The 1,081,271-nt window shown below is 37.3% G+C and overlaps 5 protein-coding genes, 1 non-coding gene and 1 pseudogene across 24 annotated transcripts; 2 read left to right on the plus strand and 5 right to left on the minus strand.

Annotated features, from left to right (window-relative positions):
- Positions 1-22,353: 22,353 nt before the first annotated feature.
- On the minus strand, positions 22,354-31,445 carry DIO2 (iodothyronine deiodinase 2). Its single transcript, XM_026018446.2, is given in 3 exon segments — positions 22,354-22,522; positions 22,525-23,095; positions 31,096-31,445. Coding segments are annotated over 3 exon segments (816 nt in total). The 5' UTR covers positions 31,318-31,445; the 3' UTR covers positions 22,354-22,499.
- Positions 31,446-245,798: 214,353 nt separating this feature from the next.
- On the minus strand, positions 245,799-735,370 carry CEP128 (centrosomal protein 128). 11 transcript variants are annotated; one of them, XM_072762163.1, is made up of 26 exons: positions 735,322-735,370; positions 640,014-640,229; positions 636,976-637,136; positions 618,111-618,271; positions 616,086-616,172; positions 605,147-605,273; positions 603,809-603,927; positions 600,122-600,213; positions 596,045-596,117; positions 572,209-572,325; positions 543,082-543,168; positions 540,150-540,224; positions 538,354-538,486; positions 531,723-531,874; positions 503,220-503,570; positions 495,224-495,874; positions 490,344-490,508; positions 474,790-474,966; positions 470,320-470,379; positions 455,946-456,138; positions 318,583-318,632; positions 297,831-297,854; positions 269,307-269,384; positions 265,719-265,835; positions 253,741-253,849; positions 245,799-246,932 (listed from the first exon to the last, which is right to left on the minus strand). In XM_072762163.1, the coding sequence occupies exons 4-26, from the start codon at positions 618,255-618,257 to the stop codon at positions 246,805-246,807; spliced, it is 3,312 nt and encodes a 1,103-aa protein (XP_072618264.1). In that variant the 5' UTR covers positions 618,258-618,271; positions 636,976-637,136; positions 640,014-640,229; positions 735,322-735,370; the 3' UTR covers positions 245,799-246,804. The 11 variants fall into 11 exon arrangements, with proteins under 11 accessions (XP_072618264.1, XP_072618260.1, XP_072618261.1 ...); XM_072762159.1 differs by lacking the exons at positions 640,014-640,229; positions 735,322-735,370 and adding exons at positions 276,462-276,554; positions 639,301-639,526; XM_072762160.1 differs by lacking the exons at positions 640,014-640,229; positions 735,322-735,370 and adding exons at positions 276,462-276,554; positions 639,398-639,511.
- TSHR (thyroid stimulating hormone receptor) lies at positions 658,180-810,225 on the plus strand. 5 transcript variants are annotated; one of them, XM_072762170.1, is made up of 12 exons: positions 658,228-659,006; positions 659,206-659,313; positions 659,434-659,632; positions 738,687-738,758; positions 744,105-744,179; positions 761,730-761,804; positions 764,186-764,260; positions 765,754-765,831; positions 768,960-769,028; positions 779,918-779,995; positions 804,893-805,081; positions 806,725-810,225. In XM_072762170.1, the coding sequence occupies exons 5-12, from the start codon at positions 744,169-744,171 to the stop codon at positions 808,136-808,138; spliced, it is 1,989 nt and encodes a 662-aa protein (XP_072618271.1). In that variant the 5' UTR covers positions 658,228-659,006; positions 659,206-659,313; positions 659,434-659,632; positions 738,687-738,758; positions 744,105-744,168; the 3' UTR covers positions 808,139-810,225. The 5 variants fall into 5 exon arrangements, with proteins under 5 accessions (XP_025874228.1, XP_025874226.1, XP_025874229.1 ...); XM_026018444.2 differs by lacking the exon at positions 659,434-659,632 and having other exon boundaries at positions 658,221-659,006; XM_026018441.2 differs by lacking the exons at positions 659,206-659,313; positions 659,434-659,632 and having other exon boundaries at positions 658,189-659,006.
- Positions 810,226-847,614: 37,389 nt separating this feature from the next.
- GTF2A1 (general transcription factor IIA subunit 1) lies at positions 847,615-893,750 on the minus strand. Its single transcript, XM_072762171.1, has 9 exons — positions 893,192-893,750; positions 888,796-888,897; positions 879,035-879,239; positions 877,226-877,290; positions 872,030-872,105; positions 870,554-870,687; positions 867,485-867,805; positions 861,915-862,004; positions 847,615-852,469 (listed from the first exon to the last, which is right to left on the minus strand). The coding sequence occupies exons 1-9, from the start codon at positions 893,219-893,221 to the stop codon at positions 852,362-852,364; spliced, it is 1,131 nt and encodes a 376-aa protein (XP_072618272.1). The 5' UTR covers positions 893,222-893,750; the 3' UTR covers positions 847,615-852,361.
- Positions 877,870-878,014, minus strand: LOC112934911 (small nucleolar RNA SNORA79). Its single transcript, XR_003238076.1, has one exon. It is a non-coding gene; the product is annotated as a small nucleolar RNA SNORA79 (small nucleolar RNA).
- Positions 893,751-917,126: 23,376 nt separating the features above from the next.
- STON2 (stonin 2) lies at positions 917,127-1,061,551 on the minus strand. Of its 5 annotated transcripts, none has more exons than XM_072762175.1 (9): positions 1,061,401-1,061,551; positions 1,051,395-1,051,483; positions 1,047,769-1,047,846; positions 1,027,194-1,027,465; positions 1,024,925-1,025,200; positions 1,007,467-1,007,664; positions 931,199-933,037; positions 925,641-925,843; positions 917,127-924,016 (listed from the first exon to the last, which is right to left on the minus strand). In XM_072762175.1, exons 4-9 carry the CDS (start codon positions 1,027,279-1,027,281, stop codon positions 923,933-923,935), a joined length of 2,688 nt encoding a protein of 895 aa, XP_072618276.1. In that variant the 5' UTR covers positions 1,027,282-1,027,465; positions 1,047,769-1,047,846; positions 1,051,395-1,051,483; positions 1,061,401-1,061,551; the 3' UTR covers positions 917,127-923,932. The 5 variants fall into 5 exon arrangements, with proteins under 5 accessions (XP_072618276.1, XP_072618274.1, XP_072618273.1 ...); XM_072762173.1 differs by lacking the exon at positions 1,047,769-1,047,846 and adding an exon at positions 977,181-977,351 and having other exon boundaries at positions 1,061,401-1,061,522; XM_072762172.1 differs by lacking the exons at positions 1,047,769-1,047,846; positions 1,051,395-1,051,483 and adding an exon at positions 977,181-977,351 and having other exon boundaries at positions 1,061,401-1,061,531.
- On the plus strand, positions 959,040-963,391 carry LOC112934901 (gametocyte-specific factor 1 pseudogene; annotated as a pseudogene).
- Positions 1,061,552-1,081,271: the final 19,720 nt, after the last annotated feature.

Raw genomic sequence — 1,081,271 nt, forward strand, 5'->3', positions numbered from 1 at the left:
TATGTAAAGAATTCCTTCGGGATAATCCAAGGCAGCCCAGCCCAGGGGTCTTAGAAATCAAAGCAACAGTGGAGTAGGAATTGGATAAAGAAGATGGTTTTATCACCTGTGACTCTGTCCACAGTCAGTATTAGGTTTTAAGACCTGTGTTCAGTGGGGAGACCCAAATACTGTTCAAATGTCCAGTGTTTTAACAGTTTTGCCACATGGTTGAGTAGAGTACGAAGTTCAGTGTATCATCTTGCCTGCCTAGGCAGGAGTTTCTAACAAAGTCAGAAGAATGAAAGATGCATATGGAAACTTTGCTCACTAGCCTCTTAATTCAGCATAGCATTTAGAAGACGTTAAGAAAGAGGACGGACTGTTGAAGAAAAAGAGAGGAAAAATGAGTTAACCAGGAAAAACTGGTTTGCATATTGTACCAAGGAGCTTATGGATACTTTTTAGAAGTTGTTGACCATATTTCAATTATCAGTAGTTATAAAATAACTGAGTTGTAGAACAGAGCTTAGTAGGACAGCCAAAGAAACAAAACAAAGCCAAGATTCCTCACCCAAATCTACTTAGTTATGTGAGTGACCCTGGCAAGCTTTTTAATCTCTGGTGCCACAGCATCCATATACAGGAGATGAAAAGGTCAACTTAAACAAATCCAAGAGTCAACTATTGAATCTGAAGGATAAGGGATTAAGTTCTCCCAAGTTAATATAGTTGATTTAAGTGTCTTTGTGATTATCTGTTACAGGAATGGATACTTAGCTTAAACAAAAGATTTATAGTATAAAGAGGCACAAGATACTTAACAGGCAGCTGAGAAAAGAAAGAAAAGGAAGAGCAGAGCGACACAAGGATAAGAACTGGACTTGAGAAGGCCAGGAGTGGAGCAAGGGTTTTTTTGTTTCTCTTGGGCAGTAGGGGGAATCTGTACTTTGGCTGTTCTTTAATCTTCTTTATCTTGATTGTTCCCCTTTGGTTGCACCTGATCCAACATGGCATTTTAGTTAATCCACCATCATTACTTTCTAACACCCAAGAACATTGGCCTAGATGCCTCCTCTTTGATCCAATCAGTTATGGCCATTAAATACTTGGCCACATAATAAAAGAAGGCACTAGGGTTTCATGTAGAGGCAGAGTTTTTAAAAAGAGGTTGGAAGCAGAAGTACAAGTCCTGTAAGTTGCCTAATCTTTAAGAGCAGTTTTGGGCTTATGAATGGTGCTGAGAATGTGGAAGGAGGTGTGGACTAAGGAAGAACATGAGGAAAATGGTTTTCTTTATTTAGGAACCCAGTCCAGTAAAGCAGAAAACCTGGGTTGACCAAAGTGTGATGTATCGCCTCCCTTTTCTTGTTTCCCCTCGGTAGGAAATGGTGATTCAGTCTTCTGTGGATCATAAAAGGAAAGGAAACTCTTCAAGTAGGCCTGTAATTGTGGTTTAGGAAAAACACCTTATAAAAAATCTGTACCTGATTTTCACCTTACCTGCTGGTGTACTCAGCTGTACTCAGTACTTAGCACCAGTAACCAAAATATCCATCTACTTTTAGATTTTAAGTGCCCTTTAATTGTCCTATGTATTGCTTCTACCTGCCTTCTGCCAAGTTCAAATGGTCCTACCCCATACTGTACTCCACTCACCTTTTCTCACACCTACCTCCATCTTTCACCACAAAGAGCCTTAGCCACATGGAGTATACACCCACCTCAATCTATATTTCTTTCCAAAAAATTCACCCTTTGACTACCGTGTGGATCAAGAGAACAGAGCCACAGGGTAGCTCACTCTCTGGAGGATAGATTAGGAAAGAGGACTGAGCAAGCATTGAGAACTGGCTTTAGCATCTCAGGTTCCAGAGGACTATAGAAATGAGGGAGGTCTGGTGTGAGGGAGCTGCCACCCTGGGCTCCACAGACTTTTCATGGGACTCTAACCCAGGTGGGATCTTTGGCTTTGGGGTTAGTATTATGCTTCAATTGGCCATACAGGGCTGGGAGTCTCTGGATTTCTACCCATGTGCTATCAAGAAAGAAAAGGATCATTCTGCGAGACCATTATAGCTCCAAGACAGTATTTTCTAGATGGATTGCAGCCATTATCCCGTAATACCCCAAAAGATGTAAAGGCCCTTCAACACCAGAAATTTAACATATTTGAAATCAAATTCATCATCCTTTTTCTTAAACCTTTTCCTTTTCCTGTTTCCCTTCACTATCTTATCCCTGCTACGAGTATTATTGTTCTCCCAACAACTTTGACTCCATATCACTTAGGTTTCTCTCTTTCCCCAACTTTCTGACATTGAATGCTGTCACCAAGTCCTCTTGAGTGTTCCTCTCTGTTACATCAAATGCCTCTCCCTTTCCTATCCTTGCATCAGAGATGTAGTCCTGGCCTTTATTACTTCCTGTCTAGACCATTACAATAAATTCCAGTCAATTTTGCACTTGAATCCAACCTAAACAATAACAATAATTTTGTCTTAATCTCAGGATACAAATCTGTTCACATCACTTCCCTTCTTAAAAAGCTTCAGTGGCTTCCCATTGACCAAGAATGCATCTAAACCTCTTAACCTGTTATTCAAGTCCTCCACAACCCAGCCCCAGCCAAGCTCTAGATAACATTTGTTTTGGTTCTTTAGGTTTTTAAATTATTATTATAAAAGTAACTCTAGGTAATTGTAAACATTTGTGCAAAATATATGAAAATGATATAAATCTTAATATTACCATTCAAAAATATTTTGGTCTATTTACTTATGTCCTTTTTTTCTTTTACAACAGTGGAAACATCCCTCGTTTTTTTTCATTGCTAAATCTATCTTGGTAGCATTTTTTCATACTTGAAAATAATTTTTAATTGTTTTAATACCATTTGCTACACTGACTCAAATATAAGTGATCTGTTTTTATTATGTAATGAATCTGTGCTTATGCAAAAGTGTATAAAATTTAGATAAGCATAAATAATTAAACAAGTAAGTATATTCCATATTAGGTAACATAGAACTAATAATCATTGGCATTTCAGCATATATAGTTACTGCTTATTTTATTTACATAATGTATCATGACATTTACTGGGATTATCGTTTCTTTCTTTTTCTCTAGTGCTCTGGAAGGTTTACATCATGTTTTCTTTCTAGAAGTGATAAAAATATTAAATTCTATTTTAAAAATACATTAGACTCTAGTTTCCCTAGTTATTAGTATCATGAATGAAAAATATACATTTATTTTCCAAGTATAAGATATGATACTACTTTATCACTCTTTAATTTTTCTTATCAGTTTCCAGTTATTGATTTAATTTGAATTTTTAGACTGAACTATAATTAGGTTATTCTTTGCTTGTCTTGCATCTTTTGTTTTAAAGATTATTTTTGATGTTCAAAATATTTCATCACCCAAGAAATAATTATTGATATTCAAATGGTTTAATTGTTCAAAATTATTTTTTAACGATGACTTTCTTATCCTTGAGTTTATTATTTTGTCTTAACTGTCAATTTCAATTATCTTCCCAGGATGTGTGTTCAACTAATTTCTTCTTTTCAGGAAAGGTACGCTGATGACTCTCTTATTAGCCCCTAAAGATAGGAAATAACTCTCCTTTGCCCAAACACATTCCATTTGCCAAACATATTGTGAATATAGAATTCTGTGTAACAATATTTTAAAATCCAAAACCCTTTTGTCATTCTCCATTCTTATTGTCTTCAGTATTTGGTAAAAGTATGTATGATGCCAACCCCATATTAGCTCTTTTTTTTTTTTTTTGTAGCCAACTTGTTGCAATTAGCTTCTATGCTTTTATTTTTTTATTTGATTTTTAAGAATTTCAGCAACCTATTTCTAGGTGTTGGTATATTTCCATTAAATTTGCCTGATAATTGGTGAATTGACTCAGTCAAAAATGGGTTTTTCTTTAGTGCAGAACAATTTCTGCTTTTATTTCTTTACTTATTCTTTTTTCTGTTCCTTACTAACTTTCATTCTACTATATTCAGAATTTTTTTCCTAATCTGTGTTCAATTTTCTATTGTTCTCTCTATCAAAAATTACATTTTTTTATCCTGTAGGTTCTTGGAGAAAGTTTCAAAGTTTCAAACATCATTATTCAGTTCTCAAAGTATTCAATCAACTTTTTCATGCTTCCTTTTAGTTAAGCATTTTTAAAAATTCCCATGAACTCTTTCATGTGTTCAGAATATTTCCTTTACACAACTGCTTGCTCAATTTTTTTTTTTGCTCAATTTTTATATCTGTGACAACTTCTTGAATTATGTTAGTAACAGGAATGAGAACATTGCTAAAATTTTCTTCATACACTTACGGAAAGGTGGTCTTATCCTTTTGAATAAAATATCATTTTGATGTATTCGGTGATACTCCCTATTTATCTGCCTTCATAGATGAATTAAAAAATTCAATTGTGCCTGCCTTTGCTGGAAGAGAAGAAGCCCAAGGAGGTAGAACTTCCTTCATTTGTCCAGGATAAAACTTTTGGGTTTCTGGTTTTTGCTTCTTGTGACTTCTTACCCCATGCTTGCCATTCTTCTGAATTAGCAGCCCATCAATATGCTCTACCGGTGTCTGTGAATCTCTACTTTTCCAAACAGAGAGCACTTGCTCTTTATAGGAGGGGAAGCTTTAGGTCATTCTTCCATGCTTTATTTCATCTGTCATTGTTAGACTTTACGTAGCTGAAATTTTTGACATTTTTAAAAGGCAAATTTTACAGTTTCTAGTTTTCACAGATTTTTGCATGACCTTGGCCATTTCTATTAGAATCTGGTGATGAAGAATTGAATACCTCTACTAATGCTACCATCTTTCTGAAACCTTTCTTTCTAATGTTTTTTTTTTCATTTCTCTTCCCATTATATTTTCCATCAACATCTTAATGATATTGCCTATGATTTCTGGAAAACATGCATTTTCTTATCCTGTAAGCTTCTCCTGGAAGCTCTTTCTTGGTGTCTTTTCTCAATTCATCTCTTCCTACTAAAATAACCAAAACTCAAGAACTCTTCAATGAGGAGCATAATGAAAGTGTACATAAAGTAGATAATACAGAACTCTCTCTTCTCTGTGCTCTTGTGCTCTCTATTTGTCAATATACATTAGAGTGCACCATGAAAGATAGCTATCTTTGGTTATACCTTAATCTTAATTACAGCACTCACTCAATCTTTAAGAGTATGATTAATGCTGTGTTCATGTTATTTCCTCTGTAGGACACAAAGAGAAACTATCAGCTAGAAGAGCTTCCATAAAGAAGTATGTTAAATTCAGTTTAAGCTCAGCTATTATTTATTATACATTCCATATCAGTGCATGTGTTATTTCTGTTCCCTACAATGAGTATCAGAGGTAACTACCATTGTCCCTTTTTGTAGAAGAGGTATCTGAGGCACATGCAAGATTAACAACTTTCAGGTTATACAGTTAGTGACTGAAATTAGATTCACACCCAAGTCTGACTCCACTGGCCATGTGATTTTCTGCCACACCATTCTGATTCAATTAAATTTTAATTAAGTTTAGATTACCTCACCAGGCATAAGACTTGCAGGAGTATAATTGAGTTAGATATGTAACAACATTCTTCCCTTACTGTCCTCACTCTTTGATCAAAAATGAGAAATACACATCAAAGTTTCTACTGAATTGCTGCCTATTGAATATCTGAAACCCTTTGTAGATCTCTCTTTTCTTCTCCCAAATAATGTGGCAATTCTCAGATTAGGATCTATGTAAAGTAAGTAGCCATAGTATACCTTGGAAATCTGAAGTAAGATTTATAGAATATAGTTTTTCTTCATGTCATAATTACAATGTCATCTTGGAACACTAAACCTACACATATAATGATCTAACTCTACTCGGCTAGATCTATCCTCTGTGGAAGTAGTAGAAAAATAATATGTAGCAGCTGTTGTTCACTGACCAGAAAAGTAGTAATTGAAAATGGTAAGAGCAGAAAAAAAAAATTCCTTAAAGCATAAACTGGCAGCCCATAGGCCAAACTGAATCCACTGTTATATTTTGTTTGGATTAAACAGTGTTTCAAAGCTATTTGACTTGGTGACTAATATTTAAAAGTTTGAAATTTTACATAAAAATCCAGATTTCTGGTTTCTTTTTTAAAAATATGAAGATCTAATCACACCAGGCTTGCATTCCTGCATAAAAACCACACACTCAGTTGGGTAGCAGCAGAGACGGCTGGTGCAGTGCCTCCAACTGTGGATCAGTGAATTTGCAGTATATAACACATGTGGAATAAATATAAAATATGGGAAGTTAGAGCTGGAAGGAATCTTCACAAAATTAAGAGTTTTTCATTTTAAATAAGGAAACTGGACCAGGATGGTGATACCACCCAGGGTCACATAACTGGCTACCAATAAGCTACAATTAGAATTGCATATTCTGACCACTCAGGCCACCCATCTGTTAATTGACAAACTTCATAAGGAAATAAGGACCTCCCATTAAATTTCATTATTTGATACTCTAAAAGTGAGATGTATTTTAAAACACCTATCCGTTATTCCTCTGTTCCCTTGATGCCTCTTCCTTCTCCTTTTGCATTAGCTAGCACATTGACTTTTACTGAATGATAAATAAATCCTTTGAGATAGGGATGCCAAATTATTTGAGTGACCATCTATCAACATAGTTCTGAAAATAGGATACTGAACAAGATTAAGATTGTATAAATAAAAGTGTAAGGTCCATATAAATCTTATTATAAATATACAATATTTTGCTCATTTATTTAACAAATATTTATCTACCAGGTGCAAGGAACTATATTGGGCACTCACTAGGGACAAAAAGAGTGAATAATACAAATAAGATCTCTGCCTTTATAGTCATAAATTAGCAGTACCATCTGTAACAGAATCCCCAACAGTGAATTATCTAAATATGTGTTCCTGTAGATCCAAACGTCTTTATAGATCAGAGTATAGCAGATATAACAAACATAATTCATGATGAGTTTTTAAAAACTCATTATTATTAGTGGCAAATAGAATCAGAGTCTCAAAAAAGGCAGCAAATTAATGAATCAAGTGATAGGACAAATTCTCTGGAACTAGGTAAAAATACTAACATATAATAATCCACATTTTGAGCCAATAATTTGATTTTTAGAAGCTAAATTTTAAGGCATTCCTAAAATGCAAGAATATTTATATTGGAATAAAGGGTTCTTGGCCCCTCATCTAGTCACAGAATAATTATCTTCTAAATATGCATGTGGAATCAGAGACCTGACTATGGTTCCTGGCAGGTATAAAAGGAATAAACATTTTTTCTTTCATATCTCATGGAACAGTCCTCTCTCCACAAGATAAAGACTAATAAACATGTATTGAGCACTAACTGTGAATCAGTTATTTTGTTTATCACCAGAAAGATAAAAGATGACTAAAATATTTACCTTCTTATATTAAACATATGTTAGAGAAAGAGATTAAGGAAGATAGAAAATAGTCAATGCTAAAAAAAAATAAAAATAAATTTAAAAAAGAAAATAGTCAATGCTTAGTTACATGCTGTTTTATTTTGTTTTTTAAAAAAATTGAAAATAAATACAATAAATATCCCAAAATAGAAGAAAACAATGAGTTAGGGGATCCAGGGCATACTTCAAGGGGGTAATGAGTCTTGAAGAATGAGCAGTAACTATAATGAAGGAAAAGGAGGGAATCTTGGGGAACTAAAAGATCAAAACCTCACTTAGGATGGATAACCAGGATTAGATTTATTAGAGATTTATTAGCAATTTATTAGAGAAATTTAGCCCCAACTAGATCACTAAAGAGGAATGGAATATGGCAAAAAAAAAAGATTGGTTTTTAAAGAATGAAAAAAAGTTTAGTAAGAGGAAGCTAAAGAAAAATAAGGAAAAGAAGGATGGAGATTTATTGACTTATTTAGCTAATATTTGACTGGAGGCAAGTACTGAAATGATGTCATCAGTCATTGGTAAAGCATCTCTTTCAGCTTTTCTTTCCTTCACATTGTCTTCAGTGTCATTCCTTAACTCCAGTGAACATTGGAATCTCTTCTTTCTTGTCCCCACCCATACATGTGTTACCTGAAACAGACATTCAGGCAGTTGATACTTAGTCAATATTTAATTGAAAAATTATATATATGAATTTAGTAAATAAACTTTCTTTTTAGCCATTTGAAACCAAGAATCTTGAGGAAAGAGACAAATGCATGTCTTTTGTATCAACTGTAGCAGCTTGCATGTTATCTGTCACAAAGGTGATCAATATATACTAGATACATGGAAATTATATCAAATTATTCTTGAGGTGATTAGGATCTTGTATTCTGAGTAGGGATTAAGAATGACAATTTATAGGGGTGCCTGAGTGACATAGTCAGTTAAGCAGTTGACTAGTTTGGGGCTCAGGTGGTGATCTCAGGGTCTTGAGATGAGCCCCATATCCAGCTCTGTGCTCAGCATGGAGTCTGCTTAAGATTCTCTTCTCCTTCTGTCCCTCCCTTCTGTATGCACATGTTCTCTCTTTCTCTCTCTCTCTCTCTCTGTCAAAGAAATAAATAAATCTTTTAAAAAAGTGATAATGTGCAATACAGATGTTGGGGTAAAGAGAGGAGACAGTGACAGATTGCATAAAGAATATAAAGGCACTATAATCATTTCTAGTAGTTTCAAGGCTTACAGGCTAAAAACTAGCAATAATGTAGATTTGTTAAATAACAAAATAGCAACAATGGATGAGAATCAATTCCTGGAAGAAAATAAATTCCACTTTGGACACCTTGAGCTTTAACAGCTGATGAAATATTCAAGTTGCTAGTTCATATTAACAAGTGGCTATGGGAGGGGCACCTGGGTGGCTCAGTCAGTTAAGATCCATTTTGGTCCAGGTCATGATTTCAGGATTATGAGATAGAGCCCCAAGTCAGGATCTGCACTGGGTTGTGGAGCCTGCTTAAGATTCTCTCTCTCCCTCTTCTACTGCCCCTCCCACCCTCTCTAAAATAAATTTAAAAATAAATCTTTAAAAACAAAAACAACAAAACACTTATGGGAAATAGAAAGCAGATGACCATTTAGATCTGAAAATCTAGATTTGGGATTCACTGTCATTAGCATAGAATTGATGATAATAATGACTAGAATGGATAACATTCCATAAGACTGAATAGCAGCAAGTTTTGCTTTCAGTAATAGGATTGGCTATATATTCCAGAATAAAACATCTACCACAAACCCTGAGAAATTCTGGATAAAATAAAATAAATAAATAAAACAGATAGTCTTTAAAATATATAGATGAATAACAAAAAAGTAAGAAAATTTCACAGATTAAAATAAGAAGAGCCCAAAAGTACATGAAACTGAATGTAAGCAAGTGCTAAAGTCACACAAACTGCTCAGGGGCATCCCCTGACAGTAGGAATCTAGATGCTCTGGTTTTAACACTCAAGATCTGGAAGGGTGAGAAAGACCTCAGTCTGAATCACACTAATAAGTCAAATCTGAGACTCCTACAGAAAATTGGGTTACTTGAAGGGACATTCCCTCAATAAAAATGTGAGCCAGAAAAAAATTCATCCACTGGAAAAGAGAGCAACAGAGGAACCAGTTTGCCGTAGGTCATTGTGGAAAGGAAAAATGAATCTCCCCTGGAAATTCATAATGACAAGCCTGCCCTCTCAAAGGTTAGGGATTTGAACACTTGGTATCTTTGCATTCTAGTAAACTGCAAGCAAAATTAATTTTTAAGAGCTTCCAGGTTATTAGTGGCCCAGGACACCTGGCAGAAGGAAACACGGAATTTGTCTAGAAAAACATTTCCCTTAAACTAGATTCCTCAGAATCTCCATAAATTGATATCAGCCAAGAGGAAAAATAAAATATAAAATGATCAAAAACACAAGTAAACAATACACTAATAAGAGTCAGAGCAAAACAGCCCAAGGTCTTCAGATGTTAGAATAATCAGATACAGATTATCTTAAAATATGCTTTAAAAGTTTGGGGGGATAAGAAAGAATTAAAAATAAGAAATAGAACATGGTATTTTCAAGAAATAACAAAGAACATTTGAAAAAGAACTCAAAGGAATTTTCACAAATTAATAATATAAATTTTGAACTTCAAAAATCAGTGGATTGGTTAAACAACAGATTGGATACAGCTGAGGAGAAAAATCAGAGAACTCACAAGAGAGATATGAGAAAAACAAAAGCAATGCAGAACCTTTGAAATAAAAAAAGTAGGAGAAAAAAATAAAAAATAAAAAAGTAGGAGATCTGGAGAATGGAATATTGACATATATACATCTACTTGGAAATAACATAGGAAAAACATAAAGAAATCGAGGAGAATTGACATTCAAAGAATTAATGGCTTTGAATTTTTCAGATTCCCCAAAAGTCATATATCTTCAATTCCAGAAGCACAGCAATACCAATAAGAGTAAATAAAAGGATATCCTAATTTCATTACATGACAGTGAAGTTTTAAAACACCAATGACAAAAGGAAAATCTAAAAATGCAGCCAGAGATAAAAAACAAATGGATAATAGGCTGCCAGCAGATTCTCACGGCAATATGGGAAACACCAACAAAATAACATCCCCAAAAGGTGATCTATAATTATTTTCCTGCCTAAACTTTAATTCAAAAGTAAGAGTGAGAAAGGATATCCATAGGGAAAACAAATAAAACATTTACCACCAGCACACTTCACTAAAAGAAGATCTAAAAAACGTACTTTAGGAAAAAGAAACTCATCTCATGAGGTAGTCCATCAAGAAGGATTAATAAACAAATAAATTGATAAATATGTAAGTATAAATGAACAATGTATATGAAATTATAGTAAGTTTTAAAAAACTAAATTAAAAAATTTTAATTAAAAAAAACTAAATTATTACACCAAAATAACATGTCAGAATGTGTGAGAAATTCATTGAGAAAATTACAAATCTGAGCTGCAAAATATTAAAGAATATCTAAATAAATGGAAAGATATATCATGTTCATAGAAAGGTGTGATACTATGCAGATGCCAACTATCTCATAAAATAATCTATAAAGTAAAAAACTTCAGCTAAGGTGCTAAAAATGTTCTTTCTTGGAACTTGGAAAACTGATTCTAAAATGTATATGAAAGAGTAAAGTGCCAAAAATAATCAAGATATTCCTTAGAAAGAAAAGTATATGTGGGAAAAGTAGGGAGAGGACCTTGTAATAACAAAGCTTATTATGAAACTTCAGGGTTAGTTTTAATTCATAAGAAACTGACATTTCTATAGGTCAAAACCAAATATTGGTAACTTCTCAGCCTAGAAAGAACGATGTAGCTTACCGAAAGACAAATAGACAAGGCCAATCCAGAACACAAAGCATAGGGACAGACCCATGCATGCATAGAAACTTGTCAGAATTGGCATCATAGATCATTGGGAGAAAAAGAATAAAAGATGCTGCAATAATTAGTTACCTGATAGGAAGTTAAGGTCAAATTGTATTTCTTACCTAATGCCATAAACAAAATTAGCTTCAGCTGGATAAAACACATACTTGTGAAAGGCAAATATTAAAACTGCTAGAAGAAAATATAGTAGAATGTCTTTACAAATATGCTTTTCCCCTTCTACAATCTAGAATTTTCAGACGGGCACATAGCTATCCAGAATAAAGACTGTATTTTCCAGCCTTCCTTGCAGGTCAGACTGTCTGGCCGAAGGGATATAAGTGGAAATGCCCATAAAGCAGTTTCTTAAGAATCTCCTTTTAAAAAGCAGGTAGACACCTGCTTTGCCTTTGTTTCTCTTTTTTCTACTCTCCTGCCTGGGAGAGGGGTATATAATAAGGACTATAAGGCATCACAAGAGTGGAGCAGAAAGTGAGAAAGAGCCTAGATCCCTAAGGACTTCATGGAACAGAGCTTCCTTACCTGTTGCAGATTGCCTACCTCAGAACTTTCACATAAGAGAGAAAGATAAACTTTCTGTCATAAGTAATTATTATTTTAGGTCTTTGCTCCTCACAGGCAGACCTAAGGCTAACTAGTGCAATTAGTGATAACATTTCCTCCCTCCTTATTACAGAAAGACTACAAGAGGGAGAAACAGAATGTATAGGAATAATTACATGGGAACATCCACTTTTAATGGACTAAATAAGACTATGAGACAGTAAAAGAGAGAGAAGGTATAAAAGTTCCAAGTGCTAAATGCTGTGAAATACAGAAAGTGAGGACTGAAAAAAATTACCTCTGGACTTGTCTAGGTTAGAAGGAGGTCACTGGTGACTTTAGAAGACTATTTCCAAAGAGTAAGAAGCCAGTGAAGCAACACAGCACTCAAAGGATTATTGCCACTCGCACGTTATTTGGAGGCCTTCCAACTCCAAACAAAACCAGCATACAAACACGTTTAGTGTTTCTGGGTGACTGGTGTAACTAGATGTACCTGAATCATCAAGAAACAGAAATAGCCTTTACCCTGGATGATGTTTTGACGTCCCTTCCACAACCATGGCACATCGATTAGGAATATGGTTGGCCCACACCATCTGGTCACTAGGACTGACATTTCAACTGGGATTCAACCTTTCTCCTTCAGTATGTGAGAGAATTCATTTTTATCGAGGGTTTAAAAAATAACTGTTATTTTTTTTCTTTTTGGCATAGAGTAAAACACGTTACTATTAATGATATATTTATAGATGTGCACATGTGTTTACCTGTAATATAAAATGACAAATCTTCTAAAGATTAAATTAATATTGGCCCAATATCCTTCACCAATCTCTGTGTAGAAGCCCTGAGCACTAGAACAGGGGAAAAAGTGAATGTAGGCCAGAACTTCGAACTTTGCAAAATAGAAATGGGCATTCCTTGATGTACCCAAAGGAGGTACTTTTTGAAAGTCTGCGCAAATTAAGAGCACATACATCAAAAGAAAATTTTCCATAAGAAATAATGGTAAAGAATGAATTCAGGGGATTTCAGTCATTACAACATATGAAGAGGGGATGTTTATCTCCCCTGATGATGACTGTAGGAAATGAAGGACTAGATTTGTCTAGTACCAACAAACTATAAGAATTCCTAAAATTCCCCTTAGGGTGTTTTTTTTCCATTTGAAGAAACTTTTCTAGTCAAACATTTACCAGGCAGTCCTTCTCCCATTAGAACTGGTAAAGCACATAAACTTTAAACACTTAAGGTAACAAAGGTCACCAAGGTGTCAATGCATAGAAACACAAAAGGTGATAAAAATGTGGTGGCTGAAGTGGGGTCACCTGATGAGTAACTATCCTGCAACATTAAGTGCACCTGCCATGTCCCATGGGAGTGCCCTATGAGGATACAGGCCTGTGGACTGTGCACATGTCAATAAATTGCTTCAATTGCCTCATATGTACTACAATTTACAACTCAAGATTTTTGCCTGAATTATAAGGGACTACACCAGTTATACAATCTACTCCATCCTAGCCCATCTCCATACTCACTGTAGTCAGGCAAATGTCCTTATTGTTTTCTGAGGGAAAGGGAAAATATAAAAGAGGTAGCAAAGCCAGGGAGGAAACAGAAGTTAAACTCCCTTTTCTGAAGCAGGAGTGGGAATGGATGGGTTCCTGGATCCCTAGCATTCTCTCCCGTCCAATCTCCCTGGTTTGGACCAGTTAAAATGTCCTCGGTTTATCATTAGATACCTGAAATCTTTGCCACTGCTCTAGTAGATAGCTACAAGACCCAGAATTATCACCCCCTGGATACTTAATCTACAAGTATCAGTATCCTCATGTGTTCCATAAGGAGCAAAACTCCAACAGGGCTCTAGCCAATCTTGGCTCCTGTAGGTAGATCCCTTGAATGTGTGTGCAAACTCACCCAGGACATTGCATTAACTTAGCAACAATAAACCTTGCACTTCCCTAATTAAAAGTTGCCAAGTTTTTGCACTGGCATATGTTGGGAGTTTATCCTATGCATCTTTCTCCTATATACCTTTTGTCTCTTATGCAAATCTAATCCATAGCAGTTGACTAACATGACTAAGCCACAGTGAATCCTCACCCATGTGAAAATTGGAAAAGAATTGTGAATACCTTTGCAGAATGCCCCAGTAAAAGGCATTATACTAAGGAATTTTATTACAAATTTTCCTGGAATGTCTTTAAGAGCTCAATGCTGGGTAAAAGATTCCTTTATTTTTTAAGTGCCCTTTTTCTCCCTCCCTCCAATTACTTCTGAAGGTCCTTCTAGATGGAGTTAAATGGCAATACTTCAAAACTTTAAGGCTCGGTACATTTGGAGGTTGTATCTGGTACATTAGATTTCATGTTTAGATTTTTCATTTACTAACAAGACTGTAAACACTTAGTGTGGGAAACCATATTTCATACCATTTGTATATATACCCACCAAATGTAGTGTTTTGATGGATAGTGCTTTATTTATGACTTTTTAGGTGCTTAAAACATCCATTGGTGGTTGCATTTTAGATATTTAAATGTCTAATCACCAAAGAAAGGGAGAAATACAAATAAATAAATAACAGCTTCTATCCTCAGGTCTCTTAACTTTTTCACTGAAGTGGATTGAATTTTTTCTTCTGAGGATGATGGTCATTTTAATGTCTTATTTTTTTGACTATTTGGCTTTCTTAGTCAATTTAATGGGCACTTTGTAAATACAGATTGACTTACTATTTTTTTATTTTTTAAAGACTTTATTATTTGACAGAGAGATATTGAGCATGATCAGGAGGAGCAGCAAGCAGAGGGAGAGGGAGAAACAGGCTCTCCCTGAGCAGAGAGCCCAATGTGGGGCTCAATCCTGGGATCATGACCTGAGCTGAAAGCACTTAACCAACTGAGCTACCCAGGCAACCCCCAGACTGACTTACTAAATGAAAGATAATCTATCTTCCTCTTTCTAAATTTTACCCATTCTCTGAGGTCAACTCCTATTTAAGCTCCACAAAGCCTCTGAGAGCTCTACCCAGAGTCCCGTCCTTCCTTCCTCTGAACTTACTTATTCTTACTGATTGTATATATCCAATCATTTATGTAACCCTCATTATTAGGGAAATTAAAGAAATGGCCACTTCTGATACCTTCTGACAGAGTCAACTTCTGATACCTTTGGACATTCCCAGAACTTCTTGCTCTCCTTCTTTTGGTAGTGACCCTGCTACCATTGCAACACAGCTGGCATGTAACACAAGCTCATCTAATTCAAGTCCTTCTCTGGGGATAGAGTCAAACTCTATCTGAAGCATCTTATAGTTAGAACATAAGTAATGTACAGCACAGTAACAGTAATATTGTATTACATATTGGAAAGTTGCTAAGATAGTAAATCATAAAGTCCTCATAAAAGCTTTTTGTAACTATTTATCAACCTAAATAAAGTCAAAATTATCCAAAAGATGCCTTTATTCAGGAATAGCAGAGGAATTGTAATTTGGGACAAGCCAACTGCAGCAAGCTACAGGCAAGTCCTTTGAAGGTTTGGGGTAGCTGTGTTTATGGTAAGGAAGGGAGAGCTCAGTTCAGTCTGTTGAAATAAAAAACAAATGAAGACCAATTCTGAAAATTCCCTAAGCATACAAAACCAGTCCAGTCATACAAACAAAGCTCAATTCAGCTCATCTTTTGAGAATAACCTGATCTGGGTCATTTCTTGTTTATGCATCTAGAAACCATAATCAAAACTTCCCAACGTTGATTTGAGGCAACCTCTGACCAATTCCCTATCATTTAAGAAAATTCCAATATTATCAGTTTTCTGTAAATCACGCCTTTATGGGAAATTGTCTCTCATTCCTTGAGTTTTTGTTTTTCTGAGGGCACATGTCTGAATTTTCCCATTTTATATCTTCCAGTTCCATTTTAGGTTGAAGTTCTTTCATACTACACACAGTAACGAGTGTTAACTAGACTTATTATGATCATTACACAATATATACAAAACCAAATTGCTATGCTGTACACCTGAAACTAATATGATATTACAGGTCAATTATATCTCAATAAAAGAAAAAAGAAGAATATAAGTAAGGAATTCCCCCCAACCAGATCACCCAACATGAGAAGCTGATCTAAGAGAAAAAGGTAACACCAAAAAATGAGCAGAAACAAAAGACTTAGCCAGCACTGGAAGTTTCTAAAGCCCCTGGATCCATTCAACTATCCCTGAGGTAAATTTCATCCCAATCATTTCTAGGGTTTGTTATTTTGGCCAATAAATTCCATAAATTCTAAATTTTTGTAGATTAGTTTGAATTTGTCATTTGCAGAGCCTTGCCAAATCCATGATGGGACCCTGGAGGGAGTCATATCTTTGTGAATTTCATTTCATGACTTTTACACATCCCATTGCACCCAGTACAGGTCATGCCCTGTAAAGAATAGAATCTCAATCAATAGGTGTCAAAGTCGGGGCACCTGGATGGCTCAGTGGTTGAGTATTTGCCTTCAGCTCAGGTTGTGATCCTGGGATCAAGTCCCACATCAGGGTCCCCACTGGGAGCCTCCTTTCCCTCAGCCTATGTCTCTACCTCTCTCTGTGTCTCTCAAGAATAAATAAAATCTTTAAAAAAATAGTTGTCAAAGTCATGAGTCCTCAACTTTCCAATAAGATTCTGGCATATTACATAAGACACTACACATATTAATGAAATTATTGTATGCAGGAAATCATAAGCAATTTCAGAGTCTCAAGATATATTAATACATTGGTTGAGTCACCTGTTTTGGGGAACACAAAGCACATATTTAACCAGGTTGCAAATATATCTCGTCATTAACACACCACTGCCTACAGAAACCATTCATAACCTTTACACCTTCTCACAAGGCAAAGTACCTGATATAAATGTGTTCAAAATTTTTTCATTCCACATTAAGACTGTAAAGCATATTTTGTATAATATATATAACTGTAAGTATATATACACACAGATTTATAGATAGATAGATAGATAGATAGATAGATAGATAGATAGATAGATAGCTTTAACCAACTCCTGGAAAGTTTATTTATTGCACTTAAAAAACCTAGGGTGCAAATATAACAAAGTGAAACTATGCTCCACAGGCTCAATTAGGGCCCTTTCCATGAATTCTGTCTGTGACTTGTTCATGAATATGGAAAGTATCTGAAGATTTTCTTCTAACTTGTCTTGATTTCCTTGAAGACTCTGGCACACAGCATGAGATTAAAATAACCTGGCATTGCTGGCGTCTTTACCCACAAATACCAAGGAATAAATATTAGAATGATGGATTCTCTTTCCCTTGTCAACCATAAATGTGTTCCAGCCAGGGGCAAGGTCTAGAGAGTAATTTAAAAATAAACAAACAGAACCAAAGAGTAACTTTATTCTTTTATCCAAAGTTTATTAAAATACAAGAACAAATTTTAAAAGCACACGTACCACTCAGCACCAATATAATAACACTCTTTCTACTGATAATCTCCAAAGCATTTGTTTCTGCAACTGAGCAGCAGAGAAATACACACGTACATTCTCACCACATTTACCCAGTACCCATAGCATCGTGCCCCAAATATTCTCCTTGCCAGGGAGACAAAGATGGACACAGGAAAACTAATGTGACTGTATCCAACCACTAACTGAGTCAGTGACTCTTTCATCAGCAGTTATCATTCGCACACTGGTCACCTCTGCACATCCCAGTCTCCCTCTCTGGGTGCCCGATTACTTGGGTTAGTGATAGAGTCTGGTGATAATGTGATGCAAAACTAAGTAAAACTGGCCAACATTCCCTACCCAAAATCTTTTAATTGCTTTGGTTATAAAGTACCGGATACTTATGTCTTCATACTCTTTCATCCTAATACACATAAAAAGTACATGGGCCAGTGATGTAGTCTGGAGAAGTCTTGAGAGAATTTTTATTTATTCCCCACCCCCTTCCGTGGGCTTCTTTCATTTATGTGTTTACCTGTTTGCTTTTGGGGAAAACGGGGAGTTTTGAGCCCAAATAATGACTTCATTCAATATCTCTTGGGTCCTTGAGATCTCCTCAGTAAATATTAAATAAACTCCCTAGAGCTCTGGTGCTACTGCCCAAGATGGCCAGCAAGCCCTGACTTGCATGAGCAGTCTTATTTGGATATTTGTACATGTTTGCTTTCTATTGGTTCAGACTCACCTTAGAACACAGCTGGGTCTCTTAGGTCTGAGACGTTGCCTCTGCTGCTATCCAGAATATAAGGCATTAAGAAGTGGCCCAATATTGGTCTCATCCTAAAGTCATTTATTGACACCTAGGAGCCCTCTTCCACTGGTGAGAAGTTTCTTTTCAAATTCTCCCTAATCGGTAGACCAAATTCCCAGGGCCTAGTTCTTCCCAGTTAGCAACTTTCTGACTCTCCCAGGCCCTACTCCCTTCTTTCATGGAGGACCTCAAAATACTACTAAAAGAATGCGATCAACAAGCAGGGACTGATACTCATCATGCCCCATTCTGGATGTACATATGAAGACTAAATTTGGACTCTATTTTTAAGGTAAAGAAGAAAGTAAGGAGAAAGTTGCAATATAAAAACATTTTTGTTCTGATTTTTGGCAATATCATTTTAAGTTTTTGGAACTGGAATTCTTAATGTTAATCTCCACTGCTGAGAGACATGGCATTGGACATGTCCTGAAAAGCTCTAAGTGCTGGAGAGGTTTTCATTAACCCTTCAATGGGACGGAAATTTGTGTCTACATTTTCCCCTTTGCAATGGCCATTGTGATTCTAATTAAGCTTATTTTGCAAACCATCAGTCTGATTTACAGAATGGAAAGTCCTGTACATCAATGCGTTCCTTTTGCTGTGGACATAACCCACAGGGCATGCTAAGAGCACCTTGTATCTAGCTGGGAATTCTCCCAAAGGCATAGATACTGTCTTTAACATGCCCCTCTGGTATTTTATGCAGCAAGGCGTACCCACACATGACCTCACCATATTTCATATTTTTTATTCACGAGCCCAAATAGTGACATATACTTCAGGCAAAATAAAAGACAGCAGGCTTTTCTTCTTTCCTTGGTCATAGAATAGGCATTTTCTGCTTAAATCAATAGGCCATTTAGAATTTGATATTACCAAAAATCAAGGGTACATTATAAAACAAGGTGAAGACATAGTACCAGAGATCCAAAATATGAATATAAAAACTCATATAAGTTAAATGAATGTCAATTTAGTTATACAATGAAGAGTTACTAGTCTGCCTCTAAGGAGGTCAGTTACATTTTAATATTTCTATCATACATTTCTACATTATTGTTCAGGCATTTCATTCATGCCCATTCAAGAAAGTCATTGTTGATTCACTAATATTTCCTCTAAGCAATAAAATAACATAAGTTTGAATAGTTCCAAGACATAAGTCTTTCAAACACTAAATGTTTGAGTAAATCCAGATGCTATGATAAGATCTAAAATCGCTTGGAAACTATTTCAATAATAGACAAGCTAATTCAGTTTAAAAGGCTAAACTGATAGCTCCATGTAAACATAGCCTATGGAGGGGAGATATTTAGGTCTCAAAGTTATATATATATATATTTATATACACACACACACACACACACACACACTACAATTGTTCAAAGGAACATATTTTACAAAGACAAAATAGGTGGGGTTGGTATTGACAATCTAATAATTTCTCTGAGAATACTAGCTAAGCATTGATTCTCCTCTACTTCAAATAATGAGTTCTTGTGATGTTCATAAAAGATACATCATAAGAAATCATAAAAAAAAATCATGTTGAGATAAATAGGTTACATAATTACAGGTCTATCATAACTCTGGTAACACCAAGACATTCTACATACTGTAGGATTCCTGAGCTTCGTCAATTCACTTTCTTCATTGGCCCCTAACTGCCTTTCTTCCAGAAAGTCTTCTATGTTCTATTGAACATATCTTTTTCCCTGATAGTCAGCCTATGCCTTTGTATATTTACTTCCACTGCTTCATTTTTCCATTGGAGTATCCTCGTGGAGAGGAATTGCACACACACGACCTTCTCTTTTCCTTAAACATATATCACAACTGGGTGCTTTTTCCATCATTCTTTTTCCCAGACAACTAGCACTGCCTTAGCCAAATCTCATCCCCCCACCAGCTTCTCTAACATCCTGTTCCATTATTGTACATGTAGAACAAAGGGGAAGTTTAAGGTTAACAGGGGGAGTGAGCTGCAACAAAGTTTTCATTTGACTTTTCCAGGGTATCACATAATTTTGACACCACTTTAAAGGTAAAATTCAACAGGGACCACTGAACAATCTGTAGTATAGAGTTTAACAAATGAGAACTCTGAAATAATCTATTCTCCATGGGGTTTTCCATAATGTTAGATGATGCCATATTTTCAAAATTTGCTTGGTTTCTTTGTGGATGTGTATTATAGAATTTAAGACACTGGGAAGCTTAAATGTCGCTGTAAAGAAAATTACCACTTAAAATAGTGCATTAATGTCTAAACAATAAACTAGTAATATGACTGATATATTGCTCCAGTTTTGTTTTCTTTAATATACTTTTGGTTCTTACACAATCAGTTCCCACCTTTTTCTTATGTCAGGCAACTAGTTCCGGAAGATATTTTCAACTTGAGATATTTTTTTCTATGACTTTTATTTTATAATTCAATTCTTAATGGAATGGTCATAAGAACCTTTGATTGTACATATCAATACAACCATATACTGTGATTTGACAGCATCCTCAAATTTACAATAAAAAATTTATAATACAAAATTAACTGGTCTATTCCTTGGGAGTTTTGCTATTTAGATATTATATTACAGGTAACACTATAGTACCTTAATTTTAAAGAGAAATATGGCGTGCTATATATATGTATATATATACATATATATAGCATTATAATAATGTACTATAGAGGCCTTAGATGACTAGACCTCAGCTAATTGGAACAAAGGAAGACTTCAGTCCAAATTCAAATGTAAATGGGAATTCCATTTCACCAAATTCCATGCCACTGAGGGTTGTCTTATATTAAAGCCTCCAAAATTATTAATTAGAATTGTCTCTAACTTTTTCTTCCTCTGTTTTGTAACTCAAGAAAACTTGTTTATTTGTACCTATTATTCATTATAGTTCACCTACTTTGGGAGGAGAACAGTGCTATAGCTAAATGACCAGTTCACCTACCTCCCATAGCAGCTGAGAATATATTATATTATATTATATTAATTATATTATATATTATATTATATTATTATATATTATATTATATATATATATATGAGCTGAAGAATGTACTTCCCAGCTCAGCATTCAAAGAACATGTTACGGAGACTGAGACCAAGAATGTCTGGAGCCACAGCATAATTGTAGGAATGGAGGGACAGATAAGCACCACTGGAACTACTGGTTTTTACATTTAATCAGTATCACAGGGTATAATTCATCCATTGAAAATATACATACCACAAACCTGCCTCAAAAAGTAATTATTCCTACTAAAGAATCTTCATAATTTACAGATAATGAAGTTTTTTCTTCTTTCCATCCCCTCCCTCCCTCAATCTAGGAGTATATGATAAATATATTGATTTCATGTGTATATTCTCAATGCTAACTTTAGTTGAGCTGCTTCTTTTTCCAGCCCATGTATGTTTTTTGTTTCCATGTTTCTGTGGCTAACAAATTAATTCCACTCTCTATAGCTTCAAGGTGAAACTCTGTGAAGCCTCCTTGTCTTTCTGCCTCTTTTCCCTAGCTTGTCAGTTTGATTTTCTTCTAGGGCTTTCCCCACCTGCCTGGAAAGGATGCTTCAGATTTCAGATAATCATCCTAATCCTCTGGGTAGGGATCATTCTCAATATCTACAAACATACCTGTGAGTTCTGGGATATTTAGACTGGCATAAAGCACCACATGGCTAGAAACTAGAACAGCAGAAACTACTTGAACATTGTTAAACACAGAGTCCTAACCAAAGGACCAGGCTCAAGGATTCTTTATAAGTTAATATTTGGGAATTTTCCAGTTGGGCTCTATCCGTGCTGAACAAAGCCTAGGCAATACCCCTTATATTAATAAGGACGATAATTCCCTAACATAGTAGTTATTCAGGTAAGTCCTTTCTTCAAGTCCCAAAGCATGCATCAGCTGTATTACTTCTTTCCCAAGGCAGAATGAATATATGTTGGAATAGGGTTTCATCCTCTCCATCTTGGGATCTTTTCACTAGGAAGAGATGTGCTGGGGCTACTATTTAGCCAAATGCCATTTGAGTGGTAAAAGGGGTATAGAGATGTTAGAGATGTTTATGTTCTTCTGACATGTAAATTCCTGTCTTTCAGCAAGGCAATGGGACTCAGTTGAAATAGTGGATTCAGTTCTTAGTTTCCTTTCCTTTACATAATTTAAAAAAAAAAAAAAAACTCTTTTACAATCATACCTTTAACCAGCTAATCTAGATTTCATCTTTTGCTGAAATTCTTCTCCAGCCAACGCCGGACTTCTTGAAGGTTGTAGTAGAAGGGGCCCTTTCCTCCCAGATAAGCAATTTTCTGTCTCTGCACAATACACACACGTTCAAAGGCTACCCCATAAGCTACATTGGCATTATTGTCCATGCGGTCAGCCACAACTCGGCACTGGGGCGGCAAGGAGAAACGCTCCAGAAGCTGGTGGGCTGCTGCACATCGGTCTTCCTGGTTCCTGTGTTTCTTCACTTCAAAAGACAAAGAAGAATCACCAGGCACTGCCCAACCATCTGAAGGATGAGCCTCATCAATGTAAACCAACAGGAAGTCAGCCACTGATGAGAACTCTTCCACCAGTTTGCTGAAGGCTGGCAGCTGGCTAGTAAAAGGAGGTCAAGTGGCTGAGCCAAAGTTGACCACCAGTGGGCGCTCAGGGCTGGCAAAGTCAAGAAGGTGGCACTCGGCTCCATCAACTATCTTCACCTGGGTGCCATTTCTACTGTTGTCACCTCCTTCAGAATTGGAGATATGCACCACACTAGAATTGGGGGCATCTTCACCCAGTTTCACCTGGTGGTGAGAAAAAGAAAAAAGGGAGAGAATACCATATGAAATGCATTGTCGCTCCATTTCACTCTATACAAAAACAACTGGCTCTAATCAAATGTGGTATTTCCTTCATAGGATGTGCTAAACACATATTGATTTAAGAAAAGAGGCATCATGGAAGGTAATGTAAGAAATGGCCCTAAAAAGAGTAAAAATCTTTTTCATTCTATATATCACTGAGGATAATTGTTTTCATCACTAAAGCCATATTAGTTAGCTCTCTTCGTAATTATGTTGAGGCTGGTATTCTTTACTACCCTTACTATGCTGTCAATGGTTAGCACACATTATATAACAAATGATTAATTGACTTCATTTTAAAATGAATGTCCATCTCAACCAATGGACAATGATCCCAATGAGATATTTCTGGCCAGAGCTAGAAAACCTGGGGTCTCCCATTTCCCAGAAGGGCTACTCCCACTTCACCTCTTCATTGCCTCAGCTTTTCCATCTGTAAAATGGTGATAATAGTACCTACCTTCCTTGGGCAGTTATAGGGCAATAACATCAGAAAATAAGCTCTTGTATACTACTACAAATCATTGTGTGGGTATAGGTTCCATTATTAAATGCCACCCAAGCAGCATACCATTTCTCTAGGAAATTCTATGTTTTAAAAAAAAAAAGATTATCCTTAGAAGTGATCTGAGCTCTTATCAATGATATCCTTCCTGGAGGTTTCTCGAGCTGCTGCTTTCTTTCCAGTTCCTATAACTAGGACCTCACCAATTTCATAAAACAAATGAAATAACAAAAGCATACATTTATTCCAGAATTCTTTTAATTCCTCATTTTTCAGGTAACTTTTGGTTTTGTTTTGTTTTTATTTAGGAAATCACAAACCATTAACCTGTCTATCATATATTCTATTAACAAGCTCCTCTGAACTATAAAATATTCAGGTAGGTAGAGAAGAAGGTATGCAAGAAAATTGTTCCACGTGCCCCTTTGCAAATGGTTTAAATAGCTGAACACAGACTGTAGGAAAATTTGCTGGCCTTCGGATCTGTAAATTGATAATAAAAAGCTGGCAACATAAAAGAACCAATTACTTCAGTCTGAATTAACACAGTCGGATCTTCCCCTAGAATGGTTTAATCAAAGCCAATAACATCGGGGACAACTTACAACAGCCCAATTGATTTTTATACACTATACTTAATATTATAAAACACTTCCAACTGGATCGACTCATTCCCTTCATATAAATACAGCCACATATAACACTGCTAGTAATTGAAGTCACTTAGAAGTAAATTGTTAAAGACTCAACAATCCAAACTGATGTAAAATACTCAAGGGCTTTTATTCAGACGCTTCTACCTAATATGGATGCATAACTCATTTTAACCATAGAGAAAGAAGTAAAGAAGTTCTTTCTCTTCCTTCTGAAAAATCCTAGCAATGAAGATTTGTAACAATACTATTAGTTTTCTTCAAAAAAGAATCTTGGAATAACAACGTTCTTTCTTAGTAAAGGAAGCTATTAGTATGATTTAAATAAGTACATTTATTTTCAGTTACTATCAGAGAGAAAGTCACTATTTTTATTAATTTTCTTGGTTAATTTGCAAGTTACACTAGATAGAAAAATATAATCCACTTTCAGCTGGGTTATTTTGTAAGAGGTAAAATAATACCTCACTTGTCTCGGAGGTATTGAAATACACTTAAAATTTAAAGATACACATTTTGAAGGTATTATAAACCTTTTAATCTATAGGTACTTCTTGCATTTTTTTTTTTTAGATGGAGGTGGTGGGTAACATTACCATTATCTTCTCGTTAGATTTTTCCCACTTAAAATATTGTAACAATCCTAAGAGGGCTGCTTTTAAACGATATTGTGCTGTGTTGCTCAATTTACTGTGATATGAAGATCTGAATGCATTCAGACCAGTCTAAATCCATTAGCTGTTGTAGTGACTTCTTGTCAAGTGAGCAACCCGTATACAGAAGAAAAATCATCTCTGGACTATAGACTTGTAGGTCCTTAGTAGGTGAAAACAACCATCTGCTTTTTGGAGTCAATTTAAAGACCTCTGATGCCCCTGACTCTCACCCAAGCAGAACTGCTGATACTTGCATTATTCTTGATTATTCAACTGAATAATCTAATCTGATCCTTCATTCTCTTATTACCTGTAGTTAATTTTCTTGGAAAGTTAAAGCACCTTCTCCTTCTTCTCAGTGACATAGTTCAGCCACATAATCCTTTTCAAAATACAGACTAGCCTACCTCAGAAAATTTCAAACAAGTATAATACATTCACTCTAGAATTAAAAATTAGAAAGGTTACCAAATACAAAATGTGTGCGTGTGTGTGTGTGTGTGTGTGTGTGTGTGTATGTGTGTGGTGCTGGGGGCAGGGTTGGCACTTTGTTAAGCTGGGAATTTTATTGAATGAATTACTGAATGAATGATAGCTGTTTTAATACTGAGAGTAGGGGCTAATGAAGAATTTTATATTTAATAATAATCTTAACCTACAACGAACATAACTTTGTTTTGGCGATGGATATGCTCACTGAGTCAGATAATTTAGAAATGTGAATCCTGGAACCCTATTGTAGAGTTCTGCCGTAACCAACACCAAATATCTGTTGGTGATTATCTGTTTTTGATTATCTCAGCTGGTCAGTGTATGAAATGAAAGTAGCCAATCCTTGTTATTTTGCTGAACAGCCATGGGACCCTATTACAGATTGGAATGTCATAAACAGATATCCTGTTCATGAGGGTGACTATGTTAGAGAAGACGTGTAGGTTAAGACCAATGACATTAATAAACTTATGAAGGGAAAAAAAAATACAGCCATTATTGTTAAGTCCCAATGTGAGTAGACCAGTAGTCTGCTTTTGTAAACATCATCTACTAATTGTAAAATTTGTCCATTTTTGCTAAAACATGCTGATGATAATTTAGCAATGATAAAGCTTTAGAAATTTTTAAAAAATGAAAGTTCTCTTTTAAAAAAGAACCTTTTAAAAGGACATTATTGTCCTTTCTCAATTGATATTTGAGACCAGTGTCATTTCTCATCTTCACATTTGATCTCCATGACAATTAAATTCCTAGTATGACCAGAGTTTCAAATGGAGAATTTCTTGGTTTGCTCAGTTATATGCCCTGCTGAGACAGAATGGGAGAATCACCATTGTCTTCAATGATGGAAGAGTCTTTGCTTTCCCCAGGAGCAAAGCATTCCTTGACAAAGAGCCAAAATGATGAAGAAAATAAAGTTCGTCCCATAATAACATTTAGGCTGCAGGAAAGAAGCTCAACAAAAACAAGTTATCCCCTGGTACTCCCAAACTTTGTTTTAATTTCCCACAGTGGCACAGAAAGTCTCCTGGCCACAAGTTACCTATCATCTTAATTTCTCCTTCTTAGAGGGTTTGTGTTTGGTTTTTGTCCTTAATGAGACATATTTGCCAAAGAGGCATTCAAAAGGCATTTTTTACTCTTGCGGAAGAGTAATTAGGTCGGTACCTCTTTCCCTGCCAGCATTAGCTGCTCTAAAGAGAACCCTGCCCAGTATTTAATGCCCAAACACAAGAAGCATCATTTCCACTAATTGGTCTTGAAGTTCCGATGTTCCCAAAGGGTCCCTTTATTTTGCAAGGATCAGAAAGGACATACGTAAAATGTAATATCGTCATCACTGACTTTATCTCTCTCATCTGCGCTATTACAGTTGTCCTTTCTTATGTTTGTGTAATCAACATCAACACAACACCAACAAGGGAGGTAAATAAAGGGTTGCATTTTTACAACACAGGGCATTACTAGGCAGAGCAGAGCACAAATGTTGTGATAGCCATATTTATAAATATGAACAAGAGTGTAAATATATGGCATATAAATTTGATTCCCTCGATGATGGTATCCCTTTTTCTGACAGTGTTCAGTGCATGGGGAAAAGGGATAATACTGCTTTAGCATGTGGACTGTGAAATGCAGGGCAAGGGAAAAAAAGAACCATTCATCAAGCAGAAGCTGGAAATAGAGCATATACTACTAACCTTGTTTTTTTTTTTTTTTTTCTTTTCCACAGCCTGAGAAAGGCTTCTGGACAAAATATCACCTAATCTCATGATAAGAAGTAAGGCAAATGATAAAAATGGGTGGTGTGTATGTCACAGAACAATATTTACACATCCTTCCTGCTCCCCAAAGCCCTGCAATGGCTTTATTAACCATCAAGAAATTTCAAATTCTTTGACTTAACGACCAGGCTATATCAGTGTCCTTACAAACGTGTCCAAACAATTATTAAGCAGCGATTTACCCATTTACATTCATATTGGCCAAATCCACCAGAGTTGAAGAATCAGCTACCTACTCTTTCCTCTGAGTTCGATTTCCTTTTGGCCATTCTCTTTTTTATTTGTACGTTGAAAATGTAGCTCTAAGTTCTATCATTTTCTAGGGTTTTATCCAAGCGATGGACTAGCTCTTGCTATGGCCTCCTTTGTGTTCTTTTGGGACTATTTCTCTTTAAAAAAGGCTATTTTCTATTGTAGAAATTAGTGTCAAAAGGTTTGAGGTAAATGAAGAAGAGGAGGTGGATGTTAGAGACACTTTAAAAACCAAAATTATATGTTCAAATGAATATGTTTTCTGTGCTACTGCAACGTTAACCGTGCAGAAGCTAAACTGCTTGTCAGCATCTATACTGTGTGTTTACTTTTACACTTCATTTAGGTAGGAGCCAGGCTCCCAGACAGGGTAGTTTGCTTATTGGTTGCATTTTTGAGTCTTGGAGTGCCAGCACAAGGATGCAGTGTTAGATGCAATGACACAGATTAGGAAAACTTAAATAACAAACATCTGTTATTCACTTCTGTTACAAGTTTTCGTAGACTTCCTTTTTCATCAAAAACATGCATGGAACTCCATCTAACCAAGGGCAAGTTATCTTTAAAGGTTTCCCTCTGAAGTTAATTTTAAATCCCATTCAATGTTTTATTATAGAAGCGTTGTTTTATTTTGTTCTGTGAATTTCCTTGTCACCTCCTATAGGAGCCAAATAGGGATAGCACTTTTACTGCACTTTCTCTAAATATCTTCCCAAATATCTGACCTTCAACAAGGGGAATTAGAAAGGACGTGCCTAATGTATCACAGGTGCATAAACCCCTTATCCTGGAAAACTCTGCTTCTGTGAGTGGCAGCCTCAAAATAATGCAAGTCAGGATTGGGAAATACTGTGGTGCCGTCTCACACAGAACCTCCTCCAGTGTGGCTCTAGAACTGGCTACACCCAGAGACAGTGTCACAGATGACAACAGCCTTCAGGGAAGTGATTCAACCTGTTTCAGAGATTCTGAGTGACCCTTAAATGTCACCCGAGCCACTACCACCCTTGTCATACTTGGGAGACAGAAGGAAACCTAAAATCAAAGCAAGCTATGTTCACAATTTTTTATTCATTATACACTCAGTTCAGTCTTGTCTCTAGATATATGGGTTCTTGGTGGCTTCTTCTCATGGTATCTATTACATAAATCATAAAAAACAAACATAATAACATCAGTTGTGAACTTGGTCACTAATCAAATCAATAGAAACAGGAGAAGAATATGTAAGCCATATGCAAAAAAACAAAAACAAAAAAAAAAGAAAGAAAGAAAAGAAAAGAAAAATTACTTGTCCCTGTCAATTTTTTGGAATACGAGTCACAAAATATTGCAACAGAATGGAACACTATATATTAGTGAAAAAAAAAAAGTCACGAAGTTTATTGAAGAGGCATTTGTTTGCTTTCCCCTCTTCATTCCAATAAGATGCTTAAGAGGAGAAACACTCTCACTTAATACTTGTAGGTAACAGCACAGCCCCCATATTTTATGTGAAATATCTATGCAAGCATATATGCATATAAGTAAAATTCTCCCAAGTAGTGACTTTCTTTTTATAGCAAAAGTCAATTATCTTTCAAAAGAGTAAGAGTTCAATATGCTAAGTTCAAGCCACTGGCATTGCCATGTTATCTTCCTAACACCAACAAAATACAGATGTAGACAAGGGAACTTGCTAATTAACACTGTGCCTGACACACTTGTGCATTCTCCACCCTCTTCCAAATTCTTAAGTCCCAAATCAAAGCATAAAAATTTCACATTCAATGATAGATTTGTGGGAATGAAATGGTCATCTCAATATTTCCCTCCCTCAACTTCCCTTCACCCCACATATATAGTATAAAGGAAATTATATGGTTAGAACTTTAAGCATTGTTTCATATTATTATAAAGGAGCTTTCACTTTCTAACAAGAGCTCTGACTATTCTCTGGCCTTTAGGACAACACATGCAGACCTTCTGCAGGTTACTTTCGATAATAAAGACATGCGTTGTAATAAAACATCCCTAAGTCACAATGAATATTTCCTTCTTGGACACTTGTTTAATTTTCAGAGAAACAAGCCTTCTCTGGATTCTTTGTGACTAGAAGTTACTTTCCTAGTGCATAGATTTATTTTTCTAGAGTTTATGTATGGGGGACTCATTCCCTTTCCTCTCTTTGATTCTTAGTTTTCATCCTGTTTCTGAAGTACTGATTATCTATAACGTACCACTTCATTGGCTTCCATATTCCTCTCAAAGTCCTTTCCCTGGCATCTCAGACAAGGTCTCCCAATACAGTTAGGGAAAACCAAGACTGTCTACTTTGACCGCAACTTTTAGCCAAGTGAGTCCATTCTTCTCAAGCCCAGAGATCTTTAGGAGTCATGTGATTATGGGCAAAGGGGACAACCAACAAAGGACCAGTTCTCCTTTGCCCCTTGAGATCTGAGTTGGGAATGTCCTACCAACATCTCCAAGCAGCCAAAAGGCTGGAATGTCAGTAAGTCTTAGAGAAAAAAAAAAAGATCAACTCTGGTTTTGAGAAGCAGTCCTGAGTTCTACAGCTAAGCGAGGCCACTGCTCCAGTGCTCAAGACACGTGTTCTAACAATTCTGAGACTGTAAGGAACCATAGACTTCTCTGCTCTTTCTAGGACAACTCATTTTACTTTTGAGAAAGCAAATGTGGTTTCCTCTACAAAGTCTGGATTTCTGACAGCTAGTTCTCAGCTTTTTTGCTTTGTTTTGTTTTGTTTTGTTTTGTTTTACAAACTGATAACTAGTAACCCAGGACTCAGTGACTGATAACCACTTCAAAAGGGTTCAAATCAATTAAGTCATGGGGATGAAAAGTGTAGAATATAGTCAATAATTCTGTAATAACTGTATGGTGACAGATGGTAACCACACGTATCATGGTGAACATTTCTTAATGTATATAATTTTCAAATCCTCATGTTGTACACCTGTTCATTGTATGTCAACTATCCGTCAATTAAAAAAATATCCATGAGGACACTGCACACAGGGCTGCTTTCAATAACTCTTACCTCTACCAGAAATGAGGGGGCTATTATGCCAAAGCATACCGTATGTGATCATGTTGTTACATCTTGCCAGCTCTGAGGGCTCTGAGTAGCATTTTCTTTTTTTCCCTTGCTTCTCAGTGCCCACCATGGAACTACCTTTCCTAACGTACCTCTGCCTCTCATCAGGCAAATCATCAAAACCCCAGTTTGTGACAAGAGCAGGTTAAATGCAGCAGTCTCCCCTCCCCCAATATTTTCTGACTTTTCCTAAAGTTATTCAACCAGCACAAATAGCCTCTACTCCAAAACTGCAGCAAGATATTAATGACCCTTATTAGAAAGCCTCCTTACTCCGTCACCCAGAGTCATTAGGGCTTAATACCTGTCACCCCCAAATCCAACCTGTGTGACAGGTGTGGAAGGTGCAGGAAGGAGCTCCCTTGATCCTCACCACCAGGGCCCCCCAAATAGAGCTCCACGATCCCAGCCCAGGGCTCCCCACGGCCTGCTGTCCCTGCCTTGCCAGCCCCTGTCCCTGCTGACCACGGGAGAAAAACCCCTGCCAGGGCAGCTCACCTGCTTGTAGGCATCGAGGAGGAAGCTCTTCCAGATGCAGCGCATTCCCTCTGAGGTCAGCATGCGCCTCCACTCCCCGCGAGTGGACTTGGAGCGGCTCAGCAGCAGCACCACGTGCTTGAGGAGAATGACCGAGTCATAGAGTGCCAGGAAGAGGCAGTTGGAGAAAAAAACTGGCAGAATTTGCAGTGTGATCAGCAAGTCTACGCTGAGGATGCCCATCTTCTCTGCCTCCCAGTCAGTTCCCTTGTGCGCTCTGGTTCCCCTTCACCCTCTTATTTAAAAGGGGGGTGGTGATAGAGGGGGTGGGGGAGATAAAGGGGAAGGCCGGGGGGTGGGGGGAGAAGGAGAAAAACTAAATTAAAAGGAAGCCCAAGTTGTCTCCTCTTTCAAAGAAGCAGAAATGGCAAGACCAAGTCCAGTCTCTCCAGCCCAGCAGTTGGAGTGTGCCCATCAATTCATTCAATTCGGAGCTGCTGCTTTTTTTTTTTTTTTTTTTTCAGGATTTAAGATGTTTAAAAAAAAAAAGAAAGAAAGAAAAAAAACCCACAGACACAAACTGGCGTACCCGTCCCTAATCCAGTTACCCCTCTCAGAGTCGGTTCAAGACAGGCAGTTCTACTTTCATTTCTAAGCACCTATGAGACTGTGGCAGAGATTGCAAAATTTCCTTTAGCTTTTCATTGTCTCTATGTTCAGAAACGTAGCCTGTTTCTTTCTTGAATTGCCAGAGTTTTAAAAATGTGCTTAAAGGGTAGTTTTCCCCCTTCTTTACTCCGTTTTACACACACTTTCTGTTCTCCTCCCAGGCTGTCTCTCTCTCTCCCTTCCCCAGGAGCGACTGACTCCTCTCTTCTCACTGCCTCTGGCTTTCCCTTCGTGCTATCTGTCTGTGGTGCAAAGTGCCTCTCTCTCTGCAGCCCAGTGAGTCTCCCTGAAGCCTTTTATACATTCCCTGGCTAATTGCTGCAATAGAGAAATGAAAGCCTAATCTTGGTAAAGATCTTGACGTCATTGAGAAAGAGGGCTTTACTTTGGCCAGAACTGCAGTGAATAGAAAAGCAAAACTCGACAACTTTTTTTTTTTTTTAGAAGGGGGGGGGGCGGGTAGAAGGACAGTGGAATTTTGCTTTGTGATTTAAAAAGAGGAAGAGAGTGAGAAAAAATTAATACCTTTGACAGTTTTCAGGAAATGCTTCCAGACTTTGGGAAAAGTAATTTAATGTAACGTCTAAATTGATAGGGAAACACTCTCTCCTCTGATGATTATTATTGTTATCCTTCATTTATGAGGGGGTTTTGGAAAGAAAGGATTCTGGAAGGCAGGTAGAAAAGAGGAAGAGTACTCAGGGATGGCCTCTGTTTTATTTCTTGGAAGATGTGGATGCTTACATCTGGTCTTTATACCTTTATACTGTGACAGTTTCTCATCAGGTTTGTGACCTAGGTTCTTTAAATATTTTTGAGTCATGATCTTATTTAAGAAAATTCAAAATGAGTTGTGAGGTGGAAAACTTTTAAACTCCTTGAATACCATTCACAGCATTTCTCTAAAGCTTCTTGCAGAAAATTAATACAAGTTTTCTTTTCAGTGTTATTGAAATTTCCAATGCAAAAAAAGAAAAGAAAAAAAATCCTCCAGACAAATAGGAAAATAGCTAGGTGACCAGACCTTCTTTTAGTTCCATTTTGCTTATATATAGATTAAATTAAAACTTTCTATCAAATGGCATTAAGATGCCCTAAGACTGAGAAATAAATTCTTTATAAGTGAGCTCTCTAATTCTGCACTTTCACTGCTTCTGTTAACATAATCCTTAAGAGACTTGAAGCTTTAGGGAATCTTCCTTTTTCTTTGAAAAAAAAATTTAATTAAATTAGTAGGTGGTAAGGAGAAGACTTTGAATTGGTTCAAGAGCCACACTGAACTTTGCTCAATGGCTCCCCTCTGCCATTAGTCTCCAAGACCAATGGCTATTTAGGCAGACAATGCTCTGGCACAATGCCATAGCCCCCACCTCATTCTAGTTTTCCTTCCTCACTTACCTAACCGATCACTTCTAGGAATTATATTTTCTTGGAAGAAGGAGCAGTAAGTACAGACACTGAGGTAGGGACATAGAATTTAAATTGAAAATTAATTAACCAACTTTCCTATATACACAGTACTCTCATTAAGCATGAGCTAAGCAGGAGATAGAAACTTGCAGTCAGTACATTTCTGTGTTTTGTCCCTATGGCTATAACCTGCAAGGTTACAGAAATAATTTAAAAGCCTAGAGCAGGGGTCATTAATCGATGGACTAACGGGCCAGATTCTGCACATATATGCATTTTATTTGGTTGGCCTAGTGCTTTAAAAAATAATAATAATACAATGAGAATGCTTTTAGCTTTCATGAAATCAGGGATTCCTATCTGCTTTCTCTATTGCTATCTTCCACCAGTAAGAACCATCCCTGGCTTACAGTAAATCAAGGATACATTGAATGGATCAATGGGCAGGGTATGCATTGCTCCACACTAGGGGGCATCATTCACATACAATATGATATGGCTAGAGTGCCCCCAGAATTATACACCTGGCTGGTCTTGAATGAGGCCCTCCCCATTGACACAACCCTGACCATTCCCTATTGTCTTAAAAACCTGATTCCTTCATCTTTCTCATGAGTTTAGCCCATTATGAATCTTGGATTTATATTCCATGGACTAAATTTTGAGAGATTTCCGAGCTTAGAAAAATGAATTTAAACTACATAGAAAAATATTTTTCCTATGACTGTACATTGTTGGCTAAAGAACATTATTCATATACATGATATACATTTACTCCATTCATTCAATTTTCTTAATGTCCCTATTGAAGAAAAAAGACAAAGAGAGGGAAGTGACAACATGGCATTTTAACTAGTGTAGATGGAAAAGCTAAAGTGACAGATGAAGTCCCACTCCACAATGACAGAAGGTCTAGAGTCAGGAAATGATGTTTCCCCTCACTCTTCAAGCCTTAAAATCTTGTCCCTTCTCAGACATTCATTTTGACCTGTTTGAATGAAAGCAGTGCTCATTTAAGGCAGAGACTTTAGCAGCTATAACCAATTCTTCCTCACTTGTCATTTGCTTTCAAGGAGAAAGATATGATTAAAAATGGCAAGCTAAGGAGGGGAATTGGTAGAAAATCAGAAAAAAATGTTTTCTTCTTAAATGCAAAGTTCAAGGCACATCGAAACTACAAATGATTGTAAATCAGAATGGCTTTTTTTTTTTTGGTCTTTTTATTTTCCTTTCTTTGGAAGTCAGATGTCTTTGAGGGTTTTTTTTTTTTTAATAGAAAAACAAATAGACACATAGCCAAACTGTTTCTATCATTTCTCAGATTTCTTCCACCATTTTTTTAAATGAGTAAATAAATGAATCACAAAACTGAGAGCCATTCTTTTACCTGTTGGACAATCTGTCCCTTCTAGAAGTTACAGTTCTCCAAAGCTATTTCTTACACACAGTTAGCTTGCTCTAATTATTAACAGTATTCAGCACTTTAACTTTCGAGTAACTTTGTACCCATGAAGTAAAAAAAAAAAATGTATACAGTGACAGAGAATGACTTGTCCCATCATATAGGTGAAAGAAAGTGGATCATGAAGGCTATAGAGTCAGAGCTCATGCTGATATTTTCTCTAAAACCGAACCTCACTTTTTTTCTTATGTAACTGTTTTGTGGGTCCTGGTCATACTCTGAAAATTGATCCCCTTGCCAAAGTGGTTGTGCTAAATTATTTTACCTTCTAAATTGCAAAGGATATCTGGGATTTCACATCTGTTTAATATTGTCCTAATTCAAGCCCCTGGTTTAGATTTCATATGGTCATTTCAAAGGCTTGGATATCTTCTTGGCCGTATTAGTGTTCCTAGCAATCAGCATTGTAATCAGCTCATTGCAAACCAATGTGTGGCGTGTTGGTTGAATTTCTCCATATAACACTGTACACAGGTTTTAAATTCTAAACAAAGGCAGCTTAGGGCAAAATGCCTTGAGTTTTTCAGTAAGTGCAGAACTGCTGTAAAACTGTTTAATTTTTTTTTCTCTCTCTATAGTAAGAGAGCATCATGTCCCCCATTGTGTCCCTCTGGTTGGAAAAATAAGAATATGAGTGATAAGTCTTCCCTTAATTCGCTCTTTGACTCAAATTGAGACTGAGAACATGAAGCTGGATAACCTGAAAGCAGATTTGGAAATTCCAAGGATAGAAGCTATCGCTGTTAACTCGTTATTGTTCTATGAAGGAGCCAAAGAGCATGCAAAGAATTCTGTGGATTTTTAAGAAGTCTTATTTCACATAATTTTATTCCTCGTAATTCAAGCAATTTGTTAAATATAGTTTAAAATGGAGATTAATTCTTCCTTTATTAAAAACTTGTCAAGTAAATAGATTATAAATCAAAAAAAAGTCTGGTCAGGACAGGTGTGTTGATTTGGCGTTTGGGAATATGATTGCCCAACACACCACCCCCCAAATAGCGCAGCTCTTATCAGAGAAGGGAATAAAACACTGCATGACCTTCCGTCTCTGCAAACTCCTAGTTGTGCCCAGGAGGGAGTTATAATGAAGGGTTTGTACCACCACTACTGAGTCATTCAGAATTCCCTGTGGGCGCATCCATTTTACAAACACAGCCGTGTTCCCTGCCTTGTGATGAAAGAAGCTCAATGGATAAAATAGACAACCCCAGAGTAAACTCTGACACACCTTGAGCAAAGCAACTTTGGGCTGGGGCAGAGAAGGCAGACACTGTGGGAGGTAGGAGCATTCTATCCCAACAGCTGGTCTTAGGTTCCTTTGCAAGCCTTGGCAGAAAACACAGGCTGAGGTATTAATGCATTTTTCCCTCAGGAACTGCTCCTACTCTTTTGTTTCCAGGCCACCTACTGGTAAGACAGAGAAGGAAAGGAAAAGGGAAAAGACAGGGGGAAAAGGAATGCAGAAATGAAGAGAAGGAAGATGAGGGGGTAGAGAGAAGAGAAGAAAGGAGAAAAGAGAAGTTTCAATAGCTGCCTGCAGGAGGCTGTGAGCAAGAGAGCCTTAATGCCAATTGTGGCAATGCTTTCTGTGAGGAAGACAGCTGTCCAGAAACTGGATGGAAGCCACCACCTCATTTCACAGAGGCCACTGAACAGCTGTTTCGAGACAACAGCCTTCATTTGCTATTGACCTGGTCTAGATCTCAATTGATGGCCAATACCCGCCCCCAGGTGCCCAAACCTCTCCGGTGCTATGAGGCTTTCTGAGTGTTATTTACTTTTGAGAATAGTTTATTAACCTCTAGAGACATCCAAGGTTGGTGGTGGGGAAGACAAGAGAATAGAAAAGAACACAGTAATGTTATACAAGATGAATTCCTTCAGGACAAGAAGCCCTCAGAATGGATACACTGAACTCATCCTCTTTTCCTAAAATTTGACTCAGTGTCTTCATTCTCTCTAAATCTTTGACACAATGCAACAGACCGAAAGAAACAGAGGAAAACAGTAAAAAAAAAAAAAAAATCATCATCTTTGGAACACCTTTTCTTCTACTTTGTTCTACTCTATAGCTCATAGGAAACCACCAGCTGACATTAAGTTTTAAAATAAAATAGGCCATTCTTTATAAACAGTTTTATAGTTGCCTTTTAAAAAATCACTTATACATTGCCTCACTCATATACTGAGTACATGAACAGAGCTTAACAAAATATATTAAGATTCATGCTGGTTCATGCAATTCCAGAGGCAATAGTAGCTTGTTCCCACTGAGAGCAAAGGATGCCACACCTCCTCTCTCAAGAACTGGTAGCCACTAATGCACAGAGAAAATAAGCTAGGTATTCTATTCTAATCTCACCATCTCAGTGGAGATGATAAAACTAATAGAATTACTGTAGCATCAAAAAAATCCACACTTGACATGGGAATAAAATACCTGCAATGAGGATGACTATACAATGAGATATGTTACCAAGGGAGGTTATGAAAATGTTATCAGTGGACTTGTTTTCAAGATAGGGAGGGAGGCTAATAAGACAATCTCTCAAAACCTTTTTAAGCCCATGGTAATCTGAAAATAATAGTTTAGAATAGTTGAAAATGTAACAAATACATAAAACCATACAACTGGGCGAGTAGCAGAATACCATAATCATAGTGTTCTGTTTCCATGTAAATTTTGAAAATAATTTTTTTTCTAATTAAGTAAAACCTTTTGTTTTTCTAAGAGGTAGTAAACAGGAAAGCATTTGTTTATCATCTAAGGACAAAATATAGGGCTTAAATTCAAATCTATTTTTAAAATCCAACCTCATTTATTAGATGGAAGCTAGTAGTCTTTTATCAAGACACAACCACTTAGATAAATGATAATTTAAAAAAGAGATGTGTACTAATTCCTGAATACTCTTATTTTGTTTTCTCAGGAACATCTTCTATCACTCAAAATCTGCTTTCCCAAAATAAAACCAATACACTTTATGATTTTTGTATCAGGAATGAACTAAGTGATACACAAATCTAAGATGCTGAACTCCTCAGCCCAAGTATCTCTATTTCTTCTTGATAAATGTTAAATAATACCAGATCACTCAGCAAATTGGCATTCACCTCTTGTCAAGAAATGTCTCGTTCTAGCAGACTTTAATCATCAGACACAGAATCTATTTTGGGGGCCATACAGGCCCATAGGATCAGAAACAAACCTCTGAATTGATTTCCCACCTATAAAATAGAGCTAAAATGTCTTCCTGTACCGACCTCATGTTTGTGGCTAACGTATCCATGTTTTTAAGAAAGTCTCATTCTAAGAATATTCAAAATAAAAAGCAATCTTGGCTGGAAAGTTTATTTGGACCTATCTATATCAACAGATTTCTTCTAATAAAAACTCCTGGAAAAAACATTCCTAGCAGGCCAGATCTGATTTTAGTATGAATTACCAATCTGTTCTAAATGACTTTAAGGAAACTCTGGTTACTTAGTGGAAAACAGGAATGATTACCTGTATTGGTGGATATTACGGATGCACAAACTTTGCCTAAAAGATAATAATAATCAACCTGAATCTTTAACCAAAATCAACCCTGAACTGAATGGTTTGAGAGCCCTCTAGAGAGGCATGTTCCTTAACTCTAAATTATTCATCATGTAACCACTCCTGCCTCTTCCATAATTTTAGGGAGCCTAGAAAGGAAATCTACCCAAATGTCCCTGGTCCTAGAAAACAATTGTTCTCCTAAGCTTTCTTGGGCCAGAATGGACAAAGGAGGAAAACCACTGATATTTTAATAGATAATATTTATCAAACTGAAGCTTCAACAAAATCCATGCCTGCCACCATCTGTGGCATTACTTTGTATCTTTAAGAGACCATTTACTCATCCTACACAGAAATATTTCTCTTCTACCATGGGACCTCAGAACTATGGGTCTTAAAAGAGCTATCAAAGCTATTTGTTTTGTTTTGTTTTGTTTTTTAACAAAATTACTCTTCTATAAGGGGCTAGCAGGCAATGGGAGAAGGGAGACAAGAGATAAGGCAGAAAAATAGAAGACAAGGCTGGATTTAGAAGGATGAATATAATAAGGGTTAGGGGGTCGTGCACATTCAGTAACATTTGATTCCTTGATCACAGATTTTGGATCTACTAATATATTAAATATTGGAAAAATAGAGAAACATAAAAATGTAGAGGTTAGTTCAGTGAAACGATAGGAAATTGGAAGTCAGAGTGTAAGATATTTTCCTCTCCTGTGTGTAGCCCCAGTAAAAGGATATGGGAAATGTGAAAAAAGGGGATAGGAAAAAGTCAAAGGCATCTGCTTACATAGTAAAATAAGCTCAAATACACTCAAAAGATCATCCACCAGAAGACATTTATTCAATTTGCCAATTTACTTTCAACAAGCATTTATTAAAACCTACAAAGTGCTTGTCATTTTGCCGGTCATTGAAAAGGATAACTGGTCTCAAACAAATTTGGAGTCCAGTAGGGGGAGACAAACATGTAAACTAAAGAAGGCAACTCATGGTATAGGTGCTATAATAAATAAAGCTGCAACATACAGTATGGTATTAAAGAAGAATTAGCCAATTCTATGTGGGATAAGAGTCAAGAAAGTATTTTTTAATGAAGAAAATACACCAGCTCCACTAAATATAGTACTGCAAAATCAAATTCAGAGATGTGGTATTTGATAATAGAACAAGTTCAAAACAATGTTTATGTATTACTTTATCAATAATCAAAAGATTACTTTATCAATTATCTCAATTAGAGTTATAAATACATAGTATTTTTTGACCTTGGAACTAAATTATATAAGTATATATAACCTTCTCTTGATAAACAGTGTGTAGCTTGTTATAGCTACACAAAATGAAAAAAAAAATTATTAAAGCTTTGTTCTGACAGATTCTACCAGTAATAGCAAGTAACAGGGACCTAAATATGTTTTTTCTCTCATTTTATAATTGAAAGTTAGTATGTACAAGTTCAATCTGGATGTTATGGATGTATTATGGAAGATAAGAAGTACTTCTTGATAATGCTGTTCACATCCAGTTAAAGAATAATCAGTGATGGGGATAACAGTGACCAGGTCAATTCTAGTCTTCCACTACCACACTTGTATGATTTCAAGCCATTCATTTTTAGCTTCTTCAGGTATGTCATAAAGGCAAGCTCAAAAAGCACACTGAGATTCCAAAATAGTGAGTATCTAATATTGTAGCTTTTGGAATCTTATGCTGCTACAGGGGAAAAAATGGGTTGAGTAACTCAGAATCCAAATTTTCATTCTTCTAATTCTCTTCAGTCCATAGCGTAGGGTATCCCTCTTGCTTCTTTATTTGTAATTTTTATTACTTTTGTCTTCTCATGACAAATCCCCCAGATAATGAATAGGATGCAGGGTCAGAAACATTGACGATGTTTACTTGTTGGAATCATCTAAGCTAGTGCAAGAAAGATGTGGAAATCAAGATTTTATGGAAGTAGGATATATTTATGAAATATAGAGCCTGTAGTATATATGCACGAATGAACATTATTGTTTCCACATTTGCAGTATAAACTCCTGCTGGGAAATAGTTAAATCTTGGGATTTTAGAAAAACTTATTATGGAAAAATTCAAAGACATGCAAAAGTAGAGTGATGAGAATAAGGAATCCCAAGTATCCATCAACCAGCTTCAAAAGATATAAACTCATGACCAATCTTGTTTGATCTCTACCACTCTCACCTAGTTCCTGGCTTTCAATGTAATTTTTTTTTAATTTTTATTTATTTATGATAGTCACAGAGAGCGAGAGAGAGAGAGAGAGAGGCAGAGACATAGGCAGAGGGAGAAGCAGGCTCCATGCACCCGGAGCCTGATGTGGGATTCGATCCCGGGTCTCCAGGATCGCGCCCTGGGCCAAAGGCAAGCGCCAAACCACTGCGCCACCCAGGGATCCCTCAATGTAATTTTGAAGATAGTTCAGGTCAAGTTTTTTATTTTCCCAAAATATCTATGATGTTTCTTTGCCTACAGAAAGCATCATATAAATTAGCTAGCTAATTGATTTATTCTCTTATGTCTACCTTTTAACTCACTGTGACATTTATCTGTTGAGCTCCTAAGAAAGAAATGGAAAACAGATATTCCTCCCCATCATTTTTGAGCTTGAATCCAATTTTTCATCTGAGTGCCCTGGTGCTACAGTGATGGCTATTGTAAAAAAAAAATGTATAAACAATAAAACTAACATTTTTCATAAATTATTGAATAAGTCATTTCCTTTTTTCCCCCATTTTTAATGGTAGGCAGTACACATGTTGACTCAGAGTAAGATTGCTTTTTAAATTATGAGGTGGTCTCAGTTTACTCATTTACATTCATCCCAAAATGCAATGTACTATAAGGTACAACATGAAATTGCCAACCATGTCATAAGAATCAGATTGTGATAGAACAAAAGCTGATAAGAACTCATGGAAGTGATCAATGACAATCTCATGTGTTTCTTAATGTGAAATTTCTCATGGGGAAACTTCATTAATACAAGAAAATCATGATATTTACTATAAAAAAAAACAAAAATCATATGAGTGTAAAACTTAACTTCTTAGTGAAACCCATAATAATAAGTCTGTGTGCCTATTCCCTAAAGTCATTCTCCTTTCCTGAGTCATCAAACACTCCCCAGGGTAATGATCTTTTCCATTAGAGATTATTCCATCTTCCCAACTACTTACCATTCCAGAACAACTCTCAACCTAGAAAGTGATGAATAGATGTTTGGAGGGTTTTATGGAAAATATAATGCTTTTCCCCATATCACTGATCACTAAGGGAGAGTGTGGAAGATGGGAGGGCAGAAGCATGTGCATTTATTTGGGTGTTTGCATCTTCTCCAACAGAAAGTATAAATTTTTACCTGATACTATGCCAGAATAGTGTACTTGCATATGCATGTACATTAAATTTTGTAGGTGTGCTTTGCTATATTGGAAAACATATTCAAATAATAAATCTCAATAAATGAAAATGACTTTCTTTTCCTACAGTATATAAAAATGCCAGGGCAATCTGCTTTCCATGTTCAGACACCAAAGAGCTAAACATTGAGTGATATCCAACTTTATGAGACACATAAAAATGAAATAAAAATGGGTAAGAAGATAAACATTTAAAGAGATAAACATTGTCAAACAGAAATGATTACAAAGTTTGTAACAATCTGCAGTTTTCATTGTTTTCTGTTTACCTAGCTTTCCCTACTATGAATTTCTTTTGCTCATTTCCCTTCTTTTAATAATGTATGTTCCCATAATCATTGACATTAAAGTAAAGGATGTGAAACAGGACCCAGTTTATATTTATTGGGAGAAACATCAGTAACCTGAAAATGCAAAAATTTCCTTATATACTTGAATATTTCATCTAGCTACTTTCTTTTAATAGCTCTGGAAAATTGAGCTCCTTCTTCACAGGGGTACTGTCTGTTTACTTTGTACTATATGAAACCACCATATGCAACCTTTTTTGACCTACTAAAACAGCAACTTCATGTTATTTAACCTAAAAATATTTAAAATGTCAAAAAGTCTACAGATTCCTGTTACACGTGAGCTTACATACTGTTATTTCTTGGTGAAATGCACAGAGAAAAATGGAAGTATTTCCAGTGGTGCACCCTTGACATTATTTGAAATTTTATTTTTAAAAAATCATATAAACAATGGAAAATAAATTATTTTTTAGTCTGGCTTGTCATTGTCTCTCTCAGTGGCCTAATGTAGCCCCTGGAATAAATTACATCCCCTCCCCAGTAGTGCAATATGCCCAATGGTTCCTTCTTCAAAACGATGACATCTAATGTGTGTAAGAACACAGAATGTTTCTAGAAGATCCAGTAATACCTTTGGCTAGAAAACATGTTGTAGACAATATGTTGCTTTATTACTAACAAATTAGATGTTCTTATATTGCAATAATGATGTGGGGGCAGAGGAAGGACAATATAATGTGTTAGAAGTAGAAAGGCCACCTTGAATGTGAGACTGATATTCAATAAGCCAAGTTCTGTAAGGATGGGACTCATATTTATAAAGAAAGGATTTTTATTATAATATAAAAATTTGAGATTTTACTTATGTCCATAAAAAGTTGAAAGAATGACTCAGACATTTTAAGATTATAGAATAATTTTATCTCTGAAAGAATCCTACATCTCTGCTATTCCTAAAGCTATCATTCTTAATGGGAACCTCGGTAAGACTTGGTTTTTAAGTCACCTTCTCAATTTGGGGGTTAACTTAGTCTGTCCCTATTGTAGAAAAAGTTAAATGAACTCCATAAAGCAGTGTTCTGTAGACACTAAGTCACCACTTTACTTCTGTGACTCACCTTCATTAAATTTGTCAAAGCAAAATAAAGTAACATTAAAGAAATGTTGATTATATCATAGGCCACCAAGCAAGTACCCAATTATCTTCTCACATAGTCTTCTTTTTTCTAATATTAATATCAACACAAACAGCACCAACAAGTAATGATAGCTGACAGTGAGAACTTCTTAAATAACAGTAACTCTTCTAAGTATTTTAATTGCACTGAGTCATTTAATATTTGTAACAATCTTATTGGCCTAAATACCAGTATTAGGCTCATTTCATAAGTGAGAAAACCAAGGCTCAGGGAGGGATGAAATAAATTGCCAAAGGTCACAATCTTCGGGGCACAAAATCCGAATGCTGGAAGGTGTACATGAAGCAGGCAACCAGTTTATCCCTCAATTTTGTGTGGTTGGCTAAAAAAAAAAAGAAAAAGAAAAAATCCCCCCTTCTGAAAAAAGAATTTTAAATCCTAATCTCTAGAACCCATAATTGTTACCTTATTTGAAAAAACGGTCTTTGCAGATGTGATTATGTCAAGGCTCTTGAGATGGGGAAATTATCCTGAATTATTCAGGTGGGCCCTAAATACCATCTTATATTCTTCTAAAAGAAAGGCAGAGGGAGATTTCATACAGGAGCTTGTACACATGCACACACACAAAAGGCAATGAGAAGACCACAAAGGAGATTTGAAGATGTTGGCCTTAAAGACTGAAGTGATGAGGTCACAAACCAAGGAATGTTGGCTGAAAGAGGCAAAGTAAAAATTCTTCCTCACCACCTCTGATCTGACCAACACCTTGATTTGTGGCCCAAAGATACTGATTCCAGACTTCTGGACTCCACTTCTGGACTCTGGAACTGTGAGAAAATTATTTCTATCAGCTAGAGCCAACCAATTGTGTTTATCTGTTACAGCAGCCATTGGAAACTGACATAGGCCACAATAAAAAGAATATCTAAATGGTTGAACATAACTTAAATGTTCTGGTTTTTAAGAACTTTAAAAGAGCATTATTCATCTTATGGAATGTAACAGTGATACGAAGTTACTTACAGTATGGAAGGATGTCATAAAGGACAGAAATAAACTAATATCTGTTCCTTTAGAAGGCAGAGGAATAGTAAGTGAATGATTTACAAATTAGAAGGGATTATTTCCTGAGAGTGGGATGATCAACTGTGTAACATGCTAACTGAAGGAAGAACTGTAAGTCTCTTTTTTTATTTAGTCCCTTTATTACAGGACTAATTTCTGGTGTTACAATTATCTTTCTAGTTTTCCTCTGATATCCCACTGCAGTTGTGAAATTCAGAAATGGTTCCAGAATTCAAATAAACTAGATTTTCTTCAAGGACTAAGCATAATGCAGAGACATGGAATGGGATGAGTATGGTTGTAAGATTTTCCAAATCAATCATGGATCTTTAACTCAAAAACACTTAGAATAATTCAGTCAAAATCCCTCCAACATTAACAGTGATTATTTATTCTATAAACATTCCTATCAATCCACAAAGTTGTTTTTAGTCATCCATATAAATTGAAAAAAACTGTTGAATATCTGTTATTTCTATATTAGGAGTTTAATCTGCAAGGTAGTATTACCAACTGAAACAACCAATATTTACTTAATCGTGATAGATAAGAATTTTTGTATAATAACAAATTCAGGGGACATGAGACCTCTAGTTTACTTATGGAAATTATAAAAATTACAGATACACTTACTTGCCCCAAGCTCTAGCAGATTTTACATCTATTTGACTCCTCTAAAACAGCAACTAGATTATGCCATCATAGAATAGCAAGCAGAGGTCAAGATGTCCACCCCAACCCATTTCTCTTTCCCCGTGAAAATAAAAAATGGGTTCAGCAAACAGAACCTGTTTTACTTGAGCAAGCTGATGTAGCCATAATTAACAATGACACAAAAGTCTTAGGAGCTCATGGTGGAAGGGATGCATTTTCGGTTGCCTGTAAAACTTTTTCAACACATAGTCATCAAAAAGATTTCACTTGGGGCACCTGGGTGGCTCAATGGTTGAGCATCTGCCTTTGGCTCAGGTCGTGATCCCCGGGCCTGGGATGGAGTCCCACATCAGGCTCTCTGCAGAGTCTGCTTCTCTCCTCTGCCTATGTCTCTGCCTCTCTGTGTGTGTCTCTCATGAATAGATAAATAAAATCTTTTTTTTTTTAAAGATTTCACTTTTTTCTACTTTATGTGTACTGCTTTAGACCAGGATTTCTCAAACTGAGCACTATTGACAATTTGAGCCAGATAATTCTTTGTTTTGGTGGCAGTCCTGTGGATTGTAAGATACTCAGCAGCATCCCTGGTCTTTACACCTTACCTGATCCTCCCATCAAAAATGTCTCCAGATATTATCAAATACCCTCAAGGAACAAAATTACCTTCAACTGAAAACAACTGCTGTAGAGCAAGCATAAACACTAATGAATATAACTAATTGGCTGAAATGAAATAGGAAACAAAGAATGGAACTACTATGCCTCTTTTACATTGGTCTTGCTTTAAAAGAAACCATAAAGCGATAATGCAGGCAAACAAGGAACAGTAAAGATAAATTTCTTTAAGAGAACAATTGAGAGTTTATTTTTAATCAGACAATTTTGTACCTGATCTTGAGGCCAAAGCACAGCTTGTTCATGTTTGATATCTCTTCAATACTTCTTAATTCAGGTTTCTGGGAATGAGGATTTTAAAGCCAATCCTTGATTTACATGGATTATGCTGACATTCAGGGCAGGTGTGCATCTATTCATATATGTATCTAGAGCATATGGAGGTGATGTTCCTGCATCAGACATTAGCAGTTTCATTAATTTAAGTGGCCAGCAGGCATATTTTTAATTCTCTCAGATATTTTTAATTCTCTCAGTGATTTAGAAGTGGAAGTAAGGAGAAGGGCTTAGGAGAAGGTCAACTGAGATTCTTTTTCCTTGTTTCACCCAGAAATGGGATTTTTGCTCTTTCTACAGCAAATAAAAATAAAACTAAGGCACATGGGTGATAGGGCTTCCAATAGTGATAATCTATCATGAACTTTAAGAGAAATAGAAACTTGTGAAACAGATTTTCAACTCTTTGTTTTTTAAAGATTTATTTATTTATCTGAGAGAGAGAACAAGCAAGTGAGCACAGGGGAAAGGGCAGAGGGAGAAGGAGAGAAATTCTCAAGCAGACTCCCCTCTGAGTATGGAGCCCAATGCAGGGCTCAATCTCACAACCCAGAGATCATGACCTGAGCCAAAATCAAAAGTTGACACTTAAGCGACTAAGCCACCCAGGAATCCCCAGCTTTTTATTTTCAAAATAATAAAGTAAATGTATAAGCACCAAAATGTTTTAAATCCACCAACAGAGTGAATTTTTGTGAATGTTTATGGAAATAATACCATCTGAGCCACCAGTTTCAACTTCCACTGTGATTTCTGTTTAAATCATGTAAATATGTGATATTTTTAATAATACCAGAGGTTATATGATACTCTCTAGACTTTTATTTGATTAGGGTCAACAAATTAAAAATCTGACCTCAGATCTAAATAATCCTCACAACCCCAAAAGATAGTCCATTACAGTCATTACCAAGTGAGGGCAAAGCTTAAAGCTGGCTTTCATTTCTAATACCCTCAGCCAGCCATTCATTTCTGCTCATTCTGCAAAGATAATGCATGTATAAACAAATATGGGCAAGTGTTTATTGTTGTTATTTTTAATCAGACATCATTTGTGAGAGTATATGGGCAAAGTTGTTGTAACGCTCCCATTCCTGGCATCACAACCACTCCCTCCCAAGGCAGAGGACACAAGCCCTGCCCTAGCTCTTGTACCAGCAAGTCAAGGACTTCTGCTGAGGATCACTTTCACAGTCATGAAAAAATTAGTATAAGAAGCTCTGTAGACTGAAAGTGGATGGGGCCAGTTCTGTTGCCAGAGATATGTATTCCTGCCCCTCCTTCTGATTAAGTGTTTTGCTCTTTTGACTGAGGGAGTTTCAGCTGGTGAGGAAAGCTACCCTTGAACTGTCATCTCTTAAGAGGAAACTGACAGTGCTAATAGTTCAAGCACAGGTTGACTGATGAGACTGTCCCAGCCTGAGAGGCTAGCAATCTTTGTCAGTGTAAGGATCAGGTAAGCAGTTTCACCTGCCAAAATTCTGGTCTCTCTCTACCTTATCCTGCCTACCCTAAAATAGAGAGAAGCAGTTCTGTTACTGAAAATAGAAGTTTCATGTGATTTGAGCTTTGTTGACTTTACAAATCCAACGGCTTTGGCTTGCAGGTTAGAGAGTACTCTACTAGTTCTTTGTAGTGAACAAGATAGCATAAGAGAACACAGAATAAATGCAGATTTTATGAGGCCTGTAGTTTCTATAGTTTGGGAAGGCTCTCTTTAAGAAAAAGAACATGTAGTTATAAATATAAAAATTGGGTACAAAAGTGAATCACTATTCAGAATATTTTAAAAAATCACAAAAAAATTACAATTTTAAAAGACTGAGAAAAACCACAAACATCACAAAATCCAGAAACATAGCAGAGGGTTTTTTTTATTAATTAGCTATAGGATACATTTCTTAAATTTTATGACTGTATATCATCTCTGCATAATATAATAAATAGTATTATCAAATAATTTTATATAGAATAAAAAGATAATAGTCTTTTACATAAAATTGCAAACAGGAATAAAATTTCTTATTTATCATTTTCTTTCAACTTTAATTCATTAAAGTCAATATAAAATTTTAGGAGGGATGTCAAATGTTCTTTCATATGAGAGTTGTAAGGCTGGACATTCCAGCAATAAGCTTCTTTTTTGTATATTTCCAACCTTATTTTTTCTTCCTCAATCATATCTTTAGTCCTTTGGTCCTGTGCTTTGCTGTCACAATGCCGTTGATTTGTTATGGAGAGTAACATTCCTAGAAACAATTCCACACCAGGACAGCTAGCAATAGCTTAATTATGCACAAGTGACTGAAAATAACATAAATACATCCCATTAAACCTGAACTAAATCCCTTTCTACTAAACATATCTGCCTGCTCTCCAACACCACTGAACACAAAAGTATGAAAGAATAAAAGTCAGGTTGTAAAGAGACAGTTGATTTAACTAATTGTGATTAAAATACCTCACTTGTGTAAAACTTTGAAAAAAATACATGACTATCTGAACACATTGCAATTGAAGGGCCTGAGGCTTAGCTTCATTTAGCAAACCATAAAATTGCCTTGTGGGGAACTGTGAAGGTTGTACCCTCGGTCCACACATTCCTATCCCTCTCTTATTTTCCCCCAGATACTTCACAACTCTTCGTACTTCAAAGTGACTGGCGGAAAACTTAGGTATGTAGTTTTCATTAGGAAATTTTCTAATACTAGAATGACTATGTTAATTGAAAAAAAGAAGGTGCCATGAGGATTTAAAAACAAAGGATCTCAGGAACAGGGTAAAGACATAGAGATGGTGTAGTTGAAGAAATACATACATGAAGACAATTTCATTCTGTACACATTCATTAAACTACAAATATGATGTACCTGTTGGTTCAAGTACTGTACTTAGTGTAAGAGACAAAAATAGAACTACAATCTGGACCTTACCTTCTGAGGGGTCCTCATTTTAAAAATAACATGTGTAATCAAATTCACATTGTGAAATTTTTCTCTATAAAAAATGTATAAAATCACCATAAAAACTATGAGAAAAGATAGGTAATTATTTAATTCATCTCTTTTAGAGGATCAATAATTTAATCATATATGGAAGAAATCACAAAGGAAAACCTGTAGATATTATATTGAAACACTGCTCTACTTACAAACTATTATCTACCAAGTTAAAAGGTAAAGGATAAGTTGGAAAAAAAGTCCAACATTTATTGCAAATGGAGGGTAAATATAATTTCTCTATAAAGAGTTATTTAAATTAGTTGAAAAAAGATCAACCCAATAGAAAAATAAGAGCCATAATAGGCAATATAAGAAAAAAAATATAGCCAAAACAAATATTTGAATATATACTTAAACAAATAGTAATCAAAGAAATAGAAATTAAATCGATACTATTTTTTCACTTATAAAATTACAAATATCCTTTGTTTTAAAGACAAAATTAACCCTGATGAGGATATATTGAGGTGACAACTCTAATATATTATTAATAGGAGTGTCAATTAGTATAAATATTGTAGCAGAATGAATAATGGCCCCCAAAGATGATGAGGTAAAAAAATGAACAAATACTTCTACTAAAGGTAGAAATAAGTATCCTAAGAATTAATCAAAGATGTTTTTTTAAAAACTGGAGAAATGCTGTTCATAACAGCATTACTTCCAATGGTAGAGAAAATAGTAGAGAAAAACTACATGCCCAATAATAGGGAATAATACAGTAAATTATTATGTATGGATATAAACAAATATTTTACAATCATGGATTTTTTGAGGATTATTCAATATTAAAACTATGCCAAAGGTATAATATGAAAATATTTTAAAGTAGGTCATAAGAATATGTATGTATGAAAAATTTTACAGATCAGGTTCATCACAGCATGCCTATCATAAGGGAAAAGGTGGGAAAAATATGAATCTGCAACAATAAATAAATTATAGCCCACCACATAATAGGATATTATGGAGCTATACCAGGGACTGTAAGTTACTTGCCTAATTTTTATTTCTTAATATCATAACCCTATTCTATTTGAAACTACTTACTAGATAAAATTCTGCATTTACCATTTTATAGCCAGGTGATAATGACACGACATCCTAGCCACTGAGATAAAAGCAAAATTTGTTAGGTAGAACTTCTGAGAATATTCCCTTTAAGGTCAAATAACTGGTAGGTTTTCTTTTTCCCATTCTTCCATTTATGCTTCTAAAAAGGACATTGTGGCTAGAGTTCTGGCAGCCATCTCAGACTCTGTGACAAACTTGAGGATGGAAACTACATGCTAAGTCTAGTAGAACAGAAATATAAAAACATCCTGGGTCCCTAATGACCACAGAAATGCCAAACAAGCACTAGATGGATTTTTTCTGGTCTTCTTTAATATAATATATAATATAAACCTCTCTAGTGTTTAAGCCACTGGTGTTTGCTGTTACAAGCATCCAAACTTAACTAACACACTAATTATTTTTAAATTGTGTTTGGCAATTACTGCCAAAATGGGCAATTCAAACAAAAGCTCCCACTGAAAACAAATAGAAAATTTAGACAAAAAAATTTTTTTAAGATTTCTTGAAGCTATGAGACCTAAGAAGACAGTAAAAATTATAGGTCAAAGATTTAAGAGAAAAGGTCCCAGAGAGGTGTGTCTGACATTTGGGGCCACTTTAATTATAAGAGTGTTTTGTAGATTCTAGAGAGATAGCACATGCTGGGGAGAGGGACAGATAGAGAAGGAGAAGCAGACTCCCCACTGAACAGGGAGCCCAATGTGGGGCTCAATCTCAGAACTCTGAGATTATGTACTGAACCGAAGACAGACACTTAGCCAACTGAGTCACCCAGGTGCCCTCAGTGGATAAACTTAAGAAGAGCTTAAGTTGCAGGTGAAGAGAGGATTAGGAAATTCAAATACAGTTTAGTGGAAGGAAAGGGTTCAGAATAAAGCACATATTTTTAAAATCATGAAAAATACAAAAGACACTAAGATAATAAGCATCTAAGGAGATTAAGGTGGTCTAATGTACCTTCAGGACTTCTAAATGAAGAGAAAAAAAGAGCTGAGAGCATTCCAAAAATGATGAAAATGCCATAGTTTAAGTTCATAGTTTTTCTCATATTATCTTGACTGGAGTATGCTGAACTTCTTAAATCTCTGGAGTGCTATCTTTTATCTGTTTTGGAAAATTCTTGCCAATTGTATCTTCAAATATTGCTTAAATCTCATTCTTTTATTTTTTGAGACTCTCCTTATATGTTTGATTGTGTCCTCCATGTCTCCTCTTTTTATTCATTCAATTTCTATTGACTTGCTTTTGAATCCACTAATTGTATCTAGCATGTACAATCTAATACTAAACCATTCCTGTGAAATCTTAATTTCAGATATTTTTGTTTTCAGATCCATAGTATCTGCTTGGAAAAAATTTTTTAATTATATTTATCTCTCAAAATTCTCCATCTCTCTATCAAATTTGTCGATTTTTTTTTTGTATTTTTCATACAAATTGTAATAGTCATCTCAAAGTCCTTGTCTACTAATTCCAATATCTAGGTCATCTGGGGGTCTGAGGTATGTATTTCTCTTTGATTATGGACCACATTTTCCTCCTTCATGTGCTGCATAATTGTTTTGTGTATGCCAAAAAGGACAATAGAAACTGGAGTCAATATTATTTTCCCTCAGAGAGCGCATGCCTTTTATTTGTCAGGCAGACAAGGAGTGTGACTGGCTCTCTTGGACTAATTAGGAATTGAGCTGGATAAACATTATGTTGCCACTTTAATTAGACTAAGTCACAAAGGTGTGAGCTGTTCTGTGTTTATTATAAACTTTAACAGCTCACAGAACTTTGGCTTCTAAGTATTGAAACTAGAAATAGTTTTTATTGAGTATTTCAGCCCAGTGTCCCCCCCGCAGAACCCTAGACAAGAGTCTTGTGAAGAAATACAGTGGGGGAAAATAGCTATGCATTTAGGACTCATCTAGTTTCCAAGTGGCTATACCATCACTCCATTAAAAGTTCCTCTGATTTCTCTTTCCCTCAGCAATTTCTGCCTGTCTGTATAGGAACCTCAACCTATGACTGGACTTGGTAAAAGCTCCCAAAGGAACATGGATGCCAAACTTTGTCCACGTTGAAGGTCTCTTCAATCTCTGGAAATTAATTTCTCTAGATCTCTACACAATTTTCTGATGACTTTGTAGACATAGATACAGAAATAGGGATAGAAGTAATAGGTATAAATAGTTTTAAAATCCATCCAGGTTTTTCTAGGTGTTACAGAAAAAGTAATGTTCTGCCTCTATATCTTAAAAGAGTGTAGAAGTTCCTATAATTATAAAATAATCTAATTCAATTAAATTTTTTTTGATTCAGAAAACTCCATGCCTACATGACTTAGTAGATAAATTATACCAAATATTTAAGGAAGCACTAATACTGATCTTAAATAAATCTTCAAGAGAACAGAAAAGTAGAAATACTCTCCAACTAATTTTTTGAAGCTGCACCACCTTGATATCAAACTTATAAGAGAAACTATAGCCAAATATCTCTCATGATTATAACTGCAAAAACAAAAAAAACAAAAATTGTAAAATTTAACTCTAATCTCAATTTGTTTGCAAACACCAAAATAATACATCACAACTAGTTGAGTTTACTTCAGTAATGTGAAGCTTATTATTTGAAAATGCCACGTAACTTCCCACGTTAACAGAGAAAGAAGTAAAATCATATTGAATATCTCCATATATGCAGAGAAAATAGTCAATAAAACTCAACAATTCATAATAGATGTTCAACTCAAACCAGGAGTAGAAGAAAACTTCTTTAATCTGATGAAAGTTATTTCAACAAAATTACAGCAAATGCCCTACAAAATAGTGATTGATATCTTGAAAGCTCTCCCTCTACTATCAGTAACAAAACAAGAATTCTCATTATTACCAATTTAATAAACATATATGAGTAGCAGCAAAGAAGAAATAAAAGCTGATAATATCTTATACATAGAAAAGTGAAAAGATTTGGTACAAAGTATATAAAATCAATAGTATTTTTTAAACATCAATGAACAGAAAATCAAAATTTAAATTATATCATCTATAACAACATCCAAATATATTACATATTGAGAAACTAAAGAAATATGTAAGGAGTCCCACACAGAAAAATATAAAATATTATGAAAAGAAATAAGCAATATTCAAATAAGAGGAAAGCAAATATTTTCTGTAAAGGGTCAGATAATAAATATTTTCCCCTTTGCAGGCTAGATAGTTTCTGCCACAACCACCCAACTCTGCACTGTAATGCCAATGGAGAAATAGACAGTATATAAACAAATATACACTGTCCTCCAGCAAAACTTTATTTTCAAAAACAGGCAGAGGATCATAATTAGCCAATGGGCTGTCATTTGCCAGCCCCTGATTTAAATAATCAGAGGAATAAAATATATTAGATATAATGAAGACATAAATAAACATATCTGTTCTCCCCAAATTGACCTTTCCATTCAAATTTCTTGCAGTCAAAAATCAGGAAGTGGGTTTTGGTTGCTGTTTGGTAGACATTGACAAGCTAATTATAAAATGAAGTAAATGTACAAAGGGCAAAATTTGTCAAACTTGAAGAACAAGAATTAAAGGACTTTGGGATGCCTGAGTGGCTCAGTAGTTGAGCGTCTGCCTTCATGTTCAGGGTGTGACCCCGGAGTCCCCAGGATCAAGTCCCACATCAGGCTCCCTGTGTGGAGCCTGCTTCTCCCTCTGCCTGTGTGTCTGCCTCTCTCTCTCTCTCTCTCTCTGTGTATGTGTGTGTGTGTGTGTCTATCTCTCATGAATAAATATATAAAATCTTAAAAAAAAAAAAAGAATCAAAGGACTTTAACAGATGCTGAGGCTTATTTTAAAGCTTCAGTAATTAAGAGAGCATGTTATTGCCAACAGAACGGATGCTTCGATCAGCAGAACATAACAAACAGTCCATTAATACCCTTACATACCCAACAGGTTCATGACAAAGGTCGTACTCTAAAGCAGCAGAGAAAGAATGGTCATCCCAAAAAATTATTCTAGGTCATCTAGATAGGTGTATTATAAAATCAAATATTTCTTACATTATGCAGAGAGATCAACTAAAGGTATATGGTAGAGCTAAATGTGAAAAATAAAACAGTGAAGCCCCTCAGAAGAAACTATGGAAGAACATCCTCAGTACTTTGAGGTAAGCCAAAATGTCTTAATCAGAACACATAAAACACCAATGCTAAAGGAAAAGACATTAAAGTCAAAAACTTTTTGGGCAGCCCTGGTGGCTCAGTGGTTGAGCACCGCCTATAGCCCAGGGCCTGATCCTGGAGACCCGGAATCGAATCCCATGTCAGGCTCCCTGCATGGAGCCTGCTTCTCCCTCTGCCTGTGTCTCTGCCTCTCTCTCTCTCTCCTCTCTGTGTATTCTCATGAATAAATAAATAAAATCTTTAAAAAAGAAAAAGTTAAAAACTTTTCTATTTATCAAAAGATATTTTAAGAGAGCAAAAAGGTAAGGCACTGATTGGGAGATTATTTATAAAGACTTGGCACACAAAAGAAGGCATCAAATGAAAAGACATTCAACATTATGACACTTTAGGAAAATGTAAACCAAAACCACAAGAACATATCAATACACACCACGTTGGAATGGCTAAAATAAAACTGGTAATCCTAAGTGTTGGTGAGAATATGGGACATCCAAAATTCTCAGAGAGCTGGTGGGTTCTACTTAGTAGAACCCCTGTGGAAACATACATTCTATGCTAATGTAGAATATATATAAATATATATATATTCAATTAATGATTCCATGGCAGACGTATTTCAAAGAGAAATACATGTATGCACACATAAGAATATTCATTGCAGTACTACTCATGATAACCTCACACTGGAAACCACCCAGATGTTAATCAATAGTAGAGTGAATATTTTGTGGCACAGTTATTCAATGGAATATTACACAATAAAAAAGATGAATAAACTACTGTCCTACATACAAGGTGGATAGAGCTCTCCAACATAATATAGGAAATAATTTGCTAGACACAAAAAGAATGTATATTACTTCACTTAAATAAATGTTTAAAAGACAAGTAAAATGAACCATTATATTAGTCACAATAGAAATGTTTGGAGAAAGGGAGAAAGTAGTCATAGAGAAAGCATATGAGGATTATCTGGGTATTTGCCATACCTATTTTTTTGACAGGGGTGATAATTACATAGATACATTCTTTTTATTATTATTTCAGTTATATACATTCACATTATACTAAAATTTTTGCTTATTCAGGTGAGTGAATAATGATTGTGTTTCTCTAACGTATGAAAAAATGACCAGAAGGATAAGTAGCAATATAAAATTCTCATTTCTAGATGGAGGTTATGAGTATTTATTTTAATTTTTTTGTATCATTATACTACTCATTTTCTTCTTTTTAAAAATAATAGGATCCTACATTCTTCTACACTAAGAAAAAAAATCAATATGATTTTTTAAATTAAGAAACAACTACTTCAAGTTTGTCAGGACTGAGTGTCTGAGAGGATGTTAAAGTCATTAATCAGTATGGATAATAATAAAGGGAAAAGGGCAGGTTTTGAGAAAAAGCAAATCCTGCAAATAGCTTAGTTTTGTGGAGGGTGAAGTAGCAAAATGGAGGAGTCAATCACAGACAGAAATTCAGTCAAGACTGAAGATATAGATTTTAGGTCTTGCCAACAAAGATGAGACAATTCACTGTGAGAATGGGGAATTTTTTTTTAAGATTTTATTTATTCATAAGAGACACAGAGAGAAAAGCAGAGACATAGGCAGAGGGAGAAGAAGTCTCCCTGTGGGGAAGCCCAATATGGGACTTGATCCCAGGACCCCAGGATCACGACCTGACCCAAAGGCAGATGCGCAACTATTGAGCCACCCAGGGGCCCTGAGAATGGGGAAGTTTTTAAAGGGAAATGTACATTGTAAATCTGTGTGCCAATTTTTATCAAATATCAAAAGTTTTTTATTATGAGTGGATTATCTACTCAGAAGTCTTTACTCCGGAGTATCTCCACTTTAATGTTTTTATTTACTACTGGGGTAAATATTGCATTATCTATCTAGCACATTACCTTATACATGGTAGTTTTTAAATAAATACTTGATTAATGAAATAAGTGATAATGCTGATAATGCAATAAAAAGAGAAAGTTTAAAGAAAGTAAACACACAGATGTCAGAATCGGGACTGAGAAGATCTCAGTAGGCTAGAACAATGTAAGCAAATTTCCAAGATAAAACAATAGAAATAAATGTGAAGTCCCAAATACAGTTTTAAGAAAACTAACCTCACAGGTATAGGATGAGAAAGAAAATCTTATGACATAGACCTTTATGTGCAAAGACTTCAGGTTTGAAATGATGCAGAGTCCAAGATAAATTCATGAGGTGTACAAGGCTACAAAAACCTAGGTCAGTTTTAGGCTATATCAATAAATGTAGTGTCCCAAACAAGAAAGTTAATAGTCCCATCAGACACTTTGCTGGCCAGAACAAACTGGAATGTTGCACTCGGTTCTGGCTGCATGTCCAGAGGAAGGTAGCCAAAACGGTGAGGTATCTGGAAACCTGATTTAAGGACGGTTGATTTTTGGGAAAAAAAGAAGCGTAAAAGGGGACAAGGCAACTCTCTTTGAGTACTTAAAAATCTGTCATGCATAAGTGGGATTTGATTCTCTGTGAAACTTTATAGACCAAATAAAGAGTAAGTGCTGAATGCTCCAGCTTAATATAAGGAAAGAGATTATAAGGTAGATATGTCCAAAACCAGAATGGGTCATTCATGAGATTGATCTGTCACTGAAACTTTTTTTTTTATTATGTTGAGACATTTCATAAAGTGGTACATTAAATAAATATCGATAGTTTAAATAATAATATTTGAAAACCCATGTCTTTAGCACCAAGATTAGAGAAAAAATATCAGCAATATTTAGAAGCCCCTGTGGGATAGAAATATCTTAAATTCATATTTATCATATCTGTTTTTCTTAGTTTTACCACCTATGTAGGTTTCCTTAAATAATATATTATTAGTATTAAACTTTGTAGGAAATAATAATGCTGAGGAATTTACCTCAGGGTTTTTTTCCCCTTAACTTAAAGTTTTGAATCCATGCTGCTGATGATTCATAGTGATGGTTTGTTTTTGCTACTGAATAGTACTCCATTTGTAGGAATATCTCACAATGTATTAATCTACTGATAATGCATTTCAGTTGTTCCCAGCTGCTCTTAGACAAGACCCTACTAGAATGTGTTTATTTTGTATATGTTTCCTGGTGCACAATAAAGAGTTTCTTTGGATTACAGAGCAAGGAACAAACACACAAGTTCAAAGTTCAGCTTCACTTGGTAACCCCAGATAGTCTCAAAGCAGCTGTGCCAATTGACCATCCTGCAGTATCTGATGAGTTTCCATTGTTTCAAGTTATCACTGGTCCCTTGGTATTTTCAGACTTTTAAAGTGGCCCATCTGGTGTGTGAAATGTATAATTGTGATTTTAATCTGTTATTCCCTTAACACAAATGAGGTAGAGCAGCTCTCATATGTTTATGAAGCATTTGTGTTTCATAGTCGGTGTAAGCCTCTTTACACTTTTTGGTTTGCTTGTTGGTTGGTTTCCTATTTCTCTACTGAGTTCTTATCTTTCTTTCTGATACTTAGCTACTAATCCCTTTTTGGTTGTTTGTTTAATCTTCTCCTAGAATGCGTCTTGCTGTTTTGCATTTGTTATGGAATTTTTAAATATTAATTTAACATCTTTAAATGTTAATTAGTACCATTTTACAGTCTTTTCCTTTATGGTTTACCTTTATTTAATTTTTAAAGAATTCTCTCTCTGCCCTGATTTAATAATATATTTTTCATTATGGAAGCCTAAAGTATGGCTTTTTTGGCTTTGCCACTTAAAAGTCTTTATTCAATCTAGAATTGATAGTTGATTATGGTATATGGTAGGGATTCAAATAATTATTTTTATATGATAACCACTGATATAAAAGGTCACTATTTGATAATTGTGTTTATGCATGCATGAGTGTGAGGACTCCCTTTTCTGTTCCATTTGCCAATGAGTCTTTCCCTGCATATATATTACATATGTGGCAGGGGAAAATATACACATATATACACACATACACACACATGCTGGCTTTCCTCCTCAGGAGCATGGGGCCTTAGTTTCTTGGACATCTGCTCTACAATACCTATTTTAAAACTAGCTTATCCAATACCATAAAAATAGAACAATACAATACAAGAAATCTTACTGAGGTTTTGTAGAGAATTCCTTTTAACCTATAAATCAACATGGAGATATCTGATAGTTTATACCATTGAGTCTTCCTATTCAAGAACATTATTTAGGTTGGTTTATTTGCTTTATTGTTTCCCAATAACTTAAAAAAATTGTATCATAGAAATTTTAAACACCTTTTGTTAGGTTTATTCACTTTCACACGTTTTGTTGTTAAGTTTCATAGAACATTTATCAAACACCTCTTGTGCATCATTTCATGACCCCATGACAATGTAATCTCTAATCAAAGTTGGTAGCTTAATTACATGCAACCTTATACATAGTACAGTACCTTTGTTGATATTTCACATGGGCTAACATCTGCCCTGAGTCTTTCTGACATACAGTGGAAGATACTCATGGAAACTCATCGCACTCATCTGTAGGCAATCTGAAAGTGCAAGGGACTTAGCCCTCATTGGCTCATCCTTGAGCACTGGTTGACAGGAGCATATGGATAAATGCTTCCCCCTTTCACACCACAGGAGGCCATTTCTGAGATGTGTGGCATAAGATCTTCAGAAGTTCTTGTGGCCAGATCACTAACACAGACTTATCTTGGCTTTCTTTTCTTTCTTATTTATTCTCCCATCTCTCACAACTGCTACATGGCATCACATTTTCCACTTATCTAATTGCACAAAAACCTTTGTTTCAGACTCTACTTCTAAAGAAACCTAGGCTTAGACAGTAATTTCAAATTACATTATCTAGTTACCGATGTACAGGGAAGCAATTGACTTTCACAACAATAACAATTCTACCATTGGAGTTTCACGTGATAAGTGCTTCATGTACATTACCCACATTAATTCTCATGGACTCTATTATGCAGTTATGTTATCATACCCAACAATAAACTTTAGTATATGACTTTTGTATCTAACAATGTTGCTAAATTCATATTAACAATACAATTCCCATAGAATTCTTATAATTTTCCATCTAAACAATTTTTTACTTCATTCTGAAATAAAAAGGGATGCTTTCAACATTTCATGGTTAAAAATTATGCATACTATGGGATTTTTGCAGATCCTTAGATTAGATTAAGGAAAGTTTCTCTTATCAGTTTGCAAGGAGTTTTTATTTAAAATGGATAGTCAGCCCACCAAATGTTTTTCTTTTAACCTATTTAGTACCTTGACGTTTGGTTTTCACTACTCTGTTAATGTGATAATTTATTTAATTGATCTTAGACTATCATTGAGATAAGCCTATCTTAGTCATGATTATCTCTTTTACATACATCACTTGATTTTGTTATTATTATTGTGTCCATGCTTAATAATAAAATTGACCTAGTATTTTTTAATAGTCTTGCCTGATATTCCATATCAAGGTAATATTAGCCTTATTAGATACATTGGGGAGTAATCTTTTTTGTCTTCTTCAAGAGTTTGTGTGGGTTTAGAATTATCTTATCATTGACAAGTTAGTATAACTTGGCCATAAAGCCATCTGAGCATGGTGCTTTCTTCATGGAAATGTTTTTAAACTCTAATTCAACTTCCTTAATGATTATAAATTAGTCATATATTTCTTCTTGGGTCAGTTTCAAAAACTTTATTTTTCTACAATTTATTGACTTTACCTAGGTTTCCAGATATTTTGGCATAGGTTATTTATTATTTGCATAACATCTGTCCCTTTTTTCTTTTTTTTTTTAAGATTTATTTATTCATGAGAGAGAGAGAGAGAGAGAGAGGCAGAGACACAGGCCGAGAGAGAAGCAGGCTCCATGCAGGGAGCCCAACGTGGGACTCCATCCAGGGTCTCCAGGATCACGCCCTGGGCTGAAGATGGTGCTAAACTGATGAGCCACCCGAGCTGCCCCCCTTTTTCATTTCTGATATTGCTTATTTGTAATTTCCACCAAATTTTTCTTGATTAATCTCATCAGTGTTTGATTTATTAGTATTTTTCAAAGAACTAACTACTAGTTTTACAGATTTTCATTGTATTTCCTCATTTTCTATTTTATTACTTTCTGTTCTTATTTTCTTCCTTCTACTTTTTAAGGATTATTTTGCTATTCTAACTTTTTTAAGTTCAATGCTTAAGATACTTGACTTATTAACTTTGAGCCTTTCTTTAATAATTGCTTTCTAATACCACCTCAAATACATAACAGGGTTTGAGAGTAGGAGTTTCATTATTATTAAATTCTAATTATATTCCAAATTTATGATTTGTTCTTTGACCCATGAGTATATTTAATAATATGTATTTTAAATTTCAATACTTTTTTTGCTATTTTGGGGGAATTACTGACCTCTGACTTAATAACATTGCAGTTAGATGATGTGGTATTTATGTTATCAACCTTTGAAATTTACTGTGGTTAACTTAATGACAATAGCACATGACCAGTTTTCATAAATGTTTTATATGTGCTTAAAAAGAGTGATTGTTATCTAATTGTTGGATGCAATGCTCCATATAGGTGAATTGACCAATTTTGTTGATTTTGCCATTCAAATCTTCTATACACATAGATATAAAATTATTTTAGTTGGCCTGTGCTATCAAAGACTCAGAGATATAGTGCCAATGCTGATGGTTTTGTGTGCATTTCTCCCTGCAATTCTCAGTTTTCAAATCAAATTTTTGAAGTAACTGTGTACCAAAAATTTGAGAATGTTTTAACTTCTTTCTAAACTTATCCTTTCATCATTTTTTGTATTTCTCAAAATCACAAGTAATTATTTTGCTTCGTGTTTCCTTGGGATGACATTGATATTGATATTGATATTGATATTGATATTGATATTGATATTGATATTGATATGGCAACTTCTTTTGGTTAGTATTCAACTTGAAGTCTAGAGGAGTTGAATGACAGGTCCAAGTTGACACAAAGAATTCACAGAAGTAGAACTAAGACCCACATTTCCTGACTTTCAGTCTAGTACTCTTGCTAAGTGTCCCAACAAAATGAACATGATGTGGTACAGACAGCAGAAGAGAGTCAAAAGAGAATGAATGATATGTGCCAAGGAGCAATGGGAATAGCAGGCACAGCTATAGAAAAACAATGGGGAACAACTAAAGCTGGCACAAAGTTTGAATTTTATGACAGGTGTTATGACAAAATAGGATTTAAAGACGTCTGTAATTTTAGCAATATTCAGGAGAAAGAGAAGGAAATGAGATGGTTTAGGAAGGACCTTGCCCTCTAAATCCCATATAATGTAATAAGAGCTCTAATCAAGGCAGTAGGAATGAAGAGGAAAAGGTAGACTCAAGAGCCACCTGATGGAGAAAATGACACATCAAAATGACTTCGTGGATTTTAGAAACGTAGAAAATCGTAGAGTCAAAGATACTACCTCATTTATGTCTGTTGTACCTTGACAGCTTCATTATTTCTTAGGCTAGAAACCTGAGTTAGAAAACAGTAGTTGGCCTAGAGGAAGAGAGAAAATAATGAGTTTTCTCTCCATGCAATGAACCTGGTATTTTGACAAGTGAAAAATATAGGACTAAGAACAGATCCAGATCCAGATCTGTAAGGTTTTTTGTTTTCTTTTGTTGCTGATGATGAAGGGGGCTATTTGCATGGAAAAGATAGTTTGTTGTTTGGATTAGGCTCTATATTTCTTAAACATTCCTGTTTTTTAAACACCAAGTATCATTTTTTGCCAAAATTTTTCAATTAAAAGTATCTGTAATTTATTACTGCCATCTTTTAAAATGGCTGCATGAATAAACTTCTGGACAACCCAGAGAGCTTTCTTGGACAACCAATATACTCCAGGTTACTCTTGATCACCACTGTATTAAAAAGTAAGGTTTATTGCTACAGACCTTTAAAATTCCTTGTAGACCTCCCCTTAAAGTACTGACAAGGCTCAACCCTATTTAATTCACAACCATTAAGATCAAAGCTTTACATGGTACATCTGCTTGTGTAATTATCACTAATGCCAGAACACAGCTTTGTGAATTTGGTCACAATGAACTCTGAGGGAATAAGCAGCTGGAAAGGCTCTAAGAGCTTTCTCCCCAGAAGTTTAAAAAACTGTACTCAACCCAGTGAATTTTTTTTTCAGTGAGTTTGGTTTTGTTTTTTGTTTTTCCAACTGGATATAATAAAAATGTCTGAGATTTTGCTACATAATATGATCTTTTTGGAAGGGTCAACACTAATGTTTTAGGCCAGTTAAGCAGGCTTGAGTTCAACTCTGGAAGTGTATAAGTTTCAACAGGATTCTAACAAATCCACCCAAAAGAGCCGGCATTTGTCCATGGATTATTTATGTTGACCTCCTCCACTGGTAGAGTAGGCAAGTCCTGGGGGAATCATTTAGTTGTCTGAGTATCAACTGTAAAATACTTAGAAGCTCTGAAATCACAAATTCAAATCCCCACAAGGCCCACTCAGCCCTCACTACAAGGTATATTCATGGAGTATAATGCTCTCTGCTAAAGAAGGCTTCAGGACAAAACTTTTATGTTAATACAGAGCACATGGAACTCTGGTTTTAAAGATCCCAAGCCATTTTTGATATCAGGGGAGGCTTGTCTTAGTGCTCTCAGCCAAAATTTCTGGGACTCAGCCAAACTTTTGAAGCCATTGAAAACTTGGCGCTATATATATGTAATCTCAGATTAATAATAAAAGACATATTTCCTTATTTAAATATCAAAATGTATTGGATATCTAAAGTAAATAAAATGCTTTGAGAATGTCTCCCTACAACAGAATTCTAAGACTCTATATTGGCCAAGTTTTCACCTCTGAACTTTATATAGAACCATGAAGTATTTCCAAAAATTTCAGCAAATATAAAGTTCTTTAAAATTTTTCCTAAAAAGAGATTTTCTTCTGTTCACTGAAAAATCTGCTAGCTGTCCATGTTTATCTTAATGCACCGTCTCTGCTACTCTCATCCCTCTTCATGTAAGAATGAATGGGAGGGACATGAATGAGACTAACTGTAGTTCTCGTAAAGTCTGTCTGTCTGTCTGTCTGCCTCTCTCTCTCTGCATTTTCATATGTGATTCCTCCTGCTGCCTAGGTCGATCTATCCTACAGTCTCTTTTAGTTAAGTCCTAAGGATCCTTTAGCACCCAGCTGAGCTTTCCCTTCTTCTAGAAATCTCTAGAAACCCTAATTGTCTTTCCTCTCCCTTGACCAGGTTAGGAACCTTCCCCCATCTTCCTCAGTCACTTTTCCTTATTTTTATCATTCATAACACTGTGTATGTCACCCTCCAGGGAGAATTCCTCAAATATAAACTGCCTTATTTGTACCTGTAGTCCCAGCATCTAGTTTAATAGATATTTGTTAATAAGTGCATAATGAAGCTCTGATAAATTACTTTTCCACTTATTTAGCAGAAGTACAAAACAAATGTGGATCTTTTAAAGTGGTTGCCTTCATTCATTAATCCATTAGAGATATTTACTGAGAAACTGTTATGCGTATGACACTTTAGACACAGAAGGCAGAGTGATGAACAAACCAAAAATGTCCCTCTTCTCATAAGTTTGTATTCTACTGGGAGAGACATACATTCAAGCTAACCAAAGCAAAAAAAAAAAAAAAGAACAACAACAACAACAACAAAACAAGTAAATCCATAATATGGTATCAATCAGAGTTAAGTGCTATGAAGAAAAAGCATTCAGAGCCAGGGATAGAAAGTGAATGTGTGGGGTGGGGTAGGGTATCATGGGGATGGGGAGCTTGGGGAAGCCCTTTCTGACCTGAACAATGTAAGTGAATAAGAGCTAGCCATGGAAAGAAGAGCATTCCAGTTAGGGGAACAGCAAGTGCAAGGATCCTGAAATGTAAGCACATTTGATGTGCTCTTGTAGAGAACAAGGGGATAGTATGGCTAGAGCAGAGAATGGGGGCAGAGCGGTAGGAGATGGATATAAAGGTGATTATAAAGAGATAGATACAAAGAGCTCAGACCATTCCTCTTAGGCACTTTGCATGGGATGCCTATAATGCAAATGTGAAGGGACTCTTTGAAGGCTTTGATAGGGGACATGATATGGTCTGATATATACCTTAGAGGGAGCACACTGGCTGCTAGGTAGAATCAGAATGTAGGAGCACACAGAAAATTGTAAGAAAATTCTTAGAGTAATCTGAGCAAGTGTTGATGGTCACTTTAGCTAAGGTGACCATGGTGGAGGTGGTGGGAATTAGATTTCAGATCAATTTTGAAGACAAAGAGAATAGAATTTGGAACTTAGTATTGTGAAGTTATGTTTTAAGTTTATTACAAAGTAAACTAGGATCAGGCTAATCCTATGATTAGCTGTAATACTTACACACATACACAGACGCACATGCGTAAGTACACACACATCAAATAGATATAGCTAATGACACAGAATACAGGAAGCCCTTGGTTTGGTCTGATCCAAGGCTTTAGGTACCATTTTCAGATGCTATGAGTAACTTAGGACAACTGCTGAACAATTGCTCCAAATGAGCCACCTCTGGACGCTCTTCCCACCTGATTTTCTACAACCATAGTTTGCCAGGATTCACTCCACACATGCATTTCCCTATGTGAGCCTGTATGTTTGTGTGCCTATGGGAGTTACTTCTACCCCTCCACTCTCACAAAAACCTGGTTTTGTACCAACCAGGGAGGCTGGGCTACCCCGAGCTCCACTTCAGAGATATAATGGAAGGAGGAGAGGCTTGGAATTTAAATCTTGACTCTGAGACTTAAATGTCTGAGTAACCTTGGATTACTTACTTAACCTCTCTAAACCTTAGTGTATTCATTTATGAAAGGTAGATGTTTAACAAACTCGAGATGCAAAAATATTCTTCCCCATTCTGGCTCCTATGCTTCTGGTCCTCATTCAAAGTTTTTCCCAGAAAAGTATGGCATCAAGGTAACACTGGTAAAACCATGAATAGGGACCGCGGTGGCATATTCAACATTCACAGCCATGTTCAAGATCAGAATCTGTCTCTGCTTTGAAGACCTTAGTTTGGAACAATTCCCGTCTACAGTGACATCACTGGGACCGCTTGCTGTCTCTGTAACAGAATCCAAAGACAGCTTCCAGTCTCAAGTTTCCATTAAAACCTTTGGTGCTCTTAAGGGTAATAATACTGTCAGCATGGCAATCCACACACACAGATGAAAATGATGTCTCAGAAAGGAGCCATCAAACTGAGATATTTTCAAGATTTGGCAAGTCAGTCTCTTTATCCTGCCCTTTTGGTCACTGAAGGGCTAAGGCTACTTTAGTTTCATTAATTTTAAAGTAGCCTTTTAGGATAAAGGCTAAAATTGCTCCAGTGGGAGGGAGAGAGAGAGGGAGTAGACAAGAGCCAAGGGTTGAATGTTGAGCAATGTGTCAATACAAACAATGGAAATCATCAGCAGACACTGAGGGCAAATTGCTTTCATATATAGAAATTATACCACAATAAAAGACTGATAGATGGTTACACAGCTGTGGTTATTAGGGCGACATAATAGCGTTTGTTCAAAGCAAATAATGGAGTAGCAGCAGGCTCAATATGACAGGCTTTCAGACCTTACCAACAATAAAGAAGGGACAAGTACCAGATAAAGCAATAAAATAATCAGGGAAAAAGAATAAAGATTGAGCCCTTGGTTGATGTGATAGAGTGGGAGTGATTTGAGAAGGGTTTTTTAACAAGGCTACTTTTCTAGTGTATGAGGTTAATTCTAAATATCTAACAAGTTAACAATTTTCAGACAATTTTACAACCTGTGCAATTGAAGTGGTGTTTGTGAGTTGTTTTGTTTCTAATTGAAATTTGGGATTTGGACTGTGTAATGATTGGTGTCAGAAGAGAGATGGCACACATAAAGAGCTGACAACTTGTACTTTTTAGAAGGATATTCCTATAAGCCCAACAGATAATGTAACCTAAAAAAAATTAAAAACTCTCTCCTGGCAGTACCTTAGAATGTATAATTTGGATAAAATGTATTATTGGAAATGGTGGTAAAGAATGAACTAAAATAAGTTTGTGTCTCTTCTGTTGACATCATCTTTTAATACACCCCCTCAAGTAAAAGTAGGCTTTCTCTTCCCAAGAAATGATATGTGTTATTCCATTCCTTGGACAATTTTACCTGAGGAATAGCACTTGGTTTTTATAAATATACCCTCTGATGCCATAAGAAAGGCAATCACTACATTTACTACATGTCTCAACCTGATATGTGGCTCTGGAATGCTACTCACTCAAGGTGCCAAGAAGATGAACAACTTTACCTATTATATAAAGTTGAATATTGTCATATAGTCATTATCACATAGTCATTTTAACAAATCCGTAGCAAAAAGGAGAATCCATAGTTATTGTTAAAAGTTATTTGCATTATCAACCAACTAACATTAATTCAACTAACCCTCTGACTATAATCGTCTGAATATATTTTCTGCAAGCCCTATTTCAGGCCCTATGACACACCTAAAATGTCTTATTTCTTTGGAGCCTGAGGGTCCACTGGCAATGGAAGAGTTAATCATGAGTTTGTAAAGCTTAAAGGCTCACAGTTTCATTTCTTTTTGTTCAACAGAAAGAGGCCTTGAGAAAGTTTGACTGACATTTATGATAATTACATTTGAAGATTAAAATAATTTAGGGTTTCGAAAGGTTTAAAAATTATACACCATATTGGGCCTCACATGATTATGGCTTCCTCCATATCATTTTAGTCGGGTGTTGAAATCCATTTGATGTGAATGTAATAGTCATTTTAATGGATATTGTTAATTCCTTGTTTTCAGCATAATAGATAAAGGGGATTTTAATTAAATTCATTGTGTGAGCACTTATCGGGGGTAAAAAGGTTCACAGAATTATTATTTTTCTGGCATGACATGTAAAGAACATTGTAAAAGGGAAGAGAGAAATATCAAAGTGTGGCTGGCATGAGAAGTCAGGCTAGTTTCATCTCCTGTGCAGATGATGTGACGAGGCTTCAGACACTGAAAAGTAGAGCCTTGAGACTGTAGTTTCCATAAGGGACCAGCATGATGTAACAACATTGTTTTCTTTCTTCTTCAAACTTAATGGAAGTCTTTAGGTCAGAGTTCCAGTGTCCCCAAAAGTCTCAATAGAGGGCCAGATCCTAAATCCCATAGCAGTCAGCTAAAAAAATGGTAAGAAATGGCAAGAACTTTCGTCCCAGTGGTTCTACTTCCTGTGCTAGTTTAGAGAACCAGAAGACAGCCTTTCCCCCTTTCCCCTCAGGGTTTTTAGGACACTCCTGGCTAGAATCACTAGATGACTGAAGGCTTCTAAAAGTCATTGGCCTGGTTACAAAGGAGCTATGACATCATGGAGGGTAGCATTCAGGGAGTCAAAGGCCCAACAAGAACTGCTGAGATGGTGACTTTATTTTGGTAGAAGAGGAAAGCCTGAATTATTTATTCCATAGAATTTTTACAACATATTAATCGACTGACCATATCTCTTTGGGTCATTAAGCTCAGAAACACTGCCCTTAGTTTGCTACTCGCAAACCTCTGTCATAAATTCTTCAGTGTTGTTAGGCTATGTTCAAACAGTATAATTATTAAATGTAAAAATATACTAGGAGCTTCCACTGGAAAAAGATAATTATAAGGAACCCAACCAGCAAATAGCAAATGAACTCTACAGTAAACAAACCCACTACTCCCCTAACCTTTAAAATTTTGAGCTAGGATACTAAAATTAGGTCATGAATAGGTATACACAAACACACACACACACACATAATATGGATATGCTAATAGTTTTCTGTAGAAAGAGGAATTCCATGTGATTTTCTTTTCTTTTCATATGACTATATTAAATAATAATGAATATATATTACTTTTTAAATCTGTACAAATGCCTTGACAAGTTGAAAAAGTAACTAACTTATATACAAAGTCTCTCTCTCTCTCTCTCTCTCTCTCTCTCTCCAACACTTGGGTGTGTGTGTGTGTGTGTGTGTGTGTGTGTGTTTATAAAACACTTAGTAGCAAACTAAGGGCAGTGTTTCTGAGCTTTATGTGTATATAAAACACATAAGCCCTTATTTTTAGCCAATCAAAATATATAAAATCAATATATACTTGTATATATGTATATATACACATATGTATATGTATCGCTTTTCCCAAACCAAATCCAACTCCTTACACATTCAATTTATCCTAGCAATCTCTTCATGATTCAGAAGTAGCAGAGAAAGACCTAAAACATAACTCCATCACATTTTTGAACTTCATCAAATTAAGTGGAAGGGGTGGTTTTAATACATATTTTGAGGGGAGACTTTCTACTTCTAACATGAACTCCATGATATCACTCTTTCTTTCTTGATTAAAATTCTCAGGGGCACTTTTTGTCAGTCTCCCTGCCACCCATTTCTCAGTGTTTACCATAAGCCTTCTACCTCCCACCCACTAACCCCTTAAAACTCTTCTCCCAAACCTCACCAGTGACTTCCTAATTACCCAATTATTATATCTTTGCTCACTCTCTCTTTTCCTTGATCCTTCTGCTATATTTGGTACTTTTGTACTTCCCTCTCCTCTTTAGAAACAATAGGTAAACTTATTTTATTATTAAACACCTTGGTCATTCTTTTCTAATTCCAATGACTATTCTCTTCTCTTATTTTGGTGGCTATTCTTTCCTTCTTTGTTTCACCCATTCTCACTCTTTCCTGGCTCTGCTTTCTCATTCTACTCCCCATGTGAAAGCTGTTTCCAAGTCTGTTTCCTGTCTCTATGCCATTTTATTTCAGCAAACATCAATTTAAAGACTTGCTATATATTTACCACTGTGGCAGGCATTGGTTGTGGACTGAAAACAGAGTGATATGCATACAAAGGAGAAAGTGGCAGATTCTGCTTGCAGAGGTGTGTGGAATGACCTCTGCTAGGAAGGGACAAATCCCCTAGGTGATAATAAAGAGATTAAACTTCTTAGACTTCATCCCATGGATGAAGAGAAACTGAGGATTTTTAAGCCAGGAAGTAACACCAATTAGCATTTTAGAAAAATTGTTGAAAGGAGTGAAAGCAATGGAAGAAAATAGCTAGAGATGAGGAGACTTATTGGAACTGTTGGCTGGGTGAGAACTGATGCAGGCATTACCTGATATAGCATCACTGAGGACAGAAAAGGGGAGATGGACAGGCATGAAGGAAGTGGTGAAGAGTCAGGATCAAAGAGGTAAAATCCATAGGATTTGACCCTTATTCCATTTAAAAAGGAGGAAGAGAGAAAAAGGAAACAAAGATGACTCCCAGGATTCTGAATGGATGCCGCTGGTGCCTTATCTTACAGATAGGCAATATAGGAAGATGTCTGTGTTGATGGGAGAAATGGTGGGTTAAGTTTTAGAAACATGAGCTTGAGCTATTTCAGGGAAATCTGGGGAGTGTTGGCTAGAGGGTCTGGACTTTGTGCTTTGAATTAGAATATAATTTGTTACTCATAAGTATAAGAGAGTCCAATCATGTGATCATAATAGGAAAATATATGAGAGAGTCAGGGATGAAGAACAGAATAAGGAGAAAACAATACCAAACCAGAATCCAGGAAGTATCAGCATTTAATTGGTAAGCAGAAGAAAAATCAGCAAAGGGAAAAGAAATGATTGCCGATTCTATAAACCTATCTACACTGGCAGTCATATTTCCTGTTTTCCTTCTTGCTAGAAATATCCCACTAATATTTCCTACCCTCTCAAGCAACCTTTCAAATAACTCCAAAATCTATATCAACAAGTCAACCTCTCTTCTAAACTCCTTAATAAGACTCTCCAAATCTGAATCAAGTCTATTTTCTCCAGACTTTCCTATCAAAGGTCTCTCACATAAGCCCTTATTTTTAGCCAATCAAAATTACCCCTTTTCTTCACTATTCTGCCATTCTGCTTTTATTCAGGCTGTCCTCTCTTCTTAGGATTCCCGCATACCCCACACCCAGCATCTCCACCAGTCATCACTCATCATCCTTACCAATGGCTTAAAAGAAGCTAAAAAGAGCCCAACTGTCACCAACATCAAAAGATAAAGGAAGAAGAGCACTAATATTTATTCAGGATTTACTCATATACTAGAACTGTGCTAGGCTGTGGATGTTTGAGTGCTTGTGAATAAATATCATTGAATCTTCATAGAAACCCTAGAAAATTCCTTTTACATATGAAGATACTGAAGCTCCTTCATGACTTAATAAGCATTTATCAAACAAACACCTATGATATGTTAGGCACTGTGCTAGGTGCCAATAAGCAATCATGAACCAAAGAGAGCCTCCAGGTTGCCCCTACAAGGGCTAACAATTATGTAAGAGACAAATATTAAAAATATAATTTTGTAAATAATGTATAATAGAAACTTGGAGCAAGAGCCATCATATAGGATTGGGAAGATAACTTAGGAAAGCAGGTCTCTTTTCTAAAATAGGAACACTTTAGCTAAGATTTCAACAATGAGTATCCAGGTGAAAGGAAAAACAATGATGTGTCAGGCTAAGGGAAAGAATCTGTTGGAAATGTAAGGAACTAATGAAAGGACAATGAGGTTGGCAGGGTTGGTGCTCCTTGAGACTGGAAAAGTAGGCAAAGACAAGATTTTGCATGTCCTTGTAGGCTGTGTTCAGTAGTTTAGATTTTAGGGGCACCAGGGTGGCTCAGTCAGTTAAGCATCTGCCTTTGGCTAGGGTCATGATCACCAGGTCCTGGCATCCAGCCCCACATCAGGCTCCCTGCTCCTTGAGGAACCTGCTTCTCTCTCTCCCTCCACCTGCTACTCCCCCTGCTTGTGCTCTCTCTTTTGTTCAAAGAAATAAAGAAAATCTTTTTTAAAAAGAGTTTAGATCTTACCAGGCAATTAGAAGAGATTGGAGGATTTTAAGCAGCACAGTTATATAAGGCTAACATTTAAAACAACTCAGAAAAGCTAAATAAATAAAGTCATCCAGTTAACAAATGGTAGAGTCAAAGATTAAATGCTGGGTCTGGTGCCTACCGTTTGCAGGAAGCTTGTAATCTCAGTCCAAACCTAATCTAAAAGGCATAGCCACCCCCTGTTTGGCATGGGTGGTCTCAATTCAGATTCTGATGCTTCTTGCTCAAACACAAAATTTAGGTGACAATCTGAATTACAGAAACTTTTTCTTTGCCATAGGGGACTAGAACCCTAAGGCTATCTTCAAGTGATGGGTGCCTTAAAATGGCATTAGCCTTTAGTAAAGGCAAACCTGTGTGTCTTTCAACTCAGCATCATCCCCTAGAACGACATTTGTGGTTCAGCAAGACGTTTGGGATGGTGCTGCTGCTGTTACCATCAGGCTTGTCATTATCATAGCTTAGGAGAAATAGAGCTAGCTAACCAAAGGCAGCATAGGGTGATGGAGCCTGATTGCCTAGGCTCCAAATCTGGCTTCACACCTTATTAGCTGCGTAACCCTAGGCTAAGCACTAAAACTAAGAGAAAAAAGTGTAACCTTTTTTCTCATCTATAAAATGGGGATGGTGATAATTATTAATAATAATAATAATAATATTACTTAACTATTAGGATTGTGAGGATTAAATGAACACACATATATAAAGCACTTGCAGTAGTACCTAGCACAGAAAAAGTGCTGCCTAAGTGACATCAGCTAAATCCCAAGACCTGAGCTTTACTATCCACCTACTAGTACTCACCAACCTTTGCCCCACATTTTTCCTGAAGCTCTTTTTTTCCAGCTTATCTCTTAGCTCAGGCAAATGGAAACTGAAGCCACTCCTCAAGATATAGTTACTGCCCTTACAAGACCTCCAGCCAGCTCAGACTACCCAGACCAGTTAGAGTGTAGTCCCCTGCCTTGTGCATGCAGATGGACCACTGGAGTGATATCTAGAATGACTGACAACTATCTTTACCTCACTACAATAGAAAATCTCTACCCAGGGAGGAGTACAAGCCTCATTTACATAACATATAATGTATATAAAGGTATATTTCCTTAAGGCACATGCATGGCCTTATGCCCACCTCTACATAGATGACAAGGCTTTCCTATCTAAAAATTCATCCTAACCCTAAACAAAAGGAACCCATTCACTCTTGTTTGGGGAGTCATGGCTTTAAAACTTCTTCCCCATGATCTTATTTGCAGCAAATGATGTTTACCTTGTGAAACAACTCCATCTGGGTATATCTGTGACTCACCAAGGAATGAATGAACTCATCTTGGTTGGGTTATATTATTACCAATAGTTATGAAGGCATTCATAACTTAAGATGTTTCTTAGGAAAAATGCATATATTCATTTGTAACCATTGTTTACAAATAGACTGGACTTTAAAGGTGGGGAATCTAAAACAAAAAGACATGTTCTTTCATTTCCCTACTATAATATGTAAGGCTTGTGCTTGCCAGATGCTTCATGATCACTTTTGTGCTTCTGTCCCTACATGAGAAGTAAGAAAGCCCCAGTGAGTGAGCTCTGTTCCATCCAGAGTCTGGTGGAAGGTGTACCCTCACAGCACCACTTCTGATAACCCAGTGGCTAACAGGATCTGAAAGCTACCCAGAAACCTTCTGAGATGGTTTCTGGTGCTTATCAAATCAACAGCCACCAAAAAGGAACAGAAATAAATCCTAGAGGCCATATCAGGTTGAATAATTCACTAAGGTGACAACTCCATAAAAGATTCTAACTAGACCCTAGACAAATTACAGGAATAATATTACAAGTGACTTCCATATCTAATCCCTGCAAGAGAGAATGCACAACTGAGGGAGGAGGGCTTCCCTGACCCTACTACCACACAGAAGAAATGCAAAGGCTTTGAATCCATTGGTTATTTAAATGGCATGAGTTACTCTGGTTTATGTTTGTTGAATCTAACCCTAAATTGATGTAGGGAGAGAAAAGAAAGGGAGGCCTCCAGAATATTTCTAAAACTAAGAGAAAAAAGTAGAGCAGAAGGGGAAGGTAGATCAAATCAAGGTAATCTCAATTGGGAGGGGTGAGGGGCTGTGGTAAGGAAGGAAGAGAAACTAAGCACAAACACAATTTTCACACTTCACATTTGAAAACTGATTTAAAGAACAACAAGGAGGGAAGGATGCTGGAGAAAATGAGAGTGATAAAACCCTCTCCAGCCTGATACCATACACGAGGTGAGGGGGAGATCAGAGACTGGCTGACGTGAAGGCAAGATTGAGACTTAAATGCATACTTTGGAAGTCTGACGTCCAATTCTACAAATTCAACTTCCTATTTGTAATGTTGACATTGCAGTCAGAATGACACCTTTGTTGGGATTCTATGTGTATATTTCTAGTTGATGGTATATGAATAGAGTAGGTGGTAGGTACATATTTTTGCATATTTAAATTTTTTTCTAATAAGAGAAGTGTTTTAGAAAGACTGAAATACTATCACATGAAGTGTACCCATCAATTAGAAGATCCTTCACAATTCCGAGAATAAAAATACACGGATTGGGACCAGCAGGAAGGGGATGGACTGATGTACTGTCAAGAAGCAAGTGTTTGCAGACTGCCTCAAACAGCATCAACCATGAACAGACCAGTACCTACAATTTTTCTTTTTTAAAAGCTTTTTCAAAATCAGACTTGGAATTTTCTTTGAGACAGGTACCCTTGGCTCATTTCTCCTGCTGCCTTTATGTCAAGCAGCTTCCTTCAAACATGTCTAAAAAATGGATGAGTTCCTTTCATGGTTTACTTGGAAATCTGATACAAGTTATGGACAAAACAATTGAGGCAAAAAAAATCATGAGAATATATATATATTACAATATCTAGTCCAAACTAAAATTAGGTTGGAAAAGATAAGCTGAAAATGCCCAAGAATTCAATTCCTTGTGTGACTCATTTGTAGATTTTAAATTAGAAAACATTTCTTTAAAAGTCTGCAATGTTAACATTTTATGTTACTTATTTAGACCAAAAAGGAACATGAATTTCTAAACTTTGTAAACTTATATAAGTTTATAAGTTATAGCATAAACTTAGGGACTACAGACAAAATTAAGGAAAAAATTTAAGTCTTCTATAATATGGCTACCTGGATAATTGTTAGCCTTTTGACATGTATCCTTATATTTTTCATAGATATATTTATATAAACTTAAATAAAATTAGACTTATCTACATATTGTTTTATAAGCCTTCATTAATGCTTAAATTATTAAATTATCATTTTTAATAACTACAAAGAATCTCTTTATATGGCTATACTCTAAATTATATAATCAATAACCCCTTTTTGGTCATCTTAACTGTTTACAATTGTCGTAATATTGCAATAAGCATTCTTGACATAATTTTGGGAATATATCAGATTATTTCTTTATACTAAATACATGGAAGAATTATTAGGTTGAAGAATATAAACATTTTTAAAACATGATATGTATTGTAACTTGTGCCATTAAAGTGTACCAATTTGCCTTTCCACTAACAGTATAATCTATATTGAATAAAAAACAAACTACAAACCCTGAAGTTAAAGCTCCATAACAATTTCTGCTTCTAGCTAGAATCAAACAAGAAGATGGCAAAAACAAAAAGTTATAAGTAAAAGTAGTAAGCATAGCTTTTCTTAAATCAGTGAGTACAGAACATTGATACACTTATTTATGCACTCATCCTAATGCTCTCTACACTTTTTAAAAATCTCATTTAGTCTTTAAAAACATGGTAGAGAATGACTCGGAAAGGCTTTGGAGTGAGAAAGAAGTAGGTTCAAGTCCTAGTTCTCCATTTGAAAAGTGTAGGTTAAAGGAACTCTGTGAAGTTAAATTCTTTCCTATGTAAAATGAGTGAAAAACAAACTTCTCAGCGTTTTAGGGAGGACTGCAGGACGAGATGAATGGAAGTTGCCTAGCACGGTACTTGTCTTAGTAGGTCTTCACTCCTAGAGAATCTTCCAACTCTTTTTAAACATATTCCATTAATGGTATTTTTAAATACTATGGGAATATGATGGGAAGTTGTTGAAAGGGATCTAAGGACTTTCGTGCCCAATTCGTTTGTTAATTGGCTTTCTTTCAGCAGGCAATATTAAGAAAGAGGCCATAAATCCCGACATAAATATTTAAGAGAAAGTTTTATTCATTTGATATTTGAAAAATTAAAATTACCAATTCAAACTGGAAAAATGTGGGCTCTATCCAGCAAAAATCAACTGTGTTATCTAAACTCTTTCTCCATTACATCACTCTGGTTGTGAATGCCTTTTCCTTGGGGACTCTGCCTACCAAAACAGCCATTTTTGTCTCTTTGTCCTCATTGTTTTCATATATTTTTCACATCTTCTCTAATGATTAATCTTTCCCATAAAGCCTGTGCATTCTGATTTCTTCCTTTCTGCTCCATTTTGTGATTTAAATTCTATCAGGCAGGAGGGGTGGGGGGCCAAAAAGCTTATAATGAGAGACACTGAAGAATAAAGTGGTAGAGACTTGTCTAATACACTGATGAATAGCTAACATAATTGACTCAAACATATGAACAAAAGAAAGTCATGAGAACTAAAAATGTGTGGGCATTGAAATATGTCATAAACAGAAGATTAGCCCAATGAGTCACAGAACAATGCTGTCTGAATATGAGAATATGGATCAAGAGAGGAAAATAGATGAATTTCCACCTTTTGCTCCAGAAATTTTATTTTTTCATTGGGAATAAATTGAGCTTTAACATTTTTAAAATTCTAATACTGAGTGTGAGTGTATGTGTTGACTTATGCCTTCTTGACAGCATTTAATGTTCACTGCAAAGTTACCCATGGGAATCAGCATCTTACTCAAGAAAGCTACGACTGACCAAATGTCCAAATTGGCCTCTGTAATGGCATAAAAATGAGTGTATTTCAAAGGAGGATGCTTGTCCTTTGGGTTTATATGAAATAAGGGATTTTTAAAAAGAAATTATTAAATTGTTGCTATAAACTGAATGTTTTTGCTCCTTCCCTTAATTTATACCTTGAAGCCTAATCCCTGATGTGCTGGTATTGGGAATAGGGCCTTTAGGAAATAATTAGGTGTAGATAAGGTCATGAGGGTTCAGCCCTCATGATGGGATTGGTGTCCTATGAGTACATAAAGAGTGCAGAGTAAGAAAACAGCTGTCTATGCACCAGGAAATGGGTCCTCACCAGACATTGAATTGATTAGTGTCTTGATCTTAGACTTGCCAGCCTCCAGAACTGTGAGAAGCATCCATTGTTTAAGCCACCCAGTCTATGATATTTTTGTGGTAACAGACTCAACTAATCAAGGCATCTCTCAATATCGATGAAGTTTACCATTGTACATCAATAAAGAAAAGAAAAAAATAATAGGGTAAGGGATTTATTCTATGTGGTTATTAGAAAATGGAAACAGGTAACCTAACATTTTCTCAATGAAGTCTATTTTAGTCTATTATATAAGCCAGATCACACAATTGCCAAACCTCACAGAGGTTTTGAAGGTAAAAATGCAGGCCACACTATAGCCCTAGACCAAATACTGGATTTCTGTTACCAACATATCCAAATAGCCTACTAAAAAAAATCTATTGGCCCCATACTTGAATGTCCACGTTTTTCAATTCTCAACTATAAGTTAGTGCCAGAAGTTACCCGAACATGCAATTTATATAAATGATCAAAATCAAGATGATCTTCACTGAGATGGTCACCCATCCCACATGTTTAATCTTGAATAGAAAACACAAATCTTGCATCTGTACAGATAGACACTACTGGAGTTACCCTCTTTTTTGCTATGAGAACCCTGATTTTATTCTTGTCTAGGAAAAGAAATATGTTCAGAGAACCTTCTCAGACATTATTGTTCTAAATTAAGCATAGCAATTCTACTTCTTACCAGTAATTATTTAGAAGTAGATATCTGAACTAGTTCTAGCTCACAAGATAAAAGGAGTGACTTAAAAACAAAACCATCACACCAAGCATGGCAGGATGGAAAAGTAAAGCTCTAGGCCAGTATGCACATCCTTCTAATACCGAAGGAATCCTAAAATTCACCACTTTAAGACTTCTTGTGTAATGATATAATGCATGTTTTTATTTTCTTCTTTAAGCTTCTTTTAATTATTTTGTTAATTGCAGCTGAAGTTATCATAAATTATAACTAGTTAGACATTAGACATTACTTTCAGAAATGGTCATAAACTGCACCCTTACTTAGCCTCTAGTTTAATCCTTTTCTGTATCATTGTGTCTTTGTCTATTATGTTCTTTCCATCTAGAGTGCCCTTCCTCTCTTTCTTCCCTGAGCAAATGGCCCAAAGTCCCCCTTTGTAATGTTGTCTACATCCCCCTGCAAGAATAAAATTACTCCATTACCTCTGTTTCTACATAATTTAGCCATTGTCATTATTATTGCTATTATCATACAATTACCAAACAATATATTTGTACTCTGTGCCAACTTGTGCTAAATGCTTTATATGTTACATCTTGTAGCACAATATTCTATTTGTTCACAAATATTTATCTGCTTCACCTGTGCCATGCTCCTAGAAGGCAAAGTACTCTTCCTTATCTATTGACTTTGGGCTTGGCCATGTGCCTTGATTTGTAATTGGATCCAGGTGGAGAAGGAAGGATTAAGGGGAACACATACAGAATATATTAGGATTATCCAGAGAAACAAACAGGATGAATGGGATGGGTGAATGGATGATGGATTGAGAGATATTGTAGGGAATTAAGTCATGCGATTATGGAGACTAAGAACTCCTGAGTTTTGCAATTGGCAAGCTAGAGGTCCTGGAAAGCCAATACATGACTCTAGCCTGAGTCCAAAGGCCTGAGAATTAAGAGAGCCAATGGTGTAAGCCCCAGTCCAAATGTTGGCAGGCTGGAACCCCAAGAAGAGCTGATATTTCAGGTCAGAAAAGAACCATGTCCAGCTCAAGCAGCCAGGAGGAGTTCCCTCTTACTCAGCCTTTTTGCTCTAGTCAAGTCTTCAAATGATTGGATTAGGTCCTTCCACATTAGGGATAGCAGTCTGCTTTACTCAGTCTACCAATTCAAATGTTAATCTTATCCAGAAAGACCCTCACAGACACACTCAGAATAATATCTGGCCAAATAGGCACTCTTTGGTCCAGTACAATTGACACATTAAAACTACCCATCACACAGTATTCCCTCATGTAATGAGTATACACTCAATGTGTTAAATGACTATTCTATGTACTTGAAATAAATCTTCCCATCAACATCCTTGTAGTAACTGAACTTTCATCTTTCATCAAGGAATTTTAAAAGTAAAGTCATCTTAGAAACTATGTCGTCCAACTGAATCATTTATACAGGTAAGAAAAATAAGGTTCAGAGATACTAAGTGACTTGCTCCAAGCAACATAATTTTACTGGTAAAGACAGAGGTAAGACTAGAGCCAAGATCAAGAGCAAATGTTCTTTCCATTATACTGTACAGTTCCACTTCTCCTTCTCAGTATTTGATTGTGAATCCCAATCCCAGAACAAAAAAGAAATTAAGAGACATACACATAGAAGTCTTGTGAAGTGTTTATCTTGCTGCAGACTTATACACACAAGCATTTGTGAACACAGGGAGAGATAAAAGCTTTATTATATCTTCCAAGCAATAGTAAAACACATTTTAGGTATAAAAGACAAGATTCTCATAGATAAAAATGCATCTTTTGTAGTTTTTCATCCATTAGAAAAAGATATATTAAAACATCCAATTTCTATTCCTGAATGGAATATTTCAGAAGCTTAATTTTTCTCAGTAACATGCAAGTAACCCAATGATGTTCATCTAAAAATGAGGGCAAAAGGTTTTAAATTCATCAGCATATAAATAACTTTTCTAGAATGTAAAGATGGATCACAGTGAAAGACATCCATGATTACAAATATTATTACTTACCAAGGAAAAATAAAAGCAAGTTTTTCATGCTATCATATACAAATTATTTCACTAAACTGTTCTTATATTATCACTTTACGTTTTATTATTTTCCCTCAGAGAAATTAACTATAAAATAATATGTATGACTCAATATTCTTCAAATCTTAACACATTTCTTCTCCCATTGTTTCCCTAAATGATCCTGTTAGTAAAAAAATAATAGGTAATTGACCCACACCAACTGAATATAAGTGGCACCAGCTCAGAGTGAATTTCAAAATGGCTATTATCTTGTTTCCATGCCACAGAAAACATGATGTAACCATGAAGAAAAGATAAGAATAAATGCCAGTGAATGCTTAAATACTCTAGTGTAATTTTAGTACATAGATAAATAGTTGAAGACTATTATTTTATGATCTCTTCTGAACTGTTTTTTTTTTTCCTAGATTTTTATTTATGAGAGACACAGGGAGGGGGAGAGAGAGAGAGAGAGAGAGAGAGAGAGAGAGAGAGAGAGAGGCAGAGACACAGGCAGAGGGAGAAGCAGGCTCCACACAGCCTGACATGGGACTCGATCCGGGGTCTCCAGGATCACGCCCTGGGCTGAAGGCAGTGCTAAACCCCTGAGTCACCCGGGCTGCCCTTTTCTGAACTATTAATAAAAATATATGTCCAATAAAAAATCTCTCATAAACTGACTAAAGTTCAATTGTGTATTTATCCATTCATCCATTTACTCAACAAATATGTCTTGTTAGGCTAATAAAAGTCATATGCTAAGTCTGGTACTATCAAATATTTTAGAAGCTGAATTCATAAATATAATAACTAATTGGATAGGAGTAGAAAAAGAAGAATTAGGGGATCCCTGGGTGGCTCGGCGGTTCAGCGCCTACCTTTGGCCCAGCGCTTGAACCTGGAGTCCCGGGGTCAAGTCCCACGGCCGGCTCCCTGCATGGAGCCTGCTTCTCTCTTTGCCTGTGTCTCTGCCTCTCTCCCTCTCTCTCTCTATCATGAATAAGTAATAAAATAAAAATCTTTAAAAAAAGAAAAGAAAAGAAAAGAAAAGAAAAAGAAGAATTATATGAATACAATATGGTTCCTACCTTTAAGGAGGGCAGAGTGTTTGGGGAATGCTAAGTAAATAATGGAGTCCAGGTATATTACAATATTCTATGGATGCAGAGTAAGAGGACAACTACCTCCTGATAAAGATTCAGGTGGCTACTCAGAGATGATATCTGAGACCTATCTTTATCCAGCAATGAAAAAGGATGAGATTATTACTGAGAGTGCGAAGAACATCAAAAGTCCTAGATGTATAAAACAGTAATATATTTTTTGTTGAACACTAAATAGTTCAAAAAGAAAGCAGTATGTGCTGGTATGAAAGATGGAACTGGAAAAGCAGGTTGGGGCTAATCTACATGCTATGCTAATATATTTAAATATATCCCTTCATGATTGGGGTTAACACTGAAAGTTTTTACACTGAAATGTGACCAGATTAATGATGAGTTTTAAAAAACAGTGGGCAGAGGAAATAGAGACCTGAGTCAATGATAATAGTTGGGCAAATATAAACCAGGAAAGAAAAGGTAAGCACCTGAAGCAAACAATGAAGGAGGTGTATTCAAATGTTCAAGTTGATCCTAAGGACCTGCAAGGTCTGTATTTGCAAATATTCCTACTTGCTAAAATTTTTTTGTAACCCTAAATCCCCTTTCATAGTCATTTGCAGGCACACACAGGTCAGAGAAAATTTTGAATTGCCCAATGTGCATATTCTCAGCTGAGATCAAACAAGGTGATGCTTTGCTTTCCTTTTTCAGTTTTGATATTGAAAACACACGTCCTTTTCAGAGTCTATGTAGTGCCATGTTTTCACATCTTTGTACTTTTTGTTGGTTATTTCACTGCTTAGAATGGTTCCCTAGCACAATGCTGTCTAGAGTACTTAAGTGCAAGATGACTGTGATGTGCCTTAAAGAGAAAATACATGTGTTGGATAATTTCATTCAGGCATGATTATAATGCTATTTGCTGGCCATGAGCTCAACATCAACAAATCAACAATATATCATAGTAAAGTTGTCTTTAAATAAAAACTCATGAATAAGGTTATCCATTATTTAGTGGACAAAAATGTTGTTACCGGAGGCTCACAGAAAACTAACTTTGTGTTTCCTCTAGGAGCAATGGTTCAGTATTCACTAATTCATTGTTCAAAGTGACTTTACAGAACATAACTACTATGAATAATAAAAATACATTTTATTTTAGAATTTATAAGATTCAGCTGTTGGCTAGATATGGAGGAGAAAGGAGAAGTCAAAAATATTACTTATCTTGCTTGAGTATCTGAGAAGATGGTAATGCTGTAACCTGCAACAGGCAGACAGGAGATGGTACAAATTTTAAGAACTGGCATTGGCTTAAATTTTGAATAGGCTGGATTTGAATATGTTCAATATAAAAGACATATAGGCAGAGAAATTTAGAAAGCTTGGGGTGTAAAAGTGTGAGACTTAGGGGTAGTGATATAGACTCGAAAGTCAACAGCATGGAGTTAAGGGAATAAACGGGGTCATAGTAGGAAAGATGTATAATAAGAGAAATTAGGCTGAAGAAGACCAATTTTCTTTGCAACAGTAAACAGAAAGAAGTCCAAAAAGGAGCTAATAAATATGCAATAACTTAGAAAGAGAGGCAGGGCATAGGGAAAAAATAAAAACCAAGGAAAAGGAGACAGGCTAAGAAGACTAATCCTCCAAGAGTCAAGTGAGAGAGAGACTAGAAGAGATGATTCAAACTTAAAATTGGGAGACTTGGTGACATTAGTAAGAGGAACTTTAGGAAAATGGTAGAAGAGAAGCCAGATTGAAATGGGAGGAGGAGGTAAAGAGGCTGACCTATCAGCAAAGGAGCAGAAACACTTGCTCCTGCAAAGACTTTGGCAGTAAAGGAGACATGAAAGGTAGGCACTCAGCTTGACAATAAGGTAACTTATTGGGGGGGGGGGGGGTGCGGGGAAGAGCAGTTCATGAAGTTTGCCTTCTGGAAATCTTAAATAAGATAAATGTACTCCTTTACCAATGGTATCTGGAAAACTGGATTTAAATTACTCTTTCAAGTCCAATTTTTTAAATTGCAACAATTTACCTGAAGCCTAAATTGTCATTTATCATTCATTCACTCAACTAATGTTATGGGAACCTACCACGTGCCCAGCATTATTCTAGACTGAGAATACAGTAGTGAATAAAATAGACAAAAGTCTTTGTCCCTACGAAGATTATATTCCAACATACCATGTCTTCTAGGAAGAGAAATGGCATTCTCCAAGTATAACATAAGCCAATGGATCATATATGAAAATCAGAATATTACAGAGAATGAAATAAAAAATAAAGAGCATGTCTCCTAGAATCGTGTTAAGGATAGGAAGGAGTTTCCAAAAAATCATAGTAAAGAATGACAAGAGTGGCCTGACCAATAAATATAGCAACTGAAGATCACTTCTGGCAGTTTTGTGGTGAATGGGATGGCAGGGAACATTGGAACTCTACTTGCTTATTTAAAAACCATAAAGTATAATTTTTCAACTGGCACACAAGCTTTTTGAAGTACCAACTAAGTATTATATTCCTTTTGCAAACCCCCAATAACCCTAGCATAGGGATGAATCCAATTCAATACCTCAAGGGCATCCTTAGATGCCCCTCAAGGATAGCTAAATAAGAAGATTCGTGATAGTTCTTGTTTCAAAATCAGAGAGATTCAGCCATCCTAGAGTGGTATGGCCCTGGGGTTGAATTCTAGTGTGAACATGAAAATGCATCTTCAACCTTTAAACTGCATGTCCTGTAAGTGACAGCTGAAGATAAATAGATACAATAAAACTGACAGACCTGATGGATTTCATAACATGCTTGAGTATCTAGAAATATATTATTAATAGTATAATACTTTTTTGTAGTTATAGCAATGCATAATGATGGTTAACTGATTTTTAGAAACTTATATGCACATGTTATCAAACTATATAAATAATTTGATATATAAATAATTGTTTTATTTGAATATAATTTTAATCCCAGGAATCCCTGAAGATCAAAGTATTACAAAAACATCTTATTAATTAATTCTTAATTTACTCATTTTGAAGTTATGATAGATCAGAAAAAAGCTAAAAGAAAAATGGTGTATTATTGGAATAGCAAATATATATGGTACTGCAGAGTTTATGTTTAACTCACTAGAAAAAAATTTGAGTGCCTAATTTTTTATCAATTAAGTAATATGCAAAAAAATCAAGTAATATGTTATGAATTCTTTTTCTTCACTTTTTAGGAACTTAGAAAATTTCTCAATGGCCTCTGACAAACACTTCAGTTACCAATTGAGGGGATTAAGTAGTGCAAACTTCCAATTATAAAATAAGTAAGTCGGGGATCCCTGGGTAGCTCAACGGTTTAGCACCTGCCTTTGGCCCAGGGCGCGATCCTGGAGTCCCGGGATTGAGTCCCACGTCAGGCTCCCAGCATGGAGCCTGCTTCTCCCTCTGCCTGTGTCTCTGCATCTCTCTTTCTCTCTACGTCTATCATGAATAAATAAATATAATCTTTTAAAATAAATAAAATAAGTAAGTCATGGAGATTAAAAGTACAGCTTAGGAGATATCAATAATACTGTAATATCTTTGGATGGTAACAGATTATGACTACAATTATGATGGTGAGCATTTCATAATGCTCATAATTGTTGAATTATGTTGCACACCTGAAATTAATATTTTATATCAATATACTTCAATTAAATATATATAATTCAAATTTAATATCTCTATGACTAGGTCTCAATTAATCTGAGTTAGTAAGATCTAATGCCATTCCTATTCAGCTGCTAGGTAAAAGGCCCAATTTTTCTACATATCCTGGATACTCATAAATAATTAACTTTTATTAGTTAATACCAGTAATTGTATGCATTTGAGATCTCAAACTATTTTGATTTCTCTTCTCCATAAAAGCAGGCTGCCCAAATTACCTACATCAGTAAAACAGTTGTCAAAATATTTCAAAAGCATTAAGCCAGATTTTTAACCTGCAGAGACAGCTATTAATTTATTCATACCAGGACATTGGAATTTTGATGCTACCAGTTGCCTTTTGAAGTGTTTGCCAAGAAAACAAAAGTGGAACCCAGACAAAAAACCCACTGTTTCATTTATGAGTAGATGATGTGAAATAAGAATTTAGATGTAAGGTAAAAGAATAAAGGGAGTATGTTGTTGTTTTTTTTAACCAGAGCATCAACTTAACATAAAGCAGAGACATCTAGGTATGTATAATAGAGGCAATTCAGAAGTCATTTTAAAAGTAATATGAATTTATATGGCTACCCTTCAGAAGTACTAAAATAAAAAGATAGAAAAAAAAACAAAATTGGCGAGGCAAGTAAGGATGCAAGGCAAATCAGAACTCACATGTACTGCTCGCGTTGTGTAAATGGATACAACCACTTTGGAAAATTGCTTGGCAATATCTACATCCCCTATAGCTTAGCAATTCTACTCCCAGGTATATACACTCAGCAGAAATGTACCATATGTGCACCAAAAATACACTACAATATTCATAGAAGCACACTTCATAATTGCCCAAAACAAGATACTCTTCAAATATCCATCAACTGTGAAGTGAATCAATAAATTACAGAATATTTTCACAATGAAATACTATGTGACAATGAATATAAACAATCTACAATTACAGGCAACAATATGGATGGACTTTTACAAACAAAACAGGTTAGTGAAAGAAATCAGATACAAGAGCATATACCGTACTATTCCATCTGTATCCAGTACCAAAAAAGGTGGCGGGGATCTATATTGTTAGAAGTTGATCGTGGCTAGTCATGGCAGGTGGGGCAAGTGGGTAGTGTTTAGAGAGAGCTACGTGGGGGTTCCTACTATGCAAGTATTGTTCTATTTATTTATTTGATTGTTGGTTACAAAAAGTTAGGTTCACGTTTATTAAAATCCACCAAGCTATATAATTATGCTCTGTGCAATTTTTTAAAATAGATATTTTTTAGAGTTTTAGTTTCACAGCAAAATTGAGAGGGGAGGTACAGAGATGTACCATACAATTCATGACCCCTTATAACCCCTCTGCATAGCCTCCCCTATTAACTTCCCTCACCACAGAGTAAATTTGTTATAATTGATGAACCTCCAGTGACATATCATTATTACTCAAGTCCACAGTTTGCATCAGGGTTCATTTTGGCCACATTCTATGAGGTTTGACAAATATCTGATGACAGTATCCACCATTATAATATCAGACAGAGTAGTTTCACTGCCTTAAAAATCCTCTGCTCCACCTGTTCATCTCTTTCTGTCCCCAGCCCTCAGCAACCAAACCACTGATTATTTTACTATATCCATAGTTTTGCTTCTTCTAAAATGTCATATAGTTATGATTCTTCTGAAAAGAAGCCTTTTCAGATTGGCTTCTTTCACTTAGTAATTTTTAGTTAAAGTTTCTCTGACTTTTCATGGCTTGACAGTTCATTTCTTTTCAGCACTGAATAATACTCTATTGTCTAGGTGTAGTAGTTTATCCATTCACCTACTGAAGGACATCTCGGTTTCTTCTAAGTCTTGGCAATTATGAATACAGATACTCCATGCATCCATCAATTGGCCTTTACGTGAATATAGGTTTTCCACAGCTTTAAGTAAATGCCAAAAAGCATATTTGCTGGATCATATGGTAAGAGTATGAGTAGTTTTATAAGAAATGGTCAAATTGTCTTTCATAGTGGCTGTACCATTTTGCATAACCACCAGCAATGAATAAGAGCTCTTATTGCTCCATATCCTTGCTAACATCTAATGTCAGAGTTCTGGATTTTGACCATTCTAATAGGTGTATGTGATATCTCATTTTTGTTTTAATTTGCATGCCCCTAATGACATGATGTGGAGCATCTTTTCATATGCTATTTGTCATCTTTATATCTTCTTGGGTGAGATGTCTTTTAAAATCTCTGGCCCATTTTTTAATTGAGTTGTTCATTCCCTTATTGTTGACTTTTAAGAGTTCTTTGTAGGGGCACCTGGGTGGCTCAGTTGGTAAAGTGTCTGCCTTTGGCTCAGGTCATGATCTCAGGGTCCTGGGATTGAGCCCCTTGTTAGGCTCCCTGTTTAGGAGGGAGCCTGCTTCTTCCTCTCCTTCTGCTCCTCCCCCTGCTAATGCTCTTTCTCTCTCTCTAATAAATAAAATTTTTTTCTTTTAAAAAAAGTTATTTGAATATTGTGTTAACAGTCCTTTTTATGTCTTTTGCAAATATTTTTCCCAGTTTATAACTTGTTTTTGAATCTGTGTACTTTTCACCTTTACATTTTATCATTATTTTGTATTAAGCAGTTTACCTTTGTTATTGTATATGTACATAATACAAAATTAACTGAATTTAATCATTTTAAGTGTACAGTTCAGTGGCATTAAGTACATTTATGCTGTTAAGCAATCATCACCACCACCTATCTCCAGAACTTTTCCACTATCTCATACTTAAACTCTGTCCATTAAACAGTAACTCTCCATCACCCTTTTTCCCCAGACCCTTAAAACTACCATTCTTTCTCTCTGGATTTGACTGTTCTAGGTATCTCATATAATTGCAATCATACCAAATTTGTCCTTTTGTGTCTTATTCCACTTAGCATAGTGATTTCAAGGTTTATCCATTATGCAGCATGTGTTAGACTTTCATTCCTTTTTAAGTACTGAATAACATTTCACAGCATGTCATCATTTAAAATGTCATATAAATGGTCATTACATCAAAGTCATGAAGCCAAACGTCCTTAGCCAACTAGCTGATATTTGTATAATACCATGAGAAAGTTGGCCAGAATCATATGTAAATGATGTACATGATCACTTCCATAGTATTATTTAAGGAAACTCAGAGTGTCCTTGTGCCCTCAAGTGTTTCCCTTCCTCACCTCTGATACGTTATTTAAAATTCTACACAGGGTATTTCTAAACTCAAATATTCCTGAAAAAGAGTAACTTATTAAACAATAACATCTTAGGATGGTTTAAATATACTGCTTTCTTTTATGACAGGAGAGATCTTAAGAGGGAAAGAAAGAAAACATTTCTTCTGTTTCAAGTACTCTGTGAAGTGTCATGTAATGCTCATATCAGCTCCATAAAGCAGGACTGATAATCCTCCTCTTGGAAATGAGGAAATAGAGACTCAGGTTCAACAACTGGGACCAGATGAACAACTGGCATATGGGAGACTAGATTTAATTTTCAGGTCCAATAATTTTCTACAATACCAATGCTGCCTACCAGGAAGAGAGAGGATTTATGAAAGAAGAAGAAGTTAAAGAAAGAAAATACCAAGAATAACTTTATCAGCTTCTAATTTTGTCTAAAACTAGCATAAATTGTTAATTCAACTGATCTATTTCACTAGAAGTTGCTTCTTATCATGAAATGATAAGAACTTAAATAATAAACTAACTTAAAATTTAGTCCGTACCAAACTTTCTCAGTCCCCTCCCCAAAAAAATGAGCAAGAGATGAAGAGGGAGAGAGAGGGAGGGATTGATTGATTGATTGATTGATTGATTGATTTACTGAGGGGAAAATAGTGTCTGGTTCATTGGATTCCAGGGAAGCCCTCTGCCTCTAACCATTATGTCCACAGTGGCTCCCATTGATTGCTTTTTTTCCTATGGATAAGAGAAAAAAAATGCCAGGCTTATGTTTGGCAAGTCATGTCAGTATTTGAAATCATTATTCTTAGGAATCTCTTCCTTAGACATTAACAAAAATCTTCTTGCTTTAAAACTATTTCTCAGGGTAGATGGAAACTCACTGGTCACTATTTTTTAAGATTCTATCCTAGAAGATTCTCAATGAGCTTCCTTTCCCTAGGTGAAATAATTTTAATGTTTTTCATCCTATCTCCTAAAATAATCAGAATTTTCTTAGACTTTAACAAGGGTGAAGACCGAGAAAGCAACAGTTCATCCATGGGTATTCAGCATCAGCCATGGTCCATAAATGCCAAGTGCATCTGCTAACAGCAAGCATAAACATGAAAGTGGTTTTATTAGTTTAGGCACTTTAAACTGAAATAACCTAAACTGATATTTATTAAAACATGGGAAGATGTAGCTATATCACCCAGATTTTAAAATGTATCTTACTTTAGTGTTGTAATTTTATAGACTGAGTTATATCAAGAGAGATACAAATATAGAGATAAAACGAGGTAGGGGTACAAGTAGAGATAGAAACAGAGATGAAGATTATGAAATTAGATTGCTTTAGATAAGACCTGAAAAAAAGTCACAAAATCTTTTGTACTAAAAATCTTTATAAAGCCCTAAATTCAATGGTAGAGGAATCACAAACATTCTCAACTCTGCAGAATAAAATAAAGTATTTAATGTGTCTCTTTGAAATGTAAACAAATCACATGGTATCTTTGTTATGATCTGTTACCCTACAGTATAGAAGTCAAGCAATATTAGATCATATAATAATCCAAGAAAAACCACTTCTCCCTTTGACCTAGTTCCAAAGCACTTTCCTCTGGCTTTGAAGATGAGTAAATATGCTTGTTAAAGTACTAGATCAGGCCATCCACTTTTAGTAATAGATTCTATTAACTATCAACTAGCCCCTATTAACGTGACTTTAAAATTGATTTGGAAAAAAGTCTTTATTGTATAAGTCTTCTAATTTCTCTTTTATTTACTAAATGTCTGCATATTAGTTGCTCAAGAGATTTCTAGCTATGCTTAGCCTTTGATTATCCCTTTTAATAGAAACAAACTTGAATGATATTCCCAATGCTATATAAGTATCATGATTAAGAAACTTAAAAGTAACCTTTCCTCTTAACCCCCTTAGTTATTCCATAAATGTTTAAATACTGGATCTACCATTTTCTTTAATAAAGACATTTCTACAAAAAAAAAAAACTCATTACTATCCATCATATTTCTTAAGCACCACTATGCCTGTTATATAAGCAAGATTTATAGAAGGTAAATTTTTGCCCAGAACAGCTAAAAGAAAAACATTAGCCCTAGCTTTTAGTTCTATTAAGATAGAAAATATTGGCAAAGAGATTGTGATTATTTCCTTTTCAAATTGGTTGACATTTCCTAGTTCCAGATGCACTAGAAATTTGAAACTGACTTTGGAGAATAAGTAATTTCATACTTTTTGTCTAACAAATGGTTTAGTAGTTGTCCCCTTTAGTATACGATAAGTTCATGTGCTAATTGAATAATACAAATTTTAAGATAAGAATACATTTACAAATATTGCTATCCCCATTGGTATTTAGCAATATATATAATTGGTTTTGGAAATGTTTAATTTACCAGTATCTATAAGGTTTTGCCTAAAGAAATCATCAAGTTTTTTATCCTCTCAGTATTTTAATAATGATAATTTTTAAAAATTAAGTTTACACTTAAGCAGTCAATACTTATTATTACTATGAATCTGAATGTTTGGAAACTTATCAGATTATTTACAATTAAAATAAAAATTAGAATACCTGAAGATTTGGTTGACTATTATCATTGGTTTCTTATGAAAGAGTAAACATTTATCACAGTGCATCTTTCTTTTGGTATATCATAGAACTAATTGTATTCTACAAAATATGTAGCAAAGAGGAATATTAAAACCAAGAAAAAATTATCTTTCACTTTAATAAACAATGATGATTTCTACTAGACTCTTTCAACCTATTGCCATTCTCCTACTATTATGTGTCTTTGTGGGTCATAAATTTGCAACTCCATAAAGAAAGGGTTTATGGAATAGAACACCTAAATTTTAGAGAAGTTATAGAAGAAGTTGATTGAGGTCACATTGCAAACAATGACAGAAGCTTGATTCAAGTTCAGGTAGATCTAACTCAAAAATTACATGGACCTTTTTTCATCTATTACATTATGCTTTTCTCTACAGTCAGCAGCAACCAATGCTATTCTCACCACCATTGCCATGATCTTGCCTCCTAATCCTTTGAACTGTATACATCTAAACCATCACAACAAAGTAGTATGCATGTTGTATGGCAATTTAAGGTAGAATTGGGGGTTTGAGGGAACAGAGTCTATCTTGAGGGTGACTTCAAATTTGGATATTAAAAAATGCTGCAAACAAAGAAGCCTGTTCTGCATAATAGAAGCCTCCAAGAACAATAGATGTCAGGGTAAAAGGGACAGAGAAAAGTACTGTAGTCCAGATATTCTCAAATGCACCAGCTTTGTGCTATCTCTGTGTCAGGTGTAGTTCTGCTATCTCACAGTTCTTCTAAAGAAGCCATCTACACCAAAGAACTTAGGAGCAGTGTAGATTTTACCGAAGATTTTATAGGGAAGATGGAGGAGGAGATTGATTGATTGATTTTTATGGAGGAGGAGATTTAAATTGCACACCTCTCCAAAACCTTTAAAGTCTTCCATTAGATGTTACATTTCTTTTCCAAATCACTACCAAGACTTTTTTTTTTTTTTTTTTTTTTTTTTTTTTTTTTTTTTGCCTCTTCTCTTTCTCAACATACTGGCCAATTTGTTTATTCTTCTCTTTCCTTCCCCCAATTCTCAGGACCTTCAAACACATCTCCCCTTCAGGATGCTGAAAATTTCAGCTCTGCCAGAGGGACTACCTCCAAAGTACACTCAATTCCCTTGGTATACACAAAAATAAAGGACTTTGATTTACATCACTCATCCTCCATAAGAAGCAATAAGAAATTACAGCATTTCCTGAAGTAAACTTGGTTCTCTGAAATCAGTGTCCATAAAAATTTATCCAGAATAACCATCCATGAACATTATGTGGACTGATGCTATTCTCTACATAAACTCTGTCTCTGTGTTCATTCTAGATGTCCTCACCTGAGTTTCATTCATCCTCACTTACTTCACATCCTGATCCTCAAGTCTGACTTTTGCCAAAAATCAGAATGGACCCTGCTTCCTGCTTCCAAAGATGTTCATCAACAAAAATCATCAATACCCAAAAAAAAAAATCATCAATACCCCATTTATTTAGCATTTCCTGTGCACTTGGTAGTGTGGTGAACACTTTAAAAATAAGTGAGTTAAACCTCCCAAGAAGTCTATGAAGTAGATATCACTGTTCACATCTGCCCCTTGGCCTTTCCCTTGCATTGAAACAAGACTTTTATCTTGGTGCTCACAATTTAGTGATAGAGTTTGAGAAGTAAGCAGCCAAGAACAGCACAGATAGTACAAAGTATTGACCTTGATCTCACATCTTAATGATTTAATGGGACAAAAATTTATGCCATTATTTAAATTTAATTCACTGAAGTTATGTAGTGCTTAATAATTTCTCAGATGGTGTTGCCTATATAATCTTCCCCAATCTTCACAGTAACATTGAGAAGTAAATATTGTTATGACCCCATTTTCACAGACCAGGGAAGGAGACTCATAGATGTTAAGCAACCTACACAAAAACCTATTAGCAAATGGCAACTGTAAGAGGTGTCTTACAGGTGAAGGTGGTGTCCCTTCAGATCCATGCACTTTGAATAATATAGTGACTCTATATAACTATATATACTAACTGTATAGATAGTTACCTATGTAACTAGATTAACACACACACATGGTAGCATGTGTTGTAGTGGTCAAGGCCAAGACGAGCCACTTTGGCATGAACACTATTTTGAGCTGAAGGCAATCAGGATCCTGCAGGCTCAAGAAAAACTTTTGCCCCTCCCTTAACTACTTAGTAGAATCTAAATTGGGCATCTTTCTCAGAATAAGAGTTATTGGCAAAGATAATTTTTATGTAAGTGACCCATTTGTATGGCAAGGTAACATCCAATTACTGAACATATGCTTTTCTTATTGCCCTGTGAATTGCATTCATTTCCTCTAAATTGCCTGACCCCACCCTCTTTTCCTTAATTCAGGATGATGTATATACCTCATTTTGCCTAACTAGCTTTGGAATTTTCATGTCTTTGTGGATTCCCCATGCATATGCTATTAAATTTGATTTTCTCCTATTAATTGATCCCATGTCAAATTGATTCTTAGTCCTGCTAAGAAGGACCTTTGACAGGACAAGAATTCTTGCTCACTGACAGTGTGTGTACGTATGCAATTGTGTGTGCCAAAGAAATGGCAACTGGCTTAACAAGGCTGACTTTTTAAATAGAGACTAATAGCTCAACATTTGCCCCTCTGAAAAAGTAAAAAGTTCAAGTACAGTGAATTGATTCAGAAATTTATAACCATAACATGAAAAATCTCCTTTAATCTCATTATTTAAATCTCATACTTTTCATCTGTAGACTAGAGATATTATTATAGGATTTTGTGTTATTTCAAAAAATACAATTTTAATTTATGTATGGATGGGTACTGGGGATGGGTGTACCACAGTGTTCTTAGAGCTGAGGTCTTCTAATATTCTGAACCCAGAGATGAAAATATAGAACATCCCTTCACACTATTCTACTGAGAGAAGAAAAAGAGGGTGGTAGCTAGAAGGAAAAATGTAGGTAAGGAGCAATCTGAATGAATAGGAAAACTGAAATCAAGACAACTTAACATATATTACATATATAACCAAGTGAATATGAACTGCAAAGCATAAATCAAGTTTCAAATACAAAAGAACTTCTGAGATAGGAGATGATGACAATCATTAAAATAGTTAACATTTCTCTCACACATGACAATTTGCCAAGAATATTATATGCATCATTTGTTTAAACCTCACATTGTTTCCATGAAGTATTACTATTATCATCTGCAGTCTGTAAACAAGAGAATAAGGCCTGAAAGGGTTTTGTAAGAGCTCTAAGTCACCCAGCTTGTGAATGGTATTAGCCACCATTTCCAAAGTGTGGCCACCTGCAGTGGCATTCTCTCAGGCAAAAGGGAAGGTGGTGTGGGAAATGTAAAATGTGTAGCTGCCAATCCACAAAATTTACAAAACAAAGAAATTAGAGTAATTTCAAACTCAGAATTTGAAAAAAAAAAAGTGGAGTAATTCATGGCAGCTTAAACATTAGAAACTGAGGAAGTTCTGTAGCAGCAGGGACCTAATAGAAAGAAAAAAAAAATAGACTCTAATAGATAAAATGTATAAATTAACAAATGTATTCAAGCTGTCTCTTCCTGTGGAGCAGCTATTAGGGGCAGAGAGGGAAGGCAGGGAAGAAGAGGGGAGATGGGGGGAAATCATGACTGAAAAAATACCAAAACATCAGAGACCCATCCTAAGAGTAATTCAAGGAATTCTCACTGAGAACAATGAAAAGAAAATAGAAAAAAGTTTCAATATCATAAAACTCAAACATTTGGGCAAGTATTTGAGTTAATTGCTTGAAATAAGGTTTGGAAATGATTCTCTAGCTAATGTCTTCTTAGAAAGAACAGAAGAACATTAAGTAATTTGATTACAATCATTACAAGGGAGGTTTATATAAAATTCTCTGTTTCTCAGAGCCTCACCTTAACTCTTGCTATTCACATCACCATTTTGATTCCAGAATACTGGAAACCAAGACTGTATAATCATGAATAGAAAGTAAACATGCCCTGGTGGGTTTGTTTTCCCTTACTCGGGGGGTTTTCTGTGAGGTGTATATAGTAGGAGTTACATCATGCATAGCCAATTGTATTCAGTTCATCAGCTGATTATAGACATCCCTTCCAGGAAAGCTTCCATCCCTGATATGCTCAACTCTATTACCCAACTCTGAGGCACAATGAAAGATTCATGAGGACAATGACAGTACAGATGTGTGAAATGCAAGATACCCAGGAGAAGATGAAATTCATTGCTCAATCACAGTGTGTTTTATATAATACATTGTGGCAAGCCGCATACATGATCAAAAATGTATCTTTATAAACTATGGCACCTCATACTTTACTTATCATCTCTGCAGATATACAAGTAATATCTCACACCTAGGCAGAATGCTAATGATGAGCAGAAGATGGTCATACCTCGGAATAGCTAGTACACTTACTTCCAAAGCTCATACCTAAAACATCCATATTTCATTCAGTGAAAAGTTCATTGGACTCTCACTTAGAACCTTTTTACTTTTATTTTACACACAATTCTAAGAAATTTAGTATAGCATAGGATTAATCTAAATCAAAATCACAGGCTCTCCCATAAATTAGTTCCCATGTCTTAGTTGGTGAGGGACTTAATCTTTGCTAGCTCCCACTTACCTGGAAAATGAGTATTTCACAGAATAGGTATGAAATGTAATCATGCTGTGTACAAATCAGCACAAAAAGCAAGTGTCCTAGAATTTAAATGCAGATATTTTTTCATAGAACCTGGTTACCACATTGTGAACCAACTATTTTATCTGAGCTTCTATCAGGGTAAAAAACAAGCCTTTCCAATGCCAAAGAAAAATGGGTTGGTCTGGAATTCTTGAGAGATTGATTATACATCCATCTCCACAGAGAAACTCCCTAGGAGATTTTCAAAGGTAACTATAATTTATAGGGTTGTCTTTTATTCCTAATGTTTATATCCCCCTAGGAATTCAAAATGCATAGCAATCTTAACTGGCACACAGGTAAACAGCTTTTCCTAACTTCATTGCACTGCCTTATATAGCACAGTATAATAATCAATGCTCCTGATGATGAATAAAGTCATCAAGAAAGGGTTAAGTATATGTTTCTTAATGTTCTGACAAGGAAGACAAAGTGAAGAGAAATGTTAAGATCAACCATTTAAAAACTTCTAATTTAAACAACATTTTTTCCCTAGGAAACTTAGAAATTTCAGTTGAGAAAACTCATTCATTCAAAACAAAGCTGATCACGATGCCAAAATATATAATCACTATCTTCCCACTCATGTATAAAGATGGTTTAATACTCTGTCTTCAGGACTTGGACTCAAGACTACCAAGGTAACTTTTTTTAGGTGGAAGGAAGTAGTTACCTAAACATATGCCCTTTCATGATCTTTGCTTACTATACCACGTTGTTTATCTATTTTTATTGATTTGTAGGAGCTCTTTACAAAGGCCCTTCATGATATTAAGGATATGAGCCTCAGCTTCTAAATTGTAAATAAATTTCTACAGTTTATCCTTTGCTTTATGGTTACTTTTTTGATAGAGATCTTACATTTTAGTGTAATGAAATGTGACATACTCTTCTCTTAGATCCCTGAATTGCTCTCATGGAAAGGGAAACTTTTTCCAACCCAAGATGGTTAAAATATTCTCCTATACTTTCTCCTATTCTCTATGTGGCTTTAGTTTCACATTCAAGTCATTAGTCCAGTTGTAGCTTATGTTTGCATTAGGCAAGGCAAACAAATTCTCAATAAAACATCTTCTTTGAAAATATAATTCTTTGCTTCTTAATCCATGTAGATAAAAGCGTGGATTTTTACATTATGCCTAAGAAAAATAAGTGGAATAGATTTTTCATGTTATTCTAAGTCATCAAACATTCATCTCTCTTAAGTAAACGTTTTGGTGTTATGATGAGAAGGAAAAGGGAACTAACACTTAGATAATGCCAAAAATGTGCCAAGCACTATCCTGGGTACACTATATCCACCATTTCATCTAATCCTAATGAAGCTGAGAATCAAAGGGGATAATAACTTACCTGCAGGTCATGTAGCTGGAAAACTGGAGAAATTGTTCAAAACCAGTTTGTTCTAACTTCAAAATGTATGTTCTTTCTGCACAACGACATAAAAATGTTACATACAACATGTCTAAGGGATGCATGATTATAATATTTAATGGTTAATGCTACTTTTCCCCAAATGCTATGTAGCCCATGTAATGCTTTGAATAACAGTTACTACCATCATGTTGCATCATAGTATATAAAGAGAAAAAATGATAATATAAATGGAACTCTATTCCTGGTCAGATGAGAGCTGGAAAATGGATTCTTACCTCTTTTTCTAATTCTGTGTGCTGAATTTCTAGCCTGGAACTTAGTACAGAGGTGACATGATATTCCACAAGAGTTCTAGGCAGTTGGGGAATTTTGTACTTCTAGGTATAGTCCCCAGCCTCTAACCACTCATCCAGAATGATTAAGGACCTAGGTATAAACTGCTTTGTGAAGTGAAATCAAAATAAAGTAGATTCTGTTGTTGGTACACATAGCCCAAAAGAAATATTTATGTTAATGTTATGCACTCTAATTTTCCTATTACTATCATGTCAATACAAAAGTTTTATAGCACTTTATTACATGAAAAACATCACCATGTACTTTATCATAATTGATTTCCACCATTACCACATAAAAGGAAAGCAGAACAGGTGTTATTTCCTCTGCTTTTATAAGGTGGGGTCTGGGCTACTTGCCTAGATCCCAAGGCAGGGAAATGGATGAATGAAGGAGCAGGGGCTACACTCACTCCTGGGATGCCTAATTCAGTTCTTCCCACCTTCTCCTTTAAGAAGAAAAGAAAAGAAAAACCTAGCTTTAATTTTAAAAGTCCATGAAAGTCTAATAAAATAGTTTTTAAATGATTTATCTTATTAACACATGCTCGGTAGCCCTATCCTTTTATAAAAAGAGATACCGTAATCTCTGTCCCTAGAGCTATTTGAGAAGTTAATAGGACAAGCATCTGTCCTTGAGGATTAAAAAAAAAAAGATAGGTAGACAAGAAAGTCCACTGGGTTTCACGCTGTGCCAATAATTAATATTCATAAGGGATTTACGACCACTTTCACATCTTTTTGGAAAAGTTCAATTCCTGACACACTGATAGACCTACTATGTACAGAGTTTCTGACGGGTACTAAGAAAATACAGTGGTAAATGAGATGCTTAAAACCAATATTTACTGTGGCTATCTCTGAGAGTGTGGGATTTCAGGGAATTCTTTGGCATAACTCCGTTTCCAAATTTTTACCTAATTTGTATGCATTTGTTTTGGAATAAGAAATAAATAGAAAATGTATGGAAAAGGGTATAGTGTAGTGAGATCTTATTTCTAATAGAATAGGTCTCCCATATTAAGCTCCTTTGAAAATGCTATCCTGCTGAGCGGAAAGAGAGAAAAGCCACACTGATTGCGCAATGACTATGTCCAGGCATTTTCTTGGATAGTTAGAAACATTAATCTTCCTTATTTCTCACCACAACTTCTCAAGGAAAATATTATCCTCGTTTCATAGATATATAAAATGGCTCTTACTGAGATTATATGACTTGCTTTTGGTCATGCAACAAGGTTTCTATATCCCCAGTACAGTACTCTTTTCACATTCCCATGATACCTTTCAATTGTATAGACAATAGGTCTGTCTATTGTGGGGAATACAGGTCTGACTTATGACTAAAACAGAAAATCATGCGTGAAGTTCCTAGGAGCACCATATTCATTTTGGTTTGTAGTTCTTTAATACACCAAATATCAATTCTTAATGAATTATTCCTAGTTCCGATAAACTATTGCACTGAGTCTATTATATCCAACCAATGGGTCTGCTTGTTGATCAAATTTTCCTGTTAGATAAAATGGAAAAAAAGTCAACTACTTCTTTTAAACTAATATAGTTCAAACAATTACCTGAAGTGTTCCATAATTGATATTAACTACACACTTATTACCTCCTTGAAATTTTAATTTGTACATTCCAAGGTTAGAAACAAAACATGGAGCAAAGAGAAATGTTTCGACTTGAATGTAGGAATTGTCACTCCGTGAAAGAAAAATTCTAACACCATAAATTAGCAAAACAAGAGTTTTTTAAAAGTCAGCATGTAGTCAGGAATGTTCAGATTAGATTAGTAAGATGCTAAAGATTCCAATATGTACAGAAAGAGTAATATTTATTAAAAAAATAAATGATTAGATGTTTTTGAGAAGTAAAATTACTTCTAGCCATCAGGAAAATGCTCTTTCTTGGAAAGTTTTAGTGACTGAAATTAGGGACAAACAGGATTTCTGGGGTATCAGTGAAGTTCTGTTGCTTATCTCAATACTGGTTAAATGTTACCCTCGGTTTGTATATTTTCTGGTTATATATCACACAGTTCAATAAACATTTCTAAGAAATGACTTCTAGGAGTGAGGACTAAAACCTTGACTGGTTTTTAATGATGCTTTTTGCATCTTCACACTATAGATTTTAAAAAAAGTCATTAGAAGAGCTTAGGTAGAGGGGATATCTATTCATTTGCAAAAGAAAAAGACAAAAGAGGGGTGCTTGGATGGTTTAGTCAGTTGGGTGTCTGCCTTGGGGTCCGGTCATGATCCTGGGGTCCTGGGATGGAGGACCCATGAATCAGAGACTGAAGCAGTTCCCTGCTTGGCAGGGAGTCTGCTTCTCCCTCTGCCTCTGCCCCTCCCTCTACTTGTGTGCATGTTCACTCTCTCTCTCTCAAATAAATAAATGAAATCTTTAAAAAAAAGAAAAAGACAAAAGAAAATTTCTTAAAACCATTTCACAAAAGGAAAAAAGATTAGTTCTTTTTAGTATTCCATAAGTATTTGATCTGGGATAAGACAGGGTGATCTAAAGTCCTCAGACATGACAGGCCCTGGTCCTACATATGCACATGTGCACAAGTACACTCATACACATACACACATATGCATGCGTTCCAAACCATGTAAATCCATCCCTGAAAATAAGTCTTTGGTCTATAAAGAGTCACTATTGAGCAAGACTCAGACACTTATATTTCTAAGGATTAAATTTAGGACAATTTTTCCTTAGTGTCAAATCTGACAAACCAGATTATTTCTAATTATTTCTAATCCTGACAAGTTCTGTGTTGTAGGACTATTGCTGATCCATGAAACTCTTATTTTTAAAGTCAATTATTTGAACCCCCAATTCTACTGAAAGCCCATTAGAAGGTAATGGTAAAAGAGCACACTTAACTTCAACAGAAGCTTATAGTTCTCTAACTTTAGAATTCATAAGAATCATCTGGAACATGTGTTGACAACATAGACTTTTAATCTGTATGTCAGAGACCTTGATTCAGTAGACCTGTAGGGGCAGTCCCAGAAATCTATGGTCTCCGGAAGCATGCCAGGTAATTCTGAAACAGATAACCAGCACACCACACTTCAAGAAACACTGCCACTATTACATCCTCAAATATTTAGTTCCTACCAAACTCTGCATGGGATTTAGAGAGATCACAATACAAGCAGTGTGCATGGACCTGAATAACCAGATGGCTTTCATCCTGAAAATATAATAGTCCATGATTTAACACCATGCTAGAGTAAAACAAGGGAGAAGAGCACAACAGGACAGGTGACTTCACCATGTTCTCTTGGTGAGTTTGACAAGATGTACCCTGGCTGAAGTATTGTACATTTGTAAACTTTGTTCTAGCACTTTCACAAACCTTCATCCTATTAGTCACAATAGCTTATGTGAGGGAAAAGGGTACAACTCAGTAAACTTTTATGACACCCTGACCCATGGTTGGCTAAGACCTAACAAAGATTTTGGCTAGCTAGCAGGCAAACTTTCCATTTGGAAACAAGTCCCATTCATGGAAGCTGTAACTCAACCTGTCACAGCAAGTATAAAAGCATTACATCTGGACTGTCCCGGGCTGTCAATCACAGGATGGCTCACTAATTTTCTCAACCCAGAACCTCATCATACTAGAAGCAGCAGCTACCTTGTTTACCCTCATTCTTAGGCAATCTATCTCTGCATTATCATTTTGATCATTAATGTGCTTATGTTGACAAGAGCCAAAGAAAATTCAAATGCAACCCAGAAACAACAGAAATGTGTCATCCTGGAACGGACATGTGGTCTGTCCAACCTAGGCACCTGCTTCTCATGATGAGTAATGCCAGATGTTTCAGGGAAAGATATAAGTCTCTATTACACATGTGCTTTATGCAATTGTGCAATGATACATCACAAGGGAGTTTTCTTTTTCTGACCCTGGGTTAACCATCAGTTGCAGCCTAATATTTCAAGACATCAGCCCTTGAACTCATTACCCCTACATCCCTTACAGTACTCTCCTAAGAAAGAAAAAAAAAGAAAAAAGAATATTTGAATATTTGTTCAATATGTTTCCTCAAAAACTCTGGACCAAAGCAATTATACTTGTAGACAACATTTTCTGGTTTCCATTACAGAGATGGCTGGATATTTGATATAAGGATAATATTTATTCGATAGAGTAGGTAAATGAGAACTAGCTCACATTTGCAAATAACTTGGAGACAAAAATTACTACTGATAATCTTTAAAGTTGGTATTAGGAAAACCTCCCAGAATCTGTATAACTAATAGCATAATTTAGGTAAAATGACAAAAAAATAACTAGTAACAATTGCAAGAATTATAAACACTAACCATTTCTCTATGATTATATACTCTTGAAAAAATTCAGTAAGAAACATAACAATGGTATGATTTATTCATTTGTTGAACAGATATTTATAGAGCACCTTCACTACTCACTGTGTTAAGGACTAGGGAAGTAGTCATGGGTTTTACCCTTATATGGTCCAAAAGGGGAAATGGACAGTTGTTAGAGAAATAAATAGATAATATAATGACAAACTGAGATATATGTTCTGAAGGAAATCAGCATGGTTATAATAGAGGATGGAGGAACCACTATAGAGTGGTCATATACATTTTCTTCAAGAGGTGACGTTTAAGCTGAAATGAAAGGTTAAGAAAACAAAGATCATGCCAGAAGCAGAAGGGGAGCATTTAGAGTAAAGGAAGCAATGACGAAAGCCTTACAGGTAAAACCAAGCTTGGTGTGTTTTAAGAACTGAAAGGAAGGGGCAGTCAGTGTGCCTAGTAGTTGGTAAGAATCACATCTTTTGTAGGACGATGTAGGTTATTATAAAGAATTGGATCTTTACAATAAGTGAGATGGGAAGCCATTAAAGGACTTCAAGTAGTGAAATGGTGTGAATGTATTTACATTTTTTGAAGATCACATTGGGTACAGGGGGAGAATTAATGGAGGAGGTTAAAGAGTGTGGTTTGTTTGTTAGAAAGTATATGGAAATACCTGTCAATCTGATTAAAATGCAGATTCTGGTTCTCCAAATTCAGGGTGGGGCATGAGATTCTGCATTTCTAACAAGCTCCCAATTGATGCAGATGCTACTGGTCTACAGACCACACTCTGAATAGCAAAATATGAGAATACTTTTACCAAAGTCCAAACTTTTGTCTCTTTCAAGATGGTGGATTGACTTAGGTTGGAAAATGTGGTAATGGAGGAAATTTGACAGATTTGAACTACCAGATTTGCTATAGCATGCTTCTTTACATTGTAGCAGTATAGTATTAAGAAAACCTCTGAAACCAAAATGTATGAAAGTAAAAGTTGATCCGGGAGTTTTTATCTCAACACTGGGTGTGGATGTAGATTACAGCTGAAGAATTAAAGGCAGAGGTGGAAACTTTCAATGAATAGGCCATAGCTTAGCTTTGGTGGGTAGCTTAGAGGGGGTTGAAGGAGGTGGTGAGTGGGATAGAGCTGTTGCTTGGGGCTCAGCCTGACAGCCAGGGAGTTATCATCAGTGCGTCAGTGAGAGCAGAAGACTACAGACGGACGAGAAAGAACCTTAAATTCAGAAACTTTGTTCTGCCACATTTTAGCTCTGTGTCTCTGAAAAAAAAAATCACCTGTCTCATATCTATTTCTTCATTTAATAAAATATGATGCAATGAGATCATGCACATGGAAACATTTAGCATGGCACCTATCATAATAACAAGGTATTAATAAATATCAACCAAGTAAGCTTATGCATTTCCATGGGGGACCACTTTTGGTTCTTCTGAACATATAAAAAGAAAAGTGTTTACAAAGCTATAGGAGGGTGTGATTTCATATCATGGAGTGTGTCCCTATGCAACCTATGTTGTTTCTGCTCTGGTAAAGATACTTTCTGACAACGAAGTTGGAAAGCCTTTTCTTAGTTAGAAGCAATAAATAAATATCACCTTTAAATTAAAAAACAGTCCATACTTCTGCAAATGCTTCAAAGGTAATTTCCAATTAATTATAATATTGTTAATACAGAACGTAAAAACTTATCCAGTCCCTTCACCATACCTGAAAAGCATCCCTAAAAGGTAACAGACTCTTATGTTATCAATACTCTTAGGAAGATTGGCAAAATTGAGACTGGCTCTTTCAGGTCACCACCCTGCCGTGGCCATCAAGATTTTTTCTTGATTCGATCTCAGTCTTTTGTTTGTTATATTACCTGTACTAAGAACAAAGCTTGCTGACTTTATCTTTCCTAGTTCAATTTAAAGTCATTTGTCAAAAAAAATAAAAAAATAAAAAAATAAAGTCATTTGTCTTACCCACACTTGCAGAGGGAATAGAAAATAGCTGACCCCTTTTCTCTATTACTCAGGTCTGGTGTGAAGTTAGACTGACTTCAATTAAGCTTCTTTTGTAATTAACAGCAAATATTTGCCTACAAGCAAAGTGCCAGAAGTCACCCCAAAGCCGTTTGATCTCTAAGTGGGTAAAACATGACCCCTGTAGACATACTCTGCATCATTAATTCATAGTGATTCTGGTTTTCCCAGTGATACAAAGGCAAACTCATTCTTTTCAAATTATAAATACAAAGCAATTAGCTTCTTTATAATCTTAAAAGTTATGGGCTTTATGGCTCTCTCAGGATAGGAAAGAATTTATAGAGTACAACTTGTATAGCCCTATGAGTTGATTTACCTGTTGAATCCTAGGCCTGAACTAAATGACCAGGGATCTTCTCCCCAGAACCATTCTATCTATTCCAGGCAACGCAGATGCAGCCTTAGTGCCCACACTCCTTTTATTTCCCTAGAATATTCTCAGACTCTGAAAAAGGGTCTCTTAAATTTCCATTGACAATCTACTCTGATAGAAAAGAAGTAAAAATTTTGGTCATTATCATTGTGCATGCTCCCTCAGGCAACAACTCTAGGCCTCTATAAGAACTTCTCACAAAACATTTCTAAGTCAATTCCTCAATTGCACAGAACCTCTCCAACACGGGAAACAATCAGGCATTTCCCACACCTGTGAAACAATCACTGTCCATTTTCACTCACAGGCAAGGCAACATCAAGGAACTAAATATTCTAGCCACACAAACTACCTGAATCCTATAAACCAATTCTTCCCTTCACTTTGTCTCATAATAAATAATGCTAGGGTGCCTGGGTGGTTCAGTGGTTGAGTGTCTGCCTTTGGCTCAGGTCATGATCCTGGGGTCCTGGGATTGAGTCCCACATTGGGCTCCCCACAGGGGCCCGGCTTCTCCCTCTGCCTATGTTTTTTTGCCTCTCTCTGTGTCTCACATGAATAAATAAATTAAAATATTATTTAATAAATAAATAAAGCCAAGTTTTTGGGTTTCAGAGATGAAAAAATCTTTCAAGAACTTATCTCACACCTATACCTCTGAAATGACCTTGATCGGGCTCTACTTCCAGTTCACCTCATTTAAATCCATCCTACACACTGACCCCAAAGAGAGAAATCTAAGAACAGATATGATCATGGTGCTCAGGCAATGGAAGAGCTTGTATTTAACACATCAAAACCATCAATATTCTTGTGACTCACTAAACTGTAAAACCTTTAAAGCAAGGAACAAATCACCTTCATCTCATTAATCCTACAAGCTAACACCAGGCATGGCACTCAATAGATACTTCATAAATGCTTACTGAATGAGTAAATGTTAGTTTTTAAAAATCACAGATTCCCAAAAATGGAGATCTCCAAAAAAGAAAGTGGGGGAATAAACATAGTAAATGACAAAGATGCCAAACTATAGACTTCCTGTCAATCTTTCTTTTGTTCCCCCAGAGCAGTTAGAGTAATATCTGAAATAAATACTTTATATCACAACCTTCTGCTACATCCAAAGATTCTGAGATCACCATCACCTCCCAAGTGATATGCAGGGAAATCACATTTCACACCAACAAATTATTACTGAAACAAAGCAAAGCGGTCCTCTAGGTTTTAAGTAGAATGGAATGGAATGATGTTTTCTGAACCCAGTTTCACTAAAATGGATTTCAGTCCAAATCCTCCAATAATTGTAACTCAATATCATCTGCCTGTTTATGCCCACCACACACACATACAGGTTTTTGATACGGTGAATCTTACTTAGATATATGGGGGGTGAAGTTTACTCACCCTTAACTACCATTCCTCCTCGGCTTCCCTAACTGCATTATAATCATAGTCATTACTGCCTTAATGATAGTAATAATGTTTTGTGCTTCTACAGCACTTTTCAGATGATCTCAAAGCATGACTGCATCGTGACTGTAAAAATTAAAAATGTGTGCCTCCTCTGGAATGGTGTTTATAATAAGGGCGGGAGCTCACAGACTTGTCTGACACCCACAAGTCAAAATTATGAGGAGGCTTGTACAGATTTGTTTCTTTTATTTAGCTAGGAAAGGGTGATTTTATGGACACAGGTCAAGACAAGTCTCCAGAGGAGCCCATCAAAGAAGAAAGACCTATTTCTTATCCAACACTCACTGACCTTATCAAACACATTTTATACTGACAAGGAGGAAGAAAAAATTTAATGCTTCCATAGTTTAAATCTGCAAAATGCCTTTCAAGTCATGACAACAAATTGACCAGATGCCCTGTGTAGTCTTGGTCTCCAATCTCAAGCCAAACCTGTATGACTTAAACTTCTCATCCTCATTTCATGTGATGCTTTCATAGTACCCCCCCCATCTATCATTGCAAGTTCTATATGGCCATTATTATAATTATCTTCCTATAATCTGAGGAAATCACTTAGAAAACACTAGAAAATATAGTGAATCCAATTTGCCCTTCATGAGGACCAGCCCATCGGTTAGAAGGGTCCTAAGTCATGAGAGGCTAAGACATTTCTGCCCCAGTCTAAGAAATTTCCCTCACCCACACTTACAGAATATACTTAGTAGTTACCAAGTACCCATGTAGTGCCAGGATAAGGCAAAGCAGTGGGAAGAATATGTAGAGATACAGTCTCTGCCCTTGAGGAGCTCATATTCTTTGTAGGCTAGATCCCATGAGAGGGGATAATTGGTCCTGCTTCCCCATGACTTCCCCAAGAAGTTTAGTCTCTACATGGCAACAGAAAGATGAATTTAAGATACAAATGAGATCATATTGCTCACCTGCTCAAAACCCTTTGTGTTGCTTAGCACAGTTAAAACGATATATAAAGTCTAACCATGACCGACAACAGAGATCCCTGGTTCTCTTGCTGCCTGCCTGTTTCTCCAGTCTCATTCTCTTCCCTGTGAACTTTCCAACTTAAGGCACCCTCACTTGCTTTCTGCTTCTCTAAAAATCTAAGCTTAATCACAGGATTCCACAATTACTGCTCCATCCTCTTATAACACTAGTCTAGACCATCATATGACTTGTTCCCTCATTTCATTCAGCTCTCTCCTCCAGCCTCAACTTCCCAGAGAAGCCTTCCTTAACCACTCCAACATGGCTATCCCAACTGTAATAGGTCCACTCTCTCTTTTTAGCCGACTTTATATTTATAATCCATATCCCTCTGTGGAATTATAATATATATGTTCATGTGATGGTCACCATTGCTCCTTTCCACTAGAATGTAAGTTTCACAGAGGCAGAGATTTTGTTGTGTTCATTACTGTAACCAAACCATCTAGAATAACACTCTTCACATAGTGCCTGCTCAATAAATATTGATGATAAATAAATTTGTCTATACCCACATTTCACCTAACAATACCACTGGATCATCTATTTTCTCCTAGTACCCTAGGGATTCTTTAAGGTCTTCAAGATGGGAAAAGAAAAGGAATGGATCTTTACCTTTTAAACCCAGACACAATGATGTGGGCTACAAGTTATATCTATGTTCCCGCAGTCATCCTTTACTGCCTATAATCCCAGTTCTCTCTTTCCTTTACACATTAGGCACTATAATTATGGTTTTATTATTGGGGACTGGCTGTCCAGTCATCAGGAAGCATCCTTCATTGACATGTATTGCCCCATGGACATAGATAGGCCTGATAATTGTGGCTTTTTGTCTACATCTACTCCTATTTCTTTTGAGCAGGCTAAATTTTGATGCATTCACCTATCCCAAGGTTTCCCCATAAGAGCAATAACAGGAACTAGATTGTTTTCATAAAGCTTCATGTTTATCTTGTTAGCCCGAAGGGGTCAATTTTTTTTTTTAAATCTTGATTTCTTATAGGGTATTTCAAACTATCAAAACAAGTTTGTTCAAAGAAAAAGCTACTTAGTTGAATTCACCAAGAGCCTAGCTGCCTACCTACAAACACATACAATTCTTTGTGCAAAATGTTAATGGACAAAATGCAAGGACACAAAAGCTCAAGTCTACCAAAATGAACACACAAATCTTAAGATATACCACATTGGTGCTTTTGAAATTCTGATGAGTTCAAATAAGTCTTGGAGCTTAGTGTAAATGTCTCATTCATAATTGCCCCAATTCTGTATAAAGCTGCCTCTCCAACAAAGATTATTCCCTCCTTTCCACCCCAGCGCCCAGTAAGGATATTGGTTTCCATTGCCAGCAGGCAGCACTCTGTGGCATGTGAGAAAACAGGCTGATGGCATTGTCTTTATACCTCTTTTCTGCTTTAATAATCACTTAGCAGTTGGCTTGATCTCATTGGCTGACAATAATACTAATTCAGAAAATGTTTCCTATCACAAAGAATAAGCCTTTTTTTCTCAGCAGTATTTCATGCCATCACCTGTCTTTCCAGAAAATGAGGTAAAACACTGCAGTGTTACCAAAATATTTAGTAAAAGTCACGATGTTGATTTTCTTTTAAAACTGTATTGAGCTGAGCTTAAGAGAATATCAAAAACTGCTTTTCCATTTCTGAACCTAAAAGTGAACCAGAGCTATGTAGCCACCCACCCATCTGTTCATCCATTCACCCATCCCTTTTAACAAGCACTAAACATCTACCCCAGGGCAGACCCTGCTGGAACTGGAACTTTAAGTATTAACAAGATATAGTCCTTGCTCTAAATCAATTATCTACCCTCAACCAAAACTTTTGTCTTCAACAATAACAATAGCTTTTAGGTCCAAACATATGTAGTCTGTGTAGCTTTACACCTACTAATTTTCCTTTCATGACTCTCTACCAAAGCTTTAATTGAATCCACACTACATATCTGTGATGTTGGGATTCTCCTATCTCCTTGTTTGATTATTCAGAGTACTTACAAAGTACTTGTTTCTTGGTTTGCCTATTTTTTCCCTTTGCTTTTCTGTTTTGTTTCTTAAATTCCACATATGTGAAATCATATGGTATTTGCCTTTCTCTGATTTATTTCACTTAGCGTAATACTCTCTAGCTCCATTCATGTTGTTGCAAATGGTAAGATTTCATTTGATATGACTGAATAATTTTCCTTTATATAAATCATGAACCTCATTTAACAGAAGCAGCAGCAGAACCTCAGGAATGCTGTGTCAGTTGTCCAAGGTTACATATGGTCTTCAGGGTAGAAATGGACATTTCTGAATCCACATAATTGCACTATGGCTTTCAGTTACCAACTGTATTATCTCCTTTTAGTCTTCTTTGGTTGCATACTCTATTGGCAAATATTTGTTAAACATGATGAACTAACTACATGCAAAATATTTGTATTCAATCCTTGCCTGCTTGGTAAATTTCTTCAATTCTGAAGTTGACCAGGTTGTTTATCTCTGATCCCTGAATCTAGAACTAGTTTCCTCTACAGTTTCTAGACTAATACTATTAAATATCATGCAGAATCTGACTTAAATAAATGTCTATTTCACCTCCATTTCAGAAAGGGTCAAAGCTTCCATTAGTCATATCATTTTTTAAGTTATTTTCTTATTTTGCATAGTAGTTTTTGGCTATAGCACGTTTTCTCCTTGTCCCACCTAGAGAAAAACATAAGTGGATTAGAGGAGAAAGGGCTAAGTCACGTTGCAATTCCTCGGCCGTACTTGAGAAACACAGGTGGATGAGCAGCTAGATGCACCAGGGCCCATGGCAAGTATAAATGGGAGCCGTGAATATAGATGACTACTCCAAAGCTCAGGTTACATAGATAGTTTTGTAATTTCTGCTGCTTTTTAACCAGAACCACTTCCCTCATTACCTTCATCTCTCACTTGCTGCTTGTAGAGCTACTTTAAACCCTAGTTCAGAAAGATGGCCCTTGAGATAGAAAGATGTAAAATCAAAAGCAGATGCTTTAATGTACTGGGGTCATGTCTGGGTCTGGAAATAGAAACAGGGACAGCAGGTTTTTATATTCTCTTGAGCAAATCCCAAGACATTCTTTAAAATTAAGCAGTCAAAAAATATAATTATTTCCATTAGTCAAAGGATACCAGGGCAAGATTTGTCAAATAAGGGACTGCAAGAATTTCTCCAAGTGGAAAGTACCGAGGCAATCACTGTTACCAAGGCATGAGTACCGAGGCAATCCTTGTTACCAAGAACTTTTGTGGGATGTATGCACCCTTCTCCCTCATTTCCAGATGTTATTGGATGAGATGTTAAAGAAAACAAGAATTAGGAACACCTGGGTGGCTCAGCAGTTGAGCGTCTGCCTTCGGCTCTGGGCATGATCTTGGGATCTGGGATCGAGTCCCACATCGGGTTCCTTGCAGGGAGCCTGCTTCTCCCTCTGTGTCTCTGCCTCTCTGTGTGTCTCTTATGCATAAATAAATAAAAGCTTTAAAAAAAGAAAGAAAACAAGAATTAAAAGACATAGACAATGAAAGAAAAAGGGTGGGATAGGTGAAAAGAGGGAGGATAGATGGCATAAAAAAGAACAAGTTTTTTTTAATAAAGATTTTATTTGTTTATTTGTTTGTTTGTTTGTTTATTTATTTATTTATGAGAGAGAGAGAGAGAATGCACACACGTGGAAGTTGGGGGGGAGAAGCAAGGGAGAGGGAGAGGGAAGGGAAAGCATCCCAAACAGACTTCATACTGAGCATGGAGCCTGACAAGGGGCTTTATCTCAGGGCCCTGAGATCATGACCTGAGCTAAAAACAAGAGTCAGATGCTTAATTAACTGAGCCACCAGGTGCCCCCAAAAGAAAAGTCTTGAAATCAGATAGGCATTAATTTAAATTCTGGCTTTTGCTATGTGTCCTTGCCCAAACTGGCTCATCTCTATAGTGGACACAGTTATATACCATAGGCCAAATGTAAACATTAAATGAGATGTTGAATGAAAAGAGCCAGCATGGTGTTTGACAGAGCAGACCCTCAATAAAGAGAGGTGGCAGTGACTGGTTTTGTTGTTGTAGTTGTTTGTTTGTTTTTTAGAGGAAAAGATTGAAGAAAGTGAGAGAAGAAAAGATGTTCTCATTGAATAGCATATGATTCTCAAACCAGATTTTTAAGAAATTTCTATTTCTAAAAGTCTACCTGGATAGTCTAGGATCTTTTAAATAAACTGTGATCTGAACTATTCTGATAATTCTATAGTGTATGGATACAAAGGTAAAGCTACCCAAAATAAAAACTGAAAAAGTTTTTGAGTGTACTGTTCATTTCAATCAGAATCACTTGTGGAGCTTCTGAAAGAAATCACATCCCCGATTATGACCTCCATCTAATTTGTTTTCAGTAAGTCTTGGGCAGGGCCTAGACATTTGTACTTTTTTAAAAGTTCCACATGTATTCCACACCCAAAAAATGTTGTTTTTGCTGTCATAAACACTACATAAAGTTGGGCATTTGAGCAATGTGAGGCTCCTCCTACCACTATCCTAAATCAATACAAAACATCAGTAAAGAAATAGGCATTCAACATTGCAATTTTCCTTATCAGATTAAAACCTACAGTTACAAAATATTTTATTTTCTGCATCTATTGGCTCAAACTTCCTCTGTGTTTAAATCTATCTATAAAATCAAGATGTGACCTACAAGAAAGACTATGGAAACACAATAAACTCTTCCTCTACAATGTACTCCAAGTATTCTTTGCAAGTACTCCATGTATTCTTTGAGGTTGTTAGATGTGTGTCCAAGTGTCATTTGACAATATGCTCCTGCTGTTTGCTATATGGGTCTATATAATGGGTCTATATAATGACATTAGTAACTTAATGACATCTACTTCAAATGTGTAGAGAAGCTCACCCTTGAAAATGGGGCAATGACTGTATGTAGCATGTCATGTTCTGAGGAGTAATCAGGATAACATTAAGTAATTTGACATTTTGTTTCAATTTTTTTGGATGCCTCCATCTGCACAAGTTATCGATTGGTGTATGGAAAATGAATTACTTCACTTCCGAATGGGTCATGAAAGAATTAAGACTATCAAGACTAAATGGCTAATAATGTACCAAGTTTCAGTAGAAAACACTTCATTGTCCATTGATACTTGTGGAGTACACTTTTTAATTCAAGATTACAGCTTTGATTGCTTAAAAAACCATTATTTCCACCATTCCAAAAGGAAAATAATTACAAGAACACAAAGTGTTTATTCTTATAAAGTTAACCATTTTGCAAAGCTTTGTTTGCAAAACCCAAATGAGCTTATAATGCATTTGTTTTTAAATAAGCAACAGAAAAATTGTTCCAAATAAATTTTAAAATGAAATGCCAGAAACTTGGGAAAATGTACTCAGTGGGCCAAGAAAACAAAAGAATGGATGGTGATGAGAATTTCCCTTCTCTTTCATCAGGTTCCACTTAGCTAAGGTCAGTCATGCAATTGCAGATAAACAAACAAAAGAATTTACATTTAAACATGGTACATTCCTAACAGGACTTCTCAGCACAGGGGAGAGAGGCCATCTCGTTGCTTTCCTACCTCATGTATGCACCAGCTGCTCCTCATCACTTGGGGAGCAAGTAGTGAAGTAGTGAACACTAGTGACTTATAATTAAAGTGAAGAAATTCCATTCAGATGTAATCATAAAGGGAAATGACAGAGACACAAAAGAAATGCAGAAATTAAAAAAAAAATTTAAACCCACTAAAACCTTAAAGGCCTGAAGTGACCCCACATTATTAAAAAAGAAAAACAAAATAATATATTGGCCTAAAAGAATTTTCCTTTTGATAGGAAAGCCACATCAATTGAGATGAATTCTGAGAAAAGGCAGCCTTGTTGGTATGAACGGATATCATTTTAACAGCTTAACAATGCAGATCAGCTGGTGAAAAAGGAAGGGTGGCCACTCATCAATCCTCTAATTATTTACCTTTTTTAGCACGCTGGAAGCTTTTACTGAACACTGAGTTTACTAGATATGCTTAGTCTTACCAAATAAGTTTAAGGAAAAATCACTTTGAGATACCCTGAATACCTTCTGTCTCTCATAAATGTTTAGACACAATGGAAATCTTTATTCAATAAGTTCATTTTATTCCATGGCTCATTTGTGCATTCTCTCTTTCTCTCCCCCAACATCTTCTGTCTTCTCTCTCTCTCCCTCTCTTCTTTGAATAAGGAGAAAGGGTCCAATGTCTTTTTCACTATGTTTCCAAGACACCTACGCAGAAACATACCTCTGTGGTGATGAAACAGATTAATCTTTCATTGAAATAGTCCCTCATATAATTTTTAACCTGAACAGAAATTACAGAAATAATCTAGCCTCATGGGCATAGAAATGGAGGCAACGGCACCATTCAATATTTGTGTGGGCCATCAGTTGAATTAGGACAGGATGGATATATGGCAAAAGAGTTGCCTAATATGGAAGAGTAGAAGAAAACAAAATGATGCATCAACGATATTTGCACGAATTGTTTGCCAAGTTACCAAAGTACTGATCTACTATAGGTATCAGAGCCAAATGCGACCCTTCAGCTCAATTTTTATATTCCCAGACCTGAGTCCCTGACTCTAAATTGACTTGTATCACTGAGGGTAACTTTACATCATAAACAGCTAGTTCTACTATTTGAATAGTTGGGAACCTAAAACAATATATTCAATGCACAGAAGTTAATGAAAGTCTGTTAAGACTTGCTTACCAGATTCCATCAGCTCTCTTTGTAAAAGCACATTCAGAAGCTTTACTCTTCAGAAACAGTGTGAAATAGAGGAAATCACATGAACTGAAGAGCAATGGAGACCCCATTTTAGAAGCTCCACCACAGGCCATGTGATTTAGAAATAATAACATTTACTGAGAAATTAGTATTTGCCAAAAACTGTTTTTGACACTTGACATGTATTAAGTGTAGTCTATATAACAACTGTATGAATTAGATGATGTTATTTTACTGATGTTGAAACAAATACAGAGAGTTTCAAATAGCTGATTAGTGAGAAAGCCAATATTTGATCTCCTGGTGCTAGTTGGTTAAGAATCATGCTCTTATCTACTCTAATGTTATACCATTCTTTAGCATTATTTAATTTGTCTGACTCTAATTTATGAGAAGGCAAGGATTGTGATGATTACATAATACATAAAATGTCCTTAATGTTTTATAGTTCTACCCTTAAGGGGACTTCTAATTCCAGTCATGAGGAGGTAACATAGACCAGATTTATTCTCCTGCCTTAATAAGAAAACTATCAGGGGGTGAAGGGATATGAAACAATGATATTCAAATATAAAACTGGTAGCATGGGCCCAGTGGTCCCTGAGAAAAATGAAACAAATAAAATGGCCTCTATGATTGCCTTCAGAGTTTCCAGGCTGCAGTACAGAAAAGGAGATCCCAAATAGAACCAGAGGTCTTCCTGAATTGAGGGTACAAGATGTTGGAGTTCAAGGAGGCTAAAAGATCTAGAATTAGTGGGGCAGAGTATCAGAGAGAGTTATGCAGAGAGCAGCCCCCAGAAATCTGAAAAGGGGTGCTATTGAGTTTTTGGCTGAATACTAACATGCATGTGTATGAAAGGAAATTATACAAAGGTAAGGAAGGAAGAGGTGAACAATTCCTGAAATTCATACAGGGCTGAGAATAGTTCTATTCCAACCACACTGATTAGAAGGATCTCCTTGTACATGGGGAATTGAGTCCTCAGTATGGCATTGCCTTAGAAGTGGGGATGAATTAGTCTTAGACTACATTGTGTCTGTCCTAATGAAACTTAAAAGCAAGGTTTAAAAGAATCAGACTGATTCCAAGAACTTTAACTGCAAACGAGAACAAAGCCAAACAAAAATCATCATTCAACTACACATAGTTTACAATGTTGACATCCCATCAAAAATTACTAGGCATGCAAATAAGGGGAAAACTATGACCCATTTTTAGGAGAAAAATCAATCAATATAAATAGACTCAGAAATAAAAATATGACAAAATTAGTAGATAAGGGTATTAAAACAGCTATGATAAATAAGTTCAAGAAGGGAGAGGGAAAAAACATGAACATGATAAAGAAAAATGGAATATACAAAAAGAACCAAATCTGACATGAAAGAAATGCACTGAATGCAATTGAAAATAGATTAGACATTGCAGAAGAAAAGATTAGTAAACTTGGAAACAGAATAGAAAATGCCCAAAATAAAACAAAGACAGGGGAAAAGACTAAAATATGAACAGACCATAAAGGTGGAACAATATCAAATGATTTAACATGCAAATAGAGAGATAAAATATTTGAAAAATATGACAAAAATTTTCTGAATTTAATAAGAACTATAAACTCACAGATCCTATAATCTCACCACACACCAAACCAGATAAACATTAAGAAAACCAATCTAATGTACATGATATTTAAATCGCTGAAACCAATAATCAAGAGAAAATCTTAAAAACATTCAGTGAAAAATGCATTACATATAGAATACTGGAGGTAATAATGACAGCAGACTTCTTTTGAGAAATTATGCAAGCAAGAAGACAATGTACTGACAGCTTTAAAATATTGAAACCAAAACTCTCAACCAAGAATTCTACAACCAGGAAAAATATATATCAAAAATGAAGGTGAATTTCAAACTTTGTCAAATAAAAGCTTTAAGAATTTATCACTAGAAATTCTTCAGAGGGAAAATAATACCAGATAAAAACTTGAATCTCCACAAAAACATGAAGAGCATTAGGAATAGTAATATATGAGTAAATTAAAAAAACATTTTTTGCATGTTAAATTTCTTTTTTTGAAAGATAATCACTATTTAGAATAAAATTAATAATAATGTAGTATGGACTTCAATATATATATAAAAGTAAAATGTATGATACTAATGTAAACAATTTGGTTTGGCAGGAGTCACTTAATTTCAGTTTAATGATATGCAAATGAGAGTATTTGTATTAATTCAATCACTTCACTTAAAACACTTAGCATAGGACCTAGCATATAGTCATTAAGGTTAACTATTGACGTTACATTTATTCCTGTATAATTTGGATTTTTACATGGAAGATAGGTGTATATTATTCAGCGCCATGACAAGCCATATTGAGGTTGCAGGAAAAGGGAAAATCAGAAATGCTGATCCTTTTTTATTTAAAATTTTGATATTGTGTCCATCATGGTCTTTTAACGTTATTTTTTATTTTTTTAAATATTATATTAACATATTATTAATGGGAGAGGGGTTGATGCCTAAGTCTAGTGACTCAATCTTTCTCCTCCCAGCCTTGTACCACTATATAAATAAAAGAAGTGGCAGAGAGGCTTATTCCTTGACTACAGTGCTCACCAATCAAATAGAGTTATATAGGTATGGCCTCCTACTCTGAAAGAATGGGAGTTGTTAGTAACCTGAAGGTGAAGTGTTTTTTCACTATTAAGGCATTTCCTATGCCTTCTTTCAAACACCTAGTTCTCCTAAAAGTATTTTTACAAAGAATTCAGTTTACTGAAAAGTTGTTTGCACAACACTTCATAAAAATGTTTTGCTGGCAAAATGACCTCAAACAAGAAAAGTAATTTGGTAACACTCATGTTCGGTTTGTGTCAGGTATTGTCCTAAACATTTTACATATGTCAAATGATTTACTTCTCTCCATAGCCATATGAAATAGGGACCATTTTAATCTCTATAGATGAGGAAATTGAGATCCTTTAATGTTACATGACTTTCTCAATATCACACAACTGGTAGTGGCAGTTAGGATTTGAAACTAGGTTTCTTGATCTGGGGCCTCACTCTTAACCACCACGCTACATGGCCTTTCACTCCCAAACTTAGGAGGCCGAGATCCAGAAAACCATAGGATTTCAGTAGGCAGCAAACACATCTAGGACCCTTTAATTCCTGCTTTTTATGTTCCCAGTCACTGACAGGCAAGTATCATGGGTGGGTAATCATATCAACAGATGATTCCACTGCCTAAATGTTCAGGAATATAAAAGAACATTCTCTATGATTTATAGTTATATTGGCTGTTCATTGGCAGAAAGAAACACAGAACACACACACACACACGGGAATTCATTCCACTTGTCAAGTGTAGAAAGCAAGCACACTTGGATCACTTAGGCCTGTGCCCCCTTTTTCTCATTATGATATCTTTGCAGTCATGAATTCCTCTGACAGCATGTCAATTTGGAAAATGGTATCTCTGTTGAAAGCTTGATGAGTACATCTTATTTTTAATGCTAACTAATTCCTGCTTACAGATAATCCTCCTCGAGTGATGTTTACATAAGATACACAGAAATGACAGGATAAAAATAGTTACTATGAAATTCTCCACAGGCTATAAACAGTTTTAACTTTTGGCAAAAGGACTTTATTATTTACATACTCAGACAAATATAGGTCATACTCTTCTCAGATTATTAATGTTCTTCTGCAAATAACTCAGTGCGTAAATATACCAATAGAACCCCTTACTGTGTCTTAATTAAATTCTAGCAATCTTGTTCAGAGTTTTGTATATTTGGTTTATCTTAGGATCATCATTAATATATATCAACAATATTGCAGTCGAGATCTTTTCTTGCCTTCTTTTTTAAAAAAACAAATACAGTCAGAAGTAATTTATTTCCACTGATAGATAATGTCTAACTCCAAAATCTCAAGATTCCAATCCCCTACTGTCCAAATGTCCATAAACTTCAAATAACATCAACCCAAATGCCATGCTTCTAGTAGAGAATGAAGTGGCAGATTCTGTAACTGAAGTAAAGAGCACACTGGTTTACATTAAAACAGTTATTTCTCTGTCAAATCCTCACAGCAAGAACAGAATCTCAGTTCAACTTTTTTAGGCCAAATGAAGCATCATGTTTATAAATAAAGCCTTCAGTCCTTTTCCTCTCTAAGCAGTAAATTCTTTGCAACCTCTGGCATCTGCAGTATGAACATCTGTCTGATTTAGTTGCAGGACAAAGTTACTCTGTTATGGAAAAAGCAAGCATTTCTCCACTCACCACCATATCCCAAAACATTCCTAAAATGTAGGTGTCCTATGGGGTCTGTGGTAGGTGGAATAATGATTCCCAAAGTATGTCCATATTCTCATCCCTGGAACCTGTGAATACTTAAATTATATGGCAAAAAGGGCTTTGCAGATATGATTAAAGTTAAGGACCTTAAGATGGTGCAATTGTCCTAGATGATTCAGGTTGGCCCAATTGATTACATGGGCATTTAAGATAGAAAACCTGAGGTGCTTGGGTGGCTCAGCCAATTAAGTGTCTGACTCTTGATTTCAGCTCAAGTCATGATCTCAGGGTCATGAGGTCAAGCCCCATGTCAGGCTCTGTGTTCAGCATGGTGTCTGCTTCGTATTCTCTCCCTCCCTCTTCCTCTGCCCCTCCCCCTGCTCCTGCAGGCAATCAATCAATCAAATCTTAAAATAAATAGGAAAATCTTTCTCAACTGGGTTTAGACTCAGAAAGAGAGATAGGAGAACAAATGGCCAGAGATGCAGTGTTGCTAGCTTTGAGATAGACAAGGGACTGGACTTGGGTCCCCTCAATTCTGACCATTAAATCCAGTATTCCTTGACAGCTGAAACCCTATGACCACTGAGTGGCATAACTTGCAGGAATGCAGAAGCAGGATGCTTACCAAAGGAGGGACTCAATTAGAAAGACTGGTGAAGATCCGACCTACCTAGTCTGCACCAAGGTGGACCCCCATGCTGATGTCTCACCCACTTTTTCTTTCATTTTAATGCTAAAAAAATCATGCCCAGGTGTGGGATTTAATATGCTAATGAGATAGGTACATGTTTTATCCACTGTGCCTATGTATCCAACTTAACTGTATCTCTTCCTGCCTCTCCATGCTTAGATGTCACTCCTTTCTTGGTATAGCCTCTTTAAAAACGGCTTGAGGTCTTTGTTCTGAGAATTGGCATGAAGGACTCTTTCCTTTGTGCTGCCTCCCTTGTGATCGAGCCTAAGCCCCTATAAACATCTTGCCTGGAAGTTCTCATCAGGCCCTCATTTGATTCCATTACTTGAGAACCCAAGGACCTGAGTCAGTAATAGCTTTAAAGTTAGAGAAGGGACCACAAGCTAAGGAACATGGAACAGTCTCTAGAAGCTGAAATAGGCAAGAAAATAGACTGTCCCCTACAGCTTTCAGAAAGAAATACAGTCAACACCTTGATTTTAGCACAATCACAACTGTGTCACACTTCTAACCCGCAGAACTGTAATAAATGTGTGTGTTTTAAACCACTAAGTTTGTAGTAATTTGTTACAGCCGCAATAGGAGACTAATACAAAATATATTCAAGAGGCAACTCAATCAGCTCCACAAGGAATATCATTGCATCTTTTAAAAGGGTATTTTTAGAATCTACTCCTTAAAGGAAATACATTGCGAAAATTAATTTTATGTGTCAGATGGACTAGCCATGGGGTTCCCAGAATAAACATATTTCTGGGTGTGTCTGTGAGGGTGTTTCCTGATGAGATTAGCATTTGAATCATAGATTCAGTAAAGCAGATTACCCTCCCAAATGGGCATCATCCAAACCATTGAGAGCCTACAAGAACAAAAGGTATATGAAGAGGTAGTTTTCCCCTTTTGCTTCCTGTCTGCCTACATTGGGACATCTGGTCTCATCTTTTCTGGCTCTCAGACTGGAATTTATACCCTTAGCTTCCCCAGTTCTCAGGCCTCAGAATAAATTATACCAGAGGCTGTCTTGTGTCACCAGCTTGTAGATGGTATATTATGGGACTTCTTTGCCTCCATAATCTTGTGAGCCAAGCCAGTTCCTCAAAACAAAAATATATATTAATTTATCTATATACATATAGATATCCATGTATCTTACTGTTTCTCTAGAGACCCCAAATACATGAACTTTCTCTTTTTTAAAAGATTTTATTTATTATTTATTTATTTGAGAGAGAGAATGAGCAGGGGGAGGAACAGAGGGAAAACCAGACTCCCTGCTGAGCATGGGGCATAACTCAGGACTCAATCCAAGGACCTGAGGTCAGGACCTGAGCTTAACCAGGTGAGCCACTCAGCCACTCCTGAACTTTATTCTCATCATGCAGAACCATGTATGCTATTAGGACATGAAAAATTTATTAATCTTCTATTCTCCAGGAAAAAAAACTAATAGAATGTTCTTAGGTACTGAAACCAGAACTACAGAACTGTAAACCTCAAGCTTCAACAATTTCTCATCCTTCATTAAGATGCAACATCCCCAGAATTTCCTAACAGCAGCTCTTGATTATTCATATCTTGGGTTTGCCACCAGGTTGTAAGGATAAGAGGTGTGGTGGGGAAGGACAGATAAGTGACACAGCCCTGACTCCTAGGTGATTTCCTTAGAGAACCAGAGTTTCACACCCACCTGGGGTGTGATCAATTTATCATTTACTCATTCCTTAAGCAAATAGTGTTTATCTACAATTTCCAATCACTGTGGTGGGTGCTGGGGATATAGTGGTGAATGTGACAGACAGTGCTTCAACCCAGAAGCTGGAATTTACTGAGTTTACAGAACAATGAGAGCTAATAGAACAATAAGAACTTCTCCCCAGCTCATAAGCACCTGGTTGAGAATTTTGCTCTGCAAATAGGAATAGAAATGACTTAGTAACTGATGTAGTTTCACAACATAGGTGAGCTGATTATATACTTGGGAGTTGGGAGACCAAAGGAAAAAGTGAGGCTTTCAAAATAATTTTCATATGCTAAAGAGGACCTATAAGACACTGGAGACCTTGCCATTGTTAAGTTAAGGTTATTTTTCCTTCTAGTAAAGCATTATTAACATTAAGACAGTTGGGAATTTCCTTCTGAAAGTTAGGTTATTGATAAGGATTTTTTTTTTCTGAAATCACTAAGACATTTGTAAAATGTACAGTTTACACTTGTAAGCTGTAATCTCTGTAAATTAATCATTTGTTTTTCCTTCCTTTAGCTTTAGGGAAGCCAAAAGTGACTGAGGAATCTCACACACATATTCCACCAGGACAGGAAGGAAGGGGTGTTGCCCTGTGTCTGGTGTGCTTTGTCCTTAGCTGGTCTTCTGCTCCTTCATCAGTAAATACTGAGACTTCACCCTCCAGGTGATTTCCAGCTTTACATCTAAACCCATTCCTGACCAGAAAGAACAGGACTGCAGAGGTCCAACTTTATTCTATTCTCTGCTCTACGAATGACTTTTCCTGTGCACAAGCTGAGCAAGCCCTTTTAACCTGGTTGTTCTCAAATTCTAGTGTGCAAAGGAACCACCTGGAGTGCTTGTTTAAAATACGAGTTCCTGGGATCCCTGGGTGGCGCAGCGGTTTGGCGCCTGCCTTTGGCCCAGGGCGCGATCCTGGACACTCGGGATCGAATCCCACGTCAGGCTCCCGGTGCATGGAGCCTGCTTCTCCCTCTGCCTGTGTCTCTGCCTCTCTCTCTCTCTCTCTCTCTCTCTCTGACTATCATGAATAAATAAATAAAATCTTTAAAAAATAAAATAAAATACGAGTTCCTGGGTGCTCATCAAGCTAGCCTGATTAGGTGGGTGTAACATGAGAGCCAAGAGTCAGAATTTTAAACAAATATCCAGGTGAAATCTGTTCAGATACTACAGATTGCACTATGACAAACACAGATTTAACTCCTACATTTTTTATATCCATAAGGCTATGATGTTATTACATTTATTAAAAAATAATTTTTGATTTATTCTGAATTTTAAAAGTTTACTCATGTTGAAGAAAAAAAATTATACAAAACAAATCAGCCCACCTTCAATTATACAAAGATAATCACTTAACATTTGGTAGATTTTCTCCCATCTGTTTCCTAAGTGGATTAGAAAAATATTTGAAGTCAGGCTGTATATAAAGGTCTGGGTCTTGCCAATTTCAAGTAAATATTATAAACAATTACCTATATGATTAAATCCTTCAAAACTGAAATAGCTTTTGATTGGTCTTCTTTTAGGTTGCTTAGTAAAGCTTATAAACTTTCTTTCTGTCAATATTATATACTTTGTGATAACTTTATTTAAATATTTTCTAATTTTGTGACTATTAAATTGTTTCTATTATACTTTCACATTTTAAAATAGTGTCAGATTCAAGAGTAAAATTATATAATTTCTGATTCCTAGTCCAAGTTTTGTCTTGGAATTTCTTCTTTGAGATGTCATTGTGCCTTGGTGTAAGGATGGAGTGGCTAGTCTGTGAGAACACATTCAGGGAGCATTGTAACATGTAGGAAATCTACTAATTCTCATGTGTTTAAGTTTTAGAAGGAGACCATATTTCATTCTCTTGCTAGTTCTAATTAACACTAAAGTTGATAATAACTTTCTGTATGATTTGTGAATTAATAACTGTCTCCTTCCTAATATTTATATTCATTGATTTTTCTTATTCCATCCATTAAAAAGCAATGCTAAAAATTACTGATAACTTATATACTTACTTTATTCCTGGTTTTGACATTATTCTAGCCTTTCACCTTTAAATGTCATACTATCTATTTATTTCAGGCTGATCATTTTAGTATTTTAAGCAAGTTTTCCCCTGTCATAGGTTACTAAGACTCTTGATTTTAAGATCAAGAGATGTGGCATTTTGGGTGCTTGGATGTCTCTATTGGTTAAGCCTCTGCCTTCAGCTCAGGTCATGATCCCAGTGTCCTGGAATAGAGCCCCCACATCAGGCTGTCTGCTCAGTGGGAAGTCTGCTTCTTCCTCTATCCCTCCTCCCTGCTCATGCCCTCTCTCTTTCTTATGCTCTAATAAATAAATAAAGTCTTCTTTAAAAAAAAAAAAAAGAGCTGTGGCATTTTGCCAAATAATTTTTAACATCTACTAAGAAAACAATATACATACATTTATTTTCTTTTCAGCTTAGTCTAGCTTAGTAAAACAAATTGAGAAGATGTCCATCTTATACTAAGCTTTGTTTCAGAGCATAGATTCATCTTTTCTTCAAAGATTTAAAAGAATTTGCATTTAAAAAACAAAATTGAATTTCTGAGAATTTCTTTTTGATGCCATGCATGTGAAAAATAGGTTGAGTATAAAATGCTTAAGTCATAGTTTTCCCTCAAAATCTAAAGACTATTGCATAGCATTTAATATTTTGAAAGATATATAATTCATAAATAGCTTGTTTCTTCCCACCTGCATGTTTGCAGGAATTTTTCTCTTTTTCCACCTAAATTTAAAATATGTTAAGTGTAGATGCAGTTTCTTTTTTATTTTGCCTGAATTTGATAATTGCTTACAAGGTGAAAACTTAAATACTCGTGGCAAATTTTCTCCTCTTAATATTTATTTATTTATCTGTCCTTTTTTCCTCATATTCCTAGATTTAATAGCCTGGGACTACTCTTCATATTTCTTATATGTTATCTTATAATTATTGTTTAAATTTTTCCACGAGTTTTGTGACAATTTCTCAAAATTGGTTGAAGATAGTCATAATAGATTCATCAATGTGTTTTCAAATTTGTCTTCCAGGTTTACAGCAGCATGCCTATAAATTAACTAGGCATATGATATTGCTTCCTGAACTGAGTTACTGTCCTTATAAAGTACCAACTCCAGATAGGTCTCTACTTCATTCAATAAACCGTTTCAATCAAGCACAAGCTATGAGCAGCATCATGGCAGTAACTCAAGGTCCACGAATCTCAGAGATTTTACTGAGATTGAGATGTGTGTGGCACTCCCTATATCTGCTAACTGCCTAATGATTAAACTGTCCCAAGTCTATGTCACTCTGAAGGAAGGACCAATCAGGCTGTGAGTCTCTACAAACAAAGAAAAGCCTGCTTGGTAAAATCCCTTTAATATTTGCCACCTCAAACAAATAAAGTCTCTCCTTTATCAGATCCTAAAAAACAAAAATTCTTTAATAAGATTCTTGATGGTATTCAGACCTAGTTTTCAGTTATGATAAGGGGTTCCCTTCTTATTATGGCCCTTTGTCAAACGGGCATGTGGGACAAAGTCTAAGGTGACAAACAGACTCAGACCATGTCATCATACAAGAACATCATCATTCTGATAAATACCTCAACATAAATACAAAAAAAAAAAAAAAAAAGAAAGAGTGGAGAGTTAAAATAAATCATTCAAAAACTATGTTGGACAATAGTAATGATTTAACATGAATATTACTAAACTCCAAGAAGAGAAAGAAAATAGAACATCAAAACATTTAGAGATAATGGCTAACAATTTTCTCAAACTGATGAAATACAGCACATCACAGATCTGATAAGCTCAGAGAATCCCATGCTGTATAAACATGAAAAGACACACATAGACACATGACGGTCAAATTTATAAAAATCAAAGACAGAGAAAATCTTGAAGATAAATATAAGAAATATACATAAAGAGAAACAAAGATATGAAATACACTAGATATTTTGTCAGAGATTACACAAATCCAAAGATAATAGACTTACATATTTAAAGAATTGAAGGAATAAAACAGTAACAAAAGAAAAAACAAACAAAATCTGCTGGCTCAGAATTGTATATTTAGCAAAAATATCTTTCAATAATGAAAGTCTTTTCATAAACCTAAAGCTGAAATAATTGTTAGATGTGTACTCAAAAAAATGTAAAGGAAAATCTTCCAACAAAAGTATGGCACCATTTAAAAATATGGATCTTACACAGAAAAATTAAGAGCAAGAGAAATGACTTTTTAAAAGGATGCTCTATGAAAAAGATATTGCTCTTACTTTAACTCCTTTAACAATAATTGTCTATAGCAAAAACAATGTCTTTTTTTAAAGATTTTATTTATTTCCAAATAAATACACAGAGAGAGAGACAGAGAGAGAGAAAGGCAGAGACACAGGCAGAGGGAGAAGCAAGCTCCCTTCAGGGAGCCCCATGCAGGACTCGATCCTGGGACTGAGGATTCTGTCCTGAGCTGAAGACAGACTCTCAATAGCTGAACCACCCAGGTGCCCCTGCAAAAACAATGTCTTGCCAGATTTATAATATGTAAAAGTGAAAATATGAAATAATATAAACTATAAGAGAAAGAAAATGAAAGAATATTGTTGAAAGCTTCTTATGCTATGTGTGAAATAGTGTAATATAATTTCAATGCCAACTATTTTAAGTGATATTTATTTCAACCTTAGAGCAATCTTGAAAAAATGTAAAAGAGGTATAGCTAATAATAAGCCCATAATGGAGAGAAAACAATCCAAAAAAGGGGAGAAAGGAGGAGAAGGAGAAATCAGGATAGGGCAAATAGAAGAGAAGCAACAATATGTTAAATGTAAACGTGTCAGTTACATTAATATAAATAGTCTAATACACCAATTAAAAGGCAAAGATTGTTAGATTGAATTTTTCAAAAAGCAAGACACAACTATATTCTATCTTTAAGAATCCTCTTTACCTATAAAAGCATAGTAAATAGCACATAAATAGTAAAAGGTTGAGAAAAGCTATACCATGCAGACACAAATCAGAAGAAGGTTGGAGTGGCTGTTATATCAGAAAGACCTCAGCACAAAGAATATTACCAGGAATATATAGGGACATTTCATAGTGAAATAACAACTGTAAATGTGATTGCACTCAAAAGCAGAACCTCAAAATACATGAAACAAAACTAAGAGAACTAAAAGAAAAAGTCAAATCCACAATTTTTGTTAGATATTTCCAACTATTCTTTTAGTAATTTGTAAAACAACAGAAAAATCAGTGAGGATCTAGAAGACCTGAACAACACTATCAACTAACTTCACCAGATTGCTATTTATTGGCTCTTCCATTCAATGACAGAATGGCATATTTTATTTTCTAGTGGTATGGAACATTCACCATGATAGGCTATACTCTGGGCCTGAAAATGAATCTCAACAAATTTTTAAAAAATTAAATAATGCAAAATACAACTTCTGACCACAATGAAATTAAACTATGTCAGTAACAGAAAGATACCTAGAAAATATGCCAATGTTTAGTAATTATGAAATTGGTTTCTCCTAAGTCTCTCAAATTTATCCTTTTTCTCCTTAAACCTAAGTCTGTTTGGGGGGTTTTGTCTCAGAGGGCATCCCCAGCTTCCCATGCTCTAAGACATTAAACATTCCTGCTTTTTTCTTTTTTAACACCCCAACCTCTCTAACACACACAGACTCATCTGTTGACAGGGTTGTGGTGCTACCTCTGAGAAGTCTCTATTTCACAATCCCCAGTTCAGGTTCTTATTACCTCCCCTGTGGCTATTCTATCAGCTTTCCAAACAATCTTCTTTCATTTACTCCTTCAATCCAGTCTTACAACAAGTGTTATCTTCCTAAAACAGGATTTCCAATGAAGTGTGCACAATGATCTGTTAATCCTTTTAGATACACTATCACAAAAGTATTTCTGTGACCAAAAATATTAGGAAAACATAGCTTATTACATTTGTCTCTTTGAGCCTTACAACACCTCTTGGCACATTAATATTATTTGAAGTATTGCAGTAAAAAAAACCTGTTTAACTTTGCTTAACCTAGCATGTCCCAAATTTGTTTGGAAATTAAGTTGTTGTTGGGTTTTCTTCATATAATACCTACCAATAATCTAAGGATAAGTGTTTAAAAAGAACATCCTTCAGCAAATACTTTCCTAAATCACAACAAAACTTCACTTTTCCCTTCCTTTGAAAAGCTGATGTTTAGACCTGGTTATGAAATGACACCCAAGTTCTGTGGCCTAGCTGCAAGGTCTTTCATGGTCTGGCTTCAATGTTCCCTTTTGAGCCGGTCTTCCTTATGCTCTCCATGCTCAGTCCACCAAACCTGTTCATGACTCAGCTATTCTGGACCAGCATCCATGACTCAAAAATACCTTGTACTTTCCTACTGCTCATCTTGTTCTTTCCCCGTGTTCACTGTTTAAGTCTACCTGTACTTCCATACACAGCACAAATACAACATCACCTGTGATGAGGTGTCATTTATTTATTCAGAAAACATTAATTAATATCTACTAAGTCGTAGGTACTGGGGTCTGTTCCAAGAGGGCTCCAGTTGGAAATAATCTCTTACCACAATAAGACAGCGAGCTCTTATTGACAGCGAGCTCTTCCTATGTTCCATCTCTGCTTATATTTTGTGTATATTAAAGCACTTATCAAAAGCTGATCCTCAAACACACTAGGTTCTCTTCTGCCAAAGGTTTACAATTGCTATTCCATCTCCTGGACTACTCTCCCACGTATCTGTATGGCCACTTCCTTACTTCTTAAAGTCTTGATACAAATTGGATCTTCTCTATGAGACCTTCTCATTCTTTACAATTATAGTGTCCCTTCTCTCTTTTTTACCTTACTTTCCTCCGTAATATATACCATGTGCTATAATTAACTTTTATATAGCTGTGTGTTGTAATCTCCACAATCACAGGGATCTTATCTATTTCATTCACTGCTCTATGCTTGTTACCAAGAACAATGCTCACTACTTAGTAGATGTGATGGCTAATTTTACATCTCGACTTGGCTAAACCACATAACTAGATATTCAGTCAAATACTAGTCTAGATGTCACTGTAAAGGCATTTTTACATGAGATTGATATTTAAATCAATAGATTTTTGAGTAAAGTAGATGAGCCTTCATAATGTGGGTGAGCCTCATTCAATCAGCTGAAGGCCATAAGAGAAAAAAAACCTGAGCTCCCCCAAAAAAGAAGGAATTCTGCCCTTAGACTGCTTTCCAGTGGTAGTGTTCTGTTCACTCTTTTCTGGATCTCCAGCCTGCTATCCTATACTTCACTGATTTCAGGCTTGCCAGAACTCACAATCTTGTGAGCCAATTCCTTAAAATAAATCTATCTATATATGGATATGGAAATAGGTATGTATATCATCTGTGTCTCTATCATCTATCTATCCTATCTATATATGGGTATAGATATTTATATCCGTGTATCTATCTTTCTATCTCTCCATCTATCCATCTGTCTACTGAGAGAGAAAAATTCTGATTCTCTTTTTCTGAGGAATTCTAATACAGTAGGCACTCAGTAAATATTTGAAGAATGAATAAATGACTTATTTGTAGTTATTAACAGCTTAGACTCTAAGCTTCTTGAAGGGAGTATAACTTACATACCCTTCTATTTGTTTGGTGCCTAATACCATTTTTCATTAATTCATTCAATATGTATTTTTTGATTACTGACCTAATACCAGGCATTAAGCCCATGCCATGTACATTCCTATACTTCTCTACCTCTGGTTGTGTCCTCTCCCCGACCCCATTCATTTATTTAATTCAACCTATCTTTCAAAATCCAGTTCAAATACGTCTTCTATGAATAGGAAGCCATTCATCTATTCAGCAAACATTAATTAAATGTCGACTATGTACCAAGTACTGGGTCATGTTTGTTGAATAAACATATGAGCTTCTAAAAAGAAAGTGTTACATAAGGAGAAAGTGGGCATGATTAAGAAAAACAAAGGTGAACGTGTTAGAGAGTCTATACATTAATAAGATCACAAGCAGCAAAAATACATAGATCAATTGATTGGAATCACTTTAGTCGCCCATGAAATGTAGTCACTGAACGGCCAAAGGACCACAGCCCTGAGCATTTAGTATAGGAAAGAAGCATATTCATATGAAATCAGAAAGTCAAGCAAATGTGGGAAGTAAGAAGTAGACAAGACCAAATAGTATAGCAGGTAGGGAGTAATAAAGAAGGAAAACGGTAAAGGGTTTTCAAAGGAACATCATTTTTGCACCTTATCCATATTTTTACCATCCATCAAAGGTGATCAGTCCAGGTTTAGCATCAGCACTAGCAAGCAAAAGCTTTATGTATGAGGTAAAGAGCAGTCTTCTTGGCTCCTGCCTTACACTGAAATGATATATTAGGATAACAGAGATTGACAGCTGGGAAAGGTCACTTCTCCAGTCAGCCCAGCACACCTTCTTATCTTGCCTCCATGTCATAATAAACTTCACTTGCAGACCCTGTCTGAAAGCACATCCATATGCCTTGGATGCTCTAGGAATGGAAAGGTCATGTTGGACCTGAGTGCCTCTTGGTCATGTGTGGGTGCTCGTGGTCTACCCTGACTTGCATATATTTGTATTTAAAGCCATAAGCAGGTAAGTTTCCATCTCCTGTTCAGCCTTTCAGCCTGAGTCTGAATCATAAATTATATATTTTTTTCTTTTTACAGTCAGAAAAATCTCCTCTTCAATGATAATAAAATCAGTGGACCAGCTTCTGCCCTTCGTTACTTATGTACTAATCCTGCTGAAGTCAGCAAAATTTAAGGGCATGCAACTTTGGGCAGAATGTATTCCAACTTTTTTTTTTTCCTTGCTGGATTTTTATTACCTGACATCTTTCTGATTCCTCTGGATTGCACAATAAGGGAAGGGTGGCCCAGTTTGGGTAAAATAAAAAATGACCCAAACCACTGACCTAAATCCTGTCTTTGAAATTTAAAATTACATTTACTAGGAAGGAAAATAGTTTTTTGAGTGTGGGTGGTTTTCTTTTTCAAAACCCATTTTCAAATGTTGACCTCCTGAATGTTATCATACCAGTTTGGATTGGAAAACAGAGGGGTAGGTAAACATTTTTTTAAGCTTGGTGGGGGGAGGTCATCCTTTCTGAATTCATTATCTGCAAAGAAGCAGGAAATACCAAGAACTTTTTTTTATTCCAAAAGATTTCCTGGTTGCCAGATTTGACTCCAAAAGTAAATTGTCCAATTTCGTGAAATATTGAGACTTTTTGTCTTTCCTTCTTTCAAAGGTGAATTCAGGTAGTGAAGAAGCAGAGGCAGGAAAGCTTTGCTTGAGGAAAGTGATAAGGGATGGAGATGAGGAATTCTCCTTTGCACAAATAAAGAGGCCACGTGCATAGTTGCCACACAGATGACAGCCCGCATGATTTGATGTAATGACTCAAAGACTATACCACCATAAACCTCACAGCTTTTCCCTTGAGATGCTTACCGATGTTAGTCTTTTATAGTAAGATCCCATCTCTAGAAGCACTCTGTAAGATATCTGGGCTATAGGACTCTTAACACATTATAACCGTACACTCAATTATTTACCAATTCCCTATCTGAGATTAGAGCTCTGACTTAATGGAACATGACACAGGAAAATTTTGATAAGAAAGAAGAAGGTTAAATGTGATAATGGAGGAAGGAAAGATTGGAGCAAAGCTCTCTGTACATTACGTTAACACTATGTTGTCATTCTTTGTATATAGAACTAGTCTCTGACCTAAATTGATCTCCTTAAAATTGGGGTCTCTGGCTCATTTACTTTTGTTTCACCAGGCAGCTGGCATAGGGCCTGATAATATGGATGCAGTTTAACATAGTGCTTTGGTTTTACAGTCCTGGGCTTGAGTTCAAATTTTGCCAATTACAAGTTATATGACTTCGGATAAGATATTGCACCTAGTTAAGCCTAAATCTATAAAACAGTCATAGTAATTCCTTCCTCATTCTTCTGAGGACAAAATAAGATATTCTTTTAATGCTTTTCACAATGCTTCACAGAGTTTTCATTTAATAAAAACTATAACTATTACTATACATTCAAAATGTTTATTGAATGAATGAATGACTCAATCAATGGATCAGCCCCAAATTAAAATTAACAAGGGAGTAGTGGGAGTATATGAGTGCTTTGTCATAGGAAGACATTTAAAGGGTCAGAGTGGGGAGTACCTAAAGAATGCATGAAGAAATTAACTTCAATTTTTGTTCTCAGCACATTTTCAAAAACTTATCACATTTGGTGGGACATTTGAGTAGAATAAAAGTCCCTGAATAGCACTAAAGTAACAATAATTTAGAATACCAGTGTTTCACAATGTCAATACCATGTGCTGATAATCTTTCAGCCCTGGGCAGCTATTTAAGTAAACTATCTCTGAGCTCTTTTAAATTCTTATGTGTGTGTGTGTTCTTTTAAATTCTTATAGAGCAAAGTCACCATGTGTTTTGGAAAACATGTATTCTTTCTTTCCTGCTGACATGTTTATTGGGCCTCTGACCTCATTCCAGTCATGTTGTGCCTCCTGCTACATCATAAAAAGTTAACATGGAGAGTTTACTCTGCACTCAGCACTTTTCTAAGTACTTTACATGAATCAATGCCTTCCATTCTTACAACTTCATAATGCTAAGTACTACCTATGTGGAGGTTACTAGTATCAACTTTATTTTACAGATGAGGAAACTAAGGCCCATGGAATCAAATAACTTGGCAAAGGTCACAGAAGTAGCAAGAGCTGCAGTGTATATTTGAAGCCAGACAGGTAGACTCCAGAGTTCTTTTCTTTTTTTTATTTTTAATTTTTTATAATTTAATTATGATAGTCACACAGAGAGAGAGAGACAGGCAGAGACATAGGCAGACAGAGAAGCAGGCTCCATGCACCGGGAGCCCGACGTGGGACTCGATCCCGGGTGTCCAGGATCGCGCCCTGGGCCAAAGGCAGGCGCTAAACCGCTGCACCACCCAGGGATCCCAGACTCCAGAGTTCTTAACCACTGTGTCATATGCCCCACAAGACACACCAGCTCCAATCGCCTAATTCAGGACCATCAGACCAGTGTTTATAAATTACATTGTAGCTAAATGAACTTTTTCCCATTGGTGGAAATACATCTGTATACCTGAAGAAGCTCTTTATACATGGTATAAGATCTGTTGGCAGAGGCACAGTGTCTTGGTGACAAATTCTGCTTAAATCACAAACATGCCAAGGGCCAACATGCCAAGCTGAGGAAGTGAGGCAAAAACTGACCATATTCTCAAGCATGTAATTCTTAGAGGAAACATGGCCCATCATGAGATCTCAGCAACAATCCCAGTTTCTACTGGAATGCTATTGAATGCCTGTTCAACCCACTTTCCAAATTTTCTGTCAATGGAGCAGACCTACAGATAGCAGCTGGGCAATTATGAGGCATAGCCAGAGCTGCTTAAGCCCTCCTAGCTTAACTTACAAATCATTAGCAATTCCTCGCTCATGATAATCTTGCTAAAAATAAACTTGAGCGTGACAATCACCAAAAGAAAGGACAACAATTACTGAAGACAGTAACCAGCATGGAAAATACAGAATCTTCCATTCAGTTTGTGTTTTGGGCCCAGGCCTGTGTGCCTGTATACTTGTAGGTCTTGGCAATGCTGCCATACACCAAATTACTGCCTTCAGAAACTTTGCTTGTGCATATTTTTATATCTGTGCATGAGCTGGTTAATAGAGCTCCCCACTTTGATTTGTTGCCCTTGGATTGATTGTATCTAGATACTAAGATTCAGCAATAGCATCCATTGTTAATTTTCTGTACAATAACAGGATTCAGTAACTTTGTCTAACTGAATATGTCAAAACCATTGCAATTGTACGCTGTATTGCATCCAAATAAAATGTTAGTTCTGTCCTAGAACAGGCAGATTGGATTGCATATTTATTAAAATTGGGAAAACAGGCCAAGGACTTTAGGGAACTCAACTTTGTTACCCCTGGGATCTTTACCATTGCAAGCTACCTTTCTCCTCAGCTGGAACAGTCATGACCAGTAATGGAGAACTGGTAAACTCCTTTGAGAGTCTCAGTTGAAAGGTTCTTAAATAGCCCTTAGAACACTTTTAATTTTGCATATCGCCTTTCATCTCTAGAGCTGTCCCTGCTGACTTATCTTCTCTGTTTGTCTCTATCTCAAAAGAGAGATGGCCCTTGAAAACAAGGAGCATTCCCACTTGGCAGATGGAGAAAACAGACACCTGATTGGCTGTACTCTATTCACATAATCAATATTCCAGAAAATCATGCAGCACACATAGAATCCATGGAATGATAGGAGTGCCAATTCAAAAGTAATCTTCACCCTTAGATCCCACTGAGGTTACCAAATAAATTGAGAAGAGTATTTCCAATTAAGATCAACACCGTAGAACTCTTAATGTTTGTCGTTAAGCTTCAAATATCCTGCACCCAAAGAGTGGCAACTGGACAAGAGGAACATCCACAGTCCGCTTCCCCTATTTCAGCTATATGCCTGTAACAGGAGCCAGCTAGGTAATCGGCATTGGGTAAATAAAGCTAGGGGAGGATGACATTAAATTCAAGTTACCGTCATACCTTACCTCAACAACTGTAATATCTTCTCTACCACCTTTCTCGCCCATCTCAACCTTTTCTTTTCATGTAGACTAGAATTATTTTCACAGATACTGTAGCAGGTCCTACCCTGCCCTAAAACTTTCAGCGGCTTCCCATTCCACAACGATAAAGTGCAAATTTCTTAACATGGCCAACAAAGTGCTTTATAAGCCAGCCCCTGCCTACCTGTGCAACCTCATCTTAAACACTTTTTCCCTCATATCATTTATTTCATCAATACTCACCTCCTTTAACTTCCCAAACCATGCCAAACCCTTCCCCCAACCCACAGCATATACTTTTCCCTCTTTGTGTAGCACATCCCTCCCAATCTCTTCCCCTCTCACAGACAACCAGCCTCCCTCTGACTTTTCTCATGATGGCTTCTTATTTTTCAGGTTTGCACTTTATTGACTTTCCTGAGGCAGACCTTTCTTTATTAACCTAGATAGATCTCACTCACTCTTCCCTATCATAATATCCTGTTCATTTTCTCATTCACCTAACAAAATTTGTGCACTTATGTGCCAATGACTGTTTTAAGCGCTATGGATTCAACAGTGAACAAAGCACACAAAAAATGCATGCAGTCATGAAGACAACATTTTAGAAAACCATACAGTGAGCAAAATAAGTAAGTGAATGAGTATCAAAAACATTTAGATATTCAATTATAGATACTGGAACTAGGGCATTTTTTTAAGATTTTATTTATTCATGAGAGACACAGAGAAAGAGAGAGAGGCAGAGACACAGGCAGAGAGAGAAGCAGGCTCCATGCAGGGAGCCTGACGTGGGACTCGATCCAAGGACCCCAGGATCAGGTCCTGGGCTGAAGGCAGTGCTAAACCGCTGAGCCACCTGGGCTGCCCTGGGGCATGTTTCACTGAGAGGGTAACATGTGAGAAGAGACTGCCAGAGGGGAGGGGCAAGTCTCCTTATGACTCCCCAAAGAGAAGGTACTCCAGGCACAGGGAGTATCAAGTGCAAAAGCCCTGAGGCAGGAAAGTACCTGGAATGTTTGAGGAAGGCAAGGAGTTACAATGGCTGAAATGGACTAAGGTAGAAGTCAGTTGTAAGAGATGATGCTGGAGAAGAAATGGTAGGGTCAGATACAGCAGGACCTTGGACATCAGAACAGGCTCCTTGGCATTTTCTCTGACTGAAATGGGAAGCCATTGGAAGGTTTAGAGTGAGGGCTGATATGATCTACCTTGCATTACAATAGGATCATCCCAGTTGCTCCTTGGGGGAATAATTCCAAGGACTTAACAAAGAAGGTTTGTGTCCCTCCAAAACTCACATATTGAAGCCGTACAACTCAGTGTATTTGTACTTGGAGATAAGGCCTGTGAGGAGGTGATAAAAGTTGAATGAGGTCATAAGAGTGAGACCCTAATCTGTTAAAGCTGGTATCCTTGTAAAATGAGGAAGAGTCACCAGAGCTTTCTCTCTTTGCATGCAGGCACCAAGGAAAGGCCATGTGAACACCTACTGAAAAGGAGGCCAGAACTGGACCAGGCTGGCACACTGATTTCAGACTTCTAGCCTCTAAAACTATAAGCAAATAGATTATTGCTTAAGCTAGAGCCGCAATATATTTTTATTGTTTATTTTTACCAAAGACAATGAGCAAGAATGGAAGACTTTGTTTCCTTTCTATCATTTAAAAGAATTTGTAATTTTAAAAAATCTGCCAGTGTGAGGATGCCTGGGTGGCTCAGTCAGTTAAAGGTGCCTTTGGCTCAGATCATAATCTTGGAGGCCCAGGGTTGAGCCCCACATCGGGCTCCTTGCTCAGTAGACAGTCTGCTTTTCCCTCTCCCTCTGCACCTCCCCCAACTCCTGCTCTCTCGTCTCTCTCTTGCTCGTTTTCTCTCAAATAAATTAATAAAATCTTTTTTAAAAAATCTGCCAATGTGTATTTGTTTCAAGCCTTCTTCAACTCAACTGCCAGCTTCAGGAGGCTTGGCTCTGAGTTTCTCTTATTCACCACTCTACCCTCACATCCCAGTACTGCACCTTGCAAGTCATGCATCCAGAATAAATATTGGCAGAATGAGTGATTTGATGCACTTAGGACTTGTCCTAAGAAAGTCCCATGAATTTAAGATATTTGCTTTTGTATTACAAATCTTTTGTTTGTGTTTGTTTCTTTAGAGCCTTCTCTGATGTGATACTGTGATGTGATATATCACATCTCTGATGTGATGCTTTATTTTAATCAACTTTCCTTTTTTGCATTCTTTTATTCCACAACCATTTCTTGGGTACCTACTATAAACTGCCAGGGCTGGGGTACAAATATGAGCCCTAATTGCTTATGAGGTTTACTAAGCTGTTAACAGATTTTTATGTTTTTTGTATTCAATACTTGTAGTATTAATAAGAGTTCAATATGTTAAAAAAAAAAGGATATATATATTTTTTTACCAGAACCAGGTCTCTTTAATTTCTGAAATGTTTTTTACTGGACTGCTTAGCAATCATCTGTTAGAACTTAGAGGGCACCTATTCAAAGTGTAACATTTTTATACAATAAACTGTAAGTTGAAAATTTGGAGCACTTAAAAAAATAAAAAAAACTCTTTTATTAGTTTCCTAGGGCTTCCATAACTACATATCACGAACTGGGTGGCTTACATAACAGAAATTCATTGTCCCATAGTTGGGAGCTAGGAGTCCAAAATCAAGGTGTTAGCAAAGCTGGTTCCCTCTGAGTTCTGTGAGGGAGAATCTGTACCATGCCTCTCCCCTAGCTCCGAGAGGTTTGCTGATAAACTTTGTCATTCCTTGGCTTGTGAAGCATCACCCAAGTCTCTGCCTTCACCTTTACATGGCATTCTTCTTTTGTATGTCTGTGTCCTAATTTCCCCTATTTTATATATATAGGATAACCAGTCATGCTGTATTAGGAGCTTATCCCACTTCTGTAAGACCCCATTTTAACCGTTACATCTACAATCTACATTTCTAAATAAAGTCACATTCTGCCTGGAATGTGGGGGTCACATTCTGAGTAGGGGAACACCATTCAGCTCATACCAACTCTTAACAAAGAAATAAATAAAATCTCTTCTCAAAGACTCCTCCGCCTTTCAGCCCTTAATAACTACTTGTCTTTGATCAGTGTGAGGGTTCAACGTTAAAAAAAAAAAATGGAATTCAGCATTCTACAACTTTTGTCAGAAAAGCACTAAGGGATAACAAAGAAAACACTTTAGCGGAGGCCACAAAGCCCTATTCCAGTCTCACATATCTGATTCAACTAATCTTATTGAGGATATCAGTGAGGTTCCTCATATATAAAAGGCAGGGTCAACTTTCATCATTACCAATATTTCAATCTGTCCCAAGAAGAAGGAAGTAAATGTTATTATTAGTGATAAGCAAAATTCAAAAATGACCCCCACGACCTTCACCTCCAGGCATTAGCCCTATGATTGCTACCTCAAGTGGTGAAAAGGATTTTGTGACTATAATTAAGGTTACCAATCAGTTAACTTATCTTGAGGAGATTAATCTATGTGGACCTACCCTAGACACAGGGGCCCTCTAAAAGCCGTGTTTTCTCCAATTGATAGCAGGAGACAAAGTGGATTCAAAGTACAAGAGGGATTCTTCTAAGTGAGGTTCTTCATTGAAAAGATGGAGGGGTTGGAGACAAGGACCCAAGAGAAGCCTCTAAGAGCTGGAAGAGGTATTGGCTAGCAGCCAGTGCGAAAGTGGGGGCCTCAGAACCACAGGGCATAAAATTCTACCAACAACTTGAATGAGCTTAGAAGCAAATTCTTCTCTGGAGACTACATATAAACCAAACTTTTGAGACTCTAAGCAGAGGACCCAATCAAGTACAGCTGGACACTGACCTATAGAATTGGGAGCTGCAAATGGGTGTTGTTTTAAGACACTGACTTTGCAGTAATATGCTACACAGCAGCAGAAAACAAATATATTACTACGTTATAGCGAGACAAGGAAGAGAGAAACCAGGAGGAAAGAGAAGAAAGAATGGAATGGGGAAAGAAACCAGGTAAAAACTGAGTAGGATGGAACACCATCAAAGAAAAAAAGCAAGGGAAGACATAGAGATAGAAAGAGATAAGATAGATGAAGTTTGCCTTAAATATTTCTACTTAGAGCTAAAACACGCTTATATTTGTTTCTTTAACTGTTCCCCTGCTTGCATGAGTGGGGACAGTGGATCTAACACATACCACTTTGAACAATGAAACTGAAATCATTATCCATACTATCTAGGAAATAATAATCTAATAATAAAAAAAAGACAAACTGTGCTCTTTGCACATGAGGAAAAGCATAGAGGAAAGGAAGAGACGAGAAGATGAAGAAAAGAGAAAGGATGGGGGAAGAAGAGAAAGAAACTGCAAAATAAATGGTTTCTGGAGAAATGTAAAATTCTGTATTGAAAATTGAATGAATGTGTGTCAGAGACAAGCAGGGTGGCATCAAACTTCTCTTGAAGTTCTCCAGGAGTAATAGAGAAATTGCCATTTCCATTCTGCCTTTCAGCCTTTTTGAGCTTCACTGAGTTGCCTGGCTGCTTAAACAGCCTTCAATGCCATCAAAGGAAGCAAAAACTCCACAGCCATGACATTAAAAAAAAAAAAAAAATGCCTTTACCTCATGTAGGTATTTCTGAATCCAATAATTATGAAAACACAAAATCACATCTGTTTGAAAGAGACGAGTAAGCCAATAGCAATGTTAGACATTTCCAATAAAATTCAGTAATTGAAAATAAGTTTTATTAGGAAAACATCATTTCTGGACTTTTCCTCAGCAAGGCAGAGAAATTACTCTGACATGGTCAAATCCCAAGGAGAATTTTTTTTCCTGTGTCCTTAATGGTTCTATGGCTCCTTTACAGTATGTGGAGACATTTCACCCCATGTTCAATGCCCAGCGATACAGACCAACCTCAGCGCATTGAAACAAAAACACAAAGACCAAGTGGGTGTAGAATTTACAGTAAAGAGAATTACAGAGCCAAAGTGGCCAGGCAATTAAAACAACAAGCACCAAAAAAATGAGCAAACTCTGTGTAGAGACAGCTAGTTTCATGTAAGAATTCTTTTTTTTTTTTTTTTTAATCGATCTATTAAACACTAAAAAACAAGAGCTGAAAACACAGGACAAAATTCAGCTATACAAGCTGGCACCCAAATAAGGAATAAGAAAGCAGATATTCATCTAGCAACTTCTGTTCAGGGTTCTAAGGAAATACCAACTCTATTTTCTTTGTCTATGACTACCATATTACTCGTAAAGCATTCTCAACAAGTTAGTTAAATCAGATCCTTTTTCCAGCAAGAACTAAAAGACCTCTAATGGAAGTATGCTTTCAATAGCTCCCCTTGCTGTGCTCAGGAAATTCTACATGATTATTGCCATTATTTCCTACATGGATGACTGTTATATAATTGTCTATTCTCTGTCTTGTGGCCTTGGGAGAACGATTAATGTGATGGTTGATGACCAGCCAAACCCCAAGATTGTCAAGTGACCCAAAGAGTTGTTTATGCCAATCTCAGGAAGGAAAAGTACTACATAATTACAAAATAACATATTTAGACCAAGGGTCAGCAAACTTCTTCTGTAAAGGCCCATAGAGTAAATATTTTAGAATTTGTGGACCATGTGATCTCTGTCACAACTACTCAACTCTGGCTGTAGTGTGAAAGCAGCCATAGATGATATATAAATGAATAAGTGTGGCTATGCTCCAATAAAACTTTATTTATGGACAAAAATTTTCTATTTCTTATGTCAGAAAATACTATTCTTATTTAGATCTCCTTCAACCACTTAAAAATGTAAGAACTGTCTTAGTATACATCCATACAAAAACAGGTGAAAGACTGGAATGGTCAGGAGAGCCATTGTTGCCCACTCTATATTTATACTATTTTATCTGTTTCCAGAATCCACCACATGATTATACTTTTAGATTGAACACATTATAAAAACAATAAAAATTGGTTAAAGTTATATACAGTGGGTACCAGGTTCACACTACTGAATTTTGTGAAATATTCATAGTTATTCACCTTTTCTAATACATTGTAATTCCATTTACTTGGTGGTCTTAGAGCTTCTAGTCCATGAAGAAAACGCAAGGCAGAAAATCTGAAAATCCCAACTAATTTGATTACCTAACAACTGCAATTTTTTTTGACACTGACATTCTATATAATGTCATAAAAACCCTGCGATTTATTTTTCAGCAGACAGGAATTATCTCAGAATTATTAGATGTTATTTATTTGGCTGGGTGATTATCTCAGAATTATTTTGTGATTTACCATGTATGATAGCACAATTACAAATGACCTATAGTCAACATCTGCCCTGCCCTCAGTCCTCTGACATCAGCAATAGTATTAAACAGATACAATCAAAGAATCAAGTTAAGGTAGACTCTAATGGCAGATCTTGGGGCAGCTCTAGTGGGAGTTTCAATGTGGCTTTACTATTATCCACATGGAGTGATTCATAGTTCAAGGCAACACTAGCCATTGCTGGTGTAGCACTGTTTGTATGTAAGTTGTCCAACGCATATAGCAGCATATTCTTCATATTAATGCAAAATAAGGTGATGGCTAAAGAGTTCTCTAACTTAATTCTGTCAATAAATCAACCACCTTTTTACCAACTCTGTGACTTCTTCAAAGCTTCACAAAATTCCCTTTATGTCTGCTTCCCTTCCACATACCAATGCAAGTTACCTTTTACAGTTCAGTAGATCTGGCAATTACTTTTCCCAAATTGTCATTTTTTTTTCCCTCACAATTGAATTTAAGTTTTAGGGATGTACTTAGGCTCCACTTCCAAGAAAAGATAAATCCTAGTTTTTTGTTTTTTTTTTTAAGCCCTTCTATTCTTTTTTAAATTTTTTCTTTAATAATAAATTTATGTTTTATTGGTGTTCAATTTACCAACATACAGAATAACACCCAGTGCTCATCCCATCAAGTGCCCCCCTCAGTGCCCGTCACCCATTCACCCCCACCCCCCACCCTCCTCCCCTTCCATCACCCCTAGTTCGTTTCCCAGAGTTAGGAGTCTTTATGTTCTGTCTCCCTTTCTGATATTTCCCTTCCATTCTCAACAGGAAAACATACTTTCTTCTTGGCCACACAGAAAAAAAATGCCACATCTTTTGTCTCTTCTTTAATTTAGCTCTGATTTATTCTCCTCTTCAAGTCTTCTTTGCTGTCATTTACTCCTTCCTCTTTCTTTTCTTCCCTTTTCACAGTCCCAGGTTTTTCTGGTTTCCTTTCATTTTTCTCAACCTTCCTTCCCACAAACACTGATTAGCTATCAGGATCTGTACTCAGCACCACGTGCACAAAGATCAATAAGACACAGATGTGGGAGGTAGAGGGAGGCATAAGAGGCATAAAGACTAAGATGTGGCATGGATCTCAGAGTCGACTCTTCTCTGAGCCTGAGACCCTATGTGCTTAATTTTCAAAAGGCCCATGTTTTATCCCCAATCTCTTCAGTGTCTTAAAATTCTCCTTCTTTCTTAGCACTAACTTCAAATAGAATTATGTCTCTCCAAACTGAAAAACAATCTTGACTTTCATGTTTTAATAAAATATTTCACAAATAAAGTAAAATAAGAAGACACCCACAACCTAAATGAATTCATTAGAGTTTTGTCTTATTTCATTCAGACTTAAAATTAAAAAAATAAAACATTTCAAGTGCATTTGAAATTTTCTTTGTTAGGATGCCTGGGTGGCTCAGTGGTTGAGCGTCTGCCTTCCGTTCAGGCTGGGATCCCGGGATCAAGTCCCACATAGGGCTCCCTACAGGGAGCCTGTTTCTTCCTCTAACTATGTGTCTGCCTCTCTCTGTGTGTCTCTCATGAATAAATAAGTAAAATCTTTAAAGAAAAAAAAAAAAGAAATTTTCTTTGTAGCTCTGGTTGGCCTCTTCCCAACTAACACCTCCACCAGCACTTTACCCCATCAAGTAACTACCATGATGAATCCTTCCCATTTAATATTTTATACTTTTGCTACATGTGCATGGGTCTATTTAGTTCTATGTATATGTAGTTTCTAAAATAGTGTTCCTTTGAGTGTTTTAAGTAAATGGTATCATACTTCATGTTCCATTCTGAAATTTGTTCATTAAATATATTTTGTATATTACTTATATACTTGAGATTTACCCATATTGATACATATTACTTCAATTTACTCATTTTACCTGATGAATAATATTCGTCATATAAATAAGGCACAAGTTATTTATCTTTTCCTTATGACAGATATTTACATTGCTTCCAGTTGTTCACTATCAAATATAATATTGACATTTTAGTACAGGTCTTTTTGTGGGCATGGGTAAAAGTTTCTTTACACTAATTAGCTAGATAGAGATTATCTGGACCTCAAGCCATGTGCATTTTCATCTTCACTAGATACTGTAGATAGAACCAATTCTCTCCAAAATAGTTGTTTCAATGTGCTCTCCCACTGTTAATGTTGGAGGCTTTCCCCCAGCCCTGCAGCAATGGGTGTTGTCAGATTTTTACATTTTATGCTGTCTGATGGGTTCAAATGTATCTTATCATTGCTTTCCAATCTGGTTTCCATCCTCATTTAGCTATAAAACTGTTCTTTCCATGGACATCTAATAATCACCTTCTTGCCAAATCACAAAGACTTCACTAGTACTCGTCATTCTGCTTGACCTCAATTGCATTTGGCATACTGGTCAACACCAAGTCCAAATTCTCTTCTCCCTTTGCTTCCATGTAACAGCATTCTGGAGAAGAGAAGGCAGAGAACAAGATGTCCCCTTAGAAGTTCAGGTGTAAATCTGGTAGATAAATCAGGGAATATTTTCTTCAAAGAAATATATTTAATAGAACTACAAACTTGAAAAATATTTTTAAAAATACAGGTAGCTTTCATAATACAAAATCCATAAAATTAATATCAAAACAAAGACTCCTAACTTTGGGTGCATAAAAAAACAGCCTGAGAACACATTCATAATAAGTACTATCCTTAATGCAACATAACATAATTTCTTAATTATATTTAATATAATTTTGTGATTTTTTGATAAGCTTATTTCTTAATGGAATAGAATGCTTTATGTTTTAAGAATTAACATATTTGAATCTATTGTAATATCAAAAGGGGGTAATTGGTGTCATGAAAGCTATTTATGATGATGCATCTTCCTTTTCCATGAGCTTATGGTTCATTTGGACTAAGGAAGTTAGAACACAGATTTAAAAATAAGATTGGGGTGCCTAGGTGGCTCAGTCAGTTATGCATCTGACTCTTGTTTTTGCTCAGATGATCATTTCAAGGTCATGAGATGAAGTCCATCCTCAGACTTCTTGCTCAGCGCAGTCTGCTGGAAATTCTCTCTCCTTCTTCCTTTCCCTCCCCTTCTATTCTTTTCATTCTCCAACCCCCCTACTCAGGCTCTTTCTCTAAAATAAAGAAAATCTTTTTAAAAAAATTAAAACACACATGCATACATTAAAGATCATTTGAATCTGGCTCTAGGAACCTTTCAATGGGTCTAAATGAGTAGCTATACATGGAAAAATTACCTAAAATACTGCTTATTGGAGCTCTTATATATCTGAAACAGCCAGCCCCACCATCCATTGCCCACCCTTGATGTCACTGATAACATTAAACAAATATTCATTATGAAATTTACTCAACAGATATTTTCGGAGTAATGACTCATCAACTCTTCTGGCCAAAGGTACTGAATAATGAATAAGAAAGCGTCTTCCCTCACACAACTTAGATTCTAGACTTCTGTTAAAGTAATACCAGTCTCTGATTAGTAACCCCTGTTTTTATAAGTTTTTCAAGTGATAGGGGATGAGGTGTTTCTACTTCGGGGGATAGTAGGGTAATTGTCAATGTTAGCAAAAATAAAACTCCAAAAATATTCTAAGACTGATATCAAGAGTCACAAACGTTTTAAAAGGATGATGTCCAGATTTCTCACTACAGTCCAAATCTCAATATATGGAGCAATGTACCAAATGACCTTTTTGAGTGGCATTGGAATAAAAATGTTTTAATAAAAATCACACAAGTCCTAAAAAAAAAACCCTCCAAACTATTATTTGGCAATTACTGAAACCTATAACCAAAAATCCTCAAAGACTGTGAAAATTTTATGTGAAATAGCCATTTTAATTGCAAAAAGTAATTCTGTAGTGACTTGTATTAAGCCTTGTATTCTGAATGTTTCCAAAACTCTTATTAAACAAACTTTACGGTGTTTCTATGGAAGAAATAGTATTCTTTATTAAAGAACATTATGATATTTCTTTGTATAGTTTCTGCATACTTCAATCAGTCAAAAAGTCAATTTTCTAAAAGATAACTCAGCAGAAAATACCATAACTCAAATTTGAAAAAAAAAAATCAGTTCTTATCTTTTATTTTCTTTGGTTCACTTGGTATGGTTCTATCACTGGGAAAGTCTATTCAAATATTAATTTATTCTGAATGCTTAAAGATTCTATGGAATAAAAATGCCTTTTTTTTTCACACCTTGGCAACTACCACAAAGATCTATTATCTTCATGATTCTATCAATTTTTTTTCTAAACAAAGGAGCAGAATTAGGGAGGAGAAAGATTATAATATATACTTTTCCTAATCTAGAAATATTGGGTTTGGTAATCTAGATTGCTAGCAAAAAAAAAAAAAAAAATTAAAGAGGAAGAAAAATCATCAGTTTAGATGCCCTGTGCCATTTGTCCCCAAGCAATGAATTTCCAAATGCTGTCAAATTCTCTTAGAGAAGAACTCATCTCACTATCAAGATAATTGATATGAGAATAACAGTATATGAAACCAGTTTTTTTCCTTTGCTTTGTGAAGATATGTATGTGGATCAAAAAATACTTGTGTTCCGTGTTGAGGTCCTTTGATTTTCAAAAGGAAATATGCTTGGCTAAATTTATGAGCTGAAAGACCAAGTGACCTATTTTTGGAACACCAGAGAAAAGACCAACTGTGTCAAACCTGAAAAAATTATAACTGTCAGTGGATCTTGGCTGTTTGGCAGATATACTTTAAGTATAGAGTATACTGCATCTGAAATTTCAAGAGAAAATTTCCAACCTTTCTCATTATAACAAATTTTAAGCATTTATAGCCAAAACCCATTATGGATACTACATATTAAAGCTAAAAAAAATCTAATTATTGTCTCAAGTTGGTGAAGATTTCAAGGACAATGTCTTAAAAATGATTTTAGGGCGGAAAAATTGAGTCTCATCTACTCCTACTGTAAAAAAAATATGGATGGTATTTTCTTGATGCTGTGGCTAAAAATCCCTTCTGGGGACTCACAAGAAATATTTTCTAGGATTGGACTATACACAACTCACTTGATGGAGCTTTTTTAAAGCATGCTTAATTCAGCTTCCAAAGTTAATTTTTCTACAGTCATAAGTGGAGTAAAATATCACCCCAGAGGAAGTAAACAGGCTTTCCTTGTCACTGTTCAATGTTCATCAAATTATACAATGTGACACCTATTTTCTTCACTTTCAGCAAACAAGAAAAATAATGGTACAACACATTTGATACTGAAGCACACCATTATGCCTTCGTTTTCCACATAGCTTACCAGAGAAAATTTTATAGCAGCCAAGAATATTCAATTCTCACATAATTGACTCTTAAAAAAAATCAATGTAGGATTAAGGGTAGTTTTTTCTTTTAAAACTACTGCTGAAGTGCTGGTTTTTGCCCATGTCTTTTAAATTAGAGAAAATTTATACATTGAAGCTATTGTCATTCTTATCTATACCATTTCTTTTGTGAGGTCCTTGTCTTGTTATATTTCCTCACTAGAAAACTGTCCCAAGACTTGGATCCTGGTCATTTTCTTCTTCCCCTGTCCTCCCTCCTACCTTCCCTTCCGTCTTCCTCCTTCCTTCATTTCCTTCCTTCTTCCCTTCCTTCCTTTTCTTCCTTCCTCCCTTCCTTTTTTTCTCCTTCCCTCCCTCCCTTACACTCATTCAAAAACCTTATCATTTCTCACAATTTGAACCAGGATCTCTGTGCAGATGACTTCCAAATCTTTGTTCTTGACACTTAATCAAATCACCATTATTATATATTTACTTCCTTCAGTCATTCCCCTAATATGTATAGGACACTTACTCTATACAGAGCTTGCCACAAGCATCTGGTATACAGCAAACAGTACAACATCCCAAAAAGCAGTCACTGTAGGTACCTTTGGATAACCTCCTTACATATGTACTCAACACGTTGCATTCAACATTCATTACCAAAACTCATCATCCTTTCCATTAGCTCTCCTTCTTGATTAATGTTTTTTTTTTTAAATCAAAGCTACAGTCACTCTCCTATTAATCCAGATGTGTAATTGTGGGGGTAACTTGAATATTAGAATGAAAGTGAAGAGAGGACATTTTTTAGTTTCCACTCCACACCTACCTACTTTCATTCCATGGTGTTTTTAAGTTCATTTTCCTAATGAACCCCTCAGTCTTTCTCTTCCAGTCCCTTCTCTATAAAGGTGGCACATTATTTTTGTAGTATCATCTGCATAATGTCACATCTCTGTTCAAAACCATCCTTGGTTCACTACTACTAAGTAATACTATCTAATCCTGTCATTCTAGCATTCAAGACAATCCACAAAGTACAAGACACTTTCCAACTTTATCTCCCATGACTCCCCAATATATATTTTCTGCTACAGACAGACCATTCTCCTCATTGTTCACAAAGCATATTTTAGCATTTGTACCTCCATATTTCATACCTCCCGGAATGCTTTCCCCAATCCCCACCCCCATTTTCCTCCCTAGATGGCCAGGTTTTACCCTATTAAAGAGAGATCTGTAGGGGTGCCTCAGTCAGTTAAGCATCTGCCTTTGACTCAGGTCATGATCCCAGGGTCCTGGGATCAAGCCCCACATCGGGGTCCCTGCTCAGCAGGAAACCTACTTCTCTCTCTCTCTCTGACTGCCGCCCCCCCCCCCTGCTTATACTCTCTCTCTCTGTCAGAAAAAGAGAAGGGAAGGGAAGGGAAGGGAAGGGAAGGGAAGGGAAGGGAAGGGAAGGGAAGGGAAGGGAAGGGAAGGGAAGGGAAGGGAAGGGAAGGGAAGGGAAGGGAAGGGAAGAAGGGAAGGGAAGGGAAGGGAAGGGAAGGGAAGGGAAGGGAAGGGAAGGGAAGGGAAGGGAAGGGAAGGGAAGGGAAGGGAAGGGAAGGGAAGGGAAGGGAAGGGAGAAAAGAAAAAAATCTTTTTAAAAGGGGTGAGGGGGAGGAAGGAAGGGGGGAGGGGGGTGAGAGAGAGAGAGAGAGAACCTGTAGTACTATCTCCTCCTGAATTTTTTCTTTAACTTCTCCACTCAACATTCAAGTTTCTCAAAAAGCATAAACTATTTTATCTTATCACTCATGTTTCGGTGATTTAGTTTTAAAAAGTGAACCTTTTTTCTCTCTGATACCAAATTCAATTTCCTTAAGTTGGGGACTTCATTTTTCACTTCTATAACCCCTAATATTGTGATTCTATTTGTCTGAAGGTTTACTTTATAAAATGACTTGGCCTTTTACAGGTTTAGATGTACTGCAATCTAATCACATCCTATAAAAACAGCACACATGTGGAATATCATGTAAGATAATTAACTATTTATAAAGAGCCCAGTGGCATCCCCTTATCGCAATGTTTTCATGGGATCTCCTGCATGACAGTGCTCCTTCTGTTTGTATTAGGTCTCAAGTCAAAGAATAGCCCAGTGCCTTCACATGTACCATTCACTATGATCCAACTGGCAAGGCTTTTGTGTCATTGTAGGAAATGAAACATTTCCCATCTTTTTTTACGTGACTGCAGAACAAGTGGCAAGAATCGGGTTTTGATGTTATGTTCTCCATGTGAACTAAACTTAGGCATTGGATTCTATTAACTGAATTAGTAAGTGGAAACGCTTGTGAAAGACTGGCTATCCAGACAAGTTTATAAACATCATTTGCTCTCTGCACAAAGGAGTAATGGTGAGAGATTACGGAGAGAATATCAGATGCATTTCCTGTGACTAACAGTACTAACACGGCCCCGTTCTTGCTCCATTACTGTTTATTACCTGCTTTTCAACAGTGCTCTGCTTTTTCTCCAAAGATTCTGATGCGGTGATGAGCAGAGCATTCCTCAAGCGAGAACATGCTCAATGTGCAGTACATCGATAGCAAAGTGCTGACGGATATTATTCACGAATTGCGATATGTCAGGAACTGTACCCCTGTGGCTCATAATGGGAATCAAGCGCAGCTATTAGATTTATTGGCCAAGGTCACACCACTTGGCTGACAGTGCCAGAAAAGACAGAGGTCCTCACCCAGTGCCTCCCAATTAATGTATTTATAATTCCTGTCATTCTACTAAACAGCTTGTGCCTGAAAGTCACAGATAATTCTGTGGTCAGAGTAGCCCCCATCTACCTCACTTCTTTCCAAGATAAATAAGTATGCAATTGGCCAGTAATGCTTCTGAATGGACTCCAAAGGATCTGTGAAAAATCATGGTGTTAAGATCAGTATAATCTGAAAGAAGAGAAATGTAGGCTGGACCAAAGCCAAGACAATTCCCAAAGATAGGAGTTTTCAACAGTTTTACAGGAAGAATAGGAAGCTTTATTAGCAGTTTTTTTTTCAACAGCTTTATTGAAGTATAATTGATATAGCATAAATTCAGCCTTTGTAGGTGTATAATTCAATGCTTTTTAGAAGATTTATAGAGTTGTGCACCATCACAATACAGTTTTAGAGCATTTCCATCACCTCCAAAAGTTCCCTTGTGCCCCTTATTTCTAGTCAATCTTTATTCCATCCCAGCCCCCTGCAACCACTGAACTGCTTTGTGTGTCTACAAATTTGTCTCTTCTCAGTGTTTTTATATACATGAAATTATAGAATACATAGTCCTATGCTTTGGGATTTTTTTCACTAAGTAAAATGTTTTTGAGGTAAAATTACATTGCAGCTTATATCAGAAATACACTCCTTCTATATTCCTTCTAGTATCCTACTATATGTTTGTCCATTCACCAACTGATGGTCATTTGGATTATTTCCAGTTCGGGGCTATGATGAATAACATTGCTATGAATATTCATGCACATGTCTTGTCTCTAAGTGGATGTAAGTTTCCACTAAAAATCGAAGTAATCCTGTACTCTTCAAAATTAGTTGTTTTTCCACCCTGCCAAAATTCTAAACTCCATTGAAATGGTCAAACTCCACAGAAAATACCAATACCAGCAAGATTTTAAAAGAATGAAAAGCCAGACCTGATTCATTTCAGTCTACTGAATGACTGACCCTTTCTCAATTTTATTCTGTGTCCAGGTAAATATATATAGAGAAATGACACAAGGTCAACTCAAAATGCTAGAAAAGGTAGCCTTTATCAGGGGTTATAGACTTTTTCTTCCAGGTGTACAATAGTCTAAAGAATATGATAAAACTTATTGGCACCAACTTATTGCCACAGATTTCTTGAGACAAACAGAATAATAATCTATTAAGACATAATTCTCAGTTTAATTAATGTTAATCCTAATATGTATTCAGCTATATACTCTATCTCAAAACAGAAAAATTTGCTACCAATTTAGATATGCACAGTACTTTCCTGGCAGGTAGACCATCCCTCTTACAGTCTGAAATGTGTCCCTCTAAAATTCATATGCTGAAATCGTAGCCCCCAGTGTGATGGTGGTAGGAGATGGAGCTCTAGGGAGGTAATCAGTTTTAGATGAGGTCATGAGGGTGGGATCCCCATGATGGGATTAGTGCCCATATAATAATAGTGCCATATGAGTCATACAGCAAAAGACAGACATCTACAAACTTGGAAGAGGACCCTCACTAGAATTCAACCACTCTGACATCCTGATTTCAGACTTTCAAACCCCAAAACTATAAGAAATAAATATCTTTTATTTAAGCCACCCAGTCTAAGATATTTTGTTATTACAGCCTGATCAGACTAAGACAATCCTTTGTTATGACCTTCATTCCACCCTAAGAAAACCTCTTCCTTTCTCAAAATTAAATACAAAAAAACCCTGTGGGAATTAAAATATTATTTTGTTGCTTATTTCTAGTGTAACATCTTATTTTAGAATTTTGTGAAATTAAGATCCAACAAGTCCATTTCACTTATTTCTGATATCTTGTGGATAATTTTTCAGAAGTTATTCTTTCTAAATAAATATGTTACAGCAGAGCTTTTTATATTAAAAAATGATTTTAATTTACCTTAGTACCAGTATTTTTAATGAGGGCACACATCCCTGAAGTTATAATGTAAATCACTACAAAATGTGCTTTTCTTTACAAAATGTGTTCAGAATAATTCTTGAGAAGCATAATCCTTGGTAAATTGGACTATGGCCAAAATATGCATAATCACTCCAGCGCATGTAGCTTTAACTGAAGTCTCTAACAAATGTCCTTGTTTAGCTGGCAGAGTGTATGAGGGAAGAATGTACCATCACCAAATGTTTTTTGGGACACTCTGCCTCATGAGCCCAGACTATATTAAGCATTGATAACACAGTAACCACAGCAATGACTTTGTGTGTAACAAAATAGATAAGCGTATACAAAATTCTGCACAATCAAAAAAGCATATAGAATATTATCAGAAGGATATGTCTCTGGTACAATCAATAAATAAGTAGAGACTATGGGATTATAAAGGCACATGGCCAGACAAAAAAAGATACTCTATAACTTCAGCCATAATCAGCATACTTATCTTTCAAAAACAAATCATTATATTTGTAAAAGGCTACTGTCTGCACTCAGGAAACATTTATCTGAGTAACAGGAGATTAAACAAGAGTTAAGGGGCACCTGGGAGGTTCAGTCAGTTGAGTGTCCAACTCTTGGTTTTAACTCAGGTCATGATCTCGTGGTCATGAGATTGAGCCCACATCAGGCTCTGCACTTAGCTCAGAGTCTGCTTGAAGATTATCTTATCTTCTACCTCTGCCCATCCCAGTTGTGTTCTCTCTTTCTCTAAAATGGACAAATCTTAAAAAAAAAAAAGAAAGAAAGAAAGAAAAAAGAAAAGAATAAATCAGGAGTTAAATCTTGCTTCCTTTACCATCTTCTTTGTTGTCAGAAAAAAGAATAGATGACATTCTTTTTATACTCTGCTGGTAGAGGAGCAACAGATGCTTAGGCCATACTGAAAGTAAAGTGGCCAAAGGATATCAACTCCAAGTATTCCATAGGTGGAAATACCAGCATGGGGCTCAGAAGAGAAATCTGGCTGGAGATTTATAATTGTACTTCATCAACATAAGGACTCCAATTGAAGCCATGGAAATGCATAAGTCAGTGAAAGGACAATTTGCAAACTGAGCAGAGAGCCGGGAAAAAAATCCCCCTAAGTGTCCACATATAAAGAACATGCAGAGGAGGAGGAGTCTGCAAACACTGGTAGGCTGTCTGAAAGCCAAAGGAAACGAATGTATAGAGTGCTTACGTGAGGACAGGTGCATCAGCCCTGCCAGAGCAGTTTGGGTAAGAAAGTCAGAGCTGTATCTTCTTCACCTTGCCTCAGAGGACTGCCTAGAGGTCAGCAACTCCTGGCACTCACAGTTGCTGACCCAACATGATGGCTTAAATAATAAAAACAATGAAATAAGGGCTTAGTTCATTTATGCAACCCTGCCCTGATCTGTTAACCCAAGTATATACTAAGTGCATATGGGAAAGAATGGTAGAAGTTCATGATGTTTAGTCTGTAAAAAAAAACCAAAAACACATTTTGCCCCAAGCATTTTTCCCCTTCATTTAAAAGTTAAATTGTGTATTTCAAAGATAAATCTAAGCCATGTGTCTCACTTCTTCCCTTTAACAGCAAACTGTTCTGAAAGAGCTCACTGTCATACCAAGGACTTCCAGAATGTCATTTTTATTCCAAATGAGAAAAATCACATTTTCCCTAAACACACAGCATTCAATCTCAAAAATACATAGTGTCTTAACTCATGTCTCATAAAATACAATAATAATCTATTTTCACCTGATCAACCTATATCATTTCTGCCAATATTTGCCATCTGATCAATGCCATCAGCAGTTTAACATTAATTAAGAGCCTACTAGACACCAGACCACATATTTTGCAAATATTAGTTCTAACCTCAATCACCCTGGTAGGAAAGTATTATTAATTAATTTAATAAAAATATTAAAGTTTCAAGAGGTTATATAACTTGTGAAGCAAATAAAAGGCTAACACAACTCCTGCCTAACACATAAGCCCACAGTCTTTCCATTTTTCCAGATGGCAATATGTTCCCTCACAGATAAGAAAAGCTAAATCATTCCTATTTTCTGTAAGTTGATAGTCTTAATAAAACACATAGACAAAAGCATATTGACACAGAGTTGACTAACCCATATTAGAGAACAATGCACTAAAATGGTACACATGCTTGGATCTAAAAAATCCATCTTTTATAAGAAATTAAGTTGTAGAATTCACCCAAAAAAAATCAGACTTCTTTTTAAGATGATGTATAATATATCCTATCTCCAGTAGTCACAGCTTTTTTTGGAGGGTTGTTAATTATATAGAGATTGTATTTTTCCGTATTATAAGGGTGGAAGAAAAGAGAAAGAACATTTTCAAAGTGTATGCATTAGAGAGCCATTCTGGATTCTGATGCTCTTGGGTTCCAAACCAAGTTCTGCAGCTTACTTGCCAATTATATGATTAGAGGCTCTTTGCTTAACTACTCTGTACCAGATTGTCCTCATCTATAAAATGGACATAATAATACCAATCTTAATAGGGATGATATAATAAATAAATATTTGGACAATAGTTGTCCTAGTGCCTGGGACAAAATAAACATCCTGAGAATGGTGGTTGGGTTATAGCTAAACCATCAAGCAGAAAACTTTGGCAGTCACAGTAAAGTCATGGAGGCCAGTGAGGCACTTTCAAACAATTATAGCCCATGCATAGGAAAAGGAGAAATCTAGCTATGTGATAGACAGCACTGGGAAGAAGAGAGGGGAAAGGTGACTGTCAGAACTGGCATATGCATGGATAAATCAGAAAAGAAAAAGAAAAAGAAAAAGAAAAAGAAAAAAAAAAAGAAAAAGAAAAGAAAAGAAGAAAACAGGAGTTAAATCTTGCTTCCTGTACCATCTTCTTTGTTGTCAAAGACACCAAAGGGCTTGGCAACAAGCATAGTAAATATAACAAAAACACGCTACTTATATTTTTAGCCATAAATTATCTCCCATTTGAATGTTTCACATGGCAAAAAAATAAGACATTAAGAGATTATTTTCATTGGATTAGGAGAAATAAAAAATTAAGGAAATTCAGAATTTCTATGGTTTAGCCTTAGAAGTAAGCATTCGCCCATGTGCTGCTTGCCTAAAAGTAACTCTACTATTACTAATGAGAATCATACATTGGGACTTTCAAAAGTGGAAGAGGCAATTTATTATCATTATTTTGTGTTTAATTAGTAATAGTGAAAATCTGCCTTTGAGAAAAAAACTGGATATATCTGTTTTGTTTTTTTGATGTTTTCATAGAGCAAGGGCCAGCAAACTACAGGCTGCGACCAAATTGCCCCATTGCCTATTTTTATAAATAAGGTTTTATGAGACCACAGCCTCATTTGCTTTTTTACATATTGCTTATAGCTGCTTCTGTGCTACAATGGTAGAGTTGAGTAGTTGCAAAAGATTCTAGGACCTGGGATCCCTGGGTGGCGCAGTGGTTTAGCGCCTGCCTTTGGCCCAGGGCGCGATCCTGGAGACCCGGGATCGAATCCCATGTCGGGCTCCCGGTGCATGGAGCTTGCTTCTCCCTCTGCCTATGTCTCTGCCTCTCTCTCTCTCTGTGTGTGACTATCATAAATAAATAAATAAATAAAATTTAAAAAAAAGTTTAAAAAAAAAAAGATTCTAGGACCTGAAAAGCCTAAAATATTTACTATATAGCCCTTTACAGCCACAGTGTGCTAACCTCTTTCTTAGAGCTAGAGGTAAGTATTTCATCTTAGTCATCTTGGACTGCCATAATAAAATACCCCACACCAGGAAGCTTAAACAATAGACATTTATCTTCTCACAGTTCTGAAGGTTGTAAGTCAGGGTGCCAGCAGGGTTTTAGTGAGAGCTTTCTTCCTGGCTCATAAGTGGCCACCATCTCACCATGACCACGCAGTTGGAGGAGAGGAGGAAGAGCAAGCAGTAGCTCTCTGTTGACTCTTCTTAAGGACACTAATCCTATCCTATCAGGGCCTCTCCTCATTATTTCTTTTAACCTTCATTACCTCCTAACAGGCCCTATCTTCAAGCACAGCCACAGTGAGGGTTAGGGCTTCAATGCATATGAATTTCAGTGAAACACAATTCAGTCTATAACATGTTTCAAACCTATAAAAATCTGATTTTGCCTTAAATATCCATCTTTCATTTCCAATATACCTTCCAATGTGTCTTTCTAAACACATCTGGAAAACAGGTTGAAAACAAAGTACAGTGGAAACTTCTCCTGCTGACTGAGAATAAAGAGCCCATCCTGAAATCTTATCCCAAATGTTACCCTTAGCAAAGCATTTGAGCTTGGAGAAAAATGGAGATGAAATGACTTCTGGAGGGCAGAACAAATTCCTCCATTGAGAGACTGAAGGGCACCTATTAATCTATCCCCCAAATGGTAGTTTCCATCATGTGGATGCTCTTTTTTATCTTACTGAGAAAAAGAGCAGCAAAAGAACTTGGGGATAATCTGTGACCAAGTGGGGTCAAAAGATTCAAATAAGCATTGATGGGTCAAAGTCAAGTTGTAGGCTTCATCATTCTTGCACTATTTGCAAAGAGGATATAACTTTATTTCTCTAACAACCACAGAGTATTTTAAGAGACACTACCTCATTCATCTCCTGAGTGCCCTTTGAAGTAAGTGTCCCATATTTTATTTCTATTTTATAAATGGAAAAACTAGGGCAGTGAGCAGTTGTGTGCTTCTCCCCAGAGTAAATCAATCACTAGAGATAGAAGAATTTTAAGTCTTTTGTTTTCTATGCATTCAACCACAGATTGATGTATTGAAGACCTCTCTATAAATAAAAAGTGTCTTATGCTTATTGAATACAGTATTACTCATACCACAATCATGGTGTGTATTTCCCGCCATGCCAATATGGTGGACGACTCTCTCATTTTGGGACTTTTAAGGACTTAATTATCAATTATAAGATAATTGAAACATGAACAATAGAAAAGAAATGTTAAACCAAAAATAGGTTACTGCCAAAGCACCAGAAGTAGTACTAGATTGAGATCCCCAGACCACATGCCTCATGGACATAGAAACAGGCTCTAGCACCATCTAGTGGGAGAACAAAATAACTCATGGATTATTAAGAGGGTTGTCATCCTGGGGGCTCCTTTTATCAAGAGGTTTGGATTTTTTCCAGTTTAAAGCTTCCTTGGGTTTACTCCTAAATAAGCAAGTATATCTTTTTTTGAAATAATTTTAGAAGTACACCAAGGGTTGGGCTTGGGTTACCTATTGTAGTTTATTTCCCAATGACACAAAGTAAAACGGGCAAAGACTAGAAGTAGATACACGAATTTAAGTATACTCCACCAGCAGCTCTTTGGTTTTACACAAATTACCCTATCTCTCCCAGGGCCCATTTCTTCACCAATATAATGAAGTTGATGCCCATTTAAAGGGTAGTTGTGATGATTAAGAAAGACCTTTAGTTTATCCCTATTTGTTTATACAATGACTGTCAACAAATAATTAGTTTCCTCTTTCCCCAAAAAGATTTCTGTGATATTTCCACGTAGCATACATCGGTTTCTTAGGGATACTCTAACAAAGCATCAGACTGGCTTAAACGATTGAAATTTATTTTCTCACAGTTCTGGAGGCTGGCGAGTTCTGACATTAAGGTGTAGCAGGGTTGGTTCCTTCTGAGGACATCAGAGAAAAATCTGTCCCAGGCCTCTCTCTGCTTATAGGCAGCTATCTTCTCCCTGTGTATTTTCCCACTATCTTCCCTCTGTACATGTCTATGTCCAAATTTCCTCTTCTTATAAGGACAGCAGTCACATTGGATTAGGGCCCATCCTAATGACATCATTTTAATTTAACTAGTTCTTTAAAGATTCTATCTCCAAGTACAGTTGCATTCAGAGGCACTAGGAGCTAGGACATCAACATATGAATTTGTGGAGGGAGCACAACATAGCCCATAGCAAGCACAATGAGCAGACAGCTACGCAGCAAGTAAATAGTTGAGGCAGGATAAATCCCAGCCCTAGACCAATGTGACATAGGCATGTTGCCTCCCTAGAGAGGGAAGTAGGAAAATACAATTTTATAGACCAAATGAAAGATCCCATTTACTTTTGTTTAAGGCAAACCGTAAGCTCTTTTTCCCCCAGGATCACAGGTTTCTGAGATAAAAGGGACTCTATGAGTGCAACGATGTATTGTTAATTATAGCAGCCCCCTCAGGTACCCTGGGCAAATAAGAAGGCAAAATAAAAACATTTGTTCTAGCCCCTAAATGGATTGAATCAATGGTTCCTGAGTTATTATGTTCCCCACCAGTGCTAAACCAACTTCGGAAAACTTCATTTCACTATTTAGCTGACTCAGGAAAGGCTTATTGTAACTTCTAGCTAATCTATAGTACAATTCAAAATCTTCAGCTGCTAAAAAAACTGCACTTTCCAGTTTCTATTCTAAAAAAAAAAGTGTCTGCCAGCATTTTCAAAATGTATTTTGTGAGGTGCACATATGTTAATATAAGTATAGCAAAGATTGTCCACCTCGTTGCTCTCCTATTAAGCAGATTTCCTTTTACAATCTCCAACATAGCCAGCCTCTGCACTTCAGGTTTAGAGAGAACAGAATTGCAATGCTTTCCTTGCCTGCTGTACCGTGACTTTTACACTGTTTTTCCCTTCCAATCTCTCCACCACAGCTATTTGCATGTCTGGTATCCAGTCTTTCTCTGCCTGGGACAAAATAAAAAGTCATAATAATAAAACACAAACAGGAGCTTCAGAATCCCAAACAACTGTACTCTCTAGTTATCATTATCATACCATTTATATTTTAAGTGACTATTTGAGTTTACCTCATAAAAAGAGAGAAAACACAGTGCAAAGAGAGCAATATCAAGCAGTTCTTGGTTTTGAGAACCTAAATGAAGCTGGGTTTGAGAGATCAGCTATGAATTTTTCTTCTACAATTGCATATTCTACTCAATTTCAAAGATGGCTTGTCATTTATTTACTTCATAGTCCCATCATCAATTTAAAATGCCTGGGTAGAGGCGCCATGCATCTTAATGTACAGTGTTTCAGGTGAGTAACCAACGGGCACCATGATTTACCTCCAGCTTCAAAACATCATTCAATCCTCAGCTATCATCCAACCCACTCCCTTCATTCTTAGTTTTTTCTCTTCTTTCTTCCCCTGGACAGATGAACCCTTCCTTTCCCTCAAGTTGACATTTTCCAGTATACAAACATACTGCCTTTACACCCAGCACCTAGATCTTGGTTTCTACTACATTCTCCAATAAAGAAAATGGAACTGGCTCTAGGTCTGCCATACCTAAGGGATATACAAAATGGGCCTGGAGTATTTTGTACTGTCAGGAAGTAAAGTGCTCAATGAAAAAAAAAAAAAAAGATTTTTAAAAAGGATGGAGCATGTCAAAGAAACAAAGGAACCTACTTGAAATAGCTCTAATGGCCAAAGCTGGGACAATTTGAACAACAAAATAACACAGAATTAGATTATAACACAAATATAAAATATACATGCATCCATATTGATATAAATGATTGAATAAATACGTGGACGAGAAGAGACAAATCTTTGATTCAGAAAAGTTACAAGTAATTTATGTAGATACTTCCCCACATTATGGACTGAGTATCTGTGTCCCTGCCAAAACTCATGCTGAAATCTCAGACCCCAGTGTGATGGTATCAGGAGATGAGCCATTAGCAGGTCATCAGATGGAGCTCTCATGAAAGGGATAGTGCTGTTATAAAAGAGATTGAGAGACCTCTCTCTGTTCTCCACCATGTGAGGATGCAACATGAAAATAGCTGCCTATGACATAGTCTATGAAAAAGGAAGTGAGCTCTCACTAGACACCCAATCTGCTGGCATCTTGAACTTGGATTTAGCAACCTCCAGAACTGTGAGAAATAAATTTGTTGTTTCTAAGTAAGTCATCCAGTCTATAGTATTCTGTTACAGTTGCCTGAACAGACTAAGACACCCTTCCAGAAGGTAGGGCTTAATCTCCCCACACCCTGCTCTGCATATGAGCTGGATTTATGGTTCACTTCCAAAAAATACAGTATGAAAAGGAAAAATCATAACTTATAGCCGATAAACCTAGTAAACATTAATTTAAGGAAGTAATTAAGCTTAATATCTCTAGTGCTAAGTCCTGTTGATACCATGTACTCACTCATATGATGTAATGAGAGGTATATTTGTAATATTTCTCCCCAAAAACCATAAGCCCAATCTAATCATGAGAAAAACATCAGACATACCTAAACTGAGGAGCATTTTATAAAATACCTGAACAATTCTCTTCAACACTGTCAAGGTCAAAGAAAAAAAAAAAAGAAAGAAAGAAAAAGAATGAGACAGTCACAGATCAGAGGAGGCTAAAGAGATGTGACAACTAAATGCAAAGTGGTGTCCTGGATGGGATCCTGGTACAGAAAAAGGACATTAGTGGAAAAACTGGTAAAATCTGAATAGAGTTGGAATTTATTTAACAGTAATGTATCAATGTTAACTTTCTTAGTTTTTAGTCTTGGTCCTGCAGTTGTATAAGCTGCTGACCTTAGGGGAAACTGAGTGAAGGACATAAAGGATTTCTCTGGGTAAAGGACATATAGGATATCTCTGTATCATCTTTACAACTTTTCCGTAAATCTAAAATTACTCTAAACTGAAAATCGTTTTAAAAATTAAAAAGCAAAAATAATTCTTCTCTTTAACATGTTGTTCATCTACAAATTTAGTTTACCACTACAGATTCTTCCTTTAGGAAAAGGTAGTACAAATTTAGACAAAGGAAGAAAATAACTAAAATGAAGATAGCAGTAAGTCTGGGGGATAGAAGCATGCTCACCTCTATCTATTTGAAACATAACTCATATGCCATAAAATTGACACTTTTAACATGGACAAAGCATTGGTTTCTAGTGTATTCACAAAGTTGTACAACTATTACCACTATCTAATTCCAGAACATTCTTTATCACCTCAAAGGAAACTTTATATACTCATTAGTAGTCATTCCCATTCCCCTCTCCCCATAGCCCCTGGCAACCACTAACTAATCTGTTTTGTTTATATAGAGATTTGCCTATTCTGGACATTTCATATAACTGAAATCAAATACTATTTGGTCTTTTGTGTCCATCTTCTTTCACTTAATATAATCTTTTCAAGATTCAGGTCGTAGTATAGTATAAATCAGTACTTCATTCCTTTGTATGGCTGAATAATATTTCATTGTACTAATAGGTTACATTTTGTATATCCACTTATCAGTTGATGACATTTGGCTTTCCATTTTTGGTTACTATGAATAGCCCTGCTATGAATATTCTTGTACAAATCTTTTTTGTGTGAACACACGCATTCTTTTCTCTCATATAGCTAGGAGTGGAATTGAAGTGGGTTTTTTAAAAGATTTTATTTATTTATTTGACAGCGAGAGAACAAGCAGGGGGAGTGGCAGGCAGAGGGGAAGGGAGAAGCAGGCTTCCCACTGAGGAGGGAGCCTGATGCTGTACATGGGCCCAGGACCCTGATCATGACCCGAGCTGAAGGCAGATGTTTAACCAACTGAGCCACCCAGACACCCCAGGAATTGATATTTTATATGATAACTTTATACTGAACCTTATGAGGAACTGCAATTGTTTTTCAAAGTGGCTGCACCATTTACATTCACACACCAGCCAAGCATGAGAACTCCAATTTTTTTTTTTTTACAATCCTAACCAATACTTGTTATTATTTGTCTTTTATATTATAACTACCCTAATGAATATGAAGTATCTCACTGGGGCTTTGATTTGCATTTCTTTGATGGCTAATAATGTTCAATAACTTTTTATGTGTTTATTGATCATTTCGAGATTTTCTTTGGAGAAATCTCTGTTCAAATCCTTTGCCCATTTTAATCAAGGTGTCTCTTTTCCTGCTAAGTTGTAATTATTGTTTATATGTGCTGGATACTAGACCCTTATCAGATATATGATTTGCAAATATTTTTCCCATTCTGTGGGTCATCTTTTCATCTGCTTGATAGTGTCCTTTGATGCACCAAAGTTTTTAATTTTGATGAAGTTCATTTCATTTATTTGTTCTTTGATTGTTGGTACTTTAGGTGCTATATCTAGGAAATTATTGCCTATTTATTCCAAGGATATGAATATTTACACCCATGTTTTCTAAGACTTCTATAGTTGGAGCTCTTACATTTAGGTCTCTTTATGTATATGATGGGAAGTAGGAGCCCTCTATATTTTTCTTTATGTCACATCATGCATAATTGTTGATCTTAGAATCAACAAAACTGAAATATTAGTTCCACCAGTTACTAGTGTAAAGATGTTTACCTTTTCTGAGATCCATTTTTTCACCAGTATTGGAGGGAATTAAATATGTTCTCTGGAACTTGTTTTGATTCTATTTGGGATTTTACTTACAATCACTAAAATTTCAGGGTACATTTAAGGAATTCATCCTTACTTTCTACAATTAAATGCTGAAATACTTATGTATCAAATATAAGATGAATTTCTTAAAAACAGAAAGAAGGAAGGAAAGGGACAAAAAGAAAAAAAGAAAAGAGGTGGATGAGCAGTGATATAGTCAGACAAAATAGAATTGACCATGACTTGTGCATTGTAGAATACACATGGGTTTGTTATACTTTTTATAAATGTGTGTGTGTGAATTTTAAATTTAATGAAAGAAACAGGACTGCTAATATTTTAGGTAGCCAAATAAAAATATTTTTAAAAATCTGTTATAATTATAAAACTAATATCATCAGAGTCATAATGAAAGAATGTTCTATGCCAAATAATAGGAGCAATACCATCTCTACATAAAGCGGATTTCTTTAATTTGGGGGTGGGGAAGCTTCATGAAAATTAGTTGCCTTGCCCTTTTGTTTTTCATTTGGCCATGGACCAGGATTGATACCTAGTCTGATGCTTGAGAAGCACTGAATCTGATTATAGTTCTGAGGAATTAAGCATAAAAGCTCAAGTTTATGATTCTGTCTACTTTTTGATAAAAATAAAGAATAGCATGGTGGTAGGAACTAGACATTGTCAAGTAGAATCGTGTTGATACCAAGCTTTCAATAAACCAGAGAGTGTTGAACTATAGGACACCAAGTGAAGCTCCATCTTTATTTACAATACAGTAAATTTTTCATGAAGTTCTCATGACTACAGACTAAATCAACATAACTGTGAGATAAGTGGAAAGTGAGAAGGGAAACTGTCGTATCCTTTCTTGGAGTTTGTTAATTTTTTTAATTATTGAAATTATGGATGAGTTCAAATACATTGCAGTAAGTTTTAAGTGTGTGGCTTTATTTAAAATTAATAAAATTCTAAGTAACATACAAAGGCTAAAATCTAGCAGTGGACATCACTCATTTATAAGATTCAATGTACTAGAAGTGTTTGTATTAGAAACCTCATTAATATGATAATGTTGCTTTCATAAATATTTTGAGGAAAAAACTATAATTTACAAATCAAAGAATAAAAAAGAAAAAATTGGACTTTCCCTTGGCCTCCAAATGCTATCTAGACAAACAGAAATTAGTGCATCCACTGACTCAATAAATTTTAGAGCCTTTATCCAAGCAAGGTCATGATAAGAGTTAACAATTCTGTAAAAATACAGGTGGGCATTTTCTGTTGTATACATCATTTGTACTCTGGAATGGCCATTAAACCTTTGAATTTACCTTAAATTTCTTTACATTAAGAAAAAAAAGGTGGGGGAATGCCTGGGTGGCTCAGTGGTTAAGCATCTGCCTTTGGCTCAGGTCATGAGCCCAGGATCCTGGGATCGCGTCCCGCATAGGGCTCCCCACAAGGAGCCTGCTTCTCCCTCTGCCTATGTCTCTGCCTTCCTTTGTGCCTCTCATGAATAAATAAATAAAATTGTTTTAAAAATTTATATATTTAGCATTTATTGTCAGCTATATATTATTGGGTGATACTCTAAGCTTTGAAATTATCTCCTCCATCACCTTTTTGGATATCAGGTATTACAATCTTTACAAAGGAATTTTGAATTTACAAAGTACTTATTTTTGAATAAGTGATTCCTCAGTATAGGCTTGTAAAATGGATTAGTCCTAACATGTATTTTATAGTCAAGAATTCTAGAATGTTGAAAATTTCAATGAGCTGCTTTCCCCAACTTCCTTCCTTTTCCAATCCCCGTGCACCACTTCCAGACAATTCTCCTTTACTAGGATCCTTTACTAGGATCTCTCCTTCAATTAGTCATTTAGCATTTATTGGGTACCTACCAAGTGCTAGACATGGTTTGCGTTAAATGGATATAGCTGTGAACGGCAGCAACAAAACAAAAAATGAAAATGGCACCTGTACACATGGAGCTTCCTCTATCTTTAAGGAGGGGAATATAAGTTAATTAATTCTAATTAATTAAGAAATTAATTAAGAAAGAAAGAGAATATAAGGAATCTTATTTCAGCAACTCTGCTCTAATTTAGCCTTCTAGTTAGCCCAAATGTGGCCTTCTAGCTTATATTTGTTTAATGAGCTTCTCTCTTATACCCTAATACAGGCTCATATCTTGTATCCTGACAAACTAGTTTGTCTCTTCATGACTTGATATTCCAAAAATGTGATGGAGGGGATAATATGAAAGTTCAAAGACTCACTCAGAAAATATATAACTAATATTAAATGCCAATGGTATAAATAAATTTAAGATAAGTTCAAAGTTATACTGATTTAATGCCCATTCCATTCTTGAGTGCAAAGTGATATATATAGAGCAGAAAATGTTTAACCTTACTTTTGTAGAATTTATGAATCTTACTATTACCTTGCTTGGAAAAAGGGTCTAAGATTTATTGAGTCAGTGGAGATACTAATTTGCTATTTGTCTAGAGATCATTAGGCAGCCAAGGAAAGATATGATTCTCAGATCCTGCAGGCAATACTTTTAAATATTGCATCTTTCCTTAATTTTTCTAGCCCATTCAAGGCTGCAGTCATGCTAACTAAATCCTCATCATTCAACTGGTGCCTGACACCTGTTGCAAGATCATGCCTCACTGGACCACTTTGGCACTGACTAGCAGCTGAATTGTTAAGTTCTATAAATAGCATGTTCCCTGCTTGTCTGGACTTCTTCCTCAACTATTTAGAATAGTTTTAAAAATACCACCTCTCCACCTCTCCATCCATTCAGCTGAGTGGATAGACTTTAGAGGTTGGAATTTCAGAGGTAAGCCCATTTTCCTGGTGCATAACCTTCCTGGTCTAGCTGCCAGACTATCTCCTAAGCACAAAACTTCCTTCTCAAATACAGCCAAAACCTACAGGCATAGGCAGAAAATCATAAGGAATTAGAAATTTAACTCAAGAATTCCCTAGATAAGTTCAATTACTGATCCTTTTCCAAAGTTTATAACATTTTACCCTGCAAATTCAGCATTATCTAAGTAGATGGTTATTAAACATAAGGAAGCTCCAGACATGGAGCTGGTATTTGGAGAAGGTAACTGACCTTGGCAAGGAGAGAGGATTCAGGAAGAATTTGATGTTTGAACAGAGAGGAAATACTAAGTCTGTATATCATCTTCAGTCATGAAAAGGAGTTTTTCCTCACACATGCTTCAGAGCCTGAAAAAATAATATGTAAATTGCTAAAGACATTGACTCTGAGCAAGACTCCTTAAGGTCAAAGTATTTAGAGGAGGATTGGTTACAAGAGGGCATGATGAGGCAGAAGGAAAGAAGAAGGGAGAAAAGGGATAGTCTGATAAAAAGTAAGATGCATTGCCTTTGTGGCCAATAAGTGAATATCTAAAGAGTAGGGTATTATTATGTTTATGTGACACCACTAAAAGCCATACAGAAAGAATTCTGCAATAAAGAAGAGCAAGCATTAAAAAAAAAAAAGATACTCTGCTCTTAGTGAGGCAAAAAACATGTAAAATAATTTTGTTTAGAGTAGTCATACTAACTAGAATTTAAAAATCTCCTCTTTGTTTTGAAAGCAGAAACTATAGCAGAGGAGCACATTTCTATATAACAATGATATTGCCTATCATACAGACAAGGTGAATGTATATGAGGAGTTTAATTTTTCAGTGTTTATTAATAATTAACCTGATCATTAGGTTTATTAGATAGAATTAATCCCTAATTGGAACAGAACAACCGCAAGGCAAATTATTAAAATAACTGATGGAACTTTCTTTCTTGACTTTAAAAGATAAAGTTTGGCAGCTCCAGATATTTATATGTCCAATATGAGAAAAGACAGAGTTTTTAGTCTTAAAGAACTGTAAAGAACAGTGATATATTTAAGTACAAACTGGATTCTTTGAGACTAAAGTAGGGTTTAATACAGACACTGTGAAAAGAGAAAATTTTAAACCTAGATATGCTTCTCTGGAAGGAAGGATAATGACAATGAAGGAGGTTATGCGTGTGTGTGTGTGTGTGTGTGTGTGTGTATGTGTGTGTGTGTGCGCACGCACGGGGATATATGGGAAGTCTTTGTACTTTCTTCCCAGTTTTGCTATGAACCTAAAACTGATCTAAAAATAAATAAAGCCTTAAAAAATAGATATGTTTCCATGTGTTGACATAGTAAGTCTTCTACTCAGCACATGAGGCTGGTCACTCACTATTGATGCCTTGTTTGGTAAGAAGACCACAGCAGTGTATGAATGTAGGAAAACATATATGCAAAATGATTTCTTAAAATTTTATCTGACATAGCTTTCATCTCATAAGGTTTTCCAGGATTTAATAAATAAGTGAAGTTCTCTTCAAAAAAACTCTGTACTTGAAATTTTATACTAGGAAACTCAGGAAGAATAAGGTCTGCCAAATATAAAAATAAGTGATAATAAAGATGACTGTATCTAATACTTTATCTTACTTTTTCATTCCCATCCCAAATATTACCAAATATTTTTAAAGACTTATGAACTATGTCTTTTTAGATTCTGGGATATCTTTGCTGATTTATGCCCTAGAATATTACAGATAAAAAAATCAAAATACTCTTTGAAAAATGCCTGGCTCCATTGATTTTGTGGAGAGGCTCTTGCTTGGCTGAATTTAATTTAAATGTAGTCTTTTGTTATTGCTTCAAGAGGACGACAGTCATTTCTAACAAGCACAAATTATTCAGAGCATGACCCTAAATGCTGTATTTCAAATAGCAAAAGAAAACAAGCTATCCTCTAACCTACTTCACTTTGCAGGAAGAGAAGCTGTGTGAAAGAGAGCTGCAAAAGGGCAACCTGACCCAGAGAGATTTGCCCTCACCGGGGCCCTCCTCCCAGCTTTCGTGGGTCTCTGGATGGGCCAGTTGCACAAATACAAGAAGATCAGGCCAGCATCCTGGAAGGGGGGAGGGGGCTTGGTATCACCCTCCTTGGGTAGCTCTTTGCCAAGTTCTAGTTAACCCAGTTACAGTAAAGCCATTGTGGACTCTTTAGTGGAGCAAGCCTCAAATCTACATGGCAAACACGATTTTTTGATGGCCATGGCCACAGCCAGTAACTGCAATTTAGTGGCTTACACATTGTCATGAAAGGGGGCGGGCAAAGGCTCAAGAGCAGTGGATTTTACGGCAATAGGAAATAGGACACATTTTGTGCAGTAGCCAACTCCTTTGCATTTCTGAGGATGAAATGCCCCCTAGATCAAAGTGACAAAGTAGTTAGGATATTCACGGGACAGAAGACAAAAGGAGTTCATTCACTGCCAAAAAACAGCCTTCTGTTAAGTATTTAGAAGTTTAATAACAGTACTTACATGAGAAGCAGAATGCAGAAGGGTAACTTGAAAGTGTGCATAACTTAACAGAAACCGGTCATTCTTCAGGAGAGTAGACAATCAGTAATTCACTTATTCACTCATCACACATATATCAAGTACCTTCTATGTGGGGCACTGACCTAGGTATTATAAGGAATATAAATATACACAACAAAAGTCTCTACCTTTAAGGAGTTTGTAGACCTATATAATAATATGCTATTACATATTATTATACATATAATCAAATTAATCACAATAATAAATGAAATTAAACCATTATATGTAATACATTGTATGTTATATATTACATATATACAAATACATATATATTACTTATATGATGTTATATAGTTGGCATTTATTTATATATATATATATATGCATTATATATATATATTATATATTACATATATAATACATATATATTATAATACATATATATTATATATGTTATATAATACATATAATACATATATATTATATATGTTATATAGTTGGCATTTATTTATATATATATATATATATATATGCATGCCCAACTCAAGGTGTCAGGCTATCTATACCACACTTGCAAAGCAGATGTACAAAAAATTACCTTGCAGTTTTACCCCAACATCCCCTTCAAGAGGAAAAAGAATTGTGGTTGAAGAGGCAAGAAGAGAAAGTCTGGAGCGATTTGCTGGAATACTGTGCATTTCCCTCTCCACATGTCCCCACCCTATTAATGGAAAAGTTGGAGAGAACTTCCTTACTTGATGCCAAATGAAAGCCATGTCAAGGGAACCACTTGGTGGGGGGGGGTTGGCTGTCTCTTTAGAGTTTGGGGAGTACAGGGTCTAATGTAAGACATATACGTGAAAGAAATCTCCAGGCAAGAAGCTGCCTGAGGCTGCCTATAGTATGTGATTTAAAAGTTGTACTGAGAGCAAATTGCGCTTCCCCTAATGGCAGAGGCAAGGATGCATAAATGTCTTCCAAGTACTATATGTGGTCCACAGCACATGGGGAAACAACTGTCCTAGAGCAGTTAAGGTCCTTTACCTAAGAAGGTGCCTAGAGGGACAATGGGTTTAAAGAAATGAAGGAAGAGTAAGGGAATGGAAAATGAAGTTGCCTTCTGCCTGCATCTGATGGAGATCAGCACACTTCATTCAGCAGCTATATTACATTAAGGTAGAACGTCTAAATCTCATTAAGATACTTGAAGATACAGTGTTATGGAGGAAAAAAAAATTTAAGTCACCTAAGACTTTTTATACTATTATGTCACTGAAGAAAGGCTGGATCTAAAAAGTTCATATTGATAAACCAAAGTAGTCAAAAGTGAAATTTTAAGTTATTATCCAGATATTTGGCTTGCATTACTCTAAATTTTTAGAAATGTATAGTTTTGAAGTTTGGAAACTACAATCTCCATCTACATGTCTAACATATCAGATAGGACACAAATAATAAATGCAGACTCAGTATAAATGTATTTGGTCCTTTGGCATAAAAAGCCCTTAGAGCAATGCCTCTTAAGAGTGAATCAAATAGGTAATTATGGAAGGTTTGCATCCTCTTTCCTGGAGGAGTTGAGATGGGATAGAAATAAGAGAGAGACAAAGCCAATTTCTTCAGGCTTATCCCTGCTCATTAGTATGGGGAGGTTAAGTCATTCAGAAAGCAAAGGACAATCCCTGCTTCCATACCCCAGCTTCCCTCCTTTTTTTATCCTATTAGAAAGTCCCTCTCCTCACTGCCTTGCTTCTCAACCCCCTTGACTGCTTAGTCAAACAGGCCATGCCTAGGAGTCCTTTCAAGGCTGAAGACTATGGTTTGCTGCAGTCCACAGACAGCTAAAATATAATCCAGAAGTCATATGGTCTACACCCCTCTGGGATTTAGAAAAATGTCCCACTTATCATAGTGTACAGGCTGATAGCAGTGACAGGAGAATCTTGATCTGCTGCTTCTGTAATAAGGCTCTTTAGACTACACTATACTAAAGGAAGGAGTGTGGCGTCACATGCACAGACACATACTATTGCCTTGCCCCATTCTACATAGCAGTTTGGGGCCATGATTTCAAGAAATTGCATTTGGTATTAGGCAGCAACCAAATGAGAAAAAAAGGCAGGAAGCAAGAAGGAAGAGGGAGGGAGGGAGGGAGGGAGGGAGGGAGGGAGGGAGGGAGGGAGGGTAGAAGGAAAAGTAGCAGCAGCAGTGGAAGTGGTAGTCATAGTAGTAATTTGGAAAACTCAAACTTACAGAATCACTTTACATAATATGAAATTGTACCATGTGTTGTGAGTCAAACAACCAATTAAATAAACTGGGAATGTCATGAAAATTCCATTAACACTCATGTCATCTTTGCCTAGAAAAATCATGAAATTAAGTAAATTCTGAAAAAAAAAATCTCTAATCTCCAATAACCTGCAATTCTCAGTATACAGACATTTACATTTTATGGGGTTGTTGTCCAGTCTACACAGATGTTTCAGGCAAAGGGCCATGGGGTTGTCTGCAGAGCCTGCAACAGAATTAATTTTGTTCCCTGCAGGGTTCCTGTTCCTGTGATGGTGCATGGGCCCACATCTTTCCAGGAACCATTCCTAGATAAGAGTCAATTTCAGCCAAGTCCTCACTCTACAGTGTTCGGGCCTCATATCGGTGACTGCAGGCCTTCACAGAGGGTCCTTGCTATAAAAAGCAAAAGGCTGAACAGCACTGGCTGCTAAGAGTCTCCTACATTTGGAGGTAAATTCCTTGATTTTATCATGGAGATAAAACCAAACAGCTCGAACAAAACACCTCAGTCTCATACACCAACTGTTCTTTCAATGGCAAAAAAGCAATTTTTTCCATAACATGAATAATAAAAAAGTATGTACTAATGAGATTTACGCAATATTGGAAAGAAGGATTATGAATGGGTAATGATACTTTTAGAAGATTTACAGATTTCAACCAGTTCAGTCCCATGGTATGATTATCTCATAGTCCTATGCACTCAGAATGAATATAGAATAGGCTGGGTGTGACCTGCGAACAACACTTTTTGCCAGAAACTAAAGAAGAAACTGTGGATTCAGTAGGATATGTACCAAGCATTACCTAAGTGGATTTCATGCTTATGAAAGGTGAGAAGCACCTGGCAGAGCAAGATCTCCATGGTCAGAGCCATTCACACCATCTGCCACATGGCCAGGATCCCAAATAAACTACATTATCTCAAAAACGTCCTGGGCCTCCCCTTCTCAGAGTACTCCATGTTCTTTCTATACCACACTCACTTCTCACCCATCCCTCCCTCAGGCCTTCTCTGTGGCTTGCTCTCCCAGCCCTGTCCCTGTAAATGAATTTATTTTCATCCACTCTTATTCCTAGGAGGCACATGTGAGTGCCTCTGGAGGTATGAACCTACTGCTTTGGCTTCAGTTAGATCCTACTCTAGAAGATTTCTCCTGAAGAGAGCAAGCTGGGAAGGGCACAGGTGTTCTGCTTGTGAGGAATGCTCATGACACAAAAAGAGAAGAAAAAGAAGTAGCAAATGGTTAGAAGAACAGTTTCATCAATGATGGCTAACATCAAATGAAACCCTACTATGTGTCAGGCACTATTCAAAGAGCTTTATCTGTGTCAACTCATCTAATTCTCTCAATAATTTCATGGGATAGGTGTTCCTAGAATCCCTAATTACAGAGTAGGAAATAGAAGTGCAGAGACATAAAAATTGATGAAGTTTAGAATGTTGGAACTGGACAGACCTGCTCAATCATTATACAATTAGTTGGACACTCAGTTGGTTTCATTAGTGTTAGTCATGTGCCAAGCACTGTGCTCTAGTTCTATGGGTTATTATCTCATTGAATCCCTACAACAATCTTATGAAGGAGGTACTAACATGATGCTCATTTATACATTGGCCTTATTTTACATCCAAAGCTCAGAAATTTTAAGCAACAGATGGAAACCAAGGTTTGAATAAAGAAAGATTTGGGTTTTTTTCTCCTCACTATTGCCTCTACAAAGTTATATCCAACTAATCCCTAGAGAAAGTGAGTGGGATGCTTAAGAAGACATGGACTGCCCTACTATTGGACATAGTCAAGGAGGGGGTTGACATTTACTCAAATGGGGTAAGCTTTTAAAGTTATTTCTATATTCCCCTGTACCTAGGGATATATGTTTATATTCATTCACATTGTTTTCATGTCTTTCTTGTATTCTTTTCCTCTATTGTTTCTATTTACTTATCTTGAGGTTGCAAACTACCTTTTCTTTTTCATTTTCTCACAACATCCGGGCCCCATCTTCAATAATTCTTGCTGCTACTGCTGCAGCTAAGAAGTTTGAGGTTATGGAAGGCCCTGAAAAACAAGTCTGAATTGTCTTCTTACAAAACAGACATTTCCTTGCACAGCATTTGTGCCAAAAGCAAGGATCACATTGTTCAGACTTGTAATGGACTGGGTGCTCTGAAGACGGCAGCACCACCACACCCAAGCATTACCTCAGGGGTGTTTTGTTTCTCTTCAGATCTGGGTCTACGAGGTAATGTTAGGTTCTGATACACTTGGAACTTTGTGATTAGTGACAGATTAAAAATCAAGTGATCCACATTGAGGAAAAGTCCATACGTTCTGAATCCATTATTGTAGTGGAGTCAGTTTCTCCAAGAAGGAGGATATCATGGTTTCACTCATACTTGGAATATAAGAAATGGTGAAAGGGATTATAAGGGAAAGGAGGGAAACTGAGCAGGAAAAATTAGAGAGGGAGACCAACCATGAGAGATTCCTAACTCTGGGAAACAAACAAAGCATTGCAGAAGGGGAGGTGGCGGTGGGCTGGGGGGTCGAGTAACTGGGTAAAGAGCACTGAGGAGGGCACTTGACGTTTGACTTTAGATGTTAGGTTTTAAGACTATATGTTGGCAAATCGAACTTAAATAAAAGCAAATAAATAAATAAATAAATAAATAAATAAATAAACAAACAAACAAACAAACAGCCAGTCAGCCCTGGCTTCAAAGCTGGAAAAAAAAGAGGATATCAGAAGTATAATAATTATTACTTAATATTTATTAATCATTTACTCTATGTCACTCTGCTGACCACTTTACATTTATAATTTCATTTATATCCTCACACATAAAAGAAAATTATGATAAGTATTAAGATTCATCATCCAGTAACGTAAGAAAACTGAGGCATTTGAAAATGAAACAGCTAACCAAGGGTCACACAGTTGTGAGAAGTGAAAATAGTATTTTAAAACAACCACAGAGCTCTGGAAAGCCTGCATCTTTGACCAGTACCCAACATGGCCTTCCACCTTCCCAATATAATCTATCAACACAGCATCACAAAGGCCAAAATGAGAGCATTTATGGATGCTGCTTACTAGAGCTTCTGTGAGGGCCTTCCATGTAGAGGTAAGTTCTCATAAATTCCTGCCACCTTGACTATCAGTTCAAAATGGCCTTCACTCAACTAGATACTTACTGAGTATATCCATTTACTATGGATTTAAATTCATAGTAAAGGGCTTAAAGCCTTTCCTCAGTAGGAACTTTGGCTCTCCTTGTATGCTTATTGGTGTACAACCATCCTAAGAAATATAGTTTGAAGAACTGGAGGCAGGATTGTGTATGTACATAGCTAGTCAGCTAAGCACCCAGCTCTTGATTCTGGCTCAGGTCATGATCTCAGGCTCCTAAAACGGAACCCCATGTGGGGCTCTGTGCTTAGCAGGGAGTCTGGTTCTGTTTCCATCCTTCTGCCCCTCCCCACTGATTGTGCATTGGTGCTCTCTCTCATACTCTCTATAAAATAAACAAATAAATCTTAAAGAAAAAAACACACCAAGGATCCTACTTTAGAACACACAGTTTTTCTTTGTTTCAGTTACTATTTGGTAGAGGGGATCTGATTTCACTTTTTGCCATTGAGGTTTATCTTTTTGAGGTACTTAGCTTTGAAAATGGCAATTTTTTTAAATTTTGGCCACTTGCTTCTTATAAAATAGTTTTAGAGTATATTTTTTTGGCACAGACACTCTAAAACCATGGACATAAAGGAAAATTATAAATAGTGTATATAAAAGAAAATGAACCAATCAGATGGAAGTTTAAACTATATAAAACGTTAAGACTATGGAGACACAGCATCATAGAAATACAAATCAAAACTACAATGAAGGGGATCCCTGGGTGGCGCAGCGGTTTGGCGCCTGCCTTTGGTCCAGGGTGCGATCCTGGAGACCAGGATCGAATCCCACGTCGGGCTCCCGGTGCATGGAGCCTGCTTCTCCCTCTGCCTGTGTCTCTGCCTCTCTCTCTCTATCTCTCTGTGACTATCATAAATAAATTAAAAAAAAAAAAAACTACAATGAAATACCACTTCACACCAGTCAGATGGCTAATATTAATAAGTTAGGAAACAACAAATGTTGGTGAGGATGTGGAGAAAGGAGAACCTTCTTACAATGTTGGTAGAAGTACAAGTTGATGCAGCCACTCTGGAAAACGGTAAGGAGGTTCCTCAAAAAGTTGAGAATTCCTACAACCCAGCAATGCACAACTAAATATTTATCCAAAGGTACAAACATAGTGATGCACATGTGAGCACATGCACCTCAACGTTTATAGCAGCAATGTCCACAATAACCAAACTATGAAAAGAGTCCAGATGTCTATCAACAAACAAATGGATATAGAAGATGTGACATACACACACACATACACACACACACAGACACACACACAGGAATATTACTCAGCCATCAGAAAAAAATGAAATCTGGCCATTTGCAAAGATGTGGATGGAACTAGAGGGTATTATGCTAAGTGAGATAAGTCAATAGACAAAGACAACATTATCATATGATTTTACTCATATGTAGAATTTAAGAAATAAAACAGAGGATCATAGGGGAAGGGAGAGAAAAATAAGACAAAATCAGAGCGGGAGACAAACCATAAGAGACTCTTAACTCTAGGAAATAAACTAAGGGTCACTGGAGGAGAGTGGGCAGGCGGATGGGATAACTGGGTGATGGACATTAAGGAGGGCATGTGATGTAATGAGCACTGGATTTTATATAGAGCTGATGAAAATCATTGAACTCTACCTCTGAAATAATAATACACTGATTCTGGAGGATCAGTGTTAATAAATTAAATTTTAATTTTAAATTAAAAAAAGACTATAGAGACAGATGTAGCTAACTAAAGATATAGGGAATTCAGATTCTAGATTGACTTGAAACAACATTATAGAAAGTTTACAGTAAAACTTCCTTAGAAATGAGATTTCCCAGTACCCTCACATCCAGATGAGGAAAGATAAGGCCTGTTTCATTGGGGTGCCTCATCTGAGACGACGTCAGGAGCTGAAGCAGGGCCACAGTGTGTAATCCTCTCTCGGAGTTGTCATTCATCCTTGCCACTGCATTTTTTTGTGTCTTATTTAGTTTTATCCCTTATCTTCTTTCCTCACTCTCTTCACCAGATATTTTTTATAAAGGAGCACTTTGTCCTATTCAGCGAAAGATCCATATTCAACTTCCACCTCTGCTACTAACTCACTGTGGACAAACCATTTACCATGGTGCTAGCCCCTTGCTGTAACTTTGCATCTCTCTCTCTCTTTCTCTTTCCCTCTCTCCCCCGTTTTTCTTCCCCCCGCTCTCTCTCCCTCTTTATTTCTCACTGATCCCAAAACAAAATCAATGACTGTACCCTAGAGCCCAGGCAGCATCAACAAGGACAACGGACTCTGAATTTTACAAATTGGGAAGCCCTTTATCTCAACCAGTTACTTTTTTAAGGACCTGGAAGCTACAAGCAAGTGATGTAACATGTTCTCTTGATAATAAGCCAAAGACAAGATTACATATTGGTCTTTCTCATGGACATTGAGCCAGAAGTCAAACATTACCTTCCCCCTTTACTATGGTGAAGTAAAATATTTGTGTCGGATGGTTCCAGGATATTTCATCACCCTAGTTTTCCCTTGATAGGAACTCTTCTGTCAGAACAGATCAATGATGTTCATCAACCAATGGTAGGGTTCTGAGTAGCCAACACCGCATACTATTCTAGAAACTTCTCTTGCCTTCTTCACACACTGGGTGGAGCAGAGGGGACTGCTATGCAAATGGCAGCAAGGAGGAATGGAGTTTGCCCCTCTGCAGACATCAGAAATCTTCTCATATTGTCTCACACAGTGTCCCTAACTGCCACTGGAGATGGCACACAGAGAAGTGCCAGCTGGCAATTCACCTGCTGGCTGGCTTTCTGAGACAGGTTCAACTCATTAAATCCAAGTTAATAGCCAAGCCAACATTATCCTGACCCTGCATCAGAAAAGGCTGAAACCCTGCCACTGAAAGGAGGTGGCAGGAAACATGGGGAGGCAGTTCTGGGTGCAGAGATTCTGGTTCAGCAGTTGTATCTTTTCTTCAATAGCTACATCTTGGATCATGTTATGGTTGAATTCTGTCCATCTGAAAATCATATGTTGAAATCCTAACCTCAAATACCTCAGAAAGTGACCTTATTTGGAAATAGGGTTGTTGCAGATGTTATTAGTTCAGATGAGGTCATCCTGGAGTGGGGCAGGCCCAAGCCAACATGACTGGTGTCCTTATAAGAAGACACAGCTTCACAGAGAGAACACCATGTGAACATGAAGGCAGAGCTCAAGGAGATGCTTCTACAAGCCAAGGGATGCCAAAGATGACCAAGAACCACAAGAAGCTAGGAGAGAGTCATGGAACAGATTCCCCTTCACAGTCCTCTGAAGTATCCAACCCTGCTGACACCTTGATCTCAGACTTCAAGTCTCCAAAACTGTGATACAATAAATTTTATCACACCCAGTCTGTGATAATTGTTACAATAACCTAGAAAAACTACTAAAAATCATACTTCCAAAGTTGTGAGAAACTTAATCTATAAAGCTCTAACAATCTATATATTCCAGTAATGATTTACTAGAATAGAAGAAAGTGGGTATAATACATCGTAGTTAGTGTTTCTTCTTACTGGGTGATACATTGTTCATCTATTTCCACCCAACAAATACCATCATTTCAATGTCCCTCAAAATAAACTGAAAAAACAAACAAACAAAAAACCTCAATGAAACTTAGATATTTCTGCATAATCCTTTCCAAAGCAGATTAGCATTCTCAAACTGTACTTAAGATTAGCTAAGGACATCCCATGATTCAACTGATACACTTGAGATGTGTATTCTTTTCTTCCCTACAAGTATCTTTTGGCTGCTCTGGGCCAGGCACTCTGATAGGCACTTGAGACCAAATAGTCTCAACAGCAAAATAGGTAGATGTTGTCTTCACAGTGGCCCATGTTCAGTAAGGAAGATAGATTTTGCTCAAATAGCCACTCAAATATATAGAACTGTTAACTGTGACAGGTGCAATGAAGGGGAAGTATCACCGCATTCTGCAGGCAGCTACTTTCCCTATTGACCTGTGGATAGGCAGGACGAGGCTTACTCTATTCTATGTGAAGGCTGGAATTTCTCCCATCAAAAGAGAATGCTGAATTTTACATTCAGGGGACCAAACCACCTGCCGAAAATAATCATCTTAATAAAATATAGGCCCAAAAAGAAGGTGGGGTTAGGTGCTGAAACTGGTAAAGAGAAGCAAAGAGGGAAGTGAGACCTGGAGAGAGTTCAAGAAATAGGAAACTCAGGACAAGATGCTGACATTGAGTACCCCTCCCCCACCCAGGATTCAAGAATCAGAGAGTGAAGACATATGCCCAGTGCTGTGAGCACGGCAATGGTGGTTGGCATGTGGTCGGGCGTGAGATTTTGTGCAGTTGAAAGGATGCTACCCCAAATAAAAGCCTACCTTTGTTTGCAGCTCTGTCCTTTTAAACTGGAACATCACTGTACAGCATGCTCCTTGCTCTGTGCAATTGTGAGCACTTTAGCCCGCTGCCAAACGACGTAGCTGGTCACCAAAGCTGCTGAATGCTGAAAACAGGGAAGAAAATCCATTGAACTAGTCCTGAACATTGCAAAAGCAACTGCCTCCCTCAATTACTTTGTCAAGTCCCATTATAATTGTAGCTCTGATCACATGCAAAGGTTCTCCCACGGGTGAGGATGGAGCCAGGATCCTCAAAGTACTGACATGTACTACCACCACCACCCCCGCCCCCGCCATCAGGCCACTGTGGACAGATCTGCAGCTGCTGCATTGCTTGCCCTTGGGGGAATTTGACAAGACACACTGCTTCCTTGGCATTTATATTACACTTAGCAAGGGTTATTGCCTATTGGTAGTGACCAACTTGAATGATCTACTTTGAGATCTCCTGAACAACTTATGCATAATTGATTTAAAAATACTTTGAAAATAAATGCATCACTGAATGAAAACATAGACCCCTCTGTTTTCTAAAATATTTATTTAGGGAATACCTGTACTGATAGCCGGGGCCTGGGTTGATGAGCAAACAATATCATTGGGGCAAAGAACTCCATCATTAAACAGAAATAAGCTTGCATCACAGCACAGAATTCTACTGTGACCCTTGCTTTGTCCTTGTCTGCTTGACTTACATAATTCAGGAGGTGGTCTGTGATAGTTGATGATGTCATATCATCCTTAGGTAACCAGTTGCAACACTAGAATGCCCGGATGAACAATGTGAGATGAAAACTACATATTTTGAGTGCTATTATATCAGATGGTAAGACCTAAACAAGTTCGGCATATTTAGCATCATATTTGAAAACCAATGGGGGGAGAAATGGTCTCAAAAGAGGAAAAAGAAAAATATATGACCTTCACACAACAGAAAAGTGGAATGTTCTGAGAATGGGCATTGATGGCTAGTTAGCACAATGGTTCTCCATGTGTGGTCCTGGGACCAGCAGCATCAGCCACACCTGGGAACTGTTGAGTACCCCAAATTCTCCGGAGTCAGAAATTCCAGAGTGGATGGGGATGTTGTGCTCAGCAAGCTGCCCAGTGGTTCAAATGTTCACATTTGAGAACCACTGGGTTAAGGCATGAAGACCAAAGCACAAGGAAGAGAAAATCAACATGGGGCAAATCATCTTCCCCAAAGGAGGATTATCAGGGCTGAATGTCAATGTCTCCAGGGAAAGACACTCTAATCCTGGAGTCCTGGAAACTCACAGGGTCTAGGAATCAGAATAATGATGATAAAGAGATGAAGAAAGTCATTAAAGAAGACTGACTGTTGAGCCATTTTTCAACTGAATGGTGACAGACCTGATCTCTGCCCTTGTGACATTTGCAGAATTCCTACCAGTTCCCTACAAACAGTATTTTCATCCCCAGATTCTTAAGTGACTAAAATCAGCCTTAAACCCAGGCTGCTGAAGTTTTTGTGGTCTGGCAAGTATTTGGTATGACTGCCTTCACCTGAATCTGAGCATTTTCCTTCTGAATCGTTCACTGAGTGAGAAGAATTTGAAAGGAATTAGTAGAACACATTCTTTGAGGTTGGAAAAATACAATCTGCCCTAATCATAGAATGGCTAGGTTGGTACAAGCAAATGACATACAGATAAGAAACACTATTTTTATTCTACATGGTATAGTCTTTCTAGTTATTATATATACACCTAGGGAAATTCCAGGCAGTGGTCACTGGTCAAAGGTAATGTAGAAAGGATTGAAAATTCAGGAAAGGAAAAATGTGCTACAATAAAAGTAGAGCTAATGTGGTTGGTTCCACCTAAAGCTGAATACCAGAGATATTTCTCCACTTTCCTCACCCTCCCAAATGTTACAAGCAACTCTTAGCTCTGGAATATTAACAAGAAAAAGATTTGTGTGAATGGAAGTTTCTTTTTCTTTTAAACGCCTTCATTTCATATATACCAAAAAGATATTCGTGTGCTTAGAAGTGCCATCCATTTGCTAGTTTCATTCCCCCAAGCTAGCAAAGTAAATGTATATTTTGGCAAAAGTCCTAACTAGCATTCAAATTTGGGTACACCAGTCATGCTTGGGAAACATTTTATTTATTCAGTGTTTTTCTAGAATAGCAGGTGGTGCAAGATTAATTTTGAAAATACTGGGAATATTCTAATGAAATCTCTTTTATGCTATGCCTAACTTTTTTTTTCCCCACATAGGATTGTGAGCCTCCTATCTCTACCACAAATTGACATTTCAAAAGATTCTTTAAAGAGGACACCCAAATGTGTAAGCTTCAGAGCCATCAAATCAGTTTAATTTCAGTTTATAGAAATTTTTTCACTGAAAAACTAACATTTGCTCATTCAAGTCCAACTCTATGAGTACAGATCATGAATTCAATTTTCTCTACTAAATTCTTCTCCATTTTTTGTACAGCCAGGGCAGCAGCATATAGTCCTATCTCTGCCAAAACTTTTGAGGGCACTAGGAAGTACAAAAATAGTAATTTAATATTTCCCACCTGTAGCTATAACTCTCCTTTAGTACTTACTGGTCTCATGCTGGCAAGACTCACATAATGCTTTTGACACACCTGAATTTTATAACTTTTCCTACTGTCTTTTACTCACCAATAAGAATAGTCTTGTTTATCTCTTGTTTTAGGACAATGCATTTTAGTTTGGGGTGCCTTACTGATCCTACAGATCATTAGCCCAAACCCTGATTTGTTCACCAGTGATCTTCAAAACTGAGATGGAGAGGGAACTAGTTCAAACCTCATGGCGACTACTAATGGGAAGAACCACTCTTAGAAGCACCAGCCCAGAGGGTTGTTCAAAGGATTTTAAAAGTTTGGCTGAAGCTAAATTTCCGTTGGGACCTAAAAAGCTGATACATGCCAGCTTTACTGTGATCTGTTCCTTACACTCCCTAAGCAAGTAGCTTTGTGAGGTTAAGGAAGCCAAATACCTCAAAGGACTCAGATATCCAATGAATCAAAATTCTCTCTCTCTCTCTCTCTCTCACACACACACACACACACACACACACACACACACAGGAGTCTAGGAACCCAAATTCCTGTAGTAGGGTGTTTCACAACCTCAGAAGCACAGTGCTCTCTTGTTTTGTTCCCCTTCTTTCCATGATCAACTAAATGGGGGTTGACACTAATTGAAGCCATGTGGATTGATGTGCTTCAGGTTTTGTTGATAGTGTAAAACTTACTTCCTATTCTTCACAGCTCCTAAACTTTCACTTATACCATGTACATAATATATGTCACACCTCATTACAATAGAAAACTTTGAAAGACATATTTCCAAACACCTTGGCCAAGATCATGTCTTTTTTTTTTTTTCAGACAATATGCAATACTATAGTTTTCCCTTATAACAAAATCTCATGGAAAGTCTTGGAGTTAATCTAAAAGAAATTGATAATTATAAGTAAATATAAATAATCTCAAAAAATAAAAATAAATGAATAACTAATCTCAGAAGAAACCAAAAATCACCATGACATAGCACTAGCTTTCTTAATATCATTCCATAAAATCTGATTATGATTTACTGATTTACATGGAGACAGAGTATACAATAATGCTTTCACGTATACCTCATTTGCCCTCCATACCATATCCTGGCTCCATCCCTGGTTTATAGAAGTTATTCAGTCTCCCTGGGGTAAAATGAGGCAGTTGGCCTATATAGTAACTAAATTCCTTTCTAAGCCCTCAAAGCCTCTGACTATCCTCGAAGAGGCTCAAAGATTCATATTTTTTTTCAGTATATTTCATGGACTTTCCTTACCAAGTCCAAACTACCCTACTTAATTAAATTCAAGTCAATTCATTCATTTACTCATTTAACACATATATATTGAATTTTGACTATGTTCTAGGCATTCTGCTAGACGCTGCCCTTAAGAACCTCGTAGTCTAGACTTATATTTTTCATACTTAGTAGGTATTTATTTTTAAAAGGGCTACATATGAGCACTGGGTGTTATGCTATATGTTGGCAAATTGAACTCTAATAAAAATTTTTAAATAAATAAATAAAATATAAAAGGGCTACATATACTCTTATGTCATACATTATCCATCTTATGTGTATCACTGCAGTCTAGTGCCCTTGAGACTATAGACATCTCCAAATTTAGGTGAATATTTTATCAACTTTGGCCCTGTAGACAAAGTAGTTAAGAGACAATCTACACATTTAGTATAAAAACAAAATAATAACAAGTAGTTTATTCAAACAAATTAAGGAAATACTATGGATATTTTCCTTTAAATTTCGATATAAGGTAGAAATCAATAATTCAAATCCCTGGTTGTGAAGACACTTGGGAGGAGATTCAAGTGAGATTTGAGGATTACATTTGCTAGTAAGTTCTTTTTCTCTAATTCTTAACTATTACCAATTATTACTTAAACTTGTACATAAATCCAGTATAAGGTTGTATCAGTTAGGCAAATAAATTCAAATTTTATTCTGATAACATTTTTTTTACATTCTAGTAATCTTCAAAGGTCATAAGTTAGATCTAGAATTTAATGCAAAGGCTGTGAAATCCTGCAAGTGAGCCTATGAGATAACTTATCAGCATTTGTAAGTATGCCAGAATATTATCTTTTCATTGTTCTTAATCCTAATATCTTAGGAAACATAGAGCTGTTCATAAGCATAGGAATTTTAACTACACCAGATTTGAGAAACACTAGATAAATCACCATGCCTCTGAATATCTCCCTAACTAACAAAAAATTATCTGAATTTCTCCATTAAAGGTGCCTTCTTTTGGGTTCAGATACTGCATTATCAAGAGTGGTCTGGTTACAATAATGCCCATTTATTAGTGCCCAGTCTATTCCAGACACCGTGATAAGTGCTTTACATACTCATTCCTAAAAACATCCCTGTAAAATAAGTATTATCTCTCATTGTTCCCTGCCCCCCATGACCTGCCCAGGAATAAGTGAAGTTAGGGTGGTCACCTAACCAATAAGTAATGTAACTAGCATTCAGCCCCTACACTCTTCTACTGTGCCACCTTAGGACATTGTGTTAAGCCATCATCACTTTTGGTGGCCCATCATAAAGAATTTTATTATATTATTCTTCCAGATGGCCAAAAATAATGAGGGAAATGTTTTCAATAGCAGAGAAGAAAAACAAATGACACATCTGAGGAATGGAGCATTTCTCAGGGTGACAGTCGAATTAGTCCCTTTAGTGAGGAGTGGTAGAAAAAGATACACAAGGCTGCAAAATTTGGAGGAAATAAACACGACATTAATTATTATAGCTAGCATTCACTAAGGACTTACTATGCACATTCCCTGTCTTAAGTGCCACACATATCTTACCTGATTTAAACTCCCAAGATCAGAGAAAGATCTCAATTTTGGAAAAATCTCAGAGGAACGCGCAGACAGGAAAAATAAAATATACCAAACAAATTTTGTCTGCATTAAGGATATTCCTTTGCATAGATAGCTATTTTGAAAGCAACCTTGTGGCTCTCTGGACACATCACACTTTCCTAATCTAATATCTACAATCTTTTAAGAAGTATTTATTATAATGAAGGAGACAGATCGAGGTTTGTTAGCTTTAAAGTTTATGAAATTTGGGGGTCCTTCTTTAAGAAAAAGGACACAAAATTGATTGTGAAAGTACACAGGCGGTTATAACTGATTTTCTTGCTAGATTATTTTATATTTTCAAATTTTACACAAATCTGATTGCATTACAAGAGCTCTTGCTAGAGACTTGGAAGGGGATCATGCAAGCAAGGGGTCTTAAAGCTTGAGCTTCATTTGATTCACGATAAACCTGTCTCTGACAATGAACAAGAGTGAGGTGTATACATTAAGCAGGAGGTTAAAAAAGAAGTCATCAGTGAAGTCACAAATTGAAGTTATCTTTCAAATTAACCACCAACGGCTCAAATATTTAACTGAAAGAACTTTATAACCAACTGCAAAATCTCAGTAACTGAGATAAATGTTGCAACTGATCATCAAACTGGAGACTGAGGCACATATAATCAGGCTCAAAAGCGAGGCTAAAGGTACTTGCCTGGCAGAATGATAAGAGTGGCATACTGTTACACTCCTTAAACCTCTTCTGGGAAGCAGCAACTACCTCTCCTCCTGAATGTGTCAAAACACATCAGAGCACTAGAAAACAACTGAGACATTTACCACATTTCCATTCTTGTATATTGACCCAAGAGATAGGGAGGGGCAAGTGAGGCAGTAAGCATCCTGTTACATATAATCCACCCAAGAGAACAGAATTCATTTCTTGAATCGCTATCACACCCTGGGCCCCTTTGTTTCAAAGTCCAAATAGATGGACTCATTTTTCCTTCCACCTTGTAAAATCCACTTAGAAGGAATTTAATGCAGTCAGAGAGCATTAAAAAAAATTCCTTAGTGGGACCACCCACTAATAACCTTACCCTAGAAGAGATAAAAAAATAATGAAGTATAGACACAAGGATCAAAGGGGCCAGGTGAACAGGATCCTAATGGCTCTCACAGAAGATGATCTAATAAAATGAACTGGATTGGTTTTCCTTTCAAAAGCAATCTTGAAATGAAAGAAAAATATCTTATGCAGAGTGAAACATACAGTTGTAGTTGATGGACACAGACTGACTTCCTTATTTGCACCCTTAGATTTTTCAGAAGGCTGAAGAGATTGAACCCTTCCCTGCTGTTTGTTTGATTTGGTCTGAGTTGAAGCCAAGAGATGTGGTGATGGAAGTTTGGAAAAACAATTAAAAAGAAATGTATGCGGTGGTTTTTCTGGGATCCTAATTAACTGACCCATTTCTAGGTAACATTAGGGAAGTTGTGGGCAGTGATTATTATCTCTTTAAAGTCCTAATTAAAATGTCAAACTGTAAGGTAGAATGTCTTCAAAGCTGCATGTAATTTGATTGTGTTGGCTTATTGGAAAAATGGCCTTGGAAATACAAATAAACCAGCCACTAAAAAGATCCCAGAAGTCCAGGCTTTATTCCAGAAGTATAATCTGTTGAACCAATAGCATTTTATAACTAACCACTCACCAAGTGGTAGACATCCAAATGTCAAAGCCAGTTTCATAACATGGTAACACATAACATGCTGCAAGAATGCCTTGCCATGGAATACTTAGGTTTGAAAAGGGTTTTGGCATTAGTTCACCTACAAAGGCTTATCACTCAGCTTTAAATGTTCTCATTTGATGAGCTTCAGAAATGGCTGGCATCCGACCCACTCTCTAAATTAGTCTGCTAGAGCTTTGGATTTCTAAAAAAATTCCTGCATCCTATGGCAGACTTCTGCTACTTTCAAGTATCAAAATCTCAGGCAGAAAGGATCCTTATTAAATTTATCCAGGACCATTAGTAAAGCTGTCCTTTGCTTAAGAAGATGGCGCATTTATGACACTTTGGGATGCAAGTGACAAAAAAAAGCCAGTCAAAAAATGGCTTAAACAATAAAGACATCTATTATACCACAAGTACAACATTTGATTAATACAGCATCACAATGATAACAACAATGGTACACTTTCTTTCCATGTTTTTCACAGTGCTACTCACTGTGCCAGCTGCTCCCCTCATTCTCACCCTTTGTTTGCATAAGCCCGAGGCATCACCTCCTCATATAATCACTTCCAAGGGAAAAGAACAGAAATGTTGCCTCCCATGCATCTCTTTTTGTCTTCTCCTATACACTCTCAGATTTGCCATCTCATTTCACTGCCCATAATTGTATCATATGCCAATCCCTAAACCAAACACTGTCGAAGGGAATTACTATAACTAGATTAGTCTAAACAAGACACATCCCTCATCCCCACACCTAATAGGAGACCCAGTCTCCCCTGACATACATATCATACTGATACTATAAAAAACAAATCACGATTCTATTTGCAAGGACAAAACGGAACAGTGGTTTCTGGATAGGGAACCAACAGTGCCTACCCTGGTAAATAATTTGTCTACCACACCACTGTCGGCTGGGTCTGAACACGCAATTGCTTTTCTAATGGTGGGCAGATTTGTATGGATGCATAAGTCACACTCTCTCTTCTATCTCCTCTCATGGCAACATTTATATAAAATACCTTGCTGAGAACTTTGGTCATGAGTACGAGAAAAAACTACTTCCACTTCGGAGTTCATGGTCTCTAATAACAGAGATCTTCTAGACTGTTGGGGAGAATACATAAAGGTAAATAGGCATTATAGTATCATAGTCCCTTAAAAGGGAAAGCACAGTACAGGAAAGTACTTAAGTAGCATATTTTTTATATTTTGATAGCAAGAGTACAGGATACTATATAGATGCATATAGAAGATGCACCTTACCCATTCTCCTAGAGATTCCTGGGATAAGAAATGAATAATGATATGAGGATAGGTTGTAAGTAGAAAAAGTTCAAAGGAGGATAAATGAGCTCCACAGCTTTGGCTCTCATCTAATTAAGTTTGACTTATCCAGCTAACTTCTCAAGAATACATACATGACTAAAACAGAGATTCTTAGTTTGAGATACATGGATGTGATTCAGATTACTGAACTAAGAGAAGAAAAAATACATCTTTACTTTTATTAACCACTAAGTGAAACTTAGCATTTCCTTCAATAATATATATGGGCAAAAAAAAAAACATAGTAGTATTATCATTACCAATTACTTTGTCAACAATAGAAATAATGGATATTTCATATTAGTTTACAATTGATGCAGGTATCTCAAGAAACTGTTCAAAATTATGACATATATAAGACCTACTGCTAGGTTTTGTTCTTTAAAGCATTCATTTCTTAAAAATATGTGTTTTAACATTTTGATTACTGTATTCCAATATTAGATTTCTTTTGATTCACTATATTTTTATTTTATGTATCTAGGAGCAATAGTCCAAAAGGGGCTCAATGATACAGATTTCACCAGACTAATAGGAATGCATTTCTTCCCAAATCAGACTCAGTGCCTATACAGGAGAGACCTGAAAAATTATGAATTTGACTTTTATTGTAATTGTGCATCCTGCCCAGTTGAAATTTTGTATCTGATTTTTTTTTCCAGCAATGTTAGCTCTATGGCTACAAAAAAATAAAATATTCTTTTAGCACTGAAACAGAGTCTCTTTGAGCATCTGAATTTGTTATATTCTTTCTGTATGAGCAATCAGGAAATCCATCCCACACCAAAGTCCTTGTCATCACCATTACTGTCATAAAGGTCAAGTTCAGTAGCTTCTTAGTCAGTCACTTTATCACAGTCAATCACAGATGATCATTTGATTAAACAAGATGCTACTGCATGACATGGATTACTAGCACCTAATTTCAGCATTGTGTTCAAGCCCAAGAACATGACCAAACCCCAAATCCCAATTTTCGGGTGTCCATTTCCTGGGACATTTGTGGAAGCAGTTTTTTTTTTTTAATCAGTCAGGGTCCAAGCAAGAAACAGAACCATTTGAGTTATTTGAACAGAGTGAATTTAATATGAAATTTTTAGATTCTAGTGTAAACGTGTTAAATCTTGCTGGGTGGCAAGACTAGAACACTGAGGCAGAGTTAAGTAAACTTCTTGTATAAAGGACAAGATGGACAATATTTTAATACAGTAATATGGTCTCCGTCACAAGAACTCAAGTCTTCTGTTATAGAACAGAAGGAGCAATAGTCAATATGTATGTGTATTTGCTTGCCACTGTACTAAAACATTATGGAAGTATCAACTGCAAGAGGCAAACCACACTCCTTGGCCTGGCAAAAAAAAGGGGAGAGGAAAGAGGGGGGAAGGTTGGCATTTTTTTTTTAATTTTTTTAAATTTTTTATTTATTTATGATAGTCACAGAGAGAGAGAGAGAGGCAGAAACACAGGCGGAGGGAGAAGCAGGCTCCATGCACCGGGAGCCCGATGTGGGATTCGATCCCGGGTCTCCAGGATCGCGCCCTGGGCCAAAGGCAGGCGCCAAACCGCTGCGCCACCCAGGGATCCCGAAGGTTGGCATTTTTAAACTTAGAGGAAAGAGCCTGTGGAGCTGAAATGCAGACTCCTGAGAAGGGAGTGCTAGCTGAGGCTGAGGTCTCTGAGGTGGTGCCATAACCCAATTCTATAAGTGTTTGAAAAGCTACAGAATGAATCCAGCTGTCATTATGCAAGTTCACTGTTAATGCTAAGGGGAACAAGTGTAGCAGTGATAGGAACCAGGCAGGAAACAAACAGGAAACCCATATAAAACAAACAGGAAAGAGAAAATCCTCCTTGCTCTCCCCCAGTCTTGTCATCTATCTATAGTGCCCCCATTGGCATAGCCTCGCAGGAAGCTGGGTGGCCGCGCTGAAATATGGTTTACAGAAATCTTATCCTCAGCGTCACAAAGAATTTAGAGGCGTGGGCTTGCAGCTAAGAAACAGTAGCTTTATAACTGGTACAGAGATGGTTCATAAGTTTCACCAGACTAGTAAAGGATAGACAGCACAGGAAAACAAGTAAAGAATGAACTGGCTTATATTTGATGAACTCTGATTACTGAATAAGCTCATTAAGCAGCCTGCATGAACTGTTTACTTCAGCAAACATTCATTTTCACTATGCCCTAAAAGAGTATTGAGAAGTATGATCCCCCTTGTTATCAGTGTGAAAGATAGAGAACTATAACTCATCAGTAAAGGCAATGACCCCATTCAGGTCTCTTTTAAAAAAAGAAAAGACTACCAGGGCTGAGGCAGGTTCTCCTGCTATTATGATTACTGCTTCTGGGCATATGCAGATGGTTCCATAATCTCTTCAAAATCTACTGGGAAATTAAAGGGAATAATAAATCAATCTAACATTTTTTAATAAAATAGTCATGTTTTTTAATGGAGTCTTTCATTGCTATGGGTGGCAGAAATGGACTGGAGACAGAAGAGATGATAATTAGTAAGCTATTTTATTTATGGAAACTAGTTCCTGGTCAAAAGGACCACACATTCTTTGCCCTTGGATAATTTCCACTATTAAAAATCACAGGGATTCTGAGTAATAAAAAAAATAATAAAGCACATTCCAGGTTGACATGTCATAATTGGAGGGTCCATCAAATATTCCAGGTTCCATTTTTTTCCTAGGATGTTTATACCAAACAACACAGAGGACCATAGAATATTTGGAATTTTTTTTTCTTTTCTATCCCCCATTCTAGGTCTTTGAAAAGAAACAAAACCCTTGCAAAATTATACTACCTTCTTTGGAAACTTTCTGACTAGTGATGTTGGATTCTCAATCACTTCCTTATGTTGTGCAACCTTCTGACATTTTTCAGCATGGCTTCCCCAGGCAACAAGCACACACTGTTAACTGCCTAATGCCCAACACTGCCTGAGGTACTACAGGATTCTCAGAACTTCCATTGTCAAAACGTTTACTACATGGTACGGAAAGTAGAATGGGACTATAGGAAACTCTTGGATTCACCAGAATGTGAAATGAGGCAATTTCTTTCCCAGCATCCTAGTTCATAGACTCATCCCTGGCAAAAAGAAAAGAAAACAAACATTCACGAGCTGACGTATGTAGCCTACAGTTGCAAGTTAAAAATAGGATTTAGACTGGGCCTTGGAGGGTCAGTAGAATCTAAACCAAGAAGACTAGGGCCAAGGAAATAGCTGAGCAAAAGTACAGAAGCAAAAATAAAAATTCTGACTTAGGAGAAGCAAGGGCTAAATATCTGGAGGGGAAAAAAACCTGTGAAATAAGTTCATAACAGTTTATGGAAGTACTTGAAAAATGATCAGTAAAGTGTGAACTTGAAGCAGAAACTTCAAGTTGGCAGGATCAGACATGCTGAAAGTGGGGGTTTGCAAAGATTGATCATTCGTATAAAGAATGGTTAGGCAAGAGGAGGGCAGGTCTTGAAAGGGTTGCCAAACAGGCATCTAGCACAGAGGCCCAGGCAGAGGTTGGTTAATAGTCCTACTAGAGAGCAGTAGCCATGAGAGGAAAGAGGACGGCTCCCAGACTATAGAAATTGAGGTCACACCAGTTGATCACTTTGACAGTGTCTTTTTCAGCACCCTGGATCCCCTTCTAGTACATCAACCTTTAGTGTGTCCCCTCCCAGCCGTCTGTATAGATTGCTCAAGGATCTAAACAAAGACAACATCATGCCCCCTGAAGGTGGTGATTATTGCTTTTGGGAGCCATGCTGACCACGCTGACCCACAGCTATCTGTGGGGTTTTTTTTTTTTTACTGCATTCCTCTGGTAGTTTTTAAGACCTCCTCTCATCTCCTGAAATCTTCTATTCTGTCCCCCTACACTGAGAGGATGAATGTGCTTCCTGCTCTGTAATTTGACTTTGGAATTAAGAATCATCAGAGATCCTATCTGACCACTTCATGTTATGATCTCAAGGCCCCATCTCATCCAGAACACTTGGCTTTTTACACAGAGGATACATTCTTGCTTTATCTGACTTCTCCAGCCTCTACCGCCATGTCTCCCCTAAAGCATATCAAGCATATGTTATATAGGTCCTCAGTGTGTTGGTTCCATCCTGGTCCAGTTCAGATATATAGGTCTGCACAGTAGAATTTTATACTATATCATCATCAGCTTGTTTTATTATATTTTTATCTCTATACTTGGAATCTACAATTTTCAAGCACAGGAACTTTGTCCTACCTAGGTTTAGAATAGCACTGTCATTCTGTATCTCAGTAAGTACTAGTAAATGAACTAATATTTTATTTTTAAAGATATATTTATTTATTTGAGAGAGAGAGGGCGCACACATGAGGTGGGGGGGTAGACAGGGAGAGAATTTCAAGCAGACTCAGCACTGAGCTCCAAGCCAAAGTGGGGCTCAATGTCACAATGCTGAGATCATGACCTGAGCTGAAATCAAGAGCCAGATGCTGAACTGACTGAGCTACCTAGGTGCCCAAATAGGCTATTTTAAATGTTTATAATCCTTGCCAAGGAGCCAGGGATACAGATGTAGATATTCTGACAAGCAAACCTAGAATTTCTAAACTTTAAAGGCACTATGCTAACATTTGAGTGAAATTTCATAAAAGCATCTTTCCCTTTAATATATGCTAAGAGACAAATTGTATATAGGCAAGAACCCTGTGTTTTGAAATGTCACATTTAAAAAGGGCTGTAAAGTCTTCCTTGGAAAACAACTTTAAAACAGAGCCCAATATGAGGGCTGTTTCCCCCTTTTTAAACAAAATATCATTTGTTCTTTGGCACAATGATCTCAAAATAGTAATTTATATTAAACTCTAATAGCATGAAAGCTCAGACTATTCACAGTTAATGGCCATTACCTTTTCCTGTTAGATTCACCAGGTACAGATTTTCATGCATTTTGTCTGCTCCTCACATTATTTCAGAGGACTCCTCCCTTCCCATTCTGTAAATCAGTTTCCATAGTCTCCCACCTTTGCAAAGTGTCTACTAAACATATCTAATTTCTCAGTCAATTCCTACCTAGCTGCAAACCAGTATTGTTACTCCTCTGATGACTATTTCTACCACCTAGGGATATCCATGCAGTCCAGCTATAAGCTTAAAAGAAAGTAAACTTTTTACTATTTATGTATCAAACCCTGCATTATTTAAACAATGTATTCTTCAGGGCCAAGTTTCTGATGCTCCCTTCTCTGCTTGGAATAGAAAGGAAAAGAAAGAAAAAAACACCTAGAAATATCTTCAATAATCAGATACCCCAAAAGGCAAAAATACACAATAAAGTTGAATAAAGAGCATATACAAAAATTTTTAACATTACCAAAAGTATGTGTCATATTTTAGAAGTAAAATATATAAAAGGAAAATAATTGAAACATCCTAGATATAATAAGGAAGTATAAGAATAAGTAATTTGTTACAAAGAGATATCTAGTCATTTAAATATTTTGCCCAAGCACTTTCAGACAAATGATCTTGTTTTAGGTCTCATGGAGCCTATACCAAAGTAAACATCAAACTCTGTTCTAAAAAATGACAATTCAGTTGGAGAGAAAACACAAGTAGAATAAGTATTACACTGAATTAGAAAAACCTATCACGGGTACATGCCTTTGAACCAGATATGCTATTTCTCATATTTTAGCCTAAATAAACAATCTACATGGGTTCATACTGGTTTGTAGAATAACTAACCGTAGAGAAATGACAAAAGAATTGGTTTTAAAGTTGTAACATAAAATAGACTAGCATGTAGCCATTACAGTCATGTATAAAAAACTATTTAATGATAGAAATGCTTATGGTATATTAAGTGAAAAATCAGGCTGATAATTACCAAACTTGGTATGATCCCCTTGGTGTTAAAAATATACACAGAAGCTTGTCTACAAAAAAAACTACAACATAATTAATGGTGAAAATTAGAAATAGATAAGGATGTCCACTCTTGCTGTCTCTATGCAACATAGTAGTAGAGGTCCTAGCCAGATAAATTATATGAGAAAATTAAATAAAATCTCTAGATTAGAAAGGAATAAGTAAAATTATCTCCATTTGCCAATGATATAACCTTATACATAGAAAATCCAGGAATCCACTAAAAAACTATTAGTGATAATGAGTTCAGCAAGGTTGCAAGATATATCAAAATATGAGTATTAACTGTATTTCTTTATAGTAGCAATAGCCAAATCAAAAATGAAATCAAGAAAATCATTCCATTTAAAATCGTATCAAAAATACTTATGAATAAATTAACTAAAGAAATGTAAAACTTTTACTCTGAGAACTACAAAACATCACGGAAAGAAATTAAAGGCCTAAACCAACAGAAAAACACCCTTGTTCATGCATCAGTATATTTAATGCTGTTACAACTGTAGAATTTTCCAAATTGATCTACAAATTCAAAGCAACCCCTACCAAACACCAGCTGTCTTTTTGCAGAAAAAAAAAAAAAAAAAAAGAAAGCAAATGGGATCCTAAAATTCATATGGAAATGCAAGGGATGAAAACAGCCAAAACAAGTTTGAAAAAGCAAAACAAAATTGGAAGACTCACATTTCCCAATTTCAAGAGCTACTATAAACTACAGTAATTAAGAAATGTAGTACTAGTAGAAGATAGACATTTAGACAAATAGAATGGAATTAAGAAAGCTGAAATCAAAACCCAACTGATTCTCAATAAGGATGCCAAAGGTTACACCCCTACCTCACATCATATACAAAAATTAACTCAAAATGGATCAGAGATCAAAGTGTAAAAGACTGAGGTATAAAATTCTTAGAAGAAGATATGTGTAAATCTGCATGAATTTAGATTAGACAATCAATATGATTATATATAAATATATATAATTATATAAATAATATATAATATATATAATTATATAATTATATAATAATCAATATACCAAAAGCACAAGCAACAACAAAGAATAAACTGGACACATGTCATTTTTTGTTTTCTGTTTGTTCCCTCTGCTTTTTGTTTGTTTTCTTTTTCTTGTCTTCCTGTAAGGTTTTTCATAACAGAATTCCATTTTAATTTATAACATTTTTTAGTTTCTCTCTTCGTTTAGCTTTTTAAGTGGTTGTTGTAGTTATTACATTATGTATACACACCTTATCAAGGGCTGCTGGTACTGTCGTTCTACCAGTTCAAGTAATGCGTAGAAACTTTACCTAGTTTATGTCCTTTTACCCTCCTGCACTTGTAATAGATACTTCCTCTAAATGTATTTAAAGCCATTGTAATAAATTTTTTTTTTAACCATCAAACATAACTTCTGTGTAAAGAACTTCCTTTAGTCACTCATTTATAGTAGATCTCCTGGCAACAAATTCTCTTAGTTTCCATTTATTTTAAAATGTCTTGGGGCACCTGGGTGTCTCAGTGGTTGAGCATCTGCCTTTGGCTCAGGGCGTGATCCTGGGGTCCTGGGATTGAGTTCCCCATTGGGCTCCCTGCAGGGAGTCTGCTTCTCCTTCTGCCTATGTCTCTGCCTCCCTCTGTGTCTCTAATGAATAAATAAAATCTTTAAATAAAGTAAAATGCCTTGATTTCTCCCTTCATTCTTGAAGTATGTTTTCTCCAGGTATATAATTTTGGGTTGACAGTTCAGATTCCTGTGCCCCAAGAGTTACATGGGAAAGAGCAACAGCACTTCTGGATTTCAAAGGATCATGGACATTTCAGAAGTAACCAGAAAGAAGTCCAGGTCTCTGGAAAACATACATGGCCCAAGATTTCTTCCTTGTGTTACACTTATAAATAGGGAAGGGGTCCCAATAATAACCCAGAGTGAATTTACCACTATCTCTGTAGTATAGAGGCTCTGGACCAAATTTAAGTTGATTTTAAAAAATAAAGTAACATGTCTTGCGCACTTAGCTTTGTAAAATACAGTCTAAGCCTCTTACATGGTTTTCATTTTTATCTAATTCTGGCAGGGGAATGGGAAATCTTGACCTTAGAATAATTTTACTTACCTCTCTTTTATTTTTTTTTTCTAATTTGCTCCTTTCTAGACATAGCCTTCTATGATGTTATGCTCTGTTATTTTTTTTTAAGATTTTATTTGTTTGAGGGGGAGGGAGAGGGGGAGAGAGTGGAGAGAAAGGGGGAAGGAAAGAAGGGAGAGAGAAGAGGAAGGGAGGGGAAGAGGGAGGGAAGGGAGGAGGGGAGAGGGAGGAGGAGAGAGACAGAGCAAGTGCACACAATCTAGGGCAGGGGCAGAGAAAAAGCAGGCTCCAGCCCCTGAGCAGGGAACCCCATGTGGGGCTCAATCCCTGGACCCCCGGGATCATGACCCAAGCTGAAGGCAGATGTGTAACTAACTGAAACACCCAGGTACCTCCTCAGTCCTGTTTCTTGTTTTTGGTGGGGTTTTTTTTTTTGTTGTTGTTGTTGTTGTTGTTGTTTTAAGAAAACATCTGAAACCAGTCACCTTGTCTTACAGAGCCAGCATTACACACTGTAGAATGACTTTAGCTTGGGCCTCAGCATTAAAAGAGAATCCATCAACGAGCACATGTAACGTTTTACTCACCTTGCACTGGAATGTCACCTGTAACTTTAAAGGTAAAAATGCCTTCTTTTATACTCTCTATTCCTTCTGTGGTCTGGGAATTGCAGACATTGCCTAGACAATGTGAGTCTACTTCTGTAGTTTTACAGACCTAGTGGACATTACTGGTTCTATTTAAGACTTCTGATGTACCATGTATTCTTCCTAAGGCTGCTTTTTTTCTATTACTGTTTTTTTTCTGTGTCCTCAAACCTCCATCCTCATCTTCTGCTTAAAATCTTTTTAAAGCTATTCCTTACTCTCATTTTTTCTAATTATTTTCTCAATTAGTAATTTAAAAACTAAATAGATAGAATAGTTGTAAATATACTGACTACCAAATAGTTATCTCAAGGCTAAGTCTGTCTGTGTCCCTGATGTCACATTTGTGTAACCTCCACTACTGCATATAGGAACTTCCCATGGAGCAGCAAATGCATTTCAAACACAAAATATACAAAACTAAACTACAACTTCCCCATTAAAATCAGCATCTCCTTGGGGCATGCCGGTGGCTCAATGGTTGAGCACCTGCCTTTGGCTCAGGTGGTGATCCCAGGGTCCTGGGATCCTGTCTTCCAACAGGCTCCCCACGAGAAGCCTGCTTCTCCTTCTGCCTCTGCCTCTCTCTCCATGTCTGTCATGACTAAATAAATAAAATCTAAAAAAAAAAAAAAATCAGCATCTCCTCCTGTGAGCTCTATCTCAGAAAATGGCATCACTGCATATCTAGCCAGGAGCCCAAGTTATATTCTCACCCACTTCGAAGTCCAAATGTTATCAAGACTTCACACCTAAATATCACACAAAATTATTTCCCTCTCCATCCCCAATGCTACTTTCCTTATTTAGCTTCCAATCCAGTCTCACCTAAACAGACTACTGCCATTACTACTGCTTTCTTTGTGCTACTTCTGCTGCTACTACTACTAACAATAATAATCATAAAACAGGAATAATAACAACCAACATTAAGCACTTTCTATGAGCCAGGCACTGTTCTAAGTACATAACAGTATTTGATTAATAACTTCTCACAAACTTAAGGAGTAAATTCTACCTTTAATCCCAATGTAAAGATAAGGAAACTGAGGGCACTGAGAAATTATACATTTTAACCAATGTATTAAAGCTTGTAAGAGGAAGATCAAGGATCCAGACCCAGCAAGTGTGACTCCAGAGCCAGGACTGTTAAGTACTAACCTGGTACCTCCAAACTGAATTCCCCTCTCCCCCAATCCCTCCTTCAGGCCACAGTGATGATTTTAAAATGGAAATCTGACCATGTTACTCACCCATTTAAAATCCTGAAGATAGCATGAAATGGCCACCTGTGTCACTGAAAAACTTTCATCATCCATACCATCCAGGCTCATCTCCCAGAGCACACACCCAGTTCCAGTCACATTAGCCACATATGGGGTCGTTTGCACAGATTCTTCTGACTTCACTTCTTCCCCCATCTTCTTCCCCTGCTGAAGCCTATTCTTACTCCAAGAAGTAAATAGGTAGGTGGTAACCTCTCGGCAATCTCCCGGGCAGGTGGTTTTCATTAGCTGGGGGCCATGAGCCAAAACAGGTGGCAGAAATAAGGCATTAGCTTAGCATTGGCAGCAGCTGAGGAAAAGGTGTACCAGCCAGGGAGTGGACATGTGGTAATAGCATCGTCTACAGCCTCTCTCACATTTACTGCTGTGGCTTGTAGATGTCTATTTGTTATCTTCCCTGCTACACAGGGAATTTCCGGAGGATGAGGACTATGGCTTTTACTTTGGATCTCTTATGCAAGCACACTGCCTGGTAAACTAATGAAAGAGTGACTGAATGACAATGCAGTCCCTCCCACCATAAGTGAGGAGATAGACAAATACTTACAAAGCAAAGTGAGTGGAGCATTAGAAACACAAAGGAGCGACTCACTGAGTCTTGGGTTCCAAAAGAACAGAAGCTCCACGAGAGCAGGGTTTTTGCCCACCTTATTCCCTACTGTATCCCCTGAACTTAATAGAGAACCCAGATGTTACTACGCACTCAACAAATACTTAACTAAATAAAAGAATTTGTGTGGACTAAATTCCTGAACTCAGGAATTGATTAGAAGTAGTTATACTTAATTTCTACTAGCTTGTATACATCAGAGGGTCAGCAACTCCTAAAATAGTTCTCAAAGTAAGACCCTGTCATAAGCATTACCTGGAGGCATGTTAGAAATGCTCCAATTATGGAGCCCCACACAAAACCTACAGAGTCAGAAACTCTGGGGGTGGTGCCCATCAATACATGTATTAACAAGTTCTCTAGGTGTCTTGTGGGTTTTTTAAAGATTTTATTTATTTATTCATGAGAGACACACAGAGAGAAAGAGAGGCAGAGACATAAGCAGGCTCCACACAGGGAGCCTGATGTGGGACTCCATCCTGGGACTCCAGTGTCACACCCTGGGCTGAAGGCGGGCACTTAACCACTGAGCCACCCAGCCATCCCTCTCCAGATGGTTTTAATGTACACTGTTCTAAAGCAATGGTTCACAACCTTGAAGGTACATTAGAATCACCTGGTGTGTGTGTGCATGCACATGTGTGTACACTATGGATGATTGTTTGTGTTTCCCCACAATGGGGGCTTCATATGTTGAAGCCCTAAGCCCCGCCGTGTGATGATATTTGGAAGTGGGGTCATTGGGAGATAATTTGGTCTGGATGAATTCATAAGGGTGGAGCCCAACCTTTTGATGAGATCAGTGTCCTTATGAGTTAGGGACAGATGGGTTAGGCAAGGAAAGATAAGGGAAAGGCCCAGAGTTAGGCTCCCATAAATCTCTGGACTCTCATAAATCCCAAACACATCAAAAGGCCCAGAGTCAGGCTCCTACCAATCCCAAGAAAACAGAGATAAATCACCAAACACAGAGAAAAAATAAAAAATAAATCTGGCTCCCTAGCTCCAAAATGTTAGAAAGTATCTCCCTTTGATGGCTACGAAGTAATCACAGAAACTCACCAGACCACAAGAAATAAGTCATTAAGGGTATTATCAATAGTCCTTGCACAAACCAAGACTGCATGAGAATCTCAAGGCCACCAGCTTCCCAGTCACTTCTCAATAAAAGTCTGCCACTAAAAGCCCTCGGTGGTAACCCTATTGGTAACCTCTCTTACTTCTGAGAGCTTTCTCTGTATCTTTGCTTAAAAAACTCTTAGCGCTTCACTTACACTGTCTTCGTGAGATTCATTCTACAACTCCATGAGACAAGAACTTCTTTCTAAGAGACAGAAAGACCAGAGCTCACTCTCTCTCCACTATGTGAGGACACGAAGAAAAGACAGGTGTCGCAAGCCAGGAAGAGGGTTCTCACCAGAACCTGACCATGCTGGCACACTTATCTTTGACTTTCAGCCTCCAGAACTGTGAAAAATAAATGTCTCTTGTTCAAGCCACCCTGTGGATGGTATTTTATTATAACATCCTAAGCCGACTAACATGGTGTTTATGAGCCCATACATGCACACTTACGTACACAGATACATACATATGTACTATACATCAATCCTTGGTCTGTCCTCAAGGAGCCTGATTTAATTGGCACTGTACGGACACTGGTGTTTCTCCAAATGTTTGAGACCAGGTCTCAGAACCCCTAGGTTTTCTCACTCTAAGGAGCAGACCTGTGTTCTGAATCTCACAGATGTTTACTATCCTCCAGAAGAGTACATCATTCTTCTCTCTCCTCTCACCCCGCCCTTATCCTTTGCTTCTTTATTTTTGGAGGCAGTGTATGCTGAGATAAAAAGAACATGACCTTCGAATCCCAAGACACAGATCCTGCTTTTATCCCAACTCTGCCAGTAATGGCTTTGTGAGCTTGAGCAAGTCAACCTTTCTTAGCCTCAGCTTTTCATATTAAAAAAAAAAAAAAAAGTAAGATAATGCCTACTCTCTGAATAGTGTCAAGATTAAGTGACATTAAAATAATGTATATAAAATTCTAGCATAGTTCATAAAGCTAGGCAAATGCCACTCATCTTTTAAAATAGCATTCTTCTCAAAGTCATATGATAAATTTAAAGGCTTCCCCAAACTTCATAATCATAACATCAAAATAAACAAGATGTATTTTCTTTATTTCTGACATATGCATATTGAAGCAATAGAATGGAGCATATATTTTTAGGAGAATTCCTCAATGACAATACACAGAAAATCTGCATATTCACTAATAAATGATGTTCCAGTTACAAAACATCAAGTGAAAAGAAACCCAACAATAATATTTTTAATAAGAGGTTTTGATAGTCTGAGACATGTTCCAAAAGCACACAAAAAAATCATGCTTGAAGATAGCCTTACTTCCTTGGAGAATGAACACAAGAAATTACAATTTCATGGTTATATTCCCCTAAGCTAAGGGGAAATGTGAGTTTCCTTGTCTTTCACCTTGCCTCCTAAGAAAGTAAGGATAGGTATGAAGCTGTATTCTTGTGAAAGTGTAAATTACTCTCACTTTCTTGAAAGACAATTTAGTTTTCTTTTGAGAATTTTTAAAAATCATCCTTTTGAGGTGCAATTTACATATGATAACATTCACCAATCTTAAATTAGCAATCTGATGAGAATGGATAAATGCACACAGTTGTAACAATGCCACACATAATCATGATACAGAATATTTCCATCACAACAAAAGGTTCTCCTCTTGCAGTTAATCCTCTCCCCCAAACTTTAGACCCTAAAAGCTACAGGTCTGCTTTCTATAGTTTTGACTTGTGTAGAATTTCATATAAATGCACTCATACAAGCATTTCATAAATGCTTGGCTTCTTTTATGTAGCCTAATGCTTTGGGGGGCATTTGATTTTTTTTTAGTTCTTAGCTATTATGGACAAAGTTTTTAGGAATATTTCCGTACAACTAATCGTGTGGAGATAGATTTTCATTTCTTTGGATACCTAGGAGTGGGATTGGTGAGTTATATGGTGGGTGTGTGTTTCATTTTATAGGAAACTGCGAAATTGTTTGCCAGAGCGGCTGTACCACTTTTCATTCTCATGAGCAATGTGTGAGGGTTTCAGGTGTTCCTCGTTCTTATCAACACTTGGTATTATCAGTATTTTTTATTTTAGCCATTATTTTGTACCTGTATAGTATTTACTTGTGGTTTTATTTTACATCCTCTGATAACAACTTTTTCATGAGACACAATATTTCCTATTAAAGAATATAATTTGTTATATTAAATATTAACATTATATTAATGTAAGTCTGATTAATTTAATAATATAAATAATTTAAAATTAACATTATGTTTAATACTCAGCAAATATTGTAGTTTATATTGTATCACAGTTTAAAGTGTGTGTCCTGCACATATTTTATAAATTTATTTCTAAGTATTTCAGACTTCCATTGCTATTACAAATGATACTTTTCACATATCAATTTCCAGTTGCTTATTGCTTATAAATAGAAATACAACTGATTTTTGTGCAATGGCCAAGCATCCTATGACATTGCTAAATTCACATTAGTAAACAATTTTATAGGATTTTCTTTAAGATTTTCAAGATAAACCAATTTGTGGCCTGAAAATAAGGCAGCTTTACTTTTTTCTTTCCAGGAGCCACAACTTAAATCTCAAGTGAAAACTTACCTTATATAATAACCATTCATTTAGCCACTCTTCACCATTATAGCTCTTGAAATGTCAAGCCACATTTTGAACACCTTCTTTGTTTTCAGAATAACATCTTTTTCACCCAAAAATATACTAAATAAATACACATAAAAGATGATATTTTGACACTACATACTCACTAATTTTCTTCACAGTTTCTTCTTAAGAAAGAAATTATGGAAACAAATTTAAATTGTGTGACCATAAGGATGAATCCAAATGTTTCGCTTGTATACATATGCATACATACAAATGTTTTGCTCTTACACATGCACACAAAGTGAGAGGGATGGAAAGGTAACATCTCCTACCATTCTTTTGTCTATATTGGATATGTACTATTTTCTCTTGCTTTTGAGAATTTAGTCTTTAGAGGCCCTAAGAGTGGTTTTCTATACTATCGGTTTTCTAGGTGTAGTTTTATTGCAAGTTAAGAATGAGCCTTAAATTATCTCAAATTATAGGATTTGTGTTTGCTTCCTGTGTGTTCTTACTTCCATGAGCATCCCCCTAGCAATGCTTTCACCTTGGTAGCAGCAGACCCAACCCGTCAGTTATAGCAGCTGAATCTAATTTTAATTATTCCAAGATTGGCAGAAATATCCTTATCGCTCCTCCTCCCATTAAATATATCAGCACCAGCTAAGCAGAGTCATTTAGTCAGAATGCTGATTTCTAGCACCATAGGCCCTTCCTCCCAGCTCCCAGGGGTTAAAATTTCCAACCTCTCCCTCTTGCTCTCTCCTAGCCCTAAAGGAATGGCTGCTTCCAACAACTGCTACCTCTGAGACACCCTAGTTTTCTCTCTCCCCCTCATTTAGTCTCCCTCATTGTGTCTCTCCATCATTCTCTCTTTTTCTCTCTTTTTTTCTTTTTCTGGTATATAGATACTAATTTTAGTCATATTTAATAATTCATTCAATCAATTCATTTATGTTCAAAACACCGCTATGCTTTTTTTTTTTGATGGACCCTGACATAAAGATATTATTAGCACCAGGAACAGACCTGTGAAACAGACTATCAAACATAGTATATTGGGGTTAATTTGGTCATTTTGTGGGCTTGCATGAGTGTTGAGCTCCTTGTTAACGGGAAATGGATTTTTGGTGATCCATGACATGCACTGGTATATGATTAATTAAAGCATTACTTGTGATTGATTGTGGTAAGATGCCCACTGAAGTAAGTCCTTTGGAAACCAAATGGCTATGGCCCTTCAGCTACTGTGACCATTACAAGTAACAAAGACTATGGTGAGATGGATTCTCTGAGTGCACTGGAACAATTACAGAGAGAAGATAGGAAATACTCCAAATGGATTCTAAAGATGTTAGATCAAGGAGGATGGAATAAAATTCTGGAAAGCACCAAATTTACTGATTTTGATGTATGTATCAGTGTTTATGGACGTAATGCGTTGATTGGAAGTGGTTCTAGTAGTTTATTCTGGTTGAGTGACCCTTGACTTTTTGATAGCTTACATTTAGTGACATCAAGATTCCAGAACATCCCTGGCAAAATGCAGAACAGATCCAAAAGCTTGAGGAGATAAGAATGTTAGAGCAGATTTATTAGATGTGACCTGAACTACATTCCTACCCCTCTACCACCCTCAACCTGTACCATGTTCACTGAGAGAGTTTAAAGGACACTCACTTTACATTGGTGAGGGGAGAACCAGAATCTTGGGAAAGCCCTCTGCTTGCTGTTTTCTACAGGAGAGGTATGAAAATGAAGATGCTGCCATCAAGATGTTCTGATTTTCAGTGGGATCCTACATTTGCAGAGGCCAAGTGTCAGTGCCTAACTGACAGAAGCAGTGTGAATACATTTACCGTAATGGGGCGAAGGAATAAACTGTTAATCAGTATGTTTTGTCTTGCAGATATCTTTGGCAGTGGCAACTTAATAACCATGTTTCTAGGAATGAAATATATACATAACTCACTAAAATGTTACTTGATCTATAAAATAATAATTTTCAGGCTGTTAGAAACCAGCCATGAGTTGACACAATTCCTCTTTCCCATTTTCCATACATAAGTCTAGAACTCCTACCTTAAACGGAGACTTACAGGGAGAGGCTAGTTTCATTTGAGGGTATAGCCTGCTCTACTGCTATCTATCTATCTATCTCTATATATATACTGTAAATCTTTCTTGAGCCTTTTACACTGTAGGCACTTATTAGTATGACTATACTATAGAAAAAAGAAATACCCAGATATTTCAGGAGTTGTTAGGCATGGGCTTTGAACTGGTTTTGGCTTCTAAAAACCCTAAATGCCACTATGTCCACCAGCCATATTGAAAGTTTATGGTGATCACATAGAAAGTGGAGTTAACAATGGTGTGCTGACAAACGATATAAGATGGAGATATAATTTTGGAGTCATTAGAATATAGATGATATTTTGAACCAAGATACTAGATGATATCACCAAAAAGTGCTATAGCAAAGGAAAGTGTGAAGTCCAAAGATTAAGCCATTTTAATCCAAGGGTTAAAATTTTAAACAGTGATGATATGAGAAGGAACTAGCAAAAGCAATTGAGAGGCAATAGCCAGAACTACAGTAGTGGTACCAGCTGAATGTGGTGTACTGGAAGCCAAGGGAAGAAAAGTGTTTCAAAGAAGAGAATAAGCTAGCTATGTCAGATGCTAGTAATCAGGCAAGTAAAAAAAAGGACCATGATGGCAAAAAGGTTTCAATGGTGTGGTGACCAGAAGAAAGGAGTCTCAGAGCAGTTATTGGTGTAGAAGTCTGATTTGACTGGGTTGAAGAAAAAAAAATGAGAAGACACATAAGAAAAAGCAAGCACTGACAGCTTTTTAAGAGTTTTGCTGCAGAAGAACCGAAATAGGGCAGAAGCTGGAAACAAAAACAGTGCAATCAAGAGTATGCTATTTGTTGTTATTGTAGTTGTAAGATGAAAAAATAATGGCATATTTCACATTGATATCAATGTTTCAATAACAAGGGGGAAATATGATGATTCATGAAAAGAAAGAAGAATTGTCAGGTCTTTGCCTTTGAGTAGGAGAAAGGAATACAATTTAATGCACAAATGAAGAAGTTACACTTAACTTTGAGCACAGTTCATCCATAATAATAGGAGAGAAGGCAAAAAATATTAGTACAGATTCAGAACATACATAAAATAGAAATAATATGCAAATAAAAAGTTACTTCTACAATTATAAAATTCTTATAAACTTAATTTTATGAATTCTTAAAAATTTATAAGACAAAAATAAGTTAAAAGTTTTTATAAATTTTTAAAATTGGTAAAACACTGTCAAGGTTTGTCAAGAACAAATATTTTCATAAGCAAAATTAGCAATAAAATAGACATAATTTAAAATGCTGGCAGATATTTCAAAAATAGTAAAAGATTTTCATGACCAACTTCATGCCAACAAATTTTAAAATAAATGCTAGGAAAATGTAACTTAGTAAAACTTCCTAGCAAAGAAACAGAAAATTAATAGTCCTATAACTTGTTAAAAATTGAATCTGTGATTTAAAATCTTCTTACAAAATAAACTCATACTTAGTGATAAAGTGCTGAAATCATTTCCTTTAAGATTAGGAATAAGAGTAAGAAGAAATTATCACCATTTATATTCATCATTGTATTAAAGAACAGCCCAAAATGTAAGGAAAGAAATAAGTCATGAGCATCAGCAAAAAATGTATAAATACTCTTGATATTCGCAAATGCTATCATTGGCTACATAGATAACCTGAAAGAATCAACAGAACCCAACGGGATTAAGAAAAGATTACTAGATTAAAAATCAGTGTATAAAAAACCAATTGCATTCTTATAAACTTTCAACAGAAAATTAAAAAAAATAATATCCTTTCAATAGTAATATAATTATAAATATTTAGAAACATACAAGACCTATGGAAAAAATTGTAAAACTGATGAAGGACAGTTCAAGGAGACCTAAATAAATAGAGATATACCATATTCATGGTTCATGATACTCAATATCATAAAAATGTCTTTTCTTCCAAAATAATGTATACTTTCAGAGCAGTTTATCAAAGTGTTAACAGGTTTGTGTGTTTATGTGTGTGGGGGTTGGAGGGTACAAATATGTGTATAAGTGAATAAGTGAAATCTGATAGCTAATTCTAACATCCATGCAGAAGTTTAAGGTTACCAAAAACCACAAAATTCTCCCAAAAAACCAACAACAGATCTAAAGGAAAAATACTGAAGTTACAATTGTAAATAAGAATCTTTTAAGGTATCCTGTGAAATTTTTTAAGCAGCTCTATTGAGGTTTACTTGAAGTATAATAAATGCATATTTAAAGTGTACAATTTGATAAGTTTTGGTAAGTTTTGATACACTTGTCAAACCATCACCCTCCAAAAATTTCTTTGTGCTTCTTTATAATGCTCCCCCTCACCCCACTCTGTATCAAGGCAACTACTGATCTACTTTGTGTCACTATAGATGAATTTTCATTTTTCTAGATTATATATATAAATGGAATCAGACAGAATTTCCTATTTTTGTCTGACTTCTTACACTGGGCATAATTATTTTTAAATTCATCCATACTGTAGCATGCATCAATAGTTCCTTCCTCTTTGCTGGTGAGCAGTATTTCTAAGTAAAATTTGAAACAATAACTTCCTAAACACATGGGAAAGCAAAGACAAGGCAGATGACCTCATATCCTAGAAATCCTCATAAGATGCACGTTCACAGGTTTTCATATGTTGGTCCTGATTTTGCTAACCCACTTTAGAAAGCTGTGGCCAGATACTTCTCCAAGAGCCTGTTGCTGAACCCCATTCTTTTAACAGGCTTTTTTTTTTTTTTTTTTTTTTGGCTGAAAACAGTATATTGTTATAAAACTGCCGCTCTGTATGTGGTTCTCTTATGGGCCATTTAGATTTTACTTTATTCTATTTTTATAACTGTAGCCCCACCCACCGGCTAGTTGATGTGAGCTTTTGATCCCAAAAAAGAGTTTGTGGCTAGGTAAGCCTTCTTACTGCAAGAAAAGCAGTTCAAAGTGCAAATTGGTGGATTATCAGGACAGACAACACAGCAGCAAAACTTCTAATAGATAGATTATTTACAGTGCAGTCGTGCAACTAACGTTTACTTGAGTATTTTCTAAGTACTTGGCACTGTTATCAGAATTTTACATGTATTGTCTCGTTGGATCCTTAAATCCCAGTGAGATTAATGCTATTAATTATTCTTGTTTTATACAGAGGAAACTGAGGCACAGAAACTCTAAGGTCACAGAGGAAATGATAGAATGTAGCAGAGCATAGACTCTAGAGACGAATATACCCCGGTATGAATTCTAGCCCGACCTTTAGTAGTGCCCAGTTTTCTTGCTAGTGAAACAAGACTTCTGTGAAGTCATTACCATAAAATAACAGTACCAGCGTATAAGGCTGTTGTGTGGCTTAGATGATACAGTGTAGGCAAAGTGCTTGCCACAGTGCCTTGCACAAAGTAAGTAATAAATGGTAGCTGTAATAATTATTATCATTACCATTTTATTATTACCATGACCAAGTAGTAATGCTTTCAACCATTATTACCTTGAGTCAATTACCTGAAAGTAAAATGTTTCCAAACCTCCTAATCAAAAATGAGCTTGTGTCACTTCTAAATACTGGGCATTTAAGAAGCACAGGAGATTAATATTAATTAAAATACATTCTGATTTTCCACCACATGTGTTGATTTATACCCTGTCACTAAGCAAGCCTCTTTACAACATTTTAAGACAACTAATTTTCTTTAAAATGCATAGAGAGAAAAATACACCTAATATTTTAATCCAGTGACAAACGCGTTCACCACATGGGTATTATCTTAGAGTTAGCAATTTGACTCCTTGATCAACAATCCCTGCTTTACTTTGTTCAGTTCAGCCAACTCCCATTTCTTTTACTTTTCTCAGCACATAATGTGATAAATGTTCCCACTGCAACGTGTCACAGGGTAACTGAGGTTGCCAAGGTACACACACACACAGTCTCACCAGGCGATGAGGAGGAGGGTAATTCAGCAAGGCTGCCATGGCATTCTGGAATTCTTTATGGCTAGGGAAACTTGAAGGCTTGCTCTTGAAGACAGTTAACTTCATGGTGATTTTTAGTGTGAGTGCTTCCTTCCCCATACATCTGATCATAACTAAGGATTATAGGCTCTTAGCCAAAATAAGGTGGGGACCACTGGCTTGCCACATGCCCTTGCATGCCACATGACAAAATTAGCCTTGCCAGTTGCATCTCTCCCTACCCCCATTCCAGTTTAGGATTAGTGCAATGACCTTTTCTAATTGGTTGGCACAAATTCCTGTCTGGAGTCTTACTCTGAATTGTAGTTACCAATCATATGACTGAAAGAAAATACTCCAAGCTGTTAGCACCAGGCAGCTGGAGGAGGAAACCAAGGTAGGAATTCTTGCTCGACAAAACTGTCCTTGGCTCTTTCTTTATAAAAGAACAGAACTGGAAATACTGTCTAGTCTTCTGTGAAAATAACAATGAACATTTGGCAGTTGTCACTCATAACCATCAAGTCCTTCTCAAATACTCCTATGGAAGATGATTTTTCTAATTATAGCCTCTTCTTGGAAACAAAAAAGAGTTGGAAGGGACCTTAGTCTAAACCCACCACCTCTTCATGTTAGGTTTATTGCCCTAGTCATCTGCATTCAGGATCCATCACATCACTTGCTTGTCTCTCCCTCAATAATCCCTTCCTGCACACACAAACAGCAAGCCCTCAATACCATCCAGCAATACTGTGATGTCTTTTGTTGACTCCCTCTTCCATTCATCGTAAGTAGTATACCCAACTCACTACTCTACCTAAATCCCCAGCTCCCCCTCACCTAACAACGTCTTTTCAATGTCCTCATCCTCCTGCTTCACAGAGAAAACCCAAGCCTTCATAAGTGACAAACCTAAAAGAATACATCAACACATGTTTTATCCTTCCACAATGAATGGACGATCTCTTTATTTAAGAAAATAATTATTTTACCTGTCCAACAGATCTTTTAAAAGTCATGCCTTCTTTTTTCCTTCTTTTTATTAGGGGGAGAGAGAAAGCACATGCAAGAAACAGTATGGCAGTAGGGAAGGGGCAGAGGGAGAAGGAAAGAGAGAATCTTAAGTAGGCTCATGTTCAGCGAGGAGCCCAGTGTGGCACTCGACATGGAGCTCAATCTCACAACTCTGGGATCATAACCTAGGCTGAAATCAAGAGTGAGATGGTTAACAGACTGAGCCACCCAAGCACCCCAACATTCCTACCTTCTTGAGAACCTAATCCTATAGATTGCCACACATCATTAATTAATCATCCTTTTTCTCCCTGTGGCCTCTTTGCTATCAACATTTAAACATTCTCAACTCTCTCTTCTTTTAAAAAGAAAATATATCCTCGAAATGTATTTCCCCCACTAGCTACCTCTCTCTGTTTTTATTCACACTACTTCTAATTTAGTCTGGGCAGCCCCGGTGGCCCAGCGGGTTAGCGCCACCTTCAGTCCAGGGTGTGATCCTGGAGACCTGGGATCCAGTCCCATGTCGGGCTCCCTACTGCTTGTGTCTCCACCTCTCTCTCTCTCTGTGTCTGTCATGAGTGAATACTTCTAATTTAGTCGCTTTCTCTGTTTTATTAGTTCTTCAGAATATTGTCCTCTACCCTACCATAAATCGCCTGAAATGGTTCTTCCCAAGGTCACCAAAGACCTCAATGTCATCAAATTTAATTGACCTTGGTATTCAGTACAGTCCTTCCTGCTGGAAAGATTCTCTACTCTTGATTTCAGGAGACTATAATCTCCCGTTTCCTCCTACCATAGACATCTCTATCTCTTCTCAACTTTCCCAACTCATCCTGTTCTACCTCTCCAGGAAATGATGGAATTCCCCAAAACTTAGTCTAGGCTCTCTTCTCACATCAAACTATAAATTGTCCCTAGGTGATTGAGACTGCTCTGCACATTTTTCATTTACCATTAATATGTTAATTAAGCTAAAATAACTTTGCCACTAACCTTCTATGAGGCCCATATCTATATATTTACCAACATATTCAGTTTGTGTACATATTTCAAAGGCATTTTAAAACTAGCTTGCCCAAAACTAATCTGAACTTTCCCAGAAGTAGTTCTTCTGAATCTTCCCCATCTAATAGTACTACTGTATATTCAAGCTCACATAAGAAACTGGGGAGTTATTCTTGACATATATTCTCTTTTAACCGTCACATCCAATCAATCATCAGGTTCTGTCTAATAAAGAGAATTCCTGTGTCCCTCTGGTCATATTGCTTAAAAGGAATTTCTGGTTCTAGAGGACAACAATTGTATTGAAATAACACTTCTATTTCTCTTTCCATCCCTTCTTTCCGCATCCTCCTTTTTCCTCCTCAGAGGAGATGACATGAATTGCCTTATTGGTGAATTTAGGACCATTTTGTATTTCCCTTTCGGCTGTTCATACTGTAACAGTGGGTGCATTCTAAAACATGTAGAAACAAACAACCCAAAAAGTACAAAACTTTTTTAGTTTGTACATTGCAAACTATAAAACATTATTGAAAGAAATTAAAGAAGATCTAAATAAACAGAAATATATCCCAAGTTCATGGATTGGAAGATTTAATATTATTAATATTTGTCCAAAAATGATCTACAGATTATCTGCCAACCCTATCAATATCCTGACTGGCTTCTTTGCAGAAATTGACAATTCGATACTAAAATTCATATGAAAATTTAAAAGAGACAGTATAATCAAAACAATATTGAGAAAGAACAAAGGTGGAAGACTCACACTTCTCAATTTCAAAACTTAGTAAAAAGCTACTGTAATCAAGACACGATATTGCTGGCATAGGATACACAAATCAATGGAATCTATCCATTCTAGTTAAGAATCCAGAAATAAAATCTTATTATTATGGTCATTTGATTTTCAACAAAGATATCAAACTTTCAATATAAGAAAGAATAGTCTTTCTAACAAATTGTTCTGGGACAACTGGATATCTGCATGCAAAATAATGAAGTTGAATATCTGCCTCATATTATACATAAAAATTAGCTCAAAGTGGACCAGAGATCAAAGTGGATCACATTACCTAAATGTAATAGACAACATAAAAATAGGTTTTGAAAACGATAAAACTCTTAGAGAAAAAAAAGGAATAAATTTCTATGACCTTGGGTTTGTGATAAGTAGATAGTACTTCACAAGCACAAGCAGCAAAAGAAAAAATGAATAAGTTGGATTTCATCACAATCAAAAACTTTCGTAATTTTCAAAGGATACCATCAAGGAAGTGAAAAAGACAACTCACATAATGGGAGAAAATATTTGCAAAGCATATATATTAAAAGAGATTTTTATCTAGAAGATATAAAAATGATCACTTACAATGAAACAACAAAAAGGTAAATAACCCGACTAACAAATAGCTAGGAATCTGAATAGTTCTTCAATCAAAGTACACAAGTAGCCAATAAACACATGAAAAGATGCTAAACATCATTAGTTATCAAAAAGATGCAAATCAAAATCACAAAGAGATACTACTTCACAACCAGTAGGATGAATGTAATTAAAAAAGACAGACAACAAGTCATGATGAGGATGTGGAGAAATTGGAGCCCTTATACATTGCTGGTAGAAATGTAAAATAGTACGGTGGCTTTGGAAAACCACTTTGGTAGCTCCTAAAATGTTAAACACAGAGTTATCATATAATCCAGAAATCCCATTCCTTGTTATGTCTAAAAGAAACAAAAACCAATTTCCACACAAAAACTTGTACACAAATATTCATAGTAGTATTATTGATAATAGCCTCAAAGTGGAAACAATCCCAAATGCTATCAACTGATGAATGGATAAACAAAATGTGGTATGTCTATCCAGTGGAATACTATTCAGCAATAAAAAGGAATGAAGTACTAATACAGGCTACAATATGGATGACCTTCAAAAAATTAGATTAATTGAAAGAAGCCACTCACAAAAACTACGTATGTATGACTTTGTTTATATTAAATGTCCAAAATAGGAAACACAATTATAGTATATGTAATTATGCTAAAAAGCACTGAATATTGAACTTTATACAGGGGAATTTTATGATAAATGAATTACTTTCCTACCACAATTATAAATTTAGTAAAGTAATATCTCTCTGACTCTTAATACACTGTCAAATATTTCTTTCTAACCTCACCAGAAAAGGTTTTCCATTTGGAAATATTCGCCATAGGATTGAGCCCACCTGGATAACCCAGAATACTATCCCCATTTCAAGGTCCCTAAAAATCTGCAAAATTAATTTTATCATGAAAGGTAACAAATTCACAGGTTCCAGTGTTATGATATCTTTGGGAGTCCATTATTTTGCTTTTTACAGTAGGTAAATTCTCTCTCTCTCTCTCTCTTTTTTTTTTTTTTTTTTTTTTTTTAAGAGTGGGTACATTCTGTTCTTCTCCTGCCAGGAGAATATCTACTAGATCAGATCCTAGGTTTGGCTTCCAGGGGCAGTTTGGAAGCCCTTCGTATCTCTGTCCCTGTGATAGGGCCTGCACATATATAAGACAGAGATCCTGGGAAAGTGGATCTACAGGGTAATACACTCCCTTAGTGGGCCATTCACATTCTAGACTTGGGCAGAGGCATTTGGAAAGAACTGGTCACATACCTAAGTTTCCTTTGAATGATGCAATTGTCTCATGTGTCAACTGTCTTCAATTTATTCCAAACTCAGAGGTTAGAGAAAAAGAATTACTGTCTCCAGAAGTTCAAGCATTGATTCTGTCTTCTAGATAATGTTCATAAACATCAATTTAACTCTATCTTTACTGTTACCACCTTACTTTAAGTCCCTATCATGGCTCAAGAAGATTATTAAAATAACTGCTTTGCATATTTTCTTTTTTGTCTTCTAATCCAGTCTCCTAGATACAGCCAAAGTGACCTTATTAAAATGCAAATCTTATCATGTGATTCTGCTGATTAAGCCTTCACTTTGTTTCCCATGACTGTTGGGATAAAAATTTTAAATGTCTCACATGCTCTACATTCCAACCACAGTGCCAGTCTCCACTTGAACCATGCTTCCCTGGATCATGGCATCTCAGAACCCTAGTATGCCACTTTTTTTCCAGGTGGCCCCCTTTCCCCTCAATCTTCACCTGGATGACTCCAGCATAGTTTATGATCCTAGATTAAACTTCTCTTTCCAGAGCTCTACTCAAAGTTAAAAATCTTGAATTATGCCACTTTACCTTTAGCACCTGTTCTTTTCCTTTGAGGCACTTACCACAACTTTTATTTAATATCAATATCAATGAATATTATCCACCCTTTCCAATCTCAACTGATACATTAACACACTATATTCAGTACATGAGAAACACAGTAACTATGGGGTTTCCGCTCTTCCCAGGCAGCCCTATTCCCACCAGAGTGACTATATAACTGAAAGAGAAATTCATCTTGGAGAAAATGGTACAATCCAATGACTTCTTATTCTAACATAATTTTATGTCATTTGTTGATGGTAGAATTAATGTGTGTAATAGGATTATGAACCCACACATAAAAATAGGTCTTTAATAAGCTCATGAAAAAAAAATAGCTATATAAGTGGTATACATATAAATGGAATATTGCTCAGCTATGAAAAAAGAATGAAATCTTTCAAGTTATGACAACATAGGCAGATCTCAAGGGTATTAGGCTAAATGAAATAGTCAGAGAAAGACAAACACCATATGATTTCACTTATATGAGGAATCTCACAAAACAAGCCAAACAAAACAAAACAGAAATACTTATAAGTATAGAGAACAATGTGGTGGTTGCCAGATGGAAGGGGATGGGGAGATGGGTGAAATAGGGGAAGGGAATTAAAACATACAAACTTTCAATTATAAGATAAAAAAGACATGGGGATACAATATACAGTATAGGGAATATGGTCAATAATATATAACAACTTCGTGTGGTGACAGATTGTGGCTAGATTTATCATGGTGACCACTCTGTTATGTATATAAATGTTGAATCACTATGTTGTATATCTAAAATTAATATAACATATGTTGACCATACTTCAATAAAAATAATAGGTACATCATAAAAGTGAATATTTTAATGACATATATTTGTTTCTTCTACCACTTTCATTATCTAGTGATAATCCTTTTTTTTTTAATGATTGGAATTATGGGGTTGGAAGGGACTTCAAAATATCGCTAATTTTGTAAAAGTAATTTTTATGGCAGTATTCAAGAAAGAGATAGAAAAAGTCTTTAAATTTTGAGTCTTGACTATTCCACCTACTAGCTGTGTGATTTCAGGTAAATTATTTGACCTCTTAGCCTCCGTTTCTTCATCTGTAAAAGAAAGGAGATAATAATACCTAACTCAAATGGCTGTGAATAGTAAATATCAATTACAGTGTTTGTGAAGTAAGTAGTACAGATTGTCAATATTAAACAGAAATTCTTGGACTTGTAGATTTCATGGAAATTTTATATATATCATGTACATGCATGTATATTCATATACACATATATTTGATTTAGGTAAGACTCACGGGATGTGATGTTGCTTTTATTTAGTCAAATATCATGAAAAAAATCTATAGGGATCCCTGGGTGGCTCAGCAGTTTAGCGCCTGCCTTTGGCCCAGGGCCCAATTCTGGAGTCCCAGGATCGAGTCCCGCGTCAGGCTCCCAGCATGGAGCCTGCTTCTCCCTCTGCCTGTGTCTCTGTCTCTGTTTCTGTCTCTCTCTCTCTCTCTGTCTCTGTCTCTCTCTCTCTCTCTCTCTCTATATATATATATATATATATACATATATATATGTCTATCATAGATAAATACATACATACATACATACATAAATATTTAAAAAAGAAAAAAATCTATAGAACATTATTTTACTAAAAGACATTTTAAAACAAAATTGGAAACATTAGACTCTATGTTATGCATTTCTCTATAGAAGGATGAAAACCTGATCTCAGACTATTACTAGTTTAGGGGCTGGATTTGGAGACCCACAGTTACAGCAGATATTTCATAAATAGGACTTAAACCTAAATCTGGTCTTGACTATCATTTCAGACAATTCAGTGTCTAAACCATTCAAGACCAATTCTTGCCTAGGCTCTTTTAAGTTCTCAGGAACAGACTCTCCGGTGACTCATGGCATGTACAAATCTATATATGCCACATAAGACTAATCTTTAAGGTACTTTCAAATAAACTCATGCCTATTTTTTTGATGGCAGAAAAGTATGATCCTAGTAGGAGTTTTTTTAATTAAAAAATGTTTATCCAATTTTAAGTTGTTTGGGAAAATTTCAGCTAGGATATTTCAGTCCACTTGTCTCTAAAATAGGTTTAACTTTTAAAATATGGGACTAAGATCCTAAATAATGAAATTACAGAGCTATCTAAAGAAGGGTTAAACTTCAGGACATTTGAAGAAGACTACTTAGGGCTCTTGTGAAATATAACTTGTACAGCTTTCTGGAAAACAAAGTGGTAACAATGTAATAAAAGTCTGAATTTATCTACACCCTCCAATTTGCATATAATCCATAATAGGAATCTTTATGAACAAAGGTGTTCATCTTAATCTTAAGGACTAAAGTTTGGAAAACTCCTTAAATATTCAAAAATAAAGAAAACCAACATACATACATGACACACACACTCACATAATGGAATATAATTATTGAAATGCTCATAAAGAGTTTTTAATTACATTGTATCATAGACATTTTCTCACCCATTAGTTTTAGACCAGTGGCCAGCAAATTATGATAGCCCATGAACTAAACATATTCTGCTGCTTAACTTTGTGTGACTCATGAGCTAAAAAGTGATTTTTTACATTTTTTAATGATTAAAAAGACCAAAGGAAAAATAACAAGCTGTGATACAAGAAAAACATATAAAATTCAAATTCCAATAGCCATAAATAAAGTTTTATTGGAACATAGCCAAGCTCATATGATTATGTATTGTTTATGGTTTATTTGGCACTACAACTACAGATTGAATAGTTGTGAAAGAAATTATATGGCTCACAGAGCATAAAATATGATGTGACCCTGTATAATAAAAATTTTGCTGAACCCTGTTCTAAGCAACAGTGCTATTTTAGGTTGGTTTGATTCCAAAGCTCCTTCCTCATGCCATGCTGCCTTCCCCCACACACACACACTCTCCTTCATTGCAAGTGAGATAGGGTGAAAGGCAACACAACAAAATGTTAAAAGTGGAAAATTATCTTTGAGAGAACAGCATCTGGCCCATGACAGACACTCAATGTTTTCTGAGTGAATAAATGTGTACATGAATACCAATGCATAAAGAGGGATTCACGTGGAATCAGAGTTCTTTCAAAGTCCTATGTCAGTCTGTCTCTTGCCATTATCTACAGAGAAGCTGCCACTCAATGAAAAAGCCAACAGTTGCTAAAAGGAGCTTTTGGGTCTTATTATGAAAAAATGTCCTGGCTTTTGAACTTCTAAAGTCATGAAATAATGGGGAAAGAGTCTTCTCCAATTCAAGTCTGATTTCTGAGGAGGCTCTTCTGATGCTATTGAGTGTGACAAGCTAGCATGGTCATTGGAATTGAACATGCTTACAACTGAGGCCATGATATAGGAACTTCTGGTACACTAACTTGTCTCTATAGACCTGTGTCACTAGCCACGTGTGGCTCTATTCATATTCAAATGATATAAAGTTAAATAAGATTAATATTTCAGTTCTTTGGTCATACTCGCCTCATTTCAAGTGTTCAATAACCACACACAGCTAGTGGCTTCTGTTTTGGACAGCTCAGAACAGATCATGTCCATCACCATTAAAAGTTCTATTGAACAACGGGATGATTCTTTTAAGGTAATTGGTGGTACAGTGTGGGGTTGAACATTTTTGTCCTGAGTCGTCTGTGGGAATTGTTATGCTAAGCTTCTCATCCCATTATTTTCCATAACAACACATCTCTAAATTTAGAAATCATTGGGAGACATTTGTCTCCCAAACTCCTGCTTTCCAAATTTTAGGAACTGATGTATATCTCTCTTTATGCTTGAGATCCAAAAATTAAGCATGCCTCCTTGTCTCACAGTAGAAACACAAAGACTGATTTTTCACAGCATATAATTCTTATTATGTAATTAAGATAGATCAAGCTCTGTGGATGCACATTGATAATCATTTCTTTCCCTTCTCTACTTCTCTGTGATGTGTTTAAAGCCTTGTGGGCTATAAATCAAGTAATTATTGAATGTGTACTGGCTTGCAACCTTACTTACAACACTGTTCTCTACTCCCAGGGCCTTTTATCCAAGCCTCTGAGAGTATTTTACATCTCTGTACTCAATAGAACATCTCATTCTCCTGGATGGGTGACAGGGATTAAATCTGCTCACAGATGGAGAGACCAAGGAAAAGAGAATTACAAGGTCACTATGTGACATTGACCATTCTAAGAACTGAATCCACTAAACCAACAATAACTGACCCAGTGCTAATAGTGATGATTTGACCTTTGAAGAACATTCCTCATCCAAAACTTCTTTACAGGCATTTTTATTTCTGGAACCATTTTCTGCATGTGGAAAAGAGCAACTTTTTTCCTTTTCTTTTTTTTCTTCTTTTAGTAATTGTAAAAGTAGTGATTTTTTTTTTTTTTTAGTTTAGCAAGTATAAAGGAGAAAGAGGAATCCAGAAGCCAATTGCTAATCAACTTTTTTCATTCAAGAAATATTTAGTAAATGCTTAGTACATGCCACATACCATTTTACTTGAAGACAACTTTCCACTTCATCTCTTGGTGCTTTATATAAATAAATAGAAGTCTGGGAGATAGCAGGGCATAGTAGAAAGAGCATGATCCTTAGCATCAAACCGTCTGTGTCCAAATCCTGGCTTTGACACTGACTATGTGAAGTTGGGCAAGTCACTTAAACTCTCTGAGTTCCATTTTCTTATATGTAAAACCAGTATATTAATAGCAGCTCTGCAGTTTTTCTAAGAATTCTAATAATCTCAGCTCTGTTGGAGAGTATCTAGGCTGTTTGGGACACAAGCCCATGAGTCTCAACCAGGTTTTTGCTCTGCACCAATCAGAAGCAACAAATGAGCAGGAATATATATATATATATTTTTGAATCATAAAAAGAATGTTGGAGCAGAGAATAAGGGGATATGGGCCACTGGGATAGTGGCCAAGTTTTTCCAAGATTCAGGGAGGGAAGACAGATTTTTTCCCTGGGCCAAGCTTGCAAATCCCCAAGTGTGTCACCAACTACAAAGCGCTCCATGTTAACACACCATTCAGAGTGAGAATTGTTAGGTTCTCAAGCAAAGTTGTAGACTCAACACAGAAGGGGATGTATGCAGGGCAAGTAGGGCTGTGTAATCTTAAATTATAGTGAGTTAAATGGGAGCCTTTGAGAAATGATTAGGTTTATCCATAGTATTTGCAGGTCTCTCTTGCCAGCTCACATACTTCTGCCACAATGGGAATGAAGGAATCATGGAACCTTCCATACAGCCTTGCCAATTCTTTTTTTTAGTAGGAAGCTGATTATTCAGTTTGGAAATTAACCCAGATTCCTTGTTTCTCTTTCTGCCTACTTTCCTCCACTGTTTTCTGATCTGTTCACTTATTAGAAGCTCTGCCAGAGGGTAGAAAGGAACATGTTCAGGAAGCATTGAGTCAATGTTTCATTGTTTTCTGGTTACACAGATAAAAGTTATTTGGAAGACTATACTCTTAAGACTGTCCTTTACTCCTGATTATGCAAATGACAGATCAATCAAAGCCTTGGTAGAATTATCTTGTTTTCTATACCAATACTCCATTCTTTAGAACTGGGCACTCAAGAGCTACCATCTCCTTTTCCCCTCATTACCATGGACAAATTAAAATCTGGGTGTACCAAAAATCTCCCAGAGGTTTTATATTTATTTTTGGCTCCACACATTGATCCAAAACTAGTTTAGAAAAAAAAAAAAAAGTGAATTTCATCTTTGAACTGATGAGAGCAATTTACAACATATTGAATAAGTTAGTTTCCAGTGTATAATAGCGTCAACAATTGATAGAGTTTAGTTTCCTGCCTTATAATCTGATTTTACGAAAAGTATAGTTGTTCAGAAAAATTTTAAGAACATAATTTTCTAACCATCTTGCCATCATGCAATATTTACTGTTACTGCAGAGAATTTTTTCCCCCCTTAGCCCCAGCTTGAGATCATTTTATGCCCTAAAGCACATCACAGTATGCCCTGGAGCATATCTTGGGAATCAGAAGTGAATCTTTAAATCACCTAATTTCACATCTCAGCAGCTATGGTTTGGTCAATATCTGTGCAAAGTACACACTGAGGCAGAGGTTAAAAACACAAAGACAAAACCTCAAACTGAGTGGAATAAAAAAGAACTTGTCTTCAGGTAGAAACAGTGTATTTCTGTTGATTTTTATCTTTCATAATACCCCTTTTGAAAAAGATTAGCACCTCAACATCCACAAAACAACATCCTCCTCCCACCAAAGTATTTTTAAAATAATTAGGCACTGTCTTTATTACATGTGAGTTGTCAAATAGGAGAGATATGCCTCTGGAGTCTGCTTCTAGGTGATATATCACTTCTGATCTTTATTTGTTCAATTTGAAGATTATTGCTTTTCATATTGCCTGTGAGCCCTTGGAAGCTAAAAATGAGATCCAGCTATCAAGACCTAGGCAAGCTATCTATTCAGAATGCTTTAGAAAGGCCCAGGTATCCAGATCCAACTATGGCCATAAATATACTTTTATTTTATTTTCAAAATTATAAAAGACTATACATAGACATTGGAGCCTGGCAAAAAAACTGCTGTATGACCTTCATCAATTTAATTAGGCCCAGCTTTTTGTTCTGGAAAATGGATTTAAAAATATCTACTTCATAGGACGGTTGTAAAGTCCAATGCAGTTCTCATTTGTAAGCTTCCCAGAGTATTACCTGTCACAGAAGAGACATTCAAATAATCACTCTCTTTATAAGCAAACTTGAAGTTACTTGGATATCTTCTTATTATATTACAGAAAGGAAAAACCTGTTTGGAAACAGAAATGCCTCCTGAGGAATATTGGTTTTTCTGAAGTGTCCAAAGAAGTTTCGGGGGGAACACAGTTGCTTTGTTTCGTTTTGGTTTAGTTTTGTTTGCAGTCTTGATGTATACCACACACGAGGATAGGCATTTGGTATTTATTTCTCTCTGGGCTACAGTAGTAGGGACTAACGCCCCATTATTCATACTATCCCCAAATCAATGGCCCAAGTAAATACTGACAATTTCACACCTGTCAGTAATAGGTTCAGGAGTACCCAATTCTGGTCAAAGAGGAGTGGCACAGACATTGTGACAGGACACTTGCTAACAAATTGCCCTACCATGTGCTAATTTCTCTCCTCCCTCAGACTTGGTCATCCTGGGACATAATGCTCAGAGCTACAGCAGCTATCTTAACCAGCATGAGGGAGAAATGAAAGCCAGGGATGGTAGAGGGCATCTCCTGACAACATCATGGAGTTGCTGAAATAACCAACCTTAGAGTCTACCTTGCTCATGGGTATCTTATATATGAAATAATCATGTCCTTGTATAAGCCAGTTTGGAGCACTTGGATTCAACAAAATAAAACACCATTCTAACTAAAAGGAGGAGCCACAAACTGGTCCTCTTGATTCTACTCTTCCCCTCATGTCTGTTCTCACACAGCAATCAAAGTGACCTTTTAACTCATATCTTACTATCCTCTGGCTCAGAATTACCTGATGGCCTCCTATAACCCATGGAATAAAATCCAAAATCAGTACCAAGGCTTAAACCCTTCATGAGTGAATCTGTAGGAACCTCCAGGACAATGGACAACAGCATCCTGTATGACCTGACTTCTTTCCACTTCTCCACTTTTCCTTTTACTATCCTTCTTACCCTCTCTAGCTCTGCTACAGCCACAGTGGCCTTTTTTCTGTTCCTTTAGCAGCTTTTTTCTCACCTCCAGGTCCACAATCTTACAGTTCTCTCAGCCCAGAATGCTCTTTTCCCGACCCTTATTTCATCCCATCCTCAGCTCAAAGTTACCTTCTCAGAGAGGCCTTCATCATCCTATCAAAAAAACTGCTTGCATTCTTAACTAAACCTAGCTCTTCACTCCATCATAATACATTGTTTTCTTCATAAATTCTGTCACTATCTGAAATTATATTATTTGTCTTCCACAATACAATGAAAAGTCCATGGGAACAGAGAGCCCATCTGCCTTGCCTTCTCTTACATCTCTAAGGCCATGTATATGGTATCATACAGCAGACATTCAGTAAGTATCTGTTGAATGAATGAAAAGCAGAATTATTATTGTAGGGATGGGAGTAACTAAGCCTAGGATGAACAGACAATACAGAACGAAGAATTAAAGGAAAGAGGGAAAAATATTCAAAGGAAATCTTTATAGGGTCATTAAAATGAAAAAATACAAAAAGCAACATGTAATACAAAACAAATGGCTCTAAATACCAACAGCCAGAGGTCTAGCTCTGAGGAAAAAAATAATACATGGATGCTGCCTTAGTATGACAATAAATCTGAAATGAAAAGGAAGGCATGGAACACAGATCCCAAGAAGAAGTAAGCCCCACTGACCCAGGAAGTCAAAAGGACCTGAGATCTAAATTGGAAGACCCCCTCAGAAGTAAATTTAGTTGTAGTTGTTTAAAACAAAAAGTTTGGAATTGCATATTCCCTCCTTTCTTTCTGGGGAAAAAATATGAAAAATTGGAAAGAGATATGAGCTCTGTCTCTAGGAAACTGCTAAAAATTTAGAGAAGTATGAAAACATAGGAGGGGCCCAACCTTTTAAAAGTACCTCTTTAAATAGTATTAGGATGACATGCTCTTTGGAATACACAAAGAAAAAGTTGGTGAATCAGGAAAATGAATGGATATACAAGGAAAGAGGTGGAGTTATGTGAAATTTAAAAAGCTTTCTTTTCTGTTCACACAACCATGAGGTTGAAATCATGTCTCCCAAAGCTTAGAAATTAGTTTATAATAGTGAAAAAAAAAAAAGTATCAGCTACAACAACAAATTAAAAGATGCTTAAAGGGAAGAGCAAGACATGAACACTTTGTAACATATATTTAAATATGTATAAAGAAGGTGTCAATGAAGAGGTAAATTTAAAAGCTTTAAAACAGAGATTTCCATCCACTTAAGCAATCAGAAAGAGAAAGGAAAAGAAGTAGAATTCTCATGGATTTCAAATAATATGAAAAAAGTAAAGTTGGTTTAAAGAAATTCATAATGGGGGCACCTGTGTGGCTCAGTAAGCTAAATGTCTGCCTTTGGCTCAGGCCGTTATCCCAGGGTTCTAGGATTGAGCCCTGCCTTGTTGGGTTCCCTGCTTAGTGAGGAGTCTATCTTCCTCTCTCTGCCCCTCCCCCCCCCCCCGTTTCTTCTCTCTCTGTCTCTCTCAAATAACTAAATTAAAAATTCAAAAGAAAAAGAAAAGAAATTCATAATAGTCTTTTTGAACAGTTGGGCCCCAACCAGGGCTTATGAGCTATGACTTTATTTTTACATAAAAGTCTACCATTGGGGATCCCTGGGTGGCGCAGCGGTTTGGCGCCTGCCTTTGGCCCAGGACGCGATCCTGGAGACCCGGGATCGAATCCCACATCAGGCTCCCGGTGCATGGAGCCTGCTTCTCCCTCCGCCTGTGTCTCTGCCTCTCTCTCTTTCTCTCTGTATGACTATCATAAAAAAAAAAAAAAAAAAAAAAAAAAAAAAGTCTACCATTAAGTCAAGTACAGCAGTGTGATTATAAACAGATGAAGGAAAAAATATATTAACAGTAGTCTTCAAAACCAAACAAACAAAAACTTAGAAAAATAATGTTTACCTGGCAGACATATGAAGAGTGGAAAATAATAAAACCATTTGTACTGACCAAAGGCCCTTAACTCAATCACTTGGAGCAGGACTCCTGGTTACCCTGGTTTTCCATCGGACTGAGACTGAGTTATAAAAGAAGGGTAAGGAAAGCATTGCTGCAGGTTGTACAGTCTCAAAAATTCTAATCTCTTTCTACTATATAAAATGCTTGAAGTTATTTTCACTAAAATAGTAGTTAATAGCTAACATTTTTTTAGTAGTTACTGACTACCAGATATTGTTCTAAGCATTTTATACATGGGATCTTATCTCTCATAACAATCCTGCAAACTAGGCTCTCCTCTTCTCCATTTTATGAGCCTGAAAAGTACTCATCTCTGACTTCTCAGCGTCTGGAAAATGATAGCCCACAAAATACCTATTGAAAAGATAAATTGGGGAATGTGTGAAAAGGATCAGAAGGTAAAAAAGAAAGGAGGGAGAGAGTGACAAAGCAAAAGAGGGAAGGATAAAAGAAAGGAGGGGAGAAGAAGAGGAATAATGGGTAATAGCAAAAACCAAACAACCTTAAGACAAACCAAAATACCACAAACAGTAGAGGAAGACAAAGGTCTGAGAAGATCTTCAGAAAAATAACAAAATGACACCACGAATAATTGCATAAAATGCACAGGAAATCTCAAGTGGCCATAAAAACATCTAGCAAGCCATACAGGATGTAAAAACAAGTCTAACCACTTGGTGCCACGCTGCATGCATCTTGAGCACAGTTAAACAAGAGAAGTAACTCAGCCTACCAGAGAAAATGGAAATTCTTCCCTTCGAGGTAAATAAAATACAAAAGAGAGAGGGAGAGAGAGAGAGAGGAGGGAGAAAGGGAGAATGGGAAGAAGAGAAGAAGGACAAGAGGAAGAAAGACAAACATCCTCATTATAGTTATACTGACTCCTGGGACCCGGATTTTCCACAGTATGAAATTCTGCTTTGAAGGAGGTGCCAAAAATAAAAGCACAATTCAACATCCTGAAGCATGCTTTTCTCTACCATAGAAACTTGTATGAAAATTAACAAGAAATATAGTCTATTGCACGATGCTTGTTCTGGAAGAAAAGATCATCATTTTTATCAGGACTTTAGTCTAATGAAACAACTCTTTATTGCAAGAGCAGGAAGGCTGAAATTCAGGGTCTGCCCCAGTGGTAAGTAGAAAGACAGTACAGAGTTACATAAGCTCCTGATTTGTGCAAAAAGGTACAGAAGAGTAGCCTGGGAGAGACTAGAGAATCATACCTCTGAGAACTTGGTAATGCATTGAAAAAGACCGTTTGGGTTTTTGTTGTTGTTGTTGTAGTTTTTAAGATTCTACTGATTCATTTTAGAGAAAGAGAGAGAGTGCAATCATGGGGAGAAGCAGAGGAAGAGAGAATCAGAATCAGACTCCATGCTGGACATGGAGCCTGACATGGGGCTCAATCCCATGACTGTGAGATCACAACCTGAGCTGAAATTGAGAGTCGGATGCTTAACCGACTGAGCCACCCAGGCACCCAGAAAGACAGTTTTTAAGACCACAAGGAAAGAAAATATTTAGAGTAGTACAGAGACTACAAGATACACTCAGAAGGTTGTTAGAGAGGGCACAGTGATGCTGACCATTCCATGCACTGGCTTGCAGCTAAAATTGGCCTGAGTACCATACAGTAGGGAAAAATATCACCTTACCTTTGAGACGTCTGTTGTCTAGCACCATTTCTGCCACCAACAAGTTGGGCAACTTACATAAACTCTCTAGGATTCAGTTTCCTTTGTATGAGGCAAAAATTATATTGGTTGATCAGAGAGATTGCTTCCAATTCAGTAAGCAATTCTATGGGGGCCTCCAGTAAGAACTGAAACAGGAACCACTGCAAGGAGGAACATGAAGCAGCAAATATGGCAAGTCTTCTTAAAATTTTTTAAAAAGTCAACCACTGTTGGAAGAAGATGGACAACTTCAATCTAAGAATCTCTCCATTACATAGTGGTCTTTTGCAAAAGTGACAAGTGGTGAATTTCAGAAATTTCTAAACTCTTAGGAGATGAAAATCATGGTCGTTATTTTGAGTGCCTGTGAATTTTAAGTTTTTTTTTCTTTTTTTTAAGATTTATTTATTTATTTATTTATTTATTTATTTATTTATTTGGAGAGAGCGAGAGAGAGGCAGAGACACAGGCAGAGGGAGAAGCAGGCTCCATGCAGGAAGCTCGACTTGGGACTCGATCCCGGGTCTCCAGGATCACACCCCGGGCTGCAGGTGGCGCTAAACCGCTGTGCCACTGGGGCTGCCCGAATTTTAAGTTTTTAATGATTTTAAGAATTATTCTCCGACCCCTGGTATCATTCTCCCTCAACCTGCCTCTGTCTCGAATTGTTCTGAATCTTTTTTCAGTGCCTGTAGTTCCACTTCATCTTCAAAATTACCCATAAAAGGTATGCTATTTACTTTGCACTTTAAATATTGTCACTCTATTTATTTTTGAAAACTATTTATTCATCTTTCATCAAATATCTTTTGAACCCCTACCATGTGAACAACGAAAGGAGCTAGGAATACAATGATGAAAACAGAAGGCATAATAATTTTGGACATAAGGACTTTACCGTCTGATAGGAACAACACACTAACAACTAACACTAACAAGAGGGGCAGGCACGAATGCTCTCATTTTTAAAATATCAGTCATGGATACATAATTAAATTTTAAGTTAGAGCAAAGAGTTAAGGGCAAGGATTATTTTGTTCGTCCTTGATCCCATTAGAGTACCAAGCTACAGAGATTTTCTAGAGTAAGTGGTCAATAAACACTTTATTATTTTGTTGTTAAAGGCCACTGTGTCATAACTGTCTTTGTGCTAGGCGTAGCAGCTGAGTCTTTCACCCACTGTTCCCAATTAAACATTTGTTGAATGGCTATTATGTGCCAAGCATTGTGCAAGGTCCAGGTGGTCCTGGCTGTCAAGGAGAGCGGTCTGGATGAGACAGGCATGTATACACATAATTATTATTGCATTTAAGATACACCAGAGTACTATGGGAGCAAAGAAGCATGACCAACTTCATTTGGGGAAGTAACTATAATTTTATATTATAATAGGATCTTTAAAGTGTGAAAGTTTTGCAGGCAGAGAAAAGTGGGAAAGGCCACTCTAGGTCACAAGAACATCATGTACCAAAGTACAGAGGCATGAAAAAGCAGATGGGTTTGGAGATTAGCAAAGCATTAAGTATGGATAGAATTGAGGTTGGGTGGGAATTGAGTGATGAGAGATGAGGCCGCAGCTGAACCGAGAAGAGCTTTGTATGCCAAAGTAATGAACCAAGATATTATTCTATGGAGATCAGAGAACAAATGGAACATTTTAAGAATGGAAGAATTGTGATTGGGTGCTTTTATTTATTTGGGAGTGACAATGTGGAGACTGGTATACGTAAGGATAACTTGTAGAAAGATTGTAGAAAGGCTGTTGAGGAGGGGCACCTGTGTGGCTCAGTGGGTTAAACATCCAACTCTTGATTTTGGCTCAGGTCATGATCTCAGGGCCGTGAGATCAAACCCCCTTCAGGCTCCATGCTGGGCATGTAGCCTGCTTAAGATTCTTTCACTCCCTCTACCTCTGTCCCACCTCTCCCCCTCTCTCCCTCTCTTAAAAAAAAAAAAAATCTGGCTAGGAAACAGTTCTGACCGAAAATTATAAAGGCCCAGCGAGGCTGGAGTGTGGATTGGAGATGTGTCTCCAACAGGGTTGACAGGATATGCCGAGTCAGTGGATGGGAAATACAGAGAGGGAGGTAAACAAGTCTGTATTGTGTCTAAGTTGGGAGACCCATGGGAGCAGTGACTTCATAAAATAGGAGGAAAGGCAAATTCTGAGTAAAAAGGCTACTACTGTAGATTTAAATCCTGCCTGGTGTACTCATTGTTCTGTAATTTGGGTAAGGTACTTCACTTTCCTGAGCCACACTGGTGTCATCTACAAAATGGAAAAATACTATCTACTTCATTGGATTTGTCATGAGGTGAAATAGGAGTAAAACATATGAAAACATCTACCTTACTGCCTAGACAGAGAAGGTGCTTGATAAATATTTGTCAAATGAGGAAAACTGACAGAAATAGAATAAATAGCAGAGACTAGGATCTAAAACTAGGCTTTGTTGTGTGACTTTAAGCATGTTACCTAACCTCCTTGACTCACATGTGAAATAGGGAAAACTTATCCTATCTCCCTGGCTTGTTGGAAAGATTGAATTGGAAACTTTATGCAGAGCCTGACCTAGTAGTCACTGGAACATAACTGGTGTTGAATAAATGTGCATTGAATAAAAATACAAATCAGCTCATCTGTGGTAGGTACATCTTTTTTAAGGAGGTAGAAAACTACTTCAGGTTCCTAAATACTACATACATGTTCAGACACATACCCACAAAAGAGAACGTTGACTCTATTTCATATTAGAATTTAAAATTGTAAGATACCGTTGTTTGAAAAGTTAACTTGCTTAGAAAAGGTTATTTTTCAATAATGTCAACAAAAGACATGCCTCTCTAATCTATTTGTATTATATAAAAATTAGAAACTACCTTCATATCTTATTAAAAACAAACAAAAAAACCCCAGCTAAATCTTTGTGCAGCGTGTAGATGACCTGCATAAATTGCTCCACAGAAGTGATACTGAGAAAAATCGAAAATCATTATTTTTTAATTTTTAATTACCCAAGTATGACCAGCATTACTTCATTTTTTTATTTGTTTGGATGCCTTTGATGGTTTGTTTGGATTTTGTTCCTGCCTGGATAAATGCAGTTCACTTTGTATATTGTGGCTGTGACAGCTAGATGATCCCCAATATACCTTCTTCTCCACTTTCTTTTAGTAGATGAACTCACCTCTCCAACCTCCAACCTTCTTCCTCCACCCCAGTTTTTTAGAAACATGGCCTCCCAATTACAGACTACATTTCCCAGCATATCCAGAAGTTAAATAAGTTCATGTGCTAAACTTCCGGGTAATGGAAGAGGAGTTGAAATCGATATGTTTCATTTCTGGGTCATCTCCTTAAACACTTGCCCTGTACTTTCCCCTGTGTCTTCTCTGTGGGCTGTAGCACAGGTTCAGTAACACTGAAGAGCATGACATCAGGGAATGGTAACGCAGAAGAAAGGAAGGAACTTGCGTCCTTTCATGACCTAGAGGAGTTAATCTACTTCACCACCTGGACCGGCGGGACTGTAATGTGAGAAATACATTTCTATCTACGTAAGCCACGACATTGGGTTTTTTTTTTAAATTGTTATTATTATAGCATCTCAATCACTACTCCAGGTATTGCAGGGTTTTACCTTATTTTTCAAGAAAAAAAAATGATTTCAACTGTGAAAATTGCCTTTAGGACTTCTGGAACAAACAGATTTTTAAAGACGAAAGTCTGATGTGTCATCAGGCTGAACTCTGAATATTCATTACCACACCAAGGTTATTACCAAGGGCTTTCCATTGCTCCTTATTTGATAATGGTATTCTGAGTTCTAATGGAGAATGCTTAATTGTCACCTTGGTCGGTTTTGATCATGATTATGCTGTTGTTTGCAATGAAGTAACATTTTTCCATTTTTTTTACCACTCCTGCCAGTGAGTAGTATTTGAATAAACTAAAGACCTTTCAATTAGTTTTAACCACAAATTAGATTAAAAACTGGGGGTCTCAAAAGAGAATGTCTAAAAAAAATGGCTCACTAAGTTTTAACCTTGAAATAACAGGGTCATTTTGTATACCATAACCACTGACTTCCATTAAGACTTTTTTTTTTTTTTTACTAATGGGTAGTCAATATTGGAAATACAATTCTATTATATTGTTTTGCCACTATTGTGGCAAATGAGGTAAAAGATGATTCAAAATTCTAGTTTTGCATAACTTTAGCATAAGGTATTTGCATCAGTATTTCTATTACTAGTGTAATGAATAGCTACAAGATGTCTTGTTTGTCAGAGAAAAAGTCAATTAAAAAGATAGGTAAGAAAAGAATTTTAGCATCGGGTGATGGTGGAATATAGCATAATATAAACAGAACATAACAAAGTTATCGTATATGGCCACCTACACAACTTAATTCCATCCCACATAGAATTGTCTTGGATCAACTGATTTGGAATACAATTGCACGACTGATATTTCAGTCACTTTCAATAACTCTGAACTTCAGAAAAGCCAAATCAGTTTCTTCCCCTCACCTTCCAAGTAACCAGTGACAGCTGTTGTAGCGGAAAGAACTCTTGGCTAAGAATCAGGAAACTTCATTGCTAGGCTTGGCTTTCCCACTTGGGAAGTGTGAATTTGGGCAGGTCATTTAACCTTTGTGCAGGGTGACTATGAATTTCAGAATAGGATCATCTATAAGAAGTATTTTGGAAAATAAAAAGCTTTATACAAATATGCAGTAGTATATTTGTGTGTCTAACATCATCAGTAGTAGAAAGCCACCTATTAATGTATTTGTCCATATGTATATATGAACACACATATATGGGTATATGCAGGTGTATATATAAAGATACTCATACACATACACACATATTAACTAAATTAAAAACTTCCACTATTTAGGATTTATGTCCTGGCTGCTTCTAAAATAAATCAAGGCAGTTATAGATTAACACACAATGCCAAGGTGCAATAAAGAGCTTTAAAAAAAGACAAAGTCCATGTAGATGACATTTAAGATGTATTTTTTTGTGTGGAGCCCCTTTGTTCTTCATTGATGGTTAAAAGCAAAGCAGATAAGGGGACTTCTGTTTTAGAACGACAGGTTACCAATAATTTATTGAACACCTGTGAATTCCCCCACCCGAAATTAAAGTTAGAATCTTAAAAATGACCTACATCTAATCATTAGGTTTCACCCATATCCTATTCTTCTGTCTCCCCTCTCTGGGTGATGAAGTTAATCGGTCACCTTTGCCAGAGTTTTCAGGAAGTAACATCTGAGAGGTATCAAGTTCCCATAGTGAATACAAGGCACACATTAGCCTTGTACCCTAAAGTCAGTAGGACTATTATTATAACAGTCTTTTGAACTTTTCTCCTTCTGATCGTCTAAGATTAAGGAACAGAATGACAATCATGAGAATAACTAATCTTCCTCTTGCCTGGTGCCATACCACCTGATAGTTGTTGAGGACCCAATAATCTCCTCTCCTAAAATAATTTTAAGTGAGCTATATTGCTTTTACATAAATATAGATGAATTAGGAATGAATTTCATTGTGAGGCAGAGGGTAATACAAACACCTTTGATTTGTGAGCTCAGACAATGTCATTCTATTTTGAAACCATCCATTAATTCCCTTTGATCTTTATTTCAAAATGACCAAGAATAAATCTGTGTTTTGAGTTTTATGGTCTCAGTCTTCAGTGTGAACAACAAATATATTAGACTGTATTTTTATTGGACAGGTTAGTATTGATGGTCATCTCTCTCAAATTGAAACTCACAGATTAATCACTGGGTTAATAGGACTAACCAAAAAAAAAATGGCATTTGAGGTTTTTCCCCATCTCCCCTACTCCTAGTAAAATGTAACGTGTAATATAGTTTAGATATCTCTGCATAGGTGGCATGGAGACAGAGAGCAAGGGCTGATCCTTGGCTACCATTCTGTACTTTATTCTACTGCTGTGGTTTGTTTGCCTCATCACTTCGCCAAAGCAATCACTCCAGGAGCATCTCTAGGCATTAAAAAATGCTCACAACTAGGACATAAGTCTTTCAGAAGTTGGAATTTCTTCTCCAGACTAATATTTCTATTTTCCGATTCTCATGAAAAACAGTTCCTAAGAAAGAATTTTGCAGCAATAGACTGGAAGCTTGCCACCTAAGACCCTTAATGCACCTTTCTTGTAAAGGAAACCTCCAAAAGCAGTGTCTCATGAAGTCTCATAGCGTACTTGCCAAAGAGGTGGCAAAAAGCACTGGTCGTGTTTTATAAATGGAGGCCTGAGTGCCAACCCAGCCTCTCTCCATGCAGAGAGAACAAGAGGAAGCAGTGACAGTCCCATATTCTACTCATTTCTTGAATGTGCATTTGTGAGCTCACATGTCAATGGCAGACTCCTTAAACTGATGCAGAGTAAACAAGTAGAAAACATTGGGAATGCTGGTCCTCGTGATTAGAATTTAATCTGTCTCATGAAGCAACTGCAAAGACACAAAATATATGCAAGTAAACATAGTCTAATTGATTCAGGACTCACCTGACCCCTCTTGTCCTCTTGGAGCTGTAAATACCTGCCCAGATTGGCAAAAGTCCCCTAGAACAGAGACAGTGGAGAGAGATATAAAGCCCCAAACCTTTAGTCTTTATATGCACCCCCCTCTCTGTTCAAACATTCTCTTCCCTCTGATTGGCTTCTGGTTTTCTCACTGCTCCTTGCCTTTGAAAAAATGTTCTCCACTCAGCAGCATGCAGGGTTAATGTCTCCAACTCCCCCAAAGCATCTACGCACGTTCTGGGCATGTATGTGTGTTTCCAGTGACCCAAAGTGACAGTCAGCGGGAAGGAGCTTCTTGTGATTCCTTTTCCTGGAGACTTGTTTCTTCCTTGCATGGCTTGTCTTGGCTCTTCTAAAAGGCTAAGGGAGGTTATCTACTCTCTTCACCCACAGGTTACAAACCATAATGTGGCTCTGTTTTAGAAGGATGGCCTGCATGACTAGTACATCCCTGCCAGAAAGAAAACTCAGGTTCTATATTTGAACCCCTACTCTGTCTTCTAAATCAAGCAAACCTCTAAAATTTAGATGAGCCCATTATTGCCTTTCTATTTGACATCTTCCTACCTAGGTTAAAAATATTTCTTTTCTTAATCTGATCCCCCCCCCCCCTTTTTCTTCTTGTTAAAGTTTTCTTTATATAGTTTCTTCTGACACAGGTGAAGCTATAGGTTGTTTTCTGAAAAGAAGAAAAGAAAAATTCTTTAATCCCTAGCTTCCCATACCATATTACAGTATAAATGTATGTGATTTTCAAGGAATTATAACCAGAATAATTTTGCTTGCCATTTCATCTTCATTTCTTGATTGTACAAAGAGACATTCAAGTCAAATTTTGCCATAATTACACAAGAGAGTTTCCAAGCCTTTTGGACTTTCACTATTCTGGGGTGAAATATTATTATACCTGTTATTGAGTGAAAGTGAAAGAGAAGTTTAAGAATCATTCAGCTCAGGGCACCTGGGTGGCTTAGTTGGTTAAGCATCTGATTCTGAATTTCAGCTCAAGTCATGATGTCAGGGTTGTGAGAACAAGCAACCTGGGTTTGACTGGGCTCCACATTGAGCATGGAGCCTGCTGCTTAAGACTCTCTCTCTGCTCCTCCATTCTCTCTCTTTCTCTTAAAAAAAAAATCATTCTGCTATGCATAGACTTTGCTATTATAATGATATTTGCTGAAATGGCAGATATCCAATATATCATTTTTGAATTTCATCATGACCAGTTTTGATGACCAGAATGTGATAGCATGATTACCTACATGTAACTTGAATTTTACAGCCCTGGCCTACACAGACACTGGAAGAATATCTTTTGAAAATCATGTTCAATTGAATTTAACTGGTTTCTACCAAATAGATAAATGTCAGCTTTCACTACAGTCTTTTTATTCCAGTGAAATTCAATTAGTAATGAGATTTAACATTTTCAACAATAAGTTTAATCTAAGTTTAATCTTTTGAAGTCTTGAAACAGACTAATGTACTCCTTCTTCCAAATTTCTCTGGGATGGAGGTGTACTGAATGTCCTCTCAGAATTCTCAATCATTGAGTTATTTTTGATTCAGAACATTTCCACTGGTTGCCCTTGGGAAGACATGCCATATTATCACATTACCTTTGGAATCTCTTTAAACTGTGACCCACATTCTTAGTAAGGCAACTAGATATGAACACCTTCTTTTCCACTGATTTTTTTTAAGGACATTTCCCTTGAGTAACTGGTCACCTTGCATGGTCTCAATTCATTGAGCTGAGTACATGTGATACATATTCCTATGAACTGCAGGGACTTTTTATTTTGCTTAACTTGGAAGCACCAAGAACTTTAATATTGCCCCACATACTTGAGTTGTAATGTTCACAATATTGTCCTAGGGAATTTCATTCCTCAGTATTTCTCATACTTTCTTCATACCCTGCACACCAATTGCACATATGTGTGTGCAGTCATATATCCAGTTAAAAATTTAAGTTTTAGGTGAAGTCCCACCAATGTAACTCACAATTCAGGTCTTTTGATAAAATATATTTATCATTACACTCTTAAAATTTATTATTGCTCTCTGTGGATACAGATCAGGGTATGCTATCTTTCACAATAATCTTTTTCACATGATCCATCTGAAAAAAATCTTGCAAAGTCATTGTCTCCTTTTCTTCATCTCCCCTCCCCAGGTGCCCAAGCCAGTCTTCAGAAGTATGTTTAACTAACACAGACTTCTGTCTTCTCCCCAGATATCTTCATTTTAATTAAGAATGAATCTTAATGAATTTCTAAGTGGCATGTTTCCAGATACCTTTAAAGGGGGTGGGGGAAATTGGGGTGGAAATACAGTCAGTGCTTTGAAAGGAGGATAGAGAAAAGTGGCAAAATGCGTACCTTGCAATTTTAATGAGCAAACTTGTACCAACTAATCACTGTATTTCCATATATTATTTCTGATATTTACCCTGCAGAGTGGGTATTATTATTATTAATCCCATGTTTACAAATAAGGAAGCTGAAGCTCCCAGTTGTTTTGTGATTTGCCTAGGGTTACATAGCACTGAAATGGCTGAGCCAGGATTCAAACCAGCTCTTTGGATGCCCATGCCCACCAACCTGTGGCTGCACATTTTACTAGACTTTATCAGAAAGCTTTGGGAAAGGGTAAGTGAGAGCTCAAAATCTTCAAATATCAGCTCCAAGTAATTTGGAATTTGTACATGAAAAGATGTTCAGACCAGAAGACACATATGGAGAATCTAAAAATGCACCTCCTCCCATCTCTTTAAACTGAAGATAGGTACAAAACAGAAAACATGGGCTTAAAGGGCATAAAGCACTGGGTCAAATTCTGTTTCTGCCTGTTTTTATACTGGTTCTTATCTTGGGTAAAATTAGTTGCTTGGAGCCAGGTTCTTCCATATGACAATGAACATGACAGTATCTACTCCACTGGTCTATTGTAAGGATGAAATAAAAATAACTTAGATGAAAGTCTCAGGGTTGAGTGTCTTGCTCCTAGTAGGACCTCAATAAATGGTCCTTCCCAAGAACCATTCTCTCATCCTTCCTTGAAAGGAAGGTATGGTCCTCTTTTCATCCATTGTCACAATTTATTTATAACCTTTAAATAGTTACAAAGGAAAATGTTTTTTAGGTCTATGGCAACATATTCTTAAATGATCACTGGACAGTAGCTACACTTCCATGGCTAAAAGTATAAATTCTAAATCCTGTCGGTTTAAATCCTGGGTCTATTCTTAAAGTTGTATATCTTAGCATATCTGTGCAATACTTCTGGGCCTCAATTTCCTTATCTGTAAAATAGGAATAATAATAATAGCACTTACCTGGTGAGATTTCATAAGATTTAAATTCATTAATATGAGTAAAGTGATTAGTACAGTGACTGACAAGTAAGTGCTTTATAAATGCTAGCTATTATTATTAACCAAGCAAATAATAGAGCTCAAAAAAATAAATATAATGTGCTCAAAGTATCTCTTACTTGGAGGCTGAGGGTCTCAGGTGAATTTACCAGGATCTCAAGATAGGAGGACTCCTTATCAATCCTATGACTTTCTTTAGATGTCCTCTAGCTTAGGTTGAAGAGAGCATGTTGGCAATCTAACCAGAACTAAGTAAGCCTAGAGAATGGCCTTTTCTTAGGAATAGCCTTCACACTCTGAGGAGGAACAAAGGAAGCTCTCCATCAGGAGCAGGGGCACACTAGATCCTGACTCCCATTATTTGGGATCTGATGGTTGGTACTCAAAAAGATACATTGGTACTAGAAAGATACAATGAGGTCTCTTCTTCTTCAAATCCCAGGCAGGGAGATCCTGCTCAAAGGCAAAACACTGTTCCAAGGAACAGAAGATACGTGAAGAGGTAGGACTCCTTTCTAATGCTTGTATGTGAGATCTACCAGAGGGGTTCATATCAGTATTGTCCACCATATAAAAGGAAGACTCTGTATCATTCTGATTATAGGGGGCTGAATAATAGTGCATAACTATGTAAGTCCTAATGCCCAGAACCTGTAAATGTTACCTTATTTGGAAAAAAGCTTCTTGCAGATATGACTAAATTGTGGCTCTTGAGATGGGGAGATTATCTGGCTCTTCTGGCTGGGCCTTAAAAGTAATCAGGAGGATGCTTAAGAGATATGAGAAGGAGGCAGAGGAAGATCTGAAACACAGAGAAGAGGAGACTATGTGACCGAGGAGGCAGAGACTGAAGGGACACAGCCACCAGAAGTTGGAAGGGGCAAGGGACGGACTTTCCCCGAAAACCTCTGAAGGGCAGCTCTGCCAATACCTTGGTTTCTGTTCAGCAAAAATAATTTTGGACTTTTGGCCTCCAGAACTGTGAGAAAATACACTTCTACTGTTTTAAGCCACCAGGTTGTGGTGATTTGTTTTCAGCAGCCACAGGACACTAATACAGCGGTTATGACTGGCTTCTCTTCTCACAGGCCTGCATTAGCCAAACCTAAGTGGGAAAAAGGAACTGAAGGAAGAGGAAGAAGAATGAAAAAACAGAGGCAATCAGGAGATAAAAGGTTGAACAGGAGAAGGAAAAGGAGAAGAAAGAAGAATCAGAAAAAAAAAAAGTGAAAGAGACATAATTCTTTGAATGGTATTGGTCACGTGTGAACAGTATTGGGGAGAAGTCCCTAAACTCCACTCTTACCTACAAGGTGGACATTGAGACTATGCCTTAGGCTTGAGCCACAAGAATTTTGTCTTTAAAACATCTTCATGATTCATCCAGTGGTTATATGCAGCTCACTAAAGTTTTTCTCATCAAGGTTACCAATGACCTCCCTTCAGGCAAAAGAGAGTAACCTCTTAGTCATCAAGCTCTTTAACCTGACTTGCCAACATTAAACATCCATCAAGATCTTGCTCATAACCCACTTCTTCCATAAAATTTCCCTTGATCTTTGTTTCTATTTTCTGATTTCCTATTACACTCACAGGATATGTGGCTTTTATTTCTGCCTCTCTACAAAAAGGCCAGGGAGGCTGCTAAGCATCCTACAATGCATGGCACGACTCCCTACAACAAAGAATTAGGATATTTTTATACCTCCTCCAGCACTTTGCACAGGACTGGTGTGGACTGGAGTCCCATGGTGACTACCTATTATTCTGTTCAATAATACAGATGGTCTTATCTCCTTCATCTTCTACCTATTTATCATATTGTACAATGATGATTGATATTGAGAATCGTGTCCCTGAGGCATGCTAGATCTAAATCATAAAAAATTAATTGACAAAATTCATTCGTTGTCTTGCTGGTTAAAAAAAATCGACTCATACATTTTAGAAAGATTTCCAACTGGAAGAGTTGAGGCCAGGAAGCATTACTCATTCAACCTAATTTAACTCCAAAATGCAATTAACAACAACTCCTCAAGTCCCAAATACTCACAGTATCTGAAGATTTACTTATTACCGGGAGAGTTACAGGTTTATCCTAAAATAGACCTGAGGGTACCAGCTTTCTGATATTTATTTCCCAATAGATGGCAACTCTTAGTATAAAAGTAAGTTTATTTTAAAATTGATTATATGTCCTGGCTTAAAATTTCCCAAAGGAGAGTCTGTATTTGGGAGACTGTTTATATTTTTCATATTGCTTGTTTGCATCCAGTGTAACTGAAATTCAAGTTCAGTTCAGCAAATCATCCCACAGTAAGTGATCAGATAACTGTCCACGTGCAAACTATTATGTACACACATGGCTGAAGAATCCAGTCAAGGACATACAACTGTTTGTGAGTATCCCTCATGATTTCACATTTTAATGTTTATTAATTTTTGTTTTTTTAAGCATAAAAAGACCTAAGACAGTGTAGCATTCCCATCATGTAAGAGCAGTTTATAAAAAACACATTACACAATTAAGAATCACAAACACACAGAGAATGGAAATAAATAAAACAAGTGAACTAATTAACAGACTTCTAAAACAGAAAACCAAAACCTAAAATATTGTACATCTTAGTGAAATAACAGCTGCTCTTATTAAAGACCATATTCCATTAGTACGGTATTTTGTAATTTATTGCCTTTCCCACCTTGGAAAAATTATGTTACAGTTATATGGCCCTGTATTAACATTTTTTTGGCCTTTTATAAGTAACCGCTTTGAAACTGGACATTTAGCTATCCATTAAGTCAGTTGCATGAGAAGAGCTTTCATTTTTTTTTCCTCTGGCTCTTTAGAATGCTTCAAAAGAATGATTCAGGGAAATCATAAAAGGATGAATTCAAAATGATAAAATGATGAAATTATAAAATGTAAATGTACCCTTCCACACAGGGCCACTCTGTTACCTATGTATCAATAGCATGATACAGTCTCGTTACCTGTATATAACACAGATTTCTATTTTCATGACATTCATTAGTCCAGAATAATGACCAAGGTCAAAAATCCCACACACCATAAGAAGTCAGGAGGCTTTTATGTAGAGAGAAGGGTCCTTGATGAGGCTGGTATTACCGTGCTTCTTTTCTCCACTTGCCAAAGAGAAATCCTATGGGTTGTCCTGTTTGTGAATGGTAAAATGCCTAGTATATTACCAGCACTTTCTGATACTCTTAAACTTCACTGTCTTCCTGAGAGAACTCTGCCCTGAAGGGAAAAATAGTTTTCTTCACCCAGAGCCTTTTTCCTTGTATTAGTATTAATATCCCATGAGAATATTAGCTCTGGAGGAAAGAATTTGGTGGCAAAATTCCATATTTACTCATGAAATCCACCCCCAACTTCCACTCACACATTTTAACAGGACAGTCAGAAGAAAAGCTCCCATTCCTACCGTCCTTTCTTCATGCTTCCCTTCCCTTCAGCTGCTGACACCCACTCAGGGTTTCTTTTCTGTTGATTTTTTGTTGTTGTTCTTCCTGCTGAACCAAAAGCCACTTTTACTAGCAGAGGCTCTTTTTTAGAGTATACCTTGTGTTTATTAGGGTAGAAAAATATTTAAGTTAAAAAAAAAAATGACTTCCTCGGCCCTGGCTAGAGTTTGAAGGGAGAACACGGTGTGTGTCCCATCCTAGCCAGGCTCTAACCCCTCTTGCTTGCCTCTCGTGGGTTGCAGGAAGTGTGCATCAAAGCCTTATGCATCAAATCTCAGTAAGATTTAAGCATTATACTGAGGCTCACAGCAGTTGCCTATCCTTCCTCTCCCACAAATGCTATTTAAAAGAATTGCTGAGGGATCCCTGGGTGGTGCAGTGGTTTAGTGCCTGCCTTTGGCCCAGGGCACGATCCTGGAGACCCGGGATCGAATCCCACGTCGGGCTCCCAGTGCATGGAGCCTGCTTCTCCCTCTGCCTATGTCTCTGTCTCTGTCTCTCTCTCTCTCTCTCTCTCTGTGACTATCATAAATAAATAAAAATTTAAAAAAATATTGCTGAAAGAAACTTCTTGGTGCTACCAAATCTTTAAAATGATTTTTAAATAGCTATTTGCATATATGGCTGAGTGACAAAGTGCATGAACTCTGGAGCCCCTCTCTGCACTCAAATGTGGGCTCCATACTTGACCTTAAGTAAGTTACTCTATCTCTCTGCGCCACAATTTTCTCATTTGAAATAGTCTCAAATGAAAATGGTAATATCAACCTTATAATGTTGTTGTGAGGCTTAAATAAGTTAAAATATGCAAAGTACTTCAGAATAGTGTTGGCATTGGTGCACAGTATGTGTTAGGGATAAAGCATCTCTCTTTTTCTCAGACACATATGAAGATTTGAAGACATGCTTGTAGCAATATAGTATTTTGACCTTTGAACAACAGTTGACCTTTGAACAACACGGGGGTTTGAGGCTCTGACCTCTCACTTAGTTGAAAATCTGCATGTAACTATTGACTTCCCCCCAATTTAACTACTAATAGTCTACTGTTAACTGTAAGCCTGGTAACATAAACAGTTGATTACATATATATAATGTAGCTGTACATTATATACATAAATGAACTGGCACTCAGCAAATAGTTGGGTGAATTAATACCATCTAACAGAGCAAGTGTATTATCTAGAGCGTAATTAGCTTTGTCATTGTTCTGTATTTGGCGTGACCCATTGCTGTTAATAAATGGAGACAAGCATGGCAGGGTTCAGGGTAGACTTGTATGGATGAAGGACCTCAGGCCTACATAATAAAGAAACATGCACAAAGAACCACCATGTGCCATGTTCTGAGCTTGGCATTTTTCATGTGCCATTATTTGTAACAGTTCTATTGTGTATATGTGGCAAATGAGCTCAGAAATGCTAAGTAAATTACCCCAAATCATACAGCTAGTAAGTTAGTGGTAGAAGTAGGACCCTAATCCTACACCACTTTTAAGCAACAAAACAAAACAAAACAAAACAAAAAACCATAACATGGGAAGAGGACAAAGATGGGTAATGCAAGGAAAGTGATTTTTTTTTTTAGAATATATACAGATATTTTTATTTTCTTTTTTTATAATAAATTTATTTTTTATTGGTGTTCAATTTGCCAACATACAGAATAACACCCAGTGCTCATCCCGTCAAGTGCTCCCCTCAGTGCCCATCACCCATTCACCCCCACCCCCAGCCCTCCTCCCCTTCCACCACCCCTAGTTCGTTTCCCAGAGTTAGGAGTCTTTATGTTCTGTCAAGGAAAGTGATTTTATGAAAGGGTCATTATTGAATAGATTACTGATAAACAAGGTTTATAATTTAAATTCAGTTTGGTATACCTTAGACTCAGCTTTGAGGTAGATATTCAGACTCCATAGTATCCACTTCTAATCCCATGAAGAAGGTCATTGTACATTTCAATTGTAGACTCAAACATAATTGGAGATGGAAAGTCACTTAGAAGACCTTTTAGTCCAACTTTCTCATTTAACAGCTAAGATACTTCAGAGGTGAAATGACAGGCTCAGTGTCATACAGGCAATCAGCAGCATAAGTAATAAGGATTCTTCTGGACTCAACACTCCTCCCCTCACAGCATGCAGAATAGCCAACAGAGACACCAGTTTTAAATCCATCCATATAGATGCATGTAAATTCTAGTGCATTTTAAATATTCCAATTCTTCCTTTAGCATCTAATCTAAAAAGAATATTAAGGTGATTCTTAAAATTCTTTGGGAAGATACAATAAATACAAATATTCTCTAGTGGAAAATAGAGTTTGTCTCTAGGAGCTTCTATTTTTATTTATTTTATTTTTTTAAAGATTATTTATTTATTTATTTATTTATTTATTTATTTATTTATGAAGCAGAGGGAGAAGCAGGCTCCATGCAAGGAGCCCGATGTGGGACTCGATCCTGGGACTCCAGGATCATGCCCTGGGCCAAAGGCAAATGCGCAACCGCTGAGCCACCCAGGCGTCCCAGAGCTTCTATTTTTAAAACAAAATTCTGGTACTGCTCTGTGCTGTCAAATGAGAACAAAATTTAAGCATTGTCTGCAGGGGCGGGGGGGAACATTCTTTTAAAAAGAAGGTGTTGTTTTTCTTCTGCAGAGAGGAATTAAAGGGATTTTTTTTTACTTTTGTTGTTGTTGTTGTTGTTGTTGTTATGCTGCATTCATTCAACAAATATTTAGAGTACCAGATGACAATAATAGTAGGAATCCTACCTTCCTTGCAATATTTTGTAGCTCTCATTACAGTGCTGGGTTTTTGATAGTCATTGATTGGTGGTACCTTTTGCTACATTCAGCGTATTACTGAGGTTACATCAGCTACTATGGAGGTAGAAGGAGATGGCTCTTGACTGATCCAGTGTTTGTGTTGTTTAGAACTATGAGGCACGGTGTGCAGTTTCTTTGTTATAATATCATCAGTAATGTGAAGTCCAAAGGCTTACTGTTTCTTTCATTGTGCATGTACCAGAAAGTTTATTAGTAGCATTATCTCTTATCATGTTGCCAAGTATGAGGCAGCATGATGGTATATATACTAAAAAAACTGTACCATCTAGCGATATCATAGTACAAACCTGTATCATAGAACCTAGCAAGCTGTGTTAATATGAATTATAAATTATAATTATAATGTGAAAAGCACCTTATCCACTACTTCAGAAATATTGCATTATTTTTTTTAAGATTTTATTTGAGAGAGATGGGGAGAGAAGGAAGGAAGGAGGGAGAAAGCATGAGCAGGAGCAGGGGCAGAGGAAGAGGGAGAAGCAGACCTCCTTTGAGCAAGAGGCCTGACACAGGGCTCAATCCCAAGATCCCGAGATCATGACCTGAGCCAAAGGCAGACACTTAAGCAACCATCCAGGTGCCCTGGGAATACTTCATTATAGCAAAGAGAACAGAACAGCTGAAGATGCCGGATCTTGGGAATCTCAAACTCTTCTACCTAAATTGCAAAACGTACCAAACACCATTTTGGTAGAAAGGATTGCAATGGTGATGTGGAAAGGAAGGAAACACTAGAGTAATGATACGGACAGAGAAGGATGGAAGCACACAATTCCAAGTGATTTTTATGGCAGACACATAGCCCAAGTCAGCAAATAAACTGCCAACTGACAAGAAACGGGCATACGAACTAAGCAAGTTTTTCAGGCCAAATGTCCAGAAATAAAGGAATGCTAGTGGAACTGAATAGACAAGGAAACCACAACAAGCCACAAATTAGCTGGATATCGTCAGACCTATAAGGCCAAGCAAAGGTTTACTTGCCATATCGTATAGAGGGTGAAGCCCCACTTCCTAAAGACGAGAATGAAAAGTCAACAATAGTGGAGCAACTGGTGTTAATTCATCATATGGGTCTATTTCTGTAAAATTCTATGTTGCAAAATCCATTTGGGATTTAAGGGACCAACATCACAATCTCAGGGATTTTGTTCCATATAAACCATCTGGTGGAAAAGTCCTGGTGAACTATGTGGTGATGACAGGAATCTCTATAAAAATCCACAAATATGATGGCCAGCACATACTCAGGCCTCAATAGCACACTTACACAAACACATGGGAGATGGTGCACACAATGATAACACAGATACTTTACTGATATCCATTATGGGAAAATCAGCACATTTCATGCTCAGTAAATTAGTCACTAATATTGGTGACATACGGATGTTATCTGATCATTGTGGTTTTCATGCCCTTCAAAGCACTGAAGGCATGATTTAAACCCTAAGGCAGAAATTCAAGAACAACACTGTGATTTGAATTTTCATGAATACAATCAGGCAACTGGTTTGTTAAGTGCTGAAAGCCGTTGCAGATTTGGCTATCAAGATTTTAATAAACACCTTTTGCTTAGTGTAGAGAAAGATGATTGAGAGTATTAGTGGTTGGTTCAGAGAGTGGATACATTTTGAACACTTACATTATGCCAGCTCCTGTGCTAGGCAAAACAGAGTGACTTTTTTCAAAGAGTCTAGTAAAGCATCTTGCAATTTAGAAATATAATTATATTGCTAGCATCTAAACATACTGCAACAAATAAAGATGCTTTCTGCGTACCCCTGGTTGATATGACAATTTTCTATATGGCTTTCAAAGATTCTGATTCTGGATCCATATTGATTTAAAGAATTAAGAAGATGTTCAATCTATGATGATATCAAAATAACAACAAAAAACTAAATCTTGGTTCCAATCATACATTTTTTTTTGGATGCTAGACAGACCTTTGGCTAATAATTAGAAGAATGAACTGCCAATAATAAAGTGGTGATTTACTTTGGTCTGACCTTCTAGATCTTACCTGGATTCCAAACATTTCCAAACGGCTCTTCCCGCAAGTTATGGGTAAGTTGGGAATTCACTTTTCTGATGCTACCAGCAAAAGGTAAGTAATTACTCTGAAGTAACATGAATGTTGCTTCTGTAAAATTGATCAAACATTTGTATAAAAATTGTGGTGTTGAGATCAGTATCAAAATAAGCTTGGATTTCACTCAGGTAGTTGCCACTTTGATGAGCTTCAGTTACCCTAACATTAGGAAAAGTTGGTAAGTTTCAAATTGTTGATTGCACGTGTGGAAGGACAAAATAAGATTCCTTTTGTATCCATGCTTTCAACCTATTACACGGGGGAGGGTAAAGGTTACAGACCCTGGAAAATACTCTTCTTTATATGCCTATTTTGTTTCCAGTTCACTCGTAATCACTCTCTGAGAACAATAAACACTAAATATTTACGGGTAATGAAAATTTAGGCTGAACATCTACTTGTATGAACAGTGCATGGGAAAGTTTTTCTCTAGCTGCTCTGTGGTACCAGTGTCTGCGACTGTACATCCCACTGAGATATAAAGAGTCCCAAAGGGTAAAATTAAGGGTAGAGAACATCTGACCTCAATCATGGACGTCAGGATAAGAAATGCATAACACATGGTCACAACTCAAAAGCAGCGATCTCAAGGTTACTGCAGACAGAAGATGGCAGCTGTTCAGTTGGACATCTGGATCTCAGTGGCTCCAGAACTGGATTGTTCTCACATGAGATCTATGAAAAGCTCCGCCCATCTTCGCTAATGGTTCTGAGACTCTGACCTAATCTTCATGTAGCGCCCAACAAACGGTAAATCTTCATACGTACACAAGATCCTCGTTTCTGGAAAGTAAAGGTTGTCTGAAAGCAAAATATTAAAACAAGAAGGATCATTGTGGGGTCGTATGGCTCTGTCCAAAACTGATCCTTCAAAGACCTTTAGTGTTTGTACTCAAAATAGCTGATGGATAATGTAAGGGTCTTGGCTGTCTTGCTGTATTATTTGATATCACCTAAATACCTATAACTTTTTACCTACTTTTTAAAAGTTCAATTTCATTCCCTCTTCTGAGAAGAGCAATAAATAGCAAAATGTTGGTGGGTAATGAAAGTTCAGCATACGCAAGTTTGGGTTAGTAATAAGGTTTAGCTGTATCATTTTCAAATGGTGTATTATAAACTATGATAATTGGTAACCAGGAATTATGAAGTATTTGTATATTGAAACATATATGTCCAACTAATTAAATTTATCACTGTACCAAATAAAGGAATTATATTTAAATTCTTAAAAATTACAAGGTTAAGACTGGCAATATATAGAGAAGACTTTTGGATAGACATCTGAATTAATGGAAAGAATTTATTGGGTGGAAGGCCACCAGTGTGAAGTAACTTATGAATTTAAGTATGTTGTTGGCATAGTCCCTGTTCAAGAGTAGAAAATTTTTCTAAAGCAGATCACAAAAGGTGTAGTAAACTGTATTTGTATACTAATGTAGGCATTTTTTGCTTGCTTTTGTTTTTAAATTATTTATATAACTAGTTGGTACAAATCTCAAACCATAAAATAGTTATTTTAAACACAGTTTGAAGGGTTAAGCAGTTTGCTCAATTTACTTGATATTGTTATTTATGTAAGAATTTTACATTTCAATTGCTGCAATTGGCTGGAATGGGGGCTTAGGCAAGGTTCAGAAAGGTTCACATTGTAGTTGCTCAATAAATAAGCACCCTTCCAGAAAAACACTCTTTCCTTAAAGTATGACATAGTGTAATATTTAAGTCAATTATTTAGAAAATGAGAGAAGCTCTTGAAAAGAGGTAGTGAAGATACTTTAAAATTGGAGAATTCTGTGTAGATTACAATTTAGACCTGTTCCTAAGCAAATGAGAAGGGGAAGCAACTTAATTTCAAACAAACACTTCAAATGATCAGTCATATATAATGGGGGTAGAGGTACAACATGTGAGACAAAGGGCCAAGACAAATTATATATGGCCATTAATCATCAGTTTTCCAAGGACAAAAAGATGCAATGATACAATAAATCCCCGATTGCTGTTGTAGACAGTGAGGCTTCAATGTTCAGTGGTCCTCCAACCACAATCTTTTTTAAGCTGACAATGTTAGAGTCTGGAAGCGTTACTCTGAAACACAGCATGGGATGGTGAGCTGCTGGTATAGACAGAACAACACAAAACTGCACGTGAAATGATAACACAGAACCAATGCCCCAAATCAGGTTGCTTCTAAGCAGGTGGGAGCAAGGAAAGATGGGATCAGAACTCAGCCCTAAAGAAGTTCACACCCTTTTGATAATCAAATGCCAGTCCTACACTTCAAACCAGAGAGGAGCACACCTAGAGGTCCTGATGTACTCGGATGCATCCTGATGAATGGGTGGAGTCCTGGTTAATAGTGGTCAGCCAGGCAGAGCCGATGTGGAAATATCCTCGAGTGGCAAATCAAGCATCTTTGGAAGCTGCTTTAAGTCCTCCACCTGGATGACCCTTGGGACTTGAGCACAGCTTGGACACCTGGGAGATCAAATTTTAAAAGGGTAGCTTTGCACATGCCGTGGAAAAGAAACCATGTTCTCATTTTGTTTTCGGGGAGTAGAAACTGAAGCTCAAAGGCGGCTGTAATCAGATGATCCTTGAAGGCACGGCTCTTGAACTTGAGCATCATCAGAATCTCGTAGAGGACTTGTTACAACACCTTGCTGGGCCCATCCCCAGAGTTTCTGAATCACTAAGTCTGGGGGGTGACCTGAGAGAATTTGTAGTTAACTGGCTCTCAGGTGCTACTGCCGCTGCTGGGTTGGGAACCATGTTCCCAACAGAAGGGTAAGTATCTTACAGAAAACTATGATTTGTTCTCAATGGAATCTAATCAGTAGGTTTACACGCAGTTAAAATTTTAAAAATGAGCAATGACCACCACAGTTAATTTGCAACAGTCAAACTAACCTCACAAAAGACTTCTCCAATGGAAAAAATGGGAAACTCTTTCCACGGTACACATTGGCTTTATTGGCTGTGGTCTTAGAGCACAGAATGAACCTTGGCCAGCAGCATGAGGTCTCTCAAGCTTGCAGCTGTTGGGAGGAGGCTGCTCTGCCAGTGACTCTGGGCAGGAAGTGCCTCGTTAGAACCGATGCATCTATTTTATTCAGCTCAGAATAAAAAAAAAAAAAAAAAAAGGCATAACTCCCTAGGTTTCTTCAAACTTCTTTTAAAGTGCCCAGCCTCCCCAAAGCCACCATGTTAGATGGCTTTACTACCACGGAGGCCTGACTTCTGGTAACTGACAGCTTGAGGTTCAGAATGATGGGAAGTTTTGAAAATGCTAAGCCATAAATCAAGCCTGTATCTTCACTCATGGTGGGCTTAATGATGGCATAAATAAAATAGAAATCCAAAATGACAGACAGAGCACAGGGCACTCAGACTGAAAAATATCTGAAAGGAGGCCACTTTCCACCCAGATCCAAACTGCCAGAAAGCAGTCCACAAAGAACATTAAAGATGAATGCAACTTGCATCAGAAGTAGGACTTAACAGTGCACAAGCTCACAGCACTTCTCGCAATGCGCCAGGACCCTGCATCAGATAAAGGATGCAGTGCTACCGCAGTTTTTTCTTTCAAGTAAACAGTTTAAAATGTGTGCTGTTGAAGGCAACCCAGCTTCCTCTGTGCTCATATCATTTTACAGAACTCCTGCCACCCTTCATTCCCTTATCCAGCTAAGTGCTCAGCAATAATGGACAAACAAAATCTAAAGTAGCATTACCACTACCCTAGGGATAACACTGAATAGGAGTTATGCAGGATGATCTGATAATAGCTGGCTTCAAGAGCTGGGGGGAGGGGGGAAACCTTGTATAGGGGATATATTAGAAACTTAGAGTTTAAATCCTATGTGTAACGTGACACACATTTTGGGAACTGCTCTTTCGGCTTTCAGATAAAAAAGGTGACATAAATAGGTTCTCCTGATATATGAAGTACATATAAATATTCCTCTAAAAAATAGCTGTGCATCACACACAATGGTGAAGAGAAACAATCTTGTTTTACCAAAAGGAGTGTTTCACCCCTCGTTATCAGAGCAGCCTACATCACTAGAAAAAAAATCAATTAATTACTAATTTCACTGACTCTTTATGGTGGTAATTATTCTGAGGTCTTGAAATGCAGGCACAGGACAAGCAAGCATGACTCTACTCTATAGGCTGGCCCAAGTAAAGGACGTAAAGCTGTGTCCAAAGATCCTTGAAGAAATGACTATGAATTCCAAAGAAAGAAATGAGAGAGACAGATACTTGGAGGAAATATTTCTAGTTGAAATAGAGTATTTCAAGAACAAAGAGAGATACATTCTCTCGAAGTACAGATTTTTACCTTGTCGACCAAGTGTTTTAAAAGCCATTTGAATTCCTGGGGCTTCAAAAATACACCTGACTTTAAAATGAAAAATTTGTAAGAAAAAGAAAGGAAACTAACTTGATAGAAAACCTGGTACTATAAAATTAGAATTGTTTCTTTAAAGTTAAAATATTAAATCAGAATTAAAAGAAGCCTGTCCATTAGTGACTAATGAGCATATACTATCATCTTTTCCCTCAAAATAAGATATTTTCTTACTTTTATAACATTGGAACTGTTGGTAGTTTAATATCCACTCATTTTGTTTTAAAAAAAATATTGCTTCAAGCCAGTATTCCAATCTTTTATTTCCTGTTAAGTATATAGCTAAGATGACACAGAGCTCCAATATTTAAGAATAAATTGTAACTTAAAAAATTTTTTTTTAAATAATGCCAGTCAAAATGCTTTACTAAAGAATAAAAATATGAGAGGATGTCAAGTCTTGGGGATCTATGGACAGATGATGGGATACAGTCTGGGCATGAATGTCCAGCATCTGCCAGTTTGAGAAAGACAGGGCATTCATTCTGGAACAGCAATTGTGTGACTTCAATGCCTTAAAACATAGCAAACTATTATTAGAATTATAGGCGACTAGTTTGGTATGGCTCTTTTTTTGGGTATGGTGGCATTTTTTTTTTCATGTTCCCACCTTTATGCCCAATGGTACAAGATTCTACATTTTGAAAGGTGGAGGTCATCGGATTATATATTGTTTTGACTATCCTCCTGAAAGGGAACTAACATGCTGCTATGTTTAGAAATCCAGTATTTTCCTGCAGAGAGCAAGGCAACAAGTTCTCATCCACAACTGTCACATGGCTTTGTACCATGTCAGAGTCAAGCTGTGTTACAGAAGATACCCAGCCACAGAAATATTCCTAGGCTGTCAGCCATGAAGAGTCAAAGACATTTGCCATTTAAATCCTTTTTCAGTTGGCTGGCCCTGAAAGACACGCAGGTGCTACAAACCTCTGACAGTCTGCCCCTTCATTGTAGGTTGTAGTTATTAGACTTCAAAGGTCAACAGTTGGGGCTGACCTGGTGAAACACTACGAGTGACCTGAGTTGGGTTTGGATTTCGGTAAGATGTGGGCCCGAGGTGTGGATAAAGCAGCAGAGGCTAAGCTGGGGGCAGATGAGGTTAGAATTTAAAAGTCTGCCTGGTTTCACCAGAGCAGAAAAATTGGTTTACTTTGTTACTAATCAAAAGCAAGGGAGACTTCTCTGAAATTTGTTTGGGGGCTTGGAATCTTAACATTCTGTTTCTAGATGTAAGCATTTCTCCTAGCCTTAAATTAGATGTGTCGTGTTTTGTACGGAAATGAAACTAAATGGAATCTTTCATGGTTTAAATTTCTTTTCTCAAATAGGGATAAGCTGATGTTTTTATTGCTAAACATTTGAGAACTTAAAAGTTGAAAGATGTAACTATTTTTATATCATACTTTGGTGCATGAAATGCTTTTATATACAAACTTTCCCAAATTTACTTTCCAGCTTACAGTTCATGGTTTAGTTTTGATCCAAGAAAACCAGATGCCTTCGTGAGGACAACTTCCTCATTTGAAGGCCATGAAAATCACAAATTTTCTTTCTTTTTCAAATTAAATGGAGACGAAACAGAGGGATAGTTTGAGGAGGGGGTGGTGTGAGAATCTTGGAAAAGGAATAATTTACTCAATGATCATTCCTATTCTTGGCTATTATATGATGTGCAGTTGGGTTTATAGTACAAATTCTGAGTAGGAACAATCGGAGATTCTTAAATCCTTCCTAAAGAAGGGTTTGCTAAGTAAATATACCATCTAATTATATGTAAGAATTTGGTTCCATTTTTTAAAAAAAATGTTTGCTATTTAACTGTAAGATTCAATCGAGGTTAAAGAAAATACAATTACTGTGACTCTAAGTACACTTTACATACCATTGATCAGAGCCTCAAAAGGAAAATGTCTTTACCTTAGTTGAAGGGATAGAAAAAAAAAAAAAAAGGACTTCTCTTTTAGCTAAGGAGGTAGGCACTTTTAACCCATGTAACCTTTAAATCTAAATGCTTTATGTGTACAGTTTTGGTAAGCTGTAGATTTTATCTTTTATGAGTAAAAATATGTAAACTATAACAATAAGAAAAGCTGGTGATTCTGGGAAACTGGATGCATAAGATGTTATATAACCAACTGGTTTCCAACCTTTAAATCAGACACTAGTCAAGGAAATAATAATAAGCTTCGCCAATGGGAAAAACATCCAGCCAGATTTCTCCCAGCTGTGTTTCTCTCCTCTGTGGCCTTCAGTAACTTCAGTGGAAGTTTAGTGTGTTTAGGGAGAAAGATGGCCAGAAGAATCAAAATTATTAAACCAAAAAGGTCAATCTTCAAATTAAGTCTTGGACCAGGCTCACTGCAAGAATAAGGTTAATCCTTTCCAGTGTCCCAGCACGATAAGCAATATGGCTGCTCAGCCACAACTCAAATGGGGCTGATATCACGAGTTATCCTGCCAAAGGGGTGAGTGAAGGAAAAACAGTTGCTGGCTTTGAAATCTACAAATCAAGCTATTAGTGTTTCCTTAGCATTCCTTTTGATTTCCAGCTTGAGCTTACGGTGACTGCAAGAGATAGGAAAAATCCTCGGAGAAGACAGGTCCTTGGATTTAATTCCATATAAACAGAGGGCCAAGGAATTTTACAAAATCGTTGCTCACAAAAAGTTGACTTTGCCTTTGAAGTTCTTGTGTGTTCCATATTTAAAGTCAGACACCTTCATTCATCCAACAGTAGCACAGGGCCTTCAATAATATGATATAATGGCTTTATTTTTTTCGGATTAAAAAAGGTCTTTCATAAGATCCTTCTCCATTCTGTTATAAAATCATCAGCTAATATGTTTTCAAGGATTTGCCAGGTAAATAATCTGTGTTACCTTCAACTTTCAGGTCTAACTGGCCTGATGTAATTTTTTTTTTTTTTTTTAATGGCCACAGATGTGTGAATAGTGGTTTAAATCAGTTCCTACTAAAAAGAATGGACTGCATGGAGTTCCTACTGACACATTAAGGGAAAAGCTGTTTAACTTTTATCCGTAGGACTTAAATGAAACATGTAAATATCCTCCCTTATTTTCTCCTCAGTTAGTCATTTAGATCCAAGGAGATAAAATATTATAGTGTTGGTCAAAACATCAATGAAAATACTGACATAATTTTGCAATAACCTCAATATTACTATAGCATGCTATAGGTTCTGAGAAGCATCAGGACTGTGAATCATTCCTTCAGAAAGGGCTACCCCACTGAACCTCCTAGTGTTCATTAGCACATTAACGGCTTTAAGTCCTGAGGTTAGACAAAACCAACCCAAACCTGTTTAATGTTGTCTAATGCAGAATTTCTCCAGCTAGCCTGAACACATTCCTTTTTTCATGGAATTCCAAACTTTGGGTCACGCACAGCTGGTATTGTGTCTCCTTTGTCCTCCTTAGCACAATGACTGGCCCATAGTAGGAACTCAGTAAAATATTTCTGTAATGGATAAATGATAAAATGCATGGTTGTACTCTCAAAGGTTATGTAGATTATGTACTTTTTTGAGATAAAAGATCTCTGTGTTCTGTAGTAACAATCCCAATCAAGTTCATAGACAAAGAGTGCCATTTCTTCTGGATATTCAAATAAAAAGTAAATTACCAAAACATATGGTAGTGGAAAGAGAAGCATCTTTACAAAATATGAGAAATCTAATAAGCAAGTATACTTTAACAAACACAACATGTAGTTAGGAAGGTATTGCTTTATTGTTCTTGTGCCTCTGAAGAATATTCCAACATGGCCCAGTGGGATTCAGTTCCTGGATGTTTTACTATTAGCATTTAATAGAAATCTTTCTCCATTGGTAGATTAGCATGTAAAGAGCAGAAGTTCTTAAAAACACTTTGATATTGAGAAAGGCTGAGATGCTGAAAGTATGTAGTGTCAGATTATACGAGAACTCTTGCAGAGCAGATCTTATAACACATGCGTTTGGTAACTGTGCATTTGGTCAGAGTAAACCCAAAGACAGTCCAGAATATGACTGAAGTGATTGCAGTGAGATAGTTGGCCACAGAAAGATAAATAAATAAATTGTGCTATGAATTCTTTACAGTGTTCTACAATTCAGGTATCACTTGTAAATTCTTTATTGCTATTAAAAATGGATGATTGGAAATAAAATTTTAAGATACTGCATGTAGTAACAGACTGCTGAGATGATGGATGTAACAATCCTGAGCATTTATAGAGTGGACTGCCTAATATTATATATGCATAACTCCATGACATGTTTTAACATGTGAAAATTAGGGAGAAAGCATTTTTAAAAAATCAATTGTATATAAACACTCTCTGAATCTAAAGTGCTGGCAACTTCGGCCTCAAGGAGAACTCATTTCTCTCCTTCTTAGCCAGTCATTTGTAAAAGATCCCAATTATAAATACAAATTATGGTTGGGAAAATGTGACTGATCACGCCTGAAAAAGGAAAATGCATAGTGAAAAGTATCTCTCTTTCTCTGCTGGTATAAATTGTCAATCAGTTAGCTGTATGTCATTCATGGGTTGATCTTACTTGGATTGATTTAACGTCTATCATTCCCAAAGACCAATATATTGTTATGTCAGTCAGTGTTTGGCAATGCTAAAGAGCAGAAGTTGCGGATTCGTCTGCTAGATAATCTGGGCCAAACTGCAACAAGGACAGATACTCTGTTACTTGTAAAACACTCATGTGAAACAATGGATTACATTTTGCTTTTTTCGTTTTCATATTCCTCCTTTTTAGACTGTGGACTCGTTCCATCCATTGGTAAACCTGCGGCATCTTCCTTGATTGAAGGTGATTCTGGAGCAACTGTTCTTTTGGCAAATGCTGGCAAGGTGAGAGAAAAGACAAAAATAAACCTAGATGAATAGAATCCTTGGACTCAAAATTGTAAGTAATCACAGTGTCTGATCCAGTTTTCTATAAACTTTATATGAAATGACAGACCTTCAGTATAGGAATAAACATACTAAGTTTACTATTTTTTGGAAAACATCTATTCACAGGATCTAATTTGGGAGGGATCTGAAGAGTATCTGAGAGTGGAAGATGCGTGTTTGGTCAATACACAATGATACAAAGCACATGGACAATTTTGGAGGGAGAAATCTTCAGGGCCTTCTTTTTACAGAATCTTCTTCGTTACACAAACAGACTAGATCTGGAATCTAGGTTTACTGTTTTTCTACAACCGCCTACCTCTCAACTGTGCTCCAGATGGGCACGTCCAACTACTTCCATGAAATACGCCTGCCTGATTTCTAATCTCTGATGCTTGCCCATTCCTTACTTTTTCCATCTTAGAAAGTGACACACTTATCTCCTTCAGCCTGAGTTTCTCCAACTTTGGTTTCCTCCTTCCTTTGTCCTATCTGCTCCACCCATCCCACTTAAGAGTCAATTCTGAAGGCTTTACTCACCCCAGGCCTCCGGCTCCACACCATCTCCATTCTATCAACTCAGCCTAAGCCATCGTGTTCTCTCTTCCTATTTTCACTGTGTCGCCTTCTCCACACCACAACCAGAATTATCTTTCTAAGAGGTAGATCCAATTATTTCACTCACTCTCCTACATAACCCCTCCCCGCATGCCCCAGTGGCCCCCCCAGGAAACCCAGAATAAAATTCAAACATCTGACTGGCTGAAAAGGCTCCCTTGGAACTTCACCTCTCTCCCTTTCTCTCCTCCTCTCTCTCTCCTTTTATCCTCGCCTGCCCCCTCCCTCAGAGCTCCATCTTTCTAGAAGGCCATACCCATTCTCCTGTGCAACCTTTGTACTTCCTACTCCCTCTATCAGGGAAACTATTCCCAACCAGTTTTAACTCTGCTGATTCTTGCCATCCAGGCTTCAGCTCAGTTGTAACCTCCTCAGAAAGGAATCTCCTGATCACTAATCTAAAGCAGTCTGTTCCAGGTATTTTGTCATTTTACCTTCATAGCACCAATCATCATTTAAAATCATCTGTTTACTTGCTTACTGCCTGTTTCTTCTCTGGGATAAGGTGACGTCTTCCATCTGGTTCACTTGCTATGCCCCTCTCCCCCACCTGGGTCTAACAGAGAGCCTCCTGTATAACCTCTTAGTAAATACTGTTTGAAGAAGTGAATATACTTATGGGATTCTTAAGAGATAGTCAACTGGGGACTTTCTAGCTGCCTTCTCGAAAGTATCTACAGCGTACCTTGCAAATCGAAATAATCAGAACTCAGTTATTTAAAAATTTCTGACATGGAACTGGTCAGTGAAAAGACTATCGTGCACACAAAAATCACTATCACATGAAATGAGCCTATAAAATGTTGTCCTTCTATGAAATAAATATATCCCTAAGGGATGAGAAACAATTTTTTTTTAACCTTTATCAGTATCCCTACATTTTGACTACCACAAATCTTTGGCATTTTATTCTGTGAGTCTGAGCAGACTACATATGAGGCAGTTCAGTGAGTCAGTGGATCCTGACATACAACATAGAAAAAAGTGTGTTGTTCTTGCTGTGGATAAATTATTTTTCACAGGAGGGACTTAAACCTTCACAAAAGGCACCTCAAAACACAAACAGAATAGTAACTTTTCTTTTCATAGCAATGTAAACTGATGTCAGAAAGCAAAAGAAAGTTCCTTTTAGTAACTTTCATTGATTTACTTTTTTTTTTTTTTTAAAGATTTTATTTATTTATTCATGAGAGAGAGAGAGAAAGAGAGGCAGAGACACAGGCAGAAGGAAAAGCAGGCTCCTTGCAGGGAGCCCAACGTGGGACTCGATCCCGGGTCTCCAGGATCAGGCCCTGGGCTGAAGGTGGCCCTAAACTGCTGAGCTACCAGGGCTGCTCAATTTACTTTTTTAATAATATCAAGTTAAATTAATATGTATGCTTCACATTCCAATCCTACAATAATCTGAAGAGAACATTTCCCCCCACCCCTTGAAAAATCACAGTCCTTTCTTTTTGGGTTTATTTTAATAAACATTATTGACAACAGTTTTAGAATTACAGAAAATTTGAAATCTGCATTCATTTCTAAAATTCAGTTTAGAGATACCAACTCCATAAACATTAGGGATTTTAATCTCAAAGGATTTGAGATTTCAAGAAGTCATGAGATTACTACAGCCCTCCCTCAAATCCAGTCTGTTTCTGGCCCCAAGGGTGAGGGCCCTGTCTTGGGGGTTGTGTTCCTTTAGCCTAAAAGGAGCTATACATGGAGACTAGTGGTCAGTCACTACTTATAAAAAGTAAAAATGACAGTTTCAAAAGCTGGCATTATAAGTCTCTCTTTCTAAGCCCCCACTGTCTAGAGGCTGAAGGTAATGGAATCCAAGCCTTCTAAAAGAGTGTCCTGAATCACGGCCATCACTTCTAGCCAGCCAGGATAAATTTGGTAGTAATCATGGCTCTAAATAATGGATTTCTGTGTTCCTATTTCCAATGGTAATATAAACTTACAATTTATACATTTCTTCCCTTCTTCCTGGCAGAAGGAATCTACCTTTTCTTGAATTGACCTGAACTACACAAAGCTGACATAAATTACTACTTAAAACAAACTTTCATTAATGCTGGATCATTTCAGAGACCACAAATTATGCAGTATTTTCCCATTTCCTTTGTTTTTTCCATGGTCAGTGATTCTACGCTTTAGTTTGGTCACAGTTTGACAGGGCACCTAAGTCAGCAGAATGAATGCCTTAGCATCTACAGCACAGACAAAAGGGCCAGTACAAATCCCAACTTGAGTGAGAAGAAGCCTGTTCTGTGGGCTCATAAACTCATGTCTGCCTCAGCACCTATAGTTATGTACTCTTCATGTCTCTGTACAGGTCTAAACTGCTCTAAACTCCAACTCCCAGCTTTCATGTTCCATTGAGAAGGCAACAAGAAAATCGAACACTTGCTAGTCAGACATAAAAGCTGGGGTTCTTAGCAGCATTTTATTTTTATAAGATGCCTTTTCAGCCAAAGTGTACATACACCTATCAAATAGTACCAAGGAGATATACAGAAAGGTAGCAGCTTCTACCCTATCCCTCCCAGTACCCCAATTCTGCACCCCAGAGTTAATCACAATCAACCCTTTTAGCCTTCTTTTCTGTATTTATTTCAATTTTTGTGAGAAAAAGCTGATATTGCTATTTTCTGATTTATCATTTTTAGACGTATTCACACCCATCCACTTCCCCGCACATCATCCTCCTTATATAGTTACATTTCAACTTCTAGTTGTGTCAATAATGAGTATTTATAATATTATGTAAATATGACTCACACAAACATAAGAAGCATACTATGACAACGCTTCTTTTCTTTTCTTGCCGATTTTTCCCCTGGAGTTATTAACTGACTGGTGTTTTTATTTTTGTTTTTTTGTTTGCTCTTTCTCTGTGACTATCCTTAATGATTTTTAATGACTCAGTGAGATCTGCCATATTCTAAGTGCTCAACTGAGTCAAATAACCTAACATCTTTATTTTCTAAAGATTTTCCTGATGAAATCTTTCCTTTCTTCTATCAATTTGAGAGAACTAAATATGAGTGTCCAGATTAAAGTGTTCACTCATCAAATAGCTGTTTGAAGAGCAAATAAAGTAAGATCCACAGGGAGGCAAATCATCACAAAACCCACTGGGGCTAAAGAGAAGATCCTCAAAGGTCCCAGGGCTGGGGGTAGGGGTAGTAGCGGTGGTGGAGAAGATTATTTCAAGGGAGTGGAGGTCAAAACAAAAAGACATAAACTTTTTCAATATTAGATTTTGGGAGAGAATAGTGCAATGACTTCAGAAGGACAGTTACTTTCAACCTAGATTTTTATAGTCAGCTGAAGTCTCATCCAGTGTGAGTAGTGGAAGAAATCTATTTGCAGAAATGCAAAGACTGGAAGCATTTACCTCTCTTTCTTTGGTGTGCTTACACAGAAGAAAGAACTAAGACAAACAAAGGAAGGCATGTGTTCTAGAAACTTGGGCATCAACATGGCGGGGGGTGAAGAAAAATCTCAGGATGACAGCCATGCAACAGGTATGGGCTGGGTTAGCCTTTCTGACCTGCCGACTCCTGGCCTTTGATTTGTTCTTTCACTAATCAAGTACTGTTTCTCTTGAATGGATTTCCTAAGTATCTTTTCTCTCCTATTGCCCCATTCTTTTTCTTCTATTTTCTTTGTGGCTTTCTCAACTTTGTCTCCCACCTTTCTAGTTTTTCATATTTTAAATTTCTGAGACCTTTTATATTGTGTTCCTTTCTCATAGCATCTTGCTCTTATTTTTAATGGATATAATATTTTCTTTTCAATTTCTGAGGACATTAATGATATTTTAAAAAGACATATTCTATTCCCCATATGATCAATTTACTGTAGGATCATTTTTCTGTTGGTTTTGACATTTCTCCTTCTTAATTTTGGAGGTTTAAAAGGAGGTTAAAGAAACATGACAGGATAATTTCTGTAACTAAGCTGGAATTGTTTGTGCTACAAGAATGGAGACATATTCAGGGTGATCCTGATCCACTTTTAAAATACCAAATTATGAAAAAACATATAGAAAGTTCAAGGTTCATCAGACAAGTAAATAAAAATAGCTATGATCTCTAGAAATAAGTTTTAATTCAATCACTTAAAATGATTAATAATAAGGTACCTATGATTAAATTTTTAAAAGTATCCTTGAAAGCATGGGGTTAGGTATGGAGGAAAATCATAAGGCAGACTTGTCAAAAAGAGGAATAGTAAAAAATAAGCTATGGATTAATAAATTATTTAACAATAAGTTAATGAAGAAGTTTCATTTTTAAGCTGAATCTTTCAGTTAGATCTTACAATATAGACTATACTAAGTATTTTCATATCCAAGTTATGTTCTCAATGATATTTTTTCCTATTCTTATTTAACTTTGTTTCCTTTTGAGCAAGTATTTATAAAGAAACTATGAGGAATAGATCTTAGAGAAATGACCACAGCTGGTCATGAAATGCTACTGAGTGGAAAGCTGGATATAGTTTCTTTCACTGCCTGTCATAATAATAATAAAAATTCTAAAAATCTTGATGTTTTCCCTCTAATGTCTCCTAACCATTATTTCCTAGGTGCCTTTTTTGGGAGCCTTATGAAAGTCATAATGGGAGAATGAAACAGCAGTAGAACCATGACCTCTGTGCTCATATCATGGTACTATTTACCTCCAGGTCCCTGAATGTCTTAATGGGTGGGATACTATGAGGTTTGGTGGTGTTTTGTCCCTACTCCCCACCTACATGTTTACATATGACCAACAGACCTGAGGAAGATTTTCCATTTCTTCATATGAAACACAAAACTTTTGTGTATGCATGTATCAGATTTTGAGGTACCATAATCAGCTTGAGATACAATCTACATTGAAGGGCAGCTGCCAGATTAGAATAGCAAGGGTTTTATGCAGAAATATAAAATCACTTGGCAAAATGGTTAGGACAGGAAAGAGAAAATTCTCAGCCTTTGGAATAAAATAATCATGATATAATGAAAACCAAACCATTTATCAGAAACTGATAAATATTTATTCAATGAATCCATGAATATAAATCAGCAAAAATGAGAGTTATCACTTTAGGATCTGACCTATTTCTTTGTGGCTTATTTTGGTATTTTATTTTATAGCAACCTACATTTTTAAAATGACAGAATTGTCAGATTTAATACACAAACTCTACGCCCATGGTAAATTGAGCATCTAAATGATTATTTAAATAAGTTATTAAATAACATTTGAGATCCAATGGTTTGGATAAAAGTGGACTTAAAAAATTCATATACTCATTCTATTAATTGAGAATTTACTATATGTTCTAAGTAGGACACTGAGGAAACACTAGTCAACAAAACAGACACTGCTTTCATCATGGAATTCACTCTTTGGTGAAGAGAATAATCATTAAACAAAAAGTCACTCAAAAAAAAATAACTCCATCGTTATTCTAAGAAGATATTTAAAGGAAAAATGCATGATGGGCATTCATAACGGACACCATATTTAAAACTGTAGGTTCCAAAGGCTTCTTTAAGGATACTATATACAAGTTGAGACTTGAAGAATAAGCATTGCAGGAAAGAAGAGAGGTAAATGGTGGGGGATGGTGTATCACTTGGTCAAAAAATTCATACCTTGTTCACACTGATAACATTTTATCAACATTTAAAGTATGTTCACAGAATGAAATCTAGCTACTAACAGTATTAGTATCCTTATTCTTTACATAAGATGATCTATACTGCCGAACAGTTCTATGAAAATATTTTCTACTCTTTGATGATTTAAATTTTACCATATCATCATCTAACTGACTTTACCCACTCATCCACAGTTACTAGAAACTTCTGTACAAAAAATTTGCTTAATTAAGATGATTACCTTGGGTGATTCATTTTAAGTTTTTCTGAGCAGTGTAAGGTCTAAAAAGGGATTCCATACACTTTTTAGTAAATCGGGTAATAGAAATGTATCTGGGGGGTGCTATAATTATGATTCATAATAACAATGTCTTCAAATTCCTAACATGAGTATTACTATTATGTACTTGCCTTACATTTTAACCTTTCCATGAGTTGTATTTCCTTAAATCCAATTTAAAGACTGGTATAGGACTTCATTACTTACAATTCAAGTGTGAAAATCGTGGACTAGACAGGAAGTGACTGTGATCATGCCAAGAGGATGAGTGCTCGAAACCATAAGTATGGGAACTTTCAGCAAAGAGTCTGTCATCCTAAAACAAAGAACACAGCACTTTAGTTCACTGATTACAAAATGTAAGGATCAGGATTCATTTAAATGTGCTGAAAATGAAATAATCTATGTTATATAGCAATTTAATTGTAAAAAAAAAAAAAACATGTGCATGCTAAAGAAAAATATTTTTAAAAAAAGGGGAGAGAGAGAAGGAAATCACCCGTGGTCATGACAGTATGACATATTTCTTTCTAGTCTTTTTTTCTTATGGATAGGTTTTACAAATTTGTTATAAAACTGTGTTCTTCACTTATTTACACTAATACTCTGAACACTTTTGAAGTCACTATATTATCTTAACCTTTAGCTTATGTGTTACTCATATACTATCTAGTGGATAAACTATGATTCCTTCAACTATTACTTTATTGGGCATTATGTGGTTTCCAATGTTTTACTCCTATAAATAACACTGTGAAAATATCTCTAAATACATACCCTTTTCTATATTTAGGGCTATTCCTTATGACAAATTCTTAGGTGGAAATACTGGGTCAAAAAAAAAACCAATTTGATGTTTTTAAATACACTTAGCTACACTGCATTCCATAACGATTATACCAATCCTCTTACTCATTCAACAAATATTTAATACATAAACAAAAATGAATACAGAAAAAGGCCCTTTCCTCATGGACTGTATGAATGAATGTGTTCTTATACCCAAATCTCAGTTGAAAATGGGGAATTAATTTTAACTATAAATAATTTATTAATTAGATTAAAACAAATGCTTTAATATATTTTTCTGTAATAAACAGTGAAATTGCTTTTTTTTTTTTTCCTCTTGGACATGTCCTAATTACTTATAGTACCCTTTATTTTTTCTTTTTTTCCCCCCAGTTATTTATTCATGCAACAATAATTTATTGGGCACTTAGTGTGTGCTGGTCAAAGAGCAAACAAAACATTGAGGTATACAGTTATGAAACTTTCAGGTTTGCAGAAGAGAAAGGCACCAAATAACTAACTCTGCAAAATATAATAAAGTGAAAAATTATGATGAGTGCTATAAGAACAGGAAATAATTAAATTTAGATTCAATGTCAAGAGAAGTCCCCTCTGGGATGTGATATTTAAAGTGATATTTGAATGCTGAGTGTGAATAGGCCGGCAAAAGCTTACCGGGTGGAGGATGAGAAAGAGGGAGCCAAGGAGGAGTAGGAGATGGTGGTCGGCGGACTTGTGTGAACGTGCTGAGGTGAGGATTTGGTGTCTGAAGAACTGAATTAAGGCCCCTTGGCTTTGGCCGCTATACTGGGGGGAAAGTGGTTATAGTGAGATCCAGAAGTGAGATTTGGATTTGGATTTTTTTTTTTAAGTTACAATCAGAAGGCAATCAAAGGTTTTATGGAGATTTCTATTTAAATTTTAAGTAGATTTAGATTTAAATTTCTCAAAGATACTTTGGGTCACTATGTGGAAAAGAGACTGAAGTGGCACAAGTGTTGAAGGGTGGGGGGGAACCAGTTTAAAAACCGTAATTGAGGGCACTTGGGTGGCTCAGTGCTTGACTGCCCAAATTTGGCTCAGGTCGTGATCCTGGGTCCTAGGTCGAGTCTTGCATCAGGCTCCTCACAGGGAGCCTGCTTCTTCCTCCGCCTGAGTCTCTGCCTCTCTCTGTGTGTGTCTCTTATAAATAAATAAATAAAATCTTAAAAAAAAAAAAAAAGAACTGTAATTGAGGATGACTAAGGAGTCAAGCGAGAGGAGGAGCTTGAGAATGCTATCAGAGTCTAGAAAAGATATCTGTAGGTCAGGTGCCCCCCATGGATTCCTCCAAACATGCCCACACAGTATAGGGCCTCGTGCCACAGGACCATTGGATGAATCAGCTGTCATTCTCTGTATCAAGTACCAAGTTTATATTTTATTTTTTGGTCACATATATATGCATGCAAGTATAAAAGAAAGGCCAAAGAGAACAAGTTTATGTATAATGATAAAAGGCCCATTTATTCTGAGGTAAAAGCATGAACATAATCCTCAGATTGTTCAAGATCATTAACCTTCATGTACCAAAAGGGAGCTTAGGTCTATTTAATATGAAGGCCCTGAGGTTTTTAACCAAGCAATTTATGGTTTTTACTAATTATGGGGATTTCATAAGAAATTAGAAGTCATTCACTGTAGGATCTCTGGAAAGAAAATGATATACTTTGTATCCCCAGTGCATTTCAATAACTACTTTAAACAAGCTGACTGGGGGCAACGAAAGACAGGGACAATAAAGCTAGCTTATCACAGTTCACACATGACATACTTTAGGCCTGGGTGGAGGTGGAAAATACACAAATGAAAAGATTTATGTTCTCACCAGTGCTAGAAATCTCCATTTAAGCACAGTTTCTATATGAAGCATGAAAGAGAAAAGCATAATAAATGGCTTCCCACTAACAGATGCTTTGATCATTGTGGGTCAATAAGAAAAAGAAAAAATAAGGGAAGCAAACACACATTTTTTGCCCACCGACACCTGGACTGCAAAAGACAGTGAGAGTGGAGCTGTAGGTCTGGGTGTCTTGCTCAATGAAACACAAGGCAAAGAGGGCCTCAAAATGGGCCTCCCAGAGGAAAGATAAAGCACCCCAAAACATTCAGATCCCATTCATCCTTCCCAAAAGACATGGTTTTAAATTTCTAAAACAAATCAACTGGCATCAAGACAATAAGTTGCATGTTTTCTGTTACAGAAAAAGAGTAATTTATATTTTCAATGACAAAGTCAGTTTATTGGCATATGACAATTAAAATATGGCACTGACATATTTCACTCTTAGCAAATTTGGAAAATACAGAAGAAACTAAGAATAATGCAATAAATTTAAAATAGCCTATTAGCCTAATTTAAGGACATGTTTTCTGATTCTTCTTTATAAATATCTGTGAACGGAGATTACTATTTATTGACAATTTTATTTTCTACTTTTTCATGTAGTATTATATATGGGAGTTTTTTCTATCATCATCATCATCATCATCATCATTATGGTTATTCCACAGTTTATTTGACTAATCTCCCATTGTTGGAAATGTTAAGGCTATTCTCAGTTCTTTTTTTCCTATTATAATTTGATAAACATCTTGGTGTGCAAAGCTTGGCCCACACTTTAAATTTGTCAATATAGATTTAATATGAGGTAACACATTTTAAGGGTGCTTTTTAATATACAATTCATCTAAATTGTCAAATTTATTGTCAGTATGCTGATACTCATAACATTTCCTAAATATCCTTTTATTGTCTATGAGAGTTTTAGTAATACCCCTCTTTCGTTCTTAATGTTAGCAATTTGTACGTTCTCTCCTTTTTCCTAGTCAATTTGGGCAGAGTTTTTAAAATTTTACTGATGTTTTCAGAAAACTTGGTTTTGCTTTTATGCCCTTTCCCCATTTTCCTGCTTTTTATTTCATTGATTTTTGCTCTTATCTTTATTATTCTTTTCCTTTTACTTTAGGTTTGTTATTTTTTTTAGTTTCAAACTTGGATTATTATCAACTTTTCTTCTTTTATAATGCACACATTTAATAATCTTCTCTCCAAGCACTATCTTAACTGAGTCCTACAAATTCTGATAAATTGTACTTTTATTTTTATACACTTAAAAATATTTTCTAATTTTCCTTTTGAACCCCCAATGGGTTATTTAGAAATATGTTGTCTATTTTCCATCTAGGAATCTTCCAGATATCTGTTATTGATTTCTAAGCTTCATTCCATTGTGGTTAGATGACATACTTCACATAATTTCAATCATCTTAAATTTATTGAGATTTGTTTTATTTCCCAGAATATAATCTATTTTGGAGAATGTTAAATGTGCACTTGAAAATTATATATAATCAGCTGTCGTTAGGTGGAGTATCCTACAAATGTCAATTAGGTCTAGTTGGCTGACAGTGTTGCTCAAGTTTCCATATCTTTACTGACTTTCTGCCTACTGCTTTATCAATTACTGAGAGAGGGATATTGAAATCTTCAACTATAGTTACAGATTTGTCTATTTTTTCCTTATGATTCTATCAAGTTTTGCTTCATATATTTTGATGCTCTGTTAACAGGTACATACGATTTAGGACTGTTAGTCTTCCCCTTTAAAAATGTTGATTTTTTTTCAAACCATTCACATTCCTTGTTTTCATGTATACAAGTGAGGAAGCTTACCTGTAATACATCTTAAAGTTGCAACAATTTATAGGTCTTCAAAAGACTGTTAGACTCCCTCATATTACCTTGAAATATAACTAATGAAATGAATCCTAAAAGAATACCCCCAAAGAAAAATATCTCACAATCTCTTTGAACAATCAACATACCAGAATGTGGAAAAAACAACCAACCAACCAACCAACCAACCCTCCATTTTCTCCAATTTTATATTGATATTTAATTTGTGGAATTTCTATAACAACTAAGTTTTACAAGGTAACCTTGAGATGAGTGTTTCTAATTCTTACCCATCTTTCAATCAAATACTTAAATATTTAAATGGAAATACTGGTTAAAAAGGAAGATTCTTTGCAATTTTAGGAATCCTAGCTTTTGCTTTTTACCAATTCTTATATCCTTAGCACAAGGACCTATTTTTATTGCTGTCTTAAGTCTCAACAAGCTAGTTAGCCAGAATTCCCTGCAAAAATTCCACTGGGTGAAGGGACTTGCATTTTCTAATATTTTCCCTGGGTTTCTTCCACTTCTCTTTCATAACCCACATTGTAATTGGTTTCTTAAAAGCTGTTCCAACCTGACTAAATCTCTTTGCTAAACTGATCTCTAATGATTAATATTTAATGACGCCCACCAAGTATTTTTCTCTCAGGAATATTGTAAGTTCAAAGTTTAGAAGACAGATGATACATGTGATTTTTCTTTTTAATTTTAATTTATCCAACCCTTCCCCTGGAGAGAAGGAAAAAACACTTACAGTGTTTCTGGATCTGTGGCAGCAATGTTTTCCTGAATTTGTCTCTTGCCTAACAACATACTGTACCTTCATCTCTTCCCCACTCTTAATTCCCAATTCTCCATCAGTGCTTGAAAAAGCTTGAAAAAGCTTAGCCTCTTCTTCAGTAAATTTTATTCCTATTTGGAAGTTCGACCTGGCAGATAGTTTACTTAAAGCCTGTCTTCTCTATCTTGATCTGCATGGCTGCAATTTTAGCTTTTAACTTCAATGAGGGTTAAGCTTTCCTTGTTTCAATCCTTCCATCTACCCATCCCAATATCCCAGAATTTAGCACAGTGCCATTTGCATTTAGGAACTTAAAAATGGTCCTATATGCTCATTTCTTGGCCAAAGAACAGCAATTAAAAGTTTGCTATGGCTAAACCAGGGAAATAGGAGACTGCCAGTCTCACATTAAAAAATGAGGGCACTGGAGCAGATCATGTCTAAGTCCTTTGGGCACTAACATTTTATGATTTTAATCTATCTGAATAGAACCACTGAAGAAACAGTATTCTAACTATGCAAACTATCTTTACTATAGGAAATGCAAATTTATACAATACTATAAATTCAAAGCCACACTTGTCCACAGATGAAGAGACTCACGAAAATACTGTGCCAGATCAGGCCATGTGATTAATTTCACTTTATCCAATTGATATTTTATTATATATAATTTAATATTCCCAGTGACTCACTCATGAAAAAGACTGTACTTTTTTTTTAATATACCTTAGATTTGGACCCATATGACTTTCATCTATTTTCAGAAGCCAAATCTTCCCACAATGGATAAAAATTTGCCATAAATAAGGATATTCAACAAAATGTGCCACTGACTTATGAAACAAAGGAAGATATCAAAGATGTTTTAATAATGGTGTCTCATTGGAATCAGTGCTTATTCTCTTAAGGGACTACTGTAAAGGAAACAATGATTGTTTGGATAAATATGTTACAACATTTAAAAAAAAGATTTTATTTATTTATTCATGAGAGACAGAGAGAGAGAGAGAGAGAGAGAGAGAGAGAGAGAGAGAGAGGCAGAGACACAGGCAGAGGGAGAAGCAGGCTCCATACAGGGATCCCAACATGGGACTCGATCCCGGGTCCCCAGGATCAGGCCCTGGGCTGAAGGCGGTGCTAAACCCCTAAGCCACCTGGGCTGCCCAGATATGACATTTTTTAAAATTAAGACTAATAAGACAAGTAATCAGTATTCTTTATGTTTTTTAGCATCTGGGATTTTGTATTTAAGGTGATTAAAAGTGTTATCTTTATAGGTGAATTTCTTCACAATCTTTCCTAATGTTCCTTTCAGTAAATTATTGGGAAAGGTGAAAGTATGATGCTTATTAAAGGTAAAGTTTGGTAGAGGGGAGCTCAAGTAGGTTAAAAAATTAATATGCTCATCTAAGTATCCATGTTGATTCCTAAATAAGCACCTTTGACTCACTGCAACAAAAAAGAACTCCAATTCATTTGGCAATCTTTCATTTTGCTTTAAAGAGGTAGATGAAATCAACTAAATATTATGGCTGGCAAGTTAGTATTGATCACTTCAAAAGAATAAAAATCTCTAAACTTCAGCATGATTTGATTGCTTAAAAAGTTTCAGATGTGTCATCTAAACATTACTAGAATAACAGTATTTAAATTTTTGTTAGAATTCCAGAAAGGCTGAAGTTAGGGGAAAAAAAAAATTACCAGGTTAGCATGTATAGTATCCACTGTGTATTCTGGAGTTAAAGATAAGGCAGACAGTGTCCTCATAAGTTATATAATCCAGTAGGACAGTATTTCCCAAATTTCAGTCATCACCTATAGATATACTATTTTTTTTAACGTTAACTTCAAGATTAGCCTTGTACCCTAAATCGCTATATGGGAGAGGCTTAAAGGATGGGAGATTGGTTGGGGATGGGGGGAGCCTGGAGCTGTATCTGCATAGCAGTTTATATATGATTTCTTATCAAAACATGGAGAGGGGTGGTTATAAGTGAGATACCCTGAGTATTATGGGGTTAAAGATCCTCAAATTTCCCATGGTTGCTACTATTGTTTCTAAGCAACATCTGTAAAATTATCCTCAATAATACACTGGTGATGCATTTTAATAGTTACTAAATAAAAATCACCTATAACTTGAATTGTGCCAGGAGTTATGTATAGGGCAGTAGCTACTATTGGAGAAGATTTAAGATATGTACAGAAATAGCTGACCTAAGAGAGGACGTGTTAACAGCCTTTAATTGCTATGAGCAAAGTATAAACAAATCATGGAGAGATTCAAGGAGGGAGAAACAGCTTCCAGGAGAAAAGCATGTACTTATATCATACACATGCTTACATTGAACAAATATGACAAAGGGCTTTGGCAGACTCTGCCTTCATAAACTGTGCTGAAAACCATTGTCAACACTTCCTCACCTACTTCATCTTATCCTGCAAAACATCTGCTTCTTTAAAAAGATGTTATGTACTAAGTCTTCAACTAGAAATTGAAAATCATGATTTTCCTTTCAGGAGGAAGGAAGGGAAAAAAAAACATGCCTTCTGTGATTTTACTATAAAATCCACTGCTAATTAAAACTATATATTTAGTATGGGTAGAGAGCAAAAAGGGAGGGCAGCATGGGGATTTTTTGGGGACAAAACCATGCTCCTCTTTGAATTCAGATTAGGAATGCTAGGTTGACTTTCAAACATTCTGTTCTATTTGAAACAGCTGGGATAGCAAGGAAGGGTGTATGTTCTACAGAAACCCAATTAGATGAAAAAGAGGCCATGAAATGCTTCTGTCGTCTACACACAGACAGGAAATGTTGTGTCAGGTTCAGCTTTGAATTGAATTCTAAACATAAACTTTTAGATCAGGCTTTGTCCTATTAACTTGGTCAGTTTAGTATATTATGCTTTCAGAAACTGGGGACATTGATCCTGCTGAAAATCTTGAAAGATTTTGGAAATATGATTTTTTTTTTTTTAGTTTTTATTTAAATTCCAGGTAGTTAACATACAGTATAACATTAGTTTTAGGTGTACAATATAGTGGCTCAACACTTCCGGACGTCACTAGGTACCCACCAGGATAAGTGCACTCCTTAATTGCCATCACCTATTTAACCCATCAGATTGCCACAGAAGTAAACAGCAGGAGGCTGCTGTAACCTAGACAGAAAGGGCACCTGATGTACACTTCCTGCTCACTGTTCTCTCCACCAGCAGTATGGTTACGCTGGACGTCTCGCTGCCTCCTTACAACAGCAACAAAATGAGAGAAGCCCGTTGCCAATATGGTTCAACTATTCCAACAGTTATCTGTCTGTCAACAAGAATGCAGTCAGGATTCTACAACTGTAATGCTAATAGCGATCCACTTCCAAACAAATGTGCATGAAACACTTCTCTGCCCTGTCATGACAAACAGCTTTTCAAAAGCCTTGGCATCTTTCTTTTCTTTAAACACTCACGGCAATTTATTGAGGCCTCCTCCATTATAGTATTTATCCCTTTCTCTTTTGGACTCTACTTTGTGTGAAGGCTTTTGAATTGCTAAGGGTTGGTTATGATTTTTCTTTTTATGCCATTGTCTCCAGCCCCTAGCAGAGTGCTTATATATAGTAGAAACTCAAATGTTTGTTGAATGTTGTATCGAAACAACACAAATGTCCTATAATTAGAATGGAGGCCCCCAAAAGGCAGGAAGCTTCATCTGTTTTGTTCACTGATGTGGGTCACATGCAACTAGTAAGTTCCTGGCACATAACTAACACTGAGTGAGTATTTGTTGAATGCATGGATAAGTATTATGACTTTTCAAAGAGCCTGGAAAGTACTTGATTAGTAAATAAAGAAGAGGACATACTGTATATATGTGCAGAGGAAGAAAGGCAAGGTTGGTAATTCCTCCTTTCTTTAGGCCAGGGGTTGGCAAACGTTTTCTTTCGAGGACCAGATAGTAAATATAGTAGGTGTTTTGAGTCATTCACTCTCTGCTGTACCTACTTGACTCTGCTGCTGAACATGAAGGCAGCCACAGACTATATGTGAATAAATGTGCGGCTGAACTTCAATAAAATTTTATTTACAAAAAACAGTTGGCAGGTAAGATTTGCCTCATGGGAGGTAGTTTGTTGACTCCTGCTCTAGCACACGGTGCAGGAATTAATCTCTTCAGAGAGACAAATAGGTAACTATTCCCTCTACAAAGACCATGCCTTCTGCATCTTTATATGTCCTGTATCCTCACCTCAATTAGGTAGTACAGAGCTTTGCAGTACGGTAGCTGTATGTTTGTCAAATTAAACTGAATCTTACAGTAAGTGATTTCCCAGAACCACAGTTATCAGGAGAACCAACAAATTCAAGTCACTGCATTGTGCCTTTTCTTTGAACTCTCCTACCAAAATACGAGGGAAGTTAATAGCTGTGGAAATAATATCATATAAAACTGGGACATCATCTCTCTTGATAGTGGACCAATGCCTTTTACTTGAAGCATATCCTTCAGGATGTCAATAATGAACCAGAGGTAGCTCTTCTGATTATCCATGAAGCCAAGAAATGATTAACAACTCTCTCATTGTCCATCTGAGCTCATGCTTCCTTTGAAACATTTTCAGTAAATTTTCATAAAAAGCATATAAGCAAATTGTTGTTGGCATCTACAATGGGCCAAAAGGTGCTCCCACATTTTCTTTTTCAATAACTACAAAAATATGATCTTGTGGGTGCTGAGTTAGATTACTGCATTATTTCAGGCCAGACATCTGTTACAAATGGTGCTAGTCTACATATTCATTACTGAAATGGATCAATTGTTTAAAATGTTTAAGTAGTATTAATGTGGAATGTCATCATAAAATGTGCTTTGCGGCCTTCTCTTGCACTACCTGTCTGCAAAATTTTCAACTTATTTCTCATTTTGCTAAGCGTTGTCCTCACTCACAAACCAGGCTTCAGCTGCAAATGTAATTTTAAAGAGAACTCCAACAAGATTACTTGCTGAACATGTTAAACATTCATAGCTTTGCCATATGCTGTTATGGAAATTACACTGATTTAAAGCAATCTGGGTGTCACTAGATAGTACTGAGTCACGTGGTATCAAATCTAACCATAGTGAAAACTAATGTTTTAAAGGTTTCATTTGTGTCTAGACTTCTGTTGAACTAAGAGGCATGTATTGTTTACGTATTTTTGGAGACAACGGATTTTCATGTGTTAAAAATACAGTCCTACATTTGGTGATTTCTAGAAAAATTAAGGTATATGAGGCCCAAATTTACACTATTAGAGCTTAGCAGTCAAGGACACAGATGACCGAAGCCAGGCAGATTTAGGCTGTAATCCTGGCTCAATCATTACTCTACAACCTTCAATATAAAAGAGGACAAATAATGGTGCCAACCTGACAGAGTTGCTGCAATAATTAAATGACATAATGCATGTAAAACATGACAACATGACACCTCCAAACAGCAACTTCATGTGGTCGGGTCAGCAATGAGTCGGTAGTGCTATTTGCTATGACTGCCTGACCCTCGTACTTCTGTTGAAGGTTAGCAGCAGCCCCTGTAAGTGGTAGAGAGATGCTTGAATATACAGGACCTGATTTGGGAGGTCAGAAGATGACTTAGTGAAATTAGGATCTGCTATATAAGGCAACACAGTCATTGTTATAGTCAAGAATACGAAATGATAAAAAACAAAGGGAAAAAGGCACAAAGTCAGAGGATGCCCTTTGCACAATAAGAGCATCGATAATGTGGTATAACTTGTTTTTATTTGGGATGGGGAAAGTGGAGAGCTCATTTTAAGCATGCTAGGGAAGGCCTTATGGAAATGAACACTGTCTTTATATTCACTGAGCATTCCATCCAATTACATTCAGAGGAGGGAAAGAGCTTCTTAGAAATAATTACATTTGGCTGTAATAAGTGGATATATACAGTGTAGGGAATATTCATACATATTGAAGTCTGTGAGAATATAAAAAAGACAGAAGAACCTTCACCTTTTTTTCCCCTTGACTTAGGAGTGTACATTCAAATATATAGATGGATTCTTTCTAGGTCAGTGTTCCGAATGGGGGTACAATTTTGTTTTCTAGGCAATGTTTGGCAGTGGCTGGAGACATGTTTTGATGTCATAACTTGCAATGCAGGACACCATTGGCATCTGGTGAGTAGAATCTAGGGATGCTGCTAAATGTTTGATAATGTGTAAGACAGCCTCCACAACAAAGAATTATCTGGTCCAAATGTTAATGCCAAGGTTGAGAAATGCTGCTCTAAGCTAATAACTGTTCAGGGCCAAATGGGTTTAAAATCACCCACACCCCAGGTGGATCTTGGGGATGCTAGAGAATGGTAGGCTTTTTTGTTAACATGGACAAATCTTCTGAGTCTCTTGAGTTAATTCCACACTAATGAACCATAAGCTGAAGTAGTTGTATGGAGTTCATATCCTGAGGAAAAGAATGATTATACATGCCAAGACTAGAGGTTACAAAGTATTATGTGTTACTTGACCTTCTGGAGCCTTTCCACATTGAGTAGCTGGACTGACACACAGTGGAGGGCAACCACCTATGCTGAGTCCCTGACCAACCAAGAGACCAGGGGTCTCCTGGCACATGATTTCTTAAGTGACATCAATGCCAAGAGACATGTTCAGCAATAATGGCCTAAAATTAAAGAGAGTTTCCAAGTAAAAAGTTACAGGTACAATCTCTGGAAATTGTACTCTCTACTCCCACAGATCTGAAGGTTAAGGAATATATTTCATTTTATAAGCACCCTTCCATGAATCCTGCAGGGACAGCTTTGAAGGCTCTAGTTATAAACACAGATAATGCTCAAAGACTGAAAATGTATATATAAAGGGCATTACTTTGAAGCTTCTGACTCTATACTTGATGTCATCTCGGTGCTGCTGTAGAGACTCTCTGTGAACTCTGTATTTAGAATATCTCCCATCAATTCTCTCTGCAGATAAACTGCGGAAATCCTGAAAAAACAAAAACAAAAACAAAAAAAACAATGTCAAAACTGGTAGATGAAAGTAAACACAGTACCTGAAATGAAAATAAGAAAGTATTGATAATTACAGGTGTTTAGAGAGATCTGAGGGAACCATAGGGTCCCACTTTGGTAATTTGCCTTCTTTTCACAAACCCTTATGCTAGTCTGAAATGACTGACACTTTACTTGAAGGGAAAAAGGTTAAAATAACAGTGGGTTGTCCTCAGATGGTCGTTAATGACACCATGCCAGTTTTGAATGTTGTGCACTCTCTCTTGGAGTAGTGCCTGACATCAAAATATTGTTTAAAAAAGAAAAAGTCACTGGGGCACCTGGGTGGCTCAGTTAAGCATCTGATTCTTGGTTTCAGCTGTGGTCATGATCTTGTGGGTGTGAGATTGAGCCCTGTGTGGGGCTCTGTGTCAGTGCAGAGTCTGCTCCAGGTTCTCTCTCCCTCTGCCCCTCCCCTCGCTTGCACATGTGTGTGCATGCACATGTACTCTCTCTCTCTCTCAAATAAAATATTTTTTAAATGTTACCTTTAAAACTAGAGTCCTCTTTTATCATTAATTCTTAAGCAACATTCTACCTGTTAACCAATATATCACGTAGATTTTTAAACTGAAGGATGCTTCATTTGCCCTCAAAAGTATAAAGAGCTTCAAGTTGTAAAGAAATTAAGAAAAATGCCACTCATTCATTCATTCATTCATTCATTCATTCTTCTTTCTCCCCCACCCTCCGCTTCCCTTCTTCCTTTCCTTCATTTTTTGGGGAGAGGATGGAACATAGCAATCATGATACTCAGTTATTTAGACATTTCTATTATGAATTAGGGAGAAATTAGAATAAAATGAGGGCAACTGATATGCATATGTAAGAAAAATTATCTATGGGATTTAGTTCCTCAAATAGTCCTAAGGAACTTATTGAATGTTCAAGCTAGAAGAGGTATTAGAATTCTAAAGTTCTCATTTTTATATATAAAAAGTTATAGCCTGGGGAAGTTAAGAATGATTTGCCCAAGACTAGGCAATTTGTGACAGATTGGGCTTGAAGCCCAAAGCTATTTCCCTTCTACCATACCAAATATGTAAAGTTTAAATATGGAATTGTAGAGTTGAACCACTTCTTTCAAAATAAGGTTAAAAAAAACAAGAGGGCCTATGACATTTTTAAAGAAAAAAACTATCTAAATAGGATGAGATTTGTATTTAATAGCTTATATTTACTGAGTCATAGACATAGGACTATCAAGAAACTTACATGTGAAATATATCTTCACATAGATGCTAGTGATGCCAGTATGAATAGGAACCATAGAGATAATATTGTTCAAGCCCCTCATTTTAGGGATGAGGAAGTACCTAAGATATTAAGTAATTCTGCCTGGTACATAAGCTCAGATCAGAGCTTAGTCTTTGGGCTCTTGTTGACAGCATCTTGGTTTTTAGAAAGTTTTAGAGGTTTGAGAAACAATCTACATCTCATAATCTAAAGGCTTTATGCATTTTTATTTAAGGCCATGTCTAGTTGTTTTCATTAAGTTGATGAAATAAGCTCTTTTTAATCACAGAGATGAATTCAGAGTATATGTAGAGTGGGTTTCAAGTTAGAGGCAGTTAAGGCAAAGAAAATGGGCTTTGTAGTTAATACAAGGAACTAGATCACAGTTCCAACTAATTTTTATACTCCAAGCTTCAGTTTCTTCAGAGATGGCGGGGGGGAAATAATGTCCATGGGTAGGGTATCTCTGAGGATCTGAAAATAATGTCATATAGGGTTAGAACATAGCTACTGCCTGCTCCATAATACTGCATAATACTGTGCAGAATACTCGCTATGAACTTGTTTCCATTTAAAGCTAAAGGTTTCAATTTTAATGATTAACATTGGAAAGTACAATTATGAACTTTGAAAAATACTCTCCCTAAAAACTTCACTATATAGGCATCTCCATATGTGTGTATATATATATATAAGCTAGACTTGTAGATAATCACTAGCCTATATGATGAAAAAATTATAAAACTTTTTGGTAATAGCAGAGAACTTTTTAATTGTACTTATGAATATTCTGTTCAGTGCAGGATCCTGGAGAAAAAGTGAGCTGTCACTGGAGGTTAAATTTTTTCTTTTTTATCCTGGCATAAGACAGACATCTGTTTTTCAGTGACAAATGCCACGTATTTACAACACCTTCTCTTGTCTGCCCTTCCTTCCCTCAAGATGACTTCTGTTAGCTACAGAGGAAAAAGTGGAAGGGATATGGGCATAACATATTGCCTGCTATCCACATTGGGTAGTAATGGGAGTCAAAATCACATCTCATTGGACACTGGTTTCGTAACCCTTTGGTAGACTGCAAATAAATAATCAAATTGGAACTTTAGCAAAATGTACTAGAAACACTTGGTTTGTTCTATTTGTGAAAGCCTAGATTTCTGGATGTGTCAGCTCAACCTTGGATCCTGTTCAATAATGTTTAGTTACTGAACTATCAAAATATGCTTAATGAAAGGTGATTTTAAGATAGTGTAGATCTTGAGAGCCACATTATATCAGTGCCTCTGATAATCAATATGTCATGATTAGATTGTATTTCCTACTCCTTGGATTCTCAAATAAGATTTAAATAAAACCTAACTGTAACATAAGTTATATTTTAAAGCCAATGTGAAATAAGAGGTTCATGGTTTTCAAAGAACACTCTCGCCATTGCTAGCTTTAGCCATATGGGGCCAAGATATCATAAATCACTACAGTTGTTCATTATTATGTGTCCCTAAAGGGATATGCAAGGTATTCTCCAGTCTGAACTTTGTCTGGCAGGATTGGTGGCAGAATGATTTGTTTTGCATGTCTCTTCTATGAGAACTTCAATAAGTTACAGTAGGTAAACCCACACATGTAATTAATTTCCTTGATAATGAAATGATTTGTGGTTAGAGTTCTATCAATAAACAGCATGGGATATAAAATCTATAACTCTGTGGATCTGAATTCAAATACCATAGCATAGAGATAACCTGTGTACTATCATATCTCTAAAACAAACAGCACTCTGAAAATTTGCAATTAAAAAAAGAAGATAGTCCATAAGTTAAATTTGCTTGTCAAAAACGTTATCTATTGTGAATGTAATGTGTAACTGGTTTTAAGTCTTAAGTTTTCCTAAATTAAAGTTAAAGCTTTCGGAAGCCAAATGAGCTTCTTGTGTGAGGGTAAATCTTTATTTTCCTCCATTGTGGTAATATAGAAGCTCCAATATTTTCGATCCTGACTTAACAACGTCAATAAACTCTGATAAGGTGGAGTATTAAGAATCCCCAATTTTTTTTTTTTTTTTTTTTTTGGTCTTTCTTCCCTCCCTACAATCTTCTTTGCACATCAGGAAGATGTCAAATGTTCTCACTCAAATAGGAATACTGAAAGAGACAAGCCAACTTTTTCTCACTCTGAAGTCTTTGAAATCTTCTAGTAAGCTCAGTTTCTCAGGCACAGACTCCAGATGGTCCAAGGCCAATCGGGTACTCTGAAAAAGAAAACATAAGGAAACCAAACATTATAAAAAATTGATCAATACTCTCAGAATCCAAGTACTAAAAATCACTTGTACTACGGTTAGAAGCAATTCAAGGCATAGATTTAGAGAGTCAAAAAAGAACAGATATAATAGTATTTCTAAGATAAACAGATCTTTCTAAGTCAGGAGAGTTATTTCCTTTCAGTGAGATGCATCTGCCAAACTGACTTACATATAAAAACTCTTCCTGGATAATTACTTTCAATTGATATGCTATAAAACTTCCTATAGAGCACTGCATATTAATATTAATTTACAAACCTGCTTCAGTGAACATCAGAAATAAAGCACAAAATAATACTGAGAAATAGATGAATTCACACTTTTCTATGGCACATATTATAGATCTTCACCTGCTGCCATTATAAAGAAGAAAAGAGTTTTCAACAATTGTTTTAGTTAAAAAAGAAGGTCTCATAAAACTTGGGAGAAACATCTGAAATTAAATATTTGCAACAGGGACAAAAAAAATCCCACTGATTACAAAAAAAAAAAAAATTAGTCTTTGATTAGCTGGCCACTGGTTTATACTCACTAATATAAACATTAAGGGGGAAAGATCTGAAAATTAGTTTAAAGGCAATATGAACTAGAAGTAGTAGCATAACAATGAGACTAGATAGTCCTGTCACAAGGCCAGCACCTCTTTATATTCTTAGTCAACAAAGATATTAGCTTTTAAATTTCAAATGAATTATAATTATTCAATGAAGTAAACCACAAACCCTGTGGCTGGTGCACAGGAAGAACATGGAGTGCCTTGTGAGAATAAGTTTGCACAGTGTTGTGGAAAAGTTAGTGGCCACCCAATACTCCATGTGTTGCTACCCTATGTCTCCCATGTGAATGGTCCTGAGTGCAAGTGACATGTCTCACTCATGAGCTGAGTCAGTTAAGAGCCTGTGTGTTTGTTCCTGCTTCCATTCCAGTCCTTGCTATGAGGACCCTGGAGATCACATACTTCTGATGACATAGCTACAAGAGAGAGGAGAGCCATTGGCCATATTGGACTTCATTTGAGTGAGACATCAACCTCTATTACGTTAAGCCATGAGAGTTCAGGATTTGTTAGTTATTACATAGCACAAATGCCTTAAATATTGAAAATAATGCCTGAGAAATACATAATTAGATATCATAAGCTAATCAATTGGTCAATTGGCTTTTTTTTTTTTTTTTTTTTTTTTGTAGGAGGCAGCTCCAAGTTTTGAGGCTATGAGGATTTCTTCCCCCAGAGGGAGTTCAGTTTTTCTGGAACCGGACACAGTTAGGAACTGGTTTTACCATCATTTGGTATACCCACTTACACTTAATTTTCCTATTTTAAATCCTCTATGTCACCCTACTGCTGTTGTCTGCCCTCAATCCAGAGCTTCTCCAGTACACATATACCCTTGCAGGGTTTGTGTTGGGGTAGGGATGGAGACAGAGAGTTGAAGGTCTAACTTCTCCTTGCAGACACTTTTAATATACTCATTTCCACCCTTTCCTTCTGTAGTAAATGGTACATCCAATTCAAAAGTTTCTCAAATTCTGCAGGGTGAATGACATTTCCTTCCCATGGGTATCCTTGTGACAGGCACCTGGGTTTTACCTTCTCTGTTTTGAATTCATTTTACCATTTTTCTTTCAGAGTTCTCCAACTTGGGAGTTGGACATGTCTTCTAGTTGTCAATGCATAAAATCAGTGTTTCTCTTTCTTCATATTCTTATTTTTCTAATGTGATTTTTGAGAGAGCAGAAACACCCTAACTTCACCTTTTTGAAACTGGGAGTTCTATGTGCTGTTTCTTCAAGTTCATAAAATCTTCCTTTGGAGTTCCATTTAAAGAATTTAGTATTTTCTTCCTTCTGCTTAACATTTATAGGCTTGTTAGGTTTTGTTCTGTTTTTTTTTTTTTTCTTTTTCCCTGCATGTGCTCACTTAAATGCCCATGCATTTTAAATGGCTTCATTTAATTTTTTCATGTGTAGGAAAGATTCACTAAAATGACATGTCTCTTAGTATAGGCCCCAACATGTAGGTTTAGGACAGCAAGTAGTTTTAGCCACCATATGTGCTATATTCATTTCAACAGTAAAATTAATAGATTTCCTCAAGAATTGTACTGGCTTTTTAACAACGAAATACAAATCCATGCCATGGTGATTTTAAAACAAAATTTTTTGCATCAAAAAAAAAAAATCTTCAAAAACAATGATTCCAATAGACTTGTAGTTTGGAAACTTTATTTCCCTTTCTTTAATCCCATAAATTTTCACATTCAGAAGTGACCCTCTGAACTGGGGAGAAGTATGTTAAACTTGTTTTGTTCTTAAAATAAGCAAATGATTTCTTTCCCTACTATAAAATTGGGCATGTTATGCAAATATTTTTGTTTAAATTTTTAAATCAACCAGGTGACTGCATGAAGACATTTTTTTCTTGCATATTTTCACATACTAGTTTATTTTGACTATTTGATAGTTTTTGGATGCATATTCGAAATGGCTATATATATATTTTTGAGTGAATCTTAAAAAAGTCTTTGGCTCCTACTTTCTTAAGTACAGTTATTTTTCTACTCTCCTCCCCCTTCCCCTAGATCTTCATCAATATCTTTAAAGTTTTTCATCATCCATTTTAGTTTGGCTTACTTTATACTTCTTTTATGTGTTGTTTTTAAGTATCTTCCTCAATATCAGAAATAATTTTGGTACACAAGCCTTTCCCTTCATCCTTACAGCCTTGTCAACCAGGTAACATCAAATATATATCTACATATCACAGAAAACTCTGCAAGACAGAGATGGCATACTTCCTGTTCTTTAGGAACTTTTACTGGGAGGAGAAATTTACATATGCAAAAGATGTAAGAATTATACAAAGAAAAAATTAATTGCACTTATTTTAAAGAAATTACATATACAGATGCTGAGATTTCTAAGGCATCTGCAACAATAAGATGAAATAATAAAGAAAATGAGTCCAGGACTGCAGGCATCTTATGTCTCATAATTTCATGATTAAGTGATATTTGAGGGAGTATATTTATTTTCTGTTGCTGTCTCTTTCTCTATGCATGTGAATGTGCTTAAACCCACCACTTTAGCATATAGACTTAAGAGTATGCACATTCACACTTTTTTTTTTTTTTTTTTTTATAACATGAGATTGTCTGAGGTTCTATGATTAGAGTCTGGTCACATTACATGTCACTTCAAGTTCACTTTTCCCCCAAAAATGAAAGTGCTAGAAAAATGGAACCATTAGCAGATGAATAATCTAAATAAGGAACTTGTTATTTTTAAATGCCATAAGGACCAATATAACATGTTAGTTCCTAGGGCAAAATACCTCATGCAGAGTCAGGGAAACTTTTTTTATTTTTTTAAGTCAGTTAATTGTTTCTACCTTACATAGTTTAATGCTTTACAGGGCACAGACAAGTCCCCACTGTTAGAATTAAGGGAATAATTTCTCCAGTTTATTTAGTAATGGCACCAGCAAATGACAGGTGCTTAACCTGTCTTTAATTTCCTTAGGTCAATTTTGTAGAACTAAATGAGACATTCACAAAAGAGTTTAAACACGATTTCTCTTTTGAAAATATTACAAGATACTAAATTTTATATGAAAATTGAAAATAAAGAAAAATTCACAATTAAGAATCCCTTTAATAAAGAACCAATACATTGTGAATACCTAGTTTATCTCAGAGGCTTAAGGACTGAACCTCCACTGAACTAAGAGCAGTGACAAAGCAAATGATCAATTACTTCTAATTCTGTTTAGCAGCACAATGAAGGACTGAACCACAAAAATTGTAACTCAATTTTGAATATACTTCTTAATCCTTATACCATCATATGACATAGATAGATCTGTTATTCCCATTATACAGATGAAGTAAATGAGAATCAAAGTGTAAATAAATCTCGTCAGTCATGTGGTAGCAAAACTGGGATATGAATCCAAGCAGTTAAGATGCAGAAATGTCAGTGTTCTTTTTTTTATTATTATTAAAGATTTCACTTATTTGAGAGAGAGAGAGAGAGAGAGAAAGGATGAGCAGGGGGGGTTGAGGGAGAAGCAGATCCCCACTGAGCAGGGAGCTTGATGTGGGGCTCAATCCGAGGACCCCGAGATCATGACTTGAGCTGAAGGCAGATGCTTAACCAACTGAGGCACCCAGAGCCCCAACAGTTTTTTATTATATAAATACTTTAATGGTAAATCACCAGAATTGTTTTATGTAAATTCCTAATCCCTCTCTAGCTATCAACTTTTGGCATCTAGAACTTTGGGGATATGTCCCCAATGGGCTTATTTATGGAAGAGAAGTTTCAAGATGAATGCAAGAAGAATTTCACTTTGCCAGTGCTGAAGGGTCTGTGCATCCAAGCACACACAAGCACAAAAGGGCTCAGGATTTTCCTTCTTTTGATTTGAGGAAGTTAAGTATGAGATTCAGTCTTATGAAACTAACACACCCTTTTCTTTTTTGTAACATTCTGTGATAGTATAGCTATCTGGCCACAAGAGGTGCTTTGATAAATGTTGGCTGAGGAAAGACAAAGGCAGAGTTACCACTCTCTGATTGACCCACCGAATCTTGGCTCAAAAAAAAAGAGAAGTGAAAGTTTGAGGTTTCATTTATTTTCTCTAGATGAAGGCAAGATCGAGCAGTAGAAACAACAGTGAAATTCAGAAATCCTGTCCATTAGGCTCTATGTATGGCTTTTGCACCTACAGGCAGGTTTGGCTGTCAATCTGTTGAAGAAAGCAAAGAATTAAGCTGGCAATTTTACTATTCCAAAATCTTCAACACACACCAAACTACCATGTAGTTGAGCAGTTTGTACCGGTCAACAGTATATTTTCCCTTGGTTGTTACTCTGTTTCAGACTACAGGGAAACTGAATAATGAATGTAGTATGACAACATAAGTAGCAGCAATTAGGAACTAGAAAGGGACTTCACTGCAGTTGTTAGTTTCCAGTCTCCTGTAGAGAAAGCTTAAAGGAACAGATTTAACCGTGGGTTAAAATTTGGTAGATATACTTCTCTTTGTAAAAATGCACGTGTTTATTTTATTCTGAGCATATAACAACTACCATTTTCTTAGAGTGCTATTGAAATCATATGTTTTCAGGTTTAGATGATAAATAAAGGAGATGCTATATTTTTATTTTAAAAATAAGTGTGTGCATTTTTGGCACTATACAGATGTTAAATAAACAAGGTTATGAAGCAGTTTATTTGGGTTCAAAAATGCAATTCTATTTCATTTGGAAAGAGATCCACTGCAAAACTTTCTTGACAAATGGCTGAAAGGTGGTAAGAGGACCTGAGTAAACAAATTTCAAGGGGAGGAAGGGTGAAATCATAAAAAGGATAGACTGTCTGCCTTTTTACGTGTGGGGACTCTATCCAGCACAGCTGTATCGGCTTCATAGGGCCCTCTTTTCATCCAAACTGTATCAGGCACTTATTGAAACCAAAACGGAACAGTAGCAGAGAATAGGCCAGCAAGTAATATTGTTCATGTACATCCTTCAAAGGGTCTCAGTGCTCAGAGGTGTGGGGATTTCTCAGAATATCAGAGGAGTCCTCCATTTCTAAATTGTGTACTTTAAGAGAGTTCTACAAATCAGATACCCACTTAGGTAAATGTATTTATGTGTCTCTTGAAGTATGAAGGTAAATAAGGCTTGTTACATAAAACTACCAGTTCACATGGCCAGATGACATCAGTGACTATATCTGAGCTAAAATCCAGAAGAACTGTCAACAACAAATTCTGTCTTCATATAACACCATTCTACTCAAATTAGATTTCCTTTAAAAAAGCATGCATCTATAAAATTTGAGAACAGGTGGCGCATCTTCATTGAAAAACTTGAATAAAGAAAGCTTTCTAGACCTTTACCAATTCTCATTCACAATAATTTTTAAGTGAAGAACTTTATGAAACATACAGAATTTGCCATTCCAGATTACCACTTTTTTTAGACATAACCAAATCATAAGTCATAGTCAATTCATGATCTTATTTTTAGATTACTTGGAGGAGTGTTTCAATAATACCAAGAATGAGTTGAAGGGGAAAGGAAGATAGAAGGAATAAGCAAAGATAACTCTTCCTCTTGAGATTCCCTTTACATTTTTTTCTTGCTGCTCCCTGATGTGAGGGGGGGGCGGAAAAACATGAAAAAAAGTGAGGCCTAGTTTACTGTTCTCTGTATGCCCTTACAACTAACTGGTCAACAGGCAGGTGGGTCTTGACATCCACATCTAATTTCTGTGAAATCACTTTATTTCTTAAAATTGAAAATAAAATTTAGTACCAAGGCAAAGAATTTTAAGAACGTTTGCCTCCAAGATGTGACTGCATGTTAACAAGGGACAAACAAAATATGCAAAGACTTCCTGGAAGAGATGGAGTTTAGCAATTTCTGCTATTGTGGCAGGTAAAGAAACCATACTTTTGATTTACTGGTCCCAGACGTGTATTTTATCCTGGCAGATGAACAGTGGGGAGGTGTAAGGCATGCTGAACCAGAAATCAGCATACCTGACCTGTGGATATCCACAGTTTCAGCAACGTTACTTGTATTTTGTGGTTTGGGGAATATTATTTTCCCCTGCCCTTCCAAGCTTCAGTCTTTTATTTTGCAAAATGGGAATAAATACTGATGGTCTTTATTGTCTCATACCCACAGGGTAGCTGTTATTATCAAGTAAGAGAGTGAATGTGAAAGTGCACTGAAGGTGGTCAGATACTTTCCAAACAGCAGGTATTTAAAAAAGGCGGGTTCTGTGAGGTACTGTCAACTCTGGTAATTCTCAAATGCAGAAGATGAGGTCAGTGACAGTCTAAACTTATAACTGATAAAATTAGTTACAGAGTTTGATGCAGAAACAAGGCAAAATTAATTAAAACTATATCCAATATTTAGAAATACATTTACTGTTCTACACACATTATCTGACAAACAAAAGAAATTGGAGTTTAATGGCACATAAATTACTTTTATACATACTGTGCCCTCAGTGGAGAATGTTCCCTCCAGTTTCCTTATCTGGTTAAAATTTTTCCCCCCAACATTACGAGCACTTTCGAGCATACTGGAAATCTGAAAGAAATTTACAGAGATCACCTACATACTCACCATCTAGATTCTGCTATTAACATTTCATTACATTTGCTTTATGATGTTAATCCATCTATCCATCCCTATGTATATCCAACAACCCAACTCATTTTTTGGATGCCTTACAAAGTAAATTATATATATTAGTACACTTTCCCCTAAAGACTTCAGCAGGCATATTAGCTCCACTTGGATTTTTAATTTTAAAATGTAAAATTTATGCCCAATGAAATGTACAAATCTTAAGTAAACTGGTTAAATTTTGTTATCTTTTATCATTTCCTTAGGGAAGGCTCCCCTGCCTTTACGGATTCCATCAAACAAGCTCTCCACTGCACCCTGAGCCTTTACAACACTCACCAGAATATTGTGTGATTATTTATTGACATTGGGAAATAAGTATCACAAGGGTAGGGCACATTTATCTTCCCTCACCACCATACCCCCAGCACTCCACCCAGTGCTTCTATAGAAGTGGTATTTAATAACTACTTCTTGAATGAATGTATGAATAAACAAATGAATGAATGAGTCTTATTCAGTGATGAAAAGGTTTTCATCCATTTATTCAACCTGCAAACATTTAGTGAGTGCCTCCTCTATATTGGGCACTGTTCTTTCGGAGTAAGCTGAGGAAGCACACAACAAGATGAAGCCAAAGATGCCTTTGGGGCAAGATCTTAAGAGGGCCTTTTTTTTGCCACAGTAAAGTTTTTATATTTAATTTGGAGTGAGATCGAAGGTCTTCTGAAGACTTTGAGCAGAGAAGTGATATGCTCTTATTTACAGCTCAAAGTAAAACCCTTTGATGTTGTTTTCAGATTGCTAGTTCCTCACCCATGCAGGAGAACTCCTAGAGCATGGGGAGAACTGTGAGAAGGCGAATTGGGCATCTCATTCCCAGGCTAGGGTCCTGCTGAACAGCAGAAACTCTGAGACCCACTTTATGGGCACCATGTAGGTAGAACTCCATAAGAAATTTGCTGAGAGAATATACCATATGCCTAGAAAGTGACTGGTGCTATATCAAAAGCCCTTGATTTACCCCAAAACATACTTTCTGACTGTAAGCATCTGAAAATGTCCTAAAATGTTGGAAAAAAAGATTTCTCTAAAATCTTATATTATTTATTTATTTAAAAAATTTTTTTTATTATTATTTATTTATGATAGTCACAGAGAGAGAGAGAGAGAGGCAGAGACACAGGCAGAGGGAGAAGCAGGCTCCATGCACCGGGAGCCCGATGCGGGATTCGATCCCGGGTCTCCAGGATCGCGCCCTGGGCCAAAGGCAGGCGCCAAACCGCTGCGCCACCCAGGGATCCCCTCTTATATTATTTAGAAGCATCAGATAACATTTTTATCATTGTAGTCTTCTGTCTGAAGTGAGGCAGCACAATAGAGTTAAAAAAAACACTGATTAGAAACCAGGAGATACAAAGTTCTATCTCAGCTTTGTCGTAACCAGTTGCATGACCTGGGAAAATCATTTAACCCGTGGGGCTTTGGCTTCCTAATCAGGAAAATGGGAATGTAGGATCTAAAAATCTCTAAAGGGACTTTCTGGCTGTAGCTTTAGTCACTGTACCTTTAACTTCTTTTCCAGATTAGGGTGGGATCTGGTTTTTAGGCTTAAGATGTTGTAAAGAGTATATAAAATGGTTTTATAAAGATAAAATAAGGAGAAAATCATATATGGGATTTTCAGAGTTAATCCATACCCAGGAATACCTGTGGGATGGGAAAACCTTCACTCCTTTATAGCAGAAAGCAAGGCTAATGATTACATAAGAAAAACAGGAAGAAAGACATTTTTGTGTTTGCCCCATCAAAAAACCCAGATATTTATCATTTTTTTTTAGAACAGATACTTCCAAAAGCAAAGAATTGCTTTCAATTTTTTTTAACTTTATAACTGCCCTTAGAAATACATAGATACTTCCCTCATCTAAATAGTGCTAATTAGCTTCCAGTTCTATTACTCCATATTTTTGCTTCTCTCCAAAAAGCTTCTGTGCAATCATGACTTTGCACATGAAGCCCATCTGTCTGAATGTTCTCTACACACTGCTTAAATTAGCACACTGATTCTCCTTCTGCAAGACTTGGCATGGTCACTACCTTCTCTAACATGGTAGTTAAACGTATGGGCTCTTGAGCTGGTCTGCCTGACTTGAAATCCTAGTTTAGTCACCTGTAGCTATGTGTCTCTAGGAAAGTTCCCAGATTTCTCTGCACTGGGACTCAGTTTCCTCATTTATAAATAGGAATGATAGCACTACTCATAGTGGAGAATTATTGTCATATGTTACCAAATATATTAGCACATGTAAGGTACTTAGAGCATGGAGGGACACTAGTGAGCACTCAGGAAGCTCTAGCTATTGTTACAATGGTGATCCTAGCTATTATTCTGGAAAAGGGTCCCCTAAAGTCTGGATTAGGTGCCCATCCTCAGTGCTTCCTATGCACATACGTCTCCTGTCTTGTGTCTAATCATTTTCTACCTCTGTGCTTGTCTCTTTTAGTAGACAGCAAATGCCTTAAAGGCAAGACTGTGTTTTTTCCCTATATTTCTAGTGGCAAGTACTTAGCATCACACACAATAGACTTTAGTTTTATGAAGAACAACAACAAAAAAAAGCACTCTCCTCAGCACAAAAATTATGAAAGGCACAATTACAACTCAGAAATGTGGGGAAGAAAAATCCACTAGAGATTTTTTAAAGGTGGAATTTGAAAAGCAATTGTTTTTGAGGTGCAGAGAATGTTTCTAAACAGACCCCAAATTAAAGAAATAACAAAAAACAGAACTGGAAGAAAAATGAGGGACTCTAAGTTGAGTTAAAAGGTGTAGACAAGAGTTAGAGACAAGAAGATGAGAAATAAGATGCTCTTCAGGACCTAATAAGCTGAAGCAGGAAGCCTGTGATACAGAGAACACCCTGCTTCCTGGGGATGAACTGGCAGGGGCTTAGCCATGCTAGGCCATGACGGGGACACCTGACACAGGGCAGATACTGAGAAATGCTAATCATTTCCCTGAATACTGCAAAGCCCTCGTCCCAAGGCCTCAAGACACACTAACGCAGGCAATCACAGTTGCCTCTTTCGTATTTAACATGGAACAGAGGGTCCTGACGTGAACACTGATAAGGAATAATAATTGTTCTGGTTGAGGCAGGGTCCAGGCTAATTTACTTAAAAGCGCCTCGGTGAGGTGAGTATAATTAATCTTCTCTGTTCTCAAAATAAAGGGTTATTTTCTTTTTAAGAGATGTCCTGTGTTCTCAAAGAGAATGACAAAACAAATTAATCATTTTCCATTACTCCACACATAGCACTTGGATTTTGAAAGAGCATGTGAACAGTTAATCCCCTATATGGATGAGTTTCTGGTGACAGGCAGATCAGATCTAAATAGAAATCAGGCAAGGTATTTTATTTTTATCATTGTGGCTTTGAGACTTAATTCAAAAATAACTGAGATCAACCTTGCCTATACTTTTAAAGTTTGCTTTCATAATTAATCCTTTTTTGAACACTTAGAAACACTCTTTTGGATCTTGTACAAAGCATTACCCTGGCCGACTGTTGCCAAAGCAGACAGAAGCAGAGACTATCTAGAATATTTTAAAACCATTGAAAATTCAACTGAACTATCTCTTAAGGCACCCCAACTGCCAGGCCATACTTAGTTCAAAATACCAATAATCTGATGTTAGAGCAATACATTTTAGCAGACAGCTCACGTAAGCAACTAAAGTTAAAGGTGAACACTAAGTATGTTTATGATACTCTGTTAAAGCTATGTCCTGAATGGTGAACAGAAGGGCAAGAGGGCACAGATGGAGCATATGTGAGCAAAAGTATTTATTTTTTAACTAAAGCCAGCCAGTTTCTGCATTTTCTGTCATGGGCTGAGAGAGATGGGCTATGAAAGCCGGTGGGCATAAAACAGCTGACAATATGATTTGGTGAGCAAATTCATCTGACATTTGCCACAACCAATTGTTTTCCTGAAATTTAAATTGCTAGAAAGTTTTTTTTTTTCCTTTTCCCAAATGAAAGCCATGCATTCATTTAACTGGACAACAATGAAGCTTTGTGGCCTCGTGGTTAGTATGAAAAGGAGTTGGTCTTGCCAAAACAATTTGAAATTTTGAACTTACTCTCCCTCCCCCCACTTCGTTTTAATATGCTCAACTAAAAAGAACAAGTTCTGCAGCCTCTACTGGACACATTTAAAAAAACAAAAATCAAAAGTAGCCAAAACCACATGACTTTGGACATTTAAAGTATGTTACAAAAATTTTAGAGAACATGCGATACTCTGGAAATTAGGCAAGATCTCACAGCATTTACCATACAGAAACTAGATGAAACATCAGTCTTCCCTTTATGCAATAAGAATTACTAAGCACTTACTATGTGCAAATCAAATTATAACATTAGTACATCAGACTTCACTCTATTAAAGCTGCCCAGATTTATTTCAAGTATATTCTTTGGTTCCTGAGTAAAAATAAATTATTAGGGCAATAGAAATATATATACATATATGTATATATAATATACATATATAATATATATATTAACTTAATTTTTCACCATTAAACTGGGAAATTTTAAGTATGGTGACAAACCTTACTATTCTTTGGATCTATGGCGTTAATACAGGATAGCTACTCAATAAATACTTATTAAAATTGGTGCTATAGTTGCTTCTCAGCCATCCAGTTAACTGTATACATGCAATGGTATTTTTAAAATACGATAACGTGAAAGATAATTTATTTTCGGTTTAGGATCTAATATGCTTTCCAGTGAATATGGGTATGCCAGGAGTTCTGGGTTACACTCTGAAATAAGGAAGTTGCCACAATAAATCAAATTATGTGAGAAAAGTATTCAACTTTTTCTTTGAGGATTCCTCCTCCTACATTTTCTTGGGATATATTAGGACAGGATACCCTTGAGAAGTACCAGTCAGAAAGACCAAATTTGAAGTATCTTATATTGCTTTATACTGCCTTTATGTACCCCGCCCCCCATCATCAGATTTAGTTGGAGGCCAAAGGTGAGAGGTTTGTTCTATATTATTTCTAAAAGGTGCAGACATAGATACATACTACAAAGTCATGTGGAGCATTTAAATATAAATATGCTGTTTCTCTAGTTCTCTTAGAGAGAATCCAATGATTTAAAGGAAGTTTCTGGAGATGTAAACATCTGGGTCTATCAAATTTACTATAATGTCATTTGAAGTCAGTTGCAATTTGCATGGGAACCATAGGAAATTGATTTGTAACAAAAACAACCAACCAAACAAAAAGGAAGGAATGGCACTTTGCTCCCAGATCCTGAAGACAATAATATATTTCTGCTTAATCTTTAGTATATCAGAAAAATTAGTCATCACTATTTACTCTTGTCCAGTGGGTGAAGTTTAAAAAAAATTAGTTTTATGATAAATAATTTAGAGAACGACAGTAAAGAATAACTTTATTAGATACTTAGTAAGAATTTAAGCATCTTACATATTCCCTAGTTTTAAAGGTATGAATGCAACTGACTACTGATGAACTATCATTCACAATTCTGGAAAATACCCATCTTATAAATATTGATTTCAGATTTCAAATGTATTTCTAATGAGTCCTAGTTTATCATTACTTCTGGCTCATTATTGCATTTGCATCTTCAAAACCCAATACTTCTAAAAATATGATAGCTCTTAACTTTTTTAAATTGATAAAGCTATCTTTTCACTATATAACTGTAATTTTTTTCATTTTCTAGATTTATAAGCATTAATTAGAATGGTCATTTTCCTTTGTCATCTTCTCCTTCTAATCACATTTCTGTACAACCTGCATTTGCCCACTTATGAACCATATCAAATAAATTTTGGTGAATTAACATAATAGAAGTTGAAAGAGTACTGACTACATTTCTTTAGCAAAATGGGCTGGTCCAGGTTCTTGCTGCAAATTACTGCAAGGAGAACTCCTTCTTGTTGAATAACTAACTTGATGAGAGTATCCTATTTCCTTTTACTCCTTAGAGATTTATTGTTTATTCATATATTCTTCAGTTTGCAAAAATCATCTAGGATAGTATCATTTGAAGACTCATAATCTGACTCTGCTTATACAATCAATTTCACCATCATCATTAGTTTCTAGAGTGCTGCTGTCTATCTCTTTATATTTGCCTTCTGATATATCATAACTGTGAAATGTCTTCCTCTGTCAGTTTCCTTCTCTTTGTCATTATGGGAGAAAATGAGAAATTCAGAATTCTCAACCACTGTTCAATAAAAGTAATAATACTAATGAAAAACACTACAGGGCAGCCTGGGTGGCTCAGCGGTTTAGCGCTGCCTTCAGCCCAGGGCCTGATCCTGGAAGACCTGGGATGGAGTCCTGCGTTGGGCTCCCTGCATAGAGCCTGCTTCTCCCTCTGCCTGTGTCTCTGCCTCTCTCTCTCTCTCTCTGTCTCTATGAATGAATAAATAAATAAATCTTTAAAAAAAAAAGGAAAACACTACAAAGCTTCTTCTTGAAAGGTAATACAACAACTTGGGAGGTACTTCTCCATGGCACTGCTAACATGGCTTGTGATAGCTTTTATCTCAGAATAGCTTTTCAAGGATGTTTGTATAGCAAATAGAGATAGTATCTCCCCCTAGTACAAAGGTAAGAGTTCTTGTAGCTCTCTTTATAAGACTGGGGTTGCACAACCTCAGGGTTCCTCACTATAACACAAATTCACTTTGTGTGCAACAATAATCTACACCCATGTCCACTGCCCCTATGAGACTTGAGAAGCAAAGGGAAGATGCAAACATGTAGGTAGCTCATGGGGCCTGCTGTGCTGTGAGTAATAGTCTTTTGTCTTGTGTCTTCTTCCAGCATCCATCAAAGTGTGTCAGGATAACCTGGTAAAGTGCAGGTAAGGTAAAATCTCTTCATTTCTTGATAGACTTTGGAAAACACAGTAAGAAAACTGAAATATTATGTAATAGTAATGATTTAGTCCACTTATTGCAAATCCTTCTGTATGATTTCATTATTCTTCCCCTTTCATACTATTTTAGTTTTTTCTAGCATAGTTGGAAACAATTGATGAATAACAATAAAATAATTCCTAGGATGGTGAAACAGGAAAATGTTTTGAGAAAATAAGCTCACCAAGATCCATTATGTATCTTAGATTTATAACATGGTACAATAGACCCATGTGGTATTTGCAAGACAGAATCAATTTTTTCTCTTTGAAATATGAGGAAAATTTCTCTTTATTCTTTGGAAGATATTTGAAAAAGAATAAAAGTAAAAACAACAACAAAAATCAATACTTACCAAAAGGAATGGAAAAACCAAGACTGGGTCCAATTGGTACAGTAAAGATTAAATCACCCTTTTAAAGCTCTCCACCTTTTATCATCTCAGAATCCTCTTTATCTGTTTAGTGCCAAATTTCTCTTCCCCTGGAGCCTTCCTGGGGGGTTGGGGGGGGGTGTCTGATGATGACAGTTCACGACACATGTACAGCACTGCCTTGTGAGAAGACTTGCTTCCCACTCAGCCCACACTTTGAATGGGGAGGTGACTGAATGGTAAAGAGCATGATGCTACAAAGGGGATTAACTCAAAAGTAGTACACGGAGAAACAAGAAATGAGGAAGGCAGGTAATCGACATAACCTTAGTCACTTTGCCAAAAGTAACTTGATTAAATAGCCAATTTTCCCAACATATTGATGTATAAAACAACTTGTTTTGTAACTGTTCATATAGTTTCCAAAAGTGTTGTTTTAATGAACTGGCCAGTTTGTTAAAATTTGTTAAAATCAGAGAATTAGCCATTTGGCAAATTCGTGACTGGGTAAATTTGCCCTTGAAGTTAAGTCTAGCAAATTTAAATTTTAGTAAGATTCTTGAAAAATTAAGGAAAACAGTGTCTGAGAAAGAATCTTATAACTGTTTAACTGTTTTAGTAGACTAGAAAGAAGAAATATTGGAGACAGAATACATAAAACTTTCGGTCAAAAAGGCATGAAATTAAGTCAGTGGAAATGAATAGGACTAAATCCAATAGGCATGAAGACAAAGTAGCACCAGGCTCTAAGAGATGGACCATAAGGCATGTGGACAATGGCCAAAATCAGTGATTTCTCAATCACAACTGCACATTAGACTTATCTGGGGAAGCTTTAAAAAAGACTGAGTCCTATACCACAGGTCAACCAAATCTGGGGGTTGAACTAAAATTACTAGGATTATTAAGTAAGATCTGTAAATCTGTATGTCTCAGAGCTACCATCTGAAACAAGTGAATTAAATTTTGTAGGTAAACTTCATATAACATAGAGTGTCTAGACACATAACTTTTGTGGTGAAACTCACACCAAAATTCAAATGTCCTGATTAATGAGCCTGAACTTTCTAGTCTATACACTGCTTCTGTGACTGCTGAAGGTAACATACACATAAAGGAGGAATATTTTTAAAAATTAGAAAAGGACTTTCCCTTCCGTTATCTCATTTGTTCCTCTCCACAAAACTGTGAGATAAACAGGAAAAGTACTGAGCTCATTTTATCGATAACAGAAAAATTAGGCTCAGAGAAGTTAAATGAGTTGCCACCGTAAAAGAGCCAGGGCTCACAACCAGATCTTCTAACTCCCAGTCCATCAAATTCTAATCATTCTCTCAGAAATTCAGAGGTCACCTGCCTTTTGCCTTTCCCTCTCACTCAACTGTGACCAAATACACTCTTCTCCAAGACTAAACCCATGTTTTAGTTTAAACCATGAGGAGCCTTGAGGTATCATAGAGCAAAACAAGTTTTGAGTTAGAAATGATAGAGAAATACAAATGATGAAAATAGGAAGTTTTCTGAAAATGTAAAGGGAGTACTTCAGAGACTCAAGATGTTTTGTCAGTGAATCTATACTTAATGTGTTTTAGACAGTCTGGTTAATATCTGATGACAATGAAACAAGTCAAGGATGTGTTTCAGTGGCCTTTGCTGTGGATAGGTAAATAGTGAGATGACAGTGAAAACACTAAATAAGCTCCAGAAAACCATTTATGTAATACAGCTATGCAAAATAATTAGGAACAGAGCCTGAAGAGAATAATGAGGGAAGGGCTATTTTGATGGTTTGGCCTTTTACTGTTTGATGTTCAAATATAATGTAATTGGGGGCAATGATAGGTTGAAATCATTCACTAATGTTAAATAATTAATGTAAGACCACTTTGGATATTTATATTAATAGTGCTAATAGTGACAATTTATGCTCTCTCCAGCCTTTCATCTGAGATCAAAGTTTATTAAAAGCCCTAAACAAACTTTATAAACACTTGTGTAAGTAGAATTAGGTTGGTATGCAGATGCAGAAAGTAAAACAGATCAACTGAGGCATTTAATATCACTGAGCAAGCTCAAGACAGAACTAGTAATGCAACCTAGGGGCACGGCAACTCTTTTCTTCAAAATTCAAAAAGAAGAAAATTATTCCAAAGTTGCTTTATAAAACTTTACCAATATATTGAGGGCATATTTTGACAATCCTACATATGGCCCATTAATGTCAATGTCCTTTTTATAAGTCCACCCTTCTTGCCCTACTCAAGGTAAATACAGGATCTGGCTGTTGATTTCCTTCCTCTTCATTGTGCACATTCACCAGACACTTATAAAGTGTTCTTTACTCATGTCTTCATTACTCTTACCAATCACAAGAGTATGTGGAATGGAAAGAACACAGTGTCACTCATCAGGACACTTGAATTCTAGCCCTGGTTTTATCACACTTGGCAATTCATAAACTTCTTTGGTCTCCTGACTGCTTGTCTGTAGGGAAAAGGTTCTGAAAAGGATCTTTAAGACTCCTTCCAGTTGTAATGTTACCTAAAATGTGGGATTCAGGACAGTTGGGACCTAACTTGCTGCACACTGAGAGGTATAAACATGGTAGAGATTCAACAAGTATCTGTTATATAATATTATGTGAGTAAATCAGGTACATTATTTGATAGCAACTATTGGTAAGTTTTTTTTGATAATTTTGATAATTTTGATAAAAATAATTTTGAAGACCAGATTTTTAATTCCTCCTAGACTAGACCAGAGCCTACTAAGGACGGGACCTTTCGCATATCACCTAGCCCAGCCCAATCATTAAAAAAATAAGAAAACTGAAATTTATTTATTTATTTATTTTTAGGAAACTGAAATTTAGAGAGATGAAACAACTTGTTCAGAATCATGTGTCTGGCCATGGTAGATATATGACCAGAACCTAGCTTTTCTCTGAATCAGATGCTATTTTTACCATATCACCATCATTTAAACCAGGCATGTAATAATTTTCAGCTGAAACTTAAAACTGGTTAAAACTAGATACACAAAATGAAAATACCCCAAATCAGCTAGCTTTCTATTTAAAGGCTACTTCAAAAATGTAACACACTATTCCCACCAAGCATATATTAAGGGTATAATACCAATATTTTGTTTTATGGTTAAGTTAGGATCTTAAAAAAAAGACTTAATACACTATTGTTCTGAGATTTCACCCCCATATGTTCTCTTCTAGAAAACAGGAAGTATTCCTTCTATGTATTATATTTTTTTCAGAAAGATACTTCTATTGAGTTTTGTAATATACTCTAGTATTATCTTCACAGTATAAAGCAAGAGTTTCTTATGGAGAGAATGCACTATGTTATTGATAGTAGTTAGAGCAGGGCTATGAAACACCCTGTCTAGCAAGGCAGTGAGATGGGCGGTATGACTACCTATCAGCATCAAATATGAAGCCATCAGTCTGGCCTCCAAACACTGAGCAATTCGATAATATCAAATCCATCTGCTGGTGAAGCTGTATTCATTATATAATTTCTCAATGACATTTTCCCTATGTCACCGTATTTATGAGAAACCTGACAGGGCTGTAAGAAACCATTTTTGCAGGCTGAAGGAAGTCTTACATTTTTAAATTGGTCATCACCTTTTGCCACAAGGTTGCAACTCTGAACACACAGCTTATTTGTCTGAATAGCATTTTCTTTGCTTGACCTTAAATACAGTCATGTTTTAGAAATTTAACCCTTTGAAGATGCCCCATTATTGGAAAACATACATATTTCAATACTGACGAATGTAGAAAACAGGCTCTGTGTTTCAGGACAAGGTGGTGAAAGGAGAATGTCTAGATTGTTTCAACCAAGATCCCTCATGAGAGATTCATGAGGATATTTCCGTTTGCCCTCAATGCGAATATACAGAAGGTAGACTAACATTAGAGCAGTGGGAAACTTGGCAGAACGGGCTAGGACAGGGTTTGTGCAAAAACTTTTTCCGGTTTCAGTTTGAATGGGTTCCCAGGAAGTGTCAAGTTCGAACAAATCCAAAATTTTACAATGTAGCTCAGCCAAAACTGCTGAGATTCACCTGATTCTGGGTCAAAACTGTACAGAGCACACTGCGTTTTATTTGGTGTAAAGCCAATTTGACTGAACCTTTCAGGCAACTTCAATGAGAGGCTCATAGCCTTGGCAAAACCAAAAATGAACCTAGCCTGATCTTTGGTTTTGAAACAGCAAGTTCTGGCTTTACAAAGAGATAAAGGCAAGTTTTACTTAGCTTTAAGATTCTTACAAATACTTAGAAGAAGCACTGCAAATAATTAACAGTTATTTGGCCAGATTTACATACTTGAGTCAGTTATTTCCTGAGCTTAACCAGGACACTTCGGGAAGTACATTAACTCTATTGGCACCATATACTCCTAAGTGCCATAAAGGAGAATTTGGTGTTCTCACAAAGAATGGTGGTCCTTCTTCAACAATGTATGTGCTTGAAGAGTGGATCACACATGTAGGAGGATGAAGCACAATTAGTGCTGGCTCAAGTGGGAAGGAAAGAATTAAAAATAAAAACTCCAACAGCAATTGTCTACTGTAATGGCAGACGTGTAAAGGAAGGATATATAGCGTGACTTGGTGATTTCCACAGAGACACACTGGCATTCTCTTGTACTCTTGGACACCAAGGTCTTGAAGATCTACTGGTGTGCATAGTTCAAATTTGTAGTATTAGTTGAATGAATCCTTTGGAGGTGTGCTAAAGGCCCCAACAGTTAAAAACAAAAAAATAAAAACCATATTTCTACGAGTTTTCCAGTGTTGTGCAATTTTTTCTCAATATAGGTAAATTTATGTATATATATCTCCATATTGCTACAGGTGAGATTTATCCTATCAGTTATACCATCTCTTTTAGTACACACTGAAAACAAGGGAGATTGGATTGTTTTAGGTCACTTGGCTTTGAAAAGTGCATTAAATAATGACAAATTACAGCTATATTATTATACATTTGCTCTAAGTCAATGATTTTCAAAATTTTGAGTAGATACTCCCTAAAATATTTTTTAAAGCTATGTATATCCCTTACCTTCCACCCCCACACATACATTTTTAAGTTTTCTAAATGTTTTTATCATAAATTTAGGTAGCTGCAAAGGATGAAATTTCTGGAATATTGTAAATACTGACATTTTCAAATAAAACTCTTATATTACTCATATAAACTTACCCAGGAAACTTTAAGTACCTCAGTAATTTGTTACCACCATTTATCCACTGACAAAATAACTAAATAAGATCCTCCTTAAAGGACAGAAATTTTATATTGTTCTTTTGCCCTTTGAATTTATTTCCCATCTATTTTTCCCAGCAGACTTTTAACCTAATATAAAAAATATTTATGCTTGAAAGTCCTTTTTATTGGCTATCCTATCATACTTCATCTTCTCTGTAACAAAAATGTATATATACAGAGAGAAAAATTAATTTCTAAAATGCCCCGTGACCATAATGCTCTGTTACATATTTTTATAGCTTGAATTATCATTACAATATTAGGTCTATTAATATTTTTTGAGAAAAATTATTAAATGTAAACTACATAAAGACCCCAAAGCTTCTAAAAGTATATCCCTTGATGGGATGGATACTGCTTTCTCTTCTCCTGTACTCAATTAGCTCATGTACCCAAGGGTAAGTGCTAACTTTTAAAAATAAGACAGGGTTATATTTCATTTGTATTTCTGGGTGTTTTTTTTTGTTGTTGTTGTTTCTATAGATTTAATCACTGAGAAATCTTGTTCACATAAAAAAGTACATGAGAATGAAAGTAGTTTGGTTATAACAATGTCACTCAATTTCTTGAATGCCTTCCTAGTTTTATGGCAAAGATTACATAGTGATCTGTCATCAAAAATTAATTTTAATGATCAGCTCGATTAGGTCCTCTTTCAATTTTGTTGAAAGCAAAGAATTAGAAACCACTTGACTCGCCAAAGGACTGTAATGTGGTTATTAAAGTCATCCACTTTCTGTTTTGGAAGGTATATGAAAGAGGCTTTATTTACCATGACTTGTCAAATGATTACAAGTGTTCTTCTTTTGCTTAGAGGAATTTCATTGAATTCTACATATGCAAAAAGTATTGAGAAAAGTAAAAATCTTGCTACTGTTAATACCATTCTAACAGCCTAAATTTTTAATACTTTCATTTTATATTAACATAACATTATATTTTCATCAAAACCTTAAGGGTTGCAGATTGGCAAAGCTAGTCCTTATTGTCAAACCAATCTGCCAGATCAGGCTTGCTTTTTGGCAGAAAAAAAAGTCTGACTTCATTTCTCAATTCTATAAAATGTGTAAATGTGCCCTCTGTTGACTGCCATTTGAATTATAATTCTAAGACAGATAAATAAATAAGACATGGAGCCAGGTCAAAGTTTGTCACCTGGATGAAATAAGACACTTTCAAGTATTTCTTCCCAACAATCAGTTTTGTTTTCTGGGGCTATACATTCTCTGATCATAGTAGGGTGGTAAAAGAGGTAAGGTCATATAATTGTCATTACTCTCCCTCAACATCAATCAACAATATATGTTGATTTCATAACACCCTCTTCTAATACCTCATATATCTAATAAAACTCTTTATCTTATAAAAAATATATGTATGACTAAGAGGAGCAAGGAGTGTTACCTTAGTGACTTGATTAAAGACGAAATGAAGTGTCCCTTAAGTGTCCCTCCTTTGGCACCCTGAAATGCCTTGGGGAATCTCCCATCATGGAACCCAGGAGAGGTGAAAGGTAGGCCATTCTTTTGTAAAGTGGAAAGAGATTGAATAGGAAAAGTTGGCTTTTTCAAGCAGTCATTTTAGGACTCTGCTCCAAATGCCTATAGAAGCTGAGGACTTAAAGATGAATTCTCTTAAAGCTTTTGGCATCTCAAGATCCCTTGGAAAATATTTGCATACTCTTAGGAGTGTACTGCTCCAGTTTGAAGACTCTAACTCACCAGCTATCTTTGAACATTACCCTCAGGGACAGCATGAATTATTTCATCATAAAATCAGGAAAAAAAAAAGTTCTGCTAACACATTTCCATTCCCTTTGTTTTGGCAAAACGTGTCACAGGCACAAAAGACTGTAAAATATATACATGAAATTTGAAGAAAATGACAATTCTTTGTCATTTTAATTAGCATTTCCCTGTTTATTAATGAACCTGAATATGTTCACATATTTCTTTTTCAACTGAAATTCTTGCTCATATATTTTAACCTCTGCTTTTTTTTGAAATCTGAGTTGTTTCTCTTTTTCTAATTGCTTTGTTGGCAATAAAATTTGGATGGATATAAATTGATTTGGATACAAATCGCTACTCAGCTATATATTTTGCCACAAATATAGTCTAAGTATGCTTTTCTTTTCCCTCTTTTTATGTTGCCTTTTGACTTACAGAAGTTCTTAATTTCAATGTGGTCACATCAGCTAAATCCTTTTGGATCTTTTTAGAGCTTTTTATATAGACAGTAACACTATTTAGAAAATAATGATAGTTTCACTGCTCTGGCATGCATAGTATCTAATAGAAGCTGTGGAATGGGGCATCCTTTTCTTGTTCTGGTCTCAAAGGAGGACTTTCAAAATGCTAAGGTAAGGTTGGCCATTGGGTTTTTTTCATATGATTTAAATTAGTAAATTCTCTTTTATTCTTAGTTTGCTAAAAGGTTTTTGAGGATGATAATGATATCATGGGAGTAAATGCTTCTTATTCATCTACTGGGATGACCATATTAAATTTATTTCTCCTTAATCTGTCACATGGTAAATTACATTGATTGATTTTCTAATATTAAACCAACTCTGAATTCCTGGAATAAACTCAGTTTATTCATGATGAATTATCCTTTTAATACATCCCGGATTTATTTTGCTAATATTTTGTGTATAATATTTTTGCATCCATGTTAATGCATGAAAAGTCCCTTAATTTCCCTTATTTATACTTTCTATGTCTGGTTTTGTCTCGAAGGTTATGCCAACTCATAATGAGTTTGGCATATTCCCTCTTTTTCTAGTTTCTGGAAGAGTTTTTATAAAATTAAAATCATCTGTTCCCATAACATTTGGTAGAACTTATCTAAAAATTTATTTAGGCTTGGTGGCCCTTCTGGAGAAAATTGTAATTGATTAAAAATTGTTGATGATACTTATTATTTTTAAAAATTTACTTATGCTATATTATTTCTTCTTAGTTCTGGAAAATTATATTTTTCTAGGAATTTAGTTATTTCTCCTAATTTGCAAATGTATAATTGCAAACTTATTCACAATACCCTTGTATGTGGTTAAATTCTCAATAGCTATAGTTACAACCACTTTTTCATTCTTGTAGTATTCATTTTCTTTTTAAAGATTTTATTTATTGATTCATGAGACACACACAGAAGCAGAGATGTAGGCAGAGGGAGAAGCAGGTTCCCCACACAGAGCCTGATGTGGGTACTCGATCCCAGGACTCTGGGATCACCGGGATCACGACCTGAGCCAAAGGCAGATGTTCAACCACTGAGCCACCCAGGCGCGCCCCGTATTATTCATTTGTATCTTTTTTTTTTCTTCATCAGTCATGCTGAATATTGGTCATTTTTGTTCTTTTTAAACAACCAGCTTTGCTTTATTGGCCCTGCATGTTGCATGTTTGTTTTCTATTCATTATAATCCTTTCTCTATCTTTTCCTGTCTTTTGCTCTTTTTTTTTTTAAAGGTGTTTGTGTCATGCTTTTAATTTCTTATGTTGGGTGATAAGCTCATTTTTAATCTTTCTTTTCTTATAGAAGCATATAAATCATTAAGTTTCCCCATAAATACTACTTTTGCTGTAGCATTCGTATTTTATAACACAGTGTTGCTATTATTCAGTTCTATGTATTTCATAATTTCTACTATAATTTACTTTCTGACCTTGAGTTGTTTAAAAATTTACTTTGAAATTTCCAAAAGTTGGGCAGCTTGGGTGGCTCAGTGGTTTAGCACTGCCTTCAGCCCAGGGCGTGATCCTGAGGACTCGGGATCAAGTCCCATGTCAGGCTCCCTACATGGAGCCTGCTTCTCCCTCTGCCTGTGTCTCTGCCTCTCTCTCTCTCTCTCCTCTCTGTGTTTCTCATGAATAAATAAAAATAAAATCTTTTTTTAAATAAAATCTTTAAAAAAAAAAGAAATTTCCAAAAGTCTATGGCTTATCTGATTCTTTTTTTGAATCTCAGAGCTAGTTACATAATTCTTATCACTGAATTCTGGCCCGGAAATGGATAGACATAAAATATGCAAATTCTAGTTTCTACTAAAGGGAAGTTATGTGCTCTCCCTTTCTTTCTTTTGTTCTCTTACAATGCAAATATAAGGGCTGGAGGTGGTATAGGCATCTTGGATCACAATGGGAAGCAGTATTTTGAGGAGAGATAGAGGAGCAAAAAGACAAAAGTAGCCTGTGTTTCTGACACCATGTCTGTCATAGAAACCATATATTTGGATTGTTAGACAAGAGAGAAATAAATTTCTATCTTGCTTAATCCACTATTACTTTTGGAGTTCTCTATTAACTAAAGTCACACCTAACTCTAATATGAAGGTGTGTGATTATCATAGTATTAATGAAAATGAAATTAAAGACAGATTTGAGAGTCGACATGAAAAACTCCATCTGTATCTCCAATCTGAATTGTCTTATATTCCTTTTGAGCTTCCTCAAATGACTTACTGCACTGTCTCTATCTCCTCTTCACCCTTGACCTCCTACTTAGCAAGTTCACTAGTTCCCTTCTCTAAACAAGAGCATCCATTTAACCCTGCCTTTTTGGCACCAAGTACCCAATCCCTAATTTTTGGAGCACATTTCTAAAGTTGCAATATCTCCAACATGCACTTTCCTCTATTCCTACCCACAGACTTTCTCCACTGCACTCTGCCCTGCACGGAACTACAACATTTGCATTCCTACACACCATATTTACTGCTCCACAAGCCCTGATTAGAAACCATTAGTGGCTCCCTATTGGCTAAATGGCCATGCTACCACTTTAACTCTTGTAGTAGTAGGTAACTGACAGAATGCAAATAATTTTTGTTCACAGACATGCAAAAAAATGTTGTCTGGGAGGTTCAATTGATTTTCTTCATTTGGAAGAAGCCAGTTTTGCATCAATTTTAAATTCACTTCAGCACTATAGTACCTACATCTGTGTGGCTCTTTGCTCCTTTAAGTCACTTGTAACATATTTCTCATTCTCTCATTAATTAATGAGTTAAACACATGTGTCATGATTTCATTTCATATTTGTGTAAGAACCATGATTTCATAATTTTACTTTTTTTTGAAAAATATTCTTTTAACAAACTGTTTATTCCTTACTATCTTCAAAGTTTGATTGCAGCCCCAACATGGGATGCTTTCTCTAGCTCTTTCTGCCTGCAACAACTAATTCTTCACATTTCAGAGATGAATCTAATCTCCTCCATCATGTCCTTGTTCCTACAAAATGCATCGTGTTTTATTCAGGTGGTGTAGACACTGTATTTTTATCTTATATAATTAATTTATTTACATGTAAGTAACTTCTCTCCTCAATGAAAGTACAGGTTCCTTGAGAGAACTGATCACAGATTTTTCTTTTCTTCCCTTCAGCGTCAACACAGTGCCTTATATAATATCAAATAAATATCCACTGCTATGTCTTATCCATGGCTCATCAACTGGGGCTATCAGTCTAGATTTTTTTTTCAGGTTTTATTTGGGGAATCAACCTGCTTTATTTTGGCTGAAAGCTGGTTCCTTCCTAAAAATTCACATTAAACTTTAATGAGGATCATAAGAGCTTTTGTGAAACATCAAATAAAGTATAATACTAATAGGAAAGGCTAGGGAAAGAAAATAAATTGATGGGCTTCTGGGGAATTTTTTCCCTCAACTACTGAACTGGTTCTGTATCTACCTCTATTCACAAAAAGTCTTATGTGAGGGTCATATATGCACAGTTTGGCCTTCATTCTCCCCTTCTACAAATGCTTATACATTGTCCAATGTATATAAGGAGTTTTTGATAGCCTCTGGGATGTTCTTGCAAATAAAATGGAATTTCTAATCCAAGAAGTTTACCTGCTAGTGAAGGAGAGGGAAAAGTTGAGGAAGAGGAGAAAAGTGGACACATGAACATGACATAAGCATTTGGATCACTGGTGACAAGCCAAAAAATCCGTGTTCATATTGAGGAAAAGACCATCTTATTTTCATGTATTGTAAGTACTGAACCTTTCAAATCTCCTAATGAAACAATGAAATTTCAAACTTTTACAAATTTCTAACACCATAACATACATCCTGCATTCAACACTTTTTATGTTAATACCAACCCAACCAAATGTAAACCACCAACACTTTTATATGGTTTAAGTGCTGAGTGGTGAGAGACAAATAAATGATCTTGAGATTACTTTCAGCATATTTGATTTTATGAACTATAAAACACTTTACCAGTTGAATAGTCTACCAAGTGTATTAAATATGCTGCTTATAGTGCCATATGAAGTCAAAGAACTTCATAATATTTGAACATTAACATTATTACTAAGCATTTTCATTTTTATGGTTTTACTTATGATAATTATTTCAAATTAAAACCATCTTGAGAAAACTGCTACTTTAAAAAACCTCGTCCATTTAATCAATTTTATTTTACTCATGATGATTTTTTATTTTTACCTTAATTCCTAAAGGAACCCTCAGAATAAGGCACTTAAAATCATACTCCATAGTACTTTCAGTAAAGAGATTATATAAATACAAGACTAACAAATGCTACTAAAATTTATAGGCTTCTGGTTGTTGTTTGTATAATTTTCAGTTTTGCACAGCATACTGGTATAATTAAAATGATTAAATAAGAAATAATAAGCAATCACATAATGATAACCTAACATTTGTTTGGCCCTAATTATTTTCACATATATTTTGCCTCTTAATTCTCACAATAACCTGACAAAGTAAGTTTAATTATTATTATCATTTTTACAGATGAAGGAATCAAGAAAGAAACGACTTGCTAAATGTTGTATAAGTGGCATTTTGTATGCTGAACCCAAGTCCTCAGTCTCAAAATTTCTGTTTTTGTTCATACTTTTAAAAAGACCATTTAATTCACAAGCCAAATTCTGTTGGCAAGACACCTCCTAAGGGTAAGTAAAATATATGTGGAAGAACACTAAACATTTTATTCACCTACAATGTCATCATACTGAAACTGAGAAGGTCAGTGTAATTTCCAAATGGCCCAGTTAAATCTAAGGAATAGATTATTTATCCACTAGAGTCTGGACACTGTCAATCAAAATCACTTGCTTACACAGGACTAAAATGTGCTCCATTAGCATCTTTCCATTTCTTACATTCACAAAATAAATATTTTATTCTTTATTGGCCACATTGTTTAAAGGTTTCTTATTTTTTTCCTGTTCATTAAAAACATAAAAAGAAAAATCACCACTAGTCCCAAGTCATTCTTAATATTTTGTGTGCTTGCTTTCTGAAAGTCTTTTTTAACACAAAATATTCAATATTTGTATCATACTGTTTATATACCTGTAGATTCGACTGCCCTCTCCCCCCATATAACAGCATGACAATATTTACTTTTGAAAAATATGACTTTTTATGGCCGAATAATCTTTCATCGTAAGGTGGTATCATAATTTATTTTATAATTCTTCCAATTCACGTGGTTTTTATTACAAAAAGGTTTATTTATAAAAGTAATATAGTATTTTATAAAACTTGAAAAAATAGAGAAAGGAATGAAATCACAGTCCTAACTTTGGTCTAACAAGTCACTTGCATGAGTTTTGCTCAGTCTCTTCTATTCTTTCATTTATTTACTTCTTTATTTGAGAGAGAGCATGCTAGGGAGCATGAGTGAGGAATAGAGGGAGAGGGAGAAACAGATTCCCCACTGAGCCGGCAGCCTGATGAGGGGCTAAATCCCAGGACCCTGATATCATGACCCAAGCGGAAGGCAAATGCTTAACCAACTAAGCCACCCAGGTACCCCAGTCTCTTCTACTCTTTATTCATATGCCTATCACTGAAATACACATGATTTTTTTTCCAATTTGTTTTCTATTATAAGCCTTTTCTATAATCATAGTGGCATGTTGGGTAGAAAGTCCACACTTTATCTAACCATTCATTACTATATTGTCAAACAATAAGCTGCCCCCATTTTTTCCTAAAATCATTTAAAATAAATAATTTCACAATAAATATTACAAGTGCATAGTCTTCACATTCATGCATCTTAACAAATTTATTCTCTAATGCTAGACTCCTACAAATAAGATTATTGAGAAAAGGCTGACCAGCTTTTAACATTATTTTGGTTATTTGGGTATTGGTGAAAACAATACACAAAAATACTGAGGTTGAATATCTGCACTTCAAAGTATAAACAGCATCCCAATCTCAGCTTTTGATCAACCAGTCCTTTTAGTGATTGGGAAATACAGATGCAAATATATAGTATATTGATTACATTTAAACTGATTACATTTTCCATAGATTAGTACATTTTAGGATCATCAGTCTTGAAAGAGCAGTGAACACTTAAATATGTACATTTTTGTTTTTTCTCTTTTTTCACTTCAAAAATCTGTATCCACATACCTTTCAGGTATAGTTTAGTTTATTTTCCCCTTTGAATCCTAAATGTAGTTTTAGAAATGCTTTCTGGAACTGCTTCTTTTGGGGAGTGATCTGAAATCCCCTCAGGACACAGCAGTAATTCTGACAGAAGGAGGAAAAAAAATGCCCCAACTTACCGTTTCTAATGCATTTACACGGTCCTGCAAATAAAGCATAATGCAGAATTATTAAAACAAAGCTATTAAAAATCACTTCAAGTTTACTCAACTTTCAGATTGTCTACTTATCCTCTATTAATAATAATGTTTTTGAAAATCTTAAAAAATGAAAACTCCTACTCAGGATGATATCTACATTAGAGTCATGAACGGATCACTGTACTTATCTCAGTTAGCATTAGGACCGCAAGGTTTAATGGTAAATATCATAAACTCAAGTACAGTAAATCACTTTTGCATTGGCAAAATTATCTACTTAAGGACTTATAAGTATTACATACATTTGAATATATGAACAACTAGATGATAGTAGTGACATAAAAAAAGACTTTAGCACACATACCAGCTCTCAGATACACACCACAAAACGTGATTTGGAAAGTAAAGTTCAGACATAAGAATAACTCAATCAATTAAAATTAAGAAGTAATTTTTTAAGTGAAATAAGGCAGGAAAAATAAACAAGAAAGATGTTACATGAAGCCAATCTTGAAGTCAGATGGACCTTCTTCATCTATAGTATCTTTGAAGGTTTCACAGAAATCTGGGTTTTAAAAAGGGTAACTGACAATATTGCTAAAAAGCTAAACGATTAAGTAATGGTTGCATTCTCAAAACGGATCGCTGGATTCTCAACTCCTTTCAGAGCTGACAGCTACATACAGGAAGTCTTTACCAATTAAAAGAGGCTGAATTTGACAGAGGTGAGTCTAAAGATTTAAGAAAATAGAAAGCCATCTTTTTTGAGAAGATCAAAGCCACTTTTCCTTCTCTTCCTTCATTTTAAGCAATGGGAGGAGATGTGTGAAATCTGGATTTGCTTTTTGTTTAATCAAAATAATCATTTGTCCTAAGAGGCAAACGGGGAAACTGCTAGAGAGAGCTATACTCAGCTCGGCTCTCTTGGAGTCTTACAGGGACTGAAGTGGACTCAGGACACTTAGGAGCAGCAAGAACTTGGCACTCACTGCCATACTCCCAGTCTTACCTAACATAGAGAGGCCTTGCCTTTGAGGACTTCCACAATCTGACCTCATACCCTCAGACTGGGAAACTGAGTTGAACATTTCTACCTTTTAAACATTTTGCTATCTGGGTACACGTTAAATGAATATATTATGCAAAATCAGCCCAAAGCAGACTGTTCTTAGCAATATAATCTGTTTAATTGCATACTCCCAGTCTTACCTAACACAGAGAGGCCTTGCCTTTGAGGACTTTCACAATCCAACCTCCTACCCTCAAACTGGGAAACTGAGTTGAACATTTCTACCCTTTAAACATTTTGCTATGTGGGTACAAGTTAAATGAATATATTATGCAAAATCAGCCCAAAGCAGACTGTTCCTAGCAATATAATCTGTTTAATTGCATTTTGTTGGCATACTTGAGAGAACTTCACCCGTGCCCCCATAATTTTCATGAAATAACTGCTGTTTTGTTGGTGACTTGTATACTGTCACTTTTGAATGCTTCATAATAAATGCATATAATAATGCCTCAAGGGGGCTTTGATCTATTGTTACCAGGCATCTAATTCACAGTCCATCTGGGACAAAACCATTCAGCAATGCTTTATCATCCTTTGCAGATTGAACAGAAGAACCTCATTAGATACCTTACAGAGACAGAAATAGCCTTTGGGCAGTATCACATTTATGTGAACCATCTTGGAAGGCTTAAAATATTTACAGCCACTTATTTGGGCCTTAAGTTTCCCCCATACTATATATTTATGGGCTCATATTATTTAGGATTAGCACATTCTCAAAGCAAACATACTAGTTTTAAAAGCACACATAAACTAGTTTGAAATCAGAGATTTCATATGATGTCAAAACAGCAGAATTAAATTTTGTCTGGCTTAATTCAGATCTCAGTGTTTGGCAAAGATAAACTGATATAATTTACGTATCAAGATCTTCATTTTACTTGAATATTTGTTACAATATTTTAAAAGAAATACACACCATTACAGACTGCATCTTCGTATGCTCACAGAATTTATGTAATGAAATCCTAATCCCCAATGTGAGGGCATTTTAGAGATCGGACCTTTGGGAGATAATTAGTTCATGAGGAGTCCTCATGATGGGATAAGTGCCCTTATAAGAAGTGACACAGAATGTCTGTTTCTCTTCTGCTCTCTGCCACGTATGGATATGATGAAAGAAGATGGCCATCCACAGCCAGGAAGAAGGCCCTCGCCAAGGACTGAATCTGCCAGCATCTTGATCTTGGACTCCTTCCTCAGCCTCCGCAACTGTGAGAAATGTTCGTTGTTTAAACTACCCAGTCCATGGTAATTTGTTGTAGCAATCCATGCTGACTAAGACATGTGCCTAGTCTTTAAGACTATGAACACAAATGATCAGAGAAAACTCCATTTTGTTAAAATATAAAGATGAAGAAATGATTTACTCCAATACAATTTACTTATATCGTTTCATCTATAACCTACTTCATTCCAAATTGGTACTGAGATAGCTTTCTATGAAAAATGTAATATGTTATCAAAATGAGGACATTAGGGCAGTAGGCAATTCAGTTCATTAACCTGAATTTCAATAATTCAATTTGCTAATCAACAGCAGCTAATAGAATACCAGCCATCGCTGCAAATTAGGGAGCTTCGTCTAACTTGTACAGTGTAGGCTATCGATACAGAAGAAAGGCTATCGATACAAAGAAACTACTCCTAGTCTTTATGAACTTAACTTGCTAACTTGCTTTTAAAAGTTAAGAAATGCTTTGAAAATTTAAATGGCTGACTTCCTTTTTGGCAGATAAGGTTATTATAATTCTGTATATAAAAGAATTAGGCTACTGCAAATATTTATTCTCAAACAAAATATCTCCACACTTCCTTTCTTGTTCTTCTTATTAAAATAAAGGTAACTTAAGCCAATACCGTGGCACTCATACAGCCCATGAAACAAATGCCAGTATATGCCTTAGAATGAACATATAAGTACATCACAGTAAATTATATTCTTCTTTACCTCTTCCACTCTAACCAGAAGTGCAGTGTTTTGTTGTTGTTGTTTAATCTCCAATTTTCATTTCAACAGATTTTATCTTCAAACTCAATCCAAAAGTTCAACACTCACCCACACCTCCTACTGTGAACACACACTCCCATGGAAAATAAGAAGACTGCATCAGACATTCTCTGAGGCTATTTTCTAATATTATTATCTACAAATTTTCTTTATTTTCCTTTTTAATTTTATTTCTGCTCTTGTTTTTGTTTTTGTTTTGTTTTGTTTTTTTAGCCCAAACTGTCTTCTGCCAGAACCCTCCTAATTACTTTCAAGTTTATCTCAACTCCTCTAATCTCCCCAGATCGCTAAGCATACAGTAAGAGCCCTGATTTGCAGTGATAGGAACTCATGCTCTGTGGTCAGTTTGGGTTCCCCTTATTGTCTGGTGACCTGTAGCAAAGGAAAAGAAGTGGAGTGAGAAGCCAAATTGAAGTCAATGCTTATGTGGTTGGAGTGGGAACTGAAGCATAAACTTTCAGATGAAAAAGAAGGTGTGCAAAATACTTCCATACTTGGATCCTGAACAAAACTGGGACATTAAAAGGGGGGTGGGAAGGTAGGAGGAGCCAAGAGGGCAGAGAGCCTCCAAAAATAGTGAAGATGCTCTCACTAAAGTCATGATATTTCAGGTGGTTTTAATACCAGTCATTCTTATTTTTTTAGTCAAGGACTTTGAGAGTCTGATGAGACTTGATCTTCTCCCCAGGAAAATGTACATTATCCACAATATACACATAATTCTGCAAACACTTTGAGGACAACTGCAGACTCTCAGAGGCCTTCGAGTCCTTTTACCACAAACAAAAACACTTGAAATAAGATGTTAGAATATTATATAAACAAATTATTTTGTTAAGCTGAATCTATTGATTTCTCCTATATGAAGTATTTCTGGATAAACAACACCTATAAGAAAGAAATAATTGGGAGTGGAAGGCTAAACAAAAATCAAAGGAAATGTAGCTTCAACGTTTTGGAGAAAAAAGTTCTTAGGGGGGAAAAACCTATTTTGTTGCTATTGACTTTTTATGACTGTTCTTTCATTTCATCTAAGGAGGGGAATGGTCTAAGAAACAGCTAAAATGGAAACAATTAATGTTTACTCTAAAAATTATATACATACTCACTGTACAGCCACTGAGTTCCAATGTAGAGTGTTAGCTATTCTTTACAATGTGAATATTACACACAATTTTTGAGTATCAATAATGCTGCTAAACAACACACTGTAATTCATTCTGTGCTTGGCAGATCAGGAAGGGAGAGGAATATTTTGGAAGAGGTCTACAACATATGTACTATAAAAGATGTATTTTAACTTTTTATGATGAGGTTAGTAACCTGCCTTGAGCTGTATATGTACCCCTCTTCTACTTGGTCACAAGGTTGTACATTGGAATTTATAACCGAACCGAGACAAATATATTAGCATCACTGGAGATGGGCAAATATTTGCAGGCTAAGTTAGGAAACGAGTGCTATATGGATTGCTGGTATCTGAATCCCTGATCATTAATGGTTTGATTCAGCCAAGCCAATCAATGAGACACATTGATTCATCCATCCCATCTAAGAGAGAAATCAGAGGCCTTATAGGTCTAAATAATCAGAGTTTTGCCTCTGGTAAGTATAGCTGAACAGGCCTGATGACTTCATCACAATAATACAGCATTTTCCACTGACCTATGAAAACATACAATACTGGTATGAGGATATAACAAGAATCACTCTTCCAAGTCTAAGGATCTTTAAGAGCACAGAATAATTCTGGAAATTTCTCTGGGACTGAAGATCAATGATAGACAAATAATTTTCAAATTATTGGGACTCCCTCCATTACCGTTCCAAAAATAAAAAACCTTTCTGGTGAAAGAAAAATCCACTTGGCTTCACCCAGAGATACCACTGTGTGGCATTTTGCCTGTCAAATGTTAACTCTGTTTAATCAATGCTCACACTTTATTTGCTACTTCCTATATAAATGATATAAAATGAAATACAAGTATGTGCAGTTTTTTCTCTATGAATTTCCACATGGCAATATTGTCAACCATTTTTTAATAATTAAAAGATCTGGAAATAATTCCAAATATATTCTTTTCTAAAATTCAAGATATTAAAGTGAAAGAAAGGAAAAGGCCTTTTATTAGTCATCACAAAAAATGAGTGTTTCACATAGTGATTTAAAATAAATTAAAACAACTGCAAACAACCTTAACATTGCAACACCAAGAAAAGTTTTAAAATATAGCATAAGTTGACTTTGAATACACCAAATTAATCAATAATCTATATGTAAAATTGTGTTATCTATTAAAAGGTAAAATTACACTTAAGACAAAATTGAGAACAAGTGGCATGAGAGCAGCATGCAGTGTTTTCCCAACCATCCAGAGTTCGTTTTACCCATCAGTTGATACCTGTAATCTATCCTTATTAATTTATTTCACTAGCTGCTTAAGTGTCCTTTTTAAATAATCCACTACAGGATTTGAAACAACAACACAGAAATACTGAAAACTACAGCAACACATCAAGATTTTGTCTAGAAAGCTGTCAATGACCAACCTCCCCTATCTCCACACTCCCCATCATTTTGACTTATCAAGAAAAGCCAGTTTAATGGGAGGTATCATTTCTTAGCCTAGAGGGAGTACCCAGTAACATTCCTTGTTGCACCTGCTTTTTACTTAGGGTATGGCAAATCCCTAATAGAATCAGAAGCAGGATTTATGAATAGAGTCAAAATATGTGCTCCATACTTCTGATCTGTTCTTTCATCCACTACCACTGTCATGATAGAGACTTAAGACAGCCACGCCTCTGTAGAGTTCCTCAGCAACACTCTCAGGTTGCATTTTTGCTTTGCAGTCTTGCTAGGAGGCAATCATCAACCCTTCTACTTTGACACTGTTTGTGTTATGGTTTGACCCTGTTCAGAGAATCTGAGATTGCACTTGCACCGAAGTGGGATGTGTGCATGTGTCTGTTGGGGCATTTAGTGGTGCAGGGAAAATGAAGAGAAAGACAGAGAAATGGGGCTCTGTTGTTTGTTTCAACAGATTTCCCACTGGAAAATGGATCCTGAGAGGCAAAGTAGGGTTTTGCTTTAAATCCCTGTAAACGCTTCCAGTCAACTGTATAAAACTAAAACCAAAAAAATCTCAGATTTATCCTTTATGTTTCAGATCACGGAGAAAAGCCATGAGGTTTCTTTTTTTTTTTTTCCTTTAAAATGAAGAATCACATTAAGACTCTTCTTTCATGCAATGTTATGTGGTGCACAGGTGCCTAGAGGGTAAGACTACAAACAAAACAAAGGGCAAAATATACAGAATCTTCCTCCTCCCAGAACTGTGCAATTCCACAGTGAACCTGTTGGTAACAGGTAACAAGAGTTCCGTGAATGACATCTAAACCAGCGAACAACCAAAAATTATTTGCAAATAACACAAAGGCTATGATGGTGGTTAGGGGCAATGCAAATAACAACCAGTGTCATTAAAGATGGACTGTCCCCCAAAAGAGATGTAGGCACAGAGTTGAATAGTAGGGGGAGAAAGGCAACAACCCAGAAACCAAAACACCGTATTTTTCCCCCAAAGATTTACATTTTCAAAAATAAAGTACATGTCTCCAGTGGTGAGGTTAGTCATATATCAGCTGAATATGCTCTGAACTCATATGCAAATCTTAGTGCAGCAGTGATTATGGCATAATTTATGAGTAGGTTTGTGTCATGAACAACTTGTGGAAAACAACAGAGTATGCTTTTTTTTTTCCCCTCAGGGTATGTATCTAACTGTCACCAAACATAGTTGGCCTAATGAGACTCCCTAAGAATAACATCTTCTTTGAATCCCTCAAGGGCACACATTTTCCAGACCTCTAGGAGAAGATTATTCACAGAGAAACCCACATAACCATGGAACCCACTATCCCAATCTCCTTCTTCCTGAATATTTGAATCACAGCACTTGGTTGGTGACCATCATGCATGTCACAAGCTGAGTCGTTAAATGGTACAAGCAAACAGTCCACTTTGGGAATTCAACTGCTAACCTTTGAGCAGTTCCAATAATTAACATCTCAAATTACATGTAGTCATTTATTCGGGTGTTTTCAGGAATTAAAGCACAAGGAACAAGTCTTAGAGGCTCTCTTACCCTTATTCCCATATTCCTCTGTGAGCTCCTATATAGTTACCTCTCACTGTTCTATATTAAAGACGATTGATAAGGATAATCAGACATAAGCAGACTATTGAAAAGGATAATCAGACATAAGCAGATGGTTTTAAAATAATGTAGTTGGCTGACATGAGTTAGGTTTTTCTTGCCTCCTACTCAGTTTGACTGAGATTAAATTATTATTAATCCCCATTTCCTGACATACAAGCACAGGTGGGAAGGGAAAGATAGTTAAAGGACTTAAAGCTAACCTCAAGTTATCTGTACTCTGGCCATCAATGGTGCACTATTCTTAGTATCCAAGAAAACTGAGGAAAACCCCCAAAAACCTAGTTTCTAGTTACACTTAGGAGATGCATACCTGAAGGCTGACTTACCCTGCATGTCCTAGAATAAAGTAGACATATTTTGACTTTCAGTTCTAAATACCCTAAATATTCCTACCTATGAAATACTTAACTGCTTTTTCTTCAAATTGAGCTTCATTCTGATTTTTCATTGCAGTCTGACTAGCATCTTCCCATGGTGGAATTTTAAACAGTTGCTTTGGCTGTTTAAAAGAGATGTGAGTAAAGAAAAAGTTGGAAAGCTCTATTGTCTTAAAATATTCAAAAGCACTATAGTCATAGCTATAAAAATAACACCAATTAGACTATAATAATTTCTACTTAATTTTTAATTTCTGTATTTAGAAAGTGATATCACACTGTATTCTTAAAATGTTTTCCCCAAATAATCCCTTACCCAACTTAAACACACAAATTTTAGGGAAATCATTACTTGAAATATAAAGGATTTTATTCTTCTATATTCTTAAAGGATTATAGAGCTACAATTCATTAGGATTTTAGAGCTCAAGTATCCTCAAACTGTCATGCTTTCTTTCACACATTCCTAGAAGTAACTAATCCTAAATTTCAAACAAAGTCTATACATATAATAAATAAGGTGGGAGCTCACTAACGGACATACCTAGGCAGTTTTAACTGGTCATGAAATCTAATTTTAGCCCTCACAACCTTACCTGTGGATAATGCAGTGCTGATGTAATATAATTTTAGGAGTTCAGGAAGGTCTGCTTACTCAAAATTATGCTTTCCTTCCATTTGCAAAATTATTAAAAATTCTACCAATAGAAATTTATTCTTTGCCTCTCCCTATTCCAGTTCATCTTTCAAAAGGCAAACAATCTTGGGATAGAAAGCCATTAAACTAGTTCATTCTAAGGCAGGGATCAGCAAAGTAGACCACTGTAACCTGTCACTTGTTTTTATAGGCCCACGAACTAAAAATGGTTTTTACACTTTTATTTGGCTAAAGAAAAATCAAAGTAAGAATAATATTTTATAACATGTGAAAATTACGTGGAATTCAAATTTTAGTTTCCCTAAATAATTTTTATTGGAACACAGCCCACTCATTTCTTTACATATTATCTATAGCTGCTTTCATTCTGTAATGGCAGAGGTGAGTGGTTGGGAGACAGCAGATAGCCTGTAAAATTGAAAATATTTAGAATCTGGCCCTTTACAAGAAGTTTGGCAACCCTTTGTTCTAAGGTGTCAGTATCCTATAAGAATTACTTCCTGCTTCACAGAGGGAGGTCATCCTATAGCAAAATAACCTCTGTCAGTTTCCAGAAGGAGAAGATAAGGTGAAACACACAGACAAGGGGCAAGAAAAGACAACAGGAACCAGAAAACTTTTACCCAATTTTTAAACTTAAAAATAACATTGTAAAGTTGTATATGTATAAATGCATATATCCAGAATATAAATCATTCCTCAGGCCATAAAGGTATTTTCTCTTTGTCCTTTATTCCTTTTATCTATCATTTTTTTCCTTCCTTCCTCCCTCTCTCTCTCTATCCCTCCCTCCCACTTATTTAATCCATCCACATTCATTCACATTTATTGAGGCAGACAGTTTGTTGAACATTGGTACATAGTTATCAACAAGAAAGATAAGGTCTCTCTGCCTTCATGTAGTTTACTTTCCATAGAAGACAAAGACATAAAAAGATATTCCAAAACCATGATGGGGGGGTCAGGGCAGAGATTTACTTTAGACAGGTTAGTCAGATATCCATGAAGAGGTGACATTTCAGCTGAAACTCAAAGGATGAAAATGAACCATCACTGAAAGAGCTAAGGGAAAAGCATTAGAGAGAGAGGAAGTAGCAAATGCAAAGGTCCTGGGACAGGAAAAGGGTTTGCTTAATTTCAGGAATAAAAGGGACACTAGTGTATGTGTTGTGACTGTTTACAAACAGTCCTTTTAAAGTACCAGTATCATAAAACCCAATACTATTCATTAAAAGTTTATTATTTGCTGAAAATATGTTTTCATTTAATGCTTCCCCAAACTCTGAATAGGTGAATATTATTAATTTCATTCATTTTAAAGTCAGAGAGATAGACTCAAAGATATTAAATGTATTGAATTCCACACTGGGATTGAGTTTAGACTGTAATCCAGGTCCACGTGACTCAAAGGAGTCCATACTAAATCTCAAAAACAAATTAAAATCCACATTTAAAAAACTATGTATATATTTGTCTATATAGATGATGCCTTTTTTTTATTACCACTAGGGCTGTATTTTGTGTGTGGTGAAGGTTAGGGTGTACACTGGAAAACTATTTTAGAGCCTCTTTCTTGAAATTACACATGCCAGAACCTTATGTTTAACAGGTATCAGGTGATGGTATAACAAAACATACTACATGACAATACAATTTAATGTTCATATAAAAACCATTATTTCTATACATTCTTATAGTAATTTCTCATATAATCAGAGGGATTATACTTTTGCCATACACCTTTTTCTTTTTAAAGATTTTATTTATTTATTCATGAGAGACACACAGAGAGAGGCAGAGACACAGGCAGAAGGAGAAGCAGGCTCCCTCCAGGGTGACTGATGCAGGACTCAGTCTGGAAACCCTGGGATCATGACCTGAGCCAAAGGCAGACACTCAACCACTGAGCAACCCAGGTGCCCCCATACACCTTTTTAAAGTAAGTTGCAACTGCTTCTGACTTCGTAGTCTGACATTAGGCCAGCTGAAGTACACACAGCCAATACCACTGAGGAACTATCAGAAAAAAAGATAAAGAAAAGCAAAGATCTAAACTTAATTAGCTGTAATGCTATACAGCTAACTGGCACCTCTATTGTACTGGTCTCCCAATTCTTTCAGGTCTGGGCTGCACAAGTTAGATTCATTACTAAGCTCATAAATGGCCTCTCCCCCCCTACCCTTGTTTTACTGGTGACAAATTTATTAGTTCTTTTCTAACAGAGAAATGAGAACTAGGGATTTCAATTACTCCCAGAATGTAGTAAAGGCATGGAACCTCTTGTAGGTAATATTTTTCTATTCCATTTTATGAGCAAATATGGAAGTACTGTTAATAGACATTAAATGTTATTTATTAGCATGCAAATAAGACTTCACACTTTTAAAAGTAAACATTAAACTTCTAGCAAACTACATTTAGAAGAATAAGTATAATGCAGATACTCTGGAAAAGGAATGCACTTCAGAATCAATTTTTAAAAGCCCATATCATCACTGATTATGATAAAAAGACAATGATATGAGGAGATGTTTATTACTCATTCTTTCAGCTCATTTTAGTTTTATCACTTTTTGCACAATTTAAAATTTATGCAAACGTTTTCAATGTTGCCTTTAATTTTTGCCAGAATATTTTGAACCTGGTTTAAAACTGAAATTGAAGAAGCCCACGGAGGGCTTTAATAACAACTTTCTTTGGTCTGTTTATTTAAAACATGATGAATAAGCAAAAAGAAAAGGTGCAGAATGGAAAAAGAAAAATGATCCCTTCTCCTTCCTAGAAGTGTTTGAGATTACTGGATTGTTCATAATCTTGCACCAGAATTAAAATCTTCCCCCCACATGCGAACCAAATACACACACACACACACACACACACACAAACACACACGACACTGCCCAATTACCATATGTGTAAGCTAACAGCCTAAGAGTTTGTAAATAGTTTTAAAGTTAATAGAAAGAAAAGCAGTAAGGAGTTTCACTAACATTAGTCCTAGTATTGCCTGATTTATTTAATGCACTTTCAACAAATCATTTAGCTTCTTATAGTCTGTTTCTTGAGAAGGTAAAGGGGTTAGTATTTTACCACATGAAATACTTAGTATGTTTTTTAATGAATTATTCTCCTAGAAGAAAAAGATGGAAGAAATTCAAAGAAGGAAAGGCCAAGAAGCTAAACAAACAAACAAAAGGTATGGAAACTACTTTCTCTATAAGCTCTGGAGGCATGTAAGTACAGTAGTACAGAAGACAGGCAGATTCAGGTATAAGTACTAGCCCTGCCAACTGCTGGCTGAACAAGCTATGAATCTCCTTTATTTGTAAAATGAAAATAGCAGTATTTATCTTATAGAAATGTTGCAAGGAATCAATAATATATATTTAGAAGTTTCAGCACAGTGTATGTCACAAAAGCATAGTCTGGCACCATGGGAGTGATCTTTTTTCTCTTTTGATACACAGACATCACCCTTTGGGATCGAGTTAGCAAAATCTTGACAGGAACTAACAAGTACTAGATCAGTATTTTGTAATTACTGAAACATACTATTAGAGAGTTTTTAAGAACCCAGTTCGGGGAAATCTTCTCTAGTGTTTCTTAACATTCTGGAAAATGTGCCAAATGGGGATGGGAGATAGCCCTAGAAGTGAGAACTCTAGTTTCTTTCAATGATGTTCTATGCTTCTATATAATGATCTATACAAAGATCTAATACTTAGAACCTCAGAGATTTGTTTTACAATCAATGGAAATGGTTTCAACCAGCAACGTATTATTGCTGAGCATCTGTTCCCAAATCTGTGGCACACTATAGTCATCCCTTAGAATATTCTTTTCACAACTGTCATTGTCATCAAGAGACAGAAGACAAAATGGAGAATGAGGTGTTAAGGCCTGAATGTTTGTGTCCCTCCCTCACAAAATTTACAGATTGAAATCCTAATCCCCAATTGTGGTATCTGGAGATGGGGCCTTTAGCACATGACTGGTCATGAGGGTAGATCCATCATGAACAGGATGGTGCCCTTAGAAAAGATTCAAGAGTGTTCCTTCTCCTCTTCTTCTCCTGCTACGATCAAGGAAGTGGGGCCAGATACTGCATCTAAATCTAACATAACTACTGAAAGCATGGACTGAATCTTCCTTGATCTTAAGACTTTCTAGCCTCCAGAACTGTCAGAAATAAATATTTCTAGTGTAAGCCACTCAGTCTATGGTAGTTTTGTTATAGCAGCCCCAATGGAAGACACACGATGATTTTTCCAAAGTTTAAGGCCTATCTAGGGGTGTGACCAAGAAGAATAAGCAGATACACATAATGGAGAATGGGTTTGAAGTGATTATTTAAATTGAAACCCAAATGAAACTGCCCCAAATTGTAAGGTGACAGTTGACTCTGGAAACATGGCAAAAACTCCCAGACAAGCTCAACACTGCAAAACATCATAATATGCTGAGATAGTTTTCATTTTTTTCATAAGAAAACATAAGCCGTTGTTTCATCAGCCCTAGTGCTCATGGAGCCCAGAATTCAGACTCTGACAAAGGCACTAAGGGATATTTTCCGGAAGTGTTGCTTTTCATGGAGTCAACTGCAAAGGGGTTGGTATATGGAGACACATAAAATAAATTCTCCCCTTGTGGGAACAATTTATAAAATTTATAACACACACTTGGCTCATCTACTCTACCAAGCTTTTAGAAAACTTTGTCAAAGTAAAATTTGGGCACTTGAATGAAAAAATTACACTTTATATTTGCATTTTTAAAATGTTTCCAAATGGCGTCTATTTCTTTAGAGGTTTTTGTAGAAACTTGACTCAAAGGAGACTGCTAAATCCTGTAGACTTGTGCTTTGCATCTCTCTGGATAAACAGAACCAGTCACATTATCATATTTCTTTTATTCTCCAAAGAAAATGATCTAGCCAATCAACTTCCATACCTTTGGACAAAGACTACTTCACTTTCAGGGTATTCAACTTTCCAGTTTTATTGCCATAATTTTGGAATTAAAGTTAAGTTGCTAATTTTAGGTAAAATAGAGCAATAAAATTTAATGGCCATTAAATTTTCAAGTGGAATTGATTTTACTGAGCTTGGTTCCCTGTTTTCCTGAGGCTTCTTGACATAGTAAATGGAAGTGTGCAAATCTAACAGGCTGAGACCTTGTTTGACCCTAATACAGACTGCTAACATTTCATCTCTGTTGAGACCCCATACCAAATTTAAGCTTGGTAAGCTTCTTCACCTTTTGAGAAAATAGAGATTTTAATAGGCCATTAAGTCAGCTAGTCCTGAGAGTGGCAAGTGTTGCCCAATCCTCCATCCCCCACAATTGCCCACATTTTGCTTGTTTATGTCATCACTTACAACACTTGTTATTTTTTTTTAAACACATATCAGAAAAAGAAATAGACATATAGTGATTTGCCTACATTTTTGCATCTTGGGAAGAGTATGTAGGTATGCATTATGTTTGATTTCTAGAATTATGGGAAGTTGCATTTTAAGTCTCATGGGTCATCCTAGGGAGGAGCAGAATACTGCATGTACCTTCTAGTTTAATAAACAGTCAATCATAATTTGTCAATTTATTCAAATTGGGACTTCTATAAATGTATCTTAGTATCTCCCAAGCAAATTAGAATTTCTGGGACAACTGAAGAATTGCTTTAAGGGATCCTTCAGTTCTAGAGAACCAGTGTTAGAGCACAGCATTAGACTTTACCCTTACTTCCCCTTCTAACTCAGGGACTGTTAGTAGCCCCTTTCTCCATTTTTTTTACCCATAATTCTTAAAATCCTCAAATCATTATGTGGTTTGAAAATACAGGCTATGGACATTCTATAGTCAGAAGAAGATGAAATGATTGACAGCAAAATTACAGAAATTATCCAGTTGGTTTGTTACTAGCCCAGTTTATCACATAGTTGTTTACCAGGGGGATTGGCCATCAATGGGTACTACTGAGATGTTAATGTACAATCCTCCACCAGGGCAATTTATTTATCCAGGTCAGATTTTTGTCTTTGGTGTGTTTCTTGCCTAGTTTATTCCCAAGGATGGTATCTGCTAACTCCATCCTGGAATTCTTTTTCACATAATAATACCCCTATATTAATATTAATTACACTTTCAAAAAAACTAAGAAATTCGAGTTTTATTTTTCCCTCAAACACTATGCTGTCATAGGTTACTCCATAAGTAGCTGAAATGAAGTAATGGCTGAGGAAAACATTATCTTCTCTTTCCACTCATTTCATATGCTTTTGTCTGAACACTATTGAGGCGACAAAAAACAAAATCAAACACCTGTCCTTCCACTCTAAAAACATTTCTAAAAAATCAAGTCCTTCAAATGGAAGGTTCCAGGCTATTTTTAAAGCTACCTGGGAGAAGAATTAAATATAATTATGGGTCATCTGAAAAACAGCATGTACGGTAATGCCACTTTAATATTCTTCAAGGGCATACATAGCTTCTGGAATGTCCCAGAAAAAAAAATATATACTTAAACAAAAAAACCAAACTACAAACCCGATGTTTTTAATTAAATGAAGGATTCAGTTCATTTCTAATGAAAATACTGATACTGAACAAAGTGTCCAGAAATACTTGTGACATTTCCAGATTCTACAAATGTTTCTTTTTTCCTCTTAAATAATAAGATTGATATTCAAATTCTTCCCATATAATCAATTTCATTATTGCCACATTGTAATTTTTTTCACTGTTTCACTATAGTTAGTAGCTAACCCAAGATGTAACACTTCTTTTAGCATAATCTGAACAAATCTGAATTTAAAATTATGGTTGCCCAGGTAAGGAGCAAGGAGGGTCAGATAGAGGGAGAGGGTGACTGTCGGAGGGCACAGGGACATTTACCACTTTATCCCAGTATGCAGCAGTCTAGTACCCAATAAGTGTAGCCAGTGTGTGAAATTAATATTTATGGAAGACCTGCCAGGTATCAAGGTTTGTTTCTGCGTTTCTTATCCCAATTAATCCTCTTAATAGTACTATAAAGTATTATTACCATCCCCAATTTATAGATATGGATATTACCTCAAAATGACCTGAATATGGCTTAGTAAAAGAGGAAGGTGAAAAGGAAAAATCATGTTCATAATCATCTAGTTTTATCTTGAGATAAAATGAAAAGTGAGATGACTGTAAGTCAGGAGAATGCAGGGGGCATATGCATTTTCCAGACACTCGGTTCAGTGATGGTCGTACATAGCAGTTTGAGGCTTTTCATGACTAAGCATCATACTCTTTTAGTGTAATTTTCACTCTGGGGTTCACAAAGCAAGGAACTGATGAAAGGTGAACCAGATAGGTTGGTACTTTAAAAAATGAAAACAAAACAAAACAAAAAAAACAGCAGCACCTACTATTACCAGTCATCACAAGTAAGGTTACAGTCACTGAATATTTCTAAACCAAATCAAGGAGAATGGGATCACCTTTTGTGTCTATTTAAAACGTTCCAGCTGATCTCAGAGTGGATTAAAGAAGGGATTTGCTTGTTTCAATGTACCTCAAACTCATATGCAAATAGGACTCTATCATGTATGTACTGTATATATGTACTATATCATACATTTAGAGTCAAAGACAATACTTTGTTTTTAAGAACAGCATACATGTAACTGCAAATGAAAGTCACACACACACACACACACACACACACACACACAACTGAGCCAGACAATATGAAGCTCCAGTGAAGAATTTTGGTAATTACCAACTGCTATAGAAATCGCGGTCAAATATGTTTGTCTTCATTTTTGTGATTCCTCTTAAGATTGAAAATACTCTTCTCACTGCTGCTTGCCTCCCTCACCACTACATTCTTTTCCTTTCCCACTGATTACTACAACTCATGCCAATTATGCACTTATTTACCTTTTGGTTCAATACTACATCCGAAGAAGTAGGGAGAAGAGAGAAGGATAGAGAAGAGGGGGGGTGAAAGCAGGTGTGTGTGGTATATACACAGGAATGCCAGAAATTAGGAGCCTTTCCCTCCTCCAAAATTTTTAAACAGAAAATGAACTCTAGGACAGGTATGGTAGTTGTTTTTTAATGGGTAGTGCTAAATAAATTTGAGTCCAGCAGGTAATACTTATTACTTTATTTGGTCAACAGAATAGTTATTGAGTACCTACTGTGGTGAGGCACTGTGCTAAACAGGTATCTGGGAACATGAAAGAGAAGAGTAGCTGCATAGGTATGATAGGAAATTATCACTTATTGTATGGTAAATTTTAATTTTAAAACATAAGCTCCTTAGCTTAGGGGATTCAATGATTTAACAAATATTTACTCAGTTTTATTATTTTTCCCTTGAAATATGCTTTGCCACATTTCATATTATTCCCTCCTGAAATTATTTTCTCTATGTCTTAGACCGCTTTGCAAGATTTCCATCCTTAGCTTGAAATTTAAGTGTGCGTGTTACCTATGCTTCTAGCCTAAATTTTCATCTTTTTATTCCACATACTTTCCCTGGGGGATCCTCATTGCTCCTATGATATTTTTTATTTTTTTTAAGTAAGGTTTACACCCAATATGGGGCTCAAACTTACAACCTTGAGATCAAGAGTTGTACACTTAACCTCCTGAGTCAGCCAGGCATCCCAATCCTATGACTTTTAGTATCATCTATATGATATGGAGACTAATTGGGTGACAACAAAATCTTCATGTCCAGTTCACAGGTTTTCTAAGCTCTAGACTCATGTACCAATCCTCTCTTGACACTGCCATCTGGATGTTTCAACGCACCCAAACAGAAAATATCAAAAACTGAACTAATCAGCTTCTGTTTCTCTTACTGACTAGAATGACCATCCATGAAGTGGCCCAATCAAGAAACCTAGGAGTCATTCTTAACCCTTCTCTTTTACTTCTTAACAACCAATCTCACAGTTCATGGAATTTTAGATCTTAAAATGTACTAAGAAACCACTCTTTGGGCAGCCCTGGTGGGGCAGCGGTTTGGCGCTGCCTACAGCCTGGGGTGTGATCCTGGAGACCTGGGATCGAGTCCCACATCGGGTTCCCTGCATGGAGCCTGCTTCTCCCTCTGCCTGTGTCTCTGGCTCTCTGTCTATGAATAAATAAATAAAATCTTAAAAAAAAAAAAAAAAGAAGCCACTCTTCATGCTCCCCACTACCACTCAATCCAGATCACTATCATCCCTTGCCAAGATCCCCACAAACGTCTGCTTAATTGGTATCCCTGGTTTCAATCTTACCTGCCCCCAATTATTTTGGACTTTACAGCCAGTTAGTTACCCATTAAAAATGAAGACTTGAGGGGTGCCTGGATGGTTCAGTCCATTAAGCTGCTGTGTCAGGCTTCCTGCTCAGTGGGGAGTCTGCTTCTCCTTCTCCCTCTACATTTCCCACTGCTTGTACATGTTCTTTCTCTCTCTCAAATAAATAAATAAAATCTTTTTAAAAAATTAAGATTTGATCATATTGTTCTCATGCTTCAAACTCTTAACTGGTTTCCCATATACTAAAGGTAAAATCCTAACTGCTTTATGAGGTCCTTTAAGCCTCTGTCTACCTAACAAACTCCTGTCTTGCCTCTCCTCTCTCAATGCTACATTCCAACATACCAAAAATGAAACTGATATTCTTTTACTTCAGGTCTTCCCATCTCCTTCACACTGCCTAAAACTTATCTTTACTCCAAACTTGCCAGGGCTAACTCCTGGTTATCATTTAAATATTAGCTTTTTGGGACACCTAGGTGGCTCAGATGGTTAAGTGTCTGCCTTTCGGCTCAGGTCATGATCCTGGGCTCCTGGGATCGAGCCCTGCATCATTTCTCTGTTGTTCACTCTCTCCTAAATAAATAAATAAAATCTAAATAAGGAAAGAAAGAAAGAAAGAAAGAAAGAAAGAAAGAAAGAAAGAAAGAAGGAAAGAAAGAAAGAAAGAAAGAAACTTCCTCTGGGAAGTCTACTTGGTTTGCCACTCTAACCTAGCTCCACCAAATAAAGGCAAGTGTTCTTATTATATGTTCCCAGAGTGACTTGTACATCCCTTCTAATATCATTTTTAAGTATTTCATTATAAATAGTTTATTATTATGTATCAGACACTTTCCCAGTGCAGGAAGGCATCCAGTAGAAGCAGCTTGCCTTTGGATCCCTAGCAGTCAGTACAGTGAGTGCCTTGCACAGAACCAGTGCTCAACAAGTATTTTTCAATGAGATATGAAACATCTTTTACTGGTAGAAAACTGGAAAGGGTATGGAAATATACAGACCCTTATCCTTAAGGGGGATGAAATTAAATGCAGAATGTCTGTTATACATAATTATATGATGATAACGAGTAAATAAAACTGACTCCAATTTGGATACATGGGGATTTGTTAACACTGTAAACTGGAATTAAATATTTAGCTCTCCCTTCTAGGATAATCTAATCCACACTAAACACTTCTAGAAGACAGTTTTATGATTTTATATTATAGATGAGAAAATGGGCATGGCAAAGTTAATTGAGTACTCAAAGTTGCCCAGAAGTAGAGCCAGTATTGAAATTCAAAGTTATCAATTTCCAATCTTTTGCTTTAAAAAAAAAAAAACTGTTTTGTCTTTGACTTCTCAAGGTTCTGTGTGATTATAGGACTTCAATCTAAATACTTTAGTAGTCTTCTGAAAACTATCAGCTGTGATATTTATAATTTGAATACAGAAATTCAGGAATATAGGTCTTTTCAGTGAATTTTCCTCTAGTGTTAAAATGAAAGGTTTTCTGTGATGTGTCTCTGTACTCTTATGCACTCTAAGAGGTGTCAGTTTCTTTGTTCTTAATAAGATGTTACTTCTAGGCACTAATTGCCACTACACAGTGCCAGCATTGAACTTTCCTGCTGCTGGACATTATACTGGATACTCTAAATCTATAAATGTCCATAGTTAGTTCGCTGGTACATTCTATTGCTCTTGCTGGACATTTTGGTAGAAAATGCTGCCAGTTCTTAATAAATATTTGAGAGGCAACAGAGGCTATTAAATTTAACAGGGTTAGTGGTTCCAACATTTGTATTTGAGAAAAATAAACTCAAAAAGGGTTGTACTATCATTTCAAAAGGCCATATATGTACTATCTACTCAATAAATGTGTTTATGTGTTATTCTGGCAAACATACAATGTATAACCAAAGTGCCTCAAAAAAGACGTTATTACTTTTTCAATATATACATTTAGTATACATGGACGCTTTGCTCTTCATAACTCTGATATTAATTTCTCAGACATAGACAGGGTGAGTATACATTTGAGATTTTTCCTAGCCCCAGACAGGACCAACAAGGCTGTTTCTTTTTAACTTGACTCTGACTCAAGATGTTAAAAGCATTTAATCTGTACAGAATTATGGCCAACACATGCCATTTTTATTAGGGATATAGAGCTATCTTCTTCTTCATTTTTAGATCAATAATATAATTTTCTTTTAACAAAGACACCATTTAATAGAAGAATCCCCAATTATAGAACATTTTCCTTGCTCTTTGGGCTTCGCTTGACCCATCCTTCATTTGCCAGAAGCAAACATCTTTACCTCTAAAGCATTCAAGCCAGCTCATTAGATCACTCTTCAGTCCTGCCTTGCAGCTTCCAGGCCCAGAGAGAACTCTAAATGTCCAAAGTATTTACTGTTCTTTATCCCCAGCATGATGTTAAGTGAATTGGTTCTGTCATGTGAGTATAACTGATTATGTTTCCCCTAATAAAGACAGACACTTGAGTTACCCATCTGCAAGTTAGCCCAATGTAAAAGGAAGAGAGAACTACCACTGTCAGATGCCAAGTTAACATCAATTGCTCATACTATGGAACTGTCAATTAAAATTCTAGAGTAATCTTTCAAACACGATTTTCCAGTCCAAGAGCCATGTATAAATCCATAGTGAATTAAGAGATATACAAGGTATAAGTCTTAAGCTCCATATATGAGTTAATATTCTTGGTTGGTCATTGGGGGATGACATTCATGGACTCAGAATCCTCTGGACTTTCACTCCAAATGTAGATTCCATGAATTCATCCTCATTCATCAGGCCTGTTTTGGGGGGAAATGACTGTGCAAAGATACTGCTTCATTTCAGTTCCTATTAAGCTATACCAAAGAATAAAGGTTCCTTTCAAGAGTAGCACCGGGACTAGGAGATTATAAATATTCTCAAACACTTCTAAGAGGAAGCAAATTCTAACTTGGGCTTTAAAATTCTGACGTATTTTTCACTCTATTTGTCAGTGGTCTGAATGTGATAACAATAAAGTCTATCAGCGTAAAAACAAATGTTTTTATCCCAAGGATACCTGCTCTATTGGAGAATTTACTTTACCTGCAGAGACTCCATTTCTTCATCTTTTCTGTGGGTCTCCTCCAGGAGATCTATAATAAGAAAGCAAAATACCCATCAAGATAATGTGAAAAAGAGTTGCCTCTTATTATCAAACCCAATTCAGGAAGGAGCTTATAAAAACTGTTGCCTGGAAAGAGAACTTGATGTTTAAGTGTGAATGTAAAAGAAATGCCCTCTGATCCTAGCTGATGAGATGGGACAGAACTCTGGACTCTGCCCATCCTGAGCTAGCTGAGAAGCCCTGGGAGGTCTTGACTCTGGTGAAGGTACCAGAGAATAAGGCCAACTAATTTACAAATCCAAAATCATATCAATATTTTAGGAATTTGGTCAACTGTTTATATAACTCTAAAGTAATACAAAATTTTCTTTAAAAAAAAAAAACTTTTTTCTTTTTAACAAAAAATTAGAAACAAACCATTTGTTCTTAACATAAGCTCCCAAGCCAAGTTCCACCTCCAGAGTCAATTTTTATGATCAAATTAAAACATCCCAGAATAATGGGTGTTATTAATGGAAGTAGAACACCACCTTAACTATAAAGTCATATTAATTATCATTTCACACTAAGAAGGTGGGAAGCATTGAAGCTACATCTGACCAAGAGCTTGGCATCATCTCAGAGAAATTAGTGGCTGGAAGGGAAGGTAGTCAACTGAAAACAGTTCTGTCTAAATACATGCATATAACCAGGGTATCTCAGCACCCTACATTAATTTACAAACTTGCTATAAAGGAAAATATATTTGGCAAGCAGAATTTTCTGCCTGCAGCTATACCACCCTGTGCTATGATCTTATTAGATCTCACAAACCTAAAGAGGGCTGGGCTGAGTCAGAAGTTGGATGAAAACAGGCAAGAAACACCTACAGCAGTGCACATTAATATTAGCATTTGCCTTGCTCTGTGATTGATATAGCTTACCAAGAGGGTGTGCTGCATAAAAGGAGAATATAACTCACAGAAATTCAATATATATCCTAGAAAGGCAAATGCAAATGTTTTTAGCAAGTGCTATACTACATACAGCAGGAAGCAAAACTATAGTGAGTAGCCGAGTCACACTGGTATATGTCATAACTGAACAAGCAATACGCTGCAACTTCAGGAGACCTGGCAGACGATATAACCGAGGGTGAGACTACATGGCTAATTAAGCTACAGAGGAATTGCAAACAATCCCCTCAAGATACAATGTACTGGGGGATCCCTGGGTGGCTCAGCGGTTAAGCATCTGCCTTCCACCCAGGGCATGATCCCAGAGTCCTGGGATCGAGTCCCAGGATGGAGTCCCACATTGGGCTCTACATGGAGCCTGCTTCTCCCTCTGCCTGTCTCTCTGCTTCTCTCTCTCTGTGTGTCTCTCATGAATAAATAAATAAAATCTTTTTATTTAAAAAAAAGATACAATGTACTGGAATTCAGAAGAACAGGTAATTTTTGCTCTGTATCCCATTGAGGAGCTGACTTTGGCTCTCACACCTTCCATAATCAGAGTTATGTCAATAAAGTGAGAGGAGAAAGTCAATGCATTCGGTTGTATTTTTAGAGGGGGTTTCTTGTTAGCACATCAGGTTCTTTAGCTATACAGAGATGAACTTGGAGGTGGCAGATTGTTTAAGTGTCTTCAAAAATTTCTCATCCTGAATCCTTATTCATTTGCATTGTGACACTGCAGCTGCTACTATCGGGAGGGAGGCCACACGCATCTACTATCTACATCTCACATCTGTGCTGTCCTCTTGACTTGACTTGCTAAATAGAATACAGCAGAATCTGTGCCAATCTGCACTGAGAGTTCTCACACATTTTCTTTTTTTTTTAAAGATTTTATTTATTTATTCATGAGAGAGAGAGAGAGAGAGAGAGAGAGAGAGAGAGACAGGCGGAGGGAGAAGCAGGCTCCAGACAGGAAGCCTGATGTGGGACTTGATCCCAGGTCTCCAGGATCACGCCCCTGGCCGAAGGCAGGCACCAAACCACTGAGCCACCCAGGGATCCCCTCACATTTTCACTTTTCCACATGGAACTCTGTCACCACTGTATGAACAAGCCCAGGACAACCTGCTGGATGACAAGGGTCCAGGACACTTCTCACCTAAGACACCCTGCAGGTTGCCTTAACTGGCATCCAACAAATGCCCAAGAGCATAGCTGTCCACTGGCCTGAAGATGACTACAGACAATTCAGAAGGGGAGCCCAACTGAGACCAGACAAACTGCCTAGTGAGTCAGGGCCAACCCCAACTCACAGAATCGTGACCTACTTCCATGGAATTGGGGGGTGGTTTGGTACACAACATTTGCTAACATACAGCAACCATTTGTTAACTATAAAAGAAACATTCAGAATTTATTAGAAGAATATCCAGACTCTACAGAGAATAACTGCTGGTCTGGGATGGTAGGGATATAAGCAGTATGAACTAATGGGCATTTTATCCTGGGTGTCTCTAGTCTTTGTGCCACTCCACTCCAGATGAGATTCTATAAAGAGTAAAGCTAATGAGCCTCACTCAGATCTCCTGCCTACTGCTTGGCTAGGTAAAAGGATAGAGCACCTCCACTGATAATCCCAAAAGGATTAGATGAAGAACAAAAAGGACAGTTTCTAAAAGAAAGATCAGGGTTCTGTTAAGAGAAGGAAGAATGGGTTATCAGGCTAAAAACAATAGTTTCAGTAAATTGTGTCTTCAGCACGACTCTTTTGAACAGTCACAATATATAAGTTCATACTGTGTTCCTATGTGAACCTGGCCATTTTGATACACAACTTCTGGATATTAGAAGGTTCTCTGAGCTAGACCCTTTGTAGTGAATTACACTGTTTAATGGTACATTGGACCCAGAGTGATGGATAGTGCGGGTCCATCAACCATTAAAGAAAACTGATCATGTTCCTCCAAAGTCAACTTGGTACAGCAAACACCAAACACCTTAGCTAAAACATAGCTGATAACTAATTGCTATTGGATCTGGTTATTTTTAAATTTCCAGGTGTTAAGTGCCATCAATTGTAAGAACTCCTGAAATTGTATGCCTCTCATTTTCAAAGTCAAAAGTCCAGGAGTTCTATATTTTAAATGCTCATTGTAGGAATCTTCTTGTAGTTTGTTGTTGTTGTTGTTCAGCTGTCCAAACTCAAGCATTCTAATTGGTATCAGCTTTGTTGGAAAAGCAGCATAACCTCTATGTATTGAAAACAGAGAACATAATTTTTAAATTGCAATAGTTCTATGAAGTTCTAAGAGTGACTGAACATCTTTAAATTTATAATTTTATCAGATTTGTGAGTTGAGTTTGATTATACAGGAGATCCAATACCTGCTCTTTCCCCTCTCTGTGCCCATGGTGTCCCTCCCTGTTTACAGATGTTTAGCTCCCAACAGCATCTAAGTTCTTCTCATCCTCTTCCACATGGCCTCTTCTCTACATTTAACTGTGAAATGTCTGTTCTGCCAGTCTTTGAATCATGTTCTGGGTTATTTACACTGATAAGGGTATTATCTGGTTGTATCCATTGGATGCGGGGAGCTCAGGGAAAAAGATCCTCACCCCAGGCACCTTAGGCATAGGGAACCGGAACAGGAAAGAGGAAAGAGGAATCCCTCTAACATTTGACTTTGAAAACAAGAGGCACACAATTTCAGGACTTCTTACAGTCAGTGGCACTTAACACCTGGAAACTTAAAAATAACCAGGCTGGGCTCTAGGAGAACCAGGAGAGTCAGAGGAAACTGAATTCCGATCCTTAGAGAGACAGCACAACAAAGAGCCTTGTGGAGATACAGCATAGAAGCAACAGTCCGCAAAATGCCTGGGGCATATGGGAAAGAAATTTGTTTACTAATCAAGAGTATGTTCTGGAGGGGCGGGGATCATTGGGCGACTTCTCTAAGAATAAAACAGCTAAACAGCTGGCCGGCACCACTCCCCCCCCCGCCCCCCGCCCCGCTACTCCCAGCCTAGACACACGTGGACACCTGTGGGAACCAGCGAGGTGTTGATGCCTGCTACCTGACTTGCTAACAGCATGCCCTGCCAGTGTTCTCTGGCCCCTCCAGCTAGGCCTCAACTCAAGCCCAGAATGGCTCCAGACGGGCCCACTAACAACACAGGGACCACACACTATCCACAACAGGCAAAAATTGGTAGAATTTCTCTCTGTCTAAAGCCACAAGCTTATATTGGCCTGGTGCTTTCAAGGCTGTATCTTCCACTACGCCAAAGCAACTTGTACAACAGCAAAGCTGGTAAAGAAGAAAGCAGAACCAAGAGACAGAAATAACAGGCTGAGGACAAGATCACCCTTGTCTGAAGCCCACATAATCTTGAACTTCGAACTCTCCTCGCTCCCTCCCATCATCTCTCTTTCTCTTCTCCACTTCCTTCCTTCTTTCTCTTCCTTCCCTTCTTGTTTGTACTTAAATTAGGTTTAGCTGGATTGCTGTCAGTTTTAAGTCTCTGGTTGTATGGCTATACTGAACCTTCTTATCTTTATTCAGAAAGTTGGGAGAACTAAGATTTGGCAAGAATGTTCTATTCTGCAGTGAGCACTTCATTTTACAATAAATAAAGACATGAGGCTCAAAGAAGGCAAATGATTTGCTTAAGATTACCTAGTTAATCTAAAGCCACAGCTAAAGCTTTGCCTTCCTTGCATTCCTAGAGCAATCTTCTACGGTATGTATCATACGTTCACTTGTACCACTCAGTACTTAATTGTATCTTTCTTAATACTGTTATTTTTAAAGATGCACATGTTTTGTATTCCTTTGATTTCCTTTAGGAGTTCTCTGATGTCAACAATCAAGGCTCCGATGTCTTCATACTCATATCCTAACTACTTCCTTTTTACCTTTATTGCTTAACTTGGATCCCCAAAATTGTCTTCTCCACCTACATCACTGCTCTGTGCAATTGCTCACTTGTTAGGTTCTTTGTTCAAGTACATGCATTTGGGATGATGAATAGGATTATTAACCTGTGCTGATAAAATATGGTCACTGGGCTTTGCTGAGAAGCAACTACTCTGCTGTGACCACAAGATGAGAGAATACAGGTGAGACCTTTGGACAGCTGACGTGACATATGCTGTGACAACAGAGTGTGATCAGTGCACCTCGTTATAATGAGCAATCTTGTTGTTGTCTGATCTTAGCAGCTTTAGAACGAATGATCATCATGGAAAAAGTTGAAGGGCTGCCCTGCTCCCTTGCTCACCACTGGCATGTTCATGTTTTGCTTTATTATTCTCTGGTTTGCTGTTCAATATAAATAGCAATTCAACTGCCATGCAAATTGCTGTGGCTAAATGTGCTTCCATCAACATTAGTTAATGAAAGTTTTTTTGTTGTTGTTGTTTTGTTTTGTTTTTGTGTGTGTGTATGTGTGTGTGTGTGTGTGTGAAAAGGGCAGCAGTCCTGTGTATTTTCCTTGGACTGGCTTCAACTCTTTAAATGAGCTGATACTAACTCATTATGACATACAGTCATTAGAGGGGGCAAAATCCTATTTAAAAAGCAGGCCATCATGGATAAAAATTGGAGAATCTGGCTGTGTTTTGTTTTGTTCCACTTTGCATTTCTCTGACCCATCCAGGGTAATATATCATGACCGTGTTTTTGGCTAAGACAGTCTTGTACTACTTCCTTCACAGTTTTCCCAACTAGTGGTCTGGCTGTTTAAGGAGGTTTGACACTTTTTTATGTTGATTCTGGTTCCTGGTAGCTGAAGGATCAGAAAGGTTGTTTGTTTGTTTATTTGTTTTTAAAAGGAGAATCATGTTCAGCTGTACATAAGCAATCCATCTATCTAGCAAGTTGACCCTTCACAGAAAAGTTAGAGATCAAGTTTAGAAAGGAGTAGATTTTTTCCCCTTAACCTTTACTATAAGATATCCATATTATATAACTCTACCCAGCTGGTAATGGACAGAAGGTTATAGAAGCAAGGGCTTCAGACACAGCAACATTTATAACAGCAACACTGGACAGAGGAGCACTGACAGCAGAATTTAGCAAATTAATGGTTGCAGAGAAAAGCATCTAGCTTCTGGCCTCTATACCTCACTTAGTAATCTATGCTTCTGTTCAGTATTACTCTATGTGCTGACATTTACCTAAAACAATAGATAAGTAAATTCTCAAAAGAATGTAAGCTTTTTAAAAAATAAATTTGTGTCATTTGTCTTTGTGGGTGGCAGTTGCGGTCTAATAAAATTAAATAAAAGAGCACCTTACAACCCTTCAGAGGTCATAAATGAAGGACAGAGCCTCCCACAGTTGTATACTAGATATTTGAGACACTAGCTACATGCTAAAGACAACGGCCAATTTCTGTTTTTCTTCTTTGGCTCCCCAGTTATTAGAATCACTAATATTTTAGGGACAGAAGGGACCATTGGAATAGCCTAATCCCAGGGTTTTCACTCTTTTTTAAAACCTTTTTAAAAACAAGTAGAATTGTGTCTTATGAATGAAATCATACACTTTCAAATGTATATTATAAATAAATACAGTACTTTAAAAAGCTGAAACGAGGCTTCTTAGGTAAAAGCAGAAGGGAGGACCTGGGGGCCGGCCTATTGGGGCTTCATTCCAATCCTGGGCTTAACCTCTGTGGTGCTATGGTGGAGCTACAAAGCTCCAAACTACGTCATTTAAAAACCAATGATCTAATCCAACTTCCTCACATTTTGTGGATGAGGACTGAGTTCCCAAGGAGCAAAAGCCTTTGTCAATGTAACACAGCTAGTTACAAAAGTAACACTTTTGTGCAGGAACCTGAGCCCAGGGCTTCTAAACTGGATGTGGGTCCAGTACTTTTTCCCCGCAAAAAACCAACTATTCTCCTTTGCCTTTCAAGATGTATTGAAATGACATACTATTCTAAACTCTATCACACATGCTTATCCATCATCCAGTGCCTCCCCAAACTGAAATGAAACTCTGCTAAAGCAAATTGTAGAACAACGGTTTATGAGAAGACCTATATAGTTAATATAGTTAATTGCTGTCCAAAATGAAATCCCTCAACCCTGGGAGAGGACATCAAAAGATGTGGCTTTGATGGAAAGCAAATACTTAAAACATTTGAAAAGGCAGCTGTTTTTGGCAAGGTGTGCTCCACAGAATGTGCAGAATATCTCACAAAATAAAACAACCACCAAAAATCGGGTTAAATGAATGGCTGGCAGCTGAATAGTTCCTCTGCTTAACATAATATGTATCAGCAAATGCTTTTTCTGTTCTGTTATACTAGTATAGGTAAACAGGATAAATGAATAATAATACAACGTTACATTCGCCAAAATACCTTGAAAACAACCAAATGTGTGTTGCAAGTGTGTGTTTAATTAATATATGTAAAACACTTAAAATTGTGCCTGGTACTATATATGTTAGCTATTATTATTATTTTTTAAATTACCATTCAGTATGCCTGCCAAAGTCAGGAAAATGTGTGAAAAATAATCAGCTGCATTTTAAAACAAATAAGCAAAAAAAGCCCTCAAGTATACTGCTTTTAGACTCTATCTATGATGGGTAGCTATATTACTTAGCACTCCGACATATCTACTGCCACCCACTGGTACATATCTGGATATACCACAACAAGTTAAGAGTTTTCTCATCAGGACTGACCACAGAAAACACACAGATTAAAATGAAGAACAACATTCAAAAAGTATGGCTATCCTCTGTGGTTTGTCTCAGACGCTGAAACAACATACTGGTCTACAGATGGAGCCCAAATAGTCCAATAAATGAAAGGTTTATAATCCACTGTCTGTCTTGGGTATGTGGTGAAACATCCAAATACAGGTACTCATGTTTTATTTGATGTCAATTCATTTCTGGTGAAACTTTCCATCTTGACAACTTTAGAGATTTAAAACCTCTTCTCCGCAAAACTGCTACCCTACAGAAAACAACACAGTAATCTACCCCATTCCATCTCATTCTTGGCTCTGGCTTTGGAGAAACACCAAAATGTAGAACAAAACATTGAGACGCAGGCAACTGTTAAGATTTTTTGTCATTTATTAGCAACACAAGCATAGAAAGTAAGAACATATTCATTAGCAAGTAAGTCACTGTTCTATATTGGTCTGAGGGCTGCTTTGGTCAATGAGACTACATGTGACAATTAGCAAAACGAGCAAGAGAAGCTTATTATAATCTGTTGTAAACACCACTCTATGAATAAGTTTCATATGCTCACATCTAGCCATAAAACCATGCTTCTTCCTGCATATATTACCTCTAAAATTGGGTTCACCTAATAGGAAGTTTGGCTTTTATTTAAATTCCTTAAGTTGGAAGGCAGTTTATTTTAGATTGTGTTCTGGCTCTAGGCTCATAAGATGTAATTGAGTATGTATTTTTGGGCTCAGAGAAATTCTAGGTATATGACTTTGTTCTTCAATCATACCCTGTTTACGGAAGTTACAAAAAGTTTGTGGTGGTTTCTTGATGCACTTACCACTAAACTGGGCATTTCAGATTTCTGGGTCTACCCTACACCTACTCTAAATATCACAAAGTTCTAAAAACCAAATACTCTTGAAAGCAGTGAGAGAGAAATAATACTTTAGTTTAAGGGGGAAAACAATTAGAATGCTAGTGAATTTCTCATTAGAAGCCATAGAGGTTATAATACATTTTTTAAATGCTGAAACAAAAGAACAGATAACTCAGTATCCTGCAAGCACTAAAAATATCCTTCAAGAATTAAGGAGAAGTTGAGACATTCCCAGGAAGAAAAATTAAAGTACTTTGTTCTCAGCAGATCTACACTAAAACAGTGACTATGGAAAGTTATCTAAAAAGAGAAGAAATGATAAAAAAAAAAAAAAAAGAAACTTAGAAGATGAGGAAGAGAGAACACAGTAATAAAAAAATATAGAAAAATCCAATAAATTTCCCTTCTCCTATTGAGCTTTAAAATTATGTTTGATGTTGAGACAAAAAATTGAAACACTATCTGACAAGGTTCTAAAGGCATATAGAGGAAATAGTTCGATTACAAACATTTTTAAAAATTTATTCTTTTTTTAAGAGGCTGCATATCCAATGTGGAGCTTGAACTCACAATGCTGAGATCAATAGCTGCATGCTATACTGACTGAGCCAACCAGGGCAAAAAAACATAAAGAAAGAAATTTGCTACACTTTAGTTAGATGACAATACCAGTAGACTGTGACAGCTGTGTATGTACAATGCAATGCTCACAGCAAGCACTTAAAAAGCTACACAAAGAGATAAGCTAAAAAATATAACTGATAAAATGAGATTCTAGAAAAGTTCTGCTCAAATAACCAACAATAATGGTGGGGGAGGGATGCCTGGGTGGCTCAGTGGTTTAGCGCCACCTTTGGCCCAGGGCATGATCTCAGAGTTCCAGGATCCAGTCCCACATCGGGCTCCCTGCTTGGAGCCTGCTTCTCCCTCTGCCTATATCTCTGCCTCTCTCTTTGTGTGTCTCTCATGAATAAATAAATAAAATCTTAAAAAAAAAAATAACGGTGAGGGAAAAAAACTACAGAGAAATAAAAAACACAGAAAACAAAAAAAAAGGCAGACTTAAGTCCTAACATTTCAATAATTATCTTATATGAAAATGGTCTAAATATACCAACTAAAAGACAGAAATTACTAGATTCGATTATGACTTCTCTGCCATTAATCTATGACATGATCCAGGGACTCAACTATATGCTGTCTATAAGAAACTCACTTCAAATATAATGATTTGGCAGGATGAAAGTAAAAACTAAAAAAGGTTATATCATGTAATCACTAATGAAAAAAATTAGGAATGATATATCAATATGAGACAAAGCAGATTTCAGAGCAAAGAAAATCAATGGAAACAAGAAAAGGACATTATATAATAAGAGCTAATCTACTCAGAAGACAGAACAGTTCTATATGTGTACATACTAAATAACAAATCTGCAAAAAAATGATGTAAAAATTGATATAACTAAAAGAAAAAATAAAAAATTCAAAATTAGAGTTAGAGATTTCAACATTCCTCTCCCAAAAAGTGATTGTACAACTAGACAAAATTATCAAGGATATATAAAAGCACATAGAGGATATATTTAAGCATAAATATAACAGGAAAATCTCTAAACATTGGAAATTAAACAATATTAAAAAATCAACAGGACAAAGAGAATGTCTTAAGGGAGATTAAAAAAAAATCATGATGAATAAAAACAATTGTGAGACACAGCCAAAGCAGTACTGAGAGGTATACCTATGGCATTAAATGCATGCATCAGAAAAGAGAAAAGGTCTTAAATGAATACTCTATACCTCAAGAACTGAAGAAGAGAACATAATAAATTCCAAGCAGCAGAAGAAAGGAAATAAGAAATAACAGAAATCAATGAAATTAAGAATAGGAAAACAAAAGAAAAAAAATTAATGAAGCAAAGAGCTGCTTCCTCACACAACTCAAAAAAATTGACAAACTTTTAGCAAGACTGACCAAAGAAAGAAGGACTGTGACAGAAAGAAAGGGGTGGGGGAAAATGACCGATATGAGGAATGAAACATGGGATATCCCTACAAATCCTGCAGATATCAAAAGGATATTAAGGGAAGACTATGAGCAACTCTCCATATATAAATGTGGAACATGGATGAAATGAATCACTTGTTTAAAAAGCACAAAGTACCATAACTTACCCATACAAAATACATAATCTGAATAGCGTGTAAGTATTAAGGAAATTGGATTTGTAAGTGTAAAAAAAAAAAACTCCCAGAAGAAAAATATTCAAAGCAGAAGGTTTCACTGGTGAATTCTACCAAATATTTAAAAAAGAATTAGCACCAAATTTATAAAATCTGTTCAGAAAACAAACAAACAAAAAAAAAGGGAATATTTCCCAATTCATTCTATCAAGCTAGTATTACCTCACTACCAAAAATGCGCAGTTAAAAAAAAAGGTAAAGTAAAAAATTGCAGCTCTCTCCTAAAATACAAGATGCAGAAATCCACAACAAATATTAGCAAATAGAATTTAACAACATATAAAAAGAATTATATATCATGACTAACATTTATTCTAAGGGTGCAAGATTGTCTCAATAGTCAAAAATCAGTCAATATAATCCATCATTTTAACAGAAGAATTACATAATCATATCAGTGTATAAAAACCACTTGGCAAAATTCATAACACATTCAAAATTTTTTAAAAATCAGAAAAAAAAATACAAGGGAATTTTCTCAACCCGATTAAGATTGCCTACAAAAAAGCCTACAACGAGCATTATACTTATGGTGAAGGATGGAAAGTTTTCCCCTCAAGATCAGAAATAAGGCAAGAATGCTCTTTCTCAGGGAATTTTCTCAACCCGATTAAGATTGCCTACAAAAAAGCCTACAACAAGCGTTATACTTATGGTGAAGGATGGAAAGTTTTCCCCTCAAGATCAGAAATAAGGCAAGAATGCTCTTTCTCATAATTCTTATTCATCATGGTTTGAGAAGATCTTTCTAATGCAATAAAGCAAAGAAATAAAAGGTATACGAATCAGAAGTGCTAAAATAAAAGTGCCTCTATTTGCAGATGATATGATAGTTTTCACAGAAAATCCCAAAGAATTTATCTAAACAAAAACAAAAAAACAAAACCATCTTTTTGAATCAATAAGTTGAGTTTAGTGGAGTCACAAGATTCAAGATAAACATATACAAATTGATTATATTTCATCATATTAGGAATGAACATGTGAAGAACAAAATTAAAAATTACAATACCAGTTGAAAAGACCTCCCCCCAATGAAATACTTAAGTGTAAACTTAGCAGTATATGTAAAGGACTTACTTACACATGCTGAATATTACAAAACAATGGTAAGACATCTTGTGTTCATGGACTGGAAGACTCACATCATAAAGATATCAATTCTCTCTAAATTGATATAAAAGTTCAATACAGTTTCTATAAAAAATCCAGCAATATGTTTTGCAGCTAAAAACAAAATTCTAAAACCTTTATGGAAAAAAATGGAACCAGAATAACTGAAACAGTTTTTAAAAAGAAGATAAATTGGGAGGAATCAGTATTCAATTTCTAGGTTTATTATACAACTACAGTAATCAAGACTGTGGTCTTTGTGGAAGTAAATACACACAGATTAATGGAACAGATAGAGAACTCAATTAAAGAAACAGAGAACAGATCAGTGGTTGCCAGGAATTAAGTGGTTGCCAGTGAGGGTGGAAGGGAAGTCAGTGTGGCTATAAGAGGCAACAAAAGGGATCTTCACATGGTTGGATATGTTCTGTATCTTGACTGTATCAATGTCAATATCCTGGTTGTGCTATTATACAACCATTTTGCAAGTTATTTTTTTAGGGGGAAAAATGGGTAAGGAGATCTTTATATATTATAGGATCTCTTGAGACTCTCACAACTTTATGTGAATGGAAAATTATCCTCAAAATAAAAAACTCAATGAAACTACTGTTATTTAACATAGTACTGGAAGTCCTAGCCACAGCAATGAGACAACAAAAAGAAATAAAAGGCATCCAAATCAGCAAGGAAGTAGAACTTTCACTCTCTGTAGATGATATAATAACATATGTAGAAAGAACAAAAGACTCCACCATGTAACTGCTAAAACAGATAAATGAATTCAGTAAAGTCACAGGATAAAAAAAATCAATGTACAGAAATCTTTTGCATTTCTATACACCAATGATGAAACAGCAGAAAGAGAAATTAGGGAATCAATCCCATTCTCAATTGCACCAAACACAGTAAGATACCTAGGAATAAACCTACCCAAATTGGTGAAAGACTTGTACTCTGAAAACCTATAAAACAATGATGAAAGAAATGGTATATGACATAAAGAAATGGAAAAACATCCCATGTTCACGGACTGGAAGAACAAATATTGTTAAAATGTCTATATTACCCAAAACAGTCTACACATTTAACGCAATCTCTATCAAAATACCAACAGTATTTTTCACAGAGCTAAAACAAACAATCCTAAAACTTGTATGGAACCACAGAAGACCCCAAATAGCCAAAGCAACCTTGCAAAAGTAAAGTAAAGCTGAAGGCATAACATTTCCAGAATTTAAGTTATATTACAAAGTTGTAGTGATCATAACAATAGAGTACTGGCACAGAAATAGACATACAGATCAAGGGAGCAGAACAGAAAACCCAGAAATGAGCTCAGAGTTATAAGGTCAATTAATCTTCGACAAAGCAGGTAAGAATACTCAATGGGGAAAAAGGCAGTCCCTTCAACAAATGATGTTGAGAAAACTGGACAGCAACATGCAAAAGAATGAAACTGGATCATTTTCTTATACCACACACAAAAATAAATTCAAAATGGATTGAAGATCTAGCTGTGAGACTTGACACCATAAGAATTCTAAAATAGCACAAGCAATAACTTCTTCAACATGTGCTATAGCACATTCTTTCTAGATATGTCTCTGGAGGCAAGGGAAACAAAAGCAAAAGAAACTGTTGGGACTTCATCAAAATTAAAAGCTTCTGTACAATGAAGGAAACAATAAACAAAACTAAAAAAGAATCTAGAGAATGGGAGAAGATATTTGCAAATGACATATCTGATAAAGGATTAGTATCCAAAATACATAAAGAACTTATAAGACCCAACATCCAAAACAAACAATCCAATTAAAAAATGGGCAGAAGATATGAATAGACACTTTCCCAAAGAAGACATCCAGATGGTCAACAGACACATGAAAAGATATTCAACATCACAGATCATCAGGGAGAAACAAATCAAAACCACAATGAGATCATATCACACCTGTTAGAATGACTAAAATGAAAAACACAAGAAACAAGTATTGGTGAAGATGTGGAGAAAAAGGAACCCCTGCACACTGCTGGTGGGAATACAAACTGGTGCAGCCATGGTGGGAAGTAGTATGGAGGTCCCTTAAAAAATTAAAAACAGAACTACCATATGATCCAATAATTCTATTATTGGGTATTTATTCAATGAATATGAAAACACTAACTCAAAAAGATAATATGCATCCCTATGTTTACTGTAGCATCATTATTATTTATAATAGCTAAATTATGGAAGCAGCCCAAGTGTCCATCAATAAATGAATGAATAAAGAAGTAGTTATATAGGGGCACTCAGGTGACTCAGTGGTTGAGTGTCTGCTTTTGGATCAGGTTGTGATCCTGGGCTCCTGGGATTGAGTACTGCAAGCAGGCTCATCAGGCCTGCTTCTCCCTCTGCGCCTATGTCTCTGACTCTCTCTGTGTCTCTCATAAATAAAGCCTTAAAAATAAATAAATAAATAAATAAATAAATAAATAAATAAATAAAGCCTTAAAAAAAAAAAGAGGGGTAGTTATATATACTATGGAATATTACTCAGCCTTAGAAAAAAAATCTAATTTTGTCATTTGCAGTGACATGGATAGAGCTAGAGAGTATAATGCTAAGTGAAATAAGTCAGTCATAGAAAGACAAATACCACATGATTTCACTCCTATGTGAAATGTAAGAAACAACATAAATGAGCAAAGGGGAGAAAAAAGAGAGAGAGAAGTAAACCAAGAAACAGACTCTTAACTATAGAGAACAAACTAATGGGTCCCTAAAGGAAGGAGGGTGAGGGATGGGTGAAATAGGTGATGGAGAAAGAAGTACAGAGTGCACTTGTGATGAGCACCAGGTGATGTATGGAAGTGCTGAATTATTATACTGCCCACTTGAAACTAATATTATACTGTCTGTTAACTAACTGAAATTTAAATAAAAACTTATATTAAGTTCAGAATGGCTTTAGACAGAATAACAGATAATGGATATTAAAGATAATTGATTAATTATTTCTTGAGGTCAGTACCTCAACATCTGCCCTTTCCTGTCCATCCTCACTGCAACTGCCTTAGTCCACATAGCCATCTTCTCTTTTCTAGACATCTATGATGACACATATTTCTAAAGCAAAGTATATGGGCTCCATATTGTTCTACCACTAAAATAAAAGAAACAAAAAATAAGAATAAAACTCTGAACGTGCGAGGGAATACAGAGCATGAGCTTTGGGGTCAGCATCACTTGGATATATAATCTTATCCACCTACTCCTCTTTCCTTCACTCTAAAACGGGGACAAAAATACAACATTATGTAACTGCCAAATAATTATATGAAATAAGGTACATAACTTTTCCAATTAATAGTAATTATCATCATTATTTCATCACATCTGTATAAAGATATCACAATAATTATTAATTATGAATATAAACTGTGTTTATTATTAGATAGCCCTGCTTTTGCAAGAGAGAAAATAATTAGGTAAAACTGCACATTGATAAAGATCTTCAGTATTTTCTTGGCTACTGTATTCTGTTCTGAAGAGAGACTATACAATATTATTCCCTCCCCTTCTCATATCTTGTAAATTAGAAATTAAGTCCTTTGTTGATCTGAATTTATTCCCATAAATCTATATAGTAGAATGCTGTGAAATATACTATGTAGTTTTTATTAAATCCAAAATGGATGCTATAGAGGGAAAGTTTTACTAAAACTTTGAGAAGAGCAGTGATACCTTCAAGTTCCATAAATTTCACGTCAAAAGCGTGTTCTGAAATTCTCATTTGAATTACTACAATAGTGTTTTGGCTATGTTCTCTACCCTCAGTGTCTTATCACTCAATCTTTCTCTTAGACTGCCCTGAATGATGAATCTAAAACAGATATGCTTATGTCACTCTTTGTTCAGACATACTGGGGGCTCTGAACTACTTACACTGTTGGATTCTATCTGTGCTGCCATGAGTGATTGATTGGCCATGACTTCCTAGAGTGTATATGGTCAACTATTCTAAGGTTATGCCTGAGCTCAGTGGAAAGAAGGTCTTAAATTCAGTTTTGATGTCTTCCATGAATATACAGGTAGGGGAGAATAGTAAAATGTATATGTCTAGTATTTCCCATGCAGAGATAAAGTCCAAACTCCTTAGTACATTTTTTTATAAAGGATCCCTCCACAGTTTACTTCCAAGACCATTATCTTTTGTCATCACTTCATTATCTCCTTTATATTATCTATAATGCCCTTCCTGAACATCACTAATTAGAAAATATCTAACCATTCTTCAAATCCCAGCTTAACAAATATCCTCTGCTTGACTTTCACAAACCGTCCCATGTCCAAACAAAACTCATATTCCTGGAAATACTGCTTTGGCTTGTGTGTTTCCAGAGTACTACTTTTAAAATTATTTATTCTATTATAGTTAATAGTTACACACCTGGATCTGTTACCAAATTCAAACTCTTTAAGTACCATTCATTATCAGGAGCTTTAGCTCAGAATAGAGTATATGCTACAGAAAAATTTGTTGAGTAAATGATTTTTAAGAAAACCATAAAAGTTGAATTTCTTACGAACATTCATAGAGTAAGTAGAGAAGACAGAAGAAATATTTAATCCTACTTTGCTGTATTCTGGTCTTCACGTTTATATACGATGATATCTGGAAAGCTGGAGAGGTCAAGGGTTCACTATCTTGGGCTAATATAAAAACATAACAGACTTGATATATGTTCCTCAAGATAGGAATATCAGATGACAAACCAGATGATACAAAATAGGGAAATACTATTGGCATTTCAAAATAATTATTCTGAAGTTATAACTAGAATTTACTTCATTAAATTTTATATTATTCTTCTATATTTTATCTTTTTCTACTATCTCTGAGACAAAAGGGATTTCCTATTCCTGGCAAATCTAGTCATCTCTGCAATTGGGATAACTTGACAATTAAGATAATAATGGTAAAACCCATGATAAGCCAATCAGCAATGTTCAAGTTCATGGCCAAGTTTCTATTAAGCCCATTCAAAGAAGGTATGGTTTAGTCAATATGGTGGAAAATACCAGAATGACAATCAGGAGATCTGGGTTCTAGTTCTCCTCCTGCTGTTAGTTAATAGATTTATTAGAATGACCACTTAATCTTTCTTGGCCACAGTGATTACATCAATAAAATAAATAGAGTAACCTAGATTATTGCAAAGATCCCTCCAGTAATTAAACTTTAAGCCCTGTACTTAGGTAAATTGCTGCATGGTCTCCACATATTAGTTGTTGTCTCTTAGTTGAGTAACGATTATTCAGAATTAATATAGATGACAATCATCTCACCAAAACTTTTTAGAAACCCAAACAGATTCTTCACTTAGTTAAGTAACTATTCATATTGTTAGGACTGTTTATATATAATGAACATGTGACAAATTCATTTTCATTTACCTCTAATATCTATCTGTTTTCTTTTATACCAAGGTAAATACACTTCAGATAATTACAAATCTTCCATTTTTGTTCTTCAAATCCTCACAATTATAATAATTCTTCTATATCTTCTTATTCAGAGTCTTTTATACAATTCCAATAAACAAATTAAATCAACCATTTTATCTGGAAGTAGAAAAACATCACAAAGTGGATTTTGAGACAAATGAAGATTTGTAACACAAATATTTTCATTTGCCAGATCAGTTTCTTTCCTTGTCAGTGTCAAGGCAAAAAAGCAAAAAACCAAAAACCAAAAAACCCCAAAAAGACCAAGAATGTCTTCAACAGCATTTGACAGGCATTAGACCTTCTAGAGGGCACTTGAGCATACCAAACCTGGTTCATGAATTGGTAGGACTGGGATTTTAGTTGTTCTAATCCTTTATTATTAATGAGAATTTTAAATGTATGTTTCATTTAAATAGAAGGGATTAAGAAATACTCAACTAACTGCTAACAGAAAAAGTGAAAAGTAAACTAAAACAGTCTCCAATGTAAGATTATACCATAAGAAAAATCTTAAATAAGTGTTTTCTTTGGTGTTATATTCAGATAGCAAATAATTTTCATGGATAATCTTACATACAGGTCATTGCTTCCTTTAATTAGTAACTTTTGTTAAACATAAAGAAAGCTTTAAGTTATTTTTAAAACCGATTACAATTGCCTAGTCCATTAACAAATTGTCATATTAATTTTGGCCACATTGTACTGCCTATCCTTAAAGGTTACTCAATTCATTTTCATAGATTTTAATTAAATTTTCTTTTCCAATTAGGGTTGATCATGAAACAGTGACAGAGGCATTCTGTCTTTTTTGCTTCTGTCATTTTGACGGAAAAAAAGGACCAGAAAATGCAAAAGATGTGGATCCCAAATTAGACAGTGATGACTTGTAGATATATTCAAAGAATCCAGGCTCTGTGAACTCCACCAGCAAACTGACTGAATCAATTTCACATTGCCACCATACTTCTGGAAGTCTCTTTAAAATTCCTATTTCCATCAGCAGCTTCTCTTACTTGCATTAGCTGGGAACTGTACATATAATCATAACTGACAGGCTAGAGGGAGTTTAGGCTTATAAAACAGAGAAAGGAAAGGAAAATGCTCATTGTTTAGATTCCCTAAAGTAGAAACTGTTATCTTTGTTTCGGAAATAGAATGTACTATACTTGCAGTCCAATCCATAAGGTTTAGGCAAGTCTACAAAGCTTGTAACAGACTCAAGGGTTCTACTCTCAAACAATGACCTCTTTTCCTAGCATTTTCATATGTTTAGGGACCACATATATACAGAGAGACCAGAATAACTTGGCTCTTGAACACTGTTATTATGTATATATTTGTAACACACAAACACACCTGTAAAAATATACATATATACATTCATTCATTGTCAATATACATATACATATGTGTATACATGTACATACACATATACACATGAATACGTGTAGGGATGTGTGCATGTGTATGATCTCTGTTCAAATGCCATCTTGTCAGAGAGGACTCTCCTGATCTAAAAAGATCTAAAACAGCACTTATATTCTTCTCTGCCTTCATAACTCCCTATACTCTTACCTGGCTTTGATACTGATATATATATATATATTCATTAATATGAAAGGCTGTATCTAAATACAAACACATGTAGCTCATTTTAAAAATAAATAGGTGCTATAAAGAAAATAACTATATACCAAGAAAAGACTGAAATTGCATAATAAATATGACCAGTTACAGGGTAACCAAAATAACACAAAATTAGAGAAAGAGGAGGAGGAAGGAGACAGAATGAGAGACAACAGCAAAAGATAGATGGGAAGGACTGCTATTCCTATAGCATTTCCCCCTTTTCCCAAAGTAGATCTCATTTTTAAGTCCTGTCCTCACATATGCAACCATTTAACATGTCCACTGGCTCTCTCTCTCTTCTGTTACAGCTCTCCTCCCTGTAGTCTCAGCTCCAGTCCTACTTGCTTCTCTGCTCTTGTATATGCCATTTACTCTGCCTCAGGGTCTTTGCCAAAACAGATTCTTCAGCCTAGAACAATTTTTCCAGTCTCCTTCATTTCATTTAGATTCCTGCTCTTATTGGAAAGGACTTCCCTGATCTAAAAAGATCTGAAACAGTACACACATCTATCTCTTCCAACTTTTCCTGTTTTGATTTCTCCTTAGTCCTTTTTGACATACAGAATATTATCTGTATGTCCTTTAACTGTTTATTGTCTTTATCTCTCCACCCTCCAATAGGATATACGTGCTGTTAATAAAATGGATTTTGTCCGTTTGTGTCACTATCTTAGTGCAGTCTAGAGCAGTGCCAGACACAAAGAGGGTACTCAGCAAATACTGGTTGAATTAATGACACTAATTCTAGCTTTCCTACTAATGTAAAATTGGATTTTATACAACACAAATTACATCTCATTTCACATCTTCATTTTCCTCCAACACCAACCTAACATTGCTTAAAATACTTTAATCAGATCCCTATGCTTTCAGACTATCATCCACATCCCCCTTATGAATTGAACTCCATTTAATTTTCCAGTCTTATTTTTCACCATCCCTTTTCACATTCTAAATTCTACTCATACTAAACCCTTTACAGATCTAAAATGTAGTATGCTCCCTTCAATTTCTAAGTCCAAGTTTGTTTTTTTCTGCCTAGAGTACCCTATCTACCTCATTTACCCTGGCTGACTCTTAATTGTCCATTTAGGGTTAGATACCCTTCATAATTGCTCTCACAGTCACTCTTCTGTGCTTTGCTTTCACATACCACTTTCACACTATTTTTAAAAATAATAATGGTCTCCTGATTTATCTGCTTAACCTCCCTCATCATGTAAATCTCTATAGGGACTGCAAAATGTCTCTTTGCACTTATTCAACATAGTACCTGGACTCAGTCAACACTTAATAAATATCGGCTAATGGAAATATAAATTTGTATTTAAAACTAAAGTATTCTGGGACACCTGGGTGGCTCAGTGATTGGGCATCTGCCTTGGGCTCGGGGTGTGATCCCAGAGTCGTGGAATTGAGTTCCGCATCAGGCTCCCTGCATGCAGCCTGCTTCTCCCCCTGCCTGTGTCTCTGCCTCTTTCTCTCTGTGTCTCTCGTGAATAAATAAATAAAAATCTTAAAAAAAAAAAGTATTCTGGTTTTTGAGATTTGAGAGCTTGCTGAAGCATAACCTGAGAATACTGGAGACAAACTATGATACTGCATAGACTTACTAAGATCACAAATCTCTTCATTAGAACCTTTATTTACAATAAACTACATAAACAAATATTTGTTATATGTAACTTCAAATATACAGCTGAGATATTTTAAACTTGGTAAAGCATTCGGATAAGTAAATATTATGTAATTGGGAAGGGCTAGGCATGACTCATTTTTTTTTTCAAAATGCAATCTTGGTTAATACTTCAAGATTTGCCTATAAACTGAACTTCCTTGCCTGTAACTGACTTTAAACCTTTAAAAACCAAAACATTAAATCATATATCTTGAACTTTATAGCATAAATAATACAAATTTAAGATGGGAACTTAGAGATTCCACTACGACAATACCCCTCAATCACCGCCCCCCTCTCCATCAGCTGGGTGAGCATTTGGGTGTCCATTTTCCCACATGGTGATAGATTTGCACTTTGCTTCATCAGGTCTCCCTTGGGCCAAGAACACATTTTAGACATAATTATGGGAGCAGTCTGTGGCAGTGGAAAACCAAAGTTAACTGAACCACATGGAAATAAAACCCATGTCACTGGTGTCATTACCAGTACACTCTAACCAACAGAGTTAACCTCAATGTAAATACCAGGCAAAAATAGCACAACACTCTGTCCTCTGGAGAAATCAGTCCCTTTGGAAAGAATGCAATAAGGAGGAAACACCTGGACTCATATTTTTTGGACCAAAAGAGGACACAAGTAGTGATTTTTTGGAAGATTTAATTTATTTATTTGAGAGAGAGAGAGCACATGCACGAACAGTGGGGAACAGTGGGGCAGAGGGAGAAGTAGACTCCTCACTGAACAGGGAGCCCAATGTGGGGCTCAATCCCAGGACCCCAGGACCCCAGGATCATTACCTGAGCTGAAGGCAGATGATTAACTAACTAAGCCACCCAGGCGCCCCTTGATTTTGTTTGTTTGTTTGTTTAAGTTAACATGTAAAAAAAAAAAAAAAAGCAAAACAGCTGAAAAAAAGTTTATAGTGAAAATTTTCATGATCTATGTAAAGAAAGAAAAAGGACCGAAGAAGGTATAAGTGAAGGTAAAATAAAAACTTTTATTTTTTCACTCTTAACCTACCAGATAACAATTTGTTCAAAATGATAATAGCAACAAATATTAAATTATGTATGCTTATGTATCTTATATACACATGTATGTGTATATACATGTACATATATCTCCATTTACATAGGCTTATGTAAATAAGTGAAATAAGTAATAATAATGATATAAAAGATGAGAAGGAGAAAAATTAGGATTATTTTGTAATTATAAGGTACTTAGACTACCAGTGAGGTGGTATAGTGTTACCTGAAAGTGGACTTGTTGGTACACCTGGGTGGCTCAGCGGTTGAGTATCTGCCTTTGGCTCAGGGCATGATCCTGGAGTCCCAGGATCAAGTCCCACATTGGGCTCCCTGCATGGAACCTGCTTCTCCCTCTGCTTATGTCTCCTGCCCCTGCTCTCTCCCTGTCTCTCATGATAAATAAATAAAATCTTTTTTAAAAAACATGAAAGTGGACGTGTATTAGTTGTAAATATATATTATAAACTCTAGGGCAAACACTACAAAAAGAAAAGAAGAAAAAGTATAACTAATATACTAAGAAAGAAAATGGAATCATATAAAATCTTAACAACCACAAAAGGCAGAAAACTAGGAACAAAGAACAGGAGCAACAAATAGAAAACAGTAACAAATACGGTAGGTATTAATCCAACTATATCAAAATCACTTTGAATGTCAATTGTCTAAATGTATGCAGAGGTTTTTAGAGCACATCAAAAAACATTGTGACTCCCAACTATGTTATTTACAAGGAATCTAAGTATAAAGACATATATAGATTCCAAGTAAATGGATGGACAAAAATAAACCATTCTAATAGTAATCAAAGATACAGGAATAGCTATATTAATTTCAAACAGAGCAGACTTCAAAGCAAGGAAAGTTATTAGGAATAAAGAAAGGCATTATATAATGATGAAGGGATCAATTTTCCAAGAAGATATAACAATCATTAACATGTATATACCTAACAACAAAGCATCAGCCTATTTGAGGCAAAACTGATAGACCCACAAAGATAAATAGATGATGCATCCACTATAATAGGTGGAGACTTCAAAAAACCTCTATCAAAAATAGATCCAGCAGGTAGAAAATCAGTAAGGATGTAGTTGAACTCAACACCATCAATGAACTAGATATAACTGACATTTATTGACTACATCTAACAACAGCAGAATACATAATCTTCTCAAGCTAACACAGAACATGCACCAAGATGGACCACATTCTAGGCCATAAAAGATACCTTAACAAGTTTAAAAGAATGGAACATACAGTATCTGCTCTCAGACCACAATGGAATTAAACTAGAAATAGATAATGGAAAGATAACTTGAAAATACCCCCATATGTAGGTATAAAACAACACACTTATAAATAACACACAGGTCAAGGAGAAGTATCAAGAGAAATTAAGAAATATTTTGAACCAAGTGAAAAAAGAAACACCACTTATCAAAATTTCTGGGATGCTGTGAAAGCATTGCTTACAGGGAAATTTACAGTATTAAATGCCTGTATTAGGAAAGAAGAAAGATAAAAAAAATCAATAATCTAACTTTCCACCTTAGAAATCTAGAAAAAAAAGGCAAATTAAATCCAAAGTAAGCCTAAGAAAAGAAATAATAAGAAACAGAGCAGATATAAATGAAATTGAAACAAGGAATCAATAGAGAAAATCAATGAAACCAAAAGCTGGTTCTCAATAAAGTTTAATAAAACCGATAAATCTGTAGCCAGGATAAGAAAAAAAAGGAGGGCACAAATTATTAATATGAAACTGAAAGAAGGGGTAACACCACAGATCCCATGGAAATAAAAATAATAATAAAGAAATACCATGAATAGCTCCATGCCCACAAATTTGAGAACCTAGATGAAATAGACCAATTCCTTAAAAGAATTGCCCAAACTCACACAAGAGTGAACAGAAAGTATGAATAAGTCTATATCTATTAAAGAAATTGAATCAATAATGAATACCCTCTTCTCCTGGCAAAACAAACAAACAAACAAACAAACAACTAAAGTATCAGGCCCAGATGAGTTCACAAGTGAACTTAATTCTAAGGAGGAAATTATACCAACATTCTACAACCACTTTCAGAGGATAAAAGCAGAGGGAGTACTTTCTAACTCATAATATGAGACCAGAATTACCATAATGCGCAGGATAGGCAAATATAGTACAAGAAAACTACAGACCAATATTTCATATGAACATAGATGCAGAAACTCCCAACAAAATATTCAGAAAATGAATCCAAGAATATCTAAAACTAATTATATGTCACAACCAAGTGGGATTCATACCAGGTATGTGAGACTAGTGTAGCATTTAAAAATCAACTATTGTGGGACACCTGGGTGGCTCAGTGGTTGAGTGTCTGCCTTTGACTCAGGGCATGATCCCAGAGTCCTGGGAACAAGTCCCACATCGGGCTCTCCAAAGGGAGCCTGCTTCTCCCTCTACCTATGTCTCTGCCTCTCTGTGTCTCTCATCTTTAAAAAAATAAAAATAAAAATCAACTATGTAAGCTATCCCATCAACAGATTAAAAAGAATCACATGAGTACACCAATAGATTAAAAAAGCACGTGACAAAATCCAATACCTCTTCATGATAAAACTCTCAGTAAACTAGGAATAGAGGGGAACTTTCTCAATTTGACACACAAAAAAATTATAGCTAATATCATACTTAAAGGTGAGACTTGAAGCTTCCTTCCTATTCAGGATGTCCCTTCTCACCATTCCTTTTCAACATCATTCTGCATCCTGGCTGATGCAAAAATGCTAGAAAAAGAAATAAAAAGTATGCAGATTGAGAAAGAAGGAACAAAACTGTTCACAGATGACATGATTGTATACATAGAAAATCTGAAAGAACAGACAAGAAAAACAAAAACAAAAACTACTTTCTGGAACAAGTAACTATAGGTAAGGTTGCAGGATACAAGGTTATTACACAGAAGTCAGTGACTTTCTATATACTAGTAATGAATAAGTAGAATTTGAAATTTAAAACATAATACTATTTACATTAGCATCCTTAAAATGAAATACTTAGGTATAAATCTAATGAAAGATGTACAAAATCTATTTGAAGAAAATGACAAAACCCTGATGAACAAAATCAAAGAAAAACTAGATAAATGGAGAAATATTCCATGTTCACAGATAGGAAGACTCAAATTATCAAGATGTCAGTTCTTCCCAACTTGATCTATAGATTCAGTGATATCCCAATCAAAATCCCAGCATTAAGATTTATTTTACGGATTTTGACAAACTTATTCTAAAGTTTCTATGAAGAAGCAAAAGGTCCAGAATAGCCAACACAATAATAAAGTAGAAGAACAAAGTAGGAAGACTGATGCTACCTGACTTTGAGACTTAACTACAGAGCTACCACACTGTAATCAGTGTGGTATTGGTACAAGAACAGATCAATAAAATATTAAATTGAGAAATAACCCACATAAATATAGTCAACTTATCTTGGACAAAGGAGCAAAGACAATAAGATGGAACAAAGATAGTCTCCTCAGCAATAGTGCTAAATAACTGGGTTTCCATATGCAAAAAAAAAAAAAAAAAAAAAGTGAATCTAGACACAGACCTTACATCCTTCACAAAAGTTAACTCAAAATGGATCACAGCCCTATATGTAAAATGCAAAACTATGAAATCCCTAGAAGATAACATAGGAGAAAATCTAGATGGCTCTTGGTCTGGTGATGGTTTTTTAGATACAACACCAAAGACAGGACCCATGAAATAAGTAATTGATAAGATGGACTTCATTAAAGTTAAAAACTACTTCTCTGTGACAGAAAACATGAAGATTATGAGAAGACAAGCGACAGACTGGGAGAAAATATCTGCAAAAGACACATCTGATAGATGACAGCTACCCAAATTACACAAAGAACTCTTAAAACTCATAATGAGAAAACAAACATGATTCAGAAATGGGCCAATGACCTTAACAGATAGCTCACCACAGAAGATATAGAGCATATGGACAGATGCTTCATAATATACCATCAAGGAAATACAAATTAAAACAATAATGATATTCCACTACGTACGTACTGGAACAACCAAGGTCTGGAACACTGGACAGAAAATGCTGGACAGGATGTAGAGCAATAGGAATGGTAATGAACTGCTGGTGGGAATGCAAAATGGTACTGCAACTTTTGACGACAGTTTGGCAGTTTCTTACAAAACTAAACATACTCTTGCCATACAATTCAGTAATAGCACTCCTTGGTACTGACCCAAAGGAGCTGAGAACTTATGCCCACAAGAAATGGATGTTTACAGTAGCTCTATTCATTACTGCCAAAACTTGGAAGCAACCAAGATGCCCTTCAGCAGGTGAAATGGATAAATCATGGTACTATCCAGACAATAGAATATTACTCAGCATTAAAAAGAAATGAGGTATGAAGCCACAGAAACACACGAGAGAATTCTAGATGCATTCACAAAAGTGAAAAAGTGCCAATCTGAAAAAGCTGCCTTACCATATCATTCCAACTATATGAACAACATTCTGGAAAAGGCAAAACTATGGAGACAGTAAAAAGATCTGTGGCACCAGCAGATTGGGGGTGGGGATGAAAAAAAAGGGGATGAAAAAAAAGGGCAGAACACAGAGGACTTTTAGCACAGTGAAAATACTCTGTATGGTATTACAGTTGATACATGTTATTATACATTTGTCCAAATTTACAGAATGTGCACTTCATAGAACCCTAACATAAACTATGGACTTTGGGTGATTATGTGTGTCAATGTAGGCTCATCAAACATAACAAACATAGGACTTTGGTGGAGAAGGATGATAATGCAGGAGGCTTGGGTGGGGATAGATGGGATACTGGAAATCCCTGTAGCTTCCCATCACTTTTGCTGTGAATCTAAAACTGCCCTAATTTTTTCTTTCAAAAGTAACCTTCATTCCCCAATACTCAAATATTGATTCCTCATCCCTTAGGTAACCACATATCAACTTCTATTACTGCTTTCTAAATTTCATCTCCAGCTCATTGTATTGGCATGTGTGTATGTGATGTGGTGTGTGTAATGGGCACAGTCCTCTTCCTTTTTTTTTTTTTTTTAACAATGTTGCAAGTTATATACCTGTTGGTTTGTTGTTGTTTTCTTTAATGCTTAAATCCTTTTGATCCATCTGGCATTATCTCTTTTCTTTTTTTTTGACATAAATGGCTAGTTGACTTAAAACCATTTATAAAATCACCAAAATTTTACCCACTTGTTTGAAATGCAAACTTATTGGGAACTAAATTCTGTATGTATTTGAGCATATGCCCAGGAATAACACTGTTCTTAATATCTGTTTGCATTAGTTATTTGCAACTACCATTAATTTAATGTTGCTTTATGTCTTAATAACTCAGAAGAGGTGTAAGAATCTAACAACATAGAATGGTAGATGTGGCATTATGATATGAATGCTCGAAACTATAATTTATGGGGTACTTTCATCAATTCTGAATCTCAAATATTTACATAAAATAGGGATAAAATCTTTGGTTTAACAATCAAGTAAAAAGTATGAACACATTATTGTTACATGAATGAGGAAACACATATTTTTACTCATTCCTAGGGGAGTGGAAATTGGTATAACCCTGCAGAAAGAAATTATACAAACACTACCAGAATGATCAATCCACATACTCTTTGACTTAACAATTCTATTTCTGGGAATTTATTCCACAGCCATACTTTTACTTGTGCAAATGACATATATATGTTTTTATTCACTGCAGCATTGCAGCAAAAACTGAGAATATATTAAATTCATATCGGCAGGGAAACTTGTTAAATAAAGTATGGTATATTCACCCAATGGAATTTCTACACAGTTGCTACAAAGAATGGAGTTCATCATACATTAATATGGAAAGATCTCAAAAGCATATTAAGTGAAAAGCATGATGTGGAACAGTCTATAGGATGTTGCCAATTGGGTAAAAATTAATAGAAAAATATGATGTATTTTATTTGCTCTTATTTGCAATAATTATTCCTGGCAGAATATATAACAAAATAGGGGTGTGAAAATGTGTGGCAAAGGAACAGAACTAACAGTAAGATTTTTAAATAAATCTTCTAATGTACCATTTTAGTTTTAAACCTTGGAATCAATGGTAAACAAAGTATTTAATGAAAATCTATTTTGTTACAAGAATCACAAGAAATTCTCCCTTTCGTTATTAAATCTATTCAATGCATGTTTATTAAATATTAAAAGCCTAAAGAGAAAATATTAATAGAACTTTACACTGCTGTGCATTATTGAGGGAAAAAAAAAGAATTAGATACCGGTATTAAGCAACAAACAAGCAAAAAAAGTAATTAATTTTTATCTAAAGTAAATTTTAGGAATGAGAAAGTTGTTTATGAATTATGGCCATGTAAATCAACAGAGAAATCTAGTGAAAAGTGTCTCAATAAAATATATGGATAATTCAATTTAACACTAATGTCATAGCATCTTAGATTATGGTTCTTTTAAAATATAAACATTTTGACAAAATTAAAGCTTAAATTTCAAGTATTCCTCAAAGTTAAAAGATAAAATATGAAGCATTTTAAATATAATAAAAATCAGTAAATAATGCTCTTAAAAACTCAGGTTTTTAAGGTTTAAGGTTTTACCTGCTAACCTAATGGCTACAATCTTGCTGTTTTACGTGGTATAAGCCTATACCACAAAAACAGAGTCTCACTTTTAACTATTCTTTAAATAATGATAAGCATTTCTTGTCCAATATACTTGATTTAAGGGTTGTTTTACTGGCTTCTATGAAATTATATTATATTAAATAAATACATTGTTAAATAATCTAAAATATCTCAAAATGACTTGGTGAAAGAAGTCAAAGAGTAAACAAAGAAAATTTAGAGCTATGTACACATATACACTGAAAGAATGAAAAGGAATGCTAAATTCTAAGATTAGGAAGAGCATGGACAAAGAGAATAATCATTAATTTGATCAATGTGCTTCTCGTGTTATATATAGTGGCCTTGGTTATTACCACATTAGATCATACTAGATTAGGGCATCATGATTCTTATCTACTTAAAAAAGTACCATGAATTTTCATTTGAGATTTACTCAGAATTCAAATTTCAAAAATATCAAAGGATAATCATATTCTTTGAGAGTCTGTGAATTGCTTAATAATGCTGTATCTTGGAAACTGAAAGCAAAATGGTATATCAAAATACTAGTAATCAAAACTAGCCTGAAGAGGAAAAATGGACCTAGTAAAATGTAGATACCTTCATAATAGTGAAGGTATAGTGAAAATTAAAGTAGCACATCCAGAGTTACGGTTGACAACACTGAATTCAACTGAAATTAGGAAAGCTTAATAGATCCAATTACATTTTGAAAGTAATTTCTAAAATTCTTAAACATCAGAAAAACCAGAAATGCTGTCTTAAAGGCTTAGAAGTAAAAATAACTGCTAGGTAATGATGGCTATGATCTTACAGTTATATGTAACACAAACTACGTACAGAAACTGCCATTTGCTTCAAAACTATTCTGAAACAATAAAAGTCACCTTTAAAAAGTATTTTCCAAAATTGTTATCCAAATGACCCTTTTTAAGAGATGATCTGTCTCACTTTCTATGTATGTATGTGTGTATATGCATGTATGTAATATGTAACATATTTCTAAATACAAATTCTAAATGACCTCATTATATTTTGATTAAAAACCACTGTTTACATAAATTGTTTACATAAAAAGCTAATCTCATTTAATAAAGAAAAATTGATTATAGAAAATATTTTATACATAAATTTCCATAATAAAATAATCTCTTTCATATTTAACAAGATAAAGTTTCTAAATAATAGTGGGAAGGAGTTATAAAGAGAAAGAGATATAAGAATTAATGAGTAAGATATATAAAATACAAATAAAATGGGAAGGAAAAAATTGATGTGGTTAAAAAAAGGATAAAAAAAAAGGGCACGGGATCCCTGGGTGGCTAGCGGTTTAGCGCCTGCCTTTGGCCCAGGGTGAAATCCTGGAGTCCCAGGATCGAATCCTACACTGGGCTCCTTGCATGGAGCATGCTTCTCTTTCTGCCTGTGTCTCTGCCTCAATCTCTCTCTCTCTCTCTCTCTCTCTCATGAATAAATAAAATCTTTAAAAAAAAAAAAAAAGAGGACAAGTAACAAAATGACTTACTTGGAAATAATATAGTTTATTTTATTCTATATAATTATAGTACCATTACATCACCTCCTATATTTGCTGAAGCCAATGGATACCTTTCTATTTCTACCTTATTTAGGATCTTTGCAACATCTCACACTACTGATCACATGCCCATCCTGGAGATTCACCTTTGGCTGATATAACACTGCTCTCCAGGAGTCTCTCCTATCCTTTTGTCACACACTCTCAGTATCTTTTGAGAATTCCCTTTGCCATGGTTAAACCTTAATTATTACTATTTAATCGTTCTGTCTTTAAACTCTTCAGGGTAACATCCAGGGTCCCTGCAGATTGTGTTCAATATAATAATTTTAGCTCTCATAACCCCCCTCCAACCATACAAGCACCCCATCCCATTCAGGTAGGCTGCTCCATGAGATACTGTTTTCTAATGCTGCTCCTTCTCTTCTGAATGGCTTTCTTTGCATGAATAACTACTACCTAACCTTTAAAACTATGGTATTGTATCATCTCTTCTAAGAATTTTCTCATAAATTCCTAGTATAGGTGACTTTTCTCTGTGCTTTCACAGAAATCTGCTCATGTAATAGCGTTAATCACTGCTTAAAAATCACTAATTTACATGTCTGCTTTCCTACTAGACTATAAAATACCTTGAGGTCAGACCACATCTTTTTTAACTTTTTTACTAAGAAGTATAAAGTACACAAAGAAAAGGTTATCAAATGGACAGTTCAATGAATTATCACCAAGTGTGCACCTGTGTAACTAATCCCAAAAAGATCAAAAGATCATATATCTTACTTGAATTTGCATCCTCAGTGAGTAGTGAATAATAAACAATAAATATATGATAAGTAGTAATTAATGACATTAATTAGTTTTGGAGTAAATTTGCATAAAATTTGCAAGAAATCGTCCCAGTACTATGATCCAAAAATCAGATTTTAGATACAAAGATTAAATACCACTTATAATGCAGAACGTCTGTAGTCACATAAACTAGCAATAGCATAGAACTACAATTTGCAATTCAACAATATGAGGTCAAATAATAACCTTGCCAGGAAACTAAAAATGTAGAAAGCTTGGCATCAAAATCCAAGGGATAATCAGGGTCCAAGGGATGATCAGGATCAATCAAATACTGTTCTTTTTCAGCATTCGCTATTCTGGGTTAACCAGTTATAGGGCATAGCCTTATAAGATCTCTACTAGTAAAACCCAGAGATATGCAATCAGCCAACAGCTAAACAACCTGGCTTCTTAGCAATGAACATGTCAAAAGGATTGATGAAAATGGAATAGCTAGCCATTGGCCCCATGGTGAGTAGATGTGGGAAATTGTGAGAAAAGTGGCCAGGAGAAATGCTTTTGGGACATGAAAGCACAACTTCAAGTGTCAGTTGCTTAGAAATGACAGCAGCAGGCAGGCCCACTGGTGTACAGGACTGAGACAGATTATCTCAATGTATATAAGAACACTCTGCAGCCTGGGAGGCTAAACAGCACAAGCTTAGATACAGAAAGCCTATATAGTTGACCTCTGAATGACAAGAGGGTTAGGGGCACTGATCCCTGAACAGTCAAAAATCCACGTATAAGTGGACCCACGTTGTTCAAGGGTCACTGACTGTGTAAGCACCAGCAGCAGCTGCTAACCAATGGGTCTGACTACAAATGTATTTCACTTAGAGTGGGTCTCCTGTGGCCTGCTAAACTTTACTCTTGCTGATGAGAACAGCATAGGAGCTAGACTCAAATAATTCTTAACGCAACTAAAAAATTCACATCAATTTCCGTATTCCATTTTTACTTCTCTGATAGTTCATCCAGTGAGAGCTATAATATAAAGGAAAGATGCTTAATAGGAATCATCATGGTGACAATGACAATAAGAATAGCTGAAATTCATGAATGCTTACTCATGCTCCAGACATTGCACTAAGGGTATCCTTGCATTTGCTCATTTAATCCTCACCTAATTGTGTAAAGACTGTTATTTTCCCTATTTTATAGAGGATAAAACAGGATGGGAGATAAACTCACCTTCATGACTGGGAATTAGCAAAGCTGGACGTCTAATCCAAGATGGACTTAGAATTTGTACATTTGTCTCTTATGCTAAATTACCCAAGTTCAATGATTCGTTTCTGTGATATAATAAGTATTTAACAATCAAGTGCTTACATTTCCAGTCATGATGACCAATGCTAATGAGATTCTTAAGAAACAAAGAGCAGGAAAATCATGTAAGATGACCAAGTTTACTTTAGTTCTCCTGACATCAGTCATGAATGTTTCAAATTCGTATCATTATATGTCACAAAATACTAGATGGAGTCTCACTGAGGAAAGAGCGCAAAGTAAGATTGAATCATTGAGTTAACTGTCTATAGTTTGAAAAACTAAATTATTATGAATTACTTGTATTGAATTAGAATATCAGAGCTACAAAAACATTTAAACATGATGTAGTTTAAAAACAAACAAGAGTAAACTAAAAGTCAGGAAGAATGGGTGACATAATAAATGGCCCTATTTCCCTAGTCAATAAAACAAAGATTATTTTGTTTCAGACTTATTAGTTCAATGATTCTGTTAATCACAGTGCTGGATATTACTCTGTCCCCTAAACAAAAACTTCCAATCGTTGGGCTGGTAATTTTCCAATAAAAAACCTATATTATAACCACAGAAGAATAAATTTTGAGCTAAGTAAGCCTACCTTCTTATCATGGATGCTTTGGTAGAAAGTAGACTTAGGTTCAAATTCAACTCTAATTCAGTCAGGTAAAATATTTATTTATGTGAGCACCATGTCTTAAAAACCACAAAAAGGTGGGGTGACTGGTAGGAATGACTTGTAGGATTGTTATAAGCATTAAATAGGAAATCGGTGAAAGGGTTTAGTGTGACACACAAACTATATTTGTTCAAAATGCTGTTTTCCTTCCTTAGAGCAAGTGTGGTGTATAGGTTAGAGCATCAGGTCTCTATTTGGGCTGCATGGGTTCAGATCCCACTTCAGCTAATGGCCAGGTGATTTGGGCCAGATACCTACACTCCTCATGCTTTCACTTTCTCATTTGTAAAATGGGAATGGACTATTTCTAAGGATTTAATTAGATGATACATAAAAAGCACTTAGCTTACAACTAAGACATATTAAGTGTTTTTGAGAGCAATTATCTTGATTCTATTTTGTAAAATGCAAGACCTTTAAGTATTCAACACTCCTATTTTTATTCTGTAAAAGATACTATGTCAATATCTTTGCTGCAATATTTATTCCCATATCTTTTGTGTGTGTGTGAAGATTTAAAGAAGCTGTGATCATCAGGTAATTGTATAAAGAAAATTAGGGCCACACATCTATTCTCAGTATCCAAATTTCAAACAATCACTATATGTATCTACTATTCAAGATAATATCAGTATAAACATGAACAATTTAGCTAAGTCTTCTAGCAATAAGATGACTTGAGTTATGCTACAAGTCTTCTTACTGCACATATCTTGAAATTCTACATAAAACACAGTTGAGTTCATAAGAAAAAAGAGATGTCCCTGAATGCACAAAGAGCAAAATGACAACCTGTGATGGACAAATTGTTGTTGCAGCAGACCTTGCGGTGGATTGGGGATTGGTCTACAAACCTGAGGAGAGGCTCTAACAGCTTGAGTTTCAGATTGTAATGCCCATTGACTGACAGGAAATAAGGTCTTGAGGCCTGCATAAATGAGAAAGCAAGCTGGAACCGAGATTCTTACATGAAGTTGGAATCCTCTTTAAGGTTGTACTTCCCAAACTTTAGCATTCATAAGAATCACCTAGAGGGCTGATTAAACCTAGACTCCTCAATCTGCTTCCAGAGTGTCTGACTCAGCAGGTCTGGGAATCTGCACCTCTAACAAGCTCCCAGGTAATGTTGATGCTGCTGGTCCTTCACAGACCAAACTGAATAACTCTGTTCTATGGGCTGTACCATTAGGAAAAGGATCCTTAATATGATCTTTCCTGGGGCACCAGGGTGGCTCAATTGGTTAAGTGTGGGACTCTTGACTTGGGCTCAGGACAGAGTCTCAGGGTCGTGAGACCAGGCTGTGTGACCAGCTCCATGCTAGGTGTGGAGTCTGTTTAAGATTTTCTTTCACCCACCCTCACCCTCTACCCCACGCCCACCCACCCACCACGACCTCCTCTTTGGTGTATATTCTCTTATTAAAAAGATAGGGATGCCTGGGTGGCTCAGCAGTTGGGTGCCTGCCTTCAGCTTAGGTTGTGTTCCTGGGATCTGGGATCAAGTCCTGCGTCAGGCTCCCTGTGAGGAGCCCTCTGCCTGTGTCTCTCTCTTTCTTTCTCAATCTGTATCTCTCATGAATAAATAAATCTTAAAAAAAAAAAAAGATAAAAAAAAATAAAAGGATCTTTCCTGACTCAGATGATAATAAAGCCTATCTCTGACCTGACCAAGGCTCCTTTTTTTTATACTGGTTTGGAGTAAAAACATATACTGCCTGCACAGTATGAGTGCTACATGTAAGAAATTAACATTTTAAAATTGGTCTTGGGTTGGGGACTCTCCTGAGGCATATAAAGAAGTAAACATAAGACTGCTTTATAGGAAAACTTTCACAAGCCAGATTACGTAAAATTCCCATTTAAATAAGTCACAAGCAGTAACTACAAAACACACAAGGAATCGTTCACCATGAGTAAGAGTCTACCAAAAAAAAAAAAAAAAAAACCCCAAAAAAACACAAAACACCCAGATGACTGGCACACCCACAATTTAAAGTAATAGAATAACTGAAAGAAAAAAATAAAAGACATTTCCAAGACAGAATCTACCACTCACTGAAAGAGTTATTAAATAATGCTTTTCAGTAAGAAAAAAACTGAGCCCAGGGGGCAGAAAAAACAAAACAAAACTGAGTGACAGGGACAATGATGAGCAATGAAAATGGTAAATATGTGGGTAACACTAAATAAGCATCATGATTAACAACAATAATTAGCTTAAGAATGTTTAAGAACAATATGTAACTAAACCTAGATAAATTCTAACAAGCAAAGCGGGGTGAATCAAGACAGATTTTAATGTCTGAAGAGACAGATACTAGTACTATATGCTTTAAATAGACATTATTGTTTCTAAATATGTACCCAAATAACAGAAATAGGATGCACATTTCCAAACATATAGAGATGAAAAATGTAAAAGACAACCGAAGCAAGTTATAAATACATACATAAATACTGAAAGTATAAACATACCCACAAGAATGATGCAGGATAGTGGTCACAACTAAAAACTGTGAGAAGAAAAGGGGTATGCTTAGGATTCTAACAATATGCAACAATTTCATAAAAATATGGCAAAATGCTACCATCTGCTAAATTTAGGTTGTGGGTACAGGAATGTCCATCATTTTGATTTCTATATACTATGTTTTGAAATATCTTGTCATGAACTTTTTAATTGAAGAAAGCAAGTAAGTTCAGCAAAACCAACACAGTAAGAAAGGCTTAGTTACCTGAAAAGTAACCTGGCATGGATTTATTTTCCAAAAGAAGTCAGAATGGGCTAAATTAATTAGGTAGCTGGCCCATGGAAATCAGGTTTAATACATATTCTCTTTCCTTAGGAATTTCTTCCTCTTTGGTTTGTATAAGACTCTCTGATTATAGAGTGAAATGAAAAAAATGAAATGAAAATGAAAAATGAATAATGAAATATACACCAATGAAATGAAAAATGAAAAAAATCTATACCAAATGAAATGAAAAAAATCTATACCAAAATGTGGTGTTCTTTTTTTTTAAAGATTTTATTTATTTATTCATGAGAGACACACACACACACAGAGAGAGAGAAAGAGAGAGAGAGGCAGAGACACAGGCAGAGGGAGAAGCAGGCTCCATGCAGGGAGCCCGACGTGGAACTCAATCCTGGGACTCCAGGATCACGCTCTGGGCCAAAGGCAGGTGCTAAACTGCTGAGCCACCCAGGCGTCCCCAAAAGGTGGTGTTCTTATTCTACTGATGGTCACATCAGTGGCTAGCAGTAGAGATGAATGGATAAGAGATGCCATCAAATGGGATTTGAAGCAAATTCTATAGATTAAGCAAAATCTTGTAAAACTACTTGAAGGGTGATAGTGCTATTTTAAGCAGTTTAAAACACACATAAGAAAATCAGAAAGACTAAAAACAGACTGCATTCTAGGTTAGTCTTTGAGATTCATTTGTTTTATTATTTCTCAAAAGTCAAGTTCCATATCTGCTATCATGTATTTTTTTTTACTTTGGCTTCAAAAGACTCTAACCTCAGCATTTTTCACTGATAACTCAATCCTTCTGTTATTTCCACTCAACATCATATGAAAATCATGTTTCCTTTTTTTTATGACTCATATCTTACAGTTTGTTGTTTATTAATTCCAAGACAATTCCTGTTAGTGACTGTTAGGTTATTCCCAAGAGAATGAAGGCTAAAATTAGACCTTGTGGTTTCCACTTTGTTCTTGGGCAGGTACGTGCATGTTTTGACCTTTCCCCTCTCCAGCTGCTCATTTCTTATAAGGCAGCAGCATAAGGGCAGAAGTCATAGAAATGGAATTGCTTGCCTTACTTTTAAAATTAAAGCTGACAGGTACAATGGGATAAAAGAAAAACATGTCCACACAGATGTGGTCAAAGACTTCAGAGAGCTGTTTATGGCATTATTTATGCAGCTAAAATTAGGTATATGTAATGGAATGATTTTTTGTTTTATCTTTAGACAAAGATAGTATCTTTTCAAAATACTTATTTTTCATTGAAATGGACCTCTAAGCTGCCCTACCCCTTGCCAATATCATTTATTAAGATTTAAAGCATTGCCTGTTTCAGATCTCATCAGCTCTGATGAGAAATATAAAATGCTACAAATGACATTCATATTTCATATATAAAAAAAAACTATTTGCCAATATCATGAAGACAAACAGAAAACTAGAATGTCATAGACTCAGTACATGAAGGCACTCAATAAACATTTGGTGAATTCAATGAACTAGAGCAGAGGTCAACAAACTTTTTTATAAATGATCAGATAAATATTTTAGGTTTGCAGGCCATAGGTCTCTTTTTCACATGTTCAACTCTGCCATTGTAGCATACGAAAATAGCTTTAGAGGATACGTAAATAAATCAATGTGGCTGTATTCCAGTAAAACTTCATGAACACTGAAATCTGAATTTCATATAATTTTCATGTGCCACAATATATTATGCTTCTTTTGACTTTTTTTTTTGACCTTTAAAAATGTAAAACCTACTCTTACTCACCAGCCACATGAAAACAGGCAGAGAGCCAGAGGTGGCCTGTGGGTCACAGTTTGCCAACCCCTAAAAGAGATGTTACTGATTTCATAAGCCATCTGATTATTCTTCAAAATTACATGTGGAATGTAAAGGATTAAATTGTAGAGCGCAGTATGAAATGTGGATATAACAATTGAAAGCATGAGCGAGGTAGTTTAAGGCGTATATACAATTACGTATGTCTTTTTCTTTTTTAGTAGCTTCACAAAGACTAGCAACCTTGATTCATGTACCTGTAAGGTGAAAACAACACATATCTTAAAAATGCAGATGCATTGCTTTGAGTTGAATTTTATAACAATACAAACCTAAGGATACATCTAAGGCAGGAATTCTTAGTCTGGGATCTATAGATCTATACTTAGTTAATGGCTAGTCTTCACGGATTTCTTGAATTTTTTTTAATTTTTGAAGTTGTAAATATTTGTTATATGCGCATTTTTACTTATTTAATTTTTTTAAGATTTTATTTATTTATTTGAGAGAGAGAGAGAGAGAGGCAGAGACACAGGCAGAGGGAGAAGTAGGCTCCATGCCTGATGTGGGACTCGATCCCAGGACTCCAGGACCATACCCTAGGCTGAAGGCAGGCGCTAAACTGCTGAGCCACTCAGGGATCCCCCGTATATGTGCATTTTTTTAAGGTGGAGTCAGTGAAGCTTTCATCAGTTTTGAAGGGGTCAGTGGTTCAAACACCAATGATCTAGCAGATTGGAAGTGATTAGCTAATAGGCTCAATTATTATTAACTTTGAATCTTCAGTATCTAAAAGCAGTATCATTAAAAAAGCAAATACCTAAAAGCTGGATATTCAAACTAGTCTTAAATGGAACACATACTTTTAAAAAATCATTTCTTTCTAGAATGACTTTTTAAGGTATGAAATTACTTTTCTCATTTGTGCCAAAATCAAATGGGCCTGTATTATACTTAAAAGCCACAAAATACTAAACAGGAACTGTGGTAGGATGAATTAATAACCCCCAAAGATACCTAGGTTCTATTTTCTAGAAGCTGTATGTTACTTTATATGGTTAAAAAAAAAAAAAAAAGACTGTAGATTTTAAGGATCTTGAGGTGAAGATTCTATCCTGGATTATCCAGCTGTGCCCTAAATGTAGTCATAATTGTCCTTATGAAAGAGGCAGAAGAAATTTGACTGCAGGAGAGGAGAAGGCTTTGTGACAATGGAGCAGGAGTCAGAGGGTCATATTCCGACAGTGGAGGAAGGGGCCACAAGCCAAGCTACCAGTAACTATGAGAAGCTGAAAAAGGCAAGGAAATGGATTTTATTCTCAGAGCTTTCAGAGGGAACCAGCCCTGTGGACACCTTAACATTAACACTGCAAATGGATTTCAGACTTCTGACTTCTAAAACTCTAAGAGGATAGAGTTGTGTTGTTTTAAGACACCAGGTTTGTAGTATTTTGTTATAGCAGCAGTAAAGGAATTAATACAGGAACTCTTTATATTCCTGCTTCCACCAGGTAATATCTGGTCCTGTGCGTTTTTACCTTAATTTTTATTGAGTTTCATCTCTGGTTCCTAGGAAACAAGGATATGAACAACTTGATTTTGCATTTTATGTTTATGTGTTTCACAACTAGAGAAATACAAAAACACAACCAAAATGAAAAGGTATAAATCCAGCCAATTTTTCTCTCCCTAAAGCAAATCCTAGAGGAGTTTGTTGAACAACTGAGAGCTTTCATATAATTTATGTCCCAATTTTATACTGAAAATACCTAAAAACAAAATAATTTTAGAAATTATCAGAATACAGGGCACCTGGGTGGCTCACTGGGTTGTGTCTGCCTTCGGCTCAGGTCGTGATCCTGGGGTCCTGGGATCGAGCACTGTGTTGGGCTCCCTACTCAGTGGGGGTCTCTCTCTTTCTCTCATTCTCTCTCTCGCTCAAATAATAAAATCTTTTTAAAAAGAAAAATTATCAGAATAATAAAGTAATTTTAGAAATTATCTGAATAGCACATGCCTTCTCTAAATACTTAGTGATCTTATTTTTTAGAATGCAGTCCGGAAAACAGTACTCTCTCCAAAGACATATCATTTTACCCTTTCCCCCATTCACATATGCATGAAAGTTTGAGGTCCAGGGGAAATGATACTGAAAAGTCAGAAGAGATGCTCCAGAATCCATGCACCCAAAACATTATACATTTTATTCACAGGTAAAACTCTCAATGCTTTCCTCAGAGTTGTAAGGACTTTTATATTCCATAAAATCGTGACTGGGTATTTTTTAGGCAACAGATATTTAAATAAGACAATCATACTTGGGCATGTGGAGATTCTAGAAAACTGACAGAAGAATGCACTCTTGATAGCTAGAAGAAGCAATCTGGCAGAATACGGAAGGAAAGAGACATAGGAATGTTTGAGCATGATGCAAGAAGACCAAGTAGTGCTGTATCCTCAGCTGATGCTGCAGATAATGATTTCATTAGAGTACAATCATTAAGTTGGGAACAACTGCCCCGAGTCATTAAATAAATGCATGGCATATTCTGCTTAAGAAGGTAAGGGAAAACAAAGAGCTGTAAAGCCCTTATTGAAAGCCTCAGATACAATTAAAACAAATATTCATGCTTACAAGTAAGCATCAATCACCTGAAACATTTATCTATTTATAGTGCTAATGCTGCTGTCAGAACTTAATGGATGTTCAACTACCACTTGATGGGTAAATTCATGAACAAATAGTGAATTAAATGATTATCATTTATTGTAGATATGCTGATAAGTGTAATAAATTATAAATTTATTTAGGTCTTATTTAAGAGAAATATTTAGAAATTGCCTAGTTCAGGAGAAGCTTTAGAAAAAGAAGAAGAGAAATAAAGATACTTAGAAAAATAATTTGAAGTTTATTTTTTGAGCTTAATAAAGTCAATCCTAGTGCCTGCTCACTCAGATTTTTGGTGTTAGACATAAAAGAACTAGAGCAAGCAAAAAAAAAAAAAAAAAAACTAGAGCAATAACCCCACCAGGCTATAAAATGAAAGTTCCATATCAGAGATTGCATTCGATTTCCCTTAAGAGTTTTTCAAGTAACCTAACACATTTACCTCACTCAGGCTGTGTGTGTGTGTTTAAGTCATGTTCAAAATCTCCTCAGCAGTGCTTTTTTGGAGGCAGTTTATTCTCAGGAGTAAGTATACCAGTGAAAAGGCTTAGGTTGCAAGGACAGAGAATTCAGAGAGCTTTTTACTGCTACAGACCCATATGGTAGTTTGACAGCTCAAACTAACCTCCAACAGGAACTTTCCATCTGAATAGTAAGTAGATGATTATAGACATGTGCTTGAGATTTTATTTAGAAACATAGATTAATGCATCTGCTATTCTAAATGGTGAATGCTGGCAGTAAAGATTTTCCTTTCTTACCCTTGGGATCACTATAGATATCTGCTTATTGGTATTCGCTTGCATTTTTAACATATAATGTATATTTTCTTTATCTTGACTGAATGTCTTTAGACATAGTATCAAGTATCAAATTAGGAAAAGCACTTTGCACAATTGGTTACATGTAGTAGAAGCTAGAGAAAAGAGGTTATTTCAACCAATTTCAAAATATGAACTGACATGGCTTTAAGAGGCACAATTCTTAACATAACATATAGCTACAATACATGTCTATCGATTTTGTCTGTCCAGTCTCCATTTTTCCCTTTTGCCCAGATTTTGCTTTGGCAACCACCCTCTCCCATATTCATCCTATAAAGTTCTTGTAGGACTAAATCCACTATCCAGTTTTAGCTCTGAACAAGTGACTGAAATCTGGTCAATTAGAGTACCATAACTGGGGACGGGTTTAAAAGCAGCATACACAGATAAATCAGTCAAGGAGTACCAGTCCCAAGACTTTTACTGGAACTACTGAAAATTAAGCTTTTGCTTGCTATCACTTACTAATAAGTAAGATGATACGATTTCTGCCTACAGCTAACAAGGACCATACTGTCACTGCTTATGAGCCCTGAAAGTTAACAAATAAGGAAGCTTTAAACGTAAAAGGGTTGATTGGTTAATAGAGTAACATTTTTGGATGACAGAAATGAATTTTCTCGTGCCACAGTTAGACTACATTTGTATTTTTAGTTCTTAACTCAAGAAATAACCTAAATAATTCCCAGCTCCATTATTTTAAGCCAGTTTTTTTTTTCCTTTAACTAGGTTTAATGTCATTTTAATCAAGATTACTTACAGTTCCTACCATTCACTACTTTATTTCCAAATGACTGGCATTTTGATATTTACCAATAATCAAGAGGCAGCCCGGGTGGCTCAGTGGTTAAATGCTGCCTTCAGCCCAGGTCGTGATCCTGGAGTCCTGGAATCGAGTCCCATGTTGGGCTCCCTGCAGGAAGCCTGCTTCTCCCTCTGCCTGTGTCTCTGCTTCTCTCTCTGTGTCTCTCATGAATAAATAAATAAGTAAAACCTTAAAAAAAATAATAAAAAAAATTGGTCTTTGACTTCCCAGTGAGGCTTGGGTTCTAAACCTAGGATCAGTAATGCTCACTGTATGGTCTTTGACAAGCTATGTCCTCTGAGGCTGGTTTCTTTATTCATTTATATGTATCTATTTATATGTGCCTTACAAGGTCGTGTTGAAGATTAAATGCACAGTGTGTTAAATGTCCAGCAGAATGGACACATGGTAATTACATTTCCTTTTCCTCTTTTGAGAAATGATAGGGTTTTATATCTTTATTTTTCTATTTTTTACATTTTGTGGTGAAATGACAAGGTTCCTCTGAGATAGGGTTCTGTAATTCAAAAGAGAAAGGTAATCCTTAACACATATATTAGAAGTGTATGTGTGTGTTTAAGGTAGGGGCAATTCTATTTTGGAGAACTAAGAAACAAAAGTCTAGATACAGGTTAAAAAAAGAAGGGTTCTACTAAATTTTTTTTCACATAAGCAAAAGCCTTATTAATGTACATCAACATGAGGCATTTAGTCTAGACAGACCTACAGTTTACGCAAAAGTGGTTTTATTATTTGTTGATTTTAATTGGTTTGAGGTTTTTTTGGCTTATTTTTCTTTTCTTTTCCATCAGTGACTTACTCACTCCTAGTGTGACTTTGAGTCACATATTCCTGAGATACTATAGTTCTGGAACAACATGGGAATTAGGTAACCTGATAAAATATATTTTGAATTAGTTTCAGACAAATCTATTTAAGAGTGAATATAATGTGTTTTAATCATGGGGTTTGCTATCATTGACCCTAGCATGAAACTCTATAATGAATTCAACGAATTTGTAAATTTCTAAACCACATCACCTAGCATAAAAGTTTAGGATACTTTAATATTTCATTTATCCTTGAAACCTTACCTAGATGATATGTTCATACAACTATTACCCTCAAAAGAAAAAGCAATCTGTAGTATTAGACACAGATGAACCCCATCTGCTTTGTTCAACACTGCTCTAGCAGTGATCAATATAAATATACCAGTACATCAGTGGTTTAAAAGCTGATAAGAATTGTCAATTATTACTCTTAAATAATCACATATTTTTATAGACTATAGTGGACATTTCTCTTACATTGGATTAAATTATAAACAAAAATTGAATTCTATTAAACACAGAACAATACACTATAATTATCTAACCTGTGATTTTGGAGAAATCAAAGAATTCTGTAAGCAAATAGAATTGAACATTTATAATTACCACTATGACAATGTAACATGATATTTAACATTTAAATTTTCTATAGGCTTTTGAGTTTAAACTTAGATGTAAGATGAATTCATTAGGATAGTAGTTTATAGGTAAATTTAATATTTAACATTACAAAAGACTCTTTAGCATATGAAAATGAAATTCTTAAGAAACACTCCAAAATCTACCTCTGAAAAAAAAAATAAAAATATAAAAAAATTGAGTCATATGGCAAAAAAACAAGTTACAATAGATGTTGGCTTGTTACAATAGTACATACATTGCCTCTGGATTATATAGATAAGGAAAACTCTAGTATACTAAGCCGAAATACTTGGAGGAATCCAAGATGTTGGAGGAGTCCAAGAAGGCAGAGGAGTAGGAGACCGTATTTTGTCTGGTCCCAGGAATTCAGCTAGATAGCTATCAAATCATTCTGAACACCTGCAGACTCAACTGGAGATCTAAGACAAGAATAGCTGCAACTCTACAAATAAAAAAGCCACTTTATGCAAGAATGACAAGATGTAAAAACTCACCTCAAAAAAGAGAGCAAGAGGCACTATTGCCAGGGACCTAATCAGTATGGGTCTAAGTAAGATGTCAGAACTAGAGTTAACAATAACAATTATAAAGATACTAGCTGGGCTAGAAAAAAAGCATAGATGACATTAGAGAATCCCTTTTTGGAGAAATAAAAGAACTAAAATCTAATCAAGTTGAAATAAAAAAGGCTATTAATGACATGCAATAAAAAATGGAAGCTCTAAGTGCTAGAATAAATGAGACAAAAGAGGGAATTACTAATACAGAAGACAAAATGGTGGAGAATAGAGAAGATGAGAAAAGGAGAGATAACTACTGGATCACGAGGAAAAATTTGAGAGATAAGTGATACCATAAAGTGAAACAATATTAGAATAATTGGAATCCCATTAGAAGAAGAGAGAGTCAGAAGGTATAGTGGAGCACACTATAATGAAAAACTTCCCTAATCTGGGGAAGGAAACAGGCATTCAAGTCCAGGAGGCACAGAGAACCTTAAAATCAATAAAAATAGGTCAACACCCCAACATATAACAGTGAAACTTGCAAGTCTCAGAGACAAAGAGAAAAATCCTGAAAGCACCTTGGGGATAAGAGGTCCATAGTTTACAAGGGTAGAGATGATATTAGATGGGTGCAGACCTATCCATAGAGACCTAGAAGGCCAGAAAGGACTGACATCATAAATTCAGGATGCTAAGTGAGAAAAATATGCAGCCAAGAATACTTTATCCAGCTAGTGGTTCATTCAAATTAGGAGAGATAAAAAGCTTCTAGGACAAACAGAAACTAAAAGAATTTGTGATCACTAAAACAGCCCTGCAAGGAATACTAAACGGGAACCTTTAAGTGAAGAGAGAACCCAAAAGTAACATAAACCAGAAAGGAACAGAGACAATATACAGAAACAGTGGCTTTACTGGTAATACAATGGCACTAAATTCATATCTTTCAATAACTACTCTGAATGTAAATGGGCTAACTTCCCCAATCAAAAGAGACAGGGTATCAGATTGGATTTAAAAAGTTGGATAAAAAAGCAAGAACCATCAATATGCTGTCTGCAAGAAACTCATTTTAGACTGAAAGACACCTCCAGATTTAAAGTTAAGGGGTGGAAAACCATTTATCATGCTAATAGACATCAAAAGAAAGCTGGGGTAGCAATCCTTATATCAGACAAATTAGATTTTAAACCAAGGACTATAATAAGAGATGAGGGAGGACACCATATCATAATTAAAGGGTATATCCAATAAGAAGATCTAACAATTATAAATATTTATGCACCTAACATGGGAACAGCCAATTATAAAACCCAATTAATAACAAAATTAAAGAAAAACATTGACAATGATATAATAGTAGGGGACTTTAACACCTGACTCAGTGCAATGGACAGGTTATCTAAGCAGAAGATTAACAAGAAAACAAGGACTCTGAATGATACATTGGACCAGATGGACTTCGCGGATATTTTCAGAAGCATTCCATTCCAAAGCAACAGAATACATATTCTTCTTGAATGTACAAGGAACATTCCTCAGAACAGATTACATACCGGGTCACAAATCAGGTCTCAACTGGTACCAAAAGATTCAGATAATTCCTTGCATATTTTCAGACCACAATGTTTTGAAACTCAAACTCAATCACAAGAGGAAATTTGGAAAGAATTCAAATACACGGAGGATAAAGAGCATCTTACTGAAGAATGAATGGGTCAACCAGGAAATTAAAGAAGAATTTTTAAAAAATCATGGAAACAAATGATAAATAAAACACAGCTGTTAAAAAAAGAAAGAAAGAAAGAAAAAAGAAAACAAAACTGTTCAAAACCTTTGGAATGCAGCAAAGGCAGTCCCAAGAGGGAAGTATATTGCAATACAAGCCTTTCTCAAGAAATAAGAAAGATCTCAAATACATAACCTAAACTTATACCTAAAGGATCTGGAGAAGGTCCAGCAAATAAAGCCTAAACCCAGCAGGAGAAGAGAAATAATAAAGATTAGAGCAGAAATCAATGAAGTAGAAACCAGAAGATGGTAGAACAGATCAATAAAACTAGGAGCTCATTCTTTGAAAGAATTAATAAGATTGATAAACCCATAGGTAAACTTAAGAAAAGAAAAGAGAAAGAACCCAAATAAATAAAATCATGAATGAAAAAGGAGAGACCACAACCAACAATGAAGAAATACAATTATAAAAACATAGTATGAGCAACTTTATACCAACAAATTAGGCAATCTGGAAGAAATGGATGCATTCCTAGAGACTATATAAGCTACCAAAACTGAAACAGAAAGAAATAAAAAAAACCTGAACAGACCCATAACCAGCAAGGACATTGAAGCAGTAACCAAAAATCTCCCAACAAATAAGAATCCAGGGCTGGACGGCTTCCCAGGGGAATTCTACAAAACACTTAAAGAAAAATTAATACCTATTCTTCTGAAGCTGCTTCAAAAAATAAAAATGGGAGGAAAACCTCCAAACTCTTTCTATAAGGCCAGCATTACCTTGATCCCTAAACCAGACAAAGACCCCACCAAAAAGGAGAATTACAGACCAATATCCCTGATGAACATAAATGCCAAAATTCTCACCAAAATATTAGCCAAAAGGATCCAACAGTACATTCAAAGGATTATTCACCACGACCAAATGGATAAGAAATAAAAGGTACCTGAGTTGGCAAAGAAGTCAAACTCTCACTCTTCACAGATGACACGATTCTCCATGTGTCAAACCCAAAAGATTCCACCCCAAAATTGTAAGAACTCATATAGGAATTCAGCAAAGTGGCAGGATATAAAATTAATGCACAGAAATCAGTTGCATTTCTATACACTAACAATGAGACAGAAGAAAGAGAAACTAAGGAGTCAATCCCATTTATAGTTGTACCCAAAACCATAATATATGTAGGAACAAACCTAACCAAAGAGGCAAATGATCTGTACTCAGAAAACTACAGAACACTGATGAAAGAAATTGAGTAAGATACAAAGAAAAATGTTCCATGCTCATGGATTGGAAGAACACATACCGTTAAAATATCTATGCTACAAAGAGCAATCTATACATTCAACACAATCCCTATCAAAATATCAACTTTTTTTACAGAGCTCGAACAAATAATCCTAAAATTTGTATGGATCCAGCAAAGATCTAAATAACCAAAGGAATGTTAAAAAGAAAATGAAAACTAGTGGCATCACAGTTCCAGGCTTCAAGCTCTATTACAAAGTTGTGATCAAGACAGTATGGTACTGGCACAAAAACAGACACACAGATCAATGGAACAGAACAGAGAACCCAGAAATGGACTCTCAACTCTATGGTCAACTAATCTTCAACAAAGCAGGAAAGAATATCCAATGGAAAAAAGTCTCTTCAACAAATGGTGTTGGGATAATTGGACAGCCACATGCAGAAGAATGAAACTGATCATTTCCTTACACCATACAAAAAAATAAATTCAAAATGGATGAAAGACCTAAATGTAAGACAGGAATCCATCAAAATCCTAGAGATGAACACAGGCAGCAACTTATATACATACCACATCTTCTTTATCCATTCATCTGTCAATGGATATCTGGGCTCTTTCCATAGTTTGGCTATAGTGGACATTGCTGCTATAAACATTGGGGTGAAGGTGCCCTTTCAGATCACTATATTTGCATCTTTGGGGTGAATACCTAGTAAAGCAATTGCTGGGTCATAGGGTAGCTCTATTTTCAACTTTTTGAGGAACCTCCGTACTATCTTATCAGATAAAGGGCTAGTATTCAAAATCTATAAAAAAAACCTATCAAACTCAACATCTAAAGAATAAATAATCCAATCAATGAATAGGCATGTTTCCAAAGAAGACATACAAATGGCCAATAGACACTTAAAAAAATGCTCAACATCACTCGGCATCAGGGAAATACAAATCAAATCAATACAAATACAAATCAAAACCACAATGAGATACTACCTCACACCAGTCAGAATGGCTAAAATTAACAATTCAGGAAACCACAGATGTTGGCGAAGGTATGGAGAAAGGGGAACCCTCTCACACTTTTGGTGGGAATGCAAGCTGCAGCCACTCTGGAAAACAGGAAGGAGGTTCCTCAAAAAGTTGAAAATAGACCTACTTTATGACCCAGCAATTACTTTACTAGGTATTTACCCCAAAGACACAAATGTAGTGATCTGAAAGGGCACCTGCACCCCAATGTTTATAGTGACAATGTCCACAATATCCAAACTATGGAAAGAGCCCAGATGTACATTGACAGATGAATACTCAGCCATCAGAAAAAATGGAATTTTTTTATTTGCAATGATGTGGATGGAACTAGAGGGTATTATGCTAAGTGAAATAAGCCAATCAGAGAAAGACAGTTATCATATGATCTCACTCATATATAGAATTTAAGAAACAAAACATAGGATCATAGGGGAAGAAATGAAAAATGAAACAAGACAAAATGGGAGACAAACCGTAAGAGACTCTTAATCACAGGAAACAAACAGGGTCACTGGAGGGGAGAGGGATAAGGGGATGGGGTGACTGGGTGATGGGCATTAAGGAGAGTATATATGTAATGAACACTAGGTATGAATCACTAACCACTAACCTCTACTTCTTAAACTAATAATGTATTAATTAAATGAATTTAAAATTTAAAAATTCACATGATTTATTTTCATGGCAGAATGTAATCACATCTTTATTTTGTAAAGACTGATCAATATAATAAAAATAACTTATTCAATCTAGATGCAAAAAGACAAAGAAATAAATCTGTAATATCTAGAATCACAAAAATTTACAGGGAGGGCACAATCTAATACATTGTGAACAGAAAGTAATATTAAGATTACAAAATTGTATTAAGATTGTAATCTTACAATGTCAAACAATTTTCCCTAAGATGTTTTTTTTTAATAACATTTTTTAAGGTTTTATTTATTTATTCATGAGAGACACAGAGAGAGAGAGGCAGAGACACAGGCAGAGGGAGGCGCAGGCTCCACACAGGGAGCCCAATGTGGGACTCCATCTCGGGTCTCCAGGATCACGCCCTGGGCTGAAGGCAGCGCTAAACCGCTGAGCCACTGGGGCTGCCTTCCCTAAAATGTTTTATTTGGGCTTCTATTTTTTGTTGAATGGCCAATGTAAAAGAAAATCTGCAATGCCAAATTACTAGATGGTAATTTTTATTTTTGTACTAAGAGACTTAATATTCAAACTTTTTTGACCCAGCAATTTCACTTAAAAGAATAACCAGAAATGTACAGAACTACATATATGTAATGGTCATCATTCTCTTTTTATTTATAATAACCCCATTTTCTAGAGAACCTAATATCTGGCTACAGATTAGTTATTACCTCCTTTGAGAATCTGATGAACACTAAGGATTCTTAACTTGAGAAATATAAACATTTGCTTTATTTCTATAACACACACACAGAGGCACGCACTTGTGCACACACACACAGGACATAATATAAAAACTGCACTGCCATCTAACTTTGAAATTAAAGGAGTCAGTAACAGTTTTCTAGTATACAGGAATAAGTTTAGGATTGCAGAGGGAAGAGAATGCAGTTTTCTAAGAAGTGAAAAATGCAGTTCACTTGGCACTGAAATTAAAATGACTGGCCTAAAGAACTTAGATAGTAGATAAAATTCAAATTAGAGACTACAAAGGTGCTCATATATTATTAGGTTTATTCATCTCTGTTTTTCATATTTAAAGAAAATACGACCGATATTCTATATATTATTCAGAGACTTTTAAGATCAATGAGTGAAGCTCTAGGAAGCTGATCTTTGAGGTTGCAACTGTGATTGACAAAGCTTAAAACAATTTGTATTTTTCTTGTTCCATAGAAGTACAAAGTACAATGTTCACTTTTTTACACAATTCACTTTAATTCTATAAACATAGTCATAGATTCAATTCTATTAACATACCTACTATGTGCCAGATTTAGATGCCAGACATACTTAGATAAATAAAGCACTGAGCCTGTATTCCAGGGAGCTCACTATTTCGAGAAGAATTCATAAACATTTATTTCCAACTGCAAGAGGATAACCTGCATGAGGATAGGGAATTTTGCTTCTTTTACTCAGTGGTATATCCTGAGTACTTAGAACAACTTCACAATTACAAAATGAGAGAGGCAGAATTTGGAACACTGTTTGCCTGACTCTAAAGTTCATATTCTTAGCCAATATGTTATTCAGCTTTCCAGTATCCTGACTCCTTACCAAACTATAGATTGAAAATTGGCTTATTCTAAAACACATAAAATCATATCTGAAACACAACAGCAAGGATATTACATAATAATAAACACAGAAATTTCAGAAAAATAGGCAGAATATATACTATGACTATTATTCAGAATTGTTCTTTATCGTTTTCTATTTGTACATACCTCTAAATGTTTCATTTTGCTGTCTTTTGACATTATATAGTTATAACTGCATGTGTTCTTTTGTGACTTGCTGTTCTCAACTTTATAATTGTGAGATGGCCATGGTGGTGAGTTGATACATATAATACATTTGTTTAAACTGTTTTTTAGCATCTTGTTGAATAAATGTGCCACAAGTTTTTTTATTCTTCTACGGGTGGGCATGCAGTATGTTTTCAATTTTATGCAGTTACTAATGGCGCATAATCTGGTTCAGGTGTGCAAAGAGTTTCTTTTGGGTGTATGCCTAGCAATGGAATTGCTGACTCAGCTAGCAAGCATACATTCAGCTTTATAAATTAATGCTGAGCTATTTTCCATGTTCTTATACCACTTTAGAAGTATGCCCTAAGAATGAATGAAAGTACTATTGTGTTAGTCTGTACTACATTTGTTACTATAATATTTTTTCAAGTTTGCTAAAGAGAAAAAAAAAAAGTCTTTCTTTTATGACTTTGCTCCAGAGGGATAATGCATGTTGGCACAAGAGGTCTGCTATGTTGGTAGTAACACTTCTCATTATAGAAGTTTCACCATAAAGTCTTATATGGGTATTATGATACAGTTCTACTTATATCACTCTCCTGCTTAAAGCATCCCTGCTCCTATACATTGGACAAGCAGGACTTCCTACTATGTGCTTCCATCCACCAGCTGGACCACAGGTTTTGTGAGGTTGGGGATGAGCTGTACCCCATTCCCTATTATATGTTCTTTGCTTAGTTCCCTGGTTCAAATTAAGTCCTCAGTAATATTAAAATGGACGATTATATGTTCCTAGTTAAAATAAATCTGCTCCTTTAAAACTCTTCATCTGTAAGTCTAGTCTAAGTAACAGACCCTAGACCATGATGAATTTATCAAGGTTAAGGGCTACTTCATGGACTGGTAAGACTGTGACACCACACTTTCTTGGGTGTGCATGTCTAGAGCAACAAGTACCTGTGCTACATGTGTCTTCATTAATATTTGAAATATCAACAACTTCTGTGGCTGGAGATATACGGGCATCAGGAGATGAGGCTGGAACTGTGGGTCACTAAGGATCCTGAATGCTACATTACTGAGTTCAGATTCTGTCCTACAAGGTTTAAACTTAGGCAAGTTATAATTAATTTAGTTTTTCAGATAACTTTATTAGAATGCTTTGTGGAGAGAAAAAAAACTGTTGAGAAATAAGGTTTCTTGCTGGAAACCCATTGATACCAACTTTCCCTTTACATTGACTACATTCTCTCTCTCTTTTTTTTTTTTTTTGTCAAGATTTTATTTATTTATTCATGAGAGACAGAGAGAGACAGAGAGAGGCAGAAACACAGGCAGAGGGAGAAGCAGGCTTCATACAGGGAGCCTGACGTGGGACTCCATCTCTGGTCTCCAGGATCATGCCCTGGGCTGAAGGCGGCGCTAAACCGCTGAGCCATCCAGGCTGCCCCATTGACTACATTCTCATAGATGAATGAATCCTTAATATTTTCCTCCTGGGAACACTTTTTGGATTTTGATACCAAAGATTTCTGAAGGGTATTTCTGTGTGGAAATTTTTAAAACAATGAAAATGATCTCTAAGGACATTTATTATTTTAAAAATCTGAAAGTGGCATGCACTAAATCAATATAGAATTTCCATGAAGACACAAATAGAAAAAAAAAAAGGAAAGTAGTAATTTGTGCAACTTTTCAGTATTTTATATTTTCTCAATTGGTGAGTTAAGTTTGGTACATATTTTCTTCAGATCGTGTCGAGCAGAAGATAGAACTAATGTTCTTATTCTCCCTTTACCGTAGCCATCATTTATTCTTAACTTCTGGTTCAGAGCAAACAATCTCATACTCTCAGTGGTCTCTTATTTCTTTCTTTTCTCCCTTCCTTCTTCTACAAAGTCGCTCACATGTCTTTTTTTTTTTTTTTTCTTCCCCATTTCCACAGCTACCACTCTGGCTCATCTCCTGATGCTTGGATTGTAACTACAGTCTTCAGTTTATCTACATTTTCTCTCTACTACAGTATATCCTCAACACAGTCAAGATGACAATCTCCAATTTTCAAAAGATCAACATTTCACAACCTTCATAAGATTTTCCTTCTTTTTTTTTTTTTAAATTTTTTTTAAATTTTTATTTATTTATGATAGTCACACAGAGAGAGAGAGAGAGGCAGAGACATAGGCAGAGGGAGAAGCAGGCTCCATGCACCGGGAGCCCGATGTGGGATTCGATCCCAGGTCTCCAGGATTGTGCCCTGGGCCAAAGGCAGGCGCCAAACCGCTGCGCCACCCAGGGTTCCCAAGATTTTCCTTCTTATATAAGAACCACCAGTCACTTCCTACAACCTGGTCTGCATTTGCCTTAATATTTTTGGTGAGCCATTAACATATTACCCTGCTCCAAAGCGCCAGCCCTTCAGATTCATAACTCAGTGTGTTCTAAATATGTTCTCTCCTCCTAGAAGCTGATTCCCTCTGATCAATCCCATTATTTGGCTTGCTCATTCCAACTACCTCTAATGCCTACCTTTCGATAGCCTTAAAGAACTATTCCTAGCTTTATTTCCTACAACTCTGATCACTTACTGAGTCTGTCAATGAAAATTCATTACAATATTCTCCTTGGACCGCATACTCAATTATAGATGAGACATTTGCTAATTGAATTTCTCTTTGATTTGGACCTAGAAGAGATATGACACACTGAATCCAATATACAATACATTATAGGAAGATTTGACATCATCCCTGCCTCTCTGCATTCTCTCTTCCCTCTTCAGAATTTCAGCTCCAAATTAGGCCCTTCCACCATCATTCACGACAGCCAAACATGACTCTGTTATTGCACTATTGTATTATATTGTTAGTTCCTAAGACTAAAATTTTCAATTTGGAAGGCAAGAACAACACCCAGTCATTACATTAAGAGAATATAATGTTATAAAAAAATGACTAATATTAGGTTTTCAATAAATTAATCAATCTATCCATTTATGGAGAGTACCCACTATGTGTCAGACAAGGTTCATTTAATACAGATTTTTCAGTGAGCAAAGGAACATAATCCTAAGTGAATAAATAAAAGTGCATCTTCATATTCCTATTATCTATTGCTACTTATTTGTCCTCTTGTTTTCTGAAATATTATTTATCTGTGAGTATCTGTGTCTTCTACCTTTATGTTACTCCACAGTGTGGAAGCTGTATGTATGTATGGTAATCAGGGACTGCTTGCTAGATGCGTGCATGGAACATTAGAAATTTACTGAGTTACTAATACTCAAATAAATAAAAATGCTACCTCCCAATTCAATATCCATCTCCACCCCCACTGTCTACCATTATGGCTTTCCAGTAATATAGGAAACACTTTATGTTTTATAGTATAAAGCTATAGCTCCTCTCTTTTCTAGTTTTCATATGCAATTCTCAACCCATGCCAATCCTTACTCCAAAAAGTCTCTATTTTCATGCTTCCCCCCTCCTACTATTGTTGCCTCCAGGGTATGCAGAAAAACAACATGTTATTCTTTCCCTGAAAACTATTCCTCTTCTAGTGTTCTCTCTTCCGGGGAATAGTACCATACAGTCTTTAGGGTCTGCACCCCTCTCTCTAATCTCTCAGAGTCTGATAATAATTTCTCAGGGCCAGCTGGTTCTCATCATCTCCATTACCACTACTCCAAGCTAATTATATTTTTTCTGGGACTGGAATAGCTTCTTAAGTGGCCTCTCCAGCTCTTCTCCTCTCTTAGTCAGAATTACCTTTTTAAAACACAAATCTGACCATATGTCCTCAGCCTGCTTAAAACCCAGCAACAGACTCTGAGTGCTCTTAGGATAAAACTAAAATGCTTAAAATGGTCTGTCCTACCTGTGGTAGACAAAATAACAGCCTCAAAAATGTCCCCATCCCAATCCCAGGAACCTAGGAATACATTAGATTACATAGCAAAGGAGAATCAGCTTTGGAGATGGAATTAGGTTGTTAATCAGATGATAATAAAATACATAGGATATCCTAGAATGCCAAAAGGATCCTTAAACATAAAAGAGGGAGGCAGAAGAGTGAGAGGATGAGATGTGAAGACAGAAGCAAGGTTGTCAGAGTGACAAGATACAAGGAGGACTCAGTCCCCTCCTATGGCTATGAGCCAAGGACTGTGGGAAGCTTCAGATTCTCCCTAGGGCATCCAGAAAGCCCTGGTGACACTGTGATTTTAGCCCATTTTGGAGTTCTGACTCCAGAACTGAAATTGATAGAAATAAATTTGTATTATTTGAGCATCTAAGTTTGTGTTAATTTGGGTTAGTATCAGTAGGAAACTACTAGACCACCTAACACTCCTCTTAGGCCCTCCTTACAGGTGCCTCTCGGCTCTCTGCTGCCAAGGGCCTTAAAGTATTTGTTATACCTATTTGTATAATCTCTGAATTAGTAATACCATGTCCCTAACTAGATGGAAAACTCCATGTAAGTGGATACAATGTCTCCTTTTTGTTCACCATTCTGTCTCAAGCTCCCAACCCAGAACCTACGTAAAGTAAATCAAATAAATATTTGTTGAATGAATGCAGCCAAGCATGTATGTACCATCAAACCTTTGACTACTGCCCTCTAGTGGACCATCAGTGGACTACTGATCCAGTGTTATTCTATTCTAACATATTCTATACACAAATCGTAGATACAGACTCCTAAACTACCAAGCACATGATTCCTCAATTTAAGAGCTGATCATATCTCAGGAACTGATCATGGATCAAGGTCAGTTATTGAGATGTACAATAGTGAGGCAAATTGTACTTCCCCTTTTACCACTTTGCTGAGTTAAGTATATTTAGACAATTTAGTTAACCCCTCTGGGCTTCAAGTTCTTCACTCTTAAGTCACAATATTCTTCACAGAAGTTAAGGATCAGGCCAAGAGATCTATAACTCTATAATTCCTAATCCTTGTACTAAAGGCTCTCTGCCTTATGTCTCTACCCTCACTTTTACCTCTATAAGGTATAAATTCTATAAGGTCTGTAAATTCTAAGAATTCTAAAAGGTCAGGGTCTGTGTTTACTTCCATGGCTACCACCGTGTCCTATAGACATTTGATAAATAGTTTCGACATGCATGAAAACAAGCATTAAATGTTTGCTAAACACATGAAGGAAATATTCCTGATAGAAATTCTTATATTTTTGTTTGATCGGGCTCTGTACTGTTAAACATGCCTATCTTCCCTACAGTGGAAGTGGCCCTCCAAAAATATCAAGACCTAATCTCTGGAATCTGTGAATGTTACATTATAAAGTAACATTTTTACAGATGTAATAAGTTAAAGATATTGAGATGAGGATATTATACTAGAGTATCCAGATATGATTGAATTAAGGATCTGGAGATGAGATAATCTAGGATTAGATTATCCAGGTGGGCCCTAAATGTTATCATAAGTGTCTTTAAAGGAAAAGCAGAGAAAGAGGAGACATAGAGAAGAGGAAGAGACAAAGTAACAATAGAATAAAGACTGTAGGGATACAGCCACAAGTCAAGTAATGCCAGCAGCCACTAGAAGCTGAAAAGGCAAGGAATGGATTCTCCCTTAGAGCCACCAGAGGGGCTGAGGCTCTGCTAATACCTTGGTTTTGGGTCAGTAAAACTAGATTTAGATTTCTGGCCTTCAGAATTGTGAAAGAATACATTTCTGTTGTTTTAAGCCAAGTTTGTAGTAATTTGTTACAGTTCTTTGTTAGAAGAACTAATATACTCTCTTTTGAACTTCTGATCATAATCCTCTATTTTCTGAAATACGCTTCTTCCTTATTTTCATATTAATAAATGTTCAGCAAATAAGTAACAATGAATAGTTAAATCCTACAGTTACTTCAAGTGTTGCTTCTTCCATAAAGTGGTCTCTGAATATTTAAGGGCATGTAACTCTCACCCATCTGTGTATAGAGATGATAAATTGTATGGAATTCTGCAATCTGGGACTCATATACCCACTGATATATTTTTCTAATTAACCCATAGAAGTAATTCGATGTTTAATTTTTCCTGGTGTCCCTCAGGCTTTGCACAAAGCCCAACTTATGGGCATGCAGGCCTAAAATGTTTTCTTCCCAGCTGTCCACAGGGTTTCATGCTTCTCTTCATTCAGATGCTCCACTGTCACCTGATCAGAGAGGCCTTACCTGGCTACTCAATCTAGAAATAACACATCTCCTCCTTCTACTTTCTTACTCTATTTTTCTTTATAACACTTTTCATATACTCTGACATGTTTTTTTGTTTATGATGGCTCTTCCCCTTCCACACTGAGACAGTGAGCCCCAAGAGCATAGGGGCAGTGACTAGCAAATAGTAGGAACTCAATAAATATTAACTGAATGAATGAATGAATGAATGAATGAAAAGAAATGCCTAATATTAATCTTATTAGCCTTATAAAACTAATCTGGAAATAGGTGACTGAGTAGTAGCTCCTAATATTTGAAGTACTATCTCTGAATTCAACCAAGACCTAAATTTCAACTCCAATAACCTTTTATTCAGATTCTTCTGAATGTCTGAGAGTCAATGACCCACTGCAAAACCACTTTTTCTATTCTTTTTGTTCCATTATATGGAACCTCTGAAAGTTGAGATGTGAAGAAAAATTATGGCATGCAGTCTCCCAACTCTCTAATATGTGGATGGTTGGTTATATTCCACATGCAATGTCCAGCTGATGTGGGAAACAAAGGCAAAAGAAAAATTAAATTTCCTTACTACCTAGAGCTTGCAACAGGCAGAGTGACATTTCTCTAAGAACTTAGCTGCCTCAATGTTAGTAAGGGCAAAAGGCAATCTTAGCCTGATCCCCAGAACCCTGTAAGTCTATTACAAACATATAAAAATTCCTTTAGAAACTTCCTTTATCTCTACCCCCAAGATATATGATGGCAATGATCCCCCAAGCGTATGGTCCATTGATATACATCTGAAGGGTCTCATGACTCAGGTTTTATTAGATAGTAATAAATGACCTTTTCCTGACAATAGCTAACCCCTCACAGTTCTGGAAATAATGCTTCCAAAACTTCTGAGAGACTTATGCTACCCCTAACTCCTTCCCAACTTGAAAGTCTATAATGGGCCACTCCTCATGAACCCAGTGCTGCTCGTTCTGCCCACAGTGCTTTAATAAAACACCTTTTTGAACCAGACATCTCAAGAATTCTTTCTTGGTCATTGGCTTCAAACCCTACCATCTTTCCAAAATCAAAGCAATAACAAATTGATCATTTCTTAGTGAACTGTTAGAAAATGGTACTAAACAAAAACCAAACCAATATTAAAATTAAACTCTTTTATCTATTTCCACAAATGAGATTTAAACCCATTTTTACCTTCAAATAACTTAAATGTTTCTGATTATAAAGTTAACTGTATAAAAATAACTCAAATAATCCTCATTCTGGCAGCTACATACAAGATATGGTTCAGAAGCTGAGTTCAGACAAAATAGTTTTATGCAAAGGCTAACAAACATATGGGATAAGTTACCAAAAAAGAGTTGCTGAAGCAAAAAACACCAATATGTTCCCACTAAGAGCAAGAAGGATATTTACATACAATTCAAATGAAGAATGTGGGAGTAGAGTAAAATACAAGGGAACTGGAATTGCCCCCAGAAATGTGTGCCTGAAGTAAACTCATTGTATTATTATAATTGAAAGACAATAAAGTATTGTATGTCCTTCTTAAATATGTTTATTGATATTTGTTAAGTCTCTTATAATGAAAATCTGTGGACCACCCAATTCGGTTTATTCTACTATAATTTGTCTAAAATTAACACATTACTGGAAATAATGTTCTTTGTATGTCTTAGAAACAACTGACTGCCATCTTTCAATAATGACTAGTCTACCTGTGGGGTAAAATGGAAGAGTTGAAGAGATAATGCAAACTTCCCTTCTCCTCTGAGTAGAATTAAAATCTCATAGTGAGCCATGGTTTGTTTTGATGGAGGTCTGTGTTCATACACTGGAATAGGTAAGAAGAGCTGACAGCGATCATTGCATGCTGTCAGGACCAAAGAATAACCAACAAAGTTTAACTCAGCCTCTCTGCCTTTGTACAAAAGCAAGTAACACATAATCAAATTCCTTCTGATAGAAAGTGACTTTTCCATGGATCAAGACCAACAAAAAGCACTCGCTGTATGACATTTACAGTAACCTCAATAACAACGCATCATTTCTAACCACCATTCTTTGGAATACAGAAACATCTTTGTTATTTTACCTTGAAAGAATATTTACCGTAACAGATTTTTATTTCAAATAGGATAGGTCTCTCTGTTATTAGTCAGTTCAATGGCTAGATCATAGTACAAATAAATCTAAGTCTAATTCAGGTACACAGGGGGTACCTTTTTCTTTCTTTTCCAGATCATAAAGTATGTCTTGAGCAATAGGTGGGATCCAATCAGAGATGGAGGATAAACTTTCTTTTTTATCCACTATCCTTACTGCTAAAAAACAAATTTCATGGGGTACCTGGGTGGCTCAGTCAGTTGAGCATCCAACTATTGATTTGAGCCCCGAGGAGATTTGGATGCAGTGACATAGGGAAGAAGGCCATGAGCTGTGGAGGCAGACAGCGCAGTGCTTACTTTATAAGCCAAGGAACACCAAAGAGTGTCCATCACCATCTCAGGGTCCTGGGATTGGGCCTCACACTGGGCGCCACACTCAGCCGGATTCTCTCCCTCTTCTTCCACCCTTCAAGCTTTCCCCCTCTCCCCCTCACACTTTCTCCCTCTCTAAAATAAACAAATATCTCTTTAAAAAAAATTCTTCATGACTTATTCAATTCTCTCCTAATGTTTAAATGACTAATCTAATTTGACCTACCTGTTGCCCTGGATACTATGGATGTTTCCTCAAATTTCTCTTTTTTCGATAATGTTCTTCTCCTTTTAACTCTCTGATCCCCTCTTCTCTGTATGCTTCCCTGGTTCTGCTTCTATTACCACCTCCTTAAATGCTGATGCTTCCCAAGGTTCATCTAAAGCTCTCTTCTTACTCCTGACTCTGCCTCTGGACAATCACAAATAAGTATGTGGCTTTGAAAGTACCCATTATTTAAATAACTCTCAATTTCGTCCTCCTAAAAGACCCATCATTTTTCTGAGCTTAAGTTCCAAATTCTAACAAGTCTCTTAGAAGATCTGACCTAGATATTTTAAGGGCACCTCAAACACAACATCTAAATCTATACTTGTTACGCCCTACCTGTCCTCCTAAAAATTTAAGAGCATGACTTTTGCAGTTAGAGAAAATGACCAGCATTGTCACTGCCTAAGTTAAACTTACTTGTATTAGCTTCTTAACACTCCTTGAGAACTGATTCCTAGCTACTTGGAAGGGCTATTATTATAAGAATTAAATTATATTACATAATGGCCCTTCATAAACGTAAGTTTCCAAGGTTACTTCTATTTCCTTATAACCTGTATCTCAGTTGAAGGTAACCTGAAGGTATCTCAGTCACCTAAACAGTCAAGGTAGAAACCTGAGAATCATTCTAGACCTCTCCCCTTCTCCCTATATCCATAACCAATTAGTTATGGACCATGAACTGTCTACCATCTGCAAATCTCCAGCATTTGTCCCCTTCTATATAACTATTCTCATTTTAGATTAAATACTCATCATTCCATATTGCTACTGTCTATGGACATCCATGCTTCTAATTGAACCTTTATACTACTCCTCTAAAAATAAAATATACCGTGGGATCCCTGTTGTACAAAAGCTGATGTTTTATGTTCTTAGCATGGAGTCCAAGTGCCTTTTCTACTTGGCTTCCACCTGCCTTTCAGTTTTGTCACGTGCCAATTTCCCCAGTACCTTAAGCTTCAATCACAAACTACAGATGTTATGTTGTCATTATTTATCCAGATTTGGATTGTGAGCTTGTCTACCTTTTTTCCTAGAGCCTGATACAATACTGGTGTGAAGTGTGCACAGATAAAATATTCATTGAGTTTAAAACCAAATTTTAAAGTATTCATGGCTGTTGAAGAGTGCTTTCTGGGTCTAATGTTAATGGTTGTTAAAAGTTCAAAAAAGGATATTTTCTTCCTCCTCAACTGTATTTATCTTAATAGCGAAAGAAAGCTCTTCTGTAAATAATTAAAATAGCCATGTCAGAACAATTTGGCAAGTTAATTCAATTCAATTCAGTACTACATGTGTGGGATGGGAGAAACACAAAAAAATTGGGAGCTGGCCCTAACTTGAACTTAAGCTACAAGCTGCTACTATTCATATCACCCAGAGATATTTGAACAGTAGGTAAAGAGAAGCCTGACAGGGACCGGTTTGCTTGAAAAAGAGAAGACTCTCCTGGAAAGATCTCATCTTAAAAAAGAAGAGGTGAAGTTCTATGCAGTAATAAAGCTTTAGCATTAATGAAAACAAGTAGTTCTTAAAATATGGGATGTGTAATTAGTATTTATTGCTTTAGAACCTACTTTATATAAACTCAAAAGAATGTTGTGAGGTTCCACAAGTTTCTCATGCACCAACAGTGGTGCCACAGGCAAGTACAGGGCCCAGTGGGAGATGGCAGTCATGCCCATCAGTAATGGAGGCCAGAGGCATCACAACAATTAGCAAGGGAGGCTTCACGAACGGGGCACATACCCTAGCTCAGGCAACGGGGCTTAATGATTGTGGTATGTGGAATACCCAGCAATATGTAGCCAAAGGAGCATTGGAATCCAACAAAGACAGCAAAGCCTGGCAGAAACAAGAGCATGTGGCAGAAATAAACATATTCCCAGCAAAAGGGGCAGAGTACTTGGCTCATACCAAGTATAGTGGGCTGAAGAGTGACCTCCCCAAAATCCATGTCCCCTGCAGCAACCTCAGAATGTGACCTTATTTGGAAATGAGGTTTGTAAAGGATCTCAAGAAGAAATCATCCTAGATTTAAAGTGGGTCCTAAATCCAGTGACCAGTGTCTTTGTAAGAGAAAAGAGAAGAGATATGGATGCAACGACATAGGAAAGAAGGCCACGAGCTGTGGAGGCAGAAAGCAGAGTGCTCACTCTGTAAGCCAAGAAACACCAAAGGCTGTCAGTCACCACCTGAAGCTGCAAGGGGCAAGGAAAGATTCTTTCCTAGAGAGCCTGCACAGTGAGCAGAGCCCTACTGACATCAAGATTTCTGACTTCTAGCCTCCAAGAACACTGAGAGAACAGATTCCTGTTGTTTTAAGCTACCTGGTTTGTGGTACTTGTTATGGCAGCCCTGGGAAACAAACATAAGACAGGTTACTAATTAGACAGGGGTATATATCACATCAGAGACAATCACTTAGGACTCTTTAAAATACTTGTAGCAATAGGAGAGAAGACTTTACTGAGGAAGTGGGATCTGCAAAAGCACGTATGGACAAAAGCTAGTAAAGCAGGTGTGTTAAACTGTCAAGAGAAATACATTCTACTCTGTTGTCTACATTTTCCTATCACTACCTGTTTCTGTTGTTTCAAAAAGAAGACGTTGTTTACTTTCTCAGAAATCTCACTGGAGCAAAATAACAAGAATCAAAACTCAAAAATCAAAGCAGCAATTAAGTAATGACCATTTTTTAACATTAGCCTCATTTGTAAATATCCAAATCAATGAAACAGCACATTACAGTACTAACATAAAACCCTTTTTTAAGGTAATAATTTAAACACTATTAATATGAAATTAAGCTCATCAGAAAAGTGAAAGGATGTGAGTCATGACAACTCATTGTTATTTTAATGAAACTGGACATTTTCAATATGTTCTTAAATTACACATTTGCATTTTCTGGGAATAGAATCCATTTCCACAGAACAAAACTAATCCTATTGGACTCAGTAAAAAAGCAGTAACAAAATTTTGAGGAAAGACTACAAAGGGTGATAAACGAGATACATCACACTTCTACCTCTATGACACGGAGAGGGTTATCACAACACTGCATCTCAGATGCCTCACAAATAAGTTAAAAAGTTAACTGGGCTAGGGGCGTCTGGTAGGCTCAGTCAGTTAGGTGTCCGACTCTTGATTCCTGCTCAAGTCATGAGCTCTTGGCTTGTGAGATCAAGCCAGTGTTGGGCTCCATGCTCAATGCAGAGTCTGCTCGAGTTTCTCTCTCTCTCTCTCTCCCTATGCTTTTTCTTAAAGAAAAAGTTAACCTGTAGTTTAAAAAAGCCTCTCCAAGTATTTATGCACATTAACTCGAGAACCATTGAAATAGAGTGTAAATCTAATACTGCTTTAAAAACAATCTTCCAAATCTCATCTTAAGTTTTTCACATTGTAAAATATGACCCATTAGTGGATTATATCAATCTAAGTTTCTTCACTCTGTATTGACACAGAATGCCCAGCACAATGTTAAAAATAAGATCACAACCAGATATAAGGACAGTACTGTTTCATGAAACTTGTGTTTCATTCATAAATATGTGTATAGGGCAGCCCGGCTGACTCAGCAGTTTAGCGCCACCTTCAGCCCAGGGCCTGATCCTGGAGACCAGGGATCGAATCCCACGTCAGGCTTCCAGCATGGAGCCTGCTTCTCCCTCTGCCCGCTGCCTGTGTCTCTGCCTCTCTCTCTGTTTCTCGAAAAAATAAATTTTAAAAAAAATCTTTAAAAATTATTTATTTATTTATAAGTAAATAAATAAATATGTGTGTGTCTCCACTGCTACTCATAGGTAGTCTATAGTGACACTGAATGCATCTTATGGGGGATCATGGTCAAAGAAAGACACTATGTTACAGAACAATAAGGAACATTCATAGGAAGTAGCTAGAATTTAGTTCTTGACTTCAGGAAGAGAGATGAGCATTTGTGGGGTGATTTTCTGCTGTATGCTATATGGGCCTGACATGACAAATTATAAAGTGTGCTGTTTTCCTATAGCAAATATCAGATATCTGACCTGACAAGGCTTATCAAATCCACTAGCTGGTATTTATTATTTCTGATTCACCTGGCCATGAATAATATAGGCGGAAAAAAAATGGACACACGCAGTGTATGTATGTATATATAAAATAGTGACTCTGAAGCTCCCAAGATAGGAAGCTGAAAGGTTCAGGAGACATAGTTTCCATTTCTTCTTTTATTTGAAGGCCAGGGCATTTAAGTAGAAATGGGAATATCAGAAGCAAAGAACTAACTGTATAGATAATATAGGACAAAATGAAGTTAGTTTTCTGAGCCAAAATGGGCTTCTGGCAGGGAAAGAAATTTATCACAACGTTACAATTAAAAAAAAAAAAAAAGATAGGATTTTTATCAGAATGCCAAAGAGGATTTTGACACGAAAACGTGGACAAGAGGGTAAAAAATTGAAAACCAGATACTATGTGAATCACTGTTCAAGGTGAGCTACATATTTTCTAGGAGACAGTAATGCAGGGAAAGGTGAAGGACTGTACAGCCATGGATACCTCCATATCATTATGGAGAACATGGGTGACAGTCACTGTGAACTTACAGTTGAACACATGGAGAGAAATTCAACGTTATAAATATCAAGGTGGCCCACTTATTCAAGAGATTCATTCAGTCTCTTTCCTTATTTAGGTAAGAAAGAAACAGGTATCACCACTGAGGAAGTCCTACTTTATGAAAAGACGTAACTTGCATGTAAAATCATGTTAACTAGAACATGATTGGTATCAGAAAAGATGCAGATAAACTGCAGTGCAGATAAAATTCAAAGGAAGGAGAAAAGACTTGGCATGAAAGTTAGGGAAAAAAAGAGGTAGCCTGCTTATTTATTTAATGAAAAATAAATGAAACATTTATTTTTGGTTGCATATTTCTATCCAATCTATAACAATGATAATTTTATAGAGAAGCAGATAGATCAAATAAAAATTTCTCTCCATCAATAGTTCAATTGCCTTCATCTCACAGAATATGAAAAGACAATTTTGATGTGGACAAAATAAAAAATAATTATCTGTGATTCTTATGTCATTTTTATAGTAGAGGTAGATTGTTTTGAGATAAGTCTCACAAGAGTAGTCACACTCATATATATATATATGTGTGCGTGTGTGTGTGTGTGTGTGTGTATAGAATGGAATAATGGAATACTATAAATTGTTTTAGAAACCCAATCCAATGATTAGAAATGATTTAGAAATTTAGAAATCCAATGATTTAGAAACCCAGTCTAACACTAATGAGATCTCCCATTATATTCATATACTTGTATTTTCAGATCTGGGTATTTACCATACATGCATACATATAAATAAAATAGGAAGTATAGTGAACAGGTTTTTTTTTGGGGGGGGGGTAAATAAAGGAAAGAGAAATAAATTGTTATTTCTGGGAAGGAAATTATATCCTGATCTGTTAAACTGAAAAACAAACAAACAAACAAACAAAAAACCCAGAAGATGGCTTCACAAAACTTACCATAAAGCCAGACCACAGAGCAAGATGTAGTAGTGAAGGAAGAACACAAATGTTAACACAAGGTCTCACCTGGTCAGCGACTGTGTTTTATTTATCTTTGCATTTCCTATATACCACTCATTCATTTATTCCTTTCCCCTACCTTGAAAGGTGTTCCTTTAACATTGAAGTATCTGTTGTGCAAATGACTGAGAGAATTAAAAAAATGAGTGACTGTTTCTAAGAAGAAAACACTTGATAATTCTAGAGTAGCTGGATCGGAATACACAGGACATGATCAGGAAACAGCATGAATTTTAGTTTGGCTGGAATACTGGGAGCATGTAAAAAATATGTTTACCCATGGGATGAGTGAAACACTATCATTTGAAAGTTAGGTTGGCTCTTGTAGGGTGACTTGAATCCAGGCTTTAGCACTCAGACTTTGTACATTAGTAATGGGGAGCCAGAGAGGATTCCTGAGAAAAGTGATGTGATCTAAAAGAACTCTAAGACTATTAATTTAGTAATAGGTAATAGGTTGGATTTAGATAGACTGTGTTACAGTGAAGTGTTTGAAAATCATCACAGTGGTAGAGAAGATCCCCTGGGAGAAGACTAATGAAACAGCTTTAGAGATTACCTCTCACTAGAAAACTTGCCTCCTGAAAGAATAGACAGTACCAAATGTTTCCACTTTCTTAACACCTATTTAACTCTTGCAATTTGGCTTGAAATGGTCTCTCAAGAATCAATAGTGACCTAACTGCCAAATGCAATGTTCTTTCTTTTTTCTCAATCTTTAATTTTCTTGAGGCATTCTATGTAACTAACTATTCTCTTTCCTTCTTGAAACATCTTCCGTGGACTTTTTTACTCTCCTGGCTCACCCATCAATCTGATCAATCTTTTCCTGTTTCTTTCTGCCTCCCCCCCCCCCCCCCCATTTCAGGCCACCTCTGATCATTTTTCAAGGTCTTATTCTTGGCCTTTTTTTACTCTTTTCATATTTTCCCCCTTTTTCTTTCAGCCTTTCTCATTGTGTGAACTAAATCTCTATATGCACGATCAAAATCCTCATGGGCTTTAACATCACAGCTATTGGCAGCAACTGTTCCTCCAAAGTTTCGTTTCATAGTTTTAGCTGTGGTTCTAATTGTGCTGAGAATGTAGTTTGTGTAAATAATCATCTATCTGACACCATAATCATTTTCTCTCTAAATGTCACCACAATTCTCATAGTCTCAGTCTAAATAAATGTCCCTTTCCTCTCTTACCCTCTTCAGTGAATTGGCAATTCCTATTGGTTCTTTGTTCACATTTACTCACATTGAATCCCTTAACCTTTATGTATTGTTTCTACCCCTGTTTAAGACCTTATCATTTCATATTTCATAGCTAGACCATAATTGCCAAATCTGGTGGACAGGGGTGAGATACACAATATTGTATTTTGGAATAAAATATTATAACTTCTATATCTCTATCCCTGTCTATCCATCCATCCATCCATCCATTCATCCTATTCACATTATCACCAGAGTGATCTTACTAAAGTATAAATCTGGTAATATCGTATATCTTGTACAACCTTCAATTAGAGCTCTTAACAATGATGTGTTCATAATGTGGTTACTCTTTCCACTCTAGTCTAGTCACACACCATATGCCTTTCTCTATACTCATATCAATCTTTTATAATTCTCCTATTCTCTCCCTCCTACCCCCCTTGCTTATCTGCATAGCATCCCCTTAAGGGGCTCTAACACACAGCCCAGGCCTACCATTCAGGGAACAACTTCCTGGCCACACTGATTACCTCTCAGGAAGACAAGATTGTTGACTGAAGCTGAGCTAAGGAGGTGTCTGGAGGAGATTTCCATTAAAACTTTCAGGAAAGAGGTACCTAACGACCATGCTCATTTGGGTGGTAGAAAGACAGATGGGGGACGCTGATGGTCATCTTTGTACCACTTGGGAGAATCACAGAAGACAATGGAAAAGAGATGAAGGCAGATTTCTAACTACAGACCTATGCTAGGCTTTTGGGTCACATGAACCAATGAAAGTCCTTATATCTTATATTTTATTTTTTGGTTTAAGCCAGTTTGAGTCTTCATTTTGTTGCAGCTGAAAGTATAATACTTATAATAGCTACTTTAAAGAACGTTTAATAATCTAGTTTGTTTTATTCATCCTTCTCTGTCCTAGGCTGCTGTCTCTCCACTCCAAGTGTCATGCATCTGGTCAAAGAATTAGACAAAAACTGGAGCCTATCAAAAACTTCAAAAGAATTTTTACATCTTTGGCCAAGTCCAAAGTTAACTTTCTATAACAAAGATCTCCATTGAGATTTAGGAGTGGAGTGGCAGGCGGGGGGTGGGAGGGGGTGGGGTAAGGTGTGGGGGCAGGGAGTCAATATTAATGTGAAGGATCTTCAAATATTTCTTGAATAATCCAAGTTTATAAAAAGAAACTCATTCAGGACAATAGCTCTTCTGCTTTCAAAATTCTCCTTCCTAGGGCTGAAGCTATAGACTGCACTTAGTCAATTTCATTGACAGTAAGGGAAAGCCACAAGATAGAATATTAGAGTACTGACTAAAAATAAATAGGACTGAAAAGATGAGATTCCTTTCTTACCTTCTTAATAATGGAATTATTCAGAAATTAAATGTGACAAGTTCTAATTGCCTCAGGCGACTCTTAAATTTACCTCTATTCTACTTAAATCTAATGAAAAATTTGTGAATAAGCATTCTTAAAATCAAAAGAAAACCAAATCTATATTTAATTTTTGGTGACCAAGAAAGAGACCAGACTGATATTTATAATGTGTTACTAAATTCCCCTCCTTTGGTCATCACCTAATATCCAGGTTCCCATTTCTTTTTACTGGTCCTAGGTCCACCTAAGTTCACGCACTCTTATAGACTTTTCCTGTTCCAAACTGTCCTGGCCTAACCCTAACATGGTATAAATAGAACTTAACCAGATAGACAAACAGAACACCCAGTCAGGTTTGACTAGTTATAAATCCTTCATTTTCTAAGAATACACTGAACTATTTTTTTTTTAAATAGTGGCATCTCATTTTTTCTCAAAAGGAAGACATCTATTTTGGCCTTATATTTATGGCCATTAAATGGATATTTAGATTCTTCGAGAGAAATGACATAAAGTAGTAGCTCTATTAACTATGTATTTTATACATGTAATCCTCATTAACACTAGAGAAAAACATGTAAAAATTTATGGAAGGCAGGGAGGGGAAAAGGGAAATTTGAAACTCCTTCTAGTAAGGCAGACAAGAGTCAGTTCTGAGCAAGAAATCTATTGTAACCCAAAACACTAATAGGTGATGTGTACTGATGTTAAGCAGGACAATAAAATGTATCTCAAAAAACTTTTTGAAATTACGAACTCTTGAGTAAACCAAGTTTAGGTTGAATGATCCACTGAACACCCTATCTCCTGTTATTGTGTGTATTTTAAATTTTTAAAAGCTATCACCAAAGCAGAGTACTTTAGATTGATAATTTAGACCTTCCAAGAACATGGAAAAAAATTAAGCTAATTGGTTTTTAATTCACCTAGTACAAGTTTTAAAAAGGTAATTTGTCATTTTTGATCTGACATTGCTTATGGGCATGGCAACTATAGAAGAATTATGGCAAGGAATATAGAAAATGATAGAGAGGAAATTGGTTTTGAGTCTTCTTAGGTTTTGCATCAACATTCTTTTGTTGTTGTTGTTGTTTGCAAGCTTTATTGCCCCATTCATATCTATGCCTGTCAGCAAATTTCCCTTGGCTACATTCAAAAGGCAGCTGTTCCTCCATAGTCCCCAGTGAATAAAGGATATATCAAAGCCAATTCTGGGCCCAGTGACATGATCTGATTTTTAGAAGAGTTGCCAGCTTCCTCCTTTTAAGGTACTTACAAGTGTATCCCGTGGACCCAGACAGCCTACATATTTATTTATTTATTTTTAAGTAACTATTACCGTATTACAACAACACTGTAAAAGTAGGATAATCACTGTTGAAACCTGAAGGCTCAAAGCAAGGAGTAATTTCATTTGTTAAACATCTCTATGGATGTAGAATGTCTATGACATCTTAAAAAAAGAATGCTGCAGATTCCTCTTTAAAAGACTGTAACAGAAAAGATACGGTATCCTTGTGAGAAAGAGGTCTGGTTGATCAAGAATTAAAACAGGCACAAGCAACTGACAGAACCTGGTATATCAAGAGCTATTTTGATTTGGGAACATCATGGGCAAAATCATATTCACTATAAAGATTTTGTACCACCCTAGATGAGGCCTCAGCTCCCAAAGTAATGCTTACAGTTACATAATGAGACTGCTGACAGGGGACAGGAACAACCAGGGTACACAACAAAACTTTTGTTTCCATGTTAACTGACCTACATGAACATCAAGTGTAAATGTGGCCTGTGAATACTTGAGGAAATGAATTTAGAGACATTTTTAGAAAGACAGTGTACAAGCATTGTGACAAGTATGGAAATGATCTCAAAGGACAAAGTTACTGAAGAATTCTGTTCTCTTCAAGGAAATGGCAGATCTCTTCAATGGAAATAAGTTTTGCTAATAAAGACAAAAGGCATAAAGTACAAATAGGGCATAGTCAGGTTTCTTGGAGAAGACATTTTAGAGAGAAAGTGGCAAGATTTGGTAATAATTTTACCTCAAACAGCAGAAATGGAGTCAAGACATATATAGAGCCCCAAATGCCCTTCTCTGAATCAAAATAATGTATCTTAACATGAGTTACAATTAATTATTATTACCTGCCTCTGGGTCAGTCTGCTCCATTGGACAGTATGCTTTCTGAGGTCATGACACATAATAAGGGAACCATAAATATTTGTTCAGTGAATGTGGATACACACGCATTCATGTGCAAGTAGAAAGTCACTGCAGTGCTCCCATCACTTGCAGCTTTCCTGCATGTCATGAACCTCAGTGATATCTACAATTCCCCAGTTTACTCAGTTGAGAGTTCTACCACTTTAAAATTTTGAAATTATTAAATAAATCCACTTGCTGATTTAAATAATTATGGTTTACTACTAAAACATGATGGTGACATTTCTATTATAGCTAACAGAACAGGCCAGTAATAACTGGAAATGACTGAATCAGGTATGTGCTTCATTACTGGCACTTGCTTTTTAAAAATTCCTGTGAAAGTATTATAAATAATGATGACACCCATTTTTCAAAGTCAGATGTGCAATTACATGACAAATCAGCAGTACTTACGATTCCTCAATTATAATGATGGATTCTGAGTAACCTTGTACTGAAGTACAACCCTAAACTTTCCTAGAATCAACCCCTTTAAAAGCTCCAAAGTTCTCAGGGCCAGACAGTGTGTGCTAAAGTTTGTGTTTATCAGAGACAGCAGATGTGAAGTAGGTGGCAGCTTACAGATGAACGGGTGGGTCTTTTAAGCACGCTAAAGATACTGCGAATTAACAAGATTATAAGATTTTCAATCTCTTCTTTACCCACCTACTCTAAATCCACAAAGACAGAACAGGATCTGGCTTTGAGATACGGAAGAGGTTTAAATAACAGGATGAGGCTCAGAGCACTTCAGATCATCATCTGTATTTTGTCTTCATAAAATTAAAAGTCTTCAGTTTGGACATATTACCTGAATTAACATGTCATCTTATTGTATTTAAAATGTTCTTTGCTTATTGACCATATCAATGAGTTCAGAGATACAAATGCAGTAACTGACACCCACACAATAACTGTTACACCTCAGTGAGTTTATGTGCCATTTTCTACATTAGACACGCTTGCCAATTACACAGAACATAAAATTAGTTCTTCATCAGATCTTATGATTGTAGTGATAAATCTGGAAGAGTCTGTAACTCACATAAATTTAGCCTGCATCACATGCATGCTATAGAGCAACTTAAAAGCATTTACAGATCGTTGTCATGTTGACTAGAGTGTTCAATAACATTTACTGAATGTTTGGTATTTCTTAGGTACTATGTTAATATATATAGTTACCTTTACAATAATCTTATGAAGTATTCAGTATTACTTTTATCCATGTTTTATGCATGAGAAGAAATGGGGAGTCAGAAATGCTATATAACATTCCCAATGTCTCATGGAAAGGAATAAAGCTGAGCCTGTATTTTTATAGCCATTTGGCTCTTATTCTGTGTTCCTAGCACATTTTCCTTATACATGTACCCTGAAACATACAGAGATGTTCTATATAAGTTATTACCTAAAAAAAGTCCTATCCGACATCTGTAACAGAGTTATTACATCATTGCTTAGAAAAAATAAAATCTATATACTTACCCTACTGACTTATCCATGTCCTTCTATAGACCCTTTAACATGTGTACTAGGAATCCTGTAAAAACCAGGATTAGAACCTTGTTTGCTGAACACCAGGCAAGGTTCAATGAAGGCTTAATTGCTGAATTAAAGTTCATTTGCCTGAATGCAGGCTCAGCCACCAGTGAAATAAAAAATGTAAGGTTAAAAAATGGAACTAGTAAGTACTATAAAAAAAAAGGTATTAAAAAATACTCCCCTACAGACACACACAAAGCAATGGCATCAGTCTTTCCTCCTTTTCTGCTTCATTATTAATGTGCTATGGCATTATTTCCATGTGTTTAAAACTGAAGTCTACTGGCCTGTTATGCTAATATGTGTTATTCCCAGGACCACCCTAAGATCTTAGAGTCACCATCAATATACTTCAAAGATATGACAGGCCTTGGACAAGCACAGAAGCAGGAAGCTGTTCTGCCTAATGGTCTGAAGTCATGAGTCTTTTTAATTGGACATAGGTCTCTGCTTCTGATAGGGGCTAAAATGAAGTCTCCCTCTTTAGAACAACAAAAATAGCGTAAATTGTTGTCAAGGGGAATATTTATATAATTGAGAGACCAAAGTGTTTGCAAGAATTTCAGATGCACTTGTTACCTAGATACATATAAATAAACTGTAAATACAGACAAACATTGTTCCTTAAAAAGATATTGTGAAATTATAATTGTTATCTTTTCATTAAAGAAGGTTTTTGCTGGGTGATTTGACTTCAAATAATTATATATATTGAGGAATTAAAGTAACTTTTTTATAGAATGCTTTAAGCTTTATAATTCAAATTTTTTGCTAATGTTGCTTCTCAAATCTAATTAATGAGATTTAAAAATGATCAGAATAACTAACAAAAATGAGTTCAAAGTACTTTTGGGAAGGGCAGACGAAATTGCTTAATGGACTAAAGAACATCAATTGCTTAATTATACAGAATACATTGGGCTGAAACAATATCACTCAGTTTCTATCAAATCTTCCATGAGCAGAGACAGAAGTTTTCTGGCTGCTTAGACAAATGCTCTTTCCAGGCTGGGTAGAACTACAAGATATTTAGATATGGGCAACTTGATCTGAGTTGAATGCATGAGAAACAGCAGTGACAATATTTCAAGTGACCCCAATACCACAGGGCAACATTTGCTGAAATATCCCATAACTAATTAATGAAGAATGGGTATGTGCATCATTTGTGGGTCCTAAAATGTTTAGAAAGTTAGTCTAAACCGTTCTTGCCATGGACAGTGGCTGACTTATTTGTGCCACAGTGGTGACTGATTATTTCTTTTTTAGAATAGAGAATATTAAGCATACTTTCAAACATTAAATCTTAAACTCTAAATTTATACCTATGTAATATATAACACTGCTATCTCTAGATAGTTATTTTGCCACATTTTTAACTAGTGACTAATTATAAAAAAATTTTAAATCAATTATCTTTATGGAATTATTATTCATTTTGACCTTAGTCTTTGGAAGAATCCAGATGGACTATCAAAGAAAATTTCTAACTTGTCCACCCACCACTATAAAGCCATTCATCCTGCCTTTAATTTGACAGCATGCAGTTAAACAGAGGATTTGCAACATTGCAAAAAAAGAAAAATGGAAAACCAAAAGTGTAGCCTGTGTAATTATATTCTGTAACTTATGATATACCTGTTATTTTCCCATATGTAAATAACTAGATGACAGGTAATGGGATAATATATTTTAAAAAACTGAGAGAGGAAAATTAAACATTAGACATGTCCCTTGAGCTAATTTCAGATAGACCTTAGGGATCACATTGGTATTTATTAGACTATTGTTCAACAGAACTTTCTGTGGTGTACGTTCCACTAGCTACTAGCTAAGCACTGCAAATGTGGCCAGTGCAATTAAGAAACTAAAATTTTTAAGTTTATTTAATTTTACATTGCCTCATGTGGCTAGTGGCTTCTCTACCGGACCACATAGTGCTACACGACTCTTTGTTACCATCCTTGGCCATCACACCCTCATGTATGAAATACAAAACATGAGAACTCTGTCACTATTATCAGGCTTTGTTGCAGAAACAAAAGACTCTATACTATAAGTGACTAAAGATTACTTTTTGTCATGTTCCATGCTATCTTCACTATATGCTCCCAGCTGAGGGGCCAGCCTCATGACAGAAGGGAAGAAAAGGGAAACTGCTGAGTACAATCTGGCTTCTAAAGCTTCTGTTTAAAAGTAATTCATGTCACTTCCACCCACATTATTGGCCAAAACTAGCAATGGCCTCTCCTGATTTCAATAGGATGTAGCCTGGTGTCACATGGCAAAGCTAACGTCAAGGGGACCAGGCAACATAATCCTCCTCCAGAGAACAATAGCAAACATCTTCAACAATATTATAATCTACCACAGTAATAAAATTCTTATTTCAGTTGGTGAACATATACACAGGTTATAGAATATTTTGGTTTACATCATTCGTCAGTCAAGATATAAAATGCCTCTAGATCTTATAAAGGGTTCTTCTCCAGCCACCTTCCAATAACAATGACAACAAAAGCCACAACAAAAAGGCAGCAACACAAAATAGAGCAGCAATAATACCAGCACTTCATGAGCCCCTCTCCATGCTAGTGTGTACTGTCACAGATGATTTACATACATGATTTCACTGTATTCTCTCACCAGCCCCAGGATGTTGGTATCAATTCCATCAGCCCCCTTATAATAGAGGAGGCTGAGGCTCAGGCCCAAAGCCAGAGATCCAGGAGACTGTATCATTCAATTACATCATAGATGCCTTAGACAGAACTGACTTCCAATCTTATTCTTGCGCTACTCCATTTCTTGGTATCAAAGTTAATCTTTTTTAACTGTAATGTCCCTATTTAGAGGTAGATCCAGTGCAAAATTTACCTGGAAATTCCTTACCCTGCACTCCTCATCAACATCTCTTTACAATTCCAAGATTCTAAGCAGTCAACAATTGCCTCTAGCTGTCCCTGGCAAGAAGATACTAGATTAATCTTCCCATCATTTTTCTTGGAAAATTTCTAGGGCCTATTTAATGTCTTTTATTAACTGTTCAACTTAGACTATGGGGGGACAGTTTCACATACAGACAGCAACCTATACAGTACCTAACATTTGGAAATTGGAGATGCCCTCCAGTCTAGATAGTCTGGAAAAATGGTAAAGGGATGGTCCCAAGACCTCATAACAGAAGGGAAAGACAGTTCAAAATCACCCTCCACAGTGCTTGAAAATATCTGAACTAAGATTTTGAAAAAATAAGAGTAACAGAAAATTCTTCAAGTTAGGCAATTAAACAATCAGCAAGCAGAGAAACAGCAATCAGAGGCTTATAGCCAGGAAGCTGATGCTCTGTCTATATGACGAGTTAGAAAGCAGAATAAGGAGATGAGGCAGTGACAATACTACATTAATTATTGATCCCCTCAGACAATGTGCTAAACAACTGTTTACAGCAGCTTTTGGATATAGGCATTATTTACCTTCATTTTTCAAATGAGGAAACCAAGGCCACAAGAGAATAAATTCATTGCCCCTGTCATGAGTGGAAGTGATGCAACTCAAACTTAGATCTGACTTTGAGGAGAGATTCTTTTTTTTTTTTTTTTTTTTTTTTAAGATTTTATTTATTTATTCATGAGAAACACACAGAGAGGCAGAGACACAGGCAGAGGGAGAAGCAGGCTCCATGCAGGGAGCCCGACATAGGACTTGATCCTGGGTCTCCAGGATCGCGGCCTGGGCTGAAGGCGGCGCTAAACCGCTGAGCCACCGGGGCTGGCCCTTGAGGAGAGATTCTTAACTTCTAATGTCAGTATAATTTTTAGAAAGAAAAAATATATAACTGCCAATTTAGGCATGCCTAAAAATCAGGACCATAGATCTGGTCAGCGGATTTGATGCTAAGAAATTGTTTTCTAGGGCAAATTTCCTTTCTCAGATGTTAGAACTGACTGGAAAGATGAATACATCATCTGCATTTTCAACTTTCCCTCCATGAGCACAGGTGATGGAGATCTGACTGCAGTGTGATTACAGTGTATTTCATTAATCAATGACTTACTTAGCTGACCCTTAAAGCAGTCTAACAACTGGGAACCAAGGAGCTAATGCCTCTGCCAGCAATAAAGGCTCAAAACCAGAGAAATGGTGTAATAATCTACAGTCTTAGAATGGATTTGCTATAATTGCACACAAGAAAGTCAACCCCAAGTGTTAATCAAATATACCTGCAGGTTAGGGGCAGTCGGCTTTAATTAGTTGGATGTCAGCTGGGTATTTGGTACAGCCTTGAAACCTTACCATATTTTAAAACAAATAAATGAGCATTTCCAAGTAGCACCAACAGCCAAAACTAACAAGAGGAGACTTAGAATTGGAAAGGGAGATTAGTTAACTGGTGATGGCCAGGAGACATGGAAGTTAATTAACTTGGGAGAGAGGCAAAAGGTGGAAATAGAAAGAGGAAAAGAGGGTAGCCCGGGTGGCTCAGCAGTTTAGCGCCGCCTTCAGCCCAGGGTGTGATCCTGGAGACCTGGAATCGAGTCCCACGTCAGGCTCTCTGCATGGAGCCTGTTTCTCCCTCTGCCTGTATCTCTGCCTCTCTCTTTCTCTCTCGATCTCTCTCTCTCTGTGTGTCTCTCATGAATAAATAAAATCTTTTTAAAAAAATTTTTTTTTAAAAGGAAAGGGGAAAAGAGAGGAATCCAGATAAAATGGACTCTGGGCTTGAGCTTTCACCCCTTTATTGTAAGATACTATCATCAGCTTGTGATAGAGGTAAAATCAAACTCATGCTATCATTTTAAACTGTATGTAACAAATGGAAAAGCAAAAGTTTCAAACCCCAGGGGCACCTGGGTGGCTCAGCTGGTTAAGCATCTGGGTCTTGGTTTTGGCTCGGGTCTTAGGGTCGTGAGACTAAGCCCGAAGTTGAGCTCTGCACTCAGCGGGGGTCTGCTTGAGATTCTTTCCCCCTCCCTCTTCCTTCCTTTCTGCTCCCCCCCACCTCTCAAATAAATAAAATCTTTAAAAGTTTCAATCTCCATAAAAAGGAGATCATCCACAGTTTAAGCATAAAGAAAACATGAGAGACTATAAGCAATTCCCCTCTTTCCAATAACCAGAGTCACTATCTAAATGATTACTCTTTGTTCCCTAATTTCTCCTCAGAAAAAAATTAACAAATGCAAATAACTTATACCAGATACAGAAAGATCCTTTTCTTAAACAAATGAAAACAAGAAGTACGGAAATTGAATCAATAAATGAGAAAATGCACATTTCTCCAATCCAGGCCCCAAATCATGAGTTATGAATTTAAATAAATAAAAGATACAATCAATACCAGTACCAGAAAGCAGAAAGTATGCCACAGACTGGCCAGAACATGAGAAATTATTGCAACATTTTAAAGTAGGTGGAATTGGAATAACAGAGAAATAAAAGAGTAGGAAATATTATTATCCAAAAAAGGACAGGAGGAAATCACCTTTTATATATAAACAGTTCCAGGGCTTTTCCAACATTAGAGTAAAACCTATTAAAGAATCAAGAGATGGGGGTGCCTGGGTGTCTCAGTTGGTTAAGTGCCTGCCTTTGGCTCAGGTCATGATTCTAAGAGTCCTGGGATTGAGCCCCAATAAGGGCTCCATGCTCAGCATGGAACCTGCTTCTCTCTCTGCCTCTGCTGCTCTGTTCACCTTGCTTATGCTCTTACTCTTGCACACTGCCAAATAAATAAAATCCTAAAAAAAAAAAAAAAAAAAGAATCAAGAGAGGACTGCTAGGTTAGTTAATTTTACAACTCCATTAAACTGATACTGTCAAGTTTGTTTATAATGAGCAGCAGAAGGAAGGGATATGTGCCCCAAGAAGAAAACCCTAAATAATCCTCTTAAATAGATCAATTACAATTCTCAGAAAGGAAAAGCTGAAATAATCAAGCTCCCTGCTTTTAGACTCTATTATAAAACTATAGTAATTAAAACTGTATGATACTGGCATAAAAATAGGTACATAGATCAATAGAACAGAATAGAAAGTCCAGAAATAAATTCACACATATATGGTCAATTAATTTGTGACAAAGGAGCCAAGAATATACAATAGGAAAAGAACAGTTTCTTCAATGAACAACATTTGGAAGAGGACAACTATATGCAACAGAATGAAATTCAGCCATTATCTTACACTGTAAACAAAAATTAACTCAAAATGGACTGAAGACTGGAATGTAAGACCCGAGACTATAAAAATCCTAAAAGAAACCATAGGGGGCAAGCTCCTTGACACTGATCTTAGCAATAACTTTTTGAGTCTAATACCTAAAGCAAAAGCAACAAAAGCAAAAATAAATGAGGACTTACTTTAAACTAAAAAGCTTTGCACAATAAAATGAGAAGGCAACCTACCAAATAGGAGAAATTACCTGCAAATTATATATCTGATAAGGAACTACTATTCAAAATACATAATGAACTCATATAACTTAATAGCATAAAAGAAGAACCAACCCAATTAAAAACTGGGCAGAAGATCTGAATAGACATTTTTTCAAAGAAGACATACAGATGGCCAATAGGTACATGAAAAGATGCTCAACATAATTAATCATTAGGTAAATTAAAATCAAAACCACAATGGGATATCACTTTACACCTGTTGGCTACTACCAGAAAGATAAGAAATAACAAGTTTTGGCCAGGATGTGGAGAAAAGGGAACATATTTGTGCACTGTTGGTGGGAATGTAAACTGGCGTAGCCACTATGGAAAACATTGTGTGGGTTCCTCAAAAATTAGAAATAGAACTATGAACTACCATATGATCCAGCAAATCCACTTGTGGGTACTTTTCTAAAGTAAATAAAAACACTAATTCAGAAAAATATATGCACCCCCCTGTTCAATGCAGCATTATTTACAATAGCCAATATATGAAAACAACCTAAGTCTCCATCGATATATACATACACATATACACACACATATATATACACATATACATATATATGTATATATATCCATAATTTATTTGTGTATATAAAATAGAATATTACTCAGCCATAAAAAATGAAATTGTATCATTTGCTATAGCATAGATGGACCTAGAGGGCAGTATGCTAAGTGAAATAAGTCAGACAAAGAAGGACAAATACCCTATGATCTCTCTTGTATATGGAGCCTAAAAAAAAAATTAAAAAAAAAAAAAGTTAAGAGATACAGAGAACAGTTTGGTGGTTGCCAGGGGTGGGGTGTGAGGGGCAGGAAAAATGGGTGAACTGTGTTGTAGGGTTTATTTTGGTTTAAAATACATTGTTTTAATTTAAAAAATAAAATTAAATGAAACAACAGTATGACAAAGAAGAAAAAGAACAAGCACAGATTAAAGTTTCAAGTTCTGCTAACACTAAAGGAAGAGACAAATGAAGAGAAATACCTGACTCAGGTTAATGGGCTGAGTTTCCTTATCAGAAATGTAGTTCTGAGATGAGTCTCACAGATCTCTCTGAGGGGCAGATCATTAAGACAAGTCTTGGCAATTTATGTCCCCCAACAAGCAGGAAAGACTTAATTCTCAAGAAACCAACAACACTCACAATCCTGTGGTCATATGGCCTGTCTCTCTCCCAATTAGAATCACTATTCTCTGAGAAGTCAACAGAGTTACAATGTACATTAAATAGAAATCTATTAATGCTGAAATGTTCCAGGAAAAAACACCGATTTTTAATCATTGAGTCTACAAATGATTAAGTACCTACTGCATAAGTAATGGGAACTTTTTTAAGATCTTGGAAATACAGTAGGGAACAAAACAAAGCACCATCATCATGGAACATATATTCTGGGGGGGGGGGGGGGATAAAAATATCCAAATAAACATATAAATGCAATATCATCCCAAGAGAATTAAAGCAGGGTAGAGAAACAGGAAATAACAAGTGACTAATAGCAAAATTAATTTCATGAAAGACAGAAGAAATAATATAAATAAAAGTAGCATTAAAAAGCTTCCAATCAGGATGTCACAGTAAGTTCTGCTCCCCTTTGCTCCAAAATTGCACCAGTGATGGGTAATATATAAAAACAAGAAATCAGTAAGCTATTTCCAAGACCCAAAACAAGGCAACTATCTCCATGAACATGAGGCCCCACAGGTCAGTAATGAGCACGGCTGAAGCTGCATACCTGATTTGGCTCCAGTTCAAGAAACCAGGTGGTAGATAGGGAGTTCAGCTCCTATAGGATAAGGGTAACCCAAAGTGTTTGTTCAAGGAATGGGCCCAGGATCTCTGCTTGAAGTCCAGAGCTTGGGGTAGGGCTACAGACACTAGAAAGGAGGCTGATGAAAAATGCCGTCTGATGCTCCCTGAAGCTGTCATGGCTACTGAAGCAAAGACACAGATACCCCTCGCAAATGGGAAAAATGGAGTGGCTGAGTTGCTCAACAATTGGATGGAGATCCAGTCCGTAAGTTCTTAGCACAAGATCTCAGAAGCAATTATTGGACAGGATTTTGAAGTGTGGAATAGAGGTAACTATGAAACTGTTAGGGAGAGGGGAACCTAGAGGAGGAGACACAATAGTAGTGATAATCAACCAGTCAACATGAGTTTTCAAACACAAATTGTAAATCACCTTTAAAAAACCTACAGCTATAATGCTGGCCAACAAAATCAAGACACAGAAAATGAATTTCTCAGATTAAATGAATTTTATAGTACATTGTGACAAAGACTTTAAAGTAATGACATTTATCATGCTCAAAAAACTAATGATACTCATCATGATAACAATGCTGATGATGAGGATTATTATGATGGTGGCAGTGATGGTAATGTCACTACCAGTAATGAGCTAACAGTGAAAATTTAATATTTGCTAGGAATTGTTCTAAAACATCTGATGTAAAGTAACTCTTAAACTCTATAAACCCTCAAAATAACTCAATATATATTTATATTATCCTGATTTTGCTGATTGGGAAATTGAGGCATGGTCCAATTAAGTGACTAATTTGCCTAAAGAAACACAGCTGTTATGTGAAGAGCTGGAATTCAGACCCAAGCAGGCTGCCTCCAGAACCTATGAATGTAACTATACCAGTTTTCCTGAAGGAATAAAAAGCATTGAAATATTTTTTTTAAAAAGAACAACAGATTATGAAACACAACGATGCAGAAATTAAACAAGAATTTTTGGATATAAAGAATTAGCAAAGTGAAATATTAGAAATAACACATAGTCATTCAAATAAAAATTAAATACATGTGATGAATTCTGGAGTGCACAAGGTAAATTAGAGAGTTGAAAAATGAAAACTGAGGGGGAATTCATTCAGAATATAAGCCAGAGAGAAGAATGCAGACAAGAGACCATTAAAAATAATATGAAAAGCAATTATGTCTCATGAAGGATAGATTGAGTGGTGCCAATGATTGGTTATTAGGCATTCCTGAGGGAGATAAAAGGGATGTTAGAAAGAGATAATGTGGAAAAAAATACTGGCTGACAATCTTAAGAACTGATGGAAGATGTGAGTTCTCAGAAATACAAGGTGGGGTTATCATAGTGAAATCATGAAACTTTAAGAAAAAGTGACAATGTAAAAGGCAGCAAAGAAGAGAAAGATGATGTAAAGACGAAAAAAAAAGACAATTAGATTGATAGGCAATTTCTCTGTGGCAACAATAACCCAAGAGAAAATGATGTAATCTTTAAAAGAATTAAGAGAAAAATTAATTTAGAATTTTGTATTCAACTGTGTTTTTATCATTGATTCATATTATATATTATCCTTTCTCATAAGAGAATTATACAAACTCACCCCATTGACACAAGGTCATAAGATTTACTTTGGGCAATGAAATGGGAGGGAAACTGACATGTGCCCATCTGTGCAAAAGCTTTAAGAAACATATTTTGGAATTGTCTTAGTCTTTTCTCCTTGTTACAGAAATGACATATTCCAAACTGAGGCTGCTCTAGCCTAATTCCCAAAATGAGTCAACAATAGCAGATGATCTATATACAGATGTCTCAGTAAGAAGGTGGCCATCTATAAACCAGGAAGAAAGGACTCATTGGAAACCAAATTGTCCAGAACTATGATCTTGGATGTCTAGTCTCCAGAACTGTGAGAAAAAAAGAATGTCTATTGTTTAAGCCCCTCAGACTGTGGCCTCTTGTTATGGCAAATAACACTTTTGCTGCTATAAAGTACAACAAAAAGGAAAAATGAAGATATACACAGACTAAGATTCTTATTGTAAAGAGAAAAGAATTATTAAAGTATCTATTTCAGCACGTAGAAAAAGAAAGTAAGGGAAAAGTGATATAGAGATGGATGTAGCTTAAAATTGAAAAAGAAGTGGAATTAACCATTGAGTCCTAAAAAAGTCCTTTTGTGTGATTCTTCTTCAAAGATAAAACTAAAATAAAATCTATACCTTGGAACACATCAAAGAGGGGAAAGGGTAAATACAGAAAATGTTACCAGTTCAATTCAGGTCAATAAAAAAGACAGAAAAAGAAGAATAAACAAACATCACACCCAAAGAAGATGTGAGGACAGAAGTCCCAATATATTATTAAGCACAATAAGTACAGATGGAATCAACTTATTAAAGATGTATTATTTAAAAACAAACAAAAAACTGCTGCTTACAAAATTCTCTCCTAAGGCAACACAGAGGAGTGAAATTAAGTTGGTAAGAAAAAGATATAACAGACAAAATGAACAAAAATGAACCACACACACACAAAAAAAAACCACTGTGGCATTTTTATATCAAACTAAATTATACAAGGGGCCCTGCATGGCTCAGTCAAATAAATCTTGGTTTCAGCTCAGGCCATGATCTCAGGGTCCAAAACTCTAGCCCTGTGGCAGGCTCTGTGCTCAGTAAGGAGCCTGCTTGAGATTCTCTTCCTCCCTCTGCCCTTCCCCTCATGCTCACATGATCTGTCTCTCAAATAAATAAATCTTTAAAAAACAAAAACCAAACTGTACTAAACTCTAGCATGGATAAAGAGATAACACTTTTAAAAGTATAAGCTACAGGGGCACTTAGGTGGCTCAGTCACTTAAGCATCTGACTTAGCTCAGGTCATGATCTCAGGGTGGTGAGATAGAGCTCCATGTAGGGCTCTGCGCTGGACATGCAGCCTGCTTAAGATTCTCTCTCTCCCTCTCCCTTTGTCCCCTGCCACTCCCCTTTGTTCATACGTACTCTCTCCCTCTCGCTCAAAAAAATATATATAATATATAAACCACAAAGAAGATATAACATTAATGACCTTCTATGCACCTAGCAGCAAAAGTTCAAAATATTAAAAACAAAATTGTAAGAACTACAATAAGAAGCACACTCATCCACAGTCTTACTGAATGTTTTAACTTATCTCTATCATAGAGTGAGCAAAGAAAAACAGAAAAGATTCTAACAACTAATAAGCTAAATCTACTGCATATACAAAACCCTTAATACTACAGAAATAATACGTGCATATATATATTTTTAAATATACATGAAATATTTACAAAAGTAAATTTTAAAGATCATCAAAAAAATTATTTGGCCAACATCTACTTCACAACATATAAATATACAATCCTGAAGAAATAAAAATAATGTGAGAAGCAAAAATTTTAAATTGTTATTAGAATATATAGAAGACTATCATTGTGAACTCAGAGCAAAATAAAACACACAAAAATCTTCTGTTAAATAACTGAAGCCATAATCAAAATTAAATACAGTGTGTGTCCCAATATGTTAAATAATCAAAAAAGATAATTTTTTTTAATGGGCAAAATAAAGAAAAATGGCCCATACACATGAAAATGTGGTTTCACAGGTAATCAGTAAAATACAAGGTAAAGCAATAATTAGATATCATTACCCAGCCATCTGATTTCCTGAAAGTAAAAAGTCTGCAAATGCTATTATTGTATAAAAATATAAATCAGGCAGCCCGGTGGCTCAGTGGTTTAGCGCCGCCTTCAGCCTGGCGCTTTATATCTTTAAATATATATATATAAATCAAGAGAATGATGAAAATATATACCAACAACCACTCTGGACAGCAATTTGATAAGTTGGATTATGCCTGCAGCTTGGCTTTGATTCAAAAACTCCAACTCCTAGGTATTGATCTTGAAGAAATGATTTCACATGTGTACAAGGAGATATATGCAAGCGTGCTCAGTACAGAAACTGCTTTAAAAGTAAGAAACTGGAAGGAACCTAAATGTTCATGAATGAAAGTGGAAAAACCAATTATAGTATAGCTACAATTAAGATGAATAAAACTGTACTATATGATCAACAGTAAAAATTAAAAATCAAATTACTATAAGGAAAAAAAGTCATCTGTATAAAACTTTAGAAACCTACAATCAGTAGTATATATATTTTGTTGATAAATAACATGTAGTAATAAAAGTACATAATATGTTTAGTAATGATAAACACCAAATCAAGATAGTGCCTACCTCTGGGCTTCTCTCTTCTCAAGAAAAATAATGGAATTGGGAAGGAGTAATAATTAGTTAGAGGCATCAGCTGCCTTCTTTAAAAATAATAGTAGAGCAAATCAGTAAAACCCAAAGCTGTTTTACTTTTCTAAAGACTAACAGAAAGATATTTGCCAAATCTAATTTTGTTAAAGATTTCATTTATTTATTCATGAGAGATACAAAGAGAGAGGCAGAGACATAGGCAGAGGGAGAAGCAGGCTCCACGCAGGGAGCTGGATGTGGGACTGAATCCTGGGACTCCAGAATCACGTGCTGAGCCACCCAGGCATCCCGCCAAATCTAATTAAAGAAACAAATAGGACAAATTGGAGAGTATGAAAGATAGAAGGCCTACATATCTGTGTAAGTCCTATACCTTCTGTTATTGGCTAAATTGTATTCCTTCAAAATTTATATGATGAAGTCTCTACCCCAGTATCTCAGAGTACATTTGGAGTCAAGTCCTGCAAAGAAGTAATTAAGGTAAAATGAAGTCACTAGGGTGAACCCTAATCCAATCTCTTAAAAGAAGAGATTAGGAGGGACACTTACATGCATGCACGCACACACGCAAGCACACACACACAGAGAACCATATGAAGGCAAAGGAAGAACATACACACTACAAGCCAAGGTGAGAGGATATAACCAACCCTGTTGATGCCTTACTAGCCTCCAGAATTGTGATCAAATAAATCCCTGTTGTTTAAGCCAGCCAAGTTATGGTACTTTGTTGTGGCAACCCGAGAAAACTAACACACACAGGTTAAGGAAGTCCTCTGTTAAAAGACACAGTGTGCATTATTAGGTTTTCTGTTACTTCACTAAAAAATCCTAATACATTCAGTCATTTTATCTGGGTGCACTTTCTTTTTGAAATGTCTTGAAAGAGCATTTACTGTAAATACATTTTAATTTGTAAAATTTATAGTACTTGAGAAAAGTACTGGAAAAACTTTCTCAGAGGCTCAAGTATTCTTTACATATGAAGAAATTGCCAAAGTTCACATAATTACTTCAAACCTCGCCTTCTCTAAAGAATTCCAACCGTGGCTTGACCGACATCTTTGGTGGGATAATATTTATTGATAATTTAAATGCTGGTGCTTTTTGAAGATTTATTTTGTGAAGACTGAGTTGATGAACTGAATTCAATTATTGATTTGTTCCAACTTTATTATAATACAAATCTAAGCATTAAAGCTTTAATAGCACCAACATAAATCATCCAAATCCAGAAAAAAAATAATTCAGCTGCTCTGTGTACCTTAAATATAATGAAAAGAAATTATCACAACCAACTATTATTATTTTTAAGAATTACAAGTTGCAAATAGTTAAGACAGAAAAAAAAACTTATCTTCAAAATGGCAACTAAGAGTTTAAGAGAAGATGCACATCCACTTTCTAGTTAACTGTCTGAGGGTTGCTGGAGGGGAGGAGGTGGGAAGATGGGCTAACTGGGTGATAGACATTAAGGAGGGCACCTGATGTAATGAGCACTGGGTGTTACATACAGCTGATGAAACATTGATCTCTACCTCTGAAACTAGTAATACACTGTATGTTAATTAACTGATTTAAATTAAATTAAAATTTAAAGTCTGAGGGACTCAGGAAAATTTAATAGAAAAGAATTTAGAAATCACCAAATGGAAATGAATGTCTATCTAATTAATGTGGTCAATACTATTATATTTATATAAAGTCTTGCTCACTCTAGCAAAATTGGAAACTATTATGCTATTTTGTGCTACCACATTGTTACTGTATCCTATTGTTGGAGGTTTTGCTTTTTGAGAAACAAAACAAAACAAAAACAAAAAAAAAACTTGGACGCCTGAGTGGCTCAGTGGTTGAGCATCTGCCTTTAGCTCAAGTCATGATCCCGAGGTCCTGGGATCGAGTGCTGCATCAGCTTCCCTGCAGGGAGCCTGCTTCTCCCTCTGCCTGTCTCTGCCTCTCTGTCTCTCATGAATAAATAAATAAAAATCGTAAAAAAAAAAATCTTGATGCAGCTCTTAAATACTTAACATTGATCTACTCTCTCCCCACAGTCTTCCTGCTTTGATAGCTTTCTGGTACTCAGATTTTTATCAATATTAAAGTATTTTAAAATAGAAAATTTGGAAGAACATTGCTATAGCACATGATTATCCAATTTCACCAAGAAGTTAATAAAAGGGCACAGGACTAAATGTTTCAGTGTGTCTAACCTACATATGTGAGATGAAACCAAAATCCCAGATATTCAGTAGTATTATAACAGACCAATATTTGAACCCTAAACCCTACAGCCATCACACTTCATTCAACAGCTACTGGCACATATACTCACCTCCAACTTTCAGTTTATTTTTATAAAAACCCATTACCATTTGTAAAAATAATATAAACTTGAAAATTGTTATTGAAAAAGATTTTTATTAATGAGAAAGATTCCACTTGACTTTTTAATATACATTTGACTCAATGGCAGCCACCTTGAGCCCTTATAAGAGAACTATCACATTCAGCTGCTTGCTTTTGTTTTGTTTTGTTTTACCTTTAACTTCTACTAAACCAGAGAATCCATATTTATATCAACATATCATCAGAGGAATGACTCGAAGCAGAAGGTAGGTTTTCAGGATGTTTTAGATAATTACTGAGAAAGAGTATAACAGCTTGTCAATAGACAACTTCCAGCATTTTATCAAATAGTAAGCTATCAAATATAATACACTGAAAAGTTCAAAGGCTAAATATTTCCACTAGGGGTATAAAAGCAAATAGATTCATGAAAGGTAATCCATTAAAGTGACTGTCTTCTTGAATTAAAAATAAGGAATGAGAACTGCAAACCACAGCTCTATAGTTAAATGGCCTTGGATTATAGGTAAGGTACTGATGGTGTCAGACAATGTTTAACAAATGCCAAGTTCTTTGACATTTTTCTCCATTTGTTAGTAGCATATGGTTCGGCTCATCAATAATAAAAATATCACAAGACAGACTTCTGCAGAAGAGTATCAAAACTAAATCTAAGATCAATTCAGTCATTCTCAAACCTTGTGTCATGTCAAAGCAGCACACAACATAATCACTGTGTCTACCATGAAAATAGGACCTGTGGAACTTTACTATACCTTACAAATAATTAAAAGATTAAGAAACCCCTTTCTGTGCCAAAGACAAGCTATGGGAAATGAACAGAACTAAGCAGGCAACTGACTGATAAAAGACCAACAGTCTGGGTATGTGAACAGTATGAACTGAAATTCACCACTCCTTTTGCAAACTGGGCAAGTTGGATGCTCTATTTTAATGAGCCATGGAGAAGCACTGATTGATTATAGGGGATGTTGCTTTATGGTTTACTGCTCACAAATCACTGATCTCCTTATTGTATTGTCTATATATAGTAATCTGTTTTCTCCTTCTTGCTTTTTGTGGAAAGAACAAAGGGGACAGGTTGGGGGAATTTTACATCTTCAAAATTATCCTCACATATCAAAACTGACAGGCCCTTGAAGTTTAAAAGCACCTTTCACAATTTCAATTTAGTAAAAGCAAAAACAAGAGATTTACACCAAGCAGATGACACATATAAATTGACCTTGAATACCAGTGGCCTGCCAATTAATAAGTTTCTTATATTTCTAAGTTTATTTTTCTGGCAATAGCAATAGAATACTTAAGCTAGCTACTGATTCTAAAATAAACAAGTCTATGCCATTTATTATAAATTTAAAAATTCAAACTAGGAAGAAATATTGTTTAAAATAATCTTCACAAAAGAGACAAAATCTTCTCTTGTTCTTCTCTGAAATTAACTCGACATTAGCATTAAAGAAATTTTGAGATACTTTAAGGCAACAAAGAAAGTGTACTGAAAATAAACAGAAAAATGTTTTTAAAACCATATCACAGAATTGATAAAACTATAGTCAGTATATCAAAATACTTGTGAATTTAAGTTCTATGAAAAGGAATTACAAAGATAACCAACAATTCAAATTAACAGACCCAACATGGCTAAGATTTTTAGGTAAAATATTCACCTACAAAACATAGGAGTGAGGAATGGGGGAACCATAACAATTATGAACTAAATTCCAGTGTTTTTAAGCACTTTACTTGGACCCTTGGTTTTCACTGCCAATTATAGACATTTGTGCCCATTAAAGGTATATCTGTAGTGTGATTTATTTTCACATTTCTTCTAAAATTTCATTGACCTCTAAATCAGTTGATTAGTTTCATTTCACAAGAATAGCCTATGCTTTCTAGTACAAAAATACATTTTCTTCCAATTTAAAAGTACTATAGCATCTGGAGAAAATATACATCCCATGAAAATTAAGCAAAATCAAAAGATAATACGTTTCTGCATAATAAATCTACAGAAGTTTGTAAAATTAGTGAAATGAAAACTATCAGTGGCAATTTAATTCTTATCTTTCTCCTCTCCAAATAATCTATTCTCAACTCAAAGTTCCAAACTTTGCTCTAAAATATTTGAGGTTTTTTTTTTATAAAAAAAAAGTGGAATGGTTAGAATTTTTTTAAGAAAAGAGAAGTAAACATCTCTGTGTAATATGACCTATATAACAGCACTTCCTATATTTCGGGTGTGTTTTCCCATGAAATCTATCTTAGGGCCAGGATTAATAATAAAAGGGAAATTTACAGTCTGAACAAAAATTTAAATTGCTATTCCACTAGAAGATTTACATAATTATAAACCATTTTATAACAACTCCATCCTAAAATCATAAAGGAACTCTTTGTGGTATTTGTTTGCACAATTAAAGGAAGCCAGAATATTCATTAAAAGAAATATATTATCATTTCTTGCTTCACTAAAACCATTGTTTCATTAATGAGCTGATAAGCATTTTTTAAATGCATTACAGCAAAGAAATATCACACTCAGAAATGTAAAATTGCTCACATCCTATAATCCTGGCCTACTTTTGGTTTTCCTGACAGAGATATATACGCCTTTACTTTCCTTTTAAGCATCAGAACTCTAGAAAAGATAAGCTTCCATAAACTGCTGGATATTAATTAATAAATCCAAGAATGTACTATCTTCACAGCAAAAACAATATAGGATTTTGAATCACTGGTCCTTTATAGGAAATTGACAGTGCTTCTGATTGGCAAATTTTGAAACAATTCAGCAGAAAAAATAAATAATTGCATTAAATAGGATTATGAAAATTAGGTCCATTTACTTTTCCTATGCAAAAGAATCTTTTAAAAAGTTTCTTGGATACTCATCCTATTTTTTTTCACTTTGAAAAATGTACACATTTTTGATGTAGAGAATTGGTAAAGAGCTAAAGGACTTTAATCCAAGTATCTGGTTCCCAAGCCTAGCTTTTATACGTATCAACTGTGTGATCTCTAAACCCAAGAGGATAGCAATATCTAAATCAAAGGACAATTGAAATGATTATTAAAAGCAATTAATAAAATCTTTTTAAAAGGGGGGGGAGGAGGACGTGTGGGTGGCTCAGTGGTTGGATGTCTGCCTTCGGCTTAGGGCGTGATCCCAGAGTACCGGGATCACGTCCTGCATCGAGCTCCCTGCATGGAGCCTCTTTCTCCCTCTGCCTGTTTCTCAGCCTCTCTCTTTGTGTCTCTAATGAATAAATAATAAAATCTCTAAAAAAAATAAATAAAATAAAAGCAATTACTACCATGTTTAGTGTTCAATAAATAGCTCATAAATGAAATTATTATAATAGCTATTCCTGCAATTATTCACTATCATCATCATCCTTACAGAGATTCTGGAAATCACATCATTATAGAAATTTTTCCACCAACAAGTGATCCTACAATTTTCAAAGTCTGTGACATATCCCATGATTTTCATAAAATGGACTGTTAAATTCTTTAAATATTCAAAGTTAAATGCAAAATATATCTTAAAACAAGAAAAAGAAAATTTTAAAGTGCTTATTGTTCTCCTTATAAGAAATTTCATTGAGTTTTAGAAAAGCTCTATAGTCTTAAAAGGAGAAAAAAAATGCCTCAAAACTACGTGTATGTATATATACATATGCATACATGTGCAAATGAAATAGAAAAGAGAGCTACGTTTCATACCAACTTGCTTTATTTTATTCCACCATATATTCTGCCTCTGACCGAGCTCTATTTCAGAGAATCTATGATATAACAGTCACAACTGGCTTAACCACCAGAAAACTTATTTCATATTTTCCCCTGTAAAGTGACCCAAACACCTACTCCACTGCATGAGATTAACATACAGATACAATTCCCTACTAAACCTTAAGTATACTACTCATGCAGCACATCATTTACTTATTGTTTAAAGGATAGAGCTGCTATAAAGCTCAAATGGAAATCCCATTTGACTTTAACGAAACCATTAATTACTGCCATTTTGCCTTAATCTCATAATTACTCCCACTCGTATTCACACTCTCTCCTGCTTCTTTACATGATCTTTTTTATTTAAATCATTCATTCATTCATTCCCATTTATGGAAAATTTCAAACATACACAAAAGTAGAGAGTATATTTATTATGCCATGCTATTTAAGGTATGATGATGACATTTGAGTTCTTTCTGCTCTTTTATTTTCTTTTTTAAAGATTTTATTTATTTATTCAGACAGACACACAGAGAGAGAGGCAGAGACATAGGCAGAGAGAGAAGCAGGCTCCATGCAGGGAGCTTGACATGGGACTTGATCACCGTACACCGAGATCACGCCCTGAGATGAAGGCAGATGCTCAAACACTAAGCCACCCAGGTGTCCCTCTTTTTGTTCTTTTAAACAATGATTCTGTGAACTGATTGTTCTATTCTAAACAGTCATTATTCTATGAAAATTCTTTTTTCTAATTTTTTTATTTCTTTATGATAGTCACACAGAGAGAGAGAGAGGCAGAGACATAGGCGGAGGGAGAAGCAGGCTCCATGCACTGGGAGCCCGACGTGGGATTCGATCCCGGGTCTCCAGGATCGCGCCCTGGGCCAAAGGCAGGCACTAAACCGCTGCACCAACCAGGGATCCCCTCTATGAAAATTCTTGAACATACCACCTGTTAGACACAGGCAAGAGACTGTCTTGGGTAAACTCTTATGAATAACATTATTGGAACAAATGGCATTTGACTAACTTTAGAGTATAAGTTTTTTTCAAGAGAGGTTATACCAATTTATACAACACCAACATGGACCCTGGTGATTCACATCTCTTCTAACACTTTAAGTTCTAGACTTAAATTTATGCTAAATGAGTGAAAGTGGAATTTTATTGAATTAGCAACCTGCAATTATCTCATTTCTTCATGGTTACTGGACCCATAAGACTTTCTTCTATTAAGTATTTGTTCATGTCTTTTGCCTATTTTTGATTGAGATGTTGCCTTTTCTTATTGATTTCTAGGAGTTCATTTATTCTTGACATTAATCCTGGTTATGTTGTATTTTACAACATCTATCTTTTAATTAGAAGTTTGTTTCATTATTTTATAAGTATCTCTTAATGATAATTACTTAATTTTAAGATAGTCAAAACTATCAATGAATAAAAAATTTTATTTTTTTCTATATAGCTTTAGCATTTTCTCCTAACACATTTACTAAATGATCTCCATTTTCCCCTAATGTGCCATGTAAACTGTGTCATATTGCAAAACTTTTATATAGACTATATATTAAATTAGAATTGTATTATAATTAGTTCTAACTAAATTGGCATTAATATCAATGAATCCATAGGTTAATTTGGAAAGGATTGAACATTTTTATATATAAAGTTTTCCTTTTCATTAATACGAGCTAGTTCATCATTTATTATTGTGTTTCAAAGTTTTACAATGTGTATGTGTACATTTTATACATCTTTTCACAGATCTATTCCAAAGTATATTACTGTATTATTTTTATAAATGGAATCTTAAAAACAATACTTTCTAATTGTATTTTGTTAATAGAAATTATTGATTATACATATGGAGTTTTATATACATTTTTAACTTCTTATATCATTTCTAATAACTTGTCTACAGATTTTTTAATAATCACATTTACCTATAAGTCAAACAATTTTACTTTCTCCTTTCCCATCTTTATACCATAAATTTATTTTTCTTATTTTATTACACTGGCTAGCATCCTGTCCTACAATACAGTTGAATAAAAGTGGTAAAAATGAGTATAGTTTCTTATACCTGTTGGGTTTTTTTAAATAGTATCTTTCTGTTTAAGATGTTTTTAAAGGATTATTTTGGTAACTATTTTGTTTTAAATCAGATTTATAAATGCCCTTAATTCACTAAGAAAGTTTTATAATATATATATTTGTGTAGAAATTATGTAAATACATTTTTCTGCAACTACTGATACAATGGGGTTTTTTCCATCTAATCCCTTAATTTACAGATTAAGATTTTCTAATATTAAACTATGTTCTCAATACTGAGACAGAGTCAAGTTGACCATTATATATTATCTTTTTTACACAATAGTAGATATTTGCATTTAAATGAATGAAGTGCCTAAAACATTCTTTTCTTATAATGCTTTATGAATTTAATATCAAAATGAATACATCTAAAATATGGAATTTAGATGTAATGTTTTATCATTAAATTATCTCTGAAGAGTTCATTTTAATGTTTCTTCAAACTTTGGAGTATGCATACGTTTGTGTGTGTATGCTTCTGTCTAAATTGGCATTAATATCTATTAATATTCTGTCTGCTTCTATTGATAACCTATTCCTTATCTATAGATACATTAGCTTTAACAAGGGATACCAATTCTCCAACCCCAGTGTTTTTAATACAATGAAGGCACATTTAACCAAAAATATGCAATGAAGAGTAAAATAAATTAATGTTATTTAGGTCAAGAAAATAACAATTTAAAGAAGATATTTTAGTTATACAAAAACTAGCATCTTTTGCATATTTAAAAGAAAGTATTCTTCTCCAAGTAACACTCTAGAGTTGAAACACCTAACTTGCACAAGTGTGTTGAGCTCAATTGAAAGATAAAAGACAAAGATATTAAAAGATATATATCTGGGGGCACCTAACTGGTTCAGTCGGTAGACCATGAGACTCTTGATCTCAAGGTTGTGAGTTCAAGCCCTACACTGGGTACAAAGATTATTTAAAAATACAATCTTAAAAGAATAAAATAAAAGATATATATATATCTAAAGAAAAACAGCAATATTATTTACCTCTCAATACATTAAAACCACAAAACCTTCACTTAGGGTTTTAAATTGGTATTAAAACAACAAATAATTTAGAAGGTTTCTTTACAGCAATAAAAATGTCTAGATGCTTAAAAGCGTTTGAGACATCTTTCATATGTTTTAGAATTACATACTAGAGTCCTTAATACAAAAAGTTAGGATAAACTAATCTATGTTTTTCAGATTTTCTTGGCTTAAGGGCTGTTTGTCGACTGCTATCCACCCTCTATTTTCAACATGGACAGTTACTGTTTAAGAGATATATACGCTCAAGGGAAAATTACATAGCAATTGAAGTCATGAAGAACTGCCCATCAGTTAAGCACAGATTCCCACAGGTGATATGAGAGCCCCAATTCAATTAAAATGAAATGGAACAGCATGTGTACAGTAGATGGAGATTTTCCATCAGTTTTGTTTTATATACAATCATTGGGGATAATCTGTAATCCTGCTGTGAAAGAAAATAAACACAAATGCTTCTTTCACATAGAAGATCATCTATCAAAAATATCAAAGACACTTTTACATTGCTATTCCAAAATGTTCTAACTCCATTCCTTAAAGAAAAGGAAAAAGCGAACTCTAAATATGTATGAAGTTAACCAGTTGGAAACTGAAAAGGTAAGAGTGTATTCTTCCCACTTATTTCCAATAAACGTTTGACCACTGGACACTTGTTATTACTTGATGACATGACCTATTCTTTAAAAAACAAATACATAGTAGATTTTTTCCCATGTGACAGGTAAAATTTATACATAATCTAGAAATTTATCTCCTTTTCTTCTTCCTAGTTGCTTTATCTTACTCTAGCTTCCCTTTTAATAGACTAAGTCTCTATCTGATTGTCTACGTCTGGTCCTTTAATCAGCTCTTTCATAAAATTTAAACTTGCTATAGTTTCAATTTAACCTCATCATTAAATATTTACCCTCTACCAAAATGCTTGCTTCCCTAAACTCTATGCTGGTTAGAACAAGTATTATATTACATATTATATTAATTTTACTTAAAACAACAAAAAATGTTTCTAGATAATCAGTAACTCCTTCATGAGGTCTGCAGAATTTCTTCTAATTCTTATGCTCACTGGTTTCACTTGTCTGGTCCAGAATCCATATGACCTTAATTGTCGACTTTTTGATACTTTGTCCTCATTGTAAAAATAGCCTTGCCAACAGGTATGAAGAATGCATAAATTCAATAATTCACTAGCCTGTTGTATAATCATATAATAGAAATAAATGAAATAAAAAAAATAAATAAAATAAATGAAATCAACATTTTTTATTGACTTAATAGCATCAGCTTTAGCAAGATACTCTTTACAAGAGTTCTTAAACCTATGGCAACAAATGTTTTTATATTAAGCAAACTTTCATATTTGTTTCATGTTGTTTCCCCAATTGTAAGATTAGAATAAGATATCACATAAGAAGCTCCTGGGAGCCCTCCATTTTTATGAGTTGATGACAGGAAATAGAAAGGATTAAAATACAGGAAATAACTCCCAAAGGTGGTTAATAATTGTAACAAAATGATCATCTGTCTCTATTTGTAAATGAATAAATAAATAAATAAATAAATAAATACATAATACATACATACATACATAAATACCTTGTTTTATAAAGCTGTGGAATAACTATATCAGATAGCTTTAGTAAATTTCTTAGAACTCTCTGAAACATGTTACTTTATTATAATTTCATCCATATATCTTCTCACCATCAGGGCTGAGTTACGTCAAATTCTTTTGAGGGCACACATTAGATGGGTCCAAGGAAAAAAAGACCATGAGTTAAAGACTAAGGAATCATAAGGCAGAAGTTTTCTCAGCAAACGTAATTATCCCAAAACATTTATCAAGAAACTGCTATGAAACTGCATGATACACCAAGCACTAGAGATACAATGATGGATAAGGAAGGCTTCAAGTTGTTCACAGTTCAAGCAGGAGGAGACCAAACTACATTAAGCTACCAGTTCATTTCACTGAAATGAAATGAGAAAGTCAATTTATAGTGATCTTAAGTAGGAAAGAGCAGAGCTGGAGTTAAAGAGGCCAGGACAGTGGCAAGATTTTTAGGTTATTCAAACTGCTACATATTTGAAGCATTATTCCCAAATTCTATTCATCTACATAGACACATTGCTCAAAAAACATGCTGAATATATGCTAGATTCTTAGAATACATACAATGAAAATTTTAGGTTTTGAGAAGCTTTAACAATACTAGGGTACTTTGGGGGTTGTGTGTGTGTGTATATATATATATATATATATATATATATATATATATATACTTTATGTATATCATAACAGACATATTAGAGGTCAAGGAATTTCTTTTCTAAAATGGATAATATAATATTTTAAAGTGAAAGCATTCTTAACTTTGACATTCATAATTAAAATTTATATGATGAAAGAGTCAAAAGATCATAGATTGATTTTAGTGACTTCCTCAACTATATTCCTTGTAAAAAATCATATAACTTGAGGAAAAGGACAAAAGGAACAAACACACCAAAGTAATAAAGCAAGTCTGTGATACTGAATACAAGGCATGGCAATCCTGAAAATATCAACCATCTATTCTGTTCTAAACCCTCCCACCTGCTGTTGCATTAGCAAATTAGGTTGTTTTATACTGTTTTATATTTATGATTGTTAGAAAACACAGTTTGGCAGACATTCTCAGTTAAGTTACTCAGGAAGAGAACTGAATGCTAAGTAGCTTAAATCTTCAGGAAATTAAATTTCTCACATTAGTTGGCTCAAGAATAGATAAAATTATTGCAAACACATCTTGTCTAAGATATTTACAGATAAGCATAACAAAAAGCTCTACATCATAACCTACACCTAAGTGACAAAAGAAAAATCAAACATATTTCTTTTTATGTGTAATTCCAAAATAGTACAATTCTAAAACCCAACTATCAGTATGACATTTAATACTTTATTATATAACTACGGTTTTATGACTTTCCTGCACCCCTTTACTGTACTGATGTCTCTTTACACTGAATCCACTTTAATGCTCAAAATAATTTTATGATATAGTATCCTGAAATACTGCATTCTGATTAAGTAAAAGATATTTAATATGATGAATTAGTGGGTCAGAAACTTTTTCTTGCAGTTTGTATTCATTAAAAATAAATGTTAGGAATATTACTTTAAATATTTGCCACAGAATTTTATTTTTAAAGATTTTATTTATTTGAGAGAGAGAGAGAAAGCATGAGTGGGGTGACGGGTAGAGGGAGAAGCAGACCCCCTGCTGAGCAGGGAGCCCAATGCAGGGCTCCATCCCAGGATTCCACAGAAGGCAAATGCTTAAACAACTGAGCTATTCAGGTGCCCCTGCACAGATTTTTAAAACACATATTTTTATTAGATGTGAAATATATTTCTGTTAAAATATTGTAAAAAAAAAATGATATTGTAATGTCTTTCCTATTTGTCCATAACAATATAAATCTGTTCTAACAGAAGAGTAATAAATAATCCCCTAACTTTTGTATGTTCGATGAGAACAAGACTATGACCTATAATTTTATGTAGTATCATCTCATTTTGAAACCATTAACACAGAAATTTTGTAATAAACTCCACAGTCCAATAAACAGAGATGCAAACTCATCTTAAACTCCTAGCCTTTCCAAATACCTTTTCCTTCTACCTTAAATGGGGCAAAATTTACTTTAAAACTCACTACAAGCTGACAAGGACAAATGATATTACTCAGCGCTGTCAATTCTTTCTGGTTAGTGAAAAATAACAGCAATCAAGCAGGTGCCCAGAGAGAAGAGAATGTCACATAGGTAATCCCAAATCACCATTTAACCACAATCTTCTGCTCCTTATCTGGGGTCAGATTCGCAGGAGAGGATTAACCATGTCCAAAGTGACAGAAGGACCTAGAACACGCTCAGCTTATCCATAGACCTCGGCAACTAAATAGCTGAGTAGGGCTGACTGCCTGGCAGGAAGAGAGGAGAGCAAGCTGTTTAATTCTCTCACAATCTAGGCCTTCTTAGATTTATAAAATTTCAACTTAAAAAATATTATCCAAAAAAAAGGAACAAAAAATAAGTTACTAAGTCTTCACAAATAAAGGGCCAATGGGCGAACTGCATACCTCTAGTGCTGAACCAAATGAAATTGCAGTTTTACGTCAAAACAGCTCAAAGTTCCAAGAACATTCAAAATTAGGACATAATAATTATAACTAAATGGATGTTTTAATATTTTTCATTTATTGCCAAGATATCATAATCTAACAATATTCCACACCCAGAAACATTTAATAAAGTTTCATAACTGTATTGAATCAAGGAGAGCCATTAAAATAAATAGTGTCATCCCCTCATGTGACACAGAGTAGATGCAAAAGGATTCCCGAAAGATAAACTGTTATAACTGATCACCCACATAGAGAGATTTTTGGAGAGAAGGTGAGAATTGAACTTGGGGGTTTGACAGTTTGCTGAACTAGAGAAATTGTAACTAGATATCAGGAAAGGTCAGGATTCAGGACCCAGCAAGGAGCAGGCATCAGCTTGTCAGTAAATGCAAAGGAATAATACAATACCTGTCTGAGGTGATAGAGGGAGCTAAGCAGTAGTTAGACAAATTTGGTCAGCTAAGAAATTGTGAAAGAGTTAAAGATCATGGTTCTGAATCATATCCAAAAATCGATTTTCCATCAGTCATCTTTATATTAACAAATGTCAGGAAAACTCTGCCTAAAATGTAAAATTAATCTACTGAGCTCAAGGATTCAAAGCACTGGCTCTCATGTTGATAACCAAAGAAAAGATGTGTACTCTGAATGTTAAAAATATAAACAGGTACAATTCACATGAAAACTGGCATGAAAATAGATTTCAGAGAATGTGTCCGTGACAGGCTGAAGAGTTCACTAAATTTGGGGGAAAGAAACTTCATGGGTAAAATTAAAAGCACAAACTGTAGAATGTCTTTCTCCTCTATATCTAGTGAGTCATTAAGTGGTATAAATTATTCTAGACTATACTAAGTGGACTGTGATCTCAGGCAACAGTAAATTTTATTTGATAAATATTTAACTTTTCTTTTGGGAGAATTCGATTTCTAATTATAAAGAGATAGGATGGAACTAGATCATTCTTAAGAATCCTTCCAGATTTAAAACAAGATAATATTGGGGTACCTAGATGGCTCAATGGTTGAGCATCTGCCTTTGGCTCAGGTCATAATCCTGGGGTCGAGTCCTGCATTGAGCTCCCCACAGGAAGCCTGCTTCTCCCTCTACCTATGTCTCTGCCTCTCTCTCTGTGTCTCTTGTGAATAAATAAATAAAATCTTAAAAAAAAAAAAAAAAAACATAATACTGAGTGGGCCTCCAGTCTTCCACACATCAACTCGTTAATACTTTGGTTTTACATCAGGAAGTTTTTTCATGTGGTGCTGTGAAACTCCCCAAACCATTTTTACAAGGAGGCCTCCCTTCTTCTTCCAGTAAGGGAACATAATATTCCACTGGTCTAAGGCAGTGCTTCTCATATTTTAACGTGCATGTGAATCACTTAGAGATCTTAAGATGCTCCTGAATTCAGGAGACCTAGGATGGGGAATGAGCTCCTACAGTTCTAACAAAATCTCAAAGTAATATAAATGTTGCTGGTCCATGAACCATGCTGTGAGTAACAAAGGTCTGAGATACTCTGGAGATATCAATGGTTTTTTGGGGAAAAAAAAAAGCAGCAGTAGCAGCCTATTCCAGATTTCTTAAAGTCTGCAGAACAATAGCTCCACAAGATATGTATAATCTAGATCAAATCTAAGACCTATTTATCAATTCGATTTATTCTCAAGTCCCCTATTATCAAAGACACAATTTCCATTCCACTGCTAATATTTAATTTTAGGTCCATAATTTAATGGTGTAGGTTAGAAAATGTCAGAAAATACAAGTTATAAACAGCTTATAAGTTTACAAACAGCTATATTCTATGTCAGAAGAAACAGTACTGACTTCAGGGTTCATTCACAAAAATTCACTTTATCCCGTTAGAAAGACATAAAGTACTCTCAAAACAACTGAAATCCAATTTCTTCTATCTGGAATTTATTTTTGATCATTGAAAATCAACTGGTATAATTACTTCTGTTTGGGGGGAAAAAACTATCATCAAATATTTCAAAGATGATCTATAAAACAAAACAAAAAGGTCATACTCATTTTAAAAAAGAACCTCCAATAGTAAGCTATGAGATCTAAAAATCAAAAATATTACTAAAGGATAGCTCCATACTTACCAACATGTTTAGCTGTATCTATAAGTCAGCTGTTTGAATTTAAACCATAATTTCCCACTTAAAAAAACAGTGTTGTCCCTAGGATAGATAACAATTCATACTTAAAGTAATAATTTGGCTGAAATATTGGGTTTGGCATTGGCAAAGTAAATATACATTTGAAAAACTTAATAAAAGAAAAATACTGCAATTGAATAAGAAAGCATTTTCAACGTACCTTAGATACTAATGTTTCAGAAAGGATGTTTAATTTGAGGATGAGGATGGGTATAACAGAGACTCCTATGTTTCTTCCACAAAGGCTTTAGACTCTTCCTGATATATGACTTTAGTTCAAGACTAGATTTTTTTTCTTTAAGACAGAAGAGTTCACTCGCATAGTTTCTGTATATTAATCACAACTAAGGACTGTTTTTGAAACTGTTAAGCTAATAATATTATTTGCAGTTTATGAATGAGGAGGTAAAAAGGAAAGAAAATAGAGATGTTTCTGAGGGAAAAGCTTGGAATAAAAAGAAGAAAACTTTTTGGAGGGGTTACATATGTGCCTATGAGAGGGAAATGTGAGGTGCAAGACACAAGAAGTGGAAAGCACACAAATACATGACCTCATAAAGGAGAAAACAGGGTTTGGGAAAATAATGGGTCAGAATCATCTTCACTAATCTTGAGAGAAGTTGGGAAAAGACCAGGCAATGTTTCAGAGAGCAGGTGACACGTCAAGCTGAGTTTTGAGAAATAATTAGTTTAATAGTAGTTGAAAATGGAATTCTAAACAGAAAAAAAAAAAAAAAAAGCATTTCCAAAGAGTCAAGTTATGAAATAGCAGGATGTGCTCAAATAATGTCAAATGGTGTCACTGGAGGGCAAAGTGTTTAGGAGAGTAAAAGTAGTAATAGAATTAAAGGGTCTATAAAGATTTAAGGTTCATGTGGTGTACCCCTTATACAACAAAATACTATGCAAAGGATTAGGCAGGAGTAAACATCTGCAGATTTCTTTATGGATCAAATACTCTGGTATTACAGAGAACAGACTGGATGGTGGAAAGACTCAGAGACAGGAAATATTCCATGCATAGAACATAGAAAGTCTGAACCACAGTTCAGTGGTAACTGGGAAAACACAACCACAACAAAAAGTAGTGGTGGAGGAGGTTCATGGATTTTCAAGGTATGAGAAAAGTAAATATGAACCAATTAGTGAAACCTTAGTTACTGGGATGGGAGGAGTATTGGGAGGGTACTGCAAAGACCTGGAGATTTCTAAGACTGGCTGAGTGGGTAGAGAGGGAAAACAGGAAGACAAGCAGTGTAGAAAGAACACAGTAGGTTAATACTCAGACACAATGAGGATGTCCTGTAGGACGTCCAAACAAATATATATTTGAAAGATAATAAGATACACAAGTCTGAATACCAAGAGAAGAGGTTGTGGCTAGAAGTCATCAGCATTTGGATATTTAAACCATAAGAGTGGGCTAAATCTTCCCAAGAGCACATAGGGTATGAAAAGGTAAGAGGGTCTGGAATATTTAGGAAAAAACAAAATTTAAGGAATGGATAGAGTAAAAGGAACTGATAGAAGAGCTTGGAAAATGTTTAGAAATGCACTTAGCTGGGGCACCTGTATGGCTCAGTTGGTTAAACGTCCAACTCTTGATTTCAGCTCAGGTCATGATATCAGACAGAGTCATGGGATCAAACCCCAAGTTGGGTTCTGTGCTCAGTTCAGAGCCTGTTTCTCCTTCTCCTCTGCTTCTCCTCCTGCTCATGTACACACACACTCTCAAATAAATAAACAAAAGCCTAGGGGGAAGAAAGGTAATGCACTTAGTAAGCAGAGAAGAATGGTGTCAAGAGTTCACTTAGAAGAGAGCAGCCATCAATCAAGTGCTACACAGAAATGAAATGCTAAGTCCACTGAAAAGGGGCCTTTGGATTTTACAATTAGGATATCGCCAGTGATCTTACTGAAAATGGTTTCATAAAATCAGTAGGATGAGCAATCAGATTTGATAGTTTGATGAAAGAATGTGGGAGCTGAAACAAGCATTAACAAGATGGCTCCTCATAGACCTTCGAACAAGAGTAAAATTAAGTTGGGGCATAAAATTCAGAGAGCGTTGTTTGTTTGGACAGAGCAGACCTTAGCACATCAATATACTGGAGGAAAGGAAACATTACAGAAAATGAGTACAAAATACAGAAAAGAGTGAAGATAACAGACATAGCAGACAATGATTCAGGGCAGAGATAGGTGGTTGGTTTTCAAGTGGAAGGAACCCTGTCAGGAGACTGTGTATATTACACCTGGGTTAAACCTAAAACACCACTCCTTGAAATTGGCTGTTTATTTGAACCATGTTAAATTACCAAATACCGGTGACTAAAATTTAAGAAATAAAAAAGTTTTCCAAACATCAAAAGTAAGAAACTCTATAAATCAATTTGACCTTTCAGAGATACAAGATTTCCTTCTCTATTTTTAGCTTTACTATAAAACGGATCTTATTGATGAACCAGAAGTATAATGGTTGTCCTCCTTACACAATAAAAATAATTTAGAGGTACTAAAGGGTAGGTAATGGATTTTCTATTTTCATGCCATAATTATAGCTCCCAAAATGTATCTAACAGTCATTCAATTGAATGTCTTCAAGCACATCTTTTGAAACATCTTAGATTAGGGATTTTTTTAATGGAATACTCTCTAAATCATCTATTTTTCTCTCTCTAAACTTATTACTATTAAAATCACATTTGAAAAACCTTATTTAATTGATTTTATTCTTAAAATAAGACAGCACAGCCATTTTCTTTTTTGTCTGTGCTTGCATTTTGTTTTTAATAACTTGGGCTAACTTGGAAAATGCTGAATAGAAAATAGGCTAACATTTTTAAATAGAAATATAGAGGAAGTCACTGTAACATCTGTTCTATCTGCTTACCTCAAAATGTGAAGATATGTTAAAGCAGATTTTGAATGTGCTTTGTTTTATTTTATTAGACAAGAGTTTACAGAATATCACAAGAAGATTCAGTGAACAAAGAGTATTTAAGGCAAAAGATGAAAATTAGACACACATCAACATTTGGGGAAATATCATTTTGTCATCAGACATCACCAAAGCTATTTCACAGGACTATGTACTTATCTTTACAAAAAGAAAATAAATATATTTCAGAGACCATATACATTCTAGCTATAGATTTTATAAATTATTAGTTTTTAGGGGTGCCTGAGTGGCTCAATCAGCTAAGCAAGCATCTGCCTTCAGCTCAGGCCAGGATCCCTGAGTCCTGGGAAGAACAAGTGTTCAGTGGGGAGTGTGCTTCTCCCTCTTCCTCTTCCCCTCCCCCAACTCGTGTACACACTCTCTTTCTCTCAAATAAATAAATAGAATCTTTAAAAACTATATTAGTTTTTAACTTGTCTTTCTGAGTAATATGGGCTTTGTCTTGGTCATTCCAAAGCATCTATCTGAGCGGAGGTTACAATTAGTAACTAAGGGTTTTGTTTTGAATTAGTAATTTAGGATTTTGTGGCATGAGGGATTCAAAGAGAAAGAACAATGTAATATTAATATTCATCTCCTTTCATGCAAAATAGGATTTCTGGGGCCAGTTACAACTTGAGAGAAAATACTGCCTCCCAGTTTAGCAAACCAAGAGACAAGTTTGTTTAGCTGACCATATAGCTTTAATGTAAGGGATATCCAAAAGGAATAAGATATGATACATAAGAGAGTCTGTCCCTTTTGTGTCTCAAAGGGGGCAGGGAAGAAAGAAGGAAAACAAACAAGACTGTCTCACATACTAATTGATTCTCCCTTCTCTGTTCTCTGTCTAGAGAGGAAGAAGCTCATTAGATGAACAAGGATAAAACTGAGGGGAAGGCAGGGCTCTAGTTTCTTGGTTCTTGTTCAAGAATGTGAAAAGTAACTGCCTCTCAGGCTGCCCCAGACAGTAAAGCCACATGGCCTTGGCAGGAGAGCACAGTCAGGTAGAAGGGGGACACCAAGGTTTAATCTGCTGATTAGCCTTTGGCTCTTGCATTGTCTAGAAGAAAGTAGAAGGCCCTGACAGTCTGGCTGAGGCACCTACCTGCGAGGCTGCCATAATGTAGGGAGGTTGCAAGGCAGAGGGTTCTGTGGAATCAAAGTAGAGACATATCCAGGTCTCAGAGGAACTGAGGGCAACAGTGAGATGAGAGCAGAGAGATCAGGCTGGCAAGCACTACAGGAAACACTGCCTGAGATGAAATGCAGCGGATGACAAGTTACACCAGCTACAGACTCCAGCCATCAAATAAATGCCAGCAGGGAAGCAACCACCAAATGGATGAGGAACTTCACTCAGGGACAGAGGAGCCAGAGCGATGGAGTCTTCTCTTCTGCTGCAAAGACACATAAACTGACCTCTCCCAGGATGTTGAGGAAGTTATCTGAGAGACTTAGCTTTCCTGGCCTCAGACGGACTGAAAAGGACTGTTTTAAATTTTAAACTACATTTAGTTCACTTTTTCTCCACTAATTTTGTTTATTGCTCCATCATCAGTCTTCCCACCTCAGAGTTGGAGGGCCCAATGTTTTAGCTCTTCAGGCTAAAATCTTCATTATCATTTTTGACTCCTTCATTTTTCTCATATTTCCCAACTATACTCACAGCCCCCCCGTCTTTGCCCACTCTACTTCAGCCACACTGGCTTCTCTGTGATCCCCGAAATAAGCTGGATATAACTGCTGCCTCTGGGCCTTTGCACTACTGCTTCCCTCTGCCTGGGATGCTCTTCTCCCAGATATGCACATGAATTTTCTTTCATTTTTTTTGTCCTAACATTTTTCAGTGAAGCTTACCCTGATAATCTTATTTAAAATTACACTTTGCATTCAGTAGCATTCCTTAGCCCTCTAAGCCTCCTTTCTATGCCTTCTCCCATGCTAATTATTATCTTCTATGGTATTCCATAATTTACTTGTTTTTGTCTACTGTCTGTCTCCTGCCAATAAAAATGTAACCAATACAGCTGCAGGGATTTTTGTGTATTTTATTTACTGCTCTATCTCTAGTTTCAAGAACAGTGACTGACATTACAAGGAGGCACTCAATAGGTATTTGTTGAATGGATGATGAATTAAGGAAATCACCTTTTCCTTACATATCCATTTGCCTTTGATATCACAGGTGCTCAAAGGTGATTTATTGATTCCTCCTGTATACACTCCTGATCATGTTTTTACTGTCATCTTTCCCCCATTCCCCAATGCAGCTCCTGGACTAAGTGGTGTCTAATAAGAGTAAAATCAAAGCTATGAGCCATGTTTAAAAATAGCTAACACTGAAAACTTCCTAGCTACTAGTACTGTTTCACTTTTTCATATATCAGCATATTTGATACAACAGCCCTACCTAGTAGACAATAATATTAATGCAACTTAACAAAATGAGGCAATTGAAGAATAGAGAGGTTGGGAAAGTTTCCCAAGGTCACAATGTAGCAGAGCATTAAGACTTCAGAGCCCATGCTCTTTTTTTTTTTTTTTTTTTTTCTTTATTTATTTATGATAGTCACACAGAGAGAGAGAGAGAGGCAGAGACACAGGCAGAGGGAGAAGCAGGCTCCATGCACCGGGAGCCCGACGTGGGACTCGATCCCGGGTCTCCAGGATCGTGCCCTGGGCCAAAGGCAAGCGCCAAACCGCTGCGCCACCCAGGGATCCCATGCTCTTAACTTCACCCTATGGGTCATGCACATCCATAGGTCGCTTAGATACACTGCAGCAATCACCTGCTTATTTTTTTGCACTATACTATATTAAGAGCTACTTCTCTAAAATCAAGCAAAAAAAATGTCTAAGAGAGGTACAGTAATACAAATACATAAAGTAAAACACTAACCAAAATATCCACACACAGTAGGGTTTTTTCATCGCAGAAATGTCATCGCCTAAAAATGTACACTCTAAAAATATGATTTGTTCATTTGTCTTTACTATTCTTATGATAGCTTAGAGAGAACAGAACTAAAGGAAAATTTCTTAAAATAGAAGATACAAATATACAGAATGACAAATGCAGCAAGAAAAAAAAAAGATCAGAGATAAAAAGGTAGGCAAAATTGGGGATCCCTGGGTGGCTCAGCGGTTTAGCGCCTGCCTTGGGCACAGGGCGTGATCCTGGAGTCCCGGGATTGAGTCCCACATCAGGCTCCCTGCACGGAGCCTGCCTCTCTCTCTTTCTCTCTGCCTCTCTCTCTCTCTCTGTCTGTATCTCTCATGAATGAATGAATGAATGAATGAATGAATGAATAAATAAATAAATAAATAATGTTTTTTAAAAAAAAGTAGGCAAAATCAATCACTCACTACTATATGAAAACAGCAGAACCTTGGAAAAATCATCTAACCTTTCTGGGTGCATTCTTTCATTTGTAATAAAGACAGTCACAAACAATAAGATATAAAGGGACCTTCCCAGTTCTCAAAATTATGATTATCTCTAAGTCCAAATTAAATTATGTACATAAGTTCTCTAGTATCTACCATGAGACTACATTCTCTGTAGTATCTTTTTTTTTTTTTTAAGATTTTATTTATTTATTCATGTGAGACAGAGAGACTGGCAGAAAGAGGGGCAGAGACAGGAGAAGCAGGCTCCATGCAAGGAGACCGATATGGGACTTGATCCCAGAACCCCAGGATCACACCCCAAGCCAAAGGCAAATGCTCAACCACTGAGCCACCCAGGCGGCCCTCGCTGTAGTATCTTAACTATGGACATGTCTTCAGTTTTTGAAGGCTTCCAGAGAACTTTGTGTTTGTCATGGCATATTTAAAAATGGGGTTTTTTTGAGGAACAATATCAGTTTTTAAGAATTTATTCAGATCCCTCCCTAATTTAAAATTTTAAAAATCAAAAGCTAAAAAAAAATCAAAAACTAAATTAGAAAAACCTGTGTTTGCTATTTTAACTAGACTTGATGTCTGATTTTCTTAGAATAGTAATTTCCCATTCAAAAAAATAAAAATCAATGTAAATTTTCAGCTTCTGTTGTGAAATAATTATAGACTCACACACAGTTGTAAGAAATTATAGAGAATGATGGCATATACTCTTCACCCAGCTTCCTCCAATGGTATGTACTTCTATGCAATTTTATCACTTTATCACATGTGCTGATTTGTGTGAACACCAAAAAAGTCACCACACAGGGCAGCTTCTGCACAAAGATCCTTCATCCTCCCCTTTTATACACACAGATAGCACTCTATTTTCTTTTAAAATAAAAGAAACCTAAAAAAAATTGTTTGGGCAACGGCATCTTAATTTAGATTCAACCCACAAAATGATTACTGATAAAACTTTAAACTACAGAATTAAGAAACTATTTATATTACCAAGACAGAGGCCTCTGTAATGGGGAAAAACACACTAAAAATAACACCTTTATTTCTTACCACACAATTAAATTTAGAATGACAGTATCTCTGGGAAATAATTTCAATACATAGTCCTGGATCATTAGAAGATTTCACAAAGATTAAATTGGGATTTAAGAAGCCAGTATTCATTTGAAGAATGAAGAAAAGCCATAGGACAAACATCCCAGCCAAAAAGTTAACATGTCAGCCAAAAGAATATTCAAACTAAATTTTTAAGAGGTAACACAATCTAAATAATATTTAACATTTAGTTACTTGAAAATAAAATTATTCTGAACTTTTAAAGATAACTGGCACACTCTTATCACATCTAAAAATTAATATTTAATAGTATATTCAAATATTATTAGGCAGTTTGGTGTTCATATTTCCCTTTTTATGTTTGTTTGAATTGGGATCATGTAATGCAATTTCACTCACTGCACTGACAGAGGGGCCTCTTCAGTCTCTTTTAATCTATAGATTCTCCCTCCAGCTCTTTTACTCTCCTTGTAATTTCTTTGAGTAAAACAGATCTTGGGTCCTGTAAAGTTCCCATAGTCTGAATTCTGCTGATTGAAATGATTCCCATGTATTTATTATATATTGGTAATTAGATCTAGATCCTTGATCAGATTTGGTTCTGTATGTGTGTGTGTGGGGGGGCGGGGGGGAGGCACGATTACTCCCTGAAGAGTAAAGAGCATGGTGGTTCTAAAAACATCTGAAAATCTTTAACACTTCTCCCACTGAGAATGGGAGGAGGGAGGGTGGAATGAGGAGTCCCCCTCCCTGAATATGGAAAGGCTTGTGACTAGCTTGTAACCAGCAGAATGCAGGGAAGTAATGCTGTGTCACTTCCAAGGCTAGGTTAAATGCAGCTTCTGCACTGTTCCCTGGGACTCAATCTAGGAGCCCCCAGGCAGCCCTGCTGTGAGGAAATGGAGCCTGTGGAGAGCCATATGGAGATTCTCTCACAGGCAATTACAGTCTTCAAATCAGCCCAGCCCACACAGCAGACAATGAAGAGACATTTCTCTTCACTGCTGCATTTTACTAACCTTCTAAATGCACCACTCTTTCTTCAACTAGACCCCTCCGGATGGACAATGGACGTAGAATGATTTCCAGCTTTTTGCTATTAAAAGTAATACTGTAATAAGTAGTGTTAGGCAATGGGCCTTTTGAATTGTTGCTACTGTATCTTTAGAATAGGTTCCTAGAAGAAGGACTGAAAGTCAAAAGCAAATACATGCTTACAAAAATTAACTCCATTCAAAGTCACTTCAAAGGAATCATAATGTTTTGCATTTCCACAAGCCATGTATAAAAATGCCTGTTGCCTCACAGTTCCCAGATTCTCATTTTCACACATTTGGACTTTTTAATAGGTTGTTTATATATTAGGGATATCACCTCTTGTCTATTATAAGACTTGGAAAAATAATGTCTTTTTCTTTTGCTTATTGTGGAGGTTTTCTGCACAACCAAATTTATGAATTGTGTTATTCTTTATTGCTTCTGCATTTTAGCTAGAAGTTAGGTAACCTTTGCCAGACTATAGAGGCATTTGCCCATGCTTTTTCTAGTACTTGCATAATTTCATTGTTTACATTGAAATCTCTAGTGCATTTTAAATGTATATTGGCAAATGATGTCAGGAATGGATCTAACTTTATCTTTTTCCATATAGATATCCAGTTATTCCAGCACGCTTCTTAAAAAGTCTATCCATTCCACAGATTTAAAATTCCAGTTTTATTGCAGACTAAACTTATTCAAGCTTTTGGGTCTAATCCTGAGTTTTTTTTCTATTCTGTTCCACTGGGCTCTCTAGCCAAAAGAAAAAAAAAAATATTATAAAGGTTTAGAATTACTTTTTTACCATGCTCTTCTTTTTAGAACTTTGCTAGATACTCTGTTTTCTTTATTCTTCCAAATGAATTTTATAATCAGCTTTCCAAAATTTTTGTTTTGTTCCAAAACAAGAAACAAAAAGATGAGAGTGTATGTACATGGGATTGCATAAATTCATAAATTTAATTTAATTTTAAGAGAAAACAATGAAATTGTAGTACTAGTATATTTGGCAGTTATTTTAGTGGAGTGAAAATAATTCCACAGGCCTAGTTGCATTTACTTATTTAAGTACTTTCATACCAATTCAATTTCGATTATCTTGTTTTACTACAAACCTAAGTACATGAAATGAACTTATTCATTCTATTCTAAGTCCAGCGATTATACTTGGCCATCCTAAGGAATTAGTGCCTAAGAGCATAATTCAATAATCCTCTTTTGAAGGAAATTTTTTAATTTGCAACTTAAAAAAATTAAATATAAGAGGGTAGAAAAGTTTTAAACTTTTTAGCGTTTGAAACAAACACTAATGTTAAGATCTGTCTCCAACATAATGAAGAGTTTGAGACAGATAACGTTTAAGAGCAGTGTACATCTTCTCTAAGGAGTTCAGTTGACATGTCTCAATTCTACACTGGAGCCTCCTGATAATTTTAACTTCTGCATTCCCAACTGATTCGATCATATCCAAGTAGGCTGTCTTTCACATTTTCAGAGCTGTAAAAGGAGGCCCTATAGTCTGTGGTCTTTCTTCTTGTTCCACCCCAGGCTCCATCTAGCACAGAGGAGACGAGCATGAAGAGGGAAACCAGGGCACACACCTAGCCGTTGTGCTCAGACAGCTACTTTTCAACCACCTCTTGGGCCTAGAGTTATTCACACTGTCCTTGAGAAGATATATCCAGGAAAGGGGCCTGAGTTGCTCCTCTATAAAGGCTCTGACAGTTTGAACAGGGAATTCTGGAGCCTAGTAGCCAAAGCATGGTCTAGAAAAGGGAGGTGCTGTGGCTATAAGTGACAAATCATGTTTCCATGGCTCCCTATACTCATCCCATGGAAGGGTGCTCTAAAGCACAAGGCCCAAGGCAGGTACTTAGATGCATCCTCAAAGGGCTGCTAAAGAACACAACAATCACCAAGACTTATGTACTTGTTCAATTAGAAATCTTAAAGTTCTTCCAATCAACCTATCTCAGCTGAACACATCAGCTATCTCACCATTAATATCCTAAAACAACAACCAAGTCAGTGGCCAGGCTGTACTTTCCTTGAGCCTTGCATTCCCCCTTAGGCCTAGCTCCAGATGGACCAGCAGATGACTTCCAAATGCCACATAACTTACAAAGTATAAACTGAAAACAGTAGGTTGATCTAACTCCATTTTTTGCCAGATACTGCCCTGACCTATCTGGAAAGAATATAAAAGTTAAACTTAACCATATCAAAGGGCAGTTGAGACAGACACAGGCACACTAGCAAGTTGAATAATACCATAGTTCCTTGTTAGTACTAATAATAGAGCAGCTATCAAGAAAAGCATTTTATGTGGGAGGCAATATAGGTAAAAAGCAGTTTCCCCATTGCTCCAAGAATTAGCCTACAAAAAAAGTAAAAGGAATCATCACACTCACTCACTAGAAAACATCTGGTCAGTGATAGAAAACACTCTTCATAATCTAATATCAAACATATTTCATCTTATTTTTATTCTTCCTGTCCACTATGCATCTACTGAAATTTTCTCCTGCTTCTAAGGAAGTTCCTTAGAAATAGTTGTTGTTCTATTTGTGCCTTCCTGAATTTCATCCTATTTCCTGGGCAAACATGGCCTTTTCAGAATTCTAAGACTTTGTGTAGGCTGTTTCCTTTGGCTACTTCACCTGGCAAATTCCTATTTAACCTTCAGAGTCCCCAACTGAAATACTTCTCATTTCCCTGACCCATCCAGGTAGAGCTACTGCTCAGACATGTATACAGCACATTATTAGTATCTACAGCAATATATACGATGGTGCATTGAAGTGAATCTCTACTATTGGGCCATAACCTCCTCTACTGGAGGGACAGGGTCTTATTATTCTTTGAATCTTCTCAGTCATGCACATAGTAGGTTTACTTTTGTGTATGTATTTAAAGCATAAAATGTTTTTAAATACAGTAACTGTTTAGTATTGCTTATAAGTACTAGATAAAAGAGACAGTGGAAAGTAATGTTAGTGATTTTGTTTCTAATTTTATGTAGATTGCATTCATCCTCCTACAAGTAGCCTATTTGCACAAAGAATCAAGAGTCAGCTGTGTGGAAAATCTTGGTTATTAGAAACATTGTAAAAGTAACTGGAGCCTGGCCATTCAATGCTGCGGTTTCCTATTTTGTTTTTCAGCACCTAGTATTTACCTCTCTTGCTCTGCCGAGTGGTGAAAAAATAGAGAATTCAATTCAATGAATATTATTTATGCACATAGGATCCAATTTTAATATTCTGAAAAAATAAAGCTACTTGTAACAACACGGAATGTCATATTCTTTCTCAATACAGTAGAGGCCAGCAAAACAACATCATGTAAATCTTGGACATTAATTGTATAATACACTCCTTCCTAAACAAGACCATGTTTTCTTCAGGATATATATACAAAACTGGAATTTTAAAACTTCCTCATGAACGTACATGGATTACATCACCCATTTCTCTTTCTCTCTCTTTCTCTCTCTCTCTCTCTCTCTCTCTCTCTCTCACACACACACACACACACACACAGCTATTTCTCTCATTGGGAATATAAACACTATCATTCTGAGAATGAAAAGTCAACCGAAAAATAAGAGAAGGAGGCCTATTGCCTAAAGGGCATTACGTAAATGGAGCATTGGTGTGTGTTTCTGTGCATATGTGTATGCACACATGAGTACATGTATGTGTGTCTGTCCAACTAAAGGATAGAAGGTTAAGGGTGATACAGCAGGTTTTCTCAGTGGTAACTAAGAATAACCTAACACCAGCAAGAACAGATCTAGAAAATTACCCAAGCTTTTTCATATTTTCTCCATGCTGACCATAGCTATATCACTTCAAGGACCCCATAAAACCAACAGCCAAGAGCTGCTCTCCCCACTCTTCACACTCTCTACACACGCCCCATACCTGAGAATAATAAAACCACAATGTAGAAGCAGCAAATCAACACCCTAAAAAACATGGAACATTTTAAGAACAGTAATATTGTCCAATCAGTCAAATATATTATCAAAAGGCCAGTTCTCACCTTAAAACATGAGTCATTAGAGCATAAAAATAGTCTTCCCACATGCACTTTATCCTTTGAAGAATGGCTTCAACTATAATTTGAAAAATATATAAAATCCTACCCTCCCAAAGTCAGTAAGTCAGAAAACAAACAAACAAACAAAAAAAATTGAGCTCCTATTATTTGGCAGGGGCAAGGCATATTACATTAAAAAATAAAAATAAGTTAATTTCAAAAACTGATAAAGGCAATGAAGAAAACATATGAAAACTTAAGAGCAAGTTGGAATTACTGAAGATGGTTTCTCTGTGGAGGTGACACTGAAGTGAGGAATAATGAGAAGGAAAAAGACTCTAGGGGAGGTACACTCCAAAAACATGGACCAAGCACAAATGGACCTAGGCAAGAATGAGTCTGGTAGAGTAGAAATTAGCAAAAAAGAGGTGCAAAGAGGTCAGACTATGTCACTCGAGAATGTTAAGTCAAGGGATTCTTTGATCTACTTTACATAACAGCCATTTACTTGCTGTATTATCCCTGGGCAAGTTATTTCTCTGCACCTGAGTTTTCTCCTCTATAAAATGGGAACAGTAACAGCATCTATCACATAGAGTTGTGATAAAGATAAAATGAGTTAGTATTTCACTACTTAGAATAGTGCTTGTCACCGTAAATTGTAAAATGAGTTAAACGTTATTTCATTAGCATTAATGTTACCTATATTATCAATAATTTAAAAATAATCACTCTGGCTGATAGATGAAACAAATATCTGCATGAGCAAAAGAGGGCAGGCAGGCAGGCAGGCACACCAGCTAGGAGATCATTGCAGTAATGTCCAGGCAAGAGTTGATTTTGAGCCAAAATTACAGAGTGGGACAGATTTGGAGGGTAATAAAGCTGATAAGACTATTTAATGAACTGACTAAGCAAAGTGAAGGAAAGAATAGAAATAAGACTCCGAAGTTATTAAAAGTTTGAAATATAACTCATACACCATTTAATTAATGTATTCATATGTACAGTTTAATGGCTTTAGGTATATTCACAGAGTCGTATGACCATCACCAATTCTAGAACATTTATTACCCCCAGAAGAAACCCTGGACCCCTTAGCTATCACCTCCCAATCTATCCATCCTGTCCAGCTCTAGGTAACCACTAAACTACTTTTTGTTTCTATACATTTGTCTATTGGAGACATCTGATACAAATGGAATGATATATGCTTCCCTTCACTTAGCATAATGTTTTCAAGGTTCATCCATGTTTTAAAATTTATCGGTACTACATTTCTTCCTATTGCTAAATAATATTCCATTGTATAGCTATCCCACACTTTATTTATCCAATTGGCAGTAGAGGGACGTTGGACTGTTTCACTTTTTGGCTGTTATGAACATCTGGCTACTATGAATATTCGTCTACAAGTTTTTGCATGAACATGTTTTCTTTTCCCTTAGGTTTACACCTAGGAGTAAAACTACTGGGTATTATGGTTTAATCTTTAAGTAACCGCCGGACTATTCTCCAAACTGGCTGTACTATTTTAGATTCTTATCAGCAGTATATAAGAGTTCTAATATCTCCACATCCTCTCCAACAGTTATCATCTGTCCTTTTGATTAAAGCTGTCCTGGTGGGTGTGAAACGGTATCACATTGTGGTTTTGATTTGCATTTCCCTGATGGCTAATGATGTTCAGCATCTTTTCATGTGCTCATTAACCATTTTTATATCTTCTTTGGAGAATTGTCTATTAAGACCTTTGCCCATTTTTTAATTGAGTTATTAGTCATTTCATTATTGAGTTGTAGGAGCAAAGCAAAATACTTTAAGCAAAGCAAAGGTTAATTGAGAAAGAAATAATGGTCAAATCTAGTATGTCATGTTAGTTCACAAAATTTGTAAGCTTACAGGCAAAGACCCTGCCATAACTCACTTTGAAGGATACTTGTCCCTTACAGAGTGACTAGCAGAATCAGAAGTAAATTATTTTAAAGAATAAATGAAAATATTGGAAATAGAGCCCCTGAAACATGAAGTGCCATTATCTTCAGTTTATTTATTTTTTATTTATTTGTTATTTATTCATGAAAGACAGAGAGAGAGAGAGAGAGAGAGAGAGAGAGAGAGGCAGAGACACAGGCAGAGGGAGAAGCAGGCTCCATGCTGGATGCCCGACGTGGGACTCGATCCCGGGACTCCAGGATCGTGCCCTGGGCCAAAGGCAAGCACTAAACCGCTGAGCCACCCAGGGATCCCCCATTATCTTCAGCTTAGATAGAAGATGGTAATATTTAGAACTCATTTCCTATAGATATTAACAACTACCTTTCACTCCATGGATCAATTTAAATAAGCTGGCAGTGGCTACCTACAGCAGTGTTGTAGTTATTATTAAGTTATAGGAAACTAAGTTTACTAAGGTCTGTCATGTGCACCAGAAAATGAGAGTGGTGGCAGTGTGTTGTAGGGCAGCGTCCCTAAGAAAGTTTATATATCTTGAAAATACAAAAGCAATTCAAGAAGTCTTTTAAGGCATAAAGATGAATTTTTACTTATAGTATACTCTTAATATTTTAAAATGACCAAATAAAAGGATTGAGCCTCTAGCAAAATATCACTTGGTATCATTGTCAGAACCAGAATATTGAGTCAAATGGATCATTGATCTAAATTACAATATCATTTCACATGCATCTTCTCAGAGCCTGAGTCACCTAATCCTCATTTTCACATGACTTAATCAAACTCAATGGTGAGCTTGTTATTTTCCCATGTAGCTGAACATGTGAATCCGACTAGAAAGATATCCACAAGTCTTACACAATTCAGTAGCAATGATCTTACTGACCTAAAAGATAGTCTGTACAGATTATTGGCAATTCATTAATTTTAGTATGGGATAATTTCACATTAGTATTTATATTGCTTCCATCTTTTCAGCAAAGTCTTACAGTCCTTACTTCTAAATCCTAGTTTAAATAAACGATGACTTAAAAAAAATAATAAACTAGGTTCAACAGATCCAAAATTTATATGGCATAAAAATACAAGAATTTTAGCAATAAAATGATATAGTCTACAAGTTACAATCATTGTGTATGTATGTGTGAAATGATATATATGTATGATATATCATATCATACAGATACTTTACCTCTCTAAGCTTTCAGAAATTGAAGGAAAATTGGTAAGAATATAATTCTGGACAGAAAATATACACTAGCAGAAAAAGTGGACCACCATTTACAAACTAAATAAAGTTAGTTTAACATGATCTTATTGTGATATTGAGAAGTATTACTTAATTTAACATAAGAAAACAAAGTGGATCCTGACAGCCCCTGCTATATGTGGTTTGGAATATGATTGGGGACATTAATATGTCAAGACTGTAAGAAAGGGAGAGACAAGGTTAACTAGTTTAAGTCAAAGAGGAAAGAATGAAATACAGCATCTGATCAAGAAGGGCACAGCCATAAATGAGGGCAAATGAGTATAAGGACTTGACACCAGTAAGCCTATCATTTGCCCTACATCTTTAGTTCTTTTCTGAGTGTTAACTTATTTGTCTGCTATTTTTTTTTTTACTCCTTGCATGAGATATGATCTCTGACAGAGGTCTATAAACTTTCAATATCATGTACAAAGTATAAAAAGAGGTTCTCTCTCTTATTTTGAGTTTGAAGTTTTCAATCAAGGAAGGACTCAAAAAGGCCTGTGCTGGATCACATCTCTTGCAAAAATTCCTGTGGTGAGGGGCCAATGAGCTACCAGGCCAGATCAGCTTGGTTATATCACTATCCATGTGTGTCAGGAAATATGGTCAATTAGAACAAAGAGGGGGATATGAGCCTAGAAGTCAACCAATTAGTATTTATTACAATTTGGCAACATTAGCAGATGAAACAGAAAAGTGAGAAAATGAACTCAGAACAATTTAGGAGGCTATTAAGGCAAGCCAGGTACCAAAAGGCAAATATTTATTCCCAACAAATACTAACTGTGCACCCATCAGAACAAGGGCAACGGATTTGGTCATTGGCCTTATGATGTTTACAGTCTATATATATATATATATATATATATATATATATATATATATAGTGGACAGACGACATATAAATACATGAGCATATCCAAATAAAATTAGAGTTTTACATGCTCTTTAAAGTAAATGAACAGGCTGCAATGACAGAAATAAAGAAAGGGACCTACTCAGACTGGGCAGAGGAGTAAGGTCCACCTGAATAAAGAACACTGAAGCAAGTTTAGACTAACGCAGCAAGAGAGCAAAGCCATATGTGCAGGGGAAGGAGGAAAACAGGAGTATGACATGGGAGGGGAAACAACAGGTGTGAATATTGTGAGGCTGAAATGAGCTTGGCATATAATAAGGAACAAAAATAGGATAAAACGTGTCTAGAACTTCATGCTCAAAGTTGAGACAGGAAATGGATGAAGTTGGAGCACAAGGAGGAGACAAATCAGGAGGGATATTGCAAATCATGGTAAAGAACTTTGGTTGTTCCCCTGCCCCCCCCCACTCCCCCAGCCCCCTACCCTCCACCCTCCACATGCACAGGTAACTAAAAGGTGGAGGTAGGATATAAGGTGATATAATTTATGTTACAAAGCAATTATTCTAGGCTGTTGAGTGGTGAATGACAGAGATAGGCTATAGTTTAATGGGAATAAGAAGAAATAGAGTCATTTCCTGCATTTTCAGTCAAGCCACATTTTACAAAGGAATCTACTCTACATTATCCGTGGATCAAAAGGCTTCTCACTTAACTGCTCATAGTTCTAATTTTCTCATCAACAATCAGGAATAAAAATACCTACCTTAAATAAAAGATTACCTTTCAAGTTATATAACATATCTAACACAGTTTGGCATGTGGTAGGTACTCAGAAAACATTAGGTCCCTTTTCACTTATTTCCTATGTAGCTAATAAAAACCTTTCCAAATTCATTAGCAGGTGCTCAATTTTGAAAAACAAAATGCTAGAGCCAAACAACTTGGTCTAGACAGTCGAAACAGTGCCTAAGCAATTTAGACGCCATAGTCTGAATGGAAAAAACCTTGACTGAAGCAAAATATTTACTAAGCATTACAGTCTAAACCAAAGACAACATGACCCATGTGTTCTAAAGAACAAACTGTTTTTAATAAATATCCAAATTATTTACTGCAAACTACATAGTGTAGAAAAATGTAGGTAAAGAGGGCAAATAGATCCTAAAATGTCCTTCCTCCTAATTTGTTAAAATGATCTTCACTCCTCAGCTGCATAAATAACTGTGCTATTCTACCATCTGTTTTTAAACAGAAGCAGAGAAAATTGAAAAATTCAAGGAATCTAGCCTATTCAAATAATTTCTACATATCTTTAATTTCCCTTCTGATATTTTGGCATTGTGGCTATAGTATTTATTATAAGATACTTTAAATCATTTTTTAGATAGAAAGTAAATATTTATTTCACAAATAGAATATTAGAGTATATAAGCTATTTATAGTCATCATCTTCTGCTTCCTAAAGAGTTCTCAACAATCTTGGCAATCCTACTACAGATGAATGTCTCATCACAGGAATAATGAAATGAAATAACAGACAATACAGAAGGTCTTCTAGGGCTGTGCTATGCAATACATTAGCCCTGAACCACACATATGCTATGGTGTGTATAAAATGCAGCTGGCTGGAACTAAGATGAGCAATATGGGTAAAATACCTGCCAGACTTCAAAAGTTCAATATGAAAAATAAATCAGTGATTTTTCATATTGATTACATGCTGAAATAATCATATTTAAGATATGATGGGTTATATAAACTACATTGTTAAAATTAACTTCACATTTTCTTTTTTACCTTTCTCAATGTGGTTATAAGATAATTTTAAATTACATATGTAACTAACCTTTGTGTCTCATTTCTTTTGGACATCACTGCTCTATAATGAAGTACATTTTTAAGCTAACAGCTCTGTATATATTTGTTACATAAGTCAAGATATAAACAAATGAAAAGATGAATAATTAAACAGATAAAGCTCTTGATATGGTATCTCTGGTTAATTTAAAAATATGGCTTAATAATTGAGGGAAATGCTAAGTTTAAGTAAATATTATAGTATTACATTTTATCTGATAAATAAACATGAATTAAATGCTAATGGGTTACATACTGTGATAGGTCATGGAACCCTAATATATTTAAAATAAGGTCTATGTTCTTATGTGGTTCATAGTTTATGGAAGGATATAAATAAGAAAATAAGTAAACACAATAAAACATTTTTGGTGCTATGAGAAAGGAATCTAATAGTTCTCTAAAAGAATTTGGTGGCGCATGAGGAAGAACACTTTTCTTATTTCAGAGACTGGAGATTGCTACTGGTATTTAGTGTTTGGAGACCAGGATAAGCAAATGCCCTTCAATGTGTGAGAGCATCCTGAACCACAAAGAACTATCCAGTTCAAAATATTCATAGTGCCCCTACTGAGAAATAGCCAGTGTTATCTCACACTATGGACACAATCCCAAGTGCAAAACAACACAAACATGGTAAGTAATTTCTGAGGCTGGTTCCTGGAGACTCAGAGACTCCATTTTACAAGTGTAATCAACATAAGATTACACAAAATCTTCTCTGTTCTTTGGTATATAAATATATATATGTACATACACATACACAAATAAACATAACATATACACTTATAGATATGGTGTGTGTCTATAACAACATATTTTGCCATTCTCAATCTAAGAAAAAAATAAGTTACTTGAAGCAATTAATGACTATAAAACAGAATTTCCATATATGAGCAAATAACTTCTTTTAAAAAATTTTTACCATTTACAAATATTTTTGTTACTGAAACAGGAACACCAACCTTGCCATTCGTATCAACTGAAAAATAAGCAGAGAGAGAGAAACCTTTCATTTGTCAACGGAGAGATCACTCTTTATTCCTTCTAACCGTTAGAAAGGATACTGCCAATCTAGAATGATTGTAAGCAAAAGATAGTCACCATTCAATACAAAATGCTAGAATCTTTAAAGGAAAAATTAGTCAAGCTACCATAATTAGAAATTAAAACATTCATTATCTGAAAATAACATAAGTATATATGAACTCCATTTAAAAAAGTCATAGCTCAATGTCAGGCATGCTCATCTCTCCCACCCAAAGGAAAGAAAGATCCTTTGAAGAACTTACATTCTAGAATCTTATTCAGTCTCGAAGCAACAGGAACATTTTAATCCATGCTTAAATCTAGGGTAGCAAAGCTATTTGCCTCAAAAATAAGGGTGTAGTACTCTTTTCAAAATGCCTTACTACATAACTTAATTATCTCTATAAGAAGCGTAAAACTTTGAACCATAAATTATGGAGGGAAATCTAGCATAATGATGGAATAGTGTCCAAAAACTGATACCCTTTTTGCATTAAAATATTCAGGGCTAATTGTGATTTTAGCACTTGTTTTTATCCTTGCTTTGTTCATTGGCCAAACTTAAACACTTCTCATCTCCTTCAATGAAAAGTGGTGCTATTATGTTCCTGGAAGCATGAGCACGGTTCCTCAAAGCCTAATTTTAAGGTCTTAATTGGCTGAGGCAATGGGAGACCATACAAAGCCCACTTCAGAGAGAAGGGCAAGATTGCCAGGTCACTTGAGAACAGATGAAGAGCTAACTAGAAGCTATTGCTGAAATCTTACAGTGTTCTGGGAAGTTTTACCAAATAGTATCTCACATAGAGTAGAACGTAAACATCCATCATAACACAGAACCCAGAAAAGTTGAAGATGGCTTATAGAAAACAAAACAATTAAAACAGAGTTTCACTTAATAAGAGGACAACAGCGTACTGTGATTGGTTCTGTCGTGTGTTGTGGAGATCAAATAATTGGCTATATCTTCTCATAACCTCTAAGTCTAAAGAACTATGTGCTTATAATTCAAGAGAGGACTACTTAGTAACACTTTTGCTCATTTGGTACTACTGGACCTATAGTCTACTTTTACCCAACATTTGTTGTGTGTTACATGATAAAAGACATGATATGGAATAAAATTATCTTGTCTCTCAAAGAGTACATTATCATTTAAAAAATAACTTCTCAACATACATATATTATAGAAACCCCCAATTTAGAATAATTTTAAGCCAATGAATTCATTTAACATCAACTCTAACCACTGATAAATTATCAAAATAAACCCAGAGAAGATTATTTTTTTGTGAAATTCAAGATTATGAAAAAAGAAAAGTTAAAAGTCCAGAATTAACCTATACAAGTCTTTAAAATGATTTTATTTTCACATTAACAATAAAGATGCATAATAAAAAAAGATACCAAATGATATACACTTTTAGGTTTGAGTACAGTGAGAACTAACTACTCATCTCCATATATCATCAGACACTCCTGAAATCTCAATAAGATGCTCGTAAATTTGTTTCAATACTTTACTGTTAGAAAAAGATCGAATGAGAGGCTTATTTTTTTAATCCCCATGCAATTAATACCTTCTCATTATTTACTATAGACTACATACCCTAGTTGTTTGCTCCATTGTTCATTCACTCATTACTTGACTCAACAAATATTTACCATATGTTGCTATGAAGAACAAGAAAAACCAAGTTGCCTATTGTCATTAATCTCCAACTGTCTCTCTTAAGATACCAATGGTGTTTTGTTTATTTTGTTTTGTTTTGTCTTCTATCAATCACTGGAATTCAATTCTTAAGTTCAGGTATACTCTACCTCATTCTAATTTTCCCAAGGCCTTTTACTGAAGAATATTTGCTCCTTTATTTCTATTACCTCTTCCAGAACACAGGGTCCCTCTTATTCAAATTATCTCCAATAGAAATGACCCACAACTGATGAAAGCTGAATATACAAGCAGGAAAATTTCTATAAATCCAAGAATTGTAATATGCTAAATTTTTTTAAAGATTTTATTTATTTATTTGGGGGGCAGGGTGCAGGGCAGAGGGAAAGGGAGAAGCAGACTCCCCACTGAGCAGGGAGTCCAACACAGGGCTCAATCCCAAGATTTTGGGATTATATACATAAACCACATCTTCTTTATCCATTCATCTTTCGATGGACACCGAGGCTCCTTCCACAGTTTGGAGAAGATGTGGTTTATGTATACAATGGAATATTACTCAGCAATTAGAAATGACAAATACCCACCATTTGCTTCAACGTGGATGGAACTGGAGGGTATTATGCTGAGTGAAATAAGTCAATCGGAGAAGGACAAACAGTGTATGTTCTCATTCATTTGGGGAATATGAATAATAGTGAAAGGGAATATAAAGGAAGGGAAAAGAAATGTTGGGAAATATCAGGAAGGGAGACAGAACATAAAGACTCCTAACTCGGGGAAACGAACTAGGGGTGGTGGAAGGGGAGGAGGGTGGGTGTTGGAGGGGAATGGGTGACGGGCACTGAGGTGGACACTTGACGGGATGAGCACTGGGTGTTTTTCTGTATGTTGGTAAATTGAACACCAATAAAAATTAATTTAAAAAAAAAAAAAAGAAAAATGAGCAGAAAAAAAAAAAAAAGATTTTGGGATTATGACTTTAGCAGAAGGCAGATGCTTAATTGACTGAGCCACCCAGGTACCCCAGTATGCTGGAATTTTGTATGAGAGAAACATGATCATTTTGATCAGAAGATATTGTAATTCACAATTAAAATATAAGAGGAAAACTTCCCTTTGGAAAAAATATGCATCACTTAAAAAAATGGAAATCTTAAATGTATTAATTCCAATTAACTCACATGGGATAATCAGACACTGGTATTTTCCAGCTACATTTACAGATCTTTAAAAATTACAAATGAGGGAAATGAGATCTAAAAAACTGTTGTCCCCCAAATAACTCTTCCCCAATAATGCTCTAATCATTCACTTATTCTATTCCTTCACCAGGAATAAGAAAAGGGAAGAAGTAGTGTAAGGTACTATGCATAAAAATAAAAACCCTGTAAAATCCTTTTTATAGGCAATTGGCACATGTCTCTCCTTTTCTTTATCAATCTCCAAATCTCCCAAAGCATAAGTGTTTCTTTCCTTACTGTAGCAAAGAAACCAATAGACCTATCCTATCTCTACTACCATAACAGCTATGGTATGTCTGATTTAACCAAGTAACAGGTGCTAATAACATCTGACTAGTACGGAAACTTCCTAGTTATAAAAATCACAAAGACAAACTTTTCTTTATGACTGTTACAGAAATCTACAGTTTATCTATAGTAATCTACAGTTCCTATTTCCTCAGGGCATTTATAGCATTTCACAATCAGAGAAGACAGAAAGAATCATCCCTTCAGTGACTGTAAGCAACAAATCTATGTGGAAAAAAAAAAAAAAAACAACAACTTTAGAACCAACCAGAGCCACTCCATCAACAACTTTTCCATTCTGTAGAATATATACCCACAACAATTTAACTCTTTTCATAGCTTTATATATAAATATCTGTGTAAATCCTTATCTGAATTAGAATTTTAAATTCTGTGAAAGTAAAGAGTATGTCTGCATCATATATGGAACACAATGGAACCATACACACTCTAAAGACACTAAATAGGTAGTCACTGAAGGTGAAGTACTTTTTCTTATGGCTTGCCTAAGCAAGACAGGTACTTTCATTAGCATGAATTAAACTGAAGGACAAAAATATAAACTATATAGCCAAATGTGCATTAAATAGCAATGGATCTTATTTAATACTTCTACCCAGGTAATAATAAGAATAAATGGATATTTCAAAGAGAAGGAGTGTAAAAAAAAAATTTTTTTTTTTTTAAAGCAAGCATAGTTAGTGACTAAATCCCAATTCTTACAAAATGGACTTTGGAACTGAGATGCCAAAAGGTGAGTAAAATATTTGAGAACCAGAAATATAAAGGGAGGGAGGTCTTTCAAGGTGCTCCTGGAGGAAAACTGATCTGAAAAAAAGACTGAAAAAATATTGCAAATGAAAAGTAAAATAGAAATTTAGATGGAGCTAGAACTGTGGAAAAGTAATAAGATGCTTAGTCACCTGGACACGGTTATGGAAGCATGGAGATTGAAGGACAGCTACAATACCAATGTGCCAGAGTGCAGATTGGTTTACACGGAGTTGTACAACTTAGGCCAAACAACATTTAAGTCTTGTCTCATGCTGACCTTACAGCAAGATCTACACAAAAATAAGGTTATCATGTGATGTGGGGTTGGGGAATTGTTAAGAACTTAAATAGAAGAGTATATTAGTTTAACATGCTATAATAAAGGCCAATTTCTAGTAAAGTAAAAAAATAATAAAATCAACCAATAAAAAAGCTCTCTGTGTACTGAAGCCTCATGAGGAAATACATATCTCCATGTCAGCTCACTGCAGATGTCTGAGCCAGCAACACAAAAGCAGAGAGGGCAAATCCTAAAGTAACCCTCTGCCAGAAAGTATGTTTTAAATGTTTGCTCCATAAATTTAAAAAAAAAAAAAAAAAAAGAGGAAAAAAGAATACAGATACACGTCTTTTTTTTAAGATTTATTTATTTATTTGTTTGTTTATTTATTTATGATAGAGAGAGAGAGAGAGAGAGGCAGAGACGCAGGAGGATGGAGAAGCAGGCTCCATGCCAGAAGCCTGACGTGGGACTCGATCCCGGGACTCCAGGGTGGAGCCCCAGGCCAAAGGCAGACGCCAAACCGCTGAGCCACCCAGGGATCCCCAGATACACATGTCTTAAACTTTGCTTTAGAACTGAATTCAAACCCAAAGGGTAGAAAGACACTTCAAATTCTTATACTCTTATTCTTAAGGTATTTAAATCAAAACATTTTTATTCTTTCTTAATAGCTGATTAGATTATTTCTCTGCCTGGCCAAAAAAAACAAAAAACAAAAAACATGATAACTCTTAGATTTAAGCAGAAAACTAGAATAAACGTATATGCAGATATGAATACTGTCAAGTGGTATGAATACAATAGGTCAGAGTTTTTACTTTGATTTCTAATTGGAATGTAACCAAATATTAACTAGTTATATTTTTCCTCTTATAACAGTTTATTTTTTCAGAACAACTTATACATGAAGAATGTTTGTTTGGAAATGACACATTTCATTGAAATTGCATTCACCTCTTTTCCCTTAATGAACCCCATTATTATAAACATATTTAATAAATTATTCTAAGAATTTATGTGTTGGGGCACATGGGTGGCTCAGTGGTTGAGTGTCTGCCCCTGGCTTAGGGTATGATACCAGGGTTTTGGGATTGATTCATCCATTGGGCTTTCCGCAGGGAGCCTGGTTCTCCCTCTGTGAGTCTATCATGAATAAATAAAATCTTTATAATAAAAAAAAAACTATGTGTAATAGAGAATACCTCCAAAGTCATATTACACATAGTAGCCATTTTCTCTCCCTTGTACTGTCCTAAAAAACTTTCCAACCTCATCATGAACAAAAAGATACAAATATTAAAGAAAACCCATCAGAGGCTTCACTGATATGGAGGAGCAAGAGATCGTGTTACTTAGATACATGCCTCTGCCTAATGTCCATAGTAAATAACCAGAGCTACAAAGTGCCTAGAAAGCAATATCAGTCACTTCTTTAAATGAGAGTTCACAATTTCGGTTAAAGAAGAATAAGAAAATTAATTCCTATATTTGTTCATAATCATTAGCATTTCATTGCAACTAAGTCATACTACACAGATGTCTCTCCCTCTGAAGATCCTGGAAGAAAGGAGTCCTTCCAACTGCCATAGATATTTTAGTTCTAGTAACCTCATAGTTTCAAAGTATTCTTACGTCTTAGCTAAATCCTTCTAGCTGCAGTTTACATCCCTTTCCTCAAGATGAAAGTGCTTCTTTGTTAAGCTATGGTGAGTCATTCTCCATTCAGAACAGAAAAAGGTAGAAAGAGATGTGAACCTGAGAGCAACTGCTAAAACACTGCCAGACTCAGCTGAGGCTCTTGTGGCAGATAGGACTGTGTTAAAAGAGGGAAAAAAGTAAGAAACTGTAGATCACAAATTGGATATACACCTATCTTGACCCCAGTGAACTCTGAAAGCTTTGAAGAGAGCCAAATTTCTTATGACTATAAAAGCAGAAGTCAGAGTAGTTCTTGGAAATAGTTATTCCATGGAACTGAAGTACATAGAGATGGAAACTAATTGGTTGCTCTGAAAACTATAGTGTCCTCTAATCATTCTGAATTTGAAAACCACAACAGAAAGATATGGTTTTGGGTAAATGATTAGGAAGCAGATATCACATTCCTGGTAGTGGCACACATAAGAAAAGATTTGATATTAGTTTCTTGTTTATGAGAAAGAAAAGTCCTATACTATAACATTAGAATTAGTTTCATTAACTAAACTAGTAGCCAAAAAGACTGAGATTTTTGATAGAGCAATATTATTTCTAATATTCTTAACGAAAACTTGATTTCTTTACAACTTCAGAGAATACAGCCCATAAAAGTGGGGAGGGATGGGTTGTTTCCAATTTATAAGACTTACTGAGCTTGACTTAGTGCTGGTTCATTTTGATACATGATATGGTAGTAGAGACACATGTTGGAGTTTCACAAAGACCTCTCCCATCTATAATTCACTCTACCACTTTGTGAGAAAAAAAAACCTGCACTTCCTGGCATCCCAGACTCAGCTGCTTCGTTATAAAATGGGATTCATAATCTCACAAGGTTGTTTTAAGGGTACAATGAGATAATGCATATAAAAATCTGAATAAAGCAAGCCCTCAAGGAACAGCTTCCTTCATTTCCCTAAAGACAATCTCAAATATAATGAGAGTGAATAGTTGAACATAAAGATTTAACATCACCTACAGGAAAGGGACTGTGATGAGGAATCTTTTCAAAGTGTGACATCATTAAGAAATGAATTTTAAATATTAGAGTGTAAGTTCCATAGTCTCAATAGGAAATAAATCAAATCTGAAATCTCTCACAGCTGATGTGATGAACTGCCATCAAATCTAAAAAAGGAGAATATGTATATCAAAGTCTTTCCAAATACTATCAGGGATATCGGAGATGGATTCTCTTATTACCAATTATCCTAGATTCAAAAGATTTAATGAACACAGCTAAGCTAATAGAGGACACCATTAGAATAGTCTGGGGGTAAATCTGAGTTGTTATCTAATACCTCATGTTTATTCCTGTGTCCTGAAGCAGAAGTAAGAATAAATCAAGATAGATTTGGTTTTTTTTCCTTTTTGGTTGGTAAAACAGACCTAAAGTCTAGAGTGTATATATAGGAAGGGGGTATGATTTCTGATGATAATGCCATAATAAATGGGATAAAGAGGTAGGAGGCAAAATTTGCACTATCCATTCATTCATCCATCCATCCATCTGCACACCTACTCAAATGTCCAATAATTATGTTTATTTCTCTTTTAAATATAAAAACTGGTACAAGATGCAATGGAAAGACAAGAGTCTATAAATGAGATTAAAACTTAATATAAAAAAAATACATGTGGATACCCAGAATGAAAAGTCATAAATGGCAAATGGCATGTAATTACATCTAGAAGTTTTTTTTTTTTTTTTTTTTTACATCTAGAAGTTTTAATAGTAATGGGGTAGTAAAAAGAAAAATTCTGCTGGCAAGGGTAAATAACAGGGAAGAGTTTTCATACAAAGAGGGGAAAATGGTAGACTCCTGTAAGTTTGAACTTTACTTGCTCAGCAATGAGAAAGCCACTGAAGGTCTTTCTTTTTTTCTTTCTTTTTCTTTGTTTCTTTCTCTCTTTCTTTTTCTCTCTCTCTGAGAGACAGAGAGGGAAAGAGGCAGAGACATAGGCAGAGGGAGAAGCAGGCTCCAAGCAGGGAGCCCAACATGGGAATTGATCGCTGGTCTCCAGGATCATGCCCTGAGCTGAAGGCAGGTGCTAAACCGCTGAGCCACCCAGGCTGTCCTGAAAGTTTCTGAGCTAAGGATCTCCTGCTCAAAGCTGTGTTTAATGAAGATTCATTTGGCAGAACTGATTAGAACAGCAGTTACATGTGCATGCACATGTGTGTTTTCTCCAGTAAAACGCTACTGAGTGTAGGTCAATTGTGGGGTGTGTTGCAAGTAATTTATTATAAAAATACAAAACCAAAGTTTGAGAATAATTTACCTTTTTTGTATTACTCTGAGCATATTCAAGGTTATTTCTAAAAGATGTCACCCTTACCAAATGTTTTATTAAATAGCAGAGAAATGGATGAAGGATGGCTTGGGCCCAGGGAATGGTGTGAACTTGAACACATCCACTGGAGTGTGTCTGCTTGGGAAAATCATCTGTCTCGGAAGTTCTGGCAGGCTCATAGGTGAAGACCAGTGAAGTAGACTAAAGGTTAAGAAGATCTTGCAAATAAGAAGCTTCTGCAATCCTTGAAGATGAAGTAATACAGAGTTAAATAAGATAGAGGTCAACTAAATGGAGGGAGGAATAGACTTACAGAAACAACCAAACAAAACTCTAAAGCCACTCATTGCAGAGTACAAGTAAATGGGAGAAAGTCATCTTTCTTTCAAATGATAAGTGTAAGAATAGGTTTTAAATGCTCTCAGGAAATCTTTCAAATTAATAAGATAAAACTTTCCTTGGAGGTTCAAATTAAAATTTCATAGCTATAAGACAATACAGGCTTTATATAGAGTATATTGGCAGCCTCCATTTAAAAATACCTCCATATTAAATTTCATGACATGCATATGTTTATTCTCCACAACCACATCTGGTATTTAAAGCATTCGGGATCCCAACTTATTCAACAATAAAGAATAACCAAACTTCAAACACTTCGTCAAGAATTCAAGAATAAATTGAACTTTTATTGTCCACTCTAAGGGCAGTGGTAATTTCATTAATTCTACTATCTGTAAAGCATTAGGTCACAATCACAATCTTTGTGCTTGCACTTCAATCAGACTTAAGATCCCATCAGTGTCACTGTCTTAGGAAATCTTGTCCTCACCACCTACTCCATAAAGTCAGATCCCCCATATGGTATTACAGCACAGCCTGTATTCTTCTGAGGCCAACTTCTCCAACAGGCATACTAGGCAGTGTCTCTGGCCAATGAAAATATATTCGTTTTATTATAAAACTAGAAGAAAAAATGAAAATAATAATGAATAGATAATAATAAATCCAGTCTGAATTATATTAATCTTTGTATCACCATAGCCAAAAATTTCATTATTTCATGGAGGATGGGGCCCAAAGGCAAAAGTGCCTGGGGACTATAAAAGTCATAATGTGTCTCTAGTTGTTTTGTAGAATTTCTACAAAGAAATGAATCCCCAATCATTGTATTTTGAAATCTGAATAATAATACCCGCTTGGGGATTAATGAAATAATAAGTTGCTTATAGCACTTAGAATCTGACACAGAGCAATAAATGTCAGCTCTTATTACTCTCTAAACAATAACTAGAGATGGTTACAATGCTTACAGAAATATGAATATAATACATTCCTATTGAATTCAGTTTCCAGAATAATTTTGTTTCTCATAGGAACTTCCATGCTCCCTTTAACTAAGATGATAGTTAGGACACTATTAGTAGATAGTGCTCTAGATAGTCACTATCTAGATAGTGACTAACACTAGATAGTCAGAACACTCAGAACTAAAGTGATAAACTACAATAACTCCCTTCAGGTACTGGGGACACTCTTTCTCTGCTCCCTATTTTTGTCTTGTGATTTTATTTTTTAATTTCCTTCTATGTACGTGTTAATACTATAATTTTAAGCCAAAGTGGAAGAACAATAAAATGTAAAGGTAAGAAGGACTATAAATGAACAAAGGCCTTCCAGCAACCAAAGCCAAGAAGCACTATTTACATTTCAGGTTCATTCATGACTCAATGTAATGTCTTTCAATTTCCTAGCTATATTTAAGTGGAAAGGACCAAATATGTATAGACAGTTATAAGGATACTATATTCATTTTGGAAGTACTACATTTGACACGTTTTAAGACCTGCCTCAGTGCATTTCAAAGATAATTTTAGTAGATTGAAAGTAATATATGTATATTCCTAGCTTTCTGACAAACATCCAAAGATGGACACATGTACCCAAAGAGGTTCAAGCAGACTTGAGAATCACTTGATATGCCATGAATTAAGTGTCAGAGAAACTACCACAAATCTCTAATTTCATGATTTTATTGGTGCATTCGTTTATCATGTATCCTATAACAAATTACCATAAATTTAGTGTCTTAAAACAATGCAAATTCATTATGTTACAATTCTGTAGGTTAGAAGTCTGATATGGGTTGCACTGGGGTAAAATCATGTCAGCAAAGGTGCATTCCTTTGTAGAGGCTCCAGGTAAGAATCCATTTCCTTGCCTTTTCCGCTTCTTAGAGGCCACCCATATTCCTTGGCTTATAGCCTTTCTCCATCATCTTTAAGGCCATCAGCAGTAAATTGAGTCTTTCTAACACTGAATCACTCTGACTTCCTTTTCTGCTTCTTTCACTTTCAAGAACTCTTATGATTACACTGGGCCCAAACAAATAATCTGGGATAATTTCCCCTTCTCAAAACCATTAATTTAACCACAACTGCAAAACCTCTTTTGTGGGGCACCTGGGTGACTCAGTCAGTTAAGCATCTGCCTTTGGCTCAGGTCATGATCCCAGAGTCCTGGGATAGAGCCCTGCATCAGGCTCTCTGCTCAGTGGGGAGTCTGCTTCTCCCTCTGCCCCTCATCTGGCTCATGCTCTCTCTCGCTCGCTCTCTCTCAAATTAATAATAATAACTAAAAAAATCTTTAAAAAGTATCTTTTGCTATGGAATGTAAGATATTAATAGGTTCTGGGAATTAGGATGTAGGTATCTTTGAGAGAGGTGGGCTTTTACTATTCTGCCTGCCAGAATTGGTAACTATTATGTATGCAACAAAGTAGAAAAGATACAATACTTAAAAGATATAGTGCTTGGGGAAGCCTGGGCGGCTCAGCAGTTTAGCGGCTGCCTTCAGCCCAGGGTGTGGTCCTGGAGTCCCGGGATCGAGTCCCTCATCAGGCTTCCTGCATGGAGCCTGCTTCTCCCTCCACCTGTGTCTCTGCCTCTCTCTCATGAATAAATGAATAAAATCTTAAAAAGAAAAAAGGATATAATGCTTAAAAGAACTCAAACACAGTAAGGATGTGCTTTGAATTTAATAAAGCTATTTACTGACCTAAGAACTCATTCAAGTCTATTTTAGCACATGTATCTCTATCTTATTCTTCTCCCTGAGTATCCTCATGATCCAAAGTCAAGTAGGCCAGCTTTGTTGTACTATGAAACAGCAGAAAATAATGTAGATAATCTATCAGAGGATGAAACAAGAAAATCTAAGAATTCATTCATATCATATATTTAACATGTGTGGATTTTTCTAAAATATTGTCCAGAATACACACACATATCCAATAATTTAGAAGGGGAAAAATGTAAATTTTAAATATGTGAACTCTATCCAGTCAATACTTAACTATTATCAATTTAAGCATATTACTGGAGATATTAAAAATGTATGTCTCTAAAATTAAGTTTAGCCAACAGTAGTATAAGCTTGAGGCTCCTTACATAAAAGTGTGAGTGGGCAGAGATACAGCCAACTAAAGAAAAATAAGCCATACACTATTGCCAATTTACTCACTAACAATGTAAATGTTGATTTCATATCCAATTGAAGTTGACGCTTGCACAGATCTGTGGATCAGGAACTCTAGGCATATCATTAATTTATTTAATTCTAGTCCTAATAATGCCCAACAAATGGGGTTTAATTTCAATCCCCATTGACCTATCTGGATTTCGAATCATAACATAAAACATTTACATAAAAAAGATTATTTAAAAAATGAAATAAAAGATCATAATGAAACATATATAAGCAAAAACACAAATGGAGATTAAAACAAATTCTACTTTGACTCAACTAGTGGACATAATTTTTTTTTTTTTAGTGGACATAATTTAAAAAAAAAACTATTTCTCAATTGGTTTTTGAAAATAATTATGAAAAAGTTGAAAATAAAAGGGAGGAGACATAATTTCATATCAAACAAAAATAACAGTTTAATGAATTTAAATAATTTCCTCAATCTATAAATCAAAATAGCAATTAATTATCTCTAATGATTAACATCACTAAACTTCTGAACTGGTGACAAAGTAAAATGAAGTTCTAAATAGATTTTTTTTTAAATTAACCAAAATCCAAGTAAATAAATTATATTATACTTAGAGATCATCCCCTAAATTAATTCAGAATGTCTAATTATGCTTCATTATGCAATAGAAAAAAAACTGGTTCTCTTTCCTATTAGACTAGATGACAATGACTCGTATTTATATAAATGTCATGACTGTCAAATACTCTTTCAAATAAATAACAACAACAACAACAACAACAAAAAAACGCTTGAAGTGATGTGGGAATAAGTAATAAGATGAATGCATGAGTGGTGGGAAAACTAAAACAATACGTAAAAAATGTCACAAACAAAACACAAACCATGCAATTCTATGTCTAGCCTAGGAAAGATGCCTTCAGTTTGCAAGTTCTTCCCTTATTTCTGTACCACAAGTGAATTCTGAGAAATTATCCTCTGTTCAGCCATCCACCAACTGCAGAACTGGTACAGAGATTCAGACGAAGAGCAAGGAAAACCGGAGAAATCAGCTGAAAGGATTTTTCTTAGAACTCTAGAACAGTGAAACCAAAGGAAAAGTGCTTTAAAAGTTGAGACAAACTAGGTAAATGAGAACCTATGAGAAAACACAGTGTTTTTTGAGTCAGTACCTTGAACAGCACAGCAATTTCAGAACACTGAAAAAAACTTGGCTCATCTCTCTATAATATAGTAAAAATACTCATCTTCAGAGACATTCTATAAAGCCAGAATGATGAGGGTATAGTATACAAGCTTCATCACTAAGCTGACTCTTTCTTAGTTATCCGTCACATGACAAGAGTTAACCTTTGAAGGCAGCTTGCAAAAAATATACTTGTGAGAAACACTCTACAATCAGGCTAAAAATGCACAAGGCTCCTACTATCACAGGTCTCTCAGATTTACATGGCAAATTCAGTAACTACCTCTCCTTCCTCCCATTCTTTTCTCCAAACAGGTATTGAGCATATACAAGGCAAAGATGAAGTAAAGCAAATCAGAGACATTGTAGAACAGTCAAAATAAGGAAAACACTACATAAATTGTTGTGATAAGTGAAACTGCCAAAAATAGTATTGTATTCAAAGAGCTAAAAAGGAGGAAAAGCCAAGATGTTTATCCTGTTCTTTCCAAGATTGATTTTTCCACTGTTACTTTTGACCCCATCCGTTCTCATATCTTCTAGGATCCTGCTATACCAATTAATCCTTCTTTCTCCTGTTCAACCTCTCCCATTCTTGGATCCTTCTACTTAACATTTATAGTCATGCTTAAGCTGGTTTATCATCAATAGCAAGTAGAAAATTATAATCTAAAAGCCATATTCATTTTATACTATTAAGAACTGAAACTATTTTAAATATATACATTATTTTAATACTGTTTACTTTTTTGGTATTCATGTATTTTTAAAATTTTTTTTCAGATGTTATACTAGAGAGCTAACTCAAATCATAGTACAAAATGGAGCTAGAATTTGTACTAACAATGTTATACCACCTCTAATGAAATATATAAAAGCATAAATTGTTTAAATACTTCTACTATAAAATGTAATACATAACTGAAATATTAGGAAAGACAAATATTATTACCTAATCCCAGAGTGTCATAAACAAAATGCAAACCATTCTGATTAAATTACTTACCTTCTGCCAAATGTGTGCTTATTTGCCTTTTGGTTATGTAGAGCTTATTCTGGTTACATTGGTTTTGCTTGTTTTTATTGTTTGTTTGATGCACCTTTTCTCTACTGCTTACTTCTTGGCTAAGGCATAGATGCTAACCAAAAACACTCAATATGAGCAACTAGTCTTCTGCTGCAAAAAATATTATTTTCTGAAGTGGTTAAAGAACTATTTCCCTTCTTCCACATCCTATTAATATTTTCCCTTTATTCAGAAAAGGTAACTCCCTAACAAAGAGGTCTTGACAAAGGCCTATTCATCTTTGCATGTACATTCCTAATAAATAAAATATGATGGAAAGAGATAGATTAGAGAAGCCTAAATCTACAGTGCTGAGAATTACTATTTTTCTAGGTGTTGTACCTATCATAGTATCAGAATAGTAGGGCTTGGTGAAGATCCCACCTAATCCAACAAAGCCAAATGAATATAACACCTACTCAAATCTAGAAACTGGATAAGATCAAATTTCACCTTTAAGAGAAAAGAATTTCAGAGGCTATGTCAATTTCTAATTACCCCAAGAAGAAAAACTATGCACACTAAATAGTCACAGTCACAACCACAGAGTGCCTAGAAAGTAGGACAGGTCCCTTGTTTAACCAAAACTTCTTAACTTCAGTTTAAGGAAAAATATGTAAAGTAAATTGTCTGCTATACTTGTTCATCATCATTAGCATGTCATATAGCAAGACTGAATCTAAATCGTCCTATATAAATGCCCCTCCTTCTGAAGCTCTTTGAAAAGGGGAATCCTTTCAACTTCCACATAAATGTTAGTTTTTAGTAAACCATTGTTTCAAAGTATTTTTTACAGAGAAATACTGACGCATACAGGAGCAGTAGCTTATCAGAATATTAAGAAGGTAGACAGAAACTGGTTTATAAAGAAATTAGTAAAATAGCTACCTACACCAGTGAAAATACACCTAACAACTTCCAGCTGCAGTTTACATCTCTTTATTCTTGTCTTTGTTGCCATTCATAACAATGATGTTTAGTCAATAATTCCTAAACTTCTAAGAGGGTCATGATATTAACTTCTCATTAGAGTTCCTCTCTTTTTTGCACACTACAATCCAAACCTATAGGCCACAAATAGCCCAGGAAACATAGACAATTCAGATCTACAAATGTGGCAGCACTCATTGATAAACTCCTTGTACATGGGTTTCGCTTAACAGGGCACATATCAGTTAATATGACATTAAATCAAACTAAATATATGAGTGCAGAGAATGGCAATTGCAATGAATAGAAAGTTTCTCTGTCATGTTTCACTTATAAATAGGTTAACCTTATTCTAACAGGTAAGTTTCTAAGACGGTGAATGGAATCAAACATAAATTTCTACGACAATTCATTTTGAAGTTTCAGAAATATCTAAATGTAACCATCAGTCTTGCAGTCCTTCACCTCTCCTATGTGTATACCATCGTAAACAGATGCAAAAATACCCAAGAAGAGATCACTATGCAGATAAATCCTGCATAGAATCTTTCTTCCTCTTCTCCCTCCTTATGGAAATCCTGCTATATTCTTCAAGATCAAAATCAAAGAACATATCCTCCAAAAAAACCTCCCCATATGGGCCTCTTCCCAAGTAATCAATAGTCCCATTTTCACCAGAACATTTTACTCGTATTTCTAATACTCGTACTAGTTCACCCTACTTCCTAATAAATATGTTTATATGTCTCCAACTGTAACAGCCTTTGCTTGGTCTTCATTATTCATATATTAAGAGTACACTATTTCTGAATCACAGACGGCACCTAATACATCTTACACACATTAAGGCAAGAGATTAATTACCATATCATTTCTCATAACAAAAGTTTGGTCCTTCCCAAAACTTTTTTTTCATTAACGACTTTAAGGAATAGGTTAAAAATAGGATCCCTCTTTCTCTGCCACCAAATCAGCCCCTACTTCCCAACTTTCTTATTTCTCCCAATGGCAAAACTAGAGACCTTAGAGTCTCCTGTATGTGTTCGATCACCTACACTGCCTGCCTCTTGCATTAATTCCTCCACAATACCTTTTGCATTTGTTGCCAGTACCAACATTGTTCTTCTTTTGTGGAGGCCGAGAAAAATTAAGGCAATTCCACCTAAAGTTTAGCATTAGCACAAGTACAGCCATCTTAGGCCCCTGTGAATAAGAGCTGAACTTTATGGGAAAAACTGCAGAATGTCCTCAATGTCCTCGGCAGGGAATCCCATATCAGAAAGACAACAGAGCCCACACCCATGGTAGAAAGTCCCATATTAGAATGAGAACAGAGCTCAATGCCCTTGAAAGCCCCATATCAGAATGTAAACAGAACTTGAGAAATTCCGCCACCCCTTCTGAAAATCCCCTAGACCAATCTATAAAAAACCCAGCTGTAACCCACTTCGGGGTCCAAGTCCCTGCCCCACTGTGTTGGGTATACTTGGACCCAAGCTCAAGTTTACTAATAAACCCTCATGCGCTTGCATCGGTGTTGGCTCCTTGGTGGTTTCTCGGATTTGCAATCTTGGGCACAACACAACAATTTGTAGGTGACATGATTATGTACGAAGAAAATCCTACCTAAGTGCTAAGAAATCAAAAACAATGATAACATCAAAAAATAATAAAAAGCTCTATAACTAATAAATAAGCTTAACACAGTTAAGGAATACAAGGTTAATAAACATTAAAAAATCAATTGTATTTCTATATACTAGAAAAGAGTCATGGAAATGTCAGAAATTCAAGTTTTAAAATGTCACTTAATGTAATCATACATCAGAAAAAATCAGGAATAAACTGAAAAGAATGTTCAAGACCCGTCTGCTGAAAAGTACAAAATATCCACGAGAAAAGTTAAAAACCTAAATAAATGTATAGATATACCATGTCCATGGATTGGATACTCAATATCAAGATGTCCATTCTTAAATGTGTACATTTAAACAGTCCTATTAAAACACTAGTAGGTTCTTTAAAAAAACAAAATTATAAGCTGATTCTAAGATGCATAAAGGAATTCAAGTGCTCTATGGATACAAGTAATAAATTTTTATTAAATTTGCATAGTAGAAATCAAACAATCACCTTGAGAAATTTAAACTTTATAACTTATCTTCTGAAGCTTTTATGAAAAAAGCTAGGCATTTAAACATACTTATTTTAGTGCACAAATATTTGGTTCTTTCCTTTTGGACTTGTCCCCCTAAGAGTTATAAGTATTTATAATATACTACTACATAAATCTTTACACAGAAAATAATTTACTAGGTGATAATATTGATAATATTTACTAAAAGAAAAACTACATTGTGAATAGTCTAAAACATAATATAGAGATCATACAATGTTTTATCTATAAAGTCCATAATTAGATTCTATTGTACTGTCATTAGAAAAAATATATATATATATATGAATCCTCTGACTTTTACTACTAGCAGTTTATATTTTTCAATTGCACTAGAGCCGCAGTTCTCAATGGATGTTTGGGGACCATCCAAGACCCCTTATTAATAATACTAAGATATTATTTGCCTTTTTCAGACTCAGTTTCTCATAAATGCAAAGTTCAGTTTTCCCAGAGGTTACATGACATGGATTATAACAACAGAATACAGAAGCAAACACAAAAATGTAGCTATCTTCTTTTAAAACAGCAATGAAAGAGATTTACAAAAGTGCAGAACAATGCCCTCTGTAATTTTTTTTATTGGAAATAGTGAAATATCATTAATTTTTATGTTAATAATATAATGGGTTTATAATTATTACTTTAAAGGAATTAATATTTTTAAATGCTCAATTTTAATTCTTCGTATGGAAGATATCAATGCATATAACATACATTGATTAAAGTTCTTTGAGTTCTCAAAAATGTTAAGAATGTAAAGTGGTCCTGATACCAAAAAAGAACTGAGAATCACACAAGATAGCAATTAATAATTTCTAACTGGTACCTGTAGAAAGAATAATCCTGATAACTAAAATGAAAAACCAAGACATTTTTTAGGGGATTATCATATGTTAATGTTATTTCTTAGTAGGACATTATATTAAATCGCTCTCTGGTTCTTAATAAAGTTCACCAATAACTAAAGACCTAAGGCCAACACAACATAAGATACACATAGGATTCCCATACATAATGCTGTTTTTCTTTTTCTCATCATTATGCAGCCGTAGTAGCACCAAACAGAAAAGCCATTTTCAAAAGTTCTTGTCTAACTTTTAAAGTTACGTATTGCCTACATATTAAGCACATTGAGCTCTGCCCCCTGTTCTCCCAAACTCTTCTTTCCTTATTGTTTGAACCATTGTGCTGAGATCTTCTCATATATTAAACAATTTACCCATACATTACATTTACTTTCTGTCACTCCACTCAATACAATGTAAACTAAAGAAGAGGATTTTTTTTTTTTTTTTTGCTTTATTCATGATGTATGAATCACCACTTACAGTAGTGCCCATAACAAAATAGGCACGGAGTAAAAATATTTATTTGTTGAATAAATTAATGAATATTCTACTGAAGTAAGATAAAAACATTAGCATTTTATCAGGGAGGAACAAATGTCTGACCAAATTAATACTTGCAAATGGCAACAGACACAGTACTACGTACACAAGAAAGATGCATCTAGCTGAAGGAAAAAGTCTCAGGCGAACAATTTTCTCTTCTGGACCCAGAAATGAAGAAAATGAGAGGGAGATGAGAGACAAAGAAAGGAGAGGGATTTGGAAATATTCCAAAAAAGAGAAGAGAAATATTTTTTCTTTCAATCCTAGGATTATACAAATACAAACAAAGAAAAATAAGAGTAAGAATAGCTAACACACCTCTCTTCTCCTGGTGTATTTCTTCCAGAAGCTGCTCTTGTCTTTCTATCTGTTCAAAAAGACACTGGAGCTCAGATTCCTTGTTTTCTGTCATATTCCTCAGCTGTTGTCTGCATAGCATCAGCTGGTGCCGCAGATTTTTTTCTCGGTTTTCTCTCTCTTTCAGTTCCTCACAGAGCCACTGAAGTTTAGTCTTAAAAAAAAAAAAAAAAATGTATAGATCATTTTTTATAAATCTAGAAAACAGTAACATTTCAAAACATGAGGGAAAAGTCATGATAATCTGAACAAATACAGACAATAACAAATTTAAGCACAATAAAAAGGTACCCATAATGTTTCAATTTGATAATGGCTTACATTAGTTAAAAGTTGGTATAGAAATCAAGCCATGATTTTCGTGGATATTTATAAAATATCTGATATTCTCTATCATCTTGGAAAGGCAATACTATGGAAAAGTTTGGTCTAATGAACTTGCAATCATAATACAATTAGCTCCCTAATGTGGTATATAAAGCAGTTAAGCATTTTTAAACTAAAAAATACCCTGTAACAAAACTACAGACGTCACAAAACGGAGCTTGAATTCGGAGGACCTTTTTTTTTTTTTCAAAGACATCAAAAAGCATGAACTCTTGCCATTTGCAACAATGTGGATGGAAATAAAGGGTATTATGCTAAGCGAAGTAAGTCAGAGAAAGACAAATACCATATGATTTCACTCATATGTGGAATTTAAGAAGCAAAACAGATGAACATAAAGAAAGGGAAGGAAAAATAAAATAAGATGAAAATAGAGAAAGAAGCAAACCATAAAAGATGCTGAACTCTAGGGAAAAAAAATGGAGGGTTGCTGGAGGGGAGGTGGGTAGGGGGATGGGGTAACTGGGTGATGGGTATTAAGGAAGGCACTTAATGTAATAAGCACTACATGTTATATGCAACTGAGGAATCACTGAATTCTACCCCTGAAACTAATAATACAGTATATAACTACATTGAATTTAAATAGACTTATAAAACAAGAAATAATAAAAACTTTTTTAAAAAGATAAAATTCTTAGTTTTGGTTCCTAAAAATTCATATCCCCAAGGGTCCAGCTAATCATGTAGAAATATTCTATACAGCATGAGGGAGATAAAGTCAGTATTTGCCTACATTTTAAAGACTAGGAAATTTAATTGAAGGAACTCTTTCACAGACTCTAACCTCACCATCTTTATTATTTAAATATTTAAATCAGAGATGGGGAGGAAAAATCTTTTCTTTCATCTTCACTAGAACAGGATGTCTGTCAGTTCTTAGGACTTTCCCAAGTAAGGCTACCCTTCAAATTCTAGTTGATTTTAAATAATCTAAAACAGTCTTTATTTCAGTAAGAAGGAAAATAAAAGAAGCAGTGGACCAAAAATTAGGTTAAGATAAGGGATAATTTCCCTGAATATTATTCATTAGTAAGCAAGAAAGTTGCAGGCCTCCAAAATCTACAAGTTTCTCGGGATATGCCACAGTGTATTAAAATGAGCCATGATAGAAAAGTTTGTTCTATGATAAAGTGGGACTGGGAAATGGCCCCTAAACTGAGGGCTCCCCACATATATCACCTTTCAAACACCCCCAGAACTGACCTCTGGTCAGAAGGTCTAACAGACTGCTTCTCTGAGACATAAAAAAATATCATCAGTAGTCATACTGTGGAAAAATTATACACTAATATTGTAAGAACAATTTTTGTATGTGAATGTATTAAGTGAAGGGAAATCATACTTATCTAAGCACATTTATTATAAAAGCTCATCAAAACAAAGGGAGAACTTCAGAGAAGTTCCACTTCCAGAATGAGGGCATGAAGGAGTTCTGTGAGGCTGCTCTTAAATGAAAACATTAAAGAAGCTAGGTATCAGCAGTGGAAAGAACCACCCTGTGTGACAAAAGCTCTACTCTGTACTGCCAATAGGGCTCCCTCTTCCCCCAGTTCAGTCAAGTTACATGGTATTGTGGCATAATAAGAAAGATATTTGGTCTTTGTTCTTAAATCTTGGCACAGAGCTCCTAAAGTCCTCAGAACTTCCAGAGTCTTAAGAATGTCCTTTGCTATTCATAGTAAGCTTGGATCACATCAGAGTTCGTGCTATTTAGGTGGTTTAGGGTAGGGTCAATGGATAGCCTCGGGATGGGACTGGTGGTTAGAGACTTGGAACTTTCAGCCCTACCCATAAACCCCTAGGAAGTGGGGAATCAGGGGGCCACTGGAGATTAACTTCTATAAAAATTCTTTTTTAAAAAAGGATTTTATTATTTATTCATGAGAGACACACAGAGAGAGGCCAAGATAAGGGCAGAGAGAGAAGCAAGAACCCTGCTGGGAGCCTGATGTGGGACTTGATCCCAAAACCCTGGGATAATGCCCTGAGCCAAAGGCAGATGCTCAACCACTGAGCCAAAGGTAGATAGATACTCAACCACTGAGCCATCCAGGTGCCCCAAGTTCTATAAAAACTCTTGAACACTGAGATTTGATTAGCTTCCAGGTCAATGAACACATCACGTGCCAAGAGTGTGAAATACCCCCAAACTCTATGCAGATCTTACCCCATATAAACTCTTCATCTGGCTACCTATTTGTGTCCTTCATACGTAAAGTGTTAACAGTAAGTAACGTATTTTCCTTAGATCTATGATCCATTACAGCAAATGACTAAACTTGAGGAGAGAGCAATGGGAATCCCTAATTTGTAGCCAGGTCAGATGGAAGTGTAGGTAACCTGGATACCCACTACTTGTGACTGGCATCTGAATTGGGTGCAGTTGGGAATGAGCCCTTAACCTATGGTATCTGTACTAACTCTGGGTAGTTCCTGTTAAGAGCTGAATTAAACTGCAGGACACCCAATTGGTATCTGTAGAGAACTAGAGAATTATCCCCTGTGGAAAACTCAAAACAGCTGGAGTCAGAAGTGCTGTGAGTAGAAACAGATCATAACAGTAGGTATTGCACTAGAAGGGCAAACCACTAGGATTCTTCATTTTCACAGCTCTGATTTGCATAGGCTAATGTCCTGGCTAGTGCAGTGTAGATACTAGGGAGTCCCTCCTCCACCAACCCCTCACTGGTAGAGTAGCCACTCTACCTCAGCCACAGCAGCCTGAGAAAACTGGGGTCCAAAGTGCCACTGCCACAGACATCTTATAAGAATTAGGGACAGAAGTCACGTGATCATATCAAAAGGTTCAGAAAAGGTGTATGACTAAATTCAACACCTATTCACAATAATATCACTCAGCAAACTAGGAAGAGAAGAGAACCTTCTCAACCTGATAAAATATATCTATGAAAAACCCATAACTATTATCATACGTAACAGTTAAAGACTGAATGCTTTCTCCCTAAGATCATAAACAAGAAAAGGATGTCTGCTCTCATCACTTCTAACATTGTATTAGGAGGTTATGGCAGGGCAATTATATAGAAAAATATCAATATACATAAATTTATGTATTTCTTTACACTTGCATGATCAACCCAAAAATAAAGTTAAAAAGATAAACATGTTTATTAATAACATCAAAAGAATACTTAATAACATACTTACATACTTTGTAAAACTTACACTCTGAAAACTACAAAGCACTGTCGAAAAAAATTTAAGAAGACCTAAAGAAATGAGAAGATGCTCCATATGTACATACATCACAAAATTTAATATCTTTAAGATAGAAAGAGTCCCCACACTGATCTACAAATTGAAACACCTACCAAAATCCTTGCTAGCATCTTTGGGGAAATTGACAAGGTGATCTTAAATTTCATATGGATATTCGAGGGATCCAGAATAGCCAAAAACAGGTGTTGAAAACATAAACAAAGGAGTCACACTTAACTGATTTCAAAGGTATCTAGAAAGCTGTAGTAATCAAGACATGTGGTACTGGCATTTAGGATAGACATAGATCAATGGAATTAAATTGAGAGTCCAGAAATAAACCCATACATATATGGTAAACTGATTTTCAACAGGGCTTCCAAAACAGTTTGTTGAGGAAAGATTAGTCTTTTAAACCAACAGTTCTGGGACTACTGAATATCCATATACAAAAGAATGAAATTGGACCCATACTTCATACCATATACAAAAATTAAATCAAAATGGATCAAAGACCTAAATGTAAAAACTAAAAGTAGCAGATTCCCAAAAGAAAGCACAGGCATAAATCTTTGTAATCTTGGTTTGTCAATGATTTCTTAGATATGACACCAAAAGCACAAGCAATCAATGAAAAAAGCTGATAAACTGTACTTCACCAAAATTAAAAACATGTGCTTCAAAGATCACCATCAACACAGTGAAAAGACAACCCACTGAATAAAAGAAAATATTTGTAAATCATATATCTGTGAAAGAACTATTTAACATTCATAAAAAACTCAGTAATAAAAAGACAAGTTGAACAAGAGACATTTCTTCAAAGATATACAAACAGCTAATAATCACATGAAAGATGCTCAATATCAGTAACCATCACAGAAATGCAAATCAAAACCACAATGAGATTCCATTTCACACTCAGCAGGATAGCTAGAATGAAAAAGACAGTTGATAACAACTGTTGGTGTGTGCAGAGAAATTAGAATTCTTATATAATGGTGATTAAAGTGTACCGATGTAGCCACTTTGGAAAACAGTCTGGCCATTCTTCAAAAGGTTAAATATGGTTACCATATAACCCAGCAGTTCTAATTTAAGAGAAATGAAAACATTTGATCCAAAAAAAACTTGAACCGGAATGTTCACAGCAGCATTATTCATGAGAGCCAAGAAATGGAAATAACCCCAGAAACATCAACTGATAAATGGATGAATAAAATGTGGTATATCCATATGACGGACTATTATTTAACAAGGAAATGAAATACTGATACATGCTACAATATAGATGAACCTTGAAAACATTCTGCTAAATGAAAGAAGACATTCATAAAGGACCACATGTTGTATGATTCCATTTATAGCAATTGTCCAGAACTGGCAAATCTACAGAGATAGAAAGCAGATTACTTGTTGACCAGGGTTGTGGAGGGGATGAATAGGATGCACAGATCTGGGAGGTGATGGCTAAAGGGTCCATGTTTTCTTTTTGGAGTTATAAAATGTTCTAAAATTCATTGTGGGTATGGCCTCACACCTCTGTGAATATACTAAAAACTACTGAATGGTACATTCTAAAGAGGTAAATTGTATGGTATGTGAATTATACTCAATGCAGCTGTTATTTAACAACAACAACAAAAAAGAACAAAAACAAAAGGAAAAGGAGAAATAAGAAGGGTCAGAAAATAAAGCTAAAATTAAACCTCCCTGCAGAGACGAGAATTGGCTCTACTACCTGCTACATAATTTATAGGGCTCTGTCTTATCTGAATGCCACTGGGTAAATACAGGAAGTCCTCAACTTAAACTGAGCTGTGGACTTCCAATTATGATTGCAAAACTTTAATTAAGACTGCTTCATTTTGGGGGCACCTGGGTGGCTTAGTCAGTTAAGTGTCTGCTCAGGTCATGATCCCAGGGTCCTCGGATTGAGCCCCACATTGGGCTCTCTACTCAGCAGAGAGTCTGCTTCTCCCTCTGCCTCTCTACCCACCCTACCTCCCAGCTCATGCTCTCTCTCAAATAATTTTTTTTTAATGGGGTGCTTGGGTGGATCAGTTGGTTAAGTGTCTGCCTTTGGCTCAGGTTACAATCCCAGGGTCCTGGGATCCAACCAAGTGTCAGGCTCCCTGCTCAGCAGGGAGTCTGCTTTTCCCTCTGCCACTGCTGCTCCCCCTACTCATGTGCACTCTCTTTTTCTCTAATTAATACAATCTTTAAAAAAAAAAAAAAAAAAGATTGCTTCACTTCCCAATATCCATTTTAAAATATCCAGGCAAATACAAAGAGATAAAAAGCTTCCTTAGGACAGGAAACCAGAAAACATAATTAACTCTTTGCCAGATAAAAGGAGCAAATTCTACTGTAATTCTTCTCTAAATAAAGCACTGAGGTAGAATATAGGGTCAAAGGTGAGGGCAGCCCAGGTGGCTCAGTGGTTTAGTGCCTGCCCTGGGCCCAGGGCCTGATCCTGGAGACCCGGGATCCAGTCCCACATCAGGCTCCCTGCAGGGAGCCTGCTTCTCCCTCTCTCTCTGTCTCTCATGAATGAATAAATAAAATCTTTAAAAAAAAAAAAAACAAAAAACAAAGGTGAAGGTGAGTGAGATAGCACCAACTCCATCTAACCACAATATGAGACACAAGGATGTGAACTGGACTGTTTAGAAAGCATGCTCTATGTATATAGAGTGGAGCCCATATTGGAGGCTAGAACTCAAGAAACTGTTACCAACATTTAAACAAGAGAAAATGGTAAGGAATGGGTCCAAGTGTGTGCATGTATACTTGAGATTTAAGTGTTGGGGTAAAGGAGAGAAAGGCATCAGTATTGATGTTCAAGTTTCCAGCTTAAGAAACCGTGAAAGAAGAATCCTAGAAGCAAAGATTTAGAGGTTAAAAAGTTAACATGAAATTGGAATAAGCTGAAGTTGTTAGGACTAAGACACGGAAGTGTGAATGACGGGTTGGCTGTGCAGATCTAAAGCTGAAGAGATATGGACAAGAGATAGAGACTGAAAAATCAACAGTATAGAGGACACTCAAGGCATAGGAACAGATCAAACAGCTTAGAGTGTTTATAGAAGAGAGAGGAGAGTTTCAAAGAGATGAACAGAAGAGAACCCTAAAAATAAAGCTGAGAAGAAGAAATTGGAGAGGCACAAGGAAAATCCAAGACTCTGGGGTGACAGAACCCCAAAGAAAAAAAATAAAAATACCACAAGAAGATGGATATGCTTAGTGTCAAAGACTGCCAAGAGGAAGGGACTGATATATTTGACAATTAAAAAAAATACACATCTATGTCAAAAACAACAGCAGCTCAGCCCAGCAAACCAAAACATGACTGAAAATATGAACACCAAGGTGATTATGCCTACTAACAAAAGAGGAACAAACAGGGAAATGAGGGTAGATATTCTAAGTTTATTCTATGTACACCTCTATTGTTAAAATCTTGAAAATGAGAACATGTTCAATGTACTATGTAATAAAAATTACTCTAGACAATTCACTCAATAATTTTTGATACAGATCAGTAGGAAAATGATTCTAAAACATTACTACTTAAGTGATCCATTAATTGATAGTAACTAAGCAACAGAAAGGGAAGTCTATGCGACAGCTGCCGCTTCCATGTTAAAACAACAATCTGAATCTACAGATCATACCTTTTGTTCACTTCATCAAACTTTACCAGTTACTCAAGAAAAATAAATAAGCTGAAAAGCCCTAGTAGTATGATATTATTATTGGCATGATGCAAGGGAAAAGGGAAAAGGGAAAGGTCAGAAGTATAGTTTCTGGAAAAGATATATTTTCAATCAAGTCTTTTTGCTGCTTATTTGGCACCTAAAACACGCACATATTTATCCTTGTATATTAAAGAATTTGATATACTAAATCCTCAAGAATTTTAAAATACTTCAATTTAAAGCATTTTGGGAATGGATGTGTGTTCATGTTTGGGCACATACAAACTAAAATTAATACAGTGTTCTGCACATAATGAGGACAGGACACATGCAATTAAATGAATTATTAGATGCTGTTAAGTTCCTGTAAAGAGGTTGCACCTTTCATTTAAGTAATAATACAGAAAAATAAAGTATCTTAAAAATATCCAAGATTTTTTTAGTATCACTATGTTAAGAAACTTTAATGAACATTCAAAAGTAACACATTTAGGATCAGAACACTACTGGTTTGGATTATAAAAATAGAACCATGGATGGAAGGATACACCTTCTAATGTGACTGTGTCCATGGTTCTCAGCTCCAAGTCTCCTATCACAAAAGAATGAAACCCTATGTTATCAGATCTTCTTGTGCTACCTCAAAAGGAAAACAAATTCCATGCTGTAATTATGTAATTGGATGATTTTTTAAAATTTTCACTACCAATTCTATTTTTTTAAATCAATGTGGTTCAATGTGATCCCTGGGGACCCATCAGTTTCAAATCACTCAGTTTAATCTGTTCTTGCTCAGTGATTTAAATGCAAATTTAGAAAATAACTGCACATTTCCCTTTTCTCAAGGATTTCCTGCTTATTCCATCACAATCTGTGGCCTGGGCTCAGTACCATTGTTAAAGGTTGATAATGGAGAAACGACAAATCTGTTTTGTCACGACAATAATCCTACTGGTTCTGGTAAAAGCAAAACAACACCACAAAAAAATCTTGGAAAGAAAGCATTAATCAGGTCTGATATGTGTTATGGACTAATTGTGTCCCCCTCAAGTTCATATGTTGAAATTGTAATCCTTAGTGTGACTGTATTTGAAGATAGGGCCTCTAGGGAGGTAGGCAATAAAAGTTAAGTAGGATTACTACTAAGAAGGGCCCTAATCCTATAGGAATGGTGTCCTTATACAAAGAGGAAGAGACACTGTCTCCTGACACTTCCAATTCTTCCAGTAATACTCCCAACCCCCCAAATGCCCCTCCCCCTACATGGAAAGTGGCCATCTACAAGAGGCTTCACCAAAAACTGACCCTGGCACCTTGATCTTGGACATCCAGACTCCAGAACTGTGAAAAAATAAATGATTGTTGTTTAAGTCACTCGGTCTGTGGTATTTTATTATGGCGGCCCGAGCAGACTAATATAACATGACCTATGGCTTCAGTTTATTCCTAAAAAGGCTTTATTCCATTGCCATACAAAATTTAAAAATAAGTTATAGTTAGATACGATACTTGTTATGAATTGAATATGTAAGCAGAATATATTATTAATCCTACAAAACAAAATATCAACTTATGGAAATTTAATCAACCAATAGTCAATTATGAGAATCAGTATTTGTTAGAGAAACACTCAACATCTTTCATTAAGTGTCTTACAGAAACAGCTTGGAACACAGTATAGGAATAACTTCACCAATTCCAAATAATAATTAGCTGACAAGGCTATTAATCACAGTGCAAACATCATTCTATTAACCACTCACAAGAGCATCTTAAAGATTACATAATAGGCTCATTTATTTAACTACATCAAGTACTGCTAAATAAACTAAAATAGAGAAAGAATTTCTAAATAAGGCAGTTTTTTTTTTTAACCTTCATAGTTGACAACTTGCAATTAGGTGGGTATAAGTATCTAGTAAAACAATCAAAATGATCTTTTCAATCTGTAAGAATCCTTTAGTGAGATTTAGTGTAATAATATACTAAAGTCATTAAGAAATGACTCAAAGCTAAAACCAAGGGAAACAGAAAATTCAAATAAAAAGATTATAGTTGATAGAGTTAGCAATTATATTAAGGCCCATAATTTTGCTGCTTTTAACTACTATACTTCTTTTGCCAAAACTCAAAAAAGAATTTTGAGAGGAAATGTTTATAGAAGAACCAAAGGTAAAGGAAGAGGATAGCAATTCTTGAGAATGTGTCAAGCCACTAAAACAAGAATTAAACTCAAAGGGCAAAATTCAAACCCAAATCAAACTCAAAATACATTTCTTTTACTAATATTTTCTCCACTTTTTTATACAGCTATGAGTACAATTCAAGAAGAAAGAAAAAATATCTCCATCATAAGAGTACATATTTAAAAATACAAAATACTTTTCTTCAATTAAACTGAATATGTTCCATGGACACAATCTAAAATTATCTTTCCAACAAATGAATCAAGATACTGAGTTTTGTATCTCATTTTGAGGTCTATACTGGAAAGATAAAATATTAGATGATTATTCACATCCTTCAACAAGAATTAAATACACTGAGTCTAATACTTCTCACACGATGACTGCTACACAAAATTTGAATCACTACAAAGACAGTATGCAGAAATGTAAGATTTATATTCAAATGTAGGCTATACAACCAATGGAAGGAAACACTGGCACAGAATTCAGAGATCAAGGTTCTAAACCCTTCTCAGTAACAATTCCCAGGGCCTTCTCGAAATTAAACTACATGATCTCCAAAGCTACTACAGTTATAATATTCCAAAAATGGCAAGAAAGGGCAACACCTAGAACACATCATACAATTAAAAGTATGACTCTTTGAAATGATACTAAACAGAGTAATAAGGAAAATCCCCATATAATTTGGAAGTGTATTTCTTATCTATATAATCTTAAAAGCTTATAATTCTAATCAAATGAAACAATATTTGAGAGTTAATAAATTTACTGAATCTAATCTGCTTGCTATTTATTCTTTTGTAATATTTAAGCTGAAGAAGTAACCTGAGTAGGAAAATGTAGCATTCCTAAGATAATTACTCTTTTTTCAAAAAATGTTTATTGAGCATTTAGGTAGGTACTGTGGTTAAGTGCTTAAGATGCAATGAGGAACAGGCTGGAGATAGACCTTCCCTCATGAAGCTTACAGACTAAAGGAAGAGGAGAATAAATGGGATAAAAGTGAAGAAGGAAGATCTCTTTACAGCTGAAGAAGCATATAAATTTACCTTTTTGTATCTTACGGAAATCAGTATTAGACTCCCAAAACTAAATGTGCTCTTCTATAAACAACAGAGCACTCAGGATCCTGCCTTGTGCTAAAGAGCAGTTGACACCAGTTTTTCTTTTATTTGCTATCATAAAATGATACCTTAAGATCTGAGATCAAGTGATAATCTGTAGCATCATTGTTCCATCCTGAGAGTGCCTGCCTGCTCTAACTTTGATAATATGTCTGCATTTTCTGTGAATGTCTGCTACTTCCCATTTCTTTCTATGGTTTGAAACTAAACTCTGATCTTTGCCTTTCTTCCTGCTTCCTGTCCAAATAGGACTTTCTGGATATCAAACCCCAGGGCTAGAAACTCTTTCAATACTTCTGCTAGCTTGCCTATCTAGGACACCATACACCCATCTATTCAGAAACCAAACTGAGAGAGTATCTTCTAATTTGTCTTAAAAATCCTAGACATCTCCTTCTCTATCATTCCATCTGATATGATATTAAATATCTCTTGTGTATTATCACCAAAACATTACTCCAGTCTGTCCTTTCCTCTGAATATCTACACTTTCCTTAGTTTGTGGACTTTCACCCCAGAGACATTGGTCTCACTCAAAGACCTCTTAACTGGTCTTCCTGCCTTTGATCTTCCCAGCTCTAATCCATCTTTTACATCACTAACAAAGCAATGTTTCTGAAATAGGAATATATCAGGATCCAGTTCAAATATCCATTGTAGTTAGTTCCCCCTCTAAATGTAGAACTGAAGTCAACCTTTTAAAATGGCATACAATGCTCTTCTTGGACCTATTCTCCACCTCTTTCTAGAGTCTCATCCCTGCCATTCTCTGCCTCATGCTCTCATATTGTAGTACTGCCAAACCACTTGGGATTTCTTTGCATTTACTATGCTGTTTCTCTTTCCATACCATTCCTACAATTGCTTACTCTGCATGCATGGTCTGTCTTCTTTTTCTGGCCAGCTTTAAGATTCATCTGAGGGATCAGAATCCATATCAGCTTCTGCACACCTGTATCACAGCTCTTACAGATAATTTTGAAATTATCAACGTAAGTGTCAGCTTTTCTAGAGAAAAATGTTCCTCAAGGGGAAGGATCATGCCAAATTCATTATCATGCCCACAGCATGTAATATAGCATCTGGGACATACTAGCTATTCAGTAAATTCTCTGTTAAACTGAATAAAATTTGGCCTCTATATTTGGCCTTGTTGGGATTTATGACAAAAACAAATCCCTGATCTATGGGAACTGCTTGCCTGGTATTCCCTAATGACTATCTCAATCCTCTTCCTCCCTGTAATGTATTGTTCTTAACCATTCTTTGGTTATCTTATCTGTAAGCCTGGCCTAACTCTTAGTTGGGCTTCATATTTATATTACACAACCAATGCCAGCAAAGCAACAGTGACACTATCCTCACCCAATCCTCTACTTCTTCCAGGATTAATACTAACAGAAGAAATTCATTTGGCAGATTTATGAAAACAATTACCAAATGCCCTGAGAGGTCCTTCTAACACTGCAAAATGTCAGCATGGACTAGCTGAACAGCAATTCTACTTTCCATATAGTTTTGTCCTCTGATTTCAGATCTTATCTTCAATACTTATAGAGCTGTCCAGTCATAGTTCATGGGAATTACAGTATTGTAGCCCATCAATAACCTAAACCATCTTTCTAGTAAATAGATTCAATTCCTCCTTAGTCAGTTGGTCAGCGTGGTATTGCTTATCATGACCCTCTTACACTGTAGAGGAACACTTGTCTCATGCAGTATTAAAACTCGTCTGATCAAAAGTTCAATCCCATTAAATGATAAGGGAAAACTGCTCACTAGCTCCCAAATTAAAGAGCTATGATTAAGAGTCATCTCTGGCTCTCATAATTTAACTGAACAACAGCAGTGAAAGCTTTCTATTCAGAAATGATAAAGATTTTAACTTGAAAGAAAATTCCAAGTACATTGCTCTTGTCAGAACTGAGGAGTTGGGAAAAAGAAAAAAGAGAAATGCTTTACTAATGCACAATAGAAGTTTCTAGCCCAAAATTTCTGAGACAGCAAAACATGTATATTCTAAATTTGCTGTGCAGGTGGCATAAATACAAGTTTGCATTTGGTTTTATCAAAAACAGGAATGAACAGCATCGCTATACTTAAAGTAGGAGGAAAATTTTACAAGGTTGGGTAAATTTCAATGGTCAATCATAATACTGTTAGTTTCTTATTTAGAATGGTGTGTGTGTGTGTGTGTGTGTGTTTTAAAGAGGTTTCTTTTATGAGCAGCTCGTCTTCAAAGGTGAAGGCCCTGTCTTTCCCCCACCTCCCACCTGTACTTTACTCACCAAGCTCAGGGCATTATCTGTGTTCACTGAGACATCCTCAACTTCTTCCTATTATTATACCTCTAATTAGCCAACTGAAGAACTTCTGCATGTTTTTTTGTATGATCAAGTTTAAATACTTCATTTTGCACTATAAATTTATAGAAACCTTCTGTAACATGACCGTAGCATCATATCCTCCTATTCTCCTAGGACAAATGTCAGAGTCAATTCTTCCTCCTCTTGTGTTTCCTTGTCAATGTTTACATACTTCTATAATAATATAATACATATTAAGGATTTTTAAAAATTTGCATACATTTTCATTTTCCTTAATTTTCATGGCTTACTTATACCTCTCATGTCTATACACAAAAGAAGTATACAATCAATAAATCGTAGTTGAATGAAAACTTTACACAGTAATACAAACAATGGTAAGAACATTAATTGTGAGTCTAACATGCAATCTATTTTCCCATTTTATATATGGCACTGGAAAAGTCACATTCCTTTTCTAAAACCTCACTTTTCTCATATTTTTAAATTAGGATACAACATGAACTTGTAAGTTCTTTCTTACAATAAAATCCTAAGACTTGGACCACAACTGTTCATGTTTATACTACAGCTGGTTTTCTTATTTAAATAGGATGGAAGATTGTTCACTTTAGCATCTTAAAACTAAAAACACTAGTCCAGGAAGGAACACAAGTGCTTAGGTGACAATATTTGGATAAACAGACATCTACATTGTACGTGGTCACAATTTTCCATATATTTTAATTAAGGAATTTCCAAGTTGATCTGACATATGAGAAGAGCTGGTAATTATCTCATAGAGAGGGATTTTTTGCTAAAATTAGCAAATTGTTCAATTTTATTTAGATTTGCTTACATGCCCTTTAAATTTAAGTCACCATGCCAAAGAACCATGAAGCAAGAAAGTTATCATCAGAAATAAAGTTTAACCTTCCTATTTTGTAACTGAAGAAACAAGATATCCAGAGCAATGAAAAGATCTGATTGAGCCACAAGGAGATTTCATAGGCTTTGAGCTTACCTTCAGGAACTAAAATATATTAAGCATCTATGTGTAAATAAAGGTTGGTTATGCCTGCCCTGACCTTTTATTCACTTCCCCAGATATTGCCTATCCCAAGGAAAAGGCAGAAGAATTTGTCTGACAATCTAGTTTTAATAATTCAACAGTTTTACCTTTCTTTATTCTCTCATTCTGTAAATTATCTTCCTATATAGTTAAGCTACTTTTTAAATGTTAAAATAAAGGAACATGGAAGTTTCTTAAATATATGACAATGATATCTTTCCCAGAACAGCTCTGTATGTCCTGTTATATGACAAAATGTATGGCTAGCCCAAATAAGACACCTTGAAGGTCATAAATATTACAGTAACTTTAGGATTTAAAGATAAATTACCTTGCTTTCTGCTAACCAGCGATGTGGGTCATAGTTAATGTCAGGACCAGATGAAAAAACCTACAAAAAAAGGAAATAGTCTATTAAGTAGAATTTTCTCTGAAATGAACCTACATAAGTGAAATTCTTCATCATAACATCTAAAAGTTCAGTCTCTAAATTTAAAAGTTTAAAAAGAAAACAGTTCATATCAAGTATGCAACCAGTTCCAAACCACCATTTATCTAATATGTCTATTTACATACACATGTATGTATATATGTATGTATGTATGCGTTGACAGTAAATATTTAGCTCAAATACAGCAACATGAATCAAGTCTCAAGTGTTGGCATTGCTAGAACCTCCAGAGGCTGATTCCACAGAGTTCTGGCAAGCAGCCTCAATTAAACCACTACACTTCATTTTTGTTTCTTTCTTTCCCTCAGTCTTGTTCCACGTAATATATTTCACAGTAGGTTAGATGTAATTACACGGAAATTTAATTCTTTGTCTCATTTATCCTTCTTTAATTTCATACTATATGAGGGCCATTTTGTCTCATTAATGTTTCTGTAGAACTGACAGAAACTAATCAACATGACTTTGTGCAAACATTGCTTTATATTTCATGATGGTAACAAAATCCTACAATAAGTAGGTTGTCTATATCAGCTACCTTGATTTCCTTCACACCAACTCATTTATAAAATCCTTCTCCATCTGGTTCTGCCGTATTACTAATAAAATGGTGCTCAAAGTTTGTCAGTGACTTTATGACTGTAACACAAATTTTTTTCTGTGTTCCTACCTTCCTTGAAACAAGGGCTACCTGTGATATTTTCAAAGGACCCCTCTCTAGAAATTTTCTGCTTAAAAATACCCTATTGCTTTGCAAGAGACATCTATTCCTATTCTCAACTACTTCCATATTTCCTGATCTGTGTGCACATCACTCCCCTAAGGAATATCGTTAGGTAATGCATTTAGACACATTATGAACGTATAATAATGCTGACCATATGCCATAAACAAGAGTGCTGTGCTGTAATCTTATATCCAACTTTTCTCTCCTCCATTTTTCTCACTATCCAAATTTCATGCCTCCCTGCCTTCAGTGAAATCCTGCCTAACCACTCTAGCTCAGTGTTTTTTTCCTCTTTGAACTCTGTTATTTGTAAGCATCCCATCTGTCACTGATTGTCACTGATTATGATATGTTTTTATTATTCTTTCCCATTCATCTGTGTCATAGTTTCAATAAAACTTCAGTGACTGAAGATCTACTGCTCAAGTCTAAAATAATTTGATATGAGTATAAGGAATGTTCATATTTTGTGATTTTTTTTCACAAATTTATATATAGTTTGTGCTTAAGAGAACAGCCTCGTACACTTACAAGTGGTGTGACTTAATTTCTCTAAGCTGCAGATTATCATCTGTAAGGTAGGCAAATGACCTCATAAGGCCAAAGTATAAATTAAATAAAACAAGGGTTAGCACAGTGTCTGACACACAGAACATTATTAATACTACTAACTGCATATAAAGATGTCATCATCAGGAAATAGACTTCAAGGTCTATTATGACAAGAACACTATAACAACAATTTGTCATAAAAAGTTAAAAGAAAGAGGGATGCCTAGGTGGTTCAGTCAGTTAGACACCTGCCTTTGGTTCAGGTCATGATCCTAGGGTCCTGTGATGGAACTCCTGCATCAGGCTCCCTGCTCAGCAGGCAGTCTGCTTCTCCCTCTGCCCCCGCCCCTTCCCTAGTGCTCATTATCTCTCTCTCTCTCTCTCTCTCTCTCTCTCTCTCTCTCACAAATATTTTAAAATAAGTTAAAATAAAAGCTGTATATACATGAATATATAAATATATATATGAATATATGACCAAAAAAGGCACTACATAATGATAGCTAGAATTAGTTGAGTATTCAATAAGTGCAAAATATTTCATTCCATAATATGCACCTTATATATCTTATTTTACTTTATCCTCAAAATAAGCCAACTTATAAATGGGACATGAATTCTTACAGAAGAAAAAAATGCATAAATTGCCCATAAATTGTCCAAATTACATTAGCAATTTGGAGAGATACAATTTGAGCTTCCATCTGTCTTATCCTATCCTTTTATGCTCTACAAATGAGTGAGTAGTCAGATCAAGTGTTAGGAGTAAAGCTCTTCAATCACCAAAGATTGGTCTGCAAAAATGATGTAACTTTAATTCAGACACTTTCCTAATTGTTTTATAATAGTGATGGCTTATTAAGTGTCCTTTAGTTTTCAAACACTACATGCATTTACTAAAGTGGAATAAGTAATAAATATGGTGGCTGGAGAAAGAAAATGGTAATTAGAAATAATATCAATACTCCCAAGGACTTTTCTCAGGCTCATTTGGTACATATCTATTATCCAATTCATTTCATAGCTGTCACTCTCTACATAAAGTGGCTAAAAATTTCATGAGCAATATTTCAAAATCAACAAATGACAAAGAATAATTGGAATTATTTCATTTTTTAAAACATTTTATAAGGACCACCACTCTCCCTTACATCTCTGAACTATAAAGCATAGAACTAATTTTATTTTAACAACACCTTGAGTGGTTTATTTGAAGTGAGAGCAAATGTTATATTCTTGGGTATTCATTTTTCCCCCAAGTTTGTAGGAAGGTAACAACAGAAGTTACTAACAGAAAGAGACCCACAACAAAAACCAGTGTACTCTTAAAAAAAAAAAAAAAAAAAAAACTTAATAGAATTTTTTTTTTTTAGATTTACTTTCCACTCACACTTGGACAGAATTAGTCTTTCTCTAGGGAAAGAAGTGTAAAGACCCATTACCAAAATCAGTGCATTCCTGAAAGCCTATTAAAAAATAGGGTGTTTTTTGGAATATGTTGGAAGGATAATTTGTTCCTCAAAAAGAAATAAAATATTTAAGCAATCTGCTATCTACTCACTATGTTTCAGCCTGTAATTGCCCATAGCAAGGCTTATATATCTTATACCATGATCCAAATGATTCCATTTCTACATCTCTAACTGAAAATAAGCCATCCTGACACAAATACTTAAATATAGAATAAATATTTCATTGTTAATATGTGCTTTTTTAGATGAAATTAGGATCTTAAGGCCACACATCCTTTAAATATAGGTAAACATGACAAGTCTTAAATACAAAAAAGCAGCAGCAGACAGGAAAAAGAATAAACCATCATTATAACAGGCCCTATAACAAAACTGAAAGAGTTTTTCCTCTAAAGCCAATTACTTCTCATATTTGGCTCACAGTCCTCTCAAAATGACATCTAGGCCTTTTTAAAAATGTAGAACTTCCATCAACTCCACCAAATTCTATCCACTGAAATATTTCTGTTAAAGATGAATCCTAAGGTACCTCCCATTGCAAGAGTAGAATTATAGTTTTATTTTCTTTAAAACACCATATTGGGGGGGGGGGGCGGCGAGGATAAGGGAGAATAGGAAAAAAGAAGAGAAAGTAGCAGGAAAAACAAAAAGGGAAGATCATTTTTTATGAGGAAAAAGATAAATGACAAAATAAATAGAAGAAACACCTGGAAAGTATTAAAAACTAAAAAGGCCTTAGGCATAACACTATAATTTGACTTCTGCCATCTCATCGCATGAAATAAATACAGGGTAATTGATGGCTAAATGATAACAAGTTATGTTCCCACTGTATCAAAGCCACACAATGCAACATAGTGGTACTATGACCTAGAACAAAGGAGGTGCTTGCCTTTATGGAATTAGGAATATATATGATCAATTCTTTTTATTTATCATTCCATTAGAACTGTAAATTGAATAGCAATATTCCATTTTAAAGATAGAAAAAAACAAGTATAATTGCTCTGATCAGGGCAAATAGCATAGGGGTCATGTGCTTAACCTCCAGAGTTAGAGTCCCAGGGTTTAAAGTCCTGGTTCTAACCTTTAAGTAGATACATGGCCAGAGGCAAGTTGCTTAACCTCCCCAAGCCTTACTTTCTCTTGTCTAAAATGGATTTAATCAGAGTACTTAAAGGACATGGTGATTTTAGGGGTTAAGGGAAAGAATCATACACTGTAGCTACCACAGTATCTGTACTATAACTAGCACTCAATAGATGTTGGCCAGTCATACACTAACGACAACAAAAATGGCTTGTGATAATGAAAACCTTTAGATTCCAAGGATATTTTTCTAGTCAGAACTGTTGCCTCTCTCATAAGACATCTTCTTCTCAGAGTGATAGAGGCAATTCAATGAATTAATGGAACACTTTCTCTTCCAGGACTGTGCAATAGATATAGTATCACATTCTAAAAAAGCACAAGGTGTTACTTTGTTTCGTAAAACTTTTCATAATAAAAATGTGAATACCATGTAACTATGCATTAAAATCTTATTATAATTATGTACTAGGAAACTAACTGAAAGGCACAATGAGAACTCATAATTACTTTCAATTTCTCCATTGAGTCCCTGGAGAAGGTTTTACAAGCTGCATCAATTTCCTTTCCTATGACACCAAGAATGGATTCCTGTTCAGTCTCCAGGCAAAGAAGTTGATCCTTGAGCTGCAATCTGGCCTCTTCCATCCTCCTTAACTGTTCTTCTTCATTGCTTATGTGTTTTTCCTAAAACATTGATAAGCAAAAAAAGAGTTAATTATTAAGGCAAAAAACTCTTGTAATATCTGTACAACCAACTCAAAAGACTACAGTAGTAAACAGATCTGACTCTGTCTCTTTACTTCATTAAAATAAAATGTGCTGCCTACTCATCAATTGAGGTCAAATTACAGAGAATTCAGAAAAAGGGCACTGAGGAACTGGGAGAGTGGATGCTTGGCAAAGAAAATTAAAGTAATTCTGTTACCAAAAAAAAAAAAAAATGAAGTTTAAAAAAAAATCCTTTACATTTTAATAATATAATATCATTAATGGGTCGGAGAGTAAAAGCTGATGCCATGAACAGACTTTAAGCTTTCAATAAATATCAGCGAAACACTGGAAAAAGTAAAATAAAAATAAGATTATGAGTTTCCTTTCAGAAATAAATGCCTATTACTATCTTATCTCATCAAAATATAGGCTTTAGAAAGCCTAAGTTTGCAAATGCGTCATACTGCATAAATGCTTTGAGTCATGTAAATTTGATAAAGGCAAGATGGAGGTACTGTTCAAGTAAGCAAATATATTTAATGAAAAGAGGTTTCTAAGAACACTTTAAGAGATTACAAAGACTTGGGGGCTCGCTCTAGGTAAAGGAAGTTTCCGTCATGATTGCACAATTTCATTACGATAGAAATTCAAGTGGTATAGCACAGACCTGGAGGAAAGTAACAGAATCACTAGATTCATAAGTACAAAGAATGGCCCCCAAAGACATGGCTAGCTAGCTTTGCTTTCATTCATTACACAGTAACCTGATCATTCTTTACCTACCCTAGTAAATATAACACAAGCAAGAAGATTATGAGGAGAAAAACCCAGCTTGAAATTAAGAGATCCATTTACTCAAAGTTAATCAGGAAAGGAACATGCTAGTGTTTTAGCAGAATCACAAGATATTTCCTTTCCACTTAAATTACTTTAAAAAAATGAATGAAAAACCCTCTGCCCAAGACTGTCCTTTCATAAACTGTCTTCTGCCCTTCCCTCCAGACTCACACCTCCCTCCTTCCCACTCTCATATTTCAACTACTTGCGGCTACTCAAATATGCCTTCATATGTCTCTCCAACCACATCTGATGTGTACAACACTGCCTGAAGCTGCACTATTTGAAAATGGGGTTGGTAGCTAAGAGATAGTATTTATCTTGATGACTACATCCTCCCGGTTTGTATCTCAGCTTTATAAACTTAGAAACTGGATCTGGTACCCTGAGTGGAATCATCTTTCAGCAAAAGAGTAACAGTAAGCTCACAAGAGACTAATGCACAAACTAGAATGCCACTCAATTAACTACATCAGTTGACAATGAGGACCATAACTGCCATATGGATCCGAACGTTCGTGTCAGCATAACCAGTATATATTCTCCCTGCAGACCAATCTGGATGGGAAGGCAAATTATAATCAGAATGTTGCTTAATGAATGGGAAACTGGAGCGAGGAGAGGTTTTTTTAATGAAACAATGTGTAAATGGCATTACGCTAATGGCAGTCTGGCGTGTCCATCTACACATCAGGGATCTACAAACCACAATAACAAGTGTTCCATCCTCCTGGGTAGTGTATAGATGGAGACTGCTGAAGTGCATCTCCCTAACTTTCTCCTTCGTTCACATTCAGTTTCTGCCCAAACTCTCCCTCCTGATTGATTTGGCATCTCTTTAGATACATTGATAACTTCACAAAGTCTCACTCTTATCTAGGAGCCTTTCTGAAAAATTAACATCCTGGCTCGGAACAACATTTGACTTTTAAAGTTTACTAGAAAGCAACCTTACTGTCAAGTCCCTAGGTAAGTATACTTGCCTCTACTATTGGCTACGTACCTACCACCTATATTTCCTATCCCTCAAAATTTATCCTTCAAGACCTACTCTCCTTTCTTTAATGACTTCCCAAAGCATAATGTTCTCTGAGCATATTATGTATATCACAGTTTTTTAAAAAATGTATCAAGTTGTAATATAATTGTTTTTATACCTCCCTCAATAAACTGCTAATTTCAGGAGACTGCAAAACATGCTTATAATCATCTTTAAAGTCCCTAACTTTATTGACTAGGTGATCTATAATTTTTCAAGGACTCAAATTCAACACTAGAAAGATCATTTCATCAATGACCATGCAGACTTCTATACACTCAGAAGCTACTGAGGTGTGCTTGGAGGTTCCTCCTATGCATACATAGACCTCCAGACTGCTGCTGTATTCTCACTGGTGTGCTATTAATAAATAAAATATTGTATCAGGGATTACTGAAGTATTTAGAGGACAACTGCTTGATATTCTAACCCCAGGCAATTTACAATGATGTTCTAACTGTTCTTTCTTTCTCATTTCCCTCAGAGCTAGTTTTCTTCTATCCACTACCACTTTTCTGTACTGTCACTTGACTCAATAAGACAAAACTATTCTATATTTAGCTATTCCTAAATACGTTGACATTGTCAGAAAAGGCTGTATAAAATCAGTCTCTTTAGCAGAGACTGAAAACTTCATTATCCACTTCACTATCTTCTATGAGATAGTCTACATGCCATGTCCAACCAACCTTCCTTTGAAGTAGAATTCACAGCACATTTCTGACAAATGGTCATCCAATCCCTACATGACCAGCTTTAGTTTCAAGGAATAGAACCCTGGACAAAACTATAACATCTTTCCATTAGTCTAAGTGCTATACTGCAAAATTAAAGTAAATAAATGAATCTCCTACCCTTATTAAATCACATTCCAGGTAAATCCATGTTCTTTTATTTACCTAGATTTCAGACACTACACCATACCAGTTCTCCATCTGCATGTGCTCCAAGACCTTAAATCTAGGAGTTAAGTAAGCTCTTCCATTCTATACTTCTGTACTATTCTGTATTGATTTATTCATTCATTCAACAATTTTTTATACAAAGCCTACGATGCTAAGACATTCTCCTTAGTATTACGAACAGAGTGAATAAAATAAGGCTCCTGTTCTCATATAGCCAAAAATGTCTCCATGTAATGCCATCTCTTTTGTTTTGCCTCTTTATTCTGGCTTGAGAATACTTAATTGAATACCAATTGTAGCATCCAATGAATTAGCTTTCTCTCCCAGCTTCATGTTTCAGAAACAGCTCTATAAATGGAACAAGCACAGCTAATTCTGAGGAAGAAGTAGGAAACTGGCTGACATTAATCCAATCATCCTGTCTGAGTTGAGGGTATATGGATTAGGGGAGATGATAATATTTAGGCACTACTATGACTATTCCCTGGTTCTTTACTGAATTTAAAAGGAACAATAATTCTACAATAGGATTAACCAAAAGCCACCATATTTCTATATAACCAGAGGTAACTCAAGATGTTTTAGAGACTATTTAGAAATATGCAAGAAAAAGTAGCTTTGTGGCACGCTGGACTTCTAGAAATATGGAAGACATACTCAGTCCAACTTCAATGTTTCAGCATGAATGGATACAAATGGGTCTTGGGAACATAAAAGGAGCTTCTCTGTGTTAGAGTGGGAGAAGTTGGGATTAAAGAGATAGATACAGATGAAGCTGACTATAGCAGTCTATATAAGTCTATATAATCCAAAAAAGAAAGATATCCTAGACCATGACTGAGTTTGAGAATCTTAGTAAGAACAAACTCAACCCTAAAGTACACAAATGAGGAAGCCAAAGTTCAGACAGACTAAATAACCGGACTAAAGTTGAAGGAGCCATAACCCATAACCTGAGTTCCCTGCTCCTAAGTGCTCTCTATTAAAATGCCAGAGAAGTTGAGTTCTTAAAATTGGAATTTAGAAAGCCAATGTGAAAACTCCGGAAATTCATCAGCAAGTTATGTGGGGACTAATACAGCCTTAATGTAGAAAGAACAACAAAAAAATACTTCTGAATGAACATTACAAATGAAACACATGACATATTGGGAAATTTAGAATAGACCACAAAAAAATAAAAGAGAGAGAGAAAGAGAGAAAACCATCAAGCATGCACAACATGACTAAACTTTTAGGGGCTACTGATCTAAACTAGAGATGTACTGGATGTAAATGGAAAATCTGCACCTGGCAGATTTTGGCCAAAAATATACTAATCACACAGTAAGCAAGGTACAGTTCCATTGTCAAGACAGCACAAATTTTATGAAGCTTCCATTTCAGGACAGCTTTCTATTTAAACTGCTGACATTTGTGTCTAAAGTAAATAAAAATAAAATCCTGCTCACAATCTCATCAAATACACATATGTGCACATATTCAATGCTGACTGGATTCATCAATGGACCTGTAATTCAAAGAATGAGAAATGTTCCTCTAATTATATATTTATGTTACAGCACACTTTTTACAAATCAGAACATTCACTTTCCCAAAGGCTGTAAAGATTATAAGGAAACACAATCTTCTCAGAAATAGAACTTCAATAAAACTAGAGCCTGCCCAAAATATTATCTCCTTGGCAAAAGTTTACGAGATTCCTTCGATGTCTTAAGAATTCCAGAAAAGACATTTTATCTCCAATATGGCTGTTACAAGACATGAAAACAGCTCTTCACATATCTTAAAAGAAAGATTTTAGCAAATAAAGTAGACTCATGTGACTAAATGAATCATTAATTACAAAACTGATATTCCTTTACTGAAAACTAACTTGAATAAGCAAGTATGACAATATTTCAGCCCCAAGGCCATCTTTAATACATCTGCGGGGGTGGGGGGGGGGCAGGATGAGAGGCAGAGAGAGATCAAAGTACATTAAAGGCTGGAATTAAAACAAACATAATGTAATCCAAAGTAATTGGAAGCACAGCATGCTGAAATTATAGATCAATACATATCACCTAAAAAGTTTTGAGAAAGAATATTTCTGTAACTCAAGATAACTGTTATGCCTAAGCCTTAAATCCAGGACACTAGCATTTCAAGGCAAATTATGAAACTATCCTGAACAAAAATTGGATCTGTCCGGAAGCCATTTATCTAACTCTCTAAAGAAAGCTCACATTACTTATGCCAACAGAGTTGACTCAGCTACAAGGAAGTTAAGTTACAATGAAATGCCAACCAAGGCAGAAACTGCAGCACAACTAAAAGAGAAAGATCTACTGTGGATATAACAGTGTATCTAAAAAGAGTTTAATCTAGAAAATTACCCCACTACAGTTGAAACTGTCTTGAAAAACAGAAAGCAAATAATAAACAAAGAAAATGTTAAGTCTTGGCTACACCATAACTACTTTTTTGCAAACTTATTTCTTAAAAATAAAAGATTTATATGACGGTGCATTTTTTAAATTCAAAATATGGCTATATGTTAAATGTTTAGATTCGTATCAAAAAATAAACAAAAAACAAAACTAAGCAACACCTCCAGAATCAACAGTTCAGATCAGTTTAAAAAGTCTCCATGAGGGATGCCTGGGTGGTTCAACGGTTGAACATTTGCCTTCATCTCAAGACATGATCCCGGGGTCCAGGATCAAGTCCCACATTGGGCTCCTTGCAGGGAGCTTACTTCTACTTCTTCTTATGTCTCTGCCTCTCTCTCTCTGTCTCTCATGAATAAATAAAATCTTTAAAAAAGAAATCAAATTTTTAATAAGTCTCCATGAATCCAACTTATGTATATCTTACATATATCAACTTACGTATATCTTTTGCCCTCAGTGAACCCAACACTACTCAGGAATAAAGCGGATAAGGGAAAGTCATAAATTAAATATCTTGTTATAAAAATGCAATAATATGCACTTCCTTCCTCACCTATATGGATATTATAACAGATAACTTGAGCTTTTAAGAAAAATAGGATTATCTGCCACTTTTCTTGCCCCCAAGGTACTTCACCTAGGGTTCCTACTACTTTGTCCTTTATGTCTGTTTCCTCACCAGGCGGTGAGTTCCTACTGGGTAGAGATCTTATTCTTTATTTAAACATCCCAGTATGGGGTGCCTGAGTGGCTCAGTCAGTTAAGCGTCTGCCTTCAGCTCAGGTCATGATCCCAGGGTCCTGAGAACAAGCCCTACATCAGGTTTCCAGCTCGGCGGGGAGTCTGCTTCTCCCTCTGCTCTTCACCTCCCTCGTGCTCTCTCTGTCTCACTCTCTCTAATAAATAAAATATTTAAAAAAAATAAAAAATAAATAAACATCACAGTACCTAGTAGAGTCTCACATAGTAGTCAATCAATAAATCTTTCTGAAATATATAAAACCTTTTATGTTCCATTCAATGAGCATATGTGTGTGTGTATGTATACTCTGTATGTGCCAAGCAGAATAGACCCCAACTATACAACAATGAAAAAAAAAAAAAAAAACAGAATCTCTGAACTCAAATTACTTCTTGTGTTTCTGTAAGTTTGCTTTTGCAATAAATTAATCAGTAAACTCACTGAGGGCAATCATCTTGCCAGTAACAAGTTATTGCAACCAGCAAGCAAGTTGATGTCACAAAAGTAAGAGAACTGCCAGTAGTAAGAAGTAAACAGATGCAGACCAAGTTTTAAGGATAGAATCAGTAAGATCTGCTAATGAATTAAGTAAGGATTCATGTGTGAGAGAATGAGATGGTTCTTTATATGTATTTAATAAGCAAAAGAACATCATAATTCCTACTAGAAGATTGGCTCCCCAAAATAAAAGTGCTACTATTTCTTGGGTTGAATATATTTTTTTCTCCTCTGAAAGTAGATGCTTTATACTATTCCCTTCAAAGGAGGGGAAGAAGTTAGAATTAATAGTATGCTAAGCATAAGAACTGAGAGTATCAGTAAAACAGCAGAGCTAACAGAAAAAAAGTAAGGCATAATTAGAACACTGGATATATGATTCAATACATACTGAAATGTGGGTATAAAAGACTTTCCAATTCGTAACCTAGTCTTAGGCAGTCATAGGAAAGTTATCCATAAAACAGAAACCAAAAAGACACAAATTCAAATTTAAACTTCTAACCTCACTTAAGGAAATTATTCTTGCCTCAGGCTTTTTAGTATCTTTTTCTAGAATATTGAGCAATACAAAGATCATTGGCAGCATAATCCGAAAGGTGTCAGTATATGAATTGGATACATTCCTAGAAATTAATATTCAAAGTTGGAAACAAAAATTCCTCTAAAGGATGTTTTATGCATTCATTAAGTTTTAGACCATTTTGCAATTATTACATATTTCTCTTAAGTCGAATGCTAGGAAACAGAAATAACGTTAGTTATTTAAAATCAGCCACTTTTGATGCATTTCTATTTCGGAAACAAAATATGGACAAGGAAACAAACAACTAGAGTTTCAAATTATGCATTTGGAACGAACACTGTTTAATTTTCAAAAGAAAAAAATGTATCATTCATCACCAGAGAAATGTTTATAAGCTCATAATGTCTTTAAAAACCATGAGGATTTCTTTTTTTTTTTTCCTTAAAAAGATACTTAAGCATGCATTTATTCTTATGAAGAATATGGGGAAAAAAGTTTAAGCACAAATTTCCAAATAATATAACTTATGTAAACAATGAGCACCTCCTGGTTGTTGTTGTTGTTGTCTTTCCCTAAAATTTACAGAATATTGCTTGTTCAACATTAAATGACAAAATGGGTAGAGTCACTTTAAGCTGTGATGAAAAAAAGAAATTCACTTAAAACAAACCTGGACATCCATTTTATGTTCCTTTTTAGGATCCACAAAAGTAAGCAAGCTAGGACTGCTTAACTTCCAACAAAGCACAGATATAATATAGAACTCTTCATGCAGCCTATTCCCCTTGGCTTCCCACACTACAACCAACTGTATATACCATTATTTAGCCTAATGCCTACATTATGGGTATTACTCACAACCTCAAATGAAAACAAGCATACAGGATTTTAAACGAAGGTGTCCAACAAGACTACTTTCCTCTCAGGCCTTTGTACTTTTCAACCACTCAACAAATTAAGGATTAAATGGCAAGCCTCTCAATCAAGTCCAAATCAGGGATGATAAAGATGCAAATTTTGACTTCACTCACTATATTCATTTAAAATCAACCTGATTGTAAATGGTTGATAGAAAAGTCACTGCCAATGGAACAGTGTTTGAAGATGGTTTTTCCACACTTAGGTTCCACTTTGGAAAATAGAGACCACATGTACTCCTAGTACTCCTATACTTTTATTTTTTGCCCTGTCCTTTGCCACAGCTGTATATATAACTGTCCTCCCCCACCCCCCACAACACCGCCCCGCCATCAACGCATAGTCATTTCACTTTTACATTTGAAACCTGTTTCTTAAAATCTGGCATAGTGTTTCATACATGGTAAAGGCCTCTGATATTTCAGTCAATTCTCTGTAAAAGTCAAAACCCTAGACTTAATGACTACAAGTGGTTCAATTGAAAGCATTTTATAAATAACAAATAGAAAATTTAAAATTTTACCTTTAATTTGACCATCTTATTACTTTCATTGTTGGTTTTTATTTTTTTAAGATGACAGCAATCTCACAGGAAATTACTCATAAATCTTAGTATTTATTTAGAGTATCTGGTTTAAATTTGCCTCCAAATTAATACATGGTAGCTACAGTATTTTCTTTATTCTACTCACACAATTTAAAATAGATGAAGCACCAAAGAAAGAGTAAATCCTGCCTAAAAATGGCCTAAAGTATAAACACTAAAGTAAAGAAGTCAACAGCTCATTTGCTTCTATTTCTTTCTTGCTGTTCTGAAAAAATAAAATAAAATCAGTGAATTCTGTTACAATCAGAGTTCTTAGTAAAAAAAAACATACAGAACTGAGATTTTGCAAACTAGGAATACTTTATAGAATAGACAGCTGACAATCATATATATTTTTTCATATCATGAGAAGTAGCAATCCTAAACAGATGGTCAAATTAGAACCAAAACACAAAATTAAACAACACTGATTCATTTTTTCCTGCCACAGATAAATTTTATGTGGCAATATCAGGTTTTAATTAGATTTTTCTAACAAAATCACTGATGACTCCTTTTCCAAAACTGGTGTCAAGCTAAAAAAATAAGAGAGTATATGGTAATCTGTTGAATATAATAACCTTAAATTTAAATTCGACACTGTGAGTTCAATGAAAAGATACAAATGTGAGTCATTTTACTGGCAGTAAATAAAGGGAAAAAATAAGAGGAATTTGTGCTCATATCCTGTTTCCACCACAAGCTATGCAATGTTGGGCAAGTGACTATGTTATATTCTCAACCTCAGTTTCCACCATCTGTAAAAATGGGCATCATAATCACTTTGCAAATGAGAATTATCATTTTTCAAAGATCCATATCTTGTATGAGAAAACTATGTCCTGTTTTTATCCAATATAATTGTCATTTTAAAATATGTTGCTAGGTGTCACATAGGCTGCAAATAATCTGAAAAAAGTATTTCATGGGAAGGAAAAAAAATGCATTTCTCTGAATCCTGATCTACTCAACACTTAGGTTTCCATGAACTGCTATAGCCTTGGATGGCACATAATCTGTGGCCTTAATGTGTCTAATTGTGTCACCATGGTTTCTCTTCTCCTGAAGGAATAAGAGAAAAACGGTCTTCTTGAGAGAATTCAGTACAGTGCATAGATTTGCAAGAATTATATGAGATAACTAAGAATCACAGATAACCTATATTGTCTACGTACTGGTTCTTACAGATTCTGATACAACAGAAAAAAACAGAATTGGTAAACCTGATTCCTATTTCCAGTTCTACCAATGACAGTGGGGAGCACTTGAGCAAGTGAGTTAACTCTTTGGACTAGAACGGCCTCATTAATAAAAGAAGGTGGCAGAGGGCTAATATTATTGAATGTTCTTTTATAGTTCAGAATTACACTGAGGCCAAATGTTTTGGGAAACACCACCTTTGCACAATATTCCAGTGTGATCTTGTAAACACGAAGACACTGCTTATTAAAAACAAAAACTAACACATAGATTTTTTTTTTTTTTTGTAGGGCAGAAAAACAGAAACTACTGAAGAATCTTCTAACATTGCCATGGCTAGCTATAACCACAAGGATGTGTACCCATGTGACAACATCTCCTGTAATGGGGGAAGTTCTACATATGGTTGTGATTATGGGTAGTAGCAAAATGAGGAAAGTGGATACCTCTGGCTTTCTCTAGGTTAGGGTAGCAAGAAGCCTATTTGCAGAATTCTGCTTAGAATTAAATCAGTAACAAATACAAATGAAATCTCCAGGTATGGAAAGTACTGGGTCATGTAGGAGAGAAATTACTTGATCTATAATTTTAAAATAGAAAAGACACAGTAATGTAATCACCAAGACAATGCCATATCCACCACACCAGATAGAATAATAGGTATCAAATAAACTTGATTTTGAAAAATGTTCAAGGACACAGGCAAATTTAGAACACAAAGCTGTGCATGGCAAATAATCCCAAATGGGATCGGTGTATATGTGTATAGAAAAGAAACCTGAAAAGAAATTCATCAAAACTTGAATGCAAGAAAGTTAGGTGGTAGGATCACAGATAGGTTTTTAAACCTTCCCTATAAAGTATCCTGCATTTTCCAAATGAAAATCTGGTTTATCTATTTTATAATTCTTAATTCTCCCTTTTAAAGAACAAAATTATCTTCTTAACATAATTTCAGAATTTATAAAAATGAATATAATCAATAAAATTACTCTTTCTCAATATCTGAAGATTAATGTCTTTATTATGTCTACATTAGACAAAGGAAAATAATCTCAGAACATTACTATCATTTTTTTTTAATTTTTATTTATTTATGATAGTCACAGAGAGAGAGAGAGAGGCAGAGACACAGGCAGAGGGAGAAGCAGGCTCCATGCACCAGGAGCCAGACGTGGGATTCGATCCCGGGTCTCCAGGATCGCGCCCTGGGCCAAAGGCAGGCGCTAAACCACTGCGCCACCCAGGGATCCCCATTACTATCATTTTTTATACAATTTTTCTCATTGCTTATAAAGATACCTGCACAAAATATTACACATACTTTTTCACAAAACAGTCATACTTCTAAAACATAAGGTCCAAGAGAATAAACCTAGTATAAACAAAGTAATCTACAAAATCATATTCTCTTAATTTTAGACATATTTCTGTCTAAAATATTAAGTAAACATGTTCAAAATTAAAAACAATGTTTAATACTTATACTACAAAATTATTTGGCCAGCTCCACAAAGATGGACAGTATCATTAGTAAACACATACCTACTTTAATACAACTTTTTAAAGTTGGATCAGAGACAGGTCTGTTTAAATAAAGCATTTAAAATCTTCACTATGAAATCTCTGATGTTGACTTACTGAGAAAAAATGGTTTAATTAACACACTAACTCTTTTGATGATTCAGATTCCAGTGAAGCCAACAAAAATAATTTCCTTTTTTTTCCCAGATTTTATTTATGTATTCATGAGAGACACAGAAAGAGGCAGAGACATAGGCAGAGCAAGAAGCAGGCTCCCTGTAGGGAGCCTAATGTGGGACTCGATCCCAGGACCCTGGGATCATGACTTGAGCCAAAGGCAGATGCTCAACTACTAAGCTACCCAGGTAACCGCTAAAAATATATTTCTGATAAAACAAACAGCAAACAGCATTGAGTTTCCAGGTAAATGCTAGAAGAATAAAAAAATTAATGTTAATAGGATCCTTTTAGAACAAAAGAAGAAAAAAAAAAGAACAAAAGAATCAAATATTTTCCTTTAAAATTCTAAGCAAAAGGAATATTAAATTTCAATGACATTACATACAGAGAGGAGAAGAGTTCTATCTAACACTTCATGAGAGCTTTTTTCCCCCAGTAAGAAGTTCATAATAAAGTTTTCAACGCATATGTAAAAATTCTGTGGGTTGCACAATACTTGTTCTCTTTGTCATGTAAAATTGAAAAATAACATTTGATGTTAAAGCAAAATCAGATGTTGGAAAAAATGTATTTTATTACCACATATCACCGCTGACTACACAAGGAAAATGTGCTTAAGTTAGTTATTCTGTACATATATACTAACAGCTATCTTCTACTGCTGATTCAGGCTGCTGCTGTTAATGACTTTATATGAACTTTGATGCAATTTTTATATTTTTAACTCACCAAGTAATAAAATGACAAGAAACAAAGACCTAAAGTATGCAGTCAAAAGAGTAGCAAGACATTTAGAAAAGAGGGGAAGTGTGTAGTAGTGGCATAAGAAAGGCATACAAGAATAATGGTATGTTAACAAGAAAGGCTACCCTTCTGATTGCAGCAGAATCATATTTGAAACCCCTTCAATCCATAAGGCCTCATTTACCAGTTCATTGCACTTCTTATATAGTAATCTCTGGACTACAAGTCATGGAGCTTTATTTTTTTTTTCACTGAAAATGTATTTTTGTCTTGTTTTCTTATTTTCCACAGTCTTCCCTCCCACACACACAGAATAAATGTACATATATGCATAGGTTATACATATTTTTATCTACATACTACATATGTGTAAGCATGTATATGTGTATCTACAGATACCTCTTTACCCAAAATTTACTTACAAATTACCTACTGTAAAAAAAAAAAATTACCTACTGTGTATCTGCTTCTGTGCCTGATCTTGGAAATGGAAAAACTATCAGGATTTGGTTCCTGTACTCAAATAGAAGACATAATTATAAAACTCCCCACTTACTTAGTTTACTTAACACACATGCCTTCAATATCACTTGCTAATAAAAATGCCAACTCTTTTCAAGGGAGCTCCTTTATGGGCCATCTGTCTCAAGTGACTCAACACAGTCTTCTAAACTTCCAATCTGCAGAGTTCTGCAATAATTCTGACTCCCAGTTCCCTGGTCCTGCACTACCTAACTTTACTGGAGGACCACAGTCAGTCAATACTTGCTGATTGGGTGATTGTTTAGTGGTCGAACCACTAATCAGCATTTATTTGAAAGTATGACAATCACAAAATAATACCATTTACTAACTGATAGATTATTAGATATGGGTTACTCTGCCAGGCTTATTCATTTTTTCACATTTAATTCTATAAAAGAGGTATCATCATACTTTTTTAAAGATGAGAAAAGTGAGGCTTTGAGTTTTAAGCAACTTGCTTAAAGCCATACAGTCGCTGGAAAATGATTTACGTTCAACGTTCTGCCCACAGCCACTAATGCTATACCATCTCCCAGAGAGAAGAGCCCTGTTTATAGATGGCTGGACCCAAAAATTTTGATTCCTATGTAACCGTATACTAAGGCACAGGTCAACATAAACAGCTAAGTGAATTGAAAGTAAGTAATAATCATGTACACAAAAAAACAGATCTTAAAGGCAAACATATAAGCCATACATATTTACATATGTGTGTTTAAGATAACTGCATCTTTGAGATTATACACCAGTTTAGACTCCAGAGACATCTTTTCTCTGTATTAGCACACACTTTCAAGATTCGACTATACAGTTTTAACAACTGAAAGCGATTTTGTTTTTCATGATCTGGCTAGGAACATTCAGTTGCAGACCTTTGTCTCACCTATATCCAACCCTCAGCACCCAGCATTAAGGCCTGCCACATACTGGATGCTTAATACATAGCAATGAAATACTATCATTAACTCTTGAGACTTTGTCCTAAGGTGAATGTCCCATCTATGTGAATATGTGATAACACATATTTATCTTGAACATCACAAATAGAATCAGTGAAGAAATGTTTTAAGCAGAACAAGGTAAACTTATATTCCAACATAAGAAATTTTCAATATTTCTTAAATGAAAATACATGAATATAAAACCTGTTAGCACAATCTTCTGGCTAGAATTTTAATTATGGAAAAGTTGGAAAAATTAGCATTATCTCCACAGCAACTACACCCTGGCAACAGATAGAGTAAATATGTGTGAACTGGTCATACTCAAAAGAAAGCATGACATAAGAACTAAATTGCAGCGGATGTCAAGATTGTAGGCCTAAAATTTAGCAACTTAATTTAGCACATTTAATCATAAACACAAAACTAACTTATATCTTATTTCCTTGATTTTACCAATTACTAGAAAGGTGTGTGTGTGTATGTATGTGTGTGTGTGTGTGTATGTGTGTATATATATATATGTATTCACTATATATATATTCACTATATATATTCACTATATATATATTCACTATATATATTCACTATATATATATATATTCACTATATATATTTACTATATATACATATATATAGTGAATTTTGCAAAAAACATAAAGAGGAAAAGATCACTTAAGTGTTAAGAAAGTTTCTTCCTAGAGATTCATGAAGCATTTTATGATACCCCACCCAGTGATGGCAGCTTCCTCATAGATGTTTTAGTACCCTTACCAAGTACAGGATTCATTTGACCTAGTCTATGCCACCTTATCCTACTATCAGTACTTCAGCGGTCTTTTTACATTTGACTTCTATCATACAATTGCAGATCCCTTTTGGAAATTAATGGAAGAAAAATATTGTCTTCTATTCCTACTTGACTTTTGCCACGAAAGTGGTGACTCTAAGTCCCTATATTCTACCCAATACCTGATATATAGCAGATACTCAAAATAGGAAAGCAGTAAGCCTGCTAGGGATGTCCCAAGGTTACCAACCTTCTTAAGCTTCAGTCTCTGCAACTGCAAAAATGAGCGTCAGTATCAATTTCATAAAATTACTATGAGCATTGAGAGCGTCTAGCACATAGTGAATACTTAACTATTATGTGTTTTGAGTCTCAGTTTCCTCATTGGTTGAAAGGGATCAATAAAACCTAACTCAAAGAGTTGTGAGAACTGAATAAGCACACATATATAAATCAGTTGGCATAAATGGCTAACATATAGTAGGTTCTCAATAAACTGGAATTCCTTTGTTACTTTTCTTCTAAACTCCTATTTCAAGACCCAGAAGAAATTTAAAAATCAAATGTAGTAGAAGATTAATAGTTGGTTGAAAGAACAAAAATCCAGTATTCTAATAAACTATCATTTTTTTGTGTTGCCAATAAAACTTTCCTATGAAAGACTACAATGAGCATTTATTAATACATATAATACAGGCACCTCGGTGGCTCAGTCAGTTACGCATCCAACTCTTGATTTCAGTTCAAGTCATGATCTCAGGGCCGTGGGACGGAGCCCTACAATGGGCTCTATGATGAGCATGGAGCCTGCTTGAGGGTCTCTTCCTCTCCCTCTGCCCCTCACTACCCCCATTTGTGGGTACACACTATCTCTCAAAAAAAATGAATAAAATATATTCTAGAATACTAGAAAAATTTAAATAAGTCATTTTTAATATTAAAATTCATTCATATTTTTACCTTTTCTTCTAGCTGGTCCTTCAAAGCCTGATATTTTAGCTTCAGTTTTCGGTTCTCATTTTCATTCTGGGTTAATTCTTCTGTCAGCCTGTCACACTGTGATTTCACCTTCTCTAGCTGACAACGATGGACTTTAGCTGTATTCTTATCTTCTATGCTTTCTGCCTGAGAAAAAGAGGAGAAAAGAAAAAGTCCACTGGCCATAGCCAAACTGTACACCAAACAAATTACACATTTTATCCATGGGAAAAAACTTCAAGATTTTGCTCTAAGCACCTGTACATACATACACACAAAAGAAATGCTGCTTGCATTTACTCAATTACTCCTTAGTGCTCACCGAACATTTACTCAGTGAAAGGTACTGTACTAGGTGCTAAGATAGCAAATATGAAGAGTAAATGTGCCGGATACAACTATCAGTTAATTCTACAGCAATGAATGAGAAGGGCTTAACAAAGGCAGAGGCAGATACTATGCCAACCTAAAGCGGGCACCTCAACTCTGCTGAGAGGGAAAGGGGTTGTGAGAGAAGTGTTCCAAAAGGGAAATACTGTGACACAGTACTGACTGATCAGTTTCCTCCTCTATACAAGGAGCTTTACAACATTCCTGTTCATCAACCCATCTCCTGGGTCTTCTGAAAGAATTGGGTACTTCCAGTACAACAGAATTACTGATCCCACCCTGTGAGGCTGAAAGGATTATGAATTGTAGCAGCCAAGAAACTACAAGTAACTTAACATGAAAAGGAGCGTAATGGTGATTATTTCAGTACCAACAGTGTAATAAAGTACCGGGTTTTTAAATTTCTTTTTGGAATATAACCAGAATCAACTTTAAGAAAAAATTAGGAATAATCTATTCTGTATATGGGATTCAATAAAGATTTGCCAGGTATGTGAATTTTAAAACTTTTTAAATAACAACTATGTAAACACTTACTATATGTCAGGCACTGCTCTCAAACTTCTTGCATAGTTTTTCTTCATTGTGTCCTCACAACAACCCATCCAAGGGAGGTACTATTACTACTGCCCCCTTTTCTGAAGCTGAAGCCCAGACACACTAATAACTTGGCCCAGGATATGCAACGAGTAACTGCAGAGCCAGAATTTGAACCCAGAAATTCCCTCTAATGTCCGTGCTTTCAACTAGTCTGCCATGCTGCCTTTAGCAAAGTACATTTATCATTTTTAAAAACCAGCTGGGTACAATTTGGCACACCTACAAGTTACTAATAGCTTGTTACTAACAGCTTATAAGCAACTACCTATGATCTGTTTAAAATACATGTTTTAATTTCCAAAATATATGGTTTTTTTTCTTTTTACAAGTGTATTGTATATGTGTAATCAGGTATGTAGGAATTCAATCACTGGAATCAATTTCCTGAGAGGAAGTTTTGTCAGCTTTAGACAAAATCCGTATTACATTCACCTCACAAAATTCACCTAAGACTGGATGCAATTTTAAATTAACAAAAGAATTGATTTTTAATGAGGAATCCTGTTTTCACAACCCAAAAACAAAATTATAAAGTAAAGTCTCTCATCAGGAAAATTGCTCAATTATGATTTTAAGTTCCAACAGAATGCTTTGCCTTTTCCTTATGGCTAATGAAACTCTTGGATATAGAAGTTTCCCCTAAGGCCAGTGGCAAACTGAAGCTGGTTCAGGAAGCCTTAAAGAACCAGCTGTGCCCATCTCTTCCCAACACTGTCCCTATCCAGGGATGTCTTCTTTGATAGCCTGAAATCAAATGAGGTATTCACATAACACTAAAATAGACAAATGCTACAAATCAGGGTTTACCCCTCTAACCCCAGGGAACCTAGTTTAGACCTAGTTTAACCTAGGTTAAAAGTAAACCTAGTTTACTTTTTGTGGTTTTACTATTACGTTTACATTTCATTCTAAAGTTTACAAAGTGATGTTTTACTCACAAAAGCCCTGTGATAAAGATATTACTAGTCCCATTTTATCGATGAGGTACAAAAAGGTTAGATAACTTGACCAATATCATACAGCCAGCAAGAAGCGAAAGTACAGAGCTCAAATCCTTGGTCTTTTGATTCAAAAAAAAAAAAAAAGTGGGGGAGCTCTACCAAATGATTTCTGTTGAAATCATAATGAGGTGATAACCCAATGTCCTTCAAATATTAATAAAGTACTTCATTAAAATATTTTACATTTAAATTTAAAAAGAGGTATAAGAAGAGTAGTTCTAGATGGGGAAAACATGTAATTCATGCAAAAAAAAAATATGGGTAATGCATTAGCATTAGTAATAATGGATTACACATTAAGGAAGAAATAAGACCCAGGAAAAGTAATAAAGATGAAGCCAAAAGACAAAGAAATAGAACATGTATAGAGCCACTTGTCCAAAGTCCTATTGTACACAATTCAGTACACTAAGTCATCTGTGATAAGCATTATTATCAACTCCTTTTAATTAATATAAATAAGTAAAAAGTATAGAATTATGTTAATGAAATAGCATGAGGCAGGAGTTGTTCCTTATGGGCAACTCATTCAGTTTACAATGAAAGTGCTCACAATCTCTGGTTCTCCTTTTTAGCTCTTATGCAGCTTTTATACCATAGTAAAGGGTGGCTATAACACTCCTCCTCTATCTCTGTCTTCCTAATTAAAAATGCCTAAAAATTTGAGAATATCGACAGAGTCCTTCTAAGTTATATATTATTTTCATACAGGTACTTTCTCAAAACTTTATTGTCATCTCATTACATATGCATAGAAAGACTTCATAAAGAAAGAATGGGGAAAACTACCCTGTCTCCTATTGAATACCATCCACTCTGTTTTGATCTAACACTCTCACACTTCCTCATGGATCTTCTCCACCCATCTATGACTATGACAAATGGAATGAACATGTTTTCAGTTCTTCTTTCATCCTGTCACATTTGACACTCTTGACTGTACCTTTCTTGAAATGCCCTGCCCAGGTTTCCAAGATACATTCTTTTCTGGTTCCCTCCTGTCTCTCATATAGTCCTTTATTCTTCTTTGCTAGAACCTCTTTCTCAGTACTTTCTTAAACCCTGGGGTTCTAGAGTTTCATCCTCTACTTTCTCCCTATATGGTCTCATTAAAATCTCAGGATTTCAACTACTACCAATGGGTTACTGGATTCCAAATATTCAACTTTAATCTTACTTTCTTCCTCAATGTGTAATCCATTATTACTAAAAACTATTCTGCTTAGACTTTCATGGTCAGGCTTCAGTTCCTTTCCACCTCAACATGCTAAAAAAACTGGATTTTCCACTCTTTTCTCCTCAGTACTAATCCTTTTCACCTATAAGCAGTGTAGTTAAAAACACAGGCTCTGGACTACCTAGGTTCAAACCCTCGTCTCCACTACTTTTCAGATGTAAGACCTCGGGCAGTTAACTTTCCATGTCTGTTTCCTCATTAATGAAAAGATACCATATGATATGCCAGGATGATGTGAGGATTAAATGGTTAATGCATATAAAGTTCTTACAGTAATGACTGGCATGAGCTAAGTGCTGGGAAAAAAATGTTTGCTAGTATTATTGTCACAGCCAATCAATCAAAATATGACATATATTTTATTTTCTTTAAGATTAAGTCCTCTCCTATCTCTGATTCTATTTTTATGTCCTCATCAATTCTGACAGATTGTTATGCCATATTTCATCAATATTAAGACATATTTTTACACATTTTACCACTTCTGTCTTGGGATGTTGTCTTGCAGTTGACAGTATGTTTTCAGAAGGAAGTATTCTTTTTTCTTAGTAGCACATAATGATGCACCTTATAACTCATGGCATCTTAGGTTGAATGATATGTAGTAAGGGCTTCTTAAGTATTCTCTCAGCCTCCATTCTGCTCTGCCCACTACAATTAATAACCCCAAATCCACTACTGCTGGTAGGCTATATGGAACTGGGGAAGAACTCCTAAAATAGCTGAAAGCTTTCTACAAATGTCAGCTATTTCATTATAATTTCATCTTTCATCATAAGCATTTTTATGGCAGTTGTATTTCAAGGAATTTTGAAAAAAAGTTATAATTAACCTTTAAAGACTTACCTATTTACCTATGCAACAGATATCTACAATGTTCCAGAAACTGTTCTAGGCATTGGAGATATAGCTGTAAACAAAAGAGACTCAAAACCCAGTCCTTATGGAGTTTTCATTCTAGTACAGGGAGACTTAAAAATAAATAATATGGAATCTATGTCATATGATGATAAGTACTACGGAAAAAAACAAAAGCAGGAAGGAGGGACAGATTTATTACACTCCTGACAATCATGTATAAAATAATTCCCCTGCATGGGGATAATGCTAATACCATTAGAACCTAGAAACATTTCTCCAAATGCAAGATTCTCAATTATGCATTTACCCACGCCAACTTTGATTTGGAAAAGGAGGAGTAAATCTCAAAAGCCTTGGGTTTACACAGCTCATAAGCTGATCCACTTTAGTTACCATACTAATAAGGACTGTAGTTATAACTCCTATGGCCTTGACAAGTCTTTGCCTTTTATATTTTAGGAGGTCACAAATGTTGAATGAGGGCACGTTTCGGGTCCATGACTTACTGCCACCTCTGCCTTTCCTGAACTCCCAAAATAGCTAAACGTTCTTTTTAAAGGGCTTCAGTGCTCTGAAATAGGCGCTCCCAGGTGGCTGCTATAACTCATTTCAACCTGGCTGAACAGGCATGAATAAGCCTCTTTAGTGTTAGTTTTATCTTTCCTTCAGTGCTTAGGAATACAGAATGATCCCTACAAGTTTATGCTTTATTAACTTCATGAGCCACCAGGAAAAAATCCTTCAGTATCATCAGGATAATTCAGCGCAGGTACCTTCAGCGTCCTAATATGATTCTCAGCCTCACTCTTTTCTTTCTTGAAGTGCTTCATCAGCTCCTGGATGTTCTGTTCATGTTTAGTTTTCACACTCTGCAGCGATGATGTGAGATCTTCCAGCTCCCTCTGGTGAACGTCTCGTTCCAGCTTTAACTGCGTAATGATCGTAGCTGTTTCTTCCTCTCTGGATTTCGCCTGTGTCTTGAGGTCAGCAAGGTTCTTAAGCACCTCCTTCCTGGCTCTCTGTTCCTCAGCCAATTTATTAGCGAGATCCGCCCGGATGGCACTCAGGTTCTTGACAGCCTCTTGCATCTCAAGAAGTTGAGCTTTGTCCCTGGCCTGGCTTTTCTTTAGCTCAGTGATTTCTTCTTCTAGGTGAGCTTTCTCCACTTTCATCTGGCTTTGAATCTTTCTCTGCTGCTTCAATTCACTTTCTAGCCTATGGATAGTGTCCAGGGAATCCTTGACTTCTAGTTCAAGGACAGTTTGACGAGACTCAACGTCACTTAGTTTCTGCTCCTTACAGTGAAGCTCCTCCTCTTGAAGGGCACGCTTGGTTAAGACATCGTTCAATTCCTTTCGAAGATTATCTACCTGTTGTAAGGCTGTATAAAGCTGGCTTTTCAATTCGTCCTTTTCTTTTAGAATCTATCAGGTTAAAAAAAAAATCACTGTAAAATTCGTCATAGAAACATCACCAACATCTATCAATCCTGGATTATAAATAATTATTTAAATGTTGGATAAAATTTAGCAAAAGAATGAGGAAAGAAAAAGACTACTATAATTTACCAGAGGTTGCAATAATACAATGTTACTTAAAGTAACAGTTCTTTACATTTCAATTGCACACTTTTAAAAAGGAGAAACCTCAAAATAGATAAGGAAGATAATATAGGGAAGCATGCAAATATAATCTAAGAAAGATTATGATACAATCAATCCTTATTAATAAATAAAGTCAGTAGGGGCAGGAAATACACCAGTATGTAACTGGAAGTCTCGAAGCCCCAAAAAGATAGAAATAATATTAAGATTAGGAGAGATTGGGGAGGGATGCAAAGAGCAAAGTCAAGGGACCAGATGTCCATCCCCCTCTGCCAGCCTCTATGTAGGGTGAGGGTTGACACTGCAGGATGAATGGGGCCAAGATATCTCTCTCATCCTCATCACCTACCAATGTAATAAAAAAGCCAGCAGCTAAGGAAGCTAGAATTATTCCCCCTCTCCCTAACACTGGCACCAAGAACAGTCTCCATCTCTGCTTATAGATGCCTGCCATGGCTTAAACCCAGAAAAAAGAAAAGTAAGATTCTCACTTCAGAATGAGAAATAATGAATAAAAATGCAAATACTTACAAGGCAGTTTTAAAGTTTGTATTTTATACTTTAGTATGAAACAATTCAAGATAAACTACAATGAGTCAATCACTCCAAAGAAACAGATTCCTCAAAGCCCTGTCAGTTTCAGCATGGAAAAACAGCATGAAGCTAGCATGAGAAATAATAAAAGGAGGTGGTAAAGTAATTGAGCTCTGACCAGAGAAAACTGAATGTGATTCTCAGTCCAGTCGTAAGTCAACCCAGGGCCTCAAGGAATTTATTTATCTTTATAAAGGTAATAATAGCACCTATATTATAGGGTTGTGATGAAGACTAGTGGGAAAAATAAAAAAAAAAATGGGAAAAGGATTCAAGTTCAAGGAGAAGCCAGGATCCCAGGGAAGTATTCATGCAAGACAGTAATCAGATCTGTGAAGAACAGGTATAACTGATAAAGCAATGTACCTCGACTAAAAATACTCAGGACCATACAGGAAAGACTTTACTTTGAAAGGCAGGAAAAAAATGGCTAGAAATACAGGGAATTCTAAGGGTAGATGGTTTTTTGTTTTTCCTATTGCAGTGTACCCAATTCCAACAAACTTAATGGCTTAAAACAATACCATTTATTATTTCCCTGTTTCCACAGATCCCAAGGCCAGGAAAGGTATTGTGCTTTCTCAGGCTTTCCTAAGGTGTTTCCAGGGCTTCCTAAGGCTAAAATCAAGGTATCAGCTGGCCTGGATTCTTGGAGGCACTGGGGGAGAATCCACTTCCAAGTTCATCCATGTTGTTGGCAAAATTTAGTTCCATGCCCTTAACACTCTGGTCCCTATTTCCTTACTAGCTTTGGGCGAGGGGTTGCTCTGAGCTTCTGAGCCACCCACACTCCTTGGCTCATGGACTCCTCAGACTCTGAAGCCAGTAACACCACAATGAATCTTTCTTGTGTTTTGAATCCTCCAACTTCCCCTTCTCTAAATAGCCAGAAAATTTTCTATGTTTTTAATGACCCCTCTGATTAGATTAGGCCCATCAGACAATCTCCTTATCTTAAGGTCAACTCTGCCATATAACATAACCATGAGTGATATATCATCATGTTCACAGGCTCCAGGAATTAGGATGAGTCATCTCTGGGAGGTCACTCTACTTACCATACCAGAGAAGACAGAAACTGACAGAATCAAGTCTTGGCTGTATGGATAATGCAAGAGGGGCCTGACAATGAGGAGAGGTGGCTTCAAGGCAATGATTAAAGTTTGAAACAGATAATATAGGCCCCTGGCCAGCAGTTAAGAGACTTCCATGCAGCCCTGTAGGTAATTCAAGATGCTCCAGCAAATAAAACATCTTTGGTTGCAAAATAATATGCTCCTAAAGTTGGTTTAAACAGCAAAGATATTTATTTTTCTCACATAACAGGAACACCAAAGATGGAGCTCTTCAAGAAGAGTCTGTCAAAATTCAGGCACTGCTACTCTACAATTCTCTAGGTTTACCCTCTGTTTTAGTATTCCAAGAATCACATCAATTTATGACAAAGGTGGCAGCTTTAGAGTGGACAGCCACAGACTACATTAGTCAAGTTTGTAATTTCTTTTGCAATACAGATACTAAAAACTAAGTAAGTTCTATTTGATTTTTGTTAATTGCTTGGCTAGTAGCCACAGCCCAAGATTTTGTCTAGACATTGTCTCTGAGTCTGAAAATGACAGTGTCTTAACTGCCACTTCAACATCCTGGACACTCCCAGGGACCCTCAGTTGTATAGGCTTTATCTTGAGGGAACTCAAACTTAGATCCCCTTTATCTGGCCAGGAATACTTAAGCAGAAGCACTTGAAGGGGTCTGAAAAATCAAGCTTGTTTTTCATCTCATTTTTATTTCTGCTAAGTTTCCTACTTCCCTCTCTTGCTTGGACTAACTTCAGCAGGGATACATCATTTGACTATTCCAATGCTAAAAAAAACTCCAAATTACCAGACTCTGTATATCTGGATTGTAGATTGCAGATTTTCAGTCTCCCCCCACCCTCCAAATCTTGCTCTCTGCTTTTATTATTTATACTTGTCTTTCTCTCGGGGAACTTTTCTGAAGGCTGTAGTAAGTTCATAACACATGCCAACATCATAAAGTTTTCATATCAGTCACTTAATAAGCATCACTGCCCCAAGGTAGGATTTCTGATGGTTCAACTAACTACTATCAATAGCACAGTTTGCCAGCTTTTCCTTAGAAAGATATGACCCTCCTCCTACCCCCACTTCATTTCTCTGCTTAGTCAATCCTCCATTTTAGGCTCTTACTTAGCTCCTTACTCCTAGAACTGATGTTTCATAATGGCTTGAATATCTTCTGATGAGAGTAAAAGAAAACTCCAATTCAAAGTAATTTAAACTACAAGGTAACTTAATCTCACTCCAGGAAGAACCATTCCAGACATGGTATCAAAGCTCTAGGTCCACCTCTCCGCATTTCTCTTGGCAATACCTTCTTGTGTGTGAGACTTGATTCTCAAGACCATCGCAAGACTGCCAACTTCAGCCACTGCAAACATCACAGCTGAGTACAACAAAACCAGAGAAGTAAAAAAACTCTCTTGTGTATCTTCTTCAGGAGTAAGTAAATGTTTATCAAAAGCTCTCCCAACAGACTTCATAACTCATTCTTCATTAATCAGAACAGAGTCAGGTGCTTGATAACTGGCTTATATTAATTTTTGAACAGGATGGAATGGGTTGGGGCCAGGGGTAGATGGGGAAAATCAAGACCACTATAGAAGCCAAATGATGTTTCTATGTAACTTTTACTGGTACTATTCAGGAGCAGAAATGTGAAAAATAAGAGTTTGGTTGACTCCAGATTGAAAATCAGTAAGATGTGTGAGATGGAAGAAAAAAATCAAAGATGCTGGTGAACATGTTATCAGAGTAGCTTTTCACAAAGTCCAAGCTGACAGGAAAAAACGGATTCCAGGAAATGGCTGGTCAACCAGAGGAATGTGGAAAGATCAAAATCAGATGGTAATGGTTAAAAAAGGAAAAGGAAATAAAAGAAATGTGTACGTTCAGAGAATGAAATTTTGGAACTAAAGATTTGAACATAGAGAAATAATAGATGAGGACAAATTTTAGCCACAGAAATTAGCTGAGTGACTTGAAGGTCACAGTAAAATGGGAAATTAGTGAAGTTTAAGGATGTGGAGTTCAATGCTGACTTGAACTATATGTAATCACCAAAGATGATGACAAGAATTATAGGTAATGAAACAGGTTGAGGGGAAGCCAGATACAATAATCCTTGAGAAATGTGGAGGCATAATGTAAAAGTATGTAGCAGTCAGGAACAATGAGAAGAGAACATTCTAACCAAGCAAACCTAGCAAACCCAGTTTCCAAAGAAGAAAAGCTGAGAGAAGATTATGAAGGGGGCATTGAAAATGGCTGTGTGAAGCCAGAACAATACTGTCTAAAACCATAAGAACAGGAACCAACTCTTCAAAAGCCTAACCACAAAGTACACTTAGGTTTTTGTTTTGTTTTAAATTAACTAAGAGGTAGACAGAAATTTTAAAAAGAAAAAAAATCGAGTATTTTTCTGCATGCGAGGGTACATGCAAACAAAATGCTGGATTATTCTAATATATCAGTACTTTAGCCTTTCTAAAATTGCATATCATAGAACCGTATATACATTTAAAATGTACTTCAGCAGTGATCCTTCTTACTTTACAATCTTTAAATCAAAAAAATTCAGCTTTTAAAAGACAGTATATATTACATATACTCTTCTCTTCCTCAGCATGAAGGCAATATAAAAAAGGAAAATATGGCAATTTAAGATTCTTGAAATCAAATGTTATCAAGTGAAAGCTCAATACAGAGGCAAAACAATTATTTTGCTAACTCAGCAAGAAAAACAAGTAACCTAAGCAGCATTCTCATTATCCATATTAAAATATGTATCTTGGGCAGCCCTGGGTGCCTTAGCGGTTTAGCACTGCCTTCAGCCCTGGGCGTGATTCTGGAGACCCGGAATCGAGTCCTGTGTCGGGCTCCCTGCGTGGAGCCTGCTTCTCCCTCTGCCTGTGTCTCTGCCTCTCTCTCTCTCTCTCTCTCTATGAATAAATAAAATCTTAAATAAAAATAAAATATATATCTATGAATTTGGAGATATTCAGAAAAGCATACGTTGTGATAGGATCCAAGTTCAAAATTTTTTCCTTTATCATTTGCAAAGCAGGTATCAGAATCAATAACTTCAGCACTTTAAAAGACAAAGACAAAAATAGAAAAAATAGAAAAAAAGACAAAAATATCATAATTGATGATTAGATTTTTTTATCTACATACTCCTAATGACCATCATATCATGATTCCCTGATATAAACATTCACACCATTTTCTTTCAAGGAAAGTATACAATCTGATATTTCTGTTTTTTTTTCTGCAATGGTATGCTATTTGTTTGATATTCTATATCATTTGATAACAAAGTAGTTTTGTAATAAAATATATATCTAATAATCTCACCAAACTTCCAAAAATGTAGAAAAATAGGAAAAATAAATAAATCAGAGCAACTTTTAAGAGAATAAAACTCTTCAGGCTTCTGCTACATTTTTAAGTGGCAAATCTTAAAGCAGAAAATAAATTATGCTGGAAAAAGAGAAATGGAAGAAGTCATTGAAGTACTTAGAAAACACAAAAACTGTATCATTTCAGTATAGAAAATGGCTCAACAAGGCTACTTACTAAACAATTTTCTCTGTATGACATAATGGGTTTTAATTGTAATTTAATATTTTTTAATATATACTTCCAAATATACCCTAGAGTCATTGTTTGAAAATAATTAGTCCAAAAAAATGAAAAACAAAAACAAAAACAAAACAAAAAAGGAGTGGACTGTATTCCTAATGCCTTAGGGAGGCTTTGTGATTTTTTTAAGAATTAAATACTCCTTAGAGATATTATTCAGTAAGACAATAAATATATGGATGGTTTTTTCCGAAATTATTTACAACGTATTTCCACATCACAGATTTACTGGACACTTGGCATGTGCAGTGAAATAGCTGTTACCCTTCTTCCTTGATTAACCGCTACTCTAACTGCAACAAGCTGCATTCATTTTTAAGGCTTTTAAAGTGGAAATTACAATGCCTGCTGTGATAATTGTGATACTATCCTAACTGTGGCAATCACTTTAAAACTACTTCTTTGCTTATCATTAGCAATGCTAAGTGATAAAAATAATTACATCAGAAGCATTCTGGGAAATAATTGTTTAACAGTTTTGAATATTGTAAAAAAACTCCATCTAGAAAACTCCGCACCGTGGATTAGGAAACAGTCTGATGACATGGTCCCTTCTAAATTTCCTCTAATTAAGTAAAATCCACAGATGATTTTCAATCACTCTCACCCCCCTTCTTTCTAGCTACCTCCCCTACAGTCATGCTCACTGAACCAGTGGCCAGACCAGGCTGACAACAGAATAATCAAGGTAGAGCAATTTGCTGGGATCAGATCAGTTCAGATTCAAGTCTGAAAGCTTTACAACTCCTGTACCTCAGGGCAACGAGTCACCGGTATGTGTCAGATGAGTTAAACTGCAAAGCACTCCACAATGAGTGCAAGGTGATCATTTATTCAATCTTCCATATATCCATGAAATTCATATGTAAATGGGAAAGCATCTTTTCCATGACAGCTCATCTGAAATAAGCATCTGTCACTCTTAGGTGCTAACAATTGATTTTATAAATATAATTGCCCTACATCTTGTCTTCTTTGGAAAGAAAGTCAAGTTATCCAAGTAATTATTCTTCTGGATGTTCAGAATTCTTGACAAGTGACAAATGACAAAGCAGAAATGATACACTAAGACTAAACATGGATAAAAATCAAAGTTGACTTTTCTACTTATTATCTTATAAGCGTCTAAGTTTAATTCAACCCAAAGATACAGTTGAGAATCAACACAGGAGCATAAAATCCATTTAAAGTAACTGATTATACAAGAGAAAAGATGATGTGAAATGCATACGTGGATCAGTAAAACGCTTCTTGTTGCGATCAAAAAGGCATAAAAAGCAGAGTCTTAAGAGCCTTGTGACCTGGTAATACTGCTCAGTCAGTGAGACTGTGAACATCACTCATGTAACTAAACCCATTACAGTTGCTGCCAGAAAATGGTCCAGTAATAACTACCACATTTTTAAATGCTCCTTTTCCAACCAATACTTAAGTTGAAATATACTAAAAAAATGAGATTTTAAGATACATGTACTGGGGAAAAGTCAGGTGATATTATAGAAGGCTTCGTGATTTTTTTTCCTTTTTTTTTAAATTTTTTTCCATTTGAACATTAAAGAACAATTTCAACTTAGGGAACTAAAAGCTAAACTGAGGGACAGGGTGAATCTCTTTTAAGGGCCAACTCTAAAACCTCACAGAATGTTAAACTATTAAAAAAAAAAACTTAAAAGATAAAAAACTAAGTTACTTTTACCTTGAAATAGCCAAGACAGAAAGACTCTTCTATCAAGGACATCATGATAGGTTACATGCACAGCTTGGCACTCAAGTGTTTATTCAAAGGAAGAATAAATGAATGGTTGGTCACAGCAAAAATCATTCCTTAGGAATTTGCCTTTTTATACCTGATTATTCTTGTCTGTCAGTTGATCAAGAGTTTCAGATTGTTTCTCCAATGCTCGCTCTAACTTCTTATGCTTAAGCTTCCACTGCCTGATGGACTCCTGAGCTTTCAGTTTCAGCCCTTCTCTCTTCTTCTCTGCTTCCTGTCTCAGAGCCTCTGACTGTTGGAACTCTAGAAGGTACTGCTCGGCCTGCTTGGTTGCATCCTCAGCATGGTGAGTCAGCTCTGAGATCTGAAGGTCAGCACGCTTATGTTTGGCCTCACAAGTCTCAAAGTGATTCTGGATCTCTTTAAGTTGATCCAACATCTGTAGTTGTTGCTTTTCCTTCTGTTCCAATTGCTGTGTTAAATTCTGGGAATAAAGCATGAGAAATATTAGGAACACGTTCTTGTCAAAACTGGATGCCTAACATAGTGTTAAACAAGAATCTCTAATGTCACCAAAATGGGAATCATCTGCACCAAATTCCCTTACCAGTCAGTCTAGAAAATGAGTCTCTTTCTGGATATTTTATAAGCACATTAGCTGGTAATAATTTTTTATAGAATAGTTTCTCATTTTTAGGCAACTTCACTTTCCAAAAAGGGAAAATATGTATTTTCCAATTGACTGTCACCAAAATAGAAGGCCTTTTGATGAGAAAAACAATATGCATTACTTTAGTAAAAATGTAGTGCTTTGTCTAACTGAAAAAAAGGTCAATGCTTTTAAAAGTGTCAGGTTATCACAGTAGTGATACGTGATATTTCACTTTCTGGCAGCACATAAAACTTTGTGACAATAAAATAAAAATATCTAATAAAAATGCACATTGATGATAGAAACATTAGTATAGATAATATTATATTTGAAAGTCCATTTAAAAGACTCAGCACGTGATGTGATGAGCACTGGGTGTTACACACAACTGATGAATTACTGAACACTGCATCTGAAACTAATGATATACTATACATCAGCTAATTGATTTTAAATTTTTTTAAAAGACTCTCAATAAAGAGTTTATAGATAGGTTATTTCCAGCTAAATCTCTCAATAAAGAGTTTATAGATAGGTTATTTCCAGCTAAATCTAATGTTACAAGTTGATGAATTTAGCTCAAGCTTATATGAATCAGTGTAGGATAGATTTTTAAACAAACTTAAATTTATTTGGAATATAGTATAATTAAGAAAATCAAACTTGAACACTTAAAATCTAGTTTCCCAGAATGAGTCAACAATACATTTGGAAATTGCACTAAATCATCATGATTCATACTTACTTTAATTTGAGAAGAACTGGTAAAGATCTAATTTTAACTTCAAAAATGAGGACACTGCTTTTAGATAACATTTCATATGAATAAAAGAATGATGGGATCATTAACATTAAGCCACCATTGTAGAGCTTTGGAAGGGAGTAACAAATTCAGAAATAATGGATTCCATAAGCTGCCCTTCCTAAGCCTTACTTTCCAAATACTTGAGGGGCAAAGGTAACATGAAGAGGCCATGTCAGGACACTGAGATGATACTGGAGCTGGACAAACAATAAATATCATCTATATTGTAAGGCTCTTGCAAATGAAAACTGAAAACATTTACCAACTTCTGCTGACCCTCACAGCAGAAAGCCCAGTTCCAGGTTCCATTATCCCTGCATCGTGACTCAAAGTTAAATACAATTTCTTTCATGATCATGGTTTGACATTATGGCAAAAAAAAAAAAATTATGTATAAATAATAATAATAATAATTAATAATAATAATGCCTTGAAAACAAGATTTTCAGAGCAACAGGTTTGCATTTGCTCAGTTTGCTAAATTCAATGCAGCCTGGAAGAGATGAGTCACTCCTTTATCTACCCAAACAAAACAGTAAATTGAGAACTGTGCACTTGTTTGTATGGAAAATTCTAAAATGAAATCAGAAAACCATAGCAGTAGTGGTTTACCAGTTTGCCCTTATCAAAGTTTTACCACAAAACTAGAAATCAACTTTATTAATTAGTAGTATTCATGTGATTTCTCTATCAGCAGAGAGATACCAATATTTTTTTTTTCTCAACAAACACTTGGAGAGTGGGTACCCTTCTTATGTGTTAGACACATAGCTTACAGAACAGTTAACAGGGCACAGCTTTGAACCAAAAAAGTAAATAACATATATTGGGGAGATATTCATGATACCAGCTAGATTACAACAGCAGATAATGTTAGATGCTAAAACGATGGACAGTTACCTGAAGGGGCCTGTATTCTACAGTGCAGCTGGGGAAGATCTCTCTTGGGAGATGACATATGAGCTGAGATCTAAATGAGAAGGAGCTAGCAATAATAATTATTACTACTACTGAGGTTTATTGAGCACTTGAGTTGTGCAAAGGATTGAGCAAATGCTTTATAGGAATGACCTCATTCGATCCCAATATTACTATCTTGATTTTAGTGATGTGTAACCAACTCTCGGCACTTGCCCAAGATCACATATCTAATATGTGAGGGAATGGATTCAGACCCAGACTGTCTGGCTTCAGAGCCCATGTTTTCAACTTTTTGCTAAGCGGCCAGACTCTCAAATGACCCTAACTCCATGCCTCTCTGTGATCTACTACCAAAGACCTATCTTAGTGGCTTTTTCCAGAACTGCCACCTCTGAAGCAAGAGTTATGTCCCAGTACTCCCTTCCTCCACTAATCCCTCCTCTCACTCCTCCCCACTCCTCAGGACTTTTGCTTTATCTACCAATTTTCCTGGTTCCCTCAGTCCTTTCCTTCTGATACATCTGCTCTTCATTGTCAGGAAGATGACCACGCCTTGACATTTCTTTTGCTGGCTTTAAATCCAAGTTCTTTAACCTAACTTCCTTAATTTTCACTTTAACCACTTTCTTGTTCATATCTCAAACTCCTTTTTAAAACTGAACTTAGGGCAGCCCGCGTGGCTCAGTGATTTAGCACCGCCTTCAGCCCAGGGCGTGATCCTGGAGACCGGGGATTGAGTCCCATGTTGGGCTCCTTCCATGGAACCTGCTTCTCCCTCTGCCTGTGTCTCTGCCTCTCTCTCTCTCTCTCTCTCTCTCTCTCTCTCTCTCTCTCTCTTTGTGTGTGTCTCATGAATAAATAAATAAAATCTTAAAAAAAAAAAAAAGACAACTGAACTTAAATGTCAAAAAAACACCAGCTCTGGGGGAATTAACAAACTTCCTGTTTCCTTTATCAGGTTACTAAATCTTCTAAGGAAAATCACAGAGGGGTATCAGTTGATGTGATGGCACATGAAGAGGCAACTCCTCAGTACCCAGAAATTCTATTGCATGCCTCTTCCCAGTCCACACAGTGGCCCTTCCAAAATGTCCTGTCTTGGACCTACCATCTTTTCACTCACTTCTAGTATGTAACATAGCTCCTTCTCAAGAAATAAAATTAAACCTTTTAGGCAGGACATCCTCCAAATTTCCTTAATGTACCATTCTGAAACTTAACAATGGTTAGTTTATCCCCATCTCTAGCCTCTAAAGAAAAGAGATCCTTCTTAGACAAATTACCTATCTTTGTAATTTCCTTCCACATCTATCAAGGGCTTTGCTACATTAATTATGTCCGCTCTTCCTTGTATTGAACCACTCTTCCTTTTTTTCCCCCTTTTTAAAAAGATTTTTATTTATTTATTCATAAATAAATGAGAGAAAGAGGCAGAGACAGGCAGAGGGAGAAGCAGGCTCCCTGCAGGGAGTCTTGATGCAGGACTAGATCCCAGGATTCCAGGATCACCACCAGAGCCAAAGGCAGATGCTCAACCACTGAGCCACCCAGGTGCCCCTGAACCTCTTTTCCTATTGGATCATTCTTCTTTATCATTCCCATCTTTAAAAAAAAAATCACACTAATAATTTTTTCTTAATGAAACAAATTGAAGAGGATACAAACAAATGGAAAGATAGTCCATGTTCATGACCTGGAAGAATCAATGCTGTTAAAATGTCATACTATCCAAAGCAATCTACAGTTTTAATGCAACCCCTATCAAAATACCAAAAGCATTTTCACAGAACTAGAACAAATAATCCTAAAATGTGTATGGAACTGCAAAAGACCCCAAGTAGTAAAGCAATCTGAAAAAGAACAAAGCTAGAAGTATCACAATCTCAGATTTCAAGATATACTACAAAACTATAATAATCATAACATATGATACTGGCACAGAAATAAGTACATAGATCAACAGCACAGATTATTGAGTCCAGCAATAAACCCATGCTTTTATGGTCAATTAATCAATGAAAAAGGAGGCAGAAATATACAACAAGAAAAGACAGTCTCTTTAGTGATATTGGAAAAACTGCATAGCTACATGCAAAGGAATGAAACTGGACCACTTTCTTTACCTGTAAGCCCAGAGTTTACGCACATAAATTTCTTTATTCTCACATTTTAAAAATTACAGACTTTCATATTAACATATTACACACAATAACTCGCTTAGAAGAATATTTGAAAATACTATGGCATTAATTGGGTATATAAGTATAAATGAACAGAAAAGGATGTGGTTCTGGGATGCCTGGGTGGCTCAGCGGTTGAGCATCTGCCTTTGGCTCAGGTTGTGATCCCAGGGCCCTAGGATCGAGTCCCGCATCGGGCTCTCCTCGAGGAGCCTGCTTCTCCCACTGCCTATGTCTCTACCTCTCTCTCTGTGTCTCTCATTAATAAATAAATAAAATCGTAAAAAAGAAAAGAAAAGGATATTCTAATTGTAAATAACTGTGGTTCTTACTATTGATGGGAAAGTAGGTTTGAATTTGAACTCAAAGAATACTGCCTCTAACTGTCCTGAGTCTAGAAACTGTTGCTACTGATTTGCTCCCATCAGTCTATTTATATTATGCTTCAGGTAAAACCTGTCATAGAATTCCTTCCTATATTCACTCCTTGGTAGGTTCTATTCAGTCACTGTTTTGACACTATCTTTAATCCATCTTCCACAAATAACCAATCAGAATAATCTAACTGTAATAAACACTTCTCCCCCATCTATCAAGAGATTATATTACAGAACCTGCATAAAAACCCTTCACATAAGCACACACCTATGGAGAGCACACAGGTAAACAAACACATCATTATTCCACAGATAAATGCTTTCAGGGTAGGCAGGTATTCTAAATATTAGTATCTTCCTATGTACTACATGAAATGCTAAATGAAAAGCAATTTTCGTATTTATTCCATTAGGATGATTTTCAATTCTATTACTATGATCATTCCATTCCTGGAAGCCTCTTCTATCCTAAAGAACATTTTATAGTTAAACTGTGTGAAATTATCTCAGCTACCTGAACAGGGTGGTTAAAAATCATATCACTTAATCAAGTCTATTATTTATTTCTCACTATATAAGTACTGTCAAAGACAGGAATCATCCAAAAACACAGAATGTCCTTTTTTCCCCAAGAATTCCATCCAGTTATATGTGAGAAAAACCTTTGAGGTTCTATAGCCAGGCCTGAGAATTAAACCAACGTAAAATAGATTAACAGGAGAAAAGAACACAAATTGTATTTAATATTTTTACTTCTACATAGGAGCCTTTGTTGAAAAAATGAAGATCCAAAGAAGGGTTCTATTTAGAGCCAAGAGTTCCTAAGCCTTTTTGACAGAGAAATTATGGAAAGTTGACATGAAAAAGGAAAAGGGATCTAATAAGCTTCAAGGGGTAGTTAACTGTGGGTTAACTGTGGGTAGTTAACATAGGAAATATATAGAGGAAACTAACTGTAGATCAGGATGATTTTAGGTTTGTTTGTACAAGTCTGTTTTAGAATCAACTCCCAATCTGCACTGATAAAAAAATGTTCTCTTCCTGGTAGATGGAGGGCACTTTCCTCATGGAAAATATTATGACTTCCTTTAGGTAGAAAAAGAGGGATCAGAGTACCCTTCCTACATCTACTGTTTCTCAAGGGCCCTCAACTCAATAAATGCCAAAGTGACACTTTTGGGGTGGTCTGTTCAGATCCCCTTCACAGCACCTTACCAAAGGTTTATAAAAGCTCCAACTCAATATAAAACCTTACACATTTGATTTCTCTTTTATCTCTTTCTTCAGGTGGGAAAAATAAGTTAATAAGGAATTGTGTTGAAGGTCTCAGGTTTGCTGATAACTAGAAGGATTCACTGGATTCAGCATACAGTCATGCTAAGATTTATGAGAGTGAAAAAAAAAAAAAGATTTATGAGAGTGAAACGATACAAGGCAAAACCAGCAAAGGGAAGAGAACATGGGATATAATCCAGAGGAACCCAGGCACAAGCTCCAGGAGTCCTCTCCCTGTAGTCACACTGGATCTGTTCAATTCTTTCAGCAGTGAATTCTGACAACATGTGTAAAGTACTGTCTACCAGGAAAACTCAATAGACACTAAGTGCCCCAAGTTTTAATTAGAAGCCAGTCACTGAGCTACTATCTGCCTAATATGTACCAAAATTCCAGACTCTGAGGAGCAAAGCAGGTGTTTAACATAAACCACATTCTTTGTACAAAAGGTTAGGCACCATGAGCTACATCTTATCATTTAAGGAAAGTTTCTTACTTGATTATCATTAAAGTTCCCAGATGTCAAACAGGACCTATTTTGGAAGCAGAGCTAAGGAAGTGGTCTCTTGTCTACTATGTTAACTCCTTTCTTCTCAGTAGTAAAATGGCAAAAAAAGAAAAGAAAAAAGAAAAAAGAAAGAATGCATTATAACAATGCATTTAGAAGATAGCAGAAAAGAACTCTCTGCTTTTAAAACTGATTGGCTTTGGCTACCAATGTCTCCCTTTTTAATTGCTACAGTGATTGCATTCAAATTATACCTACAAACAGCCTACTCATAAGAATAAGGCAGATGAATAAGACATCAAAATGAAAACAGAAGATGAAAAAGAGATATTCTATTTTTAAAAAGTAGTTGTGGATAGGACCACCATAAATTCTAGCTTTAACTGTTCGCACGTCTAAGATCATAATTTTACATATGTGGGTTACAAAAAAATATTTACCAACATAAAATTACAAAAGTGGAAAAAGTGGACTAGGTAGGGGGAAAATGGAGTAAATTTACAAAATAAAGAAACCAGTTCTGTCTAGTATATGGGAATCTTTCAATCTGCCTTCTTCCTATTTCTCATACTCATGAAAAAAATGCTAAGCCTACATTGGAACACTTTCCATTAAAGGACAATAAATAGACTACTGTGTAGGTGACAACAATAATTATTTGCTCACTGGTATCATTACAATATAATACAATTTCTCCTCTACTCTTATTTAATAGTGAATACACAAAAACAAATATTGATTTCATATCACTGTATTATTGACTTGGATACCAGCCAAAAAAAAATCTCTTAAATAATTAAATAAGTTACCACGTTATCTCCTGAGATAGGAGGAAATCCTACGCAGGAATTACACAATCTCTGAGGTAGAGGTGTTTCTGGAACATTTTTAAAAATGAGAGGGGGAAAAAAATCACAGAATAAAGTTTCTTGGCTAAAACAAAATCAGAGGTAGACTAGTTATCCCCTTCTATGTTCAAGACACTGGCTAGGCACAGAGGAAAGTAATATATGAGAAACACTAATTGGGACAAATATGATCAAGCAGGAACGAAGTAACATCACTGTTTGCTAGTAGAAACAGGATTTAAGTTAGTAAATTAAAGAGAAACTACTCTGATCAACAAGAAATCATAAAGAAAGATCCATAAAATAAGGAGACAATGGGCAAACTCAAGTGTGAAGAAGAGAAAAGATTGGGTCACTGATAAAGGACAGGCATTTAAGAGCAAGGGTAGCAGGAGTAAGAGCCACAGATGGGGCCATCAGGGCTATTCATGAAGAGTGAAAGTTCAAGAGGGCTAAAAAGAGATTAAAAAGTAAGGTCAGAAACCAGGCTAGGGGAATGCTGAACTCCAGTTTAAGCTTTCAAAAGTTTCTTAGCAGGGGAATAATATGATCAGATATGTGCCTGAGAAAGATTAATCGCCAAAGGACATCATACTAACACCAGGATATTAAAATATTATAGCAACATTAAAAATAATTGAAGATCATCCTTTTAAAGCAGGAATGGACTTTTAGAACCAATTTTTTTTTCTCATCTGAATTCAATTTCAGCAATCAAATTCAATAGAGTTGGCTTATAGTAGATACAAATGCCATCTATGGCATTCAGGAGACTAGGAAAAAGAAGAAACCACTTGTCAGTCTTTTTGAATAAAATACAGGTATGTTTCCATTCAATCCAATAAACATTGCACTCAGAGCAACCAAGCTACTGAGACACAACGATGAATAAGATGGCACAGTTCTACATTCTACTGCTACAGAGAACCATACAGTGTAGTTAGGGAAATAGACACATAACAATTATTTTTAATAAAAGTGTTAGATATGAGCAATTTTTTCTCCTGTATTTCAAATTCTGTCTCTCCAATTTATGCTTCCTAATCTATACCTACATTTCATTCTTCAGTGTCTTCATCTGTCCTTATCTTTATATGATGTTTTCTAACAATGATTCTTTGTCAAAAAGAAAAGAGCCCTAAGCTAACACCATTAAGTGGTGGCTAAGGGAACAAAAAGAAGATAATTTGCACTTGCTAGTAAAAGTAATAAAGACAAAGAGAACTCAAAAAAAGGTAGAAGGCAAGAAAAAGAAAGAGGTAGAAACACAGCTAAAGAGAAAACAAATGCCCATGCCAGCCAGTCAATGTCAGAACCCAAACAACACCCAACACCACTATGGCAAGATTGTGCATGGCACTCCTGTCCTTTTTTCCCTTCCATGCCTTTCATGATGAAAGGGCTCATAACATTGGTGTTGGCAAGGGAAATGGGAAATGGGTTTGAGAGGAGAATGGGAAAGAAGGAACATATTAACAAGAGAATCTGATCAACTAGACACCTCCCAAAAAGTCTTTTGTAAGAATTCAAAACAACTTGATTCTGTAATGTTTGAAAAAGAATTATCCCAAATTAGGGGCAAGCCAAACGGAAATACAGTCATCTGTAAAGGCTCTATTTACTAATGAAAAATTAGTGGAGAGAAAAAGCCACTTGTTCAATTTGTTCTGTTTTCCCAAACAGTTTGATAAAAGCCTCTTCTAAATTCTGGACAAAAAATTACCTATAAATTTTTCTTTTAATTTTTATAATTACTAGCCTTTGAGTTTTAGATACATGAAATATACAGCACAACAGTTATACACATGCACACATAGCATACTTTTTAGTACAGGAGGGTAAACATGTATACTGTAAAATCATGTGTTTATATTATACCCACTTTATTGAAAATTAAAAAACAAGTTTAAATTTTAACTATTATAAAGATTAAGAGTTTTTATATCTTGTCATTGATGACAAGTTCATTTTAAGCACAAATGTTTTGGTTCCCAAGTCTCCTTGGTTGGAAACATCATTCTAATTATAAGATTTCTCATATAAAAACACAGAAACCACAAAAGATTGATCTGTTTTGCAATACAGTTTCTAGAAACCCAGCACAGTGAAAAGCAGCAACTGCCTATTATCAAAATGGTAAACTGAAACAAAATGATATCTAAAGTATAGGCAAATATAAAGTTCAATTCTTCATAAAGACAAAAATGGTAACATTAAAGTTAATAAGTAAGAAGCCGGGATCCCTGGGTGGCACAGCGGTTTGGCGCCTGCCTTTGGCCCAGGGCGCGATCCTGGAGACCTGGGATCGAGTCCCACGTCGGGCTCCCTGCATGGAGCCTGCTTCTCCCTCTGCCTGTGTCTCTGACTCTCTCTCTCTCTCTCTGAGACTATCATGAATAAATAAATAAAATCTTAAAAAAAAAAAATAAGTAAGAAGCCTCAAGTAGAACACGGTTTGAGACAGAATTCAACTAATTATCTTAATACTGACTCTGTGAACAAAGGTAAGGCTAATTCCAGCCCAAAATATGACTTCCTTAAAGCAGACATAAGATGAAAACACAGACTGACCAGGGATATTCAAAATGAGATGCAAATATCTCAGTGAGAACAAGAGGACTGATTCAAGTATAGGAAAAAAATTAAAATTTTATTTATATTTTCTGTATTTATTGAAATTAAACTCTTTTCCAGAGTTAGGTTAGTTAAGTAACCTAAAATGGACAGGAAGCTTTAAAAACAAAAATCATCAAAGAAACTATACACTGAGGGGTGCCTGGGTAGCACAGTAGTCTAAGTGCCTGACTCTTGGTTTCTGCTCAGGTTGAGATCTCAGGGTCATGAGATGGAGCCTCATGTCTGGCTCTGTGCTCAGTGCAGAGTCTCTTAAGACTCTCTCTCTTTCTCTCTCTCTCTCCCCTCCCCTCCCCATGTTTGCTCTCTCTCTCAAATAAATTTAAAAAGAACGAATGAATGAACAACACATTGAATATAACATTACAATATATGGATAGGTATTTGTAAATGTGACACTAGGATTAACATGAATTCAACCAGCATTTGCAGAGTGCCAATCATGGGCACAAGGCTAGGCTCAAGGGCTATGAAAAATATAAGGCAAGGTCATGTTTCTCAGCTAAAAGAAAACCTGATTACTGGCACTTGGTTTATGACCTGACCGACAGTAGTTGGCCCCCATCTCCACCTCCTTCTATTATATACTCTCTTATCCCATAGAGTCTACAAAACTGAAAGTTAAGCACTTCCTTGAGCTAGGTTTGGGGGCAAATTAGACTCAATATAGAGAGAATTAGAATGTGGAAACTGAGTAGAGACAATATACTTGCTAATGTGGCTTTTTGCTACTGGCCAGCAAGGTCTTAGAGATGTAATTTATTTTGTTCTGTAGTGAATATGCCCCTTTGTGCTTTCCCTTCTTAGAAGCCTAGGCAAGGCATGTATGCAAACAACTATTGCATAAAATACCTAGAGCAGTTCTATTTTGCACACTAACCCTTAATTGATGTTATAAAGTTTTGCCTTTACCATGTAAACAAAAGAACAGATTTAATAGGATTTCACCTCAAATTCTCAGATTCTCAATTAAGCCATGCCCCACTCACCTCTATTGGGAAATTAGCCTGACATATTCTCGCATGTCTTGATAAGCTCATTCATTTCAGTATAATTTAGGTGTTCCATGAACTGATAGTGAGAGGACAACTAATCAATTTTCCACAGTCAGGTGAACTAAGGGAAATATCTGAATAAAAGAACTCAAACCAATCAAAACAAGCATTGTAGCCCTGAAATACAGCTACAGGCAGCTAACTTAGGCCATCACTTGTTGGGATCATATTATTAAAAATTTCTGAAGTCATGATTGGTTGAAAGTAGAATATATACTTAAAATTTATGAGTCAATTATTCTTAACAAGCAAAATACATATTAATAATATTTAATAACTGATTCAAATCCTTTTATGAGTTAAGGATCAACTACATAAAATATTAGGGGCCAATGCAGTGACCATTTCACAAATAATTCTTCCTTTACAAATAGAACCTTCTGTCTTTTCTATCCTTCTAATTTGGCTACATATACTATTATCATTTTCTTTTTGCCAAATGAAGCAGACACACATAAAAGGACATTAATCCCAAATAACAGGTTCCTCAGTCTTTCTCAGTGATTAAAAATAATTATTTCTCCACAAATCCTATGAGAATGTATCTGCTTCATACAACTACAGTTTCCTTGTACTTTTTAATGAAACATGATACTAAGCTCAAGCAAAGTACAGAAAATAATGTTCAATTAATTAAATACATTCATTTCTTTGTGAAGAAATAAAATATTAACTTCTGTTTCATTAGTCATGATGTTCACTACACAGAACATTTTAAATGCACATTTCTTCAGAGTGTTCAACTTAAAAACACAAGGGGATATATAATTAATACTGAGGTCCCAGCAACACACTGGGGAAATTCTGGCCTGGGCACACATATCTGAAGTGCATTTCTGTTTTCTTAGTTCTTCTCACACTCTTATTACACTGATAATTTTAACTCTGCAACTCTGATATTTAACTAAAATAGGTACTTTGGGGGAAGAAAATTTGAATATAGATAGTATAAGACCATTCTGCTTTAAGCAGATTGGTATTTGGGACTGCTTTTGATCAGAGGTGGAAGGACCTCTGATCATACATCTGCTATGAAATGCAAGAGGACAAAGCAGATATCAATAAAAGACGTAACTTTTGTCTTACCAATATTGAGGTAGGAAGCTGAGAGGACCAAGATAAAGTACATAAACTAAGGAAATATTTTATCTCTAATTACATTACATATAATGAAGAGGAGAAATTAGATGTAGTCTAACACTTAATATTATAGCTCTACATTATCATAGAGTATTATGGATTATTGGAAACAGATCAGACACATTATCCTACATGATACAATAATACTGCACTTGAGAGTTTTCAGTTGAGTTTTGCACTTGAGTTTTCTTCATTTCTCAATATTGATTTCTTGAGAGAAATCAAAGCTAAGGAAGGCTAAATGAGATAAAGAGTCCTATTTTCTTTTTTTTAAATAAGTACTGTCTCAAACAAAAATAATGATCCCTTGAGATATTGCCTCAATCCATTAGGATGGCTACTATTAAAAACAAAAAAACAACAAAACCCAAAAAAATAACAAGGGTTGATAAGGATGTGGAGAAACTGGAACTCCTGTGCACTGCTGAGAGGCATGTAAAATGGTAAGTCACTGTGGAAAAAAGTATGGGGGTTCTTCAAAAGATTAAATGCAGAATTACCTCATGATCTAGTAATTCTACTTTTGAATATATATCCAAAAGAACTGGAAGCAGCGTCTCGAAGAGATTTATACACTCATGTTTATAACAGCATTATTTGCAACAGCTAAATTGTAGAAGCAATCTTAAAAAGGAAGGAAATCCTACAATATGCTACAATATAGATGAAACCTGAGGACATTATGTTAAACGAAATAAGCCAGACACAAAAGAACAAATACCGTATGATTCCTCTTATATGAGGTATGCAAAATGATCAAACTCATAAAGTGTAATAGTTATAATGCTGGTTACCAGAAACTGTGAGGGCAGGGGTGGTTAGGATGAGGAGTCGGAGTTACTATTTAATAGATACAGAGTTTCAGTGGGGATGAGGAAGAATGGTTGTACATTGAATGTATGTATTCAATAAATGTGAATTTATTTAACACCACTGAATTGTGTGTTTAAAAGTGGTTAAGATGACAATTTTATGTTTTGTATTTTTTACCACAATTTAAAAAAAAATAAAAATAATAATCCTTTTCTTGACTCCAGTAGATTTTGTAGGAAGGGCTAACTATGAGGGATGTTACTTTAATCAGCTCTCAATAAAATCCAAGACTACCACCTTCCCACCATACAGCCGTGTCATATGTAGGCAAAGTAAAATCAGTGTGCTTTCTATACCAATGGGAATTCAATACCAATAGGAATTCATGGTTCCTAACCCAATTTCATGCCAACTAGTCACATTCCCATCTGTTAAGTTCCACCTATGTTTAAATTAAGTAAATTAAAAACTCAGTCACACAGACCTCATTCAGGTGCCCTAAGAGTACATATGGCTAATATACTGAACAGCACACATATAAAACATCTCCATCATTGTTTAAAGTGCTACTAGACAATGTTAATCTAAAGCAAGCATTGATTCATATCAATATAATGACCTGATATTCTTTATAATCTTTCTTCTCCTTGGTATGTATAGGTAGAGCTCCTTTCTTGTTCTTAATATTGATTACATATATCTCTTTAAAAAAAAAAAAAAATTGCATACTTTTTATCTAAGAGTAAAAAAAATTCTATTTGTTCTCAAAAATCAATACTTAGGATAATACTTTTGTGGAAACAATGTGACTGACCATGATTCAGTGTCTTGTTTTTAGTTTAGAGCTGATCAAAGTCTATTTATTGTGATATTTGGTTTTACTCATTGTCTTAGCTGACAATACATACCTGACTTGTTAATGTTAATAATTCACCTGTAGAGTCTATGTGGTTTTTTTTAAAATATCAATTGGAAATAAAGACAGCATTACTAATTCCTTTCCACCCAGATACTTTTCTTTTAGTCCTATTACATCGTTGAATAGAAGGGAAGTGTTTGCTTCATTTCCCCTCAGTATTTCACTATTAAGAACAGTGTGCCATAGGTTTTTAGTAGATACTCTTCAGTATCAGAAAGTTTCCTTCCCTTCCTTTTTACTAAAAGCTTCCCTAATTAATGGATGTTGAACTTTTCATAAATGCTTTATCTTTATCTGTTATGACATTAATGATTTTCTCTTACACTCATTATAAGCATTAAAAAAATGGCACTGCTATAATGAACCAAATATATAGGTATAATAAACATGATACCAATATTTTGTTCCATATATGTTCCATGAATATCTTCCCCCAATGTGGCTTGTTCTTTTCATTTTCCTAATGCAGCCAAGTGTAAGGCAGAAATTTTTTACTTTGTTCAAGTCTGATTTATAATTAGTTTCATTTATGATTCATGCCTTTGGTGTCCTAGTAAGAAATCTCTGTTTACCCAATGTTGTTAGTCATCGTATAGTCATAATAAGTACATAGTAAGTACACAGTAAGTCAAGTAAGACTTATTTTGGAAATCTTTTTTTTTTTTTTTAAGTAAATTCTATGCCAAACGTGGAGCCTGAACTCACAACCCTGAGATCAAGCATCATATGCTCTACTGACTGAGCCAGCCAGGTGCCCAGTTCCACACAAAAGGGGCCAGCTGAGGTAGATCAGGGACTACCAATCCCACTTAGAATCACACCTGAAGAGCTGAGGTATCACCCCAGAAAGAAGCAGCCTAAAGTCCCTGAACTCAGTTCCAGTACAGTGATGCAGAGGTTCTATTGAGAGGAAGAGGGAAATGATACAAACAGAGAACTCAGAAGTTCTAAGGGGACTGACTTTATTTGTAACAGAACATAAAGAAATAAACATCTAAGGATGAAAACAACAAAGACAGCTAAGAAGAGTGCTCTTAGAATCAGAAAATGCTCCCAAAGACTGGCAACACCATTCTCTGCAAAGAGAACCAACTTTAATGGAATCTGACTGTAGTAGAATTTATATCCCAGGGTACTGAGAGATAGATAGAGATGAAAGAAAAAAAAAAGAAAAGAAAAAGAAAAGAAAAGAGAAGAGAAGAGAAGAGAAGAGAAGAGAAGAGAAGAGAAGAAAGAAAAGAAAAGAAAAGAAAAGAAAAGAAAAGAAAAGAAAAGAAAAGAAAAGAAAAAAGAAAAGAAAGAAAGGGAAAGGGAAAGGGAAAGGGAAAAGAAAAGAAAAGAAAGAAAAGAAAAGAAAAGAAAAGAAAAGAAAAGAAAAGAAAAGAAAAGAAAAGAAAAGAAAAGAAAAGAAAAGAGAGAGGGAAAGGGAAAGGAAGGCTGAAAAGAGAAAAAAGCAAAAGCAATCAGCTAGCAATTAATAGGATAAAAGCTAGGTAGGATATCAAGTCAGATTAGACAGACATATAAGGGGGAGATCAAAGGACTAGAGAGTCAAACAAAGCCCAACTAAAACCACAATCATCCCTGGTGGTCATGGAGACTCGGCACATATTCAAGGCTGCATCCTCTGAGAAGTAACATCAGAAACTGCACACTGCAGAGAAAAAAAGTTTCACTGAACTATTTCAACCAATTCACTAAACTAATCTAAAAGCAAATAATAACAGCAAACCCCAGAAGGTGGGAAGTTAGTATCCAGACTAAATACATTATAAAAAATGTCCAATTTCAACAAAAGAATAGTCGACATGAAAAGAAATTTTAAGTGTGACCTATTAAAAAAAAAAAGATAATCAAAACTACCTTTGAGGGGACCAGATTTTGAACTTAACAAAGATTTTTTTTGAAAGCTATTATAAGTGTGTTCAAAGAGCTAAAGGAAACCATTTTTTTTAGAAAACCATTTTTTAAAAGAAGTATATGGTGATAATGTCATAGAGAACAGTAGTAAAAAGACAGAAATTATTTTTTAAAATGAAAATTCTGAAATTGGCAAGTCCAGTAAGTATAATGAAAAATTCACTTGAAAGGCTCAAAAGACTTGATCTGGCAAAAAAATAAATAAATATAATTTTTAAAAAATCCAAAACCTTATTTTTAAAGATTTATTATTGAGAGAGTGTGTGTGCATATGCACATGCAAGGGGGAGAGGCAGAAGGAGAGGGAGAAAGAGAATCTCAAACAGACTCTCTGCTGAGCATAGAGCACTACCCAGGACTCCACCTCACAACCCTGAGACCATGACCAGAGCCGAAATCAAGAGTCGAATGCTTAACCGCCTGAGTCACCCAGCTGCCCCTAAAATCCAAAAACTTAAAGCCTCAAAGAAATATGGAATATTAACATATATGCAATAGAAATACCAGATGGAATAGAGAAACACAAAAAAATTTAAGAAAAAATAATGCCTTAAAGTTCCCAAATGTGAAGAAAAACATTAAGCTATATATTCAAAAAATTTGATAAAGTGAAAGTAGGATAAATACAAAGAACCTTCACCCAAACATATCACAGTCTAATACTAAAGGCAAAAACAATGGGAAAATGTGGAAAGCAACAAGAGAAAAATGACTCATCATGAATGAGGAATGCAACAGGATCAGAAGTTGACTTTTCATGAGAAATAAGGAAGAACAAAAACCAGTGGGATGGTATAGTCAAAGTGCTGAAAGAAAGTCAACTAAAATCTTATATACCCAGCAAAATTATCTTTTTTAAATGAGGCGGAATAAAGACTTTTTTTTTTTTTTGGAATAAAGACATTCTTGAGGAAGTTTTTCAGGTTGAAATCATCTGATACTATAATAGCAATTCAAATCCACGCATTAAAAAAAAAAAAAAAAGAGGGCCAGCAGAGTCTGGTGACTCTATCACCATAGTCACAAATGAGTGTACCAATGAATTAATGCTGAACCCAACATAGCGATGGCTCAAGTTTTCTTATCTTTGCAATCGAAAGAGTCTCAATGACAGCATCAGTGTGGTAACATGTATAAAGTTAGTTTTCTCCATGAAGCCCAGCAGGGCAGCTGTCAAGATAGTTTCGTGCTTCCCTATTAAACCCCCATTTGAGTGTGTCCCAATTTCTTGTAACCTAGAAAGAACAAATATAATTGGGCAATGTGATATATAGTAAGCTTGTAAAATTATAAAACCTTTGTTCAGATTTTCAATCACCAAATACCAATTCCTATTGAAGATATTTCTGCTATTTTTTGTCTTCTGATGATTCTTTGCTTTTACATTTATGGCTCTGTCTTGGAGGACAGAGGCCATCTTGGTACTGGATGGATGCTCCTCATGCCCACTTCCTACAGTTCAGACCCCCCATACACTTGCTCCCCATTTTAAGTCTCACTATGATTCTGCCCAACCAGTTGAAGGGTGCCTGGCTTTTCTAGTGAAGTGAAACTCCAGTGCCAAATGTGAGTTTAATGATTGTGACTTCCCTGAGGGCAATGAATGTTATCTCATTTGTGTACCCCCAGATTCTAGCACCACACTCAAGACATAATAGACTCTTAATCAAAATTTATTGAATCAAAGACTGAATAAATTGAGGGGGGGTTTTTTGCCAATTAGTAGAAAAACCAGATAATAAAACCATAAACTAAACCATAAATTATATAACTTAAGAATATATAGAAGAGAGATGGAAGCCTGATAAAATTTTTCAGAGGAATAAAACAAAATGTATCTAATTTTTGGTTAAACACTACCTACCTATCCAGCTCTTAATTTCAGTTACTATATATTTTGGTTCTCAGATTTCTATTCTTTTTATAATGTTCTATTCTTGCTAGAATTAACTATCATATGATCTAATTTCTTAACCTATTAATAACCAATGGCTTAAATTTCATTTCTGTCAACTCCACTATCAGAACAGTCTCTATGCCTATCCTATTTCTTGCTAATATCTTGTTTTCTAGTAGTTTTTTTCTTGATATGATTGCTAAGTTTTGATCAAATGCTAAGCACTGTATGACAAATTATAGAAATAATATGAGGGCTCTGGTTGATAATACCTTCCTCCTCAAAAGATGTACTTCTGTTTAGATGGGCAGTCAGCATAGGGACAGATAATGTCACAAGGAGATTCAAAGTTATGTTAGTCTTCATGACTGTTAGTACATTTCCAGCTTACCCAGACTCCTAGGGTTTAGCTCTTTGGGTATCCCAACTGGAAGTGTGGCTGTTGAGCAGGGCCCTTCTCCTTAAAGGACCTAAGCTCTATTGTAAGCTCAGTTTGTGATTAACACTTCTCAGGGTAAAGGTGGTGCCAAGTGTCAGACCTAAAGCTCTGCACTCCACTCCTCAACAGAATACATGACTCCTCCTGTTATTATACCCAGATAGCTCTCTGATAGCTTCAAACAATTTTTAAAAACACGGGTCTTACCCAGTTTTTCTAGTTTTTTTCAGTAGGAAGTTTGGTCTGCAACAAGCTAACCTACCATTAACAAAGGCAGAAACTGTTCTTTAATCAAAATTGCCATTTAATAGTGAAGCTTGCAAATTCCAAAGATAAGGAGAAAATCCTTAAAGCAGCAAGAGAAAAAAAGTCCCTGACTTTTATGGGGAGGAATATTAGGGTAACAGCAGACTTCTCCACAGAGACCTGGCAGGCCAGAAAGGGCTGGCAGGATATATTCAGGGTCCTAAATGAAAAGAACATGCAACCAAGAATACTTTATCCAGCAAGGCTTTCATTCAAAATGGAAGGAGAGATAAAGAGCTTCCAAGACAGACAGCAACTGAAAGAATATGTAACCTCCAAACCAGCTCTGCAAGAAATTTTAAGGGGGACTCTTAAAATTCCCCTTTAAGAAGAAGTTCAGTGGAACAATCCACAAAAACAAGGACTGAATAGATATGATGACACTAAACTCATATCTATCAGTAGTAACTCTGAACGTGAACGGGCTTAATGACCCCATCAAAAGGCGCAGGGTTTCAGACTGGATAAAAAAGCAGGACCCATCTATTTGCTGTCTACAAGAGACTCATTTTAGACAGAAGGACACCTACAACCTGAAAATAAGAGGTTGGAGAACCATTTACCATTCAAATGGTCCTCAAAAGAAAGCAGGGGTTGCCATCCTTATATCAGATAAATTAAAATTTACCCCAAAGACTATAGTGAGAGATGAAGAGGGACACTATCTCATACTCAAAGGATCTATCCAACAAGAGGACTTAACAATCCTCAATATATATGCCCCGAATGTGGGAACTGCCAAATATTTAAACCAATTAATAACCAAACTGAAGAAATACCTTGATAATAATACACTTATACTTGGTGACTTCAATCTAGCTCTTTCTACCCTGGATAGGTCTTCTAAGCACAACATCTCCAAAGAAACGAAAGCTTTAAATGATACACTGGACCAGATGGATTTCACAGATATCTACAGAACTTTACATCCAAGCTCAACTGAATACACATTCTTCTCAAGTGCACATGGAACTTTCTCCAGAATAGACCACATACTGGGTCACAAATCGGGTCTGAACCGATACCAAAAGATCGGGATAGTCCCCTGTATATTCTCAGACCATAATGCCTTGAAATTAGAACTTAATCACGACAAGAAGTATGGAAGGACCACAAACACGTGGAGGTTAAGGATCATCCTGCTAAAAGATGAAAAGGTCAACCAGGAAATTAAGGAAGAATTAAAAAGATTCATGGAAACTAATGAGAATGAAGATACAACCGTTCAAAATCTTTGGGATGCAGCAAAAGCAGTCCTGAGGGGGAAATACATCGCAATACAAGCATCCATTCAAAAACTGGAAAGATCTCAAATTCAAAAGCTCACCTTACACATGAAGGAACTAGAGAAAAAGCAACAAATAGACCCCACCCCCAGCAGAAGAAGACAGTTAATTAAAATTTGAACAGAACTCAATGATATCGAGACCAAAAGAACTGTGGAACAGATCAACAGAACCAGGAGTTGGTTCTTTGAAAGAATTAATAAGATAGATAAACCATTAGCCAACCTTATTAAAAAGAAGAGAGAGAAGACTCAAATTAATAAAATCATGAATGAGAAAGGAGAGATCACTACCAACACCAAGGAAATACAAACGATTTTAAAAACATATTATGAACAGCTGTACGCCAATAAATTAGGAAATCTAGAAGAAATGGACGCATTCCTGGAAAGCCACAAACTACCAAAACTGGAACAGGAAGAAATAGAAAACCTGAACAGGCCAATAACCAGGGAGGAAATTGAAGCAGTCATCAAAAACCTCCCAAGACACAAGAGTCCAGAGCCAGATGGCTTCCCAGGGGAATTCTATCAAACGTTTAAAGAAGAAATCATACCTATTCTACTAAAGCTGTTTGGAAAGATAGAAAGAGATGGAGTACTTCCAAATTCGTTCTACGAGGCCAGCATCACCTTAATTCCGAAGCCAGACAAAGACCCCACCAAAAAGGAGAATTACAGACCAATATCCCTGATGAACATGGATGCAAAAATTCTCAACAAGATACTAGCCAATAGGATCCAACAACACATTAAGAAAATTATTCACCATGACCAAGTAGGATTTATCCCTGGGACACAAGGCTGGTTCAACACTCGTAAAACCATCAATGTGATTCATCATATCAGCAAGAGAAAAACCAAGAACCATATGATCCTCTCATTAGATGCAGAGAAAGCATTTGACAAAATACAGCATCCATTCCTGATCAAAACCCTTCAGAGTGTTGGGATAGAGGGAACTTTCCTCGACATCTTAAAAGCCATCTACAAAAAGCCCACAGCAAATATCATTCTCAATGGGGAAGCACTGGGAGCCTTTCCCCTAAGATCAGGAACAAGACAGGGATGTCCACTCTCACCACTGCTGTTCAACATAGTTCTGGAAGTCCTCGCCTCAGCAATCAGACAACAAAAAGACATTAAAGGCATTCAAATTGGCAAAGAAGAAGTCAAACTCTCCCTCTTCGCCGATGACATGATACTCTACATAGAAAACCCAAAAGCCTCCACCCCAAGATTGCTAGAACTCATACAGCAATTTGGTAGCGTGGCAGGATACAAAATCAATGCCCAGAAATCAATGGCATTTCTATACACTAACAATGAGACTGAAGAAAGAGAAATTAAGGAGTCAATCCCATTTACAATTGCACCCAAAAGCATAAGATACCTAGGAATAAACCTAACCAAAGAGGTAAAAGATCTATACCCTAAAAACTATAGAACACTTCTGAAAGAAATTGAGGAAGACACAAAGAGATGGAAAAATATTCCATGCTCATGGATTGGCAGAATTAATATTGTAAAAATGTCAATGTTACCCAGGGCAATTTACACGTTTAATGCAATCCCTATCAAAATACCATGGACTTTCTTCAGAGAGTTAGAACAAATTATTTTAAGATTTGTGTGGAATCAGAAAAGACCCCGTATAGCCAGGGGAATTTTAAAAAAGAAAACCATAGCTGGGGGCATCACAATGCCAGATTTCAGGTTGTACTACAAAGCTGTGGTCATCAAGACAGTGTGGTACTGGCACAAAAACAGACACATAGATCAATGGAACAGAATAGAGAACCCAGAAATGGACCCTGAAATGTATGGTCATCTAATATTCGATAAAGGAGGAAAGACTATCCATTGGAAGAAAGACAGTCTCTTCAATAAATGGTGCTGGGAAAATTGGACATCCACATGCAGAAGAATGAAACTGGACCACTCTCTTTCACCATACACAAAGATAAACTCAAAATGGATGAGAGATCTAAATGTGAGACAAGAGTCCATCAAAATCCTAGAGGAGAACACAGGAAACACCCTTTTTGAACTTGGCCACAGTAATTTCTTGCAAGATACATCCACAAAGGCAAAAGAAACAAAAGCAAAAATGAACTATTGGGACTTCATCAAGATAAGAAGCTTTTGCACAGCAAAGGATACAGTCAACAAAACTAAAAGACAACCTACAGAATGGGAGAAGATATTTGCAAATGACGTATCAGATAAAGGGCTAGTTTCCAAAATCTATAAAGAACTTATTAAACTCAACACCAAAGAAACAAACAATCCAATCATGAAATGGGCAAAAGACATGAAGAGAAATCTCACAGAGGAAGACATGGACATGGCCAACAAGCACATGAGAAAATGCTCTGCATCACTTGCCATCAGGGAAATACAAATCAAAACCACAATGAGATACCACCTCACACCAGTGAGAATGGGGAAAATTAACAAGGCAGGAAACAACAAATGTTGGAGAGGATGCGGAGAAAAGGGAACCCTCTTACACTGTTGGTGGGAATGTGAACTGGTGCAGCCACTCTGGAAAACTGTGTGGAGGTTCCTCAAAGAGTTAAAAATAGACCTGCCCTACGACCCAGCAATTGCACTGTTGGGGATTTACCCCAAAGATTCAGATGCAATGAAACGTCGGGACACCTGCACCCCGATGTTTCTATCAGCAATGGCCACAATAGCCAAACTGTGGAAGGAGCCTCGGTGTCCATCGAAAGATGAATGGATAAAGAAGATGTGGTTTATGTATACAATGGAATATTACTCAGCAATTAGAAACGACAAATACCCACCATTTGCTTCAACGTGGATGGAACTGGAGGGTATTATGCTGAGTGAAATAAGTCAGTCAGAGAAGGACAAACAGTGTATGTTCTCATTCATTTGGGGAATATGAATAATAGTGAAAGGGAATATAAAGGAAGGGAGAAGAAATGTTGGGAAATATCAGGAAGGGAGACAGAACATAAAGACTCCTAACTCGGGGAAACGAACTAGGGGTGGTGGAGGGGGAGGAGGGCGGGTGTTGGAGGGGAATGGGTGACGGGCACTGAGGTGGACACTTGACGGGATGAGCACTGGGTGTTTTTCTGTATGTTGGTAAATTGAACACCAATAAAAATTAATTAAAAAAAAAATTGCCAGTTGTTTACCTAATCTATTAATCCATAGCAAACTATAGCCTAACACAATCACAGGTTCCTCTCAAATAAGTACTGTCTCACATAAACTCATACTTCGTGCAAGTTCAGTACTAGAAATTAAATGTTTATTAATACATTTGAAAAAACCTGCTAACACTGACCTTTGCTTATGTTACCCATGTGTTACTTACTAAAAGTTTTTTTGGCAAAGATAATTTATAACCATTCAAACATTTTCAAGAGTATAACAGTCCCATTGACTTTTTCATTTCTTAAGGCTAAGTATAATCTCATTTCTCCTTGTAGAAAGCTGCCTGAAAATAAACATCTAAAACACAATTTAGATCTCCACTTAAAATGATATGCTATCAAAAATCACTCTAAAGGTAACTATAAAGACTACAGGAATAATTCATGAACAGTTAAAATATGCTTATTATAAAGTCTACTTTATATCCCTTTAGTGGCATTGGTGGTGGTCAAGAAATGAACAACTATCAATTACTAAGATTCTGTGAAAAATATTACCTTGTTACATATCACCTATTTTTCCATAGCAAGTCCTTCAATAATTATTCCCAAAGGTGTATGATATCTTTATAATTGCTTTTAACATCAAATCTATGTATAATTAACATAAGTTAGCAATATTTCATTATTCTGTGAGGAATGTAAGTTTCTTCCTCTCCTCCACCCCGACTCCATGCCTGTGTCCATGCACATCACAGAGACATATATAAAGGCCTATGTATTTAATTTATACATAAAACACATGAGGCAGAAATTATCATGACTTCAGAAAATAAAGAACTTTAAAATAGACACTTTTATTCCTAAATTATTTCTTTACTGGTCATATTAAATAGTCAATATTGGTGATGTCTTAAAGGAAAGTTTAAAATATTTGGTCCACTTCTACTTTCTGGCCTTATGGAAATATTCATGCAACTCTTGAGTTACAGAAAACAGAAAAGCTGCCTTTCTTCACAACTCCTATATTTTCATATAGATGAAAGATTTGAGAATTACACTAATTTATCTTCCTCAAGGTACAAAAGTTTATTTAGTTTTGGAGTTTTTACTTGTAGGAGATCTCTGCCAGTAGTCATCTTTATGAAGAACTCAGAGTATAGAGCATTTGTGGACTTAGAAATCTGCTTCAATGCAGGTTAATCTGGCTAATAACAGAGGCAGACCTCATCTCCACTAGGTTCAACAATTTTAGCCTGTCTGTAAAGTTTTGCTGCCAATATTTGTTTTCTTTATAATCTGTGTATTAAAAATTACTTAGTACTCAGTACTTTATTTTACAACAAGCACTTGGATAAGGAAAAAATTATTAAGATAAAAAAAACTCAGTACTTTATTTTACAACAAGCACTTGGATAAGGAAAAAATTATTAAGATAAAAAAAGAACCAAAAATTATAGACAGGGCATTAAAGTCTCTAAGAAGGGTTTAAAAGTAGTATTGAAGGGGGCACTATTACATAGCAAACTAGCCAGCTTTATATAAAAAGTGCAGGAATCAAGAGTTTATCTTAAAAGCATGTTAAATGGAGCAACATTCCTTCTGTTCCTCATGTACTAATCATCAAAAAGAAAAGTTATTATTGATTATCATTTCTGTTTTCCACTACTCTCCTTTTAAAAGTAAATTATGGCATTACAGTCCCAAGTTTCTGCTAATGAATAATCATGTCAGTTGTCACTCAATTATCACTTTCAACATTTAATCTAAATTATGTACAGCACCTTGTTTTTTTTTTCTTTCTTTGAAGTTCCCCCATTGAATTTAAAAGTCAAATTTTTTCTTCAAGAAAAGTAAGTTGATGGAAGATGGAGGCTGAGATTAAATCAGGGGGAATCATTGATCAAGGATACTTGGAATTCTTATGAATACAAATAGCCTATCAAGGTTAATGAGGTTCAACTCAAGTTTAGAAGAAGAAAAAAATGTACTTAGTATTTTCTATGCATACACAGATTTAAGGTTTTAGGTACAATTTGAAAGGTAAATTATGCAAACCCAAAAAAGCTTTCATTCCAGTTTTTTACAAGCTTAAAACACAGTTTTTCTCCAGTACAAAACAACTGCTTAAAATATATACTCTGGATGCACAAAAAGTAATGCGATTAATAAGAGCAAAGGTCCCCTTGAATACTGACAGACAACTCTTCCAGAAATTAATGTGCTTTTAAAGAATGACCAAACAACAAATGTTAGCTTTAAAATTAACCATAAAAGTGTTCTACGATTTATACTTCAGTCAACAAATACTAATTGAGTCCTAATATGGATAAGACACTGTCAAGGGGCACAAAGAAATAGAGATAAGACCTGGTTCTTTCCCGATACTCATCTATGATTTGAAAAAGGACATAAGTATTTTATTCATAAGTGGCTTCCAGAATGCCGGAAGTTTGAATTACATCAATACATACTGGAAAAAGGCCCAGAGCAAAATCTGTGCACAGCAACATATCAAAAGAAAATGTAAACAGAAGGCTGTGCATCAGAGTGGAAGGAGAGAAAACTGTGAGAAAGACAAAAGTAGTTCAATACACTCCAGGAACAAAAACAGAATCTGGTGAAGTAAATAGATCTCTGGTTATAAGGACTCTGTTAAAGACACGTAGTGGGTAGCCTTACCATAGGGAGGAAACAAACAGTCCTTTAGACATCATTATTCTCTGATTCTGTTCACCAAGCAGCTCTTTGGTTATTAATTCACCTTGCTAAAACCAAGGTATAGAAAATTGGGACACTGGTGCTCTGCATAGAAGAGTGTTTAAATATCCATACAGAGCCCCCACAGGGTACATTAGTGAACTGGTACTCTTTTATACAATGCTCTCTGATGAGTTTCATGATTAGTATGATCCAGTCTCCTGGGTCACATTAAATCTAGGACATAGAAAATTCAAGTTTCCAGATGTGAGGACAAGACCTTGAAACCTGAAGTCTTCACCAAAACAAGGACATCGAAGTCTTATTTGTCTTAGTGAAGGGCAGCTTTCTTCTGCACTCCCCTATCTCACTCATTTTGAAATTTTAAAGACATTTACCCATATACTTTAAGGCAGTGTGAGAACATTAGTGATGTGAATAAAAGGACAGGGTGTAGAAGGAAGGATCATCACTTGTAGCTGATATAATCAAAGGAAGCTTCAGGAAGGAAAAGGCTTAGGATTTCCACAAAAAGAAGACATTACAGAAACAGTGAACAACTAGATAAAAGAGCCCCCCCAAAAAAAATGGAAATGAATAGGAAAGTTTAAGAAAAAATGAGTTTTCAAGACTGTGTATAAAGTTTTGTAGGAAAAGTATTAGGAAGTTGATATTAAAGACAAAGAGACTAGTGATTGAACAAACTGAACGGTTTGTTCTTTGGTCTTATGGTTTATAAGAAAAAGTATTATGGCACATGTTTGGGTGCCTGACAAATAGTCACATTTTGTGCATGTCTTCTAATTTATATTTGGTTTCTAAAAAGCAACTAAAGAAGATTAATCTTCATTCTTTATAGAATATATAAGGCAACATCAAATTTTTTTTAAAGAGAGACAGCAAGCACAGTAGGGCAGAGGGAGAGAGAGAATCTCAAGCAGGCTCCATGCCCAGCACAGAGCCCAACATATATGGCTTAATCTCATGACTGAACCAAAACCAAAAGTTGGACACCTAACCAACTGAGCCATCCAGGTGCCCCCAACACCAAGTATTTTTGAAAAATAAATATTACTGAATATTTTTGAAAAATAAAGCAGAAACTAAATGCTTTCAAGCAAATACCCAACAGAAGTTACATTGAGTGATCCATGACTGATTCCCTCACAAAGTCTACACTAGATGTCATTTTGAGAATAGCTTGGAGATATTCAAAAATAAGCCATAATCAGAAGTGTCACAACAATCTAAAATAATGACTATAAATTTAATTATTTTATTGTTAAAAATAAAGTCGGGGGGGGGGGGAACTAGCTAATGGGAATTTCTTCCAGAGTAAACAATGTCTTTTTGTAATTAAGATGATGGGAAAAAAATCTTTCATCTTCCAAAAGGAATTTGAATTAGACGAAAGACAAACTCAGAGAACTTTCTGCATCAATTTTAGAATGTTACCCGCACACAGAAAAATCTGCCTAGCTTTTGTTCTTTGCTGTGTCACCATCACCTAGAACAGTGCCTGACATGTAATAGACAGTCATTAAGTATTTGATATGTGAGTAAATGTTCAACCTCTCTGTCCAATTGTCTTTCACATCCAAACCCATGCAATCAATCCAAACTAGCCCCAGAGAACACCATCTCTTTCCCTAACCCAGGTAAAAATGTAAAAGAACTATTGTTAGGAAAAGGGGAAAGACAGGCTCTTTGAAGGAGAGCACTTTTAAGGCATTATAATTTTTTTTAATGCTTGTGTATATGAGACTTTTTCAATTGATTCTGCAAGTGGTAAATGAAACAATACAAAGGAAGGAAGGGAAGAAGGACAGACCAGCATGTGGCTATAAACAGCTTAGCAAAGTGATTTTTCTACCTTTGATATTTATTAGCATAGGGGTTTTTGTATTATTTTTTAATACTTAACTTTAGCAAAATAATATTATAGCACTTTTGTCAGTAGGATCAAGGGCTAAAATAATACCCATGAAGCAAATCCTAGAAGTCCTACAATGACAATCCTCTGATAATATTTCTGTTAAGTATTTATTATACATATAGAGGGCTTTGTAAAAAGCATGTCAATATTTCATTATCTTTACAATCTGCATCTTGATCCAAATCTAAAATACATTTTCCATTGATTCAGACAAGATGAAAGAGAAACTCAAACTGCAGTAACATTAAATATTTCCTTTAGATTACATAAAGTTAGACATATTTAAGACCAATTTTCTACCTTCCATTATAATTTAGAAAATTCTTCAAATGTGGCACCTTATTACAATCAGACTATAACTCCACTAATAAAAACAGATATAGAAAAGGCATGGTACATATCTATTTCCAAATGTGTCATCTGTGTTTGATCTAATTTACATAATTATAATTGGAATTAAGACATTTCCTTTTTAGGAAGTTCTTTTTTTTATTATTTTTAGTATTTTCTGATACCTCAGAAAATATTCTGATATATCAGTAATACCTTTTTTTGCTGTGCCTTCTGTCCGTATCACCCCCAAAATAAATGATAATTCACCATTCCTTCAAAGAAAGGCCCCCTCTATCCGAAGGAAGGGCTCAATTGCCACTACAACAAAAATATTTTCAAGATTAATAGGTTCCTGGCTTTAAGGTATAAATGAAAGAGAAATGAATCCATAGGTATTTCTATATATAATTAAAGAAGTTATCTATATAACTTTACATTATGTATACTGAAACTAGAGTTCATAAAATATCACAAACTTTATATTAAAACTTTACTAAACAATTCTATGGGGAAAAAAAACTGAAATCCTTTGAATACAATTTAAAAATAGCAAAGTCACCTCAACTTGTGCTGCAAAATGTGCTTTCTCCTTGTCTTTTCGCTCCATGCACCGCTTCGCTTCCTCTAACTCAGATGTCATCGCACTGAAGTTCAGCTGCACCCTCAAATCTGACATCTGCTTCTCCAGATTCTCTTTTTCCTGCTCAACCCCTTAAAAGAGAAAGCGTAAAGCTTGATGGTTGTTCTTTATTCACAGGAGAATGTACTTTCAAATGGTACAAAGCCTTGATGTTCTAATATTCCAGCTAACATAATCCACTTATTAACACTGTCACTAACAGACTTTTCAGAATTTGCCAGCCTATTGTAACAAGACTCACTCAGTATTTAAAAATATATACATTGATGTGCTATCCAACACTATTCCATTTTGATACTAAAACTTGAAATGTTTCTAGTACAATTGAGTTCAAGAAAATCCTACATATTTTTCTTTAATTTTCTTACATTCCTACCTCCAAAGTCTAACACAGAAATACTGAAAGAATTTTCAAGTCATACATTAGCTGAAAGTTACTGAAGTTGACACAAAATAGTTACTTCTTGCAAAATAAACAAATGATACTGTTAAATCTCTGATTGTGTATGCCCACTAATTTACTTACTAATCCTGGAGACTGCTACCTGAAATTGTATCACCCAACAATACAGACTTAGTATTTGATTCAACATACTTGGTCTATGATGCACAGAACACTGTAATACCATCTTCTTCAAACATATATAACACAAAAACCCTTTCTCAATGACCTTATACCTCAAGAACAGAATACAAGACATATAAATAAAGTACTTCCTTGAGTCTAAGATGCCAAAAATTGGAATATCTATTACCAATTTATCTGTTTTTCTAGTAGCTTCATTTCCAGGAAAGGAAAGGAAGGAAACACTACCAAATTAAATTTACACATCATTCATAAAACACACCTGAACTTAAGAGATATCAAAGTGCTAAAAATTGTGCATCTTGGATACACATGGATGGAAGAACATAAACAGGCATTTTAATAGCATGACAAAACCAATGACAGATACTATACAGGTATTTTACAGATACAGTTATCATACAGAAATAGTACAAAGGATAGAGTGATTAACTCTATCTTGATGAAAAACTAAGCTAGGAAGAATTAGAAACTAAGTTAGATTTAAAGAATGAATAATACAGAATCTCACCCAGCAAAGGACATGGGAGTTGTGATAATTTAGGGAAAGGAAGCAGCATAAAGCACAGAGGTACAATACTGGATTTAATATTTAGGTAGCTGTACACAATACTTCACATACCTACCACAAACAAGGGAGGGAAGAAGGAGAATCAGTAGGGTGTTTATACATTGCTAGGGAGCTTAGAAATTATCCTATAGACCAGAAGTTAACAAACGTTTTCTGTAAAGGGTCAGATAGTAAATATTTTAGCCTTATGATCTCTGTCACAACTAGTCAACTCTGCCATTGTATGGTAAAAGTAACCTAGACAGTGAATAAATGAATGGGAATAGCTATATTTTATTAAAGTTTATTTACAAAACTCTGGATTGGCCCATGGGCCATACTTTACATAGCTCTGCTAGGTTTCCAACTTGAAAAATATGTATATCTGTCTATATGTAAAAGCATTCATTATTAAATATATATTTTAAATTTTATATTTAGATAGGTATATATGCATGTGTACATGTAATATGTATCTCTATAGTGTCTATCAATGTATGGATATACATATCAGGACATAGATTAGTGTATATACATATATAAAATAACAGGAATATATATTGTATAAAATATGGAGATATTAACACATATGAATATATGTATAAATACATATAATTTATGAAACATATTTAATGCAGACATAATAATTTGATAAGTTTCATAATTTAGACACACATAAAATAGTATGGATATATATAAATATATACCTATGCACAATACTTACCTATGAAATATTTAGCAAAGTTAAAATACTTAAAACATAAGGTGTAAAACATAAACAGTGTTGCAAACACTCTCCTCCCACACCCAGGGGATTATCTCATATGCTCTACTTTGAAGAACACTTGTTATAAACATGATGGATCAGTATAGTATAGCAATTAAGAGTTCAGGTTTGGGGAGAAAAAGATTTGGGTCTGTTACTTCCCACAAATATGGCCTTAGGCAATCTTTTTATTCTTCAGTCTTCCTTTTTCTTAATCATTAAAATGGAAACAAAACTAGTACCCTTCTTATAGTGTAAAAACTAAAGGAGACAAAATGAGTAGCAAAATGCCTTGTATGTACTAAGAACTCAGTAACATGTAACAAAAGGTTAGCAAGAGTAACATGAATGCTTTGTGGCTTAGGAAGCATCCCTTCAGTAGCAGCAGTATAGAAAACTGATTACAGAGGGACTGGAGTAAGTTAAAAGGGTAATACAAATGAGACAAAGCATGCCTAAACTGAGGTAGTGGGAATAAAAAAGAAGATAGGCCAAATTCAAGAAATACCAAGATCTATAAATAGATAGAGATGAATTTGGCGGAGGAGAGAAGGAATAATTTCAGATGTTCTTTGTATTTTAGCCTTGGCTATCCACATAAAGGATGCTGTCATCAATTGAAAGAGGAAATAAAAACAAGTTTTAAGGAAAGGATGAACTCAGTTGTCAATCTGTTGACTGGGCATTCTGTGGAACAGCACACACAGATGTCCAATGAAAGACTCCAACTAGGGGGCTGAAGATTAGTGAACTTAGATTTAGGAATCATCATTACAGGTGACAGCTAAAGCATAAGATCAAATAACAACATCTAGGGAGAAATATTAAGTAAGAAACCCCTGAAAGAGGATCCTAGACAACACTCAGCATTTAAAAAAGATAAGCTGTGAACAAAGAGAAAAGATTCAAATGAAAATAATAAAAACAACAAACGCAGAAGAATCAGGAAAGAACAGAAACATAAAAGTCAGTGAAGAGTTCCAAGAAGGAAGAAGAAAAAACAGTAGTCAAGTAAGAAAAGTAACAGCATGATTCCTGTGAATTTTTTTTTTAAGATTTTATTTATTCATGGGAGACAGAGAGGGCCAGAGACATAGGCAGAGGGAAAAGCAGGCTCCCTTCGCGGAGCCTGATTGGATCCCAAGACTCCAGGATCACGACCTGAGTCAAAGGCAGATAGATGCTCAACCACTAAGCCAACCAGGTGCCCCAATTCCTTTGAATTCGACTGAGGAGATCACCAGTAAAGTAAAGCAAAGTCGATTTTAAAAGCAGACATGGAAGCTATTTTGCAATAGGTGGAGGCACAAACAGCAACCAGAGTGTGACATGTGACAATGAGTGTCGTTTCTTATGCAGATTTAAAAAAAATAAATAATGCAAGTGTTCTATAAAGATGAAAACTCTAGAACCATTAAAAGAAAGTGAAGAAGTTCATTATCAAATTGATAAGAAAACTTTCAGATTTTTTTTAAACCTGATAAGTAGTTAAGAAAAGTGACATTCTTCTAGTCCACAAAGACTTACACTAGGAATAACTAGATTTTAATAAAGTGAGAAAACATATGACAATGTACCACAGTCTTATTCCAAACAAAATAAAAGTTCCTATGTGCATCTTTATGAAAATTTGATGAATAATTAAAAACCTTAGGATTTTACTCTTAAAAATAAATTTTAAAATATTTGATGTCAAAATATATTTCAATAACAACATCACATGAAACTTAAGTGAACTTAATGACATGCAATTATGTTAGGCTAGGTATGTCAGAATTTGCCATCTAATGAAGATTTTCTGGCAATGTGAGAATTCTAACTTAGGCAACATACTGAGTTATGTGTCGGGAATCTGGAAAAATATTTATCCTCCCTGAATTTGATAGTACACTAAATGCTTACAAGTGTTTCTCCAACAATTTAGGCATTTGAGTAGGCAGCCTTATTACTGAAATAATTTACAAGCTGAACAATCTGGACTAGTCTATTAGACCATTATAAAATTTCAATATTACCATTTCTGTTACAAGTAAATTTCCAAAAAAGAAACACATCCAGACTCATTAAATTCCACAACCTAAATCAACACCACCACTAAAAAGGTATCCTAACATTTCTCAAACACGAAGTATTCCTAATCTACATAAGAAAAAGCCGCCATATGACTCATAACCACTTCTGCCAGATGATTAATTTTTGTCAGGGATCTTTAGATCACAAAAAAGATAGGATCTGAATTTTAATTGTTAATACATATTTTAAAATTGAGATAAAAGAAAATCAAACATTGTGGTATTTCCACCCTAAGTAAAAAGACAAGTGTATACACACACACACACACACACACACACACACACACAGAGAGAGAGAGACACACACACTTGGGCATGGAAATAAGAAGCTGGAAAAAATTCCACTACTAGCTTTGCTGGGTTTTTCTTGGAGAAAGCCTCACAAGATAAATACATCTGAAATGGATTTAAAATTAGAGGAGATATTAAAATTGGATGCTAATATCAGCAACAAACAAGTGAAATTTGAAATTAACAGCACAATTTACATTCACCTCCAAAGAAAATGAAATACTGAAATACAAATCTAACAAAATCTATATGAGGAAAACTACAAAAGTCTGATGAAATAAATCACAGTTGAATGAAATACATGGAGAGACAATTCATGTTCATGGCAGGAAGCCACAATATTGCCCAATGTGAGTTCTTCCCAACCTGATCTACAGATTTATTGAAATCTCTATCAAAATCCCAGCAAATTATTTTGTAAATATCAACAAACTAATCCTAAAGATGTGTGGAGAAACAAAGAAAGGATCCAGGACAGGCAATGCATTATTGAAGGAGAAGAAAAAAGCTGGAAGATTAATAACATCATCCAACTTCAAGACTCACCATGAAGCTACAATAATCAAAACAGTGTGATACTAGCAAAAAAAAAAAAAAAAAAAAAAAAAAAAAAAAGATAAATATATCAATGAAACAGAATAGAGGCCCCAAAATAGACCCACATAAAATCAGTCAACTTATCTTGATCTTTCACAAAGAAGCAAAGACAATACAATGGAGAAATGTTTGTTTTCAACAAGTAGTGCAGTGCTGGAACAACTCAACACTCACATGCAGAAGAAATGAATCTAGACACAGACTTCTAGGCATGGAAATAAGAATTCCTTTTACAAGAGTTAATTCAAAATGGATCATAGACCCAAATATAAAACTCAAAATTACAGAATCTTTAGAAGACAGAAGAAATTGTGGATGACCTTGGATTTGATGAGGACTTTTTAGGTAGAAGAGCAGAATCATCATCCTTGAAAGAAATAACTGATAAGCTGGACTTCATTAAAATTAAAATTTTTCAACTCTGCAAAAGATACTGTCAAGAGAATGAAAAGACAAGCTACAGACTGAGAAATTATTTGCGAAGACACAGGTGATAAAGGATCACCTGTGATTACCTAAAATATCAAGAGGACTCTTAAAATTCAACAAGAAGCTAAACAACCTGCCTGAAAAATAGGTCAAAGACCTTAATGAAGAGCTCCTCAAAGGAGATATATAGGTGGAAAATATATATAATAAAAGATGCTCCACATCTTACATCATCAGGGAAATGGATATTAAAACAACAAGATGCTATTACAAACCTATTAGAATAGCCAAAATCCAGGACACTGACAACTGCAAATCCTGACAAGAATCTGGAACAATAGGAATCCTCATTCATTATGGGTGGGAATGAAGAAATGATATAGCCACTTTGAAAGACAGTCTTACCATACAATCCAGCAATCATATTCTTTGGTATTCACCCGAAGTAAATGAAAACTTATGCCCATACAAAAACCTATATTCAGATGTTTGGTTTATAGCAGCTTTACTCGTAATTGCCAAAATATGGAAGCAACTCAATGGCCTTCAGTATGTGAATGGATATAAAACTCTGACAATGCTTAAAAAAAAAAAAAAGAAAGAGAGAGAGAGAGAGTGAGAACACTATCAAGCCATGAAGAGACATGGAAGAAACTTAAAGGTGTATTACTAAATTTAAGAATGATTGCATGATTCAACTATATTAGATTCTGGAAAAGGTAAAACTATGGGGACAGTAAAAAGATCTGTTGTTGCCAGTGGTTAGAGGGAGGGGGAGATGAACAGGTGAAGGACAAGGGATTTTTAAGACAGGGAAATTACTCTATGATATTATAATGGTGCCTAAATGTCATTTATGTATTGTCCAATCCTAGAATACACAACACCAAGAATGAATCATCATGTAAACTATAGACTTTAAATGATAACAATGCATCAAGGTAGGTACATCAGTTATAACAAACATACTCCCAGTGAGGGGAACTTGATCATGGGGGAGGCTATGCATTTGTGGGAGTAGGGGGCATACAGAATAATCTCTGTACCTTCTGCTCAATATTGCTGTAAATATAAAACTAAAAAGTACAGTCTCTTAAAAAATTTTGATGCTAAATTATGATTAGCTTATTGAAAAACCTGATAGTAGATCAAGAAATAAGATGACAAGAGCACAATGTAAAAAAATGCAACTCTGAAAATGGGAAGTATTTAAGAAAAATTTTTTTTAAAAAACACACATTTCCAAATCAGAATTATACCTCTCCTAAACCTCCGGTCATCTCCTTGTTCATCCTGATGGTTTAACAGTTGCTTGGAAATCTGAGATACTTGATGCTGTAAACCCTTTCGGTCACCTTCTGCTTTCATAAGTTGCATACGGAGCTCTTCTACCTAAATACAAAGAGTCAAAAATGAAACTTCTTTCAGTTTTAAATGCACAAAAAGAATAACTGAACTTACAAATTATTTCAAATTATTTTTCTAGGGAGAAATATTACTTCTAACAGACTACTGTCAGCACAAGTTGAAGCCAAGTTAACCTCCTTGTTATGCCAAGCACAGTGGAATAGTCTCTTGCTCTATTTCTTTACTTCTCCCATTCCTTCCACAAAGAATGAATGTCTTTTCCCCTTCTCTGTGTCTACCAGAACAAAGAATTTGACACACACACACACAAAAAAAAAAATTCCTTTATTGTGAACTCAGTCCACTCTACTACTATTAACCCAAGCACCTCCATAATTGTTTTTAGATTTTTTTTTTACTCCATCTCTTTCGTATGAATATGACCTACTGATTGATAAACTCAAGTGAAAAGATCACATTTCAGCATATTTTAATATCAAAGTACTGTTCAAAATAAGAAAGAAATCAATGCTGTTGAACAAACTATGAACTCCTTGAGGTCAGGGACAATGTTATTCATCAGTATTTCTAAAGACTAGCAAATTACCTACCACACATCAGGTATGTCCCCAGTGGCCATTAAACAAATTAGGAGTCTCAAAAAGACTCAGCTAAAGTCACAATGACAACCTGAACACAATAATCTCTTACTTCAAAAGATTAGAAATCACAAGTCAGAGTTCAAAACCAAAAAAAAAAAAAAAAATAGAGTGGAAAGGATTACAAATATAAACTTTCAACAAAGGAAGTCTGAACTCTGCCAACATTAATTCCATTTGTAACCCTGGTTGCAGAACAAAGCCAGTGACCATTTTTCAAGGTTTTGTAAAATAGCTGTTATAGTGTATTTTCAGCACTAATGGTCAAAACATAATATTCCTTCTGAGCATCTATGATGCTTGACATCTTTGCCTACATAGCACACAACATTGTGAGTTAGGTAAGCCATAAGCCACAATTCAAAACAGACAAAGGTACAAGTACAGTTTATATTAAACACAGGCAGAGAGGCAGTTAGAAACCTATATGCCCTTATCCAATGTATATAAGATTACTATTTCAAGTTACTGAACTTTAAATAGCAGAAGCAGCAAACTCTCATTACAAGCTATGAGTTGCAAATGTTATGCTTTAAAATTAAGCTTTATCTTTGGTTAAAAGGGGCAGGTAGCATCTTGAAAGGGTAAATATAAGACCATGCAAAGTAACTCAAATTCTGTATTTCATGTATTTTATTTCTTCCTGTTTCATGTATTTTACTTTTTCCTTCACTGTTTCATGTATTTTACTTCTTCCTTCACTCTCCAATGCCTCTTTGAATAAAATTAAGCCCCTGGGAAAGTTTAATCTTACATCCAGTCTCATTTTTACACTGGTTATACTAAGAGAGATAAATCCTAAATTGAAGCAGCAATCAGCAAAATACACTATCACAGCGGGAACTTGGTCCAGTGTTTTGTACCAGCTTTCTCCGACTCTTCCTGAAAGGATTTCATCTTTTGCTTATGTGTTTTAACATACATTCCTTAGGGGGAAAAGAATTTCTAGACCTTGGTGGATTTTTTCTTCCTCTCACAAAGACATTTAATATAAAAGGAGACTCAATCCAGATTTAATTTAAAAGAAGATATAGCTTGCATAGACTTACCTGATGCAGAAGTGTTTCTCTGCTGCCTTCTGACTGATTCAATAACCTTCGGGATACCTCTAATTCCTGTTCAAGCTAAAGTTTCAACAAAGGATAAAGAAAAATGTCCAGTGGGGCAGAAAATAAGTAAATTATAATGGGCATAATTTAAGAGGAGAAAACTGGAGAACTTTTCAGAAGATATCTACAGCTAATATGAAAAAAAATACCTTGCTATCAAAACATATCAATGTTTCCATGAAAATAATGGGTTTTGGGGGGGGGGGGTCCATGAAAATAATGTTAATTGCATAACAAAAAGTGAACCAAACCAGACCTCGGGGGGTCCAAGTTCTTAGTCAGTTCCATCTCAACTATGACACTCTTCCTTAGTCTCCTTTCTATCATCTGTAAAATAAGGACTTTATATTAGACAATCCCTGAGATTCCTTCCAGTTCTAAATCACTGTAATCTAACCTCCAAAGCAATTTTTTTCTTCAGTACATTTAACATCATACAAAACTGAAGTAGAGGGACGCCCGGGTGGCTCAGGGCTTGAGCACCTGCCTTCCGCCCAGGCAGTGATCCCAGAGTCCAGGGATCCAGTCCCACATCAGGCTCCCTGCATGGAGCCTGCTTCTCCCTCTGCCTGTGTCTCTGCCTCTCTCTCCTCTCTCTCTCTCTCTCTCTCTCTTTCTCTCTCTCATGAATAAACAAATAAAATCTTTAAAAAAAAATTGAATTAGAATAAAAACGTGAAGGACCCAATGACTAAAGTATATTTCATCTAATTGGTGATTCTGTGTATTCTTAATATTCTACCATTCCTAATATTTCCGATATAACATCCCTAAAATTTAAGAACATCTAATTTCAGAATAAGACATTTAAAATTTCCTTAATAATATAGTCATAAGATATATATTCACAGAAAATGAGCTAATTGGATGACCAAATACCTAAAAAGTTTGAATGTGCCTAGCTTACAAGTCGAAAAATATAATAGGATATGAAGGGGAAGAGGAATATGCTGCTTCCCGACCCTCGCCCAAAATATGCCTCTTTGGCATAAGTATTTCTTGAGCTGAAGGAAATCAAGACCCAACAGACTCAGGAAAAGCTTTTTACCTCTCCATTAACTGCATTAAAGATCGTGGAGAGGGAGTCTGTGTACCAGGAAGAGAGCTATGACCACAGCTAACTTTTTATATCTAGAAGACTTCTCCACAATACAAGGCAAACATTTGTTTACCAAATATTTGCTCTTCTCATCTTCCTGTGAATTGTCTTTCTCCCCTTTGAGGCTCAAGACCTCTATCCCATTTCCTTAGCTGAAGATGGTATATAATAAGCCTCAACAGCTTGGCTCCCTTTGAGCTCATCATATTTTTATGCAGCTCCTATAAATACAAAATCAGATTTTTTTTTTTCTCCTGTTAATCTATTTTATGTCAGTTTAATTATTAGGTCAGCCAAAGAACCTAGATGAATAAAGGGAAGATTACTTTTTCACCTCTACATATGGAACAAGTGTTTGTTAAAATGCCTGCGATTACATATGCTAGACATGTTTGCATTTTGTCACAGTAAGGCTGTTTTATGAAACCACAAATTTATAAGATGTTATTAAGTGCTTAGATTTGTGATAGTTCTCCAAAGTTATTATTTCACTTGACCAAACAACTCTCTATACATTATATTAGTCCTTTAAATATTGTCCATGTGGTAGTTACGACTATCATAAAGGAACAAACACTATAGTTCTGTATCTTCACTGTGGTGACAGTAACATGAATCTATACATGATTCAACTTCACAGAACATGCATAAGTACACACAAGTTGGTCAAATCTGTGATTTCACGATAACTTATGTGATTGTACCAAAGTCAACTTCTCAGTTTGCATATGGAATGACAATTATGCAAAATGTTACCACTGAGGGAAACTGTGTGAAGGGCACATGTGACCTCTCTCAACATTTTGTCTTGTAACACCCTATTGAAATTGTGACTATTTCAAAATACTTTTTAAATTTGGTTATATAAGTTTTTTTAAAAACTTATACATATGGCAAATAAAACATCATATTCTAAAAAAAAGTAAAGTATATATGAAATCACAGAATCCACACAAAATATTATCTGACTTGTCCTCCAGTTTCTTTGGAGAAATAAAGAGGGAAGGAATCACATTTCCGTTAAAATGTTTTCAAAATCCGCAAAGACCCATACTGGTTAGGTTCCCTGGATAATAACATCAGCAGCCTCAACTCCCTAAGGGCAAGCATGATGGCCTGACACAACTTGCTTACCGTAAAGGTATCATAAATGCATCATTTAACTTGACATAGGTTGGTGAAATAAAAATCAAGGAGGTAATGGTAGATTTGAAAAGAGAGATAGTGCAAAGAACATTACATCATTTGCAAATTTTCATTTTATCATTCATTACCTTGGGCTTGTCCTTAAATCTATTCATTTGCAAACTGAGGACCTTTGTCTCTAAATGCCTCTCCAATTCTAACATGCTAGACTCTATAGGTCCACAGACATGAATATATGTCAAAAATCCTTATTATTTAATGCACCTACACTGTTTTCAATGATGAAAATAAATATATTCAAAATCTCCACCCTTTAAACAACAAATCTTTCCTAAACAGCCCTGCAGTAAAGTCAAGGTCATTACATGTTCCCCACAAAGGGCTGATACAATTCAATTTGCCTGTAGGAAGGGAGTGGCCATATGATAAGGTAGCAAATGACCTATACCTGTTTCCCAAAGCAAGCAACAGAGGATGGCAGAGCCATCAAACCAAGGGACTACACATCAAAACAGATGTGTTTCAACAAATGATCTCAGGGACAATTTCCCAGGCACTCAACAATTATCACTGGCCCCATTGCAAAGAGCATTACTCTTTGATGAAAGAGAACTTTCAAAATCTTACTTGACTCTTCTCAGTTTCAGTCTGTCTTAGCTTATTTTTCATGACTCCCTCATCTTCATCTACTTTAGCTTCTTGTTTCTTCAATGCCTAGAATGAAAGATACCAGAAAATTGTAGCATTGTAAAATACACATAGAACTGAAAGTCACTATTAGGATTTATTAAGGAAAGGGGGGGAAGATGATTATGAGTTGTACAACATATACAAAGGAATTATAACCCTCTCATTCACTGAAGTCCTAAGAACACCTCGATGGTAATACATATTTTTATATATCAAATATAAACAACTTCTTGATGTTCTTAATCCATTTCCACTTAATTTCACTTTTTCCCCACCTTTGAGTATTTTGTTACACATTTAGGGAGTGTAGACAGCTAAAGCACTCTTGGAAACAAAACATACTGCCAGGTGAAATAATAGTATAAAAATCATATTATCTGTTCAGCTATTTAGACATAATAATCAAACTAGGCTCACTAGTTTTTCAAATTCTGAAAAAAATATCTTAAGGTAGAAACATGCTTATGGCAACATTATTACATGTATGATATTTTATCACTACATATAACTGGCTCTTCAAAGCAGTCTTCACAAAGAGAAAAGCATTCTTTTCTACATTTATCTCTAATGAAATGGAAAAAGAATTTCAAGAAAATTCAAATTTCAAAAGGTAGCCAGAAAAGTATGTTTTGATTTGCTCTATGGTAAAATTAAACTTAAGGAAAAAATATATATATTTGGAGTAATCTTTCATGATATTTAAAAAGCATTCTATTTGTTTAAGAAAATTTTTTATAATTCTAGCATTTAGACTTAGTAAGCTATATGTGCTTGAGAAAAGCCAAATGCCAGAGGTTTTCCAACAAAATCTATGGCACTCAATGAGTTTTAGACAAACAGCAAAACATTTTAAAAACTGTTTTGAAAAAAAAAAAAAAAACTGTTTTGATGCAAGGGTGCCTGGATGACTCAGTCAGTTAAGCCTCTAAATCTTGATTTTGGCTCAAGTCATAACCTCAAGGTGGTGAGATCCAGTTCTGCCTTGGGCTCAGGGTTCAGGGAAGAGTCTGCTAGAGATTCTCTCTCTTCCCACCCCTCGTCCCCTTCCCCTACATGTTCTCTAAATAAATCTTTCAAAAAAAAAAAAAAAAACTGTTTTGGTGCAAATATAATCAATCACATTCAACCTTCCTTAACTTACATATCCAATAAATAAATCCTAAGTGTACTTACTATGTGTCAGGCACTGTGCTGGGGCTACTAATATACATATATATAAAATAACCATGGCCCACTGTCCAGGAAATTACAGCTCCCCCTCTGCCATGGCTCTGTCTCTAATAAAAAGCAACTGAGTAAAAAGTCAGAGAAGCATTATCAAAATGAAAAAGAATTCTGGTTTCAGTATGGTAATAATATTACAACAATTATTAGCATTCACTACGTCCAGGTGTTCTTCTTCTTACATATTAAATACATTATATATAGTGAACATAAACATTTAATCCTCATGATGTGGGAAACAAAGGCAAAAGAAAAAAAATTAGATTTCCTTACTACTTAGAGCCCACTGACAAGTCCTTGCAACAGGCAGAGTGACATTCCTTTAGGAACTCTGCTGCCTCAATGTTAATGCTTTGCTAAAGGCAAAATGCAATCCTAGCTTAACATTATCCTCAGCTCCAGGATCCTGTAAGTCTATTTTAACATATAAAAATTCCTTTGAAAATTTCCTTTATCTCTAGCCCCCCAGATAGATGTTAGCAATCATCCTCCAAGCATATGACCCCCAATATACACCTGAAGGGTCTCACGACTAGTTTTTACTAAACCGTAATAAATGACCTTTTCCTAACAACAGCTACTCACTCCTTCCCCTACCTCCAGGCCCAGAGGTCCTGGAAACCTTGCCTCCAAAACACCTTGGGAAAAAAAAAAAAAAAAACACCTTGGAGGCTTGTGCCACCAGTAACTCCCTCTCAAGGTGAAAATTATAATGGGCCACTCCTCATAACCCCGTTCAGCTCTTTCTGCCCACGGATCCTGCCCCCATGCTTTAATAAAACCACTTTTTTGCACTGAAGACATCTCAAGAATTCCTTATTGGCTGCCAGTTCTGAACCCCAACATTTCAAATCACATCATGTATAAATCCACAAGTTATTATTAAGCCAATTTTATTAAGAAGGAAAGAGGGGTATAAGAAGTTGAGAGTCATAATGTTTTTCAGGTAGTTATCAAATGATTTTAATGTTTGATATTTGTCCTTTTGTCCTTTATTATAGGGTAAATGGAATTTGTAATAATATTTAATTCTATACGCATAATCTATTCAAGGTGGGATATGTTTATAAATTTTGCTTGCAAAATTATAATTATCCTAGAAGCCTGAAACTGACTGCTAACATCTTTATTCTTTCAATGACAACTGACTGCTAACATCTTTATTCTTTCAATGACTCCTTCTCCAGACCAGGAGTGTGTGTGTGTGTGTGTGTGTGTGTGTGTGTGTGTGTGTGTGTGTAAGAAAAGGAAGAGATAACAAAGACATAGTTGTTACATTTTTTAGTCATTCCTTAAAGTTTTGAACTATTTCCCTCCTCAACATCATCATTTCAACCTAGCCCCATTTTATTTTAAATGAGTTAATTAATTGGTTATCTTTTCGATATTTTTTTATTGAGCTAAAAACCAGCCTGGGCTTTTCCATGGTCAGGGTAGGAGGTTGTTACAAAGAAGACTTCCTCAGGCAGTTGATAAGTTTCATCAAACTATGAATAGCCTCTGATTCTGGTTTCAAACTCCTGAGCAGAAACCACTCCAACTCAAAAGGAAAATTAAGCTCCACTACCCAGAGGGAAAGTATCAAAAACTGTGTGGTTCTATGTTAAAAACCACTAAAGTAACTTACACATATTTTGGTAGCTACTTTGAGAATATACAAATATCCTTAAAGTTTCACCCACTGATTAGCTCAAAGCCAGAGCAAAGATAACACTATTGGTTCTTTTTTTAGCATACAAAATTTGCCTCCATCAAACTTAATATTCTAGCGCCACTCAGATTCCTAGTAAATTAACTCACAGGTCAGTGTTCACCAGACACAGAATGCCAAAACTCTTTGCACTGACCCCGAGATAACTTACTTACTGCCAAAACACTAATAAGTGATACGGAATTTACTTAAAACTATTATAGATCAATGGAGTATACTTATCAAAGCTCCACCAAACACTGGCTGTTCTCTTAATTCTTAGGCTACCTCCTTGTTCCCTTACATCTTGTTCATTCTCATTGTTCATTTTCTTTGCACCTTTTGGACCTTCCTACAGGCTTCTAAATCTCCCTCTCTAGGTTATGCAGATCAGTTTGCCTCTATTCCAAATCTCAATTTTGAATATTTATACTTGTAACCACACCCAACACCCCTACATACCCAACCCTGTAAAGACTTATCAGTTACCAGAATTCATTCACCCGAAAGTGCAATGTGAGAAATAATTATTTTCATGCTCATGCTAATAGATATTTAATCTTCATTTCTTACAATTAGTATACATATTAATAATTTTACTTGATGTTGAGGAAACAAAAATCAATAACCTGAACTTTAATTTAAAAAATTGTTTTTAATTTTTTTTAATAAATTTATTTTTTTATTGGTGTTCAATTTGTCAACATACAGAATAACACCCAGTGTTCATCCCGTCAAGTGCCCACCTCAGTGCGCCCGCCACCCAGTCACCCCTACTCCCCGCCCACCTCCCCTTCCACCACCCCTAGTTCGTTTCCCAGAGTTAGGAGTCTTTCATGTTCTGTCTCCCTTTCTGATATTTCCCACTTATTTAAAAAATTGTGTTTTATAATATGGAATTATACCTTATAAAAACATAATTCTTCTGAAAGTCAACCTTTTTTTTTAAATCTAAATTTCCATTAAAAAAAAATCTAAATTTCCATATATGAGCTAGTTGAATAAAAGAACCTCTAATTATTTTGGCTACCTAGGAATCTGCAATAAAATTTCATTTCCTCCTCACCTTCTATCTTCAACATCTGACCATTTATTTATATCTCTTTTCCAAATAATACACTTTTCTATTATAGTTCTACTTGATGCCCAAAATGTTATTTAATACCTCCCTTTTTTATTTCTCCTTTTATTCTAAAGATATATAAGTCTCAGAAAAATTCAGTCAATGAGAACTTAAATTCTATTCTTTTCAGTAGAGGAGCAAGAATGATGTCTTTTTTTTTTTTTTTTAAGAATGATGTCTTAAGGAGTAAACCAAAACAAATTACTATATTTCCACTATATCATCTAGAAATGTCATTAGGTTTGAACATTATTGCTGCTTCCTATAGACCATCAGCCGGTAAACAAGTAAACACATATACAGTATTCTAGCCCAGAATACGAACCTATTTTCTACATTACCTAGTTTAAAATGAAAGACAAAGAAAATCTAACTCTTAAGACCTAGTAAATACATATTAAGGCACTTTAAACTTCTGAAAACACAAATAACATTCAAGGAGAAAGACTTTAAAAGCTAACTGAATCAAAATTACAGCTATTTCTTTAAAGCTTAATAATAAACTTTAACTATTTATTATCTTTTTAAGTATATAAGGCCGTACTAGATTTCTTTTCCATTTGACTTAGATCAAGCAACTGAGAAGCATATTAAAACTGACCCAGTAAAAGCAGTTATAAAAAGAGAAAAAAAATTCACATGCCAATGAATTTCTATTACTATGTTATTTTGCCTCTTAAAGCTTGTTTTTTTTTTTTTTTCCTTAAAAGCAGTTTAGCTATAAAGCTATCATGTGCCCTGCTCCAGGATTCAGATTGTCTTTTACATGTTTAAGATTACAGCAACAGCACTGAGCCTTAATAGAGCGTCCCTGGAGCACATTTAAATCTTTAATAACAACAATTTTTCTTCTTTTCCTTAAGTGTGCCTATTTCCATTAAAAAGGACTAACATATTGAGTATTATACTACTGTAGTTCTTTAGAGGTAGAGGATTCTGAATTCTCATGGTTATATATATTAAAAAAAAAAAAGCAGCCTCTTCCTTTAGAAAGTAAAGGAGAAAAGGAAGATGTTTGTAGACATCTCATCTGACCATAAACACTCCCACAATTTTGACAATAGCCATGTTTATCAAGAGGCTCTAAAAAATAACACACAAAAATAAAGAACAAATAGGGAATTAAAGGCCCTTTGTCTACTGTAAAAGGACCAGATAGCTTGGGTAAGAATGATGGAGCTGGAATGAAATACAGGTAGGTCCTATGTTAACTCTCACACAGGCCACTGAAATAAAAAGAAAAAAGGAAAAAAAAAAGAAAAAGAAAGAGAAAGAAAGAAAGAAAGAAAGAAAGAAAAGAAAAGAAAAGAAAAGAGAAAAGAAAAGATGAACATAAACTATCCTGTCTCATCCTAATCATTCAGCAGTGCTCCAAGTGCATGCCTTTGGCCACAAGAGCAAGAACATGTAGATGACTCACTAGTAAACTAACAAGACTATAGAAAAACAACTCTGTGCTCACATGGAACAATAGGTCAGTAACATTGCCCTTTAAAAGGTACAAACTTCCAAGTCAGATTTTTTCCAGTAACAAAGAATGAAGTCATGTCACTGAAAATTAAAAAACTACTGCTTTTACTATATATTTTGTAAAACTTTGTTTTCTAGCAGTTTAGGTTCACAGCAAAATTGAGAGGGAAATGGAGTTTCCATATGCACCAGTGCCCTCATACATGCATAACTTCCCCATTATCAACATCCTTCAACAAAGTAGTACATTTGTTAAAACCGATGGACCTACTGTGACACATTATAATCACCCACAATTTATATTAGGGTTCATTTTTGATGCTGTACACTCTATGGGTTTGAATAAATACATAATGACACGTATCCATCATTACAATATCAGTGTATAGTTGCTACCCTAAAATTCCTCTGTGCACTACCTACTCATCCCTTATCTGCCAAATCCTGGCAACCATGGGCCTCTTTACTGTCTCCGTGGATTTTCTTCCTCAGAAAGTTACACAGTTGGAATCATACAGCATGTTGTCTTTTCAGATTATTCTTTCACTTAATAATATGTCTTTAAAGTTCCTCTATGTCTTATCACTGCTTCATAGCTCATCTCACTATATTTTTATATTTATATTCTTCATGTAGGTACAAAATAAAAGCCAGTAAATATTTTAAGCTTCACAATATAATGCTATTCTGATCCAAATTAGACATACGAACCATGAAGTTAAAAGTTTATATTTATGTATAGTAAACATTTTAAATAGCTTTAAGGACATTTGTTATATTTCAAATCAAGAAAAAAATTATTAAGTACTTAATATGTATAAAATACTGTAATAAGAAACTTGAGAGGTTTTTTTTTTTTAAGATGGAAATCTGGTGTCTATTTCCAAAATTCTCCTTTGAAAACCTAAATCACAGCTCTAAAACCATCAAATATCAATAGAATACATATTTTGAAAAGGAATATATATGCAAAATACAGCAGGATTGTATTGCTCAGAACTAATACTACTGATTCAAATTAACATAGGTTTTATTTCTGTCAAGCTCTATGAATTTCTAAATTTTGTTTTTTTCCTAAATCAAGTTAGAGATTCCTCCCACATGAGAACTAGCTAAAGTCATGGAAAATTTTAGCCTTTAAGTTCATCCAGTTGGGGATTATCTGTGCCAACAAAAACCAAACAAAACAAAACAAAAAAAAATGAAGTTTCTTTTCAAGGCAGAAAACAATGCATTCATATTCTAAATCCCTGAACCAATATCGAACTCAAAATAGCTAGATTTTACTTAAATTGTTTAAAGAAATTTATTTTTCAGCCATACCAAAGGAACAAAAATTCAATATGAACTACCACTTAAAAAAAAAAAAGTTTAATAAGTTAAAGTAGAATTGCATGATAAAGTCCAAAGAGAATCCAATTGTGATCATTACTGTTATAACACCATATAGATTTGGGGGATATCAAAATATGGAAGAAATTCTAAAAATCTGCTACCAGCTGAATTATGTGTATTTTCCATATGGATATGGTAAGCACATAGTGCATGGAGTCACAATATACAATCATTCTTGTTTTTCAAAAGGCAGAGTAGTATCAAGTATCATAGAGTTAAGTAAGATTTATCAGTAGTTAAATATATTAGTATTACTTCTGATGGTAATTGTAATCATTAATGATGTTCTTTAAAGATACCTGAGGTTTTGAAACCTAAAACTCAAAGCTTCTCTTTGAGAATGGCCCAGATGTCAATTTTTTTTATTTTTTATCTTCTTATGATAAGGTGTTTATTTTTTCAGGAATCTGAAGAGCTTTTATGGAAATTATTGTGGTAGGATAGATGGTACCTTCTTACTGACCTATTTTCCCCAATGAATAAGGAAACTTTCTGTTTCTACTATGTCCGTATTTATGGAGTCTATAACTGGCTGGGGCACTCTGTGCCAATGAAGCCAACCAAGGTCATAAGTTCAATCACCATAAGAGCCAATTCCCTTTGCTCAGTTCTATAGTCATAGTCATTACCCTAAACCTTAGCCAAAGGCCACATGGAAGACTGACTAGGCCAGAGGACCCTGGATGAATCAGCAAGATCCACTACCAGGACTATAAAAAAACTCAAAAGCAAAACCCCTATTGACTACTGTCAGGATTTCATTCTCTAAATGTTATTAAATTTGCCAATCTGCAAAACAAAACCTTAATTACTGCCTACAAAGTTGGTCTGCTAAAAAGACATACAAGTCTTTTGCCTTCTTTAATTCAAAAGCAACAAGGGTAATGAGTATTATTCCCTAAAATGCCATTGCTTTTACTGGAACGGATTTTATTTTTATGCAATCTTTTACTTAAGAAAAATCTTGCAAGTAAAGTTAAATGTGAGCCCAACAAGTGCACTTTCCAGGATTTCCTTCAAAATCAAAAAGCAAAGGCTCTTAGTGGAGGGTCTGTTTTTATCTGAGTAGTTTCCTTTTTGAAAAAGGAGACTCATAGTTTTATTAGAAACCCCAGAGCAATATGATACTTCATTTGACTTTCTAAATACAGGACCACTGAGTTAGAATTGTTGACAAACAGATCACAGAAAATTACAAAAATTTAATTTAAAATTTCTCAAGTTTAAAAAAAAAATTAAAATTAAATTAAATTTCTCAAGTTTTATATGTACTTGAGCAGAATTCCCTGTAAATATACAACACCTTTCATTGTTTACAGTTAGAGGATGTTATTTTATGCCTTTGGTTTTTGTTTTTGTTTTACTATTTTCTAATCAAAATAAAACAATGACTAAATCTATCTGTAGCAGAGTGGTCTTTGTTTACAGAATATTACTATGCACTAGGTAGCTGCCCAGTAAATATTAAATGATAATGATAGGAAAAGGCTTTATAAACAGATGATGTAGGATAAATTCACTGAAAATGTAGATAGAAACATTACACTCTTCAAGAAAAGCACAAAGTAGAAATTAAACAAGTCCTGCACTCAGAAAATCTCAGGCTATTGTCAGGCAGCTGTTCAGTCAATAAGAACACAGATATTTTTCACCATCATCATAGCATTAGCAGCATTAAATGTCTATTTGCATATGGTGCTACACAAAGGGACTCACAGATTCATGCTAGCCTTATTTATTATAGTTTACAGTGACAATATTGGCAAGAACAAATAAGTACACATAGCAAAATTAGTATGATTAAACAATACTTTAAGAACTAGTCATATATGGTATGAACATGAAATGTGTCAGACTTAAATGCAACTCATAGCAGCAATAAAAGTATTTATCCAGGAGCCCCTGGGTGGCTCAGTCTGTTAAACATCTGCCTTGCGTTAGGTCATGATCTTGGAGACTGGGATCAAGACCTGCATTGGGCTCCCTGCTTGATGGGTTCTGTTTCTACTTCTGCCTCTCCTCCTCGTTCATTCTCTCCCTCTCTCTCTCAAATAAATAAAATTTTTAAAAGTCTTTTTTTTAAAAAAAGTATTTATTCATAATGCAAACATCAACTATTTCCAAATTCTGAGGTGCTTTATAAGAATATCTATATATAGACTTAAAGAATAGGTGAAACAAAGAAAGGAGTAAAGGCCATAATGGCCATTTTGGAGATAATAAGAAATGACTCTTCAATAATCTAGAAAGCAAATGATCAGGAAAAATAGTGAATAAAACAATCATAGAAGGACTAACTTCAATGAGGATAGGAACAAGGAAGCTACAAGCAAACTGATCAACCCAGGAAGATACCCTGAAAACCACACCTTATTCAAAAACATTTGAATAAAAAAAAAAAAATAAATAAATAAATAAATAAATAAATAAATAAAAAACATTTGAATAATAAAAGCTGTTATATACAATGAAATATTTTGGAGAAAGGTCTTTGAAATGGAGAGGTAAAAGGGAATAGAAAAAATATTGCAAACATTTAATAATTACTATCCTTAGGTAATATTTTCTTAATAAAGTAAAAAGCCTAAGAAGAAATGGCGTAAGTGTTAATTTACAGAAATGAGATTTTAAGAATCTCAGGACAACTGACATCTACCTATCATCTCATATAAGTACACCCTTCAAAGGAATCCAAAGACCTTCACCAGCATGCTAACACTTGGCATGTTACTTCTCCTGTGATGTAGGATACAGTTCTAGACTTTAAACTTTTATTTTAGCAATATTAAATAGCAGCCTCCTGAAATATATGATCAAAACTGGAATATTCTTTAATCCAGCCAGCTATTACTATCCTTATTTCCCATTAAAAGGGAATATGGCGGGGGATCACTGAGTGGCTCAGCGGTTTAGTGCCTGCCTTCAGCCCAGAGCATGATCTTGGAGACCGGGATCAAGTCCCACATCAGGCTCCCTGCGTGGAGCCTGCTTCTTCCTCTGCCTGTGTCTCTGCCTCTCTCTCTGTCTCTCATGAATAAATAAAATGTTAAAAAAAAAAAAAAGGGAATATGGCTTGTGGAAACTATAATATACATGAACTACACAGGAAGTTTGCTCTGTGAATGGAAATTCAAGTACTGAGTGAGTACGAGATTGAAAGACAACATAATGATCTCTTCCAGTTTCTGTTCTACAAGGAGTTTTGGGAAAAAATATTTTCCACAGGAAAAAAATATTAAAAGTGTTTTAGTGTTAACGGAAATGATCAAAGCCTAATAAAACAGACTTATAGGTCAAATCAGCAAGGGTAGGGTGCAGGAGGCAAAGAGGTAAATCAAGAAAAAGACTAAGGAAGAAGACAGGAGAACACGATATGTCTTGGACCTGCACATTTCAAGCTGTGCCAAATAGTGTTCAACCAGCTTTGAAAGACAAATCCCATAATAGACAATCATTCTTTTCCATCCATTTCCTTTTTATCTGCATGGTAACATTAATGGTTCTTTCACAACCTTACAGAAAAGTGTTGACTTTATCCTTGCAATAAAATAAGTAATCCACAGGGAACATAAAGGAGAGAAAAAAATAATTAACATGATACAAAATAGTACAACAGAGAACAATATTATAAATCAGAACTACAGTGAATCAGAATTTTAAAAAGTATTTCAGTGAAGTATAGATTGGTAAAGTGCTTATCAGGTAGCAATAAGCAACGGGGAGAATCACATTCATAAAAGAAGTGCCTAAAATGATTTGAAAACACAAAGTCTTAGCAAAATGCCACTTCTCCCACCCAAATTTTCCCCAAAGGTCAAGAAGAGGTAACTATTTCCCTTGGGCTACTCTGAAGCCTATTTCAAAACTGAAATAACACCCTTAGTGAATTACAGAGATTGTTAACATTTCTCAGCTAAACTGGGAGCCCCTTGGAGTCAGACAACGTTTTAAGTACCATTAAATCCCTAGGCCTCAGCACAGAACCTGGCATATACTAAGTATATGAAGGTATAGGCTATCTTACTATGTATAGTTCTGACTACACAGCAGACAATAATCATTCATCCTTTCCTTCAAAAAACACTTATTGGGCCCTTACTCCATGCCAGCCACAGCTCTAGCTACTCTACGTACAGCAATGAACAACGTGCCTGCCTTCATAAAGCCTGCGTTCTGGTCAGGGGACAGACAGACGACAGGTAGTGAAAATGCTAATAAAGAAAAAATATGGCAATAGAAGGGGCTCAGGAATGAAGAATGGGTTTATCTAGGATAGTTAATAAGGCCTTGCTGAAGCAGGTCTCCAAAAGAGATGAGGGTAAACAGTAATGCAACTGTTTCCAGAGCTGAAAATTCCTGGATCTGGAAATGGAAAGTGCAAAAAGCAGGAGGATGCCTCGATGTCTGTGGAAAAGCAAGAAGGTGAGTGTAGTTGGCCTGGAGTGGACAAGAAGAACAACGAAGAATTAGGCATGCAGGAACTGTCACAGCAGAAGGGTCTTGTAGGCTGAGGACGTTACATTTCATTCTGAATATGATACAGAAATCACTGAAAGGTTCTGAAGAATGATGTAGCACTATCAGATTCTGTAGGGAAGACTGCAGGAAGGTAAGAATGGAAGCAAGGGGGCTACTGCATCAGCTCAAGCAGGAGAAAATAGGGACAAGAGGATAGACAGGAGTAGTAGTGATAGAGGGGGTAAAGAGTCATCAATTCAGAAAATTTTTTTTTTATTTTTTTTTATTTATTTTTTTTTATTTATGATAGGCACACAGTGAGAGAGAGAGAGGCAGAGACACAGGCAGAGGGAGAAGCAGGCTCCATGCACCGGGAGCCTGACGTGGGATTCGATCCCGAGTCTCCAGGATCGCGCCCTGGGCCAAAGGCAGGCGCCAAACCGCTGCGCCACCCAGGGATCCCCCAGAAAATATTTTTTAAGTAGAATTGATGGAGCACCCAGGTGGCTCAGTCAGTTAGGCATCCGACTCTTGATTTTGGCTCAGGTCATGATCTCAGGGTCATAGGATCGAGCCCCATGTCAGGCTCTGCGCTCACCATGGAGTCTGCTTGTCCCTCTCCCTCTACTCCCCCCCATGCTTGTTCTCTCTCTCTCTCTTCCCTCTTCCCCCCCCCATCTATCTCTAAAGCAAATAAATAAAATCTTTAAAAATAAATAAAATAGAGCTTACAGAATTTAATGATGATAGGACGTGAAGGATGAGAGAAATGGTGAAGGCAAGAACATAAAGGAACCACATAAAATTTTTTCAATATAAGTTTTAATATTGAAAAAATAAAAAAATAAAGTTAACACTGTTTTTGTCATCACAAAAGAAGAAATAAATCACAGGAGCTACTTACTAGACCAAACCACACAAAAAGATACAATTTAGCACCTTCTACACAACTGCCCAGGTCAGGAGGGGAAAGAACAGGAAATGGAGCTCCAGCAACCCAACTCCACCCAGGTTTGTGGTTTTAAATCACAGCACCGCTCTAAATTGATTCCTATCCAAGTCCAAGTCCGATACTGGCTACAATGCTTCAGGATCTCAATCTCAGATGAAAAATAGGAAACTGAACAACTTTTTCTCACTGCTAAATAAGGCCCATGGAATGATGACATAAGGTTATAGGTGTAAATAGTGTTCTAACTTGACCATAATATGGACAAAGAGATGTTAAAAAAAACCTAAGCAATTTCTCACTTCTTGGGTAATAAATAATACCACAGCTTCAGTATTTATTTAAAAAAAATTAAAAATCCAGGGTACTTAATACAAATGTAAATTAACTAGAAATGCAAAGAGTCATAACAGGTATAAAAACTGCCTTTCTGTCAGGCAAAAGAAACACAAACAAGATTACACAAAAGAAAATCAAACCGCATTAAAACACCAGTAGAAAATGTAACTGGGTTGGGGGGACAGCAGGTACAAAGGCAGTGTATTAAGGAAAAGAAAATGATAATTAGGAGACAGAGTTTGGATCTATAGGAGATAAAAATTTAGAGAAAGTATCTTTGGGATATTACTGGATAGATCAGACATGTGAACAATGGAAAAGGGCATGGAAATTCATGATTCCAGTGAAAAAACTCTCATCAAATTACAGTCACTAACTGTTTTACTATATGTAAAAAGATTTTTTTCCACAAAGGGAGGGAGGAAGAGAGCAAGGAACTGTAACCCTAAATAGGAAGCATGAAAGAGACTACAACAAAAAGGCACAAAAATGATAGTTTTAGTGTTAAATATAACTGATGTCTTAATACATAATACTGAATGGGTCATGTTTTATTTTCAACAGTAGAAAGCAACACTGTTTCAAATTTAAATTTTCAAACAGCAATAGTTAAATAACTATATTCTTTTTCAGTTGCACTGTTGGTGCCAAGTTACACTTTCAGGGAACCCTAAGAGTTGAGATACACATATTATAAACACTTTCCAAGACAGTGTAGCAACTTTAATGAAGGATGTCTGCTGGGTCACAATCAATGGTTTAATACTGACGACTAGTGGTCAAAAATATGTAGTAATTCCCTATTTTTGAGTATTCTAAGATTTTTTATCATCTAAATTTGAAAAGTGCAGTGTAAATTATGTGGAAAAACCTATATTAAAAGAACTTACAAACATTCTGAAAACTATAAAGGAAAAACTATATCTCTTAAGTCTTGTTTGTCGATTATTTGCCATGTCCTCAAACCAAAGTCAATCATCCTTTGATACGGACCCATAATAGGAACAACCCCATGATGTGTCAGTTCATTCACAACTACACAGTTGAATTAACATTGTTTCAGAAATCCATAATTAATATTTTAAAGAGATCTTCCTTTCAGAATTCATATATCTGAGCAGTTCTAGTCTAAATTTGTATTTTTGTAACTTTGTCTGTTAGGCACTAAGAAATCAGAAATTTAGCTGCCCTAAATTCCCAACATAATATGAAAAACGGTAAACTACCATATCAAAATATTCGTTTTAGAAAGTTAGAATTTAATTGTGATTGTCTTAATTCTTGAAGAATTCAAGAATTCTTCAGTTAAATCATTTAAACTATATATTCAACATCAAAGAATTCATTATTTGTTAATATTCACTAATTTGTCTACAGTAATAAGAGCAGTAGGATAATATACAACAATGCAGACACCTGAGAGAGAGAAGTTTGTTTTCTTAACAAGAAAACTGTATAACTGCTGTTATATGCAGCCCAATGGTCACTTACATGTGAAAACAATGGTCATTGCTTCAACTATTCACAGAATGTTTGCTGTGGGATAAACACTGCACTATATGCCCCAGAAAACAGGTATGATGTACAAAGTTCCTGCCAAAAGAGTTCCCATTTTAGTGGGGAAGACATACAATAAGATAAACAAATACAATTATAGGTGATGTTTAGTGCAATTAATATGATATAGAAAACAATAAAGCAGTTTTATTTATTTAAAGATTTATTTATTTATTTGGTGGAAGGGCAGAGAGAGAGAATCTCAAACAGACTCCCTGCTGAGCATGGAAGTCAACTCCAAGTTTGATCTCAAGACCCTCAGATCATGATCTGAGCCAAAATCAAGTCAACGCTCAACCAAATGAGCCACCTCAGCACCTCAGAAAAGAGCTATTTTAGAAAAGGAAGGGCAGTTCTCCCTGAAGAGTACCTCTGAAGGTAACAAACCTGAAGGGTGAGAAAATGTAAGTTTGCTGTGAGTCAGAAGACAAACGTTCTGATAAGACACTGAGAGGAAATCACGGTGCTTAGAGCACAGATTTCTTAGAAAAATTTGTAGTTACAGATGTAATGTTTAAAATTTAAGAATAACCATTCAAAAAAAGCAAATATACTCTAATTAAAGCCAGAAATATAAAAATGAATATATAACACATCTCAATCCAATACAAAACAAAAAAGAGGGGAAAAAAAAACAAAAATGATATGTTAAAAAAAACAAATAAGAGGTTAAAAACATTTCCAAATGCATCAACAAGTATAAACCAGTTGGTTTAACCCAGCCATTAAAAGACATAATTTACTAAATGAGATTTTTAAAGTTCAGCTATAACATGTTTATAAGAAACATACAAAAATAAACTACAAAGGAAGGATTAAAATATAGCAAAAAATCATATGCCAAGAAAAGAGTAATTCAAAGAATACCAGTATCAAGAGGAACACTAGAGTTTAAAAATTAATTGACCAAAGAGTAATTAATTCATATCCATAAAACCAGTCACAAAATAAAGCAAAACTAAAACAAAAGAAAACTAGAGTTAAAAAAAAAAAAAACTCACCAAGAAATTGACCCATATCATAGTGAGAGGCTTCAGAAGAACCTATTTATAAGGATACAAAAGGAGAGGAGGGGCAAGATGGGGGAGGAGTAGGGTCCCCATCACCTGTCCCCACCACATTACCTAGATAACCTTCAAATTATCCTGAAAATCTACGAATGCGGCCTGAGATTTAAAGAGAGACCAGCTGGAATGCTACAGTGAGAAGAGTTCGCCCTTCTATCAAGGTAGGAACACGGGAGGGGGGAAGGGGGGGAGAAATAAAGAAACAAAAGGCCCCCAAGGGGGAGGGGCCCCGCGAGGAGCCGGGCTGAGGCCGGGGCGAGTGTCCCCAGGACAGGAGAGCCCCGTCCCGGAGAAGCAGGAGCTGCACCAACCTTCCCGGGCGGAAAGGGGCTGGCAGGGACTTAGAGCAGGACCCAGGAGGGCGGGGATGCCCACGGGCTCCCTGGGACACTAACAGGCACCTGCGCCCGGGAGAGTGCACCGAGCTCCCTAAGGGCCGCAGCGCGCACGGCGGGACCGGGACCGGGAGCAGCTCGGAGGGGCTCGGGCGGCGGCTCCGCGGAGGGGGCTGCGCCACCAGGAGCGCGAATCCAGCGCAGGCCCCGGAGCACTGGGCGCTGGGACACAGCCCAGGATCCAGCCTCCCCCCGGGACAGGCAGAGACTGGGAGGGCCCAGGACAGTGAGGACGCTGCTACCCGGAGCGGAGCACAGATCAGCGGCCCCGCCACGGAGCCTCCAGGCCCTGCAGACGGAGAGCTCTGTAGTTACTGCGGGGGCTGAATCCAGGGCTGGGGAGCTGGCCGCCGCCACTGCGGTTGTTCCTCCTGGGGCCTCACGGGGTAAACAACCCCCACTGAGCCCGGCACCAGGCAGGGGGCAGAGCAGCTCCCCCAAGTGCTGACACCTGAAAATCAGCACAACAGGCCCCTCCTCCAGAAGACCAACTAGACGGACAAGTTCCAGGGGAAGTCAAGGGAATCAGAAGATACTCCCCCGTGTTTTGTTTTGTTTGCTTTTTGATTTGTTTGCTTCCCCCACCCCCTTTTTTTTCCTTTCTTTTTCTTTCTCTTTTTCTTTTTTTCTTTTTTTCTTCCTTTTTTATTTTTTCTTTTTCTCTTTTCTTTCCTTCTTTCTCTCCTTTTTCTCCTTTTCCCAATACAACTTGTTTTTGGCCACTCTGCACTGAGCAAAATGACTAGAAGGAAAACCTCACCTCAAAAGAAAGAATCAGAAACAGCCCACTCTCCCACAGAGTTACAAAATCTGGATTACAATTCAATGTCAGAAAGCCAATTCAGAAGCACTATTATACAGCTACTGGTGGCTCTAGAAAAAAGAATAAAGGACTCAAGAGACTTCATGACTGCAGAATTTCGATCCAATGAGGCAGAAATTAAAAATCAATTGAATGAGATGCAATCCAACTAGAAGTCCTAACCACGAGGGTTAATGAGGTGGAAGAACGAGTGAGTGACATAGAAGACAAGTTGATGGCAAAGAGGGAAACTGAGGAAAAAAGATACAAACAATTAAAAGACCATGAAGATAGATTAAGGGAAATAAACGACAGCCTGAGGAAGAAAAACCTACGTTTAATTGGGGTTCCCGAGGGTGTGGAAAGGGACAGAGGGCCAGAATATGTATTTGAACAAATCCTAGCTGAAAACTTTCCTAATCTGGGAAGGGAAACAGGCATTCAGATCCAGGAAATAGAGAGATTCCCCCCCCACACACAAAATCAATAAAAACCGTTCAACACCTCGACATTTAATAGTGAAACTTGCAAATTCCAAAGATAAAGAGAAGATCCTTAAAGCAGCAAGAGACAAGAAATCCCTGACTTTTATGGGGATAAATATTAGGGTAACAGCAGACCTCTCCACAGAGACCTGGCAGGCCAGAAAGGGCTGGCAGGATATATTCAGGGTCCTAAATGAGAAGAACATGCAACCAAGAATACTTTATCCAGCAAGGATCTCATTCAGACTGGAAGGAGAGATAAAGACCTTACAAGACAGGCAGGAACTGAAAGAATATGTGACCTCGAAACCAGCTCTGCAAGAAACTTTAAGGGGGACTCTTAAAATTCCCCTTTAAAAAGAACTTCAGTGGAACAATCCACAAAAACAAGGACTGAATAGATATCATGGTGACACTAAACTCATATCTCTCAATAGTAACTCTGAACGTGAACGGACTTAATGACCCCATCAAAAGGCACAGGGTTTCAGATTGGATAAAAAAGCAGGACCCATCTATTTGCTGTCTACAAGAGACTCATTTTAGACAGAAGGACACCTACAGCCTGAAAATAAAAGGTTGGAGAACCATTTACCATTCAAATGGTCCTCAAAAGAAAGCAGGAGTAGCCATCCTTATATCAGATAAACTAAAATTTACCACGAAGACTGTAGTGAGAGATGAAGAGGGACACTATATCATACTTAAAGGATCTATCCAACAAGAGGACTTAACAATCCTCAATATATATGCCCCGAATTGGGAGCTGCCAAATATATCAATCAATTAATAACCAAAGTGAAGAAATACTTAGATAATAATATACTTATACTTGGTGACCTCAATCTAGCTCTTTCTATAATCGATAGGTCTTCTAAGCACAACATATCCAAAGAAACGAGAGCTTTAAATGATACACTGGACCAGATGGATTTCACAGATATCTACAGAACTTGACATCCAAACTCAACTGAATACACATTCTTCTCAAGTGCACATGGAACTTTCTCCAGAATAGACCACATACTGGGTCACAAATCAGGTCTGAACTGATACCAAAAGATTGGGATCGTCTCCTGCATATTCTCAGACCATAATGCCTTGAAATTAGAACCAAATCACAACAAGAAGTTTGGAAGGACCACAAACACATGGAGGTTAAGGACCATCCTGCTAAAAGATGAAAGGGTCAACCAGGAAATTAAGGAAGAATTAAAAAGATTCATGGAAACTAATGAGAATGAAGATACAACCGTTCAAAATCTCTGGGATGCAGCAAAAGCAGTCCTCAGGGGGAAATACATCGCAATACAAGCATCCATTCAAAAACTGGAAAGAAATCAAATACAAAAGCTAACCTTACACATAAAGGAGCTAGAGAAAAAACAGCAAATAGATCCTACAACTAGCAGAAGAAGAGAGTTAATAAAGATTCGAGCAGAACTCAACAAAATCAAGACCAGAAGAACTGTGGAACAGATTAACAAGACCAGCAGTTGGTTCTTTGAAAGAATTAATAAGATAGATAAACCATTACCCAGCCTTATTAAAAAGAAGAGAAAGAAGACTCAAATTAATAAAATCATGAATGAGAAAGGAGAGATCACTACCAACACCAAGGAAATACAAACGACTTTAAAACTTTATTATGAGTAGCTTTACGCCAATAAATTAGGCAATCTAAAGAAATGGACGCATTCCTGGAAAGCCACAAACTAACACAACTGGAACAGGAAGAAATAGAAAACCTGAACAGGCCAATAACCAGGGAGGAAATTGAAGCAGTCATCAAAAACCTCCCAAGACACAAAAGTCCAGAGCCAGGTGGCTTCCCAGGGGAATTCTATCAAACGTTTAAAAAAGAAACCATACCTATTTTACTAAAGCTGTTTGGAAAGATAGAAAGAGATGGAGTACTTCCAAATCCGTTCTATGAGGCCAGCATCACCTTAATTCCAAAACCAGACAAAGACCCCATCAGGAAGGAGAATTACAGACCAATATCCCTGATGAACATGGATGCAAAAATTCTCAACAAGATACTAGCCAATAGGATCCAACAGTACATTAAGAAGATTATTCACCATGACCAAGTAGGATTTATCCCTGGGACACAAGGCTGGTTCAACACTCGTAAAACCATCAATGTGATTCATCATATCAGCAAGAGAAAAACCAAGAACCATATGATCCTCTCATTAGATGCAGAGAAAGCATTTGACAAAATACAGCATCCATTCCTGATCAAAACTCTTCAGAGTGTAGGGATAGAGGGAACTTTCCTCGACATCTTAAAAGCCATCTACGAAAAGCCCACAGCAAATAACATTCTCAATGGGGAAACAATGGGAACCGTTCCCCTAAGATCAGGAATAAGACAGGGATGTCCACTCTCACCACTGCTATTCAACTTAGTACTGGAAGTCCTCGCCTCAGCAATCAGACAACAAAAAGACATTAAAGGCATTCAAATTGGCAAAGATGTCAAACTCACCCTCTTCGCCGATGACATGATACTCTACATAGAAAACCCAAAAGCCTCCACCCCAAGATTGCTAGAACTCATACAGTAATTTCGTAGCATGGCAGGATACAAAATCAATGCCCAGAAATCAGTGGCATTTCTATACACTAACAATGAGACTGAAGAAAGAGAAATTAAGGAGTCAATCCCATTTACAATTGCACCCAAAAGCATAAGATACCTAGGAATAAACCTAACCAAAGAGGTAAAGGATCTATACCCTAAAAACTACAGAACGCTTCTGAAAGAAATTGAGGAAGACACAAAGAGATGGAAAAATATTCCATGCTCATGGACTGGCAGAATTAATATTGTGAAAATGTCAATGTTACCCAGGGCAATTTACACGTTTAATGCAATCCCTATCAAAATACCTTGGACGTTCTTCAGAGAGTTAGAACAAATTATTTTAAGATTTGTGTGGAATCAGAAAAGACCCTGAATAGCCAGGGGAATATTAAAAAAGAAAACCATATCTGGGGGCATCACAAGGCCAGATTTCAGGTTGTACTACAAAGATGTGGTCATCAAGACAGTGTGGTACTGGCACAAAAACAGACACATAGATCAATGGAACAGAATAGAGAACCCAGAAGTGGACCCTGAACTTTATGGTCAACTAATATTCGATAAAGGAGGAAAGACTATCCATTGGAAGAAAGACAGTCTCTTCAATAAATGGTGTTGGGAAAATTGGACATCCACATGCAGAAGAATGAAACTGGACCACTCTCTTTCACCATACACAAAGATAAACTCAAAATGGATGAAAGAGCTAAATGTGAGAGAAGATTCCATCAAAATCCTAGAGGAGAACACAGGCAACACCCTTTTTGAACTCGGCCACAGTAACTTCTTGCAAGATACATCCACAAAGGCAAAAGAAACAAAAGCAAAAATGAACTATTGGGACTTCATCAAGATAAGAAGCTTTTGCACAGCAAAGGATACAGTCAACAAAACTAAAAGACAACCTACAGAATGGGAGAAGGTATTTGCAAATGACGTGTCAGATAAAGGGCTAGTTTCCAAAATCTATAAAGAACTTATTAAACTCAACACCAAAGAAACAAACAATCCAATCATGAAATGGGCAAAAGACATGAACAGAAATATCACAGAGGAAGACATAGACATGGCCAACATGCACATGAGAAAATGCTCTGCATCACTTGCCATCAGGGAAATACAAATCAAAACCACAAAGATACCACCTCACACCAGTGAGAATGGGGAAAATTAACAAGGCAGGAAACAACAAATGTTGGAGAGGATGCGGAGAAAAGGGAACCCTCTTACACTGTTGGTGGGAATGTGAACTGGTGTAGCCACTCTAGAAAACTGTGTGGAGGTTCCTCAAAGAATTAAAAATAGATCTGCCCTACGACCCAGCAATTGCACTGTTGGGGATTTATCCCAAAGATACAGATGCAATGAAACGCCGGGACACCTGCACCCCAATGTTTACAGCAGCAATGTCCACAATAGCCAAACTGTGGAATGAGCCTCGGTGTCCATCGAAAGATGAATGGATAAAGAAGATGTGGTTTGTGTATACAATGGAATATTACTCAGCCATTCGAAACGACAAATACCCACCATTTGCTTCAACATGGATGGAACTGGAGGGTATTATGCTGAGTGAAGTAAGTCAATCAGAGAAGGACAAACATTATATGTTCTCATTCATTTGGGGGAATATAAATAATAGTGAAAGGGAATATAAGGGAAGGGAGAAGAAATGGGTGGGAAATATCAGAAAGGGAGACAGAACATAAAGACTCCTAACTCTGGGAAACGAACTAGGGGTGGTGAAAGGGGAGGAGGGCGAGGGGTGGGGGTGAATAGGTGACGGGCACTGAGGGGGGCACTTGACGGGATGAGCACTGGGTGTTATTCTGTATGTTGGTAAATTGAACTCCAATAAAAAATAAATTTATTTAAAAAAAAAGAATACAAAAGAACAGAACAACAAATTACAAACTTGACCTACTAACTTCATAGGAGTGTGTATGTATGCATATCATATGTTAAATTGAAAATATGTTCAATTCTTATACTCACAGAATATTTACCCGAAAAATTGATCCTGGTACCAGCTGTCAAAAGTTTCAACAAATTTGAAAAGAAGTAAAAATTAATAATAAAAAGAGTTAAGCAAGCATATACACATTTGGGTTTTTCAAAAGGCATTCCTAAGTAAGTTTTAAGTTACAGAGAAAATTAACTAAGCCACCATAATCTCTTATGAGATTATAGCTTATCAAAATAGTTTATCAGAATATATGGTCATTTATTGATGAATTTGCAATAATTTTTAAAATCAGTTAATGTTACCACTTGCAAGCCTAAAAACTGAAACAGAGTAATCCTACAAACAAAAAAGGAAGAAAAAATAAGTTCAAAACAAAAGTTGATGGAGTAATAAAGCTGGTCAAAATGAAAACTAGTAATCATATATCTAGCAAGACTAATAAGGAAAAAGGAATAACAAGTAATATTAAAGTGAAAAAGTATATAGCTTCGAAGAAAGATTTATAAATAAATCAGGGCTATGACTGCTTTTTAAAATTACCTTCAAACTACAGGCAAAATGGATAACATAAAATCATGAATTACCAAACTGACTTTAAAAACAAAAAAACTATATTACCAAAGAAAAACAACAACAACAAAAACAAAAAAAGAAATTGAAAACCTCAACCACCAAAAAGATAATAGCCACAAATGGTTTTATGAGTGAGTTTTAACAAACATTCAAGAAAAAAAAAAAAAAATCCCTCTCCTAAACAGAATCAGAAAACAGAAAGGGGTGGAATCTACCTAATTCATTTTATGAGGTTAATGTAATCTTGCTCCCAAAACCAAAGCCAGCAGTATAAGAAAATTATAAGCCCTCAAGCATAAATATAAAAATCTTAAGAAAACACTGGCAAATTAACTCAACAATATATATAAAAAACAATACATTATGTTCAAATAAATAAATGCTAGAAGGGGTCAATATCTATTGATAAAGTCAACCATATTTCAATATCAAAAGAGAAATATAGCAAACAAGAGTATTTGATAAATTCCACAACATATTATGATTTTTTAAAAAGAAACAAACAAAAAACAACTCTTGTAAACCTAGGAATAGAAGGTGATGTTCTTAATCTGATAAAGGACACCCCTGAAAAAACCAGGAGCAAACAACATGCACCAAGATTAACATTTTAGAAGCATCCCTATAAAAAATAGGAATAAAGTAAAAATTCTTGTTATCTTTGTTTCTATTCCAACATCGCACTTGAGTTTCTAGCCAGTGCAATAAAGCAACATAAAAGAATTATATAGTTAGAGACCAAATTGGCTTTCATTTCATATATGATTATCTTCTACACAGTATATAGTACATGATAGTAATACATGAAAGCTGCTAACAAATTATGAAATAAGATCAGTAAGCAAAATTGTTGCATACATATAAAACCAACTGCACTCCTATATACTAGAGATAACCAATCAGAGATGTAATAAAATATTCCATTCACAATAGAAAGAAAAACTGTAGATACCTAGGAATAAGTCATTACTGAAGAACATTAGAAAACACCCCTCTTCAAATTAATCTATGTAGTCAGTACAATTACAATCAAAATGCCAGCAAGATTTTTCATGGAAAATGACAAGAGATTTTCATTATCACTTACCAAAATATAATGAAAGCTATAATAATGAAGATAAAGTGATTTCAGTTCAGGGGCAAACAGATCAGTAGAAAAGCGTATAGAACCAGAGAGATACCATGGGAAACTAGATATATAACAAAAGTTGCATTTAAATCAGAGGGGAAAGAACAAATTATTCAAACATGATGCTGAGGCAACTCATCAGTCACATAAAACATAACAGATTCCTCCCTCGTGCCATTAAAAAGTAAAATTCCTGAGGGAAAACACAAGTAATCCAATATTTTCAAATAAGCGATAAACAAGCTATCTGTACAGGCACAAATGCAAACTGCCAACAAATATATGAAAAGATGTTCAAAGTCACTAACAGAGAAATGCAAATAAGCATAAAAATGAGTTAATACTTTATACACATGAGCCCAGCAAAAATTAAAGAGAATGTAAGGAAAGGTCCATTCTCAACCATTTTACTAACAGAAATACCAAAGGTTAGAACCATTTGGAAAAATAATCTGATAGCCTCTATTATAATAAAAATCCATCCGTAGTAATACAAGATAATGTTTGAACCACATGAGCTAGTTGAAGGAATTTCCAGAAAGTATTGGTGAGAGAAAAAAAGCAAAAGGTGGAACATGTGTGTTTATGTATATAATGTGATCCCATTTAATTAAAATGAAACATACCCAAAAAATCCTATACATGCAAAGTACGTATGGTCCATATACATCTGTCTAGGATAATTAAAACCAATAATTAAAGAAAATATAAAGGGATCACCTCCCAGGCTGTTTACGCTGGTTCCTTTTTTTTAGGGAATGAGGTTAATAGTTGATGATCAAAGAATGAACACATAAGAGATGGGGGGAAAAATGGGCCAAGCCAATAAATAAAGCTGGATTAAAAAGAAAATGTATGACCATTTATGATATGATCACATTCAGTTATACATTTATTTAAATTACATGATTAAATACATTCCATACTAAATATTTAATAAAACTGTTAAATAAAAGAATTATGTGAGACATAATACAGCAACATCTGCTTTCAGGCTGCTAGTAATCTGAGGCTCCTGAATATCACCCTTAATGTGTTATTTGGGGTTTACTACATCCCACGTGGTCACCAGGGCCCAAAAAGGACTACATACTAGAGCTAATTTACCAAGGAATGGGAAAATAAGGTGCATCTTCTAAGCTTTCCTCATGCTTTATATGGAGCTTGTATTTTAAACTCCTATTTACTTGTATATTCTATTGGCCTTTTTCAAAGCCCAGGGAGGCTATTGGACTGGTCAATGTCAGGGTGATTTAATGGGCATTTATATAAAAAAGTATCTAGTAATATCAGTGGGGAAGAGGAAGCTTATACTATGAAATAAATATGAAAATGTCAGAGCACTGACTATGGAAACATGAGGGTAAAGTGCCAAACAAAAGTTAGACAATTCAGTCTGGGAAAGATAAGTAAGCAACAGAGAGTCCAAAATCTACCAGCCTCAGAAAGGCCTCCATGTTTCCAAACCAAGAAGAAGAGTCTCAAAAGGAAGGGGTTAATGAGGCCACATTAGAACATTTGCCGTACTAGGTTCTCCTCTGAATTGACACAAAAGTCTCAAGGGAAATGCTAAAGCTATTAAGAGGACATTAGGAAAACATTCTTGGCTTCCTTAGAAGCTTCTCCCTTAATGAGTCCAAACTAAATACATTTATAAGCTGTACCCAAGGCTTTTCTTAGGTGAAGTATCCATATTACTCAGCATCTCTGGAGCCATAATGACGTTTCTGGGAAGGAACAAATAGCTATTTCTTCATTAGGTTTTTCACAATTGGTACAGATGCCAAAAGTTGAAGAAAAATATTGGGGAAAAAAAAATCTATCAATCACTTAAACTTTTCTGTACAAGGCTTTAATGTTACTGATGAGGCTCACATAATCTGGTTTCTCATAGGTGTACAGACTGAAAACCACTGTGCTAAGCTCCCATTTTACACTTAACAATTTCCCACTAATCTTCAACATCTTCAATTAAGATTCCATACTTCACCTTCCCCACAGACTTCTCCATGAAGCACCTTTAAGCCTTGAGGCAACTGATTCACCCTCGATCACTGGCAAGCATGGAATATTACTGGTGAGAGTAAGTGGGAGAACTAGCACTTTAATATACTATAAAATATTCTGAAAGGCATATACAAATATGAACCCAGCACTTATCTCATGTATTTCATTTTAAGTAATTCAAATGAAGACGAAGATATAACATTCAACTTACTAGAAACAGCTAGTAAAAAACAAGTCAGAAATTCCCAAGATGCCATAGCCAAGAATTTATTGGGATTTTATGTTATTTGGGGGCCTACCAAAAGAAAAGTCTTAACTTGGGTTTATTTCTAAATACTTTGTGTCCCTAGCACCCACCATGCCTCCCCTGCTCCACTAAATTTAACTAATCAAAGTTACTATCAAGCATCTGATCAAAAGGAGTTTGTAATATGATAAATGTTAAACAAGTATTTTATGTTTGCACATCGGTTTAAAAACAAGGAAAGATTGATGGTTATAGGCTTAACAATATTTAAATTTTATTATTTAAATTTCAGAATATTAGAATAACCATTCAAAATTTAAGAGATGCATAAAAAGAATATTTATTATACAATATAAAATAATCACCTAAGAAGGCCTCTACTGAGGTATGAAAACAACATTGTTTAAAATATGATATATGAAGTCTGAAGGCCAGTGAATGTCCTTATCAAGTTAAAGAAAATCTGACATTCATGTGACACCAATAGCACATGAATAGTTGCGACTCAATAAAGGAAGCAGATTCCAGTGTCCATAGCTCTCCTGCTTAGACCAGGAGGGAGAAAAAAAACACACACATACACATTAAAGAGTGAACAACAACAACAACAAAAAAACGTGAATAATTCCTTAAGACCTCTAAACAAGAAGAGCAGAGTAGCTGTTTCTCAACCAATTTCCAATGATTAACAACTGTATTTTTCATTAAATGGGAATAAAACTCCAAGGACCTAAGAACCTCATTAAGATCACTAAAAAGAAGGTTTTAGCCAAAACTACATATTGCCTCCCCATAATATGGCATTATACCTAGAAATCTCTGATATCCTGGAATTTTTAATGAATACTCCTATTATCTTAACAATTTTTAAATGTCATAATTTCACTAATATTGAATTACACATTTTAGGGAGGCAGAAGAGTACAGTGGCTAAAAGTCCAGACCTCCTTATTCACCTATAGATTCATTTTCTCACCATAGCCAGAAACAAAATATATCAATTACTATCATCATACAGCATAGGTATTTGCAAAAGCACCTTTTGCAATATTGAAAAGAAAACAAAGTGTTTCCTTTCCTTAAACATGACCTTTCCAGAACAGCCTAAGCCACTTAACTTGGGAGTAGGAAACATATCAGCCTAAATTAATCCTTCCAGCTTCCACTGCACTGTTTAATCCAAAACCACCTTTTAAAGGCGTATAGGTCACCACTTATATTAAAGTGACAAAATATGAAATTAAACATTTCTTATCAATAGTGATCCTCTACTGTATTGTCAGAGATGGAATTCCAAATCACAGCTCAAGCTTTTAGTCAAATTGACAATTACAATGCAAATATTCAGGCTCGGGTTTCTCGAGAATAGGGGTGGGAAGCAATCTTCCTTTCCCTCTTTCTTTGTAATTTTGTGCATTCTGCAAAGAAAGAAGAAAATAAGTATGGAAAATTTCTCTAATTTTCTCTCGCAAAAAAAGAACAATTGTCTCTTCAGTACTATTCTTATGCTCACCAGATGCAATTTGCTTTGAGAACAAATGTATAAAAATCAAACTTAAAAAAAAAAAAGGCTACCCACATCTAATTATTCAACAAAGTATCCTCTTCAAAGTAATCACCAACTAACAGGGGTATGCCTCCTTTTATAAAATGGAAGAAAATGGAATTTTAGAAAACAAAGGTAGATTTTTCTATTGCTTACATTATAATTTCAGGGTTGCCATTTTTGCTCCTAATTTTCAATTGGCAGTATATCCTAATAATTTAAAAAAAATTAATCCATCAATTTATAAGGGTCAATGATCTTCAAGCACACATAGAGTTTAACTTTTATACTCTATGTATAAGATACATATTTAAAGGGAAATTCAACAAATTTTCTTTTTTTTTTTTAAAGATTTTATTTATTTATTTATGAGAAACAGAGAGAGAGAGAGAGGCAGAGACACACACAGGCAGAAGGAGAAGCAGGCTCCATGCAGGGAGCCCGACATGGGACTCGATCCCAGGTCCCCAGTATCACACCCTAGGCTGAAAGAGGCGCTAAACCGCTGAGCCACCCAGGCTGCCCAAATTTTCTACAATCATAGTAATAAAACATAACCAGTGTAATACAGTGAGAATTCACAAATCTATACCAACATTAATTAATTAATTAATTAATTAATTAGAAAAAGCAAAACCTCTCCTCAGAATAGAAATCCAATTAATATAGAAAAAATGATGGAATATGTACCAAAAAATATCACTATTTAGCATCACTTGTAGTAACAAGTGCTTCATGAATGTTACCAAATGTTCAGTTTTCACCAGTAATAGAATAGACATTACATGCCTCTTAATAAGGTGTCCCAGAAAAAATGCAACACCAAGTTTCTGAGTTTCCTGCCAAAGTCCATAATCCGAATTCAGTCATGAGACAACATCAATAAACCAAACTGCAAGACATTCTGCAAAATAACTGGCCAGCACTCTGCAAAGTTGTCAAAGTCATGAACAATAAAGAAAAAATGAAAAAACTGTTCTAGATCAAAAGAGACTGAAGAAACAAATGCAGTATGTGACCCTTACTGTATCCTGGACCAGAAAAGGATGTTAGTGGCAAAATTTGAATAAAAAGTATAGATTTAAAAAAAACTATAGATATCATAATATTGATCCAATGTTAATTTTCTATGATTACAGAAGAGAATATACACACTATATTATTTAGGTTTAAAAGTATTTACATCACTTCTGCAACTAGCTCAAAAAATTATATATCTGTAATGTATAATTGTTTTAATTATCATAAATACATAAAATGATAGAGCAAGTGGGGTAAAATGTGAATATTCGGGGAAATCTATGTAAAGGGTATACAGAAGAAATTCTTTGTTCTAATTTTTCCACTCCCTCCTAAGTCTGAAATTTCAAAATAAAAAAGGTACCTAAAAGGTAAGTGATCTCAATTTTGGAATGGTTTGACTATAGTCTAGTCCAGGGGTTGGCAAACTTTCTATAAAAGGGCCAGTCAATACTTTAGGTTTTGTGGGTCATATGGTCTTTTTTACAACTCCTCAGTGCTGCCACAGTGTCAAGAAACCACCCACAAATAGTAAACGAATGGAATTGCTGTGTTCCAATAAAACTGTATTTACAAAAATAGGCAATAGGCCACATTTGGCCCATTGGCCATAGCTTGCTGACTGACCCCTGTCTAGTTCATCCCAAGAAAAACTGATCAGGGTAATCATACTTTCAGTTAATATTTTTCAGTACATGCCAGACACTGTATTAAATGCTTTATAAGTGTTCATTCATTTATCCTCACACCAACATGATTAGGTAAATACTATTATTATTTCCATTTTCCACAGAGGAAATGGGCCTAGATAAGGAACTTGCCCCAGGCCACACAGCCAGCAAGCAGTAGACTTTGAGTTTGAACCAGGTAGGGCTGTGTTCACACACTGAACTAGATAACCCATATGCTATACTTCTCATATGCACCAAAATATATATGTAATGACCAAGGAACTCTAACCATTTTAACAATGGCTAAATAACTATCCAAACTCAAGATTTACATTCTGAGAAGGTATTTTTCACAAACCTCCTGCAGCTGCAAAGAAATAATTCCCAGTTGATCCTGACGTCTTTCTACCAGCTCTCTTTCTGTGCGCATCTCTCTTTCTATTTCCTGAAGCCGTCGTTCCACTCGATCTGAAACCTTAACATGGACAGAAATAGTGACATTACAGAGCTGTTAGGCAAAAAAAAGGAAGATATTGAAGAGATATTTTACGTCAGATACACTAGTACCTGTAACATTTAAGATTGGCTTTTTATTGCATTCTTTTTAATGCTAATATTTTTAAAAATCACCAAAAAAATGGACTGAAAGTTACAAAATAAAATATTAGTCTCCAAATAATCCAAACCTGGATCTCAATAAAGGATTTAAATCTTTCAAAGTATAATAATTCAATAGATCAGAGTTAAAATAGACTAGAAAAGAGTGCCCTCTGGTGAAGTAAAAGGAAAATACCATGCCAATGACTGCATTTATTACTCTATTAATGATAAACTGTTCTATTAAGTTCTTTCTCATTTTAATAATCTATAAATAAACATGACCTGCCTAGGAAGGTTTTGATGTTTATGAGCAGCAGATAATTAAAAGCGTTTTTCATTAGCTTGTCAATCTTTTCTACTGTGATCTACTGAAAATAAACCAGATGTAAAAGATCTAAAACTAAAGTCAAATAGAAAAATGTTTAATTGAAACCTTAAAATAAACATGAAAGATTTTTTTCTCTGATGCAAGATTTTCCTTGCTAAAAATTTTACAAATTCAAACACATTTCTTGTGTATCATTATGTAGTCCTCTAAATAAAATTTACCTATTTAATGATGTATATATTTCATGCAGGAGGCTACAGGAGATAAAAGACATTTGGATTCATTTAAGAGAAGCAATAAATACAGTCCAGTTATAAGAAATATTTTGTCAACAATTCTATATAGCCAGAAAGTTCCTGGTCACAAGGAATCTTATTGGGGAGATAGAAATTGGATAGAAACTGGATTACAGTGATGGTTGCACACTCAGTACATTTACTAAAAATCATTGTACACATAAAGTAGATTAATTTTATGATAAATTATAGCTCAAATAAAATTGTTTTTTAAAATGACATCCTAAATATAGCTTAATTAGTCAATAAAAGCTGAGCAAAAATATTCCATCAAAAAAGTTAGCAGTTAATATTTACTAAGAATGAAAATTCTTGGGTTTCCACCTTTTAACTGCTTAAAACAATTAAGATATTTACTAGGATACAGTGCCTTACTAAAAACTCAAAACACCTGTCAGCATCAAGCTTCTAATTTATCATACTAATCAACCCTAATTTCCCAATAAACAATTTACTACTACATCTGAAATAAATGTAGTACCTGCTGGAATGATAGAAAATAATATTGGATCAATACTAAAAAAGTTGTTAACTAACGAATTTTTTACAAAATGGATATTTCTTTACAGTTTACTCTGAATGTAAAAATAATAGCAACACTCTTTAGAAAATAAATAATATAGAATCATCTCAAACTCATTAGAGTAGCTACTATCAAAAACAAACACAACCAAAAAAAATAGAAAATAACAAATGTTGAAGAGTAACTAACACTGTTAGTAGCATATAAAATCATATAGATACTATGGAAAACAGAATGTTCATTCCTTAAAATATTAAAAATAAAGTTACCAGCAGTTTTATTCTAGGTGTATACCCAAAAAAATTGATAGCAGGGTCTTCAAAGAGATGTTCGTAGACCCACGTTAATAGTGGTACTATTCACAATAGCCAAAAGATGGAAGCAACTAAAGTGTCCACCAACAGATAAATGTATCAACCAAATGTGGTTCACACATACAATGGAAAATCATCCAGTCTTAAAACGGAATAAAATTCTTATCATGCTACAACATGGATAAACCATGAAGACATGATGCTAAATGAAATAAGCCAGTCACAAATAGACAAATACTGTTATCATTCCACTTATATGAGGTACCTGGAGTAGTCAAACTCATATGGACAAAAAAGAGGAAAGGTGACGTCCATGGACTAGGAAAAGGGTAGTATGGGGAGTTGTTGCTTAAAGGGTATAGTTCCAGTTTTGCAAGATAAAACAGTGCAAAAACGGTGAATGTGCTTAACACTACTCAACATTAAAAAGTGGTAGGGTCCCCTAGGTGGTGCAGTCCTATAAGCATTGGACTCTTGGTCTCAGCTCAGGGCTTGATCTCATGGACCTGCATTGAGCTTTGTGTTTAGTCTGGGATCTGTTTAAGACTTGGAAGTATTATGGATTTTTATAAAAATTGTTTAGTCTAAAAAGACTGAGGAGGTAAAATATTTAACCGGAGGTCATACAACTAATCAATGAGAAAAATGAGCCTACTACAGGTCTCCCTTTCCAGCAGTATCTTATAAACCCCCGGTCCATTTTCATGCATTTGTTCAATAAACATGAATGGACACTCATTTGTTCCAGTTGTTGGCGTAAGTAGAAGTTAGGAATACAGCAATACATATGCTGTATCCACAGACATTGCCTTCATATAGCTTGCTAATCATTGAAGAGTGACACTGAACAAGCAGTTAGAATTTCTCTCATTAAATTCAATGAGTTGAATGACTTCTATTTTTCAGGAAATAAGGCTATGCTTGTTAGCATCCTTCCAAATTAAAGAAATTAAACACCCAAATATTGAAATAAAAACCCAAAATTATTAAGACAGTTTCTTCAATAAATTGTTGGGAAGGAAGCTTGGATGGCTTGGCGTTTAAGCTCTGCTTTCAGGTCAGGGCCTGATCCTGAAGTTCAGGGATGGAGTCCCACATCGGGCTCCCTGATGGGAGCCTGCTTCTCCCGCTGCCTATGTCGCTGCCTCTCTTTCTCTCTGTGTCTCTCATGAAAAAATAAATAAAATCTTAAATAAATAAATAAATAAATAAATAAATAAATAAATAAATAAATAAATAAATAGTGTTGGGAAAACTGGGCAACTATACACAAAAGAATTAATCTGGAACATTTTCTTTTTTAGGGGGAAGGGACCACTTTCTTACATCATATACAAAAATAAACTCAAAATAGATAAAAGACTTACATGGAAGACTGGAAACTGTAAAATTCTTAGAAGAAAACATGGATGGTAGTAAGCTCTTGGAAATTAGTCTGTGCAATATATATGTATTTTTTTGTATCAGTCTCCTCAAGCAAGGACAACAAAAGCAAAAATAAATAAATAGAACCATACCAAACTAAAAAGTTTTTGCAAGGCAAAGGAAACCATCAAAAAAAAAAAAAAAAAAGGAACGGCAACCTACTGAATGGAAGAAGATAATCTACAAAAGATATAACCAATAAGGAGTTAAAATCAAAAATGTATAAAGAACTCACATGAGGAGGGGGCAAGATAGCGAAAGAGTAGGGCCTCCAAGTCACCTGTCCCTACCAAATTACCTAGATAACTTTCAAATCATCCTGAAAACCTACAAATTTGTCTGAGATTTAAAGAGAGAACAGCTGGAATGCTACAGTGAGAAGAGTTCACGCTTCTATCAAGGTAGGAAGACGGAAAAAGAAATAAAGAAAAAAAAAGCATCCAAGGGGGAGGGGCCCCGCGAGGAGCCGGGCTAAGGCCGGGGCAAGTGTCCCCAGGACAGGAAAACCCCATCAGGGAGAAGCAAGAGCTTCACCAATCTTCTCGGATGGAAAGGCGGTCGCAGGGAGTTGGAAGCAGGATCCCAGGAGAGGTGGGGATGCCCTCAGACTCCCAGGGGCATTAACAGAACACCTGCGCCCTGGGAAGAGGGCGCCACACCCCATGGCCAAGCTCCCTAAGGGGCTGCAGCCCATGCTGGCGGGGCCCCGGGAGCAGCGCAGGGGGTGGCTCGGGCAGAAGCTCCACGGAGCTTCTGCGTAGCCGGGAGCGCAATTGCAGCAGCACAGGCCCGGGAGCACAGGGTGTCGGGGGACACAGCCCAGGATACGACGCTCCCCCCGGGGACAGGCAGAGGCCGGGAGGGCACAGGACAGTGTCCTGCTCCTGCGCTGGGCGGCCCCGAGCTGTGCAGATCAGCGCCCCCGCCCCCGGAGCATCCAAAACCCTGCAGACTGGAAGCTGCGGTAGTTACTACGGGAGCTGACTCTAGGGCTGGAGAGCTGGCCGCCGCCACTGTTGTGTTCCTCCTGGGGCCTCACAGGATAAACAACCCCCACTGAGCCTCACAGTGGCCTCACAGGATAAACAACTCCCACTGAGCCCTGCACCAGGCAGGGGGCTGAGCAGCTCCCCCAGGTACACACAACTGAGAATTAGCACAGCAGGCCCCTCCTCCAGAAGACCATCTAGAAGGACAGGGGAAAAGCAAGTTATTGAGCAAGCAGCACTGGAAAGTTCCAGGGGAAGTCAAGGGATTTACAGTACATAGAATCAGAGGATACTCCCCCTTGTTTTTTGTTTTCTGATGGCTTCCCCCCCCCCTTTTTTTTCTTTTTTTTTTCTTTTTTCTCTTCTCTCTTTTTCTCCTTTTCCAGTACAACTTGACTAGAGCAAAATGACTAGAAGGAAAAACCCACCTTAAAAGAAAGAATCAGAAACAGTCCTCTCTCCAGAGTTACAAAATTTGGATTACAATTCAATGTCAGAAAGCCAATTCAGAAGCACAATTATAAAGCTACTCGTGGCGCTAGAAAAAAGCATAAAGGATTCAAGAGACTTTGTGAATGCAGAATTTAGATCTAATCAGCCAGAAATTAAAAATCAATTAAATTAGATGCAATCCAAACTAGAGGTCCTAACGACAAAGGTTAACGAGGTAGAAGAAAGAGTGAGTAACACAGAAGACAAGTTGATGGCAAGGAGGGAAACTGAGAAAAAATGAGAAAAACGATTAAAAGATCATGAGTATAGGTTAAGGAAAGTAAATGACAGCCTCAGAAGGAAAAATCTATGTTTAATTGGGGTTCCCGAGGGCACTGAAAGGGACAGAGGTCCAGACTATGTATTTGGACATCATAGCTGAGAATTCTCCTAACTTGGGAAGGGAAACAGGCATTCAGATACAGGAGATAGAGAGATCCCCCCATAAAATCAATAAAAACCACTCAACACCTCGACATTCAATAGTGCAACTTGCAAATTCCAAATATAAAGAGAAGATCCTTAAAGCAGCAAAAGACAAGAAATCTCTAACTTTTATGGGGAGAAATATTAGATTAACAGCAGACGTCTCCACAGAAACCTGGCAGGGCAGAAAGGGCTGGCAGGATATATTCAGGGTCCTAAATGAGAAGAACCTGCAGCCAAAAATACTTTATCCAGCAAGGCTCTCATTCAGAATGGAAAAAGAGATAAAGAGTTTCCAAAATAGGCAGAAACTGAAAGAATATGTGACCACCAAGCCAGCTGTGCAAGAAATACTAAGGGGGATTCTGTAATAGAAAGAGGAATCCAAGGGAACAATCCACAAAAACAGGGATTGAATAGGTATCATGATGACACTAAATTCATATCTTTCAATAGTAACTCTGAACATGAATAGGCTTAATGACCCCATTAAAAGGCTCAGGGTTTCAGACTGGATAAAAAAGCAAGACCCATCTATTTGCTGTCTAAAAAAGACTCATTTTAGACATAAGGACACCTACAGCCTGAAAATAAAAGGTTGGAAGACCATTTACCATTCAAATGGTCCTCCAAAGAAAGCAGGAGTAGCCATCCTGATATCAGAGAAATTAAAGTTTATCCCAAAGACTAAGAGAGGAAGACGGACACTATATCATACTTAAAGGATCTATCCAACAAGAGGACCTAACAATCATGAATATTTATGCCCCGAATATGGGAGCTGCAAGTATATCAATCAATTAATAACCAAAGTTAAGACATATTTAGATAATAATACACTTATACTTGGTGACTTCAATCTAGCGCTTTCTACAATTGACCGATATTCTAAGCACAATATCTCCAAAGAAACAAGAGCTTTAAATGATACACTGGACCAGATGGATTACACAGATATTTACAAAACTTTACATCCAAACGCAACTGAATACACATTCTTCTCAAGTGCACATGGAACTTTCTCCAGAATAGACCACATACTGGGTCACAAATCAGGTCTTAACCGATACCAAAAGATGGGGATCGTCCCCTGCCTATTTTCAGACCATAATGCTTTGAAATTAGAACCAAATCACAAGAAGAAGTTTGGAAGGAGTTCAAACACGTGGAGGTTAAGGACCATCCTGCTAAAAGATGAAAGGGTCAACCAGGAAATTACGGAAGAATTAAAATTTTTTTTTTATTTTATTTATTCATGATAGGCACACAGTGAGAGAGAGAGAGAGAGAGAGAGAGAGGCAGAGAGAGAAGCAGGCTCCCTGCACCGGGAGCCCGACGTGGGACTCGATCCCGGGTCTCCGGGATCACGCCCTAGGGCGAAGGCAGGCACTAAACTGCTGCGCCACCCAGGGATCCCCTTACGGAAGAATTAAAAAGATTCATGGAAACTAATGAGAATGGAGATACAACCGTTCAAAATCTTTGGGATACAGCAAAAGCAGTCCTGAGGGGGAAATACATCGCATTACAAGCATGGAACCAAAATTTGGAAAGAACTAAAATACAAAAGCTAACCTTGTACCTAAAGGAGCTGGAGAAAAAACAGCAAATAGATCCTACACCCAGCAGAAGAAGAGAGTTAATAAAGACTCAAGCAGAACTCAATGAAATAGAGACCAGAAGAACTGTGGGACAGATTAACAAAACCAGCAGTTGGTTCCTTGAAAGAATTAATAAGATAGATAAACCATTACCCAGCCTTATTAAAAAGAAGAGAGAAAAGATTCAAATTAATAAAATCATGAATGAGAAAGGAGAGATCACTACCAACACCAAGGAAATACAAATGATTTTAAAAACATATTATGAACAGCTATACGCCAATAAATTAGGCAATCTAGAAGAAATGGACGCATTTCTGGAAAACCACAAACTACCACAACTGGAACAGGAAGAAACAGAAAACCTGAACAGGCCAATCACCAAGGAGAAAATTGAAGCAGTCATCAAAAACCTCCCAAGACACAAAAGTCCAGGGCCAGATGGCTTCCCAGGGGAATTCTATCAAACGTTTAAAGAAGAAACCATACCTGTTCTACTAAAGCTGTTTGGAAAGATAGAAAGAGATGGAGTACTTCTATGAGTACTATGAGGTACTACTCGTTCTATGAGACCAGCATCACCTTAATTCCAAAACCAGACAAAGACCCCACCAAAAAGGAGAAGTATAGACCAATATCCCCGATGAACATGGATGTAAAAATTCTCAACAAGATACTAGCCAATAGGATCCAATAATACATCAAGAAGATTATTCACCATGACCAAGTGGGATTTATCCCCGTGATGCAAGACTGATTCAACACTCATAAAGCAATCAGTGTGATTAATCATATTAGCAAGAGAAAAAAACAAGAACCATATGATCCTCTCAATAGATGCAGAGAAAACATTTGACAAAATACAGCATCCATTCCTTATCAAAACTCTTCAGAGTGTAGGGATAGAGGGAACATTCCTCAGCATCTTTTTTTTTTTTTATGATAGTCACACAGAGAGAGAGAGAGAGAGAGAGAGAGAAGCAGAGACATAAGCAGAGGGAGAGCAGGCTCCATGCACCAGGAGCCCACCGTGGGATTCGATCCCGGGTCTCCAGGATCGCACCCTGGGCCAAAGGCAGGCGCTAAACTGCTGTGCCACCCAGGGATTCCCATTTCTCAGCATCTTAAAAGCCATTTATGAAAAGCCCACAGCAAATATCATTCTCAATGGGGAAACACTGAGAGCCTTTCCCCTAAGATCAGGAACAAGACAGGGATGTCCACTCTCACCACTGCTATTCAACATAGTACTAGAAGTCCTAGCCTCAGCAATCAGACAACAAAAAGACATTAAAGGTATTCAAATTGGCAAAGAAGAAGTCAAACTCTCCCTCTTCGCAGATGACATGATACTCTACATAGAAAACCCAAAAGCCTCCATCCAAAGATTGCTAGAACTCATACAGCAATTTGACAGTGTGGCAGGATACAAAATCAATGCCCAGAAGTCAGTGGCATCTCTATACACTAACAATGAGACTGAAGAAAGAGAAATTAAGGAGTCAATCCCATTTACAATTGCACCCAAAAGCATAAGATACCTAGGAATAAACCTAACCAAAGAGGTAAAGGATCTAAACCCTCAACTACAGAACACTTCTGAAAGAAATTGAGGAAAACACAAAGAGATGGAAAAATATTCCGTGCTCATGGATTGGAAGAATTAATATTCTGAAAATGTCAATGCTACCCAGGGCAATTGACACATTTAATGCAATCCCTATCTAAATACCATGGACTTTCTTTAGAGAGTTGGAACAAATCATCTTAAGATTTGTGTGGAATCAGAAAAGACCCCGAATAGCCAGGAGAATATTGAGAAAAGAAAACCAGAGCTGGGGGGCATCACAATGCCAGATTTCAGGTTGTACTACAAAGCTGTGGTCATCAAGACAGTGTGGTACTGGCACAAAAAAAGACACATAGATCAATGGAACAGAATAGGGAATCCAGAAGTGGACCCTTTACTCTATGGTCAACTAATATTCGACAAAGCAGTAAAGACTATCTACTGGAAAAAAAAGACAGTCTATTCAATAAATGGTTCTGGGAAAATTGGACATCCACATGCAGAAGAATTAAACTGACCCATTCTCTTACACCATACACAAAGATAAACTCAAAATGGATGAAAGAGCTAAATGTGAGAGAAGATTCCATCAAAATCCTAGAGGAAAACACAGGCAACACCCTTTTTGAACTTGGCCACAGTAACTTCTTGCAAGATACATCCATGAAGGCAAGGGAAACAAAAGCAAAAATGAATTATTGGGACTTCATCAAGATAAGAAGCTTTTGCACAGCAAAAGAAACAGTCAACAAAATTAAAAGACAACCTACAGAATGGGAGAAGATATTTGCAAATGACCTTTCGGATAAAAGGCTAGTATCCAAGATCTATAAAGAACTTATTAAACTCAACAGCAAAGAAACAATCCAGTTTTGAAATGGGCAAAAGACATGAACAGAAATCTCACAGAGAAAGACACAGACACAGCCAACGAGCACATGAGAAAATGCTCCGCGTCACTTGCCATCAGGGAAATACAAATCAAAACCACAATGAGATACCACCTCACACCAGGGAGAATGGGGAAAATTAACAAGGCAGGAAACAACAAATGTTGGAGAGGATGCGGAGAAAAGGGAACCCTCTTACACTGTTGGTGGGAATGTGAACTGGTGCAGCCACTCTGGAAAACTGTGTGGAGGTTCCTCAAAGAGTTAAAAATAGACCTGCCCTACGACCCAGCAATTGCACTGCTGGGGATTTACCCCAAAGATTCAGATGCAATGAAACGTCGGGACACCTGCACCCCGATGTTTCTATCAGCAATGGCCACAATAGCCAAACTGTGGAAGGAGCCTCGGTGTCCATCGAAAGATGAATGGATAAAGAAGATGTGTCATATGCATACAATGGAATATTACTCAGTCATTAGTAACGACCTATACTCACCATTTGCTTCAATGTGGATGGAACTGGAAGGTATTATGCTGAGTGAAATAAGTTAATCAGAGAAGGACAAAAATTATATGGTCTCATTCATTTGGGGAATATAAAAAATAGTGAAAGGGAATAAAGGGGAAAGGAGAGAAAATGAGTGGGAAATATCAGAGAGGGAGACAGAACATGAGAGACTCCTAACTGTGGGAAACAAACAAGGGTTGGTGGAAAGGGAGGTGGGCGGGGGGTGGGGGGTGACGGGCACTGAGGGAGGAGGCACTTGATGGGCTGAGCACTGGGTGTTATGCTATATGTTGGGAAATTGAACTCCAATAAAAAAAAAGAACTCACATGATTCAATATTTTAAAAAATCCAATTTAAAAATGGGCAAAGGGACTAAATAGAGATGTCTCCAAAGAAGACATAAAATGGCCAACAGACACAAGAAAAGACACACTAATCAACAGGGAAATGCAAACAAAAACCACAATGAGATATCACCTCACACCTATTCTAATAGGTGTGCTCAAAGGATGATAACGAGTGTTGGCAAACATATGGAGAAAAGGGAAGCCTCATGCACTGTTGGTGAAATCACTCTGGAAAACAGTATGAAGGTTCCTCAAAAAATTAAAACTAGAACTACCATAAGATACAGGAATTCCACTTCTGGGTATTCATCCACAGAAAATGAAACCACCAATTCAAAAAGATACATACAAAAAAAAAAAAAAAAAAGAACTGGGTGTTATTCTGTATGTTGGTAAACTGAACACCAATAAAAAATAAATTTATTATTAAAAAAAGATATATACATGCCTAAGACCATTGTAGTATTAATTATATTAGTCAAGATATGGAAAATACTTACATCCAACAATCAATGAATGGATAAAGATGTATACATACACATACCAAAAATGGAATCTTGCCATTTGTGACAACATGGATGGTTCTAGAGGATATTATGCTAAGCAAAATAAGTCAGATAGATAAATACTGTGGTTTCTCTGATATATGTAACCTAAAAAAACAAAACAAAACAGACTCAAAGAGACAGAGAACAATGTGGTGGTTGCCAGAGGAGAGAAAGGAGGGGTATTCAAGAGTACAAACTTCCAGTTATTAAAAATTAAAAAAAAAATATTTAGACATTAGCTACTTCACCACCATAGCTAGTACATACGATAATGTCAAGTTACCATATTCAGAAGACTCTCAGTTTTGAAATTAATATTTGTGTTAAGTAGCTTCTAACGTGGTTTCGACAGCGTCTGCTTCTGGTATTCATCTACTTGTGTAATTTCCTCCCCTTGAGTGTGGGCTGGTCCTAGTAACTTCCTTCTAATGAACAGAATATGGCAAAAGTTATGAGATGTCACTTCCATAATTAGGTTACAAAAATTGTGACTTCCATTCTTGCTAGCACATTCTCTTTTGCTAGCCCTCTCTCTTGGTCTGATGAAGTAAGCTGTCATGTTGTAGATGCTCTATGGAGAGACCACGTGTCAAGTATACCAAAGAGTCCTCTGACCAACAGATCATGATGAACTAACACTTCAATCCAATAACCTACAAGGAACTGAAGGAGGTAGGAAGCAGATCTATCAGTCAAACCTTGAGGTGACTATAATGTGTGAGAGATCCAAAGCCAAAGGACCCATCTAAGTCACACCTGGATTTCTAACCCAGAGAAACTGTCAGATAATAAATGTTTTATGCCAGTAAGTATAGGCATAATTGTTACACAGCCGTAGATAACTAATGCATTTTTTAATCTGTTTTCAAATAAATCCTCAACCAGGGTATAAGCTAGAGTCTAATGAACAAAAGTAAATGTATATTCCCCACTCCATCCACAAAATTTCAACTTCATAGAATTCTGTTCTCAATTCCAAAATATTACGATTTTTCACCAGTATTATCCTTCTCTGTAATACATTGATAAATGACCACCTCTTTAGTCCTAGCCGTGCCACATACTGTCTGGTGATTAGCCTTCGAAATGAAGCCAATACTAACTGAGCTGTTTAAGTAATTTTATCTCTCAAAAAAATCAGTATCATCTTCCATAAAATGAAAACAATGACTTGCTCTGCTTGCCACATAAAGTAGTGTAGACCAAAAAGTACAGAAGTAATGGGTGGGATAAAAATATAAATGATGTGGTAGAAATTAATAGTTGTTTTCCAATATTTATTCCTCTATCCCAGTACTTTTATAGTAAAGAAATTTTTAACTAGATAGGTGGCTGCCAAATACAAACATTTTTTGGTTTTGTGACTTAAATTCTGGCAAATGGGATACAGAGATGGAATAAGTGTCAAGTGACAACTTCCAGAAACTATCCATAACAGGTAGTACACGAGCACCTTTTGTTCTCATACTCATTCCTTCCTCCATTTTGCTGCCTAGTACACACATACTGCCACCTTCGATCATTAATTTGAGGCCATAACACCAAAAAACAAAAAAACAAGAGCATGGCAGAAAGAGCCAAAATCCCTACATACTGTAAGGAGCACCACATGGAACCCTGAAGTCTCTACTTAAGACTTTCCCACAAGAGAGAAATAACTTTCGTCTTGTCTTTTCCCTGTTTGAGGCTTTCTGTTTTTTATGACTGAAACTGATCTTAACTGATAGAAGCACTTAATGAACTGCAAAACGCTAAGCAAGTACAACCTTATACTGCCTTATACAACCATCAGAACATGGGCAAAGCATAATATGCATGCTCTATTTTAGTCAAGTCTGAAGACCACAATAAGTAATAAAATGAGCAGACATTACTAGTCAGTGTTCAGAAAAATAAAACATGCAAAACTCGCATGACTGAAAATGAATAAACACAAAGTATTTTGTGAGTTCCAACCAACAGTGGTAGAATTATAATCATTCTATAAGGCCACTTAAGTGACTCCATAGACCCAAACATCCAAACAGATCAATATGCTCAAAATACACGTTTTTCTGCTGTTAATACCATGAGTCACAAAATTCCACCAAAGGCAACAATAACCAAGGACCTAAAATATACATTTAGATAGTTCTTGTTCTCTTTTTGTCTATTCTTTCTTATCAATTTCTATTTACATTTCTGTATTAGTTAGGGTACAATCTTTCAAAAGATCTTTCAAAAAGATCAAATATACAGGAGCTTAAATAAGGTAACAGTTTGTTTCTATCTCATATTATAGTCCAAAAGAAAGCAGTGTAGGTAGAGGCTACTCTGTTTCCTAAGGTCATTCAAAGATCCAGATTCCTCCCATGTATTGCTCTACCTTACCCTAAATTATTATCCTCACCTGCAAGGTTCGAGCTGGGTAAGTGCTACATCCCCATTTTCAACTCACATAACAAGCAGGAGGGAGACAAATAACTGGCCAAATGGCTTTATTTTCAAGCTCCAAGGTTGCATGCATCAGTTTTACTCACATTTAGTCTCATGGTCATTTCTACCTGAGTAACCATGTGCCTGGATAAAACTGCTAGGGTCAGGGGGTGATGAGGGTAAGAGTATACGGATGTGATACTAAAGGGAAGAAGAAACCCAATATTAGGGCCACTTAGAATTAATAGAACACACATTATAATTTTAAGGTAAGCCACTTTTCATCTTTCTGGTAAAGGGGGAAGATAAATGCTAATGCTCAAGTGAAAGTATTAAAAGAAGGCATTTAAAATACCTATTTTAAAATTGAGCTATATGTAACAAATTACAAATGCATATACTTTAATTGCTCTAAGTCCAATACTAGAAATTTATTCTACCAATTTACTTTTTCATGTGAAAATGACATATATACAAAATCATTAATTGCAGTAGTGTGTATAAAAGAAAAAAAAAGACTTAAATAACCTAAATGTCAATCAATAGGAAACTGATTAAATTATAGGGAGAGAAAACTAATTCATTCAATGGAATGCTGTAAACATTAAAAGGAACTAGAAAGCTCATTGGACGCTAATATGGAAAAATCTAAAATCTCAAAAATGCAGTAAGTGAAAAAGGCAATATAGAGAACAGTGTGTTTAGTATACTACCTGCTACCAATTCTGTAACAAAAAGGAGAAGAGGGCAAGACCTCTCTCAAAGTGGTGACATTTCACTGAAGACCTGAATGATAAGAGGGAGCCAGCCATGCAAAAACTGTGGGAAAGGAAAGAAAGGTCAAGGCAAGGACCCCAATGTAGGAATAAGTTTGACAAATTCAAGGACATAGGGAAGCCCAAATCATATAGGTACTATACGCCATCATAAGGAATTTGGAACAGAAGCAGCTTAGGTAGAAATTTAAAAAGCAGAGATATAATTCATTGTGATGATGATTTTTTAAAAATCATTTGTTTAACTGGGGAAGACAGTATGGAGGTTCCTTGAAAAGTTAAAAACAGAACTACCATATGATCCAGTAATTCCACTATTGGGTATTTACCCAAATAATATAAAAAGAGTAATTCAAAAAGGATATGTATACCCCTATGTTTATTGCAGGATTATTTACAACAGCCAAATTATAGATGCAACCCAAGTGTCCATCGATAGATGAATGGTAAAGAAGATGTGATATAAATACACAATGGAGTATTACTCAGCCATAAAAAAAAAGAATGGAATCTTACCATTTGCAACAACATGGATGGATCTAGAGGATACAATGCTAAGTGAAATAAGTCAGACAAAGAAAGACAAATATGATTTCACTGATGTAGAACTTAAGAAACAAAACAAATAAGCAAAGGGAAAAAAAGAGAGAGAAACCAAGAAACAGACTCTTAACTATAGAAAACAAAATGATTAGCAGAGGGAGGTGGGTAGGGGATGGGTGAGATAGGTGATAGAGATTAAGAGTACACTTAATGTGATAAGCACTGAGTAATGCATAGAATTGTTGAATCACTATATTGTACACCTGAAACTAATATAACACTGCATTTTAACTCTATTGGAATTTTAAAATGAATGAATGAATAAATATCATTTGGCTATTGTGAGGATCATGGAAAGGGCAAGCACTAAAAAGAGAGAGAACAAATTCAATGCAGGCCACCACAGTAAATTCAACATAAATGACAGTGGCCTGGACAGAAATATTAGACAGAGGTAGATGAAACTAAGCAGGACTTCAGTAAGAAAAAAGAGTAGATTTTTATAATGGGTTGGGAATATAGTATGAATATAAAGAGCAAGAGTGAATATCAGATGACCTCTGGATGGCTATGATGCCATTTGGAAGCGATGGGGAAGAACAAAGGAAGAGCAAGTAAAGATAGTTCTAAATGGAAGGGCATGGACTCTGTACCTACTGACAAAATGCATACTGATAACTTCTGAATAAGATAATTCTCAATAAGAATTAAAGACTACAGGGATCCCTGGGTGGCGCAGCGGTTTGGCGCCTGCCTTTGGCCCAGGGCGCGATCCTGGAGACCCGGGATCGAATCCCACATCGGGCTCCTGGTGCATGGAGTCTGCTTCTCCCTCTGCCTATGTCTCTGCCTCTCTCTCTCTCTCTGTGTGACTATCATAAATAAATAAAAAATTTTTTAAAAATTTAAAAAAAGAATTAAAGACTACAATTATTATTGTGTCCTCACTTTTCCATTTCTGAGACCTAAGGGGAAAATATTAACAATGTTACTTAATGCTAAAATGTTCATCTTTAGCAGAATTGATATGAATCAATTATATTTACTACTAAGATAGGAAAAAGTCCTAAATCTCTATAGTTATAAAAATAGCAAAATAACAAAATAAAAATTAGAATAGCTTTTAATGTTAGCATTTAATGAAAGAAGGCAAAATAAGAACAAAAGCATTCTACGTATAGGGTTATATTCTGTTTTTTCAATATGTTGATTCCTCCTACCTTGAACAATATCTGTTGTCTTAAAATCCATTTCAGTAAATATTTGTTATATATCCTTTGCTGTAATCTATGTAATAACCATGTTATCCTAACGGCAGTGTTGACAGAATTCGCAGTTCAATTAATGACCAGAAACAGCTGGATCCATGTTTATATTTTTAATTTAAACAGTGACCCTCCTAAAGAAAACTAAAGTAAATTGACTTTTTCTCCATAAATAATCAAGCTTAGTAAGTACTCATATCACACTCCAATGGGTAGAATCTAGACAACAAATGAATTGAAATTTCTCCTGTCGTATGAAGCCCATGCCATATGGATTTTTATTACCAAAACCAAGTCTTAACAGAAAATATTTTCCATAACATCATGTTATAAATAATAACTATGTCCATCCAATGGGACGTATGAAAGAAAGACACTAAATAAACAAAAGTCTATGAATCACAAAGGATTAACAAATCAAATCTTCACATGTCTGACCAACACTTTTTGCCTCTCAAAGAAAATTGTGTCCTATAAACTTTCAAGATATATTTTAGTTACTGAGAAAATGCATGATAAACAACTGTAGCCTCAGAATAATGCACAATAAATGTGATTAACAATGGGTACCAATAGAAAATGAAATTGGGAGATAGTGGCAGTCATTCATTTTTCTTTATATATTTGTACAATATTTTAAATTTTCCACAGTGAATACATCACTTTGGTAATTTTATTTCGAACTTAAGTCTGGAGGGGGGGAAACAGCTGCAGCCTCTGAGAAGTGTTAACATCCAAATAACAAAACTGCATGTTCTATGACAGCAAGCTATCATGAATTCACAAATATAATACGTCGAAGTTATAAAATGTAAATGTTGACTTCAATTGGAATGAGTCAGAAAATCTATATTAAGCTTTGCGTAAATTGGAAACAAACATCATGTGACCTTCAGAAGACCCCCTAAAATTCAACAATAGTGGGGCACCTGGATGGCTCAGTCACTTAAGCATTTGCCTTGGGCTCAGGTCATGATTCTAGGGTCCTGGGATTGAGCCCTACATTGGGCTCCCTGCTCAGTGGGAAGTCTGCCTCTCTCTCCCTCTGCCCATTGCCCTGCTTGTGTTCTCTCTTGCTCTTGCTCTCTCTCTCTCAAATAAATAAAACCTTAAAAAATAAATAAAATTCAACAATATTATTTTTAAGTTTTGCATTAGACAACTGTTTCTCAATCAGGAGGACTACATACACCCACATGAGGTATGAGATGCCCTCAATTAGGAGACACCCTTAACTTTGAAAGCAAATTACAGAAAACACAAAACAAGCTATAGCAATACAACCTGATGGGAGGAACTGACAGCTGAACAATTCAACCAAGAGGGCAATTAAGTGTGTATAATCTTCCAGGTTTAGACAATATAAGAGGATATGTCCTGATAAGCTGGGCACACTGGACAGCTGGGTAAACTAGTGAACTGTATATACCAACTACACTAATTAACGCTCTTGACTATGTAGATAGTACTTACTAGTTTTATCTGCTATATGAAAGAAATAAAAATGAAATGGCAACTCTTCACTATGGGTTCTCTGTAAGCAGTGAAAGGTAATGTGCACTATGCAAATTAGTTTTTCAAACCCTAAACTCAAACTATCCCAACCAGCTATGTCAAAAAAAAAAAAAAAAAAAAAAAACAGCATGATGGTACAAATGTCCACAGCTTACTCTGAACTAGAAAAATCTCAGCACAACAGTGAGGATATTTGAGTTTGGAGCAAAGCCTTTGTTATAGGCATGCTCACAAGTTATATACCTATGTACCAAGTTAAAAGAGAGTCATATAATAGCTGTAATACAGCAAAACCCTCTTAGAAATATCATTAGAAATATCAAATACAGTAACAGAATCAGATATATACAAAAACAATTCAGGGAGTTTCAATTCCAAAAATAAGAGACTAGATAATTCAGACCAAAAAACTAGAAATACTATTTTAAACAAAAAACAGTTTTAAGGCACTGGAAAGCTAGAAAGAAATAAAGATATATGAGACAAGATGAAAGAAAAGAAACTCAAAGAGGTTAGTCAATCTTTTCTCCCTGAAATATCAGTCCACTTCAGAAAAAGCAGTTGTGATACTGAGAAGCTAAACAGAGTTTTGTTTTGTTTTTAACAGACATGCAGTGTTACAGTAGAAAAACTGGAGTTGACAGCCTTTCCAAGAAAGGGGGTATCTGGTTAAACTTCCCCAACCCTACTCCTAGCCTTTGGGCTAGAATCCTGAAGGGTTATCCACTAACAATAAGGGGAACTAGAAATAGTTGAAACTCAGCACTTTATTTTCAACACTGAAATGGCTCAACAAAAATAATAAGGTAATCCATGATTGCTATGGCCTTAATCTATAATAATAAGTAAATATATCATCTCATACATAGTAATTATCAAATTTGTATCCTTATCAAGTAAGAATGAAACATTATTTTCTGTCAGACAAAAGTAACCAGATAATCGAAAATGAATAGTAGGCAAAAACAATGTGATCAAAATCCAAGATAAACAGATAACAGAAATAGAAACAGCCCTTAAGAAGATCTAGACAATGGAGTTATGAGGCACAGATACACAGATTGAGGATATGGGCAAAGAACTACAAAGTTAAAAACAATGACATGAAATCTAGAAGTGAAATATGTGATAACTGAGAATAAAAAATCAGTGGGTAAATACAGTGGGTAAATACAGTTGATTCGGTTTAAGAAAGAATAAGTAATTAAATAAAAGGTTAGAAGAAAATATTTAAAGAATGAAAAAAATGAATAAGAATTTATAAAAATGAACCTAAGAGACAAAGGGAATGGCACAATTCAAAAAGAACACAACTAAGCTCATCATAGTAAAACTGTAGAAAACCAAAGAGTAAGAGGAAAAACTCAAAAGCAATTTGGAGAAAACTATGTATTACCAGCAAAAAAGCACCAACAAGACTAACTGCTGACTTCTCAAGAGAAACAATGGAACTGAAAAAATGATGAAAAATACCTTCGAAATACAAACTAAAAAAAAAAAAAAAAAAAAAAAGACTATCCAGATTTTTATATCCAGTGAAAATATCTTCCAACAAAGAAAGTGAAATAAAGATATTTTCAGACAGAGAGGATGCGTCACCAAAGAACCCACTCCAAATGAAATTCTAAATAGGATTCTTAAAAAAAAATTTTTTTAAATAAAATAGGATTCTTTCAGGCAAATATGCTCATTCACTCTGAAGAAAATGTCAAAGTATGTCATTAAGGCAGGTTAGGAATCTCAGTTTGCAAAAAGGAATGAGACACAGGAAGAAATGAAGAATGCTGAGAATAAATACAAGGGGTAAAAATGAACAATTACAGTATAAAACATTAACAGTAATGTTTTGTGCGGCTCAATTATATATAACATTAAAATTAATGATAATAAGAACATGAAATCATTTTTTATTAACAGAGGTTATTGGCGTTAAGGATGTTCTTAGACCCCTGTACTTTCTGTACTACAGACCCCTGTAATAAAGTGCTAATTTATATTAATATTTGATAAATCAAGGGTGTATGTTCTAATCCCTATGTTAACCACGGAAAGAACAAAAGAAGGTACAATGAGCAAGCTAATAAATATGATAAATTTTAAAAATTAAAACTAATAAATCCAAAAGATATAAGAAAAATAGAGGTGAAACCAATTGAAAAGCAAATAATAACATGGTAGATTTACACAAATTAAATAGATATTTACTTTAACTGAAAGAGGGTAAATCCTACAAGTAAAAGACAAAGATTGTTGGGGTGCTTGGGTGGCCCAGTCATTTAAGTGTCCAACTCTTGATTTTGGCTCAGGTCACAATCTCAGAGTCATAGGATCAAACTCCACATTAGGAACCACACTCAGCTTAAGATTCTCTCTCCCTCCTCCTCCGCTCCTCCCATCCCTCTAAAAACAAGTAATAAAGACTTTTAAGAGACAGTACTAATACTGTTAATTTTTTTGATGTTAAATGATACTCTAAAAAATGGCATAAAAATATAAAAGTCTAAAAATAAACCTTAAAACCTTAAAAATGATGTAAAACACATAAGATCTCTAGATAAAAAAATTATAGGGGTGCCTGGGTGGCTCAGTTGGTTAAGTGTCTGCCTTCTGCTCAGGTCATGACCTCAGGGTCCTGGGATCAAGCCCACGTCAGGCTTCCTGCTCAACAGGGAGCCTGCTTTTCCCTCTTCCTCTGCCTCTCCCCCCCTGCTCATGCTCTCTCTTGCTCTCTCTCTCAAATAAAAAGATAAAATCTTTTAAGAAGGATATTAAATATATAAGTAAATAAATAAATAAAAGCTATAAATAGTAATGGAAAAATTTGCTATGTTCATGAATTGGAAAACTCAACATTGTAAAAATGTCAATTCTCTCCAATGTTGGCCTATAGATACAGTGTAATCTAATCAAAATCCCAGGTTTTTAATAATTTCATATGCTGATTCTAAAATATATGCAGAGGGGCAGCCCAGGTGGCTTAGCAGTTTAGCGCCACCTTCAGCCTGGGGTGTGATCCTGGAGACCAGGGATCGAGTCCCACATCAGGCTCCCTGCGTGGAGCCTGCTTCTACCTCTGCCTGTGTCTCTGCCTCTCTCTCTCTCTCTCTCTGTGTGTCTCATGAATAAATAAATAAAATATTTTAAAAATAAAATAACATAAATGCAAAAATGCAGAGTAAAGAATACATGGGATAAACTTGAAGAACAAAGTAGAAGGACTTTACCATATATCACAACTTATCATAAAAGCAACAGTAATCAAGATAGTGTGATATAAACACTGGAATAGACAAATGAACCAGAGGATTGAATAAGTCCAGAAACAGATACCTGCACATGTGGACATTTGATTTATGACCAAGACGGGACTGTAAAGTAATAACAAAGGGGTGGCTCTCTCAATAGATGAAACTGAATCAATTAGATATTCATTTAAATATATGATCCCTACTTCATACCTTAAATATCAATTCTAAGTAGCTATTAGAATCTTAATATAAAAGATTAGAATCTTAATATAAAAGGTAAAACAATAAGCTTCTAGAATATTACATAAGAAAATATTTTCATGATCTGAGAATAGAGAACAATTTCTTAAACAGGTCAAAAAGGCACCAACCACAAAAGAAAACACAGAAAACTGAACTAGATTAAATTTCAACAGAAAATCCCATTAAGAGAATTTCAAGAGTGAGAAGAAACAGCTCTAGACAATTAAAGACAACACTGTAATACAAATAACTGACAGACTGCTCATATACAAAATATATAAAGACCTCTCACAAATCAATAACAAAAAGATAAGAAATCTAATTTTTTTAAAAATGGGCAAAAGAAGCAAACTGGAATCTCAAAAAAGAAAATAGCCAAAAGCCAAAAAGAATGGAGTAGATTCCTGAGACAATTCAGTAAGGAATTGGAGAAAAATATCAACGATGTAATAAATAAGGCCCATATTAGGCCAAGAGATGAGAAACTCTAGAAAAGACAAATGAAAATGCAAATTACAACAATGATAAGACACTATAAACACCTAACATACTGGCTATAATTAAAAGGCTAATAATGCCAAGTACTGGAAAAGATGAAAAAGGCAACATGAATTCTCCTACATTGTCAGTGGAAGTGTAAGTTAATGCAACCACTTTGGAAACTTAGTTATCAATATCTGCTAAATTTGAAGACATGTTGCAATTGTACCCCATGTTATGTACCAACAGAAATGCATGTACATGTGCACTAAAATCATGAATAAGAAAATAAAATAAAATAATTAAAATAAAATAAAATAAAATAAAATAAAATAAAATAAAATAAAATAAAATAAAATAAAAACATGAGTAAGATTACTAACCGCAACCTTATTTGTAATAGCCCAAAATTTGAAATAATTCAAATATCATGTTAAAATACACTGCAGCAAATCCATACAATGGAATACCAAAGAGCAATAAAAATGAACGAACTGCAAGTACTTGACACAATATCCAGAAATATCATAACCTTAAGGATTAGCAAAAAACAGACACATAAAAAATGCCCTATTGGATTCCACTTATATTAAAAAATTCAAAACAGTCAAAATTAGCATGGGCTAAAAAGTCAAAATAGTCATCTTGAAAACAGGAGGAGAAATTATTGATTGGAGGGGGAATGAGGCAGCTTCCATGTACTGGTAATGCTCTATTTCTAGATCTAGGTGGTGGTTACATGGGCCTGTTCACCTTGTAATAATTCACTGAGTTAAACACTAATACATGTATTTTTCTAGAAGTAAATTATACCTCCAAGTTTAGAAAATTAAAAATTAAGAGACAAAGCTTTAGCAGGTTCTGCTGTTAGGTGGCAGACTCCACTCTAGAATATATGAGAGAGCCAGAGATAGTTTAGTAAGTTACAGAGGATCTTGGAGCTACATTCATAAAAGTGTGTGTTCAGTTCCTGTTTAGATAATATGTAAATCAGACAGTGGCAGAACTTCGTGGTGTGTGAACCACTGCAATTAACTAAGAAATGAACCAATCTGTTAATCTCAGAAAATACGTTTTTTGAAGTATGATAGTTAAAAGTATTTTAGATTGGCACGACTTAAACTGAAGGTCTTGGTATGCCTCAAAAATGTGGGACTTTATGTAAAAAAAAAAAAAAAAAAAGAAGTACTCCATACCTGATCACACATCAGCTGCCAACTACAAAGATTTTGTCTATTCAACAGAAGACAGACAGTGTATCTTCATCTCTCTGGGGCAAAAAAATCAGCACCAAAAGCACAAGACGAATGTGCTTTCATGTGGCCAGATGTTTTTTCAAATTTTTGAAATGGGGGCAGCCCGGGTGGCTCAGCAGTTTAGTGCTGCCTTCAGCCGAGGGTGTGATCCTGAGACCCGGGATCAAGTCCCACATCAGGCTCCCTGCATGGAGCCTGCTTCTCCCTCTGTGTCTCTGCCTCTCTCTCTCTCTTCTCATGAATAAATAAATAAAATCTTTAAAATAAATAAATTTTTGAAATGGGCAAATTTCACTGCAAGAAGAGTAACTAAGTTGATCTCTCTGGAAATAGAACAAGCATACCCATCTCTTAGCATACGTGGCCAATAAATTCAAGCTCCACAATAAACTCAACATACGTATGTAAGGAACTGTCAACATAATAAAAACTGCAGAAAAAAATATCTGCCCTTATTAGGAAATTTTCAGTTTTAATAAAACATGTTAAGAAAAAAATTCTGTCCACTATCATTCCCATAGTACAAAAGGTACTATGGGATATAAATAAATACACATTGTTCTTGAAGTTGGTAAATTTCCAAGTTTAGTTGACAATTTCTATTATTTTTTTCTCCTAAAAAAAAAAAAAAGAAAAAGAAAGAAACAAATTATGATGGAAAGAAACACACACTGTATGTACTCCATTTTTCGCTTTAATTCAACCAAGGACTGTGATTTGATAAGAAGAAACCACTGAATAATGACTATTAACAATCTGAGTTTGAGATAATAAAACAAATTAGGGGTATGTTCAGTTAGCACCATGTCAAACAACAGACTGCAAGGTCTCTGCAGCAACTGTGACTACACACACAGGTAAAATGAAAATACTGAAAATACTTAACGAGGAGTGCTACAGAGTCACTATCAAAAAATTCTGTATCTCGGGATCCCTGGGTGGCGCAGCGGTTTGGCGCCTGCCTTTGGCCCAAGGCGCGATCCTGGAGACCCGGGATCGAATCCCACATCGGGCTCCCGGTGCATGGAGCCTGCTTCTCCCTCTGCCTGTGTCTCTGCCTCTCTCTCTCTGTGTGTGTGTGTGACTATCATAAATAAAAAAAAAAAAAAAAAAAAAAATTCTGTATCTCTCAAATATCATTTAACAAAAGCCATGGAATCACTGGGTCCCTTCTGAATATTCATAAGGAAATTCTAAAAATTAAATAAATTCTTTTTTTTTTTTTAAGATTTTATTGATTTGAGAGAAAGAGAGCGCATGAGCAGGGGGAGGGTCAGAGGGAGAACAAGCAGATTCTCCACTGAGCAGGGATTCTGATCTGGGGCTTGATTCCAGGACCCAACTGAGCCACCCAGGTGCTCCAAAATAAGTGAATTCTACCTCTAATATATCATCATGGTAAATATTTAAATTTCAGTACCCAAAATTCATGAACATTTTATAAGAAGTGTAAGAACAAAGTTTAGACAAAATGACATATACTACTCAAAAAGTAAAAATCCACTAAACTTTGCTATGATTACAACCAGCCCAGCCACTCTATCATCTGCATAGGGAATTTTTTATTTATTTTTTTAACAAAGAGTTCTCACCACATCTTGTTTTTGGGCTTCATTAAGTTTTTCAGTCAATTCTTCCAAAGCTCTTTTTGTTTCGGCATCCGACCTAGGCAAAGAAAAATATTTCAAGTTGGCTGCTTAAGAAAATACAATTTGTGACATTTACAACATAATAATGCTATTACATAATACTCTAATGCAGTGGTCCTTAAACATCAGCCAACATATGAAACACCTGGAAGACTTAAAAAGATGGGCTGCTGAATCAGCAGATCTGCAATGGTGCCCAAGAACATGCATTTCTACAAATCCCCAGTTGATGCTGATGGTGCTGATTTGGGAATTACACTCTGAGAAGTATACTGGAATATCATCTTCAATAAACAGCCTGCAATATGTTTCATTTTATATTAAAAACAAAGTGTGGAGGGGGTTAGAGGACAAAACTTGATCTCACACCCCCACTAGTAATCTGTAATCAAATTACATCCATGTGGGCTATCCAAACTCTGTCATCACCAACTTACCTCTCAGTACCTTTATTCCCAACAAATTAGTAACACACATGATAAATAATCAAATAACACAGAAGAACTTACAAATAAATGCAAAGCCCTTCCTCTCTCACACCTCTTACCCCTGGTTCCACATAGCACCCATGCTCAACCATTTCCATTCTTTCACTGATCACTTCCATCATTTTCATCTCTAGATAGTGTCAATTGACTGTTTTGAAATATTTAGCTGATACCCCTCTCCAATTTCAGATACATTCATTACCATTTTTAAAGTTTTTCTATACTGGCTGCCTATGCAATTTACACAATAAATTTATACCTCTTATGAATTATTCCATCATAGAGAATTGATGCTTTTTGCTTACATTCTATCATGTCTCCATTTTAGTCAGCTTCATACTTGGATCATTAACTTTCTTGTGCTTTTGTTTTTTTCTAGAGTTTCTCATCCTTTGACCTTATATGGGTTTTATTTATCACATTATTGATATTTTTCTCTTTCTAGAATCATCTATTAAGAATCTACTCCAGGGCAGCCCAGGTGGCTCAGCAGTTTAGTGCCGCATTCAGCCCAGGGCCTGATCCTAGAGACCTGGGATCAAGTCCCACGTCGGGCTCCCTGCATGGAGCCTGCTTCTCCCTCTGCCTGTGTCTCTGCCTCCCTCTCTCTCTCTCTCTCTCTCTCTCTCTCTCTGTGTATGTGTGTCTCATGAATAAATAAAATCTTTAAAAAAAAAAAAAAGAATCTACTCCATTCTTGTTGACTACATTCTTCTCAAAGGACATCTACTTCCTGCTCTAATTTAGAGTGAATATTTCCTATATGGCTATCATTCCAGGGATTGGAATGAAAACCAAGTTTCTGGGTTAGTTTATTTCTCATAGCCTGCATCTCCCTTTTTTCTTGTTTATCCTCTTATTTTACTTATATGTTCTTAGGTAATGTACTCAGGAAGAATTTACCTTTTAGGGTAAATTTTACTCTAAAAGATAAATTTTCTAAGTCTTTAAATCTCTAAAAATATCTTTACTTGTACCTTTTTCTTAACTTTTGTAGTTCTATATACTGCTGGATTTCTCACATCTCACTGGCCCCTCCTCTATGTATATAAGACTTCTAATATTGGAAGTTTTTGGAACTCAACTCTGTCCTTGATGTTCTCCTTTCTAGATCTCACCCATTTCTAAATACTACCTCTATGTGCTCATCACTCTTTAATTCACATTTCTAACAGACTTTTCCTTTGAACTCCAGAGTAAATATCTAGCTTCACATTTTACATCTGGACATCTCCCAGGCATCCCAAACCTCACATATCCAATGCCAAACCCTTAATTTCTATACATGACCTATCCTTTCCAGCCTTCCATATTTCAGGAAGTGGAATTACCATCTACCCAGCTACTCAAGTCAGACATCTGGCAGTCATCCTTGATTTATTCTCCTTTACCCCTCATATTCAATCCAATGCCAAATCCTATCTCTTCAATCTCAAAAAAATATCTTGAAACATAGCCCAGTCCATCTCTTTCCTGCCATAATCCTGGTCAAGCCATCATCTCTAATGCAATAGTCTTCTAACTTGCCCTTCCCAAATCAATTTTCCATATGGCATCCAAAGTGAGTTCTAAGTTAAACTTTATTTAATCCTTTCTAAAAGCTTGCTTTCCGGTGTAGTTTTACTTCAAGGTACCTTTTGTAATGTCAAAAAATGAAAAGTCAGTAATTAAATGAAAATATCAATCTTTCTGAATCACACAGAAAGTTAAACTAGCAATTTCCTACCTGGTACTTTTATAAACATAAATTAAGAATTTGTGGTATAAGTAAAGCAGAATGGGATCCTAAAATCTTCCTCATTCACAAAGCTAAGTCACCAGGTTCCAGAAGAAACTTGATTCCTAATTTAACTTGAGTTTCTCTGCTTCACACATGCCTCTGAGTATATAGACTATTATCAGATGGCACCAGGTCATGGATTAGAAGATTCCCAGTCCACCACTGCAGAGCCACATGATCTCTTAAACTAAATAAGCAAATCATCCCTATAACTTCCCCTTTCCTTTGTCTTCTTATAGGACAAATTCCTAAAATTCATTTTCCTAATGCTTAATTTGTACCCTTTCTTCAAAGTGTAAAAGCTACATATAAAGCAATCCAAGAACATAAAATATTGACACCATTCTGCTGATTTTATCAACTTGTCAAAAACAAATACCTAGTTTTAAAATTAACCTTTACCAGTTTAAAAGACTGGCAATAAATATAGACCAACAATATTAGCTCACAATTCAAGAACTTAATTTCTTTATTCATACCAGCTATAAATAAAAATGGCCTTGAATCACAGGGTACTATAAGTGGTAAAGAGCAAATACTCTGGGGCCACACTGCCTTCACCGGAAAGCTGATTTCACCACATCTCCCATTTGAACTCCAGCAAGCTGAGTTACTTCATCTCTCTGTGCCCCTTTCCACATCCAAAAACTGGAAAAAATAATGATGACTAACTCACTAGGGTTATTATTAAAATTAAACCTAAATCTATCTGGCATGTAGTAAGTGTTCAATAATATTAACTATTAGTAGTAGAAGTAATAGTAACATATTTCTTATTACTAAATTTCCTGCCATCCCCATTTAAAAGCAAGTACATTATACAGACTACAGTTAATAATCACATATTTAACATTTATAGCTTTGACTGTTTTTGCTATAGTAACAAAAAACTGGTGTGTGGAATGATTTTGTTAGCTGGAATGGTAGTTGGCAAGGGAACTTGGTAAATAAACTTCCATTCAGGTTTGTTGTTCTCCCATCACTGCTGTATATAGACTGTGATTCTTGAGAAGGAATAAAAATGTTTAGTTTCTTGCAAAAATATGGCCTCTGAATGAAAGCCAACTGTCACTGTTGATGATAAAAATGAAAAGACAGTGAAGAAATTTTAAATAAAGTGATTATTTGTTGGGGACTACCCAGAATTGATAAAACTGCAAAGACTTGTCAGATATAAAACACTCAATTTTGAAGGTTTCAACTGAATGCTAAAATATCAGATTGGTTTCTGCCTCCGTCTCTCATCCTTTCCAATGTATTTGCAAATTGACCTCTTTGCTAAGGTCTCACAATGTATCTCTCTGTAACAGCAGTGCTTCAGTGTAGTAAATTAAAATGTTTTTAAAAATATGAAATTAAAGGGCGCCTGGGTGGCTCAGTTGATTAAGTATCTGACTTCAGCTCAGGTCATGACCTCAGGGTCCTGGGATCAGAGGCCCACGTTGGGCTCCCTGCTCAGTAGGGAATCTGTCCCTCTTGCTCTGCTCCTCCCTCTGCTCATGTGTGTGCGCTCTCTCTCTCTCTCTCTCTCTAATAAATAAAATCTTTAAAAAAATATGAAATTAATTTGTCTAACATGTAGTCATGATACATTCTAAATTCTAAGAATTTTAAACAGTTCTATTAATAAATTTTAAAATACTGGTATAAAACAGCACTGTTTTTAAAATTCATGTAAACATGTCAATTACAGAATTTATTGTTTTCCTCTAATAACTCATGCCTCCAACAAAAACCATATTATGTTTTTACCGGCTTCTTCTGGCAAGTTCCCGGTTGAAATCATCTCCAAGCCGAACTTGTTCACTGCTGAGGTCTCTGAGGGACTGATGAAAGGAATGAAGCTGGTAAAGGCAAAAGATAATTATCTATTTAGGAATCTGTTTAATTCTTCCATGAAGATTTACTGAGGTTAGTAAGAACTTACTTTTTGGACTAATGCCCAAATTTTATAATGTTAAGACATAATAAATGTCGGGACGCCTGGGTGGCTCAGTGGTTGAGCATCTGCCTTCGGCTCAGGTCGTGATCACGCGGTCCCAGGATCAAGTCCCACATCAGGCTCCCTGCATGGAGCCAGCTTCTCCCTCTGCCTCTGTCTCTGCCTCTCTCCCTGTGTCTCTCATAAATAAATAATAAAATCGTTTTTTAAAAAAGACATAATAAATGTCTATTCTGAAAGAAATATTTTTCCAAAGAAAATCAATTTTTAGAAGGTTATATAAAACATTAACCATCACATCCTTTACAGTACAGTAATTCTGGTCCTTTTAGAAACCCCCTCACCCCCCCAAAAAAGAGGTCAGCAAACTTTTTCTGTAAAGGGTACAATAGCAAATATTTCAGGCTTTCAGTCTATATGACCTCTGTTAAAATTACTCAATGCTGCCATTTTAGCACAGAAGTAGCCATAAACAAATGAGCATGGCTGTGCTACAAAAGAACTCTATTCAACTAGACCACATGCCATAGTATGCCAATCCATGCTGCAGAGAAACTCTTGCCCACACCACCAGGAACCACATACAAGAATGTTTGAAGCAGTGCTTTTCATAACAAAAACACTAAAAATAAACCAAAAGCCCATTAAGAACAGGATGGAGGGGAATCCCTGGGTGGCTCGGCGGTTTGGCGCCTGCCTTTGGCCCAGGGCGTGATCCTGGAGTCCCGGGATCGAGTCCCACGTCGGGCTCCCAGCATGGAATCTGCTTCTCCCTCTGCCTGTGTCTTTGCCTCTCTCTCTCTCTCTCTATCATGAATAAATAAATAAATCTTAAAAAAAAAAAAAGAACAGGATGTATATAAATAAATTGTGATATATTCTCCCAGTGGAATATAATATAACAGTAAAAATGAAGTGATCAAACCTACCTACACATTAGTAAGGCTAAATGTCAAAAACATCAATTGAAAGAAAGCACAAAATAACATACAGTGTTATTCCATTTATTTAAAGTTTAAATGCAAGCAATACTAAACAAGATCTAAGTAGTACAGATGTTTTGTTTTGTATTAAAGCAAGAAAATGATTATTATAAAAGTCAAGATAGTTGATAGCTCTTGGAGACAGGGGGAGCATAAAAGTTTTAGGGACACAATAATGCTCTGATTCTTTGCCTGGGTGGTGGTTACATGGATTTTCATTTACATTACTGTACTTTTAGTTGTTAGTATGTAGTACACTATATATGTATATGTATACTATAATTTACAATGAAAAAAATTTAAGTCATATACATATGCAGAAAAAACAAATTGATTCAATTGAACAAATGCACATTGAACTAATCAGTGCCAGCAATTATGGTAGAAAACAAGGGGCTCAGAATTTAACACAGGGGACAGATCTGTAAACAAAATGGCAAATGATATGTAGGGCATTAATAAAGTACACAGTCAATGTGGAACCAAAGGTCATCTTAAGAAAAGAGACTTAAAATCAGGAATAACAGTTAAAAAGAGAGAGTGGAGGTAATATAGTAGATGAAGAGCAGACCATTCACTTGGATTTTGCCATGATTTTCCAGTTTTGCAAATAAGAATCCTAGGACTCAACCTTGATACCTCCTACTTTTCGATCATTCTCACCCTCCACAAAGAGTCATCTGATCTTCAACGCCTTTCATTTTACCTACCAAATAGCTTTTCAATCTATCTGCCTTTTCTTCAACTCCATTTATCCTAATCCAACTAACTAGTGTTTCACACCCACAACACAGCAATATCCTCTTAATTGGGTTGCCCACATTGATTCCATTTTCCTACACTAGAGGAATTTTTCTCAAAGTAACTATCACTCTCTTACAAGACTGTGCACAGTCTCACCTCTTCATATGTCTTTAATTACATGGACTTCTTCAAGTTGCTAATAGATGTTGGCTTCCTTCCTGCCAAGAGACTTGTTCTACCTAAAATGACTCACTCAACTTTCAGGTCTCAGCTCATCAGCCTTTCTTCAGAAAACCTTCCCTGACTGGGGTAAGTCCCTCTACCACTTACTCCCATGGCCCTATACTTTCTGCTGTAGCATGCATCTCAGTTCACAATCATGGGGCTTATTTATGCACTTATTTGATTAATAACCAGCCTTTCCCACTTCTAGATTACAAGCTCCACAAAAAGGCAAGGTTTTTGCTTAACACAAGCACTGTCCCAGAATACTGGTGGTAAATAAACAGAATAAAAGAGTAAATGAATCATGTTAGGATATTCTCTATTCTAGGCTTCATCATCATATAATCCATTCTAGCAAGCTGCACCTACCAAAAACAAAAACAAAACAAACAAACAAACAAACAAAAAAACACCACAGTAGAGGAAAGGTTTCTTTTTTTTTTTTTTTAAGATTTTATTTATTTATTCATGAGAGACACAGAGAGAGAGGCAGAGACACAGGCAGAGGGAGAAGCAGGCCCCATGCAGGAGCCTGATGTGGGACTTGATCCTGGGACTTCAGGATCATGCCCTAGGCCAAAGGCAGGTACTAAACTGCTGAGCCACCCAGGAATCCTCGAGGAAAAGTTTCTATAAGGTGCCTTCTCATGCACTTGGTTCTGTTACTTCTATCTTATACTATAATCAGCAAAAGCTACAGGTTAAGTATCCTGACAAACTCTGAGCCTACAATCCTAAAACCACCAAAACAAAGATGTCAAAATCACCAACATCCTCTAGCCCTTATCTAATTAATTTAGCTACTCGGGGATCCCTGGGTGGCGCAGCGGTTTGGCGCCTGCCTTTGGCCCAGGGCGCGATCCTGGAGACCCGGGATCGAGTCCCACATCGGGCTCCCGGTGCATGGAGTCTGCTTCTCCCTCTGCCTATGTCTCTGCCTCTCTCTCTCTCTCTCTCTCTCTCTGTGACTATCATAAATTAAAAAAAAAAAAAATTTTTAAAGAATTAAAAAAAAATAAATAAAATAATTTAGCTACTCAAGGCAACAAGAAAAATTTTTTCCAGCTCTTATAGGGAACTTTAAAGAAATAGAAAAAGAAGTATGTCTACAGAAACCAACACTTCCAAAATCTTCAGTGAATACGTGAAATACATGAAAAAAGTAGAAAAGTTCTTGCTTATATTAAGTAGTTCCATCGGGGATTCAACAATCAGAAAAACACTAATGAAAAAAAACCAATAGGTTAATCACACATGGACTAACTTGTTTATATTAAACCAAAGTTAGCAAAATAATAAGTAGCTGACTTTAGCAAGGCTTACAGAAGAGTAAGTCACCTGAACAAGGAAACAAAACATGTCCAGCTAAATTCACCTTTAAATATTCCACAAAACATACTCCTCCATTACAAAATTCAAAATAAATGATAATAATTAATACTGATTAAAAATGATAATAATAATTAATATTGAAAATAAAATAGCTTACTTGGTTAAAAAAAAAAAAAAAAGATCAAATACAGATTACAGAATGGTACAAAGTACCTGGCCCACGTCGTCAGGATCCCGAACAAATCGGACACCAGTTCTGGACCTAATTCGTTTACTCCCCTGTTGGTCCCCATAGTTCTTGAGAGGTGAGGTAGGTGGAAATCGGTAGCTCTCTTCAGAGATGAAAGAAAAGAAAGAATAAAAACATGTAGGAGAAGAAACGACCTAAAATTTTGTTCAGAAAATATATAGCAGACATGGATATATACATAGGCCCTAACCCAGACTATTTCCTGAGTATCTTGCTAGGGTCACTAACTCGGCACTAATTTTGTTCTTTAAGCATACAGCATAAGCAACAGAAATAACCTGGAAATAGAAAATATCTAAAGTTCTAATTTGCTATACTTTTCAAAGATGTAATATAGTATTTCCCTTATTTAAGAATAATAAATTGGTAAATAAAAATAACTTTTATGTCTTTCTAAAATATAACAATACCAATAAAACAGAATTTTAAAAAAAAGTAATCTAATATTTGAACCTTGTTTAAAAATCAATAAAATCTACATAGAATATAGCTGATTGTGTCCAATTTTTAATCTGTATTATGATCAATAGCAATATTAACAAAGCTGGCTACTAATGTTTACTTCTATGTAAATCACCTCTCTTCACTCCAGACTTTCTAAGTCTTTTCCATTCAAATGTGATCTCAGTGTTGAAGTAGTTGATTAACTACAGGCAAACCAAATGTTATATCTGTAATCTAGCTGTTGAAATCTAGCTGCGCACCAAAGATAAAATTCACCTGTTCTTAACAAGTGTTATAGGATATTTCTAATCAGACTATGAAAACTGGGAAGCTGGGACAAGACTTCTCATCTAAAAAGTATACCACACAGTAAATCCTATTTGTGTAATCCTTTTAATTAGAGGCAGATGATTAAATCCAAATTTGTCATGTAGTCTATGGAGTCTGAGAACAAAAATATTAGAATAACAAAGTCCCACTGAACATATTTCTTTTTTTTTTTTTTTTTAATTTTTATTTATTTACGATAGTCACAGAGAGATAGAGAGAGAGGCAGAGACACAGGCAGAGGGAGAAGCAGGCTCCATGCACCGGGAGCCCGACGTGGGATTCGATCCCCGGTCTCCAGGATCGCGCCCTGGGCCAAAGGCAGGCGCCAAACCGCTGCGCCACCCAGGGATCCCCCACTGAACATATTTCAAAATAGGTACCATAAAAATCAGTGACAACTGCATCTTAACCTTATTTGTATGATTTCATGTATGGGTCCTAGTACTCCAAGAAGTAAATGTATTCAACATATGTTTCAGAAATATTTGTAAAGCAAAAAAAGGTTTCGAAACATGTGAAGAGCTTACCTGTCACAGTGCCACCATCAAGGTCACTTGCACTCAGACTCGTAACAGAAATACTCCTTCCTCCTGAGTGTCTCAATAAACGTTGACTCCGCAGTTGGCCTATTGATTGTTCCAAGCTTTCTTTTAACTAAAGAATATAATGAAGGAGAAGTTATGCTCCCTAAACAATTCCAAATACAAACAGACAAGAGATTTTTAAAGCTACTTCTGAAATAATCTGAGCTCCCTAAATGAATTTATATCAGAAAAAAATTGAAGTAAGGTATGTTAGGAAACATAAATATAGTAAACATAAATATTCTCAGAACCAATTCTAGCATCTGGTTTTAAATAGCATCTGTTGCTACTTATTCCATCTATTAGCAGAATGTGAAAGACAGGACTACTACCTACGGGCTTACAAAAGCAGATTAAATATCTAATTGACGTGCCATCCATGTTTAGAAACTTAATAAGGCCATATATCTGAAAAAAGAGAAAGAGTCTTGCTCCCTTCAAAATACTCCTTCAGAAGCCTCAGGTCTATAACAAACAGAAAACTGACCAGCTCTCACAGTGACTGCTGCTATTAAAATAATATGCATTGCCCAACTGTATATCAGAACATCTTTTCATTCATTCAAAGACTTCAAATTCCAGAAAACTATATGGTCAGATGTCAGACTGTTAATACACACAAGAAAATACAGTAGTCTGAATGCTCTCTTCAGATTATTAGAGAGTCAGTCAGCAGGGATGATATAAGACATCTTTTAGACCTTAAGAGCTACAAAAGACACTAAATACACAGAATAACGTTCAGAGCTATACACAACTACAGACCTGAAAAGAGGATTCAACTGAAGCCCAAAAGAAGAGAGAGTAAAGCTGAGAAAAATCCAAATACCCTGAATTGTTGGGCAGCTTCAGGCCTAGATATCTTATCCAAGGATAAATAAAAAACAATATTAAAAAAAATAATATATAGATCCATAGAACAAGTCACCCATAACTCTTTAAAGAGAACGTCAAAACAAATGATTGAGAAAACAAAATTTCTTAAATTCAGCCAGAAGTAAAGAGTAGAGGACCACTTATGGAGAGAGCAATTTGGTTTCCTTGGGGAACTGTGCAGAAAAAAAATAGCCTCAGTTGAAGGGAAAGCACAGATGAAACAATATAAATAACAAATGAGCAAACCCTTCTTCATTTTGGTTATTTGGATTTAGCTCTCCTGGAGAACCAAGGATAAAACAGTCCAGATTAAAAGAAATAATATTTCAGGAATGCAATTCCAATGCTGCTCTCATTTCTATAATCTCTGTCCCCAGCTTTCCTAACTTGGGATATACAAAATACCATCCTCCCTAAGCATTCACTAGCTATATGACCCAGCCTATTAATCCAGAGAAATACACGGAGTAGGCCCAGGAAAACAGGTTTACCTTGAGAATAATTTATACATAAGTAAAATAAAACTAAATCTAACATGTAAATAGACCAAAGACTATGAAATGGTGTATCAGTAACCTATGATAAGCTCTGAATAAAATTAAACCATGTTAAGAAGTTCAAATCTGAACTGTAACACAAAAAAGGACTAGAAATGTACAATGACTTTAGATCACACAAGTTAGTGACAGAACCAGCTCTATTAACTTTTTGTTTATCTTTATTATTCACATCTTTCACGTAAAGCCTGATGTCACTAACCTTTTAGAAGCAAAGTCAGCTGTCATTTCTTATTATCGTTTTGTGAGTAGTGTGACCTTTTTAGCTCTAGTTCGTAAGACTTCTTTTGACTTGGATTGTCAATGGTTTTACTATGATATAACAGTGTGAGGCTTTATTTGTAGTTATCCCATTTTTGACCCATAGAGATCATGGAATCTATACTTTAATATCTTTCATTTTATAAATTCTATCTTATGCTGGCCTACCTAATCCATTAATTATCTCTTCAATGTAATACTAACTGCTATTTAATCCCTACTATAAATCCCCTATTTAACAGGATTGGTTTTATTTATCTGTTTATTTTAGTTATATTTTTCAGTTTCTGTAATTTTTATTTGGTTCATTCTTGGAGTTTCCAATTCTTTGTCAAAATTCTCAATCGTGTCTTTTAATTTCTTGAACAGGTTAATCAGAATTTTTTCATATTCTCATGTATGTTTCTACTGTCTGGTTTTTTTCCTTGCTGTTCAGTCACTTCTTAAATTTTCTTATGCCTAATTACTTATCACATGATAGACATCAGATATGAAACACTGCGGAGATTATTCAAAACTTTGGATGACATTTTCCTCCAGAAAGGATTTGGTTTCGCTTCTAGCAGGAAGTCAGGCTAGGGTCACTAGGAAATCCAAATAACTTAGTCTAGTTAGGAACCACGATGATTCAAACCTGGGCTTCTGCCCCCAACAGGATAAGTCTATTTTTAGTTCATCACTTCTCTTATTTTCAGCTCAACATTCTTTCTAGGTTATCATCCACTAGGGTCTCCAGTAATAAGCTGGACGATTCCTGAAGTCCAGTTTTGGTTTCCCTGGCTTATCCATTCTATTGATAGCTTTGATCCTATTCTCTCTGCTTCTAAGCCATCTTTTTTTTTTAAATCAGCAAATTCCTTAAAGGAAGAAGATTTCACAAATGTACAACTCATCCTTCTGAACTTTCATTTTTGACAGATCTTTACCAGTTCTAGACTAGGTACAAAAGCAAATCAAACTTGAAATTAAGTGAAAACAAAACATTAATAAAATTCAATTTAAGATTAATTTACTATGATGGATGATGTTAATTTGCTCAACACTAAATCAATGCTCCACACTGGACTGTGGTATCAACTCCAATGGTACAGGTTCTAAGAGTTTAGCATGGCTACCTCTGCAGGTACCAGGTGATGATTCCTTTTTCTGCCAATTTCCCCTATCTGAAATACTGCAAAACCAGCATCACAGAACATGTTATGCCATATTTTCACCTCAAGTTGATGTAAATGTGTTATTTACATATTAGGTCTATTCATTTACCTCTGTTCACTTGATTTTAGACTAAAATAGTTGAAGCATTACTACTATGTACTGGTATGAATACAAATAAAAATTGGGCACTATAACTGAATGGCAATTATAAAGTAGTTTATCCAAATTGTCAAGACAGACTTTTTAAACTTAGAAGTCAAGAAGTCTCCCTCTAGGCAATAATGAAATAATTTGAGCATCAATAGAAATACTAACTACAATGGATTTATATATGGATAAGTTTGTGAGTTAACGATCCTCAAGGAGAAAAAAAGCCATTGGTCACTACTAGAGCATGCTAGCAAACCAACTCATTATTTTGGAAACTAGTAGATAAATGAAATTCTCTAAAACTACATAAGCTTTTATATTAATGTTAAAATTATCAAACTTCAAAATTTTCATAGAGCTCTGAAAGTTCTGTGATGGCTCTATGTGAAAGATTCTAATTAAAGACAAAACAGAAGTTTAACGAACCTGAAAAAGAGTATAAAACTCAAAAGGAAGGACTACATTGCAAAGCAACTCTATGAAAAGAAATCATCCAGGTGGCAATGGGTACTCCAAATAAAAGATGTGATCATTGAAAACATCATGATTCAGAAACACTAAGACAGAAGCCTGGTAGTGATTTCCTCAGCTGTGCTGCTTTTGCTTCTGCTTCTGTTCCTATCCATATATTTCACACTGTATCAGTCAATAACTCTCACAAAATTTTTTTGAGGACACAATAAGACAGTGTATGTAAAATAATTAGAACAACGCCTAGGGAAGATCAGTTTGCTCAATATATAGTTTTTGTTATGATGACTGTAGTCAATGAATGGAAGAACAAAAAATAAATAGAATGAAAAAAAGGGGATGTTTTAATCTAGAAAAAGTCCTTAGAAGAATTTGTCATTCCCTAAATATGATGTCACTAAATTCCTCTGGATGTATATCTAGGGACTCTTGAATAGCAGCAGTGTCAATATTCCTACTATCAGCAGTTATTTCTTTATAACACCACATAGAACTCCTCCAAAATAGACTCACACTTCACTTCCAGCATTATCACTTTTCATTTTATTGTTGTACTGTTAGCCGATCCCTTTATTATTATTTATTTTTGTAAAACAGCACACCACAGGTTTACTATTAGAAGACAAGGAAGTAACACAACTAGTCTTACTATCTGTGACCAATCAGCAACTTCAAAAGCAGTGATCTGTTATTTACATAGTAATGTGTGAACTGAAGAGCTAGCAGTAAAGTGTGTACTTTTTCCAGTACTTCTAGCTAATAAACTTTGTTAACTGAAATACGAATTGTGTTATTTGGGGACTGGTGTTACTTGGCCAAACTGGGGAATCAAACTCATGCACATCAAAACCATGCAACAAGGAAAGGACTGCCTGTATTTACTTTTCAGAGTCCTCAAATAGCTGCTCTGTGCATTCAGTAATGGTTTTATAGAGTACTCAGTGAACAATAAGCTAACTCTATCTACCTGGGACTGGAACTCTGATTTGTTTTTTTAAGCTAAAAATATTGACTTTCCAAAATTCATAATAGCAAACTTCTTGACCAGTCCCTAGGAAGATTTCCAAGCAATAGTAAACAGTAGGAAACTAGGCATCAACTCCACAAACAGTATCAGATATGCCTAAGAAATAAATCATTCAATAAAATTTGGTTCCAATAAGAGAAAATGAGAAATGGCAAAGAACCATATGCATAAACTTTCTTGGTAAATGTTTAGCAACAATGACTGCTTCACTAATAATCACTGTATCTCATAAATTCACATTCTCAACAAAACTAATTCCATTCTTACTATGCTCACTGTGAGAGAGAAGAAGAAAATCACACAAAATATAGTCACTGGAAAATTCTTTTTTTTTTCTTTTTTTTTAATTTTTTTTCTTTTTATTTTTTTTAATTTATTTATGATAGTCACAGAGAGAGAGAGAGAGAGAGAGAGAGAGAGAGGCAGAGACATAGGCAGAGGGAGAAACAGGCTCCATGCACCGGGAGCCCGACATGGGATTCGATCCGGGGTCTCCAGGATCGCGCCCTGGGCCAAAGGCTAAACCGCTGCGCCACCCAGGGATCCCAGTCACTGGAAAATTCTTAAAAGATATTTACCATTATTCCACAGAGAACAATGGAAATAAACTAGGAATAGTCATTAATCACACATAAATATAGTAGCTACCAAATAGTCATCAAATAATTAGCTTCCATATAAGTGAAAAAACACAACTTAAAAAAAAAAGCTAGCAATAACTTTGGTAAAAAATTATAAATGCTGCACTTTAAAGTAGGCTTGGGGTTGTCTGGATTAACTAACTTAGTTAAACACCTGACTCTTGGTTTTGGCTCAGGTCATGATCTCAGGGTCCTAGAACTGAGCTACATGTTGAGCTCCATGCTCAGTGCAGTCTACTGAAGGATTCTCTCTCTCCTTCTCCCTCTGTACCACCCACCACCTCTCCCTCTGCTCCTCCCCCCACATGCATGCATGTGTTCTTTCCCTCTCTCTCTAAAATAAATAAATCTTAAAGTAGGTGTGAATTTTGAACATGTAAAGATCCCATTTAGTTTCTTCAGACACTTTTCTTACTCTAAATTGTCTCTTATTTTCATACTAAGAAAAAACATCCACTAGCATAATATAGATTATACAGAAATGCATGCAAACTTGTCCTTGTAAGATAACTACATTCACTTAACTGCATAGTTAAGGAGAAATCGGAAAATATTCTGCCTAAAGATTGTTTGTTTTCACCTTATTTAGCAAACATTCACAATATATATAGCACTAGTGACCACAGAAAGGTTGTGTTATAAGTTTAGATGTATCTACACTAATGGCATTTTTAAAAATTAAAATATTTTAATTTACAAATGTCAAAGGTCACCCTGACAAAATCCAGGGCAAAACTGGAGGCAGAAAAGAGGTCATTTTTAAAATTCTGTCCAGGATAATGATGTCATCCATAAGCACTTTGATTAAGTGCTTTTATGCCTGGCTTTCCTTCACTGTCTATTTCTCTACAGAATGCCAAAGTTTATCTGACGACAAACTGCAAAATACATTGGTTGTAGAGCTAACTGTATCAACTCTATTTTGGTTCCTTATAGTCTATTTGTCTTCTATTATTAATATAAGAAGGAAGAGAAGGAGAAGATGGTGGGGAGGAGAAGAATTTTAAAAAATTAAACAAGAGTGCAAATTTATGGTTTGCATATTTTTCTGGTCCCACCATCTGCTGCTGAAATGTATTTTTAAAATGGTTGCTACTATTTTATTTTTTATTTACCAAAAGATCATTAGCTCCAGCTGCTTTGCCTAATCTCTCTCCATATGCTGATTTATGGAAATATAAGCCCATAATAGCATTCCTAAAATTGAAAAATTCCTTTTCAAATGATACATAACTTTTATTTATATAACTATTTTGTTTTTAAATGAAATCCTGTATATTCAAAGCCCATATATCACATTCTAATCATAATTTTGAAAGTATTTTTTAAATATTTGTATATTTTAAGTACCAATAAATGAGCACTGATGGAAAATGGAATGTGCATAGTAATGTATTCTGAGTGGACAGACGTTATATTCATGAACAGAAGACAGACAAAAAGCAGTATTACATGTGTTGTCTAATTTAGTATATAATCAAAATAATCAGACGTACAATATCCCTGTGAATGCTGTAATACATTATATTGTTTATAGTCATAATGATACACAAATGAAACCGAGTTTAAGTCCCATGAAGTCAAAGAGGAAAAAAGTAACCTCTTCTGAGTGCCTAGAATATACCAAGTACTATTAAGAACATAGCAAATGCTTGAAGGTAGGGATTACTGGATGAATTAAAGAAACAACAAAAACATGAATGTTTAGCAAGCATCTAAACATCAGTGAGACCACATTAATAAATGTTAGTTATAATGAGGGATATAGGACTATGCTCATTTTTCAGATGATAAAACTTAAGTTCAGAAAGGTGTAATAATTTGTCCAAAGTCACTAAAATGGTTTGTAGTGGAAAAAAATCAGGATTAAATTTCAACTCTGACTCCAGAGTCTACATTTTTCCATTAGCCTCAAAGCAAAGTTCTATAAAAATTATTCTGCTGTCCAGCTGTTTCATGAAGGACTTGTAAATATAATTTTAAGTATAAGACTCTAAGAACCTAATTCCTAAGATCCAAACTATGTTTACAAAAGGAAGGTCATAACAGAATTTAACTGCTTGGTTTAATTTCTTACCTATAGACTCTTACTATTTAACAATAAACTGAACAATTCTCACCTCCAGGACAATTAATAAAACTCAGCGAGAAAAAAAAGGGCACATACCTTCAGCTTTAAGATATTATAATGGTTTGTGCCTGGCCCTAAACCATTACCATTATCCTTCTGGGATGCCACTAATTATATTTGAGAACTGAAACCCACTGAATACAAGAAAAAACCTGCACTTTATTATTTAACACTCCAATTCTTTCAAAGTCCATATGCCAGATGGTAACATCCTTTACTCCCAAAGGGAAATTTTAATCAGAGTACTTAATTAGAAGAAAAATTACCTATTAATGCAAGTCTCTAAGTTCTAATTTGACATTACTATATTTTCACCAATCTTTACCTTAAAAATGAACTTAATCAGTCCACTGATTTGAATCAAGACAACTGTATTTTTCTTGTATAACCAATATTAACTAATGTAGCCTCAGATGCAGTCCAAATTTCCACTGCAGAAGGTATTAACTTTTTATGTTGAATATTCTTTTTTTTAATATTCTTCCTTGAGGGCATTTCATTTTTATAATATTAACACAAAAACAGACCCTGCTCTCTCATAAATAAGGAACACACAGTTCCAGAAATATTTTAAACACTAAGTTTATCGATTGCACCGTTTAATACAGAATACAATATGTTCCAAATCTTCACAGTAAGCTTTCAAATAAAACCTTCCCCACAGGTCCTCTTTTGCCCAAATGTTCGCAGACCTCCCAAGAAATTTACAGCACGAGAAATAATGCAAGATGACACTTTCATAAAGTCATGAAGTTCATTGGCCCCAAAGACTCTAAGACATACTATCCAACTAAATATGGTTCATTGGCTGGAACAGCTGCAAAAAAGGCTAGTGAAAAATCAATGACTGTTATATAAGAGGAAAGGAAAAATTGATGCTGATGTAGGCAACTTGCAGAACCTTCCATGTTGCCTAAGTGGCAGCCAAAACTGCCAATTTTGACAATCTGTCAATGCAAATCCTAGCTCAGTGCCATATTTCTTACCAATTCTGTTTCTGGATTTTTTTTCCATCTAACTCTCATTCTGGACATTAGTTGTAACATTAATGACTTGTGTGACAGCGGGCTTCCGTTTTTCAACCAATTAAGATAATCTCCAAAATCTAGTTTATCCATATAAGCCTTCAAACTCTGAATTCAAAATCCCAATTTTCTGAAATATGAACTCACAGCATCACAAAAATGTGAGCAAACATGACTCAGCGAAGTAAATGAATCCTGATGGTGGGCTTTAGGATAACATCCTATCCACAGCTCTATCACTAATTAGCTGTGAGACCATGGGCAAGTTAGCAACCATTCTGTGCCCCAATTTTTTAATCATATAAATGAGGATAATAATAGTATCTACCTAATAGGATTGTTGAGAGAACTAAATGAGTTAATATAAAGAGGTACCTGGGCAGGGAGGTGGTGGCTCAGTTAGTTAAGCATAGGCCTCACCTCAGGTCATGATCCCAGGGTCGTAAGATTGAGCCCTGGATCAGGCTCTGTGCTCAACGGAGAGTATGCTTCTCCCTCTCCCTGCCTACTTATGCTCGCTCTCTCTCAAAATAAATAAGTAAAATCTTTAAAATAATAAATAAGTAAGTAAGTGCCTGGGATATACTAAGCATATAGAAACATTCCCAAAGAGACTATAAAAAGGGAGGTACTGCTTCTCTAGGAGACCTCATGCACCACATCACTGATGCTTTAACACTGCTCAGCTACTCACAGAGAGGCCTTTTACATAATAAGTAAAGAAATAAATTTAGGATGGGTGGTTATAATGATTTAAAGGAACAAAGGGAAATTATGTATATTACAAGGAAAAGTCATCAAAAAATGACCCAACATGACTCTTGACCTTTAGGTCTTACAAACCAACAAAAGTAATTCTCACAGTTCTCTTATCCCAGGAGGGAAATGCTACATCAAATATTTGTATTTCCCCTCACCCACTGCAAATTATGTTGACAAAGTTCTATCTCAATAAAGCAAACATTAAATATGCATATATATGCACACATACCTCACTTATCCATTTCCTGAGGTTTAGCAACAGAATCATTTACAAAATCTAAGTTAATAATAAAAATTCTTGTCTTAAAAAAAAAAATTCTTGTCTTCCCTAGACCAAAAAAATTGCTCTTTCTAGGAAATCTATTTTAAAAAAGAAATAATAATTTCAAGAAGGCAATGTAGATTTAGAATGGAGAAATTTTTTAATAGTTGAACACTGGTTAAACACTGGATTAACCTGTTTCAGGTTTCAGAATGTTTAGAAGAAAAAAAAAAAAAACAAAAACAAAAACAAAAAACAGCTGGTTCCATAGCAAGACTTCTATGAGTTGCAGCATATCCACCAAAAGAAGAAAAAAAAAAATCACTCTTCAGGGTAACCCCCCAAAGAGAACACACATTAATTTAAAAAAACAAAAAGAATAAGAAAAAAACTCATTTTTAGGTATGATATATCCTGTAGCAGTTTAATGCTAAGAAGGGAATTTTCATTGAAGAGCCCATCAGAATCGCGTGTGAGAAATATTCTTTCCAATTTACACATATTCCCACAGATCATGGCAGATATTCCCCCAGGTGACTTACAGGTGGCAAGGTAAAAAGCATTGCTCTAATGAATAAGTATAACATAAGGCAATGAATGGTGTACTCCTCTGGTATGCTGCAGGGAAAAAAAAAAATCACTGAGAACCAACAGTTTTAACAGAACAAGAATTTGGAGAAATGAAGAAAGAGACTGTAGGCCAGACTATGGAATAGCCTAAAACAAAAGGAAAGACTCTTGCTTCCTGTGTCTTATTTTTTATGAGTAGATTTGCATTCTATATACTTATAACTCAGATAGAAATGAAACTCCTGTTGAGTTTTACTTTTCATGTATGTTCATTCCACACTCCAGAGTTCAGCATTATTTGACTCCAGGCCTACCACAGAGGCTAATGCCACATAATACATTTTGTGTTTTAAATGTTTATCTATACAGAAATTTACATAATAAAAAATTTCATTTCCCAATTCCCCAATTCAAAGGAAATCTTCTATCATAATGAAGCATCTAATATTCAACATGACAAAGTAGGTTTGTTCCTGCTTCTAGTTAATACTGTTTAAGTTTTCACTAATAAATTAAAAAGGAAAGAATTAACTCTCATTATTAAGGTAGTTATGTATATACACACATAGAAAATGCTTGGAAAGATATACAAGAAGCTGTCAAATTGTTACTTCTTTGGAGTGGAACTAAGAGGGCTAAGAGAGATTTTATAATTTATTTAAAGAATGAGCATATATTACTTTAAAATAAACCATCCATAAAATTCTTAACTCCCGTAAGGTGTAACTGGCCCAAATTTAGTTAAATCTTAGTTTAACTATTGTCCTGAATTCTTCCTCTTCTCACCTTAAACTTTCAAATTCAATAGAATCTAATCTATATAAGCTAGCCAGCAATCCATGTGACAAGCTAACTCACTAAAAAATAGTAAAACAATCTGAAAGCTAAAGCTGTTCACAATGGTTCTACCTTTTTTCTCACATCCTTACTTCTCAAAAACTGATTTCCAAAAAGGTGGGTAAGAAAAAATGCAAACACATGTAAATTTCCTCACATGTTCTACAGCACCCGCCTGTCCATTACTGTAGTCTCGATACTGTCCAAGCATCTGGTCTACTTGTTGCAGGTTCCGACTGGTGTCCTTAAAAAAGAAAATGGATTTTATTAATTGTTCCAATATTTTTCGGTCTTGGCAGTATGTCAAACAGCTAAGTCAACCACCTATAAAAGGTACAATTTATATCATACTTAAGTTGGATATTAATATACTTCATAAATATCAAACAAATATTAAAACCACTGAGAAGGAAACCTAAATCCATCCACAATTTACTGAAGCACACAATTTAAATCCTTCCCAAGGTTCCTTAATCAGTCAGCAACAAAAGCATTCCTCGTTTTTAATTTGTGCACCTCAACTAATTCACACCTTTTTTTATAGAGAAGGAATCCTGAGAGAACAAAACCAGTAGACTGTGTACAAGAGAAGCAAATCATTAGGATCAGTGTTATTTCAATTATTACTTCACCTCAGAACTTGATTAGGAGAAAAAGAAAAAAAGCATTCTTTAATCTTTAGCTATAAACAACAAATTTAGTTCTAAATACAACAAAAATGGCTTCTACCCAAATGTGCTAAGTTTTACCTGAAAAATGAAAGCATTTATTTCAAAAATATATATTCAGTAATGTGTCTCACTGTAAGAAAGTATAAGGATTTGTACTTCAAAAATCCAATGATATGCCAGTTTACAAAAGTACAAAAAGAAAAACTTTCTGAGTTTTAAATAAAATTATGGCCTCTCCACCAGAAATTAGCCTCTTCTTTATGCATACTAACTCAAAGCAATTAAAAGCCAAAATCCTTATTTATCCAGGTAAGGCAAAAATAAGAGATTAAAATAGGAATAGGAAAAAATAGGAAAAAAAATAGGAAAAAAAAGTTTTCTTTTGCCCAGCTTGGTTGAGTTACCCTTCCCCCACCTCTTTTCCCAAGTCCTTTCTACACAGAGAATATAAACTGCTTCCACTCAAACTTCCAAACACTGTCAAAGTTAGCCTCTGACTAAAAATGTCATCTCACTATTGTTCATCCATGAATAATTCCCCTAGGCAAAATATGAGCAAGTTCTCTAAAGGTACATATCCACAAGAAGCTAAACTGGTAATTCCTACCCACTTCACTCCCACACATTTTATTTGGACATACTCCCTTATTCCAAAACACTTTCACAACCTATTATATATTTATTTTTTTTTTAAGATTTCATTTATTTATTCATGAGAGACAGAGTGAGAAAGGCAGAGACATAGGTAGAGGGAGAAGCAGGCTCCTCGCAGGGAGCCCGATGTGAGACTTGATCCCTGGACCCCGGGATTATGTCCTAATCCGAAGGCAGACACTCAACTACTGATCTACCCAGGCGTCCCAATCTATGATATATTTCAAATATCTTTGTTTCAAATATCTTGATTGTGTTAGGCAGAATAATGGCCCCGAAAAATGCCCATGTCCTAATCCTTGGAACTTGTGTATATGTAACCTTATACAGCAAAAGAGATTTTGTGGATACAATATATATCCCAAATTAAGGACCTTGAGACAGGGAGATTATCCTGGATCATTGGGTGAACCCAAGGTAATTACAAGTGTCCTTAAAAGTAGAAGAGGAAGAGTCGTCAGAGTGTTATGATGTGAAAAGGACTCAACCCACCCTTGCTGGTTTTGAAGAAGGAAGAGGGCCTCAAGAAATATGGGCAGTCTCTGAAAGCTGGGAAAGGCAAAGGAAGAGATTATTTCCCCAGGGTCTCCAGAAACAAATGCAGGCCTAGTGAGCCCTAAGATTTTGGTCTAGTAAGACCAGTGTCAGATTTTGATGTACAGAACTATACAAAAATAACTTTGTCGTTTTAATTATTAATTAATTATAAATAATTATGAGTTATAAATAATTATTTAAGTATGTAATTAGTTTTGTGGTAACTTGTTATGGCAACAAAAAAAGCTAATAGCTGACCAAAACTATTTCTCAGCCTAAACTATTTAAAATCCATTCAATGCAACCATTGCTTAACTAACCTGTAAAGTATTTGTTATAGTGTTGACCTTCTTGGTGACACCTACTGTAGGACAACTTAGATTTCCCCTGTATGTTGACCTGGCAGCCCATCGACTCAGTCGATCATGAGAGCGGAAGTGGTCTGAATCACTGGAGGATTCTTCCATTGATGTACACAATCCTTAAAAGAAATCCAAGTCAAGGTCAATCAAATATTAAAGAGCAGGGAAATATGAGTTTTAATTAACCATTTGCATGTTGACCCTTTTCAGTATTTCATTAGTCCTTTGGCATATCATAATTCCTAAACACGTAGCTTGAAAACACAAGTCACTTACCCATGTGATTCTCTCTCCTTTGTCTTTTCTGCTTTAAGAGAGCAATTCCTGAGATCTGATTTTAGTCATGCTTACAAATAATAATCCCTTAGTTTTGTGCACTGCTCCTAAATTTGAAAAGCACTTTCACATATAGTATCTCATCTAATCTTACTAAGAAAACTGCAAAGTAAAAGGGCCTGGTAGATTGGCATCTCACAAATTGAAAAAAAAAAAAAAAGAAGAAGGTATTCTCCAAGCTAGGACCTAAAGGTCTCAATAGTAGTCTGACGTCCTCTCTACCAAGCTTTTAATAATATATGTATCTTTATTTTCTTAAGATTTTATTTATTTGAGAGAGAGTCAGAAAGAGAATGAGCAGAGGGAGGGGCTGAGGGAAAGGGAAAAGCAGACTCCCCACTGAGCAGGGAGTACAACTCGGGGCTCAATTCCAGAACCCTGAGATCATGACCTGATCCAAAGGCAGATGCCTAACCTAGACTGAGCCACCCAGGTGCCCCAAATATGTGTATCTTTAAATAAAAATGTAACACTCACAGAATGACCTAAAATAAAAGAATTCCATTCAGTGTATAGTGAACACTTTCATCCACCTTTTTTTTCTTAAGATTTTATTTAAAAAAAATATATATATTTTATTTTTAAGTAATCTCTACACCCAGCATGGGGCTTGAACTCACAACCCTGAGATCAAGAGTTGCATGCTCTACCAACTGAGTCAGCCAGGTAGCCCTATGCATCCTAATTTAAAATATAGAATTAAACAAATGCTATAATGGAGGTACAAATTCCTTAATAACAAGTATGTGAGAAAACGGCATCTTCAACCTCTCCACCAAAATTGAAAGCCAAACATCCTGAATAGTTTCATCAGTAGAAAATCCTCTAAACGTGCTTTCTTCCCATTCTTACCCCAATTTTTTACTTAATGCAAAAGAAAATTATTTCATGCAAGACAATCTCAAATATTTCAGAAAATCTTCTATGAAATTTGAATAAATAATACATTTGGAACAGAAAAGCAGAACACTTGTTGATTTTCCTAAAATCTATATGGCCATTTTTTTCTGGCTTATTATATACAGTGTGATGAAAACTTTGATAAATGATCCAGAATATTCTGGACTTCTTGGATTTTTATTCAGAATGCATCTGGGAAGTACATGACCATACATCTAAAGCAAAGATAAAGGGAATCTGCTAAATATAAATAGATCCTAGAGCATTTCATGAAAGCAGTTATGTTTTTAAAATGTTAGATAAAATAAAAAGATAAGCAAGTACCTTTGCTGTAAGTTTAGGGTTTTGTTTTTTCTTACGTGAAATACAGTCTGTCTTTGTAGCATCAGAAAAAAGAATCACTAAACACCCAATTTCTGACAACAGAGAGAAGGCCAGAGAATACAGTCAGATTCCTGCCTATCCCCTGTTGAGGCCTCTCAACCTCCTGCCACCCTATCTCCTCTGCTTCTTGCTTCCCATATCCCATCTACAAGTACAAAGGTATAGTGCCCACATCAGTGCCCACAAAGGTATAGCTCCCTCCCACATCAGGAAACATGAACCAGAAAACAGAGGTCAAAGCAATTATTTGGCTCTGCTTTTCCTGGATCACAACTGTTTAAGCCAAAAGAATATATTTGAGAAGAAATATTAAATATGAAGTTCACCTTTTTTTTTTAAAGATTTTATTTATTCGTGAGAGAGAGAGAGAGGCCAGAGACACAGGCAGAGGGAGAAGCAGGCTCCCTGCAGGGAGTCCAATGCACTGGGACTCGATACTGGACTGGGATCATGCCCTGAGCCGAACGCAGATGCTCAACCACCAAGCCACACTGGCATCCCTAAAGTTCACCTTTTAAACTTAGGAAATCACTTCTTGTGTGTGTGTCTCATAAATTTATACCACATGACCTAAAATTGTTTACTCAAAGTTAAAATACTTTCTAGCATTCTCGATTAGTGAAAGTGGGAAGAATCACAACAATCAACCTGCTATTGTGCTAGATACTCACACAGACAATCCAATTTAATTCTACCAACAACTGATTAAAATGAACATCTTTAACCCTTAATCTACAGAGGATGCTGAGGCTAAGAGATGCCAAGTAACACGTCCAAATCTACATGGTGATTATTAAGTAGCAGACCCAGGATACTGACCCAGGGTTCAGCTGGGATTCTCTACCCGCAATATGCTGTTCATTCCCCTGTGCTCTGCTGACCTTTAAACACCAAGAGTGAACACTCTTAACATTCAGTAAAAATTGTTAAGGCAACAGCAGACCATGGCTCACATGTATCTCTAGACTCCCCGACACCTTCTCATTTCACTTACACATAAAATTGCCAAGAAAAGAGGAAAAATCAATTAAAGACAAAAATTATTATTGGGCAGCAGCAAAAAAAAACTAAGTGACATATCTATGCTACATTTAATAAAGAGCCCTGAAAACAAATCAAACCACTGGCCTTGAAGTCAAGTGGTTTCTATTTCCTTATTCTATCTCTTGTAAAATGGAAAATAATCATCATGCCTGGATCTGTCAAAATTCTATACTGAAAAGTATAATAATTTTCATTTTTAACAAGTCATAATTCTGGAACCTAAATTAAAGTTAAATCATCAGGAATAAAAAGGTGACATAAAAAAGCCCAGTGTCTCCTAAAATGGTTGCTGGTGAAAACAAGAAACAACCATCTTTGGGACAAACTGACTTTTCTAAGAGTACAAAATTTTAATAATCATCAGTTACCTATATAAATTCAGTGGATATAAATGGTATGCCAGACTCTTCTAATGAGCAATCTGAGCTTCAACTTGATGACAAATAGTGATAACTATATGTTATGTTATGGTTATTTGTAATAACCTGGAAAAATGTTTAAAATATGAAATAATTCATATAATAAGCATGCATGTATCTACCACCTAGAACCAATAAATATTCTCATTTGTTTCTATTTCTATTATTCTTACTCTATTATCTTGTGATTCCTATTTTATAAGAATAAGCCATAAGTCTGCAAGGGTGGTTCAACATCTACAAATCAATCAATGTGATATATCACATTAATAAAAGAAAGGACAAGAACCACATGATTGTCTCAATAGATGCAGAAAAAGCATTTGACAAAATGCAGCATCCCTACTTGATTAAAACTCTCTGCACTGTAGGGATAGAAGGAACATACCTCAGTATCATAAAAGTCATACACACAAAAAAAAAACTCACAGTGAATATCATTCTCAACAGAAAAAAAACGAAAGCTTTTCCCCCAAGGTCAACAACACGACACGGATGTCCACTCTCATCACTGTTGTTCAACATAGTAATGGAAGTTCTAGCCTCAGCAATCAGACAACAAAAAGAAGTAAAAGGCATCCAAACTATCAAAGAAGTCAAACTCTCCCTCTTCACAGATGACATGATATTCTATGCAGAAAACCCAAGACTCCATCCAAAAATTGCTAGAACTGATACAGGAATTCAGCAAAGTCGGATGTAAAAATCAATGCACAGAAGTCAGTGGCATTTCTATACCCTAACAATGAGGCAGAAGAAAGAGAAATCAAGGAATAAATCCCATTTACAATTGCACCAAAAACCATAAGATACCTAGAAATAAAGATCTATACTCTGAAACTACAGAACGCTTATGAAAGAAATTGAGGAAGACACAAAGAAATGGAAAAATATTCCATGCCCGTGGACTGGAAAAACAAATATTGTTAAAATGTCTATGCTATGCAAAGTGATCTACACATTCAATGCAATCCCTATCAAAACAGCATCAGCATTTTTCATGGAGCTGGAACAAACAATCCTAAAATTTGTATGGAACCAGAAAAGACCACAAATAGCCAAAGTAATGTTGAAAAACAAAAACAAAACTGGAGGCATCACAATTCCAGCTTTCTATCACAAAGCTACAATCAACAAGACAGTATGGTACCAGCACAAAAACAGACATACAGATGGATGGAATGGAACAGAGACCCCTGATACGGACCCTCAACGCTATGGTCAACTAATCTTTGACAAAGCAGGAAAGAATATCCTTTGGGAAAAAAAGACAGTCTCTTCAATAAATGGTGTGGGGAAATTGGACAGCCACATGCAAAGAAATGAAACCTGACCATTTCCTTACACCATACACAAAAGTAGACTCAAAATGGATGAAAGACCTACATGTAAGACAGGAATCCATCAAAATCCTAGAAGAGAACACAGGCAGCAATCTCTTTGACCTTGGCCACAACAACTTCTTGCTAGACACGACTCCAAAGGCAAGGGAAATAAAGGCAAAAATGAACTACTGAGACTTCAGATAAAAAGCTTTTGCACACCAAAGGAAACAGTCAACAAACCAAAAGAAAACCAACAGAATGGGAGATATTTGCAAATGTCTTATCAGATAAAGGGCTAGTATCCAAAATCTATAAAAAACTTATCAAACTCAACAACCAAAGAACGAATAATCCAATCAAAGAATAGGCATGTCTCCAAATAAGACATACAAATGGCCAACAGACACATGAAAAAATGTTCAACATCATTCAGCATCAGGGAAATACAAATAAAAAAACCACAATGCAATACTACTTCACACCGGTCAGAATGGCTAAAAGCAACAAGTCAGATAACGACAGATGTTGGCAAGAACGTGGAGAAAGGAGAACCCTCTTGCACTGTTGGTGGAAATGCAAGCTAGTGCAGCCTCTCTAGAAAACAGTAAGAGGTTCCTCAAGAAGTTGAAAACAGAGCTACCCTACGACCCAGCATTGCACTACTAGGTATTTACCCCAAAGATACAAAGTGATCCAAAGGAGCACCTGCACCCCAATGTTTATAGCAGCAATGTCCACAACAGCCAAACTCTGGAAAGAGCACAGATGTCCATCAACAGATGAATGGATAAAGATGTGGGTGTGGAATACTACTTAGCCATCAAAAATGAAATCTTACCATTTGCAATAATGTGGATGGAACTAGAGGGTATTATGCTAAGCAAAATAAGTCAAAGACAATTACCATATGATTTCACTGATATGTAAAATTTAAGAAACAAAATAGATGAACATAGGGGAAGGGAAGGAAAAATAAAATAAGATGAAAATTGAGAGGGAGGCAAAGCATCAGAGATGCTGAATTCTAGGAAACAAACTGGGGGTTGCTGGAGGGGAGGTGGGTGGAGGGAATGGGTAATTGCATAATGGGCATTAAGGAGGGCACTTGATGTAATGAGCACTGGGTATATGCAGCCAGTGAATCATTAAATTCTACCTCTGGAACTAATTTTTTTTTTTTTTGAAACTAATTTAAAAAGAAGAAGAAGAAGAAGCCATAAGTGACTCTTAATGACAGAGAACATACTGAGGATAGATGGAGGGAAGGGCCTGGGGGAAGGGCTAGATGGGGGATAGGTATTAAAGAAGGCACTTTTGATGAGCAATGGGTGTCATATATAACTGATGAATCACTGAACTCTACTCCAGAAGCCAGTATTACTTTGTATGTTAACCAACAAAATTTAAAACATATATTAACATTGTTATTATTTCTGATTCTGACATGTATCCTTCTAATTTTTTTGTTGTTGTTGTTAAGATTTTATCAGAGAGAGAGTGAGAGGGCATGCATGAGAGAAAGCACAAGTGGTGAAGAGCAAGAAGCAGGCTGCCTGCCCATCAAGCAGGCAGCCCAATGCAGGACTCAATCCAGGACACTGGGATCATGACCTGAGCTGAAGGCAGACACTTAACCAACTGAGCCCACCTATACACCCCTGTATCCTTCTAATATTTTTAATACAATATTCAGAACACTATAAATCAAGTCTTAGTACCTTCCCACCCCACTTTCCACCCAGTACTGCCACCCCTGCCATGTCAGGGATAATCACAAGCATGATTTTGTGTTTAACTCTCCAGCCATATTTTTATACTTTTACCACAAGTATTTATACCTCACAGTTTTTCTTAAGGAACACACATTATAATCACTTGATAAATATTAGTAAGTGAAAACATGAGGTATCTGAATTTAACTTTAAAACAGGAAATCTTACCATTAAATAAAATTAAGGACTGAACTAAATTATGTATAACTGTCATGTAATACCAAAAAAAAAAAAAAAAAGACCTCTCACTTACCCCTACTAGGGATTACATATTTTTAACAAGAGAAAAATCACACTTTCCAGCATGAATTTTGCTGGTACACAAACACAAAGTCTTCAGCTATTAATTTCAATTACTTTGAGCAATAAAAGATGTTCAAACTCCTGCATCTGATGGAACTCCTGTAAAGATATCAAGATGTAAGATGATGATCTGAGAATTCTCCATGGCTTTTTTTTTAAAATAAAATACAAAACAGGGATCCCTGGGTGGCGCAGCGGTTTGGCGCCTGCCTTTGGCCCAGGGCGCGATCCTGGAGACCCGGCATCGAATCCCACATCGGGCTCCCGGTGCGTGGAGCCTGCTTCTCCCTCTGCCTGTGTCTCTGCCTCTCGCTCTCTCTCTGTGACTATCATAAATAAAAAATTAAAAAAAAAAAAATACAAAACATTCAGCAACCATCTAATAAGCATTTTAATTATACATAAGTGTCACAAATGTTGAACTAAGATACATTAAAAGTCCATAATAAAAACAGAAATTAGATCATTTTCATTGCTGATAATAACTGAGCACTTTTGCAACTATTACTGACAACTCACAAGGTCAAATGTGACCCTCAAAACTAACTGAGAGAGCGCGTAAGTGTCACAACACAAACGGTTGTTGTGGTGGCAGAGATCCAACCTTATCAAAAGATGCCCGTGTCTCATCAGCCAACACCACCACTCCCCAGACACAGAGCTGATGGAGGGAGGGAGAAAAAAAGAGAAAGGAGCAGCTACTAGAACTGGCAAGAGGCTCATGTCACCCGCATAATCAGAACCTGGAGTGAATATATGAAGAGCCATGAAAATAGTTCCCAGGAGCCCCTTAATATAACTGACTAAAGAAGAAAAGCACAAAGCAGTAAGTGCCAATTACACACACTCTATTCCATTAAGACTGTTATTTTATATTATAATTAAAAATTAATTTTAAAAAATATCACATATCCATCCTACTATCAGTGGCATTAATGAAAATTGGCCAGGCCTCTGAAAATCTTCTTATCCCCAATGAAACTCTACCCAGAGCATTAAATTTATCCCATGTTGATAAAAGCATAGAGAGTGGTCACATAAGTAAACAATATGCATGGCCATTAAAAAAACTGTTCTAATTAATCTAAAATGTAAATTAAATAAGACGCTTTTCTAGCCTATTAAGTTGTTCCCTGTTAAATAATAATGTCTATGGTTCACCAGGTTGTAGAGAAAAGAACATTCCTCTACTGTCGTAATGGGGATGTGTAAATAGATATGAACTTATCTGGATATCAGCAGGCAGCATGCATCAAGGGCAATTTGTACCTACTTCCAAAAATTTCCCCTAATAAAATTATCTGACTACATACAGAATTTATATGTAAGGATATTTACTGAGAAGTTATAATAGAGGGAAAATAAAAACTTAAATTTCAGATTATTAAAGAACGGTTAAGATACAGTAAGTATCTCTCATGCAATGACATTTGTTGACAGAAAAGAGTTGCTAAAATTGAAGAATGACTGAAGAACTCTTTCAAGAACTATTTATTTATATAAGAACAATTTAAAGAAGCTAAATCACCTAAATCCTAATTAAAGGTGAGAAAGGCATTTCCTTCAACTGAAGCCAAAGCAGTGAATGTTCTCTGCTGCTTACTACCACCTACTGGTACAACAAAATTTCTCACTGATGAAAAAATGATAATATTCATGTTGTCTGCTTTTCAGATGCTAAGCTTCTTCCAAAACTCTAGAAAGGACTAAGATGGGTGACCTTGGGTGAAAGTCTCGAGAGTCTTAGAGAAAGCTCTTGGTCTGAAACCAGATGGTACATTTCTTAGAGTAGTTTATTTAGCCATTCCCAGCACATCAGTATTTAAAGGCATAAATATTGTTGCTTCTGTCTTAATGAACCTTATAAAGAAGACAGACAGCCACCAGAGCAAGTAACGAACCCTCATCAATTCAGTCCCACTGAGGATCTATCAAAAACAAAAGTCCATAAGCAAACCTGAACACCAACCAGAGAGTAAAACTGCATTCAACACTGTAAGAGAACTGGCAGGGAGTCTTTACAAACTTAAGTCCACCTCTTTTGTTATTTGACCTAAAGAGCCATCAGATTGTCTTCATTATAATGATGCACATTTGTATGTATGAGAGCTGTAATTTATTGATTTTCAAGTCTCTTTTCCTCAGAGCCAGTTTAAAACAATTAGAATTTGCAAGCTGTTCCATAAAAGATAAGCACCCAGCATCAGGGGTGATATTTCACAAAAGCTGACTAGTGCATGTTAAGTAGGTGATTGCTTCTGTGGCCTTCAAGTGCCTCTGCTGTCCCTGTCCAAGGCAACTGTCCTCAATGCTCAAGGTAATGATGTTGGTATTTAAGGTTGTTGGGGGAAGTGGGAAGTGTATTTTAAGCTTAATCACTAACCAAGTTCAAATTTTAGAAAGCATGTCTCACTGTTTTAATAGCTATAAGATTTGAGAACTTTATTCCCTCCTTCAAGAGAAAAAATTAGCAAGCCAGCAGAGGTTACCATGTACAATTATCAATTGTACCTTTTTTCTTTATTCCAGTGCTCCTCTGTAACTTCAAACTCCCAAAAGCTTTTGGTAAGTTAATATAAGATCAAAATTAACTGTCCACTCCATCAGCCAGCTCTCTATTAAATCAGTAGATAATGTAAGACATAGGAAACACAATCAAAGAGATGCAATAGATTCACGCATTCATCATTTACTGAATTGTCACTAAGTTAGAAATGGAAGATGAAAGTAAATAAAAATTACAGTCTTTGATGGGAGAAAAAGGCTTATGAAAGTACTATGCATGGTAAGCTAAGTAGTACAACAAAATGCCAGGGGAGTCCGGTCAGGATCCTTCCACTTATCTGGAAGGATGAATAGAAGTTTGACAGAAGGATGAGAAGGAAACAGAATCCGGTTAAAAACCATCATCTCAAAGGAAGTAAATAAAGCGAAGTTCTCACACCCTTTCACCAAGGCGTAAATTTAAAACTGTCTCCAGATATTGGTAAATGTCTGTGGGGCAGGGGCAAGGTGGGGGTAGATTGGTTAAATCATCCCCAGTTAAGAACTTCTTAGAGAATTAACACTTACTTACACACACACATGATGTGATTTTTTTTAATTGTATATTCCACTTATTCCTGCTGCCCCATGCATTTCCTCTCTCTCCCACACCCACTCTCACATTCCTCTATTCCATGGGTGAAGCCAGCCAGGCTTAGCCCTTCTACATTTTGCTCCTTTTAGTCCAATACCTCTGAGTTCAAGGACTGAGTCATAGGGACCACCCAGCAGAGAGCACGGATGTTGCTGGAAAATGCCATACAGCATACAAAATGACAGCTTACTAAGCCATACATAGAGAAAAAACTAGTAGCTGCTTAAATACATATGTGCCAGTTGGTAAAAATCAGTGCCGTTTTAAAAGAAAATAAAGTAAAAAAAAATAAAATAAAAAAATAAAAAAAAAAAGAAAAGAAAGTTACTTAAATTCCCCCTCTCTGTCTCACAATCAGAATGCTACAGATATTTTAGATTTACACACCCACACACTTCTAAAAATAACAAGGCAGTTTACAAAATTAAATAAAAACTAAAACATATCAAGATAAAAAACAACAAATAAAAACTCAAGAAAAAAAACTGACAGAAAAATAGATGCTAACAAACCCAAGGTGGATTACTTATAATTAAACCTTAGATTTGCACTCTTGCATTTGCCAACCAAAAATATATGTATTACAATATTCCCAAAATAGCTGATAATAATGAAGTTCCCTAAGGGTACAGATGACTTCTACTATTGTCCAAACTGCTTCAGACTGGGCCAGATATCACCATGGACAAAGACGGCACTAGCATCTCCAAGTTTCTGACACCATTCTGTTTAAATTGGAGGATGAAAACTAGAAGACTACAGACTAAATCCAGGCAAACAAGATGTACTTAAAAATAATGCTATGTCATTTTAAAGCTTTTACTTTTTAAAGCTTTTATTTATTCATGAGACACACAGAGAGAGGCAGAGACACAGGCAGAGAGAGAAGCAGGCTCCCTGCGGGACTCGATCCTGGAACCTCAGGATCACACCCTGGGCCCAAGGTAGGCACTAAACTGCTGAGCCACCCACAGATCCCTCATTTTAAAGCTTTAATTCAAAAACAAACAGATTTCACACAAAAATTCCAATTTCCAGCTTCTCAAAAAATCCAGAGATCCAGATGCCTGGGTGGCTCAGAGGTTGAGCACCTGCCTTTGGCTAAAGGCATGATCACAGAGTTCCGGGATCAAGTCCCACATCAGGCTTCCTGCATGGGGCCTGCTTCTCCCTCTGCCTATGTCTCTGCCTCTCTCTGGGTCTCTCATGAATAAATAAATAAAATCTTTAAAAGAAAAAAAATTCAGAGACCTGGCAACACTGGGGGTGAATTTCTCCAGGGGCAACATGGATGTAGCACCTGCCCTAGAGTCAGACGCCCACCTTCCTATTTTCCCCAATCCCCAGTGGGCCTGCTTCACACAGTGAATTATCTGACTGACCCCACTCAGCAGTTGAGCTTGCAACTTTATTTTAGATAAAGAACCAAGACAAAGGAAGTTTACCAGTCTCATTCCCCAGTTTAAAATGAGCAGTTCAATCATGAAGAATGAATCAAGGTTAAATGCTCAAAAGTTAATGCTTTCCTTTACAGACAAGAAGGAAAATTGGATAATACACCTTTGATATTAGCCATCTCTGTAGACTATAAAACCAGAAGGATATACTACTACTGAGCAGAAGGACTAAAACTACTTAGAATGTTTTCCCACTTAGAATGTTTCCCTACTGTATATATCAGACAGCACTTTCAGAATAGAAGTGTAATAAAATGCATAATTTGGCTCTAATTCTTCACCCCTCCCTTCACTGCCTTCCTACCACAAATGGAGTTACCAGCCCAGGTCCCAGCAACTGGCTTCAGCTGGCACTAGCAGAGGTTTGAAAAGAGATTACACATGGAACTTGCTCTCCTGCAACTCTCCCATCACCATGAGGATGTGCCCAGGCTATACCGATGGAAGCTATGGGATCCATGGTTGCCCAGTGGCTTCCAGCTTAAATCAGGAGATCAGCCAACTGAAGGCAGACAAATCAGTAAGTCTAGGGATGATAAGCAAATGGCTTAGCTAACCCATCACACAAGCAATAAATGCTTGGATGCCTCCAAGGTTTGATCTGTTATGCAGTAAAAGCTAACTGAAAAATTTACTAATAAATCATTTGATTTGGTTCAGAAGATGGCTATTTCCGGAAGTTTCCTCTCAAGCCTACTCTCTGTGAGGAAACAGGCTTGTTGTGTCAGGCTGCCTTCTAATGGTGGAGACAGGACAGATTCAAATAAGGATGCACAAACTAAGCATAAGCAGTTGATAAAACAAGTGAAAGGCTAGCAATTTTTTAGAAAAAAATTCTAAACAATCATAAATAGCAGTTGGGGATATTTGTTCTCAGGATAATATTGTTTGTTTTTTCAAGAAACAAGCAATTTCTTAAGTGTAAGGTACACTTGATCTCTTCCTGTTTTTAAAGTATAAAAAGGAACTCTTAACTAGTGAACAAAACACTAAAAATTTTAAGAAAATAAAATATTTTATTGCTATTTATACCTTAAATTTGCATATTGCTTTATGGCTTACAAAGCATTTGCATTAGCCTTTTCTCTTTGATCTCCATTTCAATTCAGTAAAGTTGGTATAATTACGACCCTTTGCTTTTGCTGTTAAAGAAAAACAAAGCTTTGAGTAAAATACTTGTCTGTGATGGTTTTGCTAAAAAGTTGCAATAACAGAACTGGAACCCACCGGCCTCTAAGCTAGTGCTTTTTCCACTGCATTCTATACATAAAAGAATTATGTAAATTCTAAATACATTGCCCCATCACTGAAACGTTTTCTTTGTCCTCCCCTACCATATTCTTATGATCCATCCATCCTCTCCATCCAGAAATGCATTTAAGGCCAGAATATTCCATATGTACTTGTTTACTTAGAATTAAAAACTTATATGATGAATATAATAAAGGATTAAATACTTAAATGTGCTATAAATCCAACTTACTATAGCTATTTTAAGATGTCTTTTAAATAATCCTTTCTCTTGTTAAGAATATTTAGAACCCATTTCAGGGAGAAAAGCATCTATTTTTTTCAGATACCATATTCTAAAACCTTAAGCTTTAAAAAAAAGTTATTCTCTTCATGGTGTATATGTATGTTCTATTTCTCTTTTTCCACTACTCTCCATACCCATATTTCTTTCTTGCCCCATTTTTCTTTTACTTTGCATCTTTAGATCTTTCCTTTAATTCTTCTATAATAAAAAACTGGAATACATTTTTATTGCACTTATTGATAATGATTATCATGAGTTTGGCATTTATTCTTATTTTTAAAAGCAGATAAATTGAATGATTTGTATATTTTTTTCTAAAATATAAAAACATTAAATTTATTTTAAAAATGTCACAGGAGTTCTTAAGCTTGACTTACACCATGCACTGTTTCTGGGAATGTGTTTAAATGCATGAATAAAAATTTTAAAACCCATAGTGTTAGAAAGGAATCCAATTATAATGAAATGCACTACAATATCATTTAAGACCAATTACATTTAAAAACTAAATTGCTGGGTGTACATGGAAGCAGACCCTGGTTAAAAACCTCAATCTTGGGACTCCTGGGTGGCTCAGCAGTTTAGTGCCTGCCCTCGGCTAGGGCGTGATCCTGGAGTCCGGGGATTGAGTCCCACATCAGGCTCCCGCATGGAGCCTGACTTCTCCCTCTGCCTGTGTCTCTGCCTCTCTCCCTGTGTCTCTCATGAATAAATAAAATCTTAAAAAAAAATAAAACCTCAATCTTAAAAACCTTCAAAAAACAGAAGTTGAAATGATATTAATGCTGAATAACCTAACAGATTGTTGTATGACAATAATCCTACAAAGTACTACTGTCATCACAATGTATACATAAAAAGCTTTAAAGAAGCTAAGTATAAGTATTCAAGGCTACACACAGCTACTGCGCTGCAAGGGAGAGTCTTGAAACTTTCTCCAAAGCCCACGTTACTATTTATCACTTTTCAACACCACTGGCACCACTTATAATCCAGGAATTTTCTCAACTCATTCCTTGCCACCAAAATGGTTTCTCTAACTGTTGAGTCTTTTCCAACCTTCGCAGACACTCCACTGCTCATGTAAGACTGAATCTAGGTTCTTGAATCAGGAACTCAAGACCCTCAGCTAGCCACCCTCGTGTCCAAAAAAAGAACCACAGAAAACATAAGGCCTGCATTCAGCTGTTATTATTCCAGCGGTTCTCCCACCACTTCCATCTCTCACTAATATCATTAGTTCTGTCTAGAATACCTTCTGCTCTCTACTATTGCCACTTATTGAAATTCCACTCATCTTTTCAAATAATACAATCTCAGTGAAGCTTTCCATCTCCAGCCGGAAGTGATCTTTCCTCTTTCTGCATTCTTAGAGCTCTGTCATAGCAAGACATTTATTAAACTTGTCCTTAAAATGTAATTATTTGTGCCACAGAATTCTTTTTCAATTCCTTGAATATGGCATACTCATTTCCCTGCTGGATTCATAAGCCAGAACATACTTTTCACTCCTTTTCCCTTAGTTAACTCTTAGGTTTTTCTTCAAGTCTCAGTTCACAGGAAACCTCCCTTAAAAAACTGGACTTCACAGCCCCCGGCCAACTCTGGTCCAAGTGCCCATGGTGGATACTACCCTGTCACAGCTGAGAGACTGCTGACTATTGACTTGTCTGCTCCCTCAGCAGACTCTAAATTTTATCAGAGACGCCCATTTATTTTGTTCATGGTTGTATTTCAATACCTTGCATAGTGCTGGGCATGTATTTGGAACATTTTTAAATGAATTTACAATTAAATTTTCTTTATTATCCTGTCTGATTAATCCAGAGACAAATTTCAAAGTACAGGACTTTACAAACAGCATGTACTAATTAAATAACTGCTGCATGAAATAATTCTATGGTAATTGGCCTAGACTGATTATCTTAAGCCTTCAAAAAATATGAATTAAACTGAAAAACAGTGTAAATATGAATACTTGATAATATGTCTATGTAAACAAGGATAAACATTTCAAATTGACTTTAACATGTGATAAAATTTATAACTGAATCAAACCTAGAGAGTTTCCTTGACTTACTGCAAATCACTTTAATTTAGCACTGTCATTTGCAGCTACCTACATTTCTCAATTATTATTTATCTGTACTACAGAGCTCTAAACTCCAAATTACCCAGGTTCTTTATCACCTGGTTCCATCCTCAGTACTGTTTCAATGTACCAACTGTTGCTCACAGGTAAACACATTTTGCAATTTTAAAGCGTTCATTTTCCCACCATCAAGCTTTTTCCTTCTTTCTATGATCTATAAGATTTGCCTTTATCTTCTTCCTTTAAAATACTATCATAGCACTTTTGGTGTTTGGCTGTGAGGAGGCCGAGGTTCAACGGTCTTTGTGATTCCAAATCTGAGTTTATCCAACACCAGCCATTTCCACCATGTCACCTAAGTTCAACCCCAAATAGATCAATGTTGTATACTTCATGTGCACCAGGGGGAATGTCGGTGTGATGTCTGCCCTGGTTCCTAACATCAGCCCCCTGGGTCTGAGTGAAATGATACCTTCTGCCTCTGCCCTGATTATCAAAGCCCTCAAGAAACCACCAAGAGACAGAAAGAAGCAGAAAAACATTAAACACAGTGGAAATAATACTTTTGATAAGACTGTCAACATTGCCCAACAGAGGTGTCACGGATCTTAAGCCAAAAACTCTCTGGAACCATTAAAGAGATCCTGGGGATTGTCCAATCTGTGAGCTGCCATGTTGATGGCTAGTACCCTCATCACATCATAACATCAATAGTAGTACAGTGGAATTCCCAGCTAGTTGAGAACTACAAAGAAAAATATTTCAATAAAGGATCGACAACCAAATAAATAAATAAATAAAAACTAGTCTTAGGTCACTTCTTCACTGACATCTCTCTTCATTCAGAAAAGCCTACTTTAGGCTTACTTTAATTCACTTCTCCATTCATCCCTGAGTTCATTCATCCATGAGCACTCATTCATTCATTCATTCATGAGCACTTACATGGCAAATCCTATGCCATGTGGGGTAGACTAATTGTTCATCAGCTAACTGGATTCATTTGACCACAAATACTCCCATCTCCAAAACACTCCAAGTACCAGCATTGTACAGATCTACATGAAGAGTTATAAGAATTTCAAGGAAATGTGCATATCTGAGAAAGACCTGATCAATCTCTTAAGATCTTTTATAACTATTAATAACAAGACACCAGAAACAATGTTAAAAATCTAAAGGACAGGGGACACCTGTATGGCTCACCAGTTTAGCACCTGCCTTCGGCCCAGGACATGATCCCAGAGTCCCCAGATCAAGTCCCACACTGGGCTCCCTGCATGGAGCCTGCTTCTCCCTCTGCCTATGTCTCTGCCTCTCTCTCTCTCTCTCTCTCTCTCTCTCTCATAAATTAATAATATCTTAAAAAAAAACTAAAGGACAAATTCAGAAACATATTTGCAATATATGAGAATGAAGGGATTAATCATCTCTTTTAAAAAAAAGTAGAAAAAAGAATAGTGCAGTAGTGAAGGATGCAAAAGAATATGCAAACAGGCAATTCACAGAACACATATAGCCCTAGCAAACATATAACATACTTTATTTCACTAATAATTGCAAATTAAAAGATAAAATCATATTCTTGTTTCTCTGTTCTGTACAGAGAAAAAAAGTTTTGGCATGGACACACCTTGCTATAAGAGTATTATATAGAATAACTTTTCAGGGTGTCTGCTCAGTTGGTTAAGAGTCTGCCTTCAGCAGACATCATGATCTCAAAGTCCTGGGATCCAGCTCCACGATCATCTGGCTCCCTGCTCAGCAGAGAGTCTGCTTCTCCCTCACCCTCTGCCTCGCCCCCATGCATGTGCATATGTGCACTCTCTTTCTTTCTCAAATAAATAAATAAAATCTTTCTAAAAATAAGATAAAACAGAATAACTTCTCTGGAAAACAACTGGCAAGACAAGTAAAAATAAATAATATGCATGTTTTAACTCAAAGATTCTATATCTATAAATATTATTCCAGGAAAACAAAAGAAGATGAATGTACACATCTCACATGTAGGTGTATGTATAATTTCACTCAGAATTATTTATATCAGCCAAAAAAAAGAAAAAAACACATAATACATTAAATGGATCTATTCATTGAGATAACTGGTAGCAGTTAAAACAAAGTAGAACTTCATGTATTGACAATAAAGAAAAACACACTATAAAATAGTATGAACAGGATGAAAATATTACATAATAGAATCAACCCAGTGACAATATTATATGGATAACAATGAACTCTAGATTATTTTCATTATTACTCTCAGATGTATCAAGACTGCAGTTGAGATTTTCTGGGCTAGATTATCCTATCAGGCCCCTCCAGCTCTAAAATTCTTTAATTCTAAGAATTTTGTACAACATAGATCTTGGACATGGTGTATTGCAAGGTCCCATTGGGTCTCCCTTCTATGTTTAAGGGCCCTTTATAAAAATACAACATGCAAATACTGGGGTGCCTGGGTGGCTCAGTTGATTGAGCATCCCACTCCTGGTTTCAGCACAGGTCATGATCCCAGGGTCATGGGACCAAGCTTCACATAAGGCTCCACACTTAATGGGGAGTCTCCCGTCCTCTTCCTCTGCCTTTCCCCACCTCTATGATAATAAATAAATCTTAAAAAAAAAAAAAAAAAAGCTAATAGAACCCATACAAAGAGATAAATGGTATATATGGTACATATAATCTAAAAGTGCTACTGTAAACCAAATCCAATTAGAGAGAAATCATACAGCATTGGGGCCTCTTTGTAGTTTGTAGGACTGGGATTTGTCAAAAGATATGGGGACAAAAACCACTGTTCTGGCTCCTGGTACCAAGCAAGTCAAAGAAATCTATCTGAACCTCAATTGCCTCAATTGTAAAATGGAAATAAGCATAATAACATTATATATGTCTTCTTTGGTGAAATTTCTGTTCATGTCTTTTGCCCACCAAAGAAGACATACACATGGCCAACAAGCGCATGAGAAAATGCTCCGCATCACTTGCCATCAGGAAAATATAAATCAAAACCACAATGATATATACCACCTCACACCAGTGAGAATGGCTAAAATCAACAAGACAGGAAACAATGAATGTTAGAGAATATGTGGAGAAAGGGGAATCCTTTGGCACTGTTGGTGGGAATGTGGTACAGCCACTCTGGAAAACTGTGTGGAGGTTCCTCAAAGAATTAAAATAGAACTACCCTACAACCCAGAAATTGCTGGGTTTACTGGGGATTTACCCCAAATATCCAGACGCAGTGAAAATCCAAGACACCTGCATCGCAATGGTTATAGCAGCAATGTCCACAATAGCCAAACTGTGGAAGGAGCCTCGGTGTCTGTCAAAAGATGAATGGATAAAGAAGATGGGGTCTATATTTACAATGGAATATTACTCAGCCATTAGAAACAACAAATACCCACCATTTGCTTCAACGTGGATGGAAGTGGAAGGTATTATGCTAAGTGAAGTAAGTATAAAAAAAAAAAAATGAAGCAAGTCAATCGGAGGAGGACAAACATTATATGGTTTCATTCATTCGGAGAATATAAGAAATAGTGAAAGGAATTATAGGCGAAAGGAGGGAAAATGAGTGGGAAATATCGGAGAGGGAGACAGAATATGAGAGACTCCTAACTCTGGGAAACGAACAAGGGGTAGTGGAAGGGGAGGTGGGCGGAGGGTGGGGGTGACTGGGTGATGGGCACTGAGGGGGGCACTTGACTGGATGAGCACTGGGTGTTATACCATATGTTGGCAAATCGAACTCCAATAAAAAAATAATACCAAAAAAAAGTATTATATAGATACCATATAAAAGGTGCCTAATACAATGCTTGGGACAAAATAGGTTCTCAAATACTTGACTAACAGATACAGTTGCATCATTGTTGCTCTTGCTAAGGTATCTAGTTTGTTGCCCTAAATTTGGTAACATCAAATCTATTTTGTTCATCTGAATTTTTGTAACACCCCCTTTCACAACCATCGTATTTTATCTCTATACTACCTGTTAGAAAGGAGATTCTTGCCCCTCAGAAGTCTATCTGTTAAGATATTCTTACCCACCATATGCGAAAATCTGTTAACTCAGAAACTTAGGGAGAAAGCATACTTACAAAGCACACCCCCAAAACTCCGTGTTGTTCGCCTCTGTGTTCTCCTCAGTGCTCTTCTTAGGCACATATGTCTGCCTCCTATCATTTCTTCATGAGGTTCAGGGCAAAAGGCCTAGTCACGTAGATGATCTTTGGTTGCCCCCACACTTTCCCTAAACTGCCTATAGATAAATGAAACAAAGGGGTAAAACACACCTATAATTTTACATTTTTTTATATAATAAAAGATCAAAATAAGTTCACCCTCACCCTGCACAATTTACAGCACAGCAGACAACAGAGAAAGTGTCCTGGGATCATGCAAAAGCCCCAGTGAACTCACAGGAATTCCTCACATCTAAGTACTCAGCCACTATACCTGGTCACCCCTTGGGCTGGGAATTACAGACCAAATGTGGCTCAAAATACTGTCCCTAAAGTTAACATGTTACTTCTGAATTTAATGGCCCGACTTATTTCTAAGCCAGGAGTGAACTATCTGCTACCATTCCTAAAGGAAATATTTTATAAGCTGCCCAACTTTTCCTACATTTAATACTGCAAATTAATAAGTGAAAGTAAAATGTCTTTGGTTGTGAGAGAGAGCTATGGACAGAAATATTTTCAACACTCGGTGACTGCTTTCAAAGCAGTCTGTAAGAATCCACGGAAAGTTATTCTGGGAATCGGTCACTGTCTACATAAAAAGTTGTTCTGAGAATACATCTATAAACAACTTCAAGGGGAAAAAAAAAAAAGTACTCTGGAAAAGTGAAATCAAAATAAACTGTTAGAGAGTGTTCAAAGTGACCCAGATCACGCAGTGACAGGACATAAGTAGGATGCACAATTCACTCATCTAACAAAGAGGCAAATTTCCCAAAGGCGAGTTCTACAAACAACCCAATTTTTCTGTTAATGTGAAATGGCTTTAGTTTTCCTCTTCTGCGCTGCCCATACAGGAGCCGCCAGCCACGTGAGCTACTGAGCTCCTAAAACCTGGCCAGTTTGAAACGACAGGTTACTAGAAGTGTAAAATATATGAGGGAATGTGAAGACTTGGAGCCTTTAAACACAATCGCTTTGAGAATGTAAAATATCTCGGGGATCCCCAGTGGCTCAGCGGTTTAGCGCCCCCTTCGGCCCAGGGCGTGATCCTGGAGACCCGGGATCCAGTCCCAGGTCGGGCTCCCTGCATGGAGCCTGCTTCTCCCTCTGCCTGTGTCTCTGCCTCTCTCTCTCTGTGTGTGACTATCATAAATAAATAAATAAATAAATAAATAAATAAATAAATAAATAAATAAATAAATAAATAAAATTAAAAAAAAAGAAGCTAAAAAAAAAAAAAGTTCTTAAAATCAATTTATCTGTTCAATGTGGGCACTCGAAAAATCTAAAACTTGCCTGTGTGGCTCATATTATATTTCTATTACACAACGCGGTTCTGCACGACGAATGAAATAAGCAACAGACAGCGAGCCCTCCCGCGGCGTCCGGCCCTGCGCGCTAGGTACTCTACACCCGGGGGGCTGGGTGGCTCAGCGGTTAGCGCCGCCTGCAGCCCGGGGTGTGATGCTGGAGACCCGGGATCGAGGCCCACGTCGGGCTCCCTGCATGGAGCCTGCTTCTCCCTCTGCCTGTGTCTCTGCCTCTCTCTGTCTCTCTGTGTGTGTGTCTCATGAATAAATAAATAAAATCTTTAAAAAGGGAAAAAAAAAAGAATTTAGGTACTCTACACCGAACTTGGAGCCACACGGCTGCAAAGCGGTCCCACGAGACGTCCGCCTGACGGACTGAGATTCATCAAACGCACCGAGGATGCCGCTGGAGTTCAAGGCCAGGCGTTCCCACCGAACAACTTCAGGGAAGGGGCTCCTGGCAGCCAGGCTGGGGCAGCTTCCCCGACCGCCTAGGAAAGCCACAGGCCACCGGCGCAGCGCGCCCAGGAGGAGCAAACCCTTGTAACCGCACGACAGGTACAAAACGTCAAGTTGGCGCCGGAACGACGCCCACAGCCTTGACAGCTCAGGCCGCGCAGCTGCGGGCAGCCGGTTTGCACCTGCGGAGTTCAAGCTCCCTGGTAACTTGGCCGCGGCTCGCGCGGAGGGAGGAGGCGCCGGGACGCCGGGACGCCGGGACGCCGGGATGCGGGGACCCAGCCCCCCCGCCCCCCCCCCGCCCCCCCGCCGCCCATCCACGACACTCCACCCGGCCGCGGCCACACCCCAGGCGTCCGCGCAGCTCCGGCGTCCCCACCCCTCGGACCAGGGCAAGCGGGACCGAAAACCTCTCCGACGGGACAGGGAAGCAGTCACGAAAGGGCGAGGAGCCCGCTGCGGACGATACCTGAGACAGAAGAGGACCCCTGGTCCTTAAAGCCGGATCATCGCCGAGGCCCCTCCCGGCTCCCACGGCCGCCAGCGACCCAGAAGGTGCAACTGACCTGACGCTGCGGCGCAACCGACTGTGCTCTCCCCAGAGTCGCAGCTATGGCAACTTGAACTAGCCGCCTAGCCACAGCGAGAGAACAAGACCCCGCTGCTGCCGCTTGGCCCTCTGGGAGTTGTAGTCCATCTAGCCCTCAAAAACAACGAGTCGTCAAGGGAAAGCGGCCCTAAGAGAAACTTCAAATCCCAGGATGCCATGCGACTGGCTTCAGGGCGACTTTCCCGGAAGAAGCCGGATTAGCTGCCACCTGAGTCCCTAGGCCGCGCCCTCTGGCCCTGTTCTTTTTTTTTTCTGTTAAAGGGCCAGTATCTTATTTAGGAAGGAAACACCTGATCGTGAATTAGCTGCCTCCCCACCCACCATCACCGTAATTTATTGAGAAAAGTCTAAAATTTTTACTTTTTGAGCAGATAAGAAAGATTCAAGGTAGTTTCAATAATAACAGACTCTGTTGCTTTTACTCCTTTCAGATTAATTTCCAGAAATGAAATGTACAAATCCCCATAATACCAGAGCCAATGTTTTTTTTCCAAAGGCCCACAAATTCTTAGAGCTGGAAGGGGACATAAATTGTCTAATCAAACCCTTTAAGCCTGAAAAGAGTGACTTACCCAAGATCTCAGAGCTCATTAACACCAAACCAAAAGTCCATAAGGCTGTCACTTCATGATTGCTGCTACATTCAGTCTAGGGTATCATCCCCTCAGTCATTTTGGAAGAAGAGAGATGTATTCCACTCAGAGAGGTTGGTTTCAGTCGCAAAAAAGAAAAAAAAAAAAAAGGCGATTAAAAAAAAAACCTCTACGAAGAATTCAACTTTGGAAAAGCTAAGAAGAAGTGAAAATCAATTAGTCATGTAGAGCCTCATTTCCTGTGCTCTGCCAAAAAGACCATTGATCCTTCCCTCCTCAAGGCTACAATCAAAATTTCTGTTATCTGTGAAAGCTTTCCTGGCTACATCAGGAAGAGCTAGATCACCCTGAATGAACAGTTTCCCTATTCTAATAATTGTGTGCTGTAATTATCCACTTCCCCATTGGTAACTTCCATCAGACTCAGCCCTTCAAAGGCAGGGCCAAAACATTTTTTTAAATATTTTATTTAAATTCAATTTGCCAACATACAGTATAACACCCAGAGCTCATCTGGGGCCAAATCTTTCAAAATCAGTATCTCTCTTTGCAGCTTTGCCTCACTTTCCACTCTCCCTTCATCTCTCTCTCTCTCTCTCTATCTCTCACACACACACAGACAAAATCATAAATAATTAGCACACAAATTTGATATATTAAAATAATCCAATTATTTTCTCTGGCGACATTGAGGGGTAAAGTTTATTTCATAACATGTTTGAACATAAAATAATTCTTCTAAAAATTACCTATGTATTTTCATCTATCTTCAAGCTGCTTGCTCATAGTTGTATTCAAAAATATACTCTACCTGACGCAGGGATTAAGATAATTCAGAACAGCCATAAAGTTTCCCCATATACATGCAGAAGCATAATAATAACTCCATTAACATTTTAATTTTTCAAAACAATTACATTCATTCATTTAATTCAGCAAAGGTATGCCATATGCTTCTAGCAACCAGACACTGTATTAGACACTAAAGATGCAGTAAACATGAGGAGATATACAACAATTTCTGCCTTCATTTGTTCAGAGACAAGTGAAGAAAAATACTGTTAAATTTCTACAAATCTGGGTGAGAGATTACTGTGTAGATTTCTGTGAGAGACACGAAAGAGAAACTTTTTTGAGGAAGTGATATCTGATCAAATGCAGGAAGAATGACTACCAAAAAATATAATGTCAACTTGAACTGCACCACAACCTCTCTTTACTGGTCCAACCATTTTTAGAGATTAAATTCTGGAACCCCCATTTTTAAAATGCTATTAACAAAACAAAGCAAAATCAGAGGACACAATTGGGACAAAGGGATGGAGAATCAGATTTGAGTTCATTATGACCAAGATATTTTAAAATACACTATTAAATTACAGCAGCTTTTTGTCATATTATGCTTTCAATCCACAGATGTGACATACAGAAAAAAATCTAGTGAGATCAGATCATAGAATCCTTCTCTTTTTCTTTTTTTTAAAAGATTTTATTTATTTATTTATGGGAGACAGAGAGATAGAGAGAGAGAGAGGCAGAGACATAGGAGGAGGGAGAAGCAAGCTCCATGCAGGGAGCCCAACGGGGGACTTGATCCTGGGTCTCCAGGATCACACCTTGGGCCAAAGGCGGCGCTAAACTGCTGAGCCCCCCAGGTTGCCCAATCTTTCTCCTTCTTAACAAAATAAAGTAAGAGCGCCAACAAAAAATATTTACACAAAATGTGTCTTATAACTTGCAAACCCATTTATTGCATTTAATCAGTGTGATAAACCCACATTATCCAACTCCAAAACCACACTCAAGTTGAATCACTTGATCTTAGAGTTGGAAAAACCCATAAAGATTATCACCTGCAGAACCCTTCTTTTGCAAATAATGTAAATAGAAGCATAGAGAGATTCCATGATGTACTGGTTTGCTAGTACTGTTAAAAGTTGCCACAGAATAGGTGGCTTGAAAAAACAGAAATTTATTTCTCCCAGTTCTGGAAGCTGCAAGTCCAAGAGCAAGGTATCAGTAGGTTTAGGTTCTCCTGAGGACTCTTTCATTGGCTCATAGGTAAGATATTCTCTCTCTCTAGTTATAGACTTTTCCCTTTGCAGACAGGTACCTGATGTCTCCCTCTCTTCCTATGAAGAAAACCAGTTATTTAGGATTAGGGCCCCACCCTTAAAACCTCATTAAACTTTAATTGCTTGCTTAAAGGCATTGCCTTCGAATATTGTAATATTGATGGTTAGGACTTCAACATATGAGACTGGGGAGGAAGGAGGACCCAATTTAGCCTATAACACACAATTTCCTCAAAATTGTACCTTTTTACAATAGTGTCATCAATGATCTTCCCACAACACAATACCTTGATAATTGTATGTGGCAGATATTTTTAATATACCTCACCCATATGACCCCTTAACTTGGAATGGTTCTACCCATAGCGTTGGGACCCAAAATCTTGTTTATATTATATAAAGCCCTTTCTCTGACCATGGCTGATTGGTCAATGATGAAACAATTTGAGCCAATCAGGATCTTTATCCTTTGAGAGTTTAAAAGTGGGACTCAAGCATTCAATTGGTTGCCTGAATAGTCTTGATGTAAAGGTACAAGCTGAGGCTGTCATGGTCACATGACCATCTTCATCGACGGTCAAGGAGAAATTGAAAAATCTGATCTGCAGAGAAAGAGAAAGAGAAATGAGTAAATCAGCAAAAGTGCAGCCCCAGAGGAAATAAGCCTAAAGGGACAGAACCTTGGATCCTGACAATTTCCAAGTTATGGCTTTAATCTCTTGTTATTTCCACTATATTTCACATATATGTGTTCTAGGATACATTAGAGGCAGCCGGAGATGGTTAAATGCACAAATTCTTGACCCAGAGCACTTGGGTTCAAATCTTAGCTGTAATACCTCTCAGCTACATCACCTCAAGTATCTAGTCACTCTGTGCCTTCATTTCTTCTCCTGCCAAATGGAATTGATAAGACTAGTATCTAATATGTAAAATTGTTTTGAGGATAAAAGAAAGAATGTATATGAAGTATTTCACCCGGTGCCTAATCTATAGTAAGCATTCAGTATACATTGGTTAATATATAACATGATATCCCAGAATGTTAGTTTCATGAACATCAAGGCTTTGTTTATTATTTTGTTCAAGGCTCTTAGATCAAAGAACATACCTTGTTGCCTTCTGAAGATTTCCATTTGAAGCTTAAGTTCTCTGTTGATTGAAATCCAAAGACCCTTGAGTAAGATTACATTGATGAACCCTAATTGTCCAGCCTATAAAATCTGAGTTCCTAACATTACATAAAATTTTTTGAGCAGCTTCATTAGAAACAATTTTGAACTATACCAAACATTAAACATCTAAATGGATTAATCAGTAGGAGGTTCTGGGGTGGGTCTAGTCTGAAAACATTGACATGATCATCATATCCTAACTCATCAAGAATATATAGCATAGAGCAGGAAAGACAGCTACTACATAAGAAGCTGTTGGGTAGCAGACATAAGCAGTGCTATTTCAAGTAAAAGGGCCAAAAGTTGTGTTTCACCAATACCTTGCAAACAACAAACTGTGAAACAGCAGCAACAAATTGATTATTTCCATGTGACAGAAAAATATAATTGAAATGCTAACCAAAAATTTCCTCAAGTATTTTCTTTTCTCACTTGGTTCTCCTCCCATCACCATTTAAGCCAGGTAAGTTGTTCTGTGCTTATAGCCTCAGAGAAAGCATGTGACCACAGAAAGCAGAAAGGGAGAAGAATAAGAAGAGAAAAAGTAGAGGAAAAAGTGTTCTCACCCTGGCTTTTGAACATTAATCATCTAGATTCTCAGATAAGACTGACCGCACAACTTGTGGGGTTCAATGCAAAATAAAAAGGTCAAGCCCTGTTCAAAACTGATCCAGATTGTCAAAATGGTGTCAGTAGAGCCTTAACCAAGAACAGGGCCCATAAAATCGCACAGATCACCAATGGAACAGAATAGAGAGCCCAGAAATGAACCCACAATTATGGTAAATTAATCCATGCCAAAGGAGGCAAGAGTATACAACTGGGAAAAGACAGCTGGGGAAACTGGATAGCTACACGCCAAAGAATGAAAGGACGACTTTCTACCACCACACCAAAAATAACTCAAAATAGATTAAGACCCAAATGTGAGAGCTGAAACCATACACATCCTGCAAGAGAACACAGGCATTTCCCTGACATTAGCCATTGCAATGTTTTTCTAGATATGTTTTGTAGGACAAGGGAAACAAAAGCAAAAATAAACTACTCAGGCTACATCAGAATAAAAAACTGTTTCACAATGAAGGAAACCACCAACAAAACATAAAGGCAACCTACTGAATGGGAGAAGATATTTGCAAATTACATATCTGACAAGGAGTTAATAAACAAAATATATTAAAAAAACATACAACTCAATACCAACCCCCCCAAATAATCCAATTAAAAAATGAGCAGAGAACCTGACTAGACACTTTTCCAAAGAATATATACAGATGGCCAAAACACACATGAGAAGATGCTCAAAATCCCCATCAGGGAAATGTAAATCAAAACCACAATGAGATATCACCTTACACCTGTCAGAATGGCTAAAGGAAAAAAAAAGACAAGAAATAGTAAGTGTTGGTGAGGATGTGAAGAAAAAGCAACCTTCTTGCACTGTTGGTGGGAATGTAAATTGATACAGCCACTATGGAAACAGTATGGAGTTTCTTCCAAAAATTAAAAATAGAAATTCCATGTGATCCAATAATTCTACTACTGGATATTTTACACAAATAAAATGAAAATACTAATTCAAAAAGGTATATGCACTCCTATGTTTATTGCAGCATTATTTACAATAGCCAAGATAGAGAAGCAACCTGAATGTCCATCAATAGATGAATAGAGGGATCTCTGGGTGGCGCAGTGGTTCGGCGCTTGCCTTTGGCCCGGGGCACGATCCTGGAGACCCGGGATCGAATCCCACATCGGGCTCCTGGTGCATGGAGCCTGCTTCTCCCTCTGCCTGTGTCTCTGCCTCTCTCTCTCTCTCTCTGTGACTATCATAAATAAATAAAAATTAAAAAAATTTAAAAAAAAATAGATGAATAGATAAGGAAGATTATATATGTAATCATGCTATTTGTGACAGCATGCTATTTGTGACAGCATGGAGGGACCTATAGGGTATTATTCTGAGTGAAATAAGTCATATTGAGGGAAAAATACCATATGATTTCACTGATGGTTGCCAGAGAGGAAGAAGATAGAGGATGAGCAAAAGGGATGAAAGGAGTGGGAGATACAGGCTTCCAGTGATGGATGAATAAATCACAAAAATAAAAGGCACAGCATAAAGAATATAGTCAATGACACTGTAATAATGTTAGAGGGTGATAAATGGTAGCTACAGTTGTGAATATAGCATAATGTATAAACTTCTTGAATCACTGTGTTATGCACTTGAAACTAATGTAACATTGTCAACTACATGCAAATTAAAAAGAAAGAAATTGCACATCACAAACCCATGAAGCCAATCTTGCTTTCAGAAAGGAGTTATGGTATAAGCAAAGAATTTGGAAGAAAATACCATGAACAAAAGCAGTCCCTCAAAATAAAAGTGATTCCTGATGGAAAACTGTGAGAAGACACAGAAAAAAGAGTCCTAGAATGGGGATTCGGGGAACAGATGTGAAGATGATGAAGAAAAGCTCATGCCCATAGAGTGCCCAGCCTCCTCAAGCAAGTGCTATTCAGAGCCTGAACCTAGCCATCCTGCCCATTAGTGTTAAAAGAAAATGTCCCTTTAAAAGCAGCCTGCATTTTGTCCAATGGTTGTCCAGCACAAGTAATGATCATCAGTACCATTAGACTTTGCTTGGTTCCATCTAGCCACCGCAGATGGTCAAGTTCCTGTATACTATCATGAGACAATTATAAATCTTAAGAAGGAAGATAGAATGCTAGAATAAGGTAAAGGAGAAATATCCCACATCCTGATTTGTTAGGACTGAATGCAACTATTCGAAATTCTCTTTGAACAAAGACAGCGATGAAATTCACTCTCTTTATGCCAGCACAAAGTGATCATAAATGGTTCTTGACTTTTTCTGCAATCAAGTTTTCAAGATAACTGCAAGCCTAAGAAGAGTCAAAATAATACAAGATATTCCAAAGATGGTAATGCACACTTTTGAAAGAATCATCATCAACCATTCATTGTGTAGAAGCACTGTTGATCCCATGATATCCTTTTCAATTACGCACTTAGTAATTATAGACATTTGTCACAGTCAGGAGGATCGCATATAAAAAAAATCACAGCAGTTTGTATGCATTTCAGTCAAAATAAGTAGCTATTAATGTACAAACCCCAATTATTAAACATTGTCATTATAGCCAAGTAATACAGCCAATGCTCTACTTTAATAGACATCTTCAGAAAAAAAAAAGTGTTCTATAGTTTTTAGTGTATAGATCCTTTACTTCTTTGGTTAGGTTTATTCCTAGGTATCTTAAGCTTTTGGGTGGAATTGTAAATGGGATTGACTCCTTAGTTTCTCTTTCTTCAGTCTCATTGTTAGTGTATAGAAATGCCACTGATTTTTGGGCATTGATTTTGTATCCTGCCACACTGCCCAATTGCTGTATAAGTTCTAGCAATCTTTGGGTGGAGGTTTTTGGGTTTTCTATGTAGAGTATCATGTCATCTGCGAAGAGGGAGAGTTTGACTTCTTCTTTGCCAATTTGAATGCCTTTAATGTCTTTTTGTTGTCTGATTGCTGAGGCGAGGACTTCCAGTACTATGTTGAATAGCAGTGGTGAGAGTGGACAACACTGTCCTGTTCCTGATCTTAGGGGAAAGACTCCCAGTGCTTCCCCACTGAGAATTATATTTGCTGTGGGCTTTTCATAGAATGAAACTAGACCACTCTCTTTCACCATACACAAAGATAAACTCAAAATGGATGAAAGATTTAAATGTGAGACAAGATTCCATCAAAATCCTAGAGAAGAACACAGGCCACACCCTTTTTGAACTCGGCCACAGTAACTTCTTGCAAGATACATCCACAAAGGCAAAAGAAACAAAAGCAAAAATGAACTATTGGGACTTCATCAAGATAAGAAGCTTTTGCACAGCAAAGGATACAGTCAACAAAACTAAAAGACAACCTACAGAATGGGAGAAGATATTTGCAAATGACGTGTCAGATAAAGGGCTAGTTTCCAAGATTTATAAAGAACTTATTAAACTCAACACCAAAGAAACAAACAATCCAATCATGAAATGGGCAAAAGACATGAAGAGAAATCTCACAGAGGAAGACATGGACATGGCCAACATGCACATGAGAAAATGCTCTGCATCACTTGCCATCAGGGAAATACAAATCAAAACCATAATAAGATACCACCTCACACCAGTGAGAATGGGGAAAATTAACAAGGCAGGAAACAACAAATGTTGGAGAGGATGCGGAGAAAAGGGAACCCTCCTACAATGTTGGTGGGAAGGTGAACTGGTGCAGCCACTCTGGAAAACTGTGTGGAGGTTCCTCAAAGAGTTAAAAATAGACCTGCCCTATGACCCAGCAATTGCGCTTTTGGGGATTTACCTCAAAGATACAGATGTAATGAAACGCCGGGACACCTGCACCCCGATGTTTCTAGCAGCAATGTCCACAATAGCCAAACTTTGGAAGGAGCCTCCGTGTCCATCGAAAGATGAATGGATAAAGAAGATGTGGTTTGTGTATACAATGGAATATTACTCAGCCATTAGAAATGACAAATACCCACCATTTGCTTCAACGTGGATGGAACTGGAGGGTATTATGCTGAGTGAAATAAGTCAATCAGAGAAGGACAAACATTATATGTTCTCATTCATTTGGGGAATATAAATAATAGTGAAAGGGAATATAAGGGAAGGGAGAATAAATGGGTAGGAAATATCAGAGAGGGAGAAAGAACATAAAGACTCCTAACTCTGGGAAATGAACTAGGGGTGGTGGAAGGGAGGAGGGCGGGGGGTGGGAGTGAATGGGTGACGGGCACTGAGGGGGGCACTTGACGGGATGAGCACTGGATGTTATTCTGTATGCTGGCAAATTGAACACCAATAAAAAAATAAATTTATTATTAAAAAATAAATAAATAAAGTCAGCAATAGGCTGGAAGTAAAAGGTTGGAAAAAGAAAAAAAAAAGAAAAAAGAAAAAAAAAAAGGCATTTACACCAAACACTCCTTTCTGATATTTGGACCATGTTAATGGTTCTTCTACAAAAAAAAAAAAAAAAAAAAAATGCGTTATGTTCTATAGTTATTCATCTGCTATATCTAAAAGGATTTTTTGTGTGTTTTTAATGGATCTGAATGCTAACAACTTTTCTCTTAAAGTGATTCATCTTCTCATTTCATGTGTTCATTTGCCCTAGTATAAAACTTATGCTAAAGCAAGAAAATTGCTTCATTGATTATCATAGCAATTTGTTGAGCAGGCTATTAGAACATGTTTATGCTGAGGCTTGTTCCTATTTACTGGATTGAAACCAGTAGGCATAGGAAATTTTACCTCCATTATAATTGCCACCAAGCCAATTTCATGCAGTCTAAATCCTGATTAAAATGTTACAGATAAAAAAAAAAAAAGTTACAAATCTCAGCATACCACTTCTATTCCTAGCAAAGATGGAGTCGTAGAAACCAGATATACCCTCCCACCAGAATCAAACAAACAAACAAAAAGCAGGTAAAATATATGAAGTAATGCTTTTTAAAACAGTAAACATCAGACAAAAAAGGGTAATGATCCCTGAGAGACAGGAAACAAATAAGATTAGCCTTAGAATTGACAGAACTTACTGCCTTGAATTTCCAGGCTATGGCGTCAGGAAAAGGAAGCCAGGCAGAGTCCAGTGCATGCTCGGAATGAAGGAAATAGAGCTGAGAATCTGGAAAGCCCAATGTAACTGGAGTCTGCACGACAGAAACTGGAGAGAAGAGAGCTACATAGAGAGAAAACTCCAGAGAACTACGAAGGATCTCCATGGAGTATTCTGCAAGGTAAACATCTTCATATGCATGTGAAGAAACTGAAGCTAGAGAAAGAAGCATCTAACAGGATTGGAGGGGAAAGTACCTGTCTGTCACACAGGAGCAGGAATAGTGACTATTCCCAACAGCTGGACTGACACGGTTCACTATTCACGGACCATTAGAAAGAAAAGTCTTGGCTAAGGAATGGGGAATATCTAGCGATAGATCAAATGCTACTCTGGTCCCACCTAAAAAAATCAAACTGTTTCCAAGTAATATAACCATATCTGGTAACAAATATTAAGAATATTTATATGTGGGCAAATAGTCCAGCACCAAAAGGAGTAAAATTTACAATACCTACCATCCAAACAAAGATTATCAAGCACACCCAAAAGGAAAATGCAACCCTTTTTAAGAAGAAAGATAAACTAATCTAAACTGACCCAGAACTAACAAAAATGTTAAAATTACCAAACAAGAACATTTTTGTGGGTGGAATTGTCTCCCCCAGAAAGATGTCTTGAAGTTTTAATACCTGGTACTTGTGAATGTGACCTTATTTAGAAATAGAGTCTTTGTAGACAATCAAGTTGAATTGAGTAAAAATCATTTGGGGTTCACCCTAATCCAATGACTGATGTCTTTATATGATGAAGGAATTCTGGTCATAGAGACATGCAGAGAGAGCATCTTGTGATGACAGAGGAGAGATTGGAGTGATGGAAGCCAAGAGACATCAAGAATCGTTGGCAACCATCAGAAGCTGGAAGAGGTAAGGAAGCATCCTCCCCTAGAGCCTTCACATAGAGCATTTACCAGACCTCATCTTGATTTTGGACTCCTACCCTCCAAAACTAGGAGGGAATTATTTTTCTGCTGTTTTAAGCCATCAAGCTTGTGATACTTTGTTACAACATAAACAAATACAGACATCAAAATAGTGTTTATATGTTCAAGAAGTTACATAGAGACAGGGAAAACATGAAAAAGGCTTAACTTGAAATTATAGATATGAAAATGTTACCTAAGATGAAGTTTGTACTGATTGGATTAGTGGCATGTCAAATATTTCAGGGAAAAAAAGATTTTGAAGATATAGGAAAAGAAACTATGGAAAGTGAAAAACAGAAAAAGAAATTTTCTTTTGAAAAAAATGAAAAAATATCAATGAGCTCTTTGTAAAACAACTTTAAGCAACCCAATATAAGTGTAATAATCAATACTCAAAAGAGTGGAGAGAGATAAGGGGATAGAAAAAAATAGAAATAATTGCTAAAAAATTTCCAAGTTTCATGAAAACTTTAAATACACAAATCCAAGAACCTCAAAATACTGCACAAGAAATATGAAGAAAAATACACCAAGGTACATGGTAATCAACCAGCAGTAAAGTAAGTCTTAAAAGCAGGCTGAGGGAGAAGAAAAAAATTGTGTTACGAAAGAACAAAGAAAATTATGACAAAAATTCATCATTGGAAACCATGCAAGAAACTAAACAATGGAACAATATTTTTTAAATCCTGAAAATGAAATCTTTGATTAAGTAGCAATGATGTACTTTTAAAAAGAAGGCAAGATTAATACTTTTTCAGACACACAAAAGCTGAAATCATTCATATCCAGCAGATCTGTACTGCAAGAAATGTTAATGAAAGTCTTTTAGTATTTAAATTCCTTGAAAAGGTAATTGGCTATCTTAACAAATAATAATGTATTATGGGGCTCGTAATTTATGTGTAGGTAAAATGCAGGGCAGAAGCATAAATGGAAGTCAAGTTCTTAGATCATACAAAAAGTGGTGTAATATCAATTGAAGGTAGACTATAATAACTTAAAATGTATACTATAAACCCTAAAACAGCTGCTATGATAACCAAAGAGTTATAGCTAAGTCAATAAAGATAAAGTGGAATGATGAAAGTTTTGAACTAATCCAAAAGGAGATTTTAAAAGAAAAGGAGAAAAAGATTCAAACAAACAAAGAAGTGGGACAAATAGAAAACTAATAGCAAGAATATGGACCTAAACTTATTATCAGTTATGATATCATATGGAAATGATCTATACAAAATAAAAGGTAGAGATTGTCAGATTGAAAGCAAACCTAACTCTATGGTATATGTAAGAAATGCATTTCAAATATAAAGACGTAGAGAGGTTAAAATAGGGATGCCTGCACGACTTAGTTGGTTAAGTAGCTGCCTTTGGCTCAGGTCATGACCTCAAGGTCCTGGGATGGAGCTCTGCTCAGGGCTTCCTGCTCAGTGGGGAGTCTGCTTCTCTTTCTCCCTCTGCCCATCCTCCTCTTTCTCCTCCTCGTCCTCCCCCTTCCCCTGCTTGTGCCAATGCTCTCAAATAAATAAGTAAAATCTTTTTAAAAAAGAAGTTAAAATAAAAATATAGAAAAACAATAGCATGGTAATGATAAGCAAAAGAAGGGTGGATTGACTCTATCAATAAGTAGATTAAAGAACAAAGGATATCACAAAAAATAAAGAAGTCCATAATGTTAACAATGTTAATAATGACAAGGCATCAATTTACCAAGAAAATAACAGAGTTCTAAACATCTATATACCTGTGAACAGAATGTGAAAATACATGAAGCAAGAACTGACAAATGCAATGGAAAAAAAGAAAAATCCTCAATGTAGTAAAAAAAAATTTCAGTACCCACATTTCATAATTGACATAATAAGTAGATAAATCATAAAAAATAACTAAGACTTGAACATTATCAACAATTTGACCTATTGACATTTACAGAATGCATGCTTTGACAACAGCAGGATACATTTTTTTCTAAATGTATATTGATCACTTGATCAAAATAGACCACATTCTGAGTCACAAGTGTCACTAAATTTAAACGTTTTCAAGTCATAAAAACTATATTTTTTCTCTAAGTGGAACATTTTTAGAAATCAATAACAGAACAACATCTGGAAAATCCCCAAATATTTGGAAACTCACACACTTCTAAATAACCCATGAATCAAAGAAGAGATTTTTAAAAATTAGAAAGTGTTTTAAGCTGAAGGAAAATAAATTTACAAGATATCAACATTTATGAGATATCGCTAAAGTAGTACTTATAGGGAAAATATATAGCACAATATATCCTTAATATTATCAAAGAAAAAAGTCTCAAATCAATACCTTCAGCTTTCAAATTAAGAAATTAAGAAGGACAGGGGCATCTAAGTGTCTCAGTCTATTAAGCATCTGACTCTTGATCTCAGCTCAGGTCTTGATCTCAGGGTCATGAGTTCAAACCCTGTTTGGGTTTCATGCTGGGTGTGGAGCCTACCTTAAAGAAAAGAAAAGAGAAAAGAGGGGGGAGGGGCAAGATGGCGGCAGAGCAGGGTCTCCAGGTCACCTGTCCTCAACAAATTACCTAGAAAACCATCCAATCATCCTGAAAATCTACGAATTCGGCCTGAGATTTAAAGAGAGACCAGCCGGAACGCTACAGGGAGAAGAGTTCGCGCTTCTATCAAGGTAGGAAGACGGGGAAAAAGAAATAAAGGAACAAAAGGCCTCCAAGGGGGAGGGGCCCCGCGAGGAGCCGGGCTGAGGCCGGGGCGAGTGTCCCCAGGACAGGAGAGCCCCGTCCCGGAGGAGCAGGAGCTGCACCGACCTTCCCGGGGGAAAGGCCTCCCGGGGAATTGGAGCAGGATCCCCAGAAAGGCGGGGATGCCCTCGGGCTCCCGGGGACAGTGACAGAGGAACTGCGCCCCGGAGAGTGCGCCGAGCTCCCTAAGGGCTGCAGCGCTCGGCGGGACCCGGAGCAGCTCGGAGGGGCTCGGGCGGCAGCTCCGCGGAGGGGGCTGCGCGGCTCCGGGAACAGCTCAGCGGCGGCGGCTCGGGCGGAGGAAGAAGCTCCGCGGAGGGGGCGGCGCGGCTCCGGGAACAGCTCGGCAGCGGCGGCTCGGGCGGAGGAAGAAGCTCCGCGGAGGGGGCGGCGCGGCTCCGGGAACAGCTCGGAGGGGCTCGGGCGGCGGCTCCGCGGAGGAGGCTGCACCGCCGGGAGCGCGAATCCAACAGCGCAGGCGCCGGAGCACAGGGCGCCGGGACACAGCCCAGGATCCGGCCTCCCCCCGGGACAGGCAGAGGCCGGGAGGGCCCAGGACAGCGAGGACGCTCCTGCCTGGAACTGAGCAGATCAGCGGCCCCGCCTGGGAGCCTCCAGGCCCTGCAGCCGGAGAGCCCCGGAGCTACTGCGGGAGCTGACTTCAGGGTCCCAGAGCTGCCCCCGCCACTGTGGCTTCCTCCCGGGGCCTCACGGGGTGAACAGCCCCCACCGAGCCCTGCACCAGGCAGGGGCAGAGCAGCTCCCCCAAGTGCTAACACCTGAGAATCAGCACAGCAGGCCCCTCCCCCAGAAGACCAAGGAGACGGACCAGTTCCAAGGGAAGTCAAGGGACTTAAAGTACACAGAATCGGAAGATACTCCCCCGTGGTTTTTTTTGTTTTTTGTTTTTTTGTTTTTGTTTTTGTTTTTTTTTTTTGTTTTGTTTTGTGCTTTTTTTTTCTCTCTTCTTGATTTCTGATTGCTTCCCCCACCCCCCCCTTTTTTTCTTTTTTCTCCTTTCTTTCTTTTTCTTCTTTTTCCCCTATTTTTTCTTCTTTCTCTTTTTTCTTTTTCTCTTTTCTTTCCTTCTCTCTCTTTTTCTCCTTTTCCCAATACAACTTGTTTTTGGCCACTCTGCACTGAGCAAAATGACTAGAAGGAAAACCTCACCTCAAAAGAAAGAATCAGAAACAGTTCTCTCTCCCACAGAGTTACAAAATCTGGATTACAATTCAATGTCAGAAAGCCAATTCAGAAGCACTATTTTACAGCTACTGGTGGCTCTAGAAAAAACCATAAAGGACTCAAGAGACTTCATGACTGCAGAATTGAGATCCAATCAGGCAAAAATTAAAAATCAATTAAATGAGATGCAATCCAAGCTAGAAGTCCTAACGACGAGGGTTAACGAGGTGGAAGAACGAGTGAGTGACATAGAAGACAAGTTGATGGCAAAGAGGGAAACTGAGGAAAAAAGAGACAAGCAATTAAAAGATCATGAGGATAGATTAAGGGAAATAAATGACAGCCTGAGGAAGAAAAACCTACGTTTAATTGGGGTTCCTGAGGGCGCGGAAAGGGACAGAGGGCCAGAATATGTATTTGAACAAATCCTAGCTGAAAACTTTACTAATCTGGGAAGGGAAACAGGCATTCAGATCCAGGAAATAGAGAGATCCCCCCCTAAAATCAACAAAAACCGTTCAACACCTCGACATTTAATAGTGAAGCTTGCAAATTCCAAAGATAAGGAGAAGATCCTTAAAGCAGCAAGAGAAAAAAAGTCCCTGACTTTTATGGGGAGGAATATTAGGGTAACAGCAGACCTCTCCACAGAGACCTGGCAGGCCAGAAAGGGCTGGCAGGATATATTCAGGGTCCTAAATGAGAAGAACATGCAACCAAGAATACTTTATCCAGCAAGGCTTTCATTCAAAATGGAAGGAGAGATAAAGAGCTTCCAAGACAGGCAGGAACTGAAAGAATATGTAACCTCCAAACCAGCTCTACCTTGGACGTTCTTCAGAGAGTTAGAACAAATTATTTTAAAATTTGTGTGGAATCAGAAAAGACCCCAAATAGCCAGGGGAATTTTAAAAAAGAAAACCATAGCTGGGGGCATCACAATGCCAGATTTCAGGTTGTACTACAAAGCTGTGGTCATCAAGACAGTGTGGTACTGGCACAAAACAGACACATAGATCAATGGAACAGAATAGAGAACCCAGAAGTGGACCCTGAACTTTATGGTCAACTAATATTCGATAAAGGAGGAAAGACTATCCATTGGAAGAAAGACAGTCTCTTCAATAAATGGTGCTGGGAAAATTGGACATCCACATGCAGAAGAATGAAACTGGACCACTCTCTTTCACCATACACAAAGATAAACTCAAAATGGATGAGAGATCTAAATGTGAGACAAGAGTCCATCAAAATCATAGAAGAGAACACAGGCAACACCCTCTTTGAACTCGGCCACAGTAACTTCTTGCAAGATACATCCACAAAGGCAAAAGAAACAAAAGCAAAAATGAACTATTGGGACTTCATCAAGATAAGAAGCTTTTGCACAGCAAAGGATACAGTCAACAAAACTAAAAGACAACCTACAGAATGGGAGAAGATATTTGCAAATGACATATCAGATAAAGGGCTAGTTTCCAAAATCTATAAAGAACTTATTAAACTCAACACCAAAGAAACAAACAATCCAATCATGAAATGGGCAAAAGACATGAAGAGAAATCTCACAGAGGAAGACATGGACATGGCCAATATGCACATGAGAAAATGCTCTGCATCACTTGCCATCAGGGAAATACAAATCAAAACCACAATGAGATACCACCTCACACCAGTGAGAATGGGGAAAATTAACAAGGCAGGAAACCACAAATGTTGGAGAGGATGCGGAGAAAAGGGAACCCTCTTACACTGCTGGTGGGAAGGTGAACTGGTGCAGCCACTCTGGAAAACTGTGTGGAGGTTCCTCAAAGAGTTAAAAATAGACCTGACCTACGACCCAGCAATTGCACTGTTGGGGATTTACCCCAAAGATTCAGATGCAATGAAACGTCGGGACACCTGCACCCCGATGTTTCTATCAGCAATGGCCACAATAGCCAAACTGTGGAAGGAGCCTCGGTGTCCATCGAAAGATGAATGGATAAAGAAGATGTGGTTTATGTATACAATGGAATATTACTCAGCAATTAGAAACGACAAATACCCACCATTTGCTTCAACGTGGATGGAACTGGAGGGTATTATGCTGAGTGAAATAAGTCAATCGGAGAAGGACAAACAGTGTATGTTCTCATTCATTTGGGGAATATGAATAATAGTGAAAGGGAATATAAAGGAAGGGAAAAGAAATGTTGGGAAATATCAGGAAGGGAGACAGAACATAAAGACTCCTAACTCGGGGAAACGAACTAGGGGTGGTGGAAGGGGAGGAGGGCGGGTGTTGGAGGGGAATGGGTGACGGGCACTGAGGTGGACACTTGACGGGATGAGCACTGGGTGTTTTTCTGTATGTTGGTAAATTGAACACCAATAAAAATTAATTAAAAAAAAAAAAGAAAAGAGAAAATAAACTAGGACAAATCCAACCTAATGGATGCCCCCCCCCAAAAAAATAGCAAAAGATAAAAGGGAAAGAAAGAAAAGAAAACCAATAAAGATCAGAGCATGTATCAATGAAATAGAGCATGGAAAAAACAATATAGAATCTATGGACAAAAAGCTGCTTCTTTGAGAACATTAATGTTTTAAATTATTGGCATAAATATGTCCATAATATTCTCTTGTCATCCTCTTCATAGCTGTATACTATGTTCTAATGTTAACTCTCTCATACCTGAAATGGGTCCTGTGTGTCTTTTTTTCTTTCATTTCTGGTTAGCACACCTAGAGCTTCTATTTGGATGAGGATGGGACATCAGAAAGAGACAGGCAATAAATGAGTAAACTAAGCAATAACAATAACCAGTGATAAGTGGTTTGGTGACAATGAAATGAGGTGATATGATGGGGGGAGTCACTAGACAGGATTTTCAGAAGACACCTTTCTGAGGCAGGGATATTTAAAGCAAGATTTGAGTAATGTGAAGATCTAAGGGTAGATTGTTCCAGCATAGATTTCCAGAGACAACAAATCCTAGAGGTTAAAAAATATATATAATATATATAATAAAATCTTGTTCCAGGTCCAGCAACGTGATGGTAGGGACTGGCTGGACCTTGAATGGTTGAAATCCGCAAACTTTAGCCTCCAGGTCAAATTCTGCCCCATGCCTGTTTTGGTACAGCCTATATAAGCTAAGAATGACTTTTATATTTGTAGAGGCTTGTGCAAAAAAAAATAGAGAGAGAGAGAGAGGAAGGAGGAGACAACGTGACAAAGATCCTATGTGGCCCACAAAGCCTGAAAATATTTACTATATGGTTCTTTACAGAAAAAGTTTACCAGCCTCAACCGTAGGGCCTTACTAGTTAGGTTAAAGAGTTTACATACATTTTCTCCTAAAAAAAAAAAAAAAAAAAAAAAAAAAAGGAAATAATTTTTTTAAAAAAAGGAGTATTCCTTTGTATGGGTGTATCACTGTCATCCATTACATAGTCAATGGAATTTGGGCTTGTTTCCATTTGGGGGTGATCATTAATAAAAGCCTATATACATTTTATACACATATACAATATGTGTATATATCCCCTTAACCTAGAGTCTAAGATCTAGAGCATTCCCATAATCCCTATGAGTTCTTTCCTGTCTTTTTTCTGATCAAGGTCTAATCGTTATTCGGATTTCCATCTCTCGTCCCTGTCCCAGAAGAGCATATAAACGGAATCATGCAGTATGTGAGGAGCTGAGCCTCTCTTTACTCCAAGGAGAATTAGTAAGCAACCAAAGACCTCGAAGAGGAAAATTGGGACAATCTGATTTACTCTTTTAAAGATTTTTATTTATTTATTTATTTATTTATTTATTTATTTACTCATTCATGAAAGACAAGAGGGGTGGGGCGGGGGCAGAGACACAGGCAGAGGGAGAAGCAGGCTCCATGCAGGGAGCCCAAGTAGGACTCGATCCCGGGTCTCCAGGATCAGGCCCTGGGTTGAACCGCTGAGCCACCCGGGGATCCCCCCTGGTTTATTCTTTTAAGTTATCTTTTTGGCTACTGCGCGAAGATTGATAAGTGGATGATAGTGTGCCATGCCATCCTCGGGGTGGGGGGGCGAGGTGGGGGCAGAATGTGGCTCAGTAAAACTCCCGGGCCGACCAGACCAGAATCGACGTGGGACCAGTCCCGACGTGGGACTCGATCCCGAGTGCCCAGGATCAGGCCCTGGGCTGAAGGCGGCGCTAAGCGGCTGAGCCACCCGGGCTGCGGGGCAAGCGGGGTTGGGCGTCGCGGTCAAGCGCCGAGGCGTCCTGCAGTTCGCGCCTCGGCCCAGCAGGTGGCCCCAGAGCGCAGCTCCCGAGTCCGAGGCTGCCCCGCGAGCCCCGCAGGGTCTCTGTGCCGGCGGCGGCTGGCGCCCCGCGCCCCGGGTGCGCGCTGAGGTCCGCGGGCGACGAGGAGCGGCCCGGGCGCACGCTGAGGTCCGCGGCCGCACTCCGGCTGGCCCGCCTCCCGCCTCCAGCCCCACTTCTGAGGCTTCTGAGGCCGGGAGAAGCTGCAGTTCTGCAGGACCCCCCCCCCCCCGCCCCCCGTCCGCCCGGGGACAGCCCAGCCGCGGGGACTTGCTCCGTCTGCCGTGCGTGCAGGTGGTCCGGGCCGCGGGAGGAGGCGGATCGCTGGGTCCGAACTAGGCTCTGCAGGGCAGTCCTGGCAGGAGCGCGCGGCGCAGGTTGCAAAGCAGAAGGGACAGCCCGGACTGGCGTTGAGGCTCAGGGAACCGACGGAGCGGGCTGCGTGGCTGGGGCACGGAGCGTGAAGCAATTAGGCTTGTTTGGGCGGAGAGTTGCCCAGGGAAACCGAACACTCAAGAGCCACTTCTTTGCGCTCTCCAGCCTGCTCTTGGGTGCTGGAGTCCGAGCCCCGGCGAGCGCGCTCCCCCCTCCCACGCTCCCTCTGCCCTTCAGTCTGCGGGAACCAGGCGCAGAGGGGCCCAGACCACCGTGGAGGATGAAGAAATAGCCTCGGGACCCTTGGAAGATGAGGCCGCCGCCCCTGCTGCAGCTGGCGCTGCTTCTCGCCCTGCCCAGGAGCCTGGGGGGGAAGGGGTGTCCTTCTCCCCGCTGTGAGTGCCACCAGGAGGATGACTTCAGGGTCACCTGCAAGGATATCCACCGCATCCCCACCCTACCACCCAGCACGCAGACTCTGTGAGTACCTGGGGGAGGAGAGGGTAGGATCCGGAGGCAAGGGCAGCCGCAAAGGTGGACAGAAGTGCACCAAACGAGCTTGAGAGTAGGCCAAAGGGGTGTGTGTGTGTGTGTGTGTGTGTGTGTGTGTGTGTGTAATGAGTAAAAACTCAATTTCCCAGATTTCAGATTGCTGACACCCCTGTTACTCCTAACACAGGAAAAGGTAACAAAACTTTGGTACAAGTTGAAAGTGAGAGTTGTCCTTCCTCAAGAGCTGCTGTTCTTCACGTTGCCTAGGCCCAGCTGAATCTGGCCTTCACTTCAGGTATTAACCACATTAATAGCAACTCAAGAATTGACCTCTAAGGCAGGGGTCCTGCCTTTCTTTCTTTCTTTTTTTTTTTTTTAAGATTTTGTTTATTATTTATTTATTCATGGGAGACAGAGACAGAGAGAGAGAGACAGAGACACAGGCAGAAGGAGAAGCAGGTTCCATGCAGGAAGCCCCCGACGTGGGACTCCATCCCGGGTCCCCAAGATCAGGCCCTGGGCTGAAGGCAGCTAAACCACTGAGCCACCCCGGCTGCCCGGGCCCTGCCTTTCAACTCTGAATTCCTCACACCCAGCACAAGGCCTGGAACTAGGTTAGTGCTCATGCCAAAGCCTGTTGAATGAATAAATGAACACATGACTATGCTAGTCTCAGATTGTCCATTGTGTGATGAGGAGCAAAAATGCCAGAGACATGTCACTTCTTCAGAGGCTGCTTGAAAGCTGACAAAACTTCAAGTCATGGAAGGGAGATGTGGCTCTGACCGTGGAAGGGAATGTGGAGTCATCCTGTGTATGGTTCCACCAAATGTTGAGGAGAAAGGATAGTATTGGAGGCAGAGCAATGAGGGCAATGGATGAGGAGGGAGGAAACCTGCATTGTCTTCATCCCTCTCTCATCAACTGTGAAATCAGGTGAGATAATTTATTTGGGAGGACCCAGGATTCCTTCTGGGTAAAAGAAAGGATTCAAACAGGTGCATTCTGATGTCTGTGATGCAAGTCAGGGGATCCACTGAATCACAAAGAGGAAGAACTGGATAAAGACAGTAGTGGGGAGAATGTGACCCTGAAATTAATGGGGGGGGGCAGAGGAGGGATGGTGTTCTGAGGAATGAATTTATTCTGAGATATGGAAGAGAAATTGATGAAAAGCATGAGTGAAATGGCATGCTAATTTAGACAGTGGCCACAGACACCTGCAATAGTGGCAAAGTGACTTTCAAATCTTTGGCGGGGAGGGGGGGCAGTGGAACTCTTTTGACAAAGGAAAGCTTATGAGAGAAGTCAAGTATGTAAAGCTAGCAATTATGTTGTGCTTATTGCTGTCCCCAGCACCTTACACAAACTCACCCACTGACTCCTCACAAAATCCAGCTGAGTAGATAATTTTACGATTCCCATTCTATAGGTGGGGAAACTGAGGCACAAAAAGTGAGGCAATTCGTTCAATGTCATGCAGTTTGTAAGTTGTGGTGCCAACATTTGAAATAGCACAGAGCTGCATTCTGAAACACTCTGTTCCAGATGAAAGCAAATCTCACCCAGCATTTCCCCAGTATGGTCAGAAGAAAGAAAGAAAAGAAAAGAAAGAGAAGGAGGAGAGAAAATATGTAGAAACTAAGAAAAGGAGGTTGGGGGAGGAAGGAAAACACCAGAAAGGCGGAGGGAAGGAAAAAAAAGGATGGGAGGAAGGGAGGGAGGACAAGAAGACTATATCTAGGGTATAGGGGGCATTTCCTGCTGAAATAAACCAGATCTTTGTCATTAAAAACCTGTTCTGAGTAGTAACCACTTTCTGAAACTCGATGCTGCGTAACCACTGCCTAGCTGTTTTACAAATTATTATGGTGCTGAGAGCATTTTTTCCTAAGCCTTATCTTCTATCCATGTATTATGGTGCTGAAAGGTAAACATATTATCCCTTTCTGCATTACTCATACACTTGCCTCGTGGTCTGGTAGATGGATGGGAGAGAGCTGCACTGTTTGCGGTTCTCACTGAAACAGTGGTTCTGAATCTTCTTCTCCACTCTCCCTCACCAAGGGAGTATGATTCACTCTTATTACACCAGTGGTTCTGAGTGTAGGAAGTAAGGGAGAACTGCTATCCCTATTCTCCAGTGGAACATTCTAGAATCTTTGATATGCAGTTAGTTTAAAAAAATTCCTCTGAGAATTACTGATTTAAAGGAAATTAAATGAAGCCAGTAGAATAAAACTAAAAATTTAAATGTTGGCATATAATTGTAGATCATATTACCTCAATACCAAGGGTAGCAAGATGGACCCATTACTCTCATTCAGAGAATTGCCATTTGTTACCTGTGTGCACAAGAGGACCATCCCTTCTCTGAATGAGGAGGATGGGGTTTGACAGTCTTTCTGGATTTATGTGGATTCTTCTTCAAGAACGTGCTGCCTTGTTTTGTCTTGTCCTTTGACCTACCTGATTTCAGGTTCATGATAGTGACAATCACTACTTCCACCCCCTCCAACTCCTTCCAACTCCCGTGGAATGGTGGTTTGTCCATCACACACTTGTGTTCCTTCAGAAATGTTTCTAAAGGAGCTGTTGAGGCTATTCTTGTTTTCAGGTTCTGAATTTTGCTTTCACTGTTTGTGTTCTGCATCCGTGGTTCTAACTGATGGACCAGCCCAGTGTTTTCTAAACTGAAGGTATTCACTCACCATCTTCAGCATTTTTGCCCTATCTGTGCTCCACTTGTGCTATTACTCACTCGGTATCTTTAAGCAACTCACTTCTTTAATGGAAATAAACTTATTTAGAAAGCTTATATCATGGCTATAAATGGGAAATTAGCATGACTTGCTATAAAAAGGAGGTAATCCAGAAAGCTAAATACATTGGAAATACAAATGTAATTATATTCTAGCTCAAGACTATTGCCTGTGAATGCTCTAAGCCTGAGGCTGACTTTCTTTTGTTAAAAGGAAAGAATGATAAGTGTTAGAGAAATATTAAAGAGATACCAACTCAACATGCTGTCCTTGATGGTATCAGAAAAATTGAAAACCATAGAAAAAGGAATCACTTTTTCATTGTGATTCAATATTATTTAGTGCCATGTGGGTATTCCACCTAAAGCAATCTCATGCCATACCTGTTTTCCATGCTTAGGGAAATGTGGATTTATCCCATATTTCACAACTGTTTTAGTCACAATCAGGTTCATAACCTGAATAACATTTGATTTCCAACCTAAAGAAAAGCTTTAGCATCCACATGCTTGCCAAACACACCCCAATATTTTGTGCCTTACAAGGATGGCATCACTTCATGCTTCTAGACTCCATGATTTATTCCCTTTTTATTCTGTGTGTGTATGACTCAAGGTTTTTGATGGAAAGTAACAGGAAACCCAGTCTGTCTAGCTTAAGGAGGGAATAAATGATCTGAAACAATAACATGTAATTTACAGAATCATTGTAGATTCAGGCTTTCAAAGTAAGCCAAGGCCCAGGGCAGGCAGGCAGTTGGAGCCATAGCCAACCATCTGGTTGGAACAACTCCATAGACAACACCACAACCACAGCCACTGGACATCTGTGGTGATGGGCACCTCGTTCTGTAGCTGCTGTCTGTGTGCAGCCATCAGTAATTTCTCAACTGTTCCTGCCACTTTTTTTTTTATTGGTGTTCAAATGCCAACATATAGACTAACACCCAGTGCTCATCCCATCAAGTGCCCCCCTCAGTGCCCATCACCCAGTCACCCCCATCCCCTGCTCACCTCCCTTTCTACCACCCCTTGTTTGTTTCCCAGAATTTGTTCCTGCCACTTTGAATCACCAGCCAGAAAGTGATATCCATGATGGGAACATCTGTCTGCCATAGGTTACTTGCTGTGTCCTAGCTGCTAGGGGGGAGTAGGAGGAGGAAGGTCCCTTCTCTTTTACTTTTGGTGTCGATAGTGGAACCAGTAAAGAACTGGGTCTTTCTATGATAGCACACACACACACAATGGGGAATTTCCCACAAAAGAGGGGCTATATCCCCTCAAGATTGCTCATCACTTCCTTCATCCTGCAAATATTTACAAGTATTGGCTATGTTCCAGGCACTGTGCTGATGCTCTAGATTTGGTGGGGAATGACATCAACATGTCCCTGTCCTCAGGGATCTTACCATCTAGTGTGGAAGCTATTAATCAAATAATCACATAAATATATCATTCTGTAAATATGTTGAGATTATACTTGGTAGGGATGGGGGTGGGGACGGACTTAAACTTGGGTTCAGGGTAGGTTTTGAGCTACATTCTGAAGCAGTAGAATTTGGGCAGAAGGAGTTTCAGGTGTGGAGGTGGAGGGCAAGAAAATGGTGCTCCAGAGGATGGAACTGCTCATTTGAAGAGTGTTGAAGAATTCTAACCTGAATAGTGAAAGAGTTCGATTTATTCACTTAGAAAAAAGATACTGATGATCAACAAAATATGTTACTACTTTCTTTGTAACACAATACAGGTCAAGGTGAATTCTTATGTCAGTGGAGGCAGCCTTTAAGCCAAAAAAAAAAAAAAAAAAAAAAAAAGACTTATTGAGTAATGACTGGTTTTAAAGACAAACATTTGATTCATTAAAGTAATAAATGTAACGACTAGTTCTTTTTTGAGTTTTCCATGTGTTTACTATTTTATTTATGAATTTATAAATTAATTAATTATAATAATTACCTCAAGGAAGATTTTACAATTTAATATTTTAATAAATTAGTTACTAAAAAATAGCACAAGTACAAATTTAATATATTTTCTTTTAAAGCCTTTGAATATGCTTTCCAAGTACTCAGAAAGTTCTAGAAAATCTATTAAATTAAGCATTATAAGTGCCAGGAATCCTAAGTATTTTAGAATCCCAGTGCTATTTATAGGGGCAGGAGAGTAAAGTGCACTCTTTCTGAAGTGAGATCATCTTGGTTGAATGCCTTGCTCTACCATTTCCTAGCCATGGTTTTGGGAATATAGAACAGGGAAAATATTTTTCCTTTTATTCTTCTAAATCCTGGTAACAACAACAACAAAAAGATTAACAACAGAAAATCATACAATTTATTTAACATAAGTTTTGTGCGACATGGAATGAGGACACAAAGGTCCTTATAAGGAAATGAAGACCCAAGGAAGTGACTAAACTTGAATTTTTAAAAAGATTTTATTTATTTATTCATGAGGGACATACAGAGAGAGGCAGAGACATAGAGGGAGAAGCAGGCTCCCTGCGGGGAGTCTGATGCGGGACTGGGTCCCAGGACCCCAGGATCATGACTTGAGCCAAAAGCAGATGCTCAACTGCTGAGCCACCCAGGCATCCCTCAACCTGAATGTTTTTACATCAGGTTTGATAGAGTGGGAAGTCATGGAACAATGTGATAGGACAAGAAGAGGGGATGAGCTAAGTGTAGAAAACTGGGAGACACAATAAGTTCAGACCCTTCAAATTCCTATTATCCTCCTTTTGTCTTTGAGATAAAGATGCTCGTTTCCTCTGGGTATAGGGAAGACACCCCTCATGTGAGGACCTTCCTCTAGAGCAAGGTCCTGTCTGCACCTGCTAGTTCCCAGTTCCCCCAGCTTGAAATATTCAGTATGCCAAGGTGTCCTGTTTTGAAGCAGTATGTTCTGAACCCCATCAGGAATATTACCTACTTGCTCTGTACTTCAGTTTCTTCATCTGTAAAATAAGGATAATTATAATACCTGCCTCATTCAATTGCTAGGAGGTATAAATGAGTTAATGGTGTTAAAAGATAATTTTCACAGAAAAGTAAAATCATGATTCTCCTACAGTGATAAATTGAACACATCAAAGATTTTATTTAACTTTATATATTTATTTAACTCTAAAATATTTATTTAATTCTAAACCCTACAGTGTTTTAGTTTCCTAAGGCTGCCATAACAAAGTACCACAACTGAGTGGCTTAAAACAGCAGAATTTTATTCTCTCACAGTTTTGGAAGCTTAAAGTCTGAAATCAAGATGCTGACAAGGCTATGCCACCCTGACATGTTTGAGGAAAGAATCCTTCCTTGTCACTTCTTAGCTTCTGATGACTGATTGCCATCCTTGGTTTTCCTTGGCTTGTAGTGGCAGGACTCCAGTCTCTGTCTCTTTATTTGCATGGCCTTCTCTGTGTGTCTGTGTCTCTGTGTGTCCTCCCCTCTCCTTACAAGGATACCAGTCATTGGGTGTAGGGCACACCCTAATGGAGGATGACTTCTACATAACTAATTATACCTACAAAGACGCTATTTCCGAATAAGGTCATATTCTGAGGTCCAGGTGGATGTGAATGGGGGGGGGGGGGACACTATTCAACTCACTACAGTGAAGAAATTGTAAAATGTTGCAATTATGCTTAAAAAGAATCTACAAAATGAAAAATTATAGATGAGGAATATTGAAGTGAATGTGCTAATGGAGGCAAAAGTGACTTCTTTCATAGCCAGGGGATGGGGTAGAGTCACTTGAAACTCTACCAGACAGGACAGAATTTGCCATGTCTACAGACAAAATTCTTTTGCATTGCTATCAATTATCTACAATCTATAGAACTGTAAAATAACTCCCATAGAATCAGATTCAGAATCTTGAAAGAATACGCTCTAGTCAATGGAGAATTTTTCACTGAAGCATAATTTTATCCCCTAGGTTACATACAAAATGCCTAAAATGGTTACCAGCTTCCAGTAAACACTTTACAAATAAATTCAGTAAAACATAATTTCCTTTTCAACTTAAATCACAGGTCGAAATAAATTAGTCAGTTATACATTTTAAATTGAAATTGCATGGCCAATCTATTAGATATTCCAGTAGGCCAAGTTTAAATAACACAAATACTGAAAATATCAAATATATATTGACTGTTCTGAGGTTTTTTAAAAAAAGATTTATTTATTTTAGAGAGAGGGAAGGGCAGAGAGAGAATCTCCAGCAGACTCCCTGCTGAGCACAGAGCCTAACTCAGAGCAACATCTCACCATCTTGAGATCATGAGCTGAGCTGAAATCAAGAGTGAGATGCTTAATTGACTGAGCTACCCAGCACCCTACTGACTTTTCCTAAACTCAGTGCAAATTAATACTATGGGTCCGATTTAGATTTTCATTTCCATTTTTAATTCTAAATTTTTCCAACCTAAAAGATCTTTATTCATTGAGCAAGCTGGGCTCTCCCCCACCGCTTATGAACTGCAGTTCTTGACGGTACCATCCACTGGCCTCCTAGGTTCCTTATAGTTAGGGTTTCCCTATCTAAAAGGAGCTTCCTCTTATACCTGTTATCCAGGTGTAATTAATAGCTTTCTTCACTCCCAAAGCTGTCTCAAATTGGAGAATAAATTACTAATAAGTCTTACAAATAGACCATTGAGTCCAGAGGCCCATGGGACATGTTGGAACATTCTGGGCTTTATTTGTTGTCATCATAACTGAGAGTCAATGACTTAAGCAGGGGTTGGTCTTTTGGTATCACCTCAAAATCTGCAATCCCCGCATAGATGGTAGTGAATGTCCTTCGTAGTGTCAACCACATTTTGTATTTGTTTGACTCTCTTACAATACTTGTGTCTTCCCTTCTGGTTTATTCCACGAGCAACCTAACAGGCCTCCTGCTTCTACCTTTGCCCTCCACAGACTAGTCTTCACACAGCAACCGGAGAAATATTTTAAAATGTATGTCAGGTCATGTCCCTCCTCTGCTCAGAACCTTCCAACAGGCTTCCTAGTTATCTCAAGTCAAAAATCAAAGAAATTACAGTGGCCCCAAAGGCCCTATATGGTTCAGGCCTTCTTTATTTTTCTTTTCATTTCTTACTACTCTCACTCATAATTCAGCTTTTAGTCCATTGGCCTCCTTGCTGTTCCTCACACTCATCAGGCTTTCCACATTAGGTTCCTCCCCGTACCTCAAACCTTATTTTCCCAGATGTCCCCATGGCTAATCCTCTCACCTCCTTCAGGTTTTTGTTCAAATATTACCTTCTCAATAAGGCTTTAATAATAATTCTATTTAAAATATAGCACTCCTGGAGCACCTGGATGGCTCAGTCTGCCTTTGGCTCAGGTCGTAATCTTGGAGTCCTACGATGAGCACTGTGTCGGGCTCCCTGCTCAGCAAGGAGTCTGCTTCCCTCTGCCTCTACACCTCCCCCCAGCTCATTCTCTCTCTCTCTTTCTGACACAGTGTCTTTCAAATAAATAAATGAAATCTTAAACACATAAAAGAAAAATAAGATTTAGCATTCCTGCTTTAAAAAACAGATCTGTAGTACTTGGCACCTTCTTACATATGACATAATTTGTTTGTTCTTATGTTTCATATTTGTGTCTTTCCCCAAAGGGCAAGGATTTTGTTTTGGTTTGATATTGTTGTTTGCATTGTTCAATTATGTATCCCAAGTGCCCAGAAAGAGCCTGGCATATGACTGGTAGCCAATAAATATTTGTTCAATAAATGAATGCATGGATGAGGGTCTCCAGAGCAATGTTATATCATTCCATTGGGTTCTTCTTCATACTCTTTCATTCTTTTTCAAAGTCCTTGAGTTTTATTGCCTTGTTAAGGTGGATGAAATTCTGCCTTTGTTTAATATTTTTCCTGGCCCCATTAGATTTTTAGACACTATAATGACATCTAATGGGGTTCCACATCTCTCACCACCTATCTGACCCTACATTTACACTACTAAAACCATGTTCAAGATGCTCCTTTGTACAGCCACCTCCAAGAAATTAATTCCACCAGTGCTTCCTAAACTTTCCTAGTGTCTTTAAGGAAGAGGAAAATGGAAGAGGGCCCCCAGAATATCTGAGACAAGAAGTAATCCAGAGCAAGCAGGACATTCCTTTGAAGTCTCTCATTTTATTTTTTTAAAATTTAACTTCAAAAAATTAGTGAGAATTTTGAACTCTTTTCCATTATGTAGCTTTTTCAGGTGGCTTCATATATAACGTTCCAGAATATTTGCTCATGCCTTTAAGATAATGCAGCTCCATTTGAATATCCTGGTAATTTAACTCAAGTGACAGTGTAGAGAATGGCAGCCACAGAAAAAGGCCAGTAAGGTGCTTTTAGAGGCAGTGCTATGTGTGCTTAGGAACTCAGATTCAACAATCAGACCTGCTCGGCAGAGTCCAAGCCCACTCTGTCCTAATCTCAGACACTTGGATCCAGAATATCTAGTTATTTCACCGGTATGAACAAGCCCTGGCTGTCCTGGAGTATGAGTCTGTTTTCTTATATCATCTCTGATGAAGTACTAGACAGAGAAAACTAATTCATAATACTTAAAGCATACTGTTAAATGAGTGAATTTTATTTGGATTTATCAATTGAAATAGTTTTTCCCTCCAGAGCTAATAAATTGTTAACTTTCAACTGATCTATTTGATTATTTTAATATTTCCTTTTTTTTAAAGATTTTATTTATTTATTCATGATAGACAGAGAGAGAGAGAGAGAGAGAGAGAGAGAGAGAGGCAGAGACACAGGCAGAGGGAGAAGCAGGCTCCATGCTGGGAGCCCGACGTGGGACTTGATCCCGGGACTCCAGGATCACGCCCTGGGCCAAAGGCAGGTGCCAAACTGCTGAGCCACCTAGGGATCCCCTAATATTTCCTTATTATACAAAGTATGTTAATTACTAACCCTTCAGATTAAGATTTGTTAACTGGAAGTTCATGGCCTTTCTTGGGGGTCCATGGTTGTCTTCCTGGAAATCTGCAGTTAAATGAAAATTTGTATACAAGTACATCAGGGCACTGCTGAGAGATTGTGTAACTTTCCTCAGATTATTAAAGGTATCCTTGACCACCCCCAAAATTAAGAAATTATGTTTTGGAATAATTTGACTTTTTTGTGTGACAAGGGTACATTGGTATTAACTATAACTTAATCTTTTTATTTTATTACAAAGAACACTAAAATATATATTTAAAAAATAAATCAAAACTTCCTGACCTTTGATATTTTTTTCTCCTGAATACATTACTATGATTACTTTTTCATACTTAGCACTTGCCTATCCTATGAATAGGCTCTTCATACAGAAACTCACTAAATGTGTCTATTCTTCAAGTCAGTAATTTAAAAGCAGGTTTTTACAAGTGTCTAATGCTTTATATCTGACATTCTACCAACACTATTTCTATTCTCCCTGACTTGGTTTGGTATGCTTAATTATTCTTTTGCCTTTTATTACTGCAATTAAATAATTGAAGGAAGTTTTAAGTATGGGAAAAATGGTTCCATTTGTTCAGAGCTACAAATTAGATTTTAAAGTGTTCCATTTTGATGTCAGACTCTACTTACTTTGCTTTATCTCTGTATGAATCCTAAAGAATATGTAGGGTGTTCCAAAGCAGGCACTTGTGATTTTTAGGCATCTTATAAATGTTCTCTTACATAGAGTGACATGTAAATCTGCCCTGGATTTTTCTAGTACAGCTCTATTTAAAATATTTTGCCATCAGAACATTCCAGAAATTCAAATATTTTATCATCATTATTTTCACTAAACTTCCCACAGCCCTTGTGCACCTGGAAAGAGCTCCCTGCATCCCAGTTTTTCTTTCAAAAACATGATCTCTGTATTTATATGATACATGAAGCTTTTGGCTGACATTTTTGCAGGCATTAGCTTAATTTTACCCACACCCGAGTATTATCGTAATTACTCAACTCCGGAGAGGGATTGAAATTGTCTTTTCTTATTGCCAGCTACTGTCACTTTATATTTTGTTATTTCAATCTTCTTATGAGCTGGGAAACTAGAAGGCTAACTTTAGGGAAAGGATCTGTACATGACAATAAATAAAGGATCTAAAGGGAGGGCACAAATGAGGGGCTCTCCTGTGACGAGGTCTTTAGTGGGCTTTGTGGTTGCTCTATTTCCCTCTTAATACCCTTTCCAATTATTTCTGAGTATGTGGCCATGATTCAAAGATTTGCAATGACAGGAAATCTTACTCTAGACAGGTGGTGTTTTGCTGTGGTTACTGTTTGTTCTTTTCTTCATTTTTTTAACCAATATTTACTGATCACCTAATATATGCAAGAACTATTCTAGGTATTGGAAAGATATAATAAATGACCTCCTTGATCTTACATTCTAGCAGGGGGAAAAAGCTAAAGAAAATTAATAATGAAACATAGAATATCAGATGGTGATAAGTATAATGGAGAAAAAAAAAGGAAGGGACAGGGAGAAGGAAGGCTGGAGTTGCATGTTAGATGGTCAGAGAAGACCTTGCTGAGAAAGTGACATTTGACTAAAGACCCAAAGAAGCCAAAAACACTAAGCCAGGCTGACATCTGTGGGTAGGGAGAAAAAATTCTGAATAAATTCAAAAATCTAGAGTTGGGGGGACATGGGAGCAACATGCTCCTATGTTTAAGTGACAAGGAGAAAAATGTGCCTGAAGCAAAGAAGGTTGTAGGAAATGAGATCAGAGTAGTTATGGGGGACAGAGCATGTTGTGCTTTGTAGATAATTATAAAGCATTAACAAATATAAACATATATATAATAAATATAAAATACTATAAATATATAAATGTAAGAGGATATGTTCTATATTTATTTTTTTCTGATGAGTTAAGAAGCTATTAAGGATTTTGAGCCCCACCCAAAAAAATTGCATGAATTGACCTACATTTTACTAGGAGCACTCAGGCTCCTATATTTGTTAATGAGGTGAAAAATGACAAGAGCTCCAACAAGCTTACTACCAGGGAAGGTGGTGAGAAGTGCTGGAGTCTTGGATTTATGATGAAAGCAAAGCCAACAGGATTTTCTCACAGAGTATGTGGAGTCTGAGTGAAAGAAGGGTAGAAGCAGTCCAGTGTAATCAAACTGTCATCAATTGACTGGCTGTTCTTTTTAAGGAAATTTACCTTATCAACGGTATAGTATAGGGTTCCACTGCTGGTAGTTTGGTCATTCACAAAGGCCCTGATGAAATTTGATGAAAAGGAACCTAACTTGGGCTTCCATCCCTGTCACCCATGGCCATTTCATTCATGCCCATTGCACCAGCACTGGGTGACATATACAGAATAAGTCATCCTGTACCCATGGTTGTTGAAAATCATCTTTGTGGTAACACTGAAAAAATCTCCTTAGAAGAATCCAACCTCCCTTTCAATCAGTGGATTTCTGGTTTCAGAACTCACGAAGTTCTTCTTTCAGAAATCTGCATCTTAAGTTGATGAAATAGTTACTTTTGATGTAATTGAAACACAGTCCCAGAGTTAAGAATTTGCCATAACCTTAATTTTTAGGTTGAATTAATGCCTCGATGCCAGAAAAATAAACTATAATTACAAAAACATCTAGTTCCTTAGAGTATTTTAGATTTGCCATGATTATCTCTTAAGAATTATTAAACTGTTACTTCTATTACATAATAACAGTTTGAGCTATAATATGAATTAAATGGGTTTTTGTACTGCCTTAAAAATCTGTCACTGTTGGTTTCTTGTTGTTGATGTTGTTGTTTAGCTTAATTATGTACTGCATCAACTCTGTGTCCAGCCCCATGCAATACGTTTTCATATATGGTATCTCACTTGGGACTCATACATCTCTGTTTGACTCTACTTGAGATGAGGAATCTGAGACACAGAAATGTCATCTCTCTTATCTTTTATGTCACAGCTAATAAATGAGAGTATTCAAACTCAGGTCCCCTAGCTCCAAATCCAAGGCTCTCTCTTCTATTCTATAGTAGCTATCTTCCTAAATCTGGTCTCTTCCCCTCCTGTTTCTTCCTTCCCTCCCATCCTCTTCCTCAATTGATATGAAATTCATACAGGGTACCATTCAGTGGTATTTAGTACATTCACAGTGCTCTACAACCATCACCTCTAGTTCCAAACCATCAGGAGATTGTACTGATCACCCAATCACTCCCCATTCTCTCTCCTCCCATGCCCCCTGGAAATCCCTAATCTGCTTGCTGCTCTGTCTCCATGGATATACCTATTCTGTATATTTTATATAAATGTAATCATACATGTGACCTGTGTGCCTGGCTCCTTTCACTTAGCATAATGATTTCATGTTTCATCCACATTGCCTGAATAAAAGGGATGTGGGCTGTCAGACAAGTGCCCTGCTGGGAAAATAGATGTAAACAGGCCAAGGTTTATGAACTTTCAGGATTTTTCAAGCAGGTTCATTTCCAGCATCTTGGTGTAGAGAGCAGTCCCACTCCATGTCTAAATGCCTTACACTTAGATATAACTATTGGAATGCCAAAATGTCCATAGTTATTCCCAGAGGCTTAGAGCTACAAAACTCTTTCCCATGTCAAAAGGTTTTGAGAGTACCCATCTTATGAAGGAGAGTGTTTCAGCCAGCTGGCTGAGCAACACCATGCACTTATCCCTTGTGGATCCCATGGCAATCTTAGTCAACACTTCTAGAAAGAAGTGACTAAAAGCAATGCATGAGCCATTCATTATCCAGAACTCTTTTACCCTTTTACGAGCCAATACTTATGCAAAGGCTTTTCTCCGTTATAGGCAAGCTACAAAACTCAAACAATATCCCATTTGTAATGGCATTTATTATAATAATGTTGGCTTCTATATCTTATATCTTCACTTAACAATTTAACCAATATGCCAATAAAGAAAATTTGCTGAGAACAAATAAAAGGTCAAATGAAAAAAAATAGATTATTCTTTACCCGAGGTTTACTAGAGCTCACTTCTCAGCTATTTCTTCCCAAACCATTCTGGAACTTGGAGATAGAAGATGTGTGGCCAAATTCTAGCTCTCCACCAACTCACTGTGTGGGAGAATCTGTTTCCTCAATTCACAGGGTGAACAAACTAGTAAGATCTATTATGCCCACATCATGGAGTAGTTAGTTATGAGGATTATGTGAGGTAATGCTACTAGCGTGTCTGTGAAATAGCTGGTTACCAGAATAAAGCCTGATCAAAGTTAACCAGTATCACAAATGCAGTAGTGGGTCTGAGAGCCTGTGAGACCTGGTCTGATTTAACTGTTGGTGTGGGGATTATATTGATTTGGAGAGGACATGCTTCCATCAGAGACCATTCAGCAGCTGTTTGGCTTGAGGATTATGCAGCTTTATTAAGACCAAACACTTGTCCACTGTGTAAAATGCACATTTTAAATATTTATAAGATTGCTTATCTTCTTCCAGAGATATTCATCCCTGGGGAGTTATTGTCAGTAGGGTAAAGTGACTGAAATTCTAGCTGGGGATGTTGTGGGGGGGGGGTGGTTTCCATCCCAATAGGGACCATAAATCTGTAAGAATCTATCTGTTCTGTGTCAGAGTTTGGCTGAAAAGCCTGTTAGGATTTCCAAACTCTCCAGATGCCCCTATTTAATGCTTGGCTGGCCTTCTTATGTAGCATAACCAAGTTGCCATTTCACAATCATCCTCAATCCCTGGAATCTAAAACAACAAAGCCAGAAGCTCTGAAATGTGCTCTACGAAGCATGAAAGAATCTATTAAGGTTCTGTCTGATTCAGTTCTGTATGACAAGAGAAGTTCTAATGTATTTATGAAGAATTCCTTTTACTCATAAGAAACTTGGCACTTTATAGAAAATATGTATCTCATGACCAAAAAGACCCAGGGTAGCATGAAGAGGCTATGGTTTCATATCATATACAGTATCTTCATTTTCAATAGCAATAGAGGGAGGGGAAATACCTTGAATGAAGCTAAGTCAGCTAAAGTCATGGCAAAAAGTAGAAGATGGGGGGTAGGAGTGGGAGCACCTGGGTGGCTTAGTCAGTTAAGCATCCAACTCTTGATTTCAGCTCAGGTCGTGATCTCAGCATTGTGAGATCGAGCCTGGTGTCACATGCTGCATTGGGCATGGAACCTACTTAAGGTTCTCTCTCTCCTTCTCCCTCTGCCCCTCCCCTGCAAAAATAAAAAAAAATTAATAAGATGGAAATTTCCCACTTAATAAGGAAGTTATTGATGAACACTTAAGCAAGGCATTTAATCTTTTTGTGTCCCATTTTTTCTGTGGAATGAAACCATAGGACGGCTCTCTCCTACTTTGGAGAACTATTTTGAAGATCAAAGAATTAATTGTTCAAATGTACAAAGTGATCTTGGTTATTCAGGGACAGTCTTTCTCATTCAGCAGAGTAAGAATATAGGACATTATGTTTTATCAAATATTTGGGGGAACACAGGTTTATCACATAGAGATTTTGAGAGATTCAGATTGTAAAAACAAAACAACAAAAAAAATTTAAAACCATCTCCACCCATCCTTTCATCCTCTACTCTTCCAACAAGGCAAGAGGACTGTCCTCCAACTGTATCTGTGCTCCCTGGCTCCTCACCCCCTACTTTGACTTTTTCCTTCTCTTTCCTCTCCCATTGTCTTTCCACTATTGTCTAAACACACTCAAGTCTCTTTCTGCTAAAACAAAATTCCTCCATTTTTCCCACATCTTCGTCCATTCACCACTGCTGCTTCCCTACCTGTCTCCTTTTCTTTGCACCTGAACTTCCATGAAGACTTTTCTCAAGTTGTTCTCTTGATGTCTTTATTTCCATTCACTCTTTAACTCACTGCAATTTGGCTTCTGCTCCCATTACTCAATTAGAGAGGCTCTTGCCAAAGTCACTAACAACCTTTGTTGCAAAATCCAGTGGACATTTTTAGATCCTTTCCTGGATTGAACCCATGGTGGCTTTTGTAGTCATGATCATCTCCGTCTGATTCCCCCACTCACACTCCTTGATTGCCTGGTGCCTCAAAGTGCATCTCTGATCAGCATGGGAGGTTGGGCTGCTGTTGTACGATGAGGGCAGATGTTGATGAGCCAGTTAGGAGTGCTGGCTGTACCCCCTTACATCCTAAAATTAAATGCATTCTTTTTTAAAAATATTTTTTGAGTATAGTTCTTGAATTCAGTAAAGTTGCAGGATACAAAGTCAATACCTAGAAATTGGTAGCGTTTCTATGCACTAATAGTAAAGTGGCAGAAAGAGAAATTAAGAAAACAATTCCATTCACAATTGTACTAAAAAGAATAAAATACTTAGGAATAAACTTAACCAAGGAGATGAAGGACTCACACTCTGAAAACTATAAAACATTGATGAAATCAAAGAGGACGCAAACAAATGGAAAGACATTCCATGTTCATGGACTAGAATAATAAATATTGTGAAAATGTCCATACTACCCAAAGCAAGCTACAGTCAATGGAAGTGTGTTCTTGAATAGAGAGCACTCACCTCCATGGCTGTCGCAGCCCACCCCTTGTGCTATGATCTACTTCCCCATACACATTTGGAAAGCAGATCATCCAGGATTCCAGTGGGTCTGTCTACTGGCAGGAATTTAGGAGAGAGATTAGGAGGATGAACTTCAGCCCCTGCTGCTACAGTTGGTGTCAGGGCCACAACTGATGCTTACATTTCTCTCCATTGTCCATTCTAGATTCCCTCATACACAGCTTTCACCTCTGCTGGCCTTGATGAGTTATCTGTTGGTACAATCCAAGCTCTTATTCCTGAGGGGTCTGAACCCATGGTAACTATACTCTTTTCAGGCAGGGGTTGCTGGGATTGTCCATTTTAGTCATAATTGAGCAAGTGTTATGGCATGCCCAAGTGGATTCCATGATTTCCACATATATTCCTCCCTACTCTCATTGGGTCATGGCAGACCTATCTCTTCCCTTTGATCAGGATCATTTATTCCTACCAAGATAGTAACTCCTCCTTTAGTCTACAGGTCCTTGGGTCCAAAATTCCCAGGTGGCAGTCATCACCTTTAGTTCCCTGCAGAGCCTGGAATTGTAGGGATTAGAAACACAAAATCCCTCAGTGGATAATTGGATATAAAGGCAACTGGGGCCACTCCTGATTTTGCCCTTTGATTTCCAGACCTGCATACTCTTTCTAATGGGACACAATATCCAAATAGAGATTTGTGATTTAATGTGTAATCTGCATGATGATGATACCCCACCCCACCATGACAGATATTGCCTACAAGTTGTGCCTTTGGCAAATTATTCCACAGTTCTGTAAAACCAATTACTTCCGGATTATGTGGTACCTCATATGACCAGTGAACTAACCCGCCCCCCCCATTTCCTTCTCTGTGAAAAAGGTCTCATGAAAAAAAAAAAAAAAGGAAAAGTTCTCATGGTTAGATGCTATGTTGTATGAGATTATATACCTGGATCACGTACTTTGAAATCTCCCAGATAGTGGTGATTGGCTGAGGCTGTAGAGGCAGGAAAGTTGAACAGTTACCAAGAGTAAGTGTCTACTACTATGACAAATAAACCACTGGCCCTTCCAGGAAGAAAAGGCTCAATGTGGTCAACTTTCCACAATACAGTACCCTCAAATAATAGTGCCACATTGAAGTCTGTTGGTAACTGGTTGGACTTTCAATGGTGGTAGTAGACAGATCAGCCTTGATTAATGGGGTCCATGCTATTGACATGTAGTTTCCACTCTGTTAATGGGCTTTCTGGTGGTCATTAAGATTTTCACATTTCATGCCCACTCCTATATATCTAGTCCAGACTTTTTTTTCTATACTCTTCTAGCCTTTTTCTTCCCAAGCTCTGACCAACTCACCAATCCATTTGCTCATGAGTTCATATATATTCTTATCTTAGGCTATTTTTCCATGAAATCCACCCATTGGGAAGATAGTCCCTTGCTGCTGTTTTTCAAGGCCTGCTCTACATGTGTAGCTCATGTCTATTTTGGGTGGACATACTTAACAAACATCTATATGCCAAACCAAATGCTCTACTAACCAAGCTCTGGCTTTTGTCTATTTCCTTTAGTTGCTCATATGGGACGCTTAATACAGACATAGCTGTAAGCCAAGGAAGGGACAGTAATGTAATCTTAGTTGTTGACTTGGAGGTTTAGAACACCAGCTCATACAGCTTATTCATGGTTTGTAGTCCTGCTCACAATTGATCTTTGATATACTACTTTCCATCTGATTAATTGCTGCTGAGTCTGCTTGATGTTATAATTTAGTGGGTCCTCGAGAACTCAGCTCATGATAGGCAATTTAGGATGCATGGTCACTTGGTTTCCATAGTCAAATATTCTATCTCATTTGACTGAGGGCCCAGTAGCATACCAAGAGCTGTTTTTCTGCACTGTGGATGTGTGAACTTGCTCCAGAATGCAGGAATTGCACTAGAGTCTCTTATGAAGGCTTACCTTAAACTCTGCACCACACTCTCTTTTTCCTCGTTGACATCTCCAACACGATAGAGTTTACCATATCATATGACCCAAGCTGCATGCAGAGTCCTGCTTAGCCCCTACTCCAAGCTGGCAGACTTCCATGTCAACTAAAATATGCCCAGAGCCATCCTTGTACAGTATTCCACTGAATGAATAAACCATAATTTATTTGACTATTTTCCTACTGAGGAATAAGTAAAACTTTAACTGTAAGTCCTGAGTTTGGTCTTAGGTTTTTCTGATTTCTCATTAACTAAATAAGGGCTTTCACATTTAGTTTTCAATAGTTTGTTAATTGTCTCAGCTTTTCATTATCTGTCTGTAGTAGCCTCAATACAACTTAATCAAAATCAGCTTATTGCATGGATGCATTGCTTTTCTTCACTTCCCTCATTCCTACCCCAGCCTACCACCTACATACTTTTCAAAGCCACGAATCATTGCACAGGCTACATTTTATCTAATTTCAGTAGCTTTATCTTCCAGTTCACTATTCTTCAGCTGACAACCCTTCTGTTTAATCCATCCAGTATAACTATATATATTCTTTATTTCTGTTATATTTCACTATCTGTTATTTTTTCATATTGTCCTACTCATTTTGGTTTTTTTTTTTCATTTTTGGGGTTCTAGTTATGTCTTTATGTCCTGGATTAACTTAAACAAACCTAATAGTCACTATAAAATTCTGTTTTCTGAAGTTCTTGGGGACTTCGTTTTTTTCTTTTTTTTCTTCTTTTTTTTTCCCTCTTTTTCTTTTTCCTTGAGGACTTCAATTTGCTGATTGTTGGGTCTACAGGTCTTTCATGGTGAATTGTTAGTGTATTATTTTATAATTTTGGGTTATTAGTTCATTTTCAGCATGACTATATCATTGAGAATATTGTACAGCCTGTGCTGAGAGCAGAAGTCATCAGGAACAACATTAAGGATTTCAATATTAGAGATTTCACCACTCAGGCCATATTTTATGTTACTATCTCAGCTTGGGAGATGCCTCAAGCAGGGAGTAGTTTAAATTCTCTCCCAAACACCCAAGTCCATGGGTAGGAGTGTGATTCCAAATTCTCAAGAATATTTTTTTAAATACAGAACATATACAAGGGATATACAGATATACAAACTTTGGTCATTGGGCAGATCTTTTGTGTCTCATATTTTCACTAAGTATGTTGCCCTTTTACATTGCCAAGTTTATAGCAGTATCTTAGTTCCAACTCTGCCTTTCACATGTGCCAAGGTCTGCTCTTCTGACCTGGTGTCAGCATTAAAAGCCAAGCTTCCCGACTACTAAGTTTGGGAATAACTTCCCCACTATAACCTTCCCCACTATAACCTAGAGCACTTACACAGCTTACTATTCTGTTTTCAGTTCTTTCTGGGTACCTGGGGAGTTCTCTTTCTTCCAGGGAGTTCAGCGTTCATTGAAAGAATTATTGTTTTATCCACCGTTTATAGGTGGCCACAGTGAGGCTTTTGGGTTAGATAGACTCCAGGAAGTCATTTTAGATTATTCATTCTAGATTATTAACTCTAGATTATTCATTCTAGATTATTCATTCTACAGATATTGATTTTTTCAGTGGCTATAGTGGGTGCTGAAGCCTTTGCTTGCTCATTTCTATGTGGGTACCTCAACCTTGGTTCAATCTTCTTACATTAATTTTGTTTTAAAAATTTCCAACACTCTTTAATTGACAGCACAGCTCACCTAGGACTCTTCCACCAGGTCACGCAGCTGGGAGCTCTCTAATTGTCTCCTCCTGGTAGCTGGCAGACTGGCACTTCAATTAGCTTATATTACCAATGCTAACCTTTTCCCTTAATGCAGTTATCCCTTAAGTTCTAATATCTTCCTTTCACTCTCATATTCCTCACTGCTACTGTTTGTTCATTCCTTATCCCTCTTCAGATTGACTTCTGCCCCCATCCTTCTGCCAAAACTTGTTATTCCGTGAATACAAGGGTGTCTTTTCAGTCTTCATCTTCTGGATGGTTTCTAATATTTGAAAATAGTGACTTTTCCTTTCCTATATACCCATGATACACTTATTCTAAGAATTGGAAGTTCGATTTGAAGTTAGCTACTTTAAGGGTTTTCAAATTTGACTGCAGATTAAGATCACCAGAAGAACTTATTGAAAATATTGGCTCCTGAGGAATCCATGAAAACCCTTGCATAGTAGAGGTAAGAGGTAGAAGTAGAGGTTGGAAATCTGCATTTCAATTTATCCATTCAGTTAGGTAAAACATCACATGGTAGACATGTAAACCATATGTACTGGTGGGTAAATGCTAAACCATAAGTCACTCTTCCCCTTTCCCCCTTAGTCTCCCTTCCCTAAGGCAACTACTGTTAGTGGTTTCTCGAAGATCCATTAAGACACAAATTCCACGTTTTTAATACATGTTTCAGCTGATTTTAATGCAGCTGGTCCATCAAGTTTGGGGAGCCTTTGATCTTATCCAACCTCTCATCTTTCTTGGAATTCTTTCTTCCCTTGATATCCTTTATGCTAGTTGTCCAACACTTTCGATAGTTTAACTTTTCTTGGTTCATGCCTCTTACTTCTTCTGACTCCTCCTAAACATGGGCATTCCTTCAAGTGTTCCCTTTGGTCTTCTTTTCTGTCTATATAGTCTTCCTTGACAGTCCCTCCCAGGCCCACAGTTTACTTAGAAAATACACTCATACCTCAATCTCTTGCTCCAACATTTCAAGCTAGTCACAGTCCAATATTTCTTCTACTTTTGGACATTTCTGCCTGGCTTTCTTGAAGGGCCTCAAATTCAACATCAAAACACACTTATTTTCTTATCAACAGAACTGCTCATCCTTCTCTCTTTTCTATTATCCTAACAGTCTCCTATTATCCTTGATTCTTCCTCTGTGCCTCTGTTATTAGTGTACCTCCAAGATGTTCCACACTTGCATGCTCTGCTCTTCAGTTTTATTTATGTTACAGAATTTTGCATACTAGTTTCACTTCTAACTGTTTCTCAGTCCTTGGCCCACTGCTCACAGGTCTGTTGAGGATAGCGTATCTTATTTTTTTCTGTGTTTTCTGCACTTCACTCACTGCCTAGAACATAGTAAGTGTTCTACAAATATGTTGAGTCAAAGAAAACATGATAAAGCTCAAACTTAATGTACAGTTGGGATATTCCTTTCTCTAGTCTTCCTTTACTAGCCTCTTAAATTTAGATACCTATCTACCCCTTACTTCAACCAGATTGAACTATCTGAATAGCTCTTCCTGAATGTGCATTATACTTTTTCTTTTGTATTCCTTTGTATCTACTTTTCCTCATGTTTAACATGTCCATCTGCCTCCTGCCTGTCCATCAAAATCCTACAAATCCTTCAAGCCCCTCCTTCTTCATAAAAGCTTCCCAAGTCTTTAAAGCCCCAGTTCCCACAGCACTTGGATTCAGAGAATGCACTCATCATACAGAACTAGTTAGAGTCTTCCTTTTCTTAAATTAAATTTATAAAATCACATAATTTTAGATGTGGAAGGAACTTTCAAGTTTATCTAACACAACCTTGCGTTTTACAGCTAAGAGAAATGAGGCCCAGAGAGAATAAATATCTCACTAAGAAGTAAATGTCAGCTGGTGGCTAGATGAGCCAGACCTGGAAACTAACTCTTGTAAATCCATAAAAGCTACGCTTCCTATGCAAATACTCTGTCTTCTCTTCTAGACTATTAGTGCCTAAGTAGAGCTTGAACTCTGTTTAGCTTTGCTTCCCTTATAGTTCCTAATCTAGTGCTTTGCATACAGGAGGTTCACAAAATTATCCTGGATTGATATGAACTCTTAATGTGCTGATTAATAGGTATTTTTAACCAACAGCCCTCCTATCCTGGTTCCTCCAGATAACAGAGTCTAGAGTGGAGGCTCTTGCTGATGTGAGAATGAGGAAAAGGAGAAGTAGTCAAGGAGGACTGGTTGCTGCTTCCTTTCCAATGAGCCACAAGGAACCCAGAAGGTTATGTGGCAAGTGCATCTGAACAGCCATGTTGGGTATCTATGGAAGGCTATTGGGGGAAACCAAGCTTTAGGGTAGTTCATAAGAAAGAGCTTATCCACTGCCTCCCACTTCCTGTTTCCCATTGATCAGAGTTGCCCTTATCCCCCACTCCCACCCCACACTTACAGCTGTGACCTCTGGCCCTTAGATGGTTCCTTGGAAAGCTGGATCCCATGCCCCATTGAAAAACTTCTCATTAGTGTCAGACTAGAAGGCATACATGATATGAGTCTGACAAATATTCCTAAACCTCAGCCTGTTACAGCAGTTACTTTGATAGTTTTTGAAGTACATTGATGCTAGAAACACAAAATTAGTGACAATTTTCTTTAGACAGAGGCCTGAAACGGGAATCATTTTAAAATGTTGTATACAAGGAAACAGTGATGATTGTGAATAAGAAGATTGACATGCAGATTGAACAAGTCCTGATTTTTCTCTCTTAATCAAGGATAATTGGCAAATGCATACATAGCTCTTAAAAATTAGTATTTTCTCATATGATGTTATGATTCAAAATTTAAAGACCTATAAACTCATCTTCCCATAAAATTACTCAGTATAGTGCAAAACAGTCCATCCTTTTAACCTGTCACTCGATCCTTCTCTGTAAATCATACTTTTAATGAAAGTTGCTCACCAGTGCACATGATAAAAGAGACTTGAGTGCGGAGAATTCTTTTTTTCAAACAAGTGGTTATACCTACTTATGAAAAAGACTTGAGAGCTTGGACATATTCCAAGAGCCTCTGAATATTTTTCTTCAACAGAAATTCCAGTCCAGAAGTTCAACAACCCAGGTTTGTTTTCAAAGAAGGAATAAAGAAACATATTTCATAAAGATGGGCCAAAATTTGAAAGCAATTAATGGTGACAGGTCCAAGGATTTTACTTCATTTTATTATTAACACTACCATTCTTTCCAGATTTTATTGTCAAATATTGGAGAAGAGGAGGGAAAAGGAGTCTAGCAATTGAAGAGAAAATTCAATAGAAAGGGGCATATAAGAGCCATGCTCAGAGTAGAGAAAGAGTAACAAAAGACTCAGCTGACTGCAGCCAAGGGATACTGGAAAGTTAGCAAATAACAACAGGTGACAAACAGGGGCCCAAAGAAAGTCTACTCATGGATTTCAAACTTTGAAAAGAATATTACAGACTAGATCAGCTGACATTTTAGGTGGAGAAGTTGCTTCAAATGAATGTATACGTTAATGAACCTAGAGATTACATCCCTAGGTGCTAAAGTGATTTAGTCATACATCTCTGAGGGCACTATGTAGAATTACTGGGGAATCTTGGAAAATAAGTGTTGAACCAGAAAAATAGGATCACTTTGCCCTGGTTTTCTAAAAAAAAAAGGCGGGGGGGGAGATACTTCCTATTTGCTGGGTCACTTAACTACTCTGAGTCTCTGGTTCTTCTGTAAATTGATGACTATTTACTAGCCGTATTATCCATCAGAATTGTTTTGAGAATTAAATAAAATAAGATATGCAAATTAATCCTACATTGTAAATCAATATAAAAATATTACCAATTATTTAACTGTCTTCCTTCTTTGCATGTTCCTTTGACTTTACACATGACTCTGTTACAGAACTTAATAGGTTGCATGATGGAAACGTTTATGTCCAGTTTCCTAACTGGAATGTGAGATACTCAAGAAAAGAGACTGTGACTTATTTTTTATATGACCTTGCAACCCCAAACACTGATTAGCATTTAATGGGGGCTTAGTATATTTTTGACAAATGAGGCAAGATTAAGAAATAATCTCAGTAAGCTGTGCTGTAAGTCAAAATGCACAGGATGATATTTAACTGAGATAAATGTAAACCCTACATTTAGGTCTAAATAATACTGGCACAATTACAAGGGTAACTGTAAAAGTAAACTGGTGAAGCTCAAGCCCAAAGGTCACAGTAAAAACCTCTGGGAGCTGTAGTCAACTATAAAAAGAGCCAAGAGAAAGATGAAATTTCCAATAATATTAATATTAATTTTGTCAATAGTACATGGCATCCAAATCAAGAGAAATGTTAATCTCATGCATTCAGTGCAAGTTGAATCACATTTTAAAAGGGAATTGACAAACTAGAGTAAATCCAGGTGGCTGACATTTAAAAGGGTATATTATAGAGTTGGAAAAGCCCCAATAGGTCCCAAGGGAAGAGAAAAAGAAGAGATTGAGCTGTCTTCAGATATTTAATGCTATCCAATGTTGCCCCTGTAGGTAAAATTTAGAACAAAAGAAATTATAATTCCAAACTGGGTTGTCGCATCTCAAATTCAGATGCAATATAAGAAGGAAGGTACTAACAATAACAGCTCTTTAACAATAGAATGGACTCTCCTACAAGATGGAGAGACTGTCAGGGAGGTATTCGGGCACAAGCCGAATGCCCATGGTTTAGATATTTCTTGTACTCTTATCCATGCCTAGCATAGCAGTGAACACATAATCCATATCCCCCAAATATTTTTCATAGATCAATGCCAAGTGAAATAATCATATTTAACTATGAGTATATGCCTACTCTGCCCAGTAGAGTTTAGAACTGTGCCAATCATTTAGAGTAGTCATCTCCAGATGTAATTCATTGTGTATTCCTATCAGTAAAATTTTTGAATATGTACTCCTTATATACATTCATTTCTAAATTCCATGCTATACAACTATACTAATCAGCACATCTTGTACATGTTTACAAGACAGATATAATATAAAGGTGAAGGTGTGAAATAAGAAAAAGAAATGCTAATATGTTTTCTTTCTGTATGAAATAGTTCCATTCAGCCAACCCACTTTGCCAAGCACTAGTGGACAATTACCTTAATTCTCACAAATGCTTGGATATTTTGGACAATTCCTGCTGTTAATTATCTAAAAATTAATCTTAAAGTTTTCCATTCCTCTATTCTCATGTAGACAAAACTAGTCAGGTGGGATTTTTTTGCTTTTGTTTTTTGAAGAAGTTTAAGTGCTTTTTCTGGAATTTCTGTATATGTTTTTTGTAAGCCTTTAAAAAAATAATTGTAGGGCAGCCTGGGTGGCTCAGCAGTTTAGCGCTGCCTTCAGCCCAGGGCGTGATCCTGGAGACTTGGGATTGAGTCCCATGTCGGGCTCTCTGCATGGAGCCTGCTTCTCCCTCTGCCTGTGTCTCTGCCTTTCTCTCTCTCTCTCTCTCTCTCTCTCTGTCTCTCATGAATAAATAAATAAAATCTTTAAAAATTTTAAAAAATTAAAAAATAATTGTAAAAGTCAGTTTCCTGTTTTTAATCCATTATTTTGATCCAGTTTTTCTATCTTGTTTCTCAAAAAAGGTGTGTTCCCTTATAAATATAATACATTTTTCAAAATTGCAACTGCATGGTATTCTGTTGAGATGAGAAATTCAAATTAATTGCATCAAAAGGAACTGAATTGCGAATTCTTCCTCCTTTCTGACAAACTTTAAATTGAATCCCTAAGTCCCAACATAAACCCAGCAACTTGTGTGAATTTTTAGATGCCCTCTGCTTCACAAATATCTTCTCCCTTTCCTGGAAGATTTGAACTATTTAAAATGAATTGTTATGCAATATGATGCTAGATATTCCCATGATTCTTCTTTATTCTTGGAAACTTTCTTCTATGTCCTAATGAGTGACTATAATGTTTATTCCAAAATTTGTGAATTGTTGTTCTGTCGTGAACCAGCAGAGGAAGTGCCGAGAGACAAACAAGTTTCATCAGAGAAGTTTATTTCCAGTTACCTAAGGGGACCAGAAAACTCCTTCATTGGGAAGAAGTATTGTCCTAATAATTGGGAAAACCCAAGTGCTAAGTAATGATACTGCCAAGAATCAATCTCTTGCCTAAGGTTTTTTGGGATTCCTGTAGCAACAGAGGAAGGAAATTCTTTTGTATTAGTCCCTCCTTGGGCTTCCAGGGGCTCCTGTTTTCTCAAATCCTAAAGAGATAGACTCTATGGACTGAGGTGGGTGGGGTGGTAGGAAAAGAAAAGAAAAAAGTTTCTTGTCTAGCTTCCACTCACCAGATATATTTTTTCCATAGCCAATACAAGACAAAACATGGGTTTACCAAGTCTCTCACTGCTCTCCTCTCTGGGTGCCCTGACACCAAATCAGTAGGCTACTGAACATCAATTTCTTCCATTGTAAAGGAGACACAATATTATGATGATGGTGCTACTATTAACACCCATTTGGTAATTCTGTCTTCTGTACTGTCTTCTGTACTCTCATTTAATCCTCACATCAGTTCTATGAGGTAGATTTTATTGTTCCCATTTTACAGTAAGGAAACTGAAGTTTAGTGAGATTCAGGAAGGCAGACAAGGCCATATCATGAGAAAGGAGTGGCGGTAGACCTTGAATGAAACCTGTCTGCCTCCAGAGCCCCATGCTCTGTACCCACTGGGAATAAGAGTAATACCATCTATTTGGGTAAATACCCACTAGTGCAATTGCTGGATTGTGGGTAGTTCTATTTTTAACTTATTGAGGAAACTGCATACTGTTTTCCCCAGTGGCTGCACCAGTTGTCATTCCCACTGATAGTGCATGAGGGTTCCTTTTTCTCCACATCATTACCAATACCTGTTGTTTCTTGTGTTGATTTTAGCCATAATGACAGGTGTTAAATGGTATCTCATTGTAGTTTTGATTTGCATTTCCCTGATGGTAAGTGATGATGAGCATCTTTTCATGTGTCTATTGGCCACCTGTATGTCTTCTTTGGAGAAATGTCTGTTCTTGTCTTCTGCCAATTTTTTAACTGAATTATTTACTATGTTGTACACCTGAAACAAATATAATACTGTAAGTTATCTAACTGGAATTTAAATTAAAATTTAAAAAGAAAAAGTAATATCACCTCATAGATATACCTTACAAAGTACTTTCATCTTTATTATCCCTACCAGAATACTTCCATGAAGTAAATAGGACAAATATTAACATTTGCTCTTTCCTACTCCTCTAAAATTATTTTGCCCCCATTTTTTTTTAATTTTTTTTTATTTATTTATGATAGTCACAGAGAGAGAGAGGTAGAGACACAGGCAGAGGGAGAAGCAGGCTCCATGTACCGGGAGCCTGATGTGGGATTCGATCCCGGGTCTCCAGGATCACGCCCTGGGCCAAAGGCAGGCGCCAAACTGCTGCGCCACCCAGGGATCCCATTTTGCCCCCATTTTTAAAAAAATTAAGGAAACCAAAGCTCAGAAAATGCAAAGAATTTTTCTAAGGTCACATAGATAGTAAATGGAGTTGGGATTCAATGGGTTTTAATCCTGTGAGTGCTACACCATGTTTCTTTGTCACTTAGAGATAGAGATCCAGCTTTGCCTCTAATGACCACTTTACCCCTGAAATGGTCATCTAACCTCTGCAATTTTTGCATATGCAAAATAGATGGCAATAACAACAAAAACAATCAGTACATTAAGTATCTGATAGTGTTATTGAAAAGATAGAATGAAATAATATATATAGGTGTTTATGGGACGAGTAGATAATATCCAAACCAAGATAATTTTATTATTAGGACTATCCCATGTAGAAACTAGATTGTCCAGCTTCTGCCAAATTGTAAGACAGGGCACGTGTTTAGAATTGGGAGTGTTTCTCTACCTCCCAATTCCCAGGTAGCACACACTTTCCTGCTGCCTTTGTTCTGCCTCTCAGAAAGGAATTTTGCCTGAAAAGACATCCAAAGGTATGTAAGAGGCAGGAGATCTTCCATATTTGTCTACATTTTATGATGAGGCTGCTTGTCTCCACTGTCCTGTACACAAGGTGGTATTTACCTACCTGGGAAGCCATCCACAGCTTGTTCTCCCTTGTATGGGACATGGAAGTAGTTTTGTTGTACTTTAGAGGGAAATCTTGAAAGCTAGATAAGCTGTCCTAACACCACTATGAACTGTCCCTGTGCCCATTTGACAGAGGTGAAAACAAAGATCAATGAAGTAGTTTAAAAGGAAGACATAGAATCTTTGCACTGATCCAGGACATGGGGACAAGAAAGTGCTGCTTTCTTCCTGAAATTTATGAAACAAAAAGGTAGACTGTTTCTATTAAGAAATTGCTCAAAGTGTGTGTGTGTGTGTGTGTGTGTGTGCGCGCGCGTGCGCGCGCGCGTGTGTGTGTGTTATGTGGAAGATATAAACAGCATTGGAAAGAGCAGGAATCATTTAATTTTTAGGTTTATTTATTTAATACTTCTTAGGTGCTGACACTACTAGGTCATGGAAGTAAAATGCTGAATAAGACAAATAGCTTGTCCATACTCTCATGGAATTTGCATTCCAGATGGATGACTAACATTGATCAAACAATCACAAGTTCAGTGGGTATTATAAAAGAGAAAACCAAACTTCCATTATGACTTTATTTGGGAGCACACTGCAATGTCTTGAAGTTCTTACTTATAAAGATCAAGTAGAAGCTACTGCCACATACTAGAGAATTCTAAATGATTTCCAACAATGAAAAAACTTGAACTTCTTTAATAGGAACTATTCTAAAAGGAAACTAGAAGGGCTAATCTTGGCTCTCAGTCTCGATAAAGCCAATGTAAAGGAAACAAGAGATACACAACATTATCTTGACCTCACTGACCACTAGATAGCCCAAGAAACAGTGCACACAATATGGTAGAAGGAAGGATCAAAGAATGTATTTTATAAGGATAATGAATTCTGCTGACTTCTTCCCTTCTGGGTTATAATAATTTCAGCCTTTTTTTTTTTTATAATCATACCCTGTTGGAAAGCCACATAGCTTGGACTGATTTTTGCCTACTACAGATTTTGGTTTCCAAAAGTACATCTCCATGACTAAGGAAATGGGCAGTCTCAGGTTGGCTGGCTGCATCAAGAACACTTAAAACTTGATTACACAATTGTATGACCAACTGGGGTCTTAGCATCAACTAGAATTTTCTCATTGGCATCTAATTTTGAAGATATCATATTGCTTGGGGAAAAAAGAGAGGGTACTTATGATCTTTATGGACTTACAGAGTTTTAGAACGGAAAAGAGGAACTTGGAGACCATCTACTTTAACCTTCTACCCAATGTAAGACTCTCTTGAGCTTGATTCATGATATTTATCCTTTGAATACACAGGAGAAAGGGAACTTACTATTTCATTTTTGAAGAATTCTGTTATTCCTTCCTACACTGGAAAAAAAATCTCCCACCATTGGTCTTAGTTACATCTACTAGAGCCCCACGAAACAAATCAGAAAGAATCTCACTTCTATTTAATGATTTTACTCCTCCCATAAGTCTTTTCTAGGCTAAACACACCAGTTTTTTTTTCTCCATTCTAAATGCAATGTGACCCTCTAAACCGCTACCATTTTGGATCATGGAGATTGAGAGGATGGGAGAGGAGGAAAATGTTTGTGTCTCTTATGGAACATACCTGCTATTTCTCTCAGTTTTATAACACCAACAAGTCTGATCAGCACACAGCCTATACCCTCATTTACACTAATAACTATTCTGCATGGAGCCACTTTAATTGTAAAGGTAAAGGAAGAATTTCTCCATTAATACTGCCAGATGTGGTGACTTCCCACTTCATTCTCTTTGGTTCTAGAAAATGCCCAATAAAATAATATTGACTCTAAAAATTATGCTCTGGGTTTTAAGATGCTGCCGTGCTGTTGAGTCACAAGAATACATTATTTTTTCATTTCTATTTTGCTACAAATTTTAGTAACTTTGGCAAGAGGAATATAAAAACAGGCAGTCCCCAACTTATAGGGTTATTTTCCAAAAGTCAGTTGTTTGGAATGTATTTTACATGCATGTTAAATTTTCTGGCTAGCCTACCAAAGACATTTTAACCCCTATGATGCCTGACCTTGTAATACCATACCAGAAATCAACTGCAAACCAGAGTGCAGACTCAGATTTTTGGTTTAGCATGTGTTTTAGGGACTGGACCACTGGAAAAACTTTTGTAGCCAACACTATGTTTAACAACGTTTTTCTGGATTAACATGTCCAAGTGACTACTGAGAATACCAGGAATGTTTTCCTGCTTCCCCTCTCCTATATAATTGAGTTAAGGATTCCCTGCTTCAGCTAGCCAAACACATAGCCCTACCAGGTTCAGGCAGTGGCTGGAAAGGTGACACACAGTGATAGATGCTACAGAACTTTTGGGAAAAAATCATACCGTTCAGGTATATTTCTCAGTCTTAATTAGTTCTACTCAGGCTCTCATTCTTTTCATCCATGTCAGCCTGATACAGCCTCTTACTCGTTCTCAATGTCTCTCTCTCTCTCTCTCTCTCTCTTCTTGGGCATCACGATGAAGTCTCTCAGTTTTGTTTCCCTTGTCCCTGAAGTACTCTGCAAGGTGTTAGCAGTTTTCTAAAGATTTTTCCCCAGTGGTAGCAAAATGAATAAGTGAATGAATGAATGAATATTGCTAGTTGCAAAGGGAAAACAGGAACTATAAAAAAATCTCTTATAGCATCCTCTGTCCCTCAATCTCTCTCCCCCTTTTCAGTCTCACCTGTACCTTGACCCCTCTGGTGGGTCAGGTAAAATATAGGAAAAGCACGGACAGGCCATTTTAGACTTTAAAGGGAAAAATAGTGACATCCATCTGGCATCTAACCTTTGCTAAGAAAACAGAACAGAGCTTTTGTGGGAGTTGTGAAAAAGAAGCTAGGGCCTAACCTTGTTGGTCTTCCCTTTACCCTGCTTTTCTTTTCACAAAGGAGTGGGTGTTCCTAGCCTTCTCTAAGACCCCACTACCAGCTTATCCTCTTCCTCTCCCTCTGAGACATGCTTGACTGTTACTGGAGCACAGTGGATAATCTGCAAATCCAAAATTCAAACAGCTCTGACCCTTGACAGTTTTCTGGTAACTCATGGCAGCAGAACTTGGCCCAAACTAATGTGAGGTTATTTAGTCTTTATTTATTGATAATATTTACCATAAAAATATCAATTATCTACTCTGTTTAATTTAACATCTCCAGCTCCTGCTTGGCTCTAATAAAACATGTATATATTACCTTTCTAAAAGCTGAAAATTTCTGAGTTCTAAAATAATCTGGCCCCAGAAGTTTCTGGGTAAGGGATTATAGCCCATTATTTTCCCTTTTTCCTTCACCTTCCTCTCTCTAGCAAAGTGTAGAAGTTAAAAAAGAGTACAGACTCTGGTGCCCTAGGCTGAATTCGAATCCTGCCTCCTAGAGTTATGTGTGAATTTGCTCATTTTGTTTAACTTCACTGTGCCTGTTGCCTCATTTAAATATGAATAATAATAGTGCCTACCTCGATGAAGATTAAAATGAGCTGATCTAGGTAAAGTGCTTATATTAATTCCTGGCACATAATAAGTACCTTACACTTACTATTACCATCATCCTTGGTCTTTCACCACTACCTACAAATATTCAATTTCTGCACATCAAATTCCTATCGTATTCCACCTCCCTGTAGTTAACTCTTTCCCTTTCCTTCTATTCTCTGTCATAAAGTGAAAACTTTCTTTGTCTTTAAAGATCATATCTTCTAGTTCCCATTTACTCTTTGACCTACTAACATCTCTTTAGTTTTCTTATTACTTACCTCTCTTAGAGATCCCTAATGATTCAACTGCCTATTTAAAAGGTTGTGGTTCAGTTTTTATTCTGCTTGGTATTTCTGTAACATGTGATATTTCTGTAACCAATAGATTCTCTCCTACCTTATCTCTAACTCTCCTGAGACCTGCTCAGCAAAGGTTGACCTTCCCGAGGATTCCATTCTTTGTCCATTTCGAACAGGCTCCTTAGAAAATCTCACCCAGTGTTTGCCTTTCTGTGTCTGGCTTATTTTAGTAAGCATAATGTCCTCAAGATTTTGCATGACTTCACTTACATGAGATATCTAAAACTGAAATTCATAGAATCAAAGGGCAGAATGAGGGTTGCTGCGGGCTAGAGGGGTGGGAAATGCGGAATTCTAATCATTGAGCATAAAGTTTCATTTAAGCAAGATGAGTAAGCTTTAGAGATCTGCTACATATTGCTTACTAATAGTCAGCAATACTGTGTTGTACATTTAATGTGTCATACACTTAAAATTTTAAGAGAAAAGGGCAGCCCAGGTGGCTCAGCGGTTTAGCACCACCCTCAGCCCAGGATCCAGTTTCACATCAGGCTCCCTGCAGGGAGCCTGCTTCTCCCTCTGCCTTGTCTCTGCCTCTCTCTGTGTGTCTCTCATGAATAAATAAAATAAAATCTTTAAAAAAATTTTTAAGAGAATAGATCTCTAATGTTCTTATCACAACAAACTAAAATTTAAAAAATAAAAATAGGGGTCCCTGGGTGGCTCAGTCAGTTAAGCATCTGACTCTTGACTCCAAGTCAGATCATGATCTCAAGGTCCAGAGAGCAAGCCCTGAGTCAGGCTCCCAGCTTGGCAAGGAGTCTGCTTGGGGATTTCCTCCATCTCCCCTCCCCCTGCTCACTCTTTCTTTCTCTCTAAAAATAAATAAATCTTTAAAATATAAATAAATAATAAATAAATAAATAAATAAATAAATAAATAAAAATTAATATCTAGTAATTAAAAGAAAGAATAAAAACTAGCATTTATGTAATGGAAAACTAGATGTGATAAGTTTTTCTTAGCATTTTCTATAAGAAAAAGCAGTTTTTGGGAAAACGTCTAATTTTCATATTTGAAAATGAAAATAAACAGCATATTATGGTTATTATGCAAGATATATACATTCTTTTGAACAATATTAGGACAAATTATTGTTCAGTTCAATAATATAATGAGCACATAATGGAGTAAATCTTTTAAAGTCAACTCTGGCACAATCAAAATACAGTATAGACAATATAGACAATAGGTTATTTATCTTGCCACTTTATCAAATTACCTGTTCATTTAATATTGTTCTTTTAATGTTCTTCAGTGAATTATATATGCATTTTATAAAAATTTCAAATTCTCATCAAAAAATGTACCTATATTGATTGATTTAGTTACATTCTTTTTACTCTTAATCATATCATAAATTAATCACATATTTTTTTAAGATTTTATTTATTTATTCATGAGACATAGAGAGAGAGAGAGAGGCAGAAACATAGGCAGAGGGAGAAGCAGGCTCCATGAAGGGAGTACTCCATGCGGTAACTTGACCTCTGCCTAAAATGGCCATGGGGTTTGGGTGAAACATTTAATAATGTGGGACTCAATCCCGGGACTCCAGGATCACACCCTGAGCCAAAGGCAGTCGCTCCACCACTGAGCCACCAAAGCGTCCCCGTGAATCATATTTAAAAGACATTTTAAAATGTTCTATGATGGGATCCCTGGGTGGCGCAGCGGTTTGGCGCCTGCCTTTGGCGCGGGGCGCGATCCTGGAGACCCGGGATCGCGTCCCACGTCAGGCTCCCCGTACATGCAGCCTGCTTCTCCCTCTGCCTGTGTCTCTGCCTCTCTCTCTATAATAAAATTAAAAAAAAATTTTTTTTAATGTTCTATGATAAACTAATCTTTCCTAACAGAATCATAAGAAAATGTTTAAAGTACTAAAATGTAAATGAATTGAATTTTTTATACAAATTCTTTTTGGTAAATAAACCAAAAAGAAAAATGAAAAAGAAAGAAAATCTCATCCAATTTAACATGTCACCTATCCCCTGGATAATAATGACTGCAGGCTTTATCATTAACCCTGAACTCTTCCTAATGCTTCAGACTGCACTTCCTATTGCTTCATAGACATGCCCACTTGGATGACTTAAGAGAATCTCCACTAAACTCATTATCTTCTCACTGACATCCTGCCTCCAGTCTCCACTCCCAACTCCCAAAGAATCCCACAACATTTTACTTCCACATTCTTTTTTTTTTTTTTTTTTAATATTTATTTATGGGGATGCCTGGGTGGCTCAGTGGTGGAGCCACACACAGCATCTCTGTCTCTCATGAATAAATAAATAAATATTTTAAAATAAATAAATAAAATTACAAGTCAAAGTTTTAATATTTTTTCTTACTACAAGGTACTGCCTTAGACACTGCACTTTGGAGACCACCTGTAAGGCATCATACTTAATAGAAAAACATGTCTTCCTTAATATTCAGAAATAATATAGATCTGCAATCAGTATTTGTTCATAGAGTTGCTTGTCAATGTGTAGTGTTGTCATTTTCTCCAGGGCACTGTGAAAGATAAGCATTTGTACTTTGGGATGCCAAAGTGGATTATTAACATGCCACAGATTATGACCTAACGTGCCTTGGAAATGCTGGGCTACAGAAGTTTTTCTATGGGGTAGTTAAGAGTGATAGAAGGAGGACTGGATTAATAGCTGACAAGAGCTCTAAGTAACTTGACCTCTGCCTAAAATAGCCATGGGGTTTGGGTGAAACATTTAGTAACAAGTCTTTTAATGACATAGCATTGCCATGTATTAAACCCATTGGTGTCATAATAATGCTGTGAAATAAGTAGGACAGCTTCCTTGGATAAATGAGCAAAGGCTTAAAGAGGGTAAATAGCCTCTCCACATTGTATGCGGTATAACAATGGGGGGCTTCGCTGTGGCATTTTTCACTACTACTGCCTTGCTGAATCTCTTTGGGCTTCACTTCCTAAGAACAAAATACCAATATTTAAAATGGTTTTACATTTAACAAAAAAATTGTGACAATAGTACTGGTCATTCCTATACACCCCACACCCAGTTTCCCCTACGTTTTAGTTTGCTAGAGCAGCTGTGAGAAAGCACCACGGACAGGGAAGCTTACACAGCACATTTATTTTCTCACAGTTCCTGAGGCTAGACATCCTAGGTCAAAATACAGGCAAGGCTGGCTTCCCTTGTGGCCTTTCTCCTTGGCTTTTAGATGGTCCTCTTCTCTCTCCCAATCTCCTCTTGTGGTTGTCCCTTGGTCTGTGTATCATCTGTGTCCTTAATCAACTCTCACAAGGGCACCAGTTGTACTGGGTTAGGGCCAACCCTAATGACCTCGTTTTTAATTTAATTACCTCTTTAAAGTCTTTCTCTCCTAACAGTCATATTCTGAGATACTGAGAGTTAGGACTTCAACATATGAATTTGAGAGGCAAGTAGCTCAGTCTGTAACACCCTATTATTAATGCCCTATATTAGTATGATACATTTGTCATAATCAATAAATGAATATGGAAACATTATTACCTAATGTCTATACTTGATTTCTATTTCCTTAATTCTTACCTAATGACATTTTACCCAATTAATGACATTTTACCCAATGACCATCCAGGATACCACACTACATTCTCTTATTGTTATAGATTGAACTGTACTCACCCCACCACAAATTCTTATGTCAAAATTTGGAGGAGGGGCCCTTGTGAAGTAATTAGGTTTAGAGGAGGTGATAAAGGTAGGGGCCCCACTTAGTGGGATGAATGCCCTTATAAGAAGAGATAGAGATACCAGTGTATTCCCTCTTTCTCCACCATGTGCCGATACAGTGAGAAGACTGCCATCTGCAAGACAAGAAGGGAGTGCTCACCAGGGACAAATCTGCCAGCACCTAACCTTAGATTTTCCAGCCTCCGCAGCTCTGAGAAATAAATGTCTGCATAAGCTACTCAGTCTTACTTTGTTTCTTGGTGAGAGTGGTCCCAGCAACCACTTTTTAAATGACAATAAAAGTACATCTGTCCATGATATACAGCAGTGTACCCATGCAGTATGAGATTGTATTTTCCCATAAACAGTGCTCAGAGGAAACATAACTTTTGTCATTTTCAGATGAATTAAAATCAAATTTAAGCCCCCTTAAATATGATTACATGTTCAAAATACCCACATTTTTTAAAGTAGAGCTCTATGATCTTAATTTAGAAGAGTAATTATAATTAATAGCTTCCACATTCTCAGATTTTTAAAATGATATCAACATAATAATATTTCCTTATAATTTATGGGAGAGGAAACAAATGATCCTTTTTGGATATGCAAAAATTCTTTTAAATGATGAAGTTTCTGAGATGCCAGATGCTTTCTAATAGCATTATTTGGCTTATAGATCACATTTATTTATATACTTGCTATGCTCTACATATTAATTATATGTTCTTTAATATGGAATACTTTAAATGCATAAAGATACACAATGCCTATAACAAATACCCACCTCGAAGGAATGTCATTAACAATTGTGTTTAAAAATTAAAAAGTTAGGGTGGCTCAGTTCGTTAAGTGTCTGACTCTTGATCTCAGCTTAAGTCTTGATCTCAGGGTTGTGAGTTCAAGCCCCGTGTTGGGCTCTATGCTGGATATGGAGCCTACTTAAAAGAAAAAAATTGAAACATCACAGTTGAGTTCCTGTTTGTTCCATTTCCATTCCCTCCTTCCTTCTCTAGGTCTCAATTTGCTGCAGTTGACATGCATCATCTCTGTTTTGTAGTTTCATCATATATGTCATATCCACAGATATTGTAAGACTGGTTTTGTAATTAAGAAAAATATTTTATTTATTTATTTGAGAAAGAGAGAACAGAGGGGAAGGTAGAGGGAGAAAGAATTCCAGGCTGACTTTGAGCTGAGTGCGGAGCCGATGCAGAGTGCAGTCTTACAATCCTGAGATCATGACCTGAGTCATATGCTTAACCGACTGAGCCACTCAGGTGCCCCTCTGGTTTTATAATTTAAGATTTTATTTACATAATATCATACTTGTGTACCATTCTGAAGCTTATTTTCTTGACTCTATCCATGAGTTCAAGAGAAATTAATATTAATGAATATAATCTAGTTTATTATAATGGTTGCTGCCTAGTACTTTATCATGTAACTACACCAGAATTTATCTGGTATAGTAGGGAAACTACATCAGAATTTCCCTACTAATGGACTTAAAAGTTGCTCCTAACTCTGGTAAAGAATGCTGAAATTAATATCCTTGTGCATTTTTGTTTGTGTCCCCTTGTATCTGTTTCTTTGGAGTATATACCTAGAAAATATGATTTGTTTGGTTCTAAGTTATAGTTAACTTCAATTTTGACAGACATTGCCCAATTACTTTTTAGAATGATTGTAGCCAAATTCACTACAAAAGTGTAGTGCATGAAAATTCCTATTTTTATATGTCCTAACCATACCCTCAGATAATAAATATTTACCAATCTGATAAATAGAATTCTTACTCTCATTTTCCTGATGACTACTGAGGTTAAATATTTTCCATGTTTATTCATCATTTTAACTTCTGTGAATATTTATTACCTTATCTTTTTATTGCTTCAAGAAGTTCTTTATATATTCTGGGCAATTATGCTTTGGTATACTATTAGTAAATATCTTTTCCTAGCTATCACTTGCCCTTTAACTTTAAATATATGTATTGACTAGGAAGTTATATTCTGGTCATTTAACTTTAATTACACAATCTCTTATTAGAGAATTTAAATTATAGTACAGTTGAATGTACTCTAATTTCCTTTTTTTATCAAATCTAATAATTTTCTCCATTGAGGTCTTATATATCTTTTATTTATTTTTAACTATCTTGTACTTTTGTTTTTATTCTTTATGAGACTTTTTAAAAATTGTATTTCTTAAATGATTTTTTGTGGGTAAGAATACTAGTGATGACTGTTTATTATCTTGTTTGTACCAATTTTGCTGAACTTAAATTTTCCCTACAGAAATATATATAAATATGATAATTTTATTTCTTTTTTCCAGTATTAATTACTAAATTGTTCTTGTCTTAGTGCATTGATTAGGAACTTGAGTCTAGTGTCAAATAGTAGCACTTTCTCTTCCTGACCTTAAAGACAGTGCTATTAAAGTTTCCCTATTAAGTATGAAATTTGCTATATTTTTTGGTAGACTCCTGTTATAAGGTATATCAGTCAGGATTTGGGGTTAGAAGTCATAGAAGCTCACTTCGACTAACTTAATCTGAAGTTGGACAAATCCATTTCCAAGGGTGCTGCCAAGAGCACCATTACAGCCATTGCTGCCTCTTGGCACTGAGTGCTGGTTCCATCATGGTCACTGCCATGGCTACCAGAACAAAACTTCCCAACTGTTCCTACATCTTGTAGTCACTCTCTCAAGGTTCAAAGGCCCAAATGGAGCATCCAATTAGCTAAAGTTAGAAACTAAGCACGATTGGATTTGGTTTCTTCTTGAATACTCAGTTCTACTTTTAGTGTCAAGATTGTATGAGCTTCATAAAATGAGTCAAGACACCTTCCTTTCTTTCTCTCTTTATCTTGTTCTCATTTCCTCTCTATGTTCCTCTTTCCTTCTCTCCTCCCTTCTGTTCCTCCTTCCTTTTCTTCTGCAATGATTTATACAAGTAGCAAAGTATCAGTTTCTTGAAGATTTCAAGAATTGTAAATCCATTCAGGCTTGTGCCTTTTTGGGGGATGCAGGTAGATGGATAGATACAGTTTATTTATCTTTTTATTATATATATATATATAAAATATTATATATTATAAAATATTTTATTTTATACATATATATTTTTTGAAGTTCGATTTGCCAACATGTAGTATAACACCCAGTGCTCATCCTGTCAAGTGCCCCCCTCAGTGCCCGTCACCCAGTCACCCCGTCCCCCACCCGCCTCCCCTTCCACTCCCCCTTGTTGGTTTTCCAGAGTTAGGAGTCTCTCATGTTTTGTCACCCTCACTGATATTTCCCACTCATTTTCCCTCCTTTCCCCTATAATCCCTTCCACTATTTCTTATATTCCCTGTATGAGTGAAACCATGTAATAATCTTCTCCGATTGACTTACAAATCAAAACTACAATGAGATACCACCTCACACCAGTGAGAATGGTGAAAATTAACAAGACAGGAAATGACAAATGTTGGAGAGGTTGTGGGGAAAGGGTAACCCTCTTGCACTGTTGGTGGGAATGTGAACTGGTGCAGCCACTCTGGAAAACTATGGAGGTTCCTCAAAGAGTTAAAAATAGAGCTACCCTATGACCCAGCAATTGCACTGCTGGGGATTTACCCCAAAGATACAGATGCAGTGAAAAACTGGGACACCTGTACCCCAATGTTTATAGCAGTAATGTCCACAATAGCCAAACTGCGGAAGGAGCCTCGGTGTCCCTCAATGGATGAATGAATAAAGAAGAAGTGGTCTATATGTACAATGGAATAATACTCAGCCATTAGAAAGGACGAATACCCACCATTTGCTTTGACATGGATGGAACTGGATAGACACAGTTTAATCATTATTTGTCTATTCAGGTTTTTTCTATTTCTATTTTTGGTCATTTTTTTCTAAAGACATCAATTTTCATTTAATTTTTAAAATTTACAAAGGTAAAACTACTTTTTTATTTTTATTTTATTTTTTAAGATTTTATTTATTCATGAGAATACACAAAGAAGAGAGAGAGAGAGAGAGAGAGAGAGAGAGAGAGAGAGAGGCAGAGACACAGGCAGACGGAGAAGCAGGCTCCATGCAGGAAACCTGACATGGAACTCGATCCTGGGTCTCCAGGATCACACCCTGGGCTGTAGGCGGTGCTAAACCACCGAGCCACCAGGGCTGCCCTACTTTTTTATTCTTAAAATTTTTTTAGTATTTGTAGTTGTAATCCCCTTTTCATTCTATTACAATTACATATTATGCTTTCTCCTTTTTCATAATCTTGCTAGATGTATGTCTATTTCATTAGATTTTTTTCAAAGAACCAACCAGCTTATATTATTTTATCAAGCTGTAAAAATTGTGGCACAATACTTATGGCCTAGAAGAAATAGTAATTAGAGTTTTTAGTCATAAGTAGTAACTTCTAGGAAGAAGTTAATTTGTTTCAATGACACTAAAAAGTCCCTGGAAAATATGAATTAAGTTTTTTTCCTATGTGGTTCTTACGAGGAAAATCTTAACAGATGTACATGACTGTGAAGACATTTAGGCATTTTTTTATGAACATATGCTTATATAGGATTTATTAAATAACCACTATTATGATAAACATTGTTGCAACAAAGATAAACAAACCACCCTGTCATTTAGAAGTTTTCAAGCCAATGAAAATTTATAGCCATTCTTTATTGTCCACTATACTCTGTTATGAGTTAAGGCCTTTATTAACCAAGTTCTCATAACACTGGGCACTGGTTTTTTGGGAGAGTAAGTGATTGGCCTGGACCTCACAGCTTACTCTTCATACCAGACCACACATATGGCCCAAAGAGTGATATTTACTCTGCCCTTTTAGAGTCCGAGAAAACATTGTTTAGTGGTCTGGCATCATCTATATTTACTTGGCTTGATTTTGGATGAGTATAATCCTAGTTCTTGATGAAAGGATTTTCATGTATTAACCTTTGGGTCATGATATTGGTGGGATTATTTCCACTCATAGAGTGATTTGTGGAAAAAATATGTACTAATCCTTAATTTAGGATTAAAAGGGATATACCCATGAGAAATGGGTCTATAAACTTCATCTTAATTTGAGAAATGGAATAAACACTTCTAAAATATCATGTTGGCTCAGCTATTTCAGCCCAAAAGCCAATTGGAGATCTGTTCTATATCAAGGTTTTGCAGTCCCTTTGTGAGAAAGAACTGTTTTATCATTTGCTTGCAGCATTGAAGAGGAGTCAAATCAACATCAGGGATGTTCCTCCTCAGAGCTTTTAGAAGGTCTGCCTTTATGCAAGTGTTTGTCTCCCCAAGAGGAAACCAGATGAGCTGAGTTTAAGGGTTAGACCAAAGAAGGTGGCTGGGTGTCAACAGCTAATCCATGACTTTGGAGGTCCACTGGTTGATTTGTAAGATGCCAAATAATAAATATCTTTCTGTTGAATGTCCGAGTCTAGGAAGTGGGGAGTTTTTGTCTGGGATATAAAGGAAACAAATGAGGGCAGCCCATGTGGCTCAGCAGTTTAGCACCACCTTCAGCCCAGGGCCTGATCCTGGAGTCCCAGGATGGAGTCCCACCTCAAGCTTCCTGAATGGAGCCTGCTTCTCCCTCTACCTGTGTCTCTGCCTCTCTCTCCTCTGTGTCTCTTATTAATAAATAAATAGAATCTTTAAATAAATAAATAAATAAATAAATAAGATAATGTATATGAAATGCAGGTAGAATCCTTGAAAAAGTGTCTTCAGGGAGCCTGGGTGGCTCAGCGTTTGAGTGTCTGCCTTTGGCTCCAGGCAGTGATCCCGGGCGTCCAGGATGGAGTCTCATGTCGGGCTCCCTGCATGGAGCCTGCTTCTCCCTCTGTCTGTGTCTCTGCTTCTCTCTCTCTCTCTGTCTCTCATGAATAAAATCTTAAAAAAAAAAAAAAGAATCTTCAGTAGATTCCTTCTCCACTTTCCTCCTTCTCCTCTTGATCTCATCCTCAGCACTCCCTGGACTTGTCTATGCAAGTTCTAAAGGTTTGTTTGAACAATGGCACTATGCAGTTAATGCTACTGGACTCTTTAATATGTTCTGATTTCCACAAGTTCATTGGATGGAAGCATTTTGGTTGGCAACCAAAATAAGGCTAACAGACTTTGTCATAGAATTCCCACACCAAGTAGCACACATAAAATGACTTGGAGACCTGGTCATCATTCCTACAGCAATTAGTCATGGTGTGCTAGTGGAACACAATCTCAAAAAGTTATTTCCTAAATGCTTTCCAAAGGCCTGGTTCTTCATACAGATAGTTTTAGCCAACTGTAATGACGGGGAGAAACTAGAGTGTCAGGAACAACAGAATTTATGTTTTAAGTTTAACTTTGTTTTGGATCAAATGTTCCTTAAAAATAAACCTTCACCTGATCCTAATTTTCATTTCAATTTCCTAGACTGGTGATTTGAGTACTGGAGTTAAGAGTTCTTAACATTTGTTTATGTGATATGAATACAGAAATGGTCTGGTTCTGAGTATTAGGATCATGATCACATGTGTTTTGATATAAACTCAAAACCTCTCTAAGTCACATGTTATTTTTTTGAAGCACAGAAATTGGACTTTGCAAACAACGTAAATCCCTTTGTTTGAAAACTTTAAATAAGCAATGAGTTTTCTTGCCATAAAGTTCTGTACTGCATCTAAAAGGCTTCTTTAAAAAATAGCTCTGAAAACCTGCGGCTGGCAAAGAAGTTGGATAGTTGAATGGGAAAATGATAGAGAGTTCTGTTTTGTGGTAAAGGAGAACAAAAAGAGGGGGGAAAGTAATTATTGTCAATTTAAAATTTTATATTAAATTTCGAGTGTACAGTTTTTAGGACTTCCAAACACTTCAGTTTGTTTTATCCCAACACAGTTATATGGTTATATATGTGCTAGAAATCTAGCATGTGAATCTCCTTAAATTTTAATAGAAAGAGGTAGAAATATCAAGAGAATAAGGCTTAAGCATAGGCTCTCATAGTTTGTGGAATGTCAAGGGCCCTTGGGGATTACAAAGGTAAACTAAGAAGGGAAATGAATTTGGGCAATGCCTTGCTTTCACCTATTACAAGTATCAGCCAATTCTAATGTTCTGCTAATATTCTGTGATTTTCTAGGATGATAAATCTGGATGATGGAGGAACAGACTGGACATCAGGGTAATGGCTGGTTGAACCCTGGTAGAGTTCTGAGTAATCCAAGGGCATCTTGAGGGCATCAGGTATAAATAAGGAGGGAAGGGAGTACACAAAGGAACACCTGTCCCACTTTATAGTTTAAGCTAAAAGCCCTGCCTGACTCCACTGTTATTTCTCAAAAAGTAGCCCCAGGACACCTTGGATCCACATTACCTGGGCCTGTTAAAAATCTTAAGTTTCCAGGGGATCCCTGGGTGGCGCAGTGGTTTGGCGCCTGCCTTTGGCCCAGGACGCAATCCTGGAGACCCGGGATCGAATCCCACATCAGGCTCCCGGTGCATGGAGCCTGCTTCTCCCTCTGCCTCTCTCTCTCTCTCTGTGACTATCATAAAAAAAAAAAAAAAAAAAAAATCTTAAGTTTCCAAATGACACTTCAAATCAGTAGAACCAGAACACTGGGAATGGGACCTGAGAATATGAGTTTCAAACAAATAACCTAGGTAATTCTTAGGCATGTTCATGTTTGATCTCTACACCAAAGAGTAAGTGTGAAGAGTATGAAAGTGTTACATTAGAAAAGAACTTATATACACCATATATAAAAATAGCTGTGCTCAGGCCTTCATAGCCCTTAGGTCCAAGATCCCCTCTGCAACTGGAGGAAAGTCCTGGAGGAAATTTCAAATGGAGATTTTTGGAGAAGCTCTCATGTAGAAGTAAAAGAAGAAAGGAATTGCAAAATACCAAATGAGGAGTAAAGGGCCACTTATTAGAAAAGAAAAGAATGGTCAAGCAGTTCCATGTCTGTTTCTCTTCCTTAAATTCATAGTCTGTCCATACTGAGCTGACTGCATTTCCCCAAATGGACCATGCTTTCTTTTGTCTCCATGCCTTTGCATTGGTTGTTCCTCTGCCTAGAATGTCCAACTCTGAAAGCAGATTTCTATTTGTCATCTACCTCTTAGGTCAGTATTACTTCTTCTGGGAAGCCTGAGAACTCCAAATTTCATATTTTACAGTTTTCTGTAATAGTAATTAATACACTACTGAATTACTTGTCCTTCACATTAACCCATATATTCTTCAGGGTCACCTCTTAAAATTTAACATAGAGCTTAGTTCTTGAAAACTGCTCAATAAATGAAGTAAATGGTAAATGACAAATGTCTTGATGTCCCAAAATGTATTCCTTAGCCAGCTTGAATATTTTCATTGCCTAAGATTCCGTTTGGGATAACTGAGAATTTTGGTTCAATTAATGAAATCTGTCAGTTATCCAGTAGTGAATTAATTCCACCTGTGATTTTCCAAAGATGGAAGAGGAACTACACATAGAGAATGAGGATGAGGGGACATGGTAATTTTGACACAGAATTTTGAGGGCTAAGTTGGTTCTGGGTATAGCTCTGCAATGAATGAGTGAAGCCTGAGGGGTTAGAGAAAAGGCCACAGAGAAGTGAGAAAGGACTATGCTTGGGGTGGGGAGGAGCAAGCTGCTTGTTACCTAGAAACAACCCTGCACTCCTTATGGAGAGAGAAAACCCTCCTCCTGTGATGGCTATGGCCTCCTCACCATTCAAGCCAAAACTCAGGCTGGCCCTAGTTCCACTATATGAATAGATGAAATAGGCTTTTGGAGCCATGGCCTCAGAATTTGACCACTCTATGAAAAGGTGCATTCAAAATCCCAGAAAACAGATTTACAAACAAACTTTTTGAATCTAACCAGTTCAGAAATTGAACAAGGCCTAGATTACATTTCTCTTGTAAATCAACTTGGTAATAAAGGCATGTTATTTTTGTGAAGACAAGGGTCAGGACTCTAGAGATACAAGAGACATTTTATGGGATGGAATCTAGATGTGGTCTGAGGGGCAGGAGAAATTTCAAAACTATATTCCTTAAACAAATAGTAACAAAATGACATATTTTCTTTTTTTTTTTTTAAGATTTTATTTATTTGAGAAAGAAAGAGAGCAAGAGAGAGATCATGCAGGGGAAAGGGCAGAGGGAGAGGGAGAAGCAGACTCCCTGCCAAGCAGGGAGCCCAACTTGGGGCTCAATCCCAGGACCCCAAGATCATGACCTGAACCAAAGTCAGATGCCTGTTCAAAGAAGGTTAAGGATTTGGGACTTTTCATTCTAAGAGAAAGGGAATCCACTTACAGTTTTGACATATATGTTTTGAAAAGAAAGTCATTACCCCTGGTTGAAGGGTGAAGAGTGTTTTGGAGAGTGGCAAGAGTGAAAAGTAGGCTAGGCCACAGTGATGGGAGAAACAGTTCAGCATATGGGATATGGTCAAAAGATGGGCCAGTTGGTTGCGTTTGGGGATAAGAAAAAGAGTCAAGTGTGTGTAATATGTATGAAATTAAAAGAAAAGGAAAAAATCCCTAGATGTGCAAAAAATTTTTCTCTTTAAATTAATTTAAATTGTATATATCACCCAGTACTCATCATAAGTGTGTTCCTTGGGCAGTCCGGGTGGCTCAGCAATTTAGTGCCACCTTCAGCCCATGGTGGGATCCTGGAGACCCGGGATTGAGTCCCACGTCAGGCTCCCTGCATGGAACCTGCTTCTCCCTCTGCCTGTGTCTCTGCCTCTCTCTCTCTCTCTCTTTCTCTCTCTCTCTCTATCTCTGTCTCTCATGAATAAATAAATAAAATCTTTTTTAAAAAGTGTATTTCTTAATATCCCTATCATTGATTTTACATCCCTCCACCCACCTCTCCTCTGGTAACCATCAGTTTGTTTTCTATAATGATGTGTGGAATTATTGAATCACTAGATTGTATACCTGAAACTAATACAACACCATATGTTAACTATTCTGGAATTAAAATTTTAAAAGAAAATTACAGTTTTCAATAGAAAAAAATTTTAATTGAACTCTGAACCTCTCTTCTGCTCCTTTGTGGCTCCCTTTCCATAAGTTTATAACTAAAGAATAAATAGAGAGACCCAGCATGTACCCAAAGCAAAACACTCTAGGAGACTCCTCTAATCTCTAGTCTATATCATTAAATACCTGTTGTCCAAGCCATGGCAAATGGGCCACAGAGGTGTTTGACTAAACCTGGGAGCCCCAGTGCTTAGGATGGAACCTCTTAGATATTCCAAGTAACTATTCCTTCCCAGGTATTAGCCCCTACCCAAGACACTAAAAGATGAGAAGTTGAAGATTCTACTCTAGGAACCAAGAACTTTCAACCTTTCTCTTGCATGAGGGAGTCCTCTTCTCCCTTCCTGCACCTGAAATTACCTGCTCTATACCTTTCTCCTGTGGGACTCTAGATCCCTATATATAAATTTTTAGGATTTCATAACTGGGGTCCATGAACTTGGATGGGAAAAATTTACATCTTTATTTTCAGATTTCTAACTATAACTCAGTACTCCCTTCGATTATGAATGTAACCAGCAAATGACAGCAAGTCGCTTCTTGATGATAAGCTTGTAAATACTCCTACATTTTGCCAAGATTCTGGCTTGAACGATTCTCAGGGATATTTATTTATTTTATTTTTATTATTTTTTAATTTAAATTCAATTTACCAACATATAGTACATCATTAGTTTCAGATGTAGTTTGATATTACATCAGTTATGTATTATACCCAGTGTTCATAATATCACATGCCCCCTTAATTCTTGGGGATATTTATTGAGATGAAGAAAACTGGAGATAACACAAGTTTGGAACTGGGGTGGGTAGATAGAGATGATATCATAACTTTAGAACATAGTGAGATATAGTTAAGCTCAATTCACCTATGAACTCAATTTGTTATATTGAAACACATAAAACTTCTGTCATCTATAGTCTAAAACTAAACCAAAGCTAGAATTCTGCTAAAAATATGCAGCATTAGCCATGAAAGTCTTAGGGCAGTGTTTATTTTTTAAAATCCATTTATGAAGTAAAAGTAAATCTGTTCTTTGAAATGGAAGTGATTGCCTACCAAAGCTGTTTTCTTCCTGTCAGCTTTATGCTAATTAAACGGGCTCAAGAGTGTGTATATTACTTCAGGTAAGTAGTCATTATGTTTCAGAGGAGGCTTGTATAATAATTTGGCTGAGTATTCTTAACTGATCATTGTAATTATGTAAATTCTTTTGAAAATCTGCTTAAGATAAAAACAACTTCTTTTGTTCTACAGAGGTACACACGTATACATACCTTCCCAATCTTTTTATTGGTCAAAACATATGGAATTGTCATTTTGGGGTCAAAAATGGTTCAATATCAGCTGTTTCTTATGGGTTTAATATGGTTTTCCCTAAAATTTTGGAACAGTACCATGAGATCTCTCATATAAGTAAAAGGAATCTCAGAGCCCCCTGGCTGGCTGTCAGAAGAGCATTCAACTCTTGATCTCAGAATAATTAGTTCAAGCCCCATACTGGGTACAGAGGTAACTTTTAAAAAGCCACCAGAAGAGGACTCTCTGATATGTAGTGGAATAACTTTATTTTTTTTTTTTTTGAAAATGTAGTGGAATAACTTTAGATCAATTCTGACTAGACAGATGGATGGATGGATGGATGGGTATTTTCCTGCTGAATCTGAAGGAAATATATATTTATTTCTATTTTTAGCCATTTCAAATTTCTTAGAAACACAGACTGTTAGACCTGGAAACAACTGCAGGTATTCACTCAGTAAGTTTAGGTAGTTGGTCAAGTCAATAAGTGTTTCAATTTATTGATGGTGACATGGACTTTGAAGTCAAAGAGATCTTGATTTATCGATTTACTTGACAAATTATTTTTCAAATTTCACCATTAAGCCATATATTAATAGAAGCCAACTTAAAATAGTGAGCAAAATTTATCACTAGCCCACATGGGATTATTCTTATGGAACTCAGTTTTCTCAGTGATGGAGGTTGAAAAAAGGATAAAAACATATACATCATAGAGTTACTATGTATATTAAATGAAATTAATGCATAGAAAGTATCAAAATGCCTAACATATAGTAAGATTTTAATATATGGTACTACTGGCAGTACTGTGGACCAATCCCTCATTTTAAAGCTGATGAAATAGTATCACCCAGGTCTTTTTGTTCTCCTTATAGCCCCACCTATCTGTTACCTCTGCATTGGTTTTATTCTCAGGCCGCCTTGCCAGTATGGTGGCAAAAATGGGCATCAGTAGCTCTAGGCTTAGAGATAAATTGCTAATGATCCCAGTGAGAAGACCATTTCTTTGGCTAGAGAATGGTGACTGGTGAGCAGAGGATAGGGATCAGCACCACTTGAACCACATACAATGGATTTATGAAAAACAGAGCTTCTATAACTAGTAAACAAGATGAAGGAAAGTCAGGCTAAGCAAACAAGAACCATAGCTACCACATTTCACTTTAGGGAGATAAAGGGGAAAAAAGAGATGTGTATGTGTGGTTGTGGTGGTGGTATTGGTGGTATGTGGATGTGTGTGCAAATGCATGTATGAATGTGTTTGTGAACTGTGATCACGACTCAGGTGTGATATTAATGGACTAGAAACCACAAAAATGGTCAGTTCCTAAAGAATAAAATGAGCAGAGTGAGCTCTCAAAAAAATATCATATTTGCACTCAAATTCCTTAACTTTACAATATTTTGCACAATTTCCTGTTATTTAACATGGAGAAATCAACTACAACATTATGGATTAGAGCAATCAAAGTCTGATTCCTTTGGTTTCAATTACCAGATATCTATCTCAGACTACTGTCTCCTGAAGACAAAGATTGAAATTGAAGGTAGGCATGGACCTATCTGGAGATCACAAGGCCAAACCAGATTCTTGTACCAGTAGATGCAAGTGATTAACCTGTTTGTTTGCAAAGACAAGATCAGACTCATGAGATTTAGCTCCTATAATATAAAAGAACAGGTAAGGTAGAACTTCTTGAAGATTCCATAGTAATCTAAAGCTGATATCATTAAAACATATGGGCAATAACAAATCTTTCTAAATGAATATAACCACTGAATGAGTTTATGTAATCAGCAGAATCATCTAGAATTTGATGCTTTGTTATGTTAATGATAATTTCCATCAACCCAACATCCTTGATCTCAGAGTGATGCTCAGAAATAGTAACAAACACATCCCCAAAGTCACACAACTTATAAGAAAGCTAAGTTGGGAACCCAGGTTCCTTGATTTTTACCTACAGCTCTTTGTCTATCATTGTCAAACTTGAACATGCATTGGAATCACCTAAAGGGCTTGTTAAAATACATATTGGACTCCCAAGCCCAGAGTAAGGGCCCAAGAATTTCAAGTTCCCAGGTAATTCTGATACTTCTGGTTCAGAAACCACACTTTAAAAATAGCAGGTTTACAAAAATCTACTACCTTTAATGTTTCCTCAATAATAAATATGGGATACAATTAACTGCCAACCTTCACTGAGAACTTACTATGTGCTAAGCACTGTTCTAGGTACCTTATGTATATTAACTCCCATGAGACAGGTATGAGGCAAGTAACTTGCCCAAGTTCATACAGCTAATATGTGGCAAGGCTGAGGTTGCAAAATCAGGCAATCTGGCTCCAAAGACCAGTATCTAATTTGCACATTATAGTCTACCTGGAGTATTTCAGTAGTACCTGTGCCAACAAGTCTACTCTTGTCACATACCTGGTATAATGTCAGTAGACCCACAGTCAATAGAGACATGCTGGCATACAGAAACAGACATAATCAATGAGAACGATTTTTTTCTAATAATATTCACAATCTCTCCTTTGCTAATAACTCTACAAATAGTAATTGTGATCAGTCATAGTGTTAAAATTATCTAACTGCTAATATTTCCCAAACAAAAAATATAAAATATTAAACATGAAATTATGTAAGTACTAATCTGAATATTGACAAATATTCAATTTGGTTGCTACTTTTTTGGTTAACAAGAATATGCAAGCAGAGAGTCAAGTAAATATAATGGGAAGTGAGGACAAGAAGCCTGAGAAGAGCTATCCAAACAAGTTGTTAGAATAATAAGGGTTGCAAAAGATATTGGAAGCTGGAGTCTGAATCCATGGAAACAAAGAACTAGACTGAGAGAGCAGGAAATGGAGGATGTCATAATTTGAGTAATTTGGTTGCCAGTCACAGAAAGCAAGCTTGAATGCCTTAAGAAAAAATGTACTAAAAGACTGAAGTTACTCATATCATTTAATTAATAATTCCCTCTAGAATGTATCTCTTTGCTCTTGAATTTCTGAAAACCAGATGAAGTGTCTCCTGCCCCGTAAAGTCCACAAATAGCATAATTAGTCACTATTGCACTGAAGACCTCATGCTGTCAACCTAGATTAGTTGTTCTACCTGCATGTCTTTCTCACTAGGAAAAGGGCAAAAAGATTCTTTTTTTTCCCCATCTTTTTTTTCTCCAAATTTACGGATTGTAGTAGGGGAAAGGAGAAAGGGAAGAAAAAAAATAAGGAACAGAAGAGAAGACAGTACAGGGGAGAAAGCAGGGAAAACAGTGAAATAAATCATGTTCCTCTTCATCTAAGGAAATTATGGTGGATGAGAGATCTAGTAGCCTGGTGTGATAATGAAAACCTCAATTCTACCTTATACTCAGTAAACAATGTTGAATAACATTAATTGATTTATTACTCTGAGAATAAATCTGTAATTTGAAACTTTGGATCAAGTCTTTATTTTTATCATTTTTTTTGCAGCCTTTTGAAACTAGTACAATTTAAGTATGTGAAATATATAATATGACTCATGAAAAAGAAGAAATTTTCTAGATAACAATATCAGTAAATATATGGCTGCAAATATATGTAAACAATATCAGTAAATATACGGCTAAAAATCCAGTTATGCTCTACTTTTATTTTTTTTTCTTAGCACAGAACCTCACTTTATCAATGACTGATGCTACTCGAGAGCTAGTACATTGCATTTTGATTTAAAACTGGATTTTTGGGCAGCCCGGGTGGCTCAGCGGTTTAGCGCCGCCTTCAGCCCAGGGCGTGATCCTGGGGACCCAGGATTGAGTCCCACGTAGGGCTCCCTGCATGGAGCCTGCTTCTCCCTCTGCCTGTGTCTCTACCTCTCTCTCCCTCTCTCTCTCTCTCTCTCTCTCTCTCTCTGTATCTCTATCTCTTCCTAATAAAGTGAAAGAAATAAAGTGAAAGAAACAAATTATTCTAAAATACTATAATTTAGAGTTAGGGGATTAATAGATTGGTTAAAGAAAGAGAACTTACTATATGATATAAAGTCATATTTTAAGCAACAAGCAAATTACTTGAAGAATTAAAATTGGACCATAAATCCTCCACATTATGAATAAGATATATGAACACATGTAAAACTAACCTAAGAAATCACAGGTCAACCAAATATTAAAAACAAAGTATAAAGGGCTTCTGCTTCCAAGAATATACACAATAACTTGCACAAAACATGCATGTAACTCCTACTGAGTTACTCCTACTGATTTTAATTTCACAAATCAAAGTAACAAAGAATTATGAAACGAAAAGGAGGAACATGAAACACAGAGTGGTGGCTCCTAGGAGCAGATGATTCTGGAAGAGGTTAAAGGAAGAATTGAGTAGAGGTTTTAGCAGCCCCATAGGCCTAAATGGTTAAAAAAATAAAATAAAATCCAAGTTCTGTCAAGAAGAGATCTCTGCTAAACCCACTGAGTTGGGATCTCAAAGGGCTCCACCAAAGAGTAGGGAGTATTGAGAAAACCTGGGACGAAGTAGTTTAAATTATCAGTCCCTATAATTGGATTAATCTAAGATTGCTAGTGCCCCTGACCACCCACCAAAGGCAAATGTAAATCATTTTTGAAAATAATTCTAGGACTCAGATTATGTCAACATTTTTTTCATGTACTACATCGTCTTACACACAATAAAACATAACCAATGAATAGGGAGAAGAGAATGTAGCTTAAAAATCAAGAGAAATAACAGCAACAGAAAAGGATGCACAAGAGTTTAGACAATGAATTATCAGATACAACTTAAAAAAATTTTTAATAGAAAAAAATTTTTTTAAATATCAAAATTGGGAGATGCCTGTGTGGCTCAGTGGTTGAGCGTCTGCCTTGGCTTAGGGCATGATCCCAGGATCCAGGATCGAGTCCCACATCGGGCTCTTTCCATAGAGCTTGCTTCTTCCTCTGCCTGGGTCTCTGCCTCTCCCTCTCTCTCTCTCTCTTCTGTGTCAAATAAATAAATAAATAAATAAATAAATAAATAAATAAATAACAAATAAAATCTTTAAAAATAAAAAAAGCCCAAAATTGATTCTTTGAAGAGACTAATAAAATTGATAAACCTCTGATGAGGCTCATCAAGAAAAAAGAATCAGAAATGAAAAGGTGTATAACACTACAAAGCCTACAGATATTTTTTAAACTATCATAATGTCATTTATAAATATTAACAGTGCTATGGTCCTAATTTGAAAATTTAAATAAAATGGACAAGTTTTTAGAAAAAAAAATACCACTTCCAAAACTGACACAAGAAGAAATAAAAAATTTGAATCATCTAATTAAAAGAATTAAAAACTGTAACAAAGGCACATTGTGATATCCTCAGAGTTAACACACTCATCTGTTTCTATTTAAAATTATATTTTCATCTTTTTGGGAAAGCATTCCTTACTTTGGCTATAGTGATGTTCGAGGAATTTAAAACATTATTAATTCCTGTTTCCATCTTATTTTACTCAATGTTATCAAAACTCTTCTATAATTTATTTCTGAGGATTACGTGTATTAGCTGCTCAATTATATTGCAAACTATAGGGCAGGAGAGCATGGGGCATAAGAGTGAAGGAAGAAAGGGAGAGAGACATGAAAGGAGGAAGAAAGATAAAACTGTTCTTGTTGAATTATAATTCTATATCTACATCCTCTTCAGTCTGTTTATAGCCTTCTGACATATAAAAGTCATAGTCACCGATATTTTTAAATAAAACCTATTCAGGGAAGAAATATAACAAAGTGATTAAGATTTGTGAATGTTTGCATGCGGGTGTGTAGCTGTGCAGCCCTTGAGCAGGGTCCTTGGGCCAATAATCACTCTAATTTTCAATTTTCTAACCTGTAAGATAAATATCATCCTGGTACATCTCCCCCATCATTGTAAGGATTAAGTGAGAAAATACATGGAACAATATTAGCACAAAGCCCAGAAGAATGCTATAAATGGTAGCTATTATTTATTATTATGATAGAAAGAACATAAAAATATGTGTGACTTGATTTTAGGTTTTAAAATGTGTTGATGAGGGACCTGGGTGGCTCAGTCAGTTAAGTGTCTGCTTCAGCTCAGGTCATGATCTTGAGGTCCTTGGATCGAGCCCCTGCTCATCAGGCTCCCTGCTCAATGGGGAGTTTTCTTTTCTCTCTCTCTCTCTCTCTCTCCCTCTGCCCCTTACCCCCACTCATGTTCTCGCTCTTCTCTCTCTCTCTCTTTCAAGTAAATGAATACAATCTTTTAAAAAATAAATTAAAATAAAATAAAATAATAAAATAAAATGTATTGATGAGGAAAATCCCAAATCAATCAATCTCATTATGCTTACGTCATGGAAATAAAAATTTTCTGTACTACATGGTAGAAATGAATAAGGCAACTCCAGGAAACTCTTTTAAGTTGGGATACCTGGAAGCCTATAAATTGATCAAAATATTTGATATTTTTCTAAATAAAAGAGGGTAAAATAATAACTTAGTCATCTTTAAAAAAATATACCAGGGACTCTGCAATCCTGCCAGTTGTCTGTCACATGGTTTATTGAGACTGTTCAACATTGCCTGGAATTTCCAAACCTCAGCACTATGAAAATAATTCACTATAACTGCCTCCAAATAATTTTATATTGTGTAATTACTTAACACTGTACTTCAGACTACCATATGGGGTGGATGTGCTAGGATTTATGTTCGTTTCAGTGAGAATCTTGCAGAGAGCCTTTCTTATCACAAAGAACAACCCCTTGATATTTAAAGAATGCTGTTGATAGCTTCTAGAAACTTGGTACATACAACTACTGGAGTGTATTTATCACAGCAAAGAAGGCAGTTGAGAATGGCTGGTACAAATTCTGAAAAAACAAGGTCACTAATGTTCCAGTGTGAACCCTCAAGAGCCCTTGAAGAAAAAAATCACTGTCACAGGGAACTTTCAATTGCCTGCTCTCTGATGTTTAAACAAAATAGGCCGGATTCATTTTTTTTCTTTGTATGTTGGCTAAAAGACCACAGAAAATAGTCTTTCACTTAATTTCCAGAAAAAAAAAATTGTACTGCTTTTGGTTAAATTCATTTTTCATCCCAAAGATTAAGCTCCAGGTTATCATATCAAAATATATTTTCTTTGAAAATCTAAAATTTTTGTGGATTTTATTGCAAATAAATTCTATTTTAATTATGACATGGGAATATTTTGGTATTAGTCCTTTTCTGTCTCAATGAATTCAGATACATAAGAAGCACTATTTAAAAATCATGCTGAGATAAATGTTACATTATTTTTTACCAGTGATGGTTTTGTGAAGCCAGGTTTGCTATTTACAATAGCATCACTCAAGAAAGGATTTACTGAAAAGTGTTTCTAATCATTCTGAATGGAATTATCTGAATATGGCCTCCCAGATACAGATGCATTTGGATTTTCCACGTAGGCTGTTTCATTCAAAACAGAAAACCATCTGGTTTCATTTTTATTGTATTTTAAATTGAGAGGGTTGTCAGGAAAAAAAATGTGTGCATGGCATCATTATTTTTTGTTTGTTTTTGATCAAGTAGATTATCAATAGGAAATGATTCCTGTATACAATACACATAGGGCAAACATGCCTTTTTGGTCATATTTTTACATCATGACACTGGAGGTTTTTCAGGGGTGCATACCATGTTTTGCTTCCTTTTCATATAAAATTATACCGTCATCAAACTTAAGACCTATCTATGAAAGCTATAGTGGGAACCAGAAAGTTCTGACTCATTGCCTTGTTAAAACAACAACAACCAGGAAACAGGAAATCTCTAGGTTTTCCTTCCATAGATTTAAGTATCTAGGTACGTCCTGCATAAGCTCTGGATCTTACAAATTTGTCCATACCCTTGCATGTGGAGACAAGGGAGATAGAAAGCAGACCTGTCAGTGACATACACAATTTTATATTTGGAAGAGCATGGGTTCCCTCCACCCTGCCCCTCTGCTCTAGGCATCAAATCACCAACTGGTTTGTATCCCTACAGTCAAACCTCTGGAGGAAATCCACATATAAGAGGCAAAGTGGGCATGGGCTCTGAGTTATCTTCAATAACATTTTGATGGAGGTGTTTATTTAAAAAAACTTATTTTAATAAAATAGTAATTTGCATTATACTAAAAATATCAAACGTGTGGTGTAGGAAAAACATTAAGCTTCAATTTTGAGAAATGTATATATATATATATATTAAGATTTTATTTATTAAATTATTTGAGAGAGGGAGCAGGCATGGTGGGGAGGGGCAACAGCAGAGGGAAAAGCAGACTCTCCACTGAGCTGGGAGTCTGACGTGGGACACAATCCCAGGACCCTAAGATCACAACTTGAGCTGAAGGAAGATGCTTACCCAACTAAGCCACCGAGACACCCCTTGAGAAGTATATTTTAAGGACAATTCTATCTACATTGTTTCTCACTTATTTATACTTTGCTACTATAGAATACCAATAGAATGTCTTGTTTCAGATCTTAAAAGGCTTTTTTATAATCTGCAATTGCCTCATTCTCTTTCAATTCTGTTTTAGTACCTTGTGTATTTGGAACAACTTCCTAAAACAATCTTTCATGATTCAGAAAGACACATAGAATGTTAAGGCTGAGCTTAGTCTTCACTCCAGTGCTGTCCAAGAGAAATGCAATGCAAGCTACATATGTAAGTTATAATTTTCTAGTTGCCACATTAAATGAAGTAAAAGGAAACAGGTGAAATTAATTTTAATGTATGTAATTAAACTGAAGTATCCAAAATCCTAATTTTAACATGTAATCAAAATAAAATATCATTAATGAGATATTTTACTTGTTTTTTTTACGTTTTCAAAATCTAGTACAGTACTTTTATACTTGCAGTACATCTCAATTCAAATTAGCTGCAGTTCAAGGGCTCAGAAGCAGCCACATGTGGCTATGATTATTGAATTGGACCGTGCAGCTCTACTCTATGGAGGGAGCTCATGACTACTGTATTGGGTTGAAAGAACCAGTACTTCCCTCTTTCCCCTATTCCCTAACCCCCAATTCTAAACCCTCAGGCTTTTGACCTTTTAATGAAGGAATGACTCTTCTAGAACTATCAAGCATGTGTATAGTTATGAATAATACTGATACAACCCTGTTCCACTTGTTCACACTTTTTTAAATGGTTAATTTTCATTATAAATGAAATAGATTTTTTCTTAGACAAATTAGAAACTATAGATTACAAAAGGAAAATTTTAAGTATCTCCATTCCCACTTCCTGAGAACTTCTACTAATATCCTGTTGTACATTTATTTAGAATTTTCTTGTGCAACATAATGTAAAACAGTTTTATAATGCACATGCTCTTTTGTAACTGGTTCATTTTTACCTAATATTACATTTTAAACATCTTTTCATGTTCTTTTCATACAACTTCTGGATAAATTTCAATGGCGGAATAATATTTCATGTAGTGGATGTACCATAATAATTTATTTAACCAATCTGTTGTCTTTGAACATTGCAATTATCTATCTTATCTGTCTGTCTGTATTTTTTGTTGTCACAAATGAACCTATTCTTTATTTGTTTTGTTCATATTTGGAGTGAGGCAGCAGAGGATGGTTTTATAGGTAATCCAAAGAATTGGGAGTTACTTGCAAATTGTAGCCAACTCAATAATAGTTTTTTGATTTGTCCAGATATTGAAATGTTCACTTCAGTATGCATAAAAGAGCACATGCAACAATCAGAAAAACCATACATGTGTTTAAAGATTGAATACATTTTGAATGCTTTTAGGCTAATGAAAGAAAACAGTATAATAATTACAGTCTCTCCCTTTTCTCCAAGTAGATAGTCTGAAAGAAAATCAAACAGGTAAACACAATCTCTTTTATGTTATAATTTGTTTTTTGAGTCACAACCACTACTGTTTGAATGAAAACATGAATCCTAACTCATTTCATTTTTTGAATAGTTAGGGAAGCCAGAAATCTAAAGGGTAATTTCATGAATGCAAAACATCTACAGCAACTGTTTCATTTCTAGGGTGTTGGAAAGAGGAAAGACAATCGATTTAGTCCTCTATCTTGCCCCCCAGTTATTTAAAATCCACAGATACTGACTTTTTTTTTTTTTCACAAAGTCAGTTTGCTCCCTAAGAGCAGGTAGAAATAGCCCACTGCTGCAACAAACCCACGACCCTTCCAGATCCCTGCATGGGATGAAGTGGGTCTTCAAAGAAAGGAAATCTTACAGTCAGCCAAGCAAGATCTATGTTTGGATGCCTCAAATTATAACGTCTTAGCTTATATTCTCATGACAAGTAATTATTTCCATAATGAGATTAAAAGGGATGACCCAGCCACAGATCCACCCTGCACAGAACTCCTATGAGCACCATAACTGTTTAAACGCATGCAGAGTCTAGGTCAGAAGTCTACATTGCCCTGTCATTCAGAATTCCATCAAGGGAACCCCTACGTGTCTTTCCTTTTGTAGATCCACTGAAAACCATCTCTGTCCTTTAGAAAGGTTCCAGTAATAGCTCAGGAGGGAAGGGGCAAAAGCTTCCTTTCTCAGGAGACCTTTATCTTTGTACAAATTGTCTCACATCTTTTGCAGTAATCAACATTTTTAACAAAAAGGTAATAGAATAGATAGCTTCATCAAGAAGCCCACAAAAGGGCTTCTCTTACCTTTTTCCAGGACAGCTTCAGGGGGCCTAGCTTCAAATCTATGCCAATTCATTTGCTGTGTGACCTTGAGAAAGTCAGTTAATCTTACTGAACCTCAGTTTCCCTAGCTGTGAAATGGGAATACTCTGTGTTATATAGGTATTGTGAGGTTACATAAAATAATGAATGTAAAGCACTTAGCCCAGCAGCAGGCACCTAGTGAGCTGCCAACATCTGTTCCTATGTTACTTACCTGCACATAACTAACAAGGGAATAGCAGACACTGTGGTCCTCCATCCATATCAGTTTAGGCCCTTCTACTGTTTCTATGAATCTCTTCCCAACTTCAGTATGCTTTTGCTTCTGGTAGATCATGCCGGCTCCCTTAGAGGAATCCCTGGAACTGATTTGAGGAGTTTACAGAGGACTTAAGTAGGATTATAAAAGTCCACACTCTGAGTTAGGACCAACTCTAAGGCATGATCCATACTCTGGAGTTCCTCTGTAGATCCCCACTGAGGCTGAAATGAAACTTGGCCTTCTCTGTCCTGCACTGCTTCCCTCTGTCCCTCCACAGTTTCTCCTGGGAACTCTTTCTTAGTAAATCACTTATGCACAAATCCTTGCCTCAGGGCCTGCTTATGAGCAACATGGACTAAGATGGGGAAATCTGGTGAGACTCTTTTTGACAAGGAAGATCTCATCCAAGGTGTATTGATGTCTTAACACTTTCTTTTGTGTACACACAAACTCAAGTCAGTTTAATTGGATACTGGCTACAATAATAGTACTAATAAAGGTTGTCCGTAAGGTTGAAGTAACAATAAAACCTTTCAAATAATCTCACGGGTGAATAAAAAAGGTTTTGGTCATTTTTAGGTGACTCCAGATGAAATGTCCTCCAGCTGAAATGATTTCAGAAAATGACCCTTAAAAACTTACCCCCTTAGAGGGTCTCATAAAACTCTCGAGAGCTGAATGTTTGCAGCTTTATAAAAAGCAGTTGATTTTTAAACTGTTGTAAGAAAGCATCTTAAACATCTTAACGTTATTTTTTAAACAAAATTCTTTGCGCAGCCCCAGTGGCCCAGCAGTTTAGCGCCACCTGCAGCCCAGGGCCTGATTCTGGAGTCCCGGGATGGAGTCCCACATCGGGCTCCCTGCATGAAGCCTGCTTCTCCCTCTGCCTTTCTCTCTGCCTCTCTCTCTGTATATGTGAATATATATGAATAAATAAATAAAATATTTAATATAAATAAATAAATAAATAATAAAATTCTTTGCTGCAGGGGCAATATTTATTAGCTTGTACCTCCCTCCTTACCCTCAAGGAAGCCTCTCTGTAAGCCATTTTCTTGTGTAATTTCTGTATAGAATCAGGAAAATGGGTAGAATAAGAGAGCATCTAAAAAGGAAGCAGAGAGATGCCGGGTGACTCAGTCAGTAAAGCTCTAACTCTTGATTTCTGCTAAGATCATGATCTCAGGGTCATGAGATCCATCCTCTGTGGGCGTGGAGCTTGCTTAAGATTCTCTCTTTCTACCCCTCCTTCTCTCCTTCCCACTTAAAAAAAATCAATAAAAATCAATAAAAAATAAATATATAAAAAAGGAGGCAGAATTAACCAACAGTCTAGGTCATTTTGCATAACACAATGTTTTTAAGAAAGAAAGAAGTAGAAAGAGAAAGGAAGGAAGAAATTTGACAGAGTTTTGGAGGTTTATCAGAGTGGCTTTGAAAGAAGGAGAAGTGGAGGAAAAACTTTGTGTCACAGGGCTTATTTAATGGTACTCCTTTAATGTTCTTTAAGTCCCACAAGACAGGAATTTCATTTATTGACTTAACAGTATTTTTCTTAAATGACATCACAGTGAGCCTAGATCACAGGGGGCCTTGAGTTATCTTTTGAACTTATTTCAACCTCTACCTTTCACTATTTCCTAAATTAGAATCAAGTTCAATTTGAAAATGAGAAACCTCTGTTCTCTCTAAACCACTTCTTTATCCCTATGATAAGGAAGGGGCAAATACTGTAACTAAGTAGTCAAATGCTTGTTAATTACAATAATTATTAATACTATTATAATAATCACAATAGTAAAATTTTCTATCTAATTTTAATTAAGTCATTTTACTTAACCTGTGGATTATTACACAACCTGTGGATTACAACCCTGTGGATTAATAAAAAAAAAAAAAAACATGCTCTTCTCCACACAACCCTGTGGATTAAAAAAAAAAAAAAAAAAAAACAAAAACAAAAAAAAACATGCTCTTCTCCACATACGAACAAAACACTAAGGCTCAAGGAGTTTATAATTTACCTAAAGTCACAGTGACAGTTATTGGCAGAGTTGAGACAGGCTACTCTAGTCAAAAGGCAGTGGAGTCTCTTCTCCATAGTACTGATGGAACATAGCTGGTAAAATAAACATGCTACATGGAGAAGACTTGTTCCTAGACTGTATTACAAATTATTAAACCTCATCTTTATCCAAGTTTTCAAGTAATGTTACAACCAGAATAAAAATAATAGAGGAAAAGAGGACAGTAGACCAGAAGGCTAACTTCTATCATTCCATAGATGCTTATTATATCAATTCTACTAATTTTATCTCAACTTGGGGAGGTTTTTTATGTTAAGATGTAGTTGCTCTGCTGTTCTTAGCAATATGTGATATATATAAAATTCCTAGCATGATATCTAACATATAGTAGGTATTTTGGTTATCTATTATTGTATAAAAAGTAGATGTTTAAAACAACCATCTTATGGTAAAATGAGTGAAAAGAAATAGGAGGTACAAGCTTCCAGTTATGGAATAAGTAAGTCATGAGCATAAAAGGTACAGGACTGGGAATATAGCCAATGGTATTATAATGTGCTGTATGGCAACAGATGGTAGTTACATTTTTAAAAAAGATTTTATTTATTTATTTATTTATTTATTTATTTATTTATTTATTTATTTAAGAGAGAGAGAGAGAGTGCATGAGCAGGGGGAGGAGCAGAGGGAAAGGGACAAGCAGACTCCATGCTGAGTGTGAAGCCCGATGCAGGGCTCAATTCCAGGACCCAAGATCATGACCTGAGCTGAAATCAGGAGTCAGATGCATAACTGACTAAGCCACCCAGGTTCCCCAGATGTAGCTACATTTGTGTTGAGCATTAAGTATAAAATTGTTGAATCTCTATGTTGTACACCTAAAACTAATATAACATTGTGTGTCAACTACACTTCAATTAAAAAAAAACATATTATTATATCTAACAATATTGTATGTCAGGAATTGGGATAAAATACAGCTGAATCATCATAAGAGTTCATTTAATGGTATTCAGATGACAAACGGGTGTGGTTGGAGATCCTAAGGTGGCTCCATGCACATATCTGTTACCTTGGTGGAGATGGCTGACTGCTAGTCTCAGGTGAGACTTTGACTTCAACTTCTACATGTGGCTTCTCTAAGTGAGAATGTCAGGATAGTCAGACTGCTTTTATGAAAATTTAGGGCTCTCAAGGAAAATATTCCAAGAGACCCATGCAAAAGTTATAAGACTGTCTTTTAAAGATTTTATTTATTTGAGAGAGAGAGAGAGAGAACACGAGTGTTGAAGGGGCAAAGAAAGAAGGAGAAACCTCATTGAGCAAGGAACCAGACACAGGGCTCAATCCCAGAAACCTGAGATCATGACCTTAGTGGAAGGCAGACACTTAACCAACTGAGTCACCTAGGTGCCCTATAAGACTTCTAATATAACCTCAAAATCCAACAATGTTACTTCTACCACATTCTTTAGTCAAACACCCAAGGCCGGCTGAAATTCAAAGAGAGGGAAATTTGTCGCCATCTTTTACTACCACAGTGGACCTCAGTAAATCTTTTTTTTTCCTTCAGTAGTAGTTTTCCACACTATTTTACCTCTTTGTGCAACAAGAATGAAAATTTTAAAAGGAAAGGAAATATGATCCATAATAAAGAGTAAAATTAGTTAATAGCAGCAGACGCAGAATGACAGAGGCGATGGAATTAATAGGCAATATCTTAATATATTTGTTATAAGAATTCCAAACGAACTCAAGAAAATAAAAGAAGACATGACCATAATGAAGAGAGAAATGGAAGATATAAAGAAGGTCCAAGTGAGACTTCTATGGCTAAAAATATATAAAAAGAAAAATTAAATGGATGGGCTTAATAACATTAAACACTACAGAAGTAAAAAATTAAGAACTCAAAGATTTAGCAATAGAAACTATCCAAAATTGAGTACAGAGAGAAAAAAAAAAGATATAAAAAAAGAAGAATGTATCACTTGCTTGTATGGAAATACTGAGTCATTTAACCTACATGTAATTGGAGTTCCAAAAGATGAGAGATAAAGGGAACAGAAAAAAAAGATATTTGAAGCAGTAATGACCAAAAGCTTTCCAAATTTAATAAAAACTCTAAATCCACAATTCCAGGAAGCCCTAATGAACCCCAAGAAGAACAAACATAAAGAAAACTGTATCAGGGCACAATATAATCAAATTGCTGAAAATCAGTGATAGAGAATATTTTAAAATGAGAAACTGCACAGTTTCTAATGCAACAGAATAACATCTTTAATTACTGAAAGAAAAGAAAAACTGTCAACCTGTAATTTTATGCCCCGTTAAAGTATCTTTCCCTACTGAAGGCAAAATAAAGACTTTTCCAGATAAACAAAAGTTAGGTGAAGTCATTGCCAGCAGATCTGCCTTAAAAGCAATACCATTAAAGGAAGTTCTTCAGGTAGAATAATAACAATACCAGATGGAAAGTGAAGAACAGTAGAGATGGTGAACAGGAAGAAGGTGATTTTTAAATCAATATGGAATAGTTAAAGCACAAACACAAAAAGGAAAATTAACTCATACAAAAATGTTGACACCTGAAATGCAAATTAGGAATGGAAAGAAGTTGCATTTTGGTCATTTTTCAAGTAAAATTATTTTTCTTCTCCATAACAACAAAAGCATGCATAAACACATATATACGTACACACACACGCTGCTCCTTCACATATATTTGACCTTAGTATTCAACATTCTGAATAGCATACATAGATGTTGAATATATGTGCATATTGTCTCTTGAATGTCTAGCTCATTGTCCTCATTTGAAATTGGGAACTGATTTGAAAGTTTCCAAAGCCAACAAATTCTTTTCTCTCTAGATAAAATTCATGTACAAAACTTTGAAGTTTTAATGAGAGAGTGAACATAAGAACTTCCAATTGGCATATGAGAATCAGAAAAAAAAAGTCACCCTCTGCCAAAGCCTGCATTGCCACTTGTAAAACAAAACAAGAAAACAAAAACAAAGAACTACTTTTAGAACACTGGACAGATGACAAGTGTTCACCATGTTGCTTTTATCTGGAAGTACATACTGAATGCCAGCTATGTTTACAGCATCATTTTACATAGGTCTCAAACATTATAATTCCTGACATTCATTCAGTAGTTTGCAATATATAATTCACTTTCCTATCTACTTCACCTTCATATTGCCCTTTTTTGGTTGAGGTTTTAAAAAATCCAATCCATCACCCTGTTTCCTTACTGACACTTCCAATCTTTCAGACTCTGTTATCAACTGCAGCCTTAGGTCATAGCTTAAATGAGTTCCTTGGAAAGGACTTACATAGATCTATACTCTTCCTTCATAGCACTAACACAATGATGATAATATAGTCCTTTACGTGGGTTTTTAAAAATGTCTTGTCCCCCACTGGCCTCAGCTTCATGAAGGTAGGATCTTCATCTGAGTTGTTTACCATAGCATTCCTCATACTGTGCATAATGCCTGGAACATGGTAGGCACTCAACATGTATGTAGTACTAAATATATGTTGATTCCTGAAATGCATCTGGGTCACAACTTCATAGCAAAGGAAAAAATCTGTCTGTAGCTATGTAGCTTCAGAATACTGTATCTTATATATACTTTATATGAAAAGCTTGCAGGAAACTGGGCTATTACTTTATTGTATGAACTTAAGTTAGTCAACCTTTCTTCAGATTATTCATCCATAAAATAACAAGATTTGAACAAACACATAGGTTTTAAACTGTTTTTCAAAGCCTGAGGGTTCCTCATGGGTTGAAGAAGGGTATTAAAGGAAATAATTTCCATTTTTTCTTCATTTTAAAAGAAACACAACACAAATTAAATGACAGTACATGAAGAGGTCAATAATAAAATATTTTACTGTAATATTGAGGCTGTACTCTAATGCTCACTAGAAAATTAGAAACGAATGAAATAGAGTGAATTCATTAAGTAACATATAATAAACCATAACAGAGATATATAAAATCTCATAAAAGAAATACAATGACCCTCTGCAATGTGGTTGAAGAAAACATCCATGAGGCAGAGGATTGATCAGCTGAAGGCAAAGAAAAGGTGGAATCACAGATGAGATTGTAGAAATTCTCATCTAGTCGCTGTCCAGAACAAGGGAAACTTAAATCAGTGGATGCTTAAATCAGTGAATGTCAAACCCCATAGGCAAGGTCATTCCTTGTAAGAAATGGTGATGTTAGGCTCTTTTAGGCTGAGAACATGAAAAAGCCATTTCATCTCCTTGTTTTGACTGATTTCATGCCCTCCAAGCAATCTTCTGAATCTGTCTTGGTTCCTTGCAGTAGTCTGCCCACAAGAAAAAAAAATGGACATCATGAATATTCTGGTCCAAATGAGGTTGCATTTGTCATCATCAATTAATAATTGGCCAACTGATTTGTATGTTTTTGTTTCTTTAACAAAAACATGTATCTACTGTCTCCTGTGGGCCAACATTGTTTCAAGTGCTTCCAGTAATACTTTATTAAATCTTCATAACAAGCCTGTGTGGTAGGTATTATTATCCACATTTTGCACTTTGCAGAACAGCAGTAGGCTATGCTAAAGAATCTGAGGTGTTTTTCCCCTATTATTGAAGCCCTGCTCTCATACCACTATGTGGTTTTCACCAAGTTATTTAACCTTCTGTATCTCAGATCATCATCTGTAAAATGGGAATAACATTATCTGACTCACAGGGCTGTCATGAAGATGTAATGTAATGCGTTTTTATAGTGCTGGCATAGTAAGTGCTGTGTAGGTGCTTATTATTTAAATTAGGCACTTGTTTTATTAGTCTGGGATCTCCAGGGAAACAGAATCAAGAGTATGTATATACATATATAATGAGACTAGAGACAGAGAGATTGATTTTACTATAAGGAATTGGCTCATGTTTTAATGGAGGCTGAGAAGTCTAAGATCTGAAGTCAGAAAGCTGGAAACATAGGAGAGCTGATGGTATGGTTCCAGTCTGAGTCCAAAGGCCTGAGAATCAGGAGCCCCACTGTGTAAATTCCAGTTTGGGTGAGAGTCCAAAGGCAGGAGAAGACCAGTGTCCCAGCTTGAAGATGGGCAGAGAGAAAGAATTCTTTCTTGTGCAGCCTTTGATTCTATTCAGACCTTAACAAATTGGATGAGGTCCATCCATGTTAGGTAGGCCTATCTACTTTGCTCAGTCTATGATTCACAGACACATTCAGAATAATGCTTAACATTCGGGCACTCTGTGGCCCAGACAACACATAAAATTAACCTTCACACGTGGGTATACAAATATACTTTGTTTGTCCCTTTCTTCAAATCCTTTAGCAATTAAAAATATCAATCAAGAATTTTATATATACATATCTACCAATATGGCTAAAATTTAGAAGACTGATAATACCAGATGCTGGTGGGGATGTAGAGTTAACTGGAACTCCCATCCATTACTGATAAGAGTGAACATGGCACAGTCACATTGGAAACTGGCAGTTTCTGTTCTAGTTAAGTTTGTATTTATAATCCACAAATCCCAACCCTAGGTATTTACCCAATAGCAATGATTGTATATGCCCATAAAAAGATTTGTATGTGGATGTTCATAGAAACTTTCATCTTGATGGCCCAAACTTGGAAAAATATCAACTGGAGAATGATTTAAACAAAGTGCACATATTCATAATTAGCAATAAAAGAAATTACTGACACATGCAACAACATAGAAAAATCTCAAAAATATTATGTTGAGGGATCCCTGGGTGGCGCAGCGGTTTGGCGCCTGCCTTTGGCCCAGGGCGCGATCCTGGAGACCCAGGATCGAATCCCACATCGGGCTCCCGGTGCATGGAGCCTGCTTCTCCCTCTGCCTGTGTCTCTGCCTCTCTCTCTCTCTCTCTGTGACTATCATAAATAAAAATTAAAAAAAAAAATATTATGTTGAACAAAAGAAACCAGACAGAAAAGGGTGGCTGATGTATGATTACTACATGTATACGTAGTTAACAAGGAAGCACTCTGTAGTAGCAGAACTCGGAGGGGTGGGGTTAATGATTGGAAAGAGGCACAGGAGAACTTTCTGGGAGAATGGAAATAATCTATATTTTTTTCTGAAAGTTTTTTGAAAAAGCAGTTACACTTTAAGTTTTTATTTATGGGGTGCCTGAGTGGCTCAATCGATTAAGTGTCTGCCTTAGACTCAGGTCAGGATCCCAGGATCCTGGGATCAAGTCCCACATCTGGTTCCCTGCTCAATGGCGAACCTGCTTCTCCTCTGCCTGCTGCTCCCCTGCTAGTTCACTCGCTTGCTCTCTGTCAAATAAATAAATAAAATCATTAAAAAATAAAGTTTTTATTTAAATTCCAGTTAGTTAACATACAGATAAAATTAGTTTCAGGTGTACAATATAATGATTTAACACTTCCAACATCCCCCAGTGCTGATTACAAGTTCACTCCTAAATCTCCATCATCTACTAATGCATCCCACTGACCCACCTCTCCTCTGATAACCATCAGTTTGTTCTCTATAGTTAAGAGTCTATTTCTTAGTTTGCCTGCCTCTCTCTCTTTCTCTCTCTCTCTCTCTCTTTTTAATCCTCTCTGCTTGTTTGTTTTGTTTCTTAAATTCCACATATGAATGAAATTATGTGGTATTTGTCTTTCTCTGACTTACTTCATTTAGTAAAATGTTCTCTAGCTCCACCCATGTTGTTGCAAAGAACAAGATTTCGTTCTTTTATGACTAATATTCCATTTTGTGTGTATGTTACATCTTTTTTAACCATTCATCAAGCCATGGATACTTGGGCTGTTTCCATAATTTGGCTATTGTAGATACTGCTGATAAACATCAGGGTGGGGGGGGGGCATGTATCCCTTTGAATTACTATTTTTGTATTCTTTTGTAAATACCAGGTAGTGCAATTGCTGGATCCTAGGGTAGTTCTATTTCTAATTTGTTGAGGAAGCTCCATACTGTCTTCAAGAGTGGAAGACAGTTTCCATTCCCACCAACAGTGTAAGATCAACATCCTCACCAACATCAGTTGTTTCTTGTGTTGTTGATTTTAGCGATTCTGACAGGTGTGAAGTGATATCTCATTGTAACTTTGATTTGCATTTCCCTGATGATCAGTGATGTTGAACGTCTTTTCATGTGTCTGTTGGCCATCTGATTGTCTTTGGAAAATGTCTATTCATGTGTTCCACCCATTTTTTAACTGAATTATTAATTTCTTAGATGTTGAGTTTTATAAGCTTTTTATATTTTTTGAATACTAATTCTTTATCAGGTATGTCATTTGCACATATCTTTTCCCACTCAGTAGGTTGGCTTTAGTTTTGTTGATTGTTTCCTTCATTGTACAGAAAACTATAAAAGCACTTCACTGCTTTTTATTTTGATGTAGAACCAATAGTTTATTTTTTATTTTCTTTCGTTTGCTTCAGAAGACATAAATAAAAAGAATTTGCTACAGATGATATCAGAGAAGTTCCTGCCTGTATTATCTTCTAGGATTTTTATGGTGTTAGGTCTCACCTTTAGGTCTGTAATCCATTTTTAATTTATTTTTGTGTATGGTGTAAGGAAGTGGTCCAGTTTCATTCTTTTACATGTTGCTGTCCAGGTTTCCCAACACCATTTGTTGAAGAAACATTCATTTTCTCACTGAATAGTCTTTCCTGCCTTGTCAAATGAAGGCAGACACTTAAACAGCTGAGCTACCCAGGTACCCCTGTGGTCTTATATTAAACTTGAAGTCCAGAATTGTGATGCCCCCAGCTTTTCTTTTCTTTTACAAGGTTGCTTTGGCTGTTCAGGATCTTTTGTGGTTACATACAGATTTTAGGATTATATGTTCTAGCTGTGTGAAAATGCTATTCGTATTTTTTAATGGATTGCATTGAATATGTAGATTTATTTGAGTAGTGTAGACATTTTAACAAAATTGGCTCTTCCCATCCATGAACATGGAATACCTTTCCATTTTTTTTGTGTGTCAGCTTCAATTTCTTTCATCCATTTTATAGTTTCAGAGTACAAGTCTTTCGCATCTTTAGTTAAGTTTATTCCTAGATATCTTACTGTTTTTGGTGCAATTGTAAATGGGACTGATACCTTCATTTCTCTTTCCACTGCTTTATTATTTATGTATAGAAATGCAACAGATTTCTGTACATTGATTTTGTACCCTGCAACTTTACTGAATTCATTTGTCAGTTCTAGCAGGGTTTTTTTGTTGTTGCTGTTGGTTTTTGTTAGTTGCTGTTGTTTTTTGGTGTTGTTTTTTCCTATATGTAGCATCATGTCATGTACAAATAGTGAAAATTTTACTTCTTCCTTGCTGATTTGGATGCCTTTCTTTCTTCCTTTCTTCCTGTCTTTCTTTCCTTCTTTCTTCCTTTGTCTGATTGCTATGAGTAGGATTTGCAGTTCTACGTTGAATAAATGTAGTGAGAATGGACATCCTTGTATTGCTCCTGACCATAAAGAAAAAGCTCTCATTTTTTCCAATTGAGGATATTAGCTGTAGGTTTTCATAGATGGTCTTTATTATGTTGAGGCATGTTCGCTCTAAACCTACTTTTTTGAGGATTTTTATCATGAATGGATGTTGTACTCTTTCAAATGCTTTTTCTGCATCTATTGAAAGTATCATAGGGTTCTTATCCTTTCTTTTATTAATGTCATTAATCAATCAACTTTATTGATTGATCTGCAAATACTGAACCACCCTTGCAACACAGGAATAAATCCCACTTGATTGTGGTGAATGATTTTTTTAAATGTATTGTTGGATTTGGTCTGCAAACATTTTATTGTGAATTTCTGCATCTATGTTCAGCAGGGATATTGGCCTGTAGTTCTTTTTTTTAGTGGTGTCTTTATCTGTTTTTGGTATCAGAGTAATGCTGGCCTCATAGAATGGATTTAGCAATTTTCTTTCCTTTTCTATTTTTTGGAAGTTTAAGAAGAATAGGTATTAACTCTTCTTTAAATGTATTTGGTAGGGATCCCTGGGTGGCGCAGCGGTTTGGCGCCTGCCTTTGGCCCAGGGCGCGATCCTGGAGACCCAGGATCGAATCCCACATCAGGCTCCCGGTGCATGGAGCCTGCTTCTCCCTCTGCCTGTGTCTCTGCCTCTCTCTCTCTCTCTCTCTCTGTATGACTATCATAAATAAATAAATAAATAATTAAAAAAAAATAAATGTATTTGGTAGAATTCTCCCATGAAGCTGTTGGATACTGGATTGTTGTTTGTTGTGAGTGTTTTGATTACTGATTCAATTTCTGTGCTGCTTATGTTTCAGGTTCAAGTTTTCTATTTCTTCCCGTTTCCGTTTTGGTAGTTTATATATTTCTAGGAGTTTATCCATTTCTTCTAGGTTGTCTAATTTGTTGGCATATAGTTTTTCATAATACTCTCATAATTATTTTTATTTCTTTGGTGTTGTTATTTCTCCTCCCTTGTGATTTTGAGTTCTTTCTCTTTTTGATAAGTCTGGCTAGAGGTTTATCAATTTTATTAATTTTTTTCAAAGAACCAGGTCCTGGTTTCATTGACCTATTCTCTTGGATTTTTTAAGTTTCTACATCTGTATTATTTATTATCTGTATTATTTCCTTCTTTATGCTAGTTTTAGGCTTCATTTGTTCTTTTTCTAGCTCCTTTAGGTGGTAAGATTAGAGTGTTTATTTGAGATTTTCTTTGCTTCTTGAAATAGGCCTGTGCTGGTATAAACTTCCCTCTCAGAACTACTTTTGCTGCATCCCAAAGGTTTTGGACTGTTGTATTTTTATTCTCATTTGTTTCTATGTAGTTTCAATTTTCTTTTTTGATTTCTTGGTTAACCCATTCCTTGTTTAGTAGCATGTTGTTTAACCTCCATGTATTTATGTTCTTTCTATATTTTTTTATGGTTGACTTCTAGAATCATAGCGTTGTGGTCAGTAAAGGTGCATGCTATGAGGATATATTTTGATCCAAGTCCTGGTCATGAGGATATAGGTGTACATATATACTTGTATACACTTAAGTATATAAGTATACATTTAAAGATTTATGCATCTTACTAGACGTAAATTATACTTTAAATTTATATTAAAAAGTTTGAATACAAAAAGTATCCCAAATACAAATATATATATAGTGTATTTATATATTAAATTATATATAATTAATAATAAAACATAATTGCTATTATAATTATATTTAATTATAACAATAATTATATTATTATAATTGCTATATAATAGCATATATATATATATAGTTTAGAGAACCAAATCAAGTGTTATGTATAGAACATTCTATCACAGATAACTTAAGCTGGATAATTTCCATACAGCCAAATCTGTCAAACCATTGCTTGGGTTTCTAAGTCTAAAATCACAAAACATAAAGCACAAATGGAAATTAACTGTCCCAAAATGATGATTCACAGCTGCCTTTGGAATCTGGTGATATGTTGCAATATTGTACCTTGAATTGTAGGTATCACCTGGTATTTCCATATTATTTATAAATAATTCAGCAAGAATTAATAAGTCAGTAGGCATTATAACTAAAATGCCATTCTATTACTGAAACCAAAACACACATAACACAGATTAAAATTTTTCAAATTTAAAAATATAGTCTATAAATTACATAAAGAGTCCTGGGCAGCCCGGGTGGCTAGGCGGTTTAGTGCCTGCCTTCAGCCCAAGGTGTGATCCTGGAGACCCGGGATCAAGTTCCACATTGGGTTCCCTGCATGGAGCCTGCTTCTCCCTCTGCCTGTGTTTCTGCCTGTCTCTCTCTCTCTCTTTCTCTCTCTCTCCCTCTCTCTGGTTTCTCATGAATAAATAAATAAAATCTTAAAAAAAAAAGTCCCAAATGTTTGACTGCATGATCCCTCTGCCTGACTTTATTTCCTGTGCTTGCTACATTCCTTGTAATTCATCATAGCATATAAAAACAATGCACATGGTAAAACAAATTCATAGCAAAGTAAAAACAGTAGGAAAATTACAAAAGCCATATTAATATTGTCCATTTTATAATCCACAATTTCACAACATTTAAGTATTTGGATTATTTGCACCAATTTCCTCTTTTTCTACTACCAGTACTTTCTGTGGTCATGTTGACTAGTTCAGTGTTATATACTTGACATATCTCAGCGAAACATTGGTTAATTGATTGAACACAGGTATTTAATATAAAAGGAGACTTTTGAAAAGCAAATGATGATGTTAAACAAACAAGCTTGATGCTAAATCACAAAATATTCTCAGCCTGATTGCCAAGAGACCAAAAATATGACACACAAATGGGAAATTGGAATTTCTAGCCCACACAAGCTTAGCCATGGCAAAGATCAATCATCCTTCTCAACCCAGTAAAATTCAGTCATGTTCATTCATTCGTGCTTTACATTCTTTAATAAATGAGGGCTGTAGTGGGAAACATGCAGCATCGATCAACTAAAACTCACACCCACATGTGCACACATACATACAAACTACGTATTTATGATTCCAGAGAACTGGTACAAAACAAAATGTTGGAATGTTGATTAGATTTACACGTTGCTAAAGTTTTAGTGAAATGAGCCTATAATCATGTGAAAAATATAATAGCAAAATTGTTCATATTGGAACATAGAGAACTGTCTGTTCTCTTTGCTAGAATTAACCAGGTTTTCCTCCCCCATTGCTACTGCAAGAACAAAAAGAGACAGTCCTTAAAGTTGGATCCTATTCTGCAAATCAGTAGTACTTAACATACATTTCTAGTTCTGCTTTCTATCTTCTTTTTTTTTAAGATTTTATTTATTTATCCATAAGAGACATAGAGAGGCAGAGACATAAGCAGAGGGAGAAGCAGGCTCCCCCTGGGGAGCCTGATGTGGGACTCGATCCCAGGACTCCAGGATCACACCCTGAGCCAGAGGCACTCAACCATTGAGTCACCCAGATGTCCCTGCATTCTGTCTTCTAAATGCAGATATTTGGCGAGGCCCAAAGGAAGCATTTGATTCTAAGTCATAGCCTCATTAAGCATTTGTAGTTAAATAACTCAGAAAAAATAAATTGCATCATCAGCTTAAATATTGATTCTCTTTTGAATACTTATTATAAAATACATTTATGGGGCACCTGGGTGGCTCAGTGGTTGAGCATCTGCCTTTGGCTCAGATCCCAGGACCCCAGGGATCGAATCCTATATTAGGCTCCCTGCAGAGAGCCTGCTTCTCTCCTTGCCTATGTCTCTGCCTCTCTGTGTCACTCATGAATAAATAAATAAATAATCTTTCAAATAAATAAATAAAATACATTTCTCATTATAAATATTTATTCTTTCCATATGTTAAAGCCAACTTGTGTAACTATTACATGTACATACTTCACTTAGGATATAAAACTATAAACTTTTTTCCCCCAGTGAATTGTATGTGATGCCTTCAACATTATTAGTATACTGGTACTATTTGTATGAGGTATGTTTTCGGAGTTTTCATTATATTTTAGAGATATAATCACCATATTCTCATTTTGAACACCAAAAGCAAATAAGAAACAGTCTCCTCAGTCTCCTTATTTCATATGAAATAAATATCTTGATGCTAATTCTTTGGACAATAATGTAACACCTTGAAGCTTTTCTGATGTTTTTGTCAATGGAATATATACTTAGATATGTATTTTTCCTTTTCCACAAATACTCAAAATTTTTTCTGAAAGCAAAATAAAATATTCTAGCCAAATAATCACAATCATTTGCTTTTTTCCTCTACCCATCTGCTTTTAAAGCAGCAATCACAATGTTAGAAGATTCTATGAATAAATGTTTTGCTTTTGAAAATGCAGACAATGGAAAGAACATCCAGCTGCTTGCTCCTATGGGGAGGGACAGAGAAACAGGTTGATAATAACCACTTATGAGTTAGCTTTAGCTACAAAATTACTGCCCAACAAAACAACCTTGATACCTCCATAAGTTTTAAAGTTTATACACATGGGGTCAGCTAGTGTCAACAAGGCAAACGTTACAATAATTTATTCCCCATGATGCTCTGCTTATAATTAAACTATTGAGGAAAATGGAACAGAAGCTCTGTTAATAAACATGCTGTCGTTATTATTTAATTAGCTAGATGCCACATTCCAGCCAATTATTTTTGCTCTTTGAAGAGAAATAGGTACTTTGGAAGAAAACTCCTCCTACACGTTTTCATAATGTTAATCAGGCTAATTAGCACTTTAAAAGGGAAGAAAGTGAAGGAAAGCTTAAGCTAATATGCGGTGAATTATATAACTAAGACAACTTATACCAATTTATATTTTTTAACTCATTAATGGTTTTATTTTTTCAGATTGTATATACATTACTATGAATATATCCAGGTAAATGGTTCAAGCTGCTAAACTGAATTTGGCAACTTACACAATCAATTGCTATTCTGATAATTCATTCATTTAACATTACTGAAATCAGTCTTCTGTCTCAGGCTACATTATAATCATCATGATATTAACTGAGTTCATCCAATTGTTGATGATTCATTTTTATCTTAGGCTTAGATGGCTAGCATTCCCCCCATTCACTTTTGTTTAGGATTTATTGTGCATATTATATCATTAGTAAAACTGCAGTTTTGAGATCCATAATTCTTATTGGTCTATTTGTGTTGGTGGGCTTTCTTTGGTGAGAAATCTGGCTGAAAAGAATGAAAAAAGTGTTAGCATTCAAAAATTTTTGTCTTTGAAAATGTGCTGTGTAGAGGATGAAATACATCTTTTCCTACCCTTCTAACTTCTCAGCTATGGCTCAATTACCAAAGAGAGATTAACAAGAGAAGAGCATACAAATTTATTTAATGTAAATTTTACATGATAGGGAAGCCTTTATGAACTGCAGACATGAAGAAATTATTAAACCTGTGCATTTTTATGCTAGGTTGGATAAAGAATGGAAAGTGGTGGTAAAATGTCATAGGACAAAGAAGTATGAGCTAAGGATAGTAAACTGGGGGAAATTTAGCAAGGCCTATTTATTCAGATTCCCCTTGGCATCTGTCTTCAGAAATAAGGTGGTTCCTTTCCTCTGGGTATAGGGAGGGCACCTCTCATTTAAGAGTTTTATGACCTGCGTCAGTGAGGGGGGAGGGGTCAGAGAGTTCTTCCTGAACCTGCTGTTTAAAATCCCTCCAGCTTGGGCAGTTTAGGTGGCTCGGCGGATTGGCGCTGCCTTCGGCCAGGGCCTGATCCTGGAGACCCGGGATTGAGTCCCATGTCGGGCTCCCTGCATGGAGCCTGCTTCTCCCTCTGCTTGTGTCTCTGCCTCTATGTGTCTTTCATGAATAAATAAATAAAATCTTTAAAAAAAAATCCCTCCAGCTTAAAATATTCTATATGCCAAGGTGTCATATTTTGGGGTAGCATGTTCTGAACTCCATTATTCTCCCATCTGATATTTTCCCAAACAAGTTCGACAGTCCAGAAATATAGTTAGTTGATCATCCCATATCCTAGTGAACCAGTCTCTCAATCCTAGTAATAGGTCAGTACTAAAGAATTGTTTCGTTTCAGAAAGTGATAATATGGGTGGGAGTAAAGCCACCCACCTAAGTTAGGCCTCTAATGGTGTTAATAATCAGGCAATTAATAAAGGACATTTCTACAGAAATAAAACAAAAGTTAATGGTTCCAATAAACTACAAATTCAGTTTTTGAATCCAGAGGGCAGTTAGTCAAGATTCCTAGATATTGGGCTCAAAATATCTTTAGGTAGGATAGTAAGAGCAAGCAGTAATAAAATTTTTGGCTTGCAGTTTGAGTATCTTTGGTGATAGCTTTGGATGTTCCAATGAAATTTTTGCGTGACCTACACAGCTAGAGGTACAAAGAGTGCTCATATATGATCTGTTATGGTGATTCCTTAAAAGTTTATATCATCTAACTTCAGCTTATAGGGCTTTGGGAAATGGGTAGTTTTTGTTTCTGGTGATGCCAAGTCAGGAAGGTCAGGAAGGTTATATATATATATATATATATCTCCAATATATAAACACTGGATATATTAACAACCAACAAAATGCACAAAATGGCTGGATCCAATTTACAAGATGAAAAATAGCTCAAATGGTGGGTAATACTTTTTCACTGTAACAAAATTTTTCTCTACAGTCACCTCCATATCACCAAAGATAATCCAAGACTATTTTTTAATTTTTTTTAAGATTTTATTTATTTATTCATGAGAGAGAGAGAGAGAGAAAGAGAGAGAGAGAGAGGCAGAGACACAGGCAGAGGGAGAAGCAGGCTCCATGCAGGGAGCCTGATGTGGGACTCAATCCCGGGTCTCCAGGATCATACCCTGGGCCGAATGTGGCACTAAATCACTGGGCCACCTGGGCTGCCCAAGGCTATTTTTATTTGCAAAAATAAATCCAGTCTTATTAAACTTTGCCTAATTATTTACACAAGTGCAACAAGAATAGGTGATGGATTATACAGGTGCTTTTTAAGTCTGTTTTGCAGAGATCCTCTGGAAAAGCTCAAAGTTAGTTCAAAGTCAGAAAGATTCTCTTTAGAATTCAATTTTAGGTAATACGTCAAAACTGTCAAAAGATTTAAACACTTAACTAAATAAGATCTTGGCCAACTATTTAACCAAAGTAATAATGAAAAATTTTAAAGGCAATACAGAAGTTTACATAATTGTGAACAAAACCTCTACTCTTAATATAAAGGCCAGGTTTTCTTAAGTAATCAAAAGACCTTAGGAAATTATTTTGATAAAACTCAGAATCTTTGTTTCCTAGGCAAATTTCTTAAAAGGTAACCAAGGACCTGCATACCCTGGCAGGTGGAAAGTCAAGCAAGGCTCTCAGGACACAAAACAAAACAAAACAAAACAGAAAAGCAAAGGCTGTCCCTGGAAGGAAAGGATCAATAAACAATGGATACTCAAAGCTAAACTCATAGGATCACAATCCATAGAACTAATTCTTACAAATATATTTCCCCTGCTAAACTGAATTTGGAAAGTTCAGGGCAAGAAGAAATGTTTTTGTTCCTTTCTCTCAACTAAGCACTAAGACAAAGATCGAGGAAACTGACATGTTAAGCGTTCTTACCCATACTGGCTTTCTGTCCGTTGTCCCAGATCTCAGCTGTAGTCTCCAAAATGAGTGGAATATCCCAGCCTTTTATTATCCAATTTCCATCACCAGAAACTGCGGAGGAGGAAAATAGTATGTTTTACCTCCTACTCTTTTAGTTTTTCAGCTGGGACTTTGTAACAAAAGATTGATTAACAAGAGAAAAACATAAAAATTTACTTAATATAATTTTTATGTGTTGTGGAAGCCTTCATAAAGAGAAATGAAGACTCAAAGAAATGATTAAACATGAGTGTCTTGGGCAGCCTGGGTGGCTCAGCAGTTTAGCACTGCCTTCGGCCCAGGGCATGATCCTGGAGTCCCGGGATCGAGTACCACATTGGGCTCCCTGCATGGAGCCTGCTTCTCCCTCCGCCTGTGTCTCTGCCTCTCTCTCTCTCTCTTTCTGTGTCTCTCATGAATAAATAAATAAAATTTTTTTAAAAAACTGATGTCTTTATGCTAGTTTCATGAGAGATGGAAAATCATTGAAAAACGTGGTAGAACCAAAGGTTATGAACTAAGGGTGATAAACTGAAGGAAGCTTAGCAAGTTTTGTTCGTTCAGACTCCTCTGGTGTTTTCAGAGATAAGGCTATAGGCAGGACACCTCTCACATGAGCATCTCATGACTTGCTCCTGAGAAGAAAGGGGATCAGAGAGTCCTACATACACCTGCTGCTTCTCAAATTCCTCCAGTTAAAATGTTCAATATGCTAAGTTACCATGTTTGGAATAGTGTGCCCTGAATTCCATCAACAGCAACTAAATAAGTAATAGGGAAAAGATCTTTATTCAAACTTAAAGTATATATGTGTTTATGTGTGTGAAAAGGAGAGAACCCAAGAAACATGAATTATATATTTCAGAAATTCATACATTGGTAAAGGATATAAATATTATTTGAATCTTCTACTCAGTCTATTAAATTGCATTTAGATGGTACTTCTATTTCAAGTCAGACTTAGACATTGCAAACCTACTCTAATTTTCTTCTTAACTAAATGTGTCATTTACTTTTGAACACAGAATAAAGTCCCCAATTTTTAACCAATGAAGTTAAAATTAGGTATACATTACCTACAAACAGTACGTGCAGTCTTATCAGTATGCCCTCAAGATCTATGCCTTAGGACACGCACTATACATAGGACTATCTTTGAGCTGGAGAAACTCAATCTCTCTGGGTGATACCCAACAGGTGTGTATCTTATCTTTTGTTTTCCTTTGGCATGGCCCAATTTTCCTAGGAGATTTTAATTGAATGACTTGTTATTCTCATTTTTTTTTAACTTCAGAATCTTGGATCAGGACCAACAGCTTTAAATCAATCCAATTAAGGTGATGTGAGTGGGAGGCCTATGAGAAAAAGTGGGTAAATTATAGGACCTCAATATTTGAAATCATGTTAAGGCAACATTGGGCTTCATGCTAAAACATTAAGAGCTGACCAATTTACCCTTCTGTCATTCACATCACCTCCTCTCCCCTTCCCAAGTTAACAGATCAATTTATAAACTAATTTGATCCTGCAGATGCGTCTATTAGGCAAATTACAGATATATTTCTTGATAGACATGAGGACTAGGTAAAAGGAACTCCTATAAATAGGCCATTAATAATGTGATGGTGAGTTGTTAGGGGACGAGAAGTGTTCAGTAATTCTGTGATTAAGTCTCAGCCTTTTAGTGAGCCTGTGCCTTCTGACTCTGAACTTTACAGGTGTTTCTCAGTTTTTTTTTTTTTTTTTCTCTCCCCTTAGATAGCGCAGGACTGCTAGAGGGACCTGGAGTGGGAAATTTTCCCTTGCCCAGGTCAGTTAGGCTCTGGTTAATAGTTTCCTCTGAGGGCAGGACTTGGTAAGAATGAAGTACTCTGGTATACTTCTGAATGATACCTTTTCCCCCCCTCCCTTTGCCAGAAGCACAGGGGATATTTTTTCTAAAGGTTACTATAGAACCTGTTTGAGCTCCTGGAGGTAAATCTCACAAAATTATGGAGGTCTCCCTATGACTGGGTTCTCTTGGAAATTTATCAGCACTGTTCCTCCATCAATTCATCAATCCCGATATAGATTTCCTACCCTGACACTGGTTCTCCCTGTGGTTTCTATACCTCAGTCTCTGCTCTGGGAGTCTGAGACTCCTTTTATCTGCCTGTCTCTCTCTCTGTCCAATCTTAGGGACAGCAGTTTGCCCTACTTCCCCCTTCTCATACAAATCCAAGAGTTGCTGAGTTTTCAGTCTGTTCAGATTTTCACTTAATGTTAAGAGTGAGAGGTGACTTCCAGGCTCCTGACATGCAGAACCAGAAACGAGAAGTTCCAAATGAATTTCAATCACTGCAAAAATTAGTAGTTCAAAGAATGCAGAGATCTAGGAAATAGATGGTTCAGAAAAAAAAAAAAAAAAAAAAAAAAAAAAAAAAAAAAACCCTGCAGCCTGGAAGAAAAACACAATTTTCTTTAAATAAGGTAGTAAATGGATGATGTGTGATTACCAATATTTATATGGCAAAAACAGACCCATGGAGAAGATGGTAAGTGTGGTGAGTCATTGTCTTTTTGCAAAGTGAGTTAGGACACCTTCTTCCACACAGGATTCTATCAAGCAGTTGTGAGCAACAAAAGAAAGTAAAAAATGGAACACCTAAGTAGATAGACATCCTGAAATGCAAGAAGATGTCCTATTGCCTATAAAGAAAATAATCTTGGTCTTCTGAAAAGTGTCCAAAAAAGCAGACTGGAAGTAAAGCCACAATCTTTCAGTTGCATATGCAATAAATTTGCCACAGAGAAGTAGCTCCTTGCCAGTCAGTTATTTCCAAACTGCAGCCCATAGATAATAAGATCAGAATGATGGTTGAAGAGACCTTTGGTTGGGCAAAAAGATCATAACCATACCACTATTTTTAATCTTTAAGATATATTACATGCATTTAATGCTCTTAATATATCCTTCATATATATTCCAATGGTGTTCCAAGACATTTCCATTAACATGTGCATAACATGAATTCAGTAGTCCTAATAAACTTATGAATATGTTATATTGCCCTCCAGTTAATACTTTGAATACAATGTCAGACAAAGCATATGAGTTTACTGCAAATTTAAAGATCCTGTTTGAAGTTTCATTTTCTGCATTTTGAATCTCAATTATTCTTTAGTTGTGGAAAAACTGTGTTTGTTTTTCCTTGCGTATTAATTTTGTTGATTATGTATAATGAAATATATATCATAAAGACCAGCATGCTTCTAATAATGTATTATTCATAATTAAGGTGACTTATTATAAAAGTTTAATGATTAAAACTCTAATTGTGTAACTATTGTTTTCATAGGAAGTTTATAGAGACTCAGCTGAAAACCATTCCCAGTCGTGCATTTTCAAATCTGCCCAATATTTCCAGGATGTAAGTCATTTTTTTTTAAATAAAGAAAAGTTTGCAACTGTGCCATGTTATTTTCTAAATGTGTTCTATCAAGACAAATACTTATGATAAGTCAATATCTACATTGATATTATCTACAACTACAATATCTACATTTTCATATCCAATGTATATGAAAAGTTTATGTACAAGCTGTTTATTTGATTTTACTACATCTTTAATCCCAAATTCCTACATGATTTCTTAAACCTAATGCAAAATTTAAATTTATTTGCATAAATAAATTTTTGCAAAATCCTACATGATTTCTTAAACCTAATGCAAAATTTAAATGTATTTGCATAAATAAATATTTAAAATTATAAAATACATTGAGAATTTAATAATTCTCAATGTATTTTAATGTATCTTGGGATGTGGCAAAACCTTAGCCAGGAATCTCTCCTATAACCAGATTTATATATCTGTCTCTAGTCCATCTCACCTAGTTACCAATTCTTGATTCAAATTTTTTTTGCCACTAAGACAAATTACATTTTATCAGAAATATAATTTCAGACTTCTCTTGCTTAAAAAAACACACAAAAATAATTCTAAACCTTAGAAAACTGAATTGCTATGCACTCAAGAGCAAGGATAAAAAGGACTTTCATATTGAGTTGACAAAAGTATAACTGCATATGAAATGAACAAGGACCTTATTTCATTTAATGGATTCTGACAAGCAAGGAAGATAATTCAGGCATACTAAATGACAAAACAATCAGAAGCAACCTGTGTGATTTTGGCTAAATTAATTAATTTCATGACCATTTATTGAGTGTCTATTATGTCATTTCAGGGGCATTTAACATGTTTAGTTGTTACTGGAGAAGAGGGTGGTACCAGCATCATATGGGGAGAAGGAGAAACACCCTCCAGGGCATGGAATATCCTTCCACAACAAAGGATTTCTAGCCCAAAATGTTGAAGGGCTGAGGCTAAGGAAACCATTCCAGCCAAACATCTCTGCAGTCTTTGATTTTTCTGACCAGCCTCTCCTTTTTCAAATTCTTGTCTCCTTTGGTTTCCTGGATATTGCTTCCATCCTTTTAACATCTTGCCTTAGCTACTCTTCCTCATTCTCCTTTCCTAGCTTCCTATTTCATTTCATTCAATTCCTTAAATATCAGTTCATTCTTTATTTTGTCCCAGTTCCTTTATACCCTCCTCTCCTTGACTGAACAAGCCCAAAGGTGGTTTCATTATTTTGTAATACAAATAATTCCTAAATGAGTTTCTCCAGCCCTGAATTGTTCCTACAAGTCAGGTCTGCATTAGAAGCTTCCTTTCAAGTATCATCATCTTGATGTCCCTCAGTCACTTCAAACAGCATATCCAAAATAAAGCCATTATCTTCCTGATAAATTGTTCCTTCTCCTTCTCCCTTTAATGCTATCACCATTTAGTGACGTATAAACTAAATACCTCAAATTTCCCTTTGGTCTTCTTTTCCCTCTACTATGTAATTGCCTATTTGGTGTCTCTACTTGGATGTCCCAATAGCTTTACTATTACTTCATTCATTCATTCAACAAATATTTATTTAGCCCTACTTTGTGTCTGGTACTTTGCTAGATGCTTCACATACAAAACTGACAATACTCATGGAGCTTCCACTTTCCTTCCTAAGAGTGTGATGGTGTCAGTCATAGAGTGCTATAGAACCCATATAAGAAACATATCACCTGGATATAGAATGTGGTCAGGGAAGGCTTCCTGAAGGAAATGACACCTTGTGATCTGTATTATCAGGAAGGGAGATGTGGAAAGACAGTTCTAAGCAGAAGGGAAAAGCTGGGCTGCTGGTTAAATTAAAATAAATTTGTTGAGGCTGGAGCTTAAACTGGGATAAGGGCAGTAAAGAAAAATGAAACTGGGAAATGAGCAAGTTCAGAGCCTTGCAACCATGTAAAGCAGTTTCAAATCTTCCCTTTGAGCCAAGCCACTGAGTTGTTACAAGCAGGGAAATGACAGATCAGGTGTTTTAGAAACATTCCCTTGTGCTGTGGAAAGGGAGTCAAATGGAATAAGACTGGAGACAGGAAGCTAGTGAGGAAGAGGGGATGGTGAAGTGAGCGATGATAGTTGAGGGAAAATAAGAAGTGGTCATGTGTGCTGGAAAGTTGATTGATTTGGAGGTGGAGGGAGATGGAAGAGAATTTCATCCAAGTGTCTGACCAGGACATCTGTGTGGTTGATGACCGTATTCACCGCATTAGAGAGGTTTTCTGTGGATTTGCTGTGAAGGGTCAGGGAACAAGTAAGGAATTCAATTTGGAGCATATGGCATTTGAGGTTCCTTTGAGGCATCAAACAAGCTATGTCCAGCAGACATCAGGACACAGACATAACTGTTCATTCATTCATTTGATAAATATTTATTCAGACCCTACTATGTGCCCGTGACTGTTCCAAGACATGAACATATGTCAGGGAACAAACAGACAAAAACTGATGTCCCTACGAAGTTTATATTCAAATGGAAGGAAATAGACAATAAAGCAAAATCATAATAAATATGTAGGAGTTTAGAAGGGAATAATGGATATGGTAAGAAGAAAAGAGCAAAGTAGAGTAAGGATGACTGGAAGTGCTGGGTGTGGGAGATGCTCAGGGGAAGATTCAGGTAGGATTTTTTTGAGATTTGAGAGTCATAAAGGGATAGATGTGACTGGGACCAGGGAAGGGCATCAATGGGAGAGGGAGAGGCTAAGGAGAGTGAAGAACAAACAGCTTTAATAGCATGAGGTCCCTGAGAAAGCCAGAAGGGATAGGATCCAAACAGACTTGCTATAGGAAGATTGTCATCTTTTACACTATCAAAGAAAGCAGTAGTAAGAGATGAGGCAGGTGCAGGTAAATTAATAGGTTCATTGGTGGAGAATTCAAGGAATTCTCATCTCAAGGTTTCAGTCTTTCCTACAAATTATTAAAAGATAATCTGCTAATATTGAGGGTGTAGAGTTAGAAATTTGAGGTTTGAAATAAAAGTGATGGGCAATAAAAGAGAGAGGGTTAGCTAAGATATACAGGACACCTAGGCAGATTTGTAGGTCTTGTTGAGACTTCCTCCATGGAGACCATGCTGGATTCTCCAGTCTGTTTAAATGTTCCTTGAACCACATCAGTGTGCTTATCACTCTATATGTTAATCCCATTTGCCTACCTATGTTACTCACTACTGTGAATTCCTTGAAGCTAGGGAATAGATCTATTTTGTCGATGCCCACTTATTGACATAGAGTAAATATTCAACAGTTATTTGTTGAATCAAAGCACACAGAAACACATGAGTAATCGTTAAAGATCTGGTATGTCTAGGAGGCAAGAGAGAAACCATTTAGGTAATCCTAGATAGGTTTGCCTGGGACAGTACAAATTTCCACCTATTATTTAGGTGTAATTGTTAATAGCAGTCTCTGTAACTCACAAAAATATCCTAGTCTGAATGGTAAATGATATGTTCACCCTAGTGGTGATTACATAAGACTTATAGACTAAGAAGAAATTTGAGGAAGAGGTAGGATCTGATTTTTTTCTGTTTATAAAAATGGGTAATCAAGAAGGAAATCATTTCTTTCATCCCACTGAATAAATGGTTCCTATATGTTGTCTTCACAATGGAACTCTAAGAGCTCTTTAAGGATGTATAATTCAGTTGGAGAACTAGAAATTCAGTTATTATGACATGGGCAGAATGACTATCCCATAACTCATTGAGAAAGCCTTATACTTCTAAACCAAGAAATTCAGGAGAAAATTTAGAGCAATAGATTTATCGTGAGTTAGGAAAACAATTTTGCAGCCTTCAAAATTAATCTTGTCCTTCAGATGGCTCAGCTTCATCCATTATAAATCTCTGCAATCTCTATACCATAAATTAATCTTTTCAATGTCTTCCCATTGTTTCCTCTGTGTTAAAGATATATTTGGATCAAAAAAATTTATGTAATGATATCCACAAGTGACAATGGCTTGGGAGACCTGATAAGTCAAAGGATAATTATTTAGAGATAGATAAATCAAAACAGAAAGTACAGGACCATTAGAATATTCACAATGTCCATGGTAAAAGCTCAAATGGAATAGTCATAACTCCTCTCATAAACATTGTATTAATGAAAATATTTTAGTGACAGACTTAATTCAAACCATAGACGAGTGGTTCTCAGCCCTGCCTGCACGTTAGAACCATCTGGGAAGCTTTTAAAAATAAAAATATTTGCACATCATCCCTCATAAACTTTGACTTAATTATCCTGGATCATGTCTTGGACATATGTAAATTTTAAAGGCCTCCTGGGTAGTTCAACTGTATGGCCAAGGTTGAGAATCTATGCTGTGACTACAAGTGGATACCATCTATCAATTCTTCATTTTCCCAAATATCATAGAGATGCCTCTCAATAGAAAGAAGTCATTGAATTTGGCTGCATTAGTCATTCTCATTACAAGAATAGAATTTGTGGAGAGTATTCGAAACAATATTCCCTATGCATTCTTGACAAGTTGTACTTAGAAGTTTCTCTTTTCTCTCTTTTAATACTTAAAACTTTTATTTGAATTATCTTTTGCTTGCAAAGTTCAAGACAAATCTTGAACTTTCTACTTCATCAAAATAAAGAAGTCTTGAGTGGATATGTAATCACTACCCTATGGAATGTTCCATTAGAGAATTATAGATTTCTCATCTTCTTTGAAACTATATTTCTAATCCTATGATATCACATACTCCATTAAAAATGCCTTTTTTAATTCTTGTGTTCTTGTCTAATGTCTTTCATTTTCTGCTATTTTGGGTAACTCACCTATTCACTCATTTATTATTACTTTAACACATATTTATTGAGAGTCCACTACCTGCCATGCACTAAGAAAGGCACTCAAAATTCAAAGGCCATCCGAAACACAGTTCTCCATTTCAGAGAATGTATAGCCTAATCAGACAACATAAATCAAATATTATCCAAACAACAAGAAAGTTGCCCTGTGATAATTAGTGAAAGGAGAAGTTCTTGGTGCACTGAAATAAATATACTAAAGGGAAATTTGACCTAACCAGGAAATTCAGGAAAAACTTCTGAAGGAAGTATCAGTTCAATGGAAACTTAGGGATGAATAGGACCTATTGAATTGGGAAGCTTTGAGGTATCACAGGATCTGAAAAAAGTATAACCAATTTTAACAGATTAGAGTGAAATCCTGTTGCCTGATCTAGGAAGCCCCTGACAGAGAAGTTTCATCAAAATTAATATGTTTGGGGTATGTATGACATTCACAATCCTACTAACTTCCTACTCTGCATTATATTTTTGTGCCATTCAGCTACTTGTCAATAGATGCAACTCTGCAGCGGCTGGAATCACATTCCTTCTACAATTTAAGTAAAATGACTCACATGTAAGTACAATGAAAAGAGCAGCATAGACCTCACCCAAGCCAATCTTGATTGATAATTCTGGGGCTTCAAATGGTTGAAACAGCTGGGTTTTTGACCATGGGTCAGAACTTCCATTTGTGATTAAATTCTTAACCGGTTCTCACAGTTTGTTAATCTGTCCAAAATCCCACTTCCTTGTTTGAAAGGTAAAGACAAAACTAGAGTTCTCCTCTTAAATTGTCATTTCATTCTACTAATACTGTGTCAGCAGATTTCATTGGTGTGGATGTCAATGAGTCAATAAATATTTACTGACTACTGACTTGATTCCAGGCCTTTGCAAGATTCTGCAAATCTAACATTTTTCCTCAGAGAATTGTAGCTTCATGAGATTAGAACAGGAGTAGTATTAAGAACTCTGGCCTTGGAGTTGGTTAGAATCAGGTTTGAACCCTGGCTTCCCCTGCCCACTCACTATCTAACCTTGCACAATCATGTAATCTTTCCTAGTCTCACATACCTTATTTGTAAAATAAGGGTAATTAGAGTGTTGCAACTTCATATGGTTAGTATAAATATTGAATGATATAAGCATGTAAGCCCATGCCTAGCACATTAATACTAGGCAGTGTACTTCATAATTATTCAGGTTTTTTCTCTAATACATTACAATCAATTATAAGTTGCACATAATCACATTGCATTCTCCTAAGCAGCCAACTAATTTTATGAAATTCTATGAAATATTAACTTTTTTCTTTAAAAAACAAAAATGCCTATTACTGTATACTTATATGTTCTAGGGGTGCCTGTGTGGCTCAATCAGTTAAGTGTCTGAATCTTTCAGCTCAAGTCATGATCTCATGGCTCATGGGGGTCTTCACCCAGTGAGGAGTCTGCTTGAAAGAGTCTGTCCCTCTACCCTTCCCCCTACTCTCTCTCTCTCTCTCTCTCTCTCTCTCTCTCTCTCTCTCTCAGATAAATAAATATTTAAAAAGAAATACTGTGTTCTAGACATCATGCTAAACATTTTATATTCTGTGCGTAACCCTCATTTAAGGCTCAAATCAACCCTATCAAGTAGAGATTATTTTTCCATTATTTATATAAGAAAAATGGAAACTCATAGAGGATAAATATGTTTTCCTTAGTCACATGGTTACTAAGAGAGAAGAGCAGAATTTTTACACTATAAATGTCTTACTGGAAAATTCTTATCCTATGCACTATATTATACTGCTTTCAAGACCATAAGGTTCAGAATGTTACTTCTAGCTATGTAGGCAAACTTACATCAGATCAATCATTATTCTGAAAGCACCTAGAGAAGATAGATAGAAAAAAATCTTTAAGGAGTTTTAAGGGGATTTAAGGGGACAGAAGCAAATCCCAAAAACATTTGCTTGTTTTCCTCTTGAGGTATTCTGTGAACTGTAAGTCACAACTGAGAGGCTCAGGTGGAATGGAAGTTTAGGCAATCTCATAGGACTAGCAAACCAAAAATTGGATTTCAGGGCTTGTAAAGGAGGATAATGCCTTAGTAAACAAAACCCCCAAGATTTTAGCTGGAATCCCTACAGAGCTTCATCCCAGAAGTATGGAATAATGGGAAATAGATCAGCCCTCATGAAGAGTAAAGCCTCACTTTGGATCAATAAAAATAACCACACATACAAAACAAAACAAAACAAAACAAAACAAGAATATATGGGAAAAAATCAAGAGAAGAAAACCAACAACAGAAAATGGTCACAGGAGATTCAAATATTAGGATACTGGAGTGCTGGGATTATTAGGCACAAACTTTAAAATAACTATAATTACTTTATTCAAAATTTGAAAGAGAAGATAATTTCAAAATAGAATTGGAAACTGTAAAAAGGATCAAATAGAAAAAAGAACTTAAGAATTCAGTAACTGAAATAAAGTCTAAACACATGAGTTTAACAACAGATTAGATACAGCTCAAAAGAGAATTAGTAATCTGGAAGATAAGTCAGAAGAATATATCCAGCCTGCAGCATGGAGAAAAAAAGAAAATTTAAAAATATATGGCACAGTAGGGATTCTAGGGTTGCTTAGTTGGTTGAGTGTCTGACTCCTGGTTTCAGCTCTGGTCATGACTTCATGGGTCATGAGATTGAGCTCCACATTGGACACCATGCTTAACAGGGATTTTGCTTAAGATTCTCTCCCTCTGCCCCCATGCTTGCATACCAGCATGTTTGCATGCTCTTGCTCTCTCTCAAATAAATAAATAAATCTTTAAAATATATGGCACAGTAAAAAGTCTAGCATCCCTATCATTGGGTCTCAAAAGAAGAAGAGAGAAAGAATGATAGAAGCAGTATTTGAGGGATCCCTGGGTGGCGCAGCGGTTTGGCGCCTGCCTTTGGCCCAGGGCGCGATCCTGGAGACCCAGGATCGAATCCCACATCGGGCTCCCGGTGCATGGAGCCTGCTTCTCCCTCTGCCTGTGTCTCTGCCCCTCTCTCTTTCTCTCTCTGTGACTATCATAAATAAATAAAAATTAAAAAAAAAAGAAGCAGTATTTGAAGATAATTTACTAAAACTCATAAGGGAATCAAATTGCATATATAAGAAATACTACAAACTCCAATAGGATAAATACAAAGAACCCCATCAAGGGACATCATGGGAAAGGTATTAAAAACCAAAGATAAGGGGTACCTGGGTGGCATAGTCAGTTAAGGATCCAACTCTTGGTTTAGGCTCAGGTCATGATCTCAGGACCCTAAAATCAAGCCCCACATTGGGCTTCCCACTAAGTGAGGAGTCTGCTTCCTCTAACTCTCTCCTGCTGCCCCTCTCCACACTCATGCACTCTCTCTCTCTCTCTCTCTCTCTCTCTCTCAAATCAATCAATCGATCAATCAATCAATTTTTTTTAAAAAAAGACAAAGTGAAACTTATTAAAAGCAGCCAAAGGAGGGAAATACATACAAACTTTCAAAAAAGTAGCAACAAGAGTGATAGCTGATTGTTTATCCAGCAGAAAATATATTTCTTTTGGGACATCTTCATTCTTTTATTTGCCACCACTTTTCTCATTGATGTCAATAATTTGCCTTCATTAAGTTCCTTTGACTGAGTATCTAGTGTCTATCAAATGGTGGCAGTATCAACACTCACATGGTCAGCTATTTCTCCTATGACTCCATTTACATTTAAGTCAAATTTCACTTCCAGCATTATCACGTTTTGTTTCTTTGCTGCCCTTTCATTTCTGCTGGCCAGTTCCCACTTTTAATTATCCACTTTTATAAAATGCCATATGGGTTTATCACTGGAAGCCAAGGAAACAATATAGCTGCACAAACAGCTTTACGGTTTGTGCATGAACTGAATAACAGATGCTCAGTGATCAGTCACCAATGACTGAAAGATGTGGTGTAATTGGTCACCTATCATGATATGCATCTGTTATTTACATAGTGATGCACACATTGAAGAGCTAGCAGCAAAGTTTATACTTTATGCAATTATTCACAGTTAATATATTACAGTAGCCACATTTGAACCATGTTGTCTGGACCAGCTATTATTTCAATTGAACTAAATAATGTTAATGAATATCATGCATATTGGAACCATGCAAAGAAAGGACTACATATATCCACAGAATTAAGATACACAATGCTAAATAAACAAAGGATGGGAGGGTTATATTTTTTGTTGTTGTTTGTTTTTTAAGATTTTATTTATTTATTTATTTATTTATTTATTTATTTATTTATTTTTAATTAATTTTTATTGGTGTTCAATTTACCAACATACAGAAAAACACCCAGTGCTCATCCCGTCAAGTGTCCCCCTCAGTGCCCGTCACCCTTTCCCCTCCAACACCCGCCCTCCTCCCCTTCCACCACCCCTAGTTCGTTTCCCCGGAGTTAGGAGTCTTTATGTTCTGTCTCCCTTCCTGATATTTCCCAACATTTCTTTTCCCTTCCTTTATATTCCCTTTCACTATTATTTATATTCCCCAAATGAATGAGAACATACACTGTTTGTCCTTCTCCGATTGACTTATTTCACTCAGCATAATACCCTCCAGTTCCATCCACGTTGAAGCAAATGGTGGGTATTTGTCGTTTCTAATTGCTGAGTAATATTCCATTGTATACATAAACCACATCTTCTTTATCCATTCATCTTTCGATGGACACCGAGGCTCCTTCCACAGTTTGGCTATTGTGGCCATTGCTGATAGAAACATCGGGGTGCAGGTGTCCCGACGTTTCATTGCATCTGAATCTTTGGGGTAAATCCCCAACAGTGCAATTGCTGGGTCGTAGGGCAGGTCTATTTTTAACTCTTTGAGGAACCTCCACACAGTTTTCCAGAGTGGCTGCACCAGTTCACATTCCCACCAACAGTGTAAGAGGGTTCCCTTATTCTCCGCATCCTCGATAGGAGGGTTATAAATAGTGTTAGAGTGTTCTGAAGTTCTTGCATTGTCTGAGAAATGATAACAGTATTAATAAATAATGAATACATGTTTTAATCCATAAAGCAACAACTAAAATAATTGCAAAAGAATAGATAACAAGCTACTAGTAATGAGGAATAGAATAAAAATTAAATAATACAAGGTGCACCTGGGTGGCTCAGTGGGTTAAGCATCCAACATTGGCCCAGGTCATGATCTCAGGGTGTCAGGCTCCACACTCAGTGGGGAGTCTGCTTTCCCTCTGCTTCTCCCCTACTTATGCTTTCTCTCTCAATCTCTCTCTCTCTCTCTCTCTCTCTCTCTCTCATAAAAAAAGATTAATACCAAAGGAGCAAAAAATTAGAATAAAGAAATTATGAAACAAATAGATTTAACCCCAAATAGTAAGTATTTAATAAGTATTTACATTAACTGCATTAAATGTAAAAGGACTTAATATTCAGATTACAATACAAAGATTTCCAGATAGGTTAATAAAAATAAAATTCAACTGTATGTTGCTAATAAGGAACATACTTTATGCACAACAATATTGAAAGACTGAAAGTGTATGGATAAAAATATTAACATGCAAACAATAACCAAGAGAAAATGGATATAAGTATACCACTGTATATTAACCATGAAGTCTTACTATATATAAAAGGGGAAATTTTATTATGATAAAAAGAATTACTACAGAAAGATACAATGATTCTAAATTTTATCTGTAGAAGTATAGATTCAAAGCATGTAAAGCAGAAATTAACAGAACTGAAAAAATAGATAATCCACCATCATAGTGGGGATTTGTTTCAACACAGCTTTATCTGATAGAACATGCATACCAAAAAGTAAATAATGCTGATAAGAAATTAATAAGGTTTGAAGAACATAACTTGCAAACTTACCCTTATTGACTTGTATAAAATATTGTATCCAACAATTGCAGAGTACATATTCTTTTCAAGGACACATGGAACAGTTATCAAAAGTGAACATAGGTAAGGCTACAAAAGTAAGTCTCAATAGTTTTCAAAAATTAAAATCAAGTATGTTCTTTGACTAGTAAACAATCACTTCTAAATAATGATAAGTCGAAGAAGAAATCACAATAGATGCTAGAAAACAATTTTAATTAAATGAGAATAAAAATATAACAAATCAAAATTATGAGATGTAGTTAAAGTCATAGGTAGAAGAAAATGTGTATAGCTTTAAAAAGACATAGGTTAGAAATGAAGGCTAAAAATAAATTATTTATATAGCTTTCACAAGAAATTTATAAAGGAGCTGTAAGTTGAAACTAAAGAAAGTACAACAATATCTAAGAGAATTGAGAATCTAGGTCAGTAAGGTCAATAGTTTAAATTCAAAACCAAATCTTCAGACTCCAAATATAATGTTCGTTTATTATATCATCTTGATTCACTGCCCCTTTCTCCAAAAAAATCAAAGAAACTAACTTGTAACAAACCTCTGTATACACCCTGCAGCTCTTAAAATCAACTGTTTTGTTATCATTATGGCCTTTTCCTCATAAAGATTCTAGTTGTTAACATTTCTCTTAGATATACCAATTATCTCCCTCTGAGCAAAAGAGTTTATTTCGTAGGTCAAAGAAAACTATTAAATACTAAAAAGAGGATGAATTTGGAAGTGGATTTTTAAAAGGATATTTCTCTTATGTGTGTATGAGGTATTCAGTCTGCTATCTTAGAAAATGGGAAAATAATGCATTTCTTAGGATCCCTGGGTGGGTCAGCAGTTAAGCCTCTGCCTTTGGCCAGGGTATGACCCTGGAGTGCAGTGATCCAGTCCCACATCGGGCTCCCTGTATGGAGGCTGCTTCTCTCTGCCTGTGTCTCTGCCTATCTCTCTCTCTCTCTCATGAATAAATAAATAAAATCTTAAAAAAAAAAGAAAAGAATACATCTTGCATTCTCAGATTTGCCTAATATATATTCTACATTATTACCTATAAATAGTTTTAGTTGGCACAAAGGTAAGTAAAAACTTTTGGATTCCTACCACACAAATGCTTAACATCTTTATTCTGTAATCTTTGTTAAGCAATGACTAGAAACAAAGCATTATGCTATTTGCATGAGAGAAACAGAGCTAAAAAATCCTCTCCTCTCCTTCCCTCAAAGAATTGAAATAGATAGAAAGCATGAAACCAAATGTTAATATAGAATGATTTGTCTCATCTACTCATCTTCAGCCCAACTTCCCTGGCACTCCCCAGCAGAGAACTAAAGCCCTCTGATTTATTTATGAAGCAGAGTCCCTTACCAGGTTGGATTTGCTGCAAGAATAGATACTGAACTAAGGTGTGCTGAGGGTCAATGTCATTGCATATTGCTAGCACTTACTGAAAAGCCTCAGTGCTAACATTAGTAGTTCAAGAACGTAATGTTACTCTGTTGCATGGATGTCCTTCCTCAGCTGCCCTCCTTCTCCCTGTCCCTTTTTCAGTGACATGATTTGGTAAATAGGCTGAGTTAGAGCCACGGGAGGAGTCGTAGCTCATCATCCCCACTTCTCACCATCCCTTCACTGCTTTTTCAACCTTCTCCTGCTAATGCACTGTACTTCTCCTATTAGCTGGCTTCCCAGTTCTTGCTTAGATTGTGCTCTCTGATAGGAATTGAGATGGTAGAAAATATGCGCTAAAATCATTGGTGACCTAGAGCTGGCTTTTCAAAGATAAAGAGCTATGTATTCATTTAGTTAAGTACAGTTATGTTTAACATTGTGCTAAAACTGTGGTCATTCCTATACACATACACATACACATTCCTGTACACATACATGACCATTCCTGTGGTCATACCACTGTACACAGGATTCAAAATACTGGATCATTTCATTCTTGCCCGAACCTTCTTCCTTTGGCCTCTGATTCCACACTCCTGGTCATCCTCTATCATACTGGTCTTTCACTGGCTCATTCTCCTTCCTCACTTTTAAACATTGGGGTTCCATATGGCCCAAGTCTGTGTCTTCTCCTCTTACTCTGTGATTCTTCCCCATGTGACCTTATCCAACTATTCTCAAGTTTACATACCTAGTGTAGTCATCTCTTTTTTGCATTAGGCCATTTACCTATCAGTCTCCTTAATGTCTCCTCTGAGATGTCTCCCACGTATCTCACTACTTAAATGCTCCAAAAGGAAATCCACCACTCCTCCACTATTTGCTGAGCTGGTACACGGCACATCCATTTATCTTACTGCAAATTGCAGATACCTGAGAGTATCACTGTACCTTCTTTCCTTATCACCCCCTACTAATCCTTCACCATTTCCTGTTGATTCTACTACTCTAATATACAAAAAACTTTGTATTTGCACAACCCCTGCACAAGCCATCATAATTTCTTGAAGTACAGTAATTTCATAGCTTAACTCATCTTTCCAGTTTAGACTTCCTCTAATCCATTTCTGCACAATAGCCAGTGATTTTGCTCTTAGGATAAATCCAAGGGTTTCAGTGAAAACTTCCATGCCCTAGACTACGTCTGCACCCCACCCCACCCCACCCACCTCTGCTTCTTCATCTTGCTCCATTCTTGTACACCTGTATTCTTTAATTCCTTGAACAATCCAAGATCTTCCCTACCTGACAGCCTTCAAATGCTTTTGCCTGTGTCTGCAAAGTTTTTTCATTTTTCTCTTTGCCTACTAACTATAATAATTATTTATCTTTTCTTCCTGAATATTACTTATACATACCCTTGATTCCACCCCCATCTACATTAGATTCTTCACCTGAATCTATCATTGAATCATTTATTTTTGCTCTATAAAACTTAAAATTTGTGATAACAATACAAATGTGTAATGATAATAGTCTCCACAAGGCAGTATGCTATATGTACCAATCACCCACACCTAATTGCAAAGAAACTATCAAACCAAAGCCCCAAAATGGAACAATTAGGTATATTCTCAAAGTGCTCCTTTAAAATAATGAATTGAACTAGAAGGCCAGTCTGAATTAATGAGAAATCTGATTGATAGAACATTTGGTATATGTGTGTACGGACTCACATATGTTCAGCTATCCTTAATTGAGAACCTATTGTGTCCCAATACTATGCTGAACATTCAACACATATTTACTCAATCTACACCAATTCTCTGAAGTAGCTACTGTAAGTTTACAGTAAAAGAAAAAAAAACAGGTTCCATAACTCTATGGTCTTTATATATATTTTATGTAATTGGACCTTGCTTTTATATCCAATCTGATGATCTCTACCTTTCAATTGGAGTAACTCCATTGCATTTACTGCAATTATTGATACAATTGGATCAAAATCTGTCATCTTCTAATTTGTTTTCTATTTGTCTTCTTTGTTCTCTTTTGCTTCCTTTGTCTTCTTTTGGATTAATCAGGTTGGTTTTGCTTATGTTTTTTAGTATTTTATTCAACTTTATCTTCTAACTTTTTCACTCTTTGTAATATTTTTTGTGGTTATTCAAGGGATTATAAAATGCATCCTTCATTTATCATAGTCTACCAAGAAGGCTTATTATACCAATACCCATGTTTTAAATTATTATAGCATTTACCTCCTCCCAAATTTTGTGGTATTTTTTTATCATACATTAAATTTCTATATAGGTTATAAATACCAGAGTACATTGCTAAAATTTTTAAGTTCTGACTTTCAAAGAATTTGAGTAAAGAGAAGCTTGTCTCTTATATATACCCACATATTTAAAGTTTCCAGTTTTAATTCCTTCCATAGATCCAATCATTTCCTTTAACTTGAAGGACTTCTTTTAGCATGTTAGTGTGGTTCTGCTGGCAACAGATTTTCTCAGCTTTCTTTATTTGAAGATAATTTTATTTTCCCTTAATATTTGAAAATTATTTTAGCTGGGTATGGAATTCTGGCAAGGCAGTTTGTTTCAGCCCTTTGAAGGAAGATACCTTTCAATGTCATCTGGCCTCCATTGTTTCTGATGAGTCATTCCTGTTCTTATCATTGTTCTCCCACAGAAACATGTCCTTTTTCTCCGGTTGCTTTTAAGACTTTATGACTTTGGTTTTCAAAATAATATACCTAGGTGACATTTTCTTTCTTCCTTTTTTTTTTTTTTTTTTTTAGATTTTATTTATTTATTCATGAAAGATACAGAAAGAGAGGCAGAGACACAGGCAGAGAGAGAAGCAGAGAGAGAGAAGCAGGCTCCATGCAGGAAACCCAACATGGGACTCAATCCTGGGTCTCCAGGATCACGCCCTGGGCTGAAGGCAGGCACCAAACCGCTGAGCCACCCAGGTGTCCCGACATTTTCTTTCTATTTAATCTACTTGGGGCTTTCTGGACTTCCTGAGCCTATCAATTTCTGGTTTTGTTCAAATTTTGAAATGTTTGTCCAGTATTTTAATGGACTACAGTGGAAGTGATATGCATTTTTAGGCCCTGTTTCTAAGAGAACTGGCAGCTTTTGCTTTATATGCTTGGAGTTTTAAGTCACTATGTAAGAATTCTGCTGAAGGGGAGACCACATGGGAAAGCCCTGAATTATTATAAGAAGATAGAGAAGGGCCTACCTGAGCTTAGCTTTTTCTTTTTTAAAGATAGAAACTTAAGCAGACTGCACTGAGCATAGAGCCCTATATGGGGCTCAATCTCATGACCCTGATATCAGACCTGAGACAAAACCAAGAGGTCATCACTTAACCAGCTGTACCATGCGGGTGCCCCCAAGCCTAGTTTTGTAACAATCACCTTCAAAGGGCCAGGCATAGAAGCACAGCTATCTTAGACTGTCTATATTGACCCAGATACCAGCTAAAAAACAACCAGTGATCCCAGTGGATGCCACATGAAGCAGGAAAAAAGCCCAGTTTACCACTCCCTAAAATCCTAATCCACAAAATTGTGAGCTATATAATAAAATGGTTATTTTAGCCACTTAGTTTGGGGTGATTTATTATACAAGAACAGATATCCAGAAGAGGTAGCAATTATATCTCAGTTAACAATGAATAAAAGGCATTGAGGATTTGTAAGAGAAAGTTCCAAGAATGGCAGGTTTCTTTACAAGGTATTGAGAGTCTTAAGTGGACACAAATCAGTTCTCCTGGGTTTTAAACTTCAGCTGGGATATAGTCTGGCCCCAAAAATATACTTTGTTTTTCAAAGATTCATTTATTCATTTGAGAGAGAGAAAAAGGGAGAGAACATGAGCAGGATGGGCAGAGGGAGTGGGAATGAGAATCTCAAGCTGACTCCACACTAAACATGAATAACCATTCAGGACTGCACCTCACAACCCTGTCACAACCTGAGCTGAAACCAAGAGTCAGACATTCAACCAACTTCGCCATCCAGGTGCCCCCCTAAATAGATATTTGGTAAAGACTTACACCAGTAAAATGATGAAACACTGGCCACTTCCATCTTCTATTTTATCTTTTCTATAAAGAAGCCAATAGCACACAGATTGTTGTCATTGTTACTCCTAATAGCAGCTACCAATTACTAAATACTTTTTATGGGCAAGAACTCTGCTAAAAGTGCTTCACATATCTTAGCCTACTTAATCTCACTAAGTCTCAGTTTCCACTATATAAAATGAAGATGGTAACACATACCTTACAGGGTTCTTGCCCAAATTTACTCTGCTAAAAATTTTCTGAGTCAGAATTTGACAGTAAGAGTGTCTGCCTTCAAAACTAACACAAAACCACAGTATCTCTTCAATTAAAAACAGAAATAAAGAAAATGCTACCGTCAGAAGGATGTTTTAACTTTCATGTGGACTTTTTAAAAATCACAAGTAAATAAAAATTCTATAACTAGGTAAATAAAAAGTGTGATTTATGGCAGTGTAATAAGATTTCCTATTCACTGCTTCATTAAATTGAGTCAAGTGGATTTATTGGAGGTTTCAAGAGTACCAGTCTTAGTCTGATCATTGGATAATCATGCAATTAGCTGTATGCATCTTCCAGGCAATTTGGAAAATCACTTTTTTAATGTCCTGTTTCAAGTAGAAAACCTGGTAGTAAACCTACATTTTCTTCAATCTGCTTTAAAACTCTAAAGATACAAACTCTCTTTGATTAACATCTATTATTTAATTCCTCAATAAATTAAAAGATGCATCAATATCATGAATATCACCTTTCAGTTATAGATTATTTTCCCCTTAATTACAGAGTGCTAGTGGTGAAATACTTCATTGATAATTACCAAAGTAGAATAAAGATTTCTCTCATTGAAAAGTCTTGATAATTGGAAATAACTTTTTCTCTGAATTTATAGACTATTATTGAAAAGTTACTGTAAGTCTAAAAATCAGGACTTTAGAAGCTAAAGATCTAGTATACACCAAGAGCTTTGACAGACTTTATACTTTTTAACTGAGTAATTCCAATTCTATACATTTTCCCTAAGAAAATAGAGTGAGATGGAATTTACATAAAAGCCACTTGTCTCAGAGTTAATTTATAACAGCAAAAATTTGGAAACTACTCAAATGCTTAGCTAGGAGAAGGGTTTAATATGAAATACTGAGCAACCATTAGAAATCTGTTGTAATTGACTGTTTAATCCCAGAGGAAATACTTTTGACATAATGCTGTTTTAAAAACATAAAACATACTTAAAGACAGAAAAAAAGAAAACTGATTTTCTTTGTATCCCAAAATGATGAGAGGTTTTAAATCTTTTTGTTGTGAATGTGTTTAAAACTTTTTACAATGTATATGTATTATCTTTAGAGTCAAATGAAATAAACTTTTTAAAAATTAAGGGTTCCTTCCATATACACAATCTTAAAATTAAATCTTGATGTAAAAATACTACATGATGACTTTATGTGATAAGAGCCAATCAGAAAATGTTACCTTAAGATTAATTTACCTAATTCTTAGTGCCAGTTTTCACCTCAGTACTGTGTAGCAAGCATTTAAGGTATTTAAGGTAACAAAATTATGGCTTTGCTAACACGTAGCTGTACCTTTTTATAAAAGTCATTAAATAGGGCAGCCCGGGTGGCTCAGCGGTTTAGTGCCACCTTCGGCCCAGGGCTTGATCCTGGGGACCCTGGATTGAGTCCCATGTTGGGCTCCCTGCATGGAGCCTGCTTCTCTCTCTGCCTCTGTGTGTGTGTCTCTCATGAATAAATAAAATATTAAAAAAAAAATAAAGTCGTTAAATAATTAGTTGCTACTTCTACCTCCCAGAACACACAGTAATGTTGCACATAATAAATGTCTAATAAGTATTCCTTTAGTTTTAATGAATCTCTCCTCACTAGCCCACTAGAGCTAGCAGACCTAGTCTGTCTTCGACTATACAGAGTGGCTTACCTCCCCTTCCCCCCCCCCTTTTTTTTTTAACTATTCACACTTAAAAGCAGACTAGAAAAAAATTGAAAATCAAATTGAAGTAAGAGTTGAAAAGAAGCTGGGGGCTGGCTGAGAGCTAGGTTTTTGGCTGTTATTCATATTCGGTTTCTTGTTTTACACAACATAGTCTTACCCATTATAGTATTTGTGTTTCTTAAAATTCCAACTATGCCGGCTGGGGCAGCTTCTCTTCTCTTCAGATGTCTCATTCCAATTTGGTATCCTTGCAATTAGGAGTCCTTGCCCATGCAAGCTGCAGCCTTCTCATCTCCTGTGGCCCCATCTTTGCAGGTGAAAAACGAAGTTAGCTTCATTTTTGCCCTCAATTTGTTTCCCAGCTTGGCTTGCTTTCTCCTAATGAACTGGGGGTGTTGAGGGTGTAGGCAAATATCTTGAAGGCTGAGGATCATAGTGCCACAATCTAGTGCCAGTTGAATGGTTGAGGGGGAAGGGGGCCCCAAGATAATGGAAGGAAATAAGCTGGAAAATTCTTTTTAGCCAAAGGATTTAAGCCTTCATTTCTCTTCCTTTTGCCTCTCTCCCCAACCTGGGGACTCTTGTGTCACTTTGATGATTTCCCATACTCTTTGGGGTGCAAGTTAGTGTGCTAAGTGTCTACCACAAGGTGAACTGCTTTGAACAAGACAATTTCTCTGTTCTTTGCTTTTATCAAGAATTAACAAATGTTTCTCAGAAGAAGGAAAAGACCAGAATCTAGTCATATGATTAAATGAACGTAATGTGTGCTAAATTAGTGATCTGCTAGTTTGTGAAAACATTGCACTTAGAGTCACTGTTACTCTTGTCATTTAAATATTCATTTTATTTGAAATCCAAAGAAGGGAAATTAACCAATAGTAACTATTTAAATTTCCCTTTAGTTCTGGTGGATGATCTCCTTTAAACACCACTTAAAAAAAAGACAATAAAAAAGACAGCATTTGGAGTTAGAAGTCCTAGGTTAAGGCCCAGGATTGCTTCTATGTAATAGAAGATGAGTCATTTACCCTTGCTAAATGTGTCCTCGTTGTTTTGTCTGCAAAATGAGGATGATTATTCCCTATTTCACTTAAGTCAGTTCTCCTACCTCCTTGCTGGTAGAACCATCCTGAGTGATAAGTATACCCAGTCCCTGGTTACCCTTTCATCTCCAAGGCTGGGCTTCTCTAATCAATAAGCTTGAAGATCCTCAAATATTTCTCTGACACAGCTAGGTCTCTCTACTCCAGAAAAGATCATATTTGAAGATTTAAGCAGACTATCTGGTGCTGCATTATTATAATTATATATATATTATTATATAGAATATATATTCCTTTGGGTTTTTTTTGAGGAATTTTTGTATGCCTTTTATTCCTTTTTTTTTTTTTTTAATTTTAAACAAGATAAAATAAGGGTGCCTGGGTTGGTCAGTTGGTTGAGCCTCTGACCTCTGACTCTTGGTTTCCCCTCAGAGTAGGGATCTCAGGCTCCAACCTCAGAGGGGAGTCAGACTCCCTCTTCTCTCTCTGTCCCTCTCCCTCCCTATTCCTCTCATGCCCCTCCCCTCATACTCCTCTTTCTAATAAATAATCTTTTTAAAATATATATATATAATAAAAAATGAAAATTATGCATTCCTAGCTCCCAAACCCATCTACCAGAGATGACCACAACTCACACTGTGCTCTATATTTTAAGAACTTTATTGTTGTTTATGTATTAGTTTGGGTAGTTTAACAACCGTAAGAAATAGACAAAAATAAAAATCTGTAACAGCCCTAAGGTAACTGAAGGTTATTTCTTGCTCATGGGACAGTTCTGGTGGAGTGACAGGTGCGCAGGTCAGTGCTTCTCCATGCAGTCACTCGGGCACCCAGGCTGCTGATCCAGGGGCACTGCCATCCTCGGCTCTTGTCCAGACTCACTCTGGGGGGATGGCTTTATTCCAACCTGCCGTGCTGGAATTATAGAGGTGTTTTCTTTCTCCTGGTGTTCCTAGCTTCCTGGCAACATAGCTAGCCTCCTGCACTCTTGGGCTGCAATTGCTTCCCATCTTTGAAAAGGTTATACCAGCTGCCTTCACTTCTGACATCTGTCTCCATTTAGCTAAGCTGGCAGTTCATGCCTCCCCCTCACCCCCCCACCCCACCCCCGCCGCCCTTCTGTGCTTCCGCAGAAATTATATTTTTCTAGTTTTAAGATCTAATTGACACATAACACTGGGTAAAGTTAAGGTGTACATGTGGTGATTTGATACACTTATATTACTGCAAAATGATTACCACTGTAACGTTAACTAACACTTCCATCCTGTCACATAATCACATTTCTTTTTTTGTGGTGAGGACACTGAAGATCTCTCTTAGCAACTTTCAAGTGTGTAACACAGTATCATTATTATATTAGTAGCTATAATCACCATGCTGTGTATTAGATCCCCAGAATTTGTAAATCTTATAAATAGATGTACCCTTTGATCAGTACCTTCCCATCCACCACCACCACCACCCTCCTCCAGCCCCTGGTAACCATCACAATACTCTCTATTTCTCTGAGTTTGGCTTTTTTAGATTCCACATATAAGTGAGGTCATACAGTATTTATCTTTATCTCAGCACAGATTTTTTTTTTTTTAAGTCACTTGGGAGCATGAGCAGCTGACTGTCTTCTTAACTCAGAAAGCAGCTTCTTTTCCTTGATATTTTCTTGTGGTAACTCTTGTCTGTGTTATATTTCCCCTAAGAAACCACCCCTTTTGCGTCTCCCCTCTTCTCACAGCCTCCTCTTTCTGCTCTGAGAGCCACCCGTAGGTTGCAGCCTAGTTGAACTAGCTGGAACCCACAGCAGTTGCTCACTTCTCTCTTTCGCTACCTCTAAAGCTGCTTCAGCTGGCTGCCTTTCACTGTGACAGTCTCTTGAGCCACTCACTCAAGTCTGGCTCGTTCAACAATAGTCTCTCATGGAGCAGTTTGCCAGACCACAAACCACACTCAGTTTCCAAACTCCCCTAACTAGTTTATATTTGATTGACAGCAGCCCAAACCCTTCTCCCCACATGGATAGCTCTAGTGATGAGTTTATTGCTCACCATGCAGAGAGAGAAGACCTTAACTCAACAGCATCTGAAAGTATCTTAGCAGGACAAGGCGAGAACAGCTAAGGGACTGTGCAATAAAGTAGCCAACAATCCCAGTTTACCCAGGACACACAGAGCTCCCAAAAAACAGGGTTTTTCATTTCAAACTAGGACAGAATTTTATTTTATTTTATTTTATTTATTTATTTTAGGACAGAATTTTAAATCTACTTTAAAGTGGTTCTTTCCATGTACGATCTTGATTTTGAAGTGAGGGATTCTATGAAGGTGTATGAACTACATAGACATCACACTAAGTGAAAGAAGTCAGATAAAGAAGATGCAGTTTCAGTTATATGAAATGTCCAGATAGGGCAAATTCAGAGGTAGAAAGCAGATCATGGTTCCTAGGCATGGGGGAGGGGTGGGAATTAACTGCAAATGGGTTACTTTTGTCATTTGATAGAAATGTTCTAAGACTGGGTTGTGATGATGGCTGCACAGTTCTTTAAACTTGCTAGAAATTACCTAATTCTATAACTGCAATACATGAATTTTATGAAAGTTCTCCTCCAGTAAAACCATTTTTAAAAGTCCAGGGCCAGAGGTGTCTGGGTGGCTTCACTGGCTTTAAGCGTCTGCCTTTGGCTCAGGTCATGATCCAAGGGTCCTGGGATTGAGCCCAGCCTGAGGCTCCCTGCTTAGAGGGAAATCTGCTTCTCCCTCTCCCTCTGCTACTCCCCCTGTTCGTGCGCACCCTCCATCTTTCTCTCTCTCTCTCTCTCTCTCAAATAAATAAATTTGTTTAAAAAAAAAAAAAAAAGACCTCCAGCCAGATCCTAAGTCTTCTAGTTGTTACTATCAGTGAGTAGATGCAGATTCCTTTAGCCTTAGGTGCCATCCATAAGGGGAAAGGATACAAGTCTTACTGGGTTCTTCTGTCCTCCTTATATAAGCATAGGGAGTGCCTTTAAATTCTTTCAACCAATCTACATAGTGTTGAATACATTCAATTTTACTAATAAGGACCTATTTCTAACAGTCATGAACTTCACTAATGCTAACTATGCATTTTGATTGGGATGTATATAAATCTAGGTATGTAAGTTGCAGACATACATGCTGTCACATCACATGCGCTAAAGTCTTAAGTTACTGGTATAGAAAATAAACTCAAGTGAACTGTTAAGACTCTCTACATCCACTACCTCCAAAATAGCAAGCGGCAGAGGAAGCTTACCACTCTACTGCCTTGCTATCATCCATCATTTAGTCTGCTCAGCTTCCCACTCCAGGGGAGGATCCATCCTATTAATAATAAAGATATTTGTTCTTAACAAACCATTGGAGGGTTTTTTTTTTCTGTTTAAATATAAAAAGTTGGTCGGAGGGAAGGTTGTGAGACTACAATTAAGAGAAAGATCACCCATAATTCAAATGGACTGGAACTAGGTCAGTGATGGGGAGGGCTGAATAGCCAATGTGTCCCTGGAAGGAGCCAGGAAGAGCTTGCTGATGGGACTGATTCCCAGTAGAAACACTCCCTAGGGCACCACATAAATGTGACTTCTTCTCATGAACATTTGTTAAACCTGATTCGTATTTTAACTTTGAGAAGAATAGAAATGGATGTATTATGGTGAATACATCCATGGTGTATGGTGTTTCCTGTAACTCTTACAGAGAGATTCGGAATACCAGAAGCTTAACATCCATAGACCCTGACGCCCTAAAAGAGCTCCCACTCCTGAAGTTCCTGTAAGTATTAACTCCTATCCCATCCTACCTTGTTGGGTTGTTTGGTTTTTTTAAGAGAATTATAATGCTGTTGCTTGCCAGGAGTCACCCTAGGATGATGTGGGCCAGGATCATTTTAGTGGTATATGGTATAGGATGTGATTTATCCTGTGACTTACTCCCCACACTTCCCCATCAGACAAGGTATAATGATCCACATTTGTAAAACTTACTTAAAAGTCAGCGCATAATGCTAGGACCAAAGGCTTGATCCAAGGGAAACAAGGGAGAAAATACCATGATACGTACAGTCTTTAAATGGAATGTAACAGAACAAAATAAAACAAAAAACTCTTGAAGGTCCATTGCTCAATTTAATTAGGAAATAGGTATCACAGCAATATTAAAGTGACCATTACACAGAAAAAAGGCCACAAAGGACAAAATTCAAACTCTTGGAGGTTTGAGGGACAAAAATTCAAGGGACAACACTATTATTGCTTTGCTTTGGGCACCTTAAGAGCTAACTACAAACTCCCTGAGAGCAGAGACCACAGCACTTTTGCTTTCTTCTGTGCCTTTACTGCCTGGCACAGAGTAGGTGCTCAATAAAAATGTGTCCAGTGGATGTGTATGTATGGCCTCAGGTCCTCTAGACACCAACTGGAAGAATCTGTCCCTTCTTCCCTTCTTTCTTGCTCACATGCATTGTAAAAGATCAGAACACAAAAACATTATGAGAGGAAAAAATTAAAATCAACCTTAATCCCAATACCCAGAAATAATCATTATTAAGATATTTGTTTCCATCTAGGGCTTTTAAATAAAAGTGTATATCCATATATATCTTATGAATTAAGTCTTTAAGGATGAATAGAAGTTATCCAGGGAAAGACAGGGGCAGGGGAGAAGAAAAATGCAGGTGGATGGAATAGCAAAATAAAGGCACAAAGGTGTAGAATCATAAGGCTCATTTGGAGCCCTAAAAATAGTCCAGTATTGAAGAAGTGGGAGTGGGAGATGCAGGGAGCATAGAAGAGGATAATGATGGGAAATGTGGCTGGAGGGGTATCTAGGAAATAAAAAAAACTTATGAGACAAGGCAATCACTCTTGTGTGGACTTTGAGTTTCAATCAATCAATAATTAGTTGATATGATGTTCCTTTAATATCTGCGGGGCTCTGTAGGGAACCTGTAAGATAATAAAACATTGTTCTTACCTTCAAGAAGCTTAAAATCTAGTTCAGAAGATACTGTATATAAAATCAAAAATTTCCTTTTCTACTGGAGAATAATGGTAAGTGATAAATAAGAGGTACATACATTATTTGAGGGTGGAGTTAATTAGAGTACACATCAGAAAGGAGATTTTGGGGCTTTGAAGAAAAGAGAGGTCCTGGTCCCTAATCTGGGATTTTCAGCCCCAGTATATGGTCCCCGCTTAACCCCAAGACTTCTACCCCTGGGCACATACACATTTCCACATGAACCTCTCTTAGAGTTGACTAGTTTGTTCACTGTTTACTGTTCTTCAGATACTCTTCATGGAATCTCAGCTCTTTCCTTTGCTATCTGGAATATCCCATTTGCTTTTTGTGACAGATCTCTGGCTCCTGTTTTCTCTTTAAATCTTATGCCTTCCCCCCTCTAAAAGGAGTCAGGTCAGAATTTGCCTAAGAAGGTCTATCAATGGAACTAGCTGGGAGACTTTCTTTAAAGCTTTACGGCTATTGGCTAAATCTCACCCTATGCCAGGAGCCTGAGAGTCGCTGTATTCATACTGTTTTATGTACTTTTAGTCTTGACATTTTTGCCCTGATGACACAAACTTTGGAAAGTGAATACATTGTCTTTGATTGATTTTATTCCTTGTCTAGACATATTTCCTAAATGGTACTGCTGCCATCCTACTCCCAGGTGACTGCCATGGGAAAATAATTCTTGGCAAAATAATGAACACAATATAGCGTGAAGTTGGAAAGAGGAAGCCTGGCTTGGAGTTGGGTATTATATTGTCTTTCTGGCCTATCCTCTCCTTATTCCACTGCAGCCTGGAATGTCCTCAAGTTAAAACAGGGAAATATCACACACACACATGCACACATGGAAAGAAACCTGAATTCCTATTTATAGGATGCCTGCTTGGTTGAAACAATCCTCATTTTTTCTAAAGAGAAAAAAATGTATTGACACTGGTGGATGGAATCAGACTGCTGTATCTTCAGGGAGTAACATTTCATCCAAGGGTTAGAATTTGCCCATGGTCACTCAAATGAAGGAGTTAGGATTTGACTCTAGGGTGACTTCAGAACCAATGCTTTCAGCTATTAAGTTATTTTACTTCCTATGTGTTGATTTTCTTACCTTATTTCTGTTCCCTCTTCTTTTTCATGCACTTTAGTGGCATTTTCAACACTGGACTTGGAGTATTCCCTGATGTGACCAAAGTTTATTCCACTGATGTATTCTTTATACTGTAAGTATGCACACATGCAATATTTGGCAGTATTTTGTCACTGACGAGAAGAAGGGTGCAGCCATGGGGGTTGGTTGAAACCAAGTGAAGCAACTGTCTCTAGGGGAAGCAGTGATCAGCTGTGACAAATTCACTGGTGGATGAAGTAAGGCAGAGACTGGGAAATGACCATTGAGTTTAGTAATATGGAGCTCTGGTGATTCTGACAAGAGCAGTTCCAATGGAGCTCTAGGGTGAGGTCTGGTTGGAGTTGGCTCAAGAAGAATCAGAAGGGAAGACCTCGAGAGAGTGATCATTACAAACTCTTTTAAAAGGTTTTACTGGAGTGGGAATAAATAAATAAATAAATAAATAAAAAATAAATAAATAAATAAAAAGGTTTTACTATTGAAATAGAGCAGATAATATCTCAGTAGTTCAGGATACTAGATCAGGAACAAAGGTTTCTTTTTGTTTGTTGTTGTTGTTGTCTGATGGGACAAATTATGGCATGTTTGTTTGCTAATGGGAGTGATTAAATAGAAGGAAAATTTGATGATAATGATGATACTTTATTTTCCACATGATGTTTAATAGCTTTTCAAATACTTTCCCATAGCATTATCATGTTTGCTACTCTTCAACCACCTTTAAGGCATAAAAGAAGTTATAGGTTTTTTCCATTCTACAAATGAAGAAATGGAGGAATAGGAAATTAAAGTGATTTTGTGAGCAGAGTCTCATGGAGCAGTGACTAGTGGTGTTCAAACTACTTCCTGTGGCTTCTGATTGGTGGCCATGTGCCCTTTTCCAAAACCTGTGGCACAGTCAAGTGTCTTACCTAATTATATAAAGATAAAAGAATTTATACATAGTTAAGTCTTTAAGTCTGCACTACCAAGTCAACAAAAATGTGGAGTGATAGGATCTGAATTCTCAGAATTTTGCCAGAAAAAAAATTGACCATGCTTCTTTGCTGCAGAAGAACTCAGTTCAAAATGTAGACAGATTTCTAGCAACTAGATTGGCACAGAAATGTTTTCCAGGAGCATCTGCCTGGCAGTGTTTTACAAGTAGAGGACACTTCAGTAACACTTGTAGAAAGAAATCCACTGATCCCACTCTACCAACCCTTTTTAGAGGTTTCAAACACTTAGAAAATCCTAGTTGCTAAGGACAAAGTATCTGTCACAGATTTACAAGAAGTCTTCAAGGCCCATCTGCTCCCCTTGCAAAGAGGATTTAGTTAGGGACTTCAGCCCACATCAAAAGCCCAATTACTTACTGCACATTTGTGAAGCTGTGAGAGCGTGTCCCTCTGGGACAGCTCTCACTAGCTCACTGAACCCTCTGAGCCACCAGCAGCTAAGAAGGGTCAGCGAAACTTAAAAATGAACAAGATTAAACTAAATTGCATCAAGTTCTTTATTTGAGTGCATAGGTGGAGCAAGAGTCAGCCCAGCACCAAAAGGAAAGCATTTTTTTCACCAAGTGTTTTTGTCCCTCTCTTGTAGTGAAATCACAGACAACCCTTACATGGCTTCCATCCCTGCCAATGCTTTCCAGGGGCTGTGCAATGAAACCCTGACACTGTGAGTATTGCCACTCCCACTCCGGCTAACAACTGAATTGATATTTGGACCATTGTCATATCTTACAGCCCCTCCAAGAAACATCAAGCATGTGCTTAATGATCTAACTAAAGGTTTCACATAGCTAAATAAGAGCATTGCCTTATGGTATGATACTCAAATAAATGATAAAATGGTTTAAGTAATAAGACAGGTATTCCCTTAAAGTGTGGTAGGCACACTTTATCTAGAGAAGACTGTTAGGTCTTACCGACCACATGACTTTTGTGGCAACTGGTTACCTCTCCCATAGTGGGGAAAGGGCAACCATACACAGTACATATACTAGTGAGCCTGTCTTTCCAATAGAATTTAATTTATAAAAACAAGTAGTGGACCAGATTTGACCTGTAGACCTTGCAAAATACAGTATTCTAGTATATCTCCATTGTATAGAGGAAGAACCGGGGGTTAGAACACATTAAAGTGACTTATCCAAGGTCACTGAATAAGAAAGTGGTGCAACCAAGAGCTTCGCATGCTCTTTGCACTCACACTCAACTCAGTCATCACAACTATTATGAAGTTCCTACAAAGTCATATTGAATAGAAAAGAGTGTTTCTCTACATTATTATTTTTCAGAGTTCGAGTGGGTCCCGCTCTTTAGATGTTCAAAAGGTGGTGTTTATCAGAGAAAATTACAAAATGTTCTAATAAAGAAGTCTAGTAGATGTATAAAAGATAAGTTAATTCCCCAAACTGATAGAGAACTCCCCTATCTCATCAAATTAGTCACAAACTAGAGTTGTCCAAAGGATCCTTTCTCTCTAGCTTCAGTACCGCTGCCCAAGCTCAGGCCTGGTAGCTTCTTTGCCTGGATTGTTACCCAGTTCCCTTGATCTGGTCACACTACAGTCCAGGGGTTCTTTATCATATACAAACTTGATTGGATTATCCCCCAGGAAAATTGATCCAAGCATCCCCACAACTCTTAGTGTGGGGCTACTTCCAAGCCATTCTATCAATCTAAGCCCAATGAAGCTGCCTCAACCTCTGAGCCTCTACTAGCAGTGGAGCATTTCAGTTCATCTCTCTCCTTGAAACATGAGGAGAGGTCTTTTGAAAAGATGAGAGATTCTTTTTGGCCACCATTTCATTTGACAACACCCCAAAAACCTGGAGTCTTTGTGTGCTCAGTCCCAAACCTGAAGGCTATTTGCCTCCTTTGTAAAGGTTTCCATTGTGACACTTAACCATTTATTGCGTGTCAACTCCTTTCTCAATTTTTTTTACCAAAGGTTACCTTCACCTTTCAGCATTTTTTTCTAAAAACCCATCCCCATCAGCCCTCTCAAGTGAAAGCAGCTCCTTGTCCACTGAGCACAAGGCACAGTAGGCATTTAAAAAACATCTGAATGAGGGAATCTTATGCTTTCTGAAATCAAGAGTTGCGGATGGCATTGGTTGCCCATTATCTTTTCAGATGATTATTTTTACATTTCTGAAAGTCCTTGCTTTTTTGAATTTCATGCTCGAAAAAACTGCATGAGAGGCTATGCGTCCAACAGCAAATTTGTATGCACATTCCTGGTAGGATAGAGTTCCAATCAATGCAATCCTTTTTTTCTTCTTCTTCTTCACTATTTTTTCTTCCTTCCTCATTTTTCCTTTCCAAGGCCAATTTTCCCAAAAAGAGTTTTATTTAATCTCTGAAATGTAATTCCAACAAAGAGTATTTTCATTGTCTAGGACTCTTAACAAAGTTTAGAAAAATAGGAATCCCAAGTATATAATTCTCACACATACATAAAAGAACTCTAGTTCAGAAAAAAAAATAACTTATCTCTCAGAACTCCCTTCAGCCTCTGTGCCTAGCACCCCTGTGTCCTGCAGTCCTAACCTGGGACATATTAGTAGCTGGAATTAAACTCATTGTGTGATTATTATTTAAAACAAATAAAAAATAACAACAAAGATTACTCTCAATTCTTCACAACAGTGTAGGATAAATCCAATTTTTCAGGGTATTCCTTTAATGTGGTCCTCTTGTAAGTGCCCCACACTCATAAATATACAGCTATTTGATCCTCCCAGCAACTTTTTGATTAGGTATTATTATCAATCCTTACAGATAAGAAAACCAAGAACAATAGAGGTTAGGAAATTCTCAGGATCCATATACTGTGAAGAAACAGAGCCATGTCTAATTCCAAATTTAGAGTCTCTTGTAAGCTTCCTAATATGTCACCAGAGTTGATAGGTGGTGGACAGAGTCATTTTCAGAGTTCCCCTACAATTGCTACTAGTTGTACTTGACTGGGGTCATGGCTGCCTTCTCTTATCACATGCCAATAACTCCCATGCATCCTTGTGGAGACAGAGCTTCCATGGCTAGAGCTCCTTCTCCTCTAGGTGGGTGGGGAGAATCACTTTTGAGGTCACAAATCCTGAGTCCCAACAGTGCTATATCAGTGTGTCTTTCTTTGGCAAGTCCCCTTCACCTCTTAGTAGACCGACTAGGAGACAGAGGAAAGGGCACTTCAGTCCAGCCCATGGAATCACTGCATTAATGAACTAGTTGCAGAACATAGCAACAATTTAAAACATCAAAATTTCCTCAAAAGGACATGGTCTATCTACATTCTTAGATTTGTCTTTGAAGTTCAACTCAATTCAGCCCGCAATCATTAAGCATTTAATCTATGATAAGCCCTGAGGATAAAAATATGGATAAAATACAAATGTGAAACAACAATTTAAGCAGAAAAATATAAAACCAATGTATGTATTCAGATTAGCAGTGTCTTTGAAAATGTTCATCTTAAGAAACTGAAGTTATTCCTCCATTATTGACATTGGGTTAACTATTACCTGAAACTCTTCTTTTTTGGATATAGGTAGAATATTTTTTTAAAAATTCTTACCAGTGGCAAGTCATTGCTTTTCTGAGAAACAGCTTGAAGTTACTAGGAGCTGTCTGGAAAACAGGGATTCAAACTGGGAAATATTCTATGTCCGAAGCAAAACATACTGTAAAGTTTTCTTATGGGACCTGAGAACCTTCATGCACATTTCTGATTTTGCAGAAATGAACCCCAACCCTCACTTCTTATAGGTCACTGATTCCTCTTCTCTCTGTTGATTGTAGGAAACTATACAACAATGGCTTTACTTCAATCCAAGGACATGCTTTCAATGGGACAAAACTGGATGCTGTGTAAGTCAAGGGTAGCCATGGAAACCACTATCTTCCTCCACATTCCCAACCCCATCCAATTGGGGAGCATCCAATGGGTCAGAATTCTGTTAGAGAAAGTTTTGTCCAGAGCATTCCTCCACCCCAGAGTGAGTATGATCAAAACTTGGGGATGATGTTAAGGAACTTGACAAGAGCCAGCTTTAGCAAACACTTACAATGACTCCAATTCTAAATCCCAAAGCTTTTATCCCTGATAAAATGGAGAACCAGGGCATCACCTTCGAGTTCCTTGTAGGAGTGTGTGTGTGTGTGTGTGTGTGTGTGTGTAAATGTTCATGAGGGTACATTGTATAGGTACAGGAAGTAAAGCATGTCTTTAATTAAGTCCAAAGCTGTTCAGAAAGCAAGGTTTTTCTTTTTAGTTTTTTCTGGCACATTTTTAGAAAGATTTAGTTTATATCTGATTCCTTCAGAAATAGCTAAAAAGCCATATCCAACTTTTGCCTGACCCCCAAAAAATAAATAATGCCTAAGTTGTTGGCAAAAAGAATGTCACTTACATACGGTTCTGTGTTTGCTGTACTTTCCTGTCAGGTCTTTGTGGCCCCCAGTATCTACACCAGGGCATGCTTTGTGTCTAAGAGCTTGTGGACTGGTTCAGCCATACTAATTTGTGTTTTAACCTAATATCTAATAAGTGAAAAAACAATTTTAGTAGAGTCTGCTTCCCACATTGTGGTGGACTAATTAATTTGTAGAGCCTTCCTACTATAAAGCAACTAGATCATACATTTAAAAAAATTATATTTTGTCATAGCATCAAAAAAGGGAAATAAACTAGCAAACCAGGAGCTGAAACCAAAGTGCTGGATGCTTAAAGAAGGTTGAGTTTGCTAGGGGCAGCAGCCAACAGCAATGGTGCCGAGAGGCAAGGCTGTATGTAGTGCAGTGAGAAGATAGGGAAGTAATATAAACCTGAAACTCCTGGATTAAGCCAGCAAACTTGGATAAGAGCTGGACTGGTACCACCCTTGCAGTATCTCCTGATTCCTGGCAGAAATAAATGAAAACCTTTGCAGAGGGGAAAAAAAACAATGAAGGCCCCCAGCTTTTTTAAAGATCTAGACCCATCAAAATCACAGTCAAACTTCACACACAGGAGAAGAAAAACCACCATGGTAAGAGTCAGCTAGAACAACAAACAACAGATTTTTGTGTTTATCTTATAAAACATCACTGAGTACTTTTTTTCAGTTCCAGAATTGCTATTTGCTTTTTCAAAACATTTGCATGCTCATTTTTGACAGTCTTATTGCTTACTCTTTTGTGACTCCACCTTTTTCCCCCCCTTAAATATTTCATACATAGTTATTTTATATTCTGGAAGTGGTCATCACAAATCTGAAGGCCTATTGTCCTGGATCCATTGTGTTGTACAGTGCTTCTCAAACTTTATTGAACATATAATTCATCTGGGATCTTATTTAAATGCAGAATCCGATTAAATAGATCTTAAGTGGCCCAGAATTTTGCATTTCTAACAAGCTCCCAGGTGATGATGATGATGATGATGATGCTCCATGACCACACTTAAGCTGGGTGAGGTGAATAACCTGCACAATCATATGCAGTGACCTTGGGTGCAAACAAACAAAATACATGTAAATGAAGTGGTCTTGTTCTTTTTTTTTTTTTTAAGATTGATTCATTGGTTGGCTAATTGAGAGAAAGGGAGAGTGCACATAGAGGAAGAGGGAGAAGCAAGCTCCCGTCTGAGCAGGGAGCCCTAAGCGGGGGCTCAATCCCAGAATCCCCCCCCACCAAGATCATGACCTGAGCTGAGCTGAAGGTGATCCTTAACTGACTGAGCCACCCAAGCACCCCAAAGCAGTCTTGTTCTGATTTGGGAGTTAGGTGGTGGGTTCTGATAAAATTCCACTTTTAAAGAATAAATGCTAATAAGTTTGGAAATCATTATACCTCAGCATGGCTTTCTGAGTTTGTTTGAAGTGGATTCTCACTTTTTGCCAGGCTTTTGGTTTTCCTCATAGTCTTAATCAAATAGATATTAGAATACTTTCTCTAAATTGTCTCAGTCAGGTTATTAGTCATTTTTTAAAATGCACAATTACTGAGGAAGTCTGAAAAGACTCAATAGAGTGATAACATGAATACTTATACATCAGTTTTATTTATAGTATTGGAAAGACCTTACTTCCATCTTAACTTTATCATACAAATATCATATAACCCTTCATCCATTTTTCAATATTTTTATTGAACATCTACAATGAGCCAGGTACTGTGCTATTTACTGGTGATGCAAAGATGAACAAGATCAACGTGCTCCCTGCCTACACTGAGCATACATTCGAGTGGTGTCATCATGAGGGCAGTTATATTAGGGCCAAAGTACACTAGGGAGAAATGAAGCAAATCCAAAATATGTATTTGAGATTGAAAGTGACTAAACACTAAATATCCAATAACACCGACCTCCTTAGTTGGAGATATAAGCATGATTTCCCCTAGATTTATTGCATTTTAAAAAATTACTAAGCATTCAACCTTAATACTACATGAATCTAACCAAATATTTTCCTCTTTGATTCAACTATTCCTAGAAAGCCATGGCCTTAAGGGTAATAATCATCCAAGTTCAGATTTTCTGTGAAGAAAGTGGAGAATTTGAACTTCTTAAAATACAATTGGCAGACACTTATGGTATAAAGATTTCAGAAAACTATCACACCATTCTAGATAGCAGGTGCATCAAGATGTTAGCATTAAGGCAACAGAGAACCACTAGCAAGGGCAGGGGTAGGGAGGATGAAGAAACCTTCAATCAGGGAGACCAGATCTGATAATAAGGCTCCGAATTCAATGTGTCCAGCTGACTCTTTCCTGAACCACAACTGTCTTTCCAAAATGCTGGATCAGATAAAGAACCAGAAACAAACCTTGAATATAAGGTCATTTATTAGTAAAAGTTTTATTATTCACAAGCAAAATATGTTAAAGCCCATGATTAGGAGCTAGGTTTTTAATTATTTGCCTCTTTATCCTGCTATTTGCCTCTTTATCCTTCCTGTCTTTGGAAGGTCTCACCTTCAATCACTCTCAGTTATCATTTTTTAAAGAACAGCAATATGGGGTACAAAATTCAGCCTTTAAGGTCTAAATAGCCTAGTTCTTACTACTGGCTGAAATTGAAATTACCTGGCAGATTTGAAAGCACTGATGTCCAGATTTTACCACCAGACATTCTGGTGTGATTGGTTTGGGTGTAGCCAAGGCATGGGGATTTAAAAAATTTCCCTAGGTGCAGCCAATGTAAAGTAAAAGTCAAGAACCAACCATCCCCTATGACTTAGCAATTCCACTACCACCTATTTATCCAAAGATACAAACATAGTAATTCAAAGAGGCACCTGCACCCCCATGTTTATAGCAGCAATGTCTCCAATAGCCAAACTATGGAAAGAGTCTAGATGTCCATCAACAGATGATTGGATAAAGAAGATGTGGCAGATATATAAAATGGAATATTACTCAGCCATCACAAAGAATGAAATCTTGACATTTGCAATAATCTGGATGGAACTGGAGGGTAAGTCAGTCAGAGAAAGAGAAATACCGTAGGATTTCACTCATCTGTGGAACTTAAGAAGCAAATCAGATGATCATAGGGGAAGGGAAAAAAAACTAAGATAAAAATTGGGAGGAAGGCAAACCATCAGAGATGTTGAACTCTAGGAAACAAACTGAGAGTTGCTGGAAGGGAGATAGGTGGGGGGATGGGATAACTGGGTGATAGGCAGTAAGGAGAGTATGTGACGTAATGAGCACTGGATGTTATATGCAACTGATGAATCACTAAATTCTACCTCTGAAACTAATAAAAACAAAACACGAACAAAACAGAAAGTTAAGAACCACTGCTGTGGATTATGTTATCGTTCTTCTTGTACAATAGTCATATTTTGCACACAAAGGGAATGAAGCCAAGAGTGAACACATGGCTTTTTAAATTTTTCCTTAACATGGGTTTTTTAATTTGATAGAACTAGCTAGAGGCCAAGCTAAAACCAGGACCCGGATTCCCCGGTTCCGAGACTCTTCACTGAACCCTGCTGGGATTTGTCATTGTTGACCTAGCAGCCACCACCTAGGCTTGGACATCCAACTCCTCTGCCTACTACTTCTTGTTACTTAGCTCAAGAGAATGGGCTAGGAACACTAAACTAAGAACACTTCTTAGCTCAGTCTGTTACAGGCATGAAATACAGAAGCTAAGATATCATATAGCTGAGAAGAGTCCACTCTTGAGAGAAAAGAGTCCACTCAAAACTCAAGGCATAACCAGTAGAAATTTCAGAAAGACTCACACCAAGCAACAGTGTCATTCATCAATAAGAACCTGACATTATCAATGCAGCAAGGTCACCAACTTAGCGAACTTTCAAATGAGGTCTGAGTGGGAGACACCTTAATGAAAGGGCTGGTGTAAAAATTTTATTGAATTCAAAGAACTGGGGTTAAAGTTAGGCTATGTACATTGACTATTTTACTTCAAAACATCTCATGCTTAGTCATAAATTGGCCTTTTGTTATGTTTAAAGGACTCCACAAAAACTTCAAGAGATTTTTAAAGTGAATCTTCTGTATTCAGGAGACTATTGTGCTCTGTGTTTCTCAGTGTAAGTCTAGCAACATATTATTTTATGGCTCCGGTCATAAAATCAGCTGCAGAATGTCAAAGGAGTTTAGAGACACTTTCTAATGAAAAGATGGAAACACTAACAAGAGAGCAATAACTTCTATTTTATTTTTTATTTATTTTTAAGAACTTCTATTTTAGATTCTCCCCAAGTCTTATGGCATTTTCCAAATTATGTTACTTGAATTCTCTTTCCATGGTAAATTAATGTATGTTATTTTTAGAAAGCTATCCATAGCCTTATAAAGTTCAACAAAGTATAAAAGTTGACTTATTGGGTCTTTTTAATAGGACAATCTGAATTACTAGTGTCCAAGACGGGGATACAGTATGCAGAGCTTCCCAGGGAGCTCTTGGTTCCAGGAGCATCTCTCTGGATCGGTGTGCCACAGAACAGTTTTCAGGATATGCTACTCAAGAAAGAATCTTTTGACATGCCAACTTGTTGGGTGACAGATAAATTTAATGAGGTTTATGTTCAAGGCAGCCTGTGGAGAATCTAAGAGCCGGTAGCGTTTCAGATCTTCCAGCGATCTTCTGAAATTAAACACATGAAGAGGTTATGTATGAAGACTCTCTCTACCTTCTCACCATCTTTCTCCTCTGACCTTCTCATGGGCCCCATGAGAGGCTTGGCTAATGGCGGAGAATTATTCTGTTGGAGACAGTGGATTTTAATTCACTGGTTCCCTGAATTACAGCCTTTCGTAGTTACTATAACTATCCCTTTAAAGATAGGAAATCATTGCACCATTTTCACTATACTTTCTTGACATTTTTATGTGGAATATTAAAGTTTTAGAAGGATTTAACTAATGTAGGAAATATTTAAGTGAGAATCATTTGTTTCTTGATTTTTAGAAGTCTATATCAGAGATCAGCAAACATTTTTGGAAAGATGAATATTTTAGGCTTTGTGGGCCATAAGATCTCTGTCATGCCTACTCAACTCTGCCGTTATAATGTGGCAGCAGCCACAGACAATGTGTAAATAAATGGCTGTGACTATATTTCAACAAAACTTTATTTACAAAAGCAGGTGGCAGACAGAATTTGACCAGATGGTCATAGTTTGTGGACTTCTGGTCTAGATGGGGGTATTCAGTGAGGATGACCATTGTGTGATAAAATATGTAGTGTATTTCTCCCAATTCGTGATAAAGATCAAAGGCAAGTATGGGCTAAAGATAAGTATCTGGAAAAAAAATATTTCAGGGTTTGAAAGTTCAGATCCAATCATAATAAAAAACAAAGATCTTTTTTTCCAATTAGTATTTTGAATTCACACTTGAAACTCGGTCCTAAAACAATGTTCTTTCATTCTGCCCTCAGTTTGATTCCTGGTTGATGGAAACTTATTTTTTCTTAGAGTTAAGCATTTCAATAAAAAGTACTGTGTAAATCCAAGGTAAAATCAAAGTGGTGATGGCGCTAAGGAGGTTTGGGACTACAGGAAGATAAGGGTTGAGTAGCAGATGGAGAAAACAATGGTCAAGTTTCCACAGTCATAACGAAGTAGTAGTCACTTTGTGATTTTAACACAGGCCTGATGCCTCTGGTCTCAATGCTAATTGTGATCTTAAACTAACGTGAGCACATCAGTATCCTATAAGGATCCTATTTGTGTTCAAAGATTACACATAGCATGTGAGCAACTTGGTAAATTCTCCAAAAGTTGGTTCAAATTCTTTAGGTTCTAATTTAAATAATGTGTCATCTTCCAAAAGTAATGATTTTGGAGTAATGATTCCCCATCATCCACCTCATGTCAATTTACTAAAATTATCAAATTTAGCCTCATTTAGACTTTTTTTTAAATGTAACTAAAGTGTAAACTTGCAGCCAAGTTGGTCAAGTTCCACACTGAGAATAAGCACTGATGCCTCCAGCAGCAGTTGGGTAATTAGTCACAAGTTCATGAACATTATGGCAGATGTGTAAAAGCACATGGCCCTGTGATTTCATGTGGAACCAAGCACACTGTCATCACTCAGATGTGAAATTAACAAAAATACAAGCATTTCTTGCTCAGCAGAAGTTGAACTGCTCCCAGTCATAAGCAAAGTCACAAATTCATTCCTTGGAACCTCTTTTCCATCCTCTTTCCACACGATCTGGCATGGGGATATGTTGCTTATCTCAGAATGTCTGATTCCCTGTATTGTATTTTCTATTGTCAAACTCTAGTAACTAGCTACTATCTGACAGTAAGCATTTGGGCAGGAAAAAAATACCATTTGATCTACTAAGAACACACGGAAACACTAATCACTATGAACCGAGAAGTCAACAAAAGTTATGTGTGCTAATTAGCATCACACATTAGCTGATTAGAAGCAAAACACCAAAGCTTGAAGCACTGGGACAAGATGATGATAGAGAAGATTAAGGGATGAAGCAGGCTATTACTTCTCGTGGAGTATTTGAACAGCTTGTCAGATATGCTCCAAAGCTGGCTTTTACCTCCTTTTACCTCTGCTGAAACCTTGAGCATTTTCCTACCTGTTAATGTTTACAGGTCTCCTGACTTCTGCTATCAAAAAGGTTTCCATGGAGCAGAGGGCTGGGCACAGGTTCCCTTTAATTCTTCCAAATAATCAATACTATGAGGGGGAACACTGTTTCTTACAGAAGTGTTCCCCTGAGTCTCACAATGTAAACAGGTGCCAGCCCAGGTTTACCCAAAAGGAATTATGGAAATTCAGGCTGAAATTCCATCTTGGAGCTGAAATGTATCGCAAAATTCCTGAGAGAGCAAAGCTCAGCAGCAACTACAACCCACCGTGTCATACTCCTCCCTCTGACACAGGTCACTTCTTCACCTAAACATAATATAGAGGGTGCCTCTAGCTAACAGTTACCCAACAACTGGACTTTCATTTTTTTCATCTAGCAGGTTTTTATTGAATGGCTGCTATGTGCCAAATATGAGTACAATGAAGAAAGATGTGGGCTATAATATTGTATCCATCATACTTAGTTCATCAGATGACATTCTTCCACAACTCATTTCTGACCATCCTTTTTCAGACCACATTGTTCTTCTGCACATCTGTGAAATGTACAGCGCAAACAGTATAAAGGCATTGAACACACATGTACCAGTGTCTATGTTATTTAAAAGGAAATGCTTGTTCTTTTCCTATAAGCCTTCACAGTATTTGTATTGAGAAATCCTGGCTTTCAAGAAGCTTCTCCTTTCAACTCTGACTCCAAGACTTTATATTGACTATTAATTTCATTTATGTTCACCATGTCCTTGTAAAAGGACTTAAGTTATCTTAAATGATCACGAACCCCAACCCTATAAAATAATGATTGTCTGGTGTAGCTTACCCAGAGACCCTACCAAGATTTGTGATTGATTTACCCAAGCTAGTTTATAGAATGTAGATTCTAGGGCAATCAGCCTAGATCATGATGAACGAACCAGTTTAAATAGACTGACATTTCCAGGCAACACTATATGATAAATAGGGATGATCGAAGCACTTTCTTCCTGGATATTAAGGGTTTTATGGCTATATGGCCCCATCTCATTCTCTTAGCTTCAAATGGAAAGTATCATCAGCAATCTGAATCCAAGGTAAAAAGCTTCATGGAATTATCACAATCTATGATAATAAGGAAGTCCTCCAAACTGCTAAACATGGCGTGATAGTTTCATTTTTGAACACCTAATTATCTCTAAAAGATAAAGTGCCCAACAACCCTGCTGGTTTTAGAGAACACAGCTTGGGATCTCCCCCAAGAGCCAGTTCATCTCCGTTCAAGCTGGCTGCACCCTCTCTCCATCCTCCTTCTCCCCTCTGGACTCTGGCTGGCTTTCCCGGTTTGAAATCTTCTGCAGTGTTTCTGGTAAACTACAATGCTTATCAACCATTCTCCTTATCCTTGGGGGCGTATTGAATATCAGATGAAAACACTACAGAATTGGACAAGCAATTATTTAGTTTTATAATAATTTTTAATGATTAGAGTAAGCCGATTTTCTCTTGCAGCAGTCTGAGATGAAGAGGAAAAACTGAGATGAGCTCACTGATCTTCACTTGATTTTCAGCAGTCCGGGAACAGAATGTGATCTGCAAGTTGCATGGTCCAAAGAATACAAAAAGAGATTCAAGCCAGTGCCACACTTATGCTTAGCTTAGTTGCCTTTTTACAAAATCATGCTGTTCAAGATCTTCTCTCCTGTTGTTTCTCCAAGGTGGCTCTTGCCCACTCTAGCTATCACTGACCAAAGGAATTCCATGGACATTGTGAGTTGAGGGACAAACAGTGACCAAGGAAGCAGGTGATTAACAGCCTTACACGATAGCCATTCAACCCCAAGGCACAGATGAGCTCCTGTAGCACCTTAATTGGGTTTTTGTATATTTTTGAGATTAATGAAACCCCTCCATTTAAAACTTAACAATGTCCTAGAAAGCTTAGTGTCCAGCCACTGCCTGAAAAAGCCATGTCTGGGCCATACCCTATGGGATTTGTAAATCAGCTGCCTTGTCATTGCCATCAAGAAAGTCCATGGGCCATCATATCATATGCTGAGTCTTCTCTTCTTTCACTCTCTATTACTTTTTCCTTAAAGCAATCACATGTGTAACCCACCTCACTATTTTGGAAGAGATGTACATTAACTTTTTTATTCACTCATTTACACATTCATTCTCTGTAATCTTATCTGTATAACCTGCTCTCCCTCTAAAATAGGATGGTCAGAGTAAATACAGGCCATCCAATTAAATTTGAATTTCAGATAAACAACTCTTTAGTACAAAAATGTTTCAAAACTTACAATGGGGAATACTTATGCTAAAAATTATTCATTGTTTTTCCGGGCATCTTGTATTTTTATTTGCTAAATCTGGCAACCCTGTACCAAAGAAAAAATCTGAATCTCTGACAGTCTTTATTACAAATATTGCATTTAAGAAATTGAAGGTTTGTGGCAACCCTGCATCAAGCAACTCTACTGGTGCCATTTTTCCAACAACATTTGCTCACTTCATGTCTCTGTGTCACATTTTGGTAGTTCTCGCAATATTTCAAACTTTTTCATTACTATTTTGTTTAAATGCTGCAGTCTCATGATAAAACTTGAACGGATGAGGAGTGGCTTCTTATGGATGAGGAGTAGTTTCTTTCAATGGAATCTATACCTGGAGAAGATGCTGTGAAGATTGTTGAAATGACAACAAAGAATTTAGAATATAACATAAATTTGGCTGATAAACCAGAAGCAGGTTTTGAGAGGACTGACCTCATCTTTGAAAGTTCTATAGGTAAAATGCTATCAAACAGCATCACATGTTACAGAGAAATCATTCTTGAAAAGAAAAATCAATCAATGCAGCAAATTTCACAGCTGTCTTATTTTAAGAAATTGCCACATCCACCCTGACCTTCAGCGGTTCAGACCTTCACTCTGATCGGTCAGCAGCCATCAAAACTGAGGCAAGATCCTCCACCAGCAAAGAGATTGTGACTTCCTATAAGTTCAGATGATGGTTAGCATTTTTAAAAATTAAAGTATGTATATTAGTTTTTTAAACATAATGCTATTGTACACTTATAAGACAGTAATATAGTGTAAACATAACTTTTATATGCACTGGGAAATCAAAAAATCCATTCTTATGGCGGTCTGGAACCAAACCTGCAGTATCTTTGAGGTATGCCTACAAATAGGGAACTAGGCAACTTTTATAAAATCTAGATATGCAAACTATATCATAAATGTGCTCACTTCCAAAGACATCTGCCATAATATGTGTAAACTTTGTACAACTGAAACCTAGGATGTTTTGAGTGCTTAAGCCAGAAGAAGGTAGGTGTTTTCCAAATTCTTAAAAACCAGTTAATAGGAGCACCTGGTGGCTCAGTCAGTTAAGCATCTGACTCTTGATTTTGGCTCAGGTCACGATCTCATGGTCATGGGATGGAGGCCTGCATTAGACTCCAAACTCAACAGAGAGTCTGCTGGAGAGAATCAAGCTGAATCCTCTCCCTCCCCTCCCCTCCGCCCCTGCCCCTGCTTGTGCATGTGCTCTCTCTCTTGCTCTCTCTCTCAAATCAATCAATCTTTTAAAAAAAAAAAATAGCTAGGGAGACTATGCTCACATTTCATTTTGGTATTTATATTAATTTGCTTAACCTCACCTTATTCATTCTTTCTCTCTCTCTCTAGTTACCTGAACAAGAATAAATACCTGTCAGCTATCGACAAAGATGCATTTGGAGGAGTGTACAGTGGACCAACCTTACTGTGAGTAAGGCATACAAAAGAATATGTCAGTCCTTATTTTATTTTATTTTATTTTATTTTATTTTATTTTATTTTATTTTATTTTATTTGGAATGAAGGGGTCACTAAGAGGAGTAGCTGATGCTTATGGGTAGGGAATGTTGATATCTTGGCTGAAGACTTTCACCAGTACTCTCCTGCCCAGCGGTTTAGGCTACTGCTTGGAAGAAAGTCCTTGTTCTTTGAGACTCAGAAGGCCTTACACTCCACCATGCCATCCTGATGCCTCATCAGGAAGTCACCTTGGTGTGGACATTCATAGAGGCCCTCTTGTGGAAAAAAAAACAGCTTTGAGCAACTGCTATTTGCAAAAATTCTGAGATATAGATCTACAAATAGGTAGAAGGCACTCTATGCAGAGAAGTATGTGTGTGAATGTGCACTGCACAATGCCTGGCATGAAGAAGGAAGAGTATAGTTTGGTTCGTTTCTGGTAAAACTTACAATCACTGGAAAAGATGGGACATAATTATTTTTAAAACAGCAGAAAAAATATCTATTTGTGCATTTCTTCGATTCCTATCGCCATATCTAATAGGTGATCAAGTTCTGACAATTTTTGTCTCCCTCAAGTATGTTTATCAGTACCATCTCTCCTCTTCCCTGGTTTTGCCTTTGTTCAGAATCTCACCATTGAGCATCTGGTCAAGTTCTTGCCAAAGAAGAACATAGCACCCCAGGAGAGATACAAGCTAATCCATTAGAGGCAAGAATAAATATTAGAAGCTCTATTTATACTTAAGTTTTTAAAAATGAGAGCAAATCAAGTTTTGCTACTATTTTATCCACAAATGACTACGGTCCCTCAGGTGTCAGGTAGGGAATGGATGCATCCCCAGGGAATAATGGGTGATCCACAGTTCAAAGACTTCACATCTATACTCTGACTTTTAACAATTGTGCTTCCCTTTCAGATTAAATACACCTAGTTAAGTGAATTCGTAACCTTATTTTCTCAACAGATAGGCTCCATATGAGAAGGCAAAGTGACCCTGAAAAATCTACTGTACCACATGGGGGTTCTTTGTTAACTCATGGCAAAGTACTTAGAATGTTTTTCTTTCTATAAAAACACAAGTGAAAAAAAAAGTGTTGACCTTTTCTGTGTTTTTTTTTAACATGGAAGATACTTTTAAAAGACAACTTTAACTGCCCCTTCAAGATAAAGGTGATATTTCATTAATGAATATTGTTTTTCTGAAGAAATTTGTGCTTTAGAAAGGGCCTTTAGAAACAAGTATTTTAAAACATTTCCATGTTATGTGATTTTCCTGGTGAGAATGGTGAATGTCACTTATGAAAATTATGTTTTGTTAAAGCCAGAAATTGAATTTTACCCTGTTGAAATATATTTCAAATTAATAATTACAGTGTATTTAAAATCCATTTGTATAAAATATGAAAATGAAACACCTTTAGGTTAGTGTGCAAAGACAACTGATTGACATCTGAGAATATGAATTTCAATAAAAACATGTGTTTAATTCCTGAATTGGATTGAGAGATGAGAATCTTAACTTCATAAGTACTGCCAAGCTGGCCTTATTCCATGTGGAACCATCTATCTTTGTGAAGTAACTTTTTCATTGACAGCCATTTAAACCAAAACCAAAATAAACTGAACCAGAAGCAGACCCTTGGAATACCTACATCAGAAAGGGTTAAACAGCAATTTTTGAAATTAGTGAAGTATATTTAATTACACTGCTTTCACCTTAGTGAAATTTTAAGAAAATGTTACTTATTTATTTTCATCTTATCCTTTTTAAATTTATGTTTAGAGTTTTTTATAATCTGTATTATGTGTATTACAGTAATATGTATGTAAAGCTCATAAACGTGTATATGTTAAAGGCATGTACTCAAACATTTTTTACTTGTGAATATGTGACATTGGAAGAATTTAAAGACCAATGAAAGACCACATACACTCAAATTGGGGGTCTGCTACAAGATGAATGGCTGGCTCAAGAATCAAAATACAGCTTCCTTTATGGAGAAAATCTTCCCATGAGAGCACAGTTGCCCCACTGAACAGTGTGCTTGCATTATACCATAAGCTTCTTATGTTTGTCAAGGACTCATAAGAATAAGTTAGCCAATGGGCACCATGCTTTGATAGCACTAGTCTAGATGACAAGAGCCTCCAAATCTCCCTTTGCCTTCTATATTGGTCCCTCTCAATTCCATCCTCCCCAAACCTCTGTGTGTTAAAATGCAAGTAGAATTTTAACATGTAATGCTGGTCTCCTATACCCCTCAGAGTAAAGACCTTGGTGTGGCATGCAAGGCTCTGTTAAAATCTTCAGCTTTGTCTCTCCTACCACTATACACCCCAGACCAATGATCCAGGCATATTAGCTCCCCTAATGCTCCAACCTACGTACATGGCAACGTTAAGTTCTTGCTTTTCATACTGCTTGGAAAATCCTATCACAACCTTATCCATCTGATGAACACTTATTACCACTTTGACATTCAAGTAAAAATCACCTTCTTTCTGAAGTTATTCTTAACCCTTCCTCCCTAGGTAAAGAGATACATTTTTTCTTCTATATTCCAGTACCTCTATGTATGTATGTATGTATCTCAAAGCACCGGGAACATGTTTCTGTCTATCTCTCCAGAAACTCCTACAGGTCAGGATTTGTGTTTTATTTCTACAGTTCTACTTCATCTTACAATGGCTGAGACACTGTGTCTCAGAGGCTGATTGCCTCAGCAATCAGACAGCAAAAAGAAATAAAAGGCATTCAAACTGGCAAAGAAGAAGTCAAACTCTCCCTCTTCGCAGATGACATGATACTCTACATAGAAAAGCCAACATTTATCTTAATAAATGTTAGCAAAATTAGCCTGGTACACAATAAATATTTGAATCACACTTCTGTAAATGCTATAGCCTTTAAATAGCAATCACATTATGAGGCACCTGTGACACATCCAAGGAGTGATACCTACAAATGTGAAAGCAATAGGAGAGATCAGGGCTAGAGATGTATTTGAGATGCTTTGGGATGTAGGTGGTAATGGGAGGTATAAGTATGGAGTAAATCTCAATAAATAGAATGGAGACTTCTGAAAATCCCCCCCCCAAAGTAATTTTCACTGATCCTTCCTTAGACAACATTAAAATGGGAATACTTTATTTAAAAAAAAGAGCATTAATTAAAAAGCATAAATTATCAATGACAAGGTGAGGGGAAGAGGTGACATATGAGTAAGTGGTAAGTGTCTTGAAAAACCAAGAGAGAACTGCATGCTAACTATGCTGATTCAAAATCACAAAATCTAGGAACTGTTTCATCAGTTAAGTCTTAATTATTCTGCAGGTGAGGTATAGGTGACACTGAAGTCAGAAGTCTTTAAAATGTTCACCTGTTCCCCCAGGTCTCCTCTCCCAACCTGCACAGGTGAACAACTATTCTTTATTGACCCCAGAAGAAGATTAGAGTTTACTTTCTGTTCAAGTGACATCATCACTGTTGAAGGGTAATAGGCACCATTGAGGGTAGAAATGAAACACTATTCTGCAAACAGGATTATGTAAAAGTTTACATACTAAAATATAAGACCAACAAGTCTCTTATCCACTCAACTCACAGAGTATTGTCACCAAAGTTAATACCTTCCAGGCGGGAGATTACAGTTCTGGGGAGACTGACAACCCTAACGAAAGAAAAAACCTACAAAAAATGCTCATTGATATTTCCCCAAAAATGCTGAAGTAAAGCCCATCAAGCAACAAACCAACACACATAGAGCTTTCCATAAGCCTCCTCCACAAACATGAACAGGCATCCAAGGGTCCCCAAACCTTAGGGGAAAGCTGTTGTCATGAAAAACAGAGACTAGAACAGAGAAGGGAACTTTAAAGGAATAGGGAACTTTAGGGAATAAAGGAGGTAAAGCAAGAAACAGAAAACTTTAATAAAGGGCAGCCCTGGTGGTGCAGCGGTTTGGTGGTGCAGCGGTTTAGCGCCGCCTGCAGTCCAGGGTGTGATCCTGGAGACCTGGGATTGAGTCCCACCTCGGGCTCCCTGCATGGAGCCTGGTTCTCCCTCTGCCTCTCTCTCTCTCTCTCTCTCTCATGAATAAATAAATAAAATTTTTTAAAAAGAAAACTTTAATAAAATTATAACAAATATCCTCAGAGAGATAGCTTTTCATCCATAACTTAACTACTTATATAGTAATATTCTGAAAACAAGAAAAAGCTTTTGACTCCTAGAATAAAACAACAGGAAAACTTTCTTGACATAGGTCTTAGCTATGAATTTTTTAGATATGACACCAAAAGCACAAAGCAACAAGAGCAAAAGTAATCTAGTGGGACTACATTAAACCAAAAAGCTTCTGCACAGCAAAGGAGACATTCAGAAAAATGAAGAGGCAACCTACAGAATAGGAAAATATTTGCAAATAATATATCTGATAATAGACTCAGAACAAAGATAAATAAGGAACTCCTACAGCTCAATAATAAAAACAATAACAACAAATATTCTAATTAAAAAATGGGCAAAGAGGCAATCTAGAAGAAATGGAGGCATTTCTGGAAAACCACAAACTACCAAAACTGGAACAGAAAAAAACAGAAAACCTGAACAGGCTGATAACCAGAAGGAAATTGAAGCAGTCATCAAAAAGCTCACAAGACACAAAAGTCCAGGGCCAGATGGCTTTCCAGGGTGATTCTATCAAACATTTAAAGAAGAAACAATACCTATCCTACTAATGCTGTTCTGAAAGATAGAAAGGGACGGAATACTTCCAAACTCGTTTTGAGGCCAGTTTTAATTCTAAAACCAGACAAAGGCCCCACCAAAAAGGAGAATTATAGACCAATATCCCTGATGAACACAGAGGCAAAAATTCTCAACAAGATACTAGCCAATAGGAGCCAACAATACATTAAGAAGATTATTCACCATGACCAAGTAGGATTTATCCCCAGGATGCAAGACTGGTTCAACTCTCATAAAGCAATCAACGTGATAGATCATATCAACAAGAAAAAAACAAGAACCATATGATCCTCTCATTAGATGCAGAGAAAGCATTTGACAAAATACAGCATCCATTCCTTATCAAAACTCTTCAGAGTGTAGGGATAGAGGGAACATTCCTTAGCATCTTAAAAGCCATCTACGAAAAGCCCACAGCAAATATCATTCTCAGTGGGGAAACACTGGGAGCCTTTCCCCTAAGATCAGGAACACGACAGGGATGTCCACTCTCACCACTGCTACTCAACATAGTAGAAGTCCTAGCCTCAGCAATCAGACAGCAAAAAGAAATAAAAGGCATTCAAACTGGCAAAGAAGAAGTCAAACTCTCCCTCTTCGCAGATGACATGATACTCTACATAGAAAAGCCAAAAGCCTCCACCCCAAGATTGCTAGAACTCATACAGCAAATTGGCAGGTGGCAGGATACAAAATCAATGCCCAGAAATCAGTGGCATTTCTATACACTAACAATGAGACTGAAGAAAGAGAAATTAAGGAATCAATCCCAATTACAATTGCACCCAAAAGCATAAGATACCTAGGAATAAACCTAACCAAAGAGGTAAAGAATTTAAACCCTCAAAACTACAGAACACTTCTGAAAGAAATTGAGGAAGACACAAAGAGATGGAAAAATATTCCATGCTCATGGATTGGAAGAATTAATATTGTGAAAATGTCAATGCTACCCAGGGAAATTGACACATTTAATGCAATCCCTATCAAAATACCATGGACTTTCTTCAGAGAGTTGGAACAAATCATCTTAAGATTTGTGTGGAATCAGAAAAGACCCCGAATAGCCAGGAGAATATTGAAAAAAGAAAACCAGAGCTGGGGGCATCACAATGCCGGATTTCAGGTTGTACTACAAAGCTGTGGTCATCAAGACAGTGTGATACTGGCACAAAAACAGGCACATAGATCAATGGAACAGAATAGAGAACCCAGAAATGGGCCCTCAACTCTATGGTCAACAAATATTCACCAAAGCAGGAAAGACTATCCACTGGAAAAGGACAGTCTCTTCAATAAATGGTGCTGGGAAAATTGGACAGCCACATATAGAAGAATGAAACTAGACCACTCTCTTACACCATACACAGAGATAAACTCAAAATTGATGAAATATCTAAATGGGAGACAAGAATCCATCAAAACCCTGGAGGAGAACACAGGCAACACCCTTTTTTAACTTGGCCGCAGCAACTTCTTGCAAGATACTTCCATGAAGGCAAGGGAAGCAAAAGCAAAAATGAATTATTGGGACTTAATCAAGATTAAAAAGCTTCTGCACAGCAAAAGAAACAGTCAACAAAACTAAAAGACAACCTACAGAATGAGAGAAGATATTTGCAAATGACATATCAGATAAAGGGCTAGTATCCAAGATCTATAAAGAACTTATTAAATTCAACAGCAAAGAAACAAACAATCCAATCATGAAATGGGCAAAAGACATTGAACAGAAATTTCACCAAAGAAGACACACACATGGCCAACAAGCACATGAGAAAATGTTCCGCATCACTCACCATCAGAGAAATACAAATCAAAACCACAATGAGATACCACCATCACACCACTGAGAATGGGGAAAATTAACAAGGCAGGAAACCACAAATGTTGGAGAGGATGTGGAGAAAGGGGAACCATCTTGCACTGTTGGTGGGAATGTGAACTGGTGCAGCCACTCTGGAAAACTGCATGGAGGTTCCTCAAAAAGTTAAAAATAGACCTGCCCTACGACCCAGCAATTGCACTGCTGGGATTTACCCTGAAGATACAGATGCTGTGAAACGCTGGGACACCTGCATCCCGATGTTTATAGCAACAATGTCCACAATAGCCAAACTGTGGAAGGAGCCTCGGTGTCCATCGAAAGATGAATGGATAAAGAAGATGTGGTCTATGTATACAATGGAATATTACTCAGCCATTAGAGATGACAAATACCCATTTGCTTCAACGTGGATGGAACTGGAAGGTATTATGCCGAGTGAAGTCAGTCAATTGGAGAAGCACAATCATTATATGGTTTGACTCATACAAGGAATATAAAAAATAGTGAAAGGGATTAAAGGGGAAAGGAGAGAAAATGAGTGAAAATATCAGTGAGGGTGACAGCACACGAGAGACTCCTAACTCTGGGAAACGAACAAGGAGTAGTGGATGGGGAGGTGGGCGGGGGGGACGGGGTGACTGGGTGAGGGCACTGAGGGGGACACTTGACAGGATGAGCACTGGGTGTTATATGTTGGCAAATCGAACTCCAATAAAAAATATACCCAAAAAATGGGCAAAGAACATAAACAGGGATATTTCCAAAGCTACAAGTAAGAGGCAATTTCCAGTTACAAATCGAATAAGGTCTGGGTACATACAAATGGCCAATATGTACAGGAGAAGGTATTCAAGGTTACTGTCAGAAAAATGCAAATAAAAACCATGAGATTTCATCCCACACATATTAGAATGGCTATTACAAAAGAGAAGAGAAAACAAGTTTTGACAAGGATATGAAGAAAAAGGAACACTTGTGTGCTCTTGGTAGGAATGTAAACTGGTACAGGCAGTATGAAGAACAGTACAGAAGTTCCTCAAAAAACTAAAATTAGAATTATCATATGATCCAGCAATCCTACTTGGCTGTATATCCAAAGGAAATAAAATTACTACATCGAAGATATATCTGCAATGCCATGTTCACTGCACCATTATTACAATAATGAAAACATGGAAACAAACTAAGTGTTCATCAATGAATGGACAGATAAAACATGGTGTGTGTATGTGTGTGTGTGTGTGTGTGTATAGTGGAATATATATATTATATAGTGGAGTATTACTCAGTTGTGAGAAATCCTACCATTTGCAACAACATGGATGAAACTTAAAGCCACTATGTTAAGTGAAATAAGTCAGACAGGGAACAACAAATACTACAGGATCTCACTTATATGTGGATTTTATAAAAGCCAAAATCATAGAAACAGAGAATAGACTGGCCAGGGGCAGAGGGCGGTGATGGTGGGGGATAGGAAAATGTTGGTCAAAGGGTATACAATTTCCAATTAAAAGTTGAATAAATTTTGGGGATCTAATGTACAGCATGATGACTGTACCTGAATAATACTATCCTGTATATTTAAAAGTTGCTAAGAGATTTTAAAAGTTCTCACCACACATACATACAAAAAGAAGTGCTGACTATGTGAGTTACTGGATGTGTTAACTAATCTTAATGTATGTATAGCAAATCATCACATTGTGTATTTTAAACTTACATAGTGCTATATGTCAATTATATCTCAATAAGCCTGGGGAGAAAAGAAAGAGTTCTTGGAAATGAAAAATATGGTAGCCAAGGTCATAGGTAAATGTATGTATAACTTTAGTATATTTTGGCAGCCCATTCCACCAAAGGGTTTTACCAGTCTGAGTTCCACCAACCCATTATCAGAATGCCTGTTTCTTCACAGCCTTGCCAAAATATACTGTGTTCGCTTTATTTTTTTTAAGATTTTATTTATTTATTCATGAGAGACACAGAAAGAGAGAGAGGCAGAGACTCAGGCAGAGGGAGAAGCAGGCTCCATGCAGGGAGCCTGACGTGGGACTTGATCCCGGGTCTCCAGGATCAGGCCCTGGGCTAAAGGCAGCGCTAAACCGCTGAGCCACCCAGGCTGTCCCTGTGTACACTTTAATGTCAAAAATTCTTGTTGGTATTAGAGAAGAAATGATATCTCCATGTAGTTTTACTTTGTATTCCTCTAGTTATGAGAGAGGTGGGGGACATCCTGCTATCTCTTTGTCTGTTTAAGTATTTCTTTTCTTATTTTTTCTGCATTTTTTCCTAATAAGGTTTTATGCTTCCTTGCCCTACAATTTTTATAGTTATTTACAGACCATAGTTATTACATCTTTATATATGATATCATTCATAAGTACCCTTTCCCATTTTGGTTTTTTCTCAATTGATTTTGTTTATAGTGGTGAAAAAATATGGCAGCTAACACATACACAAAATTAAACAGTTTTCAAAAATAGAGTGGAAAACATCTCCCAGAAAAGAGAACATACAAAAAATAAGATATGGAATAGAGGAGAGAAAAGATAAGAAAATTGTAAGTTCAAACTACATAGTCCAACCCCAATTAACAAAAGTTTTAGGAGGGGGAAATAAAAAAAAAAAAAGGAAATTGTGGGAGATATTTTCCCATAAATGAATGAATGAGTTTTCAGAATAAAAAGACCCATAAAGAGAATATAAATAATAGTGAAAGGGAATATAAAGGAAGGGAGAAGAAATGTTGGGAAATATCAGGAAGGGAGACAGAACATAAAGACTCCTAACTTGGGGAAACGAACTAGGGGTGGTGGAAGGGGGGAGGAGGGCGGGTGTTGGAGGGGAATGGGTGACGGGCACTGAGGTGGACACTTGACGGGATGAGCACTGGGTGTTTTTCTGTATGTTGGTAAATTGAACACCAATAAAAATTAATTAAAAAAAAAAGACCCATAAAGAATTCTCATGAATGAAAAAGAGCTCATGGAGGTACTTCATAAGATATGAAACTGCTGTGATAAAGAGAATATCCTAGTAGCTCCTAAAGAGAAAAATCATGTTACCTGTAAAGACTGGAGAATTAGAATGCCATCAGTCTTCTTAGCAGGAACACTGAAAGCTAGAAAGTGATAGAATACATCCCTCAAATTCTGAGGGAAAGTGATTTCCAAACTATCAAGGATAAAGGTAAAATAAAGACATTTTCAGATAAGAAAAGTCTCAAAACCTGGATTTCCAATTCACCGTTTCTTGGAAAGAAAAGAAAGAGAAAAATGAGGTATTCAGAAACAGTGATCAACACAGGAAAGAAACAAATGGAATTCCCAGGATGACCAGAGATCCTGGGAATCTTAAGACTAAGATGTCTATCCTAGAGCAGAAGGAGAGCTCTTGGGGAAAGTTTCAGAAATAAAATAGATTGCTATGTTATCTGACAGGATTGACTGTATTAAAAACTGTTTTGGTAGATGTTTTAGAGAACTTTAGAGCATATGCAAGATTTAGCAAGAGGTCCACTCAAACCAAGGAAGGTAAATAAAACACAGAGAGAGAGATTACATAAAGAAAGAAAGACATAAGAAAGAAAATGAAATCAAGATATGCAGAGTTGTAATAAGCAAAATACTAAATATAGGTTTAACCAAATATGTCCTAAACTATTTGGGGGAGATGAGAGAGTGTGTCAGGAGAATATGTGTATAGGGTAATGGAAGAGAACTAAATCCTCATCTTCCATAGCAGGAAGTCAATAGGTGAACCAAAAACCAATAAATCAAGAAATATTTACAATTATGGAAAGAAATATCTATTAAAAGTTGAAAGTAATTGTTTCTAGGGCATCAGAAAACAGACTGTGGGGAGGAATTACTCAGGGGACTCCTGTTTATATTACCAAGCTCCCAATGTAGTTTGCTTTTTAAATCCATGTAGCTTGCATTATTTCAATGAAAATTAAATTTTAATTTAAAAAGAAAACTACAAAGCACAGGAAGGGATACAATGGAGATGGCAGTATTTGCAAAGTCAGTAGCAGGAAAATGTGAACAAAGAATTCAATTTCACTCTTCAAATTTCAGGCACAGTTGTCTTAAAATACATGTCTTAAAATACATGTAACCATGCATGGCTTTGTGACATCACCTTGATTCTTCTCTTGAACTTTTGTTAAAATCTTTGTTACTGTATTTCCCACAGATCTTCTCCCCATTAGCTAGATTTTAATTCCTCCACTTCAAAAGACAAGACAGCAATATTAACTCAATAAATATTTAATCAGTTGTAACTGCATAACAAATAGCTATGATTTGGCTGTGATTTGGTATAGAAGCCAGACGTAGAAAACCTGAAACTCCAACTAAAGAGAAGAGAAATGGATGATATACATATTTCTGCCTCATTAAGATATTTGAGAAAGAGCACAGTCATTTCTAATAGTCAACAAAAACAGTCAAACTTGCACTCAGTTTATCATCTTTTTTTCAAGGTCACTTCTCAAAAAAAGAATCTAATTCAAAACAAGTGCAACATCTAAAGTGAGAACTATTCTCCAACCATTGCTATTATTTTAAAGCCTTTTAAATTTAGTTCAGGGGTTTAATAACATTTTTTACTTATTGATTTTTTTCAATCAAGATATGCAATCTCATTTTCCATTTTTATGCTTTCTATTTTTGATTATCTCGTTTTCTTTTAATCTTATTTTGAAAGAGAAGCTCTGGATGTTTATAATCCGAAAGGAAAGAGCACACTGAAATGCAATGCCTTCCATAATAACCAGAGTTCTCTAAGGTCTAAATTATGTAACCCACAATAATAAGCACTTAACTTACTGTTGAAAATGACTATAATAGTCCCACTTACTATTACAATTATCTCCTAAGAAGAAGACATCTCTGTGACAATATCCTTGAGTTTGTAGAACATGTCTCAACAAAAATAAGCTTTTGTTGCCATTAGCTGATCAAATTAATCATTTAAAATCTAAAGGTCATGGCACTGCCATCTTGGTTTACAGAAGAATAAGCTTTTTGTGTTCTTTTACTCAATGATCTTCATAAAATCATACAATTAGATGGCTGAAAAATTGTGGTAGAGTTCTTTTTGGCATGCCTGAGGTCCACAGGTGTGCTGGATACATGATTTTCTAAGTTGATGCTGGACAAAATTATTTTTTTACTGAGGTATAATTTATATATAATAAATATCATGCAGTGTATGGTTTGATTAGTTTGGGCAAAATTCTGTTTTTCTATCCTACTCCAGGCTTAGAACATTTTCATCACTCAGAAAGTTCCCTCATGCCCCAGCTTCCACAGACAACCACAGATCTGTTTATTTTTCTAGTGTAAAACTCTAGGAGTAGAGTTGTTAGGTTACAGGATAGATGTACATTTATCCCGTAACTTCATAGGAAATATTGCCCCCTAAATCACATTTTCTATTCAAACCAGAGAGGTTTAGCAGTTTCACACTCACCCACTGGATTATCAATCTTCTTGATTCAGCCATTCTAGTTGCTATAAAGTGGTATCTCTTTGTGTCTTACTCTGTCTTTCCCTGATTATTAATGATGTTGAGAATCTTTTCAAGTACCTAATAACCATTTGTATATTTTCTTTTGTCAAGTGTCTGTTCAATTATTTAATTGGGTTGTTAGTCTTTTTATTTTTGAGTTGTGATTCCATGTGAATCTTAAGCCTAAATGAAATCAACTTTAGTCCTAACCCCCAGGCCTTTACAATCCATAGTTTATCCTCTCTTTCCTTTTCTAAGGAGAAATAGCTAATCTTAAGCAAACTCGTACAAAGTGTTCATTTATTCACTTATTCTGCAGACATTTTACTGAGCACCTACTGAACTGAGCACCTATTGAATGTTAATAAGGATAAGACACAACTTCTGTTTTTAAAGAAGTTACAGTCAAATTTAGGAGAAATGTAAGTAACTATAAGTTTAATGTAAAAAGATCCATGAGTGATATTTAGAGAATCAAGATACCATTTCTAGCTGGGTGACCAGCAAAGGTCTCATTAAAATGGTGGCATTTGAGATGGGCTTCAGATGAGGGATAGAATTGCAACAGACAGAGAGGGTGTTTTGAGAGAAAGAACAAGGGCGAGGCTACAGAAAAACACAGGATGTGTTCAAAGAATAGTAACAACAACAACAACAACAAAACATAATTTGGGCCAAAGGATAGCATTGAAGTGTGTTGTGTTGAAATCATATTGTAGAAAAAATGACCTGACTCAGAAGTTTAAGGATGGCTCACTGAAGAATTACCATGGAAATATTAGTAACAGTTATATAACCCATCACAGTGTGTTGCCTCTTCAATTCACCTCTATGCCTTTTTTACTTCACCTTTGCCCACCTTTGGCCCTATTTTAGTCCTGGATACCCATGTCTCAGCCACTGTGCCATGACTGCTCATCTGCATCTACTATTTGGCAGGCACTGGACCTCTTCAGAGAGCAGCGGGATTGAGATTGAACCCAAAGACCTAATCAACCTGGCATGCTTTGTCTTCCATTCTGGGCTTGCCAAGCAGAGCCTTCAGAGCAGCTCTCTTGGAGGGGAAGGGAGCCTCCTAAGGAAGAGAACCAGAGGAGGTTTGTCTGCTAGGCTGCTCTGCTCACAGAGTCAGAAATGACTTGCAAAGATAAACATACTCTTAGAGTTCCTGGCTTGGGCATCAAACCAGACCCATGCCAAGGCAGCCAACTGATTGCTGGGGAAGCAACCGAAGCAGGTCATCCCTCCCTCCTAAGACACACACCTGTGTCTCCACAGCTTCGGAAGTGGCTTGTGACCATTTTGTGGAGTCCTTGAGAGCTGTGAGGAAGGTCACAGAAGGATTTGAAGAGAAAGAGTAGAGAGCAACTTTTCCAGAATTGTGTGCATGCTGGCTTCTTGACGATCACAAGAGGATAGTCTACTTCAGTCCTAGGAATCTGCAGACTGAAAGAGTGTGTCAACAACTCAGGATAGTTGGAGAGCACAAAAAATCCAAATTTACTGACCAGTAGCATCTCTTACTACCAGAGCCACTGATAGGAAAAAAAAACAGGCTAATACTTAAGTCACAGCAATCTATAATGGTAGGGTTACTTTTTATAACAATTGAGAAATCATTTGCAGAGCAGTCCCAAACTGACTCTTGGTAGGAGAGAGACGGTAGCGTTATTGCAAAGGTCCTCAACATCATACAAATGTTTGTATTTCTTCAACTGACTAAAAGTGTAACTAGTATGATCCTCAAGAGTGAGTTTTTTTACTTTAGCTAAAAGAGAAGTTCTCCAAAGCACTGAAAGTCACTCTCCTAGAGCAATGGCCTCAAATGATCATGCATTTTGCACCAGAGGATTTAGTCTGAATAAATGTTTTCATAACTATGCCAAGCTGAAAAGTAAACTAGAATGACTTTTCATCTCTAAGAAAGAATAATTCACGAATCTGTTAACCATTTCTTGTAACATAATTTGCAAAAGGTAATTCTTTAAGTAAGGGCTTTTCACCTTGATCAAAACTGATAGAACATAAAAGAATATTTGCTGAGTCTGAGCTCTAGGGAAAAAATGCTTACAAAATATTCTAAATCATGTAAGTTCTGAACAGTTTTATGAACTAATCACTGCTATTTAGCCAAGATTCCTCAACAGTGATGAATCTTAAGAACAAAAAATAGGTAGGAGCACTTTTTCTTTGCAACTGTTAAGTGTAAATAATCTACATTTTAGTGAGTGCCTACTAGGCTCTTATGCTAAACATTTTTATATAAATTAATTTATTTCATCCAATCAACATCAATGGATTCTGACCTCTCCAATACTACTTCTCTCATATTTTTTGGTGATTTCACCCATATCAAGTCTCAATTACTCTTGGGGCAAGGAGAAAGAGAAATAAGGTTCCAACTCTATCCTTCTAGTTGCAGACCAGAAATCTTAGAGTTGTTCTTGACTCCTGTTTTTGTTTTCCCCATATCCAATTCATGAGAAATCTCCATTCGCTGTACCTTTTAAATCTATACAAACTCCAACCATTCTTAGCATCTCCAGGGCTCCTCCTCTTTTCTAAAGCACCATCCTCTCTATTGCTGTTCTCCTCGTTTCCATCCTTTGCTCTCTTTGGTTTACTTTCAAAGCAGTAGCCAGATTAATTCTTTTATTTTTAATTTTTTAAATTTAAATTCAACTAACCAACATAAGTTGTACATCATTAGTTTCAGGTGTAGAGTTCAATATTTCATCAGTTGCCCTTTTAAAGTAAGTTGGATTATACCATTCCTCTCAAGATTCTTAATTTCATTCTGATAAAAATAAAAAGATGAAGTCTTTCTGATGATTTATTAGACACATATGATCTGGCTCCCCACTAGGTCTCTGACTTCTCCCACATTTCCTACTCCCCCACTGTCTCAACTCCAGCCACACAGCCTCCTTTCTTTCTTCAAACATTACAGGTATATATAGAAAAAAAAGAAAAGAAAAGAAAAAGAAACATAGCAGGTATACTCTCACCTCAGGGCCTTTGCATTAGCTGGTCTCTCAGCCTGCACTGTTTTTGCCTCAGATAGCAACACGTTTCTCTCCCTCACCTTCTTCACACCTCTCTGCTCAACTGTCTCCTCCATGAGACCTTCTCTGATACCCTCCACCATTCCGTCTCCACTTTTGAGTTCTTTCTTTTCTTGGCATTCCTTTTCCCCATAGCATTTACTATTATTATCAAATATACTCTGTGTTTTACTAATTTTTTTAATTGTCCCTCTCTCCCCACTAGAATATAAGCATGAAAAGAGCAGAAATTTCTGCCTGTTTAGCTTATGGTTATAGCCCTAGCTCCTAGAATCATAGATCAATACACAGAAAGCAATCAATAAATATTTGTTGAATAAATGCATATCATGTTTTTAAATTCTCATAATCAGTCAAACAGGCTCACTCTCTTGAATGTATAACTCTTAAGCCCTTAAGTTATTCGAGTCAGTATTAATAAATTAATTAAACTGCCTTTTAAGCAGTAAATTAATCTTCTTTCTGTTTTAGATGCATTTCATCCACCAGTTTGCAGATGTGACTACACATTTTTAATGGGTCAGCTTCTGCCTATTGACCTTTAGAAAAAAACCCACATTTATTACAAGCAAACATAAAAGAGACCTGCAACCGCTGCTGAAACACTGGCAAGCTAATTAGTGCTTATTTAATTTGCAATTGAATTCATCAAAGGTTCATCTTAAATAATAATGACAATACATCTCACAAAAATGGAAATTGTTCCAGTGTTTGGGGATGTTAGAGTACATAATTGCTTGAGGAGCAATTTGTTCTTCCTATGACATCGAATATCAATTGGCTCTTTTTTGTTTTTCTGGCATCATTAAAATTCAGTGATATTCTTGCCCTGTATATAACCCTGAAGCTCTCACTCTCTCCAAATTCATGTCCTGTTACTTTCATTAGACACTTAACTTGAGATGGTTCCCATGACCTAGACAATTAGACTTCCAACTGTCTGCCAGGCTTAGCTCAGCTGCCTTCTGTTTTGTGAGTAAATACTTGCTAGAGACAAATTCTCAAGAAACTCAGTGCCCATCACTTGATGAGCTCTTTGTGGAAAGTGCTCAAGTCACTAAGAGAGGGTAGCCTTCCGGCTTGTAGGTTTCCTTCCATGTGGCTGCACTCACAAATCATTTCTGATCCCTTTGTTGCTGATAGCTACTCTCCATTTTCTCTCACTCTGAAAACAAAATTGTTAATCCTACTACCTTTCCTAAGTTTTATTTTAGAAAAGAAGGTGCACTATTAATAAAATCCCAGATTCAAAGTGGTCAAATAAAAATTTAGGTGAATGAGGGAAGATACGCTTCAAATACTTAAAGTGATCCCTGCCTTGTTGAGTTTGGGGCTTTCACCAGACTCTCTCCATCAGAGATGGGAAACTATTTGTTGTCTGGCTGACTCAGCACTCAACGAGTATTTGGTCTAAGCTCCTGCACAGATATACATGCTAAATGGAGTAATGATTAAGAATGATACATTGAACCTAAGCTTTTATTTCCTCTCCCTCCTAAGGGACCCCTAAAAGATGGGAAAGGCATTTTTGATATACATAAATCCACAAGGACAGAGAGGATAGATGAGGATACAGGGGTGGTCTGGTGAGTTACGGGATTCTGAGAAGGAAAAAGACAAAGGAGAAGGAAGGCAAATGTAAGAGTATTTACAGGAAGCATATATCTGAAGATAGCTTCCTTGCCCTGTAGAACATCTGAAGGGCATGGGATTGGGAAGTGATGGATGTGGCAAGAATGAAACATGAGGCTAAAAACAGAAGGATTTATTGGAGATCTACACCTAGAAATGTTAATCCACTGCCCTATTCATGCATAATGTCAGCAGCCAAGGTCCCACCTAACCTATTTAAAGACTCTTCTTTGAAAAAGCTGAAAAACTCTAAAGCAAGAAAGACCTCCATAATCTTTATAGCATTTTATGGCCCAACAGCATAATGGACAGCTCTCCCACACAATTGCCCTAAAGCAGAGTCTGCCAGAGGACAGGCTCCCAATCAGATTTTCAGTCTCGCTTTTTAAGCATGAACATGCAACCTAGAATTACTGGCGAAAGAATGCTTATAACATGAAAGATGGAAACCGAGATTAACAAATGGGGTGGAAATGAGCCTGGAGGAGCCAAACACTTCACAGAGAACAGAAGAGAACTTTTTAACCAAGCCACCATTAGTGACCTGAGACAAATCTGAGAAGACATTTCTCACAGCAGTAAAAACAATGGTGACAATAGATATTTATTGAGAACACGCTGTCAGCTACAGTTCAACAAACTCAAGATGAAGAAACTAAGGCACCAAAGGCTTACATGACTGATAGTAAGTGCAGAAGCCAGGATTCAAATCCAAATCATCAGAATTTAAAAGCCATGTTTCTTAACATTATGTGTGCTTCCTCAAATACACTATTTAAAAAAAGGAGAGAAGTGGTGCCTTGGTGGCCTGGGTAGGTTAAGTGTCCCACTTTTGGTTTCAGCTCACGTCCTGAGCTCGGGGATCTCAGAGCTCAAGTCCCAGGAGGGCTCTGCTCTCAGCAGAGTCTGCTTGAGATTCTCTTTCTCCCTCTGCACCTCCCCCTGCTCATGTGCTCTCTCTCTCTCTCTCTCTGTATCTCTCTCTCTCGTCTCTCTCTCAAATAAACAAAATCTTTTAAAAAAGAAAAAAATATGAAACCTCTTCTTAAAGTGTTATCTGTGCATTTGACAATTATGTATTCGGAACTTTCTGTCTTTTAAGAACCAGTCTAAAGTGCCAAAAATATGGCAGTGAACAGAATAGGCAGTCCCAACTTTGATCAAACTGAAACTAAAAAATCCAAAGCCAGGCACAGAAAGACAAATACTGCACGGTCCCACTTAAATGCAGAATCTAAAATAATTGAACTCATCATAAAGAGAGTAGGCTGGTGGTTGTCAGGGCTTGGGGGATGAGGAAACAGAGAGATATTGGGCAAAGGGTACAAAGTTTCAGTTACACAGGATGAATAAGGTCTGAGGGTCTAATGTATAGCATAGTTACTATAGTTAATAATACTATTTTGTATACTTGAAATTTGCTGAGAGTAGATCTTCAGTGTTCCCACCATAAGGGAAAAAAAAACCCAACTTTGTGAGGTGACAGATATGTTCATCAGTTTAATTGTGATAATCATTTTAAAATGTACACATCTATCAAAACACCATATTGTAACCATAAGTCTATATAATTTTTATTTGTTCATTATACCTCAATAAAGCTACAAACAACATTTTTAATTAATTTTTTAAAAGATTTTATTTATTTATTCATGAGACACACACACACACACACACACAGAGAGAGAGAGAGAGAGAGAGAGAGAGAGACCCAGGCAGAGGGAGAAGCAGGCTCCATGCAGGGAGCCCGATGTGGGACTCAATCCCAGGTCTCCAGGATCACACCCCGGGCTGAAGGCAGCGCTAAACTGCTGAGCCACCGGGGTTGCCCAATTAATTTTTTAACTCAGTAGAAGGGATGGAAGATACAGTAAAATAATTCTGCCATTAGACTCAATAAAAATAATAGGGAAGGGGTACCTGGCTGGCTCAGTCAGTAGAGCGTGAGACTCTTTACCTCAGGGTTGTGAGTTTGAGCCCCACATTGGGTATAGAAATTACTTAAAAACAAAATCATAAAAAATTACCAGAAAAATTACAAGAAAAAATAGAGATAAGAATATATAGGAAGTTCCTTTTATACGTACGAGGAGTTACAGTGAGGGAATAAATAAAATGAGAAAAAAAATTAAAAAGAAAATAAGAGGCGTAAGTTATCCTGGAAACAATTCCAAAAATTGTCCTAAAGTTAAAGAGCACAGCCTTCCAGACTGAAGGCTCCACCCCCACCCCCAGGGACCAGAGTAATAAGTGCAAAAAGATCCTTACCAAGGCGTATCTTCCTGAAATCTCACACTGGGAACAAAGAGAGTGGCATAGCTTCATTTCACAAAATATACATGTAGCAAATCATCATGTTGTACACCTTAATCTTACATGTTATACATTAATTATATCTCAGTAAAGCTAGAAATTAAAGAGAGAGAGAGATGGTGAGAGGGAGAAAGCCATAAAAGCTGCCAGAGGGTAAAAACAAGTCAATGACCAAAGAACAAGAACCTGAATTGTATCAGTCTTACCAAAAGCAACAATGTGTGCTAGAATTCAGTAGAGTAAAACCTTTAGAATTCTGAAGGAAAACTATCTGCAACCCAAAATTGTAGAGCCAGGTAAAATATCAACTGAATAGAAGGGTAGAAAAAAAGTCATTTTTCAGACATGCAAGGATGCAGGTAATATCTCCCTCATATATAGCTTTTCTAAGAAATTACTCAAAAAGGTGCTCCAATGAAACAGGGGAAAAATCAAGAACATTACCCAGGATTCAGGAAGAAATTCCCAATGGGGACAAGGAATACTCTTCTAAGAAGATCGAACTTCATTGTGTAGACATTGGAGGAACCATGGCTTCAAGCTGGAAAGCAATACAATGAGGTCCAAGTTCTAGAAAGAACATTCTATCTTAAGTCTGAAGGTGGGATTAGTAGAAATTTTCTAAGACCAGTCAGGAAGTTGTTGCACACCTCAGGTGATATGTAATTCAGACCTAAACTAAGGTAGTAGTAATGAGAACCATGAAACTGCAGACAGCTACAGACATATAAACAGCTAAGCTAAAATCTGATTAGAGAGCGTAGTTCAATTGCATCTTTCTGTGGACGTTCATGGCACAAATGTAGGGCAAGGGCAAGAGAGACTCCATGAGAACACAAGTCCTCGAAGATGGTGGAGACAAGTAGGAAATAAATACCAGTAGGCTTAGAGGGAAGAATCATTGCATTTGGGATTTTTTGAGTGGAAAGGGAGTGCTTACGACTATTTTCATGTATACAGGAACTCCTCCCTTCCTTTCTGATAGCAGCCAGACTGTCTGATTAAAATTGTAGATCTCTGCAAGAGAAGTTAAATACCAAAAAGGAGGAAAAGCAATTGTTCCCCTTGCTTGACTCTATAAAGCACCAAAGTAGCATGAGTGGAGTGGCTTGCATCAGGAAAGGGCAGTAGCTTAGGAACACTTTAGGTTAACAGCAGGCCTAATGGATAGTCTGAAAGCTACATCAAGTGGCTTATGCCAGCGGGGAGTGAGATGGCTCGAGATAGATTCCAACTTGGGCTGTAAGTGGCGGTAGGCCCCTAAGATGAGCTTGGAGGTGTATGCAAGGGCCAGATTTGTAGGACATTAAAGGGCATGGTAGGATGAGTAGATGCTATTCATGGTACATTGGGAAGTCACTGAAAGGTTTTAAGAAGAAAAGTGACCCTACTCAACTCTTATGTTATGTCTGACTACTCTGGCTGCCGTGTGGAAGATACACTGGAAGAAGGAAGGATAGACAAGAAAGCTATTGCACCAAAAGATGATGTCAACTTGGACTAGAGAGCCTACGCTGGAGATGCAAATACATGGATTTGGGATTTTGTGGGGAGAGAGGGTTTTTTTTTTCCTCGATTAAATTGATTTTTCTTTCCTAGATTAAATTCGGTGGGGATAGGAGATCAAAAGCTCATTTGGGGATGGACCTGTTGAGTTGGAGTTGCCTATGAGGCATCCGGGATGAGATGTCAAATAAGCAGTTGGATATGCAAATCAAGATCTGGCCTGGAACTGTATTTGCCGGGTTCCTTGCTTTTGACTTGTGCTGAGATAAACCCCAAACTGGGCAAGAAGGGAATTGCCATTCATTGAACACGCACTACAGGCCAAGTTCTCATTATGTTACAGATGTCTCTATCATAAGTTGTACACACATTTTCCAACACCTGCTTTTCTCCATCCTTGTCCAAGCACTCTCCCAACTCAGCCCCACCGGGACGCAACTGGAGGCTACCTGAGATACGCTTTGTTACAGACACTCAGACAAAACCATGGACTCAGTTCCTTCCTCCCAGAATCCTAATGAGTCCCTGGAGGATTGCTGCGCCTGGCTCTGTGTTCAAAAAAGACTCCAGAGGACTGACAATAAGGGGTAGAAGAAAGTTTCTACAGCAGCGAACCTAAACTTGATATCCAAATTATAGTTATGGCTCCACCCTTGGTTTACTGAGTCTCTTTGGATACAACATGCCTGTTTTTCTTTGTCTTAGCTTTAATATGGATGTGCTTCACAAAAATGTTTTGAGAATTGAAGTAAGATTCTAAATTACCTAGAGAGCATCTTAAATAATGCAGATTCCTGGGCCCCACCAGCAGAGATTCTAATACAGTTGGTTTAAGGTGTGGCTCAGGAGTGTCTGTTGTGGGTTATTCTGATGCTGGTCCCGGCTAGTGCCTGGACAAGAAACACTGATCTGCAGAGTGGTAAATTGCCAGTTTTCACTAAATATCTGCCTTAATGCTATCCCCACTACTTGGATCACTATAGCAGTTTTAAAATAAAACACAAAATTATTTGACACTCCTCCCATTGTGAAAGGAGTTCTATGTTCCCTGCCTTTAGATCTATTAGTTCTCCTGGGACACTATAGATGCTTCCTCTCAAAATGCTCCCTCTCAGAATCTGACTGCCATGATATGAGAAGCCAAAGCCCTAGGACACTTGGGTGGCTCTGCAGTTGGAGTGTCCGCCTTTGGCTCAGGGCGTGATCCTGGAGTCTCATGATCAAGTCCCACATCGGGCTCCCTGCATGGAGCCTGCTTCTCTCTCTGCCTATGTCTCTGCTTCTCTCTGTGTGTGTCTCTCATGAATAAATAAATAAATACAATCTTTAAAAAAAAAAAAAAGAAAAGAAAGAAAAAGCCCAAGCCCCACGGGGAAGCCACATTAGCAGTCCCAACTGAGCTGAGCTTTGAGTCATCTCAGCTCTGGCCCAGACATGCAAGTGAAGGAGTCTGCAGATAATACCAGCCCCAGGCACTGACTTGCCCCAGCCTTCAAGTCTTCCCAGCTTCCCAGATACAACAGAACAACGACAAGCCATCCCTGCCATGCCTTGTTCAGATTCCTGATCCTCAAAAGCTATGCTAATGATAAAAGATTGTCGTTTGTTGCCACGTAGTTTTGGGTATTTTTGCTACTCAGTAACTGGGATGGTTCCTAAAGTGTTCTCTCAAGAAATATGTATTGAAGTGCAAACACAGTACTTGGAAGGATAAAGTCAGATGAACACAGGCAATCAGTGTATCCAACAGACAGCAAAGCAGGGAAAATGAGCCAAGAGATGCTCTCTTGTTTCATTGACATGAAAGCATCACTGACTGGGTAAAGAGTTGCCTACAGAAAGCTGAAGGCAGAAAGATGGTAACCCCCTGAAGGCAGCATGGCTAAAAGAGAAAATGCTGCATCAAAAGGACGGATGAGGCAGGAGAGCAACATCTAGCTTCATTTACTTCACAAATGCATTTATGGCTAGCTCCCAAATCCCTCAACTCTCTTACTAACAGCAAAGTTGTTCATTTATGATAGTTTCCCAAACCTACTTGCTTAATGTTAAAAATCACCCGAGAACACATAGTAATAAGTGCCAGGGGTAATTCTTACCATCAGGCAAGTTTGGGAAATGCTCAATTATAGAATTTAAAGTACATACAAAACAGAAGAGCAAATGTGACACCCTTCTCTGAGAATCACAGTTCTGTACTAATAATGGGCTTAATGTGAGAGCTTCATATTTGTAGAAAATGACTAGCAAATTCTAGAAACCTTGAACCCTGAGAATGTAAATCCCAGGTAAGTCAAATTAGAATAACATAAAGGAAGAAGCTGTAAATTTTGGGATTTTCTTGCTAATAAGATACTACTAATTATATTAAACACTTTTTAAAAGATTTTATTTATTTATTCATGAGAGACACAGAGAGAGAGGCAAAGACATAGGCAGAGGGAGAAGCAGGCTCCATGCGGGGAGTCTGATGTGGGACTCGATCCCGGGACCCCAGAATCATGCCCTGAGCCAAAGGTAGACGCTTAATCCCTGAGTGAGCCACCCAGGCATCCCTATATTAAACATTCTTAAATGTAATCATGAAAAAATTGTAAAACAGGGGCGCCTGGGTGGCTCAGTCAGTTAAGTGTCAGACTCTTTTTTTTTTTAATTTTTATTTATTTATGATAGTCACAGAGAGAGAGAGAGAGAGAGAGAGAGGCAGAGACACAGACAGAGGGAGAAGCAGGCTCCATGCACCGGGAGCCTGATGTGGGATTCGATCCCGGGTCTCGAGGATCGCGCCCTGGGCCAAAGGCAGGCACCAAACCGCTGCGCCACCCAGGGATCCCAAGTGTCAGACTCTTGATTTCAGCTCAGGTCATGGTCTCAGGGTCATGAGATGGAGCCCTGCACACTCAGCCAGGATTATGCTTCTCTCCTTCTCCTTCTGGTGCCTCCCCCTTCTCTAAAATAAGTTAATAAGTCTTTTTAAAAATTGTAAAATGTATTGTAAAATTTAATTGATAAAAATATAAAATAAGAGGTACTAGGTTAAATATTCATGATTTTATTTAAGCTATTATTCAATGCCAAAAATGATGGGGCAAGATATATAACCTGGACTGGACTCTCTGGGACTGAGAAAAGAAAAAGAAACATCATACTGCAATGTGAATTAATTCTACTTTATTTTTTTTTTATTTTTTTTTTATGATAGGCACACAGTGAGAGAGAGAGGCAGAGACATAGGCAGAGGGAGAAGCAGGCTCCAGGCACTGGGAGCCCGACATGGGATTCGATCCCGGGTCCCCAGGATCGTGCCCTGGGCCAAAGGCAGGCTCCAAACTGCTGCGCCACCCAGGGATCCCTAATTCTACTTTAATAGCTAATACTAATGTCTGTGTTGACTCCAGCCACACCACCTTCCCCCACTGCTTTTGGAAGTGACTTGAATCTCATTTCAGATTATTACTATAAATACTGGAGTTTTCTTTCCATGAAATACATTTACAGCCTTCTAAAGAAACTCGGGGGTGTTTGTTATCAGTCATGAATTCACCAGGTTACTGGCACAACTCCCACGTTCTGCATCATTAGAAGATTTCCATGATACCAGTTTAGGTCCATTTCAGTGAGCAGTTTATTAATCCCAAATCCCTAGTCCCCATAGACCCTGAGAACAATTCAGTCCCCTTTAAGACTATTCAAATATATTTCTCTCGCCTCTAGAGACCTTTTAGTAGCTATGTGGTATAATTTTCTGGAGTAAAATTGATAATCTGCCTCTGATTCCTCTGATTGCATTTATGGCAACGAATAAAATAAAATGTCTGCTAAACTGTTATTTGTATTGATGCATACTGGAATTCCAAGTAATAAAAATGGGGAGTCCCTTGTAACATATCAACTTGGAAGCCAAATATTCCTCCTTAGACCAGTGGCAGTATGTAAAGAACTCAGTTCACATTCAGGCCGTGAAAGGAGCATACCCCTACTAATCTCTGGCCTGCTTGACCTTCCAGTCAAGAAGTAGAAGGCTCTTGGGCAGCCTGGGTGACTCAGCAGTTTAGCACCTGCCTTCGGCCCAGGGTGTGATCCTGGAGACCCAGGATCAAGTCCCACGTCCGGCTCCCTGCATGGAGCCTGCTTCTCCCTCTGCCTGTGTCTCTCATGAATAAATAAAGTTTTAAAAATATTTTTTTTTAAAAAAAGAAGTAGAAGGCTCTGGATATTCACCAACTCTCTGTTTTCTCCTTCCCAGGGATGTCTCTTACACCAGTGTTACTGCCCTGCCATCCAAAGGCCTGGAGCATCTAAAGGAGCTGATAGCAAGAAACACTTGGACTCTAAAGAAACTCCCACTTTCCTTGAGTTTCCTTCACCTTACACGGGCTGACCTTTCTTATCCAAGCCACTGCTGTGCTTTTAAGAATCAGAAGAAAATCAGAGGGTAAATGGCGGTGTCTGGAATAAGTGACAAAGGGTCTTGGTAGAAGTTGCATTAATTTCTGGGTTTGGAGAAGGTTTGTGGTTTGAAAGCCAGGTGGAAAGATTGAAGCATCCATGAGAAACATGAAATCCAGAGGGCACAATGCCCCCACAGACTCAAAGCGATTGCAGATGAGAAATGAAACCAATGTCACTGGTTCACAGCAGGGAGGTGTGGGGATCGTGTAGAATCTTGTAGAGATTATACTACATGATTCCCAGTCTCCAGATTCAACACACATTAAGTACGGCAACACATAGTAGATGCCACCACTATGAGGACAAACTTAGGAACACAAGCAATTAAGATTTTGCAGATGTCACAGCTTACTGGCTATGTGGGGGCGGGGGGGACTTTGGACTCAGCTGGCTTTGTACCCTACCATGCCATTTTCTAAATGTGTTATTCCAGCCTACTTACCTATCTTCCCTGAGCCTCTCTGAATGGAGACTGTAATGTTATCCTTACAAACGGAGGTTTTGAGAAGATTAAATGAGAGACTGAATAGAAAACACCTATTGCAATGACCTGGAATATTTTAAATTCTCAATAAATATTAGCCACGTTATGAATTATTTTATTATCAGGCCACTTGCCAGCTGCAAAGGAGGGACAGCCTTCTCCCCATGCTGCCTTCACCTACACTTATACTCTGCTTTATTCCCTGCTTGTATCTCCTGTAATCCCGTTGTCCTAACACCACTCTCATTCTTCATTTATTCACTTCTCAGTTTCTCTACAGTATCTATTGGTGGACTTTCTGACTCATATTTGCAACCAGAAATAAACTAGGATCTCATTGTGGGGGCAGAAGCAAAAGGGAAACTTGAATGGCTATGCAAAGAAGGCCAGTATGGGCCCAACACCTGCAGAAAGCCAGAAGTGAGGCCCAGGGATGGTGATAGCAGACTTGATATGGACGCTGTGTGGCTCTGGCTAGGAAAGGACCAGAGATGGGCGGGAGGCTATAGTGGACCTCAAGATCAGGGTCCAGATTTCTCATTAACCTCCAAACAGGTTGGAACAGGTGGTCCATTGGGCATTTTAACCAAAGTACCAGAGATGAATCAACATCTGCTCAGCAGCTGAAGCAGTTAAAGAATCTCTTATGATGTCAGTATGGCGGGCTAGTGAAAAACCAAATCTCACTTCCATGAGCATGCCTGCAAGATAGAATCAATTTATTCATTTGTTTGATAAATATTTACGGAGTACCTACCATGTGCTCGGCACTGTCCTATCCCATAGCAATAGATCAGACAAGAGCCATCTTGCATTTTGTTTATGTACTACTAGGGGAAGTCAGAAAGTAAGCAAGCAAATAAGAAGATATCAGATATTACTATAAAAGAAATAAACATAACATAAGCCAATTTATTTAGAGAGATCAGGGAAGGCCTCTCTGAGAAGGGAACACTTTCTCAAAGAGGGCTGAAGCTGAGGTGGGTAATAGGAAATGATGTAGGAGAAACAGGCCTGACTAGATCATGTACAATGTTGTGGAGTCATGTAGATCATAGTAAGTATTCTGCATATTTTGCTAAGTGTTATGGGGACCGTTAGGGGTTTTCAGCAAACAGTGACTTATTTCTGATGCCTTGCAGAATCCTTGAGTCCTTAATGTGTAATGAGAGCAGTATTCGGAGCCTGCGCCAGAGAAAATCTGTGAATACTTTGAATGGCCCCTTTGACCAGGAATATGAAGAGTATCTGGGTGACAGCCATGCTGGGTACAAGGACAACTCTCAGTTCCAGGATACCCATAGCAATTCTCATTATTATGTCTTCTTCGAAGAACAAGAAGATGAGATCCTCGGTTTTGGCCAGGAGCTTAAAAACCCACAGGAAGAGACCCTCCAGGCCTTTGATAGCCATTATGACTACACTGTGTGTGGTGGCAATGAAGACATGGTGTGTACTCCTAAGTCAGATGAGTTCAACCCCTGTGAAGACATAATGGGCTACAAGTTCCTGAGGATTGTGGTGTGGTTTGTTAGTCTGCTGGCTCTCCTGGGCAATGTCTTTGTCCTGATCGTCCTCCTTACCAGTCACTACAAACTGACTGTCCCACGCTTTCTCATGTGCAACTTGGCCTTTGCAGATTTCTGCATGGGGATGTATCTGCTCCTCATCGCCTCCGTAGACCTCTACACTCATTCTGAGTACTACAACCATGCCATCGACTGGCAGACGGGCCCTGGGTGTAACACAGCTGGTTTCTTCACCGTCTTTGCCAGTGAATTATCAGTGTATACACTGACAGTCATCACCCTGGAGCGCTGGTATGCCATTACCTTCGCCATGCGCCTGGATAGGAAGATCCGCCTCAGGCATGCATATGCCATCATGGTCGGGGGCTGGGTTTGCTGCTTCCTGCTCGCCCTGCTCCCTCTGGTGGGAATAAGCAGCTATGCCAAGGTCAGCATCTGCCTGCCCATGGACACTGAGACACCTCTTGCCCTGGCATATATTATCCTTGTTCTGTTGCTCAACATAGTTGCCTTTATCATTGTCTGCTCCTGTTACGTGAAGATCTACATCACGGTCCGAAATCCCCAGTACAACCCGGGGGACAAAGACACCAAAATTGCCAAAAGGATGGCTGTATTGATCTTCACTGACTTCATGTGCATGGCCCCAATCTCATTCTATGCTCTGTCAGCACTTATGAACAAGCCTCTCATCACTGTTACCAACTCCAAAATCTTGCTGGTTCTCTTCTATCCACTTAACTCCTGTGCCAATCCATTTCTCTATGCTATTTTCACGAAAGCCTTCCAGAGGGATGTATTTATCCTGCTCAGCAAGTTTGGCATCTGTAAACGCCAGGCTCAGGCATACCGGGGCCAGAGGGTTTCTACAAAGAATAGTGCTGGTATTCAGATCCAAAAGGTTACCCGGGACATGAGGCAAAGTCTCCCCAACATGCAGGATGAGTATGAACTGCTTGAAAACTCCCATCTAACCCCAAATAAGCAGGGCCAAATCTCAAAAGAGTATAACCAAACAGTTCTGTAAGCAGACCCTATACTACTCGCAGTGGCAGGGGGACTTCTAAAAATCTAGTTTCTTGAACACATATTCCAAATTCATTATATACACAAGACAGCTGACCTAACCCTTTGCAGGTGATGTTTCATGAGGCAAATTTCATCTCCAAAAAGGGGGTAGCACTACCACCTAATCATTACCTCCCAGAAGGAAGAGAGGCTACCAGCACTTCTGAACCCTGGTGATATCAAGATAACTGACACTTTCTAGAAAACTTGTTTGATGCTAACTGCTTTAACAACATTGTATAAGATGTCCAACAGATATTAACTGAACCAGGTCAACACTGAGCTTCTCACTTTCAAATAGCGTTTCATAGTAAAGATTCAGCAAATGGCAAATGCTATTAACTGAGTTGGTGACCTCAAGATAGAATTAGCCCCATGTTGGCTTGGTCCACCTTCATGTTCTTGGATACAACCAAAGAGAATGTGAATTCCTCGAAACTGAAAAGTCCAGCAGGATACATGCATGAAGCAGCTATTATGTGGTGGAAGGAGGGGAAAGGCTTAGCTTAGTTGTTATTTCAGCCTCTGAAACTATATCATCTCTTCACAAGGACCTACCTGATGTGACCCAACTGTTAGGTGTTGCCCAGGGGAAAAAAAAACTGGCAAGATTTCAGCTTATGTGGCTGAGCAAAGTAAGAATTGTTCTTCTTGGCTAGTCTTATAGCATAAAATACGTGAACTCTAGAAATATTTCTAAGTAGCAGCAAGTGGGAATTATGAGCAGGGCACACTAAATCACCCACTGATTAATAAAGCAGGGCCACAAGGTAACTGTTGGAGCTTGGGCAAATCACTCGGCCACTTCTAAGTCTAGAAATGAGAGAGCCTGATGGCCTCTTCAGTTTCAAAACTCTATGTATATCCCTTCCCCTTAAAACATGTTTCCATGACAAAAAAGAAAAGCACTAAGAAAGAAGAATTTATTTTTCCTATCTTGTAGTGCAGCCACCTCTTTCTCTTTGGAGGCTGGATATATGACCCAGGACATTTCTTTTTTTTTTTTTTTTCATTTTTGATTATAATGTCTGATCCATGTTGGGCTGGATCTAAATCACTCAACTAATTACTAGATCTCTACAGCTACAATTATCAGGCCAAAAACAGACTTGTATTCATGTAACAGAATAAAAGGTGGTTTTGCAAATTTTGGTTATTCAGAGTTACTACTTCACTGTATAGATTAACTTGAAAACATTTAACTTGTCCAGGGATTGGAAACTATCAAACACCCAGGCAAAGCAACACTAAAGCTATCAAGAGAAGTTTCTTCTTTCCAAAACTGCTAGCCTTTTCCAACCTGTTGATCATTGGACATAATCTCTATTGCCCAATAGTGTTCTCTTAAAATGGTTAGGATCAATCTTTTAATATAGATGTACTCTTCAGATTACCTGTCAAAACAGTCCCTTAATTTCCTCCCAAGCAGAGATGGCATTTGCTTCTCAATGTTCATGAAGCACACCAAGGAATTAGAAGCATTTGTTGTTTCAAGTCTGTGGAGTAGGGTTACTGGGCCCAATCCCCCTCCACCACAGAGAGGGTCCCCCAACCCACCTAGGATATCCCCATAGCAATACCCATTTCTGATTATCATTGAGATTGGACATCTTAGTAGAAATATTATACACACTTGAAATCATGACTTATCCACCAGTTCGCTTGTAACTAATTAAACTAAACAGTTGTGTTATCGTTTGGCATGTGTTTCTCACCTGTGACATTTTGAAATAGTACATCCTGATAAATAATGTATTTTATCTTAAGTAGTTGAAATAACACTTTGGAAACCGTCCTAGAAAAGTAACTTCAACACAATTGTTACTAAAATTTGCATTCACAACATGAAATAAATTTTCTTCCTATGAAATGATTGTGCTGAGTCCTACAGTATGGCATTTTGTAATTTGTGAGTTTCTTTTAATGTTACCATTATATGTGTTACAACTGAAGACAGGAAAAAAAACAACTGGCAAATTTACTAAGGAATTCATAAATAAACTGATGATCAATAACAGAAGTAATAAATTGTATCTTGATTATAAATGGTCTTTATGTGAAAAACTTACTCATGATGAATTGAATTATGGTCCACTGACAGATAGTGATGGCTAAGAGTGAAAATATGACTAGTTTTGACATTAGGAATTTAAATAGTGCCCTAATGAAGATAACAAATCTATAATACTTGGTCAGAGTTTAATTAATCTATCAACTATCTGAAGATAGACCCAAATTACTAAAGATGAATGGCTTTAGGCCAATCACAATAGATGTCACAAAATTCATGCCCTAAAGTTTATACATGTTGCCCAAAGGAGTATGTTTCAAAACACCCTAGAGGCACCTTGGTCACTCAGTGGTTGAGCATCTGCCTTTGGCTCAAGTCGTGATCCCAGGGTCCTGGGATCAAGTCCCACATCAGGCTCCCCACGGTGAGCCTGCTGCTCCCTCTGGCTATGTCTCTGCCTCTCTCTGTGTGTCTCTCACGAATAAATAAAAAAATCTTTTTAAAAAACCCTCAAAGTTTACTGATTCTTCCTTTATGGATAATCTACTTTGTATCAGCCGCTTAGAAGAAAAGAGCGTAATTCAGAGCATCACCATGAAAGTGGCAATAAGGCAAAAGTAAGAGCAAAAATGAAAACTCTAGTCACAAAAACTCAAAACAATTACAGTTTGAGAAGAAATACTCTTAACTACTTGGAGTCTTTGGGGGAGAATGTATTATGACACATCAGAGTGATTCTTATCCTGAAAACTAAGGGGACAAGGAAAACTTGGTAGCAATGCATTCTGTTTTAAAAGATATAAAAGTTCCAGCTCAAAGGGGTGAACTGAGTCCTGGCACCTACCAACCTTCTTCTTTCAAATTCCATTGAAATGACAGTTAAAAAGTATAAAATGGGACCAAGCCAAAACCATATTGTGAAGAGAAGTGACACCAACAACAGACCAAAGTCTCTGGTGGCTTTCTGAAAGATGGAAAGTCTGTGGCCTTGAGTTGATGGATAACAGAGTAGAGAAGGCTGCAGCCCGGAACACAGTAACCAGATTAGGCTTCAGTTGTAGAGGGGTATTCCTCTACAACTTCCCTGCAGGGTCCCAAAGAGACCCCAAAGCCTGAAAGTCACAGGACTGAGGGACTAATAACAGTAATTAGTTGCAAGTCTGTCTCACTTGTGCCCCCATCATCTCTCACTACATCAGTTAGAACAACTGGCACGTTCAGTGTTTCCCCCAGGCTGAAATCAAGAAAATGATCTTAAAGGAAATGAGCGATCAGTGTAGACGGGGCCAACCTCCTGGTCTGGGGCAGGGGCAGACCCAGCCCACTTGCCTACTTCTTCCTTCACGTCATAAAATTAAGCCTGGACATTGACATGGGCATCACCATGAGCCCCCCAGCCAGGGAAAGCCATCTTGGGAAAATATATATACACCATTAACCTAACATTCATGATCCTTATCTTTCATTCAAAAATATAAGTGAACCACAAGAATTACTAGACAATTGAGGAAAATGAACTGCACATCAATAGCACACAAAAAAGACCAAATTGAACAAATAGGACATTTCTCTCTCCCTCTCCCCCTGTCCCTCCTTCTATGTGCACTCTCTCAAATAAATAAATAAATCTTAAAAAATAAGAAAGAAATAGTCTGTTTTCTAGAGTTATAAATTTAACCAATTGAAAAAGTTAAAATTAATACCAGCAAAAAAATTTTTTTAAAGCTCAGAGTTAGCAGATAATTAGCCAACTAATTTCCTATTTTTCATTATATTCAGCCAACAGTTTTATTGTCTAAATATATATACTATCTATACACTAAAAAAACAAGCACTTAAGTATGTAACAGAATTATGAAAATAACCACCAGAAGAACTAATATCAGAAATTGACTGAAAGTGGTTTTCTCTGGAGATTGAGACTCAGGATTGAATGGAGTTACAGACTGGATTTTGTCTACTGCCCTAATCCCCAGAGCGACTGTATTTGGATACAGGGACTGTATAGACATAATTAAGATTAAACGAGGTCATAAGGGTGGGACCCAGTCCTTATGAGAAAAGGAAGAGCCACCAGAGATCTCTTTCATTCTCATGCACTCACAGAGAAAAGATCACCAAAGGTCACAAAGTCACACAGCCAGAGGGTGGCCATGGAAGAGAGTCCACACCAAAAACTAAATCTGCAGGCACTTCAATCTTGGATTTATAGATTCAGAACTTTGAGAAAGTAAATTTCTGTTATTTGGGCCACCAGTGTGGTATTTTGTTACAGCAGCCCAAGCAGACTAATACAGTTGGAAAATTTTCAGTTGGTACTCTTCTGTACTGCTGATTTTCTCATGTGCATACTTTTTTAAGACAGTGGAATGGAAATTATTATAATACTATCATGCTTTAAGATAATTAACATCATAAATGTGGCATTTTTAAAAAGGTACAGAATGGGCAATTTTTCAGATAGTTGAGTTACTTCTTTAGAATTACAAGAGAAGCAGACAGATATCACATTGAAAGTGATTTGAACAATAATGTAGCCACTACAAAATTTATATTAGGGTGTGATAAATCTAAGCCAGTGAGTCTTAAAGTGCCTATTTGGTAGCTATATCAAGCAAGATAAATAATAAGAAAGTAAAACCCCTTTATAATTTATTCCATTGGACAACCTAATAATATTAAGTCAAAATTTTCATTTCCTATAAATGCATCGCTGTTAAGCTGCAGCAGGAAAATTAAGCAACTAATTGTTATCTCTCATACCAATTTAGTAAGAACAAGTAAAGCTTTAAACAGAGTAATCAAGATAGTGTAAACAACTTTTATTCTAATACCCACTTAGTATAATTTGGGGATTTATTTTAGGAATTTGGAAATATTTAAGAATATTGTATTTCATTTATTAAAGTATGTTAGATTGGGGGGGGCATTAGGAAGTTGATGGCAATTGCTGTTTGACAGCACACAATCAAAAAATTTAATTGTATATCAGTCATGTGCCTCTCAGTCTTAAAGGACAACAACATGGTTCCTTGTAGCCCATTTGGGGGTAATAGAGTCACAACACACTATCGAAATAGCTCAGGCATACGGAAACCAGATGTTTTAATAATTCACCATAATAGGATTTAAACAAAGGATTCTAAACATTAGGAAGTTTACATCAAAAACAGCACTAGAGATCTGCCCCTCAGGCAGGAAGTATTTTGACAAAAGCCTATTTATAACTTATTCCCATGACTCTGTTTTCTTTCACATCTGAATGTGAAGGACTAACCCCAGAAAGCATTGCAAAAAAAGTCTGAAAGAGTCTCAGTTCTCTAGGAGGCTTTTCAAGTTTCTCAGCAAGGGCCATATTAAGTGGATGAGGTAAAAGTTTGAGAAAAACAAAACTAGGGACATCTGGGTGGCTCAGCAGTTTAGCACCTGCCTTTAGCCCAGAGCATGTTCCTGGAGTCCCAGGATTGAGTCCCACCTCAGGCTCCCTGCTTGGTGCCTGCTTCTCCCTCTGCCTATATCTCTGCCTCTCTCTCTGTGTGTCTCTCATGAATAAATAAATAAAATCTTAAAAAAAAAAAACTATATCATCCCTGTTTCTTTTTAGCAAGTCCCAGGTCTAAATTTTGTTACATTCCACCTCAATTCTCTGGACATCGTGTGAAAGAGCCTTCTGGTAGGAGAGTAGACAGATTTAGATACTGTCAGACTAAACCCTGGTAAATGATTTGTGCATTTGTGGGAATATGGATCTTCTAGAATTTGTTATTAATAACAAATAGAACCACTTCACTCTATTTGCTCTCAGATATTTCTCTGATTTCTCCAAGTGCTCCTTAAGCATTCTGACAGAAAAAGAACTAGGGGGAAGTATTAATTGCTTCACCAAATGTCGGAGAAATGAGATACCCTGCTCAATCGATGCCATGGTCCAGATGAAAAAGGAGATGCCTGACATCACACCTGTTTTCACCATCTGTAGGCCAACTCTGGAGAAAGGGAAAAAGTGAGCACACACCTCTGGCACTCCCAGGTCTTCCCAGACATCTAAGTTGCTACTCCATTTCATTTCAATTGGTGCAGTTGAGCCACTAGTGGCGGCACTAACTGAAGGAAGTTGAAGTACTCTCTTCTGCTTCTTTAACTGACCATCCAAGCTTCTTTAACTGACCATCTGCTTCTTTAACTACCATCCAAGTGGTACTCATGAGTCCTGTCTAAGCCCACTCACCCTGCAGCCATACTCTGTCCACCACTTGGAAGACCTTCAACCCTCACCAACTCTTCCATTCCATCCTTGTGCCAATACCCTCTCTCCAACCACTCATTCTATTCTGTCTCTGAGACCTAAAAATACCACTTCTAGACCCCTCATGCCATGAATAAACGGGAGAAAGGGGCCCCTGGTGGTTGATCCATCATCTGGGATATATTTAGAAACCTTTCAAGAATCATATCATAAGCTGGTAATGGGAATAGTACAGAGTATAGGAGTAGCAATGGTTGAGTGGTTCAGGATTAAAGATGGTAATTACAGAGAATGAAAATGAAACCTGAAGCTGGTGCTTCTTATTGTTGGTTTCCGTTAGCTGAAAAATGCAGGGGCTAATAATTGCATATTCACATGGCTGCCTCAGAAACCGTGTAGTACTTTCCACCATTTTCGGAGAAAGATTCTTTAACCTTTATGATATACTAACAACCATCAGAAAAAATCAGTGTTTGGAAGAAATGTCCAGAAGTATCTAATCCACCTATTTGCCTTAAAGTTTTATTTAATAAACCTTCTCAAATGTGCCTAAGACAATCCTCAATTTTGTCTTATATATTAAGAGATGTCTTAATGTAAATGATAATTAATTGAAAGACAAAACTCAATTTGTTTATTTCATGTCTGAGTTTAGGGAGACACCAGCAGGCTGGAAAATCAGTAGATTATCTAATGTTGGTCTTCATTCCAGAGAGATTTGGAAGGTGGTTTTGAAAAATCTCTGCTAGAACCTTATAACTATTTCTACGACTTTGGCTTTCCAATTACAAAACCTTCTGAGAGTTGCCAACTAAGTGTTAAATGGGAATGTGGAAGTTGACAACAACTGATTTATTTCCTAGCCCCCTGTATTTCCTCTGATTGTGCCTGCTCCAAATTAACTAAGAAGGGGAGGACAAAGTATACACATTGGTATTAGCCTTAATGTACAGAAATATTTTTCAAGGGAAAAATCATCATTGACTTTGTTGATAATAAAATAACTGGTAAATAAGGCTAATGATGATAGCTCTAAGGTCAGTGGAACAATATCAAAGGCTTCTACTATAGGAAAATTTAATATAGAGGAAAATTAAGGTATCAGCTCAGCCTCTTTAACAGAATTAGGTCATACAATTTATCTCATAAGAAAGTGTACTTCTAAATACTAAGTTGGCAAACAAAATTGTCAATTAAACATCAAAACCTTTTTACAGCTAGTTATTCTAACTAAATTATTTTTGTTATCTCTGTATATTATTTACCTTGCACAATTATGAACAAAGATGCCCATGTTCTAGTAAATGGAGTATAGTTTTCCTCTTTGAGTTATTGTAAAATAATAAAGTTATCATACTTTGGGTGCTCCTCTATTGTTGCCCCCATAAGAATATAAAGATGGCATTGTTTTTCTTATGTAAAAAAAAATCTCTTCTTGACTCTGTTTCTCTCCCATCATTTCTTTGGCTCCTCTGTCACAAAGCTAGAAAAAAAAGAGTTACCTTTACTCACTGCTGCAAGTTGCTTTCCTACTATTCCCTGTTAAACCCACTCTAAGTAGGTTTTCAATCCCACAGCTGCATGGAAACTGATCTCATTAAGGCCATCCATGAATCCACGTTGCTAAATCCAATGGTCAATTTTCAGCCTTCATTCTAATTGATCTATTCGCAGTATATTGTCATAGCAGTATCTGGTATATTGTTCACTTTCTCCTCACTGATTCTCTTTCTTCCCTTTGCTTCCAGGACACCACATCATTCTGGTTTTCCACTTAACTCACTGACTGCTTCTTTCTCTTTGCATCAATTTCTTAATATTGTGATAACCTGGGGTTCAGACTTTGGTTCTTTTGTCTTTTCTATCAATGCTTATTCCATGGCTGGTCTCTCACAATCACAAGACTTTCATATTATCTATTTGTGATGATTCCCCAAAGAATATCTCCATGCCATACCTTTCTCCAAACTCCAAACTTTTACATCCATCTGCCTCCTCACCATCTCCACTTTGATGTCTAATAGGCATCTCAAAGTCAACATGTCCAAATGAAACTTCTGATCTTCTCCCTAAAACCCACTTCACCTACAGCTTTCACTATCTTAGTTGATGGCAATACATCCTTCAAGGTGCTCAAATGAAAATCCTGAGATTTTCTTTGATTCTTTCCTTTCTCTCATACCCCACATCCAAATCATCAGCAAGTCTTTTGGCTTAACTTTCAAGATGCATTTAGAATAGGACCATTTCTTACACCTTAACTGCTGTCACCTTGGTCTAGATTATCATCTCTCTTCCCTGGATTACTAAATGGTCTCCACTGTTCTTTTATCCCCTTACAGTCTATTTAAAAGGTTGACAAACTACTACCTACTGGCCAAATTGGCCCAATTTCCTGGTTTCTTGAGAGTAAAATTGGTTAAAGAAATCAAAAGGAGAAGAATATTTTGAGGCAACATGAAAATTATATGCAACTCAAATTTTGGTCTCTATAAATAAAGTTTTAATGGAACACAGCCATGCTCTTTCATGTGTATGGGAAGACATATGCTACAACAGCAGAGTTGAATAGTTGTGAGAGAAATTGTACAGCTCACATAGCCTAAAATATTTATTCCCTGGCTCTTTACAAAACGATTTGCAAAACTTTGGTATTTTCTCAACAGATCAGCTACAGTGGTCCTTTTAAAACTTCGGTCAGATCGGGTCATTCTTCTGCACAGTCTCTTAAGTGGCTCTCCAGTTCTCTCAGAGCAAAAGCCAAAGTCCATATGATTTGGCCCAAATTGTCTCACAGCTTTCATTTCCTACAATCCTCCTTCTTGACTTTGTTCCAGTTGCTCTGCCTTCCTGCTATTCCTTGATCACACCAACAGACTCTCTACCCAGATCCTTGGCATTGACTTATCATGGTCTGGAATACTTTTGCCTGAGATAGCTCTATGGATAAATCTCTTGCCTCCATCAAGCCTTTGCCTAAATGGCATCTTTTTTGTGAGTCCTGTCAGAACTATTTTACTTAAAATTGTAACTAGTTCCACGCTGCTCTATTTTTCTTCGTTGCACTTATAAGCTCCTAGCATACTATATAATTTACTTATTTTTCATGTTATAATAAACATAATAGGACATAAACTCCACAAGGACAGACATTCCTTGTTGGTTTCTATCCACTGATATATCCCGAGGACCTAGAACAATACCCAGAACATCGTAGATACTCAATAAATATTGGATGGTTTGAGTTGAATTTCTGATTTATATGACTGTTCATGTCTGACATATTTAATTGATCCTGAGCCCTTAAATATATATCCTCCCCAATATAATACCATATATCTGGTATAGCTCAACTATTTGGAAGTTATCTACTTTGTGATATAGTTAAGCATCCTCTGTGTTAAAAATTAGAGGTGATTTTATATGAAGTCTTTTAAAAATATGAGAAAGAAATTCTACCATATACCTTTTCCTCTGCAAGTAATCCCATATATTGAGGCATCAATCTTACAGAATGAAGATGCACATGCAATTACTAACCTAAAAGTCCTAAAATTGCTGAATTTTAAAACTTCCCTTTTAAAAACCTAGAGACCTGGCTATCCTCACCCAAGAAAAAGCATTTGAATGGGACATTTTTTGGTTTAACTCATTATGTGTTTACTAAGTACTTATTACATGTAAGACATGTAATTCAAATACTTTTTTAAAACTATATCCAAGTCTTTAAGAAGTTTATAATCTAGAGAAAAAGACAGGTATATTCACTGTAGTATAAAAAAAGATTACAAAGAGTTTCTAGGTGTTAGTATAGAGCAATGCTGTCCAATAGAAATATAATGCAAGCCACTACACCATTGCAAATTTTCTAGTAGCCGCATTAAATAAAGGTGAAAAGAAACAAGTAGGGGAGGGGAAGGAACAGGTAAAATTAATTTTAATAATATACTTTATTGGGGCACCTCGGTGGCTCTGTTGGTCAAGCATTTGCCTTTGGCTCCGGTCATGATCGCAGTATCCTGGGATGGAGCCCCACATCAGACTCCCTGCTCGGTAGGGAGCCTTCTTCTCCCTCTCCCACTACCCCTGCTTGTACTCTCTCTCTCTCTTTCTGTCAAATAAATAAATAAAATCTTTTACATATATACATGTGTGTATTTACATATATATATATATATATCCACACTTTATTTAACCCAATATATGCATAATAAGATCATTTTGACATATAACCAATATAAAAACTATAGAGATGCTTTTTTTTTTTTTTTTTACATTCTACTTCTTACTAAGTCTTCAAAAGTCTTGGAGGCTAAACTACATATTCCTAAGCAATCAATGGATCAACCAAGAAATCAAAGAAGAAATTTAAAAAAATACATGGGGACCAATAAAAATTAAAACACAATGGTCCAAAATCTTTGGGACTCAGCAAAAGCAATTCTAAGAGGAAAGTTTATGGTGATATGGGCCTATCTCAAGAAACAAAAAAAAAATCTCAAACAAAAAAACCTAATCTTACTCCTAACAGCACTAGAAAAAAAGAACAAACACAGCTCAGAGCTAGTAGAAAAAAGGAAATAATAAATATTAGAGTAGAAATAAATGAACTAAAAATAAAATAATAGAAAAGATCAATGAAATCGAGGGCTGGTTATCTGAAAAGATAAACAAATTTGATAAATCTTTAGCAGAAATTATCAAAATATAAAAGAAAGGACTCAAACAAATAAAGTCAGAAATGAAGGAGGAGAAATAACAACTGACACTATAGAAATACAAAAAATTATGAGAGAATGCTATGAAAATTGTATGGCAACAAACAAGACAATCTAGACAATGGAAAAATTCCTAGAAATATACAGTCTTCCAATAATGAATCAGGAAGAAATAGAAAATTTGAACAGATCAATTACTAATAACAAAATTGAACTGGTAATCAAAAAACTCCCAACAAACAAAAAGTACAGGACCCACTAGCTCCACAGGTGAATTCTACCAAACATTTAAAGAAGCATTAATACCTATTCTCAAACTATTCCAAAAAAATAGAACAGGAAGGGAAACTTTCCGATTCATTCTATGAGGCCAGCATCACCCTGATAGCAAAACCAGATAAAAATACCACAAAAAAATAAAACTATAAGCCAACATCTCTGAAGAACACAGATGGAAAAATTAATTCTGAGAAAATGTATTCAATAATACATAAAAAGGATCTTTTACTATGATCAAGTGGGATTTATTCCTGGGATGCAAGGGTAGTTCAATACTTGCAAATCAATCAATGTGATATATCACATTAACAAGAGAAAGGATAAATATCACATGATCATCTCGATAGATTCAGAAAGAGTATTTGACAAAACACAACATCCATTCATGACAAAAAGTCTCAACAAAGTGGGATTGGAGAAAACATACTTCCACATAAAAAAAAAGGCCATATACATGAAAAACCCTCACCTAACATCATAGTCAATGGTGAAAAACTGAAAGTATTTCCTCTAAGATCAGGAACAAGGCAAGGATGTCCATTCTCCATTCTCACCACTTTTATTCAATATAGTACTAAAAGTCCTAGCTGCAGCAATCAGACAAGAAAAAGAAATAAAAGGCATCAAAACTGGAAAGAAAGAAGTAAAACTGTCACTGTTTGCAAATGACATTATATTGCATATAGAAAACCTTAAAGACTCTACTAAAAAATTATAAGAATTAGTAAATGAATTCAGTTGCAAGACACAAAATTATATACAAAAATCTGTTGCATTTCTATACACAAATAAGGACATAGCAGAAAGAGAAATTACGAAAACAATCCCATTTACAATTGTCCTCAAAAGAATAAGATACCTAGGAATAAATTTAACCAAGGAAGTAAAAGACCTATACCCTGAAAACTCTAAGACACTGATGAAAGAAACTGAATATGGCACAAAGATACAACATGCACGCAAAATGAAAGAATTAACATTGTTAAAATGTCCGTGTTGCCCAAAGCAATCTACAGATTCAATGTAATCCCTATCAAAATACCAAAAGCATGTTCCATAAAGCTAGAACGAATAATCCTAAAACTTGTGTGGAACCATGAAAGACTTCAAATAGCCAAAGCAATCTTTAGAAAGAAAAAATCTGGAGGTATCTCAATCCCAGATTTCAAGATGTACTACAAAGCTGTAGGAATCAAAACAGATGATATTGGCAGAAAGACAGACACATACATCAGTGGAACAGAATAGAGAGCCCAGAAATAAACCTATGCCTGTATGGGAAAAAGACGGTCTTTTCAACAAAATATGATGGGAAAACTGGATGGCTACATACAAAAGAATGAAACTGGACCACTTTCTTATAAAATACACTAAAATAGGGATCCCTGGGTGGCGCAGCGGTTTGGTGCCTGCCTTTGGCCCAGGGCGCGATCCTGGAGACCCGGGATCGAATCCCACATCAGGCTCCCAGTGCATGGAGCCTGCTTCTCCCTCTACCTATGTCTCTGCCTCTCTCTCTCTCTCTGTATGACTATCATAAATAAATAAAAAAAAATACACTAAAATAAACTCAAAATGGACTAAGCATCTAAATGTGAGACCTGAAACCACAAAACTAAAAGAAAACAAAGGCAGTAATCTCTTAGACTTTAGCCTTAGCAACATATTTATGGATATGTCTCCTCAGGCAAGGGAAATAAAGCAAATATAAACTACTAGGACTATGCCAAAATAAAAAGCTTTTGAACAGCAAAGGAATCCTTCAACATTTTGATGGATTCAAGATGTACTACAAAGCTGTAGGAATCCATCAACAATCCATCAAAAAAGCAACCTAGTGAATGAAAGAAGATATTTGCAAATAATGTATCCAAAATATATAAAGAACTTATAAATTCAACACCAAAAAAGCCCACACAATCCAACTTAAAAATGGGGAAAAAACCTAGATGTAAGACATAAAACGGCCAACAGACACAAAAAAATGCTCAACAACACTATCATCAGGGAAATGCAAATAAAAACTATAATGAGAGTGGAGCAGCCTGGATGACTCAGTCGGTTAAGCATGTAATCAGCTCAGGTCTTGATCTCATGGTTGTGAGTTCAAGCCCCATGTTGGGCTCCACACTGGGTGTGGAACCTACTTTAAAAAAAAAAGCTAAAACGAGATATCATCTTACACATGTCAGAATGGTTAAAATCAACAGCACAAGAAATAACCAGTGTTGGCAAGGATGTGAAGAAAGGGAAACTCTCTTGCACCATTGGTGGGAATGCAAACTGGTGCAGCCACTCTAAAAAACAGTATGGAGGTTCCTCAAAAGGTTAAAAACAGAACTGCCTGACGATCCAGCAATTGTACTAGTAGGTATTTACCCAAAGAATATGAAAATACTAATTCAAGAAGTTACATTCACCCCATTGTGTATAGCAGCAGTATATACAATAGCCAAATTATGGAAAAAGGCCAAGCATCCATCAATTTATGAATGAGTAATGAAGTAAGATAGATAGATAATAGATAGATGATAGATAGATGATAGATAGATAGATAGATAGATAGATGATAGATAGAGATGATGGATAGATGATAGATATAATGGAATACTACTCAGCCATAAAAAAGAATGAAATCTTACCTTTGCAATGACATAGCTGGAGCTAGAGAGTATTATGCTAAGTGAAATAAGTCAGTCAAAGAAAGACAAATACCATATAATTTCACTCATATATGGAATTTAAGAAACAAAACAAATGAGCAATGGGAAAAAAAATAAAGAGAGAGAGAGAGAGGCAAATCAAGAAACAGACTCTCAACTATACAGAACAAACTGTAAAAATTTAGGGCAGAGGACCTTCTTTTTCCAAATAAGATATATAGGATATATAGCTGGCCTACAGACCATGGAAAGAAGCTCAACAACACTAATCATCAGGGAAATGTAAATCAAAACTACAATGTCCTATTGCCTTATACTAGTTACAATGGCTAGTATCAAAAAGATAAAAAATACTTAACTAAGTATTGACAAGGATATGGAAAAAAGGGAAGACTTGCATACTATTAGTGGGAATGTAAATTCATGCAGCCACTATAGAAAACAGTATGGAGAATCTCAAAAAAATTTAAAAAAAGAGACACCATATGATCCAGTAATTCCACAAGTAGGTATTTTCCTAAATAAAATGAATACACTAATTTGAAAATATATGGGCACACCTGTGTTTATTGCAAGATTATTTATAATAGCCAAAGTAGGGAAGCAACCCAAGTGTCAATCAATAAATGAATGGATAAAGAGAATGTGGAATATTACTCAGCCATAAAAAAAGAAAGAAATCTTGCCATTTGTGACAATATGGGTGGACCTAGAATGTATTATGCTAAGCAAAATAAGTATTATGCTAAGTAAAATAAGTCAGAGAAAGAAAAACACTATTCAATTTCACTTATCCATGGAATCTAATAAAGCAAAACCAAATTAACAGACTCTTAAATACAGAGAATAAACTGGTGATTGTCAGAGGGGAGGTAGGTTGGGGGACAGGTGGAATAGATGAAGGGTACAAACTTTCAGTTATAAAATAAATAATAAGTGACAGAGATGAAAAGTATAGCATAGAAAATATAGTCAGCAATAGTATAATAACATTGTATGGTGACTACACTGATTATGTTAAGCAGTGAGTAATGCAAAGAATTGCCAAATCAATTTTGTTGCACACCTGAAACTAGTATAACATTGTATATTAATCATACTTCAAAAAGAAAAAGCCAGTGTATCCTTATGGCACACTGCAATTTGAAAACAAATTTTCTTCAGAAATACGTGATCCATATTTAAAGGTTTATGAAATTTACAAAGTTCAGTTACCCACAATCAATTGCAATCCAGAAACACAGTCTTTCCTCTGATGTATTGTCAGAAGGTCTTTTAATCATCTCACATTAACACAGGAAGAAGGGTAAGTACAGTATAATAAGGTATTTTGAGAGAGAGAGACCACATTCACATAATTTTTATTACAGTATATTGTTATATTTTTTCTATCTCATTATTATTGTTGTTAACCCTTTACTATGTCTAATTTATAAATTAAACTTTATCATAGGTATGTATGTGTAGGAAAAAAACACCATATACATAGGGTTTGGTACTATCTATGGTTTCAGGTATCCATTAGACGTCTTGGAATGCATCCTCTGTGAATGAGGGAAGATTATTCTAATTAAAACTTAAAATTCCAGGGATGCCTGGGTGGCTCAGCAGTTGAGCACCTGCCTTTGGCCCAGGGTGTGATCCTGGAGTCCCGGGATCGAGTCCTGCACCGGGCTCCCTGCTTCTCTCTCTGCCTATGTCTCTGACTGCCTCTCTCTCTCTCTCTCTCTCTCTCTCTCTCTCTCATAAATAAAACATTTAAAAATACCAAAAAACTTAAAATTCCATTTTTTAGTCATGTTAGCTACATTTCAATTGTGCAATGGCCTTGTGTGGCTAATGGCCACTATATTGGACAGCACAGGTTTACAGCAGGGATTGTCACACTTTTTCTGTAAAGGGCCAGAGAGTAAATATTCTAGGCTTTGCAAATCATACATACTTCTAGCCTAGAAGAGTTTGCTTAAGGGATCAGAGAAGTCTTTAAGAAGGTCATCTTTAAGCTGAGATTTAAAGGATGAGTAAGATTTCAAATGTATTAATATAGGAGGGTAGTGAGAAGGGAATTCCAAGCATAAGCATGAGCAAAATCAGAGAAGTGTGAACTACCAGGGCACCATGAAGAAAAGGAACCAGCATGCCTAATGCATAGGAGTAGACGACTGGAAGGAGGCAAGGAACAGGCTGCTTATTCTCCCAGAGTCATTCTCCAACATTTTCTGCCCTGCAGAGGGCAACCCCTATGGACTGCATCACCCACGCTCCACGGCCCTCTTGATTCCAGTTGGTTTGGCAATGGGGACACTGGCTAGGGATCAGAGTGCAGGAAGAGCAACAGTTTGGGTATTTACCACCAGATGCCTTCCTGCCTCTCGGTTGTTCTAGCAGTGGGAGCTCTATGGTCACAGATCCCATCTGGGATGTCTCTGTTCTTTGGCTCCCTGTTCTCTCCTGGGTCTAGTATCACACCTGCTTTCCCTGTCCATTTAGCCCTGAGGTGGTAATTCCTTTACTGTGGCTAACTCCTGGGTGTTTCATCGTCCCTGACTGGGTTCTCTCAAACTTATCTTCTACTCTGTAAATAGTCTGTTTGTCATATTGCCCTTTAAGCTCTTTGAGTGGGTCATTTGTCTCCTGCCATTACCTTCACTGACTCAGGTAGATCAAAACCAGATCATGGAGGGCCTTGTGTGCCAGGCTGTAAAGTTTTACCTCTACTCAGTGGGCAGCGGAGAATACCAAGGCTCTTAGCACAGAGTTGTGTGGGTTGTGCACTGCACAATTATATGTAGAAGGGCCTCCCTCTTAAGAAAGGGATGATATGATTAAGGAGAATATAAAGGAAGAGGCTTGCCTGGGTACACTTCAAAGAGAAAATGGACATGACAATGTCATCAGTAGCTCAAATTATCATAGGTACACACTATTAACACTGGAAAGAGTAAGAATGCTTTGTCAGCTTTAAATAGAGGTTGTCATAGTGGCTTCACTCTGAGTTAAATAGCTCAGAATCTCTCCAATGTTCCAGAGTTCATCCTTTGCCGCAACCTATGCACGTTCCCTGTGGGATCCTTCAGCATTTCTGTCTGAGAAACTAGTTGGAGCTCAAGGTTCTTTGGCAGACATTTTCCTTCATCATTTTCTAATGTTTGTCTGTGGTGGTTCTGAGATACAAATAACCAAGTATAAGGAAGACTAGGTATTTCCCTTTTTTTAAGATTTTTTAAATATTTATTCATGAGAGACAGAGAGAGAGAGGCAGAGACATAGACAGATGGAGAAGCAGACTCTCGGGGGGAAGCCTGATGTGGGACTCGATCCCAGGACCCCAGGATCATGACCTGAGATGAAAGCAGACGCTCAACCACTGAGCCACCCAGACATCCCAAGACTATTTCTTTCAAGACATAAAACCCATATTCCCTGACAAGTGATACTCCCTGAACTTGCTCACATCATGGCACACTAAGAACATAATGGGATTACATGAATATTAGGTAAGTGGATGAGGCTACTCTCAACCAGAGGCGATTACTATATAGGCACTGGCTGTCCCCAAACCTTGGCCAGCTTCCCTAAGGATTAAGTGGTTCAATACGAAAGCATATTTGGAACACATTTCAGACATACTAGTTATGCAGTTCTGCCTCAGGACTGCCAACTCCATCTGCAGAAGATTCTCTTCTTCTTGGGGCTCTCTCAGGAATTATCACTGACCTCAGGCAGGGCCTGGTCTTCCTGAAGCACTCAATCTGGTCATAGTCCTTTCACTCTTGCCTTGTTACTCCATAGCACAACCAGGGCAACAGCTAGCCCACATTGGTCATTTCTACAAATCAGAAAAAGGTACCCTTGATCTAGATGGACTTTGCCTAGTAGCAGGGTATAACGGCAGCCAGCTGAGATCAAGGATAGTTAATTGAGGTTTTATTAAAAACTCATGAGATTATAGAAATAAAGAAGTAACATGACTTTATAATCAACCTGCTTACTTGTACTTAATTTGGGGACCATGAAAAGGAGGCTGCCTGCCTCCTTACCTTGCTAGACACCTTTCTAGCTCTCCCGCCAGTCACTCCATTCTTGTGACTCTTTTTAATTTTTAAGATTATGTATTTATCTGAGAGAGAGAGAGAGACAGAGAGAGAGACAGAGTGAGAGAGAGAGAAGATGATCAGGAAGGAAGGGAGGAGGAGGGAGAGAGACAAGCAGGGAACCCAATGCAGGGTTCAATCACAGCACCCTGGGACCATGACCTGAGTTGAAGGCAGACACTTAACCAACTGAGCCACCCAGGAGTCCCTCTTGCAACCCTTTTAGCTGGGAAAATGACTGTCTGGTCCTATTGGCTGGCTCTTCTGTAGGTAGCCTGACCTTCTATGAAAGCCATGCTTCCATATCAAATACTATATTTCCATCCTTACATCTTATGCTGAGCTTTAGGATCTATCTTGATAACATCCAAGATTTCTGGAAGTTGGGCCATATCTATGTCTTCTTTCTTGAAGCTTCTATCAAAGAACCAAACCAATCTTCTTATCAAAACCAATCCTTTGCCTGCCAAGGTTGGCAATAGAGAAGGCAAAGAGAGGAAAAATAGAAGTTGAAGTTTTAAAGTTCAGGTACCTTCTCTTTGTGGAAGGTCTTACTCATCGGCCAACTTAAATCTAGGCTTAATTTTATTAGGGAATTGACATAGAATTTTAGTTTTTACTTTATATAAAATAAGTATAGGAAGTTCTCCCGTGAGTCAAATGAACATGTTCTCACACTGGGATTAATGGGCCTCTCAATTAGTGACATGCCTTATTTATATACATCTACGTTCTCACCTGTGTCCTGGGTAAGACCAGCTGCTGGACAGATGTGCTCTTTAACAACAGCCCAAAATGAATCTGACAGACCCAGCCTCAGAGTTAAAATGTGGCAAGGGATGAACTTTTTTCCAAATGTGGGTTAAGGTTAACATGACCTAAAACCAAAGCTCCTCTGTTCCTTGCCAAATATGAATGAGCTTTTTGTGAGTAATAAAAAAGAGAACCTTGATGAGACATACCTGCGTCACTAGGTGTGCTTTCTACAGACACTACTCAGCTAGTCTGTCAGGTCACTGGTGAGGTCAAGAACTTGCCACGCTGAAGGGTCATCATCAACCAATGGAACAAAAAGAGAGAAGAAGGAGGAAGAAAGTGAATTAGCTTTGAGCTGAGACATGAGGCACAGTCTCCTACTTTGAGGTACTTGAAAATATGTTTCTCTCTTTTGGTCTTGCCAGAGAATCAGGGCCCATCGAGGTATTCACAGTTGACTGGAATCACACACCAAATCCTCACTTGAAGAGCACTCTCTCCCTCTGAAGGCTGCACAGCTAGAACACGAGCAAGGCATGGTCCCTCAGCTGTCCCCAGGTGTGACCCACAGACATGTCTCTTGCCTTTAGATGTCATTCTCAGCCAGCATATTCTGATAATGACTAATGGCTCTGCTGCTTCTTCACAGACCAGGGAATCAAAACCATGGCCAGACAGTTATGTGGGCCTGAAACTCAGTTCTACTTCTTGATCTTTTCACCTTCGTCTGTAATATAGGCCATGAGTTAGATACAAACATGCTAGCATGGCCCCATTGGTACCAGAAAATGCCAAATTAATCTTTCCCACATTCCATGAGACCTTGCAGCCCCTTCTTGTTTTAGTTAAAACTCTCCAAGATTGTTTGTCCCGTTTGCTAACGGTGGTTGAAAGGAGAAATGATAGATTGCATCACTCTCCCTTGGCCTCCTCCTGCTGCTGCGAACTACTCAGGTGGTTTGAAAACAATTTCCTTTCTTAAAACGGTGGGGCACGGGTATCCAAGCAATCTGACCCCCAGTTACCTTGTGACCCATCAAGAGGCAAGTTGTTTGTCTTTCTTTCTTCCTTCCTTTCTTTCACTGAAAGGAACAGAGATAGCACAAGCAGGGGTAATGGAAGGAGGGAGAGGGAGAAGCAGGCCTCCCATGAGCAGGGAGCCTGATGGGGGACTCAACCCCAGGACCTTGGAATCATGACCCCAGCCAAAGGCAGATGCTCAACCAACTAAGCCACCCAGGCACCCAGCAGCCAAGTTGTTCTAAGGAAAGAATCACACAGAATAGGTATGTTTCTTGCAACCTAATAATTCACATCTTGCATGCTGAGCATTAGGTTTTCACAGTACTGTTTCTCCCCAAATTTCCCACAAGAATCAGACTGTATTCCTTGGGTGAAGCCAAAGCCCTTTATGCATCCTTCTTTCCCCCTATATGTGTACTGCACTCCTGTGCCCAACTGTTGCCAAATCCACAATATTATTCTGGAAAGTGCGATCAAAAGGAGTGGGCAGACTTAAAGAGGTGCTTTACCTCTGCTTTGCTGGATAGCTTTCCTATCCAGCAAATTTCCTACAAATCCCGAAATTTATAAGCAAAAGTGCTTAGCACTGCCTAACATTGAAGTGTACTCCTCAAGCCACAGGGAGGCCTTTGGCAACAAACATTGCAAAGTGTCAATGATTAAAGTTCTGTTGAAAAATGTGAAGGGTTTTTGTTGTTGTTAATTTTTATTTCTTTATTAGAGAGAGAAAGAGCATAAGCAGAGGGAGCAGAGAGAGAGGGAGAAGCAGATTCCCTGCTGAGCAAGGATCCCGACAAAGGGCCCGATCCTAGGACTCGAGATCATGACCTGAGCCAAAGGTAGATGCTTAACTGACTAAGCCACCCAGGTGCCCCAAAGAATGTGATGTTGCTAAATAGAGAGTTGAAGATGGTGCATATTTATGAGTAAATTTAATTTATAAGACAAAATGTTGGCAAACTTCTTCAATTAAAGTAATGTAACATTTATACTTCATTCATCACATAAAATAAGAAGCAAGCTGCATATTGAAACAATGAGTTGCTCAAACACATAAATGAAATAGCATTTAAGCTATAGGTCATATGCCGATGGCTATTAGGAAATAATAGAATATAATTAACTTGAAAAACCCATCAGTGATAACTATAAATATGATCACTACATATTTTAATTATCCCCATTATCTCTTTCATACTTGCACACATGATTAGCTATCTAATGGCAAATGCCAGGACATATACTCACCATTTGCCCTATATCCTGGGTGCACACTTACATACATATCTCCCAGCCTTCCTTTCAGTGACTGAAATCTGGCCAATGGAATAGAGACAGGGCAAGGAGTGACCCATCCAGGTATATAAAACCTCCCATACAATCCACCTTCCTTCTCTGTTAGACCAGTGCAAAGGATCCTGAGAAGGGGGAGAGAGTGAAGTCCCAGGAAAAGACAAAACCACTTCATGGAGGAGCTTATGTTCCTGAATTCCTGCATGGAGCAGAGCCACCCCTTCCAATGGTCCTGGGACATGCAGAAACAAACCTTTACTGAGGTTTGTCCCTGAAATCTTGGAGTTTAAGTAACATTATATAAGTTCACCTTCCCTGATTCGTTCACATTCTTACACTGTATTCTTATCCCTTTATTTCAGAAACTGAGCAACTGGGAACAACATTTTTTTTCCATAGTCAGAAAGTATTTGAACTCTTTATCAATGTTACTAGAATTCCCTCCATGTCAAAACAATTTGAGGGCAGATAAATAATACAGAATTATGCAATCATCTTTCAGGCAGCCCTTTAGACAATCATATTGACTTATGATGCTAAATTTAGAATAAAAATGCATAGAATCTAAATATAAGGAATTGGAAAATTTTCTTAAATAGTGTTAAATTCCTCTCAATAATCCTATAAGTTTCATTTCATGGAAAAGTAAATTTTTTCCTTAATATACACTACTACCAACAAATGCCTACAAACTACACAGGAAATGAATCACTGCTATTGCCCAATGTCTAGGACAAGGAACTTTCAAAAAATGTTTTCCTAAAAGGAGTAACTTTGACATTTTTGGGACGTGTGTGGTAATGCTATATGACCAATAAAACCATGTGATATCGCTGGGCTACATCAAGGATCAGTATGTGTCCAGAGTGAACACAAGTGAAAACACGAGGGAGGAATGCAGTCTTCATCGCCACTAAATCTCTACCCATCCAAGATAAAACATCAAAAATGGAATAACCAACATGGGCATTTTCCCAGTGGAATCAACTTAGGGGACTAATCCACAAAAAATAATATTCTGGACACCATTGTTTTATCTTTGAAGTTTTGTTCCATATTTATACAGAAGAAAGGTTTCTTGGGCTATCACCTCTGGAGAAGAGATAACTAACCTGAGATTAAAGCTTAAAATTTGTCCTCATTTATACAGAGGAACTCCACGGTTGACAGTTCACAAAGTAATTGAATTTTGGTCTAGTTATACTTGTTTCATTTTCTTTTAGAAGTTCCCACACAAATGTTTTTCTCATGGTTAATATTTAGATTCATCCATCTGCACCAATTTCCTCGTTCTCCATCCTTCTTTCCCTATCCGCCTGTCATAATCCTTCCATGATCTTTTTTCCTGAAATTCATTATTTAGTAATTTTTTTCAGCCCGGGCCTTAATAAATAGTAATCACTTTCCATTTTTATCTAAGCTTATCTTTATTTCTCCCACATTCAGAATAATAGTTTAAGCTGGATAGAGGCTTCTAGGTTGTATTATCCTCTCTGAGCACTCTGAGTACTAACTAGGTCATTGGTCTTGTTTTTGAGGATGAATCTACTTTTAATGAGTAAGTAGTCAGTCTCTAAGGTCAGTCTGGTTTCAATCTTGGCTTTCTTTGCTGTGTGGCTTTGGGCAAGGTATACAATCTTTCTGACCCAGTTTCTCTATCTGTAAAATGGGGGGCAAGGGCTGGAATTAAAAGCATTGCATTGAATCCATGAAGATTCATATATGACCAGTGTCTAAAACATAAAAAGGATTTGGTACCGTATTTATTTATCTTGCCTAGAATTGGATGTCTTCTTGAACCTGTGGATTGTTCTTACATTGTTTCTAGTAAAGTCTTGGTGAATAGCTCTTCAAATATTGCCTTTCCTCCACCTTTTCCTACGAGAATTCCTGATAAATGTATGCTAGGCTTTCTGGCTTTCTCATTACCATCTCCATATCTAAAACCTCTCCTGCTTTTGACTGACTGATTGATTGATTGATTGATTGAGGGAGGGAGGGAGGAGGGACAGACAGAGAGGGAAAGAGAATCTTAAGTAGGCTCCATGCCCAGTGCAGTGTCTGTCATGGGGGGTGGATCTCATGACCCCGAGATTATGACCTGAGCTGAAATCAACTCATAATCTCATACTTAACCGACTGAGCCACTCAGGTATCTCTCTCCTGCTTTTAATATCTTTACTTCTGGGTGCCAATGTTTAGGTAATTTCCTATGACTGCTTTCTCAGTTCACTAATAAATACTCTTTTCAGTGAGGACTAATCCTCTGCTTAACTTTTTTTGTTGTTACTTTTAAAGACATGAATTTTCAGTGTATGAATTCTAGTTGTTTTATTTTTCAAATATGCCTGCTCTTTTTTCATCATGTTCAGTTATTTCCTTGTGAGTATAAAACTTCATTTACCTACTTAGTCATTTTATACATATTTATAGTCTTTTTGATATTATTTTTATCTTGAATTCTAGAGTACTATCCTCTTGTTTGGAATATCTTCTGATTCTTTCTCAATAGTGAACTGGTTCCTTATATAATTTTTTATTCTTTCCTGTGTACAACTCTTTCACCGGGTTCAGCTTTATCTATGGGAGTTCCATGTACCCCACAGGGTGGCAATGCTATAGACAGAAATTATGCATTGCTTCTGCTGTGTACTCCATATTTTTCTGGGATCAATTTTTTTTATATATTTTCATTTCAAGATTCTTGAGTCAATGCTCATTGTAAATTTAGATTTTATGCATATGTTTAGAATGTTGTGTTTTCATAGGCAGCTCTTTGTCTCACCAGAGCCCTGGGCAAAAAAGACGCACTCTTCCTTGGAAGGTAATACAGGATGCAGACTCAAAGTACCAACCCTAAATACTGCCTGGGTTTCAATCTTTACTTGACTTTGAAAGAGCACTGAACATTAGACATGTTCTTAAAAATAAAAAAAAAAAGACAAAAAGTCCTGTAACAATTTCCCGGTCTAGACCCTTCCGATGAAAGGGAATTAGAAAAAACTCCACATACCTAAGTGTCCAACTCTTGATTTTGGCTCAGGTCATGGTCTCTGGGTGATGAGATCTAGTCCCACATTGGGCTTCACACTGAGCATGGAGCCTGCTTAAGATTCTCTATCCCTTTCCCTCGGTACCTCCCTCCTCCCAAAAAACACTCCACATACCAGCACAGTATGGCAATCACAGTTAATACACAGCACATAGTACATGCCCTTCACTGTTCTAAATGTTTTACCTACATTAACTCATTTAATCCTTATCGCAACCTTACCAGGTAGGCAATATCATTAATTTCATTTAACAGGTAAGAAAACTAAGTCACAGGGAGACTCTGTTTTACAATATGAACTATGCCCAGCATATTATTCACACTCAGTTCTGTACATGATGTTTTTTCTTCTTTTGTACCAGAAAAGGCTTAGTGGAATGGCTGGGGTAAGGGATGAGGCATGGGGAGTGGGGAAAGCAGGTCACATTAGCACAGTCAGCAATGCTGCCAGAATCCAAAGTCTGCTATCAAATTCTTAACTTCTTTCCATTCAAAGCCATTGCTAGAAAAGGCCCATGTTCCAATACCGAAAGTTCTTTCTGAAGTCATTTCTTCCCTAATGCCATCTGAGAGAGTGCTTTAATTTTCTAAAAGCTCACAGACAACCTATAGCCATTTCCAGAGCACATTACTCCTTTGAGCTGAAAGTGCTTCTAATCTATAGGACAAGCGCAAAGCAAACAAAACATGCAAGGCTACCCAAAGTCACCCCTGAAATCCCTAGCCTCTTCTCCAAAATCACTGATCTTGATTATTAAACAAAAATAATCTTCCTGGATTCACTAGAATCACTTCATATAATGGAAGAAAAAATACTACAACATATTCGTCAAAAATATTTTGCTTAGAAGTTCAAAGATATGAGTCAAGCCAGAGACTTTTTCTGATAGAACCAGCTTTTTACTGTCTATTGTGGATAGGAAGAAGTAAAGAAGACTACTGAGAAGAAAATAATAAAATTTAACCATCTAGAATTTAAACTGGTGAGATTTCAATACTGCTCATAAAACCTGCTATGATTTTCTAAACCATTTCTCTGGCAGCTGCAAAACTATAGTGGGTAGAACCATCTGTGAAACTAATCCATGGTGCCTCTCCATTTTCCCATCCCAAGCTCCTGGTGACAGAAGTTCATGGCAGCAGAAATGGGGTGGGATGGAATCTCCACTGAGAATCACTGACCCATTCTGGGCTCAAACCTGGGACCTGCTGCATTCAGGTCACTCAAACCCTCTTCGTTTGTAAAATGGGGGACAACCTAAACCTAAGTGTTAGCCAGCCACCTGATTACACCCCAACCTTCCAGTATAGAGGTCAGAGGTCACCATTTCTTTAATATTTCAAGTAAAATGGTGTAAGCTCCCATTCAAACACAGAGGAGAAAGCAGTATGCAAGCTCCTACCCCAAATGGTTCTGGAGATATCCAAGAGTGTATATGTCTCCTGGTGAGATTCTGCTCAGATTTCCTTGGGCTCCTGAATCTTCAACTCCACTCATATCTTGTGTCCTGCAGTTTAATCTTCCCTTCACTCTCAGTAGCCCAACACATAAAGCAACCCCTTTTTCCTTTGATTCCCCAAAGCCACCATGTTGACAAGCCTTTTGAGTGTATTAAACCATTTTTTGAAGGCTAAAGAGTAAATGGGATGTAGTGACAGTGGTAGGTGAGTGCCTCAAATTACAGAATCATACCCTCATACGCCTTACATTTGAACTATTGACACTGCTGCTCTCAAAAGTCCCTCAACCATCCTCGATTATGGAAACTTGTCCCTTGATGTTTTTCTCCTCAGGAATCTCCATGTAGCTCAGGACTAGCCCTCTCTACTTCTCTTCCTTCCCCAACCAACCTTCAGGTTCCCACAATGTCTACACATTTTTCATATAGCATTTGTTTACTCCTTACCCTAAAGTTTCTTCAGCCTACTTGTTAACATGGGAAATTCATTAAGGTGCTTCAAAAATAAATTAACAATAATAATAATAATAATAATAATAATAATAGGCCATCGGGACACCTGGGTGGCCCAGTGGTTGAGTATCTGCCTTCAGCTCAGGTCATGATCCCAGGGTCCTGGCATCAAGTCCCACATCAGGCTCCCTGCAGGGAACCTGCTGCTCCCTCTGCCAATGTCTCTGCCTCTCATGAACAAATAAATAAAATCTTAAAAAAAAAAAAGAGCCATCTATATCTTCCTTATTCCCTATCCCAACCCCAAACACATTCCCAGAAGCAGTGAAATTTGTACATCGATGTCTTTAAGGAGAAGGTAGCAGTATAAAATATAAAATACTCATTCCTCTTAAATGAATTATACCACTTTCTCCTGTTCTCTCCCATGAAGAACCAGACAGTTCATTTTTTTTATTCTAAATAGCAATGTTTCCCTTCCCACTGCAGGGTATAATACCTGTTCCTCAGTGGACATGAGGATGACACATGTGGACAAACATATGCAAACTGCCAGGCCTAACTGAGCGTGAGGGCATTGTGGTTATTATGATTTTGACTGGTATTATTGTCAATCTTCTCCTTTTGGAAATACATAGAGATCTTTAAAAGAATGAATGAAGGAAGGAAGGAAGGAATAAATAAATAAATAAATAATATTCCCTTTGCTTTCAACTCTTCTAAAGACTCCCACTGCACTCAGAATATAGTGTCTTTATCACCAGGGCCTACAGTCTCTACTTTCTAGCCCTTCCTTACTCTTCTACCTCATGTCCTTCTTCCTCTGGTTTACAACACTCTAGGTATACGGCCTTCCTTCAACGCGTTCATTCAAGACACCTGTATCTACTGTGCCCCAGGTAATGTTTTAGATACTTGAGGTATATCAATGAACAAAATAGAAAACACCTTCTTACCCAGAAGATATTGTAGCTGCTATTTCTTCTTTCTAGAACAAGTTAACCCCTGAGCTTAGCAAGGTTTAGCTCCTCCTCATCCTTTGGGTCTCAGCTCAAATGTTACCTCCTCTGAGGAGACTTCTCCAACCATACTTTGGAGCAGTGCCCACTCCCCTGATCACTGTTTATTTCATCATCCCTCTTTGAGTTTGATTGCATTTATTATTTTCCAGTATTATCTTGTTCATTTATTTATCTATTTATTTAATTTTTACATTTTACTTATTAGTCATCTGTCTTTCCCAGTTAGAAGGTAAGCTCCATGAGAGCAGGGACTTGGTCTGTTACCCTCCCCACTGTAACCCTAATACCTAAAACAGTGTCTGTCACACCATAGGTACTCAATAAATTATATGGACAATGTATGGAAAATGTTTCATATTTTATAATACTAATGGTAGCAAGTTGGCTGGAGGCCCCAAAAAGGTAGAGCCATGTCCCGGAACTTATAAATATGACCTTATTTGGAAAAAAGATCTTTGCAGATGTAACTTAATTTAATGATCTTGAGATGAGATTACCTGGAATACTGAAGCAGGCCCTAAATTCAGTGACAAATGTCTTTATAAGAATGAGACAGAGGGGTGCCTGGGTGGTTCAGTCCATTAAAGGGCCGGCTCTTGATTTTGGTTCAGGCCGTGATCTCAGCTCAGGTCATGATCTCAGCTCAGGTTATGATCTCAGGGTCCCGGGATCAGGCTCTGCACTCAGTGGAGAGTTTGCTTGAGAATTCTTTCCCCCTCTCCCTCTCTTTCTGCTGCTCCCCCTCCTCTCTCTCTCTCTCTTAAATAAATTAATTAATTTTAAAAAAAAGTGAGGCAGAGATTGGAGTTATGAAGCTACACATCAAGAAATACCCTTGCCATCAGAGCTGAGGAGGCAAGGAAGGATTCCCTCTGTGGAGCTTTCAGAGGGGATATAGCCCTGTGATCCCTTGACTTCGATCTGCCAACTTCTAGAATTATGAGAATAAATTTTGGTTATTTTAAGCCACCTGGATGATGGAAAATCATTTTGACAGCCCAAGGAAACTAAGGCATAGCCCATATCATGCTTAATCGGTCCGATACCTGTGCTAGGTGCTTTGTAGTCACTTTCTCCTTTATTCATGGCAAAACATCCTTATGAGGGAGGTAATTTATCCCCCTTAAGCAGACAAAGGGTTTTAAGGCCTTGCCCAAAGTCTGCTGAAGAAAGGTGGCATCTGAATTCAAATTCAAATCCATCTAACCGTGAAGCCTAGGCTCTTTGCACCATGCCACTGTTTCTGTAGGTAACATAAGCATTTGTTTTCAAATCATTAAAGAATTGGGTCTGATCTTGATGCCAGTTTCTAGGATATTTGATACCCAGAACATTTCATTTTTTAACATCTCCTCCTCCCTGATAGGACACAATTATTTTCAGTAATAGTCATGAAATGAAACAAATATATTTGTTTATAGACTAAAATTTGCATTTACCAAACAAAATTATTGTAATTCAGTTTGTACTGTTGCACTGTTTTATATTTAAACACACAAAAATTCCCAGTGGTCGCATTGAAGAACATAACTTAATAACTAAATTCTGTTTCTGTTCTTAAAATTGTGCTCCAACTGTTTCTTTCTAATCTGTCTAAACACAAATATATATATATAATACCACAAGAGTTGGATGCAATGGTTGAGCCCTAAATGGGAACAATTCTGAACCCATGGGAATTTACTCTTTAAATAAATGAGCATGGCTGTGCCCTGAGTGCTGGGGTCTGATGCATCATCCAGAGTTGTCCAATTAATTTCTATACTGAATACAATGTTTATTAAAAGATACATAGGCTTTTTTTTTCACTGTGGTAAAAACATATTACAAAATTTACCATCTTAACCATTTTTAGCTATACATCTTAGTAGTGTTAAGTATTCACATTGTTGTGCAACCAATCTCCAGAACTTTTTCATCTTGCAAAAACAAAACTCTCTATCCATTAAACAACTCCCCATTTCTCCCTCCCTTTGGCCTGTAGCAACCACCTTTTGAATTTCTGTTTCTATGTATCTGATACCTTTAGATACTTCATATCAGAGGAATCATACAGTTTTTGTATTTTTCTGATTGCCTTACTTAATTTATGTGAAATGTAGAAAATGTAAAAATGTTTTCAAAAAAATATGTAATACAAAGGAAGCTAACAAAAATATTATTACTAAAGCTCACCACTAACTGTGGTATTTAGACCAATTAGAGCTTACACCAAAAAACTGCTTCTTTTAGGAAGTGTTTATCATTAACATTGCTGAGGATTGCTGCTATACGGAATATAATGAAAACATTCAATTTAATCAGCTTCGTTATCATGCTTAAACTCTGTGCCAACAGTTCACCCCCTTCTTGCCTGGTCTCAGAACGGCTGCCTCTCTCGGGCATGCCACTGCTGCAAAATATGCCAAGGAGGGGGATGTGAAGCTCCAGGCAATGAGGGCTACCATGCTCACCTATCTAAATTAAAAAATGAAAGTGGGCTTTTTTAATGAGGAATACAGGTTTCTATATTCCTGCTGCAGCCTGCTCTGAGACCCTCAGAAGCCAGTGACATTTCGATTGCATAAGGGAGCTCTCATGGGAATGAACTTCCAGAAAAGAAGTGGTATGAGCTGAAGGTAGACATTACTCCCTCAGGCAAACAAAAATACTGATTCTTTTTTTTTCTAAAAACACACTCCTTTCCTTTCATTTAAGTTAACACTATTAGCAGAGGGGAAAAGCCAGGATTCACCACTTTGCTGATCCCAGCTCAGTACAGAAGCACTTGCCAGAGTGACTTCACCATCATGGTCGAGGCCCTTCCATTTGTTTCTCTGTCTTTTCAGAATGGTAAGTATGGGCAGTAAAGACTGCAGGAGTCCTCCCAGAACAAAAGTACACCCTTCAAACAGAAACAGACCAGGATTCTACAAGAGACACAGACTCTTGTTAGCAAGTTTAGTTGAAATGGACACCATGTGTTCCTACAAACTGAGGGATGGAGAGATCTACCTAGTCCTAAATATGATCTTGACCTTATTCCACCCATGAATTCCAGCCTCACTATTGTTTTGCCATGTGATCTGAGGCAAATTACTTAATCTCACTAAAGCTCAGTCAACTACCTGTAGAAGAAAGATAAAAATAATCATCCCGAGGGCTATTGTGAGAATTAAGAGAGTTGGCAAAGCATTTGACACTCAAGAGATAGTCATTCTTAGTCCCTTTCCCTTCATCAAAACCTATATTAGCAAACTTTTCTTTCTGCCCCCACTAAGAGCTCCGTCTATAAAATCTTTCAGTGACTTTCTCCTTTCATCTTTAATGCCCTCCTTATTTGAGAACAAGAATTCCTCATACAAGGTTCCTTGATTGTGAAAGTAGAATTCTATGGGAAGGCTCTAGAATATGTGAAATATGTCAAAAAGGGGATTTTAAGAACACAAAAATAACATTACATACATATCATACATATGCCCCGTATAACATAGGACCTATGAACTAAATGCCACCTCAGGATAGGGCCTGGGGTCTTGATACATGCTCCCACCAAGAAAAGAGAGAAAGTTGGAGATCAAGAGACCCAATGCAGGCAGACTTGGGCTAGAATAGGTTTAGACTCAACACCCAAGAAACAAACAATCTAATCCTGAAATGGGCAAAAGACATTGAACAGAAATTTCACAGAGGAAGACATACACATGGCCAATAAGCACATGAGAAAATGCTCCGCATCACTGGCCATCAGGGAAATACAAATCAAAACCACAATGAGATACCACCTCACACCAGTGAGAATGATGAAAATGAACAAGACAGGAAACAACAAATGTTGGAGAGGATGTGGAGAAAGGGGAACCCTCTTGCATTGTTGGTGGGAATGTGAACTGGTGCAGCCACTCTGGAAAACTGTGTGGAGGTTCCTCAAGAGTTAAAAATAGACCTGCCCTACGACCCAGCAATTGCACTACTGGGGATTTACCCCAAAGGTACAGATGCTGTGAAACAGCAGGACACCTGCACCCCAATGTTGGTAGCAGCAACGTCCACAATAGCCAAACTGTGGAACGAGCCTCGGTGTCCATCAACAGATGAATGGATAAAGAAGATGTGGTCTATATACACAATGGAATATTACTCAGCCATTAGAAATGATGAATACCCACCATTTGCCTCCACGTGGATGGAACTAGAGTGTATTATGCTAAGTAAGTCAATTGGAGAAGGACAAACATTATATGGCTTCATTCATTCTGGGAATATAAGAAATAGTGAAAGGGATTATAGGGGAAAGAAAGGAAAATGAGTGGGAAAAATTAGAGAGGGTGACAGAACATGAGAGACTCCTAACTCTGGAAATGAACAAGAGTAGTGGAAGGTGAGGCAGGTGGGGGGATGGGGTGACTGGGTGATGGGCACTGAGGGGGGCACTTGATGGGATGAGCACTGGGTGTTATACTATATGTTGGCAAATCAAACTTCAATAAAAATATTTTTTAATATTTATAGAATAGGTTTAGAGAGATGTCAGTGACTATGGAAAGTCCATGCTCCTTCATTCCTTACAAATGGGCCTCAGTGGCCTCATCCAGACAAGCCCCAGCTTGACCTCTGGAGAGCAGCTATGTGAAGAATGAAACATCTTGACCTGACCCTGCCAAACCTCCCAAACCAGTCTTTCCACCAAGACTGTATTGGGTTGGTTGGATTGGGGTCTAGTTCTCACTGCATACATATTAGGTACTCAATACATGAATAATACAACAATAAGTAAAGGGCTAAAATGTAACTGAAACTCTTATGCTCAAGGATAGTCAGCCAACCACAATTGTAACTGATACTGATAAATGATAAATAATATTAACAATAATAACGTCCATACATTGCTGTTTTGTGTATCCTGTGAACATAATAGGATAGTGAAGGCTTAATAGGAAGAAAAGGAAAAGAAAAAAAAAAGAAAAAGAAAAAAAAATAGGAAGAAAAGGTTAATATAAAGGTAGAAGCCTCTTTGCAAGGAAAGGAAGGTGATTCTTAAAGACAGGCTTCATTATTTCCAAGTTTTGCTGAATCAAACGTTGTTTACTCCAGCACACCAAAAGATAAATGTGGGGAAGTGTGTGAATACTGTATAGATGCATAACTGAGCATGAAACTTGCCATTGAGCCGTGCCACATATACTGCTTTGGCGTGATAAAGCTTTTAAGCCAACTAAATGCTTAAGGTGGCGTATTCCCACATGAACTGAGCTATGCCATCAGGGTTCTTGGTTGCAAATAAGAGAAATAGACTAATTAACTTAGGCGGAAAAAGGAATTGATTTGAAGGGTAGAGTCACCTGCTGAATCAACAAGAAGCCTGAATAACCAGTCTCAGGAAGGAATCAAGCAAGGGGAGGCAAAACCACAGCCTTCTCCTTGTAAAAATTGGCTTAGAGGGCTGCTACTTGTACCCTTGCCCCAGACAGTCACTGTCAAACCACTGGACCTGAATCAGACTGCTCCTATTAGCCTCATTTCTTGCCCTCAAGATTCAAAATCCTCCAACTTTAAAACTTATTACAAAACAGCAGTAATTAAAACAGTGTGGCACTGGTATAAATACAAAATACAGACCATGGAATAGAGATTCCAGAAATAAACCATTACATACATGGGAAAAAGATAGTCTTTTCAACAAATGGTGCCAAGAGAACTTGGTATCTATATACAAAAGAATAGAATTGGACCTTTACCTAATACCATATAGAAAAATTAACTTAAAGTGAATCACATACCTAAATGCAAGACCTTAAAAAAAAATACTCATGGCAAAAGCTTCGTGACATTGGATTTGGCAATGCATTTTTGAATATTATACCAAAGGCACAGACAACAAAAGAAAAAAAATTGGCAAACAAGACTTCATGAAAATTACAAAATTTTGTACATCAAAAGACAGTATCAACAAAGTAAAAGGGCAAACCACAGAATGGAAGAAAATATTTGCAAATCATATATCTGATAAGGAATTATATCCAGAATTCTTAGAGAACCCCTAAAACTCAACAACAACAACAAAAATCCCCAAACAATCCAACTCAGAAATAGGCAAAGGACTTGAGTAGCCATTTCTCCAAAGAAGACATGCAGATGGTCAATAAGCACATGAAAAGATGCTCAACATCCCTAATCATTAAAGAACTGCAAATCAAAACCACAATGAGATACAGCCTCACAACCATTAGGATGGCTACAATCAAACAAACAAAAACAGGGATCCCTGGGTGGCGCAGCGGTTTGGCGCCTGCCTTTGGCCCAGGGCCCGATCCTGGAGATCCGGGATCGAATCCCACGTCGGGCTCCCGGTGCATGGAGCCTGCTTCTCCCTCTGCCTGTGTCTCTGCCTCTCTCTCTCTCTCTCTCTCTCTCTCTCTGTGACTATCATAAATAAATAAAAATTTAAAAAAAAATTAAAAAAAAAAAAAACAGAAAACAAGTGTTGATGAGGATGTGGAGAAATTGGAACCATTGTGTCCTGTTGGTAGGAATATAGAATAGTACAGCTGTTGGAAAACAGTATGGCAGTTCCTCAAAAAATTAAACCTAGGGGCACCTCGGTGGCTCAGTGGCTGAGCATCTGTCTTCAGCTCAGGCTCAGGTTGTGATCCTGGGGTCCTGGGATCGAGTCTTGCATTGGGCTCCCCACAGGGTGCCTACTTCTCCCTCTGCCTATGTCTCTGGCTCTCTTTCTCTCTGTGTCTCTCAGGAATAAATAAAAAATCTTTTAAAAAATGAAGGAGATGAATCTCTGACTTCCTTCTAATTAACCAGAGCATCACTTGTACTTATCATCACTCATTTAGTCAATACACGTATACTTCTCTATATGCCTGGCACAGAGTCCAGTCCTAGAAGTACAGTTATGAAGTTGAAAGACAGTCACAACCTTAATGGAATTTATGGTCCAGTGACCCAATATTCACCCCCAAGGAACCCTATAGAATATTCTTTCCTGGAGGCTCTTAATAATTGCCTAAATTCTTATCAGTTTCATGGCCTCCAAGCAGCTATCCCTAAAAGAACAAAAATGACCCCAATGACCACTGAACTTTCCCTTAACCTATGGGATATGTAAAGTTTTCAGATGTTGAGCTTTTTCACATTTTAGAACTCTTATAAACAGAGTTCCATTAAGGAATGGAAATTATTCCCTTAAACTGAGTTCCCCTCAGATTTAAAACAACAAAGCAGCCAGCTGGGCCCTGTTTCTCTAATTACAGGTAGGTATATTTCACACAAGGAGGTGCAAGCCTAGACACAGCAAACACAGGCATTCTGGTCGTCCCCAGGTGTCCCCCTCTGGCCCCCATAGCTTGCCCTGTGGCAAAATACAATTTACTTTTATTTTGGAAAGCAACAAAGCTTTAACAGCTTCTCACTGATAGGCCCTGGAGAAAACAGAAAGAAAGGTCTAGGAAGGTAACTAATTGACTTTAAATAGGATATATATATATATATTTTTTAATGGGATATGTATTTTTTAATGGGATATTTATATAAATCATTTTGCATCTGCTCTTAAAACCAACAGGAGGGGCTGACGAGTTATCACATGGGACCACAGAGAGGTGCAGATGGTATAAATACATAAGGTAGGCTGGGTATAGGAAAACAAGTCCTATCCTTGTATTATAGCTAAGCATAAATAACCACAATTGTGCACCATTAAAATGAGTTCACCAAAACATGGCTGTGTAACATCACTCTCTATAGGTTGCCTGCCTCGAGAAATGGAAAGGGAACCAACCTATGTATCTGACCTTCTGGCTATCACTTTTGTCTGTTGCACAACATAGGCCAATTTGTATCCCTTTTTGGAGTTTTAAGTTTTAAAGTATCAACTGTAGAATATGAAGCTCAAACCAGAAGAACCCTAAAGCCCTTTTTGTTAACATAATAATAAAATATTTTCAGAGTTTAATATGTGCCCTACACTTCACACCCACTGTACTTTACATTAAGGATACAAGATAACCATTATTATGTCCATTTTTCAGATGAGGCATCAAGGCTCAGAGAGTGTAAGTACAGATGGTGCTTGACTTCAGATCAATCTGGTTCCAAAGCCTGTGTCATTCCACTCTATAGAATTTCCCAGTATGTGTCTAGGGCTATGCTTATAGGCCCTTGCAACTTTAGGGAAGCAAGAGAGTAAAGACATGGTCTCATAACCTAGGCCTAAACCAAGCCAGCCAATCAACAGAGGAAAATGCAGAAAAATGTATACAGCTAAAGGAAGGCAAGGGCTGGGGGAGGGAGGGATAGAAATAAAGAAAAGGAATGGTAGACAGAAAACATAAAATCAGAATCTATGATAACTAGAAATAGAATAAATTATCTACTTAGCTGTATCATCAAGGACTCTTTCTTTCCACCTTCTGCTTTGCCTCCCTATGTCATGTTAGAGGTCTCTCAAGCTTGGTTCTCCTCAAGATCATGGGACAGCTGCTGATACAACTGGAGCTACGTCTTCTCATTCAACTCTACCAAGAGAAAGAGATTTTGTGTGAGCATTTCAAGCAAGAGTCCTGAAGTTCACAGAATGACATCTTAGGTCACACTCCCACCCCTGAATCAATGACTACAGCCAGGGAAGTAGGATGGCTTAAGCACCCAGCTCCCACTAAAAGACTGTCCTTAGTGATAGCTTCTCCCCTTTCTTCCTATTTCACTGGGTCTTATATCCTCATTCACCCTACTGATTCTCAGGGACAGCTTCAAGGATGTGTGATATGTACAGTCACACAAGGCCCCCACTCTTGGTTTAATGCTCTGTGGTCACCATCCTGAAATTCTTAGTAAGGTTTAAACAATGGGCCCCACACTGCCATTTGCTTTAGGGTCTGCAAATTATGTAGCCAGTCCTGTTAACTACTCCTCTTCCCAAAATGCCCTGGGACAGCCTTTAGGATTGATTGGTCTTGGACACTTTTCCTTTCTCTATTATCTTAGTGTTCTGACTGAGGTGAATCATTTCTATGGCTTTAAATGCTCTCCATATGATAATTCCCAAAGACATTATTTAGCTTAGACATTCCTGCTTAGCCCGTCTACTTATACCCAACTTGCCAGAGTGATACCTCAACCTGGATGTCTTTTTTTTTTTTTTTTAACCTGGATGTCTTAATGGGCACTACACACTTAAAAACATATTAAATACGAATCTTTTTATTTCCTCCCCCAAATATCTGTCCTCTCCCATGCTCACTACAGAATCAAGCCTCTTTGGTAAACTTCTGTATCTTTACACATTATCTCCCTTTCCTGAATCAAAGCATTTGTGTCTTTCTTGTTCTCTGTCCACCAGAGTGTTTGTATCAATTTATGCTTCCACAAGCCATCTAGCATAAAGCCCATTTAACCACACCCTGACCATGATGGGTTATTTTTTCTACTAGTCATTTGATATGTAGAAAATGGTTTCTTATTGTCTTATTTTCTATTCTTTCAATTATGAAAAAGGTCAGTTAATTGACATTTGCCTCTCTTATTTAAAGAACTGATTTCTTTGTTCCATATGTCCACTTCCCCTGGTGGAATATCTTATTAATTTATATGAGTCCATTATATATGGAGAATATCAGTGGTTTGTCTTAATTAAAGTGAGTTAGAACAAATCTAAAAAAAGAAAGACAAATCATTAACAGGTCTCAGTGTAAGATAAAGCATGGTAGGGACACCTGGCTGGCTCAGCGGTTGAGCATCTGCCTTGGCTCAGGGCGTGATCCTGGGGTCCCGGGATCGAGTCCCACATTGGGCTCTCTGCATGGAGCCTGCATCCCCCTCTGCCTGTGTCTCTGCCTCTCTCTGTGTGTGTCCCTCATGAATAAATAAAATATTTAAAAAAGAAAGCATGGTAGAAGCAATAGGAATGTTCTTGACTCCGGGACCATAATGGAGAGTGTTGGGGCATCTGGTGGCTCAGTCAGTTAAAGCATCTGCCTTCAGCTCAGGTCATGGTCCCAGGGTCCTGGGATCCACGTGGTGGGCTCCCTGCTCAGTAGGGAGTCTGCTTCTCCTTCTTCCTCTTTCCCTTCTCATGCTCTCTTTCTCATACATAAATAAAATTTTAAAAAAATAAAGGGAGAGTATTGCAGGCAAAGGACAATATCAAGTGCAAATGCCTTGTTTAGGAATTGAATTTTGTATGCTTGTGTTGCCAGATGGGTCCCTATGTGGTTGCCGCTTGTGCATCAGGACTTCAAATGAATTCCACACGGACATGAGTTAATGCGCTTTAGTGAAACATAGCTACTAAAGTCAAGGTCAGCAAGAGAATAAATAACAGGTCACAGTGGGGCCCTCCTCCAATGGACACATTGAGATTTAGTTGAGGGAGCCTGACCCACTGTGTTTCTCCCTTCATATGAAGATCAAGTACAACAAAGAAGCTTTGTCAGACTGGTTTAGGGGTGACTTAGATTAGGTATCAGTGAAAATAGAAGTTATCAATGTATGTATTGACAGTAGACCCAGGAAAACTTGCTGATAGATGGATGTGGTAAAGTGAGGGGGATTAAGGGGCTTCAGGGTTTTGGTTTGAGCATCTGTTAGACAGATAGCAGACCCATTTACTAAAATTGGATTAAGACTAGGGAAGAAACAACAGGTTCAGATAACATTAAGCTTCAAATCATAATAAGTGGGAAAATAGTATTTACTGATACAAGAGCTTTGGATAGGATAAAGAAATGGGAATGAATTGTTTCTGTAACATTGTGTTTGAGGAAGAGGGCTATTCTAGAAGTGCTCAGGAGGCAACCAGTATCATTTCAATTCCACAACCTTTGGAAAGGTGAAATTTGAAGGTAAGTGAAAACTCTCGGAACATTCTTGATTCAAGAATGCAAAATCCAGGAGCACTTGGGGGGCTCAGCGGTTGAGTGTCTGCCTTTTCGGCTTAGGCTGTGATCTCGGGGGCCCAGGATAGAGTCCTGCATTGGGCTCCCTGCGGGGAGTCTGCTTCTCCCTCTGCCTGTCTCTGCCTCTCTCTGTCATGAATAAATAAAATCTTAAAAAAAGAAAATGCAAAATTCATCTTCAGTGTGAAGATCACAACTACAATTAAGTTTCTAGAATTGTCTATTTCTATTGACAAACTTAGTCAATTATATTGACAATATAATTATTGTCTCCTGAATCCAATTCAATTGCAGAGGCCGCATCACAGGCTGTTAACCTGTTTCTATGAAGGTAGGAAGACAAGGAAAACTCACATAAGTAACCTAGCCAAACTAAGACCTTCTCTGGGATCATTATTCCTTACTAAAGTATATGGGCGTACACACCTTTATCAGCAGTCACGTGCCAAGGATTATGTTAAATGCAATGTATGTGTGTTTTTGTCTTCACAATCCTGAAGCAGTCAGGTTTGGTAACACACCCAAGGTTACATTGCAATTAATCCAATCTACATTAGAATTAGAAACCACACAATTCAACGTCACTGCTTTGAAAAGGTGGCAACTGTCTTCTTCATCTTGGGGTCCTCCGGTACTACTGATCACAATTCCTGGCCCATGGGAGATCACTATAGAGGGAGTTGAATGACACAGTTAATGTATGCTCTGTGCTCAATTTCTTCTCAGACTAGGAAAACTATTTCAAAACAAGGGTAAGCAACTACTTGTATCCGCCTCTTCCCTGGCTGAGGAGTAGGAGAGTTGACACGAAGGTCATTTACCTCCGGAAGTAGGACTGCCAATAATCACTAGGACAGGGATTCAGGTCAGGCTCAGGTGAGATAATCAGTGCTTCAAAATCTTTCCATAACATTTTAGTATCAATGTTTTCCTCTATAAATGAATTGGGAAGAATCCATTGACATTTAGGAAAACTGTAATTTTTTTTAAAATGTTACAATTCTACTAATTTTAGCTTTGGGAAAATTCAACCTATTTTAGACCTGTAATTCAGAGTATGTTTACGGAGAGAAAAAAAAAAGCTTAAAGCCTGTGTTTCATTACCCCCTCCTATACCTGTCCTTTACTTTTCTTCTCTCAGGCACTTTCTGCTATACCCACTGCTTCACCAACTCAACCTCCCAGGCTTAATTTGTTTAGCTGTAACCAAATCTTTCACTGCCTCAACTTGATCAGATCACATTCTCTTTTGCTTTTTTTCACCATTAAAAAAACTTTTTTGCAGCTCCACCATTCTAAATTATGTAAATTATGAAATCTCCAATTTGTAGCTTGCTGTTACCCAGCACAATTCTAAGAGCTTTACATGCATTATACCGCAGCCCTCAAAACCAGTCATCATTTTACAGATGAAGAAACTGAGGCCCAAATGGTTAAGATCAACATAGGAGCTGAAATTAAAGTGCAAAAATACAAGAATTGCTGGCAATAAATGTCTTTATTATGATTATGTTAATGGTTAAAATTTGCTCGTTTCCTAAAGTAGTAACAGGATTAAAAAATTACAAAAAAAAAAACAACCTTAATGATTCATTTGAATTAACTATAAAATTATAATACCTGCTAATTATTTAATACCTTCTAAAATAACACAAAATATATAATATGTAATACAAACCTCAATAATCCAATTCGGTTATGCAATTATTTACAAACTCTGAACTGAGGAAAAGATTTAGCTAAACAGTAGTTTAAAAGCAAATATGCCCTCAAATAATTTTATCCTAAGTAACCTATTCTTTGGAGTAGGATTACCCATTTATTACAATGTTTAGTAACATTTCATTGGTGTGAATTTAAATTCCAATTTAAATTCCTGTGTGCCTGGAAAATAGAACTATTCTTCTTATATTAAGAATCTGTAACACAGTTTAGTATTTCTAATTGACATCCCACCCCACTTATTTTAAAGGTATAGAATTTAACGATACCCTTTTCTTTTGATAAGTGGAACTAACAATTTAAAGCATTTCCCTTTCTAAACTATATTTTTATTGTTATCTATATAACAATGTTATATACTAGTAAGCAAAGCAAGCAACATTACTCTTTTTTAAATAACATCTTTAATTAAAGTTTTTGCAAAGGTAAAATATTAAACTTAAAATAGGTCTTAGTACATCAAAATACTAAGTTCTCTAATTGTATTCCAAGATGGTCTTTAAAACATAATATCCTGTATATCACAGAAGAGCAACCTTGATCTGCAATTGTACAGAATGAATTTTACAAACATAATAAATATATTTACGCCCTTACACATAACAGTATGTACAACAGCAGTTGACAATAGTAGCTCAGAACAGCAAAAGGATTAGCCCCTCCCCCAAAATTGTAGCCCTGACACATACTGGACCGATTTAAGGAACCTTGACTAAAATAGTAGTTACTAATTCAATGTAGTCCTTCCCTTAAGAGAAGAACGTTTCTCTTGTTCCTTAAAATAAACACAAATATTAAGTTCGGTGTATTCTTCCTTAAATCATAAAAAATGACAAAAGATAGGCTAAGGCAGGCTTAAAAGGGAATTATAAACTTCAGAATAATTTCCATAGCATAATAGATTAAAATGCAAAACTATTTAATATAAACTCATGAGGAACTATTTAAAGTAACTAGATTTTAACCAATGAATTCAAAATGTGAAATAGCTGACTCAGACATAGGTGGGAAACAGACATGAAGTAAAATGAAAATGTACAAAGATGGATCAATAAAATATCCCATTGCACAAAAGTTCAAAAAAGTTCAAGATGAAATAATCTGAAAATATAGGAATTTTCTCAAGTGGAAGAAAATGCTAAGTTATATAAAGGGAACTCCCAAGAGGAAATTATGTCTGTTTTCCTGTACAAGGCATATTTACCTTTTGAAAAGAATGGTGACATTATTGCTATAAGATAACCAAAAATTACTCTCAGAGGGAGACAACCCTTTTTTATTCCTCCATAAAAACCAGGAAAAAAAAAAAAAAAACCCAAATCTTTGATTTTCAGTATAGCAAAAGAAAATCTTTATACAAAAGCTATTATATTTTTATGTTCTTGCTAAAACCAGAATCTATTAGAATATGCTCTTCAAGAACACATTTTAGTCACTATACACAGCGCTCAGATCCTGATGTATTCCTAAGAATAACATCAAGATGGCTTTGATTTTAAGAGAGGCAACAATATACATGTGATATGATGGCATTTAATTAACAGAATGAAATGCGAACATTTAAAAAAATATAAAAGCCCAAATATAAAGATCCCCCTCATATAACAGACATTTTACTCTAGAAACTAATTGCACATTAAAGTTGTTTTAGCCAAATGTGGCTCTCCACAGAAATTAAATGTGCTCTCAGGCAATTCAAATGGTCTGATTATCGAAATGACCACCAAAAAAAGAGTACATATACTGAAAGGCACACACTTCCACACTTTACCTAGTAATTTTGTGTAAATTTTCCTTAGCACTATTAACATTAATCTTGTTTTTGCAATAAAAGGTGCCATCACCATCTGTGCAAATTTAAACAAATCCTTTTCTGAAACCTTCTTTTCATAATGTCAAGTCTGAACTATTTTCCCTCTTTGAAGAAACATGTTATTTTCATTTTAAAATTCTGAAAGTGGGAATCCTTGCCTTTTTAAAGGAATGACATTTTATGGAACTAAATGAAATGATTTGTTAAATACAATGTAAAAGCATGATTAAGAATTCAAGTACAGTAAAAGATAAGCAAGTGGCATTCTTATAGCAAGCCACTATATAAAACCAAAACATTCTATTTGATTAAAAAGGAACACGATGCAGTAATATATAAGAGCACAATTTGGTATGCAGTGTTGTTTGGACCGGCTTTCAGAATTTTCACAGGTAAAAGAAAAGCATTTGCCAACTATGCCATAATTAATATGCAATACACAGGTGCAAATACAAATGGTTATTTCCTGCTTCAAAATAACCTTAGTGAGTCACTCTGAAAGCAGTGGTTGTTCATGTTTGAAAATAACGTTATAAAAACAGGCCAGTATACAATTCTACTATGAATACAAATGTTTGTCTACATGGAGGGCCCAAAATATGAGCTGTATATCATATAGTAATCCAAGGTTCAGTAGCAGAAGAACTACAATATAGCCAAAAGGTTTCAATCAACATTGCAGCACTGCTAAGCTTTTATAGGTAGTTCAGGTAGTTGACTTCTTCACTGGGTAAATATAAACCTACTAGCAACTATACTGAAGGACAACTGAACAACAGAATTTCTGTGATTTCATACCCTCCCTTCTCCCAGTCTCATTAACAAAAAAACAAGTAACTGTGTGCTTTGAGAGTAGTGGGGTAAACATTAAAATTCCCCTCCAAAAAACTAAATTAATATAGTAAAAATTAAAACCGTCTTACCAGTTAATGGAATCTAAATAAAACCTAACTACTAGCATGCTAGAAACCATCATTTACACCAAAGTTCAGAACATAAGTTAAAGGGACCAAGTTGGTACGTGGTGTGGAAAGTAGGCAAAAAAAAAAAAAAAAAAAAAAAGACTAGACTTTTTGAGAAGTTTGAAGATTTGTGTTAAAAAGAAACATGTAATAGCTCACAGTTTTTCTTTGCAATTAAAGTGTTTCTATGTTATTTCTGGAAACACACACAAAGGCAAATAAAAGGAAGACAAAAATGGAAGACAAAAAAAAATCAATATATAAGTAACTTAAACACACATGAAATTTGTCAAGATAGACCATGAAAAAGAATTAGGTATAAGAAAACATGGATGAAGACAAGTGTTCCTACAGTTCTCCCAGGCAACTAGCTCACATAGAACACAGCACTGCCATATTGTTCCTTAGAGCCCCTTACAGAATACAGAACTGTGCATTCTTAATATACATATTAAATTTCTATTATTCTTAATATACAAGTCAAATTTCTATGCTTTCTTCTCGATGTGCAAACTGGAGCCCATGTCTACATTACCAATGGCCTGGAAGGGCCACCAAATAAGAGAGAGGTAAATATGTACTTAGTGGCCCAACCCCCTATAGCCCCAAAATTTCTCCCTCAAATTACAAAGTTGCAATTAAAAAATTTGTTCAATTAGAATACTTTTTAAATTCTTTACTAGTAAACACAAGAAACTTTTATAATTACCAAACTGTTTAAGAAAAACCCAGGCCCTCACTACCTGCCCAATGCTTCAATCAATGCACAGGATGTTATCTGAATGTTTGCTTAGCTTAAAGATTAAACACATATATAAGCATATACTTCAGCCCCAACAGGGAAAAAAATCTATCTATTCTTATGTATGTAATTTCAGCTAGATGGTATCGGTGAAATAAAACTGTATTCCTGAGGAGCCACTCTGGGGTTTCTTTTTAAGGTATGGGACTAAAAGAAACAAATATTTTTCTGTAAGGAAACCAAAAGTTGTCATTTTAATTCTGCTCAACTCTATGAGGCCCAAGTCTTTAAATTACATTTAATGAGTACAAAAACCTAATTAAGTAAATATCCATTCCTGGGTCAAATTTTGTCTCCAAACTGTGATCACTGATTACTTCCTTTAACTCTTAAACAGATGTTTCATAAAGCAGGGAAGGAAGAGGTATATATTACTGAGGGAGAATAGCTAGTAAAAATATTTAAGACCTATTATGAGAGTTCTAAATTGTTTCCTTATACAAGTGAATTAAAATTCAACACCATAATTCTTACCCTTTTGTAAAAAGCTCACACGCAATTTTTACCAAATATAACCACATACAATAAGCAGTTTCAGTTCAATCTATCAAAAGGGAATTTTCTTCAGTTCGTTCCAACAAGTATCTTCTGATTGAACCCAAGTTGGAGGAAGGAATATAGACAAAGCTTTACATGCTAATTACTGGTGGCAGGTACCTGTATTTAAAATCAACAATTATGGTTTCCAAAACCCCAACCTCCCCACCCCAACAACCCCAGGTGCTACAGTTCCATGGCTTGCCGGTTAGAAGTAGTGTCTATGTTGTCAAGGTCTCTTTGTTCCAGTAGCTTTGATTCTACTGCACTTTTCTGACATGCAGAAGTTAAGTTTTGGTTGGTGTATATGTCCCAAGTTTCAAACTGTCCACTTTAAATTTTTTTTTTAAGTTTCTTTTGTTTTATTTATAAAAGAGAAGAACCAACTCTTCACCATTCTGCATCTCCGATGGCTTTGGAAAATATATAATCTCTTCCATTAAGATTCATTATACCATCCTTGAGATGAAATTTCCATTTGTTTTTACTTCTGTGTATCTAAATAAACAAAAAAAGAACATATAGTCAAAAAACAGAGGAAACACAAAACCCATTCATACACCAAAATCTTTGTCTTGTAATTAGTGGATTTATAAATTGTTTAATTGACATATAATTGATATTTAACATTACTTACAGTTGCACATGATTATTTGTATATATTACAAGGTTATAATAAGCCTAGTTAATACCCATCATCATAAAAAAAAAAAAAATACCCATCATCATATATAATTACAATTTTTTTCTTGTGATGAAAACTTTTAAGATCTACTTTTGGGCAACTCTCAAGTATATAATTTGGCATTAAGTATAGTTATCATGCTGTATATCACACCCTTATGATTCATTTTTTTTTTTTATAACTTCAAGTTAGCACTTTTGACCTCTTCACACATCTGCCCCAATCTCCATCCTAAGGCCTCTGGCAACCACCATTCTGTTCTCTGTATTTATGAGTTCAGTTTTGTTTTGGTTGGTTGTTGTAGAAGTCACATATAAAAGTGAGATCATACAGTATTTGTTTTTCTCTTATTTCATTTAGCATAATGCTCTCAAGATTCACTCCTGTCATGACAAGATTGCTTTCTTTTTTATGGCTGAATAATATAACATCATGTATGTATAAATATATACCACATTTTATTTATCCATTCATCCATTGATGGACACTTATGTCGCTTCCATGTCTTGGCTGTTGTAAATAATGCTGCAATGAACATGGGAGGATATAAACTTTTCACAGTTAGTGTTCTCCTTTCCTCTGAATAACTAACTATTCAGGAAGCTGAATTACTGGATCATACAGTAGTCCTATTTTTTTTATTTTTCAAGGAACCTCCAAGCAGTTTTCCATAGTGGCTGTAACAATTTACATTTCTACCAAAAGTGTACAGGGGTTCCCTTTTCTTCACAACCTCACCAACACTTGTTATTTCTTGTCTTTTTCATAATAGTCATTCTAACAGGTATGAGCTGATATCTCGCTGTGGTTTTGATTTGTATTTCCCTAAAGAATAGTGATATTGAGCATGTACCTACTAGCCATTTTATTTTTTCTTTGGAAAAATACCCATTCAGTTCTGCCCATTTTTGAAATTGAACTGCTTTTTTGTTACTGAGTTGTATGAGTTCTCTATACATTTTGGATATTAACTCTTCATCAGATAGATGATTTGCAAATATTTTCTATTCTGTAGGTTGTCTTTTTCATTTTGTTAATGGTTTCCTTTGCTATACAGAAGCTCTATAGTTTAATGTAGTCCTGTTTATTTTTGCTTTTGTTCCCAAATCTAAAACATTACCAAGACCCATGTCAAGGAGCTTACTCCCTATGTCGTCTTCTAGTTTTATGGTTTCAGATTTTACATTTGTCTTTAATCTACCTTGAGTTGATTTTTTGTGTATGTTTTAAGATAGTGGTCCAGTTTCATTCCTTTGCATGTGACTTTCCCAAGACCATTTATTGAAGTGACTGTCCTTTCCCCATTGTATATTCTTAGCTCCTTTGTTGTATATCAACTGAATACATATGCTTGGGTTCATTTCTGGGCTCTTTTCTGTTCCGCTGATCTGCATGTCTGATTTTATGCCAATACCACACCGTTTTAATTCTTCACATAGTATAAAAATCAGAGAGCATGATGCATCTCTCTTAAGATTGCTTTTCAGGGTCTTTTGCATTTCAGGATTATTTTTTCATTTCTATGAAAAATGCCACTGACATTTTGATTTGGATTGCACTGAATCTGTTGAATCTGTAGATCACTTCAGGCAGTACAAACACTTTAACAATATTTTTTCAAATCAATGAGCACAAAATATTTTTCCATTTATTTCTATCTTTTTCAATTTCCTTCATCAATGTCTTATAGTTTTCAGTGCACAGGTGTTTCATCTCCTTGATTAAATTTATTACAATGTATCTTATTCTTCTTGATGCAATAAATGGGATTGCTTTAACCTCCCTTTCTGATAGTTTGTTAACATATAGAAATGCAACATATTTTGTATACTGATTTTGTATCTTGCAACTTCACTGAATTTGTTTATTACTAACAGTTTTTCAGTGTAGTCTTCAGGATCTTCTATATATAATACTATGCCATCTATAAATCGTGACAGTTTTACTTCTTTCTTTCCAATTTAGATGCTTATTTTTTCTTGCCTAACTAGTCTGGCTAGAACTGCTAATACTATGTTGAATAAAAATGGCAAGAATAAGAAAAAACATTCTTGTCTTGTCCCTGATCTTACAGAAAAAGCTTCCAGCTTTTCCCCTTCGAGTGTGTTACCTGCAGGGTTGTCATATATGCCCTATATTATGTTGAAGTAGGTATGTTCCCTCTAACAACCACTTTGTTGAGAGGTTTTTATCATAAATGATGTTGAATTCTGCCAAATGCTGTTTCTGCACTAGTGAGATAAGATTTTTATGCTTCATTTTGTTCATGTGATCAGTTACCACATTGATTTGTGTGTGTTGAATCATCTTTGGATCCCCTGAAATAAATCCCACTTGGTCATGATCATAGTATATGATCATCTTAATAGACTGTTGAATTCAGTTTGCTAGAATTTTGTTGAGGATTTTGGCAACTGTGTTCATCAGGAATACTGGCATATAATTTTCTTTTCCTGTGTTGCTCTTGTCTGGTTTAGGTGTCAGTAATACTGACCTTGTAAAGTGATTTTAAAGTGTTTCCTCCTCTTCTGTTTTTGGAAAAGTTTGAGAAGGACTGGTATTAATTCTTCTTTAAGAATTTCTTTTTTAGGGCAGCCCGGGTGGCTCAGCGGTTTAGCCCCGACTTCGACCCTGGGTGTGATCCTGGAGACCCGGGATTGAGTCCCACATCAGGCGCCCTGCATGGAGCCTGCTTCTCCCTCTGCCTGTGTCTCTGCCTCTCTCTTTCTCTGTGTCTCTCATGAATAAATAAATAAAATAAAATAAAAAGAATTTCTTTTTTATTCTGGTAGAGTTCACCAGTAAAGTCATCCAGTTATGAGTTTGTTGGAAGGTTTTTGATTAGGAATTTATCCATTTCTTCTAGGTTGTCCCATTTCTTGGCATAGAATTGTTCATAGCAGTCTTAGAATTCTTTGTATTTTTGTAGTATCTATTATAACAACTCCGCTTTCACTTCTGATTTTGAGTCTTATCCTTTTTTTCTTGGTAAGTCTAACTAAAGATTTGTCAATTTTGTTCATCTTTTCAACGAACCAGTTTCATTGATCTTTTCTGGTGTCTTTTTAGTCTCTACTTCATTTATTTCCACTCTGATCTTTGTTATTTCCTTTCTTCTCCTAACTTTGGATTTCATTTGATCTTTTTCTAGTTGTCTGAGATATAAAGTTAGCCTGAGATTTTTTTTTTTTGTTTCTTGATGTAGGCATTTATCTCTATTAACTTCCCTTCTAAGAGTGCTTTTACTACATCTTGTGAGTTTTGGTATACTAGATTTCCATTTTCATTTGTCTCAAGATTTGTTTTCTCTTTTGATTTCTCCTTTCACTCAACGATTATTCAGTAGCATGCTGTTTAATCTCCAAATATTTGTGAATTTTCCAATTTTCTTCTTGTAATTGATTTCTAGTTTCATATCATTAGGGCAGGCCAAAAGGGTTTTTTTTGACAAACTGGTTTCTTAATAAAGTTAAATTTGACCAACAAAGGGGGGGATGCCTGGGTGGCTCAGTGGTTGAGTGTCTGCTTTCGGCTCAGGGAGTGATCCTAGGATCCAGGATCGACTCCTGCATCGGGCTCCTTGCAGAGTATGCTTCTGTCTGTGTCTCTGCCTCTCTCTGTGTGTCTCTCATGAGTAAATAAATAAAACCTTAAAAAAAGTTGACAAAAAAAAAATCTCCCATTCATTAGGTGAATTTTTAAAAAACAAATATATTTGTAATTAATTTTATTTTACAGCTCTTAGTATTTGTGTTCATTAATAATATATTTCTCTGCAAAGTATCTTATCTTTGCCAGGTTTACATATACACGTGTCTCTTTTTTCACAGGAAATTGTACACTGAAAAACTTTTAAAATAAGAATATCTGTTTTCCCTGATGCTTCTGGACCATTGTTTTGCCTATAACTCATTTTGTCTAAACCATTTAACAATTTGGGCTTGTCGGGCTCCCTGCATGGAGTCGGCTTCTCTGCCTGTGTCTCTCCCTCGCTCTCTCTCATGAATAAATAAAATTTAAAAAAAAATTGGGCTTTTCTTCATTCTTCTTACGTAGTGATCACTAGGACACTATTCCCAATATCCCCAGTATCCCCAATACTGGAATCATGTTTACAACCATTCTCTTCCTCACACACAGTAACAACATCTATATAGCTAACTCTTCTAATATGATGGTCCAACAGTATTAGTATCCATACTGATATTAGGATTTCCAACCTCTAATTACTTTCTAATTCTACTTTACTTATCTACAAGACACCTGGCAACTGTTTTCTCAATGGCTACCAATTATCTTCTAGTTTACCACATTACTAGCCTCTTGTTACCTGATCTATTATAATAACTTTCCAAATGATTTCCAGGCTTCACTCTCACCTTCCTTTTAATCATCTTATAAACATCATTGCCAGAAGCACAATTCTAACCAATCATCTCTACTTGACCATTTCTATCTCTAAATGACCTGGGAATAATTCACCTTCCAAGCTCATTTCCTGCCTCCACATTCCTCAAAGACTATATTTCAGTCAAAAGAAGTATCATCCTTACTCAAAAATACTGTGTTCTCCTCAAAGCTTCAGCTAAAAGTACGCTCTCCTAATGATTTTCAGTGGCATTCCCAAACACATTTTTAAGTATATACAATTATGAAAAATTTCTTCTACCAAAGTAAAATTCCTTATAGTTTTCTCAAGACCTAACATGGACTCTTATACATGGCAATATTAACAAATAACATCTGAGGGAATGCTGATCATTCAGTTACTCACAAATTTCAAAAACTATGTATATCTGCAATTATTAAGCCAAAGGGGTAAGGGTAGTGTTTAAACTGGGCCAGACCATGGGCATTACCCTCTTTACCTTCATTTATAGTTTTTAGTTATTTGTAATTCACAGATTTTTTTTAAAGATTTTATTTATTTATGCATGAGAGAGACAGAGAGGCAGAGACACAGGCAGAGGAAGAAGCAGGGTCCATGCAGGGAGCCCAATGTGGGACTCAATCCCGGGACTCCGGGATCATGACCTGAGCCAAAGGCAGATGCTCAACCACTAAGCCACCCAGGCGTCCTGTAATTCATAGTTTTAAGGAGAAAAGGAATTTAAAGGAGTTAAACAACTGAAGTGACCTTTCTTCTCTTTCCTAATAAATCCCATGCATGATTTAATTTTCAGTTCAAGCTCCATATCTTTAAAGAAGGGGCCTATCGTCCTCCTTCTTCTCTGATCTAAAGGGAATTTCAAAATCAAGTAGCTAAGGCTTTCATTTTCAAAAGACATAATCATAGCTTGGATAGGTTTGATGAGTTGACCAGGGGCATATTGCTAGTAAGTGACAAAGAGATTCTCAAACCCAAGACACCTTTTACTGAACCAGGCCATTTCATAATAATCCAGAAATGTTCATTACATATATTTTCTGAGAACCCATTCATAAAATTCCATGCTCTAACCTCCCAATATTTCCATGGCCTAACCTCCCAACATTTCCATGAGAGTTGCCAACAACAGCTGGCAAACTTGTTCAGTATCTGCTTGAGTATGATTAGAAGTAGGGGGGCAAAGAACTGCAAATTAAGTTATTCCATGCTGGGTCTATTCTAAGTCTTCCCATACTTTATCCCTTAGTGAAATCTGTTTCCTTCAAGCTACCATTCACTGATCCTCGGTCTATCTTTTGGGACTTAAAAAAAAAAAAAAAAAAAGGTCAAACAACACTTCATATATTTGAAAACTAGTATCTCATGCTTTTGCTCTAGACAACTGAGTTAAATTATATACACATTTAATATTTATCAAATTTTTTTTATTACAAGAAAATAGAACAAAATAAAGTTAAAACAGCAGTCAGGGCAGACAGTCTTGTGTTAAGTGGTCTTATAGTTCTCATCTAAAAAAAAAAATACACTATGTAGATAAGACGTTAAACCTAACATCTTAAGATGGATGATCTGAATGTCCAACAGACACACCTAAACTTATGTTCAAAACTGATCACTTTCCTCAGCCAAACCTGCTCCATCTTTCAGCCTTTCCCATCTGAGTTGATGGCCTCTCCATTCTTCCTTCTGGTTCCTCATCAAAAAATCTTGGAATCATTCTTGATTCCTTTTTTCTTTTCAACCACATATCCAAAAAGAGTTAGAAAATCCTGCTCATTCTTCCTTCAAAACATATCCAAGATTTAGCTGCTTCTCACCATTTCCAATGCTACTCCCCTGGGCCTAACTTACCATTATCACACTTGGATTACTATAATATTCCTGTTAGTCTCCTTGTTTCAACCTCTGCTTCCTTCACACAATCTGCTCTTGAAGAAGGCAAAGTAATCCTTTTAGAATTAAAATGTACGTGATACTACATCTATTTGAAACCTTCCAGTAACTTCCCAATTCACTGATTAGAGACCAAGTCTTCACAAACTTCCATATCACCTGCCCCACTTACCTCCTAAACTTATTAATCTACTAACTATATATCCCTTCCCTTACATCTGGTATCCATGCCACCTCTCACATACATTAGACAGGCTCTGTTACCAGATAACGACAAGGCTAACTCTCTTCAAGGCTTTGTTCAAATGTCATCTTCCTAAAAGATCTAACAAGACTAACCTTTTAAAAACTGTGACTGTCCCCCCTTTCCTACCAATTATCCATACCAATTATCAGCTTCTAACATACTGTAATTATTTATTTATTTTTTACATTTTACCATCTGTCTCCCTTCACTAAACTTCCCAATGGCAGGGATTGCTTTATTTTGTTCACTAGTTTATCTGAACTTCCTAGTACAGTACCATGGGACATCACAGACACTCTGTTTGTTGAGTGAAAAGACCTCTTTCTCTTTTCTTTGACTCCCTACAGAAAAAATAGTATCTACCCAAAAATGGGCACACAAATTTATTTCCATCATGAAATGAGTGACTACAACTTGAAAGACAATGGGATTATACAAGCAAGAAAGTGGTAAGTAGCCAGGAAAGAGAATTCCCCAGACAAGTAAAGAAACTGATTGTATCCTGCTGCATGACAACTTGCAAAAAGCAAATGAAGAAAAGTTTCAGGATCAAACAATCCACATACTCAGCACTTCAGAAGAAAGGGCTCTTAAATTTCCTAATGACAAACATATTAAGTAAAATTACCAATAATTAAGGCTGAAGCCTCCACAATTGATGCCATCAGTCCTTATCTATCCATAAAAGGGAGAACTCTGTTTCATTGTTAGGTTTAACTACAATTTTGATTTGACTGGCAACATAAACTTCATTATTCTTTCTATAATGGTTTCTAAAATGGACTCATTGTTGAAATCCTAAAGTTTAGATTTCAGAAATAAAATCGTAAAATTCAAGTTGGCTCAAACCATATCCAACCCCATTTTAACCATTCATAGAACACACGGATTCTTTATTATTGACTAAAACATCAAGCCCAGCCCCCCAGAACTCATCTGATTCTAAAAATTAGATCTCTGTGAATTTTAAAATTGTTTATTGTTTAACATACTACTTAAAACTATTTCGATTTCTGCTTAAAACTTTAAAAAGTCTCTAGGAGCAAAACAAACCAATTTTAACATTTAAAGTGTTATGTGTACAATTTGTACCAGAGAATAATACAACCCATCTTACAATGTGAAAATACTCAGAAGTATATTCTTCAATCTACCTAAGGGTAAACATCTCTCTTGCCTGATAAATCTGACATCTTATCATCATGAAACTATGTTCTAGATATTTTAGTTGCATGAGGGTCCTTTGAGATTTCCTGACAACAAAGGTTTATTGGTATCTATTTTAACATTATACTCTTCCACTACAGAAGTATAACAAGAAATTATTACATTTATTATAATGTCCCTGATATAAGGTTTTAATAATGCTCACCCAAAATTCACACAGTACAAAAGTGGATGCTCTGATAATTAGGTTTATGAATGACCTCACTGACTTTATTCTGTAACCTGTTACAGTTACTTTAAGTAACTGGTTTGACTTTACCTTTTCATTACAAAATAAATTGTTTTGACATTTCCCTATAGATCTATTTCCAATAAATATGGCTATTTATATGCAATAAGCATGGTAACTTAAAAGTTTCATTTCTATAAATAAGCAACACAAGTGTAAGATTTTCATCATTTGTAAAGGAAATTCATGTAAGGCACAAATTTTGCATGATCATGACTATAGCTCCAATTCCTGGTACATGCTTAATAACAAATACTTGGTAAGTATTTATATTTAGTGAATGAGTAGTGCTTACAAACAAAAGCCCAATGGTTTCTGTTAGGGTTTTCATCACGTGGTTAATGACTATTGTTCAAGTTAAATTACAAATGCAATATAATGTGTAGATTATAAATTTAATGATTATAGAAAATAATTTTATTCCAAATTAAATGTTTCAATACATAACTAAATCTCAACAATAATGCCAATAACTATAATAAAAATACTTGGAAAGCAGCACTTTTTTGAAGAATTAGGAAAACAAGAATCCAATAGCTAATTCTCACAGACCTAGTTTAAAAATACCTAATGCTACCAAAAATACAGTAGAGCTAAATAATTTTTAAACTGATTTTCATTAAAACATGTTAGTTAACAGTCCTGTTTACTGCTCTAGTTCTCCTCTTAGTAACAAAAAAAAAAGTGACAACATTCAATTAAATCCTTTTAGTTTTGAGCTGGTTGAAACTAAATGGAAAACAGCTGGGTTAATAATGTTAAACGATAACCCCAAAATGACTGTTTACTTTGTAAGTTGGGAGACAGTGTAAATTGAAAAAACGCCTACCTCTCCTCATATCATTAATAACATTTTTCTTTTTTTTTTTTAAACTTTTTTTTTTAAATTTTTTTATTTATTTATGATAGTCACAGAGAGAGAGAGAGAGAGGCAGAGACAGAGGCAGAGGGAGAAGCAGGGCTCCATGCACCGGGAGCCCGACGTGGGATTCGATCCCGGGTCTCCAGGATCGCGCCCTGGGCCAAAGGCAAGCGCCAAACCACTGCGCCACCCAGGGATCCCTAATAACATTTTTCAAATGTAAAGCTACACTATTAATTTCTCATTTTATTAAAGTAATCTACTAAACTATAACAATGTTTACAATCATCTGGTTTATACTGAACATAAGAGGCATCAATCAGCTGCCAAAATGTTTGAACAAGGTAGAAAAGATATTTAGGGAAGAAATTACAGCAGAAAAAGAATCAGTAACCTGATAAAATCCTTACCTTATCATATTGGCATACGACAACATTTTCTGTATCAAAGAGTTCCTGTCCTTCCTCATCACTCACATCATCTTCACTGTTGAGGGGCTCCTACAAATAAGAAAGAAGAGTATTTATTTATACTTCATGTATTATTAGAAAAAGGTCCTTCTAATATTCAAGGAAAAGAAATACAATGACCTTGATGTTCTTTGAGAATGAAGATTCAGACAGAACCATATACACACACGTATACCACAAATTTACTGTTAATCAGCTATGTTAAAACTGTGCCAATTTTACTGAAATTCCAGCAAGAAATCAAAAATAAAAAGTTAAGCTTACAACTTTTAAGTCTGAAAAGATGTTTATTTCCTTAATTCTTTCCGAAGAGCACAAGATCACTCTCTCCAAGAACTGTTTAAGATGTCTAGAAGGTAATCTAAGAAAATATGAAGGTTTAATGTGATAATGGCACGATGTGCCACCAGAAACAGCAGAGTAAAAGTAAAAGGGAAAACAATGGTGAAGTTGGAGGAGGAAAAAAGGGCTATAAACCAGGTTAGCATTCTGGCTTGTCTACACACTGAGGACCAAGACTCTATATTATTAACATGTCTACCATTGTGATGGTGATGGCAGATGCTTGTATAACTAAGGCATTTAAGTTAAAAGGATACATGTGGGAGGGGTGAGGTAGGAGGGAGCTCAGTCCCAAAGAGAATTAAAGGTCAAGATCTAACTAGAACATAAAATGACCAACCATGTGACACCAGACCTCAACTATTTGAGAAGATAAAAAATAGAACTCAGATTTCTAATTAACAGAGAAGGTAACGACAAAATAAAAGAGGAAAGGAATATAATCAAGATGACACTAAGTCTAGGCGTATACCTCACACACGTGTATCTATATTCTTTAATTTTAAATAGATATCACCAATGTGAATGTAAAAAGAACTTATTGACATAAAATTCATATAACATAAAATTCACCATTTTAATCATTTTAGAGTGCACAACCAGTCATACTTAGTACATTCATAACGTGTGCAATTATCATCACTATGTAATTCCACAACAATTTCATCACCTTTACCATCAAGCAGTCACTCACTTCCCATCCCTACTCTCCCCAGTCCTACACTAATCTTTTGGTCACTATATATTTACCTCTAGATAGTTCATATAAGTGCAAACATACAGTACACACATGTAAGGACGTGTGGTGTGGCTTTTACTTATAATATGTGAGGTTCATCCATGTTGTAGCATAAACCAGTACTGTTCCTTTTAATGGCTAAATAATATTCCACTGCACAGATAAACCACATTTTAATTTGTCCATCCATCAATTGATAGACATTTGGGTTATTTACATCTTTTGGATTTTGTAAACAGTTTTGAACATTCACATACAAGCTTTTGTTTGAGTAACAGTTTTCAATTCTCTTATACATATACTTAGAACTGCTCTGTCATATGATAACTTTATGCCTAACATTTTGAGGAACCACCAAATCATTTTCCACAGCAGCTACACTATTTTCCATTCCCACCTGCAATGCAAAAGAGCTCCAATTTCTCCATATCTCACCATCTGTTTCCTTTTTTATCTTTTTTGATTATAGCCATTCTGGTAAATATGAAGTGGTGTCTCTTTATGGTTTTGATATATGCATTTCTGTAATAACTAGTGATGTTGAGCATCTTTTCACATGCTTGTTGGCTTATTTGTATATCCTTGGAGAAATGTCTATTTATGTCCTTTACCCATTTTGGAATAGAGTTGCTTGTTAGTTGTTGAATTCCAAAATTTTCTATTCTGCATAATAAGCCCCTATCAGAGGATTTGCAAATATTTTCTCCTATTTTGTAGGCTATCTTTTCACTTTTTGGATATTGTTCTTAGAGACACCCAAGTTTTTAATCTATTAAAAGTCTGTTATTTTTTTTCTATTGCTTGTGCTTTTGGTATCATATCTAAGAAACTATTGCCAAACCCAGTGTTATTCAGCTTTTGCCCTATTTTCTTCTAAGAATTTTATAGTTTTACGTCTTATTTATGTTTAGGTCTTTTGACCCATTTTGAGTTAATTTTGTATATTGTGTGAGGTATGGGTCCAACTTCACTGTTTTGCATGTGGATATTCAGTTGTCCAAGCTACTATTTGGTGAGTAAGACCATTCTTTTCCTACTGAATAGTCTTGCCTCATGTAAAAATGTTGTAAGATGATAGCATACACAGCAGTATTCCACATAAAAAATGATACACCTAAAGCTTAGGGATCCAAAAAATTTGAAAGGAAAGAATGAAAGCTATTCTAACTGAAACAAAGTTGGTATGGCTCTATACTATCATACAAAAGAGACTGTATGGACCAAAAAAAAAAAAAAAAATTACTGGAGATAAAATAGGAAACTACATCATCAGAAATGGCTCAATTTACTGGAAAGTGTAAGTTTAAGCTTATACGTGTCTACTTTTAGGTTCAAAATATAAAGAGCAAAATGACAGAACAAATCCACCATCATTGTAGGAGATCTGAACATCTCTCTCAGTCATCGATGATGGTGTAAACACACAAAAAATATTAGTAAGGATATAGAATATCCAAAGAAAACTATTAACAATCTAATTCTCATATATAGAAGACAATCAGACAACTGCAAAAAAAGTCTTTTCAAGGGATCCCTGGGTGGCACAGCGGTTTAGCGCCTGCCTTTGGCCCAGGGTGAGATCCTGGAGACCCGGGATCGAATCCCACGTCGGGCTCCCGGTTCATGGAGCCTGCTTCTCCCTCTGCCTATGTCTCTGCCTCTCTCTATCTCTCTGTGTGACTATCATAAATAAATAAAAAATTAAAAATTAAAAAAAAAAAGTCTCTTCAAGTATACAGGAAGCATACGCAACACTGACCACATAGAGCAAGTCTCAATCAATTTCAAAGGATGCATACATCACAAAGATCATATTCTCTACAAATAAAATTGTTAAGTCAGAACAAAAATTAATGAAATAGAAAAAATTAGAGAATAAAGCTATAAGTTAATTATTAAAAACATTAATGAAATCAACATACCTCTAGCAAGACTGAACAAAAGAAAAAAGAGCTAGAAGGCAGAAAAAATATCAGAAATGAGAATTTAAAAAAGGAATGACTACAAGTGATTCTGGAATCAAAAAAATGATTATCATTAACTTTATGTTAATTTCAAAATCTACATATATAGTCCTATAATAATAAAACTTATCCAAATTGTCTCAAAAAGAAACAATACTTGAACAGAGTAAGGACATTACCAGAATCAGATATTCTTAGCAGCATACTTTAACAAATATTCCCAGAATTAAGTATATCTTTAAAAAAAAAAAAAAAAAAAAAAAGGTCCAAGGAAGACAGAACACTTGCCAAAATTTTTATAATGCTATCATAAACCTGAAAACCTAGTACGAGTATGAGAACAGAAAATCACAGACAGTACATGAATATACAGGAAAAGTCCTAAACAAAGTGAATTCAGCAATTTATAAAAAGAGTAATACAGAATGATTAAGTAGTGCTATCCAACAAATACAAAAGTGGTTGTAAGTAGAAAACCAACTAACACAATTAGGTATTAAATAACACATTAAGGATAAGAAATTGTATGATTATATAACAGTTGCAGAAAGTATTTAACAAAATTCAACATTCATTTAGATTTTAAAGATCAAAGTAAAGTTAATTTGAATAAAGGGAACTTCTTTAACCTGATAAAAGATGTTCATAAAAAGCCTATAGTAAACATTATATTTAATAGTGAATCACAGAAAGGCCTCTAAGAACAAGGTAAGGGTGCCTGATATTTCTAATCAATATTGTTCCAGAAGGCTGAGCCAATGAAGCAAGAAAAGCAGTCATTTTTAATATCTGATTGCCTACAGAAAACATGAAAGAATCAAATATGCTAAATCTCATTAGTATTCAAATTAAAACTAAATGGAAACACCATTTTCTATCTATCAGACCTGCAAAAATTAAGAAGCTTGACAATATCAAGTATCAATGAAGACATATTAGCACAATAGTTTGGCATTTTATTGTAAAGTTGAAAATATGGATGCCTTAGAATCCAGTAATTCAATGGTTAGGTATAATCCTTAAAAGAAAGTTATGCATATGTGTCCCCAGAAGACATACTCCAAAATATGTTATAACCGTTAAGAGTAAACAAATAGAAACAACCCTAATGCCCATCACATCATTAAAAAAAAAAAAAAAAAAAAGGAAAAACCAACTATGGTATATTCAATAGTGAAAATAATTACAGGTATATGCAACAACTTAGATGAACCTCAGAAATACTATCCTGAGGGATAAAAAAAGCAATCAACTTGCAGAAGAATAACAGAATTATCCCATTTGTTTTATAAATGGGCATTCAAAACTAAACACTGCTCTTCAGGAATATAAATACAGATAGTAAACATAAAGGCAAGTTAATGATAAACACAGAATTCATAAGCATGGTTACTCTGATGACAGGAGGAGGATGGGGATTGGGGCAAGGTACTCAGGGTACTTTAATAAAATAATGGGATTGTTATATGTATTTTAAAGATTTTATTTATTTATCTATTTAGAGGGAGCATTCAGGAGCAGGGGTAGGGGCAGAGGGAAATGGAGAGACAATCTCAAAAGCAAACTCTGCACTGAGTGTGGAGCTTGATGTGGGGCTCCATCCTACAACCCTGAGATCATGACCTGGGCCAAAATCAAAAGTAGGACCTTAACTGACCGAGCCACCCAGTGCCCCATAATGGGATTACTTTTAACTAGATATGGACTTAAGGGTGTTTTGATCTTAAAATATTTTTTATTCATTTGTATTTATTCAATATTTAGTACAACAATACTTAAGAACATTAGATATAAAGAACTTTGTACTAAGATAAAATTTACATCTTAAGTTGTAGAAAGCATTGAACAAAAACTATGGTTAAGACAAACATATTGAACATAAGTAAGCAGGAACACTGAGGAAAACAAAGATATATATATATGCTTCTAGAAATATATAAGGATGAATAACAAAGGATGGTTTGCTTAACTCATGACAGGGACTAGGAGTAGATAAAGTGACGTAAGGAACTGGTACAGAATACAGACCAAAAGAAAGTTATTCATGAATAAGTCTGTCACATTTAGCTTTTTCCTCAAATGTCCTCTCTTCCCAGATGTTTCTGTATCTTTTTTAATTATTGAAGCAAACAACCCCATTTTATCTACCAATGTCTTGTGTTTGAATCACAGCATGAATGCATAAGCCAGAAAATTAGAATTACTTGCATTGTGTCCACCCCCTTTATAAATACAACTCAATTCAATATACATTTATTTTTTATTACCAGGTATATGATGATAAATACAACCAGAACATCTAAAAACCTTACTAGGTTAGAACAATCTAACTTCGTATTTAAAGTCCTATATCGTGTAACACCTTAATAGCCTCTGAAAAAATAGAATATAATTCATCAGTTTGGCACCAAGTAAAAGAAATGATTGAGTAGTTTCTCATTTCAAGTTTTTGACTATAAACTTACTTCTTCTACCTGCCCATCTTCAGCTCCATCTTTCTCTTTGTCTTCTTCTTCCTCATCATCATAGTCTTCTTCTTCATCTTCATCTTCTTCAGATGATGTGTCCCCAGTTCCATCAACCTGTAGCACCAGTGGAGCCTGTGGCTGAGCGGGCTGGGTCTGTGGCTGCTGTTGGCCAGTTGCAGTTATCTGTGCTTGTGCCGGTGTAGGGGCAGCCACTGTTGTAGGTATAACTTGAGTCTTATTTCCTGTAAATAAGATTTGCTGTGGCTGAATGATGACACCTGTCTGTGGTGAAATCCCTCCAGGAAGAGGGGCCAGTACCTGAGGCAAAAGAAAACCATATTAGAAACTAGTTAAGAGGACCAGTAGGCTCAGTTTCATGATATAGTATGCAGAAACAGGCATAAATGCTGAAGAATCACGAAAAATGGGCACATCTCATACAGTTAAAACCACCAAAGCATAAAAGGAATGTTTAACTAGTATACTGATCCTATTTTCATTTTACCTTTCGAAGTTCTTAAGGAAAAAAAGATTTTCTGAAAATAATTATTTATTGAGCACTTGTTATGTACATGGCAAATTCCAAACCAAGAGTTACACATATGATTCATTTATTTCCTTGATGTATGAACAGGTTCATTTACTTGCCAAGCTCATAGTCACTATGATGTGAAATTTTAACCCATGCTTTCTGATTTTTGCTGTAATTATTATGTTACAGTGCCTCCCTGTGGAAATCATTGCACTAAAATGTGAAGTCTTGGGTCCTAGTTTTGTCTCAGATCCCAGACTGAGATGTAGCAGAGGCCATGTCATTTAACCTCCCTTGCTTTTGTCACTTCACTGTTAGACTAGGATCAATGGTTCTCAACCCTGACTAAAAATTACAACCATCTGGTAGCTTAAAAATACTGGTACTTGGACCCACAATATTCTGATTTAATTCATGTGAGATGAAATCTAATCATTTATTTTTTAATTTTTTAAAAATATTTTATTTATTTGACAGAGAGAATGCTCGCACACATATGCACACAAGCATGGGGAGTGGCAGGCAGAGGAAGAAGCAGGTTCCCAATGCAGGACTCAATCCCAGGACTTTGGGACCATGACCTGAGCCACATGCCACTGAAATCTAATCATTAAAAGCTTCCCCAGCTGATTCTAACCATCCAACTACACCAGATCAGATGATTTCTATAGTTCCTTTCAGCTTTTATAGCTAGAATTCTAAAGTAAACCATAACTCAAAAAGTACATATTAACAAATATATATTTTACAATAAACATTATTTATAATTATATGTATTAATAAGTTAATAAATAAAAAGAGAATACCTAGTTATAAAAAAAACAGCAAATGGCAATTACTTGCCTTTAAGTTCAAGAAATGCAAAATAAGACAGTATTTTGTTTAAGAAGTTTACGGATTAATGGTGCAATAGACAAAATAGTAACACAACTCAAAAGGTAGAAGGTGTAACACAAGTATGATATGGTGCTCTGAAAACAGGAGAGAGGACTAGATTCAGCTTGAGGGACAAGGTATGGTCAGGGAAGCCTTCTTAGTAGGTAATACTTGTGTTCTTTTGTGCTTGGAAGATTAGCCAGGCTTTTCCATTCGGTGGCATGTATGTATGTATGTATGTATGTGTTTGTTTGTTTGTTTATTTGTTTGTTTATTTATTATGATAGACACAGAGAGAGAGAGAGAGAGGCAGAGACACAGGAGGAGGGAGAAGCAGGCTCCATGTCGGGAGCCCGACGCGGGACTCGATCCCGGGACTCCAGGACCGTGCCCTGGGCCAAAGGCAGGAGCCAAACCACTGAGCCACCCAGGGATCCCCTCGGTGGCTTAGTTTGATGGGAGTAAAGAGAGTTGCTAGAAGGAAGACCAAATGACATTCTAAGTAGAAGAATAACATCAAGTGAAAATCTGGGAAGCTGTAAACTGACTAGATAAATGCTTCTCCGATCTTATCTCTATCATCATAGTATAACATGGACATTACATATTTATATGTCTCCTTTTTTAAAGTACCTAAATTCTTTAATAAATAACCATTTCTCTTTCCTCTTTGTCCTTAACAGGACAAGAGCTTAACAGTCAGGTTTACAAGTATTTAACTTTGATCTAAACAGTAGCTGAAGCAGATAACTGGAAGCATGACAAGAATTAAAGCTGAAGAGATTAAAAAATAAGATCCACAAAAAACAAAGATCCTATTAACCATGCTGAGGAGTTTAGACTTTTTCCCATAGGCAAAGGGGAAGTCACTAAAAATTTTAAGATTTTTAGAATAACTATAAAATAGAGTAACAAGTTAGGAAGCCCAAGATTAGAGTAAGGGAAATCAATTGAGAGAATAATATATGGTACTTTATATATACAAATACACACACATTAACATTACATATATAGTAATATATACTACTGAGAGAATAATAATAGTATTTTAAGTAGGAAATTATGAAAGCATGAACTTAGAAAATGATCAGAGTCTAAGAAAACTAGTTTCCAATATTAAGGAACTGCAAATATATTAAAACTGCAGTCTGAAAGAAAGGAACTATTAAGAATTGGTAGGATTTCATGGTACTTTGCAATATTAAAGGTAGGGGGAGTGGGGGTTCCCACACACCCACTTTCAGAAAATGCATAAGCTTCATGAAACTAGATTCATGTCTTCCACGTTCACTCCTAAATCTCTAGTCCCTTGCAAAGACCCTGACACATAGCCACACAGTATTAAATACTTGTTGAATGAACGCAATACTTGGAGGCTTAGGAGGCTGCATCAAGTGTGATGCCACTGATAGAAAAGCACGTTCAGAGGGATAATGAAAGATAAGCAGGGATAACAACAATTTAGTCTTAAATATATTGAATGTAAAATTAAGCTGTGACGCATGCAGGAGGAATTTACAATGATAGGATATACAGCACTGGAGAACAGTCTAAGAACTCATATAAAGCCATGGGAAAAGGGAAGGAAATCTCCCAGAGAGTTCACATAGAAGAAGAAAAAAGAACCCCATCATGATCATAATTTATTATTCTATTACCTGTTGTATAACAGGAGCTTGTACTCCACCAGGCTGCATTTGTGGTATAACTTGTTGTTGAAGAACCACTGACTGCTGAGGCTGAAAGATATACTGGGCACCATTGGCTGCTCTGACTACTTGAAGAAGCTGGCCTGAAGCAAAAAGTATACAAGTTACCATTTTAGCAGTGACCATCTCAAAATAAATGAATTCATAATGAATGTCAAGCCACCAAAATGCCCTGGAAATGATCAAGCAAGAAGTCTAGCAATTAAGGGCTCCCATACACAGTAAACCATAATCCTTACCTTCTCTTACTTTCCTCCATGTTCAAATACATTGCTTAAAATGTTTTTCCTTACTTGCTATCCTTAGAAAGCTCTTTTCCAATAAAATTTTAACAACAGATAATGAGAATTGATTAGAAGTTTAAGTTATCTTTATTAACATGTTAGGAGTCATGCAAAAGCAGTTAAGTAAGATCAGATGTTTCAGGAGCTGTTTCTTTTTAAAGCTTTAAAGACATGAAAGTATAAACAGTTCATTAATACCTTGAGCCAGAGCACACGGTACTTAGCTTCAAAATGCTTAACAAAAAGAAAATGCTGAGCCAATTACCATTGCCACATAATACTAAGTATATGCCTGGCTTAAACATAGAGAAGTGAATCCCTCTCTTTGTTGTCTTAGATGATGCAGAATCTTCAATTAATTAAAAAGCAACAATTATATATTAATAAAATATGTAGCAAGATAAACCTCTAGTTAGTGCTTCACAAATTTAGAATTTTATTAATGAGACGCCTGGGTGGCTCAGTAGTTGAGCTCACAGCCCCTCTGGCTCAGGGCGTGGTCCTAGAATCCGGGGATTGAGTCCCACGTTGGGCTCTCTGCATGAAGCCTGCTTCTCCTCCCTCAGCCTATGTCACTGCCCCTTTCTCTCTCTCATGAATAAATACAATCTTAAAAAAAAAAAAAAAACTTACAAAAAATAATTTTGTTAACAAAATAACAAGAAATTCTCTAATTAAAATTACAACTTAAAAGCTACATAAATTCTTCCAACATTAATATGCCAAAAAATCACAAGTAAATTTTGTCAGTCTATGCAGAGATAGTACATAAAACAGAATGCAATAAAATACTATAGGATTTAGTCTGATACCACAAATTCATTCAAATGAGTCAAGTTGTTTGGCAGGTTAAATGTGTTTAGCAAAAATCTATGTAAGTATTTCTATATAATCATACTTCATTCGATAATAGGATTCTCATTCATAAATCAAAAGCTCAAGTGCAATTTTCATCTTTTCTACTCCATCCTTAACAATAACTATCATCTAATGTGATGTAATAGTCAATCTTATTTTAATAACCTAAGCTAAATGGTAAAAGAAATACTGATTTTGTCTTTCAGTGAGGCCAAAACAAAGACTAGATGGTACAATTTTCTGAGTTATACATATAAATAATGGTTCCGTTATTCCTAATTACCTGAATTTGTTAGTATCTGTTGAACAGGAGTCACACCTGCAGGGAGTGCCAAGGTAGCAGCTGTAGCAGCAGCGCTCTGGGAAAAAAAAAAAACAAAAACCCAAGGAGAAAAAATCAAAACCACATACATACGTAACAGTACCTCAGTTTATCTCTGGCATATTTTAATAGTATTTGAACTATCGAACTATTATTTAGTATATACTAAAATGAAAAGTCTTAAAAAGACTAAATTCCATTTTATAAAATGATACAATAAAGACCACCTAGCCTAAAAGGCATTATGTAAGTACTTCAAACAATTAAGTAGAATATAATTGGGGTGTTTTCTCCCCTGGAGAATGTGCTCTAAGGAAATCTTCCCCCTACTAACAATGCTGTTCAATATATAAAATATCCATTCTGTTATTTCTTTTCCTAACTCTATTTCCTTACTCCCAACTCCTTGTGGTCAAGTGCAGTTGACCCTTTAATATTGCAAGGGCTAAGGGGACCAACTCCTCACACAAGTGAAAATCCACATGTAATTTTTGACTTCCCAAAAGCTCAATAATAGCCTATTGTTGACCACACATGTTATATTACTATATTCTGTATTCTACAATAAAGCTAGAGGAAAGAAAATATATACCGCATTTAATGAAAATAACCATATTTATCGAAAAAATCTGCACATAAATGGATCCATACAGTTCAAACCCAAATTGTTCAAGGTCAACTTCATTTACTTGAAGCAAAATATTAAATATCTTCATTTTAGAAATCTTAATATTTTTAGTTTATACTAGACTCAGTACATCTTTAAAGAAAACCTTGTATCAGAATCAGAAGGCTGAGCTTGTAGAGCGAGGAATTCTTCTACGATGCCTTAAGATACAATACTGGCATTATATCTAGATGAAACATCTATTAATAATAGTTTTATTAACACAAAAAATACCTTAAAATCTTAAGAAAAGTCACCAAGTTTAATTTCTACATTTTAAAATGGAGGCAGTATCTGACATTTAAGTTAAAAATAATATACATGGGTGTACTGTGAATCTCTTTAAATCCAGGATACATTTTTCATTTACTGCTTCTGAAGACTCCTCCTCTCCGCTTTTCCTCCAAGAGAATTATACCACATCTTACTGTTTTTTTTTTTTTATTCTATATTTAAAGTATTTCCATGCATCTCACTGTAACTATCTGTAGAGGTAATTTATCCCCCTCTTCCTTCAATCTTTTTAAAGGTACCAAGCCTTCACATACCAATCTAATATATACATTTTTAGAAACACCTCTAATTGATAGGTTCTGAAAAATAAATATAACTGCAGTTAGAAGATGCCAGAGAAGTCAACAAAACTCAGAAAATTATACTCAAATAGGTTCATGATACTACTACCTAGTCTAGACTCTACATATACCTTTGTAAGAAAATGTGCTTCTTGTTGCCATTTGATAAGTCTAACTATCAAATCATGTAGTTTCTACACCTAAGGCCTAACTTCCCACAATGTCGCTAGCTATAGCTCCATCAGGTTCTCTTCATGAAATGCAGGTCCTGCATTCATTTAAATAAATCTTGCCTGTATAGGCAAATGAAATGTAATCTAAGGCACACATTAATAACCACTTACTACTGAGAAATACTATTCAGAAAGATTAAGGGCCTGTAATTCATATTTTATAAGATTAATAGATCTTCCTCTACTGGCAAAATGACAACTGTAGTTTCTACACAGCATAGACAACACAATAACCACCTGCACACCTCTGTACATCCAAACTCCTATCAATAAATATTTGTTGAGTGACATACTACACACAAACCATCTTTTATTAATACCTACTGAAAATTTCTTCTTGTATTTTATGAAATAGCCCTAAAACGACTAATGCATTAGAGTATTTCATAAAGAGAATCTGCAAATTTTGTTTGCTATAAGGCCCCATTTTATAGGTTCCCCAAAACAGCTTTCAACCTAATATATTATCACTATCCTACATTTTTATTAGATTATGTAACTTTTCAACATGTTCATTTCCAAAGCATGCATTGCTTTTTAAAAAATCAAAACTGGGGGTGACTGGATGGCTTAGTGGTTAAGTGTCTGCCTTTAGCTCAGGGCATGATCCCAGAGTCCCTGGGTCAAGTCCGGTATAGGGCTCCCCATGGGGAGCCTGCTTCTTCCTCTGCCTGTGTGTCTCTGCCTCTCACTGTGTCTCTCCTGAATAAATAAAATCTTTAGAAAAAAATAAGTTGGTCAGAGAAAGATAAATACCATGTGATCTCACTCATATGTGGAATTTAAAAAAGAAGGGGGAAAAGGAAAGGGGGGAAGAAAAAGGAAGGGGGGGAAGTAAAAAGGAGAGGGAAACAAGAGCCTCTTAACAATAGAGAACAAACTGAGGGTTGATGGAGGAATTTGAACAGGGAATGGGCTAGATGGGTGGTGGGTATTAAGGAGGGCAATTGTTATGACAAGCACTGGGTGTCGTATTAAGTGAGGAATCATTGAATTCTACTCCAGAAACCAGTATTATTCCACTGTATGTCAACTACCTAAAATTTAAATAAAAAAAAAAAAAAAAGGAAAAGGAAATCAATCAAACGGTTATCTTTGAATCAGGAATAATAATGCAAACAAACAAAAACCAAAAAAAATTTTATTTGTAAAGAGCCTATAGTGATTGATTATATTTCAGAACATACAAAGTACATGGGGCAAACACTGAAAACATCCATTAAAATTCTAAAATACACATAAATGCTAACATCTTTACTGAGTGTTATTTCTGACCTAGAATCTGTTTAAATATATACTCTTTAGAATCAAGGAGACCTAACAAGGAAAAAATGGGCCACTGATTTTGCCCTTGTGTCTTTAAATAGAATTTTCTCTCAAACATTTAAAATTCTTAGTAATGAGATGGGCCCACTGCAAGTGATTCTACAAAATTTTCTGTTTTAAAAAGGACAAAAGTCAGGATGCCTGGCTCAGTGGCCAACTCTTAATTTCAGTTCAGGTCAGGATCACAGGGTCCTGGGATCAAGCCCCTTATCTGGCTCTGTACTCAGCCGGGAGTCTGCTCCCATTCCCTCTGCCCCTCCACCTATGTGTGCACACTCATTCTCTCCTTTTCTCTTGGATAAATAATTCTTAGAAAGTAAAGTAAAGTAAAAAGTAAAGTAAAAAGTAAAGTAAAATAAAAAATAAAATAAATAAATAAAATAAAATAAAATAAAATAAAATAAAATAAAATAAAATAAAATAAAATAAAATAAAATAAAATGACATAAGTTATTCCCTAGGAAACAATCTCAAAGTACCAACTGCAATACAGATCCTATAGTGAGACTTTCATTTTTAAGGATGGAGATAAGAAGAAATTTGGGGCCTTAAACTTGAAATGGAATTTTCTGAATGATAAAAATTCTTGTGATTCCATGATGGACTGGAATTTTCTGATTTTTAAGAAGAACTGATTCTGGCAATTTGAATTACAAGTACAAAATAGATATCCTCGATTCTTTTGTAAATTTAAAAACTCCAATTTCTGTCATGTAGAAATTTGTAATTCTGTCAAGCTATGAATTTGTAAGGCTGGTATATTTAAAAAGGAGTCGGTTGTCTAGTGGATGAGCCGTGTTTTGTATCTGACTTATCAATCACAGATGAGCTTTGAGGTCAACTACTCATTACTCACCAAACAGAAGTCATTTTTTAAAATACTGCTTTTTCAGGGCACCTGGTTATTCTGTGCAGTCTGAAGAATCTCTTTCCCGCCCCTGCCACCCTTACTCTCTCCACCCACATGTGCACCCACATGTGTTCTCTCTCAAATAAATAAATCTTTAACACACACACACACACACACACACACACACACACACAATCTAAAAAAAAAAATTCATTGCTAGCACTAGGCTAAGAGATTTTTTTTTAAATGATTCTTGCTTTTAAATAAGAGATTTGGTTGAATTTAAGAATGAAATGTCAGAGCTGAGACTCCACTAACAATCCCTATCTTGTAAACAGAACAAAGAAAAGCCATTTATGAGAAAGTACTGGAATAACTCTTCTAATAAGACTTTATTTTAATGTCTTATTAAAAAAAAAACTTTATAGGGTGCCTAGGTGGCTCAGTGGTTGAGCGTCTGCCTTCGGCTCCAGGCGTGATCCCATGGTCCCAGGATAGAATCCCACATTGGGCTCCCTGCATGGGGCCTGCTTCTCCCTCTGCCTCTGTCTCTGCCTCTCTTTCCGTGTGTCTCTCATGAATAAATAAGTAAAATCTTTTTAAAAAAATAAAAAAAACTTTATATAGGTAAAGAGCTCTAAGGATCTGAAATAGTTTTTCGAATTATACATTACATATTTGATGCAAAATACTATATGCCTTAAGTGAAATTTGAAAATTTGAGCTGTTCAGTGAAGATCCCTTAGAAATACCAAGGCTAATACATAATAAACTCAACTGATGGGACGCCTGGGTGGCTCAGTGGTTGAGCGCCTGCCTTTGGCTCAGGGTGTGATCCCGGTATCGAGTCCCACATCAGGCACCCTGCATAGAGCCTGCTTCTCTCTCTGCCTATGTCTCTGCCTCTCTCTCTCTCTCTTTCATGCATAAATAAAATCTTTCAAAAAAACAAAAACAAAACAAAAAAAAAAAACCTCAACTGATCAAAATGCATTTTAAAGTACTAATATACACAAAGTTGATAAATCTTATTAAGCTAGGCTATGGTTAAATCACAGCAAAAAATTTTTAAAGGTTTGGTTTTAAAAAGTTATCTTGAACTATCCAAGAGTTCATTTTCATTTTTCAAGTTTACAATTCTTAGCATTCCTGACCTCTAGCAATTAATGGGTCTTCTGAAACAGAACTATAATTAACACAGTATGTTTGGTAGGTGCCCTAAACCCATTTTCCAAAAATAGCATGGGACAGAAGATCTCTCACAAAACATTATTCTTTTGGTATTTTCAACAGAAAACTGCATAATTTTATGAACCTCTATGTCTAAGTATCAAGCTAAATTTTAGATGTGCTGCTAAATCCAATAACTAGGAAACCAAATAAACAGCCATTTTGTTGAAGTCTCAAATAAATTTCACATTGTTAATATACAACACACCTAAGCATAATCACAATTTTGAGTTAGAATAAGTAGAGCTAAGCAAAATACTATATTCCAAGTCTTACCATATTTGATGCGTTCATATGTTGTATCAGCTTAGAATCAGGAACTATAACTTGTGGTGCAGCAGCTATTAAAGAAAAAAACAAAAAGCACAAGTGCAAACAAGGAACCATGAGGCTGTTTCAAAATACTAAGAATGCTATACAATGATGAGAACTTTTTTTCCTGTTTTCTACATCCAAATGCATCCACCCATTTGATACCTAAGAATGTTATAAATTTCTATGGTAAATAACAGCTGTGATATACCCATATTATACTTGAAAATATCAATTTAAAAAAAGATTTGTGTAACAATACCTAAGGATACAAAGAAATTTGGAAGCATTAAGAAGTGAGACACCTAAAACCTATACATATACAGCTCTGTACATTCTTAAAGTGGAAAATTTCAAACAAAATTTAATTGTATCTTGCTAACTCAATATTGTTTAATACTGTTAGAATGAGTAACCCATTAAGAATGAGCTCAAAGAAACTATTAACTAGGTTTTTACATCTACATAGCCTTCTTCTCCCATTTGACAGCTGCCAAAATCTTGTTACTTCCAACAACTTTTTAAAAAATATAAATCAGAAATAATGGCTGTTAAAAAAAGAGAGAGAGAAGAAACAATGGCAATGTTACGTAAATATAAAAGGAATTAGATGTTTGATTCCGCAAATTTCAGAGAATAAACAGATAATCCCATTATCGTAATATTCTCTGAGTGAAGAAAATCAAATTTTAATTTATGATGACCTAAAATCCTAGTGCCAAGGCCTGAAGGCAATAGGAGGAACAGTCATCAAAACAGATGAAAAAGGATAAAATTATTTGATGCAGGTATAGAATAAAATCAAATGTTAAAGGTCTTATTTGGTATAAACAGTAAAACAATCCAAACAGACATTTCTACCATACATTACTTACTATGTATCACTATCAATTTTAAGTCTTATATATTCTCAGCCACTCTCAAATAAGGCAAATGGGTAGTAATTAAACTGTTATCTTAAAATATGACTTTTCATTTACCTTCATTCTCCTCTCCAATAATAAGACTTACAAAACGCAAATGCTTGGAAAGCTTCATGACCAAACAGGTTTGTGATGACAGAAAATACTTGTTACGTGTAATAGGCCAACCTTCGTGGCCTTCTCAGGGCCCAAATTTCCCTTAGTATTAAAATGTTGGGAGAACTATTTCACAAAGCCTTTTGTAAAGCTTCAATGAAACAAATTTACAGATTTACTTGCATAGTACAAAGAAGTATGGACACAGTCTATATTTGGTTTTTTTCTTACCTTTAAACCAAGTAATATAAATTATGATACACACACACACTCTTAAGTCTAATTCAGCCAATTTATACTTACACAAAGTATTAAAGAACTGAAATTTCAGACTGCCATACTTACAAAAATCCCCCAGTGTTTAGGATGTATTTATAAAAAACAAACTTAAATGTCTTTGATCAATTTCATAAAGAAAGTGGTAACATTTTTACCATATGAAATAATGAAATCCTTAGTAAATAAATCTTTAATAGGTCTGACTTATTTTAGGAAATCTACCATTTTATAGCCTTCTCGAAAGAAAGTATTAATACACTTTTAAGAATATCATCGTAGGCTCTCAATTAGTTAACTACTTGTTTATAATTTCTACAATATAGAATCCACGTTTTATACAAAATTTGTATATAAATATACATACATACACTATTCCCTCAGTCAATAAAAAGGAAAAACCTACAGCTATTTCTCTTCTTTGAAAATGACAAATTTCATTTCCACGTTGTAAGTAGAAAAATACATCCAGTCTCACCTTGCTGTGATGCAGGAATAAGGACCTGCTGAGTCTGCGCTTGCTGAGGTACCGTTTGCTGTGGTTGAGTTTGCTGATGGTGGTGGTGGTGGTGATGTTGCTGTTGCTGGGGTTGATGCTGCTGTTGAACTTGCAATAAAAGCTGCTGCTCTTCTGAATGAAATCCATCTACTGCCCTAGATTGCATTAGTTTATTCTCCCACAACTAAGGCAAAGAAAAGTAATGTTAGTGAAGGTAACTTCAGACATGTGGATAAAACATATTAGTCTGTTCATAAAATTCTTCCATTTTCAAAACCAATACAACCACAAAATAAACCAATCTCTAATTTTTATCCAAGTGTATACAATAATGAAAAATAACTTTTAAGGTATCAAATTTCTTTTTTGCTATCTTGGAGTACTGAAGAATTTTGTTGTTTTTTTTTTTTTTTAAGATTTTTTATTTATTTATTCATGAGAGACAGAGAGAGAGAGAGAGAGGCAGAGACACAGGCAGAGGGAGAAGCAGGCTCCATGCAGGAAGCCCAGAGTGGGACTCGATCCTGGGTCTCCAGGATCACACCCTGGGTGGAAGGCAGGCGCTAAACCGCTGAGCCACCGAGGTTGCCTAGAATGTTGTTTCTTTTTATGTCTTCAAACTCTCTACAGTAATTCCAGGCAGAGTTTCACATAAGCAATTTTTTAATCATCAGGGTACCCTTTTTTAACATCAAAACAATTACTATTTTCATGCAAATCTCCCTTTAATGAAATATCTAACTTTTTAGCTATATAAGGAAAACATAAATTCATGTTTCCTTGATTTGAACAATGAAAAACATCATAGAGGCAATCCTCAAGTTAGAAAAGCCTAACTTTGTCTGATCCTACACACGGAAAAAAAACCAACAATGCCTAACGCTTTTAGAGGCATTCTCAACCCTCCACACCTTTTGAAATTCCCCTCCATCCTCCATCATGACAAGGAATAACAATCCTTTTCTGCTTTGCCACTTCTATTTTCTCCTCTCACCCTAGGACACAGCAATTATGATGGGGAAATAAATCAGACATGGGCAAAGGAAGACAGAAAATAAAATATTTATGACTACTACATTCCTCTCCCTAACACATTTCCTCTCTAACCAGATTTAAGTCTTCATTGTGGAAATTTCTAAGAAATTGCCCAAGAAAGAAAACTATTCTTTAAATATACAAATGAAATTTAATTCAGTTATTTTGGGGCACCTGGGTGGCTCAGCTGGTTAAGTGGTCGACTCAGTTTTGGTTCAGGTCATGATCTCATGGTCCTGCAGGGAGTCTGCTGGTCCCCCCTCTCCTCCTTCCTCCTCACCTTCATCCCAGCTCCCTGTGCTCCCTGCTCTTGAGCACAGTCACAGGCTCGCTCTCTCTCAAATAAATAAAATATTTTAAAAATAATATATCAATCATTTTGTATACCAGCACCTAACACCTACACACACTGTTTTCTCCCCTAGGATATACTCTTGGAATATTACCTAACACACCTGAAGGTTTCTATCAGAGCCTCCCTTTACTATGCTCACAACGCTTTACGAGTGTCTCCTGACGCTTCCAACTATTCTAGAAATTCTGTATTTTAAGTACATGCTAGTAACAATTCTAGCAAATCTCTAATGGCTTGCTGAAAAAGTAAACTAAAGGTCAATCTCCCAAAGCAACCATTCCCTTAAGCAGGTTCAGTACTTAGACTTGCCTAAAGACAATTTTTAATAGAGACAGTATAACAATATCTATCTCATGGGTTGTTGTGAGGACTCAGTAACATATTTACATAAAACATCAGAATCTAGCATAAACTCAGTGACCAATGCATGCTGATTTTCATTATTATGGTGGTGGTGCAATTAATTGTGTAATAAAGCATTACACAGGAAGTCAGGAACACAGTACTGGTTTGAAAACTATTCAAGCTTTGTGGACAAATTATGTAGCTTTCTTGGGCATTTTCCTCTTCTAAAAAAACAGAACAAGTTGAATTATTTCTAAAATCGCTTCCAGCTAAGAAATCTAAGTCTCTAAAAAATCTCAAATTAAAAATAGCTACAATTCTTCTTGGAGTAACAAGGAATTATTTCCTGGGAGCCCAACTTGTATCTGGTTCATCTCTGTTAAGTGAGCATCTAGCATAGCACACAGGAGATAAAATGGACTCTCACACACTGAATAAAATACATTCAAACTAACATCAAAGGCTATACAAAGGCTCCCAAACAGTCTGCACTCACCCAAAACTTTTTTTTTCCCCTTAACATTCACCTTTTTTCTTTGTATAATTTTGTACTGGAGTGCAATTTGCCAATATATAGTATAACACCCAGTGCTCATCCCATCAAGTGCCCCCCTCAGTGCCCGTCACCCAGTCACCCCATCCCCCCGCCCACCTCCCTTTCCACTACCCCTTGTTTGTTTCCCAGAGTTAGGAGTCTCTCATGTTCTGTCACCCTCCCTGATATTTCCCACTCATCTTCTCTCCTTTCTCACCCAAAACTTCTACACTTCTTTTTGTCTGTTCTAAAACAAAACCTAGCCTCTGGTAAGCCAAAACTCAAAGTACCATTGATTAATGCTTTAAGAAACCGTTGTTTAAGCCATGACTTTCTAAATTTAAAGCTTCAGGTGTATCACCCCCAATTGGTCTATCCACTACACTCTGATCCAGTCACATCATTCCATAGTAGTGGCAAGTATTAATGATTATATATTAAGTGCTAACTAAGTACTGGATACCACTACTCACCTAGCCTCCCAAATAAACGGCCTATAAGTCAGAATCCACTTCAACACCCATCATTATTGTCACTATCCCTTCCAAAGCATTGTTCCAATCTATCCTTACTGAGCTTGAGTTCCCCACATCAAGTCATAAATTCTACAAATAATTACTGAGATACCCTATATACTAGACACTGTTAGAGACATTGAGAACAGTGAACAAACCTGACAAAAATACTTTTCGTCACAGGGCCTACATTCTAGTGAAAAATTGCTCTTCCAATCTGTCCTCTATAAGTCTGTGGTTCTCAAAATGTGGTCTCAGGGCAAACAGCATCAGGATCACCTGAGCACTTGTTAGGCATACTAATTCTCAGGCCCCAAGCCAGACCTACTGACTCAGCAACTCTGGGGATGGAGCCAAAAATCTGTTTTAATAACCTGTCCAGGTCACTTTAATGTATGCTATTAAAGTCTAAACCAGGGCTTTTCAAAGTGCATACTGCAAACCATTAGCGGCTTGTGAAAAGTCAATTTAATTTTTTTTTTCTTTTTCGTAAATGTTAAAAAGAAAATGTCAGATTATGCTTCCATCAAGTCAGACTCTCTGGAGCAGAAGTCCAAAAATCTGCATTTTAACTAGCACCCCAGAGAAATCTTTCTCACGTTAAAGATCATGGTCCTTAATATAGAATGTTACCTCCCTAACTACTACGTAACTTGCATTCTACTTTCCCAATAGTGTCGAAGTACTTGCAATTCCCTGAATATGGCATACATATTTCGTATCTAAATCTTAGTAAACTATTCCCTCTGACTAGTAGTCTTCCCTCACGATTCCCTACACAATGCAAATGTCAAAGTCACATAGCCTCAAAGAAATCACTCACTGCCTCCATACCCTAGAAATATTTCTATTGTACTTTTCACGCTAAGTCTACCTTCTCTACTCAAGTATGGACTTTTTCAAGGCAGAGACTATGCCTTAATTCAGGAGCTAACAAAATGACTAACAATTTATCAGTATTTAGTACCAATTCCAAAGAAGAGAAGGGAAAACAAACTGTTGATTTCTAGCATAAATGTTTCTCTGTGAGGATGCTACTGACATTTTGACCAGACAATTCTTTATTATTCAGGGTAGTGCCACAGGAAGTGTACAGAAAATACAACATTCCTGGCTGGAGCCTACTAAATGCCAAAGATGCCCACTTTAAGACAAGTAAACATGGCCCTATACATTTCCAACTGCTGGGGGGTGGCGGTAGGGAGCAGAAGAGAAAGGGGTATTGGGAGTAGTCCACTGAGAATCCACATTTACCAAATACAAAATACTGTCCTTAATAACGTGAAAAATACAAATAAAGGTACTGTACAAATACTAAGCATTAAACTTATATCAAAATAATATAAGGTTCAAATTCACTAAATGTTTTATTTATCAATCATTCTATTTTTTTGAATATCAGCTATTTAAAATAATGTAACACTGTTTTCAGCAACAGATCAATACCACTGACAACAATCAAGAATACTGAATTGTTACATATTTATTGATTTTGGTTAAGAAATAGCAGAACTCGGGGGCAGCCCAGGTGGCTCAGCGGTTTAGCACCGCCATCAGCCCAGGGCCTGGTCCTGGAGACCCGGGATTGAGTCCTGCATCAGGCTCCCTGCGTGGAACCTGCTTCTCCCTCTGCCTTGTCTCTGCCTCTCTCTCTGTGTCTCGTGAATAAATAAATAAAATCTTAAAAAAAAGAAAGAAATAGCAGAACACGGCTAAAATCTTAAAGAAAGAAAAAGAAAGAAATAGCAGAACTCGGCACCTGTGTGGCTCAGTGACTGAGAGCCTGCCTTTGGCTCAGGGTATGATCCTGGGATCAAGTCCTGCATCAGGCTCCCTTCATGTCTCTGCCTCTCTCTCTGTGTCTCTCACGAATTAATAAATAAAATCTTAAAAAATAAATAAAAGGAAATGGCAGAACTCTTTTTATTTTTATAATACTATTTTCCCTCCAACACAGTAACTATTATTTCTGGCAATCCTACTTCATCAATCTTTGCCTGGTCTCTGATACTAGACATGGAGAAAATTCATTTTCTGTTCTCCAAATGACTCTAATGTACATCTATATATCATATTAACAAGATTAATACTGTATTCTTAATGTGCATTTTGAGTACTTTACACATACAGACTCATTTTCACAAAATCCTATAACATCGACATTCTGCTGTTTATAGAAAATGAACCTGAAGCCTGAAGAACAGTAAGTTAGGTAATTTATCCAAGACCACAAACTAATAGCAGGCAAAAGTGGGATATAATCCAGGCAGTCTGACTCCAGTATTCCAGTCAGGGAACCTGGACCCTGAGAGTGAAGACTGAATGTCCTTCAAATTCTGCACCCTAGGGATGCCTGGGTGGCCCAGCAGTTGAGCGCCTGCCAGGGCGTGATTCTGGAGACCTGGGATTGACTCCCACATCGGGCTCCCTGCATGGAGCCTGCTTCCCTCTCTGCCTAGGTCTCTGCCTCTCTCTGTGTGTCTCTCAAATAAATAAAATATTAAAAAAAAAATTATGCACGCTAGGCGCCTCACTTGCCTCACCCTAATCCCAGCTTTGATCTAAACTTTAATCTCTACACTATATTGCTGCTACCACAGCAGGCCTAGTCACAACTCTGGTACCTTTCTTTTTACTGGTAAGCATTACGTATGTCATCTGGAGACAGAAGGCCTGGGTTCAAATATCTAACATTTGGTAAGTGATCTTATCAAAGCATATTCCCCCTGAGTCTATTTTTTGATCTTTAAATTTGTGATTAAATCTACTATTTCCAGGGATCCCTGTGTGGCTCAGTGGTTTAGCGCCTGCCTTCGCCCAGGGCATGATCCTGGAGTCCTGGGATCGAGTCCCACATTGGGCTCCCTGCATGGAGCCTGCTCCTCCCTCTGCCTCTGTCTCTCATGAATGAATGAATGAATGAATGAATGAATGAACGAACGAAGATCTACTATTTCCTGGCAGTTTTCCAGGCTAGAAATTTGAAGGATTCTACTTTCACACAACATCTAGCTCCTGAATAAAATACAAGAAAACTGCATTTCTGACTCCCTTGAAATGGGAGTTGAGGTACACAGAATATATTTAGAATAGTGGTTCTCAGTCAGGAATGGTTTTGCCCCACACCAAGGGACACTTCGGCAAAGCATGGAGACATTTTTGGTTGTCAGAAATGAGGGGAGCTACTGGCATCTAGTGGGCAGAGACCAGGTATGCTGTTAACATTCTACAATGAACAGAACAGCTCTCTACAACAAAGAATTAACAAATGACAATAGTGCCAAGGCTGAGAAACCTGATCTAGAGACCAATAAACTGAGTTTCAGATTGGTCTCCAATTGGGGAAATTATTCTCACATTATTTTATTGAGAAGAGAGGCCATGTTTTCTATCTCCCATAGTATCTGCTGTTTAGATATGGGTAGGTCTGATAGTATAGAAATGAGGACAATTTTATCGTTGACTTTGAAGAGGATTTCTAGACTGCCATTCCCACCTATAATCACTCACCAATGCAAAACACAATTTACATTCAAATACAGATTAAAGACTATTAAGACTATGTTTTATGTGTTTTTTCTATCTCCCATAGTATATACATTAAGGAAGGCCCCATAGTGTTTCAAGGGATAACCTCAGAAAACTGGGTTGACTTGGGTTGACTTTTTTTAATTGCCTCTCTTCCAGCATTATCTAGCTAAACTTCAAATTACATGCAGTCATTACTCATCTTAATTCATCATCTAATTCATCACTGTATCCTTCACAGCAGTGGGGAAGTTTTTGATAAAGGTAGTGAAACAGCCAAAAAGAGGGAAGGGACTAGAGCTAATGACAAAGTCCTATCTTATAAACCGTAAAATACAAAATCAATGTTAGTTTCTGTTAGCAAGAATGTCTAAACCTGTGGAGTCTGATACAATATCTACCAGCCACACATGGTGATTTAAGTTGGAATTAATTATAATTAAAAATTCAGTTACTCAGTTCCATTAACTGTTTTTCAAGTGCTAAATAACCACATGTCGCCAGTGGCTACTATATTGAACAGCACAGATACAGAACATTTTTATCACCACAGATAGGGCACATTCTGGAAATTCTAATGAGATCCTGAAGAAATTTACTACAGAGAATTAAAATAACACAAACCCAATTCAGTTTAAGTTTATTTTTAAATCCAGTTACAGGGGATCCCTGGGTGGTTCAGTTGGTTTAGCACCTGCCTTCGGCCCAGGGCGTGACCCTGGAGCTCCAGGGATCCAGTCCTGTATCAGGCTCCCTGCATGGAGTCTGCTTCTCCCTCCGCCTGTGTCCCTGCTTCTCTCTCTGTGTCTCTCATGAATAAATAAATAAATAAATAAATAAATAAATAAATAAATAAATCCAGTTACAATCCACAATAGAAGAGTATGTCCCATTTGAAAAACAGCAAAGATATTAAACTACTTTGTTCTGTTAGATTCTGGAACCACGTTTATCATTAACTAATTATTAAATATTTACCGAATACCAGCCACATATGTGAGGCACTGTGATAGAAGTTAGGGATTCAAAGTTGAATAATTCATAATTTTTGTCATTAAATAAATCAACGTGTAAAACATAATCTTCATATATTATATACTACACTATACATATCACACTAACAAATATTTGAAAAGTCAAATGTAATAAAAATACAGGTAGATCTATTTATTTTATTTTATTTTTTTAGATTTTTATTTATTTATTCACAAGAGACAGAGAGAGAGAGAGAGAGAGAGAGAGAGAGGCAGAGACACAGGCAGAGGGAAAACCAGGCTCCATGCAGGGAGTCGGATGCGGGACTTGATCCCAAGACCCCAGGATCATGCCCTGGGCGGAAGGCAAGATGCTCACAACCCAGGCATCCCTGGAGCTGATTTTCTACATTTAAAAATGTTGCATCTTCCACATAAGGTCAAAGCACTTCTAGGACAATCACTGTATGAGTGTAACATGAACTGCAAAGTATTTGTTCCATATAACACAAAGGAATCTTATTCTCTCTTCTGATTCACATCCTGAGACACTTTATGCTGTTTGAGAAGTTTATATTGCTATTCTTCCAACTCACGCCTCAAAAGTTGGCACTATTTCACTTGTATTTTTGGATGCCTACTCTTCACTTTTAATAACCATTACACTTCTCTCAAGGTAAATTAAAACTTCCTCAACTCACTTAAATATATTTTTCCTTCCTCAGACAGATTTTTCTTAACTCTACAGAAGTTATCCACAGATGTCTAAACACTCTAAGATACATTTCATCACCATAATAAAGGTGACGCTTACTTTATTTAAAATAAGTTGCTAAGCTGAAGCCTCCTTATCTCCATTGAAGAGATAAATTAATAACAAATGTTCTTAGCATTAACTGTGATTACATATTTGTACACAGTCCTCAAGGAACTCAATACTCAATTTCTAAGCCAGCAGTTCTAAAACTTAAGTTTCAGGATACTTTAGCACTTTCAAAAATTACTGAGGACCTTAAAGAGCTTTTATGAAATTCTAAATAAATTGGAGTTTACTAATTCATTTAAAAACAGCCAAGTATCCATCACATGTTAACATATATAACACAAACAGCCTAAAGGAAAAATAGCTGGATTCTATCTGCTCCTACATCCACCTTGCCATTTTGGTTGAAGTATATGAAGAAAATCTTTCTTCTCACAGCTAAGCAGGTGGGAAAAGAAAAAGTATTTTCAGTGATGGTTTCTTAAAAGTTAGCTACAATGTGGAATCTGAAACCAAACACCAATGAACTTTTTATACTCTGAGATTAAAATCCATTATTTTATCTTCCACTTTGAAGGAATTTTTCAACATCCTGCATTGGTCATTTGAAAAAATATAAGTTCAGTGAATTATGCAGTATCCCAAGTATTATTAACACATTTCATTAAAGAGGATCAGATAATCCCATTTCTTAATATTAACAGTGATCTCATCTTGATCCTTCAGGCAACATCTTTTTAATATTCACTGCGTCGAAATGAGAAGCATACATAAAACACTGTGCGTATGGAACAGGTATCTCAAGGAAAAGCCCTTGCGCATTTGAGTAGCAAGTTTAACAGACCACTTTTCACAGTACACAACTTTTACTGAAAATAGGACAAATTATGATTATTCAGACTTGGGCATTTGGCCAGCCTCATGGACCTCCTAAAAAAGTCTGTGGAGAAACCTCAGGACTCCACAGACCTTATTTTGAGAACCACTGTTCTGAGCAGTAAGGCAAAAATATTCCATGATTTCATGAGTCATTACAACACCAAGAAAACATGAATGCTAAATAAAAATATCTAATTATTTCTGTTTAAATTCAAAGAAATCCAAGAGACCAAAAACTAGCTCCCAAAGTAAAATATATAATAAACCCAATTATTTGGCTCACATTAAAAAAAAAAAAAAATCAGACTTGTGAACATGAAATTCTTTTATCAGGCACTTATTTTATCTCCAACATAAATACTTTTTAGAATACAGGCACATTAAGACCATAAAAAAAGGGGGGAAAAAAAACAAACTATAGGTAGGTCAAATAATTAGACTATAAATATACAATGTTAAGGGTCCATTAGTAATAGTGATTGCTATTGCCAGGTACTGTGCTTAAGTACTTTATATAGCTATTATATTTAATCCTCAAAACAACCTATAAGGTAAGTCCAACCAATTCCCATATCACACATAAGGAACCTGAAATATAAAGAGTGTACCTAAGATCAGAGGAAGGATGGATGGCAGAGCTTTTCTAAAACTAGCATCCTTCACCTATCTATAAGAGTGCCTACTGCAGCAAAGCTGAATGTTCATCCCATGGAAAAATTATGGATCAGTCTCTGACTGAAGAGAGTATTTTAAGAAAAAAAAAAAAAAAACAAGCATGATTATTAAAAACAACAAAAAGAGGCCAACTCACGGTTTTTAGTTCCATCAGAACTTGTTCATCAACTCCATCATCCAAAAAGATGTCTCTCACATCATTAATAACATCTTCAATCACAGATCTGTATAATTTAGGCTTTAAAGGAAAAATGAAAAACTTGAAAAAGGTAATTTTTCACATATTCAAAACAAATTATATATAATACAACAACCATTTTTCCAACTATCCAAAACCTATTTTAGAAGATATAACTTTGAAGATAGGGCCATACTAACAAATATCATTTGCTCCAGTTAAGATGGATTATTCTATGACTATATTTTAAAAGGAGTCTTAAGAACTACTTAATGTGATTTATATATAGGAGGTCCTCACACATATAAGGTCCGCACGATTTCTAGTTATAATTTCCTATGTTGTTATAATCAAAACACCTCATGTGATCCAATAAATAGCCTTATGGGTTGCCATGTCTAGTCCCTAGTATTCTTTCCTTTGTTTGACTCCTGTCACAACCTCCTTACTAAGCCTTATACTAGAGAACCTTATGTCCTACAGTCATTTGCCTGATAACATCTGCGATCTCATTTAAAAATCAGGTAATTTCGATTTTCTGTTAACCAGTCTGTGCCTTTAAGCTACACCATTACACTGTTCATATACCCACAGTATCAGGTCTCAAAGCCCCATCTGAACAAGGGACACTGATTTCTTACCCGGGATTTCTTTCCTTCAACTACTGCCCAGACAGACAATGGCTATGAAATAGAAATCATGACAGCCTCAATGTTTATTTTTCTAATTATTATTACTATTATTACTACTATTTTGGGGGTATTACTTGGGAAGGTTTGGAGGGGAAGACTGCTTCTAGAAGGATGCTAGAAGAATAAAAGGAGAATAGATGTGAAAGCACTTGAAAAAGTATAAAGTATTTTTTAAAAATCAAAAGTTACTGTCAATTTGCCCAACCCAGATCCTATTTTTAAAATGTTAAGAAGTTTGCATGTTCAGCATGATAAAACTAGAGTTACCCTGTAATAAATCCTATCCATTACCACACACGATAAAGGTTATCAGCCTTTTTCTTTTAAGGTTTGTCATTACTTGTGTTTATATATGCTGCTTAAGGTAAGAATTACTGGTTACCAATAAGGCCAGGGGTTTGCTCTCATAACCAAACCTCAAATAGAAATGTTTCATTAGCATCTCTATCAACAATATTGTTATCACAGGAGAGCTAAGAAAATGTGTTCTTGCACTGCCAAAACTACAAATAACGAGTTCCTCTGTATAACTTACCTCAACCATTAAAATTTGTCCCTTTTCAATACAATCAGAAAAACTATTTATATATGTGGGTCCTCACCTTTGATATTCCACTCACTACCCTGACTTTTTTTTAATCAAATCTGCCTCTTTAAACTTTAAATTATTCATGTGCAAAATTGTAAAACTCTGTAGGGCCTTATTTTAACATTCTGGTTCTATATATTAAGAAATTGTAACTGACTATAGGTATCACTTTATCTATGGTGATTTAACCACTGAATTACAAAAATAACATTCAAAAAGTGGTTTTAAGCCAATAATGATCTTTAAGGCACTATAAAGAGGTGGTGTAATTTTAAATTGTTACTATGAATCTTAAGTTGATGATACAAATTATTTTTTCAGCAAACTGGTGTTTGGTGTTTTCTGAAGTCAATCACTCCTAAAAATCTTCAGCTTGGAGACCCAGACATTTACAGCTATAAAATTTGCGTTCTTCTGGCACTCCCTATTTAATGAATTTATCTTGTTTTAAGATTCTGCTTATGTGCCTTAGTTAACCCACAACCTGACCATTTACCAGATTCATAAAAGCACTATAAAGGGAAATGTGTATTCTTCGTGAAGTACACACAGAGAATAATTTAGTTGAATTGTTCCTAAGTGGATATGCCCCCCAAAACTGATGTTTGTTTTTAAATACCTATTTTTTTTTTAAGATCTTATTTATTTATTCATGAGAGAGAGAGAGAGAGAGAGGCAGAGACACAGGCAGAGCTAGAGAAGCAGGCTCCATGCAGGGAGCCCGACGGGGGCCTCGGTCCTGGGACTCCAGAATCATGCCCTGGGCCAAAGGCAGGCACTTAACCACTGAGCCACCCAGGGATCCCCCAAAACTGATGTTTTTAAAAGCATGGGGGTATGCGGGTACTATCTGAAATAAGCACTTTCCAAGCTATTATTTAAAACGCTAAATCTTATTTGAGTCAAAATGTTTGCCTTTTACAAAATACAAAGTAATTTAGGTTTTTCTTGGCTTTCAAAACACAGGTATTCCAAGCTTAAAAACAGGTAAATTAAAGAGCCATTAAAGAGCCACTATCTCATGATTAATTAGGAGGTTCCTTTCCAAAGTGTTAGTCCCCCCCCCGGGGGGGGGGGGGAGGCGGAATACTGGAAAAATAAACCACATTAACTTCTATCTTGAATGTTAATATCCAATGAAATCAAAAGACAACGTCAACTTCGAATTTTAGTATTTTAAAAATCCAGTTTGCACTAAGCCTCCCCTCTCATTACTCAACAATTTCCCTACATACAATAGATGCACTGTGGACATTAAGGTCCCACGTTGAAGCTTTAGGCACTTTACTCTCTCTTCAAAAAGCTTTGTGTCTAACATTACAGAAAAAACAATGGCATACAGGAGCTTTATTTCTAACACATTTTCTGAATACTCGATGAACGAAACACTATCAGAGTCAAGTACCCTGCAGCTCAGAGTTAATGTAGGAAGCGGTGTTGTTGTTGTTGTTGTTTTAAATGCCCAACAATAACGCATTTCCCAATACAAAAATGACCACAGACCTCTGAGCTACAATTCTCTTTAAAAGCAAAGATAAAAATATAAGAAGAAGGGACAGCAATTCTGCGCTTCCCCCCCCTCCCGCCCCCCCCCCCCAACAAAGGCAGGAAACCCTAGCTGCTGCGTCAAAGCAAAAAAAAAAAAACTTGGGGGCCCCCCCCGAAAGCGGCCCGGTCGGGCGCGAAATCCCGGTGGCAGCTGAAGGGCCCAGAAATAAGCGGGCGCCCGGCACGCTCCTGCCTCTCGCCTCGGGAGCACGCACCTCCCAGCCCCGCGCTCAGCAGCTCTCACTATTTAAAGCCGGATCTAGTGTTTAAATGGAGAGGCGGTGACGTAGGCCTGAAAAGCACCTTCCCATCCTGGCAGAGTCTATATTAGAGAGCGGCAATGGCTCTATATAAACAGGGCAGCCAAAGGGAGGAGGACCACAAGGCTCAGGGACTCAAAAGCAGGGTAAGCGGCCGCAGCCATGATGGATCGACCCGAGTCGCCAACGGTACGGGGTCGGGCGGCCGCGGGCTCGTCTGCGGCGTTTGGGACCGGGCAAAAAAACAAAAACAAAAACAAAAAAAAACAAAAAACAAAAACGTGTTTTTACGGTCAGAATAAACCTAAGAGTGGGGTGGACTAGTGGTCGCACTGGCGTTGGTGACGGACAAGGTTGTTTTTATGTGACTGCTTTTTGCAAACCTACGTGATCGCAAGTAACCAAAAAGGGACAAACGGGGGGGGGGGGGGGGGAACGTAGGCAAATTTCAAGGCGAAAGCAGGGGCGCTGTGACCACTGTAGGCTTTTTTTTTTGTTTGTTTGTTTGTTTGTTTGCTTTGGTGCTTTTGCTAGTGGAAGGTACGATGGGGGTGTTGCTTCCCCTTCGCCATTTTACCGATTCGGAAGGAACCGAGATAAGTGCTTTTCAACCTTCGTCCTTTTCTTTCTTTCCTTTTTTTTTTTTTTTTTTTTTAAGAAATATAAAATGGCCTCAGTGAAGGCTCCCTCTAGTAAGCACAACCGCCAGAAACATCCCAAGGAACCCCCAAAGTAGCCGTTCGCCCTCCACTGCACTGAAGTGGGCCACACGGCGGGTCTTGGGGACTCGCCCGATTCCCCAGACGCGGGTTTCGTTTGTGGAGGCTGCTCGGGGTGCCCTGGTCGAGCCGGCGCGGCCGGGCCCCCGGGGGGGCGCAGCGGGGGGAAGCGGAGGCTGCCCGCCCGCCCGCCCGCCCTCCCGGCGGCCGGGGTCTGCGGCCGGAGCCGCGCGCTCGCCCCGGCCCAACGGCCTGCGCGGCCCCGACCGCCCCGCGGCGGCCCCAGGCCCCGCCGGCGCCCCCGCCCTCCTCCCGCCGCCGCCGCCGCCGCCGCCGCCGCCAGCCCGAGGCGCCCTCCCCCCGCCCCCCCGCGCCCGCCGCCCCGGCCCGCTCCGCCCGAGGCGGGAAGCGGCGGCGGCGGCGGCGGCCGCGCGGGCGGCTGAGGAGAGTAGAGGCCGGGAGTCGCCGCCGTCCCCGCCCCCGCCCGGCCCGGCCGTTGCTGCCGCCCGGACGAAGCCCCCGCCGGCCGCCAAACCACGTCCTTACCACGGTGTTTGTATTTGCCGAGTTCGCCATTTCCACACACAACACAAACAAGAGGGGGGGCAACCCCGAGAAAACAAGATTAAAAACAAAAAGAAAAAGAAAAAAAAAAAAAAAGAAAACCAAAACACCCGGAGGGTGGCCCAAGCCACCGCAAGATTGGGGGTAAAAATTTCAAACAAAATCGAATCCTGAAAGAGTAGAAGGGGAGCGGTGAGAGGAGGAGGAGGAGGAGGAGGAAGAGGAGGAGGGGGGCAGTCCTCCCCGAGCTAAAAAACCTCGAGAATCGCCCTTAAAAAAAAAAAAAAAAAAAGCCACGACCCTTCTGGGGTCCGGGGGGGCGTTGCCCGCTCCCCACCCCGCGCCAAGGAGGGAAACCACCACCGGTCGCCGCTCCCCGCGCCGCCGCTGCCGCCACCGGCTGCAGCTCCAGCCGTCCGGTCCGCCCGCTTCTCCCCTTTATATAGTGAGCCAACGAGCTGCGCGAGCCGCCGCCGCCGCCGCTGCCGCCGAGAGACAGGGCGGAGGGGGAGGGAGGGGCGGAAAGGGCGGGGGCAGAGGTGGGCGGGGCTGAGCGCGAGACACCGCGAGAGCCGCGTGCGCAGGCGCGCCGGGGCGGAGGCCGCCGCGGGCCGCGTCGTCACGCGCAGCGGAGGGTGCTGGGCTGGCGGAGCGCGGGGACTGGGGTAGTCGAGTCGTCCGGCCGGCTCCCCAAGTCTCGCGTGATCACCTGGTTGCCACCCAGGCGGAAGTGCCCCACAGCTGTTTTGGGCTGAGGGGCTTGCAAAGTATCGCTGGACAAAGCATGAGTTGTGTTGACCCTCTAGTCCAAAGCTACCTGGCAACCAACGCTTGTCAGGTGTTTCTGCGTCTCCCTGCGCTTGGAGAAGCGAGGAAATACAGAAGGGGCGCTGGCGGCTGCCTCGTTAGCAATGGCTGCGGAGGCGGACCGGTCACGTGGCCCCGCTTCCGGCCCCCGGAGCGCTCGGACTCCGGGCAGAGTTTAAATGCGGAGTCATCTCGGGGCGTGAGCTCGTCGTGGACTCGGAGCTCTGAGGCGCCCGTTCCTCTCGCGAAGGCTGGGCCCTTCGCCGGCAAGCTCGTGTGCGTGTTCTTAAACGGGGAAAGCTGATTTGAGCCCGCTGCTAACACATTTCCGAATTAATGACCCCTGAACCGGCTGAGTCGTTTCCACCGGTTACAGCTCAAAGGCTCTGGGCTTGTTTCCCCAAGGTTCGGCCCCTTACTAGCGTGCTGGTACTCTACGTGGCTTATAACAGTGGTGGGAATGCCGAAAGGAAAAAGAAAAAGAAAAAAACAACCTACATATCACCGGATTATGACAGCACGATAACGTCCCCCCTCGATTTTTAAATACGGCCGAAATTCTGTGACCGCATGGCCTGCGCCTCGGACTGGCAGGAAACCCCTCCGTCGGGCCCCCCCTCTCGCGGCCTCGCTGCCAGAGCGAGCGGAGACAGCCCACGTGCGGGAGTAGGAGCCAGGAGGCGCCTGACCTGCGCTGCTCGCTGCTCGCTGCTCGCTGCTCGGGCGACTCCCGCCTTCAGGGCAGCGTGTCACGCAGATCCGGGAGTGCCCCGCTTCGAAGGCACAGCTCACCGTACCTGATTCTCCTGTCCCCAGGCCCTTGGAGAGACGTGGACTGTAGTCCGGGCAAGTGAAGGAGCGGGTCCTCCTCGTAAAGCAAAACGAAATGTCAAAGTTCGGATGTCACCGAAAGTATATTTGGGGAAATAAACAAAGGCGGTGTACGAGAGAGGGAAAGCTGCAACCTGCCAGGACCTGCAGGAAGAAATTAGGGCAGAAGCCGTTAACACTCAGAAAATGGGAAGTTGTCGGTATGTTTGTGACGGGCATAAAGAATATCCATTAATTTTGAGATGTCTTTTTTAGCACACCCTGATCCTATATTCTTGCCTCAACGGTCTCGTTTCAGTTCCCTTGCACAGCAGCCTGCGTGAGGGCACTTAAACAAACAAAAAACAGTCCTAGGAAATCATCGTGTTTTTGATACATAGAAATAGGGTTCCACCAACATTCGTAATTTATTTGATATTCAGGTGACCAACAGCTCAAAAAGTTACACTAAACAATACCGATACTGGCAAATATCACCACTTTCTAGGAGGTGTTCTTTTTTTTTTACCTTTTTATGTACAGGTACTACCAAGTATTTGCTCTTGGAATCCCTTGTCTTCCACCTCACTTTCTTCCCTAGCCACTTGATATTCTTAACTAAATGTTTTGCCCTCAATTAAGATGGAGACCACTGCATATAAAACATGGGTTAGAATCTATGAGATTTGGGGATTCCCAGGTGGCTCAGCGGTTTAGCGCCTGCCTTCAGCCCAGGGTGTGATCCTGGAGTGTCAGGATGAGTCCCATGTCGGGCTCCCTGCATGGAGCCTGCTTCTCCCTCTGCCTCTCTCTGTCTCTCATGAATGAATGAATGAATGAATGAATGAATGAATGAATGAATGAATGAATGAAATCTTAAAAAAAAAAAAAAGAATCTATAAGATTTATTCTCCGTGGATTTATTCCCAAGGAGATTAGTGACAGTTATGCTCTGATTGAATCTGACCTATGAAGTAACAAATTATAATTATCAGATTAAAAAGACAGAAAACCCAGACCTTCATACTTCCTGGAGGCTCTGAGATGGCCTTTTTTTTTTCTTTTACACACTTTTCATTGCAACAATGCTGAAGCACTTGACTAATGTTGACCCAGTTATCTCCCCTTCTCCCTCCAGTGTGGCTGGCTTCTAAGTAACCACCATGGATTCCATTCCAACCTAACTGTTATCGCGTCTTCATTTACTTGCAATATGCCCTCAGTCACTATGTATGTGTGCCAGCCAGTTTAGTTTCAGAGACATTTCCTGATCTTGCACCAAAATAGTAGGTCTGATTAATTTGGAGGCTACAGGGCAGCGGTTTAGCACCATCTTCAGTCCAGGGTGTGATCCTGGAGACCTGGGATAGAGTCCCAGGTTGGGCTCCCTGCATGGAGCCTGCTTCTCCCTCTGCCTGTGTCTTTGCCTCACTCTCTCTGTGTTTCTCATGAATAAATAAATAAAATCTTAAAAAAAAAAAAAATTGGAGGCTACAGCTGTTTAACTCACAAAACTGGAAATCTGTGAATAGAAAGCTCCTCCCATGTAAGGATAGAGATAGCATTATATTTAAATTCTTTCTAACTGAACTTTTTCTTGGAGGAGGGAAGCTTAAATAACTTTTGTAACTATAGCAATTCTTTGTACCATGTATGGTTCAAGGATTTTCAGTTTGTGAAGTCATACTTTGTAACAGCCATTTACTCAGATAGATACATGGAGTGCTCTCTTTCTTGATGATGAAACTTTTTTTTTTTTTTTACTCAAAATGTTTTGCACTGAATGATAAAAAGTTACTTCTTTCTTTTGATGTTAATATTCTGCCTAAACACAGGATAACTAATGAAACAAAAGAAGCAACTGAAAAATTTAGTGCATCAATTTTAATATAGCATAAACAAAATGACATCAAGCCTTGTATGTCCAAATATTAAAATGTTTTGGTGTCCAAATGACTATTTTAGCAACAATGGCAAAAAAAAAAAGAAAAGAAAAGAAAAAAAAAACAATCTAAAAAGACTACTCAAGGAAATTAGCTTGAACTAAAATCTCATTACGTAACTTCAGTATCCATGTTCTTAAATAACAGATAGATCAATAAAGCTAATTATCTGGCATATTTAAGGCATCATGTAGCCCTTACATGCTCAGTAGTATTGGGTACTTTTGGAGAAAACAGAAGTGAAAAGGAAAGATCTTGTAACTCAAGCTTACCAATCCTAATGAAAGTCCCTTTTGTATAGTGCATAGTTACTGCATTCATTCAAGATAGCAAGAGCACTGATGTATTTCAGTTCTACCAAAAAAAGTTATATTCAAAGTTCACCTATTTTTTAGGCCTTTACAAAAACAAAACAAAACAAAAAATGTCTGTTGATTTCCTCATGTACTGATGTTTGATGCAGTGTGTAAAAAGAAATTACTGGCCACACCAATTACTTTTATACATGTAAGGAGATTTCTTTAACTCTTTTTTTTAATGTTCTCTTCCTCTAACTTACAGTTTAAAATTGCTACTTCATGTCTTAAAACAGCAACAAACTTGCAATTATTTTTTGTATATGGAAATATAAGCCAGTTAGTGGTAGCTTAGCAAAAATAACAGTGCAAAGTATGTGCAGTCAGGTTTGACAGTGCTTTTACCTTACTGTGAGATCTTCTGCAGTAACTAAAATTCTCTGTGCTTGATAAGATGAAATATTAACCATCACTTATGATTGTTGGGAAGATCAAAGGTTCTAGAAAGTGCTTTGGTAAGTATTGGGTGGATGTTTTATTATTAATGGTTAAGTTACATCAATAACATCAAAGCAAGTGGAAGATTTTTTGACTCACTTTATAGAATACTCCTATGGGATTTTAATAATGATGCCAGTGGTTGATGATTAATTTAACCACAAAAAGTTCAACTAAATTTTGGTAAGTGGTGAGTATACAGAGTAATTTTTGTATGTATATAGAATATATGCTGTCATGAGATGAGATTCCTAAAGCTAAGGGGTGCCTGGGTGGCTCAGGAGGTTAAGCTTCCGACTCTTGATTTCAACTCGGGTCATAATTTCAGAGTTGTGAGATAGAGCCCTGAGTTGGGGTCCATGTTCAATGGAAAAGTCTGTTTCTTCCTCTCCCTCTCCCCTTCTCCCTCACTCATGCACGCACTCTCTTTCTCAAATAAATAAAAAAGAAAACTGCTTAAGCTAAAAGCTGATTTATCATTGGAATTCATCAAGTTGCTTGGTTACATATGTGCACAACTATAGTAAATTGCATATGAATTTGCCCATTGACCCAACAATGCCAATTCTAGGACTCCAACCCACAAATATAGTAGCAAAAATATGAAAGGGTATATGCCCAGAACTATTCATTATAGGACTGCTTATCACACCGAAAGAAAGGAAACACCCTGATATGTCCATATAAGGAGATTGGTTAAATAAACTAGAATAAATTATGGTACGTGCACATGGTGAAATATTCTGCAAATATGACAAGGAATGAGGAAGATCTCTATATGCCACGATGGATTAATCTTTAGGATATAGTGTTGAGTGAGAAAAGCAAGTGGAGATAAGTGTTCTTTGTATGCTACCATTTAAGAAAAGAGAAACTATATAAATGTGTGTCCATACACTTGCTTATATTAAAAAAAAAAAAAAGATAAACCATATTTGTTTTAAAGGAAGGTTACCTATAAGGACAAGGAGAAAATATTATGATGAGGACAGGAATGGAAACTAGGCTTACTTAAATATATCTTTTATATTTGATTCTGGAAATCTGTTCACTTTAATTATAAGATAAAATTAACTTATTTATAAAATAAATTTAATTGTAATTGGTCTCAGAACTGAAATAAAATGAAGCAGATAAACCTAATAGTATGTTTCATAACACACAGAGGAGAACCTTTTCAAGTGACTTTAAAACACAGCAATTTGACTATACATCCATAGTGAGATATTTTGTAAAAAAATGAATAAATATAAAAAAAAATTTTCACTCTTCTCTGCATTGATGTGACAATGTTTGTGTATGTGTTCTGGTTTTTTAAATGTAAAATGTGAGATAAGTAAAATGGGTAATTATATGATGTTCTAATTATATCATCTCAATCATTCATGAAAACCAGGACTACCAACATGGGGGAAAGGAAATGGAGATTTAAAATACAAATGAAGAAGTAAAAATTCTGTAGTCCTTAATTTGAATTAGAAGCATCATAAAGCATTTTATTTTTTACCCTGCCTCTGAAAAGGCGTAGAAATAACCAACCCAGTAGCAATGAGTACACATAAGGCCTAGATTATGGCACTTCAAGACCAGTACTCCTTGGAGAAATGTCTTATTCTGATTCCAAGTCAAGACCAAGAAATGTCTTTTTTCTAAAAAACAACAAAACCCAAACTCAAGGTTTTAGCTTATAAAATATACATAGCTCTGAAAGAGCCTAGGCACAGTGACCAGTTTAGTAACTGTGAGCTTCTCTAGCTCCCAGATTATGATCTTGAAATACCATTTTCCACTCAAAGGAATCAAGGCTCCTTTGATATTCTCAGATATTGCTGACTCCAGGACCAGAGCAAGAAAAATATCAGCTTGGACCAGATGAAATTGCCAATTATTGCTCAACCTAATACAAAATGAGTCTAGAATATATTTTCATACAGATAACAAGGGAGATGTATTAGTTTCTCTGGGCTATTTTAACAAAGTACCACAAACTGGGTGGCTTAAAATAATAGAAATTTATTTTCTCACAGTCCTGGAACTAGAAGTCTGAAATCAAGGTGTCAGCAAGACCATGCTCTAATGACACCCTGAGTATAATGCTTCTTCATCTGGTGGTGGCCAGCAATCTTTGGTGTTCTTCAGCTTATGGTCGCATCACTCCAATCTCTGCCTCCATCTATACTTGGCATTCTCCCTGTGTCTTTACATGGTTTCCCCTCTGTACATGTCTGTCTCTGTGTCCCAAATTTTCCTTTTTGTAAGGATGCTAGTCATATTGGATTAGGGCTTACCCTAATGACTGCATTCTAACTTGTCTCTGTAAAGACACTATTTCCAAATAAGATCACTTTCTGAGGTACTAGGATTAGGATTTCAACATCTCTTTTTTTAGAGGACACAATTCAACTCATAATAGAAGATACCAAAGATTGCCAGTGTCATGTCAAAGAAACCCAGAAGCCAGCCTGAAGCGGCCCCCATAGGCCAAAGATGAGACACTTTGAGACCAATAGGATAGAATTTGCAGCAAGTTGAAGTACACCAAATATTTCAATCCATTCATTTATACTACTGTTAAAAAACAAAATATGAAAATTCTAATTGGTCACTATTGGAGGATGTTGGGGAATTAACTCATTATTTTGGAGAGTGGTAAATGAAGAAAAATAATCAAGCATGAACTGTACCACCAAAGTACCAAATAGTAGATGTAGTGGGTTGAATGGTGGCCCCCAAAAGAAAATGTCCATGTCCTAATCCTCAGAACCTGTGAATGTTACCTTACTTGAAAAAAATGGCCTTTTATTTTATTTTATTTTATTTTATTTTATTTTATTTTATTTATGTATTTGAGAGAGAGAGAGCATGAGCAGGAACAGAGAGAGAGGAAGAAGCAGACTTCTCCTGAGACTCCCGCTGAGCAGGGAACCTGATGCAGGCCTCCATCCCAGGACCCTGAGATCATGACCTGAGCCAAAGCAGACACTTAACCAGCTGAGCCACCCTGGCACCCTGGGGAAAAAGGGTCTTTACAGGTATAATTATATTAAGGAGTTTGTGATCAGGACATCCTGGATTACCATGGTAGGCCCCAAATCTGATGACAAGTGTCCTTATAAGAGATACGTAGAGGTGTGCAAAAAACAGTGACCACAGTGGTAGAAATTGGAGTGGCACAGCCAAAAGTAATGTCAGCAGCCACCAGAAGTTGGAAGAGGCAAAGAACAGGTTCTCTCCTAGAGCCTCCGGGAGGGATGTGGCCCTGCCAATATCTTTATTTTAGACTTCTGGCCTCCAAAAATGCAAAAGAATAAATTTCTGTTGTTTTTAAACCACCAAGTACATGGTTCTTTATTACAAAAGCCTCAGGAAATGAATACAGTAGATGAGAGGAAGTTTCTCATTCGAGAAGTATTCCAGCTAATAAGTGAATAAAGAATGACAAAAATATCACCATATTGCAACCTCTAATGAGTTGAGATAAAGGCTTTAAGTGCTGACATCTGCTAACACCACAAAAAAGGGAAACAATCAGGCGTCTGTCTATGGTTCCTGACAAAGAACATGCTACCTTCACAGCCACCACCCAAATATATAAACCCTAAATCCGACTAAGCTTGTAGATCCAACTAACAATTTACAAAAAATACAGAGGATTCAAGGACATTTCATTTTTTTAAAAGGTTTTATTTATTTATTCATGAGAGATATATAGAGAGAGGCAGAGACATAGGCAGAGAGAGAAGGAGGCTCCATGCAGGGAGCCTGATGTGGGATTCAATCCTGGGACTCCAGGATCATGGCCTGAACTGAAGGCAGGCACTTAACTGGTGAGCCACTCAGGCATCCCTGCAAGGACATTTCAAACAACATATCCAGAATGCAATCAGTAAAATCCAGACCCTGGGAAACAATAGGACAAATAGTCCGATTTCTTCAACAAGTACATTCAGGGAGAGAGAAAGGAACCTATAGATTAAAAGACAATTAAGAAACAAATCAAATCAATCTCAATGTGTGGAACTTATTTGAATCCTAATTCAAATAAACTAAAAGAAATGACAATTATGAGCTAATTGGAAATTTGCACACTTACTGGATATTTGATGAAATTAAAGAGTTACTCAATGAAATGAAATTGTTCACATAAAATGTTAAAAATAAGTCCAGTGAAGCTTTATTTTTCAATCAGTGTTGGTTCTTTTTCCAGACAGCTTATCTTCCAGTCAAAAGACAATTCATATCCCCAAGAAGGCCTGGTATTGTGTTATAAATGTAATTAATATTAAACACTGTTTAATTGCATAGGTTTCCTCTTTCTCTGATTCTTGGACCTCAGCCACCGATGCCTTATCTTGATTCACAAGTTGAACAGCTGTGACTTGGGACAGTTAAAAATAATGAAAATTAAGGTGCTCACTCTGATGTTTTTATAAAAGTATTCTTCTATCAGATAAATTATCTTTTTTAATGATTTTATTTATTTATTTATTTGAGAGTGAGCACATGAGCGGTGGGGAGGGGCAGAGAGAGGAGACTCCCTACTGAGCAGGACCTTGAGATCATGACCTGACCCCAAGGCAGATGCTTAACCGAGTAAGCAACCCAGGTGCCTCCACATTACCTTTGATTCACATGCCAACTTTAACCTCTTATTCATACATCTTTGACTGGATAGAGGCTTCTGATACGACAGATAATTCTATGTGTTTCTAATAAAACACATCATAGGTAAATCTTCAGTTTATCTACAAACTATATCTTAGAGAATTATGACTTGAACCGGATGGACCATTTTCAGTTCTTGAGAATCTACCTTCCTCTGGTAGTAGAGATAGTAGAGCTTATAAAAAGGGAGGCGGCAGAAAATACTGAGGGCTGGTCTTCTGTTTAGCAGTTTTCTGTGATAAAATCAAGGGGTGCATTTCAAATACCTTGTTGCAAGCAAGGCGCTGGATTAATGTTGGAGAATGCTTCTTCAAAGTAATGAGATAACCAACAGGCAAAAAAAACATCATAGATGCTTAAACAGGAAAAGTGGAGATTAAGAAAAAAAAAAAAAAAAAAAAAACGAGGAATTTGCCATTTTGTGTTCCTGCCAAGATGAGAAGCCATAATAATAATGGATTTACTTTAAAAGCTTTAATCCCCATGCTACTTCCTTTAAAGCTTGTAGCAGCCCAATGAGGTAAGTAATGTGATCCCTTCATTGTGGATGGAAAACTGAGACGCACCTTCTGCAGTGACTTGCCCAAGGTCATATTGCTGTTAACTTGTGAAATTTTAGCGGTACAAGTTCAAGGCTCTTTCCGAAACTTGTCTTAGAAATGAGAAACTATAAATCCAGGAGAATGCAAAGGTTTTGAGTCAAACCCGTGTTTGCTCCTTAAATTTGTCAAATGTATGTATGTTAATTATATAATGAGTTAAACTTTATTTGGGAGAAGAGAAACCCTGTAGCTTATGCAAAACTGAGACCTGAAACTGAAACTCTGCCTTGATTAAATATAATTGCCTTCATAAAAGCGTCGTCAAGAAGCATTTATTAAATTGTTTAATTTCTCTGTTTTTACATCAGTTGAAAATCATCCATTTCCCATTTTACATAGCACCTACTCAATTACTAAATTTGTCAAGAACAGTCATTTTCTAGCAAGATTTTCTATAATCAAAACACTTATGTCTAGATTTATCATTATGTTTTTAATGCTTTCATAAAAACAAGAAAATAAAGGATGACCATTTTTAGTAGAACATTAAGAAGGGGAATTCTATTTTACCTAAAAAGCCAGTGGCCTAACCCTGGATTATGTAGATTAAAAAAATATATTAAATTGGGCATGTGCTAATGTCATTTCACAAAAAAACAGAAGAAGCAGTATATATTGAAAGGTATAGTGGTATAACAAGTAGCCAAATGTGTGGACTATACAGTCAGATAGACCAAGAGGCTTGTCCTTGCTCTGATCATGGGTAAGTTAAGTTACCTTATCTGTAAAGTGGCAGTTTAGTAATATTCTCTGCTTTAGAGAGTTACATGAGGATTAAGAGATAATCCATGTAAAATCCCTTAGTGTAGTGATTGGCACAAAGTAGGTCCTCAGTAAATACTGAAGACCATAACAACAACAACAATAATAATAATATTGATGGTACAGAAAATTAAATGGATTCCATTTTGTCTTGGTCTATACCATGTTGGGCAGTAGAGCAAATAAGAATTAGAACATACTTCTGAACTGAGTCATCAATTAAGCAAAGCCATCTCTATCTTTTGGACATGTAAGGTTTTTTTTTTTTTTTCCATCTGTAAAATTAGAATCAAAGGAAGCAAATCCAAGTTTGAGATGAAACACATACTACACTCTGAATTAGTAAATTTTTCACCAGTTTCTTTGAGGCTAAATCATTTGAATAACTGATTTCTGTTTCTAAATCAGTTGAAAATGATCTATTTCCTGAAACGACTCAGACTGTTTAAAACTAGAGGCCTTATATAAATCTCTAGGCAAGAGATATAATTGCTCATTTGTCAAGTGTAAAATGCATTACCATTCCTCAATAAATGTTACATTGAAATGATAGATTTTCCAGCTTTAAGATATATTGTAGTGTGTAATAAAAGACAATCAATACAGTTATTGGGCCATGGGAGGACAAAAGACACCAGAGCCCAAATAGAACACAGAACTAGGAAACCACAGTCCCTGGAGTGATGTTTCATTTCTTCTTCATATATTTCGTAGCCTCCTTAGGGATATTTATCACTAACGATGGTTTTATTTTCCAAGGATAGAATTCATTACATAATTGCATCTTAATTTTCTCTAATTTTAGTGAACAATACAATCAATTCCAAATCCCTTCTTCCTGTCTCTCCTTTTCCCCGAACTTAACCTTCCTTTCTCCTTCCCTCTCTCTTGCCTCTCATGGTCTCCATTATTGTTCCTTTGCTTTTATTTTTCCTTTTTAATACAGTTATTACAGGGATCCCTGGGTGGCGCAGCGGTTTGGTGCCTGCCTTTGGCCCAGGGCGTGATCCTGGAGACCTGGGATCGAGTCCCACATCCGGCTCCCAGTGCATGGAGCCTGCTTCTCCCTCTGCCTGTGTCTCTGCCTCTCTCTCTCTCTCTCTCTCTCTGTGACTATCATAAATAAATAAAAATTTAAAAAAATATACAGTCATTATAGAATACCAAACATAGCCTCTTTTCAGTGACCTTAATGTATTTTCACCCATCCAATACTCGCTTAAAAAACAAATCAGAATTTCTGTCTGATTTTTAAAAATTTTTTTAAATGATTGGATAATGATTATCAAATACAGATCATTTTCAAAAACCTCAGTATGTTCTTAGTCTCCATATGTAGCCCTCTTAATTTTATCCTGAACCAATCATGAAATTCAAAAAATATTTTATTTGGGGAGGAAAAACAAAAAAACAAGAAAAGTTAAATTACCAAAAGCCATCAAATAAAAATCATATAAAAATCATATAAAATAAATGATGAAAATAAAAGATGAAACCCATGTATTTCTGTGTTTCTAATCGTACTTTTCAATCACATATGTGTTTTTCTCATGCCCACAGAGCATCTCTGGATACATATATGTACATAGATAAATAGGAGTACACTTTGTTTTTTACAAAAAGGAATTCATGCCTTAAATTTTATATACAATATTCTTCTTTCTCCCCTTTTTTAAAAGATATATTTGTTTATTTATTGTAGAGATTGAGAGCACAAACAGAAGAGACAGGGAGAGGGAGATAGAATCTCAAGCAGAATCCATGCAGAGTGTGGAGCCAAACATGGGATTCCATCTCACAATCCTGAGATTATGACCTGAGCTGAAACCAAGAGTCAGACGCTTAACCGACTGTGCCACCCAGGTACCCCAATTTGTCTTTTTCATAAACCCAGTATATCACAGACCACTTTCTAGACCAGTAAATTTCACTCTGTCTAGGTGGCTTTAATGGCACCTCTGCAGGTACACAAAAGAATAGGCTGTTTCTTTTTGTGCTATTTTAAACATTACTGCAACAATGTCCTTGTGAATCTATCTTTATACACGTTTGCTATTATCTTTATAGGATAAATTCTTAGAAATGGAGTTGACAGTTCCTAGGACTTCTATATTTTATTTTTTTAAAAAAAAGACTTTATTTATTTGAGAGAGAGAGAGAGAGAGAGAGAAAGAGAAAGCACAAGCAAGAGAAGGGGCAGAGGGAAAGAGAGAAGCAGGCTCCCCTCTGAGCAGGGAGCCCGATACAGGGCTCTATCCCAGGACTCTGAGATGATAACCTGAGCTGAAGACAGATGCTTAATCAACTAAGCCACACAGGTACCCCAGATTTCTACATTTTAAATACTAATCGGTAGTCACAAGCTACCCATGATAGGTTGTCCTCACTCTCTCTGACTTTATACAGAGGTCCCACAGAACTGTCTTGTAAAGTTGAGACCAACCTCCATTCTCATTCCTCCAGAAAAAGGAATTTTAAAAAATTGTTTCTTTGTCTTTCTTCACATTACACACTTATGTCTTTCTCCCTTACCTTTTTTCCTTTCTAGAGAAATCCAGCTCCTGGAAGCTTAATTCCTTCCATTAATACCCTCATCATTGTTTCTCTATATTTATTTTTGTAAATTATTTGAAGTGATAATAATTGATATAATTACTTGTGTATTATGCTTCAATGCACATTTTATTTTTTAAAAGATTTTTATTTATTCATGAGAGACACACGCAGAGAGAGAGAGAGAGAGAGAGAGAGAGAGAGACAGGCAGAGGGAGAAGCAGGCTCCATGCAGGAAGCCTGACATGGGACTCGATCCTGGGTCTCCAGGATCAGGCCTTGGGCTGAAGGCTGCGCTAAACCGCTGAGCTACCCAGGCTGCCCCCTCAATGTACATTTTAAAGGGAATGTTAAGACAAATATTTCCACAGTATTCTTTGGTTTGGGCTTATTTTTCTTTCATCCAAAAAGGAAGACTAAAGATATCTCTAATTCCCAAATCTGGAAACACTCTCCTTTCTAAATTTTGTGCATACTCCCATTTAAAAGAATGTATTGTAATTCAGTTTTTGCATGTCTGATTCCCACTAGACTTTTCTTCCGATCATTCAACAAATACTTATAGAGCATCAGGCCCTATTCTAAACCGTGAGCATAAAGCAGAAGACAAAACAACTCAAATTCCCTTCACTCATGAAGCCCATGAGGTTGGTGAAACAGACAAGATAAGTAGAATTTTATGTTAGGCATTTGTAGAAATCCAGGTGAGAGGAGTGGGGATAGAAAAAGTCATCCTGTGTTTGGGAAGGGATCCAGTAAGGCTTGCTTTGGGTAGAACATGGGGTTTTAGAAAAATGAGCAATCAAAGATGCCTTATAAATTTCTGTTAAGTGCCAGGGAAGATGTTGGTGCCATTTAGGTTGGGGAAAATTTGGGGAAAGACACGTTTAGGTGAGAAAAATCCTGTTATGGTTAGGTTCAGATGTCTGTCAAGCATTCAAATGGAGACATCAGATAAACTCTCGAATATCAGTTTAGAAGTTAACAATTTGACCCAGAAATAAATATTTGAGAATCATTTAGTACATATAGGTACTTACAGCCATGAGAATGTATGAGATTGTGCAAAGAGTGTAAGGGGAAAGAGTAGAGGCATTCTGACATTTAGAGAATGAACCAAGGAGAAAGAACCAAAAAACAAAACTGAGGAGTTGGCAATGATGTAAAATATAAACTAGGAGAATGGTAGTGAGGGTAGGAGGTGGATGTGGACACCAAGGTTAGAGAATGTTGCAAGAAGAGAGTAGTTAAAGCTGCCAAATGCTGCTGAGAAGCATATAAGATAAGAAAGACTTTAGATTTGTCCAGTCAGAGGACATTGACAAAAGCCGCTATAGTCTAGTAATAGAGATGGAAGATTAAACTGGAGTGAATTGAGAAGAAAAGAAGTGAGAATATGGTGAGAGCAAACATAACTTCTTTGTATCTCTATGATCAGAAGGAGCAATCAGCAGTCAGAGCATAGATTGCCTATGTTTGGAGGACAGGGTCTTATGTGTGTACTCTGGCTCCTGCAATGGCACACAAGCTGCTTCTGGAGTATGTGCAGGGCCTGCCACAGGGCTGGGAGATGGGACTGGGCAGCTGCTACTCTGCTAAGAGCCAACATTGACTGAAACTAACTGCAATTTACTGTCCAAGGCTTTGCCTGGAAGTTGCAAGCCTTCAGTAGACTCCAGAATTCCAACGGAGTTATATCTGATTCTGTCAATGCAATTGATGTCTAGGTGGGGAGACAGATTCCTGGTGCATCCTCCTCCACCACCTTCCCAGAATCCTTTCCTCAAATGGTTTTTTGAAATTATTAGAGACTATTTCTGGGAATAGCCAACAGGAGAAAAATAAAAGCATAATGATGCAAGAGAAACTGTAGTCATCACTCTTTGAGAAATGCCAGTGAGGATAGGCTTCAGAGCAAAAAGGGAAGTGTTCATCTTTGCTGGGAATGGAATGCTTAAAGGAGACAGGATGAAAACAAAGAAAGTTAGACTTGATGGTAGAAATGTGTAGGTAGGTTGATAGATTTGGTGGTAGGAAGCAAAGGAACTCCCTGTGATTGTTTCAAAAATTTCAGTAAAATATAAGGGTAGGATCAGCTGAGAGTGCAGTGTTAAGAGTGGGAAGGAACTGTTGAAGGTTTGAGAAAAGAGGAGAAAATATGAAATAGTCATTTTTTTTGTGGCAGAACATCAAAGGTATTTTTTTTTCAAAGGTATTTTTAAAAGCGTATAAGGTTGTTATGGAGAATCAATTGCTTTCTTGAGATTTGGGAAAAGAATCATTATGGCTGTGATGCTTTTCTCTGGTCTTAGTTACTTGTGGGAAGGCATAGAGTAGGTGGGTAATAGGCCCACTATTAACTAATGTGACAAAGATCACTAACTGTTGCTAAATACCCATTTTCCCCTTTCCTTTAGTAATAGAATACCCTGGGTTTTAGCTAGTCTTATGCAGAAGAGATTACATTTTTGAGCTTCCTTTGCAGCTAAGTGCCCTCCTGTGCTTACATCTGATGCAATTCATATAAGATGTTATGTGGGCAACTGCTAGAACATCTTCCTAAAGAGTAAGCCACATGTCTCTGGCCTCACCAAGCAACTGTTGTCAAAAGTTCATAAATGACAGAAAACCAATGAATGACCAAGCAGTGATTCATAAAAGTTTATTGTGCACACACCAAAATACAGTTTGCAAACTGGGAGCTCTCAGACCAAAACCTGGAATGAGGCTCAGGGTACATTGTTAGAGGGCAATGCCCCTTCTGTAAGAGGTAGTTTATATAGTGGGAAGGCAGTGATTATTTATACTTCATAGTGATTGTTTACAATATTAAAATTTTCTTAAATGATAGGGAATTTGTCAGTGGTGACTTAATATTAACCTTGGGAACCAGTTCAAGTTTTGCTTATGATTTCCATATACATAATCAAGAAGTAACCCAGGTCAAGCTAGTCTTGCAAAATAAGTTAAATTAAACTTTGTTTATATGAAGGTCAAGGAGATAGCGGTATTTGGGGTTGTAGTGTCTCATAGCATGAAATTCATAGGGTTTAAGTTTTGAAGAGGAAGGAGAATGATTTGTGAAGCTGCAATAGGAAGCAAGAGGGATACTGCTCTCTCATCTTCAAGCCCAGAGGTACGTGGTATAAGAGAAAAAACCACATTCTTTTGTGAGGACTGCAGGGCAGTGGGAGCAGCATAGCATGTCCTTAAGGCAATAACAGTGTTTCAGTCAGCTTGGGAATGAAGGGGCATGGTAGTGAAGAGACTGTTCAGAGAGGATATCATAGATAAAGGGTATTGATGACAGGTCTTGAATCTTAGAGGCACAGGAAGTGTCCAGGGAGTCAGGGAGGAGTGTAAGAGGGAGTCATATTCATGGATGAATTAGAGTGATGGGTGAAAAGAGTTGGGATTTCTAGTAGTTCCTGAGGCTAATAGAAACACATATTGGTATAGTGATCCTAAGGTCCAATTAGAGGAAGCTCAGGAATTGGTTTAAAGTGGGAAGCGTGGATGATCTAGCAGTCTTGCAGCCAAGCTGTGGTCTAACACCTAAAGAGCAAAGACATATTCTGAGAGTTTGGTCTCTTGGACAGTTGCAGTGATGAGACAGCCACAGGAGCAGCATCACTGGAACCTCCAGGAACTCCGTTAACTCACATTATTTAAGGTCTCTGTGCCTCAGTTTCTTGATTAAATGAATGGAATGGGGATTATAATGGTACTTACTTGATAATTATGTAATAAATTGAATTAATGGCTCCAACTCTTCACTCCTCCATATGTGTACATCCCTAGCCTGTGACTTTGCAGTAAACTACACAGATGGAGTCTGTTTTCTTTCCCTGTTAATCTGGGCCTGCTCATGTGAATCGATTTGGCCAGTAGAATTTGGTAAGAAGCAGTGGTGTGCCATTTCTGACCTCAGGCCCTAAGAAGCTTATTTATTTCCACTCTTGTTCTTGTGGTCCTGCCTCTCGAAGAAAATGACATTCCCAGACAAACCTGTCAGTTTCCAGAGGAGGATAAGAGACATATACAGTATATCTGCTCTAAGATCCCCCAGCCAAGCCCAGGTCAGGGCAGAGCTCCCAGGCAACACTTAAACACATAGGTAACACTTAAACACAGAAGCAAGCCCACCTAGGTCAGCCAATCCTCAGTAGGCCACAAATATGTGAGCTTTAATAAGCAAGAACTATTGTTTTAAGCCACTGGGTTTGGAATGGTTTGTTACACAGAAATAGCTACCCAATAGAAAATATAAGGCTTCAAACATAGTAGTACATGGCACTCAGTAATTACTCAATGTTAGTGTTCTAGTTACTATGGCTATGTAACAAATTATCCCAGAACTTATTGGCCTGAAACAATTATTTATTATGCTCATGAATTATGAGGATCAGGAACTTGGACAGAGTACAGCAGGAATGGCTTATCTCTTCTTTGTGACATTGGGTGCTTCAGCTGGAAGACTCAAAGTCTGCGGGTTGGAATCTTCTGAATCTTCATAGACTTATGTGTCTTGGTTGATTCCAGCTGTAGCTGAGACCGTAGCTAAGACTGTTGAGTGCGACACCTACATGTGAGCACTGGATGTGTCCTGGGCTCCCTCAAAACATGATAGCCAGGGTGAAAAGGTGAGTGAACCACAAGGGAGGGAGACAGCAACTGCATCCTGTTATGACTTCACCTTGGAAGTCACATAGCATCACATCCACTGTGCTCTATTGGTTAGAGCAGTAATAAGACCACCATTCAAGGCCCAGATTCAAAAGGTGGGGAAATAGACTCTACAGTTTGATGGACGCTGGAAGGATCTTGAACAGCATCTGGGACTGGAAGTACTGCTATTGCATTTATTTTGGGAAACTATAGACTGTCATAACCATTTTTATGTCTACTATTCTCATCAAATAGATGTACTGATTATATCTAAATCTACCATTTATACTTAATTCCACCTACTTTACTTACACAAAGGTGTTCCTCCTACTTGGTATGCACTTGCCCTCCTCATCATGCCCTACTTTGCCTTTGGAAGTGGTACCCTTTCCTTCAAGAGTTGGCTCAAAACATATTTTTTTCTCCAGTTTTCCCTGATTGCAATAATTTATTTGAACTCCTCCCTAAATTTTTTTTTGTATTTTTTTTATTGGAGTTTGATTTGCCAACATATAGTATAATAGCCAGTGCTCATCCTGTCAGGTGCCCCTCTCAGTGGGCCTGTCACCCAGTCACCCCATCCTCCCCTTCCACCACCCCTTGTTCATTTCCCAGAGTTAGGAGTCTCTCGTGTGCTGTCACCCTCACTGATATTTCCCACTCATTTTCTCTCCTTTCCCCTATAATCCCTTTCACTATTTTTTATATTCCTCGTATGAGTCAAACCATATAATGATTGTCCTTCTCCAACTGACTTACTTCACTCAGCATAATACCTTCCAGTTCCATCCACATTGAAGCAAATGGTGTGTATTCGTAATTTCTAATGGCTGAGTAATATTCCATTGTGTATATAGACCACATCTTCTTTATCCATTCATCTGTTGTTGTGGGCATTGCTGCTATAAACATTGGGGTGCAAGTGTCCTGCCGTTTCACTGCGTCTGTATCTTTGGGGTAAATCCCCAACAGTGCAATTGCTGGGTCGTAGGGCAGATCTATTTTTAACTCTTTGAGGAACCTCCACACAGTTTTCCAGAGTGGCTGCACCAGTTCACATTTCCACCAAAAGTGCAAGAGGGTTCCCCTCTCTCCACATCCTCTCCAACACTTGGTGTTTCTGTCTTGTTCATTTTCCCCATTCCCACTGGGGTGAGGTGGTATCTCATTGTGGTTTTGATTTGTATTTCCCTGATGGCGAGTGATGTGGAGCATTTTCTCATGGGCTTGTTGGCCATGTCTATGTCTTCCTCTGTGAAATTTCTGTTCATGTCTTTTGCCCATTTCATGATTGGATTGTTTGTTTCTTTGCTGTTGAGTTTAATACGTTTTTTATAGATCTTGGATACTAGCCCTTTATCTGATATGTCATTTGCAAGTATCTTCTCCCATTCTGTAGGTTGCCTTTTAGTTTTGTTGACTGTATCCTTTGCTGTGCAGAAGCTTCTTATCTTGATGAAGTCCCAATAGTTCATTTTTGCTTTTGTTTCTTTTGCCTTCGTGGATGTATCTTGCAAGAAGTTACTGTGGCCAAGTTCAAAAAGGGTGTTGCCTGTGTTCTCCTCTAGGATTCTGATGGATTCTTGTCTCCCATTTAGATCTTTCATCCATTTTGAGTAGTTCTTTGTGTATGGTGTAAGAGAATGGTCTAGTTTCATTCTTCTGCACGTGGCTGTCCAATTTTCTCAGCACCATTTATTGAAGAGACTGTCCTTTTCCCAGTGGATAGTCTTTCCTACTTTGTCGAATATTAGTTGACCATAGAGCTGAGGGCCCATTTCTGGGTTCTCTATTCTGTTCCATTGATCTATGTGTCTGTTTTTGTGCCAGCACTACACTGTCTTGATGATCACACCTCCCCGAATTTCTAAAATCCATCATTTTAGCACCATTTATTTAGCAGTCTTTCTATATATCTTGCATTATATGTTATCTTCCTATATATAATTCTTTCTGAGGACAAGAACAATACTAAAAATTTTTAAGGTACTTAGCTAAAACCAGTTATTTTGATAATATTAAGAATTCCTCAAATATTTATTGTTTTTGTTGATGATGATAGTGCAGAGAGTGGACAAGAATAGTCTAGTCACATGACAAATGCAACTTTATTCGTGCATGTGAAGTACTTCTTGCTGCAAATACATTGCTGCATAGCATGTGTAGATGTGTCACCAAAGCCATTCTTAGGAACATTTCTGCATGTGCTCATTTAAAATATACATATCACCTTTTCCTAAAGTTTCAAGATTAAGGATAGTGCAGGTCTATGTTCTGAGATGGGGGTCTATGTTCTGAGTGCAGAACATATGTTCTGAGATGGGGCTTTACCAGCCTGAAAGTGGAATGCCCTTTTGTAACTCAAATGTGCTGTCTTTGGTCCTGATGATGCATTTGGTATCGAAACCATCTTCTGAATGAGGTATTTCTGGAGGGGCTCGACCATGTCTCACTTACCTCTCTATCCTTTGAACCTAATAGAACACAGAATCAGTGTTTCAAGACATTCTTGAATGACTACCGTATTGATTAGCAATTATTCTAAAGAAGAGTACTTTGAAGATAGGTTAGTCATTTGTTGCTGCCACCTGAAACTGAGGTGACCCACTCAGAATCTTCCTGTAGGTGGCAGAGTAGCATAGATAAGAGCTTGCTGATTCCTCCCAGCTGATTCTTGATGCTTTTGGTGCATTTTAGCTGCGTGCCCAGAAGACCAATTCTTTTAGTCAATGATTGCTTTTTAACGAGGAGGATAAACCTAAGAAATATAAAACATTAAAAGGCAGCACACAACAGTTAACAGGCAGCAAATGAGATATGCAATTTGTTCAAAAAAGAGTTCAACATGGGAAGAAATAATTGGAGACCATTTCAATCTATGAGATAGGTTTTTTCTTTTTTTAATTTCTGCCAGTGCCATCACACTAGTCCAGGCTCTTAGAACTTTATAGCTGGTAGTGAAAGAAGAGAGAGAAGAAGAGGAAGAGGTGAGGGAGACAAAAGACAACAACAACAAAAAACTGTAACCCCTGGGGTTTGCTTTCCACAAGTGGATTTTATCTTCTTTCCTTCTGTTGACCTAGACTGTGTAGGGAAGGAAAGTACACATATTTCGGCTCTGAGTTCTAAAAATTGTATCTATAATTTTTTAGACCTCTAAAGAAAAAAATGTGAATTTATATAAGTTCTTTTTGGGGATCTAAGATAGATTTCTCTTTGGTTTGGAAAGATACTTCAATGGGTCCATGACACGATGCAATGAAGTGGAACTAAAAATTGCTTTGCATAAGAAAGTAAAGTATAATGGAGGCTCATTATACTTCTATTCAAGTTATTTGGTCTGCCATTCCACTCAGTGGGTCTGTGAGGCAGAGAAAAGATGCCGTCAAGCCTGAAACAGTCAATTCATGTTGGTAAAACTCAGGAAATAATTGTGACTCATTTTAATGGCTTCCCCACATTGACCATGAACTGGAACACATTGTTCAGGTGGCTGGGATTTGGGGCTATGATGATTCTGTCAGTATTCTCAATGAAGAAACTGAAAAATTAATTGAGGGTCATAGAGCAACTTTCATTAAAGAAGACTTATGCCTTAGTCTACTTTATTTTACAGGCACTTTGATTTTCAAGAGTGTTGACTTTAGAACTTAATCCCCACTTGACATGAGATTTTAAGAATTTTTCAGTTTTCCCTTGGCAGTCAGGGAGACCATAGTCTGTGGACTTGAGGTGTTGGCTCCAATTACTCAGGCTAGAGCTGAGGGAGAAAGATGTTTAATGAAGATTCCCTCTGTGGGAATGTGAGCAGTGAACTTTGGGAGCAGGGATGTCTGGTATTGTTTAAGTTCTTTCCTGTTTTATGCTGTACTCACTATTTGCTAACCTTCGATAAACATCAGTTGTACATCAGGCTTGAATTATTTGTATCTTGCAAAATGGAGAGGGGGGCTTATACCAGAGTATAAGTGCTAGAGAAATGCTAACTCCTTTAATGTTTTGGCTATACAGAAAGCTGCCCAGCATGGAAGAATAAAGAGGAAATAGAGGTGATTAAGAAAAAGGTGAGAAATCAGGAAGGGAGACAGAACATAAAGACTCCTAACTCTGGGAAACGAACTAGGGGTGGTGGAAGGGGAGGAGGGCGGGGGGTGGGGGGGAATGGGTGACGGGCACTGAGGGGGACACTTGGGATGAGCACTGGGTGTTTTTCTGTATGTTGGTAAATTGAACACCAATAAAAATTAATTTATTAAAAAAAAAAAAAAAAGAGGTGGGAAGGGACACCTGGGTGGCTCAGTAGTTGAGTGTCTGCCTTCCGCTTACATTGGGATCCCCGGGTCCTGGGATCGAGTCTGATATCTGCCTGTGTCTTCTCCCTCTGCCTGTGTCTCTGCCTTTCTCTGTCTCTCATGAATAAATAAATAGATTTTTTTTAAAAGAGGTGGGAGGAGTTTGGAGAGGAGCTGACTGATGACCCTGAGGACATTTAAATTTCATCTTCACTTCCTCTCGTTTCCAACTCTTCCTCCCACAAATCCCGAAGAACATTAGGGAACACGTTTGGCTTCAAACAGTTACTTGCACTTCTAACTCTGGGAAACAAACAAGGGGTAGTGGAAGGGGAGGAGGGTGGGGGGATGGGGTGACCGGGTGACGGCACTGAGGGGGGCACTTGACGGGATGAGCACTGGGTGTTATATGTTGGCAAATTGAACTCCAAAAAAAAAATACACACACACACAACCAATTACTTGCAGAGTTCGTCCACTTGAATATTAAAGTACAGGGGGACCTTAGCAGCCTGAACCTTGCATCAGTGTGGGACCTAGACAGATCTCAAAACTTGTTCAAGAGGACTCTGGGCAGATAGGGATGGAAGAACAGTGGAAAGGAGTATATTATTCTTCAGAATCCCCAACCTAAGAAAATTTTATGCTATTATTTGGCCATTCTGTGCACCTGCTATCAGTTACTAGTATCAGTTAATGTCATACTAGCTAGGCTATACAATTCTGTGTTCTACTCATGAGAATTCCGTCAATGACAGTTCTCCCCTTATAGATCATTGTATTTTGCATGAAGACGTCCGTTGTTCTGTTTGAACTAAACAAAACACAAAGCTGTTTTCTTGTTTACTCAAAAAAACCTTGCTTTTCTTTGCCCTTAAGCTTTCCTCTATTCCAAAATACCAGGCCCATTGTAGACAGATTAGTCTTTCTAGAATAATGCTTTATTATTATTCATAGCATTTACTAGTCAGAGTCAACCTCAGGCTAGATACAAGCACTCCCTCAGCTTGGCTTTGCTACCAACCTTACCTTTTTTTTTTTTTTTTTTATAATATTTATTTTTTATTGGTGTTCACTTTGCCAACATACAGAATAACACCCAGTGCTCATCCCCTCAAGTGCCCCCCTCAGTGCCCGTCACCCATTCACCCCACCCCCCGCCCTCCTCCCCTTCCACCACCCCTAGTTCGTTTCCCAGAGTTAGGAGTCTCTATGTTCTGTCTCCCTTTCTGATATTTCCCACACATTTCTTCTCCCTTCCCTTCTATTCCCTTTCACTATTATTTATATTCCCCAAATGAATGAGAACATATAATGTTTGTCCTTCTCCCGTTGACTTACTTCACTCAGCATAATACCCTCCAGTTCCATCCACTTTGAAGCAAATGGTGGGTATTTGTCTTTCGAATGGCTGAGTAATATTCCATTGTATACATACCTTCTGATGTGCACGAGCCCTTCACTCGGGTCAGGCTCACCTTCCGCTAATCCAACATGTCACTTGGATACCGACTCTTCCCAGTTCTAAACTCCCTTCCTCTTGCTACTGAGACCTCCAGGCCTCACTTAAAAAATCATCTTTCCTGTGAAAAGCTTCCAAGTATTCTAGCCCATACTGACTTCTTTCCCCCCTTCTCAGGTTATGTTGACGTTAGTCATTTGGATTCATCAATTGATTGAGCAGTTATTTGTTGAGCACTGACAATATGCCAGGAACATACTGCAGATAAGGTATTTGATTATGTATTCTATTTCTTACTTATTATACATGTATGCACTTATCAGCAAGAAAACCTTAAGGCTTAATTTTGTTTTCTCACAGAATTGGGCACAAAATAGGAATGCAATAAATATCTCTTGAGCTAAATTATATATATGATAAAGTAGGATAAACAATTATTAATGTGTCACTTTAACTTGTCATCCCATGATCAGTAACCATATTAATTGAGTGATGGGCCTTCTTTATAATAAACATTTTTCCTTATGCCTCACCTCATTAAATTTTCCATAGTGACAGATTTTGTTTAAAAATTTTTATTAATAGCTCATTATCATAGCTCAAAAAGGGGTATTACAGATGATAATCAGCATAACAATTACAAACAAAACCTCACCTCTATAAAGTTAGCCAGTGTGTAGACTTTATTACATAGGCACATATTTTTTTTAAGTAAACTGGTTTTACATAAAATTAATCATAATAGTACAAGAAGTTACATCAATTGAGGATGGATGATAAAGGAAAATATAAGCTTTGGATCAGCTGAATCACTCATTGGATCTTGGGTCCACCCATCCTGACAGACCGAAATTCATTGATTGACTTTACAAAAATGGAGGGAAAGGAGGAGTGCTCTTTTTTCTTTTACTCCTTGGCTAACACACTGATTCTGTTTAATTTCCTGCATATGGTAAAGTTTTCTCCAGGTTCTGTGGGCAGGTAGACACAGAGGTCAAATGAACACTGGCCTAGGGTCAGAGGAGCTCATAATATTCCCTTCTTTTTACGCTTCAAAACCCCTTAAACCCTTTGGTCCAACAGGTTGCTCTTGTGATCTGACTGCACATCTGCTTTCCCAGAACTGCTCGCAGTGGATACATGAGGTTGCTGGTCCTGAAGCACATGGAGGCAAGACGATGGTGGCTAGATGGTGTCCATGACTAGCCTTAGGGGTTTGATCTGAGGCACAGCATGGAACTGACCAGGAAGAGACCCTAGAATCCTTGCTCTCTCCACTTCAAATCAAGCCATTACATTTGACCCAATTCTAAGTACAAGAAACTAAAACCATACTAACACATACCACAAAAACTTTACCATATGCAGGTATTTTGTAGCTTCTGGATGTTTAAAAATTTTTTAAACTACATTTTTATGTTACTAATACACAGTGAGGCTAGAGAAAACTGACCCTTTCCCTCATCTTATTTTGCCATATCTGTTTTACAAATAGTCCCAGAATGTTTACGGAACATTTTTTCCTCCCTCAATTTCTGCAGTCTTTTGTGTAAAAGGACATAACTATAACTCCTAGATCATCCTAATGTGGCCCCGTAGTACTGCAGAGTGTTAGACTTGCTTCTGCTTCAAGTGATACCCAAATCCTAACATCCATTTCAGAGACCTGTCTGGTCTGTTCCTCTTTACACTCACACCACTGTTGTGCTGGGTGATGCCGGTGCAACCCACAGAACAGTGTGCTAACTGATGTGCACTATCCTTTTGATTCTCCAACTACAAAATAGAGGATTGCAGAGTTTCTTGTGTTTGTTGTCTGGGCAGACAGTAAAGGATAGAGACATGAAAAGGAAAAAGATGGGCCAGCTCATCTTGGTTCTTTTTTTTTTTTTTTTTTTTTTGCTCATCTTGGTTCTTAAGACTATATGAGGAGTCCTATTGACATGAAGTATCACTGACAATGGCACCAAAGGATACTTTATAAAATAATACAAAAAACTGAAGCTGGAAGGGACTTAACAGGGACCATTACTCCAACTTCCTCACTTTTTTAGCGGAGGTTACTGATGCCTAGTTGTGAAAACAGCAAGTTATCTCACATGGTGATTGTCTCCATGACGACGTCCTTCAAAGATTCATAGAAACCCTAATTTTCCCTTGATAAAGTGCACTCCCTACAATGACTTCACAGCAACAATTCTCAATGTCCTTGGCTTTGACCTTACCTCCCTTTAGGGAAGCTGGCTGATAGCTGAAAACTTTGATCAAAGTAACACTTGATAAAACATTTGTTGAACTGAAATCATTCTACTGGTTATCCCTGCTACATAATCTTTTATTTCTCCTAGAACTCCTTACTTTTAAGGGATGGCCTCTAGTTCAAGTATTTTGAGGTTTGATGGCCAGTTCTATATTTGTCTTATTTTTCAAGAAGTCTGTTCTTCTATAGCTTTTCATTACACACAATTATTATTTGCCTCTCTCCAGGTACCAAACACTTTATTATGGATAATTTCTGTCTTTACAGACCTGGAGTTGCATGTTCAGAGATGTTGTTGTCTTCCCAATTCTTAAAACAAACAAAAGACTAGACTCTTAAGCAAATTTGCTAAGGCACACTAGGAGAAATTTGAAAATTCCATAGTCCTTCTTTTAGTTAATACATGGGAAAATATTACTGATATTTATTTTCTACATCTTGTTCACTTTTAATTCCTTAAATACATAAATACAAGTTACAATATCCAAAGCAAATTTCATTTACAAATAGCACAATTAAGAAATGATGAAGAAATGGTGATTTATCAGGAATTGACACTTAAACCTTGATAATGTTTAGAAAACATCTTTAAAACTTGGTGAGAATGCCAGGACCAATTTTATATAAAGAGTGGACATGGTTTTGATGTAACTTGGTATAAGGTGTTAAAAGATGATGTGTTTAGTTGGTGATTTTTGTGTGTATGTTATTTTTTTATTCTTTGCCAGTTTTAAGTTTTCTGTTAAATTGCATTCTTAACATGACCTAAACTCTAGAAATGCTAGAACTAACTTATGATCATCATTTGCAGAAGAGTTAAAGTTACCAGTCCCAGCTGGGAGAATTCTAAAAGTAGGCTAGGTGGCAGTGCTTCCTACTCAAATTAATTTCATATTCCCAAGGCTTTTAAGAAAAAAAATTTCAGATTATCCTGTGCTTTCTCACCACTAACCTTGTAATGAGATTGAAAGCAGCTCTGAAATCATGATTTCATTTCATGAGTTTTATCCTTATGATCTTAGACCTCCATCTTCCTCTGGTGACAAAGTAAGCCCCATGTTGAGTGTAGAGCTTACTTAAAAAACTTCCTCTGGTGACCCGGTAACATTGGTCAGTGGTTAATGTTGGAAAAAAACAAAGACCTAGCACACCAAGACTGGCCATGCTTCCTTCTCCTGCCTTTTTCTTCTGCTGACTATTCAAATGGGCATGATCTGTCTGGCTTGCAGGAACAAAACTGAATCAATAATCTTGACTGTGGATAGCATCTGTGCTACTATATTTTGGGCACAAAAATGTTTTTCAATATAAGTAAGGTAAACTGTGGTTTAAATTCAGCTGCATGTTAAGTGCTTATGTGCTGACAGTTATCTTTAGTTGACAGTGGAAGCAATGATAAAAAAAACATTAAGTCTTTCAGGAAATAAAGCATGCTTGCTTGCTTTAATATAAGTATCTGATAAGTATGGGTTAGGTATCTTAGAGTTTCAGGGTCAGTGTTCATTCAGCAAACACTTATTGAATACCTAATAATTTCTTCTTTGTTTTTTTAAGTAAGCTCTACACTCAACATGGGGCTAGAACTCAGGACCCTGAGATCAAGAGTTGCATGCTTTGCCAACTGAGCCAGCCAGGTGCCCTCTAATAAATTCATTTCATTGATATGTTTGTCTTATCAACAAGGATTTAAGGTGGCTGAAGCCTATTATATTCCCAAGCTTTATCCTAGGTACTGAAAACAAAGAATAAGATACATTCTTTGCTGTCATGGATCATTTTTCTTGGGGGCATTAATTTTTACGGAAATAAACTCTTGCTCTCACCCATTGGACTTGAATAGAAATTATTTCCATTTCAATTAAGAAATATATTACATAAAAAAGTTCCAAAGGGTTCTGAGTCCTGCTAATATTTGCAGGAATGCTGACAGAGGGGAAAGAACCAAATAGAAAAGAAATTGTCCAGATAATATTTAATATAAGTGAAATGCAAAATTCTGATAAGAAATAACTAGTATTATGTTTACAAGAATGGTAAAGGGGGTTTAATGCCCTCCCTCCAAAATACTCAAATTCTTGTTTGACCTATTGTAATGAGTACATTTCCTCTTCTCTTTTACAACAAAATCACAAAGCTAGCCACCAGACTCGAAAGCATGGCTCTTAATATCATGGGACATCTAATTTATGTTCTAATAGTAATACTATGTATTGGTAAAATGAACTTACTTTTAATATTTTCACATTATTGATAACATAGACAAGGAATATTTGTGACCCCCACATATACACAATCCAGGTCCAGAGAGGCAAACTTAGGATTTGCACACCAAAAAGGTACTTTGCCTGTGTTTTCTATGTAGGCTATTAACAAAACACTCGGTCTAAAAATATATAGTATTATATTCCCCAAACCCCAAAATGCTACCCATAATTAGTTTCCCAAAAATAGCAGTGGGAAAGCAAATTTGATGAAATCAAGGTGTTAGGTTTTTTTAAAGTTAACAATTTGCTTGCTGAATGTAGATAGCATGGAAGGGATTTTCCTGACCCTTGGTTTAAAGTTAAAAAATCCAGGTAAAAGCACAAAGGTAATGCAAATTAACTAAGGTGAGGGGGAAAAAGTCCAATGAGCAATACACGTGTGATGCTGGCAGGAGAGTCAGAGATCTTGGGAAGGTGCACAAGAGCACAATCCTGGATAAGGAAGGTGCCAGAGTAGCCTTCACCTTGCCAGCTCTTCAGCCCGTCTTGATGTTTCTCTGAAGAATCTCATGTGACTCTCATACAACAGGGGAAGGGCTACGCCTCACTTGACAAAGACCTCCTGGGAACCTCACTGTATTTGAAAGAGCATACAAAAGCACTTATCAAAGAAAAAACAGCTAGAGCTAGAGAGTCCTATTACTACTGAGATGAACCTATATGCAGAAGGGATCGTGGTAGCCATCCAGCCCAAATCCAAAGTCCCTTTCACAGCATCTGGGATGGATGGGCAGTTATTTCAGCCTTTGGGCATTTGCCGCAACAGGAAATTTTACTGCTTGAGTCTATTCCTCTTTAGAACCACTCTTATTACAAAATTCTTTACATCGAAGCAAACATCTGTCATCTATAAAGTTCCTCTTTGTTTCTGTTTTCGTCCTTTGAAGTTACACGGGGTAAATCTAATCCTTCTCCTTTTGTATAACTCAGCGGAAATTTAAAGGCAGCTATATTATTTTATTCTCTCCTATTCTATTCCCTTGTTTCTTATAGAATCAGATCCTTCACAACCCAAGTCACCTGCCTCTGGACACAGTTTATTAATGCCTCTCTTTCAACATGGTACCCAGAATTGAACTCAACCCTCCATCCAGATGTGGACTGACCAATGTAACATGTGGGTTCCCCAGGCTTCTGTTACTACAGGTTGAATGCACTGCCTTTGTAAATAGCCATGATCCATTCCTGATTCAAAACTGAACTCAAGTTTCTACGTGGACTGCTATGAAACCAGGACTTCTCAACACCCTTCCCATTAACACACACATAGATAATACTACTCTATTTAGAGGGTTGCATTTGAGCAACTCAGAATATAGTTTCTCATTAATGCCTACTGAATTTCATCCTTTTAGTTTCAGTCTTCTGTTCAGGTATTTAAAAAAAAATTGTAACAATGTCTATAGTCTAGTGTCAGTACATAGTTATAATTCAATGAATATTCACTGAATAAATTACTCCTAAATTTTCCCGTCGAGATTGGATATATCATTTATTTCTCTGTGTCATCTGACATATCAGAAATCTGACAAGCATGCTTTCTGTCCCTTTATTTTTCATGGGAAAAATAGGCAGATAGAACCTGCCTTTAAATTGTCAAGCAGCTATCCCCTTTGGGATGGCCAATATGGTTCCGTGCATGGTAAGGAAACACCAAGATACAAATAAGAATTGGAGGTACAGAATGTAAACGGCACATATGAAGGGAAAGATGACTGAGTGTCCCAGACTCTTGGAATCAGGACTTGATTCCCAACATTAGAAAAACAAGGCTTTTCCCCCTTCTCTATCCTAGAGACTTCTGCCTTTTAGGCATATTACAATACTGTGATTATCAAACTCTGAATTTTGGGGAAAAGTTCATAGAAGTGTAGTTTTTAAACAGCTTTTAAAATGATCTTTTCCATTTATATTTCCTGTAAAATCTGAGTTAAAGAGACATGCTTGAGGTATAAAAAGAGCTCCCAAATGCTGCTGACAAATGCCTGAGGTATAATAGATAGATATATGTTCATTTGTTTCAGGAATTAGAAAAGACCTACATTTTTCAGTGTGAATCTGGGAAATTCACCGAGATTGAATTTCCTGAATGGAATATAAACTTAATAATTAATGTCCCTTTTCCCCAGAATGAAGAAAAATAAGCTCAATTTTGCTTTCCCTTCAAGAGACACCCTTTGCAGAATGTGGGGCCAATCATAGAATGAAAAAGTATCCTATTGTGCCTTTTTCCCATTGTGTATTATGAGTCAGGGTGGTGAACCCTGGGACTAGAGAGATGGAAAAAGAATTTCAATAAAAACAATCCAAAACCAGGAGAGAAATGTCTTCTGTTGCATAGTGTTAACATTTAAAGAATGGAGACATGTACAAAAAGCCTACTAGATCCAAAAAGAACATTTGTTTTGTACCTCTTCTGAACCTTTCCTAGAGGGAGTGACAGAGGTGGAGTCTCAAGACTGTTTTCTAGAAAATCATGTAAGTGACGGATGAACACTGGAAGTAAACCCTGCCAACACTGATGTGGAAGGTTTTTCTCCTGACGTCAATAGTCACAACAAACTACCACTCAAGTGCTAGGATATAAGCAAAGGAGAAGGAGGCTTAATTAGACAATAAGCTCCAAAAGTCGGGTGAACCAGGTGCTTCAGGCATATCAGGGTCTCTCCAAAGCAATCACCTTAAGGTTTCCTGTTAAAATACAGGTAACTACAAACAGGAAAGTCCGAGATACTGTTCCCAACACGGAGTAGCCATAGTAGGTATTGCCTTGCACTTCAGCTACTCAGGAAGACATCCTATCACGACTCTTGGGTCAGGGCCCGCTGCAGTAGAGCTTTGTCACTGGACCCCACACTCCTTGGGATTTTCCATTTCATCTCCTTCAAAGTCGGGCTTCAAACTCTTTTTTTGCTCAATTTCCACCTGCCAAAAGTAGAAGTGGGAAAGAAATATCAGAAGGAGGAGAAAAACATCCCAATAATAAATAATCCCAAAGAGAATAGCTCACTAGATTCTCTGAGATTCCCTGTCATTTTGTTACCATTTTGGGCTTTAGCCACAGTGAAGTTACTGGCCCTGAGTACATCATGATTCTCTCTTTGCACACGCTCTTTGCTTGGTCTAGAATTCCCTCATCTTTAGGGTTTACCTGGAAGATTTTTATTCTTTGCCTTGCACAGCTGCTCAAAGGTCACCTCTTCTGTGAAGCTGTTCTCAAGTCATTAGGAAGGTAGGTGCTCCTCTTGTGCATATTTCCTGTACCTGGTATACCTGCTCACCATAGCACAGGCTCCCTAGGACAGGGGCAGGCCCTTGTCTACTACTGTACTCCAATAAAGCAGGCACGCAGCAGGGAAGCACAAAGGTTTATCAAATGAATGAATTACTTCCCTTGGCTATTCATACTCTACTACTTTATTGTTTTACGAAGTCTCCAAATTGGTAAGCGTTGTACCATTTACAGTTCTACCTGTGTTTTCTGCAAAATATTGTAGCTTTATCTATAAAGAGATTAATAAATTCATCTTGCCATGAAAGTGATACACACACTGAAGCCTTTGACAAGTCAGAAAAGAAATACATCAGGCAAGAGAGTTTCTTAATTAAAGCTGGTCCTCTCTTTATCACTTTGGATATTTATGATAAAGGAAATAATTCAAGACCAAACAGTTGACTAGGGTCATGCTTGATGAAAGTGCTTTTTTTTTTCCTGGCCACAAGATGGAGTATGTGTTCTTGTTGGTAGTTTAAGATTTTCGATAACGCAACTAAAGAAATATTTAAAGAACAATAAATAACCATAAAAATCAAAGGATATTATGAATTTTAAAAGTTATTAAATCACTTTGCAAAATGCTTTTTCAGTAACCCCCACTTTCTATCACTGACCTTTAATCTGCTATTGAATTTCTAACACCTCAAGATGGAATCTCTATGTCAGAACACTACAACTTTGTTTCCTCCTTCCACAGCCCTGATCCTGTTACTATTACCGAAGTTTGCTTGGCTTTTGAATTTTGTCCTGTTACAGCCCAGTGACCAGGTCATATGTGTCCTGACTTTATTTGGATCTACATCATCAACTCTGAAGCTGAAATACATGCTTTGGGTTGGCACTCTCCCAAACTCCCCTCTACTTCCAAATTTACAACTCCTCCAACATATATTATGAATGAGTATATAATACTATGATGCAGTCACTCATAATATTCATATTATATATAATATACAATTAATAATATGTATTACATAATCATCATCATCCCTTTACCCCAATGACCCTTTTGATGTTGTTCATGATGACTGAAAGACATTAATTTATTCTCCTTTTCATCTGCCTCTTTATATTTTTTTGCAACTTTTCTCTTCTCACTAGAGAGGTTAGTCAGTCATTCAAATCAGAGTAGACTCATCCATAGCAATGTGGGGTGTACCTCTTCAAGAGAACACCTTGCATCCAGAGCAGGCACTGATAAAGGGAACAAAAGATGGGGGAGGGGTAAACAAATGGTCTTGGAAACATTAGCCAGATGTCTCCCGAGGCTACCTTGTAGCTGTAGTGTGCGGAATAATTGACCCACTTCCTGACGTCAGTCTTGTCTTCCACGGAGATGGATCTTACAGAGGCTTTAGAGGCAGAAGTTGTAGGCATGCTGAACTCAACATTCACGTGATTGGCAAATCTGGAAGGCACTTCCCGGTCAGAGCCAAGTTCAAGGTGGCAGAAGAAACAGTGTGGGTGACCAGAAGCTATGAAAGGAAAAGAATCTAGACATTAGGTTCTTTGGAAAGATGTGAAAGGAGGGGCCAAAAGAGTCACCCCAGTAACAAAGAAGGCCTGAAGACTGCCTCCCAGCTCAGCACCGGGCAGTCTTTCAGAGGGTCCAATGCCAAGCAAAGGATTTACCTCAACAGAAATCACACTGCCTATGCCTCAGACCCTTTGATAGAACTATGTGATTACAATAGCCTTGTATCCTAGCAATAAAACCCACAGCCTGAAAAACGGGTCATGTGGCCTGCTTAGGTCAGGGTGGTTAATGGGAACACAGCACAAATACCAGGAATAGAGGCCATGGAGGCAGAAAGGAAGAAAAGGGAACACCATATAGCACCTAATAAAACATCAATGACAGCCACATGGAGCAAAATAATTGATTCCCTTTGAAAGATGAATTTGCTTCGGCACATTTTTTGTGGTTAGATGGTATATGCAAATGATGAAGCCCTTATAAACACCATATATGCACTAAGGAAGTGCGTGTTACACAAACCAACAGGACACTGTGACTTCTAGCTCTCTTGCTAAGTGACACAGATCCCACACCCAAGTCCTTTGTTCTCTCCTCACCTCAAATCCTAATTTGGAAAGTGGGGATATGGGGGATGGGTACTAAAGAGTGGGCTGCACAATGCCAGGCATAGTCCTTTCCTATTCTTTAATTCTCTAAATCGACGGCTAGTTCTACCATACTTGGAAGAAAACTTAAGGATTTCCATTTGAGGATTGTTATTAGATTATCTGAGTGAAGAGAGAGCTTAGTTCTGAGGCTATAACCTCTGAGCACTCTGTACAGTCTCGAATGCTACCCACACACTTCTCCCTGCATCTTCCTAACAATCCCTTGAGGTCAGTCATTACATTCTACAGATGAGGCAATGAAGGCTTTGGGAGGTAAAGTCAACTAGCCAAGGTCAGAGCTGGAAAGTATCAGACTGAGGGACAACCCAGGCACGGACTCCAAAGTGTTTTAACCACTTTGTCTGAGTCGCAGCCTCCCTTGGGATCCCCAATCTCAAAACCAGGTTTGCAGGGTGACATGAGTGGAGAAGTGGGCTGTAAGAAGCCCCAGGTAGCAACTCGCCGTGGAGAAACAACATGACATGGCTTTGCCTCTATTATGTAATAGCAACAGCCCTTAGTTATCTGAGTTTCCCCAAATAAACAATTCCAATTTTCTTTACTGGTCTGGGCAAGACTTTTTAATCTGAGAGAGTTGAGGACATACACACCCGTTCTCCAAGGAAAACATGACGGAGTGAAGTATTTGTTTTGCTCTACTTCACAAACAACATATTTCAATGGTTATTTCCATAGAGTAACACTCTGGGAAACTGAGAAATTTGCACTGGTTTCTAAGGAAAGAAATTTTAAATTGGATACATATAATAGTAAAAATTACATGATCTAAAAATGAATCCATGTGATTTTTGAAAAAATTACAGTCGTAATTATATAGCTATCCGTTACACAGGCCAGAGACTGTGCTAAACACTTAAAAGCATTATCCAATTTCTTTCTTAATGAGCTAGGTATTAATAACCCTCTTCTATAAATGAGGAAAATAGGATTTCTTTGAGAGATTTAAGTAAATTGTCTGAGGTCACATAGCTACTAAATTGCAGCACTAGAAATAGGGGCGCCTGGATGGCTCAGTGGTTGAGTGTCTGCCTTTGGCTCAGGTTGTGATCCCCAGGGTCTGGGATCAAGTCCTGCATCAGGCTCCCCACAGGGAGCCTGCTTCTCCCTCTGCCTATGTCTCTGCCTCTCTCTGTCTCTCATGAATAAACAAATAAAATCTTTAAATAATAATAATAAATAAATAAATTGCAGCAGTAGGAATAAAACTCAGATCTGACTGACTTGAGATTATGTCCTAAACTCTCTGAATATTGCTATAGATTAAGAATGCTACAAATTACATAGAGTAGTTTCTTACTTTAATTCATTGGCAACTTGAACAATACTTTTATCTACTTATCCTGATTTGCACATTGTTGGAATAAGAGAAATCATTACTTTCCACAAAGCTGACTGCTCTGGTCACCCTTCCAAAGGCTATTCACAGCAAACTCTATGAAAGCAGCATTCCTTCATGATTCCCAGCATCAACTAAGGGATGTGTAGGGCTGGTGGACAGGTATGGAAGTGCAATTCTGAGAGCTAGGATAGTTTAGTTTATGGTAATGAGCTAAGTGAGCCCACACATTTTGCCATCATCTTTGATGAAGCTGAGAAATTTTAGCATTAAAATTCAGATTGCTATTTTCCATAAAAGGCAACCTGTATTGAAACTGTCTTCTCTTGGTCTAATGTTAGAGAACTGGAGTTCCAGCAAAGAAAGCTACCTATGCAGGACAGAGTGTTTTGGTGGGTAAGGTGGGGAAGCAGTAGGACTTGTTCTGGTACCTTGCAGGATCAGGGGTAGGGGGCATTAAAGAGCATGGGAAGGCAGGGTCAGCTATACATGCACACAGCTGGGCTGCACCTGCCAGTTTAAACCATGCTGGACTCCAGTGGCAGTTTGTTAGTCTTCTGGTGGCAAGATTGGGACAAGCCCGCTGTGGCTGCAGCCTTGGGGTGCCAGCAAAGCTAGGGGAGCTGACCTGTGGTCCCCCACTGCCTCTAGCCAACTGCCCTGGCTGCTAGGGGTGCTAGAGATCAGGGACCACTGTGGGCAGACATACGCATGCAGTGGTTCATGCCGTCTGACCAGAATTCTGATCCTGGACATCTCAAGTTTCTAGAAAAGGATGTTACCAATTTTCTAAACCTACATAGAAATACGCCATTGGCCAGGAGTAGTCTAAGAGGCTCCTTTTGCAGGGGTCGCTACTAAAAATGTATAACAATGAACAGCAAAAACAGTGATGGGAAAGAGTACCTTAAGTGAGAAACATACCCAAATATCCTAATGCTGTCCTGTATTTCAAAAATCTTTTAACAAATAAAGGTTCTAGGAATCAGGAAATAATTTGTCCTATGTCCCATTTACTCGGCCCTTGAGCCTACTGAATACTAACCTGCTGGGAAGCATGAAGGCAACTGTTTGCCAAAGACTTATATTTTCCCTTGTCCTGCACCCATTCCCCCCTTTCTTTTGAGACTGATTGATTGACTGATTTTTTTGTCTGCTTGCTTTGGGAAATAATCTTCCCCAGCACTGCATGTCATTTTGGTAGTCATGTCAGTCAAAATGCTCTATCCTCTCCTTGAAGCTTGAGCCAAGTAGCTCAAGGGCAGAAAATGGCTTGTGATGATTTATCCCAACAGCCGCAGCCTGAGGAGACATCTCACAGTTCTGCTTTCAAAAGCTCCCCTTTCAAAGCCTGCCTGTTCAACCTTTCCAAACTTTCCTTTAGTTCTCCAAGCTACCCTCCAACAATCTTTTTTTTTTTTTTGTCTTTGCTGCTTATAACCAAAACTCCTTCATACAGTACTTTTAAATATTTGAAAGAAAGAACTTTGAAACAAATGAGATAGATGTGTATACACTGAGAAAACTGCAAATCTCTCTTTTCTTAGAAGAAATTATTTCATGTTTGTGTCTATTTGGTGTCCTCTACTAAGAGATGGCTGTGATATTGAGAAAAGCCCCCTGGGATGTGGCTTTGTGACTTCAGATAAGTCATGTGGCTCCTGGTCCTTAATTTTCTCATCTAATAGAATGAAGAGGTTTGACTGAGGTATCCCCAAGGCCCCTTCCAGCTTGAAAACTCAGTAATTCCATAATGAAGTCATCTGAATCCATGCTTAACAAACCAAAGAGCCAAACATTGCAATAAACATAAACCTGAGGCCTTGTCTTTTCTGATGTCAAGTCTCTAGCAGGTTAGACGGTTAATCTTCCCCCTACCACTTCTCTTCTCTTCTCTTCTCAAGGGCTTCTGTGCCAAAGGAGAATTCAGGGCTTCTTTCCCCTGTCAATTCAGATGGGTCCTGTGGCTGAGGTATCACGGCGCTATCACAAGGAGAATACAGTGCTGATTTCAGGAGAAATGAGTAAGCAAGCACAGAGAGGAAGACTTTGTTTTTAAAAATCCCATCAGTTTAGAAGTGGGGGATGGGAGGTGGGAGTGGCGGTGTTTGGCAAATCCAGCCTCAGACACAGAGGTCCAATTGTCTCTTCATTTTGCACCGCTACACTCAGTGTCTGACACAGAATACCCCGGTGTGTGTTCACTGCCTGGGCTAGCTTGGGGAGGTGACCAAATCATACTGCCTCTTGCCATCACATCATGTTACATTCTGGGTATGGTTACATAGCCACTCCACACTCAGAAGAGGAAGTGAAGACTCTAAACATACCCTTATAGGGTTTTATAGTGAGAATGGAAGAAGAATATCTGCATAAGAGAAGGACATTTCCATCAAAAGTTCTTCCAAACTTGATCCTTTTTGCTTGTCTACTTTTGTTAACAAATGGGCAAGTTTACTATAAACAAGAAGAGAACTGGTTTAAAGGATCACAGGGTCATGGGCTGACTGCGTGTCATTGGGGTCACTCAGACTTTACTCTAAGAAATAAGGCTATTAGTGTTGGTTGGATTACTCCTTAGTTTTGTCATTTCCTTAAATTCACTGGACCCCTGAGGAACGTCATTGCCTTCTGGGCTCACTCAAGCACGAAAGCATCCCTGATAGCTATGAGCAAGCCAGCTAAGGGCTGGTAAGCTTTCCTTCTTTGTTTAAATGAAACATACCTTCCTTTACTTTTTGTCTGACAGAATTTCAGCCCTTTTGGACCTTCTGATCCTGGCTGGATCTTCAGTCTAATCAGAGGCCATTTCTCTTCTTCCCTATCCTCAAATCCCAACTCTGAGCCAGGGATGTTATGACTGACAGGTCTCACAGAGGGGGAGTGGAATCATTAGTCTGACTCTTCAGCTGTATTGTATATATGACTGACCATAAACTGGCCCTTTTACCTACACTCATGGCAGAGTGAGAAAGATGCCTCCCTGGAACCCAGAAGCTTTCTAGGATCTGGAAGTAGCTTCCAGCACCACAGATAATACTTAAATGAGTCAGAAAAGAATACAAATTCATGAGATGCCCTGCAAATCTGCTTAGCAGCTCAGCTGAGAGAAGAATAATGCATAGTTTTCTAGAAGTATGATAATAAGGAAGTGAGCAAATGGGGGTGAACTGGGTCATTCATGTTTGTTACTTACATTTTTGCTTCTCTGGTCCCAATTCTCCATTACCATATTTCTGTCACACGGCAAAAACCAGCACTTCGGAGAGGAACAGAATGTGGAACTTTGACCCCAGCTCTCGTGTAACCATGTGGCAGTTTTCACAGAAGAGAAACCTCTACCTACCTGAGTTTTTGTCAGGCAGTCGGTTTATCCTCCACACAATAGAGTTGAAGGCATGCTCGTACTTGGCAGTTCCCAGAGTTACTCTCATGACAGGCTCAGAGCCGGATATACTGGTTGAGCCAAAACTTGCCCCCCGGTTCACTTTGGCTTTTAAAGACTTTTCCCCCAGGACACTTTCCCTGCGGAAGTTTTTCACCCATTCGCTGGGCACAGGGTAACGAACCATCACATTCTCACAGGGGACCTGAGTGAGAGGGTCTCGGTTAGAGGAGAAGCCGGTTGACATCCTAAGCCAGCTCTGCACCTCCACCTCTGCCCCATTGATGCTTGCTGCCGTCCTGAGTGTGAAAGGCAGGGTCTTCTCCGCAAACACTGTCCTGAATCGCATGAGCTCAAACCGGCAGGCATCCAAAGGGTTGAACAGGATAACCCGTGAGTTGTTGAAAACATCCTCATCCACACACCCATGAAAACAGCACTGATGGAGCTTGATCCATTTGGTGGTGGTAGTGGGCATGATGTCTTGCCGGGAAACTATCTCGTTCCCTTTGACGAGGACATCGTTGAGGCCCAAGCGGCACTCTGCGAGCCCAGACAGGAAACTCAGAATGTGGATCCGTGTCCAGACGTGATGCTGGAGGATCTGGTTGTCTACTTTGCTCACAATGCCAGAGAATTCATCCTTGACATCCACAGTAATCTCCTCTTCAAGGTAGTTCAAGCCCACTGTGCTCAAGTCCATGGACAGCACTGGCAGATTCATGAGCCGGTCCTGAACGGCGCGGATGAAACTCAGAAAGTCATCATAGTTGGTGGTGCCCAGCTTAATCACCTGTTCCCTCTCTGCTGTGTGGGCCACAGCAGGTTTGGGCTGGTATTTCTTCTTCTCCTTGTAGGTGACACGATCTATTCGCAAGCTGTGGATCCTGCCATTCTCGTCATAGTTTTGGAGGCGGGGTTCTGAAATTTCATGGCAGATCTCCAGCTTGAACTCACGGAATGGTTTCTCTAGTCCCTGTTCATAATACAGCTGCAGGTAACCACTGTCTGTCAGTTTGATGTAGATGGGTCCCCAGTGCCTAGATGACATGATGTTTTTCTTCTCAGGGATCCGTAGCATCATTGGCCACCCATCCCTGGGCTGGGACAGTGCTGAACAAGGTGGGTGGTCATCTAGCTGAACCCAGGCTATCGGGTCATCATCTGGTAGTGTCGCACTGCCTAAACGATCAGGATCATCAATCTGGAGTTGTTTGAGTTTTTCAACAGCATCAGTGTGGGACTGGGTTTTGCTTGAGTCATCAAAACTGATGGCATCCTGGTAGATGACAATGAGAGAATCTCTTTGGCTCTTGCCTGTGGCACTGGAAATGGAATTATTTTGGGAGCGCCTCTCCTGCTCCTCAAAGAAAGCAGTGAAAGGGTTGATAGGGGAGGGCTGGACATCCTGCAGAGTCTCATTCAGGAAAGGATTGGTTGCCCTCCAAGGTGGAGCTTTGGTTATGGAAGGTGGATGGTTTAAGGAGGAAATGTCCAGCTTCTGAACTTTGGAAAAGTTCATCAACGTGCTCTTGGGACGTTCCCTCTTCTTAAATGATCCAGTTGAGTCATAAGGTACATCTGGGATCACAGATGCAATAGGTGGTGGGTTTGGCTTCAGGGGAGAGGTGACTGGTGGCAAAGGGCAGCTGACCTCATTATCATCAAAAGTGACCCAGCTGGGGAAACGAGCAGAGGTCACTGGAGTGTCAGAATGTCCGTTCATGGCTGGACTACTGGCCTGCCAGCTGATGGCCTCCATTTCTACCTCTTCATCGTCCTGCAGTGAGGAAGAACTGTCTAAAAGAGAAAGGAGAATATATGAGGGCTGCTATTCAGGGTCTCTTAGGAGTATGGGAAACTGAACGATGACTAGAATTTTATCTGGAACCTGGGAAATTCTAAAGCACCTCATTACCTGTGTCAAGTGCTAGTGTGGGCTCAAATCTCATAATTTTGTAATAAGCATGCCACAGGGGCCACACATCAAATAAATACACTAAGAATATGCAAATGGGTCTCTCAATACAGAAGCACTGATAGGACCAAGGTCCCTTGCAGTTTTTTTTTTTTTTAAGATTTTATTTATTCATCACACACACACACACACACACACACACACACACATACACACACAGGCAGGGACACAGGCAGAGGAAGAAGCAGGCCCCATGCAGGGAGCCCGATGTGGTACTCAATCCTGGGACTCCAGGATCATGCCCTGGGCCGATGGCAGGTGCTAAACCGCTGAGCCACCCAGGGATCCTCCCTTGCAGTTTAACTCTTATACATTCTCCCTTTGATAGAAGTTGTCCTTACCATGCTTAAAGTATGTATTCTTAATTTTTTGACACGGAAAACCACCTTCCACATAAAATTATATAAAGCTGATCTCATCTCATTGAACAAAACAAATTATATGTTCCAAGTGGTAATATGATTGCAAATAATGTAATTGGAGGGATTTTTGCCCAAATATGATCAATAAATATTAAAGATAAAATGTTAACACCCTTAAGATGAAATACATTCAGACAAGTGGATAAGAAGACTACAAAAACTCCAATAGAAATAAATATAGACAAAGGACATATACAGATAGCTAAGGAGAGAGAAACTAAAAATGTCTAATAAGCATATGAAAAAAAAGTCCAGTCTCACTAGTAATTTTTATTTTTTTATTTTATTTTATTTTTATTTATTTTTTTTCTTCACTAGTAATTTTTTTTGAAAATGTAAATTAAAAACAATCAGTGAAGATTTTTAAAGTTTTTAGTCTTCAGTAAGGGTAAAGGTACCATGCTATGAACAGTAAATAGACTGATAATGGGACTGTAAGTCATTATTAACTCTAAGTGGTTTGGCAATTTGTATTAAGGGTTTTGCAAATGTGCATAAACAATGACTTTGTAATTTTGCCCAAAGGAAATAAATCCAAGTTGTGTACCAAGTTTTGGGTAAATGTTAAGAAACCGAAGAACACAATAGGATAATACCCAGCCATTTAAATGCTTACAAGTATGCAGTAACTTGAGAAAACACTCATAATATACTCTCTTCTTTTTTCTCTAAAATACTTTTCCATCTTGGGGCTTATTTATTTTATGGGGGATAAAAAAGGGTTATTCTAAATAAAACTCCACCCTTGCAGGGCCTTCAAAGAAGGAGATACAGGACTTGAGTTTCCATGTGGGGAAGATCCAAACTTTTCAGTTAGCATAAAGACCTTGTGTGTCTGCTGGGATTGTGGAAAGGGAGGGGGTGGGAGAGTGAAGCCTTTAGCAAAGAGTGGGTGTGACAAGGAATGGCACAGAAAACAAGTCTGTGTCTGGCGTACAGTAGATACTCAGTAAAAAGTTTATTGATTGAATAAGTGAGAAAAGAAACTTTGCATTGGAGCAGCTCTATTTTCTATGTCCCTGAGGAATGCGTATGGCCACCATTCCACCCATTGTTTCTACTGCCAGTAATCTGCAACAAAGAGAAATGGATGCTCAGTGGTTGAGTTAATTAGTTGAGTTTTCTGATCACCTCACTCAACTTTCATGAATATCATATCCAACCAAACCAATTCAGCAATGCCACACATAATTTAAGTGGAATTGCATGTAGATGGGATGGTTGGCTTGTCATTCATTTTTCCAAACAAAGAGCAATTCCCTCTACTGAAAACGTCACCTTGAAAATGTAGGCTAAATATATGAGCAAGCATACACACATATCCACCCTCACCCTGAGTTAGGGACAAACAAGGCTAGGCAGGGTTAGGTAGGAGGCCATGGAAATTGGCTCACAAAAATCCCCAAAATGCTGAGGTGTAAGGAAACCAGAAATAAAGGAACAAGCCAGACCACCCTACCCTAGGTGTGGGTGGGGAGGGTGTTTGTTATAACAGCTACTTGTGACCAACAAAGAATAACCAGATCCCAAAGAAGAAGTAAGCCATTAAAGATGTTATCAATAGTCCTTACTCAATGGTAATGTCAATAGATATTGTCAAAAGGATTTAGGTTCCCTGATTAGACTCTCAATAAAAGACCAACCCTACAAGCTGTCAGTGGCAACTCTGTCAGGACCCCTCTCACTCCTGAGAGCTTTCTCTATATCTTTACTTAATAAACTCCTATCCCTTCAATCTCCTGTGTCCATGAGATTCATTCTTCAACTCTGTGAGACAAGAACCAAGCTCTCCCATATCAACCCCACAAATATAAGTAAAAAGGTGTTTTCTGTATGTACAGCAACCACAAAAGGACTTCAAAGCATTTTAAAATTAAGGATAAGACTTTCCTTCAAATTCATCATTAAGGGCAGCCGGGGGGGGGGGGGGGGGGGGGGGCTTAGCAGTTTAGCGCCACCTTCAGCTGAGGGCTTGATCCTGGAGACAAGAGATGGAGTCCCACATGGGGCTCCCTGCATGGAGCCTGCTTCTCCCTCTGCCTGTGTCTCTGTCTCTCTCTCATGAGTAAATAAATAAAATCCTTAAAAAAAAAAAATTCATCATTAATCCACTTTTGTGGATGTATGATTTTCTGGAAAATGAAGGGAAAAGGGACGGTCAGTAAACAACCCAGGTTTGTAGGATTTATATTTTATTTTATTTATTATCATTATCATTATCACTACTATTACTATTATTGTATCAAAGGCTAAAGGGAACAATGTGGCCCTAAGTAAAATATAATCACTTCCTTGGCACAGTAACTGATCCTCTCCAGACAACTTGAAAAGGAATGCATCTCAAAACTCATCAATTTCTTATGAAGCTGCTCTAAGGAGCTTTTGTAAGGGTAGTGTTCCCACCCAAACAGACTGGTACTGACCAAGCCCCCATACCAGGGATATCCTTTTTGCCTTGGGGCTCATCACCACTCCCTAGTTTGAACAAGCCAAAGTCCTTTTATTTGGAGGGTGGTTTCTGCCAAAGCGGTTTATTCTTGCTGCCAAAGGATTCCCTTCTGTTGGGAATCTTGTTCCCAAAATAGCATTCTTCATTTTCCTTGATGAAGCTAAAACAGAAGGGGGGGGGGGGGCTTTTTGTCTCCACTGAACAAATTTTTTTTACAATAAATTCCTTTTTAAATGAAGTTATTTAAAATCACACCAAGTCCTAGAGAGCTTTGAAGCATCAGACTTAGAATACAATTTAAATGAAGTTTCTTTAAATCTGGAGGGAAATTTTGTAATTAAATTAATTTCTAGAGATTCTACATTATCTTTGACAGCCATTAAAAAGTATCAAAAGACTTTGTTACAAAATATTCTCTCTGTTGGCAGTTTCATCTCCCATGATTACAATCCGTTTTAAAAATACATCATTTGGGGCAGTAGTGGGACATAGGCCAAATTTCTGGAAATGAGATTTTTTTTTTCTCCCCACCAAATCATTTATAAGGAAAAAATGTCTTAATAAAGATGCTTTTACAGAAGAAAATCAAAGTGGTCTCTAGTTCTCATGAAAATAAAGCATTTCTTGGGGTGAACCCAAGGACTGCCAAACACAACTTTTAAAAATAATCCTTTATTAACACTGACTTCCCTACTTGTAAGTTCTTAACTTTGCATCATTTATCATTGACTGAAAGACATCTTCAGTTGTTTTTGCAAAGATTAGGTCATATATTTTCTGAGTCTCTCTTTTTTTTTTTTTAAGATTTTATTTATTTATTAATGAGAGACACAGAGAGAGAGAAAGAGAGAGGCAGAGACACAGGCAGAGGCAGAAGCAGGCTCCATGCAGGGAGCCCGACATGGGACTCGATCCCGGGTCTCCAGGATCATGCCCTGGGCCGAAGGCAGGCACCAAACCGCTGAGCCACCCAGGGATCCCCCCCTGAGCCTCTTTTTATTAAAATCTCTATCTTATATTATTCGAGACTTTCACATATAAAAAACAACAAATCTGTATGTAAAATTTCTGGGGGAAAATATTTGTATCATATATGACAAAAACTTGGTATCTTTTATGTAATATACAGTGTATTCTTAATAAAAATGATACAACCGGGGCACCTGGGTGTCTCAGGTCATGATCCCAGAGTCCTGAGATGGAATCCCACAGCAGGCTCTCTGCTCAGTGAGGAGTCGGCTTCTCCCTCTGCCTCTGCCCTTCTCCAATCCTCCCTGCTCTTGCTCTACTGTCTTTCAAGTTAAAAAAAAAAAAAATTCTTGAAAAGAAAAATGATATAGCCTCACCAAAAAATTAAATAAAATAAAATAGGGTAAGGAGCAGATAATTTGCTAATGAAGAAATAATGTGTAATAACTATTTGGGAAAAAAAAGTTTAACCTTATAAACAATAAGTACAATTATCTCCGTATCAGAGAGACAAAACTTTAGAAAGAATAAGAATCATTATTTGTGACACAAGGGAATCTGCACTCTGATGGAAGTGTTCAAAAAATCTTTCTGAAGGGCAATCTGAAAAATTGTTCGACAGTCTCAAAAAATATGATCCAAAAATTCTATTCACAGGAGTGTATTCTGAGGAAAGAAGAAGACAGGCATGCAAAGAGGATATAGCGGTATGTTTACCACAGTAATGTTTGTATCATAGAAAAATTGGAAACAAATGCCTGATAAGAAAGATTGGTTATATCAAGTATCAGACCTCTAAAATGGAATCCCATGAAGCTATCACAATGCAATTGATGCATGTTATTCACATAGAAGCTGGTCATGATATATATTATTGAGTGAATAGTAGCAAAAACCTACAATCTGGAATCAGACGGCCTTGGTTTCAATCCTGTACCTGCAGCTTATTAGCTAGGTGACTTTGGGCAAGCTGTTTATTTTCTCTGCAACTCAGTTTTCCCATATATGACATTAAGGAAGTATTAAATCCTGGGGCGCCTGGGTGGCTCAGTCAGTTAAGCATCTGCCTTTGGCTCAGGTCATGATCCCAGGGTCCTGGAATAGAGCCCCACATTAGGCTCCCTGCTGGGCGGGAGCCTGCTTCTCCCTCTCCCTCTGCCTGCTGTTCCTCCTGCTTGTGCTCGCTCTCTCTCTCTGTTAAATGCATAAATAAAATCTTAATAGAAAAGAAAATATTAAATCCTACCTGACAGGGTTGTTGGGAAAACACAGATGTTAGAATTGTGCCTGGCAGGTAATAAATGTTCATTAGATGTCAGCTGCTATTACTACTACCAGAATGATACATTTTCATGATATAGAATATACATGTATTTAAAAGCTTTGGAATAGAATATTTCATAATATTTAGATGTGAAAACAGAGGTCTCCTATGGGGTAAGAGGTGATTTAAAAATATTAAATCTGTATTATGATAATGCTGTTTGCTTACAAAATAAATAATACAAGGTCAAAACACATCTTTAGCACTCTGATTAATTAACCTTGGAGAAAGAAAACAGTTTAGCTGTAATCCATATTGATAAAGCAGTAGTTAGATCTTTCCCATGACACTTATGACTGATGTAGCTGATACCAGAAACAATGAAGGGCTGGGGATTGGGGGGAGTGGGGAGCCAGCAAATTTCTCCAGTAAGAAACAGGCTAAAACTAATTATCTTTAGAACAAAATTAACTATCATCCAGAATTCCATTTCATTGACTTATTAAGATAAAACCAAAGCCAAAAATCCAGCATAATTTTAATTACTATCTCTTCCACTTGCTACCTCCAAATTACTTTTATTATGAGTTGGGCTGCTGCCAAACAAAAGCCATGTATAAAAATCAGGCTCTCATTTGACACCACAGGAGAACTGCTTAGTACTTCAGAGCTTCCTAATGTCTTTACGGATACAAACGAAAAAAGAAATGGTGGATTCTTTCAATGTCAGACCACAGTCGACTTTAAGTTCCCCAAAGATTAAATTAAATGATTACGAGGGTAGTCAAAGTCACCAAATGAAGAAATAGTCAGAACTGTGGAGGAAGATTAAGTTTGAAAACAGAGATACTCTTGTCATCTTCTTTCCCCATTCGGTGACCTAATTTGTTCATTCAATGACAAATGCAAAAAACTTACTGAGAGCTATCCATTGGAATTTATTTGCAGTGGCAACAACACATATTCTGAGATTTTTGCAGTTTTCTCAAGATGAGACAACAATCACTGTTATATAAGAGCATATACTTAAAACTGTAACCAGCCTCAGATGCACGGCAGGCCCTTACATATTTGTGGATTGTTCTGTAAAGTTGAAAAGAGGAACACAGGGACGCCTGGGTGGCTCAGCGGTTTAGCGCCTGTCTTTGGCCCAGGGCATGATCCCGGAGTCCTGGGATCGAGTCCCACATCGGGCTCCCTGCATGGAGCCTGCTTCTCCCTCTGCCTGTGTCTCTGCCTCTCTCTCTCTCTCTATGTGTCTCTCATGCATAAATAAATAAAATAAAATAAAAAATCTAAAAAAAAAAAAGTCCTACTTTTTATGTTCACTAACTCTGGTATTTGCTTAATGCCTGTTTGTTAAGCTAAAATCCAGTTAATTTTTTCCACTGCCTTTGAGATTGGCAAGAGTTACCTTGACCCAAGGTTTTTAGGAGCATTGTTCGGTAGGGGAAAAGAAGTTAACAAGGATTTACATCCATTTATACAAAGAAGCCTTGAGGCATAAGGTCAGGTGATGTCATCCCCTGATGTGTGAATGTGTAAGGGTGAGAAAATAGTCCTCTGAACCTTATCAACGGAACTTCTAACTGGGATAAAAGAAGCTGAGACCTGCTTAGTTGTCACAATACACTGATAAAGAGAGCAGAGGGTTTGAGTCTATTCATCTGTCCTTAGCATTCTCCAGGAGACTGGATGCTTTCATGCTGGTCAGAGATATCCTCAAAGTAAAGAAGCCAATTCATTGAACTACCTCTTAACTACTCTTTGACAGAATCCCTAGCAGGACATTGGACACTACATTCTAGTTTCTACCTCCCAACTCCCCCCTGTTTATCAAGATGAACTGACCCCACACACTTCATCTCTTTTCTTCACAGTAAAGAAGCATCAGACTAAGTTTGATGACCATCCCAGGAACTTGTAGTGTTCCTGATGAATCTGTTCTCTCTGGTTCTAAACTCTTGCTTCTGTTTTACCCCTGCCCACTTTGCTAGTACTCCACCTTTGGATCCCTGCTTTTGGCTTCTTCCTCTAACAACTAAACCTCCACTTAACTGGCTTACTGGTTCACTGGCTTAATATGCCTTTCTGATACCAGCTTCTCATGTTGTCTTAGATGAAGACTATTCTTCAACTCCCACTAGGGCAGAGATCTTACTGGAACACCTTGCAGTTGTCTGAGGAAACTTAACTCCAGTTCCCCAGCAGAGGCCATAGGCGGGGAGCAGGGACAGATTCCAGTATCTATAACAAATTGAAAAATCAACATTCTACTTTACAAATTAATCTCTTAACATTTTATACATTAGAGTGTATCAAAGACTTAACTATTAATAAGGCCTCTCAGAACCTGTGTTCTATTTATTTGTTATTGTCATAGCAAAAACAAAACAAAACAAAAAAACAACCCTGTATTTCTCTCCCATCCTTGACTATTTGAATGCACCAAAGAGGGGTGAACAAAGAGGACTTTCTAGGGTCTAAGCCTTTTTGGATGTTTAATGAAGCTCTGTTTAATGGACCAAAAAATTCTTCTATGGTGCCCTAAATAGACATTTTCCCAAGAAGACATACAAATGGCTACCCAGGGATGCCTGGGTAGCTCAGCTGGTTAATCATCTGACTTTGGCTCCTAACCTCAGAGTCCTGGTACAGAGCCCTATGTTGGGTGCCCCACTCAGCAGGAGTCTGCTTGAGATTCTCACTCTTCCTTTGTGCATCTCTCTGCTCATGATCTTTCTTTCTCTCACAAGTAAATAAAATATTTTTCTTTTTCTCACAAGTAAATAAAATATTAAAACAAAACAAAACAAAACAAATGGCCCACAGACATGTGAAAAGATCTTCAGCATCACTGATCATCCGGAAAATGCAAATCAACACCACAATGAGATATTTATCACCTTACACCAGTCAGAATGGCTAAAATAAAAAAGACAAGAAATAAGTGTTGACAAGGATGTGGAGAAAAAGCAACCGTCATGCACTGCTGCTGGGAATATAAACTGGGATAGCTACTGTAGCAAATAGTAAGGTGGCTCCTCAAAAAATTAAAAATAAAAATACCATATGACTCATTAATTCCACTACTAGGTATTTACCCAAAGAAAGTGAAAACACTAATTTGAAAAGATACACACACCTCTATGCTTATTGTAATATTATATACATTAACTAAGATATGGAAGCAACCTAAGTGTCTATAGATAGAACACACACACACACACACACAGAAATATTACACAGCCATAAGAAAGATGAGGTCGTATCATTTGCAATAACATGGATGGACCTAGGGCAGCCTGGGTGGCTCAGCGCTTTAGCGCCGCCTTCAGTCCAGGGCATGATCCTGGAGACCCGAGATCAAGTCCCACATCAGGCTCCCTGCACGAAGCCTGCTTCTCCCTCTGTGTCTCTGCCTCTCTCTCTCTCTCTCTCTCTGTGTGTGTGTGTGTGTCTCATGAATAAATAAATAAAATCTAAAAAACAAAAACAAAAACAAAACCATGGATGGACCTAGAAAGTATTATGGTAAGTAAAATAAGTAGGTTGAGAAAGACAAATACCATATGATTTTGCTCATATGTGGAATCTAAAAAACAAATGAAGAAACAAAAACAATCAGGTCTGTAAATACAGAGAACAAACTGATAGTTGCTAGAGGGAAAGGAGAAGGTGGACAAAATGAATGAAGGGGAGTGAGACACACGGGCTTTCACTTATGAAATGAGCAAGTCACAAGAATAAAAAGCCCAGGGGCGCCTGGGTGGCTCAGTCAGTTGGGCATTTGCCTTCAGCTCAGGTCATGATCCTGGGGTCATGGGATCGAGCCCCGTGTCAGGCTCTCTGTTAAGTGGGCAGCCTGCTGCTTGTTCTCCCTCTGCCTCTCTCCCTGCTTGTGCTCCCTTGCTCTCTCTCAAATAAATAAATAAAATCTTTTTAATAAAAGAATAAAAAACACAGCATAGGGAATATATAGTTAAAGGTATTATAGTAGCGTGTATAGTGAGAGATGGGAGCTACGCTTGTGGTAAGCACAGCATAAGGTACAAAGAAGTTGTATCACCTGAAACTAACGTAACATTGTGTGTCAATTATACTCAAACAGAAATTTAAAAAAATAACAACTCATCTCTGGTGTGACGAGAGGTGGAAAAGGTTCTTTTGGCTCAGAAGCTTAAAAGAGAAGGAAAGGATCCAGAAGTTACTGTAAGGGAGAAGGCATGGGAGGGGCAAGGGAAAAGGTTCATCCTGTAAGTTGAGCAGTTTTTATATCCAGGAAGTACCAGAAGTGGGGACCAAGACAAGGAATGCCTGCAGGACACTGGGACAGTGACCATGCCCTTACTGTGGCCAGGAGAGGTGACTCATCAGGACTGCCTGTCCCTCTGCCACAGTGCAAATCTCACCCATGTGTGGCCCCATATCCTTACTCACTATATTCTTCTGGCTATCACATTGAGGAGACACCCCAGCAACAACCCATTTGAGCCTTAGTGACAGGAACTGTTTCTCCAAGGCTGACTCTGTAAGTTCAGCAGGGAGCTGGGGACTCTCATACAGTATTACATTATGCTTGGGTACATGTGTGTTGGGGATGAAGAGAAGAGTGGGCATTCTGGCTGAGTCCGTAACAAGCCTGTCTTCCATGTGTTAACTTTAGTAGGCTATACTATAGCTTCCAGGGGGAAATTCAAAAGGTCTACTGGTAGCAGGGGTAACATCAGCTGGTCTAAGATCATCCATAGAAAGGTTAAGGGCAATTTCCACTAGCTGAAAAGATCTCTATCGATGATTCCCTTTCACCTATATTGCCCAAAGCTTATTATTTTTTATATGGACTTTCCAGCAATGACAATAACAAAATAACCAACAGCTCCTGCATGCAGTGAGCTGCTTCTTTTCAATTGAATTTGGAGTTGGTAATTTGATTTCATTTCAGTACTTATCTAGCTCCCGTTTAGTTACCAAGATCAAAGGAGACATTCTATATTTTTTTTTTTGAGAGAGAGAGAGAGAGTGTAGAAAAATATACCCGCAGGGTGGGGAGAGGGGTAGGGGAAGGAGTAGAGAATCTTAAGCAGGCTCCATGTTCACTGTGGAGCCCAATATAAGGCTCGATCTCTGGACCCTGAGATCTCTGGACCCTGAGATCGTGACCTCAGCTGAAATTCAGCATCAGATACTTAACTGACTGAGGCACCAAGGTGCCCCAGGAGACTGATTGATAGTAGATGAAATTTATGAACTGTAAACACATCAAGATAATTTCTTAGAAAAATAGGAGAGCAACTAATTTCTAGCACAATAGATTTATCCTTGCAGGTAGAGATCTATTTGTATTTCTGAACATCTCAAATTTTTCAGAAGCCCTCATGAGGTAGATCATTTGCAGGCAAACAGTGAAATGCTATTTGCAGATGGTTCACACACTTGGTACTTTTTCTAACTTGCTACAAGCATCCACACTGTCTGGTATATGTACACCAGTGTCTTCTGGGTGGACACAAGGCTAATAAGGGAAAGGCTAGTTTAAAAGTGGTTTGTACTAACACTGGATTGAATTCCTGGCTTCGTGCTGTCTCTACTCCCTGTTCTGTGCCACTGTAGGCTGTGGAGTCAGATCAACCTGGCTCTGCCATCAGAAAACGATGAGATCTTGGGCACCTTACTTCACCCTCTCTAAACTTCAGGATTTCTCAACTCTCACAGCAAATAATAACAGGACCCATTTCATAGGGTTGTGAGGGTAAATAAGATCATTAATGGATACTGAGTTTAACTGGCCCACAACTCAATAAATGTTACCTATCACAATAGAAATGTGTAAATGTTATTTCAGAATTCTCAAGGAAGCAAAAAAGAGGGAAGAAAGGGGAGAGAGAGAATGCCTTTGAAGTTGTATTATTAATGTGATGGAGATTGAAGAAGGAAAACAGGAAGGAAAATGAAGGAAGGGAAAGAGGGATGGAGAAGGAAGGAGGAATGTCTCAGGTTATGATTCCATGAATCCAAATCTTTCCATAATTATTGCATAGATAAATCCCCAAAGGCTTGGGGATTATAAGAGATATGAGGGTCCGCATTCACGGTCATTGTGACTACAACAAAGCAGCACTAGTCTATCACATAAGGAAAGTGTTAAGTCTTGAGCACACTCTGGTCAAGACAGAACATCTAATTCTCTGTTATCCCTCTGATACTAAGAATTGCCTATGTAATTGCTGGGTAGGTCTAAGATGTTTTTGTATTCCAGACAAGTAGTCCTCAAAGTGGGGGAATGCACCCAAGGGGCTTCACAGAATGATCCACTGGGGTGTGGGAAGAAAAATATCAGAACTTCTAATTTTGTTCACTTCTTAACCCATCCTTTAAACATTTCTAATTTTTGTTTATATGTTATAAAACACTAAAACACCTAGTATGTTCATAATTTATAAATTCATAATATTATATACACACACAAATATTAGAGGCTTATGATCAAATCTTTGGAGAAACATGACTAAACATTTGGAGAAAAGTACATTAGGCATGTTTCAAACATCATAACTTCACATATACAAAAAGATATCACCTCTTCCTCTCTTTTGTAAAAATGGGCTATTATAACCAGAAAAAATGGTCTTGTTGTCAGTCCAAAGGGAGAAGTATTTTCCAAATAAGAAGAAATCTGGGGTGCCTGGGTGGCTCAGTTGGTTAAGCATCTGCCTTCAGCTCAGGTCATGATCTCAGGGTCCTGGGATCAAGGCCCACGTCAGGCTCTCTGCTCAGCCAGGAGTCTACTTCTCTCTCTCCCTCTGCTGCTCTCGTAATGCTCACTCTCTCTCTCAACTAAATAAAATCTTAAAAAAAAAAAAAAAAAAAAGAAGAAATCTATTATTCCCTTAAACTCTCCTGTTACTTGGGCAATAATTCAATCTGAAATGCCCCAGCTCCCCTGTGGTCATGCTAATGACCTATCTGAGGCTTTCCCCGTTGCCTAGAACCTAGCTAAATATGACTTCATTACCACTCCTCCTTAATTTCTAGAAAGTTTTAAGACCATTCTTCCAATTTTGCAGAAATTATGAAATTAACCTAACTAAATAACTGTCAGAGTTGCTGCCAGGGCCAAGAACTGTGTGACCTCAGTTTAAGGCAATCAGTCTTCTCATTTCCCTATTTGCTTGGTGGCCAGTGAATATGTAGAAATGACCGAAGAGGGGATGTCTGTGAGCCTGTGAGATTCCGCCCCATGCCAGGGTCATCACTAGCTCAGCAAGTGTCTGTTTATTTTTTAAAGATTTATTTATTTTAGAGAAAGAGATCATGAGTGGGAGATGGAGAAAGAAGCTCAAGCAGACTCTATGCTGAGAGAGGAGCCCAACATGGGGCTTGATGTCCAGACCCTGAGATCAGGACCTGAGCTGAAACCAAGAGTTGGATGCTTAAACCAACTGCGGACCCAGGTACCCCTCAGCAAGTATCTTTAAATTACATGTTTTAAATCTATTCTTCAAGTAATAGGTTGAGACTATTACTTCAGCTTTCAATAAAATTTTGGAGGAAAACTCAACCCACATAATTCAGAGCAGAAGGACAAAGTCAATAGAGCAAACAGTACAGATGGAAGAAACAATGTACTGCCTATCCTGCATCCCTCCCTTACAACGTTGGGCAACCACTTCACAACCGAACCTTTTGCCCCTCATTCATGTCTTCATCAGTCAAGGTGCCTCACCCCTGATGCATGGGACCCAAGCAGAGTCAGATACTTGTTGGATATCTTGAGTAAACTGACTCAAGCACAGGCAAATAGTGGGAGCTGAGGTATTCAGGTAGAGGCACTCTGAAGAGCCTGCACATTCTTGCTGACTTGAGGCTTAATGTTGCCAAGGTTCCCCCCGCCCCCAATCTGTGGGAGAAAGCAAAAATGGCCTCCGATTCTCCCTTCCTCTCTCTCCATACTCTTGGGCAGTCCCTTCCCACATGGACTCTGAGTTGGAGCATGTGATTTATTTTAGTCAGGATCAAATACATCACAAGCAAAAACTTGAAAGGTTTTTGCAGCTTGTATGCAGCTTGTATGCTGGAGCCTCCCCTCCTTTGCTGTACTTAGAACCCCAAGACCATGATAAAGTAAGCCTGCAGGGGAATAAATAAGCGTGTGGAAGAGAAGCAAGGTATTGTAGCCAACCAGGCAACTGACTGCAGGCCCATGAGTGAGCCCCTGTGGCCATCTGCTTAGTCCAGCACTCACTGGGAACTGCTCAGCTTGCCTAGATTGTGCATAATGCAGAAACTGGAGCTAAATAAACCACTGTTGGAGGTTGAGGGAGGGTACTAATTTTCAGTGTGGTTTTTATGTAACAGAAAAAACTGATATACCCACTTCCTGAAGCTCGAACTTTCAGCTTTTCTTCTTCTTCTTTTTTTAAAATATTTATTTATTTATTTATTCATGAGACACACAGAGACAAAAAGAGAGGCAGAGACACAGGTAGAGGGAAAAGCAGGCTCCATGCAGGGAACCTAACGTGGGACTTGATCCTGGGTCTCCAGGATCACACCCTGGGCTGAAGGCCCTGCTAAACTGCTGAACCAACCCGGCGGCCCTTCAGCTTTTCTTCTGATTCTGTAAACTACTGTATCCTTAGAATAAATTCCTTTTGCTTAAAGCTAGTAAAGTTGGCTTCTGTTGCTTGCAATCCAAATTATTTAGTAGCCAGGCAGGAGACAGATGACAAGATCTTTGTAGGAACTGTGGGCAGATATAAATTTCTAGAACCTTCCACACTTGTCTGGCTTTTAAGCCAAACTATTTTGGTGCTCTTCTCTACTCTTCCTCATTCTTTTCACAAGGAAACAATAATATTCTTATTGCTTAAATAATACAAGGCACATATTTCAAACTCTGGTAAGGCTGGAGGGGAGGAATTTTAAGACTCTTCTCTGATGAACTGTCATCTCTAGTCTTGGTGACCCTAGGCATAAACAGGTGGGAAGTGGAGAGGCTTTAACCGCACTGCCAAGTGGTCAATGGACTGTGGTTCTAGGCTGGTTCATATCCTGGCTACTCCATCTATTAACACTGTGACCTTGGGCAACCTACTTAAATGTAATAGGGCTGTAGTTTCTTCAACTGTAAAATGGAGATAACAGTAATATTTACCCCCCCCCCCTTTTTTTTTAAAAAGATTTTATTTACTTATTTGACAGAGTGAGTGAGTGAGAGAATACAAGCAGTGGGAGTGAGAGAGGGAGGAGCAGGCTCTCTGCAGAGCAGGGAGCCCAATATGGGGCTCGATTCCCAGGCCCTGGGGTCATGACCTGAGCTAAAGGCAGAGGCTTAACCAACTGAGCCACCCAGGCACCCTGAAACAAAAGGTTTTATTTCTAGTTCTGGCTCTGCCACAAACTTGCTTTGCTCTTGGGCAGGTCTCTCTGTGCCATTTCCCCACCTGTAGCATGGGACAACCATAATCTCTGTTCTAGTTTTGGAGCAAATATGAAATAACACATATGAATATGTTTCTAAACATTTGAAAGTGCTTAACTGTTGTTTGGTAAGGTCTATAATTACTATCCAGATATTAAGGTAGTTCTAGGTTCCAATAAATCCTACAATTTCTCATGCTGTTTGAGTAGGTCCTAGCTAGGCAGTTATTGCATTTGGGAGAGAGAAAGAGACAGACAGACAGAAATACAAAAAGCAGTCTTGGAATAAAGATTTATTTACAGATATATTAAACCAAAACCTGTGTGTTGAGAGGCCCAGTTACAGATCAGATCAAAGAGGTCATAGCCTCTTCAGAAGTCTCCCAGAGACCATTAGTATTTCTGAGAGAGTAAATAAAATCAAGTAAGCAGAGACTAGGGGAAAGTGGAAAGCCAAGAGCACACTCATACCTTTCTGTATCCTGAGCTGACAGGTGCTGCTTAATTGACATGTTTCCCAACTGTCCATAGGGACCAGGGTTGAGTGTCCTTTGCCTCAGCTGGGGATAACTCGGGATTTAAGGCCTAGTAAATCTAATGCACTCACATGTGAATTCATTTTAAAGCACACTGCCTTTTTTTTTTTAATATTTTATTTATTCATGAGAGAGGGAGAGAGGCAGAGACACAGGCAGAGGGAAAAGCAGGCCCCATGCAGGGCACCCGACAAGGGACTTGATCCCAGGTCCCCAGAATCAGGCCCTGGGACGAAGGCGGTGCTAAACCGCTGAGCCACCTGGGCCTGCCCCAAAGCACACTGCTTTTTATAATTGTTCCAGGCACCAAGTTCTAAAATAAGTAACAATTTGCTTCTGTAATATAAAGATGAACTTTGTTTTTTATAAAGATTTTATTTCTTTATTTGAGAGAGAGTGAGCATAAGCCAGGAGGAGAGGCAAAGGGAGAAGAAGAAACAGACTTCCTGCTCAGCAGGGAGCCCAGTGTGGGGCTCAATCCCAGGACTCCAGGATCACAACCTGAGCTGAAGGCAGTCAACCAACCAACCAAGCCACCTAGGTGCCCTAAAGTTGAACTTTTTTTTTAAAGAGACTTTATTTATTCATAGAGATGAGAGAGAGAGAGAGAGAGAGAGGGAGAGAGAGGCAGAGACACAGGCAGAGGGAGAAGCAGGCTCCATGCAGAGAGCCTGATGTGGGACTCGATCCAAGGTCTCCAGGATCACGCCCCGGGCTGCAGGCGGCACTAAACTGCTGCGCCACTGGGCTGCCCTAAAGATGAACTTTTTAAATAGCTTTAAGGAACAAGTTATATTTTAGAAAATTTGGATGGTGCAGAAACACATAAAATTAAAAGCTGAGATGCCTCGGTGGCTCAGTTGGTTAAGTGTCTGACTCTTGATTTCAACTCAGGTCATGATCCAGGGTTGTGAGATCGAGCCCTGAGTCAGGTTCCGTGCTGGGCATGGAGCCTGCTTAAGATGAAATAAAAACACCTGAATCTTGCTGCCACCTGAGATTACTGATGTCACTATGATAGTGTTTCCTTCAGGCTGTCTCACTGTGTGCATGTATGCATTCATGAATACACACCTATCTACCAAGTAGGGATAATTTTGCATATATAGTTTTTAGAACTTTTATTTTCTTTTGCTTAATATTTATAGATGAGAGTTTTCATGGGACAATATTTAAACAGACAGTGTGGAAGACAGTAAGTGCCAGGAGTTGTTGGCAGTATCTGACCAACCTGTTGGTATAAGCATTGCGTATGCTAAGAGAGTCTGGAGGGCAGTTTGTATTAATTCCAGTACATATATGCGATGTCTGGTTGCCTCGGTGGGGACATGCAGGATATGTGAAAAGTAATAAACTGTGATAGTGGATAAAGAATGATCAATGCTGATAATTTGTTTCATAAAGTAAATGTGATCCCACTGACATTTAAAGTCAGGGACTTCAGTAGACAGAGATGAGGTAATGGGATCAGGATTTCTATTTTCAATTCTGAAGCTTGCCTGCCTGTGACATGCTGAAATGTTGACAAACATGCTGCCTTCCACTCTTTAAAAATAGTAACCTTTGTTTCCTACACTGTGGGCATTTCCTAAGGTCAGACTGAATCTCCTCTGCAGCTGGACACACAGCCAGTTGGTATGTGTGGCTATTTGTTGCCACTCCTTTGTATAAGTGGGGTAAGTCAAGCGAAGGACATAAAGGTAGAATCATATGCCCACTTCAAAGCATGAACCTGAGTTATATTATAGAGCAGTTTGCACAATATAAAACAGGTTTGCTTCCTCAAAGACTTTCCAAGAGCATGCACTGCACAGCACAGGGATTTCTATCCTATCTTCAAGAGCAGGCTGGGGCAAAAATACTAGTCAGCATTTGATAAAGGTTGTTAGCAAATAAAGAATAAATAGTCCCAAAAAAACTTAGGAGGACCTAAATTAATCTTAATCTAAAACCTTAAGATTTCCAGTTAAGATTAAGAAGGGGCAAGGCGTGTGTCAGTGGAGAGAAGCACAAACATCTTTAGAATCAGGGCAAAACTGAGCCAAGGAAAGAGATCTTTATGGTGTTGTTTTTCTTCAAAGGATTTAATTTGGGATTAGATTGCCTAAACCCACACAGCCCTCAGTGACTTCTGGAGTGTGTCTGGAGTTCTCTGGTGACTTGAGGAGTAGACTTGAGGTTTTAGGGCAGGCGAGGGAGCTGGAAGGAGAGAGGGATAATAACCTACCCCCATCTCCATGTTCAAGACAACAGCAGTGGCTTGGCTAACGCTCACCAATCATGTACCGTATGCCAGGTACTCTGCTAGAACTATACTGAAACTCTTGATTTGACCCTGGAACACTGAAATAAGGTAGGTCCTCCCTTGGGGACACTGAAGCATGGAGGTTGGGTGGGCCAGAATTTGAACCCAGGAAGTTGGAACTTACGACCCTCAGCTTGACCACCCTGATGTACTCCAGCACTGACTGCAGCTAATTTCTGTAAAACTACCTAATCTTGACCAAGTTACTCAATTTCCAAGTCTCAGTTTCTTCACTTTCAAAAAGGATAATAAGGGGCACCTGGGTGGCTCAGTAGGTTAATCATCTGCCTTTGACTCAGGTAATGATCTCAGGGTCCTGGAATTGAGCCCCACACCAGGCTCCTTGCTCAGCAACAAGTCTGCTTCTCCCTCTCCCTCTCCCTCTATGATCTCTTGTACTCTCTCTCACTCAAATAAACAGAATCTTAAAAAAAAAAAAAAAGGATAATAAAAACAATCTGGTCTACCCACCACAACATGGTTGTGACAACCAAATGAGACATGTGAATGCCACTTGTAAAATATGGCATGCTATCCACTTTAAATTACTTTCATTAGTACTCATAAAAGAAGAGAAAGAGGGCATTTATTCATTTTGAGGTTTGTTCTTTGCTTCGTAGCAACATTTTAATTTTAATAATCAATATAAGGCAAAGGAAATAACTGGTATTCATTAGGAGCCACATTAAGTATTAAGAAAAAGCAGAAAACATTCCCTATATCAGGAATCTGTGATCAGAAAGAAAAAAAAAAAAAACCTGATTATTTGACAAGGCAGTGACTTAGAATGGCTCTCTGGGGGGGCTCTGAAGCTCCAGGGATAAAGCCTGCTCCAGCTGGCAGGCAAGTGACACTTCCTTTTCTGGAAGTGGAAATGAACTCTTCAAGGATTTGTGGCCCTCCAGATAATGACTTCCTGTTCCACAAAAACAGCACAGCAGCTGGAAATCACAACCTATCTCTGGTCCCTATTCCACATTTTAGAGCTATCATTCTCAGTCCAGACTGAAAGAGGATTCTCCACCTTCAGTTCTCTAAATCCTCCACTGTTAATCGGATGGACAAAAAATGCCAGAATTTAAAGCCACTGTTAGGAAAAGTTACCTTTGAGCAAAATCACCCTGGACCCAGACCAATCAGCTGGAAGTCATTAAACTCTCAAGCAGGGCTGAAGTCTTTGATCTATACTTCTATCACAGCACACCCAGGCATGATCTCTTTGTGTTTACTCTCCCACTCTGGCCACTACATAACAGCCTTTTGAACTGAATTGTGCTGGGAACTTCGTCTAGGAACCCAAAGTTGGGAAAGAGGAAAAAATGAACATCTCCAGAAATGAAGTGATATAGAAGGGTCAACCAAGGAAGAGTTTAGTCATCTACTATGACATTAATTTTTTTCAGCCAATCTATACATGTTCAATTTTTATGACAAAGTATGATGGGCAGAAAATACAGTACTTCTTATACAGGAGGCTGACACAGAATGAAAGGGTGAAAATTACGTTTAATGTACTCAGGAGGCAAGAAATGAAGTCATAGATGTAACACTCCTTTTTCAGGTGCCTTTGAAGTAGCCTTCAAATGGAGATTGAGCATTGTGGTTTCACAGCACAGTGTTAACATTTTATTAAAGCCCTGTGTACAATCAGTCTTGTGATAATAATATTTTAAAAAGAAAAATAGTACAGTTCTGCAAGGGGACAGCTTCCTCTCTACCTGACCAGAGAATACCATAAAACCTAGAGTACAGGGATGCTTGGGTGGCTCAGCGGTTGAGTGTCTGCCTTTGACCCAGGGCGTGATCCTGGAGTGCCAGGATCGAGTCCCACGTCGGGCTCCCTGCTTGGAGCCTGCTTCTCCCTCTGCCTGTGTCTCTGCCTATCTCTCTCTCTGTGCCTCTCATGAATAAATAAATAAAATCTTCTAAAAAAAAAAAAACAAACCTGGAGTACAGGGAAAAGTTTGTTTTCAGTAAGAATTGATAGAAATGGGTCTAAAGTCTACTAATCTGTAATCTCAATTACACAGAAGGTTAAAAACTTTCTTTTAACACAAGCAGTGCATATTCACTGAAGGAGATTTAGAAGATACAGGCAAGCTATGGGGGCGGAGGGGAGGACCCAAAGTCTCACTTTTACTGCCACAGTAAGAGACATCTCTGCTATTATAAGGGTTGATGGGGCAGCCTGGGTGGCTCAGCGGTTTAGCGCTGCTTTCAGCCCAGGGTGTGATTCTGGAGACGGGGGATGGAGTCCCATGTCAGGCTCCCTGCTTGGATCCTGCTTCTCCCTCTGCCTGTGTCTCTGCCTCTCTCTCTCTCTCTCTCTCTCTCTCTCTCTCTCTCTGTGTGTGTGTGTGTCTCTCCCTGCCCCCCTCTGTGTCTCTCATGAATAAATAAATAAAATCTTTAAAAAATATATATATAAGGGTTGATGAAGGAGAAATTGAAAATAACAATACCCAAAAAGTGTCCACAAATTAAATGTAGGACTCAACTGGGATTCATGGGACACAAAACTGTGCATGGCACTAGGATCTGGTGGTCACTTTAAAATACGTGCCCAGGCTTCTATTCTCTTAGGCAACTCCTCTGAACCTCCCCCAGAATATTACAGAAGTTATTCACACATGCATAGAATAATGTGTTGTACAAGTACCTTGTGAGCCCATTGCAATAAATGAAGAAAAAGTAAAATTTAACAGCCATTAGCAATAAAACTCTCAGTATAAAGAAATGGAAGACCATTTCCTCAATCTGATAAAGAGCATGTATACACATACAAAAAAAAAAAACCCACTTCAGCTAATATCATAGTGGTGAAATATCAAATGCTTTCCCCCAATCTCAACACATCTATTCACTATTGTAATGGAATCCACACATATGGCAACAAGGTAAGGAAAGGGAGGGAAAAGCAAAGGAATGAGGTAAAGCTCTCTGTTGGTGGCATGACTGTGTACTCGGTAAGTCCAAAAATATCAACAAAATCATAGGAGCAGTGAGCAAATGCAGTAAGGTGTCAGGATACAAAGTCATTACTTAAAAACTAATTGTATATCTAAATGCTAGTTAAGCCTGTGTCTTTGGCTTGGGCTGTGATCCTAGGGTCCTGGGATAGAGCTATGTGTCAAGTTCTCTGCTGAGCAGGCAACCTGCTTCTCCCTTTCCCTTTGCAGCTCCCCCTACTTGTGCTCTCTCTCTCTCTCAAATAAATGAATAAAATATTTAAAAATAAATGAATGAATGCTAATAACAAATAACTGGATAATGAAATTTTAAAAAATTACAATATCATAAAAATTTCAAATACACAGATATAAATTTAATAAAAGATATGTAAGATCTCTATGCTTGAAAGCTATAGAACTCTGAGAGAAATTAAAGAAGACCTAAACAATGGAGAGAGTTCATGTTAATGGATTTGAAAACTCAAAATGTTAAGATGAAAAATTTTCTGAAATTGAACTATAGAGTCAATACAGTTCCAAGCAAAATCCCTATAATTTTCCCCTCCTTCAGTAAAAACTGGTTAATTGTCAATTTTTATTAAATCCTGTTAATAGGATAATCTGGGAGAAGAAAAATGTTGGAGGGCATACATTACTAAATTTTAAGATTTACTATAAAGACTTAGTAATTAAGACAGTATAATAGGAATGACAGATTAATAGAAGAGAATAGAGAATCTAGGAGTAGACCCATACATATATAATTATTTAGGTTCTGACAAAGGTGCCGTAGAATGCAATGGGGGGAGGAAAGTTCTTTTCAATAAATGTGCTGGAACAACTAAACATACATATGGAAAAAAATCGACCTTAACCTTTTCCTCTCTATCTCTCTCTATATATTTTGGAATTAAACTGAGAAAGATCATACATCTATATGAAAGCTAAAACTATTAACACTTTGGGACTCCTGCGTGGCTCAGCGGTTTAGTGCCTGCCTTTGGCCCGGGGTGTGATCCTGGGGTTCCAGGATCAAGTCCCACGTCCAGCTTCCTGCATGGAGCCTGCTTCTCCCTCTGCCTGTGTCTCTGCCCCTCTCTCTGTGTGTCTCTCATGAATAAATAAATAAAATCTTAAAAAAAAAAAAAAACTATAACACTTCTACAAGAAAACATTAAAAAAAAAAAAAATCTCATGACCTTGCAGTAGGCAATGATTTCTTAGGACACAAAAAGCATTACCATGAAAGAAAAAAAATTTAATAAATTGCATTTTATCAATTTATTTATCAAGATATCACTTAAACAGTTAAAAGGCAAGCTACCGAAAAATGACTTACATCCAGAATACATAAAGAATTCCCACAAATCAATAATAGAAAGAATAACCCAGTAAAAAAAAAAAAAAAAAAAAAAAAACAGGCCCTTCATTAAAGAAGCTATAAAGAAGCCCACAGAGCACATGATAAGATGTTCAACATCAATGGACACTAAGGAAGTGTAAATTGAACTACAATGAGATACTATATGCTTTCCAATGGAAAGGCTAAAGTTGTAAAGCATGATAATATCAAGTGTTACAATAAATATCTAGTTACAACTAATATCTAGTTACAACTAGAACTCTCTCATATTGTTGGTTAGGAATATAAAGAGGTAAAATCACTTTGAAAAATGATTTAGCAGCCTCTAATAAACTTACACATTCACCCAGCTTATGACCCAGCAATTCCACTACCCTGTTTATATGCAAGAGAAGTGAAAGATATGTCCAAAATAGATTTGTTCAAAAATGTTCACAGCAGCTTTATTCATTATAGTAAAAAACTGGAAACACTCCAAATACCCATCAACAAGAGAACGGATAAACAAACTCTATCATATTCATATAATAGAGTACTACTGTGGCGATAAACCTAAGTGTACTATTTAGACATGCAGCAACGTGACAAACCTTAAAACCACTACATGAATCTCAGAAGTCACTACTACACCATCACTTAACCCTGGCTTCATCAGTTCATTTAATCTCATATCAACCCTATAAATACTATTATCCATCAGTTTTAATAATGAAAAAGATGCACAGAGGAAAAATAATATCCAAGATTATTATATTTACTCATTCATTAGTTCATTCAAATTTACTGAGGATATACTGTTCGCTAACAGGTGGTTGTGTTGCATGCTGAGGCTAAAATGTTAGCGAAACTAGACCCAAGATTTAAATCCAGTCCTTCCACTACACAACACGGCCAGATACCGTGACAGGCCCTACATAAAAAAAAAATGAGTAAGACACTATCATTGCAATTATGATACAATAAGAGAGTGTTCTTATATGTATATGCAATGTGCTTTGTGAACCCAAAAAGGGAAATGATAATTCTGCCTGAGTTGGTTGAAACCAAACTGGCAAAGGGGCAGACATTTCCATCAGTAATAGAACAGCAGACAGAATGCTTTCAGGGCTGAGAAAGAGTGGAAAGAGTTCGAGATTTGGAAACTGGAAATAATACCTAGAGAGCTAAGCACCTGCAGAAGAAGCTCAATTTATAGTAGCTTTTTGTTTTTGAACAAATAACTGTTGTTAGTCATACTGCCAACAGACATCTCTTATTGTAGATGGTGTGTCAATCTCCAGGAAGGCTTACCTCTCAAAACAAGAATATGATTGCCTTTCTAAGGTTGAAAAGCTTAAGAACAGACCCTAAACCCATAGTGATTTGCTAGCTTTTGATCTCCCTCCTCACCTGAACATGACTTGTGCCCAATATACACCGTGGGACTATGTTAAGTAGAGCTGACTATCTCAGTTTGAGTGGCTTATACACGGTTAGAAGCCAGGACCCAAAAACCCTTGGGCTAGTGGCAATAGCAGCCACTCCGCCTTGTTCCTTTACACATGAAACCACTCAGAACATGCACTTTATTGCTGCCTCCTCTGTGCCCAGCTCAGAGCAATACTCACTTTAATCTGCATCTGGTATCCCTATCTGCCTACGGATTCCTAGAACAGAGGCTAGAGGTAAGCATTAATCTGAGAGAGACAGTCTGGTAAGGGAGGACCAGAATAGCAGAATTTTCTCAATATGTAGAGGCTCTTCCTATGGCGCTTGCATCCAAGATTTTAATATAGATAATGAAATAGGTTCAGATTCCCTTCTGATGGCAGAGCAAGTTAGTGCTGCTGAATATTAAGGCATTTACAAAACAGGAGGTCAGAAGTTGTTTGTGAGGCTGAGTGGCTCTTTTATGGACATTTCCAGGCAGCCAGAATAATTACAGCAAGAGTGGCCCTGGCACCAACTTCTCCTAACCACATAGGTTTTTATGTGTACACAGTTGACTGATGAACTGACGCAGAAGGTGTTTACATTATTTAATCATCAGAGCAAACACTGCAAACAGCTCTACGAGGAACACGGCACATGGGAGAGAACAGGCTTGCACTGTACTACAAATAGGCTGGGGGCAATGTTGGGCAAATTATTTCAGTTCTCCAAGCCTCAGGTCCCTCACCTATAAAGTGGGATAACGATGCCCTGCAGGATACTGAGAGAGTTACAGATAATGTAGGCAAGGGCCTGGCATAATGCCTTGCATGTATGTACCAGACACCTAATAAGTGGTTGCTTCTGTTATCATAATTAATGTAAGGCATGGCCATCTATAATTCTGGGGGAGCCAAGGAGAAGATATGTACTACAAATTGATTGCTTTTGTTGGAGAGAGGCCATGTTCAATGGCTTTCAGCTTGCTTACATGGAGGGGAGTTCAGGGAAGGGTTTGTGTGAGATGGGGAAGGGGTGGGTGAGTGGAGGGACAATAGGAGAGACAAAGAAGGGAAAGAAGGAAAAAAAATAGCTTTCAGAAGAAGCACATGTATCTTGCTACTAAACTATAGCTATTTGAAGGCAAGGTCCATGTCTTATTTTATGTTACTTTTTATTCTGTTTTTATTCATTATCACAAGCTCTATGGTTCTTACACAATACCTGACACCCAGCAGACACTCGGTAAATGTTTACTGATGCACACCTGGATCGGGTACTGACTCTCACTCCCAGATGTGGCTGTGACTAAACAGGAAAAGGAAATAGACAGTGGTGGTGTGGGACAATTGTCAAGCTGTGGTTCTGATAAGCAGAAGTGCCCTTTGTCCCAGCAATTGAGTCACTGCGCCATCACACTGACAAACTGTGACAGGTTCCATTCACAACTCCAATAATGACATGAGGTCATTCCCTCAACAAAGCAACAAGCCCCAGATAGAGGTTCCAAATCTTAACAAGGGAAAGGTCTTTCCCAGTCTGTCACCTTCTATTCCAGTTAGAACATCTGGTACGTGAAATGTTTTGCTGTGCTGTCCCATGCCGGACCTGCTGTTCTACATATACTTTGATCATTAACCCTCATGACAACACTATATAAGATATTAAGTATAGTTGTAGGTGAAGCAAATGCAACTCATAGAGGTAAAGTAACTTGCCTAAGGTCAAATATTAACCAGGCTTCAAAATCAAATGGTACAACACACATGCAGAAGGGCGTACATATCAAAAGTTTTCACATACCGAGTACATTCACCTAACCACTACCAGAGGAAGAAATAAATCCCCTGGTACTCCTTTGTCACGCCCCCTCCAAAGCCAGCCCCTCTTCTGACTTCTCACAACTCTGAGTTTTGCTGGGAACACTCTAACCTACAGTAATTTCTTCTTCCACTGAATTCTTAGGTTTTCCTTCTCTGTAATTTCCTGATACCCTCTTGGAGTGTCAATTATTTGTTCTGTTACGTATCCTGTCCGTCTTTTTTTTTTTTTTTTTAAAGATTTTATTTATTTATTCATGAGAGACACACACACACAGAGAGAGAGAGAGAGAGAGAGAGAGAGAGATATGCAGAGACACAGGCAGAGGGAGAAGCAGGCTCCATGCAGGGAGCCTGACGTGGGACTCAATCCTGGGTCTCCAGGATCAGGCCCTGGGCTGAAGGCTGTACTAAACCACTGAGCCACCAAGGCTGCCCCATATCTTATCTAATTATGATTGTTATAAGCTCTTTGAGGCCTGGGTTTTACACTTCTTTACATCCCCCAGCACACTTAGCATGGACAGATGACTCTACAAAATATGTACCTAACAGTTACTTTCTGCTTTCTGTCTACCTGGTGCTGTAATAAGCACTTTACCTGGATTAACTCATTTAATCCAGCCAACAACCCAGAGAGGTAGGTACTGCTACTTTCTTCCTTCTATAAGTGACAAAACTGAGACCCAAGGTCATATAGTTAGGGAGAGAGAGTCAGGATTCAACCCAAGCATTGTTACTCCAAGGCATGCATGAATCGGGAGGTCTTTCATTACCCTGTTCTCTTTTCATAAAATTTTTATTCAAGTATAAGACACACACAGAGAAAAGACAACATAAACCACATATTTAAAGTTCAATGCATTTTGGACATAGGGAAAAAAGCGACTATGGGGAGAGCGTGTCTCAACCATGCACTTGGACTCAGCTCCTTTATTTCCAACACTGAAGAAACTTAACATCAATTCCCCGGACCCTGAAAAGCTATTACAATTCCCCTGTATGGTAAAAACCACCAGATCAGGGTCTGCAGGCTTCCTTGTTATTTTATCAAGAGGAGAAAGAATCATCCTGATGTCACAAACAAATTGGTTATTTGTCCCTTCAACACTCACACTACTAGGTTCCTTGGGCCAAAATCGGTCATGATATCTCAAGCTGTAAGATAAAAGTTATATTGAGCAGGATGTTTGTTGTCAACCAAACCAGGAACCTTGGACAAGAGATGCTGGCTGAGAACACATGGCAGTACCCTCCTGGCAAGGAAGACTGGGATAAAGATATGTGGGAAGAGACCAGCACCCTCATTTGTCTGGGGGCATAGCCAACTGCTGTGGCAACAACAGTCATGCAAGCAACATAGTTATGGGACATAAGAGTAACCTGGCTGCAGGCATGTGTGTTCCCAAGTCTCTGCTGTATGTCCTGCCATGGAAAAACAATGAAAATGCCAGTAACTAAATATCTATCTCATCAAATGCCAGACCCTAGAAGACTCTTGCTTCTTCCTGCTACCAGTAGGTTTTTCTTTCTCCTGATTATAGGAAAGTAACCTGTTTGTGACTTTCTAACTGACAAATACCTTTTATATTTCCTCCCTACTTTGAGTCCTCACTCATTTGATGCAAGAAGGAACCCTCAAACTCAGAAGAACTATCTCAAAGCATCAATGTAGACAGCATGAGAAAAAAAATGTTTTTAATTAAGCTGAATGGGTTTTTACAAGATGAAGACACCTGGATAACTCATACACAGATCAAGAAACAGAACATGATCAACACCCAGAAAACCCCTTATTGCCCCCTTCTAGTCACTAACTGCACCCCTAACTCCCTCAGGGTATTGGCTATCCTGACTTTTCACATCATGTATTAATTTATTTATTACTGAACTTTATATAAATGAAATTGTATAGTATGTCTTCTTCATAGTCATAGGAGTCACCTTACTGCATGTGGTGTGTTAATTTGCATTTCTATATCATATTGAATTTTCTGTGTTGATGTGTATGGATGTGATATGATTTACCCATTCTGGTGTGGATGGACAGTTGACAGACTCCAGATTTCATTAATTATAGCTAGTGTTCTGTGAACATTCTTATATGTGCCTTTTGGTACATAATATGCATGCATTTTTCTGGAGTACATAACCAGGTATGAAATTGTTATGTCAGTAGTATGCAGTTAATCATACCAACTTACATTCCCATCTGCAGTCTTTGAGAGTTCTGCTCACTGTAAATCCTTGCCAACACCTAATATTGTCTGTCATTTTCATTTTATTTATTTATTTAAGATTATTTGAGAGAGTGTGTGTGCGTGGACACACGCACATGCACATGCCTATGAGTTGGGAAGAAGGTAAAGGGAGAGAATCTTCAAGCAGACTCTGACGAGTGTGGAGCCCGACATAGGGCTCGATCTCACAACCCATGAGATCATGACTTGAGCCAAAACCAGGTGTCAGATGCTTAACCAAATGAGCCACCCAGGTGTCCCCATGTCATTCTAGCTATGATGGTAGGTGTATAGTAGTGTCATATTGTGGCTTTATTTGGGCTTTCACTCATGCCTATGGAGTTGTACACCTGCTAGGCATTTGGATACCTTCTTCTGCGAGTACCTTTCCATGGGTGGTCTGCTGTTTTGGAGTTGATGTGTAGGAGCTCCTTATATATTCCAGATAGGAGTTCTCTGTCAGATAAATCTATTGTATCACACCTTGAGCCAAAGGCAGATGCTCAACCACTGAGCCACCCAGATGCCCCTAGAAATTTTTTTAGAAGGAGAGTTTATTGGAAGGATATGGAGGGCCAGGGGAAGAGTGTGCTCAAAGAACTGAAAGAAAAGCAGAAATCAAGCTAAAAAGCCATACTCAGCAATTGGGGAAGAACAGAATCTGGGTCTCTGGCAAGGACTCTCAGATGGTTTCTTCTAGTGCTGTCAACCATTTTCAGTTTCATCTCCTTTCCTAAAGAGTAAAATTCCAAAGAAAGAGCTTTGTGGTGGCTTAGCTTATTAGCTTGTGTGGCTTTGGGGAGGTGAGGGCCTTGCCTGGCAGCCCCACCAGTCAGTCTCTAAGAAGGCAGCTCCTAAAACATGCAGTTCAAACAAGACTCAAAAAGTTCTAACTATAAAGGAAAAATTTGATAAATTAGACTACATTGAAATTAAGACTATCTGTTTACCAGTAGGTACTATTCAGGGAGTTAAAAGCAAGCAAGCTATGTTGTGAGAAGAGATACTTTGGCTCAAGGCGTGATCCCAGGGTCCTTGGATCAAGTTCTGTTTTTTCTCTTTTTTTAAGATTTTATTTATTTATTCATTATTCATGAGAGACACACAGAGAAGCAGAGACACAGGCAGAGGGAGAAGCAGGTTCCATGTAGGGAGCCCGATATGGGACTTGATCCCGGGACTCCAGGATCACACCCTGGGCCGAAGGCAGGCACCAAACTGCTGAGCCACCCAGGAATCTCCCCTCCTCACCCCCATGGAGTTCTGCATTGGGTTTCCTGCAGGGAGCCTGCTTCTCCCTCTGCCTGTGTCTCTGCCTCTCTCTCCGTATCTCATGAATAAACAAAATCTTAAAATAAAAAAATATAAAAATTCCTAATTAGCCAGAGTCTATTTCTGTTGCTTACAACCAAAGGATCCTACTGATTCCTTCATTTCCTTCATTCACTCTCTCTATATTGACAACCATACATTTTTATGTATGTCACTAAGCACAAAAGTAAAGCTTGACTAGTCACACTATGCAAACAAGAACTTTCACCTTCTTGAAACTTAGTCTTCATCCTTTCAAGAGCGAAGTATGATTTTTAGAAATGATGACCTTTCTAACATCCCAGGGTTGGTTCTGCAATGACTCTCACATTAGGAAAAACAACAGCATTTCAAATCATTGGGTCCCACGAAAATGAAGAAGGGGAAATCTACCTACAACTGCACATTCTCCAATAAAGCAGACAATAAAAAGGTACAATAGAGCATTATCCCCTTAAGGTATCCAGCAAAGACAGCTCTGCAGCTGTGCCTAAGAATGATAATTACTATCTTTTTTGGCTGACGGCTATAATAATGAGTACTGATAAGTGGGAGAGCAAACAATACTTTGTGTAGAATATTATTTAAATAAGGAACACTTCTAAAAATTAAATTATCCTGAATAGGCAGCATGGCAGAAGGTAGTGACAATCTATAGAAATACTGTTATAGCTGGAAGGGTGTTTAGGGAATCATCTCAATAATCAGGTGCTCAGACCCTTCATGTTTCACAAAATAAGAACATGGGCCAACATTAACGAGAGAGATTTTTAAAAAACAAACAGAAATTACACTTCCAAATGAATCTGACCTGGCAAGTTATACACATATTGCATTCATGCAATTTTAACATTAGGCCTTTCTGGATTGTAGCTTTTGGAAATGTTTCTAGAAACTATGGTGTTTTCTTCAGCATGACCTTAGTGGTGGCAAATCTTCCTTCCTTGAGGTTAACTGGGTTTGATTTCTCAAAAACATTCAAGACTCAGAGTCAAAGCTGGTGTGTAAATTTCTATAAATATATTTCCTTTTTTTTTAAAAAAAGGGACAACACAACACAGTGTGAGCTTCGGAGTTAGAGAAATCTGTATTCTAGACACTTTCTGGTATATAATCTGGAACACATGGCAGTTTACTTGAGTCTCAATTTCCTTATACATTCGGAGGGACTAATAGTCTTTCTGATGGGTGTGGTTGGTAAATGAGATACCGTATCTGAAGCTATTATATCTTTAGCTTTTATTACTGTGACTAAAGAAAGAGAATGCCTTTTGTCTGCTGAATGTAAATTGGTTCTGAAAGGACTTCACAAAAAAAGTTTACCAATTTTAGGCATCACCATTAGGGAGTGATAAGACTTGCAATGTCTCTGGAATCATGTAATCCAGCTCAGACCCAGAAATTATTGTTTTTTAAAAATTATTTAAGACCTAGAAAATATTTTTAAAAAGACTCTAAGAACAAAACACAATTATAGAGTCCAAGTACTAAAGTTGGAGCATTTACTCACAGCTGTGCCTCTTGGTGTTGGAGAACCTAGATCCTCATGCTCTAACTCTGAATCCATCCCTAGCAATGCCCATGAAGGAGCCCATGAAGGAGCCCATGAAGAAAGGGGAGCTACTGGTGCAGGGAAAATTGAAAGAACTGAAAGAGGAAAAAGAAGTTCTCCAAGGAAACCAGACTCACCCGGAAGTCTTCTTTTACCCATAGTCATATACACTAAGGGACTATGGGAAGATCAGGGGCACAATGGCTGCTTTAATAGGCTGCATCTTCAAAATTCAGAGGGCAGTTTCTAGGGTGGTGCTAGTCAGATAGAACAGACTGGTCTTCTGATAGTCAAGCTTTATTTAGTTCAGGAACCTGATTAACAACCTTTCCTTGGTAGTTGCCTAAAACCTTACTGTGCTCTACTTTCATAGGAACAGAAATAGGTCATCAACCACCTAAAAAATCTACCTTGGGATCCCTGGGTGGCGCAGCGGCTTAGCGCCTGCCTTTGGCCCAGGGCGCAATCCTGGAGACCCGGGATGGAATCCCACATCGGGCTCCCGGTGCATGGAGCCTGCTTCTCCCTCTGCCTGTGTCTCTGCCTCTCTCTCTCCCTCTGTGTGACTATCATAAATAAATAAAAATTTAAAAAAAAATTTTTTTAAATCTACCTTGACCCCTTAGTGTCCTTATCAATAAAATGAGAAATATCACACCTACCTCACAGTACTATGCAAATTAAATGAGATCTCACGAAAAGCATCATTATGGTGTTTGATGCATAGCAGCTCCTTGATAGGTAAGTAATTATTGGCTTTAAATGAAAAAGGAAATGTCAAATGTTGCATCTAAACCACTAAAAAGATAATCTATATAGATCAAGAGAAAAATTAAGTCTAACCTAGATAATTCTATAATTTGTTGTATCTTGGTTTTGAATAATTGCTATCTTGAGTGTATTTTCTCCAAATATCTTCTCTATTTTCTTGTTTATCTTAAAATTTTCCTTAGTTAAGAGACTTAAAAATCACATAACCAATCATCCTCGAGAAAATCTATTCATAAATATCCATGTCTTGTGCTCTGTAGATCTGACCTTTTCTTTGAATTACAGAGCTAGAGGATGAGGGTCCATAGAGGACGGATATTCAATAGATGGATATCCTTCAATCAATCCTCTGGACCATGTTTAGTTTAGGGATCTGAATCTGTTTTGATCATGACTCTGTAAGAGCACAGATTTAGTGGCCAAGTTCTCCTTCAGACGAGAAAAACAGGAACTGTTCATTCTGTCACCAGTGCCTCTTTCGTGTAATAGATGTGTATTTCCATGGCTAGTCAGGGATAATGTGCCAAAGACAGGAAGAGACTGGGTCAAAGGTGTCATTATCTTGTTTGAGAATCCTCCACAGAGATGAGCACCTTTACATCCCAAAAACAATGGCTCTCAAATCATTTGATGTCCATGGTCACTTTGGAAGAGCAATAAACCAAAAAGCACACATAGAGGACCCTGAATTAGGGTTGGAAGACCAGTCCTTCTGCCAGCAGAGAATTCATTTAATATCCTTGGGGCTCGGGGATCCCTGGGTGGCTCAGCGGTTTGGTACCTGCCTTAGGCCCAAGGTGTGATCCTGGAGTCCCGGGATCGAATCCCACATCGGGCTCCCTGCATGGAGCCTGTGTCTCTCCCTCTCTCTGTCTCTCATGAATAAATAAATAAAATATTTAAAAAAAAATATCCTTGGGGCTCAATTTCCACATCTGTACCACTGGGGGGCTTGGATTAGATAACCCTGATTTTGTCTAGTGTTAAAACTGTATAATCTATACCCACTCTTCCACTTTTTTATTGTGAGAGATAGCAATGGAAGTCACCCCACTTTCCCCAGAATGAAGAATAAAACATTGCTTTGATGAGACAAATGCAAGAAATAATAAAATATGAATTCATGTTAAAAATAAAAATATATACAGTGCCATCCTGCAGTCATTACCAGAGAGCTTCCTGCTCATTGTGTGATTAGCCTGCTGGCCATAGGCTCAGCCTCACCATCTATGGTAACGACACAACAGTATCTCTGAACCCTTGAGAAGGCTCAGAAAGCTTGATACTCGACCTGCTCTTTGGCTTTTTAAAAATGTTTCTCTCTAAATGCCAAATGGTTCAATGACTACTCCTGTCTTCCATGACCATGATCATCGTACTGGTACCACTGGTATCCCTACAGTGCTTGTTGTATTAGACATTAGTTCCTGGGGTGGGTTTGAGCTAGGATTTTAGCTAAACAGCAAGACATGTTGCATATTCAGAGAACAGGTAAAAGACCTAGAACTAGAACTTAGATTACCTAGAACTAGAACCTAGAACTCAGATTACCACCTCCTGGAAGACACAGCTGAATCCACATTCCTTTCTGCACGGCACCTACCTTTGTATCCGGCCATCAACAGGTAAAGAATCAGTATGGTATAATGGAAAGAGCAATGGAAGAAGAGTAGAAGAACAGGGGCACAGGTCTCCATCACCTCACTCCTGCCCAACCATCTCTCTCGCTCTGCTCTTCTCTCACCACACCAGAATAGAACCCAGATATTGAGGGGTACCAAATGTCAAGGGGGTGTTTCTAACCCTGAAGGAGCAAAGAAGAAGAGAATAGGCTGAAATCTCATTGTCAGATTAAAAACAGTGACAACTTTTAAATGCACACTGTGTGCCAGGCACTGTGCAAAAACTTTCCTTAGATGATCTTATTTGCTTCCCACAAGTCTCCCATGAGAGAGACATTATTGACTCCACGTAAAGATGAAGTAAATGAGGCAACAGAGAGGTTGGATAACATGCCCAAGCTGTACAGGTAGGAAGTGGTAGAGTGGAGATTTAAGAGAAGCTTTGCCACTGAAAACAAAGGGATTTGCTTTGTAAAGAACTGTGTGAAAGTGCTTTTAGAAAGGGGCAAGTTCCCAGGGAAACCAAGAGACTGCTTGGAGCAGACCTTCTCTGGAACTAACTCGCAGAGGGACATCAGATAGGAAAGCACCACGTTCCCACATACTATCTTTGTTGAGTATATTTTTGTAAATGAAGGAGGAGCCAATTAACATTGCCTAGTGAGACCCGTGAGCCTGATGTCTTGGCTACTTGTCAACCTCACGCAGTTATTTCCTGGCCTTTGGCCAACATGGTATACCATACTGTCTCCGTCCAAGTAAGTGAAAAAGCAGAATGGACATATGTGGGGGTGGGGGTGTGTAGGCGCTAAGCCCACAGGCACACCTTGCATTCTTGGCTAAAATTCCTTCCTCCTCATAAAGAAGAGAGATTATGTGATTGTTTGAGTCATTCTTTTCTTCCTGGAATGGCTTTGGGAGGGATATGGTCTGACTGGGATCTAAGCTCCCAAGTGGACCAAGCATAAAGGCAGGCAAAGGGTTTTGGTGAGAAAGGGAAGCTGGGACAACTATGCAGGCAAAGGCTGTCCTCTGCCATGAAAGTGGAACTCTCTAAGAAGAGGAGCCAGAAGAGAAATTTTACCTTCTCTCAACTGTCCATACTTTCCACCTATACCCGTTCTCAAGATAAATTGAAGCTATTTGGCTTTTTGAAGCTAGAGATTTCATGCTTTCTGTAGAAACTTAATCAGTAAAACTCCCCTAAGTCATCCCCCTACAAACTGCAAACTCAGGCCAAAAGCAATTGTATTTCCTAATTCAATCAACTTCCCTTCACGCCTCCTGTACCTGGTTGATGAATACCCATCACTCCTCCAACCTAAGGAATTCCTGTTTTTAGCTCCCGGCAGCATCTAGTCTAGGCTTGCTGCTTAAATGTGCAATGGCTAGCTCTAGTTTCATGGTGCAAACACCTGTATTGATCATAACTGTACTGGTTTACAGGAACCCGCCAATCCTCTTACAAATCAGTATCCTTCTGGTTTTAAAATGCAAAGAGATTTCTGGAGCCGGGTCAACTTTTTGTGTGCTGATGATCACCTTTCGGTTGCAAACTCTTTGTGTTTCCATTACTCAACACTTTAGGTGGGAATTCTGTTTAAGAAACATGTCCTTCCTTATAAAGCTTATCAGTCAAAAAAGACACAGGCAAGTTAATTAAAAGACAGAACCCTAGGATTTCAATGCTCTTCTTTCTGTCTTATTCTCTTCCTTATTTCTCCATCCCTCTTTCTCTCTCTCTCTCTCTCTCTTTTTTTTTTTTTTTTTTTTTTTTCCGGTCCACCACTTCCATCCTAGAACCTCCATCCAGGACTTTGCTTCAGTTCATGAATTCTGTCTCAAAAAAAACTAACCAGTCCAATCAAGGAAAACTAAAGCCTATCTTGTGATCAGATTAATGACAAGAGCTCAGGGATTTTTGTTTCAATTTCTTGCAGCCTATTTTGGGTATGCAGTGGGATGACAGAGAAACAGGAAAAGTAAATCTGAAGATTCTTAAGGGCAGAGACTGTCATGGAATCATCTTTGTATCCTCCGGAAAGGCTAATGCAGCATTGTTGAGTCTTTAGCAAATGTTTACTGAGTGGCTCCTATGCAAAGTCAATGGTGAACAAACCAGACTGGGAGCTTGCCTCCCAGAATCCTGAGTCCCAGAATGAGAAAGAAAATTGATAAAAACAAAAAAACAGCCCCTCAAAGAAATGCATCATTACAAACTGTGCTAATGTGATGAAATAAGAGAACACCCTTAGCAGGGAGCATATGCCTGGAGTCCTGCTCTAGCCTGGGATAGGTCTGGAAAAGGCTTCCCTGAGGAAGCAACACTTAAGGAGAGACCTAAAGCATGAGGAGGAGTAAAGGGAGCTGCAAATTATAACATCTTCAATAAAGCAAAGGCTTTTTTCTACTTGTCAAACAATTGGAGTACCACTTTTTTTACGTGTAGGAGAGATGTGAAGGACATGTTAGCATTGTCATCCACATCTTTCATTCCACACACAATGGATTGAAATCCCCACAGGAGCTTCTCAAGGCCACTGGGACTAGGACTAGACCCCAGGGGCTGCTGGCTCCCAGCCTAAAACCCTCAGGACTATATCACAAGAACGGCAGTTTCAGTGCCCATGCCAGACTAAAGTAGCAGAGCCGAGGGAACTCTGAGACTTAAAGAGCAAGAGCTTATCCCATATTCAAATGGTATATAGTAGGTTGGAGATAAAAGATTTTTAAAAGCGAACTTTTAAATTTTAGTTGTCTAAGGTTTTATCTGAGAGAGAGAGAACACATGTGCACACAAACAAGTGGGGTAGGGGTGATGGGGGTGGGGAGCGGAATCAGGTGCAAGGGAGAGGGAGAATCCAAGCTCAGCCTGGAGCCCAGAGCCCAATGCCTCAATCTCACCACCTTGAGATCACCACCTGAGCCGAAACCAAGAGTCAGTTTAACCCACTGAGCCATCCAGTTGCCCCTGAAATCAAAGTTTTAATAAAAGAACTCGTTCTGCTTCTGCAGAATGGCTGGATAGGTTTGGGTACTTCCAATCAAAATGTTTTTGTAACCCAGGGACAAAGAGGGAACCAGGCAGATTTCCCCATCTGTGTGCAAAGTGAAAACAGTACTGTGGCAATGCGGCCCAATCAATTCCAAGGTGATATTTAAGGTCTATGACTTGAGCCATTAGCCCAACAGGAACTACAATTAGCCTTAAACTCTAAGCTTAACCACACGTGAGAAGCAGCCCAGAGTTCACAGGGCAGTTTCTGAATGCCCGCGACCTCCTGGCAAGCTAATGCGGCCTAAGCACCTCTCCTCAGCAGCTTCCCCATCTTCATTCCTCTGTTTACAACACTGCTACACCAAGTGAAGACTAACACTTCCATTTCTCAGACTCGGTTTGCCCTTCCTTCTCAGCACACAACAAAGATGCAGAGTTGACCGGAAGGACTGCTTGAATACAGAAGGAGAAACCTACATTCTGGGCCACTCTGGCTTCTCAAACTTAGAAGTGAACACAACATGGGCAATCATCCAAGAGCTTCACTACCACCCTATTTATTAAGCAAAGAGAGAAAGAGAAAGGTTTCCAAAAGCTGCCAGAGGGTGTCTCTCTGAAGCGCGGGTCTCCTGAAGTAGGGAGGAAAAGATACTACAGACTACCACTAAACCTCAAATCCTCCCCCACTTCACACCTCTTCCAGGGACAAAAGAGAGGAAATGTCCCTCCAATCAAAACAAGATCTCTCTTGGCCTCTCCAAGATTCTTAGCCCTTTGTGTTGGCCTCTTTGTCTCTGCAAAGGAGCTGCTTCTTTGAAACATCATAGAACAAAACAAAAAACAACAACAAAAAAAAACCCGTTGTCCCCCAGACAATGAAGTCGCCTGCACACAGGCATTTCCAACGTAGGCAGGAGGCAGGGATAAAGCCTGCAGAATTCTCAACCTGTTGCTATAGTAGCAGAAAGAATGTGATTCAAGCCACTCTGCTGAGATCCATATCCAAATCCCTCCAGCTCCCAAAGAGAACATTAACCCTTCATTGTCCCTTGCTGGGGGCAGAATCACCTGGGAAGAACCCTACACTTGTCTCAGGCGCTGGATATTGTGGTCTTAGCATCCACTCACCTGTGCATTCACCCATTATCTATTTATGTAGATTTTTATGCTGGCTCCTAGGTTTTCAGTGGTAAACATTGCAGATATGGCCCTTGGCACTGAGCAAGAGGAGGGGTAGGATATTAAACCATTGCTCAAACAACAACATATAATGCAGTATTCATGCTGTATGGGAGACACATGAGGTTTTCAGCAAAGCCATCATCAGAATGGAAACAACTTATCCAAGATAACCAGTTTATACATTAATTGTAGCAGATTACATATTCAGGGCCACTGTCATTATTTGATTGTTTGCATGGCTAATTTGACAAGAATTCCACTAAAAATGCCTATTCCAATCATATCATGCCTCCTACAAAGCATTTGTTTAAATGAGTTGTTTAATCACATCAGCCTTCCACATAAAATAGAAATCGCACTGTTTGTCAGAGAACCGCGGCAAGCAATCGCTGAACAGTCACTAGGCAACAGAAGTGGCAGGTGAGGGCTCAGAGAATACACGTAAGAAGCATAGTCACAAGAACCCTGCAAGGACGTCTATCTAAACGGTCCCCACCCCAATTTATTTCTGTGGTCAAGACAGTAACAAAGAGAATTTAGAAAGGACTTATAATCCAGCTAATTTCCCAAACACTGTATTGCAGAAATTTTATAGTATTGAACACTTCCTTGTTGGACTTCTTTATTTCCCATGGAACATAAGTACTAGGAGGGAAGGGTTTCTTAGGAAGATAAACCCATTAAGTAATAATATCCTCATATGCTTTTTGTAAAACAAGGCAGCATCGATCAGATTGCCAAGCAAAAGCAGAAAAACCAACAGGACAGGTTACTAATCTCTGACAGCTAAAAGATGTGGTTCCATTGAAGTTACATCATCTTTTGTACCTCAGTTTCTTCAGAGGTAAATCTGATACACTCTGGAGATCCAAAGGCACAGAATGATCAATAGCAATGCCTATACATCAGTGGCCTGAAATAAAGTACAGTCGACCTTTGAACAACCTGGGAGTTAGGGGAGCCAACACCCCACATCATGTAACCTAACCTGTTGATCAGAAGCCTTACTGAGAACTTTAAGAGTAAGAAATCCTTCCTTAAGAAAAACCACAAGGAAGAGGGGCACCTGGGTGGCTCAGTGGTTGAGCATCTGCCTTTGGCGCAGGTTGTGACTCTGGGGTCCTGAGATCAAGCCCCATGTTGGGCTCCCTTTTTAGTGTGGAGTCTGCTTCTCCCTCTGCCCCTCCTCCTGATTGTGCTTACTCTCTTTCTCAAATAAATAAAATCTTTTTTTTTTTAAAAGAAGAGAAAAAACATTTACAGTACTGTAAAAAAAATCCATGTATATGTGGACTTGTACAGTTCAAACTCCTATTGTTTAATGTTAACTGTACTCTGTTGTTATTCTTAGTAACACTATAAAACAGTTTCTGCCCTGGAGAATACTTAAGAAGCTCAATCATATTAAGAACACTAGTGGGATGCCTGGGTGGCTCAGCGGTTGAGCGTCAGCCTTTGGCTCAGAGCATGATCCTGGTCCCAGAAATGAGTCCCACATTGGGCTCCCTGCAGGTAGCCTGCCTCTCCCTCTGTCTGTGTCTCTGCCTCTCTCTGTGTGTGTGTCTCTCTCATGGATAAATAAAATCTTTAAAAAAAAAAAAAAAAAAAAAAAAGAACACTAGTTTCCCATCTCAACCAGAGCACAGGTCTTTCACCAAGCAATCAGGGACAGATGGGCCATCAGAAAGGGATTTTCACCCAAATCTCTTTTAACCACTGCAGCACTGGGCTAAGATTTAGGAAAAGGTCTCAAATGATCTGACTAGATGGAAGCTAGTTTCTTTTTGCCTGAGAAAGAAATGATGGTAGCAAACATGTTGTATGATCTAAAGAAAGAACTTCACCCTGACTTTGCAGTTTCTCTCTGCAAATCTCTATCTCCCTGGCCTTGGACAACGGATTTGACCATGTGACTTCCTTTGACCAACAGATGTTAACAGATCAATGACATACCCGGAGGCCTGAAATGAGCTTTTTCATTGTGGCTTATGCTTTTTTATGCCTGCCATCACCATGAGAAGAATGTGGCTAAGCTAACAGCCAATCCTAGGGAAAGGTTGAGGGACATGTTGAATAAAGCCACCCCCAACTAAGCCAAGATCTGGGAATTCTTCCCATCTTAACCTGCAGACAGATGGGTTAATAAAAACATACTACTGTAGGCTACTGAGATTTTGTGGTTGTTTGCAATGTAGCATTATTGTTGCAACAACTGATACAGGCACCAGAGTAAAAATTCACCTGTAGTTTGAGGTTCAAAACATTGTTTGTTTTGCTTTCTTAAGTAACAAGTAGATTTCTGATATTTCCTCCCCCATTAGACTCTAAAGTCCTCAAAGCAGGGTCCTATTACATCCTTAATGCCAAAGACTTATTCATGGACTTATACCATGTTCTAAATCTCAGGGGATACCATAGTAAACAACATACAAGCGCAGCCATCAATCTGCACCTGTGAACTTTCCCCATCTAAGATCAGGTCAATGTAGATTGCCCAAGATGATTACAAAGTTTACTTATGTGGCTCGAAGGAGATCAAATCAGTAATGGACTCTGAACCACTAGAGTGCTGTTTGCCTAAGTACAGAGGAACTGGAATCTCTGCATCTTTTAGTAATGGAAGGGAGCAACAAGATCAGTGGCTTATTGGTTTTCAATCCTAGGCAATCACTAGAGCTTTCTACATTACAGATTCCTCATCCCCAAGTATAGATATTTAGTCGAATAATCTGACATAAGGCCCAGACATGTGTTGTTAAAAAGGTCTCAAAGTAAAGCTGATGATCACAAGAATCGGAAATGCCCCCCATCTTATAGAACCCCTCCAAGCACTGCTGAATTTCTTAGGCTGAGTTGCACTAAGCATTTGTAATGACGTTAACAGATCAAAATGTGTGGAACGCCTGGGTGGCTCAGGGGCTGAGCGTCTGCCTTCGGCTCAGGACGTGATCCTGGAGTTATGGGGTCGAGTCCCACATCCAGCTCCTACATGGAGCCTGCTTCTCCTCCCTCTGCCTGTGTCTCTGCTTCTCTCTGTGTCTCTCATGAATTAAAAAAAAAAAAAAAAAAAAACAGACCAGAATGTGAACACAGATGCACCATCTCCAGGTAACCACATGAATTTATTAGCTGTTGTTAGCCTAAGAAACCATTCCAAAACTCAGTAGCTTGAAAGAGAGGCACTCAAGGATTGCTCCTGAGTCTCTGGATCAGCTCATGTGATCTCTGCTGGGCCCACTCTTGTGTCAGGTCAGCTGGCTGGTCTAGGATATCCTCAATCACATATCTGGTATAAAATCACCATCAGCTGGGGAGACAAGGGTCTCTGGGCCACAGCAACTGAGTCTAGGAGTGTCCACAGGGTAACCAGGCTAGATTCTAGGTAAGCAAGCAGAAGTGTATGAGGCCGCTTAAGACCTACACTGGGGACTGACTGGTACCTATGCACACCTTCACTTCTGCATAATCTACTGGCCAGAGTAAGTTACAAGGCCTAGCCCAGATAAACAGACTAAACAGACTCTACCTCTTGATAAGAGGAGCTACAAAGTCATTATCACAAGAGACTAGCTTCAAAGTCTATCATACAACTGAAGGGAGAGAAGGTTACCTTAAGCCAAATACGATTTCTAAGAATAGGCCAAAGTTTTCACCTAATCTCAAAAATTTATACAATCCTTAAGGTCAAGTTTCATCTGATATTCCTCATTTCTATTCCTGCCTACATACACATACCTAACTTATTCCTCAAGACCTCAGCCTCAAAGGAAAGCAAAAGATATCTATTTCTTCTCTGCACTATTTATCATCCTTTGAGGTTCTTTTTTTTTAATAATAAATTTATTTTTTAATGGTGTTCAATTTGCTTACAGAATAATACCAGTGCTCATCCCGTCAAGTGCCCACCTCAGTGCCCGCCACCCAGTCACCCCCACCCCCCGCCCTCCTCCCCTTCCACCACCCCTAGTTCATTTCCCAGAGTTAGGAGTCTTCCATGTTCTGTCTCCTTTTCTGATATTTCCCACTTACTTTTTCTCCTTTCTCCTTTATTCCCTTTCACTATTATTTATATTCCCCAAAAGAATGAGACCATACAATGTTTGTCCTTCTCCGATTGACTTATTTCACTCATCCTTTGAGGTTCTTAAAGATGATGTGGATGACATGCAATCCTTATGAGGACTTGTTCAGGGCGAGTCTCTCTGCCATGTCTCTTCTTTTATAGGATGTGCCTACAGATGAATATGACTAAATGATCATCAGAGCTACATCCTGCAAAGGTCTCCACAGCATTAATAGGAGGAGGACCAATGCGTAAGGAATATTGCAGGAAAAAAATAACACCCTAGCCCGGAGGAGCAGGAAACTGGCGCTTACTGAAGATTATAGGCTGAGGCTAATTATATTCTAGCCTCCAGCTGCTTCACTCCCTCCACTCCCCCATTTCACTCACCATGCTTCACTGTACCTACTTAGAAAGTGCTCAGAAAGGACAGTGCCTGAATCCACGACTTTGTCCTCTACTCACACCCTAAGATGTATGTAGCCTGGCTGGAATGCAGCAGGAGTTATTACAGCATCCTTACAACTAAGGTGTTGCTTTCTATTTTTTATTTATTTTTTTGGTTATTTCTACTTAAATTCTCTAAACACCTACTTGTGTAGTTTGGGACAGCAGGGGGTGGTGGGAAAAGAATCGCAGCACCAGAAAACATAGGATGGCAGAGAAGTGGCCAGGGCTGGGTAATGCCCGGAGGCTCTTTGAAGCAATGTGTCAAATGGAAGGAGAAAGCACGTGCTGCTCACACACAAGGTTGTCTTAAGTGCCTATTTGGTTCCCATTTATATGGCCAATTTTCACTCTGCTTGGTATCACTGATCAAGAGACTAAGCCACAGGAGTGCATGAAAAACACAACGAAATGAAAAGTAATGCTAAATTCACCATACAGATGCCTCAGAAAAGCCAAATTCAAGAAGATATTGCATTTAATTTAATTTGAGAAACTCGACAAAGCTCTGAAAATGTGCAGAACAGGCTATCAATAGGAGGAAACACTGCCCACTCTCTTCTAAACTGTCTTCTGCTCCCAGGTACTGGATCCGGGGGTCAAGCAGGTGTGGCAGGGCCAGTGATGTTTTTGTTTGTTTTTTAAAGATATATTTATTTGAGGGAGAGAGAGAGAGAGGGCACAAGTGGCAGAGGCTGATGGAGAATCACTAGCAGAGTCCCTGCTGGGTGAGAAGCCTGACACAGGGTTCCAACCCATGACCCTGAGATCATAACCTGAGTCTGACACTAAACAACTGCGCCAACTCAGGCGCCCCATGGGATAGTGATGCTTTATACCTGAACGTGTAGTAACCAAACTGTAAACGCTCACAAAGGCTAGAACTGCTATCAGTGCTGTTAACTCCATGGGCGGCTTGGAGTGGCATCTGCTTGTTTTTCAATCACAACTGAACAGAGTCACAAATATAAATCTCACATCACCAGGTAAAATCACCAGAAAGGTTCCCACCCCCATCTTCTGCTCACTCAGCAAAAAAGTAAGTGGCATTCTTGGTTTTTTAATGAGCTGGCTGATGGGGCTACAGTCAGACTGTGCTTTTTTATTAATTAGCTAAGGGGAAAATTAAATTGTAAGAAAGCAAACTACTGGCATTATCAGCACAGAAATGTGGATAATGACGATGAAGAATTACTGATTTCTTTTCAGAAAAAGATATAATGCCAGAAGAGTATGCAAAATTTTTTTTTAAAGATTTTATTTATTTATTTGAGACAGAGCAAGAGATAGAGGGAGAACACGAGTGGCAGAGGAGGGGAGCAGGAGAGAGGGAGAAGCATACTCCCCAAAGAGCATGGAGCCCAATGTGGGGCTCGATACCAGGACCCCGGGATAGTGACATAAGCAGAAAGCAGATGCCTGACTGACTGAGCCATCCAGGTGCCCCAAAGGGTATGCAATCTAAGAAGGGGATTTTCATCCTGCTTGTGCTCCTTCCCCCAACTTCAACATACATACACACACGCACACACACTCCCTCCAACTTCATACCTTCCTTGGTACACTACTTTTTAGGGCTATTTTTTACTGCTGCTCTAAAAACCTAGCTTTGTGAAGTACAGGTTGTTCTCATAGAAAATCCCTACGTTGCCTGCACAGTGGTGCCAGGGATGAAGCCATGCTGCATTTGCAGGGACACCCGGGCACAGGGCAAACTTCCCCATGTATCATGGGAGTGCCTCAGCTTTGGGCAATTTCTACTGCAGTTTCTGCACCATTCTCCTATAAAACCCCTTAGCTCAGCATCCTCACACTCCAATGTAACCACAGTGTAATTCCTCGTGGCTGCTAAAGAAACGGGGCCATCTCAAATACACTATAATAGTGTGGTATCAAATTCACATTATACATAGCTTTATCTTTCCTACAACCTTTTTCCTGAAATCTCCCCAGGTACTAAAGTCTAGGCTAGGCCAGGAACCAGAGGCAGCGCTCTAGTCCCTCACATACCAGTGCAATCAACGGCTTGTGTTTAGAATAAATATTTGAAACTCAGAAGCCTGTTAACAATGCAGTGCTTGATTACTTTGAATTACTCTCACCCACAGCAATTGAGGGAGAAGTCTTTGGCACCAGCCCCATGCAAAAAAACCTGCTTCCCAGCGTGCTCCATTTGCCTTCCAACACTCCCCTCAAAGAAGTCTCAACACACTGTACAAAGATCTCAGTTTTCTCCCTTAAATACCACATGAATCCCACATTGAAAATTTGACTTTCTTCTCAGAGCACCACAGATTGACTTCAATACTTCTATGTTCATATATATTTAATTAGACCAACTTATCTTGTAACTCTCTTAATTCAAACCCCTCTGCTAGCATCTTTCAGCACTGAAATCCTTCTAAAAAGCCTTTCCGTTTGCCCCTTTTGAGACAAAACGTCATCTTGGTCTATTTTAAAGCTATAGTAACAAGCTACTTTTCAATTAGTACAAGTGCCCATGTATTAAAATGGCCACAATCCTTAGCACTTTCCTCCTTCAAAACCTATCTGGTAAATAAAGTCTTTCTTTCTTTCTTTTTTTTTTTTTTTTTTAAGAGGGCCAAAAGGGTAAACTATACTAACCAGAAGTAATTAGTATGTTAAGTTTTGTTTCAAGGCCAGGCTATCAGGTTACAAGTTCTAATAAACCCTGCTGGGGGAAGACAGCCCTTTGTCTTGGGCCTACAGAGAACTAAACCAATCAACAACAACAAAAAAAACTTTAATCCCATCAGAAAGTCTCCCATCTAAACACAACTGAAAAGAAAAGCCAACACCAAAGCAAATAAAATGAATGAAGTGGACCTGCTGCGGGCAGCCCTTACCATTGGGAGCAGAGGCCCCCTCCGGACCCTTGCAGGGGCTCTGGCTCTTCCTGGGGTAGGGTAAGGGTGGCGAGGGGTCCAGGCCCTGGGTGCAGGTAGAGGTATGCTCCGTGCATGCTTGAACAGGACTCACCGCCGTCTGCCTGCCTGTCTGCCACTCCGTCCTCTCGTCTGGGTGGGAAGGGCCAAGATGGAAAAAAAAATGTGCAGGTTACTCACTGGCCTTCCCAGGCGGGCACACCCAGGAGGAGGGAGAGGCCAGGCACAGACAGGGAGATTCTTCAGAGGCTGTGCCTGAGATCTTGCTTCTGATTCCTTTTGTTAATACTTCCTGAACTTTAAACTCAATCTGCACAAGCACGGGTATTTTGGGGGAGGCAAATAACACTCGGGTAATTAGATTCCAAGAGCTTTGTGCAAAGGTTACTTTGAGAAGGCAATGCTTTAGTGCACATGCTTTTAAATTTAACCCTGAAATTTGTTTCCACCGTGGCTGAGCATTAACACTAGCATAGGAAATGAGAGCAAGGGGCAACCTCAGTGCAGATCCTGGAAAGGCCCAGAGCAGGTAACCCTGGGTATGATTTAGACAAAGAATTTCTCTCTTTTTTTTTTTTTTTTGGCTCTAACTTTTAGAAAACAGGATTCTCAACAGTCTCCCAGAGTTGGTGAACCTTCTCTTGGACACAAGACACATTCTTGAAAGAGGTATCCAGAGATCACGATTTTAGAAAAAGATTCCCATTGAAGATGCAAGAACTTGTTACCTGATAGCCTAGCCTCTGCTAAATCCTGAAATAAAGGCTTTTATAAATGGCGGGATCCTTCAGCAATGTGTCTGTATTTCAGCAGAAGGAGATGGAGAGATGGAGCCAAGGGTGAGGAGGAGGAAACTAACTCCTATAGACCAGGTGCTTCTCTCATTTAATCCTGCAAATGCCTTTATGAGGGCGGTATCCTTCTTCCTCTTTCACATGTGAGCATACTGAGACTAGGGGGTTAGGTAACCTGACTAGGGTTCAGCCAGCTGGGGAGTGAAAGATCCAGGTCTACCTGAATCTAAGACCCAGACTCATCACACCACACCACACCACCAGGTATGTCACCCACAATTCCTGAAGAACTAGTCATCTTTTTTTCCACTTGTAGTTGACCTAAGGCTAGGTTACCTTTTCTTAAATTTTTATACCAGTTCCAATACTGATATGCCATGAAATATAATTCTGCAGGATATTAACAGGTATAACAATGGTTAAGAAGAATATTCTGTATAGGTTTCTTTTTGGTAGCTTTTCACAATCTTTAGCATACTAACATATATTGTGAATCTCCAAGCCTAGGACTTATTGTGCCATGGATCCTTTCCCAAAGCCTTTTTGAATTCAGAATGGGACTGTCAGGAATTTCTTAGGAATCTGCTTTAGAAATTTTTATACATATGAAGCATACATGAACACCCTTTTAAAAATAACACATCTGGATTAAAGCATATCCATGATATGTTATTTGGTACTTAAAAAATCTTAATGTAGTTGAAATTTTCCATATCAGAATAGAGAATTGCTACTGATAAATCAGAGCCACGAAAAGTAAAAGGTAGATCTATAATAAGGAATTAGTGCTTTATAAAAGGGTCCCCTATGTGAGTCACAATCCATCAGAATGCCCAGCCTAGCCTCCCCTTCTAGCTCTGTGTAGTAACCTCCACACTTGATATTCATGTTTATAATGCGAAGGATCTAAAATATCACAGGTTGTTATAAGGATCAATAACAATGATGACAATGACACTCCAGCCACCATTTATTGAGCAGCTACTCTGTGTCAGGCACTTCTCTTAATGCTTTCTGTGTATTAATTTGACTAAGCCTTGCTCCCAACGATCCTGTGAAGTAGGTATTACTCATTAGCCCACTTGGAGATTGAAAGAGCCATCTCAACCTGCATATCCTGCACATAAGTTCACAACAAATGCTTGAAGTTGTATTAAGTAAACGTGATGTCAGCAACCCTGATCGTTGCCACAATGTACTTCTCAAATTGGCATTATAAAGTGGATCACATTATTCCCTTAAGAATAATGTCATTATTAGGCATTCTGTTCCCAAACCTCACCTTGGCTAAAATCTTATAAATACAGAACTACAACAAAACTACAACAAATCTTATAATCATTCAAAAAAAAAACAAAAACAAAATGAGGTTCCATCGCTCAAAGATTTTGAGAGATTGGCTCCTACAACCCCTCCTTTTTACTGATCAATGAAATCAAATTGAGAAAATATGTGGGTCTTCTCTAACGGTACATACCTTGTATGATTGTCACACTGTCTCACCCATGAAATAATTTTTAAAGGTGCATACATTTCAACCCCATACGATGGCTTAAGGGACTCCAACATCTCTGTATATGCAAAAGATACTATATCACAAATCTGACATAATATACAAGTTAGAACAAGCACTGAACATTTAATTAGAAGTAGCTTTCCTTGCCTTAGAATTTAAAAGGTCATTTGAGGAATGGTTTGACTGACTCATTTCTCTTATAAAAACTCTCTAGGGATAATATGAATCGATACTAGCTTATTCTCTCAATATATATTTCTGTAAAAACCATAAGTCTTCAAAATTAGTCCACTGGGCACTTTTCCCCTTAACACGGTAGCAGAAGCATCTTTATAGTTTGAGACATCATTCCAGGCCTCCTTAGCTTTGATTCAGGATGCCTATGCTTTGATGTGATCCTCCTGCCAAACTCACTCACTCTCTCTCGCTCTCTCTCATTTTTCCCCCCCTCCTCATCTACCTTCTTAAGTAAGGAAAGCCTGGAAGGTGAGAGGGGCAGACTGAGAGAAGAAGAGAGATTCATATTTCTTTACTGTGGATTTAGCTGAGTGGACACTATGCATTTTATGCTAAGGGTTTTTAAAAAAAAAAAAAAAGGCATGGACCTCTTTCTCCTCCAGCTCTGACTCTCACACCCAGCTTAGACTATACCTCTCTGCCTAGAATACAGGAGGAGCTTATTCATTTGGGGGTATTTGTCCCCTATCCTGTTAATGTCCAATGCATTATTTCTTATTCTCAACTACATTCAGCAGTGACCATCCTTGCAGAAAGAAGTCTACAGCAGGTACAGATAGTGCAGCCCTGCTCTGACATACACACACATTTAAAAGACATTAAATGCTTGCTTTGGCTACTCAGCCATTAGGAGCTGGGAGGGAACAACAGTGCTTGACTGCATCCAAGACAGGGCTTGGGTCAGTCTACTTATGTTCTGATGAAGTCCTAGGTCAGAATTCCAGTTTCCTGGTCTCTTGAATGAGGAAAATATCATCTACCTCGTAAGGCTGTGATTGAAGATTAACTGTAAAACATTTTGTAAACAGCTGAGCACCACATAAATATCAGGTAGTGACCATCACTGCATCTGGCTCTCTAAATGCGTTGGTGGTGGAGCGTGATAATTGCTTTAAAAGTGGAACCAAGTTGTTTCTGCTGTTCATGATCCATGGCCTACTCAGCAGCTGTTTCCAAGGTAGGTCCATCAGGATACTAACTAGCAGGTGAGCGCAATGCTAGCAGAAAATGGACCAGCTTATTTTCAGGGAAAAACATTTTCCTTATTTTCCTCCATTCTTCCTGCTTTATCAGACCTTCTGAACTACTTACTTTTAGCATAATTATAAAACTATTTTAAAACTTTTTATTATAAAAAATTTGAAACATAGATAAAAGTGGAGACAAAGGTGAAACAAACCTCCACATATACATCACCAGCTTCGACAATTACCAAGTCATTCAAATCTTGTTTCACCTATTTCTTTACCTGCTCTGGATTATCTTGAGGCAAATTCCCAGGATCATATCATTTTATCTATAAACGTTTTTGCGTCTATCTCTAAAAGGTAAGGATTCTGTGTGTAAACATAACCAAAATATTATGACATCCAAAAGGGAACTATAATTACTTAATATCCAATATCCTGTCAGTATTTAAATTTCTCCAAATCTGTTAAAGATTCTTTTTTTTGGTACTTTGTTCAAACAATTAGGCAACTGATTTATAAATATTGTCTTTTTTCATCTAAAGCTTCTTTTTCCACCTTTATTTTTTTTCCTTGCAATTTATTGGATAAAATTCTTTTATCATACAGATTGTCCCACAATCACATTTTGATTTGGTGTGATTTAATATGTTCCTCTGCCCCTATATTTCCTGTGAATTCACAATTAGATCTAGGGACTTGATCAAATTCATTATTTGATTTTTAGATAGAATAGTTGATAGGCGTTCTTATGTACCTCCATCAGGAAGTAACTCATATTTGATAACCTCTGGTTTTGGGCACTTAGCAGTGCATAATTAGCAGCTGTTGAGAATCAGTGTCTAGATATTTCATGGGGACTAGAAAACGATGATTTTCTCCCATTATTTCCCCATTGATTAATTAGGATGCTATTATTATTATTATTAAAAGTTTATATTGATAGAAATGAAAGCATGTACTTCCTACTTCTATTTTTGTCCATAAAGTGTGGGACAATGTATCAGTTCCTTTCTATTCTACATATCTCACTAATCTTGAAAAGATAATTTTAAAGTTTAATTTTTAAAAAAAATGGCCCAATTAGATTTCTGGGGGAAACAACTGGGAAACAGTATTCAGAAACCTTCAGTCAAAGGGTAGAGAAGAAAATAAAAAATAAAAGGGTAGAGAAGGACTGGTCCACAGTACATCATTCAGATTCAAATGTGATTCTTTCAATTGTGAGCTCTAGGATTCTGCTCAAGGATTTTGGCATTCTTACCCTCAATATTCTCATCTATAAAGTAGGGATAATAACTCCTACCTTATGACTTCTGTGAGGATGCATGATAAAGTATGCAAAGAGCCTGTTCCAGTGTCTGAAAAATAGTAGATGCTCAAGAAATTAGTTACTACTAGCTGCACTATTGTCTCCTCCATAATTAGCACAGTGCCTGGCAAACAGCAGTAGCTCAATAAATGAAGAGTGAATAAATACAGTCTTGATTGACTTTATTGTGTCCCCAGCTGATGATGCTTCAATATTTCAAGATGCTGGGGATACAAAAAGTTCTCTCATGAATTTATGCAGGAATGGAAAAGGGAATTATTTGCTCCCAGGGTAATTATTCCATTTGGCTCTTTTAAAAATAAGTACCATTAGTAACCCATGGGGTTAGGACAAGAGAGGTAAACATGACCTCAACTACAAGAAGAAGACATTGATTTTTACCAAAATAAAAATATACCAGTACTGTCATATTTGACATGACATGAAGTGCATTAAGGGCTCATTCAGTGGAATGGGTTCACCTGTGTCCCACTAAAATGTGGGCTGAAATCCTAAGCCCCAGATCTGTGAATGTAACTTTATCTGGAAATAAGTCTTTGAGAATGTAGTCAAGATGAGGTTTTACTGCATTAGGGTGGGCTCTAAATCCAATGACTGGTGTCCTTTTAGGAAGGGACTAAAGTCATCGAGATACACAGGGGAAAAAGACAGGGTGAAGCCATAAACCAAGAAATGGCAAGGATTGCCAGTAACCACTTTAGAAGCCGGAAGAGGCAAGAAGGACTCTTTCCTATAGCTGTCTGGGGGAACATGGCCCTACTGACACATTTTTTAGGATTTGTAGCCCCCAGAACTATGAATAAATTTCTCTTGTTGTAGGCCACCCAGTTTGTGATAAGTTGTTATGGCAGCCCTAGGAAACCAATACATCCGGTGAATTGAGACCAATGCTATAGACCCGTCACCCTCCGTGTGGCTTCAACTGTCTAGTGAGAAAGACAGCAAAGGAGGGGGGAGATCCTAAACATGGGAACCTGATCTGTTTTAATTCATCTTACGTCAACTGAATCCATGACTGACTCTTCAAAGCTATACAAGTACCAACAGGTAAGCCTGCTTTACCTGAAAAGCAGGGAGGCAGAAGTCATGGAACTTGTTAACAATGATACTTTGGGAATAAGCATGCTCCTTGTGGAGTCTGGCAGTGGTGGGGGGAAGGGGATGAAATGCTGTCGGGGCAGGCATGGCGGGGGAAGCACTCCAGCCTAGGCACCTGCCTTTCTCTCCTTACTGTATCTTAGGAAGGCTCTATGGTCTAACAGTGATGCCCCCAAGCACTACCCTACTCGCCTAACCAAGCCGAGCCTCAGCATACCACCCCTCACACTGTGAGAAGTCAGTGCAATGATGGGGTAGAGAGCCTGGCTTGGTACCCTTTACAAAACCACTGGCTGGATATCTAGGATACAAAATAGTGGTGTGTGTGGTGGGGGGCAGCATTCACAAACATTCACTGGGCCCCCTTTGTGTGATGGGCACTGGGCTAGACACTGGAGAAACTAAAAATGAGCTCCAGTCTTTGATAAGTTAACTGCATTAGGGATGTGGAATTAGGGACGGCTTTTTCTATTTCCTCAAAATGTCTTTTAACGTTATAATGTTTTACGGTAAAATGCTTAAGATTAAAACTCAGATCTAATTTTTTTTAAAGACTTTATTTATTTATTCATAAGACACACACACAGAGAGGCAGAGACATAGGCTAGGGAGAAGCCAGCTCCTTGCAGGGAGCCTGATGCAGAACTCAGTCCCAGGACACCAGGATCATGACCTGAGCCAAAGGCAGATGCTCAACCACTGAGCCACTGAGGTGCCCTCAGATCTAATTTTTTTTTAAAAAGATGTTGGGAATGCTGTCACAGACAGCTGTTTTGTTATTACTTACTTAATGAACACATGTGTATATATTTGCAACTCTGCTCAATCACTCCACAAGGCAATGTGCTAGGCACCTGGGGAGACAGCCCTACTCTCTAATTTATCCCCACCACACTGCACACTAACACAGGGTCAGTAACACATGATTTCACACTTAACTGGTAACTAATTATTTCAGATGTGCTAGTTTTATTTTCCCAGATTAGCTCCCCCAGGGCAGGAATTATTTCCCTTTATACCATCTGTTAGCACCCACTCAAAAGCCCACCATGCCCCAGGATTAGCTGGCCTTGCAGATGGAACTATGCAACTGACTTCTCTCCACCTTTCTGGAAAACAAGCCATGACAAGTTGCCCGGGGGTTATGTTGGGGCAAAGAGAGAGGCAGAAGAGACTGTGACTTAGCGTCCTGCTCACTGTTAGGGTCTGCTTAATCATTTCCTATTGGTCCACCCTGAAATGGCACCACCTAGACCATAAAGCAAAACATGCAAGTGGGATGAAAGGATCCACCTACGAGGCATCAGAGGCATCGGTGCCCGGGAGACAGATGTGAGCCTGTGTGTGTAAGTGCGCGCATGTGTACAACTGATGCCTAAAGCAGATAAAAGCCTTCTCAGTGAGTTTAGAATTTTATTGTTCCATTGTGGCGGCCACAGATGCTTCGAAAACTTGCTGGAAGCAACGGGGAGGATTCGGCCCCACACACCTTTGGAAATGTGAGTTGGAGTTATTACATGCCAGACACTGTGCTGGGCTCTTTACATCTACTCTTGTTTATTACATTCAGAGGTCCTCCCAGGTCACCCTACACCTGTTTCAGTGGTTGGGGAACTGCCCAGAAAGGGCACAGCTAGGACTGGATCTCATGCCTTTAGTGAGTCCAGCAAAGACTTTCTGCGGGATATGCTGACAGAACCAGGAGCAAGCAAAACCGATAGGCCGTAGCCATGTTTCTTCCACACCGAAGCCATCACTGCTCACCAGTGAAGCAATGATTTTTGAATGGAGACTCAAATGATCCTGCCAAGTTGATCTCTTTGCATATCTCCAGCCTTGGACAGAGGAGAAAAAGAGAGCCCTGCTGCAGCCACCAAAGTAAGTTGAAAAGCTGCATCGTCCCTCCTCTACATGCATGGGCAGCTAATTGAGGTGACAGCCATAGAAACCAAACAAAAGGCTCCCAGGAGCCCACACAGCCTAGCCTGACATCTGCCAGCCACTGTGGAAGGGAGAAATGGAGCCCATCCCTCCTTCATTCCTCAACAGCTTAATGAAGATTTGGCCTGTCATGTTCCCTGGGAAGAAACTCCAAGGCAGTCTGAAAAAGACTGATTTTTATTCTCAAACAACACAGCAGATCCTCCTTTGAACCCAAAAGTCAGCAATAAAATGGGCCATAAACATGTATATGAGGCTATAAGCCCTTAGGGAAGGTGACCAGATTTCTCCCAGCCCTTGGGCCTAACAAAACCAAACTTCCGAGAGAAGTTCCTCAAGGTCCCCAATGGGGAGAAGAGGAAGGTTGGAGGTCATGGCTCTCACTGTGCTACTAATACAGATGGTGCTTTTTTTAGGCCCGGACCTCCTTGGGCTCAGAGGCTTAGCTGCCTGATGCCATCTCCCAGCAAATGCCTTTCGTGGGCATCTGGAAGGAAAGCGGGAGGTGTCTTGCAGGGATCTGAAGCACGGGGGCTGTTGTTACTTCCACAAGGGAGGCAGTGCAAGGAAGTAGTGGCAGGCAGAAGGCAGAGACAGAGCAGAGGGAGGACTGGTGAAGAACAAACACACCAGGAGTCTGGAAACACCCGACAGCAACTGTGTGCCACCCCAGGGAGCCAGGCTGCTCTTCTAACAAAGACATGCTGCCACTTCCAAGCCATGCATCTCACTGCTACAGTAAGTGGTAGGGATGTAATGCACAACACGTGAGAAGAGCTAACACCACTCATACAGGGAAGTTACTGAGAGAGCAGATCCCAAGAGTTCTGATCACAAAGAGAAAATCTTTTCTTCTTCCTTTTATACGAGAAGATGGATGTTAGCTGAACTTACTGTAGTATGCATTTCACAATTTATGTACATCAAACCATCATGTGGTACTTCTTACACTTAACGGTGATGTATGTTAACTTTTTTCAATAAAACTAGGGGAGAAAATGCCTTTCTCCCCTCCCCTAAAGGACTTGCTGCCAATTTTAACTACAAGTCAGCACTAAAAATGGTGAGCCTTTCCCGTATGAAGACTGACTAGAGACACTCTAAGACACAATCCAAGAACCAAGTCTCTGTAGCAATGGAAAGGCAAGGAAAAAGGGAGAGAATAAGAACTGGAAGAAAGAAAGTCCTAAAAGTTGACCAAATAAATATGCCCCTTTCTACCCCAATGTTTCCTATTGTCTCCATGTAATGAGATGTGCAGGGATGGTCTGGAGAGATGGGAGAAGATTCTGCCCCTGTTTCACTTCTCAAGAGCTCTTCTTTCTCTTGGTTCTGTGGACATAGCTGGACTGTCAGTCCTGTTGCCACATGAAAAATCCTGCATCTACAAAGGAGATGCTAGAGGGAGGGGGAAGATGTAAATTGGAGGAAGATCAGGATTTCAGACCACGCATATGGGTTTCACAAGCTTCATAAATAATATTCTTGGACTTACTATGGAGTCAGTCCTGCCAAAATTTATACTAGGACTTGAAACTTAATCGAAGCAGGTCCTTCAAAAAATGTCAACATGAGACTGAACAAACTTTTGTTAAGAGTAAGAACTGGGCAGCCCTGGTGGCTCAGCGGTTTAGCGCCGCCTTCAGCCCAGGGCATGATCCTGGAGACCCGGGATCGAGTCCCACATCAGGCTCCCTGCATAGAGCCTGCTTCTCCCTCTGCCTGTGTCTCTGCCTCTCTCTCTGTGTCTCTCATGAATAAGTAAATAAAAATCTTTAAAAAAAAAAAAAAGAGTAGGAATTAATGAAGCCTATTTAGGAGAGAGAATTTAGGGATGGGGGAAAGAGACAGATTACAATATGCAAGGAAGTGGTACTTGAAGAAGCAAGGTTCTTGATGAGGCAATAGAGTCAATTCAAGACTGGTTTTTAGCAGAGCTCAGCAGCACAGGAAGATCTGGTAGGTGTCACCCAGGACTGACAACTGTCCAAGGGGTATGATGGAAGGTCAAGGAGTCAAAGAATTCTAAGGCTACTGGTAGAGTATTGAAGAAAAAAACTGATTTTGGGGTCCAGCATGGGTTGGAAAGTAAGTGAGGTTAGAAAATCACCCAGAGAAGTTCCAGCTGCAAATGAAATCCAAAGGTTGGCATGCGTAGGATAGCTAATAGGGCAATTTCCAGTAATAGCTGATATCTACAAAATGTCCATGGTTTGTAAGGTAACTTGACATTGCATACTTCACTTTATTTCTCAATAAACCCTTTGAGGTAGTCAGGTAGAGTGTGTATCACTATCACCGTGTGCTAGATGTTCTCGGAGGCTTACAGGGGCAAGGTGACTTCCCTAAGTCTTAGCACTGCTAAACTGGAGAGCAAGGACTCCAAATGAGCTCTTCTGACTCCTAGTCCATGCTCATTCACTACACCATGACTCCAGAAGACTGGAAATATCATTAAGGGAAAGACAGGCTTGGAGAGGATGTAAGTCAAGGGCCAAAGTCAGCTGTGCGATGTGCATGAATGGGAGGCAGTGGTACAAGTAGGCCCTGGAGGTTCATCTAAAAGTATTGAATGACAGCAGCTCAAAAGGGACATGAAAGTAATGCAGGGGAATGGGGGTTGTGCCAGTCTTCCCAAGGTTCAGGAAATTAGAGCTACAGAGAGAGCAGGGCAATCAGAATCCCTCAGGATAAGGAATTATAAGGAGCACACTATACAGATAGAGAAGCCAGGACTATTTCATCACCAGCAGCAAGGGCTGAAAACTGTAAGAGGGCTCAGGGTGGAGGGTATGAATGCATTAGCGAGTGAATGAATGAAAGCCAAAGGAGCAGGGTAGAAAGCTCTGACCATCAATGGATGATCAGCAACAGCAGGGCTGAGCGAGATGTCAGACCAAGAGGTGGTGGAGCTCCATCAGTGACAGGAAGGGAGGCAGGCAGCTGTTGAAGAAGTCATGGAACCTTTGGAAGGTTTTTTTTTTTTTTTTTTTTTTTTAGATTCTATTTATTTATTCATTCATGAGAGGCAGAGGGAGAAGCAGGCTCCATGCAGGGAGCCTGATGTGGGATTCGATCCCGGGTCTCCAGGATCACGCCCTGGGCTGAAGGTGGCGCTAAACCGCTGAGCCACCCAGGCTGCTTCCTTGGGAAGGTTTTAACTAGAAGTTAGTGTGAGGAGGGGAGAACTGTAATGAGCTTCAGATGAGACAATGTATGTAGAAGTATCTGATGGTGCCTAGTAAACAGTGGATGCTCAATGAGCTTTGGCTGAACCTGAACTTGAGTCATGTGGGCCTTGGGGAACTGTCTCCTCACTATTGACTTTTGTCTTTCAGTCAAATATTTACTGATACTATTACAGGCAATGTGTTTGGGGTGATCTAATAATGAATCAGACATCGACTTTGCCTGAGGAGCCCTGAGGCACAGCAAGTGGGCCAGTCTGGGATGAATATGATAAAGCAGAAAGTGGTAAGGAACACAGTGGAGCTGCTGTGGCAGACAAGGGACTCCCACTTTGGGTGTTGGAGTATCTGTGGGGAGCATGAAGAGGAATCAAAGGTGGCTTCTCAGAGGTGCCCTCGGGCTGGACTTTGACAGAGGAACACCATCTGAATTGACGGCAAAGGAACACTGTAAACTAAGGTCCAAAGGGAGATAAACAAAGGGTATATGCCTGGGGAACAAAAAAAGTCTGGGTTGGATGGACAGCTCATTTGATAGAGGGAAACGGTTAAAAAACAGACTGGAAAGGGAAGATAAGAAGACAAGACCAGAAGCAGAAGTGGAGAGGAGGAAGGGCAGGAGGAAAGGAAATATGTAATTTTTTAACAAGAACCATCCACTAGGCATGGGGTTAAGTATTTTGTAATATTTCACCTAATTTTTATTTCAATAATAATAATTTATTTTTCTTTCAGTGAAAGAAATATTTCATTTAGTAAACAGCTCCTGATGCACATTGTGAACCTCGTGTTATAGGTGAGATGCTGAGGCTAGGAAAGGTTAAACCCCAGTGTGAGTGAGTCACGGATGTTGGGGTAAGGAAGTCAAAGTTTGGGCAGGGGAAATCACAGAAGGTCTGTGGACACATGAGGGACACGGGCAGCACCGTGCCACATTGGGATGAACCAGGAACACGGCATGGATGGCAGCTCCAGGACCAGGGGACAAGCAAATGACAGTGCCGATCTCAGACTATCAGATTCTGGGATTAGCCGTCTTGTTTCTCTGCTCTTCCCCAGGCCACAGGGCACAGTGCTAGGTCTACTTTAGGTTTTCAGTCCTTGATTAACAGTCTACTCAACCTGAAGTTCAAAAATAAGAAAAGCAGGGCAGCCCGGTTGGCTCAGCCGTTTAGCACCGCCTTCAGCCCAGGGCCTGATCCTGGAGACCTGGGATTGAGTCCCGCGTCGGGCTCCCTGCGTGGAGCCTGCTTCTCCTTCTGACTGTGTCTCTGCCTCTCTATCTCTGTGTCTCTCATGAATAAATAAATAAAACCTTAATATAAAAAAAAAAGAAAGAAAAGCACAGTACCTGTTCAATCTACTCCTTTTCTTGAGACTAGGGTTAGGTCTGAGACACTTGGGGCTAATCTTTCTGACCTACCCAACGAAGGCTGGGCATCTTTAGCCTTTTCAGATTGTCAGGCAAAGTCTCAAGATGGAATGACTTATAGGTCCTTCAACACTGAAAAGTTGCACTCATGTGTTTGTCTGAAAACAGACTGTAGTATATCAATGTAATGGAAAACTATTCGTTGATAGAAAAGAATTACTGATACATGCACCATGGATGAATCCCAAAATAATTATGCTGAGTGACAGAAGCCAAATTGAAGAGCCTATTGTATGATTCCATTGCTACAAAATTCTTGAAAGCGGAAACAAATCTGCATAAGCAGAGAGTAGGTGCCCGGGGAAAGAGGTGGGGAGACAGTGAGAAAGGGAGGATCACAAATGGACACGAGGAACTACTGGGCATGGTGGATTATCCTCATTATCCTCATTATGGTGACGACTTCACAGATGTATACGTGTGTCAAAGCTCATGCTGTACACTGTAAGTATGGTTAGTGCAGTCGGTCTATTATTTCTCAGGAAAGCTGGAGGGAAAGTGTAATGCTATATAGATCTTAAACAGGGGCCCTATAATTATATGCATTTCTGTAACTTCTGCGGCAGAGACTTCTTGTGTTCATGAATATTGCTGTTCTCTGTTTTCTGGCCACATGGGCCACGTTTTCCAGCCTCTCTGGCTGTAAGGTGTAGCCAGGCCCTGAGTTCTGCCAACAGAATGTGCATCTCCACCTCCCACCCACCACCTGACTGGAGGAGACTCTGAGGACACAGAATAGCTTGGGTCGTTGAAGTCTGTCCCCACCCTGCATTCACAGTGGTGTCAAAGAGAAATAAACTTGAAACTGTGCAGAACCACTGAAGTCTTGGGCTTGTTAAAGCAGTTAGTCTCCTGGACAAGGATATTATAGAATGTAATTATTAATATATATCAACATATAATATATATTAAACATATAAAGCATAGGGACGCCTGGGTGGCTCAGTGTTGAGTATCTGCCTTCAGCTCAGGTCCTGATCCCAGAGTCCCCGGATCAAGTCCTGCATCAGGTTCCTTGCATGAAGCCTGCTTCTCCTCCCTCTACCTATGTCTTTGCCTCTCTCTCTCTGTGTCTCTTGTGAATAAATAAAATCTTTAAAAAAAACATATAAAGTGCAATGTAAAGTGTATTATTAATATGTTATATAATACATATTAATAAATCAATTGGAGTGTTAGTATTCCTAATACCAATATTAATATTGGTAGCAGAACAGAGAGCAAATCATTGAAAATTAATAGGCCTTAGTTTCCTCCTCTGTGAAAAAGGAGATTTTTCTGCTTATCTCACAGGCTGTAATAAAGAATAAAATTATGTATTTGAAAGCTTTTTGAAAACAAGTGTGTCTTTTACCTACAACAATATAATTATCATAACTGCTATTACGAATGTCTCTATTTGATTTCCTAAGGCCAAGTTCATGGTTTTATTTATCTAGTGAGGTCCAGGTGACTTTTCTTTGTTCTGATTCAGAAAGACCTAATTCTGGGGCAGCCCAGGTGGCTCAGCAGTTTAGCGCCACTTCAGCCCAGGTCGTTATCCTGGAGACCCGGGATCGAGTCCCACATCAGGCTCCTTCTCTCTGTGTGTCTCTCATTAATAAATTAATAAAATTTTAAAAAAAGACCTAATTCTTCACTTCGGCAAGTGCCTCATACTTGATACAATCTGAGTAGATATCTTCTAGAAACCATTCATTGGGATCACTCTTTTTGGTACAAGATGGGAGACAGGTAAGTACATTCAAATGTAAACTCACTGATAATGGACACATTTTTAAAAATAAAAATACTATCCACTATTCTTTATGTTAGGGGCTCCATTTGTATGTTCTCATTTTATAAGTTTTTTCCCAAGGTCTGGCCCTGAATTCAGTATCTGGAGGGTCATGAGGGAAGTGATGCAAGACAGATGTATCAATAACACAAACCATCACTACTGGATAAAAGGGCCTCAAATTTCATCAGATGCTAGTAATTCAGCAGCACCAATGAGAGTAATGGGCAAGTATGAGGCTGCTATGTGCCCACTCAACTCCTGGGATTTCCTCCAGACTCTCGTGGGTAGCACTACGATGCATATAGTAACAAAAAGTTGTGCCAATACCATATTTAAAGTGGGTGAAGTCAGGCACCTTCAACGAATGTCACCTCTTCATTTTGGAGGTAGTGACCTTAGTCTAAATTAGACCATGCTTAATAGATAACCCCAGAACCTCAGCGGCTTACAATTACAAGGATTTATCTCTCCAATTACATCCATTGAGAATTAGCTGCAGTTCTGCTGCACATCATTCCAAGGACCAAGCCAAAAGGGCAGGCCCTGTCTAGAAAGAACATCAGACTCATCCCAAGCATTGGCAGGCACTGCTCTAAGAACTCAGATGCTGGCTAACATAACATCTGTCTCAGTATTTAAGAGTACAACCCAATGTAAAAGCTATTAAATGAAGTACGTCCTATCCTCCTTGACAAATATATGTTCATAACAATCCCAGGAGGCCAAGATGGAATGGTAACTCATTAGACCCCGTGGGGTTCGACACAGAAACGTCACCATGCAGGAGGAAGTGGCGCTGCCTGAGGCCTATTGCCTTCCTCCTCCTCCTCCTCCTGTCCATCCCAGCCTGCACTGTGAAGGCCACCCCTGTCCCCACACTCAAGCTCTAGTCCCAGCAGACCTGGGGCTGCACCGATCTGCCGTGTGGGCTGTACTTAGGGGCACACGTCCAGGAAGAAGCTGGGACACAGGCTCGTTCATGGCTGTTTTAGGAAGAGGGTTCTGGAGTCCTGGGTACAGGGACTGTGCTCTAGAAGATGGGGACTGAAGACACATGAAGCCAGAGGAGCACCAAAACAGGAGCCAAGCCAGGGTCTAAGGGTAGCATGTGGATGAGTCTGACAAAGGGAAAAGGATTGGTGGTGGAAGCCGGAAGTGTCACTTCCACCTGCATTTCACTGGCCAAGCGTGATGTCAGTAGGGCAGGAACATCCTGCTGGGGGCAGGTGGGCAGGGAACTACATCATAGAGAGACAGTGAATATTTTGACCAGTAATATAATGACACCAGTATTGAGGTGTTTAAGGGAGGAGGAAAAAATCTAGGAGTTGAAAAAAACATTAAAAGCTCACAAATGGTTGCTCTCTGAACGCAGTGAAATGACACAGTGCCTTGCAAAGAGCAGTGAAGGGGGGGGAATTGGTGTGAAATATGCCAAAGTGGAAAATGCTCCCACAATCCCAGCATCCTCTGCGGGAAAAGGACAATTACTTGGCAAAGGGAAAGCAGTAAGTCTCCCGGGATACATTCTGGCTCAAACTAATAACGTGTTGCTTGAGGCAACCAATTTGTACAAACAAGCCAATCCTGAAGGGGCAGGGGGAACAACTCATGAAAGTAAACCTGGTGGTTGCTCCCTAACCCCCCCCTTCCTCCCCACCTTCCCTCCCACCCCTTGGGGGGAGGGGGGCTTTTCTTCCTGATTTAAATTCTACCAAAAAAAAAAAAAAGCCAAAGACCCAAGTGGTTGCACAAAAGCATGTTGAATGAGCCCACCCTTCAGTCAATGGGATCTAAAAGAATAAAAGAAACTGCCTTTCTGTAAAGGCATTTTATAAAAACTAGCCAAGGACATTAAGAAGAACTTATTTGGGGTTTGATTTAGCTGTTTTTTTCACAACTTTAAGAAATTTTCTTCCCACAGACTGAATCTTCGCTCTTAAACATGGGGAATTCTGAAAACTACATTATATTGCTTTCTCATAATGGCCACTCCTTATTATCTTCCAGGAACTTCATGTACCTGGTCTCATTTAACCCTCAGAACAAACCTGCAAGCTCAGTATTACCATTATTATTTCCATTCTGTAGTTGAAAAACTAAAAGTCAATGTGATTAAATAATTTGCTGAATATCACAGAACAGGAGAGTAGGAGAGATGGTGTTTGATTCTGGTCTATCAAACCCAGAGAGCTATAGCTTTCCATTACATTATATCTACCTCCTGCCAAGAATAAGCAACTAACATTATGTTGGTGAAAAGTACATGATGGCAATATCTAAAATACTAGCTCCCTACCCTCGACCCCAAAGCAAAGAGACCAGCCCTCAACAGCCCCCCACAAATAAGCCTGCCCCCAAATAGACAAATCATAAAAAAAATTTTAAATAGCTCCAGTAACATATGTAATCTTTTAAATGGAAATATTTTCATTCTTATTTTTTCTCATTTTTTTAGAGTGATCTATGAATATTATACATAATTCAGATCCTACAGAAATAAACATAGTAAGAAAAGTCCCTGAAATAACCAATATTAGCAGTTTGGGATATATCTCATCAAACTTTTTTCTATATACTTAGAAACAGAAATACACACCCACACACACACACACACACTTATACGTACGTACACACACTAATACAGCAAACAACTATATATAGGCCAACATAGCAAAACGATTATACATTCTATTCTCCAACCCATCTTTTCCAATTAACGATATAATTGAGACACTTTACATGACTGCATAGCATTCCATTTTATTTGCTTTTTAAAAAAACATTGTATTTATTTATTTGAGAGTGAGAGAGCATGAGAGAGATTGCAAGCAGGGGAGAAGGGTAGAAGGAGCAGCAGACCCCCCCTGATCTGGGACTCGATCCCAGAACCCCAGGATCATGACCTGAGCCGAAGGCAGATACACTGCCAACTGAGCCACACAGGTGCTCCCACTTTATTTGATTATTTGGCTGGCTATTTGGGTTTTGTTTGCTTTTACTAACATAAACAGTGCTGCATGGCACAGCCAGGCACATGCTTAGCTATTTCAAGGGATAAACTAAGAGTTACAGAGTGTGACATTTAAACTGACACCAAGGGGCAGCCCAGGTGGTGCAGCGGTTTAGCATCGCCTGCAGCCCGGGGTGTGATCCCGGAGACCTGGGATCGAGTCTCACGTCAGGCTCCCTACATGGAGCCTGCTTCTCCCTCTGCTGTGTCTCTGCGTCTCTCTCTCTCTCTCCCTGTGTTTCTCATGAATAAATAAATAAAATCTTTTAAAAAATAAATAAATAAATAAACTGACACCAAGGGCTAGGAAGGTCTTTCCACACTCCTGGCATGCAAAGTCCCAACTCTCCACTCCCAAGATGAGATGCTTTCAATCACTTAAATCCTATCAAGGCGACATTCTTGTTTAATCTGTATGAATGGGGATTAATCATCTCTTCATATTACTTCTTTGTATTTCTTCTTTTGTGAACTAACACATTTACTTTTGAACTGGCATGCAGGCCAATGAGTCCAGCAGAACAAACTGCTCCTTGGTGACCCACTGAGCCATTCCATAGATAAGCAGGTGAAATAGGTGAGTGAGCAATTTTTTAAAAGACTTTATTTAGGGGCACCTGGATGGCTTTTTTAAAAGATTTTATTTAGGGCAGCTCCGGTGGCGTAGCAGTTTAGTGCCGCCTGCAGCCCAGGGCGTGATCCTGGAGACCCTGGATCGAGTCCCATGTCAGGCTCTCTGCATGGAGCCTGCTTCTCCCTCTGCCTGTGTCTCTGCCTCTCTCACTCTCTCTCTCTCTCTCTCTCTGCATTTCTATGAATAAATAATAAAAATATTTTTAAAAAATAAAAGACTTTATTTATAGAAAAAGAGAGAGAGAGAGAGTCTCAAGCAGACCTGCACTGAGCTCAATCCCATGACCCTGAAAATCATGACCTGAGCCAAAATTAAAGAGTCGTATGCCAAACCAAATGAGCCTCCCAGGCACCCCATGAGGGACTTATTAAGCATAACCAACTCCTTTTTCCTTACTACAGCTGAGAGATGTAGCTCTAAGTGGAGCATCAGATGCAAACTCCAATTTCTATAGCAAGTGGCCCTGCTGATGGTAGCCCCACAAGGACCAGAGAGGACAGGTTTATAGTGTCCATCTGTGTATCTTGCTATAGGGAAAGGAGAAGACTTCTAAGTCATGTTTGCATAGTGTTATGGGCTGCACTGTGTGTCCCCAAATGTCTATATTGAAATCTTAACCCCTAGAACCTCAGTATGTAACTCTATTTGGATATAGGGTCTTTTAAAAGGTAGTTAAATTAAAACACGGTCTTAAGGGTGGGCCCTAAACCAGTATGACCATTCTTAAAAGAAGAGATCAGGACACAGACACACTCAGAGATAATACCACATTGAACAAACAGGACAGAGGCTTCAGAAGAAACCAACTCTGTTGATGCCTTGATCTTGGAATTTTGGCCTCTGGAATTATGAAGAAATAAATTTCTGTTGTTTAAGCCATCCAGTCTATGGTACTTTGCTATGGCAGCTGTAGTAAACTAATACACATAGTGCTCCACATAAGACTTAAAAAAAAAAATGTCCATTTCACAGCAAAAGAGCCCATGAGCAACCCTTGGTGCTGCCACCGGGGAGGGCTAACATCTTTTTTTTTTTTTAATTAGTTTCAGACATAGAATTTAGTGATTCGTTATTTGCATATAACACCCAGTGCTCATTATATCATGTGCCCTCTCCTTAATGCCCATCACCCAGTTTCCCCATCCCCCCTCTTCCCTCCCCTCCAGCAACGCTCAGTTTGTTTCCTAGAGTTTAGCATGTCTTATTGGTTTGCCTCTCTCTCTGTTTTTATCTTATTTTATTTTGGGGGAAGTGCTGACATCTTGTTGATGTTTATAACCTTGTGTTTAGCACTTCTCTCTGTTTCTAGATGAACCACAAGGTGGTGACATGAATTTGTTCTTGAGGCTCATAGCAGATGTGAATTTTACCAAAGGCAATTGCCCTTTTATAGGAAGTAGCATCATCTGTCTCCTCACTTAACCCATAATCTGTTCCGTCACTTAAGCTGAGAATTCATTCTCTCCCTTGAAACAAGCATGAAAAGTTAACTCCCATTTTCCAAGAAAGCCTATGTTAATAAAACATTAATAAGGAGCTGTTCTAAGCTCTGAGGAATTTGCAAATGGAAGGAAGAGATGCCCTGCAGTAAAGTCAGGTGGGTGAGAACAGATGTGTAAAGAGAGAAGCACTTCAGCACATCTTCACTGCAGAAGAGCCCCCAAGGAGAACCACAAGACCCAGACCTTGTCCCACCCAGACTTCGGGACCAAGAAAAGAGTTGTGTGATCTAAAACACATTGGCTTGGAACTCAAAAGACTTGCCATGGTCATGTCTCATGCCAAAATTATTAAGAAGTAAAAAAAAACCCAAAACAAAACCAGTTCCTTGGATCTGAGGGCTTTTATCTCTACTAGCTCCACTGCTTTGAACTTTTACATGAGTGAGCTGCACCCTCATGAAAGAGGATCCATTGTTTAATTCAGGAAAAAGAAAAAAAAAAGAATAAGATGAAACATTCAGAGAGGAATGAAATGAAAAATAGCCAGTTGTACCTGGCCAGTCTCTTTTTAAGGGGGCACCTGAGTGGCTCAATCAGTTAAGCATCTGACTTGGTTTTGGCTCAGGTCCTCTGTGCTCAAAAAAGAGTCTGCTTGAGGTTCTCTCTCTCCCTCCCTCTGCCTCCACCTCCCAACCCACTCACTCTCTAAAATAAATAAATATCTTTTAAAAATAATAATTCAAATGGTGGGTGAGGGACAAGGAATTATAAGGCCTGCTGCTAATACTTAGGCCTTGGCTTTCTCCCCCATAAAATGAAGAAATTTTATTAAGTAATCTCTTAAATTTCTTCTGTTAAGGTCTGTGATAAAGAAACCAATTATTACAAGCCTAGACAAATACAAAGACATCTATTTCCAGAAAGCTTCAGGATTAATGACAGTGAACACTTGAAAAGGGCATGGCATACCAGCCTCCATGGTCTGAGCACTTTGTGTCCACTGATACTTCATTGTGCTCGAGTTTTATTACCTGAAAAAAGCATAGCTCATAATTCTTTCCAAAGCCTGTCGAGTGATTTGCACAAGCACCTCATTTATTTTTTTTTAAGATTTTATTTATTTATTCAGGAGAGACACAGAGAAAGAAAGAGAGAGAGGAAGAGACACAGGCAGAGGGAGAAGCAGGCTCCATGCAGGGAGCCTGACGTGGGACTCGACCCCGGGATTCCAGGATCACGCCCTGGGCTGAAGGCGGTGCTAAACCACTGAGCCACCTGGGCTGCCAACACAAGCACTTTAAATCAGTGATGTTTATCCCTCACCTGGAAAGCTACTTAAAGTGGGAGATAACATCCTTTCTTTTTTTCTGAGGTCAGAGGCAAGCATATCATGCAGATGCAACATAGCCAAGAGAGATGTGATTAAAAGCATCCCCTGCACACCTCCAGGTGGATGTTCCAGGCATTTGTGCTGGAGGCCAGACTGTTGGGACAATCCAAGAATGAAAATGTCATTGTTGGCCTCAAGGACCTGAATTTGGTCAGGAGATGAAAGAACCACACCACTAAGACCAGAAAGAAGAGGTGGAACAGGGACCATGGCCTGGAGTAAAGCTCAGGACAGAACTCACTCCGGGTAGTTCACTCGGCAATGCCCAGGCTTTAGGACCATACAAGATACAAAGTAAGGACTTCACATGAGAAAACCTCACATGAATTTCATCTTAAACAATCAGTAGGATTTTGTCATATGCGGGGGAAAAAAGGAGTTATTCAGAGTAAAAAGCAAGAGTAAGTAAAGACATAGAAATGGAACATTGTGAAGCATAATGGGGGAAACAGCATGACTGGGATTCCTTCCATCTGTTCTAAATATTCAATGTCTTTTGCATTTGTTCCATTTCCTCTACCCTAATCCAGTACCCTAGACCAGGCCACCAGATATGTTACCTAGATTACTGCAACATGTTAACCCTACCAGTAATACAACTAATACCTACCATGCTTTTCAAGGAACAATGAAATAAGCAATCCTTTGTGATATCTGTCGCAACTTAAATGTACTATGGAAACACTTGTGATTTCTGTTGATGATTAAGTGGGAGGTATTGCTAATACCACTGCGGTTTGTTGCCTGCATCCATAATTGATGGAAATGCTCATTTCACTAACCTCCCTAGAGGTGAGAGACAATAAAGACCTATCATCCAAATTCATGGACCCTCTGGATCCTACATGGTTGCAAAGATCCAGTTTTGATCACTGGTTTGGAACTGAAGAAACACAACATCTTAAACTCTGCCCTATAGGACTGGTTGACGTGAATGAAGTACTTCTTCCAGTGAGCTCAGCCATAAGATAGGCAGAGCTATAGAATGTTGACAAGCCTGGGTGTCAATCTCAATTTTGTCACTTAACTAACATGTAGTTCTGGGCATTGGTGTCCTCATCTATAAAAGGAAGATCATAAGACCAAAAAGAACACCACAGAAGGTAATCAATAAAAAGCATTTCAGCTGTCACCTCATCTTTAGGATTAGTGCTTTAGCAAGTCTAGAAGGGACTTACAGAATCTCTGGTTGGAGGCCACAAGTTTTTAATTAAGTAGTCCCATGATATCTATCTAGTTTAGAATCCCTGTTTAGAACATAGCATCTTTTTTTAAAGATTTTATTTGAGAGAGAGAATGAGAGTGTGTGTGTGTGTGCATGAGTGGGGGCAGGGGCAGAGGGAGAGCAAGAGCCAGACTCCCCACTGAGCAGAGCACCTGGGCTCCATCCCAGGACCCTGGGATCATGACCCGAGCTGAAAACAGACTCAACTGACTGAGCCCCCAGACTCCCCTTGGAACACAGCATCTAAAAGCTACCTCTCTTTCTCAGATTTTGCTCCACACAGTTAGTTTAACAGTCCAAGAACCTATTTTGCTACTACAGAAAAGCCTTCCCCATCTCACCATCTTTGCAGTGTCTGAGAGGGCTAACTAGGGAAGGGACATGCAGAAAGCATACAGTAGGTGAGAATCTGAGACCCCCAACTTAGGGAGCGCCCCTCACCATACCCATGCACATCCATGCACATCAATTTTTAAAAAAAACATTCAAAAGGTTATAGTAATCCCCTAAACAGAACAGGAAAAACAAAATGAGACAAGTGGAGAGTTGCCTAACATCTGAAAACACAGGAAAAGAGGTGTCCTTCCACACTAGCTGCTCCTACCTATTCTCTTTTCATTCCTTCAAACCATGAAGTCACCTTTCAATCAGCAAACATACTTCGGCCTCGGTAACCAGAGAACAGCTTTGGGAAGAACGGTCTTGCAGCTCTATACCAGGATAGTTCACTTCTTCCACAAAGATCCACTGTAGAATTTCAATGTGCCAGGCAGCGTGCTGGGAATCTAACATGATCATGATGTGGTTCCTGCTTCCAAGAAGGCGTTGGTCAGGTGGGACCCCTGAACAAGTCATTCCTGGCCCACAGATGAGTGGACAGGGCAGGTTCGTACTCAGCTCCTGGGAGCACATAAGAGGCAGGAGTCAGTCTGCAGAGGGCTCTCTGTAATGGCTTTGCACAGCTTCCTAGGTCACAAACACCACCTCACATGGTTCCAGGCACCAGGTGGGTGAGCAGAGAAGGGAGAGCTGGACTGAAGCCCAACACTAACCTTTTAAGTTGCATGGCTTTAGCCAAGCCATTTAACCTCTTTAGCTATTATTTCTGCATCCATAAAGTGGAGGTAGCAATATCTACTTTTGATTGTGAAGATTAAATGAGATGATGATGATGTGTGTGTGTGTGTGTAGCACATTCCTGGCACATAATATTCTATAAATAGAAACTATTTTTAAAATTATATACGAAAATCTTTTTTTAAAAAATTATTTGAGAGAGAGAGCACAAGCTGGGGAAGGTATAGAGGGAGAAGGGCAGGCAAAGAATCTCAAGCAGACTCCAGGCTGAGCAAAGATCCCGACTCAGGGCTCGATCTCATGACCCTGAGATCACAACCCAAGCTGAAACCAAGAGTCCAACACTTAACTGACTGAGCCATCCAGGCACCCTTGTGTGAAAATCCTTTTAATGGCAAAAAATCTGTTTGCAGATTACCAGTTCTTTGTAGGCAGTTATCATATAACTTACTCATTTTTGTATTCATAACAACTGGTAAAGTACCAGCTTTACTCAATAAACATTTGTGTTTCTGAGAAACTTCTGAACCTCTCTGGAGAAACTTTCAAAGAAACTAGTCATTGGAGGTTTTGTTTGTTTGTTTGTTTTTTAGCACTGATTAAATTCCAAAATGCACAACTTAATGGAGATAAGAGTATTAAGGATCCTGAAGCTCCCTAAGGACAGAAATGAGGCCAGATTTATATATATTAATGAAAGAGGAAAAGGATATAATGTGTTCCTTTAAAAATGTTCTACTGTTCTTTTTTGAGAAGATTTTGAGAAGGGGACTACTGTGTAGCAAGATGATGACTACTGCTGAAATTTGTAGCTAGGCAAAAGAATTTTATAAATAGATTCACTTTATTCTTGTCTTCCAAGAAAATATATTCAAGGTAAAAAAAAAAAAGTCATGAACTATGCATGTGTCTTGAGAACAACAAGAGCCCCCCACTATGACCCCATCATGCACAATGATAATTACCGTTTACTGGGAATCTGAGCCCCCGATTCCTGTCTGGTGCTCTACCCACTGCAGAGGACCAAGACAAAACCAACAATAGAGAAGCATGTCACATCTTATAGTCATGCAGCCCTGATGATGCTCCCCCGCCGTCATTAACTAACAACGACCAGAGAAACTTCCTGAGCATTGAAAAAGTTCTTGTCCCAAAAATTGTCCATCATTTTCTACCTACTATAAACACTTGTTTCTGAGGGGAAAAAAATAAATAAATAAAAAGAGTCCAAAATCCCTGGGGATATCCTACTCCTGTGGCAAAATTCTACGGTGATCAGTTAAATGTAAATGAATCAAGAACATATGGTCTACATTTGTTTTAAAGCCCACGAGAGTTTAAGTACAAAGAAAGTCTGGCAAAATGTAGCCTTGGGTCTGCTGAACCTAGAATTAAAAAAAAAAAAAAAAGGACAAGAGTTGTAGCAGAGCATGAGACACAACAAGGCTAACTTTATAAATCTGGGCCAATTCAACGAATTTTTTTTTTTTTTTTGGTTTCTCTGGTTTCCCAACACTTTAGCAATGGCATGAACTCCCAAGTCAAATTTGTCAGTTTATGTATGTTTGTGTTTCTGAACATTGAGATCTGACCAGGTAGGTAGGTAGTATGGGCTAATGGAATGCTAAAGTATTTTCATATGTACATAAATATACATGTGTATATGTATACACAGAAATTATGTGCATTTATGCATACATAGGAATGATTCATACACATACCCACATACAATTTCAGAACTTTTTTTCTTTCTTTTTTTTTCTAAAGATTTTATTTCTTTGAGAGAGAGCAAGAGATCACAAAAGGAGAGTAAGAGAAAGAAGACTTCCCAGTGAGCAGGGAGCCTGATGTGGAAGCTTGATTCCAAGACCCTGAATCATGACCTGAGCTGAAGCCAGACACCTAAAGTGACTGAGCCACCCAGGCACACCAATTTCGGAACTTTCTGAAGTCTTTAATAATCTAACACTCACTATGAATCTCCCACAGAGGGGGCACAGCATGACCTAACATATTGGTCCCTGGCATCTTGGTTTTTCTTGAACTGCTAAATGGGATACACTTGGGGAAAAGGCTGGGCTCTTAAACCCATTTTGGGGGGGAATACTTGGATAGCTCAGTGGTTGAGCATCTGCCTTTGGCTCAGGTCATGATCCCGGGGTGCTGGAATCAAGTCCTGCCTCTGGATCCCTGCAGGGAGCCTGCTTTTCCCTCTGCCTGTCTCGGCCTCCCTCTCTGTGTCTCTTGTGAATAAATAAATAAAATCTTAAAAAAAAAACAAAAACCCAAATGGGACTGAGATATCTGGGATGCACATGACTCTCCCCCACCCCCTGCTGTCTCACTCCTTTCATTCAAGAATCCATTCAACAATTATTAAACACCTGCTATGTGCTTCACCCAGGCTTGACATTCCTCGGGGTACACGTATGCCTGAGCATGTTAATCCTACACTTAAACTCTCCACTTATCTTGTATGTAAAAGAAAACCAAAATGGAAGCCCACCACTTAACAACAGCTTGTGCTCCTGCAAACATTTCTGTGTTTTCTCTTTCCTGCTTCCATGGACTTTCAGAGGCTTATTTTTACTCCCTCGATACTCTTCCTGTTTATCATCCCAAGTAAAACTAGTGGTGTTACAGAGCTATACTGTCTGGTGAAGATGACAGGGGATGCCTGTCGTTCAGGGAAAGGGGGCCCCTGGGGGAGGAAAGGATGAGAGAGGAAACACGTGTTATTAAAGATCTTGCCTGTTCCCAATTCTCCTGCCTATGCTCTGGAGAGCTGAATCCCAGAGCAAATATCAACAGACTCTCCAGCACTGCCCCATACCATCTGTGATGTGACCAGGGTGAGGGGATTTGTTTGCCTTCCTCCTCCTAATTTACTCCCTTGGTGAGAAAAGGAGAAGAAAGTGTGGGATGATCACAGAGTCCTTCCCTCCCACAAATATGCTGGGGATCAGGATTGCCAAATCCCTGCAGAAGTCCTGCCGCAGATGACAGGGAGGAGTCTGCGGCTTGCCGCAGCCCAGCGCAGAGCAACGAGGCCAAGGTAAACAGGCTGGGCCCGGGCCCCCATAACCCTCTGCACGCAGGCGGTGAATCACAGCTTCTGCCCCAGCCACATGCTCGCACAGCGTGCCTCCAGGGAAAGCCCAGGCCAGCTGGAGCTCCTGATGAAGGCTGCCATTCTTCACCTTCCACCTCCCTCTGCAAGGCTAAAAGGTATGGAGTAGGGGCGAGATAAACACCAAAAGTCTCCCCGAGGCAGCTCCTCCCCATGCTCCTCAAGCCCTTACTACACTAAGCACCCACACTGAACTTTTCCCGCAGCACCTCTCTGCGTGTCCCAATGGCTCGCTTCCAAAAAACGTAAAACCCTTCTCAGGTGTATGGTTTAGTGTCCTCTTTGGCCCAGTGATTATCTTTATTTCCCATGTCAAAGGGAAATGAGGCCCAGAGCTATCAAATTAGGATTTTTTAAAAATTCCTGCCGCACTTTGCACTGCATGAAGCACCCTCACACACATCCTGTCGCCCAGTCTGGGAGGGGTACTCAGCCCCAGTTCACAGATGAGGAATGGTGGTCCCAGGGAAAGGACATGCCCAGAGAGAGAGACAGACCAGACTCCGCCCCATACCCTCATGAGGATTTAGTTTACCCTGACTGAACCATCAGCCTCCAGGCAGACCCTTCCAGGAGGTTGGCCACTGGCACAGCCTGGTGCCAGGTGGTAGACAGGCAGCCACCTGACTGGGTGGCTTTCAAGTGTGTCTAGATTGCTTTGAAGCTCTCACTAGCTCAAATGAAAGTATTTATAAATTCCCTACTACTGAAATAAAAAATAAATGCCACAAGTTTAGAAATAATTGATCATTCTCCTAAGCTTTTTTTTTCCTTGTCCAGGATGAGTTAGATGCTTTTCAAAGCCAGAATTCCGCCTTAACTACATAGTCAAGATGTTCAGAAAGAGGCTCATGGCGTTTCTGTATCTGAAGCTGCATCCAGACACTGTTCACACAGCCTGGGCCACTCACCTCACTCTCATTTTTGCAGGGCCCCAAAGCATGCCACTTGCCATTTCCAGGCCTGGAAGAGTGGGTGGAGGTGAGGTGGGAAGGAGATGGAGGCATTCCTCTGGGCCAACCTGGGCCTTTGATTACTTAAAAATGAGGAGTTTTCTTTACAGAGTGGAGTGTCCAAAAACTTGTTTACATCACACAATACTGTAGGCACACAGGAGTCCTCTAGAAGCATTTGTATCTGCTAAACATGAACTTATTCCTCATATTCCACTTACAATATACCTTATTTAAAAACCGTTTGATTCTATTTATGTCAAAAATGAACCCCATGGTCGGGGTGTCTGGGTGGCTCTGTCAGTTAAGCATCTGCTTCTTGGCTTCAGCTCAGGTCATGATCTCATGGGTCGTGAGATCAAGCCCTGAGTCAGGCTCCACACTCAGCAGGAAGTCTGCTTGAAGATTCTCTCCCTCTGCCTCTCGTGTATGCGTGCTTTCTCTCTCTCTCAAAATAAATAAATAAATCTTAAAAAAACATAAACTCGGTGGCAAAATATGTATATATAATTATATGCATCCTCTACACCTATCTGTACAGAAGGTCTGGAAGGTAAGGCAGGAAAATGATAAACATGATGACTCTGGGGGCACCTCCAGGTTTGGGAATCATGAGAAAAGGCTTTGGAACTTTGGTTGAAATCCACATTCATCCATTTCTAGTGATATTGTCTGAGACAAGCATCTTAACCTTCCAGGCAGGATCAACTAGGAGATGGGGAGAGAGACACCTGTCATACAGGATTGTTGTAAAGGCCAGAGATGATACACATCATTTACTGGCACATAGCACACACTCAGAAAGTGCTGGCTGCGATTATTATTACTTCTGTAAAAAAGGACGTTGCCAAAAGGCCACACCTCTAGCCTCCGGTAGCTACAGAACTATGTCCTACTGAGGGAGAGAACTACAAGCATCACTCATTGTTCCACAGTCCTAGTCTTACCTCTGCTTCTCCAGAGACACCCTGGGCTACAGGCCATTGAGGTCCTGGTGGAGACGAAAGTGTGTTGGCTATTCTCCATTTGCTTCATCCCTACCCTCACCCCAAATCCATTCTCCCCTTCTTCTCCACCAGCTCTATGGCCTGTGGGCTGACCTCAGTGGGTTGCCTTACCAGGGCCCTGTGTCCTTTGACTGTCAGCTGGGATCTGCCAGTGGGAAACACTAGCACAAGATCTGGGCACTCATTCTCCCCTCACTCCCCACTTTGCCAAATTTCTATCCTTCCTATAGCCACAGCACCTGTCAGGCAGTGCCTCTTCCATGATTCTAGCTCGTGCTGCCTCTCTAAGTAGTCCTTTCATTAAACCCTCTTCTGATAAACCTTTTTGAAGATGCCATTTGCCTCCTGCCAGGACCCTGACCAAAAACAATGAGGGAAGAGATTTACTCACTGAGAAATGTAATACTGTTAGTATGGCTTCAGGAAATTACTGAAAATAATTATAAGCATTGGAGACAGATTAACCATGTCCAGCTCAGAGTAGGACTCTGATGTTCATCACTGGAACCTCTAGGAATTAGAGCAATTTTCATCTAAGTAGAGAGGTCATGGGGAAAAAAAAGGCTGAGCCTAGAGATCCTGACTTTTTCACAGTGAGGAGCCCACCTACAACTCTCTTAAGCAATATGAACCCCAGGGCGGGAGAGAGAAGAAACCACAACCACGCAGATCCTGTGTCTGGCATCGTGTAAGTTGTTCTACATAAACTGCCTCACTTGGAACTGACAACAACTTGGTAGGTTGTTATCTCCACTTCCCAGGTGAGAAAACTGAGTTACAAAGATATTAAGGATCTTGCCCAAAGTCACACAGCTAAATGGAAGAATGAGGATCTGAGCAGCCTAACCCAAGTCTGCATGCTCCTAACCAGTGTGTTACATGCATCCCCCACGGAAGGGCTGGGAAAGGTGCTTGAGAATGAGGAGAGGGAAGAAGAGGGTGAGTACAGTGTCCATTCCTAACTGCCTCGGCTTCTGATGGTGCCCTCCCACCATGAAATGCTCCCCACAGTGGAGATGGGATTGTAGGGGCACATTTCAGCCACTGACCATGATCATAAGCCACAGAAAGTAACCAGAATGGAGAGTGTGTGAAAACAAAATGCTATAAGGAACTGAGGCTTGTGAAGAGAGACTGTGATAAACTAGGATTCTTTGCAGTATTATCAAATACCAACCCAAATCCTGTCTGAACCTGTTACTCTGCAAGAAATCCCCTTCTCTATGCATAGACCCCTCCAATAACACAGAGCAAAACAGCAAATGTTACCCAAATATGAAAAACGATCCCGAGACAAATTCCTAAACAATGTTTTTGAGAAAGAAAAACAAATATTGCTGGACACACCTGGCACATTCATCCACAGAGCAATTATCTGTAACCCTATCACTTTCAAAGGAAAATAATCCCTTGGGCCAAATAAACAAAACCCCAAGAACACACTATCCAATGCCATCCTAAATCTAACCCCATACAGTGCTTGTTAGCAGGCCCGTAGTCTACGTGCAAAGCCAGGCAGCCTCCTTCTTACACATACTAAAAATTTAATGAAGGAGACCAGGAGATGTTTCAGACTGACACACAGCTCGAATCAAGCACAACAGAATAAACATAACTGCCAAAAGATCTGTAGTCTGGACACAGTGGCTGAGTCCCGACTCTCATTCTGCTTCATATAACATTTGCTTTTTCTTTGCTTAAATCTACCTCCCTCTTGCTACAAAGGGAAGGTGCACAGGTAAGTGAATGAAAGATTCAGCCTTGTGCGTATTATGTATAGTTCAGTCATCCAAGGAGAAAGCAAATTGACAAGGAACAGTATTTGTACTGAATAGAAAACAGCACATTAAGATATAATATCAAATGGTTTCCCAATATTAACACCCTGCCAACCAACCCGTCCATCTGTGTACGTGTTCTTTCCTTTTTTTTCACGTGTTCTTTCCTAATGCAATCTTGAACCACTCTGTATTCTAATTTTTGACTACCACACCTGAACTCATTCTGTGAACAAAGCTGGCAGCAGAGATTTTAAGAGTGGAACAGGTCACCAAAAGTGATATGCAAAGCTTTCTGGGCTCCATCTTACCGGTTGAGTCAGCCTGGGAAGCCTTTCCACTCATCTGCTCCTCAGTACTGATGAGCTGCAGGTCTGTGTATGAGGGATCAAAACTAGGACTACTGGTGTCTTCAGAATGTGTGGTCCAGCTGCTCTCAGAGGTCAGAGGGCATCTCCTCAGGGAGTCGAAGGAAGGGCACGTCCAGCAGGGCATGGTCAGTGACAGGGCTGGGGACAGACCAAAAACAAAAGCATGTCATATAAATAGTTGTGCTCTCTTTATCTTTAGCGCTTGTCTTATCTTGATGGTGCTCAGATCCTATGAAATCTCAACAGCCATGCAAGGCAAGGAAATGATGGAAATATCACAGACAGGGAAAAATCAGAGAGCTCACGGGGAGTCAGTATTAAAACCAGTGCCACAAAAAAAGGGGTTTCACGACACTCAAATGGAAGAAAATCTAATGAAAAGTAGTGATTTTCAGCTCTACTTCTATTTCTAAACTGTGATTTCCACTTCATCCAAACCAAAACTTCATGAATCCTACAGTTTCACCCTTACCCTGCCTCCATTTTTAGTGGCATGCCAACAATCACAAGAAAACTCATCAAATTACACTGCAAAATCAGAAAGAGGGTATAGGTGAGTATATAAATGTTTGCCTAGGAATGTGACTTGCCCCCTGCTTGAGTTGACTATAAATGGAGATTCTGTGGGCCGCTACATACACAAATTGAGATTTCCTGGGGCTGCTGATCTAGGATACAGTAAATAAGAACTTCCAGGGGAAAATGCACAGGCCCTGACTTTTTCTCCTGAACCCTGACCATCAAACTCAGCCTTTCGAAACCACTTTGGAAAGTTTCTTTTTTTTAAATGAAGTTTTCTAATGTTCCTCATTTGTCTTCAGTTAATAACCTGCCACATGGTTTCTCCATGGTGTTGCATAAGGAGCTTATTGCAAATTTATTGAGAAGTACTAAAAACAAGTGCTGAAAGGAGTGTGGATTGGATAGGGAAGGAAGAATAGAAGAGAAAGAACTAGCATTTCTTGAGTCCGCATGAAATTCAAACACTTTTACAAATGTTACCTCATTTCACCATTAATCCTAAGAGACAGGCAGTGGTCTTATTTGACACAAGGGAAAACTGACACTGGAGGTTAAATAGCTTGTTCAAGAAGGGTCAGTTCTCAGGGGTGCCTGGGTGGCTCATCAGTTGAGTGTTCAATTGCTGCCCAGGTCATGATCTCAGGGCCCTGGGATCGAGCCGCGTCGGGCCCCCTGCTAGGCACAGAGTCTGCTTGTCCTTCTCTCTCTGCTCCTCCTCCTTCCCTCAGAAATAAATAAAATAGGTGGAATCTTTAAAAAAAAAAAAAAAAGTGTTAGTTCTCCTAGCTGGAGAACCAAAATTGTAGAGTTTGCTTTAGCAAAATTTGGGTTAAAAGAAAATTAAGGGAAAAGAATAAGCAATATATGTGACATGGAACAAATAAGAAACCACAGAAAATTTTCATTCTGTATTCTCTTAGAAATTGATAAGAGATACAGGTCTTCTCTTTCTAGAGTGCTCACAGCTCACCCCTACTGTTTTAGTTAAAAAAGTTACCCTTTCAGTAAGGTATCCTGAGGCTGTTCTCTCCAAAGATGCAAAGTTCCTCCTCTGCTTCATTTCTCCTTAGCATTATTGCTACATAATGTACTATATATCCCCGCTAGAATTCAAGCCCCTTGGGGGAAGGCAGGGATTTCGGTCCATTTTGTTGACTTCTGTGCACCCCCATTCCTAGAATAATGCTTGGTGTAAATAGATGCTCAACAAATATTTACTGGTTATGTCAATAGAAGCACTAGAAATCACTCATGACACTCTATGCTAAGTATAGACAGTGAAGACTAAACTTGTACCTATAAAACTCAAAAGGCTAAAGAAGAAAAAGTAAAATAAACAACCAAAAAGCCAAAAGCAAAGCTGAATTTGTAAAGCCTTTTTTATAGGACTGCTATTACCTACAGTATAATGGATTAGACACTTCAAACACTGGGAAAACAAAATTAAAATATTAGGTAAAATGTAATAACATTATTTAAAATACATTCCAGGGTGAGCAAGAAAGTAAAGAATTATCAGAGACCAAGTTCAAGTTGGAACCCAGAATGGTAAACAGAGCACATAACCTGATTTTCACACTCTGAGGCTTTTGAGCAAACCAGGAAGACTCTTGAGTTTGAGGTTTTTAAATGTCTTGTGAAAAAGGCAAAAGGGGGAGGGAAACCTAGGGCTACCTCAAGATGGGAAATCTAACAGAACATGTGATGCATGAAGCCTGAATATCCAAAGGGATCACTTAAAAGGTAAATTAGGAATAAACCCCACCCCTAAGCTAAGGATAGCAAAGAAAATTGTCTGCCTTAAGCCTGGGTACAGAGCAAAGAAAAGAAATCTCCTGAGAATTTATAACTATAAGGTGTCCCACATAGGGGCATACAGCTAAAACTACTTGTGTGGTCTGAAAACTTTCCAGTCTGAGAACACAGCTGAAGTATTTCTAGGTTGGTAGTGGCCCCCGGGACCTGGGAAAAGCAAATACTAATCCTTTCTGGAGGAAGATACCTCAAAGCCAGCCTTACCAGATAGAATGTTCCTCAGTTCCACATGGTAAAAATAAACAAACAAATAAATAAATAAAATAAATCATGAAATATATAAGAAATTAAGTTGCCATAATCACAAACCAGATAGCCAGGAAGGCTGGCAGGGGAGCAAACAGAATCAGACCTGCAAAGAATTCAGACACTAGAATTATTAAGCAGAAAATGTAAGTTGTTTACTATGTTTGTGGAAACAAGAAAAGAAGAAAGAAAAATGAAAATATTAGAAAAGAACACATAGACCAAAATCAGCTTCTGGAGAAGAAACATACTACTTACTGTAAATATAAAATTGTCCAGACAGCATAGAAAAACAAAGATAAAACCATGAAAGATAGATTAACACATGGGGAAAGATAGATTAAAACACATGGGATTAAAACACATTAAAACACATGGGGAGAAAAACAAAGATAAAACCATGAAAGATAGATTAAAACACATGGGAGCAGTCCCTGGCTGCCTCAATCCATAGACGTGCAACTCTTGATCTCAGGGTTGTAAAGTTTGAACCCCATGATGAGTGTAGAGCTTACTTAAAAATAAAATCTTTAAAACACATTGGAAAAAAAAAACACATTGGAGACAGAGTGGGAAGGTCTTGTAGGTATTTATAACCTGAGTTCCCAAGGAGAAAAGTGAGAGACTGAGAGGCAGTATTTAAAACAAAATAAAAACAAAACAAAACAAAAAAACACTGGCTGAGAATTTCCCAGATTTATGAAAGATTTTGTTTGTCAGATTAGAAATCCCATGGTATCTCAAGCAGGGTAACCAAAAATAACTGTCCAAGTAGACATCAAAACTATACAAAACCAAAGACAGAAGACCTTAAGTAAGATTAATTTCAAAGGAATGATTATTAGACTGAGTACCACCTTCTCAATAAGAGAAGCCAAATGAACACTCCAAAGAGCTAACAGAAAATATAACTGTTAAATAGGATTATATACTCAGTGAGAAGATCTTCAGAGATCAAGGGAATAATAAAAATAATTTAGACAAACAAAAACTACAGTTAATCTAAAGGAAAGAAAAATGAGAAAAAGAAACCTAAGATTATAGAAATAAATTGTATCAGTCCTTGATAATAAATGTAAGTGGACTAAAAGTTCCAGTTAAAGGTAAAAGACTATCAACCTATAATAAACAAATGAAATCCAATATGCTGTTCATAAAAGCCAAATGTAAAATACAAGGATTTGTCAAAGATGAAAGTAAAGGGATGAGAAAGCTATACAAGACAAAATATTAATGAAAAGAAACCTGATATATTGTAGCCTATAGACTTTTTTTTTCAAGATTTTATTTATTTATTCATGACAGAGAGAGAGAGAGAGAGAGAGAGAGAGAGAGAGAGAGGCAGAGACACAGGCAGTGGGAGAAGCAGGCTCCATGCAGGGAGCCTGATGCAGGACTCGATCCCTGGTCTCCAGGATCAGGCCCTGGGCTGAAGGCAGCGCCAAACCGCTGAGCCACCCAGGCTGCCCAGCCTATAGACTTTAAAGCAAAGAGCACTAACTAGGAAGGATCACAACAAAATTACATATTTTAATTCATCAGAAATATATGATAATAATTCTAAATTGGCATATATTTAATAACTTAGTCTCACAATTATTAATACAAAAACTGACAGAACTTCAGAAAGCAAGAAATGTTCACCATAATGGGAGGTTTTAAAATACACCTCTCTCATAATTGATAGATCAAGCAGGGAGAAAAATCAGCAAGGAAACGAGATATAAACTACAAATGCACAAGCTGCTCTAATGGTCATACATGGACCAACAGATGAAGAATACATATTCTACATAACCCACATCTAGAACTCTTATGGCAATTGACCACATGCTATGATATAAAGCAGGTTTTTTTTTTTTTAAGATTTTATTCATTTATTCATGAGACAAAGAGAGAAAGAGAGAGAGAGGCAGAGACACAGGCAGAGAGAGAAGCAGGCTTCATGCAGGGAGCCTGATGTGGGACTCGATCCCAGGCCTCTAAGAATCAGGCCCTGGGCTGAAGGAGGCGCTAAACTGCTGAGCCACCCAGGCTGCCCAAAAAGCAGGTTTTAACAAACAACAAAAACAAGTATCAAACAGACCATGAACACTGATCACAATACAATGAAGTCTCTAGTCATCCAAAACACTTACCTAGATATAACTAGCATCTATTTATCTAAACTAGATAGAAGACAAAAAAAATAAAAGATAAAAAAATAAACTAGATAGAAGACAATTCGAAAAATTTAGAAACTAAGAAACATACTTTCAAATGATCTGTTGGTCAAAGAAGAAAAATTAATGAATATTAGAAAATATTCATAACCAAACAATAATGAAAATAGTATATGTGAAAACTTTAAGAACGCAAGTAAGCAGTACCATCAGGGACAGTGGTATTGCTTATATTAAAAAAGAACTGAAATTTAATGCAATAAGCTTCCAACTTACCAAGTTACAAAAGGAGCTGCAAAATAAAGAATATTAGAAAGGAAATAATAAACATAAAAGCAGAAGTTATTAAAATTAAAAAGTACATAGATTAAAAAATTCTTTAAGATGACTTTGTAATAGAATTGAAAAATTGTCAAGAAAAATCAAGAAAAAAAGCACTAATGAAAAAAAGGTACATAATTACAAATGGCATATACATTTAGAAGGCAATGAGGAGAAATAATGAAAGTCTTTACACCAATACATTTGAAAAAATATTAAACTGTAGAAGTTCTAGGAAATTATAACTTCAAAACTGATTCAAGAAGAAAGTTAAAAATCTAACTTGTCCAATAATCATCAAGTAAAGTGAATCAATCCTTAAACTGTCATAAGGAAATGTCAGGTCCGGTGGTTTTACTGAAAAGTTCTATCAAACTTTCAAGGAAAAAAAAAATTTCGATCTTTCAGAGTACAAAAAAGAGAGACCACTCATCACCTTGTTTTGTGAGGTTAGCCTTTCCTGACATCAAACCCTGACAAAGTATATCTGATTTATACATATATTCTCCAAAATGCAGGTCAACTTCAATCATGGACATAGATACAAGAATCCCAAATAAATTGTTATCAAAGAGAATCTAGAGCTTGATGAAAAGGAAAATTACATCATGACAAAATTGGACTTATCCAGTGAATGCAAGATTGGTTTAACACAGTATTTCTCAACTTTTTTTCACTACTGCCCCACTGATGTGTTTTTTGTTGTTGTTGTTTTGCCAATCATCCTCTTCCTTCAAGTCTCCCCTCTCCAATAGAAAACCATGACCAGAAAAAAAAAAAAGAAAAGAAAACCATGACCAGGAAATTGATATTAATACAATCTACCAATCTTACTCATATTTCCCTAGTTTTACATGTACTTAAGCATGTACTTAGTCGTATGTAATATTATCAGTGTGTAGGTTGTGTATCCATCATAGTCAGGATGTAGGAAAGTTCCATCACCTCAAGGAATGCTGACCTATTATATTCATTTCTACTTCTTCCCCTCATGCCCTGTTCCTAACCCAGGGCAACCACTAATTTGTTTTTCATTTCTATAATTTTGTCATTTCAAGAATGCTGTAAAAATGGAATCATGCAGTATGTGACTTTTTAGGATTGGCTTTTATTATTCATCATAATGCCTCTGAGATTCACTCAAGGTGCTGAACGTATCAATACTCCAGTCCTTTTGATTGCTGAGTAGTGTTCCACAGTATGGATTAACCACGGTTAGTGTTTAACCATTCACCTGTCATAGAACATCTGGGCTGTTTCTGGTTCTTAGCTATTATGAATAAAGGTGCTTTGAATATTCATGTATGGTTTTTGTATGAACCAAAGTTTCCATTTCTCTAGGATAAATGCTGGATCATACAACAGATCATTCATGTATTGCTGGTGAGAATGTAAACTGTAACAATGACTCTGGAAAATAGTTTGGCAGTTCCTTATAAAACCGAACATGCAATTACTTTCTCTGCATCCTCACTAGCATTTAGGATTACCACTATTTTTATTTTAAGTCATCTAATACAGGTGTAGTAACAACTCATTTTATTTGGATTTCCCTATTGGTAATGACATTGAACATATTTCCAGGTGCTTATTTGCCATCTGTATATCCTTTTTGGTGAAACATATGGGTATGTCTCTTGCCCATTTTCTAATTAGATTGCTTGGTTCTTCACTGTTGAGTTTTGAAGTTGCTTTGTATATTTTAGATACTAGTCCTTTGTTGGATATGTGGTTTATAAATATCTTCTCCTGGTCTGTAGGTTCTTTCTTTATCCGCTTAACAGGGTCTTTTATAAAGCAAAAGTTTCCATTTTGATGAGGTCTAGTTTATCAATTCCCTTTTAAATTTTAATAGAACAGATATATTGTATATCTACCATGTTACTGTATAAATAACTATACTGTAAACATAAAAATAGTAAGATTTCTTTGTCCCCCAAAACTATTTTTAGCCTCATTGGAGATATTATCACCTTGTTGATAATGTGTGGGTTAACATTACTAAAACAATTAATATAATTCACCATAATAACACATTAAAGGAATAAAAAACCATATTATCATCATAATACATATAGATAAAGCACTGAATACATTTTAGTATTTATTCATGGTAGCAACTTTTGGAAGACTAGAAACAGAAGAAGCTCCCTAAACCTAGTAGAGCTCATCCTAAAACCCTATGGTAAACATCGTGCAATGCTGGAGAGCCTTCCGTTGGAGATCCTGATCAAGATGACAGGTGCCTACTTCTCCCACTTCTACTCAACATCCTATTTGTGGTCAAAACCTACACAGTAATGCAGGAAGTAAAAAGGAGTGAAAAAAACACAAAACTTATCTTTGCAGATGATGTTTTTATGTACAGAAAATAACCAGGAAACCCTAATAAATTACCAAATTAATAATTTTAGCATAGTACTTGTATGGGTTTTTAAAAAAGATTTTATTCATTTACTCATGAGAGACACAGAGAGAGAGGCAGGGACAGAGGCAGCGGGAGGAGCAGGCTCCCCATGGGGGAGATGTGGGACTCAATCCCAGGACCCCGAGATCACAACCTGAGCCAAAGGCAGACACTCAACCATTGAGCCACCCAGGCATCCAGTACTTGTGTTTTTTTAAATAAATATATAAAAATAATTGCATTTATGAAAACAAGAAATATATAGAAAATTAAACTTAAAACAAGATAGTATTTATAAGACCAACAAAAAATATCAAGCACATATAGTAATGAATGTAACAAAAGTCCTCAGAGGAGACACTCTTAAAGTTTATTAACAGATTGTACAGAAGATCAAAATAAATGGAGCGATATAATTAGGGTTTACGAAAGTTAATGTTGTCAAGATGTTAATTCTCCACAAATTGGTTTATAGATTTTACTGCATTCTAAATCAAAATCCTTGCATATTTTTCCTCCTATTAATAAGCAGAATCACACCATTTAGATATAAACAAAGTAGAATTTTAATAATATATGTTAAAATGAATAAAATAATAGAAATAATAAAATATGATATAGAGAAAAATGAAATTAGACTCCTACAAAACACCAAATGGAAAAATCGATTCTAGCTGGATTGAATATCAAAGTATAAAAGGCTCCACTAGCAATATTTTAGGGGAACCTGGTTGGCACAGTCGGTTAAAGTTCAACTTTTGCTTTTGGCTCAGGTCATGATCTCAGGGTCATGAGTGAAATCAAACCTTGCGTCAGGCTCCAAGCTTGGTGTGGAGTCTGCTTAAGATTCTCTGTCTCTCTCCCTCTGCCCCTCTCCCCCACATTCAAGTGTGTTCTCTCTCAAATAAATATATAAATTAAAAAAAAAAAAAGACACATACCGAAATATGCTTATGACTTCAGGGTAGGGAAAGATTTCCTTTATCAAGACACAGAAAGCACTAAGCATAAAAACAAACAAAATTTTTATCATTATAATTAAGAACTTCTTTTTACAAAAGGAACCATAAAGAGAGTGAAAAGATCATCCATTTTATTCTACATCCATGTGTAGGAGATCCTGCCATATATCATATCCACAAGGAACTCCTAGAAGTCAGCAAGAAAAAGGGAAAGATGCCAAAAAATATATACCCAAATAGGACTTTTATGAAAGAAAAAAAATCCAAATGGCAAAGAAAAGCCAATAATCTGGAAAATACAAATTAAAACCGCATGAAACATCATTACTCTTCCCCTTCCCTTTCTCCATGCCTCTTCATGACTAAAATAGAAAAAATGTTAAAAAAGAAAGGAAAAAAGAAAAGTATGACAATCTCAAGTGTAAACAAGGAAGTGGTGACACAATATCTCTTATATGTGGCTGACAGAGTAAACTAGAACCATTTTAGAAAATAGGTTGGTATTATTTGATCGAGTTGAGGATAAACAGCCTACAGTCCAGCAAGTCCCTTCTGACTCTCATACAAGAAAACCACTAGCTCTTGGTCACCAGGTGTTTAGAATGCTCACAGGTGGGCAGCCTGGGTGGCTCAGCAGTTTAGTGCACCTTCAGCCCAGGGAGTGATCCTGGAGTCCCGGGATCAAGTCCCACATCGGGCTCCCTGCATGAAGCCTGCTTCTCCCTCTGCCTGTATCTCTGCCTCTCTCTGTCTCTGTGTCTCTCATGAATAAATAAAATCTTAAAAAAAAAAAAAAGAATGCTCACAGGAAAAAAAGGGGGGGGGGTGGGAGGGATGCTCATAGAAACATGTTCTTAAATGCCAAAAAGTAGAAACAAGGCAAATATCCAACAGTAATACAATGGATAAATGACCTCCAATCACTTCCCACCATCTCCAAGCTACCACCTTGACTCAAGACACTGCTGTATGACCCAGACTAACGCCATCTCAGATAAATCTGTGGACATATCTGCCTGATGACCTGAAGCCTTCTTAAGCACAGCCCCAACCCCCAACATTCTTTCCCGTCTAACCTCACCCTTGAGGCAAAACGTCCACAATCAGCACAGGAGAAATGACTGTGACACACAGCTACTCTCAAACATTCCCTCTGGGGTGGTCCTACCCACATTACTCCCTAACCTCTTAGGGCTACAAAAGGAGGTCTTATGGGAAGTGAGGTCACAGAGATCTACACCTGCAGTTGCCCAAGACATGCTTCTGTTCCTAAGTTCCTTTAATAAACCATTTCCTGTCAAGGTGGATCTCTTGGCCTTTCTCTCGGGCCTTAGGGCTCCTTTGGCCTTTGGAGGTCATTTTTGCATATCCCTCTTTCATGGAACAACCATTCCTTCTGGATGGTTACAAAGGCTTCCCACTGGGTCACCCTGTTTCCCCAAGTGTCCTGCTCCTCCCAGTCTGTTCTCAACAGAGCAGCCACACAGCTTTCACACAATTACCCGCTCAAATCAAAGTCAGACCTTACCATGTCTCTGCTCAAAACCCTCCGATGGCTTCCCACCATCCAGAGTGAGAGCCAAGGTCCTACCTGTGCCCTCCAAGCACCTACATGGTTCAAGTCCTCATGACCTAAGGCCTCATCCTCTTCCCTTCTCCCCATGTCACTCCACTCCAGTCACATACCACCAACACACACACTGCAGCCCCTCAGAGGCTTGCCATTTGCAGTTCATCTGGACAACTCCTTCCCCAATTTCTGCAAGGAGCACTCCTCACTTCCCTCATGTTTTCACTCAAAAATTAACACTCAGAGACTCACTCCCGATCTTATGTAAAACTTCACATCTTCCCTCACTCCATTCTTTCTTTTCCTCATGTTTCTCTCCTTCCTGCTAACCAAACCATACTGTCTAACACACTGTATCTACAGTTTTATTGTGTTTCTGGTATGGCTTCTCCAGTAGAAAGTATGCTCCATGGGACCGGAATATTCGACTGTATCCCAGGTGCCCTGAACAATGACTACCACAAAGCACCATTGGTTGAATGAATAATAAACTGACAAGCTGTCACCTAAAACAATTAATACAACAAACACAATATTTTTCTTTATTCTTTGAGATCTTAAATAGACTAAAATTTAAATATTTATATGCATTGATGCCATATCCTTTATTTAACTTTGATGTCTAATCACTAGGGCTATATGATTTTTCCAATGCTGTAAACATGCTCATCCATTAATATAAAATAGATCTAATTCCATTCTTCGTTTGTGGCTACCCTGCTTGCTCACAGTTGGCAATACCAAGCAGCTGTCTCGGGACTGGTTCAGAGGAAGCCCCAGAAAGCTTCACTAGCAACAGACTGCCCAACCGTTAGGTAATCTCAGTGTGGGGAGAGCAGGGACTATGGCCAATTTTCTCATAATTGCATTCCCAGCACCTAAGTATTTTTTGCATGAATGAACTAGTTAATTAATGCATGCTTGGCAGTTTATTGTGTTTTGTGTCCTGTGCTGAGGGTAAGATAGGCCACAAGGACCCCCCTGGATGAGCTAGCACATTCTGGAAGAGGAAAATATTAGGGTTCTGATAAAAATGCTTTAAAGTCCCTTTTAGATAACTGGAAGAAATCATTTTCAAGAGATCCTCTCCCCTGCCCAGATGGCATAATGGTAGCTTCAAATATGACAAAAATATACGACAATTTTAATTGTGTTTTTAAGACAGCTCCCAGCAGGGAGAGAAATATGTATGTTTGTATATGTATCATAATTATATATTATGCATATATTACTTATACATGTATATGTAAGCACATGTTATACACATATACTATGTGTGTATATTATGTGCATATGTGTATCTCTGTGCTATGCATATGCACGTTTGTGTGTGCACACTGTGTGTATAATAATGGGAAATCAAAACTGATGATAGCTGTTAAGCAAAGAGCATGATGGGGCAGAGGCTAGCCTAGTTTCTTTGCCTATTTTTTGGAAAAAAAAAAAAAGCCATTTCACTGAGGATGCCATGCCTCAAGTTCTCCCTAACAGCTCATCTTTCATTCATTCATTCATTATTCATTCATTAATCCAACAAATATTAAGTGAGTATCTACTAAGTTCCATGCTCCACATTCTGGGCAGAAAGTAAATGAGACAGACAATATCTCTCTCTTCTAGTGGGGAAGAGAGACTATAAGCAAACAAATATATAACCCTAATCTCAGGTCAAAACATGGGCTATAAAGACATTTAATGCAGAAAAAAGCTAGGTGGTTGGGGCAGGTAGAAATGATGCTTGAGCAGAGCTCTGAGTAAACATGTAGAGGAAGAGTTAGGGGCCAAGGAAACAGCAAGAGCAGAAATGGATTTGTCAGGAACAGCAGGAGATACAGTGATGGGAGCAGAGTGGTGCCCAGTGGAGAGGGGCAGAGGGCATCAGGCCCCAAGGAAGAAGGGCTTTGTTAGAATCCTTCCCCCAGTACATCACCGGCTGAGATGGATTCCGGAAAGGTCATTAATTACTCTTAAAAGCAGAGAACAATTCAAGGTATTAAAAGAAAATAAAACCTCCTCTGTTGAACAGGGAAATACATATGCATGCCAAATGCAATGCGCCTTGGCTACATATTCACCAAATGGTTGGGCTCTTATTCCACTCCCACCCACCAATTCACCCTCAGTTGCCAGAATAAAAAGTATCATAGAAAGTAACCACTGGGCTAGCCTTCTTCAGGATTAAGTCTCTCAGCTGTCACCCCTGCCTCCCTCTTAAATGGCTGACATCATCTCTGGTCTTCCCCCAAACAAGTGGCTCTTTCTCTGGTCCCAGATAATGAGCTTCTCCAGATACAATGGGAAGGCCTTAGCCCAAGCTTTTGGGGAAGACATTTGAAGCACAAGGGAATATTAGTGTTTTGCTTGGGCTGTGGAACAAATGTTCCGGAAATGAAAATTTTTTTGTTTGTAATTATGCATATCCTGCAGCATCTGCATAATGGGTCAAATTCAGCCTTGGCCTTGCTGCAAAACTGCCATCCATGTCTGTGGAGGAAGGTCAGCACATAACACCATGAGTGAACAGGAAGCTTCATGCTGAAAATAGTGCCAGAATTTTTTTTTTTTTTAATTTTGGAAATGAACTTTCCTCTTTCGAGTCAATTTATCTGTATTTGCAAACATATTCTAAGCACACACATACACTTGTAAAATGCACATATATGGAATCAGCCTTTGCTCTGAGAGGATCTTTATAAAGATTTTAGGGGTGGGGGTGAATGTGTGACGGGCACTGAGGGGGGCACTTGACGGGATGAGCACTGGGTGTTATTCTGTATGTTGGCAAATTGAACACCAATAAAAAATAAATTTATTATTAAAAAAAAGATTTTAGGTAATATATAAGCTGACTGCTACATTCTTCCTGTTACATGGTGGAATTTTAAAATAGAGGAGACAAAAATACTAAATTAGGAAAACTTTTTGCCACCAGGGAAACTCAGAAACACTACTGCTAAGAGATCCAATGTGAATAAAATACCACCTGGGATTAGGCTCATTTTCAAAATTTTTTATTTTATTTTATTTATTTTTATTTTTTATTCATGACAGACAGAGAGAGAGAGGCAGAGACACAGGCAGAGGAAGAAGCAGGCTCCATGCAGGGAGCCCGATGTGGGACTCGATCCTGGGTCTCCAGGATCAGGCTCTGGGCTGAAGGCGGCACTAAACCGCTGAGCCACCTGGGCTGCCCTCAAAAATACTTCTTAAGAGAACAATATAAAGATCCAATTTTGATTTGAACAGATTCACCAGAAGTTTGGTAGGTTTTTTTCCCTTTGCTTGTTTCAACACTTTAGATCTGCTGTGTTCTGCTGCTGTTCTAAAGGTTTAGCAGAATATCTATGCATTAAGGTTTGAGGTTCAGCAAACACGTTTTCAGTTAAATTTTTTGACATTTTTCACTGGGTAACCCAGTTTAATCACACGGCATTTTCAGACAAAGATGGGAACAGTATTCTTGTGGCTACTTTAAGTCTTAAATTTGAGTATTTGGCAGTTAAGATTCTAATAAAAATCTTTTTAAAGAGAATATTTATCAACATAGCCTGAGCCAAAGTGTTCTTGTTAAATCAAAGAGATACAAATTTCACATTTGGTCTCCACGAAATTTCAGAGGTTTTAATGGAGGAAATAATATTTACAAAGAGGGCATGATTTTATCTGCTCCTCATTCCTAGCATCCTCAGGTCCAAATAATTGACGCCAGCCATTGTTCTTCTATGTGTGGTTACAAAAAGACTTTGTCACTCCATTGACTGATTTTATTCATATTTTTCTGAGAGAGATGATGTGTCTCCTTTTCTCCAGACCAACCACAATGGCACTTACTCAAAATCCAAAACAAAGTTGCTGCCCTGATGGATTTTTTTTTTTTTTTTTTTTTTTTTATGATAGGCACACAGTGAGAGAGAGAGAGAGAGGCAGAGACATAGTCAGAGGGAGAAGCAGGCTCCATGCACCGGGAGCCTGACATGGGATTCGATCCCGGGTCTCCAGGATCGTGCCCCGGGCCAAAGGCAGGCGCTAAACCGCTGCACCACCCAGGGATCCCTGCCCTGATGGATTTAAAACATTTCTGGAGTAGTCTTCCCCTTCAGCTGTTGCTCCTTGTTATCCAATCAACCTGAGTATGCTTCAGTGCAAGATAAAATAAGTAGCCAGGTCACCAAGGTAGGGGGTAACGACTTCCTGGCTTATTTAAGATCCCCAGTGTAGCTTCTGATGATTAGATGCTATAAAAATAAGAGATTTACCACAAATGACAGTCTCTTTGTCCCTTACTCAACTGTGCCTCCAGCCTCCTTGCATTTTAATTTGGGCAAGTAGTACAACGCCATTCCAGGCTGAAATCCAACACTCCCTTGGTTTTATTTGTAGGTGGCACAGCTTAAAAAATAAACTCTTTTGATTATTTGGTTGGTTGGGTTTTTTTTTCCCTTCTTCTTTTGCTCTTTGTCTGCCAGAAAAACTATGAACAGTGCAGGAACGGGACCCAGGGGGGATGGAAAAGGAGTATCCCAGAAAACAGTTTTCCACCTAACTACTCCACGTGTGTGCACACATCTGCTATCTTTCCCAGCTTCTCCCTACATGCCTAGATGTGAAGGTATGGAATAGCTGGCCATGGAAGGTTCCACTGTCTGCTTCCAGAAATCCAGATGAGGAATCCATCCCATTTTCCCTCTTTCTTTTAGGTCAAGATCATGATCATCTTATCAAAAAATATTCACAAAGAAGCTGCATGGGACAGGGCTGAAGGGGTTCAAAATAGGTCTCCCCAAAACCACCTTGGCATGGGGACTATTTTGAGCTGAAGGCAACGGAGATCCTGCAGGCTGGAGAGAAACTACTGTCCCGCCTTTAACTACCTGGTTAGAATCTAACTGGAGTATCTTTCCCAAAATAAGGGTTATTACCAGAGATAAATTTTACCTGAGTGACCCATCTGCATGGCAGGGCAAACATCCAAACATCTGCTCTTACTGTCCTGGGAACTGTCCTCCCCTCCTTTGAAGCCTCAGGCCCCTATCCCACTCCCTAGCTCAGGATGGCACATACACCTCATTTTATCAGCCTATGAACCTTTTTTATACATGGGGTTCCCAAAGTACAAAATTATACTTTCTTTTCTCCTATGAATCTGTCTCATGTCAACTGAAGTCTTAGACCAGCCAGAAGAAATTTTGGAGGGTAGAGGAAACTTTCCTTCCCCCAAGTCTAAAATACACATTTTCCTCTTTCTCCTGACATAGAGATGTCTGACTAGAAAGTGCTAGGCACGTAACAGAAGCAAACAGGACACGGGAATAAAATAGGAAGAAACAAAGAAACTGCAACTACATTATAGGAACGAGAATCGGTTTGTTCTGGTGATACTGACATGGCTAGAAAGACAGCAGAAGCCATGAACAGTTTCTACAGATTTTCCTTATTTCTGGCTGAACTTCACCACCTACATGCATTGAGACACACGGATATATTTCACACCTCACAAACAGATTCCTGATTTCAGCACATTTAAATACAGCACATCAAGTATCTCCCTTGCCCCAATTATTTTTTTTAAAGGTTTGTTTATTTATTTATTTGTTTGTTTATAAGAGACACAGAGAGAGAGAGAGAGAGAGAGAGAGAGGGGCAGAGACACAGGCAGAGGGAGAAGCAGGCTCTATGCAGGGAGCCTGATGTGGGACTCAATCCTGGGACTCCAGGATCACACCCTGGGCTGAAGGCAGGCGCTAAACCGCTGAGCCACCCAGGGAACCTCCCTTGCCCCAATTCTAATTCATTCATGGGCTGTCCATTAGAAAAAGTTTACTTAATACACACAGGGTGAAGCTGTAGCCCAAAAGAGGTCCAGGGTCTTCTTGCTAGAAATTAATAAACTAAGAGAAGCATTTTTTAGAGTGGACAAATGAGACATTGATGGACAAATCATTTCTATATTGTCAGATTAGACTAAAAACTAAAAAGAATCAGATGACCACTCATTTCGTAGAACTGGCCATCCAGCCAACACACAGATTTCTCCAAGTGGACACCACTGATCTAGGGCACTACTGAACAAAAGCTCTGAGGAAGATCACAACCAAATGATAAATAACAAGGGAAAATGATGTTTAAATATGAAGAAATATAGGAATGCCTGGGTGGCTCAGTCAGTTAAGTGTTTGACTTTGTTCAGGTCATGATCTCAGAGTCCTGAGATTGAGCCCTGTGTTGGGCTCCGCACTCAGTTGGGGAGTCTGCTTGCCCCTCTCCCTCTCCTTTTGCTGCTCCTCTAGCTCGTGCTCTCTCTCTCTTTCTCTATCAAATAAATAAAATCTTTTAAAATATAATATAAAATCTTTTAAAAATATGAAAGAGTATAGGACCTTAGAATGGGATGATTACCCTGGATTATCTTGGTGAGCCCAATGTAATCACAAGGTCCTTAAAAGTGAAAGAGGTAGGCAGAAATCAGAGGGAGCTGTGATTACAGAAGAAAGGCAGAGAGATGCAACAATGTTGGCTTTAGAGACAGAGGAAGGGGACATGTGCCACGGAATGTGGGCAGCATCCAAAAACTAGAAAGGGCAAGGAAAACAGATTCTTCCCTACAGCCTTCTGGAAGGAATGCAGCCTTGCCAACACTCTGAATTAGCCCAGTGACACCAAGTCCAATACAGGGGCTTTCGAACTACAGACTTTTGAACTGTAAGAAAATAAGGTTATGCTGTTTAAACCACTAAGTTTGTGGTAATTTGTTATGCAGGACATAGGGAACTAAGATGGTCACAAAAGTGATCCAGTCAGCATTGGCATGCTTTGGTACACAACAGAATCAGCAGCCAGGTGACCAGGGTGGGGACGAACAATTCTCTGGCTTTGTTAAGCTCCCCAGGGTAGCTTCTGGCTATTTAAGTGCCACAAAATAAGAGAATTATCATTAAGGACAGTCCCCACCCTTGAAAATTTAGATCTAACGGGTCTGGGACACAAGAATATCCATGTTTACCTAGTGACTCTATTAGAAATTGATGGTGGTCCACGTTCTGAAAGACATGCATTTCTGCTCATAAGGAGCTTATAATTTAGGTGCTGAGCAAACATAATTCCAATACCTAATAGATAATAAATATGCATAGTTCCAAAGACAGGTCAACATCCAGGCACAAGTACAGAAGGCTAGAAATGGCCCAGAACACATAAATCCTTCTATATGCTTGAATAACAAAGCCTAGTTGTAGAATTAAGCCAGATGAGATCTCCACCAGCTCTCCTGTAGGCTGCCACCAAAGGGTTCTGGTAAAAGTAGAATCCTGGCAACCCTGTAGATCTCTCCTGGAAAAGCACCCCTGGTGAGCACAGACCTAAGCCAAAACCCTTCTCAACCTCCCATCTGTCTCACCTGTTTCCTTCTGAGACGGTGATGTGCTAGCCCAGGGGGTGTCATCTTCAAACTGAACCCAGTTGCTGATGGCCGAGGCCAGGTCAGGTGGGGGCTGCTCAGGGCTCCCAGGAGGGGAGGTTGCTTCAGAAATGAGGCCCAGCTTTTCGGAGGAGTCATCCTGCTCTGAGTGGGAAAGCTCCTGGGAGCCTCCATCCGCCACATGGTTCTCCCCGGAGGAGCTCTCAGACTGGTCTGAGTAGGATGACAGTGCTGGGAGATGCTCTTCGGTGCCCCCTGAAACAGATACCGGACACCACCATCAATGATGTGAGGAAGCCCACTCTTCAAAACTGTCTCATGAAGGAAAATCCAAGGATAGGTAAGGGGTGACCACAAGACATACCATTCTGGTGAGTGCAGAAACACCCACGCCCACCTGTCTCTACGCTGACGGAGTGTTTTCCTAACATTGTATACATGAAGGATAACCTCAGCATGCCTACAAACAGCACCCAGGCAGGCTGAGACTGGAAGCCTTATTCACTATTATCCTAGCATCTACTCCACTGGTTGGCGGTCACAAAAATGCTTAGAGGCCACACAGAAATATAGCTGAGTCAAAGGAGAAAAGCAAAAGGCAACAGGGACTGATGGAGACTTTGGCTGAACAGGAGAGCTTCTGTCTGGACTAAATACATTCACATTCAAATTCACACTTCAAACTCCATGCAGTCCAAACTATACATGTCTGTGGACTGCCAGGTGCAAACTCTGTACTGACGATCCAGCTGAATGAGGCCCAGAGGCTCTTCCCCTACCTTTCTAGCACTTTATTGGTCCTAGGATACTTAACGGCCTTCAAAAAAAAATTTTTTTTTTAAATAATTATATTCTAATTGTGGCGGTGGTTACACAAATCGATTAAAGTTTCACCACTGCATACCAAAAGAGATCAATTTTATTATATGAAAACTTTTTAAAAATAAAGGCACTAACATAAAACTTTTTTCTGCCATCATTAGCCAAACAAACTAGTCTACCTGCACGTAACCAAATGCTTTAGACTAGCACTGCCCAACAGAAATAAAAGCTGAACCACATATGTAATTTTAATTTTTTTAATAGCCAGATTAAAAAAAAAGTAAAAGAGGTGAATTACTTTTAGTAATATAAATTTCAACTCAGCATGTTGAAAAGTTGTAATTCTAACATATAATTAATATAAAAGTTACTAATGAATTATCCTACTTTCACTAGGTCTTTGAAATTCGATGTATTTTATACTTAAAACACATCTCAATTCAGACTAGCTGCATTTCAAGGACTCAATAGCCACATGGCCACCATACTGGACAGCTCACCTGTCAACTCACTTTCCAGGTGCTGTAAATGAAGCTGAGCAGTGCTAGCTGCAGTGGAGCAGGTTCACCCAACAAGGCTCTGCAAATATCTCCTGTCCCCTACCTTGACCTTCATCCCTGAGCAGCAGGTCCCTAGAAGTCAATTTAGCCAGCTTCACCATAATCATGGATGGCAATTAACTGAGCTCTTTCCATGTGCCAGGCACTGTTCTAAGCACTTTACATATATTAATTCATTTAATCCTCACAGCCCTCCTGAGAAAGGTACTGTAATTACCCCTACTACACAGATAAACTACTTCACAGAGAGGTTAAATAAACCATCTACCCAAGGGCACATCACTTAGCTGTGACAGAGCCAGCATCCAAGCCCAAGCAACCTGGCTCTAGCACATGTCACGCTTCACAACTATGCTTTAAAAACTGAGAAAATCCGGGATCCCTGGGTGGCGCAGCGGTTTGGCACCTGCCTTTGGCCCAGGGCGCGATCCTGGAGACCCGGGATCGAATCCCACATCGGGCTCCTGGTGCATGGAGCCTGCTTCTCCCTCTGCCTGTGTCTCTGCCTCTCTCTCTCTCTCTCTCTCTCTGTGACTATCATAAATAAAAAAAAAAAATAAAAAAAAAAAACTGAGAAAATCCAAATTGCTACTGGGAGTAACACCCTATAAGGTTGAGTATGACGTACTTTGTAAATTTGAAGTTTATGCTCCTTGGAAGAAAGCACCAATACTTTTGGTATTTCCAGGCCCTCTTGTTTGGGACTCTAAGTTTCCTAAAATACTTCCCCCAGGCTTCAAAAGTGGAAAAATCTGCACTTGAGGAAAGTGATAAACTGGCTCTTTTTTACATATTAAGATCCCACCCAAAGAATGATCAAGTAGAAGTCATTATAAACAGCTGTGGCTCTTTGCTGCGCTTCTTACCCTCAGAAGGGACAGGAAAGAGTGGCTCCTCATTGAAGGAGACCCACTCTGACTGGTGGGTAGCGATCACATGGTCCAAGGTCGTCATGCTAGGAAGGCACTGGTCATCTTCACACCGACAGTCTCAGGCAGACCCCAGAGTAATGTCTGGGGTGGAGGTATGGTGGCGCGGTGGACTTCGGGCCTCGGCTCTGTTACAAGGGTCTTGCAGAGGGCAGACTTAGAACATAGATTAGCTCCTCTTGCCTTTGGCTAATCTGCCAAGCAGAAATCTGTGTAAAAAAATAATAAAAATGAAAAAGGACAACTATCACATTATCTCCAATCCACACAGGTCCAGGGTTTTCAACACTGCCCACGAGGAGGTCTGGATGGTTTTCAACTTGTATTACTTGTCTCTTCCCTGTCTTGTTGCCACTTCTTATACAGAAATATCTGCCTTTAGCATCAAGATCTCTGCATATGACTTCATATCAGACTTGTAAATAATCACGCAAATTTTAGTAATCAGATTCCCAAATTTCCCCAATTATTATATTTTGGAAATACTTTCATTTATAATATAAGGCTATTGTTGTGAAACAAAAAACTTTTCAAAGTACTTTCACTCTCTTTTACTAGATGGTAAAATAAAAGCATGTTCTTTCCTCTTAAATCATAGCACTTTTTGCCTTAGGCAGGTAGCTCTTTGCAAGCTTGATTTAAATCCCTGGCAGAAACCCAACTATCTCCAGATGGTACCTCCAAGCATGGTTTACCAATCAAGAGAAATAGAAATGGAATCATCTTGTTCATTTGGAGTAAAGGGGAAGGGAATATTTGCTTTATAAAATGTGAGTCAAAAAAACACGTTTTCAATCTAGGCCAATTTGAATTAGTACATAAAAGTCTAGCCTTTACTCACATTACAATTATGTTCTATGTATATAGATTCTTAATAGACTCATAATTCTGTTTGTACTATTAATGTCCATTTACAGTTTGAACCTACTTCTTGCTCTTATGATAAATTAATAAAATCTGAATCAATGAAAAATTAATGTTTCCACAAAAGAGCTACTATTTGCCCTGAATAATATCAGTTCTTATTAATGGAATACTTACAATATTCATTTTGGTCTAGAATAATTTAACCCATATCCTTCTGACTGGTGCATAATAAAATAAAATGTTGAGGAAATTTTAGTATAGGTTTTCACCTGCTATAAATAATCTATGCTGGGGTTAATCAGAATAGAAATATTTAATAGTTTTTGTCTTTTTTGGTTGTAAAAACAGTTCCCCTGTATAATACTGCCTAAAAATAACTGCTTTCATACATTTATAATTTTTAAAAACATATTTTTAAAATATATCTTAAAATATTTTATTTGAGAGAGAGAGTGAATGAGAGGGAGAGGGAGAGAGAATCTGAAGTAGACTCCACACTGAGCATGGATTCATCATCATGGGGTCAGGAGGGTTTAATTCCACAACTGTGAGATCATGGCTTGAGTTGAAACCAAGAGTTGGACATTTAATCAACTGAGCCACCAAGGCACCCCCAGAAACATATTTTCATACCATACTTCATTTGATTTGATAGCCATTTTAGTTAAGTAAAGCAGATATAACTATAATCTTTTACAGATGAAGAAATTTGGGGTGAGAGGAGTGATTTATCCATCACCTTCATTGTTTTGAGGCCCTTGTTTGATGCCCTAAGATATTACCTCCAGGCTTCTAACTGGAATAATTCACACATTCCAGTACAGTGACAAATAGGACTCTTCCTCCATGATTAAGACCTTATCCACAGAATCATCAACTAGAGGCCATAACATCAGGTGTGTTAGATGCACCAAGCTAGGAAGTGATCAATACAACCCTAAAACCTAGGTCTTCTAGTGCCAAAACACTCTGATCTTTGGAACACAGACACACACACACACACACAAAAACAAAAACAAAACAAAACAAAACAAACCACTAGAATATATGCAAACTCCCCCAACTAAAGTACTTTACAAACACCAATTACAACAGAACCATAATGAAACAATCTGCGAAACTCCCCATGTGGAAATCTGCCAGGATACTCCAGCTGTGCAGAGAATGGAAAGCCTGGAAATCTTTCTTCCAAGTCCCTCTCCTAAGATTCTTACCAACCATAGGACCAGACGTATGCAAACAGCCTGGAAAATACAGTGCTCCAAAACCAGATCTCATCAGAGAACCAGGCAGAGCCCAAAGACCCTAAAGCTGACTCCAGCGGACTTCTCCCTTCAAGCTGTTCTCAAGTCCCATCAAACATCAAGGTCACTCAGTGTGCTGGTGGCTGCAGGCCAAGATAAGACAGCAGAATAGTAGAGTCAGGCTCCTCCTCTCCCTACAACAGCAGCATGTAAGCCAAGTCCAGCAACAACAAAAAGCCACAACACAAGTCCATGTGCTGACACATGCAGCGTCATAGCTCAATGGGAAAAACATCCTCCTGACCCCGTGATGATGAATCCAGCAAAATTCACAGATGAGTGTGGGTGGGGGAGGGGACGAGAGGAGAAGGAAAAGGGTGAGGGCAATGGGACAAATACTGAGAAATTTTAGAGCTCAAAGGTTTTAAATACCAAAGGTCCAACTCTCAAGTTCACAGATGAGTAAACAGAGACCCAAGGAAATCAAACATAGCAACACAGGAGAGCATGGGCCTGGGACTTGAATCCTATACAGCCTTTAAGTCTCATTTCACCCCTGTACAGTAGGAACAACAAGACTCACTTCATAATTTTAAGGATTAAGAGAGAGAATATACACAGAGTGTTTAGTACTGGGAGTAATGAACCCTCTGTAACATAGAGGTCTTACTACGTGCCAGGCCCCAGTCCAAACTCCTTATGATGTCAGCAATAGCAGTTGTTGCTGTTGTTAAATTACATGCCAGAAGTCACACAGCGCATTAGTGGAAGTCTTGGGACTAGAATACAAATTTCATAAAACTACCCCATTTCTGTCATTTACATATGCTGGCATTAGGGATTTCTCTTTTCAATCATTTTTAGAGCAATTCTCCCAGATGTTATATGGAGTCAAGCACTTGACCTCCTCTTTACAGACAAGGGCACAGTCTAGCTAAGGAACAGAGACTACTACTCAAAGCATGAATGAAAGAAGAGCCCCAAAGCTTTACCTACACTTCCTTAGCTTGTCCATCCCAGGTCCAGATATTGACTGGTTACAGATAATAAACAGTCCCAAAAAAGCCTAGTGGAACAAATTTATTACAGGGATCCCTCTATCATAATCCTGTGAAATGGATTCTGGGTACTTGCCATGACAACAGCATATCCAATAAGCCACAAGATGCTTGACCATGCAGAGTGCTGTGCTAGCAGCTGGAAACCACAGAGGAACCCAATAATTGTGAGGCTAAGTTCACACTGGAATTGGGTTCGCTGTGAAAACCTCACCCCATTTTTAGAATGTGAATCATAAAGTGAGGTTTAAAATCACCACAAATGGGGAGTGACTCAGTATCAGAAGCAGGATTGACCAAGAGGCACTACAAGTTTCATTGAAGTCTCTGGGTTGTCACTTCAGAGAGCAGCTTCTTTCCAGCACCCCTTACACACTAAAATCTGGGGATGGAAAACACAGTTGGCTAATAAAATGGGAGTCATAGAAATGGACCTATTTTGTGCCAATCCTGATACACATTCAAGAGCCCTATGTGTTTGGAAATATACTAAGCACCCTTTGAGATAGTGACCCTCAAGCAGCTTGCAATCTAGCTGGGGACAAAGAAGAGCAAACAACAAATCTGGAAATCATCCTGCTGCAGGACACACCAGAAATGCTGTTTAGCCATAGAGAGATCTGCAAGGGCTGGAACTGTAAAGAAATGAGCAGACTTCTAGGATTTGAAGGATACCCTCACATCTGGACCAGCAGAAGGGAAGAGAAAGAATATCTGAGCACAACTCGGGACAGAGGATCATCATAAGTGGGCTTGTTTCTAGGCCAGTGAAGAGGTCAGTCTGATGAAAGCTGAGGTGCCTACGGAGGAAATGTGGGGAGAGAGGATTGGTAGCCTTACCAGCTGAGAACAGTTCCATTGGAAATGGAGCTACCTAAGGTTGAAGAGTGGAGAGTGACTGAAGAACTGTGCATATGCGAGATTAATGTTCCTCAGACTGCAATGACAAGAAGCTTAGAGATGGAAACCATCGGCCACAATAGGACTCCAGTGTCTTGGGCGATGTCAGGGGCCAGCATTATCAGGAATGTGTACTGAGCTCTCTGTGCTGGGCCCATTTTAGGGCCAGATGGCACAAGGGAGAACAAGACAGCATCACTGGCCTCAAGCAGCTTACAGCAGATGGCAGAGGGGTATGGCAGCCACATAAAACAATAACACAGTCGGTTCTCTAACCTATTTTGACAGGTTATCCATCAAAACAATAACCGCAGAGCATCAAGGAATTAATTAAGAGACTACTGAGCAGCAGGCAGTCATGAGCTACCCCTTAAATTGGAAAGGAGGGCTCTGAGCAAAACAGTGGAGGGGCAAAGCCATTTTAGGAAGGGGGAGCAGGACTGGCATGTCTAAATGTCAGTGAGTTATGTTGTGTTTATGGGAGGAGATGATAGGCATGGTGTTGAGTGCACTGGAAAAGGAGGTGTTAGAACAGTGACAGCTCTACATTCCAGAATGAGTTTGACCTCTTGAAACTACCTTTTCCATTCCCAAGGGCCTTGATTCAGCCCCTCACTGTCTCTCACCTAGATAAGCACCAGCATCTTACCTTTCTCCCTGCCTTCTTGGTCACATCCCTCCAAAGTACTACCCAATCTACTGTGCCAGAGTGTTGTTCCTAAAAACTGAAATGCCCATGCCACAGCTCTGCTTAAAAACCCCTGAATGGCTCCTCAGAGCCAGAGACTCCTTTCCTCCTTGTGTTAGGCAGAGTCAGTTTCTGTTGCTTACAACCAAGAACTCTGATACATGGTACCCTTCCTGGACTCTCCTTAATCCCACTTGCCCCTTATCCCCCATATCTTCTGTGTACTTACAGTGTCTCACTTACATTAGTTTATCAAATTATAATGACATTATTTGCCAATGCAGCTCTCATGCTAATTAGCATGTAAGCTCCCTGAGAAAGGGGATTAGATTGTTTTCTTGTTGATGTCTTCTACTCTTAGAATAGGGTCTTGCATTTTGTAAATATCGAGTAAATGGCTGAATTAGTGAATGAGCAAATTAACTTGTTTTACCACTCCTCAGGGTTTCGAGCAGGCAATGTTTTGCTAAGGTTAATTTACACGCTGTATATAAGATAGCTTGAGGAACATTCTAGACATAGGCAACATGTTCATTTCCTTTTCTTTCTGATCTAAAACTCTGCTATCCAATTCCAACACAGTAGCCACAAGACACCAAGTAACTATTAAGATGTAGCTAGTCCAAACTGAGTTGTTCTTTAAGTATAAAATATATACCAGATTTCAGAGAGTACAAAAATGTGTAAAATATCTACTTAATAATTTTCACATTGATTACATGTTGAAAAGATAATATATTAGATTTATTGGGCCCAATAGAACATACTGTTAATTTCACCTGTTTCCTTTAACATTTTTTAAATGGGGCAACTAGGAAATTTAAAATAATATGTATGTGGTTTGTACTCTATTTCTACTGAACAGCATGGCTCTATAATACTCCACTCTTTATTTCATCTTTGTTTCTGAAGGATATTTTTCAGTAGACATAGAATCTAAGGTTGACTTTTCCTTTCCTTTCATATTTTGACTTTTGGTTTCTATTGTTTCTGATGAGGAGTTGGCTTTATCTCCTCTCCTACTGATCTCTCTTCAAGTTCGTTGACTCTTCTATCATCTTCATTTCCTGTTAATCTCATCCTGTGAATTTTTCATCTTAATGATTCAACTTTTCTATTCTAAAATTTTTATTAGACTCTTTTACAGTTTCTATTTCTCTGTTGAGATGCCCTATATGTTTACTCCTTATAACAATATTTTCCTTTAGTTCTTTACACATATTTATAATAGCTGTATTACAGGTTTTGTCTGCCATATCCAACATCTGGGCCATTTAGGGATTAGTTTCTGTTGACTTTTTAAAATTATTTTAATATTAAAATTAATATTTTCCTATTTCTTTGCATACCTACTAATTGTTGATGATACACTGAACATATTCTGGATTTGATCTTCCTCTGCAGAGATGATTTTTGTCAGAAGTTAACCTGCTTGCTCACACTCATCCTGTATGGGCTTGGTCTTCACTTTGTTGGATGGATTCGTAAAAAGCCAAAGAAGATGTCTCCTAAGCCCCTCTGACAGCAACAGAACTCAACTTCCAAACTCAATATCCACGGCAGATTTCAACAGCACTTGGCTCTAGGCATTGTTAGGGTGGGTTTAGAGTAGGTCTTACTCTAGAGCAGCTGGCAAACTACAGCCGTGACACAGGCTGGCCCTCTGCCTTTTTTCACAAATAAAGTTATATTGAGACAAAACCATGCACATTCATTTACATACTGTCTATGGCTGCTTTTGCTCTACAATAGAAAGTTGAGCAGTTAAAACAGATACTGTATAGCTCACAGGACCTAAAATAATTACTACCTAACTCTACAAAATATTTTTATCAATCCTGCTTGAAAGCATGTTCCTTACCCCTAAGACATAAAATTTTTGTGTCTCTTCTGAAGCTTAGAATGTTAATAATGTGTTAAGAAGGTCTTTCTAATGTGGTTGGGCTAGACTGCCAACATCTCCTAGTATTGCTTGATCTCTACTATTTCTGTTCCATTCTCAACCTCGAAGCCACCACTTTTAGTAAATCTCCTATGGTTTTGTCTGTACATGCGCACTCCAGGCAGGCCAAGGATTCCCTGGGTATACCCAGACACACTTCTGCTCCCCCCTTCCTCTTGCTACTCTCTATATTCTAATGCCCTGCCCAGCAGATACCAGCTGCTTCAACTGCCCCAGACTCTGATCTGTTTCCTTAGCTCAGCAGGACTGCTGTGCTCAGTGCAGACTTCAGCATACAATGCTACATCAGGAAACTCTCCCCTGGAAGAGAGCCAAAGTGATCATCAGGCTCATCTCATGAGCTTTCCTTCTCTCAGGATTGAAATACTGTGCTTTCTTTCCATTGACCAATACTTGAAAATAGTTGCCTCATACATTGTCCAGTAGTTTTATGGTAGTACAATGCACAAGGACTAGTTTGTTACCAGTTATGGCCCAAATTGGAAATCTTCCTAGGAAACATTCCCTCTGACAATCATTTTTAAAAAGAGAAAGAGTCCAGTTCAGATCATCTAAATTAGGGTGACTGTATAGTGATGTCCTGGAAATGTTAGTTAAAAGTTTTAGAAAACTTTCATAAATCATATGTAAAGGAAAGGAGGGTTTCATATAGCTGTATGGATTAATTCCATCCCTTCAGAGCTGAGAAAATGTTTGGTTTGGTTAGCTATGCTTCATAATAGTGTAACAAATTCTTGTTTGGTTAGTGATCCAAAAGGTTATTTAAATCTGAGAATTTAGCCATCTCCCCCTTATATCTCTTTGCCATATGTATTCAACTAGATAGCTACTTTGGACATTTCTGCATCCACTTGTTGGGTTTTGAGGCTACTGGCAAACACTATCCAGCCATCTGTTTGGGGTTTATGCAGAAACATCTCAAACTAGATCCTTGTGCCAATTCCAAACCATAAAGTAAGGCCTCAGCCTTTTTCTGATCAAAGACAAGTATCTCAAGGTCAAAAAGAAAACCGGGAAGAAAGTAAGAATGAAAAACTAAGACTGCATAGATTGTATGTATTTCTGCAAAGGTTTTTTTCTAAAGCAAGACATTCAACCAACTTCCTGAACATCTATTCTGCACTCAGAATGTGTAATGTATGATACAAAATAATATCAAGCATGGTTTTGTGCTCTGAGACTTCTGTCACAGTGGACTAAAGAAATCACAAAGATTTAATCATGAAGTTAAAGTAACCATGCCACTTGTTTCGTAATTTCTCAGAATAAACAGAAGCCCGGAAGGCACAATTACCCTATGACAAAGACCTATATCAGATTCAAGACTTGGAACACTGCTTTTCTTCCTTCTTCTTAAGTCTTTTCCTTTAGGAGAGAAGAGAGTTCATTTTAGCAGAATCTGAACACTGGAGAACACACACACACACACACACACACACACACAAACACACATTACACACTCTTTAATTAACAGGTGCTTTGACGTTCCCAAAAGGAAAAGGTAAGTAGCTTTGGTTGTATGTGCTACTATCTTTTTACCATCTCTTCTTCCATTTAAATATATTATTCCTGAGGCATCTGGGAAGCTCAGTGGGGAGTCTGCTTCTCCCTCTCCCTCTGTCTCTGCCATTCTCCCTGCTAATGCTCTCTGGCTCTATCTCTATATCAAATAAATAAATAAAAGCTCTTTTAAATAAATAAATAAATCTTTAAAAATTACCAAAAACAAAAAACCTGATTACTCCTCGTCCACTGCAAATTGGCAAATAAAATAAACACCCCAGCCTCAAGTAAACCATACATAAGAACTCCAAAAGGAACATAAATCATATTTTAATTAACATCAGTATGTATCCGTGATTCTCCATGAACTAACTCACCCCTATTTCTCTTTCAATCACATACACCGTAATTTCCCATCCCTAGATATCTGTTTTGTCCTCCCTCTCTAAAGTCACATTATTATATTATACACATACACACATATATAAATACATATATCCCAAAGTTATAATTACAAATATTCTATGATGTGATTTTTCTTCAAAATAAACAATTCTGATAGCTGTGTTATTAAAGAACTCCATGGCTCCACATTCAGAGTCAAGGATCTATGTCACACTTGGCCTGAAACACAGGTTGTATCTGATCTTTGGTACATTCCTGAGGCAGTGACCCTAAAGGACATTCCCAGGTGCCTGAACAGTATGTTACGTTCAGAATGTAATGAATAACCCCAGCATAAGGTCACCCTTTAGGGTTTGCAGAACACTTTCTAATACCTCAAACTCTTAGGAGGTCCTGGCTTACTTACTCCATCTTGGTAAACTCATCTTGGCTTACTTTAGTTTCATATTTGGAATAGGAATACTGTATGAAGAATCCTGAATGAAGGTAGGGAGTTGGTGTAATTTCTCTCCATCTGTATTTTAGAGCCATAAGTCGATCACTTGACATGTTCCATCATAAGACTGTCAGTTGCCAGGGCACCTGGATGGCTCAGAAGGTTAAGTGTCTGCCTTTGACTCAGGTCATTATCTCCAGGTGCTGGGATCAAACCTTGTGTCAGGTTCCCTATTCAGCAGGGAGTTGATTCTCCCTCTCCCTAAGCCTCTCTCCTCCACTCATGCTCTCTCTCTCTCTCAAATGAATAAATAAAATCTTTATTAAGAAAAAAAAGACTGACAGTTGCCAAGGAGTCTATAGGAATCTTTAGAATCCCAATGGTGGTCATATTTCCTTGGCATAACCTAAGACTCTACAAAAAGCTAAGCAAAATATTATTATACATCATTGAAACTAAGATACCATTGATTATAAAATGCATCTCATCTCATTTTAGAGATCATAAAATATTTTTAAATATGTATGTTTACATGTATATGTGTGTATACATACATATGTACATATACACATACACACATTTCTTGGAATCAAGGAAATATACTCTTATTTTTATACCAAGTATTGACCAAAAAATTACAATTAACATATATTCCCAGGATGCAAAAAATTGCATCGAATCAATTCGTGGTTGATTTCAATTCATTTTTACAATAACCTCGAGATAAGTGAAACATATTTTTCTCATTTGATAGAGACATGAACTGACTCAGGGAGGTTGCTTGACTAACCTAAGGTTGCACAGTGAACCATGACAGATTTGGAAAAGGATCACAAGTCTCATGACTCTAACTTCTGTACTCTTCCCACAACACCACATTCTGCCTTTCAGAAAATAGGTATAACAAATGTGTTAGCTGGATCCCCAACATCCATTTCTTCTCCTGATCCAGCACCAGGGGATGGGTTGTTATTGGTTAAGCCAAGCAAAAAAGTTTCTATTCCTGCCTTCCCATCTCCCTTGCACCAAGGGGTGGCCATTTAACCAAGTTCTGGTCAATGAGATATAGAGGGAGGTATGGTGAGAACTAAAGTTCTGAGAGTGTTTTTTGTCTTCACTTTGTCTTGCTTTGCATTACATATCTCCATGCAGTAAACAGACAATGCTCATGCAGCCCCAATCCTTCTCCCTTTCTCTTTTTTCCTATCTTGAATATGGTCATGATGAGGGGAACTATGATAATCACACTGCAACTGCAAATGAAAGGACAAGAAAACTATAGTCATTGGCCCTGACATTATTGATACTGATCCATTATCTTTAATCATTCATCTCTATATTTATGTGAAAAAAAATGTTTTTGTTTAAACTACTATAATCAGGTTTTCTGATACATGCAGATGGATGCAATTCTAGATTAACTGTGGCAAGCTAAATTCTAAGATGACCCCCAAGATCTCCAATACCTTGTTCGACTCGCAAGATTATGTCATACGGCACAGTAAAAGAAATGTTGCAGATCTGTAACTTTAGCAGTTAGAGTTGCTAAACAGTTAACCTTGGGATAACTAAAAGCAGAGTTTTCTCTCACTGCAAGCAAAAGAAGCAGTGAGATTCAAAGTGTGAGAGGAAGGTTTCTCCGTTGCTGAGACAAAGATGACCACAGGGTGACTACAATCCTAAAACCACAAAGAACTGAATCCTACCAACAACAAGCATATGCTTGAAGAAGACTGAGTTCCAAATGAGCATACAGTGAGCTGACCCTTAATTTCAACTTTGTGATGCTCTGGATGGAGAACCCACTCATCTTGTGGGCTTAAAATGGGAGGAGAATTATTCAAGAGCTCCAAATCTTGAGGGACAAAACCTTTTTTAAAAATAACTTCCCATGGGATCCCTGGGTGGCGCAGCGGTTTGGCGCCTGCCTTTGGCCCAGGGCGCGATCCTGAAGACCCGGGATCGAATCCCACATCGGGCTCCCGGTGCATGGAGCCTGCTTCTCCCTCTGCCTATGTCTCTGCCTCTCTCTCTCTCTCTCTCTCTTCTCTCGCTGTGTGACTATCATAAATAAATAAAAATTAAAAATAACTTCCCAGTATGGATAATGAACTGAACTTCAAATGACATCAACTGTTATCCCCAGTAGGGAATAAATAAAAAATAATATAATACCAAAAGAACACAAATTTATTCATGTAGCACTTTGGCACATACTACATAGGATTTCTCTCTCCAAAAAGTTATTTTTTTTAAGATTTTATTTGTTATCCATGAGAGACAGAGAGAGAGAGAGAGAGAGAGAGAGAGAGAGAGAGAGAAGCATAGGCAGAGGGAGAAGCAGGCTTACTACAAGGAGCCTAATGTGGGACTTGATCCTGGGACCCCAATATCACACCTTAAGCCAAGCAGGTGTCCCTAAAACTTTTTTTAAAATAGGATATTTATTAATTCATCCACCAAACTGTTATTAGCAAAGACCTGCTAGATGTTCAGGATACAAAAGTAAATGAGATAAATACAGACCCTGCCTTCAAGAGGGGGGAAAAAAAGAATAGAACAAGTCCACTCTAAGTAAAGTACCTACAAATTAATACAGGGTTAAGACAAGGAATAACAAGGGATCCTAGTTATTAGGGTGACAGGAGAGTATCTCTCTAAAGAAGTGATATTTAATTACTATTTCAAGGATGAGAAGAAGCCAAGCATGACTGGACAAGAAGTAGAAAGTATTCAAGGTAAAGGGAACCAAAGGCAGAGTCTGAGATAGAAACAAACCAACAAACAAGAAAAATCTTGAACTGGGAGCAGAGTGAGAGCAAGGAGGACTGAAGCCTAAGAACAGGTTGTAAAGGCAATTTGTTTTTAGGAACACAGGGTCTTGCAAGCCAAACCAAGATGTTCAGATTTTATGCTGAGCACAATGAGAAGTCAATGTAGGATTTAAAGAACAACAAAATTTAATTCACCTTTGCAGAAACTGAGTGGAGAACAGTTTAGAAGGGGAAAGAGTGGAAGTGGAAAGAACAATTAGGAATCTTTCATATAGTTGAGATGAAAGATGATGGCAACCTGAAGGTGCACCTGGGTGGCAGAGTCAGTTGAATGTCCAACTCTGGGTTCCAGCTCAGGTCGTGATCTCAGGGTCATGAGATCAAGCCCTATGTCAACGGACTCTGTGCTCAATGGGCTGTCTGCTTGGGATTCTCTTTCACTTCCCTTCCTTCCACTCATACTTGCACACTCTCTAAAATAAATGCATCTTTTTAATAAAAAGGAAGGAAGGAAGGTAGGTAGGTAGGTAAGTAGGTAGGTAATGGGAGCCTGAAACAACTCCAGTACCCATCCATGGAGTTATGCATAACCAAAATGTGGTGTCTAGATATAATGGAATATTATTCAGCCTTCAAAAGGAAGGAAATTCTGCTACAATGTGAATGAACCTTGAGGACCTATGCTAAGTGAAATAAGCCTGTTCACAAAAGGATAAATACCATATGATTCCACTTATATGAGGTCCCTAGAGTAGTTACATTCACAGAAATAGACAGCAGAATGGTGGCTGCTAGAGGATGAAGTGAGTGGGGGCGGGGAGAGTGGAAAGGTAGTATTTAATGGGTACAGAATTTCAGTTCTGAAAGATGAAAGGAGTTATGGAAATAGATGGTAAGGTTGCTTGCCCTAAAATGTGCCTGGACTTAAGGCCACTGAATCATACACTTAAAAATGGTTAAGAGGGTAAATTTTATACGTATTAGAACACAATTTTTAAAATTATTTTTTTCTTAAAAAATGACCATGTAAGCTGAAGCTATGCAAAGCAATTTTCATAATCAAAAGGAAAAATATGGGCAGCCCGGGTGGCTCAGTGGTTTAGCGCCGCCTTCAGCCCAGGGCCTGATCCTGGAGACCTGGGATGGAGTCCCATGTCAGGCTCCCTGCATGGAGCCTGCTTCTCCCTCTGCCTGTGTCTCTGCCCCCCACCCCCTCTCTGTGTGTCTCTCATGAATAAATAAATAAAATCTTAAAAAAAGGAAAAATATGATTGTTTTATGATCTTTAAAACTTTTTGTCAAAGCATTAAGAACTTACTACTGATTATAAGTGTATAGGGTAATAAAGATACCATAAAACTAACATCACTTAGTACACTGTAATTGAAAACAAAAGTAATTTCTTTTATCCTGAAAAAAAAAATCAATAGCCAGAATCTGGGTGAGGGCAATGAAGATGGAGACAATGCAGTATATCTGAGATAGATACTGGAGGTAGAGACTACAGGTTTCTGATGGATGCCATATGTAGGGAGAACAAAGGTGGAATAGTAACTCATGGATTCTGGTTGAGGACTGGGTTGGATGGTATACTGCCATTTTACTGGGTTGAGGGAAAGAGTCAGAATTTAGAGGTAAAATAAATATTTATTTTTAAATGTGATGCATGTGGGATGCTTATTAGACATCCAAGAAAGATGCCAACTGCGTAAACATGCAAATCTGGAGCTCAGGGATAGAGCTGTAAACTGGAAAGTTGTCGGTACACGGAATGGATTGGATCATCTAGAGAGAAACGTAGCCAAAGAGAAAGGTGGCCAATATTCTCATATGCGTTGGAAGTGTGGAGGCACACCATAAAGCTCCACTCAGATCCCAGGACTATGTGACTCCAACCACACAGCAAAGAGGAGAGAGAGCCCAAGTTAGGGAGTGCTGCTGTGCTCTGCTCTTCTACACATGGGCATGCAAGAGGTAGAGGTTCTGGACAAGCCAGGCCATTCTATACCTGGCCACGTGGTAACAGAAAAAGTTTAGAATAGAATGTTCTTCATGAGATGCTTGGAATCCCAGGTTTGGAGGGGGGAAAAAGGAAGGGAAGAAAATGCTGCTAAAGAATTCAGTAATTCCAGGAGCAAATAGCCTCAGTGCTAACTCTGTCAGCAGGAGAGGGGCAGGTACCAGGCATGTTATAACAAAGACAGGAATTTCCTGAAACCACAGGCAATTTTACAATTCTGAATAATTATTATGTGAGACAATGTGGGTGAGAGTAGTCAGTAGATTGCAGCATTATTCCAAAAGTAAGGTCTGCACGGTGCTGTCAATCAAGCAGCAGAATGAGGAAAGGGTGAGGGCCCTGACAACAGTCAGATGCTTTGGCAGCTCCCCTGGAGCCACCAATCAGTCTTCTGCATGGCCGGCTGGGGAGGCTCAGCACAGGGCAGGGCAGGGCAGGGCAGCAGCTGGAGGAGCTCTCCCTTTATTAACTATGATGCCCACAGACCTACTCCTACCTCCCCCACCCTGCCCCAAGCACTCTTCGGGGGCAAGCTCACTTCCATCATCTGATGAGGCACACCCACCCCCTTTGTTCTTCCTACCAGCCTTCCGCAGTAGGTACTATTAGTAATATCACCACTTGAGAGATGACAAAAGCTGAGAACAGAGAGATTAAGTAACTTGCTCAAAGTCACAGCGCTAGTAAATGGTAGTGCTAGGACTCCAAAATCATTCTAAATTCTCAGACTGTTCTTTAGCAATCATGGACTCATTCATTCAGTCACCCAACAAGAATTGAGAGCCTACAATGTAATGCCAGCCCCTGACTCTGTGATAGTTTTAGGGATAGAAAAATACACATTACAGAAGTCAGAAAGGCCACTTAGTCAACAACCTCATACTCATGACTTGAATGTATGTATATTTTTTAAGTGGGAGTTCAATGCGGGGCTTGAACTCACGACTTTGAGATCAAGACCTGAGCTGAAATCAAGAGTTGGATGCTTGGGATCCCTGGGTGGCGCAGCGATTTGGAGCCTGCCTTTGGCCCAGGGCGCGATCCTGGAGACCCGGGATCAAATCCCACATCAGGCTCCCAGTGCATGGAGCCTGCTTCTCCCTCTGCCTATGTCTCTGCCTCTCTCTCTCTCTCTCTCTCTCTGTGTGACCATCATAAATAATAAATAAAAAAAAAAATTAAAAAAAAAAAAAAAGAGTTGGATGCTTAACTGATTGAGCCACCCAGGTGCCCCAAGGACTTTAATATTATTAAAAGTAGAAGCACATATTTAGGCACATTTAGTCATGGGAATATACTGAAAGGATTGAAAGAGGTGCTTCCTACAATCTTCAATTCATTCCCCATGACCAAACCATTCTGCCTAGAGGGTTTAATGGCCAGCATTTATAATTCCTATAGTTAGCTCGTGCGTAGCAAAATTGTTTCATTGTGGGTTTCTGTGTATGAATATGCATTAAAAGCTTGAATTTGGTTAAATGCAAATATACAAGAAAAGTCATATTTTCTGACTCTGTCTTGGAACTTCTTCAGTCTTTAAAATATTGGGAACCTCAGAAAAAGGAAGGAACTTAGGTCTCTCTCCACTACCTCTGAGAGGCTCTGAACTTGAATGACAGCATGGGTTACTATGGAGGATGACCAAGGGTCACAGGGGCAAAGGAGCCTAGGGAGGCTTCCTAGAAAAGGCTATATCAAGCATGGGTCTTAGGAAGATGAACTGCACACTGATTCAGAGCACAAGTTCTGTTTGCAGTCAGGCAGGCCACGCCCCTCGTTGTTAATTATAATCAGGAGAATCATGGTTCAAACTCTCTAAATATGAATTTTACCTAATAGTTTCAGAGAGTCCTATGACAATGAAAAAAGATACTGTATGTGAGACTTTCAGTTCAGGGAATAATAAGCATCCCATTGGGGCGCCTGGGCAGCTCAGTCAGTTGGGTGTTGACTCTCAATTTCAGCTCGGGTCAGGACCTCGGGGTCATGAGATTCATCCCCAAGTAAGGCTCCCCGTTCAGCAGGGAATCTGCTGGAGATTCTCCCTCTCTCCCTCTCCCTCTGCCCCAACCCCCTGGCTTGCCCACACGTGCGTCCAAAATAAATAAATAAATCTTAAAAAAAAAAAAAAAAGCATCCCATTAATGTTATCTATTACCATCATTATTTCTACTAAGGGTGAGTAGGAGTTAGCCTGGCAGAGACAAGGCAAGAACTTGCTGATTTCATTCCTGTGGTCATGGCATTCAGGAAGTGAAAGTGGAGGGAAGGGGGAGACCTTAGAAATTTAGCGGGGGAAAGGAAGTAGTGCTGTGAGCTTCAGCCTGACATAGGAAATGGCCTGGCCAGCTGGATGTGAGGCATTAGTTGCCCTGGAAATGCCTACCAAGAGAAGGTAGGGAGGCAGGGACATCACACAGGTCAACTCTAGGACTCCATCCACATGTTCACCCATGTGAGCAGTGTCTGTGAAGGGTGCATGGCACAACTTGTGCAAGTGAAGACAGCAACTTGCCTGGACAGATACTCCGATGGTCCCTGAACAGTGGACACTGCTGCTACCTGTTTCCTCCCACTTCTGGTGTGTCCAAATCATCCCGACTGTTTCAGCAAATGGGCAGCAGTGTGACCAGCACTGTCACCAATCCCTTTGGGCCATATGGAGGAGACCTTATCTAAAAGAATCCAGTTGTGACAAGAGAATCTAGGATTATCCCAATTTATCGGGACAGTGGTAGCAACGTGGAACCTTCATTTCAGAAATTCCTACAAATGTTCCCTCTATCAACAATAACAAGAATTAGAGGAAAATTAAGCTCTAAACCACAGATCTCCAGCTTGGTGAATGGTTCTAAATGAAGTCAGCTCAGTGCAGATTTGTCGAGAAAAACAGAGATTTATTCTCTCAGGTAAAGGACGGAGAGAAAAACTATTTCCCCATATGTCCCCTTTCATAGAAATACGACTTTCCTCCTGGCTGCACTGCCAAATTCCCTTAACTCTTTCCCTGCCACTCTACCTGTCAGCATCCCTCCCCCTGCCCAGAAACCCTAACCAGTTCTCCATCCCCTGGCGCTCTAACACCCCTGCAGCACTGCGCTGCACAGCTCTGGGAGGCACCATTCACATACGTGCAATGCAATGGCAATGGTGCCTCTTTATGGGAATGCTGCCCTTAGAGCCATGCAATCCAGCAGCTCCACACACATCTTTCCAGCACTCATCCACACTTAACAAAAAGCAGGGAAATGTCAAATGCTCAGGAGAAAACCCTGATTGGGAAAGAAGATGGAAGTACATGCCTACAGCCATAGGAATCCTTGAGCTTATTCTCCATTCAGCAGAACAAAAGAAACCACAGTGAAAGGAAATACAATGACGCCTGGGTGATGAGGAGGATGGTAGCCAAACTGAGGGCAGAGATGGGCCTGAGAAATACCCTAAGGAAAGGAGGAACATGGAATTAATTGGGAGTGGAGGTGGGCAGTGAGTTTTCTTCGGGAATGTGCTAACATTCAAGGATTGTGAAACAAAAGGGTGAGTACAGAAAATGGAGATTTGGGACCTAGAAAAAAAATCAGGGGTAAAAAGTTAGATTTGAGACACACACACACACACACACACACACACACACACAATGATACATGAAGCCAAGCGAGGGAACAGGTTATCAACAGAGGAGGAAAAAGACAAAAGAAGATGGCTGAGTCTTGGAAAGGGCCAACCAATGGGGAAACAGGGAGGTGAGAAGAAAAAATGGAGATGCTCAAAGTGAGAGAGCTGGACAGCAAGAGAACTAAGAGGAAAACCAGAGGCCTCTGGGTTCATGAAAGCAAGAGAACTCTCCAGAAGGTAGGTTTCTCTAGTGTCTAATGTTGTGGAGAGACATTATGGGTGCTTGCATGGTCACTGCTGACCCTAAGAAGATTAACTGGAGTCAGCTCCTGGAGGGACGGTCTCTGCCCTTTGTCAACCTTATTCCCAAAGCTCAAGGCCAGGTACATGCAAGGAAAGTGACAAGTGTTTATGGAATAGAAAAAAGCAGCTAGACTCGAAGCCCCATTGTAAATAGTTAATAACAAACCGTGATTACAGTTTAAAGTTTAATGACTCTTCATACAACTTTGTACAGGAAGGCAAAAAATCACCAGTGTACACACTGTTAATCCCCATTACCACTTCAATGAAAGAAGCACGTTTCTTTTCACCTGGCACAAACTGAAACTCACCCCAGATAAGGAACAACAGGCTATTTCCTGGGATCTTCCCTGCCGCAAATTCTCTGAACGAACACAGCACAGTTGTAAAACCTTTCTGCTTTTGTTTCCACAAATTCATTAATTTGGGATTAATAGAAACTTATTTGCAACCTTGAAAATACCTGAAAGACCAGAAATAGACTCAACTTGTCTCACACCATATGTGATTCTCACACGTCCAACAAAATAAAATATGTAACAGGTAAACACTGCTTCTGTGGAAGGATTTTAGCGTGTCTTCCCACCTGTTTTAGCAAGATTACAACTGGCCTGAGATTTACCAAGAAAACACCTCTTGGAAACCAAATAAAACCTTGAAGGGCTAAAAAATATCCCCTTAAATTTGTTTCCTATACAGAAATTAACTATCACTCTCAAGCTGTACTTTAAAGATAGGATAGTAATAACTCTAGCAAATAGCTTCTGGCAGCTTACTCTACAGGGCTCTGTGCTGAGGGCCTCTGTGCATTATCTCATCTGATCTTTGCAGCCACTCCGGGAGAGTGCTCTTGCTAATGCCTACGTCCGGACGAGGAAACTGAAACTTGCATCAGCTTTTTCAAAGCCACACAAGCAGTAAGTGGTGAAGCTCGGCTTTAAACTCAGAATATAACATACATCCTCACTGGATCAATTTTCTCAGCCGTATAATATTCTGCTGCATCACTGACATCCAAAGATATATTTAATTTTTTAATTTATTTTATATTTTTTAAGATTTTATTTATTTATTCATGACAGACACAGAGAGAGAGAGAAAGAGAGGCAGAGACACAGGCAGAGGGAGAAGCAGGCTCCATGCAGGGAGCCCAATGTGGGACTTGATCCTGGGACTCCAAGATCACACCCTGGGCCAAAGGCAGGCACTAAACCACTGAGCCACCCAGGGATCCCCAATTTTTTTTTTGTTAGAAAGATTTTTTTTTTAATTTTTTTTTTTAAATTTATTTATGATAGTCACAGAGAGAGAGAGAGAGGGGGGCAGAGACACAGACAGAGGGAGAAGCAGGCTCCATGCACCGGGAGCCTGATGTGGGATTCGATCCCGGGTCTCCAGGATCGCGCCCTGGGCCAAAGGCAGGCGCCAAACCACTGCGCCACCCAGGGATCCCCTGTTAGAAAGATTTTTAAAAACAGGAAATCATGGAACAGATGATGGCCAGCCTACACAGGGACCAGATCCACATGCTTCAAATGATGGGTCTTTTACTAATAGACTCATCTGTCCAGTTCCCCTAAATGAGGGCAGCCAATGCTGCATGGGAAGGGAGGGCAGGGGATGCATGGCTGAAGGCTCAGATTCCCAGCTAAGCCCTGTCAGATCCATACACTGGAGACTATCTGATCTATAGTGCTCCTCCCTCTTCTTCCACCTACAGTGGCCCCTATTTCTCTAGGAAAATAATGGTAGGTTTGAATGTGTCTTAGGCTGAGTTCCTTAGACATCAGAGCCTGAGACTAAGCTTCTAGACCAGTGCTTAATGGCAATCCCAGGGAAGCTGGAGTTAGAAAAGGAAATGAGACACTGAAATCAAATATGAAGTGGAGTAGGACCAGTTACACCTTCACAAGAAACAAAACTTCTCACTTGGTCACAATGGATACCCCCCAGGGAGGCTGGTAGAGACTGCAGCCTCCCAGAAGTTTCCATCAAAGGGAGCAGTGCTCTAAGAGGGAAAAAATCTGCCATCTCCTGCCTATTTCTTGTTCCCCACTGGGCCACACTGCATTCTGTGGTGACCCAACTTCCCCCATACTTTGGGGGTATACTGTCTGGCTCCTTCAGCAGCAGACAGGAAAGCTAGATTCCATTCCCTACAGGATGATGCTTTATCTGAGTCCAAAAGTGGTGGGAGTAAGCCCAACATGGCCTTGGATGGTAAAATGGTATAGTCCAGTAGGGCTGGTCAGCAAAGAAACCCAGAAGCAAGTAGAGCTAAGAGGATCTGAGGTGGTGCCTAAGAGGTAGCCAACAGAGGAAGGCTAAACCTAGCTAGGAACCAGTACTGGTATGTACTCCCAAATACACAGAAAATGGAAGAGGTGACCTAATAAATATTCTTGGACTGTGGGTTATTTGTGCTCACTGAGATTTTGCAGGTTCTTAGAATTCTGACTGCCACAGGACATCATCCATTCATCCATTCTTCATTCATTCAATAAGACTTCTTCATCATCTCCTATTGCTAGCCATGTTCTAGTGAAATTCTAGAGATAGAGAGAGGACTAAGACTCAGACCTTGCCTTGGAGAGGCAGACAGGCAAATAAAAAGATAATCACAATACAATGTGATCAGGTTACTCCAGAAGAATTCAACAGCGCCATAAGCACACAGAGGAGTAGCACCTAGCCCAATCTTAGGGTTCACGAAGAATTAATGAGGGAAGGTGATACCTGGGCAGGGGCTTGAAAGATGAACGGAAATTAGTTCGGGGCAGGGAAAAAGGAGATCTCAAGATGGCAACATGGGATCTGTAACCACAAAACAGAACAATGCAACATGGTTAATTAGAGGGTACCATTTTACTTAACCATGTTTAAATAGGTGCATTACCACGCAAAACCAGTTTGGTACCAAAAATATGTGCAACAGACATCCCTGTCTCTTATGCTCATCCCCACACCTCCCTCCCACCCAGCCCCATTCTTGAATCATCATTCATCACTGATCCCAAACCCTGGAGAATGTATGTATCAGAGATGAGGCTGGATCTGGAGATAAGAGTAAGACATGGCCTGAGATGAAGATGAGGCTAAGAAATGAGGTTTAAGTTCAGGGATGGCCTGAGATTCAGGGGTGGCGTTAGGAATAGGGAAGGAGGCAAGGATGGGGTGATGCAGAGCTAGAGTGTTTTGTACATGACTTAGAACCTTGACGTGTAATAGTTCTTATAAGTTTCCTCACTTAAAACAGCTATAATAAAATGTGGTATGTTCGTACAGTCTAGGAGATAAATGAAAGCGTGCTGCGTTTTCTGAAATACAAGCAGCTCAGTTTGACTGAAGAAATCAGCCAGGAGGGTAGTAGGACAAGAGGCTGGAAAGATTAGGAATCAGGTCACACAGGGCCTTGTAAGCTACGCCAAGAAGGCTGGGTTTTGTTATAAGGGTAACAAAGATCAATTAAACAATTCTAAATGAGAAAATGGTATGATTCAATCGTATTTCAAAAAGATCATTCTGGAAGCAATGAGGGAGACAGACTGGAGGGTGGGAAGAACGGCTAATAATTACAGTGAGCAGGCATTGCAAGACAAAGGATAAAAAGGAGAGATTTTTTTATGAGCCACTTAAAATGAAAGCTCATCAAGACATGGGATGAAGTCTATTTGAAGCTTACTTAGGTTGAGGGAGTAGTGATGTGCTAGGTGGATGAAAAAAGATCTCTAGAAAACTAGGTATGTTTCTGGCCATCCACCATCCTTCAGAAGGGCTTCATGGGGAAGAATGATTGGGGGGTGGTAGGGATACGATGACATCAGTTTTAAACCCAGTGATTTTGATGGGCTTTTGGGACAAGAACACTGAGATGTCTTAGGGCCTGTTAAAGTGACCAAGAACTTGGATGAAAAATAAGTATTAATAACACAGATGGAAAGGTCATTGATAGCCATGGGTGTGGAGTAGGTCACCTAAAGAGAATGTACAATGTGAGGAGAGACAAGAAGCAAGGGTGGGAAGGTCAACATTTGTGGGCAGGGCACCAGATAAACAGCCACTCGGGAGGTCACTGTCCATGCTTGCTCTCATCACCATCATGAAGGCCTGCACCAAATCCAACCTTCCATCGCAATATCAACCTGATTTGCTTAAACCCAGAGGAAGACCAAGTAAAAGAGATGTCGGTGTTCACTTCAACAAGCGAACTCTTCAGTTAATGCAGAGTTAAGGCAGCTCAATGTGAGCTCAAGGACAACAGAAAAAGGAGGATGGGAAGCATTAGACAGAAATGCAGAGATTGTGCATTTTTAGATTTCCAGCTTTCCAGCACTTGAAGAAATGAAACCTTCCTCACCTTTCTGCAGCAAGGGCTCCCATGGGCGCACCTATGATGGTTTTACATTTACACCAATACATCCACTGTATGCACATGTCATCCATTAGAAACAGTTCTCTAGTTAGGATCAAGGCCAAGACGTACAACTCAAACTTGAACATTTCCCCTCTAGAACTGGTTCTTAACTCAAAAAAAAAAAAAAAAAGTATGGTTCTCTGAACCTGTTGGGTGTATAATTTAAGCCAGAGACCCTCATCTCCAATAAATATACATGCAATGCATTTATAATTTTGGGTACCTCACAGGCACCTTTGCCAAAGTTCCCTCCATGAATCCCCTAGGGTTCTCTGGACTCCCTGCTGAAAGCTCCACCCTAGAACAATCTATCTAGCTCATGTCACTTTCAGAGTGTTCAAAACAAAACCAAATCATTCCAGAAGAGCACAGCAGAAGGAAGCCAGGCACTGTGGCTTCCACTGACCCTGAACTGATAATTCCTTATTTCCGTTTTCAGTAACGCAAAGGATATCTCCTTCCCTTTTCTAAGAATCCCTCCCCTTTCTCTTCCTCCAACAAACAGACCGCAGGCATATAAACCAAAACAAGCCAGCTTAATGCTAAACTCAGGCCTCTCGGGGAGCAACTACAGCAGAGCCCCAGGCTGATGGTGACATTGTCCTCATGCAGCAGGCCCCTTACCAACAAGAAACATGCCTAGTTCGTGTTTGTGGACGAAGGCAGGGGAGGCAGGGGCACGAGAGTGTCTCCAACTGCTGGGGACTGCGGCCAGGAATACGGGCACACTGGATGGGCTTGGCACAGTGCAAGAGTCAAGTAACCATCTGTTGACTGAGGGCTGACTCTGCTCTCCTAGAGCGGGGTCTTGGGTCCTGATGGGTGACAGGTACTGTTGACACCCACACTTTTTTGAAGATCGTAAATTCAGAGAGCAGATAAGTTAGGAAGTGTTGCCACTTATACAACTGAATAATCCTTGTCATAAAATGCAAGCAACTCAGCACTTTTAAACCGTGACAACTCACCCACCTACACGCTCCTCATGAATTTCCCGTTTTTGCATCTCTTTTTCTAACGTATATATTTTATAGTAAAAGGAGCACACTCTCACTAAAGACAACTTGGGAAATATAAAAAAAAAGTATAACTACTGCTGAACTTCTGAAATGATGTGATTTATAAAAAATTCCCTTTGCTTGCACTGTTGGTGGGAATGTGAACTGGTGCAGCCACTCTGGAAAACTGTGTGGAGGTTCCTCAAAGAGTTAAAAATAGATCTGCCCTACCACCCAGCAATTGCACTGCTGGGGATTTACCCCAAAGATACAGATGCAATGAAACACTGGGACACCTGCACCCCGATGTTTCTAGCAGCAATGGCCACAATAGCCAAACTGTGGAAGGAGCCTCGGTGTCCATCAAAAGATGAATGGATAAAGAAGATGTGGTTTACGTATACAATGGAATATTACTCAGCCATTAGAAAGGACAAATACCCAAATACCCACCATTTGCTTTGACGTGGATAGAACTGGAGGGTATTATGCTGAGTGAAATAAGTCAATCGGAGAAGGACAAACATTATATGGTCTCATTCATTTGGGGAATATAAATAATAGTGAAAGGGAATAGAGGGGAAGGGAGAAGAAATGGGTAGGAAATATCAGAAAGGGAGACAGAACATGGAAGACTCCTAACTCTGGGAAACGAACTAGGGGCGGTGGAAGGGGAGGAGGGCAGGGGGTGGGGGTGACTGGGTGGCGGGCACTGAGGGGGGGCACTTGACGGGATGAGCACTGGGTGTTATTCTGTATGTTGGCAAATTGAACACCAATAAAAAATAAATTTATTATTACAAAAAAAATCCCTTTGCATGTATCTTGCTCAGCTTCCCAGGGACACTTCATTGTTTAAGGGTGAGGCGTTCCTTTTGGGGCGGGGGGAGGTTGTCACCACAGACAAATGGGACAGGATCCTTTGACCTTGTGACTCTCTGGGCTCTCACCTCGTGGCCAAGAATTATTTATTCTATTGTTTTTTCCAAGTTGATGGAAATTTCCCACCGTTTACGCCTATTCTCTTCACTTCCTCAACCTGAAAGACCAGAAAGAAAAATTTAATCACTGGAAGCTCTTTCCTATTATTTTTTCTGCTTCAGTCCTCACACCACCCACCTCCATCTGGAGAAGTTTTCTCAAAAATTTCTAGCAGGGATTTAGAAACCAACCACATCGTGATGTGTATTTGGTCCTGCCACCACTAATAGTTATATTTCTCTTGGTGGATGTCTCACTGACGGTAACTCTTGCAAAAGAGAAAAGCCACAAGTTCAAAGCATATAAACCATAAATGCAAACATAGCAGACATGCTAATTAGAGAATCTAGAGAAAGACTGCAGAATCTGATTCTCCCTGCCTCTGGATTCTTATTTAGGTCTGACAGGGAGCCTTTTTACTATTTGAGTGAAGTCAAGTGTCTTGGATGCATTTTCCAATCAAGTGTCCAGTTAGAGTTTAAAACAGTGAGGGAAAAAAAAATAAAAAATAAAAAATAAATAGAACAGTGAGGGAGGATCAGTTAGTTTACTAGAAAAAAGCGAGAGCCTTCTTACCCGGCTCACAGGACGAAGGGCATATATGAGGTTAGTGTATGTATAGTGTACAATATTGAAATGCTGTCAAGGCCAGGATATCCATTTTCTCTGTATTTCAGTTTTCAGGTCTCTGAATGCTTATGTATCTGCGATTCACATAACCAACTGCCACACACACACAGGCCAGACTTGATTTCTGGGTGCAGTTTCAATTACAGAGAAAGCATACATGGCTGACATATGTGTGCAAAATTTATTGCAGTACCTTGTTGACCTCTTTTACCTTCAGGAAGAACCAAAAAACCACAGCAGTATGGGTTAAATTAAAATGTGGTTTTCAGTTCAGGGGAAATGCAAAGGGTTTTTAAAACTGTATGAGCTGTCACCGCTCTTCACTTCCAACATGCCAGCCTGAACAGTGAGAATTTTACAGTGATAAAGCAATTAACAGCCTCATAGCATTGATAAAGCTGCACTCACTGAGCTCTCAAATTTCTGAGATGGGCATTTTTACTACCAGTTCCCATCTCCAGGAAACTGAGACTCAAGACGATTAAGTCTAAGTAGCCTGCCGAATGGCACCAAGGTAGGAAGAGGTCAAGTTATATCTGACCCTAGTCTATGGACTCTGAAGTCCAAGCATTATAGAGCTCAAATGATAATCTCTCCAAAGGACACACTAGCATGATAGTTCATTTACACTAGTGAATGAAGAAAAGAACACACTGGAAAAGCAGAACGGGTTTGCCTTTTCCACTGGAGCTAGAATACCCCCCAGGGCCCTATCTCTTAGGTCTAGTTTAATCCCTAAGTGGCTTTAGCTCCCATCTATAGCTGGGGACCCCATGCAGATGTGTCCAGCCCTGGCTTCTCCTTTGACTCTGGTGCCCACTGAGCACCTTCCCTTCCATGTTTAATAAGCCTCTCAAAGGTCCATATCCATAACTGAACAGCTACGTTCCCTCCACAGCTGCTCTACCAGAAGCCTTCCCCACCCAACATGATGGCAGCTCTGTCTTTGCAGTAGGCCTGGTCAAAAACATCAAGGCACCCCGGGCCTCCTTCTTCCTCCTACACAGTTTCTCTCATGTTCGTTTTACAAAAAGACAAGTATACAAATAGATTTCTCCTATGCTTCTTTAAAAAGGCAAGCTCCCCTGTCAGGAGCATCGTTCCAAAAGCAGTTCGGTGAGCTTCATCCGTCAGAGCACTGTCTACCAATGTACAATGATGTTCACCTACCACTTTTTACGTACTACTTGATAAAACACTTGTGCAATGCTTCCTATCTCCCAGACACTGGTCTCAAAGGGCTTTACATCTAAAGAATTCATCTGATCCTCAGTAAGAACTCTCTGAAGGAAGCACCATTATTATTGCCACTCTATAGATAGGAAACTAAGACACAGGGAAGTTAAACAGACCACAATTCAAACCTGGTCTGTCTGGCTCTGGAGTCCATGCTCTTAACCACTTCACCACGCTCCATCTATGAAACATACTTTTCCCTCTGTAAGTACAGAAATGCACTTTACTTTGCTTTCTTAGGGCCGGGACTGACTGCACATTGTCTGTCCTCTTCATAGGAAACTGGTAACCAAATGACAAGAGACCAAAGCCCCTTATCCCATGGGCACTGTGCTGTGATAAGCCAAGTCATTCAGCCGAGTCTCATATGTGACAGCAAATGACTCTGCCTCCTTGGAACTGCCTCCGCAAGGCCTGCTCGGGGATCAGGAACTGAACCCCAATTGACAGCAGAGCAGGAGAGCTCCAGGGCCCCAAAAGGCAAGGGATGGTGCAGCTGGAGGGGTTGCTGTGGATGATTCTGCCCACCTGGGCCAATGAGGCTGCTGGTGAGTGACTGGGATATGCTGAATTTACTCAAATGGATCGTCCCAACAGCCTCCCTCCCCTCCCCCCCAGTTTAGATGATACTCTAATACCAAAAATATTGAGAAAGAAATAGGTAAGAAGAAGAGAAGCAAGTGAAGTTGAGAGAAGAAAAGAGAGGTATAAGCAAACTTCAACAGCCCTGCTGACAATGTGAACCACCAGAGCAAAAACAAGGACAGTTTTCCTTCTAGCAGGATCTCTGTGCCCAGAGTGCGTGGATAGCCACCGTTAACTCTCTAGAGCACTTTTCCTTTTGTTTCCAGATACAATAGTGACTAAAGCCACAGCTTCTAGAACTAAGAGGTTCAGGTGGGGCCCTATCTCCATTACAACCTCTGACAGATTACTTAACCCCGTCAATACTACTAATTCCAGACCTCACAGAGTTGAGGAGGAAATGAAGTAAGATCATGTGGAGTCAAATGCTAGCAGAAGACCTGGAACACAGTAAAACTCGATGAATGGCAGCTACGGAGAGTGATTTTGATAATTTCAATAACAAAAGTTGTTCATACCTTTCAATCGTGTAGAGTCTTACGTAGAAGGAAATGTAGGGACAAAGAAGGTTGTAGAAAAAATTAATACTTTATGTTCGGCCACGACTGGGAAAATACACAAGTAAAACTGTATTTTTGACGGCTCTGTCTCATGCACTTAAATAATGTACAAGTGAAAAGGCTGGTCACCACCAGCTATGTATGGATCCCCCTAGCCTTATCCACTTAACTATGGTATTATAATCTTTCTCCTTTAAAAACTCAGGAAAGACAGACAAACATATTCAGTTTCTAAAGCAAACAAAGGAATAAAATCTGTTTTCATTTAAAGCATCTCACTTTTTTTTTTAAGCAATTAGCTAACTTCAAAGGGCAACCAATGGAGTGATTTTATCAAGCTGGCAAGGGTCTGGTGTCTCACTTCAAAGTTCGGGCAGATTGAAAGCCACCGATAATCCTGCTATACTGGCTGGCATTTGGCACAAAAAGTGCTGAGAATGCCAGTTCATTCAAATGGTGTGTGTGTGTGTGTGTGTGCGCACGCACAGACCCACAGCACGAAAATGGTACTTCTTTCAGTGAGAGCCAGGGTTAAGCCTGAAAGAGAAGGGTATAATTACCCCACCCCCAAATTAAAATTAACAAGGGTCTTTTGGGGTTACAGCTGAGGACCTCCATGGGATATGAGAGTAGATGGAGAAAGCCCTCATTAAATAGAAGGGGCCCCAAGGGCTTCATGCCCCCATCCCTGTGAATATCTGTAAAGCAACCTAAGTGAGACACCACCAAATGTCAGGGGAGGTGGGACCAGTGAGCACAGAAGTGCCAGGGGATTCCTGTGTGACTTTGAACAAGCTGCTTGACCTTCCTAGGTCATTCCGTAAGCAGAGCGAGACCAACTGCCTGCCAGTTCGAAAGAGTTTATGATAGGATTAGGTTTTATTTATAAAGAGGTTTGACATCCTTAGCTCCAAAGTGCTTCCCTATTAATAAAATGAATGTGTCAAGAGGTCAAGTTAGAGTCCAGTTACTCATCTGCTCACAAATCACCAAGTGGCTCCATTTTTCAGGATGTGCTTACGAACCATCAGAATATTAAAATTAGACAATCACATGACAGTCAAGAAAGGAAGACTTTAAGAAGTGGTCTAAACTCAGACTTCCCTGTCCTCTCCTACTTGGCTTCTTCATTCCAGACACAGAAGTCTAGCTACAGACCTGGAACAAGTAAGTTTGTGCAGATCCATTAGACCCAATGGACCCAGCTGGGGCCCATTCTCTAAAACCCATTGTGTGCACCTAAACTCTATTTCTTCTTCCAATCCAGCACAACTGCTCCTCCATGAACCTTCCCAGCCCAGCACAACCCCAAAAAGATTTCCTGTCTCTGAATTCACAGCATGTGGCGCCCCCTTTGATTATACTGTTAACCTGTTATCTAACTATTATTAATTCTGTAGAAATATTATGTCCTTTCTCTTTCAGATTAAAGGCTGTGTCAAAAGAATAAGCATCACACTTCTCTGAATTCCTCACATTTTCCCCAGAGCCTTGCACCCAGAAGATGCCCAATGCCATTCCCAAGAAGCCACCTTTCAAAGATTTTACTGGGCCATCAGCAATCTGCAAAGTAGCTTTACACTCATGAGGAGGATATTGCACAAAGAACATTAACCTTCTCGTACCTGTTAGTAAAGCCACCTCAGAGCACAAGTCGGGGTTAGCTTGAGGCCGGCTGGGATGGTGGAGGTATACACAATGAATAAAAAATTCAAAGGGCTTTTTGAGTTTTCAACCTTGCCCTCCTCTTATCTGGCTCTAGAACTCTGGCCAACTGTTTCTCATTATTTTAAGATTTTTATTTATTTATTTATTCATGAGAGACACACACAGAGAGAGAGAGAGAGAGAGAGAGAGAGAGAGGCAGAGACACAGGCAGAGGGAGAAGCAGGCTCCATACAGGGAGCCCGATGTGGGACTCAATCCGGAGTCTCCAGGATCAGGCCCTGGGCTGAAGGCGCCGCTAAACCGCTGAGCCCCCTGGGCTGCCCCAACTGTTTCTCATTAATCCCATTTCCAAAAACCAGTGAGAGCACAAGAAACCTACCTCTTGAAACTGCTAGAGATGTGAAAAAAAATATATATATATATATGACACAATGAACATTTATTCAACATAAACACAGAGAGGATGCTATTTATGTCATGGTTTGATGTGCATTTTTCTTAATATCAAATTACCTCATAAATACTATCGAATGGGGGAAAAGTAACATTTTCTACTGAATATGTTCAGCATTTTAGATCCCTACTGGCTAGTTTAAGTGTCCCTTCCTTCACTGACTCTCACTCAGGCCTGGGGTTTTGTCTGCTACATCTTTTGCAACTTTAGACCCAAGTTTCCTGGAGACGTGAGATTGAGGGAGCTATAGGGTTTCACTGTAGAGCTGACCAGGGGAAGGCCAAGTCTGCAGGAGGAAGTGAAACAGCTGGCTTTCCAAAATTACCTGAAGAGGGAAACAGATCAGACCAACAGAGATGGCCTAAGGCCTCCTGGTCAGAGGTCATGGTTCCAAACTTTCTCACCCACCTCGGGAGGTATGCAGAATCCTAGGGAATTCTCCTGTTTCAGAAAGCACCTCTTCTAGATGTGGTTTGTCAAATCTCAATTAGGAAAAGGGTCTTTTCAAATATTACTTCATTTTATAGTTTGGGCTCACCCTGACATTTCTTATTTTATACAAATTTCATACACATATAATTTCTAGTACAGTCTACCCACAACACCCCAGTGGACCCTCTTACTGTCATACCTCCTTGAAACAAACACTGTAACCTGCTGGCTAGCATTCAAAATGCTGACTCTGAAAGTATTTCATGTATTCACATGGTGTGAGCAGGCATATCACTGATTATCTGAACCCGGGCAGAGCTAAGACTTTTTCTACACCCAGAATTGAGAAAAATATAGTGAAAAGAAAACAAACCCTCACTATGTTTTATTTCTTGTGTCATATTGTACATGCCAACATATTTTCTCCTTCACGTCCATTCTTGGAATGCTCTCTCATTACAGGAGTGGTGAGTCACAGCTAAAGGAATTGTTGCGACTTGTTCCACCCATTAGTATAAGCTAAACTATGGACATCTTGAGTTCTCAAGGGGTTATTTATCTTGGGAGGGCTGATCACAGTTTGCATGATCATATGGTACAGATGTTTATTCATGAAGATGACCTCAAGTGAAGCAAGAAATTTCTTGGTCCGACTATTTTAAAATTCAGCCAGATGTCCACCCAGTGGGCAAACCCTGGTTCCAGAAGAAATTAAAACTGAGATGACAAGAATTGTGATGGATCAGGACTGGAGTTCGCTGACAGACTTGAGTGAGAGGTCTGGAGCCAAACAAAAGGGTGTGTGCTCCCTGATGGGGGGGGGGGGGGGATGGGGGAGGCGAGTCAGGGCAGGATTACAAAGGGAGGGGATAAAGTAGCACATATGTTTCTTCTGTGAATCCGAGCTTCTTTCATTTCCTTAAGATGAGAATTATATCTGCAATTTTATATAAACCCAGAGACTCAGTCACTCTTACAGACCCCACTGCCACTACCAGCCTTCGGCAAATCCGTCAAATGGAAAATGCTACAATCTTCCAGATTCTTCCTCCTTCCATTAGGCCCTTCTATTCAGGCCTTTCCCTCAACCACATCTTTAATTTCTCCCTTTAGTTCCATGGTTTTTGAAGTGTGGACTTTGGACCGACAGCATCAGCCTCACCTGAGCACTTGTCAGAAATGTTAATTCCCAGGTGCCACCCCGGACGTATTGACTAAGAAATCCTAGGGGTGGGACCCACAAATCTGTTTTTCTCAAGGGCTCTGGGTGATTCTGAGGCACACTGAAGTTTGAGAAACACTGCTTTAGGTGACATTATGAAATAATGACTTTAGGATGAGAGCATGTGCATTTTAGGAGGAGAGGACTTACAAAGAAGGAAATAATTTTCATATCAGTGGAATCTCAAGGCATATCACAGATAGGGAGATTTGAGGCTGCTGAATTCATTGAGGCCCCCACCATCTCTCACCTTTAATTTTACCTATCTTCGTTTTCGACCCACATTGCCTCTAGAGACATGTGCTTAGCCCGAAAAATCTGAGAGTGTCAAATCCGAAATTAAAACCCTTTAGTGGCTGCTCTTTGGCCCATAAGATAAAGTTCCAAACCCCTGGCACATGTTCCAGGGTCCTTCATCATCTGCTCTGTGCCACCTCCCTGGTCCTGTCACTTCTGCACTGTCCCTTCTACTCAGCCATGCCTCACTGTCTGCAATTCAAAACAAACCATTCCCCATACCACTGACACTGGGTTGGGCTATGTGACTTACCTTGGCCAATGGCATAAGAATTGAAGTAATCTGCTACTTCTGAGCAGATATTAAAAGCCACATTTTTGTTTTATCACGTTCTCTTTTTTCCCATTCCCATAAATGAGATTGGTATTGTCCCAGAAAGAGGCTGTTTCTTAAGCCTCTGGGGGACTCAGAATGCAAGGAGATAAGGAGCAGAACCATTGACCTGCACTGGACATACAGCATAAGTGAGAAATAAACCTTGTAAGCCATTGAGATACGGGGGTTGTTATTTTGCCTAAGCTGACCATTACGGCACACTTGGTCTCCCATTGCCTCTCTGTCTGGAATGTCTCTCTCCTCTGCTCTTTCCTTCCAATCCTACCTCAATCCTATCTTCATAAGAAACTTGCTTATCATTCTATATTCAGCTCAGGTGTTATCCTCTCAATCAAGTCTTTTTTTGTTCCTAGGTATTACAGATCGACTCCCACCTGCAGGATCCCCTTTGGATGCTACAGGCCTGTAACTATGTCCTTGGAACTTTGCTGGGGACTTTCCATTCATTAGTACCATCCTTAGAACTCCTCTTAAAAAAAAAGAAAAAGAAAAAGAAAACTGAGCCCTCATTTTACAGAGTGAGAGACTTTGGCTCAGAAAAGCAAGGCAACTTGTCCAGGTTTCCTAACCATGGGCCACAGAAACAGAGTTTTCACAGAGTGTGGGTCTGGCTCTGAGCTCAGCAATCTTTCCTGTGCCCCACACACCTCCCTCCCTCCTCCATCAGCAAGCTTTCAGATCCTCCCATTCTGAGCCAGTAAAAGTCTCCCTATCAACAACTTAAAAGGATGTGGAATTAATTTGACACTTGAAAGACTTGCATCTGGAAGTGGGCTTCTTACCCCCTGAGAAGATAATCACTTTCTCTAAGTGGATGGATTTATTCGAAGGCTCCTGGCAGATGCGCATTTTGTACCTTTCCCAGGTAGTGTGGTGTGATAAGACAGGCAGAGTCCCACTGACACTGCCTTATGGAACATCTGGATGGGTCCTTTCAGGTTTGTCATAAAGTAGGATGCTAAGTTCAGAATTCCAAGTAAGTCAGCCACACATTGATATTTTAGGTAAACGAACAAGGAAAAGAAAAGCGTAGAAAAGTGACATAGTGGCAAGGAACTGAAGTAGACCACCCAAGTCACACACTGGAATTACTGCCTAACATGAGAACTACAATTTTAGGTTTCTAAGAGCTGCTGGCATTTTGTTGTGTGGTTGGGTTTTTTATTTGTTTTTCTCCTCCTTCCCTTCTCTTTAAACTCTTTTAACCGAGGACTGAAAAGTAGAACCTTCAAGTCCTCCCCCATCAGTCATACCAATCAAAGATGAGCATTCAACAAAGTTACCAAGATATTCTCCTCATGCAACATTCATAACAATCCAAAACAAAATTTTTCAAGCTTTACAACGCTTTTCTCGATTACTAATTGGAGTCCATTTATATCTTCACCATTCCAACAGGTTTTTTTCTTTTTTTTAATCCCTCAAAGGATGTATTACCTTTAAAGGATCTCCTTTAAAGGTAACATTAACGATTGCATTTTTCCCCTGTGAGTTCAGAGCTCCAAATGGTCACCGGGCCAGTTAGGATACATCTGATTCATTCTTTAAAAGACCATCCACTCCGAATAACAATAAAAGCCAGCAGTTATTGGGTACTTAGCTTTGTGTTGGATGTCTCCCCCCCCCCCGCCCCCCCGCAGTGGTTTATTTAATCCTCAAAACAACGCTATGGAGCAAATGCAATCATCTATCAGCACCTTTTACAGATTAGTAGAGTGAGGCACATGGAGCATGAAGGACCTGCCTGAGAGAGAGAGAGTCTGTCCCTTACAGAGGCCAGGAGCTGCTGCACAAGACGATGGTTAATGATTCACCCAGAGCCCTCAGGGAGCTCCTTTCAGCAGGGGCAACAGATGCACTTACACATTCTCCCTCTCTGTCTGTCTGTCTGTCCCTCTGTCTCTCTTTCATCTTCAACTCTTCTTCACCCAGCAAGAGGCGGGTGTCCAACAAATTGCTTGGCAACGCGCGGAGCAAACTCCATCCAAAGCCCGGGTCCGCCGGGTCCAGCCGCCTCTGGGCGCTGTCCAGCGGGCAGAGCGCCTGAGAGGCCAGGCAGGGGTCCTGTCTCCGGACACCCCAAGGTGAGGCGCAACGCCAGGGCCGGGATTTCACGCGGGCAGGGCTGGAAGGGGGAGGGGAAGGCACTGTCCCCGGGGACACCTGTTGCCGCCTCCCCACTCGGGCCAATAAAGATGCCGCGGGGACTCACACCTCCGAGAAGACACCCGTCGGCAAACAGTGTCCCCGTGTGGGTGAGGGAGTCGCAGGTGTCTTCCCCGACGACCCCCCCACCTCGCCCGCCTCGGGCGGGCTCACTTCACCCCCTCCCACCCCTGGACGCCAGCGGCTGGTGGAAATGTCGCGCCCCCCACCCCCGGGCTCCGACCGAGGCAGGCGCGGAGGGGTGGGGGCCCGAGGGGCGAGGGGCGGCACCCGCGGCGCTAGGACCCCGCGGCGGCTCGCCCCCGCCCCCGCCCGCTCCACCTGCGGAGCCCCCCCCCCCCCCGGCGGGGCACGCTCGCCCGCCAGCGCGGAGCGCGGGCGCCGTTACCTGCGACGCCGCCTGCACCGTCCGGAGCGCCTGCCGGAAGGCCGCCGCGGGAGAGCAGCCGGGCCGGCCCGGGGAGCGATCCTCGGCGCGCCCCGCCGCTCCCGCTGCCCTCCCTCGCGGCCGCAGCGCCGCCGCCGGCTCCCGGCTCTCTAGGCTCGCTCCGCGCCCGCCGGCTCCTGGCGCCGCTCCCGCCGCCCCTGATTGGCCGCCGCGCGCGCCCGAGCCGCGCCCTGATTGGACGGCCCGGAGCCGGGGCGGGGCGATGGGCGGGGCGCCGCCTGGACCCGCTCCCGGTGCCCGCGGCGCCGCAGCCCCGCGTCCCGGCTGCACCGCCCCGCGGAGATGCAGGCACCGAGCCGGGCCCCTGCAGCCCCGCGCCGAGCAGTAGCACGAGGAGCCTGCGGGTGGCGGAGAGTGGGGATCGCCTTGGGACCCCTCCCATACCCCATACGAGGGCTGGACGGGGCGGGGGGGGGTCCTTGCTCCTCGGGCCTCACTCCTGCGTGGGATTTTGACTTCGTGTTCATTTTTATGCTTTTTGCTGTAAAAGAAAAAAAAAAAAGGCGTAGGACAGTGGCTTGTAAACAGCGGGCGCCAAATTGTGTGTGTGGACGCACGATCTATCTCCAGGTGGTCCAGCCAGAGTCGGCAAAAGGAAGCAACTTGTGCGAGGTCCTAATCGCATTAAATTAGGAGGAGCGAGAAAGATGGTGAGTTAGATCTTCCTTTACAAGGACCTTAATACCCACCTAGGGAAATAAGGCTGAATAATAAAGCTGATAGTAATAATAATAATAATAATAATAGTCATCCTAACTTTTCCATGGCACATATTATTTGCCGAGCACTTTCCTAAATGCTTTGCATATATATTTTTTTTTAAGATTTTATTTATTTATTCATGAGAGACACAGAGAGAGAGAGAGAGAGGGAGAGACACAGGCAGAGGGAGAAGCAGGCTCCATGCAGGGAGCCTGACGTGGGACTCGATCCTAGGACTCTAGGATCAGGCCCTGGGCTGAAGGCGGCGCTAAACCGCTGAGCCACCCGGGCTGCCCTGCTTTGCATATATTAACACAGAAATACAGGAAACAGCCGACCTAGGGATGTCCCATGTCCTGTGAAACGTGTGGCCAAGTGCCATCGGTCTGGAGTGCGAGACATTCGCATCTTGGAAGACACACCAGCAGTCATTCCACGCTGCAGTTAAGAGGCACAAGTTTGAACGGAGAGAGAGCATCGGGAATTAAAATTGTTCTCCTCTTCCATTTCTTCTCCCATAGCTCTTTACCTCCCAACATTTTGTCTCACCTGAACTGGGGCTTCCTAAAGAATAAGAACAACCAGTCTAAATCAGGGTGCTGCCAGAACTTTGTTTTACCACCCATAAAAGGAGCCCCCTCTAAGCATCCGTAGGCAACAGTGAGTAGAAATAAGTAGCACAGTTTACATTTTAGCACCTTTGACGTTGGTTGCACGGGTGCCTTGAAACAAATATGTAACCACTGTCCCACAAGTACTTCCTCTAGTTCTATTCTTCTATGTTGACAGAACTCTAGAGTGAGAAATTTGGGTTGGAGAGAAAGACTGGAGACAAGACCAGTTTGACCTACTTTGTACAGCTTGATTTTTACCCTAGAGTAAGCTTAAGGAGCTCAAGACCCTATTAGGAAATTAGCTTCGTTTTCCCAGTTTATATCAATGGACGAATGATCAGTTCACTCTATATTGAAAAGATGGACCTGGCATGGGGGGAGCCCCGCCCAATAGGAACAACAGAGCAAAATAGACTGTGTGAGGAAGGTTCTTATACCAACATCCCTCTCCAAGCTGCAGGAGCACATGGAGACATCAACTCATCATCATTCCAGTTGCTCACTTTTCATAGCTGTGCTTTTGCCAAAGCAGAATTTCCATTTGGATTGGTTACCCTATCACTCCAAAGAAGCAAAGCTATTTTAGCTGGAGAACTAGGTTGACCCAAGATAATTTCTTAAATTGATAGCCCTGGTTGCATTCCACTAAACTTGGCCTCCTGAAGGATGAGAATCAAAAGAAGAATGTGGATTCCACTATGTTCACTCTGGAATCTTCTTGTGGGCAGGAACCATTCGGATCTGTCTGTCCCCTATCTCATCTCACAAAATGCTTTGCTACGTTGTGCCTTCTGCATTGCATTTCTTCTCTGGTGACTTCTATTTAGCACTCAAGACTCAACTAAAATGTCCTTTCCTCTGTGAGGCTTTCACTAACTCTCCCAGGCAGAGGTAGTGATCTCCTCACCCCTGTTATATAGTCTCACTACAGCACAAAGCAACAGTATTCTAGTGATCCATTTACGTGGCCCTCCTTCCAACTAATTAATAGCAATGCCTGGCCTCATTCTTGGAACTCAGTAGTAAGTACTCAGTAAACTTGAACTGATGGTTCAGTTACAGGTAATACAAGTAATAGAGTGGCATTAAGAAAACTGGGGTCACACCCCTCTGCCGTTCAACAGGGCATCCTCCAATTCCAGGCTGGCTGGATGTTTGATGTGAGTCAAAGTGATCATCCTTCAGTCTGATAGTGAATAGGCAGTTTCTGTATATTAGGCATCATCAGGTAAAGAGAAGAATAAGGTCTCAAATGTGCACAAGATGAAATGATACCGCTGATTTAGAAAATAGTTTGGCCGTTCCTCAAAGAGTTAGACAGTTACCACAGGACCCAGTAATTCTACTCCTAGCTACAGATTCAAGAGAATTTCAAACATATGACCATACATAAACTTGTACATGAATATTCTTAGCAATATTATAATAGCTATAGAATCGAAACAGGGATCCCTGGGTGGCGCAGTGGTTTGGCGCCTGCCTTTGGCCCGGGGCGCGATCCTGGAGACCCGGGATCGAATCCCACGTCGGGCTCCCGGTGCATGGAGCCTGCTTCTCCCTCTGCCTGTGTCTCTGCCTCTCTCTCTCTCTCTCTCTCTCTCTGTGACTATCATAAATAAATATAAATAAATAAATAAATAAATAAATAAAATCGAAACAACCCAAATATCCATTAGCTGATGAATAGGTAAACAAAATGTGGCACATCTGTACAATAGAATATTACTCAGCCATAAAAAATGAATGAAGCCCTAACACATGCTGCATTGTGGGTGAACCTGGGAAACATTATGCTAAGGGAAAGAAGTCAGACACAGAAGGCCCCATATTATATGTTTGCATTTAGATGAATTATCCAGAATAAGCAAATCTATATAGATTGATAGCAGATTCATGGTTGCCAAGGGGTCAGGGGAAGGAGAACTGGAGAGCGACTGCTTAGTGAATATGGAGTTTACCTTCAGGTTGATGACAATGTTCTGGAATTAAATAGTGGTTATGAGCTCACAACTTTGTAAATGTATTATAAACCACTGAGTTGTAAAAAGCAAAACAAAACATGGGCATGGCAGGCACTCAAGGAAACCGTCAATGAAGGAAATAATTATCCTAAAAGGTTAGTGGCTAACAGTGTAAAAGTGTGGAGGAGCAGAAAAGCCTGCAAAACACAGTTAAAAGTTGACTTTCTCCTCCCTCTCTCTCTCTCTCTCTCTCTCTCTCTCATGCTCTCACCTTCAGCAACCCAGAGGGGATTTACTCCTTAGACCTGCATTGTCCAATCAAACATTCTATACTGATGGAAATGTTCCTTGTCTGAGCTATTCAATATGGAAGCCGCTATGCCCATGTGGCTATTGGACATGTGAAATGTGGTTAGGACAACTGAAGAGCTGAATTCTAACTGCATTTAAATTTAAATAGCCACATGTGGCTAGTGGCTACCCTACTGGCAGTGTGGCTTTTGTTGATGTAGAGGACTGAGGTCATCTTAACTGGGAGTGTGGAAAAATACTGGAGGGTATGAGAGTGGGAGAGTCCATGGCTTTATGTTCCATAGCCCGACTCAAGCCTGTATCCACTAGAAATCCTTCAATAAGATCTCACTGTTCCCACCCTTCTCCATTCTATGATTTCTTTTTTTTTTTTAAGATTTTATTTATTTATTCATAGAGACACAGAGAGAGGGAGAGACACAGGCAGAGGGAGAAGCAGGTTCCATGCAGAGAGCCCGACGTGGGACTCGATCCTGGGTCTCCAGGATCACGCCCAGGGCTGCAGGCAGCACTAAACCGCTGCGCCACTGGGGCTGCCCCTTCTATGAACTCTTAATGAACTTCAGCCAGTAATACAGCATTTAGTTTTGTCTTTATGGCGAGGTGCTTCCATTCCACAAATATTTATGGACCAAGCACTCTGTGGAATTCTGTAAAGAGGACGGATCATGGACAACGTCAGCCAAATTCCAAAGGGTTGGTCTTGAAAAGGCAGACAGGGAGAAGAGACAAGAGAAATCCCTCACAAGGACCTGGCTCCTTACTGCCTGCATTTCCCCCCAATCACACACACACACACACACACACACACACACACACACACTCAAACTCTTTCGAGTGGGAAATCTTGCTATTAAGATGCTGAAGTGATGTTGAGGAATCTTTATTTAGATTTCCTGTTTCCAACTCAAGCCTTGTAACATCTTTAACTCCTTCAATACTCTTTCCAGTTTGTTGATCTTTCACTTCTTTGAACTTTCATTGAATTTGAAATCAATAGAATGTAATGACTTTCTAAGTGTTCTTCCTTAATGTGGTGTCCACACAGCAAGATTCATTTGTTGCACAAATGTTTATTGATCTCCTGCTTATTTTTGTGCCAGAACAGTACTAGGAGCTGTGGATAAAAAGAAAGACGGGAGACACCTGGGTGGCTCAGCAGTTTAGCGCCTGCCTTTGGCCCAGAGTGTGATCCTGGGGTCCTGGGATTGAGTCCTGCATCAGACTCCCTGCATGGAGCCTGCTTCTCCCTCTGCCTGTGTCTCTGCCTGCCTCTCTCTCTCTCTCTCTCTCTCTCTCTCTCTCTCTCTGTGTGTGTGTGTGTGTGTCTTTGATGAATAAATAAATAAATAAAATCTTTAAAAAAAAAAAAAGGGTCACTGGACAGATTAGAGCCTAATGAAGAGGCACACAAAGAAATTGTTCCGCAAAGTTTGACCTAAATGCATAGGAAGTTTCACTGGAAGCACAGTGCAAGGAGCAGCTAGATGTATACAGAGAAATCAGGGAAGGTTTCTCAGAGGAGGTGACATTTAAGCTAAAGGAACTTGAAGGAAGAATAAAGGTCTTTTAAAAAACATTTTTAAAAAATGTACTCATTTATACCACCTACCTTCCAAAATTGGATTTTGGGTAGTGTATCAGGAGAAGTTTTGGGGACCAGAGTTTGAAAGAAGGAATTAACATCAAGATCCAACTCAACATCTGTGACAATGTTTTGCATTGCTGACAAGGGTACTAACTGGACAATCTTCTTGCTGCCCTCAAGGTTTATTCCTGAGTGCTAACCAAAATAAATATAAGATCGGGCTCTCAGATCTGAAGGCATTTAAAGTCTCTCACCTCTACTATTGCAATATCCTTCTTACCAGTCTCTTGTGTTTGATCTTCTCTTCTTTCTTAGTGTATCCCAAATCTCAGTCATTTGTGCCTTACTGTCACCAATCTTTCCATATCCATGCATCATCTGCACTATTATGTCCTTGTTTCCTTACATTGACTCTCCTCTTGCTCAACTTCATTGAAAAGGAATTTTTATCTCATTATCATCCGTGTAAAACTAGTATCACTTGCCATAAATAGAATGTTAATCACAAAAATAGTACAATGAAAGTAAAACTACATTATCTAATCTTAGCTAGCTATTGTTGGCTCTCAAAGTTCTGAGTTTGAGGCCCTGCTCTTTCTTTCATAAAGAGAAAGATTATCAAGACTTAGAGAGGAATTAAAGACATACCAGCACCAAACTGATCCTTTCTCCTTGGCTAAATCAAACAGATTGAAAAAGAATTGCAAAAAGAGTAACTTAGGACAACAGCCAATGAAATTTAATGTCTCTTTTCCATTCTACTTACAACAGCTTCTGCACCAAATAAAGTCGACTTATGCTGGGTACAACATATTTGTAAACACTGTTCTGATCCATCCCTCTCAGAGCTATCAGAATGATCTAACTCAATGTAATTCTTTCTCTCCCCTATTCAAAAATCCTTCGATAGCTCGTCATTACCAAAGGCAAGAAATCTTAGTTCCTTACCATAGGATACAAGATCCTCCTGGATCAGGCTTGGCCTACCTCTCCACTTTCAACTTTTGTCATCCTCCTCGAACTTTATTCCACTAATACTGAACTATTTGCAGTTCTCAGAATGCACCATAGACTCTCATGTCTGTGTGCTGTTCCCTCTACATGGCATGCTCCCCAACTACACCCATCTTATCAACTTTCATTTCCCGTCTCTGCCTATTTCTATTTATCTGCCTGGTACCCTACAAATACCCCATCCGCCCCCCCCCCAAAAAAAACACGATGTACCAGCTCCAAACTACAACAGAATTCCCTCCGAAACACACGCCTCTTTCTTCTGGGGGATCTTCCTCCATTGCCTCACCCATGTGTCTCTGGCAGGCACTAACAAGTTCTCACAGGACTCCACACCTCTTGTCACAGCTGTTACAGGTGGGCAGCTAAATCAAGGTGAACCAGCCAGAGTTCCTGAGAATTTCCTATGAGGAGCAAAACATTGGAGCCATTCTTTCTCTGCTTTAAGACGCAGAGAGAAACAGAAGCAAGCACAACAGAGAGAGATTCTCCACTCTATTTGTGCTGCAGACCAGCTATTTCCTTGCCCCTCCTTCTTTCTTTTTTTTTTCTTTGCCCCTCCTTCTTTCAAGTCATTCACCTTTTCCTGTTATTTTGTGAAAGAGATGCAACATCTTTACAGTTAAATCTTTTTCCTAAATTACTTCGAGTTGATTTTATTTACAACCCAGTGTCCTAATTTATTCCTAATCATCCTTGAAGTCCCAACACAAATGTTACTCTTTTGTGAAGCCTTCCCTGACTTCCCAAGCCAACAAAGGTGCCCCTTCTTTTATGCCTTCCTGCATCTTGTAACACTGGACCCCATTTCCAGCAAGTATCTTTGCCATCTTGACATTTTTGTGTGAGAAATACGGTTCTGTCCTCTTTGCCTGTTTTGATTATCCCATTTACCACCTGAAGGGAAGGGAAACTTAGAACATAACAACCTATTGACAGAATGCCCTAAGTAAAGTCAATATTAAGTGGGACTTAAAAAAAAGGCTTTTATTTTTCAGCTTCTCCACTATGGAGACTTTTTTTTAACCAAGTTGAATCCTAAGAAGAACTTTAAAATTCTGCCAACTACAAGAACTCCCTTCTGCTGCCCAGCCAGAAGTGGACCCCATAAACAGCAACCACCAAGGAGGAGGTCACACCTGGATATGCAGCAGGCAACGTTGAGGAACACTGGGAAGGGATATTCAGGGAAAAAAGGAGATCTGGGAGGGAAGGGACTTTAGGAGTCTTATCTGTCATTGAATCACTGTGAGTGAGAAGGTAGATCCATAAGGGAAGGTTTTTCACCATCCATGAATGCCCAACTGGAATCATACTTGGCTAAATAAGATTGAATTCTTTTAGGTAATTGATTGAACGTATGCACTTTTTCTAATGTTACTAGGCATCATGGGATCATATCTGCATATTCATCTCATTTCTAGACCTGGAAGCTCCTTTTCAAAAGAGATTCTTTCAATCTTGGCATGCTGGACATCAATGTCTAGCCCATTCTTGAATTGGACTTTGATGCTTATAGCCAGTATTTAACTTATGAATGCTTTCTAGCTGCAAGTATCAGAATAACCAATTATAATGGTTCAAGCAGTAAAAACGTGTAATATCTGACATGAACAGCCTCAGTGATGGCAGCCCCAAGGAATGATGCTCCATGACATCTAAAGGACCTAGGCTCTTTCTGCTCTTCCACCTTTGGCTTTTTGGCTTTATCTTGGCTTGTTGGCTTGTGAACGCAAGATGGTTGCCACAACTCCAGGTATCTCATCTTCAGGAGAGCACATACAAGAAAGGAAGGAAGTGGATTGCACTGGGAAAGAAGTTTTCCTTTATCAGGGAGGAAAATTTTTCTCAAACATCCCTTTCTCCCCATCTGGTAATCTTCCCCTTATATCTCACTGGCTAGAACTGAGCCACATGACCATCCCTAGCTTCAAGAGAGGCTAGTAAAACAAGGGCAATCTAGGACTTTTCCATAACTGTGAAAAGTACTTATATTGCTTGTAGTATTGCCCTAAGACAAGCAAATGGATCACTGGCTTTCCCCATAATTTTCCTATTTTTGCTGGAGACTGGCTGGGCTAACAGGATTTTCTAGGTGGGATATCCCAAGCCTAGGCAAGGACCCAAATGTGGTACCTCTTCACACATTACCATTTCTTGCTTTGGGCACCCTTGGGCCCTCTGTTCTGCGCGTGGAATTTATCAGAGGCCGGGAAAAGTTCTGAGATTCATAACTATGTGATCTCGTTAGTTGCCTGTGGCTGGATTCTCAATCCAGCAGAGTGACCTGAACCATAGGTTGCTTCACTGGTCTCTGTGTTACCTCCTTTGCAGGATTGCACAAAACTGGGCTGCCAGAATGGTGCTGGCATGCTGATTTGGGGTGACTCTCACATCATACACAGGATGAATTTAGGGCTCTGGGTTACTGACACTTCTCTGCCAAATTTTGGCTTGAATTTCATGTTAGGCCCATGCATTGGTCTTGACTGGCCATATTCTAGCCTCAGTGCTGCCTCTAGTCTACCTGAGAGCAGCTGGAGTGGGGGCAGGCATTCTCCATTCTGTGCTGGCACTCAGAGCAGTTACCCCATCCTCTCCATGGGTTGCCCACCAGGTTTTCAGGGTTGGTGAGTCCCTCCCAGGGATTTCCAGCTCCACTATGCCAGAGGCCCTTCTGGTTGGGGTCCTCTCTTACTTCTGGCCAATGTAGTGACATCATGCTTTCCTTGGTCAGTCTTCAGCCACATAGAAGAGGGATGGATGTTCCTTGTGCTCTTCTCATCCATCCTCTCCTCCCCACTGTGGGTGGTGTGTGTAGGCAGGAGTCAACACTGAAAGAGATAGCATTCTAGGAATTCAGTAATTAGATCTATGGAGTTCAAGAGAAGACCTGGCTGGAAGATGTGTTTTCTACCTTGATAAGGTTGCTGTGAGAGTCAAATGAGGTTGGACTGCTGAGAATTGTTTGTGGTATATACAACTGCACACAGATATTTGTTATTTTTTATTAATTTCACTTGAAATATAAGAAAACTGAAAAAGGAGGAAAGCTAAATAATCCCTGTCCCAAGATAAAGAGGCACCATGGGAATATTTTTGGAAGGGAGAACTCTGGTTTCACCGAGCCTGGGATTGACACCCAGCTCTGACACCTCCCAACTATAGGATGCTAGTTTGGTTTCTGAGCCCCAGTTCCATATTTATAAAGTGGTAATAATAATAATAATAATAATATACATTAGAGGATTTGGGTGAGCATTAAATGAGGAGATACTTATTAAGAACTTAGCACGGGCAGCCCCGGTAGTTCAGTGTTTAGTGCCGCCTTTGGCCCAGGCTGTGATCCTGGAGACCTGGGATCGAGTCCCACATTGGGTTCCCTGCATGGAGTCTGCTTCTCCCTCTGCCTGTGTCTCTGCCTCTCTTTCTCTCTCTCTCTGTGTCTGTCATGAATAAATAAATAAAATCTTAAAAAAAAATAAAAAGATCTTAGCACTGTTCCTAACATAGAGTAGATACTTGATAAATATTAGCTATTATTCGTATTTTACTACACAGATATTTGTAGCAGACCTACAGATCTCCTGGTATACAGCCCTGCTCTACACTAGAAATAAATAACAAGAAGGCATTTTCAAAATAAGATCGATAGAGGGGTACCTGGGTGACTCTCGATTGAACATCCACCTTTTGGTTTTAGCTCAGGTCATAACCTCAGCATCATGAGATGGAGCCCTGAGGGCTCTGTGCTCAGTGCAGGGCCTGCTTGAGACTCCCTCCTCCTTCCCTTCCCCCCACTTGTGCGTGTGTGCATGCTCTCTCTCTTAAATAAATAAATAAATAAATAAATAAATAATAAATAAATAAATAAAATCTTTTTAAAAAATGAGATTGAGAGGCTACACTGATATGTACCTAACATTTGAGAGACAACATGGCAGGTGGGTAGGAGCACAGACTTGAGAGCCAGGAGAATTGGGTTGGAATCCTGGGTCAGTCAGGTAATGGTTTTAAGACCCTTGGCAAGTTGCTTAGCCTCAGTTTCTTCATCTGTAAAATGAGTCCTTTCGAGGAATGAATAAGTTAAGGTACATTAAGTGTTTAAAATGGCAGCAGGCATAGGGTGTTAGAAATTATTCAGTACTGGGGCACGTAGGTGGCTCAGTTGGTTAAGCATCTGACTCTTGATTTTGGCTCAGGTCATGATCTCAGGGTCATCAGATCAAGCCCCAAGTGGGCTTAAGATTCTCTGTCTCCCTGTCCCTCTGCACCTCTCCTGCCTTGCTCCATCTAAAAAAAAAAAAAAGAAGAAGAAGAAGAAGAAATTATTCAATTTATTCAATACTATTAGTATTATAATTTTGAATTCATTTAAAATTCAAAGCAGGGCAGTCTGGGTGCCTCAGCGGTTTAGTGCCGCCTTCAGCCCAGAGCATGATTCTAGAGACCCAGGATCAAGTCCCACGTTGGGTTCCCTGTATGGAGCCTGCCTCTCCCTTTGCCTGTGTCTTTGCCTATCTCTCTTTCTGTATCTCATGAATAAATAAATAAAATCTTTTTTTAAAAATTCAAAGCAAGATTTAATTGGCTTTTATTCAAGGGGCCTGCATTTTAGTAACTGGGGAAAAAAAACCAGACATACACCCCATGTCTTTGTGCCATTGCCTATGCCGTCCCCTTTGCCTGAAATCCCTCCTTTTGACCCATAAAACCACTACATATTCTCCACTCCCCCAGGGCCAGGGCTTATTCTCTCATGCTCCCATCTTTCAAATGGGACTGCTGTCTCCTTTTGAGTTATCTATTTCTTGACATTCCTGATAAATGTTTCTTCAACAGAAAGTTGAAAGCGAGTCAGGTACAAGATTTTAAACTCTTCTATTTTGCAGACAAATACAGAATTGTGGCTCATAGTGGAACTGACATCCTTCCCCACAGAGGATGAAGGGACTTGCAGAGGACTTCAGGAGGTGGTGCCTTGAGACCCCTGGAGGAAAACACACCAAGGATAACAAACAATTCCATTTAACTTGATAGTGTTCCAGCTCTCATGGCTGCAACAGTCAGGTAAAGTGAACCAGAGTGGGCTGAGGGTTCCAGGAAAGTTTTCATCTCAATTCCAAGTCTGTCATTCAGTGACGGGTGACCTTTGAATCAAACAGCTGAGCCTGGTTTCTTACCTATAAAATGAAGATAGTACCAGCTTCAAGGGGCAACCTTGATGATGAAATGAGATAGTGCAATGCCTGGCACATAGAAAATGCTTAATTAATTAAGCGAATGAACGGTCCTTTTTAAAAAAAACAAAGCAGTACCGTTATTGGGTGAAGCTGCACTACCCTTGAAAGCACAGGATTGCTTAATGTTGTACATGACTTGTCCTTATCGGCATGTCGTTCCCCAGATCCTGCGGGAGAGCCTTCACACAGCTTCCCAGACACTCCATCTGGGGTTAATCTGCAATCAAGAAGCCCAGGAGGGTGGAGATTTGGCAACCCCCTTCCCCAAACCCTTCTCCTCTCCAGCTGGCTCAGAAAAGCTTCACATTTGCAGCTTCCATGGCAATTACAAGAACCTACTCCCTCTTATTGTTTTTCTTTTCCCGATGATGGAGCAATCACATGATTTCAACAGGAAAAACAACTCTGGAATCAGAGACTGTCTGAACTGAGCCACAGACTTTCTGGTCTCCATGTCTGAGTCCCTGGAGGGAAAAGACATTTGATGCTGGTGGGATGGGGGATGAGCTGGACAAGAAGCATGACCGGCATATGCTCATACCAGGCCGGCCAACTGAACAGGTTCTGTTTCAGGATTAAAAACCGGACAAACCCAGCTAGGAGCTCGTATTTACTGAGTGCTGAGGACCAGGCACTTTACAGGTGTTGTCAAACTTAATCATCACAACAGTCTAAAAGGAGTGTTTATTATCTTCATTCTATGGGTGAGGAGAAGGAAGCTCAGAGAGGGGCCTCTGAGGAGCCCACACGACTCAAGGGTTTTGCTAGCCTTGTGCACCTTTTACAAGCCCTCAGAGCCTGTGTGTTATCTCCCGGCCCTACCAAACCCTAAAAAGCCCACAGATCTCCTGGGATCTCGGGGCGGGGGGGATGCAAGTTCTGAATCACTAGGTCCAGGATAGGGCCTGAGACTCTGCCTATCAGTCTTCCAGGGGATGCTGCAACTCCAGGGACTTTTTTTGTTAAAGATTTTATTTATTTATTCATGAGAAACACACACACAGGGACAAAGACATAGGCAGAGGGAAAGGCAGGGTCCCCCCGCAAGGAGCCGGATGTGGGGTTCCATCCCAGACCCCGGGATCACGACCTGAGCTGAAGGCAGGTGCCCAACCACTGAGCCACCCAGGGGCTCCGCTCCAGAGACTCTTTTTTCTTTTCTTTCTTTCTTTCTTTCTTTCTTTCTTTCTTTCTTTCTTTCTTTCTTTCTTTCCTTTCTTTTTTCTTCTTTCTTCTTTCTCTTTCTTCCTTCCTTTCTCTTCCTCTTTCTTTCTTTCTTCCTTTCTCTTCTTCTTTCTTTCTTTCTTTCTTTCTTTCTTTCTTTCTTTCTTTCTTTCTTTCTCTTTTTCTTTCTTTCCTTTCTTTCTTTCTTTTTCTTTCTTTCTTTTCTTTCTTTCCTTTCTTTCTCTCTCTCCCTTCCTTCCTTCCTCTTCATAGTCTCCAGGGACTTTAATTGCAAGGGTAGGACCTTTGTCTCCCAGCTTGGCTGCACATTGGAATCACCTGGGAGCTTTCAAAATGCTGATGCCTAGGCCCCGCCCCAGAGATTCCAGTTTGAGGGGTACAGCCCTGCAGAGGACCACGACATCCCTCCCCAGCCTTGACTGCTTGCGTCACCGGGGCCGAGACCGCCCTTTGTGGGGGTGGGGAGGGGGGGGAGGAAGATCTGCAGGCTCCTGAGGGGTCACCCTGCGCTCCCCTTTCCCAGACAGAGGCTCTGCGGCCGGGCCCCGAGGCCGCCCCTGCCACGGCCTGTTCTCAGCAAACGCCCAGCCTCGGACGAGGCCAGAGCGGCCACCTGTTTCCTTGAAATAGTCCGCAGCTGTGCGGTGACCTCGGCGCCCCGGCTGCGCCTCGGGCCAAGCGGCGCTGCGCGGAGCCCCCGCCCGGGTCGCGAGCCCAGGCCGGCTTCGAGCGCCCCCGCGCGGCCGGGGCGGGGGGAGCGGAGCCTGCGAGGCGGGAGGGGCCCGGGCGCACCTCGCCGAGGGTGAGGCCCCTCCCTCCAGTCCGCCTCCGCCTCCGCCTGCGGCCGCGGGGCAGGCCCGGCACCGCCGCTCTGTCCGCCCGACCCTGGGACCCTACGACGTGCACGAACGCGAAGGTTCACCCGGGCCCGTGCCGTCACTGGTTCCACGTAATATTTTTCTAGACGCTGCCTTGGGTTATCTTTTCCATCATGCACGAGCAAGATATTTTAGTGTGTCTGCAAATGTGTCTGGAAATCAGAATTTCTTGGGGGAACTTTTCAAACACAGAGTCTCACCCCGGACCTGCTGAGTCAGAGTTCCTCGGGGAAGGGCCCCGGTGGCTCAGCGGTTGAGCATCTGCCTTCGGCCCGGGGTGTGACCCTGGGGCCCCGGGATCGAGTCCCGCATCAGGCTCCCTGCATGCAGCCTGCTTCTCCCTCTGCCTGTGTCTCTCTGTGTGTGTTTCTTGTGAATACGTAAACTCTTAAAAAAAAAAAAAAAAAAAACTCCCCAGAGAGGCCTGAGAAGTTTTTGGGGACTTGTAGTTTTTTAAAAATTTTATTTATGAGAGACACAAAAGCAGAGCCACAGGCAGAGGGAAAAGCAGGCTCCATGCAGGGAGCTTGACGTGGGACTTGATCCTGGGTCTCCAGGACCTCGCCCTGAGCTGAAGGCGGTGCTAAACCACTGAGCCACCCAGGCTGCCCTAGGGGATTTGTATTTTTAATAAGTGTCTTGGGTAGTTTTCTTTATTTTTTATTTTTTTATTTTTAAAGTTTTCAGGGCACCTGCTCGGCTCGGTTGGAAGAGCACTGAACTCTTGATCTCAGAGTCATGAGTTTGAGTCCCACGATGGGTATAGAGATAACTAAATTTTTAAAAGTTGAGATACAGTTGACATATAACAGTGTGTTAGCTTTAGGTACAACATCGCAGGTGGTTCTTATGGAAAATGTCTTGGCTTTTTAATAGTTGCCCATGTCCAATACAAGGATGTACCACTGTTTATTTAATCAGCCCCCAATGGTTGAACATTTAGGTTGTTTCCAGTATTTTCTTCAAATTATATATAATAGGGATCCCTGGGTGGCACAGTGGTTTGGCGCCTGCCTTTGGCCCAGGGCGCGATCCTGGAGACCCCAGATCGAATCCCACATCAGGCTCCCGGTGCATGGAGCCTGCTTCTCCCTCCGCCTGTGTCTCTGCCTCTCTCTCTCTCTCTGTGACTATCATAAATAAATAAAAATTAAAAAAAAACAAATTATATATAATACTACAACATATGCACATTGTACAGGTACCCATGCATGTGTTTCTGAAGGGTAGTTTCCAAGGAGTAGGATAGCTAAATCCCAAGCTTCCCTGAAACTTCTTTCCCCACTTCAGAGTGTTTATGTTTGAAACATGGAACCTCATAGCAGGATAGAAAAACCTGCATAGTCAAGACCATCAACCAAAAATATCATGAGTCACATACCTTATTTAAAATTTTCAGTAATCACATTCATTTTATTTTTTATTATTTAAAGATATATTTTACTTAAATTCAATTTACCAACATATAACACCTAGTGCTCATCTCAAGTATCATTTTAATAACATTTTATTTAAGCTGATATATCAAAAATATTATCTCAACATATAATCAAATGAAAATTATTAGTAAACTATTTCACATCTATTTTTCATGTTAAATCTTTGAAAATTGGGGTGAATTTTCCACTTGACAGCACATCTCACCTCAAACTAGCCACATTCCAAATGTTCAGTAGTCACATGGGGCAAATGGCTATTGCACTGGACAGTGCAGATCTAGATCTTTGATTTTCCTGGGGAGGTCATTGTAGGGGACAGGAAACAAACAATTGTGTAGCACCTACAACGTATTTGTCCCTAAAGGGGAACTTAGCGTTCATTATTGTTAACTGAGGCGTGAGATTTTTGCAGAAGGTTAAACTGAATAATATTTCAAGTTAAAGACATTGTTTCTTCAGAACAACCCTAGGAACAAGGCAGGGCATGGGTTATTATGATCCTCTTTGTTTCAATCTGAGGTTGATAATTTGTGTAGATCACAGAGCCCCAAACAGAGAGGAGGAACCAGAATCATGTCTTTAGATTTCAGAGCCTATTATATACATATTTTTTTATCCCACTGATCTCTCCATGACTTGTTCTTTCTTTCTTTTTAAATATTGTATTTATTCACTCATGAGAGACACAGAGAAAGAGTCAGAGACAGGCAGAGGGAGAAGCAGGCTCCATACAGGGAGCCCGAAAAGGGACTCAATCCCAGGACCCTGGGATCACGCCCTGGGCCAAAGACAGACGCTCAACCACTGAGCCACCCAGGTGCCCCATCCACCCCTTATTTCTTATGTTAATGGTGAAGAGAGACCTGGCAACAAATTAAGAGCATTATTAGAAGCCGCATCATCATCAAAGTAGTGTGCCATCCTGTAGACTCGTGATTAAAAACGTGTGTGCTGACGCCTCCTGGTGGAAGTCAGAGTTATTGCAAGCCACCCATTATTGTAAATGCGTAGGTGGGCCTACCTAGTTCTCGAATATACAGAAATATGAAACTATTTACATAAAGGCCATTGAAATAAAAAAAATGGATTCCTCATACTGCAAAATGTTGGGCTTCATTGAGGTAGATATTTTTATCTCAGACTGTCAGAGGGACAGTCACAAACTGAATAGTTGCAGGTTCTGCTTCAGATATGTCTTCTTTTTTTATTATTATTTTTAAAGTGTGTATGATTGCATTTGGTCATATCTCAGTTTCTGAGTTTACTAGTGGGTGTGTGAGTGTGTCTATTCTTTGGCTAGGTTGTCAGCTCCTCAAAGGGGAAAGATCTGAACCCTTAATTGAAGGCTCTGGACATTCTGGGTACTTGAATGAATATTGTTGATTGCCCGGGGGAAAAAAGTTTAAGAGCACAAAATAAATATGGTGTTTGTAATGGAATCTATTGATTTTTGCCTGCCCTGAATCCTTTTCTTTCCCCCTCAAACCACACAGCCCTAGTGAGGCTGTCAATCAAATATCCTGCTTCTCCCGGCTGACGGTTGGCCTAGAGATTTGTCTTTTTATAGAATGACAGGGCTAATGCTTCATCTTCAACAGCTGCACTTACAATCTCAATTAGCTAGACCTTTGGGCTCTCTAATGCTTCAGCCTTTTCTAGTACGACTCTGAGACCTCCCACCCACTGAGCCTAATGATGAATTCCTTTTTCATTATTTCCAGAACAAATCTAAGCTATATTACCTTTACATTTAATTCTGCTTCCATTTAGAAGTTTGAACAAGTTCTCATAAGCATCAAAGAAATAGGAGACTTCCTGTTATCAAACATACAACTATTCTCCTCCAGAGATCAAAATGACAATGAACAGCTAATTTGATAAGAATTGTCTTTTAAAAGTGTTATGCTGGGCAGCCCCAGTGGTGCAGCGGTTTGACGCTGCCTGCAGCCCGGGGTGTGATCCTGGAAACTCGGGATTGAGTCCCACATCAGGCTCCCTGCATGGAGCCTGTTTCTCCCTCTGCCTGTGTCTCTGCCTCTCTGTATGTGTGTGTCTATGAATAAATAAATAATCTCTTAAAAATTTAAAAAATAAAAGTGTTATGCTACAATTTGGTAATCTCTTGTGATTTTGGACACCAGCAAGAGCTGTTAGGTGAGGACAAAGAGCAACCCTTTGTGAAGCAAGTGGATTGGCTTCAGACTGGTGCCTATTGCAGTGTGCTGGAGACACACTGCACCCCATTTAGTCATTAACCATGACTGCAGAGGCTGACATGGGGAACTAGGTCTTCCATCATCCAAGAGACACCTATTGAGGTCAGCTGTCCTGCTAACTACACACCCCTTATGACCTCTCCCTCCCTACCAGCCCTGTGCTTCTGACCTACCACAACCCCACTAACCCACCACCCCAATAAGAGGGGTCACATCCTGACTTCCACCTGCAGATCCTCAGACTGTATCCCTAGTCTTGACCAGACTACATTGACTAGAGAAAGATCTAGGTCCTTACACCAAATCTATGGTGGCAGCACTGAGTTATTTTTGAAGACCATATTTGCAAGCATTAAAAAATCAAATATTGGGGCACTTGGGTGGCTCAGTAGGTTAAGTGTTCTTCTACTCTTGCTTTGGGCTTAGGTCATGATCTTAGGGTCGTAGGCTCAAGCCCCAGGTTGGGCTCCTTGCTTAGCAGGGAGTCTGCTGGAGATTTTCTCCCTCTCCCTCTGTCTCCACCCCATGCTCTCTCTCTTTCTAAAAAAATTTCTAACAAAATCTTTAAAAAATAAAATGTTGACCAATTCAAAGTGATATGACAACAATAATAACACAGTGATGTCACTGTCACTGTTGACTGTGGACAAACGACCATATTCATAGGGAATCCACATACTGTGAAAAGAATCAGTTACTCTATGTTTTTTTTGGTTTTGCTCATGGTTTTAAACAAGTTAATTATCAACAAAATGCCTTTGAAGTGGCTTTTGGACTAGGCCATGGGTTTTATCAAGAATGGAATCAGCGCTGAGTGCATGAATCCATACTTAACATTCACTTAACACCTGTTGATGGCACCCTGATGACTAAATTCAGACAAGAACCTCACAGGGTGTCCTCCAATTGCACCTTGATGACAGCAACATGAATATGTAAAGAGCTCCTCACTGGTTTATGATATTCCATGCCTAGGAAATGGGTCATAGAAGGCAAGAGTGCTTAGGGGAAATTTTGGCCGCAGACTATTCACCAAATCAGGCAGGGACTCTTTGCCCAAGAGCAGAAGTTGCTGTGATGAGTGTGAAGAGTCAGTGTGTAAGGCCGCAGTGGGGATTAACACCTGGCCATGCAGGAGTTACCTGTGTGCTTGAGCAGAGAGATGAAAATGGCAAGTCCAGGAAGCTCCGTTCTGGAGCTCAACACAGAGTTTTCTTCCAATTGTGGAGGCGTCATGGAAAACCCCATGGGGACAAAATCTGACTCTTGTGTTGTAGCAACAGAATATGGAGACAAAAGCCACCTGCTGTTCTAGCAGATTCTTAAATCCAGCTACTTCGACAATTGACAATCCTTCGTTTGGTGACGTAAAAGTGGGGTGCTAGCACTAATGCTTAAAGAAGAGGTACCCAAAAGTTAAATTCAGGTGTTTTCTACTTTAAAAAAAAAAGATTTATTTATTTATTTTAGGGAAAGAGGGAGAGAGAGAGTACAAGCTCAAGCATGAATCGGGGTTGGGGCAGAGGGAGAGACTCCCCACCCAGTGCAGAGCCCACATGGGGTTCCATCCCCGGGACCCTGAGATCACCACCTGAGCCAAAACCAAGAGTCGAATGCTTAACCAATTGAGCCACCCAGGCGCCTCCTTTTTTTTCTTTTTTTTTTTTAACTTTTAATGGAATGCTTGAAGAGGCAGCATAATCACATGGCTCAGGGTGGGTGTACAGCCAAAAGTTTATCTCCCATCTGTATCCTGTCATCACTCCTTTTTCTTCCTCTAAGCACACCAATGTCACTAGTGCCACATATATTCCTTTCCTGTGCTCCTTTAGGCACACACACACCCACATGCATTCTTCCTCTCCATTGTTACAAGAATGGCACCACTGGTAAACATTCTGTTCCTTGCATTTTTCACTTAATATATTTTGGAGATCTTGATGCATTAATATCTAGAAGGATTCCTAATTTTTCTGTGGCTACACGGCACCATATTTCTCGGCTGTAGCATAATTTGTCCAACCAGTTCTTACCAACGGACGTTTAAGTGATTTCTCATCTTCTGCTATCACTAATATTTGTTGCAATCCCTTACACCACACATTCTCACCCTAAAGAGGTGACAATGTGTTCTTGGCAGGGGAAAAGAAATCTTCCTCAATTTATAAAGCGCAGGTACAGGGATCCCTGGGTGGCGCAGCAGTTTGGCGCCTGCCTTTGGCCCAGGGCGCGATCCTGGAGACCCAGGATCGAATCCCACATCGGGCTCCTGGTGCATGGAGCCTGCTTCTCCCTCTGCCTGTGTCTCTGCCTTTCTCTCTCTCTCTCTATGTGACTATTATAAATAAATAAAAATTAAAAAACAAAAAGCGCAGGTATACATAGAGTACAGAAGCACATAGTCAATACATGGGTGGTATTAACATTTTATGAGGGTGAAGACAGGTGATTAGGAGAAGAACAAATCTACAACGGTTCCTTAGGATACCAACATGAAAAAGAGTTGGAGAAACACTACCACTGTCTTATTCCAATCCCTGTTGTCAACAGGCCACAGGATTGCCATGACTGGCTTAGGCCTGGTGTGGAACATCTTCTGGAACTCAGCATATTGATGCTGGAGCAAAGTTGGGATGTTAGTGGCAGGAGGATGAGTATG

The sequence above is a fragment of the Vulpes vulpes genome, chromosome 6 (assembly GCF_048418805.1).
Source record: "Vulpes vulpes isolate BD-2025 chromosome 6, VulVul3, whole genome shotgun sequence".
NCBI classification, from domain to species: domain Eukaryota; kingdom Metazoa; phylum Chordata; class Mammalia; order Carnivora; family Canidae; genus Vulpes; species Vulpes vulpes.

Coding starts and splice junctions, on each gene's coding strand:
- GTF2A1 (XM_072762171.1), bottom strand. CDS start 893,221: ATGGCGAACTCGGCAAATACAAACACCGTG. Junction 872,106..877,225: donor ATATGAACGCATCAAATATG/GTAAGACTTGGA, acceptor TTTTTTTCCCAG/AGCGCTGCTGCTACAGCTGC. Junction 852,470..861,914: donor TCGTATGCCAATATGATAAG/GTAAGGATTTTA, acceptor TTGTTTATTTAG/ATACACAGAAGTAAAAACAA.
- TSHR (XM_026018441.2), top strand. CDS start 658,837: ATGAGGCCGCCGCCCCTGCTGCAGCTGGCGCTGCTTCTCGCCCTGCCC. Junction 744,180..761,729: donor TTAAGTAAAATGACTCACAT/GTAAGTACAATG, acceptor TAACTCTTACAG/AGAGATTCGGAATACCAGAA. Junction 769,029..779,917: donor GGGACAAAACTGGATGCTGT/GTAAGTCAAGGG, acceptor CTCTCTCTCTAG/TTACCTGAACAAGAATAAAT.
- CEP128 (XM_072762159.1), bottom strand. CDS start 618,257: ATGGAAGAATCCTCCAGTGATTCAGACCACTTCCGCTCTCATGATCGA. Junction 495,875..503,219: donor TGACAGACAAGAATAATCAG/GTATAAAAAGGC, acceptor TTAACCTGATAG/ATTCTAAAAGAAAAGGACGA. Junction 276,555..297,830: donor GTGTAAATGCATTAGAAACG/GTAAGTTGGGGC, acceptor AATTTCTTTCAG/ATTTCCAGTATGCTCGAAAG.
- STON2 (XM_072762172.1), bottom strand. CDS start 1,027,281: ATGACGACCTTGGACCATGTGATCGCTACCCACCAGTCAGAGTGGGTC. Junction 1,007,665..1,024,924: donor ACCGTCTCAGAAGGAAACAG/GTGAGACAGATG, acceptor GTCTGTCCCCAG/CCCTGTCACTGACCATGCCC. Junction 933,038..977,180: donor GGGGGCCTCTGCTCCCAATG/GTAAGGGCTGCC, acceptor TTTCTCTTTTAG/ACAGTTCTTCCTCACTGCAG.